The sequence below is a fragment of the Atractosteus spatula genome, chromosome 8, assembly GCF_055471065.1.
Source record: "Atractosteus spatula isolate fAtrSpa1 chromosome 8, fAtrSpa1.hap1, whole genome shotgun sequence".
NCBI classification, from domain to species: Eukaryota; Metazoa; Chordata; class Actinopteri; order Semionotiformes; family Lepisosteidae; genus Atractosteus; species Atractosteus spatula.
This window is the reverse complement of record NC_142713.1, coordinates 18,095,108-19,242,767: the sequence shown is the minus strand read 5'-3', so window position 1 is coordinate 19,242,767 and position 1,147,660 is coordinate 18,095,108. Positions and strand designations below refer to the sequence as shown.

The 1,147,660-nt window shown below is 37.2% G+C and overlaps 13 protein-coding genes, 2 long non-coding RNA genes and 1 other non-coding gene across 23 annotated transcripts; 7 read left to right on the top strand and 9 right to left on the bottom strand.

Annotated features, from left to right (window-relative positions):
• Positions 1-272,624: 272,624 nt before the first annotated feature.
• On the bottom strand, positions 272,625-272,696 carry trnag-ucc (transfer RNA glycine (anticodon UCC)). The gene has a single exon. It is a non-coding gene; the product is annotated as a tRNA-Gly (tRNA).
• Positions 272,697-296,266: 23,570 nt separating this feature from the next.
• Positions 296,267-772,820, top strand: shank3a (SH3 and multiple ankyrin repeat domains 3a). The gene is made up of 25 exons (XM_088922585.1): positions 296,267-296,533; positions 367,252-367,455; positions 383,399-383,470; positions 440,464-440,572; positions 456,484-456,635; positions 458,298-458,465; positions 462,600-462,716; positions 490,807-490,884; positions 510,055-510,121; positions 523,401-523,725; positions 535,872-535,963; positions 538,030-538,096; positions 538,582-538,635; positions 569,477-569,655; positions 637,671-637,784; positions 705,395-705,470; positions 725,036-725,118; positions 736,067-736,191; positions 741,260-741,395; positions 748,342-748,422; positions 751,323-751,346; positions 751,650-751,777; positions 754,376-754,481; positions 756,297-758,676; positions 771,946-772,820. Exons 1-25 carry the CDS (start codon positions 296,303-296,305, stop codon positions 772,505-772,507), a joined length of 5,730 nt encoding a protein of 1,909 aa, XP_088778711.1. The 5' UTR covers positions 296,267-296,302; the 3' UTR covers positions 772,508-772,820.
• A 5,568-nt stretch (positions 772,821-778,388) lies between these two features.
• On the bottom strand, positions 778,389-790,221 carry rabl2 (RAB, member of RAS oncogene family-like 2). Of its 2 annotated transcripts, XM_088922822.1 has the most exons (9): positions 790,057-790,131; positions 789,806-789,966; positions 788,994-789,023; positions 788,115-788,194; positions 786,414-786,493; positions 785,716-785,827; positions 784,702-784,799; positions 783,572-783,655; positions 778,389-783,129 (listed from the first exon to the last, which is right to left on the bottom strand). In XM_088922822.1, the coding sequence occupies exons 2-9, from the start codon at positions 789,910-789,912 to the stop codon at positions 783,058-783,060; spliced, it is 663 nt and encodes a 220-aa protein (XP_088778948.1). In that variant the 5' UTR covers positions 789,913-789,966; positions 790,057-790,131; the 3' UTR covers positions 778,389-783,057. The 2 variants fall into 2 exon arrangements, with proteins under 2 accessions (XP_088778948.1, XP_088778947.1); XM_088922821.1 differs by having other exon boundaries at positions 789,806-790,221.
• A 7,951-nt stretch (positions 790,222-798,172) lies between these two features.
• Positions 798,173-807,961, bottom strand: cimap1b (ciliary microtubule associated protein 1B). The gene is made up of 7 exons (XM_088922820.1): positions 807,898-807,961; positions 806,143-806,270; positions 805,320-805,523; positions 804,337-804,438; positions 802,394-802,515; positions 801,234-801,374; positions 798,173-800,414 (listed from the first exon to the last, which is right to left on the bottom strand). The coding sequence occupies exons 2-7, from the start codon at positions 806,249-806,251 to the stop codon at positions 800,322-800,324; spliced, it is 771 nt and encodes a 256-aa protein (XP_088778946.1). The 5' UTR covers positions 806,252-806,270; positions 807,898-807,961; the 3' UTR covers positions 798,173-800,321.
• On the top strand, positions 806,793-826,506 carry tymp (thymidine phosphorylase). Of its 2 annotated transcripts, none has more exons than XM_088922818.1 (10): positions 806,793-806,810; positions 809,896-810,040; positions 813,351-813,553; positions 814,706-814,804; positions 816,356-816,485; positions 818,314-818,432; positions 818,586-818,748; positions 819,809-820,036; positions 822,259-822,399; positions 823,123-826,506. In XM_088922818.1, exons 2-10 carry the CDS (start codon positions 809,917-809,919, stop codon positions 823,263-823,265), a joined length of 1,350 nt encoding a protein of 449 aa, XP_088778944.1. In that variant the 5' UTR covers positions 806,793-806,810; positions 809,896-809,916; the 3' UTR covers positions 823,266-826,506. The 2 variants fall into 2 exon arrangements, with proteins under 2 accessions (XP_088778944.1, XP_088778943.1); XM_088922817.1 differs by lacking the exon at positions 806,793-806,810 and adding an exon at positions 809,544-809,561.
• A 1,974-nt stretch (positions 826,507-828,480) lies between these two features.
• On the bottom strand, positions 828,481-837,400 carry LOC148829251 (protein tyrosine phosphatase domain-containing protein 1). The gene is made up of 11 exons (XM_088924231.1): positions 837,222-837,400; positions 836,632-836,712; positions 836,010-836,128; positions 835,326-835,463; positions 833,944-834,533; positions 833,356-833,628; positions 832,406-832,522; positions 832,176-832,277; positions 831,343-831,423; positions 829,237-829,347; positions 828,481-828,596 (listed from the first exon to the last, which is right to left on the bottom strand). The coding sequence occupies exons 1-11, from the start codon at positions 837,398-837,400 to the stop codon at positions 828,483-828,485; spliced, it is 1,905 nt and encodes a 634-aa protein (XP_088780357.1). The 3' UTR covers positions 828,481-828,482.
• Positions 837,401-841,723: 4,323 nt separating this feature from the next.
• lamtor4 (late endosomal/lysosomal adaptor, MAPK and MTOR activator 4) lies at positions 841,724-847,162 on the top strand. Its single transcript, XM_088922816.1, has 4 exons — positions 841,724-841,801; positions 843,053-843,133; positions 845,490-845,607; positions 846,020-847,162. Exons 1-4 carry the CDS (start codon positions 841,799-841,801, stop codon positions 846,115-846,117), a joined length of 300 nt encoding a protein of 99 aa, XP_088778942.1. The 5' UTR covers positions 841,724-841,798; the 3' UTR covers positions 846,118-847,162.
• Positions 847,163-851,299: 4,137 nt separating this feature from the next.
• LOC148829249 (uncharacterized) lies at positions 851,300-852,952 on the bottom strand. The gene is made up of 3 exons (XR_016091453.1): positions 852,846-852,952; positions 852,315-852,369; positions 851,300-851,684 (listed from the first exon to the last, which is right to left on the bottom strand). It is a non-coding gene; the product is annotated as an uncharacterized LOC148829249 (long non-coding RNA).
• A 3,399-nt stretch (positions 852,953-856,351) lies between these two features.
• Positions 856,352-872,524, bottom strand: LOC148829248 (ADP-ribosylation factor 4-like). The gene is made up of 6 exons (XM_088922814.1): positions 872,311-872,524; positions 867,916-867,996; positions 865,900-866,009; positions 858,942-859,013; positions 858,469-858,594; positions 856,352-857,591 (listed from the first exon to the last, which is right to left on the bottom strand). Exons 1-6 carry the CDS (start codon positions 872,375-872,377, stop codon positions 857,505-857,507), a joined length of 543 nt encoding a protein of 180 aa, XP_088778940.1. The 5' UTR covers positions 872,378-872,524; the 3' UTR covers positions 856,352-857,504.
• Positions 872,525-873,234: 710 nt separating this feature from the next.
• On the top strand, positions 873,235-882,945 carry gcc1 (GRIP and coiled-coil domain containing 1). Its single transcript, XM_088924120.1, has 3 exons — positions 873,235-873,338; positions 873,970-875,078; positions 877,736-882,945. Exons 2-3 carry the CDS (start codon positions 874,017-874,019, stop codon positions 879,047-879,049), a joined length of 2,376 nt encoding a protein of 791 aa, XP_088780246.1. The 5' UTR covers positions 873,235-873,338; positions 873,970-874,016; the 3' UTR covers positions 879,050-882,945.
• Positions 882,946-889,746: 6,801 nt separating this feature from the next.
• On the top strand, positions 889,747-907,519 carry LOC148829246 (uncharacterized). Its single transcript, XM_088922813.1, has 12 exons — positions 889,747-889,882; positions 891,071-891,114; positions 893,766-893,829; positions 896,783-896,944; positions 898,020-898,112; positions 900,579-900,637; positions 901,107-901,250; positions 902,096-902,138; positions 902,347-902,418; positions 904,029-904,182; positions 904,294-904,364; positions 905,247-907,519. The coding sequence occupies exons 1-12, from the start codon at positions 889,829-889,831 to the stop codon at positions 905,394-905,396; spliced, it is 1,110 nt and encodes a 369-aa protein (XP_088778939.1). The 5' UTR covers positions 889,747-889,828; the 3' UTR covers positions 905,397-907,519.
• An 828-nt stretch (positions 907,520-908,347) lies between these two features.
• On the bottom strand, positions 908,348-930,102 carry dennd6b (DENN domain containing 6B). Its single transcript, XM_088922812.1, has 20 exons — positions 929,871-930,102; positions 929,102-929,140; positions 928,342-928,384; positions 927,295-927,407; positions 926,583-926,663; positions 926,179-926,284; positions 924,252-924,331; positions 924,017-924,079; positions 923,398-923,453; positions 922,804-922,926; positions 922,115-922,210; positions 920,950-921,044; positions 920,422-920,487; positions 919,550-919,614; positions 916,876-916,965; positions 915,515-915,568; positions 915,262-915,371; positions 914,744-914,846; positions 914,414-914,488; positions 908,348-912,672 (listed from the first exon to the last, which is right to left on the bottom strand). The coding sequence occupies exons 1-20, from the start codon at positions 930,024-930,026 to the stop codon at positions 912,550-912,552; spliced, it is 1,737 nt and encodes a 578-aa protein (XP_088778938.1). The 5' UTR covers positions 930,027-930,102; the 3' UTR covers positions 908,348-912,549.
• An 873-nt stretch (positions 930,103-930,975) lies between these two features.
• On the top strand, positions 930,976-995,846 carry ppp6r2a (protein phosphatase 6, regulatory subunit 2a). 2 transcript variants are annotated; one of them, XM_088922811.1, is made up of 24 exons: positions 930,976-931,205; positions 956,341-956,499; positions 959,986-960,231; positions 965,357-965,543; positions 967,335-967,472; positions 972,841-972,906; positions 973,207-973,319; positions 974,342-974,455; positions 974,586-974,712; positions 975,266-975,418; positions 975,645-975,836; positions 976,567-976,631; positions 978,142-978,257; positions 979,237-979,322; positions 979,411-979,491; positions 980,590-980,687; positions 981,343-981,400; positions 981,816-981,943; positions 983,859-984,040; positions 985,274-985,445; positions 986,065-986,153; positions 987,075-987,282; positions 992,811-992,960; positions 994,555-995,846. In XM_088922811.1, exons 3-24 carry the CDS (start codon positions 960,005-960,007, stop codon positions 994,601-994,603), a joined length of 2,799 nt encoding a protein of 932 aa, XP_088778937.1. In that variant the 5' UTR covers positions 930,976-931,205; positions 956,341-956,499; positions 959,986-960,004; the 3' UTR covers positions 994,604-995,846. The 2 variants fall into 2 exon arrangements, with proteins under 2 accessions (XP_088778937.1, XP_088778936.1); XM_088922810.1 differs by lacking the exon at positions 930,976-931,205 and adding an exon at positions 990,733-990,756 and having other exon boundaries at positions 956,365-956,499; positions 994,555-994,740.
• Positions 995,847-1,007,620: 11,774 nt separating this feature from the next.
• On the bottom strand, positions 1,007,621-1,012,569 carry LOC148829243 (uncharacterized). The gene is made up of 2 exons (XR_016091503.1): positions 1,012,462-1,012,569; positions 1,007,621-1,008,141 (listed from the first exon to the last, which is right to left on the bottom strand). It is a non-coding gene; the product is annotated as an uncharacterized LOC148829243 (long non-coding RNA).
• LOC148829242 (MOB kinase activator 2) lies at positions 1,012,481-1,023,752 on the top strand. Its single transcript, XM_088924201.1, has 5 exons — positions 1,012,481-1,012,984; positions 1,017,826-1,017,977; positions 1,019,132-1,019,228; positions 1,020,803-1,020,927; positions 1,021,078-1,023,752. The coding sequence occupies exons 1-5, from the start codon at positions 1,012,899-1,012,901 to the stop codon at positions 1,021,320-1,021,322; spliced, it is 705 nt and encodes a 234-aa protein (XP_088780327.1). The 5' UTR covers positions 1,012,481-1,012,898; the 3' UTR covers positions 1,021,323-1,023,752.
• A 6,149-nt stretch (positions 1,023,753-1,029,901) lies between these two features.
• On the bottom strand, positions 1,029,902-1,133,063 carry sbf1 (SET binding factor 1). 5 transcript variants are annotated; one of them, XM_088923130.1, is made up of 43 exons: positions 1,132,838-1,133,063; positions 1,093,917-1,094,002; positions 1,089,395-1,089,532; positions 1,087,446-1,087,571; positions 1,087,242-1,087,352; positions 1,079,278-1,079,383; positions 1,078,704-1,078,836; positions 1,075,540-1,075,648; positions 1,074,420-1,074,533; positions 1,070,766-1,070,843; positions 1,070,438-1,070,551; positions 1,069,922-1,070,050; positions 1,069,074-1,069,172; positions 1,066,793-1,066,997; positions 1,066,435-1,066,547; positions 1,065,397-1,065,546; positions 1,062,694-1,062,762; positions 1,062,247-1,062,405; positions 1,061,787-1,062,046; positions 1,061,292-1,061,464; positions 1,061,126-1,061,199; positions 1,058,111-1,058,303; positions 1,057,815-1,057,942; positions 1,056,233-1,056,408; positions 1,055,098-1,055,175; positions 1,053,327-1,053,463; positions 1,052,636-1,052,843; positions 1,052,231-1,052,427; positions 1,051,636-1,051,773; positions 1,050,356-1,050,433; positions 1,047,175-1,047,249; positions 1,045,472-1,045,647; positions 1,045,082-1,045,249; positions 1,044,801-1,044,902; positions 1,044,452-1,044,637; positions 1,042,572-1,042,698; positions 1,041,351-1,041,481; positions 1,041,005-1,041,238; positions 1,037,465-1,037,572; positions 1,036,919-1,037,133; positions 1,035,585-1,035,672; positions 1,035,280-1,035,411; positions 1,029,902-1,034,364 (listed from the first exon to the last, which is right to left on the bottom strand). In XM_088923130.1, the coding sequence occupies exons 1-43, from the start codon at positions 1,132,890-1,132,892 to the stop codon at positions 1,034,266-1,034,268; spliced, it is 5,775 nt and encodes a 1,924-aa protein (XP_088779256.1). In that variant the 5' UTR covers positions 1,132,893-1,133,063; the 3' UTR covers positions 1,029,902-1,034,265. The 5 variants fall into 5 exon arrangements, with proteins under 5 accessions (XP_088779256.1, XP_088779257.1, XP_088779258.1 ...); XM_088923131.1 differs by lacking the exon at positions 1,047,175-1,047,249 and having other exon boundaries at positions 1,050,338-1,050,433; XM_088923132.1 differs by lacking the exon at positions 1,047,175-1,047,249.
• Positions 1,133,064-1,147,660: the final 14,597 nt, after the last annotated feature.

Here is a 1,147,660-nt window from a genome sequence, read left to right as displayed (position 1 = left end):
TGCAAGTCTCATCAGCTACAGAAAATGTTTAGTGGAGGTTATTGCTGCTAAAGGAGGTTCTACCAGTTACTTAACACAAGGGTTTATATACTTTTTCCAGCCTGGAATGGTGAATTTTTAAACAATGTGTTCAAAATTGACAAGAAGTGCAATTGTTTGTGTGTTATTAGTATAAGCAGGTTGTGTTTGACTATTAGTGTGACTTAGTTGAAGGTCAGACCATATTTTTGAGTAATTAATGTAGAAATCAAGGTAATTCCAAAGGGTTCACAATCCTTATCATGATTCAGTAAACTTCTTCCATGGCAATGATATACTGTATACACACAATGTGTTGATCAAATTTACACAACACCACAAATTACTGGTAGAATTTCTTAATCAGAAGTGATTTAAGATGATAACTAATTTAATTTACCTAATAAGTACTGTATATTAGTTTTTTTATTTTGACTTCTTAGAAGCAAGTGATTGAAGAAAAACAAAATATTTTAATGTTATTTACATATTTTTATTGTAAACTGTCATAAAAAATCCTGCTAACATACAGTATGGAGCCAAAAGGCCTTATATTCAAGTAAGACACATGACAAGTTACTGTATATGTCTAACCCTTATCAACAGAATGAAGACTGATCTGAGCTTTTCATTGCACTCTGTCTGGTAATGGCCTGTAGTAGGAGGGCAATGATGTAAAACCAAAGGATGAAAATGAAAAGGGAATTATAGCAGGGTTTCTTTAACATCAACATATTGATTAGGTGAGGGATCACCTTGAAACAGAGATAGCTGTGTGCTTTGGAAAGCCTTGAATGCTAAAACTGGATATGTATATTTAAAAAGTAAGCATCTGCATTCCAATGTCACCATGGACCTGGAGGCCATATTGAACACAATGTAGTTTACACAGACATTATTTACCTGAGATGCCTTTAGTTGTACTCCAAATAATGTTTTAAGCACTACTATTTATAGGATGTAAAAAAACACTAACAAGACCCATTACCTGTCACAGTGTTGAATCTGAATGTTCTGTCCTACAGCATATATTTAGACCTGACACAAAATAGATATGTAGTAAAATCCAATTTAGACCATTGCATTGGTCTAAACTGTAATTAGAATCCCAAACCCCAGTACAATTAATTAGTGGTTTGTATTGAATTTGTGTATAAAAAAGCTTTAATAGTGCTTCTTTTTGTTATCCACTGTCACATTCAGCCTGTGCAACTATGTCCACACTTTGGTTACACAGTCCTGAATACTCAGCTTCAAGAGATCTTTGATTTGAAATTAAAATAAATTTGAAAGATATGCAATACATAAGTATGTATTTAAATATAGTAATACAGTAGGTATTTTATAAAGTTGTTTTGACCAGAGCAATATCTAGTTCTGTCAATCAGTTTCAAGCACAGACCTACTGTAATCTGAACAATGTATGAAGAGACTGAAAAAAGCATAAGGCCTAAATCAGCAGCTGAGATGTGACAGCTCCGTTTCAGGACTCTGCTGGAGACTTCTCACAGGGCAGACTGGAGTGGGAGATAATCACAGAGAAATTGTCTGAGGATGTCCTGTTCTACTGTCTTTGGAGACACATGTTTGCTTTTACAGAATACCAATCAGCTCAGGAGTATAGGGGAGTTCTGGCTTTAATAGCTGATAAACCAAAGATGCAGAAACTTCCATGTCTTGATTGCAGAAAGGTGGATTAAAGAAAGCAGTACAGTATATACCTGCAATGGACATGCAATTCCAAAAAGAAGGGGAAAAATGCTTTTTATAAGAAGTGTGAATAAGTTAGTGACTTAATGAATTTAACCACATGTGAAATTACACAGTGCACAGATGTAGCTCTGGCATTGAAGAGAATCTGAAACAAGTAGTCAGGTTCAAAGTGCATTGAACCTCTGAATCTCATAAATGCTATCAAAGCCCTACATCTGTGATTAGGTATCTTTCGAAGGTAGATGGGTATCCCTGTATTGCTAAAATATTCTAATGTGTAGTAAAAATTGTGGTAAATGGATGCTAGAAATGTAACATACATTACTTTTCTCTTCTTGCCAAAAAAGTATAATATATTTCTAGAAAGTACTGTAACACAACAACAACAACAATAATAATAATAATAGCATGGACAGAAATAACATATGGATTGCTCAAAATCAAACATTTTCGACAGCACTCAGACTAACCAATTGGATCCATTTCAGCTGTTGCAAGGTCAGGATGTGTCATCTCACATTTATATTGTCCCAGATATTGTGTGTAAATTCAATTCAGATCCGTAGTCCAAGTAATCATAGATCTAATGGTTTACATGATGTCCCAACAGAAAAAAAGAGAAGGCCCGTTCCTATGTTTTGCTTCTGAAAACCAGCAAATGATACAGTTGATGTGTAGACAACCTTGCCCTCCAGGAAACACGTACAGGTAGACAGTATATTGCAGAAAAGGAAGACAGCTAGCAAGCACATACTGAGATTGAAAGTCCTGAAACAAATAAAGACCATCCTCATTAAACTTATCTGCTAGAATTTGAATACCGTTCTCATTCTAAAGCAAAACAGAAGAAAAAAGGAAATTGCTTGTAAGTAGTTTATGGATAGAAACATGGATATGCTATGTCTTATGACATTTTACTAATCTTCCTACAACTTACTGTGCTGTAAATGCAGTACGTATTTAATTACAGGCTGAAAGCACAAACAACAGGAACACAACCATAAATTATACATGGAGTGACCAGACCTTCTTCAAATGGAGAAGTTCTAAATTCTAAATTTTTGCAGAGCTAACCCCACCCACACATTTCTCCCACTCTAGAATGGAATTATTTGAGCTCACTTCCCTTTTCCTGTATTTCATCCTGTATTCAAAGTTAACAGATGCAAGATACCCTTTAATAAAACAATTTGATTGCTTTGCACTAATTTGGGCATAAGGTAATACAGCCAGTATGATGGCAATTTAACAAACAGCTTGGTATTGGGAACAAAAATCAAACAGGCACTGCACAAAGTGTGAGATGTATGTCTTTTTCAGTAAAATGGCAGTATTTATTATTACTGTACCTGAAGCAAAAAGTCAAATAAAAATTAGCAGGGAGGACACTATTTCCAGGATATTTACCTTGCGTGTCTTAAACTGCCTAATTTTTTAGCTCAGATTCAGATCTAGGCAGCTTCAGTACAGCTGTTTCTTTGGAAGAAAGACTACACACTTGAAACGACTGCAAAAGCCTTATACATTTTCCTAAATTAAACTGAATGTCTGAACAATATAATTTAGAACACAAGAGGCCAAATGCCCAGTTTAGAATCTGACAGTAACACCTCACCTAATGATAGGAATATCTGCCAATTGTTCTTTGCTTTGAAGACCCAAAGCTAATAAGTGGATAGGTTGAGTGCCTTTGAAAGTAATCGTTCTGCCTGGATATATTCTGCACAAGTGGTAGATCTAATTCTGTTCTAACAAGGTTGATTTCTAGTGCAATATCATCAGAAACCTGAGCGGCTGAGTATGCTCTAAAAAATCCAACATGGTTTCCAATTCAGTAATTTTACTAAGAAAAGTACAGTAATACAGTTTTTAAGTAAATACAATATAATTAACTAGAATTAATACGGTAGAAGTAGCACATAATTATATACTATTGGATGTGTAGATTTTTAATCAAACCATGTTAAAAAGAACCCAGAAAGTGCACCAAAATGGAATTTGAAATTCCATCCTTAATGTATTTCCTTTTGTGATAATGAAATGTTAATGATAATGAGAGGGAAAAATATGGAAATTTATTTGATGGTACAAATCTAAAGTTGGTACAAATTAATAATACAATCTGGTGCCGATATGTATGAAATAAAGTGGTTAGAAAATTTTAGAAAAGTAATTTGATTAACATGTGCCCACCGTCTTTAATTTGCATGTTGATCATAAGCTGATCTGAATGCCATGATATCTTTTTTTTCTAATGACTTAGAGAGAAACACACTCAGTTTTTTTTTCTTGGCACCCTACACACACACACACACACATTATTTGGCTGGTAAAATTGCTAACACTATTAATATAAAAAAATCTAAAAAATCCAAATGTTTTGTAGGAAGGCCATAGCAGTTTTTCAGCCTGCCTTTCATTGAAAAAGTACATTGATGTGACAGATATATTGATTTACAAAAGTAAATGTCAAGCAATCTTGGTGTTTTTTTGTATTCTTTTTATGGAAGAACATTCGTATTCTCATCAATTTTTAAGAGAATGTTATGAAGTGAAGGCTTCAAATTTGACACAAAAGACAGAAACTGTGCTGTTATCTCTTCTCACTCTAGATGATTATCTTTGAGAAAGATTAATCCAATGTTATGGGTGTTATTCCTGTATGGAATATTACATTAGAAGAATGAACCTTAAAGTGAAAATTAAAGCAGAAAGTGCAAATTCTCATCCTCTGATGTGCCGAGCTTAACTCCTTTAGGAGCTGTGTAGCTCACTGTGATGCCCTGAATTTCCAGTGGTAGTGCTCTAACCCTCAATTCTGAATCCAGCATTGCTTGCTTTATATTTGTATTTTATTTAGAACTCTAACCTTTCTGAAGCGTGCTTTCTTCTAAACGTTTGAACAACGTCAGAAGGCTCATGCACAGTAATGATGGAACCTCTGTTTGTGCATAGTGATGTTATCAGTTTGCCCTTGCTTCCTGTAGTGAAGGTTTAATTTGGTATTCAGTAAATTAAATAAACAGGAAACGAAAGAGAGTCGAGTGGCTGTTGCATACTAGGCACCACCTTGAGAAATAAATGTCAGAGTTAATTTAAGTAAAAAAATGATTCTAGCCTGAGATTTGTTTTTTCCAGGTTTGCTGCAGCATTGGAGATGTGTTGCATTGGAAATTAAGAGCCCGAGGAACACAGCCAACATTCCTTTTGCTGCAATATTACATTGCTGAATAACACTCACTAATACCTTACAAAATGGGAAGTTAATATCATTGCAGTGTTAAATCAAATTAGTTTCTGCTTTTAGGGATCAATTAACCCTTGATTGCAATCAAGGGAATGGTGTATTAACCAGGCACATTTTTCTTTGATTCTGAGACTTTTTTTCTTTCTGTCTGAAATTGGATGACATAGAGAATCAAATCAAAAGAAGTTCATTGTGTTGATGGTCAGCTGTGATGAGTTTTGTTAAAACAGAGTTGTGAACAGAGAGATTGAAAATTCTAAAGTGAGGAGGGCAACAGTCCTAGGATTTTCTTAGGAGGAAAACAGTCAAAAAAAAGCAAATTTATTGAAAAGTGTTTTGAGTGTTTAAGCAGATGTCCTATCAGCTTCCTACTGGAAACAAATGGTGAATAACATTAAACAATTTAAAATAAATTAACCCTAATGACCTGTAGCCAATAGCATTCTTTTGCTATTGTATCTTTAAAATGCATGGCAAAAGCTGCTTTATTTCTTTCAAGCGTAATGATATGTACTTCAGAAATACAAAAAAAAAGTGTGTAACCTTTGGCTAAAGGAAACAGATATGGTCCTGTGTCAATCTTATTGACTCCGAAACCAGATGCATGAAGTCTTGATGTGGCCTGTTTCCTAATGCATCCATTTTCAGGGACCTACTGTATATAACTGATATCAACATTATTTTAGCTCTCTTATGCTGAAGGGCTGGTGGTATTGCATGACGCTGAACTGAATGTCACTGAGGATGCAGCACTGAACTACAGAGCTGCTCATGGAATGTTTGAAAGTTTGTGGTTTAAAGTTAAGAAGTACATAAATCACAGGAAAAAATATCACCCTCCAAACAAATTTGTATAGAATTTTTTATTATGCAGCTTCAGTGTTCTATTGAATGCTTGTGATCTAATTGATCTCATGAAAATCTCTAAGCATAAAGAGATTAAAGTTTGTCATTGTTATGTATTGTTATGCACAAAAAATGTGCTTTAATAAGTAATCTCTGGGTGTGTGAGTCTGAAAAACAAATACAACCTGAAATAACATTTTATGCAACATAAATATTTATTTTAATAAAATAATTTAAAATGAACAGCACAGCACTGCTATCCTAACTGTAGATTGGAAGATTATGTAACATTAGTAAACGTTCAAAGAACAATTTTATTGAGAGAACAACTCCTGCAATTCTTTTTTTGAGAGCTGTTGTTTTAAAAGTAAGGAGAAAGATTAATGCTATAATATGTTTTTATCTGATACTTTTAATCTTCTCCACAGTACAAATTATATGAACATTATTGATACTCTTTGTCTGTACTTCTTACGTGTACAGACAGCCCAGAGAGAGTGATAGCATGAGATGAACATACTGTATATCATATATGGTCACTGTTGGAGATATATGGTCATTTATAAGCCATTTGCTTGTTTTAAAAACCTTTATCCATCTAATGAATAATTGTAATTTTCTGTGCAAACACAGCCTCTAACCAACCACCTACTTTTCTTTTTTAATTTACCCACACAGAGATGTATAGTTAAAGCTTTCCACGAGCATTTTGCGCTAGAGGCTTTCATGTACCCACTGATAGATTGTTTTAATTTGCCATTCACTTTCACTGCTCTCTGTAGGGTTGACCTACATTTTTGTGATTTGGTAGTTTATGAGGGAGAAAGAGAGTAGGGGAGAGAGAAAGAAAGATTGTCAAATTGAGAATCCTCTCTGACTTAGACGTACAGGGGCAAAACCCATTTTTATTTGTTTTTATATAAACATACTTTCAACTAGAATTAAAAAGTAACTTAATAAATGTTGAACAACAGCAAGAGATTGTTATGAAGATCAGAGAGTAATGTTACAAACCAGTGCAGTATTGGTGTGGTAACAGGCAGTTAACTCTTGGTGAAAGTGTAAGTCTATGCAGGTAGAATGATCTTGTTCCCTTGGTGACTCTTAGCGAAGACATAAAACATAAAAGATTTTAGCAATGGTTCTGTAAGAGTATAATGAACTGAAGACTGAAGGTGAAATCTTTTATATTGTTAGAAAACTATCATCAAAAAGATAATCAAAACTTCTGTTGTGTAGTATTATCTTTTTGTCTATAATTTACAGTGGTTTACCTTATTTATGGACTTCGTTAATTTACATTTCCCTTGTAATCTGTAACTAAATATTGTAGAAGCAGCCTGTGTTGGCCTGGTCACATCCAGGCAACTCTGCCTAATATTTTAGAGAAAAAAGTAACATCTGGTTTCAGTTTTGAGGTGAATAACAATTGTGTGCAACTAAAATTATTTTTTCCATCTGTGATGTGCTACACTGATTGATATCTAAAAATGAATATGTTCCAAACCAGTATTAAACTGTTTAGACAATTGTTTAGAAATTGGCTGATGATTGGTATAAATCTGAGGTATATACTGTACAGTAATATACAATACAGTAACAGTGGGACTATTTTGTTCTTGTTGCTGTTTTATAGTGCAGCATCTTTTCCAAGGTATATCTGTCAAACTAAGATGAAAAAACGTATTTATTGTTACAATATTGCTACCGATTTAGTGTTTTAGCACCTGACTTTCTTTCTTTTTTGAGCTGAGATGTGAGATAAGGATAAAACAGAAAAACAATGCAACAATTGTGACACTGCTTTTAAAGAATGCTGCTGTTTAGTTGGAGCTTCTTAAGGACTGAGTGAATGTGTTTGCATATGTTTCATTATTCTCAGTACTTGTTTCGATTGGAGCTTGTTGCATAAGATATGTGCCTGGAGTAAAAGGCTGCGAAGGAGAATATTGGTAACCACTCATCATTTCCCTAAGCCTCGTGTTAAGCTTGACAAGGTTCAGATGAATAATTTAGCAAGAATTGAAAAAGAGAGAGGGGTAGAACCCCCCCTCCCCTTTCTTGGATAGGGAATGAATGAATTATTTAGATATACTGTTGAGTCTGATATATCTGTGTGTTTTCTGTCCAGATCTGCACATTTAGCATTTTGGACCATAGCACTGGGCTGACTCATACCCAGAGTCAGAAAATGCGAGTGTGAAATTACAAGAATCTCAGACCAAAGAATGAAACAAATACGAGGTCTATTTACTGTACCTACCAATTTACAATTTACAACCAATGTCCCCATACATTTTGTTCTGTAAATCAACAGTATGTGCACATACTCCCTGCTTTTGTAAAAAACTGATTTTATTGGATTTCTTTTTAAAAATGTTTGTTTTTGTAGAATACGTTTTATCTATGAAGTTATAAAGGAAGAGGCACAGTGAAGTGTGTAAACCCAGTCTTTCTGGATGACTTAACATCCACGAGGTGTTTAATGTATTGCAGTGATTCAGCTATTGCAAAAGACTAACAGGGTTCTTTCAACCATAATCATATAAACCCCTAACCCATATTGTTGATAATTCAACAATAGATGGTAAACTTGGTTTAACAGACTATTAAAGACCTCCAATGCTGTCATGTGTTTATTCCAGATTCCCTGCCAGAAAACATAACTCCACCTATCCTTGACTCCTTAGTCCATCAAATACAGCTTTGTCATCATGCCAAATTTGACTAATAGATTCTTGCTGTTAGAAGCAATATTTTCTGTTGTCTCTACCTGCACTGGTAGGCTGTATATAGTTAACATACAGCAAAAATCAAAACAGCAATACAGTATATCCTTATAACATTGTGCTCTGATTTATGACAGTAAAAGTAGAGTAATATGCAATAAAAGAGAGTGAAATCATAGTAAGTCCTAGTAAAACGAAGGGCTAGAATGCATGAGGTCTCACCTCTTCAAACCTGATGGAACCTAAATTTAGGGTTCAGAAATAAGTAAAGAAATGTGTTGCTGTAGTGGTTGTCTAGTTAAGCATCATTACTACTTCAGGAAGAGGTCGATACTTTTTAATGCATTGAAACAATTTTTTTCCACTCAATTCATACCACATAAGCAATAATTTAAAGGGGCAAAAATATTTTTTGAAACAAAAATTTATGAGAACCTCAAAAAAGGGGAATATCTTGTTTACTGAAATACTCCTGAGTTAATTCTTACTCTGTAGAAGCACCTTTTTACAGCAATTACAACTTGGAGTTTTCTTGGGAAGGTACTGTATGAATCCAGCTTAGCGCATCTGGATTTGGAGATTTTAACCCTTTCTTCCTTGCTCTATCAACTTGGTGGTTAGCATTGGTGAACCGTAATCTTCAAGTCCTTCCACAGATTCTGAATGGGATTCAAGCCTTAGCTTTAGCTGGGTCACTCAATGACTTTCACCTTCTTGTTCTGAAGCCTCATGAGTTTGCTTTTTCCCAGTCTAAGGTCTTTTGCTGACTGAAGCAAGTTCTCCTCAAGGTTTCGTCTGACCAGAGAATCTTTTGCCACATAGTCTCAGGGTCTGCCCCATGTCTTCTTGTAAATTCTGGGTATGCTATTAGCATTAGACTTTGGTCTAGTCACTCTTCCATTGCCATTGCACGGTTCGTCTCTTCTGACATCCGTGACACAGAGTGACAGACGTGGGTGTAGGGTAGCAGGTTTCAGGGACTATATTGAAGTATGCCTGGAATGACCAGTGTCTTTATCAGAGTTGTTGTGTTTTTGTTACTCCTTGTGTTGGCTTTCCCTTTTAACCAATGTATTGAAGCCTTTCTAGTGTAAACAATGGGGCAGTTGGCAATCAACAAAGTGACATGATGTTTTCCCCGACAATACTCAATTACCATACAGTAAGCCTTGACACATGATGTGTGTTGGACCATGCACTGTTACACCTGCTCAGCAACATAAAGTCAGTTCACAAAGTAGCCCCCCTATTTATGAGTTCTGCCTACCCACCCCCCGCCCCCATTCCTGCCCCAAATTCCAGTCCTGGAGATCTGGCCAGGAAAGGTTTATACTATATGAACCTTGGCCAGGAGGACTCAAGGGAGACGGATTTGGATGCTGATTGCACCACTGGACACAGGAGCAGACTTGGAGACCAGATAATCAATAGAGAGTGGTAGATGAAGGATCCAGCATCATCTTCTCCCCCTCCTGTTCTGTATTTGTTACAGAGGGACAGGGAAGGCGGGAGCATGATGGGACATATTGTTTGGGATTGTTGGGTCTGGGGAGAATGCTATTGGCCATCAAGGAAATATGTTCATTTCCATCTCTTTCTTTAGTGTGGCAGTAGGAGATGCACCAGGTTACCAGACAGAGCTTATCTGTTAGAGTGGTGCTGTTGGGCTTTTTCTGGAGAGGAACTTTCAGTTTGGGTTACTGGGGACCATTAATATTTTGTGTGTGTGTCTCTAGTGGATACATTTTCTGTATGGGGACCTTTTATATGAGTAGATAATGATATGTTGCAACTGCTAGAGAAATAAAGAGGGTAATTATGAAGGGTAAATGTTTTGTGCTGATTGTGGGTGCACAGGTGTTTCTGGGAGACACAAAGAACTGAGAGAAATGTCTAGGCACCCTAAAAATTGCTACAGTAGGTGGCGTAGTCAGCTACTAGTATCTGTAGATGCTGTGGTCACTATATTTGTGTCATCCCTGCTGTATATCTGATATTTACAAGAGAACATTGGATTTAAAAAGGATACAGACTAGGAGGGAAAATAACTTACCAAAGTTACAGGGCATACACTTTTGGAAAGTGCAAACACAACCTCCATTAAGATATCCTGGGTATTTAACCCTTCAGTCAGTGGCATTTACCACCCACTTTCATTCAGTGTTGGCCTAGTCTACTGCGGTAATAACTGTAAACCACATTTTCATCAGGTGGGGCTGTATCTACAGCTGTATCTCGGGTTTGGTGACTTTCTTTGTTGGAATATGCATTATCACATTTTTAGATCTACAAAAATAAAGGTAAAGCAATGTTTTTTTTTTATAAAAAGGGTTATCCAGTGATTTTGTTCTCTTCTGAATGCATTTGCAATGCAAAATATAGCTTAATAGGATAACTAAGCTAACAAAATTAAGAAGGCCTTGACATTTGTTATAAGGTGTTATTGAATGCCAGCCATGATGTTTATAAATGATTAATTTAAGACTTAATTTGCCTAGAAATGATCTTAAACATATTGGTTTGTATACATTAAACTCTATGTATTACTGTATCGATTTGAGAAAACACAGTGGATGTCTGTGGATAATCTTTATAATTAATGTTATACAGATTCAAATATAATGTTTTTAAGAAGTATTATAGACATGACACAGATCAAACACAATTAAAATTAATGAGATTATTACATTTTAAACTGGAATTAGACCAATGTACCAATTATTTAACTTGAAAAAATAATCAAAGTCATTAGCATATATTTGCCAGGAGAGTATAGTACTTTTAATAGCATGACAGAGAAATTCTTTGTTGGTTTCATGGCCCTCTTAAAACATGTGATTTTTCCTTACAAATGTATTTGTGAGTTCATAGAGTTTTTCTATTCAGTGATGTACTTAACTGTGCAATGCGTATTGTACATACAAAATGCCTTTTAGTAACAGTATGATAGAGATAACAGAGAAGGCTTCAAAGAACATTATGCATAGATGTTAAACACTGAATTTTACACCACCTTGATGAGGCTGTGGCACTGGATGAAAGCTGGAAACAGGTGTTCACTCTTGAAGCCAACAGAGCAGAGACTTCTCAAGAGTCTCCAGCATATTTTGAGGCCTTCTGTGAAAGTCTTCCTTTTGTAATTGGTATTTCTTTTGAGGATGAGGTTGCATTTTCGTCTCTCTCTATATTTGTTTTTTCTTTGCTCGCTGTCAGCTATCTCAGACTACAGATGTGCTCTGGTAACTCATGATGCACATGCAAATGCATGTGATATTTTCCCAGTCATACCACTGTATAAGTTTAATACATTTAATACATACAGAGAGATTTGTGTTGAGTTGTTCATTGTTCTAATTGTATTTGGAAAAATATGGAGAGTGAACTTGTTTGATATCAAATAATATCAAATCTACTCAACTCAAACATTCACACTACCACCTCCCAGGTTTTGACATTCTCTTACTTAATTTTCTTCTAAATTGTCCCCTCTTCTACCTTTCCGATTTATCCAGCCCCTACATACAGCTTATAAAGTTTAATATATCTAATAAAATATTATGATCAATGTATTAAATATTACAGTTATTATTATCTAGTCTATGCCAGGTGTTTTTGACAGTTGTCTCATCTTCCAAAAACATGAAGCTGCTGCTTTCTCCATGACACAATTGTGAACAATTTATCTTCTCTTTTGCTTGTTTTCCTCTTTGCTCCACTAAAAATGTTTTCTGTATCTCTAGATCATAGATGGAAACCATGATGACTTGTCTTAAAATGTCCTTCAATATTATTTGTTGTGCAGGATAATAATGTAATATATGATCCTTCTCAGTAGTATATACAGTATATATATTTAATGTATATATACTGTATAAATAATTACCATCATATTTTAACTTCCAATTCACATCAGACTCATATTATATTCTGTACAATCAATTTGCATAATGGTGGGTACGATTTTCATGTTTTGGTATGTTTTAACAGCTAGATTAAATTTTTTCTGCTGACATGTACAAATTTCTTTGTGTACATATTAGTTTACCCAAGCACCGCTACCATGGAGAACACACACAAATGACTGCAGTTACCAATCAAATATAATGGGAAGGTAAACGGTGACAGCCTTTAGCATGGGCATATTATTGAGACTCTCATAAGAGACATTTCTCATGGCCAGATCTTGCAATGTCCTTATTATTTTAATTATTTATAATTAGATTAAATTATATCTGAAGATTAAAAATGTGCTTACAGAGTAGAATATTCAGAAGAAACCCTCAAAGTTGCCTATGTTTCATCTTGGGAGTCTTACTGAACTCAGTCTGTCCAAAATAAAGTCCAAACATCGATTGCCTATTGTATTTGTGGCAAGCTTGAATCACATTTTCAATAAGTTTGTTTCAATAAGTTCTGGAAGCTGTGTGCAGCCTTCTAAAATAGAGAAGAGAGGGGGTAATGAATGCGTGTATAGTACAATCTAATACAGTATGTCCCTGAAGAGCTTAGATATTCTTCTAAACAACCAGAAGTCTGACCCAATCTCTTCGGCTGTTCTGAAAGTTCCTATTTGATCTCAAAACATTCTGAACTTTACTCGCATAAAAATGAAAACCTATGAAGTATTGTTGCTGATGAGTTTGTTGTTGTTTACCAGATCAAATCCTTTTAAGTACAAAAACACTTTTTACTTAAATATTTTTACATATTGAAGGCATGACGTTTCCAAACTATAGACATTTTTACATCAGCAAAACCACAGTCAGTGAGGAGGGTACTTGAGGGGCTCTGATGGACATTTCCGGAAGCTCTTGACATATGAATAGAAACCAAAAGCCCCAAGCTCAAAATCAGAAAAAAATGTTGAAAGTCTTTTAAAAATGGTTTATTAAACATTAGCCTTATTTTCCTTTTGATCAATAACAACACACTCATTAGATATGTGGGCTACAAGGGATGTGGCAAGAACTGAAGACACTGCATGTCTCCAGGCATTGAATGACAGACCAGTTCATGTTTATAGATGGAATCACTAATGAAAATCAAGCTTTGAATTTTTGTCAATACAATATTTTCCATCTCAGCCACCTATTTCCTCATCAGGAAGCTGATCCCTTTAGAGAGAACACATTCTATTTTTCATGCAAAGATGTATTTACCGAAGTAGTGTTTACTAAACCTAGGCTACATTCCACACTGGTTTATTCACATCACAGTCCAGTGATGCACAAAACTGGCTGACAAATGTACCCCCAGCAGGAACTGGACTGATACACAGAAAGCAATCTGTTCACAAACCCAGAGTAAATGGTGCAAGTTTTATCCCTTACCTTCTAAGTACATGAAAACAACAATAATAATTTTCCAGAAAGGAAGATTTTTTTACTTGATTCATAGAATGATTTAGCACTATTGCTCTTTGACATGAATAAAAGTTGCTTTGAAAGACAAAGTAAGCCATTTATGTATAAAATACAGTGAATTATATTTACAGTAAGTTATGAGCATAATGAACTGTGAATGTTTCATTACTGTCTTAAATTAGGCTTATCTAAATTACATTAATAAGTTATTATTGTTCAAAGTTTAGCTTAAAAACTTAAGCAGTTATGGACAGCTTGGATATTCTTTGTTGTTATAAAGCTAGAATACACAAGGAAGATAAAATACCGATTTTACTGGAAAGTTGGTCCTTTATAACTACAGTAGATAGCAATACAATCTGCCCATTTACAGAGACTAATTCTCAAATATATAGCAATTCCATTTAAAAGCACAATGGGAATTAAATATTAAGGTTAACCATTTTGTGCCATGATACAGTAAGAGCTGGCAAATCACAATAGAAGCCCTGGAAAACCATGGTAAAGTTAACTATGTGAATTTATTTAAGAAAATGTCTAAGTATGAGAAAAACCTGGGACATCTCTGAAATTACCATGTAAAATTGAAGTGGTAAACTTCCATAAATGTCCAACATCATATAGCCACAGAGACCTTTGTTTGTGTAGTCCAATCTGTGAAAAAAAGGACTATCTTGCCGTCAGCTGTCCTCCTTTTTCCCTGTCTGACCACAAGAGGGAGCACTGTGTCTAAATCAGAGGTTTTGCTTTTCACTAAGGCTCAAGCCACTCACCTGCCTGCAGTTCAGATGTGATTCAGTGCAGTACAGACCAGCAGGCATGACGTTGATATGCCCTAACAGATACTAGATTTTTAGTTATTTTTTGTTGTTTCCTTATAAAAATACTAAGATATAGAAGAATTGTAATAGTTGTACTAGTTTGTTCAGTGGCAGCGTTTTAAATATACTGTACCCGATAAATTACATGAGCAATTTGTAAATCTGCAATCATATTCACAGTAATACACAATGCAATGTATTTTTCCAACCTGCTCCCTAAACCTCATGGTCATTAGGACTCCTTAGACAGAAACTTGAACCTTGATCAGAGTAATCCTGAAATATGCATTACTTTAATCAAGGACAAAAAAAATACACACATTAATATTTTAGATGATGTGGAATTTTTAACACAATTTCAATTCTTAGTTTCAGTTCTCATCCAAAGGACATGGGTATACACATGTACAGTATACTGTACTGGTATCGTACATGTACAATATACAGTATAAATAGGTAAATAATAAGGTATTTTCATTAACCTGTGGACCACTTGTCCTCCACACAGATCAGATAACAGAGTAAGTTGACAAACACTTTCAGTGTGTTGGTGTTGTTCAGTGGTTAAACAACTATCTTGGCAAGTGGTGGGTGCAAGGCAGGGTACACCCTGGATGGGACGCGGGTTCATTGCAGCCTAAACATCCAATTTAATTTTCAAATTTCATTTGGAAATTTCAATTTCAAAATTCTCTGATTTGTGTTCAAAAAAGCTCCCAGGACACATGAGCAGACTTTATAGCTGGCATGATCACCTAATTGTGTACATTGTCAAACATCGATCCTTATCACTGGCTGAAAACCAAATTGTGTTGGTACACGAGCTGAAATAGGTACATTACAACAGGGCTAATTGTTTATATTTTGTTTATATGTTTGTATTATAATACAAAGAAAACATATCTCAAGGTGAATTCAGAAATGTTCACAATGTTATCAGCAGTGATGTTTCTTCCAGTGAACATCCAATAAAGAACTGCTGTTTTAATTCAAGGACTGTTATGCAGTATTAAGCTCTGTGTTTTTTTACATTGCAAAGATTCTTTCTCTTTTGTACATCCTAGAAGCCTATTATTCATTTAATGTTGTAGATATACAGTAAAGGTACTGCATCGTATACAGGATGTATAACAGCTATAGTTTTCTGAAGAGTTAGAGATGTTTTAATACATTAATTAATATGTCCTTGTCAATTTATTAGAATTTAATGAAGGGGATTTAGAAAAAGAACAGAGCCCTATTGATTTTATGTATAAAGCTTTTGTGTGTTATGTCGTGTTATGACAGCTATTTGAATGCTATAGATGTCCAATGAATCTACCTATTGGCAGAAGATTTTCAGACCAGAGAAAGGTTAAAATAAAACCCATCAGTGCCTATCAATCACATTGTTCTTTAATTAGAGTACTCTCTGATCTAAAAAAAAAACTTACAGATGGGGTGCTCCAGAGAGAGTTTGTGCAGCTCACTCATTAACCAAGACATCTGACAAGCAGTTCCAGGTCCCTATCACACTCTTGCAGTGCCAGTCTTGGAAATCTCAATCATTTTTTCAGTCGGCTTTTTTAATCTGTTTTTTTTATCCCTATTATTCACTGCTGGTAAAATGGAGTTCCATAATAGGAGCACTGATGATGTCTGTGGAGGTTCAAGATATCCTTTAAAGCAGCCTCAGGTGCAAAGATTAACTTGTAACTGAATACACAACAATAACTTGCAATTCTTCAGTTATTCAAAATTCTTGTACCAAAATAACACTAGGGTTGCCTCTTTGCACAACAAAACAACAAAAGATGCAACTCATACTTTCTGCTCCCCTCTCATCCTGTCCAATTATCAAAAACATAACATATTTCCGTGCACAGGCATTCAATTTGCTACAGTAGTTCCTCCGTGCTCTATTTTTGATTGCATTATAACAGATTTTATTATTTAACTATGTCATTTCTAATTCATTCTAAACTATTTAGTATATAGTTCAGGTGGGTAGCTGCGTCAGCATGCGTAGTCTGCAAAGGAACAAGTAATAGGTTTATTCCATGCTGGAAAGAGAAGAGAGAAAACACAACGTTTTGTTGCATCACCTGCAAATACATGTCTAACAACACGCTCATTCAGGGCCCCTCAGGTCAATTCTGGATCACCCAGACGACATCCTGTACCTTCAGCAACCTCATTTACTGTATCTCCTGCAAAAAATGCCCAGCTATCTATGTTGGGGAAACCGGAAGGGGACTGGGAGACTGCTTCAGAGAACATGTTAGGGCTGTGAAGATTAAAGACTCCCATAGCAGAAAAACAACAGAAACGAAACTCATCCTGAAACTAGGTTCACACCTTCTCCCTTCTCTCAATGACTGACTTGTTTTCGTGTAATCTTTTCTATTCTCATGCAGGTTTTGACGTCACACCTTTCTTCACCCTTCTGCACTGTGCACTTCCTGAGTGGCCTCTCTGCCTCTCTGGCCCTCCTGTCTCCTCCCCTCTCCCAGCTTTTGTTCTTCTGTGCTCTTTAATCTTTGCTGTCTACATTGTCTTTCTCACACCTGAAGAAGGCTTCACAGCCAAAACATTGTGTTTTCTCTCTCCTCTTTTCAGCATGGAATAAACCTATTACTTGTTCCTATTTTATTATATTTTTGGCAGGGAAGGAGATATTAACTATATGTGTGGAAAGCAAGAACAAACAAAAGAAAATATGTTGGTATAAGTATGAATTTGATGGCCTGTTGGCATTTTCTGTGGTTTTTGTCTGCTATTGCTTAAAGCGGATATCCTTCTGTAGTCATGGTATGGTATCACATATTGTAAGTTAATAGTAGTCAAGCAAATAAAACAAGTATACAAATTTGGCAGAATTATGTCAGGTGACCAACTTAATGAAATCATTTTTTTTTCTCTTTAACCACTCTCCCATACAAATAAAAGAAAACTCACAAAATTATTTTGTGAACTAAAAACAATTCTATACAAAAATATAGTACATTTTAAATTTCCTTTCATTTTGTCATGTGCTGTCAATAACTGATTATGTCTTTATCCAATTTATATGGAAGTTTTTTTTTTCTGAAAAAGTAATGAGCTATTGTAGAGCCAAGCTTTGACAATAGAAAAGGAAAGCAATTTTAGTGCTGACATGAACTTCAAAAGGAAGAATAATTCACATACTGCAGCTTGAATATTAAATTGTGAATATGAATTTAGATCTCATACTTATTATGAATATTATAATTACTTTTGCTTCTTGTTAGCACTTTTAATGCCACCTAACTGCTACCTAAACATTTTGTCACATTTGAAAATGAAAACGCCAAAATTCTGTATCTCCTGCATATCTGCTGTATCTATTGAGATGTTCCTAAGCGGCTCACTGCAAAAACAATTCTTTCCAATCAAGTGCAGTTGTAGCTCATGCTACTATAGCAGAATATTTTTACTATTACAATCTGAAAAAAATATCTCAAGGCAAATAAAAAAAAAAGTTCATTATGTTATCAGCAACAGCTTTTCTTCCAGGGAACATCCAGTCTCAAGAACTGAACTAACTGAAATTGGGCTGAATCTAATTCAGAAATTGTTCTGCAATATTAAACTCTGCAACCATGGCATTTTTTAAGAGAACTGTTAAAAAAAAACCCAACAAGTTGGAATCCATAAAAATCCTGATATAATCTAAACTGTAGCGTAACCCAAATTTGATCAAAGTACTTCCCTGTAGCTAAAAGGCCAAACAGGAATCACTCCAACATATTTAACATGCCATTAGCCAAAAGGGATAAAGTAGCAAAACATGAGCAGTGTGGAGTAGCAGGCTTGTAATCAGAAGGTTATAGGCTCAAACCTTAAGAATTCAAACTTTATATTTTTTAGCAGACAGACTACAGGGTTTCCTTTCATTTGCAAACTTTCTTATGTCCTTATGTAAAATAAGCTAGTTATATGAAAGTGGGAAGATATGATACCGATCACCGATGTAATGGTGCTGCAGGGCTACTGTATCCTCTGGTCTTTATTTCATTTTAGACTCTGAATGGCTCGATTCTAATCTGCTGTTTATTTAATTTGTCTCTATTACTATTTCAAATTCTGTACTCATTACGGTTTATACAGTATGTTACTTTTCTACCAGAAAGGCCGTGGCCCTTTAGGGACAGGAATGACTATTACTGTGATCCGACTTAAGGCAAGACAATTCGGGCAGGCGTGTTTCAATTCTGACAGATGACTCACTCTTTGGTGATGAGAAACTTCCCTTTAACAGGCAGCGCTGCCACCACCACGATAGGTTCAGAATAAGGACAGTGTCCTCTGGGTGCTGTACTATGTTGCATTTGTTGCAAAAATAATGTTTTGCATTTAGGCCAAAAAGATCCATTTTAATTTTGTCAGACCACTAAACTTTTTACCACATTCTTGCATCACTTTGTTGTTGTTTTTCCAGTTATGGATTCTTTCATGCCATCCTGCCATATAGGCTAGATTTGTGTAGTGCTTGGGATATTGTTGTCAGGTGAAAACTTAAATTAACCCCTGGGGATGAATAAAGTATTTTGAACTTTGACTTGTCTTGGCCTTAAAAGCTGGTGGCTCTTTCTAAACTTCCATTGGCATCTTGGTAACCTTTCTGATCTGTCCCCTTTGATTTTTTTTCCATCCTGATCTGTGCCTTTCAACATCTTTGTTCCGAGTAAATGGTCTCCTCTCATTTGGCAGCTTTCTTCTGACCTTATGCACCTTTGAAAGCTCCTTGGTGCTCAGGGTTGAGTCTTTGCTTTTAAAACTACTACCCATGAGAGGGAAAGAACTGCTGAATTTATCCTGAAATCATATTTCTAAAATGATCATAAATCACTACAATATAACACAGGCTGATTAACTTGGTGTGTAATATTGAAGATAATTGGTTACTCCTGAGCTAATTTAGGATTGCTACTACAATAGAGGTGGACACTTAACCAACCAGTCTATTTCAGTCTTTTTTTTAATTATGTTTTAAGAAAATGATATATATATATAATTAATATGAATAAAATCTGTATTTTTTTCACTTGGACGTTTTAGGGGTAGGATGTGTAGATAAATTAATAAACACAAATAAAACAAAAAGACACAATTTTGAAAGGGGGTAGTAGACTTTCTACAGGCACTGTACCAATAAAACAGAGAATAAACAATTCCTCTCTGACATTCCTCACTGAAAAGTAGAACATAAAAAATAAATACAATAAATAAATAACTTCACATAGCGCACTTTATATTTTACTTTTTATGCATAGCGTAGCTTTATATTTTACTTTTGACTTTGAAAACTGTAAATAGGTCACTGAAAAAGATTTCTTGTGGTGTTCATGCTATTAGCATGATCATTACTGATGCACCTTTGGTGGAATCAGGCATGAAACAAAGTGCCACTCAGCTCCAGATATTAAAGCATTTTCTGTTTCTTAATACTTCTGAGTAACCATGCAGATTTATTCTCCTTAGATATGTTTGTAAATACTCTTCTAGTTGCCTCTTCCCTTTCTGTGGGTAAAGAAGGCAATTGTGACTTAGTTCCAGATCTGCACAAGAATTCAGGCCCAGGCAGCAATAAGAACCTCCAGCAGCACACATTAGAAAACTAAGGCTGGAGCAGTCAACCGCGTCTGGGCGAAGAGCTTAGGGAGTAGATTTAGCTTACATTATCTACAGTAGTAGTGCTCCTCACAAAAAGCTTCTGAATGTCTTACAAATAAGCATTTATTTGAGTTACAAATTCAGCAGAGGAAGAGTTTATTGATACAGTTCTGTAAATTGCACTACTGAATACTGTTAGTAGTGTTACAGTATGTTACCTCAGTAACTTCAATGATTTTAGAAATAATGGGTTGTGCTCAATGTTGCCTCTAATTCTTAGTGGCTTGTGTGCCAAGAAATTTTAAGTTGTGCATATTTTTTCCCCAGCGACAAAAACTTCTGCACACTAAATTGAGTGTATGTAAAATTGTAAACCTGAAATTATTTGTTGTTAATAGTCATTCTCATAGAAGCATAGAGATCCAAAAGACCTGGACAGTGATTCAACGAGCCCAGTCATAGAGACTGAGTGTCGAGCGAGCATTAGCAGTGGGGTATGAGACTACGAGAGCATAGATATCAATTATGGAGTAGCAATAATAATGCACATAGCCAAGTTGGGCCTCTCGCAGCAAGTCCCATGTGGTCAATTTAGCATTTTTCAATTGATGACTGTGTTTGTTTTATTATTATCATACATTTTTTGGAATTTAATTTTTGTGAGCAGTTCAATTTTCCATGTATACTGATTTCATAACCTGTGTGCGCACGCACACAGTTTAGAGGGAACATTGTGCTTACTCAGACTATAGGATCCCTTAAGGTAAGATGTATTCCTCAGAAAAACGTTCCTTCACAGCCTTGTGAATTTCCTGCCAAGGTTTATACTTGTGCTGCAAGGGTGCGAGCTAAAGCTCTAAGCCAAAGTGATTCACAGTTACAAACCAGAACATTGATTAAAGCTGTCATTTATAAGTTATGGCCAAACTGGTTGTCTGCTCCATTTGATTTAAATAAGATTCTGGATGCTGTACTCTTTCACAGACAGAGACAACAAGACCAAGTAAACAAAACACAGAAAAGGTCACTCTGGGTCCTTTTAATTATTGATCAATTTTCATTAATTGCCAGATCCCCAAAATACTGCAGCAAGAGACTGTGACATTTTTATTTTAAACAGAAGATTTGGGCCCAACAAGAACTACAATATTAAATAAAATAAAATAAAAATTATAAATGGACAAAGTGAAGGAAGTACCCTCTAAACATTATTATAAAAGGAAATACTTTTAAAGAATCTATTCATGTGAATACAATAAATAATAAATAATTACAACCTTATGTTAATGTAACACCATTAATTTGTGATGGGGTTGTACTGTATATACTTGTTTATGGAAGGGCAAAGCACAATCGCTATATATTCATTATTATAAAAATGTTTTTTTTAAACTCAACTATTTAAGTCTTGGGAACCTTTACATTACATATAGTACATACATAATTTGATGGCTGACCATTCTTAAAGACTCAACACAAGGACTAGGCAGTAGGGAGATAAAAACACTAAAAAAATAGGTTTTAAAGATACAGTACATGTATAATTAGATGTACAGTATAATTGTATAAATGTATAATTAGATACATTAGATATATGTATAATTCATTTCTAGTATTGTTTTGTGCCTGGGAAAGCCTGGTTTCCTCGGAAACCAGGCGCATTTAGACAAAACTCCAAAGCAAAACTTGGTCAGACGGATTTTTCATCCTCCTTTCTTCAACTAACAGGTGCCGATTCCATAAAGCCCATGACATTTACATCCTGATCTACCACTGATCTGTTGCTCTGTCATAAAACCTGTGTAATGCTCTCATAAGGCCAATCAGCTTGAATTCTGCCTGAGAGCTTCTCTATCTGTCTCAATACACTCTGCCTTTTGGTACCACTGGACCTGTGGCATGTTTCTGCACCTCCTGCCTGCTACCCTACAAGGTGGCATAGTTACACCACCTGGATCAGCCTAGTTAACAGCACTCATCTCCTTTCACTGATCATTCCCATTCTGCCTCGGCTGTCTCTGTCGGCCTTCACTTTCTGTCCTGCTTTGACAATCCCCGTCTGGTTTTGTCAGTCTCCAAGCCTTCATTGCACTCTAGCTATTGGATTCATTAACCCTTCACTGATATATAGCTTTCCTCATCTTCTTGCTGTGTCATAACAGTGTTAGTAAGCATACGATTGTATTCTTTACCCAAATTGATTGTGCAGTATATTAAACTGCAACTATCATGCTTGGAAGTAAGGATGGTATTGACACTGTGATGTGCTGTGTTGTTTGCACAATGCATTTTGCATTTGGACGGAACTGGAACAGAATTCGGCCAATAAAACCAAAATAAGAAATTAACCCACTTGCTGGAGTTGAAAAATAACCCCTAAAAAGATCTTTTCTGCAATACAAAAACCAAGTCATAAGGGGAAGCCAGTAATCCTCAATCCACAGAGCACAAAGGAGATGTCAAAGCCGCAATACAAAAACCGTAGCTTAAGGGAAAAAGTCAGTAGCTCGAAACCAGGGAGAGAGTTTTCCAAAAGCCAAGCCGTAATCCAAAAACCGTAGTCAAAACAGAGAAAAGCAGTTCCAAACCGAAAAAGTAGCAAAGGAGAATGAGGCATAGCGCAACAAAGTAGCTCACATGGAAAACCAATACTGAGCGAGGAGGGTAGGGAAAAACTGTGCTTAAGTATGAAATGGGATGGAGGTGTGGTGGTGAATACGTGATCTGATAGGTTGTCTAATTCAACGTGGACTGCGCCTTCTTCTGCTGACCGAACTCCGTTGCCAAGAAGCGGGGATCGTAACAAAAGGAAGGTTAAGTTCAGCACTATATATAATGTTATACATTGATACATGTGATAATCAATTAATAAAATTGAAATGAAATGTTAAATGTATCCACTCACAACACTAGCCCTAATTAATACTTCACTTTTCCAAATTGCACATGTGGTAGACTTCCTTTCCCCCAGACATAAGAGAAGTAAATGCCATCAATCTAACAGAGAACCAAAATGATTAAGTATATAGAGCTGGGGTCAATTCCATTTTTTCTATTCAATTCCAACTCTACCCATAAACATTAAATTCCAATTTGAGAGAATTAAATTCCAGTGCATGACATTCTGAAATTGCACAGTTAGTCATAATACCTCACATTTGTTTGATTCATGCAGTAGTTTGTTCTTTTTTGACAACTCTATAACACAGAAATACCAACATTTCCATTGATGTCCTGATTATATAGCATGACAATTCAATGGGAGTGCCATAACAGGATCTATTAAATTGGCAGGTCCAGGACAACAGACACATCAAACAAATGCCAAAACAAAACATATGCTCCAGTGTGAGCTCCTGACTATCCTTCTTTATGAAGTCATTGACTATTTAATACCTGACCACTTTTAATAACTGCTTATCCAATTAAGGAGGATGGTGTCTCAGAGTCTAGAGTCTCACCAGGGCCAATTTTCCCAAAAAGCCAATTAACCTACCAGTATGTGTTTGGAGGAAACTGGAGCACCTGGAGGAAACCCATGCGAACACATCTACTGTATGTAGCTAAGAGGCCCCCCTGATAAGGGAATCCTAAAGCTGCACAATCTAATGAAATACAGTATAGTACAGAAGGACTCCAGTGAGTCTGTAGTATGTTTCTTCCCAAGACCATGGGTCCAAGGTCACTGTTCATCACCCAAAGGACAGTTGACCAATGTGGGACCTGCAGGGTGGGTATCAGGACTGTATCAGATAACATCCTTTACGAATCACTACTCGTGATGTTGCACTTTAAAAGCTAATTTTTGATTGGCTAACTTACTGGCTACTCATCCCTCTCCGATTAAACTGGTAACTCTGACTTTTCTATCCACGTGACAGCAAACAGACCGAGTCAGGACTTAAAGTTTTCTGCCTGATGCCAGGCCGAGAGAGTGAGTCAGTAAAAAGCAGAATGCTGCATAAGACATTATTTTTGTAAAAGAAGAAATCTTGTGTTCACAAACCCACTATTATATTCGCCTGATCTATGAAATAAGACTGACTTTTTTCTTTTTGTCAGTGACTTTCTCTCAGCAGTGCTAGCCAAAGGTCTCTCTCCTCGCTCCTGTCTGTTCCTGAGACAATCCCTGCACAGAGCAAACAGCTTCCATGTCTGACCATGGACCAATCCACCACTCCACTTCTCTGTGGGAAGTTTAAACTCATTAAAGATGTCTGAACAATGAATCTTTGATGATAAATTCACATTATAATTCTTGAGAGTGGAACTATTATTATTATTCCAAACATGTTTGATAGTTAGTTAAAGTAGTAAATCCAAATGTATTTGTAACTGAGAATATAAATGTAATGTAATTATATAAGACTGATAAAAACCCTAGAGTATAACATGTTTTAGTTAATGTATTTTAATTCTGAATTTATTAACTCTTCTTGTAATCCGTAGGTTAATGATCAGCTTTTTCAACGACAGCACATCATTTCACAAATATTGTATCACATTTGTTTGTTAGCCATGTTTTGGATAGTAGGTTAATAATTTGTTTATTGTACATTTAGAATCCATTCCTAACAATCTTCAAGAACTCTCACAATTTACTGACATTATAAGTTACTTCCCATTTAGGTCTTGACTTTTGGATGTTCCCAAGTTTGGATATTTTCTGCATGTTCCAGGAAAGCTAACTTCATTGTGAAGCAGACCACAGAATTCTTTTTTTTAATTTGAGGAACTGTTGTCAACACAAGGCTAAGCTTTTTTATGTGCCCACTGAATATCTTTTGTCCCAGAGCCAGGACATCTTCAGCACAAAGTTTGCAGGCTGGACTTGCAGCAAACTGCAGAGTTAAAAACTCTCATCAGAATGGTCTGGCCAAGCATTCTACTTTGGATGAGTATACATTTAATGTTCACATTACAACCCTAAAGATGTAAGCTGTTGTTCTGTACATGCATTTGACACAGTTTAATTTGAAAAAATTGAATATTAGTTTGTCTGTCAAATGTATGAATGGCGAAGTAATTATACAACACTGATTTCAATTACAAGGTTTTCTACAATAATGATTATTATAATCATGGTATTTTAACCCTATTATTAAATTTTGTATTGTGAGTGATCAGCATTTTGTATCGTAGCAGATTAATTCACGTATAGTTTGACTCTATTTACTTTTCATTGTGTTTCATTGTTGTATTAATAACATTGGATATTATGTTCTTGAAATCCATGTATTGTATATATGTTGCCATTGTCCTGATTGGATAATTCCTGGTAACCATTAAGCATTCCCCGGGTTTACTGTCCCAGTTTTGACCTGTTTCAGTAAATGTAAACCATCAAAACTCTTCAGAAGGCTGGAGTGCTTTTTATGATTTTAAGAAACTGCTATTATGCTACAAAAAGAAAATCTCCATTCATTGTGTGCTGCCCATGCTAACATAATGGATGTGAAACACTGGTCGTCAATCCAAAAATCTATTGCTTTCAGTACAAATTCGTTGTGTGCCTTTCATTAATCGCAGAAAGTGTATGTACAATGTGTGAATAAAAACATTGATCATTCCAAATGCTTTATTAATCAAAATCATTCAAACAGTTGTGTAACTGACCCCAGCATTATGTTGATATTTCATTTTCCATTCATCTGTTTAATTGAGAGACCTCAAAGCAGAAGTCCTTTGTTTTGTTAAACAGACCTTTTCCTGTCTATGAAAAAATACTGCAATCAATCAAAATGTTTCATTCAAACTATAAAACATTAACATTGCTCTTTTTCTCTAACATCTTATTAAACAAATGGCAATTACAGACTGTCAGGACATTAGATTTTGAAATATTATTTTTTTTCTAAAAGCCCAGAGCCCATTAACATAATGTAATATGTTATAATTCCACATGATTAAGACATCTGAATAGAAAACAAATTGAAAACAACGAATTAAAAACTTTTAAAAATGGAAGTTGACTATCAGAACAGTAGTCTAAACTATGCATTGAATGCAGGTTTGCCTGTTATTTGAAAAAGATTGAAAAAATTGGATAAGACTGAAAAAATAGTATGCCCTTTTATTGTCTTGAAGACATCTAGTGATGAATGGATGTTTTATTCACATTCACCAGTACAGTTTATTAGCCAGTATATCTACTAATCTTTAAGACGGTGATCATTGTTTTCTACTTCAATTTGATTCAGTTTCTTTCAGCATTACATGCCCTTTTTCCCAATTACTTCAGATGTGAAAATGTCTAACCTTATTTCACGTATTCAAGACTTTCTGCCCTACAGGAAAGCCCTTCTTAAAATAATCTTTTGAAAGAAAACCATGCTGCTTTGAAAATATTTACCTGTCTTCTGGGCTCAGCCCCTTCAATAGCACGTATTTAAGGTATGAAAGTGCTTCACACTGTGTAAGTGACAAGTCACGACAGCCACTGTTCAAAGGCTTGGATGTTTAATTTAGTCCTAATGCACAGCAAGAGTCAGACGTATTTTATAGATCTCCAGGCATTTTTCTAATCAAAGAGCTAACAGCTAATGTTTAGTTTAAAGCATTTCATGACAATAATCTCATTACCAACTTTTTTGCTGTTTGTAGAAAACCACTATTTTTATGAGGAATGAAGTCTATAAAAGTAAAAATCAATAAATAACAATAAAATCAGGTAAATCAAATCTGACTCACTGCAACCTTGTATTGGGCTAAATAATTATTGAAAATTCATAGACAGTTACTGTTACGCCCCGATGAGCTCCAGCAACTCTGCATTAGCTCCACCAATTACCAATGCGCATTCCACACATGCTGGAGACTCACTGGGACCATCCTCTACGAGATCAGGCCGGGCCTATCAGGCCAATTAGGGAACCTCGCACAGTATTTAAACCCTGAGGATTTATTCCTCAGGGCTCAGCCATTGAGTCACTAATCCTGCCTTGAGTTTGTCTTAGTTTCAGGTTCTCAGAAGTATTTCTCAGTGTTTCTTAATCCTCAATTATCATTGCCACTAATCATCTCTTCATCACCTCAGCCTCTGCTCTGCCTGCTTCAGCTGTTTCCTCAGTCTCAGCTCTGTTTGTCCTCTTCAGTGCTGTCATTGAATACATTATTTTGATTGCTGCATATCTTGGCTCATTGACTTTTTAAAAAAAAAATTGAATCATTGAATTTTTGTCAAGCCCGTTTCAACACCTTGTTGGGCCCGGAGTAACAGTTACAGCATCAATGGGTTTGCAGTCCAGTTTTATATCTTGGAATCTGAAGTGTAGAAGAGAACTATGAGCTGGAACTAAACCTTCTTGGAGGAATACTATAGAGCATGAAAGTGCATTATTTTTTGTAAGAAGTGATAATTATTTGGTGTTGTACAGTAATTGAACTGATTTCACTGTAAGTGCCAGATACAGCATGTTGCAGCTACTGTACATGGAAACATAATCTGAAATGGACAGTTCTTATATCTCCAAATAAAATTGGCTTCTAAAATGATATTTTCCTGACCTCTATAAAGAAAACAACACTACCTCAGGAATAGAGGACATTAGACCTTATGAGGATGCAGTGATGTGGTAGAACACATACTATCAAGCAATCAAAACTCCATAACAATTGACCTGCACAAGAAATGCATCTAAAAAACCTTGCCAGCACAAAGAATTTGAAGTGATGCCAGATATGTTTGGATGATTATGAAAATAGTTCTACTTAAAATCAAGACATTTTAACAGATCGCTCTGTTGTCAGACAATGAAAACAAAGTAAATTCATTTATGATTTAAGTTTATTAAGTCATAGAATGGGTGGCAAGGTACTGCAGTGGTTAGCAATGCTGAATGCTGCCTTGAAGTAGTTGGGGACTGGGGTCAACTGAGGCACTGTCTATGTGGAGCTTGTATGTTCTCACCATGTTTGCATAGGCTTTCTCCAGCTGCTTTGATTTCCTCCCACAGTTCAAAGAGAAGCTGGTAAGTTAATTGTCTTCTGTGAAAATTGGCCCTGGTATGAGAGTGTGCATATGGGTGTATCCTGCCTTGTGCACATTGCCATATGAAAACATGAAAACAAGGCTCCTGTTGACCGATGTTAACGATATACAAACTCGCTGCAGACAGGAACACCTAGCTCGAAAATAAGCCAAGACCCTGGAAATATATGATGAATATACTAGCTTCTATGCCACTATCTTGGCTGAAGTTGATGCTACTTTCACAAATGACTAAAATCCAATAACTCCAAAGACATCAAAGAAAAATGAGAATGCTATCTTTTGCACACATAGCTCTATTTATTTTTTCAGAATGCTGAAAAATACTCTGGAGATTCATATATTAACAAATAGGGTTATCAAATGGGGAGGCAGTGGAGTTCAATCAAACAAATCAAACAAGACAATTCAAAACAAAAACCAACACTAACAGAAAATTATGTTTTAATGACTTTATTGAGAAATACAAATCAGTAGGTTCCCATTAATAACCGAGGCACATATAAAACAGACAAAAAAACCCATAAATGGATAAGAGATGGCCAAGAATCTTTATCTTTAATGTAGGGGGATGCCTTCTTCCATCAGTGTCAATCCACTTCAGGCTGAAGAAGATAAAAGAAAATCCATTTTCATGAACAAGAGGTATTTATTTTGTGTTTTGAAAGATTAATAAAAAAAGTTCATAAGCAGTTTTAAATGAACACTAGCAGGAAAATCAATTCAGTAAATGTTAGTGCTCAATTTACAAATTAATGAAGTAAAATTTCAGGAAAACTTTAAAATGCTGTTCAGAAAGTGTGCAGGAATTGTGGCGGCAGAGATGTTCAGATCCTTGTGAAAATGAGACACTCAGATCCCTGTTAAAAAGATCAGTATATAAAAATAACACCATGAACTTAACAATAACACAAGGGAGTGTATAAGGTATTTGAAACTAAGAATAGATGACACTTTTGTGCAGGGAAATTGAACACTTTTATGGGTTAATGCCAACAAAAACTGCAAAGAAAAACTGAAAACTAAAATACGTTGTTAGCATATACATTACATTCACCCTCTTGATACATCAATCCTAAATTAGTACTGATGCATAAAATTACATTGACAAATTACACAATTCATTGAATGGCCTCTGTCTGCTTGCAATAATGCTTTACATGATTATAGAATAAATACATGTCTCAGTAGGGTCCCCCAATCGGGTAGTGAGTTTGAAGCGAAGATTCAGCAATGAAGCCCAGGGAAATTTCAAAACAACTCAGGGATAACAGTAAAAAAGATACAGGATCAAGAAATCAGATCAGGAAAAGGGCATAAAAAGACACTGCATATCCTTCTGAGCACTGTGAACTTAATCATTAAGAACTCTAAGGCACCCACATGCTGCCTAGGTCTGACTGTCCCTGTAAACCTGGCAGCTGGGCATGCTACCATGAGGCTATCAAGAACTTACAAAGAGCTACAGAGCTTTATGATTGAGATGGGAGAAAAATCCATCAGTCATCAATTTCTCGATCACTCCACAAACGTGACTTGTGTGGGCAAACACATCTCAAATTCCCACATGATGTATGAAACAAAGCATTTAAGTGATACTGCAAACACATGGCAAAAGGTTTTGTGGTCACATGAGACAAAGTTGGAACTTTTTGGTCAAAATGCAAAGTTTCTGGCATAAATCCAGCATAGTGCATCACCCAACACTTCTGTAAGGTATGCACAGCATTATGTTAAGAGACTGCTTCATCAGCAGGGACTGGGAACCTTATCAAGACTGAGAAGGAAATGGATGGAATAAAATACAGACAAATCTTATAGGAAAACCTGCTTCATTCTCCTAAAGACCTAAAACTGGTATGAGAATTCACCTTTCAGTAGGTCAATGACCCAAAGCCCATGGCTAGAGCCACACTCAAGAGGATTAAGAATAACAAAGTGAAAGTCCTTGAGTGGCCCAGTCAAAGTCATGACTTGAATCTGATAGAAAAACAGATTTAAAAATTGCTGTCCATCAACTATCTCCAGCTAGCTTGACAGAGCTGAATGCAGAAAATTGGTATAAAGTGTACAATATCAGTGTGCATGGTTTGTGGAGACGTATCCAAAAAGACTTACAGGTGTACAGTAATTGCTTGTAATTGACTCATAAAAGTTTGGATTATTCAGTTTTTGCTGACATTTAACTTCTTTCACCATGAAAGCCTTCAGTTTAACAATTCTAGTTTTGATTAAATATATTTACTTTTAAAAACGTGTTTAATTATTTGTAATTCCTAAAATTGAACATCATAGGAAAGGAGTGAATGGTTTAGTAAAGGGAGTGAAAGGTGCTGTAAGTACTGAACGTTTGTTAAGATTGCGTTATTCTGATTAACATTTACCAACAGGGTTGATCAACAGGGTATCTACTGTGAAAGTCAAAGACTAGTGGTGTGGGTGGTCACTGTAGTAAACAATAAAAGGAGGTAACACATAAAAAATCTTCAGTAGTAGCATGCATTATCAGGGCCAAAGAGATCTTCAAAGACTAGTTGATTAAGAAAAAGAAGGTAATTGCTATGAGTGGCCCACTCAAAGTCCAATAAATTAATTGCTAATAAATTAAATCATAATTGCTACCCATCGAATATCTACAACCAACTGTAGCCAACCATAGGGAACTGGTCAATATTCTCTATAGTATCCACTATTACAAAAACTAAGGCTACTGGAATAATAATAATAATAATGATAATAATAATAATAATAATAATAATAATAATAATACATTTTAATTACTGTATCAAGCGCCTTTCCAAACCCAAGGATGCTGTACATCATGAATAAAAAAGATAATAATTTACAATAAAAGTAAATGAAAAAAAAAACAAGTGCATACAGATTTTTACAAATTGACTGTAGGCAATCAGACATAGAAGGTTAGCTTTAAGTTTAGATTTCAAGAGAGTTAAAGGGCACAGTGGGTAGGGGACTGGCCTCAACCGAATGGAGCCTACGGGGGGAGTCTGAACATGGAGGAGTTCAGAGATGTATGATGGAGCCAAATTGTTTAGATCTTGTATTGAAAATCTGACTTTATAGGCAATAAAGAGACTTTAAGAGTGATATGCTGCCAGGGTCTGCTGTGAGTAAGTAGTCTAGTTGCAGAGTTTGAATATATTGCAACTTGTTGAGAAGAGAGTTAGGGACACCATAGAGTAAAGAGTTGGAGAAATCAAGCCCTAATGTTATAAATTCATGGATCCGGAACTCACCATCGGACATTGATAAACATTGCCTAACGCAGGCAATATTTCTAAGATGAAAGAAAGACATTTTATTCAATAGTGGCTGTCATGTTAGGAAAAGGTACTGTAAGTCTATCTTTCCAAGACTGAAAGACTGAAAAACTGATCGGGAAGCAACCATAAATCCAAAGGCAACAGTTGAAGATAAGGGGAATCATGAATTCCCACCTGTACCAGGACATTTTGACTAAACACCTGGTGTCCCCTGTCAAGAACTTCAAGTTTGGCCAAAACTGACCATTCCAGCATGACAGTGATCAAAACATATGCATTCAAACCAAGAAAGAAGTGGTTAAATGCAAATTAAAAATGTATTTGGCTGGCCATTTCAATCTCCAGATCTCAATCCAAATGAACATCTGTGGTTCAAACACATGAAGTTCACAAATGAAAACCAACGGCCTTGAAGGACCTAGAGCAATTCTGCCTGGAGGAAGGTTCACATTTCCCCCCAAAAGTGCCAACACCTTACAGCACACCACAGAAGGCATCTTATCATGCCAGAAGAGGATTTACAAAAATATTAACTATTGGGGTGTGAATAAATGTGACCCTAGTTGCTGTTTAGATAACTGTATAACATTTTAACAGTCTTTAAAGCAAGATACTGTTTGGTGCTATTTTTAAATGCCAGATAATAGTTTTGAAGTAAACCAATCAAACAAACTTCTCTATAGTAGGTCAGTGCTACTAGTGACAGAACCTGACCACGAGCTTGAAATCATTGTAATTTAGAGTAGAAGGTGACACTGATCTATACACCTGCTAAGAGCACAATCATATGGAAAACTAAAGCTGCACACAACCCATACCTTTTCATTCACAGTCTCATCTCAACTCCATTGATCAGTTTCTTTGAAAGTGTACGGGTTATTAAGAAAAAAAAGGCTCTTGCAGTACCATTTGTTCTTTATTAACCTGAGGAAACTGGAACGTATCCAGATTTCCAGATGGCAGTAGTGACAAATAATCCTTCTTCCATTTCCAAGCGTTGTGTGAATGGAGATCACCTTATTGATGGGGTACAGCCCTGCAGTCATCTGTGACCTCAATTAAACTTACCCTTGTGTTTTAATCTATGGCAAACCTGCTGTGTGCTTTTTACAGAGGAAGACATCTTGCTTTCTTAAAATGGATTCCTTATACTTTAATGGTACAGAAGAGTAAGTAATAAAAAAACAAAATTGCTTTTTGTTTCATGTTTTTTATCGTACATCCTACATAAGGGGAATGAAGAGTGGTTCAAGATGAATGTCAGTGTGTTACCTGTGACCAGTGAGATTAAAAAGAAATCTTTGGGATGAATAGTTTAAAAACTGAAAATGACTTTCAATGGAGCTTTTTTTTTCTTTTCACTGACGTGGATATCAATCAAATTCTTATGGGTAGAATAATGCCAGCTAACAAAGAACTAAATAAGGACTACCTTTGTCTTTGCAATGATACAGCTGTACAAAATGAGGTGCTTAGTGTATTATAATAGGGGGTTGTTTTCATGTGTTAGGACTGTTGCGAAGAGATGGTAATCAGGAATTGACAGAGCTTGGATTGACACCTGTGCTTCTGCATTAATAATCTCTGAATAAGTCAGTAATCAGTTAGTATTCAATATAAGTTCGAATACAACAAACCCCAGCAATACTGTACACGTATACAGTGCAATTAATCCAAATCCTGGGATGTATCAGTGCTTAGCTAAAATACCAAAACTCAAAAGTACATGTACCATTTACAGTCATAAACGAACAAGATCCCTTTCCCCTTTTATTCCTCTAGATTAAGACAGAACCCATGGAATTAGATGTCTTGCAAGAAGTATCAGGAAAGTGGAAATGATCCAGAAGTGGTGCCAAAAATCTAAATTTGATAACTTTTCCTGATTCCGTTAAAGATAAAGTGGAACTAGTCTGTTTGGAGAAGTGGTCTGAGAGTCTAACATAGAGCCATAAACTGTATGGATACGTGAGAACTACAAAGTCACCTGCTAATCAACCTGCAAAGACCAGCTCTTACCCCACCACCAGGATTAAGTATGTGTATACCATGCTTTCTGGTGGCCAAACATTTACAAACATTGGTTTCAGCAATGCTTATCTGTACAGTATGTGCTGCTGGATGATGCCTCCAAACCTTATTCCACAATCAGCAGACACAGGGCCTTGTTTCAATGCAATTCACTGGCACTTGGAAGAGAGGTGGTGCAGGACACAGTCCAAAGACTAAATGTCACAGGGATCAAGGATGAGGAACACCTTTTAAACAAATGTTTTATCTAGATGGTGAAAATTAGGTAAAAAGGACATACAGTATACAGTATGTTTTATCAAACCCTATCTATGTACTAAGAAGGACAAACAGTTGCTTTGGGCCTGAAATCACTGGAAGAGAAGGAGTGGGCTGTAAAAGAGCCCCAGACAACTAAAGAATATCTTTGACCTGACATCATTCATTGGTTAACTTATGTTTACTTAGGAGTTATAAACATTGTCATGACAAATTTCCTCAGACCTTGCAATAATTCACAATTTGCCGCAGAAACAAACTCAGTGACAGTGCAGCTGGTCAGAACAGAAAAGGGCATCAAAGCAAGAAAAATCACTATTATCATAATCAGAAATGCTTGTGCACCAATGTTTGGAAAGATTTTCATACTATATTGTGAGACACAGTATGGTACTGTAGCTGTCCTTGCACACTGGGTGCCAAATAGTTCAGAGGCACCAATAAGCTATTTGAAATGCTATGTGAATAGAGGAAGAAGTACTAACTTTTGTTATAGAGGTTCTTAAATTCCATTTTTACTTACAGTGCAGACATTTCACAATTCACTCAGATCACAGGTCCCTTCATAGTCTTCTAAATTAACGTAAACTAGTAGAGCCAATGGTTTCAGGTACAATCAAATGCTGGACTTTCATATGAACTGTTTATGATGACGTTTTCTAGTAGCTAGAAAATGCCATTAGGGATGCAGATGCACTTAACAGATCAACCTTACAAATGTCCGCTTTTGGCTATGATGCCAATTGACACAATTCTTCTAACAGAATGGCCATTGACAGCAGCAGCGGATGCCACGAAAAATGTAACTAAGACCCTTATTGGGCAAACTGATGGTAGTAATAGTCAATGCTCACTCCAAGTGGTTTGATGTACAGTATCTAATGACCTCCATGACAACTGAAATGACTATGAATAAGACAAATCTTAGACAAATGGAGATAATAATGAAAACTTTTGAGGAAGGCAAGACCCTATTTTCCAACTATCATACACTATCACATTACTATAAACACAGACAGACTTTACTCCTCTTTGATCACTGCTGAGTGGCACTCCACCATCCCCATTCAATCACCATTGTTCATTAAACAAAGTGTCACCCATTTGACCAACTGCATTAAAGCCACAAACATTCTAGATGCATTTACTAATGCAGGAATTATCTGATACAAAATTAACTTTTAATTACGTTTGTTTAAATTAAAAGTACACATCATTAAGCAACGACCTTGAGGATATTCTTTACACAAACAGCATGTCACTAATGGCATAAGAAGTTCACTTTTTGAAGTAATATGGGTAATTGAATAAAGTGAAGCGTGTAAGCTTCAGCTTATCTAATGTGAAAAACCCAAGACCTACAGTAGAAGCTATAGTATATTGTCTATTTACTACCTCACAATTAAAAGAACATATTTTGATTTTAAGACTTAATACACTATCTCTGTTCGAGTTTTTATCCGTGCGCTTTTTTCTTGTACTGTGTATATCATTAATCATTAATAAAATTAAGCTCCTGGTTCTAAATATTTTGCATAACATTAACATTTAGAACAGGCAATAAAGCACGCAAGGTTACATTTACAGCTGCACAATTAATTCTTTGAAGTTCATATAAGATATTCCTTAATGCAATGGGTTTGGTAAGCATATTTTCTTTAATGAAAGAAACCACATTAAACAGACTAGTCCAGAGCTATGATTAATTTTTATGTATACAAAAACATCAAATTTGTCACTAAAATGTATGTCTACAGAATTGTACAATATATAAATCACTCTTAAGAATACACAAGCTTGCTGTAATAAATACATGAATACAAGCTGGAGAAAATTTTAAGGACTTTGGATCTCATGGGATGAAATGTGCAATATAAATGGAAGCAATTCTAATTATTTTAAAATGGCCAGCTCGCTTGTAGCTAGAAGCAGTAAGAAGCCCTAATTTGCTATCCAGGCGCTGCTTATTCCTGCTTATTAATGAAAGCACTGAATAACTTACATTTATAGTTTAACGGCAGATGCTGTAATCCAAAGCGACTTAAAATTACATCTGGTGAAGATGCTAAGGGTGCATCTTAAGTAACTTCACGACTTCACTTACTTTGTGTTGCTAGACAACCGGTGTTGAATTTACGCTAGAAGTGCTGTGGCTTCGGCTCAGTAGCCTGTTCTGCTGTGGTGGTTTGGTAATGGAAACTCCACTGTAATTTACTGAGTCACTGCACTCTGGTTGCTCATTCAGCAAGCCACCAGAGATCCCCTACGATGCTGCTTAAACCAGTCTTCCATAAATCATCAACAGCCAAAATAATCTCAGGCTGCATGCCAAATGTTAGCTTCGATTACAAGGACTTACAGTAACATTTCTTATAGTCAAGAAAAGCTCTATAGATAAAATATTAATAGGGGCCAAAACTGACCTACTGTACCACTGAACAGAGCAAATTGTGTGCGCCAGCCTAATCATGATCTGTGTTTTGTTAACAACACTCATTGATCATTTCTCCTAGAAAGGTAAGAATAGCGTGGTATTATATATCTATATATAATTATATGTGGGGAAAAAAGGCAAGTGTACAATCAATGTGTAGCTCATTCATTGAGCTCAGTGTTTACATAAATATTGTTATCAAACAATTCTTTATATTGCTCCTATGAAACTGAGTAATGTATGATTCTTACCTTGGTTAACCATTTACTGTATATAGTACATATTTACTACTTCAAACATGAGTGAGAGAGGAGAGCACAAACTGTTCTCATGGTATGCAAATGAGTTAAAAGGTACAGTACAGTAATGGTCTATGATATTCTAACAATCTTGATTGACAATAATGCCCTTTCCCTATATTTCCCTAAAATACCCCCAAGCAAGTGTTTCTTGAAACAACTTATTTGTAACTATGCTGTAAGCAATAATAAACTAAGGAATCAATTAATAACAATACTGAATTGCTTTGTACTGTAAGTAGTTGGACAGTGAAGAGACATTTGATATATTTCTATTAACTAATGACATTGTTATAACATGTCTAAATGTATATTAAAAATAATACCCAGAAACAAAGCCTAAACTCTTTACATTTGCCTCACATTAATCTTTTGATCTAGAATATAAATTTCATTAGTGTGCAGGAAAAATGACAAAATCTTTTTTGCAAATGTGAGCGTGCCTGAACTTACATTTGTCACCATATAATTTGAATGTATAAAGCTAATTTATCGTTTATCAAATCTATTATCTCAACTTCTTTTGAAAAGTGAAACACTGCAAAGTTCAGTCTAAAGAGCTGTATATGAATACTTCAAACCTTATATTATAAAAAGCATATACAGTATACAGATACAGCCATCTGAAATGTGCAGCGTGTCAGTAGGTACACCACAATAGGCAGTCACAGAGTGCAGTGCATCATTAGTGTTACGGGCACACCTGGACCTCATTAATTACCAATTAAAATTCCGCACATGACCCTCTATGTAAACCCTCATCAACCTGCACTTCACTGCTTGGTATTTAACAGCCTGCTGTTGTCCTGAGCTCTCCTTCCTGAAGACCATCAGTGAATAAGTCCTTCTACTGCTCTGGATCCTGACACTGCTTGCCATACTCTTTTGGAATTGTTTGCCCTTGTCCGTGGAACTGACCTGCACAGCGTTCTTCCTGGTGCTCTGTAACAATGACTTTTTTTTTGGCTTTTTGAATAATCTAATGCAGGACTGCACTAGTCTGTAGAATGTCCAGGTGGTGCAGTGGCTCCTTAAAGTAATACAGCTGCATGTGGTTGTCAGACCATTAGAGTATTAAATGTTCCTTAGCTGATAAGATCTATGGACGAATAGGTTCATGTACAGAAGGTGAGAGCTCACGAGAATTAACCTCCTTGGTCAATTTTCTTTTATTTTTTTTGTTTAAAGTATGTGGATGTGTCTCATTCTGTGACACTGGTGTTATGTTTTTTGTACCCGAACATTGATGATGGAATATAACTGTTCCATTGCAGATGATGCTAATGTAGAGAAGAAATTTGAGGATTGAGGTTTTTTTTAACCTTCTGATACAATGTTGGAGAGAACAGTGAAACAAATTCTGTTAGTGAAGAAGAAGAAGAAGAAGAAGATTGTGGGAGGTTTTCAAAAACATAATGTTTTGCAAGAACAAGGGTAGAATTTTACATTGGAAATTGATGGGGTAAATGGTTTTTAGTCTTGTCTTGATGGTGTAAGGGGTGGGCTGCCCCCTTTCTATAGTTGTTGATGTGTGAGCACCTCAAGCACAAATCAGAAGGTCAATATGCTCTGTAGTTTGCAACCATGTTGGTCTTTGTAATGCTGGTTAGAAGTATGATAGAAAAGGAAATTAATCATCAATAAAATAATCACTAAGCCAGTTGGACAAAAGCAAACTGAAAACTCTTTCCAAAACTGAGGTTTCTCTGGGTGACTGTCTGTGCAGAGCTTATTCAGTATGTTCTGGCTGTTCTCCCTCACACTCCCTGGCTCCTCGGTGTGTGTGTGTACTGTGCCTCAGGTCAACTCATTCCACTTTTTAATCCCAGTTTATTCCATGCAATGTATTGTAGATATCGGATGAATTTTAATTAAAGTTATTTGCATACATCCTATTTGATTATTGGTTGCAGTTGGTTGCAAGGACATTTCTTTCCTGAATTTCAGAAATTTTCACACAAAGACAAACAACAAATACTTACAATGTTTTGATATTTTGTAAGTGACCACCACATGTTAAATAATTCCATGAAGTAATATCCATACTGTATATCAACCATAATATTACTGCCATTCCTGCACATTTCCTTCATAGAACTTGAACTTTATTACCATATGTAACTGGTACAATGGAATTCTTACTTACAGAAAGTCTCTCTATTGTTAATGTTATGACTGTTTTTGCAGCGTCTCTTGGCTAGCAGATGCCCTGAGAAAACATCCCATTCTTAAGAGGGCTCACAGTTTCCCAGGGCATGCTGCACAAAGCGGATCCCCTTCTGGTGATCTGCCTTCCATTAACAAATATCCAAGTCATTACTTTCTCTATTTAATGTTGAGGTGCTGCTTCAACAGCACATTGTCATTGTGTGTTTCACCCCATTCTGTTGCATAATGTCACCCTGTCCCCTCTACACCAATATTTCTTGATTTTCTGTTCTCTGGTTCCCTGGGCAAATGCCTCAGTGGCTTCTCTGGGTGGTCATTTAACCCTGGCATCCAGAGCCTGTTTGCACCCCTATTTGGTTCTTGACATATCCACAGTCAAATTCCTGTTCTCCCTTGGGGCATGGCAGTAGAATTCCATTCCGAGACTGAAATACCTGAGCATACTTTTTTTTTCCTGGGAGACTGGCACGGGATTCTGCTCCGAAGCCGAGGCTGCCCAACTCCCATCAATGGGCTGATTCACCAGGGTTGAGATCCCTGGGCTGGAAGCTGATTACCCTCACCTTTCACTGCTGAAGCAGTCTGCGCTGACTCTGTTCCTGTTTTGCACCACAGCTCCTGAACTTGACTGCATGGCAGGTCCTGGTCTACACCCTGGAATCCTGGACTCTTCCCTGCTGGCCTCCTTCTCTTGCGGTTCCAGGAGGCAGCTTCTGTCATCCAGGACCCCAATGTTCTCCCTCTGTAGCCCCCTTTGCTTCTTACCCACAGCCCAGTTTAGTTATGTTGAGTCCTGCCCTTGCACTCACTCTTTTCTCTGTCCCCTTTCCGACTACCTTTCTGGTTTGTCTTTGGGGTGGCTTCCTCTCTTGATTCGGCTCTTTGCTGTTCCTCACTCCTGTCTCTTGGGCTGTCTGGGTACTTTTCTTTCTCTTTATTTTTTTTCCCCCCAGTCTCCTTCTAGCATCCTAGCAGAGACTTCTGTTCTTTCCTCGGGAGCATGGCATCCTGTTTCTGCTCTCTCTGGAGATCATCTCTCTCTTACCCTGAGCTCCCTAAGGATTCTGGAAAAAAAAGAAAAAGAAAAGTACCCAGACAGCCCGGGCTCTGAGTGAGACTGCTCCCTGCAGCTCTGCTGACCCTGGGCTCTGAGTTTGGAGAGGGAACCGCGAACACGTTCATTGCTTTCTGTCTGCCACAGAAGTCTCCTCCAGTTGGTCAAGAAGGCACATGGGTATCTGATTCAGTTCATACCCAGGTACCTCCATGAGATAATGAAACTGGGAGTCCTAGTTGATGGTGCACGCCTGACCAGATCTCCGAGCAGACACCCTCCCCCCCTTAAGGGTGTGCGCTCCTGGACCGTCTGACTAGACGACAGTGTCGCCTCGCCAGTTTGGTGAGACCCCTCCTCCCAGTAAAGCCTCTGGGGCAAAGTTAATTCATTTAATTAGAGAAATTTAACTATATTGATTTTAATACAGTGCAGCCTTTTTTTGTTTATCTGCTTTTCAAGACTATATATTTTTAAAGCCATTATGTATAATATATTTTTATAAGTAAAATCTAAAATAACTGTTTTCTAATTACTATTTATACACATTTCCTAAGAAATGCATACACTCCATGTAATTAATAATTACACACAGTGTATTATATTCTATTAGTGTTATATAGTATTGTGACATATCTCATTTGGGGTTGCGGTAGCAATGTGGTGCAACATCCTGTCTCAACAGTATAATCATTGTATTCAATGAAATTGTTCTTTTCTATGTGGCAAATGCTGACCAATGGGCCACAATAGACCACTCAGAACAAGCATATCACCAGATTAAGTGTGTGTATTTCGGCAGTCTGTCAATGTTATTGGCTTTTGGAACCCCTCCGGACTCTGTACTCTTGTACGCTTACAAGAGAATCCTGCACAATATTTGTCCATTTCTTAGAGGATCTCTTTGCACAGTCTTGCCAGTTTCTCTTCCTCACTTATTGATTCTATCTTCAGTCTTCAGATAAGCACCAGGAGGGCTGGAACAAGTGTGTATCTAATTAAAGGTTCGCAAAAACTCTACATTAAAAAATAATTCACTTCATTATCCTGTCCTGGAAAACCTTGATGCATATAACCGGGTTTTGCCCTTTTCAGTCAGGTTTTCCTTTCAACTGGAAGATTCATGATCCATGTCTCCTCAGATACCTTCTGGTGTGCATTAACTGGCTTAGACTTTTTCCACACAGATTCCACCAAAACTACACTAATCACATTTTCTTAGAGGTTCAGGAGCACCAATACTAATTTAAGGAATGTACAACTAGAATCATTTATAATCCCCCCTGGATCTTTCTGTCACTAATGAAGCAAATCAAAAAAGAAAAAAAAATCCTTGCAAGTCTTCCTTTATCCTTCTCAGTATTACAAACCATGACTGCTACTGAGGCTGCTGGCTACTCTCCTCATGGAACGGCACAGAAGTCAAATAATTACTGTGATATCTAAACTCACTGCAGTTCTGCCACTACACTCTCTCCCTGAACTGCAGGAGCTCAGACTTGGATCCCTAACCTATGCACACTTGGCTACTATTATAATCTGACAGTAGATCCTATGGAATTATCAACTGGACCTATCAAATTAGATTTTTTTTTTCTTCCAATAGCGTTCCAGTCACACAGAACACTGAAAAGGCAATTATGCCATGTTTCCAATTTCCACTCTCAGAGGTCTTGGTCAAAGCTTAGGTTTGCACTATCACACCCTACTATGCATACCGTATGGTTAGCATAGCAAAGAACTAATGGGTTAAAAAGAGAATTAATATTTTTAATCTTCCAAAATATATTTCAGTTAAACCTGAGTGATTCCAGTCATGTTACATAGTAAATCTTCTATTCACTACCACACTGTAAAAATTCCCTCCTAACACCACCATTGCAGTCCCCAATAAACACCCTTTCAAGGCAGTTGAAAGATCTCTCCTCTCTGGTGTCCTTTTGGGAGCACGCACATTTAACAGTGGCATGTTATTTTCCCATAAAAGTGACATCTATCCTCAAAAGCCATTGACACATGACTACTGTACTGTCATTCTCCACAGTATTTTTATTCTCTATCACTAGCAGCCTCTGTTGACCTACTGTATAGAGGCACTCCAAAATGACTGTTCACAACTGTTCCCAATCCTCATACAATGTTTCCAAAGGTAGACCACATTCTGGAAGAAACAGTACACCTGTTATCTAACCCTGCAGATATCCTAGTACTGTCTACATTTAGACATTTCTCTGACATTCACAGTTATAACCAATAATGCCATTCAAATTGGGGCTCGCAATACTGGAATTTCAAGAAAAAAAAGATCAGAATTGATTTCAGGACTTTTCTCTTCAATTCTGCAAACCCAGCTTTATTTGGCAGCATTCTCCACAGCCAAGTCTTCCACAGTATAGGGGCTGTCTCCTACACTAGAAAGTGGACTCGTTACTAGGTCACTAATCCAATTAACCTTTTGTCTATATAAAAAAAAAATCTTATCCTCCTCTGAACTCTGTCTCACCTGTTCTTGACTCAGATTCTTGCTCTGCCCCCCTTCTATAGGGAGAAATACAGCTATTTCCTGAATCTCATTCACCTCCACTGGATCTTTTGCAACTTTTTCTTTCTCCATTTTTACCATAGTAGGACTCTTGATCTTTTGTTGCTTTTCACTTTGTTTAACTCATTTAACAAAAGACTGAGGGAAGTTCCTATACAATGTGAATCCTAGCCACAGAGATTAAATGATCTTCTATTTGGGCATCATTCAAATTCATGCCCAACTTCCATGCACATTCTAGAAACCACTTTAGCATGTGCTGCTACCACATTTCCTTATTCCTCCACAAAGGCTGTTAGATTGAATTACTGTATATGGCTCAATTTAAGAATGAGTCTTCTTCTACCCCCTAGTAACATGTGGGAAGATTGTGTTTCACTCACCCATAGACCAAAGCACCTACAGTACATGCAATTTTACAAAATTTTACGATTTTAGCACCTTCATCAACTACTCTTACAGGAGTCCTTTTTGCAGAGTAAAACTATTTAGCCATGTAATTGTACTTTCCTTAGCTGTCATTTTGTTCTACAGCTTTCAAACATTTTTTGTCACATTCTCAGACTTGAAATTAGCTTCCATTCTTTCCCACCTGGCAAAAAAATCAGACAATGAACATCAACAACTGTCACTACATGTCCTTAGCCTTTTGGACTTCTAATGGTTTTGTACTATTCTTTCACATTCCAGTATTCCTGATTCTTCGTATTCTTTTATGAATATTCAGTGTTGCTAATCATGAATATTTTCTTTGCTGTTCAATTTAGTTACTTGTGGGCTAAACAGAATATCTTTTCAGAATTTCTACTCCTTTGAAGTGCATGAGATTATTTTCTTAAAATATTTAGTTTTCTTTTTTTTGTGGATTGTTGTACTCTATAACTATATTTATTCATTTTTCATTATCCATTTAATACCAGAGATCTCATAATCATCGTATTTCATTAAACTGGTGCTGTCACAAAAGAACATTTTAACTCCTGTCATTATTAATAAAGGCTGTCATTTTAGAGATGGACTGTAGAGAATTAATGACTGATTCCTAGACATGACATTTTTTTTCCTGATTGTTAGGATTAGACCTTAAAATTCTTGAAATACTCTCGTCTTTGCCATCTTCCAGGTTTTATTCAAAGTCTCAGTAGCTGATGCTTGTAATTACATTCATTGCTTTTTGCTTTAAATTCATACATTAATTTAAATTAATTAAATATTAGTTTGAATATTTCCTTTACAGGGTAACAACCTTTTCATCAGAGCAATTTTTGCAGTAAATAATAAATGCAGAGAATAATAAAAAAATAACTATTCAAGTAGTGTAGTATTTATACGGTGGCTATCTGGCTAAGGATCTGCACCTGTGGCTGGAAGGTTGCTGGTTCATATCCCATGGCAGGCAGAGGAATCCTACTCCGTTGGGCCCCTGAGTAAGACCCTTAACCCCAACTGCTCCAGGGGCATACTGTATAGTGTAAATGGCTGACCCTGTGCTCTGACCCCAAGCTTCTCTCCCTGTCTGTTTGTCTCATGGAGAGCAAGTTGGGGTATGTGAAAAGACAAATTACAAGGAATTGTACAGTATATGGCCAATAAAGTGATCTCTTTATCTCTCTCTTTCAAAGTCTGTGATAGTATTTCTTTTCAATGATATAATAAGGATATAGATTTTATCATTTAATTTTATCTTTTATATATTAAACATATACAGTGCCTTGCAAAAAATACTCAGATCTTTTTTGGTTTCTCATTTTATTAAATTTACAAAATAATACATACATTACTTTTTTATTCCTATTTATTACTTTTTTGCTCAAAACCGAAAACAGTAAATGTAATCAAAAACTAAAGAGAAAAAAATAAATATGTTGATTGCATAAGACATTAGTCCCATGTTCTCAACATTTGGTAAGATATAAGGTAAAACACAGAGAGACAGAAAAGTTACAGTCTCTTGAATGGAAAATAAATAAATTCCTTATTCCAAGCTTCCCGAGCTTAAGTTCCAAATTGTAAATTAGAAATTCCTAATCCAAAGAGTTTTCTTTTCTTTTCTAAGCTCCTCTGAGCTGCCTACTCCAGAGTCCTTGCAACTCTACTGTAGCTCTCAGTTTAACTAGTTTCTACTGACTAACTAGTTTCTACTGACCGTACTACCCTTCCCAAGCAGCCAATCTAGGGAATTGGAGCCATTTGTCTGCCTCAGCTCAATTTTAGTCATTGACAACTCTAAGAACAAGAAGGGATATGGTATGTGATAAATATAGTGATGGAAAAAAGAAACGCGATACCTCCTCCTCCACACTCTGGCCCTCCCATCTGCGTGAAACAGCTTGAAGAGTGACTCATCTGTGAAGAGGACCTGATGCCACTGCTGATGAGTCCATCACAGCCTTTGTCTGGCCCAAGCCAGTCGGGTGTGACGTCCTGTCACAAATGCGGGCATTATGTCTCCTGGCAGTTTCAGCAGCAGTATGGGTGGCAGATCTGAAACGATCTCTCAAATGAACCAGTCTGATGTGTCAGTCCTGCTCTGGTGTGGTCACTCGAGGGCGACCGGATCTTTGACGGTCATCTGTCCTGCCGGTCTGCTGAAACCTTCTCTGCAGTCAGAACACAGTGGAGCGGCTTACTCCATAGTGTCTGGCAACACTGGCACATGACATGCCTGCCTGCATCATGCCAATGGCCCTCTCCCTTGCTTTTGGTGGCATTCGAGGCATTATGGAATGCACAGAAAACTGACTGTGTGGCCTTTTTCTTGCAGTGACCTAAGCTTTTAATTAATGCCTTTTTAAAGGTGACCCGATCAGGCGTTGTTCCACCTGGACCTTGTTGGGTAAAAGTGCACCTAACAAGTTTTCGTTTGATTGGCAAAGTTGCAATGCCTCACTGCACAAGCTGTATTGCTGGTCAGAGGGCTTAAAACAAATTGACAACGTTTTGTGAAAGTACATAAGCTACTGTATAACTATAGTATTCTCATTCCAGAAAATGTTCCGTTTCTTTTTTCCATCAGTATACAGTATATACAGTATATATATGAATCCAGTTTTAGACTGGAGATGTGGAGTAGCACAGATAGATAGGGAAGGATGATTTTAGAAATACAGGCAATGGAAATAATTTGGGCCTGAGTGAGGATACACATGCTAATCGGGCATCTTTTAATGAGAGATACTGTATTTTTTGAGTCTAGCATAGTACCAGGTTAAACAGGTTTCAGATTGTATCTTTAATGGCTGTTGAACTCACATGACACATTTTAGCATTATGTTCTATATGCATTGTTTTCTCATTCAAAGTGCAGTTTAAGGAAATATAGCCCACCTTTCTACACTGGAAACACACAGATCTCCCTTCCATCATCAGCTCAGCCTCCATTTTGATTAAAAATGACTGGTTTTATGTTCATTATTTCCTTATTATAATCAATGCAATTCTGGTGATAACAGTGTTCACATTATTTTCTCCTTTTAGTACTCTATATTTGTGACTTATAATTAAATTAACTAGCTATCAGTGAAGGATGATCAATGGCGATATCCAGTTTTACCAAATGTTCATTTAATTAACATCAAAAGTGCTTCATTACTTAATTATGTGCAATAGAAAAGGTGTGAGCACATGTAGTAAAAAAAGACAAAAACAGAAAAGTGAATATTTCAAAACTAATTTCATATGTGATAACAAGTATGAGAAATAATCTTCTAAGAAGACAAATAGTAGTATTTAACTGGAAAAGAAAAAAACTTTAATTTTTATATATTTTATCTAATTATCTTGGGATGGTGTTTCTTGTTTTATCTTTTATTCACTAGGCATCTCTATGACAGTTCATTAATAGCTGAATCCTTAGCTCATTAAGTGCACTGAAGCAGAAAGCCACTGCCTTTTGCTTGTGACCAGATATCAGATTTACTGTAATTGTTGAGGACCATTAACCCTGACAGTACTTTAAAAAAATTATAAGGTTTTTTCTATTAAAGGCAACATCATCAAAAGTGTTTTGAACACTTAAATTCTATCATTACTGAGGAATTTAAATTAGGGTTTTAGTTTCATAATATAACCACAGAGGTTAGCACTGCAGCACTGTAACACTGGGGCTCTGGGTTCAACTCCTTGGATGCTATCTATGTGGAGTTTGTTTGTTTTTCCTGTGTGAACATGGGTAAATTGCTAGTTTATTGCCTTCTAAACCATTAATTTACTTATTTAATAAACTAGGCAATAAACCATTGAGAAATACATATTTAAAAATGAATACTTCAGCAAAATAATTGCATTTATTTCAGTTTATGACCCTATGACATTTGAACAAGATTTTCAAAACCTCTGTCCAAATCCCTGTTGGAACTCTATGACATGAATGCTTCTTGAATTACATACTTGATAAACCAAAATTGGAAGAGACTCTGGGAGTTGTTGATATATAGTGTGTGTTAGACACATATAGTGTTCAGACAAAGAATTCACCTTGCGAGCCAGATATAAATCATACTTAACTAAAAACTTTGCGGTCCAATCTTGGTTTTTGTATGATACTCACAGCCAAGATACTACCCATGTCACTATCAGATAACTACAGGTTTTGCAGATTTGTTTAAACTGCAAATTAGGAAGTTAAAAATACCCTTAAATCTTTGCATCCTTTCACCAGGAATTTATTAGTTTATTACTGCAAAAAGAGACTGCATTTCTGCTGCAGTTTTAAGTTAAACTGGAGGAACTTCTGAATTGTATCCTTGGTTTGGTCAACAACTTCCACATTCTATGGGCAACATTAAAGATAATTCTAGTGGATTGGCCTCACAGTTGCATACTGTAAATCCCCTCTTAGGAAAATTACCGAATTGGAAGCTGAGTTGGCTTTTCCAGAGCATATTCAACAACTCATTTTGTTTCTAAGGTCACTTCAAAGGAAATTAGCCTTATTAGAGAATAATTAATTTCATTGCTTAGACATCTTGCCAAGGTTTTTTTATTTATGCATCTTGGCAAAATTACTTTAATGGCAATGGATCTAGCCATGTACAGTACTAACGTCATGACTGTACAGACATTTGACAGGGTGAAATGCAAATGATTTCTACAACCTCTTCATTTGTGTAGCTTTTCTCCTGCAGACGCAGCTGTAGTTGGAGTCACCTATACCTCAGTTTGAGCTAAAGGATGTGGTCTAGAACAGTAATAATAATAATAATAATTGCTTACACTTATATAGCGCTTTTCTGGACACTCCACTCAAAGCGCTTTACAGGTAATGGGGACTCCCCTCCACCACCACCAATGTGCAGCATCCACCTAGATGATGCGACAGCAGCCATAGTGCGCCAGAACGCTCACCACACATCAGCTATCAGTGGGGAGGAGAGCAGAGTAATGAAGCCAATTCATAGATGGGGATTATTAGGAGGCCATGATTGGCAAGGGCCAATGGGAATTTTGGCCAGGATGCCAGGGTTACACCCCTACTCTTTTCAAGAAACATTCTGGGATTTTTAATGACCACAGAGAGTCAGGACCTCCGTTTTACGTCTCATCCGAAGGACAGCGCCTGTTTACAGTATAGTGTCCCCATCACTATACTGGGGCATTAGGACCCACATGGACCGCTGGGTGAGCGCCCCCTGCTGACCCCACTAACACCTCTTCCAGCAGTAACCTTAGTTTTTCCCAGGAGGTCTCCCATCCAGGTACTGACCAGGCTCACACTTACTTAGCTTCAGTGGGTTGCCAGTTGTGAGTTGCAGAGTGATATGGCTGCTGGCAATGCAATAAAATAAAAGAAAAAATCTCCAGGCATCCATGACATTTTCCTGATTTTTATCTGTCTTATAGCCCCAATTACAGTACAGTATTTTCACTTTTGCTTGACATGATTCTGTACACATGGCAATTGTCTCCCGAAGTTCTAAGAGTGATCAGAGTTCCCCTCGGGTCTTTCACTCACACTCTTTATTTGTTGTTGGTGCTGCATGACCACCACGTGCCTACAGCTTCAAAACTCTTGTGTTGACAGAATGTAGTATGGACCACTGTACTGACCACAGAACAATATGACTTGGAGAACATACTGTATGCAGAACAGTGCAATAACCACTACTTAAAGTCTATTTTTATACTGTATCAACTTGTTATTTGATACAATTAATAGTAGTAATAATACAGTTTTACTCATTTGTGCTTTTCATTCTTCCTTATGGTTTGATGACCAGTGTGTTGAATAAGGCATCAAGAAATAAGTGCTACTGCTAGTCATAAAACAAAACAAAACGTTTTTTTAACTCTAGTTTGGTTACATAATGCATTATATGATCTAAAGTATTGGTTCCTAATCTGGTCTTAGTGATTAGTGAACTAAAGTTCTTAATTACAGACAAACTGATATTAACTAGCTGAGGTATGTTTTAAATGTACTTTCAGCTCTTAAAAGAGCTGAATGAGATTCTGAATTTGCATTACTCCTGCACCAGCCTGTGAGTTTCAGAGGTGCCCTTATTCCAAGGTTAATAAACAACTGGATCTCTTTAGAAGAGGAAAAAAATGTTGCTCTTATACATGATTTGCACCAAATCTGTTTCTGTTCAGTATAAATAACATTTTAAGAGCTGTTTTGACAGAATAAATAAGAGAGACTGCATATGTTCTGTAATTGGAACAACACATGTGAAGAACATACAGTACACTGAAACAAAAAGTTTTAATGCCACACAGATTAAACAGGACTAAAGTCTTTCTAGCTTTTTTACTTTGCAGTATTAAGATTTTTGGCATGCTGGTCAGGTTCAAATTAACAAACTGGCATCACGCCTTTAGACTCCAGCCAGCAAGCACCTCTCAGCAGGTATCTGATTCTGACTGTGCAATCAATTCAGACAGACACTCCTTATGCCACAGATATCAATTAGCTTCAAATAAAAACTGCCTCCTAATAAACTCAGGACTTCAAATTTGCTGGAACAATATGTTCACTGAAACACATTCTGCATTACGTAAAGAGAACTGGTACAGAACAGGCATTTTAACAAGCTGTAAACAGTACTCATGTTATCCAAAATGATAATGTCACAACCCACCCAAGAATCTGCAAGGACCTTTCGGCAAGCAACCACTTCACTGCTTAAAAAACATCTTGCATAACTCAACCTAATTTATAATTCATCTTCATTTTTCGGCCTCTAATCTCCCTGCCACTATCCTTGCTTCTTTCAAAAACCTCCCGTTTTTCCCTCTGCTGTGACTCCACAATTCCTAGTCACAATGCCATTGGACCCACCCATTGCTTCACATCCATCCTTTGGATTCCTTTACAACATTAGATCAAACACTATTACAATACTTGTGCTGTGCTCCTGGGCCCAGCTTCTGCCCCTCCAACTCCTCTTAGCTTTGACATTCACAATTCACACTTTGTTCCCAACACTTTAAGCAGGGTTCAGATGACAGATATTACATTATTTTGTGCCTCTGGTACACTGTCACCTCTTAGAACAGGAGTGTTCAGTTTTGTTTCAGGGGGGCTTTTGTGTCTGCAGGTTTTCTCTGTGTTTTTAAAACATCTGGACCTGAAAAGCTATTAAATGGGTCAAATTACACTTTGCAATTAATATGGTCTACCTACTGAGCCTCCTATACTGGGATCTGCTGCTTAAGATCTGCTGTGATCATTCTGGATTAAGTTCACAAAAAAAAAGTTTTGAAATTTCTCATCAGACAAAACTGTTCCCGTCAGATCCAGTTAGCCCACCACTTTGCTGAAACTCCAGTTTTGTACTAATCTCCTGTCCAAAGTATGCAAGGACCTGCAAGTAGGAGGTCTTTTTCACTGCTCCCAGGATCCCAGACTAATTCAAAGTCCTTTCTTCTGTAGTCTTCCTTACTCTTTTCTTGATCTGTGTTAAGGATTCGGCCAATGAAACCGAAACCAATTAATGAACCCACTTGCGGGAGAAAGTTACCCTGGAGGAGATCTATACTGCAAAACAGAACCAAGTCCAAAGGGGAAGCCAGTAATCCAAACCAGGGAGAGAGAGACCGAAGCCAAGCCATAATCCAAAAAGCTGTAGTCGAAGGAGTGAACCAAGAGTCCAGGGGAAGTTAGTGATACTAAACTAGGGAGAAAGTTCCGAACCCAAGCTGTAATCCAAAAGCCGTAGTCAAAGGAGAAAACCAAGAGTCCGTAACCAAAAAGTAGCAATGAGGAATAAAGCGTAGCGCAACGAAGTAGCTCAAACTGAAAACCAATACTGAGCGAGGAGGTAGGGAAAAACTGTGCTTAAGTACAAGATGAGATGGAGGAGTGGTGGTGAATATGTGCTCCTATAGGTTGTCTAATTGAACTAGGACTACGCCTTCTTCTGTCTCTTCCGTTGCCGGGAACAGGGACCGTAACACTCTGTCTACTGCTGTTCCTTCAATGCTCTATGCAGCAGACTCTTGCCCTGCCCTTCATGTCCCCTGCTGTAGCATACTGTATCTTCTAGCCTTTGATGCTAGGGGTATGCACATTTTGGACCCTGCAATGTCAAGCATTCAAAACACCATCCCAGCATCATCATTCAATTCTCACTACCTTTTCATTCTGGTATCCACTCAAGCAATACATAAATGCTTATCCTCCCTCACTGCCCCAGTTTTCAAACTGTTCACTCTGGAACAAAAGCAGTTCCATTTTCTGCCACAGAATTTTATTTAACCTTTGCCTCTCAGGGTGGATAATCCTGTAAGTGGAGGTTTACATTTCCTGATTTCTGCCAGACTTTTGAACTGCTCCCTGCTGCTGTGGATGCCATGTCAGCCCTTACAACATTCATACTGCAGTAGGGGTGTCCAATCTTTACTTTCCATCCTAATGATTTATAGATATCTCTAAATCAATTTTAAAGAGACATCTTCAAATTATTTAAAGATATCTTTGAATACATGCAGAAATATCTCTAAATGATCATTTGGCTTGCCAGATATTCCTTTTGCCTATGGCTTAAGCACCCTCTGCTGTCTCAACCCACTTCTACTTCTTTTCTTCTGATGGGTCTGTCCATTGTCCAGTCAATTAGAGGTTCAGCAAAGCTGCCTTTCTGCAGCTCATAACTGGCTATTTCTTGCACGATTCTATCTTCCCAGCCTCAGCTTCAGTTGAAAGCAACAGGAGCTGCATAGAATTTTCACCCACGGGTGGAAAACAGCTTCTGTAGCGCTTCTCAATTGCCCCAGGGCATGGTGACATTTTCACAAGTGACCACATTCATCCCAGGGTTTTCAGGACACACTCGGGCCTTGTTTCCCCTCTCACTACCCTTCATCCCATCAATCTGCCAATCAATCCCTCAATTAAAGTCCATTTATATCACTAGATATGGTGCTCTGACATTGAGCTCATCCCAGCAGTACTTCAGCCTGAAACCTGGAAACTGAACCAGAAGTCTGAATCCTTAATCTTGATGCTCGAAACCTGGAATCAGACAACCTGCATCCTGATTATTCCCAGGAGCATCAAAGCTCAGAATAGCACAACCATCCGTCCTTCTGCAGTGACCACTTTCCACACAGCCCGATCCCTTTCCGCCACTTCATCTCCATTCATCCACGGCTGTTTCCGGCAAGTTCCCAGCACCTTCACCCTAGGCTTTCTCCGCCAGCTTCCAAAGATTACAAAGTCTCTGAATTTTGATTTTGAATTTTGAACCACTTTCTATAATTATAAATGTAATGTTTTGCATGACTTAAAGAGGGGTGTTGTGGGGATGATGTGTTTAATTATATAGGGTTCCAAGGGTCCTTCTAGAAGAAACTAGAGCTGGGTTAAACTTTCGCCAGAGGGACACTGATGAGTTAGACAAGTGTATGTGTAGAGCAGTTGGGAAATACGAAAATTAGGGAACTGGGGGAATGAAGCTCAAAACAGGTCATGGCTGGAGGAAATGCTCTGCGTGACACTAAGACAAATTTTAGATCAATAACACATCCATTTTTAAATGTGTATACCTTAACACTAGAAACCTAAGGAATAAAATGCATGAACTTGAAACTAATGCATGAACAGGAAACTATGACATTGAACAAATGACTAAAACACAGTTATTGAAGAATGAATGTAAAATGGGTTTTTCATTGTTCAGCAACACCAGCAGGATAAAAGGCAGAGTGGTCTGAGATTGTATGTCAAACATAATCTGCAAGATGGAGAATTGAAGCAGGGTGTTTCTCTGGATTAGATTCTTTGATGGCCTCATCAAGACTAGGTGGGGAAGCAATCAAAATCAATCAGAAAGGTATAATGCAGAAAATTAAATACAGGGAAGTTGTGTTCAAGCCTTACAGTGTACTTGTATAATATTCCTTAGAATACAGTATTGTGTTAAGCTTTTGTCAACATGCTGCAATAAGGATATTACAGACTATTACAGACAAAGAAGTTAAAGAATTTAACTTGTGAATTTACCAAATTTAACTTGGTAAATGTTACCAAGGTTACAGTTTCAGGTAAGTCCATACTATTTATACTGTATACTGTACAAATATGAACCCTCTTAAATTTTACATCATAGACATGGAAGAGAAGATTTTTGCAACAATCAAAGTCATGTAGGTGTTAAATTGCCTCTATGGTCAAACATATAGTTACTGTATAGTTACATTTGTGTCTTATTGTTTTAATATTATAAGATATCTGAGATTGTTGACAAATATCCCAATACAGCCTGACTGTAAGAGCGATTCCCAGTATAGCATTACAAGCTGAATTCTGCAATGACCTGAGTGGGCTTGCTTAATACAGCTAATAGTAATGTATAGTGTGGTTATAACAGAGACTCAGCTGAATCCTATTTGAATATAATGTCAGAGCTGTAAATCTCTAAAAAAGTGCATTCCCTTGATTTGGTTCATTAATCCATGAATAGACATTAAGGTACTGCCCTGATGCAAACCACCTGTGTTTTCTGAATACCCTTTGCTTCCTGTAATTGAAAAAAGTCCCTAAAGGTTAGTATTTCAAGTACACTGCTTGAGATGATATCTTTTCATGATATTAGAATGATTCCTGACTTTAGAGGATTGCCATATCTGGACAGATTTTGGGAGATAAATCTATTCAGTGTAGTATAAAGACGATTGAGTGAATAATTGATCCTCTTATTTAAATTCCTTAGGAAGGAGTTAGCATGAGCTGGAAAGAAAAAGTGGAACACAATTATTGATACAAAGTGAACCTGTGATTATCAATAGGGACTTGCCCCGTGGATATTGTGTTTTGGAGGAGTTGGCTGTTTGTTTACATTTGTAGCCGGTAAGCAGCTTAGCTTCCTGCTTGGTTGTTAGGAATATAAAACTGAGTCAGTGCTCTGAGGAATAAGCAAGGCTGTCGTTTTGATTTCCATTTTGTTTGGTTTGGATTTCTACACCTCTGCGACCCTGTCAATTTAAAAGAGCCCCTGACAGTGTGCCATCCTGAGCGGTGTCACAATATATACAGTACAATATATATAATATATTTTCTACAGGCACACAACATGTCATGGTGACTCTTCTTCAATGATTAAAAATTCATTTTCCATTTTTCATACTTACTGCCATAATCTAAAGCATCATAATGCAGAACCTAGGGATGTTGAATATTCCTCAAGGTAAATGCTAAACACTGATAAAGTCATGCATCAGTGTAATCCTTGTATTATAGCTATGTTGATGCAGGGCCAACATTGTTTGTCCATTCACCAAGGTTAATATCCACACGTAAAACATAATGAAAAAAGCTAGCTTTATTCCCAGCACATGACAACATTTCCAATTTTAGAAGGGACAGCTGTGAAGCACAGATAGCACAGTTATTATAGTCTTAAACACAATAACAACCTCACACAAGTAAACAATGCTTAAGGAAGGCTATGAAAAAGTGAAATCATTAGCAACACCCAAATGTTTCATTCCATCAGAGAATAAGGACAGACAAGTCGTTTAATAACAGTGATCTCTATAGTTTACTAAAGTAATCTGTTTGCATTAGGATGCTGTCTTTATTGCTAGAAATAACATCAAGTGAATTTAAATGAAGCCAAAAGATCTCCCTCACCATTACAATTGTATTTAAACCATAAGGGTAGGCATCATTTTTAATATACCAGTGTGTTGTGTGTGCCTTGCCTCCCTGAGCTTTTGGATGTCTAGAATCAATTACAAACCCAACACCCAGGGACCCCGCTGCTATCTCTATGTGTCTAGATCAATTAAACTAATTCCACCTTCCATTGTCTTCTTAAACTCTTCTTGTCTTTCTCCATTTACCAAACTGTACTGCATCCCAGCTCACAATGGATTGCACCAACTAGAGAGAAAGAAAAAAATATGTCTAGAATCTGAACAAACAGTAATGTCTAACAAATATAACTACAACATGTACTGTATTGTTTGCAAATGCAGGTATTTAATACCTATAGGTATTGCAGTATAATACGGAGTGTGTTTGTCCAGGACACAGAGCTCTCATTAAGGAAGAGACCTCAGTGGCTGGAAGTCTGAGGACTGACTAGCAGCGAGTGGATAAGCCAGTGTCTGTCATGAGAGAGTTACAGAAGTTACAGTGCGAGCAGGAGGCTCTGTGAGCTGAAGGAGCAGGAGGCTCAGAGAGAGATGTCCATGGCAGAGAGATGTATAAGCTCTATGTGTTTGGAGAGATTGAGATATAGGCATCGAGGTGCAGAGAAAACTCAGAATGAGTAGCAGCCTCAGTCATTGCCGTGTCGGCCTGCTGGCAAGGTAAAACAAAAACAAAAGAGTGGGTCTGGCTAAATGGGAAGGGTCTTCCACTGCTCCTTCCCAAAAGGGATGCAGAGAGAAGAGAACCAGAGGTGAGGTTCATTGAGCTCAGATATCCACGAGACAAGGGCTCAAAGATATGAATTAGCATTAAGATGATCTTCAAAGAGGTCATGAGGTCATGAAAGGTCTGAGGCCTGTATAGGTAACAGAATCTAAGCCCGATAGTCCACTAGCCAAGGGTTAAGAGAAACGTAGCATTAATACACTTTTTTCCTGCTTGCCTTGATCAGGTAGCTTCATACAAGGCACTATTCTTGGAGGAGAGTGTGTGTAAGGTGGGGAGAATCATGAACTGTTTCCCCAACAGGCTGTGATGAGCATGTCAGGCTCTATGAATTCTGACAGTATATAAATACAGGTTCCTGGATTTTAGGTTTTTTGCATGGTCTTGCCTTCAACTATGAACATTTTTTTACAGGCTTGAATTCTAATTCTATCAACTGATGTGATTTTGTTGTACACAGAAACTAGTAAATAAGCTACCATGCTTGCTCAGCAAACTACTGGTCATGCACTTCCAAATTAACATGCAGCAGTTCCCTTCCTGGGATGGTGACCTTGTCATGATGGAGAGGCTTGGGTGCCCAAGGGAGCCTTAGAGCTATGTTTTTAGGAGCTTTACTCTCCTGGTAGGGTTACCCCTGGCAAATTGATCTAACAAGAAAGGCCAGACAAAGAATGATCCAAACTGGTTTCCCATGATGGTTCCATTAAGAATTAAGAGAAATCTGCCCAAATCAAGGACACCAGGAACCAACCTTGGAACCAGGTCTGGGAGTGGTGACCAGACCTCTCAAATAGCCCGGCTAGGCTTAGTCCAAAATGCCTATGTGGAGCCGCTGTGTGGGCTTATCTCCCACAAGATAAATGATGGGAATAAAGTGCAATGTCAGTTGGGTGACGGGCATGAATGAGAGGAATCTGAATGCACTAGACCTAGGCAATGGAAACTGGCTCTTGGGATGTAGAACATCACTTCACTGGTAGAGGTCAAAAAGTACCAAATATATGTATATAGATGGTCTTACCTCTATGCACAGCATTGTCTTTGGAGCTAGAGTTCTCAATCAGGGGTGATTGAGAACTCTAGCTCCTACACTGAAGTTCCTCTGAGTGAGAGGCCAAAGGTGGGTCTGGGGATGCAGTACAGCTGGAGTTTGTGTTGGTGACTACAAGTTGCAGCAAGGAAAACATAGGAAGAGTTCAAAGCAGCCATGGATAATGGCTATTAAATGAATATGTTGTTCTGGTAAACCATTAGGCGGTAGGGATTCAGGAGTGGATGAGATCCAGCCAGATTGACATTGTTGGGGTGTTGTGGTTAAGATATCTCTTCAATGTTGTGTGGATGGTGGGAACAACATCTCTGGATTGGCAGACTGGGGTGGAGGGTGTTTTCCAACTATAGAGGTATCACACTCCCCAGCCTCCCTGAGAAACCCTATATGATTCACAGAGTGGGTGAACTTCGGATGCAGAAGAAAAAACGTGGATTCTGTCTTTGCTGTGGAACAGTAGAAGAACTCTTTGTCCTTGCATGGATATTTCATGGGGCATGGGAGTTTGCCACCCCTGTGTACATATGTTTTGTGGACTTGGAGAAGATTTATGACGTGTACCTGTCACGCCCTCTGCAGCCAGAGGGCGCTCCTTCTCTGTCCTGTCCCTAGTTTCTGTTCTGCTGTCCTTCCTGTCCCTCTTTCCCTTGGGCTATATATTTCCGGGTCTTGCACTCTGTCCTCGCTCAGCATTGACGTTCGGATGTCCTGAGACCCGCCTAGCACCAGGGCGCCCCACGTCCGCTCCCTGAGGGCATAGGTTTCTATACGGCATTCCTGAACTCTTTGCACTATGAGCCCGGGCCTTTTTCCCGTCTCGCCGCTACGCATATGGGTCTTTTTCCGCTCTCCTGCTCCCCACGGTTAGTCCCTTTGGACGTCCGTGACAGTACCCTGGGGTATTTGGAGGGACGTGCTGTGGGATTATGGAGTGTCAGAGCTGCTGCTGAGTGCCATCTGGTCCCTGAATTTTTGGAGCTAAGGATGTGTCTTCTCTCCCCTCCTGTTCATGAAAGTACAGCAGAGGTTTGAAGCGTATCCAGTTTGGGGACCTGAGATGTTGTCCTCTTTGCCTCATCTGACATAAGTGTGCACTGGAGAGATTTGCAGCCAAGTGTGATGTTGCCCAATTGTAGGAGTTTAAGTATCTTGGGGTCTCTTTCACAAGTGAGGGTAGAGGAGATTGCAAGACTGAACAGCGGATTAGTGCAGCAAACGCTGTACCAAACCATGGTGGTGAAGCCGGAAATTATTTTTTGAAAGAAGCTCTTGGTTGATCTACATCCCATTCCTCAACTACTGTATGTTAACAGCTTTGGGTAGTGACTACAAAAATGAGATCACAGGTACAAGTGGCAGAAATTGGGTTTCTTTATATGGCTCTTGGACTTACTGTACACTGCACAGGGAGCTTAACAATCCAGGAGGACCTCGGAGTAGAGAGTACATCATGTATTGTCACATACACCTTTGTTAAGTGTCTTTGGACAACCTTGTTGTGAAAGGAGCTATAATTCAAATTAAATTGAATTGAATAGACTTGCTGCTCCTCTGTATTGGGCATCTGGTGAGGTTGTCTTCTTGGTGCCTCCCTATCTTTTAGCTGGCCTCGAAGTGCCTGGGAGTCCCCCAGGAAGAAGTCAAGAAAAAAGCTTGGGGAAAAAAGGAAATCTGGTCTTCCCTGTTCAGCTTGTTACCACTGCAACCCTTAGCAGGAGTAAACAGTTAGAAAATGGATTGATGGACAAGCAACAGTTCACAGAAGTTGGTATATAGGTGTAACTATTTGGAACTCTTAAAGAGTAGCATAAATATGAGTGTTAAGTTTTTTTTTTTGGATGTGTGTCTGTAAACTCAGGCGAACCCAAGCTCACAGCCCCTGGTCTCCATGGTGACTGGCCACATTCAAACATCTTAGTCCATCTTTCAAATTGAGCTGCATTACTCTGTCTAATCAACTACATTTATTGATTTTTCATGTTGTTCCTCTGTCAGATAGTGTCAGATAGTGTCTGTCTGACAGGAATGTATTGATGTATTGAATTTTTGTTTGATGTTTGTTTGGACAATTTCTTTGTCATTTACCTTTTAAATAGGCTTTTACTTAGTAAAACATTTTTAGTAGTGTGACAGCAAGATGGGGGGTGGTCACCATCTAGCTGTATTCAACATTTGCAGTTCTTGGGGTTTCAAAGCAAGAAAGGAACTGAGGTGTTTACAGAGATGTTGGGGGTCTGAGACAAAGAAATCTGGTTGACTTTGGCTAATTCAGTTCTTGGTAAATCATTAAACGTTATCAACAATTCAGGAAACCAGAATAAAAAGTCAAGGAGAGAAGGAGACAGGAAGAACACAGAAAAGAGAAAAAGAGAAGCACTGGAGGGGAGAAGTCCTGGTTCAAATCAACCATAAAGACCACATTCAAGTTAAGTTGTTGTTGTTTTTAGGAAACTCTGACTTCCTGTATAAAGAATCCCTACCTTAAAAACAGTCTGCACAGTGAATGCATTTTTAGAATAGGCAGATAGGGTTCCATTTGCTTTGTAGCATCTGAAATTATATATATAGAGAGATTTAACTCTAGGTCATATTCTGTTTTATTTAGAAGGCAAATTGACTTGTTGACATGTAGATGTTATGTAGGATTTTTAATACTTGGAAGCAGCCTGGGATGACTCTCAGTTGATTAGGGCATGAGCTTGAGCTGAGATGCCTTGTTTGTAAATAGAGTTACTTGTATGTTGTATGCGTTGTTTAGTTTGTGTTGTGTCATTATTAATACATTTATCCCAGTTTGTCTACGATTTATTACTCTTTCACCAAAGTTGTGCTAGAAAAAAAAGATCTTAAGTTCCTATAATTATATAATTATAATTTTTTTTAATTTCTGATTATTCTGATTGTTAGTTTAGGTAATTCTATGTTTTCTTAATCCTCTATATGCAACAAAAGAAAATGTAAGGAAGATGTGCTTGACAGAGCTCAGAGAGCAGAGCTGGATCACTTCCCTTCTGAATGACATTCTTGTAACACTCTACTGCTCCTCTTTTTGCACTCATGCTGGAACACTGGAAGCCTGGAGCAGGCGGTGGCAAAACTCTACTAAGTGGGCAGCCAAAGTTGCTCATTTGGGAGAGTGTTAACCTAAAGATCTAAAGGTCCCTGGTTCAATCCTGGATTTTGGCATTTTGTATCATTGTGCCCATTGTTCCTCTCTCCAGAAAGTCATATAAGGAAACAACTAGTCTTCCCACAGAAAACTGATATTTCGGTCTAACCCCCCCTTTATCAACGATCAGGTCAGGCAGCACTGTTCTGTGAAGCGCTGTTAATTCACATCACTAACAGTACATGGGGCAACACATTAATTCAGTGGTTCTCAAACTGTGGTACGCGTACCGGCAGTGGTACGTGGAGTGCCGCCAAGTGGTACGCCAAATGACCCTGGAACTGTGTCGTGTTCGCTGAAAAATCGGGACGGGTTTTCATATTTTGTATTTTAATACGTGTCGAATACGCAGCCTACGTACTACGATACAGTGCGCGCTAATACTTCAGTGGACACAAGAGATACTCTGTAATTCTATACCACAGAGTATAGCTACTGTATCTCCAGCAAATAGGGAGAAAAGAGAATGTGCGTGATTTTGGAACAATGCTAACGTTGTAAACACAGGAATGCATAGAAATACGTGCTACGAACGCAGGTAATCTTGTGAGCACACGAAAGAGTGATAACAGAAAAATATTTAAGAACTGTTCTAATTTGAGAAAAATACACCGAGCGTCTCTGTGTTTCGCTCCCATGCGCATGAAATAAAAACTTTAAATAAATACGGAAATAAAAACTGAAACGCGGAAAAATGCAAGCTTGCGGATTGCTAAAGCAGGTAAGCTACACTATTTTTGAAGAACCTTATTTACCGTTGGCAAAAGAGCTGACACGTATTATGTGTAGAGAAAAAGCTGCTAAACAGCTCGACCTGCTGCCCCCCTTCCCCTGTAAGACACAGTCATTCATAGAATTATTGATATGAAGGATTATATCAAAAGTACACTGATAGAGCGCGTTAAGATGAGCAGATGTTTTTCACTGCAATTAGATGAGTCTGTAGTCGATTTGGCCAATTTGCTCGTTTACGTTAGATACGAGTTTGAGGGCATGTCCCATGAAGACTCTGTTCTGTAAACCGCCACCAACAGGAACTACAGGAGAGCACATATTTCAGCTTCTGAATGAATTTATCGAAGAGAATGGCCTCGACTGGATAAAATGCGTCTGAGTTTGTACAGACGGTGCTAAAGCAATGACAAGCCGACATAACGGTGTAGTTGCACGAATTAGAGAGGTTGCTCCAGAATGAATGTACGCATTACAACATCCACCGCGAGACCTTTGCCGTCAAGAAAATGCCTGACGATTTAATATCTGTTAGACTCTGTTGTGAATTGTATCAAGGCTCGAAAAATTAATTCACATCTGCTTTGCTCAACTAAACAGGCTCACCCCTCTCACTGAAATGGTGCTTTTTTTATTAGTTGTTGTTAATGTTTTTTTTCTGTAAAACACTTTGAGAAGCCACCTTTAAAGGCACTATATCAAAAACTTTATTATAATATTTATTATATGTATGTGTGAGTGTGTGCATGCGCGCTCATGTTGGTCATTGAGAATTTCTGGGGTTCCTATGAGAAGATGACTTGTAGGTGGTACTTGGATGCTTTGGTTGGATTAGGGGTGGTACATGGTCCAAAAAGTTTGAGAACCACTGCATTAATTGAATGAAACTTTGCAGTATGCGCATAGCATATTTTGCCTTAATTCCTGCAAGTAGTAAAAGTGAGTCAGATTCAAACCAGGGTTGTTACAGCCACAGTGCAAAGTACTGACCACTATACAATCACGGTGAGCTACTGAGACACACACAGCAGTCTGGAAACGGCTGTGATCTCATTGTGTGACAAGAATCGGAAAAGTCCTGACGCTGCATTTCAGCTGAGACCCAGTAAACAGACCCTCCAATGTTCTGAGTGCCAGCAAGCTCTGCACCAAACACACTATGAAGACAGGAATTACACTTTGCACTTATGCAGAGAATGGCATGGCCATGTGCTCCCATATGGTCTAGCGGTTAGGATTTCTGGTTTTCACCCAAGCGGCCTGGGTTTGACTACTGGTATGGGGACGTGTCTCTTTTGCCTTTTGGCTTCCAAAGGATCAGCACGGTGTAGGAAGGAGCAGCATTTAAACACTAACATGTGCAAAACATGTGAGAAGAGAGGTCACTTGTTTCTGCTTGATTTCAAGCCAAGGACTTTTTGTGTGCGAGGCAAACTGCTACATCCTGCAAGGTGTATGTGTTAGGGGTGACTCTGGTAGACAGTGTTGACCTTCTAGAATAGGACTCATCTGAATATTATATTTGCACATTTTGAAGAGGAGATTTTCTCCAGTTCTGTAGCCTGATTTCCTTGATTGTGAGGAGAGAGCTATAAAATGCAGCTTTTTCCTGCCCTATGGATGATAGGCATGCTACTCTCAAATGGGCATGGTCATGAATGCACCCGAATAAAGACACTGGAAGCAGTTGAATAGTATTGATGATGCTCTGCATCATCATTTTTTATGCTCTACATAAAAAACATTTATAGAGCAATAGCTTCTCCATACATTGTGTCTTCCCTTAAGACGGTACCTATCCAGTGCTGTCCAGGAAAATAGGAGAAAAAACAGAAAGAGGAAGAGACAGGAGGAACATACAAGAGAGAAAAAGAGAGACACTGTGGGCAAGAGGTCCTGTTTCCGGTGTTTTATTTTTAACTACAAGGGGCAGAAACACTTTTATCAAAGATGCACTGAAAAGTGGGATGGCAGATAACCAATCAGTGTAGGAACCAGCACAAATCTTTTTTTGTTGGAGAATAGTTTGTGTACACTACCAATAAATAAGTTAATTATTTACTCTATACTGTCACACCCAGGCGGGCAGAAGCTTGCAGTCCTAGGTTGCCCCAGGACATGGTAACATTTAGACATGCTCAGGTCACCTGTTAGTACACCCCACACCCTATCAAGTCTTCCAATGTTAACTTCATCGTCCAATCATCGCCCCACTATTTAATATTAGTTACAGCACTCGATCAGTTCTCTGAGTTTTTTCAAGAAGTGGAGTGTCTGCGAAAAGCATCAGGCTGAAAGCCAGAAAAAAATCAAAATTCTGAAACCTGAACCAGTAACCTGAGACCTGGAACCTGGTCTGTCTGAAGTCCTGCACCGATCCTGTGGTGTTTTCCCACAGTCACCTGCTTTCAGTTTAAAAAAATATTTTTCCTTTTCTCCCATATTCAAGTCACAACCCCGTTGCTGTTCGGCTGTCTCCGATGAGCTCTCAGCTCCTGTGCCTCGGCTTTCTCTGCCAGCTGCTGAGTCCCTGTCCTTGGATGTCTGTCATTCGAAGACTGCGACTGTCAGCATCACTTAGCTGTGGTACAACACATAGACAGTCTGGTTGCAAATAAATGCTATACAAATTGTTTTCACAAATTGTTCTAAATTATTTTAGTATTAATTTTGTTTTTAGTTAAAATGACCAATGTTTCCTTGTGCCGGATAAAAAATCTGGCTGGCAATGTGAAAAAAGTAAAAATATTCAGATTTGTATACATTCATTAATGCGTATTTAGCTGTAAAATATTCTTAAGCCTTTTAAAATCAGCTTTTAATGTTCTTAAATGTTAAACCTTTTCAAAGGTTCTCTGAAAGGATACAGATATTAAGGTAATTGGTTCATTTAAATCAGCAATGGTCAACTATGCTCCGTGAGAGCTGCACGATGTTTTTGTGCTTATTTCAGATGATCTTTCAGCTCCTTAATGACACCTCAACTGCTTCAGTGGTAGTAAAAATTCTGATCTAAGTGTTTGCAAGCTGATAATTTAAGGGTTACATAAAGCCTGCTTGATTGTAGCTCTTCAAAACCAGGTGTGCCCCCTCTGTCATAAGGCAGCACTCCAATGCTAAATTTGTACATCACAAGATGCTGGTGCTCATTGAGAATGGGAGAGGGTGGATATACATGGGGTTACAGCGGTAGAGCTTAATTGTGGCATGACTTCAATGTAATACACTTTCAAGGTGTTTTCAAAGCACCACTGTTGATACCTACTGTATGACTCAATTTTTAAGTGTGTGAGAGAGGAGTAGTTTGGATTGGATAAATTGTTGGTGGATTGTATTGTTATCTACAACACATTCCAAAACAACATGTTTGAGTGATCTTTCTTCTAGGTATTTAGTATTGTAACTCCCAATGTAATGTAGATAATTAAACAGCACTGATCTTTCTTCAGCATATAGCCTTGAAAGCAAATGGATCTAAGCAAGGGGTTCCCAACCTTTTTTTGTCAGCTGAACCCCTTCAACCTAAATTATTTGCCTCAAGTACCCCCTTGATAATTTTTAACTAAATCAAACCTTTCAATAGATATAGGGCTAATTCTATGAGCTAATTCTGTCGTTGGTTCTTGCCTATAAAGTCACAGCAAAGTGTTACATTTAATTGTTTTAATGTAATATATTTTACTTTAAAAAATATCCATATATTTTTAAAATTGAATTTAATTTGCCATTGACGTTTCCATCACAATCTCACAAACCCCCTGCAGTACCATCACGAACCCCTAGGGGTTCGCGAACGCCGGATGGAAACCCTTGATCTAAGCAATTAGAACTGCATTTGCTAAAACATGCTAATCAACGTAAAATCAACACAAATACATACTGTATACACAGTGCATTTGGAGAGAGATGTAGACGATCATTTTCACATTACTTATTTCACATACTGTATAGCACATACAGGTTTAGTGACTGCTCAGACTGACCAAAGGTGGAGTTACCTTGTTTCCCAGGAAAAACTAAAAATGTATTACAACAAAGCACTTTTACAACTCTGAATCACTTTTTTTACCCCTACTTGTAAAAACACAATTGCATTCAATGCTTATACAAACACAAAGAGAGATACAGTACAACAGACGGGATAGCTATTGTTCATTGTTGTTCTTTTTAATATAAATTGGCTTTTATATTTTGGTAGGATTTCTGATGTCAATTCTTCAGCCAGGGCACTGCTAATTTTAGCAGGAATCTGTGCAGAGAAGAACCTATGGTGATGCAAAAAAGAATTATGTGCTGTTAAATCGAAATAAAACATGCAGTAATCAGGCATATATACTGTATATATCAAAATAATAATACAATGTAAGTGTCATCATGTTATGCTTTAATATTATGGTTCATAATAATAATAATCTCTCAGACTGTGATTACTTACTGTTCAACTACAGCTGACTACAACTGACCATTTGACCAGTGCACACTTTTATTAACAGAGCCTCCTTAAGGAAGGTTACAAGGAAGAGGCCATTCGACCTATCCTTGCATTAACAAAATGGAAAGCTACCAGTGAGCACTGATAGTTCTGTAGCCTGCTAAGATCCCTGGTATACATGAGAGAGAAACAAAAGTATTTGACTTTGTATCCTGTCAGTGTTGTATAACACAAAACTGCTTTAAATGAATACATCTGCATGCTGCAAAGTCTCAAAGCTTCTTTTTTCTTCTACAGTAAACCCATTGTTCTGGCATCTGGAGGTATGTTGCTTCTCTTCTTAGAGAGACTGATAAAGTAAATGTTTACATCTTAATAACATTACTAAATGCTCCCTTTAACCCTCTTTTGAAATGTGAAAATTGCATAACAATGCAGCTCACATTGCAGCAGTTTTGAACACTTCCATTCTTTCGACTATCCAAGGAGGAATAAAAATGATTGATTTCTTAGGGAGGAAAACTGATGATTTTGCACAATTTCAGTCTGTCCTCAGACAGTAAACACAGGGAGTTCACACCTGTTTTGCTTATTTCCTTAGACCAAAGATAATCTTAAATGATCAAAATAAGGACACAAAACAACATCTTATGTATTTTTGTGACCCATCTTGTATTTAAAAAATAATAAATTAACAAAATAAATCCACAAATCATGCTGCAATACTTCTACATCAGATTATAAATTAAGAGGAATTAAACCTTAAAAAAATAACTTTTAAGTTGCCTGAATTTAGCTTCTTAAACGATTATTACCACCATGTAAGTTCTTGACACAGGTCTCCATTAGTTCCTTGTTTCGTATTTTATAGGTACTGTATGTGGACAGTCCAGATACATACAAGCAGTTTAAGTGGTTTCGTGCAAAGCAAAAAACACCTTTCTGCAGTAAATAGGAAATCCAGAACTCAGTGATTGCTTCAAACGTTATGAGATGCTTGCATCTCAGTAAGACTTAAACCCTTGGCTTTACTGTTTCTATACCATTTAGACCCACTTACGTTTTCAGGAAAATAGTTGTGATTATTTTGAAAGGAAAGTGCTCCTATGGAGGAATTATGGTGCCACATACAGGTACTGTGATGCACAAAATAAACAAATGGGGTAAATGGGGTAGGGATGAGAAATATATCTAATAAAAATAAGATATATTTCTTTATATATCTTTTTGGAAAGTTAAGCATATTGCAATAACCACAGTTAAAATGTTCAAGTTTGTATATCTGCATGAACACATCTGGGGCATGCCATTCTCGATGCCAGTGCCTTTAGAGGTAACTCACAGATCTGTACAGATCACTGTTAGAGCAGTATCTGCAGTATTTGACAGTTAGTGGAGAAGCATCATGAAGCAGATCTAGGTCTGGATTATGGAATATTCTTTCCAACAATGAGCAAGTGTACACTATCACAATTATGATTAATAATGCTGAGCAGCACATCCCCAGTAGTACCCAGTTTTAACAAGTACATTACAACTTGTGATGTGTTTGTTTTGGTGAACTGACCAGAGACTGATAACATAGTTTTTCCTTCAGTCATCATGACACCTTGAATTTCCAGGTCATCTGCTACAAGGCTGAATACACAACCCATACAGAGTTTGTTCCAATTTGAAACTAAAAGGTACAAAACAGATCACTGTAAATATAAAGCATAGTGCTTGTGCATTTAACAAGAAGGGTGAAAAAACAAGTCTTTTAGTACAGAACACTCATTGCACTTGTCCTTGAAGACTTCAAACCTACCAGGTTATATGGCTTTTGAAATAAATATTTCATTACCTTCCATGAAACTTCAAAATGTGTTAGTAGATACAGTACCATGAAAACAGAAGCAACATTATGGCCACAAGGCATTGCTTTTAGAATTACCCCTACTTGTCTCCTAACAACATACTGTACATTCAGAAATTTAAAGTAGTGTGCAGTGGGTGTTTATCCAGAGAAAAGAAATCTTACTAAACTAGTTTAATGTTTTACAGATTATTTTTTATGTAAATTCCTTCATCATACTTGTCAGTGCACTTTGAATGTTCACTATAAAAATTTGATACTGAAGGACAGAATCTCAATTTTTGGGAAATAACATACAGTACTTATAATGCCCTTTATGACTGAATCTACAGTAGAATGTGACTACTGGAGCATCACAACATCACAGAAACAGAACAGAAATATTTACCTTCTTGTCAGAATGAAGATAAGAAACTAATGAAGTAAATAAAACCATTCATAGCCAAAGAATATTTAACATTAAATTTACATAATGTGACACCAATTTGTGTATATTCATCTTTTAGTGTTGCATCGGCCAGCACTCTGTCCTTAGTGGTGCTTGTATGTTGTTTGATATTGCAGTAATGTTTCAAATATCTCATTCTAAAGTACACTATGAGGTCCCAGTTCCATCTTCAGTGGACGCAACAGGATTAATTTCACAGTGAACTTCACAAGAATCTTGTTTCTTGTGAACTATTCAGTATTTCTGTGGCAGCATACTTTGTATTACTGTCATGATGAAGAGGGAAGCCACAAGGTGTTAAAACCTTTCCATTGAAACTGTCTCCATTTCACCTCATTTTTTATGAATTTACCAATGTTCTTTGAATATACTGTATGTATCCCTAAACATTTCAAGACGCTTAGCTGTGGTTCATTTTGAGATTTAAGTATGCTGTTGTTTCTCTTTTTAGTTTCTGTTCATTGAGCTCCAAACATCTTAAATTTAGTTTCATATCAAAAGAGAGCTTCCACTTGGTCATGAACCGTGGGACTTGGTTTATGAACTTATGTTTTACTGTCCACGTTCCCCTGAAAATATAAGAAATTTTTATCTGCCTACAAACACAAAAATGGGTTTTAAGTTTCAGTAGCCCAGCTTCTTTCAGTCTGTAAAATACTGCAACTGAAGATTCTTTGGTCATCTGAGTTTCATTTTTTCATAAAGCTCTTCTGGTTTTCCTCCTAGTAACTTTTCAGATATTGGTCTAACAATTTAGTATCATTCCTCAGTTATCAGTTTTGATTTCAGGCTAATCCAAACATCTTTAAGACATTTATTTTGGGACAGTTCGTCTTACCATAGAGGCTATAGTTCTTTACTGAAAAGCCAATATTTTCACAGTTACTTAATGATGATGATGCCACCACAACATACTTTAATTGCTTGAAAATACTCAGAATTTTAACAAATTTGCCACTGTAATAATAATACATTTCTATAATAATTATATATTATAATTTAATAATTATAAAACTATCTAGATGTCACAGTGGCTTGGAAGGGAACAGAGCTTATTCCTGTCCTGGAGACCCTTCTGTGTGGAGTATGTATGTTCTCTCATGTTCTCATCAATTTTGTTCTGGTGCTGTCTAAACTCTTTATAATTATTCTTGCCACATCTGATAGCTAGTTTAATTAATTAAATTAAGAACCATATACAGTACATTGTTTTGCAAAAGTATTGCAAAAGTAGTCATGATACTTTGAAGTAGTAGTTAATATTTGTTCTATGCACAACCTACTCCATACATTCAAAGAAAAAAAACAGATATTGAATTAAAATTAATTAAAATCAATAGAAATATCACGATTGAAGTATTCAAACCTATTCCTATGGCAAATCTAAAATATATTTAAGGGCACAAGATTACCTTATTGAGCCACCTCATCAGCAGAAATAATAGAGGTTCACATGATTTCAGAATACATGCACCTTTTCAAGAAATGATTCAGCCATGAAGACCTATCAAAACACCTTAGAGAGGGCATCCAGACACTGCTTAGATCAGACTGTCCATTAATACTATATCTATAGCATATGTTCCTTCTACCAGTGTGGATCTCTTTGCACTTATTAATGTTGATATTAATTTGCCAAATGTATAGAATTTTTGTAAGATCTTATCTGTTTTTTCTGTGGCAGCTACTGCCCCCATTTTAGTATCATCAGCAAATTAGTTAAATGACAATTATACCAGCAGGTAATTTAGAAATATACAGTATATATATATACTATATATACAGTACAGGGTGAGATTGTGTTTTGACTTCCTCTCCAACTTTTGTTTAAAACTCTTTATATTGCAATGACTTTAAAACACTTCAACATGCTTAATCCCTGATGTATAAATGTACATTTCTCAGTTATTTTTTGATGGTGTCTGACTAATTAAACTTTGCAGCTTTATCTCTAGAAAAAAAATAGTTGGTGTTTTCAGCCTTTTGTACTGTACATTGGGTCTTAATCTGAATGCTGAACCAGAATTTCAATTACAGTCATCTAGGTTTAATATACCTAGAGGTCCAGTCTTGCACTTCAGCTAGGAAATTCATTCTTTACTTTATCTCAGGATTTCAAGCACAGTGTATCTTTTCAGTCTGATTCAATAACACAGTGATAACCCTTAACCTTTCTATGACAAGCAATAATAAGGAGAAACTGAATTTAGTGAGATAAAGACACTTAATTATTGATTTTAAAGATTTTGAAAGTCACCTCAATATGTCACTAGCATTACATAGTTTAAAGGGCAGTTTCTGTATATAATGTATTCCTTTATCCACACAGGATGCAAGATTCTGACTATTTAATTAGACCAATGCTAAATTTAAGATTTAAATTTTATTACAATTTTACATATTTTTTCTTAGCTTATTACTATTTATAATAGCTTAATATTTGTTGAAAATAGCACACACAGTAAATGGTGACAGACAGGCAGATGGACACAATGAGTCAGTTTTTAGTACCTAATCAGTGACAGATGGACATGCATCTCAACTTGCATTGATTGACAGATAGGGAGAGAGTGAATGTCAGAAAGTGAAGTTTTATCAGGGAATGAACAGGAATGAGACCTGAGACCACACTTGTGATGCAAAACCACTCAAGAGTAGCCAAGATGTCAACAAAAGAAGTCTGAATCCCTGCACAACAGCAGAGTGATTCCGCTCTGGCGGGATGAGAAGAAATTCAATATCTTTCAATTGTTTCTGTTATTTTATAATAACTCCTTGAACCCAAATGAGCCTGAATCAATACAAACTGTAGCAGAGCTACTGGGGTCAGGCTAAACAGTAAGGCCCCTTAAAATATACTGGAGGAACAGGAAATTTATGTATGAGGAAGGTTGTTGAGAGGTATGTCCCAAAAGCTGGAACTGAAATGCACAATTTAAAGCAAAATTTCCAGCTCGACATTGTACTGTAAATACAAGGGTGTCTTGAAATGTGAAGGCAATTTGTAAATAAGTGGCCAGACAAGTGGCCGGTTTAAGATACCTTAAACTATTCTATGGTTTTGCAGCACGACTCACATATTCCCCTGTCACTGTCGTGTTAGAATCTTTTCTGGTTGCTGTGTGAGTCACAGTTGCATTGTCTTTTGAAAACTGGATGTTGGCAAACCTTCAACCTTGAAGACCATCCTTTAGTAATCCCAGAAATCCACATTGTGCAAACTGTAAAAACCCCAAAGTCCACTGAATCTGGAAAGATTCTGTGAATATATAAACACATCCACACACATCTCACATCAAATCTTAATTGTTCTCATACATTATGGTGAAGTTAGTAAATAAATAATTATATATATAAGTATATGTGTATAAAAACATGATCATCATTTACAACTTTCCTTGTTTTTCTTTACACCCCACAAGTCCCTTCACTAATATGTTTTTGATTAGGCTTAGCCTGGGAACACTTTGCATTCATTAATTATTCTTAATATTGCTTCTTCTCACAGTCTGTTCTCTAGATGGTTGTTTTCTACCCATTTCTCAGGACAAATATTTTGTCATAATTTTTAAGCTGATAGATGAAACTCAGAGGTCATGTGGGCAAGATATACGATATATGCCATATACAATACAGGTCACAACAAATCAAGCTGAATCTTGCTCCAAGCTACAGTGTGGAAAAAAAAAGTGTATGTATGCTAGTGAAATATAAAGAGTGTTTATGAATGCCCCGCTCCTTTTCAAGACCTTTAAAGCAAATATGTTTAAAAGCAATGAAAGCAGGTCATTTTTTTAAATTTTACATTAATATAGAGCAATAATTTTTGTTCTCACCATATATTCTCCTGAGTTTTTTTCCCATTTATTCACTCCCTTGCTTACAAGCAAGCATAGATACACAGTGTTCTAACAGCATTGTGAAGGGAAATCAGATAGCCTGTCAGAGGAAAAGGATTCTGCCTGTGCATCTCTAGTTGCCATGGAGATGAATCTAAAATACGACAACAGAGGGAGCTATTCTACTCAGGATTCTATAGTTCAGTAAAAAAAAAAGACATGCTACAATTTTTTAGCAAGTACTTTTAAAATTGGATATCAACAACAGAGCCATGATATCTGTGGTGTAATTTTAGTCCTATAAGTTTTAGCACATGACAGAATTTAAACCAACAATGAAAAAGTGGACAAGCGATTATTTTACTGAAAAATGTGGAACTTGATACAGCATCAGACGATAGCCGGTACTGACAGCATCAGAGACTTTAAATGCAGCCTTAATCCTTAATCTTTTAATTTGCTTCTGATTTCAAATCAGTTATTATTCATTCTAAAATAGAAAGAATAGTACTTCATTTTAGTACAGTCATTAATGGTTAAAATGGGGCAGGCATTTGGAAAATGAAGGACTATTCAATGAACTTAATTATTCAATGTCCTGGGAACAAAATGACTCGGAAAATCCAGTCGTTTGCTTAATGAGACCTTTTACAAAAGGGGGCTAGTAACAGGTCAGGTTTCTTTGACTTACCACTGGTTACAAGGGGTTCATAATAGAACAGGACAACATTCACAGTTATCAGTCACTTGTCAGTGAAATGTTGCACCAGTGTTTGCAAACATGCAACACTGTAAAGGTTGTCCATAGACTCGAACACTTTCTTGCTTTAAGTAGACTTTTTATGCTACTACAGTACATGAATGAAACATACTCATCACTGTAAACTCTATATGCAACTGAAAAAAATTAACAAACTTGCTTGGAAGTAAAACAGATTTTAAAACAGTAAAACAGAAAGCAACCAAGTCCAGGGAAGTCCAAAACGGGAAGTCAGGGCACAGTCCGTCATCCAGAGGCCGGGAGATCCATCCAAGACGAATACACTTTCCCCAGGAAGGGGAACCAAGACTGGGAACACAAAGAACGGGACCAGGCGCTTCGAGCCCCGGACCCACACGGTCAGGACACTGGGGAATGAGGCCTGCCTTCGGGCTACCCGCAAGCCCGGGGAATAGGCAAGCCTTTTGTGGCATCCATCTTCCAATACTGTGCCAGGAACTGCAGAGACGCTAGGCTTTTAACCATAATACAAACAAGACACACCAGGGAATAATAAAAACTAATCATAACAGAAAAGGGGTGGAAAGCCCTCTAAAGGAGGGATGTGGAACATAACACCCATTAAGGACTATGATGCTTGGCATCAATGATTTTTGCAGGAAAGCCAGCACTAGCCCAGATTAGGTGAATCATTATAAAATAATATTCAGGTCGGATTCTGAAGAATGGCAAGCATCCCTAGCTGCCAACACCCTTACAATTTGACTTTTACATCTCACTTTCCAAGAAATGTCAAACTACTTTTTTAAGTCACAAGTAATAGGTTTATTCCATGCTGAAAAGAGAAGAAAGAAAACACAATGTTTTTGTTGTGTTTTCTTCAGGTGTGAAGTCTTCCCAGCTACCCACCTGAACTCCTTTTTTAAGTCCTCCTGCTGAAAAATGCAAACACAGCAATTGGAAGGGGGTACAAACGTACATCATTGAAACATTGCATTTTAAGATTCCTGGTGATTTTGGAAATCAGATGAGGATCCAGTTAAGCAAAAGGAATATAGTGAACTGTAAACAAAGGTTAAAAGAATGGCCAAGAGTGAAAGAAAGCAATATTGCAAAGGAAGCTAAAAAATATTTTTCCAATATTGTAACATCAAAAGAGTGGTAAAGTTTGAAGTCAAGTATCTCTGAGATAAAAATAGGAAACTTCCTAACCAAGCTGTAGTCCTGCCATGTGCCCTGAACATGTGACCCCAGGGGCTTTCTGAACAGGTTGTGGGTAGCTGAAACCCTTACCAGGACTAAGCAGTTTGTGTTAATGGATGAAAGGATACTTTTCTTACAGTGTATTTGTGTATACATTTACACATTTACACACTGGTGTTTAGATCTGGTGTCTATCCTTTGCAAAAATCCAAACACCTTGATTTGAATGTATTTGTGTCTGAATCCTTATGTTCTTCAATTATCATTGCAATAATACAGGACAAATCATGCTATCAGGTCTTTAATCAATCTTTAAAAGCACAAATATACTCTGCTGTAAATTTGAACAAAAGTCAGAAAGGATGGTAGGTAAGTTGAAAATATCTGTTAGTGACAGCATAAAGAGATGAAAAGGTACATGTGGAAGAGAAATACATGCACATTAAGAAATTTAACAGAGAAGTGGTTTATACAGTAATAAAACTGGTTGTGAAAGCCAGGTCCCACATACCCCAAGTGAGCGCAATCCTGGATTTCTACACATCACGGTCATTGTATTTCTCCACTAAACTGAACATCTTCTTCCTGCAGAGTCTGTGAGCCAGTAAGGTTGTATCTCCTACTCTCTGGTCTATAGAACACTTATGCATTCTTACACATGGCTTTCTAGCAATTTTTCTCTATTCTTCCACTCTACGCAGACTTCTTATTTTAATTCACTAACATGTTCAGAATCATACCTTCTAGGCACACCTACACTTCCAAACTGTGCAACCGGGCTCCCAAAACTGTGCAACAAGGCAAGAAGGACCTGTTTCTGTCACGATTGTAATCCCTCCTCTTGAGGGCGCTCTGGCCCTTTCGTATTTTAGTTGGTTTCATACACCTGCCCCCTGTTTTGTTCATCTTTATTTAAGGCGGGTGCTCCCGCTATGCCTGACTCTGCATTGGAAGACAGATGCCTGGAGGCCCGCCTAGCATCAAGTCACCCTATGTCTGTAGCTTGAGGGCTTCGGCTTCAGATCAGCGTTCAGACCTGCTGAGTCCGGTTTTAATCTTGTCTGTCTCGGATTGGATGTCCCGGCTACCTGGACTTTGGATTGCGCCCTGTTTTTCCCTTTTGGATTCCCACTGGACCTGTTCGCCTGTGCCATGCCCCCTGAGCACCAGATCACAGCCGTCACACCCCCCTGTCTGTCATCCCGTCCTGCTCCTGCTGTGTTTCTCCAGAAGTCTTTTTCCAGTCACTTCCGGATTATATCATCTGCATAGTGTCCTAAACAACGTATCGTGACAGTTTCATGGCTGAGTTGGCAGAAACAGAGGACATCGATCTCTGCAGCACTACACGGATTTAGCTTCTAAGGGAGTGTAATGGAAGTCGGTCCAGGCTCCCGTGAAGCATAGTGTAGGACTCTATGCAGACGGAATAATCTGGAAGTAAGTGGAGAAGATAAACAGGAAAAACACGATTAGGATCAGGACGGGATGACAGACAGGGGGGCATGACGACGGTGATCTGGTTCTCGGGGGGCGTGGCGCAGACAAACAAGTCCAAAGAGTCCAAGGGGGAAATCTGGGGCACAGTCCAGGGATGGAGAATCATCCAAGACAGACAAAGTTAAAATCTGGAACAGGATCCGGAACAGGAACAAGGGGTTAAAAACAGGGTAACGAGGCCAGGTGCTCCGAGATTGTCAGGACACCGTGATGAAGCCTATGCCGTCGGGTCTCTCTTGGACCTGCTGGTAGGTGGGCTTCTTGGCGTCCATCTCCCAGTGCTGAGCGAGGAATAGCGAGAGCGCCAGGCTTAAATAATAACAGGCAAATCAGGGGGCAGGTGCACATAATAAACTAAAATATGAAAGGGTTGGAGCTCCCTTAAGTGGAGGGATGAGGCTTGTGACAGGGAGAGTGCCTAGCAAGAAGGCACTTCAGAATAAAGACCATAAAATAACACTCTTGGAGTTTGCAAGAAGGCAACTGGCAGAGTCTGAGACCATGTACTGTAGCAAAAGATTCTGTGGGTTGATGAAACAACAGTTGAATTCTTTGGCCTGAATGCAAAGTGAAATGCCTGCATTGACAGTACACTATCCGTGTAATACCATGCCTGCAATTTAACATGTTATAGTTTAACATAACAAAAAAGAGTTTTGCCGTGGTGTGTTGTGAATCAAGGGAAAAAATATTTTGATGCATTACAAATTCTGATCATAACTATTGTGGTGCCCCGGGGGGGAATAGGTCTATGTAATAGTTATTATTTTATTTTCGTGAAGTTTTCTCCTGTTCTTCCGTTCGTCTGTCTTCCAAGCCAGTCCACAATCCATTTTCTCTATCCGTATTCAGTCCGTGTTCCAGAAGTCCGTAAAATCCCACAAATCCGCGCCGAGTCCAAATCACTAACCGTATGCCGTTATCCTTTATTTATTCCGTAAATCCGTTGCCCTTAACTCTTTTTCCACACCAACGAAAACTCCACGATCTCCTCCAAAACGCATTCACCTACTGGCTTCCGCGCCAGTTCACTGTTTCCAGGCCATATATATTTTGTCTCCTGATGAGACTCACCTGCGTCTCGTTGTCTTTCAGACCGAGTCCTTTCCATCTGCGGGTCAGCTGGTTTCTCTTAGCGGCCATCTTGGTCAGGTCTAAGTCAAGTATAGTGAGCAGATCGTTCCTAAAATACCTGTCCTGGATGACCCTTCCTCTGGCCCTCTTACACTATAATTACAATTGTTCAGAGGGGAGTGCATAATTTGTGAAGGCATTGTACATAGAATTGTGCATACTGTAATTCATATTCTAACAGTACCATTGTTTTAGATTGCATTTAGGTACTATGATGAATTATTTGACTATATAAATGTGAGATGAGGTGTAGACATTTGTGTTTAAGCTGTGCGTAAGACTAAAAATATATTCCCAAGTGGTGCAAACATGTGAATAGTGTAGTAGTGTATGACTGGCAAAAAAGTTTATTTTCCAAATGCATTTCTTATCAACAGGGGGTTAAATCCTATTCTGAATAATACATGAGGGTTGAAACACATAGCAGATGTTGCCAAATAGAATGAATAATGAGCAGACTTTGGCAGAATACATGAATTTATGCTGATTAATTTATTATAGTCAATTAATCATTTCAAATTGTAATTAGACTACTTGTAACTATAGTTGAGACTTTGTGATCCTACTTTTGAAAAAACATACAGTATTAGTCTAAAATTAGTATTTTAAGATAAAGATATATACATTTTATTTCCACCAAACTGTCATGAGCTCATACATCTGTTAATTACTGTATGTGTGTATTGGATGCCATTGAGCAGAAGTCTTCTCTAGGGTTTTTTAGTATGGGCTCAGGATTAAGCTAGAATCTGATTCAGTCTGAGTCCTAACTTGATACATCAACATTGCTGATTCTCTGTTACTGCACTATGACAGGCCGTTTATGCCTGGATTGATAATAATTGATTTGATGTGTGAACAAAAGGCTGCACATGCTCTAGTTGAGATGGGGAGAGACCTTATATACGCAAAGCACTTTCTTCAAAAACAGTCAAATTGCAATCAAGTGGTAGTAAACCCCCTTAGATAGTATCTCAGGCTTCCTGTGAAGTTATAATTAGGAATCAGCTTGCTAGCATCCTTTCAAATTTAAAATCATGAAATGATGCATACCCTAATCAAGAATTTTCAAAACAGTCTGACTCTTTATAAACGATTCACTTTCTATATATTGTATAGTAGAACAATATGCTACAAGATTTCACATGCACAGATATTCAACAAAAAGATATGAAAGGCATAGTAAATCATTTTGTTCTCTGGGGACTTGATGTGACCAGCATGGTGGCTGTGTGGTCAGCATTACTGCCTTGCAATACTAAGGTCTTGAGTTAAATTCCAGACCTGGGGTGCTATCTGTGCATACTTTGAATCTGGGGAAAAAAAAGCAGTTCCAAAAATTTCTGTAGGCAAATTACAAGAAAAATAGATGGGATAATCTGCAAAATACAGTATAGAGAGAAAGTGATATGGGTCATGAAACGTGCATGCAAATTATGCCTTCATTTGCAAAACAAGCTATCCAGCTGTTTTAATAATACATCTAAAAACATAACTTGTCAGTTCATATATAGTGCTCTTTCAGATATTCATGTTGTTACAATCCTAATAATTGAGCAAAGTGCAACAACACAACCACTGCTACAGCAAACTGAAGTGCTTCAAACTATAGGTGAGTTAACATTGAATCTGAACAGGTGCCAAGAGATGTTATTCAAATAGCAACGCCAATTAGTCTTATACATTCAATGAATGAGCAAAATATCCGAGTTAAGCACAGTTCTTTATACACTATATTCTAATTCATAGTTTTGAACTCAGTAGGATTTACCATTAATTTTGTCTCAGTCTATTTAAGTGTTTTTACAAGATTCACAAGTGGTGTACAAACATATAAAATATGACAGCACAGTAGTGCTTTCTTTGCTTTGTCAGACTGCAACGTTAAACTAGTAATTTTAGGAATATAGAAAACTAAAAGAGTTTCATATTTAAAAACATACTGTATGAAAGGTTACAAATGAGGGCATTTGAATCATCTAGCCCTTTTGGTAGTACAGTGATTGCAAGTAATTGATCCAAGGATCTCATCCAGCTGGTTCTTAAATGAAGCCAGGGCTTCAATGACATGACTGGACAGCTTATTTCACAGTCCCGCAACTCTCTGAGTTAAGAAGTACCCTTTGTTTCTCCATGTATGGAACCACTTGTGGTTCGTGTTTCACTGTTGATTTGGCAAAGTGCATTGAATTGACTTGCTTTTGAGGATTTTAAAAATTGTCAGTGGACGACATTCTCTTTAAAACCTGAGATGCATCTGATTGCCTGTCTTAGGTCTAATTCCAAAACAGCAATATATATTGTATAAGGTGGTTACCAAAATTGTACATAACTCTCTAAACTTTTTAATGTACCTGTAACATCCCTTGATTTAAATTTAAATCATACATGATGTGTCAATATAAACACCTAGGTTTTTTTGCTTCTTCTAGCTCAGCATTTCTCATTTTGTAATTATAGTTGTAATTTGTACTACATTAAATGTAATCTACCAGGTGTTTGTCCAGTCTTTGATTTCATTTAAATCTTTCAGAAATTGATTTGCTGCTTCTAAAGTGTTAGGTTATTCTCCTAATTTGGTATCTTCTGCTAGTTTACTAACAATTCTGAAAATTAGTCATTGCTACAGTATAAATTAAGAAGAGCAGAGGTCCTAGTAAAGATCCCCTAGGTACCTTACTAATTACATCATTTCAATTTGAGTACTGCTTCTTTATGTGTATCCTAATAACCTGTTCTCAATCTAAAAACTTGAATTTCCCCAAATGCCTACAGCCTCCAATTTGAGAATTGTTCACCAGCCACTTTACATGAAATAGAAGTCAGACGTATTGATCTAAAATTACTTTTTTAAGTTTCATCACCCTTTTCATGGATGGGCACCACATTTAGTAATTCTCCAGTCCCTGGGTACTCCCCCTGTCTTGAACGACTGTGGAAAAGTTGCATCTATGACTCTGCATAATGCCTCTTGTTTTTTTGTGCAAAATTGGTAAGATACCATCGGGCCCCAGGGATGTATCAGTCTTGAATCTAATCCTTTTTTTCTGCTGCTTCAGATCATGACAAAAACAATCTCTTTGTGATAAAGTTAAAATGACTTTAAAGTAAAATTTAAGTATCAAGATCAAGATACTAAGAAACTACAGATAGAAGCTACAAAGACAGCTACATCAGGCCTTCACTTAGAACCAGAATTAGAAGGGCGAACCACCACTAGAAAACCCTCCAGAAACTATGGGGCTGACTAGTATGGAAGTGGAAGTATAGTAATTTCATTGCCAGAAGGAAGTCCATTTACCATTGTCTCGTCAGCAGAAGAAGCCCTTTCATTCCATAAAGACACAGGACTCACCAAGTTGGTGTCGGGAGGAGACCCAGTGGTGGATGCCATCCATGATTTACAGTGGTGGGGGGCAAATGTAGCAGTATGTGCTTGATGACCCACACAGACTTAATTACTTACTGTAAGATGTGGCCTTAATCAGCATTAATCAAATCAACTTAAGTTACTTCTTTATTCATATATCATTTTCTGTGAGAATTATTACTTTATTCTAGTTATTGAAGGTTATGATCAGGAAACAATACATGAAAGAGACTGGGGACAATGCTATTACAATACTGGAACTATTTTCATTGCATTTTCTATAATGTATTTGCATCATTAAACTGCTGTCTCCTTTTCTAAAATGTACTACAGACATTGATGAGGAATACAGTATGTAAGTGTGACAGCAGCCAAATATTCCTTTTATTAGAAAAGCTGTGAAGCTGGAGCGTCTTGTGTAATAAATCACATTGTTATATATTTGAATTACTGATTGAATGTTGAGAAACTTCCATTTCGAATGTCTAAAAAGTAATTAGATGAATGTGAGAATCTGCTCAGAGAACCTGAAGAATTTAAAATGCATGAGTTCTGAAACTGATGCATCAGGAAACGTCATCCACCTGTACAGCTTTCCTTATAAAAACAAAACATAGAAAACTACCATCACGCTTAAATATCAATGTCTGTAACAAATTATAAAGCTGGAGACCCTTATCTCTATAAATGCAAAGCTTTTAGCAAATGTTAGTGTTAAGATTTTTTCTCTCCATCTGTCTTTCTGTGCATGTGGTTTCATTTTTTAGTAATGCAAGTAGTGCTTGTAAATGTGATATTATTGGTGAGGATGAATATTTTTCAAGGTTTTGTACATGCTTAAATCAATTCAATAAGAGATTTAGTCATTTTTTAGTAAACAGCATTGGAAACAGGTTGCGAAAGCATGGAAAACAGTACACAAGGGGACATTTTTCAATTCGGGTGATGTAATTTGTGGAGTACCACAGAGATCAGTGTTACAGTAGGAGAGCTGTTCTTCTTAATTTATATAATCAATAATATAAGTGGCTTGTGCCCCTTTCAGCCTCACGGTAGATGCTGCTTGAGGATAACAGCCCCAACTGGGAGTATCCTGCCAGGCCTCAGAGCCAGACCCCTCAGATCTGCATTGTGCCCTGAAATGAAGCACAGCTCTAGACCTTTTTAGCTCTCCCTTTCTTACACCTGCTTCCCCTGCACTTCTTGCCCGGCTACCAGTATCCCACTCCACTTGCCTGCATCCTGGGCAATTACGGTGGGCTGTTCACTCCTCCGAACAGCTCTTTCTCTGGAAGCCCAGCTGTAGGAATCTGGGACAAACCTGACGAGTTCTAAACCCCATCTAAGCCTGTTTTCCTCACCGTAAGTGCAGTGAGCTGGCCACTCCCCCTTGACTGTAATGCCTTAGGTCTTGGGCCCATAACACCTACAGCACATGACCCTGTGCCGAGGGTCAGAGCTGGTTGTGACCTACTCCCATCTAGGGCGGTCATCCTCAAGGCACGGGTGTGAACTTCATCCCCATTGAGCCTGGCAAGCAAGCCACCACACAGCCTGCCTGTACTGGACCTCTGACACCTCTCGGTACCATCGAAGCTGTAGGTTCTCAAGCATCCCTAGTTCATTGTGTCCCAAGAACTCCCCTTCTGGAGTTCTTACGCTCCCTCTTTCCAGGCTGGAGCCCAGATACAGACTGAAACCTTTTTCTTCCCAGCTCGTCTTATAAACCTCCTCATTTTCCCAAAGGAGTGATTAATTCCATGCAGACCCTATCCCAACAGCTCCTTTCAGTTACATGGAATTTCTCTCACTCTGAATTCCTATTACCAGCTGTGCCTCATTCTACAGGTTATTCCAAATAGGCATCCATCTTGGCTCTAAGCCACATAACTGGGCCTGAGGTTTTTCCATCTTTCACTACCTAACAAACATATTTACTATATATATATATTAGCCTTGGACAGAGTATACTATGAGGGAAGTTCATTCAGATATCCAAATTGTCCAAAGCCACTAAAATGTCAACATTTGACTTTTTCAAAATCAGCAGTCGAACATGAAGCAGAGGATACATGTAAAACAAACATAGAACAGAAGGCCTTTTTTACAGAAAGTGTTGTAGGGGTCTGTAGCAAGATACCTACAGTACAGATGATATTCAAGTTGATATCCCGATTTCTTTCATAAAATGGCTGGATGAGATCCTCCCCTCCAATCAGTTACCTACTTACAACCAAATGTGTTAGATGTGATAAATGGCCTCATCTAATCTGAAACCTTTTTTACACCCATCTGTTGTTACACGTTTGAGCCAAATGCATAAGTAACTATAAATGATTATTATAATGTTACTTTTTAAAAGTAACTGATCCAGCAATGTGTATAGATATGCATGTTTGTTTATGAAGGGAGAGAAGAAAATGACTCAGCAGCCGTATGCATAATTTTTGTCACTTGTAAAAGAATATTAAGAAATGAACCAGAACACCAAAGACACCCTTTGAACCAGACTCCCTTTTCTGCTTTTACCTACAAGATTAAACTATTTTTTAAATGCAGTAGTTGTGATATTGAAGCTCAAACACCCTGAAGCAAGGCTCAGCTCATGCACATTCAGTGTGTGGGTGGAGATTTAGCAGTAGAAAGCACAGCCCAGATTTTGAAGTTTTACTTTGATGCTCTAAGATGCAAAATTACAAACAAGGCCATGAAATGTGTGGAAAGGATTTTTAGCTATAATTTTTATTTAATACTTTTTTGGGAGAGGGTGGTATTCAGTTGGCCTGCCTGATATTTCAGTCAACCAAGCGAAGCAGATCAGATGAAATAAAAAAGTATCTGTTCTGCTGTTGTGGTTGCTAAATTTTTCTATTTTTATCTTAATTAAAACTTAGTAACTAATAATGTACAAGTATTGTTTAATAACACTGGTAAGTCCTCAGTTTTCACCAGAAACCTTTTGTAAAGGGTACATTATGGCTACACTAACTGCAATGTGAAGTAGTTAGAGGGACGGAGTAGTCAGTTCTCTGATTCCAAACCATACCACAGCTATTACCATAGAAATGTAAGGGAGAAACTGAAAGTTGCATCTTGGCACCTTAAAATCTTTATGTGACCATGTCTCCTGATTGCAGTTTTTTGGGTCCTATCACAAATGATGTCATCAGTGATGGCTCTTTTACTGTCTTTGCAGGGTCTGAACCCACACACTGGAAACCAGAAGCAAGTGGAAATGAGAGACCCAGTGACACCAATATTAAATGACAATATTTAATTATTTGATCTCAAAAGAAAAGAGGGATAAAAAAGAAGGCCATCAGGGCAGCAAAATTCACACTGAGTCATTTTAAAAAGACTATAATGTTGTATGTTACATAACATGCTACTGTATATACAGTAATAGCACAGCATTCGTTTAACATTCCCAAAGTCCCATCGATTTGATACTCTTCAGCTCTGGTCTGAAGGACATAAGGCTAAGAGTCAAGAAGGTTAATTTCGTGTTCTACCTCAAATCACACATAGTGCTTACAGAGCAGATCTCTGCCCTTGACAGACCGATCCATCACAGTTCTTTGCTCACTTCCAGCTCAGCCTACTCTTCAGAGCACTGATAAATCAAATAATCTTGTCTTTCAAGAGCACAAAAGCAAACAGAATAGTTTTTTATAGGAAGTAAAAGATAAAACAATCCTGTGGCAGGTCCTCCTTAACCAGTTGTGTGATGGAGAAGGATCTACACAAATTCAGCTCATCACATTTCAGCTGGATCTTTACACGGTTTATATTTTGAAGCAGAATAAAAGTCACTCTCCCCACCTTCAAAACTCCTGATTTCTTCTTCCAAAACTTGCTGCTCCCTTCTCCCTTGACACTTAGAATCACATTATTGATTTGTATTTATTGCATTATAGAGGCAGTTAAACTATTGTTTGTTTTTAAATAAGGCAAAAGTATTTTAAAAACACCATTAAAATATTTTTAATGGTGTTTAATACTAGGGGATTTTACGTCTCAAAATAAAAGGATACCTTTTACATGTACAATCTGGTAAAGCACTTGTTTTAAAAAAATATAAATGTAACATTTTCCTCAGATAACTATCAAGTCGTGCCTCAAATGATTGAACTGAAAGGAATGTTAACAGATTATTTTATATTGAAATTATTTGCTGCCCAATAATTTAGTGTCATAGAGTGACAGAACATGGAATACGGCAGTGGCTTAGGGCTCAGTTTACTTGTGTTGTGCATATAATAGCCTGGTGCTTTTGCTGGGTTTAGTGTGTGGATGTTTTTAGTGTACACTTCTCTCTGTTCCTGCTCCCAAATCATAATCACAGAAGCAATTTTAAGGGATTAAGAGACTATCAGTCCTTATACTGTTTGATGTTCATTTATTACCACACAATCAAAGGTGAAGCATAGGTCTGTCGGGATGCTTGCCCTGTTTCTTGTAGCACAGGCCAGAACAAGGGAGATTCTAGGGGACAAGGGAGGTTTAATAGAATATATTGCATCAGGAATACCAGGACAAACAAATGTGGTAGCAAGATAATATAGAGTTTTTTTCTTTTGTATGGCAGTAGGAAACATGCTGGGATGACTGGACTGAGCTAAGTACTTATTGAGAATACAGAAGACAACAGTGTGAAAGAAAATCTTGGCACAGGTGTTAGAGAGGCAAATTTAGCTGTCTTCAGTGAAACCAACAGTGGTCCCCTTTGAAAGATTCAAGTTTTGTGTTTGTGGTGCTGCAAGGAAACAGAGAAAGACATGATTGTGCAGGGTGTTTTTTTAGTGCGTCACTTGTGGATGTGCCTGTTTTATTCCTTTTTCTAAAAAAGAGGATAGTGAGATCACCATTCTTTGCTTGAGGAATGAAATACAGTAGTAATTATAGCATCTATCACATATCTATGTACTGTAGCGTATCTGATACCTTGTGCATAGATACTCATATAGAATTTTCAGCATTGTGACATAAACATTACAGGAAAAAAGAAGTGGAATCAACTGAACCTTATAGTGGTGAGTTAGATTATCTGGGAACCTGTAAACTCACCAATTGTGTTTGCCTAATAAAAGTCACTGTTACAGAAAAGTCACTGTTGCTAATCATACCTTATGCGAATTACTAAAATCAGACTTCCATGTTGAAGCCTTCCTGAACATTTGTCTTCATTTCTTTTATTTTTTGCTTTTCAGTTCCCACAGAAATTATGAAAGAAGTTATATCCAATGACAGTGTAGACTAGGTGGAGACCTTTGTGATCAAAAGTGTGTCACTTCCTGTGTAATAGTCATAGCAACAAGAAATTAACAATGTAATTCTAACTGCCAAAAGAGGAGGGGGTTTTGGAGGAGGGAGTTTCAGAGCATAGAGGAAGGAGAGCTTTAGAGAATGGAGGAAGGGGTTTCAGAGAAGGGAGCAGGGCACAAAGATTTCTGGAGGAGGGAGCATGGAGTTGTTTAGGAGTGAGGAGGATGTCCTTACAATCTTGATGTGAGGCTGGATGGGGTACTGGTGTAATGAATCACCTTCCATCCCTAATTTGGGACATAGCGCACTTTACTTGCCAACATCCATATAACCTTGCAAATCACAACTGGCAACCCACTGAAGCTAAGCAGGTGTGAGCCTGGTCAGTACCGGGATGGGAGACCTGCTGGAAGAGGTGTTAGTGGGGCCAGCAGGAGGCGCTCACCCTGTGGTCCATGTGGGTCCTAATGCCCCAGTATAGTGACGGGGACACTATACTGCAAAAAAAAAGACAGCATTGTCCTTCGGATGAGACGTAAAACCGAGGTCCTGACTCGATGAGAGTAGGGGTGTTACTAATTTCCCATTGGCCTTTACCAATCATGGTCTCCTAATAATCCCCATCTATGAATTGGCTTCATCACTCTGTCCTCTTCCCCACTGATAGCTGGTGTGTGGTGAGAGTATTGGCACACAATGGCTGCTGTCGTATCATCCAGGTGTATTCTGCACATTGGGTGTGGTGGAGGGGAGTCTTCATTACCTGTAAAGCAATAAAGAAGTGAGGCAAGGACTGATTTTAAATATTCTGATACTAGGTATTCTGATAAGGTATGAGATGTGATTAATTACAAACAGGTGGTAACAATCTCCCACCTGAGCATGTAGGCACAGCTACCGGCTGATTGGCAGGTTGAGTAGATACTCTGCCTGTTGCCATGGTCTTTCTAGCACGTTCTTCAGAGGGGGGAAGTGTGACAAATAGAACATGGAAATAAACTGAGCAAATTTTTTAGAGATGTGTCCCACACTTTTGTACAGCTCATTGTTTTTGTCCTTTGTTTTTATTTCAAATTTTACATGGCAACATAGGAAATTTAATCTGTATTAATTATAAAATGCAAAGTTGCTGATATACAGCATTCATTTCTTACCACCTCAACTTATACAGCTTTTACTAAAATATCATTTGGATGCACATCTCATCTTGTTACACACTATGTTGCTCATCTGAATGGAAAGAACCTCAATAGACTAATAACTTCATATGTGACATTTTTTCAGTTTATGACTCATGCCTAAGAGTCCTAGGGACTAAATGTGATACTTAATGGGTAAGATTCAGTGTCTGTGATGCCTTTTTTACCATACAGTATCTCCATTTATATTTAAATATGACTTGTTTCCCCATAAAACATTATAATAAATCTTTCAAATTTGAATCAAGGTGAGCTCCTTTTCACTTTAACACTAAGTGTTTTGATTCATCAGCCTGTCAAGCAGAGCTTAAGATTAATCCCATAGCCCATTTAACTTGCATTTCTGTCCTGTAGTTTCTCAAGTTAGCCTTAAGTAAAGTACTTATACTTATATGTGTGTGTGTATGTGTACATATAGAGTTTACATAAATCTTTGTGTATTTGTTTTCACAAATAGTTGAACAAGATGTCTTTTAAACAAAATTAGAGAAATGTAATATACAATAATCACAAATACATCCATCCATTTTGTAACCTCTTTATGCAGTACGGGCCAGAGACTATGCTATATTAATTTTTGTTCTTTCTCTGAAATCTAATAAGAATCAAGGACCACCGTGATTCTCATCTTTACTGCTACGTATCTGCCAGCATACTGTGCTGTTGACTTGAGGTGATGCTCTTCGAAACTACCTGCAATCCCTTGATCCAGGATTTTTTTTCAGTCTTTGTCTTGTCCGCCCAGATTCCACCATAATGCTTCCACGGCTTTTGGTTGAGTTACCTGAGTGCAGTCAGCAGGTACCCAAGCCCCTCTGCTGGACCAGGAGCAGGGAAGGAGGGTGCCCTCACCCCAACAGCAGACATGCCTCAGCAAAAACTCTTAAAACAGCACAGACCTAGCAAATCATCTGAGAACTGTTTGTCGCCTAACAAATGGGAGGGAATCTGCTCCCATTAACATCAAATAAAAAACAAATCTGCTTTGCAAACTACTATTTTATTACACTGACAATCCCCCACCCCCAGCAGAAGACGGTGTATATATTTTGTTCCTGCTTGTGAGTTGTTGATTGATTATTCCATATCGATTTGTGAGTACAGTAAGTCTTTAAGAAATGTGCTTCGTGTTTTCAGGTCAGAAATTTCATCAGGTGTATGTAAGATACAGGACTTCCAGTATCTTGTACTCTTAAACTCTTTTTAAAAAATGTTTTAAACTTTTGTTTGTGCTAACTCTATATCCTTTCCTTGAAAACTTTTTTCCTGTATAAAATAAAGTTTTTTTTATCCTGGCAAGCAGTGGATACATACAAATATTCACACAGCTAGCATCCCAGATCCAGCATTACACCCAACTGAACAACCCTAGTGCTCTAAGACAGCAATGCTAACCACTCCATTACATGTAAAATACCTAAAATACTTAACAACACTTTGGATCTATATTTTCTGCAATACTTTGACAACAATAAAATTCCTAAACCCATCATATATTATAAATATGAATCTTTAAGCCTATGTCAGACAGGACAAGATACAAGGTGTGATTGTACAGTACATGTACACACACATACACCCACAGGAAAGATTTAGAACTTAGCCAATTAACCACTTAGCCAGCATAGTTTTGCAATTTGGGAAGGAACATGAGCACTTCAAGAAAACACTACAGAAAAGGAGTCCCCAGTCAGAATTAATCCCGGGACCAAAGAGCTGTGAGACAGCTGTATTAACTGCCATGCCACTTATATTTGAAAAATTAATATAGAAAATGTAAAAAGGCATAGCTTCCAGTATTTAGCATATTACATATTCAATCACTTTTAGTGATACTTTACAGCCTAGTGTATAATTTGAAGTTTTAACATTCTGGGGTTCCTGAGAAGCTCAACCAGTAAAAACACTCATTTCAATTACCCAGTCTAAAAAAGATTTTGCAAAATGTAGTAATGTGATTATTAATTATCATTTAAAATGAGTCATACAGCTGGAAAACAAACCCTGGAAATGTGGGTTATTTTGAAAAACATTGGGATGTTTTGTATGGAGAGCTGTATAATTAAGAGGATTAAAATTTGGCAAGATACTTTGCTTATCACTTCATTTCCTTCATCACCAAATAGTCACATGCATTTAGTTCTAATTAAAAATTATTGAAACATTGATTGCTACTGTCTTGGAAGATGCTTCCCAATAATATTTGAATGGTTTCTACTAACTTGCATTAATCTGTTAAAAAAGTCTGTTTTTTATGTTGTCTATTCCTAGAAGTTTTGCTTCCAATGTCGGATTTAGTTTTATTTATTACATTTTGCAGGCAGCCAAGATTCACTCCTGCCTTCTTCAGTCCATCTTTAATTTTTATTTAACGAAGATCCAGACACTAAACCTTTATAAAAAATAAATCTAGTATTGTCACGCCCGACATCCCTCCCTAGAGGGCGCTCCACTGCTCTCCTGATTGTCTGTGTGATTAAGCTCCCCAGGTGTGCCCTTTTAGCGTTATTATTTAAGACCAGTTCCTCCAGTCCTCGGGGCTCATCATTAGGGTAAGATGTCGCGAGGCCCGCCTAGCACCAGGAAACCCTACGTCCGTCTCCTGAGGGCATAGGCCTCATCCCCGACACCTCCTGCTTCCTGAGCCCGGGGTCTGGAGGATCTCGCCCCGTCACCCTTGGACCTCCATGTTTTGTTTGTCCGTGTGCTCCCCCCTCCCGGGGATTTTAACTTTGTCGCGTCCCAGGATGGATTCCTTGCTGATGGACTCTCGGACTGTGTTTTGACCTGCCCTTGGACCCGTTTGGATTTGGATGCCGTTTTGTCTTCCCCGTACACTGTCTCACGGATTGTCACTATTATTTTGTGCACTATTAAACCCCTGTGTGTTCCCTTTTACCAGCTCTTACCTCATCGCATAGGGTCTTCTATAAGATCTGACACGGATTTCAGTCCGTGTTCGTGACAAGTATGTGCAATTATAATCACCAGACAGTTTAAAATACAGATCAAACCAACTGCCTCTGGCACATCCAAACTGGTCCATTACTTCCATAAAGTTACATGGTTTCTGTCATGGCAAGTACACCTAGAGGGTGATCTACTTCTGTCCTGTTCCTAGTTCCCTGTGATTATTCATGTCTTTCTGGTGTGTCTTGTTGTGTAGCCTATTTACTCCTGTGTCTGCTCTGCTCCTGGCTCAGCATTGAGCTTCGGATGTCCTGAGACCTGCCTAGCACCAGGTCGCTCTCATCCACGGCCTGAGGGCATAGGTTTCTATACGGCATTTCATGAACAACTGAGCCCGGGCTAACCCCCTTCTCGCCGCTACACATAGGGTCTTTTTCTGTCTCCTGCCATTCCATGGTTCGTCCCTTCCAACATCTGTGACAGTTTCTTGTTTTGAATCTGTGTTCTCCTAGACTGCTTGTCAGAATGCACCAATCAGTATCTTTTTTTTATTTTCAACCAAATACAGACAGATTCCCCCCCCCACCACAAAAAAATAATCCTCCAACAACACATCCAAAATAATTCACAACATCTAGATCATCGCAGATCCCGATCTGCGTGGTCCCAGCAGCCGACCAGCATGGAGCCCAGGGGCACCTGGTACAAGATGTGTGTGGCGGAGTGCGGCAGACGACTGCACAGAGAAGGAACAAAGCCCCCACAAAAGAGGGGTCATCAGAACAAAACGCATGGCCATTCCCACACCGGCAGAGGGCACCAGCATGAACCCACAGTCCAGCACAGGCGGGGACGAGATGGGCCAACAGTTCACCCCACCCCGCACATACTGGCACCGCTAACAGCTCTTCACCCAGGGGTCTCCACCTCTGCAGGTCAACAGGCCTCTCCAGTGCAGGGACCTGCCGCCAACCCTCCGGGCAGCAGAACAGATCTGCAGTGGGGCCCCCACAATCACACACCACCCTCAATCATTTAAAAAGGGGGTGGTCATGAAGACAAATAAACAGCTAAACCAAACACACAGGACACAATGACTAAAAAGGTGTCAGTATCTTCAAGTGTATGACACATTCTAAAGTAACAATTTAAAAGTTTAAAACAAGTGTGACATTATTTATTATGATCATCCTTTAAATATTTCTTATTTTATAGCACTTTGTTGTAGTCTTGAAATACTTGCACTTAGAATTCACTGTCCAAAATAATTTAATATATGCAAATACAGTACTGTACTTCTGATTCCGTACCCCATAAACAAACCATTTATTTTCTTGTTAATGTGCATATAGGACTAGTTTTAAGCTGTGGGGTAATTTTAAGGACTGACTTTTTCTCCCAATAGTGCTGAGACAAGGCAACTCAACAGAAAAGAATGTGGAGTGACCAAGAATGGTTTCTTAAGCTTCACAGTTTGTTAGATGCAATTTAAGCATAGCAGCATATCTACTACAGTATATTGTTTCCTTCAGCTATATTTAATCAATAGCTTTTAGCCACACAAGTGACAACTCCATCTGTCTCTGCATGTGCTTATTTCTAAAGGCACTTAAGCTGCCTCTCAGTTATTCATAGTCATCATGCTCAGATATCATCACATGCAATGTTTTTTTACAGTTTCATTCATTATAATGAAGTACTGAATTTACAGAAATCTGCAAATTTACCATATAAGTACATTAACATTATATACAGTATTAATCAACATGCAAAAACATTAATTACTGAAATTGGGAGGGAGCTTTTTTGCAGACACATCTTTTGAGTACTATGTCTATATAATGTTCATGTTAAATTTGGGATATGTTGCTGTTTTAAATTAGATATTTGACTTCTATTCTATTCATTATGCTTCTTACACAGCAGCTTTAAACTACAGAAGCAATTGAACGCTTATTAACTGTGAATGTGTCAAGGCCAGAACTGGAGAAAAGATCAGAGTGCAGTCAGTCACAAAGCAATTGTGTGCTTACTGGTTTGTGGTGCATAGCATTACAGTAATTATTTAATCCTAACAATGACTTCAGTAATAAAATGGTCAGATTAATTGAATATTGATTTTCAGTGGGTTAGAAACTGTTTTCATGCAGAGCCACATGCGTAACATATCTTAAAAATGATTAAAGAATATCTTACTTAAGGAAAATAGGTTGTCTTTTTTCCAAGCAGCTGTTTAAGGAACTGTAGGAATAGAAATTCCTTAGGCTAATCTATAAGGTAATAATGGGGATTTTTCTAAACTTTTTCTTTCAGAGTACACTGTGTTCTTAATATGCTGAGAATAACTATGAAAGTATCACCCTGGAGAAAAACAAGTGTTAATTTGTATGAACAATTTCAGTACTTGAATCTGAGAAAGAAAAAAGTTGCACCAGTTTTGCACAAATGCATATATGTATGCATATAGTGTTGTTTTAATACATGTACTGTATATTTTATTAACAGTATCTAGGAATTCCCCTGCATAGATTAAACAGGTGAGGGAGATTAAACCAAGACTGCTTATCAAAAACCAGTGGTGACAGTGTTTTATTGAGCAGGTCTAAATACATACAGTATGTGTAGGTGCTAGTAGTGAAACAAACAAGTGCAATGAATTCACAATTACTGCTTCCACACCTAAAAAACAGCATCGGCTGAAGTGAAGCTTTAGAAATGATTAAAAAATGTTTGAAAACAGAATAAAAATATTTAAGTATTGAAATAGATCAAGAGGCCTTAGCATTGTTTTTTAGCTGGAATGGGAGAAATTAATTCAAGCATATATTGTGCTTTTGTTGACTGTACTTGACCTCTGCAATGTGCCCAGTTGATATTAAAGGTGTTTGTTTATCACTGCTATATTGGAGAAACTAAGTCTGAGACTATAATCAGGATGGAAGCAACATCATTGCTTGATCGACTAGCTTCTAGTACGCCATGTTCCTGTTCAACATTTCATCACTAAGATGTTGACATTATGGTTGTTTACACATTTCTTTGTTTTCTTCTGAAAACTGCCTAAATGATACTATTTGTTTCTGATGTTTTGCCATGGATATAACCATTTTGGGTGTTGAACGTATTCCTAACAATGGAGATAATTGAATAATGGAGAGGAGTGAAAGGTGCAGGTGTAAATTCTGCTCTTGTGATGCACATGCTGTCAGTAAAGGGCCTGATAAAACATCCAAGGATGATGGAGGAACTCTGCCTGGTCAAAACAAATTAGTAATAACTGACTACCTACAGTAGGTGATACCACTAATGTGTGGTAAAATGTTTTGTTGTCAGACAAGACAAATTTGAAATTGAAAAAGGAATCCAAGATGGTACCGGAGATAGGCGACTTCTTGTGTGCAGCTCCTCACAGATTTTACTTTATGTTGTGTTATGTGTGGTAATTGTTAACTTTATAGGTACAGACTATCCCTGCAGTAATCTTGAAGACCAACGTGCTCTTTTGAACATTAGATCAACAGTTTCAGACATAGGTTTTAGTTTTTCAGAGCTAGAACAGATATCCAGACTACCTTCAAGACAAAAGCACCGAAATGCTAAATGAATGATGTGGAAGGAGGAAGCGTGGCAGACGTGGAGGCCTCCAAGTAAGACTGAATGACCGGCACAGCTTTCCACCTTTAGCCCCCAGCCCACTTCCGGCGAACGTCCAATCGCTGGATGAACTCAGAGTGAGGTTGATCTATCAATGGGAGATGAGGGTCTGCTGTGCGTTTTGTTTCACGGAGACATGGTTCACCGGATCCTGCCATCTAGCCTGACGGCTTTTCCATATATTGTATGGCAGGGGGAAAGAAAGAGGTATTTCTGATAAATACTTCATGGTGTTCAAATGTGGTGATCTTCTCACTTCTGTTCCCCTGAAATACCTGATGATGAGATGCCGCAAATAGGTGCTCCTTCTACCTACCAGGGAGGTTTTCTTCAGTCATCATGACTACATAACACCTCAAGAAGACACCCAACTTGCACTCAACAAATTATACAATGTAATTAACACAAAACTGCAAACCCTGAAGCTATCTATATTCATCTTAGACAGGCCAACTTTAAGAAAATACATAAAAAATACTACTCTCCTGCCCCACATTAAATGCTAACACTCTCAACCACTGTTACACTACCATCAAGGATGTCTATCCACATTTCAGTCAATCAGATCACGTCTTTGCACCTGCTTCCTGTTTACAAGCAGAAACTGAAATGTGAGAACTTGTTAGTAAGAACAGTGTAATGGCGGTCCAAGAAGACAGAGGAAGACAGAGGACTGCTTTGAGTCTGTGGACTGGACCATGTCCAAAGACAAATGATCCAGCCTGAATGAGTACACAACAGTTGTTACAGACTCTATCAAGAATTGTGTTGACAACTGTGTTCCTATGAAAATAATCTAGGTTTTTCCTATTTAGAAACCATGAATTAACCGCGAAATTCATTGCATGCTACGGACCTGATCTTAGGCTTTTAAATCAGGTGACTTATACCAGGGAATTATACGAGAAAACCAGGTAGCATCTCTGGAAAACCAACAGAAGTGCTAAGAATCAATGCAAGAGCAAGCTAGAACTGCAGTCTAACATCTCTAATGCTCAGCATACTGTATGTGGCAAGGATTACAGGCCATAATGGAAACCAAGTGGGCTCACACCCCTGCTCTGCTTTCCGTTCACTCATGATTGTGTGGGTAAACACAACATCAACTCCATCATATAGAATCACGAGAGCTCACCAGTGCCTTTACTTCCTCAGGAGACTCAGGAGATTTGCTAAGTCTTCAAAAACACTCACAGATTTCTACAGATGCACTGTAGAAAATATTCTCACTGGATGCATTACAGTTCGGTATGGTAATTGCTCAGCTCATGAACATTAAAAAAATCTACAGAAGGTGGTGGAGACAGATGATTTTGTATGTCAATGTTATGCCCTATTTTATTACATCTGTTATGTCATTTGTCATGTGATAAAAACATGCAAGTAAGCATTTAATTGTACTCAGGTACATATGACAATAAACTTGAACTTGTTAGTCTAAATGCAGAGCATTACATCTGATGTTAACCCAACAAAGTGAATTGTTCAGTCAACATCAATCCTGTTGTTAAACTTGGTGGTTGCAGCATTATGTTATAGTTGTGCTTCTTATCGTCTGGTACTGGAAAGACTGTTAGAATTGACTAAAAATGGATGGAGCAAAGTACAGGCAAATACTAGAGGAAAACCTGTTTAAGTCTGTGCAACCCTTATAATTGAGGTGAAATTCAAATTGCATCAGGACAAAAATCTATACCACAAGGCTGAAGCTACAATGGAGTTGCTTAATAATAATAACATGAATGCCCTTGAGCACTTCAGTCAAAGTCCTGACTTAAATCCTATTGATAATCTATGGTAAGACTTGACAACTGAAAACCGTTATCAGTCCCTAAACAACAAGACAGAATTTAAGGAAATCTGACAAGAAGAATTGTCACCAAGCTGCTGAGCAAAGTTAAGCTGGCGAGGCATACCCAAACAGATTTGGAACTGTAATTCATTGGTTGGAGTTCATTTGAATATTTATGTGTGAGCATATTTAAGAGTTTGCTGACATAAATGTACCTTATCTTACCCTTGGTCATACTCAGTTTGAGTTTTCAGGTTTTGAATGAAATTTTATGTAAAAAATGTGAATGTGAATGCATCAGTTTGTACAGTAACTTCACAATATAGGACACCATAGGAAGCCATTTGCAAGGCAGTGTTTGTGCTAAATAAAGTCTTAACAACGGTGTACTTTTACTTTTCATAGCACTTTGTTTATGTGGTAAAAATCAGGATCATATTGTATATAATAATCATATATACTATTATGGACCAGTAACAGTGTAAGCATATTGTAATTTGCATATTCATTGCAACAATTTGCAAAGTATACATACTGCCATATGTGCAAAGAAAAAATATGTTAATAAGAAGAGTTGCAATATGCTCATTTGGTGTCAACATAGCAAGATCTCATTGACAGAGTCCTGAGGTGTTTTATATAATAAAGAGCTGGAGGTAGTGGTGTACTGTTGCCACTGTCCCCTGAAAGGACTGAGACATTCCAGGTCTTCTCTTCAATCGGAAAGGTGTTAGATATATATGGACTGTGCTTGTGCTTGCCTGGACAGTGCAAATACAAAACATGAATTATGTTAAGGATGTAAAGGAATTAGAACTGTAATACTTATGTTTATATTTAAAAAAATAAACTAATGAAATACAATCCTTATTTGAGGTTTGTTTCATTATCAAAATACATATTTGAAACTTTTTTGTATTTTATTTACAATTCTGTGTAAAACGATACTGTGTAAAAAGAACAACAATAAAAAAAATACTAATACTAATTTCAAGCATTTTCTATCATTAAGTTTTCTGTTATGCAGCTAAAGTACATTTTGCTTTACAGTGTGTCATACTGTATATGTATTGTTATATTGAATTCATTGAATATATTGAATTCTGAATTCATAGGAAATTACTAAATTACCTCCAGTACATTGTATCTCAAACTTTAAAGTATACATTATTTTTTTCAAATAATTTTTGGACAGTTTTCAAAGAACAAACAAGTGTTTATTCAGCACTACTATACCTTTATCAGCACAAGTCGAATGTAAGTTTTTTTTAAATTCCAGTTAATTTTCCTTAAATCACTGATGTTTGGAATTACAGGTCACCAACGGGACCCAAGCAACAATCTCTACTGTTTGTGCTACTTGGGAGCCATTTCAGATTGGTCATTCATTGATTTTTCAGTTTTTCAGAAGAAAAAAACATTTCAGCTATAGAGCCTTATTCAGGTATGAGACAGCAGGTTTCACAGCTGAAAAGTATTTTTTCTTTTCATATTTTAGTGTATAAGTTAAAGGCAAGCTCTACCTGTTGTTAATAATAATAAGGTTAAGCAACATATTAAAGCAGCCATCAATAACCTTGTATGACACTTTGAATTAATGTTGTTTCACCTGGTTGTGGTTTTTGGAAATTGTGCTTTATCTTATAATTTAGATTTACAGATCTTATTCACAAATAAGAGGAAATTACCAAAATATGTACATTTATTGTTTTACATATATAGTTTTTCAATATATTGTGATGGGAAGTGGTACAAATAACATTTTATCAACCTCTTTTAGTATAAGTAATAAGATGCTATTATTTTTGGCTTCCAATTTCAAGAGGGAAACAAATGTAAAATATGAAATGGAATTAAGTCAAGTGTTCCTTGTTTTAAACAGTGCTTTGGAACACGCTATGCAGATTTCTATATTTAACTACAGCTTGCACAGCAATAATAATAATAAACCATCAACCATACAGATTTCTTTACTAAATGATTGTTTGCTCAATGATACTTTTAGAAGCAGCCAAAATCCCAGAAGACTTTTCATTATACAGCCTGAAGTGTTGGCCAAGATTTATGAAAAATCAGATTAATAGAAAAAATGATGCAATGTTTACAATGTTTACTTATATCTACTTACAGTATATGTATTTATTTTGGAGTTGACACACTATTGATTCACTATTAAGGGGGGACTTCAAACTGGCAAGATTATGCATGGCCAGGGTGGAAATACTTACAAAGAAAAAAAAAGTATTGGGCTACTTTGGATACTGAAAATGTATTAAAACATTTGTGAATGGGAGAAGATCAATTATTTGTTTTTTAAGAACTGTAATGGGTATGTCATCCAAGTCCCCTCTCAGGTTAGTTGTTTTCTCTTAAAATTGAGGATGGAATTCTCAGCACAGAAAACATTTTTGCTGCACATGTGAATGGTCATGTTGGTCAAGAGAGTATGCTAATTATTTTGTTTGCTATTGACAAGCTTTCTTTGGGTGCCATTTCAGATTGTTCCAAAGCTGAAATGTTATGTTTCTTTTCTCCTCTTTTCAGCATGGAATAAACCTTTACTTGTTCCTTTGCAGCCTACGCATGCTGACGCACCTACCTACTTGAACTACTATAACCTTCTGAAGTCCAGCTTCTTCAGTACAATGTGAACATAATCATAATCAAATTGCTCAAAAAATGTATTTTTTGATTGATTAAAGGCAATGAATACATACTAGGCATTTCAATTTTCAGTTGGTCAAGTTCACTTGCAGCCAGGTGAAAATATTAATGCTAAACTTCATTAAAAGTAAGAAAAGTGTGAACAGAAATAGAAAAAAATGCCAGCTTTGGATAGTCATTTAATTTTTGTTTGGATTTTTAAAGTATTTCGTAAGACCTGTACATTGCTTCGGTTAGCTTTGTCACCTGTGTAGCAGCTACCTGATTCATTACCCATGAAATGGACCTGCTCGTGGGTATGTTTGTCACCTCTGGCAACTGCAGCCTTGTCCTTTTGGTTAGATTACCATTCCCTCAACCAGATCAAATTATCACGTAGAATATCTTCTGAAACTAAGGGCTGTTTACTTTCTGATGTGTGGATCAGGAGACTCAAGATTTCCTGATTTAATCAGTGGAAACTACTGTACCTATTAAACATTGCAGCTCACAAATATCTTGTTCTTGGTGGAATGAAGACACTTGTTATTATGTTACCCACTATGAGTTAATTTGGTGTTTATTTCCATAAAAAAGGTATTCATGGGTATTTCTATAATTATACATACATTTATATCATTTATATACTGTATACTGATGGAAAAAAAGAAACGCAACACCTCCTCCTCTACACTCTGGCCCTCCTGTCTGTGTGGAACAGGCTGAAGAGTGACTCATCCATGAAGAGGACCTGATGCCACTGCTGATGAGTCCATCGCAGCCTCTGTCTGGCCCAAGCCAGTTGGGTCTGACATCTAGGAGGTGTGAGCAGCGGACCTCTGACATATCGCCTTGCTCTTAGACCAGCAGCATGGAGCCTCACTGTCCTGTCACTGATGCAGGCACTGTGTCTGCCGGCAGTTTCAGCAGCAGTACGGGTGGCAGATCTGAAACGATCTCTCAGATGGACCAGTCTGATGTGTCGGTCCTGCTCTGGTGTGGTCACTCGAGGGCGACTGGATCTTGGACGGTCATCTGTCCTACCAGTCTGCTGAAACCTTCTCTGCAGTTGGGACACAGTGGAGCGGCTTACTCCATAGTGTCTGGCAATGCTGGCACATGCCTGCAGCATGCCAATAGCACTCTATCTTGTTTCTGGTGACATTTGAGGCATTATGGAATGCACAGAAAACTGACTAAGTGTGGTCTTTTTCTTGTAGTGACCTAAGCTTTGAATTAAAACCTTTTTAAAGGTGACCTGATCAGCCGTTGTTCCACCTGGGCCTTGTTGGGTAAAAGTGCACCTAACGAGCTTTCATGTGATTAGCAAATTGCAATGCCTCACTGCACAAGCTGTATTGCTGGTCAGAGGGCTGAAAACAAATTGACGACTTTTTGTAAAAGTACATAAGCTATAACTGTAGTATTCTCATTCCAGAAAATGTTGTGTTTCTTTTTTCCATCAGTATATAATGTGCAGAATTTATATAGAATTATACATATATTTTACTACATAGTAGTTCAGGTGGGTAGCTGCGTCAGCATACGTAGGCTGCAAAGGAACAAGTAATAGGTTTATTCCATGCTGAAAAAAAGAAGAAAGAAAACACCTGAAGAAGGCTCCACTGCCGAAATGTTGTGTTTTCTTTCTTCATTTTTTTAGCATGGAATAAACTATGACTTGTTATTTTACTATATAGCACATATACAGTATACAATATTTTTAATGTTGTAATGTTACATTTTGTATGTTTCAGTTTCTTTGTGTTTTAGAGACTCATGAACAGAAAAACATTTCTGTATGCGTATAACTATATGCAACATTACCTAAACACATATACTGTAAACCATCTAAGAATTTTAGACACTATAACGGGTGCCTGATATATAATCTAAGAATTATTTATGAAATACCATCCTTGCACTTACTTTGCTTAGTAACTTATGCTGTTTTCAAAACCATTATTGCTCGTATCATCCCCCAGCCCTGTGGCTTAAGTCTCTTTGGACCTGTGCCTGTATGCCTGAAATAGCTTTACTATATGCATTCCAATAAAAAACTGAAGATGCACATCTATGAAAAAATAATGATCAGCAAACGAAAAAGCGAGAAAACTCCAGAGATTAACACATTGTGCATTTTAGAGGACAGTCTTTCTTGCACTGAATCCCTTCAGTGGTCATGTACTGTACACATTATTAATCATAGTTATATGTTATTATCAAGCTCAAATTGCTGTGGGATTATACAGTATGTAAAACATCCAGATGAGTGAATTTCAGATACTATCTCTACCAGTGAATGCTATATCTCATGTCAAATACACAAGTGCATAGAAGGGTATTCAAGTGTAGCCTTGTGAATGTGGAACCCACTGTGAGAATTTTTCCAAGTGGTAGTCACACTGTCAGTCATGGAAAAAAAACAGAAATACAATGTCATGAACTGTAGGGGAGGGTGTGGCTTTTATTTGCATTGATTCCACCACAGGAAAAAATGAATTGACACAGCAAAATGGGAGTTTCCTGAGTTTGGGACCTTCAGATTCCTTATTTTCAACTTTACCCTCTTCATAACAGAAAAGAAAATATTTTGGACAACATACACCAAAGAATGAATCTCTAGTAAGACCATTTATTTGACAGCACCAAGCTCCATTTTGTATGCCTAGTGCCTCTTCTTAATTTCCACCCTGCACATCAAAACATAAAGGTGTTTTTGTTTTACCTTTTTAAAAATGAAATGAACTAAAAACTAAAACTATTTCACACTTAGAGGTACACTTTTGTTAAGTAGATTAATTGAATACATGTTTCAGAACCATAAACAAATTAATAAAAAAGAGCAATGTGAAAGTGAGCCTGTCTCTAGATACATTAAATTGCCTCATTGCTTGGAGGAGATAACTTCCACAAAAACTTAACATCCCCCCCTTAATCATTTCATTTTTCATTCTAACAGTGCTGTTCAGAATGGTATCCTGTTGAGTGATCAGCAGGAGGGATGCCCACAGGTATGTCTGCTACGATAAAGTGCACAGAAAAACAACACAGATGATGCTAATTGGCTTTAACAATGGAGACATTTTATTTTAAATAATAAGGTAGTGCAACAATGAGGACAAACAATTAAAACTTTCAATATTTTGTTACATATTAAGGGGAATGGGAAATAAAAGAATTGAAATAAATAAATCTGAATATCCAAATTTAAAAAATAAATATTTGAGTAGTGGGTATAATTTGAGGCCTGTGAGTTTTTTTTTATTCTGTGGCACAGCTTTGGCAAGAGCATTATAAAATCAGAGGTAAACATGAACGTATCCAAATGTATTAATAAGACAATAACACAACTTCACAACATTGAACAACATGCAACATTATACTAAATATATATCACTATATACAAAATAAAGAAATTTAGAGGTCTATGTTCTGCAGACTGAGAAATCCAGAACCCAAAATTCTATACAATATTTTGATGGCCAACAAGAGAAATAAAATGTGCATGCTCAATAAAAAAATACAACTCTGATCAGAGCAAGGTCCTCTCACAAGCTTAGGGGAAGAGAAGATTGATAGTGTTTCTTATCAGGCTTCTTTCTGTTTCCTTCCTTCATTCTGCATTATATTTCATTTCTTTCTCTCCTTTTCTTTGTCTTTTTATCCTGTGCTCTGTTTGTTGAAGCCTATAGTGATTTACCATGAAGTTTAAATTAACCATAGTAAACCACCACCAGAAACTCTGTTTCGATTGTCTGTATTTGCCTGTCCTGCAGTGGAGCAAAGACCTCAACCACAACTTATTTTTTTATTTAATTTTATCACCCCCCCATTTGTAATACTGTATCTCTGTCTATTATATAACAAAAAATTAATATTCATAATGTAATATAAAGAATACATTTTTATCATTCTGAAGGCAATCATATAATACCAAATATTAAATTTTTGTACAATATGGATGTGTCTGAGATTAATTTTAATGAAGTATCAAGAAAATAGTGCAATTGAACACAAATGTGAAAGTCAAATTCTAAGTTTGCACTTCTGCTTCCCTGTGCATAAAAGGATAAATATACCACTCCATGCATCTTTCTAGCTCTCTGTTTTGCTTTGCTGCAGTTGGATGTGTTTCCAACTGCAGCAAATTTGGCGTTGCATGGACCTCACCTTGACTGTGTTTATATCGCCTCTTGAACCTCAACACTCCACTGAAAATAAGCGGCTCTGAGCCCACCATGACATCTGGATTTTTTTCTTTCAGGTCTTCTAATGTCAGCAAGCCTTCCTGAAACCGAGCAACTGCTGCCACTGTCCTCATGCCACCTTTGCCCCCACCCTTCCCTCCAATCTCTCCATTCTGGTCAAGTGTCCAACCCACTGTACCTATATCTGCAGTCTATATCCATTGTTTCATCTCTTCCCTTCACCCACATCCTTCTTTTTGCTCTCCACCACAGGAGACACTAGTCACATACTCTCACTCTCCTGGGGATGTGAGTGCAAGGTGTCAGTCTGCACCACATCTGGGCTTCCCTGTTCAACCTCTCACTGTCTGTAGTGTGGGTCTAGATGGCTACAGTGATGGGTTGCTCACCCACTGGTTAGTGCTGACCCTCTGCTCTTTTAGATGTGGACAGGGGCACCTACTAGATAAAGTTCACATGTTGACCAAGTTGGTTTTCTTAAGGTACTTAGAGTTCTTCCAACAAGAGGATGTCCATTTTAATTGGGATTTCTAAATTGTTCCCATATGTGTGTATGAATCCCAGGTGTTGTCTTGTCTTGTTCGCTAAGCCTTCTGGGTTAAGGTATTGATCACCATGACTCTGTCTGGGTACAGTGGTCATTGAAAATGGATGGAAGGATGAGTATTCTCTGAAATCCATGTATATTCATCTGTGCATGCAACTAAAAGTTAATCATGTCCAAAATATTGGTGTTATAGTCCAGGCAAGAAAACAAAAAATGCATAATGAAAAAAATGTAAAAGAACATTGGGGTAAACTGGTCCACAAAAAAATAGACTTAAATACAAATATAAATATTTGTTCAAGGAGTCCTTTTTAATTTTGCTTGTATCTTGATTCCAAGGTGTAAGATTTAAAAGGTTAGATAAAAAAATAGAGGAAGCTTAAAAAGTGCCGATTTATTATGTATGGGGAGGTTCGCAGGTTCTTTCTGCATGGAGAGCACCCAATGCAGAATTCTGTTGCATATCAGCTCACTCTTAATGTGGCATCTTGGACAAAAGTTTACAGTAATCCCGAACTCAGAAGCACAGTAGTTTCAGCCACAAGGTTTTTGCGTTAGTTTGTCAAGCTTTGTTCGAGAGCGCAAAGATAATTGGAGGATGTTGTGAAGTACAGTACCTTAAGAAACTCATGGTGAGTGATTGGTTGTGATGTCATGAGGTGTAGTGTTTCTCCACTCCCTGCAACTTCCCACTTTCAGTAGGTGACTGACCATAACCTTTGATACATGGTAAAAGGACATTAGTAAAAAGAGTTGCATTTCACTGATACTGGACTGAGAGGACCCCTGTTAGACGATTCATCATTAAGGGAGCTTGAGAATGGATCCAGTTCAGCAGTGTCCTGGTCTGTGTCACAGACTTGGATATTTATAGAGAGACTCATCAGCTACTGTACATTCTTGCTAGCGTGAACCAACTGGCTATTTTGTATAAGAGAATCCTTCCTAAAATTTGTACCCAACATGTAATTCTGTAGTTTAAACATTGTTTAAACATTGTTGCCTACTTTCTGAATTTACTGTCCCAATTTCTAATTTCTAAAGTCATTTCAAATGACCAAATGCATTATGATAAGGTGAATGTGCCCATTCCCGAATGGTTTATCAAAAATCTTCATTTTTTCTGCACTCCAAAGCTTTATTGCTCACAGCATCAGACAGCTGAGAAACTGCTTTAGAGAAGCTGAGTGACCTGATATGGTGATATGTAATTTGACATTTTGCAGAGGAGATTACATACAGCATTCAACAAAATTGCACATTCCAAACCCAATGTTGAATAGCATTATTCTATTGGATAAATGCAAGAATCCAGTGTCAAACAGAAACCTGATGTCAAGAGAAAGGTTTGAAATATACAACTGACGAATGCGTCACATTTATGATCAGTTTATCAATGAGCAACTGGCCTTGAAGAGTAGCTCAGCAGAAGAAAGAGCTAATTGTATACAGAATTACTATAGAATTCTAAAAGAGTTTCATGACATAATGACTTTATGCTTTAATGAACATTCACAATACTGAGAAATGTTCACTTATTGTTTCTTTTGGGGAGTGTTAAAAGTAGGTTATTTAAATGCTTTTCTGTGTAATCAATGTTTAGTTACTAAAAAGAGAAAAAGTGAGTAACAGAAATGGATGACTCTGTGCTTCATATGAAATACAAAGGTTGCCTATTCAGAATCTACACCTACAATACTTTTAACCATCAATGAAGAATAGGAAATAAAAAAGGAGGAAAAAACTGAAAGGGGGAAAAAAAAACATTGAAGTAGAAAGCCTTGAAAAACCCATTTGTGTAAGACAACTTGCTTCAATAGCATCCTAATGAAGAGATTCATGGTGTGTTAAATAATCCGGGCCCCTTTTAGATGGCTGACCCAGGTGATACTGAAAAGGAGAGCTTTCAGAATAATGGTGTACAGTGACTGTATTCTTTTCTCTCTGGCCTCCTTGTATGACTGGGTATTGTTTCAGGTTGTGAAAGACAAGGATTGTTTTACAGGACTCAATTTGAAGTGAGGTAAGCCAGACATCAGGAGATTCCCTTTTTGATGGCAGCTCCAGCAGTCTCTGCATGCCTGTGTGTTCCCCGTGGACTTGGAATAGCTAGGGTAGCACAATTTAATAAACTCATTCTGTGACAGAAGACCCAGCTTTCAACCTTTTGGAATTATTATTTCCTACACATGCTTATGGAATTAACACAGCTGTTCTTCTTTACAACGTATTTACTTTAATTTGGGGATGTATATTATGCACTCTTTGAGCCCAGCAACAGAACAACCACTGTGTCTAACTGCAAAGGTAGGAAAAGATTTAATCTTTAACCAATCTTTGCTGTGTTTTGAGGTTTTATTATCAATCACAATGGCATATTTACTTTACATAGATCTTTTTCAAATTAAATCATATATTTTTTATTTCTCTTTTCCAAAAAAAAATCATTTTAGATGGAGGCATTTAAAAACCTTAAATGACATATGTTATAACTTATTCTTTAAATGTCAGAAGCAAGACCTTTTTTACAGTAAATGTGCAATACTGGGGAATCTTTGTGCATTCTGTTCAGAAATGGATGATTGCAGATACTGTATACATCCAAATAATTTCCCAAATATTTCCAAATATATTCCATTTTGAAGTATGAGATTTCCAAAAGCATTCTCTTTTTAAAGTTGTTTTCAATTATATAATAATTTAGAAAATAACATTTATAAAGGTAATTGTGCTTTAAATGTTCAAGCTGTGCTCAATTTGTAGTAAATCATGTGAATGCAATAAAACACTTTTTATCTTTATCTTTAGGCTTTATACTAAGATGGTCATAAATGTCTAAAGTGAGTGTTTGGCATGGAACAAAATCAAAACTTTTTGTATATGAACTTTACAAAACTGAAGTTTAGAACATACAAATTCATCATATGCTCATTTTATGCCCCAAACATTTCTGGAATTCCACACTGGCAATCTCCAAAACCAGTCTTTTGCAGACTCCTGAGCCATGTGAAAATGCCAGTCACATGTACAAGCATCTGTACTGATGCCACTGGTGTATTAAAATGTCCTTGTGGAACAACCAGCAGTTTCATGAATCACTGGGCAGCAATATTTTGCATTATTTTTAAGGACAATTCCTTCATCTTTAATTGTTAAATAATGTATATGTATTCGTTGGGGGGAGGAGAGTAGGTATATAAATATGTAAAAAAATAAGACTTAATTATATCGTTTTCAAACATAACAGAGTGAGTGGATGTGTTATAACAACATACCTTTAACACTAGATCCCATTATACAGTTGTATACAGTAGGTGTAACTGTCGTGCAAAAAAGAAAAAAATATATAATCCCTCTCATACTTTGCATACTGAGTAATTGCTATTGTGATGTGTACTACATTGATGTGTCAATTTTGGAATCAAAACAAGTTTGATTTGATTTAGCTTGACATATTAAAATTATATGAACCATTAATTACTTTTACTATTGTCTGTTGCATTGACAGAGCAGAACAACTTCTAGACACTGTAGAAAGCTGATTTTAAAGATGAAAACGATATTTAAAATTTCTAAAAGGAGACAAGCTTTTCTACATATTCAAAACAATAGTTACAAACTTTGGTATATTTAAACAGAAACACAAATATTTCCAAAAACATTTAAATTTTAAATTAAAATTAAAATTATTTGTGGTCTGTCTTTTAATAAAATGAACTTGGCTGGCCAGAACTTGTATCATGAACTGTACAAGATCTGGCCTCTAGCTGTGAACAGATCTCATTCCCCTCTATTTAAGAAGAAAGCACTGTGTTTGCTGGACAAGGAACATGGTAAAAATAAGCATGCTGCAGATATACAGTATAACTTGCTTATAAAAATATGTTAACAAATATTTTGTCTGTGTAAATGGTTAGTTGCAGCTCTTCAAACTGAACTTAAAATACAACTCTCTATGTGGGAACCAAGAAATAAAAAATTCAGGCTAAATGGGTTGACTAGCCACTTCTCTTCTTAACCTTTATTATGCTATAATTTGAACTCCTATATTAGCTTGTGATACTCCCCCTCCATATGTTTATGTTTCTTTAATAGTGGATGCTTCCACTATCACCTTTTTGTACTTTTGGCTTTGATTCCACAGAATTATTGATACATCTTCATTAGTACTGCTGGGTCTTCTGTCATTTGCACTTTTTTGTGGTGCAATTTTAATGCTTCCAACATTGAAACAAGTTGCTAGATGATATTTATAAATTTATGACAATTTCTCCTCTTGCTTCTATTAATGTATATTGATCAAATTAACTGTTACAGCCCTTTCAGATGAGGGCACCTTCCAGGTTTTACGTTTGTGTGCACACATTCCACTTTCAGGTCATGATTGACATGCTGAAATATTGAAATGTTGAGCATCAGAAGAAACTTGTAACTGTACAAATTAACAAAGGTATTGACAGTAAAATTAAAAAAATGCAAAGTGCAAGAGCACTGACATTTAGTTGCTGAACATGTCATTTTTGTCAGTATGCCGATTACCTTTTCATCAACAGTGCTGATCAACTGTGGAAATCACAGGTTTGTTATTATGTTTTGCCACTGTTGGAAGAAATACTGTATAAGCTGCTCATTTGTGACATGTTTGCACCAAATTACAGATGCTGTAGTGTTGGGTTCTGTCCCATTTCATTGTGGATCCTTTTTAGTATGTCCCTGTTTATTGATTTATAAACAACATGCTGTATCATCCCAGCTCATCCCATAAATGTTCAATGGGACTCAGGTTTGGTAAATAAGGCATCCAAAACATAGCTGTCACAACAGCATAAGATTCTCATCTTGTAACAAAGCCACTTTTATGTGAGCAGCACAAGAATGTTTGTTGATATACTGGAATATTGTAATATCATGGTTCAGCCCATGACCTGATCAATACAGTACCATGTGGTCAGGTCACCACTCATCAATACATGTGGAATTCTGTATTGACCAGATACTTCTAGCCAGACCATCACACTACAACCTCACAAGTTGAGATGTCATGACACATGGCCCACATTGTGACAATCATTGACACGCAATGAATGAGTCATAGTATTTTTCTGACAGCAAGTGATCGTGTATTGACTTACTTAGACTCCAAAACATCAATTGCAAAAAAGTATTGGTCACGTGATCAGCAAAGCATTTTGATCGCTTTCTGTTTTTCTCCTTCTTGATTTTTACCAGGCTTTGCATTCATCAGATTTCATCATTTCAACACAGGTGTCCAATCAACTCTTTCCCTAATAATTTGATTTAGTGTTTATGCAAGTCACAGCCAGCCAGTTAATCAAAATTACTCCAAATGTTATGAACATGACGTACATGTTCAAATAGAGTGACTAAAGAGTTCTATTAAAAACAATAGCAGCACTTGAAAGAATCCAGCATAATATAACAGGTAATTAAATTGACCCTCAAAGGCCCAATTCTCTACAGCATGTAAATTTAAGTGTGATTTTTGTATGATTTTATATTCAGGCTTAATTACACTGCATTAAATACTAATGTGCTACATCCTAATTCCTATGGAAAAAAAAAACAATTTTTTTTACAATGAGTTTGTATGTAGTTTATATTACTGAAATCAATTAACTTATTAATTTTCTTAATTAGCCTACAGTGTTGTGCAGTATTTACATCTCACATAGTGAAGCAGTTGCTGATGTGGCACAATTCTAATTATAAAAACAGCATATCTGAGAGAGTTGTTTTTACCATATTAGTTTTGCCCATATTTCTTCTACAAGTAATAGGTGAGACGTGTTATACTTGTAAGCTAAGATTGCAAACTGTACTACAAATCAACATAAATCAATACATTAGAATGGAAATTTAGAAAGAACAACACACATAAGGTTACAAAAATGGTAGGCAATTTAATTTAGGAAGAAAACAAATATTGAGGTTCATGTGATCTTTAACACCACTGTAATAGAGAGGCTTCTTAGACCTACTGTAGGATAATTTTGATGTATTCTAATAATTACAGTGAGAATGTTAGTTTGCAGTAGCACCTTGGTATACAGTACCTAGAGTTAATGATTGTCCATGAGCAGTACAGAAACATACTGTACAATATAAGATCACATTAAGAAAACAAGGAAGGAATACAACTAGAAAGAAGAGAGGAGAAGAATAGAGAGAAGAGAGGAGTTATAACTTGAAGCTTGCACCAGGCGAGAGCCCCTACTTCATGATCATCCAAAAAAAACCTGACATTGTTAGAGAGATCTTGCTATTCTGTGTTTTTAGGGAAGTTAGAGATTAAGAGATTAAGGTAAGAGATTCCTCTGTTAGAGACGTCTTTCCTGATTCAGATAATTTTTTTAGACTAGGAAGATAGACTCCCATTTATTCTGTGGCATCCAGGGTGCAGGTTGTATTGCGTTTTTTAGAATGACAACTTATCTCTTATATGGCCTCTGCAGGCATGACTTAGAATGCCTCTGGAATGCCTTGATTGTAAATACTGTATACTTGTGTGTGATATGTTTTGTTATGTGTAGTGTAGTTTGTGTCTTGTCATCATAAATAATTAATTGTTTAACCAAAGGTGCCTGGATTATTATTCTTTTCACCAAATCTGTGCCAGAGATTAAAGAATTAATGTGCCTCTAATTATACCAGATCCTTAGGTATATTCTAGAGAAATAATTTATAGATTGGGGGTTATGAACAATTATTTTACTTTTTAAGTCAATTTCTGATTTTCCTAACCCCCCATTTGTAAAAATATGTTAAATGTTCACTTTACATTCACAATCATTTAATCATTTAATGTGTAACAATTATGGTGTTTCTGAAAAATAAAGCTTCTTAATTTTTTAAGCATTTGCTGTCACATTCAAATAATTTCCACATATTCACATCTCTGGCTTTTGCATCAGGGGCAGGTAAAATCTGCACCCCCACTAGTTTACTAAACAAGGTAGACTTTATCTTCTTTTCTAGCATGCTAGGAAACTGAGATACTAAAGAAATCTCCTATCAATAAAATATCAACCTTGCGACATTTCCCAAAAATTGCCCCTACAAAGCACCAACAATAAAAAGGACCACTAAAATTTAAAACAAGCTCAAGTTCATGCACCGGCTACACAAAATAGATCAAAGATCCCGAATGAGCCCCCAGATATGTTATATCACCTCTACAGATATGTCTAGGGGAAAGTGGGGAGCAACATACAATCCTGATACAATGAACACACAGACACAAACTGAATAACAATACAAAGTGTATTTGCAACACTTACAATTACAGAAGTTTAAAAAAACATACTTGCAAGATAAAAATATTTTCAGCTTTTGTGACTCTTAATACAATGGCAGATGTAATTGTAATTCTACTATTTATTGCAAAAGAATAAATTGTTAGTAAATGTGGGTTTTTTCAAGTTCCTTAATTACAAAACCACCACTTACTATATAATGATTTCTCCCTATAACACACTCACACTGGGGCCAATTTTCCCAGAAACAATCTATAACCTCCCTGTACTGTATGTCTTTGGACTGTGCAGTACTTTTCATTATATCATACTGTGCAGTAATCAACTGCAGCATTATATAATTTATATATACAGTTTACTGTATTTCCTTATTACTTTTTACTTAAATTATCTTTAAGACAAAAATAGATTATTTTATTGTGGATGTACACCTGAAAAAATATTGTGTTCACATCAGCCTATAACAACAAATATATCCAGCCGAGTAATCTTGCTTTGTGAAACAGCTCTACTTTTATTTATAATATAAATTTAATATTTAACATACTTTGATATATAAAATAAATACAATTGTTAATATAGTATATACTGTAAATTAAATTTTACTACGGGACAAAGATTTTCCCCACTGGGCTGGGTATTGGCTAGGATTCAAATCCAGGCATTTAGCATGAAAGCCCAGAATTCATCCACAAGCCACGTTTCACTGTGCCACCTGATGGTTTTATAAAGTAGTGCAGCCCTATTTAAGATTATTTGAAAAAATCAAAAGGTTTTGTGTTACAATGCAGTGTAATGAAGTATCTATGAGCAGTATGGCTCAATGGAAACTTCCATTTGTTGGGCAGCCAGCCAATAAGAGCTTAAGAGATTGTGGATGTAAAGTGCATGTGAAGTGAATATTTAACTGACTGATATATTAAATTATACCAAAAAGGCTATTTTAATGCCTAAGTACTGTAAGCCTAAATAAGCACATTATGTTCACAACAGGCTATAAAGATAAACAATTTTTTATATATCCCAGCTGAGTAATTTTGTTTTGTGAAACAGCCCTACTTTTATTCTAAATGTTAATATTTAACATACTGTGGTAGTTAATAATGTTAATATGGTATACAAATTAAATGTAATTATTGGGGTAAGATTATTCCCAAAGGGGTCAGCAGTGGTCAGGAATCAAACCCAGGCATTTTGCATGACAGTCCAGAATTCTACTATTAGACACGCAGCATGTTAAAAGATTCACTGCACTACCTGGCAGATGTGCAGAGTAGTGCAGTTCTGCATCAGTTTAGTTGAAAAATTAATAAAGTGTTGGGTGGTATCTTTCAAGGTACCGCTGCACGATCTTTGTGGCCTGCCGCAAAACACCCCAAGATTTCTACGTGGCTGCATCTGTATAGAGATGTGAGCTGTCTATGCTCAATGCAACTAGTGCTAGAATGTGATTGCCTCAGCAATGTTTAAGAATTCAATTATATTAATTAATTTTTAATTAATTTTAAATAAAAATATTACTGTTGAAAGCTATGTTGCTCTCATGTCTGCTGTTACCTTCCTGTCAAATATGTTCCTTATACTGTATGTTAAGTATTTGTATAAAATAATTAATATTTTAATTATATCTATTTTGGTTTGTTTGTATGACACAAAAAGAGGAATAGTTGTTCAAATTTATGAAAAGTTTAATTTAAAATGTGACCTTTGTGAGAAAAAGGTAGTACCACAATGTTTTTTGTGATTTCAGTCAAACACTGAAGTGCTGTATATCCATGAATTGTTTTTAGTGATCCAAACACACTTCTAAATTATTTGCTGTACAATATGTTTGTAACAGAGTTGGAAACAAATTCTGTTCCCATTCATGATAATAGCAAATAACACAACTTGGATTTCCTGTTACGCTTTACCAAGTACTTTTTCTATATGTTTGAAATATTTTAGAAAAAATAATGTCTTCTATTTGAACTTTTACATGTTACAAAATGTACTGCAACTGTAAAATCACCAGCAATTCAAGGAGACAGAATTTTCATTATTTAATAATCATTTCCCTGCCCCTACTCAAAATGTTGTTGGCTACAGTATATGCTGTTTGGCATTAAATTGCATGAGAGGTGTCTTTATCATGTAAACTGGCCCCAAAACTGGATATTCTATTGTCTCTTTCCCTGCAGTCAGGGGAGTCTGATATTTGTATAATTTGCTATTAAGATTCATGTACTATGTTATTATACCAGTTGTTTGTCAGTATTATACAGTATGGGTAGTGCATGAAATAAGTAACACTATAGCACCTATTTGTCAGTTAATCATAGATAACTACAGTTTACTCTTAAGGCAACAATTTCCACCTTTTTCCAGTAGTTGCACACTGTGGCACACACATAAAAAATATTATTATTATTATTATTATTATTATTATTATTATTATTATAAATTATAAAACAAATATTGAAATAACAAAAATTTCCCAGATGCCAAAAAGAAATATAAAACATTATATCACTCCATTCATTATGTGATCAAAAAAGCCAATTGTAGTTTAGGACCCTGTGAAGACGGTACAATCCAGAAGTAAATGGAAAAGGAGCTATGGGAAAAACACGGTTAGGAGAGGAATGGAAGGGATGGCGAACAGGGGGAGGTGCCGACAGGGAATCCAGGTGCAAGGGGGGAACGCTGGTAAATAAGTCCAAGGCGGTCCAAAAGGGAAACCAGGGCCGGTCCATTATCCAAAGCTGGGAGGTCCATCCAAGACAAGGATGATTAAAATCCCCGGCAAGGGGGAACTGGAACAGGAACATGGAGGTTAAAAATGGAGTGACGAGGCCAGGTGGACTGAGCTTGGACATAGGGCAACTTGAAGCTAGGCAGGCCTCTAATGCAGGGCCCCAAGCTTTCAGAGCACGGGTTTAAATAAAGGACGGAACAGGGGGCAGGTGAACATGATAAAGAAAAACACAAAAGGGTCATAGTGCCCTCTAGAGGAGGGATGAAGATCGTGACACCAATGTTCTAAACATCCTTTTGAGCTTGTGATTTAAATAACATATTTTAGGATTTTTAAAGTGGTATTTATTAATTTAACAGGTTTAAAATAATTTATTTTATTTTTAAACTATTTTTACACTCACACTTAACTATGACTGACAGTACACTAGTGGTCAGGAAATTTAAGTCTTGGTTATATCACCTGGGAGTGTTACAGAATAGTGGAGTCCTCGGTAAATTGCACAATTGGAAATGTGCCACAGCAGCATGCCTATGGACACCTAGTGTTTTCTAGGATACATCTGTACACTGTAGTGGCTAAACATTTAAAAACTCCTTGAGTGGTCAGTTCAAAGTCCTGACTTGAATCCCATTGAGAATCTTTGGAAAGACCTGAAAACTGCTGTTTGTAAATGATCCCCAAGCAAATTAAGAGACATTTTGCAAACCTAACAAGAAGAATAAGCAAATATTGCACCAAGCTTGTATGCAATGTTGATAGAATTATACACTATAAAGAGCATTGATACCATCCATCCATTTTCTTCTTCCAATTCAGGGCTCCAGGGGATCCAAAGCCTATTCTGGCAAGCAAAGAGGAATGAATTGACCTTTACTAATGCATGCTAATTCACTGTAACGGAGCAGTAATATCTGGAATGTAGATACAGGGTTAGGATACTAGAAGGTAGTGTAAATGCGCTCTATAGACTAAAAGAGATAGTTACAGGTAAGTCAGGGTTTACATTCCTCACAAGGATACTAGAGAAATCAGTTTCATCTGTCTACAAGGTAATTTCTCACTGTAATTGAGGATCACTTTACAAGGAGGAATAGACTGGTAAAGTCTAGGAGTGAGACAGAAATATATTTAAAACATTCATTTTCTAAAGTAAAACTTAGGTTGCTTTTAAGTCTAGAATATTAAATCATCCTACAACATACTGTACCTACATACTGTTGCTGCATCAGGGGCAAAAATATCTAAATATGAGAAAGGTTTAATATCTGTTCCTGGCCAAACAGGCTCAGCCAGTTAAGAACGGAAGTGAAATGGCCAGTAGGTTGCAGACTAAAACAGGGAGGGAAGGTTTAAACATCAGGGCTGGTCTGGTCTCAGTCAGTAGCTTAGTTTCCTAAAGAGATTTCAGGTATTATGTATTTAACTCCTCCTTACCACACCACCCAGTTAGGTGGACCTGCTGCATTGACAAAAAGAAACAAATCACATTTAATGTTAAAATATATAATCTATTGTTAAATAACTTGTTTTGCTACGCATTTCTAAACAAGCAGCTTCTAATGCTTTATTGTCTCTTCTGGTATTGATTAGTAACACCTGAGGATCAGTGTTGATGCACAATGTGGGATCTATTCAATTTCTTTAGGCCTTCTTTAGTATAAACTGTACACTTTTTCAAATCACATGGAATGTGTAGCAAAGCAGCTTAGTTGTTTTGAGTGACATTTTATTGCACTCAAAGTGCACACCCAGTCTAAATTGTATTATGCATGGTCTAATATCAAGTTTGGACTGGTTTTTCAATTTCAAATTCATAACCAATTTTTTAAAAAGGTACAGAAACACTTGGGAATGGATAACATCATATATTATTATATTATAATAATAATAATATTTTAATAAATTATTTTCCTTTCTATGTTATGTCATTTCACTAGGCTGAGACAGCACATACTGCACAACACCCAGTACATATCATGGTGCTTTTAGTAGACTCTGTAGGCTGCTGTGGTTACAGAAAGTAGGTTGCAATAACAGCCGCATGGACAGAAAGAGATAAGGCAGCTCAACAAGGACTATAATGCACTATAACTTCAATATACTGTTCTTCTGTCTTTTTATTCTAAAGGTTCTTAGGATATTCCTCACACCCTTAATTGAACTAGTAATTTAGTTCATTAAACCTATTAATTTTCTTTCAGCTCTTAAATGCTGGAGATTTCAGTATCTGCAAAATAAAATAAACAGTACATTGAAAACTGTGTAACGTTGCCATAGCCAAAATGTAAATGTAGTGGCTCTCTGAAGGCACCAGTTCTGTAGGGTTTGGGCATTTACTGAGACAATTATTAATTGTAGCAGTAAATCACAAAGTTGATTCTTTTGATGGCTTTAGAATCCAACCATGCGACATAACTCAAACAATGCACACACACAGGTACTAATACACGAGGATACATTTATTAATACATAAAATATGCATATAAAACTAACAGATCTTATCGAGAGGGTTATCAGAATACAAAAGGTATATATTCAGTCAGTTACGAAGTGTTACACATATCAAGAGGACATACGTTCAGTATATCATTCATTAAGACCGTTTCGTAAATGAACTTGGTTATAACTTCTACATTAGATACTCAAAACAAGTACATAACTCTTAGGAATTAAATTGATATCAACTGGTTGGGATAACAATTGAATTCTCGAGCTGTAATGCAGTGAAGTTGAATACTCATCCAATTTCTGGGGATTCATATCTCCTGCAGGCACAAAGAATCAGCTGCAGGCTTGTTGCTGTCCAATCCGCGCTCTCTGGCTCCGTGCCAGGCTGTGCTGTGCGGCTTGCGATGGTGCGCTGCTGATGCTCACTGACCGGCTAGTTAGTGTTGGCTTTAACTAGCAAAGTTTGTGCACAGGAGAAAAGATGACTGTGGACCCCAGCAAGTCAGGAAGAGGACCGGTTCGTTCCTAATGAAGCGCTAGTTCTGAATAGTGATTCAGCTGTCCACAGTTCCGACCTGTTCACGAGGCCTGCTGCTGTTGCTAACATCGGGTGGATCCTCTGGTTACTCTCTTGCAACCTCCGCTCTAGACTCTTAGAACAAAGGAAAGTTCTGGCACTCGGACACACTGGCCGTTCCGTGGTTGTCCGGGCTGAGTCTCAGGATGGTCAGGAGGCGCGCTGCGAGAATGTCCTGCCCTTGGGAGCCTTCTGCTCCTGGACCGTCCTGCCCTGGAATTCTCCTTTGAATTCCCTTTAGAACAGTCCACAGAAGTCCACTGAATCTTACTGAATCTCTTACTGAATCTCCCAGGCTCTCTGTGTTGCCTGTTTTTACCTGGAGGAACTTCAGCTCGTTGATTGGCTGAAAGTTCCATGGGCATCAGAGTCCCACGTGGGTTACTCGGCCCTACCAGTCCCTGATTGGTTGATCAAGGTGAGATATGAGTCACTAACTCCTGACACTTAGGAATGCAGTCCAGATGTCCAACTGGCACTCCCTAGACAGATAGGCACCAATGGATGACCATTGATCATGATAGCCAGGCTTAGCTAAGTGCATCCCCCTTTGGGAGCTGTCCTTATCAAAAGAAAACATCTTAAATCAGCCTGCATGAATAGTTTCTCTGTGGCTGCACCACAGAGATGAACAGAGAAATGGGGCCTCATTTGGGAAGCTCAGCAACACTTAATTCTGTCTTATTAACAAGCATTGCCGCTACAACTGCAACCACTTTTGAACTGGAAACAATCAGTTAATGTTTAATTAAAGTAACTGTAACTCCAGTTAAACAATGGAGAGCTCTTTTATGAATGAAAACCAAAATACATTTGTCTTCCTAAGAAGGAAGAAGATTAGGAAGCTGAGTTCTTGAGTTGGCATGAATAAACATAATCCCAACATTTTATGCACAACACAATTTCCTTTTTTAAAGATAAAAAAGATTAATTGTACAGTTGTGAATTACTTGGTCCTGAGGACAACTGCCTACTAATTTAATTTATACACCCACACAGTGTATTGGCATTCCCTCATTTTGTTGTGGCTAGAAGTTGTTATTGACGTGGTCAAAATAACAATAACAAACTCACAATGTTCGAAATGTAATTTCATTAAACTAAACCAAAATCTCTTCAAGATTGGAAAACACCTTCAGTGTCAGCGTAGGTATATCAAAGTGGAATATACTGTATAAATCTACCATTCCTTCCTTCATTACTGTCTGTTATTCTGCTTCTCTGCGAATTTAGTGTCAGCTAAAAATCTGTACATTTTTCTAAATTTGGGAGATATCTCTTTATGAAACAGGAACAAACAGAAGTTGCTGAAAAAAAGGAAATCAAAACACTGAACGGTATTGGACAGGAGTTTAGACCTGTACCCACACAGTGGTGGGATGAGCCTGCAAGCTGTACATGCTTAAGAATTAACCCGCTGTGCTAAATGAGTGGGTCTGGAGGAGGATTTTCAAGCCTGCACAGCGGAAAACTCTATCTGCCAAGAACTGCACACAGTACAGAGAGCAAGCAGTATGTCATTTGTGCCTGGTAAGTGTAGGCAGTGCATTCTTTAAATATCAGGACCTACGGACAGACTAGAAATAATACAGGCATTTTCTGATTGAATGGCAAGTCTTGGCCTGGAAAAGGAAACTAAAATGGCATGGAATATTTATATCTGAGCTGATTTTTAATGGGGGTAAGTTCATTTTCTTTTTTTTTAATGGTTTGCAACAATATCTTACCTGTTGACAGTTGAGGCTGATAGAATGATATGTACAGTATAGACTATGCACTGGTCCCATGTCCTTGTGGTCTTGACCCTTTTTGGACAATCTCTTTAGTTTATAATTTATATTTCAAAGGAAAAAATACTAATATTGCAGATATCCTGATATTCATGAAAGAATATTTCAATATCTTATAATAGTTTATATAAAGTAAAAAGTTAGAGACCGTCTCCAGATACATCATTATACTGTATGTGATTTGAAATGTTTATGGGTGATTACAAAACATTACAGGACTTCAAGATTTCATAACCTCTTAAATGTTGCTCCATTTGGACCTAGATGTAATGAATAAAAATATGTTTGTGATAAGGAAAACTAGCGGTTACAATATGATGACAGGTGCTCTAACACTCAAGTTTATTGCTAACACTTCAGTTCAGTGGGGTAATTCTGTTGCTGTACAGAGGGACTCCAGTTAATGCAGTCAGCACCGGTGCAGAAAGACCTTAATTATTGAACTTCTTGGCTTCCTAGAGCTTCATACCATTTTAAATTGAGATATTTGAGCAATGACTGTGTGAGTTTGCCAAAATGATTACAGGCAATTTTCATAGTCTTTCATAGTATTTGCAGACATACTGTAGATAGACACATATACTTTCCCATTGTGTCTCTTATACTGTATAATCTTTCACTAATACATTTTCACTAATACATATTAAATTATTTTAATCATTGGACTAATAAAAGGATAAGCAAAGTATTACAGCAGCCAATTATTCAAGTTTAATAATGCCAAGAACTATAAAAAAGCTGAATACAGTATATTCATACTATTATTGCCACTGGAAGTGTTTTTTTCATATATTTGCTTACTTTTGTTTATTATCAAAGGCTTAACAAAGGCTATTATAAAGGCTATAATATTAAACGTCTTAACAAATGAACCAAAAAGCCATATCCTTCCCTACAGCTGGCAACACCAAAATGCCTGTAGTTTTTTTTGAGTATTCATTAAATTAAAATTAAAATAACTGAAGCTTATGATCCACTTCACAGAACACTTTGCATCAGACTATTTACAGTATATCATATTTTGCTTTATTAATCTTTATACAATGCATGAGGTTTCCAGTTCTTTTAAGTATATTTTTAAACAACTTGCTGAAATCTTCAGAAACTAAACAGTCACATCCATCATCCAGCATAAATTATAACAAATTAATTTGCAATATTTTACACATGATTACCTCACTGCAAGACCCGTGTAAAGGTTCTGTGTTGAATGTGCCTTATCAGGAAAATTTTGAATTCTTTGAATTTGTGAATTATTTAAAAGCTCCCATTTGTTCAAGAAAAGTCAGGTATAAGTCATGCCAAACTGAGCCATGGGAAATTCTGAAACATTTGTTCCTCAGAGTGTGGGAAAATGTTGGCTAATATACAGTACGTTTGAATACTTTAAATTACGCAATTTGGTGAAATTCTGTTTTTCATTTAGTTTTGTGGTGCTTGAATATTGTAAGATATTATAAGTTATACAGATCTCAATTTATGTAATCTGAGTCAAACAGGTTGTACTATTTCCATATGACTAAAATTTGCTTCTTCCTCCTAAATAGGCATTATTGAAGTTTGTACAGTATGCAAAATTATTGCATCTGGTGTTAGCTAATAAATAATGCAGAAATGTTTACTAGTGATACATTAGTGTATATCTACTGTAAACATTCATAAATAAACAAAGTCTTTTAAAATAACTCAAATAAATTAAAAGTCACACATGTAGGAAATTACCCACCCACGTTTTGAACAAGATTAAGGAACAATAAATGTAATTCCAAATACCTTGTTATCTTTTTGAACATTTGATTTTATTTCTAAACAGTTGCTTTCATATGATTGATGCCTTGGCCTGATAAATGTTATTGTTTAAAGTGGTCAGCAGAGCTGTTCATGTCTCACCTCATTAATGGTACTGATAATTATACCTAAACATGCCGATCGTTTTTGCTACTGACATTTCTTTTTATTGTATTATTATCAGATTTACAGTGACTATGGAGCTGTTACGTTTTTCTAAGATTCTCATGAGGTATACATCAATGAACACAAGAATGGTTACATCATTGTGGCCATTTTTATTATATTGCATCTTATTGAATTGTAACCTAGTGAGCTGTGACTGAGACAGGTTGCTATTAAAGATGAAATATTGGAAGGGTATGTGTATATGTTGATATTGTAGATACAAGACTAGGGTTTTTAACCATTGTAGCAAATCCTTATTTTTTTGGACTTGTTACAGCATTTGTGAGACAGTTTTTGTTGCAGGACATTAACGTTTTCTTTACTTCGTACTGCTATGCAGTGAATGGAGTTTATAACGAAAGTTCAGGAGAGATGACAAAAACCAAGTTCAATCCGATTTAGCTGTTAGTAATTAGCAATTGATCCTGAAATCCATTCCTCTCTCGAAATGCTATAAATACCTACGAGATCCCTATCTCTCTCTCTTGCATCCCACCTCCACCCCATCTCCACCTCTGCAGCTACACCTTGGTCATCTTGCGTGGGGGTCCTGGCCTCCTTGTCCTAAGGCCAGGAGGTCAGCCCTCAGCCAAGAGGGTTAAGCCAAAATTTTGCTCAATAATCCTTTCATGATGCTTTAATCTTGGGTGTTGTCATTCCTGGTGAATCTATTTTCTTGACCATTTTGCACTTTACTGAGTCTTTGATCATTTCCTCTTGATGGCTGTGATAGGTTATTTGCTTCTGTTTGGTACCTTTGCATCAACATACCAAAGACATAATAATAAGCTGCAACCACTTAAAAAGATTCAGGCGAAACTGTCAGTTATTAATGCCATTACTGATCTAGGAATCAAGAATAGATTTAATTTAGTGTGTGCAATAAATATGTGAGAGTTTCTAGATTCCTGTTACAGTCTATTATCCATTTTCATAATACATGGATAAGCACTAACAAGCAAGTGAACCAGTATCTGACTGTTAACCCAGACTATTAAAAAGACCCCACAAGTAGTCTGCTTGTCTATACTAATGAGAGTATGTTAGGAATGCTGGACAATTAAAAAAAATAATCATGCTGATGTCTTAGGTATTTCATTTAAAACAATGAAAAACTGGGGCTCTTTATTTAAGAAATGTATATTTTTCTTAGAAAAGGTTAAAAAATTCTCTTAACTAAGTTTGAGTTCGAATCCGTATATTAAAACTGTTTGACATTCAGCACTACTTTCAGGCTGTTCAGACATCTGAAGCAATTACTGCGACCTCATTCTGTTAAGTAGGTGGTTGTTCTCACATTTTAAATCTGCTTTCTTTTCCAAATGATTATCACTGTTCTTTATCTAAGGGTGAAAACCACAGGCATTTTATTTCTGCTTACTAAATAATAAATATGATACAATATATAACATAAATGTGTTGAAATGTAGAAACTTTAGGTTTTAAGCCTGGTGATATTTAACCCTGCATTTCAGTTAAACAACTCTGTTGCAACAATGCAAAGATTCACTCTAACCTGGACTAGTAGATACATCACTTTATTGGCCAAGTAAGTTTTCACTTACAAGGAATTTGACTTGCTCATACACTATACACATACAAACATACCATATATACATAGACACATAAATCACAATAAAACACGATATACATTTCAGAAATTTAAGGAAAAATATATATTGTACTTCAGGAATGTGTGAGAACCCTACCAATGTGTGATAATTCATATGCAGATAATAATATTATTAATGCCGTGGTTGTAAACTAAGTAATCAATATTCAATTTTGATAATACAATTTAAGTAACACAAAGTAATTTAAGTAACACAAATGTTCAGTGATTAATAGGGGTGATTAATAAGAGACAATGCCTGAGGAAAAAAGCTGTTTTTGTGTCTTGTGGTTCTGGTGCCAATTGACCTAAATCGTTTCCCTGATTGGAGACATTGAAAAATACGATGACCAGTGTGAAAGGAGTCACCAGTGATCCTGCCAGGACGATTCTTATTCCTGGAGATGTAAAGGTCCTGGAGGGTAGGCAGGTCAAAGGCTATGATCCTCTCAGCTGTCCTAATAACATGTTGGAGTCTGTTTCTGTCCTGTGTGGTGGCAGATCCGAAAAGTTCAGAAAAGGTAAGGATGGACTCAGTGATACCTGTATAGAACTGGATCATCCTTTCCTGTGACAGATCTTTTTTTTTAATTGTCTCAGGAAGTAAGTCCTTTGCTGAGCTTTCTTGTTGATGTTGCTAATGCTGACTTCCCATTTGAGATCGTGAGAAATTGTGGTACCCAGGAACCTTAAAGACAGAACCATATGCTCATTGGGAATACATCAAGCTGCACTGATAGAAACGTAAATATAAGGTTACTCTGAAATTCAATAGAACAGGCAGTTTACAGTGGTTGGAAAATCACCTGGGAATTCAGACTCAATAGAGGGAAGTTATTAGTCATGCACCAATTATGTTTTTTTCGGTACCATGTGAAATACTGCTCAATTTTGTCATTTTGAATTTCTTCATTAATCCAGACCATTTAAGTATTTATTAAAAAAAAAACATGGAAATAAGTAATTGACTGACCGTGCATCTTGAATTTTCCATGCTTATTTAGTACAAAATACATCTTTAGTTATGATATTTATGATTATACAATTTTTGAAAACACTGGAATTACTGTTTAGGAACATAAGAATATCAACTTTGTTTTAAACAGAACAGCAGTTAAATCTAGTAAAATCCAGCTTCAGTAAATACAAATTTGTACGGTACTTTATATCAATAAACCATTCAGTTGAAGTCTTCAATATATTTATGATAATTTAGACCTTAGCAAATGTGACAAGTAGGTAAAATAGGGAAAAATGAAATTTAAATAGACTAAAAAGAAATTCAATTAATTTGTTTACTGGACAATTCTTGCAGTTTATTGAGAAAAAAAAACTTTGTATTTTTACAAAATTTTGAAAAAACAAAAATAATTCTGTTTGTCAATATTTCTGACTTTCTTTGTCCCAAACTTCCTTTCCCATTGGTCTGGAAATGGCCTTCATGTAAAATAGTTGTATATATTTCTAAATGCAGTTACAATTTAGTAAGGCTTTGTCTGCACAGGAAATGAGTGAGTGAGAACTTAAGTCACAATCCAAATAAGTGATTATTCAATATCAAATGGTAGTTATGTAACAAAGTGAGAGGATTGTGCTAAAATTATTCATGGATCTGAGCTCAAAACACTTGAAAGGAGTTTGCAAATGCCTTGTCACCATAAAACTCTTTGTTCTCAACACTTGATGTTACCAGAAATTTTGAGATGTGTACACAATGTTCTTTAGATGTTGAACAATAAACATTGTTCACATTTCAGTTTGCAAACTAATATGGTAGTTTTAAATTACAATTTCCAAGTATTTGAAACTGGTTAACTTTAAAGCTGAAACCTGACTTTGTTCCCCGTTAATTGATTTGTAACTTATAGTTAACTTCGATTAAATGGAAATACAAAAATACATTATTAATGCAGTTCATCACATTAATTTTGCAGGGCATATTCCCTGTCTTCTTATGCTTTTCTTAGAATTACATAATGCATTTGCTTTGCTTTGCTATAATGTCCAATTCTGTTGTGCCAGTTCATTACAGTACAGTATATGGTATTTATAATGCATTGGTGTGATTTCATTATAATTAAATGTACACTTTTCAGAACATTTTTTCATATTATACAATTAAGATAAAGAAAGAGTTGTTCCAGCACTTTTATTAACATTTTTAAAAGAGAAATCAGATTCATTTAATACATTGTTTTGTTTGTTTTTTTTATTTTAAGGATGTTGAAGTGCAAGTGCTGTATGTAGTGTACAGTACCTTGCAAATGTACTCAGATCTTTCCTATGGTATCACATTTTGTGAAATTACAAAATGATGCATATACATTTTAGTTATTTAAAATTGTATTCAAAGCTTGAATGTTCAAATTGAAGTCTTCTACCAGTAAGAAAGTTACAGTAAATGTCTTCAAGAACTAAAGAGAAAAAAGGTTAATTAAAAAAACATTTGGACCCATGAACTCAATATTTAGTGGGACCAATTTTGCGTACCACCTTGGTCCAATTTTTGCCCATTCATCTAGGCATATTTCAAGGTGTTTAGGGATCGCTTATGAACAGTGGTTTTCAAGTCCTTCCACAGAATGCCAGTAGGATTCAAGTAAAGACATTTACTGGGCCACTAAAGGACATTCATATTATTTTTCTTAAGCCACTCCAGTGTAGCTTTGGGCTTCTACTTTGTGTCATTGTCATTTCTGTCATTTTCATTGTTAGGTATAAAGCAGGCTGTCCTCTAAAATATGCCAGTACTTTACTCCATATATGTTTCTTGACAAGCTTCCCAGTCTTGGCTAGTGAGAAGTAAAAGTATAAATTTATTTCCCAATAACATTGCCACCACCATTGCTGACAGTAGGTGTGCTGTTAACTGCATGATCCACAATGTGGGGTTTGAGACAAATGTAAAGCTTTGCATTTAGATCAGCAAGACCCAGTAGTGTATTGTGTGATAAAACATTTTATCACGTTTAAAGTATCACTTTAATGTTTTTGTTGCAAACCCCGTGGAGGAATTGGGATGTTTTTTTTTCAGTTCCATTCAAGCTGGAGTGACTGGGATATTGTTGACTCATGGACATTTTTCCCATCTCAGTCACTGAGCTATGGAACTCTTTTAATGGAGTTGTTGACCTCACAGTGTCATCAGTAACCCCTTTTATCTTTGCCTCAGTCTGGAAGGACAGCCTGATCTATTTATTCAGGTGGGTAGCTGCGTCAGCATGCGTAGGCTGCAAAGGAACAAGTAATAGGTTTATTCCATGCTGAAAAAAAGAAGAAAGAGAACACAACGTTTCGGCCGTGGAGCCTTCTTCAGGTGTCACACCTGAAGCACACCTGAAGAAGGCTCCACGGCCGAAACGTTGTGTTCTCTTTCTTCTTTTTTTCAGCATGGAATAAACCTATTACTTGTTCCTTTGATCTATTTATTGTCTGGGTACCTTGGAATTCTTAATGATTGACTTCACCATGCCCAAAGAGATATTAAGAACCTTTGAAACGTTTTATACCCTTCTCCTGATCTTTGACTTTATACAATTTATGCCTTTTACAGTACGTCAAACTTGTTTTAAATGCTCTTAGACTTCATGGTTGATTCTTTGCTTGATATTCAATACCTGACTTATAGACTACATAGAGATAGGTGATACCTTCTGAAATCATGGGAACTGCTATTATTGCAAACAGACAGAAGCCACTCAACTAGTTGTGTGGTTTGTTAAGGTAATTTTGTGCAGGTTTGTCACACTTGTCCGTGTAGTCCATGTTAGTATACTGACACATGTTAAAGTCAGTTCCCCAAATCAAACTAATGCTTCAGCAAAATGCACATTGGAAAAACATGCTGACAAAATACTGTTATTTCTTTTCTTCTCAAAGTGCATCATGATTTTACTTATTTACTAAGGCTCATATTAACAAGATAAATTCATTTACAGAATTATTACATACATCAAAAAAATCTAAGAACACTTACCAATTCCCTTGGGAGAACACTGACATCATTGATCATAATTAAAAAACACACATTTAAGTGAGGGAATTAGCAGCAATTTAGAATACCAGTTTTATTGTCCATTCAAGGCAACAGGAAAAAATCTTATTATTTAAATCTTTCTGAACATAAAAAAACCTTATTATTAAAAGTCTTTCTGAATATTTAATTGTAAGAAATGGACAATTTTTGCATGTGAATAATGAACAGATTGTGTTTTGATACATTAGTTGTTTTTAATGGTATCATCTGGGGAATTTATTATCATATACAGAAATTAAAAAGAATGTTTCTGCATCTTTGCCTCTTCTACATATTTATTTAAATATTTTGAAGAATAAACAGTTTCCTCTTAGATACAATTTCATGACTAATCATGAATCAGCAGTGGTGCTATAATTTCATGGTCTAAATTAAGCAAATTTGGCTCATGTTGTTAAGTATTTACTGTGTAAACAAGGTATATTACCCTTTTCTCACATCTTATAAACAGGGAAACCCAGATGGTTTATAGGTACAGTACTTAATTTATGTCTCACTTCTTTAAATTTAATCTCCTTAAAATTAAAGACATTTCAATAATATACAGTATATATGTCACGCCCAGTACACCTAGAGGGCGCTCTACTTCTCTCCTGTTCCTAGTTCCCTGTGATTATTCATGTATTTCTGGTGTGTCTTGTTGTGTAGCCTATTTACTTCCTGCTTCTGCTCTGCTCCTTGCTCAGCATTGAGGTTCGGATGTCCTTAGACCCGCCTAGCACCAGGTCACTCCTGTGCATGGCCTGAGGGCATAGGTTTCTATACAGCATTTCCTGAACAGCTGAGCCTGGGCTAACTCCCATCTCGCCGCTACACATAGGGTCTATTTTCGCTCTCTTGCTATTCCACGGTTCGTCCTTTCCGACATCCATGACAATATATCTTTCATGATAAGATACTGTATAGTGCAATGAACTAGTGTCTGATCCAGGGTGTATCCTATTTGATGCTTGCTGGGATAGGTTGTGGCTCTACAACAATCTTGTATTGGATAAAGTGGTTGCATAGATGGATGAAATATACAGTACCACATAATAGAATTAAATTAATAAGATTATGGAAGAGATCAGAAATAAAACACAGAAATGTTCTTAAGATCACTATGAAGGAATTAGGATGGGTGCACAATGCATCCATGTGCTGTGAAAGATGGTCAGGTCCCATACAGTATGTTATCAGCACATGTGTGGTTATTACCAAAATTAAAGATCCAAAGGTTAAATGGTGTTTGGTGCTCTAGCTACTAGTGAACGTTTTTGTCAAGAAGCATCTGTTTTCATTGAACTTTTAATTTTTGAGAAGCATGGCTAATATTTTGTTGTACACACATTTATCCAGTTCACAATCAATGTTAGTCAATGCTAATGGTACAACAATTAATCCTTGGAAACAATGGGCTCAGAATGACAGCTGGCTTCCTCTCATTTTCTCCATGGTTAGTACAGTAATTACATTTCAGAACCAAGCACAGTGTCTCTTTTCATTTTCTCCATTTTTAATGAATGAAACATATTTCACACCCCTCATTGGCACATGATTTCTAAATACTGATGATGTTTATTATATCTTAAGGCTTCTAGTATTGTCAAAGATTAACTGTATTGAAAGGAAAGTGATACCAGTTCATAATATAAAACATTGAAAAATTCAGCGAGGTTTATTTATATTCTGGCTCAGTTATTTAAGCAAAATGAATAAATCCTATGGAATTACATTTGAAATGTCAGCTCCATACTGATACAAATAAAAGGGTATGATGTTATCCTCCTTGACATAAGAACAAGTAGATTCCAAGAAGCATCTCAATTCTTATTCAGATGTTTAGCTTATTATTGCCACAGGAACTTTAGGTTCCTTTGACTTGCATTTGAAATTTATTTATTTATAGTGGCAATACGTTTCTATGCAATAATTATTGCCATGAGTCCTTTTTAATGAGCTGTTCCTTTTACAGAATTTGCCCAATAACAATGGACTAATAGCATCTGGAATAAATTAACAATTCATCAGTAGATTGTTTTAGCTTTAAAGTAAATTATTGCAAAGAGACAGCTCTCTTCCTTTGCAGAGAAAGGCATGATGTATGTTTTTAATATGTGTCACCACAGACTGTGCGTCTTTAATACTCTCTGCACATTATACTAAACAAATCTTAATAGCCTTAGGTATTATTTTTTCCTGTCCTGGGAAACAAAATGGTTTGGATCTGGTATATTGTTACTTTTATTTTCCTTTTAAATAAGAGGCTAGTCAGCATTTGTAAATATGTGAACTCAAATATAAATAGCATTCCACAAAGTCAGTATTCCAAAGGATTCAACATTTGCTAAAGCTTGACTTTCACTTTGTTTTAAAAAATATGTTTCCATAATAGCGTCAAAACATTTGTAATCAAATGCAAGTACTTATCTGGTTTAGATATCTTGTTTTATCAGAGCACAACTATTAAAAATGATACAATTTCTACCACTCTTGTGTTTAGATCGTATTTTATATAGGAATGTTTTACTGTAATTTTATACTATATTTAGTCAAGAGATTTGTACTAGCTTTTTATTTGATTGTCAAATTTGTGGCTAACTGACAATGTTAAGCCTTTAGAAAATACTTGGTCTAAAAAAAGGAACATTATAAATCATGCAGGATTTCATCACAGATACTTTGCAAACAGTATACTGTAGATGGTATATCACATATACTTTTACTACTGTTTCTGAAATGCCGACCATATATATTGCACTGATTTTGCATGAAAAGGTCAAACAGATGAAAAACCCAATGGCTGAGCCAGCTGTTTTATGAATGTTTTTTCTTTATTCTCAAAAGGCCCAAAAAAGCTGAAAGGAGGAATGAATGCTTAGCGAAGAATGAGAACTCTAAGAGTGTTACACATTCTAGTGCAAGGACATCAATGAATCAAAGAACATTGAGGTTGCACTGAAATATTTATGAAGTATATTGTTTTCAGACTTCATTTTCAATGCATGATTCAACAAAAGCTTAAAGTGACAGCTTGACATTAAAGGATATGTGTCTTCATTTATTTCCCCCCCAAAAAAATACATCAGTATGAATTGATCAAATATAAAATTACACCATACCTGCATTTTAAGACACAGTTAAAATACAGTACCTGCACTAATTACTCTGGTTTAAAAATACAATGAAAATAATGACTTTGATGTGTATCTGGCACAAGTTCCAGACCTGTTGGAAAGTGATTTGTGCCTCCTGGTAGTTTCTGGCTCCTGCCTTAAATCATTAGCATGACAAAGCATCCCAAAGCAATTTGTTGGTTACTGTTTCCTTGGATGCAGGATTATTTGTAATTCCAAACCATTGGAGTTTGGAGATGCCAGAAGATGTACTGAAGATGCTAGAAGAGTTTCTAATACAGTTTGTTTTCTGTTTGTCTTGCAAGGACCAATGTGTTAGTTTAAATAGAGAACATCACCATTGTTCCTTACTCTATATAAATCACAAGGGAGTGGTGTGTGTTCTTACTCTTTTCACTCAGAAATGAGGACTCGGCCTCTGAGCTGAGAACTATGCTCTGTGCCTCAGGACAGTCTATCTCATTTCACAATACTGAATGGTTATGTACTGTATGCCATATTGCAACAATTCATCTGGCTTTTTGACACTTTTGGAGACAGAACCACTGTCTCTGACTCTGATTTTTTGATTGGATCATGGATACAATCTGACTCGTGTCTGTGTACATTAAACCACATCACCTTAGCTTCTAGTCGAAGAAGAGCAAATGTACTAACACTGCTAAGATTAGTGACGTGATTCTTCCCCTATTGCTACAGTACGTTACATGGGAGCCAGGCTGTAAAATCAAGCTGATAAAGAGAATATACTGTTTGCATAGAACTAGTAGGAAATTGTGACCATAATACGTTAACTTTTGATGTTGACTTAAATTGCTGAAGCTCTAGCCTTTGTGGTTGATTGTAAGGGAAAGTGGAAGAACTGCAAAAAGTGGCCTGGGAGCACATGGAGTCAAAGTCAATAGACGATAAATGGTTATACTTCAGGCTCAAAACAATTGAATGGCTAAAACAAGTAAATCAAAGTCCAGGAAAATATGGTCTATACGGTTTAAGGGATAAAATAAGAATAAAAGCAATAAAAGGAAGAGTTCACTCTACAGACTGTAAGCTGGGCAACAATTCAAATTTTAGACAAAGGAATTGTATATTAAGGTAAAGGCACAGATAAAAAAAAGAATCACCAAGAGAGATATGGAAAATAATACTGCATTAGAGGCAAATAATGCAAAGCATCTTTTTCAGTACTACAGCAATAAAAAACTGTAAAAGCTTGTTTGAATTATTTATGAGGTAATGGAGGATTAAGAATACAAAAAGAAAAAGAAAGAATAAACATGGTAATTTAATATTTCACTGGGATTTTTACAATAAAAATATCAATACTGTGCTCTATGTTATAGAAGGAACTCCATTTATAATGGTTAATCAACTTTACAGTACAACAATTGATACTTATATTCCACAAGGAATTGCTTATACCAAGCAAATGCCAGGACCAGGCAGTATTTTTCCAATTGTACATACAGTAACTAGAATGGATGTTCTTCATAGACGCCTAGATAGGATAGTTCGACTCTCATCTATGATAAGACACCCATAGATTGGAGTAAATGTAACAATTATTTATAATGTGGAAAAACAGAACCAGGAAACTATAGGCTAATCAGTTTCACATCTGTTGCTGGTAAAGTTATAGAAATAATACTTGGAGTCAATTTGGAAGAATGCTTACAGTATACTAACACTTTGAGAAAGTTAAAGATGTACACATCTCAAATAGGAACATTGATGAAGAAACAAGGAAAATTGATGTTCAATGTTAATGTTCAAATTCATCTATCCATTTTCTAAATGCTTCTTCCAGTTCAGGGTCACAGGGGAGTGAGTGTCTATCCTCTCAAGCAACGAGAGCAAAGAGGGGCAGTGTTTAATTCCTGGTTTGCTACAGTACCTGCGTGGAGTTCATATGTTTTTCCTGTGTTTTTCGTGGGTTTCCTCCTGGTGCTCCGGTTAACCCCCACAGTCCAAAAACATACTGGTAGGTTAATTGGCTTCTGGGAAAATTGGCCCTGGTGTGAGTGTGTTTATGTCTGTGTTTTTATGTCTGAACTGTGATAGACTGGCATCCTGTCTAGGGTGTATGCTGCCTTGCGACATAGGTCCCAATTCCCCTGCAACACTGTACTGAATAAAGATTTTAGAAATCGGAAAGATGGCATTGTTAATATTGTAACGACCGCGAGCTTCGGTACAGAATGGAGCAGGCATGGGACTCAGGGAATGGGGTTGAACAACACATTTATTAACTTGAACCATGGAAAGGTACACACACAGGCACAGGGGTTACAGCACCGCACCTACACTAACACACACACACGAAGGGAAGAGACCGTCTCCCAGCTTCCATCCCACTATATACAGTCCGGTAGTCCCGCCCCCAGGCGCTGTTCTCAGCCCGCCTTGCACGCACATGGCTAAAGCACCAATATAGTAAGTAACATTTTTGGGTCAGAAATGTATTTTGAAATGAATTAGTTAAAAAAGTGCTTCACAAGAAATGACAGTAACAGTTGAAGTCCAGCTCTACAGCCTGTGGCATGCACAGCCCGGGTAGGGATCACTTTCCACAGAATCCTCTGGGGAATGAGCTGCTGCTCAGTCACCTGACCACTTGCAGGAAGCCAATTGGTCAGGTGACTCTTTAAAAGACAGGAAGTGGAAGCTTCTGGGGGTGGGTTGTTTGTTGCTGGAAGGGATCAGAAGGCAAAACCCCCCTGTGTGCATCACTCACCAAATGAGGACTGACCAAGGAACTTGTGAGTTTTGAATAGTTCTGTTTAGAGTCTTGGAGCTAGAGACTTTAATGTTGAAAACAGAGGAAAGTCTGAGTGACTCTTGTTGGGCAAAGACTTTGTGGTTTATTTTGTGGCTGGCAAGCAGTGTAGCTGCCTGGCCAGTAGGGTAGGGATCTGAAAGGAGTTTAAGCAGGAGCTCAAAGAAGAGTTAGGTTTTTGTTTTGGGCATTGGATTTGGTGTTTTGTGTTCCCTAAAATGCAAATAAACTGCACTTGGGTGTTGTTAAACCTTACAGCTGTGTTTTCCATGTGTTTGTTGATCCAGACCCATATGTTTGCTAAGGTCCTGTTACAATATGGCCAGGGGTATGTCAAAAGCCCTAGAACAAAATAATACAGAACCAGATATTAACCATTCAATGTTCTAGCTATGTTTCTTACATTGCTTTAAAAAACATTTATTGATGCAATACTCCTATGTTAATGTGTTCTGTACAGTATATGGAAGTCATACTTTCAGGGAATTACCTGCAAAAACATACATTTGAACATATACAGTACATAGCTAATTAGAATTACCAGCCCCTCAGCCTTTCTCTTTATTTGCATGACTTCTTTAGAAAAGTCTTTCTTCAAGGAAATGAAAATCTATCCAAAAAATCAAAACAAACACCCACTTCTGCGATGGATCTCAAGAAAAATATAACACTCATGGAAACTTAGTCATTGAATGTACTGTTAGTGTGTACCATTGTTCTGTTTTGTCAGAGAAAGGAAAGCAAGACAATGAAGAGAGACCAGATTTAGCAAACCTATTCTGACCAGTTAACAGCCAGTGGAAAAACGTATAGAACATAAAGTTAAAGAGTGCAAAACAGGGAATTCTAGATGAGAAAGAACAGTCAATTGACCAGAAAGACCTAGTTGAAGATAAGTGTAAAACACAAGAGTCATTTACAATGACTAAGTCCAGAGTGTGACCTTTCTCTGTAGTTGGATTGAGAACAAGTTGTGTGAGACCAAAACATTCCTACAAAACTAGAAAATCATTAATGAAATTGGAATGCTGTGAATCAATGTGGATATTAAAATCACCCAGAGTAAGGATCTTATTAAATCTGAAACATAGCAGAGATTTTAAAAAAGCAAGCTCACTTAAAAAAGCAATTTTATGCTTGGGGGGCTTATAAACTGTAGCTGTGATTGTAGACTGGAGAACAGAGACAAAATAAGACACTCAAAAGAAAATTGCAGAGTACAGATCAGTATAGGCCTGCATACTGTAGATTAATTTGTATCTTATGACAGGAGTTGAAACATTTATTTTCTGATTCATTCTTCAGTATCTGCCTTCTGGATCAACACATAACTCACAAAAGCTTCTGTCATCTATATGTGTCAATGTAAAATCTGTAGAGACTGTCCTAAAACACTGTATTTTACATGACTTATTGTTGAAAATAATATGTAAAATTAAAGTCTAGATATTTCAGGGAGTGCAATAAGTATTTTTGTCCAAATTTGTCACATGTCCGTGTGAGTTGTGGCTTTTGGTGATGTACATACTGTAAAATGTATGAATAAAAAATTCTTTCAGTGGGATTTGGATAATATGTAGATAAACATGTGATAACCAACCCTTAAAATTATTATCGTGTTACCTTAATTTTCCTTTAAACTAGAATTATTGTGAGTGGAGTGCAAAATGGACTCAGATGAATTTTAAAGTTTTCCTTGTAATTTAAAGTGTGCAAATAGCATGCAATTCTTATAAGTAGAGATACTATAACTGGTTGCTTAATTGGTAAGTACAAATGTCACATAATTTAAAAAACATATATTTACACAAACGTTCTCTATCGTGGCTGTACAGTAATATTGTCTGTATGCACGTTTGGAAGATGGGAGGAAATCACAGCACCTATAGAAAGTTTGCAATAGAAATTAGTCTTAAATATAATTTTAAAGCCTGGTTTTGCATGGTTATTTTTCTCTTTCATGAAAAGAACTGGTAAAAGAAAATGTATACTGTAGCTAATTTTCAGAAGATACTCTTATATTCAGGGGCATAGGGCATTAAATGACTTCCATGGTTTAATTGAAAGAGTAACAATTTTGTACAGTGTAGTCCTTAAATCAACAAAGATATATGATTTGTTTTAAAATGTAGTCTAAAAAAGTAGTCACTGAAAACATTTAATTCAAATACCAAAAACAAATATAGCTTGTTTGTCTGGGGCATTAATTGCTTTGAACATACAGTAGCAGTTAAAATGTCATTAAGGCTTACAATGCACACTGCATGCATAACATTCAGGCCTCTATTAATAATAGTATTATACAGTATACATAAACTGTCAAATTTCTTGAATTAAGGTGGTATTGTATAGGTAATTGTTATTGTATAAGTTATAGTTTAATAACAGAGGGCAGAAATACTTAATATTTTTTAAGCTTTTTAATGTGTGTTTTAAAGCTTGTGATCTGCTCTTCTGTCATCAGACTCAATTCTCAGTGTTTTTTTTTCCTTTTGATAAGTTCTAGAAGACTGCTTTGAATTTGAATTTCCCACATTTGTTAAGTGTTAATTGTACAATGCTGATCTTATCTAAATCCTCACAGAGTCAATTTGATTTAATCAAAAATGCAAGCTTCAGTGTTGAGAATGTTGCTAATCCAGATTTTAAGGCAGCACATCATATAATGCGAAATTAGAGGAACTCAACGTATATCCAAAATCCAATTTCAGAAAGTTAAAATCTCTTGCATCTGACATGGGCGATAAATAGCAGTGCTCTTTGTGCTTATCTAATTCTGTCATGTTCACACACAATGATAATACATAGTTGAGAAATTCAGTACTGCATATGAAGGAACCAAAGTCAACCACTGAAGATGAAATTTCAAGTGATGCACTTGAAAGTACTCTGAACAGAATCCTGCCTTCTTTGAGATAATGTTTCTTTATGTTTACGGCATTTGATACTTGAGACGCTGGCATCTTTTGGTCACTGTCTTTTTTATTCATTGAAGTATGTAAAAAAAGTGTTGTCTGTAGTCTCATTGTCTTTATAACAAATGGTTATGCAATCTTATCTGAAAACAGTTTTCACATCACTGCCTAGCAAACTCTATGCCAGGGATTTGTTTTTTTTTTCTTCTCTGCATTGATACTTTAGGGAAAACAAACTCACAGATTTTCTGATAAATGCCTTGTCACATGCATTGTTATGTTAGAAATGTATACTTGTAGCAATTTTTAATGGACTTATTCTGCCTTTTTTGAAGAAATGAATATCTTTTTTTTTTCAATTAAAGTGCATTAATAAAAATAATCACTGCATTACTTGCAGCAGATTTTTGTTTGTTTCATTTACATAATAGCACCTAGGAGGATTGACTCATGTTATTTCTTAATGTAATCTTCTCATTTAAAAAATAATAATTTTTCAGTTTTTTTAAGCATATCCTATTAGTTGAAACATGGGTCTACAGCTTGAGGTTGACTGTGATCTACTGTAGATGAAAAGTAGAATGGAGTGAGGTAATAAAATAATAATATATATATTTTTTAAAACAAATAATACATAATATATTATTACAATTGAGTTTTTTTTTTTCAAAATTGGCCCACTTTTTGATTTTGATCTTGGCCTTTCCAGGCTTAAAAAAAAAACAAACACAAAACTGCAGCAGTGCGGCCTCACTGACACCTACTTTAAGAAAATTAAATCCTTTTTTTCTTCACCTGCACCATCTGTAATGATACCACGTTGACGTGTAACTCCATCAAGTTCCTCTCGAAAAATGTTAGTCTGTTTGGAATAACTGAAGTGTGAACACAGCCTTACACACTCCCTCCTACAGATTCTGTTTTCCTGCTTCTGACAACCATGAAAACTTAATATCCATTGCTAGCAAGCGCAGTAATAGCAGATTCACAGCAAGGCATTGATTGAAGAGATGCCATTTGCATGTTGCAGAGGTGGAAGATTATATTTTACCACATGCCTATAGTTTCCCATTTGGTGTTATAAATAGCTCCTTGTCCTAACTGTATGACAAAAAGGCAGTTCTTTGACAGATTGGAGGCACGTGAGCATAATAAGAATGCATTTTAGAGACATCTGGTTCTGTTGCCCTTATGTTTTAATTGTATATTGTACTTTGTCAAAAACCTGTCTTAATTATTGGTAACTGCCACAGTAAAAATGGTTAAGTAGTCTGGAGAGACTGTAATCAAGAAGAAATGAATAAACAAACATTCATACAGTAGATATGCAGGTGCAAATCCTTAAAAACAGACATTAACTAGATTCCTGGAAAATGATTAAAATGTAATTGGAGAAGCTTTACAAATGCATTGACAGTTTACATTATGAAATGTTCTATCAGCAGATTCAGTTTAACAGCCTGGTAAAAATAGTCATACTTTATCTTTTCACAATTATGTAATAAAGGTTGGAAGCCCCATTCACAATAAAGTGCACCTTATTCGATAATAAGTATATGGATAAGGTGCATTTTATAATGTAAGAGACTCTTGAATGAGGCCTTGGAAGGGGTAAGGCTTTTAAGCATAACCTAAATAGGTTAATCCATGCAAGTCTTATACTGTATATATATATATTAAACAAGTTACTGTGTTCTAGTGCTTGCTTTGCAAAACATATCAGATGTTTTGCTTTAGTATATATTGTACCTTGTGTCTGTAAAAAGCCCTATTGACTGAGTTGGTACCAGATGTCCTGACATTCTGCACCACAAATTCACACATTTTTATGGACTACAAGAGATTGCACCCTTGGGAATAAGCATTTCCTGAGGTGTTTAGTTGCCTTTTCCCATGTGACCCCAATGATTTGCATAGCAAAGGGTAAAAAAAATATTTCATGGTATGATGCAAGATTGTGTTTTTGCTGTCCTTTAGCTTAAACCCAGTAAATAATATTTTTTATTTACCTGTGTAAAGTGCCTTACCAATCCAAATGACACTATACAAAGTGAAAAGTATACAAGATACAATACTAAAGAAAAGTATACAAGATAGAATGTAGGACAATCAGACATGGACCATAGAAAAGAGTTGTTTTAAGTGTAGATTTGAAGAGAGTCAAATCGGTTGTTTGCAACAGAAAGCACGGTCACCAAAAGTCTGAGATTTATCCTAGGTACAGTGAGAAAAGGACATATCTCAACTGATCCGAGCCTACAGGAGTGAATGTAAACATGGAGGACTTCAGAGATGTATGATGGAGCCAGATTATTCTAAGCCTTAAAAGTCGGTAACATGACCTTGTATTGAATAAGTGATTTTATAGGTAACCAATCCAGAGATTGATGTAGAGTTGGAGTGATATGCTGCCTATATCTGGTGTGAGTTAGATGTCCTAGCTGCAGAGTTTTTGACATGTTGCAAATTACGAAGAAGAGTGTTAGGGAGCCCACAGAGTAAAGCCTTGATTGTATAAATCATTGAATCAGGCACTCAGCATCAGACACTGATAAAAATTGCCTAATGCGGGCAAGATTTCAAAGGTGAAAAAAAGCTGTCTTAATCAAATTTTTCAGTTGGGGCTCAAAGCACAAGAGAGGATCAAGTGTGACTCTTATAGACTCCTAATTATAGTACAACTGAGGCATGAATGGGGAAGCCATCTACCATTATTCTTCTTCTTATTTTTATTAATACTAAACTTTATTTTATACATCACCTTTAAAGGTGGCTTCTCAAATCACTTTACAGAATGACAAATGAAAAAAATACATAAGATATACATAATGAGAGGAGATAGTATATGGGGTATTGAATACGGTAGTAGCAAAGGGGTATATAACAGAAACAGTTTAGTAAAGGCCCTTCTAAAGAAAAGGTTTTGAGTATAGATTTGAAAGAGTTTAGGGAAGGTGACTCTCTGATATCCTTAGGGATAGAGTTCCAGAGCTTTGAGGTATAACAGGAGAAGGCCCTGTCATCTTTAGAGTTTAGAAGGACAGATAGGAGACCAGAGTTAGAGTGAAGTTTGTGAGGTGGGGAGTAGGATGACACAAAATGTGATAGGAAGCCAGTGCAAGGACTCCAGGATTCCAGGTCAGGATTCTTGCTGCCAAATTTTGGACATACTGGAGTTTAGTCAGTGTGAATTTAGAAGCCCCAGTGAGAAGTGTTACAACAGTCAATTTGGGAGAAGACAAATAAGACATAGTCTGGTAATATTTCTGATGTGAAATAATGATGTTTTGACTGTTGCACATGTGGGTCAAAAGTCAAGCCTGAATCAAATATTGCCTCCAGGTATCATCCACAGATATGGTTACAGCATTGGCTTTACAAAGTTGAAGGGGGATGCAAATAAGCATGATAGCAATGATCATTTAGACCATGAGATCTTAATAGTTACCCTTTATTGTGAAGCTCTCCTTTTCCAACTGACATTTCCTGCCCAGTAAAATTTCAGTAAGATTTCTGTTTTGTAGCTATTTAGCTTTAGGGAATCTGATGTCAACTGGAGCTTGATGTTACGCAGAGAGGTGAGGGATCAGAAAGGGAAGGATTTTTTAACATTAATTTGAGTATAATCTGAGTAACAATGAACACTGAAGAACATGTTTGCACATAATCTAACTGAGAGGAAGCATAAATATGATAGAAAGTAATGGTCCCAGGACTGCACCCTGTGGCACACTGTGAAGACGAGTAGATCAGCCCAGACTTCCCTGTCCCCAGCAACAGATTCCAGCTCCTCCTGGGGGATCCCCAGGCGCTCCCAAGCCAGCTGAGAGATATACTGTAATCCCTCCAGCATGTTCTCGGTCTGCCACGGGGTCTCTGCCCAATGGGACGTGCCCGGAACAGTTCCAGTGGAAGCCGACTGGGGGGCATCCTTATGAGATCCCCCAACCACCTCAACTGGCTCCTCTCCATCTGGAAATTAGGGCCAATGGAAACAAAATGCTGCCTGCTTGTCAAATAAGATCAGAACCTGGTTTAAGACAGTACCATTGATAGACAAGATTGCTTGCAAGCGATTCAGCTTGAAATGAATAATGTACTACATCAAAAGAAACCTTAAGATCAAGGATAAGGATACTTCTAGCCCCCCGAGTCAGACATAATAAGTAAATCATTCACAACCCTGACAAGAAAGTCTCAATGCTATGAGTAGAGTGAAAATTGGAATAATTCAAACAAATCATTAACTATCATGTGAGCCTGTAATTGATGTCCAACCACACATTAGTGAAGTTCTTACTGTATTTGTAGAAGTATCTGCCTTTGAGTTATTATTCCCAGTTTAACATTTTACATTTTGTTTTATCCAATGAAATGCAGTAGTGCAATCAAATTCTAAAATCATTGAAACAAGCAGACATATCAATAGAGTACTTGAGGCACTTAGTGCCTTGGTTTTAACTCGCCTGACTGAGGAAATAAGAATTCTGGCTGAAGATTAATGCTGTCACAACACCCCTCACTAACGAAGAATAAACCAGGGAGGTAAACCAAGAGTGCAGCTGAGGTGAAGAGAGGGGTGTTAGAGAAACTGCATGCAGAGTTGTGGGCAGCACAGGAGTATTTATATGTACGAGAGGTGAAGGGCGAGATCAGAATTTGAATTCCTCCCGAACGTGTGTTAAATAATACCACTTTTATCATATTGTTCTACATTCAGAAACAGTTCACCAAATGTTTTCTACTTTACAATTGCTCTTCAGTTGTTCTCTAAGAATCAGATCTCAAAATATAATTTCAGTACATTAGTTGTCTCCTATTTAATAAAATAATGAAAATTAAAATTGGGTAGAAGAAGAAAACTCTTTTTGAAATTGGCTAAAATGTGTCAAAAATGTACAGAGAAAAATGCATGAATCATTTTTGCAATTAAAACCTCCAATTGTTACATAACTATACTAATTTAGAGCAGCTCAAGGGGAAAATGTGTGAAGATGTCCTCATAAATTTCAGTTTTATTCACATAACAAAAATATTTAGACTTTAGACTTTATGTATGCGTTCTTGACATCTTACCTGGAAATAATCATCTTCATGCAGTAGTAACTGTATAATAGTATAAAGATGAGGCTCTCAACAATATTTATATGAAACCATTTGAATTTATATAAATATAAATCAGCTCTTTGGTTTCTGAAAATTCAATGTTATTCTTATACTCTGGAAATTGTCTTTGAAAACAAAGGAAACAGTGGGTGTGAGGGTGAATCAGAGATTTAATGGTCAAAGGGAATATACTGTACCTATTTTGAATAGGCTTGAAGAATAGTTACATTAATTACAGTGTATTTACACTTTAAATACCTTCTACTTATGTGGATTTCAAATGTTAAAATGCAATTCAGTTAGGTTCAATACTTTATTGCCACATCAACAAGGTGGATTGGAATTTGCTCTGGTTCAGCCCTGATGAAAAACAACAAAAACACATATTACACTTACACATGCAAGATACTGAGGTTCCCAGAGGCCTCTAGAGAGGTGTTATTTCCGAACCAAGCGATACCACATTTGCCTTTTATTGACCACACGTTTAATAAAACTTCTGTGCAAGTGTGTTATTGACACCAAACTTCCTCAACTATCATAGGAATTGCAGCCTTTGATGGGTTTTCTTCATGATGAGACTCATGTTAACTTCCCACTTGAGGGGATTAACTTCCCACTTGAGCCAGCAGTCATATCACTCTGCAACTCACAACTGGCAACCCACTGAAGCTAACCAGGTGTGAACTAAGGTTGCTGTGTTCCATGTGGGTCCGAATGTCGAACGCCGACGGCGACACTATACTGTAAACAGGCACTGTCCTTCAGATGAGACATAAAATCGAGGTCCTGACTCTCTGTGGTTATTAAAAATCCCAGGGCTTTTCTCAAAAAGAGTAGGGGTGTAACCCCAGCGTCCTGGCCAAATTTCCCATTGGCCCTTACCAATCGTGGCCTCCTAATAATCCCCATCTATGAATTGGCTTCATTACTCTGCTCTCCTCCTCCACTGATAGCTGATGTGTGGTGAGAGTTCTGGTGCACTATGGCTACCGTTGCATCATCCAGGTGGATGCTGCACGTTGGCGGTGGAGGGGAGTCCCCATTACCTGTAAAGCACTTTGAGTGGAGTGTCCAGAAAAGCGCTATATAAGTGTAAGCAATTATTATTATTGAGTCAGTGGTAGATGGACTTGAATGGACTTGAATGGACTTGAATGGACTTGTGATGGACTTGAGATGGACTTGAAGAAGCACTTGTCATTACACCACTTGTAATGACAAGTGGTGGCAGATCACCTCCACCCCTAACGGACATCCACCACCAGTTCCTTGGTCTTACCAATGTTAAGCTCTAAATTATTGACATTACACCACTTGGCCAGTGTACTGGCCTCACTTCTATACGTTGTTTTGTCATTGTTAGTGATTAAACCTACTAATGTTGTGTCATCTGCAAATGTTATTATTTTCACAGAATCCAAAAAATAGACACAGGTGTGTAGGTAGCAAGGGCCTCATGGTGCTACAGGGTGGAATTAAAGCAAAGAGAAACCGCATCCTCTATGGACCTACAGTGATGTGAAAAAAGAAAGTTCTTAAGATTTCATGGTTTTACACATAAAGACACATGTAACCTTCACTTAGTCTTTAAGTCCCAACAGCAGATACTGTAAATCTAATCTTAACACACACAAATTTTAAGTTGTCATTATGTATTAAACAAAGAGATCAGCTAACATTCAGAAGCCTTGTGTGAAAAAGTACAGTAGTGCACCCTTACTGCCTCCATATCAGTTAAAAAAGGTAATTAGAATCAAGTGCACATCATTACTTACTCATCAAGAAGTGCTTCAATCAGTATTTAAAATCAAAAACTTTGCCAGTTTGGTGTGGAGCATTCAGGTTTGTAGTAACACATAATGCCTAGATCAAAAGATGTCTGTGATGCTCTCAGAGAAAGAATCATTGTTGCTTATCAGTCTGGGAAGGGTTATAAAGTCATTTCCAAACAATATGAAGGTAATCTTTCCATAGTGAGACAGCTAATTTACCTACTAATGTTGTGTCATCAAATGGATAGAGTTCAAGATGGTTGCCAATTTACCCAGTTGTGGGCATCCCAGCAAGTTCACCTCAAGATCAGACCTAATGATGCTAAAAAACAACAACAACCTAAAGTTAGGTCCAGGGATCTACAGTACAGACCCCTGTCAATAAATTAAATATTACAGTTCATACTGTAATTCTACCACTAGGAAATACAGGACAAAAATGGCTTTCACGGTAGAGTAGCCAGGAGAAAACCCCTTCTCTCCAAAAATGACATTGCTGCATGGTTTAGGTTTGCAAAACAGCACCTGAATGAACCACAAGACTTCTTTAACAATGTCCTCTGGACAGAAGAGACCAAAGTGAAGTTGTTTAGGCCGTACTGCAAAATGGCATGTTTGGAGAAAACCAAACATTGCAGTTCACTCAAGAACGTCATACCAGCCATCTGGAATGTTAGTGAAGGGTGGGTGACTTGGACCTGCTTTGCAGCCGCAGGACCTAAACGCCTCATGATCATTGAGTCCACCATGAATTCCTCTCTATACCACTGCATTCAAGAGAAAAATGTGAGACCATCTCTCCAAAACCTAAAGCTTAGCCGAGAGTAGATCATGCAACAGAACAATGATCCAAAACACACCAGCAAACCTACAGCTGAATGGTTGAAAAAGAAAAGAATCAGGATTTTGGAACGGCCAAGTCAAAGTCCAGACCTCAATCCCATTGAGATGCTGTGGTGGGACTTATAGAGACCTGTGCATGAAGGTGAGCTGAAGCTGACCTGAGCTGAAGCAGTTTTGTAGAATTCCTCTCAGGCGATATGAGAGACTGATAAATCCTTGCAGGAAACACTTATTTGAACTTATTGCCGCTAAAGTCCAGACATTACTGTATTTGTCAGCACACTTAATTTTTCACTTAAGGCTACTGAATGTTGTCTGATTTTTTTTTAATATAACGGAGTAGAAATTGTGTCACATGAGGTTAGATTTATCTACTGTTAGGACTTGGTGAACACTAGGCAAAGGTCAGATATGTTAATCTGCAAAATCATAGAATCGTAATGGGGTGTACTCTCTTTTTCACTTCACTGTATTGGCCCTGTAGGTGAACTGGTAAGGGTCCAGTTCAACACTGGACAGATGGTTACAGACCAGTAGCTTAAAAATTTTCATCATAACCAAGGTCAGGGCCACAGGCATATACTGTAGTATAATCATTCATGAAGTTTACACTGGCTTTCTTAGGCACTGGAGTAATCACTACAGACTTAAAATATGCAGGAACTTTGCACTGCTCAAGAGACCTATTAAAAATGTTAGTAAAACAGGGGCAAGCTGGTAGGCATAGCACAAATCATTAGTCAAATATTGTAACTGTGTTAGATAAAATGGTTAGAAGATGGATGTGCAGCTTATTGTCACGAACAGTTCTTTCCGGGCCCTATGCGGACGACACGATCCAGAATAGTGAAGACACAAGGGGAAAAATGGTCATGCAGGAAAAGGGTCTGGAGACGGGGGGCGTGTCCATGCAGTGCAGGTGTTCAGGGGAAGTGAGTCCAGGCGAACAATCCATGTAGGAATTCCAAAAGAGTAATCCGAGACAAAGGGTAGAGTCCAAGACCAGGGGATCCATCCAGAGAGTTAAAACACGAACCGGGTCGGAACCGGCGAGGGGAACCAGGAACTAGGAACAGAAAGTTAAAAGCATAACGGAGCCAGACGCAGCAAGACCCCGGGCTCTCATGATGTGGAAATCAATGAGGAACCAGGAGTGAGGTCCGCGTCTGGCTTTTAAGGGGGAACGGGAATAGGGAACAGGTGCAGACAATGGGAGGGAACGAGGAAGGGCTGGAGCTCCCTTAAGAGGAGGGGTTAGCGATCGTGACACTTATGGTTTTGTTACCTGTATGTAACACTCTGCACTTGTCTACTTTAAAAGTCATCTGCCAAGTATGTATCCCCTATTGAATTTTGTCTAAGTCATTTGTAATCTTACTATTTTTCTCACAAAAATGTTCTCTTTAAATATGTCTTGCATCAAAACACGGTAATTACATAATTCTTTCCACTGTAGCATACAGCATGCACTGTATGACATCATCACTGACTTCATACTGCAGTTTATGGCTTCATCAAGTTTATTTTTCTGTATTTCTGTGTGGTTTCAGTTCAATAAGGATCTTACCAGTGCAATCAAGTGATTGATCCTAACAATGCATTGTGTGGTGTATTTCGTATTTGTTTTGCTACATTTAACAGAAACAACATACCATGCATAGTGCAGTGATTACATCCTCCCAAGAAGGAAAACCAATGAAGTTCTTCTTTTTGAGAAATGGTGTGTGCAGAAAGGTAGAGACAGAAGCAGAAACATTTGACATACATCTGCCCTTTATTCACAATATCACAGATCTCCCACAAAATGGCCATGAGCCATCAAGACTCACTAATGCCATAATGTGGTATCCAAAATATTAGCAAAATAATATTTTATGACAAAAATGTCATAACTACAAATTAAACACTGTGTACCAATATAACATCCACAGAACATAATATTACATTAACAAACACTGAAAATAATAATCGAATGGAAAGTACAAACTGTTAAAGGTCATCTACTGTAATTTTTTTTAAATTGTAAGTTGTGTAGGGTCTGTGTACGTACGGATGTCAGTTTTTTTCTCTGCACAATATGTTCTCATTGACCTGAATTTCTCTATCCGTCTGTCTAATTTTTTTGTATGCTATTTCTCAATGGTAATACATGGATGAGGAATCCCACATTTAACTACATTAAAAGGCACTTCTTCTCCTCTTTCTTTTTTTGAATTTATTCATATGAGCTTTTGATATCATGTTCCTAAGCAGCTGTAAAAATCCCAAATTGGTTTAGGGAAGATGTTTCATGTATAGAAGTGTTACAATTGTTTTCTTAATCACTTACAATTAATTTGACATTGCGTTAATGAATGCATGTTCTGCATTACAAGTTATGTTTTAACACTAAAGACCATGAGGTTATAAACGAGAGGGGGCCATTTGGCTTATCTAGCCTGTTTGTTTTGCTTCATGAAAATTAAAATCACATTACTTTTCACATAAAGCTTATGGGGTATTCATCCAATAGTTATTGTTACTACCACAAGATTACTGCAGTGTCAATATAAGGACACTTTTGCTTGTTTATGATAATTGATTCATTGAACTGGCAGTAGTGCAGCAGTTAACTGCAAGTGTTGTGCCGTGCAGCTGGAGGAGGAGGAGTCCAACACATTCCAGATGTCTTTCCACCACTTGTATTTTTCAATGCTTTCTATCACATTCAACTTCTACAATTAGGGGCAATGCTTTCTTTTGTCATTACTTTAGTAACACTGAAAACAACATTTTTTTTTTACATTCTGTTGAAGGATTTTAATCCTCCTGTCATTGACCTGAAATCCTGCCTCCATTTATAAAAGGGTCATTTATTCATTCTTACCAGCATTCTTAACTTTACATCCCTCCACCACCTCTGTCTCTACTCTCTACACTACTACACTACTCTAACTACTGGCTCCTTTGCTCATTCCAAATGGAGGGTTATCCTTACTGGAAGGATCATGGGGACAAATATAATCCCTTTGTGGTAACTACGGAAACATCTGTTAGCACATCATTCTTGGCAAAAAGAAGAATATGTAAATGTATATTACTAATCAAAGGATGGTGATAAGAAGAAAAGAAGTTCTTAATGTTTCACTCAAAATCCAATACTTTTCAATGGAGTATGACATTTAAAAAAATGTATGTAACTTTAAAATTTATGTTACATTTTGCAGATGAATTATTCCTTCAACCATCCATTACCAAAAACCCGCTTATTCCAGGTCAACCCATCCCAGAGGACTAAGGGTCCACACAGTACACACTGCATGGGGTGCCACTCCATCACAGGACATACAAGATTTGCAGACACACAATTTAAGGACTCCGACTAACTTAGCTGTCCTATACTGGTGAAGTGTAAGGAACCTTGAGTACCTAGGCTAAATCCTTGCAAACACAAGGATACGGTGTGAATTCCATACAGAAATCCAAAATCCAAGCCCTTGAATTGTGAAACAGCAGCACTAATTGCTATGCTACTACAATAGTTCATGTACTGTAGGTACAGTAGCTGCATCAGCATGTATTTTTTTAGGCTTTACAGCCTATGCATGCTACTACAGTTATTTGTAATTTGAGATTAGCTGTTCATACACTTTGAGAGTCTGAATCTGTGGGGTGTAATCTAAGTGTTTTTTTTTCAGCAACAGCCACAAGTGATCACACATATCAAACTAAATGAAAAGTAATGTACAGTACTGTACATTTGAAGAACATTTCAACAATCTAAAGGAAAGTTCCAAATGTCACAGTTGAAGATGAATGTATCTGAAATAATTTGCAATATTCATTTTGTGGCAAAGAAGCTAAAATAAGAGAAGTGTTTAAAAACATAGAGAAATATGAAATATTTTACTTAATCGTTAAACCAATTTGGGTGAAATTATGACAAGATATATTTTATTACCATACATTGGGCAGGTGTAGAACTATGACAATAACATGCACATGCTTTCGTTCTGAAAATTGTGAGGAGAACAGTAGAGGCACAAAGGAAACGGAAATGGTTTAAATTTTGATTCAAATAGGTAACTGCATCAGCATGCATTGGCTGCAAAGCAACAAGTAAAGGCTTATTTCATGCTGAAAAGAGAAGAAAAGAAACACAATGTTCCAGCTGTGGAGTCTTTTTAAGGTGTGAAGAAGGCTGAAGAAGACTCCACAGCCTGAAGAAGGCTCTACAACTGAAAAGTTGTTTCTTTTCTTCGCTTTCCAGCATGGAATAAACCTTTACTTGTTACTTTTAAATTTTGATTGTCCACCTAATGAAAATACTTTAACTTACTGCGACTGAGAGAAGAATACTCACAAGTTCTGTTCTGCCTGTCATTTAAAAACACAATTAAATAAAAATGAATGTTACAATATATTTTTTTATTTTTTTTGCAAACATGATTAACACAATCAATTAAATGGAAACAAATAAAACAGAGTTTACTTCTTGATTGTTATATTCATAGGCTTTGTACTTTATATCTATCACTGGTTTCTTCAGTTGATAGTACTGTGATTCATTTATTTGCTTTTTATCGGCCAACTCCCAATAACTATCTCTTATTTGTTACTGTTCTTTTTTAATGGACAAATTTTGTGATGTTTCTATAATAACACGAGGGAGTGTGCTAATTAGAGTGCTTATGTAGCACATCGTACATACATTTTTAAGTCAATGCCTAAATATGCATACTCTAAAATGTTGTGCCATATATTTACAAAATTTGCCACTAACCTATAGTAAGTGGCAAAGTTGCAGAATGGTAACTGTTACAGGACTTGTAAAGAATCTTGAGTGTTTCACCAATGTCATTATTATTGGAAACCTTAAGTAAATTGTGATATGTTACAGCTCTTCAAAGAGCAATTGCATCTTAATTGCACCATGAATATGTTGCACATAGTAAGCTTAATGACTTAGCGGTAATCTTGAACAGATGGAAGACATGCAGAACATCTTTGGTTTCAGTCAGTGAAAATCTAATAACAATGTAAATGAATCAATCATCATTACATTTTCAAAAGATGACTTAAAATTTGGGCAAAACTGTATACAATGTATTTTTATTTCCAATTATTTTAATTTTTATACAGATGCAGCCATCTAGAATGCGCATCAAGCAGAAAGCACATGGCAGTGTACTACAGTCTGGTCTGGCATGCTACTACATTCCTGTCTGGCATGCTGCTTTCAGTCCTTCGGTGCTCAAAACAGAGTGTAAAATATTACTGAAATGGTAGCTTCATTTAATCTGTTTTTATTCTGAGTTTAATCATATTTCTTGAAAATATAGAATATTTTATATAAGTAAATATATAAAATACAAAGTAATAGGTTTATTCCATGCTGAAAAAAAGAAGAGAGAAAACACAACGTTTCGGCTGTGGAGCCTTCTTCAGGTGTGAGAGAGACAAGGCAGTAGGCAAAGGTAATGTACTGTAGCAGGAGAACGAAGGCTGGGAGGGAGGAGGAGTGAGAGGCAGGAGCAGGGGACAGAAAGAGAGGCCAATCAAGAGGTGTGAAGTCAGAATAGGTGTAGAGAGGTGTGAAATGAAACTTCCAATGAATGGATAAAATTTAAAAGAAGAGTAGTCTGTCGTTAAGAGATGGGGGAATGTGTGATCCTAGCTGCAGGATAATTTTGGTTTCGGTAGTCTTTCCGATGTATGAGTTCGGAAAACCGTCTTTGAGAACACAGACGGAGAGATTAGAGTGGTCGTGGCTGTCAGAGGTGAAATGAGAAACAATGGGCTTGGAGAGATCTTTAATCTTCACAGCCCTGACATGTTCTCTGAAGCGGTCTCCGGGTCTCCTTCCTGTTTCTCCAATGTAGATGGCTGGGCATTTACTGCAAGAGATACAGTAAATAAGGTTGCTGGAGGTACAAGATGCCCTCTGGGTGATGTGGAATTGTCCTGAGGAGACTTGAATGAGTATGGTGTTGGATGTATACTTGCAGGTGAAACAGCGAGCTCTGTTGCAAGGGAAAGTGTCTGGTGTGGATGGTTGCTGAGGGTGGTCAAGGGAGCTGTGAACGAGAAGGTTGCGCAGATTAGGTGCTCGGCGATATGAGATGATGGGGCGGTCAGAAAAGAGGGCCCCAGTGGAGGGATCATCCTGTAGGATGGAAAAGTTGTGGTTAATAGTCCTTGGGATAGGAAGTGTGTTAGGGTGGTAAGGAAGCACCGGAGAACACAGACGGTTTTCCGAACTCATACATCAGAAAGACTACCGAAACCAAAATTATCCTGCAACTAGGATCACATTTTCCCCCATCTCTTAACGACAGACTTCTCTTCTTTTAAATTTTCTCCATTCATTGGAAGTTTCATTTCACACCTATCTACACCTATTCTGACTTCACACCTCTTGATTGGCCTCTTTCTGTCCCCTGCTCCTGCCTCTCACTTCTCCTCCCTCCCAGCCTTTGTTCTCCCGCTACATTACCTTTGCCTACTGCCTTGTCTCTCTCACACCTGAAGAAGTCTCCACAGCCAAAACGTTGTGTTTTCTCTCTTCTTTTTTTCAGCATGGAATAAACCTATTACTTGTTCCTTTGCAGCCTACGCATGCTGACGCAGCTACCCACCTGAACTATAAAATACAAAGCCTGGTTATCATTAACTGTATTACCTGTATGAATATTTCTGTCACAGAATCAAAAATAACATGTGTGGTCTAAAAGAAATCTTACAGCAGATACAAAACAGTACTTCATCTTCTACATAAATATTTTCTGCATCAAATTTTTTAACCAGGTCGGTTGTTGCTGTTATTTTTTAAAATATTGTATTACTTTTCATTTTAACTACATTTCCCACGAACACTTGCAAGGTGCAAATTGAAAAAATAATCAACATGTGATTGGACACACAAGTTATATAAGAAATTATAAACCACGAAGGGTGGGTGGGACCTGCAGGACCCAAGGAAGCAGAATCACAGATTTATTGGGAGGTGTAGTCTTTGTAGGTAGTTTAAAGACTGGGTCTTTTCGATTTATGTTTTATTGTTCATTTTTGGAAGCTTAAAAGATGTAAAATACTATGGCAGGATTGTTTTACGGTGGCATAGGACACAAGTACAACTAGTGGAGAATCATGTTAGGTATAAGTTATATAAGTAATTTAATTTAGTATCTACTGACGTGAATAGAAACAGCAATATATGAGTATAAACACCTATTTGCTGATCCTACTTTTTTAGCCATTTCATGAAAGCTATCTAGCTAATCTGTGCATTGTGTGTTAATTATGGCCATGTCTAGTTCACTGCTCATCCAGAGATTTCTATTTCATATTTTATTTAACTTTATGTTAAACTAATTGTATTTCCAGATTCCTTAAGTAAGCTGAGTAAAGGAACTACTTTGAGTCATTGCAAGGTCTCCATTGGTTTCAATTCATCTTCAAACAATTATAACATCAGTTGCCTTAATTATTTGTTGTTTATATATCACGTTTATATATTTGCACTTCCTATCAAATAAAGATCTTACTTTAGTGGTTATTTTTTTATTCGTAGTTACCAGCATTTCCTTTTAGCTTAAATCTGAGGGTAAATGCTGTCATATGACTCTCATATGACTGTATTCCTATAGTGTCCTGTCAAGTACAAGTACTGTGCAGTATGGAGGTTTTTTACCATGACTGGTTGCACCTTTAACACACTTTGAAATAATCATTTCACTAATGTAATGAAACACAACCCAGATCAGTAAAATAAATGCTTATTTTTCATTGAGAAAATTAAAAAACTGTACCTGTTTACTAATACTGTACCCAACGGCATTACTGGTAAATACGCAAATGTATGGCTCACAATATTAGGCGATAAACAGTAGAATTGCAATTATATTTGCCATTGAATTAACAAATACAATTTATTTTGCCACTGAAATATAAATAATGTACAGTAATTACAACATAAAACAAAATGACCATTTTTCCATAAATGGTGTTTGGATTTGTCACTGTGGTAGTGAAAAGAAAAATTAACGCAAATCACCTCTGTACACCACGGTGCTTACCACACCATGCCTATGGGTATCTTACGCATTCTAGATGGCTGCATCTGCAGTCAACAGATGTATAATAATTTACAATCACTAGTTATTCATCACTTTAGCAAATTGCTACAAAATGTGTAGGACAAGGGGACAATGAAGACATTGGTGATTATTCTTTTGAGATGCCCCCCACTTATTGCCATTCATATTGTGTCACACTGTAAGCTTCACATTTCCTGGGGTGTCAAAGTAATTTGCTGTAGTGGGCCAGATATGATTTAAATATTTCAGGTGATCTGTACACTACATACTATAAACCATTGAAAAACTTGGCACAACCATTACAGTACCTTCTGATATCTTTAGCCATGACTATTTTAAAATATAATGGTTGTTACTATTCTAAACTCTGTACATCTTTGCTCTGTTGGAAAGAATATTGTTGGAACATCTTGTTCTATAACTGGCAGAAATAAATGAGTAACTACTGTATACGCCTTGCTATACTTATATATTTTGCTGCAATGAAGCGTGTTTTTAATACATGTTTTATTGCTGTACAAAGCTACAGTATTTCCACTTGAGTGAAGGCAGTTCAGGTTCTAGCCATTTCCTTTGTGATTTTTGTGCTTTTTATCGTTGAGAATTTCAGCAAAAATGCGCCATCATTGTGTCAGGTGTTACAAAAGCAAAGAAAATAAGGACAACATTTCCCCTGGTGAGAAAACTTGAAGTGAAAGCAAGTTATACCATATTTGTATTGCTACAATTTAGCTGCTCTATGCCTAGATTTAACAATTTCCAATTTTTACATATTTTATCTTGTTAACTATTGTAGTAAGTTAAATGGGCTAATTATCTTACAGTACAAGCAATAGTGTTCTTATTTTGACAATTCAGTATTCTTAAAGTAATAATTATTCAAACTGAGCATTTTTCTAGACCTTGTGAATAAGTTATGGGCTTTTATACTGTATATAAAATAATTTGATTTTATTTTACAGTTATTAAGGAACAGGTTATAAGGAGCAAATTCTCTTTGGCAACTGAGAATTGTGTGTACACAGTATGCATGCCTTCTCCATGAAATATTGTACATAGGACTTGACATGCCTAAAAAACTTCCATAGGTCTCAATATATTGAAGTTATTGGAAGTTTGTTACATACAGTACGTAAAGAGCAAATAGTATGGTAAATTCCTTCTGTGGATGAATAGCGCGAAGTAAAGATAATGTGGTCACCACTGTTTTTAAATGAAACTTTGTTTCACATGTGTGGCAACCCTTACATATCACCTCACACTTTTTCACTGTAAATAGAGAGTAACTGTAATGGAATAAAGGGATCTGGAGTGTAGTTATGAGAGAATGCATCAAGGGAGCACTCCAGAGACCGAGAAAGATAAATAAGTCAGGGTTCACGTTCCTCACAAGAGTATTTGAGAAATTGAGTTCAGCTATCAGTAAAATGATTTCTCACTATAAAAGAGTACATACTTAATCCAATAGCTGGGCTAGACTTGTAAAGTCACAGGGTGTGACCTCCAGTAGTGTTTTGCTATATACAGTAGGTTCTGAGATGAAACTCTGAAATTGTGGTAAAAAAAAACAAAAGTAAAACTGTCTGTAGGTTCTGAGGAGAAAACGTTACATTTTTTGCAAAAGCTCAAATTGCCGTACATTTTTTTCCTATGCGACTGCTGCCGTGTTAGGGGCAGAAGTATTACAGGATTAATACCTGTTCATTGCCAAATGGCACATAGCAAATAGGGTAATAGCAACAAGGAGAGTAGAAAGGTTTGGACTGAAGAACGAATTTTGAAAGGAAGGCTTGAAACAGCGGGGTTGGTCCAATCTCAGCTGAATACCTTCTTTCCCGAAATAAGAAAATAAGGATTTATGAATATTGGTCCTCCAGAACACATTATCCCTGCATCTCAGTCTAAAATGAAGAATATAGAGGTGATATTTGATTCAGCCTTGATGTTTGACCCATACTGTATGTACAAAATACTATAAAAACATCATACTCCATCTGAGGAAAAATATGACAGACTACGTCCTATATTGTGCCTGACCTTTACTGAAAATCTAGCCAACACATTTGTGTTCTTCAGAATTGATTACTGCAACATTCTGCTCATTGGAGTCTCTAAAACAGTGCTCAACAAAGTCACACTGTGTCCAGAATTCAGTAGCCAGAATCCTGACCAGGTCTCATGCAAGTGATCACATTACTCTTGTCCTGGAGTCCTTGCACTGGCTTCCTATCAGATTTTGTGTATACTTCAAAATCCTCTTGTTTACCTACAGTAAATGGCTTGGCATCTCAGTACCTGTCTGACTTACTATCATCTTACTCCCCACCTCACAACCTTCATTTGTCTGATTCAAGTCTCCTGTTTGTCCCCCGAGTTTGTCTACATACTGTACTACGGGTGACAGGACCTTCTCTTGCTGTGACCCAAAGCTCTGTAATTCAATTCCCAAGGATATCAGACAGTCACCTTCCCTGAGTGCGCTTTCAAATCCAGACCCAATACCTTCTTCTTCAGAAAGGTTATCATTTAATTGGAAACCCTTGTTTTTAATTGTGCTAATTCTGTTACCTCCTCTTCTTGTATTTTGTTCTTACTTTAAAGTGCTTTGAAAATCTACTTTTAAAGGTGCTATATCAAATAAAGTTTATTATTACTCTGAATTTTAATTTGTATTTAATTGCTGATCAGTACAGTTTAGTGTGGTTATTATAGAGGTTAATAACACAAGGAGCACTGTGTATATGCAAGACTGTTACAGTAATACACCAAGGACTCCTGCTTCATGTGTGATACTGTACTGTATGCAAGCTCAGATAATGCGCAAATTAAGTTCTTGCTGATGGCTCTGACTACAATTGCCTCACAGGCCTAACAAGTGGACTTAGTGAGCCAGACCCAGCCCACGGTCTGTATGTTTGACTGCCATGCTGTAAGCTCATAGGTGCCTGGCAAGTTCCAGGATTTGCTGGAGCCTGCAACTTAGGGAACACCTTGGTAACTCTTGCCCATTGATGCCATGCACAAAGGAGAAAACAGTGTAGCAGTTTGCTATGTATGTGACTTGATTATGTTACCTACAGGGAGCTTGCAAGCATTGATGTAGATGAACTGAGGAGTTTACATCCCTAACCAGAAGGTTTACTCTTGATTTCCCTGCGAAGCGTCTGTAGAAGGCAGATCTGTTCGCTCACAGACAGACTACGATTAGGCCCTAAACCAGAATGGCTGCGGTGGGCCTAGCAACAGGGACCAGGTGTGCATTGTTAAGCCAGGCATGCCTGGGTTTTGTAACTGCAGGGAAAACAGGGCACTAACGTCAAAGAAAATTGTGAAAAGATACTGTTAATCTGTTGAACTGAAAGATGTTTTTAGTTTCATGCAGTAAAAAGGTCTTCACACACTTCACACAAACTTTAATGGACTTTTTAGCAAGTCTCCAAAAAGGGTACAGGATTTGTTGTTACCTTTTTCATTTTTTCTGCAAATTGTGAAAATTCTTCCAATTCCTGAAGGGCACCAGGTTGATGAGGAATCCTTTTCTGTCAAGAAAGAGATTGATATTTACATTGACTTCACGATCATATGACAATATACAACTACACAAAACAGTTCAATGTCTAATGCCATTGTAGTTATGGACTATTTATCCATTTTCCCATTTGAATATGTACATGAAATCAATTAAAGCTAAATAAACAGCAATAAATCAACAGCAATAGTATTATTAATAGTGTACTGTATATGTTTCAACACTCTAATTAAAAGAACCCAATAGTTCTGAGAAATCTGAAAGCATAACTGTACAGATTGTGTTTCCGGTATTAATTCCTTCATTAAGATTAACTCATTATGGATAAATAAAAGGTAACTGCCCAAATTCATTAAAGGATTTAATTCCAGCTTAATTGTAGTTTGTTTGCATATTGATTAATTGATATCCTTTTTATTTAAACTGTGCCCTAAAAGTGGCATAATTAATTCATCCTTTTTAAATATACTGAATTAAATTTCTGAGGAGAAATAGTCCCTGTTTTTGCCAAACACTTCATCTCAGTTGTTTGCAGAGCTGTATGTGGATAAGGCTGCAGAGAAAGAAAAATACATTGGTTTGCAAATATTCATTTTACATTCAACTGTTAATGCTTTCCCTTCTGTAATTTATTAAAATAGCTGAATACTTATTATTTTTTCATGACTTGCTTGGGGCTTTCATTTAATCTTCAGAATGTTTTTCAATATCTGCTGCAGAAAAAAAAGATTGAGATCCTTAAAGTGTAAGTAGTTTAAGTATTAGGAATCAATGCAATTCATAACAGGGATCCCTTATTTTATGCCTTTTTATGCATTCATGTCAGATCAGTAAAACAAATAAAGCTTTTAAAAATGTTTAAAATGTGAACTGCAAATATAGGTATAGTTGTACTATGTGTATTGTGCAGTAATGTAGAATTTTATTAAAAATGGTTTGTGATCATTAACGTTTAAGTCATCTTTGAATAACACACCTGGATTAGAATGGAAGCTGTATCCTCAGCATGGGGGATCATATCTGTTGAATCAATCAATTCTGTCCTTCTGCTACTTGTAAAGTTTTAAAAATGATAGAGCTACAGTATACTGATAATTTAGTAATTATTGTATTTTATTCATATTGTTCTTTTCATCCTTAAGGATCTTGTCAAAGCACTTCATATATGGGGTACCCTCTTTATCAAATACTATAGGACAGCACCCACTATGAAGAGACACAAATGTCATAATTCACCAGCAGACAACCACACAGCATACAATATGAGGCTTAGATTGTTGGTGAAATTGTTTCATCAATGGAATTAAAAGGAAACTTTAGGTAGGTCTCACTGTTAAAGCTGAGAGGGAAGTTTAGCCGTTTTAAGTCTAAGTGGTCCGGAACTAGGTTTGATGTGTCATGCTTATAACAACATTTGCTACAATACAGTGTACTCAGTCATCATACTGAAAGTATAGGTTTGGAAATTGTGGTCTGAAGGTAACAATGGCATATTGTACCTACTGGTGCTCCAGCACGGATTGCAATAGCATTCCATTATAGACCAAGCTTAGCCTTGCTTAGCTGTAGAGATCTGGCTAGAGCAACCAACAACATATTTCACGAGGAATGACAGCAGCCGAAAGCTTGGGAGAAATTAGAATTGTTTATTGTGATGTGGAGATGTGGCGTAACCCGCTTGGCTGAGGGCCAACCTCCCGGCCGTCGGACGGGGAGGATAGGACCCCCATGCGACCAATTGGGTAGCTGCAAAGGTGGAGAGGGGGTGGAGGAGGGATGCAGAAAACGAACGAGGAAGAGGAGAGGGTGACGTTTGATATTTATGGAGACCGGTTGCTTACGTCAGGATTAGTGAGAATTGCAGCAGCTGTGTCGAATGAGCGCGGCTGCCTTCATTCCTCCCGAACTTTCATTAAAAACTCCATTTCACGAGGAATGACAGCAGCCGAAAGCTTGGGAGAAATTAGAATTGTTTATTGTGATGTGGAGATTTGGCGTAACCCGCTTGGCTGAGGGCCAACCTCCCGGCCGTTGGACGGGGAGGATAGGACCCCCCAAAAGAACCAAGCGGGACCCCCAGTCACCAGTGCAGAAAAACAAAAACAAAAGATTATTGGGCCAATTCAGCTGAGGAGAGAAAGTGCCTGCTTGAGGATACCGGGGTTAGTTTTAATGTATGCATGGTAAGCCTCGGAGGATCAACGGCCGAGTTGCTTGATGAGATACTGGGGTATGCCTTGGCGAGCGCATCTGGAGGATGCGGCCCCTGATCTAAAGGAGTGCCCGGAGAATTGTTTAGGAGGGTAGCATGATACGGCCCTTCTCATTTGCGAACAGAGGGACAGTAGGCGAAGCTCCGGCAGAGGTGCAAAGATGTGCGTAATGGGATAGAGGCTCGTAGGGCTTATGTAGGAACAGAGTTTGAAATAATAGATGTGTGGCGGATCCGAGTTGGTTGGTTTTGCTTTTCTTGAGATAGAAGGTCAGTGTCTCGGAAGATAAGATGGAGATTTTGGATATGCAGGGTTGAGAAGAAGGATCGAAGGATGTGGAATTATAGGTAATTTCGGAGCACCTTAGGAAGATAAAGAAGGCTAACAAGAATAAAGATTCAAGAGGGCAGTCGACCCAGGGTGAGTGGTAACCTGACCTGACAACGTAGATGCAGGATTCAAGGATGTCTGAGGTAAGTGGTGCGCGTAGGTTTGGAAGTGGTTTTTCAAGCCACCGAAAGCCTTTAAGGAGAGTAATTTGAGGGTGGATAAGGGATGGACAGATCGTGCCAAAAAGGAGTGGATGCCGCACAGGTATACTTTGGTGGTGGATGCTCGTACCTTGAGTGAGTTTCTACGATAGCAAACGAAGGATGATACGGTGAGAATATCTAAAGAACGGAATTTTATGTTCGCGGAGAGGTGGAAGGATTGGAAGCCCTTCCAGGCAGTGCAGTAAGAATTGAGAGTTCGAGGGGCGATCCCTAAGAGGATAGTTTGCTGGGCCAGCTGGAGATAGCGATGGAAAGGATGATTCAGAGGAACGTGAGTTCCGAATAGGGAGGTACTGTGCAGGGGTTCGGTCTTGCATCTGGTGCCGAGTTCCTGAATTGAAAGCGAGAGAGAGAGAGTCAGCTATCTCATTAAGGTGGCCTGGAATGTGAGCAGCTGCGCGGATGAATTGATGTGAGAGAAATCCATTTAAGGCGGCAGAGGAATTTCATGATGGATTGGGATGAAGACCTTCCTTTGTTGATTATATGAACTACTGCATGGATGGCCGAATGGATGAGGACGGTTTTTGTTTCCAATTGTGGCCCCAAAGAGAAGCAGCAACGACAATTGGAAATATTTCTAACAAGGCCGATGACTGGTTGGCGAGAGGGATTGGAGAGAAATCAGGAGGCCAAGGGGCCTCAAACCATTGGCCTTTGTAATAGCCTCCGAAACCGACTGAGGGGGCTGCGTCTGTGAAAAGCTGGATATCCTCAGTGTCAGAGAGGAGGTCATCGTAGAAGAGAGATATGCCATTCCAGTTGGCCAAGAGAAGCTGCCAAAGCCTGAGCTCGGATTTACAGTTGGCTGAAGGGCTTACGTGGTGGTAAAGAGAGGGCACGGAAGAGGCGAGGTCGAGAAGGTAGACCGTCCTTGAGGAATGATATGCATGGCGTAATTGAGGTGGCCGGGCGGAGAGAGAAGTTCCCTCTTTATGCGAAATTTGGCGGAAGAATAGATAGAGATATACATCTGGATCCTGTCAATTTTGTCGCGAGGCAGGGAAGCGGAGAAATTGATGGAATTGAGGGTGATCCCGAGGAATTGGATTATATGAGAGGGGCCAGTTGTTTTGTCCATGGCAAGGGGTACCCCTAGTTTCCTAAAACGGAAATAAGTGTGGAGGAGGCTCTTGCAGGTGGGGTGTGAGGAAAGACTATGGTAAGGAAATCGTCAAGAAGGTGGACGAGAAAAGGAAACTTATAGTTATTTGACGGGATCCAGCCGAGAGCTTCGGCTAAGGTACCGAAAATGTTTTGGGCTACTCCTACGTCCGAAGGTAAGGCGGACTGCGAAGAACTTGTTCCGCCAATGAACTCCGAAGAGGTGCCAGAGGTCTGGGTCAGGAGGCATAACTTTAACGGCACTGGAGATGTTGGCCTTAGTGAGCCAAGCGCCCAGACGGACCGCTATACCAATGGGATTGATGTGGTATGCAGGGAATGGGGAAGAGTCAAGTGGGCCGATCATGAAACCATTCTCGACTTTGGATGCTAGCAAGGAATCAACGGACTGGGGATCGGCGGTGGCAGATTGCAAATTTTTGCAAAAGACGAAGGAAGAAGGAAGTGTGCACGGGCCTGGTGAGAATCCGAAGGAAAGGCCGTCGAGTAAGATGTGGGTGGAAGAGGGGTCGGGGTGACGGAGCAGGCCGAAAGCAAGAGTGGGGATGTCGATTGGGGTAGACGGAAAAGCCAGTAGTCTTTTGGGAATGCTGAAGGTGGAGCGAGCATGGAAGGGCCGGCGGGGGCAGGCAGAGCGAGCATGAGCTTCGCCGCAGAAGCTGCAAATGTGAAGGAAGCAACGAAGGGGAGAGGTACGTGTAGAGGAATTGAAGATGTTGGAAATTTGTTGGCCTCTGATCATCACGATGGGGCGACCGCGAACGTCTTTGGACCGGGAAGGTTTGAAGAAGACCTGGCGGGAGAATAGATGCTGTGGGGGAGAAGGGGCGAAGTCAGGGTTGGGTTTGCGGACGGTATCTGGGCAAAGATTTGATGAATGTGTCCAAGAGGAACAGAAGTCGCAGGAAAGAGCTTGGACACCGGTGAAAGTGCGGCAGTAAAGCTCAATGTCGAGGGCTCCCCAGTAGGTGTGCTGGTTCCATTGGAGTAGGCGGGCAGCGGCCTTGGCCAAGAACTGCTTATGGTAATCGTAGAACAGGGAGCCCTCGAAAAGGACAGATAGATCGGGGATGCTGTGCATGTAATCGTCGAGTTCCTGACGACGTTGGGGAAAGGCGGAGCACGTGATGTCGCGGAAAATGCTGAAAGCCAAGCAGAAGTCGAAAATTTGAAGGACTGAAGCGGAGTGAGGGTCAGAAGATTTGAGAGTAACGGAAATCGAGCCGCAGTCGACTGTTCTAGAATCGGAGTTGTAAGTGGAGGAAGAGAGAAGGTGAGCTAGATTGACGTCCGCACCTCAGAATTTGCTGCCGGAGTGAAAAGGGGATGGGAGGAGGACTAAACTTTAGTGTTAGGAGGAGCTGGGAGAGGAACGGCTGTTCGGAGAGGAAAGTCCTTAGTAAAGGGGAGATTGGAATCTAGGGCCGAAGGCGTGGGATGACGAATGCCGTGTTGGACACTGGGGAAGGGAGAAGATGAGGAGGGAAGAAGAGCGGAAAGCAGATTGTGGTAGGAGGGGTTTGACGGATCTGGGGCCTGGAGCTCGGTGGCTTGGGATATGGAAGCCGAAGACTGTTGAGGAATTGAAGCAGGGGCGAAGGCTGCGTTAGGGACTGAGGAGGCTGCCGAGTCATCTTGGACGCCAGGGGGTGGGGGAGGGTAAGGGCCGACTGCTGGCTGAGCTGGGGGTCGTTTACTAGCTGGCCTTCGGGCCGTGGAGACAGCAGCAGGGGCCGAAAGAAAAGAAACCGGGGCCGAAGGTACCAAGCTGGCGGAGCTTGAGCCGTGTTGGACGCCGGAGGTAGAGACAGAGGAGAGTGCAGAAATTAGATTAAGCGGAGAAGGGGGGGGGGGGAGGGGCGTGAGCCTGGGGCCTTAGACTCGGCAGCGAGGAGATTAGGGCAGGAGGCTGGGTGGAATAGGCTAGGTGCAGTTGTTCAGCAGAGGAATGGATTGCTTGGGGGAAGAGACAGACACAGATATATCAGGACAAGACAGAAGATGCGACAGGCAGAGGCGCGGGTGGCCTCGGGGTCCTCACGTTGGGATGAGTGGCGGCGGCACGGGTGATGTCATCAGAGGGCGCCAGGGGAAGCTGGGGAGTTGATGTTTCCTTGTGTAGACTGCGGTTAAGTACAGGGAAAACAGAGCTTTTTTTTTTTGGAAGCGTTTCTTTTAAAATGGACGCCATGTTTTCGAAGTATCCTCTGGAGGCTTGCTACGGTCCGGTTGGAAGTCGCGAGAGATGATCCAGGAGAAGGGGGAGCCGATGTGCGTGAAGCGCGGCGGCAGGGACATCCTCGAGAGAAGCGGGGGTTATTTGGAGATTTTGCCATGGAGGAACGGGAAGGCTGGGTTTGTAATGAGAGAGGGACTACGACAGCGGAACGCAGTCTTCGGCGAGGAGTTGGATCTTGTGAGGACTGGCTGGGAGATGAGCGGCGCTGATGTGGCACGGCGGCTGAAGGAGGCGATGAGACGGAAGTGAGGGGAGCTGTGGGGGGTGGACTGGACGAGAAGGGTAGGAGAGTCTCCTGCGCTGCAGAAATGGTCTTCATCGGAGCGGCGGATTTGTAGATCCATGAGAAGGGAGCACGGATTCGAGCTAGGCGAAAACAAACCATGCAGAAAACGAACGAGGAAGAGGAGAGGGTGACGTTTGATATTTATGGAGACCGGTTGCTTACATCAGGATTAGTGAGAATTGCAGCAGCTGTGTCGAATGAGCGCGGCTGCCTTCATTCCTCCTGAACTTTCATTAAAAACTCCATTAACACTGCAGACCGAAATAGAAGAACTTTTATAAAGCAATAGCATTATAAAATGCACTCAGTATGAAATTTAGTAAGAGGCCTCCAGAGTGAGCACCCATGCAAGGAGTAAACTGGTAAGAGTATGACATGGAGGCCAGCTGTAAATTTGAAAGAGCTGCAGAGTTGACTAGCTATATCCCAGTAACTCCACTAAAAGGTATTGTATGGAAATGAACAAAACAGTAACACCTAAAAAAACATCTCAAATCCACGTGTTTGCAACAAAGCGCATAATTAATACTGCAAACTAGTGGCACAAGGTTTTGTTATACAACACAAAATTGAAACTTTTTAATCTAAATGCAATACGTTGCATTTGATGGAAACCCATCATGATGCATCAGTCAATCAACACTATCTCTGCTGTAAAGCATGATGGTGGCAGCATTATGTTATCGATCTGCTTCTCATACACAGATACTAGGAAGCTTGTCAACACTAATGGGAACATACTGTAGATGGAGCAAAGTACTAGCAAATTTTAGCAGAAAAACTATTGTAAGCCTAAAAACAAATCACTTTTCAGCAAAACCACAATCATTCATGGACACAAGGACCAAGCTACTATACAATGGAGCCAAAAAGGACACCATAATAAGGATCTAAACACTTTTGTATGGCATTGTATATAAAATCCTTAGAGGTATAGGTACTGTAGGTTCAGTCCAATGGGCTGAAAAGATACAGGGGTCACAGCTGAAGACTGAAAGAGAATTCATTGAGAACCTAGAGTACTTCTTTACACAGAGAACCCAGCCAGGCAGCTGAGGGTCAGACATGGAGCTCCTTAAAGAAATGGCTGAACAAAGTAATAAATTCCTGTATCAACTAAACCACAAGGCAAGAAAGTTGGGGCAAATGTTTTCCTCTCATTTGCGGTCTTTAACATATTTCAGATATAAAGGGTTTAAAGGGTTCAGGGTATGAGTAGGCTTCCTTAACTTGTTGTTGAAAATCATGATACAGTATCTCTGCAAGTGCTGGCACAGTCCTGTGTCTGACTTTTTTCTTCTGCTGTTCACACTGCTGCCTCACACTGTGAGATGAAGCAGACTGATTGTCCGCAGGTCCTAGAGAACATTTTTTAGTTTGATAAAGTATTCCCTTTGCCAAAACAAGAAAGGAGGAGTGAATAAACTTTTTGTGACTTTTTTAAACTTTTTTTGTGACTAAACAAACAGGTGCCTTTAATCTTTTATATTTCAGCATGAAAAAGAGAAACATTTCTCTGGTGCCTGTGTAATACAATATTTACAGTAGGTACTGTATGTACTGTAACAGTGAATATTTATACAATTCCTCTGAGTTGGCATGGCTCTAGAATTTTATTTGGTTGATTATATAAATGCAGAACAGTTCTGCATTTGTAGGTCTGATGAGGGAACCGTTTTTCTCTCCAATTTTAAAGTTACATCCATCGCATCACAGTGTGTGCTCTTTTGAGCCAATGTTTGTTTTGCTTTATTGAGAAACTACAAAGTGAATTGAATCCTCCACAGTTGCAAATCTATCAAGAAGTGAAGAAGCAGTAGGAGAGGATGCAGCACTAATAAAAGAGATCAATTTCTAAGTACCTCTGAAACTGCAAGGAGATGGTGTCTCCATTATGCTCATACTGGAGAAATTAAATTCGGAAGAAAAAAAGAGCCCTTAAAGGAGACTTCATACACAAGAATTCAATACAGTCTGAAAAGCAAGAATTAATTCAGATTCATGAAAGAATAAAACACACCTCTCAACCGGGAGAGTGACTTTCATGATATATATCAAAGGAAAATCTAATCTGTAGCTTGCATAACCTCATTAGCAAACAGGTCCACATTCTTTTTTAAAGCTGTCTTATTATTTTTTTTGGGGGGTGAGGGGGATGCTTTCCTTGCCCAAATGTAATAATATTTAGCAGATGCAAGAGGATTTGACAAATTTTGTCTGTCTTTGTTTTTCAATTTACTCAAGAAATGGGTAGGCCATACTGTACTTGATGCTGATTTTGACAGATTGCCATGTGGACCCAGCTGGACCTCCTTGAACATGGCTGTAGGATAATCAATAAGTGGGACTGAACACTTGTGCACGAGAGATTGTCTTAAACTTTTAACATTGTTAAAATCTGTAATGCAGTCCAGCCCAGAATGGGTTACTCATCTGATACATTTCAGGGATGCTTTAAGGATTTATTGTCAGAAAATCAATAAATCATTTAACGAGTTTTGATTCCAGATTGAAATAGATTTTCCTTACGCTACATTACAACTGTAATGAAAGGGGATCTAAGGTAAACAGTTTCGGTTAAACACTAAGGGAAGGAGTGCTTCTTAAATCTCAGCTCTAACAAAATAAAGAAAAGAAAATTAAATAGAGATATACACATTCATCTTTAAAAGCTAAATAGCTATGAAAATAATTATTTTTATTGTCTTGTATTGTGAATAACAAACTGAAATAGACTCAACTTTTCATATTATTATTATCATTATTGTCATCATTTATTTCAAAGGGAGATGTGTTTCACTGAATAATGGTAAAAGCAAAACACACTGGGCACATAAAGAGAACTGAACAAAGAATCCAGGATTGGATTGTTGGTTAATGAAATAAGCAGAGCATCAAGAATGAATTTGGATTTGGTCACCGCAGAACAACCTTCAGCCAGTCATCATCTTCTCATCTAATACCGTTATTCCAAGCAGTGTACCTATAAATTTACCTGAATTGCTTTGGCCCTCACTTCAAAATGATCTGTGAAAGCTTGGGCGATGAGTCAATATTTTTTTGAGGGATAAAATTCTCCAGGAAGAATATTCTACAGGAAGGAACACTGGTAGTAAATACTAAATCTTTCTTTATTCACAGTCCGCTAAATAAAAAGGCACTGAAAAGTCAAATAAATGACAAGTGTAGACATGAATAAAAGTAACCAGTTTTAACAGCTGATGACTGTGCACCTTGGATTTTTCCCCTAATAATAAATGAAATATAGAAATAGATTTTATATGAAGCTGTTGTCTTATATAGAAGAAGAAATATATTAACCACAGTGAATGAAAAAATGCTGTACAGTATGTGAAGGTAAACCTGATCAATTACCAAACATAGGTGTAAAAAGGAGAAGCAGCAAAAATTGTGCTGTTTTGTTGTATCACACTGTGATGCTGATTTATCATACTCTCTATTATTGATCAACATAACAAAAAGGAGAACAATGTTGAAGTATAGGAAACGTAACAGAGGTTTAATTTGACCATTTGTTACATTAGACTGTTATGGGATTTTAAGACTAAGCTACTGTGCAGTACCCTTATAGGGTCAAATGGATAGAGATATTAACCACATACAACAAAACCCTTTCATAGTTAAACTGTTTTTAAAGGCAAGTCAGTCTAAATCATGGAATATACAGAATAAACATTAATTACTATGACTTTTTAGAAGCAAAGCAGAATGTCTGGATGGTTCTGTTTAAAGACGTTAATTTAAAATAAGGAGTTATCACATCAAGCTCTATATTTTGTAAATTGTGCTACCAGTCATTTATAGATACCATTCTGTATGTTTTCCTATGTTGTTTGAATCGATGAATTGATTCATGTGATCACTGTTTAGTTTATGCACAGAAAACATGCACTTTTTGTCATCATTTTGCTGGCTATTGTTATTGTGATGTGTCTGCTTCCCCTCCCATATGAGGCAAAAGGTTAAGAAGGCAACTGAGACCTCTATTGGCAGGAGGTGGTATGATAAAATTGCCACCCACCATGCAAGGAGTCCAGCCCTTTCAATAGGTTTACATGCTCACTGAAGACGTTGGCAACCCAGGTATTTATCCTTTGTACCGACCTAGACCTAGAAGCCCTTATATTACGTGTTCTTACTTCTGTAGTGTTTTTAGTTGATTGACCTTTTGATAAAGATGAATGTTGGGACACTACCTTATTTTAATTTTGTATTCATGATGCAAGTAGAAAATACTAAATCTAATATTTGGAATTATTACACAAGGAATATGATTTTTGTATTACAAACATGCAGATTCCATAACAAAATATATATTAAGAATATTCAGTATTCTGGATACTACAATAGATAAATATTATTAGCTATATAAAATGCACAGTTTCTGATTAAGCCAAACTACTTCTTATTGAACTAAACAACTTCCACTTTTATTAAGTAAAATATTGAAGCAATAAGTATTGTTTGTGGTAAAGATTGAAATTATGCAAGAGTGCTTCATCAAATTTTTAATATTTACTGTAGCAACCAAATGGTTATGTACAGATGCAGCCATTCAAAATGCGCGGGCGATACCGCATTATTTTGCGGTACGCTGTACGCAGTCTACCGCAAGCTACCGGTAAATACCGCGAGTTACCGTAAATTCTCCTATAATACGACAAGAAAAATAATAGTATCCGGAATTTCCGCAAGGTGGAGCTAATAAAGCTCAACCTCTCATGTTTGAGCTGTGGCCATCAAAGTCTTTAACGAAGATATTACTAATAGTATTAATAATGAATGACCTTGGACAAGCTGTAAGTGTAAACTCAAAGTATTGCCCTGGTCAACATTCTTTTTTTCATTGACCATCTTTGTAAAAGTAACACCACAGCACTTCGCAATCACGCATTTGTTTCCAATCATGCAAAGTACAGTGATTCACCATGCCTTTCACATGCTCATAAAAGAGATTGATTTAGGAACATAAACATATTACCGTATGCAAACTGTACTGTATACAGTATGTATATGTATATTTAATGTCTTAACTGTGCCCGTTTAAGTATTGAATATTCATATCTAATTTTACCACTGAAGGGAAATCTTAGTAGCTGAGCATAAGAAGAATAGGAGCATACTGCAACGCGTGTGAAGGCCATAAACGATATTAATTTTGGAACATAAACATACAGTATATGGCTGGTCTCGGTACTTTAAAGAAAACATACACGAAACATGGTTTCATTATGACCAGAATCATTCTTGAGATATTTTTAAGTTGATTTACAGTATTTGAGAGGTATGTCTTAACACCGATACTACAGTGCTTAAGTACTGCTCACGTATATGTTTCTAGGTTTATATTATGCATTTCATACGGTCAAATTACTTTTGAGCAACTAATAAGAAGAGCGAAACGGTATGCGTTTTAGTTTCGTTTCGTGCTGGGACCCGTGGATTGATTAGAGATATCAAGTACATACAAGTCATTTTTTAAATGTTGTAGTTCGTCTTGATAAAATGTTACGAGTACATCATCTATCAACAATTACACAGGTTCTGTTTCCATATTGCGGATTTTGGTTACGTAATATTATTTTCTAGATTTCACGTTGTGAATATATGATTTGGGCAAACAGAGCCGCAAAGAAGTACATTATGGGTTGTTGTTTTTTTTTTGCAGTTTTATCTAGAACAAGCGATGCTTAAACCTTTGTCTGATTCTTGTGAAACTATCCACACGACAGTTACAGTACCTAGGAGTTGACTTCAGTGATGTCACTGATGGGATGTTTCTAAAAATCCATCCTCTGTAAAACGTCTTCTCTAGTTGTCCTGCATATGTATTCGCTAATGAAGCTGTGTGTTCTGAGCCTGGATCTCTACATTTCTGTATGAACCAGCTTAGAGGGCTAAAGACAGCTTGTGTTTAAATTGAGTGTAAGGCAATTTATGCTTCTAAAGTCATGGTCAGCATTTATTATTGCACTGTGCTGTAAACTTGTTCTGTGCCAAGTCACATTATTTTATAGCGTTTTTATAGCGTTATCAAATCCGGTGGCGCTGTGTGTTAGTTTCCTGACTCCCATGTCACATGGTCTGTGATTGAAACTTGTAAAACCGGTTTAATTCGTCACAGCCAGCACTCCGGTTGTAAAGTAGAAGCAGGCGAGATTTCCAGCGAAAAACACCTCCCCCTTCTTCAGGTGTGAGGGTCTTCTGCTCAGAATGAAACGCTAAAATGTAATGTAGGCTCTGAGTGGGTTCAATTATGATTTGGGCTTGATTAAGGTCGCTGCCTTTCATCTAAAACCCTACTTGATGGAGTTTTTAATGAAAGTTCGGGAGGAATGAAGGCAGCCGCGCTCATTCGACACAGCTGCCGCAATTCTCACTAATCCTGACGTAAGCAACCGGTCTCCATAAATATCAAACGTCACTCTCTCCTCTTCCTCGTTCGTTTTCTGCATGGTTTGTCTTCGCCTAGCTCGAATCCGTGCTCCCTTCTCATGGATCTACAAATCCGCCGCTCCGATGAAGACCTTTTTGCAGCTCAGGAGACTCTCCTACCCTTCTCGTCTAGTCCACCTCCCACAGCTCCCCTCACCTCCGTCTCATCGCCTCCTTCAGCCGCCGTGCCACATCAGCGCCGCACATCTCCCAGCCAGTCCTCACAAGATCCAACTCCTCGCCGAAGACTGCGTTCCGCCGTCGTAGTCCCTCTCTCATTACAAACCCAGCCTCCCCGTTCCTCCACGGCAAAATCTCCAAATAACCCCCGCTTCTCTCGAGGATGTCCCTGCCGCCGCGCTTCACGCACATCGGTTCCCCCTTCTCCTGGATCATCCCTCGCGACTTCCAACCGGACCGTAGAAAGCCTCCAGAGGATACTTCGAAAACACGGCGTCCATTTTAAAAGAAACGCTTCCAAAAAAAAAACTTGTTTTCCCTGTACTTAACCGCAGTCTACACAAGGAAACATCAACTCCCCAGCTTCCCCCGGCGCCCTCTGATGACATCACCCACGCTGCCGCCACTCATCCCAACGTGAGGACCCCGAGGCCGCCCGCGCCTCTGCCTGTCGCATCTTCTGTCTTGTCTTGTCTCGTCCTGATATGTCCGTGTCTGTCTCTTCCCCCAAGCAATCCATCCCTCTGCTGAACAACTCCCCCCCTTCTCCGCTTAATCTAATTTCTGCACTCTCCTCTGTCTCTACCTCCGGCGTCCAACACGGCTCAAGCTCCGCCAGCTTGGTGCCTTCGGCCCCGGTTTCTTTTCTTTCGGCCCCCGCTGCTGTCTCCACGGCCCGAAGGCCAGCTAGTAAACGACCCCCAGCTCAGCCAGCAGGCGGCCCTTACCCTCCCCCACCCCCTGGCGTCCAAGACGACTCGGCAGCCTCCTCAGTCCTTAACGCAGCCTTCGCCCCTGCTTCATTTCCTCAACAGTCTTCAGCTTCCATATCCCAAGCCACCGAGCTTCAGGCCCCAGATCCGTCAAACCCCTCCTACCACAATCTGCTTTCCGCTCTTTTTCCCTCCTCATCTTCTCCCTTCCCCGGTGTCCAACACGGCATCCGTCATCCCATGTCTTCGGCCCTGGATTCCAATCTCCCCCTTACTAAGGACTTTCCTCTCCGAACAGCCGTTCCTCTCCCAGCTCCTCCTAACGCACTAAAGTTTAGTCCTCCTCCCATCCCCTTTTCACTCCGGCAGCAAATTCTGAGGTGGACGTCAATCTAGCTCACCTTCTCTCTTCCTCCACTTGCAACTCCGATTCTAGAACAGTCGACCGCGGCTCGATTTCCGTTACTCTCAAATCTTCTGACCCTCACTCTGCTTTAGTCCTTCGAATTTTCGACTTCTGCTTGGCTTTCAGCATTTTTCACGACATCACGTGCTCCGCCTTTCCCCAACGTCGTCAGGAACTCGACGATTACATGCACAGCATCCCCGATCTATCTGTCCTCTTCGAGGGCTCCCTGTTCTACGATTACCATAAGCAGTTCTTGGCCAAGGCCGCTGCCCGCCTACTCCAATGGAACCAGCACACCTACTGGGGAGCCCTCGACATTGAGCTTTACTGCCGCACTTTCACCGGTGTCCAAGCTCTTTCCTGCGACTTCTGTTCCTCTTGGACACATTCATAAAATCTTTGCCCAGATACCGTCCGCAAGCCCAACCCTGACTCCACCCCTTCTCCCCCACAGCATCTATTCTCCCGCCAGGTCTTCTTCAAACCTTCCCGGTCCAAAGATGTTCGCGGTTGCCCCATCGTGATGATCAGAGGCCAACAAATTTCCAACATCTTCAATTCCTCTACATGTACATCCCCCCTTCGTCGCTTCCTTCACATTTCCAGCTTCTGCGGCGAAGCTAATGCTCGCTCTGCCTGCCCCCGCCGGCCCTTCCATGCTCGCTCCACCTTCAGCGTTCCCAAAAGACTACTGGCTTTTCCGTCTACCCCAATCGACATCCCCGCTCTTGCTTTCGGCCTGCTCCGTCACCCCGACCCCTCTTCCACCCACATCTTACTCGACGGCCTTTCCTTCGGATTCTCACCAGGCCCGTGCACACTTCCTTCTTCCTTCGTCTTTGCAAAAATTTGCAATCTGCCACCGCCGATCCCCACTCCGTTGATTCCTTGCTAGCATCCAAAGTCGAGAATGGTTTCATGATTGGCCCACTTGACTCTTCCCCATTCCCTGCATACCACATCAATCCCATTGGTATAGCGGTCCGTCTGGGCGCCTGGCTCGCCAAGGCCAACATCTCCAGTGCCGTTAAAGTTATGCCTCCTGACCCAGACCTCTGGCACCTCTTCGGAGTTCATTGGCGGTTCATTCTTCGCAGTCCGCCTTACCTTCGGACGTAGGAGTAGCCCAAAACATTTTCGGTACCTTAGCCGAAGCTCTCAGCTGGATCCCCTCGAATAACTATGAGCTTCCTTTTCTCGTCCACCTTCTCAACAATTTCCTTACCATAGACTTTCCTCACACCCCACCTGCAAGAGCCTCCACCACACTTCTTTCCGTTTTTAGGAAACTAGGGGTACCCCTTGCCATGGACAAAACAACTGGCCCCTCTCATAATCCAATTCCTCGGGATCACCCTCAATTCCATCAATTTCTCTGCTTCCCTGCCTCGCGACAAAATCGACAAGATCCAGATGTATATCTCTATCTATTCTTCCGCCAAATTTCGCACAAAGAGGGAACTTCTCTCTCCGCTCGGCCACCTCAATTACGCCATGCGTATCATTCCTCAAGGACGGTCTACCTTCTCGACCTCGCCTCTTCCGTGCCCTCTCTTTACCACCACGTAAGCCCTTCAGCCAACTGCAAATCCGAGCTCAGGCTTTGGCAGCTTCTCTTGGCCAACTTGAATGGCATATCTCTCTTCTACGATGACCTCCTCTCTGACACTGAGGATATCCAGCTTTTCACAGACGCAGCCCCCTCAGTAGGTTTCGGAGGCTATTACAAAGGCCAATGGTTTGCGGCCCCTTGGCCTCCTGATTTCTCTCCAATCCCTCTCGCCAACCAGTCATCGGCCTTGTTAGAAATATTTCCAATTGTCGTTGCTGCTTCTCTTTGGGGCCACAATTGGAAACAAAAACCGTCCACATCCATTCGGCCATCCATGCAGTAGTTCATATAATCAACAAAGGAAGGTCTTCATCCCAATCCATCATGAAATTCCTCTGCCGCCTTAAATGGATTTCTCTCACACACCAATTCATCCGCGTAGCTGCTCACATTCCAGGCCACCTTAACGAGATAGCTGACTCTCTCTCTCGCTTTCAATTCAGGAACTCGGCACCAGATGCAAGACTGAACCCGTGCACAGTACCTCCCTATTCGGAACTCACGTTCCTCTGAATCATCCTTTCCATCGCTATCTCCAGCTGGCCCAGCAAACTATCCTCTTAGGGATCGCCCCTCGAACTCTCAATTTTTACTGCACTGCCTGAAAGGGCTTCCAATCCTTCCACCTCTCCGCGAACAAGATTCCGTTCTTTCGACATTCTCACCGTATCATCCTTCGTTTGCTATCGTAGAAACTCACTCAAGGTACGAGCATCCACCGCCAAAGTATACCTGTGCGGCATCCACTCCTTTTCGGCACGATCTGTCCGTCCCTTATCCACCCTCAAATTACTATCCTTAAAGGCTTTCAGTGGCTTGAAAAACCACTTCCGAACCTACGCGCACCACTTACCTCAGACATCCTTGAATCCTGCATCTACGTTGTCAGGTCAGGTTACCACTCGCCCTGGGTCGACCGCCCTCTCGAATCTTTATTCTCGTTAGCCTTCTTTATCTTCCTAAGGTGCTCCGAAATTACCGCTAATTCCACATCCTTCGATCCTTCTTCTCAACCCTGCTTATCCAACATCTCCATCTTATCTTCCGAGACACTGACCTTCTATCTCAAGAAAAGCAAAACCAACCAACTCGGATCCGCCACTCTCATCTATTATTTCAAACTCTGTTCCTACATAAGCCCTTTCGAGCCTCTATCCCATTACGCACATCTTCGCACCTCCGCCGGAGCTTCGCCTACTGTCCCTCTGTTCGCAAACGAGACGGGCCGTATCATGATACCCTCCTAAACAATTCTCCGGATCAGGGGCCGCATCCTCCGCCGCTCGCTAAGGCATACCCGAGTATCTCATCAAGCAACTCGGCCGTCGATCCTCTGAGGCTTACCATGCATACATTAAAACTAACCCCGGTATCCTCAAGCAGGCACTTTCTCTCCTCAGCTGAATTGGCCCAATAATCTTTTGTTTTTGTTTTTCTGCACTGGTGACTGGGGGTCCCGCTTGGTTCTTTTGGGGGGTCCTATCCTCCCCGTCCGACGGCCGGGAGGTTGGCCCTCAGCCAAGCGGGTTACGCCAAATCTCCACATCACAATAAACGATTCTAATTTCTCCCAAGCTTTCGGCTGCTGTCATTCCTCGTGAAATGGAGTTTTTAATGAAAGTTCGGGAGGAATGAAGGCAGCCGCGCTCATTCGACACAGCTGCCGCAATTCTCACTCATCCTGACGTAAGCAACCGGTCTCCATAAATATCAAACGTCACTCTCTCCTCTTCCTCTTTCGTTTTCTGCATCCCTCCTCCACCCCCTCTCCACCTTTGCCGCTACCCCATTGGTCGCGTGGGGGTCCTATCCTCCCCGTCCGACGGCCGGGAGGTTGGCCCTCAGCCAAGCGGGTTACGCCAAATCTCCACATCACAATAAACGATTCTAATTTCTCCCAAGCTTTCGGCTGCTGTCATTCCTCGTGAAAATCCTTCTAAACTAAAAATCAGTGTTAGTGAGTTCTAAATAAAGAGGTATCCAGGTAACAGTGAAACGGGCGGACAGTCTGGGGAGATCGCCCGTTTTCCATGTAAATAGTTCCCTGGTTCCGCACCCCTTGGTGTTTCTCTCGCTCTCTCTCGGGTCACCTGATCATTAGCTCGAAAGATTTGAGTGCTTTGTGTATATTCTAATGGTAGTGGGGGCAGGGTGTGTGGGAACAGGTTTGGTTGAAATTGCATTGGAGATCTATGTTCTTCACACCTGAAACATTTTCTCTGAAAGCATTTTCTTCGCAGTTTAACCGATCTTGTTACTGCATTTTACAGTTTAATATTATTAACCATATTAATTTTAAGTGCTTAATGTAAAATCTTGTAAAAATATATTTTCATTGTTCAAATATACATTAAGTCTGACTATCATATAATAAGTTAAATACAAAACTAAAGAAAAAATAGGGTTAAATATAATTCAAAATATTTTGCTAACAATGTTAACTGTTTATGAATAATAAAATGTATTAACTAAGGAGTAGGATGGCACAGTTGTTAGTATGTTTTTTGTTTTGTTTCTTTTTCATAAATACAACAGTAGTACCTGATGTCTCAGTGGCTTTCAAAATTAAATTATGCATGCAAACCTGTGAACTAGAAAGATAACTAAGATATCCATCCATTATATTCCATAATATCCATGAAATATATGGCGCTGAAATATGTGTGACGCAGTGGTGGCCTGACACGGTGAGGTGCCCTGGCAGCTGTATGATGCAGTGGTGGCCTGGCACGGTGAGGTGCGCTTGCAGCTATGTGACGCAGTGGTGGCCTGGCACGGTGAGGTGCGCTGACAGCTGTGTGATGCAGTGGTGGTCGGGTATGTAGAGGTGCACTGGCAGCTGTGTGTTGTGACGCAGTGGTGGCCTGGCACGGTGAGGTGCGCTGGCAGCTGTGTGATGCAGTGGTGGCCTGGCACGGTGAGGTGCGCTGACAGCTGTGTGGTGTGGCGCAGTTGTGGCCTGGCACGGTGAAGTGCGCTGGCAGCTGTGTGATGCAGTGGTGGCCGGGCACGGTGAGGTGCGCTGGCAGGTGGGTGATGCAGTGGTGGCCTGGCACCGTGAGGTGCGCTGGCAGCTGTGTGGTGTGACGCAGTGGTGGCCTGGCACCGTGAGGTGCGCTGACAGCTGTGTGGTGTGACGCAGTGGTGGCCTGGCACGGTGAAGTGCGCTGGCAGCTGTGTGGTGTGACGCAGTGGTGGCCTGGCACGGTGAGGTGCGCTGGCAGCTGTGTGATGCAGTGGTGGCCTGGCACGGTGAGGCCAGGCCACCACTGCATCATATTTTAGATTTTGTGTAGTTGCTAGCATTGAACTGTGTGCTGGATGCACATGAATATATTCATTATATGCCAGCGCACCTCACCGTGCCAGGCCACCACTGCATCACAACACACAGCTGCCAGTGCACCTCTACATACCCGACCACCACTGCATCACACAGCTGCCAGCGCACCTCACCGTGCCCATTCCACCACTGCGTCACATAGCTGCAAGCGCACCTCACCGTGCCAGGCCACCACTGCATCATACAGCTGCCAGGGCACCTCACCGTGTCAGGCCACCACTGCGTAACACCACATAGCTGCCAGCGCACCTCACCATGCCAGGCCATCACTGCATCACACCACACAGCTGCCAGCGCATGTAACCGTGCCAGGCCACCAAAGCGTCACACCACACAGCTGCCAGCGCACCTCACCGTGCCAGGCCACCACTGCGTCACACCACACAGCTGCCAGCGCACTTCACCGTGCCAGGCCACCACTGCGTCACACCACACAGCTGCCAGCGCACCTCACCGTGCCAGGCCACCACTGCGTCACACCACACAGCTGCCAGCGCACTTCACCGTGCCAGGCCACCACTGCGTCACACCACACAGCTGCCAGCGCACCTCACCGTACCAGGCCACCACTGCGTCACACCACACAGCTGCCAGCGCACCTCACCGTGCCCGGCCACCACTGCATCACACAGCTGCCAGCGCACTTCACCGTGCCAGGCCACAACTGCGCCACACCACACAGCTGTCAGCGCACCTCACCGTGCCAGGCCACCACTGCGTCACACCACACAGCTGCCAGCGCACTTCACCGTGCCAGGCCACCACTGCATCACACCACACAGCTGCCAGCGCACCTCACCGTACCAGGCCACCACTGCGTCACACCACACAGCTGCCAGCGCACCTCACCGTGCCAGGCCACCACTGCATCACACAGCTGCTAGCGCACCTCACCGTGCCAGGCCACCACTGCGTCACACCACACAGCTGCCAGCGCACCTCACCGTACCAGGCCACCACTGCGTCACACCACACAGCTGTCAGCGCACCTCACCGTGCCAGGCCACCACTGCGTCACAACACACAGCTGCCAGCGCACTTCACCGTGCCAGGCCACCACTGCGTCACACCACACAGCTGCCAGCGCACCTCACCGTACCAGGCCACCACTGCGTCACACCACACAGCTGCCAGCGCACCTCACCGTGCCCGGCCACCACTGCATCACACAGCTGCCAGTGCACTTCACCGTGCCAGGCCACAACTGCGCCACACCACACAGCTGTCAGCGCACCTCACCGTGCCAGGCCACCACTGCATCACACAGCTGCCAGCGCACCTCACCGTGCCAGGCCACCACTGCATCACACAGCTGCCAGCGCACCTCACCGTGCCAGGCCACCACTGCGTCACAACACACAGCTGCCAGTGCACCTCTACATACCCGACCACCACTGCATCACACAGCTGCCAGCGCACCTCACCGTGCCAGGCCACCACTGCGTCACATAGCTGCAAGCGCACCTCACCGTGCCAGGCCACCACTGCATCATACAGCTGCCAGGGCACCTCACCGTGTCAGGCCACCACTGCGTAACACCACATAGCTGCCAGCGCACCTCACCATGCCAGGCCATCACTGAGTCAGAGATTAAATAAAACCTCACTCGCACCAAACAAATTTATATTTCTAAATATCACAACATGATCGAATTTAAGTCATTTTAATAACAATGAATAGTCACCTAGGCGTTACAATATAAACATTTATATTGATTTAAATAACGTTTTGATTTAAATCGCAAATGCGGGTTTAAATATATGTGTTTTTTGATTCACAATCAGACAAATGCAACATAAATTGATATCTTTGTCTTCTAAGTATCTTAATAAACTTTCAGCATAGCTTTCTCCCCGTTTAGATTTATTTTGGGATCAAACGTGGAAAGATTAGATTGTAATCGTTTTTATTTTTTAAATACATTTTAGAAAAGTGTAATCTATACTTAAAAGCTGTACACCACCTGCTATAAAGATACATATTGTAATACTTTCGGGTTCGGATAGGACAGACACAAGAACTCAGACTTGCGGAGTTAAAGCAAGTTAAAGCCTTGATTTTATATATCACCTTTAAAAGTGGCATCTCAAAGCAAAGTAAATACCCAACACTGATTGTACCCATCTGTCATGCTAATAAAGCAGCTTGAATTGAATTGAGAGGGGGGGGGGTATATTTGCTTTGTGTATAAAGTACATTGTGAATGTTTTCACAGCCTTCACTTTGTCATTTTTATGCCATTTTTTGACCACGCACGAATATTCCTATGTCCGTATCTTCGCAAGGGAATCAGTGCGAATTTTAATACTAATTAAATGACCGTGGGCACTTTCCACCCCCTCTACATTCTCAGAGTAGAACAGACTAACCTTCTAATGAAAGACGGTCCACCCCCCACGGACAGGAAAAGTGCCCACAGGCACTTAAACTTAATATGGTCAGTAACAGTAAACAGTAACATGGTCAGAAGGAGCACGTACAAACGTTTCCGAAATAACCACATGTAAGACTCTGATGCTTAAAATGTTTAGGGAGAAAGTGGAATACTGGTGTGTATTTTTTCTTTAAACTACCAATACCAGCCATATACAGTCTGTAACGTAGGGATTTCTATATGTCTTTATTTAGTGGTTACATTAGTGACAAAGGCTAAACTTTTAGTTTCAGTAACGTGTACATATCTCCCCTTTTTATAAAACGACATGGTTGAAAACTGTTCCAGAGCCACTGTTGTTTCATCAGTGAAAAGTACATCATGAAATGCCTCTCCCTGTTCAATCCACTGGAAAAAAGAAAAGGAGCATAAAGCTTCTGATGGTCATAAACGATATTCATTTAGGAGCAGCATCAGAGGTATGTTTTTAACTGCACTGCATTGGAGAGAATACCATAGTGTGTTTTTTTTTACTCCCTGGCGGAAACTGGCTTCCAGAAGAATCAGGCTCAGAGATTAAATAAAACTTCACTCGCACCAAACAAATGTATATTTCTAAATATCACAACATGATCGAATTTAAGTCATTTTAATAACAATGAATAGTCACCTATGCGTTACAATATAAACATTTATATTGATTTAAATCGCGTTTAAATCACCTTTATTTAAAACCCATAAATAAAGCTGATACTGTTTAGACTTTTAATTATTTAAAACTGTATTAAAGCAGCACGATACACAATGCAACGTAAATTGCTATCTTTGTCTTCTGTGTAATAATGTTCACCTCTCTGTCCAGCAAATTTACAATAGTAATAATAATGAACTTTATTGTATATGGCGCCTTTAAAGGTGGCTCCTCAAAGCGCTTTACAGGTTAAAAACAATACTGTTAGGCTGGGAAAACGATTTTTTTTTAAGAAATACAAAATGAGATATAATGATATGTTCCGGCTTAGACATTAACGAAGAGCATAACGCGTGTACTGTATACACTGCAAGTACAACCCCCCTCTCTGCAGGAGTGCTGGCTGTGACGAATTGAACCGGTTTCACGGGTATTTTCAAAGTAGGAGGCGAGATTTCCAGCGAAAGACACCTCCCCCCCCCCCCTCAAAAACCCAGTAAGTACAGTACTTACTAGTTAAAGGCTAGGCTCCTCAATAAAATCGCTTTAACATGCTAATGCGTTGGTGTAACAGCCCGAGCGTGGCAAGCTTCTAATTTCAACCCGACTACGGCGAAAGGAACCCTTCTTTCATTAGAAGACAATGAACATATTTTAGCCCTGAATGAATTAATAGCAAACATGGTTTACATAAAAGACATTTTTCCAAGAAAGTTTAGCCTTTGTCACTAATGAAACCACTAAATAAAGACATAAATATAAAAATCTTAAGATTTTTAAAATACATGACTTTGCTAAAATGTATTTGAAAATAAAAACAATTACAACCGCCAGGGGAGAGAGAGAACAGGGGAGGGATGTTGGTTTTGCATAAGGGGCGGGTAGGTCTGTTTGGGAATGTGTAGTTACATGTTCTGGCTGTTTGTGAATTATCGTTGTTGAGTATGGAGTGTTGAGGTATTGATTTTGTGTAATGCTTTATGTTGATAATTGAGGTGGATTTTGTTTATGATAAACAGGATAAACTGGGATGGGAGGAAGGTTTGGTTTTGCATAAGGGGCGGGATTATGATAATTGGAGGACTTTGCGAGAGTAAAATGGTTTGATATATTTGATTTTGTATTGTGGTTGTTATCTATGTTTTTGGTTGGTATTATGTTTATATGGTTGTTTTTGTTGGTTGGTTGTTATTATGGTTATTAATAATACGATCTATAGTTGAAATCTGAGCCTAAATAAAAAGAAAAAGCAAGTGATTAGGTTTATGAGCAATCTAATTACTTATTCGTTTAAAACGCTATATAAAATAAAGTTTATTATTAATTTGCTGGACAGAGCGGTGAACATTATTATGCATAAGACAAAGATAACGATCCAGATCAGTTTAGAAATCTGTGTACGCTGTAAGGTTTTTACTTCTTAAACTTTTAAAATACACGTTTTTAATAGAAAGAAATCCTCTTCCTGGTACAGTATGTATAGCAAACCAGCACGTCTTTTTTCTCCAATCAGAGGGGTGTCAGATGGTGTCAGCCAATCACCATTCTGAAGCCCTACCATAATCTCTGGTATGGGGAGACCCCAGAATTCTGTCCCATAGTTTAGACAGATGATAGATACTTTTATTGATCCCGTGAGGGAAATAAAGTAAATCATTTTCATTTTAGGAAATTATTAAACGCTCGGTTAAAAGCAAAGGAGATTGTCTGTTATAGTGGACATAAAAACAAGAGTTCGCTGGCATTATATCCTGGAAGACACAGACCGGCGCCAGACCGGTAAAATGCCTGATGAACTAGGGATTGGACAGTTTCTAAGTGCTTGTACAATCGATGGAAATGTTCAAATAAATGTGCAAAAGAAATAAACAAAATAATCATTTATTTCTTTATCATATTGGGTAGCTAATGTCCTCTCTTTGCTAGTTAGTGGCTGTGTTTCTGCATTGGGTAGCAACGGGTGACTGTTCTCAGGCGGAAGATGTAAACAGCTTAATGTTCATGTTAAATAATTTTTTAAAATTAAAATTCATTCTATACAGCAATCGCATATTTGGGTACCGTTTCATAAAACTTTCATGCTTAAAATGTTTAGGGAGAAATGGAAGACTGGTGTGTATTTTTTCTTTAAACTACCAAGACCAGCCATACACAGTACAGTTTACATACATACAGTAATGTTTATGTTCCTAAATTAATATCGTTTATGACCTTCAGATGCGTTATGCTCCTCTTCTTTTTATGCTCAGCTACTAAAATTTCCCTTTAGTGGTAAAATCCATATAAATATTCAAAACTAAGCGGATTAAAATGTGCACAGTAAAGACATTAAATGATTAAATCTTTGCACTACCAACCAATGCACCATGAGTGCCCCTGTCGGTCATTTTGGCCAGCCAATCACTTACCGCGGTGCCCTCCGGTGCCCTGCGGTGGCTTGTGGGTAGGTTACTGTACCGCGGGTTTTTACCGCGCATTTTGAATGGCTGCATCTGTAAGAAACACCTTAGCAGCTTAGAAATATGTGCAGAGTATTTTGAACAGCGGTGTTCAATTCAGTCATGTTTATTCTCTGAACTATTTACTCCATGAGAACTTTTAGCATTATCATGTTTTAAAGTGCTAAAGAAGATTTAAAATGGATGTATATTTAACAAATAAATGTAAATATGAATGTAAATATGCTATTACCCCCTTTCTGGTTTTCATTTCCTCGCAAGTGTTCCATAGCTTTTTGACTGCTTCATTTTTATTGCGATTTAATCTGAGGGACGTTTTCTACACATACAATAGCCATTGTTAATCACCAAATATTATTGGTTCCGATATTAATTAGTTACATTTTTAATGCCACTGAGTATATTTGATTATAATTATACATGTTTGTTTTATCTACAGTACATATGACCTGAAGAGAGCAAAATACATTTTACCAATTGTAACAAAGGTTACCAATGACAAGAAACCCCTTAATACATGCTTGTTCTGTTGCTAGTAGCTAATCAATCCAGGATCTCTCACAGATCTCTTTATTGATAGAAGTCCAGGGAATCTGCTTCAACAGCAAGGTTATTGCCCATTGTACTCTAACCTGCCACACACTTTTATATATTGACTTCCTCATAAAAAGGTACCCCATTTACCAATATATAAAGTATATATAAAGTATAACTTTGATAATTTATACTATTAAAGCTGACAACAGTCTCATGTCACTCAATTAATGTTTTCCATACATAAAATTGTATTTTATAGGGATTAAATTATTTTAATATAACATTTAACAAATTTATTAACAAAATAAATAAAATAAAGAGTAATTCAGAGCAATATAATTGATTGGACATTTCTGTTTGATAAAGGTACCATGAATGGACAAAATTAATATGTTTAATAGACAATAATACATCTTGTCTTAGGTAGCCTGCTCCTCCCTCACATTACTGCAGTACTTAGATATTTTTATGATACGTGGTTATCGGTGTTTACGTGTTGAAAGAGTTATCAATTTTCATTAAAGCCTGCAGTCTTGGAAGAACATGATAAGTAATACTGGGAAAATATACAATGTCTGAATATACCTACCACTTTATGTGGAAATAAACTGTGAATCCATTCAGTTATATATGTAGTCTAATCTAGACTGCTTTACAAATTAGTACAAATTAAATAAGATTTCCAATTTAACTGTATGCTGTAAAGAGATATTGAAAGGTGAAATATTTTAATAAAAAAGTGATATTGAAACATGAAACATTTCTTGTCACAAGACAAGACATGTAGAAAGCTAGAAATACCTCAGCTAAAATTCTATTGTTATCTCCATTTTTAATGCATTTTGTTACATGAGTCGGTAAAATAACATTATATTGGTTATTGATATATGTTACTATTGATCATAGTGAGGTTAATTAGGCTAAGACCAGCAAGGAAAAGGTTTGACTATCTCCAGTTGCCCTGCTTCCTGAAAAACATCCTGAGGTTTCAGCTTAATCCAATGCCTTACACAAGCAGGAAGTATGACGAAGTCCAGAAAACTATTTGAGTTCTGTTTTTAGAAAACAGGCATAATGGAAATCATTGAGGTTCCTTCAGTGAGCTTCCTAACACAGGAATGCAGATGCCATAACATGGAAATGGTATTGTTTACATGCATTCTGTCAAATGACTGTGAAATATAGTTGAATAATGCTGATAAGTAAAATTTCATCTCAATATTTGTGTTAGGCACCGATTGTCACAGATGTCTAATAGAAACAGCAGGGTGAAAATCCTTTTTTTAATGCATTTTTCGGGTTTTATACAAAGCATCACAATTATAATAATTATACCAGGTTATTATGGAAATCTTAAGTTGTGCATGCATGTTTTTAGTTTGACACGAAGTTTAATGCTAATAAACAAGTGACTATCCGGTGAATAGATTGATTAAACTATCCAATTCTAAATTGTTATTTTGTGTATATAGCATAATGGTGCAGTGGTTAGCATTGCTACGTCACAGTGTTGGGGTGCTGGGTATATTTGTGGACCTGGGGTGCTATCTGCAAGGATTTTGTATGTTCTCCCCATGTTGGGTGGGTATTCAGTCCAAGTGCTTTGTTCTCCTACCACAGTGAAAAGACATAGTGGTAGGTTAATTGGTTTCTGGGAAAATTGGCCCAGTTGTGAATATAAGTGCGTCTGTGTGTGCCCTGCAATGGACTGGCCCATTGCTTTCCAGGATAGGCTCCAGCTCCTCAATGACCCTGAATTGGATGAAACGTTTAGAAAAAATTTTAAATATAAGAGATAGTACATATACAGTACAACCCAGGGTTTTATTTTTCATTTCTTTATCCAGGCAATCATTTATCCAACGTTGTTTTTGAACTAAAATGATTTAAATTATGTTTTGCAGAGAAGGTTGTATGTTTCCTCCAAAGTCACTATTGAATCAAGAAGATAATATATAATATGATTTCTATTTCATATCATACTTTGGCTATTCAATTACTTGTATATCTATATACCACTATCACCAATAGCTGGGACTATCCATCTGTTCATCTGATAAGTGATTAGTCTGATACAGGATGTAAAACCAGTCCATCTCAGTCACACATAAAAAGACACACCTACTGTATATAGGGATCACTTAAAGATTTAGTCCAGACAGCCTTTGGACTGGAGGAAACTGGAGGTCCCACCAAAGAACCATGATGCCATGGTGAGCACATGGAAACTCCAAAAGGACAGTGTCCTAGACTATAACTGATACCAGGACCCAGGAAGAAACAGCCTCATCACTTTAACACCCTTTAATTACCAAAAATTCCTTTTTCAGCAGAAGAGAGACTTCTAAACTATCACTAGTCTTTGGCAATTTCAGCAACTGACAATGAGCTTCAATGAATCATTTTCAAGCTTGGATTTTTTCAAAATCAGCATTATTTTACTGTCAACTATCCTACATTTCTTGGATTTTGCTGAGGATTAGTCTTTGACAGTATATACCCCATGGGTTACTTAGGCTCTGAAAAGAAAAAAAAGACCTGGGGGCACAAATGAAAGTTTAAAGCAGGAGCATTTAGGACTGAGAACAGAAAGTAACTTCTAGTAAGTGTGGTGGGTGTCTGGAACAAGTTGTCCAACAGTTTTGTTGAAAAATATTTTAATCATTGTATTTGGGTGACACTTTTATCCAAACATTTTACCTGTATACTGTATAAATATATTTTACATACACTAGCTGGGAATTTAACTAAATCAATCTACGTTTACAGCAGAAGAGCACCACTCAGTATTTGAGCCCACAATCTTCCAGTTACAAAGTAAGTCCATCCATATATTTTCTAACTGCTTCATTCAATTCAGATTTGTGAGATAAAGCCAAATCCCAATTACTGCTGATACACAAGCTGATACCCTGGGACCAATTTAAAAAAATGACTGGATAAGATCCTTAAATCAATAAGCTACAAACAAGCCTGATAATTATTAATATCTGCTTCCTGCCTTTGATTGACATTAATGCTCAATTTGAGTATCACATGTTTTGCTGACTTCTTGTGTGATTAAGGGTACAAACTACATTACCCATATTTACCTTTTAAAATTAGATTGATGGATCCACTTGCTTTATTAAAAACAAGGAAGAACTTGAGAAAACTTAGATGGCCATGGCTCGCTGTCCAGCAGTTTGAGACTTTGTGGCATTGAGGTACTTGTAAATTTGTAGAAAAGTAACATGTATTTCTTCTGAGGCTGGGATTTGATCCACCAAGTTCTTTCATCAGCCTCCCTTCCTCTACAACAACAAAAAGCTGCCTGTGATGAGTTTGCCACACTTTTTAGCTCCAGAGGGTTCCATCATCATGATAAGCTCACACTGCGAGCATGATGCGAGTATGATTTAGAGCCAAATCTCTACACCATTCCAGGCTGACTTTGTTCTAGATGCTGTGGGGTTCACAATGTAAAAAAGGTACTTGGTCCTCATGTGTTGATATGAGCTTTATAATAAGCTGTGCTCGGTGACTCAGTGATTCTACCATGTGGGGCTATGAAAATGGTGATTTTTGATGGTGATTAGAAGTTAAATAAAGAAGAAATGTAAAGGGCTACTGGTATGCTCGAAACTCAATATCATGTTGCTTAGTTATTTAATGTATTCTGTACCATAGTCATCTATGTGTGTCTGACACAAACCACTTGCAGAAGACAACAAGGTGATGCCAAAAATGGCCTAGCCCTTTGGGAAGATTATTATATTCAAACTGAGAACAGAAGGCACTTCTTTACACAAAAGTAGTGGCTGCACAAACTGCCCACCCAAGAGATTGAAAGTGATTTCATGGGATCTTTCATGAAATGGCATAAAGAGATTCTTGGATCAATTAACTGCAGTCAAACGAGTGCAAAAGATGTACTATATTGAATGGATTTATTTTGTTAGTAACTTTATGTCCTTACTGTATGTTATAATCCGATCAATGTTAGTGAGATTTTCTGATCTACCCAGTTGGGAAATTATCTTCAAACCCTATCACTGATTAGGTGTTTTACACACACTTAACAAGCAGCTTCACAAGGATGGTGTAAATTTCAGATTTCCATTCTTTTGCATCCAGCATATGAGACTTATAGACACTTTCAGAAACGTCTGAGATGCATGACAGAGTACTTTCCTTCCCAAAGTCAAGCAATGACAGCATATTGCTTGCTTCTTCTTTACCAATTATAATTGTCTACCTAAAAACAAAACCCATCCATAAAGAACGAGACAAGGAAGAATATCATCACTTATTAGTTAGAAGAAGTGATAACAGCAAAGCTTAAAAATATTACAATTCTCCAATTCCCTTGTCTACAAAATCAGTCTAATCAAAATGAGTTTTCTTTCAAACCACAGTAATGTATTAATTATTCACTGAAATACAAATGTCAGAGGAGGTCTAAAATAGTTTCAAGAACTTAGTTTTTGTGTTCAAAATCAAATTAAAATCGAATTCAAATTCTGGTGAATTGAATCTGAAATGCCATTCATTTTGGCTTCTTGGCAGCATCTAGAAAGGCAGGCTGTAAATAACTGAGCTCTTTTTCTGAAGTCAGTCATGGAATAAGCATGAAAGATACAACACCTTTTTCTGTTGTAAAGACCAACAGGCTTTGTTACTGAATGGGTTCGTAATGTGTGTCGAGTGCATTTCCTTTGGCAGTTTCCTCTTCTCTGGACTTCCAGTTATTAATATGCGTCTGGTGTTTTGCGACTGTTCCAGGCAGGATTCAGAGTTTCCTGGACCTTTTCAAGAGAGGTTCACAGATTGAAGATTGAGCAGTGAGAGAAAACAAGTTTTCCTAATCCACAGGAACCAAGTAACAAGTCTGGAAATGCCTCTTCTAAAAAACTGGTAAGTTAGCTAAATCATAGTTTTAATTCACTGTTACTTTTATGCTACAGTTAATGTAACTGCCGTTTTCAAATATGGAGTCAAATAACTTTAAGGTCTTTCTCTTATCTTGTGAAAAAAATTAAACTTGTTGAAAATGTTTTCTTCCTAAAGTGTTTTTGCTTCAGAATTGTTCCTTAGTCATCTCTGAAACTTTGTCAAAGAGGTAAAAGGGGTTGCAGATTTATTGAAAAAGACAATGTTGATTGCTTTTATTTATTAGAAAGTATTCTTTAAAAAAGCACACTTAGATCACCTAAATTAATCTGCACATTAAATACCCTGCTAGCATGTCTTTTCTATGTTTGACTGATGGAGAACAATTTTACATCTAATTTCTTTTGTACGGTACAGAATGTAACAATTGTTCTAAATGGTACAGACTAAGATGTTAAAGCATAGCAAAAAGTCAAAGTTACTAAAAAGAAGACCATTAAATCACATGAGACATCTCACATAATTAAACAATGAGAATAACTACATTGAGGTAAAATAGTGAAGTGCAAATAGTGTGATTTTCCATTGTATTTCCACACTGTTAAAAAACTACACCACTACTAGTTATACTGTACAACTTAAGAGCCGTTTGTCAAAGATGAGATAAAATCTTATGGTTTGTCCTTCTTTTGTTCTAAAATAAACGTTTGATGGTTTCTGTAGGTTGTGTTTGCATTTCTTTTTTTATATTTACAATGGGAGTAAATTAATTCTGGATTCCAATCTTTTTTATACCCTAACCTGGAGTTTTGATTTGATAACCTCTGCCTTATCCTTTGAGTTGTGCTCTGTATCAGGTTTGCCTCTGAAGAAAATGTCAGGGATTTTTAAACTATTTGTTTACATTCAATAAAACAAGGTAGTGTTGTCCATGTGTGAAAAACTTAGTCTGGCTTTTTAGTCACATAGGAAGCAAGCCATAATGTTTGTTTAAATGAACTGCAGGATTTACTCATACATGTGTATACTGTATATTTTATCATCAATGCAGACATTTCAAATAGCTTAATTTATACTGAAAATAAAACTAAAACCTGAATGAAAGGTAAATCTACTGCCCATTTCAATAAAAATAGGGAGGTTTTGTCAATATCAGTCTGTAGTTAAACATTTTAATTGTGTAAGAGTATTTCTGTCAGAATGTGTTAGATAAACAATTAATTATATATCCATTTATTCTACAGGATTATAGAATTATAGAAAGGAGAGTTCCTTAAATTGTGAGACTATGGATCTTTTGTTCTCGAGGGGGCATGTAGTTTCTTAGCTTCCTGGAAGTGTTTTAAGTGACATCCTTCGTGTAATACTACAGTATATGTTCTAGTATTCCAACATGTTAGGCTTGTTTGTGAAATAAAAATGCTATCTACTGAGAAAGAATAAAAAAAGAAAGTTAGAGGTACAAAATGGGATTTTATGTTGGTGTTAAAATCAATGTTTCAAGGTAATTCCTAAAATCCAAAAAGTAATGTGCTAGCGTGGGGAATTTACTCAGAAGAAGTACAGTAGATGTGTTTCCTCTGAATGCTTGTTTCTGCGTTATAATCAGACATAAAGACAATACAAGGAATACAGTATCTTACACTTAATCTATCTTCTGTTTTATTGATGCAGAGGAAAAAGTTCTTCTGTGTATTGTGGAAATCAAGAATATAACAATTGTATGTAAGTGCGTGTTTAAGGCATTGCAATGTTCTTTGTGCATTTGTGTGTAATGCACATACTTCTCTTTTTCTCTTGACTTTTTAACATCCCTGAGTATGAAGCAGCTCTTTAATTTCTCCATTAAAAATAACCCTGAAACAATCATGACAAGACACACAATGTCTTTTGCCATCTGTTTTAACCTGGACAGGACTACAGGGGAAATGCTCCCATTTTGTGCAGGACAGGAAGAAGAATTTGCATCTTTGTAAAGCCAGGAACTAAAAAAAGAATCTCTTTGCAAGACAAACAGGGGGTCCAAGGTGCTTTCTGATAGAAGGTACTAGGCAACACAGATTACAGGTTTGGACCATCTGGAAGCAAATAAGTCTTTTAGTCTGAGATGAAGAATTGAATCAGCTATTTTAGCAGCACCCACATTTTTTTGTGAAAATACAGTAATTCTAGAAACCTATGCTACCATAATATATGGTAAAGTACTTCTATTTTAGTTAATTACTCAAACCCACTACACTTTTGTTATAAGGCAAAACTAAGCATCAAATATCAAAATGCATAATTTTTTGTTAAAATACATCATCAGATCTTTATTCAGTCATATTTTACTGATTAGTCTTACAACATAGTTCCTTGGATTTAAAAACCTTTTTGAGTGAAAGCTTTTCTGAAGCATTTAATATTGATTGTGTCTTGTAAATGATTAAGGTTGAAGGAAATAGCAAAACAACACTAAATATGTTAAATTATGCATAACAGTATATACTGTATTAATTACAAAAGCTAAGCATACATGTAGTTATAACTTAAAATACTCATACATAAAAATATAGGAATCTACCTCTGTACATCCACTGCTATTCTTTATTAGTTGTTAGTGTGACATTCAATTTTCTATTGAATAAAAGCCTGAACCCAGACATTGATTTAAACAAATGCTTTCTTTTTTCTATTTTTTAATTGTATTTATAGATGCACGCCATGCTGGGCTTAATGTGAACTTGTTTAATGTATTAAGACATTTACAAGCTTAAAAGTTATATTATTTAAGGATAATATTAGTGTTCTATCATTAAGAATCCTCTCATTTGAAGTTCCTATTTTTTCCATTATTTTGATTGCTAAGAAGGCAAATCAGAAGTAACTTTACTTAAAAGTCAACAAATCAGCACAATATATTCTTTATGGGAACAAAATATATATTCTGAAAGTGAAAAACAGTTTAAAATACTGTGGTATTCTTAAAACTTTACATAAGACAAAGTATTTCAGTGTGTAAGGAAAATAAAACATCTCTATATCCTTTCTAGCTCACATTGCTTGATGATATTATATACAATATAATGCTGGTAAAATAATGCAGTTTAAGAAAACATTGTATACATTAATTAATCTTTATCTTTCCTTTGAATGTGTTTCCAAAAAGGATTTTGTATAATAGAAGAAACAACTTAATTGACTGTATAATGGACATACATATCTGAGACATGATTGACAAACTTCTCAATTTTTCACAAAAGTCTTTAAAACAGTTCAATCGTTTACCCTATCTTACAAAATAAAACAAATCCCAACAGGACCACTTAGTTAAACAAAGATGAAATACTTTTCAGGATATCACATGAATGGGGACTGCAGCAAAAACATTATGGCAAGCAGCAGGAAGTTTATGATGACCTTGAAAACTTTTTACTTAATAGGATCTCCTGAAACATTTTAAATGCATGCAAAAATGTTTTTGTTGCCGTATTGTGTAAACAAATGATTCTTGTTAATGAATTTCGGCCCAAATGATAAAGCAGATCTAGCTATAGGAAACCTGCTACAAAGTATGCCAGGAAAGGGACATGATATTGTTCCCAGTAGGTTTGACAATTTCCCAGATGCCCTAATACAAACCTGACTTTGTAAATTGTCTTTCATTTCTAAATTGTGAGTGGTTTATCCCATAGTATTTATAGTATATATATGCAAAGTATGGAAAACTTAGAAATCCAGATAAATTCTTAAAGTCGGGTAAGACTGAAAAAATTGGTACATTAAAAGTTCATAACAAAAATGAAACAGTAATATTACACAAATCAATATTTCACTAGATATGTACTGTACATTGATAAATTAGACTGTACAATGAAATCTTAAAATCTGAAATTTGATTTTTTTTAAAAAAATGAAAACCAGAAGTATTAAAGTTTTTATGTGGAAAAATTTACATTTCTCTACAATTTGATAATGGCAGATCCTCAGTTACCTGTGTTTGGATGTAACCCTTTTCTGAAGCAGATTCTAACCTGTGGTGAATTTGAAATGATTAACTGTGCTAGAGACTGGCGAAAGCACGATTCAGATCTTGATCTTGTCCTTTTGAAAAACTGAGTTATTTTGTATTCACTTTAGAGAAGGACGGTTTTCTTTTGTCAACTTTTATTGACTGACAAAGTTACATTAACTGTTACTGAAAAGTGCTGCCTTCAGCTGAAGAAAGCTAAAGAATATGTTGTGCCTACTTATAAGCAATTACCTAAGGAATGTCTGGTCTACAGGGTGCAAGAAATGTAACACCTTTGTGTTTTTGCTTGGAGCTAGAGAAGGTTTGCTATGTTATCAAGGGACAAAATAAAGTGCAGTAGGCCTTGGGGACAAAAGTGAAGCTAACTGAGTATATTGATTAGTGGAAGTTACCTCAGCTCTTTTTTTATATTGTATATTACAGACTAATATATAATGGATGACATATTTCATGCAGGTATAAACAACTGTTGTTCATGTTACAATTTAATATTATAATTTGCTGAATGTTGTGTTTTACTGAAAAAAAAGTGCTTTTTCATGTACTGTATGTGCTGTAATTTCACAAAGGAGAAATGCTATCTGTGGATTTTGTTACCAGAATATTATTATGTTAATTGTAATATTTAGGTCATACATTTCCGTTTATTCAATGGTGTCTTTATTGTACATTAGTAACTGTTTACTATTTTTGTAAAAAGGTTCTTCAAAAGAATTTTGTACCACAAAAGACTGAGTCAGCCTAGCATAAAAGTGTTCCCTGAAATAACAGACAATAGTGGTGCACAAAATAATAATAAAAAAAACTATAGTGTAAATGATAGCATGTAATTTTAATTATTGTTTAAATAGGTCACTATCATCATTTACTGTAATGTGATCGGCACTGTGGTCTAGTGATGTGAAAAGCCCACCTTTCCAAAGTAAATTGGATCTATGCTCTTTTAAGTCAGACCTGAGGGCAAGCATAGTGCATAACTAGGACAATATATGGTAACAATGAGGGTGATGGCTTTTTTTACAGCAGTGCAGTATGTGTGTTTACCTTCCCTTAGGGTATTCCAAACACATAGACAACTAACTACATAATATCAGCAGGCTATGTAAAACAAAGCGTATGGCTTTTGTTTACAGTTAACAGTCTGTTAACAAACTCATGGCCCTGTACAATGGAAAAGTAGCTTGCAAGAGGCATGAATCGTGTTAAAGCTCTCTAGCAGAACATAGGAAAGGTTACAAATTAGAGGAGGCAATTTGGCCCATCTTCCGTAGCTTCTATGATTGCTAAAAGCTAAGTACAGTAGTATTTGTTGTTTTTCTGTATAATTTAAATAAGGTGGCAGAGTGGAGCAGTGTTTTTAGCATTGCTGCCTTGCAGCGCTGAGGCTCTGGATTCAGTTCTGGACCTGGGGTGCTATCTGTGGGGAGTTAGTACAGTACAGTATGTTCTCCCCATGTTTATGTGGATTTCCTCCGGGTGCTCTGGTTTCCTCCCACAGTACACAGATATACTAGCAGGTTAGTTGGCTTCTATAAAACTCGGCTCTGGTGCTAGCGTGGGCAAGTCTGTGTTTGTGTCTGTGTGTGCCCAGACATCCAGTCCAGGGTGTACCATTCCTTGCGTCTGTTGCTGACCAGGATAGGCTCCGGCACCCCCGTGACCCTGAATTGGATGAAGCTGTTAGAAAATGGATGAAATATTTAAATATACATGGACATTCAATATACGTGTTATAAAATGCAGTTTACAGAAACGTAAAGAGTAATAGTGAGCTACCATGTTATGTTGTCAAAACAGACACCCTGACTTCTTTCAAGAAATGGCTTGATGAGTTCTTTACATCACCTGGCTCCTAGAAGAAAATGATGGGTAGAATTATACCTTCCATAAACTTTTCTTTCTCTTATGTAAGATTGATCTTAAGCACCACAATGTGTAAGCATATAACAATAGTTAAGAGTACTCACCAAATAATCCAAAGCAAACTTTTTTTTTCCCCTGGAGATAATCTCTCTTTAGTGTCCCTTCCCCCAAAATGAAAGATTGACACGGACATAACAGAAATACCCCCCAAATAAGGCAACAAAATGGAAAAGCACTGCAGAAAGTCTAGGTTAACATCTCAAAGAAACTGTTACAGTAGCATCCATAAGAACTTTAAAGTAATTGGGCAGTTATCTGAAAGTCCCTTACATTAATTGAACTATAGGATTGTATGTATTGAGTTTTTTTTTCCTGTAATAAATAAATATAACACAAATGTATATTAATACATTTAATACAGCTTCATTCAATTTGTCAAAACAAAAGTGTTTATAGTTTATGTGTGAAGTTATACCAGTAAGTCCAAGCAGAGTACTAATACTATAGTAAAGAGTCGACTATAAATTCTGCATATGGAATTTTGCTTTGCCCTGCAGAGATGGTTATCCAAAAGAGTGGAAAGGATAATCAAAATCAGTGCTTTTTTCACACTCTCATTCCTGCTGTCTTAGTATGTCTTAGTGTAAAGAGGCATGCCTTACACAAGAAATTATATCCTAATACAACCAAGTGCAGTATTATTTGAAATGGTTTAACTTCCTAATTAATTGCATGTTCAGAGAAAGCCAAATGAGCTCATTTTATATAAAAGTCAATTATACGCACACACAGAACAATTGCCTGGCTGATTGCCATCTTAGAGAACTCTGATTGCAGTGAACAGAGATTCTGAATAAAATTAGAAAGTAATAGGCAAGGCTTCTCTGAGGTTGTAGTGCTGAAAATAGGTTTTCACCTTCAGCTTTACCAACATATTGATTGTGGTTACAAATTATTTTGGCGTTTGCATTTTAATTCTGTAAATCTTAAAAAAAAAACATATTTCTTCAACTGGCTTAATAATTATTATTTTACCAAGCCTACAGGTTTTTGGAAGGTGAGAGGAAACCAGAGCACCCAGATTAAATTCAACATGTAAACATCAGAACATCTAAATTAAACATAGATGGTTTCCCTCTAGTATATGGTACTATTTGCCCAAAACATTAAACAAGAAACTGGAAAACCAGATTTTATATCTCACTATATCACCTGTGTTGGTCTGGAGAAAATCAAAACTGATGCACCATCTGAGCATCAATTAAAAAATCAATGCTTGATGGCATATTTACTGTATATTTGTCCGACTAACATATAATCACCTAGATTGTTCAGTTCTTAGTGTTTAAAAGTATTTTTCCAGGAAATGGAAGATAACCCCTTATTTCATACCCTACATACCATTCTCTACATAGTAAATGTGTCTATAAGGTAAAAAGAAGAAAAGCAATATTTCAGCTGTGGCGCCGAATTTCACACACCTAAATTAGGCTCCACAGTGAGAAAGTTATATTTTTACTTCTTTCTACTTTCAGCATGTAATTAACCTTTGTAAGGTGGTTAATTAACATTACATTTACTTGAAGGAGTGGAGGTGAAAGCTTTCCTAAACATTTATGTTTAGAATGCTTTTGTTTGACATTTCCAGACACTACCAAAGTCTATTAGGGCACACTGAAAAAAATATTTAGCTGACTTTCAAAAACTTACAGCACTTTTTGTTATCTCAAACACTCCACTTCGGTGTAATCAATCCTCTTTAACCAATCAGTTTTGTATTTTTTAAAAGAAATGTTCTCCTGTCTCTAGATGCTGAAATATGTCGACATGATTCATATTGTATGGAAATAGACATAAAACCTTTATGAAGTTTAGTTGTTGCTGATAATAAAATTATCCCGTTTCCTTATCTGTCTGTGGAGAGATTTTTGTTGTAGTTGAAGGTAATGTAATTAATGGTAATGAAAACATGTGTATATATGTTAATATTAGACTAATAATGATAATGCATAAACACTATGATTTAACCAGGTACAGATTTCAAGCAAGCATCTTGCAGTATTTTGATTGCATTTCAACTTGATAGAAAGAAAAATAATGGTGATATACAGTAAGTATAGATCATGTGTTTTCACACTTGGCTTATCAAAAGTTATTATACTGTAACATTTAATTAGCTTCCTCATTTTGTACTGTTTTTAAAAAATGATACAGAAAAGAAAAAAAGGAACTATCTTAGAGATGGAAATACTTAGATACTTTAATGCAGTGATTATCTACATTGGTGATCTGTAATTGGCTGCTTCAATGGTTATACAGATGGCAGCATATCAGTGACAGCAGCTTGTATTTCTGAATATTAATGAAGCTCTGGCTGCACTGCATAAAACAGTGACATTAAAGTGAGTGCTGTCTAGGAAATTATATTAATAGCAGATTTGGACTGATCCAGAACTCCCAGTAACAATCCCCAACATACTGTACTTCAGAAAATAATTGGGATTAATAAAAAAAAAATCTTACATTGCATTTTAATTGTTATCTTTTTAAATCCTTATGTTTTGTCTCAGTGAGCTGCCTTAAAAATATCTAGTCCTTTTCTTACTGCAGTGTTATTTTATCTGAAAACTCTTAAATTACAGTACAATTACAATGTTAATTTTACATGCATAGTTTGTTACATTGTGCAGTTGATCTTAGTGCTTCAATATGTTTTGCTGAAATTTCAAAACAGAAAGTAAAAGTGTGATTTTACTAATAGTAAAGTATAGTCCAGTATATCTTCACCTTATTGTACAATTATGACTGTAGAGATGTTAAGTATTTCCAGGGTTTTAACAATAAGCAATCCAACCGAAAACCAAATGCTTTTTGAGACATGCGATTGCACTCTCAAAGGAAAAAATGGTACCATCCAATTCTAAAGTAGACCATATGTCTATCTTGCAGTCACATACAGTACAAACACTCACAGAGTAGGGTGAGTACCCTAGTACTTTCTGGCTCAACTCAAGACACAGAAAAGGGCAAATCACAAGATTGGGAGGCACAAAGAGTGCATATAATTACACAAAGCAAAACAGCACACACTTGCAGGATCAGTTATTACCAGCTGCTTAGGTCCTGATAAATTCAGTTTTATTCAATGTCATGTCATTGTCATGATCCTCAGTGATCTTTATATTGTCAGGATCACTTCCCATGAGCAGTGGATCCTACTGAACAACAAAATATGCTGTGGTACTCCACTGCAGAGTATTCAGATATGTGGGAGACAAGAGCTGCTCCCATGCTGAGCTACCATGGGATTGCCAGTGGTACAATCCTACTTACATTATGACTTTATTAAATAACGAGTTCCTGTGTTTTAGAACAGAGCAGTATATACTCTAAACCTCCCAGTGAGACTTCCTCTGAGTGTTGTTATAAATGTTTTACAAGTAAATTGATTTTCCCATGAGACATACTCCTGCTGGTGCACTGAAAGCTTTCCAGATTGGTTACAGCAGTATTAGTAGATCAAAAGTGCCAATTTATTTAAGCTGCTAAATAGCATTTCAGTTTTTAATAAGTATTAGACCTTATTTTCAGTGGTAATGGGAGAATGAAGTAAATGTACAGTGCCCGTTTATGAACTGAATCTGTAGATATAGACTCCTCCATAGTTTTAATTTAAAATATATATATAAAATAAATGTCATAGGCAATTATTCCAAAAAAAATTGGAGATTCTTAAGTCCACCCAGTTAAAAAATATTACACAGGTTGGACACAGATGAGATATACATGTTGTTTATTTTAACTGATTACAATAGGTTTTTGAATACCTTTGTTTCTTTTATTTTATCAATGCTGTTTAAATATGACTTAGTACTTTAATTGTCATATAAGAGTGGGATATTTACTGTATGTCTTTTAGCTACTCACAATAGTTTTCTGTACTGAACTCTTGACAAATATTGAGGCCCTCCTCTTTTCATCCAATCAAGTGGAGGTTGACAAAAGTGAAAAATATTAGGAAACTACAATAATCAAATCAAAGTTTATCAAATGCACAGCAACGGAGCATGGAGCAGTAGTTGCTGGCAATGAAATGTCTTTTCTACGAGCTCACCGGTGGGGGGGTGGGGATTGGGTAAAAATCACAAAATTACGGTTACAAAAGAAGATTACATACATAATGATACATAATAGTACAATAGAAATTGAATAAAATAAACTCAGACAATACTCAATATGAATAGAGCTGCTATGTGTCCATGGTGTATGCAATGTATCATGTCCAAGTAGTGCAGTATGATGATAACAATGAAAACTGTATGTCCATGTAGCCATTACAGGTGATTTGCTAAAGGAGCTGCAGGTTGGCTATTTAGAAGTCTTATTGCCTGGAGGTAGAAGCTGTTCCGTAATCTTTGACCGAAAGCTTCGGTACCGTTTACCAGATGGTAGGAGGGAAAACAGTTTGTGACTGGGATGACTGGTGTCCTTGAGAATGGACCTGGACTTCTTCAGACATCTAGCTGAGTAGATATCCTGGATGTTTGGTAGCTCACAGCCGGTAATGAGCTGAGCTGACTTCACCACCCTCTGCAGTACTTTGGGATCCCGGGCGGAGCAGTTCCCATACCAGGCAGTAATGCAACCAGTCAGGATGCTCTCAGTAGTGCACCTGTAGAAGTTGGCCTGGATATGTGATGGCATGCCAAACATCTTTAGCCTGCGGAGAAAAAATAGGCGCTGCCGTGCTGTTTTGACCATGATGTTGGTGTGGTGGGTCCAGGTTAAGTCCTCCGTGATGTTAACTCCCAGGAACTTAAAACTGCTGACCCTCTCCACTGCAGTCCCATTGATATAGATAGGTGTGTAATCTCCTCCCTGGTGTTTCCTATAGTTCACAATCATCTCCTTAGTCTTACTGATGTTCAGAGAGAGGTTGTTCTCCTGGCACCATGCTGCCAGGGTTTCAACCTCCTCCCTGTACGCAGACTCTTCACCATCTGTGATAAGGCCGATGACTGTTGTATCGTCCGCAAACTTAATGATGGAGTTTGAGTTATGCCTGGCGACACAATCATGGGTAAATAAGGAGTAGAGGACAGGGCTAAGCACACACCCTTGGGGGCTCCAGTGTTTAGAGTCAGGGTAAAGGATATGTTGGTGCCCACCCTCACCACCTGCGGATGTTCCATCAAGGAAATTTCAAACTGTAATAGGGTACAGTTTGAAATTTACTCTGAAACTATGATTTGAAAAGGCAAAGCTAAAGGAAAGCAGAATGGGACAGGATATACTATATATGGCATAAGTGAAAAATAAAAGACAAAAACTTACATACATAAGCACATACATATTGATAAAACAGATGTATTCTAAAAGACAGAAAAGCAATTGTTGAAATAATACCATGTTTTTCAGTATTACAACAGAAAAGGAAAAAGTGTTACAGGTACTATAAGCACATAAGATAAACAAATCTCCACTTTGTGATAATATAGTTATATACATATGAAAAATAATTAATTGCTTATTCATTTATCATTGATAAAGCTCATCCAGTTGTCTCCTGGGGCAGAGGTAGTACTCAGTCAGTGAAACATTTCTAATCCATCTGTAAAAATAGGGTGACAAAACAGAACAAAGTAATATTGGTCCAATAAAGCTTCTATTATGTGTTAGGTTATAAAAATGAAAACTAAAAACAGATGATCATATATAAATGAAAAAAAAAGTGTGAAAATGTGTGTCTTGTTTAACTAACATGCTAGAGTTATTTGAACAAGGAACAACTGTAATGGGTTCCAACAGAGCATATGATAAGGCAGATTTACATTTTCAGTGGGATGTTCATAAGATTGCTCATAAAAGATCCATTTTCTAGCCACTTACTCCTGATGAGGATGGTGATTGTAACAGGCTGAGCAGGGCAGACAAAACTTCCCTCTCCTCAACAACCCCTAGGTGCTCTCAGGCCAGCTGAAAGATGCAAGTCCCAGTCCCAGTCCTGGGTCTTCCCCAAGGTCTCTTCAGGTAGTACCAGGTACACATTCAGTGCCCAGGGGATGTCCTTACCAGATGCCCAAACCATCTCAACTGCTCCTCTCAATTCAGCTCCTTGCCCTCTTAGAGAGTAAGCCCAGCCCAGCTTGCAGCCCAGCCCAGTTAAGGCAAAGGGGACGATATCGTTTACAAACAGCAGAGAGGCAACCCTCAGATCCTCAAACTGGATACAAACCAAACCTTGGTTGTGCTTTGATATCCTGTCCATGAAGATCACAAACAGGGCAGGAGACAAGACACACCCTTGGTGGAGTCTGACACTCACCTTGAACAGTACTGTAAGTTCACTTTGCTTAATGTAGCTTCATGCCAAGAGTGAGGACACAACTCTCGTTCTGCAAATACCTCCAACAAGATACTCCAGGTTACACGATCGTAAACCTTCTTCAAGTCTACAAAATGAATGTAGACAGGGGTGGTAAACTCCCATGCCCCTCAGATGTCCTACAGTTGCACGGCCAGAACAGAATCTGAATTATTCTCTTGTATCCCAGGCTCAACTATCGGACAGCGTTTCTTTTCCAGCACTGTAGGCTCCGAGGGAGGCCGAGGAGTGTGATCCATCTGTAGTCGGAACTCACCCTCTGGTCCCCCCTTCATAAAATGTGGATGACAATCCCAGTCTGCCAATCCAGATATACTACCCTCGTCTTTTATATGGGCAGCATTTCGGGCTGGATCTAATCTACCACTGCACCCCTACCACTATGGATCACCATAGTGACTGCAGCCAAAGAAAAGGACTCACCAAAGGCTTCTGGCACTGCCTCCCAAAAGAAGGGTGGGTCCACTGGATTAAAGAATTCCTCAAATTTCCTGAACAAGGTTTACTGGACTCAATGTTCCCAACTTCCCCTGGGGTAGAGGAGAAGCCCTTCCGGAAGTGGGAGACATAGGCCAGGCATTCCCAGGACACCCTCACTTAATGTAATGTTCTAGACTGTCAAGCTAATTGAAGGTGTATAGTCTTAAATGGAGAATATTACGAAGGAATCTAATGCAAGTATTCAACAACAACAAAAATTGACAACAATATTAAAGACCCAAGGGACTGCATCATACCAGAGGAAACAACTGGAAACTATAGGGAAGTGCATATAAAAGTATGGGCCAGGGCCAGGACATACTTTCTTTACAAAAAGATGATACCCTTTCAAGGAGCAAGACATTTCAGAAGAAACATGTTTCAAATTGCTACTAAAATCCTAATAAGCTGTATGGGCTGAATGATCTCTTCTAGTTTGTAAGTTTATGTTTATAAAACTACAGTGGTGGCCATCGAGGGTTCCAGAGAGCACTCCATAAACAAACTGGCTTCCTTATTGAACCTATGTGGTCAACATTTCCATTTGTTACAGATACTAAATTCTTAATTTAGTAATTAACAATTTGCATAAACCTGTTAAAGCTATTAAACCTATTCAAGACCAGAAAACATTTGGCAGCCACTGCATTGTGTGTATCATTGAAACCACATGTTAAAAAACTGGATTAAGAATGTATAGTAATTCTATAGATTACAAGCAGTGTATTTGACAATTTTTACGCAACATTTAATGATGAAAGAGATTGCCCATTATTGTAAAACTATTAAATACTTGTAAAACTGAATGCTATGATGACGTGATACCTGCAGCACTTTGAAGGTGTGGTGTAAGCAAAATAACAGTCCATTGTACACATTAACACCTACAGTATGTCTGATGTGGGGATCTGGCTTTTGTATTTAGATGTGTAATCTAGACAAAGGTAATGTACTGTATTGCATACACATTGTAAAAATGTAAATTATAAATACAAATTTGGAACTGAGCTGGTAGAAACTACTTATGAATACAAGTTTAGTGTTTATGTTGTTAGATCATTTACTACACATCTATAGACTAGGAGAATTTAACATGCAAACAAAATCCGATCATGTATAGTTAAAAGCATGGATTTTAAATCAAGGGGTATTAAAACTGTGTAACACACCAGTAAGGGTCATTAAGTATGCGGTATACACTTTGGGTCTCTACATTATGTTACAGACAAGAAATTGCTTTGGTATCAGTCCAGAGAAGAGCAATCATCTACATTTCAGGGCTTTAGGGACTGTCCTAAATGACAGGTTGAAAGAACTGAACTTTTTAAGTCTTGAACAGAGAACACTATGAGTGGACTTGATGCAACTATTCAACATCCTTGAAGGCATTGACAAGCTAAAAGTCATTCTTCTGAATGAGCAATGAAACACACCGCAGGGTGCCAGTGGAATCTGTGTGGAAGTGTATTTAGAACTGAGAAAAGGAGGCATTTCTTTAACCATGGAACAGCTCCCCAACCATGTTGCTGAAGCTGACAACCTGGCTTTTTGCATTAAGGGCTGAGTAAGATCCTTGATCAATGAGTTACCATACAAGCTACAGTAAGTGGGCCAAATTGCCCAGTCTCATTTGTACACTGACACCTAGTTCGTACAACAAAGTTTTAATGCTGCTGAAAGTCACCTTTCATAAATTAATAGGGAAATGTAATTAGGAATATACAGTATGTATTACACTTATATTTGCTAATCATATTTGAATAGTGGGTTGGTAATCCCCCCCCCAAAAAAAGAAAATGAGAAAATGCTGTGTCAGTTTCAAAATGTTCTTGTTCATATACTGCATATAACTACATTGTAATAAAGTGAGGCAGAATAATGCATTGTTGTCGATAGACTAAAATGTTTCATGTTAATAAAGCAGCCAAAACAAATCCAACACAAACACTTTTGTCAGTAATAGAGTATTTTTACATCTGCTTGTTTTAGGATCTATTCCTTTATACAATACCTGATATAAAATGCAGCTTTTTAAATTCTTAGCACTTTTTGCTCCTTTAATTTTCAGTAACAATATTCTTAATTAATCAGAGTTTCTTCCATTTCAGGAATATTCAGTGGCTCAGATATTGATCATTCAGACTAATCCTGTTTTAATTGGTAATTGCCTTGAAAGCAATGATCTGGTTCAGTAACTTAAGGAAATCTGGACCTTTTCAGTCTTTACTATTTTTGAGTAATTTACTTAGTTTTATTGATCTATAACACAACAAGCATGTTGGACTATGCTTTTTGATGAAGAAAACATAAACCCTAGGACATTTAAATAATTTTGGGTCCAAATATAACTATGTAGTCATAGCAACCTGATAAAGAACTCATTAACGTTGCCCAGGGCTGTCACTTAGTTGAACAGGGGTCTATGATGGGTAACCTTGAGGAAGAGCTTGTTTTTCTATGTGACAAGATCCTGAATTGACTTGAGTGGAAACATACTGTTTAGTGTTTGTGAGAGACAGACAAAGGACAATGCTGTTCGAGACTGCATATAATTGCTGAAGAAAAAAAAACGAGCACTGTGCTCTTTAGATGCTTTCATAGTATCCCTCTCTCCTTGTTTTTTTCAGGCTTTTTTCTTTCAAATTCTTTTACCCTTTGGTGAAACAAATTCTTGGAAACATATAAAGAATATGGGGAATACTAATGCTTTTAACTATTTTTGCACCAGTATACAAAAAAACAGGAATCAGTAAAAGAAGAATCAGTGTACAGTACACTGTTGCATTCCTAGGTAGTCCCTTTAGTATTTCTTAAGCTATTCATTGCTCAATGAATTAGTGGATAGAACTAACATACAGTATAACATTACACAAATAATGTAATTGTATCATTATCAATATTGTAATTAAACAATACTGTAGGTTTCTGCTGCTGCATCTGTGTTCCAAATAATATTGAGTGTCTAACTTTATGGTTTGTTTCTTGGAAATGACTAGATTTCTTTTATCGCTAATGCAGTTGGCAAGTCAGGGGGAAATGTACCAAGAACCTGCATCACAGCTATACATTTGAGAAGTGCTAACTAGATAGTGCAGCATCATGATGATGATGAAGTAGCACTGCTCTGTATCAACAGACAGCGAATTAATGAGGTCTACGCAGCCTTATTATAATTAGAATGTGCCGCACAGAGTGAAAGTTTGTGACAATGCAGAGCACTGAGTGACCTTGTGCATTGCCAGTCCAAACCGGAGCCTAGCTTACACACGAAATAATACTCGTCCTGTTGTTTATTTCTTTTGCCACAATGATGGCCTGTATAAACATTTTAAATATGAGATATTAAAAATATTAAAAATGTCTTTACACTATTTACTTTTTAGCTGCAGGACTAAGTTGGTGCTCACACTCCATTACCCAGTGTTACCACTGTTCCATATTGATGACAGGATGCACTTAGTTTATACAGAGTCTCCATTACTTAGTTAAATGTCCTTAATGTACTCTATATTCTTCTTTATAAATTCTTCAATGCAACTAAGAACAAAACATCAGTCTAGGATTGAAAGCTATTAATAATAATCATAATGTCTTGATGAGGTAAAAGTTCAATGGTTTGCTAAAAAAAGGATTCAGTTTTGCATGTAAATTTTCCTGCTTGGTTAGAAAACATATTGCCTTGATTTAAAAAAATGAACTCCAAACAATATTCCACAATTAAGTGTAATTAAAACCGAGAACGGAAAGGCACAGTATCTGATTGAAATACAGAAGGAACAGTGAGGAACAGCCGACCAACTCTTTATCCTTGGGCAGATATTTGAGGAGGTATGGCAGTTTGCCACTCCAGCATCCACATGTTTTGTGGTCTTGGAGAAGGCTTATGACCACGTACCCAGAGGTATCCTGTGGTAGGCGCTCCTGCGATATGGGGTGCTGGAGTTGTTGCTATGTGACATCCAGTCCCTGTATTCATGAACCAAGAGTTACTGTATGTCCGCATTTTCGGCATTAAGTCGATCTCATTCAAGGTGGGCGTTGAACTCCACTGAGAGTGCATTTTGTCCTTTTTCCCATTTGTGATATTCATGGACAGGACATAAAGACAATGCTGAGGTTTGAACTCTATCCAGTTTGCAACCATCATCACTGCTGTCTGTGGACGATGTTGTCCTCTTTGCCTCATCTGACTGTGATCTCCGATGTGCACTGGAGAGCTTTGCAGCTGAGTATGATGGGATAAGGGTCAGCACAACCAAATCTGAGGTCATGGTTCTATCCCGGAAAAAAAGTAAATTGCTCTCTCAAGGTGAGGGGGGAAAGCTCCCCCAAGGAGTTTAAGTACCTTGGGGCCTTACCCACAAGTGAGGGTAGAGGGGATTGTGAGACCGACCTTCACATTGGAGCAGCAGTTGTAGTATCGGCTGTAGTAGATTCTGTATCGAACCACTGAGGTGAAGCGGGAGCTGAGTTTTCATAGGAAGCATTTGGTTTCCACTCAATTCACCTCCCTATCCTCACTTATGTGTAAGGGCTTTGAGTTGTGACTGAAAGAATGAGACTGTGGGTACAAAAGGTGGAAATGAGGTTTTTCTGTAGGGTTGCTGGACTTAATTTTCATGACACGGTGAGGAGCTCGGCAGTCAGGCAGGAGCTGAAACTATGGGATTAGAGTCACTACTGCTTCAGATCAAGAGGAGCCAGTTGAGGTGGTCAGGCATCTGGTGAGGATGCCATGCTGGTGTCTCCTGCTAGAGGTGTATCAGGCACGACCCACTGGGAGGAGACCCTGGGGCAGACCTAGGACACGCTGGATGGATTTCATCTCTCAGCTGGCCTTGTAATGCCTGGGAGTCCATCAGGAGGAGCTGGAGGCTGTTGATGGGGAAAGGAAAGTTTGCTTTACTCTGCTTAACCTGTTACCACCATGCCCTTCATTAGGAGTCAGTAGATTGAAAATGATGATGATTAAAATGATGAACAGAAGGCACTCTTTACCCAAAAGGTTGTGGGGGTATGTAACAAGCTACTGACCCAGGCTGTTAAAACTGATACCCTGGGTTCCTTTAAGAAATGGCTGGATGAAATACTTGGATCAATAAGTTACTTATTACCAAAAGGACTAGGTGGGAGAAATAACCACTTCTCATTTTTCATTTTTTAATTTCTTATGCCTGTGACAAAAATCATTACTGAAAGTTTTGTACACCTCTCCATGAAAGCGTTTTTTGTGCATTTTCCCTTTAAATGTTTCACAATTTTATCACATCCCAGATAAAAATATATATATACTGATTTGAATTGTGTGCAGCTCTGGAAAAATAAAATCAAGACTTCAAGACAGAGGCAGCAGATATGATGAAAGGTATTTATTTATAATTGGTGTGTTTGTGATTGTCAGTTGATTGCCAGTTACGGAACTGAATATCTTCCCTAAAGTCAGGTCAGTAGTTGAATAATAAAATGCCCTGGGAAGCACACCTCCAGTTCTTAAATAACTTGAAGTGTGCATATAAGAAATCCTCTTGACATTTGCAGCAGAAAAGCATGCATCAAAAAGTGAAATTGGTCAGTGATGAGTATTTTAAAACATAATGAGGATGTTGAAATTCCCCTTCAGCTTTTCAAACAGCTAAATCCATAATTGTTCCATTTTGCCTCTCACACACCTGCTATTAACACCACATTCCTTTAAATATAGGCTAATTCCTTAAGCACGCACGGTTGAGTAATATCAAGGAGACAGTCTGATAACATGTACTTGGAGAATTAAAGCTGATAAGATTATCTGTCTCACTGACATCCTCTAGTGGGTTTTTCAAACCATGGTATCTTTATTTGTAGTGCTGAACCAATGTGGATCAAAGTGTTATCAGAGATTTCATCATTATCAATATGTACAGTAGCATGCTCCTTTCAGATACTCTGTAGCACAATTTATTGATAAAGATCTTGCTTTATCCAATCAAAATCATAACCCAGCTTAATTTTAAAAGAGTGGAAGAGTTTACTTATCTAATTCTAATTCATTCATAACAGTGACTCAGTTCAATTATTCTAAATAGATTGTATCTGCATTTTAATGCAGGTGTTTCAAAACAGGATTTTCAATGACAACATACTCCACCACATTCATCACTTCTGTGGGTTTTTATGTTGTCTCCTTTCCAGAGATGCTTTTATATCCATTGACGCACAATGTGGCTTGCTATCAAAGTGAACAGGAAATGTTATTATTAGTCTAATGTGAGCGATAGAATGCAAATATTGATTTTTGTACATCTGTGTAATTATACAGTGTGAACAAAGGTGGTGATTAAGTTTAAACGTCCAGTTTTTGCTTATGAAGAAATGCATCAACCATGACCATTTTCAAAAGGTGTGAACACTTTATGTCACTGTATTTCAATCAAAAGATGGATCCAAAATGAAAATGACTACAAAGCTTGCTGACTCATTGGTGCTTAACAAACACTCTGCAACATTCTACAGTAGATGCAGGATATAAAAATAGTGGTTTGATAATACAGTACCTTTGATTTAGTCAAGTGGAAATTGTCCTCTGTATATGTACTGTATATGTTTTGTGTACTGTACATTCACAGTGATAACATAGTTATTGAAACATGATTAGATTACAGTTTGGAAATTCAACCTCATTGCTTGAGAAATGAAGCATTTACAGGTTGTGGAAACATTAAAGAAAGGTAGAAAGATCAGTTCTACATGGTTTACTAATAAGCATTTTTTTAACACCTGTAAAATCGCTATCCATCCATTTTCTAACTACTTTATCAAATGCAGGGGCAAGGCGGAGCTGGCACCTATCCTGGCAAACAAAGGTTGCAAAGCAGTACCCACTCTGCATGGGACGCCAGTCCATCACAGAGCACAAACACACTCACACCAGGGGCAGTTAACCTACCAGTAGGTCTTTGGACTGTGGGAGGAAACCGGAGCACCCAGAGAAAACCCACATGAACATTGGGAAGAACATACAATACAAATTATGTATAGATAGCACCCTGAGAAAATAATCCAGAGCCTCAACATTGTGAGGCAGCAATGCTAACTACTGCACCATTGTGCCACCCTCAAATGAAATATACAATGTTAAATTTAATTTGGAAAGTGTCTGCCCAATCCATTATTTTTTTTCTATTTTCTTTGGTAAATGCCTTGTAACTGCCTCTGTGTTTTCCTCTTTCCCTGTACTTGTATCATTTGCAAACTTAATAAGTAATATAACAGTATCTAAATCATAGAAATTGAACAGAATGAGTTCAATTTCTGGTAGAACACCAGATGGTTCCTTATGGTAGAACACTACTTACACTGGCGTCATTACGTGTTGTTTTCCTTAAAATGACTCACTGCTAACTGTATTTTAACCGGTTCTGAATTCGTGAGCATAGATTATGTTGTTACCCTGGATTACTGTATCTTTACAGTATGTAATTTGAGGATTAATCTATTGTGAGGAATAAAAAGTTTTCTGAAAATCTGTTTCTTGGTATTAGCGGTCCTTGTTGCGTGATCAAAGTAAGACAGTCAATCAAAACTTTTCGTTATAAATCTATGAATGTTATCTCCTAAAATGCAGCAATTTTATTTTTCCTAGTTTTGCACTAAACTTCATATCTTCACCTGTAACAAAAGACTAATTGGTTTTAAGTTTACTGTGTCAGTATTGTTCCCCTTTTAATGAAACAGTGTTACATCTGCAAATCTCATTTCCTTAAATGTGACTGAGGAAATGACATCAGGCCGTGGTAATTTAAAAGGTTTAAGATATCCAGGTCAAAGTAGTACCTTAATACGGGTGGAAATTAATCATAAAATAACCTCTCATGACAATTGTGACAAATCTTAAAACTGAGACATTTAACACAAAAAAAATAAAACAGACTGGCAGCTGACTTAAAGTGAATGACAATCTACTGTATATTTCTACTTCTCAGAACACACACCTTAGAGAATACATCAGATCCCTACCTTTGCTGCTGTTTGACCAATAATGCATACCGCAGCTACACTGAACAGCACAATTGCAAATGGATGCAGCCTTTACCTAAACATTGCCAACTTACTAAAGAATGAAATAAAACTTACAAATTTGTATTTTATAAAGTAAATGTGATTACAAATAAAAACAGCATTGTGACTTTCCAATGTTCTTTATGAGATTCCGTTCAACATATTCTGCCATAATGATATTTGGTTTCAAAAGGTTTCAGACTGCATTATGAAAGGTTTCATAAGGTTTTCATAAAGGTTTTTTTAATGATAAAATCTATAAAATATATAATAATAGTTAAGTTTAAAAGGTTTAAAAGTTTAGGTTTCAGATACAAATAGTTAAATTATGCAAAGTAGTTAAATTATTCATTCACCATCATAAATATATCAAAGAGAGTTGTCAGTAAATGGTAGATCCTATAAAAATGTAATTCTCTTGTGCTACAATCCTGTTATTGGGCACAATTAAAGGAGCACATCTTTTCATCCCCTCTTGGTATTCACTGACAAAATGAATTACTTTTTCACAGTCTTGATAGTATAATCCCTTGTCAAAATCTATAAACAGTAATGGAGCTCACTTTGAGAATGCCATGTCTTTCAAATCCCAAGAAAATTCACACTTCTAAATATCCTCTTTGGTTTAACTATAATTCAGGTGGAGTATCAAATCTCAAATCTTCCATCATAACTTACTAGGTTTATAGTAACAGTAGGCCTACATGCCTTGTGGTGACTTGACTCACTTTTGGCACCTTAGAACATTTCATTTGAAATTCTCCTAGGAAACCAAGCTGAAAAATTTTCTTTATTTCTTGAGAACAGAACTTTAATTTCTACCGTGTCCATCACACTGTCCCAATATTACTCTTGGCAACCTATGTGCTTCTCCAGTGTTTCTAAAATCACTTTTGCACTAGTTCAAATATTTCAGGAAAATAAGGAGACACTTGGTAGTAATTTTTGTAGTGTATAAGCTACTGAATATTTTTCAGAGTGAATCCCCTTGGCTTTTCCAAAGCTAAAGTTCTATTCCGGCACAGGTGTAATACAGACTTTTATAAACATCATGAGAAAAATTCCAGAACAGCTAGAGAGAATTCCCATTGTACCCTTTGCTAAAATGACCTTTTGACCTTTGACCTTTGCCCAGCATTTACGTATTTCAGTAATGGAGATGATATAATACAGTAGTTTATTAGTAACACATGGATTAGCATTGCTGTCTCACAGCACTGGGGCCCTGGTATCAGTTCCAGGGCTGGAATGCTATCTTTGTGGAGTTTGTATGTTTGTATGTATGATGGTTTTCATCAGGAACTCCACTTTCCTCCCATAGAACAAAACAATATTGCTAGGTTAATTAGCTTCTGGGAAAACTGTTACTTATGTGAGTGTGTGCATATTTGTATCCATCTATACCCTGTAATGGACTTGCATCCCATCCTGGGTATATCCTACTTTGTGGCTGTTGCTTGCTAGAATAGACTCCAGCTTCACCGTGACCCTGTATTGGATAAAGTGGCTAAAAATGGATGGATGAATGAAAATAATTGTTATGTTTGCTAAAAGAAGTTTACTGTAATTTTCTAATAAGAGTCCTCAGTTATTATATTATTATTTTTGTTACAGCCAAGCTCTCAGTTATAGAATTTAATCCTTAACTGACTTAAATAATAGGACTGATGTGAACTGTTTGACTGTTCACAGCTCTTAAACATGTTGGAGGTTGCCTTTTGACTATTGTATTTCATTAAAATGAAATCTCAGGCTTTTGAGTGGAAACAAACATGTAAATATTCCAATCTAGCACCTTGTTAGTTCAATTAAGGCTTCAATTAGTTGATGAAGTTCAACTGGAATGAAAACCAGCAGGTGTGTGTTTCTCCAAGCCCAGGATGGGGATCCACTCTACTATAATATTTATTATAATACAAGGTGTATACAGTATATACCAGACCTGTACCAGAACTGCAGTGGACCAAGTACAGTATAAATGCACGATATGTTGACTCTAGTAGACAATGTACCCTACCATCTTTCCAGCTGGCTTTATTTCATGTATACATTTGTTTAGTATCTGATCATACATGTTTAGAAAAGGCCAATGCAGTAGCTTTAGTGTGCATAGTGAATTGATCACGGTATGAATTGTGACACGAGAGCTGAGCAAAACCAAAACAGTAGCTTTGAGATTTTCAGTATTATCCAACCACACAGAGCAGTTTCATTAGCACACTCAGTTTAAAGGGAGGTCAAATAGGTAATATTCTAGTCTTATTTTGGTTTTTATTTACAAGACTTTTTAAAGGATTGACCTTTTTGCACCAAAGTCCGGCAGTACCATTTCCACCTAGAATGAATGAAACATTTTGTAATATCTCTGGAAGTATAGACAGTAGAGGCCTGGTTTAAGGGTTAATGTTTTGCTGCACAAAGCAATGCTGAGTGAGGAAGGAGGCAATTCTTTTCCCCCCGCTTGTTCCACAGCATAGAGCAATCATCTAAAACATACGTCTCTTCCTCCGTTTTATCTCATCATTTTATTATTAACTTATGCTCTTCTTCTGAAACACCTAACATCCCAATTAAAATAATGCTGCAACACCTCTCATCTCAACAGGTTAATAGGATAAATCAATTTATGTTAGTGTTAGCTGCAGGCTACACTGTAGGTTCAACATACATTTGTTCTTTTCCATTATATAAAAAACATGTTCTCATATAAATCATTAATGGTATAGTGTGGGTCAGCAGCTTCACGAAGATAAAAGCCTACCCTGAGAGGAATGCATTATTTCGCTTAATTAACTGACCGTGATGCTAGTCTTTGCCTGTATGAAACAAATTGTTCTATCCATTACACACATTCTGATGCAAAGATTCTCTCCAAATAATTTACAAGTGACAAAATGTTTCTTTTTCATACAGAACCAGATTATTTGGGTTATTATTAAAGTCCTAAAAGATGTTGTATATTAATGTAGAAATAAATGTTTCTTGAATGTGTATTAATAGACCTGTTTGCTGAGTAGATAACAATTCAAGGAAATACCTGATTAAGAGATGGCAAGAAGGTTCAGGAGCAATGCATGGATGCAGGTTTAGGATTGCAGAATTATTACTGTTACAAATAAAGGAGGTTAAGAAATTAGAAAATATGAAACGGGATAATCATAACTAAGGCTTCAATAAATAATGAAGTATATACCTGAACAGTTGGTATAGTTAGAGACACCTGTCTTGTTTGATTCTGGGCACAGTCCTGGTGAAAGAGTAATAAATGAGAGGCAAGCTAGAGTAAACAATTATTTATTAATAATGACAATAACACAAACTTAACAACACACAACCCAAAATACAACATACAAGTGTGGCATTACGCGGGGGCATGCCCAGTGTAGAGGCGGAGCCCTGGAAGAAGGGCAACACCTGGCCTTTGTAGTCACAGCTGTTTCGGCTCCTAGAAGATGAGCCACAGCTGGGCAGGTCCTATAAAGGTACACTGCCCCTCCCGAAGGGACGAGAAGGGCCACCCCCGGAAGGGGAGTATTATTTCACTGGCAGTCCCGGAGGGGAATGTACCTGCATAAGGCGTTATTTTCCTTTTTCTTTTCTTTTTTCTTTTTGCCTGTCCCATCACCTATCTTCACCGGGGCAGGCACACCTTTTTCACACACTGAAGTTTTGTTTTGTTTTGGCCTTGCGTGCCCTGCTCTCCCAGCCTGGACCCCGCTAAATAGGGGTCAGTCCAGTCTGGTCACCGCTGTGCTGGCGGTTCTTCTTTTTCCCAGGCTGAACCCCGTTAAATAGAGTAAGCCCAGCCTGGTGGTCGCGATGCACAGCGGTACACCTTTCTTTTTGCCTTTTTGTTTAATTTGTTTACCCATTTTGTGGTATTTTTAGTCCCTGCTAACCTCACACAGGTGCTTCTGTCCCTTAGTTAAGGGTGTTGATTTTTTACCAGTGCTCATTGTGGCTCCTTCTGCTCCCACACTGTTACAACAAGTTACTCTATTTACAGACAAGGCCTACATCCTGAGGCCTACATCCCGATCAACCAGAAAACCTAGAGTGCCATCAAGGATTAAACATCTTTTTCAAATGCCTTAACAGCCTCACAAAAGAGATACATTGGCATCACATTCTACATATAAAACGGATACTGCCCAGAATCTTCTTCTTCTAAATCTTTCTTTTTTGTAAATTTAGATGCTCCAAAGTGAATGGGACCCTATCTCCCTATTCTAAAATTGTGGCCACTGACCAGGAGAAAACCTGGGGATTCTTTATAAAAGAAATTAAGAGCTTAATAAAATAGCAGAATGGAAAATTTTCTTAAACAAGAATCAAGCTAGAATCAAGAATCAACAAGCTAGATTCTGGATTTAAGGTTGATTTGAACAAGGTTCTCTTGACTGGCATTCTTCTTCCCCTCTCTCGTTGTGTCTTCCTTCTTTTTTCTTGTGTCTGTTTCTGCCTACCTGTCTTTTATCCTGTGTTCCTGGACTGTTGATGACTCCTAACGATTTACCAGGAACTTAATTAACGAAGGTAAACCAGATGATTCCTTTTGATCAAGGTGTCCCAGATCCCCTGCAGCTCAGCAAACTCCTCGGCTCCCATCCCATGTTTATATATGTTTTGAAACTCGTGAACTGCAAATGTTGAGCCTAGCAAGATGTTAACCACCCCCTTCAATCTGCAACAGTATATTTAACAGTAGATAGATGGATTAGGTACAGTATATACAGTAAGTAGGTATGGTTAAAGTTAAAGTTTGCAAATAGAAAGGAAACAGGGAGTGCAGTTAGCAAAAGAAATAAAGCCAAATTTAAGGATAAATCTTAATGTACTGAGCCATTGTGGAAACTATAGTAAAAGTATTATTATTTACGGTATTCCCATAAGCAAAAAAGCAGACTGTGTATGATGTCAGACAGAAAACTGCTACTGTACATACTACTGTAGGTATCCAGATAGTCCACTTCTTTTGAACGACAAACCTTTCCCCAAAAGTGTGAGAGTGTGAGAATTTAATGTACAGTGAAGCGACGTGATTGTTAATACCCCCCACCCAGTCAGGCAGAATGTAACCCCTCCAGAAATCAATGTTTTCTAATTTGGGCTGTCTGGTTTAATTCAATATATTGATTAAAAACATAGCAGTCATCTATCTTCCATTCAATTCAAACATTTCAGTATTTATGCCTATTCACATGGATCGTTTATTTAGAGACAGGAGAAACCTGTTTTGTTAAAAAAAAAATATGGAGATGATGTAAATCATTGTTTAAAGAACCAGCAGTGGTCATTGAAACAATGCGTAGCTCTTGTTCATTTCTCAACAGCCCCTAAGACAAAGGGATGTCTATGTCTGTATAAACTAAATAAAAGGTAAAAAATAGAATACAAAAAAGAAGTTACTGATTCAAATGTGAAAATTATTATTTGACTAGAAAATATATATAAATACAATTTTAAGCAAAATATACTATAAAGCTTGAAACCTGGTGAGTGAGTACCGATTTGTCCTTTCAAACAGTTTCCTGTATATATTAATTTTGTCATTTAAAATGTATGACACATACAGCATCAATCTTGTCTATTATAATACATTAATTGTAAGATAAGATCTGTTGCTGTTTCAAGTAGTTTCAGTACATATTTTTTCAATGATTAAATCATTGGAATCTGAATTTCAGAGTAAATCATTATCACATTTTGAACTTACCACTGTTATTCAAATGTATTTGATGATCTAGTCTGAATACGGAGAATGCCCATTTTACAATAAAGATTATTTACACTGTATTCATTTTTTGCAAAGCCATAACAAACAATAAAAATACAAATATAGAAACTTACTGTATTTTAACCATAGTTGTGGGAGTTATCAGCTTATATTATGTTTTGTTTAAAAAGTGTTGCAAATCTAGCTATTTAAAACATATAGAAAAAAGTATAAAATGGGAAGAAACATGATTTAATTCAGGTTGTCAGAAGGCAGTTTATTGTTGATGGAGATTCTAAGCTGTGAATTGAACACAAGCCTAATTGAAAAAGCATTATATCTCCCAAAGCAATTAACTTTTTAATACATATGTGTCCATCTTAAGTGATGCCTGTCAGAGTCAAACAAAGAATAAATTTGGAAATAAGAGGATTAACTCAAAGATTTAAAGAGAAAGTTTTAAGTAAAATGTTGTTAATACAAACCCTGCTTCTTAGTAAGAGTAATATTTGTTTTTGTAACCATCTATTGCAATAATCATGCAATCCTTTTCACTCCTGTTTCATCAAAGGTTTTGTTTTGTTTTGAGTAGGTACTCAGTAGTTCAGTAGGTGTTCCTATAAACACATATCCTTAAGAATATATACTGTTAGAAAAAAGAAACGCAACACCTCCTCCTCCACACTCTGGCCCTCCTGTCTGCGTGGAACAGCCTGAAGAGTGACTCATCCATGAAGAGGACCTGATGCCACTGCTGACGAGTCCATTGCAGCCTCTGTCTGGCCCAAGCCAGTCGGGTGTGACGTCTAGGAGGTGTCAGAGGGCCTCTGACAGGTTGTCTTGCTCTAAGGCCAGCAGCATGGAGCCTCCCTGTCCTGTCACTGATGTGGGCATTGTGTCTGCAGGCAGTTTCAGCAGCAGTACGGGTCGCATATCTGAAGCGATCTCTCAGATGGACCAATCTGATGTGTTGGTCCTGCTCCAGTGTGGTCACTCGAGGGCAACCGGATCTTGGACGGTCATCTGTCCTGCTGGTCTGCTGAAACCTTCTCTAAAGTTGGGACACAGTGGAATGGCTTACTCCATAGTGTTTGGCAATGCTGGCACATGACATGCCTGCCTGTAGCATGCCAATGGCCCTCTCTCGCGCTTCTGGTGACATTCGAGGCATTATGGAATGCACAGAAAACTGATTAAGTTTGGCCTTTTTCTTGCTGTGACCTAAGCTTTGAATTAAGGCCTTTTTAAAGGTGACCTGATCAGACATTGTTCCACCTGGAGCTCGTTGGGTAAAAGTGCACCTAACGAGCTTTCGTGTGATTGGCAAATTGCAAAGCGTCATTGCACAAGCTGTATTGCTGGTCAGAGGGCTTAAAACAAATGGACAACTTTTTGTGAAAGTACATAAGCTATAACTGTAGTATTCTCATTCCAGAAAATGTTACATTTCTTTTTTCCATCAGTATATTAAGAAAAGGAACAAGTAATAGGTTTATTCCATGGTGAAAAGAGAAGAGAGAAAACACAACATTTCAGCTGTGAATACACGAATTTACATATAATAATCCATCCATATTTTTTTAACTTCTTTATCCCATTCAGGATCACAGATGAGCCAGAGCCTATCCCAGTAATGGGCAATGGGCACAAGGCAGGATACAGCAGTCCATCTGATGGTAAACACACAGAGACACATTTACAGTACATCAGAGCAAATTTTCCCAGAAGCCAATTAACATACCAGTATGGCTTTTGGACTGTGGGAGGAAATTGGAGCACCTGGACGAAACCCACACAAACACAGGGAGAACATACGAACTCCACTCAGAGAGTGGACCCAGGGCCTCAACGCTACAAGCAATTCTAACCACTGCACCACTGTGTCACTCACATACAGCCCATAGTAACGACAGATGTATTTCTACTATAACTTCTATAATCACTATGCAAACAGTAAGATACTGTATATTAAGTATTTTCATCCTTTGCATTTTAGGATGGGTGCCATTTCATAAAATCTTTACTGTAATAAAAGTAGACTTGATGGATATAAAACATGATTCATTCCTTTTAAATTGTCAATATGTGTTAAACTTAAAAGTGTCAAATTTTGAATGATAAATCCTGAAGGACTGTACAAAAGGGGGAGTAATCAGTTAAATTGATTTTCCCTTTAACTTTCATTTGTATCCAACACCATTCAATCTCAACTGGACCATATCAAAGTTGAATTTTTATTTAAAAATAAACACTAAATGAAATGAAAAAAAAATCCTTTTTCCACAGAAAAAAAAAACTGCACTACCTTGAGGCTTATGATCAAAGCTTGATCTTACTGCCAATGTTCTGATTGCAATGGAATTCTACAGAGAGGATGCTTAATGTATTGGTATCACTGTGTCTTGCTTGTTACATTTTCAGTACTTTGTAGCCCATACCCTTGGCAGGTTAACCATGGCTGAAGTAAAACTTAAAATAAAATTACTCTTGAATTCATGATAAATGGGGAAACTTGCAGAAATGTAGTTGGTTGTGCCAGCATTGTGGCCGAGCAGTTCTATTGTGGCAGATTTCTGTCAGTCTTAAACAAACATTGTTCTTATCTTGGAGAGCTGGGAGGTGTCTGCTCTACAGTAAGTGCTGGGGTTCCTGAGAGATGCCGTGGCTCCAGGTTACTGCTTTGTAAATAAGGGAAGCACATCCAGGCTTTACCAAGGTGTTTCCTGTCTGGCTCTGATAGCATAGACTTCCTTTTATTCTAAGCAGTTCCCATTGTACCCAGCAAAATTAGTTTTAGTGTAAAAATGTAATTTTTTAGCTGTAGAAACACTAATTTGATATTTATCATGAAGCATACTGTAAGTCACTGATCCAAGTAATGTTGTCATGGTGATTTTTCTGTCACAATAAAACCTGACTATGCTCTCAAAGAAACAGATTAAACAATTTAGCCTTTACCCCTTGAGGAATTTAAACATGTTGGAGTCAAGAGGCAGCTCTCTCATGTAGGAAAGGGGTCGGTTAAAAAAGAAGTCAAGGTCACACTGTAAGACCTTTGGATATGAATCAGCATGGACAATACTGCAGATATCTTGAGATTTAATTTTGAAAACAGACATGTTTCTGAAAATTCTTATTACATATTAAGACTATTTATGTTATGCAATGCTCAAACAATTACATTATATATTAATATCAGATGCAAAAGCAAACACTTCATTTTTTATTTGCTCTTCTTCAGCACATTGTTCTTCCTGCAATCTACACATGTACAGTAGAAGAAGACAAAAATGCTCAAATCTATAGAACTTAAAAATGTTTAAATAAATGCAAAGGAGAGTCATGGAAATATACTGCAATGCTACAAAACATGGCGTATTTTATGTGCCAATCTGCAAAATACACGGAAGAAATACAATGAAGAAAATTGTTACATAAATCTTATCTCTTGCTTAAAATCCATTGTGTTTTCTGATCTTCTGTCCATCTCCTACTGTGAGGGACCAGGTCGTGCTATACAGATACCTTAGTCTTGCTGCATGTTTTGGATTGGATTTTAAACACTTGGCAGAGATCTGAGAGTGTGGGAGTTTCCCTGGTAGCTCCGTAGGTGCTAGGTTCCCTTTTTTTTCTAAATTCCGTTCTTCCCTCGTGGTTCTACATTATAGTTTCCATGGCAACTTCTCAAACTAACATTCTCCCCCTCAGGTTGCAGTGAGTGCCGTGTTAGTCACTTAAATGTATCATTCTTTTTGTACTCTACAGAAATGCACAGAGATAGCAACATTTCCATGGTTACAGCGAGGCCTTGCAATCCTTTATATTTTTAATACATGCATGTTTCTATAAGGTAAGTGAAACTGACAGATTTTTTTTTATTTAATGAAATATGATATTCAGCATGTTTGGGGTCCTTATTAGGTGAGTTTTTTGTTATATGAAATTACTTTGTTATTGAAATACAGGTAAAAGTGTTGCTGATATTTTATTTTAATTCAAAAACGCTGTAAAACTCTCTAACAGTAAGATATAGATAAGTCTAGAGATTACCTAATGCAAAGCGAACCATGAACAGCACAGTGGTTTAATTGGGGGAAATGTCTGGTTTAAGGTTTAAATAGCTGCTTCAAATTCACTGACCTCTGAGATGGAACTGCAAAAGCTGATAATGAATCTGTACTTAAGTTGAGACAATCGGATGTGTTTACCATTCTGTTCCCTGTGGTGCTCAGTGTATATTTCAGTGACCAATCATGTAATGCATATTCTACATTTGACTGTACATATGCACATGATACCCCACTCCTTTGAAGATAATAATAATTATATACTGAATGTATTAGAAGCCTGAAAATGCTCCAATTAATTGCTTTGTAGATGCTATATCATAAAAAGATCTATTTTTTTTAACATACAGTATATTTGAATCGTTCATATCTGAGACTGTGCAACAGGAATTCAGGGAAATTTAACCTGAACCTTTACATTAAAGAAAACCTTTGCTGAAAAGTATTGTCTTATATGCATAAGAATAGTTGTATTGAGCTGCATAACAGTTGCAGCGTCAGAAGGTATATATTCAAGCTGATTCAGGCATAGATTTGGCATTGGCACAGTTTGAACTGTGACAACACAACACACTTGGAGTTATGGTCAAAGGTGGAGTACACAGCTGTTTTGGGTGATCACAGGATGGGTAATTCAAAGTTAAAGCTGTTGTGACATGGCAGCAGGTACCAAAAGGAAAAATAACAGATTTGCCAGCTTAGAAAATACAGCAGTGCTTTAGTGAATCCCCAAGAGTCTGATTTTGTAATATTTATAGTGTTGTCTCGCCAGAAATGCAAATTCTAAGGGTTTGTTATTCAGCATTTGAAAATAACCACTACAGAACTACAAGAATTTTCAAAAGCTTACATTTGAAAAAAAAATGTCCTTTGGGATTTTTAGAACACAGTGAATGAGGGTACAAAGAGACCATTGGGTAGTACCCTGAGGGCAGTTGAGTCAGCTATTTACAGTACCAATGAATGCAAACAAGGGTATGGCTTGCTTTTCCATTCTCTTCATAAAGCTTTTTTATCACAATGATCCTCAAGAATAAAATTGTCATTGCTCTGAAAAAAAAAAAGATTTTTTGATACTTGTTGTTGAAAGATGAAAAGAGATCACTCTTCTATTGTCCATCTGAATAGTGGTACCTTATTGACTAAGAATCTTAAAACTGTTGCTTGAGGGATCCTAGGTAAAACTGCACAAAACTACGGGGTTCAGGGTTTATCGCGTCTTATGATTAAGTGCCTTCTGTTCTCCTTTCTGAATTTTCTAGTCTTTCATTTCCATGTTGGTTCTGTGGTAATGCATTGTGAACAAATTAAACAAACACTATTAATCAATTTGTACAATTTACATATACTTTTTAACATTTTTTGCATCTTATGGTGCATAATAGAACATGCAGTACCTTTTGAGATGCATTTTGCTTTTAGATTATTTTCAATATTGCACCATACTACATAAAATGCTCTACTATGAATTTATTTAAACATGTACAATACATTAATCTTTACTTTAACCCTATGCATTCTATTTTACACCAGTTTTATCTTTATCCTCTTGTTATGGTAGATTCCTCTTCTAAATAGTCAGTTCTGTCCATTACATAAAGACCACTAATGTAGTAAATCAAAACCTCCAATTTCACAATTTGAGGATGTCATTCAACTTCTGTTTTATTAACAAAATGTGTGATTATAGTCTGACTTACAACACCTTCGCATGTAAATTTCTATACAGTACACACAGTGCCTACAAAAAGTATACACTCAATTGAACCTTTTAGCATTTTGTTGTGTCAGCACCTCAGAGTTTCATGCATTTATATCATTATTTTTCCTCTATTATTTATTCATTTTATTTATCACACTTTAAAAAAACACGATACAGTATATTAAAAATAGAAAACAGAAATATTATTATCTGGAAAACAACTATGCATCTCTGACTTAATACTTAGTGGTAGCAGATTTTGGCAATTTTGAGTCTGTTGGGATACTTTAGGTCTCCATGAACATTGTTAATCTAGATTGTGTAATATTTGACAGCTCTTCTTTACAAAATTGTTCAAACTATGTCTAGTTCTAAGTCATGCCACAAAGGTTTGATTGGATATAGGTTGGGCCACTGACTAGGCCACTCAAGGACATGTATCTTTTTGATAGTTTTGGCTGTGTGCTTTGGTTCGTTGACATGCTGAAAGTTGAACCTCAATTCAAGTTTCAGCTTTCTTGCAGGGGGCAGCAAATTTTCCTCAAAGACTGTCCTGTACTACAGTATGCTCCACTCATTGTCCCTTCTATTCTGAAAAGTGCCCAAGGTCCTGCCAATGAGACACATCTTTTTTTTCAGTTATGACTTTGTTCTTTCTATCTTGCCATATAAGCTAAATTTGTGTAGTCCTTGGGATACTGTTGTACCTTGCACAATTTGAGCAGTCTTACAAGTACAGTATGTAAAAGCTTCTGGCAACATCCAGTCCATTAAATCGTAAAGGTCAGCTGTTTGTAAAAATTGGGAAAATCTGTAAGGTATTTATGAATTAAGCAAGTAAAAACTGTTCAATTAAAAGAGATGTGGACCCTGACAGATGAAGTGTACTCAGAGATCTGAACAGAGAACGCAGAATTGAAGTGTACTCAGATCTTGGTCCCCTGGTGATTTTTAAATTGCTTAAACACATTACCTGCCTAATTGATCACAATGAGACCGTTTAATTCTTTTGAAAGTAGTGATTTAGTGTTGACCTAAAATTAAGTCCCTACAGGACTGTGATTTTGGACAACTACTGTATCTTTGACTAGAGGAGAACTTGCAATTATTTTCCAAGTCTGAAAAAGACCTGAGTTTTGGCAAACCCCTTTTGACTTATGTATGTTGGCAGAGAGTCTAAGTGTCAAACTTCCATTAGAAATTGTAACGTAGCTTTACATAAAGTGTTAGGCTCTTCTTTTTGGCTTGTCTAAATGAAAATCATATAATGATAGTTCTACAACCTTCATTTATCCCCTGAAATTGTCCATATTCCATTGTGCATCATAACTATTCTGATCCTTTGTGTATGTACTTAAATTGTCATGCAGAAGGGAGTTCTGCATCCTGTGACCCAGGCAGCAAAAATGCCCAATGCCAATCCGCATTGTTTATGCAATCTTTAGAAAGAGTTACCTATATCATGGACTAATGTTCTTAGCTGTAGTGGATTACCTTATGAAACATAATCTTACTTTCCTATATAAAGAGTTGTCTGCTTTTGAGTGCATTTAGAATTTGTCAATGTGAGTAATTGTGATTGATTGGATGTCGTTTTTTGGTCTGGCACTTTCTACAACTGTACGGATTGTAAATTATTATTATGTTAGGGCAACATGATGGGACAGTGCTTAGCATTTCTGCCTAACAGCATTGGGGGCCTGGATTCATTCTCAATTCATGCAGTCTGCATGGAGCTTGTTTGCTTTCCCTGTGTTCACGTGGGTTTTTGTTAGGTGCTCCAGTTGCCTTCCACATTTCACAGTCATACTGGAAAATTAACCCTAGTTGGAGTTTGTGTGTGTCTGTGTGTGCCCTGCGAAGGACCCTGTACCCTGGCTCCAGCTCCCCTGTGACCCAGGTTTGGATGGTTAGAAAATGGATGGATTGATTATGATGGAGATTTTTTTTATTTATGTTTAGTAATTCCTCATTTTATTCAAATGTTGTCTATTTCTCAACCACCAAATTGTTCACAGGAAAATGTATGTTCTTTGACCTCATTCAGAATGATCAAACCTGTATACAGTAGATGTTATTAACTTTTATAAATTTGTTTTACTCAAGATGGTGGTAAGAATATTTTAGATATTTTCTAATCTATGATTTCCCTGCAAGCATGCACATATCTAGTATAAAATTCACAATTACACACAATACAGATCCTAAAATTGACCATTCATATGTAGAACATTGTGATGTAGAGTATGTATGAAGTTAGCAGAATAAGGGTAACAAACCCAAGACTTGGGTCTCTGGTTAGTAGTAGTTTTATCTGATTGAGATGATCATCCATGGATGCCAAACCAGCATGCCAATACATGAAGGGGAATGATTCATCTCAGTGCTACAGAAAAGCAATGTCTAGTTTACTGTCTGATCCATTGCTTTATTATTAAACATTGCAGATTGGATCTTTTTTCTCTGACACTGTTATGTGTTTGATCCTTTTATAGCGTGTTTAGATTTGTTTGCAAATTTGATCTGTGTAAGCAACAAATGAGTGGTCTGGTATTCTGGATGTGGGTGGGGTACTCTTATGTCCTACTTTATTGTCATTTTAGATGTTAGGTTTATACTATACAGTATGTCATAACACCTTTGTTTCAGGATGGCCTGAAAAGTGCATTATTCTGGGATTGTATAGGTTTTGTTTCTTGGCTTGTAACCATGCAAGCAATTTGTTTTCATTCAAGCAATGAGGATCATAGCAGAGTTGCAGTCTAGCACTTTTTTTTTCAGCTAGTCAGCATAACTGCTTTTTGGAATTATTTGTAATTAGGGTTTAATCAGTTAGGAGACTTTTTTCCCATTGTAGTATATGCTAGCAGTCTAACTGCAAAAAAGTTTATATTCCACAAATCCAGTTCCCTGTCTTCCCACTTTTATAATGGCTAAATCTAAATCATAGAACAATAAACCTATAATGTTCAAGATTAAATCAGTATTTAATCTTGAACATTAATCCAGGTCACTTATTTAGCAATATTTGGGAAATTTTCTACAATCATGAATTTAGTCTGATAGATATTCTAAAAATATTTGATTAAAATAATAGATTGTATTTAAATTGTCAGTCTTTTAATACTACCTATTGAACAACTTTTTTCTTCATAAAGGTGAGGCTTTCTGTAAATCATTTAACTATGTTACAATTTGTTTACCTGAGTGTACAGTTCATCAGAGATTATTGCAGGTTCCAGTATTTTTGGTAATATAATTGAATGAGTACAGTCAGCAATGTCTGAAAAATCACCAAGGGAAAATCAAAGACTGGGAGTTTTAGATTAGTCCATTTTGATTAGTTCTCTTTTGATTAGTCCCTCAATGGTTTTATCTGAAATGCCTGTATTTGTTCTATAATCCACATGTTAGTGCAGAATGTGTACCAGAGAAAGGTTATGGGTTGAAACTGCGACCGTAATGCAGGCCACATAGAAAGACATTTCTTTGGCATTCACTAAACCAGAGTTTTATTATTTATTTATATATATTTCTTGAAAATGCAATCATAGTTCAAGGCTAACAATCGTAAGGCCTAAGGTTACACTTTATCTGACCTCTCATTTAAAACTTGAAATGCCAGTTTTGTCATCAGTTTTCAAAGTCATTAAAAAACATCAAAAGCTTGTCCACAGAAAATGTGCCAGTAACAACTATGATTAACATTACCAAAAGATCAACTGAAATGTCTTAAAATCTTGAAGTGACAACCCAAGTGGCCCAAGCAAACAAACTACTTTAGCACTCAGGTCCACTGTGCTCGCTGTGGGTGCCCCTTTTAGGAAAAGAGTAAAATACTGGCCATAAAGCATTTATTTACAAACAGTGGTTCGTGTCTTTATTCCTTTAATAAGTAGGTGCCAAAATGTGGGCAAAACAGCTTTGTATCTATTTATTGCTCTTAAGTTGGTACTTTACATTCTGCTGTATTCTCAGCTAAGTGTTTATAATTTCTTTTGTGATTTCTGCCAGGCTGTACTTTACTGCATGTTCCTGCTATAATTATCCCCTTTGCCTGTTTACCAGACTAGAACAAGTTATATACCATATTCCTGCCTGCTGCTTTCACCTTACCATAGGAATTTTGCCTTCTGTAACATGAGGACGGCGTTAATGCTGTCCTGTTTCATTGTATAGAAATCCTTGAATATTCACACATTAATTTGAGTGGATTTTTGCAATGACTGCTGTGATGTAAAATGAGTAATACAATATTTTAGAAACCACAGAAAGCTATCTAATCTAATCTATCTAATGTTTAAATTGCACAAAAAATGTTCAAGTTCTTTGACATTCATGTATGTTTGTTTTCATTACCATGTATCTATCTGGAAGGGCGCTGCTGTGAAATGTACAATACAAAAAGCCAGAAACATTTCTTCCATTTCACAAAACACTGAAATCATGTGTTCTTATTATTAAAATTCCTGTGGCTGCCTACTAAAAAACTCAAACACCATTACTTATGTCTGTTTCATGTTTGGTTGTCATAATGCCACATTATTTTATGTTTTTATAATATATGATATATACTGTATGTATAAAATATGTTTTGCTTATAATTTATGTTATATTTAATCAATTGTACTACTTCATATACTAACTGCAAATTGATTCACAATGTTTGCATTTTAATGTTAATGAAAGTCCAATTAATTCCTCCAAAAAGTAATTTGTTATATCAGATACCAATCCTGGCAGCGGGCTTTTTGAATGTGCACCTGAATTATTGGGAGAAGTTCTTATGTTAAAATATTAAAATTAGAAGCAATTTTAGTATTTTAGCAGGTAATGGGGACTCCCCTTCACCACCAACAATGTATAGGACCACATGGATGATGTGAAGGCAGCCATTCTGCACCGGTACACTCAGTACCACACACTAGTTCTCACTAAACGTAAAAGTGCTGAAGTAGTCCAGTTAAGCTAGTAACCAGCTGGTTAGGAGCATAAAGAGCTGGAAAGAGAACCTGCAGACACACTGGCCTCCCAGAACCAAGACTGGACATCATTCATTGTCTATATTTACTGGGAACCTTTTCTTTTATACTATATAGAGACAGAAACTGCAGAAGAGATGGTGATAGCGGCAATAGTGCTGAACAATATTGCACATATATAATATATATATATAATATTGCAAAATTACTCATTCTAAATTGTGGAACCAGTTGTTAGTTACTAAGACTAGACATTATTTTACAGAATACCCTTTAGATATTTGAACCCTACAAACAGATGTCCACATCACTATTCAAGGGATGAGCCTCAGTTGCACATCTTTTTCACTCACAAGCACCATGATTTCACACCTTATTTACTGCCTTAAACTGCAGCAATTATTTTGGAATATTATAACAAATCAAAAACTATTGCTTTTAGGACATGTTTTTGGAAATTAATGTAATGATAAAGTACTATATCTAAACACGTTTTATTTTAATCTTTTCAAATTCCATAAGCCTTATCTTAGACTAAAAAGACTTACAGATTTTGTCCTTTTGTGATGATATCAATTCCTTTCAACTCAGGCTATGATTAACATAAGTGTATGATTCAGTAAGTACTAGCATGGAGTCTGATTATTTTCTTAATTTTGATTAGCTCTGAACCTGTTCTTTGTTTCTCTGTCCTCTTGGATTTACATCAGCACTTTATGCTTGATTTTAGAAGATTGCCACCACAATTCACCTCCAAAATGTGCCTGAATCTATTTCAGGTCCCCACTCTGGTCTCAGGGCTTTAATTCCTTTGGTTTTTATTTATTGCTACTGTACAGTATGTGGTGCCTGCAACTATGTCTGATTTGATTATACATTTTAATTTGTGATCTTTGCAAGAGCGACCTGCTCTTTGTGTCTTCTTGGAAGTTAACATCTATCACATGAGTCACTCTAATGTGTTCTAAATGCACTTCAAAATGCACTTGTAGTTGCAACATAATGTTACTGTAATTATACATGTATATCATTCCTTATGTGAAAAAATGCAAATTTTAACAAAGACATCAGTAAACCAGCACTTGCATATCCCTGACCTTTGAACACTTAAAATTAAATCAGATTTAATTCAAAATGCACTTATTCATAACTAAGAAATGTAAAGTTAGTACAGTAAATATAACACTTAGAGTCCTGATAATTGGAATTAATAATAAATATCCAAATAGGTTTTTTGGTATTTTCTAGGAAATATACTGTAGGTATTTTAGTTTGCAGCTTTGGAGAAGTTCAGTGTCACAGGGGCCTATCCTGTCAGCCTATCCTGACAAGCAAGTGGTGCAAGGCAAGGTACACCCAGAATGGGAAGCTACTCCATCGCAGGGCACACACAGACATGCACATGCTCACACTAAAGTCAGTTATCCCAGAAGTCAATTAACCTACCAGTATTGCTTTGAACTATGGGAGGAGACTGCAGCACACAGAGGAAACCCATGTAAACACAATGAGAACATGCAGACTCCTCACAGATAGCACCTCACTAACTGAACCCAGAGCTCCAAGGCAGCAATGCTAGCCTCTGTGCCTTGCACGGCAATGTGCAACCCTTCACTTTTTCTTTACACACAGAAAAAAGAAGGAACCCTCAGTCAAACTACACTACAGATTAATGTGTGATGATACTGTACATGTGTGATTGGCTTGAGGAGCAGGAGAATTACCTTTCTCTGTGGCAAAAATAACCAATTTCAGTCATAATGGCAACTGGTGAAACCAACAGAATATGCAGATTAATCCAACACTACAGGGTAATCAAAAACTCATCTGAAATTGCTCTGGCCAAAACAGAGTGGGGCTACTTATATTTTAAAAGCCATGTGGGACACAAGCTATGTTCTGTTCAGGCTATTTGTATTGCCAGCAGAGTATTGCTAAGCACATTATTCATTAGCTAGATTCTCATATTTTGGCAAGAAAGGGCATACTGTATCACCATGATGTACCAGAGCACCAGACCTTAATTTCTGGACAAGTGAAAATTGTGAAACAAAATATGCAGCACAGCTGTGATCATCTGCATCTCCCTGAAGGCACAATCTCTGACCTGTTACTTAAGTTCAAATTGAAGACAAATTGTTTGGTGTATATTAACTAAATAATTGACCCTGATACTATGTAAATAAGTGACATACAGTACACCTTAAAAATTAACATGGGTGGCAAAGAGCTAATTAAGTAGACAGGAGGAACATCACAAGTACAGTATGTTGAAGATTCAACAGCACTAGTCAATGCATTTGAATAATTCTGTTCACGTTCTTATTCATTGAGTTGTTCTTGTTTTTTTTTTATAAAAGCTGACTTTTGATTCAATAGCAATGCTGTAGCTGCTTTCAGACTCTGAGGTGGTTTGAAGTATAATATCCATGCTTTCTGCTGTGCTGTCTTTAACATTATAACTTGTGATGTCATACAGTAAGTAATATAAGTAATATAAAAACTCAATAAATATGCTTTTCCCTTCAACAGATAATAAATCAAATAGGAACTGATGCTCTAAACAAGGATTTTGTTACAGTGTCAGGTTTTATGTTTTATAAAGCCTTATTCTTATATACTGTACAATAATGTTATATTTTTAATTTTGTCTGAAGTCTAAGATAATCTTGATAAAATAATCAATGAATATTTTGGTGGTTTACCCATTGTCGTGAATCATATTACCCTTTGTTTCAAAAGATCCTTTATTAAACTCCCCCCACTTCCTACAAATAAAGCTTAACAGGATTATGAAAATGGAAATGGAAAAATAGTGCTGTTTAAGCAAACTTGAAGCAGAGGTGGTGAGTTGACATGCTGTTTTGAATAGTGCCATGGTAAATAATCCATTAATGAGATTTAGACAGCTTAAAATTCCTAAGGAGGGCTTGCAGGCAATAGCATTTCATATTTGATGTTTGCAAATATTGTTTTTATTGTTTTTTTCAAACAGAACCCCAGTTAGACAGACTTCTTTTTCTTAAAAAATGAGTTGAAACTCTTATAAGGAGAAAAGCTGGGTAAAATAATTATTTTGGCTGTTTCTTCAAGAGTTTATGTTGAAATACAACATCAAATTTAAAAACTGAAATCAAAACATGAAAGATTATAGTTTCTTGTCAGAAACAACAAAAATAACTTGAAGAATTTCAACATGCTGTAAATTTGGCTTCATTGTGAAATTGCACCCCTACACTTCTGGACTGACTGATGAGAAACACATCGATACTGTCTGTTAATACATGATAAAAAGGTCACATTTCTGTGGCTCTTAAACATCTGTCAATAACAGACCCTCAAAATAATACATTAAAATATATTTACCATGCTCGTTTTTTTTCATGCAATCAACACAAGGGTGATCACTTACTGTAAGATAAATGTGATAGGTACATGAGTTGCTATTTTTAATATTTTGTAAATCGATTAAAAGCCAAATGTTCCCTCTTCCTTTAATTTGTAACATGCAGTAGGATATGGAAATCAGTCAGAGAAACAGGAGGCCTAAATGTGTTGTTTTTTATTTCAAATTAGTATACACTAATAGTCTAAAATAAGCCAAACCTTTTTAGTCTTGAACAGAGAAGCTCACTTGTATCATGGAATCTGAAATAAGTATTTTAAAAAAATAAAGTAGACCTCTCATTTCTAGCATTATGTTCTATTAATATTAATTGTATTTCTGTATTATGTACAATAATATAGATTAAATTTAGTCATGCTAAATATACCATTGGAAATATTTGTGTAGACGATAATGATTTAATGACATTTAACAGCAATGTCAGAGCTAATGGAATACCAGGTAATAGGAATTGAAGTACAGCACTAGATAATTACATAGGTAATGGATCATCATCAGTCAGTGTTAGTTTATGCTTCAAAGCTGCATAGTGTGCACTGGGTTTTGCACTTCATACTGTATGTTAAAGCTTTTTGGCTCCTTCAATTCCTATTTTCCTGACCTTCAAGCTTTGCTTTAAAATACCTTATCAACTGCCACCTGGCATTATGACAATATAAAATTCATAAATTTAAAAGTTGTATCTGTAATGTTATTCATCTTGATTTCTGTTGAATTACCAACTTATTTTCTTCCTCGCAAATTACGTAGATGACCTACTTATGCAACTTAAGCGTCCGATGTGAAGTCATGTGGAAAAGATAGACAAAGTGATTTCTTAGTAATAATGGAGGGATATGGTCTTTGATTTTTAATCGCATTGCCTAAATGGGCTTTCACACAGCACAATACACTGTATATGTAACCTTGTGAATACATCTTTTGTGCATGGTTTGACCTTCATTTCCAGATGTGTAAATCTTAAAATGCATGATATACATGTTAATCTTTGGTTTCTAAGTACAGTGTTTTGGAGAGTACAGGTATGTCTTTTGAACAAAAAGACATTATGTCAATTTTAGATACTTAATTTCAGTATTTCCTTTGAATTGGTCTTCAAAGGGGAACTAAAAAATCATATTTGCCAACTGGTTGCTTGACTTTGTGTCCTGCAGACTCAGTAACTTTAAGCTTTGGTCTTTATTTTAGGATTCCTTGTTTTAAACCTTCACGTTTCTCCTTTTTTTATTTCTGCATTTATCCATTTCACACTCTTTTGTCCACCTAACTCTGTATGAAATCTTCAGTTTTCTGCTAAGTTATGAATTGCCTTCATAAATTGCTGAGATCAGATCTTAATGCTGCTATTTACTAATAAACTTAAAGTGCATATCTAGATACATCTTAAAGTAATTCAACCATCTTAAATGACTTTATTTCAGGTTAAAAAGAAAAGGACAGTTGGATTGTAAATCAATATTCTCTGCTTAATAAGGTAAGATGTTTGATTATGCAGTTGTTGTTTTTTTATTCACGTAGGTCATTTCTCATTTTTGGTCCAGCCAAGTCATGAATTACGGGCTCATTTATTTACTTTTTTCTATTTTTGGCATGCATTTTAATATTCTTCCAGCTTGTAAAAAGTTATGAAGAGTTTGGAATTGATACCAATCCCATGTATCAAAACTCCTGATATTCAGGTGTATTAGCTGGAATGCAATGAATTGGACTTAAGTCAAAGGAAAAGAATACAAATACAAGTACTGTATTTGATGTGTTGCCATTCCCATCTGTGTCTGTTCATCACAAATCAGTTGCTTACTAATAGATTTAGGAGCCAATTTCTAATTAGCAAGTTGAGAAAGGACTTTTGAGTTCAGCTGTATATTTTAACACTGTAAAAATTAATACATTAACCAATATATTTTTTAAATCAAAGAAAAGGTCTTAACAAGTAAGCAGATCAGCTACAGTACTTGCATCAGTTAACACTGACAATGAAGGGCCAGAAAACCAATAAAGACAGTGGTTCCCCCATACCAATATTAAGAACCTCTGATATAGGTTAGTTAACACTAATTATTATTTACAGTATATCTTATTTAAGACTTAGGTGAAAGGTTAACTTAGTTAGTAGCAGACAAAGCTGTTACTAACAAATTAAATTAACTAAGTGTTAAACATTCTTTAATGATCAATCTACTATACACCGAGGTTCTTTAAAATTTTAAAACACTGGATAGACATAGAATACTGATCATACTAGCCATAATGGAAGTTCTTAAGTTCAGGAGGGATAATGACAACAAGTCAATCTCACCTAGTTGTTCTAAATCATAACCATTACCAAAATCAGCTGCTTTATATGTATATTGAACACAAATGACTCTTTTCACGTTCGTGTCATGAATCCTTCCTCCACCCTATCTCCACCTTTGCAGTTATCCTTTGGTCACTCCCTGTCTCTGAATGGGTTCAAGCCTCTTTGCCCTATATCCAGAGAACTGGCCCTTACCCAAGCCAGTTATTTCCAAAAATATACAAATATTAATAATGCCTCTGATTTTTGGATTTGTGGATGTATTTATTCCTTTTGAACTTTAATCTTACATTATAAATATAATAAATTAATATCTAAAAAAATGTTGTTAATACTCCGTTAAACTTGATTAGTAGAATGATGATTATTAGAATATCTATTAAACTCTTCAGTTCTACAGCTTAATCCAAAGTGTATCCTACTACCACGTTCCTAAGAAAAAAATAAACATGCATTTTTTAAATTGCAGTGTAAATTGATTGTATTGATCTGCATTTATTTAAAATCTGCTGATCAAATGCCTCACATTTCTTAATCTAATGAATGTCTAAAGCCCCAGTGCAAAGAAAAGTTTACCTAGTACTTTGTAAAGATCTAGAAAGCATGATCTATTTGGCATTAATTTTTTTTTACGCTTCCTGTGAAATGAGATACTGTATTTAGGTAGCAGGGTCTTAAAATTCATCCAGAAATTCATTTTTTAATGTACTTTTTGTGGACAACGTTCAGATAATGGGTAGAAGATTCTTATATTTTCAATAATTTGCTTAGCCTGTGGTTAAAGTTGCTGGTGTTATCTAATTAGAAATTGGATATATGATACAAGCTAAGCCTGGTGACAAGAAAGGGAATTACTTTGTCTATATCCATCATCAGTAACATCAATGTTTCTTTTTAGTCAACACAGATCCATATAATTAGAGCTGTATTGCCTCTAATTTCCATAGATCATTGTCTGTCTTGCTTCCAGAAACAAGTTTTGACCAGTTTAAATTATTTAGCCTTAATGGTGACATTTAATGGGTTTACCAGGATCATAAACATTTAGGAGTTTATATTCTTGAGTGTATAGGTATGTTTTTTTTTAAATGAGGAGAAAGGAATTCTGTTAATATTCCTATTAAATCTAGGTTTATGAGAGTAGTGTTGACAATTTCAGGAATTCCAATCCAGAATTTGTTGATGAATGTTAAATGTTGGTGAAACAATATTTTACATTTGCATTAAGATATGATAATATTTAATCATAATATTAATGTTATGGCATTAATACATCCAGCATATATTTGAGGCACATTTGACATCTTTGTTGAACTTTGAGCGGTATTTTCCGACAGACATCTAGGAAGGCTCTATTTAAAAAAAAAACACTGAACTTTGAGTGCACAAACGTTCAAGACCTTTGTTTGAAAAGGACATTTAAACACAATAGAATGATATCACTGAAAGGAGAAAAAGGACAAAATCTGATTTCTTAAAATACTGAATTGTCAATACCTTTGCTTGCTTTAGAAATCTCCTAAGCTTTGGGAGGTTTTAGATCAAATATAGAACTTCACAAAATTGTATCTGTTTCATCAGTGCCCCGGCTCTGTTATCTTTTAAATTAAATGTGTATGCTTTAATGGAGTTATCATTTTTAATGTCTGATTTGAAAATTATTTGATCAGTCCCCTTAACCTGGATATATTTGTGAATGTTTTAATGTTGAGATACTGTATCTAGTAAGAGCTAATGTTTGGAGGTGGTATGCAGTGCACTTAAAGTAATGTATACTTACATGTATAATTACATATACGTATAAAGTAATGTACAGTATACTTACGTGTGCACTTTTCACTCAACTTTTACAGTAGATGCTGGTCCAAAACCTAAGATATTACATTATTTGTAATGTCAGTAGTTGATTGGCCCATAAAGCAGCATTAAGCTTTGAAAGATATTTATTGACAAAGTTAACCTTGTAAGTGTTTCTCACCTTGCAGAATATATTTGATTGTACTTTTGGATTGTACCTATGTTTTGCTGATCTAGCACTTCATGAGCTTCACTTTCTTTGCATTCATTTCATTGAGCAATTGATTCACTAATTGAGCTCTCATAGAATATATCGACTTTAATGGCAGTTGTATTACCTCACTGAGAAAACTGTAGAATACCAACAGGTGCATTTCTGGAGCTAATAAAATTGCCAGTTCCTTCATTCTCTATTGCAGACAATTTTCTTCAATTGTAAACAATGATTCAATAAATTCTATAAATTATTTCAAAAATAAGTTGAGGTTTTAGTGTCAGTTTAGTGCTATGTTGCGAACTTGGTTTGAGAACACTCTTGTGTTGTTTTTTAAATACTGTTTTTTTTCAGCTTTCTCCTTCACCATAGAAACAATTTGGCAGCCATTCAAAATAAAAGTGTTTGTGCTTTTTTTTTATGTGCCTCTGTTTTTTAGCTCCCCAAGTAAACATAATAAGCCAGAGCTTATCTTGTGAGCAAGGCTTCATTTTCAGCCTCTATTTGGAAATTCAGTACTGTACTGTAATTTGAGGGATGTACTGTAGTATACAGTGTTTATGTAAAGATTCTAAAGAAGCAATTTCAGTTGTTCAATTTTATGACAGAAGTTTCCATTTCAGAGAATTTCCTTTATGTGTGATCCAATGTGATGGATTAATATTTGAGGAAGACATCATTCCATCTCCTCCAGGAATGCTGAGCCTTGTTTTTCCTACTGATGCAGCCATCTGGAAAGCACGTCAAAACTCGCATTAGCGGAAAGAAAACTATGGACTACAGTCTGTTCTGGCATACTGAATTTAGCCCTTCACTGCTTCATTAGTAATTGTGTTGTGTTAGATGCTAGTGAAAGAGTTGAAACAGCTTTATTTAATGTTTTTTAATCAAATTATCACATTTCTTGAAAATATAGCATTTTATATTCTATACAAAACATATTAAATGCTGTACATGGCCAGCTACCATTTTAAAATGTAATGTGGCTGTACAGTTTTTTTTTTCGGAAAAGGGGATTGTATGCCATGGATCCATCCATTAGATTGAGAGCTCTTGCATTAGATCACTACAGTAAAGTATGTATGGTACTTTGAAGTTTGAAATTCATGTACCTTCTTTAAATCCACATCATATGGAATCCACTTCATGTAATGAAAGGAACATTCTGGCAGATGAAAATAAAACTAACTAAAGTATAATAACCTTTATAAATATTATTAACTATATTCATTTATGAACATTAATATCATATGTTTATATAGCTGGTATAGGAAGATAAGAATAAAAAATAAGGTACAAGGTACCATTTTCTTCATAAACATTTTCTGCATCAAATTCTTAAACTTGGTCACTTGCTGTGGTTATTTTGGTCAATTTTTTACATGCACATTTTACCCACATTTCCCATGAACACTTGCAAGGTTAAAAAAACAATAAAAAACATACAGTATGATTGAACAAACTGTATATACTGTAAGTACTTATAAACTTGATGATTCCACTGAAAAGGCTTTCTTATTAAAAATAAAATATAATCTTGCTTTAATGAGACTGTGACCTCACCCTTTTCTGTATTTGGTAATGCAAATGTAGAGTTATCTGTAGAATTATTTGTAAGTAAGTTTAATGCGTGCAGATCTTAATAATGTTTCATCAATTTTCATCAAAACCATACAGTAAAGTCCATTCTATAGAAAGTATAATTTTGAACTTCTAACCTTTGAAGCAATCTGATACTCATAGTATCGTTTATGTTAAAATAAAATTTACTCTTGTTTAATATAATTTCAAAAGGCCATTTTATCAATTAATAAAGACGATGATGCAAAATGTTTATAGATAAACTCTTTGAAACTAAAACAACAATGAATAAACATTTTTTTTTCAAAAATATACAGGTCAAATCAAATCCAATTGTTTTGTTTCAGATTTAAAAGACTTTGTGCATTTTTAATATGTGCAATATAATTCACAATTCTCTTAGCCAATGCTGTTTATCTGGAGTGCCAGAAGATAAGTTTAAAATTTAAAATTTAATAACTCATTCTCATCTCACTTTCTCATAAACTGTGCTTATTATAAAATAATATAATTATTACTTAAGTGTTTAAAGAAAAATAAATATAGGAAATATAACTAAAGTATCTAAAATCATATATGATAACTAAAGATTACTGTATATGGATGTTCTCTGAGGGGCTGATCTGAATAGTCTTTCTTTAATCCTACTGTTATTAAACAGGGGGTATCATTTCACAAAAAGGTTGGAGTAGTAAAAGTTGATTCAAGAAGTTCAATTTCCATACCAGTCTTAATCATTTTACTGGTTGAACACGCTTTGCTAAATATTTGTAATTGCTAAATATATAATTTGTTCGCCCTTTGTAACAAATCAAATAGCACTTTGAAAAATATTTTAAAGGGAAAGAGTCACAATTTGAGATTTCCCTTCCATTGTGCTCTTCTGTTAACAAATGACTGAACTGATGGGTCATTTATTGGATGTCATGCCGCAGCTTACTGGTACAGAAAAATAATGGTTTTAGGCATAAAGACCAAATAAGCTTTAGAGAGAATTACAAAGCCAAGGCCTTTTTGCACAATGATGTGTACTTTGTTTCCCAGTATGTTTGCATTATATGGGAAACGAAACTCCACAGCCGAAACTTTGTTTCCTTTCTTCTCTTTTCAGCATAGAATAAACCTTTAACTTGTTCCTACTTATTACATAATGTATATATATATGTGTCTTTCCAACATGTATTCAAATTGGAATTTATTGCTTATTTAATTTAATTAAATAAGCTCCACAGCCGAAACTTTGTTTCCTTTCTTCTCTTTTCAGCATAGAATAAACCTTTAACTTGTTCCTACTTATTACATAATGTATATATATATGTGTCTTTCCAACATGTATTCAAATTGGAATTTATTGCTTATTTAATTTAATTTTGTCACCATATAAAGAAAGGTACACAAAACTGTAAGTCTTTCATGGGATGGAACCCCTGTTTGATATTAGATAAAAATCTCCCCTTTCTCATGATTTTCAGCTGCTAATGATAGACAGATTTTATCATAGACGGTGTCATATTGTTCAGCTCTATTTAATTAGCATCTGCTTTATTAGCCAGTTCCCCTTCACGTTCATTTCTTGTCTATCATGTTTGTCCATGAAGTCCTTTGTGGAAAAAAAGTTCATTAAATTTCAGTGAGCATATTATCTCTGCTACGCACCATTTATAGATGAGTTATTGTCAAATTAAAACACAGAGGATATACAAGTAGGAGCTGCTCTCTCAGCATTCAATAGGCACACTCAGGTCTGATGAATCAGTGGTATGAGACAGAAATGGTATTCATGTAACTAACTATATGGGAATCAAAAGTATTATTGATTGAACGAGTCCCAGCTTCTAAGTAACTGAATCAAGTTAAATTGAGGTTAGGCAACTGAAAGGATTATGACTAATGTTCTTCCTATTATCCCATTTTCCCATTATAAATTACAGTGCTGAAATCACTAGGTCATTGAATCCAGAAGGATGAAGCTTAGCTCACCTCAGGGAAAACAGACAATAAAGGTCCATTGTAGTACTGAGGCACAAACATCTGACATTTCCTGACAAGCCTGCTCCAGCATAGTGCTGAATCTGTGAATGCAAATTACGTTCACTTCAGATTTGCTGTGGCTGCAATCAAACCTTTCCAATTTCCAAAAAGTTATCTGTACATGTCAGCAGGGCACACCTGTTAGAACCATCAAGAAATTTAGAATGCGGAGAGAAGTAAAATTCTGTATACTCCACTAAAGAGATAGTACACAAACACTAAAATTATAGAAACAGAAGCAGCACTTAAGGACATGTAAGTGTAGATTAAGAGAGAAAGAGCTAATCGGCTAAATTCTCAAAGCCTGTCTTTGGTTGTAAGTCTGTGATAGACAGTGAGAAATTAAAGTTAGTTGGAGATGTGATAGGTAAGTAAATTCAGATCTTGTTTTTGAATGTATTATTACATTCAATCATATTATGATTTTCTGGCAGTTTTATGGGCCAAATGGGTATCCAGAAGAAAAAATGTTTAAATTACTACTTTACAGATTAGTTTCCATTTTTGTCACATTTTTAAAAAAAAATCATTGCCTCAACTTTGAAGGATTTACAAATATGAAAATAAATTGGACCATGCATTTTCAGTTAGGGATGCTGTGGCAGTGAATCACACAGGCTCTGTGGCACTATCAGACAAAACAAACCACTGCAGGAGTGATGTAACTTGGACACTTTTTATACGTCTTAGGAGCATGCTGTTGTTAGATTGGTTAAGCCTTTGAAATAGGTATCTTTGTCCATTATTCTAAGCAAGATTTCTGCTATCCTTGCTCTCACCTTGTACTCGTGTTAAATTTGTTAAATGATAACTCCAATATTGAACAGGTAAAGGTTTATTCAATGATGAAAGGAAAAGAAAAGAGACACTATCTTTCAGCTGTGGAGCCTTCCTCAGGTGTGAGGGAGAGAGGAAAGAAGACAGATAATAAAGCATGGGAGAACAAAAGACGGGGTAGTTAAGAAGGGGCCGGGAGCAGGGAAGAGAGAGTATCGACACTCAGGGATAACAAGAGGAGAGGTGTGAAGTCAAAACCTGCAAATGAATAGAAAGGGTTAGAAGTAGACAAATCTGTCGCTGTGATCCTAGTTTTCAGGATAATTTTGGTTTCTGACATCTTTCTGCAATGAGAGTTCCAGAACTCCTCTGTGAGGATGCAGACGGTGAGAGCGGTAAGATCATGGCTCTTAGAGGTGAAAGGGGGAACTATCAGTTTGGAGAGATCTTTGATCCCTACTGCACACTGAAACAGTCTCCCAGTCTCCTTCCTGTTTCGCCAATGTACAGTAAATACTGTAGCTGGGATATTTTGCAAGAGATGCAGTGAATGAGGTTGTTGGAAAAACATGATGTCTTCAGGGTCATCTCTTATGCTTTGATCCATGGTACAAGCGAAGGCACTATTGATGGTATGAGTGTGGCTATAGCACATAAATCCTCATTGCATGATATGATAAATGCTACTTTTATGGTAGCTATCTGACTTTATTCTTGGAGGGGGGGTATTTTATCCTTGTTTAGTTGTTTTTGAAGTATTTCAAATAAAATAGATTAATAAAAATGAAGTATTTTAGTGTTCTACTGACATAAATTAAAATTGGTCAGTAGTATGATTATAGAAAGCACTGGCATTTATTTAGTGATACTTTAAATCCATTTTAATTGATTCATATCTTAAAACCTTTTCCTTGCTTTGGAATCACATTCATTTTTATGCAATTACAATATATCACATTGTATATATGTGGTTATATAACTTTACATTAAAACGATACCTGTTGCACTTTCTTATTCCTGTTTCTTGTTGAGAAGCTTTTCACTGCAAAATCAAAGAATGTTATATAGTATGAAATGTGTCAATGTTTTAAAATAGTATCATTCTCCTGTTTAAAAGATTCAAAAGGATTTCTTCTGTTGGCAAAAAAAAAATATTAATGGCGATTACCAGTGCTTGATCTACAGTGAAACAAACCACAGAGTCATCTATAGAATCTTGTTAAAAATCAAAATATTCATTCAGACATGTAATATTTTATTACTGTAAGCCTTTTTAAGGAAGTGTTAAAGAAAACCTTACTGAAATGAAGCACCTAGTTCTGGAGTGTTAATGATGGATTAGTATGTTAGAAGGCAGCTAGACTGAGAGAGAAAGTTAAATAAGGTTTGGCATTCTTTACAAGGTTATTGGAGACATCAGCTTCAACTGTCTGCAAGCAGAGTTTTCTCTGTAAAAGGTTGCCTACTCCCCAGTGATAAGAATAGATCTGCAAAGTCTTGTGGTGAGACATTTCGCTGGTTAAAAAAAAGTACAGTCTCAGAGGTAAGACTGAAATAAGATATGGTTTAGAACAATAAACTAACTTATCGCCTACTGCTGTGTAAGCAGTATTAATATCATAAACAAACAGGATCAGCCAGTTAGAATATGGCCTCAGCCTACTTCCATCCTTCCCATTACTAAATCTAAATGGGGTTTATCTACAGTATATAGTCCTCAACATCACACTACCCAATAAGGAAGATCTGCTATACCTACTGTACTATGACCACAATTGCACTAAGACATTTGTGAATAATACTTAAAACCACATAGGCCCATCTTGAATTAATTTCACCTTACTGAATATGGTTCCAGATTGGTCCATTATTTTATTTTTTAAACAAGTAAATAACCACACAGAACTGATTTTATGATAAACAATTATCATTTGAATCAGTACAAAGCAACATTGAATATCTGTCATAACAGAATGCATTGTGGAAAATTGAAGCAACTACAAACATAATTACAGCTGTCACTGCAGGTCATTTAAATTAAACTTGGCTGCTGTTATGTGCTTCCACATTGATAAGTAAAAAAAAAGATTAAATATCCCACTGAACAGCATTGCTAAATGAACTTGACTTTAACACAGGACAGCCTTCTTCCCTGTCTCTCAGTCAATTCTGCTAATGCAGAGACGACTCAAGTGAAATAAACCCAAACTATACAGGGTTTCCAATTGCAGTTTTATATCAATCTGCACTAATGCACTGCGTGGGCTTATGCTGTTAAAGAGCTGGATGAAACACAGAAACTGGGGAATCCAAGCTTGTTTGTGATACATAACACATTTAAGAAATTAAAGTGGTGCTGCCCCTCACAGTTTCAACACAGTGAAATAGAATAGTGAGCGATTAAGTAGAGCATAGGCTTTAAGGGTGAATAAAGTTTACCTAGAGCTTTTAGTACACCATAATATGGAGCCAGTAATATGGCTTGGAAGATCATCTTCAAAGATTTCCTGTTCCAATAATACTGAAAGTATTGTGTGTTCTAAAGTCAGTTTCTTTGATCATCTATTTAAATGTGAGAGAAAGCATAGGAAATAAAGTCTTCCAACTGCAAGATTCAATCACAGCTCTTGAAAAATTTATTTTCTTGACATGTTTAGTGTGAGAATCACACTTGCATGTGGATTTGTGCAAGTACAAATCCTAATTGTTTTGTTGAAACAACTTGCAAAATTGAATGACTAATTACAACAATAAAATAAACTTAAAATTTACCAACAATCTACCATAAATCATGCAATATATGCATTCTAGTAATCTGTCAAAATCTTAAAATTAAAGAAATGACCAGCAAAAAATACTCTAGTTAAACAAAACTTGTAATATTTTACTAAAAATCACATACTGTACTTACTGTTTAGTAGTATTTTACCAGAATATTTTACTGGACCTATCCTAGATTTCAGATGCATTATGATATTTTATAGATTTATAAAAAAATATATTATTTTGTATGTTTTGGTATCCACGTTCCTACAGGACATAAAGTACACTGAACTATTAGTAATTTCTCAAAGTTTAACTCTACATTGTGTAAAATAGCACAGCTCTATATATAAAAATGAGCACATTGAAAAGCACCATGGAATATTATCAGTAATATCTTCCACAAGCAGGTTTCCTGCTCAGCATTTGTTTTCTGTAATGTTCCTGCCCAAGTAAATTGTTCCCTCTGAGATTTGTTTTCTTGTAATTAGTAAAGAGAGGCCACGGTCTCTCTCCATTAAATGATCCAACAGACTTAATTCAAGCATTTTTATAAAAATGTGGATCTGCTTCAGAAGGGCTTCAAGTAAGTAACCTTATGAAAAAAACTAAAGTGTAACTTCTATGACTTCTCAAACTCAAACTCTTGGAACATAAGCTTACTATCTAATTCCATTAGAATATGTAAGCAATTTACAAAATATCTCACAATTATTGATTCCATAAACAGCTTGTTCCAGACTGTTTAGAGAAAGAGCTACATTTTGGTAGCCTTTTTAAAATATTTGACCCTACACCAAAAAAAAAAACGATTGCTAAACTTCTTTAAAGAATGTATGTTATAATGGCTGCATGGTGCCATGACAGATTCTGGTTTAGATCAAGAGCTCCATATTCCTTTGTTTATTTACAATGAATGATTCTGGACTCCCAGACATTAGGCATATATGATGTTTGCATCTTCTCCCCAAGATTTAGTTTTTTTTTGCTTGTATGTCTGTTTCATTCACTTCCAAGAGACCTGTTGATGACATCTCTTTGGTATTCTATTCTCTGTTCTACAGTATGTGATACTGTAATGGCCTGGCAACCTCCAAATGGCTAGAAGATTTCTGTTCTCTTAGTCCCACTTGATGTGCCATGATCCTGGAATAGACTCTAGCTCGCCACAGCCCTCACATGGACGAACAGTTTTTGATAATGGAAGGATGTTGGAATGAAAATATTTGTGTTGAGGTAGAACTCATTCTTACATTCCCTGAGGATCTATTCAATTCAGGTCTTTAAAAGATTAAGGATCTGTGCCTGTGGCTAGGAGGTGGCTGGTTCAAATCCCGTGGCCAGCAGAGGAATCCTACTTCGTTGGGACCCTGAGCTGTATAAATGGTTGACCCTGCACTCTGACCCCAAGCTTCTCTCCCTGTCTGTGTGTCTCATGGAGGGCAAGCTGGGTATGCAAAAAGACAAATTCCTAATGCAAGGAATTGTATATGGCTAATAAAGTGATCTTATCTTATCTTAAAAGGAGTAATACATTCAGTATGTCTGGCTGACACAGGCAAAGTATTCCAGTGTATCAAACTAGGGTGTAGCTAGAAAAACTCAGACCTCACTGTCCTTTCTTGCTGCTCAACTAAAGCAGTCTGTGTTTTGAGAATGAAGGCCTGAAGCTGTTGTGTAATAGGCCAAAAAACATAAACAAGCTATAGAATGTATTAACTGACCAAGCATTGAGAAACAAAAAAAGGAAAAGTCACCAGATTCTCTTTGTTTTCTAGACAGGTAATAATTAAGAGGTTTGGCTTCATCATGGGAAAAGATAGCAGTAATAATAAAACAAAAAGGGAGAGGCAGAAGGCTAAATTCCAAGGCATTGAGTGGTGGGGAATGAGCAATAACAGAAACACACAAAAAAAATAAAGGCAAAGTCAAAGGTTCATATATTTTCATCTCTGTTTCTTCTTTATTTCTTCTAATTTATTTCTTGATTTATTGCATGTTGTTCAGAAGAGTTACATTCCCTCTTTCAGTTATGAAGCAATTGGCCTTGTATAAAATAATAAAATATCCTCAATTTTAAAGGCCTAAGCCTGTATTCATATTTAAAGGAGAAGAATTAAGAACTTAGAAAAAGTTTACCACAGCCAGGATGCCGTTCAGACCACCCTAGTTTATTTGGTTGCTAGTTGCTAATTAATCTGGGGCTTTTATCCAGGTGTTTCATTAAAGAAGCCTCCCAGAGGAGTATAGCTCTATGGTATACAGATGTCATTAAAACATAGGAAGAATTTTGTGCTTTGACTCAATATCTTAAATTCCATTTCACAATCTACAAACTAATGCTATTGTATAGAATCAGAATGTGTGCATAGGGTCTTAGGGTTTTAGTCTATGTGAGAGGAAATACAGTCCTCACTGTACATCTCCATTAATCAGATGCATCTTTCTAACATAAACTGGATGATTCAGATCCAGATGGAAGCTAGTTCTACACATCCATTTGATAGGATTATTAAAAACAAGCATAACGAAATGTGGACAGAACTGACTTTAAGCCTTAACTAGGCCTCATTTTTGTCTGCTCTTAGTGAACGTCGCTTTCTCTGGGAGACCCTGGTCCACCAAGAGATATAAAGAAGTACTATTATACTTTTAAATCTCAAATCTTTTACAAAATTATCATAATCAGTTTAAGAATTGCCAGTGATTCCTTTTAGCAGACTAATTTGTGCTAATCTTTTATTTCCTGAAGAAAAGATTATTATCTATTGTCTGCGTGGAATTTTCCTATACATATTGCTGTCCATCCTCTACTGTAGGCACACATACTGTACAGCACCAATATTGAGGTACTACTGTACATGTTTCAAGACTGGATAGTCTTTTCCAAATTCCTCATTTAATCCTATAAAAAATAGGAATAAACACAACAAAGAGATACTTTTTTATTGATGATACATCATATTTACCCATTTTCCTGTTTCTAAAATTAATTTTTTGCTGTTTTTTTCATAAGCTTTGACATACAGTATCACCTATTATGCTTTTACATGCAATATTATGATTACATTCAAGGATTCAGCATAAGTTCTGTGGGCAACATAAACCAATAATCTAAATACAAGACACAAAAAGAAATATTTTGACTTCTTGCCTGCTAAATATATGCATTACAATAATATTAATAATATATATTAAAACCAGATATATTTAACCATGACAAAAATATTTGACATTGAAACGGTCTTAGCCTGTAAAAACAGTGTTTGGGCATGATAGTTGCAGAATAATTCTTTAAATGTTTGTGGTAGTCTTAGAGATCAAGAAAGCTTTATAAATTAGAGAAACATTTCAAATTCTTATGTATTCTGTGGTGTTGAAATCAGTTTTTTTATTTTATGTAATGAGACATACTCTCTGTTTTCTATGCTTTTGACTGCTCAACATGAAGGAACAGGGTGATGTTACAGTATTCATATGTGCTCAGAAACACAAAATGGACCAGGAACAGTTCAGTATATCCCTTGCACAAAGTGACAAAAGTGCTACTTTTTACAAAAATTATATTTTTTACGCTCACATACAGTTGTTTCAAATGGTCAGGAAAAACACACATACTGTAAGACAAATATAACATTGCTAACAGAAGAATATTTCAATTCACTTTTAAGGAAAATATTTTGAAGAACAAAAAAAAACAATTGGGCAAACCTAGTTGTGGCTGTTCAAAACAGGCATTAAATAAAAATTCACACTTAGATTAAATCAAATAAAAAATAAATGAATATAATACACCTCATTAAATACTACCTACTGTATCATCTTATCCACCTTCTTTCTTCTACGGTAAATGTACACTTCAAAATTCTGCATCTGGGGTTCTCATGTCTAACTATTGGCAGAAGAAAAGAATAATTATTTACTTCAGAGTCTGACAGGACCTCAGCTTCAGGGCAATTAAAACTGGTGCCTTTGCTACTTGTATCATGTCAAGGGTTTTTTTCAGTGCATAGCTATGGCTTTACCAGTGGCACAGTATTAACATTAGCTGGTTCTCTATTATTAGTCTGTAGCTCTCGCAGAGACAGATGGCGAGCCATTATCCTATTAGCTTTTATTGATGGAAGGAGCAAATAGTACAGCTGCTGTGTACACCTGAGAAGGGCAGTTGGTGTTCTCATGTGTTTTTGCCCATTCACAAAGGCTGGACCTGCAGGTGTGGTATGTAGTTCTGTCTTTCTCATGGTTTTTGTAAAGAGACTGCAAATGCATGTAGGCCAGCAATGCTTTGTGTGTAAATAACAAAGGTCTAGGCAGTGAAGAGTGGTGTACTAATTAGCTCTGCATATTAGCTTTGCTCCATTTCAGAGCAGTTATTTATCCAGCCACAGTCTTTCAACATCCATGACCTGTGCCTTAGAAAAGCATGAAATCGCTCATTGCTGTCTGACTCTTGACTTGTTTGACAGTTCTAAATGACTCATTTGGCAGTGCACAGACAAGAGATGACTTGAACAATGACTGCTCTTCAAAGTTGATTTGGGAATACAAAGTAAAACAGTCTCATGTTTTGCTCTCAAAACTAATTAAACTTTTTTTTTAATGTGATTGATAGTCCTATGCAAACCTCTGTGTCTTAGAAAAGGTTTTTGTCCCATCCATTTTATAGGCCCTAGATTATCAACTCTTGTTGTGGAGGGGTCTCTGTTTTTCTGTTCTCTCTGGCAGCTGTTTCTTAACCAATTAGACTAATTGATCTGATCTGATTAAGACATTTTGTTTCTGTTCACAACAACTTGGTTGGAGTTATTAACTAGTATCAACCCTGAAACAATCCCTCCAATTTATTCTGGAAATCAGGATTCTCAACCCTTCTCCTAGAAAACCCCTATGTCTTCTGGGACAATTCATGTTGGGTAAGTAATTTGACCTGAATATAAGAGTGCCTGTCTGTTTTGAACACAAATATTGATATTCACTTTAGTTATAGTCTAAAGATATTGTTTATAATTTTCATTTGGGTAATGCCTGCCTGATGAGGAAACAAAATCTCATTTAGAAACTCTGAAGCAGTTATAAAGTTTTGAAAATAGGGCCATCAAACAGGTCTAAAACAATTGATAACATTTTCTGTAAATAGATTTAAATTTTTTGATAAAAAAGTGGTATCTTTGTTTTGTTCTGGATAATCTAGTCAAAATCTGTAAACAATGTAATACTCTGTTACTGTTAAACTTTGTACAACATGTACTGTACATACAGTATACTTATTCATACTGTATATTGATGTTCTGTTTTTTTTGCATTGATCTTTAATAGAAAACTCGTTACAATCATTGATTTTTGCATTTTTTTTCTTTTCTTTGCATCTAATATCTGTCCTTTGGGTGGATTTTGGAAAGCCCTCAGATGTTAAGTCATGATACACCCTGACTGTAAAAGCATAGGGACGTAAACAATTTGGACATATTACTTCATTCTGTGAAAGGTATTGCACATTCTAAGGGATTTGCATTTTCAGAATTCATTACTACTGCAATAAATTCAGTACAGTGTTATTGCCAGTATCAAAGGGAGGAAGAAAAGTATTACTATTATAGCCAGCAGCCATATCACCCTGCAACTCACAAGTGGCAGCCCACTGAAGCTAAGCAGGTGTGAGCCTGGCCAGTCTCGCCTGGATGGGAGACCTCCTGGGAAAAACTAAGGTTGCTGCTGGAAGCAGTGTTAGTGGAGCCAGCAGGGAGCGCTCACCCTGTGGTTTGTGTGGGTCCTAATGCCCCAGTATAGTGATGGGGACACTATACTGTAAACAGGCGCCATCCTTCGGATGAGACGTAAAACAGAGGTCCTGACTCTCAGTGGTCATTAAAAATCCCAGGGCGTTTCCCGTAAAGAGTAGGGGTGTAACCCCGGCATCCTGGCCAAAATTTCCCATTGGCCCTTATCAATCATGGCCTCCTAATAATCCCCATGAATTGGCTTCATTACTCTGCTCTCCTCCCCACTGATAGCTGATGTGTGGTGAGTGTTCTGGCGCACTATGGCTACTGTCACATCATCCAGGTGGGGCTGCACATTGGTGGTGGTGGAGGGGAGTCCCCATTACCTGTAAAACTCTTTGAGTGGAGTGTCCAGAAAATATAAGTGTAAGCAATTATTATTATTATTAGGTAATTATTTTTCTTGCTAGTTATTATCAATACTATAGTTTACATGAAAAGAAATTTCACAGATCAAAAAGCAAATCATAGATAAAATAATAGAAGGGTGGATTCTCAAAAATACTGGATACTTACTGGAAACTCCATTGCTGATTCTAAGCTGATGGTCTGACTTTGCAATATGGAAATCAGTCTTTTAGCCATGGCATTTACAATTAGTGCCCTCCTGTCAGCATTGTGATTATACTCATCACTCAATATACAAAGATAGAATTTGGATCTCCTTTCTCTAGTTAACTCAAGGATGAAAAATATATTGTGCTGAAACATGTTTCTATGAGAAATAAAAAGGAATTTTGGAATCAAATGCATGATATTTCAGAATATCTCCCCCCAACTGAAGTGATTAAATGGTCAAGTGAAATGATTTGGAATGTACCGTAAGTCTGGATTAAGGAGACTGATCTTTACTGTTAATTCTTTATACTGTAACTGCATTGAAATCCCAATACCCACCATGTACTTTATTTTTGTCCATGTTATAACATGCAAGTCTCTGTGGGAGGAGAATTTGCATTTATGTGTAATTAGAGTACTCAGTTTTGCTGTACTAATTATTTGACTTGGAAATAATACAGGCTGTCAAATTTACATGTGGATATTTTATCCTGTGTATCAGTCACACCAATTAGCTCGGCAAATTAAGCAGTGGTATACATGGTTATAGACTGCAATGTCTTGTATTTTTATGTGAATTTTAATTTGAGCATATTTATCTTGTCTGTAGCAGGACATGGAAATGAAGCAGTCTGAATTTAAGCATTTCGTCTTTGTCTTCATCTTACTTAAATGAATGGTGGATGTTGGAATATGTTTCAACAGCCTGCGGCGCAAAGCCTATTGTTCTTATAAGCCAGAGAGAAAAGAAAGTCTTTATCTTCACAAAAAAATCTAAATAGTCCAAGAGAGCTACTGAACAAATAGAAAAACTCCCCGGTGTATCTCAGACACTCTTTTGAACTCTGATAGAGAGGCATTGTTTATGAATTATAATAAATTCTGGAAAAACACTGACATGTTTACCTGGTTAGGAAGAATTAGTAAACAAAATCTGGTACGAATCTCAATTCAGTAGCAATACAGTAGCAATTGAATACAGAAAATGAAAAAAATATACTGTACATATACTAATAAGTATTATGTAATATACTGTATATGACAATACATAATTGATAGAAATTATTTTACTATAGATAATAAGTGATTAATTCTGTATATATAATATGATAAATATATCATAAGCATACCATACAAACTGTACATATGCAATATACTAATACATAAAGTAATGTATTTTGTCTCAAGTGTCCTTTTATGAGTATAAATTGGACAGGTCTGAATATTTTTGCCAAGTAAAACATAGGGACATCCTCTTGTGTGTACTGAAACACTAAAATACTTTTCACAGGCATATTCATACAGTAAATAGATGCAGGATGTCAGAATAGCAATTCAAACTGAGCTTACATTATTTCAGTCAACTAATTCAGCAGTCAGTGTTCAATTCAATTGATCATCAATCCCTCCATTATCAAAGAACCACTTGATTTGTAAGGACACAGCCTACACTACAGTAGTTAGGATGGGGCACAAAGAGGGACTGAGAGCAAGTGATAGCTCTCACTCTGGCTGCAACATCAGTCTGCAGGTAGTAAGCTCATGAATCAAGGGACAATTTACTTAGCCACCATTCCTTTGAGAGGGGGGAGAACTTGTATCTTCCACAAGGCACCCCAGCCCAGAATCCAATACAGTACAAGAACCAAGAGATACAGTATGAGGCAGAATGTACTGCCCACTTTGATTATATTCTTTGTTGAACAATTCAGCTGTTTCAAAGCTTTGCTAAATTGTGTCTTAGAAACAAATAATAAATTACAGTAGATGTTGCCAGTAAGCAAGGTATTTTACAGATTACTGAAACAAAATAGAAATGCAATTTTGGAGATTGTAAATGCAAATGATTCTTGTTTTGGAGACATTTTGATTCACAATAAAGAAAACTTCATCAGGCTAAAAAAAAAAAGATTTAAGTAAATCTGAGGCAGGTAGTGAAATCTATCATTTTTTGCACATTTTCATTTACTGTGTGTTAAGCCCACTTCATGATCTTTGCTGCACTTCAGGGACTATTGGAATTAAAAAATAAGAAATATAGGAGCTTAAACCTCTCAGTATTTGTTTTTAGAAATCCAAATATGTGGGGAATCTGGGGAGGCATTTATAGGAAATATGGATATTTGGGAATATTATGCTTTTAGCTGTATTGTTATTACTACAGTATTTCACCTCTTACATTTGTACCTACCTGAAATACCACTTCCTTCAAACCTTTTTTACATAAAACTGCTTAGAGATTACAAAAAGGACATTTTATTATTTATTATTTAAAAGGGCCTTAAATTGGTTAAAGTTATTTTCAGATAAGACACTGTGTTATGTCAGAGAGAGATACAGTTTAAACTCTTGTGAACTGAGACATATACAGTATATGAAAAAAAAAATATTCTCTACATATTTCAACCAAATAGACCCATACATCCCTGAATCTATCTGTAATATCTATTTCATCATCGTATAAATTGTATATTCACATGTGTTCATAAATCATTGATTGACTGCAAGGTTTCACACGGACAGTTTAGACTGGCACAGGAGACAAGAATTTAGAATTTCAAGGCAATGATCCTCTTCTCTCTAACGTAGCAAACGTTCTGGAGAAAATGGAAAAGGAAAGATATTTCTTAGACCATATGCAAACTATATTTTTAAGTTTATGCTTCAACTAGGGTAGAAACAAAACATGTCACACTTTCAGTAGCCATTAATTTGGGTTCAAATTAATAGCTCACCTAAATTAGGAAGGTGGAGGCTGCCAAGGCTGATTCTACTGAGAGTTTTGACGTGATATTGATATACTGTAGATGTCAGTTTACAAGGAAAGACTTTCCTTACCCGTGCCTTCATCTTGCCAACCTTGCGAATGTTAATGAGATTGTTGTTTCACTAAATCCCAGAGTTGTTAATTAAGAGTATCTGAAGTCCTCTACATTTAACAGCTGCAGTACAAGGACATGTTGGGACCAAACTGTGGAATCTGTTCTTCTCTTTCCTAAGGTGTGAGAGGTGGAGTGGAGCAGCTTTATGCAGTCATGAAAAAAAAAATCCTAGCAGACAGCTTTCTTTCAAAAGCCAAAGAATACTTTTTTAGGTGTGTGTAGTTCAAGTAGGTACAGTAGCTGCATTGGCATGCGTCAGCTGCAAAGGAACAAGTAAAAGTTTATTCCATGCGAAAAGAGAAGAAAAGAGACACAACGTTTCGGCAGTGGAGCCTTCTTCTCCACAGCTGAAATGTTGTGTTTCTTTTCTTCACTTTTCAGCATGGAATAAACCTTTACTTTTTCCTTTTTTAGATTACATCTGGTTCCCTTTTTCAGAAAGCAGCCCAAGAACTATTAAGGGCTGTATCTTCAGCTCAAGACCCAGACGTATCATTGAGGTTGTACTCCAGTACCTTCTATGAATGGATTTTTTCCAAACACAATGTTATATAAGTTTTCATCTCCCTTTTTTACCTATTAAATAAAAATGACTATTCTGTACTTCAAGCACAGAAGTATTTTAAGTTTGAGTGTTGCTTAGTGGATAATCTGCCATGGCCTGACACTAAACCTCATTGAGAATTCAGAGTCTTTCCTTAACTGATTCCAGTAAAAAGCTTTCTGTTTTAAACCCACCCTCATATTACTCCCTCCTGTGGATTCCAGGAGTGTACAGCAATGATGTAATCTGGGTTTGCTGATTTTGTACACGATTAGCAAACACATTTCTGTTTCACACTGGGTAAAATATGGCCAAGGCTTTAATCATATTATTCATATTTTACCAGTAAGATAGGTAAATTCAGATTAAACATAGTTTTTCTTTTTAAAATATATACAGTATATATACATATACACTTTATGTTTTGTGATCAATATCACATTATTAGGCTTTTTTTTCTCCAAACATTCATTTAAGAATTTATGTAACAAATTGGTCATATTTGTATTGTGTCTCTTGCATTTCCTGCTCTCTTGCTGTCTTGTCTTGGGTGGATTTTTGCCAGTAGACTCAGGCTTCACTTCATACTTTAGATTGCAATTCAGTTCATCAAAATCATTCACCTCTAAAACAGATCTGCTTGTTTTTTTCCTGAATAGACGTGCAAGCCCTTTTTGCTAACTTGTGCTTTGGAGCGGATTTTTATTACAATATATCCTACAGTATATACTGTAGGGATTTTTATTTAAATGTATGTACTGTACAGTAGTATGAATGTTAAAGACATTGAATATTTCAAACTTCTTTGCTTTATGCACTACTCATAAGTGATGAAGAATTTATCCCTGGAAGAGAAGCAGCCTTAGTTTTTTGATTAGTGGACATTAGCATCGTGATCAACTTATACTGTACCTGATCTCATGAGACTTCAAGGGCTAAGCAAGGCTGGACCTGGTCAGTATTAGAAATGGGAGACTACTAAGGAAGTACTCTCCAGTCTTGCCCTGTCTCTTATTATTTTCATTTAAACTGATCTTTGTTATTTTGACTCAAAGCTCTTATACTGTTATTTTCTTGTGTTTTTATTCTTTTCCAGTTCATACACAAAGTGAAGTGCACACAGCATGAATTGTGCCAAATGTCGTCTTGCAGCGCAACTCTTACTTAGGAGGTTGAATCTAACCAACAATAAGAGTTTGACAGTGTTATTTCCATCTATTTGCACATCTAAAATTGATAATAAGAGTCCTTTATAAATATGTGGGGAGCAGTATGTTTTTAACAAGTTAAAGCAGTAAAAAATAGAGTTCCTTAAGTTCCTTTAGGCTGTGATATATTTTCAAACTTGTATATTCCTTGACAAGAATATTTGAAAGTCTATGTGGTACATTCAGGTCTGATTCTGCTTTGTACATGATCAACAGCTGATTTAGATTGATTAACCATTATTGGGCCATTAGAAGAGTTTGCCTAAGTTAAATTAAAGTAATTCCTATCAGCTGGTCCTCCAGCCGGAGTCTTGAGATGGACATGGATGGATAAGGATGAATTAGTGACATTTGCACTATGGTCTTGCCACCAACATTCCCTCTCTCTGTCACATATGGGTCACATTTATGATTTCAGTGTGAAAGCTGTACCTCTGTACCTCTTCTACTGCCAAACACCTTAAGCACACACTAGTTATTAAGCAGGTATTTTTTAGGAGGTAATGAGACACGACCTCAGTAGCATGTACAGTATGCATTCTGACAAGTGTTTCATTACTGACAGTAACACAGTTAGACATTAGAGCAATCATTTTTAACAATGTAGCTCAATGTAGCTCAAAGCTTATATGGTATAAGACAAAATAAGAGATTGCATAAAGTGATTTTTATTGTTTCAGACTGTTACTCTGATTTCCTGATGACTAAGAAAATTCAGTTGTTCAGGTGACATAAAATGAGTAATTTCAGCATATGAATAGTAGCTCCTATTTCCATAGTAATTCCTCTTTATTAAGCAGTACATTTACTGAAAATAAAAACAACAGCTTACTACAAACATAATTTGTGATAAATAATGAAGCCTGAAAATGTCAATAATGAAGCATTATACATTTGGAGGAGAGTAGTTGGAATAGTTTAGAAGAACATTGGGACATTCCTCTGTCCCAGAGCTTTCCCAGAGCTATGACCAGCCTACAAACAGACACAGAAGAGTTGGATTTGGAAGCCTTGGGGTTTTTGCCTTCTACTGCAATTCGCACTTCCAGTGGAGAGGGTCACAGAGCAAGAAAACAAATCATATTTCTTTTTTTTTCGTATTGCCACCCACAGTAAATGCAGGCAGCAGAATTGAATTAGAGCATCTAACAAAAATAGTTGCTGGCTTCCTTTTGCCAACTCATAGTTCTGTCAATCTTTTTCTTTCTCCCCCATGGCCACTGCCAACTTTTTAAATCACTCATATACTGTACTCATAGCAAAATCAGCAACTTTTCTGAATCAGTCCAATGTCAAAAGAAAAGTACCTTATACAGTATAGTGCCAGTAGGCCCGTGGCTCCTCAAAGCTTCCAGATCAATTGTATTCTGGAATGTGGTGACATCATCGGGACTCCTCCTCCATATTCCTGCTGCAGCCCTGTCACAAACATAACTACAATTTCTGGGTTATTTGAAATTTAAAATATTTCCAAATAATACCTGTTAGCTTATTATCCACAGACCAATTTGATTGATATTGTAGTGCTCCTGGGTTCACGTGGGTATGCACCCTCGCCGCTGGGGACTTGAACTCTGGCCTCTGCCGTCACTCAACAGGGACCCTGTTGAGCTAAAGGGAAATCTCCTATCAGCCTGATGGCTGTGGTAGAATAGCTTTACTGCTATTCACAGGGAAGGGCGGTGACGTCACCGCGCTGGTAAGCCGGCTCGCACCACCTGTAATGTCGGCCGTATGCATTACAATATTAATTACTCCATGCATTAATAACTCTATGCATTTCAAAAAATCAGAATTAAACATAATTGTAAAGATAACAAAAAGTAAAAATCTAATGCACTATATTATCTGTGACAGAACCTCCTGTTCATTTTTCTCCAAAGTCTACCTCTTACATAACTGTACCCTGGGTAATGACTTATTCTGTGACATGGAAATTACGGTTAAAAAAATTAGGAATAAAAATATACAAGAAAACCTTGGTGTAAATTGTATTTGATAACTACAAGAACATTTTTTTTAAATTGTGATAATTTTACCTTTGGACAATTGAATCAACTGGATCTTTGTAACATAATATATATGTGATAGACTGCAAGGCAGGATTATAGAGAAACTATTTTTGGGCCAAGAGTTTTGAGAGGCGTCTATCTAGTACTGTCTATCCCTGACTGCTAAAGCTTGTAGTTTTATCTGTCCTGCTTTCAGGCCAAAGCTACATTTTCAGGAGACAAAAGGAACACTGATTAGCTCATTTATTACGTGATAAGGCTTAGCTGTTAGTGATGAGCTTGCCTTTCCTGCTATAAAGGAGCATAGTAAATACAGCCCTTTGTCCCTTGTTTGAAGGACCGGTGAGATACTGAAGTCTAGTTTGGGTTGTGAGGATGAAAATAAAACACCATACTGGACAGCATACGAAAAATGTTTTGAGATATTGTGGCATGCAGTGGCTGTACTGTAGGTAAATGGTGGAAAACAAAGCTTTATCCAACCAACTTATTAGATAGTATAAGTGTTTGCAAGTGTACAGAGGTACAAGGTACACAACTCTGTACCTAGAGGTTCAAATGTGGAGCTGCGTTTTTTTCAGGCCTGCAAATAGCCTGAAACATGACGAGCTATAACTGTTTATAGAAATAAAATATTAGTAGAAAACTATTTGTAAAGCTAGTTGTTTCCCTCCTTATACTAAAGAATACAACCCAAAGAGCTTGACCAGTGGTGATTTGGCACCTCCAGCTGTTATAGTATACCCCCTATAGCACAGATACTGTTGTACAGTACCTACAGTATGAAAAGTGTATTCTCATTGATTGGTTTATTAAGGATTAAGACTAAATGTAGGGCCATTTTTAAAATGTACAATGGTATTTTACAATGTGTATGATAATGAAGGGATTTTTCATTTATAATGTACTAATAAACCCTCATTTAAAAAGTGCAATTTTATATAAAGAAAATATTAATGCTCTGAAATCTGTTTATTGGCATGCTCTACACTCAGGCTGAAGGAACTGAATCTTTTTTAGTCTTGAACAGAGGTAAATATGAAACTAACATATATGTAAAAAGCTAAAAAAGACATTGACAGTCCATAAATATCTTCTGATTCAATGGTGATACTGTACAGTATGTAAACCACAGGGCAAAGGAGGAAACTACGTGGAAGTAATTTAAAAATGAAAACAGAAGGCACTGCTTTTTTTCTGTTGTGGGAATATGCAATAAACTACTCAGTGTTGTTGATGAACCTAGTACCCTATCGTCTTTCAAAAAACATTTAGATGAAACAATTATGGGTTAGATGGGCAAAATGGTCTTATAGATCAACATAGTCTAGAAGATGGACACTTTCTTGTTGAAGTAAATAAAAAAAACAGAACAATGATACGTGGTAATTTTTATAGATGAATTTAGTTTTCTTTAATTTTTTGTGATCCACAATTTTGTCTTGTTTGCATTCTGCGCATTTTGCCACTATTTGTACTACCATAGTTGTAAATAGCAGCACGGAAATGACAAAGACTTAAACAATGCCATGAAGTAGGCTGACACATGGTGAATGAAATTTAACATTGCCAAGTACAAAGAGATCCACATTGGTAGCAGGAATACAATACTACATTTCAGAGCTGTACATGAAAGGGATTTTTGTGTTTGTGTCGTTTTTTTTTCTATTTTCTGATGAAGACAGTATGGGTAAGCAATAAAAAAGTAAACTTTAGTATTTACTTGCATATACTATTACAAAAGCCCCGTGTGATCCTAGCTCTTCCATGTTGTTTTCCTCTCAGGGAAGATTAAGGGGATGCATTCTGTCTACAGGTCTCCTCACACACAATTTGTGACTTGTTACATTTGCAACTACTGTATTCCAGTGACCACACACATCTATGCACTAGGCAATAGAGTTTTCCATCTCATTTACCCTGTCTTCACTCACAAATCGCCAGTGCTTTTCCTTACCTCATTTTATCATCAGTTCTTTCACTCATTAATCACCCAGTCGATCACCAAATTGGTTTTATTTGTACTGGAACATTTCTCTAACACAAATACTTGTGTGTTTCACACAGCAGTGCACAAGTTCCCAATTTCTTTACTCTGAGACTACCCTTCTATCTGCTGCTATTGCTAAAGTACAGGAAGAACTTACAACTCAACCTTAACAGTAGACTCCTCTCGCCGTACTAAGAGAAAGAAGACACATTGCTACCTTACCTTCTCTCTCTCTGGTTTTGTAAGGATTTTAACTGGCCCAGAAAAGTGGTTTATTCCAAGCAGAGCCTATCCTGACAGCTCCTTTCTCTCCTGTGGAATCTCACTTCCTCTTGTGTGCCAAAGACTCATTATGCAGACTCTTAACCAGGTAGCCATCTTGGTTTAAGGACTTTTTAACAAAGATGGTGGCTTTCTCACAAAACCACTTCTCCCTATATCACAATAACCTTCATGTTTTTCCCAAACAATTAATTTACATAATTAAAAAGTCAATGATGTCTTTAATTTTAACTTGAGATTTTGGGAATTTTCCACATCCCAAATTGTTCTATAACTATTTAAATGTTGAACAATGCTTCGAAGCAACAGCTGCTACCTCGTATTGCTCTCTGGTAACATCTTTTCTTAAAAGACTTATTTATCATGGTAACTGAAGCAATTGTTCTTAAGCAATTAATTTGGAAAAATAATTATTATGTTAAAACAACAAAATAGATTCAAATGTAACTGGAAAATTGTTATTTATTTTAAACACATTAACAAAGATGTATTTTAATTAGCATAATTCTTAATTCCAGAGAATTGAAGTGCCATAATACATTGTTGTTGTTTTGTTTCTGAACTTTTAAAATTTGTTTTGAAAATGATTCTGAATCTTCATTAGCATTTGGTCTTTTTAAAAGGTGCAATGTGAGTATTTTACTGCATTATAGCTTCAATATCCTATGAACAACAAAGCCACAGGTGTGAGGAAATTTCATATTAATGTTGAATACAGTGGCTCTGAGGCTCTATGGAGTGTTTCTTTGAAGATTTCGTTATTGATAAAGGATTCCCCGTGGGGATTCCATACTCTATGGTGTGTTAACATTTATTTTACACTGTAACAGTTCAATCGATTTGCAAGAGATTGCAAAAATGCACGTGAGCCTGAGATCAATAAAACAAGGAACACTCTCTAATTAAATGGTTCCTAATTAGTCTCAACTGTTGATAACAGGATTATGTTAGAAATGCAAGATTGGCATTACACTAAGAAGTGCTTGTGCACTAGTCATGTAGATGTGAGATTATAATTTGTCAAGAAAATAATCCATCCAGACCACTGGTTCAAGTATATTAGGGTTTACTTTATTAGGGTTTACTTGACACCTGAAGAAGGCTCCACGGCCGAAACGTTGTGTTTTCTTTCTTCTTTTTTTCCGCATGGAATAAACCTATTACTTGTTCCTTTACTTTATCATACAGTCAATTTTTCACCTCCAGTATGGATAGGATATTCAGTGCAATAAAAGACTACCGGACATCCCTCTCAATAGTTACAGTAAAAAATCACAAAGTGTTTTAAAGTGAATTTGGAAGACTATTTTGAGAAACCCTTACTCATCCCATCATATAATATTAGAAAAACCCAAATATAAACACATTGTGTACATGTATAAAGTGATTCCCTTATATCAATAACCTCATAATTTAAAGGGCACATCAGTGCAGTTAATCTAAGCCTTCACTGAGTTCTTTTTGAGGCCAACCGTATCTTAACACACCCAGCATCCCTCTCCAGATGACACGCCCCTCTCATCACAACCCATTACATATGATAATAGATCCAATACAAGGATGCATTAACAACATAGAAATAATTACAAAAATGAAGAGGCCTTCCAGCAAAAGGATCCAAAGGTCTCATCCAGCCATTTCTTGAAAGAAATCAGACTGTTCACTCAGCATCTTGGCTAGGAAGCTTGTTTCATACCCCCACAAACTTTTGTGTAAAGTGCCTCCTGTTATTAGTTTTAAATCCTCTTCAATATATGGTTCCCATTTGAGTCCTGTGGTTCTTGTTTCACTAGTTATTTTGTTAAAGCCCTTGAGCATTTTGAATACTTGAATATGAATACACTTGAATAATGTCTATTCATACTGTAGTTTCTCTGCTCAAGACTAAAAGGTTTTTTTTTCCTTCTGTCTTAAACTTTAGTCTTTCCCTTAAGGCCTAGATTGTACTTTGTTGCTATTCTCGGGACTGATTCCAGAGCAGCAATATATTTTCCTTAACGTGGTAAACACAATTGTACACAATATACTAAATCAGGATGACCAATACTGTATATTGTACAATTTTCCCATAACATTTTGTACAGCTTCCCCACGTTGTTTAGAAGATGTTGCTGTGTCAACATGAACACCTTAGGATTTCATATGCAGCATCTTCTATCTCAGCATTTCCCATATTTTAGGTCTTATTTTTATAGTTTGTTTCCCTGCCTGCATTAAAAACTCTGCACTTGTCTTTAATTTGTGGCGATAACATTTGTCAAGTATTTGCCCAGGCTTGAATTATGTCTAAATATTTGTGCATTTTATCTGCTGCTTCTAAAATGTTTTTTTACCATCCTAATCTGGTAGCAGCTTTATATATGACTAGTTTACTAACTATGCCAGAAATGATAGAAATTTGAAAGAGCAGTGGTCCTATTACAACTTCCTGTAGTACTAATCATATCACCACAAAATGTTTCCTGTTTATTAACTATTTCTTGATTCAAACAAACGCCGTTCACTTAATATCTTCAGCTTTCATTTTAAGAAATAATCTTTTATGAGGAAAATCATCAATTTTTGTGAAAATCTAAATATACCATATCATATTCTCTGTGTGTGTCCAGTGTTGTTGTTGATTATTCAAAGAGGTCTCTGTAGCTCATTAGGCAAAACCTTTTCTAGATTCATAATGACAAGAAATTTCCTAATATCTGGTATCCCTACAGTTTAGTTTAGTTCTAATACTTGTTTGTTTAATACTTATAATTTAGTTTAATACTTATATGTATTGAAAGTCAGACTTATTGGTCTATAATTACTTGGTTTAGTTTTGTCGCCCTTCTTATGAATGAATTGGGCATTAGGTTTGGCATTTCATTAGCAATTCCCACTGGGTGGGACTGGGTCATTCCCTGGTTGATGGGTACAACTGAAGAGCTGCATCAAAACCTTCTAAATAATGTCTATTTCCTCAAACACATTTGGTAAGGCCAGCAGCTATTTCACCCTGCAGCTCTCAACTAGCTACCCACTAAGGCTAAGCAGGGTTAAGCCTGGTCAGTATCTGGATGAGAGACCTCCTGGGAAGCTATGGTTGCTGCTGGAAGTGGTGTTAATGGGACCAGCAGCGGGGGGCACCCACCCTGCGGTCTGTGTGGGTCCTAATGCCCTGGTGTAGTGGCTTGGACACTATAGTGTAGTGGGCACTGTCTTTCAGATGAGACGTTAAACAGAGATCCTTCTCTCAGTGGTCATTTAAGATCCCCTGGCATTTCTCGATAAGAGTAGGGAATTATCACAGTGTCAAGACCAAATTTCCCCCCTTGACCTTTACCGTAGGCTCCAAATTGCTCCCTTGTATGATTGGCTTTCACTTGCCCTGTGATGGACTGGCGCCCTGTCCAGGGTGTGCCCTGCCTTGTGCTTGTTGCTTGCTGGGTAGGCTCCGGCTTCCCGCAATACCATATGGTATAAAGCGTTTTGGCAAATGACATGACATTTGGTAAGATATTATCAGGTTCTGGTGATTTATTAATCTTGAGTATTTTTAGTACCTGTAAAAGCATCTTCTATATTTAATATAGAATATATTAACGATATTTAATACAGAACATTGTCTTTCTACTTCACGTTGTTGACTTCTCCTTTGTTGAACACCTGAGTGAAATCCTCATTTGATGCATCAGCCCTTTCATTTTGTGGAAGTTTAACATCATTGTCCTTGACAGTTCTTTACTTTTATAGTTCTGATAAAACTTTTAATCATTATTTTTAATTTATGTTGTAATATACAAAATGCAGTATATACAGTACCTTTCCTTTTTTTTCTCTTGTCTTTTCTTTTTACCTATGCTAGCAAATGAACTTCACTTCTTTTGTGTAACTGGATCCTGTTGTTGTTTTTGTCAGGTATAATGCTTTGTTATTTGTTGCTGTATTTTAAGATTTTGATTTCCCACCTCTTGGGAAAAAATGCTCTGTGCTTCAAGCACAATTTGTTGACATTTATTCACCTCTGAATTCATAAGCACTTATCCCACTTTACTTCTCTTAAACTTGTTTCATTCATTTATGGTCTGCTTTCTGGAAATTGCAAACATTTTCTTTGGAATCTGGTTTTTCTCACCTCTGTTTGCCTTGATTTTCTTGATTGTTTGAAAAGACAAGATCTATACAAACTTTATACAAACATTATAAGAGGTTCTGACAAACACGGTAAGAAAGAGCCTTTAACCATTTCTACCTTTTATAGTTTTGATGCTGAAATTCCTGTAGGTTTTTCCCAGCCTATAGGTGGGAAAGTTGAAGTCCGCCATAAAACGACATCTTATTTTATACATACATTGTAACGCATTATATAGTGTTGAATTACCACCTGCATTTGATGGTCTGTAGCATAGTCCTCATGCTACCAGTCTCAAGCCAAACTGTAGTGAATGGTAGGAAGAGCTGGCAATAGGCATTTGGTGACCGTTCGCCACTGTATCACATAATATATCCACCACTATCCTACCATGAAACAAATCTCTATCTTATTTATCTTTCCTTGCATCTGTATAAATGACCATTGTCATGGGAAGGCTTCAAGTGGCCTAGACAGCTGAAGACTTCTTCAGCAGATGTCCTCATCTTTGTTTTGTGTTGATGGATTAACATTTGTAGCTATTCACGTTTACCTGGTGTTGGTAAGTGTTGGTAAGTTTCTTGAGAAAACCACAAATTTGGCCCTGTTTTTCATTTGGTCGATAAATTACCTGAACTCTTCAATGGACTAACATCCCATCCAGTATGTGTCCTGCCCAGCACTCATTGCTTGTTGTATTTGGCTTAGACATTTCCCTCAATCCTGTACTCGATAAAGAGGTTTAGAAAACGAATTAATGGATGTTACCTGAACTTGTTAAGGATGGAAACTGTACTGTTTATACCAGTGTTGTTTGTGTCCGTATAGACGACAACAACTAGGTCATTGCTGGCCAAACTAAGAATCTGTTGAATCTATGGATGATATCAGCTACCTTAATTCAAGAGACATGAGACTATTGATTGATTCTGGGTCTTAAAGGGGACCAGATTTGTTTTGTGATTAATCTTGGGTGGTATTAATAATAATAATAATAATAATAATAATAATTGCTTACACTTATATTTTCTGGACACTCCACTCAAAGCGCTTTACAGGTAATGGGGACTCCCCTCCACCACAACCAATGTGCAGCATCCACCTGGATGATGCGACGGCAGCCACAGTGCACCAGAACGCTCACCACACATCAGCTATCAGTGAGGAGGAGAGCAGAGTAATGAAGCCAGGTTCATAGATGGGGATTATTAGGAGGCCATGATTGGTAAAAGCCAATGGGAATTTTGGCCAGGATGCCAGGGTTACACCCCTACATTGTTTGGATTTTTACGATGGAATGTTGAAATCAGTTTCTTGTTACCACATACCAGCGTTCTTCGGTCAGTTTGTCTATATTGTATTTTCTGTTAGTGTGCATGCTTGCCTGTCACAGTTTTGCTTTTTCTATTTCATTTACCTCTTGCAGTTCTGTGAATGCTTCAAGTTCCTTCCCCAGTACGTTTTTTCAGTAGGATCTGAATTTTGTGGGAGTTCGGATACCACTGGTATACAGAAGGTACCCAATTAATGACAGCTTTCCAGACCTCTGCAGTCTCTTCTCAAGCTCATCAGAGCTCACCTAAGCAGATGATAGTTTCATAAGGAGAAAATCAAGAAAGGCAAGATTCCATTCATGCCAGGGGAGGGAATGCAAAAGCTACCAAAGGAACACCTGGCCTTCTCTCAAAACAATTTGAACAACATAGATACCAGTTACACACTGGGGGCTTATTCAACATAATGGAATCTGAGTGGAGACCATCAGAAAACAGTTCCTGATGTGGTAACTACTGTATATTCTGTCCTTTAACTTAAAGTGAGTCATCTGCTGATTATGGTTTCCTGAAACTGCTTCATCCAATTCTGGGTTGCAAGAGAGCCAAAGCCTATCTCAGCAAGCAACAGGTGCAAGGCAAGATATGCCTTGGACAAAATGCTAAATTATCGCAGGGCACATACAGACACAAGCAGAACACTAACACCAGGAAATGAATCCAGTGCCCCAGTGATGTGAGACAGCAATGCCAACCACTGTGCCTCCATGCAGCTTTCCTAAATTATGCACAAATTATTCCAAACAGTGTCACAACACTACACAAGAAGTATTAATTTGTGAGGGGAATGTTTATCTTCCAAACATCACTAATCACCAGTAGTTTATATTAATTTCTGGGCAGTTAAAATAAGTGTAGACTGTGGATATCAGTCCCATTGTTTTGCTCCTACAACATGTTGTTTAAAGGGTGAGATACAAGCTCTGTGCCCCAGACAAAATAAAAAACATGCACTTAAGAGTAAGCATGTACATAGAAAAATTAGGTATCTGGTATGTATGCTACGATGTTTGTTGGTTTACATATGTATGTGATGATGTTGTTTGTCTTCTGTCCTATTTAAATTTGTATTGTATATGTTGAATGTATGTCTTATCTGTGTTCTTTGCTGTACCGAAAGCAAATTCCACCAACTATTGTTGTGTGGCAATGAAGAAAAAAGAAAGAAAAGAAATGAGTAAAATGTGATTAGATCATCTGGAATGTCAAAAGGTAGACTTTTCTGCAAGTGGATATGGATTATAATACTAGATCATTGGGGGAAGCAAAGGGGTGGCAACATTATTAAAAAAATAAATGAGTGTCAATGCTGATTTGATTCTTTCACCTAAGCATCACTCTTAGTCTTCTATCATTTACATTGTCTAACACGTAACAATGACAAAACAGATCTTGCATGTTTGTGAAAGAAGACAATATTTTTGGCAATGAAACTGGAACCTTCTGCTCAAACCAAACCCCTTTGGCGGTGACTGAAGATGGTCCTTTGAACCATTTTCTTATATCCATTATTTAGACTACTGTTAGCCTAGCATTCTGATTAACAAAATGAGATTAAACAGTTCCTGGCTACAAAACCACCTTGTGTGTTGCATTATAAATCCTGTACTGAAACCTCGGATGTGACACAGGGCCTATCTACGTTTTGTTTTCATTCATCATGACAGAAAAAGATCATTTGTATGAAATGTTAGATTACTTACATACATATTTTTCAATATTTCTAAAACAAAAAAATGAAAACTTTTTTACCACTTGGAAAATTTAAATTGTCATCCTGAAGAGAGCTTTGATCCATACTGCCCATCTTGCCTGACATACTGTAGTTTGCCAGTCTCCTTCCCACTGTATGTCTCCAATGCGAATGGTAAAACATTTTCCTCAAGAATTCCAATAATCCTTAATATTAATATTTTTATTATTGCATCTCTTGCAGAATATGTCTGCTATTTACATGAGAATTAGGGAAAGGACTATCATAATAAGCACTTATTTTTTAACTGCAGCCATCGCTAAGGGCATACAAAATGTTTTGAGGAGAAAATGTATCTTCTCATTCCTAACCGAATATACCCGTTATCAGTCCAATATGTAGCACATTTGTAGGTGCAGCAATATTTTTTGCAACATGGTGACTGTAATTGTACAAAGTGTTCCAAATAAGGTCCTACTAGAACTTTGTACAATTTTAATGTACCTTCGCCTGTTTTAGTTTAATTTCTACAGTTTTATATATGTAATTTATATATATATCAGTAGTTTCTTTAAGTTCAGCGTTTTCCATCCTATTGTTGTTGTTCTGCTACTGACATGTAACACACCATGGTTGCCTACATTAATTATCATCTGCCGGGTGTTCATCCTGTGTTGAACTCTAAATCTTTTAGATTTTCATTTGTAGCTTATAAAGGCTTTGTGCAATCATCCATTTCCAAACCAATTCTTCCAATTCTTAAACCTTGGGGGTGCCAGAAGCAAGGGGGACCAGGCAGGGTACACCCTGGACAGAATACCAGTCAATTTCAGGGCACACACAGACACAAACATGCACATGCTCACACCAGGGCCAATTTTCCCAGAAACCAATTAACCTCCCAGTATGTCTTTGGACTGTGAGAGGAAACCAGGACAACCTACAGAAGCCCATGTAAACACATGGAAAACATGCAAACTCCACACAGACAGCACCCTAGGTCTGGAATGGCAATGCTAACCACTTGTTAGGAATTAGTAGTGAGGACCCTATGCAGAACACCAGGGCAAACTCCAAAAGGCATAGTTGAAAGAACAATCCGAGGTCTGAAAGCCAAAGGTAAACTAACCGGTGCAAAAGTACAAATAACCTGAAGTGGAGCCGTAAAACCATGAGGAAGCCGAGAATCGAAACCAGAACGAGAGCAAAAGTACCAAAACCAAAACCAGGAGACGTAGACGGAGAACAAACCAGCATCAGGAAGCCAAAAACCAAGTAGTAAATATCAATGAGAATGGGAGTAGCTCTAGCCCGGAAAACCCTAATACCGAGCACAGGAAAGAGTGTGAAGCAGCATTAAATAGGCTGGGGAAAAGGGCTAATTGGGAACTTGATATCATCTGAACTAATTTCTAGTTCACAAATTACTTTGAACCACAATTCAGATATTTGATGTGAATTAAGAAGAGCAGTGGCCCTACTACAGATTCCTGTGTTATTCCACTAATTATATCTTCCCAGCCTGAGAAGTAAATATGTATGTTAGGTGTTTATGTTATACCGACCACCTGCGATTTAAGAATTCATCCTTTATTGGGATTACCTTTTGGAAAATCTAAATATGATATTCTATTTTTGTATCTCGTTCAAAGAACCATGACAAATTAGTTAAGCAAGTCAATCTGCCTTTTTTAAATCCATGATAATGCTCCATGTACAGTGATGAAATGATCCTCTAGTTCAGTTCAACTTAATGTCTGCATAACGTTTCATGTAATAGAAGTAAGAAAGTAAGACATAGAGAACTAACTAGTCTATAATTACTTACTGTATTAGTAAGAATTAGTGGTTCAGTTTTGCCACTGTTTTTATGCATTGGTTCTACATTGATAAATTTCCTTTCAAAGATCTATCCTCTATCCTGTGTGGCTGTTGAGAAACCTTTCTCTTCCAACGAAGTTTGTTAATGCAACTTGTTTCCTTAATTACAGCTGCTAAAAAATATCTTTGTACTCTTGTGCTTTCTTCTGTACTTCTGTAGCCTTGATGTTTGTTCCTGCAACATTTCTGTGTTTTCTATGCAAATGCTATTTAATATGGCAAGATACTGTAGTCTTTATTCATCCTGATGTATGGTCATTTCATCATGAGTAAATTAAGTATACTGTATATTCTTTTAATATATTAGCCTTTTCTTTTTCATTCAGATATTTCCCTTTATCTTTGTGGCACATTACTTCAACTGTTTTTGTTGTTTTGCTAGTGTAATATAAAAAATAAACATGTTTAAGCCTAAATTATTCCACTGTAACATTCTTTTATCTGTCTCTTTTAGCCTTCCTTCCTTAAATCCTTCTTTTACCTGATTGCAATTCATTGTTTCTTTATCTGTATTGTGTAATTTTTTAAAAATAAACAGAAAGAAAGTACTTTATACAATGTTTTTTTCCAAATCTTGTATTAAACTATTTTGTCCAGTGTCTTCTGTCTTTTGACTTAATCTTTGGAATATGTCGAAGTCTCTTATCTTATCTCATTTCACTTGCCTTAAGCACTCATTCCTGCATAATGCGCTTTCTGGAACAATCTTTGTTTCAGGCTCTGCCTGTAAAGTTTTAAATAAGATGTTAAATAAATCATGCCTATTCTCTCCACTGTTTTATTTACTTGGTCTTGATCATTTAGAAATACCAGATTAATAACGGTATTCAGTAAGTGTCCTGACAAAGTGGGAAAAGAAGCAATCATAAACTGTGTTCACTGTTCCTAATACTCTCGTCAGGATGTTATAGTTAGTTAGGTGTACTTTAAATTACCTAGTCCATTGACTTTAGGATACAGCAGGAAATGATAAAACTGAGTTATCCATATTGACGCACAACAGCTATACAAAGTTTTTTTTTCAGGACAGTGACAATTAAACACTAAACTGGTTAGAATCGTTGAAGCGATTATTGGCTCTGTGTTGTCATTCGAAGTTGTAGTAATGCAGTAAGTTGTTTGCGGCTATGTTTGAATTTCTGTTTCTACTGTTATTGACATGCACTATTACCAATTTTCAAAACACTGCTGCTGAAGTTTATGCACTCCTCCATAAGAGAAATTCAAGATTGTGAATTTCAAGGCCTTTTTATGTGTAGAGACAGCTTTACTGCTAGTGTACAGTGGTCTCCATATGGCTGCAGTACTTGGCATCTTTCCTGCTCTTGTTTTCTTAGATCTGTGAGCTTTATTGTACTCACTGTTCTGTACAGATTTGTGGGATGCATGTTCTGCACAGCTCTGTGGGATGCACTTGGCATTAAGAACACATTTTTAAACATTTAAATTTCTGTTACAATGTATTTTAAATACAAAAAATGGGATTAAACCTATATCTTCAACATGCAATTGGGGATAAGAATGTTGATATGAGGTGTCCTTTTTGATTGGAGGCAAACCTACTGCCACTGAGGAGAAAGCTTTCATTTTTGTAAAGAACTCTCCTGGTATACATTCACCCATACAACTCATCAAACCCTGGTGCTTTTACATCCCACAATGCCCAGACCTCAGTGCCTAACTTCCACATTGAGGATCTTGAACACATTACCATGTTGTTGAAGCAAGCTGAATGAGATCCTCACATAAATGAACTGCTCGGAAATAAACAAGATAGATGGGAAGAATTCTCTTTTATGTCTTATATTCTTGACAATAGAAGTTTCTTATGCAATTTTTATTATATGCCATGCTATTGTATTGACAATTTTTGCAATACATATGTATTTGGTTGATGTGCAGTAATTATGTAGCTATTAAGCTGTCTCCCATTTCACTTGAGACTTAAAGATTAATTAACTGTACTGGAACCAACTGGTAAGCAACTTGTGCCATATGTCTGTGAAATAAACAAACCAAGATAAACTACTATGAGCTATAAAAATGTTTTCTTTTTAAACATGGGAAATGCATTTTTTTTAAATCAGAATACACAAATATACATTGGGTCTGATGTTTGATATCAAGAAAAAGAACATTCTTAATTTCAAAACAGACAGAAAAAAGTTATATCACTCAAACCGAACAATTTCTTTCCTTCTTTCAGTATTTTTTACGAGGTGAACACTTCTGCACATTTTCAATTTTAGCTTGGTGAACTAGCCTGTTGTTATATTTGCACCTGTTTTACTTTATCGAGCACTCAGCTGTATTATTTAAGTTAGGAAACGTTTTGAAGATCTGTGCGGTTTTGAGGATTTTTGTTAGAATTTGGTCTTTTATTTTTCTTTTGAACAATCTTAAAATTTAAAAACTTAAAAACGGCTTGAGAAATACGATATTACTTTTGATGTTTGTTCCTCATGGTATTATTACAAACACAATTTTAAATAATAAGGCTATATAAGGCTTCGCATGACAAACCAGATAATTCAATCTGGTTTAAATTGAGTAACAATGTTAATTGGCTAAATAAGCTAAATAACTTGTGCTGTATGGGCATATACAGTACTGTATGTATTTTATATGATTTTATACAATATACAGATGTACTGTATGCAGTTGGTCCCTGGACTAGATTTGAACCTGATCTCTCAAGAACCTCCCTGCTCATAATTGGATACATTTGTATTTTCACAACTGGGATTCTTGCTCTCCAGAAAGCCATGGGATTCCAGATGCTCACAAATTCCATCATGAGAGATTTCAAGGATATCAGATTGTATTGAACTGTGTGTGTTTGTCTTCACAGACCTGCCATGGTCATCTTTACTTAGGAGGTGATCACTGCATATGAAATTAGCATTTTACAAGAACAGCTGGATTTTTAACCTGCACACGTTTCCTATTTGAGTTTTAATTCTGTTTTAGAAAATGAAAACAGTATTGCAATCAGATTTTTCATGTTTATTTTTCAGATATTTCCACCAGAATTTTATATTGTATACAGTACTGTACACTCAATGCCTGCTTGAATTAGTCTGTGTCAGTACAATAAGCATGTCTTTAGGCTGCACTGGATGAGGTTTTTTTTTTTTGGCACATTTAGTGTTTAGAAAAAGCCTATCATGCAATGAGCAAGCAGTTTGAACAATAGAGCAGAGTTCTATTATTTAATCCTAGCACTGTGCTTATACTGTTCTTCTTTTAGTCTGGGTGTATTTTGGCATTATTTTTTAAGACTTTGAAGATTCTTTTTATGTACTAAAACCCCCCCAAAAGTGATTTTCTATCATGATAGGAGCATCGAGGCAACAAAATTAAAATTTACACATATTGTTTCTTGGAATACTGTATTTAAAGCAAACTGCCTTAAAACATGTTTTGAAAATGTTTCCTCATCCAAAAATATTGCTTTGAGTTTTTAAGAAATGAAATAATTTGCTCTAAAAGGTAGAAAGTGGCATTCTAATTAAACGTGACGTGCAGTATAAAGTATGGTAGGATGTTCATGATGGGAGACTAATTCTTCAATTACTGAAACAAAGTGCTGAATTGTTAGATTCTTTCTTATTAACGTTTCATTCCAGTGCGTTAATTTGCATTGTAGTCCCAGTGGAAGTAGATCAGAGAGCAATCTGTATGGGATTAAGCGCATGTTCCACTTTACAGTGGGCAATCTGATCTTTTTGCCATTTTAATAGTTTCTTTCTGATAGCTTCCAAGGTTAATGTGGTTGTGTTTTTCCCGTTAAAAGCAAACATGCATTATTTACTTATTTTATGTAACTGTAGAATACTCTTTAGAATTAAATACCTCTTAGTTTTGTTATGTTTGTACTAGACACAGTATGTAATAATTATTAGCACCCAACAAAAGATGTGTAATCGTAGGTACAGAGAACCTATAACTAAAACATTTCTAATGCATAACATGTGAATTATTAGAATGGGTTTTTGGACAGTAGTTAGCTGTTTTTGTTTCACACCAATAGAATTCAATGACTATATTAATTCCTATAATTAATAGAACTTGTACTTATAAAAACCTTAAACCTGAAATATGTTTAATAATATACAGTATACTTTTCATATTTTACTAATACAAGGCATATACTACATAATATAACATTTAATAGCAATAAGCAAGAATGTAGTCATGTCTATATATTAGTAGTCTCTTATTCTGCAGTATTTTTATTTTTTAGTTTGGGTTGTGGTGTCAGAATTATCAACAACAGTGCAAAAAGGTATCTAACATTTAGTTTTTAAAATGCTATTTTTTAAAAACATGATCATTGTTTCAGGAAAAGAAATCCCAACTGTAAATTCAGATTTACCAACTTTATATACTGTATCAATCCATCAATTTTCTAACTTTTCTTCCAATTTGTGGTTATGGGGGAACACAAACGTTATATATTGCTCATGAAATAAGCTACAAATTTGTCTGATTTCTTTTTTATTAAACCTAGTCACAACATTTCAACATTCTCCCAATGAGCAAAAAATTAAAGGTACAGTACTTTTAAAATGATTATCCTATCTATAGATAATTGTCTAGACTTCTACAAGTAGGAATTAATAGATTTTGAATTATATATAATTAGCACTCATTTATTTTGATACCTTTTCCAGTAGTACAGTTACAGTACTTTTACAGTACAGTTACTTACCATATACAATGTATAGGTTACTTATATAATGTATGTGTCGTCTTAATCTTTTTAAGGTAGGTACCTATTTTAAGTTTTCTAAGGCTTCTGTTTCTTAAATATGTCAAGCTTGTAGTTGCTAAAGACTGCACTACCTCATTTGTACTGTAATTAAAAAGATTGATTAAAACTGTTCATAATGGGAATCAGCAAGAGACAGTTGATTGTGATGTACATAGCAACAATTAACAGAACAGTGATATCAAGAGTGAACCACTTCACCTATTCCCTACCAGCAAATTCAATGTTACAGTAAAATATACTGGTCCTCTGGTTTCCATAACAACACTCAAGTAGCTTTGGTTGTCCCTGTGGTATCCCTGTTATATAAGAAGAGGGAGAAAGAAAAATATCTGTTCTTTCTAATATTATTGAATACATTTTGGTGTGCAAAATTTGCCAGTAAATCTATTATTTCTCAGTGTCAACAGCTGCTTATTCATTTATTTACAGATAATCAAATCATGTAAGAGTGCATTATATAACATGTGTAAGACTTTCAAATCTGATCTTTCAGAAGGCTTGCAAAAGGCACGCAGTGCAGTGGATGAACAAGCACCGTGGCTGAGCTTTAATGAGTAGTCTCTGCAATTTTTACTCACATGATACCTCCTTTCTTAAATATTTATATCATCATGAAATACCTCTGTGAATTTTTCAAGGTACCGATACTAGGTGTATTTTTGCCAGGATAGGCTCTGTGTTGTTACAACCATTACAAGGAATCAGCAGCTTTTTGCTAATGAATGAGTGAATAATTCGTGCACATTATGATTAAATAAAGCAGTAATATAAAATTTCTAGTGATCCGCTAGTGGGGGCAGGCCAGGAGATAAAGAGTGTTACAACCTAGCAGTAGTGGTCGGTACAATGCAGAATAGACTCTGCATCACAGGGACAAGCGCAGGGAGAAAAACCAGGGACAGGACAGAGCGTGGTCGGTCTGCAACTGGAGTCGGGCAGAACAGAGCACAGGGTTTGATCTGCCTGGAGGTGAGTCAGGTACAGTAGCAGGCTGAGCAGAGTGCTTGCTCTTCAGTGGGGTCTCTTCCAGAGACCAGGCCAAGCGCATGCTGTCAGGACAAGCATGGGAGGTACACCCGGAATGGGCCAAACAGTGCGCCCACTGAGGACCGGATACAGTGCAGAGTCCCAGAGACAGCCAGGACGTGGGGGCAGGCAAAGAGGCTGGAAAGCCCGGGGCAGTGAGTTGGCTGGCTGGAGAGCAAGGCTGGAGTACGGGGCTGAAGAGGAAGGGAAGGACCAGCAACGCTGACAGTTGTGCAGAGCAGAGCTCCAGGCTGCAGGGCCAAGCCCCGGCCAGGCCACAGCACCACGGCAAGCCTGTCACAGCAGCAGACCACACTGCCAGCACACACACTAAGGGAAACCAAAGTACCACGCCACTGCAGTATGTGGTGAGCACCAGGGGGGACAGAAGTGTGCATGCAGACTGGGGCAGCTGCCACACCAAACCCATAGCCACAAGCAGCGCTGCCGCTCGCAACAGGCAAGCACAGCAAAGGACAGGTTCCCTGAACAGAGTCAGGAAACAGGCAGGTCAAGAGGAAAATCCGTGTGCGCAGGGATGCAGGATCAGACAGGCTACAGGAAGAACTCAGGGATCAGGGAAAATCCAGGGAGAACTGCGCTGGGAACACTGGCTGATAGTTTGTTAGAGCAGGGCAGGGACTGATGACCAAGAAGAAACTGAGCCCAGATTAAACAACCTACAACACCTGATGCAGAAAGACATCTCATTACAATCAGTTACCATGAGTATCTTGTGTCCTGCAACTGGTGCAAGGCAGGCAGGAGAGTGGAGGTGTGGCTCATGGGGTGGTAATGACAACTAGTTTATGATTTTTATTGTTTGTAGTTTAACTGCAAAATTATTTTACAACAAATGGAACTGATTAAACTCACCAAAATGTGGAAGACATTTCTCCCTTGAAATCGTTCAGACTAAGTTTTGTAGTAAAATGATTTTCTTTAAAGGGCGTTAACTTTTATTATTCAATTTCAGTATCAAAATTGTGTTGTTTCTTAACTAAATGCAGTATCTTTAAACAATCTGTTATCGTATTCATCCTTCTTCTTCTTCTTCTTTTTCACAGCCTTAGTCCCAGACTGTCCTGGGGTCAGCTGCTTTGGTTGCTCTTCTCCACTTGTCTCTGTCGAGCACATCTTCCTCACTCACTTCACATACCTCCATATCTTTTCTGACACAATCTATCCATCTCTTTCTAGGCCTGCCTCTTCCCCTGTTACCTTCCACCTCAAATTCCATTACCCTCTTTGTTACTTCCTCAATGTCCCTCCTCATGATATGTCCATACCACTGTAACCTCGCCTCTCGCATCTTCTCAACCACATCCACCACCCTACATCGTCTACGGATTTCTTCATTTCTGATCTTATCCTTCATTGAAATCTGCAGAATCCATCTCAACATCCTCATTTCAGTTCTTCTCATCAAGTTCTCTTCCCTCTTTCCAACTGCCAAGCATTCAGCTCCATATAGTACTACAGGTCTAATCACAGTCTTGTACATTTTGCACTTTAACTTTCTAGGAATTTTCCTGTCACAGATTATTCCAGTTATTTCTCTCCACTTGTTCCATCCAGCTTTCACTCTTTGTTTTACTGACTCCAGTGTTTCTCCTCCCTTTACCAGTTTTGATCCAAGGTATTTAAAGCCATCAACCTGTTTCAGTTTTCCTCCATTTGTCTCCTCAACATTGGTCATAGTATCTCCTCTTCTCTCCATTACCATTATTTCAGATTTTTCTGCATTTATTTTCAGTCCACCCTTTTCCAGACTCCTCTGCCATTTGAACACTTTCTCTTGTAGTTCTACTTCTGAATCTGCCATCAGTGCCACATCTTCAGCAAAGATGAGTTCCCAAGGCACTTCTGTTCTTACCTCCTCTGTCAGTGTGTCAATAATGTTTATAAAAAGGAAAGGACTTAGTGCTGATCCTTGGTGTACTCCAACTGTGATTTCAAACTATTTTGTCTCTCCCCGTTGTGTGACCACCTTCGTAGTTGCATCTCTATAGGTTGCTTGAACTAACTTCACCATGCTTTCTGGTACTCCTTTCTTCCTCAAGCACCAATACACCACCTCTCTGGGCACACGGTCATATGCCTTCTCCAAGTCCAGAAAGGCCACATACAGCTTTTTCCCTTTCTCTAGTTTCTTCTCCTGTAACTGTCTCATCACAAAAATGGCATCTGTTGTGCTTTTCCCCGCTGAGAATCCAAATTGTGAGTTGTGGATCCTGACTATCTTCCTGAGTCTCTTGTCCAGAATTTTTTCCAGGATTTTCAATCCATGTTCCAGAAGTTTTATTACTCTATAGTTTTTACACTCCATTGGGTCTCCTTTCTCCTTGTAGATGGTAACCATACTGCTTTTTGTCCATTCTTCTGGAATTCTCTCTTCCTTTGCAATATTGTTTAGCAATCTCGTCAGCCACTGAATCCCCTCTTCATCGAGGTTCTTAAAGTGTTCTGCTGCTATTCCTGATGGTCCCGTTGCTTTGCCCACTTTCATCTCTTTGATAGCTTCTGTCACTTCCTTTACTGAAATTTCTTGGATTGGTCCACACACTACGTCTGCCTCCACTAGGTTCTCCCTCTCATTTTCTACATTTAACAGATTTTTGAAGTACTCCAGCCATCTTTGCTTGATCTGTTCTTCTTTAATCAAGACTCTGCATTCTCCATCCTTGAGTACTGCCACCAGGATAATATCTTTTTTCTGTCTCGCTCTATGTTTAGCAATCTTATAGATTTGGTCCTCTCCTTCCTTTGTTTCATGTTTCTCATACCATTCTTTCCAGGCTCTTTCCTTTGCTCTTGCTACACTCCTTTTTGCTACCTTCTTTAGTCTCTTATACTCTTGTAATTCTCCAGTGCCATCTTTCAGTGCCTTGTATGCTTTTTTCTTTTCCTTCAGTGTTTCCTGAACTTCCATATCCCACCACCATTCTTCATTTTCCCTCGGTCTGCCTCCTCTTGTCTTTCCACAAACCCTGGTAGCAGCCTCTTCTAAGATGTGACTCATCTCAGTCCACTCTTCTTCAACTGAAGGCTCCTCTGTTTCCTCTGTGTTGTTTTTCATTTCTCTCACCAGCCTGTTGAAATCTACTTTGTTTTCTCTCAGTTTCCACACTTTTGTTTGTGCTGGGTGTTTTCTCTGCTTTATTCTTCGCTCCTTCAATATTGTGATGTCCATCACCAGTAGCCTGTGTTGTCTGGTAACAGCCTCTAATAATTAAAAGTGTTCTTATGTTTCATAGCATAACTGTTATTGTATTATAATAATCCCATCATTTGTAATATATATAAATGATAGGATCAGAAAACATCAGGACAGAAGGGAGAAATCATGTCGCTAATGCAAATGATTTATTGTCACAAAACATATTGTTAACTTTTTATGAAAGCTGTAGTATTTTCAATTATATGCATCAGTATGTTTTACGCAGGGTTAAAGGTACTGGAAAACATAATTTACAGAGCTATTGCATTACCTGATATGGTAAAGAAAATGCAACTGTATAGTGCATCAACTATTCTGGACACAAACAGCAAAAGTGTGTTTTGTAATATTTACAAAGCATCCCATGTTAATTTCACATGTAAGATGACAAAGTAATGCTTTCTCAGAGTAACACCGCTTCATCCTGTCCATTTCATTGGGCTGAATGTTTGCTTTACTAGGCTTAGCAAGCTGTTTTTCCAAGTGCCCAAGTCATGTATTTAGTGCATCAATCATTGTTTTAGCCTCAATGAATTCAATCCTGTATCAGCCCCACATGCCCAGTAGATTTAACTCTCCCTAAAACGTAGTGATAGTCTTGCTGAGTTCTGTAACTCAAGACTGCCATTTTAAATACATATAAAAGAAAGCAATTGTCAGACTAAATATCATTGGTCAAATTCTCAATCACAAGGGTCAGGATACCACCACCAGAAGTCTTTCACATCCTTTCTAAACACAAGGAACTTTTACAAAAGCAACCAGCTACTGAATCCCATATCATGGACTGTGTGGATAGCTCTGTTGAAATTTGTGTATAAGTAATCATGAAGGTTTTTGTTAATCTGACAGTTAACTATTGTACAGTATGAGTGTTTGTTTTATGGGATGCTGTTATTTTTGGAAGTGTTGGCATCTTTCAGACCCCCCTGAGATGCCTTCAGTGGATTGCGGGACTACTTAATGTCATGATGTATTCTGCTTCAAGTTGATAGGATGACAGTTTTCTTCACCTTCTACGTTTGTATGCATTAAATGTCACTGCATGCATTTACAACCCTTGTTCACTAAGATTGAAACTTTTTTGTGTCAGCATTAGTTCAGGATCTAATTTGACTCTGTTCAATCAAAGGCACTTTCACAGATTACTCCCTAGTGCCCAGGGAATCAGAATACAAAGGCAGGAAGACTCTTCAGCTGAAGCATGTTTGCAGTTGGTGAGCTGCAGTGAAAACAAAGATGGTTCATTGTTGTCCTTAAAAGAACATTGGTTCCCATGTATGCCCAATTAAAAATTAATTAATCAGTCATTTTTTTAGACATTTTTATGCATTTTTGCTAGAAGTAGTGTTCTAGAGAACAATTAACTTTACAGGGGAACTTAAAGAAAAAAAAAGTTGTTAGAGATTGTTTGACAAAAGCCTCTTCCAAAGTTTGACTATTATAAAAGATTTTAGTCTGAATTAAATTTAAAAGCAGTTGAGAAATAATAGACACCATTCCTTGTTCTGCAATTATAGGGCATGTCTCCGTTTTAATGGAGGTGAACTGTTCAAAAAACGACCTCAAAGGTTACAAGAGTGTGCTATTTAATCCTGAGAACTGGATCAAATTTGACATGTTCCACAAAAGTATGAATCCAGATATGACAAAGCCATATGAAACAAATATTCATGAGTTGCCGGAAGCATTAATAATCTCCATAGAGGAGGTTTGACACTCTAGGACTGTGTACAATATTTTTGTACCATTGTTTCCTTTGCTGAAAAGTGCTTATTACTTTCATCTCTTTTGAGTTACCAAAGATATTTGAACATATTTATTCCAAAACCAGACAGCAATTATATATATTTATGTCCTTTCTTAGTTTAAGGAATAATTCCACAGCTACACACTAGCCTTACATATATATTTGCATATAGTGTTTGCCTTTCACTGTTGCAAATATATTTTAGCTAAATATATTAAAACATATAAACAATATAATGTAATTATTACTGGTTACGTATCCTTCTTGTACTCCTAAGTATTGTACCTCCTCAATTTGATGTATTACAGTATTAAGGTATCACAGAGCTAACATCAGACTTTTTAAAGTGAGTATGTGATACACATAACCTTACAATGGTAACACCATGACTCACAGGGTTGCACGATTACAGATCAGCCCCCCTGAATGTAATCATAGATAGATGTTTCATGATGGATGTTGGTTACTTGGGGCTGATTTTTTCAGCAACAGAAGTACAAAAGTTGTGGGGAGGCATGATGCCAAGTTTAGAAGTCTACATTTTAATGCTCATCTCCACACAGCAGTGGCCTATTGTAACTCCCTACTTTAATCTGAGATGGGTGTCAGGGACACATCTTTTAGATCACCAGTGGATTGGAATTATGGAGACATATATGTCAATGCCTACCAGTGCTTGCATGACGTACAGTACCTAATATGCTAGTAGTTCATTAAAAGGAAGAACTTCTCTGATGATGGAAACACCAGATATAAAGAACATAAGAAAGATCAGAAATCCATTTGATCAGATCAGAAAGCCATTTCCAGACTCACACAATCCTATGCAGTAAATCAATGTGCCTCATGTTCTTATTTTTAAATGCACCTCTCTGTAGTTTATTTTACTTCAAATTTAATCTTGGGATTTTGAAGAAGTATTAAGGAGTTTATATACCTGAATCAGGTTCTCTCATAATGTGCTTCTTCAAAACATATCCGGGTCTTTTTAGCGATCAGTATAGGACAATGTTTGAAGCCCAAGAACATAGCTCAACACACAAATTTTAATTTGTCATGATTTAAAATAGTATCAGCCAGCACTCAAAATATTGTGAAAAAAGTGTGAAAGTGTGATTTTGAATTGTATTCAAAGTAAGTGAACTTGTAGTACTCCCTTTAGCACAATAAATATATCAATTAATACATTTGCCACCCTATCACCACTCCCAAGTGCTCCGTGTCATCAACTAATGTTTTCTTGGCTTTTCCCATACCAAGTGTAATCTGTGAAACACACTGGACACCACATTGTTCCTGGATGCTGGGCCATCTGCTGCATAATTAATGGCAGTATAAATTTCTCAACAACATGACAACTATAGTAATTACTTACATTTGCTGTACAGCACTTTCTTCTACACACTCCACTCAAAGCACTTTACTGGTAATAGGGACTCCCCTCTACCACTACAGTGTGTAGCCCACTACCTGGATGATGCGATGGCAGGCAAAGTGCACCAGTATGGTTCCCACACATCAGATATCATCTGTCAGGGAAGAAGAACGGAGTAATGAAGCTAATTTATAGATGGGGATTATAAGGAGGCCATGACTGGTAAAGGCCAAGGGAACATTTGGCCAGGATACCCTTACTTTTATTGAGAAACACCCAAGTAATGACCATGGAGAGTGTCCATTCCGAAAGACGGAGCCTTTTTTTTAGGGTATAGTGTCCCCATCGCTATACTGAAGCATTAGAACCCACAGAGACCACAGGGTGGCCACTCCCTATTGGTCCCACTAACATCTCTTCCAGCAGCAACCTTAGCTTTCCCAGGAGGTCTCCTATCAAGATACTGGCCTGCTTACTGTAACTTCAACTGTATGCCTTTAATTCTAATGGGAAAATCCTCCCACTTTAAGTCACATAGACACAATGTAAGGTCTTAGGATCCAGAACCTTCCATATGTACTTTTTTATGGGGAAAAACTCCTCTTTGTGCAGTACATCATTCTTCTATACCTTGCAAACTTGTGATCCCTAACCCAGATGTACATCAGAGTCCATATGCATTCACTTGATAAGATTTTCTACATTATTCTTTTACTTGACGAATTTCAGGCTAATTTGACATACTTTAAAAAGTTATTCTCCTAATTATTATTATATATACCCATTATTCTCACATACTTTAAAAATTGCGCAGAACACTAACTTTGTGCAGTGTTTACCCGTTCTTCTTGGCAGATTTGATCAAGCTCTCCCACGTTGCTGGGGATTGCATATGGACAGCAATTTTCCGTTTTTTGCACAGATTCTCAATAGGATTCAAGTAAAGACAGGGTGACACCAGGATATTTATTTTCTTATTCTTAAGCCAACCCCATAACTTTAGCTTTAAACCTTGGATCATTGTCTGGCTGAATGGTGACTTTTTATCCCAGTTTGGCTTTGATTGAGAGATGTGCAGTGTTGGGTCTGTGCCAAATGTAAAGCTTGACATTTAGATTAAACTTTCTAGTGTGGTTTCATCTGACCACAACACCTTTTGCCACAATTTTGCAGGATCAGTCAGGCGCTTTGTTGCAAATTCCATACAGGATAGGAGATAGGTTTTCCTACTGTCTCAGATTAACTCTCACGGTATGTCGTTGACTGATACATATTTTCTTCCATCTGAGCCATTGAACTCTGCAGCTCTTTCAAAAATGATCTTTGCTTGACATTTACTACCTAACCACGGATCCTTACAAAGACTGGTGTTTTTATTCGGAATTTATGAGAGTCATTATGATTCTACACAGACATACTGTAGGTACACTGAGGCCATTAATTGTATGGCCCATTCCCTACATTTTTTCAAGTAGGAAAAAATACTTTTCACGTTGTCTGTTTTGTTTTATTGCAGGTGTATTAATGAATACAAACTAGCTGTATATACCATACAGGGATAAAAACATTGATAAAATATTGGATTATAGGAACTTATAACATAGGGGTCTATGGGTGTTTTGAGGAGTTTTTTTTCTTTTTCACTTTGTATTACTTCAGTCTTAAGGGGGGAGAACGATCCACGAAACCACATAATGTTAGAACTGCATGCATTAGATGAACATATGCATAAGGAACAATAGGAAAAGAAATCATGATAGAAATGTTTGCACATCATGAGGCCATGCCAAAAAGATAACAATGAGAAAAACGAAATGGGGAGCTCTTAAGATATTTTATCTTTCCTTCATTAAAGGAATCATGGTCAACATGGATTCTGATTTAGCTGCTACTGGACCTCACAGCTCTTGGGTCCTGGGTTTGATCTAGAACAAATGCACCTGATGTGGGGAGTCTGTATGTTCTCCACATGTTTGGTTTTCCTCCACATTTGGTTTTCCTCCAGATGCATTTGTTTCCCCTCACCTTCCAGACACTTGTTGCCTGGGTTTACTGTCCTCTCTATTATCACAAGTATCCAATTGCCGAAACAATTGCAACCCTTTTATGATTTCTGATTTGAATATCAAACTCTGTCCACACAAGTTAAAATAGTCCTAATTTAATGAGTCATTCATTTATATAAAACTCAAAACTATTTTGATTTGTTTTTGTTATTGAGAACAGCAATCATTGAAATAGTTACACTTAAGATGACACTTAACTTAATGAGAGAAGCTTGGGGTCAGAGCACAGGGTCAGACATTTACTGTATACGCCACCCCTGGAGCAGCTGGGGTTAAGGGCCTTGCTCAGGGGCCCAACGGAGTAGGATTCCTCTGCAGGCTGCGGGATATCAACCAGCAACCTTCCAGCCACAGGCACAGATCCTTAGCCACACAGCCACCACACTACCCCAAATGTTTTGGTTTTCTAGCTGGATTCCTTGGTTCATGAGACATTTCAACAGCTCTCAATTACATTTGAAAACATTTGGCAATGCATTGGCTAGGAATCGAACCTGGGTCAACCGCTTGGAAGGCAGCTATGCTCACCACTATACCACCAACGCACGTATGAGCACATGCCTTTAACCTAGTGAGACAAACAAATGTGCTTACAGTATTTGTAAGTTACAAAGGAACAAGTAAAGGTTTATTTCATGCTGAAAAGAGAAAAAAAGAAACACAACATTTTGGTTGTGGAGTGTGAAGAATAAACCTTTACTTGTTCCTTTGCAGCCTACGCATGCTGACGCAGCTACCTACTTGAACTACTTCTTTGTAAGTTGTCAAAAATATAAAAGTATGATCAGTTCAATGTTCAATGACAAATTACAAAGTATTAACATATTTCAAATAAAAAAGGACTGCCACTTTTTGTATTTTTTCTGATACTGCTACAGGTGTTAACTGTTGCTACTGCTACATACTGTATAATATATTTAATTATTAATAATGTCTACACATACCAAAATATTTCTTTTTCTTGAGTCTGCAGGCATCGAACACTCTTTCTCCAACAATATTTCAAAGAATGAACAGTTGTATTTGGAGGATTATATTTACAACTTCAGATTTCACGGGTGGCTTCATTTCCACAAATCAACAACATTATGCTCAATAACTTGGAAAAAGAGGAACATGTTTGCAATTTTTTTGTGAATTAATATTCTTTTCCAGTTTTCTCTTAGAAATTCATAATTCTCACCAGGCTGTTGTCTGTAAACAGCTTAATAAATGGATTAGAATGTATTTGATTTATTACAATAGCTTTCTGGGAGTATATTATTTTCTCATCTGAATATTGAGTCATGTTTGATAGTCCTTTACTGTTATTAACTGTAAGTCAGTGACAGATCAGATATTATTACTGGATTTGACACTGAAATGCTGAAGTTATAAGCCTATCGGTATCATATCGGTATCAAGTGAATTTTACTTTAGACATGTCTTCTGTATTATTGAAAATAAAAGGAAGCTTTGAAATTAGGGAAATACAACTACACAATAATTTTATGCTTGACACTACTTTTTTGTTCATTCTGTGATTCTTTATTAATCTTTTCTTAGTATTTATCTGGTGGCACAGTGGTTAGAATTGCTGCCTTGCAATGGGTTCAATTCTGGATTTTTGTACAGTGTATGTTCTCCCACAGTGCTCTGGTTTCCTCCCACAGTCTAAAGTCATACATAGGAAAAATGACCCTGGTGTGAGTGTATACATGTCTGTGTGTACCCTGCAGTGGATTGATGTTCCATTCATGGTCCTGCCTTGTGCCCACTGCTTGCTGAGATGGGCTTCAGCTTCCTAATGACTCTGAATTGGAAACAACAGTTGGGTAATGAATAGATAGTATTTAAGTTGATATAGTAGTTTTTTGGCTAAACTGTTTTTTGTCTCAGAAAATTGCCAGTTACGTTTGTTAGTTGGGTCAGAAATGTTCAGCTCCATCTTTTTTAATGTACCAATATTTTAATGTAAAAGCTTATATGAGCATATGACATTAGTTATTATTTCATTCAGAAAAAAAATATATACCCTAATCATTAACTTTAAATTTAACTGACAAAAAGGTGGTAATGCCAATGACAAATTTAATTAAACGGTATGTGAGATGGTAAATAAAGCTATTTAAACACTGAACGTAACAATATATATTTGAATAACACATGCACATAAACAAACATACACACTTACTATGTTTATATCAAGAAGTAATGAATTTTATTCGTGTAAGGCCTTAGGGTAAACAGAGTTGCTTTGTTCCAAATTTTGACCATTGATCTGAAGTTATCCTCAGTGATGGATTATGCATGTGCTCTTTGATTGTACTGTAGTTGTAGGATGCCTTCAGTATTGATCAGGGTGTGATTATTTTTAATTTGATCTGTCTTATAATGGTGGCTAGTATTCTATAGATGATAATTGCACACAATTGACACCATGACTGAATTACAAAGTTGGTGCGTTCCAGAACATCCTTAAAGTGTATGGTGTTTCTGAGAAAATGTATTTTCAAACAAAACATCATTTTCTAATTTCTCCCAAAGGGAGAGGGACAGAACAGTTTTTTTCATTTTTTCAGGGTGATCTCCAACTAGTAATATGCTGGTTTTAGGTCATTATTTTTTCCTGAGAAAAATGAACACTTCACTACTAGCACTGCAGGGTATTGATTGTTCTTACAGTTGCTGAAGTGTGATTGGATATTGTTATTGTTCTTTAAGGAAACCCACAATGTCTGTGGGGAGTTAAGAATAGAAGGGTTTGTGAGAGAAGAATTGAACAGCACATTGGAAATTGACCATTTAAAATAACAACTTTACAGGGACATTCCTCATATTGCTACAGTAGCTGCAGTTCCCAGAGAATTGTACAGTAGGTTTGGTTGAAAAAAGTTTTTAGCCTGAATTTTCATACTTGTCAGTGTACTTTTTAGAGTTATGTGATTCTTTTTCAGGACTGGGCCTTTTTAATATAGTTATAGGCTCCCATTGCAAATGTTTAAAATAAATGTTATTGTTTGGAAAAAATACTTTAGAAAGTACGTGCAGTACACTTCCATTTTTTTTAAATTCAGCTCATAAACACTTAACTACTGTATATCAATGATCCATTTTTTTTTATTCAGGTCTCTAGATGCCAATGATTAATTTGCCTTGGTCTGTCAAAACACTGTACAGTTCCTCTTTCATCAAAATAAAAGTATATCTGCCATCTTCCACAATTACATCCAGACATTTCAGAAACAAGGCTTCACCAGCTTTTCTCCATTCCCTCCACACAAACATCTATCCACATTCTGCTGGCAAACCTGAATTTTTCCCATCTGATCACATAGCAAACAGCTCATCTCTTTGCTTTGTTCAGTGATGATTTTTTTTCATCCATTTATTCACATGTGAGTGTTGTGAGTGTACTGTAGCTAATCCTTCACAGTTCTGCCCTTGCTGTAAAACAGTTACATACCTTGAGTAACTTAGCAGTTTTAACCCTAGGAGTTTTTCATGAGCTTCACTATTTGTTTTTGAAACAAATGGCTACTTTATTTAAAGGAAACTTAAAAGAACAAATCAGCATTTTGCTCTTTGGCTGCAAACAGAATTAGTAAAAAAAAAGAAAAACAAATACTCTATTAACAACCATTAACAGTCTGACATTATTCTCCATGCTTCTAATTCTACAAAGTGAATCATTATATGCAGGTACAGCAAGCACTTCCCAGAGCTCACAACCTCTTAAAAAAGCTTCAAAGTAAAGAGGCTTTCAAAAAACTTGAAAGAGCTGAGATGAATGTTACAATGGTAGCCCTGTAAGGAGTTTATTTCTATTATATTGGTAGGTATAGTATGTTTCTTGTCAGTTATTAAGATCTATTAAGATGGAATTTGATTCCTTTTAGGAATTCCCAATTCTTAATCATAATTAGAAGATGCCCTCTATTTAACATTCATTGATACAGAGTAAAAAAGTGAAGTATGGGGAAATTATACAGACAGTTATTTTAGTCCGCTAGGATAATATGTACTGTACATAGAATTAAAAAACATCCTAACACAAGCATATAAATCCTGAAGTGCGTCTGTATGATTGAAAAAATGCTCTCACAATCTTTTATGTATTCAAACATTGCATTCCAATCATGGTAGATGATCATGGTCTGTGTACAAAATATTAATAAACAGTAGATATACATACTAGTTCTTAGCATGTCATGGATGTTTAGGCTTTGTCAGAAGGTTTTACCTTTTATCATTAATTAGTATTAAGGCAGTAATGCCAAATATATGCTTTAAAATGTTGTTATGTACAGTATTAGTCATTTACTGTATAACTCTCTAACTAAAAAATACAATACTAGTAAAAAGAAGAAATACCTGAACACACCTTTACTATACTCTTAAAGGGTTGGTATCTTCGGGTGTTATTCTTTCATTGCATGGTTTTATATATTTGTAACAATACTAAAAGCAGCAGCTAAAGTTACGTGATTAAAAAAGTAACTAGAGGGAACAAGAACCAAAATAAACAACAGTAAATCAAGATCACTCTCAATGCACACTTGAAACTCTTTCCTTTTCCATCCGAGACAGAAGATGATATATAGTATACACAAGATGCTAGTCTACACATAAACACTTAAAATGTTTTTCAGAAAACATCATTATGTACAGTATATTATTTTTTAAAAGTGCTGCCATCAGTGCCCCAGCTCTGTTATCTTTTAAATGGGTGAATGCTTTAATGGAGGTAGCATTTGTAATGTCTGGGACTCCATTATTTGGATCAGCCTTCTTAAGCTCCTGGAATGTTTTTTGTAAGTATTTTTTAAGGTACAGTATCTAGCAAAAGCTGATGTTTGGTTGTCGTACACAGTTCACAAGTAATGTGTATGCATTTCACTTAATTTTTGCGGTAGAGGCTGGTCCAGATGCAAAATATTTCACGTAAGTTATTGTGCCACATAACAGAATTAATATTTAGAACATCGTTTTTTTGTCAAAAGATAACTTTTGAGTTTGCCTTGTGTTTGTCACCTGCAGAATAGATTCAATTGTACTTTAGTGTTTTTTTCCTACTTTTTGGTTATTTAGCTCTTCAAGAGAATGTATGGATTAAAAAGAAAATATGCTGATAATATATTTGCATTCATTCATTTCATTGAGCAATTATTGAATCACTAGTTGAGCTCTCATGTAATAAACCGACTTTAATGGCAGTTGTAGTACTTCACTGGGAGAACAATAGTCTAAGGCACTACATTCAAAATGTGTTGATGGAAAGGACATGGGAGCTCTCTCATGGATGGAGCTACATTACCCAATGGTTCAGACTGAAGGAACCCTGACATTATAATAGGGGAAATTGAAAAGGACGGCAGGTTACAGGCCATAACAGGGCTGGGAATGTTATTTCATTCCACCAGGGTTGGTCCAGTCTCTGCCCCAGTTTCCCCATAGATACAGTAAGAGCATTAGTGAGCATACAGTAGGTCTTCCTGCATTCATTCATAGTATCAATAGGACTTCTCATATAAAATGAAAAATCATACTGCAAAGCCTGGCAGCAAAATCAAGAAAAGACTGCATATTACATAACCAATCCCATTGCACAATTGTATTATTTTCTTTTTTAAAAATCTGTGGTTTCTACAACCTCAATCACAGGAGAAACACTGTCAGTAACTCCAGTTAGCTGGGCAGTTATAGAACCGTGTTTTCAAAAAGACCCCTTGTCAACTGAAATTCTCAAAAAAAATTATATATCCCTGAAGGCAGTACCCTCTCCTTCAATTATTTTAAGTCTTTATTAAACATATTCCTCTTTTTGATCATGCTTGAGTAGTCTTCTAAAGAAAATATTTAGCTTTACAAAATGTTTATTTTTAGTATCCAGCTATTGTATGTACTGTAGCAATCTCTCTGTTTTACAAATATTTTTTTTACAAACTAGTTTGGTGCCCAAATTGAGGTGAGTAATGTCACATATCTTGTTCTGCAATACATGTAGGTATAGTATGCCCCCTTAAGGACAAAGCTGTTGTTTATTTAGCATGTGGAATTAAATAAACTATACAGCTCATACCTGAATTATTTTTTTCTTATTCCTTCCCTAAAAAGAGAATTGTCAGCTTCTAATTATTTTTATCAAGATAAAAATAGATAAGGTTAAAATGATGCTGAGATCTCCTGTTATGTAATGCCAGTCTCTGATGACATTAGTAAAAAATGTGGGGATGTTTGAAAGCAATCTATATTTAGTCAAATTAGATGATTCAACAGAAGTTTCCTCATGTGTTGATTAATTTATTGTGGGCTGATCATTAGTCTGTTTCACAGTCTAAGACAAGTAATCAAAAAGATGCTGATGTATTGTGCCCTTGTACAAGTATATGATACTTAGCTACACATAAACACATTATTCTGCATACTAAAACTAAGGAACACATCAAAAAGCAAAGTGGGAAGTATTGATAAAACTCATTTAATGACTGTGGCCATCTGGTATGATGACACAATTCCTTTCTTGGCTAAAGTGCTATTCCTTTGATTAGCTGGTAAAAATGTCCTTGACTTGCTGCATTGATCCTTTAAAAGTATTGGTTGGGATATTGAACTTCTTATTGCAAAGTTGCAGCCTTTATTTTTTGTTGTTTGAATCTAGTTTTGGCTGCAATTTTCTCCAATTGTAATAACACATTTATTACAGGAATAGAGCAGAGGCACTGAACACAGTATCAAGTAGAAACAGCTTTCCCAACTAGCCATCCTGCAGCAATAGCATTACCAAACAGAGCTAGCTAAAGGTTACATAATCATAATAAACACATTTAAAGCTGCAGTGCCAAAATAAACCTACATTGTGAAGATGGGGGCTTCCAACTCTTTACTCAGGATACTGAACAAAGCATTTTCTGTGTCTTCTTAGGGTATAAATAGCTTTTAATCCGATAATTTAAAAATAAAGATCACTTTATTGGCCGTACACAATTTCTTGTATTAAGCAAGGTCAGCAATTTATACAGCACCCCTGGAGCAGTTGGGGTTAAGGGCCTTGCTCAGGGGCCAACGGAATAGGATTCCTCTGCAGGCCACAGGATTTGAACTGGCAACCTTCCAGCTACAGGCACAGATCTTGAGCCACAGAGCCACCGCACCGCCCCCTTTAATTAATAAAAGATTAATTAATAAGGTCTAACTGAACCAATTTATCCTTCCTTCACAACCTTTAGCTGTGCAATTTCCAGACGCAAGTATAGAAGGTCAAGAAGCCCTGGCCTGGGATTTCCCTTGCAGCAAGACCACCAACATCTCATTAGTGATTAATTCACCTAATAAGAATTTCTCTGGAAACTCAAGGCAACTGTCCCCAAAAGAGAGAGCATAATTTGATTTTGTTTTCACAGACCTCAGAAAGGTATTTAATTACTGGTCTCTGAAGCCAAATGGTTGTGTCTATATTATAGTAAAATAACTCACTAGTGAGGAAACCACCATTGGTGCTGTGAAAGCATTATTGTGGATCACCATAAAACGAAACCTGTACTTTGTTTTTTTCAAAAGTTGAAAACATTTAACTGGAAGAAGCTGGTATACCCCTCTAGAAAAATTAACCACTGAGACAAAATCCAGAGTGAATGTAGTCAAGAGGCTTTTTGGTGTTTTTCAGGTTGTTGTACCCAAAATCTCAGACCACCAACTCCTTAGTACTGTTCAAATATTTGATATAACAGGCCATACACCATGCGACACCATACTTTACAATACATTTCTGACAGTCAAATCTGTCCTGCATTAGAATTAGTGGTACTCTCAAGTCAATAATAATTAACTCTGTATGCCAGTATTTTCAAATGTCAAAGAGATGTAGCTGAACTCAAAAACACTACAGGATCCTTGCTAACCCAAACATACCTACCCACCAAGATTTGGAGTCTGTTAACGACAAGTCTGAAAGTTCCAATCTACTTTCATGCACAGTTTTATGACTAGTACCTTATTCTTTCATGTGGGTTTAACTTAATATCTGCTGAAAACATTCTATGATTTCCTATTGTAGAATATTGTAGAATATAACATAGATAAGTTATGTTATGTAAGAAAATGTTCACAATTTTTCATGTAATCATGGTAATTCGTATTTTATTACAGGACTCCATCATTATTTAATCCACAAGATAACCACAAATATTGTATTTGATTTAATGAAATCAATAAAGTGATTATACTGTAAATGGAGTTGATGGCTTCTGTGGTACTGATGAGTGGACTGCTGACAATTATTCTTCCTGACTTCATTTTTATCAGAAGATATTCTTGAATCACATGCTCTAGGTTACTCACAGAAAAAAGGCAAATTTTTTAATTTTTCATTTTTGATTTTGCTTCATTACATTGAGCTGTCACCTAGTGAGACACTGCTGATAAGAAACCCCTGATTCCATTTCTTTAATTATATTTTTGGCAGCCCAATCATTACATACATATCTGTTGTGTTGTGAAGTTCAGTATTTGGAATAAAGGATTGGGAAAAATGAAGATGTAATTAAGTTTCTCCAATGTACCATGACAAGTTGAACAGCAATTAGGCCATGTCAGAACACAATCCCTGGGATAAGGAGCAGACTAGTGTTTTTTATCATTGCTGTGGCTAACTGAAGTGCTTCATGAACCTTCCATACACATCATTCGTCTTTATATCCTTTGGACTGCTCTGGCATTTAAAATCAAACATTTTCCAAATGCAGGTTCTTACCTGCTAAATAATACATCCTTGGCACATCCCAATCAATACAGAATAGCTAGGAGGAATAGTTTTACTGTACGTACATCATATATTGTTCAGATAGTCTAATTAACAGGGATTTATAGTGTAATTTACAGAGAAATTAGGACAGCAAAGTCAGGGAGGGACATGTGGATTCAAAGAAAACAGCTAACAATTTTATAAATACAAAATTAAATTAGAAAAATAAAACAAGATAAAACAAGAATAAGTATATATTAATCAATCTGCCATGATACAAATAGCCAATCAATCACCTAAGGATTACAAACATATTAAGAACAGGGATAAAATACATTGATTATAACACTCAGGTTAATGTAGTCAATACAAACAAATGCTCATTCTTAAACTACTTTAAAGTAGTCATTTACTTTCCTGAACTAACTTTATCAACCACTCATTAGGAAATATGATTAATTCTCAGGGGTTATGATAAACATTGAATGTATGTGTAAGGGGAAGATCTGCTCACCACACTACATGTACTTATGAGAAAAAACTGAATTATAATTAGTGAGTGTATAAGGTTAAGAATTAATGCACTAATAAACATTATTTCCACCAGATATTTTCAATAGAACAAAAAAAAATCATAATGGAATCTTTTACACCTTCAACAACATACTTAACCAGTCATTTGTCATCTGGTTTTATTTATTGGAATTATTGGACCGTAATGGATTTATTGAACCATAAATAAAGAACAGGAGAAGAGCATTAGCACAATATGCTCGACCATGGAGGCTACCATTCTGGGTTGCCTCAAGGTCAGCCCATGGTTACATAGTAATAAACTCACACTTCTTCTCACACAACAACAGCCAATAGTAATGCAATAAAAAGAATACCTTTGGCACTGGACATTTAAAAGATTACATTAACCCTTCATTTCCTAGAAAAACTGGAAGACTATGTTAGACAGAAAAGTGCCCATAAAGGGAGGTACATATACTCATCTGAATAAGACACTTAATCAAATGCAGTATAACTAAGAACTAAGAGCCATGCATGGAGAGAGATAGCTGTGTCCGGTTGCCACCTTTCCAGTCCTTGTCTAAAGTATAAAGGGGAAAGTGTTCTGTCTTAGTGTCATGCTTAGTCGACTTCCACTAGAACAGGCCCATAATCCGACTTCCATCTGGCTGGCAGCAGAGGTCTTCTCGGCCACATTTTGTAGCTGCTATGCTGAATCTTTGTGGATATTCAGTGGTATCGGCAAACGGTATTACTTGGTATTACTTTTTTGATCAGGCAAAACTACAATCAAAAGCATGTCATAAAGAGGCATTTTGGGGTACAATTTGGTTAATATAAGGTCCCTGAACACAGGAGTTACATTCAGTTAAGTTTGTTTCAGTTGTGGTTTGGACAGTGGTGGTCACAATCACTTGACTTTCAATCAAGTTATCAGAGTTTCAGAGATCTTTGCAAAGTGCCATACAGTGTCTTTTAAGTTGTATCACCACTGGGGGTGATCAGTTCTGACATCATCAGGTGTAAAAGCTTCCCCACGTGGCACGTTCATTATTGATGGATCACTCTGGCCCCGTTAGAGGCCGTATAACATGACCTCCAATATTACTGGGGTCTGAGTACAATGTGTGCCCTTCTTTTTGTTGTAAATGGAGACGTGATGATTTATAGGTATATACCCAATTTATGAAAGAAGGTCAGCACATTTGACATAAGAGTTCCATTTCAGCAACATTCCTAAGAAGTGGACACAAAGGAGTTAAGTAGCGTGAGCAGAAATAATTATTCAATGATTTGAACAAGTGTACATTGTTTACTATGCTCTAAAGTTTATTGACAAGTTCTATTCACAAACAAAATGCTTTATATTAATCCCCAGATTTTTCCTATCTCTCCTGAATCTGTTCTTTGGATTTACTGTTTTGGACAACAGAGGTATAGAGGCTATGATTAACATACTCATATAGCAGATTGCTCTGTGGAAGCAAATTGTGCAGTAGAACCATAAACAGGCAATCAGAAAAGATGTCCTAATTATTTCAGTGCTGTTAATAAGCACTGTTATGTGTTTGTAGCAACAGCTCCAAGGATCTATTGGTTATAACACTTATAACACATTTATAACACATAAACCTTTTCTTCTTGATGGAGTACTGTAGTTGTCTTGGGTGGTGGCAATCAGATTCAGTTTCTCAGCTCCAAAGATTGACAGGTAATAGGAAAAGAAATAAACTCACCTGGACAACATTAATTCAGTAGACACAGTGTTCCTTGATATCCTGGATTCAAGCAGTATCTTCGATGGCTGGTTTATACTCTTACTCAAAATCTAGATTAAATTTTACTGCTGCATTTTAAACAATTATTTGCAGCATCCACCAGGATATGGGCAGCATGGTGGCGTAATAGTTAGGATTGCTGTGTCTCGGCATGGGGTCCCAGGGATCAATTCCTAGCATGCTATTTGTATGGAGTTTTTATGTTCACCCTGTGACGTGTTAGTTATACACATCTTGTAAAATATGCTGGATGTTTTATTTACTCTGCATTACACTGTTTTAACCGTTGTTTCTGTCAGGCCGAAGGAAAATTTACACTGTATGTGGACAATAAAGTACAGTAGATCCTGATTCTGATTCACGTGGGTTTCCTCCAGGTGCTCCCGTTTCCTCCCACAGTGCAGAGACATACTGGCAGGTGATCTGGCTTCTGGGAAAACTGGCCCTGATGTGAGTGTGTGGGTGTTTGTGTCTTTGTCTGCCCTGTGATGGACTGGTATCCCATCCAGTGCCCTGCCTTGCCCCTGCTGTTTGCCAGGATAGGCTCCAGCTTCCCCCCAACCCCTCATTGGACAAAACAGTTAGAAAATGAATGGATATGCTGTACCAGCAGACCATCAAAGCAGTATACCTAGAATTACTGAGACTTAAATATTAAGCACAGTGAGAATGATGATGTTTGTCTTCTGCAGTTTTCATTAGGAACCAATCAAATACATTAAAACCAGTAAAACTTAGTAAATCTGAAATGAAGGTTGACATATTCTGGTATTTCTGAAATTAAATTCAGAAATATGAAGTTGACATATTTCAAAAGTAAAATCAGAGAAGACTATGGATAAATTATGGGATATAATAATGTATATTATATTTAAATTGTAAATTTTGTTTAAAAATCCTCTGACACAAATGGAAAAGTCCACCAAGGATCTCATGTAGGTAAGCATTAGTAGCAGATGGTGAAAGAAAGGACAGAGCTCTACTGATAATGCCCAATCCCTAGCCAATTAAAGCAACTGCTTCATAAATTACACACCCAATCACATCTGATGCATGGCCAGTTTTGTAAGTCATAGGACTCTCTTGATGCAGCCTTTCACCAGTCTCAGATGTAGAATACGTTTGGGCTGTTGTTTAAGATATAATCCTCAGTATTTTTCTACTCATGAGCAATCCCATAACTCGCTCCATTGAAAGGGTGAGATAAATCATAAATATTATTTTGTGAATTCATGAAACAAGAAATGAATACTGCAGGTAAACATATTGCATGCTGTTTTCCAGACATATTTGAACAGAAAGTCCTATGCTCTATTTTTCTTAAAACTACTAACTTTCCAGACCTTTGTTCTGAAGGCTAAGACAGTACAGTCCTCTCATGATTTGCACGAAACATATCTCTTTTGTATATTTGTTTCATTGTTCTAGAGGTATTATTAGTAATTAAAAAATAAGATGGACACAGAAGAAACCACATCCTTATGCAAACATATTGGGTCAACAGCCACCCTGACCTTACTAATTAATTTGTATTATTTTTATTTTACATTTAGTTGATAGCAAATGTTATGCCTATTCCTTCGTCATTTAAACTACGATATCCTTCAAGACACTAATAAATTCTGAAAAAAAGAATTCCTGAATGTAACTTGAAGGGAAATCCAAGATTTTTTTAACTTAAAAAAATGTTATACAAGCAAACTCAAACACCTTTGTAATGAGGAAAGCAGCTGTGGTATGTTTCTCTATTGATCAATATGGAACAAAGTAAGTGTCTTCTGCTTTTCTGCCTGGTTTATTTCCCTTGTGACACAGAGATACTTCTGTATCATTTCTCCTTTTGACTCAAGAGCTGTGCAATAAATAAAATGCAAAAACTTATCAGACCCTTCCCACCCAGATTAGTAAATTAATTGTGGATGTGTGAGTGTGCACATTTGGCTTCTGCCGTCTTTGAAACAGAGATTGACTGATACACTTGCAGACAAAAGTTTTGTCACTTTATGATTTTTGTGCAATAAATGAAGGTAACAGATTAGGCATCAGCATTTGTCTAACTTTATTCTATCCATCCATTTCCTAACTGCTCCCCTCAGGGAGACAGGGAGACAGAGCCTATCCCAGCCAGGAAAGGACACAAGGCAGAGTACACCCTGGACAGGATGCCAGTTCAACGCAGGACAGACACAAACACAGACACACGCACGCTCACATTTTCAACCTATCAGTATGTTTCTGTACTGTGGGAGGAAACCAGAGCACCTGGAGGAAACCCCTGGGAACATGTGGGAGAACATACAGTACAAACCCCATGCAGACAGCAACTCCAGAATTTAACCCAGGGCCCCAGTACTGTGAGGAAGCAATGCTAATCACTGTGCTACCACATTTATTCATTTAACTAACAGTAAATAATTTATTAAATTAAAATACAAGTTAATAGAAATATAATATAATATATGATCATCCAAAAAGCTACCATTTCATTTCATGTTTTTATTCAGAGCTCCCCTGTATTAAAGCTATCTATTATTATATCTTGAGGTGTTTATGGCAATGCTGAGCCAACACTTTAGTCTGCTGCAAACATATTATATTTTGCATATTTTGTTCATCATTGACACACAAGACGGCATTTGGCTATATCGTGTTCAGAACTGAACATTTACGTTTGATGATTATCAAGCCTTTTCAGAATATTTATTTGTGACTTCTGCTGAAATCATAGAAAACCAAATAGTCTATGTTACTGTCATGTTGGACAATTAATATTCACTCTCCTAGCCAGCCTATTTTGTTGTAAATGTGTGTGACAGTACATGTTTATTTATTTATTACACGAATATTTCCAACCCCTGCAATGTTGACCATGGACAACAAAGAAAGCTGTTGTTACACAAGCAGCTTTAGGACATGCATTGTTTTGCTGGAATATCACACCCCTGCTGAATATATTTACATATTTACTTATATATTAGGGATTTCATCAAATTTTTGTTCATATTGTAACATACAACAAATATATGTGTTCTCTCCTCAACACTAAATAGGACACAGGCTGTGATTCTCCTGCAGATGTCTGCTTTCTGCATTAAAAAAATAGAACATTTTTAATTAGAACAACTTCTTGCCTTCAGTGCTAGTTGTACCTGAGGTAATGTTTACAGCTTTTTTTAATTAGAATACTAACCCACGAAACAACAAATTCTCGTAATATTGAACAGCCAGCTCAAGATAGTAGAATTAGTGAACATAGTGTATTGGTTCAGATATTTAATCAATACAGCTTATTTTGTTTTGAATTAAGATTTTGGTTTTATTAACAACTGATATAATTTTTTACATTCCTTTTCTTAGTGCTACTCAATGTTTCATAGTGACTTATGCAAATTTTCTTCCCCCTTTCTAATACAGTATTTCATTGCTGTTTCACTGCTAATTAAGTTTACATCCTGAAAACATATTGTTTACTTGGTCTGTTAATAGGAATGACTGACTGATACTGATATTTTTGAATATCTTCAAATTGTGATAGAAGTTGAACATGTACATACTTTCTGCTGAAGACGGAGTTTCTGTAGTATAGTAGGTTCTTGACATTCGCAAGGGTTCGGTGTAGAGAACTGTCACCAATAGCCAAATTCACATATAACCTATATAGTATATAACCCACACATAATGTACCATAGTACTGTATATACAGTGGTATGTATAGTTATGTATGGTACGTAACCCTCTATTATATGATAATGAAGGTTTAATTGCTTTAGGTTAACATAACCAGCTAAATAACATTGACTAGCTAAAATAAACAACAGTTATCACAAACTTATAATAACCAGCTATAATAAAGAACATGAATACAGTACCTCCTCTGCATCCAGTGGATGCTTGCACTCTATTTCTCTGCCTTTACAGTTAATACCCTACTGTCAAGACCCAGCTGTAAAATAGAACAAGAACTGCTTTTACATTAGGGTGAATAGTAAATTTCTAATTAATAGTGCTTTTTATTGGAATTCTATTTTTTGATGACAAACGTCTGTGACTTAACAAAGAAAAAGGGTAATGACTCATTATTTTGGTATCTCCTTTTTGATTTCTTTTAAAACATTGATTTTTCAGTTTGTTTTACGTCATTGTACTTGTAAAGTGATCAGTTACAAAAGTTCCAGAATTTGGAAACATTCCTCTAAAAGACAGAATTGATGGCTATGTTGGTGTCTCTCCCTATTCACAATGTCAGCATTCACTGGAGGAGTGGTGCAGCTCTCATATCAGCTCTCATATCAGGGGCCACTCTTGTGGCAAACCTAGGATACAAGGGAGATTTTTGTGTTTCTGCTTCAGGGGCGTCAGTTGAAGTGGGCTAATGATAAGGCTTCATTATGACCAGACAATGGCTCAGTATTGACCCCAAATGTGTACTTTAACTGCTTGAGGTGGTTAGAAGCCTTTTAATTTGATTGCTTTTGTCAATCAGATATGGACTCAAAATAAACCAACCTGCATTTAGTTCATGCATCTTAATCTCAATATAATCTATTTTTCCTGGACAGGTGGAAATTTAAGTGTCTAATTCCTCTACCTCTTTTTTTTAATGAAATCAGGTGATGTTCAAAGACCATTTGAACTAAGACATATTGGACAGAAACAGATGGTTTATTATTGGTTAAAAACTTAATAACAGGTTTTTACTAAAAAACAGATAACTTTGTGATATTTAAATAGCTTTGTAAGCTAAATGTACTGCTGTCGATTGGTAGAGAAATACTACTGCTCTGACTGGCAGAGAATAAAGTACAGTGATGGTATCTGATGGCACATCAGAGCTCTTATTTATGTAACATTACATTATTAATTTTGGAAATGGTTTCTTCTATGTTTTGTTTCCTCTTTGTTTTTATTTAATTGTGTTAGACAAAAGTAACAGCACACAAAATCTCACACAAAATTGTCTTCTATTTCCCACCATTCAACCCAAGATTCATATTCTTCACTATGTTCCTTCAGCATGAAGATTAAATAAATACTTTAAACACAAAAGAGTCTCAGTTCAACTCATAGAACCAAGAGAATCCTAAGGGACATTGCAGAAAAACTACAAATACACAAGATACATTTTTCTGTTGGCAGATTTACTGTACTTGTTTTATAGTTACATTCACAATATTAAATGGAATGTGAGTTTTGTAAGGGATGGAGTATTAATCTTATTAAAACAGACTGAGCCAGAAGAAATTTTAACAATGACACATACAGATTTTTTATATTATTGTTTACTTATATATATATGGTTTTACAGTACTTGAATAGTAATGTTATATAGCCTCTTCATGTTTATACTGTAAATGTTCTTGTAATATTATGGTCTTAAATTCCAGTATGATCAAAAAGCATACTAATTCTTTGTAATATTAACCATATTTCCTTTATAATATTTTAATGTTAAAGTTCTCATGTATAAAAGACTTTTTTATTGTTCTTGTTCACCATCTGTTAATTGTGCCTGCCAAACTATTAATGGAGGTAAAAAGGCAAATATACAGTGCACACAGTATCAGCTGTAGCATGTTCTCCCCAAACCAGTCTTTTCAGGGATAATTAGAGGGATTGTTTTCAATTAAGATGATTTGTTATTATTTAGTTAGTATGAGTTTTTTTGTGACTGCAAAATTGTTTTTTTAAATTATGGCTTCTTCAACAATATACTAAATACTACTGTATATGTTGGATGAATACTATATGGGTAAATACTATATGTTGTAACAAACGAAAAGGTACAGGTATGTTCATTCTGCTTGACGACAGTAACACTCAGAATCGGATGCAAACATTAGCATTGAAAAGTGAGGCAGAGGAGGTCACAATTATAATCAAAAAACAATAATGCATTAAACGCAATAATGTGTTTCTTACAACATTAAACAACTACTGTAAATCTAGAAATTAATTAGAATTGCAAAGTATAAAAAGATATTTTTACTTATTGCAATACATCTTAAGTTTGAATCAGTATTTCTTCTCTAAAATCTGCAAAACAAGGTACTTTGCTTTTGTCAATGTATAATAGAAAATAAATTAAATTAATTATAAATCTTCTGCATTTTGTAAAATGAAAGTGATCAGTTTATTCTGAGGAGAGAAATTGATGCTGTAAGTAAATGTGCAAAAATCATGAAGGCAATAGTTTGGCCTTAGTACTGTATTTCATAATAATGTGTGACAGCACTGTGATGTGTGTCTTTTTATGTCTAAATAATTATGCTGCAAGTGAATTCTGTTTGGAAGCTTTAATTCAGTCAACATCTATGTCAATAACCTTCAGTTTAAGGAGATAACATAAACAGAAGAGATGTTATTTTATAATTGCATTGTTGGTTTGTAATGTACTATTTTAATAATAATGGTTTGATATGGGGATACTGATATAATTCTCACACACCTAGTCAGTCTCAATTCACTCAGCTCAGCGTCATTGTCAAAAGCTTTGACCTGTTAACTAATAGCTGAAGTAAAGCTTTTCCTATGAACACAATCACTGTGCAGCTGATGTGTAAAAAATGAACATCATTTGCCTTTGCCCATTATCTCAAGACATGTTTGACATATACTTTCCTTTTCTTTCTGTGTATGAAGGCCATGCTGCTTCTACCTTTTAAACTCCTGCTGAGCTTTGTAGCATTTCATTGTAGATTGCTTCGGACTACACTTTCTGGTGTGGCAGGACAGTAATAATAATGGAGACCATTTCTAGTCATGAATATCCCTTATTCTGTGGATGCTTTTTGCTTTTTGGGGTCAATAAAAGGGCACAGGCAAGAAGGGTAAATACTGTATGTTGTACCCAACAATAAGGTACAGGTATGTTCAGTCTGTTTTCAGTTTTTACATTGTAACACATACCATCAATTTATATTTCATCTTCACCTAAAGGGGCAATGTCATAATTGTGATTACAGCTGTTGTTATACAGTATACTGTACACTATATCAGACTATCTTAAAGATTTTTGAGCCACATATAGTTTGACATTTCTCAAATATTTTTTATAGAATGAGTTTTGTGGAACTTAATAATGAGGAAAATTAAATCAGGAAATCAGTCATATTTATCAAAATTATTTACAACGCTTTCTGGACATTCATGCAAATGAAGCAATCTTTCAATTGTGAGATGAAAAAAGTTTAAACTCTGGCATATTTTAATTTGATCATTGAATTGGTTCCTAAAAAGATTATTTTGAAAGAGTTTTGAAATAGGCTGGCCTGGCTACCATCTTGATTATTCAGAACCAAACATTTTATCAGAAATTGAATACATTTCTGTCCCTGTCTACCTGTCTGTCCCTGCCTACCTGTTGACCATGTGTTTGCTTGACTGCCCCGTATACATTTGCTTTTTGTAACATGAGCCATTTCAGAACCAGTAAGAAAAGAAAATCACTATAGTTTTTCATTACTTGGAAGTCTAGTGATAAACTACTTTGAAGGTACCCCCTTGAAAATAAGAATTATGTTTTAAGTGTACAAGGAAATGCTTTGCTACAAGGAGCATACTGCTCTAAGAATTCTGACATTCTTGTAAGGGATCCTGATAGGCTGACATTTCATATGCGCATATATCCCATAAATTCCAAATACTCAGCATATCTATGAATTATTCACTTTGTTTTATGGACCGAAGCAGAGGCAGAACACAAATCCCCAGGGGTGAACTGCTTTTCATTCCTGGTTGCATTTAGCAGTGGTTGGATAGTGAGGAAGATAGTGACTTAGCTGAAAGGAAATGTAATAGGTGGTTGTCAGCACAGTAGTAACATTCCAAGGCTTCTTCGTTGTCACTGCTCGGGTGAGTAGTCTACAAGAATAGATTGGCACTCACCACCTATTTGGAAAGAACAAATACATTTGCAAATGAAGCAATGAAGAATGTTATGGTGAGTGCAGAACGTTTGTGGACTTTAGAATTCAAAACAAAACTAATCAGTTTCTCAAGAATATTTGCCAATAGTTATTTATCTACAGTATATACTGTACTGTATATATACTGTATATATGTACTGTATGTGTGGAAGGGGAACGTGTAGCATACTGTGCTCATAACTGATAAGTTATTCATCCCAATTGCTCCATTCCAACCAGTTGTATAAATAGATAACAACATCACTAAGGTTAATCCCCATGATAGACTAGTGTCCTGTTCAGGGGAGGGAAGTTGCTCCAGGTAGCAACTGCAGGAAAAAAAGCACCAGATTATATTATGATTCCAATATTAGTAGAGGAAATCAATATTTTAATACAATTTACTGATTTAAATTCTGTCACATGAAAAGTTTACATGTAAGTAGGGGATATTATATCTAAAATTAAGATATAAAAATATCACTTTCAAATAATATACATTAAATTGATCAATATGGCTTTGACATTAATGAAAGCCTTTAAGGTGATGACTTTTGTGGACAAACTATGATTGCAATAGCTTGAGGCAAACCCTGTTGTATTGTGTAAATATCTGAGTAAGCAGTCGAGTGGAGTTTTGGCACTGACTCGCTTTGAAGAATGACAGGTAAAATGAGCCAAGGTGCTGCTGTAAAGACAAAGCTGGGGAGGAGAGAAGAATGTAAAGAAGTAGACATACAGTATGAATAATCCTTACACTTATATAGCACTTTTCTGGACACTCCACTAAAAGCACTTTACAGGTAGTGTGGGCTTCACTCTACTACCACCAATGTGCAGCATTCACCTGGACTGCAGCCATAGTGCTCCAGAACACTCACCACACATCAGCTATCAGTGGGGAGGAGAACAGTGATGAAGCCAATTCATAGATGGGGATTATTAGGAGGCCATGATTGGCCAGGGTGAAATTTGGCCAGGACACTGGGATTAACACCCCAACTCTTTTTGAGAAATGCCCTAAGATTTTTAATGACCACGAAGAGTCAGGGCCTCAGTTTTACATCTCATCAGTAGGATGGAGCTTTTTGTTTTACAGTATAGTGTTTCCATCACCAAACTGGAGCATTAGGACCCACACAGACCGCAGGGTGAGCACTCATTGCTGTTTCCACTAACACCTGTTCCAGCCGCAATCTTACCTTTCCCAGGAGGTCTCCCATCCAGGTACTGCCCACCTAGCTGCTTAGTTTCAGTTGGTTGCCACACTATGAGTTGCAGGGTGATATAGCTGTGTGCATGCATAAATATTTACAGTATGTGAATGCAGGTAACTGTATGTACAGTATATATATCTACTTTTTTGGGTGAGGCTGAGAGCTTGTTTTTCACTTTTAAACATTAGTTCATAGAACTTCAAAAACATAATATTCTTGTATGTTCACACTGAAATTACACTGATTATTACACATGTGAAATGTTGAGAGGAGAGCACAGGTGCTGCCATCCCACAGTTAATAGATTTGTGCATGTACTGTCATTCAAAGTCTTTTCAAAGTCAGTAGAAATCAAAGTATATGTGCTTTTTTTAATCTCTACTGTAATGTTTCCATCTATTTAAATATAATTTAATAAATCCAAACTTTAGTGTTCGCTGTTGTAAAAATCATCAATAATGGTACTTACATCTTAAAGGAGCATGCTCTTCATTTTCAAAGTGTACTATGCTTCATACAGGATAATATTAATTTGGGTTATGAGTCACTCCCACTAATGAGGCAATAAATCTCATATTGACCATATACTATCCTGGGCACACACAGAAGGGGCTCCAAAACATGCTGGGTTGAAATATCTACCAGTGCACCAACTAATTAAACCAAACAAAACTCAGGGGTTTATTCTGAAAATGAGGACATTCATATAATCAGGCATGTCATAGTCAGTGGGACAGATACTGAATAACTGTTGTGAGTAGGGAAAAGGGAGTCATGTCTGCAGTGTAAATGGTGAGCTGTGCATTGAAAATCAGTTCAATTCAAAATAATTTGATTTAAGTGAAGTCTTACAGGAAAAAAAATAACAATTTATTTAAAATTGAGACTCCCCATGGATCAAGGAAGGTACAATGTCAGCAGGGCTTTTCATTCTTGGTACAGTAACTCCCAGATCTTCATCCCTTCATTCTCTTGTCACGCTTGATGAATCTGACATATTGGCACTATAATTACAGTCCTGTTTTAGAATGTATTATTTGTAAATTCAACACAAATGAACATGAAAAGAGACAGATTATAAACCAGTTTGAGCTGAATTACACATTATTCATGTTCTTCTTATACTTCTTAGTAGCATTTGGTACAGGCAGAGTTAATGACTGTTTAACATGAACAGAGCATATACAGTACAATCTCTGGCAGGTTTCAGAAACCCTCAGTAGCCAACACAACCCCTCACAGAAATTTTAAAGGCTTTATCTAACTCTGTTAGACAGGTAGACAGCTGGCCTCTGTTTGCCTTTGTAGAAGACATGTATGAAAATGAATAGGTACATTCAAGCAATCACTAAATGTTTAAAAAGAGTTATAAAGAGGTAAAGGTCAGTGTTTTTCTATCGTGACCTCTTTCCCTGCAGCAGTAGATAAGGTGAAAGCACTTACTGTACTCAGGTCAAATAGATTAATGCTGAGCGTTTGTGGTTGTGCAAATGCCACACAAGTTATCGATATGCTACCCAACTCACTGGTTGAGAGGAAATGCCATTTTCAAGATAGACGGTGTCCAGGAATATACTGTAGTTCAATTATATTCAACCAGCGCAATTTAGAGTGACCAGCAAACACATAAAAAATGTAATTGAGATAATTATACTTCATTATGATGACACTTGATTGACAAAACATGATAGCTCCTGTATTAGTGTTCTGGGCACAGACGTCCTTCAATAAAAGATTATTTTAGTTTGGCAAATTAATATAATCCAGATTATAACTGGCATTTACCATTACCATTTAGTATTTACTATAGTATTAAAGCATCGTTTTTGTTTAGCTCCTGATAAATACTGTATGTGATTAATTAATTAAATTAAATAATTAATATCAGGTGAAACTGACATTCACAATAACTTTTTTTATTTATTTCCAACACATGATAAGGTTTAGTCTCTAACCAATAGAGGACTAATGGGTATGAAAGAAACAATTCAGTTGATTTCTCTGTGTTCTTCAGAAGCTTGAAGGTTAACACCCACTGGCCATTACAATTGATTGGACTGTTAAAGTGCTCTGAAATCACCACATGGTAAAATAAAATGCTGTGCCCTCAGTAAAGGGAACAATGAAAATATATAGTGCATACTGTATATACTGTACAGCACAGTGACTGATCTGCTGTAGTTTTATTCACTGTAAGATGCAAATACAGTAATGAAAGGGCAATAGGTTAGTAGGCCAATTCACAAGCTGACACTGTGAAAATAGTTTACATTTTGGCTTCAGAATGTGTTCCATTATTGCTTTAAATATCTGACTATCATTGTAGGTATGATATGAAAAAGAATGCATGTAGTGTTTTAATTTTTAACATCATGGTAAAATCATGAGATTCTTGGAGCAGTCCCTCTAAATCTCTTTTCTTTTGATTTATTTGTAAAATACTGTCACCAGCTGATTTCTTATACCCCCCAGCATGTGTTGTTTTCCTTGCAAAACCTGTCAAACTTTAAGGTTCCAGTGCTGCTGAAAACAGGCAAATCCCTTTTTAAATTACTGAAGATGTTCCACCCTGCAGTTAAATGTCTTGACAATTTCCGAACGTACTGTACATTATACAGTACTTGGATTAAAAAAAAAATGTTGTTTGCAAAATGTTGTGCTTCAAAAAGAAGTCAGTTACATGTATTTAATGCCATGGCCTTTGGTACCTACCTTACTCTTTGCATACATAGGCATTTTTTATTTGTTCCTGTTTAAACAAATCTGTGACACTAACTGCAATCACATGTCAAAGTCCTGTTCTTGCAACATTTTGAAAAGCCACAGAAACTCAGGGTGAACTGGAAATCACAAGGTTTCTAAAATGAATATTTAGTTGTCATTTAGATCAGCATACAGTAGTTCTAGCTTACTCTTGGTGAAACCTTTGAGAAGATTTTCTTGAGTGTACAGTACCTGCTGACAGGTTTTGGCTTACTTACTGTGTACAGAATTGTCTTTTTCTTACACAGAAAAGCATTTTTCAGACAGTCAGTCTCATTGGTATGACTATAGCTGTAATAGTATGACCTATTGAAATACACATCTACAGCAGAACTGACCACACTATTCTGAATATGCAGTAGATTGTGGGACACTCATAATCAATTAAACACATAAATAGAGTTGGTTACATACAGGAGCTTTATATTAGATTTTATTTGATTAATTACTAGTTTATTTCATTGGGAAAAATAAAATAGTTTTTGAAATGCTTTGTAAAGATACAGTAAGTAGACTTAATTAAGATCACATGCACAGCAATTAATTTATGAATGACAATTACAGTACATTCATGAAGATATTTACAAATGTGGAACACTGTTCATAAAATAACTTTTTGGGGAATTTTGTGCCATTGGTATTGAAAGGGAATTCTGTCATTTGTGTAGAACCAATGCTATGAAAAAGTACATAATATTGATATATTGGTGAATATACAGTATAATGAAGCATCGGTTTGAACTATAAAACTGTTTGATGTGGAGAGTCAATCAAATGGTTTATCTATCTTGTTAGTTTTGCCCTTATCTTGTTTTTGTTTCTCTTTTTATTGCCTATTATTTTCTATTTTGCACTGACCTATTTTGATTAAAAAATACCATTTTACTAAACAGTACCTTATCTTACCTTATACTGTAGGTCATATGCCTAGTCTTTTTTTATATTAACTTTGTGCTGTCTTTTTACTTTCTATTATTCTTTCCTCAAATCATTGCTTTCTTTTTTTAAATGCCTTTACTTTTGCCTACCTGTTTCTTTCCTCCACTGCTTCTTCTATACCCTTCTATTCCTTTTTTAAACTTTTTTCCTCATTGCCTCTTACAAATGCTTCTCCTTTGTTTTTTTGTCTTCTCACTTCTTTTTATCGTCTCTCTCTCCCCCACCTCCACCCCCCACCCCCCCTCCGTCCCCCTCCCAGTGATGTGATGCGAGTACTCTGAAGTGCACACAGACAGAACACACTAACAGAGCATGCCTCTGAGTCCGGCAGCCGGCAAACATGAGCCATCCGATCAGCAGCATCAGGAGGAGGTGCAGCAGTGTGCTACCAACGGCAACCAAGGGGACTCGGACAGCTCAAGAGAAGACACCATCTACGACACGATCCGGGCCACCTCCGAGAAATCCCCCACCAGCCCCATGGAGGAACCCCAGGGCAATGCCATCGTCATCCGCATAGGGATCCCGGACCTGCAGCAAACCGTGAGTAATCCCAGTACTCTCTCACTCTCTCCCTCTGTGTAAATCTCTTGCCATGTCATTACAACGGCAGCAGCTGCAGTTGACAAGTGAGCGGGTGCACAGGACTTGGAAAGAGCAGAGCTGTGATTTACTAGCATCTAAATAGAGAGGAGAAAAAGTCTCATTTTAACTCCTTCATAGCTGAAACTTGGCTGCTCCCCCTCCCCTTTTCTCTGCAATTCTAATAAAGCAATAAGAAAGAACAATACTCAAGTGAGTGTTTGAAACAGTTGGTTGCCTGTTTTCCTGGTTAAACAAGTTGGTGTGGGCAGTTTCAACTCATTGGGGGAATTTGCTGCAGCACTCCTGAAATGCATGAGGTTTTTGTGGAATGCTGCAGAATAATTAGGTGAATTTATAGATATCTCCATGCACACACAAACTTCACTCTTGCTCTCTGCATGGGAGCTCAATGCAGAATCACAGTGCTTATAGACCAAAGGTTTTGAGTGGTTTAATCTAGTTACAATCATCTGTAACACCCTTATGCAGTAGGAATAGCTGTACAGATCTGAATAAATGATAGGTGGCAAGATGGCAAGATAGAGTTATGAAAGGTGCTCAAACAAATTCTAGAATACAATAATCGACTGGACAGTGTTGGTATATTAGACTTTGTGCATTACAATAGACCAAGAAGGGGATGTTATTTCAATTCATTTGAAATACTTTTGTCAATGATTCATATGACCTTTTTTCCACATAAAAAGGCATTTGAGGAAACATGCCTTTAATATTAGCATTTACTATGTGCCTTATATTTGTAGGGAATTTTAAGTTTAGTTTAACATAAATATGTTTTTATCTGAATAACCTGAGTGGTACGTACAGTCCATGGTATAAGAGGAATACTGATTTAATTAAATTAGAGAGGTAGAATATTGACTTCATATCCCCCCCCCCCCCCCAGTTGTTGGAAGGAGGACATTAGAAAACTTTAGACTGAAATTTTAAATAATTGAACCTACATTTTGATGTCAAATCAATTATATATGCTTGATATATTCCTTGTATGTCTTCATGCTAAAATATTAATTGTTATTTTAAGTATATATCAGGAGAAACACAGTTGAAGTTTACAATCCTTTGAAAATACTGATGTGAATACTGCATATGAAACACTGAATGGGATACAGTTATCACAATTATCAAGATGTATATATATATAACACAGTAAATACATTATGTAAGCACTTAACTACAGATATGAAATGTGTTTGAGATCTCTAGCTTTCAAATGCTGGATAGATGTGATTACAAAGGATAGATTTGGACAAGATTTAGAGACTTAATACAACATTTGGAATCCTTTGTTGGTGTATTTTGTGCTGAAGAATTTAGGTTACAGTTAAAAAAAAGTCAGCATCAAAAAATGAATGAAAATTAATTTAAAAAATGAATCAGCGTCACTGTCTTTAACTGAGGCTAAAATAGAAAAAGTATTGCTTTCAATTAGTTTCTCATATTTTTACAGTGATTGTTGTGGCAACAACAACAACATTTGTACTTAAAACTTATAATTATATATAATTGTCTTAATTGGACACCTGCATTGCAATGTCAGAGCACAACACTTAGTGCAATTGATCTGTATAAGTAGTCAAAGAAGGGCTGGTACAACTTTAATAAAAGTTTCCAATAAGTAGTCAGCTTCCATTACTCATGCTTGATAGGATTGCTATGCAGGCTTCCAACATAATTTCTCATCCACAGCACTCTGTCAAAATCCAATGTAGCAGGGTTCTGAATACTTTCTGATGACACTGTCTGTTCTCAGAATAGTAAAATATGTAGTATGAAAGATTGAGGCTAGGAACAGGGATATAGTAAACAGACCAAATTAAGTATAGAATGGTCCGATAAATGTACTGTAATTACATTTTTTTCTTTTCAGTTATCTTTTTTCTTTTCAGAGATAGAATGAAAGGACTATTTTAACGTGCAAAGTGTCTTCTTTACATGCACAAATGCAAACAAATTATAATTCAGTTCATAGTTTTGAAAGTGGAATCTTACGTTTTGACAAGCACTGCTCATCTGTGGCAAACAGCATAGTTGAAGTCTTTCAGGAACGATAAACACAGCAGTGTACACTGGGATGCCAATTTGCATCAAATAGAACAAATATGCCTTCTAAATTTCCATGCTGCAGCTAATGGCTGAGAGATGCTCATTTCCCTTCTATTTCTGAGGATCAGTCCTGTGACACTGATAAAGTGCTCTTCCACTAAGATGGCGAACACTGAAGTGTGAAACCATCACAAGGGAAAGCCCTCAATAAGTTAGAGCACCCTCATCTGTCAGGTGGCTGAATCTTAAACAGGAGACTCTTCAATCCATTGCAGACTTTTTGCATGGATTCCATTCTCCTTTCATGCTGTAACAGTCCAGTCATCTGCATTTCATGGCTCTCATGTTTGCCTTTGCAATCTGAGTGTTCATGAGACATTAGAAAGAGTGATGATAATTGTATCCAGACATGTATAATTTGTATCCAGAGAAGATGTAATAAGTTAAATTTAGAACAGAGTCACTGCAAATACCAGAAACATTAATCAGAATTCAGATATAGTACTCCAATTTAACATTCTTTGAAATGCCTGCAGTAAAGTTGAGCCCCAGCAATTCCCTTTGAAATGAAGTAGCATCAAAGGTTAGCCATTGCTTGAAATAAAAATGTTGTTTCATTAATTCTCTGTGTTCATGTAATCTTTGCACTGCTGTGTAAAAACGTAGATAGTGTTTTATTCTATGCCTGTGGAACATTCCATGTTTATTTGCACATTAAACTTGTTCCCCACCTGAATACAGTATAAAGATGGTTTTAGGCATCACAACAATGAATACATTAATACAGCCTATGTTTTTTTCTGTGAATCCTTCTGACTCAACGTGTTATGAGGATACACTCTAGAATGATATTATGACGTATTTGTGGAGTTTGTTCCAGGCCAAGTTAATTTTGGTTTTACTTTAGCACTCTAATGTATCTTTCTTCTGCTGGTTCTGAAAAGGTTTAAAACTTAGAATTACAGAACAAAATATCAAAACAGAATGAAAATAGCCTCAACAAAGACTTAAAAAGCTATAGTGCGTTTCTATAAAGTGTATAGTAAATTCCTACAATCTTTCCTTAATTAGCTGCTGAGCCTCTCAGATTGGATATAAGACCTCAGATGGGTGAGGCAGTAGATACAATTTTGTTAAGCATGTGCATGTCACTTTTTTCTTTTTCTGTTACTTAAACTGAGGTGAGCACGGGGTCTGTATCCCGTGTCTTGCTCTATGAAAGATTAAAGGTAATAAAATTCTGATTAAGCATACAATAATTACACTGCAGCCTATATCAAATCTCAAAGTAATTAAATAGAACTAAACAACCTCTGAGATCATTTTCTCATCCAAGAGAATGTGTACGTAATGCTTTAAATAAAACAATATAATTCCAAACATCATAACAGTAGAAATAATCCTAGTAATATGAGCGAACCTCTATTAGCTTCAGGTTTAAAACGTATTTTCTTTCTGAAATGGCAATGTCTTCTGTTATATATTAAGTTCTGATAAATGCCAACTGTAAGCATTTAGCAGTAAATTCCTTTCTCGTTTAAACCTGTGTCACACTTTTTAAAATCATACATTTCTGTAAATGTAGATTACAGTACAGTTTTCTATCATATTTCTGCCTTTCTGAAGGTTATTGCCCCCTCTTCTGGCACAAGTTTCTTCCAGCTGATAAAGGTAAAGATTCCCTCTCTTTCACTTAACACTGCCATTTATCACCTTGACACTCAATAGGCTTGTCAGACAGGCGGCTCACGAATCCCTGCTCCTTTTAGCTGAGTCAAACCTGCACAAGACAGACCTCGAGTTCTGTGTTCCATGCTGTGGAGAAATAACAATCAATATGAATGCGATGCTAAAAAGGCTAAAAATGCTTGGAAGTTAAGCTGAAGCTCAACAGGCAGAAGAGATACAGTACAAATAATGGAAAGCATAAAATGTAATATAAACCTAATTTCACATTAGATACCTTAGCTATTAAACATATACCCTCCTTGTGTGAGGATGCGTTTCATCTTTTATCTTTCTTTGTGTCATGTTCTGTTTGGCTGTGTAGGGACTCTGTAAAAAGCAAGTTAAGTCTCAGTGGGTTCATGTTGCTAGCAGCAATCATTTCTTCTCCAGCAGGGTCTATTTGATTGTGAATGTAACTGCTCCCCTAGGTAACAGTTTGTGGTTAAGAATTATTTACCTGCTCTCCCGATAGGTAACTTACCTTTCTGATAATTATTAGGTTAGATTGATGACAACATTAAGCCTATTAGATGAAACCTACAGAGAATTTTGTCATGTAGTATAGTTACAAGTCGGAAGATGAGTAATAATAATGTTACAGTTAAATGTCCTATGGGTTTGGAACACATGAACTAGATCTCTCCAGCTGGACTTTGAAGTGCACAAATGCAAGCAAGGACAACAGAGTACAGGTAGAGAATGCAGAATTTTCCTTTAATTATATAGTGTTTCTCTGGGATGTCTTGGAACAGTTTCTATGGCTTCTCAATCTCTGCATACAGTATGTATGTAAGACATAAGCACTTTCTCAACATATTTTCACATTTTTGGTTGTACAGTATAAATGATTGTGCATAGGGTACTGCACACAAGATTAGTTTAGTCTCAGTTCCCAAAGCAGCTTGTATTGCTGGCTAATAATCATCCACTGTGAGTTTAAAGTTCCAGAGTCCCTACATATATTAATGCTTCCATTATATTGGAAAAAAGAATAGGTTGTATATTTGCTTAATGTGAAAAGATTGGTTAAGGTTTTTTTTTCATTTTTGAACACATAAGAAGCTAGAAGAGTGGTACAGTAGCTCAGTGGTTAGTATTGTTGCCTTGTAGATTCAATTCCAGTCCTGGAGTGCTATCTGTGAGGACTTAGTATGTCTTCCCCTTGTTCATGTCGGTTCATGTTTGCTCTGGTTTCCTCCCACAGTTCAAACACATATTGATAGATTAACTGGCTTCTGATAAAATCAGAGTGGGTACATGTTTGTGTCTGTGTGTGCCCTATGATGGACTAGTTTCCCACCCAGGATATATCCCTCCTTGTGCACATGGGCTCTGGCTCCTCTGTGACCCGGTATCGGTTAAAGTATTTAGAAAAAAGGATGGATGGATGAAGCTGGAAATCAATCATATAGAGAAGCACTGAATTGCTTGATGTGAGCTACTGTAATCTTCACACAATATAAATCACTGCTGCACCTTTTTCACAACCTAGTTACGAGAGCAGTACTCCATTATTAACAAGGGTCATACACTTGAATGGCCCTGGTCAGGTCAGGTGTTCTTTTGTGCGACCTTAGAAACTACCCACGTAGCAAGCTCCACAGCCTGTTGTTAAAGCAGAACTGGAACATGGGATGGCCTAAGATTAATATATACTGAAGATAGAAAAATTATTCAAAATCAAGGAATTTTGGTCACCTTGTTATACAAGACATTTTTCTGCTTTGGAATTCCTTGCCCAAAAATTAAAATGGGAGCAGTGCAGACAAGAACAAACAGATATATCTCGAGGCTTAAGGGAAAGTCCTAGACTGACAGGACTACAGTAAGAAACTGAACATTTTTGGTCTTGAAGAGAGAAGATTAGGAGGGGACCTGATGAAAGAACTGAAATTCCTAATTGCATTAACAAAGTCAACACAGTGGATTACTTCAGATGGAACAGAGAAAAGGGAATCAGAAGACACATGTGAAACTATGTTAAATTGCATTTAAAACCGAGAACTGGAGGCACTTCTTTACCTAAAGTGTTCTGGCAGTGTGGAACACACTTCCTAGCCATGTAGTGTACTCCAATACCCTGGCATCTTTCAAAAGAAAGAGGCTGGAAGAGATCCTTTAATCAATTTAATTTTACCTGCAGTACCAAAGGACCTAGTTCGACTGAATGGCTTCTTCCTGTTTGTAATCATTCTTATATTGTTACTTTAAAAGAAAATTTGAGTTGGCCAGTCTAACTGCAACTAATTGACAGTAACTCAACTAACTTTCTTTTAGTGGGAGGTATTAATAGTTGGAAATCTGTGTGAAAGATGCCAAAACATAGCAATGGAACTGCTAGCTAATAAGTAATTTCTCGTCCAGGAGATCATTCATGTACATACAGTACATTCAGTGATAATGCTGCGTCCATTATTTCTGGAGGCTAAAGTAGTATCACTGTACGAGAATGTGCCATTTTAATAGACCAGACTTCTAAAAGGCTTTGGGCCTACTTTCTGTTGGGCAGACACCTACCCTGTAATTTGAACACCAAAGAGACTTAAAATGTAGAGAAGGGGGATGTGTTCTTTAAGTTGTGGATAAAACCAAAATGTGTGGTTTCACCAGTCAAATGAAACTTGTCTTTGTAAGTTATTTGGGGGTTTTATTTGTAAACAAAGAAAAGGCTGTTATGTTCTGGGTAGGTTCTTTTATTTTATTTGAAGAAGCTTTTAATTTTCAATACTGTACTTGTAGTCTCATTTTTGTCATGTGCATTGCTGGGAGACTCCAATGGTTAAGTCTTGGTTCTGTAAAAGGAATACACACTGTAAATAACAGTGTGTATAATAGTTAATAATAGTTCATGTATTTTGTGTTTTTGTCTACCAGCAATTATAAAGAGATGTGTCTTTGAAACTGTTGCTTGTTAATCTGCTCTTAAACCTTACTGTACTGGGAACAAAGAAGCCAGGTGACCACACTCAAATTTAGCACTATTTAGCACTATTTTCAAAATTTGCTAGCTAGATAAACTGGTGTCCGGACCTGATTTTTACTTTAAATGTATCTTATTTATTTAAAATATATATATATTTATAAAAAACCTGGTAACTCTCAATGTAAGATCTATAATAATCAGATAAACAGACTTTGAAACAATATTTTAATGGTCCCATTAGTAGTTCAGTTTTGCTTGATTTTATTAGTTAAGATTAGTTAAGATTGTATTAGTTATAGACTAGGATTCCCCCAGAGATGACACACAACTCGAAGAATGTTGCCAGGATAAGTGTGGTGTTAGTTGGCCGGGACAGTCTCACTTTCAGTGTAACAGCAACTTCTGAGATTTGCATGGAACCTGCATGCTGCAATAGTATTAGTTGGTGAGAGACAGCACACTAAGCCTAGTTGAACTCTAATTCCCATATGGTTAAGGAAAAAGCAGGGTTAGCTTACCCTTAAGGATTAGAAGGGAGAAGCAACAAATATCCTTCCTTTTCATTAAGGAATTTGGGAAGGCAAATACAGGTACAGAACCTGACACATAAGACAGCCTCTCTTTGAAATTTAGATCTTGTCTTTGAATTGACTATTGAAAAATCCAGAGTTGAGTGTTTGTGTGCTTGTTTATATCTTGTTTATATCTGTGCCTGGTGATGGACTGGCATCTAGTTCTATGTACCCCATCTTGTGCCTTGCCTGGTTAGGCTGCTGTTTCCCTAGAGACCCCATACTGGATAAAGCAGTTTAGAAAGTGGTTGGATACAGGTATATATTCATATAAAGAATATACAGTGCCTTGCAAATCATATAACATTTAGATTAATAACAAGTTTCAGGCTTGCCCGACTGCAGTTTGGAAGGGCAGCTTGATCTAGGTAATGTTTGGTTGGTATGATACACATTCTCTTTCTAAATTATGGATTTCACTGCATTCAAAGGGATAAGTACTGTAACCTTCTCTTGATATCGGCCTCTCAATCACTTTATCCTTGACTTCTTTCGATAACTCCTGTGTCTTCATAGTTGATTTGTTATATCACTTTGTGAATTGTGGCTTGATTATCAACTTCTGAGGAAACTTACAGAGATATTGCATTTTCTCTAAAGTCAAGTCGCTTTGATTACATGTAGACAGACTAGTACACCAATTTTTTCTCCTTTTAAACTATTCTTTTACACCAGAACTGTTTTAGGTCTGTCATAAAAAAAGGTACTGAATACAAGAGATCTTGCCTGTGCTGATCATTGTGCAGGTTCCTTTTTGAAAATGTCATGATTGCATGCCCAGGCAACAATAAAAAGGCACTGCATCCATACACGGTAGTGGAAGTTGTTACTTTGAAATTGTAAATGTTTGTGGGTTCAAATTCCAGGTGGGATGCTGCTGTTGTACCCTTGAGCGAGGTCTTTCAATCTGATTGCTTCAGTAAAATGCCCAGTTGTATATTAGTTCCATATGTGTACTACTCTGCATAAAAGTGTCTGCTTAAAATAACAAAAAAAAACACGACACTATTTAAATACTGATTCGTAAAAACATATTTTATAAATGTTTATTACAAACTCTTGCATAAATTGTGATACTTGGTGTTTAAGCAGAAAATGCTTTCATATTTTATATGCCACACCTGTGAAGCACTTTTTATGTACTGTATTACTTATTCCTATAAATCATTCTCCTCAGAATTCCAGCCAATAGGCATCAAAGAGCTTAAGGCATTTTACATTTCTTGCACAATGCACATTTTATTATTTCATTCTCAACCTAGGAATTTGCTATACAGTACATCTTTTTCTATTAATAAGTCCTACAATTTGGAGTTGGCAGATTCGGGTCGAGTAGATGACCTGCACTACCCCAGAGGCACCTGTGAATCAATGAGGTACAGTACAGCATATTCAAGAAGTCTTTCTTCCATTCACTATACAGCAATGACTCCTGTAACTGCCTGGGTATGTACTAGAAATGATATTGTAAGTGGGAGCTGTTTCCCCCTTTAGCAAGCTGTTCAAGGACTTGCATACACTGCCTACTTTCTCCTGTTTTGTTTTTTCCTGTTTGCAGATTGTGTTATATGCATTATGGGCGATTTTCTGTAACAAGGAAACCAAATTACTGTACTACCACAAAAAACTGAGAATGATCATTGAGCATTGAGATCTCTAGCTGGTGGGATGATACTTTCCAGACTTAATTCTATTGCAATCAGATTTAACTTTTTTTAATTCAATTTCCCCAGTTTCATACAATGATAATTTGCTTTCCTAGAACAATTCATTGTATTCTGCTTAAAGTACAGTAATTTTTTCATATGCTATTTTAAGCTGAAATTGTCCATTCTCATAACAGAATTATACAGAAACACAGCAATCAAATCTAATCAAAACATGTGTAATTACATGCAAACATGAAATGCACAGCTATACCTAGAAAATACAGAAGATATACTGTACATGACTCCATGAATGGCCACCTCTGCCATTTCTCAGGTGAATAATGGTCTCTAATGTGACACCAAGTTTAAGTTATCTAGTGTAGTAGTGTGGAGGCTAGGTGCTTTGAAAAAAAGCAAACTAGGCTACAAATATAAAAAAATGTAAAAATAATTTTTAAAAATGTTCTTAAAAAAATATTTTTTTAAGAACATTATTGCAAATGCTTTAAAAACAACCTCTCAGAATGTATTTTATAAATACTCCTTATCATGGAACCTTTGAAATCAAAGAAACTTTTTTTCCAACAAATTCAAGTTCTGCATCATCTCAAGCACTGATTGAATTCAGTCCAACTTGAGAGCACATAAGTACTCTCGAGTTGTCAGTATGTAGAAACAAAAGTATTAGAAATAAATCCATTACCTGAAGAGACCTTAATTTGAAAAGTGTGCATCAAATTAAAGCTTCTGTCACTTCTTACTGAGATCATAGAAATAATATGGTAAGTTTTAGACATACTGTAGTAATCAGCAGTCATAAGTACCTGCCAGAAATATCATTAAACATCCTCTTTTTCTTAAAAAAAAACAATGAAAAGGGATAATATAACAGAAGCAGAATCTACCCTGAGCATAAAAAGAAAATGTTATTTATAACAAACAAATTACAAAGGTATCAGAACACATACAAAACTTTTTGTAGCAGTTGCTCAGATGTTACTAAATAGGCATAATATAGTAATTTATTAATAACTATGTAATAATAGGTATAAACTAAAGGAATTTTATGTTTTGATAAATATTTGGAATAATAATCATTGGAAGAAATACAAGCTGTACAGCTGTGACGTACAGTACTGTATGATTTGCAGAAATTTGCAGATGTTCTTTGATGGAATTCTGGAAAATCAATGTTACATTCTTATCTCACAAGAAAGTCATTATTCCAATAGCAGTATGAGAGCATGTATAGTCCTGACGGAGTGTTAATCAGAGGCTGATTGATTGATTCAGATATGTACTGTAAGACCCTAATGGGGGATGGATAGGTTTAACCCAGGAGACTTAGATTTCATACTTTCACACAATTAAAAATGAAGATGGAATTAATTTGTAGTGAATGCTTATTTACTCAAATAGTTGTGAGAATCTAGAACAGACATCCAGCCAGGTAGTTGAAGCTCAGACTCTGCTCATTTCGAAGACAAAAAAAATGCATGAAATTCTAGATTGTCTTAGCTATGAATCAACCAAATTATCAAGATGGGCTGAATGGATTCCTCTTGTTTACACCCTTTTTTATTTTCTTATCAATGTAGTGCCTAGCTGTCAGCTTGATATCAATTACTATAAGTGGAGATTTGTTTCAACTAGGCACTCCTAGCCCAGCATCAAACTTGGACCTCACTGTTAATTGGTCAGCTAGAATGCCATTCCTCACCAATGCTGATGAGTCCATGTGAGGTGAAACATTGTTCTTTTGGTAAGCACGGCACATTGATTACTGTATTATTTTACTGCATTTTGTACCAGGCCTGGCATTTAACAGGTTAAATCACATCATAACCTGTACCCAATCACCCTTCTCATTAATGAAGTGATTTAGTGCTTATGCAACAGTCAAGGTCACTCAAGTATATCATACTCTGTGGGTAATGGTCAATTAATCAAAATGACACCAAAACTTTAAATCAATATTCAGAATCCAAATACTTCAATTTTTTTTCTAGAAACATACATGCATGATTAGAGTGATGTTTAGCATATTTTCAGTAATTAAAATTGAGATGTATTATCTTTTATGGAGTTTGAATTAACTAAAAATAATGTCAGAGGTTAGTCGTTAAAAGATATAAAGAGCTTATTTAAGGTGAAAATGTCTGCTGGGTTTTCAAGAGAGTTTTTAGAATTTCTTTTCCCATTTTTTAAAGTCCATTTAATGTGTTCTTGTTGATTTCTTATGCATATTTACGTATTTTCTGAGGTATTTTGATATCGACTATAAAATACTTTTCATATTATTTTGTGACACATTCTGTTTTGTTTCTGACATTACACACTTGTGAAAACACTATATTGCAAACGAGTTATATTTTACTGTTCCCGTTAGGATCTCTGCATTTTAACTGACAGTATCACCACAGATAATTGACACATTCCTTCCTTGTTAGACTGTGGAGACTTAATCTCAGTTTGTACTAAAAAAGATCTTCCTGTCTTAAAACTGACAAGCTTCAAAGCTGTTGGTCTTTTGAACTAGAATTGTTTTTTTTTCAAAATCTGCCTGTTCTGTTTTTGGAAGATGAATGCATTTTTAAGAAATCTCAACACTTACAGTACTGTGAAAGTAATGTCCAATATTGATTTCTAATAAATAAAGATTGAAATATATTGTGAGGTTCTTATTATCACACAAATCAAGTCCATCATGTCCACAGTTTGATTGTGCAGCTACTGGCACATTAAACAATATTCGGTTAAATCAAGACATCCAACTACTGCTTATTCTGTTAGAGGACTATTAATCATTTGCTGGTACAATATAAAAATACATCGTTTTGTCTTTGGCTTCACCCCTCAACATACCCCTGCCCTCACTGTAACTCATCAATGTCTAGTGTGCATGACCAAGCAAACAAAGGGCATGGGAGCAAAATGACTGCCACCCTGTTTCTGTCAGTAAAAGACAAAAAAAGCAGGGGGAGGCTGAGGAGGAGGCAGTGAATTGAAACACAGAAGTTTGAGGGATCTTTGGAAACTCCTTCCTTGACATTCAGCAGTTGTTTACGACTTAGCAAGCAAGTTCCTGCTAACTACGAAAACTGACAAAGTGGTGATGCACCTAACCTGCTGAAATCTAATGCCTAATGAATATGTTTAAATGTTAGAAGATTTATTTAATGTTTTAAGCCAGTTTTCTGTCAGAACTGTTTGATTCCTTAATGGTTTTTTAATTTGTGATTTCATGCATTGGTAGACATTTAATCTTTGTATTTGATTACATTTGTGAATGTCTGTATGATTAGTTTTAGAGCCAGAGTGTTTCATTCGTCAGTAGTACTGCCAGTGATCCCTAGATAACTAGTGTTTTTTTTTCTAAATCTTTAATTTGGAAATGGCCAATCTGTGACCATGACCACTTTCTTGAAGTGTCATTTTAAAAGACGTCACACTGTAGGAGCATCTTGAAAAGACACTCACATTTTTTTTTGGAATCTACTAAATATGGTGGAGTCTCGGGAAAATGTTGGTCCTGATAAACAGATGGCTTCTCAAACTAATCATCTGGCAAGAACACTAGAAATGCAGAAGCAAATAAATCTAAGAATGAATCAGGGGTTCTGATTTTTAAAGAAAAATAATGCAAAAAAATATCATATTTGTAATAAGAGATCTTTTTTTTTCCTTTTAGAATCTTACTGGTAATGTGTAATGGGGCATTAAAGGCATCATAGGGAATTAACCTCAAAATGTCTGGGACTGGGAGAGAAGGTCACTTCTCTTTATTTTTGAAAGGCTAAAACAGCTTGAGATATAACCTTTGTCACAATTTCAAATGGGTTTTAAAAGCCATTTTCAAAAACAACTTACATAAATGAGATAATGTTCTCCACCGTCCCTGTAGATGACAACCTCTTTCTCATATTTTGCTAATAAAAAACAGTATAGTGTTTGACATCTAGGCAAAGGGCTGGTTTTAAAGCTATTCATTTCAATCAAGGTAGGTATAATACAGTTGGATTTACAGTGCCCTTGAGATGCTAAGTCAGCAACTTGCCACTAAATATTTTAGTAGACTTTTTTCAGTTTTGTGACATACTGCTGAGATGCTAAAACCTTTCATTGTAAAAAAGAAAGCAGTAGCTTTATATCTATTTTAACATAATTTCCAAATGTTGTAGAGAAGAATAAATGGCTTAAACGGATCACTTATTCAAAGAGTATATTATGGTGAAGGTGATGCTTTCCTTGCGTTGTGTGATTTATACAGTAGATATTCACCTCATGATTTATATATTTGTTTGGTTTTGTTGGCTGTTTGTGATCCATACAAATCAGTGAGTATATTACTATTTCTGTTACTTTGTTTAAAGCCTATTGATGAACTGCTTGCATTCCAGATGACTGCTCCAGTGTGCTTCTTCATTTACTGTTTTCTCTGTGTCTTAAAGGACACATAATCACATTGTCATGAAACTTGATAATGTAGCGTCTGTACAGGTTTCAGTGGGATACCTTACTACACTCCCTGCTTTCTCAAACAACTGACTACTGTAGGCATTGTTTTTTAACTGAAACAATGTAAGAAAAGTTACAAATGAGAGGAGGCCATTTGGTTTCATCTAGCAGTTTTTTGAAAGAAGCCAAGGTATCAGCTTCAACAACATGGCTGAAAAACTTGTTCCATGCTCCCAAAACCCCACCTCTCAGTTTTAAATGCATTTCTATGTAGTTTTCACCTGCAACTTCTTATTTGGGTTTCACTGTTCATTGTGAAGAAATCCATTGGCTTGATTTTGTCAATGCCTTTGAGAAAGCCCCATACTACAGAAACACAGAAGATATGCAATCATACAGCGATGTATCTCGGTTTTATATGGAAGCAGTTTTGTAGAACTTCCGTGCCATCATTCAGCCATTTCAAATGAATGTGAAAATTTGTGCCAGCAGAAAGCTCACTACAGTACACTACATTCCTGTCCAGAATGCTGCTTTCATCCCTTCACTGCACAAAACATATCTACAGTATAGGCAGCTGTTCTGTTGTGTTAGATGTTAATGAAACAATAGATTCATTTAATCTGTTTTTTATTAGTCTAATAATAATATTTCTAGAAAATGTAACATTTTTTGTATAAATAGATGAAATACATAGCATAATTACCATTTTAAGATGTAACTTGACTGTACAGATAGTTTTTTTTTCTGAAAAGGATATTTCAGGCAATGAATGGAACTTGGATCCATTAGATTGAAAGCTTACGCATCAGACCACTCTACTGTATGGCATTTCGAAGTACAGTACTGTGAAATTCATGTACTGGTAGCCTGCTTCTTTAAATCCACTAAATATGGAATCATGTAACTAAAGAGACATTTTGGTAGGTGAAACTAAAATAACAAAAATATAATGTTATATAACAATATTAATCTATGGATATAAATGTAATATACTTATGTATATATGTAATATAGATGGTAGGTAAAGCTAACATAAAAAACAAGGTACAAAGCAGTATTCCAGCTTCATAAACATTTTTGACTACATTTCCCATGAACACTTACAAGGTTAAAATCAAAAACAATAAACAACTGTAGAAGTTTTGTGAATTTACTGGTACAATTTATTAATTGTCCAAATACAAGAAAAACATTAATACATAAAATTGCGAATATAAAAACATATAACAGTCTGCCTGGATACAGATGGCAGACCTTATTGTGAGGGTTACCAAGATATAGAATATATAACTAGAGATCCATACGATCTCGAACACGAAGAATATGCATATAGTATACAGTACTATCCGCTATACTATCTCGTTAATCAGTCTCATTAATACAGATTCTACATAAGATACTCATAAGTAAATACATTACTTATACGAATAAAATTGATATCAACCTGTGTTGATATACAATTGAATTCTCGATTGGCAGTGTAGAATATTGGATTTACTTATCCAGTACAGATTTATATCTCCCGGCACGAACAGCGAATAACAGCTGACTCTGTTGATCCAATCGGTTCTCCGCTGGCTCATGGCCAACCAGTCCTGGTGCAGCTCGAAGTCGTGCGCGGAAGGAGGGAGAACTTTTTGCTGCTTCACGCCGGCAGTGGTTGCACTCCAGGAACCAGCTAGTTAGCCTTGAGCTGAACTAGGAAACTCTCTGTGCGCAGGGAGTGACTGCATCGGTCAAAGCAAGTCACTCTTTAGGGGGAAGAAACTTGGTTTGCTTCCAATGTAGTGGCTACTTCTGAATAAAACTATTCAGATGTAGACAAAGTTCTAACTGTATGGCTCCATTGACCAGGTGGATGCACGGTGGTGCTAGGAGTTCATGAAGTCTTTGCTGCAGGCTTGACCAGAATTCTGTCTTTACATACGGGCTTCCTCTGGCTCGGCGCTTGGAACAAAGTTGCAAGTCCCACACTCAGACAACAGTGCTGGCAGTGACGTGATTAAGTCAGAGAGAGCGTGAGAGTGGACAGAGGAGCAGTCTCTGCTCTGCCTCTGTTCAATGCCTTTTAACTGAAGGACAATACGGTTGGTGATTGGTCGAGAGCTTGCCGGGCAAGTGGGGTTTCCACGCCCTGCAGGTTCCTGATTGGTTGACCAACTTTACTAATGAGTAACCATTACCTCTAACTCAAGGACCATAAACCAGTTGGGATCAGAGTCTGACTCAGGCAATGAGGCTCCAGGAATGGCCGTCCATCATGACTAGTTGGGCCATCATGACTAGTTGGGCACATCCCCATCCTGTGAACTGTTCCTTTTCAGGATGGCAAACATTCCTGAAACAATACACAGCATTAATCTATGTGGTTTAGACCACAGAGATGAGAGAGAGATGGGGCCTCAGTGGGAAAAGCACGGCAACACTTAATTCTGTCTTATTAATATGCCTTGCCGCTACACAACATATGATTGAAGAAACATAAGTTGTATACAGTAAGTACTTATAAACCACCAAGGCTGGATAGAATCTGCAGGACTCAAAGAAGCTAAATTTTAAATATAACTACAGTACACACCACTTTTCCAGAAGCCAAAGATAAATACAATATAATTTTAACTACCCACTTCATGATGTGTTCAAGAAAAGATAACATTCTTAATACCAGTTTGAGGTTTAAATTAAGTGAACTGGATTTTAATTATGATTTCTTTTTTGAATGGTATGTAATAGTCTTAAATGTTCAATATAACTGATTTTCTATTTGTAAAGTCGTTTTCTTACACACACACTTGACCTCGACTGACAGTGTGACAGTGTAGAGTGGCATGGTTGCTGGGAAATGTAAGTGATCACTGCACCCCCTGGCAGTGTTACAGAGTAGTGCAGTCCTACATTTGACAGCCGGGGAAAAATAAGTCACCTCTGCACACCACAATGCCTACTGCAGCACAAATACAGACACCTTGTGCATTTAGATGACAGCATCTGTGCCGTACTTTTGCTGTAATAGTAGTAAAAATGAGTTATAGATTATGAAAAAAGCACTCATGAAAATAGAATCTTGAATGACAGTTATTCTAGTGAGTTGATTTGTTAATGTTTACTCTTTTCTATAAAAAATAGATCTCTGAAATCTGTAAACTCCAGGAAATGGGCAGGAGGAAATTGCAGAGAATCGTGATTGCATTTCATTGTTTAGCTATAAATCAAGTTATCAGAATTTCATTAACATTATGTGCACATATTCATACACACACATTATACGCATATGACATTGGAAGAAAAGAAAACAAAATAGGACAGCAACAGCTAAAGGGAATCACTGTATGAATTCATAACTGGTATCATTATTGTAATCATCTATGTTCTTAAATGAATTATTGATACATTATGTGAAAACAATACTTTGTGTATTTTCTTTTTTACATTAAATGCAAGAATGGCTTATGCATTTCTGTATTGTATATCCCAAGTAATAGCATTTAGTAAACATCCAACTGCACTCATTTATTATGTTTAGGTATTGGATAAAAAACTGTCACCTGTACCAGTTTGTTTTTAATTATGTTATCCAGCTGGTTTCAATCTAGATAGACAACAATAAAAGTTTGTCCCACTTACTGTAGTCTTAACCTCTGAAAATGTGAAGTCTTAAAAGAGGAGATACAGTATAATAGCTGCCCTTTGTGTCCATTCCTAACCTGCTTGTTTGAAAGACAAAGGATGCTGCATTATGGTACTGCAAATGAGAGGGTTATAAAAAAAATCTTGATAGAAAATGTCTATTAGAGATATCTACAGTAGGTTTCCTCCTATTGAGTGTTAATTGAATTATCTTGGTTGGCCAGGAGTACTGTATGAGATGTTTCTAAATTTGTTTCTTGAAAGATGATACATTTGACATCTTTTTTGTAAACAAAATTAATGTTGTTTTTTTGGCAAAGCAAAATAGAACATTTATTCAATTGGTTTTAAGATCTTCCTTTTTGAATGAGTTTTTCTCATCATTTTGCCAGATAATGTTTTGCATAAATTAGGCTAAGGTATAACAGATTCAATTGTAAATGACAAGCAAACACCACTGGAACAGAGTCATCAAAATATCGAGTTTTAACACCGTATAAGGCTTACCATCAGTTTATGGTTGTAATCTGCAAAGTTGATAGTAAGTGATGCAGGTTTCACAGAAAAGTTTAACATTAATTTCTAGCCAAATGTCAGCCACAGTCAAAAGAAATTAAAGCTTTCAGAAATCCCCCCACCCCTTCCCAAGAAACTGTAGGAATTAGAAATATTATGAATTCTTTCTGTAAAAAGGTAGTGTAACAGATCCCACATATTTATGGGAACCAATTAAAAAAAATCTTAATCATAGAACTCTAAGGGTTAGAAATTCAAGATGTTTTATTTTTAATAGAATACAGTGAGCAAACAGTTTTTTCATTTCACATTTTCAAACCATGGTACATTACACAAAGCACCAGTTCATTAACTCCAAAGGAGTTTTACTCTTAAAAAGACTTGTGTTTTTGGGTTACATACTGAGCATCAAAAGAAACTTATTACCTTTTCTGCCATTTTGATTAACAGATCGTTTGTGACTGTCTGTGATACACTTTTGAATGTCGCTTCAGCACTAAATCACCTCATTAGTGAGAGGTGATTGAGCACAGGTGATGCGGTGATTTAATACAGTATGTTGTTAGTCTATGTCAAGCCTAGAGAAAATCAAGAAAGAAAACACTAAAAAAACTGATAGATCTTGCTTATCAGATGAACAATGCCTTTGTATCATTGATGTGAGGAAGGCAGGAATAGCTTACGTGAGGTAGGCTTGCAGTTGAGCCAAGATGTCTTAAGTAATAAATCACGATTTTGCATAGACCACCCTGATGGACATCAGTGAGCATGGTGCAAACATGCCACATTTGGAATGATGTTAATTGTGGAGTATAACAAATCAATCAATGTGCTGGTTCAAATTTGATAGCCTGGGCAGGAGAGTCCAGAGCCTCGGACCTCACTTTATTTGAAGTTTGATTTTTACAGCTTAAAGTTGGTGAAAATAAAGATTTTTTTGGTATAATATTTTAAGTACTGTATAACCTGTATATTATATTATTGCTGTCAGTGCCTTGCTCTGTATTTCTGAAGCTTTTTATGAATTAGTGAAAGAGTATTCTTACTGGAGTTACAACGCCATTAGCAAGGACTGGACAGCTCCTTTCGAGTGGAGATAATGGACTGCTCATTGCAGACTTTTATTTTATTTAAAATAAACTTTAACTAGTAAAATGAAATCAATAGTATATAAGTCTTTATATGTTTCTCTATTAAAATTATGGTAGGCTAAGAAAGAATTCTAAATTAACCATGAAGCAAAGTGAAGTGATGACTCCCTGCAACCTGCAAAACCCAAAGGTGATGGTAAAAGTGAAAGTTGCGTTGCTACCTGTAGGATGTCTACATTGGCAGGCTTTGTTTTCACTTTGACTTTCAAAGTTACACCTTTTGATTGAAATGGGTTTTATGTGTCAGGAGCCTGTAGTGAAGGCTAGCCCCTAGAGTCCTGTGTCTGCAAAATACTTAGCTAGAAAGTATTGGTCTTCTCTTGGTCTAGAGGAGACTTGCAAAGGTTTAGACCATGTTAGTTAATCCTTTGAGATCATAAGAGTGAATGTTGATTATCTAGGTGCATTTAGGTTTTTTGTAAACAGCATGAAGCCTTGACTTGTTTGCTTTCTCGTGTTCATCTTGAGACCTCTGAATGATATAAATACTTATAAATCCCTAGCCCTTAATCCATTTGTGCATCATTTACAGGCCGCAAAAAACTGTGAAGAATATTTAAGCATTAAGATAGTGGCTGCTCAATGTATAATGTTTACTGTTATTTCTGACTGAAGATGCTAGCATACAGATGCAGCCATTCAAAGTGAGCGGTACAGACACGTACCGGAGGTAATTGGCTACAGTGTCGCGCATTGTGATGCACGATGACGCGCGGTACCGCAGTACGTGATTGGTTGACCGACAGGGGCACTCGTGGTCCCTTGGTCTGTCGTAGAAAGATTTACAGTATACGTCTTTACTGTGCCCGTTGTAGTATTGAATATTTATATGGAATTTTACCACTGAAGGGAAATCTTAGTAGCTGAGCATAAAAAGAATAGGAGCATACTGTAAGGCGTGTGAAGGCCATAAACGATATTAATTTTGGAACATAAACATACAGTATATGGCTGGTCTCGGTACTTTAAAGAAAGCATACACGAAACATGGTTTCATTATGACCAGAATCGGTCTTGAGATATTTTTAACTTGATTTACAGTATTTGAGAGGTATGTCTTGACACCGATACTACGCAAATACTGCTCACGTATATGTTTCTAGGTTTATATTATGCATTTCATACGGTCAAATTACTTTTGAGCAACTGATAAGAAGCGCGAAACGGTATGCCCAGGGCGTTTTAGTTTTCGTTTTGTTTTAATGCAGTGCTGGGACTCTGCTTTAACTATATCGCTGTGGATTGATTAGAGATATCAAGTACATACAAGTCATTTTTTAAATGTTGTAGTTCGTCTTGTAAAAATGTTACGAGTACATCATCTGTCAACAATTACACACGTTCTGTTTCCATATTGCGGATTTTGGTTACATAATATTATTTTCTAATTTCACGTTGTGAATATATGATTTGGGCAAACAGAGCCTCAAAGAAGTACATTATGGGATGTTGTTTTTTTTTTGCAGTTTTATCTAGAACAAGCGATGCTTAAACCTTTGTTTGATTCTTGTGAAACTATCCACACGACAGTTACCTAGGAGTTGACTTCAGTGATGTCACTGATGGGATGTTTCTAAAAATCCATCCACTGTAAAACGTCTTCTCCAGTTGTCCTGCATATGTATTCGCTAATGAAGCTGTTTGTTCTGAGCCTGGTTCTCTACATTTCTGTATGAACCAGCTTAGAGGGCTAAAGACAGCTTGTGTTTAAATTGAGTGTAAGGTAATTTATGCTTCTGTGTATAATGTTTCTGTAGTGCTTTTTCAGCACTCACCATGCGACTGTGCTGGTGGCACTGTGGGTTAGGTTCCTGACTCCCATGTCACATGGTCTGTGATCAAATCCCACTGGAACTATGACTTCTTTTTTTAACAAACATTTCTTTGAAAAAATGAAACGTTTCCCTTGGTCAGAGATTAAATAAAACCTCACTCGCACCAAACAAATTTATATTTCTAAATATCACAACATGATCGAATTTAAGTCTTTTTAATAACAATGAATAGTCACCTATGCGTTACAAAATAAACATTTATATTGATTTGAATCGCGTTTTGATTTAAATCGTAAACGCGTGTTTAAATATATGTGTTTAAAGGCGATATATAAAAGCGCTGATTCTTATGGAATGTGTTCCGCCGGGGATTCAAAAAATTTTTTTTTTTTAATCGCGTATCTAAGGAAAATTGCAGTATAACTTTGTTCATGCACAAACAATGGCATGTTACATTATTAATTTGGGTGTCTCCTCTTGCCAGAAAGCTCTAAATTGCATTTTGAGTGCGGTTTTTGACTTTTTCTAAATTGCAACCCATAAATAAAGCTGATACAGTTTAGACTTACTGTATTTTAAACTGTATTACAGCAGCACATTGGACAATGCAACGTAAATTGCAAAAATGCACTTGGAATCTGTCCAAGCCCTACTACGAAAATTATTTAAACTGCGACACTTATCATTCATCTTTAAATAAACTTTATTTTATATAGCGTTTTAAGCGAATAGGTAATTAGATTGCTCATAAACCTAATCGCTTTTTCTACATAAACACAGCGTGATTGCTCTCTGAAAATGCTTTTTCTTTATATTTAGGCTCAGATTTCAACTATAGATTGTATTATTATAAACTTTCTTGGAAAAATGTCTTTTATGTAAACCATGTTTGCTATTAATTCATTTAGGGCTAGAATACGTTCATTGTCTTCCAATCGAGTCGAGTTGACATTGGAAGCTTGCCACGCCCGGACTGTTACACCAACGCATTAGCATGTTAAAGCGATTTCATTGAGGAGCCTAGCTTTCTTAACTAGTAAGTACTGTACTTCCTACTTTGAAAATACCTGTGAAACCGGTTTAATTCGTCACAGCCAGCACTCCCGCAGAGAGGGGGGTTGTACTCGTTAATGTCTTAGCACAAAGCAGAAACTTCTTGTATTTTCCGATGACATACAAGTGGAAAGATTACAGATTTTAATCGTCTTTTTTCTGAACCAGGGAAAATCTGATCATGTTTCTCTATAACAATAATAAAAAACTTTTATACTAAAGAATATTACTTAGTAATATTAATCATCATATTACTACCAAAAAAGTCGCCCCAACAACAAAGACATGATTTCATCATAACACCCTGCCAAGTGGCGAGATATGATTCCTTTGTTGTTTTTGCATAAAGGTTTAAACGATTAACGTGTCAGTGTTGAGATTTTTTTTATGGTTTGGTTAATAATGCAGTTTGTAAATCCATATTTACCAAACAAACGATAGCTGTAAAGCCTGCTGTTAGCAAGGGCAAACCTGATGTTGAAAGAAGTTGTTACTCTACAAAACCTTTTTCGTTTAAAGCAACAGGTGGGGTCATCTGCCTTTTGGAAATATCATCCCGCAAAGGATATTTTATTCTTAAATTCAGGTTTGGGACCTTGTTAGGACAAATAGGGACTTTGTTAATTTGTTTGTCACACAAATCGTTATCTTTAAGTATTAAGTGCACAGTACAGGGTTCATGTTCTGCTGTCATGGTGGTCTGAAAATGATTTCTTTTTGTATATTAGCTCTCTTCTCAGTACACTGTATAGTTCTGGCTGTATGGAAGGTTTTGTGTTATCCTGAGGTATGCCAGACAATAAACATCTCTGAAGACAATTCCTTGGTTTCATGTTTCAGCAGGTTGTTTTGAGTGTCTGAACATTGTCTCTTTGCACCTGTAGTTATTTGCAGCTGGGAAAGCTAATGATTATGATCTGGGAATGTAACTGAGATTTTTTTCTCCATAATAAGCAGCTTTGCAGCAGGTTATTTGTTTTCACTGCTTGAGAGGTATTGGAATGCTGCAAGCAAACATGCAGCTGTAAAGTTGAGCAGGTTTTAATGTCATGCTCTTAAGAAATAAAGCCTTTAGACAATTAAGAGGTACTGGTATTCACAAGGTAGAAGGTGGTGTTTTCAGAGGCCTAAAGGGAAACTGTTATACCTAATGATTAAATACTTGATGAGACATTTTTTTACTGCATTGTTTATGTATGATCTGTGTATCCCAGCTGAAAAGCTGAGATAAAATAAGATGTATGCATCTAAATAACTGGACCTCAAATAGCAGACCTTATGAGCAATACTGTGTGTATTTATTTAAAATATTTATAGCTCTTCTGGAAAGTTGGTGGGGGAAAAAAAAACTGATGTGTTGAAACAGTACAATTAAACACGCTCTGCAGAAAAGGGGATGGTTGTTAGGTCAGCTTCAGTTTTACATGTACAGTACACATTTGATTTCATTAAAATTATGAGGTACCCTGTATCTGCAGGACTCAAGAGGCTCTGTCATGTCACTTTGCAGTTGATGTCTCCTAGAGGTTCCTAGATTCTTATTGTAAGTAAAAGGAACAGCATACAGTGGGACTTTTTCAAAAACGGGGAACAAATTTCAACATCTGACTGCACAGAGCACACAAATATTGGTTCTAGGCTCCTGAATCACCTTTGGTCCCTGGATCATTGCTTTTAACCATTTACACAAGGTTTTTACTGTAAAGCACTTTCACAGCTCAACATAAATGGACTTTCTGGGGCACAGGCTTTAAAGGAGCTTTTTTAAAAAAACAGACTTTGCATTTCCTGTTATAAGCTATTCTTTTAGCATATGACAAGCATGCCCTTATTATGGCGATATCCTCCTAAACATTGGAGAAATAACTCTAGAAGTTCAATTAAAACAGAAATGCTTCAAATTGCTTGGGACACAACAAAAAAAGTGGTGTATTATAAAGTGTGTTAAAAATGTAGCTAGTTTGTTTTCATACCTTAGATTATAATAAAACCTCACCATTTAACACCAACAGGTGTTTTCTTGAAGTCTGCTAGCTTCAAAGTTTATGGTTTGGCTTTTGTGTATAATGATAGTGAACCGCATTGGAAATGTAGGAAAGTAAGCATTAATAAGCAGGAAAATTAAACCAAGAAACACCTAAAGTACTGGACTATATTGCAGATAAACTACCGATCTACCTTTTAAGCCTGTACAACCTGCAGAACTCCAGCTTTAATTGATTGGACTCAACAGCCTAAGTTTTAAGGTTATCCTTACAAGTGTGGAAAAGCATGGGCGTAATGTTGCAGCCTTCACTGTTGTTTTAGAAGTTGTTTTTTCCAGCTTTCATGAACATTTCTGTCTTGAGTCTTTCTTAACAATATGGTGTAAACAGTGTCTGGTTTCTACTGTGATTATTATTTCATTACTGAAGTAGCCTTTTGATATTTGCACAGTAATTTTTGTTGTTATGGCTGTTTTCATATTCATAGTTTTCTTCTGTTAAAACTTAAAATCTCTCGCATTAAATTGGCTACAAATGCAAGAATTCAACCAGATATTCTTACTTGTAAAATGTATACTGTTGCATTGCAGTTAGTTAATGTAGTTAGTCCATAGTCAGCAATCTAAACTTTATTGTTAAGCTTTAATGATTGATGTTGTACCAGTAACCTTTAGAAATACTATAGTACTTCACAAATACTTTGTGTGTTTGGAAATCTTTTGAGTAAAAGCCTTATAAAAATAGGTTTAGTTTTTACAGGACATCACAAAGAAATAGGATGGTATAATTCTTATAATTGCTTAGTGATTGTATTTGGAAGATTATGGACTAAACAGACTTCAGGGATGCCAGTGGATCATTGTGCTATTTGGAATTATTCCAAAAATCAAGTGACCTCTTTGCTGTAGTATTTTTAGTATTATTTATTTAGTATTAATAAAGAATAGATTTATTAAAGTCGTGCGATGTGTAAGCAGGATATGTAAAATAATGTAAAATAAAGTTTTTTATTATTGTTATAGAGAAACATGATCAGATTTTCCCTGGTTCAGAAAAAAGACAATTAAAATCTGTAATCTTTCCACTTGTATGTCATCGGAAAATACAAGAAGTTTCTGCTTTGTGCTGTAGCGGCGAGGCTTAATAATAAGACAGAATTAAGCGTTGGTATGCTGTCCTAAAGGAGGCCCCATCTCACCCTCCATCTCTGTGGTGCAGCCACAGAGAAAGAATTCATGCAAGCTGATTTAAGATGTTTTTCTTTTGATAAGAAGCAAGCTCCCAGACGGGGATGCAATTAGCTAAGTCTGGCTATCATGATCAATGGTCATCCATTGGCGCCTATCTGTCTAGGGAGTGCCAGTTGGACATCTGGACTGCATTACTAAGTGTCAGGAGTAAGTGACTCATATCTCACCTTGATCAACCAATCAGGGACTGGTAGGGCCGAGTAACCCACGTGGGACTCTGATGCCCATGGAACTTTCAGCCAATCAATGAGCTGAAGTTCCTCCAGGTAAAAACAGGCAACACAGAGATTCAGAGATTCAGATTCGGGAGATTCAGTAAGATTCTGGAGAGGATTCTGTGGACTGTTCTAAAGGGAATTCAAAGGAGAATTCCAGGGCAGGACGGCCCAGGAGCAAAAGGCTCCCGAGGGCAGGACATTCTCGCAGCGCGCCTCCTGACCATCCTGAGACTCAGCCCGGACAACCACGGAATGGCCAGTGTGTCTGTGCCAGAACTTTCCTTTGTTATAAGAGTCTAGAGCGGAGGTTGCCAGAGAATAACCAGAGGATCCACCCGAGGTTAGCACCAGCAGCAGGCCTCGTGAACAGGTCAGAACTGTGGACAACTGAATCACTATTCAGAACTAGCTCTTCATCAGGAACGAACCGGTCCTCTTCCTGACTTGCTGGGACCCACAGTCATCTTTTCTCCTGTGCACAAACTTTGCTAGTTAAAGCCAATACTAACTAGCCGGACAGTGAGCATCTGCAGCGCACCGTCGCAAGCCGCACAGCACAGCCTGGCACCGAGCCAGACAGCGCGGATTGGACAGCAACAGCCTGCAACTGTTTCTTTGTGCCCGCAGGAGATCTGAATCCCCAGAAATTGGATGAGTATTCAACTTCAATGCATTACAGCTCGAGAATTCAATTGCTATCCCAACCAGTTGATATCAATTTAATTCCTAAGAGTTATGTACTTGTTTTGAGTATCTAATGTAGAAGTTATAACCAAGTTCATTTATGAAACGGTCTTAATGAATGATATACTGAACGTATGTCCTCTTGATATGTGTAACTCTTCGTAACTGATTGAATATATACCTTTTGTATTCTGATAACCCTCTCGATAAGATCTGTTAGGTTTACATGCATATTCTATGTATTAATAAATGTATCCTCGTGTATTAGTACCTGTGTGTGTGCGTTGTTTGAGTTATGTTGCATGGTTGGATTCTAAAGCCATCAAAAGAATTAACTTTGTGATTTACTGCTACAATTAATAATTGTCACAGTAAATGCCCAATCCCTACAGAACTGGTGCCTTCAGAGAGCCACTATGATTACATATTTGGCGTCCCTGAACGGCTATGAAACATTACATATTTGGCGTCCCTGGGTGGGCGTGGCAAGACTGAAATGAATCAACCAAGCGGAATAATTCATATAAAACGCCGCGGGTTTCATACACGACAATACAGTGTGCTGAAAGCCGAAAAGAAAAAAAGTTCCCCTTGCTCTTTAAGCAGTGCTTGATTGTTTTGTGATCTTTTGCAATCTACCGGGTTGATTGCATACTTGATCTTGTGGTTTTCTGTGGTAAAACTGATTTCGTACTTAAAAGTAATACTCTTTAAGTTTAACGATGGTTGCTAAAAGGTCTGAATTCGAGTCGCTATTAAGCACTCTCTCTAGCAGCGACAAGTCTGACCACGATCTCTTCCATATCTCCGTCAGCGGAGAAGCTAGAAGAATAAATCTCCATTCTCTGAGAGAGCTAGCGAAGGACATAGAGAGATTTGACCCCGCAGTGTCAGAGAATAATATCGAGAGTTATATTCAAGACCTCAGGTATAACCTGCAGTACCTGCCAAACGCCACAGAACAGGAGAAAGTGTTTCTTGTCAGGAAAACTACCAGCAGAGCTGTACATGAGTGGATGACTAGGCAGATGAAAAAAGTCTGTAATGACTTTGAACAGCTTTGTCATGCACTTATCGAAGAATACAGTGCGTTCATTGACCCGACTGCCGCGATAGCCACCGCCCTTAACATTAAGCACGAGAGAGCACAGTCCCCTCGCGAATATTACGAGAGACTTAGACGAACTTATTTTGCAGGGCGAAATGATGAGGGTTGTGAAGAGAACATACATTTCAAGGGTTTATTCATTGCGAATCTCCACCCATCAGTCAGAAAGATGATCTTAATGCATACAGATGCACAGACCATGAAAATGACTGATATTAAGAGATTCGTGCAGAAAGCCTGGGAGTATGATGTCCAAAGTCGCTCTGAGCAAAAAGCTGCTAAAGCGACTGTGTTCGCCGTCAGAGCCAGCAGGGTTAATTCCCTCCTGCTTGAAGGAGCACAGGCTCCTGAGCTGGCTAAACCCCGTTCCAAAGCAGGCACACAGGACCGCACCCAGCGTCCTAAGTGCCATGAGAACACCGGGGGAGGGAAAGGGCTAGATAAAGCTGAACAAAAGGATTCAGTAGCCACCTGCCTGGCCAGGCTTGAACAAGCTTTATTAGGACAGGGACAACTGCTCCCCAAGGCTGCCGGAAGCGTGAATGAGCTGGTACTCTCCACTGGAGGAGGCGGAGACCTGCCCCCTCTCCCTCCCTCAGTCTATCTGATTGAGCGGAAGGGTTCCTGCCTGGATGAGGTCGGCCACTCCCAAGCGAGTGCTGACTCCACCCCTGAAGTCACAGAGCAGGCAGTAAAACACAGAGGAAAAGCAAGAAGCTTTTACCTCAAGGCTGCCATGGGAGATGTCTTACCCAGTGAGACACTGATTGACACTGAGGTTGAAAGGTGTTTGATGTCACACGGCAAGCTCAAACGGGTTGAAAAAGAAAAGGGCATGCGACTCAGAGTGGAACCTTTGGTGGATCACCAGAAAGGCAAAGTGTGGAAACAGGTCAAGGCTCCTAAGCCTTCTGTACAGAAGGAAAGGGGGGCCAAGAGGCAGACTGTGCTCACATAGTGCCCAACGAACACAGAAGCCTATGTGGAGATTCCTTCTGTTCCCTCTGGACAAGAAATAAAAATATTTTCTTGTTCCCCGGATATACAGGGAAGTCGTGTCCCGGCTGAGGTCACAACAGCCTCCCTGCCACAGGAGCGGTGCTCCAAGCAGCCGCCTGATCCACCAGGTAAAGCACACTCCTTTTACATCCCTAAAGAGGAGCAGATCTCCCCACCTGGCGATGAAGAGGAGCTTTCCCTGTGCACCCTGGCACCCAAGAGGGGTCAGGACCACCACCCTGTAGTGGTGGAAGGGATCCAGATGGCAGGAGAGCAGGTTGGTGATGTAGCCCTCACCCTTAGCCCTGAGAGGTCCTCTATTAGTGAGGATCTGCTTGAGCAGCTGTCGCAGGGCCACCGCCAGGTGCCCCTGGTGCAACATTCACAGGTTAGACAGGAGGTCCAGCTGGACGCTGAGACTACTGCGCTGTGGACACACCTGATCCCAGATGCCGATTCCCTCTGCTGTGACCCAGGGAACCTGCAGTCAGGTAACATTATTTCTCACAACTACCAGGTAGTGAGTGAGACTGACCTGATTGTTCCTGCCTCAACGGCAGGGTTGCCAACACACCCAGTCCCCCAGAAGGGACAGGGAATGAAAGCCGAGCCGGTTTTCTTACAGCCACCAGCTCAGTCTGTCAGTCTGAGTCTGACCAACAGTGGTTCAGCCAGACTGGAGCTGGATGGTCAAGTCACCCGCCTGCCAGTGCAGGACATCGCAAAGAGGGGTGTCAGAATCCCCGCCTGCACTGACATGGGCCTGGTGGGTGATAGTAAGTTCAAAGACAATGAACTAGCTATCCCAGTGCTGGGGCAGCTCCCTGAACCCCTAGTGAGGGAAGGGGGGAGCGAGCAGGTGTCCTACACCTACCCCCAGCGAACGATTGTAAACATGCTGATAGAGGGATTCCTCAATCAGGAGGTGTGCAGGGTGGACCTGAACAGTGAGAATGGGATAAAAATCCCAGATCAGTGCTCCAGATGACCACTCAGCCGAGGGTCAGGCATGCTCCACCGCTGCACCACCCCCTGCAGGGTTCCTAGAGCACAGGCATGAACAAATCGAAAAAGCAGATGCCCTGGAAAAGGAGGAGCAGCATCAGCAGCTGCGTCAGATCTCCCCAGATTTCCAGGATGTTGGTGCCCAAGATGCCACATGGCATACTAAGAAAGACACCATGTACACGCTGCGCCAGCTTAGAAAGGCAACAGTCACTCAGAAGGAGATGACTGGGATCAGCCACCCGAAAAGACTTTTGGGAGGACTGATTGCTGCCGCCACTGTTGCACGTTTGCTTTTTCTGGTAGGTTTGTGTGCTACTGGCACTCTCACCCTGACTGCCCCAAGAAGGCAGGTGTCAGAGATGCCAGAGGGTAGTGACAGACTGTATCGACAGCAGCAAAAGTTGGAAAGCTTAGGGAAAACCCTACAGGCAACTTCCTATGCAACAGGGTTAAACCTTATTCCCCAAACAGTGGACATGATTGTTGGTGTTATACAGTGGGTATATGCTTGTGTGCAACAGGCCAGAATGTTGACACAAGACCTGTTAAGGGAGTTTAGTGCCACTGTAGCCAGTCTAGCCATGGCACAAATCCCAACCCACTTGATTCCACTCTTCTCAGTAGAGGAGTGTGTGACATTAACCCCATCGCTCATAGTTCACCCAGAAGGCAATCCAAGATCGAATTCGGTTCCAAATCTTGAGATGGGTATGGCTACCAAAGCTATCCATTGGCTGTGTCTAAACGATTCACCAATGAAGGGTGTAAAGCTACTAACGAGCAGAGGGAGGTTAATGAACCCCGTGAAGAGCAGGTGGGACGTAAATGGCTGGTCAAAACACCACATTTAACTGACACTATGACTTGTGACAGGCATGATACAGCTACCGCAATGCAGCTACCTAACCAAATAGTTTTCCTGCAAGTTCCTGAGGAGGCCATAGTACAGCATGGTAACTTAACACTGTACGGTCTGGAACCAGACAACATAAGACCAAACTTGAGGTCGTGGATGCCTTCAGATGCCACACTAAGGAATTGGATAGAAATCCAAGAAACAGTAAGCCTGAAGAGGTACAGGTAGTTGAGTTTGCTTTAATGGAACAAACCTCCAAACCACCCTAGCAGATACCCAACACAGGTGTTGTGGTTTATTGGGGGGCTGGGAACAGGAACTGGTGTTATTGTAACACTGCTGCCGGGTAGCTGGATCATGACTGACAGTGTACTCTGAATGATGTACTCTCACATCAAGATGTACTCTGGGTAGCATGAATGAGTCAAAGGTAGCATGTCAAAAGAAAGGAAGTGACTTCTCCCCAAATATCTACTACAGAGGTATCAGATATTGACAGTGAGCTTCCTGATGTGTAATTCCTAGACTTAGATAATGTCTCCTACCGTGTTTATACATACTCCAGATGTTTTTCATCCTGTTTGTATCCAATGCTGGTTCTGGTATGAATTCTCGAGGAGTAATGTGGACATTTAAGGTTAATGTTCTAATGGCAAGGGACATCGCTTAACTCTGTTTTGTTTTGAAGGCAACAACACCTCAGAACCTCGTGACCTTCAAAAAGGGGGGATATGTAGCGGCGAGGCTTAATAATAAGACAGAATTAAGCGTTGGTATGCTGTCCTAAAGGAGGCCCCATCTCACCCTCCATCTCTGTGGTGCAGCCACAGAGAAAGAATTCATGCAAGCTGATTTAAGATGTTTTTCTTTTTAAAAGAAGCAAGCTCCCAGACGGGGATGCAATTAGCTAAGTCTGGCTATCATGATCAATGGTCATCCATTGGCGCCTATCTGTCTAGGGAGTGCCAGTTGGACATCTGGACTGCATTACTAAGTGTCAGGAGTAAGTGACTCATATCTCACCTTGATCAACCAATCAGGGACTGGTAGGGCCGAGTAACCCACGTGGGACTCTGATGCCCATGGAACTTTCAGCCAATCAATGAGCTGAAGTTCCTCCAGGTAAAAACAGGCAACACAGAGATTCAGAGATTCAGATTCGGGAGATTCAGTAAGATTCTGGAGAGGATTCTGTGGACTGTTCTAAAGGGAATTCAAAGGAGAATTCCAGGGCAGGACGGCCCAGGAGCAAAAGGCTCCCGAGGGCAGGACATTCTCGCAGCGCGCCTCCTGACCATCCTGAGACTCAGCCCGGACAACCACGGAACGGCCAGTGTGTCTGTGCCAGAACTTTCCTTTGTTCTAAGAGTCTAGAGCGGAGGTTGCCAGAGAATAACCAGAGGATCCACCCGAGGTTAGCACCAGCAGCAGGCCTCGTGAACAGGTCAGAACTGTGGACAACTGAATCACTATTCAGAACTAGCTCTTCATCAGGAACGAACCGGTCCTCTTCCTGACTTGCTGGGACCCACAGTCATCTTTTCTCCTGTGCACAAACTTTGCTAGTTAAAGCCAACACTAACTAGCCGGACAGTGAGCATCTGCAGCGCACCGTCGCAAGCCGCACAGCACAGCCTGGCACCGAGCCAGACAGCGCGGATTGAACAGCAACAGCCTGCAACTGTTTCTTTGTGCCCGCAGGAGATCTGAATCCCCAGAAATTGGATGAGTATTCAACTTCAATGCATTACAGCTCGATAATTCAATTGCTATCCCAACCAGTTGATATCAATTTAATTCCTAAGAGTTATGTACTTGTTTTGAGTATCTAATGTAGAAGTTATAACCAAGTTCATTTATGAAACGGTCTTAATGAATGATATACTGAACGTATGTCCTCTTGATATGTGTAACTCTTCGTAACTGATTGAATATATACCTTTTGTATTCTGATAACCCTCTCGATAAGATCTGTTAGGTTTACATGCATATTCTATGTATTAATAAATGTATCCTCGTGTATTAGTACCTGTGTGTGTGCGTTGTTTGAGTTATGTCGCATGGTTGGATTCTAAAGCCATCAAAAGAATTAACTTTGTGATTTACTGCTACAATTAATAATTGTCACAGTAAATGCCCAATCCCTACAGAACTGGTGCCTTCAGAGAGCCACTATGATTACATATTTGGCGTCCCTGAACGGCTATGAAACATTACAGTGCTAAGACATTAACGAGCACAACCCCCCTCTCTGCGGGAGTGCTGGCTGTGACTAATTAAACCGGTTTCACAGGTATTTTCAAAGTAGGAAGTACAGTACTTACTAGTTAAGAAAGCTAGGCTCCTCAATGAAATCGCTTTAACATGCTAATGCGTTGGTGTAACAGTCCGGGCGTGGCAAGCTTCCAATGTCAACTCGACTCGATTGGAAGACAATGAACGTATTCTAGCCCTAAATGAATTAATAGCAAACATGGTTTACATAAAAGACATTTTTCCAAGAAAGTTTATAATAATACAATCTATAGTTGAAATCTGAGCCTAAATATAAAGAAAAAGCATTTTCAGAGAGCAATCACGCTGTGTTTATGTAGAAAAAGCGATTAGGTTTATGAGCAATCTAATTACCTATTCGCTTAAAACGCTATATAAAATAAAGTTTATTTAAAGATGAATGATAAGTGTCGCAGTTTAAATAATTTTCGTAGTAGGGCTTGGACAGATTCCAAGTGCATTTTTGCAATTTACGTTGCATTGTCCAATGTGCTGCTGTAATACAGTTTAAAATACAGTAAGTCTAAACTGTATCAGCTTTATTTATGGGTTGCAATTTAGAAAAAGTCAAAAACCGCACTCAAAATGCAATTTAGAGCTTTCTGGCAAGAGGAGACACCCAAATTAATAATGTAACATGCCATTGTTTGTGCATGAACAAAGTTATACTGCAATTTTCCTTAGATACGCGATTAAAAAAAATAAATTTTTTGAATCCCCGGCGGAACACATTCCATAAGAATCAGCGCTTTTATATATCGCCTTTAAACACATATATTTAAACACGCGTTTACGTGTTTCAAATCAATATAAATGTTTATTTTGTAACGCATAGGTGACTATTCATTGTTATTAAAAAGACTTAAATTCGATCATGTTGTGATATTTAGAAATATAAATTTGTTTGGTGCGAGTGAGGTTTTATTTAATCTCTGACCAAGGGAAACGTTTCATTTTTTCAAAGAAATGTTTGTTAAAAAAGGAAGTCATAGTTCCAGTGGGATTTGATCACAGACCATGTGACATGGGAGTCAGGAACCTAACCCACAGTGCCACCAGCACAGTCGCATGGTGAGTGCTGAAAAAGCACTACAGAAACATTATACACAGAAGCATAAATTACCTTACACTCAATTTAAACACAAGCTGTCTTTAGCCCTCTAAGCTGGTTCATACAGAAATGTAGAGAACCAGGCTCAGAACAAACAGCTTCATTAGCGAATACATATGCAGGACAACTGGAGAAGACGTTTTACAGTGGATGGATTTTTAGAAACATCCCATCAGTGACATCACTGAAGTCAACTCCTAGGTAACTGTCGTGTGGATAGTTTCACAAGAATCAAACAAAGGTTTAAGCATCGCTTGTTCTAGATAAAACTGCAAAAAAAAAAACAACAACCCATAATGTACTTCTTTGAGGCTCTGTTTGCCCAAATCATATATTCACAACGTGAAATTAGAAAATAATATTACGTAACCAAAATCCGCAATATGGAAACAGAACCTGTGTAATTGTTGACAGATGATGTACTCGTAACATTTTTACAAGACGAACTACAACATTTAAAAAATGACTTGTATGTACTTGATATCTCTAATCAATCCACAGCGATATAGTTAAAGCAGAGTCCCCGCACTGCATTAAAACAAAACTAAAACTAAAACGCCCTGGGCATACCGTTTCGCGCTTCTTATCAGTTGCTCAAAAGTAATTTGACCGTATGAAATGCATAATATAAACCTAGAAACATATACGTGAGCAGTATTTGCGTAGTATCGGTGTCAAGACATACCTCTCAAATACTGTAAATCAAGTTAAAAATATCTCAAGACCGATTCTGGTCATAATGAAACCATGTTTCGTGTATGCTTTCTTTAAAGTACCGAGACCAGCCATATACTGTATGTTTATGTTCCAAAATTAATATCGTTTATGGCCTTCACACGCGTTGCAGTATGCTCCTATTCTTTTTATGCTCAGGCACTAAGATTTCCCTTCAGTGGTAAAATTCCATATAAATATTCAATACTTAAACGGGCACAGTTAAAACATTAAATATACATATACATACTGTATACAGTACAGTTTGCATACGGTAATATGTTTATGTTCCTAAATCAATCTGAGCATGTGAAAGGCATGGTGAATCGATTCTCAAAAATTACTGTACTTTGCATGATATAATGTAATGTATCATAAAAAAATAAGCATTATCAAGAAATTAAGCATAAGCTAAAGGAAATACTTTAAAAAGTGCAATTTCAGTACACTTATGAACAGGATCACTAATACTCTGCAAATATAGTTATACATACATAATTCAAACATACCCAGAATTTTGTATAATACTGTTGTAGTGGCAATGCTTGTTAATAAGACAAAATTAAGTGTTGCTGTGCTTTCCCAAATGAGGCCCCATCTCTCTCTTCATCTCTGTGGTGCAGCCACAGAGAAGCTATTCATGCAGGCTGATTTAAAGATGTTTTCTTTTGATAAGGGACAGCTCCCAAATGGGGATGCACTTAGCTAAGCCTGGCTATCATGATCAATGATCATCCATTGGTGCCTAAAAGTCTGCAAGATTCCAAGGGAGAGCCTCATCCAAGTGGTCTACAACCTCAAGGTCAGAGGGCATGGTTACTCATCATCAGCCAATCAGGAACTGGTAGGGCCGAGTAACCCACGTGGGTCTCTGATGCCCATGAAACTTTCAGCCAATGAACGAGCTGAAGTTCCTCCAGGTAAAAACAGGCAACACAGAGAGCCTGAGGAGACTATTCTAAAGAGAATTCTAAGGAGAATTCCAGGGGTGCGAGACAATTCCAGGGCAGGACGGCCCAGGAGCAGAAAGGCTCCCAAGGGCAGGACATTCTCGCAGCGCGCCTCCTGACCATCCTGAGACTCAGCCCGGACAACCACGTAACGGCCAGTGTGTCCGAGTGCCAGAACTTTGCTTTGTTCTAAGAGTCTAGAGCGGAGGTTGCCACGAGTAACCAAAAGATCCACCCGAGGTTAGCATCAGCAGCAAGCCTCGTGAACAGGTCGGAACTGTGGACAGCTGAATCACTATTCAGAACTAGCGCTTCATCAGGAACGAACCGGTCCTCTTCCTGACCTGCTGGGACCCACAGTCACTATTCTCCTGTGCACAAACTTCGCTAGTTTCAGCCAAAACTAACTAGCCGGTCTTCAGAGAGCATCAGCAGCGCACCGTCGCAAGCAGCACAGCAAAGCCTGGCACAGAGCCAGAGAGTGCGGATTGGACAGCAACAAGCCTACAACTGCTTCTTTGTGCCCACAGGAGATCTGAATCCCCAGAGATTGGATGAGTATTCAACTTCACTGCATTACTGCTCGAGAATTCAATTGTTATCCCAACCAGTTGATATCAATTTAATTCCTAAGAGTTATGTACTTGTTTTGAGTATCTAATGTAGAAGTTGTAACCAAGTTCAATTACGAAACGGTCTAAATGAATGATATACCGAACATATGTCCTCTTGATATGTGTAACTCTTCGTAACTGACTGAATATATACCTTTTGTATTCTGATAATCCTCACGATAAGATCTGTTAGGTTTACATGCATATTCTATGTATTAATAAATGTATCCTCGTGTATTAGTACCTGTGTGTGTGCGTTGTTTGAGTTATATCGCATGGTTGGATTCTAAGGCCATTAAAAGAATCAATTTTGTGATTTACTGCCACAATTAATAATTGTCCCAGTAAATGCCCAAACCCCTACAGAACTGGTGCCTCGTGAGAGCACACTACACTGTGCAAACACAAAAAATACATTTTCATGAGGGGATATCATACAGTACATTCCAAGCAGTCTCACTGTGAGTTAAGTACCTATGATTTCTACTAAATCAAATAACCTGCAATGAATTTCAGTGGGTTTTTTTTTTAAATCCCCTTAAAATCATATAATCTTTAATTTAATTTACCACCTTGAATCTGAACCTCATCTTTATTTTTACGACATCTGAGTACACCGCACCGCTCTTCACTGTAGTTCTCCCAGCATTCTCTGTTGGTGAATGAAAACCACCGAGCAACACTGGTCTGCAAACACTTGCACTCCAACACTCCAACACTCCAGACGAAAGAAAATACAATTCCGCATCAATGTCTGGCAGTCAGAAGAATCAAGTTTAATTAAGCCCACTGCTACCAAGAAAACAGGCAGATTTAACCTGCTATCTGGCAGCTTTCAGACACCAACGGCTAATTTCAATTAGAGACATCTGTCCTTATCCTGGAAAGCTACAACCCAGTTAGATTTATAGGTTAAGAGTAGTTTTATAATTTCATCAATTTATAAAGTCTTTGTGGCAAATTTAAATTTGTGATTAATTTAACAATTCAGTTTTTCACATTAAATCAGTGGTGGAGGCATACAATTTCAAGGGACCACAAAATTACTTCATTTCACAAATAAACTGCCCTGGATTAAGTTCTAATGAGGAAAAATTGAAATTAAAAGAACTATTACATATATATATATATAAAATCTTAATTTTTAAAATAACATTTATGTATGTTAATTTTCTTGATGATTTATATTGATTTTATTTGTATTAATTTGTATTCTGTATAAACAAAGACAGTATATATGCAGTGTGATTAAGATTTTTTAAAGTGCATTTTAAATGCAAATGCAAATGCATTTAAAAATGTAAAAAGAGTAATACCCCCCCCCGAATTAATAAAATAATATGTACAATAATTATACTTTGGTCAAAGCAGGGTAGATTAATGTAAAACAAAAAATTGTAAACTAAAGTAAAAAGTAAAAATTGGACCCGCACAGGAACCAACCAGGTACAGTACAGTATGTCACTTGTCAGAGATCTTGAAGAAATGTATTCTAGTACCTTCAATACGTTTTAATACTTTATCGCCAGCAGCCATATTACCCTGCATCTCATAACTGCAGCCCACTGAAGCTAAGCAAGTGTGAGCCTGGTCAGTACCTGGATGGGAGACCTCCTTTGAGAAAACTAAGGTTGCTGCTGGAAGAGGTATTAGTTGGGCCAGCAGGGGTCACTCACCCTGCAGTCCATGTGGGTCCTAATGCCCCAGTATAGTGATGGGGACACTATACTGTAAACAGGTGCCATCCTTCGGATGAGATGTAAAACCGAGGTCCTGACTCTCTGTGGTCATTAAAAATCCCAGGGTGTTTTTCGAAAAGAGTAGGGGTGTAACCCTGGTGTCCTGGACAAATTTCCCATTGGCCCTTACCACTCATGGCTTCCTAATAATCCCCCTCTATGAATTGGCTTCATTACCTTGCTCTCCTCCCCACTGATAGCTGATAGGTGAGCGTTCTGGCGCACTATTGCATGTCGTCGCATCATCCAGGTGGATGCTCACATTGGTGGTGGTGGAGGGGAGTCCCCATTACCTGTAAAGCGCTTTGAGTGGAGTGTCCAGAAAAGCGCTATATAAGTGTAAGCAATTATAATTATTACTTTATCACATTACTGTGCCTGAAGCAATTTGACATGAGACTCATACAAGGCACACAGTCCATTCCAATTTATGCAAGAGGCCACACGACAGCTGCCAGTTTTCATGTTGAAGTTTACTGCATGGCTGACTTCCTGACTGATTCTTTTCTTTGTTAACTTTAGCAGCTCACCTGCTGCTAAAATAAGATGAGTGAATTTGATACAATGCATTCCTAAAGAATATAAGTTAAGGACATTGAGCTTTAATGCATTTTATTTTTAAAAAGAAGCATATGGTACAGTAAAGCAACAGATAACATAGACAGATGCATACAAATAAAATACTGAATTAAAGAGAACAAAGGCTCTGAGCAAAGTACTGTATACAAGTGCATTTTCAAAACAAGATGTGAAAGTGTTCATTGACATGTGAGATCTAATTTATGTCTGGGAAATCATTCTGCAGCCTTGGAGTGACAGTCACTGTACTGTACAGTACAAAAAAACACAGTCTCTGTGTTTTTGGAGTCTAATTTTGTGAAGTAAAAGAAGACCAATAAGAGCACAAATGATGTGTAGGTGTAGAAGAATTTAACAATTCACTGTTATACTGAAGCAATGCAATCAGTAACTGAAGCACCTGTACCTACAGTACTACAAATAAAAACATTTGATCAAACTCTTCTTAGCTGGATATTATAACAGAAGTATTTCTTTTTTTCAGAGATTGTGCCACCTTTTCTAGAGTTAAAGTACTTAGTTCACCATGGTTAGATTAGTGTAATGTCTTACTTACTCGATTATCTTCTAAGGTACTAAATAGTCTCCAGCAATACCCAGAATTGTGTGGCTCATGTACAGTACTGACTAAAAGTGTTTTGTGTGTAACTTCTGTCCACTTTAAATTGCATAGACTCCCAGTTAAATTTAGCACGGTTCTTCTTATCATACAGTATACAGTACATGTATAAGGCACTGAATTGTATAGCTCTAGATAATTTTAAAGAGCTATTGCTTAATGCACTCCAACTTTTAATTTGAGATCTGCTGATTCAGGTCTTCATGCTCTGCCAAAAGACCAGGCTCGAAACAATGTGGTATACCTTCAGAGACTAAAAATGTTAACATTTTTAAAATTCCTTTCTTTCTATAGCTTAGTCAAATTGTTGTGCATTTTTTCTTTTTTTTGATCTGATATGTATATTTTGTGTGCTTCAGTATGTAAAGTTTTTAATTCATAGTGTTTTATTCATTGGTGAATATTGGATTCATTTAGCATTTTGTAATCCTATACAAAAACAAATAAAGCTGGAAAATGATTACAAAAGCACATTATTACCTACTGTATCACTTATTTAAAAAATGACAGTTGCTGGAATTTTTGGCACAAAATTACATATTAAGTACACTGATAAATGTGATTTCTTCATATATCATTTCATTATTCATTACATTACAAATTGGAACATGTCATTCAAGCATTTCAGAGTAGTCAAGTGAAAGTTTCAGTTCTGAGATCTGTTATTAACAGAGTGGGTTGTTTACAGTATGTTTGAAACTCGTGAGACTGAATCAGGCGGTAGATTTGGTGTGGTGATTAGCATTGCTGCCTCATAGCTCCTGGGTCTGGGGTTCTGTTCTGGCCTGGGGTGCCTCCTGTGTATTTACTGTACATGCTTTTCCCATAGCTACATCATCAAACAATCCAGGGACATCTTATCTAATGTACTGTAAGTTAAGTGGCATCTTTTAATTGTTTCCCATATGTGTGTGTGCCCTATGATAGACTGGCATGTATTCTACCTTTTACTCTGCGTCTGCTTGATAAGACTCTGGATCAACATTATAGTGGACTTACCAGTTATTTAAATTGTATTATTATGTTTATTTTTTGATACACTCCACGTTAGCCTTACCATATGCTGGTATTATGAAAGTTCTTACAATAAGCTTTGAATCTTATCATACAGGTCCTTTCACATTGTTTTATACCCCTGTTGAAAGTTATACAATTTAATAATGATAATACAATTGTAATAGTTCTGCACACAACAGAGTCATATTTGTTACAAAGTCCACAAAACATGAGGGCTACGCTTGTTCACATCCCAGTAGTTAGTATTTTTTAAATCCTCCTCTGGCAGGGAATACACTGGCTTTGTATCTCATGTAGTGTGCTATGAGGTTTTGGCACTTTTTTTTAACAGTGTTTTGTTTTTTTTTATTTTCAGTTACCACTGCAATATACATGTATATATATGTTGAGGAACAAGTAATAGGTTTATTCCATGCTGAAAAGAGAAGAGAGAAAACACAACGTTTCGGCTGTGAAACCTTCTTCAGGTGTGAGAAAGACAGGGCAGAGAGCAAAGATTAAATAGCAATAAAGAACAAAAGCTGGGAGTAGGGAGGAGGCAGGAGGGGCAGAGAGGCAGAGAGGGCACTCAGGAAGTACAAAGTGCAGAAGGGTGAAAAAAGGGGTGAAGTTAAAACCTGTATGAGAATAGAGAAGATTACACAAAAACAAGTCGCTCATTGAGAGAATGGGATGGTGTGAACCCAGTTTCAGGATGAGCTTCGTTTCTGTTGATTATCTGCTATGGGAGTTGAGAAACCCTTCTTTGAGAATAGAGACAGAGAGATCAGTGTGATCGTGGCCGTCTGAGGTGAAATGAGAAACTATGGGCTTGGAGAAATCTTTAATCTTCACAGCCCTAACATGTTCTCTGAAGCGATCAAATAATCTCCTTCCGGTTTCCCCAGCGTAGATAGCTGGGCATTCTTTGCAGGAGATACAGTAAATGAAGTTGCTGGAGGTAGAGGACGTCATCTGCGTGATCTGGAATTGACTTGAGGGGCTCTGAATGAGCGTGTTGTTAAATATGTACTTGCAGGTGATGCAGTGAGTTCTGTTGCAGGGGAAGGTGCCTGGTGGGGAGTGCAGTCAAGGGAGCTGTGAACCAGAAGTTTACGTAGATTGTGTGGTCGGCGGTATGAGATGATTGGGTGGTTAGAAAAAAGGGTACTGATGGAGGGATCGCACTGTAAAATTTAGTAGTTGTTAGTAATGGTCCTGGGGATAGAAAGTGTGTTAGAGTGGTAGGTAAGCACCAAAGGAACACGGTTGTGAGACCGGGAGTTCCTGGTTGAGTTGATGAGCCCGGGTGAGGCCCGGGTGAGGGCCCTATCGATAACATGGGTGGGGTATCCTCTGTTGATGAAAAAAGAATACATTTTGAGTGCTTGGTTCTGGAAATCCATGTCGTCACTGCAGAATCAACGTAGCCTGAGGAACTGTGAAAAAGGGAGAGAGTTTTTGGTGTGAGTGGGATGAAAAGAGCTGTATAGAAGATAGCTGTGTGAATCTGTGGGTTTGTAATAGACCGAGGATGAGAGTTGTGAATGGTTAACAGAAACTGTACATTTATTCTAGGAACGGAAGAGTGGTGGAAGATATGTTAACTGTACGTTTGAGGGATGGGTGAGAGTTAGTGAATTGATGCAGGAAGTGCTCTAGCTGGTCATAGAGCATGTAGCAGCCCCGATGCAGTCATAGATGTATCGCTTGTAGAGGTCAGGGACAAAGCCAGTATAGGAGCATTCTTCTACCCACCCGACTTAAATATTGGCATAGCTAGGTCCCATCCTGGTGCCCATGGCGACTCCACTAACCTGCTGATAAAAAAGGTTATTAAATGAGAAGGCATTGAGTGTGAGAACCAGTTATATATATATAATATTAATATTCATGAACTAATATCATTAATAACATTTGGAAATGTTATACTTTAGTTCTTTTAATTTTCACTTACCAAAATTTCTCTTAGTTATATGATTCCATATTAAATGGATTTAAATAAGCAGGCTTCCAGTATATGAATGTTACAGTACTGTGCTTTTGAAGTGGCACACAAAGTGGTCTTTATATAATTGTTTAATACTGTTTAAGTTATTATGTCCTGTACATTCTGTGCCTCCAAATGAGACATTACTTACATGGTAGTCCAAAGTGAATGAAGTTAGCCAATAAATTGTGAGGTTTCCTTTGTAGCTAGCAGCAAATAACTAGTGACCTGGATCTTGTGCAACCTTTTAGCTGTCTTCACCAGTTGTAGTCAGGTAAATGCTTAAGTTTGAGTGTATTTATAAATAAATTACAGCTGCAATCTTATGACATGGATGATCAAATCTAGGAGTGCAAAAATATTTCTAGTTAAATATTAAAATTCTGTTATATTGGAAAATTAAAACTGACCAAAAAGCACATCTGACAGGGCTCCTAAATGTTTGGGTGGATTATGCCTTAATCCAGTTATGACCATATTAATTCATGCTACTACTTCATATTTTACGCATATTACCTACTTGTAAATGGAAAACTCTGTATAGTTACAGGATCTTCCATTACACTGTTTTTTTTTTAATAATACTTTGGTATGTGAATAAGTGTAACTCTCCTGTTCTGCATAATTCAACTATTTATGACAAATATGACTTGTGTTGTATACATGTCTATAATGATTACAGTATAACTTTTTTAGAGAGACACATTATCCAATCTATAATGTAACCATACAATATATGCTGTTTTTGTTTTTTCTTCATTTTCTATATCCATTTAGAACAGTTATACAGTTCAATTTGTCAGGAGAGTTGGAATAATTTATTGCATTTTATAACATGTAGTTAACATGGATCTCCTTCCAAATGTTTCTAAGCTTGCAGAGATAAAATAATAACAGTCAGATACATGAATAACATCTTAGCAAAACTGTCACAAACTAAAGATAATTGAGTTTGTTATTGATTCAAACACAATAAAATAAAGAAATATATATTTATAGTGTTCCTTATTAAAATTACTTTCTCTGTGAGTTTCCATTGGAAACATTTCTTCTGCAAGGTATCCAAAAACAGATGTTGGGACAGTGCCAAGGAGAGATTATTTTTCTTTTTTGTTTTAATGAAATGTGATTTTTTTTCTTTATTACTCAATGTACTGCTGTTAAAGGAAATCCAATCAGAAATAGCAAATCCACAATTACATCCCAATGTGAACAATTAAATACACCAACTGAAACAGATTGATTTACATAGAATATATTAACTACTACAGAGTCAATATTTATTATACAATAATAATATAAATAATTATAATATAAATAATATAAACACAGTATATTTATAATAGATTTAAGAAATTCATCATTTTGTTTTTAAACAATAAAGAGTTAGTTTTTAGTTTCAAATGTACTACTATTAATGCAGTATGGTACGGGCAAAAACCTTTTTCTGTGGACTCTACAAATTAAAAATTTGTGGCCCTGAAGATACTGGTTAGCGACTTGGACATGTCACTAGCCAGCTGTGACTGGGAGTTGCCAAGCACTGTCCCCAATTATAAGAACACTGCTGGGGTAGGAGAAATAATACTTTCCTAGGGTGTTTTCAGATTTTGGAGAATAAGTGCTTCCTATAACTTGTCAGAAACCTGTAAATGTGCAGCCTTGTCACTGGTAGAAGTACTTCTCCTCAGCACTAACACGTTTTTAAAGCACTGTGATGCCTGCAAGTGTGTCAAAGGATGAAGCTTCTGGCAGGCAGATGTGTCAGAGAAGCACATCTACATGCCCTTACTCCGCAGTGCATGAATTGTAAACTTTAGCCTGTATCCCAGAACAGGTAGAGACTCTATCATCTGTGACATCTGATTTTAAAAGGAGATGAAAACAGTGCTTCTGTATTATGGCAACATTAATTTAGTTCTGTGTATCTCCTTTCTCAACATTGTGAAACCTATGTCAATTTTAGTAATTGTTAAATAATAGTAATGAACAATGGAAGCAAAGACTGCTTTACCACACAATAAATAACAGCCTTATATTAATCTTGATAAAAGACTTGAAAAAAAGTATTTATATCATTAAAATAGTGCCAGTCTTTTTCTCTGTTAGACTGCATCCAGTGAATTCCTTTCCATCTATTCAACAAAGGAATTTTCAGTGGAGATTTGCCCATGTACAGTAAATTTCAGCTTACTGAATGTATTTAATTTTTTGTGTATTCTTGTGTGAAGAGATTGGCATCCTATTAGGCATTGGGCATACTGGGCTTCTTTTGATATCCTGTTTTTATGCTCTGATCAGCTGATGTTCCAAATCTCTTACAAATCACTCTACATGCTTTTGATGAATCTCTAAAAATATTTGTGTTGTTGTCAGGTTTACAGAATTGCTGCATTGGTGAGCAAAATGTGTTCCAAAGATTTTTGAGGACCAGAATATTTTTCATTCCTCCTGCCCCACAATTGACAATGAAGAATTAATAAACAGTTTTCCTATCTACAAACATAAATATGTGAGCTAAAGGTCGTCACACCGTCTAGCCCCAGTATTATAAATTGTCTGGAAGGACAACACAATTTTCAGAGGACTAACAGCTTGTATCCCAAAGATCTCTGACATCCTGAGATATTGATTGCTGCTTTTACATACTCTTTCCTTGGTCTTGCAGATATCGGTAGCATATAGATTGTTCCTGTTCACCTGTGGTCCCTAAAATACTAATAAATTGAATTTATTTTGAATAATATTAATTGTATTGTTTACAGGAATGGTTGAATGACCACATGAGTGTATTTTGACCTGAAATGGAATAATTATCTTTTGATGTTGTGTTCAGCTAGTGCTATTAACAGGTCATATTTTTGCCTCAGTCTTTTAGTAAAATACTGTATGTAGTGTAGAGTTCAAACAAAAAGCTACAAAAACATCAGTGTGAGCACTTTACCCTCAATCGTTTGGCATTCTGGGAGAAGGACAATATTTCTAACTGGATGATGAGCTGCAGAATCTGTTTGAATGCTGAGTCACATCACACTGACTTCCTTTGTAGATGTTGGAAGTTGACAGTGCGACATCAGAAAACATCTTCAAATTTCTCAGTGTGTTATCAGACACCTCTGGACACACTAGTGTGAATAAAGTTCCAAGAAGGATTACTTACCATGGAAATGTTGCATGGTAGTTTTTCTTTAAAAATAATGCAGAAGTGTACTTCAGTTTCAACAGTGCTTGAGGGAAATTGTCTCAGTAGTCAATACACAACTACCCCATACATAAGATATTTGTAGACTAAGGCTAGCCCCCTAAGACACAGGAGTAATAAGCTACATTTGGCACAGGACCATACTATTTTCAACTGATGTCAGTAGGCATTGATTTTGTTCAGCAGTCAAGCCCAATTTGCAAAGGGCTAAACTAATGAAAGCTTTCATTTTTGCACAGTCAATTTTTGCACAGAGGAAAAAGAAAAGCGCTGTATTAAGCATGTTGAGACTTTTGTATGTAAACCCTTAAGTGTGTAGAGTGTTATAATTCCTGTTATTGTCAAGTAATAATGCATAAAAACATTATTTACAGTGTAATAAAACAGTCTTTTATATAATCTCAGTGTTTATCACTAATTTTTACAACTTACTAAGTACAGGCGTGGAAGTGCTGTAGCAAGAAATACAGTATACTGACATGAATTTCCTAGAGAAAGAGAAGTACAGTATGAAGCTGGCAATGTAACTGTGTGGGGGAGAGATGTTCAAGCAACCTTAAGAGAAAGCTCATTGTTATGCTGGGCACCAGTGCTGTCATCCCCCTTCTCAGATATAGCAGAGAGCACAATGGGAGAACTTTGTTTTTTATCAGCTCCAAGCTACCAGAGTACCCAAACTAGCCAGAGTAGAGCTCAGACTCTACTATAGGATTATATGGGGACATAGCCATTATCAGGCTCTCTTGATCACATACAGAATTGTTCCATGTTTTTCTTGTTCAGGGTGGCATTTTGTTTTGTTTGCCCAGCCCATTTCTTAATGTCTGTCATGGCTGTAGCTTATAAAGCTCACAGCAGGAATTTGTCTATGTCAGTTTATCAACTTTTATGAAAAAGTGTTGGATAGCTATTGCTTTGTTTCAGTAATTTTATTTTCATACAGTAGGTTGAGCATTTCTTATAAGATTAGAAAACATTAAATTGGGGATTTCAATTCATACTATTTCATAATTATTATGTTGCTCGGTTATTACATTGTCTTATTTGTCTTTATATTAACTGCAGCAAAATTATTTTCAATTGTGTTGCCTCGTATTCCATTTCTTCTAGCTTGCTGTGGTTTATTTAGGTACAGTAGCACTGATATGTCTCAGGCAATTCAGCACTTTGTGTTTTTTGAGGAGCACTCATAAAAAAAACTTAGTATACTTTTAAAACAGTAGTCCTTCCAAAACGGGTTGCCAAGTTTTTTTTCAGACAATTAACTTGGCTTTCTAGGGGAAGAAATATATTAGTTGGCAGGTGTCCAAATGCTCTACCAAAGGGACATGTAAACAAATATATTAGCAGTGTGTCACTGTGTAAGAGTCTCATAAGCCTATTATCCCACTTTGTAAGAGCCTGTATTTTTGCTGCATATTAAATGTAAAATACAGAAGAGCACATAAAGCAATACACTGTCTCTGTGTATAATACAGGGGAAAGATGGAGATTACACTCAGGCAACAGAGGACAACTGTGATATGAAAATAGAAAAAAAAACCTCAATACTGAAGACATGCGTGCATTTGTGTGGGTCAGTGTCTTACCCATGCTACTAACCCAGAATAAGGGAGGCATGACAATAAGGAATCAGGCAGCCTTTTGTGCATATACTGTAGGGTGTGTAAATCCAATCATTTTTCATGTTATTATTTTTATGTTGTATCCCTGGTGGGGTTTTTTTCAATTGGTTACTGGAATGAATGCAAAAACATAAAAATAATATAATACATATCAGGATTGGAAAACACAGGAAGATACAAGTCTTATTGTATGTTTAACATTTATAAGTCTAAATAGACTTTTTTAAAATTTAGACACTTGGTTTTCCTGAATAATTCTTCCCTCATGTTTAAAATAGAATGAACAGCTGATTTCATAAATCAAAAGGCTGTTTACAGATAACGGCATCAGTCTAAACATTTGAAGTTCCTACTAGTTATACTTCTTTTTCACGTTTCATATACTTCTCACACATCACATGAAAGTGATGTGAGTTACACTGGGTAAATTAGGAAGTACATTCTTATGTACTGTATGCACTTAGGGAGATTAGTGCCCATTATATTGCTGTAATAGCAACAGTATTGCTCTTGGTTTTAGTGGAATAGCTGGTTATTGTGACCTAGAGCAAAACCTATTTACATTCTAGGTCACTACTCTTAATAAATATTGTACCCATAGTGCTAGCTACAAGTACAATAATGGAAGTCCTATATGTAAATATTTCCTTTATCTTGAGATTGACTTGTTATTAAAATAATGTAAATTGTGAATGAAATGGACTGCAATATAGGCCTATTCCTAGACATTATCAAAAATGTTATAAGATTTTCTGGTACTTCCACTTCCAAGATGGTTAGAGAGATTTCAATTTCCACTTCTAAAGTCACCTCTGGTTTCTGTTTTGTCAGAAGTATTTGATTAATGCTTTCAGCTTTGGGAAAATGTGAGTTTATTTTATGCCTTGTGAAACAAGTAATACATCTTAGTCTTTGAGCTCTTTAGTTGATGTGGAAACATTGAAGCTTATGAAGACATGCATCAGTAATTATGTAATGCAGAGGATTTTTAAGATTAGAAGATACTCTTCAAGAATCAGTTTCGCAAAACATTTAATCTATGTGGGCTTTTTGGTAATATTCTGATTTTGCCTAGATTTCAATTTTCTAGGCTATTTGCTTGAAGAAAATATAGCTTCTGATTTGCTTTGTTTATATGGAATACAGAGAAATGATCAGGAAAAGTGTTTAACAGTGTAGGATTCAATAGATAAAACTTCTCTAATGGGCTACATAACAGCTTGCAACATTGATTTCTCAGTTATTCTCCCTCATAATTATGCTGTACAGTGCCCTCCAAAAGTATTGGTACAACAAAGTCAAAAGTGTTACTAAGCACTCTGTATTTGCACAAAAATACATTATACTTTCATTTTTGTGAAATTTCATGCATACATTTGATCTGATCTCATTTCAATATACAGTAGTTCTTTGCTCAATCCAGTGATTTCAAGTGACGATAGGACAGACTCACTGTAACTAAAATTCACAGTGTTAAAGTCAGTATTAAGACGCACAACACTTTGAGACAAAAACTGCATGAACTCTGGAATCCATTGAGAGATGGGTTTACTCGGTGGGAAGATGAATATTTTAGATTCTTTTAAAAGAGACTTCATAAATTCTAAAAAAAACACTATTCAGCTATAAAATGGAAAAAAAAAACTGTAATAAAAAAATTCCTTAAAAGTGCATGTATGGATGTAATTACCAAATCAATATGTATTGTAAGTAAGACCTTGTTTGGTCTACTGTACTAGTCTAGATTTTCAGTGAAAAATCTCAGATACTGACAAAACAAATCAAAGAATTCAAAGAATATAACAAAATCAACTGTCACTATGTTCTTGAGCTACTGCATTGTACTATCCAAAGGTGTTACACAGTATGTAAGCACAACATTTCTTGAAGAAAATGTATTTAAACTGCACATAGAGATTCACAAATATGGTACAAGTATGTATGCACTGTACAATCTGGAATTTCCTAAGTGCCATGAGGCACTGCTTTTCCTTATTCTTTGTTTTAGGGGCTCTTTGTACCTTCTTAATGCTTCATTTTCTTTTGTACTTGAATAGTTCTTGGACTGTGAGTAATGTAGAACATGTTATTAGTATCTTCTTGTGTAAACAGCTTTGTAAATTATTCATTAGATACTGTATTTCTTTCTTGTATGTTATAATAGCTACATTGTTGGCTATTATGCACCTATTGTTCCTTCACTGTTCTAGTGGTTTTGAAAAAAAAAAGCTGCTTGGAATTATTTTTAGCACCAATGCAATGTTCTTTTCCATATTCCATTTAGAATTTCTAATGTTTTTGTTGCTGCAAGCAATTCCTTATCTTGCTTTTGCTTCTCATGATTCATTTCATGCAAATGTTAATTTGTCTCGCTTATTAAAATATATTCTTCTTAATTGATTAGATAAGGTCTTTCAAATCTTGTTTCGTAGGGTCAATAAGTCTGCAAGATTTTTAGGTGTCTTTAAAGCAGCAGAACCTTGAAGAGCTGGGAAATGTTTGCAAATTGGTCCAAATTGTCCAATAAAAAACTGATTTGGGTCATTAAGAGTGAAACTGAAATGAAAACCTGCCGATAGACAAGCATTCCAAGACTGGTTTTAAACCAAGAATCTACCTACTGTATGTTTTAATCTGAAATTTTCTTCTAAGCATTATACTGCAATCACTGTAGGTATTCTTTAATTAGCATAAATATCAACGAATAATTGTCCGTTATCCCAATATTATAATAACTGCCAGATATGGTGATCTAATTGGGTTCATAACATGAATCACCTTGCAACATGAAATCAGAAATACAAGCTGACAATATAAATATATCTTAGAATGGATTTTTTTCTGTTCTGTTGATGTTTTGTCTGACATTGTGCTGTGTTTCAGTATACATAGATTATGTAAATTCAAACCTTTCTGTTTGCTGGATAAAAGTTATGATTAGAGTATTTTTAGTTAATTATTGACTGCTGTGTTTCAACAAAATCATGGCAAGCCACTGTGGCCTAGAAGAAACACAAAAATAAAACAGTCACAATGCAATGTTTAACATTATGAAATAGTTACAATATCAATATTGAAATTGATATTACCAGTTGTTTTAAAATTGGAGAGTCAGCTGAATTTTCGCTGTAATAAAGCATGCATTTTCATATCTGTTTTCTTTAGTTATGTGGAGATTTCTTTCGAAAAAAAAAAGATGTGACCTTAATAACCAAATGGAAGATGCCATTTTCATATAATGAATTCTCACTAATACAGGTCCTGTATTCCTATCATTTTTAATATGTTAAAAAATGTGGTCCCTTTTACTCCCCCCTTCCCCGTTTTCAGTCCTCTCCTGTGTCCAGTGGTGCAATGTGTGTTCCCCAGATTTTTCTCTCTCAACTTGCTAGCCCTTACTGTGTGCTAACTGAATGGCATCTCACCAAACAGTGTGTCTTTCAATGCTTGTTGATTGGCACATGCACCACTATTTTTTGTTAAAGGACTTTGATTAGAGGGAAAAAACAGACACCAGAAACACTGGTCACTTTATGCAAACATAAAGTAAATATAATATAATCCCTGACACCTGTCAATAGTGATAGTGGTGTACTGGCACCTGCTGTGGGACACAAACTCACTACCCTGAGATTAGGAGTCTCATGCTCTATCGACAGAGCTAGTCGGGACTAATAGTAATAGCAGTTGCTATTAACTTCAATAGCAGTTAATATAAAGGTACATGATGGGTAAAAAACAACATGGAATTTTTATTTCACTATTTAAGGTAATGTACATGTTTTCAAATAAAATAAATTAAGTCTACTCAGTCTTGGGAAAAGAGCATTTTATGCTACATTCCAATTAATAATGTCACTATTATATTCCAACAATAAGTCACTGTAATATACTGTACAGTACATGAAAAACTTTACTTTGAGCTCACAGTAAATATTCAATATACAGTATATGACAACATTCATTTATCCAAGAGAACAAATGCATTCTAATGGCATTTTAAAAATGTAACTTGACTAAATGAAGTCACTGTGTCATATTTGTTTCATTTTTCACTCTTCCATCACATCCCCTGACATCTCTTGATTAGGCAGATGGAGCAGGAGAGAAGCAGTCCTCTTACTCAGTCTGCTGAAGTCATGAGAAATTAGATGTCTATGTTATGCTATGCCATTTAATACATTTTGCACCATTATGTGGTTTAATAGTGCTATGTGTAGCTGTCGTCATTGCTGCATTCAAGAAATTAAGGAAGAAAATGAAATGATGGAATCTAAGTACTTTTATTGCTTTCTTAGAAGTCTTACATGGAAAGGCGAAAGTTGTTTGTGTGGTGTACAGTACTGTACTGACGCAGAGTTGACTAAAGCGGACTGCTGCAGGAGAATACAAGTCTGCTCAGTTGTTCAACTCTTTGAAAAGTGTAACGAAGTTGTATTTATTGTGGGGGGGGAGGGTTAAAAGGTATTGCTATGGAATATTACAGAGTACACAGTGTAATCTGAGCCTCCTACTGCCTGACTGAGAGTGATCAAGAGAGATTTCTAAGCTCTCACCGGCCCAATCATACTGTTAGTTTGGTGTTATTCTGTGGAAATTTAAAATACTGAGATTTCAGTTCTTAATTGTGGTCTACCTTCGATTTTTAATTAGAAATTAAAATCAGTTATTTAATAATTATTTCATCCCAAATCACATTTTACAAAGAAATAGATTTTATTGACTTTCTTTGTTGATTGTAATGACTTGTACCTTGGAAACTAATCTTTAAAAGTATTTTGATGGGAAAGATATACATCAGTGCCAGAAATGCACTGCACAATTGTGACCATCAGTAATCAGAAAACACCAGTTCCCTAGTATGTGTATTGGGCTGGGAAGTGGCTGAATGAAAATCTGAAAAATTAAAATGACACCATTCATTTGGACATACTGTAAAATGCATTTCGAAATGTCTTTTAAATTTGTATCTCAGAATTTTAACATATGCCTTTAAATCTCTTGATTGGAATTGTCTAATTAAGGCCCTTTCTGAAGAATTCTGAAGTCTAATTTAGGCCCTCTCTGCTTTCTGTTCTTTTATCATCAGAATAGGGTTGAGATGTCTTACTTCTTACTTTTCATTTGCAATATCTTTCTGTTTTGAATATACTGTATGCCACTTTGGCATGCACAAAAAGAGGAAAGGACTCAAAATACTGATTTACTGATATTTCAAAATAACTTTAAATCATTCTAAAAATATCAAAATTAACTAGACATGTGTCTATTTTTATTTTGACTAAAAAGCAATATCTTAATATAAACGCATACATTATTGAAAGGCATGCAGATTTGTATTATGGGTTGTCTTAAAGGCATTGTCAGATTTGTCTTATGGGTTGCCATAATTCACTTTTGAATTTATTTTTTAATCTAATGACTTAATATTATTTGAAGATAAAGTCTAATTTCTGAAATATATAAGACATCTCTAACAGATAATTTGACTATACATTTCTAGCTTTCTTAACTGTTGCCATAAGAGAATGACTAACACCATACTGTACATACAGTAGTATGACAAGTTAAGACAAGAACTGACATCTTGTCTGAACCTGATGATCTATCACTAATAATTCTCATTACTTGACCCTACTCAATAAAGCAGTGTTTTAGTTCTCCTCAATCCATTAATATGGGTTTTAAGGCTTTTCATTCTTTGTGACCTTCATATTTCCCTCTTATCTTCTGTCCCAAACTGAAATTGACTGAAAAGCAACAGTGCTCAGAGTTAATTTATTATATCTTTATCTCTGCCCTGTATACAGAGAGCTAATCTGTAATATCTGTATCTTTTTATAGATTTGGTTCCTCTGTTTGGTTCCTAATAGAGAAACCAAATCTATAAAAAGATACAGAGCCCATTTATGAGCGATGACATCCTTTAGCCTGTTTAACATTGATCTACGTCTTTGACCATTTCTTTCCATTCTTCTTTAAGAAGCCTAAGTGGGTTTTTTTTCACTAGCATGGCAAGTTAATGTGGCACACTGCAATTCTTGCAGAAATGAAAAAGAGTATTTGCAAGAGAAATACTCCTTGTGGTGATTCAACATTTTATACTGGCTTGTCCATGAATATCTGTGCTAACAATCCTGTTATTTATCTCAAAAGAAGATGTAGGAACCTCCTTAATACTGTCATAGAGAAGATGGTTTTCAAGGTTCATTTCCTGAAAGTATGATAATACAATTGCACTTCATGAATTCATGTAAAATGATTGACTGAATGTAATTCAAAATGGTAATACAGAAACTTTGCTTCTGTAAAATTGTATAATGCATGATTTAATTACTTTTGTTCATTTAACCGATCAGCAGGCCAGCCTGTTCCTTTAATGATTCCCTACTGATGCAGTATGTGACTTGGTTTAGAACCCACAGCATACCACATGTTTGGCAACTGCAGGTCCCACACATTCTTTCCAAGGGTAAAGGTACAGTTTAATAAAGACCTGAGTGCATTAGGTGCCAGAGTTTTAGGGGATTGGTGTACAGGAATGACCAAGATTAATTGAGGCAGAGCTTACATAGGGAGCTACTGTACCAGTACAGTGCAAGATTCAATAAAAATCTTTGTTACCAGGCTGTATGATTGAGAGAATCTTGAGTTAATTAAATTAGGGGTCCTGGAATATTAAAACTGAGAACAGCATACTGTAGAATGGAGATCTTAAAGAGCTCACATTGTACACAAGTTCAGTCTGCTATATTTTTTTAAATAATCATGGATGATAATTCAGTATACATTGAATCTATTATAAATAATTGAATGTTTAAGTCAGTTCACATGAAATTACACTGATGTTTTAAATGTTAAGTAGGCATATGATCATCTTTTTGGGAACAGTTGCTTGTTATATTCCAAGTCTAGGAGGGAATATAAAGTAAATTGGAAGATTTAATAAGAGGTAAATTGGAAAAATTAACAATAGAAAGTTAAAAAGAATACAGAGTCAGAGTCACCACCAAAGAACAACATACAGTAACTACTCAACAGATAAGCAGCTGTGTGGAACTTCAGGGATGCCCGTCTTATAAACAGTATAAGCAAGTATGAGTGCAAGTTCAGTCCTGCAGTTCAGTTGCTGGCTCAGGTGGGCTATGTTGTGAGTTATGGTACACAAATGGCCAAATATCAGACAATTGGGACTTGTAGTATTTTCAGTGGTACAGGCATCACTGGTGTTAACTTTTCCACTGGCACAAATTATAGCTATGGGCTGTCTTTAAGTTATGACTTAATGCCATGCAGTAAGTCAGAACTAGAATAAACCTTTCGGAAAACTCAGTCTGCAAGACTGAATCTTTGCTTGAAATGTTCTTGAGGAGTCTGACTGAAGAACCTTACAGAGATAGGTGTGTTTATTCTGAAGTCATGTGAACCACTATTATCGCACACAGAAAAGGCCTGTTCAACAAATGGTGTGACTTGTGTTCGCCTGAACTAATTTAGGTTTGACAAACCAAGGTTTAGCTTTCAACATACAGTAGAAGCAGTATAAACCTGAACTTGACTATAGGGGAAACTGAGTGAAGTACAGGAAGCCGTCACATACTGTAGAAGAAGCTGCTTTAGATACTATCAAAGTGGAATCAGGACTCAACTTCCCACAGTGCTGCTTTTCTCTTCCGCTCCACCGTATGTTTGGTCATGTCTTTAGTTTGTGCAGAACTTTTTTAATTTGGTTGTTTTGTGCTTTGGTTCTTCATGATTGTTCTGGGCCAGCAGCTGTATCATCCTGCAACTCACAACTGGCAACCCACTGAAGCTCAGCAAGTGTGAGCCTGGTCAGTACCTGGATGGGAGAGCTCCTGGGAAAAATTAAGGTTGCTGCTGGAAGTGGTGTAATTGGGGCCAGCAGCGGGCGCTCACCCTGCGGTCTGTGTGGGTCCTAATGCCCCTGTATAGTGACAGGGACACTGTACTGTAAAAAAGGCCTGGTCCTTCAGATGAGACGTAAAACCGAGGTCCTGGCTCTCTGCGGTCATGAAAAATCCCAGGGTGTTTCTCGAAAAGAGTAGGGGTGTAACCCCAGCATGCTGGGCAAATTTCCCATTGGCCTTTACCAATTGTGGCCTCCTAATAATCCCCATCTCTGAATTGACTTTATCACTCTGTTCTCCTCCCCACTGATAGCTGATGTGTGGTGAGCGTTCTGATGCACTATGGCTACTGTCACATCATCCAGGTGGGGCTGCACATTGGTGGTGGTGGAGGGGAGTCCCCATTACCTGTAAAGCACTTTGAGTGGAGTATCTGGAAAAGTGCTATATACTGTAAGTGTAAGGAATTATCATTAAATAGCTTTAAGGACAAATTGGTTCAAAAATAAAATTAATGACTTGCTTTAACTAGCTAATACAAAAAGATGTGGTTGTGCACGTTTTAAGACTTTCAAGCAATAAACATAAATGCATTGCTTAACTGACAATATTAGAATTTTTTAAGTACAGTACAGTATGTTGTACTTAAAGATACATTTTATAATAGACATCATGTGTCAGTTTTACAGATATGAACCTGATTAATTAATTAATTAATTAATTTTTAAACAGCACAAAGTTTGTAAGCTGCAACAGTAATTTTATTTGTTCTCGAAATTAATGGTACCATATAAAATGATTACACAATAATTATATTACAATTTTGTGCTAGCAGTACCTCTGCATCCCAAGAAGAAATCCCTTTCATCTTTCTCTAGCTTGATTGAAATATAAGATTGATTGATATCTCATAGTGAGTAGAGGCTAAAACCTTGTTGTGTCTTTAATAATTATATGTCTTGTCCTTTGAGAGCTGTACTAGTTCTTCAGCACCATCAGATACTAATTGATTTCCTCTGCTCTCTTTCTTTTAACTGACATGGTGGAAGCCTAAATCTTCAGGCCAGAAAAAATCCTATTGCACTGGAGGAACACTACTACAATTATATTTCAGTACTAGTGCCTTACAGAAGTATTCACCATCTTCCCATGATTTCCCGCTTTGGTGAATTACAGATTATGTATACATATTTTTAATGATATTATTTTTAATCAAAACTTGAAAGTTTCAACAACTGCTTAAAAGCAGTTAAACACTAGTAAAAATCTGCAAAGAAAAATCTGAAAAGATCTGAAATATGCTGTAATTCGACAAACTGGAACATCTTTGGAATGGGGTAAATGCTTTTGCAAGGCATTGTACAGGATGTACAGTACAGCTGTACTGCATTCAACTGCATTCTGTAATGAAAGTTCTTTCCAGACCCTATGCGGATGACACAATCCGGGATGGAGTGAGGAAACACTAGGAAAAAGTCATGCAGGAATCAGGAATGAATACGGGGGGCGTGTCCAAAGTGCGCAGGTGTCCAGGGGGGTGAGTCCGAGGCAAACAATCCATTGACGAGTCCAAAGGAGAAACCAAAACAGCGCAAAAGTCCATGGCCAGGTGATCCATCCAACAAGGGATTAAAAACAGGAACCGGGTCGGAACCGGCGGAAGGGGAGCGGGAACAGAGAATAAAACCTTAACGGGACCAGGCGCTTCCAGGTCCTGGACTCGCACGATACAGAGATCAGATGCAGAGCCCGGATTAACGTCAGAGCCTGGCTTTTAAGGTGGACTGGGAACAGGGGACAGGTGCACAAAATCAAGTCCGAAGTGAAAGGGCCGGAGCGCCCTTAAGGGGGAGAGACTACAGTCGTGACAGATACTCTATACAGTATTTAATAACACATGTGAGTATCCATACAATTATTGTTTACATAATCAAATAAGATGAATTGTGCTATCATGTCTTATAATACAATACAGTTACTACATTTGTAGATCACAATTCTAAAACAACACAATTTTAGAGCAATTGTACAGTATAAACAATATGAAGTCAGTTGTCATGTATTGTCTCTTTCGTATAATTAGTCTTTCTATAGTATATAATCAATGAAGTGGTTATATATGTGCTAGATTAGTAAATAAAACATTTTAAAACGGAAAATCTTTTGCATTGTATATCTCCACTTTAATTATCTTTCACAGTGCTCCATCTAAATCTAGTTCATGAATCCTTATTTATTTATCATAATGTTACCACTGGGTGTAAATTGCTGTTCTTTGATATGAATGCATTTAAATGTTATTTTTACACTGTACAAATACAAACTGTAGTTCTTGAGTGGGCAAGTATTGATTATCATCTATCTGTGAGGGAAAGAAAAATACAGAGATTCAGAGATCAGTATTCTAATTTATCAGAATTAGATTTGCAAATGATTTGGAAGATTTCCTGCGCTTCTTTCCAGATGACTTAGTGGAAAACACTCTAGGCAGCCTGAAACTGCACAAAATTTTTACGACCGCATATCATTGTAGTTGCACAGATGGAAAAAAAATGCTATGAGACTGGAGATGCCATGAGAAGTGATGTTATATTGCCCACTTAAACAAGCATCATTATGCACTTTGGTAGTTCCATATGCTATAAAAAATATTGAGGTAATTGTTCCTGAAGATCAAAGGCTGCAATCTGTGTGGTCTTTCTGTTGCTGCAATAGTAAGCAATAGCCCATCTTTGAGAAGTAGATAATATCTGACTGACTCTCTTCTATTGCATTGACAAATTATTGTTAGCCTTCTTTATTTTGCTCATCCTGATTCCATGATCTCTTTCAGAAGCTGCCAATTTTAGTGTGACTAAATACATGGGCTGTTTTGAGGTACAGATAACCATCCATTTTCTAACCACTTCAGGGGTATCCCGCCAAGCCACAGGCGCAAAGCGGGGAAGTCCCTGGACAGGCTGGCTGTCCATCGCGAGGCACAAACAGGCACAGACACACTCACACCAGGGCCAGTTTTCCCAGAAACAAAACCTGACAAGTTTTTGGACTGTGGGAGGAAACCAGAGCCCTCCAGAGGAAACCCATGCAAACATATTCCTTGTAGATGACACCCCAGGTCCAGAACTGAACCCAAAACCCCAGTGCTGCAAGGAAGCACTGCTAACCACTGTGCCACTGTGTATTTCGGTACAGATTTCAAACAGTTTATTTGCTCTGTTATATAATGTCACCTGATAGGATTTCTATCTGTAAGACTATGCTCTACTTTCTGGCAACAAAGGAAAGTCAATCCAGTCTTACTAGACAGATTTACTGAAACAATCATTAAAAAGACTACAAGGAATCACCAGCTACAATATGTTTGTATCATGTTATGAACAGAACGTGTGATTTCTTTTTCAGATTTTAAATTTTAATATATATGTTATCTGAAAATACATTGCATTTTAGTCAGTTTTAAATGCATTGAATAATTTTGCAATGGTGACATTTTATTAAAATTATCTCTCAGATTTTACAGTGCTCATTAAACAGGATATAAATGTAACATCATTTAGTAATCACAGGTACTTGTTATTCTTCCTAATTTAAAAATATTATTTTGTGCAGTCTTAAATGTCTTGTTCATTTTGTTTACCTTGTGTCTTTATTACCAATTGTTAAACAGGTATGTCACAAATTTGTAAATGATAGTTTTACAGTACAAATGTGTAAACATACCTGTACTGCAATTTATAGCAAATTGATAACACGTACCTTTTTTTAATCTCTTGGTTTAGAAATGTCCTATGGCAGTGTCTAAATAAGCACTTTGCATTTATTTACCCTTAAAATTTATATGCCGTTCGTATGGGACTTTGATCCCAGAAGAAAGGTGAATCCAAACTCTCCCTTCTGTAGGGTTGATCTTCAGTGGTGTTCTGTTATTGCATCAGCTTTTACTTTAAATTCAGTCAAAGTCAGAGTAGAAATAATTTAACACATAGCAAATAGTTTCGCATTTAGTGGATGTAGATATCTCATCCGTTTAATGTACTGTATGTTGAAATATTTAGAAGCCAACAATTTTGAAGCAGATCTGTTTTAAAATGTGGAATCCCCATTTCTTTTGTTTTATACACTCACCCAATTTTGAATGGCCAACAGATTAATGGTACAGCTACATCTCCTACATTGCACAGAGAAGATGAGACCTGTACACACGCTCATCTGACATGCCAACTGTATCTTTTTTGGTGCTTTTCATTTTTGTAAGCCCCACAAAGCCTTTCTGGAGAGTTAACACCATGACTGCAAACCTGCAGATACCAGACAGGTCTGAAAAGGATGTTGTTTTGCCAAAAGCTGAGAAGACCCTAGTGGACTAATACCCACCCTATCCCCCTAACCGAGTGGTATTCTGTTAGTCAACCACAATATTTCAGCAGGCAATAAACAATCATTCATTTAGAAAAACCAACATTAAATGTACTGTAGATATAAAAAACAAATAGGCTATATACACCCATTACATACTCATATACATACATTGCTGTATATATTGGGTATTGGGCTGACTATTTTAAACCAAACAATCTACTGTAGATGAGCTGAATTGTCACCTTTCATTTATAAATGCCATTTTCTGAAATGGCATTTGGCACCATGTTCATATTTTACAACTCTCTTTAATGTATTTAAATATAATCTATTTAATATACTGCATAAGTAATAATAATAATTGCTTACACTTATATAGTGCTTTTCTGGACACTGCACTCAAAGCACTTTACAGGTAATGGGGACTCCCCTCCACCACCGCACCAATGTGTAGCATCCACCTGGATGATGCGACGGCAGCCATAGTGCGCCAGAACGCTCACCACACATCAGCTATCAGTGGGGAGGAGAGCAGAGTAATGAAGCCAATTCATAGATGGGGATTATTAGGAGGCCATGATTGGTAAGGGCCAAGGGGAAATTTGGCCAGCATGCTGGGGTTATACCCCTACTCTTTTCGAGAAACACCCTGGGATTTTTAATGACCACAGAGGGTCAGGACCTCGGTTTTACGTCTCATCCAATGGACGGCACCTGTTTACAGTATAGTGTCCCCGTCACTATACTGGGGCATTAGGACCCACATGGACCGCAGGGTGAGTGCCACCTGCTGGCCCCTCTAACACCTCTTCCAGCAGCAACCTTAGTTTTTCCAAGTAGGTCTCCCATCCAGGTACTGACCAGGCTCACACCTACTTAGCTTCAGTGGGTTATCAGTTGTGAGTTGCAGAGTGATATGGCTGCTGGCCAAGTAGTCTCTGCCTTCTCTTTGTAGTTAAAAATTTCTATATTATGCAGATTTGTATTGTTTTATTGTAATCTTCAAATTGTTTCACATCATCCTCAATTACCAATTCTTTTTTATTTTGCACCGTTGTAATGTATTAACACTGTGTAAAAGCAATTGCTACATTTTATAAATTATTTATCAAAATCAAAATCTCATCCTTATGGCAATATAAATATGGCTAAATTAGTACTAAAAGAAAAGTAATCCCATACATTTATAACATTATTTCTGGGATGTATATGAATAATTGCAAAAAATAAAATAAAAAACTAAATTAAAATGAGTCAATCTTTGTTATTTTCCTTATTGTATACTGTACCTTAAACAGTCAGACTGAATTCTTGAGAACTCTGTGAACATTTGTTGTTAGCTGTGGAGGGAATGTTCTCACAAACTGTTTTACCAAGTCATTATTAATTTTGCTGCTGCCAATACAACCAACAGAGCATTGTGTAAAGAATGTTCTAAAGGCAAAAACTGACAGCCCAATTAATCTAGTGGAAATGAGGAAACGGGAATTTGAAGCATGATTTAAAAATACTGATAGGGAAAATATTTTTTTTAATATGCAAATTAGCAGCTATTGTGAAATATACAGTAAAACCAAAATGTTTAAAAATATACAAACTCTAGAGTACTTAGCTAAGTAAGCTACGCTAAGTAAAGCTAAGTCAATGCAAGTCAGCTTCTACTTTTTGAGATTGATACTGCACTCTGGTTAATTTAAAATGGTGAGAGTATACAGTAAGTGCTTACATTCCTCTTCATACTGTTTCAATTTATTGAGGAAAATCAGAGATTTACTGTATAATTATTTATATTTTAAATAAACCTTCACTATATTTTGTTTATTATGGCTTCATGGCTTGTGGTCTTCCAGTTTTCAAAAGTTATTAGCTTCTTCCACGCAGTCCATATTATCCTCTAAGATCATAAATATGTTGTTCCCAGGCAAAGATCTTGCTAAAAATACATGCTATATTTTCCTTCTCCCTGTAAACGCTTGCTACTTAGGTTACTAGCTATATAATCTAGTGTATCAGATTGTTATTGTAAAGTACTGCTACTTAAGAGGGACCTCTTGCAGCAGTCTGTGGGTCAAAAGATGAATCCTAGTAAATAAATGAGTAGCAAGCAAGCATAGAGAACAGGCAAAGACACAGTCCAGAATCAAAGTCAGGAAGGAAGCACAGTTCAAACTTGCAGAGAAACAGGGAAGGCACAAGGGAAAATGTGAAAGCCAAGGTCCAGTGAAGCAATCCAGGTACGTACTGTAGCTAAGTAGAACACAAAAGGACATCCGAAACCAGAGTCAAGACAAAGCAGGATTGAGAGTCCAAAGTGAAACACAGACAAAATGTGGGAACAAGCAACTGCTCAGACCAAACTCTATAACAGAGCGCAGAGCAGTGCTAGTTTAGACCAGTCTGCTTCACTGGGAGGAAGTGGATGACGTGATCACTCACTGGTGAACCAGGTTCCTGTCTAATTGCATTTTCATGGTGAACAATCTGATTGACAGGTGGAAGAATCATGACTGTTTGTCGTAGTAGAACTAGCCGAATTTGCAGCTCTCCGGCAAGAACAGGCATAAGAATTGTACTGTACATACAGTCATTTAAAACAATAGAACACCTTTATTTTTTTATTTTTTAAATTAGAACAATAACATTATAATTGTTATAATAAAAATAAGTATTGTTATAATACAGCAATCAACTAATTTAAAGAGTCATAATATTTTCATTGTTTTTCTTTTCTCCCACATAAACATGTACATTTCGATCCAAAACAAAATTAATAATATCACAGCAGCACTGCCGGGATACGAATACCCCTCCAACTGTGCTGGGTATTCATTTAATGAGATTTCTGAAATGAGCATAGAGCTTTTTGTAATTGATCGGCTTATACAGTACATGGCTATTGCTGCAATTGCAAAATAAAACTTAGATTAACAAAACAACGTGTAGCAAACTATGAATGATAGCAAAAATATTAACTTGCTTTGCGGATTTTCTTTTATGAGATACGAAAACAAAAGCTCTTAGCTTAGACTTACTGTATATTTTAATGATTTAGCAAATTTTGCATTTTTAAATGAGTTACACTTTACTGCTGCACTCGTTAGGGGACTCTGAGCTAATGGGGATTTCTGTTGTTGTAAGAGTTTTACCAAAAACAAAAAGTTCTTATTCATGGTCCTGAAAGTGCCAGGTTCTGCATGAGCCTTTGTGAAGGTGAACAGTGATCATTGTTCTTACGTGAATATTAAACATATTTTTTTTGCTCAGCATGTTTAATGTACAATTTAATACATTATAGTTTCCAGATTATTGCAACAAACAACAACAGATGAAAGCAACATCTAGTTGATCTAGTAGCCATAGAAATGGGATTGAGTTAATAAAAAGTGATGAAAGTATGGATTTTTGTTTTTCTGAATTTCTGATATTTTCTCACTGATGAAAGATAAAACTTATGCAGTCAACTGTATGCCCATGGGTGAGAATACTTGACAAATGTCTGCTGTAAAGGACCTTTATTGGTGGTACTAGTTGTGTTTTTCTTTCTGTTCTAAATCAATTAATATTTATTCAAGCTGGGTCAAGCAATAGGTTCCTTGCCAACAAACAGTGTCTGGGTATGACATGCTTAAGGATAATTGAACTACATTTCACATTTGTATTAATATTTCTTGACACAGTATGGCTTGTGAGACAAAAATGCAGTAGAGTACAGAAAGCGGCCTTCTGAAAGAACCAGAGAAAAGATGATTGCTTTTGCCCTGTGAGGAAATTATGATTTTTGAAAACCCATAGCAATATAAGGTTGGAAATTACCTTTGCTTTTTCAATGAGTTTAGGACTGAAACCTTTTGAAGCTTGAGCCTGAACCTCACTTTACAAAGTATCACAGAAACATGACAAGCTATAAAAGATGGAAAAATAAATATTGATATATATATAATATAATAACATTACTGTAACATAGTACACACTGTACCAAAGAGACAGGAAAGATAGAAGAGGAGAATATGCAGTACTATACTGTATATCAAAGATATTTATGATCAGTAAATCTAAATCTAAAGGAATCAAGAGTCTCTAAATCTATATGGGTCAGAGTCTTCAAAGAAGAGGAATATGTTATAAACAAATGAAGATGCTGAGTAGAATTAAACACTTTAATGAAATTAAAAGTTTACAGAATGTGCAAGACAACAAATAGATTGTATGGGAGCCTTCAAGTTTCCCCACATACACTGAGAAAGCCCAACATCAGTGTTAGCAGTGAAAACTGAAATGGTAGTCATCCTTAATGACTGCTTTTTTCCCAGTTAGTTGGAGCATGTATACAACGGGCTCCAACTAATCTTTTAGTTTTTGTCTCATCTGCTGTCAAACATATAGACCACAGGTCTCAGCTGAATTTGAGGTGAAAATGTTATATAAATAATATATTGTATTGTTTGTTCTGTAACAAACAAATGTTATAGAAAAGAATATATTGTATAGGTCCTTTCAAACAATCAAGACAAACAGAAATGAAAGAACCATTAAATAAAACTTTTATAATTTGAAGATTTGATGGCAAATCAAGTTTACAATTTCACAAAAACCAACTTTGAAGGAATGAGACAAAGAGTAAGACAAGTAAAAAGGGATAGGCTGTTACGATTGTAGTCCCTCCCCCTTAAGGGCACTCCGGCTCGTTTACTTTTTAGTTGATTTTGTGCTCCCGCTCCCTGTTCCTGCCTCCCTACAAAAGCCAGACGCTCACTCTGTTCCGGGCTCTGCACTAGTTTCCTGAACCAGCCGAGTCCAGGACCTGAAGCACCTGGTTCCATTCCACCTTTTCCCCCCCTACCCTTCGCCAGATCCTGCTCCGGTATTTAACTTTGTCTCGTCTGTCTGCGACCCCTCGCCGGATCCCGCTCCAGCTTTTAACTTTGTCTTGTTCGTCTTGGATTGATCACCCGGCTCAGGACATTTGCCTCACCACGGATTTCCCTATGGACTCCCTTTTGGACTGTTCTCCCTGGACCATGCCCCTCCCCGTTCGTCTACCAGCCCTGTTCCTCGTCTCTTCCCTGTGTGTGTTCACTCCCTTCCAGATTGTGTCGTCTGCATAGGGTCTTGAAAGACGCTTCGTAACATAGGCTAGATATAGCTGTACATAGACTCAGTTGAGAATTGATGGAAATACTGAAATCTGGTGAGAAATGGAAAGGAGTATTGCAGAGGAAGATATTATTAAACTTTTTCAGGTATAAGTAGCATTCAAGATTATTAAATACCCATGTCAAATGGTATCCCTCCAGTTGTACTCAAGGAAATGGGATGTTTTTCATAAGCCACCGACACAAGTCTTCCAACGGTCAGTAAAAACAGGGGTAGTACTCATGGGCTAGAGAATATAGTGCCCATCCATAAGAATAGTGACAAATCTGAAACAAGTAATTATAGACCTAAAAGTCTGACTTCTATTACATGAAAGGTTATGGAAAAATTAAAGGCTTACTTACAGCGTAGTCATGATAAATTTAGAAGAGGTACTGTGTGTCTGCCCCTAAATAAGTTGTTAGATTTCAGTGGACAACCAACAGCATTAATGGACAGAAAACAAATGATGGTATATTATAAAATATTATAAAAAATGATGGTATAAAGAGAACACAAAGTTTCGGCCGTGGAGCCTTCTTCAGGTGTGAGAGAGACAGGGCAGTAGGCAAAGGTAAAGTAGTGGGAGAACAAAGGTAGGGAGGGAGGAGGAGTGAGAGGCGGGAGCAGGGGACAGAAAGAGAGGCCAATCAAGAGGTGTGAAGTCAGAATGGGTGCAGAGAGGTGTGAAATGAAACTTCCAATGAATGGAGAAAATTTAAAAGAACAGTAGTCTGTCGTTAAGAGAAGGGAGAATGTGTGATCCTAGCTGCAGAATTATTTTGGTCTTGGTGGTCTTTCTGATGTATGAGTTCGGAAAACCATCTTTGAGAACACAGACGGAGAGATTAGAGTGGTCATGGCCGTCAGAGGTGAAATGAGAAACAATGGGCTTGGAGAGATCTTTACTCTTCACAGCCCTGACATGTTCTCTGAAGCGGTCTCCGAGTCTCCTTCCTGTTTCTCCAATGTAGATGGCTGGGCATTTACTGTAAGAGATACAGTAAATAAGGTTGCTGGAGGTACAAGATGCTGTTTGGGTGATCCGGAATTGTCCTGAGGGGCCTTGAATGAGTGTGGTGGTGGATGTGTACTTGCAGGTGATACAGCTATCTCTGTTGCAAGGGAAAGTGCCTGGTGTGGATGGTTGTTGAAGGCGGTCAAGGGAGCTGTGAACAAGGAGGTTACGCAGATTAGGTGGTCGGCGATATGAGATGATAAGGCGATCAGAAAAGAGAGCCCCAATGGAGGGATCATCCTGTAGGATGGAAAAGTTGTGGTTAATGGTTCTGGGGATAGGAAGTGTGTTAGGGTGGTAAGGAAGCACCAAAGGAATGCGGTTGTTACGGCGGGAGTTCCTGATCGGGTTGATGGTCCGGGGGGTGTTTTTGACTCGGGCAAGGGCCCTGTCAATCACACTGCTGGGGTATCCTCTGTTGATGAAAAAGGAGTACATTTCGAGGGCTTGGTTCTCGAAGTCGATGTCGTCGCTGCATAATCGTCGTAGCCTAAGGAACTGTGAAAAAGGAAGAGAGTTTTTAGTGTGGTTGGGGTGAAATGAGCTGTACAGGAGGTAGCTGTGTGAATCCGTGGGTTTGTAATAAACTGAAGTGGACAGTCGGGGGTAGTTGATGGAGAAGTTGATGTCTAGAAACGGAAGAGTAGTGGAAGTTGGTGAAATGGTGCAGGAAGAACTCAAGCTGATCGTTGGAGCATGTGGAGGCACCAACGCAGTCATCAATATATCGTTTGTAGAGGTCAGGGACATAGCCAGTGTAGGAAGCGAAGAAGCGTTCTTTTACCCAGCCGACAAAAATATTGGCATAGCTGGGTCCCATTCTGGTGCCCATGGCAACTCCACTGACCTGTTGGTAAAAAAGATTATTGAAAGAGAATGCGTTCAGTGTGAGGACCAATAAGTAATTATAATTATAATGGCACATTGATTAGCATTGCTTTGCTGTCTCACAGCATAATAGACCTGGGTTCAATTGCTGTGGTGTTATCTGTATAGAACTTGTACTGCATGCTCTCCCCATGTTCATGTGAGCTTCTGGTTTCCTTCCAAAATCCAAAGATATACTGGTAGGATCATTCTGGGAAAATCAGCCCTGGTATATGTGTTTGAGTCTGTGTGTGCCCTGCAATGGACTGGCGTTCCTTCCACGGTGTATCCTGACTTGTACAGGCTCCCTCATGACCCTGTACTTGATAAAGCAGTAGAAAATGGATGTGCATGGCGGCACAGTGGTTAGCATTGCTACCACACAGCACTGGGGCTCTGGGTACAATTACTGGGATGTGATCTGCAAGAACCATGTTCCCCTCATGTTTGTGTTGGTTTCCATAGGTGCTCCAATTTTCTCCCACAATTCAAAGACTAACTAGTAAGTTAATTAAATTTTAGGAAAATTGGCCCTGGTGTGAGTGTATGAGTGTTTGTTTCTGGTTGTGCCCAGGACGGTCATCCTGCCCAGGGTGTATCCTCCCTTATGCCCATTGCTTGCTGGTATAAGCTCTGCCTCCCCCATGACCCTGTATTGGATGAAGAGTTAAAAAATTGAAGGAAGGATGTCTGATTAATGCATGATGATAGAAAGTAAATAAATACACTAGAAAGCTTCAGATTTTTTTTGCCTCTAAAATGTTAGTATTTGTGTCATTAAGTGTTAGACACATAGACCACAGGGCTCAACTGAATTTGAGGTGAAATGTTATAGAAATGATCATGTTGTAGAACTAATCTGTCCTTAGAATCAAATAATTTAATTTTAAATAGCTGATTTGCAGTCACTGATGAAATGCACAATTTTAAAAGAAATAGCTGTCCAGTTCTGTCTGCTTTTTGCAATTTCTACCATCATCAGAGTTCAAAAGGCATGAGACTGCAAAATGTTTTACTGCTGATTGATTGGGAGTAGTAGCAATTTTACACATAACCTCGAAAACCAAACCTTTATTACCGAGATAGATTCACACCTTTGGTAACCATGCTATAAAATAATCACAGCATAAAGCTTGTGTAGTGTGCATATGTATGAGCTTTGTAGCCATGGAAACGCTGGTGTGCCTTGTAGTCTGAAACATAAAAAAGTTGTCAATGAATGTCATGCACTGTAGTTGTGAATAACCAAAATGTTCCAACATTAATGACAATTGGATATTGCAATTTGCTCCTCAGAAATTGTGGCATATATTGTAAAATTGTCTGTTTATCAGGATTTTTAAGATTTGGTATCTACTGTAGTTTATCGTAATTTTCTTGTTGACTTTGATACAGTATTTCTTCTTCTTTGGAAGAGGAAGAGCATTGTGCTGCTGATTCTGCAGTCAGTTGTGTGGAAAAGGGTGCTGTACACTGCAGTTACAGTACATCCAAACAGATTATTTCAACAGTCTTTATATAAATATAATTTTCAGTGCCATTTTACTCTTGGGGTCACATTTAGAATTGCTAGTCATAAAGAATGATTTACCTTTATCTCATAAACCTGAAAAACTTAATTATTCTTAAAGTTGTGTATTTCTAAATCTAAAATATCTTTAGAAATATATAAAATGCAGCCTACTGAATTGTACATGAAGAAAATCAATAATTGATGAGATGAATGAAAATGTTATTTTTATAAATTCATTTTAAATAGATAGATAAGACTTTATTGATCCCGAAGGGAAATTGAGGTGTTACAGCAGCCCAGCCCAAGACAAGCAAAAACAGACATCAGAATAGACTAAAAATTAAAATGAGTACAGCAATACAAAATACAATAAATAGAGTTAGGTGTGTGCAAAATATGCTAATAGCCACTGTAAAACAATAAAATATTTGCAAAATGCGCCTAGGTACAGGTATATACAGATTGAAAGTACCACAGTATATACAATATATTAATGCAGAGTCCAAAAAGTACATTAGTGCAACATGTTGTCCGTAGTCGAGCAGATGAAGGGCTAACAGTCCTAGCCTAGGGCAGTGTTACACACCCTGACAGCCGCCGGGAGGAAGGACCTGCGGAAACGTTTCCTTGAACACCGTAGCTGGAGCAGTCTGTTGCTAAAAGTGCTCTGCTGTCTAATAACAGTCCCATGTAGCGGATGAGAGGGATTGTTCATGATGGCTGTGAGCTTGTTCAGCAGTCTTCTCTCCACCACCACCTTCAGGGGGTCAAGGCTCAGCCCCAACACAGAGCCAACCTTCTTGATGAGTTTATTGAGTCTATTTACATCTCTTGCCATGATGCTGCTGCCGCAGCACACAAGATGGCCGCTGCCACCACTGATTCATAAAAAATGTGCAGCAGTGTTCCACATATACCAAAGGACCTAAACCTCCTAAGAAAATAGAGTCAGCTCTGACCTTTCTTGTACAGGGCGTCAGTGTTAACAGTCCACTCCAGCTTATCATCCAGGTGTACCCCTAAGTACCTGTAGGACTGCACCACCTCTATGTCCTCACCCTGGATGGAAACAGGGTTCAGCGGAGACATATTCCTCTGAAAGTCCATGACCATTACTTTAGTCTTGCTGGTGTTTAGCTGGAGATGGTTAAGATGACAGCACTCCACAGAGCTGGTAATCAAGCTCCTATATTCCTCCCTCCCCTCATTAATACACCCCACAATTGCAGAGTCATCCGAAAACTTCTGCAGATGGCATGCCTCAGAGTTGTAAAAAGTGAAGAGGAATGGAGCAAGGACAGACAGCAAAAGACCTTTGTTAATGATTTATAAAGGGCCTTATCTGCAAAATTTCAGGGGTAGAGGCAATCTGGAGCGATCTAGCTTTACCCTGTAGCAACTTCTGTAGGCAAATATATGAAGCACAAATGGAAATTAATATGATTATTTCATTTAGTGGGATCACCCTGAGTTTCTTTCATTGTTTAATCTTGCACCAGTCGTGGTGGCAGTGTGGTAATTACTTTCCTTTATCACTTTGTATGTAAGGTTCATTCGGGGCTTATTTGCTGTGGAGGATTTATTAAAGACTCACTTTGTCCTTCTTATCTTATTTTAGTTGCAGAATATTCTTAGCTCTGAGGTACAAACACGTCATTACAATATTTCTTTCACTTAAAAAACATTTGATTCTCCTACATACAGAAATATAGAATGTTATTTTTTATTTTGAATATAGTATTTAATTCTAATTGATGTGATGATTTCTGTAAGTCAATAATCAAATATTTATATATACTGTATCATTCACTACATTATACAATACAAATCTACAGTATTCACAGCTACTTATTGTCAACTCCAATGTTTTATTTCATAACTAGTAATGTGTTTAAATTTTGGTTTCTAAGCAAGGCAGACTGTAGTTGATGTAGAAATTGTCAAGCATTGTTAAGCTGATTTAAAATGGAAAAGTAGTATGTAATTATTCTGCTACTTTCTTTAGTAGACTGCCAATTTAAATTAACACTATTAAGCTGCCATCACTTGGTCACAAAACAGGCACACCCTTTCATTAGTCCATCTTCACAGTCTGTTAACCTAAAACCTTTGAAATACTCCTCACGAGGACTGTTTCAAATAATTAAGAAAGTAGTTTACGGGTGAAAATCTCAGTAACTGTAAGATATTTGTGAATTTGAATAATCAGTGTAAGATCAAAAGAATAAATGTATATATAGACGTTTTTTGGCAATTCTTAACATTGTTTATAGATCAAGTTAGTTTCCCCCGACAATTAAAAAGTCTGTTGTTCTTTCTTGATAGCTAGTTCTGGTGGTTGATTAATAGTGATATTCTTTTGTTTTGTCAAACATTTAGCTGCATAACAACAACACATATCATAACAAAGCACTTACCCAGCAAATGTAATAGATTGCTTTTTTTGGCGGTATCTGTTTATTGATAGTGCACCACAATAGTACACTACAGCCACTTGATATTGTAGCACAGGCTCCACAATGTGGCTGCAGTGTGCAAGTGCTTTACGATCATCTATGGGAAAACACATTTGCCCTCTTATATTAGCAATACAAATTAAGGAACATGTATTGTAATTTGTTTCAAAACAGGGTTCCTAAACTGAATTTCAGAAGTACAACTATGTAGCGGTTAGAATTTTAACAAACTGCACTGCAAAGTCATATATAAGGACAAAGAAAATATTTTTTTATAGATTACCTCTACAAATGAATTATTGAATGGGTAGGCAGTCATTGACACAGACGCTAATTATTATTGAAGTGTGTTTTCAAAGCCCAAGATACCTGAAAAAAAATGTTTTTGTTGTTTAAGAAATAGAAAGGATTAAAGTTGACCAAAGGAGGTCAAATTTAAACAATGTTGTAGTATTGCTTCTTTTTTTAAAGAATCACTGCACATCAAGATCACTCATGAAGAAGCAAGCAAACTTAAATAAATAAATCCTGACCAAGCAAAAGCGGGAAGATAATATGCAACAACCCAAAACATATGGCCATTAGAATCTGTTCAGATCTTTTTCTGTAATATTTTTCTTCTTTCAGGGAAGTTTAACATTTCAATAAGGAAGGATACCATTTAGATGAAGTGCCAACCTGTTGCTTATTTTCATAGCCAATAGTTTAGAGTACATAAATAACAGGGACAGGCTTTAAAAGAGATCTTAACAACTCAAGTGTGCAGTGAAAAAAAAAACAGTTTACACAAGCTGTTTTATTTTGGTAAGACTTTGCCACAGGGATATGCTTAAAAAAGGTTTGGAGGTTTTGTGAAGTAGAAAACTATAGTACAGTTAACTATACCATATACTGTATAATATAGTTATATAACAACAACAACAACAACAACAACAGGATACCATCATCCATTTTTTAACCTCTTCATCCAACGCGGGGTTACAGGGGAGCCAGAACCTGGCAAGCAACAGGCACAAGGCATGGTATAACTGGGACAAAATGCCAGTCCATCACAGGGTAGTCACACAGACACAGACATGCACACACTTACACCAGGGCCAATTTTCCCAGAAGCAAATTAACCTATCTGTGTGTCTTTGGACTGTAGGAGGAAACTGGAGTAAATCCACAGGAACATGGTGAGAACATAAAAAGTTCACATAGCTTCCCAGGAATTGAAACTGGGTCCCCACGATTGCAAGGCAGCAACATTAACCATTGTACAGTACCACCATGATGCCCAACTAGACTAACCATGACTATACTAGCATTGTTAAAATTACAAATTACAAATGCTATTATTCTTACCATCATTGCACTGTTGAAATAATTATTCAACTTAGACACTAATTTGCAATCTTTATTTTTCTCCTATAGAAATGTTTGAAGTTCAATGCAGAAGCCCCAGTCTGGTCCTCTAAGCAGCGGATATTATGTACTCTGAATCAGAGTCTGAAGGATGTGCTGAATTATGGACTCTTCCAGCCAGCATACAATGGAAAAGCAGGAAAATTTTTGGACGAAGAACGACTTTTAAAGGAATACCCACTGCCCTCCATCACCCCTGTTCCTTACCTTGAGGTAGGCAACCTTCTATTCTTGTTGGACTCATCTTGAAACCGTTTCTCAAGAATGGTTTCTTAACTTATTGATGCAGTACATTAGGTGTGGCCATTTTGGACATTTGTACTATCAAAGCTACTTCTCTTTTATGTCATGTGAGTTAACTGATGCACTGAAAAAACACCATGCTGACTGACTAGTCCCTTGTGTGAACATGTTCATTGCTCAGTGCCATCTGCTTGCAATTGAAATAGTTCCTTTAAAATGTTAATTTGTGATGAGTCTTGCCGGTAATTTCTTCATTAATTCTTTATTGATCTTTCTTGGGCCTTTCTCTTCAATCCATGAAATAGTGCATAGCTTGGCAATGAAATATTTTTTTGCATACACAAAGATAAAACTAAATCAGATGAATAAACTGATCAAATAAACACAAAATATATACTCTGTTCCCAGGGTATGAAACGTTTGTAAACCTGCCATGACAATAGTAGCTCTGTAGCAGTCAGTGAATTCATTAGGTTATATAGGACTTTTTCCATTTTCATTTTTGTAAAGAAAACATAATAATAAACATACTAGGTAAATCATAAGATGTTAATTCAGATATTATAAATAACTTTGTCTCAATTATCCAAAGCAAGCCATTTTGGTAAATCTGATAATATTGTAAGAACATCTCTCTCAGAGATTGATCTCATAATTGCTAATCATAATCTCCACAACAGGCTTGTGAAAGTAACCTATTCTTTGAACCCAAAGGGGCTATCATAAGGTTAAACCATAACATGGCTGCAGATAATTGTTCAATTTCATGACATGCATAATGGTCCAGATACTTGTACATTAATCAAATGTTTAGAAGTAGTGTGTTTCACAGTAGTCCTTCAGCAGACAATATATTTAATATAAACATAAGTTTATCTACTTATTTAAGACTTTTGTTTTTATCTAGATGACCCAAAAGGCCTCCTATAGTTTGTAACCTTTTGTTTGTAAATTCATATCTTTGCACATGATTTAAGTACTGTAGGGTCTTGACATGCTTGAGGGTTCGTTGCAGAGAACCATTGCAAAGAGCCAAATTCATATAACAAAAGTCCACCCCTATACCATTTCTTAATGTACTACAGTATATAGTACTGTATGTATGGTCAAAAGATATAGGTAATTCCCCCTTATAAGATAATTAAAAGTACTAATGCATTGGATTTAGTTTAATTCACACGAAATAACAGTGTACAACTAAAAGAAATGACAGAAATCATAAACTTAAAATAATCAGTTAAAATAAACAATGAGACAAACAAACAACATTTTCTCTGCACTTTCTCTCTGTGCCTCCATAATTAGCACTCTCCACTGTAATGTAAAGAGCAATGAAACTGTCAGTGAGCCTGCAAAGTCATCTGCAGCCTATCTTTCCCCATGCTGCTGAGTGTTTGTTACAATACAAAACAAGATCTAGCTGAGATGCTAATGCTGAGAAGTGGGTATTTGAGCAGAGAGTAAGGACAGGCTCGCTCACTAGCTAGATTTGTCTCACGATCCTAATCTGTTGTGCTGCTAACATTAAAGTTGCGGTTAACAACCTTCAGCTCAGTTTCATCTCGCTCTGCTCTTCTTTCATCCAAAACCCCATTGCCCAGACTGAATCATGAAAAAGTGAATTTGCAATTTTTTTTTAATTTGCAGATGTTAACACCCTACTGTATCGTTAAATGATTTCAGAATAGAAAGCTTCCAGAGTCTTACTAGGAATGGAGTTTGTGTGGATGCATTTTGAGATGACTAGCCAGATGAAATCATACATCTGGTTGGAAGGTGGTACAGTGGGTGTCTGTTGTGGGGGCAAACCTCAGGTAATTTTTCCAGGAGCTATATGAGGCCTCAGTCAAGGCTTGACTGTCAGATGGCCTCAAACATACTGACATACTGTACGCACGATGCATAAAGTAGGGAATAGTGGAACTTTTCTCTGGTTGTTCTAATCAATGATAGTGAAAACTGACCTCACTGACCTCAAATCAGGAGATCATTGAAAAGTGGGAGAAGCATTTTGGGTAACTCCTCAATCTGGTAATATCACTGCTACTGAGATTACTGTGGCAGTTAAATTACTTTAGATTAGAGGTTTACCTTGAGAAGTTGAAAGGCCTGCACATGTTGGAGTGCCATTGAAGTCTAGTAAAACACTTCTACAATACTAGACTAAGAATAATAGTTCTAATTCTTTAGAAAGGGAACCAAGGGGAGTGTTCCAGCTATAGAGCAAATACACCCTCAGGCCTTTGCCTCTCAGCCAAAGTGCTGGAGAGGAGATATTCTTTTGTTGGACCTAAAAGGAGCAATGCATCCTCTGCCCCATTCGTGCCCCATTCGTGGCCTATGCTCTTTTACAGATATTTAAAGAGTTGTAAGACTTCACCAGTAAGACTTCACCTTTTCAGTTTGGAGACCTGGGAAGGCATACTGTATATCAGAGTGATCCTTGAGATGTCTGATGATAGTTGCTAATGGAGTAGGTGACAAAGTTGCTTCTGTGTGCTTCTTGGTCCCTTTAAGCTCAGAATGAGAGCTGGGCCACTGTCCTTGGCATTAAGTCATGTTGGTTCAGGATAACTGTGTGACTTCTTCAAGGGTGCATCTTATCTCCTTCAAAATTGTTCAAAATATTTCTGAACAGGATTTAAAGGTACAGTCTAGGTATGGAGCATATCTGGCTTGGGGGGGGGGAAGCTTTATTTAGTTTTGTTTGAATTCTGCACAGCAAAGTCCATTGGGAACCTCAACACAGTGGTAAATACATAGTTCCAATTGTTGTATTTTGTAATCTGTTTTTCGATCAAGCCTTTTCATTTTATTTGGTGATTTTTTTTATTTTATCCAGATCAATGCCATTCTTGCATTTTGACCTCTTGCTTTCCATTGGGTCAATGGATGTTTTTTTTTTACACATCCACCATCATGTTCTCAAAGCCAAAAATGTACAATGTGTCAAAGATTGATTTACTGACCCTACCCCTTTGTACAATTGTAAAAGAATTCAATTTTCTTTCAAGCAAGTTTCAGTTTATACAGTATGTACACTAACTTGTAAAGGGTAAAATGTAAAAGAAGGAAAGGAAGATATAATCCATGGTGCCTGCACATTTGTATTGTCATGCTCAAGGTAGTTCTGAAGGTACAGTAGATTCTGAAAATTTTCTGGAGGTCAAAGGGTACCTACTGTCATGTCAACACAGATACAAGTGACAATTATTTCTAACCTTTTCATTTCATTTTTCTAAAAAACAAAGTCACAAAAATTAGATTTACTTCTATGAATACATAGCTGATGTTATAGTGAAAGAAAACACTGTATAATAAAGCACAGTAATGTGGATATTTGTATTACTCTTTAGCTTCAGCATTCATTAGTGTTTATTTTCTTCTTTCGCTTTATTTGCTGATACAACAATGAAGATGTTTTGATGTAAGAACATGCTTCTCCCCTAAGCAGATTAAACCAAGTGGTAGAATATTTTATTAGCTATATGTCAATCATAGGCTATAGACTGGCATCCAATGTTTTTGAGGGACTGAATACAGTCCATTATCTATAGTTATGGTAATGTAGCTAGATTATTAAATTATTTTTAAGTTCTATTTATTAAGAGTTCTGGCCAGATGTCTGCTCTTACAATTATTGATTTAAAATGTTAATCATATTGTATAAATCAGTTTAATTTATGATCATCAATATTTAATACATTTTTTCAAAGGCTAATAATAAACTTTCTACACTTTTCTAACGAAGGTGTACTGTGAGGACTATTTAGAACTTATTCAAGTAATTTCTTTTGGAAGAGAAGCACTGTGTAAAGCTATTCCTGAAGATATGAACATTCAAAATCCAGACATTCAAAATTCACTCTGAATAATGCAGCATAATGCACCTGACATAATGCATTTCAGTACATCTTTTTAAATAATCAAATGCCAGACTGCACTACTTTCTAAAACCACCAGAAAGTGCAGTGAATGCTTACGTGGTGTGTGCAAGTATATGGGCTACCATGTGAAACACCTGGGATTGAATCCTGTTTAATGCTCACCCCCTTAGGGACAATCTTTTTCCAATTATAGAATTTAATTTATATAATGTTTTGACTTTTGTTATTCTGCATACTACAGTAAGTTAAATATTAAAATAATATTAAAAAGGAAATTAGGGCTGTTATTATTATTCAGCCATACAGTATACAGTATATATAAATTGTTATTCTTTTAGCTTGTTGTGAACATGATGTGCTTTTTTTAGGTTTACACCCACATTAAAATAATCTATATTTTGCTTTAATGTTAATTTCAGCAACAATTAATTAGGAAATATTTTTCCTTTAGATTTTGATTATAAAACTACAGTATATTTCACACATACTGTACTACAGTGACTTTAAAACCATATGGTATCACACTACAGCTCATTGACGTGTACGCTACTGTTTCGGCATATCTGTGGATGTGACTTAATGTGATTTCCGTGTGTCATGTCGGGAATTGTTCTTGTATTCAATTCACCTGGCTGAAGTTTTAAAATCACATTACAAACTGTTACATCACACCACCACTGATAATTGTGAATGCAAATATGCTGAACTCTGTGACACTACACCCTTTTGGCTGGATATAATAATCTGTCCTCTGGATGGGGGTTAGGGCGGATGTTGTCTTCCTACCTCAATTTAGCATCTGAAATGTCTCCAGCACTGCTATGGGCTTAAGAGATCATGAATGTAAAGTGAATATTTAACATTACTCTTATATTTAAAATTGATTTTATACATAAAAACATTAATATAGTAAGTGTTAATTAGACATCGTCATTAGATAATTATTAAAACAAAACTTCTGAGCAGTCATTTAAATGAATTTGTCACGTATTGTAACTTGCTTTACAGTAAGGTGCATTAGTAACCAGCAGATTTAGACACTGTCAGGAAGAAGTCATGTGAGGCATGAAACATTTCCTCCAGTGCTACATCAGAAAAGTTAAACTGAAATAGGTGCTATGCACCAGTGCAATTCTGTTGTTCTTGTGTATTTCCCTAAACTTTTTCTAACAACTCTGATGAAGCCAAATCATATATACAAATCATATAGAACAATTAGTAGGGCAGCAAAAATGTGTATAAGTACTAAAAGTTGGATTTTAAATTTAAAAGTATACATAGTATCATTAAAATGTATATTTAAAACTAAATGGTGTATACACTTTAAAAACTCAACTGCGATTTCTGTTTAAGGACATCTCTAAATTCCTTTGCTCTTTCCAAGCATCCTGGAGATTGCAGGTTTGGAGGCTCATTCATCTTAATACTTCATTATTAACCACATTTTAATATTTGACGTAAAGTAATAGCTTTGGTTTCACCGGCAATCAAAAATTACACCTTCTGAATAACAAACAAGTATTTAACCACTGTACCAGAGCGTCACTTGAGTGGTGTGCTATACATACAAACTATGAGAGTTCTATTGTTGCAACAGTAATGACAGCTAAACATTAGTTAGAATGAACATGTGAAAATGTTTCCAAAATTAATGACGTTCAGAAACTTTTTTTTATTTTCAAATGCCAAAATTTCTTTAGTTACATGATTCCATATTAATATTCAGTATTAATTAGATTTTAAAACAGCAAGTAATAAGAAAAGGTTAAAACATTATAGCTTTTTATAAAGAATAAAAACTTTATATAGTTAGAACGAGCTTGAACGTTTCCAAAATAACCAAAGTGACCAAGTTAAAGATTTAATGCAGAACATTTTTTGAAGAAGGTAGAATACTGTTGTGTACTTCATATTTTTTACTTTTAGCTACCACTACCAGCTATATACCATATATGCAGTATGTATAATAGATTTGTATTAATAAATTCATGTTGTTTTATGACATTCGTATACTGTATGTTATGCTTCTGTTATTTGTATTGTCAGCTACCAAAATTTCCCTTTAGTTACAAAATTCCAAATTAATATTCCATATTAAGTAGATTTAAGGATGATAAACTGTAAATAATTAGATTAAATAAAGCAATCATTTCATTTCATTAACATCTAATGCACCACAAGTGTCAAGTATCGATTGGCTTTGGAAAGTGAATAACACAATGTACCACGCTGTGTTACAGGTACCCCATTACTAAGATTTGACGCATGTTCTGAGTGGCTGTATCTGTATGGATTCTAACATTCATTTATTGCCTTCACTGTCCACAGGCAATGCTGTATACAGTAGTGCCTATATAGCAAGCAACTAGTATGTTCAGGTGGGTAGCTGCGTCAGCATGTGTAGGCTGCAAAGGAACAAGTAATAGGTTTGTTCCATGCTGAAAAAAAGAAGAAACAAAACACGTTTCAGCCATGGAGCCTTCTTCAGGTGTGAGTGTGTTGATTGGTATGCAATCCTGAAAATAAAGTTCAACACCTTGATTTAGAGGAAATTAGCAATTATTGCTGAATTGATTTATCATCACTTTTTATACATATTTTTTATGTATTATTCACAATATCTTACCTAAATAAAGAGATATGGTAACAATGTTGTCAGCCACTGACAAATATTAACCTCTTGGTTATTTTGATTAAAATATAAATAGTTATAGAGTCATAGAGTTTCCCCTTTTTTCTCTTACAAATATTGTCTTTAGGAAACTGATTCTGTTTTATCTAGAGCAGAACATATCCTTAAGCCATTTTAATTAGGTTTAAAATTAGCCTACTTGCACATACGGTAGTTACAGTAAATTTCTTCAAACTTTAGTGGTGAGGATAAATCACCTGACAAGTCCAGGGGTGGTCACACAAGTCACAAAATGTACAGTGTAAACAACATGAAAAATATTGTATAAGATGTCCATTTACCTGGTGTTCTTGTGCAATAAAAATATTTCTAAAACAAAGAGACAAAACATTCAACAACAAACAATCCTACATGCAGTTTTAGAGCAACTGGTTTACACTTACCACAAAAACTTGGACTAGACTAATTGCAACACCATGAGTGCTTGATGGATAGATATGCCTCCATTTAAACCAGAGGTATGTCACAAAATGGTGGAACAGACAAGACACAAAATAGAAAAGCTGGAAAAAGTTAGAAAAAGGACAAGACTCACAATAAGGCAATTAACAATACTTATTTGTAAAACATAAGTATAAATTAAAATACATTTTAGATATAAATACAAAGGTACAGTATACTGCCTTTTGTTTATATATTTCCTGAAATGAAAAGATGAATCAGATACAGTAGGTCAATAATGCATAACAAAGCTTGAGTATTCTCTTAATAAGTCACATGTTGAGGGCGTTTGGGCAGCACCTTGTCACAAGTGGTAATAAATTAACAGATAACTACAATAAAAGCAAGATGAAAGTAATTACAGAATGCTTGACTAGAAGCTGGGCATCATGGTGGCAGAGTGCTTAGGATAGCTGCCTTGCAGTGGTGGGGCCCTGGGTTCAATTCCCCCCTACAGTACTAATACAGATATGGGGTGCTAAGTGTATGAAATATGTGTTTTCCACCCATGTTTGTGTGGGTTCCTCTGGCTGCTCTGGTTTCCTCCCAAAGACATACTGTACTTTGTCATTGCCATACCTGGCTTTTTGGGAAAACTGGCCCTGGTGTGAGTGCGTGCGTGTCTGTGTCTTTGTGCCCTGTGATGGACTGGCATCTCATCTAGGGTGTGTCCCAGCTTGCTCCCATCACTTGCAGAGAGGCTTTGGCTCCCCTGTGACTCTGAATTGGATGAAGTGCAAAAACATGGATGGATGGATGCTTAGAATGTGATTCTAGGCATTAAGTACCTCACTTAAATGCATTACTTAGAATTTCAATAATTCAGCCTCAGAGGGCATATTTTCCATGGCAGAAACCACATGCTGAGCTTTGTCTGAAAAACCTGCATCAACAAAAATGTGGTCAGGATCTCATCTGTGCTTCAGAAGAGCAGAACAAAATCACTTGTGTTGTAAGTTTGGTGCAAATTGCTTTTTTGTAGACACTGACTACAGTATAAGCCCAACCCAAATTTAAAAATACCAAAACATATGGAAGGCTACAGATAAAATTGCTAAGATGCTCAAGCATACACACATTGTCTGTGTTAAAACATGGTGGCTACATTCTTTGTAATGTAAATATTGGTCTTTATTGTGTAATGTTTAATGAGTAATGGTTTAATCAAATTTTGAAGCAGCATTTTTGCTGGCTTGTAGTTTCATATTAATGCATAACCTGTTTAATAAGAACCTGTTAAAAAAAAAAACTTTTTGTATGTTTTAAGTTTGCAAACCTGGCAAACCTTGCTCTTGCATTGTTTGTATTTAAATGATTTTAGCTACGATAGAGAAAACATAGCTTTCATTGTTTGTTAAAGCACACCATATTGTTTCTTCCTTTGTATCCATACTTATTTGAAAAAAGTTACATACTCTACCTGAGTCACCTCTACAACCTCTGTGGCAGTCAGAGAGGGAGAGGTGAGTTATCCTTTAATGTGTTCTTAGAGCTCTCTTAATGTCTTAATGTGTTCCTGCTACATTTCAGTTTTTCAGCCGAGAAAGCCCATAACATACCTTTCATGTATCAGGAACTTCAGACAATCCCCACATTACTGAGTGTTTGAGTGGTTGAGCAACTTGAAATAATGAGTTGGCCATGACCCTGCTTGGCTCAGAGAATGACAGCCTGGCAGTGCTACAAGTGTGGTGACTGTGCAGGAAAGAAAGATACAGGCATCTTTCTTTCTCCATCCATCTTCATTGGATGGTCTGATAGTTGTGAATGCCAAATGATCAACCATGTTGATCAGTTCTGTCTATGAGTCATTCCCCTATCGGCCATCTAAACAGTAGCTAAGTGGAATGGAAAAATCCCTTAAACATGTGTAAATTTAGATAGATACCTGTAACAATGACCTCTCCCTTGGTGTCCTAGTTTAAAGTATTGACCATCTAACTTTAAAGTTCAGTTTTTTTGGCATAGTTTTTATTCCTGATCAAAAAAACCCATATATAATGAATGTTTCCATTTTTTTCTTCAGACCACTCTTTAAACATGAATGATTAGTCCTACATTGCTACTCTATATAGGGGATGTGAACTGTTCACAAAATGTTTTGCCAAAAAGTGTAGAGTGTGACCTCATTACTTAACAAACCATGCAGTTTACAATGAAGAGCATGATGATATGTGTCAATGGCTCATTCTAAGTTCACAAATGGTCAGGTGTCAGTATCTGAATTAAGGAGTGGTATGAAAGTTATGTAGCTGGAGTTTAACATCCTAAGAAAGGCATATGCAGTCTAAAAAAGACCAGAGCCTGTTGTGGTTAATGGCAACCTTAGAGGCCTGTACTACTTGGTCATTTTCTAGTTATGTATTTTAATTATAATGAACAGTGATACAATGTTGAAATGAACTGTTATCGATTTTCATGGGAGTATTACCTCACAATTACATTGTGTATTTTTATGATTATGGGAGTATATATTTGCATATTTTATTTCATTGAAAATAAAACTACAGTTGCCATTTCCTAAGTTTTAAGAGAGTAAAAAAGCTAATATTTTAAAGTTGTGTAATTGAAAATAATTACACATTTGATGGAAATATATCATAAAATGTTCTTAGCATTTTGTAGATAGTAAATATATGAAGCATATCCTCCATGTTCATCATTTAACTTAGGAGCTGAGTAAATGGCACTGTTAAAGCTAAACTGCTTGTTTTTTGTACAGTACTGTAAATAATCAAATGCACATTGTGTTTTTTCTTCAAAAGAAAAACATGGTCTTACTTAATTTTGTCATATCCTATACAAAGAATTGCTGTGCACATAAAAAATAATTTACTTAAACTAGCTACTGATACAGTCCTCTACATTTGCAGCAATCAGTTTGAAAATGTCGTGCATGTGAATATTGTTCAGTCACCGGACACAATAGAAAGTATATCTAACGAATTATGGGAAATGCACAAACTAAATTGCTATGACCACTTCACGGCACTAGTAACAGAACCACCAGAAAAGACTTTTAATTCTGCTTCATGTGTAATTCTACACAGGAGCACTGATAAGGATGAAACATCTGTCTTGATTGCTTGTCTTTGCTAAATAAATGTGAAGCTAATTTAAAAAGTCTTTTTCAAAAGTTATGTGATGGTTTTTGCAATTTAATTTGCATATTTCCCATAATTTAAAGCTCTTTGTTTTTACCTGGACACCTTTAATTCTGAATTCTAAGCATTCTGAGACAGGGTGTTTCTAAGAACAAACTTAAGCTGCAGTAATCTGTGGGATAGACGAATGTTGTCTATGACATTTTCACTATGTTAGAAGGCACAACTGTCTCAAAATATTTTTTTAATTCTGCTTTGTCTTTATCAAGTCAGAGTAAGTTATCTTATTAGGGTTCATAGTGATCTATGTGGTATTTCTTTATTATAGATTATGGAGTTAAATTGACTTTATAATATGGAATGAACTTTTATAATATGACCTTTTATTTACCTTTGAGTCCAAATCCCAGAGACAATAAAAAAAAAATCTAGCCATACTCTAGTAAAACGTGAAAAAATGATACTGAGTAGAACTATTGCATGACCTGCTAAGGAAACAAACTCATTTCTACAAAACGACTATTGGGGATGGTAATACTGTAGGAGGTTAATAGTTAATATGGTTAATATTGATTGTTGCAGTTAGAAATTTCATGATTGGAAAACTCTTAATACCCCTGTGGTATCCAATAATTTTGATTGTTTAAAATGATCATTAAAACCCAGACACATTTAAAACTGCAAAAAAAACAAAACAAAACAAACAATACCACTGATGGAAAATACTAAAAGCCCATGGAAGGTTATTGCTGTAACTTAAGAACTAAAGAGGAAACCACATCCAACAGTAGTAAATAGTTTAGCTATATTGTTTAATTCTAATTAGATTAAATAAACCTTTTATGGGTGACGTGGAAACACAGCAGCTCACAGCTCTTGGATCCCAAGTTTGATTATGAACTAAGGTGCCATCTGTGTGGAGTTTGCATGTTCCCATGTGCTTGTTTGTATTTTCAAAGGGTGATCAAGTTTCTCTCAACCTCCTAAATACTGTACAAGCTTGCTACATTAAGTGGTACCTCTGAATTATCTGTGTGTGTATGTGTGTCCTGTGGTGGACTGGAGTCCTGTAACACTGCAGCCCTTACCAGGAATAAGTGACTATCTGACATTGGCTGAATAGGTAATTATTTATCAGTAGAGCTGTTTCTAATATGAAGGGTTTGTGCATTTCTGACCCTCATTTGTTAGTTGTCTTTCATTCAAGTGTTCTCTTTTTTATTTAATATCGCTCAACACGGTGACTTTACATAATACCAAGGCCTTTTGTTTAGAAAATTATATATTTATAAACTGGTGTTACTAAAGTAAGTAAGTGGTGATTTCTTTATATGCGGAGGTGATATACCTCTTTCTAAAACAGAATTTGTAAAAGGAATATTTAAAGGCAGGTAGAATTTCTGAAAATAGCTGCAATGAAAATAACCCAATTAGAAGAGTCCTAACCATGTCAACACAGTCATATCTATGCCATATCTTGCCCAATGAGTCCAAAAGGGCAACTAAGGTACCACCCCAAACCTCAGTTTAAATCTATGTACACATCTCTGAAATAATGTATTTATTGCATAATGCACATTACATATACTGAAATTATAATAAGTAAGCTAACTGTGTACAGTACAGAACAGCTGCATAAAGTACATACTGACTCCAGACAATGCAACACGATGCTGTAATATACAGTATTTGAAAGATTTGACTCATAACGGAAAATGTATTCTTTATGAATTCAGTTGATGTCTGGGTAATTTCTATGTTGCAGTGAACACAATCTACAAATCTAAAAAAAGTTAAAAACAGTAGTTGGATTTTGGGGTGTGTGTTGTGAAATGATAGGCTTTAAAATTGTTTACATCTGAAATTTTACACATCTGACATTCTTAAACCTTCAAAGAAGCAGTCGACAGAGGGAACTACTGAAAATACCATGTTATGCTGTAAACATATTAATGAAGGTTACTCTTCTACACATTTTAGACCCTGGAGACTGAAATCTGCTTCTATAGTAAATCGTCTTGCAAATCAAAGCATACCTTTTGGCTTTTTTTCAAATATATATTTTTTTTTCAGTAGAAAACTAAACATTACATAGTACTTTGCACTTGAATTATATTTGATGTAGAACATTTTTGGCATGGCAGAGTGGTTAGCTTTGCTGCCTTGAAATGAACTAGATCTCTACAGCTGGACTTTAAAGTGCACAAATGCAAGCGAGCACAAGAGTACAGGTAGAAAGTGTTTCTCTGGAATTTTTTGGAACAGTTTTTATGACTTCTCAATCTCTGCATATGTATGTAGGACATACTTAAGAGTAATTACATCTCAGTTCCCAAAGCAGCTTGTATTGCTGGATAATATTCATCCACTGTGTTGTACATATCCAGAGTCCCTACAGATATTAATGGTTCTATTACATGGAAAAAAGAATATTCTTTATATTTGTTTAATGAGAAAAGATCTGTTTACACTTTTTTCTCATTTTGTAACACACAAGAAACTGGAAAGGTTGGCATGTCTGTCTACGTGGAGTTTGTATGTTCTCCCTGCGTTCACATGGGTTTTCTCCAGGTGCTCTGGTTTCCTCCCAGCGTCCAAAAACATACTGTAGGCTAATTGGCTTCTGGGAAAACTGGTCTAAGTGTGAGTGTACGTGTCTGCGCCTATGTCTGTGTGTGCCCTGAGATGCACCTGCTTCCCTTCCAGGGTGTATCCCACCTCACATCCATTGCTTGCCATGGTTCTGGCTTCTCCGCAACCTCGAATTGAATGAAGAGGTTAGAAAATGGACGGGTGGGTAGAAAATGATGATAGTAAAGATATATTGAAAAAAAATAACTCTTGAGTGGAAAAGATCTAGACATGATAAAGAATCGGGATCTTTATTTGCAATTTAAGAGTTAACACAACTTCAGTGTACTCCAAATCTGTTTAATCATACCTGGAATCAATACACTTCTAATTAAAGTAGGATTTTTGTTGCGTGAAAGCATAGTTTATAACCACCTAAGGAATGACTGTGTCAGGGACAGTTCTTTCCGGGCCCTATGCGGACGACACGATCCGAAAGGTGAAGAAACAATAGGGAAAAATATCATGCAGGAGTCGGTCAGGGGACAGGGGGGCGTGTCCGAGGTGAGCAGGTGTCCAGGGGAAGTGAGTCCGGGGCAAACAATACAAGCAAAAATCCAAAAGGGAAATCCAAAACGGGAGGCAAAGTCCAAGACCAGGGTGTCCATCCAAAGTAATTAAAAACCAGAACCGGGTCGGGACCGGCGGGACAAGGAATCAGGAACAGGAAACTAAAACCATAACGGCGCTAGACGCGGCAGGACCCCGGGCTCTCACGAAACAGGATTCAATGAGAAGCCCGGGGTCCTGCGTCTAGCTCCGTTATGGTTTTAGTTTCCTGTTCCTGATTCCTTGTTCCGCCGGTCCCGACCCAGTTCTGGTTTTTAATTACTTTGGATGGACACCCTGGTCTTGGACTTTGCCTCCCGTTTTGGATTTCCCTTTTGGATTTTTGCTTGTATTGTTTGCCCCGGACTCACTTCCTTTTGGACTATAATAAAATCATTAAAAATATCTGAGACTTTCTGAGCTAATAAGTGAAAAATCTACAGATGGAAATCTATCTCTCTCCGAATTTGGGAGGATTTGATTAAAGTAGAAAACATTGGAATCTGCATGTGGTTCTAATTAGTTGTTTTAGTTGCAGAATTTTGTCAATTAAAGTTCAAATATTTGTTCTTTGCGATCTTAATTAATGGGGTTGCAGAACTGCTTTGGTAAATTTTTATGCTTCATTTTTATGTTTTTGATTTCTTGGTATAACATATCCCTTGGTACTATTTAATGTCATCTTACATTATGAATGTTACTTTTATTTTAATGTACATGTAATTATCAAAATAGTGACCAAGCAGATTTGTAGAGAACGTATAGCACAGTTCTGTGACATGGGGCATTGGCCTGCTTTGAGAGAGTCATCACATGATATGACAGACGAGCAACTGACCTCTATAAAAAAATCAATGTTACGTTGCCCTGGGCTCTGATTAGATGGGAATAGGTGTAAACACTCACTCTGTTTAACTCATTGCATTCTACTACTATTGCTTTTCAGTTTTTAAAACCAAGGCATATTATGATACTTCTATTATAACATTTTTAGCTTTATCTAGACCAAAAACATAGTATTAAGCTCTAAAAACGTGTATCTCAGTATGCAGAACAAACATTACATTTTATTCTTGGTTGCATTATTAACAAGAACTCACCAGCTTATTTCTCCTCCATCCCTCCTGTGTAAAGACAGAATGATGAATTTCCTGGGTGAGCCACAAATACACAAAAAAAGTGTTCTCCATAGATCTCACATTTTATTCCTAAGTACAAATGCTTCAAGATGCAAACTATTTTGAGAGCATACATGTTTTTAAAGCCTATATTTCTTTCTTGTAAAATGGCAAATGACAAGCACAGAATTCCTAATGTTAGATGTTATGAATTAAACTCAAGATTTTAATTTTACTTTTAATATCTAAATACATTTGTGAGAGATCTGACCCTGAGTGCCTTCTTGTGGTGTTTATCTGTAATTCTTTTAACCATATTTTGTAATTTGTTTTACTTAAGACAGTTACTGTAGGCATTTGTTATTTAACAGTAACTATTACTTTTTTATTGTCTCTGTACATTTACTTTATAATAAGTAAAGAAGCATGTCACATTTAGAAAAAATCAGATACTATTATTCCCAAGACACTTGTGTTAAATAAAAATGAGAATTTTGAAAATGGTTTTAGTAAATAACCAGAAATATGTATGACTAAATGTCTACATGTATAGATACATTTCTGTATCTCTTATTTTGGTCTGGATTTTCTGGAAATTCTGCTCTAAATTTTATTGAACTACTGGAACATGGAAAGCCCTTTCATATTTCTAAAGGTGCAAATGTTAAGTATTTAAATGAATGATAGCCAATCTTCCTCTGTTAGTTATTACTAGGTGTATGACTCTTTTACTCTGTTTCAATTGCAAAATAATAATTGTGAATGAGCTTGCTGCAGAACAGCACTGATATTTTTAAATACATGTTAACATGCAACAAAATAGCATGTGATACACAATATTCATGTATTCAGCCAAGCTTCTCCAGAGTCACCTTTATTAAGCCAATGGAAACTATTATACTTAGTACCTTTTAAATTAATGCAATTATTGTTTTGCTTACATGGTTAATTCTTTGCTTTCTGTGTTTATGGTGTTTTCTTTTTTGTTAACACTGAATAAATAGGCAATTTGAGTGCAGTGGATGGTCAGTTTGTGAAACTTATATAATTGTGGAGTCAGATTTCCAAGAAAAATGTTGTTTTTCACCTTGACGAAAGGTACAAGTGGAACCATAGTGTAGGTCAGATACCCTCATCAATGTCAGCTGTACAGTAATGATTCAGAAATGCTGGTGTTGTGCGATATTACTATTTAGCCTAGGGGCTGTAGATTAGTTTTAAAAGGTTCCAGAGGATTGGGCAGTGAGTCTTAATCTAATTTTTTTTTTATCTCTAGACCTGCTCCAAGCCTCACACTCACAGAAGTCAATTGCTTTGTTCATCTAAAGTTTCTTGAATTTTTTTTATTTAAAAAATAGGCACATAGAGTAGTAACATCTTCTACTTTTGTCTCCTTAATAGATGATGTGACATGAAACATGTTTAAAAACACTAAGTAAGCTGTAAATGTTAACATAATAATAATTTGTTTGGCCTTCTTTCCTTCCACAGTTCCGTTACAAGAGAAGAGTTTATACTCAGAGCCACCTGGATGACAAGCAGCTGGCCAAGCTTCATACAAAGGTAGGAAATGGGGTTTTCAGAAATTTTTCTTTGGTGTAGATATATTTTTTTTAACTTCCAAATTAAATTTTAATTGGTTTACTTAATTTCCAACCCTTTCCTCTATCTCATTCTATAATATTATAGTATAATACTGTAGATAGAAGTTGATATAATTTTCACATAATGCCTCTTAAGTAGTATATACTGTACCAGGTTCATAATATTTTTGACATACAATATTTGTATACACATACATTTAAATTCTATGTATTACCCACAAAAAGCAGGGTAATTAAAAGCATGCAGAAGAATATCCACTGTGACATTTAATTCTTACTATATCAAAGGATGCACAGAAGGATCTTAGGTTAACTTCTCTAGATTTCTCTACAAGATCAATTCTCTACATCTCCAAGTAAAGCTTTTAAAGGGTGCTTTTAACCAGTTCTTAAGATGGTGAAGCAAGAGGTTATTTAAAGACCCAAACATAACTGTGTGCAGACCACAGACCTTTAATGCTCTTAACCCTTTACAGGGAGGACCCATACAAACTCTCCTCTGCTTGTTACTTAGAGTTCCCCTGGCATTCTCAGAGAAACATCCAGTTCTGCTACTAATCTCCCATCTGAACAGATAGCAACTTCCAGCTCTGTGGTCAGTTGTTCCATCCCCAAGGTGTCAACCTGCCAAATATCTACTGTAGTATTCCTCACCTATTGTAATTTAACACCTACAGTACATTAAATTATAGGTACCATAGAGTAGTACTACATACTGTATGTTCTTTATACTACTCACAATTGAAGGATATTGAACAGTTTCACAAAGTGTTTTCACAAATTTGTAATCATTGACATTTGTAAAAACAAAATGTGATTATTTAGCTTTTTCTTCCACTGACCCATGAGAGACAGAAATTGTAGCTTTCTTAATTGTCACTCAACCACTAAGGAAACACACAAACCCATAATTGTAAATGTCCGGAATGTCAGTAAATATCCATTCAATTTTCAGGAGTCAGGAAAGATGGGGAAGGTATTTTTTTTGCTTCTTGTTGATGAACTGTAAACATTCATGGATGATAGAGAGGTGAATTGTAATCCATGAACAGGAAATGCAATACATGGTGTGGATTTGCTGCACAATCATTGGGTTTATGATTATGACTGGTCTATAACATTGCCTTTGACCACTACAAGTTCTGTTCTTTGTTGACTGGATATGCATGCTCAGAACGTCACACACTCCAAATGGTTGCCTCACAATCACTGTCATCAGCAAAATGTTCACCCCAGCATCTCCAAATGCGTTGTTACCCATTTTTTTGGTACAAGCTAAATTGACTTTCAATAATTAAAAGAAGTGATAAGCACACTGATTTCCTATCCACATCTCATAAGCATGTACCCAATGCAAGTTGATGGTGTTTTGCTGTGATGGGCAGTACTGTATGTCTGTCTTGACACAGATACCACTCATTTCCCTTGAACATAATAGGAGTTGTGTTGCATGCGTGTATGACCTAATATCGGGGACATACTTTGTCAACTGCTGGTGATTTGTGCACTTTGAACAGTCATTCCTGCACACTTCCAGTATATTGAGTCTTTTGCAGTGTCGATATACTGTAACTGAAATACAAAATGCACTAGCCATTTCAGTTTGCCAATTTCCTGGCTCTGGTTGGGCAACAGCCAGATAATGCTCTTGATGTGTAAGATGTCATTATGGAGTCAAGTCTGGCACATGACGTAGTGAATGCCCCAGTCTCTCCACACAGACATTTCTAGACCTTTGCCAGATGGGAGTGTACAAATTAAGGCATGTGACACCAGTCCTTAATTTCAGGTGCTGACATCTACAGTAAGTCAGTAATATTGACTCATTATAAGCACAGAATGAGCTATTGATTCAACAAACCATGCCTTGAGCTGTCAGCTGTTAGGTATTAAGGCTATTTGAGCATATGATGCACCCTTTTGCAAATGTTTCCTAACCTAAATATTTCAGACTTTTTATGAATCGTGCATATATTCAGGCATAAAATGTTTATGTGCTTGATATTCAAAAGCTGTCAAATGTATCTTTTTTTGTTTACATGTTTGAGATCATATGGTGCTAATTTACTGGATAATCAGCTACATGTGATAAGTCGGTTATCTGTTTCTGTTGTTTTTTTTAAAGATTGAATCCAGATTTCTTTAAATTTCTTGTTGAACTGAGTTGCTTTTAGCTGTTGAATATAAAACGTTTGCTTTAATTATATAGTATGTTCATGTATATGCATAAGAGAAAGAACAATCAAATTGGATTAATTAACACCGCTTTGCTCTGTTAAGTTCTGATCATTTAATCTTAGTTGAAATTCTAATCTAGAATGCACCAAATGCACCAAATTCAAATGAAGGAATGCAGTTATGTTTCAAGCAGAAAAAAACACAACTTTTGTATCTATTAGAAAAACATGAGTAGACTTTGAACTATTCTTTACACATCTTTCCCAGACTTTATTGTAACTTGTTTTAGATTGTCTCATGCCAAAATAAATATCAGTAATACTTGGGGTTGAAAATTGCATTTCCTACACACTGTTAACAGATTATGCATTAATAAGACGTACTGTATGCAAATGCGAGCAAGCTGACATGTTAGAAACAGATTATTCGTCATGAGAGGTCAGTTAGCACAAGGGTATGGACTTTCTATGTTTTATTAATGCTTTTGAGGTTACAAAATATAAATTGAATCAGACATTGAGCCCTTAATCGAAACTGTTATCAAAAATGTATTGTAATATATCTAGAAATGTAATATATACAGTGCTTGCAGAAGCATTCAGATCCATGCTTAAAGTGACACATTTCATGAAATTAAAGCAAAAATTGATTTTTATAAACTTAAAACCTTGAAAGCTTAAACTGAAGATTTTTAACATAAAGATATGTTATACAAATATCTAAGTATAAAAAAGCAAATACGTTGAAAAACACCAATTCATTATTTGGTGGAAGCATCTTTGGCAGCAATTAACTTCCTGGTGTGTGATTTGCTCAAACTCTCAAGTTTCTTGACACTAACTTAACAAACAGCGTTTTTCAAGTCCTTCCATATATTTGTCATAGGATTCAAGTGTGGACTTGACTGGGCCACTCAATTATATTTACCTACTTGTTTTAAAGCCACTCTACTCTACTTTAATCTACTAAGCCACTTGACCTGTATTTTAGATCATTGTCTTGCTGAAAGGTTTATCTATGCTTCACTTTTGACAACCTTTTCAGTCCCTGTTGATGAGAAGCACCACCATTCTTGACAGTAGAGGTGGTGTTGACTGAGTGATGAGCTATGTTAGGTTTGCACCAGATTGAACACTTTGTAATGAAACCCAAAAAAATAAAAAATAATTTGGTTTTTGCTCACCACAAACCCTTTCATCACATTAGCAGTAAGGTGCTTTGGTGCAAACTCTGTATAGCATTTTAGGTGTGTTATTCAATTTCTGCCACTGATCTCTATAATTCTTTCAAAGTCCCCCTTGGACTCACAGTGGCATCCCTAACCACTTTTCCCCTTGCCTGCATGCTCAGATTGGAGGGACCGTCTGATTAAGCAGTGTCTTTTCATCGTCTTAATGATCACCTTCACCATGCTCAGAGATATTAAGAGTCTTTAAAATGTTTTAAACCCTTCTCCTTATCTGTGCCTTTATACATCTTTATCTCTGAGTTGTTTTGAAAGCTCCTTGGTCTTCACGGTTGATTCTTTGCTTGAAATTCACTACTTGACTAAGGGAATTGACAAAGATACTGTAGGTGTAGTTTTTCTGATATCATGAGAATCTCTATTATAGCACACAGACAGAGGCCACATGGCTTTTTCATTTTTATCTACATTTATGTATTTACTTCTTTTTGTTTTGTCTTTTAAAATCTGTGGAGTAGGATGGATACATACTGTCATGAATATTAGTTGCTTCTTCAAAGTGTCATGGCTGCAAGTTTTAAAACACCTAAACACTTTTGCAAGGCATTGAAAATCTAATTCCTAGATCTTCAAAGTCTTCAAATAAATATGTGAAGGCAACTACTGTACTATGCTGCATTAGACATTTCTCAGATAGTTACTGTTTTTAAACTTTAGTTTTAAGAAAGTAATGTAAACTTCATCCTTTTGAGCCACTTGGCATTTTCTTGTTTGAAATACATCCAGAAGATTCTGCAGTGCAGCAAATAAGAGCTAGTTGGTTTCAGTTTTGTATTTGATCTTTATAGGGTTAAAGTGAAATAAGTAATTCTAAGTAGGTAAATATTTAATGGTTCATCCAATATAAAACATTCTCCAGAGTAAAGAATAGGGTAAATAGCCAAGTTATTGTACCTTTTTAATCCAACTACACTGGGAATATTCATTTGATTGTACAAAATTTGTAAAACCCCAGATGGTATGATTTGGATAGTGTGGAGTTGGCTGTGTGATTCCTGACAACTGTAAATTGAGGCTGAAATCTGTCACTATCATTGCTGTATCTATCCTGCAATAATGTCCTAGTGCTCAGTTGTTTCACTTACTCACTCTTAATATGAAATGCAATATCCACTGCACAGCAGATACATCAGAGAATTTTGTATGCATATCTTCAAACTATAAAGACATTGGTTAATGGCGGGGTGGAATGTATTGTAGGGTTAGTAGTATTAGTGAAGTCTGAAATGGCTTTATTTGCTCGTGACTGTTTTTATTAAACTATATAATAAGAGATATTTCTAAAATATTGTGTATCACGTATAACATCAACATCTTACATGTAATCTATATATTGAATGGAATAAGAAGAAAAAAGATACTAAAAATCTGTACAAGAAAAACACATTGTACCAATTAACATTTGAACTGCTTTATTGATATGCAACTGCTGTAAAAGTGCTTTAAAAGGCAGTCTGCAGCATGAGGCTTTTTTGTATGTGCTTGGTTTCACTACTTAATCAATAGTAATACCAAATCCAATTTATTTCTAATTTTAAGTAATCTACACTAAATAATGAGAACTAAAGTATGGGCTTCTGAGGAATTATTTAGTGTCACTGCAATAGAGCATGGAATAAGAAGTTATAAAAGGCAATGATACACAGAGACAAGGTGAATTTGAGTCTCACACTGGGGAAAACTGTAGTGTCTAATAAGTGAATTGTGAATTGGGACACATGCTGTTGTACAATAGCTGAACGTGATACCTGTTCTATAGAAAATGTTAGTTGTTTTGCAGGACTGAAATTGGTTCTACTTAAGTTCTTGTAGGACATACTGTGGTAAAGTAATGCTACTTCAAGGAAGTACAATTTAAACAGCTAACATTCTATATTAACAGTATGATAATTAAGAATAAGCTTTTTTCTTCTATTGCATTCTTGTAACTTTAAGTTACAGTACTGCATGTAGCACGAAAAGTCTGCAGTTATCAAAATGTACTACTGAGCCACTTTGTAATCTGAGTTTTATCTTTTAAATCCAAAATGTGTAACAGGCACGTAGTGTAAAATGTATACCCAGCTTCAGTATTCCACACAGGGAATGTTAAAATCAAACCAAAGAACATGTTTTCACCAAATTTACCTACTTATGCTGCACTTTCCTGACAGGAAAATCAAGTCAGCTGCCACTTAAGCAGCATAGTTTAGAAATATAACATTATATGATTTCATCAAAGTCCTAAAAGGTGGAAAAAGTAATAAACAGTAGATTTTCTAAATCAAAAGGATTTTCAAAAGGTTTTCAAAATTTACTAAAAAAGGTTTCTTATTTTCATTTGGAATGATTGGAATTGGAATAATCAATTCATTTGGAATTGATTATTTTCAATTTGCAGTGATTATGTAGGTATTTAGTTTACACAATTTTTAAAGCACTGCACTAATCGTATAATTTGTGAATTACTGGACCTCTCTTCTTACAGAATAGTTAAGAATAGGTTTCAAAGCTTTGTGTGATAAAATAGGGAAAACTAAGAAGGAAGAGTTGGAATTTAAACTGTCATTTACATAAATGAATGATAAGTATTTTATAGATACGGAAATGACATATGCTCTTTTAAAGTGATTCAGAATATCTATTTTTTTGCTTTCTGTTTTAGCATGTCTTAGATTTAGCCTGTAAAATTGTGTCTAAAATTAAATGTATACTAAATCTTTCTGCATATGCCAATTTATCAGGATAGTGACAAATTAATTCTACTTAATACAAGTCAATGTCATTTTGCTGAGCTAGAGTTGGGCTGAAGCTTCTTTCTGGTGTATTGCTTTCATGACGCTCTTCTGTTGTGTGACAAGGCTAGATAAACTGTAGAATGAAAACAACTGACAAAATGCAAATGGTGATATGAGTTGTATTATCAAGAATGGTACAGTAAGTAAACATTTCTGTAAGGTTTATTAACTCCAGACAATGCTAAATGAATGGCAGTTCCTGTTTAATTTTAAAGGAATATCACATTGTACAGTACTTGTATTTTTAGTTTTAGCAAACATTTACAACTTAGAGGAAATTTAGCAAAAGGTTTAGATAGATTCTAATTTCCTACTGGGGTGGTGCTCTTTTATTCTCAGTTATTCTCTACTACTGTCTGGGGCTTTGCTCATCGTTTTCATTTTTAAATTTAAAGCAAACGTAGAATAAATAATTTGTTATTTATATTTTTATGGTGCTATTTTTTATGAATATTCCTGGACGGTCAGTAAAGCATCCAGGTGTACTCTGGTATATTGCCAGTATTGGTAATTTAACTTGTTTTTCCTGACAAGGAGGCATTCTTTCTTGATTATGCTTAGACGTGTGTCTTACAGCTAGCAGACATGATATTTGATTTAGTCTGGAAAATACTTTTTCTTTGAATTCCTTCAGTGAATACTTGCTAAGGTTGATGTGCTGCAGTTGACTGACTTCTGACATATTTTCTGGAAAATACTTTTTCTTAGAATATCTTTAGTGAGCACTTGCTAAGTTTAGTGTGTTGCAGTTGACAGATTTCTGCTGCATTTTCTGTATGTGCTAATGGGCAAAATATTAAATATTCTCTGTATCATTTAAAGAATCTGTATCATGTTTGTTTTAGTTTTCTGATTATGTTAGAATTCTGCATCCTCATAGTATCCAACTATGGATAGTCAGGTTTTGTAATGGAGAAACAGAATTATTTTACTGGGCCTGATAAATTGTATTATTCATGGCTTATTTTTAACAGAAAATGAGATTTCATGTATGTGGCGTTAATTTAGTTTACAGTAATTATGGTGACTGAAAAAGTATTTTAGTTGTTGCAGTAAGGATTAATAACACTTTATAGCATATAATATGTTGTGTGTGTGGGGGGGGGGGGGAGGCAAAGTTGAATTTGTAAAAAGGCAGTAATGTTCACTTTGTTTTAATCTGCACAGATTGAGTTTGGACTATAAGAAGCTATTAAAAACCATATATTTTTAAATAAATTGGTCATTTCTGAACTATTTCTCTTTGCATATAAGGTCTAGCCTTTGTAAATGGCTGGCCCATTTCTAAAATTGAAGTCTTAGAATTGTTGGTTTTAATCCAAAGTATTTTAAACTGATCATATATCCTTATTAAAGGGTCTTCTACTGTAAGTCCTTAGTAATATCAAATATTTCCTGTGGAAAAGCCACAAACGAACAAAAAAAAAACAACTTTCTTTAGCATCTTTGTGTCAAAGTTCATTTGTCTTGTTCAGGACTTTTTAAATGTCAAATGATTACATGACGGTCTTTTGATGCAGAATTAACAAGTGCCCAATCTGGTTGTTTTTTATGCCTTCGGGGGGACAGTCTCTCTTTGAGAGCTAATCCTCTTCTCTTATTGACATACTGTTTTTAATTTACTTTATTGACGGTCTTTATTGGGCACACAATTTGCTAACTCCCTTTCAGAAAGCAGAAAGCTCCATTGAATGGCATATGTTCAGATCAAGCATTAGCCTACTTTCATGCTCCACTCCCTACTGCTCTTTAGTGAGGGGAAAATTGATATCGTATGTTTCTGTTTTCCTTTTCTATCTGAAAGGACTGGGGTGGAAAAACTCTGCAAGCGAGTCTCCCCGTGAGATGGGGAACATGTGATCACGTGGTTGAAAAAGGATTTCTTTATTCTGCTCGGACAATGGGTGTACAGTTTGTGAACATCTGATCTTAAGGCAGAAATCAGCCCTTTCTAGTGTATTATGAGCAGCATCTTAGCATCTAACTGTTACCGTGGTGGGTTTAACCATAACGTATATTCAATTAATCTTTAAGCACTGTGAAATATTTGATTTTTTAAAGAAATAGACAAATCCATTTCTTTTTTTTTCAGAAATAGGACATTTCTAACTTCCTGACATACTGAATTGTAAATGTAATAAATAGCTACAGTACATCTCATTGCAATTGTACACTGTACATTGCTGAAGCAGGCTGTTGAGACTTATTAATGCACTATTTGGTAATGTTGTCTCTTACATCATCTTTTTAACCCTCAGCATTAGATCACTAATTGCTAAAGGGCAGAGCATTTGTATTGGGGAATAATGGCTGAGTATATTTTCACATGCAGAAGACAAAGGAATCTATAATATTCTTCGATACAGCCCACAGATTAAGGGCATGTCATTTGGTGTTAACAATAAAATTCATCTTTTCTTGAATTTGGCTCAGTTGAGGAAGGTTTTTTTTGCTTAATTTGGAAGAATTGCTAGATAGATTAGATTGACCTTGTGAACAAAATCTATAGGCTCAAATGAAGGTGCTGTCTCTCTGCAGTGGCTATGGCTCCAGGTTACTGAATTGTTCACCTGCTTATTCACCATCTCTTCACATTTTTCAGCAGGCAACACTAAGCTAAACTGAATCAAAGGCACATTATACCAATCAACAGCCAGTACGTGATCTGTCTTTGCAATGAAGTGAAAAAATGTACTGTGCTCCTTTAAATACAAAGGTTATTTACAGTCTAAACATTTTTTCAGAGGCCTGAAATATGTTTTTCATTCATTTGAATGATCTCTTATGCATATCTAAGAGTTCAAAACAGTTAAATGCATCACATCTATAATAAGGTATGAGCAACATTGTTTTGTATCATCTAGCTGTAAAAACCCAAAAAAATAAATTCATGCCTGACAATCCTCCTACATACTGTACATACTACTACCTAGATTTTGTTAAAAATTTAACTTAAAAGGTAGGCTAAAATATCTAGATCCTGTGTAAAAGTAATTTGTATGGACTAGTTTCTACCCATTTTATACGTTATTTAAAAATGTTAACAGTATATGGTTTTATAACACAGAAGATTATGCATCAAACATACTGTAAACGGGTTCCAGAACATAAAACACAGAGAAGGCACAGAATATACACAAAATATATACAGAACAATTTTGAACAATTTACAGATGTGCGTTATCATTCTCCTTATTAATCCATCTATATACATTGAAATTCTATATGTGATCATACATTTAGGATTAGATTTGAAGCATTGATACAGCATCAAATGTGATGCCATAAGAATCAGTAACGCTTATCTAAGGATCAGCTCAGTTTTTTTTTTTATGCTACTGTACATGATGTGTATGGCAAAGCTTTTTAAATCAATGTCTAAGGAGAATTTATCTGGATTTACAAAATATATGGGGGGAAATTTGAACTATTACAAAGGAAAATTAAGTGTTAATAATGCATTCCAGCTGCAGCATTCTGTTACTAAACTATTTATGTTTTTTTTTTCGATTTTGTGGAGACTGCAACCACCAACAGCAAAGAATATACACAGAGTCTGATTGCCGTTCTCTCTCACTCACACATACGCATACACACCTATGAGCTCAGGGAAGTAGAGACACAATGCAGGAACATTCTTGCAAGCGCATTGCTCTAACATTAACAGCCAGTATCTGAAAGCAGCAGTAAAAGGAAAATGTGCAATAGCAGCTCTGCCACAAACCTGGCTACACATGGCAACATACAATACTGTGCACATGCAGCAGAAATACACACGAGCGTAGTCAGCCACTTGCGATCCAGCTGTTTTCAGTCATCGGCTGGGGAGTTCCACCTGAATCCCGCCCCCTCTGAGCAGCTGCCAGCCTGCCCCCAGCCAGCAAGCAGAGAACTCAGCCTTTCCCTGTGCGATGGGGTGTGTTGCGGAGTGAGTGACAGCCTGAAGAACTCAGCCAGCTGAGTGGAATCTGAATGTTGTCACAGTGTAACGAATGGAAAAAAGGGGGAAACATGCTGCTGCTGCCGCTACTGCTGTTGCTGCTGCTGGCTGGGAAGGGTCTGTGCGTGTGAGCGGTCACTGAGGCGCCCCCCCCCTCAGCCCTCGACCCCCTCCTCTCTCCTGCTCTCCATCTTTCTCCTGCAAGCACCCCTCTATCCTCACGCGTGCTGCTGTGGTACGAGACGGGGAGGGGGGGACTCCTTGCCATGTGGACTATGTTTTGGCCCAGGGATTTCTGCGAGCGCCAAGCCTGATCAGAAATGGGTTCTGCTTTAGGAAGGAGAGAAGCTCTGGAAAAAAGAGACAAAAAGGCACGAAAAGACAAGAAGTCCAAAATTAATAGTAAGGTACCCACTTTCTTGTTCCATTTTCGGTTCTTTTTCAGCTGTAAAATGCATTATTTAAACATCATTTAACATTTACAACAAACTACTATAATGAAAATGATGTACAGCTCCTTATCCAGGGTATGAGTTTTTAAAATCTCTTCTTATTTAAGCAGGTTGTCTAGATCTCCATTAACCAGAGTCTGCCGTGTGATTCATTCCTCACAATTCCTTTCCTGTTTTATTATTGTATTTCACAATTGAACTGTGAGGGGTTTTGTAATAACATGCAAAGTAAATGTCAAAGTTGCAGTGCCTGCCAGTGGAGTGACAGATAATGCATCTGTATCTGCAGACAGGCACTTGGTTTCTAGACAAGGTTTAAGATTAAACAATGCTCTGCCACTGAATAAACAGCATTATTTCCTAGAACATTTTATTTGCTGCCAAAAGATTAAACACGTTTATTTTGTCCTATAAATTATTCATGATATTTTTCTTCTAGAACTGTGTATTTTATTACATCTAGGGGCTTGCTGGTTTTAATATGACTTAATCATAGCATGTATATATGTGAAAGAAATAATTAAAATGTAAAGGCATTTATTTATGTGTGTGTTTTAAACATACTGTGAAATTTCCAGAAAGAATCAAATGAAGTAACACTGATCACAGCTAATAGCAAAACTACCGTTATGAGGTTTGATGAAAGTATGCTGGGTATAATATATAACCGTCACCATTTCAGAGAGCTTTTTACCGAATTTTCTACAAGTAGAATTTCATACAGTGCATCAGAGTGTTGTACATCTGTATAATGAGAAAGGCATACCGTAATGATTCCCCACATATTGTAAATATCTGTAAGTACTTTCTGTAAAGGTTCTACTGCCCCTTGCTTACAATTTGAATTCGACATTTCGGTGAGACAAAATCTTGAAATAAAATTTTTGCTTCAGTGTAAAGTAACAATCTCTGTAATGATAAAATCTGTGACTTACAGAAAATAATGATATACTGTATAACAACAAACATTATTGTCTCCATCTGTGCAGCAAACCTTTAGACTTTACAGCTGTAGTCACTGCTTATATTGACATTAAATTTTAATAGAATTCCTGCCAACTCAAAAACTCAAAACCTGCTTGTTCAAAAACTCTACAAGTGAACTAATGTAACTAGTACAAACATTATAACAAAAACAGTTATTTAGAGTTATTTTTTTCAGTGTATGGGGTGATTGGACTTCTTTCATTTGTAGCTCTTCTGATGTACTGATGTTTGGGTTATTGATTTTATTAACTTTGCGTTATATTAGTTTGCAAAGCTAAGACATTAATCTTTTTGATATAGTCCCTTCATTGGCAATGATTCACTAGTAGTAATGTGGATGTATGTATAATGAAGTTACAGTAAGGTGTTGTAAAATTGCACAAAGTGAAATTTATGTTGTCCAATAATACGGCACACCAATATAAGCTTGTTTTGATTTCATACTGTTTATATAAGTAATATTAATTATCCTCACCATCTCCTAATTTATTTTATATGTTGTAATGAGTATATTTCTTAACTCATTCTGATATTAACAATTAAGGACAATGACAACTGGGTCAAGTATTATGGTCCATATGATATCCTGCCTAATTCAGATGGTTATGTGAAATGTCTCCACTTGACATAATAGGATGCCAGCAGAAGGATATTTTTGCTAGCATCATGCAGTACTGAGACTGTCCCAGAGAAAGCGGTCTGAACTCCTTTATCACGGATCTCTTTAGGCAATGTAATTACATAGGTTAATAAAACCTAAGGAAAAAAAAGCAGGGTTTTGTGTTTATATTGTAAGTGTAAGACAGATATCCCACCATTCTTTTTTGTTTTTAATACATTACCACCTGATGTAGTGGAATAAAACGTGTTATTCTCTGTTTTCACTTACAGTTTTGGCTGTAATAGTAAGATAATGATGTTTAACTGCCTTCATACTTATCTTGGCTGAATTTAAATTTGCAGGGCAAACCTGGACGATTATATTGAAATTTCAAGTAATTAGCTGGTGTAATGTACTAGAAAGCTATCTCCATTCTCCAAAAAATGTGCTGGGGATTTAAGACTCTAAGTACAACCTTATTTCCTACTGGATTTGCATGGCATTGCACTGATATCAGTACATTTCAAAGCAACCTCCTGTTAACCCAAATAAAGGCAGTATTTCAAAGTAATATTGGAAGAGAAATTTAGAGAAAGTTTTATTTTTTTAGCAAACTGCAAATTATTCATAAGGCCACAGATACGAAGACTAGATGGAAGAGCATAATTTAATTTTATATCGAGAAAATGTGGAAGTGCAAAAGTCCTGCCATTCTGTTTTCATTGTTTTCAAAAAGTCTGGATAAAGAACAGATTAACATCTCATCATAGTGCCATTAAGAGCTTGAAGACTACTGTATGTTAACTAGATTATTCTGAGAATCAGGTTAACATTTTGCACAATGCTGTTTTTTTATGTTAGTGGTATTAGGAAGAATGTGGCAACAACTGATTTAGGAAAAACAGGGAGACTTTTTCAAATTCATTTCTGAAAGAATAATGTACTTTCCACTTATTCAATTTAATAACCATCATCACCGGTATTATTGTTCATCCATGTTTTTACGTTTTCTTTTAGCTATTTGTTCTAAATGAGTTTATTTCCCTTCAATTGTCTTTTTTCAAAATATGAAAACCATAAAACCACAAAGAAAGTATGCCTGATGTATTTCCATTGTGATAACATCAGAAAACTAACAAGAATAGATAAGGAAATATGGACATTATGCATAAATTACTGTAAGCAGGGCGAGTGGAGAAAAAATAATGATAAGTTGCCTCAGTGCAGGGTCACATGCTTTGCATTTTAAAACATCTTCTCTGTTCTTTGTTCCTGTCAGATTGTTTTTATAAGCCTAATAAAGCTCCCTTCTGAAGTTATTTTGTTGAAGACTATAAAAAAATTAATACAATACAATGGCTTAGGCATTCTTTAATTGCATTCTTTAATTCTTGTTACTTTTATATGGTGTATAAAATCTAAAACAAATCTATTTGCACATAAAGCACTAATGCCTGCTGTTAAGTTACTATCTACAAATTATAACCATTTTACTGGCATACTGAATTAGTTTAAGTATTACAGTACTTCATATTGTAACACACTTAATTTGTCTTAAATGTATTTCTATTCAGAGGTGTCCTATGAAAATGTGATGCTGTTTTTAGCTCTTTAAATTGCATTTACTGTATTAACCGTCCCTTAGATGTCTGTTACAAAACCACTGAACACAGGCTTATGTAAAGCCACTGACTGGTGAACAACACTGAGTCCACTGGTCTTGTTTTGCACATGACTATAACTGATTCAGCTTTTTCCTTTTAATTGCCATGAACTGATTACACCCCACATTCCTGGCATATGATCACAAGACTCTGCAAACACGGATTCCATACACTTATACAGGGATATATGTTAGTTGCAGGAACATTCCGTTGTGTGAAGACATTTATTTATTTCTTTTGAAGAAAGGGGAGGGGTAAAAATACCTACAGTACCTAGGTGACATTATTTTCCAGATTTCCAATCCTTCCAGTTGGTTCTGTAGTTGTCTGTTTTTTTATTACTTGAAGTCGTGTGTTCTAGGCTGATGGAGAAAAGTAGAGGGAAAAACATATTTTGCTGAAGCTTTTATAATTTACTAGTATTCAGTCATTGGTTTTCATACCAATGGATGCCAAAGTGCTTCACATTTAGGAGTGGACACACTTCATTCACTAAAATACAGCACTCCCTTGGGTGATGTGTTGCAACCTTTAAGCCCCACTATACAACAGATCAGGAGGAGAAATTAAAAATTGTTTTTGCACTTGAATCACGAGATCAATTTAGGGACAACAGAATGTGCAAACCCACAGCAGAAGTAGCTGTGGCCAGCAGGGCTAATACCCATACATTTTCAAGTATTGTCTTGTGACATTTAATAGCCAAAAAGTCAGGACCCTGGTTCAATTCTAGGACATTGGTTTGGATATTTTGGTCCAGAAAATAGTGTCAACTTCTGGTTCACCATCACTACTAATAGGAGTAACCACATTTCCTATAAGGACTCCCATTATATTCAGGCCCAGCCTTCTTAACTGCTAAAATCTCATTAAATTAGGCTGTAAAGGACCCTGGATACATATATAGTATATAGGTATTCCTCACTGTAAAAAAAAAACTTTGAAATGCAATAGTACGTTTAATGTTTTTTGTAACAACAAAGAATTATTTTTAATTATAAATTATTTTTGTTCTCCACATTTTGAACAAAATAAAAACAGGGTCAACATGGTACGGTACTTCAAAACTTTGTCAAATAATATAAAACAGTAGTGCTTGCCGAGACTCTGGTTCCCCCATGACCCTGAATTCGATGAGGCAGTAAAAAAATGAATGGATAGATGGATGGAGAAAACAGTAGTGAAAGAGGAAATAGGGCAAAAAGTTTGGACTGTGCCTTTTAATTACTTGCTTAACTGCATCAGTGGAACAGTTAGTGACTGGAAGTACTTATGTTTTACTTATTGTAACTGTGGGCACAGCTGAGTCCAGATGGGGTGAAGGATGGTTGCATTTCCCAGCATGTTTACTGTACCTTATTTTGAAGGTTTTATACAATGGGTATTTTAGGTGATGGGGGTAGTGCGGTGGCTCTGTGGGTAAGGATCTGCGCCTGTGGCTGAAAGGTTGCTGGTTCGTATCCTGTGGCCGGCAGAGGGATCCTACTTTGTTGAGCCCCTGAGCAAGGCCCTTAACCCCAACTGCTCTAGGGGTGCTGTATAAATGACTGACCCTGCGCTGACCCCAAGCTTCTCTTCCTGTGTGTGTGTCTCATGGAGAGTAAGTTGGAGTATGCGAAAACAGACAAATTCCTAATACAAGAAATTGTATATGGTCAATAAAGTAATCTGATCTTTTCTATCTGATTTATTTAACTAACTTTGAGTCACGTGGAGAAGTAACATGGAGGAAGACACAGATGATAGAAGGATGTTCCTAATTATTTACTCAGGTTAATTACCTCATTGAAAATCATTAGGATTACTATATTACTTTCAACCTCATTCCTAGTAAGGTCTATTTTCATTGAGGCTAATCTGAAAAGGTCACAGCCCAAATACAGGAGAGATGAAGAGGGAACTGCTCATCAGTCATCATCATCACTCTGTCCTCTGCCTAAACAGTCTTGGAAGCACGTTCTGTCCAGGTAATCTGAGCACAATAAAAGTAAGGAAGTAAAGTACTCTGGGCATTAGTAGAAGAGAGCTTTCAGTCTTGTTATTATTTCTGAACTCCTAATTTGTGAAATCCTCAGGCTAAAACCATATATCCTGTTTTTTGTGATACGATGTTAGAATAAGTAAATTGGTCCTCATTCACCTGTGCACATCTCATCTAAAAAGACAGGGAGATTAACACCTGGATAGGATCCATTTTGTTTATTATGCAGTTTTTTTCTCTTAAAATGTTTTGTTTCAAATTAGATTACAGAGGCAGAGTTATGGAATTTTCTACGTCTAGAGTAGGATCTGAAACCCACTGATAGTACAGTACATACAGTATCTGTATAGAGTGTGATAGTTGTGATATTTATAGTTAATAAATCTTTGTCCTGATTACATTTGGGCCTATTACAAAATGTGTGCTGGAGAATAAAAGAATACTGTATGTGTGCTACATAATTCTCAGTATTCTGACTTTAGGGTTTGGAATTACAGTATGAACCTTTATTATTTACTTGCATAGCAAGCTGGTGTCAGAAGCTGATGTTTTATAATGCCCCATTTTTATAATTTATCACACCCTTTATTGCATAACAATGACCAAAAAAATGAAGATCTCTTAATCTTTCAAGAAGCTGCCACATGTCATGCTTCTCTAATTGTTTTAGACAATATTTTAGTAATAAGGTACAAGCACAGTATTTAGCATTTCTGTGTTACATGAAGGCTTCTTTCACCAGGGTTTTGTAAAATGTGAGAATTACTGTAAATTCAACCAATGGATCCATTACTAAGAACTACAGACTAGGTCTATTGCTGTGTGTGTTTACTATGAGTTTGTTTGACAATGTCTTTCCAATGTGTATCTGCACATGATTATCTGTTGGTAATTGAACAATCATTTTAAACCAGGTTGAAACTTGCTCCCTGTTTATCTTGTAATTAATGCACACAATGGAGATCATTTCTATGTCCTGAGTGCAAAAAAAAGCTAAAAATCAATTGGTTCCATTAAGGATTCAATAAACTAAACCGATTAAAAGCTTAGGTGGAATGAAAACCAGAAGACATTGGGATACTCCGAGACCAGAAGAAAACACTGTCTGAGCAAATTCTCCAATAGAGTGTGAAAGAAAAAAAAGAGGGAGATTTGTAAAAATACGGAGACATTTGTTGTAGTACTACTTTTTCACATTTTAAATACATTTTAGCAGCATGTAAATCATCAGCCTAGGCCACAGTGATTTCAACTGAATTAGCAGCAGCCATAATCAACAGCAAGATTGATTAGAAATAAACCAGATTAGGCCAGGTCAGTATGGAAAACAGTAGACAGTAAGACGGAGGAAACAATGTGGAACCAACAGACACCATATTTGAAAAGGAGAACATGATAATGAGAAAATTAACTCCTCTGCATACCTGCCATCAGAGCAAGAATTTTCTGTGTCTGGAGGTACAGGCTGCAGTCATGAACAGAATACATAACCTTCAATTTTATTATTCTGAGCAGGTTCCAGCTGCAATTACTAATGAATGTGTCCTTTGGGCAGAGTAAGGTATTGCGTGATAGGTGAGATTCATCAGTTTTTTATATGAAAAACTATATTTTTGTCCTCAGTGTCAAACTGTGGTTTAAGATAAAAAGCTAATAGGTTATCTTAGCCCCCAGATAATAAAAATATATTAAAAGGTAGCTAAAAGTTTATTTTTATGGCAAATACTGCATTAGGTACTGTATATTTGTCAAAATCTAAAAACACTGTCAACATCTTAAAAACATACTCATTGCACCTTTTGAAGGTTTAAAAGCTACAAGAAATGTATTGGGAGACATTTTTTACTATTATTTTTGTGAGGGTTTTTTATTTTTATTTTACCAGAAACATCAACTAAGAACAAATTCTGTTTTGCGATTATGACCTTGAGACCCATTTGATTTTAAAATCCGAGGCTAATCATCTCTTGAGCAGAATTTCACTTCTTTGTCCAAGAAAACAGTAGAGAGACACCAGAGAGGCTGGTGAGACAAAGCAACCAATGCAGTTGCCTAAAGTGCATACTAAACATAGGAACATAAGAAAGAATACAAATGAGAGAAGGCCATTCATCCCATCTTGCTTGGTTTATAGTTAATAGCTAAGCGAAACAAACACTTTTTCTAGCTGTTTCTTAAAACTGCCTCAAGTCTGGTCCTCAACCAACCACCTCACATAGAAATCTCATGCTGATACCCTCAACTCTTTGTGTGTAGAAGTGTTTTTTATTTGCCATAAATATATTTTGTTTCCATTGCCAAGATTCAATCATCTTGATTTATCCTGGTCAAACCCTTCTCCCGTTTGACTTAACACCCAAACCCAATTCCTTGCCTTGTGGGTTATGAGCCCACACAACAGATCCACATCACTATTTTGTGCTGAGTCCGGCTGGGTTACATGCACGGCCCGCCCACCAGGTGCTCAACGGTGAACAGCGTTCCCAGTCCTGGTTATACGGATGGGTCCTGGTGTCCCTAAATCAGGCAGGTTTTAGTTGAACCACCATGGGAGTGTAGTTTGGAAAATTGGATTGCTTTCTCTAGGTGAGGGGAAACTGCTGCCCCAAATCGTAGAGTTGAAGTGCTGTACAGTACCTCGGGGTCTTGTTCACAAGCAAGGATAGAGGAGATCGTGAGACTGACCAGAGGAGTGGTGCAGCGGCTGCAGTAATGTGGGGTCTACTCTGAACCGTGGTAGTGAAATACAGTACAGTATGTCCTTATCCTCATCTGGGATCAGTGATCAGTAGTGATTGGAAGACTGAGATTGCGGGTACAAGTGGCAGAAATGAGGTTTCTCCGTAAGCTTGGTGGGAGGACCTTGGAGAAGAGTCATCTCTCCTCTGGATGAGAGCGGCCAGTTGAGGTGACTCAGGCATCTGGTGAGGATGCCCTCCGGGCACCTCCCACTGGAGGTGTACCAGGCATGACATACTGGGAAGTGGCCCAGAGAAAATAATGATAAAGATGTTGATGTACAGTGCCTATAGAAAGTCTACATCCCCCTTGGACCTTTTCACATCTTATTGTGTTACGGCATGGAACCATGATGTATTTAACTGAGAATGTGTGCCACTCATCAACACAAAGTACTCTATAATGTCAAAGTATAAAAAATCCAGATATTGTACTAAATTAATTAAAAATAAAAAAACAGAAAATAATTGTATTCACCCCCTTGCTTTGACAAACCTAAATTACCTACTCTTTTCTCCAAGTCACACAATTACTTGACTAGAGTCCACCTGTGTGCAGTTGAGGTGTTTCGCATGATTCCAGAATAAATACACCTGTGTCCCCGCTTAGTTAGTGCATTTCCAAGGAAACACTCACCATGAAGACAGGAACATTCCAAGCAGATCCGAGACAAGGTTCTTGAAAAATACCAGTCAGGGCAAGGATATAAGAAAACTTCCAAGGCATTGAATATACCTCGAAGCAAGTGAAGTCCATCATTAAACTGTGAATCTGCTCAGACCTGGCCGTCCTCCAAAACTGAGTGTCCCGGCAAGAAGAGCCATAGTAAGGGAGGCCACCAAGAGGCTTACAGCTACTCTAAAGGAGTTACAGTCCTCCATGATAGAGATGGGAGAAACTGCGCATGAGACAACAATAGCACACACCCTTCATAAATCTGGCTTATACGGAAGGGTGGCAAGAAGAAATCCTTTGTTGAAAAAAACTCATATCACATCTCAGCTGGAATTTGCCCAAAGGCATGTGAGAGACTCAACAATTTGGAGGAAAGACTTTATGTTTGGGGCAAACTTAACACAGCACATCACACTGTGAACACCATCCATACAGTGACGCATGGTGGTGGCAGCATCATGCTTTGGGGACGCTTCTTTCGGTGGCAGGGACTGGAAAACACATTAAGATTAAGATAAAGGAAAAATAGATGAAGTTAATTACAGAAAAATCCTGGAGGAAAACATGCTGAAATCAGCAAGAGTACTGGGACTGGGAAGATGATTCATCTTCCAACAGGACAATGACCCGAAACATACAGCAAAAACCACACTGGAGTGACTTAAAACCAAAAAGGTTAATGTCCTGGAGTGGCCCAGTCAAAGCCCAGACCTCAGTCCAATTGAGAATCTATGGAATAACTTAAAAATTGCTGTTCACAAATGATTCTCATCGCACTTGATGGAGCTTCAGCAGTTTTGCCAAGAAGAATGTGCAAAAATTCCAGTGTCAAGATGTGCAACACTGATAGACTTACCCAAAAAGACTCACAGCTGTAATTGCTGCCAAAGGTGGTCTTACCAAGTATTAACTCTGGGCGGGGGATACTTATGCATTCAATTATTTTCTGTTTTTTATTTTTAATTAATTTGGTAAAATGTCAGGATTTTTTTTTACTTTGACATTATAGAGTAATTTGTGTTGATGAGTGGCAAAAATTCTCAGTTAAATACATCATGGCTCTATGCTGTAACACAATAAAATGTGAAGAAGTCCAAGGGGGTTGTAGACTTTCTATAGGCACTGTATTTCACTTTAGTTTCCAACAATAACCGTGTGTTCTTGTTTCACTATTGAATGCAAGGTAGTCTTCTGGACAACCCTATTTATATTCCTAAGCATCTTAACAGAACTTTTATTCATTTAAACTGTCCATGTATGACAATTCACAGAGTTAAGGAATACTTTTAATTGCTCTTCTTTGAACTCTTTCTAAGGCTATGACTTTACTTTTTGAGGTATGTGACCAAAACTGCATTTTAATAATGCTTTGTAAAGCTTAATCATAACATCTGTGGATTTGAATTCCACACTAGAACTATATATCCAAGCATTCCATTTCCCGTGTTATTACTTCCCCTGCATTGTCTTGCTGAAGGCATTGAAGAATCTACATAATCACACTTTGTGTGTAACTTCCTGCGAATCTAAATAATCTATGTGATATATGCTGATCACAGATCACATCTTTTAGCAAAAAGAAACGCAACACCTCCTCCTCCACACTCTGGCCCTCCTGTCTGCGTGGAACAGGCTAAAGAGTGACTCATCCATGAAGAGGACCTGATGCCACTGCTGACGAGTCCATCGCAGCCTCTGTCTGGCCCAAGCTAGTTGGGTTTGACGTCTAGGAGGTGTGAGCAGAGGGCCTCTGACAGGTCACCTTCCTCTAAGTCCAGCAGCATGGAGCCTCACTGTCCTGTCACTGATGCGAGCATTGTGTCTGCCGGCATTTTTAGCAGCAGTATGGGTGGCAGATCTGAAATGATCTCTCAGATGGACCAGTCTGGTGTGTTGGTCCTGCTCTGGTGTGGTCACTCGAGGGCAACCAGATTTTGGATGGTCATCTGTCCTGCCAGTCTGCTGAAACCTTCTCTGCAGTCGGGACACAGTGGAGTGGCTTACTCCATAGTGTCTGGCAACACCGGCACATGACATGCCTGCCTGCAGCATGCCAATGGCCTCTCCCTTGCTTCTGGTGACATTCGAGGCATTATGGAATGTACAGAAAACTGACTAAGTGTGTCCTTTTTCTTAAGCTTTGAATTAAGGTCTTTTTAAAGGTGACCTGATCAGGAATTGTTCCACCTGGACCTCGTTGGGTAAAAGTGCACCTAACGTATTTTTGTGTGATTGTTTGTGTGAAGTTGCGATGCCTCACTGCACAAGCTGTATTGCTGGTCAGGGGGCATAAAACAAACTGACAACTTTTTGTGAAACTACATAAACTATAACTATAATATTCTCATTCCAGAAAATGTTGCGTTTCTTAAATATTTTGAATTATATTTTACCCTGTTTTTTCTTTGGTTTTGTATTTAACTTATTATATGATAGTCAGATTTAATGTATATTTGAACAATGAAAATATATTTTTACAAGATGCGGGGCAAAGTGCAACAACTTATTACAGTGCTAAATTCAATATTATTGATAACTAATAGTTTATGCTTACACCTTACTTTCTTAATTAGATGTATTTTAAACAGTGAACTACTGTAAGTGTAACATAACATTCAGAAATACAATCGAGAATAGTTTTGTGGTGTTTGCATAGATGAAACGTTCCTAAAATGTATAACATAACAAAATTAAAGACGATTAAAATCTGTAATCTTTCCACTTGTATGTCATCGGAAAATACAAGAAGTTTCTTCTTTGTCTAAGGATGGTATCAAAAAGTAATCTAGGTGGTGAGAAAGCTGTGCTTAATGATAATTAAGGGACTTAAAAGTAAAAAGAGATGCTTCATATTGCTTGATTAATTTTAAAACCTAAGTTATAAATGCAGACGCTCTCTCGGTGAAGCGTCGGGTCTAAATATCTAAATATACATTCGCCCTGGGCAGAGGCCGAAGAGCGCCCGGCTGGGGTGCACGGGGAAGAGCAGGACAGGAGTGAAAGTGGTCAGGGCGGGGTTTAGGAAGGCCGCTGACCAGTGCGGCTGTCCCACAGTGAAGCGGGCGTACAGTCTGGGGAGGTATCCGTTTTCCTTGTAAATAGTTCCCTGCTTCTGCACCCCTGGGTCTTACGCTCTCTCTCTTTTCTCTCTCTCTCTCGGGCGCGCGGGCGGTGTGTTGGCTCGCGCTGTTGGCTGGCGGGGGCATGGGAGAGCCGGGCTGGCAGGTGGTGATGGAGAAGAAAAATAAAGGCTTTTACTTGCTTTAACTCCGCAAGTCTGAGTTCTTGTGTCCGTCCTATCCGAACCCGAAAGTATTACAATATGTATCTATATAACAGGTGGTGTACAGCTTTTTAGTATAGATTACACTTTTCTAAAATGTATTTAAAAAATAAAAACGATTACAATCTAATCTTTCCACGTTTGATCCCAAAATCCCAAGAAAAATAAATCTAAATGGGGAGAAAGCTATGCTGAAATTTTATTAAGATACTTAGAAGACAAAGATATCAATTTATGTTGCATTTGTCTGATTTTGATTCAAAAAACACATATAATTAAACACGCGTTTGCGATTTAAATCAAAACGCGATTTAAATCAATATAAATGTTTATATTGTAACGCATACTGTACAGCCTCCATTTCTCTATATAAATTTAAAAGATCGTGTGCGCAGCCTAAGAGGGGGGGTCTACTGTCAGTGACAGCTGACAATCCTCCATACACCCATGTGAAAAATTAATAATGCCAATGTAAACATCGTATTTACAATTTGTTGATAATAGAAATGTTAAGTTCTCTAAAGCTTTGTGATAGTTGACCCAGGCAGCAAAAAATCTGCTGCACTGGTAAGATGTGACACCGAAGATATGATTAATAACCTTTTAAATCTGAAGGGAGATCTAAAGGGATTCCCCCCTACACACACACAATAGAAGCAGGAAGCAGAAGCAGGGACAGTTGTCAGAAGAGAAGAAGGTGACTATTCATCGTTATTAAAAATGACTTAAATTCGATCATGTTGTGATATTTAGAAATATAAAAGTCAATTAATTGTCCATAATATTGCTATTCTATTTTTTCAAAGCAATGTTTGTTAAAAGAAAAGTCACAACACTGGCTGGATTTGAACACACAACCTGTAGGTTAGTAATCAGGCACATAGACCAGTGGGCTACTGGGTAAGTCACGAAAGAGAGAGGTGAAACAGCCCTACACAGCCCTGTCGCAGTACACGAATATAATTATATCGTTATTAATTTCTTTAGATACGCGATTCCATATTATATTAGCAGAAAAGCTTAAAACTACCACTTTTTTACACGCTATTTCACATGTTAAAGACCTCGATGCTTAAAATGTTTAGGGAGAAATGGAATACTGGTGTGTATTTTTTCTTTAAAGTACCGAGACCAGCCATATAATGTAATACTGTATGTTTATGTTCCAAAATTAATATAATTTATGGCCTTCACATGCGTTATGCTCCTATTCTTTTTATGCTCAGCTACTAAGATTTCCCTTCAGTGGTAAAATTCCTTATAAATATTCAATACTAAAACGGGCACAGTAAAGACATTTAAATCTTTCTATGACCGACCAACGCACCACGAGTGCCCCTGTCGGTCATCACGTACCGCGGTATTTTGCGTCATCGCGCGTCATGATGCGTGAGGCCGTAGCCAATTACCTCCGGTACGTGTCTGTGGCGTGCACTTTGAATGGCTGCATCTGTATATACAGTACTATGCATGTTATTTTTCAATACATGATTTTGTCCATCTCCTTGTGATTTTCCTTGCCAGTGTTTTTATTTGCCACTGCTCCTTTTTTGGATAATCTGCCAGTTGGATTGATATCTATATCAGAATGTTCAGTCATCACCACAGATTAAGAAAATAAATTAGTCCAAATCAGATCCCAGTGGCACATCACCAATTACATCTGCCCAATTAGAAATTGTGCCTCTTAAGACTACAAGTTTTAAACTGTATAGCATACTTTTCATCCATTTGCATATATTACCTTGGATTCGAACATCATTTAATTTGAAAATAAAAAAGATAATGTAGGATATTATGAAAAGCTTTCTGGAAGTCTTAAAATATCTTGTCATGGTTCAGTTGTATTTATTCTGCTTGCTGCTTGTCAATATTCTAGCAAATTAAAGACGAACTCTCTTAAAATGTATTTTTTGTATTTTCTTTAAATTTAACACCATCATTTCCAAATTGTTACCTGAAACGCAGGTTTGTCTATAGTTTCTGGGCTCAGTTCTAAATCATGGTCTCAGTTATACATTTGTGTTACATCTGTAATTCTTCAATTTGTGAAGTGAACCAAAATAACTGGAGTCTTTAGGAGTAAATGACCAAAAACAAACTGTGATAACATGCCTCAGACTAACCTACCATAACAGGTAAAATGAAGTTTTTGTCATTTAATATTCCTCCAATTGTCCTCATCATAATCCTTGCTGCAGCTAAATGAGTCATTCCACCTAGTGTCCAATGTTTCTTTAGTCAAGTGGATTTAGCCAATAAGTCTTATTTAATTGCTACTATCATTACAGTTTAATTATATTTGTATAAACAGCTGAATTCGTAATTGTGTTCAGAAAATTATTTTGTGTATGAATAAAAACTTAAATGCAACATTCAACATTCATTGTAGCTCCTTGTATTATTGCTACATCTGCAGTGCCTCAAACCTGGGTCATTCCATACCACCGGTAAACAGAATAATACATTTTCTTCTAATTCTTAATAATGAATTAAGAAAGTAACATCCTATTTCTATATATAGTTATATACGTTTTATGTAAAAGCCTGTAATGTCTTTGTATGAGCATTGATCTGCTTAAGAAATGGAAATGAAGGAAGAGGAATACTGGAATTAGTTTTTTTTTCCAAGTAAAAAGACATATATCAGTTTTAATGAATGGATATTTTAATAACTCCACAATTGCTTTAATTTTTGTGTTGCTTTCTTTTGCACTGTATCCACCAAAAAATATTGTTAATTGTAGTGTCTAATAATCAATGCATACAGTACATTGAAAGAATACCTGTGTAGTACAAGAGCCATGACATTCATTTAATTGTGTCTCATGTATTAATGCTTTTTAAGTATTTATTTAAGCCAGAAAGACCGGTCAAGCCAGAATGATGCCACCTACTGTATGTTCTAGTATGTGGAAGACTACCTTCATTGAATGCAACTGGTTACTATACCATGGGGCACAGTTAGTATAGGAACTAAGGTATCAAGAGTAGTTAACAGAGTACTATTAGAGGTTTGCACCTTGTTGTTTGGAGAATCTGTAGGAACTGTAGGAAAGCAAGACAATGAATAGAGATTCTATTCTGATTGGTTGCAAAAACTTTTAGAACAGAAGGTTGACAAGTGTGAGACAGTCAAAGAGAACAGCTGAGTGTGAAACAAAAAAGTTATTTCCAATGATTAAGTCCAAGGTGTGACCTTTTTTATGAGTTACATTTACAACAAGCTGTATGAGACCAAAGCATTCCAATGTAGCTAAAAATCCTTAGCTAGACTGGAAAGCTGTAAATTACCCAGAATAAGGATTTGATTAAATCTGAAACGTACTGTAATTGAGAGTACATTCCTAAGCTCACTTAAAAAAAAGCATCTTTATACTTGGGGGTCTATAAACTGTAATGATTGTAGACTGAGGAACAGACACACTTTAAAAAAAGACACTCAAAAGAAGAATTCAGAGGTACTGTACAGTGACTGGACTTACTGTATATAGAAAAGTTACAACAATCAGTCCTCCACCACAACCAGTTTAAACAGGAGACCATTATTTTGTCTGTGCCAGATGTCAGTCGAGCACAGAAAGTTGTATTTTTTGTCAATGCTGTAGTCATTTAGTAAGACTACCTTGTTGCTTGCAGAGTGTGTTGAATAAGGCTTCGTAAGGCAGGTTGTTTGGTGAGAAACCGTATTCCAGGCACAGAAGGCAGCATAAATTGTTAAGGTGAGCACCAGAGTGGGTCGATTTAGGGACCTGGTGCCCAACAAAGCACAGCAAATCAAAGCAAAGCAAATCAAAGCACAGCTCAAAGAAAATCAAATAGATCATTTATTTAGAAATCCTTGTCTGGAGAGAATGTGTTATAAAGAGAACATTTTATTTTCCTTCTCCTTTCATTCGTATTTACACCCATTAGATTAAGTCTGTGTGTAGTTCATATCTGTAGTTAAAATCTATACCAACTTCATTTTAAATTTCTGTCTATTTTGAAAATGCCATCCTTTTATATTTTTTACAGTTAAAATTTGGAATTATCCAAACATAAAGCTGTGTAGTACATTTCTTATTTTTTTTATTATTCATTGCAGAAATTACAAAGTTTGAAGAGGGTTGCTGTAATAGTGATGTGCATTAATAAGACAGAAACCATGAGCAAAATATGGGAATAATAAAAATAATAAAAATGGGAATAATTTGACTATCTCACATACTGGTGTAAATTCACATTTTCCCAGCAAATCAGTCTGACTTACAATGTCTTATAGTAGCTCTTTCTTTTTATAATAAAAATAGTTTAACTTGTAGTTATTTACTGCATTTTCATCAAAGTTTGTTGTTTCTTCTCTGCAGAAACGTTAGTTCTTAGCACCTTTTGATATGTACACAGATGCTACAAAAATGTTTTAAATCAGTTGTACAGTAGTTATGTAGTAGACTGTATTTTGTCTGACCGAAACAAAAATGGGAAAAAATACAACCCTTTAAAAAAGTTACATGATCTCAACAACTGCACCTGTTTAATGAGATAATTTAACAAAAACAGTCCCTTTTTTCTGGTAGATTGACCCTTTGTTGGATTGACCAACAGTTCAGTCCTGCCCTAAATCCAGACCTTACTAGCATATGATTCACAGACACATTTTCAATTAAAATTACTGAAATAATACTGATTCTTTAAATATTCAGGATAAAGCTGAATAAAATCTAGTTGTTTCGGGATTTATTTATGTAGTATGTGTATAATCCAATTTAAAGTACATCATTGATGAGCAGTATAAAATCTGAGTACCATCTTAATTTAATTCAGGAATCTTACCTTCCCCAACAAACTTTAAAAAATATGAATATTACATTTAGAGTAACTGGACAGACATTGACAATAATACCTGCAAAAGTAGAATAACACATTTTGTCGTAGCAGACATGAATTAACCATGAAAAATCAGATCACTTAAATCTAAAATAAAGTGGTTGATTCAGCTGCACTTTTTTCATACAAAAGAAAAAAAATCCAAATAGACGGAAATGGAGCTATGGAGCTATAGATTTGTTGTATAGTTTGGTGTATGCTGTCTTTTGAAAACCCGGTACACATAATATAAATTACAGCCCACACGTGTTTTTATATTGAGAAAGATAAACATTTCAAGAAATGCTATTAGTTCCACCCTGTGCAGCATATCTAATGATGATATGTTTCCCCCTTCTACTGCATCTTAAGTCACTTAGATATTAAAAGTTTAAATATAAAAATATTTTTAATTTATCATTATGTCATTCCAATTTTGGCTTAACTACAACATGATGGAACCAGTAGGATTTGGAAAAAAATGCAATTACTGAAAAATCACTTTAGAATACATTACACAGTGTACAGTAGTGAAGCTGGTCATAACATGTTCAGACCTACAATGAATGAAATGAAGTGGTAATTAAAATTATGTCTCAGGAGAATAAACAGCTTGATAAAGTCTTTCATAATTATAAGTAATTTCCCTTTTTTGCACTTGTGCACTTTAATGAAAGTCTTGATCATTGGATTGTTAAAAACCAAATGATGCACATGTTTTAAAGATGTCCTTATTTTCCAAATAATACATCCACAGTTTTCCACATTTTTTAGTAAAATTCTTAGTGTAATTGTAGTTAAACAGTAAATGGTGTACTGTCAGGGATTAAATCCAGATTTACTGGTACTGTAAACAGTACAGTACAGAACCATACACTCCTGATACTATTAATTTGCTTTTGGGAAATACATTTACTTGTATCTTATTGTATATTGAATGTCTATCAGTTGTTGATACATTTCATCAAATGCTACTGGTTCCAATATTCTAGCTATGACATAAATGTAAAAAATTGTCTTACCTGTATATGGTCAAGATCACAAATGATTTTGAGATGGTGGTTTATAAAGTGTCCAAGAGTCTTTACAAAAAGTATACATTGGTTTCAACTTTCAAATTAAGAAGGCCTTTTAAGTTTCATAGAAAACCCTGAAATGTTCTTAAAGTCTTATCTCTTTTAATCAGTTAAGAAATGTCTTCTTATTCATCAAACAATAGAACAGTGCATGTGTTTTATTACAAAAGCCTCTCATTAAATATTTCCAATTGTCACTGATGACAGTGCAAATCCTGTAGGCATTCTGTCACACAGTTTTAGCAGAGTGTTTCTGTATCCTTTTTTATAATAATTTCCAATAGCATAGTATATGTGATTCGCACCTAAATAATTAGAGGGTTGGGGATTCAGTGAATGATGTTAGAAAATGAAAGCAAAACGGCTAAGCTAATATTAAAATGAATTTAAAAAACCTTGAGCTTCAAAGCAGATATTCACCATTCTACCCACTAAGCCACAGAGACATAGCTGAAAGCTATGAAGATTTCTATGCCAATGTTTTATTCTTTAGTAAGTATTTCTCTAAGGTCAATAGTGTTTTTTTATGTTATAAAGTGCTGCAGGACAGTTAAAGCACTTTCAGTTTATATCTATCCCAGGGTAAAAATGTGGGGATAGTACTTCCCCAAAATGATTTCCAAAAGAGGATGAAATTGTTTAAAATCTGATTCCTACCTTAATAAATACAGATTTCTGATCATGCTTTTTAAAAATAGCTCCACAATGTTAATATGAAAATTAAAAAATGAAAGAAGAAAAGACTTAAAATAGATTTAAAACAAGTAATCCATGCCACACTGGCCTTCTCACTTTGCTGGGTTTTAATTGTTTTAATTTGTCTTAGTAATCGCTACATGCAGGTTAATATGAAGCATTAGTGTCTAAATATGGTGACATCACAGATATACAGAATCTGTGACCATCACATGCATTATCTATATTCATACATTCTTAAAGGTGCTAGGAACCTTCCCCCTGCAACATGTTCATTGTAACCCCCAGAACCACCATTGCACTCACTGACCAGCACGACACAGTTAGACTAAGTACAGTAATTGCATTTTCTAGTTCTTTAGAAATTACAATTATTTGTCACTGTCTACACCATACAAAGCGAAAAAAGAGATGGTAACTCCACGGTAGGCTTTCAGTTACCGTACGTATAGTTTCCTCATTGGTTCAGTCTCAAACAATATATTCCTTTATATTCCCCCTATTCTACCTACAAATACAGGGTAGGGGGGAATAAGCTTTCCTCTCCTGCTGTTGGGTCCTCCCTGTGTCATTCCTTCTGGGCTTGACAAGCCACACCGGCCAAAGAAGACCTTCTCTCTGGCCAGACTTCCATGTGATGATGAAGAGACAGGCAGACCTGTTGATTAGGGGCTAATTAAGGAGGTGACTGTATTGTAACGATACTCTGGAGAGGAGATAGGGATCTTATGCAGACGCAGGAGTAGGTGGGAGTCACGGCAACTAACAATCTGAAACAAGGAGCCAGATCGTAGTCAGAGGGAAAAAGGTAGGTCGAAATCCGGTAAAGACACTGGTGGCTAACAATCCAAGTCGTGAGGCAGAATCGTGGTCAAAAGGAGGAAGGTAGGTTGAAATCCGGTAAAGACACTGGTGGCAAACAATCCGAGGATCAAGGCGAAATCCAAAGACCGAAGGCCAAAAGGGTAGTCAATAATCCAGGACAACAAAAGGTATAGTAAACGCTGGGTAGAGCTCACGAGGTGTATACTCAATACCGAGCAGCGGGAAGCGGGTTGGGATGGTTTAAATAGTGCTGCTCGCTGCACGGTGGAGCGTGTGCTGATGGATTAACACGTGCGATGGCACTTGTTATTATTATTAACTCGCTTCTGGTACTGGTTAGCTCTTTTGCAAGATGATCTCCGCTGGCTGGTGGTCGTGACATGTATGGAGTTGACCAGGTGTCATGTGCACTTTTCTCTTCCTCCTTTGTCTCTTGTGCATTCTTTCTGTCCCTTTGTCCAAGCTCCAGACCAGCCTGTTTAGCACCCCCACCCAATCTAACACTGGTGGTAATTAGCGGGTGTCTAGGCAAACAGTGTGTAGTTCAGTCTTTGTTCATTGTCAGCTGCCCTACATTTTGCGCCAGGAAGGCTTGGAGTCCTCGATTAAAAGAGGAACACACTGAATCTTGATAGAAACACTAGCCATATAGTGTGTATAGATAAAATAAAAGCTGTCCCCCAAGGTATTGCCCAACATCCACTTTTATCACCCCATGACATTAGAACTAAAATAGTAATTGAATTGATGATGATACATTTTTAAAGTACTTCAGTTGCAAAATATGAAATAGTACTATATTCTTCAATTAGTAATGATATAAAACCCTAAGTTAAAGCCATATGATAAGGACCAAACCGATTAATGATTAATCTGATGCTGAAGCTGATCAAAAATGTGGAGAAACAGGAACTTGAACCTCAGGTTTAAAATTAACATCAAGGCTCCATATTATATCTGCATGACATATTCCCTTATGTGATGCTCACGTGACTTTCTGTTCCAATGCATAATTAATGAAAACTCTGTGCAAGACTTTTGCTAGGTAATAGGGTTATGAATAATGGAGGTGTACTTACAAACGAAAAGGAAGATTTTTCCCCTTAAACAGCTGAGTTTATTACAAATGTATTACATTTGACCACATTGTCACTTTATTGTTTGCAGAACAGCTGCAACATATCCAACATCTTTGTGAACTGACTGAGCTTTGAACTTCCCCTTTAAGAGACTGTGAAAAAAAATGTATATCATATCATGAAACATCCTACTATAGAAATCTTATTCTATTTTAGCCTGTGTGACATGCTTTGTGGGGTATGATGGGATAATTCATTAATATTATAGTTGAATTATGAATTATACAACATTAATATTTACCTTAATTTAAATTATTTGAAAAAGAACTATTAATCTTCTATAACAGCTATTCATTTCTTACATTAAGGCTTTCTTATTAATTAATTTAGAGTACACGTAACTCTCTTACAGGTGTTTTTTGAAAATACAATTTTTTTACAAAATACAAATTGACACTCTTAATGATGATAACACAAAATGTGACATTTTGCTCCTGAAGATCAAAGAAGAGTAGACAAACCAAACTGCTAAGCTTTGAAATATCATGCAAAATAATAAGTTGAGACATTTTTGATTTAGGCCTGGATTTTAATAGTAACCGAATTGGCCTGGGACTGGCCTGATAATGTGATGTTAAGTGTAAATTTTCTTACCCTTTTATGACAATAACATCCAACATTCCTTAATATAAAATTTATCTGATTTTTACTAAATTGAGTGTTAGGCTTTGAACCTACTTTGTAAATGTGATGCTACTACAGGGTTGTGACATACAGTATGGAACAGTAGGTCTATTTTAACTGATAAGGTATTTATGGATTATCAAAATGTGACTTAATGTAACTTCAGACTTGTGTTCTAAGACAAGATCTGTACATAAAAAGAGGTGCAAAAATGCACCCCATCAATGTTAAAAATCTAGTAAATAATATTGTGTATAATTATTCATTTACACCAGTGGACACTGGTGAAAAAAAGGTAGTTTAAGCACTAGCTCATTTTAACAGGGAATACTAAGCCACGTTAACACATTTCATAACAGCTCACATCATATGTGGCATGGTACAATTCATACAGTAGTTGCATAATATTCTGATCATTTTCCGGTGTACTTTATTGTTATTCTGTATGAATAATATTATTAGCTGGAAAAATAGTGGTGTAGACGGCCATCACATCTTGCCTTTCAGCATCTCATGTTAGGCTGACATCAAACATTGAAGTACTCTTCCACTTTACAAAATGTAAGTGTTCAGTCCATACATGGTACATCCTTGCTTACTTTTGATGTGCTTTTATCCTTGTTTTAGTGGTTTTATGGCTCCAGCTCATTCCCAGCAGTTGGCTGATGCCATCCTGGATCTACATCACAAACCATTTTAGGTAGTTCTGGGCTGGGAAGGGACATTGCAGGAGGATTTACAGTAATTTGTTGCTGAATCTCCAGCAAAAATTCAGATTAAAGGAACAGTCCTCCAGCAGCTGTGAGTAACTTCACTAGTTCACCAACATCAAAAACACATCTAAGCATTGACTGCCAGCTCAGCTCTTGAAAACCAGTGTGGTGGACTGCAACCAAACCTGACAAGATGTTAAAATTGAAAACAAATTCATATAAACATAGCACATATGTGCTACCTAAATAGCTGTACTAATACATGGTTAAATATAGTATAATGCTGTTTGTTTGAGAATCTAGCTATTCAAATTACCCTGACGTTGCTGAAACTGGATAAATACAAATATAGCATATTTAATCATATAAATCGTTTTTATTTTATAGAAAATTACATTTCAGACTTTAAGAGTTAAGTATCAATGATAACACAATTATAATTAATTATTTGAGGTTTTGATTTACCCACAACACCTGTTGTAACTCATATAGTACATAGTGTACCTTAAAGTTTAAATAAAGCCTTGCAGACAGCAGTTGATTTACAATTTATTCCCTTTCAGGTTTATTTATGTTCTTTAGTTTTATCTAATTGTATATGTTGTTTTAAATATGAGTCCACTTTATATTTAATGGAAAATGTTGACTACACTCTTTTCAGTATTTTCCAATAAGATGTACTCTTATTGAGTCAAAAGGTCTTAATATTAGGAATTGTAGGCTGCTTTTGTAATACAATTCTGCATTTCTTATGCACTGGTGTAAATGTATTCTTCTTGACATAAGGCTAGCATCACAGTAATCCAGTATTATTTTCAGCATCTACTTTTATAGATTTAGACATCCGCTTTAGTATTTTTCTTTATTTTTTCCAGAGATCTCACACTCAATTCATAGAGGGCCTTGCGTCTTCTGACTTTTACTCCAAACGTCTTAGTAGTCAATTAAATAATTAACCTAAATATTGTGTAAGCTGTATGGAAGTGGTCACTTCAATATTCACTTCATTAACTGTACACTTACATATAAAACACTTGCCATATCCTACCATTTCTTATATGGTCAGATGGACCATGCTGAAATCTGCAAAGCACACATGCACTTCCACATGTTCAGGAAGATTTTCAAATGGCCATGAAATTAATTATAAATGTATCTCTTTCATTTCTTTGTAGATTGTTCTTATCAGACATTCAGCCCACTTAAATGTGGGAAACATGAGCAGGAATATTTAAATATCTAGAAATTCTATTCAGTTCAGATTTAATTGTACTGTACAATCATGATTAGAATTAGATTTTTTAATAAGCTTAATATTAATTTAATAAAATGGAGGGCACAATTCAGAGACAAAAAAACATTGACTTGGAACTAACCGACTTGCATTTTTTAATATCCAAAGCTTTTCTGAGGACTACATTTCCTGTAGGAACTCAGCTTAAACTTTGAAATACTGTATACTGTGATTTTAATTGCTCATTGTAGCCTTTTTTAAACTATTGTATGCTTCTGTTTATGAGTCTTGATTTTGTTTTACATTCATCGTGACATACAGTATGTATACTCCACTGTGACAGCTCTTTTGCTGTTGACTTCTGATCTGTGTTGTTTATCTGTCATTATCTTTATAACAGTAAATGAAATATTCTGGACAGTTATGTTTGCTGTGCAAAATATTAAATTATCCACATGCTGTCCTAGCTAATATGTTTTCATAGATGCTGCATGGTATTTTGGTTTGGGAGTAATTGCATTTAAAGTAATTTTTATAGAACAAATCAGAATTTCCTCATGCTTCCCAAGCGTTTATTGTAAATGAGCATTTTAGAAAATGTGCATTACAAACACCACCTGTGCTCAATCAGTTACAGAATCACTACTGTATTCACACTGTGAAGCTTATCATTAGATCACATTGTCCCGTATACCAAAAATGAAAGCTCTGCGACTCTCTTCTAGGCCAGCACAATGGCACGGTGGTTAGTATTACTGTCTTGCAGCACTGAGGCCTTGGCTTCAATTCTGAAGGTTCTATCTGAATGGTGTTTGTATGTTAACCCCTTGTTTGTGTGGGTTTCCTCCAGGTGCTATGGCACAGTCCAAAAACAAACTTGTGGGTTAATTGACTTCTGGAAAAATTGGTCCTAGTGTAAGTATGTGCATGTTTATGTCTGTGTGTGTCCTACCATAGATTGGCGTCTTGTCCCGGGTGTATCCTGCCTTGAGCCCATTGCTTGCTGGGATAAGCTCCGGCTTTCATGCAACCCTGTAAAGCGGTTAGAAATTGGATGGAATGGATGGATGGCTGCATTCTAATATAAAGAAACAGAGTTTAATCAAAGATACTTTTTGTAGCTTCCTAAGAACTCCTGTCATAGTTTTTGTTGCTATTTGGCATCACCAAGCTATATTCATTAAGAAGACATAAAAAGATTTCCATTAAAAGTGAGGCAAAATCAAGTTTGTTGAGATTTATGCTCCTCAATTATGTTTCACCCACCTTTGCTCAATTTTGGCTGACTAATAAAATTGTTCTGACAGCATAGAAAGAAATGAAGAAACATAAATGCATCTCAATTCCTTCTTTTTACATTCAGAACCCTCCAGGGCAGGCAACAGACCTAAAGCTTTGGGGTAAGAGGATTGATACACCTCTTACTGACAATGCTGCACAATGGGATTGCTGTTGCATGGTAAGGGAATTCTGGTCAACTATCCCAGTAGGATCTAACCAGCTGTGTGTGGATCTTTGAGAAATTCAAGTCACACCTGACATACAGTTGCTAAATTTCATTTTGACTATCCCTGGGCTTCAAAGCCAGTGCTTTTTCTTAGATCTTTATCAATCAAATAATCTAGGTGTCCCCTCAAAATAACTACATTTTATTTTCTTTTTATTAGTTTTGTTTTAACATACACTGCAACTGAAATATTCTTGGCCATCAATTGCTTCAAATTCAATTCAGACATGGCTGCAACTACTTTATTTCTATCCTAAACCAAACTAAATGGGAAATACCACTTACAGTAAAACAGTGACATGTGTTTTAAGTACAAGTAAGGTTTTGATTCCTTGTGTAACAGTGCTGCTTCGTAGCTGCTTTGCTGTGGTTGTGACAGGCTGTGAAACTGAAGGATCCACAGTGAACTGGTGAAGTAGAACAGGCCACAGCAGGTTGGTTAAGGAACCGGCAGTCAGGTAAAGGCAGACTGGAGAGACCATTGTAGTCATGACTGAAGCAGAAATTTCAACTGGGCAGTAGCTGACATCCTTGCAGGAGAGGCTTGCTTCTGACTGGAGAAGAAGCACTGGCAGTTGCAGCAGAGTTTGGCTGCTGACTGGAATAGCAGCTGACACAGTTGCAGCAGTGGCTGACAATTAGGTTTGATGACACAGGAAAAGCAATCAATGTCCAAGGCATTGACTGGTTCTGGAATATATAGAGAGAGTCCAGCCATGATTGTGGCGATGTCAGCACTGCAACTGGTAGCCAAATCAGCTCAATGATAGAACACACCATCAGTGGCGCTTCAGGATTAAATAGCCGATGAATGAGTGAGTGATAGGTTGCCTGAGTGATAGAGGGAGGAGTGGCCTGAAAGGTGGCCCAACCGCTTCCTTTGAGTCTTAGGATTCCACATGGGAATGTTCTGGACTCCCAGGGTCTCCACAGATTGTGAACCTCTGCTGGCTTGAGGCATAACAGAGGTGCCTGCAGTCTGTAAATCAGCCATTTCATTCAAAGCCATAAAAGCTCAAATTCTAAAACTCCTTGCCAAACAGCTGCCAAATTGCAATGCATGTTTTCTTCACTCACTTTAGATTTAAATGGATACAAGAGTTATTTTCCATTACATTTTGTTTTACAATTGTGAAGCCTTCTCATTAAAAGGAATGTGTTGTAAATAATTTACACAGCTGAAGTAAATAAATAAACTCCTCAGAGCTTATTGCAAGCAGAGGAGTATGGTGAAACCTTTTTGAAAGGGTTCGATTGGATTTACTAGATATGACTCTTTTATCAAGCCTACAGGGTTACTATAAACCTCCCATTTATTAGTAAATCTGAAATGATTAATGGAATTGCATATACAGTATATATACAGGGAATTCTGGAGCATCATTATGCTTTAATATTTATTGTGTCAAAATAACTGTTCCTGCCCTGTAGTTTTTGCTGTTTAAATCTACAGTATCTACCAATTTCTAATTATATTTGTCAGATTTATTGACATTCATCTAATTGTGAGACATACAGTTACACACTCTGTCTTTATTCAGTATTTACTCACCATGTATGTTGCTGCTTTTGCAGTGCTTTTAAAGTTGAAAGGATATGCAAACAGAACAGTGGAGAAATGAAGTAACAGTAACAGTAATCTACAGTTAAAAAGAAAGTACGCTAGTAACTGTCTACCTCAGAAATAAACTGTGCAATGTCTGGTGATTCAAGTGCCCTTTGCTACAGTACTGTCATCTGTCAGAACGTGTTCTCCACACTTCCAATTCAATATCTACCATATTTTATCGTAACACTGCAGTTTTCATGATGCAGTTACATGAACAAGACAACTAAACACTGTATGAATGAGCCTTTAAATTGTGAAGTGTATTTAGTCTCAGCCGGTGTACCATGAACATTGATCTCCATGATTCTAGAATTTTGTTTTTCACTTGTGTGCATAGTACAAAGTATTAAAAGATCAAATGGTCTATGGATACTTTTTTCAACTACTTGAATACCAGCCACAGAACCTTTAAAGCCAACATTTTTGTGAAATACAGTTTTAATTATATGTAATTAATATATATTGAAACTATACATCCTGCTGAATCAGTAGATACAGTACTGTATATGTATACAGACATTTTATTAAAAAACATAAAAGTTCAAATTTTTAAAATATGATACTCTTGCCAAACAGCTGCCAAATTGTGATGCATGTTTTCATTGTTAAATAATATTTACGTGCTTATACACACTAATTTATACTTCAGTACAAAATAATCTAGGACTGAATAACCCCTGATAAACAAAGTATTATAACTGTTGCTCACTGTTTTCCCTCTCTAGGCTATTGATGAGATACAGTATGTGGTGTCTCCTCAGTACCTGCTGAGCTCACTCGCTGTTTTAGGATATTATAAATAAAGCCATTCTACATACTATGTTTTTAAATTTGCTTAACTGAGCATTTAATTAACATATATTTTTCATCTTCTATACCCACATAGTTTATTTCAACTTTGCTTTTACAGTATTGAGATTCCATTGAAACTTAGCATAATTGACAGATAGCTTTTTGTATCTTTTTTTAAACTTCTCTTGAGTTTTATTTTTTCACTAAATATGTGCACGTGTCAGTATGAAGCAGTTCTTACGTTTCAAACACTCTGTTCTTTTTTTAATCAAATTCATCAAAGCATGTCAACACTGTCAGTTTTATTTTATATGTTGCTATTGGGTATGCCAAGGTACAGGATCCTTGTGTTGACATTGTGACCCTTATTGATACTGTAAATACGTGTTTTATTGTTTGGTGGGTCTAAATTAGATTTTTGCTAATGTGGCTTTTGACTTAAATATGGTCAGGAACAACAATGTACACATTTCCTTCTCAGCAGTGTGCCTTTGTAGGAATCAATTGTTTAAATGAACGTCTGATAAGGGAGGCATGGAGGCATATAAGTTAGTATTGTTACCTCACAGCACTGAGGCCCTGGGTTTCCAGACCTGGGGTATGATCTGAGTTGAATTTGTATGTTCTGTCCGTGCTGCAATTTCTTCCTATAGTCCAAAGACATACTTGTAGGTTGTTAATAGGGTTTCGGGAAAATTGGCACTGGTGTGAGCATGTGCATGTCTGTGTGTCTGCCCTGCAATGGACTCTCATCCTGACAGGGTGTATCCTGCTGTGCACCCATTGCTTGCTGGTATAGGCTCCAGCTCCCCTACGACCCTAAATTGGAAGAAGTAGTTAGAAAATGGATGGAGTGTGGACATGCTGATGAATGTGCTTCATTATTCTGGTTCTTCTTGAGTCACATCCACTTGGATCTTATAAGCTTTTCGTCTAGTTTTGTCTAGAAAAATCTAGTCTGCCATTTTATTTTATAAAGTGTTTAGTTGATGTTTGCACACTTTGGAAGTAACTAGACATTTACCATTGTGATTATTTTGCCATATATTTCTAGACAAAATAGAAAATGTGATCAGACAACACACAGCAACAGCCAGTGAATGGCAACAGATTTTGTATTTAATTCAGAAAATTTAATTTGGCAGGTCTTGCTGAGATTTATCACTTCTGACACAAAAATTATTAAAACAACTGAACTGGAGAAAAAAGACATTAATAAATGCTAATTGAAATTATCCTTGTCCTTTTGTGAAAACAACAGAACACAGACCACAATTTGCAACATTTATGTATTTTTATGATCAAACATAAAGGAGATGATTTATAACATAAGACTTAACACATTTAATGAAAAATGTAATGAACAAATTGACTCATTTAAATTCTTTACAGTGTATCGGATATAAAGTTAACTAATTTATTTTAGTATTCATACTGCAAGTAGTAGTTTCGGTTTTTCTGTGGAATTTAAAATAGAGACAAAAGTTAATTTATTTTTTGTCTAAATTAGTTTTATTTAGGCACACTATAAAACTGAGAATACACAGTACATTGCTGAGTTTGAGCACTAGTATTAGTATTATTTCCTGTAAGTTTGTTCTTTGAACTTTTTCTTAGGCATAATTATTTGGAATCTAGTGTATAGAAATGTATAAGTTGTTTCTGACTGAATATTTTAAACAGCACAAATGTGTACTTTTAATTACATTATTTTTTGATTGGAAGGTGTAGGCATTATATGAGTGTGGTGTAAGTTTTACCTTGTTGGAATCATAGCTGTTTGCAGAAGGCAAACCTTTTCTCATTCCAAACCTTTATTTTTCTTGCTCAGTTATTGCTTTATCTTGCTGTTCCAGCATCTGTACAGAAGGTTTCACTAACACAAATGGGCCACTCTGGCTATGTTTGTTCTTCTCTTTACCTGTTAGCTGTAGTTCACTTTTACTCCCTTTGCCTATTAAGGAAATTATGTGATTTCTGAAAATCATATACAGTATACAGTAAATCAATACTAACTTCAGAAGAACTGTAGTTCCTACACTCATCCCTCCTCAAATGAACACTTTAGTAATGAGTACTAGCTAAAACAAGTGTTACATATGCAGTACAGTATTTTTGTTATATGTGTTAATTTTCTCTGATAATATGAGCTCTAAGCGTGTACAGTAGCTCATTCTTTCATTTTATCCTCTCAACTGTTATTGTTTTTAATATCCTTATGGAAATTGTAAGGTTATAATAGTAGTAGTGCTGTAAAATAATATTTTTAATGGTTAACATTATGATGTCATACTCCATGTATTGTTCATATGTACTTTAGTGATCATGAAAATTTTACTTCTTCACATACTGTAACTGCTTCATAACATATTTAAACATAACAGCTTGCATAAAAATGCTGGTAAAACCTACTATTAAAATATATACTTAACAATTTATGATCCCAAACTATTTCTAGACATCAGAAAAGCACATAAAATCAGCTGGTCCAGTTACAAGCACTTGGAACAAATCTGAGACTTTTAATGTACAGATGCAGCCATTCAAAATGCATGGTACAAACCCGTACCGCACGCAACTACCCACAAGCCACCACAGTCCACCACGGTCAGTGATTAGCTGGCCAAAGTGACCGACAGGGGCACTTGTGGTGCATTGGTCAGTAGTGAAAAGATTTAATCACTTAATCTCTTTACTGTGCACGTTTTAATCCGCTTAGTGTTGAATTATATGGAATTATATGGAATTAGGGTGGAACACCCCTTCTACCTTACCCCAGTCCGCGAGGACTGTATCCTGGGTTTGGACTGGTTGCAGTAAGTGGGTAGTTGCCTTGACTTGGTCTAGCAAGAGTTGGTGGGGCAGGGGGAACGAATCAGTCTCGCAGTGGGCGGGGTGGGAGGTGTTCGGGGTGTGTGGGTTGACCGGAGCGGGAAGCGGAGGTGCCAGCGGTGGGCGTCGCCTGGGCCTGTCGATGCTGCGGGTGTCGGGGCGAGCGTGCCAGAGCTGACTCCCAGGACGGTGAGATAAGCTTGCCCCTACCCGGAGTCTGTAAGGCACTCCGTGCACTGTGGGACGCCTTGGAGGTGAGGGACAGGTTGCTGCACTGGGGGTGGCAGGTGCCCTCCAGAGGCGAGGTCACTGCTTGGTGGCCTCCAGCTGGCCGTGCACTGCTTGGAGAACTGCCCCATGGAGCGACCGCGACACCACAAACTGCCACCTGACCTCGCCGCTGAAGGGCACCCACCAGCCCCGGCGCAGCACCCCGTCCCTCACGCCCAAGTCAAGGCAACCACCCACTTGCTACAACCAGTCCAACCCCAGGATACAGTCCTCGCGGACTGGGGAAAGGTAGAAGGGGTGTTTCACCCTCGTAGCCCCAAAGCACACGGTGAGCACCCTGGGGGTCTGGCAGCCTCGGTGCCCAACAGGAAACCAGGCAGCAGCAGGGTGATGGTCGAACCGGTGTCGACGAGGGCCTGGCAGGGTCTGCCCTCAGTGAGGCAGGGAAGGAATAAGCCCCGGCTGTTGCCAACTCTTCCCACAGCAGGCGGGGTGAAGCGCTCCTTCTGGCTTTCCGGAGCGTGGGTAGCGTCGCTCAAGGGCGGCCTTCCCCCCTTTAGGCCGCCCTGCTCCCGTTTCCCGACGGCCTCCAGAGTCCCTGGGGCTGGGGGAACCGGCAGTTCTCTGAGTCCAACATCATCGGCCGTTCACTGTCCATCCTCCCGCTTCTGACACCAATGTAATGAATTTGGGTTTGTTGAGGACGAACACAGAGACTCAGACTTGTGGAGTTAAAAACTGTGCTTTATTTCTTCTCCGTCACCACCCGCCAGCAGCACTCCCGCATCCAGATGAGAGAGAGACACAAGACAAGCCCGCCAAGAGTGCGGGCCCGAGAGAGAGAGAGAGACAGAGAGAGAGATAGACACCCAGGGGTGCGGAACCAGGGAACTATTTACATGGAAAATGGGCGATCTCCCCAGACTGTACATCCTTTTCACTGTTACCTGGATACCTCTTGGGGGATATCCTCTATATCCTCTTGGGGGGGAATATCCTCTTGGGGGATATTCTAACAACAAGTGATTATAAGACGATCTGTCAAAGTGCAATGAAATACAATATGCTGGACAGTATGCTTCTCAAAGCGCTTTACAGGATAACAACAATAACAACAACAAGTCCTGGGAGGAAGAATATCATCAATATTAATAATAATAATAAACTTTATTTTATATAGCGCCTTTGAAGATGGCTTTTTAAAAAAAAAACTTTTTTAAAATGCATTTGCATTTGCACACAGAGCAGTGTTTACTTGAACATTGAGATGCCATACTGAATAATTCCTGCACACAACCATTGCAGCGGAACTTGCATCGTTTGGCAGGGCTATGATTCATACAAGTGGTGGTGGATTTGGAGACAAAATGTATTTACATTGGGTTGCTGTAAGTGGAGCACTAATAAGCCCAAAGCTCTACTTATTATTTTACAAGAGAATGCACCTGACAAGCTGGACAGTATGCTTCTCAAAGCACTTTACAGGATAACAACAACAATAACAACAACAACAAGTTCTGGGAGGAAAAATATGATCAATAATAATAATAATAAACTTTATTTTATATAGCACCTTTAAAGGTGGCTCCTCAAAGCGCTTTACAACCGATGGAACAACAGTGGTTGGGGGTTGAAAATACCTGTGAAACCGGTTGGTTCACAAACAATGTACTGTAGACACAGAGACTCAGTAGCAATAGCAATTAGCAATATCAAAATAGCAATATTATGGACACACAATTGACTTTTTTTAAAAAAAAACTTTTTTTGACAGCTGGTTTTTGTTGACAGCTTGACACAAGTTTATCAGTGAAAAGACCACGGGCATTCTTCCTCCCCCCTACATTCTCAGGGTAGAATAGAATTTATTATTAGAACAATTTATTACAGTGCTAAATTTAATATTATTGATAACTATTAGTTTATGCTAACACCTAGCTTTCTTAACATGAGAAGTACTACCGTAAGTACTGTACAGTAAGTACTTACTGTACTGTACTTAAGTACTACTACTGTAAGCAAAAAAAGGGGGTTTTGGAGGGGGGGGAGGTGTCTTTCGCTGGAAGACTTGCCCCTTCTACTTTGAAAATACCTGTGAAACCGGTTTAATTCGTCACAGCCAGCACTCCCGCAGAGAGTGATGAAAACCGCGCAGTGCCAGGCGAATGCACATTAATATGTTGGGCTTTTGGGCTCGGGTGGATTTGCGCCCTACAGTTCAACCTGCGGTGCCGCTGTGTACTGTACATACAGTACGAACATGTGTTATTTTGAAATATAAAAAATGTCAATATACTGTAGGAGAAATTGAGTATTGGTGTGTATTTTTTCTTTAAAATACCAATAACAGCAACATACAGTTTACATAATACAGTATGTTTATGTTCCTAAATTAATATCGTTTATGACCTTCGTTATGCTCCTCTGCGTTTTATGCTTAGCTACTAAAATTTCCCTTTAGTGGTAAAATTCCATATAAATATTCAATACTAAGCGGATTAAAATGTGCACAGTAAAGAGATTAAATGATTAAATCTTTTCACTAACGACCAATACACCACATTATCTTCCATGTTGCATTAACATTGGAATGTTTTTTTTTTACAAGTGTCAAAAGAAGCGATACACAACCCGTCTCCTCTATAACTCTTCAGTTTACAGAGAAATTCCGGCAGAGCCTCACAACATTGTCCAATAATACTCTTCTCGGGTCTAATTTTTAGTTATGCAGGATTTGAGCTACAGACCATAACAGACCAAAAAACAGAATCCACCTGCGATTCGGGTGTTAACAAAACCTGTTTTCAAAGAAAGTGAAATACAGTAATACTACCAGCTATATAGATACATAGATTTAGATATTTAGATCCTTAAATTAATATAATTATTAATTTATTTAGATACGTGATTACATATTCTCAATTATAAAACAGATAATTCCGGTCCTGGAATCTGACTGCCTGACACCCTTCTGAAGTGGTACCATAATCTCTGGTATACGGACACCCCTGAAATTTGACTTTTTACTATGTGATAAATTTAAAAGACTACTTCTTAGCGTAGATAAGAAAGCGTAGATAAAAAAACTTGGATTCTCATGTATCTGGTACAAGTATCTTTTAAAACAGTCTTTGTTGTGCTCTTGAGGATCCTTGTGATATTTTGAGCTCTGGTTGAATGATAAGTGTCGCAGTTTAAATAATTTTCGTTGTTAGAAATTATGAAACGCTCTGTTAAAAGCAAGGGAGTTTTTACGTCTGTTATACTAAAAGAAAATGCCCAACGAACTAGGGATTGGACAGTTTTTCAGTGCTTGTACAATCGATGGAAATGTTCAAATAAATGTGTTAAAGAAATAAACAAAAAAAGTAATTTATTCCTTTATCCTATTGGCTAGCTAATGTCCCGTCCTTGTTAGTCAGATCAACGAAATGCTGTGGTGTTACTTTTTGTCAATGAAAAAATATGAAAAAATAAAAAAGTCTTTTCATTTTAAAATGACGGTTAGAAATAATGTGGACCAGCGTAATACTTTGAGTTTACAGCTTGTCCAAGGTCATTCATTATTAATAATATGAGTAATATCTTCGGTAAAGGCTTTGATGCATAAAATATTTCTGCTTAATTAAAATATTTATGATAAAGGTAGGTTGTGTACTTTTGCCCAACTGAGCAATCTTGCTTTCATAAAATACACCAACTTTTTAATGACTGATGATTAACATGCTGTAATACACAGTTTAAATTTAAAAGCTCAAATGCTGTACATTAGAGGTTAAGCTTTATTGGCTCCTCCTGGCGGTTTTACAAGGTGATTCCGGATACTTTCCAGTATGACGTCAAATGACGCGATACACCGCGTGATACTGCGTTTTGATGCGACACGCCCACCGCGGTCTACCGCAAAATACCCCACCCGTTTTGAATGGCTGCATCTGTATTTTATTGAGAATTTAGTGTTACTTTTAAGAGGTTTCACTCACAAGCAGAGATTTTGGAACCAATTGTTTGTGTAGCAAGGGATGAGCCTTATTTATTTTATTTGGCAGCAAAAGCATATACTGCAGCACTGGCCTGGACTTTGATGTCCTAGTCTATTCTGATCATATCTTTGCAAAATGCTGCAATATTTAACAGTTATTAGCTCATATTACAAGTGTCATAACACTGTATGCATGTCATAGATTATTTTTAAAATGAAATGCATTGCTTACTAAATACATCTTTATAGATATAACTAAATATTTTTATAATTTTTTAACAATTGGTTTGCAGTTCTGTTTTTAGAAAATATGAAGAATTCTTATTAGAGTGAAAGGAGTAGAAAAATGTAAAGGGAAAAATTTAATGGGAAGTGGGGCTGTCATTTTCTCAACCAGGTGAGTTAACTCCAAAGTACTGTATTAAGTGGCCAAAAGTTGGAACCATCACACCCCCCTCACTAATAAGGAATGAACCAGGGAGGATGCTACAGGGTGCAGTTGGGGTGGAAGAAGGGAGTGCTTTAAAATATGTGTGTACAGTTGTGTGCAGCTATCTCATTATATGTAGCAGAGCCTAATTAGAGATTAGAATTTGACCATGACCTGAACCTTTGCTAAAAAAAACACACAATTTTGGAAGTTCGGTCAAATTCTAATTACAGCAAAATGATATGACAAACATCAAGGGTAGCATACTAAATACTTTTATGGTTGAGACCACAGGAAAGTCACAACTCCCAATAGGATCCCCAAAGCACAGATGTAGATTTTTGTTTCAAACACAGAGCTAACTGCATGTTGGGTTGGGTGCAAAGGTTTGCAGGACTCAATCAGAGAACATGCACTGCATCTTGTATTGAATGAGAAGCATTGATGATGTACGGTAGTGTAGGTGTGATATTTGTTTGATCAAGTAGATTCAGATGTGCCATCTTTTGGATGAACACTGTTAGACAATGAAGTGAATGGAGAGCATCTACAACTGTGGTGACCCAAAAAGGGTAGTCTATCTTGAACTGTGCTCATGCGGAAGCAAATAGTGAGTTATCACTTTGTTGAAGTTTGCTAGAACTGAGAATGGAAAAGAATTGTTCCCTAGCAGAATTCCCAAAAGTAGAAGAAATATCAGCTCCAGACATGGGTAGGAGCTTGGGTTGATCAAGTAATCGAGGGATGACCCTAACCCCTCTCCATATGGATGAGGGATAAAGTATTAGGGGGAATCCACCTTCAAAGCAGCCTTGGCCACGACCAGCATTAGCTCAGACCCCAGCTCTGGTATATCAGAGTTTTGGACCATTGTGTGTATGCTTTTTTAGGTGAGAGATGGAGCATATTCCAATTCTCTTTTCCTGCTGATTCACTGAAAGTGATGTCACTCCGGCCCACTGAAAAGTCTGTCAAAAGTAAGGTTCTGAAAGAGAATGAGGGTTATGTAACGAACAGTTCTTTCCGGACCCTATGCGGACGACACAATCCAGAATCTTGAGGAAACACTAGGAAAAAGTCATGCAGGAATACAGGGATGAAAACAGGGGGGCTTGTCCAAAGTGTGCTGGTGCACGGGGGAGGTGTGGTCGAGGCAAACAATCCAAAAGTAATCCAGAGAGGGAATCCAAAAACGCAAGAATAAGTCCATAGCCAGGTGATCCATCCAACAAGGAATTAAAAACATGAACCGGGTCGGAACCGGCGGACAGGGAACGGGAACAGAGATTAAAACCTTAACGGGACCAGGCGCTTCCAGGTCCCGGACTTGCACAGTGCAGAAACCAGATGCAGAGCCAGGATGAACGTCAGCGCCTGGCTTGGGTGGGCTGGGAACAGGGGTCAGGTGTACAGAATTAAATCCAAAGTGAAAGAGCCGGAGCACCCTTAAGGAGGAGGGACTACAATCGTGACAGGTTACTGGCAACCTATTCACAATAAAGAACTAGAATGTTATAAATAAAAAAGAAAAACCAAAACACATAAGGAATCTTGTTCAGAAGCTGTGATGTTTACACTGTAATGTGACAATGTCATCTTTAATATGTAGTAATGAATTATTACTTAAAGTGCTACCAAATGAGAATAACTTGCTAATAATATGAGGGAAAAAATGTATAACTTTTCTGAAATTAAATTTAGATTGTGGAATACGTTTTAAAAAAATATTGGCCAATAACATGTATGTGCATCTAACACATGATGTGATGTAATTGATGAGATAATTGGTCTTCTGTCATTCTAGTATTGTAATAATAATTCATATTATTATCTTTATATCTTATATTGTCTATATTGTAAAAGAAAAGGTCATTTCTTTTTTTTAATGACATAACAACTAGATAGCCATTTGAAAAGTGGACAAATGAAGCCAGATGCATTGCTAATTCTCTAGAAAAGGATAATTACCTGCTTTACGAACTAAGCAGTGTAACCCTGCTGAAGCAGGCAGACAGGGTTGGCTCATAAAGCATGCCTTACAGTGACAAAGGCCTCTAAAGAAGTCTTTGCCAAAGTGTGTGTACTGCAAAAACACATTTGTTTATTCATCAAAATTTCCTTTTAACTATGCCTCTCCTGCAGTACATTATCCTCAACATCCCCTACAGAACAAAATGACTTCATGGCCCTCTTTCCATCCCTGCAATCTTTCTGTCATGCCACATACTGCTATTTAGTACATAAAGGACATTAGCATCCTTAGGTGTAATGTTAAAAAAGACTCCTCAGGGTTTATGATCACTTTGTAATTGCAGTTGCAGAGAATACACTGCAAAGATGTATTTCAGTAACATGAAAATATCTCTAAATATTTTATTTAGTCAGCTACTGTTACAAACAATGTTCATTTTGGAGCATTTACCATTTGAACTTTTATGGCTATCTCAACCTGTCCATCACTATGGATGTGTAGGGTGTGCAAACATTGCTTTTGCTACTCTGTTCCTATGAACTGTTTGGTATAATTTTATGTGATGTGACTTGCTGTCTAAGGAGTAATGTTGCAGATGTGTATGGGGGAGTTACATCAGGAATATATGAAATACAGATACCTTATGTCTAGTCATTTTGTTGACAAATATATTTAATTTGAAAAATAACACAACAAGGCATTGATATATCTTTCAACTTTTAACCCTGTGTCATTTCAAAGTCACTTAATTTTTTTTAAGGAGCAAAAGAAAAGAGACACAACGTTTTGTCTGTGGGGCCTTGACACCTAAAGAAAGCTCCACAGACAAAATGTTGTCTCTTTCTTTATGGAATAAACCTTAACTTGTTCCTTTGCAGCCTACGCATGCTGACACAGATCCCTACCTAAATTCTTTTTACTTGCCCATTATAATACAGTAAATACAGTGTGTTTCACCTCGTATAGTTTTTTCTAAAAGCTTTAAAATTTTAACAAATTTTAGCCATTAATGGGAACTGAGAGAAGCACATCACTAAACATTTGTGATGCCGCTGACAAATTGTTGAAGTTTTTGTTTCAGTCATACAGTTTTATAATATAACATATATTTGTATTATTGTATTGTGCCTCCAACTTCCTCTTGAGGAATCCTTACAGTATATCATGTGGCAACACAGAAGTTACCGTGCACTGACACAGATAAAAACGTACCTGTCACGAAGCAGTTCTTTCCGGGCCCTATGCAGACGACGCGATCCAGAATAGTGAAGATACACTAGGGAGAAAGTCATGCAGGAAAGGGTCTGGATACAGGGGGGCGTGTCCGAGGTGAGCAGGTGTCATGGGGAAGTGAGTCCGGGCGAACAAACAAAGCCAAAGTCCAAACGGGGAATCCAAATGGAAGAACAGAGTCCAAGGCCAGGAGATCCATCCAAGGGTTAAAAGCATGAGCCGGGTCGGGACCGGCGGGGCAGGGAATCAGGAACAGAAGGTTAAAACCATAACGGAGCCAGACGCAGCAGGACCCCGGGCTCTCACGAAGCAGAGTTCAATGAGGAACGCGAAGTGAAGTCTGTGTCTGGCTTTTAAGGGGGAGCGGGAATAGGGAACAGGTGCAGACAATGGGAGAAAACAAGGAAGGGCTGGAGCGCCCTTAAGAAGGGGGGGTTAGCGATCGTGACAATAACCTCATTTAACCTCATCAACTTTGTTGGTACAAAATCTTTTAATATTGCTAGTTTTGTGAGGGAATCATTCTTTTCCTTAATCTTAAGTCCTTGGGTTGGACAAGACAGTTGTGCATTTGTTCCTAGTTGTGCATTTGTTCCCATTTGTTCCTCATGGGTTTTTAGACTACAAAAACTGCAAGGTTTTTTTGATATCCAGTATTTCCTCTCTTGTCTTAGATATACTGTAGAAGCCAGAAAGGTAAAAATCTTGTAAATAATTGTGGTACTGTATGTGCCAAATAGCAAATATGATCCAAATAGTCCAACTGGTCTCAACTTCTCATGTCTTTATCTACTACTTCCTGGAGGAGCAGACTTTTATAAGTTCTGTTAAATCGTTCTACAAATGCATTGATTTGAGAGTGGTACACAAAAGCTCTTAGTTGGTTCATTTGTTGTAATTCACACAGGTCCTCCAGGATTCTGGAAATGAACTTGATTGGTCTTGATTGTTCAAAATATCAGTAGGATGTAAAACAGCTTTGTTGTATTACTTTTAGCAGTGTTCCTTAATGGCATTTGCTTCCAGATATTGTGTGCCATAGTATAGAATTGTTGTAATATATTAGTGTATTGTTGCTGATTTTATTAACAGTCCCATGAGACTCATCAATCAGTAGTCTATTAAGATGTCTCAATCATTGGCAATGTGACAAAATAATTTATAAAAAATGTTTAGGTGCTGTTTTTCGGCACTAGGGGTAGCAATGAGAATACTTCTCGGTTTCTTTATTAATTCCAAACCAAAAGCATTGTATAAATTTCAAAGCAATTTCAAAAATCTCTTTTGATAAAGTATTCCCAGGTCCCCTCTACTAAACCTAGTTCATCACAGTGTCTTCATTCCTCTCTGTATCTTTATTATTGGGTATAGTAACCTGGTTTTAATTGCAAACTGAGGATTAGGTAAAGAGAGGGTCAATACAATATAATACTTCTCCATCAGTTGTCAGTGGAGAAATTAGTTCTTGCTTTCACCACCTCCAGACTAGATTACTGCAATGTTTTGCTAGCTGGAATCTCAAAGAAATTACGTCAGAAACTACAGAAATTAAACTGTGCTGCTTGATAGCTAACCAAGTCTAAAAAACATAAACAGATTTATCACATGCTTAAAAACCAGCACTGGCTACCAATCTCTCACAGTACAGACTTTAAAATTCTCTTGTTGACCAACCTGTCTCCAACACAAGAGTGTACTGTCAAGAGTTACGATCCCCACAAATCCCTGTATACTCACTTCGTTCACCTGGCTCTAGGCTAATCAGCATTTCAAGGACTCACGTTGTACATTTGGGGACTTTTCAAGCCTTTTCAGTGTCAGCCCCTTATCTTTGGAATGCACTTCCTGATCATATCAAAAATACACCCCCTGCTGATGTTTTTAAATCTTGCCTCAAGACTTGTTGTTGATGGCATTCAATTCCTTACTTACAGTATTTCTTTCTTTTAGTTTCTTATTTTTTACATTTTTTATTATTACATTTTCTGCTGTAGTACACTATGTTTTATGTACAATTCATGCGAAGTGCCTTTGGAATGCTCTGATTAGAAGATGTTAATATTGATAAAATGAATCAAATTGATTGATCTATAGTAATAGTAATCTGATGAATCCTTTGGATTACCAGGATATCTTTGTAACTGGCAGTGAAAGTTGGATCTCTGTTTTGTACCTACTGTAGTAAATCCCTTAGATTTCTTTTGAATTTTTTTTTTGGCTCCTTAGTATCCCTCAGTATTTCCCCTGTCTGTGAAACAATCAATGATCCTCCTCGGTACTGATTTCATTCTGTTGTTTAATCATCTCATCCCCAAAAAATACATTTCGTAAATGTATTGTTATTGACCCCTTCTGACCCCTTCATTGTCCTGTGGATTTCTGATTGCAAATGTCCACAAGGAGATGGATATTTGTTCTTCCCTTCTATATCTTTGGGATATACAGTATATCAGTGATGAGGTATGTCATCACACTTCCTGAATCCCATTCAATTTAGGGCTGCTGCTGGAAGAGGTTTCAGTGGAAACAGCAGGGAGCAATTACCCTGTGGTTTGTGTGGATCCTAATGCTATAATTTATAATAGTATTATGTGGGGGGACTCAATACTGTAAAAAAAAGGCGCAGTACTTTGAATGAGATGTAAAACTGTGCTTGACCCTCAGAGCATTTCTCGAAAAAAGTAGGGGTGTTATCCCCTGTGCCCTGGCCAAATTTCTCTCTGGTCTTTATCAGTCATGTCCTCCTAATAATCTCCATCTATGATTTGGATTCACCACTCTGTTCCCTCCCCACTGATAACTGGTCTGTGGTGAGTGTACTGGCTCACTTTGGCTGCTGACACACTATCCAGCTGGGGACCACACATTGGTGGTGGTGGAGTCAAGTTCCAAATATCTGTTTTTTTCCCATTGTCTGTTATTAGCACTTTCTAGGAATGACTATATTAGTGTAAGGAATTATTACTATTATGTCAGTAGAAAGTCTTTGCTCTTTGAAAGTGAACAGTAAGCAACTTTAAATGCTGACAGGTGTGCCACAGCCAACACAGACCAACTATTTTTGAATGTAATGTATAAATGTAGATCCTTGAACTAATGGAATACATTTTCTGTATAATGATTAGCCAGGTCATGGTAGAGAGACCCTGCTGTGGGTTGGAGTTGTGTAGGTGGATGATCAGAGCAAAGGAGTTGGAAATTCTGATTAATCAAGATGCACAAACAGACATTCAGAGAAGCAGAATAAAAATATTTCAAAGAATTTTACCCATTATCTCAAGTGCTCAAACCTAACCTCTGCATAAAAAGAAGAAAGAAAATAAGGGTGAATTGACCCCAGATTCATATCTGTATTCAAAAGATCTGTAACACAAGGTTAATATTTTATAGAAGTTGATACTCTACCTCTTTGTGCCATGAGAGAATATCTCAACCCTGTATTATTTCCCCTAAACATACAGTATGTCATGTTTCTAAGCAGCTTTTGTTTTTCAAGAGTGTATGAGACACTACTATAGGCACCTTTTGCTAAACACTGCAAAGTTTTGCTCTCAAACTGTAACTATTAATGTCCCAAACAGCAGTGATCAATAATGTATTCAACTAAGTGACAGATTTCGTAATGTGAATTGCAAAGTGAGTTTCCTTACGACTAAGAAAGGATTATCATAATGGCCAGTGAAACAGATTAAACAAGAAAGTGATTACCCTTTTTCAGGAGTGTTGAAAAAGATCACATAGAAAAAAAAATCAGCAAGTGCTTGATTCCTTCCAGCTTTTTATTACGCTGTGTTCGACAATGCTCTCCCTGCTTATACGGCAGCCAGTTTCTTTTGTATCTGATCACCATAACAACAGCTTCATAGATTTTGAAATCTCAAGTGAATTTCCATCACTCATTTCAGTGCTGTTGAGAGAATAATCCTGTGTACAGTATGCCTTTCTGATATAATACTTCATGGAGGGAGAAAATCAGGGTTTTTTGTTGGCAAAATAGTGAATAATATGATGACTGAGGTGTGGTTTTTCAGACTCAGGATGAAATAAAGCCGCACATGGTAAGTGTAAGATATCTTTTGATCAACAGAGATACATAGATTACTAGAAATTTGAGAGACTCCTTCAGACCAGGGAGTTATGTAACTGCTGTACTATAATGCACAAAACTGGAATGGTGGGAGGATAGAAGTGATAGCATTGCTTTATCTTGATGTATTTGTAAAAAAGGAAAGTGTAATTTTCCTGAATAATATGTTTTCTGTAATAATGCTGATAAAAATATTAAGCATTTGTATTAACATGAATACAAGTTTTTTTTTTAAGTATTGTTAGAAATAATATTTATCATGTTATTGCATTTTTGAATAAATATTGTGACTGATAGTTTTGGGGATTTCATTGCCTCTTGTGTACGGTTGGATTTCTGTTATAACAGATTCTATTTCATTCTCTTATATGGATATAAATATTTGGAGTGCACATTTGACAAACTAATTTTATGATGATTGATTTGTGTATTTAGTAAATGAATTATTTTGTCATTTTAACTGCCTACATTAGAAATGGAGATGTGTTGCAGTTATACAACATGTACAGTAAATGGAACAGTATTTTGATTGCACTGTAGGCAAGGTTATGGCTTTTTTCTTTGTGCTATATTTTCTGTGTGTTATAAATGAAATTTGATTCATCAATAGGCAATGTGTTGAATTTTATGCAAGAAAGCTTCCTTGCTAATATTTTAACTGCTATAGTCCTATATTTTGGGGCACTAAGCATTCATACTTATCAATTCAGTCATAGGCACCATGAAAGAAAAACGAAAAAGAAAAAAAAATCGATTCTCGATTCATTTTTCTCTTAATTCTTTGACTGCATATTGCTATTTTGAATAAAACTACAGAGAAAACACAGACAGGTCTTTAGGGATTACATTACAAAGTTTTATGTTTTATGTAGACATTATTATGCCAGTATTCATTTAGATTTATGCATCCATAATAAAATCATAGCTGTGGTTTGTTCTGCAAGCACCTGCACAAGTACAGGACCAGAAACAATTTAAAAGCAGGGTCAGTAGAAACATTTGATACTTTCATTCACAGTCTAAGCATACAGGGGTTGCAGGAGTTTTCAATCAAGAACCTTGTCTCTACACTGGTCTCCTAGGTGCTCTTGTCAATAAGATATTCTAACAGTGTAGATCCCTGGCGTCATGATTTCTATATAGCCTAATAGATATAAAACATTCAGATGTTCAGAATGTATTACAGTATGTATTTACTGGATTTGATTATCTCACTGATAATTAAGACTGAGGTCTTAAGAGCAAGCATGAATTCTGAACATAAAAAGTAACTGTGGGCATTTTACAATGCAAGAAAGTACAGTAGTACCATCCAGACTCCTAATTCTATTTTGCATATACTGTATTAAGTCAAAGCCTACAACCACCAGTTTTATCCACATCGCAAACCAGTGATATATGGCACTAATTAGCATACGTTCTCATAATTTGTAGTGACTGCTTCTTCTTCAACACACAATAAGCTGAAGGAGTTTCCTTGTAAGATGTATATATACCTTGATTTCACTGGTGAAAGTTAAACACCCTGTGCAAACTAACTCCAATAACATGGAGCTGTCCAATAACAAAAGTCAAAATCAGCTTTGACTTTATACAGTATGTGCAAAGGAAAAATTAGAAATTTATTTAGACAGTTTTGATTTCAGCAATGTAAAAGTGGGAGAATTGATATTCATTAGTATGATTTATATTTAACAATCAACTTAAATTATTTTACAGTTTTACAGTATATAATTTCCAGTGTAGCTTATTGTCTTCAAATTGTTTTCACACAGTAAAGTTATAATTATTTTTTAGAGACAGTAACATTATTTTTTAACTGGCCCAATAAAGATCTAGTCAATTTATTGAGGTCTTTCCATTACCCTATCAGCCATAGGTTAGAGTTTGGGGTTGCACCAATGGGCTGAAATTGTCAGAGTGATGGGTTTTCAAAACAATTTGGAAATACTGTCAGAACATCAGTCAGACCTTGTCAGACTAATGGCCCATCAGACCAGTAAATTGCTGGAAAACTTGGCATAGATGGATTTCTCCCTATTTCACTTTGCACAATTTAAACGTAATTGGCTGCTAAACATTATTTTACACAGACATTTCATGCAACATTCTGTCAATATCAATCAATTGATCAATTAAAATGCTCAGACCGGTTGATATTATTTGTTAATTAGTACGTGTAAAGATTTTAGACTGAACAAGTATGAAACAAAGTGCCCTCACTACTGCTGCCTGATTGAAAACAAAAAAAAACAGCTTGCTTTGAATTGAAAGAAATTGGCAAACTGGCAGATAATACCTCCGCCAGAACCTAGTTATGTAATTAAAGTGTAACCCACTTTGAATTAAAATGTTGGTTTATGTTGGTTTAAAGTGAATTTTTAATTTGAATATACTCAACAGAAAGTGATTAACTGTTAAAAGTCTTCTGTTGTTTTTGTTCTGTAAATGACCCTTCTTCCTGCTTCCTTAAGAGCAGTGCCTGAAAACAAATTGGAAAATGTTTCATTTCCAAGGTTTTACATTATGATCCTGTTTATATACAGTAATTACCCTTTTGACTTTTAACTATTATTATTATCAGAATTAATATGAATATAACACCCTTTTCTCCTTAAAAGCTACAGAAGATCAAAGTAGATCAATTTTTCTATTTTACCAAAGAGTTAGAATGTTTACAGTGCTACAGAAAAGATTATGCCACATGCACAAGTAATTCCATTTTATATTAATTTAGAAATGCATTCTTCTTCCTTTCTTTCTTTCTCACTAATCATTGATTTTAAAATTATTCTGTCTGAGTAATACTCCCTGCTACTTTAAGTGTACTTTAAGTACACAGTGAAAAGTATGATGGTTCATAGTCTGATGGGCCCTTATCTTGACATAGCAATTTTAAACTGAGAACATGACTGGGTCAGTATTCATTGTTCAGATACACCAGATTACATTTCTGTTATGGATTAAATGATTCATCAGCAAACTATGTATTTATTAAAACACTATTAAATGAACAGCAGAGTACAGATTAAAGATTTTAAAAGGGAAAATTATTCCCTACAAATTAATGTATACTAAGGCACAGTTTAGTACTTTAAAATAAAATCAGGTTATACTTTTTTTTCCTTTTGATTTTCTTTAAGTTTTATTTTTTTTTGTCTGTAATACTTTGTTCAAATAGCAGATATTGTGAACATAATTATACTAATGATGTTATTCAGCTTAGAAATGTGCTAATTATTCTGGTCAGTTCCAAAACACAATGATAGTATACTGATGGAAAAAAGAAGCGCAACACCTTCTCCTCCACACTCTGGTCCTCGTGTCTGCATGGAAAAGGCTGAACAATGACTCGTCCATGAAGAGGACCTGATGCCACTGCTGACGAGTCCGTCGCAGCCTCTGTCTGGCCCAAGCCTGTCGCGTGTGACATCTAGGAGGTGTGAGCAGAGGGCCTCTGACAGATCACTTTGCTCTTAGACCAGCAGCATGAAGCCTCACTGTCCTGATTACTGTCACTGATGCGGGCATTGTGTCTGCCGGCAGTTTCAGCAGCAGTACAGGTGGCAGATCTGAAATGATCTCTCAGATGGACCAGTGTGATGTGTCAATCCTGCTCTGGTGTGGTCACTCGAGGGCAACCAGATCTTGGACGGTCATCTGTACTGCCAGTCTGCTGAAACCTTCTCTGCAGTTGGAACACAGTGGAATGGCTTACTCCATAGTGTCTGGCAATGCTGGCACATGACATGCCTTCCTGCAGCATCCCAATGGCCTCTCCCTTGCTTCTGGTGACATTTGAGGCATTATGGAATGCACAGAAAACTAAGTTTGGCCTTTTTCTTGCAGTGACCTAAGCTTTGAATTAAGGCCTTTTTAAAGGTGATCTGATCAGACATTGTTCCACCTGGACCTCGTTGGGTAAAAGTGCACATAACGAGCTTTCATGTGATTGACGAGTTGCAATGCCTCACTGCACAAGCTGTATTGCTGGTCAGAGGGCTTAAAACAAATTGACAACCTTTTGTGAAAGTACATAAACTATAACTATAGTGTTCTCATTTCAGAAAATCTTGCATTTCTTTTTTCCATCAGTATATATGGATTCTTCTGAATATTGATGAAGAAATAGAACTGTACATTTTTTATTAATATTTCTGCATTTTAGATATGTTGTTTATTTTCTACATAAATCATGCATTTGTGGTGCCGATAATAAATATATCCTGTTAGTACGAGTTTAATCTTGTAGTCTGTTTTGCCTTTTTAAGACTATGCTGTGTCAATAGCCAGTTTTGACTGGCAATTTGACTGGTGTTCCTCATTTGGGCAATATATCCTTGGCCAGGATGCCCTTAACAAGATCTGGGATTTGCCCTGCACCTTTTTCTTTGATGTACAATAGATACAATAGATATGTTTCTTGAATTTGTCTAATAAAGGCGAGAGAAAGCTTTCTATTAAGGGCATCATGTTTGCAGTTTATGAATAGATTTTATTGACCTATAGATAGATTTCCTCCTGAATTGCTCAAAACATTTATAGTACATTGTTGCTTAATCAATTTCTGTTCACTGTTTTCATTCCTTTTTTAATCAGGCTAACTTGAAGAAGTTTATGGAACATGTCCAGCAAAAGAACATTGAAAAAGTCTCAAAATTTTTGGAGAGAGGGCTTGATCCAAATTTCCATGATCCGGAAACAGGAGGTAAGCGACTTCATCACTTGCCTAATCATGTCTTAAATATCTTCAATTTCACAGAAATGTAATATTTCTAAAGTAGGTATAAACAATTAATAGAGTAATATCATGTGCAGATCCTTCAGGTACAGCCACCCATTGAAACGGGATTGTACTATTGTTAAGATTCCGCTGTTATCAATAACAGCTGTGAAAGATACTGCTCCATAATACGTGATAATACATTGTTTTTTTACCTAGACAACAAGTTCAGGGTTTGCTAATTACAAAAGGAGACCTAGAACACGTGTTTAGCTAAATTGGTTGACTAAAATTAAGTCTATAAAGTTGGCAAACTTGCTTCAAAACCTTGGTGACAGTAGACTGTTGTAAGGCATAACAAAACAAAAGCCTTTGTGTTCCGTTATCTCAAATGCTGAATATTGACCATCTATAAACTGACATTGTTAAGTATCACATGCAATATAAACTCATTGTTGAGTATGTGTTGTATTGTTTTATTTTTGTTGTCTTCTGATTTTAAAATTCAGGGAGTTTCAGATGATTGTATTGCACTATCTTGGATTCCTCTGTACATTAGCATTTGCCTTCAGTCTCCAAACAGGATTAAGTGCTTGTGCAATATTTGGTTTGCTAAAGTTGTCATTAACAATTAGCTCAGTAGATACAGACAATACTGCGCAAATTCATTCATCTTTATGTTTATTGAATGACGTAGTTTATGGATATTTTTTACTTTAACCCACTTTGCTGAGGAACAAGAGCATTGTCAGAGAATAAAGTAGTCAGTTCTCTTATGTGAATTGAATCACTGGCCTGTTGCAGAGGCAGAGAATGAGAGGCAAGGAATGCTGGGAAAGAAGGTCTAATACGCCATATGGAATATCAGAAGCTAAGGGCTGTCTTTTCACCTGAACATTCGTCTATACATTCTACAAACGTAGGCCATATTTTTTTATCTTTAGAATAAAATCATCACTACACAGCCATCAAGCAGTCTCATTTGCAAATGAAGCATTATCCACATCTGCTCATTCCCAAGATCACTCTGCAGTGCAGCAGAGAAGTTAGATGCGCCTTACATACATAAGCAGGGAAAATACATTTTATACTGCTTCAAATTTGATTCATATTATCGATTGATAATAGCATAATTGGCCTTCATTTGTGTCATAATGAAACAATATGATGCTAGATAAGGCATGTGACTTCTCTCTCAACTTTTTCATCATTGGCATAAATGGATTGAGCTTCTAAATGTCCATGATTGGCCGGTGGCCTCCTCTTGTTTGAAACATTTCTTACATTCTTATGTTTTCAGACATGGTAGAGTCAGGGCTCTTGGTTCAAATCCTGTTGTTTGGCATGGGTGAAATTTATTTTGATAAAATTGATGGATTTGGAAAAGGTGTATATTACCGTGAATGCTGTATAATGGAGGCATGTACGGTAAATACATATTCATCTCATTCCCAAGTTCCACAGTGAACTTGTCATCTGATGTATTGCAGGTGGATGACATGGAAAAGTTATTCTTTGGTTTGACACACTACTGTATTAATCCTGCATGTAGTTCGTGTTCTCTGTTTTTTTCCAAACTTCTGTTATGTTTTGGATTCTAATAACCTATGATATCACAGTTACTTAACTAATGTGTTAGAGTACTTTGAACAAATGATAGCAGTAATGGATACAACCAGAACATGTACAGTATACTAAATGTATATTTTCGGAGGGATTTGCAGATGGTATTAACTTAAGGGAATGCTTGAATTTAGATTCAAAACTCATTGAAATATATAAAACAGAGTACAGGTAAGTGGTGTTTACTCAGATTGAGGTGATGTAATCAGTCTAGTACCACAGAGATCTGTATTAAGACCACTGTTCTTCTTAATGTGCTGTACTGTATATTGATTACTTTGATTCTGGTATAGTTAGCAGCTGGTTAAGTTTGCCGATGACACACATACATACTGTATACAGGTATATGATAAAATAGGAGGATTAGCAAACACTGTAGATGCTGTAGATTACATGGTATGTAATGTAGACAAGAGGAAAGTGTTACATGGAGGCAGCAAAGCTATAAACTATAATTGTAAAATTGGTAACAGCTTGAAGAGGCTGCTTCTGAAAAGACTTGTGTTTATGTTGACACATAATTTATATCTTCTGTATACAGTATGTGTAGGGAAGCATAAAGTAGTTCAGGAGGGTAGCTGCATCAGCATGCGTAGTCTGCAAAGGAACAAGTAATAGGTTTATTCCCTAATGAAAAGAGAAGAGAGAAAACACAATGTTTCAGCTGTGAAGCCTTCTTCAGGTGTGAGAAAGACAGGGCAGAGAGCAAAGATTAAATAGCACAGAAGAACAAAAACTGGGAGAGGGGAGGAGACAGGATGGGCAGAGAGGCCACTCAGGAAGTGCAAAGTGCAGAAGGGTGAAGAAAGGTGTGAAGTCAAAACCTGCATGAGAATAGAAAAGATTACACGAAAACAAGTCAGTCATTGAGAGAAGGGGGGTGGTGTGAACCTAGTTTCAGGATGAGTTTAGTTTCTGTTGTTCTTCTGCTATGGGAGTTTAGAAACTATGGCCATGTCCATGGCCATGTCTGTCACTGGGATGGGAAAATTCGAAGAAAAACCAGATTGCTACGTTATGTAGTTATGGAAAATCAATAAGTTTAAGTCAATAGGCCTCTTAAAAAAACAATGACCCCGTATAGGGGATAATGTGCTTTAGCAGGTTGTCACTCTCATTACACCTAGAGGGCGCTCTACGTTCCTTCTGTTCCTAGTTCCCTGTGATTATTCATGTCTTTCTGGTGTGTCTTGTTGTATAGCCTATTTATTTCCTGCTTCTGCTCTGCTACTCGCTCAGCATTGTTGTTCAGTTGCCCTGAGACCCGCCTAGCACCAGGTCACTCCTGTCCTTGGCCTGAGGGCATAAGTTTCTATACGGCTTCTCCTGAACAGCTGAGCCCGGGCTAACCCCCGTCTCGCCGCTACGCATAGGGTCTTTATCGCTCTCCTGCCATTCCACGGTTGGTCCTGTCGGACTTACGTGACACAGGTGCTGTGCTCTAGATGAGAGATTCAGCCAAGTTCTTGTTTTGTTGAATTGTTATGAACCAAAAAGTAACTCCATTAAGGTGTTTAACCCCAATGTTCTGAGCAACCCCACACTCGAACAATATGGTATACCCAGTTTTCTCCTACAATTCAAAAGTTCTACAGTAGCTTTTTGTTACGCTGTACTTGATTTGCATATAGTTGGATGCTGCACTTCAGTGTTGGATGAAGTTGGTCCTCTCCTATACAGTATATAAAGAACTTTGGCATGTTTTGGGATAAGTAATGCTATAGGAATTGTATTCATAATCAATTAAAACAAACAATTCATAATAAAATGTAATTGTACTGTATACTGTAAAATATAACTGACAAAAAGATGCCTACAGCTTTTAAACATGATATTTATATAAGAAAACACTTGAAATGTAGTCCTGCAAAACTAAATAAAAATCACGCTGCTTTTGCAACTCCAACTGTTGATTCTGTTAGGAATTAAAATGTATATTGCTTTAAAAACATCCCCTTAAAATGTAGATTGGTACATAAATAAATATTCAAGAAGTGAGATATGCAAGTGCTCCAAGTCAATAATGTGTGACATTTGTTCCTGTTAATAGGCAGAAACTGCATTTACATGAGCATTTATGCTGAAAATATGACAGGGTTACCAACCATCCATACAATTATAGATGGTCTGTAAAATTGTAATACTTCCCTATGTTAACTCTCCTGAAATCTATTAAACACAAAACTGTCTGCTTTTTATGAAAAAGGATGGTGCTGTTTTTTAAAAGCCATTAAAGATTTTGTTTTTGTTGCATATAGGAAAATGAAAAGCCAACATGCACCAAAATGTATTGAAATGCACAGTGAGTGGGCACCTCCATCACATGCATTTACAATAGGAATAGTGTCCATAAAAAATAATTTGTTCCCATAAATTGGTGGTTTTATGTGGTAAGTCAATAAAAACAAAATGGGTAATTTCAGGGTTAGCAACCCTGGAATGTGCAGGATTGGAGAAAGCGCCTAACAATCCAAAACTCTGCGTGTGTGTTTCTAAAATTGATGTTTCAAAAAGATTATTTTGATAAATAGCTAAATTAAGATAAATGTAAACTTACACTAACTAGTAATGTGTATGAAGATGTATATATTTCTTTCTGATAAATAATGGTATGAATGTTTTACGTCATACATTTACCCAGTGATAATGTTTTCTGTGCTTGAATGAAGTAGAATTTATACTATACAGTATGTCAGCAAAACAAAATGAGCGATATAAAGCAGCATAAAACTACGTTTTTGCTGTGTAGTATTGAAATTTGTTTTCCAGATCATAAGATAAATGTGACACAACAATACATAATGCCAGTTTTTATCTCTGTATATTTTTGTTTGTATACTGTGTGATTAGTCATGTTAAACCAATGTCATTTGTTGTGTTTAATCCTCCATTTCATGTCAGCTAGGAAAAATTAACTTAAAGTAAAGTAAACTAGTGTAAAGTTAGTATTTGGTTGCATGCCCCTTTATGCTGTTTGCAACCTGTCAACATTAAATCTTGATTTTAACTGTAGCCACTTTCAGTTATTGCTTGTTTGGGGAGTTATCTGACTTTAGTTTCCTCTTCAACAAGGAAAGTGCATACTCAGTAGGATTCAGAATAGGAGATTTACTTGGCCAGGTATAAAAATTCCACTTCTTCTTCAAGCTGAACTCCTTGGTTAAGTGTGCAGTATGTTTTGGGGTCATTGTCTTGCTGCAGGATAAATTGCTGTCAAGTGAGTTTTGAGGCATTCTTTTGGATACGGACAGACAATATGTTTCTGTGCACTTCAGAATTCATTCTGCTGCTGCCATCATCATTTACATCATCAATAAAGACCAGTGAGCTAGTTGCAAAAGCATCCATGCATGTCCAAGCCGTAACACTGCCGCCACTGTGTTTCACAGATGAGATGCTGTGTTTAAGATCATAGCAGTTCTCTTTCTCCACTCTTTTATCTTTCCATCATTTTGATAAAGGTAGAGCTTTGTTGCAGAACAGTTCTGATTCATCTTTGTACATCTTCACATAGGCTGATCTGACCTTTCCCTTTTTAGTGTTGATGAGAGGTTTGCATCTTATCGTGTACCCGTCTGCACAGTGAATTGAGAGTCTTTAACCCCTGCACCTTGGAGATCGTCTGACACACTATTCTAGGAGTTTTCTTCAAAACTCTGATTTTTTTGTTATCATCTGCTGTCGTCTTCCTTGGACCACCTGGTCTTTCATCGATTGTTTACTCCTCCAATAGTTTCTTGTTGTTTCTTGCAATGCAAAATTTCTCTGCAATGGTTTCTTTGCACTCATCTTCACAATTGTTTGATTTTTCATCATAAACAACATTTTAGATTTCATCTTGGTTTAAGCCTTGTAACTGAAACATCAATGCCAAAAGTTGCAACCAAGGCTATACATTCACAGCTCTTTTATGTGTTCACAACTAATGTAACAGAGAACACCTGACCAGTTAGAAACAGCCGTTTGTCTGACTTATAATCTCCTGAAATAGGGGGTTGAACACAACAAATTGTTCTAAAAAGGCTAAACACGCATGCAGAATGATACCCAGAAACAAAATCTATATGTTATGCAAATAATAACATTTTCTGGAAACAAACATGAATGTTGCAAGAAGACGAAGAGACTGACTCATAAATGTCACACGAGAGAAAATTAAGCTCTGAGTAGATAAAGCCACATGAATTGTGCATCTATTGCATTTATATCTAGAGCTTTTCATTTTACTGGCAATATCAATGAGTTAAAGTTATGTACTGTATGAACTTCTTCTCAATATCATTACAGTAGGGAAAGTCTGCTCTAAATAATTACCAATTGTAGGCTCTCTTTGGCAGTACAGTCAATGTAATTCTCCACCCTACATGTATCTACCTACAGTGCACAGGTTCTGCTATGCTCTTGTTCTTTTGACCTTTCCGCCTGTGCTCTACCCACACAAGGATGCAACCAACAATTAATAAAGGATTTAAAGTGAAAGGCTACAGCCTGTGTTCTGGCACTCAGGCATTTCAGAAGTGAGAGCATATTGTCTGGTAGCATGTGCCTCCTGGAAGTATTGAGATGTCTGAAGGATTTTTATTGCTGGGTAATTCTACATGCAGCTCTTCTATTTGCTTCCATGTTCATGTTTAGGGCCCTACACATCTTTTAAATGGTACTAAAAAGAGCACTTGACCCCCCTATCAGACCCAATAAATTTTAGAGAACTAATTTCCTCTGCCGTGGAACTGTACAAAATATTCTCTGGTCAGTTGCAGTTACAGGATTTTCTAAATAACTTTGTATGGTTGCATCTTCTAAAAGTGAATTAGTTGTCATTAACTGATTGCTGATTGTTTCTTTCTAGGTGCCTCAGTTCAGTTTATCTTGGCAAATATATTCCTTTCTATTAATATATTTTTAATTGCATAATTTTGGCAGTCCATCACAGGGCACACACACACACAGACAATTCAGAGACACCAGTTTAGTTGACTAGCCACCTTACATTTTTGTAGGGTGAGAGAACATGAGATCACATTATAAAAACACACATGGACACAATCCACAAGAAGGAACCTGTAATCAGGAGTGCTAACTGCCATACTGCAATTCCACCCAGTGAAGGATTCTTAGTGTAAGTAAATGAGAAATTGCAAATGAAAGGAGGCCATTTGATCAATCTAGATCATTTAACTACTAGTAGCCTAAGTAGCACGAGGATGTCATGCAGTCATTTCTTGAAAGAAGCCATGGTTTCAGCTTTGACAATATGTTTCATCCAACTTGAACACTGTGTAAAAAAGTGTCTCCTTTAAAAATGCACTTTCCTGAAGTTTCTTTTTGTGTCCTGTGGTTTGTGTTTGACTTTTGATTGGAGATATTGATTGCATTGACTTTGTCAATGTCATTGAGAATTTTGAATACTGGAATTAAGGCAAGTTATGGTCTTCTCTTTTCAGTACAAGAAAGATTCAGCTCTTTTAGTTGGTCAGATTAGAAAATGTAAGTAAGGCCGGGAAAGTACCTGGTCACTCTCAATCAGCCACTTTGGACTATTCCCAGAGCAGCAGTATCCCAGCGCAGCAGTATATTTTTATAAAGTGATGACCAATTTCAAAGTAAAATGACTTGGTTTAAATTTGGCACTTTTTACAACAGATGCTAATGCTAATGATGATTTCATTAACAAGGTCAATTATTTATCCCCTGTGGAATCTACAATCAAAACCTTAGCCAGGATTTAGTCGGCACCTTCTATAGCCCACACAACAGGCAGGCTTGCTTGGTGTCATGATAACATAGGCAGCAGCCATATCACCCTGCAACTCACAACTGGCAGCCCACTAAGCTAAGCAAGTGTGATCCTGTCAGTACCTGGATGGGAGACCTCCTGGGAAAGATGCTGCTGGAAGTGGTGTTAAGAGGGTCCACCCTGTAGTGGGCGCTCACCCTGCAGTCTATGTGAGTCCTAATGCCGCAGTATAGTGACAGGGAAATACTGTTAAAAGGTGCCTTCCTTCAGATGAGACGTAAAACCGAGCTCCTGACTCTCTGTGGTCATTAAAAATCCCACAATGTTTTTCGGAAAGAGTAGAGGTGTTACCCAGGCATTCCCATTGGCCCTTACCAAACTTGGCCTCCTAATAATCCTCATCTATGAATTGGCTTCATTACTCTGTTCTCCTTCCCATTGATAGCTGATGTGTGATGAGCGTACTGGTGCACTGTGGCTGCCATCGCGTCATCCAGGTGTGCTGCACATTGGTGGTGGTGAAGGGGAGTCTCCACTACATACATTACTGTATAAAACGCTTTGAGTGGAGTGTCCAAAAAAGTGCTATATAAATGAAAGGAACTATTTAATATTATTATAACAGTCTCCCATACCCAGCCCTCTCTGTGGTGCTGTATCTCTGTCCAATGCTGCTGCTCCTGTTTAATCTTGTCACAGATCTACAGTAAGTTTGACAAGGGTTTGTCTTTGCATGAAAATGGTTAGAATTTGGCACTGCAGGGACCTGTAAATACATTTGTACAGGTACATGTACCATACAACCTGTGTGTGTACAAAGTCCTCCTGATCCCAGAACATCGCCAAAGACTTAAACACTATTGATCATTTTGAAATTGTACCTAATGTTTTTTATGATATTAAAAGGATATTTTTTAATATAATAGGTCATTATAGGTAAGTCATTAAAGAAAAGATTATAAATATACAATATTCAATCTATTAATACAACAGCAATACATGCACACCACCACCACCACCAACAACAACAATAATATTAATTTACATGTTGTGATACTAATAGTTGAGCATTCATTCAGGAAATACAAATACATAAATTAATAGCATTGGAGTTGTACTGGGTTTGTCACAGTGGTCCAATATCCTTCAGCTGTTTTCTTCTGTACTAAGGATGAACCTTGGCACACAGAGAGAGCTTCGCTTAGTCCTGGATGTTCTTCATTTAAATTTTGTTGAAGAATTGCGTTGTTATGTGTTATATACAGTTCATACAGTATATGTATACATTTATCATTGCACAAGGGGTTAAGCTGCAGGAGAGACAGGAGGAATGAACTTGGTTTGTCCCAGATATAGAGTTATTTCTGAATTGCTTTGGAAAGTATATTCATAAAGCATACACAGAAAAGTCCTACTATATTGATTTTGTTGATCAGGAGAGATAACATTTGGTTCACAAGACACAAGACTGCTTGTATTGCATAGAAACTTAGATAGAATTTTGTTACATATGAACTCACTCTCTTGGCCTGGTATCTTGAACTACAGTTTAAGCTCTGATAAAGACAGCAATAGTTACAGTTATGCAGTTGGTGATGGCAAATTTCAAAGGCTTGATGGACAGGGAGGAGATGTACAAACAGTACCTTTTAAACAAAGAATAGTGGGTGGTGATCGGTTGTGATATTTTCAGGTGTAGTCCTTCTGTCCATCCTTGTGTAAAAAAATATAATACTCTTCTTCAGCATAGTGAAAATGTAGTACAGTATTAAAATTCACATTTTTGCAGTAGCATAAATTAATGAATTAAGGGTTTAAATATAACAAGGAGTGGATATATACTGTGTAGATAAACATCACCTTCACTTCTCTTTGAGAAAATTATTATTTTCAACAGAACAGAGATGTATTGTAGTTCAAGTAGGTAGCTGCGTCTGCATGACTAGGCTGCACAGGAACAAACACCTCTGAAGAAGGCTTCACAGATGAAATGTTGTATTTCTCTTCTTCTCTTTTCAGCATGGAATAAACCTTTACGTGTTCCTGATCAAAGATATATGTAGTGTACATTAATCACAATTATGATTTTTTAAATAATTCAAGTTAATAAAGCTACAAAATATCTTGAAGTAGTTCAGGTGGGTAGCTGCATCAGCATGCGTAAGCTGCAAAGGAACAAGTAATAGGTTTATTCCAAGCTGGAAAGAGAAGAAAGAAAACACAATATGTCACACCAGAAAAGGCTCCACGGCCAAAACGTTGTGTTTTCTTTCTTCTCTTTTCAGCATGGAATAAACCTATTCCTTGTTCCTTTACAAAATATCCTTTACTTGAAAGGTAGTGAATAGGTTTTACTAAATCAGCATCTGGTCAAGATACACTGATTGCTAATTATTTGGAAAAAAATTACCAAAGAGAGAAAAAAAAAGAAAAAAAACAAAATGTATTTGTACTATAACAGATAATTATAACCTACTGGTAGGATAATTGGCTTCTGCAAAAACTGTCACTGGTGAAAGTGAGTACGTATCTGTGTCTGTGCGTGTCCTGTGATGGACTGGCATCCCATCCAGGGTTTATCCTGCCTTGCATCCACCGGCTTTCAAGCGACTCTGAATTGGAGGAAGTGGTTAGAAAATGGATGGAATGATGGGTGGTTATATATACTGGATATATAGATCTACGAGAATCAGAGTTTGCCTTCTACGGACACAGAACGTAGAAATTTATTTTAGGATGGAATATTGTAAGGAGGAGATGGAACCCATGTATTACGAAATTTAAAAAAAATCCTATGTGTAATAAAAGTTCTCTCTAAAATGGATGTTAAATACTGGGAAAATGAGAACTTATGTCTCTATTCAATATAAAGCATCATTAAAAATAAGAGATTTCTTTAACACTGGCGAATACCACAAATAAGAAATCAGTATTTCCATAAATGCAAAACAACACTTCCTTGCTTGAGGCCTAACGCCAGTCTCTTTAGTATTCAAATTATATGGAGGTTCTGTAATACCTGTCTATGAAAGAAAAAAAAAACTTCTCAGTGTTAATTGCTACTAGTCTCTCTTTTTTTCTCTTTTTTCTATCACTAAAGACTGTATTGTCTTTTATCCTGCATTCTTCATTAATGTTTTTAAAAAGCTGACTTACTGATCTACTGTAACTGCCATTGACATAGATCTAGCCAACATGAGTGCAACTGCTCAACCATACAGCTTCAGGGAAAATGCCAGGCTGTGCATACATCCCAAGGCAGCCCACTGTTTTACTTTTAAAGAACACAATACTTTAATGGGAAATCCCAATATCCTGATATCTACCCTTTTCCTACTGTAGTACTGGCAATACTACAGTACTGTATGTGCATTATACAATTACTGTATATATGGGTATTTTAATAATATAAATAAAACTATGTAATTGTTGTGCCTAGCACAATAGTATAATATAGTATGTTCCGCGTGTACAGACATGTACAGTTTGATCCCCTGGTTCAAGGATCACAGTACTCTCCTGTTCATGTATTTTACTTTCACATCTTACACTCTAATTAACACTTGTGTTATTTGCTTAACTAAATAAATATCAGGAAGTCCAAGATTAAGGATAATTAGGATCTGTAATACTACCATATGTGACAATGTTCCAGATATTCACAATTTCACTGAAAAAAAGCTTTTTTGTGTGTGAAGTCTATCAAAACCACATGAGAACCAGGGAAATGCTGAAAGCTTGACAGCAATTCACCTAGTACAGTTATAGATATGTTGCTACAGTTAGTACTTTATCTTGCACATTAGCTATAGTCCACATCTTGAAGATTGTACCAGTTTAGTCTCCAATGAATAAGCAGTAAAGTCTCTCTGGCCCTTCTATAACTGGGACAGACATCCTGAACCTGAACCTTAACCCAAGCCCAAACATAAAGATAATCTTAATGAAACAAAATTAACCACGCTATAATTTCATGCAATAAACACAATCCTTAGTTTAATTAAATCATTAAGCTTTCTTTGATGAAGGACAGAGGTTATGTCAACATCTCTTATGAAGCATTCTGTGATGAACTGAGCACCCTGTCTTCTAGGTGGAGAAGGAAGCTAGAGAAATACTTTGCACATTGTTCAAACCCAGTATCATTCTCTCACAACAGGAGAAAGGGCATGGACTTTTATTGTTTCTGTGTGACTGACGTTTTGTATTCGTTTTCAGTTTCAGTATCCTCAAATTATGAAATATTTTTTTCATTTTGTCAGCACAAGGTCTGGAAATGGTAGACAATAATGCCTATAACTCTGTTACTGACTCTCTTCGCCCTACATTGATTTGTAAATATTGATCAAACTGTTTCCGTAAGCTATTTTTCCAAACTGAAAAATGTTAACAGCTTTGTAAATATAATAAATTACATCAGTAATTGTGTTTTTTAAACACTCTAACATACTGATTTGAACTATATTTCAGTCTATAATACCATATGTCAACTTTCAAATAGCAGTCTTTAGCAGAAGTTAAACTCATAGATATTGATGTGCTCTTTAGTTTTGAGGAGGCTTAGTCGTTTACTGCTTCTGCTTTTTCATTTGTCTGATTCAAGTATACCACGGTTGCTTTCTTAATTTTTCGAAAGAGACACTTTGAGTGTTAGGACGTACTCCATATGTTTTCTCTAGGCACAGACTAAATAGGAAATAGATTTTTTTTACATGCGTACTCAGTTAAAAAGATCAAATAAATGTAGTTATTAAAGGACTGTTTTTTTCTTGCAAATGGTGAAATTTCTGAAGTGTCATAAAGGTCACATGAGAGAAAGGGTTTCGTATTTGATCATAGTGGAAATAAATGTTGCATGCCTGAGCATTATGATTTCAGCCCTTCAACATGGAGTTTTATTTGAGATTTGAGTATTATTTAACTAAATAATATACAGTATATCTACATTTTACAATTGGCAAAAAAATATAGAATATGTGTTGCTAAAAGAAACATGGTTTGGTTTATTTACACAATTGGAAAATACCAAGTGAGAGTGGAGTTATTATAATTTCTGGCATGCAATTAAATATCATCATCAAACACTCCTCAAATAAGACATACTGCATAAATGGGCATACAAGATTTTAGATCTTATTTACAAAATATGATGCTGATAAACATATTGTTTAAGCTTAAGGTGACTAGGAAGTATCTCCAAGAGTTTTAGATAAAGTATGTGACTCCTGACAGTGTAACCACCTCCAGTTTCAAAGCAGAGGCGACTTTGCGGACTTGTTGGGGAGGTCCCCTGATCAAAATATGATTGTAAAGTGTACCTTGTTTTACCTAGTTAATTAAGTTTGGGGTTAATGATTGTTGATGAGCAGTCCAGAAACACACTGCATCACATTAAGATTACAGAGAGAGAGAAAAGAGAAAGGACAAAACCAGGGGAAGCTGGGAAGAAGAGAGAGAAGAGGGAGGAGTCTGGAACTTGAACCTTGTGCTAAGGGCCAACTTCATGATCACCCAGACAAAAGTCATTAGGAGCTAAGTGTTTGACCTTTGCTTGAGTGATCTTGTTATTCTGCATTTTTAGGGAACTTGGGTTTCCTGGGTAAAAGATACCTCGGTTAGAGACATCTTTCCTGCTTGTGGGTGCAGTGCAGTTTTACAATAGGGAGAAAGGCTCCCATTTATTTTGTGGCATCCAGGTTTGCAGAGAGAGAGATTTAACTTCAGGTTTTATTGCATTCATTAAGAATGCAGCTTGTATCTTATTATGGTTTTTGTGGGCATTATTTAATAAAGTTCAATACTCAGTAGCAATCTGAGGTTTTCTGCATGAGTAGGATGTTAGGCTTCTGAAACACCTTGTCTGTAAATACTTGTGTAAAAAGTTGTGTTGTATGTTGTTGTTGTCTGTAGTGTAGTGTTTGTTTTGTCATTGTTAATAAACATTTGTTTAATCAAGTGTGCCTGGATTATCACTCTTTTCACCAAAGCTGTGCCAGAGAATAAAGAATTCATGTGCCTCTATTTATACTAACTGCTTGGATATATTCTGGAGAAATCACTTACAAGTTGGGGGTTATGAATGATTATCTTAGTTATTTACTAAACCATTTGGTCAATTCCGGATTTTCACAATTTTTGTTACCCCCTATTTGTACCAATATACATACTGTATACTGTATATTGCAGACTACTAAACACTTAACATACAGTATCTTCCTACACAGCAGTAATTAGGTTACCAGGTAAGAAAGAACTATAGTCAGAGTTACATTAATAATGGTGGATGGTTTACCTGGTGGACTATATGCCACAATCTCTGCCAAATGAATAATTAAAAATAATAAGTGTTGTTGACTGAAACCTGGTTGCAGTATTGTCTATAAAATATTAATGAATATTATACTGTACATCATTTGACTTTCATGATTTAAGAAAGCCTTTAACCAATCTGAGAACACTAATCTTTTGTTTCGATTACGAAATTGTATAAATTCACGATAATAACTTTCCTGTGTGAGGAGTGTCTGATGTATGAGAACAGTATTTTATTTGACATGTCAACTACTGTAAATAAGTAAACATAGCTTCTGGCCAATACCATGGGAATGAAGATATCCTGTAAGAAACAGATGCCCTTGAAATGCAGATCTTCAGCACAGTTTATTGAGCCAGAAAATTGGTGTAGATGGCTTTCAGTTGCCCAGATTTATTAGATCGTTAATCAATATTGTTTACCCATGGGAAACAGCAGTAGAAAGACCTGGAAAAAAGAACGGAAAATGTAAGCATTTTCATTAATGTAGCACTCTTTCCTGGTGTGTTAATTAAAACTAAATTAGGTACTGCCGTAATACTTTTAATCTGTTTTCAGATTTAATTAATACAAAATTAAAGAGGTCTCAAAATGTACTGGGGCACTTTCACATCACTGTTATGTCACCTTTATGTCTCTGTTGGTTTTTCTATGACAATAAATTTCAGTGTGGATAAAGCAGGAAGTCAAACATAACAAATACATAAAAAGATGAAAAGATTACATTGATTTTTTCAATTTTAAAAATTTTTTAGTTTAGTTTTCATCTGAACGCTGTTTTATGAGAACCTTTTAATTTTTTTTATCATCTTAAACACATGGTCTTTTGCAAACAATTTAGATTATTCACCTCATTCTAATTCAGAAATGTGATTATTCTAAAATGTCAATGTCAAAAGAAAAACAAATGTTGCTTTCCCCTTAACTACATCATTTTTAAAATACCTGCCTGTCTAGGTGAATGACAATATTTGAGAAATGTAGTTTTTCTAAATGAAACAGTAAAAATATATAATGTTTGTGGAAAATTAGAAAGTGACTGCTGTGAAGTCTTTGGCTTCACATCTATGCCATAGCTAGTTTTAGTAAGCTTGGACAAGTTTCCCTGTTCTTTTCACTCTCATTTTCAGCACTTCTGAAAATGTAATGTACTCTAAGGATCCTTGGATTGTTGCACACAGACTTAAAGTTTAAAAACAAATATAAATGAAAGTAAAGATTAAAATTAAAAGAATATGTTCCACTCGTAAGTGAAAGATTGGTACAGTATATCAGTAACAGAGATTTTGTCAGTTTGAGCCAATGGTGAGAAGCTACCATCTATGTGACTATGACTGAAGACCTTTTAACGTTAATAAAATATTTTTTTTAATCTTGGTTTGTGTGGTTTTGACCCTGGAAATACTCTGTTTAATGTTCACAGCAGATCTGTCAGATTAACTTAACTTACAATACATGTCTTACAGATATTGTACTGTGCATAGCTCTTGTCCAAACTAAGGAAGATCAATGCTCAAAAACCTTTGTCAGAAAAAACAGGCACAAAACACAAAATCATAGATGATACAGTAAATAAAAAAGACAGGTCAAGGAATCATCACCAAGCCATACTCTTTCCTTAAAAGTTTAGTGTACATTTATGCTATACTGAATTTATTTATGCCTTACCACATTTCGAGAACAACTTCTTTATTTTCCACACGTCACATATTGGATAGTTAAAAGTACTTTTAAATGCTCTGTGGGATATTGGTCACAAATTGAGTAACTGATTTTGAACTCTAAAACAACTTATTTTGTTTGTATGTTGATTTTCATCCTGTGTCATGCAGCTGATACAACACCTAGAGAAGCCTACTTAGTAGTGTGGGTAGTGTGCTCTTAAGGTTAAATCTTTCGTGCATTGAGCTTGGTTGGTGTCATTTCTGTGGTTATATTACTTAAAAGAAGGCCTTTATACCAAGCTTCAGTGTACTTCCCTGAGGTAGTCCACTCAATTCCCCTGTTTACTCCTGCTGTTCAGTGCTGATACAAGACCTATGCCTGTTCCTTTTTTTCATTAAATCTCATGCTGGTAGAATGGATGGCAAACCGCAAGACACAGCAATACTGAACAAATTTCTTTATTTCATCACTGTCTACAGTTAGGAGTTTTGTAAGTCTATTTGTAAGTGTAATGATGATTTTTCGTTGTTGTTTTTATGCTTATATGTCTGGTAACAGAATGCCCACTGACAATGGCTGCACAGCTTGAGGGATGTGCGGAGGTGATCAAACTGCTGAAAAATGGTGGGGCACATTTAGATTTCAGAACCAGGGATGGCATAACAGCTCTGCACAAGGCGGTGCGGACCAAGAACCACACAGCCCTTATTGTGAGTATACAATGGCCAAACTGCATAAACTTTGGTAAGAAAAGAAATTCCTGCAGTCTGCTAAAAAAAAATTAAGTGTTCACTGGATGATAATAAAAGTAAATCAGAGTTGAATACAAATCTCCAGTCAAAGATTGGGTTACCTGCATTTTGAAAAAGACAGTGTACATGTGAAAGAAATACCTAATCCAAAATTGACAATGTGAAGAGATTGTAGAGTATTTCATCTTCCAAGGTGACACTGCCTTCTGCAACTACTGTAGGAAAGTGAGTCACAATTTGATGTTATTTTCAATTTAGGACAGTCACCCTTCTCTCTTGATTTATGAAAGCAGTTTTTGGACCTCACTGTGCTGTGGTTTTTCACAGGGGGTAAGTTATGTTAGAAAATGTATGGCCTCTTCATGAAGAATGTTGACAGGTCTTTCTGGGAATACAGGACTACTCTTTCTCTTGCACATTGCTTCACATGTGGGTGATTCAAAAAAATCTCAAACAGGGGTGTTTCAACGGTTTGGTCCACTGCTTAACATAAAACATGTCAGCACTCTGTTTCAAGATTTTACCATGCTGGGAAGTACCTAGAATGTTGACAATGGATACTCTTTGTGTTCTAATTTTTATGCCCTGTGTATCCATTCATCTGTGTAACCACTATCCCATGAGTCTACTGTAGGTTATATGGTACAGATACACAGTATGAAGATGAGCATCAGTTGTGGCATGAAACAAATGTTTCTGAACTGTGCTTACATGCAAAACGAATTCCCTGGAGAATAATCAGTGCAGGCAGCTGTAATAAAAGTGCTTTGTCAGTTGCATTTATGAAAGCTGGATCTATCATTTATAGCACAGTGTGTACCAAATATGGATTAAAAATAGTCCATTTTATATTTTTGTGTTAGTGTTACCAGTGTAGGGTGCACTATCTTCTACTGCATATACAAGTTCATTTTTACAAACCTCAAACTTTTACCATTTAATTATTTTAAAATATATACAGTATATATATCAGTTTTCAGGTAAAAAATGATTTTGATTATTTACTTTAAAACTGCAAAGATTTTAAAAAATATATCTTCTTCACGATGATGCCCTGACTGCACTGTGACTGAAAGGCTTTGAAAGCTTTGATTCACTGAAGTTTACTTGACTTCACTCTAGGAAAAATGCTAGATGTTAGAGTGCCTAAAGCTTCCAGACAGCTTTTCACATTGAAAAAAAATACCTCGATGTCTTTCTACGTTAACATGCCAGTAATCAAATAGCATTTAAAGTATGATGTAGAGTGGCTGTTTCATTTCCTGAAACTCCATGATTTTCTGGAGAAATTCATAAGTGTGTTTTAACCATGTTGTAAATGTAAACATTCTTAATACTATACTGTTACATTTAATATTATACTGTTAAAAATTTTACAAACATCTTTAAGAAGTATGTGTTTTTCAATTTACCTCAGTATTATTCAATATCAATATTTCATTTTTTGTTCTGCAATCTTGTATTTTTTTTCTATTTCTAGCACTTGGTTTGGTGGAATTGCAGGTATCAGCTGTTACTTCCTGTTAACATCAGAAACCTACTGTACAGTACATGACAAAGCATGATATGTATTGTCTAACTGCTTCTGCTGTGGCCTCACCTGTCTCTAATTCTGCACAGACGCTGTTAGACCTGGGCGCGTCTCCTGATTACAAGGACAGCCGGGGTCTCAGTCCGCTGTACCACAGTTCCATGGTAGGAGGAGATCCCTACTGCTGTGAGCTGCTCCTCCATGATCACGCAGTGGTGGGCTGTGTGGATGAGAATGGCTGGCAGGAAATTCACCAGGTACAGAATGTTTTTTTCCCATGGACCCCATTCAACTCACTGCCACTAGGGCTTTAGCTCAAGCAAGTACACGCCAGTTTCCTCAGAAACAAGACCACTAGCTATAAATGCCTTCCTGAGATAACAAGAACCAAGGACACACTCAAAGCATGTTATCTGCCAGTTCCTTGATATGATATTTTGAACAACATGAACATCAGCTGCTGACCTTTTCGGGATCGGGCTCTAGTCCACATAATAAGGTCAAAAATGGTTAACTTCAGCAGATTCTTCTGTTTATTACATTCAATATAATGAATCCCATTGAAATGACATTTTCACCAGCTAAAGTTCTTTCAGAAGGTAATTATAAAGGAAGGAGTCATGAAAATGTAGAAGTTATTCTGAAAACAAAATAAAGACCTTTTACTGTACATAGTGAAACATTTAGAAATGTAAGTGTAGATATATTATTAATAGATTTTTTATTTGGTAGTGACCCTGACCCCTGATTTCTGAAGAATAAGAGTTTGATTTTTTTAAATACAAAAAAACATTAATTCCATTTTTGTCGTTTTTCTAATTTTATGGTGAAGTGTAGGGGGAGCAAAAATATTTCTGTCCACTAAAGTTTCTTAATATTATATTTTTGATTTGTCAGGTTTTCTAGTGAATCCTTAAATATTAATGTTACTAATCAAGTGACACAAAATAAATATTTATCAGGATTATGAAAGGTGTTAAATTATGGTGTCAAAGATATCACACTTTCTACATGAACACTGGTTCATTTTCTTATAAACAACTTGAATTTAACAAGACGATTCGCTGTGCTCTCCGTGCTGCAGGTAAGAGAAATTATATAGAACCAGTTTTCAGCAACAGATACAGTATTGATTTTTTTCCCAGTGGGAGACCCCTGTTTTACATTTTTTGTAAAACAAACTGAACTGGAGGAAAAAGACATTATGTACTGTATATAAACACATTATACATTTAAAAAAACATCAGTTTGAAATCAAACAAAATGTTTCTACAGTATATGCAACACGCAATTTTATGTCAGAGTGGTCTGTGTCACACTACATTTTAGTTATGTCTTTTTTAATCATATTTATAGTCTGAATTAGTCTTTTCATCGAAATGTATTTAATTCTTTGCCCACAACAAATAGAATAGCTGAAAATATTTGGTTACACTACCAGGATAGCAACATAAAGTCATGTTTTGAGTGACATTTATACAATTTGGCTTGCGTTAATCATAAACCAGAGTGTTTGAAGTGCTGTCTTTTGTTTTTGGCTCTGTAGTACAGTATATTGTATTCTATTAAAATGTTTCAACTACACAAGTTCACTTTGCAGGGGAGGGTATTGCATTTGGACTGCTTTCATAGTTGCAGTTGATTTTATAGTTTGGTTTTAAGGTATTACACTGTACAGGCAAAATATACCTTCTGTAAGATTTGGAAGGTGAAGAGTGACAAAGTGGTTGAGAGGTGATTAATCCCAGTGTGTACAAGAAACTCAACTGTTGATCATTTTTCATTGTTGCTGTTCATAAAGACTTTTTAATTTTTTATTTTGAAGGCTATTATGCAATTTATTTTTGAAGACACATTTGCAATGTGAATGCTTAATAGAGTAATTAAAAATTGAATGAATGACCCTCTGATATTATGTTTCAAAACTTATTAATGCTTTATATACAATATTTTGTCTTTCTCACTTGAATTCACAATAATGTTTGTCAACATTAATAATTAGCATTTGTTGTCAATGCAGTGACATATTTACATAATTTACATAATTTCTGACTGAAAGGAACTTTGAGTAAAAAGCATACATACAGTATAAGGCTATTTTAAGTAATGCACTACTTCAGCAACAACAGGTTTAGTCAAAGTTTAGTAGATAACAGTCAATTGCAGGCGTGCAACAGCCTTACAATTAGACATTAAAGTGATCCTTGTAACACTAGGGGATACATTAGGATGCTGCATTCTTTCCATTGAAACGTGCACTATTGAGCCATCCATCATTTTTCAGACTTCAAATCTAATGGTGTAGCACAGGAGACTTCAAATGGATAGTGATGCAGCTCTTGCTGACAGCACTACAGGCTCACAAGCACCTGGTCATCCACCAGTTTCTGGTACATTATTAACCAGGAATGGTCTTCCCTTTTGAAGGCCTCATAGCCCTGGAGACCAATTGCGACCTGTTGGTTGGGGAGACTTGTTCACTTTTGGGTAATGACATATCCCACATAACAGGAATCAACATTTCTAGAGCCTTTGATGCCTGAGCAATTATGAAAACCATAAAGTGAAATAATTTTTGCTGTCCATTTGTAATAAAAAAAATATTGGCAAGTGACAGAGTACAATATATGTTTGCTGATATTGATTACTTATGTGGGTGGCATGGTGGTGCAGTGATTACCTCATACCACTGGGGCTTCAGGTAAAATTCTAGGGTACTATCTGCATGGAGTTTGTTTGTTCTCCCTATGTTTATGTGGGTCTCCTCAGGGTACTCCAGTTTCCTCCCACAGTTCAAAGACATCTAAATTGGTCCTGGTGTGAGTGTGTGAATATCTGTGTGTTCCTAGTGACTGATGTTTTGTCCTGCCTTGCGCCCATTGCTTTCTGGGATAGGCTCATGGGGCCAGCGACCCTGAATTGGATAAAGCAGATAGCAAATGGATAGATGGATTAAGCATGTGTGTTAAAGAAATTCTGTTTGATCATTTACTAAATAAATTGTGTGAAACTTCCCTTTGCATTTTAATGGTACTGAAAATGGTCTTTTTCATGCTAGCCAAGGAGGAGAGAGTGGGCTGGTCGATTTACAAGTAAAACCTCCCACACACAGTACATTTGTGAAAAGAACTAGGGCATTGATAACAGCGCTGACTGGCAAACAAGCACCCAATAATTATCTTCTGCACTTTGAGCCCTACATAGTGTATGTACTTAGCTGAAAAAAAATACTTTTTCAGTTGTGCTCTTCAGTAGATTATTGCAATAAATTAATTAAAGTTAAAAAACCACATTGCAGTATAGAGAAATTGTCAAACAGCTGGGTAAATTGTTAGATCTGTATTCTCCTTTTAGTTGGCTGCAATGCTCCATTTTCAGAACAGAGACATATTGCAATACGCTGCAAATTTATTTTGGACCCATTAATAAAATTTGTGAGCTACCTGGTGGCAGTTTAATTTTATCTAAATGATACCTACAGAGAATATGTTGGTGATATAAAAGCCTCAGGTGTTTTACTCTCAGCTTCATGATCATAATTTCTATAAGTGGAGTGCATATTGATTACTTTTTGACATCTCCAGCAGATTATTCAAACATTGATGGAAGTGTAATGTGTCTGATACAGGACACAGGTCACTGCCAAGGAGAAAATAAAAAAAAGTCAATTCACCAGAAAAGATTCACCATTAGAGTTACAGAAATGATTGATGGTTTGTGAGGAAAGAAATCTTTTTAACTGCGTTCACAATTGCACCAGAAGCACATTTTACCAAATGAGCTACATTCCAAATGACATCACCTTATTTTCAATCTTTCCTGTGTTATTGTTTTAAAATCTCAGCTTATACTAATTGTTTTAATGATGTATTTTCAGGTGCTCATTTTAATGTACTTAGAGCTTGAAGTTTTCAGCTTTATTTTTGAGCACCACATCTGTCCCTTGAAATTATAATCTAGCTATAATTAATGTTTTGCAATAAGCATGTGTGTTCTAATTAAGAGAAATACATTCAAAACTTTGTTTTTAGGTACAGTAGGTGCTTCAGAAAATTTAATACTGGGTAATTTGTGCTGAAATATTTACTCTTGTCCAGCTTGTGGTGAAATATCCAAATGCCAGAGACTAAATTGGTTTATTGGAATAAAACATTTATTTGGTTGGTTGACTGGCCACATTGATAGGTATGGTTTTTGTCTACAAGGACATAATTCTCATCTGGTGGTAATCTTGTGTTTATCACAAATATTGACAGTATCAGTGGGTCCTATTTTATCTGATATTTGGTTTGTAAAAATAAAGTACAAAACCTATTTTTACATTCACATTTCACTATTTGCACACTTCCTGCTAGCATTTAAAGGGTAATTTGATGTCTTCCTGTCTACAGGCCTGTCGCCATGGGCATGTTCAGCACTTGGAGCACCTCCTGTTTTATGGAGCAGATATGAGTGCCCAGAATGCTTCTGGAAACACCGCTCTGCATGTCTGTGCCCTCTACAACCAGGTAAGGGGGAAGAAACTTGGCACTGGGCTTATGCAAAGTACATCACAGCAGCCATTCAGGTAGGGCAAAAACTCCTGAAGTTCAGTAACAGTCCTGTATATGAGTAGATGAAGCAGTGACACTAGTGGATTATAAAACATTCCAGGAGAGGCTGCTGCTTGCGGACCCATCCAGGACAAGAGAACAAGACATGGGAAGTTTGGGATGTAAGGTGATCTTCATTTCTGCTATTTTTAAGTATTCACTTGGTATTCTTTGAAGAAAAAAAAGACAGAAGAAACAGCTTCAATCCCCAGACTTTTTACGCTAATTCCAAAATGAGCCCAGCCTTCAGCAACAATGGCCACTCATTTCATTACTTGCTCTTTCACACAGCTTGCCCCAAATAATTCTATTTGCCATGCTTACATGTAAATATCATAAAAACATACTGAAGAAGGCTCCACAGCTGAAACGTCGAGTCTCTTTTCTTTTCAGCCTGGCAATAAACCTTTACTTGTTCCTTTGCATAATAAAAAAACATGTCAACTGGGCGAACTACAGTAGTATTAAAGGCGTATAATATACAGTACTGTAATTAAAATACACAAACACAGTAAATAGTTTTTGTATTGTAGTGAAACATCATGAAGATTCTGAGAATAAAGTTTGTATCATTGAATAGACTGCCCTCCTTATAAATGTAAATGAACCCAATAAATATACTGTAAGTGTCAAAAGAAAATCTATTTGTGTCTCCAAGGTGTAATTTTCCCAATTGGATATCGTAAGTAACTGCCTATCATTTTGTTGTTACAGTGATTCACTGTGGATACCAAATTGGGCTTCTCACACTCTCCATATTTGTTCCATTTTTGACTAATCCATGAAATTATACAAACTGGGGTATTTATTTTTCTAATTATAAGAAAAATCTTGGCACACTTTTTGCAACCACAATCATATTTACAGAACAGCATATAGAAATATTATGGCAAGGTAAAAAAAAAGCTTCAGGTTATTCAGATAAAGAAAGCTGATTATACAATCTTTATAACTTTTAATTTATTTATTGAGTTTTTTAAATTACTAGAAATTAATAAAAACATAAACCACCAGTTAGTTTAATAAATAACATAAATTAGTTTAATAAAGTTTAATAAATAATCAATCATAATCAGATAATCAATTGATTGATTTCTTAATTAACCAAATAATTATTGTAATTGCAAGGCTCAAAGTTTGCACTCTCATTGACTACAACTTAGTACGATGATGGACTTGGAACTTTTAGAAACCCACTCATTTTTCAGTATTGGTATTATTCTATACAAAATCGTTTTTAAAATTTAATTAAGCAAAAATGCAAGATACAGTAACTGGATACAGGAGCGAGGACAAATATGTCTGTGAAGTATCCCGGGGGCCACAGTCTGTCTCCTTATGTGAACATTCCAGGAGCAAGGTGAAGAGCTGTGCAGGAAGATGGTGATCATCAATCACACCCTGTATTGTGGGCAGTATAAATTTATTTGATAAATAAACAGTTTATTTATCAAATGCACAACAATACAGCATGCAGCAGTGGTTGCTGGCAATGAAATGTCTTTTCTACGAGCTCACCGGGTGTTGGGGGGTGGGGTTGGGTAAAAATCACAAAATTAAAGTTACAAAAGAAGGTTACATAATAATACATAATAGTACAATAGAAATTGAATAAAATAAGCTCAGACAATACTCAATATGAATAGAGCTGCTATGTGTCCATGGTGTATGCAATATACTGTATCATGTCCAAGTAGTGCAGTATGATGAATACAATGAAAACTGTATGTCCATGTAGCCATTACAGGAGATTTGCTAAAGGAGCTGCAGGCTGGCTATTTAGAAGTCTTATTGCCTGGAGGTAGAAGCTGTTCCGTAATCTGTTGGACTTTGACCGAATGCTTCAGTACCGTTTACCGGATGGTAGGAGGGAAAACAGTTTGTGACTGGGATGACTGGGGTCCTTGAGAATGGACCAGGACTTCTTAAGACATCTAGCTGAGTAGATATCCTGGATGTTTGGTAGCTCACAGCTGGTAATGAGCTGCGCTGACTTCACCACCCTCTGTAGTACTTTGCGATCCCGGGGCGGAGCAGTTCCCATACCAGGCAGTGATGCAACCAGTCAGGATGCTCTCAATAGTGCACCTGTAGAAGTTGGCCTGGATATGTGATGGCATGCCAAACGTCTTTAGCCCGCGGAGAAAGAATAGATGCTGCTGTGCTGTTTTGACCATGATGTTAGTGTGGTGGGTCCAGGTTAAGTCCTCCATGATGTTAACTCCCAGGAACTTAAAACTGCTGACCCTCTCCACTGCAGTCCCATTGATATAGATAGGTGTGTGATCTCCTCCCTGGTGTTTCCTATAGTTCACAATCATCTCCTTAGTCTTACTAATGTTCAGAGAGAGGTTGTTCTCCTGGCACCACGCTGCCAGGGTTTCAACCTCATCCCTGTACGCAGACTCTTCACCATCTGTGATCAGGCCGATGACTGTTGTATCGTCTGCAAACTTAATGATGGAGTTTGAGTTATGCCTGGCAACACAATCATGGGTAAATAAGGAGTAGAGGTCAGGGCTAAGCACACAACCTTGGGGAGCTCCAGTGTTTACAGTCAGGGTAGAGGATATGTTGATGCCCACCCTTACCACTTGCGGACATTCCGTCAAGAAGTCCAGGATCCAATTACAAATGGAGGTTTTCAGTCCCAGGTCCTGGAGCATGATGACAAGCTTTGAGGGCACTATGGTATTGAATGCTGATCTGTAATCAACAAACAGCATTCTCACATATGTTCCTTTCTTATCCAGGTATGAGAGGGCAGTATGAAGGACAGAAGCAATAGCATCTTCTTCAATAGCATCTTCTGTTGACCTGTTCTGGCGATAAGCAAATTGTAGTGGGTCTAGGGTGTCAGGCGGTGAGGAGGTGATGTATGCTTTGACCAACCGCAAGAAAGCACTTTGTGATAACTAATGTGAGTGCAACGGGGCGGTAGTCATTCAGGCAGCTGACTCTGGGTTTCTTAGGAACAGGGACAATGGTGGTTTTCTTAAAGCAGGAAGGAACTATAGACTGAGCTAGAGAGAGATTGAATATGTCCGAGAAGACATCTGCCAGCTGGTCTGCATATGCCTTCAGAACACGGCCAGGGATAGCATCAGGGCCAGGAGCCTTGTGTGGATTGGTCTTTTTAAAAACTTTACACACATCCGATTTAGATATGATCAGTGGGTTTCCCTCTTGGATTTCTGGAATCTTCTTGACTGGATCTGTGTTACTGACCTCAAACCGAGCATAGAATGAATTTAGCTAATCAGGAAGAGAGGCAGACTGTTGTGCGATATAGCTGGGTTGCGTTTTGTAGCCTGCAATGGTGCGTATACCACTCCACATGTTCCATGTGTTGCAGCCATGATAATATGACTCTAATTTTACTCTGTAGTTGTATTTAGCTATTTTGATAGCTTTTCTGAGGTCGTATCTGGATTTTTTTGTATTTATCCATATTGCCAGAATTGAAAGCAGCTGTCCTAGCTTTAAGTTTGGCGCTTATCTCACCATTTACCCACAGTTTCTGATTTGGATATGTGCGAACAGTAATCCTGGGAACCACATCTTCAATGCATTGACCGATGTAGCCAGTAACATAGTCCATATGCAGATTGATATTATTTCTGGCAGCTTCACGGAAGATCTGCCAGTCAGTGGTAGCAAAACTGTGATTTAATATAAAATCCGATTCATCCGACTGATATTGAATGGTTCTTAACGCTGGCCTCTCCTTTTTAAGCTTTTGCTTGTAAACGGGAAGTAGCAGAATGGAGGTGTGATCGGATTTGCTGAAAGGAGGTCTGGGGAGGGCTTTGTAACCATCCCGGAAGGGAGTGTAAACATTGTCCAACGTGTTTGATCCGCGCTTCGGGTAAACGATGTGTTGATGTAGATTAGGCATTGTTTTCTTCAAGTTCACACTGTTGAAATCACCCACTATGATGAATGCCCCTTCAGGATGTGTATTCTCGTATAACCATGGGCAAGGCAGCCTGAGTGATATTCTTACTTTTCATACGTGCCTTCTTTTAAACCAGCAACACCGCTAGGAAGAAAAGAAAGATAAAGTACTGTAGATAATAATATGTGAAAAGCCTTCAACAGAAAAGGGAAAAGCTCCATTCTTGAGAAAGAGGGAATACACAAAGGTCAACATGTGGCTTTGTTATCAATCATGCATTTGGGTATTCAGTGCATATCCGTGATGAACCTTCCAATAAGGAATTCTCTCACCAGACACTACAGTAGTTAATGTAGAGCAGTCGTGATCTGGCCACAGGGAATCATGCATTGCACTGAACAATTTCAGTTTTACAGTGTTGGTGAGGATTTAAACACCAAAGTAAACACACTATAAAGCTGGTACTTTTAACAGTAGAATACATTTGTAAACACATTTATAGCCTTCTTTTAAACTAGACTTTACCATTGAAATCAATACTAGCTCACAAAGACATCTGCCTGAAGCCAGTCTGAAAGGTGAAGCCTGACTTTTATAGAGATTTCAGTAAATGTTTGACATGCCTCATCAAAATTAAGCATCTGTACTGTCAAATTGTATTCATTCTTGAATTGATCTGCTGGGATATCCTGAGTTATAATTCTAAGGAACATATACTGTACATACAAAGGAACTAGTAATAGGTATATTCCATGCTGAAAAGAGAAGAAAGCAAACACAATGTTTCAGCCATGGAGCCTTCTTCATACAAATACACCTTTTGTGTGACTATATTACAGTATGTAATTTACTTAACAGACTTTACAAAATTCCCAGAAGGATCACATTTAGAATAAATGAATTAATCATATAAAATAGAGTTAAGCCTAACTTTTGAATGGTTTATTGTCTAATCAATATACTTTGTCCAGCCACAGCTATCATGGAAGTGGGGGAAAAACTCAATTCTTTCCACACTTACTGTACTATAGCTGTTATTACTGAATATACTTTGTTATTCAGGCCTGTTCACAAAAGTCCATGTGTCAAAATTGCATTGATCAAGCTAAATTACAACTACTTGTAATTTAATTTGTAATTTGTAACTTGTAATTTGGGCAGAATTAATGTTACATAGGACTCACTCTCCACCTGGTGTTCTTTGAAGTTCACGTTTATTTGTTATTCCAGCCATATACAAGTGTACAGTGGAACGAAATATTGTTCCTCCTGGTCCACAGTGCAAATACAGACAGGACAGACAGGACACTGACATAGATATTGTAGACAGGATACACATAGTGCAAAGTGCTGATAGTGCAAATTACAAGGCAATACATAGTACAATAAACACAACACACTGGGGGGATTTAAACCTTGTTTCTGGAATTGTAGTGGGTGGGTGCAGATTTCAGGGTGTTGAGGAGCCTGACAGCCCGTGGGAAGAAGCTGTTACAGAGTCTGGTGGAGCTGGCCCGTACACTGCGATATCTTTTCCCAGATGTTAAGAGGGCAAAGAGTTTATGGGAGGGGTGGGAGAGGTCATCTACTATACTGGAGGCCCTGTGTAAGCAGCATTTGTGATAGGTGACTGAAATGGAAGGGAGAGAACTTTTCAGCTGTTTCCACAATTCTTTTCAGGGTCTTGCGTTCTGAAGTGTTGCAGTTTCCAAACCAACCAGTGATAAAGCTGGTCAAGGTGCTCTCAATGGTGCTTCTGTAGGAAGCTACTTGCAGGACAATAGTGGCCACAGTCATGTGTTTGTCAGTTTGCCTGTCAGTTGTCAGTCTCTCTTTGAAGTGAGAAAGAGATTTGAGAGTGAGCAAAGCTGCATTGTCTTACAAATCTTTTTTGTCCAGTAATCATATTTGGATTTTCTTGTGATGTCATCAAGTGTAGTGGTGTTCCCACCTCACAGTTCATCATTGTTTGGGAATGTTTTTTCAGCTAGAGAATTGAGTGTCAAAATGGACCCAATTTATGATGTACTGTACTAGTTCGTAATAGATTAATCAAACACACATTCTCTTCTTATCAGAGGGGCTCATCACAGACATAATCCTGTAGGCCTGAATTGTTGAAGCTAGGCTATGCCAGAGTTCTTAGCACTTAAATCTTATAGTAATAATAAGGCTTGCTGGTAGAACTTGTTTACTTTTTTACCCTTTTCAGCCAAAGTGAAAGGTTTTAAGTAACCTATAATGTTTAACTATATTATATTGTGCAACAATAGGTCCATTGTTGTGTATCATACATTTATGACAATGTTTCAGTGAACCTTGAAGTAGCAATGCAACTACTTCCTTCATTAGAATCATGTTCAGTAACCTGCTTCCATAGAATAAAGAACGTCTAAAGCACTCCATGTATATGATGAATTGTGTGCACAGTACAAGCTTTAGTTTGACCTGTACACAAGCCATACTCTGTAACAAGGGTTATACTGTAGTTTTGTCTGCTGAGATGAGGGATGAGGGATTAAATATCAATCAAATCTTACATTAAATGGCAGAGAAATACCATTTAAATATATAAAGAGAAAATATAACATATGCATCTCAAATGCATTTCCATATATCGTAGAATAATTTGGTTTTAATCAAAATATTGGTCATTTCAAGAGATTCCAAATTCAGTTTGACAGATAACATAAAACAACTTCCTGCCCAATATAAAACATACCATATAAGATTTAAATGTAAATTCTGCTAATTTAAAACACCTGATATTCAATTTGACACATTGCAAAATAACATGTTCATTTTAAAATATTCAGAATATATCGTAATATATTGTTTTGAGATATCATAACTATGTGTTAAAGCTGTTTCAACTGAAATAACTTGGCATGTTTTTCTGATTTATCTTTTTTGTCTATTTTAAGATACCTACAAGTGATTTACAGGTATCTGTAAATTTAATATAACATCACGGAAAGACTCTATGAATGCCCTTCAAAGACAGGTGGCAAACTGTAGTTAATTTTTATTTAATAATTTAATTAATAATATTTAAAAAGCATAAAATAATATTTAGAAAAACACGTGATTTTATCATTTTAGCCAATATAATATCAATTCTGTTTCTAACAATTTTTAGTTTCACTGATAATTAATTTTATCAGTTATCTTTAATGAATTTCATGTGTCAATCTATATACAGTAGTAGATGGCACCTGAGATGAGAAGAGACTTCTTGGATCTTCATACTGTCAGACTTGTAGATTCTTATCACTTTAAGTTCTTATTGTTATGAGAATGACCTTTCATCATCACAGTAAAACCTGCCTACTCAATGCTTACTATAACTAATTGCTAAATCTGCATATAAATGGACATTATTTTTCCCACATCATGCTTGCAAATGAAGTCATGACGTTTTGTTGAAAACAACAGTGTTATGAAATAGATCCTTCCCCTGTTTATGTGGTTTAATGAGAAAAGATCACCATCAGTTCTGACCACCTGTTTAAAATTTGCCAAGTTATTTGTCAACCGATTAGCTGAAATTTGTCACAGTATTAAATGCTTTTTTCCATATCAGTAACATACTGTATGGCAGTGTGAAAAAGAAGAGCATTAGTTATTGTGTTTGCCCTTATATCTTTACCCAGGCTTTCATCTTCCATTTTACAAAAAAAGTAGAAATAAGAGACCTAAAATCTTGTGTAGGAAGTTTCAATTTGATATTCTGTTGCTTTACAACTTAATGTATTGATAAATATAAATATTTGTGCAACAGCATTGAGACAGATAAGAATATAATGTATTAATTATCAATACCTGTGTAGTTCTACAGAATTGTTTAACACTTCACCAAACTTTGGCACTAATTTAAATTATGAAACAACATATTGTACAGTACCTATTTTAGAACCATTACTCTGGTTCTTGTTACGGATATTAGAAGGGCAAGGAGAGCAGTAAAGACCCCCTTGTGTAGCGGTGAAAGGGGCAACACAGGCTCAGGGGGGTCAGACGATGTCGGTAAAGAAACCTATGCCCTCAGGCCACGGACGTGGGGCAACCTGGTGTCAGGCGGGTCTCAGGACATCCGTACCCTCAATGCTGAGCCAGGAGCAGAGCAGACACAGGAAGTAAATTGGCTACACAACAAGACACACTGGAAAGACATGAATAGTCAGAGGGAACTAGGAACAGAACAGAAGTAGAGCGCCCTCTAGGAGTACAGGGCGTGAAAATTCTATCGTTCTAGTCCACAGAAATAAAAACAATTCCAACAGTTGGTTGTTCCTTAAGCTATTATGCAGAAGTATGAATTCTGGTATCTTTGTTTTAAATTAAATTATATTTATGTGATTTTTCTTTCGAGTTATCTATTTACTTCTTTTTTTGAATGTGTGCTGTAGGTTGGTGTGTTAAATGCAACTTCAAAGTGTCAAGATCTTTAATCTTTAAAACAATTTCTAAAGCAACAATATACTGTATGAAAACTTTGCAAAGGGGTCCAAATATATCTGCAAGGCACTGCATTTCCATTCTGCAAGTATTCTTAGGTAACAGAATGGCTCTTGACTTGCAATGCACAATTAGAATTGATCAATACAGAAGAAAGATCAGCAATAATCCAAGATTGTTTTCCTGGAAAATCAACAACTATTCAGCTTTCACTTTTATTCAAGACTATTTCTTTGTATTTCAGCTCTAAATAACAAATAATAATCAAAAACTTAAAATAACTGTTATGACCAAAGAAACAGAAATTATTATATTCAGGATTAATGCATCTCAGGAAGAAGTGATCAGAATTCTTCTAAAAGGAAAGTCGTACACACTCCTTGGTCCTGAGAAAAAGATTAAAAAGGCAATGCATCTTTTAATGTGTACTATACAAGTTTTCCTCAAATTCAAGTGTAGAACTGAATTGGCTCTCTGGAAGGTGACTGATTGTATCCTGTGTCTTTTAGCAACACTGTCTAGAAAGTAAATTATCCTGTTTTGTTTCTTGACCTTTCTAGTACTTCCTTGTACTACAAAAAAGGCTGCAGAAGTAAAGCAGAAATATACACATTTGGAGTAACAGAACTCCAAAAGGTGGATAAATCTAATTTGTACAAAAATAAACAAACACTTGATTAATATCAGTTAAACATGAATCCTGTTTTTATATGTAAGCCTAAAAATATATACTTATGTCATTAATTAAAGAATGCAAGTTTGCATATTCATACAGTCACAATAAAGATACACTTTCAAATGCTGCAGATACCATCTCAAACGGCACTTTGAAGTTATGCTAACGAACATGAATGATTTCCTAAAGGGGAGCTTTTGTGATGCAGCTTTTGTTTTGGCAATGAAAGGTTATACAGAATATATAACTGACTCAAAAAACGCATCAAAGACTATCAGAAATTTGTGCCTAAGTCTCAGTGTTCATCAGCTATCTTGTGTTATCTTAATAATAAACTCTAGAAATAGGGTCTTTTGACTTAGGACAATTAGAATTAGGTTACAAGAAGGGAAACTTTACTTAGTGTAAACACAGATATATTAAGCCCATAGAGATGCAGCACAATTTGTTTTCACATAAAGCAGTAACAAACATAATAATAAGTACCTGAACTCATAGGCTGCTGTTGCTGAGTGACCAAATTTAACTGTCAGTCATTTGTAGCTTCAACAGTCAGACGTGTGGGACATCTTTGAAATGCTAATTCTTGGCTTGTTGAAATGAATTTTGATTTAAGAAGTCACAGGTAGCATCTTTATTAATTTTACTGATATATAATTTATTTTCATTTCTTCCTATCTTCAAAGTTTGCTTGGGGACACATCAGCAGAACAACTCCTTGTCTCTTGGGAGGCTGTGCACCTGCAATGTTGACTTTATAATTCTGAGCCAAATGCAATTTTGTATTTGATCTTTTCTTGATGTAGGAGAATGGAACCTTTCAGGATATATTCTTGTGTGGTATTTTTGTTGTCATAACGTTTGCCTTTGCACAAACCTGTATTGTGAATTAAAGAATTGTTGTATGGACAAGACAGGGAAAACAGATCACTAAAATATACATTTTAGAGATAAAAAGTGGAAAAACCTTTTTCTGTGCCTTTCATGTGTTTTTTACTTCTATCCAACAAATAACAAGCTGAAAAATAACAGCATTATGAAAAAATAAAAATTGTTGTGTACAGAATGCATCTAAAAAAATTGACCAGAATAATTATGAGTCTAAAAGAAAAGTCTTTAAGTTAAAGAAACTCTAAAACTTTAGTCCTTCGTTTATAGTGGAAAAAGTCAAAATGCAGAGTGCACCTCACACTGCGGCTAGTCTTCCCAGTAGCCAGTTATCCTTCAGGACAGTATGTCTTTGAACTATGAGAGGACACTGGAAGAAGGAAGGAAACATGAGAAAATACAAGCTCCACACAGATAGTACCCCAGGTCTAGAACTGAGCCCAAGGTCCCAGAAATAAATAGCTTCCTCTCACTAAGTCTTTATGCCATTATAGGAGGAGGTTGCTTAGTTTTAAAATGACAAATACTTGATTGTGGCAAGAGCAGTACTGTAGTTAATGTGATGTACAGTATGTTTATTAAGATCAGGACATACGGTACAGTGTAACACATACTGTACTGTATATAACAGGTTACATTTAGGATGTGCAGATCTTGCAGGATCTATGGATCTCTTGATCATGTAGTCAGCATTCCACTGAACTGTAATTCAATTAAATGAATCTAAAAAGAAGGGAGAAGACTGAAAACACTGGGCTAAGAAAGAAAGCTAAATGATCAGATCTTGGAAGCTGCATACAAGACAGGCTGACACCTGAATTGGGCTCATTGTTAAAATAAGTAACTATAGAATGCACTGCTGCAGGAGCTCCACTGTTTTGTTCAGTGTGAGAAACGGAGTGAATGTAATTGGGAAACCTGTAGGTGTAAAAGGGTGGGTGACATCTGGAATGAGTCTGACACCATCTGCGTACTGTCAGAGATAGGCATCGTTGGCATTTCTTTATTTTGCTTTTAGTGTTCATCCTGAAAGCTTTATTTAACAGCTTTTACTATGATGCCATGAATGCAAATAGTTTTATTTTATTCTGCTATTCTTCCACCTCTGAAAGGTACTGTAGAAAACACTCTTTAAGTTGGATGGAGGGCACTCTAGCTCTGGCTCTCTAGCTGTCAATACACCTGAAAACACTGCTTTGGATTTAATTATTGGGTGTAATGGCAGATGGAACCAATCACCGCACTTTTCTAAATGTGGTCTTAGATTATTAAAACATACTGAATATACTGCAAAAACACATTTTGTGTTTTCAGAACAAAACAGATCTTAAATGACCAGAAGGTAAATTTCAAGTTATCAAAATGTATTTTAAAAAAATCTCAAAAGACACAGGAAATTCTAATCCATATTGTAAATGGGAAAATCTTGTAATTGCTGTTTGAGGCTAACTTCCAATTACAGAATACTGTACTTTTCATAATTCATGCTGATTAAAATATACAATGCATTACCTCATACAGTACTTTAATCTTAAGATATTTACATTTAAAAACTGGTCACTTAATATGAAGGTGAAATACAATTATGTTCTAGACATCTTCAGGATGTGAAAGTCAAATTTGCAGTACTGGATATAACCTTAATGAAAACATGACATTGCTTAAAATGTACATCTGTTCAAACAGTTAAAATAAATGGCATTTTAGTTCTAGTTGCAATGCTATATATTTTTCTTTGGAGAGTATTAAATTCATGATCAACAGGTCTTGTATCCATACTACAGTATGTGGTGATCATTCATTGCTATTACACCCCTTTCTCCTTAACCACGGTTTTAATAATTAGTAATAATTATTCCTTACACTTATACTGTATAGCGCTTTTCTGGACACTCCACTCAAAGCGCTTTTTAAGTAATGGGGACTCCCCTCCACCACCACCAATGTGCAGCCCCACCTTGATGATAAGACAGCAGCCATAGTGCGCCAGTACTCTCACCACACACCAGCTATCAGTGGGGAGGAGAACAGAGTAATAAAGCCAATTCATAAATGGGTAGATGGAGATTATTAGAAGGCCAAGACTGGCAAAGGCCAATGAGAAATTTGGCCAGGACACAGGTGTAACACACCTACTCTTTTTGAAAAATGGGATTTTTATGACCACAGAGAGTCAGGACCTCGGTTTTACATCTGTTTTATGGTTTTGTATATTTATGGTGCCAGTCTTAAATTGGCATAAGAGCCATTCTTGAATTCTTGAAGCCATGCTGGTCACTGGTCTGACGGTTTTCAGAACGTCTAGGGGCTCAGTTTAAATTTTTTCTGAAAAATGTTTTCCACCATGTTACATACTGTATGCATTATGTTTTTTTCCCATTTTTGTAATGTTACTTTTTATAATAGAAAAATATTTGCACCATGATATGTATACAGTATATACGGTATATATGGCAGAGGACAGCTTTTCTCAGTATGCACAGTTCAGTTCAGGAACTTATGCCCTGAGAATAAAGATGACTGGGTGTAGAAAGAAATATAGTCAGTTGGTTATATTGATGAAGGTGTGGCTTTAGTACCATACAAGTGCAAACAGGGTTTCTTGTGAGTTAGCAGATGGCAGTTCTGTAGTCATACAAAAAGGTAAACTGATAAATTCCATAAATTATTAGTTATATAAACCATGTTTTTAATTATTATCAACATATTATCAATTTAAAATTATAAGCAGAAAACCAACGAATTAACATGTTGCATTGGATATTATTTCAATTTAAACAAAGACTTAACATTAAAAAAACATTTTCCTAAAAAATTACACTAAATGCTGAGGTACCAAACATATACACTTCCTTAGAAGTTATTTATTTTTTACTGGGGAATGTGGACACCCACAGCTGAAGCATGTACACAGATCTCCAATTTCTTCTTTTACTTTAAAATAAATAATTACCTATCATTGCATTTCCTCATTTTTGTCAATTGGAAAACAGTTTTCAACATTGTTTTTTTTTTCTGCAACACTAACACAGTGCTGAAGGACCATGTTGTGACAAGACCTACAGGAAAAGATGTTTCCATAGAGATTTTACTGCGCAAATGTGCCTTACTGGGCATGACTCAATCCATCACAGGTTCAGTGTAGGTACTCTGTGGCCTTTAAGTAATTGTGTTATTCCATTATAATGGACTGTGTTTGATGTTTTCCAGACATTTTACCTCATTACTTGAAGCAACTATGGCATTTTCAGTAAAAGTGTTCCACAAAATCTTTAGTTTGTCGTTTCTGTGTAATATTGCGTAATTATTGAACTACTGTACATGTTTTATACTTGTACCCATTACAAACTCTTTATAAGTATATGAAAAAATATTTTTCTATTGCCAGTCCCTGTATGTTGTACACATTCTGAAGAATGCTTAATTAGATATAAAACATATTCTTTTCATGAACCATGTTTCTCTTTTTTAGTTCCTTTGCAACTTAATTTTGATTATTATTCTTTTGTACCATTGTGAAAGGAATGAAATCAGCCTCAGGGATAGCAGGTGTGCTTCTGCATCATATTCAGCTCTCATTACATCCTTCCATTTTCTGACTGCTGAATCTAGTACTGGGTCATGGAGTAAGTGGGAGCCTAACCTGCCAAACAGTGGGTGCAAGGCAGGATGCAACCTGGACAGGACACCAGTCCATCGCTGAGCACTCACATACTGTACATACACACCAGGGCCAATTTTTCCTACAAGCCAAGGAGCTGATCGTTGATTTCAGAAAACTGCAAAACGGACATGCCCCTATCCACATCAACGAGACTGAAGTCGAAAGGGTCAGTAACTTCAAATTCCTTGGCGTCCATATCACCGAGGACCTCACATGGTCTCTCAACCCCACCTGTCTGATCAAGAAAGCGCAACAGCGCCTATACTTCCTAAGACGGTTGAAGAAGGCTAAGATATGTCCCCAGATCCTCATTAACTTTTACAGATGCAGTACAGAAAGCACACTGACAGGTTGCATCACAGTGTGGTATGGCAACTGCAGTATTGCTGACCGCAAAGCCCTACAGCGGGTGGTGAAAACCGCCCAGTCCATCATTGGGGTTGCCCTCCCATCCATACAGGACATTTATGACAGACTGTGCTTGAGGAAAGCTCTAAGCATCATCAAAGACCCCACACACCCCAGCTACAGACTGTATGACCCTCTACCATCTGGAAAACAGTACCGGAGCATTCGGGCCCAGACTACCAGACCCAGAGACAGTTTTTACCCCCGCACTATCAAACTATTAAACTCCCAGCCTCTCTCACCTACAATCTGAACCTCACAGTGCCTTCTTTTTTACCAAAAACTCAAACACACATTGAAATCTACCTCTACCTCACATGTCAAGAAGCTCACTCCCCATAATTTTCTATCCTTTATTTCATACAGTTGATGTATGATTTTGCACATCTGATGTTGTTTTGCACATTACCTGTTACGTGTTGTTGTTTTGCACACTGCCTGTTGTCTCTGTCTTTCTTTTCTTATACAATTGTATTGTTGTTTTTTGTACTACTTATCATCTGAGAGCTAGCTAAATAGCATTTCGTTATACCATATACCTGTATATGAGTATAATGACAATAAACTTGAACTTGAAGCCAATTAACCTATCAATATGTTTTTTGGACTAGCAGCCATATCACCCTGCAGCTCACAACTGGCAACCCACTGCAGCTAAGCAGGTGTTGAGCCTGGTCAGTACCTGGATGGGAGACCTCCTGGGGAAAACTAAGGTTGCTGCTGGATGAAGTGTTAGTGGAGCCAGCAGGGGGTGCTCACCCTGTGGTCTGTATGGATCCTAATGCCACCGTATAGTGATGGGGACACTATACTGTTGCAATGCCCCATGGAAAGCAAAGGGCATGACAAGGCACGGAAAGGCGTCATGGCCATCCACTGCAACCAAGGAAGTCTCCAGTCGTGACGATTACTTGTACCGCTGGACCCGGGCTTCTGAGGTTGAGAGAGTGGGACTGCCCTAGTGCAACGGCTTTCCCACTTCAAAAAGCTCTCCCGCACAGGTGTCTTTGTGCAGCTCATCTTCCAAACAGATGAGCTGCACAAAGTACAATCGCCATCGTCGGACACGATGGACAACCATCATCATGTTTGTGGGAAGAAACTAGAGCATCTGGTGGAAACCCTTGGAAACACAAAAAGAATGCAGAGACTCCATAAGCATAAGCAATAAGCAATAAGCATGCCAGGAATCGAATCCCCAGCACTGCAAGGGAGCAATGCTTACCACTGTTCCACCACACCGCCGTCTCAAATTCCCTGAAAGGAAAATTAGAGAATACAGAAACATTAAAAGTTGTACATCTTTTAAGAAATCTCAATGGGTTCGTGGAATGCAAAAAGTCTAGGCACATGCCTAATTTTTTCTTCTCTTAATGGATATTTTCCATTCATGGTGAATTAATGTGCACATTTTACATCTTACCACATGGAGAAAATGTTTCTCTTTGCTGTTAAGGGAATTATTTTATGCCATAGTTAGAATGTTTTTAATTATTGCTCCTTTTTTCTTTAGCAGTCAGGAAAATTCTGTAAAACCTTCTTTACTTTTTTCATAAAATAATGAGTACTCTGAAACAGTCTCATGCCATTGAGAAAACTTTCATATGATCTATTCTGTTGATTAATTTTTTTTTTAATATCCTTCCATACAAGGAAATTTTGAAAGCTTACCATATCTGTTACACTGGAGACCAGCTAGTTGGAACGTGATGGACCCTACTGTACGTGGGTGAAGGGATCACAAGAAAGCCGTTAACAGGATGATCAGTAATATCCGAATTTGAAGTCTAAAGACTAGCAAAAAGGTCAAAAGTCAGAAAAGAGACAAATCATATGATACCCAAGACAAGATCTAGAAATCAGGGTCAAAAGACAATCCAAAAGTCCATAAACAAAGAAGCAGATAAGGGAGAATTGCATGGCAGATCAGATGTGTAGCTCAACGAATAAAACCCAATACTGACCTGGATGGAACAGAGCTCATGGTTTAATTAGGCTGGCGAGGGGAGATGTGGTGATTGGCTAATGAAGCGTGGTAGATCTACGCTTCCCTTGAGTAGATAGGGTAGGCCGTAGTGGTATAAGTGCCCTCTGGTGGTTGGATGCTGGTACTGTAACAACGTTATTGTGGGCAGCACAGTGGTGCTGCAGTTAGCATTGCTGCCATGTTCTAGGTTGAATTCTAGACCCAGGGGGCTATCATATCTACTGTACATGAAGGTTGTATGTTATCCCTGTCTTCATGTGGATTTGTGCTGGGTGCTTTTGTTTCTTACAGTCCAAAGTAAGGTAATTGGCATTTCATAACAATTGGCCATACTGTAAGTCTGTGCATGTTTGTATTTGTTTGTGTCCTGCGATGGATTGGCTTCCTGTCCAAATTGTATCCTGCCTTGTGCTCATTGCTTTCCAGGATAGTTTTCTGTATTGGATGGATTATGTCATTATTTAAAATAAATTTCATAAGTAGTTATAAAGATATTTTTATGTAGTTCAGGTGGGTAGCTGCGTCAGCATGCGTAGGCTGCAAAGGTACAAGTAATAGGTTTATTCCATGCTGAAAATAAGAAGAAAGAAAACACAACGTTTCGGCCGTGGAGCCTTCTTCAGGTGTCTTCTGACACCTGACACCTGAAGAAGGCTCCACGGCCGAAACTTTGTGTTTTCTTTCTTCTTTTTTTCAGCATGGAATAAACCTATTACTTGTTCCTTTGCAAGATATTTTTATGATAACTTTGATATGCAGAACATGCTATATTATGAATGTGATATACATAATACAGTAGGTCATTTTTGAAAAGGTACAGCAAAATACAGCAATTGGATTCTAGTACAGTAAATTACATTAAATGTGTAGAATGGATGTTTAAATAATTTTTGAATGTCAACATGCAGTATATCTTTAAATAAATTCAACGGATTAAAAACATTTTCAGATCTACAATCTTGTGCTCAGATGCTGATTTGCTAGCCTGGAATTTGGAAGTTGAATATATAATTATTTAAGATGTTTGAAAATATGAATTAATAGGATATTTAATACATTTCACTTGCTTTCCAACTTCACTGGGTATAAAATGGATGTCTAAATACACCTTATGTATTTAAAATTAGTTGTGTACAGACTCCCTGGGATCAAGAAACAATCTTAGCTCCGACATAGCTGCTTTTATTTTGCTAAGCCACAGAATTCTGCTGTTGTAGTGTGGTTTTCCACCAAATGCAACAAATACATTAGACTGTGTTTTTTTAATCTTACCTCCCCCCTAAAATCTTACCTACTACTTAAAATCGTACATTTGGATACATTTAATGATTATATATAAATTATTGTAGCTCTTAATGTAACTGATAAAGTTATTTTTGCTCTTTCAAATGTTGCACCGAAGAGAAAACAATTGCATTGAGTTTGTATGTGTTTCCCATGTTTGTGTGAGTTTTCTCTGGGTGCTCTGGTTTCCTGCTGAAGTAAAAAAAAAATACTGGTACAGTATATATACAGTGTACAGAAAACTGGCACTTATTTGAGTGTGTGCATGTCTGTTTTGGTGTACTGTATGTCTCCCCTGTGATGGACTGGTGTCCTGTCCAGGCTGTACTCTGCTTTGAGCTCATTGAATGCTGAGATCACTCCCCCTCAACCCTGAATTGGATGAAGAGCTTAGCAAATGCAAGAACAAATGGATTTACAAAACCATAAAATGGGGAACAATGCAGAAAAACATAAAACTGGCAGGTTTAAGTTCCTGTCTATTCATGGAATTAAATTCTTTTCAAGTAGGGGTTCAAAAGGACTATTCACTTGAAAAGATGCCATTGCAAGCTTTAGGGAAAAAAACAAAACAAAACAAAATCCAACCAAAAATGAAATTTTTGAAGTCTAAGTGTTCATTACTCACATGAACCCAGATAACAAAAATCAAGAGTTGAATGGAGCTAGTTTGCAAAATGGATGGTACTGTAGGTTAAGAAAGCTAGAAATACATAAAAGAAAACAAAATAACCCCTCAAAACTCAAAAAGAAATAAAAAAGGAATAAACTATTCATGGCTCTGCAGTAAAACATAAAAGTGATTATAATTACAATGCACATTTCATCAGAGGCCAGCATGGTGGTACAGTGGGTAGCACAGCATTTTAGACCTGGGGTTCTATCTGTGTGGAGTTTGTATGTTCTCCAGGCCTTTACATGGGTTTACTCTGGGTGCTCTGGTTTTCTCCACAGTCCAGAGACATGCTGGTGGTTAATTGGCTTCCAAGAAAATTGGCCCTCGTGTGAGTGTGTGTTTCTGTGTGTGCCCTGTGAGGACTGGAACCCTGCTTTGTGCCCTTTGTTTGCTAGGATAGGTTCCAGCTCCCCCTTGACCTAAAAGTCCCCTGAGGTGAGAGAAGCAGTTAGCTAATAGATGGATGGATTTCATCAGAGCTTCGAGTATGGAAGGATCTACATAACATACAACACTGTACATACTGTACAGTAACACATCTGTACATAACCAAATAAATATGGTTGTTGTGGTCAATGTACTCTCATAATGTCCCTATTTATACTTTTGAAGAAAAATTCAATTAAAAAATGTTGATGGCTCTAGCTTTTAGAAGATGCCTGACATTCAATCTACAGTATTTTACACATTGCTTAAGATCTCTTGATCTGAGCAGAGTGTCACCATTTCAGTCTGTGACCACTAGAGGATGCTGAAAGTATTCTCCACTTTCAAACTTATTCTAACAAAAGATCTGTTAATTTTCAATATGAAGCATGATGATGACTTGCGTGGTTTAATTTACACTTACAACCTTGTTTTAAGTAAAAAGAGGTATTTTTTAATTTCTCCTGTATAACAAATAATTAAGGACACAGCCAATGCACACACTATCTTCTTAACTATCTACGTATGCAGTACCGTAAACATACAATACACACTGAAATTACAAACTCATCATATGAATATTGGAATTTAATTTAAAAAACTTGGTGTTGATGGTTACAACTTTATTTATTATTTAAATAATGGTTTTCCACTTAAAACAAAATTACATGGCACCTTTTTGTTAGGGATTCATACATTTTCTGATCATTTATACAGTACGTATTGGTACCTATATCCGATTACAAAACATCTTACAGTATAAGATGCACACAACCATTTGTCATATTGAATGAAACTAAATCTTTTTTTTAATAAAAAATCCTCATATAAAAAAAAACAAGTATACAATTTATCTCTGATTCCATACAAATATAAAAATCACATATAAATGGATCAGTAAGAAAAAAACTCTAAAAAAGCTTAATATGGTTCAAGACTTAAAAAAATGGAATTTCCAGGCAAAGGAAGGTAATGGTCAGTGTGTTTCAAAGCAGAATCTGGTACCATTTATCTGAAACATGCCCATTCACTAAATTAGTGAGTGTAATAAATATTGTAATTTCTTAAAATACACTAATTTATCAGTGGTAACTCTTCTACATTTCTTAAATAATGAACCGTCCTTGCAAATGGCAAGATACAATATTTTAGTTAGTTCTACTACACAATTGAACTTTTGGGTGTGTAACCTTTAACACATTTATACTGTACGTACTGTATATACTGTACTCCTGCCAGACAATTAAAATTGGCTTTAATTACTCACTGTACTTCAGTAGGTGTTTTTCTAATCTCTGTGCTATAAATTCAATTGATTTTACTAGCAAATATTATATTGAATGTGCATTTGGTTCCTAGTCTAAAACCCTAGATGTATTATTGCAAAACAGAATGAGAAAGAAACTAGAAATCTTTGCCTTTAACACTCAAAATAAAGGAGTGGTAATTTAGACAACATACTGTTTAAAATGCACTTTTTTCCCACTCATTTAGTAACTAAGGGCCTGTACAGTTTCAACTATTTCTACAGCTGTGCACTAACCACCTAAAGGCAGCAGCAGTCCCAGGGCTTAATGGAGATTTAATGTGTTGTTCCAAGAAGTGGCCATCTTGACCACTATTGAAAAAACAAGTAATTGTCTGACATTTTATTTCATTTCATTTCACTGTTTCATTTCATTTCATCATACAAAAAGATAAACTTTATGTGAGTAATGTAACGTGAGTATACATGTTTTACTTTACTTTAACAGGCACTGCCATTACCATTACCAAAGCAATCTTTGTTAAAGGTTTGCTTGTTATTGCCAGATAGACTGATTCACTTTATAAAAGCACACAGTTTGGCAGTTCTATAGATATCTCTAATGAAATCATCAATGAGCAAAGAACTGGAAAGGCACGGGGTCACCATTGATCAACCGATTAAAACACCTCAATGTTCATTTAAAATTAAAAAAAAAAAGTTCTGCTGGACTAACTTTATTTGCCAATAAATATTGTTATTCTCCAGCCTTTTCTTTATATAAAAACAAGCTAGACAACATCTCACATCTCAGTTTATATAGATGGTAACTTTTATCAAAATAAAATGGCTTTTGTAAATAGGCAATGCTAAACCCTCACTCTCTACAAATCAGAGTAAATTGAAAATTAATGAGTTTTAGTTCCCAAAATGGCATTCTGAGTAAATTAGTACCTTAATGGGAAACACTGGCATTGCTATAATGTGAGGTTGTTGGGAGTTCAGCAGTTGTGATGGCAGAAAATGATTACCTCTGGGGCAAGCAATATGTGTGCCTTGAGAATACTGTACACAAATCCTATTTCTTTGCAATACATATTGCAAAACAGAAGCATTTGTGTTAACTTCATTTCTAGGAGAAAAACATAGAATATTATGTGTTAGAATCATTCTTATGTAGGTGAGAAAAACAACCACAGGAAACCGTATAGTATGGGAAAGCCACATAACTTGGAAGAATGTTTTTATATATTGGGCTTTTCATAATGTCTGATTTTTTTTTAGCAGTGAGCACTGTTTAAAAATGTTCACACTGCATATACAACTGGCATCGCTCTATAGTATGTATCATTCGGCATGTTTGTAGATATTTAGACAGGAACATTACCATATTTCTATGAAAATATTTCTATTTCTATGAGAAATATGTAAATAGGCAATGCTAAAAAGGTAATTGAAAATGACCTTGTAACTGAAAATAAAAAATACTGGTTCTTCAGAATGGGTACACATCTGAACTTTAATGTCAAATGAAAAAGATCGATATACTATAGGAAGCACTAGTGAATGTATTAGTTATAAAAAGATAGGCATACTGGCAAAAGAATACAAGTAAAGGCAAATAATCTGTACTGTCCACTGTATTATTCACTCACTATCAAGTCTTCAAGGACACCTTAGCCTTAGTCCTGAAAACAACTCACTGCTAGATTTATAATAAACAAGCATGTTTGAACTTAGTGATGGCTTCATAATAAAGATTAACATTTGCTGATTGCTCTGCTGAGACATCCAAAGTGAGGAATGGAGTCAAAGGCTCATGAACTGACCTTCTGAACTTCCTGCTGCAGTTTGTATAAAATCAATAATTAATTTCACTATCTTACCAGTAGTAACAAAGCTGGTAATTCATCCAAATCAGCAGATGTCGCAGGGTGACAGAAGTGAGAATAGAGCATGGGATTTGGGTGCTATGTTTACTTGAGTTGTGCATACCTGTATAAGGCACATGTATTTGTTGAGAATGGTGTGTTTTTCTTTTCTTTTTCATATCCGCCTCTCTCTCCTTATGAGTTTTTCTGTCACCATAACATAATCAGCACAGCGGACAGTGATGATCGCAGATTGAGTGACACACTGTTTGCTCAGACATCAATCAATTACCACTCAGACAGAGGGAACACACAGGCTGTCTGTACATGGACTGGTTGGGCACCAGAACTCGGACTGAGGAAAAAGAAAAGAAGAAGGAATTTTCATAAAGTAATTGTTTCCGGTTGTTTACATCCTTTGATGTTCCTACCCCTAATTCCAAACCTGGAGTTCTAGCTCACGAGACAAATGTCCGATCATTGGAGGTTCAGTGCTGAGGCTTTACAGTATGTCCCTTCCTTGCCCAGTTTCTTGTCACAGACAGAAGGATAGCTGAGGTTTAATGGAACATGTCATTTAAGACTGTCAGGATGGAGGAATAAGCTAGCAAGACAGCTGAAACTTTCTGCAGAGTTTGTTTTTTCTCCTACTTTAATATGGTGGAGGGAAGTGTGCCTGTATTAACTGATTCAGGAAAGATGTGTGCTTTGAAGTATTTTTTGTTGTTTAGAATGTGACAGAGAGATACGAGTTTTTATGGACTCCAAGGAGCATTCAGGATATTTTTTCTAAATAAATAGTTAAATAGTTGTTTTTATCCACGTGTACAGTTATACTTTGTTGTGGTTCCAAGAAGCATATTAGAAAAAAAAACTTAAATTACGTTATCAACTGCCTCTGGGGGATCCTAGAACAGAGATTCAGAAGGGTCCGAGCACTATTAAAATGTCTACATCATGTAGTCTGCTGCATACATCCATCTTCTAATGGCTAAATCCAGTTCAGGGTCAGGAGGGAGCTGGAGCCTATCCCAGCCCAGCAAGCAATGGAGCAATGGCAAGATATACAGTGGATGGGGCATGTTCATTCCATAAACCCTTCCCCTGAGATAAAAAAAATGTTTTGGTTTCTTTTTACTTGTTTCATTTGTACCTTTTACAGATTTTTGTCATATACTATAAGTTAAGGAAATTCTGCAATACAACACATTATTCAGATGTGTTTTCAGGTGTCCATACTGTATCTGTTCAATTCTTTTCTTTTGAATGAATTACATTCATATTCTTAAATTGTCTCATTTGACAATTTGTTTCATAGTCCCATTTCTCTTTCCTAGAAACTGATAACAGTGACCTTACATCTGATGAAAAATGTTTTTTTTATACTGTATGTGTGTGTGTACCAGAAAGTCTAGATTAATGAAGTATTCATAGACTTACATATTTTGACTACTGGTCTAAACTACAATGTTTTCTGTTTTTTATTCCAGTTGAGCTATAAATGACTTGATTAGTTTAAGGTTCTGTTTAGGCAAAATTCCAGTTGAAATTTTATGTCAGATTATTTTATCCATCTGCTTTTCAAATAAAAAAAGGAAACTAATTAGCATAAATCTGTGTAGATAAACTCACCTATAGGATAAAAGTACCACAGTCACAAAGCTTCTTGGACTCTTGTATTGTAACTGCTTCTAAAGACGCTCAATTGTACTGTGTCTTAGATTTGTGAGGAAAAACATCATGAGATGAAGTATATAGAGATGAGTTAACATTTTCCTGGTTTGACCTGAAAGTAACAGTAGATCACTATAATAGTGGTTTAAATTCCTGCAATCCCTGCACTCCTTTCTTAATTGTCAATGTTTGATGTTTTTGGAAATGCAATGTATTACAGTACTTCACTTTAATTTGGCCAGTGAAAAGGAAATAATTCAAAGATGAGCATTAAAAAGGAACATGGCGAGATGCTTTCCAAAGTTTATTTGACTAAATTGCAAGCAGGGAGAAACTGAAATATGTTAGGTTGTTTGAAGAAACCTTGGTTGTTCCCTCTCTGAAAACTTATTCAGAAATGTAGAAAGTTTTGGCAAAAGTGGCATGTGGACCAAAAATCCAAAGTCAATACAGACCAGCTGGGGATGGCAAGATTAACTCTGATGGAGAAAACCGAGCAGCTACATGCTCTCAAACTATGACTCATGCATGGAAATTGGAAGAAGCCTGATCAGAGATCCGTGTGTTCACACAGTCAATTTTACATTTTTATTACATTGTAAAATGAACTCATATTTTTTTTTATTAATCCATCTTTACAACATACATTTTAAAGACATGGGAGGGCCATTTTGCTCCTCTTATTTATGTGGTTGCAAAAATAGATTAGCCTTTATAGTCTCATCCTTTCATAACATTTACAGAATATTTAAAGAATATTGTACAGAATAATCTTCAATAATATGGATATTTGAGCCTGATGTTTTATACACAGTACTATATTGACCATATTTGGTCTACAATGTGTAAAACACCTGGTATTTTCAAGCACCTACATATTCCTTGTGTTGATGCAGACATTAATAGTCCATTTGCTCCATTATTATGTATACTTTTCTTACTTTTCAAACTACTTTTAGATTTCATATACACTTTACCGCTCAGTAATGTAACACTAAACTTGTGCTTGGTTTTGTGAGCTGACTAGTCTTCATATGTAAAAGAACCGAAGCCTATGAATTAAGACCCCCCTCACTAGCCTAGGTTATGATAGTAACAAGGGAAAAAAACCTCAGTGGTGTGGTGGCGCTGTGGCTAAGGATCTGTGCCTGTGACTGGAAGGTTGCTGGTTTGTATCCTGCGGCTGGCAGAGGAATCCTACTTTGTTGGGCCCCTGAGCAAGGCCCTTAACCCCAACTGCTCCAGGGGCGCTGTATAAATGGCTGACTCTGTTCTCTGACCCCAAGCTTCTCTCCCTGTCTCATGGAGAGCAAGCTGGGGTATGCAAAAAGACAAATTACTAATACATGAAATTGTATATGGCCAATAAAGTGATGTTATACTGTATATTAATTAAAACAAAATCTCCTTAATGTCATATTTTATCAATATGAGCAACTTCAAGTTGACTTTGTCAAAAACTGTATTATATAACTACCTTTTAACAATGTATTGCCTGGTTAATAAGAGCAGATGGTGAAGAAGAAGTGAATGTCTTTACATATGACAGCTAATGCTTATAGAAAATCAGAACACCTGACAATGTTTTCGGGAAATGTTATCTAACTGAAACTGAATTACCAGATCTAATTAAATGTTTGTTGTTAACTTTCAATTCAATCTGCTTGTCCACCTCAGAAAGTGCTCGGTTACAAGTGTCAGTGTGTATTAATCTATACCCTAGTGTGATATATGAGATGTTGTTAGCTATTTATTGAGATGAGACACTTTCAACATCCCAAATAAACCTGTGGATAAAATAATTAATAACAGCTACAGGAATGCACTCAGAAGCGTTTCATCTTATTAAAGTAGACAGAAGATAAAGTTTCACTTGCTGGTGATCTGAAGGAATCAGAGCCTAGTTTTCAAAGAATGGCATTCTGAAGAATGGTCTCACAGAAACCTCAGAATAGCACCTCCAATTCACATGCAAGTTGATGGCAGGCAAAATAATTTTTTGTATTTTTAAAATATTTTGAACCTTCATTAGTTCAATTTCAGAGTGAATATAAAACATGGGATTCACCACTGTGCAGTAGACACCACATACTGTAGGAGCCTGTGGAGTTCATCATGTCTGCATAATTTCATGTCTAAATAATAAAGGGAAAAACATCAGCTAGTAACACAACCATGTCAAGTTGAGAGTATCCTCTTCAGCCATACCAATACTTGGTCAGTGGTGCATATTACTGTTTAAAAAAATTGATATGTCTTTGAATGTATATCTCAAAGAAACAAATCAAGTCAAAAGTATGGTTCACAGCTATTGCAGTAATGGAAGTTCACTTCCAAGGCTTAAAATGCTTGATTTTAGTAATATCTTACAAACTGGGCCCTGCATTGTTAAGGGATTTTCCACAGCAGACGCCCAGTAGTGCATAATGCTTCAGTTAAGAAGATCTAATTTTCCAGAATGCCATTAAAAAATGTGTTTTTGAAAAATCATCTGTCGCAGCCCAGAACAGTCTGAGTACATTCTATTCATAAACCTGATTAAACACAAAAAATGTATTTTGGTATATAAATGATGTACCTGTAGTCCAAGTGGTTGTGTACTTGGAGATTGATGACCAAAAAAGTAAACATTTTTTCTGGTGCAATATTCTCCTCAATTTTAATGAAAAACACGCTGAGGGGGGCAGGGGGTTTCCTTAATGTCTCTGCTCATCTTCCTACATTCTGCAAGAAAAAATCTTAATGCCACTCATATAATTATCTATATAGTGCTGTTAGGAGATTTGTTTTTTATTGAGGCAAATGTCTGAAGCAAACGTTTTATTTTCATGCATCTTATTTTTCATATAATCACAAGTTTAATAGTGTTTGCTCAACAAACAATGCCTTTCTCTGCCAAGTGGCTCATATTAATTAAAGCCCAGGCAGAGTGTTTTCTTTAGCTGTGTTGAAGAGAGTACCTCTGTTCTGATGCTGAAGATGTATGGAGTTCCAGCAAGAGTCAGCACTTTGGATTTAATTGGTCCCAGCAGAGCCTCTTCCTGTTAATTATGGCAGCCATGACACAAACAGCCAAAATGAGAGACACTCATTAAAGGCACAGGAAGCTGAGTATCAGGAAAACCTTCTGACTCCTTTTACTTCAAACATGAATTATCCTCCATTTAAACACACATTTGTCTTTCACATGCAACTTTGGTAATCAAGTTGCTGTCGGAGTCTTTATAAAGAAAAAGAGGATAATACTGACATAGTCCTTAAATCCAGATTCTTTTCTCCAGTGTTTGTAAAGACAAGGGTGATCTAAAGATCCCATTCATTCTGTTATTGTGACAATAAAACCATTGGAAAAAGAAAGCCTGTTTGATAAATGGTCAGCTCCCTAGTGCAGATGTTAGGTGTTAAGTTGTCTTGACATTTTGTAAAACTGATTGTACTTTGTGTGTTTCATTGTGGTTCTATTGGGTATTTTTATAGTACTAGTAAAAGCTGCCAGTTAGACTGATTTGAAAACTGAAATCCTACACTTCCACTGTTTCCTTATGTTATTCAGTGCATCGTGGCCCTCTTCCACTGTGCATAATCCATAGACATACTGACTAATAAAATTACAAGGCATTGTAAAGGATCTCAGTTTTTATACTCTAAGGGGAAAATACTCATTACACATTAACTGCTACCTAACAGGTTGCTCCATAGATGAATGTGAACTGCCAAGTGCAACAGCTGTCTGTTATAAAAGGCCATTGGTTCTCAAGCAGAAGTCGAGAGTGTGTGTAGAAAGTGTTTAAGCAGAGAGCTCCTAACGGAAGTGAGCAGCTTTTGCGAATGTTCCCAAAAAAAGATACAAAATGTTTACTGAGATGAATGTACTTGAATTGAATAAGTTTATTTTAAAAATTACATAAAAAGGAATATTGTTTTTTTAAGGTAATAAAATAAAGGATTGTAGTGTATGGAATCTTAATATGGTGGTAAAACAGAAATAAATTAAATACGATGAGCATTTAAGCAACAGAATCTTACTTTATTGGCATACTTTAGAAAACAATGTGCAGTCATCAATATATCAGCTATTGAATTCTTATTAAGTTGTTTATATTCCATAAATAGTAATACCTATCCAATGTTTAGACCTGAATATTATGGAGTGGGAGGTCACAAATAATGGATCTTTTATGTTCTCATTATTTTTCAAAGAGTCATTTTAGTTGACAATATTTGCTATGGTACCAATGGGTAATGCTGAGAGAATGTACTACGTTTCCACCAGAAAATTGCTTAACTTTTTATAATTCTTTTTTTTATATATGCCATCATTTGTTTAATTAGGATCTCCATTAGTTATTTATAAAAAGTCACTTTGGAAATGAGCCAACAATGAATACACAGTGGTGTTCTGGAGATGAGATTCACTCTACAGTAATACGACTATTAGAAATAATCATTCTGCTGTATGAACACAGGCTTTCAGTGCAGTCTTGGTCTAAGTAATCAATATCAAGGATGAATAAAGGATGGTGTTTTCAGAATAATGTCAACATAAATATTTAGTACAGTACATTTATAAATATTTAGTACATTTCACTCATTCAGGAGGGGAAAAGATGACCCATGTCAGGGAATGAGCATTGTCTGTTTTGTATACTGTACAGTATATTGAAGACAGGATGATACTACAAAGCACAATAATAACATAACACTATCTTTGAGTTCTACCATGTGAAGCAATTATTATTCTTCATTTAATTACAGTAGTGTTTTACAAATTAAATTAACTAAATGGACTTTTATAATTAATTTCAATTTTCTGTTTTTGTTTTTTTATTATTATTTCTGATCTTTTCCAGGATAGCTGTGCAAGGGTTCTTCTGTTTCGTGGTGCGAATAAAGAAATCAAAAACTACAACAGTCAAACAGCATTCCAGGTAGGAGATGGATTTCCATGTCTTTTCTGCTGAGAAGCTCACTTTCTGCGTGTGCATTATTAATGTAGCAATACGTTTGTAATACAGTAACTCACTCTTTCGTGATCCATCACCCACATCACCACAGCATAACCTTTTGTACTGATCCCAGAAGGGCTGTATACTTTTCACAAACCTGTGAAGAAGTCTGCAGAGCTGAAACATTGTGTTTCTTGTCTTCTCAATTTTCACTTTTCAGTGTGAAATTAACCTCTTACATGTTCCTTTGCATCTTTTTTTTTTCAAGAAAAGGTGTGAGAGGTGCAAATAATGTTAGTTGGCCTGTTTGAACAAATGTATCATGAAAACAATTCGCAATGGAGCAATGATAATGGCACAGCGTACAGTAAATGAGACCATAAATCACATGTTCCTGTGGACAACAGAGGTATATTTACAGAGGGCACTGACATTATCATCGTCCAGCAAAAGATGCATGTGGGCCAACATGGACAGAAACTTTAGTTACAACAAGCCAATACAGAGCCTTTCCACATTGGGTTTGTCACCCATGGGGAAATATCCCTTCTAGTCACCATTGTTCATTTCTCAACAATGCTGTTTCCACATTCACAGGGCATGCAGAGGCTCTTCTGAAATCCATTTATTAAAATCTTAAAAAAAACACAAATGGATTAATACATGTAGACATTTTATTAACAAAAAAAGTAATTTATATACAGATGCATTACCCATACTTCAACACGATTCTTATTTGAAATGAAAGTGATTTTATTTCACCCCACACATACATTTGTGTTAACATTTCCTAATGATATCATTGCTGTGTCAAGAACAGTGTAATAAATTATTTTAATCCTAGGTCTGGAGCAGCCTTACTACCTGTGTCCTGTTATTTGTTGAAGCATTTATATGCAATACAGTGTGTATACTGAATTTCTTATGAATACACTATGGCCCACTCTGAGTAATACTGTTATTGAAGCCTTGCATTTTTAACCTATGAGGTTATTTAATATGGCCATTCTGTCAGGAGAGGTACATGTGCATTAAAATTTTTCAAAAACAAAATAAAGCTAGCATGGGAAACCATTATATTACAGTATCAAGGGAATATAGAGATTTTCTTTTGCCAGACCCACAACCCATGTACAAATTTATAGCATTCAGTGACACATATTCAGTAAATACTGTTTCAATTTCAATGTCAAGGCAAGGTCACTGCAGGATCATGGTTAAATTTGGAATGTAATATATTAATTAATTAGATAGAAGGTATCAAATAAGTGGAGATTTTTGCTTTGTTATCAATAATGTCACTTGTTTTGTTTAAAGCATGAAGATTTTAAAAAAAGATCTTTTATAGTCTGGGGGTTCCCAAAGTACAGGGTTCTTTTAATGGTGTGAACATTCAAACTCACATGGTTTATTTCTAACAGCCAGACTTACTGTATATCTCGACAAATAAAATATATATTACAAGGTGTGTGAGATTGTTCATAGTTACAGTAGCTTCAAAGTAAACAAAACTTACATCAGGAGACCTTTGAACAGGCAGCAGACTCATAAAAATCTTTAATATTAATGTCAGGCAGACAAAACCTGTCAGCAAAAAAATACCTTCCTTTTGGATTTTCGAGCTACTCAACTGAAATCTGTGGTTCTCAAACCTTTTGGACCAAGTACCACCCCTGATCAAACCAAAGCATCCAAGTACCACCTACAGCACAAGTCATCTTCTCAAAGGAACCCCAGAAAATCTCAATGACCAACATGAGCACCCGCACACACACACTTACACACACATATAATAAATATAATAATAATAATAAACATTATTTGATAAAGTGCCTTTAAAAGTAGCTTCTCAAAGCGGTTTACAGAATGACGACAGGAACAACAACAATTAAAATGAACAATAAAAAAGCACCATTTCAGTGAGAGGGGTGAGCCTGTTTAGTCAAGCAAAGCAGATGTCAATTCATTGGTCGAGCCTTAATACAATTCAAAACAGAGTCTAACAGATTTTACATCCTCAGGAATTTTTTTTGACGGCCAAGGCCTCGTGGTGAATGCTGCAGTACGTTCACTTCATATCTGGAACAACCTCTATTTCGTGCAACTACAGTACACCGCTGTGACGGCTTGTCATCGCTCCCTCTGTACAAATTCTGATGCATTTTATCCAGTCGATGCCATTCTCTTCGATAAATTCATTCAGAAGCTGAAATATGATTCATTCAGAAGCGAAACACAGAGATGCTTGTTGTATTTTTCCCAAATTAAGCTAGAACAGTCATTAAATATTTTTCTGTTATCTATCACGCTTTCCTGTGCTCACAAGATTGCCAGTGTTCCAAAGCCATGCACATTCTCCTACCTCCCTTTTTACAGAAGATAACTTTTTTTAAATACAATTTGTCACTTACGTTCGTAGCACACATTTCTATGCTTTCCTGTGCTTACAAGATTGGCATTGTTCCAAAATCACGCACATTCTCCTACCTCCCTATTTGCTGGAGTTAACTTTTTTAAATACAAATGGTCACTTGCGTTCGTAGGACGCATTTCTATACAATGGTATAGAATTACATAGTAGCTCTTGTGTCCACTCAAGTATTAGCACACGCTGTATCGTAGTACGTAGGCTGCATATTTGACACATAAACTAATTTTATTAAAATAAAAAATATGAAAACCCGTCCCAATTTTTTAGTGCACACAACAAATTTCCTGGGTCTGGGAGCACTCTGGGGGCGCCACCTGGGGGCGCTCTGCATACCACAAGTGGTACGTGTACCATAGTTTGAGAACCACAGTGTTATGCCAATGTAGTTCATCTCAGAGAATGAAAATATAGCCATGAAATGTGTTTACGAATTTGTCTGTAAAGGTCTGAAAAGACCAAAGTCTACTCTGTGTGGCTGCAGTGTTAGCTGCTGTCACAAATTGGTTGATGAGGTGTTTCCACACAGTCAGGAAATTTGATAAGGACAAGAGCAGAGATGTTCTCATTGTTTATGCTAAGTGCCATCAACTGACACAGTCAGGGTTTGACAACTCTGGGGTGTGGACCATACATGGGAATGATAACAGCTAAACAGAGAAAACAAAAAGGCAGAGGAACAAAAAACCACCACACACAATACCTGCCAATCATGAAACAATACCCTTGTCCTTTGATTATGCAATCTGCATACAGTTGTAGCAAAAGGCTTTGACCTGTACAGAGCTATATACAGTATGTAGCATTATTTTCCTTTATGGCAATCTTCAAAAAGAAAATCCTCCATAAGAACTTGAAAAGCTTTCTCTTTACCATAGCAGGGGTTATTCTTGTCACCTTCTCTTGTGACAGCAGGATGTGCTTATGATTGTGTGTTGTGAGTGTGCGGATAACACAAGAACACAATATAGATGGACTGAGTCAGCAGTGGTAGTAAAATGATCTGCCAGTGTTTGGCATGAATGGGAAACTCCCATCCTGGGGTTTCCGATCGAAAAAGAAGGGATCTTTTATTGGAAATGGGTCTGTGATCTGCTGTTGTAAAAGACTACTACTGTATATCTGCTGTGCCATTCATGGTTATTTCTCAGATGCCATATAGGAGAGTTTGGCCAGTAGTGATAAAGACGAAAAGGCAACAAATGAGATTCTTGGGGTTTTTTTACAAGAAAAACTAATAGAGAACTAATAGAGTAAAGGTGTTTCTGTCCTGGTCCAGTATACATCCCAAGCCAACTCAAAATATTTCTGGGATGGGTCCTAAATCCCAGATTAATTACATCAGCCCCCAGGAACACACCCCACTAAAATACAGATAAACCGCATTGTAATACTTCCTGACAAACACAGTCACAATCGTAATCTCATTTTGAAATCGAATCCTTTGATTCAAGTTCACAATCACATAATTGTTCTATTACAATATTATCTTGTATACAAGTAATTAACTAAATAATGACAACCTTTAGTTAGTAGTGGTGTTATTTACTAGTATATCTCATTTTATTGTAATTAAATGATAAAAGTTCATTATTATCACATTTAACTTAATTATTTCAATGTTAAAATAATCTTAATATTCCATTCATAGAAAACGTCTAGCATGGTATGTAATCAATGACTGAGGAACAATATTTTAGAGTTATTTCTTATGCTGGTAAGTGATGATGCATCAAGTTGTTGATGAATTATTTGAAATCAATGTAGACCATAGCTGTGCAAAGAATGGTAATGTACTAAATAATACCAGTATGTTCTCACGAAATAGGTTTTTCTGTATTGTGAAATGTGATAAAGTTGATGGATGGATTCTTCCATAAAATGCTATATTTCATAATTCGCAAGCATGAAATGGGGTACAATCATGTTTTTCGGTATATCACAGCCAGTATTGAAGGAAGCAGCAGAGGACAACCCCTGGCATCAGACTAGTACATCTGCCACTCAGCTAATTTGTGTGTCATCTCAGTATACTGTAGATGAGGGACAATGAAAATCAATGACTACTATGTGAGAAGTGAAATCATTTTACATAAACCTAATTACATTTTATGTTGTTGATGTTCACATAATATGTACAGTATATAGCTTCATATAGAGTTACAGACACACAATATACAGTAGAATAGGTACTTTTTACATTATGTGTAGTATTTTTCTCTTCTAAAAATAAGATTTTAAAATTGAAATGTAGTTCTTTTGTTTTCTTATAATTTTGCTATAGTTTATTTTTACTGTTCTTTTTTAACATTTCTTTGCATTAATTAATCTCCCTGTGTTCTCTCTATACTTTGTTGTGCTCCATTATTACATTGTCTATAATAAAAGGATTTACTATGGTAAGGGTTTATAAAGCTATACAGTAGTTCTCATTTCTTAACAAGGCTCCTTATAATTACCACCCACAATTGTCACCGGTAAACACCTGCCATAAAAACAGGCCCATCCTTAACCTGGTATTCTGCACCAAAGACAACATTTTAGTTTAAGTTTAATGGGTCATCATAGATAATTATAACAAATTATCACTGCATAAAAAGACAAATCAAATGTTATAATTTAAATTTAGATTTCAGTGATCTTAAAACAACAAACAAAAACTGTCAAATTCAGCCTTGATATTCAATGCAAATAACAACAAATTAATTCTCTTTTCAGTATTCATTTTATGCTCATTGTACTGTGTACAAGGTGAAACCATTTACTGATATGATCCACATTAAAGTTAGTTTTGAGAAATCCTACAAGGCACGAAAAGAAAGATATTGAGAGATTCAATAACAAGTTAAAAAAAGGTTTGTGTTAATTATCGTAAGGAATAACTGAGAGATGGCTGAAGAAAAAATAATATAATCTTTTATTAGTGGTGGACACTATGGGCCTCTTTCCCTGCAGGGTTATGTCTTATTGCATCCATTCAGAGAAAGCTCAACATCTGGAAAGAAGTCAATGCAAGTTGTAAGAGATTATTATATCATGACCTGCAGCTCAGTACCATCTGGCTCATGAAAAAATACTTGCTCTGTAAAAAGTAACACTTAGTATTTAAGTGTGAATGATTAAACCTCCTTTGCTCCACACTTTAAAATGTAAATATCACTTCTATATCATTGTACCGATGTTTTTATCCTTTTTGTGGTTTACATATGTTTACATATTCTATAATGTTGTCCATTGTGAAAGTGAAACTTGTATACAAGAAATTGACAGACCTGAATACCAAAAGACTGCCTCAAATCATTCATTTTTTGGGTCTTAAATTTGTTTCAACTAGTGGACATGCTTAGGTGTCCAGATGAAGCCCTATATTACATCACTGGATCCAGTTTGGGTTATGTCATTAGCTGACTGTTGCCAGCTGTTGCCACATAACCTGGAAGGGTTTGGGTCAGTCATCATTTGACAGGCTTTGCAAAGCTTTTGTTCTAGTTGTTTTAAGTTCTCACCTCTAAAATTTTACCTTTTAAAATGCATGCTGAATGAGATTTAAATTTGGAGATAGAATTGGCCAATCCAATCTGAATGGTGAAGCATTGTCTAATAAGTATGGAAGCATTTTCTTCGAAATAAACATAACTAAAATGATTTTATTAAAATTAAAATATTATAGTATTATATTTTCTATACAGTGGTATAGTATGGCATAATCTAATACTAGAGAATGATGCTAATATTTGAGCTTATAGTGAATTCTCAGTTTAGACTTTACTATCCCGATACATATACAGTACTATACAAGAGGTAAACATATACGTACAGTATATATATCATGATTATGAGTATTAATTACAATCATAATCATGCTATATATATATATAATATTGAGCCATCTTATGATTTCTCATTCCTCTTTTGTATATACAGTATATAAAGCCAAAATATGCAGCCGCGGGCAACGGTTTCACTGGTATTAGGGTCTTCTGTATTGTAACATATCATATTTGTGTCTTATGGCGAACACTATAGCTTAATGATATGGCAAAAGTTAATTCATTTTCATACTGTATTCATCATTCAAAGTGACTTTTAAAGAGCCACTGTAACCCTGCATGGTTCTGTCTGTAATGCAAAGTTTATAGATTAGGTTTTTTTTAATGTACTTACTGGATAGTTTTGCCTTTCACGTGCATCAGGATGCTGTGTTCTTAAAACAATTTTGACTTCTGGTTTGTATTTGTGAGTTCCTGATCAGATCAGCACTCTGCCTTGGAGAAAGTGACAGGGACAGGACCCATATACAAGCTCAAAGAGGCATTGTCATCTGTGAACAGTAAAGCTAACAATCAGATGCAGTACATACAGCACACAGACACACTGATCGCACTGCCAGCTCACTGCCACTTAAAGTTTTGGGTTTGACAAGTTTTTCATTGGGATCCTAACAGCAGGAATCTTGCCTGATTTCAATACTGCCAAACCCTGGCCAAGCTTGACCAACTGCGCAACACAGCTTATAGAAACCGATTCCTGGACAGTTTTAATAATTGTGACAAGGTATTTAAAGAATATAAGGCTTCTACCTGAAATCCAAGCAGAGGCTGTCATTGGTTGAACCACATTAGAGGCTTTTACTTTTTCTAATGTGAGGTAAAGGTTAGAGAATGAGGACAAGACCTGTGATGATGATTGGTATTATCCCTACTACTACAACCTCTAGAACTCTGGTAATATTAATTAATGTACACATTACTAGTACAATAATATTAATCACTGCATGACTTCATAACAATAACATGCAGAGGATTCATTAAAATGTATCGATTTGTCGATCGATGTAGGTTTTGCTTGTTAGTGATTAGGGAGCCTTGATGGACAGATAAGAGCATTGTAATCATTATACAGTACATGATGATCAAAGCCAGGAGAAACAGTAATGAAAAACACCAAGGTCAGCAATTCATGCCTCTCAACCTGTCACTTGAACCGCTACGCTGACAGCATGAAGTACCACGTCTGTCTTGTTAACTTAAACAATTTTTTACAAGCCTCAAGGGCATTCATTCTTTTTGAAATCTCATTTGATATTATAAGCTTGATTTATTCCTTTAGTTTAACAGTTTCTTGAACATTAGGACAACGAGGAATTTCAAAAACATATGGTCAAGGGACTCTCAGAAAAGACTGTTATGCTGAGTCTATGCTGCATAAAGTCTCAGAAATCCCAAACTAGTTGAGCAGGTTATTATCCATTGATTCCCAAAAGTCACAGACAGGAAAACTTTTGTTCTCTTATTTTAGCTCATTCATCATGTCATCCATATTTTTGTGACCAGATTTAAGTTGTTTGCTCACATGTAATTTTTACGAGAAAAATCAAACAAAACTTCCATAGTTCCCTTTCCTCATGTGTAATATACTGTATAACACATTGTCAGCTTCCAGTCAGCTTCTTGAACATAAAGAAAACGAAAGAGCTAATAGTGGACTTTCGGAGACACAGGCCACACACTCACAGCCCACTCAGTATTGATGGAACGGAAGTGGAAACAGTCACCAGCTTTAGGTTTTTGGGAATTCACATCTCTAAAGATCTAACCTGGACTGTGAACACTGACTCTATCATGAAGAAGGCTCAGCAGCGCCTTTATTTCTTGAGGTGCCTCAAGCGATGGGGGATGCCAATACATGTGTTGGTGAACTTCTGCCGCTGCACCATCGAGAGCATCCTCACCAACGGGATCACCGTGTGGTATGGCAACACCTCTTTGCGAGAAAGAAAGGCACTGCAGAGAATGGTCAATATGGCCCAGAAGATCATCGGCTGCGGTCTCACCGAGATTAAACAGCTCTATGAGGACCGCTGCCGTGGTAGAATTCTGGCCATCACAGAGGACAGTCACCACCCCGGGCATGAGCTCTTCACCCCACTGCCCTCAGGCAAGAGATATAAGAGCATACGGACACTTACCACTAGATTCTTCAATAGCTTCTATCCACAAGCAGTGAGATTGGCGAACACATTTAGCCATTCCCCTCGGACCACACCTACACCGTCACCATCTACCTCATTATGATTTCTTATTTATTGCACATCTCCAGTCATTGTTTACACGTCTGTATTGTTTACATTCAAACTGTCTACATGTTTACTTGTACATTGTCTACTGTTTGTATATTGTCTTGATGCACTGTTTTCACTTTGTTTTGATTTTTACAGTTTTCTTACAATCGAGAGACTTTCTGTAAGTAAGAATTCCATTGTACCAGTACCGGTTACATATGGCAATAAAGTTCAAGTTCAAGTAGGCAACCAGGTCAAATAGGACCTTTGAGGTCAGTTCTAAGAGCTGGTGTCTGATTTTGGAAAGTATGGGTCACAAATATCTCTTTTCACATATTTCATAATGTAATTCTCAATAACATACCTGGGACATAACTGGGTTCTTCACATTTCTGAGCTACAGTACGTGCCACATCAAAATTAAATATCTCTTTATTCTACTTAATTAGAAGATAATTAAGGGAAATGTAGTCATAGGATATCCATTCATTATATAACCACTTCATCCAACTCAGCATTGTGGGGGAACCAGAGCCTACACTCACACTCACAATCACACCAGGGCCAGTTTTCCCAGGTGTCAATTAACCTGTTTGTACATCTTTGGATTGTGTGAGGGCACCAGAGCACCCAGAGTAAACCCACATGAACACAAGGAGAACATACTGTACAAGCAATCTCAGGATTTGAAACTAGGGCCCCAGCTCTGCAAGGCGGCAAAGCTAATCACTGTGCTACCATGTTGGCTGCCATTGGATATTTCAGAATAAATTCTGTTTTGCCTAATGGCTGAGATAGTTTGTAAAACACCATTGCTTCTTAGCATTTATTAATAACTAATTAATCTTAATTTTATGTCATTCTTTTTATTAAAAATATCTTGAAATCCTTTCACTATTGTTATTTTATTTATTCATTGTTTAACCATCACTGTCACGTTCATGATGTGTGATACTCATATGTTGTTGCTTGAATCAAGCTGTGCTTACCTGATAGAATTCATACTTCTTGGGTGAGAAACCCTGTTCCAGATAAGTGTGACCACTCAATTTACTGTATGCATAATAAATACCTGTCATGGTATTGACTTATTGAACTACAGACGAGAGCTACTCCAGGTTCTACCCTCAGTACCACCGGCCCCTCCGGCTCCTGCTGGGGAACCCAGTCTACCTGGAGGTGCGACTGATGAATGCTCCAGACCCCGACCTGGTGCTCATGGTGCTGCTGGTGCACTACTGCATTGCCCACCCCCGTTCTGGTCAGGCTGTCTGGGTGCTGCTCTATGATGGCTGCCCCAATCCTCTGGACTATGGCCTCAATATCCATGACGTCAATATCCATGTGATGCCGTTGCTCAGCAGAAAAAACAGCACAAATATGAGGGGCAGTTGTTCACTGCAAAGCTAACAGGAGGTCAAGCTCACAAACACTGAAACACTAAAGACATGTTATATACAATAACATCACTTATATTTTTGTGTTGTTTAAAAATGTACTGTACTATACTTTTACTGCACCAAGTGGTATTAGAAAATAAGCACAGACTATAAAGACATATACCTCTATGGTAGGCCCAAATACTAAGAAAGACAAAAATATTTTCTCTGTTTTCAGATATTCTGTTTTAATAGATACAGTACACTTCAAGTTATTATGAAAGTGACATTGAACCAAATCCATATTACAAAATTAATTTATTTATGCACAAGGCATGAGAGCTTGACACCTTAAAGAAAGAGAAATATCCTTTACCATCAGGCAAGTAGTATAAGCGTTTGTCTATTGAAGAAATGCTAATTCATCAAAATGTGATAATTACTGTACTGTACCTTTAGTGCACAAGTATGAGCAGAAGAATTGTACTGTAAATGACGTAAATAGCAATGGCATAAAGAAGGAAATGTTTTTATTCCCCACAAACTGATTAAAAACAAATTTAAAATATTTTTGGTCAGTATAGTTAGCTATTCATTTCTGAGTTATCTGTGGATGTAGGTTTGTTAGATCTCGCACTGAAAGTACTAAAAGAACAAGTATGGTCCCACTCTCTTTCCGTGTCTTTCAAAAGTAACACTTTAGAGCAGAAAAATCCATTTATAAATTCTTTATAACATGTGTAATGTTGTAACAGCATGAAAATTACAATTAACTACTACTTTAGCTTTTATTACTTGCATATTTATTAACAAAAGTCAGATTGTTCACATACTGGATATATGATATAGATGTCTTCTTCTGTGTTATTACTGGGAAAACCAACAATTTGTTTGGAATACAGTATATTAAAAAGAAGAAGAAAAAGCTCTCAAAATACTGTTTTTGTCAATTTTGTAAATTACAAAAGCTCCTAGCCTGAAGATAAAATGGCATAAATGTATCATGTATCATAAATGTATAAATGTATCAGCATACACTGTGACAAAAAACAAGAATTTTTTTTTACTATTGTGCCCTATTGTGAGGCAAAAATCCTTTTTAGAACAATAACATTTTGTCAATACTTCTCTAATAATTGTGGAAAAACTTCTACATTTGCTTTGTGTTTCAGTATGGGGTGAACTCCCCAGATGAGATGCACTGAAATGAAAGCTACACTGTATAAACAGGCGCTTCTGTTGTATGGCTCAGAAAGCCTTCATTCTTTGAGTAGAAATGACATTTCCAGCACTGAGTCAGATAATCCCATCCCACCGCCTACAGTACACAGTAAATATAAGGATGTACCATTCCAGCTGCTCATCTGAAAAATTTGCCAAATATGCTATGTATGTTTATCACAAAGACCAAAAAGGAACTGCTAATTCACCCTGAATGAGCAGATGATTTATAGCTAAAAATGTATAGGATACAGGTATATTTTATTGCAAAATCATCCATTCTATTTGTATTATTGCATGTTATAATCTTTTGAACAAAATATTATTTTTCCATATTTCACAGCAAGATTAGAAAAGGAGTCATTCTCCCAAATTACCACTAGTACTGTTAAAGGATAATAAAAAAATTATGTACTGTAACTGTCACCCTAGAGCCATTTTTTTAAATTAATACAAGAGCCAAAGGATTGTGTCTCTGTAATATATTAATAATGGGGAAAAATTAAGATGCAGGTATGCATTTGTATAATAGAGTCTTGAAAAACATCAGGTCCAGCTATTGAGCCTATAAGTAGCTTTCAATTGCCTTGATGTTTCAAAATATAATTTTAAAAATCTGTAACTAATAATAAAGTTATACTGGCAGTTATCTGCCCACCACCACAAAGCTATTACTGTAACTGGAAATACACTCTTCTCATGTATGCCTGTAAAATTCAGAACAAAACAAACAGAACATTGCAAGCCTACAGTATGTACAATATAAAAGTAGGGAAATATGTAGCCAGAAATTTCTCAGGTTTGAAGATTGGATTTGCACTGTGTCATGCGTTAATATGATTAAAACACATTAAGACACAAGGATTGTGTTTGCCAACTTTTATTTAATTGCTACAATATTTCTCACTTTTTTTCATACGCTAATTATGTTCCCACCCTTTGGCTTCTGTTTGCTAAATAGCAGCTTTTGCCAGATGTCTAATTAGTTTCGTTTTTGTGCTGCAAGTCAAATTTAATTTTCTGTCATCAGTGTCACGGCATCACTGAGAAAAAAAAAATGTTCAGTAGTAGATAAAATCAGCTGCAAGCAGATTAGGAAACCACTATTTCTGTGCATAAAACATCTTCAATTTAATGAGAATCAGTTTTCATTTCCTATTATAAACCACCCCAGAACCTACAGTAAATGCTAACCCTTTCAATTGCTTTGGCTGTCTCTTTCAGTAAACTCCATGCTCAAATGTGCTTAAATCAGCTTATTGTGAAAGATCCCAACTCTTGTGGCAATGTGTCTCAGGAGCTTCACGCACGATACTTTGAATTTTGACATTGAATAAGCCCCCTCCAGAAGTATGATTGTGGTCATGGGTCCCTCTCCAGGAACTCCAATCTTTTGTGGATAGTCTTTCTTTTTACTGGATCTACAGAGCAGACTTAATTTCTTAGTCTGTCATCTCGCTTTCGTTTCCTGAATCACATGTCTATGTTCTGCCATTTTTTTTAATGAATGCCTGTGATATTGTTTAGATGTAAGTCATCTCCTTCTTGTTTATTTTCTTTCTGTGGTCTAGATTCAGATCTCACTTTAGTCCTTTTAGTAATGTAAATATATATTTGTGTTACACCATTGAATATTAAAATAAATAATAGATAATAAACACAGAAGTATAGAAGATCTGCTGTAAAGACATTCGTATCTTACTTTACATTTACTGTAGTTATATTTAATTATGTGATTAAAAATAATTTTGCCTTAGCGAAAACAGTATATTATAATGCAGCATACATACAGTATTATGCACATTTAAACAACTCACCGATATATATATAGACAGAAATTATATTACTTCCTAACAGTTAAGATAAACATTTCTAATAATACCTAATTATAGTTAATAGAAATGTTCTGTATTTATATTTTGCTATATTTTTTAGGAAACATAGGGTACCCTAATTATATTTCTGTATAATCTGTTCTGTTTTCTAATATAAATTTAGTATTCTAGAGTTCTAGTATTTAGTATTCTTATACAACTTATTGTGAATTTTGATGGTGCTTACTATCAGAAGATACTATTTTTATTTGCTCAGATAGTCAGATAGATAGGGTCAAACATTCTGATTCTCCCCAGTGAAGGCTTTTCACTTCATGCAGGTTTGTTTTGAAGCATCCTTTTTAATGTTTAGCATCAAAGTGAGTGTCTTGGAAAGTCAGTGTTGTGATGCATTGTGTATGAAAGCTACAATATAAAAAAATGATAAGGAATAACAGTAGGATGTAAAAGACCATTTTGATTTTGATTTTTAATGTACAGTATATTGTCACAGGAAAATATGCTAGCTGAGGGTGGTGTCACTGTAAAAAAAGGTGCTTATCTTTAAAGGCATTAGTAACACTTGAACAGTTCAAGGAAAAGTGTTTTTACAAAAGGAAACAGAACTGGAAAACAGCAACAGTGCACTGCAATATGTTACAGAGAAAGAGAAGCAATTACAGAGGAAATGAAGGGCATTCTGCTCTGTCTAGAAATTCACTGGGTGATGAAACTGGAAGTACAACTGAGCACAGAACCCAGGAAACGATCATGTGAAAAATGTAAATTGTAAATTTAGTTGTAAATTACCATATATCTGATAGAACAATTTTAAGTATTCTATTTAGATACTGTACATGTCTGTAAAGCCTGCAATATATATATACTGTATGTACAGTATCGTTCTGCATAAGAGTGGAATATGCAGATTATAATGAGCACCAACACATAATTTAAGAAAAAAAAGCTCAACATTCCATTTTTGTGACAAAATCTCTGAAAACCCTAGAATTATTTAAAAAGTTGGCAATTGCTTTGCATAAACACATAACAAAATAGTTTAATACCAGATGGCCCTGTACTGTATTGCCAAGTTGAAGCTACTGTATGATCTTCATTGTGAAATAAAATAGTATATTTATTATCACTTTCCTTCTTAAGTACTTAGCTTTCTAAACTTCTAAACTAAGTTGCAACTGAAATCAAATTTTCCACCTTCCAGCTAAGACCATCATCAAATTCAGAAAGGGGTCATTTGATGGCAGTTTGAGTCTTGCCAGAAACTATTCACTGAGAAGGAGTACAGACCGCCCCGCTATAATGCTTGTTTTAAGACTGTAAATTGGATATAATGCAATTTAGTTTTTTACTGCCACTATTTTTTCCAAAATGAACGTGAGGCTGTGGTAATGCAATGAAGTCTAAGGTAACTAAATATTACTTACATAATATTTTTTTTACCTGTACGTTCTTCTTTTTTTAGTTCTTCATCCTTTTTTTGTCTTTTCTTTTTCACTATTTACAACATTCTTGTGTCTGAAAAGGTGGAAAGGTATATTATGAACAGTATATATTGTACAGTATATATTACAACCAGCGCCACCCTCCAAAAAATGAGGCGGCACTGTAGGTGTTACAGACCCAAGAGCTAGGGCACGACAGTCCAGAGGGAGCGGCCAGGTCACTTCACCTTGGATGGAGAGAACAGGCTTGACACAACACAGCGCCAGCCTGAAGCGAAACTGTCCACTGAAGTCCGCCGAACAGACTCTAGGAGCAAGCACCACTGCGGTGTCATTCTTATCAACTTCGGATTGGATTCCTGCAGCTGGGCTCCTGGGAAATGGGGGCCACAGGGGATGCTGGAAATCCAGCTGGAGTAACCTGGGGTGCAGACAGGTGGACCGAGAGCAGAGCAAAAACAGGGACTCGAGAGTGTAGGACAGGGATGAGCCACCAAAGTCCAGAGCTGTGCTTAATCCAGTAGGCATCTCAGCAGAGAGGGGTCCACTTCCGGACTGGGCACGAAACTCCAGTTCGAGGCAATCGGACCGGAAGGCACCAGGACCCGACAGCTTCAAGTCACATGTCCTCGGGGGGGGTCTCCTCCACAGATTAGGCCAGGTGTGTGCCGTTAGTGTGGTCTCCTCCTGGGAAGCGGCTGGAAGAGGACTGAACCGGATTCCGTCCGGACTGAGTCATTGGAGACATCTGTTGAGGTTGGATCCCCTCTCTCAGCGGTTGGCAGAGCTCCCAGGCGGAGCCCTAGAAAACTGGAAATGAGGAACAAGAAGGCCTACGCTTGGACACAACGTGGGGTAGAGTTGTCATTGCTGGATCGCAAATGAGAGACAGCAAAGGATTTAAATAGCCTCAGAGCACCTGCTACTTTGAGAGATTTCACCAAATCCGAGTGCTCTGTATTAGTTGGCACCTCGGAGATCTGGAGGCGTGATCACCGGCCACTGCAGCTTCTATACACTCCATTATAGAGCGAGGTGGACGTTGTGCCTCCCTGCTGATCCAGGCAGGGCGAGTGTACCATATGTATTGTATTTTTTTGTGTTTTACATGTACACTTTTGGTTGACTGAAAAGCTGGTGTTAGTTATTTCTTTTTATTAGAGCAGACTTCTTGTAGTTCTTCTTTAGTAAGAAAACATACCGTTTTATATTACTTTCATATAATCCCAGAAAATCTTGCTTCATGATTCATTTTCATGGTGTTCACATATGGACTATGAGGTGCCCATTCCATATATATATTTGTAACTATTGCCAGTGTTGACTACAACTGTCATATTTCTTTACCATACAGTACAGTATTTCAGCGGTAATGTATTTTCTTCCTGGAAAAAGATACCACCACATATATGTTTGCTTTTACATTTATTTCTATTCTGTTTATTCTCACAGGTTGTTCAGTTTTGTGAGCCCCATAACCGAACCCATGTTTTGCACTGTCAACATTCATTTGCATTGCTCTCTAGTTTTCTTCATTTAGACTGCTGTTTCTTGCATCTGGTTATTACAAAACTGGATTAATCAGCCTAGAATTTGTTTTCATTCTTCTTTCGCCCAGTTTAAGTGATGTGAGGCAATGTTTTTTAATTTATTTTTTTAATTTTTCCAACTCTTCCATGTAATCCTACTGTAACGAACAGTTCTTTGGACCCTATGCGGACGACACAATCCAGAATAGTGAGGAAGGAATACACTAGGGAAAAGTCATGCAGGAACAGGGATGAACAGGGGGGCATGTCCATATGGTGCTAGTGATCCGGGGAGGTGTGGCCAAGGCGAACAGTCCAGAATAAATCCAAAAGGGGAAATCCAAAAACGAAAGCAAAAGGTCCAAGGCTGAGAAATCCGTCCAAACAGGAGATTAAAATCAGGTGCCAGGACGGGACCGGCGGGGGGAACAAGGACAGGAGCAGGAAGTTAAAAACATGACGGAGCCAGGTCCCGGGCTCGCACGATATGGAAATCAGATGCAGAGCCACGAGTAAGGTACGCGCCTGGCTTATAAAGGCGAACTGAACCGGAGAGAAACAAGGAACAGGTGGCGGGAGTGATGCAAATGAAGAAGGGCTGGAGCGCCCTTAAGAGGAGGGGTTTGTGATCGTGACACCTACTTTTATAATGCATTCCACATACACAACATTTAGTGATACTAAAATTCTAGTTTGGAACCATTCCATTTGCAATTTGGCATTCAGATGTTCTTTCTTTTGTAAATTGCGAAATATTGGTGAGAAGTACAGTATAGTTATGTTTGTTGATTTGTGGAGATCTTCTTGATGTTTCCTTGGCTCTATTATGCCCAGTGTTAACATATTTCTTCCATGTCCATCATGCACAGGTGTAGGAAATCTTTAGCATCTTAACAATTTTTCCAGATTTTTGGACCTAAATAAACCATGTCATAATTTTTTCGGATATTATTCTTGCTTAGTTGATTATCCTTGTAATGCCTGTATACTGTAGATTAGTTTCAAAATTCCTTCACAAAATAAAGAATGCCTCCTAGGAAAAGAGGTACAGTAAAGGTAAAATAATTGTGTCATACAGTACTTATCATTCTTTAACTTTTATTTGTAGAAAAGATAAAGTTTATGATCAATATAATCTATCATCTTAGACACAAACTTACACTATTAACCATAAAGGTGTTGTGTAGTCTTGGTTTTAAAATTCAAATATTTTCCTCAGTGAAACACTGCAAAATGATGTTAAATATTAGATGTTTACCTGTGGATCATATCAGCAGAAGTCAGCACAATTTGACTTGGGCCGCATAATGAGTTTTCTGGAATCACAAGGAACTGTTAAAATCTGCCACAGAATAGCAGCCATAGACTTGCTATGTGACAGTCACAATGTTCAGCTTTGATTACCGTCTACAGTCAAGTTAGGAAATTTCAGTGAATGTAATTGAAATATTCTTCTGCATAAATGTTTCTTTGTTCTTCCCTGTGTACTTTAACAGCATGAAACCTTTTAGGATGCTTTTGCTTGCACAAGATTTACATAAACTTCCCTGTTCATCAAGGAACTCTATGTACTGTAATTGTTATTTCTTTGACACTTATCTATCTGAGTACACTTGAAATCATAGAAAAACATTGCCTCTCTTTGAAGGTCTCTAGCTGTTAAAATTCTTGACATCCTGGAGGGATGAAAATATATTCTTATGGTCTAAGACATTACACATTTCTTAAGTCAAGCATGCATCATATGTGATAAAACCAAAAAACTGGCTACTTGTGATACATCAGTAATACATCAGATTTTAAACCTCTCTCCCTTAGCAGCCTGTGAAAGATAATTAGTGTTTCATATACTTAAGAAAAGTAATAGATGAACATTTAAACTTTACATAAGAAATGCAGTACCAAATGCATTTTTAAGAAGGCTATTTCTTATTTTTTATCAGGAAACTAAAACGGGAGAGTCAATACATTTTCAAGAGGGTTTATAGAATGGTAGTAGAAAGCATCCTTATTTTTGGTCTCACAGTTTGGTACAGTAGCCTGAGTACTAAAGATTAAAGGGAAATTAGCCAGAATTCTTTAGTAAGTAAAATAATTGGTCAACCACAGAAACCGCTGAAAGAGTTGTATTAGATTATTGTATTGCAGTTCAAATGAAAGCTCAATTTATCCTTGACAACCCCTCCAAACCTGCAGTATTCATTCCCATTTCCAGCTGCCATCTTTAAGGAGGTGTTTTAAACCACGTATTGCCAAGAAATCTGTATACAATAATTATTTGGTTCCCTGTGCAATAGGTATGTTAAACACAGCTAAGTGACTATTTCCAGAATGGAGCGATTAGATTATGTATAATTGTAGTGTAATATGGGCAAAGAAATATGTGTATTCTTGCATGTCTGGAAGCATTGTTTGTTTTAACAAATTTATTTTATGTTGTGTTATTTGTTTTTGTAGTTTTTATGGTGACACTAAAGACAAAAGTCCACCCTTTTAAATGGACAATAAAGTTATATCTTATTTTAAGTTACGGTGGAATTACACACTAAACGAAAAGGGTTATCAAAATGTTGTTTAAGGTAACTGTTAAATAATAATGTAAAGTACATGATTAAGACGGGTGATTTCCATATTATGGAGGCATTTAGAAATGTTGATGAGAAAATCTAAAATAAACATGAGGTTCTCTGTTTTTTAGGTTAAAAAGAATGAGTTCATTGATTTTCTCAGCTGAACATTTCCTTGCGTCCCAAAAAGATTCTACACACCCCAAAAAACAAACAAACCTAAATGCAGCTAAATTTAGAATTTCAATTATATTTTACAGACTATATTACATTTATTAGGTCACTCTTTGTTTTGTATCCGATTGTCTTTGCTGAGCTTGCAAACATATTACCCAAATGATTAAAATACAGTTTAAACTGTAGCATTAATATTATTATTTTAAAAAATCTGATCTACTGCTCTTACTGTATGTCGTACATTTTATTAACTAAACTTGACAAACTTCCCAAAGCCTGCCGGTTTGCTCATCCTCTTATCAGTACTGTATCTTCACAAGTTTCAGTTCCATACTTGTTGGTTAGATGTACTCTCTAGTACACAAATAGTGCACAAATTACAATGCAATAAAGCAAAAGACTGTTTGATCCCAAAACTGTTCTAACAAAAAAACACATAACTAGATTGCTAATGCAATATTGATGTACATCCTTCTAACTTTTCCTCCAATTCTTTGTTTGTGTTTTATTCAGGTGGCTATTATTGCTGGGAATTTCGATCTGGCTGAAATTATTAAAAATCACAAAGAAACTGATGTTGGTAAGTGCAGTGTTATATCCAATATAATTCTCTGTTCTACCAGTTATAGATGTCTAGTGAGATAAGCTTTTGTTTCCTTACTAGTAAAGATTTTAAAAATATTTCAGGGAACAAAGGAAGGACATACTTGCAGTGACTCTTAATTGGTTCACATCACACCTCGAAATTGTACCACAGGAAGGAATGCATTTTTCCTTTAGGTGACTGGAAAAATATGAAGAAAATTATTTGAAATACCACTAAAACACCCAGTAATAATAACTGAACTAGTGAAGAACAATTATCTGAATATATATGAATGATCAGCACATTTTCTTGTAACTCAAATTATTTTTTTAGGATGTTTTTGTTCAAGTGAGGTTACACTTCCTAACCCTCACTGACTCCCCTCTCTACCCAATGTTGCATGTATACATAGCTAGAGACTGCGACTCTCTGATATGGTCTTTCTTCCTGAGAAAGACCATGAAGTTTCTGGAGCAGATGGCTGCTGGTATACAGTACATGGTGGCTTGGGAAAATTAGCTATCAATTTAAAGATGATCTCTTCAATGTGAGTAAGCATTTCCAAGGAACCCAACCACATAGGAATTTAAAATCAACTCATCAAGCTTTTGGGAAGTACACTGGTAATTTTTTAGAATTTAAAGTTATTTTCCTGTGTAATTAAAGGTAGGTTATATATCCAACCCTAGGCTGATGCTGAATTCACAAATGTAAAATAATACATTTGGATAATCACAATGGATCCAGTGAAATACTGCATGTGACTTATAAAACTATATTTAGTACTGAATTGAGTTAAGTTTTTTTTTGACTCTGTGGACCTTCCTCATTGTAAGGCTTTGTACTATATTGTCAAGGTGTCTTTAATGAGCCAGGCTCTAGTTTCTGTACTTCCAGAGATACCAGACGTCTCAAAGAAAACTCATGATCCGAAAAACAATAATCCTAACTTGCTGTATAGAGGGGACATGATGGCTGACGACTGAAGCCAAAGTTGCAGCACTCTTCTCATACCATCCATCAATCCATTCTCTAATCACTTTATTCAAATTCAGGGTTGCAGGGGACATGAAGCCTATCCTGGCAAGCAACGGGTGCAAGTCAGAATACACCTGCACACCTGTCCATCGCAGAGCACACATAGACACAGATACACACACCAGGGCCATTTTTCCAGAAGCAAACTAACCTATCAGTTCTGTATGTCTTTGGACTGTGGAAGGAAACCCACAAGAATATGAGGCAAACAAACAAACTCCATGCAGATAGCACACCAGGTCTGGAATTGAACCCGAGGGGGCCCTAGCAAGGCAGCAATACTAACCACTGAGCCACTGTGCCGCCACTCTTTCCATACATTTCTTGCAAATGAATTCTGTAAGGGAAATGCTTTATTTTTTTGAGAACATGAAAAACTATGTACAGTATGCAAGCAAATACAAGAATGCAAGCTTACACTTTCTCTGCAAGTATGCAGCAGAATACAATAAGTATTCTATTACAAAGAAGTATTATTGTATGCTTGGCCCGTACCATCATAAACTTATTTAATGCCACAGCATAAGACATACTGTATAGGGAGTAATATACTGAATGTTACACATATAGTATACGTTCAACTAAGGTTTAACATGCTAATAGTATCAGTAATAATCTTGATGCATAATAAATCAAGTGAAATACAATTAATTGCCAATGCTAATTTTTCATATGTCTATTTGAATCCAAGATGTAAGTTCTAACTCGTTTTTCAGTCTCCCTAAAATGTGAACCACAGATAATCCCTGGTAATTATCATCTTATTTTTAACTCTGTTTGAAAGAATGTGTGTTTAAAAATATTTTACTTATGCAATGTAAATATCAAGATGTTAGTGAGCGACCTTTGATTGATTGGTTAATTGATTGCTTGATTACAACAGAGTCCTTTGCAAATGTTTACCTAATAAAACTGATTTCTGTTTCAGTCAAGCACACCAGATGTGTGAAGAGAGGATAGTTTTACAATAAAGCACATCAACTAGAGTTTTTTGTCAGAGCAATTTCTAGACCGTTTGTCTTGGGGTGAGAATTTAGAGAGAAAGATTTTGCTGAGCTCTATATATTTCATATTTGGTTTCGAAGGAAGCCAGTCCTCTTTAAACAATTTTAATTTTGATGTAAGTGATATAAGGAAGGATAATAGGTATTTTACTCTGAAAATTATTCAATCCCCCCACCCCTGTTTACATCCTGAGACTAGTTTTCTGTCAAAACAGTCTCATAAACACAGCATGAATTATATTTAATTTCTCTGCTGTGTACAGGCTTTAAGTTTTCATTGAAGCTGAAATGTGTAGAGGATGCATACAGGAGAATATTAAAACCCTTATATTTATATAACAACTTAAAATGGTTGTTATGTAACAAACAATGAACCATTTGCAATATGTCTGAGCTCAGAAATACATAACTGTATATAAAATAGAATGATAAATTGCTATATGTTGAAATTCAGAGGAGCAAAGTAAAAATAGGCAAGCCATTCTAAAATTTCTAGAATAAAGCTCTTGTGATTAGTAGCACATTAACCAGATAAAATGAATAAAATTACTAAAAACAGATTGACGTTTTGCATAAACCGAATGCAGAATTACCTTCTGCTTTTTTCCTGTGGAGTTTGTTCCTTACACAGCTCTCCTTTTCATCCTAAGATCAGAATTCATGAAAAATTAAATGGACAAAGGAAGATATTGCACAGTAATAGTCATAGACAAGATGCTTTATCTTTCTGGATTTACCTAATAATAATTTTTTTAAATACCCAGGCTTCCTTGAATTCTCTAAATATCAAATATTACTGGTACTAAATACCATCCATGACTTCATAAATACACTCACAAGAGCAGTTGAACTTCAGTATAATTTCACGTTGTAGAAAAAGAAGAGACAGATACTCTGTCGAGTCACTTAGTTACCAATTACAGTACAGTAGTGGCACACAATACCCACAGTACCTAGGCTCAGTCTGCTTTTAGAGTAATGTATTTACTCCTTACATATTATGTCTGCTTTTCTTAATTATTAAATTTTAAATGAAAAGTGTTTATTTTTCTTATTGGGTGGCATGTTGGTGCAGTGCTTAGCATTACTAAGACATACTGTACTGGTACAGTAGGTTAATTGGCTTCTGGGAAAAGTGACCCTAGTGAGAGTATGTGTTTGTCTTCCCTGCGATACACTGGCGTCCTGTCCAGAGTGTATTCTGACTTGTACCCATTGCTTGCAGAAAGATGCTCTGGTTCCCCCATGACACTGTATTGGATAAAGCAGTTAGAAAATGGATGAATGTGTGTATAAAACAGAAATCTGAAAAATACAATCTGAACACTGAAAAATGCAATCTACATTTACAAATTATTTTCTGTTTTTTTGCAATACAAAGCTTAGGTATTTCATACCATCGAATGAATGTGATTCAACAGTAAATAATTCAAGAATGAAACATCAACATGTGTGTACTTAAACTTCACTTCCGGGTTTGGTATATGGTTAAGTCACACTTTTCTTCTGAGATGTTTCCCTTTTGAAGGATTTGGGGTATCCGTTATATTTCCACCAACTTTTTGCTCTAAGTCCAAATATTGCATTTAGTGTAATCTCTGAAAACAGGAAGCACTTGAAATGATAATCAGATCAATATGTACAATGCTGTATATCTTAAGACCTAGACAAACTAACTCAGAGGGATCTAGGGCTTCATAGACTCAGCTTAAGAGTTGCTTCCTTGTGAGTTATTCTGTTCATACATTTCAGGATAGTGAAATCATGATTACATTTCTAGTTCTGTGTAATAAGATAATCTAGACTAATTTAAGTAACACTGAGTAAAACTCTAACATGAACTCAAAGTTTTTGTCTTAGTTTTTATTGCAGTATTAGAGTAGTACTTTACAATTACAGTACATTAAATATACTTTCTGATACAGATGTTTACAAAGAAAGTGGAATATGGTAATACTACAAGCTATATAAATATATTATATTATATATATTATATTCTATAATATATTATATTTAGATCCTCAAATATTGTTATTAATTTCTTTAGTTATGTGATTCCGAACTAATATTCCCTATTAAGCAGATTCTAAAAAGTACATTTTTTACTGCAATAATGACAGGAAGTATTCATAGAAACAGATAAAACATTATAGCTTTCTTAAAATATATAAACTAAATATAGTCAGAACAAGCACATCAAAATGTTTCCAAAATAACCACAGTATGTGACAGTAAAGACTTTGATGTATAAAACGTTTATGAAGAAAGTGGAATACTGTTGTGTATTTTTAAAATTTCAGCTACCACTACCAGCCATATACAGTATGTGTAATATATTTATATTCCTAAATTAATATAGTTTATGATGTTCAGCTCCTGTTATTGTTTTGCTAAGCTACCAAAATTTCCCTTTAGTTGTAAAATTCCATATTAATATTCCATATTAAGTGGATTTAAACATTTATAATCGAGAAATTAAATGAAGCAATCGTTTACTTCTAATACACCACAAGTGCTGTCTATCGAATATCTTTGGCCAGTGAGTTACACACTGCAAAGCAACGCAATGCAACACGTGAGTTTTGCCTTTTTAGGAAGAAATACCGTGCATTCTGTGTGGCTACATCGGTATGTGACAATTCCTTGATGCTTTATATGTACAATATTCTTTATTAACACTGTAATGGTCTTCCGTTAAGGTTATTGATTTGTTCCAAAGAATAATTTTAACTTAAACAATGTTTAAAATTAGAACTCCTTACAGACTGAAATAATGTAATGAATTATTGGCTAATAAATGGGTCATGCTAACAAAAGCATTAGTGTATCTCAGAGCCATGTGTTTTCTTGTTATTAGGAAACAGTTTTCAATGTTACAGAACCAAGAAATAATTCATGCTATGCATGATTTCTTGTAACAAAAGCATGTTTTCAGAGACAAAATGTGCAATGTACATTGCCAATTGCTTATGAAGATGAAGGCAAAAATAAAACATGGAACATATTTTGGAAGACTAACTTATTACTGAAATTAGTGGATTATAATATTTTGGAAATTATGTTAATGGCCTCTAAAGATACATTCAACAATGAAATAAAAAAGTAAATCTCTGACTGCTTGCAGTAATTCATTGTAAATGTGTTTACAATAACTTTATAGCATAGTGTATCTGAGTAACATGATTTTGAGAGATACTGTAGCATAATATCAATTGTTTATTTTGCGTAAATGTAACTTCAAAGCTTAGCTATCAATCTGAAAAAACAGCTAAACCTTATATGGTTGGCCCTCAGGCAAACAGGGTTAAATCTCTAAATATGTTTTTTATTGGGTAATGTTATTTGTGATTTTTTAACCTAGTTTTAATATATCCACCTTGGTTGTTTTAGAGTTAATGTCTGAATCCAGGTGGTTCTTTTGTTGTTGCTGTTGGCAATCACTGTGCAACCATCTAGGACTTAAAGTAGGCATTTCTGTTTCTGAAGGCCTGGTGTATATTCTTGTTTTCATTCCATCTTAGCTCTTAGCAACCTAAATTAGTTCATTTTATATAATGCCTTTAAAGGTGGCTTCTCAAAGCACTTTACAGAACAGCAACAACAGTACAAAATACACAAGATATACAGTACACAATGAATATACTGTACACAGTAAATACAATGAAGATATACACAATGGTAAATTGGCAGGAGCAAAGGGGTATGTAACAGAACCAGTTAAGTAAAGACCATTCTAAAGAAGAAGGTTTTCAGTCTAGATCTGAAAGAGTTTAGGGAAGGTGACTCTCTGATGTCCTTCGGGATAGAGTTCCAGACCTTTAGGGCATAACAGGAGAAGACCCTGTCACCTATAGAGTGTAGACAGGCTTATAGGACAGATAGGAAGAGTGAAAGTTGCGAGATGGGGAGTGAGACAATAGTAGCTCCGGCAGGTACTGAAGTGCCAAGCCATGCAGAACCTTATAGGTGAGCATGAGGATTTTGAAGTCAACACAAAACCTGACAGGAAGCCAGTGTAAGGACTCCAGGTTAGAAGTAATGTGATCACTAGAAAACCTCCAGACACACCAGACCTCCACGACCAGGACTAAAGAAAGTAGTATTATGATCAACTAGAAATAAATATGCCTGGCTGATTGGCAACATAAACATTTTTTGCTTAGCATTACTGAGTGCAGGAACAGTAGCAGAGAGTCAAACTGTAGCCATATGGTGCAGCTTTGCAGAAGATGAATCATAATGTTTCAGATGTGGAGCTTGTTTTTGGCTTTGCTTTTTTGGCTGTCCCTCAGGAATAATAAATTCTGAGGGATGGTTTTATTCACTTTCATTTAATAAAAATGTTTAAGATAAAGTTGCCTAATTGTAGTGCTTCCAGCATTGCAGTTACGTTATGTACGGTATCTATAATAAGTAACTATACAGAGATATCACTGTGATATACAAATCAAGAAAACAAAAACTTTTCCTGGTGTTTATTATTCTAAAGATATTTCAGGAGTGTTATTTTTTTGTCTGAAAAACACATCTTCTACCTACAGACATGTTTAGTGAACAGCTTTAGGGCTGATGAAAGGATCAAAGCTTCCCTTATCAAACACTGAGGACAGTGAAATTTTACAGAGTATCTTGGATGTTATCAAACCTGTGAGTGCAGTGGCGGATACAAAACAATACTAAGTCCTTTTTGTCTATAATATTTATAATCTTTTATAAGCTGTTGTAAGAAACTGTCAGAAGTTCTTATCGAGCTGAGACACATATAATCCATATTTCATATTATAGATGGAAAGATATTCCAGGTTTGGTAAACAAAAGAAAGGGTATGTGACTTCAGTATTCCAGTTTCTCTGTGGATTTACTTAAGTGTTAAATGGCAAAATACAGTTGAAAATAACTTTTACTTTTAGATTGCATGGTTAATTCTGACAAGTTCTGTTATAATAAAAGTTATAATAAATATAAAATTATAAAAAAGATCTGAAATAATAATGCAAACAAAATACTATTAAAACTAGTGTTTTTTTAAAGATTTTGTTCTACTATTGTATTTTCAAAAAAATGTTTTATCTTTTTAGTGCTTAAAATTTCCATTAAATTATAACCGGGTATGGCTGCATTAGAATTCTTGCCAATTACAGATGCTCTCAGGAACCATGTGTTAAAATCATTTACTTTATTTTCTCCTGTTTGTACATTCTTGATTCACCATTTAAAACCTTATTTGGAGTATTAAAGGCTCCTGCAAAACCTAAACATCTCTACACATCTCTACACATTAGTCGAACCTGAATGTAACCTTACTAAGTTACTTACTGACACCAAATAACACAGATGGTAATGTACAGGTGGAGTGTAACTGCAGGGTCTGTGAATATTCACATGCTTCTGGATAGTTTTCAAGTACTGTACTGTATATATCCATTCCGCACTATTTTGAAGCTGCATTGTTTTTCTCATATAATTCATATAATTTGTTTGATTTATTCTTTGTTTTAGTTTCAGTTATAATGTGTTCTCAGTCATTGTTTGAAAAATAATAAGATTTTTTGCTTTCCTTACCTTATAGCCTCTCATTCCTACAAATACTGTAAAAACAATCACTACCGAAAATGTAATCAAAATGAGCATGTCAAAATGTTTCCTTAATAACCACAAATGACCAACTTAAAGAATTAAATACAGATGTTTACAAAGAAAAGTTAAGTAATTACTAGTTAAGTAATTACATATTAATATTCCATATTAAGTGGATTAAAAATTATTTTAATAAAATATTATTACAGCTTTTGTTGAAGGAAGTTAATGTTTTTACTAACATCTAATGCACCACAAGTGCCACTTATAGATCGTCTTTGGCCACTAAATCACACATTCAAACTATACCACAGCATAGCGAAGCAAAGTGCAGCTAGTTCACCACAGCACTGAGCTCTAATGTGCATTCTGAATGGCTGCATCTTACGAACAAGAGGAACCTATTCAACCTGTCTAGAATGTTTGCGTGCTAGTAAGTAAACAATTCAGGAATCGTATCCAGCCACTTCATGAAAGAGCTGAATAGTTTGTTCCTTGCTCATAAAATCCAAGACGACAAAAAGAGATGAGCTGGGAGGGAGAGGGATCTAGGGCTTCATAGACAGTTCTTCTCAGAGCCATATTGATCTGGCTAACATGCCTGTGGAATTCAGCAACCCATATGGTAGCTTGAGAAGATACAGCAAAGGATATGCTGTACCAAGTGAGTTCACAGGTTCAATGGTGTAGAAGGGAGTTCCTGATGAACAGGAACAGAATGGCCTGCTTTAGCAGGGCAGACTGGAGGTGTCAGATGGAAATGTGGCCTCAGTGTTTGAAAGAAGTAAAAGGGAGAGAATTTCCTAAGTGAGACTTAAAGGGCAAGTAAAAGTAAGAAATAACGAACAATAACAAATTAGCAAGGTACAGTACCACAGAGTAAATCATACCACATACCTTTATGCTTAGTGGAAAAGGGTATTTTGTGAGAACCACAGAAAGAAAGCTGGGTGTTACAGACTAAGTCAGAATAGATACTCCTTTGCCTGGTGTTGTAAAAGACATTCTGTAGGAAGAACTAATGTGTTAAAGATAAAAAAGTGTGACAAATTAAAAAGGGAGAGTACTGTGTGTGCAAGAGAGATAACAACTTGAGGAAAAGTGTTTTGAGAATACTGGAGAGAAAAAAGATACATTATTTTTCCAGAAAGAGACTCTGGAATGGGGTGTTGTATTGTACTGTACAGTATATAGGATCATTGATATGTAGGTTTAGGCAAAACAAACAAATCATAATCCCAATCAGAGAGAATCATAAGGCAAAAGGAAAGTGTTATTTTATTTACAGTTTGTAGGTAACATACTCAAAAACAAACCAAGCAAAACCAAAAGCCTGAGTTCAACTTTGGATTTCTGCTTAGATTTCAGCACACTCCACTGTACAGAACAGCTGAGCAGCTAAGCTGCTTGCCAGCTCCAAACCAATGTTAATTTATTAAAGCTCACATGTCTACAATACCGTTCACTTTCGACAGGGTAAGAGACAGCAAAAAGAAACAGGTCCTGAAAAAAGTTCATGCTCAGTTAGTACAGTCTAGCCATAGAAACTTTGTGACACAGGCAGACCTGCATGCCCAGAGAGGACAGGCTGTGTTTTCAATTGCAGCAGGGAGAAGCAGAGACAGTGATGACTTTCTGCTGCACTGTGAGAAATACAAACAATTCTAATCCCAGAATTCCCACACCTGCCAAAATCCAAACAGCTTCTGATTCTACTAGGGATAGCTCAGTAGAACTCAACAGAACTAGCATCCCAGTATTTGATCTCCTGTCACAGCTTGAGAAACACAGAATGAGCCTGTTTCACAATAATGTTTATAAGATGTACTGTATGTACTGTAAATGTCCAATAATATGTTTGTACTGTAAATGTCTGTAAATGTGTGTTAAATATGTGTACATCTGTGTTTATTGTATCTGCTCTGGCATCACTGCAATTCATTGGTCATTCCAATAAATCTCTTTGAATTTGAATTTGATAGGCTGAGGATTAGCATTCTCACACTAAGAAAAGGTGGGCCTGGTGAGTACCAGGATGGTCCAAGAGCTCCAATTTGCTGTTGTCAACTGGAGAAACCATTTATTAATTCTCAACCTGATTGGTTGTGATGAGCGCCATACATAAAAGATTTTTGGGGATACATTTTGGGTGGAAGTCAGATACATACAATTCAAGGAAATTTTAATTATTATGCATTTGTATTACCTCATTATTTTAATAACCATTTTTAAATCGTTGATGTGTACTGTATTACATTAAGTTACACATCATAGTCTATATACTTTTTTTTTTCCTGGAGTCAGGACGGTATTTAAATTCTTCAAATCTGTTAATTTGTTTTGTGGTACAAAACAAACAAACCATTTCATCAGTTGGATTAGAATCCATCATATTTGGACTGGATCATATACTGTAGCTACCTGAAAACATAGAACCCAAAGATCTACAATTGAATTTATTAAAATGCAACATCTGAACATCATGAGAAGTTACAAAAATCCAGAACAAAAGCTTATTTACATCAGTGAAATTAACAAAGTGTTCAGTTTGGTGACACACTAAATATGCACACAGATACAAATGCTTTTTTTAATACAAAAGTATTTATTTTTATGGGTGTTCATGTAATATGCAATAATTTGAATAATTACCTTGTCTAGTATTTACATCTTATATTGTTTTGTACTGACTAAATTGTTTTATAACCTTTTGTTTTTTCATGTTTGCTTATTGTCAAGTGCTATGTATTAGGGTATACTGTATATGATTTACCAAGCTCCTATTTTGTGTAGTTTATGTATTTGCAATGGTAAAAAGTTCAGTTTCTAACAAGTTACCAAATTATTTCAGAACCATAGCTCTGAATGTTTCTATAGCCTTTTTTCCTGGGCTCTACAGAATGCTTCGAAAGTCTGACTAATTAGCTCAGAGAAAATGCACTACCTTTTGGCAGTGGGAGAGGTGTCATTCCTCTGAGTATTTACAGTCTGAGGACTGAGGAAGGATACCTAATCAGTTCCTCTTCTTTGGAGCAAAACAATCTGATGCTGTAGGTTAGCTTGTATATTGACACTTTTCCTTGGAACTCCTCTATTTGTTTTACAATAGAATCACAATGTGTGTGCAATAAGAGGTTGTGTTTGTAAAACAGTGCTCTGTTTTCATCCAAAAGATTTTTTAACAAGCCCTGATAAATAAGTATTGGTTTGGCAGGATAAGCATTAACTTGATTTTTTAAATCATATTGTTACGCTGCTCTGCCTTCCAGAAAAGTAAGAAGCTGCAAGACGTGACTTAACACATATTTGCTTTTTTGTGTTAGTAGCATATACCCAACCAATGATGATCAGTCATCTATACTTGAATGGTTTTGCTCATTCTTAATCCCTTAAAATGTCACATAATTCCATTTACATTTCCTCTAACTTGTAAATACCACTCTCACAAGAATCTTGTGAAACTTAAATGTCTTAATCATGGTTTCTCCAGCCTAACAAAATGCCTCTCAGGGCAGTTCAAAAGGTTCTGTACAACTCAGCAAACCCTGGCCAAATTCTGAACCTGTGGGCAGTTTATTCATTCACCTTGTCAAAAGAAGGATGATACAGAATATTCATATTATAGTCCTACAGTATAATGTTATCTAGAGCGTAAGAATATAAAAGAAGTTACAAACTCAACCATGACATCTGTCTTTGTATACTGTAGTAGGTAGCTTGCAGTATATTGATCTGACAATCTCACCCAGACTTTTTGTCCTTTGAAAGATCCAAGTGGATCAATGTCGAAAATAAGGTTGGGCAGCTTGTTACAGACACCAGCCATGATATAAGAGTATGTCCTATTTTAATTTCTAAATACTCTTAATTTGGGCCTTTCTTGATTTTCTCTTCATCTGTGAGTTGAAGTAGTGTTAAAGGTCAAATACCCAGAACAAGGTATAATATAATATTCTGCCATGATATGTTTTTTTTAAAACATAGCTGAACTGCCATTCAATAGCAGATTTTGAGCTGTTCAACTACTGCTTACAAAAGCCTTATGCTTATCATCTATAATAATAATAATAATAATAATAATAATAATAATTGCTTGCACTTATATAGCGCTTTTCTGGACACTCCACTCAAAGCGCTTTACAGGTAATGGGGACTCCCCTCCTCCACCACCACCAATGTGCAGCATCCACCTGGATGATGCGATGGCAGCCATAGTGCGCCAGAGCGCTCACCACACACCAGCTATCAGTGGGGAGGAGAGCAGAGTAATGAAGCCAATCTATGTTAGATGTTTGTCCAAATTCACTGCTAAAACCTGTTGCTGCAGGACTCAGTATTAGATTGATTGAAATTACTGGCAACAAGCAGGGCTTAAAGGAAAGCACAGGACTTGTTTTTTACAGACAATGTGTTTTGCTTGACAAGCTATTTGCTAATGGGTTTTATACCAGTTTGATTACACATGAAAATTAAGCAAGTAAATACAAAATAGCAGGTTGTTCTCAACCTTACATAGTACATTAAAGCTATTAACCCTGAGTCTGTGGTCTTGCTATAAATTCTACAGCTTATATTTCTCTGAATCTTGCATCTAGGTTTTCAGGAATCCTCTTCTAGCAGGTGGTGAATTACAGATGTGATAGGTGTAGTGTTTATGGACATTGAAACATCTAACTTTCAAGTCAAGAGTAGAATTACTCCAATGTATCTAGCAAACCAATGCATTGACTCATGACTATTTTCTATTATTTAAATGACTGCAGTCCACTGGTTGAAACTTATTGTTACCATCTCTTCTGTGGCAAGTTCATATTAATAATGGCAGTTGCATATTAAGGTTGGAAATATTTAACTTAACCATTGTTCAATAAAAATATTTGGATCTGGATGTCTTTCCTTCTGGTACAGCATGTCTCAACCACTGAGTCAAAGACCAAGCAAAGATGAATGATCCCAGTTTGCTAAATGAAGAATGTAATATACATCGTGTCAGGGGGTCAATGTCCTGTTGGGTATACAGTATGTCGGACAGGTTAAGAATGAACATTCTGCTAGTTAGCTGTAAATTTAAAAAAGACTTTTGCTTATTTTTAGGATATGAAAATATCCTAATAGGCTAGATGTCTTAAGAAGGCCAGGTCCATTCTCAAGGACCCCAGTCATCCCAGTCACAAACTGTTTTCTCTCCTACCATCCGGTAAACGGTACCAAAGCATTCGGTCAAAGTCCAACAGATTATGGAACAGCGTCTACCTCCAGGCAATAAGACTGCTAAACAGCCAACCTGCAACTCCTTTAGTAAATCACCCGTAATGGCTACATGGAAATACAGTTTTCATTGTATTCAGCATAGTGCACTACTTGGACATAATATATTGCATACACCATGGACACATAGCAGCTCTATTCATATTGAGTTTTATTCAATTTCTATTACATTATTATCTATTATCATGTAACCTTATTTTCGTAACCTTAATGTTGTGATTTTTGTGAGCTCGCAGAAAAGACATTTCATTGCCAGCAACTACTGCTGCACACTGTATTGTTGTGTATTTGATAAATAAACTTTGATTTGATTTGATTTGATGAGATGAACAGTGGAAGAGTGTACAAGGCCTTCTCTCATAATCTTGTCTGCATGTGTGTCTCAGTGCCTTTCAGGGAAACCCCCACTTACACCAACCGGCGGCGAGTCACAGGAAGCGGCACCCTCTCATCCCCGCGCACCTTACTGCGCTCCGCCAGCGACAACAACATCAATGTAGAGGGCCGGCCCTCGCACTCGCCCGTCCCCTCGCTCAGGAGCTTACCCCCTCAGCTGGCCGGGCAGCAGGCCCCCGAGGTGGCCGACAGCAGCCTGCAGAGCACCGCCAGCTCCCGCAGCTCCCACTCGCGCTCGCCCTCCCTGCAATGTGTCCAGGAGGAGAAGGAGACAGAGAACCTCACCCTCAGGAGACACAGCCGGGGACGTCTCAGGTAAAGGCCTCCTTCTAATTCTCTGTCTGTTGCGCTTTTTCAAAGAAATTATACCTCCTTGTGGAAACTTTGACTGGTCATTTACAGGTCGTGGTTTTCTGGAGCCAAAAATTTATTTTGAATAACTCAGCTGTGCCAAGGCACGACAGGACCATCTTTTCCTTATTGTTGAAAATAAGGAGATTTTAAAAATTACACAGATATGAAGAACAAAAACATTGAAGGAGAACTTGTTTCTTACAGCCCTTTTTCCTGACAGAGAATTGACTGGGGAAATGGTTTTAATAAAAAGTTGTAATGCACTGTATATGGTGACCGATCTTACATACAGTACACTAAAATTTCCCATTAGATATTATAATACAGGAAATGTTCAATAAATCAAATAAGTTAATATGGAATTTCTTTGGGACTTGTAAATGAGTTATTAGCTATATAATTTGTGAATTCAAAATGCTGCTGTGAAATACCAAAGTGCTTTTTTATTCTTGTGCCACTTGAAGGTGGAATAGCTTCAATGCCAAGCTTAAAAAAAGACATGTCCTACCAAATTGTCAAGCCATTTGTTCAGTTTGGGGTTATCTGTGTGTTGGTAGCATCACTCAGGGAGATGTGTGAAGGAAACATTCTGTTAATCCAACAAACAACATGTCCCTGAAGCAGAAGATCGTGTAGGCCAGATGGGCACTACTAATAATGATCACCGTGGAAACCTTGAGAACATGCTGGCAGAAACACCTAGGAGCGATGTGCTGCAATCCAGAAAGTAGCTTTCAGTAATTGGCAATAGAGAGGCGATAGTGTTACACTCTGTATTTGTATAATGTTCTCTAATTATGTTTTGCACGTGTTTGCACATCAAAATTCTTTACATTATTACACATATTTTATGTTATTACAAATTAATCTTTTTATAGGTTGTGACTAAGAACATAATTACGTTAATTTTTTTTAAATTTCACTGCCTGATGGTGTAAGATTCCTATAATAACCTTCGTTGGTTTATAAAGATATGAATGTTAATGGAATCGTGTCATTCCATTGGCCCAGTGGCATAATAGACTCTTTTCCAAGTGGGAACCTAGACAGATACAGGAGTGACAGCATTAAATAAGAAAGCCAATGCTGGCCAAACAAAGGAGTAGTAGTAAAATTTAAACTGTTTTGTATACGCCTGCTAAAAATAGGCAGAATGGATCACACTAGGCCCCTTGCATGCAATCCATGCTGTAAAACAGAGAAATGTGTACTGTATGTGGTAGCTTCCCTTTCCAGATGAATTCAAAACTTCTAGTATGTAATCTATTGCAGAATGTATTATGGAGGGTTGTTGTTAGCATACATTTTAGATCATTTGCAGCATTTACTTACTTAGAGATGTTATTGAAATTGTTTAATGTGATGGCGTGCACAGACAAATCTCAATACAAAGGTGTCTGCAACATTTGAACAGCTACACTGTCTATTGCAAAATTTTCCAGCATGGATGCAGACATGGACCAATTAAGTTTAAGCCTGACACAAGCACTAATTCAAAAATAATCCAAATATTTTGCAGAGGAAAAAGGACTTTAGAGACATTATCTGCATATACGTACATTTCATAGAGTGACATGCAATGTTAGGTATTGGCATAGGGTTAGATATTAATAGTAGAATGAGGAAGTGGTTGCCCTAAGTTTGCAAAACTAAGTTTAAGAGAAAATGACTAAAATCCCTAACCAGTTAAACCTTGTTGCTTCTCTTCTTCTGTTGTTGGTAACTCTTGTTGGTATTATTTGTTCATTTTGGAATGAACATATCCGTACAGTAACTAAGCTACATATTCAGGGATTATGTTGCCAAGGGCAATTTGTTTCCCTGAAAAGGCACAATTGATTGTACTGTATCTTGTGACTGGACTGCTTCCTTTGTATGCAAGACACTGTTAAGACATGCTGATGCAGTGCTTAGAATTATTTTCTTATTATGAAGTGATACAGAAAGATTTGCCATTTGACTTACATTTGATATTTGTTATGCATCTTGGTTACATGTACTTTATTCTCTATTCCCTGTGTTCTCTCGATGAAAAAAATATTGTTAACAATTAGATATCTAAGACCATATTAGAGTTCTGCTTAACTTATATATTTATTTAATTGTACAAAATTAGTCTATTCATAATAAGTAAATTTTAACATATTTTGTTTTCAGCTTTGGAAAAATTACTCATAGTTCAGAATTCCTGAATAGAAACATCCACTCTAATGCTTAATCTTAATGCTCTCGTTTTACACAGTAAATTGATGAGGTCGAGTGTACCGTATAAAGCAAAACATATAAGTACATTCATTCTAATTCTTGATTATGCTAAGAATGATTACTGAATACTAACATTAGATAAATTGAGCACAAATTAATATAGTGTTTTATTAATACTGTATATGAGCATTAGATTAATGTCTTTTTGCGAAAAAAAGATTTAGTTTCAGCCTGTTGACTTTAATTCACTATCATACAATAAAAACTTAAATGAATTTCCAGTATTTAATATAATTTGAATGAGAGAATGTATGAGGCATTATTAAATCAAATTCGATATGCCATTCAGGAACTACCGAAAGTCCCAGGGGCTCAGTTGTAGTACAGTATATACTTCAATGTGGCACAAAGCAGTTCCAGAATATTGTAAAGCCTGCAGGTACAGGTAGAAGTCCAAGGGTGGAAAGCATTGAGAAAAGAGAATTCTGTATGAAGAATGTGCAATCTTTGGTTGGTGGCGGCAATATACAGTATTTGGTTCACCGTTAAGCTATCACACAAGACAATACAAAAATAAGACTGGCACTAGTTTAAAGAAGTGTGGAAAATTATTGGCATGGTACAAAATGTTTATTCTTTGTAACAGTCAGAGAAATAGGAGAGTGAGTTACCCAGACCCAAACATGCCACTCAGTGTATCTGTACAATGGAGAATATACAAACTCAACACAGATAGCACCCTAAGTCAAGAATTCAGTCCAGGGCCCCAACTCTGCTAGGTAACAATGCTAAACACTGAATTATTATCATGTTATCATTGTGTTTATATCAATGAAGCTTGCCTTTGATTAAGATTAAAAAAGAGTTCTACTTGGGTTTTTTTTTCAGGTTCATGTACAGGAGAACCTCTGTAATGTTGACGTCTCATTTCATATAATGGCTGCATTAGGTATAGACATTATGGCTCAATAAACAGTTAAGAAATACTACAAAGAGTGAAGGGACCAGATTTTTTGAAAACAGTGATACTGTTTGAGAATTCTATTAAATGAGAATTTAATAGAATTACTATATCCTGGTCTGATATCTTTCCTGTTCAGTTTTAGTTCTGTCCCCCCAGAGCTAAAAACAATTATCCAAAATTAAATCTATCGATCTGCTAAATGGCCAACCTTACAGTAAGTTTTGGTCCATGAAATTTTAAGATTGCCATTTTTTTGGCAAGTGAGTGGATCTACAGTTCACTTCTACAGTCCAGGTGCCATGAGTGCAAGCAGGACGTCTACAATCGATACACATTCTATCTGTTGAACAAAACATGAACATCCTCATTGAATAATAAAAATAAATTTACTGTAAATAATAATGTTACAATTTCACCTTACTAAAATCATATAAGATCTACATTATTTTGGAAAAGTGTGGCTTTTTATTAGCCTGTATTTCTCCTTCTTAGAATTTTTTTGTTTAGTTTTCTTCTTTTGTTGCTCATGCATTATCCCTGAATGACTTCGTGTCAGAGTTTTTCTTCACCCATTAAGTTTTATGGTGGGACATATTGTGGTGATGTGTCCTTTTCTCTTTCACAACCTGCATGTGCACTGAAGAAATGTTCTTTTCACTTCACATTTCTGTTCCAGTTTGAACTTGTCATCTGTTCCAACATCCATACTCCTGACAGCATTCAAAGCTATTAAAACCACCTTCATATGACCTGTCGCCATGTCAATGCTTTTAAAATGTTTAGCTCCCAAAGGACTTATATAATAATGATGGGATACACAGGGAATATTTGGAAGATCAGTCTTCTCTGTCAACGTTCCTCATATTTTTGTATCTACAGAGAAACACTAAATGCTTTGCAATGTAGAGGTATTTGTCATTGTCACAAGGCAGATTCAAGAGGCTTGTTGTTTAAGGACTGGCTTTTTACAACTAGGCACTACAGTATAACAAGAAAACAGTAATGTATACTATACCATGCACCTTTATTTATTGTTCTAAACACAAGTTTTGTTTCCCACATGTTGATATTTATTTACGACGTTAAAATGATTCAGATTTTTCATTAATTAATGTAGCCAACTAAAATAATAAAGCTGTAAGATAGAAAAAGGTTGACTTTTAGGCACCTGTATCATATATTTTTAAAATGAACAATTAAAAAAAAACGATGGTTTTAGAAGAGTTGACATCTGGTGTATACTTCCAATACATTTAAAAAATGCTCACCAGTGAAGCATTGCGGTGCTTCTGTGGCGTCATATTGAAATGTAACTGCAGAATTAAATCAAATCAATTTAATCACTAAATGAACTTTGCAAAAAAACAACCACTACACTGCCAATGTGCAGTAGGTTTTAGCACTTCACACCTTTTGGGTTGTTTGTAGCTGTGAACTTACTGTGTGCTTGATGTTACCTGCTACTTTTGCTTGTCTACCAATAATACAGAACTTGTCTGCTTCCTAAAAAATGAAATCTACTCCTGTAGTACTGGTACATTTGGTTTGAAAATTTGGGTTCAGAGGAAAGAATGGTACTGTATTATAAAACGAATAATAAGAAGAATTCCTTACAATTATATATTTTCTGGACACTCCACTCAAAGCACTTTACAGGTAATGGGGACTCCCCTCCACCACCACCAATGTGCAGCATCCACCTGGATGATGCGCCAGTGCGCTCACCACACATCAGCTATCAGTGGAGAGGAGAGCAGAGTGATGAAGCCAATTTCATAGATGGGGATTATTAGGAGGCCCTGATTGGTAAAGGCCAATGGGAAATTTGGCCAGGACGCTGGATTAACACCCCTACCCTTTTTGAGAAACACCTAGGGATTTTTAATGATCACAGAGAGTCAGGACCTCGGTTTTATATCTAATCCAAAGGACAGCACGTTTTTACAGTATAGTGTCCCCGTCACTATACTGCACTGGGGCATTAGGACCCACACAGACTACAGGGTGAGCCGGCCCCACTAATACCACTTCCAGCAGTGGGATGTCAGTTGTAAGTTGCAGGGTGATATAGCTGCTGACATATAAGACCCCCAACAGCAACCTGATACCCCTCAGATATACCATCTAATTACAGTATGTGTTACCAGTTTGAAGCCTTCTTTAGCTTTAGATAAATTACAACATATGACTTAAAGGTAACATGTTTAATTCAACCAAACAATAGCACACTCTAGCTAATGTGGAGAAATTTAAACAGTGTTTGTCTCACATTCCAGCCTTCTACCCTCCTACCATTATTTCTTTTCTGAAACATTTACTCTATGTGAGGATTACAAATTCCTGACTAATGACTGAGGAGGCATTGTAGTGTTTTATTGTTATTTAGGTTCTCAAAATTAAATGCGAATAAAAATGTTCGTAGACTATGTGTAAAACCAAGGCCATGATAACAATTGCCACAATTCCTCTTAAATGAGGGCAACAGCATGTGAACATAATGTAAAATAAGAATTTAATTTATTTGAAATTCAAATTTAATAGCCCCTTTTTCAGCCATATACTGCATTAATGAGGGTCACAAAGGCTGTTACACGGTGGAATAGAATTTGTAAAGGACAATATTTTTCAACGAACAGTCATGTGTCTGATGTGATTAACCGAGTCCCAGGTGCTGTGGTTCCTGTGACTTTATTGCAAAGCCTAAAGGGAAAATAATTATTTAATGTTTGACAAGCAGATTGCATTTGGGATGTGGTGCAGTAATTTTTCTCTTTTCTCAATGCACCTGTGTCATTGAAGTTCATCCTTCAAATGGAGTACAGAGTCTTCAGCCTTTCTCGTTGAAATATAACACAAATTTGTCAAATCAAGCCCTTCTGTCCTTTCCTAGCTGATTTGCATGAGGTTGTTCTGCCCTATCTCATCAAGTAAATGCCCTTTTCTTGATGGTCTTAAGGTACTGTATTTATAGCTCACTTTTCACAAAGGTTGTTCAACATCCTGTAATTCATATTGAGATACAGTATACTGGGTACTGTATGTAATTAAAAGAGCATAGTGCAGTACTGTACAGAAGTTTGATTATTTAAAAGTGTTTAACAATTAGAAAATAGAATCCTTCATCAGATGTATGCAAAGAAATGCATTTTGAACCTTGTGTACTACCAAAAAACATTTCATCTGAAGTAATTTTGTACACCACAGTTCAACCCCCTCTAAAAACTTTAACATTAGAAAACGATATATTATACAGGACCCATTCTGTGGAGAGTAGTGGAGCTGGCCCCAATATCCTGAGGACTTTATTGGACCAGCCCCTTTTCTCCATGTGAGTTGCTAAGGGGAATAAAGGATATTCTAAATGCTTTCACATGAGGCATGATTTTTATGCACATGTCTCTAATGCATCAATGAACATAACTGCAGACTTGGCAAATACTGTATTTTAATTCATATGGCCTCAGGGTTCTGCGGCCATTGGTACATGAAAACACAAACTATCAGCACATTTCAGAAAGCAAGAAGCTACTGAACCAAACAGACAGATGGCAGATGGCACTGAGCGGTTCAATATCTCCATGGACATCTGTGAACTTCTAGTGGAACTGATGCCATAATGTGTTACAGCTGTAGTAATCAATAGAGGTGGACTGACCAACACATTTTCTCAATTTTAATTATTAAATATCTAAAAGACTGGAAACAGGAGGCCATTCAACATATCAAACTTGTTTGGTTGCCAGCAGCTAAGTGATCTGAGGACCTTATCTTGTCATTTCTTGAAAGAAGCCGATATGCAGTATTTGCTTCAAAATGCAGGAAAGTTATTTTATTTTTGTGTAAAAGTTCCTTCAGTTGTGTCCTTTCTATTTGTGCCCTCTGGTTCATGTTTCAATGCTGATTCTGAAGTCCGTTAGGCTGACTTTGTCAGTGCCTTTGAAGTTTTTCCCTACTTGAATCAGCTCCTGTTATAGTTTTCTCTGTTTTAATACTAAAACGATTCTGTTCTTTTAGCCTGTATTGGCTGTTATTGGTTCCCCACATTGTATGGAAGATCAAAATGTGTCACCATAGACACCAAAGTCTTTTTTATAGATGGTGTATTTAAACTTAGTTGTTTCCTGTTTGTATGTATCCACATTAAACCATCTTCTACTGTAGGCGTTTAGTCAGTCATAGGTAACATTTAACTGTTAACATTTATCAATGCCTTATTTTATAATAAACAAATAAACTGAATTTCTTTCTATTAATAGTAAGAACCAGTCCATATTCTGCAAGCAGTATGTCATGTTTCAATCAAAAACTCCACCTTATTTTTTTACTCCTGTTATTTTCACAGCAATGTACCTTTTTCAGTACATTTCTGTTTTTTTTGTTACTGCAGATGATGAGGTACAATGATGTCTAGTACTAGCTTAATTTGTACTACTGGTATTTGGCATTTGTGTTGGCTTCTTCAGGTCTTATGTTTTCAGTAGAAAAATGTAAATGTTTTACATTTTTAAGCATTCCTTTAACTCATGCTGTATTTCAAAATTAAAACTATGTATTACACATTTACAACAAAGAGATGAATTAGTAATAAATTGCTTTATTTGTATTGTAATTTAAACATTTAAGTGGCAAAGGTCATACAGTGTTGGGTATTCTACATTACTTTGCAAAGTATTCACACTATTCGAATGATGTCAATTTTGTTACTGTATATTATGAATGATGAATACACATTTTTGAAAGTAAATTTCAGTACTTAGTGGAAGCATCTATGACAGAAAGTATACTTTTCCCACATTTTTTTTTGCAAATCTTCTCAAGATCTCTCAGGTTGGTTAAGAATTGAGGGACGGCAATTTTCAAATCTTGCAGCTAATTATTTTGTCAGATTCAACTCAGGACTGGGCTACTTAAGAATATTATTTTCATTCTTTCTAAGCCACTCCAGTGTAGCTTTGATCTTGTTCGTTATGCTATTCTGTTGTCTTAAGCTGAATTTCTGCCATAATTTTAGGGCTTTAGAAGACTGAAGAAGGAGTACTGCTACGATTTGCCTATACTTTGCTCTATCCATGAAAAATGAACTCTGTAGCTCTTTGAAAGTTGCCTTTGGGCTCATAACGGCATTACTAACCAGTTCCCTCTTTGTTCAGTGTCGGGGAACATCCTGATCTATGCAGTCTCTATGTGGTACAATATACAGTACCTTCCACTTCTTAATGACCAACTACATCATGCTCAAAGGGACATTCATCATCTTTGATATTTTTGTATCCTTTTCCTGATCTGTGCCTTTCTATACCTTTTGTTGCTGAGATGTTTTGAAAGATCCTCGGTCTTCAAGGATGAATCTTTGCTTAAAATTCACTACCTGATTATGAGATCTCATACAGACAAGTGCAGATATTCTGAAATCAGGTGAACCTCTGTTCTTGCACTCAGACAGAATCTAACTGTCATTTTGCGCTCCTGAGCTAATTTCGGTTTGTTACAGAAAAGGAAGTGAATACTTATGCAATTAGCATTTTAGTTTGTTATTTTTCTTTGTAGGTTTGGTGACATTTAACTAATTTATCTATTAAAGTGTTTAGTTAGTGTCACGCCCGACATCCCTACCTAGAGGGCGCTCCACTGCTCTCATTATTGTCCATGTGATTAAGCTCTCCAGGTGTACCCTTTTAGCGTTATTATTTAAAGACCAGCTCCTCCAGTCCTCGGGGCTCATCATTAGGGTAAGATGTCGCGAGGCCCGCCTAGCACCAGGAAACCCTATGTCCGTCTCCTGAGGGCATTGGCCTCATCCCCGACACCTCCCGCTTCCTGAGCCCGGGGTCTGGAGGATCTCGCCCCGTCACCCTTGGACCTCCATGTTTTGTTTGTCCGTGTGCTCCCCCCTCCCGGGGATTTTAACTTTGTCGCGTCCCAGGATGGATTCCTTGTTGATGAACTCTTGGACTGTGCTTTGACCTGCCCTTGGACCCGTTTGGATTTCGATGCCGTTTTGTCTTCCCCGTTCACTGTCTCACGGATTGTCACTATTATTTTGTGCACTATTAAACCCCTGTGTGTTCCCTTTTACCACCGCTCCTGTTTTCTCCAGCTCTTACCGCATCGCATAGGGTCTTCTACAAGATCTGACACGGATTTCAGTCCGTGTTCGTGACAGTTAGAGGATTAAAGTCATATGGGCTGAGTATATATTGGTGCACTAAGAAAAAAATTAAACTATTTATTTGTATATGGTATAGTATTACCTCCTGTTCTGTCCAGTTCAGCAGATATCAGCATCCCATGTTTGAAATTTGTTCACGTTTCCCTGCATAAGGTGAACAAACTAAAAGGACCCCAATTAATATATACTGTAATAAAATGATGAAAGACTTCAGATTTTCATATATAATATCATGATTTTATATTTTAATTTCCATGAATACACACGCATCCTGAGCTTCAAGAGTATCATTTACAATTTTTGCAGCATCCTGCTGCCAATCCACTCTCATGTTCAAAAGAGACAATGCTTTATTTGCACATTTGAATTCCCATTTATTACAGGCTAAGGACCCTCTTATCAAATGGCATAAAAAACTGACCCTGGAATCTGCTTTTCTTTGCCATCTGCACGGGTTGTTGTGGGCAGTTGCTGAAATGGCTTAAAATTCTTCTGTATCTCCCTGGAGCAGCTGGGCAGTTTACTAAATATCCAGGTGTTCTGGCAAATTCTCAACTTGGGTTATTGTTCATAACATTTTTTGAAGATGTGTAGCTCCTTTAAGAAATACTGAAATGCAATCCATTTGTACGTGTGTTGTAGGCGCATATGCAGAGCATTTCTCTAATTCAGAATATCATTGTATCATTTATGTTCTCTGTCTGTTTACTTTAGCTCATTGATGTTTAGTGTTTAAAGACTGGTGGTGGGGTTTCATAGAGAGAGCACAGAACCCATTAAGCACATTTTCAAATTCAGCATTCTTGGTTTTCATGTTCTTTGACTATGCCTGTGGATATAATTAAAAGTGCTTGCGATTGGCAGGTCGCCCAAATGACCTTTGCCTGTTTCTTCTCATGGCATCCTAATGGGCAGAGGAACAGAAGACTGCAGGCTTGAGATCTCCTGCAACAAGCTGTGACCAACTGTCCTGTTTGTATTGGAACCAGGGGAGTGTGAAATTAGCTCTGTTGGTGATTTCTGGTGCTTGCTCTATAACTTCCTGCCTGTGTCATGCATGAGGGAATTTCAGTATGTTAACAGGTTTCCAGATTCCATTCTGGGGAAGGGAATCTGTGTAAGCAGAAAGCAGGCTGTCTTTGGAATGCAGCCCCATGTTTATTAAAATTAGGATTTATGGATAAAAAAATCAATTGACTTTTTTCACTCTTATCCAATTCTAATGTGAAGCTATTGCTCATTTAGGTCTATACATTTGGGTTCCAGAAGTTACATTTTGTAAAAATACAGAATGCATAATGCTACCAGAAAACAGAGAAGGATGTAATAGTACTGTAAATAACTGTATAATACTGTATACTGTAAAAAAGTACTGGAGAAGTAAACTTTTAACTATTCATATAGGAAGTACTCTGGTTAAACATAAAGTGCTGAGCTTTACATTTTAGCAGGTGTTTAAGGATAGTCAAGTTCCGACACTAATAAATAAACAGAGGGTGCAAGTACACTCAAAACTAATCAGGAAATCAGGTCCTTATACCAGCTTCCGCAGCAAGTATATTTATAATATTGTGGAAAGACATTATCTTTTTCTGATAATGAGGAAAAGGATAGCATGGACACTTCGCACCTTTTTTCCCAGCACAGCCTGGTTTCTTAGCAGATACACATGGATTATTGTTTAAAAAAATATGTATGATAAGTATGGGTATAGCAGGCCTAGCCTTTTACAAAACCAAGACTTTTTAGTGTACAAACAGACCCTAAAATTGTCCCAGTAAAAGAACAATTTAAATACTCTGTACTAACAAACAAACTTAAATTGAACAAAGAGGTTTCTCTTTCATAAGATCACATCTCTTTTCTCTAAATTTAAAGTCAGTATCTTCAGATCTCAATTACCTGGTCAGTTTTCTCACTGTTTGAAAAACACCCAGAACACTGGAAGTGTAGCCTTTAAAAGACTGTGCCCATTGATGATAATTCTGCTTTCAATGTCAGGGTTAAAAAGAAAGTGACGTTAGCCAAACCTCTGCTATACTCAATTAATTTTCTGAACCTGTCATTCATCTCTTGGGACAGTGATTTCCTTACCGCATTAGGGCATCTTTTCTGCAAGTCTCTTATTCATTAATCTGCCTAATTGTACCCTCCATTCAAAGAAGGATTTACTGTATGTGTCCAGCTGTACCATCACTTCTACTTGTTCTGTCTAGGCCTGACTGAAAACTAACCTGTAATTGATTTGAGTGGTAAACTAGTTAGTTATAAACTGACCCATACACAGTACTTACCGTAATACCTCTGTGTATGGAGCTGTATTCTCCAATAAAAAACATTTCTCCCAATAATTACAAAATGATCGCCATGTACTGTGTGAAAGCTAAGAGGAAGTGTCTTCAGCTTGAGTAAAAGAAATGTCACCTTTTTTTACCTCAGACATTCATTCACAACAAACTTGCTATTTCACGTTCACAGTTTTAGAGGAAATTAGCAGTTTAACACATGGAAATCTAAGCATTTTCCATATGTATTTTCCTAAGAACACATTTATAAAGATGATGTACAATTATGAATGTTATGATGATCTCAATATGTCAGTGTATGGCTAAAGGTCATTTCAATTAATCTCTCAAGGGGACCCAAACCAACAAGGCAGCAAGGAGACAAAATTTGAGTTTGGGCCCACAGTGGCAGTTTAAGCAAGTATCAGCAGCTTAACAGGCTCCTGTGAGACTGAACATCTTGGAATAATATTTCAACTTTCAGGAGTTATAATGTGAATAAAGAAGTTTTATACTCAGAGATCTATTGGCTCAATGTCTATGATGAGAAGACGGAGTTGGACTGGGTGGACATTGGTCCAACATGGCAGACGTGTGTCTCATCTGTGCACAGAGAAAAGAGAGAGAGCTTTTCTAAGCATTGCTAAAGACAGCTCCTTAAAATCAGTCTGTGCACAATTGGGTTTGGCTCTATGAAACAGGTGGAGAAGTCAGTACTGATTCATCCCTGTACTGATTTAGTATGGAATATACTCAGATATTCAGGGTGTCAACAAAAAGAGTCCAACTGTCTTATTTCGTTGATTGGGTGAAAATAACAGTAGATTCACAAACAAGATTTTTCCTGTTTCAGAAAGAATATGTTGAGCAGAACTCTGCTTTTCACTGACTCACTCTCTTGGTCTTGCCTCAAGCAGAAAAATCCTGATTCAAAATGCTTGCAGTCACGTAGTCGGAAATGGTGTTAATTTAAGTCAGAGAGATGAGGAGCCAGTGAGTTAAGCAACCGAAAATGAGTTGGATGCTAGCTTTTAAAGTGCGACATCACAGCTGGTAATTGATTGAGGGTGTTGTCAGGTATAGTTCTCATACCTATCCTACAGATCCCTTATTGGTGCATTTTCCTTTAGGTGATGAACAATGACTTTGATCTTGGGAAGAAACTATAGATTTGATTGAGCAAATCTGCTCTATACTGTATATCATTAGTTGGTTTGACATTGGATACAGCTTAATAATGTCTATTTTCAGTGAGACCTCTTCGCCACATTTCTGTGCATTTACACAGAGACTTAGCCTGCATTATCTAGGCAATAATCATAAGGATTATTCGAAATTTTAAAAAATAATTCTAAGTGAAATAATGTGCCTTGCCGCTACACGACTACCTTGGTCAACACACAACCCCACTTTTTTCACCAGCTGTTTTTTATTTTTTATTATTTTTTGTTCTTTTTTTATTTGTACTTACTAAGTACTGTATGTGACTTTCATATCTAGGCTCAGAGCTCTGATTCCTTCAACCACTTCCCTTCCCACCATTGAGGCACTCATTTTTTACATCAGTTTGTGTAGACAGCCCAGAGTGGAAGGTGTTACAAGGGTCACTGTCTCACTGGGTGCTGAGAGAGCCCTAGCTAATAATTATATCTGCAGCAGAGCTCTTACAACTACAGTATGCACCATTTGGAAAATTCTGTTTCCAATCAGCTAGTGAAATGACCCACGTTCGAATCATGTGAGCAGAATCATAGAGGTCAACCTGTATTCAGGTGAAGACCTTTACTGATTGAATCATTTGGTTGCCTGTGGAACCCTATTTGTGACACAAATATAAAGGATCATCTGTCCCAGTAAACCAGGATAGAATGAAGTTACTCTGCTGCCTATTCTTTAAATGTGACCAATTCTAAAGTGGGGAGAACTCAAAGCAGAAAACGTAAGCAGATTTGAAGGCAAGCAAGTTTCAGTCTACTTAGTATAGGACCAGTTTGTATTATTATTATTATAGTTGCACTTCTCCAAGAGGTGATTGCCCAGTGTCTGCATTAGTATCTTTGCTACACATGATGAGTTGAAAGTCTAAAGTTGGTTTATAGGATTTTAATAAATAAATCTACCCAAGACTTTGAATTTTGAAGTATTGAAAAAAATTTTATCCAGACAGCTGCCTTAGTTAACACAGGAAACAGCTTACAACTTTTATATTGCAATACTACGAAATGATACCTATCAAGTTTAGAGTTAATTGGCCAAGCAGTCCTTGAACAAAAGTAGATTACATAAAAGGCCACATTTCACCAAGCAGTTGATGACACAGTGTGGGTGGGAAAATTTCACAGTAGCTTGTGCGGTGCCATTCAGAAGCAGATTTGGTTGTTCATGAAACTGGCTGTAATTCAATCCAATGGGTCACATTTCTCAAAAGTTTATGATCCACTGTAAGCATAAAAGTTACCATAGCAACTTTTCAGTTGGAAACTTGAAAATGGTTGTTGATGAAATCTGCCAAGTTTAAACTCAATTAGTGCAGCAGGTTTGGGTGAATTTCAGATCCATAGCATACATAGACATCATCTTGTTTCATACAGAAGCCCAGATATTGTCACATATCTAATTGCTATTTAATCTATCTATCCCAGTGAGACTGCAAAGTAATAAACAGCTTGGATCCCCAGATTTTAACGCAAGCAGTTTCAAAAGTGAGAGGTGAGAGGAATAAATTAAAATCCTTCCTATTACTTTACACTTCCGTACATCTGAATCCATGAAACAAAGATAACATAAATATATTTCAATTGCTGTAAATTAAAAATTCCTCCACCAGAATGGTTTAAGGCATTAGTTTTCAATATATTTTGCCTCAGTTTCCACTATTGTTCTCTGCTACATGTTTCTATGTTGACTTTAGGGTTGACTTTATCGATGTCTGTGAGGGTTTTGAATACTTTACTGGGGTCAACTCATCAGCTTCTTTAAGTCTAAAACAGTGCAATTCTTTTAGCCTGTCAGTATAAGAGCTGCCTTTGAGCTAAATAACTTTTCTATAGTGGCAAGATCTTTTTCAGAATGTGGTAACCAAAATTGTATACCTTTAAATGTTACTAATACAATCTAAATTTTTAACATAACATTCTTTAATTTGAATTATGCACTTCTAAGTACTGTACATAACATTCTTCTTACCATTTCAGCGTTTTTCCACAGCATCAAAAAGATGAGAAATCTGTATCTATGTATTGCAAAAAGTACGTACATTTTTCTCATAAATATTTTTTTCAAGCTGTATTTTCAATTTCATGTTGATTTATATGTTTTAAATGTTTCCGTCAGGTGTTTCCCCAGTCCTTAATTTGGTTTATGTTTTTCTTTTCATTTTCTTCAGTGTTTGACTATGCTTATATTTTGGTATCTGCAAACTTGACTGATTTGCTAACTATATCTGAAATATTAAATGAAACACACTATATCATATTATTATAATGTTTATTATTATTATTATTATTATAATTACATTATTATAATGTTGTTTTAAAAAAGCAGCAGCACATCACAATTTGAGCATTTAGCCCATGTTTGTCCCTTCTGTTTTCAGTTCTACTATAAATCCAAATACATACATTAACTCAAAGGCCTAGTGCCAACAATTTAAGAAGGAATCTATTATGAGTATTTTAGCAAAATAATTCTGTAATTCTAAACATACCATTCAGTGTTATATGTGGATCTATTATTGCTTTAATGTGTTCAAGGAAGTCTAGTAAGAAAATCAAAAAATACTTTTTTAAACCCTATGTTGACTTTCTCCTAGAAACGTATTGCTGTATAGATGATTTTCTAAACTAGTTCTAATTGTTTCCATAATCAGGTATGTACAGTAACTGAACTAATACGTATTGATTGCTTCAGTTTCATCACTCTTTTTATGGATTGGCACTGCATTAGCAATTTTCCAGTCAGTGGCTATTGCCCCTTTCTCTCAAGGGAGAGAGGGATTGCACAAAATGTTTTGTTAATCTCCTATCAATCTCATCTCTTATTCCTTGAATATACTTGATAGAAAACAATTGTACTTTGGAGATTTACTCAGTAAATGGAACACTTCTGGCTCTTCTATGATTACACAGATACAGGGTGAGAGGGATCTTTAATAAACTGTAGAAGGAACCACTTATAACAAGATGGATTTTATGTTGACATTTCATTTATATCATCTAGACAATTTGAAGAAGCGAACAAAACGCAAGGATATACAGTACAGTCAAAAGCACTGAATAGAAATCAAGAGACGGAGTGTCAAAATTGTATAACACCCTAATAAGACGTCATTTAAAGTAATGTGTACAATTCTGGTCACCAAATTATGGAAAATTTCTTGCAGTTCTGCTCTGAAATCAGTCCAAAAAAGAGCAACCAGACATTCCAAAGCTTAAGGGACTGTCCTATATAGACAGGCTGAAGGAACAGATTTTTTTTTTTAAATCGTGAACAGAGTACACTATGAGGTGACCTGAAAAAAGTATTCAAAATCCTCAAAGGCATTGACAAAGTCAAGGCAGTGGTCTTTTTTAGAATAAACATTGAAACTTGAACCACAAAACAAGTGTAAAAATTGCATTTAAAGCTGAGACTTGGAGCCATTTATTTGCCCGAAGGGCTGTGGGAGTATATAATAAACTATGTTGTTGATTCCAGTACCCAGGCTTCTTTCAAAAATCAGCTGGATTAGATTCTTTAGTCATTTCAAATGCGCTAGATGTGTTGAATAGCCTCCTCTAGCTTCTATTTTCTAGCTTGTCATGTTCTTATGCTAACATAGGACAGTGTATTGTATCAGCCTGAGGAATGTTTTTTATATTCCCTTACTAAACACTGAAATACTTGTTCAATATGTCAGCTATTTTCTGTTTCACTTACCAGTTTCCCTTTATTATTTTGCATTCATTTGACTAAATTCTTCTATAGTACATGTAACAAAAGAATAACAGTACAAAATCCAGAAAACACTAAACAATCATTAAATTATAGTTGGGATTCTGTGAGACCACCTTTAATAATAATTTGATGCATATACAAACATCCATGGAAATAAATAGAAAATGAAATTATGGTCTAAAAAAACAGTTCTGAAGTAGTAAGAGATATCACAGTACACAGTATATTCCGTAATCCATAATGTTCTAAAAAGCAGTAGTAGACCTGGTATTTCCTCAGTCTGGAATTAATGTTAAACTGTTATGTACTCTAAATAACCTCACAGGAGATGTGATTGTTGGTTACATGTCAGTGTTCAGCGTAGCAAATCTGGCAATTAGATATATTAAGATAATATAAAGTTATACAGTATCCACATACACAACACATATATACACGCAAACAGAAAATATTTACTCATATAGATCAAGTCGCTGGTTTTAAAGTTGCTGGCAACCAAACATGGAGGAATGAAAAAGGATACCATCAGCACACATTCCATTGACTGACACACACAGACAATTGTATGCATGTCACATCTGCAAATAGAATTTCATTCTAATTGTTTGTTGTGTTACTGGCCATTACATTGAATTGTCTGTGTTTAAGTGTCCTGTGATCTCTCCTCCTCTGCTGTACACAATTCACTGCTGCATCCAGTAAGTCTCCTCCATTAATGGCCTTAATGGATGGAATTCTTGTCTGAGATCATTGGCATGTGTTTAATGAAATGGGCGGAACTCAGTATTTGAAAAAGTGGACAGCTGGCTAAATTAGAACTTGGTCCTACGAAAAAGAGCAAGGAGAAAAGTCCTTTGGAATAAACTACAATAAATGTTTTGTTTAGAGAGTGCTGTGAATGTCTAGTAACTTGTCAATTTGAGTAAGGGGTGAACTGTATATTGTTTTAGTTTACGTATTTACCTCTTTCTGTATCATACCTTCCTTCAGTTCACTGCTAGGTATTGTTGTAAATAAAGCTTCACATTATTGTTTCTATAACCCAATCCCAGAAATCAGCCTGTTTTGGATTTTCTTTTTCTTCACACTCCAAGAACAGTCACTGATGGCTATCTCCTAATGTTTTGGTAGTACAGTACATTATAGAAACTAATTTCATGCTACACTTCAGAAAGACAAAATGTGTACTGTGGTTTACAATTGTTTTTACATGCCAGAATTACTGTATAGCAAAAGCACATACCATATTTATAATAATCATAAACTTTATTTTATATAGCGCCTTTAAAGGGGCTTTTTTAAAGCGCTTTACAGAATGACAACAACAATAATAAAAAATACACTCGATATGCACAATGAGAATACACAGTTAGAGGAAACAGTAGATAGTGGTACTAAATACAGTAGGAGCAGTGGGGTAAAGAACAGAACCAGTTAAGTAAAGGCTCTTCAAAAGAAGAAGGTTTTGAGTCTGGATTTGAAGGAGTTTAGAGAAGGTGACTCTCTGATATCTTTGGGAATAGAGTTCCAGAGCTTTGGGGCATATCAGGAGAAGGCCCTGTCACCCATAGAGTGTAGACGGGCTTGGGGGACCAATGGGAGACCAGAATTAGAAGAGAAAAGGTTGCGAGGTGGGGAGTAGGGCGATAATAGCTCAGACAGGTACTGAGGTGCCAAGCCATGCAGAGCCTTATAAGTGAGCATGAGGATTTTGAAGTCGACACAAAACTTGACAGGAAGCCATTGCAAGGACTACAGGATAGGAGTAATGTGATCAATTGCACTAGACATGGTCAGGATTCTGGCTCCTGAATTTTGGACATACTGGAGTTTGTTCAATGTGGATTTAGAAACCCTAGCGAGTAGAGCATAGCAGTAGTTGATTCGGGAGAAGACAGAAGAAGATATATTGATCAGCTTTTCAGCCACAGTTAGTGATAACATAGGGCATAGTCTAGCGATATTTCGGAGGTTAAAGAAAAATGTTTTGACAATATGCTGCACATGTGAGTTGAATGTCAAGCCTAAATCAAATTATCAACCCCAGGTTTTTTAATTTAGACTGAAGCTCAAGTACAGCGCCATCCACAGATAAGGTTACAGCTTTGGCTTTACAAAGTATATGGGGGGTTCCAATAAGCATGACTTCAGTATTGTCACAGTCTAGATTAAGGAAATTTTGAGTCATCCATGTTTTTATGTCAGAGATGCAATTAGATAGAATAGAGACAGCCACATCAGTGTCAGGTTTGGTATGGATGTTTATTTGAGTATCATCAGCATAGAGATGATAGTTGAGGCAATGTGATCTTAAAAGCTGACCAAGTGGAAACATGTAAATGCTAAAATGTAAGGGGCCCAGTATCGAGCCCTGAGGAACACCAGACTTAACAAGTCCAATTTCAGACCTAAATCGACCAAGAGAGACAAAGTGACAACGATCAGTGAGGTAAGACTTGAACCATTTGAGAGAAGTGTCAGAAACTCCAAACACAGTCTCAAGATGAGGAAGTAAGATATCATGGTTAACAGTGTCGAAAGCAGCACTGAGATCAAGAAGAATGAGGATAGAAAGAGAAACAAAATCAGAAGCTATTAGAAGACCGTCAGTGACTTTGACCAGGGCAGTTTCTGTGCTGTGAAGTTGTCAGAAGCCAGATTGTAGGGGTTCAAAAAGGTTATTTGCAATGAGGTGGTTATGTAACTGAATTGTAACAACATGTTCTAGAATTTTTGCAAGAAAGGGTAAGTTGAAGATGGGGCGAAAAGTTTTTAGATTGTCCAGAGCCATGTTAGTCTTTTTTGACATGGAGGTAATGGCAGGAGTTTTGAGGGCTATTGGTACGAGAACAGTGCTCAAGGATTCAGTTATTATATTGAGGACAATGGTGCAGATAGAAGTGAAACAGGACTGAAATAAAGTGGTGGTGATGCCATCTAATATACAGGTGGTGGATTTCATATGTGAAACCAGTTTACTGATGGATGCAGATTCAAGAAGGGAGAAGTTGGACAGAAGGGAGCCAGTTACATTGGGCAAGCAGGGGGGAGGTATGGAAATGATATGAGTTGTGGAGAGAATGTGATGCTGGATGTTGTCAATCTTGGAGTTTAAGAATTCTAAGAATGTGTTGCAAAGTTGAGTCAGGTATTGTGGTGGGGCAGTTTGGCTTTAGCAGTCTGTCGATGGTGGAGAAAAGATGTCTTGGGTTGTTATGGTTATTTACAATGATGTGAGAGAAGTACAGTAAATGGATCTAGCAGACTCTATTGTAGCCTTATATTCAGACAAGTAATCTTTCCAAGCCTGCTAATGTATGTTTAGGCCTGAAAGATGCCACCTACGCTCAAGTTTCCGCGAGAGAGGGCGAGAAAAAGAGATCTAAAAAAGTTTTTAGAGGAGCAAAAGTGTTTAGGGTAGATAAAAGAGTGCTATTAAGCAAATGTATTTTGTCCTCTAAAGGGTCAGAGGAAGAGAAACAAGATAAGGAGGATAGAACAGAATTTGTGAACCTAGGCTAATTAACCTGATCAACTGATCTCCAGTTACCAAAATTTACAGAGCGTGATGGAGAAGTGTTAGAAACAGGTAATTCCAGATTGAAAAGAATAGCTAAGTGGTCAGAGAATGCAGAGTTCAAGGGAAGAGAAATGGGAAACAAAAGAGTCATTTGCAATGATTAAATCTTGGCTATGTCCTTTGTTACTGTATGTGTTGGGCTAAGAACAAACTGAGTTCAATCAAAGCATCCCAATAGAGCTAGAAAATCCTTAGCCAAATTGGAAGACCTTTAATATATATATTAAAGTCCCCAAGAATAAGGATCCTCTTAAATCTGAGGCATAAAAATGAAAGTAAATCAGCAAACTTACTTAAAAGGGCTTCATTAGGTTTGGGTGGTCTATAAACTGTGGCAATGATGGTAGAGTGGGGGAACAGAGACATTTAAAACAAGACATTTAAACGAAAAGAGAAGAGGTACAGTAACAGGATTTAAATTGTAAAGAAGATTGTAAATAACAATGACGCCCCCTCCTCTGCCTGAAAGACGAGGAAGGTCAAACAACCCATACCCCAGACATATTTTTGAGATTGGTGCCGGTGCGGGATGGTCTTGCAGCCTCGCGCCAAGAGGCAGCGATAAAGACTCCGCAGGTAGACGAAGGAAAGAAACGGCATCCTGTGCTGCGATGAATGTAACGCATTGGTCGTAGGATCCCAATATTACGGCAATAATCAAATGGGGTTTTTACCAAGCAATACTGTAATTCCATTTCAGTTGCAGTAGTTGCAGTGAGGTGTTAGAAGTGTTAGAAGCACATATGTAAAATCTGCGACGATGCAACAATAAAATGGGAAGGAAATCCGGAATCAAGGGAATAGCAGGTGGTTAAGAGTCCTCAGTTGAACAATTCCATTGGGGAATAGTCACCAGTAGAAGCAGCAGTCATAGTGGAAACTGGTAGATGCATTTGTACTGTAAATTGCAAAGTGGAGTGGCTAAAAATAAACAGAAATGAGGGTGGCAGAGAAAGAAAAAAATAAATAAAAAGTAGATAAAAAATGAAAACTGGTGAGAGGAGCAGCAGCCAAACATGCCAGCATTCCCTCTCAGCAGGAACCGGAAGTCAGCACCCACATTTGCATGTCAGAAAATTGTAAAGTGAATACAGTAATATCACACGTAAATAATACTTTGGAATACATTTCCATATTAATTTCAAATCACCTTGGTTTGACTGTTTACAAAAGCTTTTTTCCAAGCCTCATCTACACTTTGAAAAACAAGGGAGATAGTGGATAACCCAACTTATTTAGTCTTATAATGAGTTTTTGCAGCTATCTCTGGGGACTAAGTGCTTGATAGATTACACTGATAACATAACAAAACGAAGTTAATTCAACCTTTAGCATTGACAGTACACTGTACTTACATTTGTAATGCAAATTCCAGCAAATACAAGGTGCTATTATGGTACTTGATGAATAATTGCTGCACTTATTAGTTGCACTCATTTGGCAATTAAGTAATGATTATGCATGGATTCCTACCTCAGGCAAAAGGCCACATGTTTCTAAGCTATGTGAACTGGAAGACCTGCAAATGAAAGCAGAGAGAAGAGCCACCATTGATTGCTATTGATTGTAATTTGCCCTTTGGTGGACTGCTTAAATATGGATCCTTACAAGCCTATTTTTTGATTGGCAATAGAACCTAATAGTATGATATGCACACATTTTCTTCCCTTAATGTTTGTAAATGATTGTTAATGATTATTGGTCAAAAGATAAAGAGATACATGTAAATTGAATTGTGAATTACAGACAACCTAATGCAAGTATGCGTTAAACAGGATGGCTTCAGTTTTCTTTGTCATCCTGTGCTCTCTGAACTTTATATGACATGGTGACCAATTGGAAGGTTTCCCAGCCTTCTTACAGAATTGTACAGGAAAGGATTACTGCAACTAATGCAGAACTAACTACCTACTGGCACCAGGACACACCTCCCAAGTCCTGTACCACCACCTTGTCACCTGGTTACACACGTAAGCACATTCTGCATAGTCCTGCAAATTTCTGTAAACGGTCCTGAGAGAAACGTAATTATATAATAATAATAATTGGTTACACTTATATAGTGCTTTTCTGGACACTTCACTCAAAGCGCTTTACAGGTAATGGGGACTCCCCTCCACCACCACCAGTGTGCAGCCCCACCTGGATGATGTGACGGCAGCCATAGTGCGCCAGAACGCTCACCACACATCAGCTATCAGTGGGGAGGAGAGCAGAGTAATGAAGCCAATTCATAGAGGGGGATTATTAGGAGGCCATGATTGGTAAGGGCCAATAGGAAATTTGGCCAGGACGCTGGGGTTACACCCTTACTCTTTTCAAGAAACGCCCTGGGATTTTTAATGACCACAGAGAGTCAGGACCTCGGTTTTATGTCTCTTCCGAAGGACAGCGCCTGTTTACAGTAGTGTCCCCATCACTATACTGGGGCATTAGGACCCACATGGACCGCAGGGTGAGCGCCCCCTGCTGGTCCCACTTACACCTCTTCCAGCAGCAACCTTAGTTTTTCCCAGGAGGTCTCACATCCAGGTACTGACCAGGCTCACACCTGCTTATCTTCAGTGGGTTGCCAGTTGTGAGTTACAGCGTGATATGGCTGCTGGCTGAATTATAAATCCCATCATCCTGTGTTTGTGCTAAACATTTAGGTTGACGACTTTTAAAACACCATATTCATCTTACTTTTATGTGTTAAACACATTTACAGCCATTTTACAGAAGCTCTTTCAAAGTTGTTTTTGGCCTCACAGTGGTATCCCTCACCGGTTTCCTCTTTGACCATCTGCTCAGTTTGCAAGGATAGCCTAGACTAGGCAGAGCACTGTATATGTGTTCTATAATACACCTTTCATTTCCTAATTATTACAGTAAGTAGACTGAGACATTGTGCTTTGCAATATTAGAGACTGTGCTATTTTTGTACACTTCTCCTGACCTGTGGGTTTTAATGACTTTGTCCCTGACTTGCTTTGAAAGCTCCCCAGTATTCATGGTTGAACCCTTGCTTGAAATTCACTACCTGACATTGACCTTCACAGAGACCCATGTTTTTTTTTATTATTTTTAAAGAATTTAAATAATACAAGATATAATAATATTCTTGAGGACAACTGCCATTGTAAACAGTGGCCACTCAGCTACAGTAATTATGTGGCTTGTTAAGATCATTTTGTGCACCTCAATTAATTTAGATATTCAACCTCAAAGGGTTTAAGCATGAATTTTCCAGATAGATTTCAAATTATCTCTTCAGTTCTTGTTGAGTTTTTTTGAGTTTATAAATACAATATAAGAAATATTTAACAACATTAATATTATTACTCTATAATGTCAAGCTTTAAAGGAACAAAAAGTGAAAACTATGCAAGGGGAATGCTTTTGTCAGACACTGTACAGTATGTACCAGCAGCCAACTGGAAGATCAGTTGGAAAAAGTGAGAAGTTGCTTCACCATCACCACTTGAATTAACACCTCTAGTGCTATCTACAGCGCTAAGGGACCTTTAATAACCTAGTACTCAGGGCTGTGGATTGTGTGTTCTAAAGGATGGAACTGTACCTCCTAGAACATGATGTTCCTATTCTCTGAACTAGGGCATTGGTTTGGACTTTTTTGACCAGATGAAAGAGTTCATTCTACCACTCCACCACATACAGCAACAACCTGCTTTGCTGTGGCTCCTTAAGAAAGCATCTGTACTCTTAAGAAGCTAGGAAATGCACACCTGCAAATATCCTAACACTACAATGCACAATAAAGAGATTACACTAAAGCATAGGCAATCAATTAATTAAATTGTAGTCTATAATTACTATGGATGAACTAGCATAGAAATTCAATATTGAAAGGATACAATTCATTCAGTATTATTACCTAGTCATGTTTTATCCTGTTTCCTTAATTAATATTATGGAACAGGTAATCTTACACAATATTGTCCATATTTATGGATTTATGTATAGTGTCATAACAGTAGGGAATGAAAACCCAGTTTCCTGAGGAAGCAGTATACAATACAGCCTTGACACTCAAATCTATGATTTAATTACAACTGTATAAATGCACAGAACACTGGAATTAAAACATTTTTCCTATGTTTCTGCAGAGAAAAAACAGTATTATGGGCAGAAACAATATTGTATTCATATTATTACAAACAGTTTATTGGTGTTGATTCTGGACACATTTGGGAAAAAACAAAAAGACATTAGATTATCTTAAGTTTCTTCTTAATTAATTACTTTCAAGGAGAAATTCTAAGAAAAAAAACATTGAGAGAACTTGTGTAATCAGTGATAATAAGCAACCAAAGTTAAATGCTGCTTTATTAAATTGGTGACATTTCTTTTGCAATTAAACCAAACCTGCTTTTTATTATAATCCTATTTACTGTAATTACATAATTATGTGAGGGAGATTTAGAGCTAACAGGCCAACTTTGAATGGAAAAAACATTGTATTGTATTTTCCTAACCAAAGATACTTAATATACTGTTACATATGGGGGGTTACGAAACTGGTGAAAATAAGGATCTGACTGAGAGGTTTAGTCAATAATTATATATATCCCCCAACTTATAAGTCATTTCTAGCAATATACCCAAATTGTTGGTACAATTGGATGCACATTAATTCTTCTCTGGCACTGCTTTGTTAAGAGTAATAATCCAGGCACACTTGGATAAACAAATATTTATTACATGAAAAAACACAAACTACACTACACACAAGTTACTCTATGTACAGTATTTACAAACAAGGCATTTCAGAGGCCTAACATTCTGGTCACCAAAGAAAATCCCAGATGCTACTAAGCATTAAACTCTTAATATGCCTACAGAGGCCACACAAGAGATGAGCTGCCTTCTAACTAAATACAATGCAACCTACAGTTAAATCTCTCTCTCTGCACCCTGGATGCCACAAAATAAATGGGAGCCTATATACCTATCCATAAAATTGCACCCTAAGCAGGAAAGACATTTCTAACTGAGGTATCTGTTACCCAGGAAACTCAAGTTTCCTAATAACACAGAAAAGCATGCTCTCTCTAACAAGGTTCAAATACTTAGCTCCTGTCAGGTTTTGTTTGGATGATCATGAAGTAGGGGCTCTCACCTGGCACAATCTTCAAGTCCCAACTCCTCTGGACTACTCTCTTTTCTCCTTATTGCCTGCTTCTTGTTTCTTCCTTTCCTCTTGTGCTCTTAATGTGATCTTATATAGTCTGTTTCTGTCCTGCTACTTTGCAATCATTACCCCCCAAATTACCTAGGTATACGCAGATAAACATTACAATTGTTTTTGCTCAATGGACCCCCAGACCTCAGCAGACATTCTCTCTCCTTTGAAGTGTTTACCTTTCCAGGTGTCACAAACTTTATCTGAAATCTAAGAGACACTTATCAGCCATCTAAAACTATAACAATACTTTCTTAATGACTAATAACTGTGAAAGAGGATGATTTAAACAATAAAATATAGAACTATTTAATCCCTTTTTATACATTTATAATTCCCTCCTATGTTCTACTGAGTTTTTGCAATAAATTTACAGTTGAAGATGACTAAACAGTAGATCCCTGTTATTTTCATTGTATTGTATTATTCATGTTTCTGTATCCCCATGGAGAACAGGCCTTCCCATTTGTTTTACTACTGACTCACTGAAATATAAAACTGCAGCAGTCTTGCTCTTATTATGGTACATACAGTATAAACAGTCTTGTTTCCACAAACAAGAAGCAATTAATAATAGCCTGATGCCAGATTGTTTCCTGAAATAGGCAAGAGCCCATTGACCTGCTGCATTACCAGTATAATTTATAGATGCTGTAAACATGAGTGCTGTACAGACCTGGCTTGGTCAATGGACTATAGGGGAAGCTTATTTCTGCTCCTGTAGAATCAATTTTAGCTGTCTTTTACTTAGCCTTGCAAACATGTGGAAGGTGGCTTGGGGAGGTTGGGAAAGGCGTAGGTCTGACCAAAGTAGCTCATGTATACGTTTTCTAATGTATTTATAATTAACTTCAACAATTTCTTTGAGGTTTTGTGGGGTTTTGGGATCTTAGCAAATTACATGAAGATTAAGTCACGCATGCTTCTTCTGTTTCAGACATTAAAGAGATAAAGGGCAAATGAAATAGAGCCCTCACTAAACTCTGGTTAAATTAGAAATTCTAACAAGTATCATTGCACATGGGTTCACGTACAGTAACTAATTGTCACTCAGTTTGTTCAATATCAATCTCAAATAGAAAATAGAAATCAACAGAAAGCAAGAGAGAAAAGCTTCCATCCCCAAACAAAAAGCCTTTTTTGAAGCTATAAATACAGGAGCCATTGTACCTATTTCCTCAGGTCTCACAGATACAGTATGTTGATAGCAGCTCCATCTGGATGCAGTTGTATGGGATTGGCTGCCTGGGATGTGCACATTCCATTTTGGATTGTAAATTTTTTCTTGGTATGTAAATCCTGTCCAACTGTTGGGACAACCAAATTTAAATTGAATAGTTTTTCTCTTAAACAGGAGTGCGTTCAGTCTTATGATTTTGGAACATTTCATCAATCCAAGATGGCCAACATGAGCCAACTAAAATCTAACATCAAAAAAGTTGCACAGATTCTCCTGAAACCTCAGATATGAAATAACTATGCGGACCTGTAGCCAAGAACATTTTGCATGATTTAAGAAAGTTTTTCAAAATTCTCAGTTTCGGGACCGGTACTGTGTACACACAAGAGCGAAATCATAGGCATGATGACTTTTTATACTTTAGCTCATAAACACTATTTATAACATTTACTGTACATCTGCCTGTACTCTGCACATTAAAGATGGCAACATGCTAAATGTGTAAGAAAGGGATGTCCATGTCTTTGACCTTAAAAGATTCAAGGCAGCAACAGTGAAAGGACTGGGTCTTTCTGCATTGTGTGGAGATTTGGGCTAGAGTATCTGATCTGTTAAACAGTTATCTGCTGTGGCCATGGCCTCATTTTGCTAAACTATTTTAAATTGTTTTGCCTCAATGAAAGAGCTTTTGCAATTTCCTTTACAGGATCTGATTCCATTTCTAACCCAAAATATAATAAAATGTATGCAATTTTACAGCATTATTTTTATTTATTTTAGTTTGGGGTTCAAAAAATACTTTACAACTTTTCTTTTTTTCTGCTTTTTAGTGTGGAATTAACCTTTACTTGTTTGAAGTTAACAAAATGTTCCATTTATGCTAAAAAGCTTTCCATTTTCATAACCCTGCATCCATACTTTGTTATCCTATAAAGGTGTTTTTCTAACCACTTCTTCCAATTCAAGCTCAAGGAGGAGAGCATGTCCTAGCTACACCTTGGATAGGGTGCCAGTCCATCTCAGGGCAGACAGACACAAGGCCTCCCACACTCCCCCTAGGGCCAATTTTTCCAGAAGCCAATTTTCGGACTCTGGGAAGAAACTAGGGCACCCTGAGGAAACTCAAGCGAACATTGGGAGAACATATAAATCCACATAGATAGCATCCCAGGTCCGGAAATAAGCCCATAGCCCCAGTGAGCCCGTCCAGATATTAATGTATTTTAAAATATTAGTAATGGCGTCATGGCGTATTAGTATGTTGTCCGGTGTAAAACAGACCACACTGGTTTTATTGTAGTGGATATCTGAGTCTTTCAGCCAAGAGAAAGGTGTGAAGGAAACTGTCCGAGACTGTGCTAGGCTCATATTTGCACTGTCAGAGATTCAGTATTTTGTGTGCATCCTTTGAGGACAATATGAGGACAATATTTTCTCATTTCTGAAATCATCTACTGAAAACCAAGCTGCAGTACATAGTTTAGACTATGTGCATAGTTAAGGAAATTATGCCTCTCAAAATACAGTGTGATTGTCTTTGTTGCAGTAGGACTTGTTAGAATTAGTAATAGCAGTGGTAACAGAATACAAAATTGTTTTGTAACAGTAATAGTACCAGCAGCTTATTTTGGCTTTTTAATATTTTAACAATCCAGTAATTTATTCAAGAATACTGATAATTTGTATCGTTATACTGAAATCTTTCAACCTTTTATGATCAGTCCAGTACTCAGTAAAGATGTATTACTGGAGCTGATATTAAAATATGTCAATAGGTGAAGTAGACAGCATCCTCAAACCTCATGCCATGTCAGCAGATGCTGGACAACCACCCATACACCCATGTCATCAGTAACAAGCTTGTGAAAAATATGAGTTGCTTGTTGCTTGGTAAATCTTATTTTAAATAGATGAGAGACCTGTCTGCAGTACATTTTATTCTGAAAAGGGTTTGAGGCAGTGGGCAGTTTCATTTTTTTTTTGCTCTGCCAAGGACAAATTGTTCAAATAAACATTAGTTTAAAGAACCAATGAAAATTTTTTTTTGCAGTATACAGTAGCAGGTATTTCACTCCCTATACAATTGGATACGTACTATTCAGTATGTAAGTTGCTTCAGATAAACAAGTCAACCAATTAAATTTATAAATATCATTTTAACACTCCAGAAGCAGCAATAGTATAAGATATATTTCTAGCGTTATGTCTACTGTCCTGAAATATCATAAAGTTAAAAAGAAGTGAGGGGTCATTTTCAGACAAGAAGTAAAATATAATAATTTGTCTATTCTGGAAAAGACATCTACTTAATAAGAAACAAATAGAATTATTGACAACTAAGGGAAGGAATCTATATTTTTTCACCTCCTAATGTGTGACATTCTGTCAAGCAAGACAGGACTTGCATTATGGTCTCCTGGTCAACAATGCTGCATGGTAAGTGAGGGACATCATGCAATGATAAATGATGCTGTATATTACACACCACCTCAGATAAACTTCTCTTCAGTTTCTCATGTTTCCCGTGTGTGCAAGTAAATTGGGTGAGTTCTATAGCCAATGTTACAATACAGTATCTTATAACACTGTATTGTCACTGCTGTACTGTCAGGAAACCAATTGGTAGAATAGGAGGATTCTTATGCGGAACCGTGAATCCCGCAGAATGCACAATAGAACAGGCACAATCCGAAAGACATAATCCAGGGGCTTGGTCAATTAGGGAGGCAATGAGTCCGGTAACCAGGGAAATCCCAAAGACAAAATCCATAAGACGTAGTCAAAAGGCAAGAGCAAAGATTTGGTACCAGGAGATCAATCAAAAGGCTTAGGAACACACACACACACACACACACACACACACACACACACACACACGAGAATTATACAGAAGGCTTCTCAATAGTGAGCATGGGTTGGTGTGTGAGGGAACTATAAATGCTGAAGGAAAAGGGATATGGTTGGATAATTGGTCTGGGAGTAGGAATTTTAGGAATCTGGTGCATGTGGGAATGTGATGGGTTCAATTAGGAATGAGATTGTGAAACAGTAGGAATGCAAGGGCGTTTACGAGGGAGAGTGTGGGACATGACATGCACAGCCTTCAGAGCACCTTTCCTGTAGGTAATCTTGGTAAATTCCCTTCAGGGGCTTGCTCTTTTATTTTCAAAGATGAATCTTCCATGAAGCAGAAAAAGAAAGTTCATATTTTATCTATGCAAATAAGATTAGTCTTCTACCACAGACCTAACTTATTATCTTCAGCAGCGATTTTTAATATTTAGTTATTTGGAACTAGGCATAGGTAATAATAACTGACTATATCTGACTCAATGTTTTAAAAATAATTCTACCATGAAAAAGCCAGAAACCTTTCTGGCTTAGTTTAATCCTAAACTGTAATGCTTTGAAATTTGCCATGACTAGAGAGAAAATTCAAAAGTAGCCCCATGTGAACAGCAAAAGCGGACCAGTTAGAAATTCATAAGACGCAAGGGCTTTGTGTCATATACTATGTTTAAAAGCCCTATGCAGACCACTAGAAATCAATATTTCCCTCCAAACACAACACAATCAAGATTTGATAGTTGGCAATAATTTGTATTTGTGGAGATGGAGCTTTATTATCTAGGGCAATTGATTGTTTCTTTTTTATTTTTGAATGGTAGATAGTAATTTACTTCTCAGCTAAATCATGTCTTTAAGATGTCTAAGAAACAAAAAAAAATTAACGCGTTTTACATTGATAGAAAGTTGTTTTTGTAAAACACTAACATGACAGAAGGTTTTGTCATTCAGTTTATCTTGGATGTGTTCTTTTTTGTGGATTATGCTGCAGTTATTAAAATATATACAGAAAGGAAAGTGATTAATGTCATAATTAAAATATACAATCATATTTATAATACTGGCTGTATATTGAAATGTGCTATGTCTACAATATACTGTATACAGTAAAACTGTCTATAGCTTCTTTCCTTCTACAAGGAGCTAAAACTGCTTCAGAAAGGAAATACCTATAAAGTACATAATGTTAAATAATTCTTAAGAATTCAGCAAAAGGTGAGGCTTGTTACAAGTTTCATTTGCAACAAATGAAAATTTAAAAATTGTTTTTATAAAACACTAACATGGCAGAAGTTTTTTTCATACTATTAGAACAGTATAACAAAAAGTAGTCTTTCCTTTTCTTTGAGAGACAAGGTTGGCCACTGTCAAACAGACCTCATTGCACTTTGCACATTGGCAGTTAACATCTCAGCTAAATAGTCTAATACAGTACATGGCTAATATGTACTGGTATTTCAAATGTATAAATAGAGTTTGAAAATAATTCCTATAATGTTTTGAAAACCAGTGTAGTGAGACAGACAGGAGTAATACTGTACAGTATGTGACCTTTCCTTTCTTTACTGAAACCCTAGATTCTGCATTCTACACAGGCTGTAGATATGACAGATTACACTGCAAGAAATCAGAATATTGCTGTAGTCCAATCTAGATTTAATAAAGAAGTTAACTAATTTCTCTACATCCCTCAAGGAGAAAAATGATGCAATTTTACAAATTAGATACTAAAAGGACACTTTAGTAATTTGTTCATTTTTAAGATGATTTATTAAAATGTCATAGTCCACAGAAATCAGCATTCAGTTCTGAAAGGACGAAATTGCAGTATGTTTAATACATATCAAAATGTAATAATATATAATCTGCACACATATGTACAGTAGATCATGTACCACCTCAGCCAACTCACTGCTAGGATTGAAACAAAACCCTGGATCTCCAAAACAATATTCCTGTCTCAGGAAGTATCAATAACTTAAATTCTACCATTTGACTAAAATATGAACGATTGAAGTACAGGTAGGTGTTCAATTACTCAGTTCAGATTTGAACTGAATTTAATCTGATTTTCAGAAGTAAGGGCTTCACTAGTGCAGTTTCAAAGACATCTGAAACTTTTCATTTCTGACAGATCTATTGTGATAAGACTACATTAGTAATTGTATCATTGCACATGTCAAAAAACATCCTTTAAAACCTCATTGGATGCAAAGAACAAGAAGCAAATTACATCTGTTTTATTATTGTATTTATATCTTGTCACTAATCTGTCATCGACCTGAGTAAATTTAATCCATTACTGATCTAATTCCTTTTAACATACATTTTTTAATTTAAAATGATACTGAGCTCCGTGAAGATGGCCCACCTACAGACAGCACAAATGATGAAACCTACCTCATTCGTTAGTGCTACATTTGTACGGGTATGTGCAGTTGAAAGTAGCGTTTCTGCTGCTTTCGTTTCCGAGATATGGCACCTTGTTTTTTCGGGGTTGTGACACCACTTAGCCCCCCTACAACACCGTAGGGGAACCGGACCGGTCTCATTCATTAGTACTGCATTTGTGCCATTGAAAGTAACTTCCCAGCTTCTTTCTTTCCTGAGATATAGCGCCTCCTTTTTTGGGGGTGTGACGTCACTCAGCCCCCCTACAATGTTGTAGGGGAACCAGACAAGTCTCATTCGTTAGTGCTACATGTGTGCAAGTTTGTGCCGTTAAAAGTAACTTCCAAGCTGCGTTGATTCCTGAGATATAACGTTTTCTTTTTCAGGAGATGACCTTGCCCAGTCCCCCTACAATGTCACAGGGGAACTGGACCTGTCTCATTCGTTAGTGCAGGTTTCTGACATTGAAAGCAGCGTTTGTGCTGTTTTCATTCCCGAGATATAGCGCCTTGTTTTTCCGGTGATCACATGACCATGCATGGTGACTTTGACCTCCAGTGAATCCGTCTGCCAAGTTCATGCGCTCTGTTACAGGTGCGAGAGTAGCAATTTTGTTTCTCTGTTTGCCCTGGTGATTTTGATTTTGCTTTTAATACCACTATATTATGTGCGTTTGGCTGAACAGGAAAATTAAAATTGTCACCAATATCATACCCTAAAAAGAAGGGTTGCGGATATGGCCTTAAAAGTGAACATTAGCAAGCAACTGCATGTTCTTACAAAGAGGCTTTATCTAGCAAATCTCAATATTTTGTAGCTGTATCCTTTTTTAAAAATCTGAAGAAGTAATCCGTTTCTCATTGTGTCTTTTTAAAATTAATATGTAAATCAAGGGCCGTTTAAAGATTTGACCCATCTTTCGAGCCTTGTATTTTAAAAAAGTTAGGATTAGCAACTTCCTGTATCACAAGACCATTGTTTTTATATATTTCTTATGCAAAAGAATCGTAAATGTGAAACAGAACCAGGATTTTTTAAAGGGGGTACTATGCACTAAGTTGACGCAGGTAGTTCATAATTCATCTGCAAGCAATTTCGTGATTTTGGGTAATCACGTAACTGTCTACAAAAAATTTTAAAGGTATCAACACACTCGGTACTTTTAATTGCTCAATGTGATGAAAACTACGGGTGCAGTTTGTTTCAGTGAAATCTTCTTCTCACAAATTGCAATTGTAATCTATATTCACAACTGTAACAATATTTTTGTTTGCCCCACCCTGGCAAACAGAGAAACAACATTTCAGAATTGTTACTCTCACACCTTTAACAGAGCATGTGAACTCAGCAGACGGGGTCACTGGAGCTCAAAGTCACTGTGCATGGTCACGTGATCACCGGAAAAACAAGGTGCTATACAGTATCTCAGGAACGAAAGCAGCACAAACGCTACTTTCAACGTCAGAAACCGGCACAAACACAGCACTAACGAATGAGGTGGGTTTCATCGTTTGGGCCAACTTCACAGAGCTATAAAACTGAAATGAATCAAACTAAAGAATGTGGAATTAAATATTTTATCTATTCCAGGGAGAAAAGAACCCTAGGATGACCTTAATAATATTACAAAAATAAGTGACCTTATACAGTAGCTTTGTTATATTTCAACACAGTCTGTTTCAAAATACCATAATGGATTTTGGTATTTGGCAACTTTCCATTTACCTTCTGCCTTGCAATTGGTTCTTTTCATTGGACGGATGGTATTTTTAACCCAAGGTTCCATATGCTTTGAAGGAACCATTCTAGTTCTTACTGTAGCAGTATGCTATCAAAAGCAGCTGCTACATGAAACTTAAATCTATGAAGTCTTTAGTAGCTAGAGGGGTATCAGGGGGGAGTGATGATAAACCTGTTATGTAACTTAGATCTTTAACAGTTGAAGAAGTAAAAACATGTTTTTGACAGTACGTGACTTTCTAGTTAAAGGCAAAGTAACCTCCAATAATATAAAGAAATGATCCAAAATAGTATCATGTACAATAGAAATAGTAGGAACATCTAGCCCTTAAAAAATAGTGAAATCTTAAGAGTGATTTAAAAAATTAACTACGGTAATGGCAAAACATGGTAAGATACCACTTGAAAAGCTAATATTGTATTTCACTTTTAACTGAAAGTGGAAACCTTCTTAAAAGGATCATTAGTAAATAAAAACGTGTCAGCATTCTAAGGCACATCAACCCAGGACAAATTAAACAGGCATTTTAACCAAATAGAAAGTCATTGTGATGTCACTGTGGCCCAGCTATCTAACTACAGTACCTCTGCTGTGAAGAAAACTAAACATTGTGCACTCATTTCACATTTATTAAACAAATAATAAAGTCTCTAAGGTTTATATTATTCCACAACCTCTGCATAATATCTTACAAAAGAGGAACTGCACTGATGAAAATATATAAATATTAACCACTCTGTGCAGTGTTCTGTTTTGTGCTTTGTTTCACTGATGTGCTGTCATGGCTAAATGAACTGCAATATTTGTGACTTGTTGAAATGTAGTAATGACAACTTTCTCAGACTCCTTAAGAGTAAGTTCTTGCACTGAGGTAACTGCATAAACCATAACTGAAAAAATCATATATGACATATTCTATCAATGTAATAGCTTTCTTATTAAGAATTTCTATCCCTTTAACACCAATTGAAGGGGAGACTAACTTTCAGAAAAATCTTTTAAAATGTCAGTTTCAATATATGTGTGTCATGTATGTCCTTGTCAGGTGATAGTTTATACTGAGACATTAATTTTAATAATATAGATTAAACTTAAATTACTCTATCTGAAAAAAGAACTCCCAGCATTTTAACATTTATTGAATATTCACAATCTCATAGCACTTTCAGAAGAAAATCAAGTGTACCTGTACATCATTGAGTTAACGTGGAATCAAGCATAAACACACAAAATAACTGTTTTGATCCATTTAACTACTGAATATCAAGCAGGCCATTGGCCTCCTCTCTTAAACGTTTTTCTGTCTGATGGTCTTTGAGGTTAATTCTCAAGATTTACTTTTAGATTTTTTTTTCACTTAGTAAGTCACCTTGGAAGTCTGGATATGCACAAAAACATTGTGTCTTTTTAATGACTTGTAATGACTTGAGTCTGTAATATGTATAAAGAACATACTGTATGTATATGAAGTACAGTACATTTAACATAAAACTAAATTCCCATAGGATGTCTTGATTTAAAATCACTTCATTTGAATCTGCTGTTTAGCCGATTCTAATTTTTCATCAAACTGCCCTAAAATGTAAAAAAAGCATGAACTGGGTGCCTTTGAAACTTTCCTATTAATCCTAGTATCCTTTTATATTGTATATATTATACAAAACATTATCAATACATGTACAGTAGAGAACTAAAATGTATGCTTTAAAATGGGCACATTTTACAATTAAAAAAGGGTGCTAAAGACCAAGCAGAATCTTACACTTACAATCATCCTGTGGGAATGATTTGATCCATGAAAATGTTCTTTATTTGACAGCATATTCATAAATTGTTTTTTTGTTGCTGTTGTTGTGGTTATTGATCCTTGGTCGTTTGTTGCTTTTTGGATGTTTTGTGCTCAGCTTTTAAGAGAAGGTGTGCAAAAGGGTGGGAACACCCAAGGCGTGTGCATGCATTGGAAAATACTAATTTAGTTAGTGTACTGGCTGCATAGCTGTAAATTCAATTGTATGTTTCCTTATGTTGCTGTCAATGGAGACCTACTTTCTTTAATAAAGTAATACTATATACATAAAAATATTACCCCTACATACAACAGGAAATGCATAAATCATGCAGAAGAAAAGTATCAGGCAGGAACTACGTGATGTACAGTTCTTCCACTAGAGGGCGTTTCAGCCTGGTTGCCTAAATGTCCTCATTAGTGGTGGAAGGGCATGTTTCCAATACAATTCAATAGCCAACACATACATTTTATATTCTAAAGAGAATAATTGGATGTGTCTCTGACAGTGCTTCTACAACAAAGCAGGCTAAACCATTGAATAGATCGCTACAGATATCCACTCCCACTTTCTATGACTGATCACTGGAAAACACTTTTAAGGTGGATTAAAATCATGATAGATTCTGCACAGAATTTATTCTAAAAATAATAGTTGTATTCCAAAAATGTATGTTTTCCTAGGTAGTATCCATTCATTTAATTAAAAGTAATTACCAACTGAACTATAACACATCGAATGCTATAGCTAAAATAACTTAAATAATGGCACCTAGATTTAAGAAGCACCATAAGGGTTGTCTAATGCTGTTTTGTTTCAAATAATAGGAATCATAAGAAGCTGTTTATGAAGTCTTTCAAGTGTTGCAAGTCAGATGTTTTTATTTCCTCATGACTAACCTCATGAATAGCAGGCAATCTGTGTGTACTGCTAAACTTCAAGACTTGACAATAGGCAGATGTACAGTATATTCTATGTTATCTTCAGGTATTGTTACCGATTGTAGTACTTCACATATACAGTGGTCCTGAATATGACAACCCAGTGGAAAAACTATGGCAAAGTACGGTACATTCAAAACTGAGAACCAGAGGATAGAAGGTTGTAGGATTCTGGAATGAGGAACCCAGTTTTTTTTTAAGCTGATGCTATCTCTTTCAAGCAATGGCTTGTGTACTAAAATTCAAATGCACAAGATGGGTCCCTGGTTTATCACCTTCTTACTTTAGACTAGACTTGCATACAAAATGATAATAGTTTGAAGAGCCAATCATTATGGAATAAGTTAGTTTAAGCAATAAACGAACTTGCCTTTTTTCTGCTAGAAGACTGAGCTTTTATTTTTCTGACTTATCAGAGAAGAATATGCGGCAAAAATCAGCTATGTGAACGAGGGAAAGAAACTACCAATGTGACAGATGGCATCACCCTCTCAGTAGAGGATATTTTTGATCTCAATGGGACTGTGTACTGTACATCCAGAGCTTGTATATTGGTCTCAAGGAAGCTCCCACAAGAACTAAGTTAGTTCTCATCTTATCAAAGTAACTCCTTTATGGTCTACATAGAATGTTATACTTTTATGACTGCAGCATCTTAGAATTTTGTTATGCAGAGTAATGTTTCACCACACCTTGATTACCTTTCACTTGCTAAAATATATCATGTGATACTTTACATGAGAATCCAATAATCCTTGGCTCCTTATAGACATTTCTTATGGTACTTAGAGAGCACATCGCCAGAGTAATAGATAGGTAGATAGGGTTGCTTCTGATGACCTCCACCATCTCTTGAACTTACAAGACATTTGTATTTTTCCCTCTAGGGATACTTGAAATCATGGGTTTACAGCTGCAAACCCCATGACCCTAAAGAGCTTAGACAATCAATTTCCACTGAGACAGCTCTGATTGATTCTGTGTCATTGCAGAGTGTCAAGATGCACTGATGAATTGATTACAATGAATTGATGAATACCTGACACAAGTGGGAGTCATTCTACGCATGATTTTGTAATTTAAATGCTTAAAAAGCATTTTTCACTGCCTTCAGTTTAATTAAATGATCGTAATATACGTAACACAATTTCCATTTCTCTTAAATTTTATTTGGAGAGATATTGTCCTGCAGATTTGTCCTTTCTATATTTCTTATTCCAGATTACTGTTTTTGCCCAGATGTTTCAGCAGAGTTATGCAACACATGAACTGCCACATCACTGACATCAGATAAATGGAGCATTTTATCATGGTTTCTACAATTTGCATTAATTCCGATGCATTGAATTTGCATTTTTCACTCATTTATAAATACCTCAACACTGTTTGTTTATACTGAGTGTTTTATTTGTTTTTATTTAAATACAGAACCAGCATTGTCTTATGTTTTGAGTTCAAAACACATAGCCTGCTAAAAATGTAAAAAGTTCATGTATAAAAAAATCATGTATAAATTGACATGCACTGACTGCTACTTTATTTCAGTTTATTTGTGCATCTGATTTTATTTGGTTTATATTTTTAACACATTCACTTAGCCTTTGCTAATGGATTCTTAATATTCAAAGTTACCTGAGTTGCCACTGCTAAATAAGTGCCCTGGAAAAAGACATTCATACACTCTCCGCCTATATGTACTGTGTACTATATACAGTATATATGCAGTTTGATTTATTTCTTTGACAGCCAAAAGGAATTTTTAGTAACAACTAAAATTCATATATAAGCATTCATCCCTATATTTTCTAACATCTTTTATAGTGTCATGGGAGAGCAGAGCCTATACCGGCAAGCAACGGACACAAGGCAGGGTACACCCTGGATGGGATGCCTGTCCATCACAGGGCACACACAGACACACTAACTCACACCAGGGTCACTCACCCAGAAAGCAATTAACCTACCAGTACAGTACTGTACAGTATGTCTTTGGACTGTCAAAGGAAACCCATTTAAACACGGGAAGAACATTCAGACTCAACACAGATGGCATCTCGAGTCTGGAAATGAACTCAGGGCTCCAGAGTTGTGAGGAACAACTACTGTACCACCGTGTCATCCATACTCATATACAGCATGAATACAATTTATTATTTTCATCCCAAAGGATTCCAAAGCACTTTCCATATGGAAGGGACCCACTTCATCTGTCATTGAATTACAGCACCCACCTGGGTGATGTATGGCAGCCATTATGTGCATGTCGCCCCACCACATAGCAAATCAGTAAAAAAAAATACTTTATAAATCAATTCACCAATAATATGTGGATATATGGATTTATTTAAATGATTTATTTAACCATTTGTTTAGCTTGTTCTTAGTTTTGTCATCTGTATCAGCTTTCCTAAGTGAAAGATTGGCATTTACTTCATTGTTTATGATACAACGTCTACATTACATACAAGACTTGCAAACAAGATACAAGGGAAAGTACTAGTTTTGTTTGTATTGTATTCTTTTTATATTTCTGGAAATGTAAACTCAAATGACTTAGCACATGCTCCAGTACAGCATTACCAGACAAGGCTGTTAGGAGTGCATTTTGAGTCCTGTAGTCCAGACATCCTCCGAAACTTCCTCCTATTAGTACTGATTCTTTGTAAGGCTCCATGGAGGCTGCAGCATGTCAAAAGGTGGTTGACTCAGCAGTGAGTGTGTTGGGGAGTGTTCAGACAACTCCTTTCCACTCAAGAGGCAGAAGGGCTGTAGTGGTATGAGGAGATGATGACTGATGATTGGGAGAGCAAAATGATACTGTACAAGCAAAAACAATGACGCAGGCTATTGTACCTGAGATGTCAGTGTTTCATTGTTTTGTGTACTGTATCCTTTCAGTACTGTATACAGAATTACAGTATAAACAATATTTTAGGTATATAAAATCTGTCATTTTAAAATCTCCACTTCTTTGCTCTTGCGTTTTATGTCTGTATTTGGAGGGTAGATATGGTATTTCATAGGAACAAGTAATAGGTTTATTCCAACCTGAGAAAAAAGAAGAAAGAAAACACAATGTTTCGGCCGTGGAGCCGAGCCGACGTGTGAGCACCTGAAGAAGGCTCCACGGCCGAAATGTTGTGTTTTCTTTCTTCTTTTTTTCAGCATGGAATAAACCTATTACTTGTTCTTTTGCAGCCTACGCATGCTGACGCAGCAACCCACCTGAACTATTATGGTATTTCATATCTTAGTTTAATTTATGTTAATTTAATTTGATGTTAACACTGTTTCTGTGACAAGGCTAATACTCTGCAACAAATCCTCAACAGTTGCTTTAATTATGGAATGTTTGTGCTAAAGGAAATTGTGGTTGGATTGTTTAGTGAGGAATAGTAGGATTTGCTTTTGGATGAGTGAAACTCGGTAATAGGATAACCAAGATGTTTTGTTAATCTTAATCCAAATACAGATTTGAGAGTGTCTTGTTACAGCTGGAATTACTGTGTGATAGCAGGGGATCTTAAATACTTTTCTACTTATCTGTATCAAATTCATTATTAAAATTGAGCATGCTGGTTGTTAAACTGATATCTTGTTCTATGACTTTATAGTAAATTGTTTTTATATCTTAATTAAAGTGATACTGTAGGTGCAGTAGTGGTTATAAGAAATATGCAATTTTAATAGCCTTATTATTATAATAATCTTAAACAGTAATTTTATTTAGTGATTGATAGATTTATTGATAGGTTAAATAAATACTATTATTTCAGACATATTCAGGGATCAGCATATGGTCAGACTAGTTAAGAACATTTTTTCTTGTGTATGTGTACTAACAGAAAATTAAACATGATAAATAAAAAATAAAGAAAAAAACAGAAGAAAGAATACAATCCAAATACCAAAAGCACACTGGGTTCTACATAGTTTTGTATCTGGTCATGGAATATTATCACTTACTATGTTGCTTTATCAATACTGCTTAGGGACGTGCACAGTATGTGCACGAAAATTGCTTGAAAAAAGAAAACAGCTACTCTTAGGTGTAAGCAAATCATTAGAAGGGTATTTTGAAAAAAACATCACCTTGTTGTTAAGTGTGTAAGTAATTATTTCCATTGGCAGACTTTCCAAAACTTTCCTTAGCCTTGAAACCAGTTTAAGAAGCACATTAGGTCTCCATTTGCAGAACTTATTTTCCGGCAGCATACAATAAGATTTGGACTAGCCTGACATTTCATGAATCCGACAGTTCATGCAGAACTAGTGAGAGATCTCTTTCTCTAGTCCACCCCTCCTTGTTATTATAGCACATAAATAGTGGATAACCATTACGTCTGAACTACTGTTCTGCAATATATCTTCTGACTTACCTCAGATGGGTTGACTGTTTCATAGAAGTCAATGGAAAAATTCTTATTTGTAAAAATCTAAACACAAGAAAAAATGGAATGTTTCTTCATGAGAGTTATATTTTACCATTAAATAATAGTAAAATCTAAAAGTAAAATACACATTCTAAAAACTATATTTCAGTGTTCTTTCAGCATAGCCGCCTTTTTTGCTACTCAACCACATTGAATCTGGGTAAGTCCTGGTCCACTCAGCAGAGTATTTGAGCTGGGTACAGCTCCTTTTGTACAATTTCATGTCAGGTACGAGTAAGCCACCGATATTTAGTAGGGAACTGTAATGCACACTGCTTTAGTCTTACCTTTTCCCCTTCAAATAAATTGTGGAGCATTTTGTTCAATGAGAAAAAAAATGACTATTGAATACATTAGGCAAGAGTTGGATGTACAGTAACAGCCTATGAAGCACATCCATTTTTAAAATACTTACTCACCCTGGTAGATGCAAGTGTGTCCCGCCTTTCCAACTCAGTTTTAATTTTCATTAATTGGGTTAAGGTTCTGTTCAATCCAAATTACAACGAAACTATTCTGCTTAACCAACTGATAGAAAAGGAGAGAAATAAATATCCAGATATACTGTATTATCAAATCTAAAATATTCCCAAGAGCACTTGAACAGGACATCAATAGGAGATTTAGAAAATTACCTTGTATCCAAACAGTGATCTGTAATGTTTTTTTTTAATGTGAACAAGGGCATTTTCTTATTTTTTCATTTTAATTTTCTTTATTTTTTAGTGTGTCATCAGCATGCAAAGAAATGTTGTTCTTTGTTATTGATTCATTTATAATAATATTTTTTTTAAAAAAACAAAGGATGTCTGCTGCAATCCTGAAAACTAGGACATCTAGTTGTATTCTGTTCAGATATGCTTAATGACCACCCTGTGGTTAACAGTTTGCAGCCATTGCTTCCATAAGAATGCCCTTCCTTGTAAAGAGCTTTGAAAGTTCAAGTCATTATAAGTAGTTATCTGCTGTTGAGTGAACAAAAATAAATGCCAAGAAATACACAGATGAAAAACTGTCAGTAGGAAAAAGGATTATGTATGAACTATGAATAAAATGGAGTATTTAATGCAATAACTAAGCATGCACCATGGCAAATTCAAAGATTTGAACTGTGCTTAATGAACAGAATGTGTTCAATATTAAAGCATAGAGGAAAGTACAAGATCTGAGAGGATGTTACTTTGAAGAAATGTCTCATTAAAAAAAGGAGACAATAAGCCACTGAAAATTAGCGTTCTGCATGACAATAAGAAGAACCTTGTCCATTTACACATTGTTGTGAACGATTGGTCTAGTTCTGTTCTCATAGATCTAGTGCATGAAATTGGCATTAGCCAAAATGTGGTCAAAATAGATGCTGGGAGCCTTCATAGAGGACTACTTGTATTTTCAAGTTTTAAAGACATGGTTACACACAGCAGAAGACGACCACTGTGTGGTCATCACAAAAAAAATCAAGATTGTTGGACTACTAGAATAAAAAAAAAACTTTTAACAACCTCTGAAAGTCACTTTTCAATGAAAACAGAACAGGTAAAACATGTTTCATGTCTGTGGTAGATGAATGGTTATTACTATCTTTTTCTAGATGAGGTGTGCTGTGTGGTCTGTAAATGTAGATGTAGAGCAATAAAGCTTACTTCTCTTTGCCAGTAAGGCACAGCAATGTGTGCCAAGGAGCTTTTGGTACATAATTTCAGCCTCTGGCCACTGAAACAGACATTTTCAAAGCAGACAAGTATTGTTGTAATGAGGAGTAATTGTTTCACTGATTTTTGTTATTTGATATTTGATATTGACATTTGACTTATGTTTTGAAAATGGGATAGCGTTCCTTTGTCCATCAACTGCAGTGTGGATTTTTTGGTTGCCTGATCTTAACCTCATTTGACCTATATTAGATTAAATTTTGATTTAATCTAAAACATAAAGAATGATAAAGATTGCATTTTGACAACACTTTCCTTTGTAACTAGTCAGTGACATTGAAGAAGGTGAAGGGATACCCTATCAGCTGTACAATGGACAGCTTATCGTGTAATTGTCAGGCTTTTGCTGTTGCACAGGATAATTTATAAAAACAAATTGAGGCGTTTTCTCATATATACAGTACAGTATGTCAGAAAGTCATGCTCCTCTTTTGTCCAGACCTGGGTGATGTACAGTACTGTGCATCTTTTGTTTTAGAAGAACAGTTTTCCTTGGGTTATTGGCATGCATTCTTTTACATTTTTCATAATATTCACTCAGAAGTTTTCTATTTCTGAAATGTGTTTTGTTAGATTTGATAATTCATGTAATGTGCTGGGAAGTCCAAAATATTTCGACTTGTGTGTTTATTTTGTTGTATACTACAGTACATATATAAAAGAAACAACTGGCTAAAACAGATCATTTTTGGGGAATTTGAATGCTGTGTTCAGACACCTGAAAATGAAGCAGTACTATTAACCTAGATGGCCATATTTCAAGTACGTCTAGGAGAAAAGGACCCAGATGAGAATTTGGGACAAGGTGTATTTTGGACCTAAGATGAGAATATTCTTTTCACATAGAGCTGAAGCCTTCATCAAGGTTAATACATGGACATGTCTCAAGAAGTAGAATGTTAATAAGGTACTAGCAATTAAATGATCATGGTAACCTTAAAGGCCTTCTCTTTCAGACTTTGTGTTTTACAGGAATTTTTTTCTGTACTATTGTACAAAACATTTAGACATATAATAGAGATTGAGTTTCTTGCTGAAGCATTTTGCTTAATAAATTGTTGAAACTGGCTTTGGATATCTGTGTTCACTCAACCATTCGGCCCTCTTCATTTTTTTCTCACTGCACACAAAGCTACTGTACATAAGCTAAGATTTGACTGCAATTTTTATGACCAATAGCATCCACCATAATGTGGTGGTATTTTCTTTCTGCAGAAAATAAAGCAATTTTAGATTTTTTTTATATTTCTTATTTCTCTTGTGTTAGTCACATTGTCAGTCAATGAAAATTTCATTTAAGATGTATAATAGTATGATGTAATCCACAGAGAAAAACACAGCATTTTTTTAAACGTTTACTAAAATGTGTCTAAAAACAATTTCTGGACATTTCTTTCTAAAAGGTCTGTCTGGAGAAAAACCACAGGTGACCCCATGAGCAACCTGGTGTCATTTAAAGAGACTGAATTTCATAATTTTTACTTCCCTTTGGTTAATAAAATAAAGTGCAACATGACAATAATTGTGAACAGTATTATGTGCTAGTATCAAAACATTTATTTATGATCTACCTGTTTAATACAGATGTTTTTTCATATGTCCCTGTCCGGAAGCTACTGATTTTAACCAGTTAAGTGCATAGCTTGAGCAATAGATTTATTAATGAAGCCAGAACATGTTGAATGAGAATAATAAAGATGCAGTGTTAGAAAATACTTATATAAGAAAGCCAACTGGTTTCGATTTAACCATTAAAGTCCTTGATATTAATAGCAATTATAAAAATAGAATACCTTGAAATTATTTAGGAGAATGGTCTTCTAGATGAGGTGAATAAAGTACATCATGCCCATGTGTAGAAAGCTTGAATTACATAATAAACTCTGGGAACTGAAAAACATATGCAATTGAAGGGAAGTACAGTGTTTTGAAATATACTCATTGATTGCTTTTGATTAATAAAAAAACAGGTTGCCACATACATTCGACACTATGAGTAAGCAGACTTAAATTTCCAATAAATACTGTACCTGTTCATCATTAAGCAGTAACGGAAAAGATGGGTTTCAGGGTTTGTCTGTTTTTTTTATCATGGTCTGAGCCGTGCAGATCCAAAAGCGAGCAGGCGTAGTCTGTCTGCCTATGCCCCATGTCAGCTGTCTGCATTATGGTCCATGTCCTATTGTGCTGCTGGTGTTGCCAATGGGCTTGTTTTCCTTCTTTTCTCGGTCTGTTTCTGTATACATGCTGTCCTGAGCTGAGGCATTAATATGCGGCTGCCATTCCAGCCCTGTCTCCCTGCAGTAATTGAAAAGCCGACACGGAGCCTGGAGCTGAAAGAGAGAGAGAGATAGAACGAAAGAATGAGAGTTTGATTCGATTGATCAAGCTGCTGAAGGGAGGGGTTGGGAAAACCCTGACTCACAATAAAAGGAAGCAAAAATAACAATAAATAAATAAGGAAAAAACAAAACAGTACCAGCAACCAAATTGCATAATTACATATCCAGGCATAAACACACAATCAAAATAAATGTCATCATTACCTGGACTATTCAAAAAAGCCACTACTGAAAACACAGTTTTTGGAAATCCACAGCTAATTAACATTAAGGTGCCAGAATTAAAAAAAATAAAACCGATGCAAAAAAGAAGCCTGTGAGCTTTCAGCTGTGGCTGATGAACCTGGACGCAGCAGAAGTGATAAATGGGGGATCTGTAGAGCAGGAGCTATAGAGGCAGCAGCTCAATTAGAATTCTTGGCCTGTCTCTTTCAGGGGTGGGGGGTTAGGGGGGCTGGGGGTGGAGCGGAGTGGCAATTAAGCAAACGGGATGGTGGTTTATGCCCTGCACTCCCCGAAGACTTGTTTTAGGGAGCCGAGTGCAGGCACAAATCAATCTACTCCTTTCGGCAGCCGCGTCCACGGTATAATGTGCAGAGAGGGGTGGGAGAGAGAGACGGGGAGGGTAGTGGCAGCGCGCAGTTGTGTCAGTGTTTCCGAAGGGTGGATGGGAGCAGCAGAGGGAGAGAGAGCAGGAGCGCAGTGGGGAACACTCACCCTCCCAGGAGGGGAAGAAAGCTGTGACTCCGGACATGTGTGACTCTGAGGTGTGCCCCGGCGGAATCCGAAACACGCCTGCACCACGCATCATGACCGGCTCCTGGCTCCACTAGGAAGAGAAAGTGGGGGGTGTGCAAGGAGGGAGGGGGTTGGGCACACCACACCGAGTGACCTTACGGCGAATGAGGGCACTGGGTTGGGAACGCTGAAACTCAGGTCACGGGATGATGTCGGTGACCACTGGATTTAGCTACCAGCTGCCGGGAATCACCACGGTAACCTATGTTTTCGTTTACAGCCCCAGCACGGTTACCCCCGAGCCGAGCCCCCCTCCACAGCCACCAGCCCTTACTGGGCATCGTGGGCCCAAAAGGAAACTCTACAGTGCAGTTCCTGGGCGTACTTTCATCGTGGTGAAACCCTACACACCCCAAGGAGAAGGCGAGATCCAGCTGAACCGAGGAGAAAGGGTTAAGGGTAAGTTGAGTGGATACAACCTGTTGTCTTTTAATGCTGTGAGGAATGTTTAAACTCTAGTACCTGTGTGGAAGGAAGAGTTAAATCTAGAACTTCTGACTTCTCAAACCAGTATTGAATCGTTCAACTAAAATTGTCCTTCCACAATCTGCAGAAACTTTCAAAATCCTGGGTGCAGCACTTCTGTTTCTGACAATAAACTGTTATGAGTATTGATGACTAATACTTTATTTAAGTTTGAAAATGATGAAAGAAAGTGACAGAATTTGTGCAGAACAATTTATTGCTTATAGCTGTCACTTTCTGATGTGTGGCGCACATTGTAGTTCAGTTGTGTGCTGATTCACTTGCTATCAGACCTCATAATTAAGAAATGTATCTGTACAAACAAGTGTATGATGAATCATTTAAAAATGTATCTAGCTTTTTGTTGATAACTGCTCACTAAGAGTTTCTGTATTAGTAAGCATGTTTGGATGTGCTATGTATGCAGTTAGATTTGATCTTATTGAACTTGAGGGAAATCTTGGCAGAATCCTGTGGCATTTTGGATTTTGTTGTAAAAAGAACATTAAACAGACTCTTCAGATAGAATTTCACAGACTGCTCAGTCTTGATTTTTTTCTCATAATGTTACAGGCACTCAAGGTAAATCTTAAACATGAAGCAGGTTTATTGGGGGTAAAAAAAACTGCAAAAGATGACCATAAAATAACTTACAAAGTTTTGAAAGATTAAATGCCTAACATAGCTCCTGGTTTTCTTCTGGTGGTGCTGTGTTAAAACTAGGGAAATCTTAGAAATATTAAAATGCACACTAATGACATCATGTTACCTCTAGAGTGTTACTAGTGCTGCACTGGCTGCCTTCACACACTTTAGCCCTTTCAAATCATTAAGCATGTCATTAAGAAATAGAGAGAAATCCATAGGCTGAATTCAGCAATACATTGCCTTTTTTCTCCAGTGCCATTGATTGGCTTCTCTTTCATGTGTTTGTCTGTTCTTATCTTCATCCATGCCTCATACAAGACGCTCAATCTAATGAAATAGGTAAACTTGAGAACATTTTGATACTCCTCCTGTTTCCCCTGGTTTTAGTCTAGAATTTGTTCTGTAGTAGAATCTTATCACTTTCCCCCCTGTGTGCTTGTGTTTAAAAGGTTTTAGATGGGTAGATCTCAGTTGTTTATGCATGGCAAGCTATGCATATACCGTCCATATGCATACGTTTTCAACACCTTCCAGTACTATTGTGGTTTATACCTTTTGTATGGTATTTTTTTTCCTAGCTGCATGCATAATGTATGTATACAGTACTATTACTGTGCAGTGCACACAGACATGTTGCACATAGTTTTCATATTTTCTGGTTATGAGTTTAAGTTTCTACACTATTTTCTTCTGTAATGTCTTCCCAATCTTCATTTTCTGAAAGCTCCTGCAGGCTTTTAATAAAAAATGATTGCAACGAGTCACTGCACCCTTTTTAGAATGGTCACTGCTGCTTGAAATATACAATATAATGTCCTCCCTTTGAAACGTTTGTTTGAAAATGTTACTGCAGAAATGTTCAAATTTTATAACAGGTATTATTTGAAGATGTTAAAAGTGGATTTCTTTCATAACATGTAAAGTGTTTGACATTTGAGTAAGCTGTAAGTAAGTGTGCCTCACAAAAAAAGACACTTTTATTATTGCTGACCTGTCTTTGTCTTATTCAAAAATGAATTAACATGATGAAGCTCTTTCTATATACTGTATACTATCTCTATATATTTATGTATTGGGGATCTTTTTTTCTATATTATGTTTGTGTATTACCTTTTTGTTTGACGGTAGAACGTCTACTTTTTGGAAATCACGGATGTCATTTCAATGTTATCTTTGGGTTTATGGTATTGCAATATCAATAACCTTTCAAAATACTGAGCAGTCTTAAAACCTTAAGTTATTCTTTTAGATGTTTAAGAGCCTTGCAAAGATTCTGAGAAGTTTATGGTGAAAGAGATTCCCTTCACCAAGTGTGCTGACAAAGCAACAAAAACCTAAATGAAATTAAATAAGATAACATGCTATTTTTTCTTTACTTACTCCACTTCTCCTGTTTTTAACCTTCAATATCTAAACACTTCCTCCCTGTGTACACCAGAATAATATGCATAGAAGGAGTATAAGTGAAAAAATGACATACTGTATTGCCCATTTTAATACCTAATAGTATTATGTTGCTTTCCTAAGTCAGTAAATAAGTAAATATTTCATCTGAAGCATCTATATTTGTAACATTTGTATATTTCACAGGAAGCAATTTTCCATAACACTGTAATGCATTGCAATCCAGTTTTGTTTTGTAACAACCATAAAAAGTGCAATCTTTTTAAATGTTTTCTTAATGTATTTAGCTGTATGATAAAACATAATGTGTTGTCTGGGGTTGTTTTATTATCTTCCTTCTTAATATATAGAAACACAAGTTCTTTATTTCAATATTAAATTTCATAATGCAGTGTTTTCTGTTCTGTTGTCTGCTGGTTTTGTCCATACAAACTAGAATAAAAAAAAGATTATAAAAGTTTACATTGGGAACTTAGGTGTTATATTTACTAGTAAACATAAATTGATTTACCAAAGTAAAGTAAGAGTCAATTCTAAGATATTTTACTTTAAATTGAAACAATGACTGTAGATGCATATAAAATACATATATAGTAGTTCTGTAGGTAATGAAATTTAGGGTATATAACAGGAAATGAAAACACAAGAAAGCAACCTTGGTTTTGTGTTTTAAGCCATGTAAAAGGAATGAGATTGTGGCTATTTCTATCATGGAAAATGTGTTGGTGTTAAGGTCAGAGGTGTACTTCACTTTTCACAATTCATGTTGAAATGTACTGTAACAGCAGTGGAGCACGCAGAATAAATCGAACAGAATTTAAGCAATTTAAGCTTGTGATATGAAAAATAAAATAACTTTTATCTCCTAATTTATTATGCAGCCATGTCCAATAACGAAGTCTGATTATTATTATTTGCTGGATGTTGAGGTTCTTCTCTGTTATTCCTGTTCATCACACATTTGTAAAAAATATAACAGGCTGTATTTAAGTACTGGGAAATATTCTGCAAAAGGTATATTTATATACCTTTATATATTTAGAGTCTGTAAAAGCTGGGTTTGTGTATTCAGATTAACTGGAGATCTAAGTATTTTTTTGGTGTTTTCAAAGATTGAATGTAAGGTAGCTTCTCATTAAAATATTGCAATTTAAGCAATATAAATCTAATAGAATTGGAATGTTTGGCACTCTGGTACAATGAGTTGTTTCTGAAAGACTCAACCAAGGGTAGAGAAATGCAGCTCATTCCTTCTGGAATCTTTGTTACAGCTGATTAGTTCAGACACATAAATAAGCATAACAAGCCAACATGCTCTGCTACAGATATAAGAAAATTAAAACATGCAGCAAAAATAAAAGTAGGTATTTGCTTTAAAATCCTATTTCCTGAAGTTGGGTACTTTCTTCCATTTTTTCACATTTTAGCTATGAAAAACTGTAGCTCATACTGTAGCATATTTATGTCTGTGTGCTAAACAATGTGGTTGACTTATATTGCCTTTTTCATTCATCCTATACTGTATGGATTTCACCTACAGTACACTGCTTAATGGTATTCATGCATGGACTTTAATCATGTAAGTAGCCCTCCATCACATGATGAAAGTTGATGTTCATTGCTTTTCAATAAGAGACAGGGTGGTGGGCATGTTAATAAATATTGCCGAATTGCTATTGTCAATGCAGGTGAAATGTTCTGGTTGCAGTTTGCCTGGGCAAATCGTGCCCAGTATAAAGACAAGGTTCATCAAGAGAAATAGCTTTTGCAAGCAACATTAGGTTTTATTTCAGGTACTGACTACTCACTTTAAAAACTAAAGACTTCATTCATACCTCTTTTGTAGTGGCAGTCTAATTCCTGGCTGTGTGACTTCTTGTAAACCTGATCATATACTCTATATGTAGGAATATTTCATCTTTATAAGGCCATGTTAAAAATGAGAAAATAAGTACCGATGCAAAGTGTCCAATCATATGTTTAAGAAACAGCATCTTTTAAGTTTCAGAAAGTCTAGATCTAGATTTATGCAGACCATCCAGGTAGTATTTCAGGACATATTGTATAATCAAGATTTTGTTGATATAAATTTACAATGTGATGGGAAAGATGTACTTGGCCACTATTTGAACTTTTTTAAATTCTGTGCACATTAGAGTAGCTTGACCATCAATCATGTTTGTCTCTCTTAAAAATAAATGTTAACAGTATTATATGAATGATGAAATGGCACAATTTTATATTTTTTTTCTACAAAGAAATATAGATTAAGATTTACTATGATTTAGAGAGTAGCATGTTTTGTAGAAACTACACATAAGGATGCTGCAGCTGAATAGCTCTGTATTCTATGTGATAGAATTCCAAGCTAATTATAAACAATGCTGTAGTATAGAAGTCCTAGTTCCCCATCCAAGGAAAGTTAGGTTTATGCTGTTGTGCTGGTGGACCAGTAGGAGGTACTGTACTCTTCTTTCTGGACACCATACTGTAGGTCATGCTCTTGCAGAATGGAGGGTAAAATGCCTCATCGCTCTTTGGTCATTAAACATGTTAATCCTTGTGTCCTGGCCAACTTCCACTTTGGATCTTTGCTACTTACAGTAATTCCCCATTAATTCATCAATTTCTCACTTCTTCACCTGATCTGCTGCATAAAAGGGCTACTAGAGCATAATGGCTGCTGCCCGTCATCTAGCTCACTGCTGCACGTCAGTGATGGATGAAGCGTCTCCCCTCCTATACTGTATGTCAAGTGTTTTGGGATCCTTCAGAAGTCATCATTACAACTAAATATCATTATAAACAGCACCCTAATAAGCTATACTGTAAGTGTCCTGCATTATCACAGACAACACTGAAAAATTGGACACCCTTCATTGTAATAAGTGCCAAACTGATGCAGTATTTCAGTTTTGATGTACAGTACTGCAGATGTCATACAACATACCATTCATGAATCTGTTAATTCAGTGACAAATGGTCTGATCTTTGGTCTATTTCTCTTAAAGCACAGATGCTCCTTCTATGACTCAAATAGCACAATTTTTAGTCTAAAAGTAGATTTCACTAAGCATATTTATCTAATATACAGTTAATAGTCATGTACTATGCTGTTGTCCTGAGATTTCCAAAGTGAAGGACTGTCACATTAACCTTATGAATGCTACTAAGTGTTCAGTTTGTTCTAAACACTTTTGGAGAGTGTCTTCTAGGTTACAAAATGCATCTAAATAGAACTGTACTGTATATGTCCATCCTGTCCTGAGTCCTGTTTTTACACCTGCTTGAGGAATCAAACCAAAGGAAGAGACTTTTCCTTCTAGATATGGTACAAGTGGTTAATGTAATACACGTGCAGATCAGACACCCTTATTACACCTTCGCTGCAGGCTTGTCCTTCTGTGAGTATTATTATAATTGAGGTCAGTCTTATTAAGTTCTTTTCCCACCAACAACTAAGATGTTTTAATTATTTTCCCAATTAACTTTACTGCATTGACATGTATATTCTCGGCACAGCCTTAAATAATATTTGTGCTTAAAAATAGCTACTGTAGGCTCCTGCAGTAACATGCTGTTACTCTAACCATTTTAGAAGAATGTTTTATACAGAGAAAGAAGAATCTTTTACAGAGTAACACATGTCTTTAAATCAGCTCCTGCTTCCATAGCAGGATTTTGCATTTAATTATGTTTTGCATTGAAATGAAAGATGGGTGTGCCGGCATTTCTTGACAGATTTATATCGTAATATTCGCTAATCATAATTTGCTAATGAGCATAATATCCCACAAATTTCTGAAATACTTTTACTCTTATACTCAGGGATATTAGGAGAATCCTGAGTGGTGTTCCTTGACAAATGCATGCAGTATATGGACCCATTTCAGTGGCCGAGCTATTGTATCTGTGTCACTACAATGAGCATTTTAAGAGATTGACAGCTATGCATGGCTGCTAACTATATGTTTATACACATACTGTAAACCCTGTTTTACGCATTTGTACCATCTAATGTTGTGAAATGGACAGCACTTATTAATATACACTATTCAATAATTCACTGTGCTTGATCTTAAAATCACTCAAACCTGAAGGGTGTTGTTTGATTGGGGAGGTGTGCCAGCATGCATTGGCTGCACAGGAAGAAAAGCAGAAACCTTTCAGTGGGGAATTAAACTTTATTAGTTCCTTTGTGTATTTAACAATGTGCTAAATCTTTTGCCTTTTTACATATGTGGTCATTTTGTAGATCTTGCTTGAAGTATTATCTGTTCACTGTTTTACAGTATATTGTTCTCATCTGTCATCATGTTTGGCTTGCAAAACGGCAGAAATATTTTAAAAAATTGTGAAATTCGCATTTTGCTTTCATCTGCACTTCAAAATCAGGAAGGTTTTCCTAGGTATTTGACATTGCAAGTGTATGTGTAAATTATTGTGGATTTCATTACTTGAATGTGGCTCTGTTTCTCTGCAAATTGTAACTCAGTCAAAGATTTTGGTTATGCAGTTACACCCTCACATTACACAGTTTTACAGCAGTAAAATTACAGTCTCATCATCTGAGGATCATTCCTGATAATATTATTTGCAGACCTGCTTATTTATAATCGAGCCTGATATTGTACAGTATTTATTTTGTTCAAGGGGCTCGTTAAATATTATTGCAAGGTTTTGTATCTGATACTCTTTTTGCTTAAACTTCAGTGTCCTTATTTGGACTCAATTTAGAGTCAATTAGGTAACAAACTATTGAAAAGGAATGCAAAGAAATTATAAGAATCCATTTGTTTCGTGTTGGAGGGGTGAAGATTTTACTTTGGAATATAATAACTTAATATTTATTCCTGTCTGTCTTTTCTCAGTTGAAGGAATACTCTTAGTTGTAATCCTGTTAATCAGAATCAATAAAGGAAAGATTGGTCTTTTCTTAACACTTTGGAATAGTCAATTATTTCTTTATTGTATATCAATACAATGTGGAACCACCAATTCTTTTAGGTCATGTCTATCAATGACTCTTGTACCGACAGAAGATCATGTGACTTGGCACGAGAGTTACCAGTGTTTGGAGGACTGGTATGTCTCATACTGATGTGACTGCAAGACTGCAGGTGCCAGATAGTCAAGAGAACTCTTTCTCAACTCATTTCAAACTCAGTTGCTTATGCAGCTGGAGGAATCTCAGTAATTGTCAGCTAGTGACATAACCCAGGCTTGAACTTGTGACATTGGCACCATACCTCCCAGTGTGCACTTCAGATGAGTGCCTTCATTGGTTGAGCTTCTCAGGAACCCCGAGCACTCCCCTTTCTGTAAATCTTTTATAAAAAATCTCATTTTTATTCTCAAAAGTAGTGAGTTACCTCATAAACTATTTTTATTAACACTGCCATTCCACCTATCACATACCATACAACAAGGATCTCAGGAAAGCTATAAAATCTATAAGTTTTCAGAAAGCCTGCCTTTGTGAATAATGTCCCTATTAATAAAACTAACCTTTTCTCTATTTTGAGAAGTTGGTTTTTTTTAAACCAAGATTTCCCATAAGAAAGCAAGTTTTATTTAGAATCCATGATTGACATAGTGAAGTGACTCACTATAGGATATCTAATTTGGTCAGACTTTCTTGAACAAATTCAAATATATTGTAAGGTATTTGAAATTAAAACTGGTTTTCTTTTAACATAATCCCTTAATAACTCTTACAGGGGTCAGCCAACAAATTTTACATGTTCTTTTGGGTAATAGCTGTAGGAAATGCTGCTGTAAAACAGTGTGTTTCAAAGTAGATATTCTCCTTTTCTGCAAGTCTTAGCATTCATGTCAATATTTTCACCTTATAAAAATATATTTAAAAAACTAAAAAGTTTAATATCTGGGGACACAGACAACATCTCCTCAGCCTAAAGGTTTTTGCGATAACTTGCATTTTTATACCGTTTTTTGTGTTCGTCATCCCTGTGTCAACACAGGGATGACAGTGTTATCCAACTGGAGTGCGGAGCAACTACATGACTAAAATGTGAGGCAGTGAGAAGCACTGAGATGTACAGAGAGAGCTGAAGGGCAGCTGTAAGGTTGCAAGGGTACTGACAATGGTGCTAGAAAGATTACAATCTGCTATAGAAGGCAGGAACACGCACAGTAGCTTTGAGCTTGGGCTATCTTTAGTCCTCAGATTTTACTTAAATCTCAATTTAAATTTTCAGAATAAGATGAACACCACTTAGGTAAGTGTAAAGTATTGTGCTTTTAAAGAAGTGCATTCATATTATTTATGTTAATATTTAATTCTGTTTCTACAATTATTCATAAATGGCTATATGCCTATATGCAATACATGCATATACATATACATGTTGGGGGAAGAGGTGGGAAAGTTAAAGGAAAAAATAACTGGAAACATGTTCTAGTTAAAAAAGACCCCAATTTCTGAATATATACAGTAGGTCGAAGGCAAAACATTATTGTGAGAAGGTTTTGGTGGATGTTGAAAGGTGAGTTTTATTGCAGAATTACCTGTGTTGTTATACAATCTAATATTTATATGCTACATTACGAATCACTTAAGGTGAGTCTAAATGAAGAATGTTTGGAAAAGATTAAGATAAAACAGAAAAATTGAAAATTGTATTTGCTGCCAGACTGAAAACCATGATGGAAATTATGAGTTAGAATGTGTGTGCATATATATAGTTTGCGCATTCCCCTGTCAGAATATGACATAGATTTCATATGAAGTTAAAGAATTATTTGACACACCTGTCTCAGAGAACTGTTCAGCGTGTTTACGTAGTCAAAGGGCCACATGACACTCTTCTGGAAGAGCTGGCATGACTCCACTAAAAATCCACCTTTTGAGTGGATTTTTTCATGTAAATGAATAGCTTTAAGGGATTCCTTTTATAGTTTGATTTGTCATACTTTTCTGCAGAGACCAATTGTGATGCAATTCCTGGCTCTTAGACAATAAACCAACACCCCAGGGAATCTCTCAGAAAATTAAGCACTTCTGTGTAATACTGGAGTCCAGTCACCTTTGTTAGCACTTTATAAAACAGCATAGAATTATCATGATAAACAGAGAGTTGTTAATCCACTAAAGGTTTAAAAAGTGGTATAGGAAAAATATGATAAGATAAGGCATAAATCATGTGGGACTATCAGTTTATTTTGCTTCCTGTATGGCTTTGCACTTAATTTCTATTGGACCCAAGGGCTGCATACATACTTATTTCTGTTTATTGTACACACAGACTATAAGGTACATAATAAAATATAGAAAATTAAGTCAAAGCAAACCCCTGGTTTTTAACTATGTCTGTGGTCTAAAACATTTTAAAAGTAGGAATAAAATAGCAGCAATTTAAAGATTAAGCTAGAAAAATGAATGTCTTACTTTAGTCAATTTATGAATTGGCTGGTTATGCTAAAATTAGAGGTATTATCAATTTTGAAATATGGTCTTCAGTATTTCAGTATTTTTATTTTATTTACTCTTGTGCCACAAGATCTGACCTGTCTCAGGTTTCCATCTTCAATTAATTTATCATGTACTTATTTTCTGGTCAGGCCTTTTAGTTATTTTTAGGCTCCTGGAAAGCTGCGGGGTATTCCAGTTTACCTTCTAACTGTGCACTCATTTACTCAAGGGTGAATACAGTATATTGAGTCTTCAACACAGCAGATAACAACTGGACCTTAGATAAACCTAGGATTTTGTCATGCTTAGCAACGAATGAGACACAGACTCAAAGGGATAATGTGACTTTTCAAGAAAGTAGATTTACTGTAGGACTGAAAACAAGTGGCAGTTCTTTACAAAAAGCTATGTGGATGTCCTGAACAAGATGCCCATAAATTTAGAAGATGCTGACTCTCTGGGAATTCCCTTTGTTCCTTTTTAAGCCACTGAATGAATACGGCTGCAGGACAAAGCCTGAAGGGTGGGGGCTCTCTAAGAACAGAGTGGGAACCTACTGTACAGTACTAGCCTGCAAGTAGTGGAAAAGATAGCAGCCCTCCTTATTGTAATTCGGTTATTGTGTTTCAGTGTTTTATTAGGAAGATTTCTGTGTTCCTTATTGAGTTAAAATCATTGCATAAAGTGTTATAGTTTTGTTATTGATTGGGGAAAGATTACTTATCATTTGTCTTATGTACATGTTCCCTTGCTTTTGTGGTTAAACATAGCAGCAAAAGCATGAGTAGTGGTGTTCTACATAATTGATTTCCCTTACAGTCAATTCTGACCTGAATTAAAATGTTCAGCTTAGGCCTTTAAGTTAATTTGTCCCAATTCAGAGTTCCAGAATTGTTCAATTTTACTGTATATTGGTGCTGGAAATACAAGAAAAAGAAACATCTGTTTCTGCTTTTCACATTTTTCAGCTGGTGTCTTTCTTGTGACTGAATAGGTTCCCACTTACTGTATTTCAGTCCTGTGTTAACCCAATTTCTAGCCTACTGTACGTCTTTTTTCCAAGATTGATTTTCTTTTTAAAAATATATAGTTGTACTGTTTCTACTTCTCATTTTGATTAAGCTTCTTCCTTTAAACTGAGAGTAATGCTATTCTTCTCCAAAAAGTGGCTCAGGTCCCAAGTGGAGTCATCACCTTTAATCATCAGTTCCTTCCTCTCAGCCTGTGGCTTTGAATTGATCCCAATATTAGGACTGTCAGGTTTCTAGGTCATAGATGAGATCTGTCTCTCCCAAGACTGCAGGATTCTGTATTTTTTTTTCTGTGAACTCTTTTTGAGTAACATCTCAAAGGATCATTTCTACATTTGTGTGTTCTTAATATAAATTAATCTGTGCCACTAACTGGTCAATGATCTTGTAAGGATCTAGCACACAGGGTTTTATAAAGACGCTACAGAGATGATATATTTGTCGGTTCTCCTGCCAGTGTTTGTACTGTACCTCCAGTACACAGTGTTGGAGAAATGTACTTTTCAAAAGTAAAAACAAAACAAGTTAATTGTTATTGTTTTAGTACTTTTTAAAACTAATGAAATGATCAAGCATAGTGGAACAGTAGTCAGTTTTTGTGATCTACAGATCCCTCAAAAAGTATTGAGCCAGCACTATATTTTTTTTCTTTAACACAGAGTATGTTTTATTTGTGATCATGAGATTAATACAAATGATAGGTAGGTTACTTGAACATATTAAAATAAAAACATACTTTATGTTCAACTCAGTGGTTTCAAATGACCATAAACATTGGGAGTCTTTCACAGTAAATTTCAGAGTGTAAAAGTTTGTATTTGGGAATAAATAAAGTCTGTGACTCACCATTGAGCTCACCTACTGGAACTCTTTGTGTACTTATTTTATATGTTTTTTTAGCCTTTGCTGCAGCCACCTTGGGTATTTGCCTGTTCTTGAGATTTACGAATTCAACTAAGCAAGTGTTCTTTAAATGTCATGTTAGGTATGTGTCTGGTCTTGAATTTGATCTTAATCATTTGAGATTTCATTTACTGGTTTCAAAGTGTTTACTAAACCTCCTATTTTGGCATTGTCTGCAAACTGTCTAGTTTATTAACTACACCATAATTTAGATCATTTATATCAATTAGGAAGATCAGTGGTCCTGTTACATTACCTTGTACCATTCCTCTAATTACAGCACCCCACTCCTAATCTGTACTTTCTATTTTTTGTGCATTAACCATTTCTCAATCCAAGCACGATTCATCAAATTCCTACCGCCTGTAATTGAAGAATTAGTCTTTTATGAGGAACTTTATAAAATGGCTTCTGAAAATATAAATATACCATATTGTAGTTCAGGTGGGTATCTGCGTCAGCATGTGTAGGCTGCAAAGGAACAAGTAACAGGTTTATTCCATGCTGAAAAGAGAAGAAAGAAAACACAATGTTTCGGCCGTGGTGCCTTCTTCAGGTGTGAGAAAGACAGGGCAGTAAGCAAAGGTAGTGTAGCATAGGAGAACAAAAGCAGGGAGAGAGGAGGAGCGATAGGCGGGAGCAGGGGACAGACAAAGTGGCCAATCAGGTAGTGTGAAGTCAGGATAGGTGAAGAGAGGTGTGAAATGAAACCTACAATGAGTAAAGAGAATTTAGAAGACAATTTGTCTGTCTTTGAGAGAAGGGGAAAGGTATGATCCTACTGTAGCTGCAGGCTAATTTTAGTTTCTGTACTCTTTCTGATGTTGGAGTTAGGAAAACCAGCTTTGAGAGCACAGATGGAGGGATTAGTGTTGATCATGGCCATCAGAGGTGAAATAAGAAACAACAGGCTTGGAGAAATCTTTAATCTTCACAGCCCTAACATATTCTCTGAAGCGGTCTTCAAGTTTACATGCCCAATGTAGATGGCTGGGCATTTACTGCAAGAGATACAGTAAATAAGGTTGCTGGAGGTACAAGATGTCATCTGAATGATCCGGAATTGTCCTGACGAGCCTTGAATGAGTGTGGTGTTGCATATGTACTTGTGGGTGATACAGTGAGCTCTGTTGCAAGGGAAAGTGCCTGGTGTGGATGGTTGCTGAGAGCAGTCAAAGGAGCTGTGAACAAGGTTATGCAGATTAGGTGATCGGTGATATGAGATGATGGAGTGGTCAGAAAAGAGGGCCCCAATGTAGGGATCACCCTGTAGGATGGAAAAGTTGTCATTAATAGTCCTGGGGATAGAAAGTGTCTCAGGGTGGTGGGGAAGCACCAAAGGAATGCGGTTGTTACAGCAGGGGTTCCTCCTCGAGTTGGTGGTCCAAGGGGTGTTTTTGGCTTGGGCAAGGGCCCTGTCAATTACACTGCTAGGGTATCCTCTGTTGATGAAAAAAGAGTACATTTTGAGGGCTTGGTTCTGGAAATCGATGCCGTCGATGCAGAGTCGTTGGAGCCGAAGGAACTGAAAAAGGGAGAGAGTTTTTAGTGTTTTGGGGGGAAATGAGCTACAGTATACAGGAGATAGTTGTGTGAATCAGTGGGTTTGTAATAGAATGCCATATTGTATGTGTCCATTAATGTTGTTGCTTGTTAAAAAAAAATAATTAAGCTAGTTCCTTTTGCATCTCATTTGCAGTACATTAATATACATTTAGTACATCAGCTATTTCCCTTTCATTGTCTAGAATGTTTTTTTTCATTATTCAGGGTTTTACTTAATCCTTTATGGTTTTGCTCCAATACTGAAAGAACCTTTTTTGTTGTTATATTAGCATTCATTGCAATGTTCCCTTATATAATTTAAGAGTTCTAATATCATGTTTATTTATAAAAGTAGTTTTTATCAATAAATATGATTCATAAGTGGCAAACCAATTATTGTTTTAAGTTTTTCATTGTCATTTATATTCTCAGTTCAGAAAATGTTTGAATAGGTTATGTTTTAACAAAAATGATAATCTTTTATTCTCTTTTTACTGTCTTCTTTTATACGTTTTTTTTCTGTTGTAATCAATAGCATTTACAGTATAAACAGATTAATGGGTTATCAAACTTAGAGCTGGCTTAAATTTTAACTTATTTAAAATTTAACATTTTTGAAATTTGCTAAATCTAAAACTGAATTTTGAATGTTTTGAACTTGAATCTGTTCACGAACAGTTGTATTCAGTTTTATTTTGTCTGCTTTAAGAATATTTTTGTAGTTCTGTTCAATTGCACATAGATCGTAGATAAATTATCAAAGCTAATATTGTTAGGAAATTTGGAAGTACACCACCATAAAAATGTAATATTGAATTATGAAACTAATAAGGAAAAGAAAGAAGAAAGATTTAAGATGTGTAACATTGGTAAGAATAATTAAAATGGATTTTTACTGGAATGGTTGTAGAGAGTACTGTATGTCTTTACTTCTGTCTGATATACAGTAAAATATCAGATTATGGAGCAGATTTATTTGAATGGAGCTAATCAAATGTTCAAAATGTTCAATTTAGACTAGCTAGATCAATGATTGCTAGTATCCATCAAATTAAACAAATTATTTGAACTTTCTTAATTGTTTAAATACTTTGAAATAAAAAGCTCTCTAATTTTAATAACCACCTTGCATTTGCAAAGTAATAAAAAGACGTACATTTTGTATGTACAGTATAGCAACAAGTGCTACAATAGCTCATTCTGACGCCTATAAAATGTGTCAAGTGTCAAGTGCCAGTTCAAAAGATCATGCAGATCTTTCAGTGCAATGAAGGAGCATGTATGTTTAGCAGCCTAAAGTGATCCAGCCTGAGTGACGGAATTAAGTAAAATGCTGTCCTTGTCTGACTACGCTGTCAGGGATTATTTGTAGTTCAGAGGAAAGCACCATAAATTCTCATCAGTAACTTGTCAGAATTTTCCATAGCAAGAGAAATAGGTATCCACCGTTCGTGCAAGAATGACCTTGAAAAGATGAGAGCTATCTTTAGATGTTGTAGACCAGAGTGACCCTATTATAGAGTTATATTTTAAAGAATCGTTGGACCAAGGATTCCAGGACACTTGCCTTTATTCAATTAATTCATTTCTTTACTGCATCTCCAAAATTGTCATCATCTGTAAGTAAACTTACATTTACAAACTTCCCATTCAAAAAATTACTAAATTACTAAAATTATCCCATTGACTGCACATTTTCCTTATTTGCTATTGGGTGTTTTCAGAATTGAATGACTTACAATTTGTTTCTCTGTAGTCAGTTGTAATAGAATTAACGCAGATGTATCCTAGGAGTTTGAAAATGAATTGTGATGACATTTTATCATGTTACGATCTACAATGAAGCGTTGCTATTCCATTCCCTTTCCATCCCAAGCACACCACTGAGGCTGACCCAATTTTGGTTTTGTAGCATTATTTATTTCAAGGTTAACACAAACCGCATGGAGGTTATTACCTTGCTCAGAGAAGCTGCCCTGGAGGTGTAATGTAATGCTGACCACCTGCGGGTTCAATCAGGCCTCACAGCAAGAAATGGAGAAACTACTGTATGTCCTCACTAAGGCCAGCAGCCCACTGACTCAGCCACCTGGCATATTCTAAACATGCACCACCCATTACTACAATTTAAGCTGCTTGTACTATGCTGCACACTTACGTCCTGATGTGCAAACGTTGGATACAAATGTATTAATGAACAAAACCATTTTGAGTTACTTTATCAATGTATGCGGTTGTATAAATGTGCAGTTGTATAAATTCAGATGGTTTGTTTTATTCAAGCATTATGTAAACGTTATTAAATCACTGTGCAGTAAGTGTGAGACTTGTTGCTGTAAGATGTAAGATGCCTACATTTGAGAATAACTCTTCTTTTTATGCCAATGTCTCTCCATACATGTTTAAATACTAATTTGGAGACATTTTCTTTAGTAAAACTGATTTAGTGAGCAGCTAGTTTTTGCTGGCATTTGATCTTTTCTCCTTTATTTAATTTTACCAGTGTTTTAATATTTTATTTAAAATACAAAACAAATTTAATATTACAAACAGAGCACACAACATTTTTTCTGCAAATACAACTTTACTGCAATGACAGCCATAATCTAAAAGACAGTTTTTAAAGATTTATACTGTATATATATATTCTTAAGAGGCTATGTACAATTTTGAATTGCTGCTCATGAAATCTTTGAAAGCTGATCCATTTGCCAAATGTGTATCTAAACAGTTTCAGTCTTTATTAGGAAATGCAATTTTAACAAGTCTTTGTGCCAAACTCTTTAAATCAAGATTGAAGGTCTTTTGCTGCAACCCTGTTGGCTGGATTTGCATCAGACATCCATCCATTCATTTTCTATCCACTTCATCGAATTAAGGATAGCGGGGGAGCCGGAGCCTTTCCCAGCAACCAGCAGCCAGAGCAATGAAGGGCACACCTTGGACTGGACGCCAGTTTATCACAGGCTACACACAGTGTACAAACACGCATAATCTCACACCAGAGCCAGATTTCCAGAAAGCAATTAATCTACTAATATGTCTTGAGACTCTGAGAGGAAACCGAAGCACCCTGTGAAAACCCTCACAACTCAAATCAGTACTTGGTAGAAGCACCTATAGCTCCTATGCCATTAAAGTTTTAGGATAGATGTCTGCAGCTTTGCAAAGTAGGATGGTATAATCCATTCTTCCATGTAATCTATCCAGTTCTGACAAGTTGTTTCTGGGGATCATTGCTGGATTGCAGGCTTCAAGACTCCATACATTTTCAATTGGATTCAAGAAAGCTCTTTGTGCCATTCAAGGATGTGCCATTTTTCATTGCAAAATCTTTTTCAGTAATGGTTTATTCCTTGACACTTGCCCATACAGCCCAACTTTGTGAACGGGCTTGGATATTATCAGTGTATGAACGCTGACTCCTATCTAAGTCATTCTTACCTTCACAGTGGCATGCTTAACCCGTTTTGTAAAGTTCTGAAGGGAGACCAGATCTGGATTGTGTCTGTATTTCGTACATTCAACTTCTTAATGATTTTCATTAGATTTAAAATGTTTTTGTAACGTTTTACTGTGCTTCTCAAGAGCTTCTTTGTCTTCAAGATTTGTTAAAACACTGTGTGAAATTTGCTCCGAAGTCAAGTTAAGCCTCTTTAAATTCATACATGCTGAGATCAGTACATCAATTATTTGACTTTTCAAAGTAATCTTCTGGACACAAACTGGTTGATGGCTACTATAGCAAAAGGTTCGAGAATTGAATGCCCTTGAAAATCTTACTTATTTCTAAGGTAATTGGTGTTTAATGATTTATCATTTTGAAGTACAGTAGATTGTGTGTATTTAATTTACAGAATCTCACAACAATAGACTCGGTATTCTTAAATATCTTACAAAGTTTCATTTTTCTTTGTAATCTTTGATTACTTATATTCTTCTACAATGTTTCAGAACATTTGTGCTTTCATTGTTCACTAGGTATACAGCTCAAATGAAAGCATGTTTATTTCTGTCTATTAACGTAGTACGTCAAATATCAGAATTTAAAAGAAACAAATGACAGCAAAAATGTTTTTTTTCAAATGCTTAGAATGATTAATATTTTCTGGGTCATGCATGAGGTGTAGTTTTGCATCTGTAATTCTTTGCATATTTGCTGTAGTATTTTATGAGAAAGTGGCAAGGATTTGCTTCTACAAGAACTGCATTTATCTTCAGTGCCAGCATATACTGTAGATACATTTTGTAGATAGAGAGCTGCATAAACCTTATCTTATGCACACAGACATTAAATCATATTTGCAGATGAAGAGTAAACAGTTCCATGGCAAGTTTAATTTAGGTCAATTTCAGTGTACAACATAATTAAATAATAAAATGTCTCCATGTATTCAACAATCCTTTTTAAAGTAAGGAGGTATTGTTAGGACTGAGATTTGCTACAGTATGTACTGTATGAATTGTCTGATGGATAAATTGCTAATACATTTTACTTGATTGAAGAAACTTTATTTTTCGTGTAGCATGCTGTCTGTAAAGATTTTCACAATAAATCAACTAAAATATAATTACCAAGTTTTATTGTAAAGAGAGTTTAGCAATGATCACATAATCACCCCTTTAACATGTAACAAGCCAGTGCACAGATAAAGTGCTTTGACAGTATATGAAAAGTCACCTGCAGATGTGAATATTTACAGGAGGCAAATGAACTGCAGTCAGGCTCAGGTTATCCCAGATGCAATACAACTACTGCCTGAAAAAGATTTCCTTTCAAGAGCTGTCAAAAAACAGCAGACATTCTTCTGCAGGATCGCTGACATCTTTGCATAGAACTGTCAGGCTTTTCTTTGTACACAGTGAGCACTGCGGTGAGTTTTCCTTGGGCTTGGATAATTTGGCCACGCTGATGAAAGCCACAAGTTCCAATAAGGAATGTGAAGTCTGGTGCTGTAGTAACAGGTGTGACTGAGTACATGTACGCATAAAAAGACATTTTCCAAAATATTTTGTTACTTCAAGCAAAAATGACAGGGGCATATGGAAATGAGCAGAAGTAGTCAAAATCGTCTTGGAATAGGGGGAATACAGTATACTGTAGTCCCGGGAGCTGTAGAACAGTTGTGAAAAGTTTGCTGTGTCATGCCATGGCAGTCTCACCACATATTAGTGCGTTATGACACGGACCTGCTCATACACGTAGCATCCAGACACATAATTAACAATAAAACATGACGTTTACCCAGAAGCCATATCACTCTGCAACTCACAACTGGCAACCCACTAAAGCTAAGCTGGTGTGAGCCTGGTCAGTACCTGGATGTGAGACCTCCTGGGACAAACTAAGGTTGCTGCTGGAAGAGGTGTTAGTGTGGCCAGCAGGGGGCGCTCACCCTGCAGTCCATGTGGGTCCTAGTGCCCCAGTATAGTGACGGGGACACTGTACTGTAAATAGGTGCCATCCTTCGGATGAGATGTAAAACTGAGGTCCTGACTCTCTGTGGTCATTAAAAATCTCAGGGCGTTTCTCGAAAAGTGTAGGTGTGTAACCCAGGTGTCCTGGCCAAAATTCCCATTGGCCCTTAACAGTCATGGCCTCATTCAGGTGGATGCTGCACATTGGTGGTGGTGGAGGGGAGTCCCCATTACCTGTAAAGTGCTTTGAGTAGAGTGTCCAGAAAAAGCGCTATATAAGTGTAAGCAATTATTATTATTATTATTATTATTTTACATACGTTATAGCAGAATGGCAGCAACAAGGAAAGCAGAGATAAGTACCGAAAACTAACATGAATTAGTGAGCAATCCAAAAGACTATATTGCAATAGCAGAAAAAATAAAATTTATTATGGCTCTATTATTCAGCTAGGTTTGAAGAGGGGTTTAATATCAATGTGGATCCTGGTATTAACCCAGTATCAACATCATATTCAGACACCTCTAATCTAGTCACTTTACATTAGTTTGTCCCAGACACAATCTCCAATCAGATTGTTTTGGGTTTGTAACAGTATCATTTAAGAGTACATTAATTTCAGCGGATTTCGGTCAGGACTCACTATAATATGTGTGGTTGTTTTCTTGTCAATTAATGCAACTGTAAATTTAAAATATACCATGGGTGTTTTTCATTATGCTATTTAACTAACTGCTATTATGTACTATGACAATATCATATGGTATACCAGTACAGCGTTTTTTTTCATTTCACGATTTATTGTGAAGTTCTTACATACAGTCCACGGTAGGATCATAGTCCCCCAGTTAAAAATGAAAGATGAAGATGTGAGGGTTCTCCCTGAGATCAATTACCATGTCATTGGTTTTAGAAACATTCAACTTCAAATAGTTTTGTTCTATCTACTGTACAACTGGCTCATGCCCCCTCTCATCTGCTGGCAACAAACTAACAATAACAGAGTTATTAATAATTTAATTATGTGTCTTAAGTGGTGATAACGTTTACAATTATTCGTATACAGGACAAAGAATAAGGGGGGATCACATCTTTGGGGGGAAGAAGTGATAGAATACAGTTTGTTAGACAAAACATTGTTTACTCTTCCCCTCTGGGTTCTATGAGAAAAGAAATCAGTAACTTATCTGACAAGATTAAGATCAAGTCAGTTGCCAGTAAATAATTTTAATACAATTAAATGCTGAAGAAAAATCTAAGAGAGAGCAGCCTAGCACCCATCTTATTTTCCTTATGATGCTGGAGGATGAGATTAAGACTATTAGGAATATTGCAAACTCCTACCTGCTTTATAAGCAAACTGAAATGTGCCTAACTGATCTTGTGCCTTTGCCACAATCTTGCTTTTCTTGTCTTTCCGCTCAAAGGTTTTCATAACCAGTGAGGTGGGGGCTACTGATCAATAATCATTAAGTGAACTAGGAGACATGACCTTTGCCACTGGGACCACAACTCATTCTCTGCAGATCCTAGGAAGCTTTTCCTGATTAAATGACATTTAGAAAACAAAGGAAAAAATGCCACACAACTGTCTAGCCCACCTTCTCAATACTCTACTCCCAACAGAATCGGGACCTGGACTCTTCCCCTCCTTAACATGACTGAACAGTTTACAAACCTTAAAAATCATTAATGTTAATAGCACAATCACAAATCCTGCCTCTAAAAATGTTGATTTCACTAGTAAAATTGTGTATGTCAGACTACAGTAAAGATTAAATTGATTCATCAGCAAAGTCATCACCTGTGTTAATGCTCCTGCCCCCATTCTTATACTGTACATTCCCAGCATTGACTTCATAATAATAATTATTTCTTACACTTACTGTAGCACTTTTCTGGGCACTCCACATGAAGTGCTCCCATGTAAAACCTATACGAAACTGTGAATAAAAAATCTATGCTTAACTTACACATTAACAATTATGGGTTTATTCCAATACATACAGTATTTTTAAAATATTTTGTGGTGCAATGCACTGTAACAGTGTTAAAAATGTATTCCAAGATTAATATTGTAACGCATATGGCCACCATTGCAGGTTGTGAGAGCTGGTTGACCAGTGCGGTGACGTCACTGCCCTTCTCTGTGAATAGCAGGGACCGCAGCCGCCAGGCTGACGGGAGATTTCCCTTTGGCTCAAGTGGCTGGGTCCCTGTTGAGTGACGCTGGAGGCCTGGGTTTGAGTCCCTGACGGTGGGGGGCCGACCTGAGGCAACAGCAGTAAGGGCGCATACCCAAGTGAACCCTGGAGTGTTACAATAGTTTACTTCAAGACGAACACAGATTTATTTATGTTAGCGCAGTGGACCCTTAACATCTAATAAAACGTTATGTTATGTTATGTCTGAATGTAAAATGGAATTGTGTCAAATGTGCAAAAGACACAATTCAAGTCACCAAAAAGACAGCAATTACTAGTTTACATTGTTATGCCTAAATGAAGAATAGATAGATGGAAAGAAAGTAACACGTTAGTTGTAGAAAGTAAAACTGTTAGCAGGATAATCAATTAAAAAAGTTTCGAAAGGACTGTCAGATTATTTATAGCATGTTCTTTTTATTTTTTATGTGAACAGGAAAATTTAAATTGTCACCAATTGTTAAGTATTAATTTAAAAACGACACAATGAGAAACCGATTACTTCTTCAGATTTTTAAAAAAGGACACAGCTACAAATTATTGAGATGTGCTAGTTAAGGCCTCTTTGCAAGAACATGCAGTTGCTTGCTAACATTCGCCTTTTAAGGCTACATCCTCAACTCTTCTGATTAGGGTATGATATTGGTGACAATTTAAATTTCCCTGTTTACACAAATGCACAGAAGGTACTGGTATTAAAAGCAAAATCAACCGCCGCCCCTAACCTGGGCAAACAGAGAAACCAAATTGCAGAATTGTTACTGTTGCACCAGTAACAAAGCACTTGAACTTGGCAGACTGGGTCACTGGAGGTCAAAGTCACCGTGCATTTTCACCAGAAAAACAAGGCGCTATATCTCGGGAACGAAAGCAGCACAAACGCAACTTTCAACGGTACAAAAACAGAACTAACAAATGAGAATGGTCCAGTTCCCCTATGATGTTGCTGGGGGGGGGGCTGAGTGACGGCGCACCTCCAAAAAAGAAGGCGCTATGTCTCAGGAAAGAAAGAAGCTGGGAAGTTACTTTCAATGGCACAAACAGGCACAAACGTAGCACTAACGAATGAGGTGGTTTTCATCGTTTGTGCTGTCTGCAGGGGGGCTAACATCACGGAGCTGTTTGTGTCTGCCGCTTTCAGCTCCAAACAGAAGTTGCAAGTGATATAATCTGATTTGAATTTGGAAATGTGTGATTACTATATAAGGGAGATTTAATTAGAAACTCCATTTACAGTACAATTTAGGGAAATCGTTTTCTTGGAGTACTTTGATTATCACTCTAAAACCTAGTCTACAGCAGATACAGCAGCTATTCAGCCTGAGGCCTGTTCAATCCATTCCACTGGATAACTTTGTTACTGTATTTGTTATTTGTGTTTCCTTAATTATTCAATTTATAATTACTAGAAGCACTTTAACAATAAGTTGCTCATTCAAAATCATTAGCACTGGTCTATATGCAAGATTAAGTATGTCTCTGTACAGTATGTAACTGTACATATGTTGGATTTATGTGTGACTGTTTCAACAGTATACCGTATCTGTAACATTTCTTCTTTACACCCTTTTAGGAAGTTTAAGGCAAGGCATTTTCCCAAACATCAGTTTGGCACTCTTTGTTACAACTTATATTCAGAGTCCATTAAGGATTACAAAACAAAAAGAGGATTTCTTTAAATGAAATCACCACATTGCTTTCTGGTATTTGGCTATTTCCTGGGCTTTTCAAAACTTATTTAAAAAATAAAAAAATCATTATAGGGTAAGCTGTGTGTACTGTATATTCAGGATTTGAAGCACATTGAAATTGTGTTGCACATATTGCATGTGTCCTTTCCCTTGACAAAGATTTACAGACACTGCTAAAAAAGTAGATTTAAGCAATCCGAAAATGTTACAAGGAAGCTCCTGCTCAGCAATAAATATGGAGCATTCACTGTTTTTATTTTTTAATGTACTTGGTAAGTCCTTATATTAGGAGTCCTTAAATAAATTGTGTTGTGTTACTGTCTCCAAGGTTTTTAAGAACATGCAGTTATTATGAATTGTGAGCACGAATCAGGTCTTTGGGTGGTATTTTTGACTTTATACTGTGTATGCAAAATGGGAAATTGGAAGTCATAAAATGGCCAAGCGTTGTAAAAGTATATTCATACAGTACCTATACTTCATAGCAGCCTCATGCGTTTAAGAAAACACTGTATTCCTGGAGGGCACCCCTTGTACAAGATATATAGAGAGCATACATGGAGGCTACAGAAATGTAGCAAATTATTTCGGTTCCAGTATTTTGGCAGAAGAATATACAGTATTTATGAAATATCGGCAAAACTCATTTCATCTCTTTATTTCCCACCAATCAGTTAAACAAAGAAGAAGAACTCAAATCATTTACTAGGGTATATTTACAAAATAATATATGGTAGTTTGGTTTGTAGTTGTGCAAATGTGGATGTTACTGAGGTGATATTTATGAGTTACTATATCTATGACCATAGGTCCAAAAAGTCACTTAATGCTAGGACTGCCTGAAGGTAAAAGGAAAATAGCTATTTGGATGCTGAGGGTAAGATTGTCAATGTACAAGTTGGTGAGATACTTTGGTCTACATTGGTTGACAACTCATCATCTCATCTCATTGCCTTACATTGACAGTTTAACTCCTAACTGACAGCAGCAAGGGCCACACTGTCATAACTGACAGAAGCCCCACATCACCACTCCTGTGCAAGATTGGTAGATGCAGTACGTTCAAAACTGTAATTCATCCCTAATTTCCTAATAGAAAACTATTACTGTTACTCCTATTCAAAGACTACTAGTTTTCTCTGTAGTGTGTACAATTTCACACTTTATGTATCACACCTTGTGGTATAATATCAACGTGGGTAGCATCTAGCCAAGGTTATAGCTCAGCTTTTGAAAGTGAAAAGAGCGTGAGACTATGCAGTTGTTAGAGTGCTACAGGATGAGCTGTCCTGTGTGGGAGACTGTGATGTAATGGTATCCTTGAGAGCTGATTTAAACATGTTGACTTAAACATATTGGCATGTCTGTCATTTAACTCAGAATCCCAGGCTGTTTTAACTTTGCTGACAACTTGTCTCTGAACTAGATGATAATAATTTAATGCATGCTCAAACTGAAGACAATGCTGAAGATGCTGATGTACCATTCAGCAATTGCTTGGTGTAGGAATACTGTAACCTTTCCTGCCTTAGATAGTTTAAATAAGCAATAAGATTTGTAATACAGTTCAAAGTACCAAAATTCTGTTAAAATTTAAGGTTAGTTAATGCACATTGGTATATTAATAAAAATACAATGCATTCAGGGTTTGCAACAGATCAAAATTAATATAATATACCATATGCCCACACAATTACATGATTTATTTCTGCAAACAGCCCTGTGATAGACTGTCGTCCCATCCCATCTAGTGTGTATCCTGCATTGCTTGCAGAGATTCTGATTTCCAGCAACTCTATATAAAGCAGTTAGAAAATGAATGGATGGATTTCTGCAAACACTGAGTATGTATGGATGAGAATATTCATTGACACAAATTACCTAATTAATTGCTGATGAAGGATCATAGAGACTGCAAGCCAAGAATAGTCTCTGAATAGCAAGCTACAACACCATTATTTTTTTATTTTAGTTATTGAAGATTTTTAGCCCATGCCCTGTTTTGTAGTTTAAAGAATTTTGATTACATTGTATACAATATGCGCAAGATACACTGGGAATGTATAATATGTGAGAATTTGAAGATGCCCAACGTCACTGTAGGCCACCAGGATTAACATTGGAAAGTTCAGTTTTTAGATGAACACATTAACAGTCTCATCTGAATCTTTTGACTGTAATGAGCACAGTTATTTCCTCTTCTACTACAGTATGTCTTCTTTGTTATTCAAAGATGGGCACAATTTACTTGTAAATATCTCATAGTTTTAAGTTTGTGCACTCAAACAATTTTCATATGCCTCATTTCTAGGAAAATGTAATTTACAATCTATGGTTTTTCCTTCCATCATCATTACAGTAATCGGCTACAGTACTGTATATGAACGTAAGAGGAATCTAGCAGGAACACATGAACAGGGGAACAGAAAGAGGAGATTTGGCCCATTTAGCTCATTATTTTCTAGTACCTAAACTTTTGCTAATATTCTAATTTTAATATTTACAGACTAAAGATTAGATACATTTGCTACTTATAAAAAGCTAAATGATAAGTACTGCCCACTGCCATAGCTAGAGACTTTTAATCAAAATTAATTTACAGTATATAACCCTTATTATCTAGTTTTTACATGTGAACTTGCAAAAAAATAATGTTGTGGACAGGTACAGTACATCACATCACCTTGTTCAGCATTTCATACTTATTAGCACCACAGAGGGGACATTTCAGTATTAAATGATACACAGTATTGGTTTTGCTTTATTTAAATCCACAATTCAGAAGGGAATTTCCAAGAGAATTTGAGACTTTTTATAAACCACTTTCCTGCTCTGCCCCTCATGTTTCCAGCCAAGAGATTTACTGAGTCTTTAGACTGCAAAGTTTCTGTCCTAGTTTTTAAAATGTTAATACTGGGGCACATTTTGAATGCATGAAAAGTAAAAGTACTTAAAACTCAGCCTCCTGCCTTGGGAGATAGCTCATTAGCATTGAGATAAGCCATGTTTGTCCTTCTATGATCCTTTGAATTTAATATTATGAATGTGGATGTTAGAAAATAAACAGATATGTGTTATTACATGCAAAATACCTTTTGAGAATATCCATTTAGATATACTGTATATTAAATACCTATTTGGTATTTTGATGATCCATCATGATAAAAACATTCTTTTTTTATCTAAAAACAAACTTTTTATTTCTTAATATATGTAATTCTCACTGTTTTTTGGAGCCATTCATTGAGTTGGTGTATTCTTTAAGATTTTTTAATTAAAGTTTAATAATGCTAGAGAAGGTTTTCCATCTATTTGCTTAATTTCAGGGGTTTGGGGAGTTTATACGTTATAAACCCTGAGTGTTACAATTGCAATGAGAAATGTGACAGAAGTGGTGTGTTTGAACAAATTATTAAATGAATGGTAATTTGATGTCTTGTAATTCACAACATTGAGGAGAAAGCTGAAAAATATTTAAATTTCTGGTAAAACATAAGATTTATCCATTGCTTTAACCTCATAATACTTTTAAATACACACAAAAGGAGTAGCTAATGACACAAATGTTATATTTCCTTTGATACATGTTTTCTGTTCTATGTCATTTTATGTTATTAAAACCCCCCAAAAATCCATCAAAATGTCAAAATGTAATCCATTCACTCTCTTTATACTGCAACATTATGGACAGGCAATGGAATTGGGTTGCAGAAAATGTATTTAAGGTATCTAATAAAAACTTCACTTGTGCCAAACACATAAAGATCATTGATCGTGATAGAGCAGTGAACAAAGAAGTTGCTCATTTCACAGCATTGCAGATAATTGAATAGCTACTGTAGGCATACATTATAAAAATGTTTCCCAGTGAAATTCCTGGAAAATGAAATTAGAAAGTCATGCAAATTCTTGTCTAAATTAATTGTTTGTATTATTTTAACGAATTTTTAAAAGGAATAATAAAAGCAAAAAATTGCTCAATTGAACTCAGAATAAGACATTAAAAATTACATTAAAAGACATTAATCACAAAGAATTGATTTTTTTCAAGAGTCAAACGGGTCTCAATGACATGACCTCTTCATCAGTGAAAGGATTACATGAAAGGAGAGACTCCTGTTTTATACAACTGAGAACGTGTTTTATAGTGTTTATCTTTGCATTGTTGTTATAAACGTCAGCATTGATTTTTGCAGGTGTTGTACAGTAAGTGTGCTTACCATGATAATACTGTATTTCACTTCATTTTCTTTTAAGAGACACAATGCATCCATGCAGTCGTTGTGGTTATTATGAACAGAATATACAGTAAATATCCATATATAAGATATACTGTACTGTAATTTACTGCAAATTCCCTCCTTCTCGACTGACGCACATTCCACGACCCATCTTTCCAGGCCAATTTATACTGAATATACAGTATTAATCTGAATATATTCAGATTTACCAGCAGATACTCCACAATGAAAAATTGTCAAGCTGCATTGTCCTATTTTTGTAATGACATGGAAAAAACTGACATCACTTTTTTGGCATTTTCTGAGCTAACTTAAAAGGAGAAAGGAATCAAAATTTGAAGACAGCAAGAATTATAAAAAATGGCAAAAGAAAAATAGGTTTGAAGACAAGCCTGTTAAACGTGAAGTGTGCACTAATACAGCAGTAATTCAATCATGTCTGCAATGTCTGCAAGGATAATATGATTTGTGTAAATGCAACTATTTAGCATCAAGCCTCCATAACAAGGTCATATATTTCATTCTTTGCTCTAATAACTGGGCTAAGGTCCAAACAAGATGTGCAACAAGTTTTTAGATCTTTATTTTGATAAACACACATCTTTAGGCTTCACTATATTAGTAGGAAATGAGACATACTGTAAAATTAAACCAGGGTGCCTGCAGTCAATCTACAGTATATAGCTGGCCTAAAAGCAGGGGCCAAGGAATAAAACAGATTTGAAAACACTACAGGAAACTACTGGATAATTAATTTTCCCTTGGAATGTTAACATAGTATTGATTTTAATGTAAGAGATTCATAAAAGCTTTTATTGTTCATAAATGGATGGTTATGTTAAATATTTGAGCACATTCAAAGTACGTGTTTTTTTATGTTTGCTCAGTACCATGTGTTGCTATGTATGTAATCCAATATAAAGGTAACCCTTGTACTGTATATAAAGATTCAGTTGTTGTTGTTTTTTTCATATCTTCCCTCAAGTTATGAGACAGAGATTGTGAATTAATCTGCATGTGTCTTAGACTGCCACAGTATTAGAGGTATTTTGTGTTTAATATTTTAATAAATGGGTTGTAAGTATAGGGGGATCACACTCTTCAGCCGAGGGTGTGAGGGTGTCCAGTTGGGAGTACTAAGGGTGGCATCTCTGCTCTCTGCTATTTGCAGATGATGTTGTCCTTTTGGCATCATCTAAATGTGACCTTCGGCGCGCACTTGAGTGACTCGCTGCCGAGTGTGAAGCATCTGGGATGAGAATCAGCACCTCCAAGACTCCATGACAAGGACATGGTTTTCTCCCAGAAAAGAGTGGATTGCTCTCTCCAGGCGGGGGAGGAACAGCTAACCTTAGTGGAGGAGTTTAGGTATCTTGGGATCTTGTTCACGAGTGATGGAAGAGGGGATGGTGAGATCGACAAGCAGATCGGGGCAGCGTCCGCTGTTCTGCGGGCACTGTGCCGGTCTGTGGTGGTGAAGTGGGAGCTGAGTTTGAAGACAAAGCTCTCAGTTTACCGGTCGATGTACGTCCCTGTCCTAACCTATGGTCATGAACTGTGGGTAATGACCGAAAGAAGATCACGGATACAAGCAGCAGAAATGAGGTTTCTCCGCAGGGCTGCTGGGCTGACTCTCAGTGACAGGGTGAGGAGCTCGGCAATCCTGGAGAGCCTCAGAGTAGAGTTGCTGCTCCTCCAGATCGAGAGGAGCCAGTTGAGGTGGTTTGGGCATCTTATAAGGATGTCCCTCGGTCGGGCACGTCCCACTGAGCAGAAACCCCGTGGCAGACCCAGGACACACTGGAGGGTTTATATCTCTCGGCTGGCTTGGGAGCACCTGGGGATCCCAGGAGGAGCTGGAATCTGTTGCTGGGGACAGGGAAGTCTGGGCTGATTGATTGGCCTGCTGCAACCGCAACCCTCACCAGGAAAAGCAGAATGAAAATGGATGGATGGATAGATGGATGGGTTGTAATTAGGTTTGGGTTGGAGGCTTATGATAGTCTAACAATATTTCTCTAGTTGCCAGTTTCTTCATAGCTTGTTAATGTTCAAGCCAGTGTTTTTCTTTAAGCCTATCTGTGCATTCACAATGATTAGATTAATCACCAACTACAGTGTACTACCTGCTAGCAAGAGACAGCCATTTTCTTTTATGTGAAACCCAAAAGATGCAAAAATACTAGCTGTTATCATCGATGTAATATGGTTCATTTTTAAAATTTGTTTTAAAGACTTGTGTTACATGATTTATGAATTCTGCAACTTAGTATATAGACATTTCTTGTTGTTATGATAGTATTGTGATTGTTTCAGGACATTTTTGTTGCCTTGAAGTTTGGTTTAATTCTCTTAACAGGCATAAACTATACTGCATTTCTTTCATATAATTGTCTTTGCCATTCATTCATATACTGAAATAGTATTGTAAAAAACTGCAACAACAAAGAATAGAAATGAAACTTTTACTCTAGATTGCATTGCTAAAGGTATATATAGAAAGATAAATTATCAGATGGGGAATGTTGAAGAATTATCACAATGTGCTTAAAAGCAACACAATTTTGGAAAACGTAGAGGTTGTTGGTTTGCTTTTGTGGGTTTATCTCTTTTCATGTAAAGAAACGTTTCAGTTTCTTGATCATTTTAAGTGTTAAAACCAAACAGAAAATGATTTATTTTCCAATATAAAGGAGCAACAAAGTCTCATTATTCAAATGGTCACATTCTTAATTTCCAAATGTACTATAACATCTACTTTCTTGTTTTCCTAATCATACCCCGTGTTGCCTACCGTATTACTTATGTCCCTCTTGTCTGTGTTGTTGTTTTCACTTTAAGCATTAAACATTGCTTATGTCCATGGAAAGATTAACACATCACCATTCTACCTGCTTCTTTTGCTCCTCATAACTCAGTTTTGAGAAGTCCTGTCTGTGACTACATTTTATGGTACAGTTAGCTAGGATGAGTATTGTTAATGCAATTAATTAGTTTGCTAATGTGGATGTTTGCTGTGCTATACTTAACAGTATATATTATGTTCCAGTTATTAGGTATTCCCCCAGCAAATGAGGTAATACAGGACCCACAGTGAAGTGACAATCACTCAATACTCAGGCCTGGATTACCATTTTTACATCTCAAAGATGGTAATTAGAAAACTGATGTCAGTAAGGGAAACCTAGTCCTGCACTTCATTTTTCTATTGTTATAGATGAGGAGTAACTGGCAAGTCCAGATCCCTCAATCTGTCACTGAAGCAGAAAACAGTCTGTGCAAAATCCGATGCAATTATTGTGCACAGTATTTTTCTGTATTTATTTTTTTATTTCTTTATCATAAACCATAGCAGTTATGGTTATTGTGTATGATATCACTCTTATCTCTGCTATTGTAGTGTGTAAAACTATTTTAAATATTTTAAACTAAGAATAAAATTTGTGTGGGTAGAAGGTCACTGATTGTAAAACTGCAATTTGCATTAAATAGCATTAAACAAGATGACAGTTTTCACAATTACGCATTTTGCATTATTCCTAAAAAAACCTAACAATTATAGCTCATTATGAGATGTTATTCATCATTTTTAAATATTGTCTTACAAGCCTTTTTTTATGAATGATGCTTTGACAGTAGTGACAGTAGTGTGTAGTTTTTACAAATCCAGTGGAGTTGCCTTGAATGTATTGAAAACATCAGCTTCTTGGTTTATTCAGGATTATGCTAGTGTTGGACTGTTTTCTCTGGTGAACTGAGAATTCTATCTGAGGCCTGAATCTGTTGTATGCATAGTGCTAAAAATAAAAGCAATTAAGATTGATTATTTGGTCAGCAGCGCAATCAACATTTTTCTTTCAGATTTTATTTTTATGAGAAAATCATGGTTTTCTAGGTTCTTTTTTTGTGGCAGTGATCTAAATTCTAAGCATCTGTACCTGATAACCTTGGTTTGAATAAATTTACAGAAGATTTAATGCCATGTTAGGACAGTGCAATCAGATGTGGTAGTGCTGGAAGAAGTGAAGAATTGTAGTGAGATTTGTAGAATTGTAGACGGATATAAGTTACAGGAAGATTTAGCATTAAAATTGAGAAAGATCAGAAGAGTCAGAATTGAGGTTGGGTCTACCTGGTTAGGATTTAGGCATTCAGCGTACCTGTAATTAGGATAAAGATTTCAGGTAATAAGATGACGTATATTGTAATAGGATTGTGTTTACAAAATTGATATGGTTAGGGACTAAAATTAAGATTGGTTTAGTCTTACAATCTGCAATATGGTAAAAAAGTACATTAATTTCCTGGAATCTCAATATGCTGCTGAATGTCATCTGTTAAGGCAGATTTGAAAGTCATGCTCTTACGTTCATGGTAGCTACTGATATTTAGTTTTGGTCTTTTCAAGTTATTACATCTGTCATTCCAAATTTCACATTCCAAATCCTCCCTGCCTTTTTATTCAATAGCACAAATGGTCTCTTTGTTATACTGGTTATATGCTCTCTGCCCAACCTTTAGCTAAGCATAATTCATTCTTCTTCTACTTGTTCCTGGGAAAGAGTCTTGAGGAAAACATATTTTAAATCATGTATGTCTTGTAAGACACAAGTCATGTACCTAACTATGATTTTTAAATTATGTGTGAAGATAGCACATACATTTTAAAGGCATTTTAATGATGCATTGTGACTGTAGTGTTGCACAAAGTATGTAAATGTCAGTAGAAACTCATGCTATCACTAATTTTACTAGAGGTTATGTTTCATTAAACATTCAATTAAATGTTGTGTCTCTCTAAATGTAGTTTGTGACTACATCACTATTCTAGGAATGAGTTCAGAACACTATTCAGAATTACTTGTTTTATGTCATCTTGATCTATAGTTTTATTTAATATTGAAATTCAACATGTATTATTTATATTAAATGAATGATATATATGGTTTAATTAAATATTATGTGCATTAATAAATCACCATTCGCAGACTTGGTAAAAGGACGTTTTAAATTAATAGACTGTAAGGCCTGAGATAGGAAAATATCCATAGAAAAACATTACAGTATTTTCATTTGAAACCATGCACTGCAAATCTTTATCATTACTTAAAGGAATACCGACTTCCAGAGCTTTACAGGTGATGCATTGTAGAAGCCAGTTCCAGCAGCAGTAGTAAACATGATTACCACTGGGCAAATTAATCTTCTCAGGGCATGATCTGGTCAGTACAGGGATGGGAAAACTACACATTTGGCTTTTGCTGTAAGTGGTGTTGGTACCTTCTTACTCATACTCTTCCCCCTAGATAAGGATTTCCAGAGAAGTGCCCAAGTATGTTGGGATACAGCAGAGAGACATTCAAAATCAATGGTATTGTTTGATTTCAACTTAGGCCACCCGACTAAATTGTATTTCACATTTTGAACCTTGTCTCCCTACATTCCTGCCTTAATTCAGTCATTTACTGTAAATAAAGTCCCATCTGATCTGCAGATTGTCTGCTATTCATCACCCAGGTGCATATTATGATTCAGTAGTGACAAAATTCTGAATGTCCTGTGTGTCCAATCTTGTAAAACATGATTAAACACCCTTTAAAACATCAAATACAGTACTAATATCAACGCATACATTAAAAATATCAAAAACGTGTTAGAAAAATTAACTTGTCACAGGCGCTCAAGTGACAAGGGGCTCAAGTGTAATAATATTACTTGCACTTTAACCTGTTAAAAGTAAGGACCAATATTAGTGTTGTTTTCTTCTTATTATTGCTCCTCTTTTAATGATTAAATGGCAACATCAAATACTAAATCTGCTTCAGCCTCGGCTGAAAAGAGCAAAGACCTGAAGGAATAAGTGGTGAATGAACTGGGGCCTTTCTTTATGTAGTGTGCTTTGTGATCCTTCATGATGAAAAGCTTTATAAAAATGCAAGGAATTATTGTAATTTAATTAGTGAACACTGCAGTCTAACCTAAGGCCTATGCTTAAAATTTGTAACATGTACTGTACCTAGTTACACCTAATAAGTCATGAAGGCAAAGTACAGTATGTTAAGTTAGAAATAATCTCCTTCAAAGGCATTTCTAATCATTGTTATATCTTCTCCATACCATCAAATATTTTGCTAATTTCCTCACATATTACTCTACTTATGAAGACTAATACAATGCACTGCTCAGTCTCATCTCATCCTCCTTTGTTGGAATGCAAAGTACTGTATTGCACTTTATAGTACATACTGTAGTACGGTATACTGTATAATCAGCTGAACACAAAAAAGTTAATTAAGCAATTCATTAAACCTAACATATTAGACAGTGGCTGTCATTTGTCATTTTAAAGAATGACTCTAGAGATATTTGCATGAGGTTCATTCCAGAATAGTTCAGCTGGACTTTTTTTCAGTATAAATTTCTCAGAGTCCTCAGATTGATAGCAAAATTGACTATGCATTCCCAACTGGCAAGTTTAGTTGTCAAAACAATTCTTTCCACTGACCAATAAGTTGAAAGAGAAGACCACTACTCTGCTTACAGCAGCTCAGTTGGCAGTTCTCTACTACTTCAGCATTGTATCTTTTATCTTTTTAATAAATGTTTCCATAAGTTGTACAGTTACAGTAATATGAGCTCATGAGTACACAGCGCAATTGATCTTTTTTAAGATTTAGCAATATTGTATTCATTTTAAATGTGTAAAGACTTCTAAAAAGTGTGAATGTAAGTCATTAGAAAATGTTTCCAGTAAAACTATCTGCGTAGGGAAACGAAAAACTGAAGCTGTCTTATGACACTGTATACTACTGTACATCCTTGTTTATGGTACAGCAACTTTCATGTTCACACACTTTTCATTGTTTTCCAATTGCTTACAGTTGCTGAAATGTTTTCTCTACATACTGGTGCCATCTTCAAATCATTTCAAATAATTGGCAGTTTCGCTGTGTGTGGGGGCCCATTTAGTAAGGGCGATTCATTTGTCAGTTTTTTGTTGCCAACTCAAATTGACAATAAAATGTGTTGTGTACAGTATCTCCATTGCCTGTTAGATGACAGGTTTCCAGATTTACTTTAGCTCAATAGCTTTTCCCAGCCTACTTTAGTACTTTCTGTAGGGTCACGATCGCTAACCCCTCCTCTTAAGGGCGCTCCAGCCCTTCCTTGTTTTGCCCCATTGTCTGCACCTGATCCCTAATCCCGCTCCCCCTTAAAAGCCAGACGCGGACCTTACTCCTGGCTTCTCACTGATTTCCGCATCGTGAGAGCTCGGGGTCCTTCTGCGTCTGGCTCCGTTATGGTTTTAACTTTCTGTTCCTTATCCCCTGCCCCGCCGGTCCCGACCCGGCTCATGGTTTGAATCCCTGGATGGATCTCCTGGCTTTGGACTCTTCTCTCCCGTTTGGATTCCCCGTTTGGATTTTGGCTTTGTTTGTTCCCCCTGGACTCACTTCCCCAGGACACCTGCTCACCTTGGACACGCCCCCCTGTTTCCTGACCCTTTCCTGCATGACTTTCTCCCTTGTGTATCTTCACTATTCTGGATCGTGTCGTCCGCATAGGGCCCAGAAGGAACTGCTACGTGACAGTAGGTCTTAAAATATGAATTATTTCCATGAAAAGAATAAAGCCTTGCTATGCAATTGTAATGGTAATTATATTGTACATCAGATTACCACAAAAACTGGCCTACTAGAGTTTGTTTCTTTCAATTTAAATACAAACTCCCTAGTCCAGAAACAATCCAGTCTAGGGGAAATTAAGCAATTTGTTGTTGTTGTTGTTGTTTTTTTAATAAAGCCATTGTTCCTTTTGCTCATATTAAGATATAGTTAAAACAGTGTCTAAAAAAGTAACAATTTACCATTTGTTCTTTAAATTTCTATTATTTAAAATAAATGTCTGAGGAGTTGTAGATGTAAACACTGGTAGCTTCTGGCCAAACTATCAGGAATCATTCTTGGATCAGTTAGCTACTAACTACTAAAGTAGTTGTTTGCAGAATGGTATCCTCTCTTTAATAACCTTAATAAGCATTCCTAATGCTTCTTAAGTCATTGAAACATCTGGAATCTCTAACATTGCACTACGGCAAGTGAATGTTTAATAATATTGTTTGTGAATTAGTACAGGTGAATTAATAATGCATTAAAGGGAATGAATATTTTAGATATGATGTACTGGTATCCTAATATTTTTTTTTCCTGGAATGTTATCTAATGTTGAAAAATTTACTCACTATTATTTTTAGGACTGAATCTGAAGAATACTAATACTATGAGGGATGTTATGTTTATAGTAGAATCAGAATCACCTTTACTCTGGTGTACTTGGTGCTGCAAAAAATGTTCTACATGTACTGTACCATACAGTGCACACACAAGACTATACACATCATTTGTGCAGTGTACATTTAACTGCAAATTCTGGCAAAGCCATAAGAGAGCCATAGGAAAGAAACTGTTCAAATAGCGGGTAGGAGGAGTCATTGGGAATCTTTCCTGTCTGCTTCTTTGCTCTGGAATTCTACAGTACAAATCACCAAACGGAGAGCAGATGACAGCCAAAGACTCTCTCCACAGAGCGAACAAAACACTGCAGTTTGCTTTTGGAGTGGGCAGCTGCATTACCAAACCAAACAGTTACAGAGGTAGTCAGAATGCTCTCAATAATGACTCTCTATAATGTATTAGAATTGGTTGAGAGACACAGATGGCACAAAAAGTATATTCTCTGTGCTTCTTTTGTGATGCTGGTGATATTAATGTCCCATTTTAGGCGTATCTGTCACTGAGAAATACAGCAATTATTTTTAAATATGTAACTGATTAACAATGGCTGGGGACCTTCAAGTTCATAACAGGCAGAGTGTCCAGAAGGTGTACAGTAGCTCACATACAGTAGGTAGAAAGAAGCAGAGGGTTTCATTCACTGTATTGAAATACAGTGTATTGGACAGCTAGATCAGGCACGTAATCAAGGCCCACACATGGGAGACCTGGTAGGATGGGAAATGTCTCAGTCTAAAATAACACTTGTAACCAAAGCAAAGGCTACTGCACTAGTTTGGTAGTAGTTATAATTACAGCAGCATGATTTTGTGGATGTTATTGGAGCCTGATAGAAATCCAGTAGGTTAGATATTGTAGTTGTTCAGGTGGACGGAGCAAATGGTGTAATGGAGAAACTTGGAATCTCTCAGAACGATTGAGAGGAGCAAAAGGGTTTGTTTGAGGGGAGGGACGCTACCCTAAAATCTGATGCCATGAGAGGTTTAATGCCTCCAGATGATGGCAGCACCTGACAACTTGATATTGTGATTTGTATCTTTTCAATAGTGCGCTGCTAATAATAATTCTACCATCATCTATGTAAAACATGATTTTTATGCTTTTTATACATCTACAATTATTTTAGTGGGCATAATTTAAAATTTGTTAATTCTTATTTCAAATGTTTTCAGTGTGTCTGCACTGTAGAATTTAGAAGCTCTGGTTAGCATTACAATTTCACCAATGGAGAAAACTGACTAAATATTCCATTCACAAACGCTGGGAAGAGTTTATTCACTAAAATCTTAGGAAGCTCTTTGTATTGCGTGTATTGTTCCTAAAAGAGCAATGCTTTATTATGATTAACTAGCTTTTCATTATATATAGATTTAATATGTTTAGGTAAAAATAACATACATGTCAAAATAAGAGAAAAATATAGTTATGCATAAGTAAGTAAGTGTGGTATAATACAAAAAGGCAAACTAGGTCAGAATATTGTTTTACTTTTTTTGATTGGGTACAATCAAAACGTTTAACTCAAATCTAACAAAGGATTTATGTTAAAACCATTTCTGGTATTACAGTACACAGTGCACCGCTTTCTAATCTGTGATAATTTGGATAAGATCACTCACACAGGCTTGTGATTGAGGCTTGATTAAGAAATGCTCAGGCATAGCTGTACAATGGTTTGTCATCAAGCAAGGGTAACATGAGCCCTGGGGTGCTGTACTGTCAGCCATTGTCTTGTCTTGACACTTTCCAAAATACATTTCAGTCAGATTACATTCATCCACTATCAGCCACAAATCAAACATGCAGTACACCTTTGAAGATTGTAATTGTAAGCCAACTGGAAGTGTCATGTTACCTATAAAAAGTAAGTTCAGCCAAAACATTCTTCTGCGCAAATAGTGTTAAATTATTGTTGAGGTACTGCTGTGAAGGACGGTGTACTATGATGATTGATGGACAGTTAGATAAATGAAATTTCAAACGTACAGTTCCAAAAGAGAAACTATTTTTGCTATAAGAAAATAAGAACATAAAGAGGAATTCAAAATGAGAACATATCCTAAGGTCCATAAGAGCTTGGTTGTATCCTTTCATCTTAGAGATCTTAGTACATCATCGAGCTGTTTGGTAAAGTATACTAGTCTGCTACACTACATGACATGTTGTGATGAGTCATTCCAAGCATTATTACTTTTTTCCCATTTACTTCATAAAATTCTGTTTTACTAAGCAACTATACCTTAACAATTTTGGGTAAATCAAATTTAGACTGGAGCAAACTTTTTCTTATTACATTTACTCCAATTTAGATGGCAAAAATGGTCAAATTAATCAACCCCTTGTCATCCATGAAAGTGAAAGGTTCAGTTTTCCGCCTTTAAGCACTTGAATCGCACTGTATGACACTTATTGTTTGACTTTTTTTGAATATACAAACATTGAATAAAATTCATGTAAATTCTAGGATGGAGATTCCAGTTTCCTTGCAATATTTAGTCCCAGCAGAACTGTAAGCGATGTGACACGAGTCTTTAACCAACAATTTGTTATCTTATAATTAACTGTTAATATACAATATGCATTTTTATTATTTTAAGATGTAAAACTGCTGAAGACTGAGTCCCTCATAGAGAGAATTATACATTTATGATTTTATATAGGCAAACACAATTTTTTAAATCTCAAATAGATAAATAATTAGTTAAGTTAGTTAATTGGCTATTCTTTATTTATGAATAGCCACACCAGTATTATATGTGTATAGAACTGATTAGTTCACAAAAAAAAAGAAAATTGTCATGTTGTGGAAGTTTGTGTGTTTTCTTTTATTTGTATGAGAGAGAGGTTAAAGAGAAAGTTTTGGTTTACCAAATGAAACTATGAAATTTAAAAATCCGCACTCACACTGATGTAATCGAGTTCCACTGCCAGTTTTCCTGGTTTTATTAAAGGTTAAATTAAATTACTTATTAGATGAAAACACTACACTAGACCGACAAGCATAGAGTAACTACCACTTCCTATGGTCTACCAGCCATACTCCTAACACAGCTAACCCTTGAGTGAGACAAAAATGTTTATCTACAGTACATGTGACCTGCTGGTTACTCCAGCTGACTGCTTTTCCCATTAACAGAACCCATGTACTGTACAAATTCACAGATGTGCTCCACTTAATGTTCCTTTAACATTGTTCATTTAACTGATGGAAAAAAGAAACGCAACACCTCCTCCTCTACACTCTGGCCCTCCCGACTGCGTGGAACTGTCACGTCCCACACTCTACCTCGGAAACGCCGTTCTGTCCCTGTCACATTCCACACTCTCCCTCGCAAACGACGTTACATTCCCGGAACCTCTGCTTCACAATCTCATCCCTGATTGAACCCATCATATTCTCACATGCATCATATTCCTCAGATTCTCACTCCCTAACCAATCATCCAATCACACCCCTTTCCTTTCAGTATTTAAACCCCCTTAGCACACCTTCCCACGCTCACTATTGAGAAGCCTTTTGTAGTATTCTCCAGTGTGCGTTTCCAAGCCTTTTGACTGATCTCCCGTTACGAATCTTCTGCTTCCGCCTCTTGACCTCGCCTTCTGGATTTTGACTTTTGGATATCTCTCGTTACCGGACCCTCTGCCTCCCTTATCGACCCAGCCTTTGGATTTCGTCTTTTGGATCGTCCCTTTGCTACTCTGCGTCCTGTGGGATTCCGGTCACGCATAAGGATCCTCCTATTCCACATATCGGTTCCTTGACAGGAACAGGCTGAAGAGTGACTCATCCATAAAGAGGACCTGATGCCACTGCTGATGAGTCCATCGCAGCCTCTGTCTGGCCCAAGCCAGTCAGGTGTGACATCCAGGAGGTGTGAGCAGAGGACCTCCGACACGTCGCCTTGCTCTTTGACCAGCAGCATGGAGCCTCACTGCCCTGTCACTGATGCAGGCATTGTCTGCCGGCAGTTTCAGCAGCAGTACAGGTGGCAGATCCGAAACAATGTCTCAGATGGACCAGTCTGATGTGTTGGTCCTGCTCCGGTGAGGTCACACGAGGGTTACCGGATCTTGGATGATCATCTATCCTGCAGGTCTGCTGAAATCTCTGCAGTCAGGACACAGTGGAGTGGCTTACTCCATAGTGTCTGGCAACGGTGGCACATGACATGCCTGGCTGCACCATTCTGGTATTCTTGTATAGAGTATTCTCATTCCAGAAAATGTTGTTTCTTTTTTCCATCAGTATACAATATATACAACAAATAGACTATTCACAAAGGTTTTCCCAGTTGGTTCAGTGTTGACCTCTAGTGGCTCTGCAATAGTCACTGTAACATCAGCCCACAGGCACAATTCATTATAGACAAAAAGCTGCTACATTTTGTGTAAACGAAAGATTCCAAGAGAAATTACATAGAATTTGTGAGGGTGGTGAGGTAGCACATACTGTGCAGTCTGTGAAGTCCATTAAACTGTATCTCATTCTCACTTTATCCTATTCAAACTGTGAAATAAGCTTACATATTTATCTATCTGACTTATGTTAATTAAGGTAGAAAAAAATAATAGACAAGGTGCATATACTGACATTTTTAACATTGAAAATGAATATTGAGAATGCTATATACTTTACAGTAAAATGTCTAGTATTAAAATAAAAATTATACACAATATTTTTGGAATCCTTCTTCTAGTGAGTTAAAAACATTATATATATTTGGAATGTATCTGTTTGTGTTTCAATCACTTCTGGTAGAAAGCAGTCTCCACTCTGGACCAGAATTTCCAAACTGGTATGGTGCCATAGTATGGTGAGCCATCCTTCAGATATATTAAATCAAGCAAATGACTACTTGATCATTAAAAGATCTTTTGGCACTGTTTGTTAGAGTTGGGGTGTTAAAAGGGTGTCATGGACTTGCATAGTCTAGCTGCCCTTAATTCCACCTTAATTCAATTGTTGTCATTTCTCCACCTGATTTGCTGTGAGGTGGAGCTGCCTCAGGTGAGTCAGGTAGGCAGTGAAGTGGGTCCCCTCCTACAGTAAGTGTTCTTTGAGATAAAAAGTGCCAGGAATTCCAGGAATTAACTGATATCATAAATCATATGACACATTATGTAATGACAATCACCAGTTCAGTTCTTGATTGTCTGGATGGTAGTAGCTTATTGACATACTGTAAGATCTCATCCAACTGCTTCTCGAATGATCCCAGGGAATCTTCTTAAACAGTCTAGCTGGGGTGTTTATTATAGACATGCATACTGTATCACTTTATATAAAGTAATACCTTCTGTCATTTCTTGTTTTTTTTAAATACACATTTTCACTTTTAAACCCATTTTGATAAATAATGTATGAAACAAGAAGAAAGGATTTTTCACCTGTGAATCTACTCATAATAATAGTTTGAGAAATAGATTTGAAAAGTTACTGTAGATTAACATGTCCTGCAGTTACAGTATAAGGCCTATAGGGTTTTATGATTTCTTGGTTAAATTTTAAAATATCAGAATACTGCAATGTAAACCATTGGCTCATAGTCTGGAGAATTCTGACACGTGCAAATTGCAGTATAGAATGAGCAATTATAATGCGCAGGTAGAACTTGATAGCTGGGGTGGGAGATGAGGAGGGGGAGTGCTAGAGTTGTGTGCTGTGAAGTGTAACAGCCAGCATTAGTCATCAGGAGATGCTACGGATGCCGTCAAGCTACTACAGGAGAAGCGTTCTTAAGTCAGGATTTCAATGATACCGGACAGAAACAGTAGGAATATAAGGTGTGTCTGAACACAAACAAAGTCTTGAAAGAAAGACATGGAGGTAGATAAGGTCTGAATAGGCATTTTAAAGCCTCTGTTACCACAGTACACACAGGAAATTCAAATGTGAGCTCTTTAGAGAGATGAATGTCTCCTCATCATTAATGTACCCACACTGTACAGTATATACTGCATAAGGACCGAGAACACTTGACACTGCCTACAGCAGCTAGGCAAATGATGAACATACTGTAAGTGTGTAAAAAAATGTCTTTCAGGTTGGCCAGACATGTACAGAGCACTTCAAAAACAAAGGCAAGGTCTTCTACCTTACAGATCATTTTCACGCTCCTTCTTACTGTATGTTACAATGTTGCATCTACTACAGGGAGTTTGACTGTTATATACAGTATGTCATATGAAAACATCAAAGTAAAGCACTTTGCAAACTGCCCAGCCACTGCAGGCAGAAGCCGATCTGTCACTGAAAAATATATTGCTTCAGTTTCTACCCAGGCAATGAGATAGATCCTGAAGAAACAAATACTGTGCTGTCCATTTCTCAACACCACACTGACCCAGAAGCAGTTAAACTATAGCTTACAGCCTTTGAGCAACAATTGCTTGCAAGAGAAGTACTGCACTGATTATGGCTTTAGCATTCCCATTTACTTCCTTTCCTGTTTTGCATGAGGATATTAACAACAGCATCACAAAAGCTATTTACCTGGCAATTACAGCAGTATCTAAGTCCTATCTGTGGCAACCTGCAGCCTGTCCTGTCTCTGAATCATTACCTCTGACTTTGGATAATGATTCCTAAGTACTGTAGCTATAGATACTGTATTTTAGGAAGTTCCTGGTCAGACGCAAAGTTCAATAAGATAAAATGCATTTCTCTTCTGTTCACAATTGCTGTTTGGTTTCCAAGTTGGCCAGCCATTTTGTGAAGTGTCCAACTTCAGCATTGGCCCATAAAATCTGTATCTGTTTCAATTCCTAATTTTAGCAAATGGACTTCAGAGATCTGCTAATGGAGTTCAATGTATTTTTCTTCAATTGACCTTCATCAGATTCAACTTTTGTATACTTTATGATCTGATAAAAAATATATAGAGATTTTAATATTTTAATTTAAAATATTTTGCATTTAATTATTTTGTATATTTTACATCTCATCATAATGTGCAAATCCATATCTTGGTTAAAGGTAACAAAGAAGCGTTGCAAAATAAAAAAAAATAAACAAGTTGAGCTATTGACAGTTATTCCTACATATAAAGGATTAGATTTATAGATACATTTTTAATGTCAGGGACTACCAAACAGTGCTTGCAGAAAGCATAAGATATACAAAGTTTGGGTTCACTGATAAAGAAGTTGTCTTAAATTCTACAATATCCTGTTTTAGGTGCCGTTAGGGTTTAGAAAACGAGATGAAACAGAATCAGATGTGTTGGAATCCTTGGCAGGATAAAATTAAGACAAGAGACAGAGAGATTCCTATGAGTCATCCTACCAGCATCCCTGCCTGCAACGCTGTCATTCATAAATAAGGCACTTGCCTCTGGTACTATAGCCACTGAATGCCGATGAGGGTAGTACTGCACCATCAGCAGACTCTTCAATGAGACTTTAAATTATTGTTTTAGGAACCGTGACTTTTTAAAATGCACTTGCTTATTAGCTTTCCTGGCCAGTAAAGGCTCTGTTACCGTTGCCTGTTCTAAATGCAGCGCAACGTCTCTTTAAGGCAAGATCCTTCAAACCGAAAACAGTCCAGAATTTAGAGATAATTTCAGTTCAAGGACACTCAAGATTGTTCAGACACTCTGGTCTTCCACGACTCTTTACAAATTCTATTTACAGCAGCCGTGAGTAGTGATTTAGTAGAAATGTAGCTAAATAGTCTTTTTGAGCCCAGCTGATGTCAATGAGTATTGTTCCATTGTAGCATCAGCACAGATTTTAAAGAAGGGAAAAGTCATTAAGAGATCCGGTCCCCCATTGGGTGTTTTTTCTTATGTTTTCTGTGGATTATAGAATATAGCAGGATATTAAGAATTTTATGCATTTTGACAAATGTAGAGTGCTGGTGTTCTTTGCAGAGCAGCAGGTTTTAGTCAGCTTAGAGATTTGGACTGGAAGTATTTGGGGTGCTGTGCCCTCGAGCAAGCTACTTCAATCAGATTGATTCAGTAAAATGCCCAGCTTTCAAGTAAGCCCACAGTCCAGCAACATATAGAGGCAGTCTTATCAGACTCTAATTAAGACATTTGCGGTAAAATGCTGTTTTTTTGCACATAATTTATCCAATCAGGCACTTATATCCCTCATACTAAAAAAAAGGGAAGCCTTAGGGAGTAGCTCCCTAATATGCATCTTAATAGTTTGTCACTCTGCGTCCAATCACAGAGTTTACTGGTCTTTTAATATAGCGCTGCATGCCTCTCTTTTCTTCATTCTAGGATCAAGTACTTACAAATATGCCATTGAAATTACATCAGAAGGTATAATAGACATCGTCATTACAGAGCATTTCAAATTCTCCCAAACTGCTTTGAATTGCAGCTGGGATAGCTGTGTGATACTGCATCAAGGAGAAATAAAAAGAATGAAAATGTACAGGGCTCTCTGCCAGGATGTTGCTCTTTCTGTGTGGTCAATGAAGCAATCTGTGACAGATGAAAATTGGGGTTGCCCTGTCGTTGAGCAAGATTGCTTTCCTAAATTAAGGTGTGCTCATTTTTGGATAACACAAACAGTTTTATCATAGAGTAGGGAAAAATGCTGAAGACCTCTGGACAAAATGTTAATAAAACCCTTATTCTGTTGTTACTCTTCCTAAGCAGTGCGATAAAACTACTGCCAGTTATGCTCTATGAAATACTCTTCAGTAGTACAGCAGAGCATGTATTCAATCCACGCATACTCATGATGTGTTAGCGTTTAAAATTTTTATAGTGATGCCTGCAGAGCCAAGTGTATTAGGTAGTATTGAGCTGTGCTGGACTGATATTGCATATGGTAATAGGATTTAATAAAAACACCCATATACTGTAGATATTGAAAAGTAGTGACAGGTCCTATTCAGCATTTTCCTCGCATGACTTAACAACACAGTATGAACCGAGATTATTAAAAGAAAAGAAGTACATCAGAAAACAGACGTTATTTTGTGAGAAGTGACAAAACCGACCATAGAATACAATATGTTTTGTTGGTAGGGAGGGTATGGATTGTTAAATATCCTTCTGGAGCTCTTCATTTAAAAGTAAAACTTTCCATTCCTATTTGTCAAAGTGGATTCGATATAAACTTTAAATTCATATATATATAGATATAAAAAATAAATAGATAAACACATTAATGAGCACTTGACTTGCTTCCAACAGTCAATAAACAAAATATTTCCAAGATTAAGTCTTCTCCATTTCAGACATAAAAATATTAAAAACAACAATTTTTAAATAACATTATTTTAAAAGGAGCTGCCTGATAGCCCTTCAATAGTAATGAGTAAGGGGTGTCTTTACCTTTGCTGCAGGGGTAAGCATCAAATATACAGTATACTGTATGTAATTATACTTTTTTATAAGGGCATTGATGTTGTATATTATTAAATTGTACGACTCTTAATGATATTAACATAATGTGCTAAACCTTCCCTCAATGCTGCTTTTACAGACAAAACAGCTGAAACATAAGCAATCACAGAGTTTGAAAAACTGAAGAAAGCTCTCAGGTACCCAGAGATCGTCTGTGGTTTTTGACTTTCAAACACTTTGCCTCCTGCTGAGAAAATTAATACAGGACAATAAAATGTAGAGGAAATGTCTTTTAACTGCAGATTTTCTTTTATATTAAATGATCATCCAATTTCAATGTCTGTAATTGCCTTCTTATTTATTGTGTACTGTAGGGCATCACATGATTACATAGCTCCAGTACTATATTTGACAATGAGGTCTCAGTGAAATTGCTTTTTCATTTTATTAACCTTCTTGAACTTCTCCATTTAAAACCAAGAGTCATTCCTATGTCACTTTGTTAAATGTCTTGTGTTACGTATTTCCAGCCGGCATTTTTCCCTGCTTCCTAAAATTCATAAATTATATATTTTTTTATCTATGTATAGAGAAGCCTATTTTAAAAACAGACAAATATGCTAATTTTCTTCATTTTTTATTTCCCAGAAATAATACCTCTGTATCACCCATCCTCTCTTTTTATTAAAGGTATTTGTATATTTTTATTGTTTATCAGGACACAATGCTATTACATTTACTAAAGTGTTTCATAATTTTTCTGCATTTTTTCTGTTTTATTCCATAAATAACAGTAATTGTTAACATATGCCTGTAGGCCTACTGCTTATTTGTGAGTAGTCAAATAACTTTTTCCTAATTACCAATGGCAACTCCTTGAAAAGTCATGGTAGGGCATATACAGTACTTTAAAATAGCTTCCCCAATTTAAGAATAACTTGTTTTGCAGCAGGACATTATTGGATGTATTAATTATGCTGACACTAAAGTGACTACTTTTCTGTTCTTACTGTAAAATAATAATAATAATAATAATAATAATAATAATTGCTTACACTTACATAGCGCTTTTCTGGACAGTCCACTCAAAGCACTTTACACTTTACAAAGCACTTTCCCCTCCACCACCACCAATGTGCAGCGTCCACCTGGATGATGCGACGGCAGCCTTAGTGCGCCAGTATTCTCACCACACATCAACTATCAATGGGGAGGAGAGCAGAGTAATGAAGCTAATTCATAGATGGGGATTATTAGGAGGCCATGTTTGGTAAAGGCCAATAGGAAATTTGGCCAGGACGCCGGGGTTACACCCCTACTCTCTTTGAGAAATGCCCTGGGATTTTTAATGACCACAGAGAGTCAGGACCTCGGTTTTTTACATCTCATCCAAAGGACGGCGCCTGTTTACAGTATGGTGTCCCCGTCACTATACTGGGGCATTAGGACCCACATGGAATGCAGGGTGAGTGCCCCTGCTGGCCCCACTAACACCTCTTCCAGCAGCAACCTTAGTTTTTCCTGGGAGGTCTCAGATACTGTATTTAGATAAAATGCTAAAAATGGTCTTAGTGACAATAGAGAAGGAATGCAAAGGAACAAGTAATAGATTTATTCCATGCTGAAAAGAGAAGAAAGAAAACACAACATTTTGGCCGTGGAGCCTTCTTCAGTTCCAGTTTAACCTATATTAATTACTTTATGGGTTTTTTTAAATGCAAATTCTAACCAGTCTTGTACCTCTCATTTGTTAATCTGATTTGTTTCTATATACTAATGCTAAGGAGTTGCTCCAGAAGCTGTAAGATTCACAGCCTACAGAATTTGCAGAATCTGCCTACAGGTCTGGGCTGATTGCACAGGTCATTTTCCTTTTCCTTCTCTTTTATTTTTTGTAGTCACTTGTTCTCCATACCAAACCACTACACACAATATTACTAGAGAGTGAAAAATGAAATCCATGCTACTAATAATGCTAATTGATCAAATAGATTCTAGTTGTATCAGACAGTTCCAAGACTGCAGTGCACAATTTATTGAGTGCAATAGGCCAAATGAGTGCAGCTGTTTTAAAAGCAAATTATATTGTGTGCATCAGTATTATGCTCAGTCTGTGCTCTGGAGAGCTTTCCTCCGTTATATACTGTAGTATAGTGGATGGACACAAGCCAATGTGAAGGTCATTGCTACCAAACTCCATCATGAAAGTGCTTCCTACAAAATAGTAACAACCAAAATAAAGCAAGATAAATATGTATACATGAAAATTAATTGTTTACACATAGTTCAAGGTAGTATACAAAAATGTTTTATGCATTTGTTTTTTTTAATTTCTTTTTAGTTTAAGGTTTTACTGCATCTTCCTTTTGAAGCCTTTATTGTAGTTTGCTTATCATGCATTCATTTACGAATCACAAAAGGATCAACACACAGCTACAGTCTAGACAAAAGAGTTCATCTCAACACAGGATCTCACAACACTGAATGGCCTCCTCTACTTTGTAACCTTTCTCACTTTCTGAAGAGTTTTATGCAACAAATACAGCTTGAGCATCCCAAGGAAGCAGATTGTTTGGGACATGCGATCTCATGGAATGAGATGAATGAAATTACTTGTAAACATGTTTTTTTTCTTATTTCGGAGCAGAGACTATCTACAGTATGCTTACTTCCTGAGACTTTGGTTTCAGAGGACTTTATTGTTTTGTGTTGTTTTTTTTTGCTTTTCCTTCAGTCTTCCTTAACATCACGTTTGAGATGTTCTAAAGCATTTTTATTCTGTGTGCATATTACAAAAGACCAACAAGTCTTAAGTATAAAAAGCTGAATTATGCACAACTCCTGAAAAACTATCTGAAATAAAGTAGGAATGAAAAAATGAAAAATGCTGATCAAATACATTTCACCTTTAAAATACCAAATTTTTCTCTGCCTAGACATCCACCAAAATACAAAATTCTAATAATTTGTTAACGAATTAAATAGCAACCATTTTAACAAGAGCAATGATGGACAATACAAATAAAAAAATATACTGTATTTATATACTGTACATGCATTTTATGTCCTGTCTTTTATCTTTCTAAAATATTCTAACATAAGATAAAGTACTTATACAGTACAGAGCACTTCCTATGATTTCCCATTTTAGAGATTCAAAATGATGCATACATTTTTTAACTTCATTGTCACAACATGTTTTAAACGTGACGTCTTATTCAAAATATGAATGCTTAAACTGAAGACATCAAAGGCTACGATGAGTTACAGATAATGTCGTCAAAAACTAAGAAAAAACTGCAATATACTGAAATGTTCAGTTCCATTAACTACTGTAAATATTTGGTAGATGCACTTTCAGCAGCAATTACAGGCACATCTTTTGGGAAGTCTCTACCAATTTTGCCTGCAGGCCTGATGCAATTTTACCTACAGTACAGTATTATTCTTGGAAGATTTTCTCATGCTCTATCAAGTTGCTGGGGGATTACTTATGGAAAGCAGTTTTCAAATCTTTCCACAGATTCTCAAACAGATTCAAGTTAGGACTTTGACTGGGCCGCTCAAGCACATTCATTTCCACATTCTTAATCTGCTCCAGCTGAGCTTTGACCTTGTGCTTTGTATCATTGTCCTGCTGGAAGCTGAAATTTTGTCTCAGTATAATTCCGGAAGAAGGTTTTTCTCTAAAATTTGGCAGTACTTTTCTCCATTTACAGTATGCCCCCATGAGTCTTGACAAGCTTCCCCATCCCTGCTGATGAGAGGCAGAACTATAACATGATGCTGCCACCACCATTCTTGATGGAGTGGTGCACTAAGCTGGGTTCCAATCAGATTGATTTACTTTGAATTTAGACTGGAAAGCTCCAGTTTTGTTTTGTCTAACCGCACAGGTTTAGACACATGTTTGCAGTGTCACTTACAATAGGAAATTTGTTGCAAATCCCATATGTGAGATTTTTTTCCAGTTTCGTACAAACACTCTTTGTGGAGTGACCAGAATATTATTGACTCGTGGAAAGTTTCTGCCATCTCAGCCACTGAACTTGAATTCTTTCAAAGCCACTGTTGGCCGCATGGTGGCATCCCTAAGCAGTTTCCTATTTGCCCGGCTGCAAAACAGGCAGTGTCTTGGTGTCTTCCACTTCTTAACGATTGACTTCACCATGATCATAGAGAAATTATGGGCCTTTCACATATTTTTTTTATACTCTTCTTCTGATTTGTGCCTTCATGCAACTATTTCCCCATGTTCTTTTTTAAATCTCCTTGTGCATGACTGTTGAATCTTTGCAAGGAATACACTACATGACTGAGGGACCTCATAGAAATAATTGTACTGTATTTTTACTCTTTTTACTTTGTATTTATTTTAAATCGTGTGAATCATTATTTCATGCAGACAAAAAGCCCCTCTGCCAAATGTGTTGCTCATTAAGGTAATTTTTGTGCACCTAACATAGGTTTGCTACTGCATAGGGTCTGAATACTTATGCAAGTATTTACAGTATGCATGGCTTGTTCATTTATCTTTCCCATTAATTATCTATTTAATTCTTTTTTTTTTTTTGCTTTTAATGTGTGGAAGTTGTGAACATACCAAATATCACCCATTCATCACCTTCTAACAAAGATGGAAGACATTCACATTCAAGTTCACAGTAAAACATATTAATTTGGCAGTCAGACTTAACACTTAAAGTACTGCTTTTTACTTCATGGTCTGCCGACTTTCCCCAAACAACAATTTATCACTGATAAAGAAATAATTATATACTTCTACAAAATGTTAGAGATGCATGGTTATTTAAACAATACTTTTGCAAAATGGTGAATTGTATGCAGAAATGGCTTTATTAACTAATAGCTGACAGATCGAACCTGATTGGCTAAATCAATGGCTCTTTCTTAGTTTACAGTAAGTCATGGGTTAGCACTTGAAATTAAGAAATGGTGTCACATACCTTTGTACATGCTTTGTACAATTCTGGCTGACTAGGATCTACAGTATACATCCCTGTGAGGGCACATTAGGGCATTTAGTATGCCATGTGTTTACCGTGGCCAAAAAAAATCACTTTATAGATGATGAGTATGACTGTACAGTATATATATATTGCCATATGAGACAGGAAATAGGCAGACTGAAATTACTAATGAGCTTGACCTAGCACAGAAGTTTTCTCTATAGAGAAGACTCTATAGAAGGCTATGATTTTGTTACAATCAAGAAGGACCACATGGAGGAATTAGAATAATAGATTTCAGTGAAAATACCCTTAGTCCTAAAGCATAATATGTTCAAGTTACTTTGTATTATAAAATATTATGCAATTAAGGTTACTGACCATAAAGTAGAAAGAGAGAACATTTTCTGTAATAATAAAACTTTTTATTGGTCAAATTGTATGCTTTATGCAACATTGTTTACTGCTATATCACACATTATAAATGGAACATACTCCCCCTTTATAATTTTTTAAAGGTGCGAGAAATTGATGGGACAAATGCAGATCACAAAAATTGCATTATGCGCAACAGAAAAAGCAATATCAATGTAAATTACCTTGTTGACAGTATATTATGAGAATGTAGTTTTACTTGGTAGCACTTCTATTATGTGCCATATTTTACATCATGTGCTGTACTGTAATCCTCAGTTGCAGTAAGAAATTGTTAGTAGTTTACCATTTTTTTTCAGATGAATGTTTTCCCTTGATAATATTGTGCTTTCTAATATTTTGTCTTAATTTCGTTTAGTGTTTCTCATGACAAAAAAAAAATTATCTCTGTGAATGATTGTCTCTTTCTTTACTCAGCTGGATTTCTGTGGCTGAAGAAAAAAACTTATTTTTGCTTCACAGTCAAGCAATTTTCTTTCGTGATCATGGGATTAATATGAATAAATATTCATATTTCCCATCAGTCCAGAGGAGGGGCCCATTCCACACAGAGCCTGAACTATAGTATCTGTTCTTCCTCTTTTGGGCTCTCACTCCCTCTAGGATCAATTACTAAGTCAGACTAGGAGTGTCTCATTTTAACTCTTCTCCTAAAAAGGTAGGCTTCTCTCAAAGCCAGCTCTTACTACCTCACAATCTCGAATGAATACACAAAGTTTGATGAGCTCATTGGGCCACAGTTGTCATGCAGTTAGTGTCTAAAAGGGATATGTAGCCAAATACTGACTTCTACAATACAGTATGTGCGAGTCCCCCGAAATTTCCTGTCACTCGAAATAACGGGGTTGAACACAAAGCATGTTTTTTCTTCTAATATGTTTAAATGTATGCATTGAATTACTAGCAAACAAAATATATATTGTACTTAATCACTCATATTAATCTCATGTTCATAAATACTTCAAATTGCTTGACTAAGGGAAAAATAACAGTTTGACTGACTGTATTCCCTATACTTTTGGTGGGCAATGTGTTTCCATTTTCATTTTTTCATTTCAGTGTGTTGTTCGTTTGAGAATTTTAAAATCTGTAGAACAGAGAATAAACTATTCACCTTTACCATTATACTGTGAATGTACATAATGTGACATAATGCTGTAGCACTTCACCAAATGTTAAAATGTAAGTGAAAAAAGAGTGTTTATTCAGTATTCTAGGGATTACAATGGTGCTTTGGAGATAACTAACCCTGCTTGACTGTCAGCTCTGGACCTATAGATTAAATTTTGAGATGGGAGGAATCAGGCAGAAAAAGGTTTTGCCTCCCTTAGTGTTCGCACCTGGCCTTGCCTGTGGCAGCTCTTGAGATTTTATTGTCCTCTGAAGGTGAATGTATTTATCCATAATTACACTTGACAGATAATCCCCTCTCTCTTTTATCCGAGATTAAATGTAGATTTCAAAGACTAATGCTTAAAAAGGATAAAATGCAGAAATAATTACAGTTTATTTTACGCATGTATTGGGTTTTTCAATAAGAAGGTTGACTCATGCAGGAAGTTTAAAAAAAACAAGGAAAAGTGAAAAAATGGCACCAGAAAATCAATCAAAAATCACAAGAGTAACATGAACATTTATAAAATTATTCCCATAAACCCTTGCATATTCCAACCGAGCTGCAAACACAGAGTTGTATTACACAGACTTTGAAATAATTATTAGATAATTGATTTAATGTATTAATGAATTTTTAAATCGCTCCTATCCTGCCATGTGCACACAAACTCTGCCTTCTAACTCTAACTGTTTTTGCTTTGGTTTGTGCGCTAAACACACAATGTCAATGACAGTAGCCTTGTTTCTTAAGAGAGCTCTATGCATACACAGTAGTAATATAACTTCTTGTACTGCTGTTTCTCTGATTATGCCAAAAATGCATATTTAAAAAAAAACAAATACCCAAGGAGGTATAACATTTTTTAACCTACATTATTAGTTAGATACTTAAAAGTGTTTATAATATTATCATAATCAAGATGAGTAAAATCTCTTTTTCAGCAAATGTGGTTTGGAAAATACAGGTACTTTCCCGACTGAAAACAGAATTCCAGTGCCGCTAAAGCTTCACGCAGCTGTCAGAAATACTGACATGTAGAAAAAGCTCAAATCTATTGACTCGTCTAGCTCTGTGTATGTAAAGGTGCCATTAAAATGAAAAACTGTCACCGTTGTCTGAGCTTTTATCTCTTTATGTGATATTATTTAAGAATTCCTACATGTGCAGGACGTTTTTGCCAAATAAGACAAAATTATTTACCTGGTGCTGTAATTTCTTAATAGAGTTATAAATATTATATCAACTTGCTTACCTATCTCTGACAGTTTAATGAACCTCTACAGGTGGTCCTTTCTAACTTGTTCAGTTTGGAATGTGTGTGATCTTTGCACAGAACTGAAACTGTCATGCTTTTGTTTTTATACCATCCATTTAATAAATGCTATTATTTTTTAATACCACAGGTCTGGTATTTTGTCCTGTATTTTGATAGAACTCAAATCTTCTGGCTCGTGGAGTGGTTACATAAAGTCTATCTTTAGCTCTGCTCAAAAAAAAAAATCAAGACTTTATTTTAGTTCTACTTTTTTTTTCTTTGGAACAAGTCTGTGGTCGTGTAAAAGAGCTTGGTGGCATTGAACATGTTACAAAAGGGATATTACTGCCCTTGAAGTGTACAGTAAACATAAATTTAAATATAAAAGACAGGACAGGGCGTGGAATTTGAAGAAGCTAGAAGTACTCTGAAATGTTTTCTAATAACCAGAAATTCCATTAATTAGTAAGTTATATATACATTGTTTTAAAATCGGTATATTTAGAATTAAACATGGAAAAAATAGAAAGCCATTTTCATTTAATGAGAAGACATTTTCATATACAGTATGTACAGTATATACAGTATATATTACATATAGTCGCTGAAAATACCAATAAAGAGAAAATAAAACAAAGAAAATCTATGATATTGCTTTACGGCTGTGAGTTTCTGTGAGAATTACAAAATGTGCATCCCCCTATGTTATACAAGTTTTTTCTTTCATGTAAACCATGTTTTTGGTTTGACTGTGATACTGATATACTGTAGTAATTGTTAGTTTATTCAAGGGTATCTAAATGTGCCAGTGTCTATACTAGCTTCAGAAGGGAACATAAGAAATAGACCCATGTTTTGATTGAAGGCTCAGCAGGAGACTGAAATATTGCGGTGAGAGGTGAGAAGTAACATGTCTATTTTCTAACAGTTACCCATGGAAGAAAGACAGAGCTTGTAATAAATGAGAGACAAGTAACATTTACCGCAGGGTAAATCACTGTATTTACTTTTGTTTCTCTGTCAAGAAGAGTCACAGCATTCTCTACTAGTCCACTCTTTGTCTTTTGGCTGCTGAATTCTTTCAAGAGATACAAAAGGCAGTATCTATTCACAGCAGTAAAGTATCGACCAAGCTATTTTGACAGCAACATTGTTCTTAATATTTGACTACATTGATTTAAAAGGCTTTCTTTTTAGGATACTGGATGTTTTTACTGTTAAGCTAATTTTTTGTAGTATTGTTACATGTCTCTTGCAATCTGGGTTCTTCTCAGGGGAAACAGAGGCTGTGAGATGCTCCTCATGTTCATGCTCATGTTTTACTCATGTGTGATTTAAGTGCTCTAGTATACAAGCTGCTTCTTGCTCAGACTATGGCCAGACTAAAACAAGTATAATACAAATCTGAACAGATACTGTGAGTCTGATCTATCATCTCTAAAAATCAGTCATGATCTTTTTGTGGGATGTAATGTCCCCATCAATTCCTGACCCAAGCTTGGAAATACTAACACTAACACAGTATACTAACACTCTTAATAATTGAACATTAGTAATAATTGAACAACAGTGTATTCATATATACTGTATATATATATAGATAACATGATAACATTTTTAGTCACAAGAGCAACAATTGTTTAAAAACTAAAAACAGTTCTAGTGTTCCAGCATGGCTTAATTTAATTACCACTTCATTAGTGAGCAATTACAATAGCTTAGGTTCCCAAAGCACTTCACATGTACAGTACATGTGACACAAGAGTGGACTCATTGCATTCTTCTTTAAAGTGAAAGCCCCACTTGACTGACATGCTGTAGCTATTCTGTAAAATCGCAGGCACCACGCAGATCAGTTGGTCAAATGACTTCACCAATTGAATTAAGGGGAGAATTTAGAAAGTAAAATGTACTCACGACATTGAGATTAACATCTCTTCTTTTACGAACTTCAATACTCCAATATTTGATCTGTGAATGCCAGGTAGTTAGGACCTTGGCTTTTTATCTCATCAAATGACAACACCTCCAACAATGCAGTGTCTCCTATCACCATAATGAAAAATTGATTTGAAACGTCTGGTTTAGAGGGAAGGATACCAGCTTCCTGTCCGCCAAACAAACTACCAGCACCAACCTGGTTTTCCTTGGTGGTCTCCAATTCCAGTAGTGAATAAACCCAGCCTTGCTTTGGTTCTGAGATCTGACAAGATTAGGCTATATGGTAGTAAGGCTGCTGTCTGCTGTCTTGTGAATTCAAGTTATGCATGATAAGAATCCCTTTAAAAAGTTCACAATTACTAAAAATTTTTGAAAAAAGATAGCCTTTGCCAAAAGGGTGATTAAAAGGCTTTTTAAACTCAGATATCAACCTAAAATAAACAAATAACGATCCTTTCTAAATGAGATGCGACTTTCTACTATATTTAACAACTGATGGATGTGTTTTCTTTTCTTATTTTCTTTATATGCTTTAACATATTACACAAAATTATTTTATTCATTTCCGTAAAGCTGCCACATGTAAACACAAAGTGATTTGTACTGTATATGATTTATATTGAATACTGTTTTCTATTACTGCTAAAATTTTCCCTTGGGTTACAAACATATTGTTCTGTGGCAGAATGCATTGTGTAGTTCTACATTAGATGATGAAAGACAAGTATTTGCTTCACCTATACTACTAATAGCTTTTTCAAGAAGTAAAAATCAGGTTTTATGAAAAGTAAAGTGAAATGTGGGATATATAGCATTTAACCGGTGAAAAAGCATGGCTTACGTTTTGTGCTATGAATTATAAAAGCTGCTATTTAAAATTATAAATACATTTTGCATGTAGTGCCTTATGTTTGTACAAATGTACAAAGTCTCATCTTTTTGTAACCTGCACAAATTTAATTTCACATGGCTCATTTTAGAGCAAACCACCTATTCTTGTATTGTCACTAGTGAAAGTAACTAATATACTGTAGCATCAATTTATCAGCAAAAATAATTATTCAAAAACATAAAACATCTCTTACTTGAATTAAAGAAACTTGTGCACATATTTGTTTCCAAATACCAAATTCAGAAACCAGGTAAAGCAGGTAATAACCAGGTAGACCTGTTTATTAAATCAGGTGGGTAGCTGCGTCAGCATGCGTAGGCTGCAAAGGAACAAGTAATAGGTTTATTCCATCCTGAAAAAAAGAAGAAAGAAAACACAACGTTTCGGCCGTGGAGCCTTCTTCAGGTGTGAGAAAGACAAGGCAGTAAGCAAAGGTAATGTAGCAGGAGAATAAAGGCTAGGAGAGAGGAGGGGTGAGAGGCGGGAGCAGGGAACAGAAAGAGATGCCAATCAAGAGGTGTGAAGTCAGAATAGGTGTAGAGAGGTGTGAAATGAAACTTCCAATGAATGGAGAAAATTTAGAAGAAAAGTAGTAGACTAGTAGAAAAGTGGTAGAGGCCAATCAAGAGGTGTGAAGTCAGAATAGGTGTAGAGAGGTGTGAAATGAAACTTCCAATGAATGGAGAAAATTTAGAAGAAAAGTAGTTTCTAGAAAAGTAGACCTGTCCCCTGCTCCTGCCCCTCGCTCCTCCTCTCTCCCACCCTTTGTTCTCCTGCTACATTACCTTTGCTTACTGCCTTGTCTTTCTCACACCTGAAGAAGGCTCCATGGCTTTTTTTCAGCATGGAATAAACCTATTACTTATTCCTTTGCTGTTTATTAAATGTTTACCAAGGTCTTTCAAATAGTTTCAAAAGGAAAGTGTGACATCAATGCCAGTTGTCTCAATATAAGCAACCACTGTGTCTTCATCTACTCTTGCTAGGAGTTTGTCTATTCACAAACTTTCACAAATCCACACTGATTCCAAGGAGACACCATACTCTTGTGTTTTTTTTAAACATGTCTGCATATCTCAGTGGCAGTATTCCTGAGAGTGTCTTTAACTACCACCAATTCTCTTTTTTCCTGTGTAATTCCTGGCATTGATTGAAAAGGTTGTGACTAATACTGTATGTATATTAGTAGTGTCCTGATAGACCTGATGGGTCCTAGTGTGGAGTAAATTAGTTTGGCGATATCATTATAGGTATAGCAGTATCAGGAAATATGTATCCTTTTATTTTTGATAACTTGAGATCAGCTCCTCTCTAACAGCTTGTATTTTTCATAGAATACAAATGTTTTGAAAAAGGACCAGTGAAAGTCAAGGAAAAAAGATTAAACCTCTGGGATCTTACATTATCTTTCATCACCATTGCCTTTAATTAAATTTTGGTGAAGGGGAAATTCAAAATTTGTCACTTTATATAATAGTTTCTCTACTTGGAATGATGCATGGAATAAGATACTGTATATATGGACTTTGCATCAGTGCTTTTCTTAGATTGTAATTATAAATAATATATGTACTGTAAAATGCAGACAAAATACAGTAAAGTATTGGACACACAATGCAGTTCGTTGGCATTAAGCCTTACTCTGGGAATACCTAAAAAGTAAGTGTTCTCACAACAGTTTCTAATAAAGTCTATCACAGACCTTTTCAGGAGATTTTTTACTAGAGAAGCACTGGAACCTGTATGTACTTTTTAAGTGTGACAAACCTCAATGTGAGCGGACAAGCAGGAGCAAGAAGGAACACAATGACTTAAAGGAATGATAAACAAGGTTCCAGATTGCCCTTTCTGCATTTACACCCTTGCAAAATATGTTTGATTTCCCAGAGGAGTTCCCACACCTGTGGCAACAGTTAGTGTTTTACACGGAATGGGTCTCCTTACCTGCCTTACCACTGTATTCCACATTTTGAAACCATTTAGATAATATTCTTTTAAAATCACTTTTAGTAATTGTGTAATTATTCTGTATGGACTCCCTCAGAAATCAGTACAGTGTATTATAACAACAAAGGCTTTTACAATACACAGTAACTTGTCTCAAAGCACATGTTGGTGCTAAAATGTCACAGGTTTGGACATAATGAAATGGAGTTGTTGCAATCAAGAAACCAGAAAGACACTTGTTAAAACAAAAAAATCTGAAAATTCCTGTGCTTTCCCGTTTAACTTCAAAACATTAGCATTATAAAAAGTCTCCAAAACATGACAACAGTGTATCCAGTATGTCTGGTGCACCCATTGTCATTACCGGTAGTATGTGCATTTACATCATGGTATTGAAAATAGCCTGAAGTCCTTTTTATACTGTAAATTTTGTAACTGCCCATTCTTAAATCCATTTCATAAAATATTTTTTTTTGGGGGGGGGGGGAGTTAACTGTCCTTGTATGACTGACACAGCTGTGTGTTTAATCTCTCCCTTTCTGAGCTGCTTGCTGTCAAACAGCTGCTACACCCTTAGTCACAGATGAATGGCAGTTTGCACTTGAAATCTGAAGACTTACAATGCCTTATCAAATTCCCTGTAGACCTCTGGTTCATTTTGTGGGTGTACTGTAGCATTGTTGTTTTTGCAAGAAGTGGGAAAGAGAGAGCAAAGTGCTTTACTGGGTCATGTTCACTTATGGTTAGTGATTTTTCTTGTTTTTTTTATGGTTGCAGATAATTTTTGGTTTCAATAAATAAAGTTTAGAAAGTGGTAGTTAAATATTATTTTGTCCCTGTCAGTATTTCATAAATTCGCCTTCAACAACAAATGTCCTTAAGTTCCTGTAAGCTTACAGTTGTGTAATCTTTAATTTGGTATTTGTGACAGTGTCAAAAGGCTTATTGACAGTCCTTATCCCACTCTGTGATACCCTTCTTGGTGGGTGGGTGACAGCAATAAGAAAAGATACATAACAGTTTCTGACAAGGAAAGAATAAAATAAAAAGTTTGGCAACACCATTTAAAAAAAAACAACAATTTGTCAGTTTATGTAAGTAATTTGTTATCATGATATACCAGTCTCTTCTTAGTCTTCCACATGGAACCTGTGTGTTCACAATAAAGGACTACGTTCCTGCTGGCTGTAAAATAATTAAAAGACGGATACATCACATTTCCACACTGATCTACATTGCAAGAAAGAGCTGGTTCACGCAAAACCATACAGTCGAGTAAAAAGCATTCTCTCTGAATGTGCTCAAAGCAGGCAGATATACAGTACCGAATACTGTATAGCTACTATTGTATATTCTGTTGCAAAGGAACAAGTACTGTAATAGGTTTATTCCGTGCTGAAAAGAGAAGAAAGGAAACACAAAGTTTCGGCTGTGGAGCCTTCTTCGGGTGTGAGGGCTCACATTGTTGTGTGTTTTCTTTCTTCTCTTTTCAGCATGGAATAAACCTATTACTTGTTCCTTTGCAGCCTACACATGCTGTTGCAGCTACCCACCTGAATTTCTTTGTATATATTGTTGCCATATTAGGCCAACTACTGTACATTTGTAGCTAATACTGTTTAGGAACAGTCTTGTTATCCTGGTCATAGCAGATGTGTGTAGTAAGCCATGGCTCTGCGATCTGGCTGGTTGAAATGAGTTGGTGCTCATATCTACAGATCCTAGGGGAATCACAAAACTCTTAGTTCCCATGGGATACAAAGATAAAAATGTTTAAAATCGTTTTGCCACTGTGACTCTCATTGAGAAGAAGCCTACTTGTGCCAAGCAGGTCTTGCCAAGAATGATGCGTCTCTTTCCTGAGCACAATGGTTGGGTAGAGTCCAGTGAAATAAGTCCCATCCAAACAGATGGTCAGATTAGAGAATGCTCAGTGGTCTTCACTCATACACAATTATTATTGAGTTTATGCTTAAATGTATTGCAAATTTTGAGGTGATGCTTAAACTGAAATCATTTTAATGGATAAATTCAAACAGACCAATCGATAATTACACACCATTTGATAATTATGAAAATGTTTTTTATAAGTTAAAATTTTAAAATTAAAACATCTTATACTACACACAGTTGAAATAATATAATATATAATATTCATATTATATAAATTATAATTATCACTGTATGTTTTAGCGTTGTCTGATGTCTTTGTTCAAAACAATGTAAAATTAATCATACATTTGCATATACTGTATAGAGAGGGACACTGAACAGCTTCATCTAGCCCTACCATGTCCTACTACCTATATAGACTGTGTTGGATTCAAACAGTGGTCACATTGAACCAGTACAATTTCCTCTAGGGGAATAACACAAATTTCTTTGTGTTATTAATTTCTATGTATACCAAAAACACTTCATTTATCCAGGGTAAACAGTGGTTGAGTAAATAGTTAACTGTGTAACCCTGTTTACAGCGCTGTGTTATACTCACACAGGTGAAAAAGCTACAGTATGGTGAGTACGAAGAACATTCTAAGGCTTTGAGGAATACACCTACATCTAGTACAGGAAGATATGTTGTAAAGTAGTGAATAATATAGAAGTATTATCAAAGAAGGGAAGTACCTGTGACCGCTAGGTAATTGTGCTTGAGTTCCACAAGGATGCTGTCAAAAGCTGCATTTAATGTCAGGAGCAAAGCCAGAGTTAGAAGCCATTGGCAAATCATTAACTACCTTAGTAATTTCTGTTTCCACAGTACCTTTGTTAAAATCCCAACTGGATGAGCACTCATTAGATACAAGATTAGACTGCAACAATTTGTTCAAGAAGAGACAAATTGTAAATAGAATGGAAAGCGCCAAGTAACTGAGGGTCTAGGCCAGATATTTTCTTAACATTGGAGTCTAGACATACAGTACAAGACCGGATTTTAGGGACTTTTAGAATTGAGCAGGGGACTTGGAGTAGGGTCCTGAACCCAGGTAATACGTGTAAGTCTTCTTTTAGCTACCGGCTCTGTCACTGAAATAGCATCTTCAGCAGTAAAAAGAGAGAAACTCAAATGTGTGACAGCAGGAGTAGTCACAGTTGTTATGACTGAAGGAAATAAGGTGAGCAACTGCTCATTAATATACTGTACACTATACAGTATATGGTGTTGTGAAATAAGAATTACATTAAAGTTACACTGTTCAAGAGAGAGATCAACATCAGACTTATTAACAGGTTTGAGTATTTTATTGAACTGTAGATACACTAAACTAGAGTACATTACAAAATACAAGGAATGTTTAGGCATTATCATATCAATCTGCTCAAGGTGATCTCCTATACAGATATATTTTGTGGTATTTGTGCTCTATAATATGTAATAGTAGATAAGGCATATTTAGTAAATGAAGAAAACCACAGCAATTTATTGAATTACTGGTTGATTTAGGCTATGATTTATTTTAATTTTATATTAAGTTCTATGGCTAACAACAGTAGTTTGAGTAGCATGCTCTCTTGTAGTATGGTATTATACCAATATGTTTTTGCGAGAAAATAAATGGCGTTATGTAGAATGAGTATAGAGTTGTGTAGTTTATATGAATGTCCATGCACAGCTAATGATATTGGGGTTTTCTGTTGTAGAAATGTTCCATCTATGCAGTAGTTAGTGACCTTTCAATGGGTACCAGTCTTGCATGATGAAAGATTTGGTTTAATCTGAGCCCTAGGTTTCCTATGCTTTACTATTGTTTCTCACATACTTTAAATGGCCTTGCAAGGATATGTACATATCATTCTATTTCTATCTTCATCTTTTTTCATTTGCATTATGTCTCATGGGATTGTTGGCAATCTGTACTGCTGCATTGCTTAACATTGAACAACATAATGCTTTTCTGTAGAGTCATTAAATCAGTATGAATTGCAAATTATTTCATTAGCACAGGACAGATCCTTGAAATTCAATATGAATTTAAAGCTTTTGTACACTGAATAGGCAGTGGAAAGCATAAGGTATCACCATGTGGTGGGTGATCAGGGTAATTCACAGTGGTTAAGGAGTGTTGAACTATCATAGCTTTGACCTAAGGGAGCCACTGTCATTACAGCTGAAATCTCCATCTGTACTCACACCTTAGTGTGAAAATCTTGAAAATAAGAAGCAATGAGATTTAAAGGCAAAATAGGTTTTGGGAGGGTTTGAGGGTTGGACTGTTGGCACAAGAACAGGAGGAGCACAGGCTCTCATTTACCCTAGAAACAGAGAACACCGTAAGTAAAAATAGAAGAAATCTGTCAAAAATATTAAAATTAGGAATATTGGTTAAAATGGTTTTTCTATGTATATACAGTATCATTTAGGAATCTTGCTTAAAAATAGCAAGCATGCATTGTGTTACTAGAGACATATTTTGAAATGAGATTAAAATGACCGGGGTCACATGTAGGAGAAATGAGATCCCGATTTCTTCAAACCCAAAATTTTCAAATTATGATGCATTATTCATTAAATATTTCTGTCCTAAAACTGGTAGCTCATTAAAAACCACTTGAAACACTACATTTGTGGGTTAAAAAACAGATAATGTTGGTTAATTTATGCATTACCTCCTAATATTTATCTTAATGATGCCTTCAGGCTATCCATCTACCCATCCATTTTCTAAGTGCTTCTTCCAATTCAGTTTCTAGAGCCTATCCTGGCAAACAATGGATGCAAGGCAGGGTACACCCAGAACGGGACACCATTCCATTGCAGGACCAACATTGAACAAACACACACGCTCACACCAGGGCCATTTTTTGTCAAAAGCCAAAAAATTAACCTACTAGTATGTTTTTGGACTGTGGGAAGAAACCAACACAAACACAAGGAGACCATACAAACTCCACAGTAGGATACCAGTACAGAGAGACAGAGATGCTAACCACTGCGCTACTTGTTACAATGCGTAGTACTGGACCCTATGCAGGCAGTATAATCCGGAAGTGAGTGGAGCAGGACGATGGGAAGGAGATGACGAGGATCAGGGCGGGTTGACGAACAGGGGGGCGTGACGACAGTGAACTGGTGCTCGGGGGGCGTGACCATGGCAAACAAGTCCAAGGGAGTCCAGGGGGAAACCGGGGCGAAGTCCAGGGTCCAAATCCAGTAGATCCAATCCATGATGCAAACAAGATACAGTTAAAAGCCGGAACAGAATCCAGTATAGGGATGGGGAATAAAACAGGATCACGAGGCCAGGAGCTCTGAACCCCGGACTCAGCAGGGTCAGGATGCCGATAGGAGGCCTATGCCCTCAAGCTGCAGGCGTAGGGCGACTTAGTGGTAGGCGGGCCTCCAGGCGTGGTGAGAGCGTCCGCCTTAAATTAGGAGGGGCAGGATTGGAGGCAGGTGCACATAATCAACTAAAATGTGAAACAGCCATAGCACCCTTAAGAGGAGGAATTACAATCGTGGCACTTCTGTGCTGTCTTGCCAAGAGTAATTAAAATAAAAAAACTTTCCTTAACGAGTAATGGTTTTAATTTGAAAGAAATGTGAGATAAGGGATGCAGATTTCCCTTTTGTAGGAGAAGCCTGGCAGCAAAAATGTCACAGTGATAATAAGAATTAAGAAAACGGCATTACATTCTAGAGATAATTAAATTATTATACACAATGTCATATCATTTCACATGATATTACATGATGAATCACATGAATACCACAATGATTCTTTTGAATTGTAACATCTACAATTACTCGTTTGAGAGAAAAGTAAAACGGTAAACAGTAAAGTCCATACTGGAGCCAGAGCATCTCATTGGGCCAGAGCTCATCCTGGTTTCTATGGCATTTAGCAAAGTAACTCAACACCTGGATGCACCATTGGTCCATTGCAGTGATTTCCCCCTAGTGATGCTGGCCGCCGTTTATACAGTTGTGTGTACTGGGCTAATCACTCACCTCACTCAAGGACACAACAACAGTGGCTACAGTGAGACTTGAACCCACATTGTGTCAATTGGGGCTCCAAATGCTTCCCTCTTTTTCTGCATTGCCCCCTGGGAGAAAAGTAACTTGAGAAAAATTCTGGAATGAAATCCAGACTATTTCCAGAGTAACCTGATGACTCAATCTGTCAGTTTTGTTCTCTACCTGGTTACGTCAATGTGGTGCTGTTTAGCACACATCCAGCATCGTTCATTCAAAAGACTCGTTGTTCTTCTTTCAGAAGCAGCATAAGGGAGTTGCATGTGAGTGTTTATTCTTTGTGTAAGGAAATATATGAGAATGCAGCCAAAGCATACCATTTCAAGGCATCCTCACTACATTCCCACGTGAGTCCCATTACCCAAAGAATAAACTCAGGGAGAAGCAGTCAGTCCAGTCCAGATCACATTATAAAGGCAAGTGACTGAAAACCCACCTATTAAACAAACATGCAATGAAGGTGATGGAAGCTTAGTGTGAAACCTACTGTACTTCTAGCCCTAAGAATTAACCGTCTCTGATAAAAAAAGTTTTGCCAGACTCACCTTTGTTCTGATGGGACTTGGAAAAGTATTTAGCTGGTGAGTAGGATGGAAGCTTTCTGTAGTTTACTCAGTCATCCAAAGACATTGAGGTCTTTCTAACACGCAAGCCACTAACATGTCATCGTCAGACTAAATTCGAATTTAGCATCTAGGCTACCCAGATTAAGGGGAATGTGCAGCAGACATGGTCCTACTGGTGGTTTTTTATCCTTAGAACCCTAAGTGAACTGACATTGTTTTTTTACCAAACCAGACAATGAGCATGTTAATTAAACATTTTGAGCAGTATATTAATTGTACCTCACAGTACAATAAACATCTATTCATATTGACTTCTGAGCATGTATTAACTTGATGTTGTTCATCATTCTGAAATTCATTTAAATCTGCCATAGTTAGTCCTGATTCTGAAGCTTAAAAAGAGCTCAGTGTTATGACAAATAACAGCTGTTATTTGTTTAGTCAAAATTGTTAATGAGCTCAAATGTTTTCATTATTGGTGTGATTGATATTTTAATATATCGGCAGCATTTAACGTATTTTCAACATATCCTCAATTTGTGGTACTGTATCTCTAAATTTGTCTCACATTGGCATTGGTCAATCAATCAATCAATCAATCTATCAATCAATTGTATTTTTTATAGCACCCTTCAATCCAAAACATTCTTAAAGCACTTTACATGACTTACACATAGAAAAACTTACAGTAAACAAAAAGTAAAGGCAAGATTTAAAGACATCAACATACTGTACCGTTGGCTGCATTTTTAAAAGGTCAGGGAGAGTATTCTAAATACGAGGGGTTACCATTGAAAAGGCTCAGTCCCTTACTGTACATTTTGAAGTCCTTGGAATGTTTTGAGGAGCCTTGAACTAGTAGAACAAAGTGAGTGAACTGGGATATGTGGGAATAATACATTTTGAAGTTAGCCAGTGCATGGTTTTTAGCACAGCATAAATATATTCGGATTCTTTTTTGTATTGTCAGCGCTCAAGCTGATCAGTTCTGGAAATACTGTAGTTTCTAAAGTAATGTCTTGGATGAACCATCTAACAAATCATTGCAGTAGTCTAACCATGAGGAGATAAAAGCAACAAAAAAATTATCATCCTCATTCAGAGAAATTACTGATCTTAAATAAGATGTGTTTTACACACAGAAGAAAGATTATTTGTTCAGGTGAATTGAAAGATAAGGAAAACGTCATCTCTATTTTTTTAACAAAATATGAGGGAACACTTTCTGTATTACCAAATGTGAGATTTAAACTGGATGGGAAGAGCTAATTAAAATCATCTCAGTCTTATTGTTGTTTAATAGGAGGTAATTGTGACCTATCCACCACTGTATGTCTTTAAGACATGTGCCTAGTGTTAAATAAGCAACTTGACGATTCAGTGTATGCAAATAGATTTAAATTTAATCAGAATAACAGTGGAAGCCACCATATTTTCCAATAATCTGACTTGATGGCAACTTGAGGTCACTAATCAATTCTTAATCCAAGTTATCAATCTTTTGTCAGAAATGTTATCAAAGCCTTCTTAAAATCATTATGTCATATCTGCACTCTTTGTCGTCAAACATGAGTGCTTATTTAAAGGATTCTAATATGTTAAATTAAGAAAAAGACTAATTGCATATCCTAAATACGTACAGTATACATATTCAGCAATGATTTTTCTGTATTGTACAGTATACCACAGTGGTCACTAAATGATTTACGGGTACCTTATCTCAGTCATGTATTAGTACAGTTAAATTGTATTTATCATATAAAATATATTTCAGAGTGACCTCTTTTCAACATGTTTTTTCATGACTTTTGCGCTTTAAAATGGCATGTTATAATATCAGGGGCAAAAACTCCATTGCAGTTCCATCACAAACTTATATACAGTAGAAAATAATTAAAACTATTCATTAGTATTACTAATATCGTATCCTTTTGGTAACAAGAACCATTTTGCAGCTACATATATTATCTGTTAGAATGCTTGCTGTTCTTTTTTTTCACAGTCAGGTTCAACAATGGTGTCAGTGCTTGGTTGTATCCATGACAACAGCAGAAAAATTTGGTTGCAGATATTTATGTTAGAACTTGCCATTATAAATGCAAGTTGTAAATTTACTGAATACATATGTCAGCTTTTCTAAATCTTCACATTGCAGTTTCTGGATTTTTCATACAGATTTGTATGTAGGCTTTACAAAATGTTTTTTTTTTTCCTGCTTGTCACAAATGTGCATCATTAGTGATATTGTCTTATTTTGGCAGTACTTCCTGTGATGTCAAGAAAGGGTCCTTCCTGAACTGACTAAGATTTCTTTGCTTCAGCAGCTCTGACATGACTACAATGACTGCAAAATGAGTATGGATTTTAATTTGTTAATATTGCTCTAGGGTGTGAATGCTTGCATTTGTTAGGCGTATATGAATGCTACCTATTTAGAAATATTTTGCAGAGGGCTTCATTGTGAGCTGTTCTGTGCTGCATTGGTGTTTTCATAAAACGTCACTTCACGGGTTCCATTAGGATGCCACATTTTTACTACAGTTAAATGGATTTTTTTCTGGTGGTATTAAAAATATCCAAAATGTTTCCAAGGACTAATTTTGTTTATCTGAAACAAGGGGATTATTTGGTCTTCTTTCTGCCTTAAATGCCAACATTTTACACTGTTTAAGACAGAAGATGAAGATGTGGCTCTAAACATCTATGGTTTGAAGTATTTCGAAAGCCTGCATACTTATCAGGAATCAGTTCTCTGTCTGTGAGGAGCTGGTGGGTTTTGTTTTAAACTCATGTGGATAAGAAAACACCTCTGTGGGGCAGCATGCTGGAAGAATGCTGAACAGAAGTGAAGCATTTTATGTAATGACTCCTTGGCTATTCCTGGCTTTGGGAGTCTAAACCAGGATCAACTTACATTCACGTGAGGCTTTGCTGCTGGGATGGATATGAAGACCAACACGATAACATGTTTCATTCTTTCCAATGTGAAAGTGATCTAAAAGCACCTGGATGTTCTGTGACTTGGCGACATTATATGACCTGGAGATGGGGTTTGTTTGACGGAGCATGGAGCTTATGGGCATGGATACCACCAAACAAGTCTTTTGACTTTATTTTTTTTCCATCTTATTATCACTAAATTCATGTTTTATTTCTTTATATGCTAAACTTTATATCTTTAACTCCAGCCTGGAATAAAAATTAAACTGCTGATCACATTAGCACAGTATTAGTAGATAAGATCTGAGCAATGTACAAACTGAGGTGCATGCACACAGTATTTCATATCTTGCTAGTATTAAATTAAGCAGTACAAAAAGTATAAAAACAAGTCTGTTAAATGTTCCTGAGACCTACACCTGTTGATTTCCTATTTTGTAAGAAAAAGAACTCAAATGAAAACAAAAACAAATGTGAATTTATTTTTGAGGAAGCTGTTTCTTTAATATTGTACTGTATATTCCCTTGCTTTCCTAGATAGACAAATAACCTGGCAGTGTGGTTTCCTAGCAACAGCAGGGTGATAAAACTTTGCTGCAACAGTGAGGAAGAGCATCTCTTCCCATTTAAGATGAGGAAGTGCGACCTGTGACATAATAAACCCCATACATCAATGTGTGACCATACAGTATATACGAGTCTGAAACCAATTGTATTAGGTGAAGTTTTCAAGCTGGATGGATTTCCTTGTGACTTTTTTGTTTCAAGTCTTTTGGACTGTGGTATATTTTGTGAGCCTGTTTTAAAGTTTATATAAAACATATTACTGATTGTAGATTATCTCACCTTTAACAATGAACTGTTAAAGTGTAGTCATACAAGCATATTTCAATACAGATCTCTTTTTTGTTGTTGTTGTTGTTGTTGTTGTTTTTTATTGCTTGTTTATTGCTTATCTTGGGAGAAACAATATTGTTTTGTTGTGGGTTTAACTGACAGGCCTTAACTTAACCTTACACTTGTTAATGAATAACCGGTGCCCTTGTATGAAACTAAGTTCAGCTTTGCGTAACTCATCCATCTTCACACAAGATTTACACAAAGCATAATTTGGCCTGAGTAAAGGCAAATATTGTACAGAATGGGTGTTTGTGTGTGAATGATATAAATTTAATTACCTTACATATTCTCATGGTTTAATGATACAAAAATCACTGTATTTCACTGTACATGTTTTACCAGCATGTTTTAATTTATTCTTAAGTCTATTAGGTATCCCGTAACAGCTCAGTTAATCAGCCTTACCTGGAATCTTGTGGTTGTGATGATTCCTTTCATTTTATACTGAAATATTGATAGAATCGAAAGTGTCCTAGCCATGATAACATTTTTCTTTCCAAAGCATATTCTGGAGACTTAAAAATGTATCATTGATTTGATCCATCAGAATAGCTTTTTTAAAATTTTAATATAATTTGATAATGCCTGTTACGAATTCTATGACAATTTTCACATTAAGTTGTAGACAACAGCAATGACCTAAAACTCAATAGATCTTTTTTTCTATTTTTCCCCTTTGAAACTGTTGAGAGTTTGTACTAAACTTTTCAATGTTACACTAAAACATGATGTTCTTTACTTTTATAAATGTTTTATATTTATTGTATTCTTTGTTCCTCCGTTCTTTTATTATAACTCATTTCCCTGTGTATTCCTCTTAAAGAAATTCTTAGTTAAAAAAATGTTGTCACTAATGATACATTTCTCTCTCCAACAGTACTGAGCATCGGAGAAGGGGGATTCTGGGAAGGAACAGTGAAAGGGCGTACGGGCTGGTTCCCTGCAGAATGTGTGGAAGAGGTTCAAATGAGGCAATATGACCCACGGCAAGGTAGGGATTGGGGTTGCTTTTTTGGAAAACATGCACATGTGCTGCTGTCTTCCTTCTTTTCAGTAGATTGGTCAAATTCTAAAAATGACTAAAAAAGCTAGCTAAAGAGATCGGGTACTTATCCAATACTTTGCTGCTAACTCATCTGGTTGAATGAACCAGAGAGGCAGATGCGAGGGTGGAGCTGGGATGGAAGGAGTGATTTTAGAAAAGATGTGTGCTGAGTTGTGGGCAGTCAGGGAGTATTTACACATAGGAGAACAAAAGTGCAACATTAGAATTTGATCTACTCGAGAACCACTGTTAAATAAATACCATTTAGTACAAACCCATTTCTCTTTGGCTGAGTCCTGGTTATATACAGTACTGTAGATCATTAGTTTTATAAGAAAATAATTAGAAAGAGGTGGCATCTCTCCTATAATCAGCATTGATCCTACTGTAAAGTGCCAAAGAGCTTGTAGAATGTCAAAAATGCATGGCTCAGTGGTTGAACAGGTCAGAAAGCCTTTTTGTAGTTCTTTATTCTCCCCTTGCTGGTACAGCTGTCGTTGCTGTGAAATGAGAACAATAAAAGACACAATCTGTGATACCAGATTTGGTAGCTGTAAAAAATAATTGGCTAGTGTTTTTTTTTAAAAGCTCAGTGTTATAAAATAAATATTGTTTTTCTAAGGTCACAAACAAATATTTTGATAACATTGCTGTATATTATTTTGTCTTACACTGCATTCTATTCTTCCAGCAGATGTTCAGTGCAGCCACATCTTTGATCCAGCCCATTTCAGGGCTTTTTTAAAAGTAACTCAATAAGTTTTCCACTGTTAATTAATCTGCTTAGTTGAGCGAATATGGGTAGAATATGGATTGAATGAGTGAATATGGGTATGGATAGCTCATTTGAGTGCAAATGGATTTTTGTTGCAGTGCTTGATATACTAAATTATTGCTTATTACATTACTACTTAATGGTGATGGATTTTTGACAGTAAAGAACAATTGTTATGCTTGTTTCTGATCTCCATACATTGGTAACACCAGAACATTGTTCATAGAAGACGTAGGAAGGTGTGATAATGTGCTCCAGATAAGTTATTAAACAAAGTTTTTAGAAGTTTTAGCAGCAAGTGGTGGTTTTATAAGAAAACTTGATAAATGCCTGCTTTAGATGTATGCCGAGTCCCTCCAGCCAACTTTCAGCTCAGATATCGACAATGAGCGAAGATTACCCCAGCCTAGGAGCAAGCCAACTAAATATCCTATTTAAATGCATTGTGAGATTGTCATTGAGACAGATGAAAAACTTCACACTTAAGGACAGGAATGGAGAGTCTAAATCCTGCGTCAAAGGTCCTACAATTTTGTCAGTTTTGTCAGGTCAGTTGCTACAGTATGTTTCTTAAATAGAATATACAGTGTATGCCCCTAAAAACGAAAATATTGGCACCATACTGTATTTATGAAACAAGGCAGTCCTAAAATTAAATATAATAAATATTGTCACTCTATAATTTTTTTGTGGTACCGCTTCTCACATTATTGAATCCTTGTTTAATTAGTATTAGTATACTGTACACTATGATGCACATAAACTGAAATAATCGATTTACACAATGAAGCTTTATGATTTCAAAGGTAGCAAAACTAATAAAGATCTAATGACACAAGTAATACATCAGATATAGTAATAAGAAATATAGTACATTGCGGACCACAAAAGGAGAAATACGATTAGCTGATAGTTTGATTAAACATTTAAGAAAAAAAGTAATGATTATCCCAACATAATAATTCACTGTAAATCATTATTTTATTGATTTTATTGGTGCCTGTCAATATGATTTCTAAAAATGAACTGAGGATTTCAACGTGAGCAGCTGTAGTGAACAAAAGGGCACAATCTGAAAAGTTTATATTGGGAGTAGTTAAGATTGGTTAAATTATACATTTTTTACAGCAATAGGCTGTAAGACTAAGCTATTTTAGAACTTGGTGGCATTTGAAGGCACCTAGCAATGTGAATTGTCAATTTATTATTATATACTAAGAGTCCATTGTGGATTATTATGTGTTTCTTGATTAAGCATTGTTGTATTAGGCTTTTTTCTGTTGCTGAACATACTTAGCGATACCAGCTGTCACACAATGGCCTGAGGAAGGCCAAAGTAGGTCCGTTTTATAAAAGAGAGGCTCCGCTGCAAAGCACACAAGTAAAATAAGTGAAGTTTATAGTGCTCCCAGTCCTCCACACCAGAAAAACAAAACCCCAAAACGGAACAAAAATAATTCTACAAATAAAGATACATCCTCCTTTTCTTATTGCTTTCTCTCTGTTTTAAGTCACACTACCTGACTCACCAACCAACAACAACCCTCTTAGGCTGAGGAGCCAGCTTAAATAGCATGTAAGCCCCTCCCCCTCTGGAACAAACCATTTCTCCAATTCATATGCATGTGGTTTTTCCCATCTCCATAAATAAACCTTGAGAACTGGGGTTAGGTTTGGCCTTCTGAGGCCACCATGACTCACCCTGGAAGTACCAACACCAAACAAACAGTGAGTATCGTACAGAGCGCTCTCCATTCACACCACAATACTCACTCATATCTGTGTTTAAGTATGTGTTTTATGTATGTGAATGTATATGAAATTAAGTAATAGCAGTTACTGGTAAAGCCCTGAGTGTGCATCCCCAGGAACTTATCTAGCAACCACTCAATGGAAGGTGTACGAATAGTGTATTTCTCATGCTACCTGTACCTCTCTCTCCTCTGTCACACCAGCTTTCAAGAACTGGATAAAGCTTGCAACAGGCTATTCTACTAATAACACTGGAAACATCCTAATTGAAAAGTAAACAAATTGAGTTAGCAGGCTGGAGTTAGCAAGAAAGGAAGTTAAATTAATTTCATTTGACAGCTTCTTCTATTTCAGCGTCTATCTGGCAGTTTGTATCTTTGTTTCCAGGCCTTTGTTTGTCCATTACATTTAATTTTACTTACATAGAAAAATCTTATTTTAGGACAGATATGTCTTTCATTTATTTCATTATACAAATATGCACAGAAAGGATCAAGGGAAATTATACTGTTACTTTGATGTTGACAGTGACAAAGAAGCATTGTTGCTTCTGCTTGTGTTGCTGGGTCATGTAGGGATTCCCCACTATACCTTAAAGCACTTAATTATCCTGTGGTGAATTAGCTGTAGTGTTAGCCTCAGACAAAATGAAATCATTTTTGCTCGTCTGGTCACTTTTGTTTCTGGCTGCGTTAATCCCTCAGTCACTCCTTATTGATTTGGTGTTGGTTTGGGTATCAGCTGATTATGTGAAGTTGGATGTTTAGTCTGGCCACTAGACTTGGAGGTACTCGGGACTTCAAGTAAAATGGTCAGCTTGGATTACTGATCAGCATTCTTACCATTACTTTCATTATTATTACTTTTTTAACAGGCAGAGTTAAAACTGTTAAAAGCTTTAGGCAATCATTTAAAGTTTGGATACATCATTTTTTTATTGATTGATGTATAAGATAGACAGTAACATTAACTACTGTATAACTTCATTTTTTGTACAATTAGTTCAATATGCTACAGCAGTTTATCAGATAGCCGTGAACTCATTTAGCTTCCTGAGTGTCCTTGAGTATGCAGTACTGTATGTCTCGCAGTGATGTGGGCCTTCTGTACATTTTACTTAAGTTTTGTTAAGTTAAAAAAAGGTTATAAATAATCGTCAACATTAAAAACGAATACTAAGAGGTACTTTTAATAGGTGTTGAATGCGTGCCAGGGCAGCACAGTGGGGAAGTGGTTAGCATTATTGCCTCACAGCACTGGCACCCTGGATTGAATTCTGTATCTGAGCTGCTATCTGCATGGAGTTCCTGTCTTCTCCATATCGAACATATCGGTTTTCTTGAGTTGCTCCAGTTTCCTCTCGCAGTCCAAAGATATACTGGCAGATTAATTGGTTTCTGGGACAATTAGTCCTGGCTTTAGTGTGTGCGTGGTTGTGTTTGTGTCTGTCTGTGCTGCAATGGACTGACATACCCCGCCTTTGCTCCTGTTGCTTGCTGGGATAGGCTCCAGCTCCCATGCGGCCCTGTATCGGATATAGCGGTTAGAAAATAGGTGGTTGAAATCCATGCCTGGGCTCATGTCACAACTAAAATGTGCTCTTTGTAAAAAAAAAAGTGTTTGGCAGAGGGATTGAATTTATACTATATTGCTTCAGATGTTTATTTTGGAGATAACAGATGAGGTTCTGCTGACAGGGAAAGCAATATGTTGCAGTCTACTGAAGCAAGGAAGAAGGCACTGTCTATGGCTAACACACGGTAACAGTTCTTTTTACAGTTAGGTTTGCCTGTGTGGATTGAAATAAATGTACACACCTGGGCATTATCCCTTCAAGAAGTCAACTTTATTTCATACTGCACAGTGATATCCCCTTGCAATCTGTTCACTGTCAGTTTATGTGCTCTATTATGGGGTTCTTCTCAGAGCAACAGGACTGTTAACGTTTGTGTAATGTTGAGTAAGATTCCAGTTTGATTTAATATTTTTTCTTTAAAATCCACTGAAACCTTCAAAGAAAAAAAGTTGCTTTAAAATCAAGTCTTTGAGAAATTTGATTTACTGCTCTGCACAGAACTGGAGAAAAATCTCTCCATATCAACATATCTTAACCACCTATTGCATTATATTTTGAAACGTTTTATTTTTTGAGTTCAGAAAACATCACTCTTTTGCCAAGATGAAATAAGTTCTACTTGTTTCTCATCGTAGTAGGAAAACAGGTTGCGAAAGGGTTAAGAATAATCATGTTGTCTTCAGCTCCTTCAGTTGTTTCACATAGTTATCGAATTTCTGTAAATGCTTTGGAAAACTCTAAATTCAGGGACATTGTGAAAAACACTGCAGAACAATACAATTTTGTGAAATGCTGTCCATGGACATGGAGAGCAAACCAGAGGTCTCTGCATCAGCTCAGTGTGAATGCCATTGTGTCCATGATGCGTGCAAGGATATGGTACATGGCTGCATAGGTGTTGCCTCTGTTTAGGAAAAGTCTCCCCACATACACAAGACTTTAACTATACCATTGTTTGAATATGCTGCCCAGAATTTTAAGCACTCAGTACATGGCTTGTTGATAAGATCCTGTTTCCCCTTTCTGGTTGTTCCCCTTTGCTACTGGAGCTGAGAAGATGATCTGTAAATCTCTGAGTCCTAGTTTGTCAGCTTGCACAGATGAAGACAGATTGAACTTAATTTCCATGTGAAAGGATTTTCTAGACTGCCTTTTCCACGCATGTAAATGCAAATCTCCTTTTGACATTTGTAAAGCATAAAGAGTATTACAGTGTACATTGTGTGCTTTTAGTGATAATGGCGAGTACCTCCTACATGAAAAATCAGAGCAGAAATAAACTGATGAATTAAAATACTACACCAGCAAATATTACTGTGCTGTTCGTTTTTAACTCCTGCTATTTATTGAATTTGTATGTAGATTTACACCAGTACAAATCTTTTTAAAAGACTTTGCCAAGATTTGACATGCATTCAATCTGGGTGGAAGGTAAATCCTTCTTTGATTACAAAAAGACCAGCTGAAGCAGGTACTTAAGTAATGTGTTTTCAGCCAACCAACACTGGTATAAAAGACAATTTCAGAAATCCAAATTAAAGTTTCTAGCTCTATTGTGCCATTTGTCTGAAAACAGAGTGAGGTTGGACTGAGGCTAATATTTGATGATGAACTTGAAAAAAAATGAAAGTAGATACCATGGGTAAGACGTAAAATGCTAATGTTGAATGTCCACCTTACTATTTTCCAAGAAGAGATGCAGACACATCAGTTTAATCCATTATCCTCAGAGAAACAGGTATTGATTGAATTCACTAAAGCTTCTGTAAGTACTGCAGTAAAATGCTAAATACTGTTGCTTCTCTGAGTATTAATATCCCAGATTGACTGGAGTGCAGTTCTTTCCCATCTCATCCCCAACCGCTTCAGTGCAAATACCGAACAGAATGAGCAGCCAGGAGAGGAGAGAGTGTGAGGCTGCTGGCCTTGAGCCAGATTTTTTCACTGGAGGCTAATGAGTGTGCAGGAACGAAATGGGCACACCGAGAAGATCCAGTCCCCTGTAAAAAAAAAAACGAACACATTAATACAAAGGCTTTAAAAGGGAGCAACACATTTCATTTGACGGACTCAATGTGGAAGGCAGTTCAAGAGTGGGGGCAGTAAATGCTTGGCAGAATAATTAATGTACTCATCACATTACTGTGCTTGTTAGCCACTGATAATGAGTGGTTTTTACCAACCCACTGTCATATACAGTTGTTGATTCCAGTAATGTGCATATTGTTGGTGAGCTTATTAACATTTTCATTTGTCAACAGCACATTCCAATTCTGCGTTGATGAAAAACCCTTCTGATGAAGAAGGTTAGCATTAGTTTCAGCACCAGCAGTGCTAATTGATGTAGGAGAAGCAGTTACATGTTACAATTTACTATAAGAGCCTGTCTCCTCATTACCTTTTAATACATGTCCTGCTAACTTGCATTGACTCTATACATTTCACATTGTTGATAATAGCACAAGTTCAGATCAAACTTATTTGGACAGCTGCTCTCCTGAGTCACACTTCCTTGCCATGAGTTCAGCATTCACTCAGGTTTTAAAGTATCCTGCTGTAAACTTTACATTTCCTTTCCAAACTTAATTTCAGTTTTAGTTTTCACAATCACTGAGGCTCCTATAACATATTATAGAATGTAGAAATAACATAAGACATACTAGTATTAGGCTTTAACCCTTAAGGTGTCCAAAGTCTATTAAGATGTGAAAAGGGTAAGTGTCAGCCCCTCTAGTGGCTGTTCCTACTGCCTTTATTGAGTGGGAATGGCTAGGCCAGTAATCTCAAACTCAGTTCCTAGAGTGTGCACTGTTTTCTGGTTTTTGGTCCACCAGAGCAGAAAAGATCAATGTAACAGCTGATTATTTAAAAAGATAATTAAATGGGCAATTGATCAAATTAATTTTGATGTTTTAGAGGCAACCATACCTTTAATGAAGTGAATGTTTTGAGTAATCAACTGTAAAAGACTGATCTGAAAATATCAGCAATCACTAGTTGCAAGTCCTAGATGTTCAATACTGGTATTTTTAGGAGAGTGTTAATAGAGGGTAAATAAAAGTCAGTCCCTGTACCAGCTTCCAAGTTAGATACTTTTTTGCTGTGGAAATTTGTTTTTGGATGGTCTTATAGTAGTAAAAAACACACAAGCAAAACATAAGGGTCACATAAGATCACAACAACAATATATGTAAATGATAAATAAATAGGTAGTGGAGGGACTACATTAACATACATTCATTGAGTAGTTGCAGAAGGGACAAAGGACTTCTTATGAATGTTTTTATTAAATGTTTTAATTTGGTACCCTATACTGTCTTCCTGATGGGAGCATTACAGTATGAATTGAGAATGGAGTGGGTCTGTGGAATCAGCTGTGAGGTTCCTTGCCATTCTGAGAACTTTATTATGATATAAATCCCAGAGTTGGGGCTTCTGTTTCCCCCATTATTTTTCCTGCCATTTTCACAATTCTGAACAGTCCAGTTTTGCTTTTTAACCCCAGGTTTCCCTACCAGACTGTCCTGTTAAATGCCAGGATGCTCTCAAAATGATTTTGATATGCTATCTGTGTCACGTAAGTCCGACAGGACCAACTGTGGAATGGCAGGAGAGCGATAAAGACCCTAAGCGTAGCAGCGAGACGTGGGTTAGCCCGGGCTCAGCTGTTCAGGAGAAGCCGTATAGAAACCTATGCCCTCAGGCCAAGGACAGGAGTGACCTGGTGCTAGGCAGGTCTCAGGGCAACTGAACAACAATGCTGAGCGAGTAGCAGAGCAGAAGCAGGAAATAAATAGGCTACACAACAAGAGACACCAGAAAGACATGAATAATCACAGGGAACTAGGAACAGAAGGAACGTAGAGCGCCCTCTAGGTGTAATGAGTGTGACAATCTGTAGGACATTTTGACTAACATTACAGTTTTTGAGACTTTGAATTAAAAACAGCCTCTGAAATTAAAACAATCTTTATGAAATTGTATATACTGTAAAACAAGCCTTATGAAATTATAACTCTACAAATACCAAGCAAGGTCATATTTCTGGCTTAATGGGTGGTTAAGAAATAGGTAATAAACAGACAAGAATTTATTAAACAAAAAAACAAAGACTAAATAAGCACAAACAAATATTTCCAACCTACTATGGACAAGTGAAGTGAGTTCCAGAGTCCAAACATCCAATGTTTCCTCACAGTAGCAACCCCTAATAAACTCTGCTGTACAGTAAATATAAATCTTTATCTGTAAAATTAAGAAAATTCACTTCTTAACTGACAAGAATTAATAACACATTCAGATCTTACAACAAATAGCGCCTGTTCAAAAATACATTTGGGTATGGGAATTAAAGAATTCCACAAATATTTTCCTGATCCTTAATCTGATTCCCTTCAGTGGCTAATGATGATTGTAAGTCATCATTGAGGCATCCAAGTGGTGAAGATTGTTTATAGTGCAAAGAACACGTTCATTCTTATAGGAGGTAATTAATGTGGTCTTTTTGTTCTGTTTTCCTCCTTGTTACCTATCTTTTTAAACATTTTTAGCAATTAGTTAGCCAGCTAGTCTATACCAGAAAGTGCCTGACTCAAAAACCATCTAGTTGTCTGATGTCTCCAATCAACTGGGGAAGATCAGATCACCCAGAGCTGTGTAAGATCAGCATAACCTGATCTTAGCTCCCACATTCTAACAAGAATAAATACAGACACTCAACAATTACCCAACACATAACAGTACAAAGATGTTCCATTGTATATTTCTGACAGAGCATAAATGGTAACGCCATTATAACTATTAGGTTTTTTCAAATAGACTATTGGTAATGATGAGCTCTCTGATAATGGAGAAAATGATGCCTGGAAAAAAGTCCCACTGGTTTATAAAGATCCTACCAATAAGCCATTTTGAAATAAGCATTTTTTTTTATCCAGTGGAGATAGCAAGCCAGATTGTGGAATCTGTGTCTTGAAGCTGGTTTTCATGGGAATTAAAAAATGAGATTATGATGTTAATTAAAAAGCACTAATTGTGATGTTCAATTTATTCTTCACTACTGTATTAGAAATTTCTTCCATATATAGAGCCAAGAATAAAGACTCACCGGGCGTCAAAAATAGAATAAATAATAATAGTAGAATAAATAAATAATAATAGAATAAATAAATCATCCAGGTGGATGCTGCACATTGGTGGTGGTGGAGGGGAGTCCCCATTACCTGTAAAGTGCTTTGAGTGGAGTGTCCAGAAAAGTGATGTACAGTATAAGTATAAGCCATTATTATTATAAAGTATTACAGAGTAAACACATCTGAGAAAAATAGAACAATACCACATAGGGAATAAGAAACAATTTAGTTATTACACCCTTCTTTCAGATTATGTTTTGTAAATTATATTTTTGTATTTGTGGAGTTTGCATTTTGTGCTTTGAGTTTATGATTTATTATTCATTTTAGTAATTTAAAATGTGTATAATGATTAAACAAGCCAACAAATGTTAAGGGAAAGAAAACTTCATACTTTGCTGTTCCCTTTCCTGGCTAAGGAAATAACAGCACAGGCTGAAGTGCTTATGAGGAATGAATCAGGGAGGCAGCTGCAAGGTCTTATGAGGAATGAACCAGAGAGTCAGTTGAGGTGGGGAGAAAGGGGCTAGATGTGCTAGAGATGTACACAGACTCGCTGGCAGCTAAAGATTATTTACATGCAGTAGAGTAGAAATGTGAATTTGACATCCTCCCAAACTTGTGTAAAAAATATCATTGTGTGTAATGTTTTATTTGCTTTTGATTGACTTTTTTAGAATGCTCTAATAGTTCTGTATTTTTAAGTTGATTTGCTATGTACAGATGTTAATTGTTCTTTTTCATTTAGGTTTTGTGTTTTGTGTATTCATGGCAAACAACAGGGTACAGCATTAGACCACACAAACAAGCACGCACAAAGAAATACTTTAAAACACTCCCATGAGTGTTCAGAGCACTGCGGGTGGGAATGGAGGCTGTTGGAGAGTGACAGCTCTAAGGGCAGCTTGTCACCCAGCTTGGTGTTTAATGATTAGTAGGATCCTCTGTAGACTTGAAGATCAGCATTTATTAAAGCTGAAGTTCTATGATGAAGAACTAGATAAATGATTATGTATCTGTATATAGTGAATGAATCTGTGTGTATATACTTTTATCAAATTCAATATCACTGTTTTTTAAAATGTTTTGTTGTTTTCAAGGATATTTTTTGTTAGTGATTCTGCACCATGACCAGCAGCATTGCAAAGAGAGATCTACTAATGTCACCAAATACTGTACAGAAGCATATATACTTTATTTCAACAAGAGCTTTGAACAACAATCCTAAACTATTTTCAAGCTTATTTAATATATACAGAATAAGACTTACGTTGTTTAACTCTGTAGTCCCTAGTAAGGCACTAGTAATTAGAAAATATTTAACTATATAGCCTTAATCCACTAGAATTTGCCTTGTGCACAGATAATATAATTTCCTTTTAATTGCAATTCATTTTATATATAGTATATAATGTACAATATATAGTTTTGATTCTAAAACTCATTCTAAGGTTTTTTTTAATTTATCTTGCAAATTGCATAAAGATATTCTTTGAGGAAATTATTAATATGGAAAACAACCTCTTTTTTCTCATGCTTAACAAAAATGTGGCGTAGGCATTTTTTGATAATGGAAAATGTTTTTAAATATATATACATTAATTTTGTGTGAACAAAAGCACAGGGGGATGTGAGAGCAGAGGAGGGTTATGACTTGACCCAGTTAAGGTATTTGCCTCATTTGACTGGTAAATGTTTCCTTTATGCTTACAGTATACTGTTCCCAGACAGAATTACTATGGAAACAGTGAAAATCATTGCAATCAAGGCATTAATGGAAAGGCTCAATCAGCACATCATTTTCTGAACTTAATGCAAACTAATCTTATGATGTACATCGATTATTACACAAAGTATTAGAGGAGACACAGGAGACCAGTATTAAATTTGATTGCAAAGACCATATTGATTTTTAATTTCTTAATGGAGGATATGATCATATTTAAAGCAGAACACTCATTTTGTATGGAATCTGTATTTAAACACTGCTTTGAGGTGATGTGTAAAAGGTGCTAATGTCACTGATGGTGAACCCTCGATACAGAATAATTTGAAACTTTGTAGCCATCTACACCACCTAGCAATTTGAAGGGTTCTAGGACACTTTTTTTCCCCTTCAATGGGTACTTTATATCACCCAGAGCCACCAGTGCCACCCACAGACCAGACAAGACAGTCATCCTACATAATTGTACTTTTTATTACAGTACATTACAAAAGTACAATCTACCCAATACACAGCACACGATTTCTATAACTGCGTACCCAAAACACATAACACAACCTATCCACCAGAGGCACTTGCTCACAGAACTGTGCAAGAACCATGGATCTCAGTTAACAAAACCAAGGTCACAAAGGAAAAGTCCAGCAGCATTAATCTCCTGAAATCCAGAGATCCAGAGATTTGGTATACTTCCTTAAGCCATCCTCTTGGTCCTGGCTGTCCTGGACAAAGTGGCCCCTTGTGGGCCCCTGTTCTTATCCTGTATTTCTCAGAGTCCAGCTTTGGGTAGAGGGGGGTGGAAAACAGTGCAAGGACCTTCCTCTGCTTCTCTCTGCAGAGACTCTGGTGTCCTAATCCTCTCCTGAATCCAATCTACAATAATAATAATACAATAATAACTTACACTTCTATAGTGCTTTTCTGGACACTCCACTCAAAGTACTTTACAGGTAATGGGGAGTCCCCTCCACCACCACCAATGTGCAGCATCAACCTGGATGATGTGACAGTAGCTGTAGTGCGCCAGAACACTCACCACACACCAGCTATCAGAGGGGAGGAGAACAGAGTAATGAAGCTAATTCATAGATGGGGATTATTAGGATGCCATGATTGGTAAAGGCCAGAGGGAAATTTGGCCAGGATGCCAGGGTAACATCCCTACTCTTTTCAAGAAATGCCCTGGGATTTTAATAACCACAGAGAGTCAGGACCTTGGTTTTACTTCTCATCCAAAAGACGGCATCTATTTTACAGTATAGTATACTATCTCTATACTGGGGCATGAAGACCCACACAGACCCCATGATGAGCACCCCCTACTGGCCCCACTACCACCTCGTCCAGCAGCAACCTCAATCCAGGTACTGACCAGGCTCACACCTGCTTAGCTTCAGTGGGTTGTCATTTGTGAGCTGCAGGGTGATATGACTACTGGCTGTGTGGGACACAATCTGTGTCCCCCTCAATTCTTCCCTCTCTAATCCTCCTCTGAATGCTCCTGACTGAGGCTTATGAAACCCTAACAGCCAGGACTCGGGGCTCATTCTCCTGGGCTCCCCCAATATCCGTTTGATGTAGACAGAGCTCATTGGTCAACTGGCTGTATGCAGATGGCCAGGTGTAATAATACATTGTGTATTTGTACCTTGTTCCTCCTGTTCCAGAGTCCCCCTCTCAATCTGAGCCCATTAGACATGTCCTGCAATCCCATATGTCACCTCTGGACTGTATGGTTATTAACTGTGTCTGTGCAAGGGGGACCTTTGATCAATGGGAAGCTCAAACGCCAAGGAGAGAAACGCATCCACCCTTTGGCAATTTTATGCAAACGTAAAGTCGATATGGTTTCCGACACCTGTGGCTTCAAGCTCCTTTTTGCACTCAGTGACACTACCCACAGGAGACTTTTTCTGTAATAAACTTCATGCAACGTGCTATCCCGTAGCCTAGAAATTTCCAATACTATGCTTCTTCCTGTAGTTTCAAATTTATTTGAAGGGTGTTAGTAAGACATTTATTTTTTTATGTGCTTTTACGGTACATCAGCAGAGAAGTAGAAAGGCCTTTTTCCAATAGAAAGATGTACTACATTGCATAATCTGTGAAAAACCTGGTAATGGTGTACAGTCTTTCACAGGGTAATGCAGTGTAATGTAATCCACAGGGTTTACAACAGATATCAGCTACCTCTATAATGAAAGCATTAATCAAAAAAATATAAACTATTAGCTTTCTGGTCTCTTTACACCTTGAATGATGCTTTCTTTGCTTAGTCTGTATGTACAGTATTAAATTCTCCTTAAAGCTTCTTTTTAAAAAGATTCACCATTATCCTGATATACTGTAGTGAAGTATGGAGGGAGAAATAACTTCTAATCCTCTCAAGAGGAATTGAAAAGCAGAAACCATTGTAATCATTTGGTGTCAAGGCCATAATAAAAAATAAAGGTATTAGTATCATACTGTACATTTGAACCGTTCTATATTTGGAAAAAACATTTGAAAAAAAAATTAAACCCATATTTAAATACATCATTAGGATTTCTCTCCTTCACAAATCAAGAAAGATTTTAACATTTATGTAATTTAGTTTTAGCGTATCTCTGTCTTTTACACTGTTATTCAGACTCTGGCTTGATTCTGTTTGATCAGAACAAGGATAATAAAAAAGAACCAGACACATGATAAACACACCCCAACCTGCATTGCCTTGTTAGAAATAAAACACATTAGTGCAAGATGATTTGCTATAACCCAGACCAACGGTAGGCAGTGATTCATTCCTCAGGAGTTTAGAAAAGTAAATCCCCACTTCATTACAGTAGAATCGATAGAAAGTCCACACAAGCAAATCAGTACACAGTTGTTTGTGCTGGTGGGGGGTGAGTGGGTGTTTTTGCAGGAGTTAGGTGGGTGTATGAAAGATGAGAGATGCAATACTGTAACAATGCTGATGCAATACTCTGGCACCATGCCAGCCAAATAAACAAATTCAGCACCAGGACTCTCTGAATAAATCTGCAGGGTATTGTTTTGGTTAGCAAGCAAAAGCCTGGATATTGGAATATCCAGAAAAGCTCAGTGTGCGTTTCTGGTAACATCCGGTTGTCCTACATGACTTCTCAGTGGGAATACTGGTATGACTGGCACTGATTTGAAACTATGCAGTATGTGGGGGGAGGGACAGTGCCCTGGCAGTGAGTCTTGCTCCTTCACTGGTCTTGGATTCCTAGGTTTGATTCTGGACTGAAGCAACTTTTGTGTGGAGTTCACATGGTCAATTATGTTCAGGTACATCACTGTCCTTCTACCGTCCAAACACAAACTGGGTAGTTCAGTTGGTATCTCTAAATTGTCTGTGTGTGTGTTCTTCAACAGGCTCTCATCCATCCTGGGTGTAGTCCTACTGTATATTGCACCCATGCCTCCAGGGTGAGCACCAAGTTATAAGGGACATTTCCCAGGAATAAGCAGCTTTCTGATAACGGATGGTTGGGTGAATTGCAATGTATGGTGCTGAAATTGAAATTTCAATTAAATTAATTGCAATTTCAATGTACCCAATTAAGCCGTATATTGATACATTTGAAAGAGCTATTATTCGGGAAAATGCGTACAATGCTGCAGGTATCCTTTTGTCACTGTGTTGCTATATGTGCTACAATCTGTTGTCCAGGTGGATGCTGCACATTGGTGGTGGTTGAGGGGAGTTCCCATTAATGGGAAGTGGCATTAAGAAAAGAAAATTAGGTATTAACCTTTATACTGTATATAATCACATGCTGAAAAGCATTTGTGTGAAGGCATAATATAAAGGCTAAACTTAATTTGTGAATTGGGGCTTATGTATATAGACTTAAATATTTAACTTAAGCTTACCAATTCTGATATGACCCACTGTAAACATATGCAGCAAAGTCGTAGGAAAATTGTCTAGCAGGTTTCTTTGTCTGGTTTATAGTCATTTTAGAACATATTTCTGGTGTCATTGTATGGACAGACCTCTTGTGGAAATTGTGTTGTTGGGGATGCAGCACTCTCTTCTGGTAGGTAAAGGAACTGAATTTATTATAAAAAGATACATGCAAAGGCTCCTTCCATGTAGAGTTGTCATTACGGCTATTCAATATTAGAAAGAGTTAGTTTTCTTAAAATATTCTGATTCAATTACATTATTGTTATAAAGTAAATACCCTAAGAAATATTTCTATTTTTCTATTATACGATTCTGTTTGTACCCGTCCTTTGCTAAAGAAGCCATAAACTCTTCCTTTTCCACATTATTTAGTGACTCATAAAGATAATATAAAAATATAGAGAAACATCTATTTTAGGAGAGCTGTATTGTAAGATTGCTTGCTTTATGAATTATAGCTGTGCAATATCTCACTATAGATTTCTGTAGAGAATATGACTGAATGTTTAAAAAGAAGAATATCTACGTCAATCAGTGTACAGTATTTTTCATCAAAAAACGAAGGTTTTCATAGCTTTGGATAAGGCTTTCCAGTATTTCCTCAGAGCTCATAAGACCATGGAGAGTCCTGTTGGACAGCACAACACCTTACTGTAAATGTTGATCCAGGTAATCACTGAATTTGTGTTCGTGCAACAAAGCAGTGTTGTGGTTTGGAGTGTTTTGATACAATAAAGTGTCAGCTTGTAGCTGCAGGATGAAAGTTGATATAATTGTTCTTTTTTTCAAACCAAAAGGTTTCGCTCAGAGCCCATGGTGTGTTGTTTTCTTGTTTTTAGACAGAGTTAAAAAAAACACTTCCTTTCTTTCAAACCTTATCTTGAAGATCCCCTTAGAGATCCCCTTGCTTACAAATGAATCTCCATGGAAACAAATCCAAAAAGTTCCAAACCAAGCCCTGCTGAACATATCTATTAAATACACCATACAGGATTTGCTGTTGGAGATGGATATTTTCATCATCCATGTAATTGTCCTAACAGTACAAGTGCAACGCAAAGTACAAGTGCTCCTGTGTGGTGCTGCATATTCATGAGTGTTAATTAAAAAGGCTTAATGACTGAAATTTTGCATGTCAGTCAAATGATACTCCTTGTTCACTATAAGCTAAAAGTAATGTCTCTTCAGCTTCCAGAAACAACTTCTCTTACAAGAGTTGCCTGTAGACACATAGGTCTTTTTTTTCAAATTCTGTATGTTTGCAGTTGGGCTGTACAGTGGGCTGAAGATTAGCTCTACTGAGTCCTGGGTACAAGTCCGATTCTGGCACAGCATGTCTGTGTGGTGTTTGTATACTGTCCTCACATTCCTGTTTTTTCTAGGTACTCCGGTTTCCTCCCACCTTCTAAAGACATAGTGTTTAGGACACTTTTGTGTCCTGTGCTTCCAGGATTGATTCCGGTTTGTCATGACTCAGTATCATAAAAGCCACAAGTGGCTTTATGACAATAAAGTACTGTCCAAAGAGTCCGTGATTGTGCACTGTGATGGACTGGCATGCTGTACAGGATAGATCCTGTCTTGCTCCCATTGTCTGGCAGGTTAGGCTGTAACGGGAACTGGTCCTGACTCCTGTGAAGTGTGCAGTTTAGGACCCTGTACAGATGGTATAATCCGGTGAAGTGACTGGAGAAGGGCTACAGGGAAAACAGTGAGGAATGGAAGGGATGGCGATCAGGGGGCGGTGCCAACAGTGATCCAGGTGCGTGGGGGGAGTGCAGGCAAATGAGTCCAAGACAGTCCAAATAGGAAAAACAGGGTGCAGTCCATAATCCAAAACCAGGAGATTCATCCAAGACAAGACACGAATAAAAACAGGGAACGGGGACATGGAACCAGGAACATGAAAGTTAAAAGTAAAGTAATGATGCCAGGCGCTCTGAGCCCCAGACTCAGCTGTTCAGGACGCCGTTCAGAAGGCTAAGCTCTCAAGCCGCAGACGTAGGGCGACTTGATGCTAGGCGGGCCTCCGGGCGTCTGTCTTCAAATGCAGAGCCCTGAGCTTCGGAGGCACGAGGTTTAAATAATAGACGGAACAAGGGGGGTAGGTGAACGTGATAAGGAAACTAAAATACAAAAGGGTCGGAGCGCCCTCTAGAGGAGGGATGACGATCGTGACATACTGTAGGCTCCGGCTCAGTCAAGGTCACAGTTCAGACTACACTGACTGTGCTGTGGAGGTAAGTCTCCATACTAAACTTATAGAATTTATTTAAGTTTAATATTTGAACTAAGCTAGATTATAAATAACTATACAAATATTTTCAATATGTCAAGAGTAATTGTTAAAGTATGTCTAAAACATATACATATACTGTAAATTAATATATTTAAATACAATTTTCCAAGTTATTCTACTACAGTATCTGTTCCAGACAGGTTTAGTACTGGTGATGTCACTTGGTAATTTTAATGTGTTTTTATATATAGTATTTCCTATCTTTAAGCTTTTTGGATTGTCAGTTATGATTTAGGATAAAATCTTCTTACCAGCATATACTGTACAACATGGAGTTCCTTGCCTTAACCTTAATTTAATTTGTTTTCTACTTCAATCAGCGATAACTGGAAAAACCTGAAACCAGCAGTATTTGCTTAACATCTGTGTTTTTCTTAGGCTAATATCTGTTCTAATTCTTTTTTTAACAGAAGACATGAAGTGTTTACTGCTATTCTTTCATAAATTAAATTCACAGTAAATACATACAGCAGTATCTTAACATCCACAATTAAAAGGAGTCACGTTTCTCCTACGATATCAATAACAGCATTTTATGACCTCAGAAAATAATCTCTCTTATTATGTACAGAGGTGGAAGAAAGTTTGTAAACCCTGAATTTTCTGAATTTCTGCATCAATTTGACCTAAAATGTGATCAGATTTTCATCTAAGTCATAAAAATAGATAAAGAGAACCCAATAAAACAACTAATACACAAAAGGATATACTTTTTCATTTAATTATTGATCAAAATGATCCCACATTAAATGTCTTAGTTGGAAAAAGTATCTATTTTTAATACTTAGATGATCTTATCACATTTTAGGTAAAAATTTATGCAGAAATTCATGAAATTCTTAAGGGTTTACAAACTTTCTAGCACCACTGTATAATCACATACATTGATACATATCAAGGAAATTAACTGCAGACCTTAATGTATTTGAAATGAACAAAATTTCTATATAATATGTGATATAAGATATTTTCTGCTTATCAGTAATTGAATAAAAATAGTTTAAATATAAAGGAAAGCAGAAGGAATTCCACTTTGCATTGACAATTTTCATCCCATTTTAAATGATACGTAATTGTCCCAAAATGTTCAAAACACCCTACTACAGTACCTGCCATTGGCATTGTTGGCAATGTTAAAACACCTCAGAGTGCGGACCATGTGCACCAAAGCACTAAGCTTGAAGGAAACCAGTGCTCAAGACTGGAGTATGAAGACTTTTTAACCTGGTTAAAAAAAAGGTATTGCAGCATATACAGTATTCTGCCATACTGAAGAGTGAACTCTTCAATCAGGATCAACGGGCCAAAGCTTCCCTCCCTATCCTGAAGGTTTTCATCTTCACAGTGATGTGCTAGCTCAAGAACCATAATTCAAATTTGGAGCTTCAACAGACAGGATTTTACACTCATCATTCATGAGAACAGTTCCTTTTAGTGTAGGCAAATCTTTTTTTTTTCTCTGCTCCTGAAGGGTATTATCTATATGTTTTAAAAATCACATTCTAAATTTCTTACAATTCTACTAAGTCACAGTACCTCTAGTTTCGGAATTTGGTGTCTGTGGTCACAACATCTGGCAACAAATTTACTAGACTTTCTGGTATTTCTGTTACATTTATTCTGAATGTAAAAAATCCACAGCACAGGTATACAAAGGTATTTTTTCTCCATGCTGCTCCAGGTCTCCTCTAATAGTGGAGCTACAGATGGAAAGGTGTGTTTTTGCTTAAACAGAATTTACAGTGCATATTGCTACCAAGCTACTATAGCTACCCAGCCATGTTGTCAAATCCTGGCTTCCTGACATCTTTCAAGAAATAGCTGGATAAGATCCTGGGATCAATTAGCTACTACCCACTAAACAAGCTAGATGGGCCAATGGCCTCCTCTTGTTAGTAAATGTTTTTCAACACCTGCAAAAATAGGTGAGACTGATTCATGGAAAATTAAAAGTTATTGTAGTTTGAATGGCTATAATACAATAACTATACTGTACTTTATATTTAGATACAGTATAAAATATTTTAGGGGGCATAATACTCTTTCTTTTCTCCCATACCAAGACCTTTCAGAGACAGGCTTTGTCTAAATCAAAATGTCAATCTGCCAATTGCTTATTCCTATCCTGCTACCTGATAGCAACTTTCAATTGCCCAGACACAATAAGCCTTAGGCAAACAGAAAGCCACAATCAAGTGACACATTTGGAATTTGCTATTGACAAATGGATCTGCATTTTGATGTTATCTTGCTTAGCGCATCCAAAGCATCGTTCCAGTCAGGCATTATCCCAGCAAGCGAATATTTTGAGGTTTAATGTCAGTGTCCTTCAGTAAAACATTAGGGGAAAAAAACATGATAAAAAATCTATTTAAAAAAATCTGTGTTGCTTACGTTTACTCGCAAAACAAACTGAATCTACAAGTATTACCCAGGCTCATTGTTTGAGGTTCTGTATCAACAGATGTCCTTCATCAGAGGGTTCTCCACTGGGACACTCTATGCATCTGACCTTAAGCTGCTGGAAAAGACGAGCAGAGCAAAATAATCTTTGAAATACCCAACTTGGTAAGGGTAGCACACTTGATCCTACTTGTAGATTGCAGTTTTTCCAGAGGTATTTACAGCCTTCTGTATAACTGGAGTTAGAATCAGAGTCAGGAGGCTTGCATGGATATGCTTATCACAGAGGACCATTCAGAATTAAATATTTTAACAGCTGGCTTCGAATTATGTATTCTTTACATTCAGCAGTGGTCTATTCTCTGTGACAGCTGTTGTGGGATAAGAAAATCAGTCATCTTCAGTACATCAATGGCACGCATCCTCTGATGCAGGTCCCAAGCCATATCATCTTAATCATTCTTTTTCTCACCACAGTGTCAGATGATTCACACTGCTGGCAATCTGAAACACTGTTCAGTACATACATACACTTTAAGGAGAACATTAAGGAGAGGTCATGTTATTATGGTTGTCTATGTTTTATGACTGATATTTTCAGGTCTTTGTCTTCTTAGCTGTACGTCTCCCAGGGCAAAACATTGTCTAGTTTATTTTCCTCTGAACAGAGAAGCAAGAGTTTAAAGAGCTTAATGCGATTGTTCATTTCTGTTGTCTGATAAGGGACTCCATAATGTGGAACATGGAACATGCTGTACATAGAATTTGTTTTAGCACACTTTTATTTGCGCTTCAGTTAACATTTTTAGAGGCATACAAGAAGCTATGATCTGTATCCCAGAATTATAGTACAGTAAAAATACAATTAATTGTGTATTTATAATGTTCATCAAGCAGATATTTTTGGAATGAACTGCATCAAATTTCTAGGATCCTCTTAGCAACATTTGAATGTTATGTTAATGCACCACTGGAGAAAACAGGCTGTTCTTGAAAATGCAGTGGCCTTTAAATACCTAAAAATAATTTAAGTCAATGGAAAGAGATTGAAAAAAACCTATTCATCCAAGATTCATGCCTGACTCAGTCTTTGCCTCAGCATCTTAAGTGCTATCTGTCCTATCATTAACATAATGATTTATATATCTACAACGCTGGCTGCATCACAGACTTCCATTGGGATAGATTGGAAGGTCCTGCATTTGATTATCCCTGCATTAGGGCTTAGTTTTCATCTGTGTCAGGGTTAACTCCATTTGGATCCTACCCAGTTCTTGTTGGAAGTCTGTTTATTGATTTCAGAGTGGACTGGAGTAAATATGTTAATTTTGAGACCTAAGAGAATTTAAGGGAAGGCTTCCAGTTACCCATAGGGCAGCAAAATCATAATTTGCATTGCAAAGTGAAACTAATTTGTCTTGTCAGAGAACTACATAGACGTCTGCAATGCAGTTGTCAACATCTAAACACATGGGGCCTGCAATCTCTCTCGTACCATAGCACAAGTTAATTTGGACCAGAACTTGGGGGAATCACTTATTTTATATTTTAGCATTTATTTTAGAAAATTGCACTGCAGTCTTCTGATTTAGATTGCATAATGTGCCAATCATAAAATTTTACAATAAAACCAATAATGCTGTTGTTGCTCTGAGTAATTTAATCCAGACCTGTTTCAAATACAAAAAGTCTACTTTTACTGTAAGTAAAAAAAGGCAGGATGTATGACTCAAATTATAAAGACTAAGTCAAAAGTACTGGGTTTTACTGCAATTTCTTCAGAATTACTGTACATTACGAAAAAAATGTATCCTCTGTGATGCAGTCATACAGCTTTTGCCCCCAATTTAATGCATTTTAAAGTTGGTGTTATACATTAGTTTCTTCAGACTTTCTGAACTATTTTCTCATATCACCGCAGGTCACTAAACTTCAGAACCATTGTTAAGCAGAGATATAATAAAAAAAGCCTCGTACAGGCAAATTGTTAATCTCTTCAAAATTATAACTGTGAATTATGAAATGGGAAGGTGTTCACTGGTATTTTTCGATTGCAATTATTATGCCTGTGATTTTCCAGTTAATTTTTCCTTATTTTATCTATAAAAGCAATTTCCAATACTTGCATGAATAAATAAACAACAGATACATAGGTTTGTTTGATGGTTGTTAAACATTAAAAGTGATAAATTGTTTAATTCTCTCATTTTCTAGCCAATTGATTTCTTTCTGGAGGAAACGTTAAGATTTCATTGAAATATGGAGTTGTTATTCTATATTCTAAATGTACTATACTCCAAAATAGTTCAAGTAGGTAGCTGCATCAGCTGAAAAGAAAAGAAAGGAAACACTACGTTTCAGGTGTGGAGCCTTGTTTTGTGTGGGGGTGTTTGAGGATGCTCTACCCTCTTTAGGCAGAGGATGCTCACACCCGAAGAAGGCTCCACAACCGAAAACGTCGTGTTTCCTTTCTCTTTTCAGCATGGGATAAACCTTTAACTTGTTCCTATACTCCAAAATTCTGTTTTGGTCACCTAGGCCTAAGAGAAAAGAGTTTGCCTAATGATTATGTACTGAAGTAAAAGAGAAATTGTGATTAATAATAATCACAATTTTCCAATTTTACACTATTTTTAATTGTAGAATCTGCAACAATTCCCTGTTGGAAACCAAATCTATAATACTTTTGTATGATTAAGTATCTAAATAATAAAGACCACCTTACTAGAAACCACAGTATCGATGTCTTAAAGGCATTACGGCAGGGTTGATAGAGATATACTAGCTTTATTAGCGAGAAAAGGGTGAATCTTCTTAGAATCTGCTTTGAACAGTGTCGGTCACATGATAAATAACAGAAAAAATGATTAATAACAGTGTTAGGAAAGATTGTTTCTTCTCTAGGCCCACACGCTCTTCAGGATCCTTCCTCTTCTTATATTGCTCATGACTCACCATCTTGCACGCATGGAGCTATCCACCAACGAGACCTCAGCTTTCCAGAGCCGGACTGCTCTTTCCCCCCCCCCCCTCTCTCTGACACTGCGCTCCCATTTTTTTCCTCCTGTTCCCCTTCTTCCCCTATAACCACTGCCTCTAGCAGGTGGAGTTGTTGTTTCATCACTTTAAATATTAAACATCTGATGATATAAAAAAGTGTTGCTCTTTTCTGCATCGCTTCATCACAACTTTAAACAGGACTGTAGCATAGTATCATACCATAGTACCGCAGTACCATACCAGCCATTCAATAAATGGCATATGGAACTCCTTCTAAAAATGTTCAGAACAAAGAGTTTGTTGTATTGAGTATTTTATGTGCTACAATGCCACTTTAATGTCAAATTCTTTCTGAGAATAAATAGATACTTTAGAGATGCAATATTCCAAAGTGTAGTATTTGTGAGTGTGTATTGCATTATACTTTATTTCAAGTTTTGGATTTTAATAAAGAAAAAACTTGATGTCAATGAGCAGAGGTGACAGCCCGGTGTACAATTCAGAAAGTAAATGCACAGTTTACAGTACCAGCTGTCTTCAGCTGGGCGCACAATCTGGTTGCATTTACTTCCCCTGGGCTGAAGCACAGTGAGCACTGTTCCAATGAAAAAAAAAACTGCTTTGTTTTATTGTAGAGACAGAGATGCACTTTCTGCACCACTAAAACAAAAATACTTGGGGATTAGACATCCTTGCCTAAAATGACAAACTGAATCCCAGAATTCCCACAGCTGCCAGAATCAGAACAGCTACAGTATGGATCTTGCAGGGGCAGGGGGAAGGTAACTATCAATAGATCTGGTCAAGCAGACAACCTGAGGAACAGAGAGAGAGCCTTTTCAAATGTGTTACTGCCGTAAACGTTTGTAAATGTTTTGCTAATTAATTATTATTTTGGCAACACTAATCCATTGGTCATGCCAAAAAAGCTCTTTGAATTTGAGTATAAATTGCAAGCATGTTTCGCAAACAAATGCTCAGCACCTCCTATATTTTACTCACCATAAGTCCTTGATGCAGCTTTGACGTCTATATGAAGGTGAAAAGATTACATTTTTTCAGGGTCATGGTGGGCTTCAAACTCACAGATCTCTGTTTTGATAGTAAGAGATAAAATGTACAGTATGTCTTTTATTTGGCAAAAAATGCTTTGTCATTTAATCCTCTCATTGTTACATGTAATCTGCCTCACGTTGTGGTGTCAAGCATGTTGTCCATGCTTGGAAACTTTGTGATTCCAAGCTGTTCAAATAGCTGCATCAATTCCAAAATGTTATATGTTTCAGATCTGTGTTTCTATCTTTGTGTACAGTACAGTATGTGCAATAAGATGGCACCTCTTCATCAACACAGCCTGACTGATACCCATCAGTGCTTTTAAAAGGTCTGAGCTTTTGTCCAAGCTGTCAATTCTAATATAGAAATATGTCAGTCAATGTCAGGAGTGAAACACATACAATGAAAAATTGAAAAATTGTATTCATTTCATTGAGGGGTTTCTCCTTCTAGTTCTTTGTTTTCATTTATTTTATCTCCCACCTTATTTTGGAGCTTAGATCCTAGTGCCAAATATACCAACAAAATGAAAAATAAGCAGTTCACCTGACAAGTAATGTACAGTACACACAACAACTGTGTTATGAAATGTTGCACTGCAAAGCAGCAACATTTACTGCAATACTGAATGGATCATTTGGACACAATGTTTCACATACTTTAATGACATCTTTAATGACATGATAAGGCCAAGTAACTTTCTAATCACAGTTTATTTCCAGTATATGTTGACAACTTCATATATACTCGCAGAAGCATAGTCACTTAAATGTCTGTCATTTTCTAAGTCTTTGCTTTTAGTAACAGTAAGCACTGACGTGACATTTATTAATATACAGCCATTAGAACTGTAATACTTTAATGAAATTTACAAGTTATTATACATAAAATCACATATACTGTACAAGTATTCTGGAATATAACGTCAGGAGACTGTCAAAACTGATTTAATTCACTTATGTTTTCCACATATTACATATGAATAATCAGGCTTTTATGGATTTTTTTATAATGGATCCAAATTGCTTTATTAATGCAATCAAGTCTTTCTATGTCAGCATTTGTGTTTCTCAGCAGTTTTCCTTGTTGACCTGTAAAGCGAAGGTCAAACGATTACTGATGACTAGTATTTACATGAAATGTTTTGCATATTGGCTGGACTGTTTACATTCTGTTCAATTTCTGATAAGCAGTATGTGTATCGCAAACAGTGACTGTGTCAAAAAAAATGCTTTATTCAAAAATCTATTTGGAGTTTTTGTGAATTCAGTACTCCTCAGAGTATTTGATCTGTTGACATGGATTTAATCAAATTATGTGTTTCATGCATCCTGCTTCTTTGTATTACATAAAACAAATTCAAAATTGTTTGGTGAGCTGCACTGATGATAATTTAAAATAGGAAATGTACACATTTCAGGTTATACAGGTAATTACTTGCATAATAACTTTTTTTTTTGTATCTCACTAAACCCAAGGGATTAGACATGTAGTAGAAGATGAAATGGACAGACAGACACCAATTACATGAAAGCCATTTTAATGAAGAAAGTTTTGAGTCAGGGTTTGAATGCACTCAGGCTTGGTGAATCTCTGATATCATTGGGAATGGAATTCCAGAGCTTTGGGGCATTGGGGTATACTGTAGCAAGAGTAGGCCCTGTCACCCATTGGGTGTAAGGGAGCTTTGGGTACAAACAGGAGACCAAAATCAGGCATTCAAAGGTTGAATAGGAAAATAATGGTAATAGGTCACATACTGTATTTACTGAATACTGAAAGTCAAAATTAAACCTGATAGGAAGCCAGTGCAACTTCAGTACAGTAGTAATGTGAATGGTCTGGATTCTGGCTGCCATATTCTGGATGTAGTGAAGTTTGATTAGTGTAGATTAAGTTGCCCCAGTATGTAGGGCTTTGCAGTAATCAATTCTGAGAAAGGTAATGTGTTGACCAGCTTTTCTGCTACATTCTAGACAACACAGAAAATAGTCTGGCAATATTTCTGAGATGGAAGAATGATGATTATAAAATATTTTGCACATGAGGGTCAAAGATTAAGCCTGCATCAAATACAGTATCATCCCCATTTTTTTTAATCCAGTAGTGTCAATCTCAGATAGGGTTTCTGCATTGCCTTGATGGGAGGTGCCAAGAAGCATGACTTCAGGCTATTTGTAGTTTAAATGAAGGAAATATTGAGTCATCCACGATTTTATGTCAACGGTGCAATTAGTGCAGAAGCAGTAACCTTGGTGTCAGGTTTCTTATAGACAATGATTTGAGTATCATCTGCATCGAAATTATAATTCAGACCACGTGAGTTTAATAACTGACCGCGTGGGACGATTTAGAAACTGAATAATAAGGGGCCCAGTACTGAGCCCCGAGGAACAGCAGACTTAACAAACCTAACCGCAACCGAACGGAAACCGCCACAGGAGACAAAGTGTAGGCAGTTGGTAAAGTAAAGATTTAAACCATTTGAGAGCATTTAAGAGCAATGTCAAAAACTCCAAACAGTCTCAAGAAGAGAAAGTAAGATGTCATGATTAACAGTGTCGAGTGCAGCACTGAGGTCGAGGAGAATAAAGATAGACAGAGAACTGGAAGCCATAAAAGCCATAAAAAAGTTCATTAGTAACTTGTACTAGGGCAGTTTCAGTGCTGTGTAATTGTCTGAAGCAAGACTGAAGGTGTTCAAAAAGGTCATTTGCAAAGAGATGGCTGTTTAATTGAACTGCAAAGGCATGTCTGAACTGTTTTGCAAAAAATGGTAGGTTGGATAAAGAGTAGAAGTTGTTTCAATTGTCCAGTGCCATATTTGGTTTTTTTTTAGGCACAGGGGTAACTGCAGCTGTTTTAAAGCCCAATGGACCCATTCCAGTGCTCAAGGACACATTTATTATGGTGAGAATGATGGGGCATAAGGCAGAAAAATAAGAAAATGTAGAATAAACAAAAATGTATATGACTCTGGAAAATATACATACAGTATACAATAAATCACAGCTCTCAGTTAAAACACCTAGAGAGGAATTCATTTCACAGCAACATAAACACGTTTCTTTTAGACAAGCACATCTAGGTTTTAGTCACTGCTTTCTGGTGAGACATTAGTTGAGTCTGTGAAACCTGTGTGACCTTAATAAATGGGTCATCACATATAGCGGATTTGATCTGACAGTTAAGTCTCGAGAGGGCAGCTTGATCTCCACCAACTGGAACGTACCTCTCTTCTTTTCTGTAACCTCCGTGACATCAGAAAAACATTGCTTATGGTTTTGTTTCACTGATTCACTGTTTTGAGGTTAAAAGGTTAAGTTTCAACTATGAGGGTAAAAAAGCTGTTGTCACTTCTCCTGTGGTGCACATGGGAAGTTCATATGATTTTCTTGACACAAAGAAGACTGTGTATGCAAAGTGAAAAAATATACATCAGAAGTGCAAACAACAAAAGTCTTTAAAAGATCAGGAGCAACATGAGGATTTATGAGCATTTTCCGAGGATTTTTGTAAATGCGAAAATGGGATGATTTAATTAATCATATACGTTACAGATTTTGCAAAGGTTTATTTCTTTACAACAAAATCACTTCTAAAATTAGTAGATATTCTCAAAAGGCTGGCAGTGACATTCAAGAATAAATGTACTTTCCAGACATACAGTATTCAGCACCTTAGCTTGTTAACTGCAGCATTTAAACTACTTTCAAGCAAGATATTCAGTCAGGCTGAACCTCTGTTATTGTGAGAAGCTCCAGTTGCTCTTGCTCTCTGGGACCTGAGCTAGCAGGATGTGAATTGACCATGACATGTGTTGAAAAGCTGTCAGTTCAGAATACTGTGGGATATAGCTGTCTGAACCTACAAAACACTAAACCAATACTAGGAAAATGTGCAGAGAATTTTTTTCAAGAAATGATTGGTCACATCAAAGATCAAACCTTTGTAGTGTAGTGTATCAGTCCTCTGGAATTAAATCAGTACACACAAGGCTGGGGTGCAGTGTTACACACTGATAGGATTAATGTTGAGTTTCTTGAAATGTACAGTATTTGTCAGACAACAATAAAAATATGGTACAAACATTACACATCATGGATTGTGAAAACTGAAAATGATTCCCTGTATTCATGTTTAGAACACATTTAATTCATTTCTAATTTATGAATCTGTGATGACACCTATCATTTGTTTTCTTTAATTAAAAATGTTTTGCAGCTATTACTTTTGGATCATGCCTATCAAGTCACAAGAGAAAGGCTTTTTCTGTTTCATCAAATAGTTTAATGATAATCCATGGCTAAATGGTCTCTTGGAGTCACTGAATGAATAGTAAAAGGAACGTTTGTAAGGCTAAAAGTACTGTACGTACAGTATAACTTGTAAAATTTGTACCTGTAAAGCTGTACTGTGTATTTTATAGGCTTGCTCTCACCCTGTGAGATGTTAGATTTCTCTAGTAATGTACTGCATATGCTTTAGTTGAGAGTTTGGTTTATTTGGTTTCTAACTTCTTCATTGTCAGGACCTGAACATACTGTATGTTAAGAATCTGAATATACATATTTCTATATACCGTATACTGTATCTTTAAATATACATACAAACATAGCTTAGTGTCATCTACAAATACTGTATATGGAATTAAGCAAATAGCTAACCAAAAGCATCTAACCAAAAAACGTAAGAAAGAACAGTAATGCCTAATTACAGACCATGGCTGAAACAATGTTGGGAACAAATCTAAAATGTATACAATAGTTGATATAGTCTGGATCTCATTAGAGCCGAAAAATTCAGGATTATCGTTGTTTACTTTTCTCTCTTTTTTCATATTTTAATTAGTGATTCTCAAGTTTCTTTAAAAAAAAGAAAAAAGAAGTTTACAATGTACTGTATCTTTTGTTCGCGAAATTATTTTATATTGAGTTTCAGAATCCTTCAGGAGCGTGCTGAATAATTAAAGCTCTTTCTGTCAAAAACAAAGACTGCAGGTTGGCATTTGATTTCCATTTCTAATGAATACTGTGCAGTATAATTGTTCGTGAGTGTTTTTGTACACCTTATTGGTAACTGATCAGAAAGGACAAAAGCGCTGAATCTGTATCTGTGCTGTCATTTACACAAAGAGAGCTTAAAGCAATTCATTTAAAATAATGAGTGGTACTGAACACCTAAGGGATTTCCAAGGGCTTCTTTTTATAAAGTTCCACACATTATAAAATTTTCACTACTTGAAAGCTTAGACACTGTCTTTCTTGGATACTTGCATTCATTGGCCTTTAAAGAAGGAACCATAATGGAATGCTGTACTGTATTACTAAAAGGCTTGATTATTTTTTATATAAGGATAAGTGTAGGGTTCACTATACTGTAGTCCAGAGCGCTCAGCAATTGACAATTTGTCAGCGACAAAAAACCAGTAAGTGACATTGATGTTGCTGGATATGTACTGTAAATGTTTCACAAAACATAGTTTAATGTGCTTTTCTGATGGGTTTTACCATTGTGGTTTGTAACATTTTAGTAAGTGCAAAAAATGGCATTTACACACGTTGGCTTGGGAAATTGCAAGTATGCATTTTATCTGACATTGCAAAGCCTCATTTCATTTGACCGACTGACAGATGTGTCTCAAATGTTAAGTTAAATTCTATTGTGAATGTATTCCACCTATTATTATTGGAAACTGCCAAGAAATAAATAAGTAAAGACTGGCAATATTGAATTTAATTTTAAAACTTGAAAATAAGTCTTACTAAGTGAATGATCAGCAAGCTTTCTATCACCACACGTTCTGTGCACGGTCATAAAAGCCATCCATTATCATAATGGCCTAAGGCAAGGGGTCACAGGGGATCAAGTGAGTTAACAAGGTAAAACGCACATTGTCTTATCTTTGTCTCTTGCATGGTAATCCATGGCATTTCATAGACCCATAGGTGGTGCTCCTTCCCTTGGAACAGAAATAATACCTCAGATGCCCTAGTATACAGAAGAAGTCCACCCATCCATTTTTTAACTGCTTACTACTGGTAAGGGTTATGGAGAAGAAATCCATTTCATTAAAATAACTTTAAAACAATACACTTAATAATTAAAACACCAATAAAGAAACTTCATCTTGTTGTTTATAGCAATGCACACTGTAATCTGCACCTCCATTGTCCATTTCTCCATAAAAGAACACAATGTTTCCCACCTCTCACAGAGTATCGCTGTTAGAATTTTTTTTTATCTAGATGCTGAACAGACGCAGTGTTTTGTTTGACGCAATCAATTTTAGGGCTTCATTTCCGAATCAGAGCTTTTTGATGTTGAACGTCAAGCAATGGTGTCAACAGCGTTTTACATTTGCATCTCTTTTCTTTGTTTTCACATGGGTCTTTTTCGTGGGTTCATCCTTATTGCTGTTTATGAAACCACCTGGCACTTGAAGAACCACAACCAACTGAATAACTGAATAGGTCCTCTGACCTCTCATTTTGTCAGACTGTCATTTTCCTAACAATGCCCTGAGTAGTCTAAAATAATGTAAAACATAGGGCCACCATTGCAGGTTGTTCGAGCTGGCTTAGCATCGCAGTGACGTCACTGCCCTTCCCTGTGAATAGCAGGGACCTCAGCCGTCAGGCTTACGGGATATTTCCCTTTAGCTCAGCTGGCTGGGTCCCTGTTGAGTGACGCCGGAGGCATGGGTTTGAGGCTCCGGTGGTGGGGGGGCGACCCGAGGTGGCAGCGGCGAGGGCGCTACAATAATCATTCTTTCATCATACACCGATAGAGTGCACTTACTGTATAACTTTGTACTTACTGGAACAAAACAAGAACACAGGCCTACAGTATAACTGTATATTGCACAGAATCACTTGGTATACTGTATAACATACAGGGGGAAATTGAAGTTGTCTAACACTTATTGGAATGATCTTCCATCAAAAGCAATAGTCAGTGCAGTTAGTGTTATTTAAGTATAATAAATTCTCATGAAACTATCACACATATGTTTGAAAAAGAGTGAAATATTGTTTAATTGCACCAACTCTTTTGTACCTGGGTTTTGTTAATCCCTAAAGAGGTTGGATCCAGCAGACTGGCAAGATAATTTGGCTTAGTCAGCTGTATATTAAGGAAAATTTAATTACTGTCTTCTTCAATAAAGACTCAACACACCTACTGTAAGTAAATGTACAGATAATTAATAGCAGTTGAGAAAGGGGATGTGTATTTGGTTGATTTTTTCTTTCAGTTTCTCAGTTTCTGTATGTTGTTTTGCAGGGTAAATGGTTAAAATGCTACAGAGTGACAAGGATAGACAGCAGCTAAAAGAAAATCTCATGCCTTACATAATTTTTCTCACCTGTGCAAAAAGCAAAAGTAAAATTTGTTTTACAAAGGTCAGTTTGGGCATTGATGAAAAAATTAATTTTAAATGGTGGCTGCCAGTATAATTGAAAGAATTTTATATGGCTCTGAATCAGCTGTAGAAGTCACCATATCAGATGTCATTTGTTAAGTTTAAAGGATTTTAAAGCTGACTATGTTATGTTCTTATATAAAACCTGATTGTTTTATGTTGTTTAATTAAGAATATAATAAATATTATGAATGGTGAAAAATAAGATTAGTATTCTAAAATACTACAGTTCTTATGCCATGTTTTGGACAGTTTTTGAAGATTTGAATTAAAATTCGGCCCTTCATTTTCAACAAAACAAAATAGACATTTTTTTATGGAAAATTGAAATGATAAAATGAGAAGAAAACATTACATAAATTAATACATAAATTTCAAATATTAAAATTTGAAGTATTGTGTTATTAGACCTAAAAACAAAGGTTAAGTGGCATATTCTACAAAGAGGCAATTATCATTTATATCATTTTTAAAGAAAAGGTGAATTTGATCAAAATTGCCATGCACATGTTTTTTAATTGCAAGAGTTTTTAGACGTAAGACTTGGTAACTTCAAAATAAAATATCAATGCCACACGGTCATGTAAATCATTTGATAAATGCTTACACACAATGAACCTAGCTTCCTGTGTTGTAGATCGTGTTGTCAATGACTGACAAAGGGCAAGAGTTTCCCCCAAAACCTTTGGGAAGACTATTTAATGTGCACACGTTGTTAAATAGCCATGCCTCTGGATGTCACATGTGTAGATTTGGTTGTAAAATGTTTGCACACCTTCTACCTAGCCCAGATTTCATATATTCAAGTGACGCATACAAGGCTTCTATATCAGTCTTGACAAGGAAAGGTGCTTTACATGTGAAAGCAAGGTTTAAATTTTTTAGGACTGTCTCTGTAATTATTTCTCTTAGCACTGCCAGGTAATTATGACTCAATCTCACTTATCGCAGTATGACACATTGTGCTTTTCTTCGGGATTTGAGTATGTAATTCATTCTTCTGGCAGTGCTAAATAAAGGTACCATAAAGGAAGTCAAAGCTAAGTTTTACATCTTATGGAGAACTGAGAAATGGCTTTTTTTTAAAAACAGAAGTGTTATTCTTACTGTTAAGTTGAAAACAAGAAGATTGCCTTTAAAGAAATTAAGAAAAAAGCTTTGCAGAGTTCTTGCCTATAAGGAAAAAGTGTGACTCATCATAATCTGGTTCTCCATCATATCATGAATGGCCTCAGTATCAAGGGCAGAGTATATGTTTCAGGTTCTGCCCTTCATGCCAGAGTTAAAGTGTTGTTAAGACCTGAGCAGGGGACACATTAAAAGGGCTGTGATCTGAAACGTGCAGTGCTGTTTCAGCACAGTCTTACGTAGAGGACTTCAATGTATTTCATTGGTTATAACAAGCTGTTAGGGTACAACAGCTTGGAAAAGTGGTTAGTGCTGCTGTACTGTATCTCATCTCTAGTATCCTGGGTTCAATAGAAGACTAAGGTGACTTCTGTGTGGAGTTTATTTTCCCTCCATTTTCTGCTGACTTTTTTTAGTTCTTTTCTGGTATCTCCCCTTTTAAGGGTGTCTATAAGGACAACTATTAACTAGTGCTATATGCATGTATGTACAGGTAGCTAAAATTAATCATATTTTTGTCAAAACAGAAAAGTAGAGCTGCACTACTGATTGTAAGCATTTTTACAATGAGTTCATATAAAGATTTTATTTCTGGTCATTCAATTAATCACATTGTAAAACAAACATTAGTTGGGACTACATGAACATTCCTGCATTGCCAACCATCACTGAGGCACTTGTGAGAAAGAAACAGAAGATAAAAATGATAATATGCCGCTCGTGATTATTGTATATGAACATGGCCTATTCAGTTCTTGTTGTACCCAGTTTCACTCATTTGTATGCTAATTGTAACACCTTATAAAGAATTACCTAAATGAAGTAGTCATAGCAGACATGCAGTTCAGTATTATGTATTCATTTTGTCGGTCTTCAACAAATAGATTAGTTTTTGATCGTAGAAAGACTTTAGCATTATTCTTTTGTGTGTGTTCACTGCTATCTCAAAGAGAAATATATGCTTGCCTCTTGCTATTTCTTTCTTTTAATGGTTCTAATTATAATTTGAATATCTGACAAATGTGACTGCTTATAGCATCATCAGAAGTGATTTTTCTCATATACTGAAGAAATAGTTCATACTGTTCGATAGAGCTCATTTACGTTTTGTGAAGACTCCGTAGGCAAAGCATTTTTCATTGTTTCCTTCCATAATTAGAATAGGATATTTATGTGTTGTAATTAATCATCACTAGTTTAGAAGCTGACACCTTTCTCTAAGGTGATACTACATAAGACCATGACCAAAAGGAGTTAACAAAATTAAAACATAAAGCTAAATTACAGATTACACTAGCTGAAATCAATGTAATGTAAAACACAGCACTTCCCATGACAAAACACACACTATAAAGATCGTGGTTAAATAAAGGCCTTGAGTTGGTGCTGGAAGTGGTTGGAGATGGAATCACGAGGTTCATTGTTAGATGGTTCCAGCACAGTGGTGCAAGGAAAGAGACTAAATGAGAATGAGAGACAGGAGTGTGAAGAACTGCACAAACAGGAACTGCCTACAAACATGTTATTAAATCACTTAGGATTAAGTGTCCTAGTATTGCTAGTATTACTGAAAGGAACCTGGGCAGCACAGCAACAGGTAGTTAGCACTGCTGCTTCATATTTCTTTGGTACTGGGTTCGAATCAAGGCTTCCATATATTCCCCTATGTTCATGTGGGGTTTCGCCAGATGCTCCAATTTAATTCCAGCTTCCCAAGATGTGCTGCATGGTTAGTTAGTATTTCTAAGGTGTCCCTGAGCATGTACTTGTGTGAGTGTGAGATGCCAATGACTAGAGTCCCATCCAGTGTTATTACTTGTGCTTCCAGGATAGGCTGTGGGTTGTTCTAAGTTATTCCTTACCAGAAATAAGCAACTTACTGATAATGATTGGCTTTAAAATACCTTACAAATTAGTCCTTTGACCTACCTACAGAATATTATTTCCCCACTTCTTTTGTGCCATCTTGTAAAGACAATTAATTTATTGGTTCATAGTAAAGAGACCAGTAACTAGATCTGTCACTCTCTTAGAATTTTAAATTCCATTTTTTAAAGAATACAGAATAAATATTTAAATATCATTATATAAGGACTAGAATAAATTATTAATTACATTGTTACTTATGTAATTTCTGTGCATACTGTACTAATGTGGAATATTTCCCCAAAATTAAACTTCAGCAGTTCAGTTAGATCCTAATGAATGCAATAGAGAGACAAGTGGGTATAAAGTATTTGGTGTGACTCACCTGGTGAAAGGAATGACAGCCTATCTGAGGCTGGATCAGCTGCCCAAACACCTACACGCAACTGGGTTCACTGTGCCACTGAACAGTTTTAGAGTAGTGCAGTCCCGCATCAGAATATTTTGAAAAAATAAAAGCGGCTAGATGTGGTGGTGTCCCTTATGTCACGTCACAATTTAAATTGCTGCTTCTGTAGTTCTAAGCATCTTAAAGTATTTTCATCACTAACAGGTGATTCAGTAATTGGACATGGCTTGGCTAGTAAGAGGCTTTCTCTGAAGGTCTGCAAGAACATTTTTAATCATGAGATAGACTACAGTGGTGGAGATTTGAGGTATGCTGTCTGTGTGCAGATGGAAAAATGAAAGACGACCATCCAAAGAATCTCTACTCCTTTCCATGAGGCTAGTGAACCTAATTGACAATGTTTGTTGAGGCAAAGGCTATTCTTAGTGGATCCTGTTCCCTTTAATTCCCTAAAAATGCTTGATGTTGCAAAAACATTTTATATACGGTATACGCTACACAAACAAGACTAACAGATATCATTAAGACAGTGCACAATAGGAATTCTGGTTAAGCAAAAGCAAACCTTAGTAAATAAGCTATTCAAATAAAGAGTGGTTCTGGTTTTAGTAGACCAGTAGTGTCTTCCTCAGGAACGTTAATGAAACAAATATAAATGAAACAAAATTAATTAAATGATTTTTAATAACAATTGATAGAAATTCCCTTTGCCCCCATGAAACTTGAGACGGTGACAAACAATGAACTATATATGAGAATGTTAAGATTTTTCACATTATTATTATTTGTCACAAGGGTACTGTAACATATTTTGCACAGCTTTTGGTTTAATTATAAAATCAGTGCCTAAAAAGCTTTGAGATCTCATCTTATCCAGTTACAATGAAAAGGAGAGAGGAACAAGTACTTCAGAGATATTGTTTGAATAAGAATGTCAGCAGTACCATCTCTTATTTTGTTCAAGCTCCATAAACAACAGATGAGTGGCATCTGAAATACAATATGCAGTAGCTCGAAGGATTCATTTTAGAAGACACTGCCTTTGATGTTGAACAAAAAAGCATTCAATTACAGTATGTATTTCATTATGTTTTTCTGTTTGTTGTGGGATATGCTGTATGACTATCAATTAACTTTGACCGTTTCACACCATAAGAAAGCAAAACCAGACTTGTAATTTGTTCTTTTTTTATTTTATTTAACCAAAGAAAGCAATCACAGACAGCTATTTCACCATTTTTAGAGCTCTTCGGTGTGATAGAGCTTTACTTTGACCAGGGAAATTGGCTTAATATGGACCTAGCAGAGGTCACCATTCAGGAATACGGCATTTTTAGGAGCAGAAGTAATCGTAAATTACATAATATACAGTATAAACATTAATGGGCAATACAGTGGTCCAATGGCTTGCATTGCCGCCTTGCAGCTCTGGGTCCCTGGGTGGAGTTGATATGTTCTCTCTGTGTTTACGTGGGTTTCCTCCAGGTGCTACAATTTTCTCCCACAGTCCAAAGACGTACTGGTAGGTTAACTGCCTTCTGTAAAATTGGCCCTGGTTTGATTGTGTGTGTTTATGTCTGTGTGTGCTCTGTGAGGGATTGGAGTTGGCTTGATCATGAATGGCGATGAGATTGCGTACAGGGAGGAGGTTGAAACCCTGGCTGCATGGTGCCAGGACAACAACCTATCTCTGAACACCAGTAAGACTAAGGTGTTAGTTGTGGACAACTGAAAACATCAGAGAGCAGACCATGCACCCATTAACATTGGTAAGTTGTAAATTGTAATTTGGCGTATTCTACTCCGAAACTTTAATTCTATCAACTTCTGTCCTATCTCTCCTTGGCGAGCTTGCATGAAAAGCATTTCATTGCCAACAACCACCGCTGTATGCTGTATTGTTGTGCATTGATAAATAAACCTTGATTGATTGATGCCCAGTGTGTATCGTGCCTAGCACCTGTTGCTTGCCGGGATAGACTCTGGTTCCCCCACAACCCTGTACTGGATACAGCAGGTTAGAAAATGGATGGATGTATAGCTAAATTAATTAGCTCACATTTTTTTCACATTAGGAAATCAAAATCAAACGTTTTTTTTAAGTCTGGTCTTGACAACATCCACGTCACTTTGTTCCAGGTGTTCCTTGCAAGATTCATTTGCACCATCTTTATAAGCTCTATTGATTGATTTAATATGAAGTACAAAAGACAGCTTTGTCAAAATATTTAATATAAATGTTACTAAGGTTACATTTTTTATCTACAATTACTGCAAGAGTTTTCTCATCAAAGTTTCCTTGATGGCTTATAGACAGTTTCTCTTCATTTTCTAATACAAATTGAGTAGTTTGTGGCAATATAACACTAACAAATGAGGGGACCATTCAGAAAGCATTTAACTAGGCAGTTCTGCTCAAAATATATTAGTCTGTTAAACTGGAAGCCATAATAAAATCAACTTGACAGCCTGCCGTTGCTTCACAAAATAGAGACATTGTGAACATTCCACAGCCTCAGAGGAGCTGTTTTGTTATTTTTAGGTCTGTCACGCTACACCTTTTTATTTCAGACCAGGATGTAGTACGCTGGGACTCCATTAAACAGACATCGTTGACTGACACTTTGTTTATCTGCTCCTATTGATTTCTGAAGCAATGTCAAGGTTGTTACACTTTAGTTCCCATCACAGTGAAAAGGGGGACTGTGGGAATAGCACATTTATATGCTGGCCTCCAGGCATGTTTGTCCCCACTCACGGTGACACTGGCAGGGCAGCACTCTGTTGCGTCAGCTGCCAGCTTCTGAATAGAAATGGATTATTTTTCACACGGGACACAAGTACAGCACGCAGTACAGAATGAAAGTGGAACTTAACTTTTAATGAATCATACAATGAATGGACTTTGCCGGAAAACGCAAGAAATTTCACCAGCAGCTTTTTAGTTAAAACAAATGTTTTGTTGTCTTGGCACAATTATTATAACCTTAATAAAATCAGTTAGACCAATATCAATATTTAATTAATATTAATATTTAATTAGTAAGGCAAATAGTACAATTCCTCATAAAATAGTTGCACAAAACCTTGGCTTAAGCCAATTCTGCTGGGACTTACAATGGATATGTCTAAGAGTCTTAGATGTCTTAAACATAATCAGGAGTTACTACATAGAATAAATATAACAGCCATCAATAACTTGGTCAAATAATTTACTTCCACCAGTACTTTCTAGTCATAGAACTTTTTTTGAAATGAGTACACCATGGCTTGAATAGGAAGATGTCAAGCTTGTCATTTACTGTACCATTCTTTAATCAACATTAATCAGAATCTTCAAGAATCTGATTACAACACCTCAAGGCAAACTACTTATAAAAAGGCAATGTGAAGTTTTGTAATAGCTAATATATCACATTTACAAATCATCTCATTTTCTCATTGCTTGATGTTTTTCTCAACACATCTGCAAATCCATAAAGCCAGAGGGCCATTTTCTGCCCAACAAAATAGATTTATCAGGATTAACTGTTAGGTTAAAACAAAATGAGGCAAATTAAAGTAGAATAGTTTATGCATAACAGATCATATTTCACACAACAGTTTTGATTTGGACTAATGAGTTTTTCTACTCTTAAAAGTAGAACTTATTACTTTTCAACTTAACACATCAACACTGCTATAGTACAGGAGTTTTGTAATTCTGTAATCATGAGTTTTGAGCATTTGTAAAACAGACATTGTTCTTATACTCAACATAATACAATAGAAGGTCATAATTTAAGGTACTGTATGTGTCTTTATGGGTACTATGTGCCTGTAAATATGTCTGATCATGTGATCAAAGCAAACTGGCTTCATGGTAGCCCTTTTATTGTTCATTGTTTATGAATGGGGAATTTCAAGCAGTATTTGTTGTCAGACAAAAGCATAAAAGTGCAAGGCAGGGTTCCAGATAGACTGGAAGTAGGCCTGATAAGCTGTGAGAGTACTTGAAAAGTGTAACATGTTCTTCAGTGTGGTGATTCTAATGGTTGAATAAAGTTTAGGCAAATGCCTTATATTAACAACTTCAATGTGCTACAATGTGGTACAATAATTATGTAAATATCGTCTAGTACAACAAGCTTATATTGTCTTAGAGCAATACACAACTTAAATTGTGTATGAAAAGGCAGTTATCTTCCCTTATTAATTATTAAGAAAGCTCAATGAGAAGTGACTGAAAGAAAGCATCTTCTGCAACAGTCATGGATAGATAATAGCCTTGCGAGAGGATAAAATATGACACATTTAACTAAAGCGAAGACCACATATATTGTATAAACTATCCTCTGGACATCCTAACAGTGCAAATAAGCTCTCCACAAGGTTTAAAATAGCCTTTAGTAAATAATGCTTAAATGTTAAAAACTGTGAAATAAAAGGGTGTGTATTCTGATATTTATTTCAGAGCCCCTAAACCTTAGTTAGTCATACTTCATGTTTTTTTCACAGCCAGCTGAGATCTCAAAATAATGCCCTTGCTTTATTCTTTAATAAAAAGAGATTGTGGAGGGATTTAATTCAAGTATCCATAATCCTCAAAGCAGTGACAAAATCATCTCAAGGGATGTTTTTGCTCAGTGATGTTAAACATTCTCAGGAATGAAAGGATTAGTTTGGATGATAAGGAAGGTTCTTGACCCTTTTACTCCTGGTGCCTTGGTTCACAGGTACAGTCAGAAATCAATACTCTCTCATTAGTCTCAGAAGTGTACTGATGATGTCAAGTAGAATGCTGGTGTGCAAAGGTCCCTAAACAGCTGTTGAGATAGAGTGAAAAGTCTCCAACCTGCTAACAATTCTAATTTACAAACCAACTTCACTCACACCAAGAGCTTGGTTTTAAAATTAGGTTCAGTTCACAGACGCTTCACAGTTGTTGTTTCCCTGTTGCTCAGCAGGAATCTCTTACATGAATTAAAGATGTTCTCTTGAGGACTGATGGTCATTAAAGGGTTAGTTGTTCATTCTCGGTACCTAACAGCAGAGTACTTGAAACATTTCTGTTTTACTTAGGAGCAAGACACACAACCACTGTGTGTGGCCTGTGAGTGGACTACTGAGTGGCTCAATCTGTAAGGTGTTGTGGCTCTTTAGTACAGAAATCTCCAGATTAAGATTGGGCTATGTATAATTAGCTGATTGAAATTGCTGGGAAAACATTTGAAAAATGCATTAGTTAAGTACATCTGTGTTGTCCAGTCTTTCCTCAATTAGCTACATAAAAGCCCCCCAGACTTTGAAGTTCTCTCTAAGCTTGCAGTAAAGTTACAGATACAATCAGACTATAATTTAATGTACTGTAAGACACGGTAGAGCGTTTCATGTTAAATAGTGACCAACTAAGAGAACCATACTGCTCCAGAAGATGTACGGGTGAACTAAATTGATCAATAACTGGTGAGTCCAATTTAAAGAGATATAAAATAAAGTAATTGGAGAAACAAAACTGCACAGATGGCTGTTGTTTACAAAGGGCTCAAATGGCTACAACATAAGAATTTGGTTTGAAATTGTCGGTTTAGTTTGGTCACTTTGTTCTGAAGGTCATACTCCCTCTTTACAATATATCCTCAGACAGTTAGATCATACCAGACTGAGCCAAACTTGTGCATGAGTTCCTACGGGATATTGCGAAGAGTATCTTCCAGACTCTCCACACAATCAGCTTAGTTTTAACTCTGAAGTAATAACAGTCAGCATCACAGTCATTTAATAAACTTAACAAGACTTTGACTCTGCTTTTTACCAGGAATTTACTTCAGATAAATAATTATTCGATTCAAAGTTTAGGTTGGAATTTAGAACAATTGTGGCCAGAAAGTGCGATATTTATTTTATGGACGTAAGAAAGGTTTTTAATAAGCGGAGGTTGTTATTTACTCATCCTTACTCATTTAGCTGATCACCAGCCAATCAGTCAGAATCACAGCCTGATGTTTGGAGTGCCAAGAGATTTGCTGGGTAGCTGGGTTCCAGATACCTGTGAAAATAAGGTAATCAGTTAATCGGTTAATCGGTTACAGCTTTCTGGCCTCTTGTGATTGCTGATCGTGACGTGGTCAATACCTCCAAGGATTTCAAATGTTTGTCACTTTCGTTTGGAATCTCCTTGTTCAAAACTAAAAGATTAATAATAATAATTAATAATTGCTTACACTTATATAGCGCTTTTCTGGACACTCCACTCAAAGCACTTTACAGGTAATGGGGACTGCCCTCCACCACCACCAATGTGCAGCATCCACCTGGATGATATCAAAAGATATCAAATCCCTTTCACCTGTCCAAGTAAAGTATGGCATTACTTTGACTTGGTTGCTTTTTTTCACTCCCTACCCAGCAGTCACACAGATGGTACCTGTTATAAGTGTGCCCATGTACAGTATGTGTCTTCATGCCATTACCCCATTGATTTTTTGTGATCAGGATTTAAGAATTCCCCTCTGCTAAGTACTCTGGATGCAAACCTAAAATGATCACGAGTAGCGTAAGAAGTGGCCATTCCTAAATTATATTTGTTTGCATGTATACTACAGTATGTAACTACAATACGGGGAGACAGTACATACAGTACAGGTACTGTATGTTCCATGTATTGTTATTTGTTTACGTTTTCTATGTCTTTATTAGTGAGTGTTTCAGGTGCTGGGTGTAAGTGAAAGTAAATCAGCATTATGCTAGAGATAAAAATAGATGTGTTAAAATGAGTGCAATTAGGTGAACATCCATTTCTGGTTGCCAAGTCTGTTTTTTTATATTGTTTCCTATGGATAAATCCTCCTTATCCAACAGGGGCAAATTTTCATTAATACTTATTTACATTGTTTCTTACAGAAAAAAAAATCCCAGTTAGTTTAATTACTTTGTAGTCTATGTTAAGGACTTACAACTGAGACCATCGGTACATTTTTTTCTTGTAATGGGATTGCTAAAGGGTAGATAGTGTTACAAGTGAGGTTTTAGACCTATTGATTAGTCTAAAGTTTTTTTTCCTTTAAATTATTCACTTTTCAAAATTCTGGCTTTTCTTATATTTGTAAATGTTGCTACACAGATGCTGTCTAATTGTTTTCTACAGCTGCTGTTATTGCATCAGGATGCCATAAGTTTCATGTTGCGGAAGCTAGTTGGAGAAGAATTTATTTAACTATAACGTTCCTTTTTATAGTTCATAATAATAACACATGGTTTAATAATAACACACAGTTCCCTTTTTTGGAACTGTGTGTTATTATTAAACCGTACTGTGATTGAACACCATGAAATAATGAGGTAAAATCCATTGTTTGTGTACTCTATATCCATGCATTTTACTCTGAATACTGTACCTAAATGAATAGTTTTTAAAATATTGATTGGCACACATTTATGTTTTTATTCTTCCTCCTGTGTTTAAAACATGCTTCCATGAAGTGCTTCCTATAGATTTCAGCACTAAACACTAATGAAAGTAATTCTTCATATGTTGTAACAGAGCAACAGTGCCTCACATCCATCTGTGACAGTTAATGCAGGTTAGTGCAGGCATTTGCACAAGGTGGAAATATTAAGATCTACTGCAGCAGTTTGATTAGCATTCGAACTATAAAGCACGCCTAAACCTAACCAACCCATCATACTGTATGGTAGACCACTTAAAGGATTATAGTTAGACCAGTGAAAAGAATTTATAATATCCCCATAGGTTTAAAGGGAGAAGAGGTATTGCTCTTCTATACATTAAAAGGAAAAAATATGGTAAGTTTTTCCTTAATGTTATAGTTGGAAGGGAGAAACAGCACTTTTCTCCCTTCATTTAAAATTAGGGTTACAGGGGACTCAAGTGAGGCAAAAGTAGTCTGTGGACCAAGTCAGAGTGGAAGGTTCCAGTCTCAGCCACAGTTTTATAATTCCCCACTGCTTAGAGTGACTGCTTTATAAAGGTTACAGCAAATAGGGTGCAGGAGCCATGTGACAGGGGGTTTGTGAGTGTGGGTCTTTCGCATCATGGTACCAGGTTAAGAGGGACCTGACACATATGGGTATTCAGCAAAGTCAGGTTTAGGCTGTACCTTAAAAAGCACTTCAGAGTAACATTTGAGATTAAACGACTACAGTGTGAGTCTTATGCCTGATGTGTGGGCTTTGAATCCTTTCATTTCTTGTTAATGAAAGTCATTCACTTTTTCCCACACTGGTGTTCTATTTATAGATGATGATACTGGAATTCAGTAAGAAACTGAACAGCTTATAAAAGTACATAACTCATTTTTAGACATTTTCAATGAGTGGAATTTACACAAGATCTCAAGATAAAACAACCTACCTTCTAAACAATGGCGAGATTCAGTCTGTGATTAAGAAATCACCCTGAAATGCCCCTTATCAAATTTCAGAAATCATATTTTATATTTTATGTACTGTAAATTTTAATAATCTCCTTCTGCAAAGTGTGATTACTGGCTTCTGTTTATTGCTTGCGTTTTATGCATGAGGTAAAATAATAAAGGTACTAATTTTAAATTCCAGTCCGGATTAATGGAGCAGGGTTTAGGGAGTGGCAACCACAATTTAATTGTTCCCTAATTGATCATCAGGGGATGGATTAATAACTGTGTCAAGTGGGCTATTCATCCATCACTAAGTTCAGCTCAGTCTATTCATATGCAGAAGGTGAGAGAAGGCTACTTTGTGTCCTTCAAGCAAGGGCGGTCTGGCACTAACGCAGCAGAATGGGACCTGCAGAGAAGTAGGAAATGTGAAGTATGTGCCATGCATATGAATATATAATCACTCTGGACCAAGATCCTCTAGGTAGAGTGGAATGAGTTCCCTGTGTCAGTGCTTTAGAGTATAAGCCAATAAAATGCTACTGAATGCTGTCACTCAAAATGAAGATTCATTGAGAGTAATGACAAACCTAACAGCAAATTTCTAATAAGCTTAGGAATGTATTGTCTTTTTCAAAAACAGAAGTGCTAATGATGCCAAGAGACCATACCTATTAAACTGACTCTTAAGTCAAACAATAAAATCTGATCACAATAGATGTCATGTGTGCATTAGTTTGCTTTTTTAAATCTAAATTAATATGCTCTATCTAGACCAAAACTCAATTTCAAAACAGAGGGTAGTTTCACAGATCCCTTGTAATACACTGGAGAGTTCTAGCTCACATAAAATATCATAGCTGTTTTTTATGTGCCTCTTTTCACACTACAGAATTTAAAAATTTAATGCTGTACCTTTTCATATAACATTGCTTTTTTCTAATATACAGTATTTGAACCTGACATTGATGACTGCTGCTGCTGTATCTGATTTTCTGTACCAATACATTGGTTGTTGTTTGCTATTCAAAACATAGATGTATAATATTATGAATTACAAAGAAAATACAGGAGGAATGTGTGGACTGAAGAATTATTTAATCTATTAGCACTTTTATTTATTTCATTCCAAATATAAGCTACTGTAACCCTTTTTATCAGAATGGGGTGATAGTACTAACATTTGTACCGTGCGGTCTGATGTGCCCCTTGGCATGCCTCTGAGTCAACCAGGGATGACAGCATTAAAGGTTTTTCCTTTTCTGACAGTGAAAACATTACCTGCCTATCCTGCCCTAATATGAGCTTTAGTTTATATCATATTTGTCACCCAAAACTTTATATTTTATTCAGTATATTGAGTGACATTTTATCTAAACAGCTGAAAAAATTCTATATCATTTGAAGCTTGTAACCAACACAAAATATTTATTTTCAGTGTTTAAATTTGTAAACTGCAGTTCAACTTCCTTTAAAACATACAGTATGCATCTACATCAACATACACATTAATGTAGAGTACGCTCGACAAAATGGGACATCACTGGACATGGGTGAATGTGTTTGCAAGGCACTGGATATATTACTTTTCATTTTAATTGAGTTATACTGTATGTTGTTGTTTTAATATTAAGGCACTGTATATCTCTGTATCCTGTAGCACAACAGCCCAAATATCTCAATGACTGTAAAAATAACATAAAAAGTGTGGTAGAAATTGTTTGAAATCATTGCCAAGAAAAGAAAATAATTTACTAATTTTAATTTTAAAAATAAATTGCTAAACACTTTATTACATTGAAAGTGAAATCAATTTGTAGTGTTTTTTGTGTGTTTTTAATTAGATTTGATTGTGAAGTCAATATAGATCTGATCTAAACATTCAGAGCTCCAAAAGGAAAAGATTGATCCAGCAAAGCCCCTGTAGCAAAATGTGTTGTTGCTTATGACACCATGCTATGTTAGTTTCCCATATTCTCTGGGGCTACAGAAAGGATTAGGCTGAATTAAAGTTATCCTTGGAAACTGAGAGAGCTGACTCAAAGGGGGTATCTGTGAGGTGTCACCCTCTGTGGCCTTTTTTCCCAGAACTGCTATTGACTTTCTTGCACCACAGAAGCCAAATGCCAGATAAGTAAAGAAAAGATGAACGTTTTCCAGAGGCGAGCCAGTGAGCATGCCTACACCTCTCAATTGCTGCCAAGGTGGCATTTTCCCAATCGTAATGAGGGATTCCAAGTTCAAGGAGCAAAATAAATTGAGAAATTGATCTTTTCGACAAGCTAAAGTGGCTGGCACAAATAATAATTGGGGCACTACCTCCACAGGCCAATTTTGTCAGTAGGCAACTAAATCTGAATCTGTGTTTTATCTCTTTACATCTGTAGTCTTTTGTTTGATCAGTTTCTTAAAATGGGTACTGTGTTTTTCAAATTCTACAACTCTCAAGATTCTTATAAGCTTTCATTGTAAAAAAAGAAGGTCCTTTTATCTGCAAAGAAGTATTGACTAGGATGTGTCATTAGTAGGTAGGAAAGTACTGTAGAATTGTTTTTTTCCAGAATTGATAAAGCTTCAGATAAAAATGGAATTATGTATTGTGATTGCCCTCATTTTTCTAAATACAGTATCTTTTAGGTACCTGAATCCAAGATTCCTTGGCACCTCTTCTTTTTCTTGTTTTTTCAGTGTACTATTGCTGATCATCTAGATTACGGGTTTCATGACCACACTGTACTACAGTTTCCCCAGTATCACAGGTAGAATATACAGGAACATCTGAAAATGTTGCTTTGTCTTTTCTGAAGAATCATTAACCATTAACCAATTATTAATCATTAATGATCAAAAGTTCTAAAACTTCAGATTTTGTTTCCCTTTGGCCAATCCTATGAAGGTTACACAAGACTATATACTGTACGTCCCCAGTGTCTTATTTTACACAACACTGAAGACATCTGTAGGCTTCTTAATTTGTCATATTTATAGTCATTTTATGTGAAGGAACATTTAAGTGATAAATTGCTGAGAATTTTTATTATCTTTACTATTGCCAGTTGGTCCTTCAAATGAGCATGATGCTGGATTTGAGCTGCTAAGAATATTACTGTACTCCTGTACCTTTTTTAAGTTCTTAAACCTGTTTTTATTATGATATATTGGCAGGCCTTCAATTGACAATTAATTGAAATAAATAACATTTTCTTGCCGCCAAACTTTAGAGACTAAGATCTTACGCATCTAATTTTAATGAAGTATCATTGTAAAAGGGACTTGTCCTTCAAAGTTAAGTGTAAATTGAGATGAAATTGTTACCATCAATAGGAAACAAGAAGGTAGTTCACAGTTAATTATACTTGAATATAAACAACAAATTCTTAAAATAAAGGTCCTGTGAGTGAGATGTGAGAGGAATCAGTATAACAGGCACTCACAGGGAGCTGGCTCTTAGAAAGATTGGTAATGCTATCAAGACCTAAAATCTTTTAATGAGTCAGTTTAAACAGACTTTTAAACACGTAATTCATTAAAATGTAAATGAGTAATTTAATTGCTTCATTTAGGACCATGATTGAGAGCATAAATGCTGGAGTTAGAAATTCTGTTGGAAGGTGTGAGGGGTATCAGGCTTTACAAGGAATTGGTAGTACAATCTCGAAAGCTTTTGTCCTGCAGACATTAGATTGATGTCAGCCTCGAGTCAATAAATGATCACTTCAATTATTCTTCACTTGTGTTTGTGTTGCACAAGCACAAATTTTGTCTGGTTACTAAAGTGATGTAATGGTATATAATGTGGGTTATTTAGACTAAATGTAAAAAACAAAATATCAAGTTCAGTTGTCTGTAATGTGGTCATGTAGCAGACCCTTAGCTAAACAAAGGCTATTCCAGTTATTCTTAGTCTGCAGGTGGTGTAAGACTCGCAGTGTTTCGTTTGTCCTCTGCAAAGGTATGGTGCATTTATGGTGCATTTGCATATTCCTTTGCAAAACCAGCTATGAAATAATTCAGTCTTTACTTTGGGTTGGTGACTGATTTTTTTGTTGGCAGGCTTGTTTTTGTTTTGCTTTGGTTCATTAATCTGTCCATGTGTGCTGTAAATGGGTTTACAAGGTATTCATAGACTCACCTTGTTTGATTGTGCTTTTCGCTGTACCTCAATGTATAAGAGCGGAAACAACTGAAACATTTAGTAAATCCCACAAAACATCACATCAGATGCATACTGTATGCATGACACTGGATATTAGTAGCTGTATTAACATCAAGTTTACCAATGATACAGTAAATCTTTAATGAAAAGCAAATTAAGTCAACACATACAGTAGGACACCAAATGGAAAAATTCTATTTACCCTTCACTTAAGAGCCTAATTCCACCACATCACTATGGAATTTGAATATAAGAACATTTTCCAAGTGAGAAATATCAATGAAAATAACTTATGCTGCCTTTAAACTAATTCAAGGTTGTTTCAAATTACAAGGGAAGGCTGGGAGACTGATAAAAGACTTAAGAAGTGCAGAGATTGCATAATAGAATTGAGACACCAGAGGAAATACTTTGCTACTGATTAAGTCAGTGTAGTCTAAAACTGCAGAACATGTCTGTCTTTTTTTTTTCAAATAATTACATTCCAGCACAGTGTTGAATTAGGGGTTTCAATTTTGTAATTTTGTATTGTAAAATTGTTTTTTAGCTTAATAGAGCATATCTTACTGTAAGACAATTGTTATTAAAACATTGATACCACAAACAGTAAATCAGCTGTAACCATGTCTAAAACTTCTGGAGTTAGGGCCACGTTAATTATTTTGATAGCATTAGGAAAATAAATCTGTTTGGGGGCGGAGCTTGGGGTTTTGTTAAACTCAGAATAAAGTGCAAATTTGAGGGAAATGGATCCCACACACATTGTATGGGCTGCACTGGGGCACACTGGTTAGCATTGCTGCTTTGTAGTGCTGGGGTCTTTGGTTCAATTCTGGACCTTGGGTGTTATCTGCATGGTGTTTGTACTGCAGGTTCTTCCACATTTTGCTGTTATTTTGCTATCCTATGAGTGAAAGTGTACTCTTAGAGAACCTGTGTATTTTGCCATAGCTTTGACGTTCCACCTAAAACTTCCTGCTTAAAGTGGTGTTCTTTGTTGTTCTGAACTAAAAAAAGAGAATTATAAGGGACAGATTGCATGCATTCACTCATGTCTGTATACTTACAGTATGTTAAGTCAAACTTCAAAATCAAGACACAAAAAGCCAAACTTATGAAAAAGGGACTACATCACTACAGTAGGTAGAGTAATATAAATAGAAGAAAAGGGTATCCCCACCTAGGACCCAAGTGATTTGCTTTGTTTATTTCTTATCTTGTGGCAATTCTTTGCCATAGCTTAAAATAAATGAATGTTAAGATTTTTGAAGGAACATCAATTCCATATTTTCTCATGCATTTAGCAAGTGTAAATCTGCTCTTACCTTAAGCCAATTATCGTCTTTCTCTCCTTGCTCAAATAAGAGTATATTGCCATATCTTTGTTCACTACATGGAGCATTTAATCTCTTCTGAAGGTATCATAACCCTGAGAACCTATAGAGATTTGTGTTCACAAAATACATTGTCTCGTATTCTTCCTCTGTCCTACTTTTCCATTTTAAGTATTTTTAAGGGGGATTTGGAGCAGAAACGCCCCAGTGGTGCTGTCAGAATGGGGCTGATCTGGTCAATGGATCCTGTGCAGGACTCAGGAGACTGAGAAAAAGACTAAGCCGAATCGCTAGGCAAAAACGAAAACCAGGAAGCAGGTGAGGAGGTCGGAACACAGAGAGTCAAAGAGGCAGCAACAATCCAAAACACAACGCAAAGTCAAATCCAGGAAGCAGGCGAGTAGGTCGGAACACGGAAGTAGAACAAGAAAGCAACAATCCAAAACACTAGGCAAAATCGAACACGAGAAGCAAGCAAGGAGATCTGGAACCGGAGAAAAGCTAGAGGAAAACGCACACTAGGGAGCTCGAGGAGAATCTGCAATAGTGAACGGGGAAATGAGGAAAAGGGAGAACTAAAATAGGGATGGGAGAGAACGGTGATTGGCGTGTTACTTGCGGCTTGAGCATTTGTTACAGGGTGTGCACGTGGGAATGCAGGAAGGAACAGAGACGCGAGTGGAATGCATGACAGTACCCCCCCCCCCCCCAGAGCCGACCCAGTAGCCAGAGTGGGATGGGTGCGAAGGAAGTCTTGAATGAGGTTTTGATCCAGGATGTCTGCTTCAGAAACCCAGGAACGTTCCTCTGGACCATAACCCTCCCAGTCAATCAAAAACTGGCGGATGCCTCTACGCCATCGGGTGCCCAAGATATCTTATTCACAGTATAGGTGGGAGATCCGTCCAGTAGTCGGGGGGGAGGCGGATGAGGTTGACATGCAGAAAGTGGGGATCTGTGGTAAGGCTTCAGGAGGGATACATGGAAGGTGGGGTGAATCCTGAGGGTGGGGGGGAGGGCAAGGCGGTACAAAACGGGGGTAACACAGGATAGTACTCTGAAAGGCCCAATGAAGCGAGGACCCAACTTGCGGGAAGATTGTTGGAGTGGAATGTTCTTGGATGACAGCCAGACGAATTGGCCTTGACATAGACGGGGGAAGGGGCGTCGGAGTCCATCAGCAGAGGTCTTCTGTCTCCGAGAGGTCTTAAGCAGAGCAGTCCTGGCCTTCTTCCAGAGTTCCGGGAGGGGGGAAAAATATGCCCGAGCAGCAGGGACATCGGAGTCGGGAAAAGTGTCGGGGAAGGGTGAGGGTTGATAGTCCAGTGAACAGAGGAACGGAGACATGTCAGTGGAGGAGGTGTATAGAGAATTGTGGGCATATTCAGCCCAGGGGAGAAGGGAGGCCCAGTTATCATGGGAAGCGGAGACGTATGACCTGAGGTAGGTCAGCAGGTCTTGGTTAATCCTTTCCGCCTGACCATTGGCTTCGGGGTGGTAACCAGAAGTGAGGGAGGAGGATGCCCCTAAGACCTGGCAGAAAGCCTTTCAAAATCTAGATATGAACTGTGGACCCCTGTCAGAAACAATATCCTTCGGAATGCCATGGAGGCGAAAAACATGCTGGACAAAAAGGTGTGCCATCTCTCGGGCTGATGGGAGGGCTGGAAGAGGAACAAAATGTGCAGCTTGAGAGAAACGGTCGATGACCACCACAATTGTCGTTTTACCGTGGCTTTTCGGGAGATCTGTCAGAAAGTCGACCTAGAGATGAGACCAAGGCCGTGAAGGGATGGGAAGAGGTTGTAAGAGACCAGCCCTCTTCTGCCGAGGGGTCTTGCTCCTAGCACAGGTGGGGCACACTCGCACGTATTCCGTTGCATCGGACTATAGAGAAGGCCACCAGAAGTCCCTGGAGATGAATTTGATGGAACGTCAGGTGGCAGAGTGGGCGGCAAAGCAGGAGTCATGGCCTCATTGAAGAACTGTGGAGCGCACCGAATCAGGAACAAAGAGTCGTTCTGGGGGGCACTGGGGGGGAACTGTGAGGTTTCGGAGTGCCCGTCTCACCTGGTGTTCGATGTCCCAACGCACAGCTGCGAGAAACCTGTCAGGAGGCACGATGGGCACTGGAGGGTCTTCGGAGTCGGTGGGGTCGTGAAGGCGGGAAAGGGCATCAGCTTTGACGTTCTTGGAGCCTGGAGTATACGTAATGAAGAAACGGAACCTGGAGAAGAACAGGGACCACCTAGCCTGGCGGGGGTTGAGGCGTTTAGCAAATTGCAGGTAGGCCAAGTTCTTGTGGTCAGTGAGGATAGTAAAGGGATGGAGGGCCCCCTCCAGCCAGTGTCTCCACTCCTCCAGGGCAGGCTTGATGGCCAAGAGTTCCCTCTTCCAACATCATAATTCATCTCAGCAGGGGATAGGCATCTTGAAAAGAAGGCGCACGGATGGAGTGCACCCTTCTGACCATGGCGTTGAGATAAAATGGCACCAACTCCAAGAGCAGAGGCATCGACCTTGAGTAGAAAAGGAAGAGAGGGATCAGGATGACGGAGAATTGGGGCTGAGGAGAAGTTCTGCTTGAGACAAAGAAAGGCCCTATCAGCCTCTGGGGTCCACCTTCCCTGTCCAGGGCCTTTACGAGTAAGGGAGGTGATGGGTGCTACAACAGAACTGAAGTTTCGGATGAAACGGCGGTAAAAGTTGGCAAAGCCTAGGAAACGCTGCACTTGTTTCAGGTTCTTGGGTGTGGGCCAGTCCAGGACAGCAGAGACCTTAGCAGGGTCCATCTCAACACCCAGAGAGGAGATTATATATCCCAGAAAGTGGATCCTGGAAGTATGGAAAGTACACTTCTCCAACTTGGCATAGAGGTGGTTATTGATGAGTTGGGTGAGAACTTCGCTGACGTGAAGGACATGCTCATCCATGTTGTGAGAAAAAATTAAAATATCATCGAGGTAAACCAGGACATACTTTTGAAGATGTCCCTAAAAATGTCATTCATAAAGCCCTGGAATACCGCAGGAGCGTTAGCCAGGCCAAAGGGCATAACCTGATATTCATAATGACCAAGTGTAGTAATGAAGGCTGTCTTCCAGTCATCAGATGAGGTTGTAGGCGCCCCAAAGGTCAAGTTCGGTGAAGACAGAGGCTCCCTGAACAGATTCCAAAGCCGAGTTAATGTGGGGAAGGGGATACCGGTTCTTGATAGTAATCTCATTCAGGCCCCTGTAATCGATGCAGGGCCACAGGGATCCGTCCTTCTTCTCCACGAAAAAAAAACCTGCACGGGCCGGAGAAGTAGAAGGGCGAATGAAGCCAGACTTCAAGGAATCTTGGATGTAGGACTCCAGGGCGTCAGATTCTTTCAGAGAAAGTGGGTAGATTCTTCTTCTCTGAGGCAGGGTTCCAGGTAGTAAGTCAATGGCGCAATCAGAGGGACGGTGTGGTGGCAAGGAGAGTGCTTTTTGCTTGCTGAAGGCAAGGTGCAGGTCGGAATATGCGGAGGGGATCCCGATGGTTTCGTCCTGGGAGATGTGGATAGAGGAAAGTCTGAGAGGCAGCTGCAGACAACAATGATGACAATTGGGTCCCCAGGCCAGTAGTTTGCTGTTAGACCAGGAAATGTGGGGGTTGTGCATTTTCAACCAAGGGTATCCAAGAACCAGAGGATGGGAAGGAGAGTGGAGGAGGAGGAATTGGATGCTCTCGGTGTGGAGGGCGCCAATGCGTTGTGTAAGGGGAATTGTTTGCCATCCATCAAGGGTGAGGAGGCGGATAGGGGGCGAAACGGGGATGAGAGGAATATTCCAAGTGGTGGCGAGTCCGGAGTCTAGGAAGTTTTCCTCTGCGCCTGAATCAACAAAAGCCAGAAGAGATTCTTTGAAACCATCCCCGGAAACCAGTGAGGGCAAAAAAAGGCCAGAAGAGGCAGAAGAGGGAAGGTACCGACCTTGGCAGAGGGAAGGGAAGTACGGGAAGGGCAGACAGGGCATGAAGCTCGGAGATGGCCGGCTGCCCCGCAATAAAGGCAACATCCCTCGGTGGCGTCGCTCTTCAGAAGACAGCCTGGAAAAGGAGGTCGGGTGGGAGGGGGCAGAAGGGGGTTGAAGCCGGGAGCATTGTTCTTGGAGCCTGATGTCAATTTTGGCCAGACGGGAGATAAGGTGCTCCAAGGAGGGAAATTCCAGTGGAAGATAAGCGAGGTGGTCCTGAAAAGCAGAAGACAAGCCCTGGCAGAACTGATGGATAACAGCCTCTTCATTCCAGGACACTTGGGAGGCCAAAAGGCGGAATTCCATAGCATAATCTTGAAAAGATTAGAACCCTGGGAGTTTAGCAGAACCCTGGGAGTTTAGCTGGGTCCCCCTCAAATTTCTCCGGGGTGGGAGGGGGCAAGGGGCAAGCAGCAGCAGCCAGGGGAGGAGCAGGCACGGGAGCCACCGGAGGAGGTGGGGGACGGGTGGTGTGGTCCACTAGGCGCTGAACTGCAGTGGTCAGTTGTCCTACAGCCCGGGACTGCTGTTGAAAAAAAGCAGCAGTGCTGTTCTGGTCTGCTGGATCCATGATTAGCCTCACTATTCTGTCAGAATGGGGCTGATCTGGTCAATGGATCCTGTGCAGGACTCAGGAGACTGAGAAAAAGACTAAACCGAATCGCTAGGCAAAAACAAAAACTAGGAAGCAGGAGAGGAGGTCGGAACACGGAGAGTCAAAGAGGCAGCAACAATCCAAAACAACGCAAAGTCAAATCCAGGAAGCAGGCGAGTAGGTTGGAACACGGAAGTAGAACGAGAAAGCAACAATCCAAAACACTAGGCAAAATCGAACACGAGAAGCAAGCAAGGAGATCTGGAACCAGAGAAAAGCTAGAGGAAAACGCGCACTAGGGAGCTCGAGGAGAATCTGCAATAGTGAGTGGGGAAATGAGGAAAAAGGAGAACTAAAATAGGAACGGGAGAGAACGGTGATTGGCATGTTACTTGCGGCGTGAGCGTTTGTTACAGGGTGTGCACGTGGGAATGCAGGAAGGAACAGAGACGCGAGTGGAATGCGTAACAGGTGCGCAGATTGCTATGCTATGTCCCTAGCCCACTATGACTGATATTCTCTTAACTACAGGAGTTGGGTGGGCTCTGAATCATCCAGGATTTCGTGCTGTGCCACACTAGGGAAACTTCAGTGGCTCTTCAGGTCCCTTTGTCCTTGCAGTGTTATTAGGAAGTACAATATCAGTCAACCATTTGACAGTTAAATCTGTTACATGCTCTGTGGGCTTACAATGTGAAAAAAGGAGAGTGATGGCATCAGAGGACACGTCTTGTAGATTGCATCTCTAATGTGCTGTTCTTAGATCTGGAGCAGTTGAAATGATTAAAAGTGGCTGATCCCAAAATTGGAGACAGTGGCAAAAAAATGACAATGTTAAATCTTACAGTACATCAAACACATCTAACTCGGCAAAAGGAAGCTCCAAACTAAAGAGCTTAAAAATTAGTTTGCAGATGGAAAGGTTTTTAAAGTTTTGCAAATTTAGCCGGTATCTTAAGCATTTAACAATGACCTTTAAAACTAGCCCAGTTGTACTTGTGCCACGCTTACATTCCCAATAACATCTCAGGGAATGAAAGCACTGAGCTGTCACAAACAAAAATGAGCATTCAAAATTTAAATCAGAACCACTCAGCCTGTGGCCCTTCCAGCCCATTACATTGCTCTGTTTTGTTACAACCAGCTCCTTAATTGCTCTATTGATCCTGCTAATTATCAATTGAATAATTAAGCAACAGATTCCAGCAAAATTGTGCAATGAAGTGGATTGAAGGAGCCAGAAATTTCAGTAGCTGAAGTTCAAATGCCATTTTTCAAGGGGGCTCGTGTGATTTGAGTACAGTGTTTATACCTCCAGGATGTGTGGTTCAACCCTTGTGCAGTCCCAATGAGAGGGAACTGGACAACCCACCTCATGTCTTGCACATGAGAATGGGGCCTGCAGCACCTTTCTCCTCTGTGACTGGAACTGGCTATAGAACTACAACACATAGTGTGTGTTTTTATTGTGCACACATACTGTATAAGCACACATACACACTAACTCACTCTAAGGAAGGTGTCAAAGGTGTCGAAGTGTGTCTTTTACTCTCTATTTTTTTACTTTCAAGTATAGAATTTGCATATAGCTGCAGACTCACGCTATATATTTACAGTAAACATGTATGTTGTTTCTGATCATGAAAAACCTTCAGGATACAGAATTTGAAATTGATTTAAAGGAGCTGGAATTTAATTCCAAGACATTCAAAAAAAGTGTACGCATTCTTAAAACATGAATGTCTCCTTTATTGTGACAGATGTGTTTCAGTTAACGTGCAAGTGCATCTGCAATTTATCACTGTAAACAATGCTGTATGAATGTAATGTCATTCATACACATTAGCATATCCTCTTTCAAACACTACTTAATTATACTATAGTGTAGTCCTATATCATTTTTTATTCACTAATCTTTTATACATGTTTTAATTATGTAAATCACACACAATTCTACAAATAATACTATTACTATGAATATTACTAACAACTCCAAGATTTTAAATATATTTGTTTATTTTGATAAGCCTAACTTATTCAGGCCTGTCGATCTCCTGATCATAATTTCCCTTGTCATTTAAATAACATCTTTCTGGCATGAATGACTTTCCTGTCACACTGAAGATTTGCTCTACACAGGCAGATGAAACAGGTATGATAAGGTACTTCCAAATAAATTTCACCCAGTTAGAAAAGCTGCTTTGGTGTTCTTTCCAGCAGTGGCCAGTGTGATAGCATCCTCTGAAAGCATGGTAAAATAAAGTCTGTGGGGTTTCATATGAAGCTGGATAGGATTGTTGACTGACTTGGGACTATTTCAATTTCTGTTCAAAGATCTAACTGAAGTCTAACATCAGTTTCACATTCAGAATTGATCCCAAACCCTGGATGGGTGGATGGATGAATGAATGATGTAAAGCTTATCAGAAATTCTGTACCTGAACATTTTATATTTCATAATATTAGGAAAACGAATATATTTGTATTCACATCATTTAGACCACATGTACTGACTGTCTTACTTTTCTAAGCTCTGAGGTATACAGGACTACTTCTTTAATTGAGTGGCACACAAGATGTGAGTGCTGTAAATGAAAATATTTTATGTATGTGGAGAAGTTATTTTTAAATTTAAATCAATTTCTAAATATTTCCCTTATTTTTTGTCTTTGCTTTGTTGAAGTATAGTCATTGTTCTGATTAGGTGAAGCTGGGTGCCTGGCAGCTGTGTAAATAACGTTGCCTTGACATTATATTTACCAAGCAGCTCGGAGATAATTGTTTGGCACAGTTTGCATTTGTCAAACAGTATCAAGAGTTATGAACATCTTACTGTTTTCGGGGACTTTCAGGCTGGTTCTACACGTAAAGGACTAATTTATTTTTTTACACTTGAAAATATTGCTAATTAACTGTGTTAGCCTTTTCACATTTCACTTGCAAGTTATTTAACATTTTAAATGGTACAAAGAATTTGCTTAGAAACAAATAGGACTCTGTACTGAGCAAGAATTGGATATTAATTAACTCACAAACTGAAATTATATTGAATAATTTGAAAACCTACTGTACATTAAAAATGCTGGTGACATAGTGTATGTCTCTGTCATTTGATGAATGATCTCAATTGATTGTCCTGCTGTCTTTAACTTCTCAAAATTAGATTTGGGGGGTCTGGATTTTCACACTATTCTCTTATGAACGGTCTTATCGGGTGTTGAAGTATTGCTTTACCAATCAATTATTCAAGTGGCTATTACAATATAATTTATTTAAAGGGAAAAGGTGAAAGAAGTGAATGCCATTATGTAATTACAAAAGGGAGAAAGCATTTTTTGAAAGACGTTTCTATATAATAACTCATTAGCTCAGAAAAATTATCAGATGTCATCAATGGTGATCTAACGGACTCCTTAAAATGTTTTAAGGTTTAACTTTACTTATGTGAGATATTGTAGATGTTCTTATTCATTTTTCCTCTAACAAAGAAAATTCTAGGCATATAAGCCCTCTTTGGTATTTGAAAATGCTGCACTATTATTACAACACTACTGTAGAAGTTATTTTATATGTGTTTATATTATATTTATTTTCTTTTTATTTTAGTTGGTTGTGGACAGTAGTGTATACATTGTTTTATGTGACTGGTCTTGTACAGGTATAAGGAGCAATCTGTTCACTTCACAATGAACACACATTCACAGTGAACTGTTCATTTTACAGTTCAAACAGAGTAGAACAGTACATTCACCTTATGTACAAATCACAAGACAATTTAACATAAATGGACCTGTTATTCATCTGGAGCAAGAAGCTTTGGAATTATTGTTGAGCATTGGGAAAATAATTTTTACATTGTCTAATATGGAAAATATGCAGGTGTGTACTGTTTTTAATCGTAAGTGCACTGTCAGAGCTGGTGTTGAGGGTGGGAGGCTACACCTCAAGCTTTGCTGAACCTAGGAAATATAATGTACAGTACAGTTTTGGGGCTCACAATGACTCCTCCTCTGATGTCCCTGGACTTTCACTTTGACAGAATTCAACTGGTTGCCTGTGAGAGAAGAGCACTTAAACTGTGTGGGTGAGAGAGTTGAGTTGGTGAGAAAGCAAAGATTGTCTGAGCAACAGAAACATTCTATCCAACCTCAGTTCAGGCGAAAAGATGAAATCCTCATTCCAAGCTTCTTCAGACAATTAAGAAAAATAGAAAGATAATTATCTGTCTTACCTTCTAAAGCAATTGGTAAAAAAAAATATGAGAAGGAAAGATTGGTTTACTTTTGTTTTTTTTTTTACTTCTGATGTCTCTCAAGTGCATCAAAAGAGCAGGAAAACTGGAGTGATTATTTCAGTACTGCCTATTTATTTTCAGAAAGTGCTCACACTGTACCCCAGCAATTATAACATTCTTTTGATTAAAGTGAACATGACTGGGTTTTCTGTCTTCGCCAAAGGATTGAATTTGGGATTTAGACTTTGGAATAGGAAGTACAGTAGCTTCTTATAAACCAAAAGCCAGCTGACGAGTAATCTGAAGTTTAATGTGTTCTGTAGGTGAGTAAGCTTTCCATCGATTTTAGGATCTTTCAGATTCCAAGTTCTGGCTAGAGTAACACCTTTGCTCTGTTAAACATTAGATGTAGACATTCCCTCTTGAAAATATTTCATTCTTAAATTTTCTAGTCAGATTATTTTATGCATTGGTAATTGGAATTTAAACACTGTATTCACCCCTTATTTACATTATATCTGAGGTATATCTGTACAGATATGCTGTATTTAATGTCTTACAGAAATATAAGTTTTTTTTTTAATTTTAAGGAATTGCAAAATGTAAAAAAACAGCAATATGATTTAAAAATTAGGAGGAAATTGATTGAAAGATGTGGAGGTCTGCAATCAGAGCATATCAAGCTGAAATCTTTGTAATCTTGGTCAGATAGGAACAATCTAACTGAACGTTTTGTGATTCATTATGATTCATATTGAGCTTTTAAGAATTTCAAAGCAATTTCTTCAAAACATGTTTTGCTAAACCAAGTGATGTAAAACAGAAGCTACTTTAGACTCCTAACTTATTTTTCTTCCTTAATTTTTGGTTGATGTATTTAATTCCCAGTTAATACTGTACATAACTGATAATACACAAGTTCTGTTTATTGGACCACAACAGCAGATAATAAATAGTTTTGCCTTGCTTTATATCATAAGAAAGAGTTATAACAGAGTTTAAACATTAAACATAGTCAAAGAATTGTATAATGCAGTAGTTCTTTGTGTTAGTCCTGGAGTATCTACAATATGTGTCTGGGCCCTTAGTCACCAGTGCTAATTGGTGTGTGTAACTGACATGCATGTTGGTTTAGACTTTAATTTCGGCACTCAGTCCTTGGTCTCAAAAATACCCTATTTAAAGACCATTATTGCAAACACCTTCGGCACAAATCGTCACCTTCCTATTCAGGAATTTTCTCCCATATTTATGACTATGGTGATGTGTTAGATAAGTCCTACAATGAGTCAAAGTTTCCCCTTCTACATACTGTACAGCACATCCAATTGGTTATATTTCAGCCAGCACGCTGAATCCCACTGAATTGGGTTCATAACAATTACAAATCTGATTTAGCTTTTTAAGTGTCAAAAGCAAGTTTAAAAAAATGGCCTTAAATAGAAAATTTAAATAAATTAGCTAGTGATCAAGAACTCTCAGCTGGAACAAAACCAGGGGACTTACTCAGGACCAGGACTGAGAACCACTATACTTGGGTAATTCTGAAACAAGGGCCTAAGAGCAGTGGAAAAAAAAACCTAATCAAGCAAGCAGATGAATTGCTGGCAGCAATTAGCCCTGGTGCTTAAGGGCCAGGCTGGAACAAAAACCAACGGAATCATAGGCACTCTGGGATCAAAACTGAGAACCAATCATATGCAGTAGAGTAATGATGTGAGTGCAAAATATTACACAATCACTAGATTTACAGGAGAACAACAGTGTTCAATTCCTGAAAATGACATAAAGTATGCATACAGTTTGAATGTTTAATGACTTCACTGTTTAGTAGTTTTATTTTCAAAAATCCTTTCATAAAAGAAATAGCGGTGGTGCATTAGAATAAATCTAATATGTCTTTAATAAAGCAGGGCCACAGATGGGAGGTATGAAAATGACATACAGTAGTCGATATTGAAAACTCTGAGGCACGATATCCAGTAAGGACTCAAATTGTGCTTTCGAGCAGAATCTGCAAATTGTATTACTAAAATGTTATAACTAAATTCATTAATAGTGTATAAATAGAGCATTTCTAACTTGGTAGTAACTGTTAGTTGCATGTTATTGAAAACAAAGGATGTTTTTAACCCGTATAAATACTTTGTAATTGTAATGCAATTTAGTGATAAATTATTACAGTTTATGCATCCGTAATTCCTAAACCATTGCCAGATTTATTTTTTTATGAAAGTTAACTATAAGTACAGTTGTTCCTCTCGGATTACCCCAGCTTTTTGTTAGGTAGAATGGCTGACGTTAGACTGCGAACACCTGAAACAGAGAGAAAGTTTATGGATAATCAGCTGATTCCTGTGCATTAATTCTACACAGTCTTTCTCCATGGAAAGGAGTTCAGTGAAGGAATACAATGCATTTTAATCTTAGCTCGAATAAGCAAACAAAGTGCTTCTGACCCTCTCAATCTATTAAAATCAATGAGTGTTGACAATAGATTCATTCAGGGGCGAGGAACAGTCAAGCTCTGGGATTACTGTGCAGTGACTCCAGCAAAGGCTGGTACCCACACGTCTGCTGACACATAGCTGCCTGATCAGTGAAGCTTTTCTCTGCCCTTTTTGACCATTAGACTTTTCTGTTTTTGTATTATTATTATTATTATTATTATTATTGGTCTTAGTTGTAGTATCTAAAACAAGATTCTAGGTAATACAGCAGTAGTTTAAGAAACCCACCGTTTTGGATGAATAGGAATAACAGTTTATGGTTTACACTATGTAAACAAATTATTTTTTGTTGGGATACAAAATAGGGGAAGGCTTTTGGAAAGGTTGTTTTGTGGAGAATTCTGTTAAGAAATAATGAACATATTTTTTGTTTGCAAAAAAGAGGTGGATATTATGCCCATCAAGCTTGTTTGGTTTTTAGTAGCCAATTGATCTAATGATCTCATCCAGCCATTTCCTGAAACAAGCCAGGGTATCAGCTACAACAGGGAGGATAGGTAGCTTATCCTATACATGGAATGCATCCCTTTGTGTGAAGAAGTGCATCCTGTTCTCAGTTTTAAATGCATTTCCTCATAACTACTTCTTGTGTCCTCTGATTCCAGTTTCCCTGCTGTGTTTTTTTAAATTAAAGAAATCCATTGGCTTTGTCAAAACCCTTAAGGATTTGAATACGGTCCCCCTGTAATCATCTGAAAACTAGAAAGATTTAGGGCTATTAGCCTATCAATGCGGTACATCCCTTTGATTCTGAGAGTGTATCTGGTCGCTCTTCTTTGGTCTTAGTGGACTTAAAAAGTATACACAATATTTTAATATATACACTGTAACAAGACATTGTACAATTTTAACATAAAATCTATGCTTTTAACTACTGTTTATACCCCCCAACATTCTGTTATTTTTTTTATTGCTACCTCACTCTGGAAAAGAAACATTCTGTCTGTACAAATAAGTCATTCTCATAATTCCTTTTTTAAACTCATAGTTCATGCTTTTGCTATGTGCATAAAACCTGTTTTGTGTATGTTTGTACCTGTATACCTGTACCTACACAGCATGGTTTAGTTTTGTCATCCTTTTTATGCATGAGTACTACATTCGCAGTTTTCCAATAAATGAGTATTACCCCTACCTTGAGAGAGATTTTTGTTAATGGCCTATGAATAACTTGTCCCCTTTGGTACAATTGGTAGAATACCATTAAGCCCTGTAGATGTTTGTTTAACTTAGTGCCTCTAGCACCTTTTCTATGCTAATATACAATGAAGACCTTTGTGTTTGATCAGCTTTGGCATTGTTATATATTTCTTCCTTTGTAAATACCTAATTGAAATATGTATTAAGTGCTTTGGCCATTTCATTTTCATTTCTAGATGTACCACATCAGGAGGCTGGTTTGCTCAGTTAGAGCGTGGGTCTAATGAAGCCAAGGTTGTGGGTTCGATCCCCGTATGGCCTAGGCAAACCCCTTCTCTTTGGGCAGTGTGGTGGCTCTGTGGCTGAGGCTGGAAGGTTGCCAGTTTGTATCCCATAGCCAGCAGAGGAATCCTACTCTGTTGGGCCCCTGAGCAAGGTTCTTAACCCCAACTGCTCCAGGGGTGCTGTATAAATGGCTGACCCTGCACTCTGACCCCAAGCTTCTCTCCCTGTCTGTGAGTCTCATGGAGAGCAAGTTGGAGTATGCGAAAAGACAAATTCCTAATGCAAGAAATTGTATATGGCCAATAAAGTTATCTTTTATTTCTAATACACTTTACTTCATGCTTTACTGTTTGTTTGGTTTTGTAATACTGAAAAATCCCTTATTGCTTATATTAGCCATCATTGTGAATATTGTCTATTGTCTCTTAATCTAATATTATTTTTATCCATGCTTTCAGTTCATTATTTTGTGTTTTAAATAGCTTACAATTTTGCACATCAAGGATTCCCATGATGGAACTCTCTGCCTAGCAGTAGTTTGTAAATTGCATCACAATCTGCTTTGAAAAGAAAATGGAAATGAATATGTGAATTGCTGCACTATATGATTGTAATACAGTCTGTTCTCCATGGACAGCAGATGGATCTTATTAAATAGCTGTAAATTGTATACTCCAGTCATCTAACAAAGATCAAAAATAAATTCACGCAGATCTTTAGATATTGATTTACAAGATGGAGTTTCTAAATTAAAACTAGTAGCTAGGATTAAATATTTGACTTGTCAATTGAATATTGTTTGAGCTTCTTCTGATAACATTTTAGCAAATTGAGTTTCTCTCAGTAAGAAAAAACAATATAATATGAGAAAGAAAAATGTGCAGTGTACTGTATTGCTTCCAGTCATTATTTTTTATGACAGAAACACATCTGTGACTTCAATATTTTCGATAACACCACTGCATACTAAAACCAAAGTATCTAAGATGCCACCTTTTAAGATAATGATGCATTCTTTTCTAAACGTAAATGTTTATCAGCTAAATAAAGTTATGATTCTGTATTATAAAAAATATTAAATACAATTACAGCATATGGTTTTGAGTGTGTGGAGGATGAGTCTGTAGTTTGATACAATCCAAAATTGTGTATGTATTAAAATGTTTCATTAAGAAATTAACTACTGGTTCATAATTATTTTTCAAACTTCTGTCCTCAAACAAAAGTTTTTATTGTAATACTTTCAAAATGCTGTTTGTACTTTTTAATGAAAATAATCACCTTTTTTAGTTATTAAATTATACTAGTATTTTGTGAGTACTTTTTAACATGTACTGTATTACCTCTGTATTCTTGCTGTTATTTATCGTCTTCTCATTATAATCACTACACTCAAAGCCTTAGCATACAGTGTGTGTCTTTTGTATTAGTATTTTAATCTTGGTTACCTAAAACAGTAAATTTCTCATGGGATCAAAATTATGCTATTTTAAGAACTATACCAAACCTCATCCATCTTTTTGATGAGACGTTAAACCGAGGTCCTGACTCTCAGTGGTCAATCAAAATCCCCCGGGCATTTCTCGGTAAGATTAGGGAGTTATCATGGTGTCCGGGTCAAATTTTCTCCCTTGGCCTTTACCCATGTACTGTATGATTGGCTTGCACTTGCCCTGCGATGGAATGGTGCCCTGTCCAGGGTGTACCCTGCCTTGCGTTCGTTGCTTGCTGGGTAGGCTTCGGCTTCCCGTGACACCGTATGGTATAAAGCGGTTTGGTAAATGACATGACATGACCAAGCCTCATTTAATAATACAGGGTTCAATGGTAAATAAAGTTCATAGTAAATAACAAATTGTCTATGTGCAATGTTTTCATAAATGTGCACAAAAGAAAATTGAGTGTCAATGTATTAACACGAGCACAGACATGACTAGGAAGTTTGTACTACACTTGTGACAGGAAAAACTCATTGATGACAAATGTTCTCCCTAAAGGAACTTAATAAAAAGTAATAGCAACCTTCCACAGTAGAAGTGCAATAAAGGATACATTAACTGATATCAACAATCTTACTATAGAGGGCTCTAGAGTCAACAATGCCTTTTGAATTCATTTTTAACATTTTTTTATAGATCACGAATCCGTGGAAGCTTATTGAACATTATTTAACATTTGAATGATTGCAAACAATTGCTCTATTAAACTGTAACAGGAGGCTCTCTGTCTCTAACAGGAGAAGATTAGAGCAGTACACTCCACAAATTTCTTTTGAGACACCTGTGCAAAGAATAAGAATGTGTTCTCTCTGGACATTCCGTCACAAAGCTCAAGCACTCCAAGAAATTAAAAAATATTGAGTATAGTTTTAGAGGCTCAGTAGGGAAAGGAAGTTCCACTTTAATGATGTGTGGGTGTTCGAAATCGAGACCTTTAAATACTGATTAAAAACACTTCTCCCCAGATAGAACGTGTAGTGAGGAATCATGTATTTTAAGAAAAAGTGTCGGGGGGGGGTCAGCAAGTTTCCAGCTTTTCCCTTCGCCAGTAATGCATAAACCTTGCACAAAAACATGAGATAATCAGCAGTAAATATTTTCCTGGCTTTTTTCATTATCAGACTGGTTGCCATATAGTAAGGTCAGAAACTAATTTCCCTGCTTCAAATGAGGCACATTCTTCATCTTCTTAAGAACTGTCTAATTTCAGAAAGAAATGCGTTTGTAAAAAATCACCTAAAGCTAGGTAAGCGTGATGAGGGAATTAATACAAATAAAACAGTGCTTTCTTTCGGGGCTTTTTTCCCTTTGAAATAGATATGCTTTTAAGAGTTGTTTTAGGGAACTTTATACAGCTGCAATATAGTTATGGGAAACAAGAATATTATTCTTTGTGTTTTATTCAAATCTATTTTTTTTCTGTATTTTACCCCTCAGTTTAGAACAGAAATTCTTGTGGTCTTTCCTAACTTGTTTTTTGTTTGGAAAGTGGTGTTTTGGGCTGTTCTGTCACTAACCGAAATGTTGGGAGTTTAAGAATCATGTGGAGGTCAGACACTGGACAAATTGAATCAGGTGCGACCAGCAGGCACACCATAGGATCATGTCATCAGTTCTATGGAATAGGGGTGTCCAACTTTGTCATTGGAGAGCCGCAACCTAAGAGGTCTTATGGATCTCATTTAAATCATTTAACACTTGGACTAATTTTGTTGGCAGAAGCTGAATGAAATTATTTCAGCAATTAAGTACATCAATTTCAGATGCTGTGAAATGTAAATATCAATAGTCTGTAACTGTCAAGAACCACTTCTTGTCATTCCAACATAATGTACTAAATTGGTCAAGAGTATCATATTCGGAGACTTCATGAATTGATGATTACATGTATGAATTGATGAATAAGTAGATTACTTAGGGTTTAAGTAGGGTAAAGGCTTTGTGTTTTTTCTGGGATGCTTTCTTACACAGAGCTTTGTCCTGTCCTTTGTGAACTTTGTTAACATGTTTGAAATGCATGTAGATATTCCATGCTTTCTTTAAATGGCAATGCATTTTTTTTATTTTGCCACTATTTTTAATGGCAAAATATAACCTCCCATAGTAGATGGAAAATGCAAAAATGTTAGAACCCAGTGCAGATTTGTTTACTTACTGTATGTATACAAATTCACATTAAACTGCCTTTTATAGAAGATGATCAAAGCTTGAAGATATCAGTATTTCACAGAATATTCACAATAAAGCATAGATTCTAAACAATAAAGAGAGCAAATACCTCCATTCTATAAAACACTGCACTATTTCGCTTCGGGTAGTATTTTCCTGGGTATTATTAAATATAGTAAATTACTGGCCAGCTCACTTGATCGCTATTCAGTTATTCAAATATAAGAAATCTTATCTTGATTAGCCTAAACGTGTGCTTACACATGATTAATGACTGTATTCTAGAATAAGAATAAGTAAAATGAGTTCCAGTTCTAACAGAAAATTTGTTGAAACCCTAAAAATATATTGCAGTACAGCAACTCTAACACTATCTTAAGTTGCGTTACGTTTCCCCAGGCATTATTTTGTGCAAACCATCAAAATCAATGAACAGAGTACATCATATCCTCAACTCGATTTTACTCAACCTTGGGATTGGCAATTCCTCATGTTGATCCTGAGGTGGCAGAATCTGATATAATGCATACATTCCATTCTGTACTTCAATTTTGCATTTGAAACAAGGTGATTTACTAAAACAACTTAACCTCTGCATTGTATCATTTCACTGACGAAGAACGGCATGTAATTATGTAATGTGCTACACCTGTACTCTAACTATTAACTTACCATATGAATTCAACTGACTGAACTGGCCTTTCTAAACATGGAGAAAAACAAATAATCTCTATGTACTAACTGTTGAATAGCCATTAAAAACCTATCCCTGTAATTATTTTTAATATCTTCAGGGGTGGAACACTACAATATGTGTTTGGATAAATATGTACCTGCAGAAATTATGTTTGAATATGTTTACATGGCAAATTTGAGCAACAGTTGTACATTTACATAATGTTTCTGTCTAATGTACCATGATGAAAATTAATTTTCAGCGAATGACTGTTCACCACAACATTGAGAACGAGAGCTTTGACTGATGAAGCCAAAAACTTTTAAACAGATTTCATCTTTTCTCTTTAGCACATTTTCTCAAAAAGTGTTGGACGTTGCACTTTTTCACGACACATCAAGACTAATTACCTAAACAGTTAATTAAATAATATGTTTGTATTGTACACATCTGGCAATTTATGCAGGATAGTACATACATTAATTTAGGAATATAATTGATAAAATACTAGATTATTGTTCTTTATACAATAATTGAACAATTATAAACTTATATGTAAACCTGTGGGTTATTTTAAAATCAGGAAAGTAGTGTCACTGTGGCCACATGTCACACCTATGAAAGTGAGCATGTGAAGCAAAATGATTGTGTTGTTTATTTGCTTTTTATTTGGATATTTCAATGAATAGTCTAATTATTACTGATATTATTTTAATTATGGTGCTGTTGCCAATTATATATTTGAGCTACCTGTACAATCAGCGGGAAAATTAGTCATAAATGGTTCCCTGTCTAGTTTCAATGAGGTAACGGACAGAAGATTCATGATTGTTGTATCAGGTTTGATGTGCATGTTTGAATTCTGAATTGAATTCTGTCCATTTTAAATCAGGTTTTTAAAGGGGCTGCATGGTGGAGTATCAGTGTGTTTTTGTCAGTGTGGTTGTTTGTATCAAGGTGATGCTGTTTGCATAAATTGTTGAGGTGAAAGGTACAGTTCATGAGGTTTGTGTGGTACGAATCATGTAACCATACTGCCTTAACAGTACCATCTTATGTTGGCAGTTGACAGAGTAGTAGGGTTGTGGGACACCTTAGATACATCAAATCTTTTCTTTACCTGTTTTACTACATTTAATTTCATGTTTTGTTTGAAGTTTCTTGAACTGGAGGTTTTTAAATCTCTTCAAAACTAGACAAATCAAAGACATAATCAAAAGATAAAAGAACATGGGTTCCACAGCTGATACTGTACATAATGGCTCTCAAGTCACCCAAGTACTGTAGGTGCTGCACTTCACTGGTGGAGGAAGTAGGTCCTCTCCTACATGTTTCCTTGGGATGAAAAGCTTATGAATTTGAAGAATCCTTATTCTTACTAACCCTTCCTCTCCACCTTGATCATCCTGCCAGTAGAATTTTCTCCTGAGCTGTTTGATACCGATGCATAGTTGTCCCCTTTTACAAAGACTGCCTTACAAAGTGCCCCTCCAGTAGTTACCCTTGGGTTATATTTAGCAGTGTAACCATTTTGACCAAAGCATTTGTATCGGTGGCCTCTTGCACACTGCAGCCCAAATCTGTCAAGAAATAGTTTCACACAAATACTATAAGCTAAAGAGGATCGTTTTCAGAATCCATAACCTAGATTTTGAGCTCTGGAAGTTATAAATTAAAAGTTACAGAACTTCAGTTTTATGCAAGCCAACTAGGAGTGTGCATGAACATAGACGATAGCTGTCAAGAAATTACTTTATTGTATAAGGCAGCTGGGCCATCCAGTGTCATATCTTAATTATTATAGGTTTACAAAGGACTTGAACCAACCAATGTTCTGGGTCAGTTTAATGAAAATGGATTTTCATGCCCATAGATTACCAAGGGCAATTAAATCAGCTTTGCATGTTCTGTTTTGCTTTCTAATTTAAAACCATTAGAACTTAACAACCTCTCTAATTGTCAAGACAGAATTATCCCCAAAGCCTTAAAACAGACACATGTAATCCCTGGTGTTATCCGGGCTAGCAAAACAAAAAGAATAGTTTGTCCATATCTTTCTGCTTATTGTAAGATATTTTTGTGACTTCCTGTAACAGCTTTACAAGAATTTATTTAGTTGTTTGTTTCTGTTTTCAGAAACCCGGGAGGACCGAACAAAGAGGCTGTTCAGGCACTACACTGTTGGCTCCTATGATAACTTTACATCATACAGGTATGTCTTCCATCAAGTCAGAAGATGTTTATCCTTAAAAAAAGTTGATTCATTTTCTTGTCTTGAATTCACAACCTAAAAATGTCCCTACCTGCTCCAATGCAAGTCTTTTATTCCATCTTTATCATTTAACTACTGTACAATATGTTACTGAGCTAATAAGCAATCAATTTGCATAATCAACAAGCTATTTGTGATATCATCTCTGAGTCAAATGTTCTGTGTTTTGGAATCCAGGTTATGAATAGAAACCTTAGTCCTGATTTTATGTTTCAGTAGTTCAGCAGTCCATTCAGTTGCCTTATCTAATGTTTTAAAGCATCTCTGCAACTTTCAAAATGAGAAACTAATTTTAAAGGGAAGCACATTCACATTCAAAGCATATAAGTTTTATGCTTTAAACCTGAAATGTTATTTCAGAACCTGCAATTTAATTGCATCTTATTTTGCATTTCATTTATCTTGTTCTTTCAGCTCTGGTTCTAATTGTACTCTTGCAATCAGATCTGTTAAAGTCATAGTTTTTAAATATTTTTACAATCCTACTAGCACATAGAAAAATTGATAATTTCTTCTAGTCACATAAACCCAGGCCTATGATATGACATACTCCCTGATGAAGCATATCTATATTGTGTTTTCTGAGTTTTTTCTGCTTTGTGTTCATTGTTTTCTAAAGATCCAACTAAAATATAACCACTCAACTAAACAAACTAAACAAAAACTATTGCTTTTCCAGCTTTAGATAACTGCAAAGTATCTAGTTGGTGTTATTTCAGCTGTTTTTATCTCGTTTTTATACAACAGCACAAACCTGTTTTGAGTGTTTCATGCTTCATAGTTGCTCAGATTCATCGCCAAAGCCAAAACATTGAAAAGGCAACATCTGTTGGCTGAGGAAATCAAAATATTCAATGTCAGTTACCTGACGAGTACAACAAATTCTGTGTCAGCCCAGCTTTGCAAAATGTTTCTTAAATTGGTTGCCCTGGGCTACCAAGCTGTTCGCTTGTGATGACCGATCCTCTTGTCTTTCGGAAAAGCGTTCTGTGGTGTTTGGAAGCCTGATGATGACACAAAAAAGTAGGTTAGGTAGCCTGGTATAGCCTGTGCTGTTGCTCTACTGCCATCTCCTGGTCAGTCTCCGCGCAGCTTCCTTTGGGCCACCAAGAGTCAAGGCTATGCTTTCTGCAGGTGGGAGAATGGATTTCACACTGAAAAGACTCCTGCAGCTCTTGAGACATGAGACCTCTGTACAGTCCCACTGGAGGGATCAGAAGAATAGAATATTAGGATTTTAAGCTTGTGTATCAAGCCATGCTCAAAATTGCTTTCAACAGCGTAAGTGTGTAGTCAGTCCATGGCTTACCGAAATACCCCTTCATGCTCTCTATTCATCTCAATTGAATATGAGGCTCTTTAGCTGCATCTAAGGTATTTTATCTCCTGGGTTCTACATTGTTTTTTCTACTCATCTTCCAGCAATGATCACTAAATCATTCACCATTGCACCATCTAAGAGCATAACAAAAGGAAACGTGCTACACCTCTTCCTCTGATTGACCTGTTAGAGACACCCTCCACATGAGCCACTTATCAGACTTGCAACCTTGTAAAACACAATGCTATGAGGGCAATGCTAGGCAAAGAAATAAGATCCATTCTGCCCACTTTTCCTTGTTATCCGCCCACCTGGATATTTTCAGTGTACACTGTCCATGTGTAATGCATGTAAGACAGGAAGGTTTAAAGATTTTAAAATAATACTGTCGATATACACCTACATTAAAAGAGTAGTTTTACATAATGATGTAGATGATGCTTAAGAACAGCAGGTTAATGCATAAATTCACAGTTAATCTCAGATTTCTTAGTATCTTAACAGCATTTCAATAATTTTTTATCTAATGTTTTATTTACTATTTAATGGTTACTGTTAATTGTACTAAGAAGAATGAAGAGGCACAGGAGGCTGATGATAAAGGCGTACTGTAGGTGCACAGCGGAGATGTCCAGAGTGTGGCGTGTGTTTTCCCCACGGCCCACTAAGTCTGTAACTGACAGGCCCACATTGCAGCTTTTTCTGGGAGAGTAGCCTTCAAGTTCTAGAAAACCTTGTAGCCAATGAGGGTTTTGCATTTTCTATGATTGAATTTAACTCTTTGAGAAATGATACAAATCTGAAGTAAGGAAAAACACACGGTTGTATGTGTTCAATTACAATAAATATTTATTTAAATAAAAGAAAATTGAAGCCACAATGGTCATTCTATTATATTTAGAGTATTTCAGTAGTTCTATAGAATCATTGAAGACATTTAACAGCTTCAGGCCGATTGTGCTTTAATTAGGATTTACCAGTGCAGCCCAGTGTAACCTTGACTGAAGTGTGAATAGGATCACCTTTGTGGTTTCAGATTATCGTCTTCTTTATTTGTAAAAAATGTTATTGTTGTCATCTTTAGCTATGGTCAATTTATAATTTAATTGTATGTACCTTGGTGTCCTTCTGACTAATATTATTTACAGTACACTCCTTTTTGAACAGTTTATCATTTGTTAACAAATTTTTTTATTAATTCAATGTTAAATCACTGTACTTTTCGCACTTAAGTTTGTTGCAAATCATATTTGTCACAATTTTAAGAGTAGAATTGTCAGATGCTGAAATTGGGTAGCTTCTCAGGCCTCATAACACTAGGGCCCTGGCTTTAATTCCTGGGGTGTTATCTGCGTGGCGTTTGTATGGCCTCCCTGTGTTTTTGTGGGTTTTGTCCGGGTGCTCCAGTTTCCTCCCCCAGTCCATACTGACATACTGTACTGGAAGTTTAACTGGCTTCTGGTAAAAATGTCCCTGTTGCGAGTGTGTGCATGTTTGTGTTTGTACGGTACGTGCACTGCGATGGGTATTTCCTGCCTTGCTCCTGTTGCTTACTGGGATAGGCTCCAGCTCCCCCACAACCCTGTATTGATAAAGCGATTAAAAAATGTATTCTTTATGTGTATACAACAAAATTATTCCCCCTCTTTTGCTGTGAAAAACATTTGCAGTTTAATAACCAGGAAGACATGTATACTTGGTAAAGCAAATCATATCCCTAATGTATAAAAACACAATGCTGAACTACACTTAGGACAGGATGCTTGAATGACCACAAATAGAAACAATTAAAAGACAGTTGTTATATTTTTTTGTCTGACATTTACAGTGGCCAAGATTTTGTAGTACTATGCCTGAACATGCACAACACAAAATATACATTCACCTTGGTGTATATGATGCCATGTACAGCTTATTTTTACTTTTTTTTACTATTTTTACTTAGTTTATTCATAAATATAAAAAGATTAAAACTTTCAACAAAATGTAAATCAGTCCGAGAAGGACAATAACCCCTTATGTCAGTAATTCCAGTATGTCTTCAGCAGAGGGTGCCAGTTCTGTTAAAATAAAATCTGAAAAATGTAATCCCATAATAAAACATCAGCTTCATCCAGAAGACTCTTGGTTTAGCCATCCAGTTCTGTCCATTTATCATTAAAAAGGGTTGCAACAACACACTTAATATAAGAGAAAATAACGTGTAGTGATTTATTTCAGTGAGGCTCATTAACATGGTTATTAGTCCTACTGTCTCACATCTCCTGGATTCAAAGATGCCTGAGACACTTTCTGTGTGAAGTTTGCATGTTCTGTATATTTTGTCTTGGTGTGAATTGCCACTCACCTCTCATTGGCATGCTAACGAGACATCTCTAAATGGTCCTTTAATGTGTGTGTGTGTTCCCTAAAGTGTCCTGGGGTCATATCCAGAGCATAGTCTTCCCTTCCTTCTTATGCTTTCAGGGTTGGCTCCAGGCTGCAAGCTGTCCCTTGTTGAATAAGCACATTTCTATTAATAGACAGATGAATGGCTTATTAGCACAGTTATGTTGTGTCAGCTCATCGCTGGTCTGATTAAAGGTTGTTAAGATCGAACAAAGTGTCTGAAGTACTTTCATCAGATGAACTCCTGGAAGGTCTTTGTTCGGTCTTTCCCTGAAAAGATATTAAATGACTGTAGTTTGGACACTGCCTTTTGTAAGTGTCACTGTAAAGACTAGTTTTTGTGGTGTATGAAGACGCAACAGAGATAAAAACATTTCTACAATATGGAACTGAGAACTCTGTCATCTGATAAAAGGAGAATTACTTGACTTTATCTGTGGTGTAGCCCCTGGTGAAACACCATTCGCATTCCATAATTTCCTGAAGATTCTAATATTTCCTATACTGTAATCGCCTCATAAGAAACTCGTTTATCATTTCAAAGCCCAAGGATGAAGATAAGATACTTAGAATTCTTTTCCACTCTTTTTCTCTCATTGTTTTTTTTCCACACAAATTCCAATATTTTGGAAGCTTGGTGTATACTAGCTGGGTCTACAGTGCCCAGATCACAGTGGAAGAAAAAAAATATTTTTCAGCCATAACAGCTCAAGCTTTAGCAGACAAGATGTATATGAATGCAGAATATGAAGGATGTTGTTTATGGTACTGTATACTGTAAGTAATGTCATCTTAATGATGGGCTCATTAGCCAACTGTGGCTGGTATATAGTCAGCCTCAGCAAAATATATTTTGTCACACATCCTATCGTAATTAAACAGAAAATACTTCTGATACTGTAAAGCATGTCTTATTTGTGACCAAATACAGTACAATAGGTACAGTAGAGTACCTACAGTATACAAAGTAAAGTAAGTCTATCCTGATGATCAATTACCCACTAACTACCAAACATGCTAGACAGATGAAACAGCACCACTCATTTAAAACCAATTTTTTATGCAGGACCATGGGACTTAAACAGCATAAACAGTGATGATAATGAATATGTTGGCAGAACACTTGAATAGTCATCATCTCACCTTTGCTGGGATGAGATAAAGATGAAAAGATTAACAGTTGGTTCTGTATCAGAGTGGTAAAAGAAGAGTTACTGACAATAACAGTCAATTCCAAATTTAAATATGCTAAATAAAGAAGAATGAAAGGTTTTTCTCAGCAGAAAAACTGACAAACTTTGTATTAAATCTTTAATGATCTGTGATGCATTCAATGATCCAGCTTTTATGAGAAGTAATTCTGAAGTACTGTATTTCTGTAGTTTTCAGGCAGGCTTGAAAAGGCTGTACCACATGCCAGCAGATTTGTTTTGTTTCCCTTAGATAATTCAATGTAACTAATTATTCATATTTCTAATTATTGAATGTAAATATCTAGTTTTCACATTCCTGAGGATAACAAATAATGGCAGGACGATCAACTGTCTGCAATCCATGTTTCAATAAAAATCATACTTCTGCATTGCTCATGCAAAGTCAATAGTTGTTACTTAAGAACTGCAATTAGCTTCTCTAAAATTTCGCCAGGGACTGAATATTCCTGTGTAGTCTATTTGAGAGGGTAACACAAGGTACATCCACACTTATCTGGGAGGAGAGGGAAATACAGTACATGGAGGATGAGGGGTAAAGAGAACTGTGGGAATAAGATGTGGTTGCAAATCCTCAGTTTCACATTTATCAGTGTCCGTGGTCACAGGCTGGGTGTCTGCTAGACTGCCTGCTATAAGTGGGAGTTGTGATGTTTCTCATTTGCCACTTAAACAATACCCCATGAATTTACACTGCATAAAGAGCCAATCAGCTTAACATAAGACTTTATACTGTAGGTTGTGGTGCTGATTTGGGGTTTTAAAATTGGATGTTGCCTTGGTTTTAAAAAAATGTGAACCAATCAATCACTCCAAACGGGAAAATATGTGGCGACTGCACTGCAGGGAATCTTAAAGGAACCAACAGCTTGTCTGCAAACAGTACCACTAAGAATCTCTTCCTTATTTTCCTGCTGTTTTCCTTTTTAGGAGTGTGTTAAAACTCATTTGAAAGCACCTAAGAACAACATGTTGAGAAGTGTCACAGGGTGCGTCAGGGTTCTTATCAAAGTTCCAATTTGACATATGCCTTTATGCTTTATATCAAACTGTTAAAAAACAAGAGGAAAAGAATAACTTAATTTACAGTACACTTTACAGCCTGACACTTCGATGTGCTCTGAAAAGGTGCATCTACCTTTATGAGCTTCCTTTTCAATCAGCAGCTCCTAGAGCATAGATCCAGGATGAGCTTGCTCATACGTTTTTTGACATCGGCTCTCATCATGACTGTGCTCTTTTTCTCTCCTTCATGTTGTCAAGAACTGTCCTTTTGACAAACAGATACAATGAGAAGTTCATTCACACATACATCTTTATCTTTTTCTTCTCCCTTGGATTTTTGAGAGTACATAAAGAGTCTCGTTCTTTTATTAATGAACTACAAAGACGCCAAATCAAAAGTCTATAGTTTTGCTCTGTGTGCAAACAGTTGTGGAACAACATGCAAACATAGCTAATTGGGTGGGCTTCTTTACCACTGGGGAAAAAAATATAATGGTACAGTTTTATTGATGAGTGTTTTTCGAGATTTATTTAATAAAACATACTATACACAATAGAAGCATAAAGAAAATGAAAGAACCAAAACTAAGTCAAAAGAAAAATAAGCCTAAATTAATTACACATTAAATGTTTTTAAGCAAGTTTTAAAAATGTAAACAGTCAGTGATGTAAAGTACTTTTAGTGAGCCACAGAAATGTGAGCATACTGAAGTCTTCTTAGTGCCTTAGAGGACATTCAAGTAAGCAAGACATTACTGTAGTCTAATCTTGATTAAATGAATGCTTAAAGCAATAACAACGATAATCTTTCATGCTTAAATAAGCAATTTATACATTTCTTAAATCTTGAACACAAAAGCCATCTTGGGGGAGATTTAACCAAAGTATTGAAAATCCTAAAGGGGCTTCATAAAATAAACTTCCCACACTACATCAAGCCTAGTACAGACACCAATCCCAGAGGACATGCTGTAGCTGGAAATCTAACTGGAATTACAGTAAATCCAGGAACTTAGAAATCACTAAATGCAACTAAACTAAGTGTACACGTTACAACGTTTTGGTTATTAGGGTTATATTTCAAGACATCACTTGGCCTGTATGTCATAATGTGTAATTATCTCCTGCATAGTACTGTAGATCTTGCAGGATACTAGATCTCCAAGTATTAATTAACACTATCAAATTCTGTTTTAAAACTCACATTTATACTCTAGATTTTCTAATAATTCTGTTTAATGACCTCTTCAATTCCCACTGCTTTTTTATTGTAATTTGCCTTGAGACGAAGTATCATGAGAGGTGCTATATGAATTAATAATCATTTATGATGAGGTGTTACACCTGAAGAAGGCTCCACAGCCAAAATGTCTGTTTTCCTTTCAGCCTGTAATAAACCTCTTCCTGTTCATTTGCATGCTGATGCAGCTACAGTACCTACTTGAACCGTAGTTAAACACGTAGACTTTAAATCAAGGCGCTTCAAAATTGCACAATGCATTAGCAATATCTCATTTAGAATGTTGTGTATAATTGTGGTCACCACATCATAAAAATGTGTTGCTGCTCTGAAACCAGTCCAGAAGAGAGAAACCAGATACATTCCCAGACCTAAAGGAGTGCCCTACACTAATTGGCTAGAAAAATGAATCGTTTTAATCCTGCAAGAAACGGCAACAGGGGAACCTCATTGAAGTATTCATAATTCTCAGACACTGATATTCCATTGTATTTCTTCAGGATCAGTAGTGAAACTACTTTAGAAAATTGCTGGATGAGATCCTCACATCAATTAGCTACTTAAAACCATACTTTGATGGACCAAATGGCCCTCTTTTGGTTGTAACCAATCTTATATTCTTCTAACTAACATGTTGGTTAAGGAGTGAGGTTAAGAATATAATTTCTGTCACAATTCACACACACTTAGCAGCTGCTGTATATGCATTATCTGTACAAGACATTATTTATTCCTCATTGCATTTGGTCTCTAAGACTCATGACTAATTTCACTGTTTTGTTCTGAAACGTACAGTATGTGGGCTAAATTCTCTTACCAAATGTGTCTATATTTGTTACAAAGAAGAAAATAGGTGTTGCCAAGATACAGCCATTTCATCTGGAAACACAAGAAGTTTTTTTTTAACATTTGCTAGTAAGCAGTACTATGTGGCAGCCTCCTCTTCTACAGGGAGCAACACACAGGGAGCCTTAATTGTATGGTGAGGAAATTTGCGAATGTCTGTTAGAAGGTGCTGAATAACAGTGATGCCATGTTTGAAAACAAGTATTTCCTGAAAAAATATTGCTTTTGTTTCAGTTGCCCCTACGCCCCTATGATGTTCAGACCAGCTTTTTTTAATCTCCCGACCAATACCTGCTGGAGCTCCCAGTGTTTAATATTATTCTTGGTGCAGACATGAATGCTGTCATAAATCTTGTACTTGACAGATCGAAATCGAAGGAGATGAATGCCCAGCTTCTGCTATCTGCAGCTTTGAGAAATTGTCTGATCTGGGTATGGGAGATGTATGGTGCATATTTAACCCCTCAGCCAATTAATTTACTTTTTTTTGTTTTACTAGACATAAATCATACTCCAGGGTTTCTTATATTTTCACCCCCAGGCTATTTTTTCAGTGGTACACAATGCTGGGATACTACCCAGGCTGCTATCAGCTCAATATGCAAATTTCTGTGATATATACTAACTGATAAATTCTCATGGGCCTCCTGCTGAAATTTTAATACCATATTATTACAAAATGAGACATTTCAGATGCTGTTTCAGGCTAAATTGGAGGAGGTTTTTTTTTAATTGTAACCATGGCTAGGTTAATGACCCCTTCATTCTATGGTATTCACTTTGTTAAATATTTATCACTGCATTTTCTTCACAAACTACATAAATATTACCAAAATGAAAAGGTTACTTTTCTAAAACAGTTCTCAACAACTCATTTTTTTATTACAGTGTATAGCCAATGTATAGAAAATCAATCTTGTTACAAATAATTTATTTGTTGCTTAAACATTAGACTAAAACTAAGCCATTTCCTAGCCTTGATCCTCAGTAAGGAAGTATTACTTTTAAACACAATTTAAAATCTTATCTTAAATTATACACCCAAACATAATCAGGAAAAGTGTGTGAGATTTTGCCACTCTTTATCCTGAAGATATACTGGGGGTGCCAACGGTATATCCCTGCCTGAGCTGTTCAGGACATGACAAAGGACAAGATTCCACGGAATTCAGGCATACCCTCCTGAATTTTTGCAATTATTGTACATTTTTATTATCCTGTTATTCTACAAGACTAAGGTGCTATTGTGTCAGCAGGAAATGAGTGTGAGACCAAATTCTTACACCTTGAAAAGACAGATTTTATTGAAGTGATAACCTCCACCTCCCCTTACAGACACTGCCTCCCCTCTTACACCAAGACTTTGAAGTTTTTGAATCTATGTCTGGTGTTAGATGATGGTGGATTTGGGATTTTCCCACTTTTGCAGTTTCAGAAAGGCACTCACCCAAGTTGCCAGCTTCAAATCCCTTTCTTTGGCTTGTGTTGAACCATTACCTCAGGCTGTCGGTCAATATGTTCAAACCTGTTTTGGTCAGCAAAACTCAACACTGTACATAACTCTGTGTACATTTTTTATGTAGACAATATCTGCCAGTCCTTGTCTCCTAACTATTTTTTTTATTTGTTTGGCGCTCTATGAAGGTACAGTATAATTCCAATTGATCCAAGTCAGCTGTGCTGCCTTGTTAAATTACCTTTACCTTTGATTTTGTTTCTGGTTAAACATTTCAAATAACTTGATATTCCTTTTTACATTCTTACACAGTAAACAACTTAAATAACATTTTTAAATGGCAAATTCACACTTGAACGAATTGATATGTTTTCCCAATTTTCTACAAGCTCAGATTTCCATGATAAATATGACTATAACCTTTTCGCTTCTATTTTTCTTTCTCCTCCTGTAGCATAGTGGTTCATAACCTTGATCCTGGGTTCCCGCTGCAGCTAAGGGGTCTATTGCTTGCAGTTATTAAAGGGGAACTGCAACACTATTTTTATATTTCAGGGTTAGAAAGACTCAGCATTGATGAGTGCATTTAAAACCTCAATGAAAGTAAAATGTACACAGTAACGTAAAACCTCCAATTTAAGTCACAAAACAGATAAATGATCTTACAGATTTTCAGGTATGCACAGTGCCATGTGCTGCGATTCAGAACGAGGTAACAAAATATCCAGTGACGTTAAGTGGCCTTATTACAGTACATTGTAAACAAGGCTTGTGAATACTGTACATCTTTTTTAATCCAATAGAAATATTGCTCTCATCTTTAAGACAGTTTTACTGACAAATACTACTTGTTAACTCTGCATGCAGATCATGCCGAAACGTTTCAGCGGTGAAATGTGCGCTGCACAACCTGTACTTATTTGCCTTAGTATCTCATTACATTAGTCATTACAGTGACTAGTGAGCAGGAAGGGCCGTTTCACATTGCAATTTGCGCCAACTGTTGCTCTCATCCATGGTGAGACCATCGGTTTGCGACAGCATGGCAACCATACAGTACTTTCACAAAGTTCCATATTTTGTGCTTAATGTGGAATTTGCACAATTTTGCGATTCCAGCAATTAATTTATTTTGTTACCAGAATTTAATAACCAGTCTGAGAAATTGGGACAGCAGCTCTCCTTTAAAATAGCAAATGAGATTGGTAACTGGTATCAAACCTTTAATAATATCTGAGTTTCAGAACTTACTGTACCTCATTCAAGTGTTGCACCGCAGAACAGATGTATTGTCATTCCTCTGTGCATATTATTTACAAATTGTTCACTAATTCATCCCAATTTAGTTTGAAATAAGGGTAAGTTGAAGAGAGATTGATTGTTGTAAAGAGCAATATGCTAGATGTTGTGTACTAAGTGCATATAGAAGTAAACCAAAGGTCCAGACAAGCAAGCAGATCAATTAAATGCACTAGAAACATCGTGTTCAGTTGGAATTAAAATCCAGCAGACAGAGTGGATCCACAGGACCAGGTTTGGAAAGCCCTACTTTAGATTGTATACATGACATTCCAAATTCATTAGGAAAGGGAATTGTCTGTGTATTCAATTTCCAAAAAGAAATGAAAACTCTGCTAGGATGTAGCTCTGCCAAACTTTATTTTGCAGGCATTGTCTATTTCATTCAAACCTAGATTTCATTTATTTCAGTGCTCTCCTCAGATATTGTAGATTACATTTTACCTCCATTATTACACCATTAATTGCAACTTAGCATTTGGTGGAAATAGTCATGAAATCCCAGAAAACATGGCATGCCCACTCTCCTATTTCCCACTATCATGAGCTCCTTACAGGTAATTTGCCTTTCTCTGCTTCACTTTGGAGTGATAATGGGATTCACATTCTAACAGATGTTTTTAATGAGGACAATCTTCACACTTCCCAGGACTTGCAATCTCAATATGAGCTACTGTACTATGCTTCACTTTCTTCTTGCCTCTCCATTCTGCAACATGTGCCTATGGCATTCACTGAGGAAGAGTTTATCAGCAACAGGCAGTTTCTTCAGAATGTCAGGCCCAGTGTGATAAAACTTATAAAGGATGTTAACTGGAGTTCATATCTTGAAATTGCCAGTACCGTGGCAGAGCTAGGACATAGTGTCTGCATTTACTTTTGTGTTACATGGAATATATGAAGCAGGGGCACAGTCTACCATAAAATAATACCTTTCAGACAAACATTTGTACAGACCGATAATTCCTTCAATACAATCATGACGCATGAAGCAGAAATTACACTTAACCCTGCAGACTATCAACATTTATGCTGAATTGTTCCCCATATAGTTCATATGATACAGATGAATGTAGGATTTTAGTGTGAATCCCCGGTACCACACCCATACACAGACACTGTTGCAAAGACTTACAAAACAATGTTGTACTGAAATGCAGTAGTTGGGGAACTTTATTCCCCTTTGTCAACAACAATTGACATTATAAACTGTAGCTTGTACTTGTCCTTTATTCTTTCAAGCATCTACAGTATGTATCCCGAGACTGTACTGTATTAGTGAATTTCATAATGTCTATTTGCCTGTCTGCAAATAGAGTTCAGTTCACTGCTGTGGACTTACTATTGTACCTTGAGCGAGGTACTTTACCCTAATTGCTCAAGCCCACAGAGCAGTACAAACAGCATTGTTGGAGATCGTACCTTTAGCCAGTATACTGTCCAGGGGTGCCATGGAAACCAGGCTGAGCTTTGGCCTAATGTAGTAATTTCAGATGCGGAAATTGCCTACCTTGTTGTTTATATTTCTATTTTGCCATTTATTTGTGTGTACATCCTTATGCTGAGAAAAGTGTATTTAGAAAAATCTTTTACTGCTGAATCATAATTTAGCTCAAGGTCTCTCCAGATAAATATTGAAGAAGAGAGAATATTTCTAAAGTTGCTCCAGGAGTTCTGAGAGATAATTTATAAAAATGTCCATAACTACAATAATACCATATGACCGCCATCTCACTTGTGGCATAATTGCTCACATATTATATATAGTAAATAACTCTGGTGCTTGACAGTTCAGTGCCTTTTTATAATCTTCTCATAAGGGAGAATCACAATTGCATCATTTTTCCTCTTATAAAGAGCTTTTTCATTGAGTTATGAAGGAGCAATGTCTGCTATGTAAAAGCCCCAACGAAAAGAGTATTATCTTAAGAGCTTCTTAAAAGATGTTTTCTTTGGCAAAAATAGCAAAGGTACAGTCAGCTGTACCTTTGCTATTTAAAGTAATGACTACTTAATTTCACAGTCTAGATTTTTCAGTTTCATTGTGGCTTACCTCTGAAACTGTACAGTGACTTTACAGGTTTCTGCATTTACTTAATGGGAATTATAGTGGACATACACAGCATTCATGCACTACATGGACATACCCTGTACGTCTGTTTATTGTGCTGTATTTATTGTACTGCTTCTTCTATCCCTTGTTCATCCTGGTTCAGATATAAAGGACATCACAACGTTTCAAAATCCAGCTGTGTCAGATGGAATTACTTCTAGTTCCTCCTATGTCATCCCACTGTATTCTGCCTAAAAGTCCCTTTGACCAGGAATTTGAATTAGGCCATTCTGTCACATCAGGCAATCCTCATGATCGTAGTCTTGTCTTTCTAACCAGACCATACTTTTTGCCCTTAGAGTGTAAAACCAACAAGGCTTTCCATACAGTTGCAGTATCGACTGCAAAAAACTTTCAAACCTTGCCTTAGGCTTGTCTTTTTTTAGTACCCAGTCTACCAGAATACCAATGGGAATGCTAGCCAAATACATCACACCAGTTGGAGTCTCCCCCATTGATCCATACACAATGGGTTGTTTTCGCATATTGAATCTTGATGATGTTGACAGTATTCAGGGGTATCTCACATTCTTTCAGGATTCTTCAAACCGATGGTCGGCACATACTGCCATATGCTACTGTCAAAAGCCGCAAAGTATGCTATTGATTTGAATTCTGTACAATTTTATGGTAGCAAAAATATTTGATCAATATAAGATCTTTTTCTGAATCCTGCTTGATTCCCCCTCTCTTTCATCTATTGTTGATTTCAATCTGTTTTGTATTGCCTTGCTGAACACTTTGCCAGGCATCAATAGCAGTCTTATAGACCCCCTTTAGCCAATTCTGAGGAAGTTTCTCACTTGACCCGATCAGAAAACCAGTTTTATAGTTTTATGTACAGTAGTTGGTCAGTCAGTAGTCAATGGCTACTGAGCCATCTCTCTAGCTTTAAGTAATTCCACAAATATATTGTCAATGCCTGGACTTTAATTTTTCTTAATTTGGCTGATCACCATTTAAACCTCCTCCATGGAGGGCTCCACCATAGAGGTGTCTAACCCGTAACATTCCCTCTGTGTTGTACAGTAGCTGTCTCAAGAAAACCCAGCAGACCAAAAAACACTCTAGAAAATCTGAGTGAGACTCAGATCACATTATGTACAGTAGTATAGGGTGGTACAGTGGCAAAACAGTTAGCACTGGGTTCAGTTTTGGACTGTGGGTGTTATTTGTGTAGTTTTTATGTTCTTCTGGTGTTTGTGTGGGTTTGCTCTCGGTTCTCCAATTTCCTCCCAGAGTCCAAAGACATACAGTACTGTAGGATAAGAGGTTTCTGGAAAAATGTGTGTCTGTGTGTGTACTGCGATAGACTGGCGTCCCATCCAGGGTGTAATCTGCCTTGCTCCCAGTGCTTGTTGAAACAGGCACTAGCTCCCCTATAACCACTGCAAATTGAAAGCAAATTGAAATAGATCGATAATGCAATCTAATATACACATTTTTCAAATATAAAGTAGATACTGTAAATATGTGGTTGCAGCCAATTTATTTGGAAAATGTGACAATTTGTCTTTGTACTCAGAACCATGCAGTCTAGTTTAGGCTATCACTTAGGAATGTGACATCTACTAATGCAAATACTTTGAAAACAAATGAGGAAAAGGATGTGGAAGTGATGAAATGGAATTTTATGAGTGGTGAAGTCAATGGAAAGTCTGTAAAATGTAGTCTATGTTTAGGCAGTAAAGCCTTTTTAATTCAGACCACAGTCTACCATAAGAACACCAGCAAGCACAGATTAGATTGTAAAGAGACCATTTTAAATAGAGTGAAGCTAATGAAAAATAATCATACAGTCCCTTCCAAGTCCAGGAAGATCATGTTTGGCACCTCTAAATTATTTTCTAAATAAGTCAAAGCAAGCTTATCTGAAAAGAAAATATTTGATTTATTTAAATTTCTTGCAAATTAAGTATGGTGCACCTGAGTGTAACCTTGAGCATTCAAAACCATGTAATATAAAAATATAAAAAAAAATAAAATTAGATTTGAAAGAGGATTCAAAGAAATATTCTTTCTCATCAGCTTCATGGTATAAATAATTGTATAATGGTATAATTAATTGTATAACCGTACACTTGGAAAAGGTAAATATTTTAATTGATTTTTTTTCCTGTTTTTTCTTGATCTATCTTGTAGTGACTCCTAAGGGAGAAGTATTAGATGTAATTTTGTAAGGTATTGTACTATGTCACTTACATTGGTTTTGTAAATAAAAACGGATATGCCTGATACAGTCCTAGGTCTTAATAAGTAAATAGTAAATTTATATTCATTATAGATATTATTAGCTGCTTTATACAGTATACTGTATACAGTATGTTCTCCATTTTTAGATTTAACACACTCAAATCACAATAGATGCATTCAAACTATTTGATGAATAATTACAGATTTACTTAATTGTATTTACACAAAATAATGTCAGGGAAACTACTTTCTCAATGTTGTGTGGTAACTGTGGGTAGGTGGGAGAGATGTCTTAATATTGTCAGACAGAAAGATTAAATTACAGTATCTCTATCATTATACCAACTGATACTTACAGTGCTAGCTGAGCCTGATGAACTGCATTGTCAGCACTGCATTATGTTGGATAAATCAGCATATAGAAATATTATGGAGATAATTTAATGACTGGATTTTTAATGCTATTTTTTATGTCCAGAGCTACTGCACTGTTACTTTCATATACTATGACTGTGCGGAAGGCACAGTAGAGGTAGAGGGAATGCAATTGCATTCCTTTTTAATAATGTTTTATTTTCCTTGATTGTTTTAAGCAATTAATACAATTTTAAGGTGGTGTACATAGACAAACAAAAGAGGAATCAGTACATTTCATTCCAGGCTTACAGTAAATATTCCCTAATAATTACCCTTTTAAGAGGTATTTAAAATGAATGTTGTTGGCAAAGATAGAAGCATGATCTTATCTTGTTATCTTATCTTATCAACATGTTTCCCTTAATAGAGTAGGTTACTAAAGTTTTTGTAATATACAGCCAATGTGTTCCCTGCTTCCTGATGAGGTGCTCTGTGGTTTGGCACTGGCAGATGCCACACTGATCCTGGTGAGGGATGAGCTGTTGATGCTACAATACCACAGTGCAGCAGGCCAGCTGTAATAAGGATTGTAGTTACAGCTGACCTGCTACTCCAGGCCATCAAGGCCTCTAATTAAGAAAATAGTCTCACCTGTGGTGAATTACTCAATGAATAGTTAATTGTTAAAGGGGTAGGAATAACAAATGTGCACATTGGTGTAAATTACAATTAGTATGTTAAAGGGTGTGCACAATTTTAATTAGTGTTAATTTACTGAAGAGCAGTCTTGTGTTTAACTGAGAAGAGTTTTATTTGACTAAAGACTTGTTTTCTTGCAGTGTTTGACCCATTGTGAGTTTTAATGTGCTCTGGTCTCAAAAGCCACTATATTTAGAGGAATGCCTGTCACACACAGTTAATTTACAATAGTGTATATGTATCAAATCTTTTTTTGTAAAAATAATGTTTTGTAATGATATGTTGTATAATAAAGAAGTGCAAGATATGTGACACATAAAAGGTTTCAGTCATGTATTGCACAGTGGCGCATCAGAATATTCATAGAAGTTCTCTTTGATATCCAGTTAACATTCTGCCACTTCTATTTTTGCTCTCTACTTGAAAGGCAGAAAAACAAAAATTGTGATTTAAAAAAAAGATCAAAAAGGAAAATGAGATTCCTTATTTTGTCGTGTGAGCAGCAGCAGGTATTGCGATATTTGAGAAGCTTTTCGAGCAGTAGTATTTTCCTCTTCCACATCTTCATGCCAGCTTAGAGCTGCCAGCGTGTTAACACTAGTGTTCCATATGTTTTCCACTGCGCTTTTAATACATCTTGTAGTCCAACTTTGTCAGATCTCAGAACGTATTGGAGGCAGGGCCTGGTCAATGTTGGGAAGGGAGATTTCTGATGAAAGCCTGTTTATTGGTGCTGTAAGTTTTGCTTGTGAATCAATAGGTAGTGTTCCCGCTGGTCACAAATTTCTAACTATGAGAGGAGACACCATGCTGTATAATAGGAGGTGTGAGATCATGACTCTTGAGTCATTAACAATCCCAAGGCACTATTCTCAAGAGTAGGCTGTTAACCCCAGTATCCTAACTAAAATCCACTTTGGTTTGCGCGTTCTGGCCACCTCCTTTAATACAACTAGTAGTAGGTGGTATGATACACCACCTTCCATTTCTAAATGAGTGACTTCACCATGCTGAGGAGTAAAGTATATTTACTGCCTTTTCCTGATCTGTGACTTTCTACAACCTTATCCCTGAGTTGTTTTGAAAGCTTCTTGTTGCCTTCATGGTTGAATCTGCTTGAAATTAACTGCTTCACTGGGGAACCTTACACAGGAAATGATATTTATTTTGAAGTAATTCATCCATCCAATTTCTAAGCACTTCATCCAATACGGGGACATGGGAGAACCAGAGCCTGTCATGGCAAGCAATGGGCAAAGGACAGAATACCCCCGAGACAGGATGCCGGTCCTTCTCAGGGCACACACAAACACAAACATGCACACACTCTCACCAGGGCCAGTTTCACAGAAGTCATGTAACCTACCAGTATGTTTTTGGACTGTGGGAGGAAACTAGAGTACCCAGAGGAAACATGGGGAGACCATACGAACTCCACACAGATAGCATGCCAGGAATTCAACCCAGTGTTTACCCAAGGCATGATTTATGTTCTTAATTTGATCATTTTACTGTAAGTTTAGAATTTGTTTTCTTTCATTCTTTCAGCCTTTACTGATATTTAACTTCGTTTACCCATTAAAGTGTTCAGTTTGAGCAACCAAATTGAAATTAAAATGTTCACATCAAAAATAATTTTAATTATAAAAAAAAACATTTTAAACATCAATGGATGATCATGAATACCTTTTCAAGACACTGAATAGGTAAGTCCATGTGTGTTTAAAAAAACAAGAATCTCATGGACAGAGTCACAAAAGGTGATCAGCAACATGGTAGAAATCAAACCTTCTATTGAATGCTTTATTATTAATACCCTGTTTACTGTTGTAAGTAGCTGATATATAATTTAGTTCTGGATCTTCCTGTTGCATTTCTTTCTTTGTATGTCAGTAAAAACACCAAGTGCAAATATTGATTACCATCATCACACTAAGCTGTAAATCATCACTGAAGAATATAAATACAGCAGATTCAGTATATATAATCAATAAAACTGATACAATGAATTTGATTTAAGGTTGTGTGTCTGTGTCAGTGTGTGCCCTGTCATAAACTGCCATCCCATTCAGTCTCTGTCCCGCCTTGCGCCTATTGCTTGCCAGGATAGGCCCTGGCTCCCCCAGAGCCCTGAATTGGACAAAGCTGTTAGAGAATTGATAGATGGATTAAATCTACATAGTAACAGAGGCTTAATAGTTTTATTTCAGGCATGGATTGACATTTATTTTCAGTTTGCAAGTTATTAAAAGGCCTTCGTCATTCTGCCTGTCATAATCCCTGCATCCTTACTAATCCTTGTGTTTTATTTCACTGTCTGCCTTTCTATTTCTGTTGCTCCCCAGTCCGTTTTGTACTTATTCCTGCATTCCCCCCTTCTTACTTGCATCGGCCGTATTTCCATCTCTCTCTCTTTCCATCCAGCCTTCCCCTAATCTCTCCTGCTTCTCCGCAGCTTCCTCTGTCTCCCCCTGCTTGTCAGACCCTCGCTCTCACTCACTCCCTCTGCCCCTTAGTGAGTCATTCCTTTTGTGTGTACAGCTCCTCGGCTTAGCCTGCCTATAAAACTTCAGCAGATGGTTTGTGTTGGGAGGAGGGGAGAGGGGGGAGAATAAAACCGAAAAAGAAAAAAAAAAGGTGGCTAAGTTGCGATGCCGTGTATCCTTCTTTCTGTTAAGGGGCAGGAAGAGATGCTTTTGATGAGCCCTCAGCCGTCTCTGCTCCAGTGGGGTAGAGGGTGTGTGTGTGAGTGTACAGTGTGAGCCTGTCTGCATGTCTGTTGTATGTGCACCTCAGCATGTCTCTCGCTCTTCATGTTACTGTACCAGCCAGGGTCCGTTTTGTTTTAGGTTGCCGCACAGTTCAAAGCATCTGCTTTGTCGAGTGCGTGTGTGGACAGAGAGGCTTTGTTTTCAAGCGAAGCGTTTTCTGCGAGAAGAGATCGGGGGCTTTTGATTTTTTTAACAAAACCTGCTAGATGACTTGAGATGATTTTTTGATGCATTTACTTGCAAGTAAGGAAAAGAGACCATGATTTATTTTTTAAATAAGGAAAGCCTCATCATACTTCTTTCATTTGTCAATTGCCTTCTGGTGGAGTTCAGCGGCTGGATGGAGGAAAAGCTGGTCTCCTAACATGCCAGATTGCTAAACACATCCTCTGTTCAAAGACTCTTTTTTTTTTAGGACTGAAATGTTGTTCAGCTTTTCTTAGAAAAGGGAGGCTGGATTGTAAGTGGCTGCTCTTGCTTATCCACCAATGCTCTGTTTGTTCACTATGCCCAAGTGATTGTCTTGGATCATACGGACGGACATTGGGTGTCTCACAGGATGGTGCTGAACTCTGACCTGGTGGCCCTGTTCTCTTTTCTCCCCAGTGATTACATCATTGAGGAGAAGGATGCAATCCTGCAGAAGAAAGAGATTGAAGGCTTTGGATTTGTGTTGCGTGGAGCTAAAGGTAAGAAATTTTAGTCGTGCTACATTATTTTGTCAAACAAAAGCTTCACACAGAGCTTTTTGTGTTTGAAGATATAGTAGTCTAATAAATCAATGTGAAAAATTATACTAAAGTTTTATATTAAGGGGTGCAAAGACATTTTTAAAATCTTTTTTTGCCTGTAATATATTGGAGCACATAAAGAGAACAGGTTAATGGTAATTTTCCTGTTATTAACAGCTCTTTACTGATGGTTAAATGTATGTTATTAACAAAGATCTTTTTGTATATTTTGAATTTAAAGACTATTGTACCAACCAATGACCTTGTCATGTACTTACAATTTATCTTATGCAACTTGTTTTGGTAAGAAAGAAGAGGAGAAAACGTAATGTAGTGTTTGAATTCCCCCTCTCCCTTCATGTGATATGGAAAGTTGAACAAGTGTACTAGTCTTCAATGCAGTGTGTGGGACTCTGAGATGTGAACACCTGAGTTCCTTAGTGTGCTGCATCAGAAGAATATTTTCTTTTTCTATAGTGAAAGTTTTTATCTGCTAGACAATACTACAGTTATCTAATTCATTAGCTGAAATTACAGACCACCCATAAGATAGTGAAGGCTCCGATAGAATATCTGAAATTTTTGAGAAGGTCTTTTGAGTGTGCAACCTGCTTAGCTTGGATCTGGACAGGCACCAGCTTACCAGCTTGGGATGTGACATGTGGCTTCATCCTGTGAATGACATATCTCACACTCCCATCTGCTCTCCGCTCTGTACAGCTCTTACTAGACTTAAACAGAAGAGTGCTGGTTTAAAACCCTCACTGCAGACACTAAGAAACAATTGTTTTGGAAAGTTCCTTCATTCACTCAGGGCACAGCTTTTCAGCAAAAAAGGTACTATTTTGGAATACAACTCAAAATATAATATAATATAATATATTTATTATTATATTATATATAATATATTTATCAATTCAGTGCAGCAGGCTATTGGTTGTTTAAGTATTGTTTATATACTGTATAATCTCATAAAAATGAGAAGCAAATATTGACCACACTGAGACTACAGTTTCTGGTTCACGTTTCTGGTTCAAATGAGCAAAGATATGAAGTTTCAATATGACAATATTATATGGCTTGACTTTGGTTAATACAGCAGCTTTTGTGTTTGACTTATTTCTGACCACATATACTGTATGTGCTTTGTAATTTTGCATTGTTGAGTGCTAGACCTGGAGTTATGAGGCCATTAGTGCTGCCCAAAGGTCCTACAGTAGGTTTGATTCTGGCCTTGGGCATCTGACTATTTTCTCTGTAGCCCTGCGATGGACTGGTATCCTGTCCTGCAGGATATTAGTTGTGTTTATTCAAACCTACTGCTCTTCTCTGACAGAATGAGCATCACCAGGGTACATGGCTTGCTGACCAACGGTAGAATGGATGGATGCTAGCGGAGGGACTTTGGTTCTTGTTATTGTAATTATAGATACAGTATTTGTACTTGTGCTCATTTCTAGCCCTGACCCTGTTCATCTCCTGAGTCTGTATGCAGTATATGTCATTTCTTGCCATTGGTGTTAGTCCACAGTTATCTCTGAGTTTCTTTGCTGTGTACTCCCTTCTCAGCTATTAACCCTTTGAGTGTCTGTAAACTTTTTTGGCCATTACAGTCGTCATCTTAATGTTTTATGACTAAAAATGTTATGGCTCCTCCAGACCAAGTCATGTTGACTGCAGGATTGGCCATAGAGATGTCAAAGTCTGCCTACAGCTTATTGTGGCTAGGAGCTTCAGAGGTGCTGCACAGTTAGTCTAGTGCACTAGGGTTGTCAGCTGAGCTCTCCTCCAGCTTAGACGCACATGAGACTGATTGGGGCCTGCAAATTTTCCACCTGCTTAAATTCTTCCTGACGTTTCTTGAATTTACAGATCTCAGTTTTGACAATTGACTCAGTAACAAATGAATACTAATAATAAGTGAGTTTGAGTGCAGTTTTGCCTAAACCTAACCTTATCATATTTACAGGATTTTACTGTTCTCAAAAATGTACGTTATCTAACAGAATGGCAACATACCTGGACTCGAACTGGTTTTGACATTTTCAATAGTTCATACTGTATCTTTGTTTTTGTCACTGTATAAATTAGGTATTGTGACAGACTCTTTCACATCCTCATTGCATAACTTCTGGTGAGATCTCCATCATGAACTCTTATTTATGAATTAACTTTTGGAGATGCAGAGTGTTGTCTCCTCTCTGCACCACCATTTTGTGTTGGGTTACAGAATCTACTGTAACTCACCTTTGGTTCAAATGTAGTCTTACCTGTCCATCAAGAGGAGCTGGGTGTGGAGCTGAGAGTATTTAACCCGATACTCATGGTGTAGCAAATAGTCTAGTATTGTCTTAATATTTGTGATAAGAGCATCTGTATCTGTACCCATTTGCTGTTGTTATGCCTGGAGTTATAGTTTGCCAGCCTTGAAAATTGTCAGTAGGAAGTTCTCTGGAGAAGCTGCAGTTTATTATCTTTATTAAATGTTTTGTCTTTTCTACCCTGAACATAGTTTTTCCTTGCACAAGAGCACTAAGCAAACTGACTCTTTTTGCAGTTCTTTTTTGTTCCTGGCCTGCATTATTATGATTCCCATGACCACACCTGGACTAGCTGTCAGTTTGTTTAGACACTAGCTGTATGCATAAAATTAGCAATATACTGTATATTTGCAATTAAATTACATTAATCACAATTGGTAGAGCAACAAGCAATTTCTTAGAGAAATTAACCAATTACAGCTTAAACACAGAATATGTTTTGGAAACCCTCTGCTTGTTTCTTAAGCAAAAACAAGTATCTGAGGATGGACACACAAATTTCCCAAAACAGTGAGATCTGGCCACTGTGAATAATATTAGTGTCCATCCTCCATGTCAACAAAGGCCATGCCTGCTTGTTACACTACAAGAATACAGAGTTAAGAACACAGACTATGATGCACATTGCACAATATTTTTGAGAAACGACTTGTCCGTATTACTGGAAATGAAACAGGAAAATGATTTCTAATTGTAAAATTAGAAAGAATGTTAACGTGATGTTTTGGCTGTCCTTGCCATAGCCCATCATGCTGGTGCATGTTTCAAGCTGCACCCACCTACCCACCTTCAGGTCCTGAATTCCAGAGCAGCACTGAGGCTTGAGAGAGGTCTCAGAACTTCCCTGCCATATTCCAAAATTCTCACCTTTACTTGTATATATTGATAACCGTTTTCAATACAGCCCCACAACGTGAAAAACAAGAACATGTGGTACACAGTATTACACAGACAGGTGATGTGAAAATGAACAAAGACACAGCAGTGAAATGTATTCATTCTTTATTTATTGGAAGTTACTAGGCTTCTTAAAACATGCTATATGGACAGAACACATTGCATAAATATCAAGCTAAATTTAGCTTCCTAAACTGCCTCCTTTTTTTAGACTTTACTGTAGATCTGCTGTCAGTTAGTGGTACAAAAATCCATCCATGCAGCACTGCTTTGGAATTAAATAAATATAAGGAATGCAGGGATTGAAAGCAGTAGGAAACACCTCATGAGCTGATCGATATGAAATTGAGACAGCTTGATGATGTGATAAAGCATGTCTTCTGTAATATTTAGAATTGTTATTGATTTAACCGCAGAGGGATACAGATGAATTATGAATTAGTTCTGTTTATTAAAACAAAAATGCTGTACAATTCAGTCCAAGCATGGAAAGCTAACTCTTTCTAAGTAGCAATTCTTCTGTATTTTGTGGGATGAAAACTTTCAGCACTTATTCAGAGATCTATTTAATCTTTGAAAATTCAAAAGAAAATCATTATGTCCAAGAGAGAACATCTAATTTTTGCCTCTGTAGTATAAGTCTGTTTAAGCAACATTTTGACATTTTGTGTACTGCATGTCTTATTTCTTGATTAAACATAATCAAAGTAAATAATATCACAAATAATATCCCAAAATCTCATCTATCCACAATTTTGTTTTTGCTTATGATATTTAATTTTCTGCACTGTATTTTTGTTGTAAATTGAATAATTAATTTAATAAAATGAAAAATATTTGTCATTCACATTAATAAAGGAAATAAGCATCATTGTTTGTCACTAATCTATTTACTCTATAAGCGTCTGTATTTCAGTGACTGCTAATAGGTAAGCAGCAATAATGCTGTATCAGGAACATCAAGGTGCCTCAACTAATGAACATACTGTTTGTGAGAAGAATCTGAGCATTATAGACCAGAAGTTGTGATCCAGGTCTTGGTTATGTCATGCTCTGACTGTGGGATTTGCCTAGCAATAGCAGTCTCTTTTCCCAAGCAGAAAACATAACATAGGTGGCAAATGAAAGAAAGTCCTTTAGTCATCTAGTTTGGTTGATTTTTAGTAACTAATTTGAGAGTCTCGTTCAGCCATTCCCTAAAAAAAAGCCATAACATTGACTTCAGCAGTTTGTTCCCAATATCCACTACCCTTTGAGTAAAGATTTACCCCCCCTTCCCAATTTTAAATGCTCTTTCCCCTAGGTTTTAGTTGTGTATTCTGGTTCATGTTGCAATGTGATTCTGGGGAAGTCTGTTGGATTGACTTTGCTGGTGCTTTTAAAAATTCGGAATACTTCGATCAAAATAGTTCTCGTAGTCATTTCTGTTAGGCTAAAAAGACTCAGTTCACTTAACCTGTCAGGGTAGGGCATCTCTTTGAGCCTGATTGCACCTCTCTGGTCTGATTGCAGAGTAGCAATTTCTTTTTTCCATTATTATACAAAACAAACAAGGTGTGTAGTGCAGATATTGAATTCATCATTTGAAAATGTGGTAAATTTGCCTGGTCTAGGCAGTTTTATATTGAGAAAAATGTACTTAAGCCTGAAGCAATAATAAAGGCATGTGCACTGCCTTAGCTGTGTTCAAAACTAAAAATCTATTCAAGTTTGGGAAATAACATTTTACAGCCACTGGCAATTAACAGCTTGATTATAAGTGCTTAACACAATTTGCAGTTAATCTTCATATCACCTGATGACCCCATGTTTTTCTGTATAAATCAAAAATAAATATGATGTGTTTTTCATAAGAAATAGCACAATAATTTTTAATTGGCCTTATGTACTGTGTACCTGTAGCTAGAAATGTTATTAGGCCCTCAATTTGCATTGATGTTGTGAAAACAAGTATATGTATTAGTAGATATTCCTGGGATAATTATTTTTGTATAGAAATCCTGCAGGATTTGCAGCATGTCATTGATACAATTAAAACTTACTTTACCTATGCCTTTAAACCATCTGAAATCTTAAATTCTGGTTTATTTTAGATCCATCTCATTTGGAGTTATCGGCCTCCTTTTTGGTTGATAATGCCATTCTTAAGAGTTTAATCCATAAATAAGGACTGAAAGGACAGTGTAAAATCTGAAGTGACTGACATTTTGTGCTTCAGATAGTTGAAGGCAAGGATGTCCAACCTTGATCCTGGAGAGATGGTGTGTCCACAGCTTTTCTGGATCTCTTCAAAGCACCAGCCCCACACTTGAAACAACTGGGAGATGTTGTTATATATATATAGGTCCCAGTAAACCATTAGTGAGTTGATGGAGGTTGAGAAGAGCTGAGATGGAATAAATCCTATTGAATACCTATTTCACTTGTTGAAGAGGAACATAAAATAAGAAAAGAGAACCCCACGAATGAGCAACAACCAAACGTGGCTTCAGTTAAGGCTTGGCAAAGCATCTGAAAGGAGCATACTGTATCACTATACTGTCTGGCCACAGGGTATGTCAGTGGGTCGCAGACTTGAAGCAGTCATTGCATGTAAAGGGTATGAGAGCAAATACTAACTTTCACTTGGTGAAAGTTAATTTGTCTCTATACTTATTCTGAGCTGTAATTGGAGGGGGATTAAAACATTTTAATCTAAAGTATGTACAAATAGAAATAAAAGACGACATTCCGTACTTTTTACTCATATTTATCTTTTGGTCTTAAATACAAATTTCATTAGTACACAGCACAAATGACAAATTTCACTTCACTGCCCCAATATGTATGCTTTCACTTGAGATATATATTAAATTTAAATATCAGATACATGTTTCAGTCTTGTTTCTGTGCTCTGAATGTGGGGAAAAAAATAGCTTCCAACAGAAAAATGGTGCTTTTGGAGATTTAACATGGCAAGGATTTATTTTGCAGTGACCTGGTAAGAGCTTCCATTGTGTATCGAGTCAGTGGGAGAATGGCTTAGCTTAAGCTTGGAAGATAAACTGTGGAGCTTGCTGCAGCTGCCATGTTAATGGTCCTCTCTTGTTCCTCGGTGCATCGCAGTCATGTGGAAGTGTAAATCTGCTCTGACTGCATGAGGTGTTCATGGTACAACGCAAACCCTTACAGTCTTTAAGAAGGTTCCTTGTGAAAAATCCAAAGATAATAAATAAATCAGGCTAAACACTAAAACCGTTTGATTGCAGCATTTAAAGACGGGTATAACTTGCATTAACGGTGAAATACTATATCTGTCCCTCACATGCTCAGTGGTGTAATAGTTGCCCAGCCACATTTCCCATGCTGTCAGGAAGGTACCGCTGTGACATTTGTGACAAACGTCCCTTAACCATTTCAGTATTCCAACTAGGCAGAAGGCACCTATCTCAGTAACAGCAGAGATTAACATTCATGGAAAACAAATTACAACAATCATGTTGTTTAATCATTGTGAAGACATCTGATGTTTTGTAATGACTATTGGTGTTATTTAATTGTCTTACTCATGAATGTAGTGTACTGTATCTTTCCCTCTGTTTCTGTAACAAAAGTAACCCAAGACAGACTTTACAAGGAGTTTGCAATACACTGGGTATTAGAGACCATAGCAGCTGGTCCACATTTTGAAGGTTTCCTGTAGATAAGTGGCTGAGATAATGATACAGTATGTAATCCTCAGACCTTTGTCTTTACTCTTGAAACTGCTTTAATGTTTGGGACACTCAAAGTGCAGTAATGTTAGAAGGAACATAAATTCCGTCCTTGTTCTATTTCGTTAATAATTGCTGAAGTGCTGATGAACAAATGGCTACAGTCAGTCACAGAGCCAGCAGCCACTGAAACAGATCTTGCTAACCAGGCTTTGTTGGCACAACTCCAACCTGTTCTGAGCCCACCATGTCCGCCCGTGCTTGACTTCCACCAGTGGGCTTTGCCAAATGGAGCCATACTGTCCTGTAGTATTAAATGGGAGAACCATAAATTAGACCACAGCCAGCAAAAGTTGGAACATTAAAATTAGTCAGAGATTATGGATATGATTTCTGAAATGACCCATTTTTAGTGCCCTGAAAATGTCCACTACGAATCCTAAGACATTATTTAGCTATTTAATTATGTCCAAGGGCACTTGATTCAGCTACTGAATTATACATTATTTTGCTTTTTTACACTGTTATTGCTTAGACATTTCCTCTAGCTGTTCCAATTTTGTATTACATATAAAAGCATACAGTATATAATAAGTATAACATTCTGAATAATCAGTCAGTATTGATAGTGGTCTGATAGTCAGATGATAGACTGAGCTGAAAGACAGAATGAAACAAATTCCAAAGCCACTTGAGCATATCTGAACAGTGTTAAAGCTTAAATTTATTATGCAATTTAATGTTTTACATTTAAGGTCGAAGAAACTTGTGTGTACTTTGTTTGTCACTCTACATGGGAAACTGGTATGCAGTAAGCAACCAGTTTAAAAAATAGAATAATGATGAGATAGTATAGTTTGTCGTCCATTTCATAGGTACCAAACGCTTCTTAATTCTTCTTTTTTCTGTGTGCATCAAGCTTCCTGTTTGATAATTATGCATAACATTGCAGTTTATTGACTATACTGTACATTCCATCTCTAGAGTGTAAGATTTTTATGGTAGAAATTTGAACAATTGAAATTGTGCATATAAGAAAACTTTGTATTGATTAAAAATTAAATTACAGTAAAATAATTCACAGATTGCTTTAACCTCGTAACATTCTTATTACGCTTTTAGAACAACATGCATGGTCCGGACCCCATACAGATACAGTATTGACAAAGCTAGAGAGTATGAATAATTCATTATCCGAGCACGGTTTTTTATTACATAACTTAAAAACAGTGTTTGTAACCTGGCCCCATACTATGATACCAGTACAGGTGTACTCTATATACAGAAACTAGAATATCAACACCCCCATCTTGTGATGAGCCTGGCAGGAAGGAAGTGTGGTCAGAGTGGCCTCTGCTGGAATGAAATGGTAGCGCATCAACTGTAAGTGATCTAAAAGGAGAAAAGGATGAAATACACACATCACAGGGGAGTGTGACCCTTTTGCGAAGGAGAAGCATGGTCAGTTTCAATGCTAGAAGCCAGAGTTCAAATTCCACTACCTCTGGAACCTTTTGTTCTGGAAAGCTCTCAAAAGAAAGCAACCGCGTCTATTTTTCACTTGCATAACCAGCATGTATTTTAAGAAAATGGAATATACAGTGTCTTAGCTTCACTTTTTATATTTGAACCAGTGTTGTTTCTTTATTAGTCTAACTGTATAAGTAATTGTACAGAATCAATGCTGACTGACACAACTGGTAGAAAGTATGATTATATAGAGTCAAAACCAGAAGATGCTATAACCCTTTAGGTCTACAGTTGAAGTTCCTGCTAGCAAGTTCGATAAGGAAATTATGGAATGAGCTAATCATTTAGAATGTGAAAGCTGTGTCCTATGAAATATCATCACTCATAGTACTTCTTTGTGACCTAATCACAATTCAAATAGATATTTATACATTCAAGCTACTGTAGGTTAATTGTATGAGCTAACTTATCACTTTTTATAACTTGTGTAAATGATAGCTATTGTACTTTGCTCTTACCTCATATAAAGCTTGCTCTTCAATACCAGCCTGCTGTAAAAAAGTTCAGTTTCTTCCACCACATTCCATCAAATATTCTCCTGCTTATCTGTAACTGTTATCACAATATCAATCTTCCTGTCAATAATTGCTAACCAACAAAGACTTGTAATGAAGGTCAAATACATTGTTTTTCTGAGTGTAGTATTTGCAGTAGGAGTCTCTGCTTGTCTGGTGACTTGAAGGTAAAGTCCTGTTGCCCTGTGTGAACATAGAGTGAATACTGAATATTATATCTCAGTCTCTCCTTTATCCATAGTATGCATGATAGAGTTAATTTGGGCTAATTTAATGTAGTAAAAAATTCTATATCCTATGCTTTATAAAGTTTTCTGTTTTGCTCAATTACATAATTGCTGCCAAAAACTATAAGGCGTTAAAATGGTATTTCTAAACCTGTCAAATAATTCAGATCAAAGATATTGGTGGGAAAGCAGTGCATTTGACTTCTTTCAAAATCTTCTAAGGAGACTATGATGTTTGTTTTGTATCAAGAGACAATCTTAACTTGCAGTGCTGATTGCTTAAGGTATTTTTTCCACTCTCCCCCATATATTTGGAAATTATATTTGGAAATCAATTACAAAATAATTACTATGCCCTGTGTACAAAAGCCCCCAATTCCCCCAAACCAAAGAAGCATATTTATCTGTCCTTCAGCTTTTGCCATTAAATCCTCAAATTTAACGATAACACCGTCAAACAGTATTCAATATCAAAAGTACAGTATGATCATTTGGGAAACTTGTTAATACTTGTTATGATGTTACGATGTGATAAAAAGATTATTAGAACTTAAAATACTCTTACACCTCCTTCTTTCCAGTTGGTCTCCTACTCTCTTTGTGTATTTCTGCCTGTGGTGATCGTAAGCTCCATTTCTTTATTTAACTCAGATTCATCCAGTATGTGAAATAAAACTGTCTTGCTCTTCAGAAGAAAATTGCATGTTGAAAACCAGATACTTGTAATCCATTTGTTTCAGCAGAAAGCAATGTCACATTATATATTCCACAGTTGTTACTTTTTTTTAAATCTTGGTAAAACATAATGAAAGCAAATTAAGTCCTCACTTACTTGTAGGCCTAGATAAAATTAAAATTGCGCTCAAATTCCATGTCTTACTGTATGTTTCATTTTAATATTTGAGTTGTGCATGCTAAGCCCTTGCAAATATTCTTTATTAATCCTATTTTCAAATCAAACATGTGTGATGCGTGATCAGAGGAAAACACTGCTTGTATTTTATTTTGAAGCCAATGGATCTGTAATGCATCACTATATCAATCAAGCAACAGAACTGTGTGACTATTTTGTGTTCATGCAGCTCCACAAATATTGTATGTTATATGGACAGGGACACAGGCTACCTACAGTATGTCAAAAATGCTTATTTTCCACTCCAAGGCATACAGTAGTACAATATGCACACATAATGTAATCAAACGTGTGGTGTGGAATCAAACAGAAGCCTTAAACCACATTGTACAAAGGTTTACCATTTTTTACCATTATTAACCATGGCAAATTGTAGGAAGCACAGTAAATTATTCCAAACATGATACAGGTGTATGGTAAGCAATAGAAATCATGGCCAAAAATATAAAAATGAAAAAAATGAAACTATGAAAATTTAACATGGGAAACTACAGTTTATTTACTTAATTTTACTTGTTTATACTTAATTGTATTTATTTGATTTAACATGGGGAAATCCCAACTAGAGTCCACAAGTCCAACAGTAAACAAAAACTACTTCATTTAAGTTTTTTGTTTTGTTTTGCATCTGTCTAATCCAGAATGTTCTCCAGAATGGTTTCTATTTCGGTTGATTTTCTGAGTTAATTTGGCCGAGGCATCTTCTGAGCACCATGCCTTTAAAAAGCCATCATTACGAAGGCAGTGCTGTACAGGCACAGAACACCCAGGCAGCGTTGTGAAGTGAGTGGTTTGTGTGCTTCATTTGCAGCCGAGACGCCCATTGAGGAGTTCACCCCCACACCAGCATTCCCAGCGCTACAGTACCTGGAGTCTGTGGATGTGGAAGGAGTGGCCTGGAGGGCAGGACTGAGGACAGGAGACTTTCTCATCGAGGTAAAGAGAAATGTCCACCAGGGCAGAAAGCAGAGACACTAGGGAGGATAAATCATGTAGATGAATGGGTGCTTCATTTTATATTGATGTTGCACTTGAATTGATTCAGCTAAATTGAATTAGTTCCGTAAATTAATTAAGAGTTGAGGCGAACCAAAAACCCCATAACTCTGGTGGTCTAAGAGCTCAGGAGTTGACCACCACTATAACAGAGCATTTCGGTTTTTATCTTCATTAAAGGTTGAAAATGCAGAACAGGAAGCAACTGTACAGAGCAATAAAAGTTAAATGAGCTGAACATAGCTGAGCTCATGCACTATTAATGGAGCAGGGGATTGGATGGTGTTTGGACGTAGCCCTTGAAATCTGACATACAATCAGCTTTAGTACTATAAGAGAAGTTATTAGGTAATTTAATCTGTGCCCTGAAAATGTCAAATATTTGTCTAAAAAAGGAGCCATCATAAATGTAATGGCATTTACACAGTCACACGGGATAGTTATAGGTGTATGACTTTCAGGGAAAGTAGTGATATATTTTATCAATTATTTTCTGTCCTGATGATGATTTATTTTAAGGGAACGATTACAACAATAAATATAAAAACACCAATAATCATTTTAATCTGCTGCATGTCTGCTTCATTGGTGTCCATATATGCAGAGCAGATGTTGTCAGTAGTCAAATGTCACTTTTTTTACCAGTAATTAAGCAGATTGAACAGTACAGACAGTTTCTCTCTCACAACCTTTGATGAAGTAAAACTAATAATTTTTTCAACACAAAGTCTTACAATCTGGTAAGGAGAGGGGTTATTGGAAACTGTAAAATGTAAAAATTCATTTTACATTTTTATTTCAACAAGATCAAGTACTTAAAACCTCATTAGTACATTAGGATAAAACTGATTTGCATTTTTTAAAGTCTGTAAAGCAATTAGATAGAATTTGCATGTCATCTCTATTTGATCAAAACCAACTCTAAAATAAAATAGAGCTCACCAAATTGAAAGAGAAAAACAACCTTATATTCAGTTTCTTACTGGTAGACATCTATTTACTTGCTCACATGAAGATGTTTATCAACAACATTTACATGCTTTCTTAATTTCAGGTTAACTTCATCAAGTTAAACAAAAATAATTGAAATTCTTTCAGACGAATGTTTTTTTTTTCTGTGCAGTGCATTGTCTACTTAAAAATATAGGATCTCTTCACTTCACAGTGTGATGCCAACAACAAGTCTCCTAATAATACAGTAAGCATTTGAGGCAACAACTGATTCCCCTCTCTCCTCTCTGTACAACATCTTCTGCGAATTTCAGGGAAAGTTAATTGCTGGTTTGTTGCTACTTTCATTACAAATTGTTTTGTTAGCATTGCATTGCTAAATCAAGACAGTTTTTCCTGCTGTGGGGACTTAAAAAGGCCTTGCTTTATGTATTCATTTAGGTCAAATTAATTTCATACACTTTAAAATAGAAGTACATTTACAATTACAATGTAGAGTTTAGCTACTGCATAAGAAATACCGTATAAGCATGATCCATTTAAGACAGTAGCATAACAAAAAACTCATGCACAGTATTAAGGTTTCTGAGAAAGTCATGTTTCAGATATACCATATTTACCCTAATAAAAGCCACACATTTTCCCCAGATTTCTGGGTTGTACAATTGGCCTGCAGCTTATAAAATAAAACTCAGCAGTCAATCAGTTTGTTGACACCACCAGTGTGCTGTACAGGGTTGAACTGTTTGCACATACTGAATGGACCACCATTTTGCTTGGTTCCAGCATGTTGCTGCAAATGAGTGATAAAAACCTTTATATTAATTTGTAGTTATCCAAAATAACCAAGAGACCACGGATGGTACATTTTGCTTTCAAGAAGGAGGTGATCCTGTGTACTGAACAGCATCAGGATCGACAGGCTGATAGGCAGTTTGAAGTGAAATCACAGTCGCAAAAGATGATATGATAAAAGTTTAAAGTCCTCAAGGCAGCTACACAGATAAGCTTTCCAGTTCAAGAATTCAGACTGACCCATATTTGAATTTCATGAGGAGAAGTGGATTTTATCATTCTGGTATTGTCCTAATCATTTTGCTTTTGGGTAGGCATCATTGCATATCAGTTTGCTTTCATCTCATTTACCTGAAATAAATCTTGTATTCAGAACCACTCCCCCAGTTTCTGCTGGATTTACTGTATTATTTGCATTTTGTCCTTTAAACTTATCCCCATTTTCCTTTATTTATTTAAAATCAAGAGAACTTTATTTCATTTCAACCATTTCGAGCCAGAAAGGTAACCTGTGCTTTGTAAAGCGTTTTTTAATACTAGTCCACATTTCTGTGGGGCTTATAATCAGGCCAATACGGTAGTACAAAATCATGAAATGCTTAATCTCTCCGGTTTTGATATCTGTTATATTTACAAAATACATATGCAAATGCATGTCCATTGACAAACCAATTGATTCAGGACCACATTAATGTCAGCATAATATTTCAATGTCTATTTTATTAAAATATTCTTTTAAATATGATTTAATCAATTATAACCTTCTTATTATTTATTAATGCGATCATTTAATCTGAGATGTGTTTTGGTATGCTTCCCGTGGAGTTAATGAAAAACAAGACAACTAACCATATCATCTTATACTACCCGTCACCATGACAACATTCTAAACTGAAGACTGTGAACAGACTGGACAGATTACCTTTTCTGCATGTTGTCTGCTATTTGTGTACTGCCATCCACAGGATACAGACCTTTTATTGTTGTTGTAAACTAGAAACCAACATTGATCACCAATGACATCAGTACCGTATTTATTTACCATCTCTTTACATCAGAAGCGGTTTTAAAGTTGACAGAAAAAAAGTTGAATTGATACAGTATGTCTAAGGCTGAGCTGGTCAGGCAAGGACCATCAGTTGCTTGGAATTTTTTTTTACTAATTTATTTTAACTAATGCTTTTAAGAACTAAAGAAAGGTTACAAATCAGAGAAGGCCTTTCAGCCCATCTCGCCTGTTTAATAGTAGTTAATTGATCCAAGAACCTCATCCATCTGTTTCTTGAAAGATGCCAGGGTATCAGTTTCAACAAAATGCCAGGATAGCAAATTGGCATATCTTTTGCTGGTAAAATACCAAAAGAATATTTAATTACTTGTTATAGCCGCCATTATAATATTCCTTTCAATTTTTGTCCTGGCCTTTCTAATAGTCTTTTTAACTGTCTTTACTGCTGCTTGACATCAATTATAATTTTATCCTTACACATTTTATTTTTATGAAAATTCTAGAATAAACTGGCTTTATAATATTATTCTATTTGTAATATCCTACCAAAACACTGGAGTGGCAACTCTTTTGATAGCAGAATGTAAAATATGTTTATGATCAAAAAGATTAATTTGGATTTATTTTGAACCTTTGCCCACTTTTTTGTGAACAGTGCGAGTCCACTAAGAAATGTGTTTAACATGCAGTTTCATGTAAATTGAAAATGTGTAAGTTTCATGGAAATTTCTTCTTCAGGAAAGTACTGTAACTTACTGTAACAAAGCTACAGAAAATAACATAAATAGTACAGTATATGAATATTAAAAAATACAGTAGGTTATACTATGCCTAGAGTGGAAAATAAGCATTGTTGGGGGTAGCCTGTGTCCCTGTCAACATAACACATTTGTAGAGCTTCATGAATACAAAATAGTCACATAGTTTTGTCGCTTGCTTGACTGTAGTGATGCATTGTGTTAAAGATCCATTGCCTTCAAAATAAAACATAGGCAGTGGTTTCCTCCATGTCTGCACAAACTAGACAGGTGACAGCTTCTGACACTAATTTCCTGTTATGCAACTGGTAACAGCTGTTAATTCCAAGAGACACCTGTTTTTATTTTTCTTCTCTTTATCTAGAGGGGTAAAAAAATGCTCAGCCAAGTCAGCAGCTAACAGAATTGGCCACTTGTTAAATTTAAATTATTGAAAAATGTCGTCTTATCACACCAGCTGGAAACTGAGCTCTGTGAATGACACAAAAGGTGAGGGACCAACTGTGGCATTTCAAATGGATTAGCAGAAAAAAAATGAAACAGATTTGTTGGTTGGAAAATTACAATTCTGGGTGTACACTGTGAAGCCAAGTCAGCAGCCCAGGGAATTATGCACAGAGAAAATAGAAATTCTGAAAGCAAGAAATAATAGTTATGCCAAACAACATTCTTTCATTGTTTTATTACAATATAAATGATGCATAGCACCATTTGTGGTTTTCTTAGAAGGATACAAAGGATTGTTTCCAGTAATTTTGTATCTGCATGTACAGTATACATTGTTGCATTATTCCCCAAGGTGTTCAAACAAAGAACTATTTACCAAAATGTTGTTGGCCTCTTTTATATTCAGTGGTAATTTGCTGTTACTGGGTGTTCAGGATATATAGGTCCACAGCTTACTATAATAAAACTCCTGATAAAAACAGCTGCTGTCTACTCATCACGGCAAAGTCATTTCTCGTCTTTCAGATCTTAAATGCATAACGTATTTAAGTATCGGAATTTGAAAGGATTATCAAAGAAAGTGCTAACTGGCAATGCAATGGTGTTTATCCCAAATATAACGGCCTGGGCTGTTTAGTCCTCAAATTCTTGATTACTTGTACACTTCCTCCAGTCTTCATCTTTTTGGCAGTCTCTTCTAAGGAACTAAAAATACTGCAGTTCTGACCTGATTAAGTCACTCTCACCACAGCCATCACAACCTTCTCCATTTGTCTGTGGGGCAGCCATATTTTGTTTTCTATCACTCTTCCTTCTTTTTCAATTTTTTAACTGTTCTCCAGATGGAGAGAGATGGAGACAGCTGTTGTTTTTGCAGTGCAATACAAATACTCAACTCCAGACATCTGGGTGAATTTTTAAGTTGCCAAGGGCACCTTAAATGCGTTTCACCCTCTTAGAGACAAGCCAAGCACTTGTCGAATGGAGCCTGCTGCAGTGACTTGGGTCTGTCTTGCTCACAGCCAGTCTACCCTCTTGTCTCCTCTAGGTCAATGGAGTGAACGTGGTTAAAGTTGGGCACAAGCAGGTGGTGTCCTTGATCCGACAGGGTGGGAATCGTCTCCTCATGAAGGTAGTGTCAGTGAGCCGCAAGCCAGAGTCAGAGGAAGTTGTCCGGAAGAAAGGTAAGAACCTATCTAGTTAGAAGTTCTATTAGGGTTTCACATTTAGTGACAGCATGGACTGTTCATTGCCAGAAAGATATCATTCCGATTCAAAGAAAATTTAATTTAAGTGACCCTTATTGTGCCACAATTATTATTTTCCAGCAGTAGTTGATTTAGAATACAGTAATTCTCCAGGTGAAAACTTCCTGACAAACTCTGTTTCCTCTTAGCCCACCCGTGCATCTTTGTCCCTGTAGTCATCTATCTTTGGATGAGAAAAGTCATGCTTTATGAGCACCCTGTACATCCAGGGTCCACTCATTGCATTCTATTTTGTTTCCCATTTCCTGATTAAAAGTGTTGATGACATAGTTTATGTATTCTGCCTTTTCAGGATAGCATAATATCATACTTGTTTAAAGTCCCATTTTGCTTTTCTGTCACGATTTTCTGCTGCTGTTTTTGATTAGACTGTGATTTGTCTTTGATAATAATGTGAAAACAAATTGCTTCTGAATCAAGTTCTGCAAGGTGGTCGTGAATGTGATACCAGCTCTAAATCTGGGACAGTGCTTTCCCAGTGGGCATCAAACCGTTGCGTACAACTAATTTGTTTCGTTTCCATACTTCCGGGCAATCATTTGCAATGCGTTTCAAGGAGATCTTTTCTGTTTATTACGGTATGCATAGATTAAATGAGTTTTTAATTAAACCATGTTATTGTTTTCTTGATGCTGTTTTAGAAAAAAACTGCTTATCAGCAAGTATTTTTTTAGTATTTTGGAGGGTTTTTATGTTTTGAGTTTGGTTTCTTTTAGGTTTTGTCATTTTTTAACAGAAGGTCTGTGGGGTTATTGCCATGGTCTGAAGTAGTAATGCATAGTGAATTCATAGCAAAACCATAATAAAAGTCAGATAAATTGTATGCTCGTTTCATTAGGTCATTTCATTCCTAGACTACCTTAAGAGAAAAGGAATAGCATACACAATAAGCATTTTATTTGTAAACTAGCTGTTTACTATTATGTAGACAAGATTCATGTTTTGTGGATATTATTTTTATAATATTGAGTGTCAGTAAAGGACGTTACAGAGAGGGGTAAATTAAAGAGTTCAGATGTTGGTGTTTAGCTGGCATTGATGCAACTTTTACAGTACTTTAGACTCAGACACCAATTAGGCAGCTATTTAAATTAATTGCAAAAAGCATGTTTGAGCAATGGAAGTCACATATTTCAGTTTCTCCTGTGTATTATGGAAGATATGGCAATATCTTCCATAATAATTCAATTTTTTTTATTTATAGACACTCAATCAATCTTGTTCCATTTTACTCTTTTGAAACACTGCTTCTGTTTTAATTATCCACTGAGTTAAATGGGGTTTAATATCAAATCCAGATCATTAGCAGTCTGGAGTTTCTCTCATATGTCCTCAAAAAGTAAACAAGAAAGTGGGAAAATGCTTCCTTTCAGTAAATAAACAGTACTTTGTATTTTAATTCCAGCAATACGTCTCTGTGTTGTCTCTAGAATGATGACAACTGTGAAAACACAATGCAAGATTATGTTCTTCTTTGAAGAACGGATCAGACATACTGAAGAGTTCAGTTTTAAAACTATCTAAAATTAGGTCAGTAGTTTTACTGTTTTATAGCAATAGTGCTAATTTATCAGTTATTAAAAGTAGAGTTGGGCTACACTTAGCGGATACCTGTGTGTTCAATATGAAAACTGATCAGTTTCCAAAATAAATGTTGTAAAACACCATCAAAGGAACTACTAAAAAACTCTTATCTACAGTGAGATGGATAAGGCTATCATTTGGCTATAATGTTCAAATAGTGGGTGTAATATGTTCCTTTGAACAAAGACTTGTCACAGAATTGCACTATGGACTGAAACAGTAGGTTGTTTTTTAACAAGGTTTGTTATTCTTAGATTCTTAGACTCAGCGTTAAATCATCATTTTATTAACACTCTTGTTTCATTCTTTACCATCATAAGCCATTCTCAGGAAAAAAATACACTGCGTGAAAGAATTGGTGTTTTGCATGATGGAGATATTTGCTCAGAATAATCTCTTTGCTCTTTCTTTGCTGTGTTGCTTCTCTTCGCTTGCCTTGTCTTGTTTGATCTTTTACATGATCTCCTTAATTTCACTAAGATAGTGTCACAGATTCCTGTGTTTGCTCCATCAACAACAACTCTTGTGACTTGTTTTGCGTTCGCCTCAAGTAACACATGATGATGCTTTTACCAGCACATAAGAGCATAAGAAGGTTTACCAATGAGTGGAGGTCACTCTGCCCATCAAGCACATGTGGTGGTTCGAAGCCAATTGATCCCAGGATCTCATCCAGCCTTTTTTTTTATATGGAAACCAGAGAATCGGCTTCAACACCATGGCAGGATTGCACCAGATTCCCACAACCTGGCACTGCTTTCCTTTCTGTATAGTTACAACACAGACCACAGACGTCATAACAGGGTACATTGAAATGTAGGATTAGCCTGGTAGAATGATGCAGCTCTCTAGGATTCCCACTGTGACTGGCTTCTTCCATGACAGGAGGTCAGTTTTCTGGTGTAGTGGAATTCACCACTGATGGAGCAGGATGAGCAGCTCTGTGCCTGGGACTATGCCTGAGAATGGACTAATAAACTCTGACCACGATAGATACAATATATACAAAAGACATAGTCCAACATAATATTTTTTATAAAAACCTCCAGCAAACTTTATAACGATGTAGCAGTAAGCTCCTTTTGAAATTTACCCAAACGTGATGCAATTTCACAAAGAATATCAACACCCAAGAATTAGATGCATCTGAGGGTGTTTAGCAAGTATTTAGGTATAGCGAAATTTGGCTTTACTCACTCGGCAGAGGCAGAAAGACCCATGCAGAGTGAGGAGTTAACTAACGTGTAGCTACAAAGATAGGGATGGAGTGGAGGAGCGTGGAGAGGGATTTGGGGGATTATATGGAAAGCTTGGAAAAGAGATAAGCAAAAGGCTTGTTTTCTCATCCCTCCCAACTAACTTCCATGAAACCGTATGCACTCTTTTGACTCACTGCAAACACTCCATGTTAGGTGCTGATGTCAGTGGTGCACCCAACAGGCAAATTGAAGTACAATGGAATTTCATACAGATATCACAGCTGAAAAAGAGCAAATGTGTGAAAATATTCTTTCATTGTCGGAGGACTTGAAATACAGTTCTAGTTATTTATTTTTGGGTGGACTTAGGCCTGCAGATGAGAAACCTGTCCTTTCAAGGACTGGCTGTATAGCCAGAAGCTTTTACCTACCAAAGTGTAGATTTTCAGTTTTGTTTATATGCTCAAAGTGTTTTGAGGCTGCAAATGACAGACTTTGGTGAAAAGCGAACACAACATATGAAAATTCATTTTCTCTATTTATATAACTGTAATATTGTAAGCAATATTATTTTTTATCTTCTTTAACCCTTTGGCTAAGCCATTGAACTTAATCTCTAATGTTAAGGCAGTATTTTACCTGCGCTGTTTGAATGTCATGGAAGAAAGTTCTCCAAATACAGATTGCAAGCAGACTGTGAAATCTCTAGAACAGCCTGTTTTTATTTTTGAGATATTGCTTTCATGAGTGCACATCACCCTTACAGCTCGGGTTACTTTGAGTTTAAGCTAGTGTGGGACGAAAAAGTTAACCCATAAAGCAAACTTTTAATTGGTATGGTAAAGGAAGAAAATAAAGTGAATCAAAGGGACGCAAATTTGAAAGTAGTTTTATTTTTACGAAGGAGATGTTTTTGTTTGCTGTTGTTACAGTATGTCTTTTTCTACAAATGTGAACTGCTCTCATACTCCTAACCCAGTAACAATCTGTAATATGAAAATATAAATTGCTTTCATTTTAACCACACTATAGTGTTGTTCTCTTACATATTCTGATCTCTTTCAACCATACAAGAATAAACTTAAGGTATTGATAAAATGTGAGAAAAACCTACCCTATGTAACTTCGTAATCCCCTGAAAAACATGTTGAATAAGAATGTTAGGGTTTCTGCCTTTAATGATTAGTAAACTGTCTCTGTCAATTAGTAACCAGAACAGCCTCAACAACCTCCAACCTGAATCACCCAAAGGGAGGAGAGAGAGAGTGAGGGAGAGAGAGCAGGAGTAGGAGAAGGTTATAACGTGATGTACATTCACAGAAAATAAGTCTGTGAGCGAGAAGTTTACGCCAAGCTATGAAAAAAAATTAACAGGCAGCATTGGGTGGGTGGAATATTCATTTGGATAACTGGGCGGAAAACTAACTGAATTCAGTATGGAGAAGACATCAGATTGCTTTGCGTCGTACTAAAGATTTTTCTTTCCTTGCAAGAACAAGTTGTGCGCAGGGACAGCTTTCAGATTGATTAACTTTCAAAGGCTAATAGAATTAACCTATTTATGCTAAAAAATAGGTTGAAAATATCCTTAGCATGTACCTCAATACCTGCACTGATCGTAGTGGAGCAGCATAAGAGAGCTTTGAAAGCAGAAATGGAGATGAAGGGCGATTATTATACCTGGATTTGAAGGATTTTATTAAGGAATTACAGCTATGAGGATTATTGTTTCTGTGAGACACTGGACATAATGAAAAGGAAAAGATGAATGGAACAGATCATTTTAATTACAGTTGACAAACTCACTGGCAAGGAACCAATTGTTTCTTTTGCAGGCCAAGCATGTTTCTTGTCCTGTCATGGATCACTTCATTTCTACCTGGAATAACAATGACCTGGGGTTAAGTACAAGAAAATACCCAAATTTTAAAACGCTAAGTTTTGTTTGGAAATTTGGAAATTTTTCATTTGAAATTTTGTATTTTGACTCGCCCTGCTTGCAAGTGCTCAGCAGTATGGTGGAGGTCAGTGGATACTTTGACCAGATTGACTTTAAATGCTGTGCTAAGAATCCCTGGTGAAAGAGAAAAGCGTCGCATAAGGCTCTCAGCCGTGGGTAAAGGTATCTTGCTGTGTTTGAGGTCAAAAAACACCAGGCAGAGACTGCTGTTCTCACTCTTCTCTAAGTGGAATAGAGCCTTTAAGTGCAACTTTTAAAAAAGACATCCACATTGTGACAGTAAGACATTTGGACACCTCTGTCGAAACCACCTGCTGCCATAAAAGCAATTGATTTGCTTGAATGTGTAACCATAGTTTACCATGGGTTTAAAGACGGAAAGGGCCAAATTTTCTGGCCACCAGACATTTGCCATCATAGCTGTCTCAGGATACCTGCTATCACAGCTCTCTCAATAAACTTTGTGGAGGCTGGCCAACAAACAGTAGGAATGTTGTGGATTTATTCCTTTAAAGATTAAAGCCTAGCAGTATGTACCAAGCTGCTCGCTTTGATGACTGTGCCAGATGGATGAATATGGGAGTTTGCTTTAACCCAGAGAACAGATCAGAGTGCTGCTATACTGGATGGAGGATGACCTGCCTTTAATGAATTGTGATCAAGGGAATTTGATATTCATTTAAGGCTTAATCATTCAGCTGATCGGGAGATTTGCTGCATTTTGTTTCTTCCATTTTGAGACATGCAGTTTGTTCAGGAATGCTGGAAAGGAAAACCTATAAAAAACATTAGTATCCAAATGCCTGAAATGTTAGGCTCTTTTGCCAAAGATGTCGACTTTCATACCATCTGACTGATGAGTCATTTTGCTTTCATAATATAATATAGTCTGAATTAACTTATAGAAGAATTTAAAGCCACAATATCTGTATATACTGTATAATGATACATTCAATTGCTTGTAAAAGCAGAGAGTTTTAGTGGCATTTCTAGGTCTGGGAAATCAATGTAGTAATTAAATCCCAAAGCATACACAGTACAAATGTACATTATATGTTTTCCTTTAGTCCTCGCATTTGTACACCCACTACACTGCACAAGGACTGAAGTATTCTACTCCCTCTAACAGTGTGCTTGTAGTGAGGTGGTCCAACCCAGGCCTCCCTGCTGCCCTGGTTTCCATGGTTACCACAATGAATGTTTGAATTCAGCATTGTATTAGGGCCTGGGAATTTCTGTCTCTCTATTTCTTTGTGTCCTCTCTCACTCTTACTCAATTTCTCTTGCTCTCTATACATTTCAGTACCTTAGGTTACTAGCTTATTCCATTCTATAGTAATATTCTATTAAGAGAATCTGATTTTAAACATATAGCGCACCATGGTCCTGACATGTTAATTTCATTTGTCAGAGTCATCATTCACAATACTTCCTTTCAAACACATGAGAGGATTGCTGTGGAGTGAGTGTTTGAGTGAAAGAAATATCATATCAAAATTAAAGCATGGACAAAGACCGCTGTTATTTTTCTCTATGGCATTCACACGGATTGCAAAACTGATTTACCCATGTCAGGCTGAACTCTCCTGGTCTGGCACATGTCTGGATGCTGAATAAGTTTTGAGTAGACACGATGCCTCCTGTCTTTCTGGTGCCTTACTTATTTTTTAATGGGAAGGCTGACTTTTTTTTTTCCTCCAGAGAATGTGCTACAGTTTTTTTTTTACAGAAAACCCAAGAAATGGAACTGTGTGTTCTTTTTGAACGCCAGCTCTCCTCTACATCTTTAAGAGAATGCTTCTTTTTTTTTTTGAGCACCACACGCAACAGAAATGGACTGTGATGTCGCCCTGTCAGGTCTCTTGATATCCTGGAGGTTTGGGGCGTTTGTTTTCATTGCTCTCGAAGTCATCTCTTGACCAGGATGCGTTAGGAATATCAACCATGAAAAAATTTGCCTCAAACCGGAGCCTGAACAAGCTGCTGCAGCAGTGCGAGTCCTCCAGCTCCCCAGAGTATGACGAGATCAAGGCCGTGGAGAAGAAGTGGCACCTCCACGTAGGTGGCGCTCGCAAAATCCTGGGCAGGAAATCCAAAGTCTCTTCACTTTTCATTGCAGCTCCCCCGCCCCCGAAGAGGGCACCCAGCACCACCCTCACCCTGCGCTCCAAGTCCATGACAGCCGAGCTGGAGGAGCTCGGTAAGCGTTTCTCTTCTTTGTCCATTTCCTTTGTAGTTGTGAATAACTCTCCTCCAGTTAGCGTTAAGGCAAATTTCTCATGTGCACTTTGAGCGAGGTGAGGCACTTCAAGAGTGTCTCCTTGTGCTAGCATGGACACAGACATTGACATATACACCTGCAGAATTCTTATTTTGGCCTCTGTCTTTCACCTAGCCTTACTGAACTCAGAATATGGAAATCTTTCTTAGAGTCAGGGATTAGGCTGTTTTTAAGTGGATATGAAAGAAACATAAAGGCCATCAGCCTGTCTGACTCATTTGGTTGTCAATAGCTTATCCGTACCAGTCATTACTCTGTGCATTCTTGGGAAGCAGCTTAAAAACCTGCCTAGGTGTTGTGTTACAGATATATATTCTAGGGGTCAAACGGGTGCCTCCTGTTTCCAGTCTTGATGGGCCTGTACTTCACTGTACTTGAACCTTTATCTTATTTCGTATAATACTATAGTGCTTTAGTCTGGCTTTCTTGGTACATCATGGGTTGTTGAATATTTGCATATCCCCTTACAAACTCAAAACTGAACTTTGTTCAAGACTAAAAGTTAAGACTATATGTGTTTTAATTTCTTGGCTGTGTAAAACATAATTCCCTAAGCTTAACAAAGGTTTAGTCTGTTTCTGTTGCAAAACACGAACCTTGGGATTAGAGGTGCAATTCTAGGATGGAGGATTTAAAACCTTAATTTGTTTGTGAACATTTATGTTTATTTTAAGTTTTCCAGAAACAGAAAAAAAAAATATATATATATATACCCTCACCTACCTTGCCATCAGTGGTACAGTACTGAGAATGAGAATGCTCCATATAAATAATGTCAAGAGTAACAGATATCCAGTGGTTCCAGGGAAGAGAATGAAGAGCTCCCAAATTAAAAATCTTTTTAGCTGCTGTGAAATAAACCAACCTCTTTGGCTCTCTATGAGAGCCAAAACCAGAGTTATAATTTAGCAAGAGGAAGAAGGGGGAAGAAGAAACCTATTTACAAATCTTAATTATATCTGCACACTCCCAAAACATATAAAATGTTGCCCATAACACATTGAAGTAAAGGTTTCTTATGACAGCTAGTTGCGTACACTCTGTAGGAACCTAAGCAACATATTTAGTGTTGTTTTTTCTGTGAGGATATACCTTTCTCCTTGTGATGGGTTTTTAAAAGAAAGGGTGTAAATTTGAAAATCTATTTCTAAACCTTTACTGCAAAATGCAGACACAGCTGTAATATTTTTTTAATAATGTTCAAAATTAAATTCATATCTACAATATTATTTTGGAAGCTGGCATCTATGAATGCATCAGTAAAATTAACATTCTTTTTGGAGAAGAGATCCTTTCTCCTACCCTAACTTACAGTCCCTGCCAAGGAATTTAAGCATCCTAATGAGAAGGATGAAAACTTCCGATTTCCTTGTAATTTTTTTCCAGTTCTTGGATGAAAATTGCCACTTGAGAAGTATTTTTTAATGATGAAAAGTAAAAATGTCATTCTATTTATTACTACTCATAGACTACTTTCATCTCCACTGCTACTATTTCATTCCCTTCTCCTGTTTCTGCTTAGAATATCAGTTGTCATGGTAACTCCAGTAAAATAACATAAACCACCACAAACTGTTGGCCAGGAAGAGGCATCAGTCAGTGTCACACAAATCTGAAAGCTCCATTGGAGAGAATTAAGATCCCTGGCCAACAAATACTACCTGTCCTCTTTAGAGGCTCGAAGAACTTTAGCCTATAGAAAACCATGAAACCCATCCATCTTTTCTTCTATTAAATACTTCATGTAATTAAAGAATAACAAATAATATACCGACCACTTGATCATTATATTTTGTGATTTGTGAATGTTCAGACATTTGCCTTGAGAAAGACTGTTTCAATGGCACTGACCCATACCAGCAATCATATACAGACCACAGCCTGGGCAAATTAATTTTCATTATGCGAAGATTAATATTCTTCTAGAATAGCCATATGACCGCTGTAGTAAATATTCAGGATTTACACAACAGTCCCAAGTGAAGTGTGGATGCAAACTAGACTAATGTAATGTAATTTTCTTTATTGACAAGATTTAAAGATGGCTTGAAAGAAGGTGTGTTTTTTATATGAGATGATATCTGATAGTAAAATATGGAACACATTACAGTTTTTTTTGTCAAAGACATGTGGGGTTTGAAAATATAATGTGACTAATGCATTTTGTCATACTGTGAAAAGACTATTGTTTTTAGTCAAGTCAAGCTGTTTATTAAAAAGTGTACCCGTGGTAACTGTTATTGAACGCCACTTCAATTCAGTTCATATTTGACCATCAGAATCAATAATTCAACAAAACACTATATAACAAATATGGTGGAGGTGTGTCACAAGGGAAGGAATTTAATTGGCTTGCTACATCTATGGCACAACATGATTGGCTCCTTGATTTATACTGTAGCATCCTATGCTAAAAAGGTAGATTTCAATATGGTGTTATTTAGTGGTTAGAACATGGTTGCCTTTAGTTTTACATATATTGACATCAAAATCTCTATCATATTTCAAGAGCAATTTGGCAAATTCTTGTCCACTATTCATGCAGTTTGTGGTTAAAGTTTGGATTTTTTTAAAATAGCACTCATCTTGTTTTGCAGTTAAATTCTACCTATGACATTAGCACCGTAGGAATAGCTGCTATATGCTTACCACAGTGTATCACTGTATAATAGTGTAACAATGTCTAATGTTTTCTCTACTGATGTAAGAATAATTTCTCTCTGACGGTGAGATTTGAACAATGACTTTCTCTAGTCCGTTTTCTTGAGTTCTTAAAATGTAATGCTGCAGCTTTTTTTCCCCAATTTATTTCCCACAAGCATCCGCAAGGAGGAGACGAGGGGGTGAGTTGTGTAAAGACACTTACATCATCTTCAGTATTGGCACCCTAAGCTAATCTTCAAACCTGTTAATAATTTAATCAGTGTTGATTGGGGCAGGAAGATCCGTAGCTATGCACCTTAAGAAAAAAATGCAACCTCTTTGCAATTAATGTTGCACATTTTTGAAGCATCTCATATAGTCTGTGATTTTAAAATGTGGATGCTGTCTGTCATGTTCTACAGCAAAAAGTTTGCGGGTCACAGACCTTTTTTTCATCCTCGTATCACATCCCAGCTTCTCTTCTCCTTTGTCCATCCGTGCAGAAAAACTGGATGAAATGCTGGCTGCACAAGAACCAACCCTGAGACCTGAAATCGCAGAAGCAGACTACAGGGCAGCCACGGTGAAGCAGCGTCCAACAAGCAGGAGAATCACACCAGCAGAGATCAGTGTAAGTCAATGCCCAATTCCAACGACACCAAGAGGAAGCAAGGCGGTGTCTGGAGATAAAAACGGGTTCCGTTCCCCCAGATAAATCAGTTCAGCAGTTGGTAACACAGAAACAGAAAGTTCACTTTTAGCTCCTTTGTGTTTGTGCAGTGCAATAAAAGCATATTCTGCCCTAATGATGGAACAGAAAAACTTGAGCCGTTTCTTTGATCGATTTGTAATATTGGGTTTGTACTTGGCTCACAAGGATATCAAGAGTTTGTTAGAATTACTGAGATCATACAGTATCTCAGTTATATAAAATAAGATATGAACCCAAAAAGTTTTACTCTGGTGAATTAACATGATGAGAAATGTGACCAGATTTAATTTTCAGAAAAAGATTACCTGTCACCCAAACGCCTTCAGAAAAAAGACCTCCATTCAGATTGCAGTTTGGCTGCTGTACTGTAGCTACAGACCAGCGAATTCACGTTTTGGTTGTGTTGTGAACTATGACCAGCTTTACCTAAGCTGCGGCATACAATTAGCCAAGCTCCACCAGCGTTTCCTTGTCTTGGAGGGTGATTCAATGTGAATTTGCTGGTGTCTGTGAGCTTGCAGTAAGAGAGAAATCAGGCACTCAATGAGGTACTTCAACTATTCTGTTTGATATTGGAAGATTCATATCAATTGATCTTCCCGTTCCTGTTCTGGTACACAGGATATAGCAGTGAACTGGATTGATTAAAAATTGCCCATTCTAAATTGGGAGTGGCCTAAAAATCTGAAATTCCAGAGGCAAATCTACTCCTAAAACTGCCAAGATAAAAGCAATGAAGGCAATGTAAAACTATTGCAGATGGAAAGGGCAAATTTGTTATTAATAAGACGTCATTTTAAACAACACAACAGTTTTCTTCTCTGGAACTGTGTAATATACATTTTTGTACAATATTCAGCTGTAAAGCTGTTTTACATTAGTTGTGTGCTCTGAGTTCTTACAAAAACATTTATTATTAAGAACATTCTAGTTCAAAATTCACACATTTCTTCCTTGTTAAAATTGAGTGTTCCTTTTGATTCTTTGCTTAAAGTGATCCTATTTATATAACTAAAAGACAATTGGTAGAATGTTATTGATGATTTACTCATTGTGACCTTTATTGATTTTTTGCTTAGAATTGTTGTAAGAGCAGTACCTTTATGAAAAAGAACATTAAAATTTAAATCAAAATACTAGCTCTCTGCAGTTGAATACCAAGATGGTATTATTTATTAAAAAGATCTTTAAACTTCATTTGCAATATTATTTGTCTCATTGGAAACCTGGAAATGAAGGATGAAATGAAAGACAAAACTTGGGTCATTGCATTCATCCAAATCAGGATATAAGAAGACAGTGCTTGTTCTAAAAGCAGCTGTCAGATTATAGCAAGTTCTCAGAGTTTGATACTCCTTGGCATAAATTGCACTGCAGCACTCCTTGAAGTCTGAAGTCAATGTCATACTTTAAAATAAAGAAAATTTTGTTTTTTCTGCTGCGATGCAAATGTGCAGCCACACAGCCAGAGATGATGCCACATATTTAATAACACTTTTTTCTGTTAAGACTAATTTGCAGTCAATAGGAAGTGCAAAATTCATTCTTGATTAGCAGTGGAAGTGTAATTTGTCTTCACCAGGAACTGTTCAGCCTGTCATCCCTCTAGATTCCATAACTCTTCTTAAAACCGAGAAACAAACAACATTTTTTAGTTTTTTCTAATTTTCTCTGGCATGCCTACTACATCCAAATGTTACTGCATGAGAGTTCTATCTTCCATGCCACCATAAGCCATTTTTGAAGTTATTCATCTCTGAAAAACAAACAAAAAATAGATAGAATGCATCAGCCTCACCTTTTAATCACACTCCCTTATTGTCAAGGATAACAGTCGTGTAAGACTGTGATAGATTGGATGTTGCTGTCTTTAATTCATAGACTATGGAGAGTACAAGAATGGTGCATTGAAAGACTTAAGGTGACCAGGTGAGGAGGGCCCGATAAGATTCATCAATAAATTTTCAGTGTTTGCATAAACAAACAGATGTCTCTTAAAGTGTAGCAATGGCAAGAGACAATGACGTGTTGTGAGACATATCATGGGCTATCCATTTTCTGTGAGTTTCTTCATTACCATGCCATGAAACTTCTGTTCAATGTGGAGTTTAAGAAAGTACATGCTGATGCACAAAAGAATCAGGTCTAATGGATTTTTTTTCAATGAGGAAAATGTGATGAAAATGTGAGAAGAATATTTGAAAATGGTGATGCACATGGATCAGATGGTTGAGACAGTCCTGTGATGGTCTGGCAAAATTGTCTTCAAGGACATGGCATATTCCTCATATAGGGACTAGTCTGCTTAATGTTTGAGCAAATAATATCATTTGTCAGGCACCTTCTCTCACACTCTAATCATCCTGATCAACCTGGAGATCCTCAAAATTTAAGTAAACATAGACATTTCTCTCACCATTCTTGCAGTAATTAAAATCAACATTTTGAGTGTATTGTTCTTGTTTTGAATCTCTTCAGATATTTCACATTTTACGTTTCAATTTTTATTTTATGTAGTCACTGTTTGAGCGTCAGGGAATGCCTGTACACTCTGGACTTCCTCCAGGGGTGGAGAAATCCCACATCCCTTTGCCAAAAGGAATGCCCAGAACTAAATCCGTAGGTAAGGTTTTTGTAATTCCATATTTTGCTTTTCAGTATTTTATTTTCTCATCACTGTAATACTTTATAAAGCCTAGTGGATTGCTATCAGGAAAAGAAAACGGTACATATCTTTTGGTTTTCGTGCACTGCGCAGCCCACGTACTTTTTTGTTTGTCTTGTTTGCACATCCTGCATCAAAATTAAGAACACAATGAGACATTCATGAAATCAAAAAGCATAAACATACCAGCTAGCTATAATCTTCCAGCACAAATTAAAAAATGAGTGTAACCCTAGAAAATATTTGCAATTAAACAGCTGCCATCATTCTGTAGAGGGTTTGAAAAGGTAAGTACTGAAATCATTGTTCATTGTAATATCAGTCAGATGGCAAACGATGATTAGCATTTGAAATGATTCTCAGAAAAAAAGTTTACTTTCAGGTTCAAGTTTCTTACAGGCAATGACTAATGATGTGTGCATCTCCGTGTACAGTATCTATATGAATTTTACTAGCCTTTCAGGGGTTTTTTTCCAAAGACAAAAGTTTATACTCAATTAATCTAATAGCTTCTGTTCACTTAATAAAGTGATATTTTCTTTGTACTGTCTGCAACCCATCCATTCAACAGTTACACAGCAATATATAAAACATTAAAATTTGTATTATTTTGCTTTTTGTTAAGGGAAATTAATATTATTGTTTTCTCCAGTCATAACACTATGACTTAACAAAAGGTTAAATAATATCCTTGGTCATGATTCATTTCATCTGCTACTCTTAACTCCAACCAAACCTGGGAAGGAGTTGCTGCTAATATCTTTTGAAGTTATTTAGTAAGTCCCGTAAGGATTCTCAGATTTGGCTACTTGAACACTTTCCAGATGCCCCCCACCACTTTACAATCTCTGATAATATTCATATGGAAGCTTTCCACTTCAAACCCTTCCAGTTAGCATAAACTGGCTTTGTGAAGTACTTTACACTTATCATGGAAAAAACACCAAGGAATTTGATTGACTGATTGAGTGGTCCCTGGGACAAGAAATAAATTTAGACGTTTCGTTTAATTGAAGAAAACAGAAGACAGGATGACATGGTGAGGCAGTGGTTAACATTGCTGCCTCACTGCACTGGGGCCCAATTCTCACCCTGAGGTGCTATTTGTGTGGGGTTTGATTGTTCTCCTGTGTCTCTGAGGGTTTCCTTCAGTTGCTCCAGTTTCCTCCCACAGTCCAAAGACACCGTGGTAGGTTATTTGGCTTCTGGGAAAATTGGCCCTGGCACGAGTGTTTGCATGTCTGTGTCTATGTGTACCCTGTCATGGACTGACGTCCCATCTAGAATGTATTTTGCCTTGCATCCATTGCTTGCTGGGAAGTGAATCCATCAGGTGCTTACTCTAGGTGTACAGAGTCTCTTTTATTCAAAAATTGACTTTTTATCAAAGTCCTACCAGCTTAAAAGTAAAATGAGAAGAAATATTGTTTGTGTTCCCCGTGGCTCTCTTTTTGTAACTAGAACAACATGATATATTTTGCAAAAAAACAAATGCTGCAGTAATTCAAAGGCATTCCATAACTTTTCTTATTTCTACTCAACGGCTTCACATTTGTGAAGTTTTTTCTGTTATGTCATGCAATACAGTTCTTTGTAATGGACATAACAGTAATTAAAAACAACAAAAAACAATGACATAGAGAAGTTGTAAGGCAACTTTATTTTAAATAACTTCATTTTTCTTTCTTGTTTGTTTTCTGTGGTCTAAGAAGATAAAGATAGTTGTTATTCTCATTGTTCTTCTACTCTAATGCAAGTGTTGTCTAACTATAGGGGCGTCTGAAGAAGACCGATTGTCAGCTTCTACAGGGGAACCCCGGTTTCCCAGGAGTTCATCAATGACAGATAGCCTTAGAGACAGCCACAGTATCCCTCCACCTCCCCAGACTGCCCCTCCTCCTCCCCCATCTCCCTATTATCTGGACACTGGTCCACCTCCAGCCTTCTGTCCCCCACCTCCCCCAGGACGGATTCATGATCAAACACGCTCTAGTTTTAAACCGGGATCAGAGGCCAAAATCCATGGGCTGCCACAAGTAGTGACTACTGCTGAGATCTATGAACCTCCCCGACCTTCAGCCGCTCATGCTGAGCGCCAGAAAAAAGCCCGTTCCATGATCATCTTGCAGGACTCCTCGCACCTTCCTGTGGAGCCCACAGACATCCCACGACCGGGACCTTCTGCCACGCCTCCTGAGAAAATTAAGAGGAAAGGGAGGGTCATTGACAACCCTTATGCTAATGTTGGCCAGTTTAGCATTGGGTTATACGCTCCCACCAAACCCCAGCGCAAAAAGAGCCCTTTGGTTAAACAACTGCAGGTAGAGGATGCCCAAGAAAGAGCGTCCTTGGCTATGGCTTCTGCTCATGCCAGGGAGCACTCACCAACAGGGAGACTATCTCATACTAGCAGGGCAGAGTACCAACATCAGCTTATCCAGGAGAAAGTTAGAGCCCAAATCGAAGGAAAAGGCCCTTTTGCTGCTGCTATTGCCGGAGCTGTGAAAGACAGAGAGAAGCGATTGGAAGAGAGGAGGAAATCCACAGTCTTCCTATCTGTGGGCGCCATTGAAGGTAGCACTACGGTCCCGGAGCCCCCATCCCTGACCCAGTCTAGGTCTATTGATGAGCGACTACTGGGCAGCAGGGACCAGCTGGGCCAGCTACCTCCCCCAGCCCCTGCTCTCAGGCCTTCACCGGGCGGAACCACATTCATCCACCCTCTCACTGGGAAGCCCCTTGACCCAAACTCACCACTGGCACTTGCGCTGGCCGCAAGAGAACGGGCACTGACTTCCCAGGCTCAGTCGCCATCTAGCAGCCCAGAACCTAGGACTAAAATGGATAAAACAGGGCCTTTGTTTGTGGACACCCAGACCAAAGAGGCAGAACGATCAGATACAGAGGGTGGGGGATTGATATCTCCCCCTTTCTCCCCAGGAACTAAAGGAGGATATGGACCCAGTCTAGGCACAACAACCCCCACTAAGAGCCAATGGGGGACTCCATCAACTCTCCGCAGAGAGATTGAGACAAGGACTGACAAGGCAGAGGAAAGAAAACCAGAAGACAAGAAAAGTATGATTATCAGTATCTTGGATACATCCCAGCAGAAGACGGCTGGCCTGATCATGGTTCACGCAACAAGTAATGGGCAAGCAGTAGGACTGGATTTGGAGGAACCTTCCATAGCTCCTAAAGGTGCCCTGCCTGAGCCCTCCAAGCACTCCCCAGATGAAGCTAAGCTCATACAACCACCCAGCCCTGCTGCCACGACCGCTCAACCGCCAGCCAGCTCATCAACTGAAAAAACACTGGCTCAAGGCAGTTCTGAGGAGGAAGTAGAGCCCTACACTGTCACCCTCCCACCTGCCCAGTTGTCCTCAAGCGATGAAGAGACAAGGGAAGAACTTGCAAAGATTGGGCTCGTGCCACCGCCGGATGAGTTTGCCAATGGTGTCCTGGTGAAGGTCCCAGGGACACCTATACCGCAGCAGACCAAGCCTATTGCACCTTCCGCCTCAACCCAAGCAGCAACAGCAGCAGCAGCAGCAGCACTTCCTACTGCTGGTGGAACACCCTCAGGGAAGCCCTCAGACACCCCCTTGGTGCCTGAGTCTGCAGCCGACTCAGGTGTGGAAGAAATAGACACCCGGAGTTCCAGTGACCACCACCTGGAGACAACAAGTACCATCTCCACCGTCTCAAGCATGTCCACCCTGTCGTCGGAAAGCGGCGAGCCCACCGATACTTACACCTCCTTTGCCGACGGGCAGACTTTTATACTCGAGAAGCCGCCAGTGCCTCCAAAGCCAAAACTCAAGTCCCAGCTCAGCAAGGGGCCGGTGACCTTCAGGGACCCTCTATTGAAGCAGTCTTCGGATAGCGAGCTCCTCTCCCAGCAACATGCGGCCGCGCTGGCTGCAGCCGCCGGCACTGGCCGACCCCGCTACCTCTTCCAGAGAAGGTCCAAGCTTTGGGGGGATCCCGTGGAGATGCGGCCAATCCCTGGGGCCGAGGACGGCAAGCCCACTGTGATCAGTGAACTGAGCTCCAGGCTACAGCAGCTGAATAAGGACACACGATCCCTCGGGGAAGAGCCAACTGGAGCTACACTGGATCCTGGAAAAAAGTCCCCTGTGGTGGGTGCAAGGTAAGGGGCCACTACTGTAAAGAACGTGGTTTCTTAAAACTGTGATTGTCTTAATCACTGGGGATCAATGTGTGGTTAAATGAAAGTATCACTGACATTCCAGGGTTATGCATGACACTGCTGCTTTGATAAACTTTGCACGTTTAATAAACTTAAAATTATGTTTTTAATATTCCTATGATAGACCCCCCATCACTTTGCTACTGATTGTAGTAGCCCATTATTAACTTAACATATATACTGTATATATTCCTTTCACTCAGCTTTGTGACAAAACTGTAGAATACTGCCAATTTAGTACAAAAAACACTTTTGTAGAAAATACACAGTACGAACAGTGAATAGAATGCTCAAGTAGATTGTAAATTTCAAAAAGGCATTGATCAAATATTGAACAGAGTGAAACGTGATTATAGACCTTCTCTCTACAGACAAATGCTTAATATCATAACTTAGTTCTTAGTTCCTTGGGAGCTAAGTCATTATTATCATATTTCACATAACTTTGGAAAATTGTTGTGTTCATAGACACAACTTTAATTACTTTACAAAAGCTTAAATGCGTTTAAGCTGGAGACTGGTGTATTGAGCAATGTTTTACTGTGAAATGTCAGTGACGTTCCTAGATTTTCTCCAGTCTTTCTTGACTAAGGTGAGTGTGAGGAAATGGTGCTCTATCAATGCTTTGATCATTCATCATATTGTAAACAACACCCCGTGTCCTGAAAGATTCCTCTCCATTCAATAAACAAACTAAATGCAGTTTCATTCAAACAATGCAGTGGCCCTAAAATAAACCATATTTATTTATCATAACCAAGATTCTCTTGATAATTTCAGTAATTCATTCATTCATAAGTTATACTGACATTTCAGCAAGTTTTAACTGAATGTCTGTCAGAAATACTTGTACAGTTAAAGTATACTTTATTTTGAAACATCCAAAACAGTTTATGTAATAGGGTGTCCATTGTTGTAAGTATCACTTCTGGATGAAAACGAAGTCAACTCTAGCATCATTCTAAGCAGTGCAGTTTGCTATTTGAAAATTTAATGAGTGACATTTCCAGTAGCAGAAAACTCTTTAGTCTCATTCTAAACTCCTTTGAAGAAGGCGTATTTAATATATTCAGCGTGTTGACCCATTTATTAATGGCCCTGGGTATTTTAGCTAATAAATTATTTTTCTTTCCATTAAAAAGTACGGAAACACAGCAATATCTTCAATCCAGCATTCTGCAGTGGTAAGTAATGTACAGCATAAAATATTAATATTCCATTACAAATATCCTATTAGATTCCTAAACCAAAACCTCATCTGGAGTTCCCTCCCTTACTGGTAGATAACAATGTTTTCGTCCTTAATTTCAGGGCACCAGTGTGTGTGCTGTTTGTTCTGAATAATGCATCATAATGGCCATCAACAAAGTACAAAGTGTCAGATAAAATATCAAATATATTAAAAAATAGATGTGACTTAAATTACATTTTAGCTGGACATGGATTTACGTATTGAATGTGCCATTTTCTTTTTTCAGGAATGACTTGGGATTTTTTTTTTAATGTTTATCTAGCATTAAATATTACCAATGGTGAACTGTTTTCAAGTGTATAAAACCAACTTTGTTTTCTTTGAAAATGCAATGTCTCTTGACTTGAAAGTACAATAAAGTCCTTTGTATTCCTACAGATGTGACAAGGAAAATGAAGAAAAGTAAAGCTTAGGGTGTTAGCTCCTAGGGTAAACATGAACTTAATGTATAAATGTTTTGAACTAATCCCTTCTTAACACAATAACTTTAGTTCTGTTGTTATTCTCACCAAGTCATATGTTACCTTGTCTGCTATTTTAACTCTTGGAAAAGCACAGGTTCTCATACCACTACTTTCAGAGTACACCTTCAGGAGTGTTTAACAAGTTGTGGAGTTCTGAAAAGTACAGCATTGTCCATTACTACATGTTGCCACAATTGTGCTAAGTAACATACCTGTGATTTTTCTTTTCATTGTTTGCATCCTGACGAGTCCAGTACAAGCACTTTTGAGGATATCAGCCTCCATTCAGTACAGCAGGGTTATGTTCTTCAGGCTGCTCCTTGTCTGGCGTCTTTCAACTGCAACAGAAATGCCTTTCTCCCAGCCTTCATGCACTGGAACGACCTGTAGTTGATGTTTCCCTGCCAGTTGCAAATGATGTCACTCAGCTGCAGAACACAATCCTGGTGGACTGAATGTAAGCCGCACTGGACTTCTGCTATAGCTTATAAGCAGTGTATTTATCTTCATAATTCTGTGAATTAGGAAATTTCTCTGTGAGCTCTGGAAGTTTTAGTACACCATGAAGTACACCACATTAACAAATTTAGTCTTAAACATTGTTTTTTTCAAGTACAACTGAGGTGTTGTGCTCTAATTCCTGTACGTGTGTTAAACAAGTATTGATGATAATTTCATCAACCATAACCTACAAACCTTTCTGACTAGCTTTGAAGTTCAGACTTCAGTATCAGTTCATTAATCAAATACAGTTGAACTATCTAATGGACTGCTCCTCTAGGGAACTTTAGACCTGTCTTAACAGAGTTCTATATACTGTAGGTGTTCTTGGTTTCTTCTTATGTGAAAATCCTCAATACAAAATATTAAAGTTACTTAAAAGTCAGGCTCCATTTTCGGATATGCTCTTGCAAAATTGGTATATTGTTCACAATTCTGAATGAGTTTGAAATATGCAAATGAGCCCATCTTTACCACTGTACTATCACATTTGAGTCAAACCAATTATTCAAACCAGACTCATGTTTCTCTTTTGTATCTTCTCAGCAAAGTGGCAAAAATAGAACAGTATACGACACTTACCACATATGTTAAAATTTAAATTAAAATAAATTATAAAATCACTTTACTACTTTTCTCTATTTTTTCTTTTCTTCATTTGCTAAATATAAGCTATTTGGTGTATTTACCGTATAATGAAAAGGCTCACACAATTTGCAGAATTAACCCAAAACATTATACAAGTCTCAAATACTCACATGGAGAGTATCCAATTTTAAGCTCACATTAGTATTGTTTTTGTTTTGGTTGCAGACAATGAGATACAGTACATGCATTTATCATTCAAAGTCTTACTCAAGAGCACAAAATTTAGCAAGGGTTGCCCTCACAAATAGAGAGCATAATGCACAAAGGACTGTATGATTCCTTTTAATATTTTGTTTTGGGGAAAACATAAGAATGCTTTTTTCTGCAAAAAAGTGAAGAGGTATAATTTGAATAAGCACTTTTAGCGAATTATTCATTTTGTATTGCGGAATGGAAAAGTCTACCTTTTACAGATACCGAGAGTAATCAAGTCAGGGACTTTACGTTCTGTTTTACAGGCATAAATAGTATCTGCTCTGTCTACAATGGAATATTTTACTTTCCCTGCTTTGAGACATACCTTTTCTGGAGAGTAATGTATCTCATTCTGTAGACTTGTGTGCCTTAAATGTATCAGGAGGTGCAAACAAGGTAACAGAGGACTTGGGATTATTAATACACTAGCATGTGCCACATCATTGCAGCTCATTTAGATCTTAGGTCTCTTCATCTTTCACACATTTACTCCTGCATTAGACTCTTCTACCTGTCGCATTCCTATACTGTAATGGTGTGCAAGCAGAGAGGACAGGTCAACTTAACTCATAAAAAAATACATTTTTTACAGTTTACTGTAATCAATCATCAGAATCTGAAGGTATCATTTTCTTTGTATTTCACATTAGTATTTTAAATAGTGTTGAAGTTCTCAAGATATAGTACCTTGTATTAAAACCACTGTGTATTTAAACCACTATTGAAAATGAATATACTCAGTTTTTACAAAGGAATACTCGATTTAGCAGTATAAACTCTGTATATTTGGCAGCTAGCAGTTTTACACCAGGTCCTTGAGCAAAACTGAATAAAATATACTGTACTTTATGTAGGGACAGGAGGTGTTAGTTGTTGCAGGCAATAGAAATGTCATATTTTTTACGTTCCAGAACAGGTGGTATACTACAGTATGCAATACATAAAACATCTATGTGGCAAACAGCATTTCTAGAGAAATAGGACCAGATTCTGGGAAATATTATTTTTATTTTTCTACAAAGCAGAAGCAGCAATAGTTGCTACAGTCCAAGCTCCTCAACACTTTTCCCTGTTCTGCTCAATCCTATTCTGGAGGTGCAGCCCTTTTCCGGAGATGAGAAGGTGTTTACACTTTCTCAAGGTAGTTAATTGGGTCACTCACTCACAGGCTGTCCACATCACCAAGCTGTGCAAGAGTTTTGTGATCTGGAAAGAAATCATTGTGAAGCTGAAAACATTAACTATCATAAACAATATAGTCAATGTCAATGTTAGAATTAATAGTCTTGACACAATGATTACACTCATGAGGCACAATATAGAGCACACTTTTTACACGATTCACAGCCTTACAGAGATACTTATGCAAAGGCCTAACGTGTACACTGCAGGTACTAAAATATTGTGTCAAATGGGGCAAATAAACATTTCTCATCTTAATATGGTTTGGTTCTGTATATTGAATCAAATTACAAGAAAAGTATTTTAGCACTGAAAAGCCATCATAAAGAAATTGTAATAAAAGCCAGTGATGGCACACAGTAGAAACAAACAGTTTTATGTACTTCTAGCTTCCAAAATGCTTGCAATTCAAATAGTCCATTTCATTAAGCAAGTTGAAAGCTGTGGTGGTTAGGGTTAGGTTCATTGGGGAATTTATATCTGAATATCTCACCAAAACTATTCTGATCTGGGAGAAGTTTCTGTTGGGTTTCAATGCCCTTAGCAGTCCTTGTTTCCATTTAACAAGGTAACAGGAAAGAGAAGAAATCATTCAAACATTTTATCATCTTTCAGAGCTTTGGAGAGCTGTAATTAACACCATTAAGAAAGAAATTCTTCAGAATCAAATCCACTTTTTAATTTAAGCGATACACAACTTCCTCTATTTCATTATGACAGTGTGAGATTCCTTTTGCAATACAATTAAAAATCCAGCAAATATATATACATAACCACATTATGTAATACATAAAACATCTATGTGACAAACAGCATTTCTAGACAAATAGGACCAGATTCTGGGAAATATTTGTACACTGTCTATAAAAGGTACAGTACTTCTGCATTCTGCATACCTTCCACTTTCTCAAACAAGACATCTGTCACATCTGTCCATCATCTGATGGACTGCAACCTGTGACATTCCTGATTACTTGTCATCAACCTGTCCTTGCAGAGGAGTCTTCTTCCCTGGGTGAGCTGTATGCTTTGAGTGGTATTCAATTATCTCTGGTACACATCAAAAAGGATTTTTCACAGGGGGGCCACAAGGACTTTGTGATGTAGTGTTCTCCATTCATGAATTCTTCAATTTGGTCACATCAACCTTAAAATACTTCATCTGCAGAATCCAATTCTCCAATATTAGAACTATTTTAATCATATCCAATGAATTTTGAATATGTCATTAATTTGCACACCATTACTGTCTTCATTTATCTACATTGCAGTATTGGCAATCATTTTTCACTTTCATTTAAGCCTAATGAAGAAGGTACAACACACACAATGTTCTTTTTTTGATAAAAATGCATTTTTATTGATTTTTTTAAATAAATGATTCATGCTCAAAAGTTTCATCGGTCTGACTCTCCATTTTGACCAAATCACATAGGAGGATTGTTTCATAGCTTTGGCTGTCTTTTGAAAACTGTGGTTTGCATTTTTTTTTGTATGTTGTTCTGTTCTTTTCTGTTTTACCAAAATGTGTGGTGAAAATTACGCCTGTTCCCGGATTTATCTCCTGTTCACAATTCTCATATAACAAAAACCGAAACATCCATGATGTGTTCAATTAATGGAAATGAACCAGTTTGTCCCATTATTATATACATTGAAGCCACAAAGGATTTAATTAGTGCATCACTGGACAAGTACATTAAAATTTGGATTTCTGCGGCTGAACTCAGTTACCACTACTGACACCTTGGCCTAAGTTAAATCTAAACATTTGCCACCAAATTCACAAGAATTGTGTGGCAGTGAAAAAAGCAACCTCAGTACTTGGTTTGTAATGTGCCACTGGCAGGTGGTTCAAAGTCTTCATTGAATCTGAGCCCTTGCTTAAAATATCTTGGTCTAGCTATTAAACTGGAAAATGTTCTGTGAGAAGCCTGATTTGTGAAGAAAAGTTCGCTTTTTTAAGTGATGCATTTGAAGCGAGCTGCACCTCCTGGAAGTACCCATAGGTGGAGATAAAAATCTGGGAACACTTGTCCTTTTTGTTTTACCCTTTTTTTATTGTGTTAAGATATGAATTGTGTGCTCATTTTTTTATTTTCATGGATTGATGCTAACATTCTTCTCATTGCCTCTCTTTCTGCTCACTTTGCATGCCTGCGCTGCTCTGTCTAGAACTGAATCTGGCCCCAGGAGGGTGGGAAAACTGTGTAAGTGCGCATGTTCATCTCATTTCAATCCTCATTGTTTCAGTTCCTTTCTCTCTCCCCTTTCCCAGAACTGACTTCTCTCTCCTGTTCTGTTTTTTGATGTTGTTTGTCTTTTACTTCTGGTACTCATCCTTGTCACGTGGCTGCGCTTTTATTTAAAGCCCCCACTCCCCGTCCCCCCCCCCCCAGCCTTCCAGATGCCGAGAATTGGTTCTCCCTGCCATGTTCTAACGTCAGCCAGAGCGGAGAAAAACAATTTTTCTCCCTTACAGAAATGAAGTTCATTCAATTAACTAATATTGAATTTTATAAGCGCAGCAAAAGCTTTCACTTAGAAATGGATGAAGAGGTTTTTTTTTTCTAAAGAAGCAATTATACCTGAGTATTTCTTAAACTGATATTGCTTCAAAGAATTGTGATGTTGTTCGGAAGAGGCACGCAAGGATATTCCTTTCTGAGAATTTTTGTTTTTCCAGGAAAGCTCATTGAGAATAAATTCTCGGCAGTGTGAAGGTCAACTGTGCTTTATATCTTTGAAAACTGGAGTTGTTTTTTTTTTTATTTGTATTATTTAGCACACTTACAGCATGCCTTGCACACTTTTCAATACTACACCTGATGCCTTACAACACCAAACAAAATGTTTTGTTAAAGAAACATTGCCAGATTTTGGCAGGTTGTATAGATTTCTGTAGACATTTTGTAACGTCTAGCTGCATAAATATACAAATGCCGGCTAAATATATATCTACTACATAGAATATATATACATAAGCTATAAACACCATACTGTCTTTTAAAGTTGACTTTACCAAGTTTCTTGGACAATTATATTGTATTTAAAGAGGTATAAGAACCTTAGAAAATATTTTTTTTAAATATAAATATTTTTTCAGTGAATAGTTTTTAAAACGATTGAAGCAGAGGTGCTACAGTACATTGCATTTGTATTGCATAGTTAAATGGACATTGTAAAAGAGTAACTGGAACTTTATAGTAGATACCACATAGATACAAAAGAGCACCGTCAAGCTCAATTCCTGGGGTGTTGATTTCCCGTGTTCCTTAGGGTACAGTGACGTTCTTTCCAGGTCCTCACTTACTTAATTCATCCAACAATTATTATTATTAAATTATTAAAAGTTTATTAAATACAACCAGTAAGACAATAAATGGATAATTTAGGGTGACAGTAACAGAGGACACTCAATCTCTCCAGTAACTGGGCTTGGACAGGCATGGGTTAGAGACACATTGTTTACTATAATGGAAAATTGAATGCATTTTAGTCCACTTCCTTTTTATTTTTATTTGATGCCTTTTCCTTTGACAAATTCTGCTTTACACTAAATATCTTTTGCCTAAATTCTTAGCAAAACTGAGCCAGCTTGTAAAGACTGGAGAAAAAAAAAATTATGCCCTGCAAGTAAAGGGAAAATAGGTCTTGCTAATGTTTGCAGTTGCTTAAGGTACGTACTGTAAAAGAGCGTACATGATCTGGTAAAAATCCTACTGCAGGAGACGGGGTGGATGTTGTTTCAAGAAGAATTTACTTTGGATTCAGAGCAAGTAGCAAAATGAATTCACAACTCGCACTTCTATAGCTTGTTTGTCTTTCCTGAGTCTTTCTAATTCAGATTGACCTGGAAGGCAGCAGACAGAGAATACGCTTTGTATCTGTAGCACTTAGAGTCTGCATTAACATTTTATGTTACTAACTCAATCCACCGTGGATAGCAGCATTTCCCAACCCTGGTCCTGGAGAAACAGTCTCTGCTGGTTTCTATTCCAGCTGAGCTCTAGTGTACATCTCCATTGCTTGGAACAGGCACCTCTGGATAAATCATGAGGGTACCCATTATATCAACAAGCAAGTGTTATACAATGCCAAAAACTGCCCCACATGTCTGCAGACTATCCCTGCTCCATTCATGGCTCATTCTCTGTTGTAGACGCAGGGTGGATGGTAAAGGGAAATTTAAATCCATTTTTGATTGGAATTTCAGTCCCCGACAGTAGTTAGATTGGCTGCACTATTTGGTTTATATTGATGTTGCCCATGTGTGCAACCTGACTACTAAATCTGATTTCCATATGCAGTCGCTGTGGTTGGCTTATGCTTCTGTGGCAGGGAGAGCACCAGCATAGATGAATATACCGTGCTAAGTACCGTTTTTTGTGTGAAAACATCAAGTGAACTTGTATGCCCTATAAATCTAAGAAATAAATTCAAAATGACATTGTTTCATTATACATAAAATGATTAGAAATTAAGTACTTGCTCTTGTCTATCCAAATGCATTGGTGCATCGAGCTTCAAAAATCAAATCACAAATATAAGACAATTTTAAAAATGTCACTCTCTATCAGAATATCCCAAACAAATGTATTTTCATAGAATTAATTAAATATGACATTATTTTAACAAACTGTTGAAATAATAAATGATCTGGATCTATTTAAGGGGAGTTTTGTGGAATTCCTTCTATTTTATATCCTATCTGCATGGAACTGAAGATTGTTACTTATCTTTGGGAAAAAAAGAATGTTTTGGCTATTGAACCTTCTACAAGAGAAGTTTCTTGAGGTTTTGACTCAATTGTTGAAACTTTCGACTCAACTGTTAAACGTTGTGTTTATTTGTACTTTAGAGCATGGAATTAACCTCTGCTTGTTCCTTTGCTGCCTGCACGCTGACTCTGTTCCCCACATGAACCTTTGTAATGGACGTTTTAAAACCAGTTTTCTTCAGCACTGCTCTTAGACATGTTTGCTGTTAAGAACTGCTCTCCATTTGGCTTGTGGCGAGTTGCTCTGTAGATCATCTACAGTCAGTACCTGCTAGAGAAACAAGGCCACTATCAGAGCACCCTGGAAAAGCCACAGGTGTCACTGTTGCACAGCAAAAGTCAGGGTGCCATAGCTGATTCAAGTCCACCCAACCTCCAACGGTGTTTTATTAAATGTTATAAATTCATTCAAATGTCCCATTGCATCATACATTACACACCAACAAAAACTTAGTCTTGTTTTTTTCTATTATTATTATTGATGATGATAATAATAATTCCTTACACTTACAGTTTTATGCAAAAGTTTGGGCACCCCTGGCCAAATTACATGTTTTGTTGTTTTGTTGATGTTCTAAGTGAAAAGACGTTAACACAACCTCTGCAGCGAACAAATTTAAACTTGACATGTTTCTGCAAATATTAATGCACAGTTACCATTTATTTGCTAAATTTAACAGATTGAAAAAAATAAAACAGTAAATGTGGCAGGTGCAAAAGTTTGGGCACCCTTCCCGTTGACCCGCTAGTGTTATTTTTTTTGTTAGGTCTCAGAACTTAATTGACTCATTAGGCCTTAATCCAAGACAGGTGATGACAGTTCCAGAGCTTCATAAATTCTCTGACTCTTCGAACCTTTCAGGGTGTTGTGCTTACACTCAACAACCATGGGCTCCGCTCCTCTAAGCAGCTGACTGAGGATCAGAAAATAAAGATAATTGACTCTTACAAAGCAGGGGAAGGCTATAAAAAGATATCTAAATGCTTCCTGCTTGAAATTTCCACTGTCCAAAATGTCATTTTTCATGTCATTAAGAAAAGGAAGTTAAGGGGAACTGTTGAAGTCAAGACAAGATCTGGAAACCAAGAAAAATCTCTGATAGAACTGCTCGTAGACTGGTCAGGAATGCGAGAATCCATATCACTGCGAAGGACCTGCAGGAAGGTTTAGCTGGCACGGGAGTAGTGGTGCACTGGTCCACTGTGCAGCATCGCTTGCACAAACATGATCTACATAGAAGAGTCACCAGAAAGGAAACCTTACCTGTGATCTCATCACAAAAGTCAACGTCTGAAGTATGCAACACAGCACTTAGATAAGCCAGAGGCATTTTGGAACCAAGTCTGATGAAGCAGAAATGGAACTATTTGGCTACAATCACCAAAGGTACATTTGGAGAAAAAAAGGAGAAGCATTTGAAGAAAAGAACACCTTGCCAACTGTTAAGCATGGGGGTGGATCTAGTATGCTTTGGGGTTGTGTGGTAGCCAGTGGCTCAGGAAATATTGTGCAGGTAGAGGGAAGAATGGATTCTACTAAGTATCAACAAATCCTGGAAGCTAATGTCTCACAGTCGGTGAAGAAACTGAAGCTGAAAAGAGGTTAGATATTACAACAAGACAATGATCCAAAACATACCTCCTAATCAGCCATGAACTACTTCAAGAAATGAAAGATTAAGGTTTTGGAAAGGCCTTCACAGTCCCCAGACTTGAATATTATTGAAAATCTGTGGTTAGATCTCAAACATGCAGTGCATGCAAGATGACCTAAGAATATTTCTGAACTAGAAGTGTTCTGCAAGGAATAGTGGGGGAAAAAATCCTAAAGCAAGAATAGAAAGACTGTTAGCTGGTTAAAAGAAACGTTTGGAGGCTGTGATTTCTGCCAAAGGGGGTGTTACTAAGTACCAACTTTTGCACATGCCACATTAACTGTTTTATTTTTTTTTCAATCTGTTAAATTCAGCAAATAAATGGTAACTGTGCATTAAAATTTGTAGAAATATGTCAAGTTTAAGTTTGTTCACTGAAGAAGGTTGTATTAACTTCTTTTCACGTAGAAAATCAACAAAACGTAATTTGGGCAGGGGTGCCCAACGTTTTGCATACTCCTGTATATAGCACTTTTCTGGACACTCCACTCAGCACTTTGCAGGTAATGGACTCCCCTCCACCACCACAAATGTGCAGCCCCACCTGAATGACAGCCATAGTGACCACAGTACGCTCACCACTCACCATTCATAGATGGGGATTATTAGGAGGCCAAGATTGATAAAGGCCAATAGGAAATTTGGCCAGGATGCCGGAGTAACACCCCTACTCCTTATTTGAGAATCGCCCTGGAGTTTTTGTTGACCACAGAGAGTCAGGACCTCAGTTTTACATCTCATCCGAAGGACAGAGTCTTTTTACAGTATAGTGTCCCCATCAGTATACTGGGGCAGAAGGACACACACGGACCACAGGGTGAGCACCCATTACTGGTCCCACTAACACCACTTCCAGCAACAACCTTAATTTTTCCTAGGAGGTCTCTCATCCAGGTACTGACCAGGCTCACACCTTCTTAGCTTCTTCTTCAGGGGATTGTTAGTTGTGAATTGTAAGATGATATGGCTTCTTCAAAAGACTGCACACAAATTTGATGTAATCACACACAATACCCAGATATTGCTGTATTGTGGGGCACTTTTATGCATCAGATCTGTTACTCAGTCCCTTGAGAATTCCTCAGTTGATGAAGGTGGCAGCTACTGATACAGTATACTGTCACCCATTTGGTAGTTTAACCTGCTAAGGTTCATTGCTATACCTGTTGACAGTTGTCAAAAATCCCAAATAAAATAACCATAAATTAATTGTAAGAAAATACTCATAAATGTTTGGTACCAAACCTGACATTCATTCTGCCATCTGATTGATTCTACAAGGAGTAAGATAAAGCACTGACAGTAGTAAAATTACATTTCTGTTATGAACTTAGAATACAAAATGATAGATTGTTGCATCATTGAAGATATTTACAGTTACTTTTGCTCCTCAGCCATTTCTGTCCAGATTGTATTGACTTTTTTTGCTGTTTGGAAAGTAATACTTAAGGTCATTGGGAAACCAGGATTATGGGATTTCGGTTTTCTTCTTTAAGCACATTTACAAACTATTTTTTTCATAGAAGAAAAAATACACTATTACAGACAGTACCTGATCTAAGCAGAGCTAAAGTGAAAGTAATAATTATGTATTTCTTATTCAGTTTTATAAATAAGTAAATCACAGTTGCTGTTCACACCAGGAAATTAATTCAACTACTTAACAGCTGTGAGACTAAAGGAGATGAAAATTCTAACAGTGAAATGTGGACAAACTTTTTTTTTCTAGTAATGGCGTTTTCTATTGTCGTTTGTGCTTTGCACTTTGGTCAGCTGGTCTGCAAAACTATTTATACAAATATAAATATATAGTAAGAATGTTGTTCTTGCTGCTGAGCTAAAGGATAATACTACACCTAACTAGAGCTGAGAAATTTCTCAAGAGGTTTCTCTGTGGACTTTGCTGATTTTCTCATACTGGTGCTTTGTTTCATGTCTTCTCAAGGCGGTTTAGGTAAAAGAGCAGGGCAAAATGAAGACAGCAGAAGATAATGAGAGGTTGGCATAAACACAGCATAACAGGGCCAAGAGTGACAAGACTAAGAATAGGGAGACTGGAAAGTGCTGCAGTACAACTGAGCAGTGACATACAGCATCTGGACATGACAGAGAATGAACTCTCTTTAGAAGTCTGTTATACTGAGAAAAAGAGTGATGACCTTCACTTAAATTGATTGCTTCTACAAAGCAGCAATGACTTGCCTGGTAATATCCATTAGATTTTCCAGGAGTAAGTGAACTCAGACCTGATATACTGTACTATAGTACACACCCAACTAAATGTGCTTCCTGAGTGTAGTTGGGGGGGCTACACAATATACATATACAAAATATAAATCCACTGATGCAAGTTTTTGCTTTGTTCCTGCAAGATCCCTTTCTCAAATGCTTCACATTTCATTGGAGTATTTAAAGGCCAGTAAATGTTGTGCGGCACTTTGCAGTATCTATGACTGATATATTGAATAAGTGTTAATTAAAGTTATTTCTTTGTGTTTCTCTTCCCACACTCCTACTCCCGCTATGCTGTAGACTTTTCAGTAGTTTAGGAGAGCTCCACACCATTTCCCAGAGAAGCTACGGAACGACGTACACAATCAGACCAGGCAGCCGCTACCCTGTGACCCGCCGGACTCCGAGCCCAGGCAAAGTCCCCGCGGCCACGGACAGGACAGACCCTCTGGGCCCCCCTCGGCCCTACGCCCACTCCACGTCCCCCACCACCCCTCCCACCATCCTCAAGTCATCGAGCCTCAGCATCCCTCACGAGCCCAAGGAAGTGCGCTTCGTCATGCGGAGCGCCAGCGCCCGGAGCCGCTCCCCCTCGCCGTCCCCCTCTCCCACCCTGGGCTCCCCTCTGCACCCCCTGCGACCCTTCATCCAGAAGCCCCTTCACCTGTGGAACAAGTACGACGTGGGGGACTGGCTGGAGAGCATCAACCTGGGGGAGCACCGGGAAAGGTTCCAGGACAACGAAATCGAGGGCTCGCATCTGCCTGCCCTGACCAAGGACGACTTTGCTGAGCTGGGAGTTACTCGCGTAGGCCACCGGATGAACATTGAACGAGCTTTGAAACAGTTACTAGAGAGTTGACCTCCACAAGCCCTTCTAGTCTGTCGAAGCTTTTTTTTAATTTTTTCCCCCCCTTTTTTTAAAAACAAATATGATATTTATACTCTACTCACTGCATTGCACTGAATGGAAGATAGAAGAATAAACGCCTCCCTATACAGCCTCCCCACTTCATCTCTACTCACCCATGCAATCAGCCGGTCAGCCAGTCTGTCTGTGTGGAGTGACGTCCTTCTTTGCAAAAGTGAATGTTGCATGACCTCCACCAGAACGTCCCGTTTTTGATGAATGCTTGGTGTGGCTCCCCCAACCCAACCCAAGCCTCCATCCCAACCCCCCCCCCCCCCTTCCCAGGACTCATCATTTCAGCCTCTAAGGTATTTTCTTTTCCAGCTTGAAATGAACAGGAGGGTCTCGATCTGAAAGGAAAATTCAGTTGCCTTTCGAAGTATTCACAAATCGACATTGACAAACAGAAAACTGACAAAAAAGACTTTGTTTTCCTCCGTGAGGGAATTTCAGCTGCCTCACACATTTGGAATTCTTTTTAATTCAGCATTTGGCATTTATTTTAGGGAGGGTGGGGGGGGGGGGGAGTAAGATCAGACAGTTGCATTGGAACAAAGTTTATCTGAGATCCTTTTACTGACTGTGGTATCTATTATATTAGGAGAATGTTTAACCGACACTAGTGGCTTTTTTTCATAATCAAGGTTTTGCTTTGGGAAGACTTATTTTCCAAAGGGAATATTACATAGATAAGATATACGTATTTAGATGACAGCTTTAAAAAAATAATCAAGCACCTGTCTCCTACTGCTATTATGAGGATATAGAAGTTTAAATATTCCACTAGTAATTTACTTGTGTTTTTACCAATTCTATATATATATTTGAAAGCAAAAAAAGTATATATATAATTTTTTGTTATAATTTTACTAAAACTATATATGGTATTATATAAAATCCACTGTTGAAAATGAATCTTCCTTATATTGGCCCTTTTTTTAAACATTGCTTGGAAAGACGTTGCTTCACTTTGTCACCATCTGTTCAAGGTTTTAAAAGAAATTGTTAACACTTCTGCGCAACATGTCTTCCGTCTACAATGAGGGTATTCTAAAGCAAAGAAATTTGCATATTTCCGTACCCCTTGCACAGTTTAATTGCACGTGGACAAATGAAAGTGCCCTTTTACAGACTAGTGAGGACGCCTGTTTTCAGAGAGCCATGCTGTACTGATTTAGAATTATAATTTTAACGAGAGTCCACATCATCATTATCTAGCCCCTTAAGGTAATACTTTTTTTTTAAACCACAACTCATTTCATTAGGTTTCTGTAATTAACAGTTTCCCTTTTGGTTACAGTTGCTCCAGGTGTCTTTAGGGCATGCATGGCCTAATTCATGAGCTTGGCTTCCTCCAGGAGAGCATTTTTGACCTCGGAGTTGAGTTAACTTGTTCTGTGCCACCTCAGCACCCACGCACAGTGAAGTTTTAAAATCTGCCAGAGACTTCACTTACATTTTGCTGCACAGTAGCCATTCTGACCGTTAAGACTTGTATTCAAGTCTGGTTTTAATGCTTGAGATGTTTATGGCTCAACACAATGCAAGTTAAGGGGACAACAATATGAAAATTAATCTAGCATCTGCTTAGATTGCCTTCCCTCTCAGCACAGAAGTTCACAGTTTTTTGTATCAGCAATGGCAGAACAGGTATCAAGCAAGGCCATGTGTAGTAATTGCCAGAAGGCAATGTTGTAGTGGGAGTACATTTCGGCAATAACAAGGCTGGTAGGATGTTCCATTTATGTATCTACATTTCCTGCTTTTACTGCCTTTCTCTCTTCACTTTACAAAAACACACACGCACAGTATAAAATAATACGTGTTGGGTTTTTTTCAGAACAAAATTGTGAAAATCTGAAAAATATAAGGCTTATTATATTATATTATACAATTATTTTGTACTGTCACCCTACAGTCCTTCCTGTTCCTAAGCTGACAGAAGACATTTACAAAATGAGGTTTTAAATAATCCTTTAAAGGATCTTAACTTTCATATTGTTGATTTATTGATCGGGACTTTGTTTGAGTTTTTATCCTTGTTGGTTTTGTAGCTTGTAGAATTTGATGCTTAAAAGCTGGACATTTTTTGTATTAATTTGCAGACTAAAGTTTTTGAGAGGAATTAAAGACAATGTATTAAAAATGAGCTTATTTAGGTCCATGAAAGCTCCTTAAAATGTAAATATTGAGAAATATTTAAAATAATTGCTTTTTATATCAATAACAAATGTGTAAATTATATTAGTTTTCATAGACATTTTTAAAAGAAAAAAAATGAATGTTTGGCATATATATGCAGAGTATACCACCTGTCGAAGAGGGTGACGAAGAACTTTTATATTATAGCTGAACTGGGGATGCTTTGCACAACACCAGGTGCTAACCTGAAGCCATCCATCTGAAATGAGCATGGCGTCACTCGGATTAATGCAACACATACTCTTTTTGGCCGGTTTAGATGCATCTTAGACAAAACAGTGGTCATTCTCCTGCATCCTGCTTCCCCAGATTCAGGTACACAGTAGAACACAAAGACACACCCTTGAGCCATAATGTTGGAGAGCAATGATGGTTTTTTGTGCTTCTGCACAGTATCCTGGATGTCTGCAGGGTTTGATTCTCTTGAGCTGGTATTGCTTCTGCACAGATGAAACTGTGGTTCAATGGAGACGGCACAGAATGGTTTCAGGTGCACCTCCTTCATTCTCGAGTCACACCTTGTCCAGTACCTGAGAGTTAATCATACTTGGCCTTAATACTGGCTAACAACTAATGTGCCTCCAGATGATAGAATCCCGATTGCGAATGACAGACGACGGCTATTTGACAGGATCGTGTTATGAAACATTTCGTTAGTCGGTTAAAGACCTCCTGTTTGGCCCCTGTATACTGCCCCTGAATTGGATTGTGTTTCCAGAAGGTTTGCAGTGTGTCCTAAAAGTATCACTGCCCTCCCCTGACCGACTCCATCGCATTCTTCCAAAGCCACATTTTTAGAGCCAGCTACAATAACGCAGCATGTTAACACTGAGAACTCTTTAGAGAAAACTAATTTGCTGAAAGAGATAGTGTCATTTTAGGTATGGAAAGTAAGTCACGTAAGAGTTTGTGTCTCTTTATCAGATAGTACCTTTACATGGGTGACAGTATGTATCCTTACCATATACACAAACAGTAAGAAAAAAATCTAGCTTTGTAGTTATCGTATTCTGTTACACAGTTAAGAGGAACTTGGAAGGAAAGAAGCAATTTTCGTGGGATATTGGTAAGAATTCAATCTACTTTGAACTGATGTTCTACTAGTGTTCCTAGACCGTATGAAGTCAACTTTGTCAAGTTTGGCTAAATCAATTTACTTTGGACAGTCTGTCATTTCTGGGGGGTCAGAATACTAGGACACTGCAGTTTCTTACTGCAAAACTACTGTATAACTGAAATAAAATTAAACCTCAATCAGGCAATTAGTTGTTCCATGATGAGTCACACAGCCCTCCAAACAAGAATTCTGTTGTTCCTTATTATTTTGGGCATACCCATTCCCGGAGCTGCTATATAAGATCACCTAGCACGAGCAGTGAAGTCCTAACACTAAAATTTCTGCTCTGCTTCTTAGCATTACTAGGCCCGCTGCATTTAATACATTTGAGAGTGGTTTTCTCAGAAGTATCCATTGTTCCAGAGCCTTGGTACAATTTAATGCAGTGTGCACAAAATGTCAATGAGTGCACCAAGAACTACCAAGAAAGACTAATGATGTACCGGACTCTGAAAATACTGGGATGTGCTTTCATCCACCTGTGATTTCAGCAGGGTGGATTTCTACTGGCAGTTGCTTTTTGTGTATTTTGGTTTGCTTTCTTCTATTATTTGATGGTCAAATGTAATGGAGTGATAAGTTTGTGTTTAAAAAGAAGAAAAAAATAGTGCCAAAAAGTATTGAACTGTTTTCTCTTATCTTTAAAAGATTTTACTTGTAAAACTGAGCTGACTCAGCTCTATGGTGCCATCTCCTGGAAATCTTGAGTATTACTGACATCTGGTAAGAATATATACTGTATTTATAAAATCATTTTTGGTGGAAAAACATTTTTTATGTTTTGTTTTTTTTTTCTTTTTGTAATCGAATATATACACACATTTTGGGGAGTATCCGCTGAAATTTTTATTCATATTTTGAGAAAAGTGTTGAGTTTCTTTTGTTTGAACAATTTTGATGGCTTAAGACAGTGTCTCTCTGCATCTTCAATGCTAAAGTGAATTTTGTTCCTGCCTCCACCTTCATCCCTGAAGTTACATTACATGTAGTGATAACGTGAAATGCAGTTCAAAATAGTGTTGCTTTTCTGGATTTAGGGATTATTAAGAAATTATTTACTCCTTGTTTGTACATCTGTTATTATATACAAATATAATGAAAAGAAAAAAACATTTAATAAACACGTCATTCACATAAAACAGATTTTGTAGGGTCCTACATTCTCCATCTTCTCTCAAAAAAAAAACAAAGCACAACAAAATGGTCTGAGTCCCAGAGAAATGCAGATAAATCCTTCCGCAAGGATTTACAAGGCTTTAGATTAAAGAATCTTCAGTCTGAGATAAGTGGTGATTTTCATGATAGAAGGCCTTTCTTTTCTTGCACTGTGAGTCAAGATGCTGGAACTTGTCTTGTTAAACTAATGTATGTCCTTTGCCTTTCAGACAAGAACCATGTATCGACCTTGCCTTCGTTGCACTCTGTTCTCATTGCAAATCTAAAGCGACACAGGAAACCGTTTAAATAGGCTCGGTCTTTTTCAGCGATCAAATACTGTTTTACAGCAGTTATTAAACCAACTTGAAGTACCACAGATTTGCAATTCCTTACATTTGTAAATTACAATCTAAAGGCAGCATCTCTCTCATTACCAATTAATACTTTTTCACACTTACATTTTAAAACTTTTTTAAAAACAGATTTTGACCTTATCGACTTCAGCGAAAACTAATGCAAACAATGTGTGCCACTTTCTCTTAGTAATAAAAAGGTTTCGATTTGATTCCTCTTTTCACTTGTGGGAGTTCTAGTTTCTGGACATGTTAACTGTCTTTGGAAAACAACTGCAATACCGGCTATGAGTTTTTAGCATCTTGTCACATTGTTTTGGTTGTCTCTATCAGCCCATCACTTACTAGCAAGCAGTTTTGCAAATAAATCCAATAATAAGGTGATATTACATCTTGTCAGTTTTTGGATTGCAGCTTTTTTTTATTTTCTTGTTTGCTATTTGGAGCAGTAAGCCATTTTATCAGAGAGGAACACCGTTTCAGATAGTTCCTCTTACAAGTAGAATTTCTACTAAGATCAATTCATTGTTTTTTTTATGGGGGCATAAACTGATGGTATTTTAGCATAGCCATTTTTACACTCTGTGTTAAATTTAATAAACAAGAAGTTCAGTACTGCGTTGGAGTGGCATTCCAGTAGCCCAAGTAGTCCTGCCTTACACCTATGCTTCTGGGATAGGTCCTGGGTTGCTGCAACATTTCCAAAATTAAGTGGCTTTCTGACAACAGCTGAAAATCTAACAAGGTCAAAATAAAGGGGCATAGGAATTTTTCCAATAAATCTCTTCAAATAGCAGTTATATATACATTTTCATTTAAGTCAGATACTGTAGTGCATTTCAAATCTAAAAAATATTCTACAATTCTACATTCTACATATAGGACTTGAACATATGCACACCTATGTGGAAAGATATAAATGGTATTGAGTTTGATGTGTTGTGAATTTGAAATGGTAAGAGTTTTGTGAGCTTTTGTTTTTTTATACAGAGATAGCACGAAACACCTTTAGAAATTGTTTTAATGTGTTCTGTGGCATTTTAATCACACAAAGATCTGACCATTTGAATGACAAATCTGAATAACTTTGTGGGGGCATGAGGCCACAGTTCTGCAACGCTGGTCCTAAAGAGTTGTATATTGAAATGCTTGATTGGCCAAATATGTTGCTTAATTAATCACAGGTAAAAAATGTCTTCAGATGTCTTTCAAATGTAATTCAGATGTCTTTTTCATCACTATTAAAATCATAATACAAATCCTACAGGACTCTAGCTCCTCAGGAACAGGGTGACAGACCTATTTCAATTAATGAATTTTACAACATGACAATTTTATATCAGGTTGCCAAAGTATCTTGATTAAGAAAATGCTTGTAGAATATTTGCAGTAGGAGTAATGGAATGCTACATGAAAATAGTTAGAACAAAGGTTTTCAGAAAATGCATATAAACTGACATTTATAATTGCCAAAACTTATAAGGTCACCATCACAAACTACAAATACAAACCCAAGATTATACAGTTAAATGAAGAATTTACTCCATAACAATCATCATGGGATTTGTTTCTAAATTGAACATCATTCCTATTGACTGTATACCACAAGAGTAGACATTGCCCCTAGGAAGCTCACCATTAGTGCGAAATGATAAACATACAGTAGTTACTGAAAGCCTAGTTCATCATACGTGAACTGCTTTCAGTGTCTCTACAGAAAGATATCAGTACTCTACACAGAACACGATCAATTTCAGCTGCCTGTGTACTTTTCTTCTTTATGATAGTATGTACAGTATTTTGACAATGTTGTTTTACCTTGATGTTAAGCATATTTTTATATGAACATCTGCTGTATCATTTTTTTCATAACTTTTCATTGTAGAACCATCAGTACACAAATTATGCCCACCTATAGTCAGAGACTAAGACCTACAATGTAAGAATACAAATGGCTTCTCGAATACTAAAGCCAAAAAATAATACTGTAAAACACTTTTAACCAAACTGGAGACAACATTTTTTATCTACAATTACAGCTCGTTTCTTTAAAAATAAACAGCCATCAACATCAGATGAGCTATGAAGTCTAGTGGCAATAAACCAGAGAGCGCTGCTATTAAAATGTATATATTAGAAAGAATTTCAAGCACTAAACTGCTGCTTTACCTATCTGAATCTACATTAAATAAGCTAGGAATGTATTTTTAATAAGAACATTTAATTAAATGTAACTGGGATTAAATTTCATATACTATTGGGATTACTGCTTTATTATGCTGCCATTCAAGAGACTTGATAAAAGTTTTATAGAGAAAAAAATTCAAAGGCCAGAAAAAAAAATGTCTGGGATTAAACAGCATAATGTCAAATGTCACCTGAAAGACAAATGCAAAGTCAGACAAAATATGATCCAGCCAAGCAAATGCTGGAAAAATAAAAAAGCACTCAGCCAAATGGCAAAAGAATATCAGATAAAAAAGGTACAAGAACATTGCTTCTCTACTTCAGTTCAATTTGAACTTTGATTAATGTCAATTAATCTAGATCAGAAAAGGGGGAAAAATGAGTGAACAAAATCCAGGATTGCAATTACTTATGATAGGATATTTCTTATGAACCTTTTCTTCAAAAGTTTCCAAGTGTAATTATAGAACAGACACAAAGGTATACATAGTTTAAATACAGTGCAGTTATTTGAAAAGGGTAGCTCGTTTCATAGAGAAATGTAATTGCATTCAGTGTCAAGTAAATGCTTTTGTAAAAAAAAAATCGGCTAACCTCTTTTTCACTTTTACTTTTAAAAAAGAAATTAATATATGCTCATCAAAGTTTAGGGGATATTAAATCAAACAGCATTGTGTTGTCTTTTTCATGATCTATAACAGATATGTCAACGCATTAGGGTTTGGTTTAATGCTTTCCCTGCGTACAGGTGGCCTGTGTAGTTTTATTACAGATGACGTCTGATGAACATTTCCTTTCTGTCCGCATTCTGCTTCACCTGTTCAAAAGAGGAGAGCTGCAGAATGGGCACATGCACAGTTATCCACCGAGTGCTTCTCTTTTTAACAAAAGATGCTTCTCACCTTTTTGTAAGAGATATTTAAAAAATGAATTTGGAGTGTAAGTCAAACCCTCTAACCTTGTTGTTGTGATACAGTACTTACACCACAGAGCTCTATGTTTGTTATATTATGTAATAAATTTATAATTAAACTTTATAATCTTTCCTGGGTCTAGTTTTATTGTCTCCCTACATGCTTTCTTTGGGTTACTTACCAGGATCATAAAATTGTGTTCATGTTTATATTTACACAATTAATACCTTCCCCTGCAACCTCACAAAAAGGGGACACTTTTGTTTTTGGTAACTGATGTTGCTGTCACTGCCTAATGTATATTGCTTCACACTAGAGAATGGTAACCTCTCAAATAACTTGCTTGGCTATTTAAAATAATTACAGATTGTGCAGTTCTTTAACTCTTATTTTTGCATTGAATGCATGGCATGATAAGGCATGTTAAGATCTGCAGTTAGTAAATAAATACTCCCCTTTTTATTTGTGATCAACTTAGATCAGGACTACTCTTATCTAAAGCACAAAATACTGGGGACAATGGATTATACTACCGCAACTATGCTATTAAGTTTTAAACCTAATCATGTTTATTAGCATAAAAGAGAATAATTAAAATAAAAGTTATCATGGTTTCACACCTCTCTGCACCCATTCTGACTTCACACCTCTTGATTGGCCTCTCTTTCTGTCCCCTGCTCCCGCCTCTCACTCCTCCTCCCTCCCAACCTTTGTTCTCCCGCTACTTTACCTTTGCCTACTGCCCTGTCTCTCTCACACCTGAAGAAGGCTCCACGGCCGAAACGTTGTGTTCTCTTTCTTCTTTTTTTCAGCATGGAATAAACCTATTACTTGTTCCTTTGCAGCCTACGCATGCTGACGCAGCTACCCACCTGAACAACTACTGCATGTGAGCAACAGTGTATTACATAATCAATCATAAAAGCAGTTTAATTGAATAAATTCAAAATGTAGCCGTTAACAGTACGTTCAAGCACAAAGTATTTCGATTTTTCTGTCTTTTCATAAGTCTCTTTCTATTTTCTGGAGGAAAGGTAGTTTCGAATGTGCCACCAATTTTAAACTGCATATTTATACACACGTAACCAAACTGACAATGAAGACTTTAAAAAAAGATCAATCACTGAACACACAAAGCCATCTGTAGTTAAATCCCAACAATGGCTATTTTTGTAATAGGAATAGAAATAAAATAAATTCCCTGTGATTTCCAAATAACACATATTATCAGCAAAGATAATAATAAAGCATTACTGCACACAAATGTAGCTATATACTGTATATAAGAAACTGAAAGAACCAAAATGACTAAGTTCCTTATAGCCACCATGATATAGCATTCAATAAAGACATACAACATGCTAGCACAAATACTATACAGAATAAGTAATAATATAAAAATACAGCTTTAAAAGTACATACAATTGTGGGCTTTCACAGTAATTAGGAAACAGACTATAGAACATCAACCATTTATAGATTTTGCGCTACTTAGGGCAAGACAGGTTGAATAATTTCAAACAGTGCCCATCTTCCTTATTTAGTTTTGTACAGTATATCCTGTTTGAAATTAAAACAAGCCACTGATTCCTGCAATCCAGTCCTTTAAAAACCCTGATGTTGGCATCCATTTTTTTTTCAAAACAATTTCAGAGCTGATTTATAGAAGACCAATGTGACCATTGTTGCTTTTCACAGTTCAGGCTACAGGAAATTGTAATTGAAATACATTTTCATGAATCAATAAATGACTAGATATTTAACCAAATATAATTCAGTTTCTACAGGTCTCCCTTTTTATAGCGTATGGTCTTCCTCATCTACACCTTCTGACTTTAATGAATGCAAGTTTTTATTGTTACAGTAAAAAGTTGAATCCTGCTTGATTAATTGACAGATTGCTCTTCCTTTGCACACTGGCCAAATATATTAGCAGGCACCAAAGAACAAAAGAAGTACAAAAATTAAATTATACTTCAAGAAAATATAACCATGCACCAAAAAGAAATATTTTGAGCATATTAAATTAAATATTGCACAATTCATTCAAATTGAGGATGATGTGTTCATACACTGTACATTCTTGATAAATAAAGATCCCCTATCAAAACAGTATGAAAACTAACGCAAGCATTTGTTTTTGATTCTAGTACAATTACTGGGGATCCAATCTGTCAGAAAATACAATGCTGTATTATGCTGTTTACTTCATCTCCTCCGGATAAATGAGGAATGACAAACAGAATTTGTTGAGAAGCCACTATGAACTAATAAATCAATTAAATGAAAACAAAGCTGATTATATCCTTATTTAAATGTTATTTAACAGATAGAGTCTTTGTATACATAACACATACCTCTTATTTGAAACCATGTGCCCTGCCTTTACAAGTGCACACACATTAAAATCAACATTCTACCCATAAAAGCTTTGTATGCCTTTAAAATAACATTTTCAGCATGGACTGTTTTTATAACTGTTTTTTCCGTCCTATCGGTACCAAGAATGGTACCAGAAGAAGAATCCCTTAAGTAAAACCCTGGAATTCTGCAGAGTCATCACAATACTGGTCATGCGGATTTCTCTTCCTTGGAGCCGTTATCTTTATCAGTAGTGTCATCTTTTCTTTCCAGTTCAAAATTCTGCAGGGGAAAAACAAGGAATTGTTCCGGAAACCACAGGTCATTAAAAAGAAATGTGATGTGGCGCATCCAGTCAGACAAAATTTGGAAGAACACCTACTGAAGGAACAATGGATACTCTCAAGAAAACAAGATTATTCATGTAGTACGTGGAAGATAAATGTATTGTGAATATGGCAAAGTATGCTAATATAACAGGGGTTAACAGACTTCCCAGCCTGAACCATTCATTTGCTTGATATCATCTATACAATTTGAAAACATGAAATGCCCACAAAAGCACAAATCAAAGCCTAATTTTAAAATGCCAATGAAATGTGTACCTTGATGTGTATTCTCCTATACTTTAGGAGAATGTTACACATTATGTTAAATAAAATCCAAAGTTTCAACTGCATTAGAATATGCTGAACATATAATCATCTCGCCAGAAAAGGCTTACCTCAAGTTCTCGCATTACTTCATCCATGAAATCGCTTGAATTTTGTTTGTAGGACATTGCCAGTTTAATTGCATCTCTGAACAACTGTTGAATGAACAAAAACCAAAACACGTTGCAGTTGCAGCTTTTATAAAGACTATGAAAACATAAGCATATACTGTAAGTAAATTAGTTGGTGACATCCCATCCCATATCTTTTTCTTGAGCCATGCATTAGAAGGGCAGATTGAAAAAGAGGACAGTGATGAAAGCCTCATGTACAGAAACAAAAAGGAGGCAGACAGGAGATACGTGGGCCAGTCAGGACCTTACTGATATTGAGAAGCAACTCCCCAATGGGCTTGAAGGAAGAAAAGCCGTTCAGGACTTAAGAGTCTATAAATAATTTAACAGACAGACTTCAATATAAAATGCTCCTAACCCTGTAGGTTCTGACATCCGTGGTAAGTGAAAATCATTTGTACCCATTCAATCTGAAAATTGAAGCTTTACATATTTGTAGCATTACGTATTTGAATTTCAAACTCAAAATATAAGAAATTGTATACAGGTAGTACTTGCAAAATATGTTTAGAAATATTTAAAATATCAATGTGATAAATAAATAGAGAAATAAATATAGAGATTTTAAGAAATACAAGGTGATAACAATGGACAAGGACTATAACACTTTGTGACAGTCACCTAATTTTGGAAGCATTGTGATTGCTGATGTAAAGTCCAAACAAAATAACACTTCAAAAATGTATTAAAACTAATATATGAAGGACTGATCATTATGCAAAAAAATATATTTATCAAGGGTAACAATATTGTGGGAAAACATAAACATACAGAATGCAAGAACTGTTTAAAAAATCTAGCAAGAGCTAATTATTGTAAATCTTTATATGCACGTTGTACAGTTACAACTTTTAATGAAATTTAATAGTGTAAATATATTCATGTAATACTTTAAGTGAAAATACATTAAAACAACATAATGAAACTAAACTCTTATGAGATGGAGAAATACAGTCCACACAGCACAAAACAAACAACACATTGCTAAAGATATGTGGCTCTTTATCATTGTGAGTTACACCTAGCAGTTCACCTCCTTGTTCAACATAATAAAACGGAGTTCTCACCTTTACTACATTAGTCCCATCAGCTGCAGATACAAAATACAATGGCAGTCCTTGTTTTTTAGCAAAGTTAAAATTTCTTTGGGTCACCTTCATATCAGCTAAAACACAGAATAATAAAAATACAGAAAGATAGTTCAGGAGAGGTGGAAGAAAACGCTTTTAAATTTTCCTAATCTACATACTGTATACCGATTATTACGTATATTTGTGTGCCTATAATCGTAAAAATATATAAACATGAAGTTCATTTGCTTTCTTTTATGCAAATAGTTTGGTGAATTAACAATAAATGTGGCAGGCAGTTGAAAAGGCATTGCTAATATACCAACAGCAATAAAATAAATGATACAATAACAGCAAAGCTTGACAATACCAAAAAACTCTCAGCAGCTACAACAAACCACGTATGCAATACTGACAAAACTGTAACTGATATGCAAATTAAACTTACTTATAAAGTGAAGATCTTGTTCAATTAATTGTAATATGGAAATTGAGGACTGTGGCGTAATAACATTTGTTACAAGTACAAAGGCACAATAGTATCTATTATTTTTTAAATAAAGCATTAGAAATGCAGGGCCTTTGCCAGGGGCAAATTTTCCCAAATTAAAATCGTAGTTGTTAAAAAAACATGAAATGCATTTTGCAGCATTACACATAGTATCTTTCACATTTAGTGCCAGTATTCTGCTGCCCTTTTAAATCAAGTGGCATGTTTGGCAAAATTGAAAAATCTAGATAATTGAGAACATGGCTAAAAATATTGTAAAACCTAAATCTGTCTATCATAATTCAAATAATGCGTAGACCTTTAAAACTACTTATGAATGACATTCTGCACTAAAATAATGTGTATCAAAATAATTATAATAAACCCTTTTTCACACAGTAAAATTCAGCTTAGAGCAGTTTCTAGTCACATTAATGTATTTCCAAATATGAGGTTCTTTTCAAAACCTTAGCAATTAGGTTTGTCCTTTATACGAAGCTTTGTTTTGGGGGAAGACTCACCATCTATTTTATTTGCAACTACTATGCAGGGAATCTCTGGGCGATATTCCCTTAGTTCCATATACCAGTTAGAAAGATTTTTATACGTGATCTTTCTCTGAACATCAAATACCTACAGAAAAAGACACAGTATATAAAGCATCATAGTCATTGCATACAGTACACACCCTATCAATTTGTATGCCCACCTCATACATATGAGCAATCAAACTTTAAATTAAGGTCAACTAAAATTCTTAATATGCGGTAAGAATGCAGTTTAGAATAACATTTTAACATTTTAGTTTATCTGAAACTTCTATCCACCTTTGTGTGCTCATTCTAATAATGACAAATAACTAAGTTTTATCTACAAAAATATAATTGTTGTTATACTGTTTGGTTATTGTAAATCTCTTCCAAAGTGATTGAACAAGTCAAAACAAACAAGTCTAGGCCATGTGTTATTGATGGTAGATTATTTATAAAACAATCCAGATGTTTGAAGAAAAACGTTAACTGGAAAATATGGCCAGTTTATTCTACACGTCTATGATCAGCAAAAAGTGCATAATAAATACAACTGCTCTTCAATTTCCACCTTTACCAAGTCTTCTTTTCCCTCTTCAATTGGCTCACTAAGTCAGAACTGAAAACAGTTGAAATTACAACAACTAGGTGTTTCTCAGGTCTACAGTTAGCCTGGCCTTCTTGCTTACCATGATACAAGCATGAGCCTTATGATAATAAGAGGGGTGCATGCTCTGAAATCTCTCCTGCCCTGCTGTATCCCAAAAGTCTAAAAGGGAAAGATTAGGAATTTACTGACAGTCATTTTTTTTTGTTGATTGTTCAAATAACATTCACAAAAATAATACTGCACTCTGTGTCAGGCTAGGAAGCTTTGATCATATAGTGCTACAGAAATTATAGATTCCGTTTTTACTTGCATGTGCAAAATACAACAAATAGTATTAAGATTAACATTTAAAGCAACTCTCTAAGACACTTTGCATGTCAGTATAGCAAACATTGGTTAGAATTATGAAACAAATGTTCCACACTCGACTTGAAGTAAAAACATCTATAATGTACTGTATAACCCAAGTCAAGTTAGCTGCAGAACACTGTATTCACTGAAAGCTACAGAAACTTATCAGCTTCAACAGTGGACCAAGAAACTGAGAAACAACTGAAAACTTCTCCCCTTTAAATTCATTATCTATTGATTCAAAATAAAATAACTGATCTCCACCTTAAACTAAAGTGCAATATACACTTATTGGAACATTATGAATTTATTTGTTTTGTCTTCAAAAATGTTTTGACTAAAAAGCTGCTCAACAAAAGAAACCATAAAGGTGAACAAACATGTTTTTAATGCAGTACTGCTCACCTACACATTGCAATTAATTGGCATTTGCTGCAGTTTATTTACAACATGTGCAAGTAATGTGGTCTAAAGTCAGCTGAAATCACTTACAACTTTGGTTAACTTTTTTTAGGTTGTTATAAGATGGGAACATAGGAAAGAAGACTAAGACTAGTGCTTAATTTTGCCACTGTGTACCACAGTAATCAGAGGCTGATAAGAATAAGATCCTAGGATTTCTACAAGCTGGCGGCATGGTGGAGCAGTGGTTAGCATTGCTACCTCACAGAGCAGGGCCCTGTAATCAACTCTGCACCTAGGGTGCTGTCTGCGTGGAGTTTGCATGTTCCCTCCCCCCCCGCTCACAGGGGTTTCCTCCAGGTACTGTGGTTCCCTCCCACTGTCCAAAGACATACTGGTAGGTTAAGTCCCCTTCTGGGACAATTGGCCCTGGTGTAAGCATGTGCATGTATGTGTCTGTGTGTGTGGCCTGCGATGGACTGGCATCCCCATCCAGGGTACCTGGCACTGTGCCTGCTGTTTGCTAGGATAGGCTCTGGCTGCCCCATGACCCTGAATTGGATGAAGCAGTTAGAAAATAGCTGGATGGAATTACAAGAAGGCTCCTCAGTTTAGTATATTTCCAAGACTTTTTACAGGAGAGGATGAAAGAGAATGGCTGGCAACTATGATAAACCTATACCTCGTCACATCTGGGCAGCCAAGAGTTATGCCCTGAACTCTTCATCTGAATCCATCTTTGCTGTCACTTGCAAAGAGCTCATAAACTGCTGAAGCTTCCAGGACATTACGGGATCAGTAGAGCTAGGCCTGTTCTGAGTCAGCTATGTGAAACCGTAATCCATGCTTGTTACTTGCTCAACAGCCACATCTTTACTTGGTTTAACCTAAAGAAGTTAGCTAAAATACCCTTATCAATTGGATTTAACCAGTTAACATGCTTTTGTCTGATGAATCAAGATTTCCATCTCATTATCATTATTTACATTACCCTGTGCATTTCAGTATAAATTAACTTTATACATACCTACTAACACTGTTTTGTCATCAATTGTCGTTGTGTATTTATAGAGTGTCAGCGCATACGTAGACAGTTGCTGAGGACGGCTGAAGTACATGTTAAGAACTGAAATACGTAACTAAACTGGAAGGTTTCTGCCAAATACTCCATGAAACAGGACTTTAGTTAACATCTGTTCATTTGTCACAATCACTCTGATCTTAAAGGCAATAAAATCTTAAAATCCAGCCATCATTTAAGAAAGAAATTCAATACAATAACTTGTAAAAAATGTTTTTCTAAAAATGATTTGAGGAGAAACTTCATTTATCTTTATACTCTTCACTAATTAACTGGTAAAAGAAATAAAATACACTGTGTGGGACATTTTGAAAATGAACATATCTTACCTATCCATCTATATAATATATATCTATGTAATATATAAATATTATATATGTATAATATCTATATAAGGAACAAATAATAGGTTTATTCCATGCTGAAAAAAAGAAGAAAGAAAACACAACATTGTGTTTTCTTTCTTCTTTTTTCAGTACAGAATAAACCTATTACTTGTTCCTTTGCAACCTACGCATGCTGACGCAGCTACCCACCTGAACTACTAATATCTATATAATACCCATTAGTAATTAGGACCAGTGCTAAGAAAACAGAGAACTCTCAATGGAGCTGTCCATAACTAATACATCTGTATACGATACAAAATCATCAAATCCCACCTCTGTGTCTTTTTAGAATCCAACATTACATTTTTTATGTTTGTGATGCCATCTCACATACAATGATCTAAATCATACAATTAGAAAAAAATCATAGAGTAACAAAAGAAAAAAACACAATATAAATGGTACGTGAAGAAAGTTATTAGACATCAAAGGATACTAGCCATCCATTAGGAATCTTTCCATTAACCTGAAAGACAAACAAAGGTAGGTTAATTGGAACTAAGATTAACGTAGCAGGATATTCTGCCTTATAGATACTTATATGCTTTTAGAATTTAAATCATTTACAAATAGATTAGAAAATGTCGCTTACACAATAATTGTAATTGTTAAAAATAAAAAATACACTTTGCGAATTTACAATGATTGTCTTCTTTTGTGATTCGAATCTAAAAATCGCTCGGACTTTAAGATAAATTAACAAGGTCTGTGGCTCTAAATGGCCCAGATTTAGCCATCAATTACATCAAAGTGGGCACATTCATATCCAGGTTACACCAATGAAATGTTTGATAAAGTACAAGCATATAAATATCGAAGCTTCTTTCCTATTATTTTCACAGAGCCGCGAGTCAAGGTGGAATAACTACCCACTTTTTTAAGAAAGAAGCATGTTATGGTGCTTAAGTTATTCGATGAGAAATTGGGATTTAAGATTCCTTCCTGTGGTAAAAAGTTTAAGCAATAGTATTATAAATGTAAAGAACTGTGATATGGCCAATGTGTCACGGAATGACTCTATATGAATGCGTTTTACAGCGCAACCTTTAATGGGCAAATTACACCGGCACTTCAATAGCATCTTCCAAAGTGCCCTATAAGAAATGCAAGAATTCGAGTAACTGCTATACAGTGCTCGTGATTCTCTTTCACGTAAATCCACTGCAAAAGCAAGCTGACTGTAGCTATAAACCTCGCAACAATGGCATTACATGGGTTTGCTATAGCCAGAGATTGTGATGTACTCACTTGGATTTTCCAACAGCACTGTCACCTAAACAAATGATCTTGACTTGTTCGTCTGCATCGTATTTCTCTTGATCCAGGTCAGAAAGGGACGCGATATCTCCAGCCATGTCTCCAAACTAGCAAGAGTTCTCACAGAGTAAGCCGAGGTCTGATTACTGTCACTGTATGTAGAAAATATATTGGATTAATGCATCGTCGACATGTTTAATATCTGGATAAAAGTGAAACAAGTCTCTAAAGATATTAAATACTTTTCAGGTCCTCGAAGGCATCCAGTAACCTACTGATATCAGTAAATCGATACTCTATAGATATAACAAAAGCCCTTTCATTCTCTGCTGCAGAAAACCTTACTTTCAAATCGGGCTCATTCAGACTAAACCGTACTATCAGCAGTAACCACGCAACGCAAAGACGCTACCAGAAGACTTCCGCCGGAAGTGTACTCTGATGGCCCCAATGAGAAGCTTAAATTATGCCTGAATTTTAGCCGTTTACTGTATCGTTTGTATAATATTAAAGACAATAACATGAATAACAATAACAAGAATTGATTACGATACTTTTTTACTTTACCGTATTTATTTACGTAACCTGCAACTGCAGACACGCTTTGTTAGGGTTTGTATAGTTAGCGTAATAGACAAATTTAAATTCAAAAGTAAAGTGGCCGTTTAGATATACGTAAAATTGCTTTGAAATCAATTTATGTAGTGTTCAAAATTATATATTTTACATTGTTCTACTTATGTGTGATTATATAGCGTGTCTAATAAATAATTGAGAAATATCATTAGATTCTGTCTCAGTTGGTGACCCTTAAATGCAAGAACTGGTTTTGTATCTCACTATATCACCTTGCAATTATATGGGTTCTAAGAACCTTTTTCCCCTATATCCTTTTTTTCTCTTTCAAAACAACCAATGCCCCCAGAGACCAGAAAAGACTTGTTATCCTACATATTTTTTTATTACAGTATATTAATCAATGTACCCATCTCACAGGACCCATGGTAACATTTTCTATAACTGCTTAATTGACACAGAAAAGACATAACACAACTTATCACAGAAAGGTACTTACTCACAGAACATACAAGAGCCATAATGTCTCAAAGGAGCATTCCAGCATCTCTGTCCTCTAAAACCAGGTTCAGTTGATGACCTGATGTACAGAAAAGAAACTGTAGTTTTAGACATCTTCAGTCTCAGCCATCCTAAACAATATGGTTCCTCATGCACCGCACCCCAGTGTGTTTCCACTTCCAAGGGAGGGAGAAAGACAATACTGGAGCTTTCCTCTGCTGTTCTCTACAGTCTCTAGTGTCCGAGTCCTCTCCTGGGTTCTGCGGGTTTTTGTTTTGGGTGTGGGCAGAGCTAAGGGCTTTGGCCTGGGTCATTGATCAACTGGTTGTATGCACATGCCCAGGTGTAACAATGCATTGTGTTTTCGAACCCTGTTCCAATGTTCCCCCCCCCCCCCTCCCCCCAGTCCAAAGTCCAGTTAGACATGTCTCACTATCCCACATCACCTCTGAACTGCATCATAATTAATGAGTGTCTGCGCCAGGAGGAGTTTTGATCAATGGGAAGCTCAAACGACAAACAGAGAACCACATCAGCTCTTAAGGAGACCCTGCCTATTCTGTTCAAACTTAAACTCAATATGACACCTGTGGCCTCACACCTGTTTTTTCACTTTGTGATAGCAATACTACTGTAAATGACACTTACAGGAAAATCTTAAACTTTTTGGACATAATTGTTTGACTATTAATGTGAATGGTGGACATTCACATACTTATCCCCACATTGCTTTTAATGTGGGGATAAATATGAGCCCACAAAGACAACAGTACCTCCTGAAAACAAGCCATGGGTATATCCTCGCAACGTAAATGATTTAAACTAAGTGTCATCTCGTAAAATCCTAAAGTGCCAATATTAATCTTTTTTTTTCATTTCAGCTACATCTCAGTATATGATGAATAGTTCAATAAAAATAGATTGAGAGTCAATGAGAAGATAAAAAGGCAGCAATAATGTGTGTGTTTGTGTCAATGTCACAGAGAAATAAAAGTAGTTGTAGGACAGTGTGTTTGGGGTTTGGGGGGACTATGTTTAGTTTACATACAGTTTACAGGTAGTCCTCCACTCGTAAGTCAAAAATCGCAATCACGCATATCATGATACTACATGAACCATACGGATGCATTAAGAATTAACATGCATAAATGCTACATTGTGTATTACAGCTTTGTTATATTTTTTCACTAATTTTACTTTAGCCTGTATGGCTAGAAGGCTTAAAGGCATACGCTTTTGGATCTGATCTTCCATCCAAGTCACTAATAATTTGTGCGATTGTTGATACCGATTTTCCATTTTCATGCTGCACTATTGTGTTCACTTTCATTTCTAAATCTATTGTCTTTCACGTTTGTTTTTTCCTATCTGTGCCACCAGAACACTCACTTTTTTGCTAACCACCCAAACAATAACATGCGGGAGCATGATGTCATCAATGTTAGACGTTACAACCAAATGCCGGGACACGAAAATAATATACAGTACTGTACAGTAATACAATTAAGGGGACAGCCGTCGTAAGTGCAAGTGGTCATAAGACGCATACATTGTAAGTCGCATATGTTTTTTTTTCACATTGTGTCTGTTTTCTTCTTTGCATCAGGGTCTCCAAACTTTCCCGGCACAAACAGTAGAACAGGTGATAATCAACAAAGATTGAAGGACACACTGTTTGCCTAGACACCCATACAGTCAGTGGTGACACATTAGATTGTGTGGGGGGTGTTGAACAGGCTGAAACAGACATGGAAAGAGAACGGAAGAGGCTGGGACAATGCACCATGATAACTGGTCAACTGCATACAGCCAGTTCCTTAATGAGCTCCCACTTTATAGGTCTGCCTCCCCCCTGTGATCACCTGTACACTCTTGCACCTCCTTCAAATACTGGAGTTCTCTCCAGAAAGAGGGTATCACTACAGGCTGAGGAAGGTGACAATGGAGGTGTCTAAGAATGCAGATAAAGTGTGTGACACCTGGCAGTGTAAACATTTCCAGCCTCAAAGCAGAGGGCATGTTTGCTGAGATGTAGTGGGTCCAGAGTCTGTGATCCAAGCAACCATAAAGTTTGTAGTGGAGTAGCTTAGTTAATTAAGGCGTGGGTAAATGAATAAGAGTCAATGAACAGCCCACACCATATAAGATCAGATAAGAAGGAGGAAAGAAGAGAGAAAGGGGAAAAGAAGGTCGGACCACACTAGAGAGGGGAGACACCAATGGATGCAACTTGAAACTGGTGCCAGGCAAGAGTCTCTTCTTCCTGATCATCTGAAAAAACCCAATTGGAGCTACGTATCTGAGTCTTGGTAAGAGAACGTGCTATTCTGTTGCTTGTAGGGAACTTGGAGTTACTGAATGAAGGATCATTTGGTTTAAAACTGCCTCTCATGCTTAGTGGGTACATTTTAGAATAGGCTCCCATTTTATGGTATCCAGTTTAGACAAAGAGCGATTTAATCATAGGTTGTATTCTATTTAGTTTAGAAGGCAGCTTATCTCTGCTTTGGCCTCTGAAGGCATTATTTAAGAGTCAAGAACTTGGTAGCAGCCTGAGGTTTTCTGGGTGGCCTAGATGTAGGTCTTTGAATCACCTTGTCAGTAAATTTGTAAATACAGTAACTTGTCTGTTATATGTTTCTGTTGTCTGTAGCATAGTGTGTGTTACTGTCATTGTTAATACATATTTGTTTAACCAAGTGTACCTAAATTATTACTCTTTCCACCAGAGTTGTGCCAGAGAACAGAAAATGCATGTGCCTCTAAATATACCAACCACCTGAGTATATTCTTGGCAGAAATCTTTGTAGGTTATGATCATTTGTTTTACTTGACTAATCTACTTAGTCGGTTACTGATTTTCTCCATTTTCGTAACCCACATTTGTAACAGTATTAAGCCCTTGGTTAAAAAAATAAGGCTGGAAGATTTGACACAGAAAAGGTCTCAGAGGAAAAAAGGGGGAACTCGGGCAGAGCTTGGAGTAGAAGAGGTCTTCCTCCCCCTACCCTGGATATGTTGTGGAGAACAGAGTAGAGAGAGTACAATAGACCGTGTTGTTTGGGACTGACTAGCTGGACAGTAGACTAAGGCAATCAAAGGATTATGCATAGTTTTGTTCTTTCTACAGTGCAGTGGAAAGAAGCATGCCAGGATACCTGTGTTGGTTACTGAGAACTACTGTATGAATTTAATATCAGATTGCAACAGGGGCGTAAAAAGAATAGTTACAAACGTGGGGTTATAAAAATACAAACTACTGAATTGACCAAAAGGGATAATCAATAACCAATAAAATAACAAATAATAAAAGTAAATAAATTATCATAACCCCCAAATTGTAAAAGATATGCCAAGAATATACCTGAGTAGTTAGTATAGTTAGAGAGACTTGAGATCTTTGTTCTCTGGCCCAGCTCTGGAAAAGGTGTAATAAATCAGAGATAACTGAGATAAATAAAATGTATTAACAACAACATGCAACATACCCCACAACAGACCCTATTTACAAAACAAGGCGTCTCAGAGGCCTACATCCTGACAGACCAGGAAAACCCAGACCACTACCCGGTATTCAAAACTTCTGTGCAATGCCTAACAGGTCAGCAAGAGTGATAAACCTGCATCCTAAATAAAGCAGAATACCACCCAGAACTCAATCTCTCTTCCTATAAATCCAAGTCTCCAAAGTGAATGGGACCCTATCTCCCTGTACAAAAATTGTATCCACTAACCAGGAGATAATATTTTTAACCTGGGGATTCTTTATAAAGAAAATCAGTTTCCTAAAATAACAGAAGGTAAGCTCTCTTCAACAAAGTACAAATACTTAACTAGAATCTGGTCTTTTAAAGTTGATCCAGACAAGGTCCTCTTTCCTGACACGTGCTTTTTCCTCTCTTTGCCTCTTCCTTCTCTCTCATTGTCACGATCGTCATCCCTCCTCTTAAGGGCGCTCCGACCCTTTCGTATTTTAGTTTATTACATGCGCCTGCCTCTTGTTTTGCCTTATTATTTAAGCCTGGTGCTCCCGCTATTCCTGGCTCAGCACTGGAAGATGGATGCCCAGAAGCAGGAAGTCCAGAAGAGACCTGACGGCATAGGCTTCAGAATAGAGTCCGGGGCTCAGAGCACCTGGCCTCGTTATCCTGCTTTTAACATCCTGTTCCTGTTCTGGATCCTGTTCCAGATTTTAACTTTGTCTGTCTTAGATGGTTCTCCCGGCACCTGGACCTTGGACTGCACCCCAGTTTTCCTTTTTGAACTGTTTGGACTTGTTCGCCTGTGCCACGCCCCCCAAGCACCGGATCCCCATCGTCACGCCCCCCTGTCTGTCATCCCGTCCCAATCCTCATCGTGTTTTCCCTTTTGTCCTTCTCCAGTTACTTCCGGATTATGCAGTCTGCATAGGGTCTTAACTACGCACTTAACGGGAGCCTGGACTGGCTCCCCTTATACTCGTCTCCTGCTTACCTGGGTTACTGATAAAGACTCTGATTTACCAAGAACTTAACTAAGGTAGACCCCCTGCAGCTCAGCACCCACCTGGTCATCCTACTCCTTGCTTTGAAGCAGAGATTTGCAAATACTGAGCCTCATGATTCTGAGACACTTCGAATAGCCAGGCTGTCACAGTATTTACTGTAGATATGTTACCTGTTTCTGAAAATAAAAGTACTGTTTATTCCAAAAATGAGTAACTCAATAGAAGTAAAAGTCACCTTCCAGAAAGCTACGCAAGTGAAAGTACAAAGATATCATCATCTGTTACTCAAGTATTAGAAAGTAAAACGTAGGTTTCCTTTCTGCTGTTACCCTGACGTTCTCCAGTTCTATTTCTCAGCAGCATTACTACATTACACACTAATAAAATTTCAATTTAAATCTCACTTCAAGAATTTAATTAATAGTCATATCCATTATCCATGAATAAAACAATAAATGAAAAAGTTCTAGGATCTTCTAGGATAGTTCTAGGAAATGTTAAAATTATGAAATCCTATTTTTTGAAACAGCTTATAGTTTCCTATTACTTTTCTAAACTACTAAAGGTGTCAGAACAAGAGCAACCCACAATAAACACAGATGAGTCAGGTTATTTACATTTTTATTGTTTTTACACTAAAGGGCATGCATAGTTTTTTACTAGGTTCAATAACAGTGAGAAGCAGTGAAAAGCCTCTCGCAGGCAGTGGAAGCAGGCAGAGGGGTGATTCCCAATCAGAATTCTAGCCCATGTAAAAAACTCACTGATTACGGGAAAGGACCTGAGCAGATCAATGTTGCCTACTGAGAAGATCAAATGTCTTTTCAGCTATTTTCTACTTCTGTGTGTACATGAAGACAGAATAGAAGCAAAAAAGTCCTCTTCGGCTGAGGAGCTGCTTTGTGGCTCAGTGGTACACATGGTACAGCATGGTATAGGCCTCACCGATTGCCTGTGATAAAGACAGATTCACTCTTATTCATGATAGATCATTCTTATTCAAGCTGTCTTGAACTTTGCCGCAAGATGGCAGATGAGATCAACTCTGGGTCCTAAATCATATTGCCAAAACGCCACTTAATGGCCCCCTGATGTCACGCCCTTTGCAGCCAGAGGGCGCTCCTTCTCTGTCCTGTCTGTTGTTTCCGGTGCTTTGCTGTCCTTCCGGTGTTTCTCTCTCTCTGGGGCTATATATTTCCGGGTCTTTCATTCTGCCTTCGCTCAGCATTGACGTTCAGATGTCCTGAAACCTGCCTAGCACCAGGTCGCCCCACGTCCGCTACCTGAGGGCATAGGTTTCTATACGGCATTCCCTGAACAGCTGAGCCCGGGCTAACCCCCGTCTCGCCGCTATGCATAGGGTCTTTTACTCTCTCCTGCCATTCCACGGTTCGTCCTTTCCGACATCCGTGACACCTGAAGGGCATCTGCCAATGGACAGCTTGATCCTTTCCAATTTGGAGTCTCAAACTCAATTTCTTCATCTACTCCTTGCTTTCGTTCTCAGTATTGTGTTGTCTGCTGCATGAGCCTTTTCAGAAAACAACATGGTTTGTGGTTGGGCTTTAAAACAGTACGTCACGAAAGCAAGCGGACACTTTGTGAATGCACATCTTATTTACCCAATCAGAATCCTAGCCCATGGAAATAGCAAGAATAGATTCTAATTAAGGAACGAGGAATGGAAATGCTTCTGGAAAATGTAGTGGAGTAAAAATACTATTTTTTCTAAACCAAAGTGCTTGAGTAAAAGTATCATGAAGATAAAATAACTAAAGTACAGATCCGGGACAGTTGTACGTAGGTACTGTAGTGTAGCAAAGTATTCCTACTTTATTACATCATAGCCTTGGTTTGTGAGAATGTTTCTTGTGTGATATTTTTTTCTTGTATATTTTAATTGAGTTGACAGTGATATCTCATGGTAGCTGCCTGAGGAATTTTTAATTGTTCTCACTGTCTTGCAGGTGCACTAGTGGTTCTGTGAGAAACAACAAACCTGTTGCAGGGAGAAGGGTCCTACAGTAGCACCTTCAAATTTGCTAGGTGGAGGCTAGTTGTCTTCAGTTCCTCCATATTGGGGTCACTACTGTGACATCAGTAATACAATTTTTCTGTGCCCTACAGAACAGTAACTTGACATTTTTACTTGAAACACCCTGATAGTCCTTTTTGATAACTGGTACATACAGGTTTAAGACTCAAAAGAATGTTCTTTTGAGAGAGAGATATGTCCTGTAGGACATTATATTGTCACATTAAGGGAATCTATGAGATATGTCACTCTCCATCTGGAAAGTGCAAGAATGACAAACTTAGCAAACAGGACAGATTAATTTCCCTAAACATTAAAATCCGCCCTGAAATGATATTTAATGTTTAAATCTTTTTTACCACCAAATTAAAAAAAACAAGCCAAAACAGCTCCACACAAAAGCCAATAATCACTTACAAATGTACCATTCTGATTTGTTATTTAGAAGATGTGAACTCATCAGACGTCAATGAGATGATATGAGACAATGAAATCGATGAAACAATGAAATTTGAGCAATGTTAAATATATTATGTTGCAACATGTAGAGTGATGACACTTACCGTATAATGTTGCCTAAGAGAGAGAAGTTTATTGCAATAGTTCTATTTAAACATTTCCACAGAACGCCTATTGCCCAGCATTGACGTAGAGTGGTATTATTGTGTTTTGATACAGCTCATATGTCATATTCTTTTCAATTGACCTTCAATGAGTTCAAGTTTTTAATTTTTTTTATTAAAAAGCAATCTAGAAAGAATATTTTTATTTTTTTTATTTTTTCTGAATGGAGATGCATTATCATAACAAGTTAAGTGGGGAGAAATTGAAAAAGAAACATTTCAAGACAATGTATACAATAGATAAATTTCATTTAATCCGCAAGTGTTAGAGAAAAATTAAGGAAAAAACATATATATCGACTATAGGATTGAGCTACTGATGTCGTACATTTTTGCTGCAGTTCTCATCTACATGTGATATACTTCAAATTTTTAGCTCAAATTGTGGGTTAGCTTATATGAAGAATGTAACAGTTGAACCATATCTCCAAACTCAATTTAAACCAACACTGTAACAGTTGTATTGTTTTCACTTACAGCCATGGCATATGGGTAATATTGATAAAACGTTTTGTCAAAAGTTTATCGGTACACTTGACATGACCAGCACAGTAATTCTCATCAACATGAGAAATTAAAAATACCAGCAAGAGAAAGCTTTTTCCATTTAGTCTCAGCAAGGCTCACATGAGTCTGGAGCTCATCTCTGAATCATAGGGCACAAGGCGGAACTGTACGCTGGGTGGGACGGACATCCGTCCATTTTAGGGCGTGCATATAAGCATAAGCACACAAAGTCAATTAAAAGACACCAATAAGCCAAACCAGCATGTATTGTTTTAGAAGGAGGGCAGATTCCTGTACATCCAATGAAAATAAATGCTTACAGTTATATAGCGCTTTTCTGGACACTCCACTCAAAGCGCTTTACAGGTAATGGGGACTCTCCTCCACCACCATCAATGTGCAGCATCCACCTGGATGATGCGATGGCAGCCATAGAGCGCCAAAACGCTCACCACACATCAGCTATCACTGGGGAGGAGAACAGAGTAATGAAGCCAAATCATAGAGAGGGATTATTAGGAGGCCATGATTGATAAAGGCCAATGGGAAATCCACACAAACATGGGGATATATGCAAAACACTGGGGCAGGCACCGCAGTATGGACACAGGACCCTGAAGCTTAGTGACAGCAGCACTAACACCCACACCACCACTACCTCCATTGTGCTGGCCTTGCTCCTCCTCCTTTAGAAGGTAATTCTAAAAATGTAAAGGTGCCAATTAAGGTATAGAAAATGTAGGTATGGAAAACTTTGCACTTAAGGATGGTTTTGGGTATGCTCATTTTGGAACAAGAAAAATCGAGGGAGAATCTCAACGGCACAAGGCAGGGTACACCCTGGATGGACACCAGACCAACCCCCAGCACACACAGACACAAACACACTCACACCAGGATCAATTTTCCCTGAAGCTACTTAACCTGCTGTACTAGTATGTTTTTGGATTGTGGGATTGTGGGAAACTGGAGCACCAGGAGTAAACCCACTTGAACACAGTTAGAACATTAAAACTCCAGAGAGAACCCCAGGTCCCCAGGATGTCATTGGGAAGATTTGAATTTCTGCTTACATACAACAGACACTAGTTCTGAAAAAAAGAGCTCCAGTAACTGCATGTCAAAGGCCTGTCTTGTCAGCAAGATTTTGGTACAGAGTGTTTTGAATTCATTACATTCAAAATAATAACCATGGCCTTATATTGTTATTACCAGAAGAGAAGTCATTAAATGGACTTATTAAGGTTATTAAATGGAAAGAAAATCTAATTGTTTTAGTGTGATAAGAAATTGTGTGTATTTCATCTTCTGCAATGAAGCAATTTCTGTGTCTTTGTTTACCGAGTTTTATATAGTTGGGGCAGCCTTACAATACATATTATTGACAGGGAACCCTGGAGTTCCAATCATGCATGTGTACTCAAACCCAGGATAAAATGAAACTCTAGATGTCTTAAAAATGCGCATTGAGGATGAAACATAATGTTTTTGCAGGTTATATAATAAACTATAGCAATACTATTTTGGCATTTTACTATTTTGGCCTTCACTGTGTTTTGACTTCCTGGAACCACAAACTAAGTATGCTTTTCCCCTTTCCCAGAAGTGACTCAATCACACCACAAAAAGTCAGCTGTGGAGATTAAACATGAGATATTTCAGAAGGACGTGCACATTATTTGGTTTGCCTTGCAATTTTACAGTGTCCAAAGTTCCAGAGTCTTGAATCCCAAAAGATCCTGGTGTGAAGCCAGCAGGGAGATTGGCAAAAAATGCACTTTAATCAGCTACATCCACGACGAGAGGAGCCACGTACTCTGAGTGTCGGACTCCAAACGAGAAACTGGGAGGTTTGTTTCTCGTAAATGTTACCTTTGAAGGCAAATTCAAATAAATTGTATAAGTTGTACATTACATTAACACATCCAGACTAAACAAAGCAAAATTCCATTGAAATTAATTTTCATCATCAATGAAAGCACACTATCTTGACCATTCTGTGTTCATTCTTTACATTTCTCATTTTGCGTACACATGATCATACTGTATGCGCTTACTGATACTGCTTAGATGTATAAGGGTTGTTTTGCTTGGAGTCTTTCGCAAAAGTACTTTTTGGTTCATGAACTATTTCTGTTTATTTGTTTACCTGCTATTTAGGATCTCATTAAATAGTATCTGTTATTAGTTGACTGTCTTCCCAGGAAGTGTTATACACTTGGCAAAACACTGCAAGGATAAGGAGAGCTTTCATTGGCTGGGCTACTCTTGCCTTTCCTGGCAACAGTGACCCCATGGGATGTACAGTCACTGCACATTTGCAATGATGTCTGTGAGAAACACAACACTACAGCAACCGGTTCTAACTTTCAGGTACTGTCGATTTCAAACTGTGGCTCAGACAGCTGGGCTTGTCACAGGAGTGTGTGTACAGCCCGTCTTTTTACAGTACGTGCAGGATTGTAGCAGAAAGCCTAACTGATTACCACCGGCTGATTCTAAATGGGGATAGGGTAACTGACACTACTGACAATTCCAAATGTTAATAAGCAAAAACAAAAAAGTAAAAAAAGAAAGCTACTTCACATTGAACTTCAGCATTATTTTTAACTTCCAAATTAAAACTTGGGACCAGCTTTTCACTGTAACACAGTTATGCAGGCTTGCATTAACAGTATTATCGTCATTCACCTGTTCAGGACAATGAGCGCCAGGTCCTGGTTTCTGGGTGGTGTCCCCTGGCATACTGTTGCGTCCCGTCATGCTGTATTGAGGAGGTTTGTACTTGTATGTGCAGGGCTCTATGATTTTGTAGGTCCCTGGCCCAGGAGTCTGAATGAGAAAGTGTTCATTATCTAGTCATATATAATTGCTATCAAACTCCAGAAACATTTCAAACTCTGATTATGTTCCCAAATAAGAGAGCACCTGTCTCTTGTACACAATTACTAACATAAATAGGTTCCATATCAGATGATATATGTCAAAAGAAACTTAAAACTCACACCTGCAAACAATTCACAAAGGAAGAAGGTGCACATTATATTGAACCGATGAAGATAAATTCATTGTGCTGATTAAAAATTGGTCATCATCAGGGGTGACCAACAAGGGTATCCTGTGAAACCCAATGACAAAGTTATGTGTGGCCACCAATGGAAGCAATACGAATATAATGATTACAAAAGAGACAGGGTTTTATGTACAGAATGAGCTGTACATCTACAATGCTTGCTTTGCACCAGGTTGCAGGTTACTATCTTGTGAGATTCTGTCCTATTCCTCTTTTAAAACCTGGACAAGTACATGTCTGTGCACTAGTCTCTGAGCCCTAGATGTCACTTGTCAGCCCAGATCATCCTACAGATAACTAATGGGGCTCAAGATCAGAATTTAATCAATTTATAAATTCTTAAACTTCTAAAAGCATATATGCATACGTGATGTTTCATCTGATTTTTATACTAATCGTAAAAATACATACTATAGAAAAGTCATTGCTTTCTGTCTGTCATTGATGGGGCTAGTAAATTGAACTTAGGAAAACAGATGTGGTGGTAAAAATATGGACTGAAGTAATATTTTATTTGTATAGATCTTTGCATATCATGGAATTACCATGCTGTCCTTCCTGCCCAATACATCAATGTTCTTCAAAAACGTGTTTTATATCATTAGTCACCTATCCAATGTATTTTAATGGAAGATAGTGTTCTCTCACTCCAGGTTTCCTAATCTCATCCACACCATGTATAATTGCATTTCTTGATGAGCTGAACTATAGCCTTAACTACATCTCTGAATATTTCTTTTATTTCAGAAGCCATTAAAATGAAATTCTTAATTTTAACCTTTTGAAGATCCTCATGAAAGCTGCCGATCTTGCTTCTGCCAGTCAGGGAGAAGTTGGGAGCTGATGTTTTGTTCACTGTCTTAGGGCCCAACACAGGTGGAAGCATATAGGCCGCAGGTCCTGAACAGCGGAACAAACAATATAAGGAACATCTTTGTATTGCACACATTTTTTATATCGCTGTGCTAAATACTTACATTTTTTCTTGAGATTAAGAGTTAAATACAATTTCATATATGCTGAATCCAGCCCCTGATTCAATACAGGCATTCAGCTGGATAACGGTGAGTCTGTTCTGTAGGTTTTGGCTGTGTTATTATTTCACCATTTTTCATCAACATGGATGCTATACCCCAAACATAGGAAAAACAGTGACACTAAAAAATCAGATAAGACTAAAACTAGAAAAACAACATATGGGGAATGATAATAATCTTATAAATATACAGTATATATCATTTACTTATTTATTTATTACTGAGCACGTGATCAATTCTATTTGACACTGTAGAATGCAAATACAATTTAAATTTAATTAAATTTACAAATGGTGTGTATCGTATGGAGCATTAACATAATACCCAGACTCTTGTTTCTCGTTAGATCAAACACTAATAAACTAGATAGCATGGGATGGACTGATACAGAAACTGAGTGAACAAAAATCACAGCAGTATACCCTGTTCAATATTTTAATTAATTACCAGGTCAATGATGACAGTTGGTGGCAATTGATGATGAACTGCAGGTCTACCCTGCTCCCAAACAAATGCTCAATAATTTATAATAGGGGACCCGAGATGATGTGGATTCTCGTTTTGACACAGAAAGTATTGAGCACTTCTTAATATGTGGGGTTTTTACATTATCATGTTGAAATTATAAAGACTTTCGTTGATGGTGTTCCAATGTAACAATGAACAGAGCACAGATGGTCAAAATAACACTGTTTAGATAGAATGCCATAAACATCAAGCTGACTTTACTCTTCAGCCTCTAATATTGTTTCATTCTATTTCACAATTAATCATTTGTTATGTGTTTTGTCTGGTGTCATGCAATCCCAATTACAAAACGAGACACAGATCAGAAATGGGTGTATCAGAGAATGCCTTCCTTCCCTAATATTCAAGTGGTTGATGTCATACTGACACAAAAGCTGTAGTTGTGCAACCTGATGAATGTGGCTCTAAATATTCCAAATATAGAGGTACAGTCCTGTATGATAATAATCAGGTTTATCAGTACTCTGTGATGGCCTAGTTGTGCTAGGAGTCATAATGTATCCATGAAGTGACCCTTTAAGTGCGATAACCATGTTGTTGAGTTGTTGCATATGGTTCACTAAGTGTAGATTAATCATTTATTGTCTGTTGGTGGTGCTACACGGGTCTGATAGTGGAATTAACTTTGAATTTCTAGCAACTTCATGTCACAATGTTCATAGGAGTAGCTTTCCCATATTTCTTTAAGGCTGGTGTGAGTGTGTGTGCATTTGTATATGTTTGTCTGCCCTACGATGGACTAGCATGCCACCCAGGGTTTGTCCTGCCTTGTGCCTGTTGCTTGCCAGGATAGGCTCCAGCTCCCATAGCATCCTGAATTGGATGAAGTGGTTAGAGAATGGATAGATAAAAAATGGATGGATTGTGAACCCGTGTAAGGATGTGCACATTAACTTTTCCACATTCAAAATCTCAAGCATGCATGCCTTGTCAATAACGGGTTTTATAAATCTTGTCATTTCTTCCCTCCTTAGCTCATGAGGATGGAAAACACTAGAAAATACTACAAGTTTCTACAAGCATGTTACATCTTCTCATAACGTCACACTCAGGCAGGCGAATCAATCTGGCAGTATATTTAATACGAGTGAAAATTCTGTGCTATGCAGTATTTCTGAAGTGTTTAGTCCAGACTCTGTATATGTACAATAGCAACCTGGTGTTTGGTCATTGCGGAATCCCTTGGTTCGGGCTGACAGAGAGTAGGCAGGAGCAGAATAATATGCAGATTTTCCTGACCTTTCTGGAGAGTAGCGGCCTGAAAACAGAAATCAGAAATGTTAACTCTTTTTTTACAAACATGATCATACAATTGATGGGTATTAGGATTCCAACAACATTCTTGTCATGCCCTCTGCAGCCAGAGGGCGCTCCTTCTCTGTCCTGTATCTCATATCCGGTTCTCTGCTGTCTTTCCGGTATTTCTCTCTCTCTGGGGCTATATATTTCCGGGTCTTTCATTCTGCCTTCGCTCAGCATTGACGTTCAGATGTCCTGAAACCTGCCTAGCACCAGGTCGCCCCACGTCCGCTACCTGAGGGCATAGGTTTCTATACGGCATTCCCTGAACAGCTGAGCCCGGGCTAACCCCCGTCTCGCCGCTACGCATAGGGTCTTTTGCTCTCCTGTCATTCCACGGTTCGTCCTTTCCGACATCCGTGACAATTCTCCTAAGCTAAGTCATTGTTTTAGAGACACATCTCATTAGATGTAGCACCTTATGTTTACCGTATGTCGACTTACCTAGCAATTCAACAATCAGGTCATTATAGCAGAGTGAATGGGAATATCTGTGTACCATTTTAAAAGTTTTGTTTCTGTTAGCAACAGAACGTGGCCTGACTTGGAGTTGCATACAGCCTTTGAGGTGCAGCTGAGTAATATCTTTGAATTGGTTGGAATATGGTTGGACATCAAGTAAAAAAAAGTCGGTAAAAAAGAACAATCATTCTAATCATTTGTTTTCACTGACTCTGTTTTAAGAAATAATGGAACGAATTTACAGTTACCAATGCAATTATATTGTCATATATAAGTAAAGTATTAAACTTAAACTAATTTTACCAAGAATAACATACATTCCGGTGGTTTGAACAGGCCACCATCCCTGGGTTAATATTGTGGAATAAGGGAAAATACCTGGCCCTGGGGTCTGGAAGAGTACTAGATCTCTGGGACGCCCATAGACTGAATATGCTGGCGTGCCATCCCTTCCTATCCTAGTTATGTTAGGTGGGACTAGGTATCCAGGCCCAGGAGAGCAGTCATTGGAAAACTGACAATGACGAGAACCGAAGCTGAAGGCAGGTGCCTTGTACTTTCTGGGATCGTGATACACAGTTCCTGGAAAAAAAAACGTGAAAAACAGGAGCCTCATTACAGTAAACACACATGTACAGTATATAAAGACAAACTTATTTAGACAACTCCAGTAAGTTCACAAAGACTACTGGCATCTTCTGGTGGTAAGCACTGCTGAAAAATGAATGGCATTTATGCTTAAAAACTGAGTGGGTGGCATTTAGCATTTCTGGGATTGTAGCATTGCAGAGAATTTATATGTGAGAGTCCTGGGAAGCTGGCTTTTAGGACTCTTTCGCTGGTCAAGACCTCAGTGGGGTTCATTTTCAGCGATCGAAGGAGTGCTCCTTCACAGAGGGATGAATTTCTCACTGTTTTCTGTCCTTGTGTTCCTTATAGAGATTTTGTTCCAGACATTGAGTGGACTGCTGCTCTTACCCACATAGAGTGCTAACTCTTAAATCCACCTCTCTTTGTTTTTGTGAAGTTAATTGCACTGATTTTTTTTTCATGGATGAAACCATGGTGACATCCCAAGGAGAAATAGGCGTGTCTTGTTTTGGTAGACAAAATCTCAATAAAAGCTTGGACTGAGGACAGAGGTTCCTTTGTTTCTTAAATGAATAAATGACTAAATTGGAGTCTGTCAGCTTTTTCTTACCTGTAGTGCCTGGAAGGGCATATTTTGGACCAGGACTGCTATATAATGCTGCAATGGGTCCTCTTGGCCTGTGAGGTCTCCAGGGTCCTACCCACACATCTGTTGACATTTCTTTCTATACAGAGTATCTAAACAAAACACAAAGGTGTGTTGTGTTGCTTTCTTTATACATTTACAGTTGAAAATGCATTCCTTTCAGTTACAATGAAATACACCATATTACAGAAGGAAAGTATATGGATATGCTGGGAAGTAAATGTTAAAAAATACTGATACATACTAATACACCTCTAACACAGCAGAAAATTGAAACTGGTGAATTTTCCCAACATGTTAGGAGGAAATTTCCCAGATGTTAGAAGGAAAAACCATGTTGTATCAGTGCAAAAACAGCTGTTTCAGACAAGCATAAAAGGTTAGTTTTCTTTATTGAATGACCAAGCCGGTTCTCTATGGGGGCAATGGACTGAGGCAGAGTTTACATTTGGAAGCAGGATATCTGTTTCAACAGATGAAAAGCTCATCTAGCACTTCCACACTGCTCTCACTTCAAAACTCACACACATTGAGCAGCAAAGGTTTCTTAGCAACACCCCTGCTGTGTACCAATACAAATGGTGTAATACTCAAACAAGCCCCTGGCAAACTTAGAACTACATTTATGGAAGGTAAGTAGGTTTTTATAATTTTGAAACATTCATAAATATATAATGGAACCAAATAAAACTTTACTTTGTTATAGCAGTTATACCAACATTCATGTGAAAAAAGCCACTATAGATAACTTTATTTATGATATTTTTGTAATTACAATAATTATTTTGAAGATTACACAGAAGATGTGGCGATGTTTGTTTTTAGTTATATTACTGAAATCATGTCTACTGGAAACATTGCTTTATATGCATTTTTGTGTTTGATTTCTCGTATAGCTAAATATTTTCTATAATATCTTAGCTATTGCATCATTAAGATGCACTACAATACAGTGTGTGAACATTTCTTCACTGTCAAATTTTCAAGATAGTTTTTATTTATTTATTTTTTTAATCTCTTTCCCTCCTGTTTTTCAAAGAATTTAGAATTCAGCCCTGGAAAATGTTTTGTATCTGTTCTTTGTTTGTGGTTTCCTTGGCAATGGCTGACAGTAATCTTGGGAATTAATTTAAGCCACAAGTGTTTTCGAAATTACAACACTTTCCAGCCTAATTGTTACACAAGAATTTCTTTCACATCCATACTTTGAGCAGTATGGGAGCAAACATACTGTATTAGTCCTGTATACTGCATATGTAGATTATATAAGCAAACTTTCTTTTAGAAAAAAGGAAAAAAACGTTTTTCATAATTTAAAGGTATTTTTTAAATATTTTTCATTACCTGTAGTCTTTCAGTCACAATAGAAAGTGCAAAAGTAGGTCTATGGTTTTATAATAAGACGTTTCCTGAGACCAGCAACTTTTAAGCCTGCCTTTTTATTTAATTTATACTGCATCTGCTATTTAATGTGCAACCCAATGCCCATGTATAATTTGTATATTTTAGATATATGTATAGTTTGTTAACACTTGTAAATCTATGCGCTTATATAGCAGTACTTGGTGCTTCTTTAATTATTATCTCCCTTGAATAATATTTCTTTTTCCACCTGGATAGAAAGCACTCTTGGGATCCGTAATTGCATAACATTAAAAAAACAGCTCATGATGAAATATTGCGCATTCTAATCTGTTTAAAATATTTGAAGTCGCAAACCTGTCCTGTGTGGATCTCTGCAGCACAGCTCTGCAGGCCGTCAGCTCAGCAGCACGTGGACTGTTCTAACACAAGTAACTGATTGTTTATATATCCCGTCTCTAGGCAATGATACTCAGGTTCACTATGACAACGTTGTCATAGTAACATAAAACTTTTTGTCATATGTGAAGTTATTAATGGGAGTTATTATCATTTTTGTTCTAGTCACCATCCTAATCATCGCCCCTACCATACAAATAATAAAGATTATCCCCAGTTATCGTGCGTGGTGCCAGCTACCCAGTATTGTAAATAAAAGTGCAAATCTAAAAAGTATAAAGTAGACCTACTTTCCGAAATTAACGTAGTCGTTTTTTAGGTTTTCTTATTAAATTTGGAAGTCTAATGTATCTTCTCTCCTTTTACAATTTTAAAAATACAAAATGTGATATAAACTTATTGATCCCTAAAGAAGGCGGCAGGGGGCATTGTGCTTCAGAGATACTGTATACTTACTACTACTACTATTAATAATCATAATAATAATACGCAGTCATTTGTGTAGCTGAGCACTCTTCTGATGAGTGCGTAAAATCATTAAAGAAGAAGGTGACAGCTGTTAAAGCACCGATTATAACACACCTTGTATTACCATCTCCACTGGTTAATATAGAGTAAGACTTGGAAGATTTCCCTACACACTCATAAATTACGAGCTTATGTTTCTTGGTTAAAGATAAACTTTTTAGTGAGGAAAAAAAACAGTTTTGCACCTTGAAGGCATTAACATTGGATATGTACTGGATCGCCGACCACACCAGTTCTCTGTTTTCACCAGTACCTTAGTTCTCATTGGCAGAAAATATTAATTGCCTGAAGGTTTGCTATTATTCATGACGTCTGAAAAGTAATTACTAAAAGTACTTGCAAATATTGGTGTCTTCTCGCAGAGCATATTGGAACGATAAGCAACTAAGAATTATTTTTGAGTAACATGCTATACAGTACATGTATACTGGGCAACATGTCCGATTCTGCTTACGTACAGCCCTGCTATATACTGTTAATATACAGTACAGTACTGTTAATACTTGGATTGGCTCACCAGTACTATTATACTCATCTAAAACAACTGATTTCAGATGTTTCAACTGGGTTTCAGATGTACGCCCCTTTTTACGGTCTTCAGAGGCTGGTACATGACTGCTATTTAAAAAAAGAGCAAAAACTAAATAACACTAAATATGTTCTAGGTAAAGAATATCATTATACATCTTATTATGTAAATTATTCATAAATGGTAATACACCAGTTTGGGTCAAAATGAAATAAATTCACCTATAAAAAATTGAAAAGTAAAGTGATGAAATATTAGCTAGGGGTAAATTAGTTTTTTCTGAGGACGAAGCTAGCTGGGTGTATGACTGACCTTTGATATTCGTTCAGCATACGAATTAGATGCTAGTTGTGAATTACAGGACTCCGCAGTAATCTTCCACAACAGCTACAGCTGTCAAAACAACTCATGTACAGTACAGGGGGCAAACTGAATTATTTCATACTATTCACTTATCAAGACCTGAAAACTCCCATCACGAGCTTCCATCACCGTTATTGATTTTCACTATAGTGGTTTGGTAATGTGGACGAAATTTACGATTTTTTTTTGTTATTTATACAGGGTACGTAATACGCACGCAGGATCTGAGGGGTGGAAAAGTAACCAACTGTAAAAAAGTGTTGCAATCTCCGAACGCTACAACTTTGCCAAGGACAGTGTGCCAATTCCGAGGTTGGGGAAGGCATTGCAACATGTTCGCTTTCGGGAACAGAGTCCTCTATCGCCCTCTGAAAAAAAAATCTCTCAACGTTTTTTACTGGGAACAATAAATTGCGCAGGAAATAAATTCATTAAAAAAATATACAGGATTACCTTACCACGGACAAAGTTACCCACTCTATGTGGACTGTCGTTAAATAATATTGTTTTGTTGTTTTTTTGTATTCTTCTTTAAGTATTTTGTTCATATCGTCACGATGCCTGAAGTGAATTTTCCCGAGATTATCAAGAAGAAGAGGGACGGGGAAAAACTGAGCAACGAGGAGATACGCATGTTTGTGCGTTCTGTCACTGACCGCACTATACAGGAAAGCCAGATAGGTACTTGTCGTCTTTTACTAGCATTAATTAACGTTCTGAGAGTGCAGACTTTAAGTTATTTTTGTGTTGTACGGTGTGCTGCTCAAATCTGATGTGGTAAATGTTAACATTTCCTGCTTTAATGTGATTTTATGCTAGCTCTTACTATTCCACTAAACTATACGGTGATACACAGATTTATTAAATGTTCATAAGGTTAACATCCCACAAGCCTAGTGAAGTTTTGTTGTGGTAAATCTGGAGTCTCGACGGCTCAATCTTTTGCGGGCAGTTCTACGTTTTGTGGTCAGGTGCTGCTCTCACTATGATATCTAAATTCTGTTCCTGTAGAAAATAATAAAGAATACAGAGTATTCTCGGTATAGCAATTCTGATAGCCTTTTGACAAAATATCTGTGGTCTTTTACAAAGCACTGATATAACCTGAATCTCTATTTTTTATTATATTTTAAATGATTTCTACACGCCTCCATTCAGTTAATGCCTTATGAATTGAAAATTAAACATCTCGTTTAAGTTCTAGTGAAATATAGTCATACAAAGTATCCACTGATAAATGCAATGGGAGATCAGGCAGTCTGTGTTACACCTTGGCACACATGAGTGCAACCTGCAGCAACAGGTTACTGGTAACCACATAGTCACTCTAGGAGGAATGTTTTGGACCCATGTTTCAAACTGAATGGGAGCAAGGGTGGAGATAGAAACAGCATCGAAAAAGTGCTGACCAAGTCAGCCGTCTGTCTCCAAAACAGCTGTCAAAGCCAATGATGCAATACCAACCCCACCAAAAGAATGTAAGAAGCGTTCATGAACCAGACAAGTAGTTCTTGGATGTAACTAACTTTCACTGTGAAGTAAATGTGAGTTATGCTTAACTACAGAATTATCAAGAATATTAAGTCATGCAGTGGAATTCACACTGAATTGGAATTTGATTCCATGGAATTAGGAATTAGGAGGTCTCAGTTTTGTAATGATACTAGCTGGCTTACAGCCACCCAGTGTGTCACCCGGTGTGTCTTGTTGTCTGGGGCTATATATTCTCCCTATCCTCCTGGCTCGGCATTGGGATCAGATGTCGTGAGACTTGCCTCACCAGGTCGCCCCACTTCCGCTGCCTGAGCTCTTGTCTCTTTTACCCGACTCCACCCGATACCTCGAGCCCGGAGCAAAGGGTCTTCCTCTGGCTTCCGTGACAATGTTCTGTAGAGGATCAGGGTGGACAAGCTGGACCAGGGCTGATAGGGGTGCCAGATGGAGTTTGGCCAACTGGTCAGTATAGAAGCATGCTTTCTCCTTATTGATGTGAGATGGGAGACTAGATGGCACAGGTGGAGTCTTAAGCACTCCCTGGCTTTAATATCAGACAGACAAGTGACCGTGGATTGTAATTGAAGAGAAAGCATCAAACTAGCTCCTACTGTGTCAGGGTTGAAACTTTCATTTTTTAAAGAGCACTGAGTCACGGGAGCCGGTCCTGAGTCCTGCGTAGTGCGTATTCTGGACCCTATGCAGACTATATAATCCTGAAGTGATTGGAATAAGACTTAAAGGGAAACACAGCAGGAGGAGGAGGGGATGACAGACAGGGGGGCATGACGGCTGTGATCTTGTGCTCAGAGGGCGTGGCACAGGCGAACAAGTCCTAAGGTAGTCCAAAGGGGAAACCAATCTGAGACAGACAAGATTAAAACCGGAACGGGAACCGGAACAGGAACAGGAACAGGGACAGGGAACCAGGAGGATAAAAACAGTAACGAGGCCAGGCGCTCCGAGCCCCGGACTCAGCAGGTCAGGATGCTGTGATGAAGCCTATGCCGTCGGGTCTCTCCTGGACCCGCTGGTAGGCGGGCTTCCGGGTGTCCGTCTTCCAATGCAGAATAGCGGGAGCTCCAGGCTTTAAATAATAACAAGGGACAGGTGCACAGTACTGACATAATCATTTACAGAACATAACTGATCACAACCCATCAGGAAATGTTATACTGTAAAGTTTGGAACATACTAGGCAAGTACATTTTTAACGCTGATAAATTAAAACGCTATTCAATGCACGCACCAGTTTGTAAAGAGTATGATGTCTCTCTAAAGAGTGTTTGGTCTTTTGTATCAGCTAATTTACTGTGCACTTCTGCTTGTCTTTTACTATGTATTTCGCTCTGATGATTTGTATTTCACCCATGCAGATACATTTGCCACTAACAAGCAAGCATCAGACATGTACAGCATCTGAAATAATACCTTACTCATTTATCATACAGTACTTATGCACCACTGTGCCGCTCTTATCCATTTATTTTATTTACGTATTTATTGCTTAACACACCCATATCTTGGGTGGTTTGCAATCCACATCTAAAATTTGCATTTGGCAAATCGTGCATGTGCAACAACACAGCTAGCAAAATAAGGTTAGAGCAAAGCTGGATGTGCAATGCAAGTGTTGTTCTAGTTACTTTTTAAAAAAGAATGCAGATAGATTGGATACCAAGCAGTCATGGTGGCGCAGGATGTATTCCATTTGTGTATTTACAGTGGAAAAGAGTATTCAGTACATTGCATTGTCAGATTGTAGTACTTTTTGTCAATGAGGAGCAAGGGTGGAGAATGGCCAGGTTCCAGGAGTGGGAGGGTGGAGTGTGCAAACAGAAATTCTTGCAGAAGAGGAAGAGCAGAGAGCGGAAGGGGGGTGTAGGGAGAGATTTGGAGCTGAAAATGGACAGTGTGACACCATTGAGGACATGGTGGTTTAGCCATTTTTAATAGGCAGCTCTCAGGGAAACAGACACACAGACAGCAATTTGGTAAACCAAAAAAACTGTGCTCTTTATTCACAGTGCCATTAAACTCCATCCAAAACCCCTTGCTCTCACTACCCTTTTCTCCAATAGTCCACTCCATCAATAGCTGGGCAGATCTATACAAGCTCTGTGGGTTCCATGTTCGGTTGGTCACTTCCTCTTCTTTCTGTCTGGTTCATCACATAAGATAGGAACTGATCCCTTGCTTACACATCAGTAAAAGACGAAAAACAAGCCTCCACTTCATGGTTTTCCACTTTTCTTTGTAACTTTATTCATGGTCTTAAATTAATACCAGTGTGCAGTAGGCCTGTCATCCAGGACCTGTGATCTGTAGTTCTGTGTCAATTTTTTTTTTGATTGAGCTGAATTCAGGAATTCTCTGATTAACAATACATCGTTCACTAGTCGTCTGCTGCCAGTGGTTGATGTCTGACCAGAGGGAGACGTCCCCACAATGGAGTGGAAAATACACCCTAATGAGCTATTGTCACGGGTGTCGTTAGGTGCCATGCTGATGGCAATATGGCAAAAGGGCATGACGCATGAGGAGACCATGGCTCTGACTCGGGAGATGACCCACTCTGGAGAGGTGCTTCAGTGGCCTGCCGAATGGCGGAACCTAGTGGTGGACAAGCACTCAACTGGAGGTGTGGGAGACAAGGTTAGCCTGCCCTTGGTGCCTGCATTGGCAGCCTGTGGCTGTAAGGTAAGGAGACCCATAAGTGTGGAAACAGCATTTCAACTGTTGTCTGTAGTGATCTCTGCTGTTCACTCAGGAGAAATCATGTCAATTGTTGCCAATCTAGATGCAAGATTTTCAAGAGAATACACAAAGGAATAGATACTGTAAACCCTATTACCACTGTAATTACACCTCAATTATTTATACCTAAATAATAATTTTAGGCATTATGGGCTGTGTAGGTGGTAATGTGCCCTGTTAAAACTCCATACCTGCTGATGTCCAGTATGGAGGACTTTCTTGGTTTTATTGTTCAGTACGCCCAAAAGAATGTTCTTTTCCATTATTTGAATGTGATTTTTAAGTGTATTAAGTAACTTTTTAAGTAACTGCAAGCTTGTGAGTTTTGGAAAAAAAAATGAATAAGTATTTTATTAATTAGTTAATATAAAGTGGCTCTCCACATTCCTATGGTACAAATAAGAAGTTAATACCTTCTTCATAGCCAATGGAATTGGGGGAAATAATTCAATTGAAACATGCCATGATAAAATGATTTCACACGAGGCACTGGAGCCACATAAAGATCAAACAGTACTATCTGATAGCTGTTGGGTATCATAGAAGCCTGACCTAAATGGGTAAATACTGTAAGTGTTGTGTGCCCGACTAAGTTTTCCATTACTTTCAGAGATTCAGAGATTCAGATCTTTACCCTGTGATAAATACATTATGATCTGGATATTAATACCTTCCTATAAACTTTGTCTGATTTCTCAGAATTTTTTTTTTTATTCCAAGCAAATGTTTTACTCACACAAAGATCTACAAAAACATACAAACAGCACAAATATACATTACATTAAAATTATAAAGTATAACATTACATAAAAGACATTAACCGTTTCAAAGTTATTACACACCACTCCTACTGGAATCCACAGATTACAGATTACAGATCCTCCCACAAGGCCCTATTATTACACAATACAATCAGATGTATTAATGTGTGGATTCTTGTTGTTCCAAGAAACAAATCAACATGGAGTGTAAATTCTTTGAAAAAGTATTTTTCAAGCCCTGTCATGTCAAGATGGAATGTTCCCATATGAAGCGTCTCTTCCCATAGAAATTCTCTTTTGAGCTAAACTGTGACTCTTTGTCAACATGGGGCAGGTACCCATGATCAGTGGGCGAGGCCTAGCCCATACTGGAGGAACTCTGGACAAGCTCGAATCTCTCCCTGGTTTTAACATTCACCAAACACCAGCACAGGTAGGTGGAATTGTGTCCATAACTGCTTAAAAGAAAAAGAATCTGTCAGAAGCCATTCACTTGTTTGTGCTTTCTTATTTAGAAAATGTTATTATTTACAATTGCTTTCAAAATGTATCCAGGGTTGTTTTGAATTGGCTGTGTGTGAAAACCCCATATGGATATCACCAGAATGGAAAATGTAGGCACTCACACTTACAGTATATTGCTAAGATTTCACAAACAGTACCAAAATGGTTAATGTGATAGAAAAGACGATCTCAGTCTTGTAACCAATCTGCTAGCTTGTTTAGATTCATTTCTCTCCGGTTTTTTTTTACCCCGAAGTATATTTCAACAATGTCAGTTAACTCCCTTATTTCTGACCACAAACTCTTAGTAGGCAATTTATTTATGACGACCAGAGACAGGTGTGAATCCTAATGCATCAATCACTGCCAAACTAAGAGTTTCCCCTTCTTCTCAAATCTACTTTGTTACAGTACAGCTACCACACCTTCATGGGAGGATTTTAGAAACACAGAGATTGGCACAAGGCTGATACAGTACCAGTTACACACCCCATATAACATCTTAAAAGCCAGATGAAAAATTTAAAAACATACCCACATTAGAAAAAATGAAATCTTGGAGAAATTTAGAAGAGACCATAGACCCTCCAGGACAAAGGTTGAGAACCACTGTACTGGACAGAGAGGCAATGAAAAACAGTGTAGAACTAAGGTGAACTGGTCAGATTTATGAAGATATATGTTATATATACTGTATAACATATAAGCATCATTATAGGCATGTCACAATTTGTCAGGAAACCATAAGTGCCAAAGAAATGGTCTTGAACGTTTGTAGAGGGAAGTAGAAAAATGTGCCTTCATCTCAAAAAAGCATAAAGCACAACTGGAATGTGAAAATGTGGATGGACAGCTGTTGCCACAGTCTCCTGAAAAAAGATGGAGGCTTGAGCATTTCGGGTAATAGTCTCACTGCCACAGCAATGACATGACCTCTCTGCGTGAGAAGATTCAGGTCATTGTTAAGATCAGCATTACCAGTTCCTAATATGGTCTTCACATAATTGGTAGAGGGTAGTGAAGATAGAAAATAGCCTTTTTCTCCTCCTTTGGCTCACTCCTTGCCAAAATTTAATCTTACAATTATAGCCCGCTGCGGTTTTCTCACACTACCTTGAATGGTTTTGCAGCTTGCAGGTTTACAACATGCATTCCATAATTCTTAAATTCTTCAATTTAAGGAAAATAGAACCAAAAGATATAGATGAATAGACACTTGAGAAGCCAATCTTTCGCACAGTCTTTCATACAGTCATTGTAGGGCAGAAGACACTCCCTTGAACAGGGTAGAGTTTACAGTGACATGATGATCAACATTATAGATGTCATCAATAGAGGTCGACAGTATTCACTGATGTGTTGGATACATTGCAGAGACTTTGATACATGACCATTATTCACATCTCTTAGACTGTTCAGGGTGTATGACAGGATCCATAAGTACAGCATTGGGCTAATTTAGCCTTTGTTGTCTATTTAGCTGCAGAGTATATTAGATGAGGTTGGATGCTGCATTGTTGGGCAGACAGAAAACATTGTGCCCGCTGACAAGGTGCTGTATGCACTGAGAGATGCCACCTCCACAGTTGACAGTCTGCCACTCATTGCAGGTGAGTGGAAACCAGAACATTCTCATTTAATATATTAAACATATATTCACATTTTAAAACCATAAATGAGGCATATGACAAAATGTATTTTCTATGTTTTTTTTCCTGGGTAGAAGGTTACACACTCACTTCTGCCAAATTAGTCATCATTATTTTCTGCTTAAATAGGCACACCTACAGTAAGTATATGCAGCATCACGCCAAGGGGTGGGGTGCCACCATGTAGTCTGGAAATAAGATGGTCTCAGGGAAAACAGATAAGAAAGCTGCTGTCAGGCAGAAAAAACTGTCACGCCCTCTACTCACCGCATTCTCACACGGAAACGCACCCGCACTAATTACACCCCAGCCCTGAGCACTTCTGCCAAACGACACCGCCCCTGCAAATCAGCCAACCACGACACTTCCTCAGTCAACGCACCTTCTTCTTCACACAGTACTTAAACCCCTCTGAACCCTCTGCTCTTTGCCTGGTATTGGTTGTACTTTAGTTCACCTGCCTCGCCCTCGTATCTCTTTGCCTTCTGACTCTTCGTTACCTACCATGGAACTCTACCTTGACTTCGCCTACTGTCTCGCCCCACGGATTTGGAAACCCACTCGTTGTTCTCCTCCTTCTGACCTCTGGATCTGCCTACTCGACTTCGACCCCAGCCTTGCCCTTCTCTGGTTTGGATACCTTCTCTCTTGCCTTTTTCCTCACAGACCTCGGAACCCGACTCGGACTCCGCCTCTCGTTTTACTCCTTAGGTACCGCATAGGGACCATCCTCCTGTTACCTTAGCGGGTCTTCCTTGACAAACAGTCCTCTTTACAGTGCAGAGAAATAATCAAATCAACAAAAACAAAAGCTATTTGAGCTTCAAACTAGAACTTCATTTACATCTTTCCCCTGGTTCGAGACCCTTCGAGTTTCCATGGACTTCACATTGTACAGTATGTTAGAGAACTGAGCCGTTTCAGAGGTAGCCCCTCATCTTTGGAATACTCTTCTTGGCCTTTTTAAATCTCACCTCAAAACGTACTTGTTTTCAGTGGCCTTCAGTTCTTAATTTATTTCTTTCACATTTGCAGTATATGTGGTTTTATAGTGTTTTTATTCACTCTACGTTTTAAATTTAAAACAAAAAATAAATAAAATGTACACTTTCTCCAGAGATCAGTTGCCAAACACTTGAAACCTCCACTTCCTGGTTCTTTAAATCATTATTCAAAAGTTTGTCTTCCACGTTCTACGGGAATGTAGCTCAGTTAGCAGCTTCTATCTAATCTTAACCTGCTATCCTATCACAGTGCTAACTAAATTATTTCAAAAGCAACAACTGCCCCTCCCCAAATATAAACTGAAATTAGTTTGGATTCATTTCTTTTTATTAATAACATTAATAAAAATAATCCTGGTGGAGAAATAACAGCTCCGCATTATTTTGTGGATGTCACAGAACCCAACTATCGTCATACTACAACCCTGTAATCTTTTAAAGGTGTCTATAGTTTCACTTTGTAACTGCAGTTAATTCAAGCTTTATTGTCACATGGGGGAAACTGGTTTATAGCACAGTTCAGTACAACAATACATGGACAGACAAACATTACCAACAGAGAAGGCCTTACAATAATGTTACAGGCGATAAGAGGGAAGATCTTATCTATCACATCTATTAGAGTGTTTGCTCTTCCAATCGTGAGTATACAAAATGCACAGTAGGGGGGACAAGATACAGCTATTGGGTGATTTAAATGGACTGTATTAGAAAACAATTTCCACTGAAATTGGTTTTGGTGTAAAATAAGTCTTACCCTACCATAACAATTTGTTTTGTTACAGGTTCAATTCTTTCAAAGAAAGCAGCTGAGTCATTGTTTGCTCTGGTTCTTGATGTGAAATATGGAAAAGCGGCACTCTATAAGGATATTAACAGCGCCAGGTCATTAGCACAGTTGCTGGTAATGTTAATGAAAACCCATCTTCCACATTCTTTAAAGTTTGTTTCTTTTAAACTGTGTCAAACATTGTATTTTGCTCTCAAATTTTTTATATAACACAAATTGAATGAAATCAATACAGATACAAGAACCACAATATGGACTTTCCTGTAGGTGACAGTGGGGAACACTCTGGGGATTCACACAGGAGCTGTGCTAAGCAGGATGGACAATCCTATTGGACGGTGCATCGGAAACTCCCTGGAGGTGATTGAGGCCTTTGAGTGCCTGAAAGGTCGAGGGCCACCTGACCTGAAAGAGCTTGTCGTCTGTCTGGGTGAGGAGTGACACGGAACCTGAATTAAATATAGACCTTTTGAACATTTACTGTAATGCTAGAAATGACTAATTTAATACATTAAATTAAGGTGATTTACAGGGATTACTGAAGCTACCACGGTCTTGACAACCATTACACATCTTAGCATTGCTGTTTGCCATACAGTATCTCTTGCTCAATAATGATGCTATTGCCATACTGCAGACTGACTGGTTTCATTATTTGCCATTCCTAGTACAGTCATTTGTACTATAACATGTACATAACTCAGACTGGCTATAACACTTTTTCCATAGCACATGTACATGTTGGCTATAACGTGTTTCAAGTAGAACTAGTCACATGCTTAGAGTACAAATGGTTGGACATATTCTTTCACACATCAGTGTCTGACGTGTCAGTTCTTTCAAAGAAAGCTGAGTCACATCAGTCTTTTTCTGTATATGCAACAAAGTTGTGTGTCTCAGTTATTTTTATTTTCATTCTTCAGAAACGTAAATGTTGTTACATTACAAGGGCATACCATGTTCTGCTAATGTGTGTAGTGCCAGTAAAAAGAAAAAGAAAGTTTTTACTCTGAACAAAGGCTTGAAGTTATAAAGTCTTCTTAGAGAAACAGAAGAACACATGATAGCATTCACACAACCGAGCTTAGTGATGTGTATTGTTAACGTTTTTAAAGTTTTTTAACACATTTGTGTTAAATGTATTCATTTTTTTATGGAAACGTTGTTTCACCCTCATTCACTGCAGAATTATTCATCACTTAGCGATATAAATACTAATGCATGTTGTGCCTTATCTATTTTTTCGCTGTTTTCAAAGTAATAAAAAAAACATATTATGCAGAAGTAATACATTCAAACTACTGTTATGACTACATGACTATGAGATAATTGAAAAAACTGTCTTTGTCATTGTGAATCCAAACTCTATACCCGTAGCAGAAATGCCTATACTTGAAACATGTGCATTGTTGAATGTTATTTTTTAAATCTTTTTTCATGTATGTTTTCCCTGTTTTTGCTGGGGATTCTGTTCACTTGCCTTCCCTCAGGTGGGTATCTGCTATGGATGGTTGGGAAGTCAGACACACTGGACTCTGGGAAGAAGGCCATTGCAAGGAATCTGGATAACGGAGAGGCTTTGCGGATATTCCAGGCTATGCTGGTGGCCCAAGGGGTACCATCTGAAACAGCTGCTTCTTTGTGCTCTGAAAACCAGGATTACTTCCAGTTCATCAGGAGGGCTCAGAATCAAATAGAGCTTGTGGTAGAGACCGAAGGTAATTTGCCCTTCACTTTTTTCTAATGCTTATGTTCCTCTGTTAAAGCATCTGCAATATTTCTCAAAATTCTTTCTCAGTGATTTCTTAATGTGTACCTCAAATTTTCTGTATAATGTATAATACACTTGATCACATGTTAATTTAATCCCCAAATTACTAAAAAAAAACATTCCATATTGTAACAGACATTCTTGTGTGTATCTTGTGTCCAGAGGTGTGTATTTCATGTGGTAGCATTCATAGCTGTAGCTAACTGGCCACTAGAAAGTGACTTTCCAGGTGCATGTTCTTGAGGATGAGTCTTGGGGACCACTCTTTGTCTTCTACTGATTCTTTGCTCCTTCAGGGGGGTATTATTAGATGTTTATAGCAAATACTGAGGTGACAATGAAGGTATCTGCTAACAGTTATCTGTTATCTAGCACAATCAGGGTATGGAGAGGTCACTAAATGTTATTTAATGCAAAGCTACCAAATGAAAAGCAGCTATTGCTTCAGATCACAGATGGCGGAGTGCAGGGCTGGAGATCCACAGTTCTGCATATTTTCTGATTTAACATCTCCATTGTTAAAAACAACAACAAGCCATCCGTTTACTATCGAGGGGAGAGATGTAGGACCGGTCAACCAGAGACAGACCTTTCCTGCAAACAGATTAAGCTGGTGGCAGACAATTTTAGACCTCAAGATGGAGGAACAATATTTCCAAATGCTATTGGATGTTTGGTGGCAAAGAGAACTATTAGAGGACTTTGCTGGACTTTGAATCACATAGGTCATCACTGCTTTAGACAGTCTCAGAAATGTGTCCAACCCATCATTCATAGCTGTATTATAATAAAATGGCCTCCAAATTTTAAAGGAGCATTAAAGCTAAAAGCAAAAATAGTTTTTACACCATTTTAAACTACCAGATAACATGCCCCGTAGCCAGCAGCCATACCACCCCGCAGCTCTCAGCTGGCTACCCACTGAAGCTAAGCAGGTTTGAGCCTGGTCAGTACCTGGATGAGAGACCTCCTGGGAAGCTATGGTTGCTGCTGGAAGTGGTGTTAGTGGGACCAGTGTGGGACACCCACCCTGTAGTCTGTGTGGGTCCTAATGCTATACTGTACTGTAGTGGGCGCCGTCTTTCGGATGAGTCGTTAAACTGAGGTCCTGGTGCTCAGTGGTCATTAAAGATCCCCTGGGCATTTCTTGATAAGCGTAGGGAGTTATCCCGGTGTCCAGGCCAAATTTCCCCCCTCGGCCTTTACCGTGGCTTCCAAATTGTCCCCATGTATGACTGGCTTGTACTTGCCCTGCGATGGACTGGCGCCCTGTCTAGGGTGAACCCTGCCTTGTGCTCGTTGCTTGCCAGGTAGGCTCCGGCTTCCTGCCACACCGTATGGTATAAAGTGATTTGGTAAATGACATGACATAATAAGCCCCCTATAGACAGGAATGAAAAGAAACCAAGTGGACCACATTTCCTGATCTCCCTGGCACAGTGGGATGATGGAGTAGTGAGGAGGCACAAACATAAAACTCTTGATCCAAAGATCCAAGCTCTTCCTGATGGATACTAAAATGAAACATGCCTGTCTTGAAACATAAACAACAAACAGCTCTGTGCCCCTGAATTTTCTTTGGGTCTCTTTTATGTTTAGAAATCCCCATTACGTTTCATGGTATTGGACTCTGAGGTCACACCAGTGTTCAAGTGTTCAAAAAGAACCACTTTTAAAATGTGTGTATGTATCATATAGAATTAAATAAAATGCAACATCATTGCAGAGAAGTGAAGAAGTGAAGGCAAATTTTTAAAACTATTAACCGTTATTAAGTAACACAGGCAAAAGTATGTATCTTTTACCTACAGTATGTAATTTGGTAGTGATACAACAAGGCAGGTGTTGTACTTAGAAAAAGAGTAGAGGTGTCTAAAAATAACTATTAAAGGAGAAAATGTTTTGTCAATGCAAGCAATTTATACTAACTTACTTACCCTCTGAATTCCTCTCACGACCGGTGGAAATGTAAATTATATGCTCTGTCGCACTAATACAGCAACTGAAGAAAACCCTGGAACTAAAACATGACAGGTGAAGATTTGAAAGGGGGCAAAATCTACTGTAATTCCTTTTAATTAGCGTGTACCTCGTCCAGTGATTAGAACGATTATGAGAGAGCCAGGGTTTTTCTGTCTTAACACGTGCAACTGTGGGGTGTCGTTCCAGGTACAGTCACAGAAATAAATGCAATGATCCTGGCTGAAGTTGTACATACCTTAGGAGCAGGACGAACAAAGGCTGGAGACCCAGTCAATCACAGTGTTGGAGCGGAGCTGCTGGTGTCTGTGGGTCAGCATGTAAAGAAAGGTAGGCCAAATGCAGAATTATTTTTTATTACAAATACTTAAAAAGCAAAGGCTCCTTATGAAGTATTTTTCATTAATTCATTACTGATGTACATTTAATTAACATTTGACAATGTGGAAACATATTTTTCCAGATTATACAAAAACTGCTGTATTATAAAATAATTCCCTCCTTACAATGACATCTCAAGGACATTATTTGTCCTCTGCATTGTATTTTATCTTTTATCACCTATATTTTAGGTATCTTTTACCCACTGGGCCAGCATTGACCCAACTCAAATGACACACTATATCATGAATTCCAACATAAGACTATGTTGGACCACTACTGACACAATGAACAAAATATTGGATACTCCTGGTGATATCAGACCAACTTTAGTCATGAGTGTGTAACGTACATGTGTCTTCATAAATGCCTACTAACAGGGACACAAAACGGAAACTGTCAATAAGAAAAGTGAGCCATCAAAGGCAAGGATCAGAGGGCCTGTCTGAAAAATGAGTTCATCATTGGCAGGAATGCCTGAATTCAGTAACCATTGGTACATACTGTTTTATTCTAAGAACTCAGAGTCAAACACTGGTAACAAACAATAAAGTCTTGTTGCTCATATCCCTGAATTTTTGTTAGTTACCACAACACCAAAGCAAGTAATAAAATATCTTGTTACTGTTGGAAATGAAGCTTGTTAACGGGATTTCTGTTTGCCTGTCGCAGGAGATCCATGGATCAGAATGCACTTTGAGACTCCAGTTCTAAGGGAAGATCAGAAGGTCTATCTACAAAGTGCATTTGTCATTGGCAGCAAAGCCCAAATCGATGACACACCTCTCATTTCAGAGTTCATTCTGCCTAAGTGAATCACAACAACACCAAGACTGTGTATTAAGATATTTCATATTTAAGGTGTGTCTTAAAGACATTTTTATTATTCACACTGCGATATTTTTAGGATATATTAGTGTTTCCTTACAAATTTTAAAAGTTATGAATAATATTAGGAATTTATAATAATATTATGCAATTAAAGGTTGCATTTAAGAAGTATGATATAAAGAAATAGAAATACATTCAAGGCATTTAAGGTTCACGTACAGGGGGTGGACAAAATAATGGGAACACCTAACAAAAAAGGTCTAAAATTTTGAAGTAAATAAATCACAATTCAAAATGATTCCACACTTGTGTTTCATATGAATTGCAGTACTAATTGCCAGTATATTTCCATTGTAAAAGGTATCTTAAAATCAACACAGATTTTGCTAGAGGTCAGATAGGTGGTGCCCAAATTGCAGGTTTGTCAGTTACAGAAATGGCAAAATCATTTAATGTGTCCAAGGGAACATTGTTGAAACTAATAACAATGTCCATGATACTGGGCTGACATCTTGTCCTCTCCTCCTTTTCCTGACTTTTATCATATTGTAACACTTCGGGGTTCACCACTGCTGCATCAGGTCAGCCCCTAACCATCGGGGACTTGAACCCAGGCCTCCAGCATCACTCAACAGTGACCCAGCCTCTTGAGCCAAAGGGAAATCTCCCGTCTGCCTGGCGGTTGCAGTCCCTGCTATTCACAGGGAAGGGCGGTGACGTCACCGTTCTGGTAAGCCGGCTCTCACAAGCAATGGAGGCCGTATGCGTTACAATATTATTATAACAGCATATGCCAATAAAGAGAAAACAGCAGCAGGAAAGAGGAACAGAGGTCACAAGTTAAAGCTCACTGACAGGGACAAATGGATTAACTAGATAGTAGCTGAAAACCAATTACCTCAAAGATACCACCAAACTGAATCTACGTCTACAGGTATGTCACCCAGTCTCAACAAAAACTGGACTGTATGCCTTGAGCTTTACAAAGTTGATATTTATGATAAAGCTGCCATTTGGAAACCACTTATAACCAAGGGCAATGCGCAGCAATGCATAAACTGATATGAGCACAAAACCTGGACCTTCAGAAGTGGAAGATAGTATTATAGCCTGATGAGTTGTTTTTTTATTCTTTTTTGCTGCATCTGGATGGGTTTATGTTTGTAGACAGCCAAAGGAAGACTGTTAAACATGGTGGTGGATCTGTTATGGTCTGGGCAGTAATTTAATGGAAGTCATTGGGTCTTATTACTTTGCATGGTAGATTTACAGCCGAGGAAGACAAAGCTATTTTAGCCATCCAGGTATACTCTATGGTGCAAACATTATTTCTTCAAAATGACCCCATATTCCAAGATAATAATGCCCCCATACACACTGCTAAATTGATTGAAGAGTGGTTTCATGAACACCAAGACAAAGTCAAACACCTTCAACGGTCTCCCAGTTACCAGATGGAACCTTTATGGGAAGTTCTGGAATGTACAGTTGAGTTTGAGTAGATTTCTACCTCCTTCATCTCTCAAAGAACTGGAGGCTTTCCTTCTGGATGAATGGTCCAATATCCCTCTAGAAACAGTTCAAAACTTGTTTAACAGTTATATTATTCCAAGAAGGACTGAAATTGTTCCTAAGGCAAAGGGTGTCCCAACTCCTTATTAATTAATAAGTATTCATACAGTATAGACTGTTTCTTAGTGTTTCCATTATTTTGTCGATCCAATGTATGTCTCCATATTAACAGCTATTGTACTCACTGTTCTCATAGTTTGTTTTTTTTGTAACATATAGATGGAATTAATATTAGTTTTATACTATCCCAGACCTCTGAAAGACAAGGTCAATGTGGAAGAATGCATCCAACACAGATTTAATTATTTACATATGTAATATGGTCTCTACAGCTAAGTCTGGCATGTAGGTAAATCTATTCTTCCTGTATTAACTTTATTACACTGCCACCTTGTTATGAAGTGGAAGATGGGGTCCATATCTTTCTTTATTTTGCATTAAAAGGATTAGTGGCGTTTTGTTTCTGAAATGATATACAGTACAGTGCCCCCAAGTCAAAATAAGAGAGTATGCGGTTTATGTGCCACTCAGCCTACCACACTTTCATTAGTTGAAGCTGATAATGCTCAGTGTGCTCGTGGTTTGACAGAACTCATCAAATGTATTCCTCACTTCAATGTCTAGCTTATTTTACAAATCGTAATGTAATTCTGCATTATTTCCATGTACAAAAGAATCCCAGTGGACTGATAACGAGTGAACTCTGAATGAGGCTGACGTCACTATTTTCACTTAACTTAATTCTGCAAGGATTGAACTGTTGCTTATACTGTATATTAAAAATGCTTAAAGTTGAACAAGATTACTTCACCTTATTTACTGTACTTTTTACCTGTATTTCAAAAAGTGGTCGTGAAGTTTGATTTATGAAACTATTGTTATTACTGGCAACAAATCACACTGACATACCTTAGCATTGAAATAATGTCAGTGTAATTTGTTTAGATGGTGCTGTTTGTGTTTTTTTAACCGGTCTGCAGGTGAATGCCCTAAATTATCTTGAACAAAGTGTATTACGGTGACAGAATTTGTTAAATATTGCCATAACCTGACATTACACCAAGGTCAGTGTTTTTTACGAGTTCATTTCAATCTTTAAAACGAAAAGCTTCTCTTAATGCACAAGTTCGTCATACTGCTTAACTTTTTTTAGAAAAATATCTTTGTTACTAGAAAAGTAAGACTGTGTTAAATGAATGTATTGCTCATAGATAAGTTACAGTGTACAGGATGTGGATCAGGTCACATTACATTAGTTTTAACTGGGACACCTTTGGTTCAAAAACATGTTGTACTTTTTCTGGATTTTGAACAATTTCTAGAAAGATGTGAATATAAGTGGTGTGTAAACCCTGAAGCACTGGATATGTTGGAACAAGTGATTTTTTTTAATGTATGGCAAATAAATGATATACCTGTACAGTCATAGATGGTGTTAAAAAGAAATGGAACGAAAGGTAGGGAGGGGAGAAAAGAGTGTTCAGGAGTGAGGGACAGAATAGGTCTTGTTTGTACAAGCAGTTTAGTATGTCAGCCAGCAGAATTGTTCGTCAGGGAAAGATGGGAGCTGGACTGGCCTGTTGTGTCCTGTGGAGGCATGTTTAATTTTTTTTTTCTTTATAACAACAAAAATTAAATGCACCTCTGATCCAACAGATGTGTTTTATAGTGTTCTTTATATTTAGTTATCAATAAGCCATAATCTTGTACATTTTGCAAGTCAGTGTATTGTTAGTGTATTATGTTTTTTTTCTGTTAGTACCTGTAGCAATTTAAGCAAATATCGAGCATTCATCTTTTTCAGGACCAAGGTAATGAAGTTGAATGTTTTTTCACTGTCTCCAGAATCTTTGAACAAACAAATCTTAGGTGTTTATTTTATGTTCACTAAATGATTTGAACCTGAGAAAAAGGTTAAATAACCGTGATTGTTTAATCAACTCAGTTACACATTTGAGTCCTAAAGTGAAATGAAAATCCTGTGATTGTTGAGGACCTCATTTAAAGAAGACTGAATTCCAGATATACAGAGTGACTTCAGACAATGTGATTCACATGAACTCTTATTTTAATGGACATGTTTAAAGCCCTCTAAATAAACATGTACATGTACCCAGAGTAGACATGCATGCTAATGGTCTCATTGAATACAATAGGGGCTGCTACAGTGCCAATTTGCTAATGTAGGCTCTTTCATACATACATGAATATTTGTAGCATACATGAATATTTGTTTACTCAATAAAACAGCTTCTTTTTGTACTTTTTCTGATTGATATTTAACTCTGTCAACTTATGTGTTCAATCCAGCATGGTTTTAAATGAGTTGATAATAGATTTTACCTCAGTCATTCTTCTTTTGGAACATACATTCACTTGAGTAAAACACTTAAAATTCCAGATGTTTTGACACATTTACCTGGGGGTCATTATATAAACCCTATAAAGACATTTCTAGTGCAAAAAATACAATCCTTTATTTCAACTAAAATATTTGAAACAGAAGACTTGAAGAATAAAACAAGACCCCTCGTTCAAGAAACACTCAATCATTATGATTGGACAGACTTTTTGACTACTCTCCATTCCTTGTGGTTGTTTGTTAGTTTAAATTAATGTGAAAAGGGCACACTTAATTTTGACATAAAGTGTTATTAAAAGACACATATTCAGATGAATAATAAAAAAGGTTCAATTTTAAGATCTTCTCGTGAAATGTGTAAGGATGAAATGAGCATAATATATACAGTATATGCCATTCAACGTGGAAAACACAAAAATCCTATATGAAAAAAGAAGATTCATGTCTTTATAGCAGTTGTCCATGACAGCTATTGTGGCACAATAATTCATATATATATATCCTAAGGATGAATACAAAATCAGATTAAATGTCCATCCATCCATTATCTACAACTGCTGTATCATATTGATATTCATATGATTAGAGGCAGGAGCCTGACCTTTGCAGAGCAAGGGAGCAATGTGGGACTACACTCTGGACAGGATGCGTCCATTGCAGGGTGCAAATACAAAAGGCAAAACATTCAGAGACACCTAATAATTTAAGCAGCATATCTTTGGAACAAAGCCAGAACACATGGAGAAAACTCACCTGAAATGTAAACACCAAGGTCAGAATGAATGTCATCCATTATGTGAACCACATAGAAAGAACCAGTTTGTCCTTTTCCACCAAATCAAGTCCTGTGATCCTTTTTGGACATAAATTTAATTACGTGTTGCAGGTTTTGTTTTATCCTTGTTATCAATTCATTTCTCAGAGATTGTGCGGGCATGATGTGAACAAAATAGTGGATATACTGATAAGATATTTGTGTTAACAAAGCATGCTCTTTATTGCATTTTTACGACAATTTATCATATGAATCAATAATTTGGGCTGATGTTTTCCTTTTCAATTGTGTTTTAATGAGATTGACCAGGTGATCGTATGATTTTTCTTTTTACACACATTTGTTAATAAATAATAAAAAAAATGTCTCTATGTGGTGGATGAATCACTTTCATATATAGGTAGACCAACTTTAAACCTCTTACACTTTTTTTTTCCTTTGAAAGTCCTGGAGAATGTAACTATTTGTTTTTTGTTGCAGATTTTGAGTTTGCTACTGTACGTTTTCAATTGCTCTTGTAAACAAATTTGTGGAACACATTTCTTTTACAATGGCCTTGAAGAGATTCATCTGTCGTGCATAGTTTTTCACTTCTTCCTCCGAGCACTGCAGGGAAGAGTAAGAAAAAGAACAATGTATATGTGTTTGTTAATATTTCTATCCGTATGTTCATTTTCTAATTTTCATGGGGGAACCAGAGCCTATCCCAACAAGCAATGGGTGCTGGTCTAGTCCATCGTAGGACACATAGGGACACAGACACACTCCAACTCACACAAGGGCCAATTTTAACAGAATCCAATTAACCTACCAGTATGTCTTTGGACTGTGCATGGAAACTGGAGCACCTAGTGGAAACCCACACAAATACTGGGAGAACATACAGTACAAACTCCATGCAGATGGCACCCCATCTCTGGACTTTAACCCAGAGCTCCAGCTCTGCGAAACAGCAATGCTAACCACTGTGCCGCCATACTCATAGTTTGCAAAGTATGGGATTCTATCTATTCATGTAGAGGTAACTCTCATGCAGGTGATCTTTAATGACAATGAAACTAACAGTTAGTCCTTCTTCAACTAAACATCTCTCACAGTAGAATTACTGCAGTAAGATTTCAGAAGTGGGCTACATGGGTTTTTTTGTCCTTGTTAAATATGTCATCCATGTACTATAGATACACTTGCAATGAACTACAGGTCAACGATGAATCTGGGCTGATCTAAACTCCTTGAGTGGTCTTACTCTGGTCACAGCTCGCATGAGTCGTCTCAGAACAGCGTCTTCCATGTGTGGGCTGAAACTGGTTACCTCACTGACGCAGTCAAGGAGGCAGGAGATGGTCTGGTCTTGGTGCTGGTAAGACCCCAAAAAAAAGACAAATTGAAATCTAATTAAACATGGAAGACTAATAAATGCTTTAAACTGTACGGTGTGGAGTTTAAAACAAAAGTGAATGGGAGTGTGGGCACCAAGTGTCAAAGGTTGTATACAATCGATGTGAATTGCCTTGATGGGCCAGTGACACCTTAGTGACGACTGCATTTCCTGCCCTGATCGACAGCCCTCTTAACATAAGCACACTTGCCAACACTGTTCAGGGGTAATGTGTGGGGCTGCAAACAGATTGGGCTGGACCTGTAATTGAGAGGGGGACCTGAGAACAAGAAGAGACAGAACAGTGCATCAGCACACTTCGCCATATTTGGACACTTCCTGGAAGAGCCCTGGGCAGGTGGCTCAGCCCACACAAAGCTTCACACCCACTGCGGGAAGAGTCAGGAACCTAGGAAGCCCCATTCAGGGGAGAACTGAGACCTTTGGAAGAAGAACGTTGTGCAGGACAGATTGTGGCGGTAGGACCAACGAGAGGGCTCAGATACCAGGGACTGGGAGATGCGAAGGAAGACCTCAGCATCGTCTTTCTCCCCCCTCTGCCCCATACTGGACTCGGGGAAAAAACGGGGTAGAGAGGGGAACACCAGGGACATATTGTTCAGGACAGCCAGGACCACAGAAGATACCCAAGGATCTTCACAGAGCACAGAACTGCCAGACTGTATTATTTTAGGACATTTGTTGGGTGACTGGGGTCCAATGGGGTGTTTGTGGGTGTCCTTTAGAGTTGTTTTTATTAAAATGAACCCTCTGTGTTGAGTGGATAGCGTTGAATGTTGTTAAACACCAGAAAATAAAAAGAGCTCTTTAGCCATACCAATGTCTGTTGTTGGTCAATGGATATAGTGGTGATTCTGGGAGATTAATAGAACCTGTGGCAAGGAAAAAGGGGCCCAACACTCTTTATAACTGCTTGGTGACATAGTCATGTACAAGGCAGGAATAATTCTTGTTTAGGGAGTCACCTAACAGTATACAGTATTGTCATATTGTTTCCAATTTGATATCAATCCATCCATTTTCTAACTGCTTCCTTCAGTTCAGGGTCATAGCAGAGCAGGAGCTCATCCCAGTAAGTAACAGGTGCAAGGCAAGGTACACCCTGGATGGGATGCCAGTCCATCAAAGGGCAGACAGACACAGAGATACAGACATGCACACACGGGTCAATTTTCCCAGCAGTCAATTAACCTACTAGTCCCTGTATTTCTTTTTGAATATGGGAGGAAAGCTGAGCATCCAGAGGGGTGCTAACAAGGGGAGAATATACAAACTTCAAGCAGATAACAGGTCCAGCAATGGTAACCACTGCACCACTGTGATACAGTATGATTATCTTAATAAAAATAACAGGTGTGCATCGCCATCTTTGTTTTGTTTTATGTCTTATTATATGAATACATATAAACAGAAGCATGACTAATAACTACCACAGGTGTTAATACAAATGTAATTCTAACTGTTTTGATGTTTTGATGCCTTTCCTCAAAGTAAAAATAAAATAATATACATATACCTATAGAATCTAAAAATGTACATTTCACAGAATGAACATTCCTCCTTAAAACACGTTGAATCTTTCTAAAATATCTTTGCTGATGCTACAGTTATCACCTTTGAAAATGTCATCATTCACACATGCAGTATGTATCTCCATGAATATTCACACACAGCATCAATGTTGTTCTAGTGTTACTAACAGAGTGTATGATATAGCTCTGTTTACAGGTAGTAGACATTTTGTGGACAATGTAGGCTGAACGCACCATTCTGTTATGTAGGTTTTGATGTTTGCATTCTATCTTTTTTCTGGATATGCATGAATCTATTAAATTCCAGGTAGTGACTGAACTGGCCACATTCGCGTTTCAGTGCAAAATGCTATTCAAAAAGTGTAATGAACTGCAGCAGCATAATTCAGGAAGCTACTGCTGTGCTTCTGGGCTCATTTACCTTGTGCAGTACTTTGAGACCTTTCTTATCATGTGTGCTTGAAACCAGCAATTCTAGGTCGGCAGATTTCAGAACAGGTTCCTACACAGAAGAATGGCTGTGATTAGTGAAAAGAAGACATTTGCTTAGGTTTATTAGTTATTAGACCAGTAATTAGATTATAGACCACATGTCTTTGGACTGTGAAAGGAAACCACTTGGAGGAAACCTACTGTACATGAACACAGGGAAACAATATAAACCACATGCCGATAGCACCCCAGCAATTGCAAGCCAAATGCAGCACTGCAAGGCAGCAATGCTAACCACTGCACCACTGTACTGCCCTATAGCTAGAAATCATCATCACCAATAAACAAGCGTCAGTTATAAGAAAACCTATAGCAGTGACTATGACTTATAATTGATGTAGCTGGAAAAAAGAAAGCCACAAAAACTAAGATAAGTATCAACTGCAAAATTTTTCCACTAGGACGTCCGTGAAATTTAAAATTACATATCTAAGATGTTATACAGTGCCTAAAATTTGAAATCCTTCACACAGAAATAAGAAAAAACTGTTGTATTAATATTGGATCCCTCTTTAGAAATTTACAAATCTGGAAGTCTAATATGCAATTTTTACTATTAAATAAACATTTTAAATCTGATATATGATATTTATTCCTTTCATGTACTGTATGTATGAACTAAAAACTTATTTTTCACCAAAATTAACAACTGTTTCCAATTCTTACGTTTGCACATGTGACCCAAAAATGAAAAAGGTGTTTCATTGACATTTTCATAAGTAATTACTCAGCTTTCTGGGGATTTCCACTCTAATCACTGACCTTTAACTGTTCCAGCCAGGACCATAACAAATAACTAAGGACTCGGGGGTCTGGTTCCACAGCCAGCATTGCCCAGGCTCCCTCATTGCCATTCAGTTCACCCTAGGGGGTAAATGGCAGACAACCACACTCTTATTTTACTCCAATTAGAAGTATCATTCCGTCTGTTGCTTTCACATTTCTAGAGTTCTCAATTAGGGGATTTGTGCAGAGAAAACAGCACGTCTTACCTGCAGGAGAGCTGCTCTTCTCAAGATGTCATTTCCAATGGGCTCTGTTTCTGACATTGCCTTGGCAACAGTCTGGGAGACCAATGCTATTCCAGGCTGATTTTGAGTCCTGTTTAGCTGGAGTAAAAAGTAATGCCTGTAGCTTTAATTTACAAATACTTTTATTTCGTGAAACATTTGACCATGCCAGCACAACTGAAATGTAAACAGATAAGAAAGACAAGCCAGGCGCTAGGAGCCAAACAAACCATTTTTTAGAATTCAAAGTCATATTGTACGAACCCTTTATCTGCAGATAGCACTTTAAAGCTGCCTACCTGGGATTATGAATGTTTACATAAATCTGTGTATTGCTTCTGCTTCATCCAATAAACAGATTTTTGTTTTAGTCTAAGTTAAATATATGGATTATTGCAGTCAACAACAATGGCACGGTTTTGGATTAAAGTACCATGAAAAGAAACCCAAAGATATACCAATATAGTGTATGCTGATGATCTACACATATAGAGAAATAATTATACTTTTCTGCCATTCATGTCTTTGCAATTTCATTTTCATTCCCAAAATATAATGTTATTAGCTTTATATTTAAGAAAATATTAATTTAGGAAATATTTCTGTTTAATTTCTCACCCTCCAAATAAAAATGGTGATTACTTTTTGCATGGGAATAATTAATAAAAGAAAATGCGTGCAAGGTCAATGTCATTAGATTATCCCTATAAACCAGAATTCAGTTCAGGTCTTACTTCTCATTGAGAAAGTGAGTGGCAAAAAGATATAATGCAGAACAATCTTGAGGCTCATTGTCATTGACATGAGGTTTAACTGGGCTTAACTTTTAAATGGCTTCCCCAGTCCTCTGATGTTTTCTGATGCAGAAAACATCTGTGTACACTGTACAGTACACCTGTGTGTGTGTCTGTGCTGCTGTGTCTTGTATTTACCTCCACAGTTGTAATAAACCTCCCGAATGCCGGAGTTTTCTTCTTCTTCCACTTGCCATTGCTCAGAGCTCTGTGTGCCTGCAAATCTCTTGCAATGGCATCACAGTTGTTCAGGCATTCACCTCTGGTCCTGAGTATTGAAGAGCCAATGTTCTTATTGGGAGGTTCTCTTCTGGGGGCTGCTGGGTCTTCATTAGCTGGTTTGTCTTCTAGCTTTGGAGAGTCCGAGCAAATCCTCACTAATGAGGGAGGGAGGTGCACAAATTCTAGGTCCTAAAACAAATCAATTGAAAATGCCATAGTTGATTAACAGAGGTAGCCTTCTGCTGGAACAGTTTTGTTAATTAATTATTATGGCACAACTGTCCAATTTTCATTACTTTTGGCTCTTTCTACTCACAGTTAATGTGTCAAAATGAGTTTGAAACTTTCCTTTGTTGTGTATGTTATTTTAGTTCAATGTTGTTACAAAAACCCAAATGCAACATAGTTAAAATGTATATTTTGTCTGCAAAAAGCAACATAAAAACATTTTAGTACTGACTCAAATTCAAATCTTTTTTGTTCCACAGAGATAGCGTGTCTTGCCTTTTCCAGCAGAGCAATCCTGCTGAGATCTGAGTCGCTGTAGCTTCTCTTGTTCTGTAGAACCTCTCTCTTTCTCTCCTGAAATCTCTCCTTTTCCTCCCAGGAGGTGACAGACTGAATTGGAGGGTTTAACGCATTATCAGGATCCAGCAGCACCGGTGTGACAGCGTCGCGCGGAAACTTCTGCTTGACAAGTGTCTCTCTTACAAGCTCAGTTAGGTCAAACACAGTGGCTTCTCTTTCCACCTCAGCGTGCAGGCTGCTGCCATCGGCTTTGTTTAAAGCTATTAGTGTCAGTCTCCTGCAGATGAAGTCCACGATTTTAGGCACGTGTTTCAAATTCCGGGCCTCATACCCATGGAGCAGGTTTTTCTGCCTGTTCAGATACTGCTGGAGGGTGAAACTGTTGTGTCCGGTGCTAACGCTGGCGTACAGGACGAGGTGAGGAGCGAGGAAACGAGCAAAGTCAAAGACCAGGTTAATCTGCGCTCTGGTCTGTATGGAGCAGGGCCGTTTGATACGGACATAATGGATGGCCTCACTTGGACTCACACGTGTGATGTAAATTAAGTAGCAGGCAACGAGGACTCCTGTGGAAAACAGGCATAACATAGAATTCATGTAACTGGGATACCACTCTCCCAATGTACATTAGTGGTGACCTATACACTACACTCATGTGCCCCATGGTCAACTGACCAGTTATGCTCAATCAAGGCAGTCTCCTGCACACTAGAACATAGGTGGCGTCTTTCTAGCTTGAAAGTACATCTTCCGTCTTGGAAGGAGCACTTGACCAAATACAAGGATTCAGCAGAGTCTGCTAGATCCAGCTACTTCTCCCTTATCATGAAGAACATCCACAACAATCCTAGAGACCTGTTCTCCACCATCAACAGACTGCTTAAGCCAAACTAACCCACTACATTACCTGCCTCATCCCAACTTTGCAACACTTTTTCAGGGTTCTTTAGTTCCAAGATTGACACCTGGCATCACATTCTCTCAACAGCTAACGCTACCTACTACACCTTTGTGGGAGCAAACATGTGTGATAGAACACAGCAGAAAAACACAAGCTCTTTGCTGTTTAACCATAAGAACTTGTTCCATAATATTCAGCCCATGTAGCCTGTTTGGAAGCTAGTAGTTAAATAATCCAATGATCAATGATCTCATCCAGCCATTTCTTGAAAGAATCCAGGGTATCAGCCTCAACAAAATGGCAGTGTAGCTTGTTTCATACTCCCACAGACCTTTGGCTAAAGACGTTCCTCCTGTTCTTGTTTTTAAATTAGGTTCTACTTAGTTCCCATTTGTGCCCTATGGTTCCAGACCGTTGATTATAAACCATCATTTTTTTTAACAACTCAAAACTTCACCTGTTCTTCCCAGTCCTGCGTGGCAATGTACAGCAACCTTGCCCTCCTTCACAGCAAATGCCAGCACTTTCACACCATCCAGTATTCGAATCAGGGAGGATACTCCAAAATCTGGCATACCGAAGTTAAAGAAATAGACTTGGGAGAGAAACAAAAGAAGTGAAACTTTTTCACTAAACGTGCTGCATATCCTCTTGATAGCTTGTCATTTTCGGGCATATCTCTTAGTGCTACAGAATTTGTTTAAAACTTGTTTTAAATGCATGCACGTGCATTCAAAATTGTAACCTGGATTGCATGCAAAAGAACCCAAAACTGAAAACTGGCAATTTAATTACTAATTCTATAGCATAGTTACTGTACCAAAAAGACACTTAAACTATTTCCTTAATAACAAATACCCCACTATTTTCTATTATAGACTTGTCAGAATAAATATGTTAAAATAAATAAAGCATAATATTCATCGTACGTGTATCTTAATACGTATCCTAATGTATGGAAAGAAAAATAAGTATTTCTAAATCAGACATATCTTTATTAACCCTGATGGTTTGTAAATTTTGATGAACTTGCTTGACAAAAACATTACAAAAATTGCAGAACAGAAATTCAAGGCATTTTTCTTTTAGATCAAATTGCCTATCCACTTCTTACAAGCCATCCGAAACTGCATTGACTTACTTCCATTATCCATGAAGACTTGGGGTAAATAAGAGAAGCCACTCTCTCGTTCCAAGGGTGATCCACAGTGAGCATGCTCCCCTGCCACCTGCATATTGATGATGGATTTTATGTTCAACCTAATGGTAATAGCAATACCAAAAGAACAGATTTAATGCCAGAGACTGGAAAAACCATTCAGGGATTTCATAGCTGCTACAATAAAGGTTAAGCACAGTAAATCAACAATTTTAACCTAAATCAACAGCCTCTTAAAGATGGCCTTCGTTTTCTTCATTATAAACTACGGATGCTCAGACTTGGGTTCTTATTGAATCTGTAACAGTTCTCTGCGTTTCCACGCACTGCCTGGTGCCGGGTCCGGCGTCACACAACAGGGAACTGCCGGCTGAGCTAAAGGAGACCTCCCTCAACCTGGCCGGCTGAGATCCCTGTAATATGCAGGGGTATATTCGTTACACATCCAAAATTAAATGTGACAGTCTGCTACCTGTGTTATCTGTTTTTTTTAACTAGTTTGAAGAAAGCTTGATGAGCTAATGTAAAAAAAAGAAACTTCACAAAATATTCAGCGACATGCTTAACAAGGCAATTAAAATTCTTCAATATTATGATAACTTACTTGTGGAATTGATCTATAATGTAATACTTCTTAATTAGAGCCGTAGAAGGTCTTGCCATGGCTAGAATATCATCTGTCACCCTGAAGGCAAACAGAAACCACATTCCATGACTACTATACAACAGAGGTCATTTTAGATAGTTTTGTAATGCTTATTTTAGTGTTCCAAGGTTGTACAAACAGTAACATGCAAAATCAATATTTATTTTTCCATAGTAAAAGGATGATAGCTGTACTGAAATAAGTAATGCCAGCTGTTTCTTAAAATAATAGAGAAAGGCACTGTACAGCTGAAATTACTCACTCAGGTATGTGCCTTGAACATCTTGCTGTTCCTCAGAGACTTTAATGAGGAAGCAAATCAACGAAATGTGATTCTCCCCTATTGATTTATATGCATGGTACCCAGCAGGGTACAAGTTTGACGTCACTAACATAGTTGTCTACACTTACAATGAACTAAACAAAACTGCAAAGCACTGTTTACCATTATACTACACAAATGTTTCTACAGTGAAAGGCCAGTTAATTATTACAAATCAGGTGGATACTGATCATAAAAAAAGGAAAATAAGCATATTGAATTCTACCATGTGGAAAAGACACCCCGTATGGCCTGCTGGCTCAACGTCCAGGTTGCTGGTCCCTCATAACGACAATCTTTTCCTCTGCAGGTCAGAGCGCAGATAAGATTTGGGGGCATGGTTTTGACAAGGTTCTCTCGGGCCTGGGAATAGGAGGGCCGGGGCCCAGGAATACGCAGGGCCATTCCTAGTGTGCAGGCGGACGTGAGTGGACAGGCTTTGTCTGAACAGCAATTACGGCGGAGTGCAGCCAACCGAAAAGTTTGTCTGGTAATGAACATATTAAAGAAATGTAGAATTAGGTACAGTATCTGCACAGGACAGCAAACAGCAACATTAAGCAGCAGGGTTTTGACAATAAAGTGTATAAATCCTGAAATACATAAAGACCATCTTAGTTAAAGTAGTTAAAGTTAAAGTATTAGTTGATGTCTTTAAAGTCTTGTTTCTAGCGCAGACAAGATCATGAATCTTCACACTAAAGTGAACATTGACAATCTTTATGACTGTTAAAATGATATAAAAATTGCATCACTTACCATTATTGCTTCACATTTTGAAATAATTAAAGCAACATAAAAATCAAATCTGTTCAAATCGCCAATAAGCTCAAGTGTATTAGAACTATAAATGTACATAGGGCTGCTTCTCTCACTGCCTTTGTGGTTGCTTATTCTGACCTACATCCACTAATCCCTGTTATTAATTCCATAAACACATTAAGACACAGAGGACCGGGGCTTGTAATATTCTTTGTTATATAACTGGGCTCCAGACCAAACACACCTTTATTTTAAACTGAGCCATGACTGAAAAGTTCATAAACACTCTAAATTAGACAAATTTCCCTTCAGGATCAATAAAGTCTTATCTTATCTTATCTTAAATTGCCAGACAGTGTGCAAATAAACAAAGATTTTATTTAGGAAATCAATGCCGAATTATAGACACTCTTGATAAACAGGACCATATTAATTCCTTCGTGTGTTTTTCTTGGTTTTCACTATGTCGGGCTTGACATTCAATAGGATAAATAATTTCATCACCTGTGACCAGTCAACGTTCTCTGCTGATGCAACAAAGTCATCAGCATTATAGTCATGAATGATCAATTAATCAAATTTCAGAAATCCATGTTTTATTTTTATGAAAAACATACATGCATAATTAGTGTGATGTTATGCTTGCTGCTTAATATATAATATTTAGCCTTTGTATATGAGGAATCTATGAGCATGTACATAATGATACAATTCCCACTTGCATTTATAACCTGTACTGTTTTAGTACATGACTGATTACACTGATGCACACAGTACAGTGAGGTATGAAGATAACAACAGGACCCATTGTTGAGCACGGACAAAGTTGTAAATATGGTAACTGCTGTCAACATCCATCTATTTCCTAATCCCTTCTTCAAGTTCAGGGTCATAGGGGAGCCAGAGCCTGTCCTGGCAAGAAAAAGGGTGCAGGCAGGATAGACCTTGGACAGGACACCAGTGCATCACAGGGCCAACAAAAACAAAAACAGACAAAAACAAAAACAAACACAAACACAGTGGGTGTGTATACTGATATACACACCCAATCAAGGACCAAGTTTCCCAGGAGTGAATTAACCTACCAGTTCGTCTTGGGACTCTTCAAGGAAACCAGACCACACTGAGGAAACCCACACAAACACAGAGAGGTGTTCCCCATGTAGATAGCACCCCAGATATGATATACTGTATTTAATCTTTTATTCTTACAGGTAAGGGAAATGAGAACAAATACTTATTTGAAGCGATGTCTTGAGCACTCATTTATACAGCAGTACATATACTAGAGTAATTTAATGGAAGTATCTTGCTCATGGACACAACAGGAGATGTCCATGATGTCCATGTTCATGAAGAAAAACAAACTGTTCTGAATACAAGATATCTGCAAAGTTCAAACGCTGAGTGAAAAGGCTTGACCCATTTGCACAGCAAGGCTGATACACTGAATTACCTATGCATACCAAACTGGTCAACATATACAGTACTACAGCCATCAAGGAATGTTTGATCGGTAAGGCTCAATTCATCTCTAAACATCTACAATATGTGAGCCTACAGAAAACTTCAGCATAAGGTTCACCAGCCATAGCCTTTAAATGTGTCCCGGAGCCCTGAACCCAACATCACAGTGACCCACTTTACAGTACAGGCAACACAGCAACAGGACTGCTTGCCTCTAAACTCTGGAGTGGTGCAGTCTTCTTTCTACCTTACTGCAGTAACGATGGAAAATGTCTTTAACCTCATATAAAGGACATGACTTTTAAGACATCGTAAGATGCAATAGGATATGATTCAGGTCATTTTGTATTGCGATATGTATTAAAGATAAAATTATTTTACAGTGTTGTATTATTAGTACTAATAAATGTGAGTCTCTAAATGTAATAAATTTAATGGTGCATAGACTGTCAATGTGATGGCAATGTGTTTTGTGTTCTGATGTGTAGCAGTGAAGATGATGAGATGAAGTGCATTTATATTAAGTGTACACTAATATATGTATCTGTTATAATGTTATATAATGTTATGTATATAGTTGTTTGAAAGACATCAGTTCAATACTAAAACATAAAATTCTTAATCTCTACTCATATTTGTACTCAATCCTGCTGTCGTACTTAATGAAGATATTGTACTTGTGCTTCAGTATCAGTTCCAAGTATGGTCCCAGGACGTCTCTGTAATCTACTGCAATACATTTCACTGTAATCAATGCACTTTACTGCTTTGTGAGTTTTTATTAAAGCAATAAAAATAAACAGTACAAATAATGAAAAAAAAATTAAATGTGCGCTTTGTGTCCACTGGAGGTCAGCAGAGATTTAGTAGTACTGTAAAGCAGCACACATAAAGGTAAATATGTGCTGGTTAATATCACAGATTGTATTAAAAATTAGCTATATGGGCTAAGTGAGAGACTTTAATTAAAATTCTTAAAATTCTAACTCTTGGACTGGATTTCCCAAAAGGAGTTTAATTAAGTGTAGTTACTATGGTGCATTAATAATAATAATAATAATAATAATAATAATAATAATAATAATAATAATAATTGCTTACACTTATACAGCACTTTTCTGGACACTCCACTTTTTACAGATGTTGTGGACTCCCCTCCACCACCACCAATGTGCAGCATCCACCTGGATGATGCGATGGCAGCCATAGTGCGCCAGAACACTCACCACACATCGGCTGTCAGTGGGGATGAGAAAAGAGTGACGCAAACAATTAACGGATCGGAGAACATAAGCCCGGAGTGGACAGGAAGCGGGAGTGGACACTCAGGTGGTGTGAAATCAAGAGAGGTGAAGAGAGGCGTGAAGTCAAAACCTGCAAATGAATAGAGAGGATTAGAAGGAAACGAGTCTGTCATTGAGAGAAGGAGGAACGTGTGATCCTAGATTCAGGATAATTTTGGTTTTGGATGTCTTTCTGCAATAGGAGTCCCGAAACCCCTCTTTGAGAACCCAGATGGAGAGATCACGATGATCATAGCCGTGAGAGGTGAAATGAGAAACTATGGGCTTGGAGAGATCTTTGATCCTCACAGCCCTGACATGTTCCCTGAAGCGGTCTCCCAGTCTCCTTCCTGTTTACCCAATGTAGATAGCTGGGCATTTTCTGCAAGAGATGCAGTAAATAAGGTTGCTGGAGGTACAAGATGTCTTCTGAGTGATCTGGAATTGTCCAGAGGGGCCTTGAATGTCAGGGCTGTGAGGGTTAAAAATAATGAACACTAATTGGAATATTTCATTTCCGTTAGCACAGGGTGTTCTCTCAGATTTTAAAATTGAAAGGCATCAGGGTGCCAGGATAATCTCTCGTTCAGCATACTGCAATCCAGTTTAAGGCTTTGCTTGATATTATTAGCATTAGAGGTTGTGCCAGTAGTATTAACCCACCAACTCATGTTTCTAAATGCTTCAATATTAGTCTCAACTTTCTGGAGTTGAGACCAGTTATATTCAACCAGAACTCTTTCAGAGCAAGATGTTTGGTTTTTAAGAACTGAAAACAAGACGTTCATCTTTATTGACGTTAGTGTCTGGAATACTGTGAACCGTCCATTCTGAAAATAGAATTTACTGCATGATCCTGTATCTTCGAATCAATTAAGAGTAGCCTTATGGACAGTTATAAGCTGCGCAAGTTGTAAAGCCATTTCTGTTTACACTGTCGCCAAAGTCTGGTTGAATACAGACTAAAAGTATGCATTTCTGGAAAAAGTGCATTATACATTTGTAGAGGTAGGAACAGTGGCACTCTTGAACACGGGTATTTTGAGTGCTCATTTTCGTGGAGTTATACAGTACGGTAAAGTTTAAGGGCTGCATTGAGAGGACTGGCCGTAGAATTGACCAATAAAAAATAAGACCTGCGGCTCAATGCTCTGTGGATTGACAGCAAAGTTGTCCAATGAACATTACAAATTCAGGAAGTACCGTTTTTCGAGTCAGACGACACGTGACAAGATCATATGATCATTATCACAGTGGAGTCGAGCTGTGAATGTTTTTCTTTTGATTGAACATGGTGAGTATTCCTTTAAAGCAAGAAAATTAATAGGAATGAATACTCAAAAGAATATAAATATTTTGCGTTTCTGTACTATTTATTTTGTGTTGATAACAAACGAACAAGATACCAAATATATAATAAGAAATAATGAAATATCAGACTTTTATTTAAAAATACTGTCCGAAGAACATAAACATAGTCATTATTGCAAATGCGATTATATATGACAATTAGTATCCGCCCTGGTCTGGTGAAACGAAAGTACGTGCTTTAACTTTGGGGGCAGTTATCTCACGATCATAGGCCTGTTTAGCTGAAGACAGAATGAATTGGTTAAGGATCGTGCATCATAATGATTCAACCCTTAATCTTTTGTAAAGTCTTTTCTTAAGGATAGTATTTTTTAAAAAACGAAATTTTAACTTCTGAGATATTTTTGTGTTTATAGATACATTGCGTTAGGGCTACACACTACTTTCCTCCCGAAGGCTTTGTAACCTACTTTTGATTCCTACGCCTTTAAAGCAACTACCCTCTTTTTTCCCGGTAATTAATGCCATTGAGTTTTCAGGAGTCCAGGAAGATGGGTGGGACGCCATCACATGCACATAGTAAAAGAACAACATATTTAAACTAGGAAATTATTAAAATCGTCGTTTTTTTGTGTAAGTGCATCTGATCATAGCAAGTAAGCTTCTTGCCTGTAGATAACAGGTGTGATTCGTAAGCTTTACATCAGGATTCAAGTTTCCCAAACCATTATGTCTGCATAGAGTTAACTTTTAAATTTAAGAAAATTAAGAAAATTTTCGTACCAACAATGTTAAATATCTTCCCGAACGTGGCTCTTTTTTATTTTGAAAGAGTCACGTGGTCATGCTTTGTCTGTCTGTCTGTGGGACATAATGTGACGTATCGTTCGTAGAGTAACGTTTAATCAAACAAAAGCGGTTTTATTTTGTAGGTAGATTTCCCTAACTTGTGGTACACAGTCAAGACGTTTCTAGGAAACCATTTTTGTTTTGTCCAGAGACTGAGATTTATGTTGAGCTCCAGATAGATTTAATTGAACTGTCCTCCACAGTGTGCGTGGTATTCTACTAAGAACGTAATGCTTTGTTAAAATGTGAATAGACGTTGTTACAAGACCCAGAGTCCTAAAAGATACCGGCGAGGACAGCCTCCTCTATTAACATTGAAGGGTCAAGTTCTCCTTTTCCCTGTTATCACAGTACTGACAGGAAAGATGTCTCTGCTGTGTTTCAGACAACAGCTTTGACTCAAGGGCTGGAGAGAATCCCAGACCAGCTGGGCTACCTGGTCATCAGTGAAGATGGGGTCCTGGCTGTGAGTAAACACCATACTTTTACAATAAAGAGGGTGGCTGGGATTTAGACAGGAAGGACAGGAGGTGCAGGAAAGAGTGAGATATGGAGACAAAGGAGCATCTCCTTCATCACAATAATCATTCCAATAGTTTCTGGAGAAGCCCAGAATTGAATTGAGTTTATAACAAAAGTTCTGGAGGGATGACAGCAAACGAGGTCAATCAGACTCGACTGTCAGTAATTAGCCATCGCTCCTGACATCACTTACTCTCCTGAAACACTATAAGGGGCAGAGCGGTGGCATTGTGGCTGAAGATCTGTGCCTGTGGCTGGAAGGTTGCCGGTTCAAATCCCACGGCTGGCAGAGGAATTCTACTCTGTTGGGCCCCTGAGCAAGGCCCTTCACCCCAACTGCTCCAGGGGCACCGCATAAATGGCTGACCCTGCGCTCTGACCCCAAGCTTCTCTCCCTGTCTGTGTCTGATAGAGAGCAAGCTGGGGTATGCGAATAGACGAATTCCTAATGCAAGAAATTGTATATGGCCAATAAAGTGATCTTATCTTAAATACTGTATGACCTCAGTGGTTCTCAAACTGTGGTACGCGTACCGGCAGTGGTACGCCAAATGACCCTGGAACTGTGTCGTGTGCGCTGAAAAATCGGGACGGGTTTTCATGTTTTGTATTTTGTATTTTAAACGTGTCGAATACGCAGCCTACGTACTGCGATACAGTGCGCGCTAATACTTCAGTGGACACAAGAGATACTCTGTAATTCTATACCACTCTATAGGAATGCGTGCTACGGATGCAAGTGACCAATTGTATTTTAAAAAAGCTACTGTATCTCCAGCAAATAGGGAGGAAGGAGAATGTGCGTGATTTTGGAACAATGCCAATGTTGTAAACACAGGAATGCATAGAAATACGTGCTACGAACGCTGGTAATCTTGTGAGCACAAGAAAGCGTGATAGATAACAGAAAAATATTTAAGAACTGTTCTAAGTTAATTTGAGAAAAATACACCGAGCGTTTTTGTGTTTCGCTCCCATGCGCATGAAATACTTTAAATAAATACGGAAATAAAAACGGAAACGCGGAAAAATGCAAGCTTGCGGATTGCTAAAGCAGGTAAGCCAAACTATTTTTGAAGAACCGTATTTACCGTTGGCAAAAGAGCTGACACGTATTATGTGTGGAGAAAAAGCTGCTAAACAGCTCGACCTGCTGCCCCCCTCCCCCTGAAAGACACAGTCACTCATAGAATTATTGAAATGAAGGATTATATCAAAAGTACACTGATAGAGCGCGTTAAGATGAGCAGATGTTTTTCACTGCAATTAGATGAATCTATAGTCGATTTGGCCAATTTGCTCGTTTACATTAGATACGAGTTTGAGGGTACGTCCCATGAGGACTTTCTGTTCTGTAAGCCGCTACCAACAGGAACTACAGGAGAGCACATATTTCAGCTTCTGAATGAATTTATCGAAGAGAATGGCATCGACTGGGTAAAATGTGTCGGAGTTTGTACAGACGGTGCTAGAGCAATGACAAGCCGACATAACGGTGTAGTTGCACGAATTAGAGAGGTTGCTCCAGAAATTAATGGACGCATTGCAACATCCACCGCGAGACCTTTGCCGTCAAGAAAATGCCTGACGATTTAAAATCTGTTAGACTCTGTTGTAAATTGTATCAAGGCTCGAAAAATTAATTCACATCTGCTTTGCTCGACTAAACAGGCTCACCCCTCTCACTGAAATGGTGCTTTTTGTTAGTTGTTGTTACTGTTTTTTTTTGTAAAACACTTTGAGAAGCCACCTTTAAAGGCGCTATATGAAATAAAGTTTATTATTATAATATTTATTATATGTATGCGTGAGTGTGTGTGCACGCGTGCTCATGTTGGTCATTGAGAATTTCTGGGGTTCCTATGAGATGATGACCTGTAGGTGGTACTTGGATGCTTTGGTTGGATTAGGGGTGGTACTTGGTCCAAAAAGTTTGAGAACCACTGCTGTATGTGATCCCACCTCCACCTCGTCTCCACCTCTGCAGCTGCCCCTTGGTCACTCCTCGCTCTATATGGGGTCCCAGCCTCCTCTTCCCATGGCTAAGAGGTCAGCCCTCAGCCAGACGGGTTAAACCAAATTCTGACTGAACACTCCATAATCCTTTATTCTTGGGTGTTGTTACTGCTAGTGCACTGGGACCTAAACATACATCGTTGTGTTGTGTTGTTGAGCTTGGCATTCCTTTTGCCCACTTCCTCCACTACTGTGGGGGAAAGCTGCTACAGGTTGGTTTGTCTCCTTCAGTAACCTCCTACAAGCACCATACAGTATGGCTAATTAAGACTTTCTCCCCCTAGTCTGCCGGCGAGATGGAGAACGACGAGCATGCGGCGGGGGTGATCATGCAGATGGTGCAGACGGCCTGCAAGTTCAAGCTGCAGGGCAGCACAGAGCCCCCCTTCAAGCGCATGTCAGGTCAGTTTAGACGTGCTCTACTTCTTAAACGACGCTGGTAAACACTGAGCGTCCATTTCAGCTTGTGTCAGGTTTGGCGTTATACTCACTCGTCTTTTTCATTCACTTTTTCATTGAGCTGGGTGGCTTTGCCTCGAATGTTAGAATTTTTTTTCCCTCCCGCAGGTATTTGCCAATTAACAGGCATTAAGAAACAATCCTGCCTATCTTTTCTCCCAGAAAACAGTACAGCAGATTTGATAGTAATGCTAATGGATAGAACAGTACACAGGGTTACCAGAGGTTTAGTACAGAACAGGAATCACACACAGTGAAGTTTGTTGATACAAACAACAGGTGGGGATATGTGTTTAGGAGTTGTAGATATGTCTTGTCTTGTTTTTACTTTTTCTCCTCTCCTGTCTTTATCTAGTGGTGTTTGAGGATCATGTCTTCATGGTGACCGTGTCTGGGCAGAAGGTCTTTGTGGTAAAACGGCAGAACAACCAGCGAGAGCCAGTTAACGTCTAGAAGGGTGAGGGTGGACCCGACGCTCCCCGGAGATGCCTTTTCTCCAAGCAGTAGTGGAATGAGGCACACCGGGAGCCAAACAGAACTGGGGGATTTTGTGCCACAGGCATATCCACTCTTGTGAAAGAGGATCGGAGACCTGGAAGGGGGGGTTTCCACATGCTCCTGTGTCACAGTACAGCAGTCCGTTGAAGCTCTTGATATCACCTTTTGGTCTTGTAATGAATTCAGCAGTGTCAGCAATAAATTGATTTCTGGGCGTGGGCAATAATGTTAGCTTAATAATGCCTGCTGTGAAATGGTTAAAGGAAGTATTAGTAAGTCTCAGTTGCTCCATCACCTATTCGTGACCTGCACAGAATGTGCTGTGTGTATCTTAACTAATCTCATGCTGTTAAGTAACAGTGCTGCAACCCATTATATAAGCAGTAAAGCTTTATACTTTGTTCCAGTTTATGCTTTTTTCCCTCAAGAAATATCCTGCATTTTTAATATTATCTGTTCATCCCATAACCATTGGAGACATCTCTCTTTCTCAACAGCTCCCATCCTTGTGGGTTTATGTGTATCCCTATATTATAAAGGGTGGAAGATTAGCAGTTTATATTTTGACCAGTTGAGTAAATACGTTAGTCAATACATTCAGGTATAGTCCTGAATACTCGGATAATGAATCCCAAAGAAAAGTCACAAGTACTGGACCTTACAATTTAAAGAGCTGCACCACTTTTGCACAGTCAGCTGTTTAACTGTCTGCTTAATTATTGAACTAGGTTTTATAATTAAGGAGCTAGTTTTACCGAAATTCTGTGAGGATAGTTTGGAAGAGGTTCTGTCTGCTTACCCCAACCATATGCCGAAGAGACATTCAGGACCAATGATATAAATCATGTTCTCATTCTCTTTTTGTGATAAGTCCTCTGTGGGCAGAATCACTTTAGCAGAATTATTTATTATTGTAGTTTAACTTTGTAATTGAGTATATTATTTGTCTGTAAAGGTTTGATCTTCAGCATAACTAAAGAATAAAGACATTGCTCTCTCAGCTTTTGTCTTTGTGTAATATATTCACCAAAATCACCGTGTGTGCAGCCCTTTCTCAGATTGTATGTTTTTTTTTGTGTGGAAAGCAAGTGTTGTTCAAGTAAAATGAATTCAGATAATGGCACTGGAAGCATTTTGCACAAAGTTATTTACAAACTAAAGTCATCTCCAGTACCAGGGTTTCTTAAACATTGGATTAATAATGACAGCAGAGTGCCAGGGGAAATGGAAAAGCTAAAAATAGTTTTGAAACTATCACAACAGGTAAGCATGCCAAGAATCAGGCCAAAATGTAATGTCTCAAACATAAATTCCAGTTGTTTGAGAGCCAGGGGGTCTTCTAGCTTTCATACATACTAATTAGATTAGTAATTCACTGAACTGAACCAATGTAACTATCTCACCTCTAAACCAGCCAGTGATTTCAAGAGACCAGTATGTGCTGGGCGGTGGCTCTTAGGATCAGAGGTCAAGAACACAATAAAATGGGTCTCAAACCCAGATCTTCTGTTTATTGTTCCAACCTGTATAGTCCACTAAACAACCTAATTTAGAAAATAATTAAGCATGTATAGGTAAAGATGTTTCTTAAGGTCTTTTACAGTTGATTGAACAAGACATTCACTTCATTAAAGGCACAGGTACCTATATATCATCATAGAGCCTGGTTTAAATTAATAACTTCAGAACTGTATTACATAATTAGACCAATGGAAGAAGTGGCTGGAACAAAGCAGTATAAAACTAGGAATTGAGTATAAAAAGCCTGCTACAGTATAAAGCTAAAAGCATTGTTTAAATCCATCCATTTTCTATCAATATCTGTGCATCTGCCTATGATGCCTCCCTGCCTAACGAGTTCAACACCTTGTGTGCTTGGTTTGAAGCCAGCAACACAGAACCAGTCAACAGAGCTGCACCCTCCGCAGCTGACCAGCTGCTCTCACTGTCTGCAGATGAGGTGAGGAGATCTCTGCTAAAAGTAAGCACACGCAAGGCTGCAGGACCTGACGGCATATCCAGTATTTTTGATCAGGAAGCTGAAAGAGTATAGGGTGAGTCAAAATTCTAGAAGAAGGTTTATAGAATGTTGGTAGAAAGCATCCTTACTTTTGGTATCACTGTATGACAGCTGGAGGATTAAGAGCAAGGGAAAATTGGCCAGAATTGTTAATATTGCTAGTAAAATTATTGGTCAGCCACAGAAACAGCTTGAAGAGCTGTATTATACTACAGTTAAAAAAAAAAACTCAACTTATGCTTGAGGAGACCTCCTTCATTCCTATTTCCAATTGCTAACTTCAGGGAGGTTTTTGAATGCCTGCGACCCAAGAAATATGTATACAAAAAATCCTTTATGCCTTGTGCAATCACTATATTAAACACAGCTAAGTTACAGATTACTGGTAGTGTAAGATTATCGTTTTTAAATGGTATTTTTTATGCTGAGTGTTATTTGTTGTTTTTTTTGTAGTTTTGTATAATGCTGCGAAGACAAATTTACACCCTTTTGGAAGGACAATTACACTAAGTTATATCTTACCGATCAGAACAGGTGAGGAATCCATCGTAGCTGAAACTCATTAAAGAAAAAAAAATAGTAATACTATTACAATTATTACTAATACTAATACATTACCATTACTATGGTAATGGAGTGCTCTGTGTAGAACAATTTTTTGTGGAACAAGGTAATGGGTAATCAGCTAAAGCCCCTTTGTCACCCACTGCTAGGATGTTTTAGAACATCTCTGTCATGAACACGTCTCTGTCATGGCCACCATGAACTGGGGCGACGCTGTAGGTGTAACAGACCAGGGGGAGTGGCTGGCTCACAGCACCTTGAGTGTAAGAGAGGCTAGAACAGATCAGCGCCAGTCTGGGGCAAACCGTCCACTTCCTCCCACCAAGCAGAGTCTGGGAGCAAGGGGCCTCCAGGGTGTCGCTCTCTGAGCAGCTTCCTTCAGCCAGGCTCCCAGGGAAAGAAAGCGGCACGGAAGAGGCAGACAGCCCGCTGAAAACAACCTATTTTGTGTTAAGTGGAAACAACACATTGCGATGTATTTGTGAAAGCAGGTGAAACTACTATAGATAGATAAGACTTTACTGATCCCGAAGGGAAATTGAGGTGTTACAGCAGCCCAGCCCAAGACAAGCAAAAACAGACATCAGAATAGACTAAAAATTAAAATAAGTACAGCAATACAAAATAAATATATAGAGTTAGGTGTGTGCAAAATATGCTCATAGTCACTGTAAAACAATAAAATATGTGCAAAATGCGCATAGGTACTGTATATACAGATTGAGTGTCCAAGAAGTACAATAGTGCAACATGCTGTCCATAGATGAGCAGTTGAAGGGCAACAGTCCTAGCCTAGAGCAGTGTAACACACCCTGACAGCCGCCGGGAGAAAAGACCTGCGGAAACGCTCCCTTGAACACCGGAGCTGGAGCAGTCTGTTGCTAAAAGTGCTCCGCTGCCCAATAACAGTCCCATGTAGCGGATGAGTGGCGTTGTTCATGATGGCTGTGAGCTTGGTCAGCAATCTTCTCTCCGCCACCACCTCCAGGGGGTCAAGGCTCAGCCCTTTCTTGTACAGGGCAGCAGTGTTAACAGTCCACTCCAGCTATGTACTGTTGAGTGCAAAGAAACAGTGAACAATACTTTGGCTTTTAAAGCCTTTTCCTGGTGTTATTTTCTTTCTACTGTTAATATAATTAATATACTAATTATTTATTAATTGAACTTGAATTGTTCTTTATGAAATATGTACAGTAGATGATTGGGTGGCATGGCGGTGCAGTGGTTAGCATTACTGCCTTACAGTGCTGGGCCCTGGGTTCAATTCCAGACCTGGTTTGCTATCTGTGGGTTTTCTGCAGGTGCTCTGGTTTCCTCGCGCAATACAGAAACATACTTGTAGGTTAATTGGTTTCTGGAAATATTGGTGTAAGTGTGTGCATGTTTGTGTCTGGGTGTACGTTATGAAGACGTGGTGTCCCATCCAGGGTGTATTCTGCCTAGAGTCAGTTGTTTGCTGAGATAGTCTCTGGCTCCCTTGCAACCCTAAACTGGAAGAAGTGGTTAGAAAATGGATGGATGTATATGATTGTGTTGCCAATTTGAGGTCATTTCCTTCTCCAAATAGAGGCTATCAAGCTTTAGTCCAGAGTTAGCAATTAGCAACTAGCAATTTCCAGTGTTTCAGATACAGTATATCTGCGTATCTTTGTTGACATTATTATTGCTGTAATAACATATCATCCAGTTTAGGGAAATTATTTTTTTTTCATAGGAATTATTTGAATTATTTTAATTCAAAAAATGACAGTATTATACCTGAGCATGAATTTGTAAACATCACGTAGAGTGCTGACAAAAAGATTAATAAGGTGAAACATACTGTAACCGAAAAATCTTCTGGAATATCACTCTGCTGGACAGAGAGTTCAGACTAACACAAATATTACAACACAAATCACCAATTGAGATGCGGTATGTTGGCATAGATCCCTTGTAAGAGATCCCTCTTCTTCATTTACCTTTCTCTCTCTGACTCACTTTCAGTTTCATTTCTCCTTGTCTCTACCATAGGGCCTAGCTGAATTAATTATTCAATTACTATCACTCTTTCTTAGTCTGGCTAAAAAATACTGAACTTTCGGTTTATTCAAAGTGTGTTCTGATTAAATCCTAGACTCTAGTTTTCTAACCATTCTCAGCTCGGAACCTCAAACCGTTAAAGATCTTTTAATTGGCTTCTATGATCCAGGGCTGAGAATTACAGTATACATCACAAGTACACAAGGGTCTGTGATCCTATTTTTTATGTCCTTTCTGAAAATCCATTTTCATGATCTTACATTTGCAACTGTGCGATGCACTTTTATTAACTTTATTCATGAAAGATATAAAGTAAATATTATTTTAATGTCACCCTATTATAATGACTATTTCTCAGAGATGAGAAAGTGTGGTTAACTAAAATACAAGAAATTGATGTACTAAACAAAAGCATAAAAAACTGAGTTAACAAATCTCCAGAAGTAACATGTATTCCAGCTTCTTAGTATTCTGAATGGATGACATTCAAAGGATAATACCTACTACGGAAATAAAACACACACTACACTGTTTTATTTATGTTTCACAATTTTCTCTTTTTATTTTTCTTTTTCATTTATAAGGAAACCATGCGTCAAGCCTTGCTGAATAATAGTGAAAGGGAAATTTTTACAGGCAGGTTTCCCTCGACCCACCGAACCAAGCAACGCAGACAACCAGAAGCTGGCCTCCGTAGCCCATTTTTTTATGGGTTAGGCTACGAAAACCTAGGGGCAAGGAGAGTTTAGTTTTTTTGTAGTTTCTGGGAGTTTGCTTCTTTGTCTGGCACGTTGATACGCTGCTTCGAGGTCAGTGCTCATGGGATGGAATGTCAACATGGCACTGGATCTGCACACCAGCACCCCCATACGGGGACGCTGGTCCTGCCCTTGGCAGCAGACCACTCCAGCTCCTCCTGCAGACACACAAACAGCGCCTGGTCAATGCGCAGTCAGCAGCAGAGACTGTTTCAAAACACCCACTTTCCCCATTTCTTTCCTCACCAGTATTAAAAGCATCAGCCTCCTGCATGGCTGTCTGCATTCGGCCCTGCATGATAAACAAGTTCCCAGACGCAAATGAGGTTTTGTCTGACCTATTGTGTTTTTTGGCATATGTACACCTGCATTGGAATTCCTAATTTCCTGTGCAGAAACTCTAGTTTACATTATCACTGAGCATCTCTGGCAAAGCCCACTATATCTCAGTACATTAAATAAAGTTATATGACATCCCTGTGTTTGGTTGCTGACAATAGCTGATTTCTGCAAATGATTACTCTTTGTACCGCAATGGAAAACAAGAGAGCTGCGAAAAGGTATACTATTTAGAAAATCGTATTTCACAGCCAGAATTGCAGGTGTGTCTCTATACGAAAGAAGTCAACACAACTGTAGGATCTCTGTTCAACTATCGGCTTGATAAAGACCATACATGTTTTGAGTTATATAATGGTTAACGGTTTCAGCAAAAATACAATCTGGAATTCCCCAAAAGTGAATTTAATTAAAACAACTGATGTTAGAGCTGCAAAAAGCTTCCTTACCTCCGAAAAGCGCTAAGCAAGCAGAAAGGGTGGGGGCTCCATCGGGACTGGCATCCTGTAAAAGAAAACAGCACGAACCTGTTAAGACTACAAAACAAAGAAGGAACACTACACGGAACAGGTAAATAAAAACATGCTCTTGTAGATTTTAAGGCGAATCCTAAGCGGTCTTTACATCTACTTCGCATCACAAGTCAAATTAAAAAAATAAATTTTAATGCACAACGTTTCTAAATTCGAAAATGTTTCTTGGTGTTTTCGAAGCACAGATGAGTATTGCACTAAAGGCAAAAATATTATCGAATATATTATCGAATAACGCTTTTTTTAAAAGCATTAAAGGTCTCCTTCATAACGTATGCTTTAGTAAAAATGATATATGAACTCAGTCTATAAAATAAAAATGTCACTTTTTTATTGATACTAGATGTCAAATACGAATTTACAAAACATGAATCTACCGAAATCACAGTATTGCTGACACCGCTTTAGGAAGTAGTGAAAAGATTTTCTAGATCATGTCAAACTTACCCATCAGCCGTTCCGCAGAATACTCTGCAGGACAAAAGGAGCGAACAAACCCAAGTTATTGATTTTATACCAGAACTGTCTCAACGTCATGTAACAGTCTCCACCTACACTAGAAGATTCTGTTTCTATGCGGAAATCCACCGTTTTGTATTGATGACCAATTTTACACAACAACGGAGGTGCTAAAAGTTTGTAAACCTAAGATTAACATGTTGATAATATTTTAGGAAAGGAACTAAAGTATATCCAGTAAATTGGGTGACCATAAATACTTTAAATAACACATACAGTATGACCCACCCTCTTAAGTTTCAATTCTTTTACCGACTCTTAACTTTCGTTTCTCTCTTGTCTCCACCCAAAGGCACAGCCTTCTATTATTATTATTGTTATTATTATTACTGCAGACACTTTAAAAAGGGACTTTTATATTTTTTGCCTTGCTGAAAACAATTTTGTAAAGTGATTTAGATGCATACGCTTAATTCAATGGGAAAAGTATGCCTTTGGTTACCACTGCCAAAATAACTTTAAAAACGTAATTATTTTTAAAGAAAGGAAATCTTTTCTTAAATTTCTATTAAGTAGACTTTTTTCAGATTTAAAATTAATAATTGCAAATGCAAAATTATTTGCGAACGAAGCAGTTCACACGATTAAATTACAGTAGTTTATATCTGTTAAGACGAATGATACAGTATACATACAGAACCTGTCAGTTATTTTTCCATACGTCTTCAAGCTATAGACAGTCATGACAGACATTTAATTTAGTGTTGTGTCATGCTTTTGCAGAGTTAATTTTATGCTTATCGACCAAAATAATCAAACCTTTTTAAATCATACATAATGCCACTAATTGAATACTCGATTATCGAACTGACAGTAACCCCCTCTATAAGATGAGCGTTACGTGAGATGTGGCATAAAGCAAGGTTTGTACTTGTCGCCTCTTGTTTTCCTTAACAAACTCAAGCTATTTCTCTAAAACTAATGAAAACTTGCACGATGATATTGGTGAGTCTAATAAAAATGTATTAACTTTAATGAAAAACTATACATTAAGCCATTTTAGTCCAAATGTCATGGTGAGGGTTGGAGCAGAAGACCAGAATCCTGGAAATGTTTACTGCAGAGCTCAGAAATGTAGTGTGATTCAAACCATGCAAACAGCTTGGAATGCCTAGTGTTTAAACACAGGAAAACATCCCATTAAGAACTTACAAACCAAAGCAGCTTATTATAATCAGCTGGGCCATCACCTTAAATAGCAACCTCGCTGGCAGCCTGTATTTCTTCCATCCAAAACTGGTGCAAAATAATTATCTGTGAGACTTAGAATTGATATTTCCAGGTGGTGAAAGCTGACGTTTGTTTCTCTGAAGAAGTAGTTCACATTTTAAGCAGGCTTAAAATGGAAAAACAACAACACTATGACTAAATTTAAGGTAGGTATGTTAAGAGTTGGAAGAGTTTCAGGCAGACAGCCTCAATCTACAAATTGAACTTAAAGAGTAATCATGAGTACTTAAAGAGTAATCAAAGAGACGGAGACTGACAGACCTTTCCTTTATTGTGGACTGTAAGAATGGCACCTGTTTTTGGTCAACTCCTACGCAGAGAAACATTAATTCACAAGGAACATAGTTCAAAAAATTAAAGTTCAGTGAAGATGACAACTCCCAGCTCACTTGTTGCAAAAATAGAGAATGATTCCTTCCTTCCCAGCAACCTTTGCTGTGCACTCCTCTGTCAGCTCCATTAGCAACAGTACCTTGATTGTCTGCATGTGAGGCTCTGACTCCTTCATCTTCAGAGCCAGTCTTAGCCCTCTGGGTTCACATCAAAGAATACTCCAATATCTTACATAACCAAAGAAATCCATCAAGTTGTGGAGATTTTCTTGAACACATATAAATACTTGAACTTATTTTAAACACGCCCTGCAGATAGGTGTTAATTAACATCTGGAGGGAATTTCCTTTAAGCCTAAACAAAATCCTATTAGACTCCTCAAATAAGTGCGGTCTGTATGGCAGCGATAGGCTGGACAGCTTTGCTAGTCTTGAAGATGAAAATATGTCCCATTTTATTTCCAAAAGCAAAACATGCATGGACACAAATTATTCAACACCATCCTCCACCTCAATATTTCTTCCATGGTGTTGTCAACGACTAATTCCGAAAATGTTCATTTTACTGAATGACTACAAGTGCAAGGCATGAAATGTATTTCTATTTAGCAAGGAAATGTACAGTATTTTAATCAACTAGATTAAGGAAAAAAACACCTTCTATTACAATTTGGTATAAAGACATTTTTTAAGTACTTCCACTTGAAAGGCTTAATACAGTTCGGAAGGGGAATGATAGATCTTTCCTTAAACAGTGTTCGCCTGCTGTAGAATAACTACCAGCGGAGGTAACAGAATTGTTGCTAGAAGAGCTAGAAGGGATTGGAAGATTGGAGATTTCTTTGTATCTCGAACTTTATATTGTATATTATTTCCTTTCATAGTGTTTTTTGTGCTCTTTTTATTTTTCTTTAATAATGGATGGGGTTTAAACTTAATTGAAAATGATTGTAAAAATCTCTATTTTTGTGAAATCAAACAGCTGAAGTTGCACTCTGTCAAGAGTTCATTTGAGCCCACAGATTCTCAATCATATTTTAGAGCCCAGTTAATCACTAACCAGCCATCAATAACTGCATACTTCATTTTAGCAGTCGTGCACCTTACTAAAAGCTCCTACAGAGAAGAGCATTTCAGATGTACTGATAGCTGTCCAGATATTTTAATAATCTACAACAGTGTATAGTAGTATCGACCATCTGTTTTATATCACAGTTTTTTTTTTAACCAAACAGGAAGCAAAAAATTGAACAACACAAAGCTCCTAACAGCATGACAGGAAATTAAGTTGCAAAGTGTGGTTAACGGAAACAAGTTTACACAATTCATAAGCAGGTGACATTTTAATCAGCTTGGCAGGACAGCTAAGAAAATCATAGGCCTTACTCAGTTCAGACTAAGAAAAGCAGCCTCTCGTTTTTATAATTAATTCTGAATATTCACCTACAGGGCAATGACTACAAAGAAAAGAAAACACAAATGTTTGTGGCAAATAGTTTAACTTGAATGTGTTCATGAAAAGGATATATAAAAACATAGTTCCTGCATTAATGGTTCCTACATAGTGAAGACATTGTGTAAACTTTTTATACCCAGTTCTGTGAAAGTTTTATTGATCACTGAACTCAGTTAAATTAAGTATATCCGAGTTTTAATGTATAATTGGAGACAAGGCTAGTACTGGACTACCTTTAACCTTTTTTAATGAGCTGATGTAAAAATACATAATGAAATATTTATTAGGCAATCAGCACAAATTTGTATTCTCAGAGCACTCACTACATGTCTTCCCTGACCTTCAGACAACTATACACCATAACCTTTTCAAGCAACACTAAATGTAAATGTAAAAAAAAGAATCATGCACAGTACAATTTTCCCACTTTTTAATAACTTGCACCTTTAAAAAAACAAAAACAAAAACATGGACATGTTGAGCTAACATTCAAAAAGGAACATTGTAATGGTCATCTCTGATCAATAGCCTTGCTGTGGTGGTTTATGCTAAAGGTCTGTAACCAAGGTTATTTTTTGTTTATGGTCTTGTTTTTGTACAACAAAAGGAATCACTATGTTTTGTACTCAGTTTGCTTCATGCGTGTTTAGGAATAGGGCACCGTGGAAAGGTACATTTTCAGAAACAGAGGGTAAAATTACAATAGGACCCACAGCACTAGCCTGCAAGCTCTGTCCCCGTTTTCCTTCTTGCACCACGAGCAAAAGCTGCAATTATCAAAGCACTGTACAAAACTCAATAATGCGACATCATGTACCGGCACTGAAGACACAGTTTAAAATGAGAGAAGGGGGAAAAAAAGTAAAGATGTATTCCTTTGCAAGTGTAGTCCTGAATAAGGCTGATCAATCTTTTCTCCATCAGATCATAAAGGATACAAAACATAACTGGTAACAGGGAAATGCAACTTGTATTGATGCAAATAAATGGCTTGTGAAATTACTTTAGCAGGGGGCCTGTCTTATTTTATTTTGGATCCTCTGACCCCCCCTTTCCTGCATGAACACCCAACTCTGGCCAGTTTATTTCTGCTGAAATTCAACAGAACTGCAAGGGAGTGCTGTCACAAGGAAGGCCATTAAGCTGAAATGATAAACAAATAACTTTTGTGGCATGTGTCAGAAGTGTTGCACTCCAGAGACGCAAGACAGGATGTAGCACTGTCTCACCCCGTCTCGCCTATTGTCCACTCTACTTTCTGCTGTACCAACTTTCTCAAACTGTCTGAAAATTGCTTTTTTTTGTCATTTAAAAACATGCAACTTAAACTTTTCAGAGAAGGGGCTAGGGTAAAAAAACAAACAAAAAACAAGACTAATTAACATTGGGAATAACAAGATAAAAGAAAAAAAAGAGTTTACAACAGGAACTGATTGCAAAGTCCATAACTTCAAGTTCTACCAGACAGACACACTGATAATTTAGACAAATTTCTCTGTAAAATATCATTTCACGCTCTCGCGCACACTTTCTCTCTTGTTCGCTTCAGTTCTTGCTTCTTTTGCCTCTTTAGCGCTTCGACAATTCATTGGATAACCAGTCGAGTCCTTCGTATAAACCAGTGCCTTGTGTGGCACAGGTGGCCTGGACATACCACTGCAGAGCAAGGGGAAAGAAAGCAAAAACGTTACCAGAAGAGGCTATAACTCTGTAAGACATTTATTGTACAGCGAGCTCACCTTGTAGCTCATGTTTGTTCTACAACTCCTAAAACAGAACTGACTACTACTGATGTTGTGTACAGCTTTTTTTGTGTAAAAAAAAAAGACATTTTATTTTTGCAGAGTGTACCACCAGAAGTAATTTGGGCTGTATAGTGTGCTGTAGATTAAGCAAGTTTTTCACCTGCTTACAGTGGTTTTAATTTTAACCCAATGACGAATGGGTTTCTGACTTAACAGTGAGCAAGGACTATACTGCATACAAAAAATATTTGTAGCAGCACTTGGTACTCATTAGACTCCTGCATGTGACATACTTCATCCTCTGCTGGAATGGAATTTTTCCTTTGATTAAATATACTTATTCTGTCTGTTTTATTGGGTTGTCACTGAAAAATTAAAATATGCGAGTCAAAGTGGCACGTGATATATACATTACTGGTCAATTCACATTTGACATGGCTGTATCACGCAACTGATTTCCAATATAGTACAGTACCACCATTAAATACAGGTTTTTATAAAAGCAGAAGGAAGATTTTAACTTAAAAATGACACTCTTGCAAATAATGTAAAATTATTATCTAGCATTGTAACCTGCGGTGGACAATTCTAGAGCGGCATATAAATGAATTACATTCCAAAAGAAAAATTAATTGTATCTATAGGCAGATCAGTGTTATAGACATAAAGTAGCCTGAACCCACCAGAGGATGTAAGCTGACAGTTCTAGAGGTCTGGTACATGTCTTGTCAAAACAGAATTTTACGACTAAGGGAAAGGTTTAAAAAGTGCACCGAGTGTATACGCACAGTTCTGTTGCGGAGGTTCTGTAAGCCAAGCTTGTCTGTCAGGTCGCTCACTATCATGGCATTTGGTAAATCCTGCTTGTTTGCAAACACCAGTAGAACCGCATCTCGGAGCTCATCCTCTTGCAGCTGGAAAGAAACGTCAGTCAGTTCTGGAAAACAAGTCATTTCACCTCGATGACGGCTGCAGAGAAACACTTATAATCCTCAAACTCTACTCTAGGTGTACACAGATAACAATGGGAATGTGAAATAAAAAGCTAAGTGGAATCTAGCACTCTGCAATAACTTCTTCATGCTCCACCCTTGTGATAAAACATGATTGAAGGTGATATGAGAGACAAAATATTGGTCTTGCTACAGTGCAGAGAACAGGAACAATTTGTTCAATTTCTGTTCTAGAACAAAAATACTTTTTGGCAAAGGTGGATGGCAGGTTAAGAGCTATTAAAAGCCTTTGCCACACAAATACATACCATCTTCTGAAGCTCCTCTGCAGACTCTGTCACTCTCTCTCTGTCATTGCTGTCTACTACGAAGATAAGGCCCTGAAAGATCACATTTCAGAGTAAGCAATGAGAAATGAGCACTTATTTTGGTTGCTGGTGGACTCTTCTTTCTTTCTGAAGGAATTGGAAAGTTAAAAAAAGCAGAAGAGAAAATTGCAATAGGAGCTTAAATAAGATTTTTATTTAGTATTTCAACACCAAAAGATGAAGTATCTCAAGAGTAAGAATGAAACTTGAATGTTTACCAAGTGGAAAAAAACGTGCTTCAGGGTGAGAAAGGACAAACATTTATATTAAATATTATTACCACAAAAATGGGCAGAAATGCTACAGGTACTAGAAACACTAAGATAAATCTCCATTCTACCAACTTAAGGAAAGAAGAAATGTTATTCGTAGGCAGGTAGTAAAATTCTTCTGTTCCTCAAAACAGGAGTAATACCTCCTGGTGGGAAAACTGCTAGAAATGTTATTCTTGTATAAAAAAAAGTGATAAAAAATCAATCATTTCATTACAGATCAATAGATCTTATCTTATTTCTACTACATGTAGGGTTATGGAAAGGATAATTAGAAGTAAACTGTAAGAGGATGATGTATGGAGATAGGATTTTAGATAGAGGATATTCATCACGAATTTAGAAAACATGTAGTTAGAATTCAAAAGAAATTTATGATAACATTTTGCATTAATGACTAATTCTTAAATTCCAGATCGTGGGATTTCTAGGAAGTGCACCTCTACAAATTGAGCTGCAGTTAAAAGATAAAAAAATGCTATAGATGAGAGATGAATATTCAAATTAGGATAATGAACTTCAGTTATCACTATTGTTCTTGTATAACAATGTCTATGATAATGTCTACCAATAATCTAGAAACTGTTAGTACTTAACTGTTAGTACTGTTAGTACTAGTAAGCTAGTCAAGTTTATAAGGAATACCAAACTTGGAGGATTAGCAAATATTTTAGAAACTGCAAAGGAAATTCCAAAAGACTTCAAGACTGGATAAAACACCTGATTTCTAATTTTATAAGTGGTTGTATATTTTCATTCCTTTTTCATTTGTACAGTGTCTTGCAAATGTACTCTGACCATTTCTATGCTGTCCCAATTTGTGAGTTTACAAATTGATGCCTACATTTTTTATACTTAATACTTTATACAAAACCAGAATGCTGAAACTCATGTCTTCTTAAGATAACCAAAGTATGAATTAGGAAAAAAAAGTTAAACATGTTGAATGAATAAGTATTCATACCCATGAACTCAATATTGGGAAGAAGCATCACAGACAGCACAGCTGGTGCAAATTTTGTTCAGGTTTTTGGGGATAACCCATAAACATTTGCTTCAAGTCTTTCCACAGATTCTCAAGGATATAAGGACAGGATCAGGACAGTGCCATACAAAACTTTCTTATTTTTAAGCCTCTCCAGTGTAGCTTTAAATCATTGTCCTGCTGAAAGGTGAATTTATAGTCTTTAGAAGAATGAAAAAGGTTTTTCACTAGTGTCTGTCTATACATTGTTCTGTCCATTTATACTTCCATCCTGACAAGATCTCCAGTCCCCGCTGAGAAACTTCAACATAGCAGGATGCTGGCAGCACTGCCAGCTGCAGGGGTGATGTCGACAGGGAGATGTACAGTCTGGTACAGTTAGGTCTGCGCCAAATATTTTACATTTAGACCAAAAAAGTCCAAATTCAGTCTCATAGGGTGTTCAAAACGCTTTGTTGAAAACATTATGCAGGCTTTAAGATGTTTTTAGTTTTGTCTTTCTTCTTGCCACCCTGCCATACAGGCTAGTTTTACTGCTGACTGATACACATTTGCTCCCATCTCTGCTACTGAACTCTTTAGCTCTTTCTAATATATTACTAACATCAAAGTATTCCTCGCCAGTTTCTTTGGCAGTGTCTGGGTGGTTAGATGCACTTTCCATTTCCTTACTGAGCAGACTGTGCTCACAGGAAATTCAGACTTTTTTACCCTTCTCCTTATCTGTGCTTTTCAATTACTTTATCCCTGACTTGCTTTGAAGGTTTCAAAGTCTTCATATTTCCTTCTGTGCTCGGAATTTACTAGCTGACAATGAACCCAAAGAGTTATTATTCTGAAATAGAGAACTACTTTTAACGCACGCTGACAGAAGCCACACAAACTATTGTGTGGCTCATTAAGGTAATTTTCTGCAATTTAGGTTTTTCCAACAGAAATGAATTTGAATACTTATGCTATAACTTTTCCATTTTGCTTCAATATGATTTTCTTTTTTTCCTTTAAATATATGGAGTATGTCATATATAAAATAGTTTATATTTCAAAGTGTCATGACTGAGAATTTTATAGCAACAAAATGTACAATTTGTTCAAGGGTCTGAATACTTCTGCCAGGCTCTCTACATAATATATAATATATATTAATAATAATTAATGACTGAAAATCAAAATCTTGACCATAATACTTTGTACAGTACAAGTGTTACAATTGTCATTTATTGCAAGACAGAAATTATACTGACAGTTTCCCTTTCAACATTTTCACTGTTACTTCCTGTTTAACGACTGATCTGCAATTTTACCTCATTTTAAATTAGGCTGCAAATTTTTAAATAAATTAGCAACTAAACTTTAATCAAGGAGAAGTTTGCACTCTTGAGAAAACAAAAACAGGTGTTGATATTAGGTCTCTGCTTTGTTTGAAGCAGGAAACCACTGGGAAATAAAAGCCTCTCGAGTTTGCAATTTGCAACTGCAAAGTACGATGACATTCTAGTTCCCTCTATGTCTTTCTCTTACAGTGTGGATTTTCCACCTCCAATATTCTGGCCAGAATATTAGAGTCTAATCTAAGTAGGTAGACTACAATTTCAAAGCCAAAACAAAGAAGGGACAAGGTTTCAGAATGGCTCAGACCCTGAAAAACGTTAAAAGGTGTTGACTTCAGCACTTCGGTACTATCTGTCTAAATAAACCCAAAGCTCCACCTCCTTTGTCATCACCAAACCACAGAGCATGAAAAAAACTCTCCTCTTGTAGCTTTAATAAGAGCGACTCCACCACAAGTTATAGATATTAAGCTAATATACTGAGACAGCTCATTCTGCACTTGCCAAAGGATTAAACATTCTTTCCACATGATAAATACATTAATTGCACTCAAACTGGCTTGCATTACACTGGTTTGAAAGCAGGTAAATTCATATATCTGGCAGCTATATTTTCTAACAGTTATAAAAAGATCCCACAACTATCAAAATAAACAGCATTACAATTAGTCTTTTTATACACATTTCTTTTACATGTTAACTGCTGGGATTGATAGCGTATTCTTATGTCTTACAAATAGGAGGTTATGAATTAGAGAATTACAGGAAATACCTGTAATAATCATAATCCTGAAAATGTAAATATATACCAAGAATATACCCCAGCATTTATAAATAGAAGCAACTGAGTTCATTGTTCCCTGGCACAGCTTTTGTGAAAAGAGTAATTAATCAGGCACACAGTGTTAAACATATTTATTAACAATGACATTGATACACACTTAACAACACAACATACAAGTTGCTCTATTCACACACACAAGGTGGCTCAGGGGCCTGACTCCTGACAAAACACAAAAAACCCCACAATGCAACCAAGTATTCAGAACATAAGAACATAACACCTAGAGGCCAACAGGAGAGAGAAACCTGCCTTCTAAACTAAAGAGAATATGACAGTTAAATCTCTCTCTATAAAACTGGATGTTACAAAGTGAATAGGAAATCTGTCTCCCCATTCTAAAGATTAATCCACTAACCAGGAGATACCATTTTTTACCTAAGGATTATCTATGAAAGTTCCCCAAAACACTAGAATGGGAAGCTCCCATAAAGGTCAAATACTCAACTAGAATCTGGTATGATGTGGTCTAGAATATGGCTGACCTGAGCAAGTGCCTTTTGCCTGGCACACACTTTCTTCTCTCTCCTTCTATCTTTCTGTATGTCCCATGTTGTTTCTTCTCTCTCTCTGCTACATGCATTTTTTATCAACTGTTCCTCGACTATTGATCACTCTTAATCATATACCCAGAATTAACTAATTAACCAAGATAAACCAGAGGATTCTTTTGATTAATGTCTCAGACCCACTTCCACTCAGCTAACTCCTCAGCTCCTTTCTTGCTATGAAGCTCCGAAGAGCCGCAAATGTTGACACTAGTTAGCAGTTTGACCGTTGTCTCTAAAGTCGTAGGCAATATCATTGATGTAGTATCAGGTTGATTTTCTGCTATAACTTTTTAAATGTCTTTATGCTTCAAAGAATAGCCACAGTGAGCTGGTATCTGGGCCAATCAATTCCATGTGCTGTTTTTGTAGTTTGCATTCACTTAATATAATTGACTGGAATAGATAATCTTATCCTAATATACTCAGTTCACTTGCAAAGCAACTATTCTCCAAGACCTTGCCAAAGGAATAAACATTGTTCTGATAAATCATGTTGCGAGAGATAAAAGACATTGAAGCAGACAGGGAAAATTAGTTTTGTGGCATTTTATCCTCTTTGAACACACAAGTCTCAAGTTATCAATTTCAATGCTGTATAAGGAGACATTGTTGCCTTTAAAACTTCACCATTCCCCAGTTAGAAAAGCCAGCAAATCTCAGCACAATAGGCTTCATTACTACAAGAATTCCCCGCAAATTGCGTTTTTTAGAAGCACTAAGTCCTGTTACTTTGCAATTAAGCAATATTTTTTTTAGACCAAGAGGGTATACCATTGCACTGCAGGCTTTGAATTCGTATTTCCTTTTTAACATTGATATAATTAATTTGTAAATCTTGTATGGTCAGGAAAAAAAGGCATTTACATTCAGGTCATTGTACAAAAGTGCCTTTACTGACTGCAGCGCTGCATTTATATTCTGCTGACTTTTTTTAAAATTAAAACTAGGCCATGTCTGGGAAGTTCTGCTTTAGATCTCTGGTTTTTAGCCCCAGAGAAAGCTGTGCTCTAGATGGGTCTTATATCCTACAAGGGTTCAGACAGGAGAAAGCCACGGCCAATATAAATGTGATAATAAAGAGAATAAAGAAAGAATCATAGGGACAATTGCAGATCTGTTTCTTTTCTTTTTTTAAATAGAATTAGTCCTTTTTTAGATTTTGTCCTGCACAGAAATCTCAGCCAAAATGTGCAAAATTAGAGGAATTTCAAAACATTTGTAAAACAGATCTCCAAATATCATGCATAAATACACTGATCATCAAAAGAAAACAAGGAAAGTACAAACTATATTGAACAGACATGAGACAAGGTACTGTACAAATACAGAAAAGGCAGATCTTTAACTACTCTGAAAGCCACAGCAGGCTGGTAACCTGTGTGGCCACCATTGGAAACAAGACAAGATGAACATCTGCAGCACGTCTTTATCAATGCGTTGATATTGTCTTGTGGGTTTGGTCTCATTCCTCTTGTAGAGCCAGGACACTGTTCTCAGTGCCCTAGAGGTCACAATTCATTTCAGATTATCCCACAAATGTTCAATGGGAATTGGGTCCCAGTTCTCTCACTTGGGGATGATTTAGTGCTTTAAGCATAAGTCAGTTACCTGTCACCTACTATGATAGGTTGTGATCAAATAGAATGATGCCAAAGAGATTTAATCTATTATTAAAATCCATATATTTTATTTTCCTAAAACAGAGTGAAAATGTGTTTGATTTTCAGTCAATATTACCTGTAAGTTCCTTGTTCTAGTCTTGTTAACACTTGGAAAGGCCATTCAAACAATCAACATTCGTTCTGGTGCTAAGTGATCCTAACTCATAAGTTATAAGTCATAAGAATAACTAATAATTCTTGAAAGGATCAAGGTGTCTAGATTTAAAGCAATGACTTCACATTAACAAAAATCAAAAAACAAAAAACAGACACCTCCTTATATCAGATCCTTATTTAAGAGATTCCCAGAATAACTGCTGCTTCTGATATCTATACTTTTCAATAGAAATGATAAAGAAAAGTCTCTCTTCTATCATTTCCTGCTGAGACTAAAAAAAGTCTAGTTCTTTTAAGGCATCACCACAACTCAAGCCCTGCAGCAACATATCGTCTGCTGTTCTCTGTGTAATAGAAGTAACAGTGACCAATCCTAAATACAGTGTTCCACATGAGGCCTTACCAGAGCAAATATAGAGTTTCATCATAAATTCTCTGAACATTGTTTTTACAATCTTAAGACACATAAATAGGCACTATTTTATTTTACAGGACTACAGACTGCACTGGAAGGGAGTGGTTTCACATCCCAGATGGAGCCTGAGGTTACACCCTTGAGCAGAGTACTTCACTCAAACGGCTCTAAAATTCTCATCTGTAGAAACAGGTACAAATATAATTTGTTTTGGATAAAATCCAAAAAAGAAGTAACAATAGAAAAAGGAATTCTCAGGTACTTTCCACTTCCATTTTTATTATCATTAAAACCTCTTTAAGTGTATCCAACAAGCAACAATATTGCCTTAGTAAAATGGACTTGACCTATTACTCTACATTGTGCTTATCTGATTGAATTTCCATAGCAGCTTCAAGATGGGTTAATTATATTTTGTAGCATCTAATTTAAATGCTATTAAGAGATTAAGATGAAAAACAAGAATTTTCACAGATGTGCAGATTCCAGTGGGGCTTATAACATCCAGAAAAGACAATACTCCCAACAAGATCACTGTGGCATGTAATATAGCCAGTTTTATATCTGCACAAGGCAGCATCAGCACCTGTTAAATACCCTAGGATGCCCTAAATACACACATTTGTCCCCAAAATGAGGGACCAAGGGTGTTAAAGAGACTGCTTCACCTGCCAGCAGTGAAGCAGAGAAACAGCCTGGCTTTTCACACTGTGTCAGTGCTATACCTGCGTGTTCTGGAAGTAATGTCTCCACAAGGGACGGATTTTGTCCTGGCCACCCACATCCCATACTGTGAAACAGATGTTCTTGTATTCCACCGTTTCCACATTAAAACCTGGAAAAATCAAAGCACTCTTTTAAAACAATGAATTCATCAGCAGGAAACTTAAAAAATAAACCACTGTGCTTGTTTTTTAGAGAATTTTTCTCCTAGTGGCACATAAAACAAAAAGTAGTTTTAAAACAGTTAATAAAGTAATCACAGAGTACTGATGCGGTTAGCATTGAAACTTACTCTTTGGGTCTCACATGCTTTTTAGATTTTGAAGGTGCTTTTCTGCATGTACTAGGCCCTAAATTGAAAGATACAGAGTACTTAAAATGGACATTGTTTGAAGAGTTTTTTTTCTCCAGGAAGCCGGTCCAACAAATCAAGAACAGAATATTCTAGAACACTGTTGCAGTCTGATCTCACCTGATCAGCTGTGGAAACAACCAGCACACTTTCTCTGTAATAGAGGTCGCCTAGATATTACAGGTTTCACTTCACCCAATATCCCTGCATGTAGCCACGTTCATGTTCGACAAAAACTGTAAAACTGCGAGTTGTAGCCAAGTGGAATTAAATAAATTGGAAGAATTGTGTACTACAAGGAGAGTCCCAAATGTAAATAATTTTACATTAATAAGTAGTATTATATTGTTTTAAACCACTCAGAAAAAAACATGAAAACTAGGTGTGTAACCCCGGCATCCTGGCCAAATTTCCCATTGGCCCTTACCAATCATGGCCTCCTAATAATCCCCATCTATGAATTGGCTTCATTACTGTTATTCATTATTCTCCTCCTCATTACTCCCCACTAATAGTTGATGTGTGGTGAGTGTTCTGGTGCACTATGGCTGCTGTCGCATCATCCAGGTGGATGCTGTCCATTGGTGGTGGTGGAGGGGAGACCCCATTACCTGTAAAGCACTTGGAGTGGAATGTCCAGAAAAGCACTATATAACTGTAAGCAATAATTAATTATTATTAACTAGAGAGGAGATGAGTGTGAACCATCAAATGCTTTTACTGAGAACAAAGTGTACTAGTCTAGCACAAAGCTTTGGCTCCTATGAGCCACAACTTTAAGACATAAAACTGTGAGGAACTGGTATTCTGCTGAGCATGCACACTTCTTTTTGAGGGGACAAAACCTTGTGATCTTCACCTGAAAGAGTGCTTCGTCACTGAACAAGCTGTTATCCAAGGCATTGTTTGACAAGAAATGGACGCGAATAATGGTTGTCCTAAAACAGGAAGGAGTGGACAAACCAGTGTTGCCCTGGAGCAGATCAGCAAGATAAAAGGGTACACCCACACAATGATTCACAGACCAAGATGATTTTCATTATTGCGTTTCTTGTATTACACAATTCACAATCCCTTGACGGGTAGTTATCAGGCTCAATAAGACCAGATTCCAGTCCAAAGAGAAGAGGTGGATGAGAGTTCAATCCCCTACTGGGTTATAAGAGGAAAAGATGAACTATGTGCCATACCAGTCGTGCATGGAAAATGTGAAATAAATCCACATAGGCAGAATAGCACATAACAAAATAGGCAAATTGTTTCAGCCCAGCAGCTCACAGAGGCTTCGTAATTGTTCTAAAACAGTCCTACCCTAGATTTTTACTATTATAGAAGGACATGACCTTTTCTTCCAAAGTATTGCTGCTAAAGACACACAAACTGTAAAACAAGCCCATTTTTGAAGTAACGCCTGTTGTCCAGCTGTCTAACATATGCAAAGATGTGGCTAACGAATTTGCACATACAATAACTTCTGCATTTATATACATTTCCTTTCATTGAGTGTGTGCATTAAGCTTAAAAGTATCTGACAAGAATATAAAAGGCCTGGTCATTTAGCATAATTTTAGGATATGTTTTCATATCCATAACATAACTGCCCTAAATCCAAAAGAACTTCACAACAAATATTTCGGTTTTTAGAAATTTTAAGCAAAGGCCTTACCAATGGTTGGAATGGTAGTAACGATTTCTCCCAGCTTCAGTTTGTATAAAATAGTGGTTTTCCCAGCTGCATCCAGACCAACTGCAAAAAAAAAAGAGGGAAACCACATAACATTAAAGCAGCACAAATTAATTGACAAAATTATAAATAAGATGTGCTGTCAAATGCTTAAAGAATGTATGAAAACAAGTTACACCAGTGGCTCTCAATCCTGGTCTTGATGGTCCTTTATGCTGTTTTTTGTTACAGTCTGGCCCTTAACCCCTGGGGCCCCTTGGGGTTAGGAACTGATTCTTTGATACTTAGTGCCTTATTACTCACCAAAAAGCTCTTAGTAACTTGTGATGAATAGAAACAGCTGGGAATGACAAGCATGATGAAAAGCAAACACTGTGGGATTGACTTGATTCATTGTGTCCAGTTGGACACAGTTCAGGTCCCACACCTGAATAAGGGAAGCTAAGAAACTCACTAATTAAAGGGGTGTAAATGGAAGGCTGGGTGGCTCGGTGGAGTAGCGGTTAGCATTGCTGCCTCACAGTGTGCTGGGACCATGGGTTCAATTCCTGGGGTGCTTTCAGCATGGAGTCTGTATGTTCTCCCTGTGTTCATGTGGGCTCCCTCTAAGCTCTTCAGTTTCTTCATATAGTCCAAAGACAAACTGGTAGGTTAATTGGCTTCTGGGAAAACTTGCTCTGGTGTGAGTGTGCCCCCTCCAATGGACTAGCGTCTTGTCCAGAGTGTAGCCTGCCTTGTGCCTATTGCTTGCCAGGATAGGCTTCAGCTCCCCAACAGCCCTGAATTAGATAAAGCGGATAGAAAACGGATGGATAGATGGACAAGGGTGATTCCACTTTCAAAATGCATGCAACTTTTCAAAATGAAGGTGGAAAGCTGAAAACATGTTTAAAAATAGGGCTCAAATTGAAATGAATTGATCGGTTTCTGACAAAACAGCTGGAGCAGAACCAGAAAAGACAGGGAGCTCCAAGACCAAGATTGAGAATCACTGCATTACAAGATGTAACCTCAGGAACAGTGCAGAAAAAAAAGTTGCAAAGTTCACACCTCAATTTCAATGATAACAGCATTACAAAACAAGAAAATTGGACATCCAATTTCAAGATCTGTCTGCAAATCAACATCAGCTGTTTTAAAGAAATTGGGGAAGTCTTAACATATGCAGATTTAGTGTTGCAACACTTCCAATAAAGACATATTGCAATGACTTTCACATAAAAACACACACTTTGGAATGAAAGCAAAAGAAAACAGAAAAAAATCTTAAAATAGCAGCTCATTAAATGTGCACAATCCAATCTTAATTTCAGTTCCATGTCCATGTCATCCCAATTTAATTTGTCTAATCTACAGGAGCACGCAGACATGCTCATTGCAAAACTGGACAGTGAAGAAAGCTAAAACACCAGACAAAATGCTGGGAGACAACAGCACAGGAACTAGTGCCTCACATTTCTTCAGACGACAGGAAGACATTCAGTAACAGGGAAACAAATTTGCATATATTTTAGGAAAATTAACCAAAAATGACTGAAATACCTTAACAGGAATTGTGATCCTTTTTTTTATTGTAAAGAGATGAACACCACAATTTTAAGTACATCTTGGCCAGCGTCACAGAACACACAAAATGTTGGGAGATGAACCCTTCAGCAGAAACGACTAGATCTCGCCTTGATTTGAGAATTGACTTTTTTCCACAATTTTCATCTGGCTCGTTGTCTCACACCATCCGTTAACCTACCAGCATGTCTTTGGACTGTGGGAGAAAACTGGAGTACCCAGCAAAAACCTATGTGAATATGGGGAGAACATACAAACTCCACACAGATAGCAACCCAGGTCCTGAACTGAGCCCAGGACCCCAGTCCTGCGAGGCAGTAATGCTGAACACTGTCACCCATCTATGGAGCAATTAGCTACAAACTACAGAAGTCGCTAGATGGGTCAAATGGCCTCCTTTCATTGGTAACATTTCTTAAATTCTTACCATACTGAGATTACTGTGTTAAAAAAAGGGAGATGAGTTGAAGTTGAGTATTGGTGGAGCAGGTGGACATCAGGCCATGAGTGTCAACACTAAGTATTTGCACCATGGCATATAAAAAACAAAACAGGGAATCTTCAGAATCTGATGCAACGTGTTTCGGAGTCAGAAATACAGTATTATCCTTGCCGTGAAGTTGCAGACGGAACCAGTTAACTTCCATACCGCTTCAAGGTGAAAAACCCTTACTAAACGTCATTTCTACACCATTACAGAAAGATAATCAAAAGCTGCCCTCACGGCCCCCCTCACCAACTCTCAGTGTACTTTATGTTAAGCTACTGAATAGTACCTCAAGAGAAAAGCAACCCCAAAACAGAAATCTATTTTACAAACCTTGTCTAGCAACAAAAAACATTAGATTGAACTATGAAATCAAATGATTTTTTACTGGACACTTAAATCCCAAGTATTTCCATTTTCTTCATTTTTGTTTTGGCTCATGTTGCTTAATTCCCATATTGGTGGATGGACATGCTCTATCCTGCCGAAGTTCTTTCTGAGGAATCCTTTTATTCTGTTCTACAGTTCTACAGATCATTAGTGAAGTATTTCTGACTGTCTAGGCATAAGTGCTTAAAGGAACCTGAAAGATCCAACAAAAGGCACCAAAACTTTGATATAAACAATGCAAAGTAGGGATTAAACTACAATACATTTAACACGACACATTCTGACATTTTTTTTTTTACTTTTAACTTTTTCATTAGCATTTACAGTAACTGTTGAGGTTACGCAACAGTTTAAAATGTCCAATGCTGTGCATTCTTAGAGAAAGACGTTCAGAAGAGACATTGTTTCATCTAGTTTGGTATTGGTAAGAAAAACATGAAGTAAAAACAGGAGAAACGGAAGAGCCATGAAAAGTAGTGCACTTATACACATTGTTTGCACAAAAATGAAAACATTCATGTTAAACTTTGAAGTAGGAGTGACAGTTGAGGTTCCTGTTGTTTGACTGGAGCCTCAGTGATCAAGACAGCCCATCCTGCTGAGATTTCACGAGCAACAGCGTCAGTGTGCAATGACAGCAAGATGTCATCAGCACAGGTGAACAGTGGACACAAGTGCACACGCCAGGATCATGACCGCCGTGCATTAATTTGAAGAGCAGGGCAAGACAAGCGAGCAACTGCAAATTTCAGCCTGCGGCACGAGCTGCCAGTTTGATCCGAAACAATCCGCAGAGTGGGATACCACTGTTGGTCTGAAGTGCACAAAGCACTCATCACATTGGGCCGTACATGTTTTAGAGCCCAGTGGTGCAAAGCGCACAAGCAATGGAATACTGAGCATTGGAGAAATGTGATGTAGTCAGATGAAACATCTTTCACCATGTTCTCGACAAATGCTTGAGTGCACCTAAAGCCCAAAAGACTTAGTTTCAACGATGAAGGGTGCTGGGGGTTCCGTAATATGTGGGGAACATTTTCCTAGCACGGTTTGGGTACACGTATTTACTTAAAAGGCAAATCCGTGCTAATGGCTGCTTAATTGTTCTGAATTGTGTACCACTCCTCCATATTTGGAGCACTAGTTTTTCCAAGGTGAGTTTGTACTACAGTGCGATGATACTCAACACTTTTACCTACAAAAGAAAAAAAAATTCTGTTCTGCCTACTTATATGATGTTTTAATCACACAGCAACATACAATATTACAGAAAATGAAAATTCTAAATATCAAAATAATCTCAGATGTTTAACTGTCGACGGTATGACAAGACCATGGATAGCTCACTTTGGTGCTATATCTTTGCCAATGTTGCATCACTAAGTGTTCCTTTTACATCCTAAAAAAAGATGGTCACAACACTGAAGGCCTAACTAGAGGACTCATATTCAGAACAAACAAGAAAAGGAAGAAAATAATGTTTATGTTTTCGTCTTCGAGTTATAATTCCTAACAGTCCATAACCAGTTCCAGTATAGGTAACTTCCTAAAAACAAAACGTTACCATTTTCTAAAACGTGCAGTAACTACATTTAAAACGCACGGACACCGGATTTCTTGCATAATGCAGGAAAGGCATTTCCTAACTGCATTATTTCACAAAAAACCTTGCTAAACGAAATGGAGAAAAGGAATAGGCATTTCGATATCCATCACTATTGTTACTTTCACTCCTTCAACCTCAATGAGCAACAATAGAATTAAATACCTCTCGTAGTGTTATCGTTACTTATTCGGTACTGTTATTAACAAATCGTGCCATCCCCTTTGTCGCTCTGTACAGAATGTAACCACAGAGGCCCCATCTTTTCCTCCTCGTCTCCGGGGCAGCTCTAACAATACCCTCCCTCTGCCTCCGTATTGTCAATGCTTACCCATAAGTATCCTCATTTGTTTCTTGCCAAAAAGCTTGGAGAAAAGCGACGAGATAGTGAGGCCCATGTTGTGCGAGAGTACCCCCCCTTTAACACTTCAAGTGATGTCTACAGTTAGAAACAGAAATCGTTTAAACAGCCCCTATAGAAAATGGGAGTCTCTCTACTGCCTCCTCCTCTGATGCAGGTGCCACGTCCAGGCCAACGCGGAAGAAATTACGTCACCGCTTTCATGAAACTTTATTAGCAATCATACGGTGTCTCATTTCCAAAACTGCTGTAATAAACCCAATCTGCCCCCAAACGATTCTGTAAGCAACGCTCAGAAAAATGTGCACGTCTTTGTGTGCTTTATTTTGGAATGTTTGGTAGATGTATGCAGTATAACACACATGCATTACCTTTGCAAGTACAGACATAATCTGCTAAAATGGAAATGACAAATCACATTTTATCCGTCCATGAACACAAAGCCGCTTATTCCTGGCAATGGCCAGAACAACCCGGTGTCCTGTCCGAGAAGCATAAGGCACATACAGGAGCATGCCCCGGGCAGGACACTATATTTTAATATTGTACCTCGAACAACCTGCAGTGTCCGCCGTATGCGTTACAATATCAACACCCTGTAAAAGGTATTTACAACTAATGATCGCTGTACTAAAGCATTATAATAAGATCTTTAAAATAAGACCCCGCGATCAACTCGGTGGGGAGCAACAATTATTTTACGTTACGTCGTAATTTTGTTTGTTTATTCTGAAACAAATATAAAGTAAAGGAACAAGCATACAAAATAATAAAACTCTTCTCTGAATGCTACAATTGTTCACAGACTAATTATTTCCGACCTTACTAAGATGGCCCCCATAAATTTGTTGTAAAAACTTTATTGCTAAACAAATCCAATAACATGAAAACTCCGTTACTAAAAGGACCCTTTCCAGGAAGTACGAGTTACGGACACGTAAGCTGTGTATAAGATCGCAAGCTAAAACGACTAATCGAGGACAGAGAGAAAAAAACAAGTACGTTTGCAGCTTTTTCATTAGTTCAAAATACGAAGTGTAGCGTTAGTAGATGTTCTGTATTCGAGACATTTCTCCATGTGACTGTCAGCTTTGTGAGGCCTCCAGGAAAATTCCAGATATCACAACATTGCATTTTGTTTTTATTTTTTATTATTTATTCATAATGGAATTATGAACTTTATGGCAGCCGTTGCTGAAAGATGAAAACTAAAGCAGAGAATTACATCTTAAATTAGATATTCTTGAGTAGAGGTTTGCTTACATAATTTTATTTACTCTTATTTTGAGTAGAACTGGTCTTTTTAGCCACTCAGAATTGCACTAATTTTTCCCTCAATTTTTAAGTCGGAGATTCTCTTGGTTAGCAGATTACAGTTTGAAGTGAAAGGACGACAGTTGAACTCGTTTCTATGCATATCTAGTTCTCCTTTGTTGCGAGAATTGAATTACAAACGCTCGGTTTTATACGGTGGTTTGCTGTGTTTTATCGCACATGCGAAATGATCATCCCCACCGTCTTCGTACGTGTATTTGTTTCACATTTATTTTTTTACTCAATGGTTACGGGGATTTCAAATTTCCTACATGTTAAGTTTTTGTCTGATTCATTTTTCTTTTTCTTTCATAGTGCCTCGGGACATGACGTGTATGATTGTTTAGCTGAAACCAGCAAACATGGAGAAGTTTGGAATGAATTTTGGGGGTGGCCCCAGTAAGAAGGAGCTGCTGGAAACTGTAGAAAGTCTGAAAAAACAGCTGGTGCAGTACCAGACCCGTTTTAAAGACGTTGTCAGGGCTTACAAAAGCCTTCTGAAGGAAAAGGAAGCTTTGGAGGCAAGCTTGAAAGTTCTGACTGTATCCCAGGAAGCTGACCTGAGCTATTCTAATGAAACGCATTCTGGGGCCTCTGGTCTGGAGCGGCGTTCTTCGGACCTTGGAGACGACAAGTGTTCGTTGCACAGCGAAGACAGCGTGGACACAGCGGCCAGTGTGGACACCGCTAACAGCGTGGCCAGCAGCAGCACCAAGGGAGAGGTGACCGAAGAAGAAAAGAGCCTTAGCGAACACGGGCCGGCGGTGTCCGCTTTGCAAAGGGCTGAAGACAATAATGGCTCGGAGAGTGGCGTCAGCTCCAGCAGTGGGGAGCAGCAGGTGGCTGGGGAGACTGACAGGAGAGTCCTGCAGCTGAAAGCCCAGCTGTCCACCCTGACCAGCTCCTTGGCCACTGTGACGCAGGAGAAGTCAAGGATGGAGGCCTCCTTCCAGGCAGACAAGAAGAAGGTGAAGCAAGACCTCGAGGATCTGTGCAAAAGCCTGGAGGAGGAGAGGAGCCATCATGAAGCGGAAGTGAAAAGCCTGCAGGAGCAGCTCGCAGAGGCCAAAGCCCGGGTCATCACCCAGCAGCACGAGCGGGCACAGGAGCAAGGAGACCACGCGCTGATGCTCCGTGAGCTCCAGAAGCTGCTGCAGGAGGAGCGGGCCGCCAGGCAAGATGTAGAGCTTAGGCTGGAGGAGACCAGAGAAGCTCTGGTAGAGAAAATGACAACCGCCGACCGCGTGGGAGACTACGAAGCTCAGGTTAGGGTGCTTTCCACGGAGCTGGAGGAAATGAGGAAAGCTCTCGTGGAGGCCGAGAGAGAGAAGTGCAAGCCCGACCCCCGCGTGGGAGAACTACAGCAGGAGATTGAAGATCTCAAAGCACACTTCCAGCTACAAATCCAACAGGAGATGAGAAAGGTAATTTTCATACAGTATGTACTTTAGCTCTTGTGAGTAGTTCATTCAGCAAAGAAGCTTGAATAGAGTGGAGGTTGAGTATTGCAATCCAGGAGTCACAAGTTCAAACATAGATTAGATTTCATAGGTTCCCCAGAGGGTAGCACAAAATCAGCTGAGCACTGCTGGGCCTAAAGGAATTGATTTCCCCTGCCTGCTGCACAACAGCAAGCCTTAGAATCTACCAGGTGCTTGTGAGCCTGCAGTGGTTTCTGTGAGAGATGCACCATTCCTCTTGACAGTGCTCTCTCTCCTGTGAGGCACAGTGGAGCTCGCTGAGTGTTAAATGATAGACAGCGTGGCAGTTGTGCACGCGCATACAGTGCAGTCTGTAAGTATTTGGACAGTGTATTTGTTTTGGCTCTTTATTCCAGCACATTGGATTTAAAATGAAACAATGTCCATCAGGTTAAAGTGCAGAATGTCGAGGTTAATTTAAGGGTATTTATGCCTATATTGGGTGAACCATATAGGAATCACAGCCCTTTTTATACGTACCCCCCATTTCAGGGGACCAAAAGTAATTGGACACATTAACATAATCTTAAATAAAATTGTCATGTTTAGTACTTGGTTGCAAATCCTTTGCAGTCGATGACTGCCTGAAGTCTGCGACCCTTAGTCATCACCAGACGCTGGGTAGCTTTCCTGGTGACGTTCTGCCAGGCCTGTAATGCAGCCATTTTCAGTTCCTGCTTATTTCGGGGGCTTTTTGCCGTCAGTCTTGTCTTCCGTAAGTGACATGCATGCTCAGTGGGATTCAGGTTGGATGATTGACCTGGCCATTCAAGAAAATTCCACTTTTTGGCCCTGAAAAACTCCATAGTTGCTTTAGCAGTATGTTTGGGGTTAAGGCCTGCATGGCTTGGCACCTCAGTACCTGTCTGAACTATTATCGTCCTACTCCCCACCTCACAACCTTCACTCTTCTAATTCTGCTCTCCTTACTGCCCCCCAAGCCCGTCTACATTGTATGGGTGACAGGGCCTTCTCCTGTTATGCCCCCAAGCTCTGGAACTCTCTCCCCAAGGATATCAGAGAGTCACCTTCTCTAAACTCCTTCAAATCCAGACTCAAAACCCTCTTCTTCAGAAAAGCCTTTACTTAACTGGTTCCATTCTTCACCCCTCTGCTCTTCTTAGTCCCACCATCCACGGTCTCCCCTATATATTGTAATTGTGTTTTATCTTGTGTATTCTTCTTATTTATTGTTGTATGCTTCTTATTTTTTGTTATTGTCATCCTGTAAAGCGCTTTGAAAAGCCACCTTTAAAAGTGCTATATAAAATAAAGTTGTTTATTATTATTATTATTATTATTATTATTATTGTCTTGCTGCAAGGTGAAGAACCGTCCTATGTGTTTTGAGGCATTTAATTGGATCTGAGCAGATAAAATGCTTATGTCCACTTCCTCCTGCTGCTGCGTCGGCAGTCACATCATCAATAAAGACAGGCAATACATGCCATACATGCCCCAGGCATAACACTACCTCCACCGTATTTTACAGATGAGGTGGTATGCTTTTGATCACGAGCAGTTCCTTTTTTTCTCCACACTTTGCTCTTTCCATCAGTCTGGTACAGGTTAATCTTCATCTCATCTGTCCCAGAACTCTACAGGCTTTTTATGTACTTTTTAGCAAACTGTAACTTGCGCTTTCTGTTCTTGAGGCTTACCAGTGGTTTGCATCTTGTGGTGAACCCCCTGAGATTATGCTGGTGTATTCCTCTCTTTATGGCAGTCTTTAACACATCTATGCCCACATCCTGGACAGTGTTCCTGATCTGTTCAACAGTTGAAAAGGGTTTTTTCTTCACGATTGAAAGTATTCTTCGGTCATCCACTACTGTGGTCTCCCGTGGTCCACCAGGTCGTTTGCTATTGCCAAGCTCACCAGAGTGTTCTTGCTTCTTAGCAATGTACCAGTTGATTTTGACACATCTAATGTTTTGGCTCTGATTGATTTATTCTGATTTTTGATGGCCCACTTTACTGGCATTGACACATCTTTGGTCCTCATGTTGAGAGACAACAGCAACAGACTCCAGATGCAAATGCCACATCTAGAATCAACTCTAGACCTTTTGTTAGCTCTCTTGTGCGTGAACTAACGATGCAACAACACACAGCTGGCTAAGAAGCAGCCAATTGTCCAATTACTTTTGGTCCCCTATAATGGGAGGACTATGTATAAAAAGGGCTGTGATTTCTATGTAGTTCACCCAATACAGACATAAATACCCTCGAATTGAAGCTGACATTCTGCACTTTAACTTTATAATTTCATTTCAAATCCAATGTGCTAGAGTACAGAGCCAAAACAACACAAATTGTGTCACTGTCCAAATACTTATGGACTTCACTGTATCTCCAAGTGGTACTGGCCTTGTAGGTGCTATTTAAACTTCATTTCAGAAAACAATTAGCATGTCCAAATTGGATGCATAAAAAACATTTTAGGATCCTCCCCATTTTTTATAAAATCTCAGTGCTAAAATGTTCACATTTTATTAACTCATGAAATGTTCAAAAGTGTATTATAAAGGTAGAGAGCTAATTAGCTATACCAGTCACCAACCACTTCTTAATTGTTTGTTCTGTTTCGATGTGCACAGGCAGGTCAAGCAGAGGAACGGCTCCGAGAGCAGTCCCAGCTGGAAGAAAGCCGTTTGGCCAGCCTTGAAGAACGAGTCTCTGAGCTGTCTGAGCTCTTAGGGACATACGAGAAAGCCAAGCAGAAGGACCAGTTAATGCTTCAGAAGCTCAAGGACCGCATAATGCAGCTGGATATGGAAAACAAGACTTTGGCTTTTGCAGCCTCTGCTAGGACATCAGTAGATCTTACTATTGATGAGACAAACTTAGATGTGAATGTACTGAAGGAAAAAATGGTGAAGGTGCGAAAACTGCTGCTCCTGGCTACCCAGAAATCACAGCAGCCGTTAGAAATCGAGACACTGTGTGATGCGGAGACTGCCATTAACAGTGAGCATTCCGACGGAGAAAAGGCTTCTGTTGTTTATTATCAGCAGGAGCTGAAGCAGCTGAAGGACGAGTTTGAGCGGTACAAGATGAGAGCGCAGGTTGTACTCAAAAATAAAACGGTAAAGGATGGGAATCTAGCAAAGGAGTTGGAGGAGGTGCGCGACCAGCTGTCTGAGCTCAAGGAAAAGTACATTTCTCTCCGTCTTTCTTGTGACGAAATGGAGAACAAGCACAAACAAGAGCTGGAGTCTAGGCAGCAGTACATTTGTAGTCTCCAACAAAGCCACAAACAGGAGCTGGAGAGGTTGGAAGCTGAGTACCGTGAAAGATTTCTCAAGTTAGAAGAGGAACTACACAAGCAAAGAGACCGTACCCTTGCCCTCTTGACAGAAAAGGATCAAGAGTTGGAGAGGTTTCGGTCTATGTCTTTGGGGTACGGTTTAGGAGGACACAAAAAATACAGTGACAATAACCCAACGGAAATGGAAATCAACATTGCTGGTGACACTGAAGATGATTCTACTCAAGATGTGATTGCCCAGGCTCTTAAAATGGCAGGACCCACTGAGCCTACTCTTCTTCTCTATGCTGAGCAGTTGGCCCGTAAAGAAGTCGAGATCAGCGCACTGCGGAAGCAGAAACATCGCCTGGAGGGAGAGATTCATCAGCTGCAAGACACGCTCCTCACCAAAGAGGAGCGCCACAGCGAGGAGGTGGCTGTGCTCCGAGAGCAGATTGAGAAATACACAAGAGACCAGAGCCGGGAAGGGGCCAACCTGGAATATCTGAAAAATATCATATACCGGTTCTTAACTTTGCAGGACTCCCGTGGCCGACAGCAGACACTTACTGCCATTCTGACGATATTGCACTTTAGTCCACAGGAAAAACAAGCTGTTGTAAAACAGCAGGTTCATAGTTGGTGGAATACCGGGATGAGGTAGCGGGAACAGAAGTGTAAGAAATTGGGTTATAAAGAAAACGTGAAACACAAATTTCTGATTCCTGAAGTGTTGTTTCTTTAACAGGTTTACATTCTTTAGGTTAAGTTCTGAATGCCTCTAAATTATGTAATATTCAGTTTAATGAAGTATGCTTTTTTTGTTTGAATGCGTTATTTCATTCAGAATGAGGTAATTCAGAATCAAGTTATTTTGTGTTTTGGTGTCACACAGTGTGTATTCTGTTTTATGCATTATCTGGGGCATTTTTGTTCATGGTTACTGAACTAGCAGACCTTGTTTAAATTGTGTAGTGTCAAAGTAAACCGAAAGATTATGGTGTGACAAGTAAAATATACCTTTCGTTCTTGAACTACCATGTAGTTCCTCTAGAGGTCAACAAACTACAACAAATGTTGGCACTAAATTGAGTGATGCGTATACAAGAAGATAATACTGAAGTGACACCAAAATACAATCTAACTGATGTTATGGGGACCATTTATATATAATCACATTTGTAACATTTTAACATTTTTAGTTTTGTAAATGCTTATATAAATATTTAAGAAAACCCTATGGTCATACAAAACTGTGTGGAGCTTCATAATTTATATATTTAGAAGGCAGTCCTTTTAAAGGTGTCCTTTTGTTTCATAGCTGCATTGTTTTGAAAACGTAATTTCATAACTTTCTATAATTTCTCTTCTTTGTTAGGCCTTATCCAAAGCCCTATATTGTCCATGATAATAGGCTTTCAGATTTGGACTGATAATGGTAGAGCTAGGAATTGTAAACTTAAATAACTATAATGTCAAAGTATGGTAATGGGTATTTCTTTAAATTAATCACTTTTCTGATATGGTGAAACATTACTGAGAAATACTTCTAATTTATAAGTTCAGATCTGGCACATTTATTGTTTTGGTATGTAGGTCTACACCCTGTTGTCTGCGCAGTCCAAATAGAAATGAGACTTATCCCTGACGAGAACTGACCACTAGTCATCCAAGTCTGTTTTTTTGGGGTCCAAACTGCTTCTTGAATACAGTCCTTCACTGCTTAGATCAGTCAGCCCATAATCTGTCATATTTTTCATGTTTTGCAATTTTTGTTTCTCAGTTTAGTAGCAGTAGGAGAGGTATGAGTTAATCCATCACAAAGCAATCCTGATGTTCCACTCATGACCTAGCACAACATCCAACATATTTACTTTAGTCATCAGTGTTACATCTGGAGTATCATCTGGTGTAGTGATGTTACATCTGTAAACTTCGCACTTAAGTAAGATACATAAAGGCAGTGAACACATCAGACTTTTTTGTTGTGATGTGGAGCCATCTTTCCATCCATGATCTCTTTCAAATGTAAAGGATATTTTTAACACTGCCTAAAGAGAAAGGTACTGACTTGTCATCTTTCAGCATGGGAACTGTAGGAGAGGTGGATTAATTTTCTCAAAGATTTTTTTAAAAATGGATTGCATTCTGGGAAAGAGGCACATTTGGTTCTGAACAGATGGAGACAGATAACTGTACAATATAAAATGTCATACGTATCTGTAGCACCACATTACAGAGTCACATGTTGAAGGACAGTAAATAATGGTCAAAGGTGTCGCTGTCAGTAGCAACAAGCTGTGAAATCCAGCAATGTTCAAATATTTTACTACAGCTATAAAGCTGTGAGTCATACTCTGTGACCATGGGAAACATTTTGTAAAGGGGAGGTCAGAAATAAACAAAGGGTCCTATAGACTAGGGTCTGATGTTTTGTTTAAAACAAAAAAGATGATAAGGACTTGCGTGATCGAAATTGGATACTAGTATTTGAAGATAAATGATTTAATCTCTTTATGTGCCTGCTTCAGGCAGTTCAAACACTTTTGATATGAGGTGTTCTAAAATTTGTTTAGGACATTATTTGTGTTATGCATTGCACTCTGCCATATCCTTTCCTCCCAACCTGTGTTTCTGTGAGTAACAGTTGAAGAGCTTGTGCAAACAGTGGAACCTGGACTTAAACTAATGAAAGAAGCTTTTCCTCAAAAAGTAGTCATTTTCATATAGGAAACTCTAAACTACTTTTTTGTTAATTTGATGTCAATGTGCAGAGATAACAATAGTTAACTATAAGATTTCCTTTGAGAGTCGAGTCTTTTCATTTGTAAAATAAATATTGTGAATACAATGATTATACAGTGCCATGAATTAGCCCCCTTCCTGATTTCCCATATTATTGCATCTTTGTCACACTGGATGTATTCTTTAAACACTTTTTTATTATTATTATTATTTCATTTATTTAATAAACAAAGTTATTCAATACCCATATCCCCTGTGTGAAAAAGTAATTGCCCTTAATTACACTTAATAATTGGTTGTGCCACCTTTAGCTGCAGTGACTGCAACCAAATGCTTCCTATAATTCTTTCACACCACTGTGGATAAATTTTAGCCCACTCTTTCTCACAGAACTGCTTTAATTCAGAAACATTGGTACGTGTTCAAGCATTAACTGCTCATTTCAGGTCCTGCTACAGCATCTCTTGGGTTTAGGTCTGGACTTTGACTTGGCCACTCCAAAAAAATTAATTTTGCTTCTTTTCAGCCTTTCTGATGTGGACTTGCTTGTGGATCAGCTCACGGACGGATGACCGAACATACTTCTTTAGAATTTTCTGATGCAGAGCAGAATTCATGGTTCCTTTAATTATGGCCAGTCATCCAGGTCCTGGGGCAGCAAAGCATCTCCACACCATCACACTACTACCACCATGTTTGAGTGTTAGCATGATGTTCTTACTGTGGAATGCTGTGTTTGCTTTACACCAGACATAATCGGACCCATGTCGTCCAAAAAGTTCTACTTTTGACTCATCTGTCCATAGAACATTGTCCCACAAGGCTTGGGGATCATCCAGGTGCTTCTTGGCAAATGATAGATGAGCATTTATGTACTTCTGGGTTAGCAGTGGTTTCTGCCTTGCTACTCTCCCATGAAGCCCATTTTTGCCCAGTCTCTTTCTGATTGTGGAGTCATGAACACTGACCTAAGCAAGTGAAGCCTGCAGTTCTTTGGATGTTTTTTTAGGATCCTTTGTGACTTCCTGGATGATTTTACACTGCGCCTTTGGAGAAATTTTGGCAGGCCGGCACTCCTGGGAAGGTTTATTACTGTTCCAAGTGTTCTCCGTTTGGAAATTATGGCTCTAACTGTGGTTCGGTGGAGTCCCCAGAGCCTTAGAAATGGCTTTGTAACCCTTCCAGACTGATAGCTATCAACAAATTTGTTCTGATCTCTTCAGAAATTTCCTTTTATTGTGGCATAATGTGCTTGTTGAATCTTTGTGCTGGCAACTTGACTGATGGTAAGGGTCAAAATAAGTGAGGTTTATATTGAGCAGGGCTGGCTGTAATCAAGCCTGGCTGTGTTCAGTCAGCTGACTCTAAATTATCCTTTTAATTGGGCAGTTACTTTTTCACACAGTGCCAGTTGGTTTTGGATAATGTTGTTTATTAAATAGATTAAATAAGTAAAACAAAATTATTTGTGTTATTTGTTCACTCAGGTTCCCTTTATCTAATATTAGATTTTGGTTGAGGACCTAAAAACATTCAGTAAAAAAATTTGCAATAGTACAGGAAATCAGTAAGGGGAAAAATAGATTTTCACGGCACTGTAATTATGCTAAAGGACAATACGTACCTCATCTTCCCTTGTATTTTTGTATATAATTGTATGATATGTTATTTCTGTCCTCAGATATTTTTAACTTAACAAAAACATCCCTTTATAATACAGTAAACATTTATGATTATTAATGTTAGAGGGTGAAACTGTATTAATTCTGAAATGTATTTTATTCCTAAAACTAATAAAGATGCTTTTCTTGATGACTTCCCTTTGTATGTGTTCTGTAGCATTATGTTACATTTACAGTGCTGTAAAAGACCTGTATCAAATATTATAATAATAATAATTGCTTACACTTATATAGCACTTTTCTGGACACTCCACTCAAAGCACTTTACAGGTAATGGGGTCTCCCCTCCACCACCACCACCAAAGTGCAGCATCCACCTGGATGATGTGACAGCAGCTGTAGTGCACCAGAAACACTCACCACACACCAGCTATCAGTGGGGAGGAGAACAGAGTGATTAAGCCAATTCATAGATGGGGATTATTAGGAGGCCATGATTGATAAAAGCCAATGGGAAATTTGGCCAGGATGCCGGGGTAACATCCCTTCTCTTTCCGAGAAACACCCTGGGATTTTTAATGACCACAGAGAGTCAGGACCTCGGTTTTACGTCTCATCCAAAGGACAGCACCTTTTTACAGTGCAGTGTCGCTGTCACTATACTGGGGCATTAGGACCCATATAGACTGCAGGGTGAGCGCCCCCTGCTGGCCCCACTAACACCTCTTCCAGCAGCAACCGTAGTTTTTCCCAGGAGGTCTCGCATCCTGGTACTGACCAGGCTCACACCTGCTTAGCTGCAGTGGGTTGCCAGTTGCGAGTTGCAAGGTGATATGGCTGCTGGCTGTATCACCCTGTAATATATTATAATGTGGTTTCTTAATTATACCTACAGTCATATATACAATATATGTTATACTTATAACATCCATCCATTTTCTTACCACTTTATCCAATACAGGGTCAGATGGAAGCTAGAACCTATCCCAGAAAGCAAGGGGCACAAGGTGGAATACTTTCCTGGTCAGGAACCAGGAAATCAAAGAACACACTCAGACTCACACCAGGACCAGTTTTCACAGAAGCTCATTAACCTACCAATAGGAACCAGGTAATCTAGTAGCAAAAATGCTTGAGCATTCTTATTGCAGTGGAAGGAAACCCATGTGAACATGAGGAGAACATACAAACTCCACATAGATAGTATTCCAGGTCTGGAATTGAACCCAGGGCCCTACTGTTGTAAGCAATTTCTAGTAATTCTTCATGTACATTATATGTAAAGTATGAAACTTTTTTTTTTGTTTTAACAGAGACATTACAACCATTACTAAAAATCAACAATTTGTATTTCTCTATGGTGTATTTCTCCCTTTCAACATTAGAAATTACAGTTACATTTCTATTTAATGTTTTGCCAAAAGCCAAACCTCAATTTAGATTTGAATCTTTTTAATAGGTTGCACTTTAATCAAATAAGTTAATGAGTTAATGATTAATTGCTAACATTGTATAATATTAAAATAGTTGAGCTGTAGGCAAAACAATACTGCAGGCCTCATGGCCTCTTATTAACTGTTGACAGACCTCATCAAAAACAACAAGGGTCTTCTGTTTTACTTTACATTGAATTCATGGGGGTATCCCTTTTATTGCTGAATAAAGAAATGTTGTTACTTTCGTATTCTCCCGACTTAACTACTGTAATGCTCTACTCAGTGGGGTATCTAAATCTACTCTGAACAAACTGCAGTATGTCCGAAATTTGGCAGCCAGAATCCTGACCAGGTCTAGTGCAAGTGATCACATTACTCCTATCCTGGAGTCCTTGCACTGGCTTCCATTCAGCTTTCATGTCGACTTCAAAATCTTCATGCTCACCTATAAGGCTTTACATGGCTTTAGTACCTCAGTACCTGTCTGAGCTACTATTTTCCTACTCCCCACTTCACAGCCTTCTTTCCTCAAATTCTGGTCTCCTATCTGTCCCCCAAGCCCGTCTGCACTCTATGGGTGACTATGCCCCAAAGCTCTGGAACTCTATCCCGAAGGGCATCAAAGAGTCGCCTTCCATGAACTGTTTCAAATCAAGACTCAAAACTGTCGTTTTTAGAAGGGCTTGTACTTAACTGATTCTTTGTGCCCCTTTGCTCCTACTGTATTCCATACCACCTTCTACTACCTCATCTCATTTGTATATTACCTATATTCGGATTTCCCATTAGGCACTGTAGGCACAATGTCTAGGGCCTATGAAATTGTTAGGGCCTATGAACTAGTGACCAATGAAAAATGAGCTGAAACAAGCTTGCGATCGACTCTAGGTCCAAATCAATAATCATTTGCTATCTAGAAGCTGTTCTAGAAACAAGAAGTATCAAAGTGATGGTTGCTTGCTCCATCAATTACCTGGTTTAGCATTAGAATGGTTTAAAGTGTATCATGCCAAACGACATAATTCAATTGGTGTTTACCCCTCTTTTTGCAAATTTTGGAATGAAAGAGCCTAGGGCTTACAAACACCAAATTCCAGTCCTGTCTATATTTCGTGTATTTTTCTTTTGTTTTGTTTAAAGGACTTTGACAAGCCACTTTTAAAGGCACTATTTAAAAATAACGTTTATCTATTCATATTATTTACTTGCTGCTTAGTGGAAGTTAACAGATGTAGCCAGCAGCACAGGAATGTAATGTCACTGTTAATGTCACATATTAAAAAAAGTTCAGATATATGCAGACAATAGCTTTGACCCTGTTAGAATTAAACGTACACCGAGTAAAACTTGATAACACCAAAAATGCATTGTTCATTTGATGTTTTCAACACATTTTGTGCATTTCCGTTTTGTGGATTTCATAACACTAGGGTTAATTGGGCTTTTCATTTATTCCTGGAATTTCTAAATACTAAAAAAAACTGCATAGTGCGCTTTCTGTTCTTGTAGTATTTGTTCCAGTTATCAGCAAGCAGCAACATGGTAATGGAAGAACCAGGAAGGCCAGTAGCGAAACTATTTGAGCATTGTCATTGCGTTATCTCAGTTATAAAATATTTCCACATTACCAGTAAAAGGCACATTTAAACAATACTCAATACAAAGTGTTGCTAAATGCATGAGCTCAAAGTTTAAAAATAGCATTTTATCAATAGTCATTGCGGTTACAACTCTATACTGCCAAACCAGTCTGGTAAGGAGTAAGAGGTACAGTGGGCAACAATGGAAATTGCCAGAGCATTCTGGAAACTTATCATTGACATAATATTGTCGCTTTGAAATGGTTCCAAGCATCTGTCATTGAGACAGACTGTAATATTCAACTGAAAATGGCAGTCCAACTACAGTACAATAATGTTATATAACTAATAATTTCTTGAATTAATAATAAAGGTGTCATCACTATTGCAACTACTGTACTTGTGCACCTGTCGCATGCAATATTAAATTTTGAGATATATATTAAGAGAGAATTAAATTGAAAAGGTAAATACATTTAAGTGGGGGTTAACTCTTTAGAGTGTCCTGTCGCATCTGGGTGTCACTGGAGCCAATTAGTTCTGTGTTTTATTTAAGTTTCTTCATTGTCAAAACAGCTGGTTTGTCGAAAATCTGTCAATAGCAAAGTTGTGTAGGACACAGTGTCACAGTGATGCTCCTGGTAGACAGACCAGGTGAGAGACAAGAAATACATTACTTTAAAATTCTGAAGTCTCTTCCAAAGTAGGTTCTTACTTTTTTATTTTTCCTCTTATCCTGCAACTCCAATAGTTGTGGGATTGTACTCTGACACTGTTCTTCGAAAGTCTGTATTATATATTCAGATCTTTTTTTATCAAACGCAATGAATAAACCATGCAAAGATCAATAATAAATGGTTGGAATTTGGGGTGATTGGACCGTTCTTACACTGTAACACACACTGTTTTCAAGTACTATACCAGTACCACCTCTGTCCCAGAATTACTCACAAGTAATGACAATACCACCGAATCCTTGCAGAAGTCGGAGATGCTTGTCGGTGACAGCACTCTAGTAAAAACACAGGTATAATGTAAATACACATTCCTAGATATACAAAAGTGGCCAAGGCCGATACTGGAGGGGCCCTGCTGTACAGTGTATTCTAACATAGCTTTTACTGTACAGTTGTACTTACTTCATGAACTACTTGGCTTACATTATCTTGTGCTCACAGTGAACTTGAACTTGAACTTGAGCTTTATTGCTATATGTAACCGGTACATGTACTGGTACAATGGAATTTTTACTTACAGAAAGTCTCTCGATTGTAAAACAAGTGTAAAAACACAAAGTGCAAACAGTGCATCAAGACAATATACAAACAAACAGTAGACAATGTACAAGTAAACATGTAGACAGTTTGAATGTATACAATACAGACGTGTAAACAATGACTGGAGATGTGCAATAAATAAGAAATCATAATGAGGTAGATGGTGATGGTGTAGGTGTGGTCCGAGGAGGATGGCTAAATGTGTTCGCCAATCTCACTGCTTGTGGATAGAAGCTATTGAAGAATCTAGTGGTAAGTGTCCGTATGCTCTTATATCTCTTGCCTGAGGGCAGTGGGGTGAAGAGCTCATGCCCGGGGTGATGACTGTCCTCTGTGATGGCCAGAATTCTACTACGGCAGCGGTCCTCATAGAGCTGTTTAATCTCGGTGAGACCACAGCCGATGATCTTCTGGGCCATATTGACCATTCTCTGCAGTGCCTTTCTCTCTCGAGAAGAGGTGCTGCCGTACCACACGGTGATCCAGTTGGTGAGGATGCTCTTGATGGTGCAGCGATAGAAGTTCACCAACACAGGTACTGGCATCCCCCATCGCTTGAGGCACCTCAGGAAATAAAGGCGCTGCTGAGCCTTCTTCATGATAGAGTCAGTGTTCACAGTCCAGGTTAGATCTTTAGAGATGTGAATTCCCAAAAAACTAAAGCTGGTGACTGTTTCCACTTCCGTTCTATCAATACTGAGTGGGCTGTGAGTGTGTGGCCTGTGTCTCCGAAAGTCCACTATTAGCTCCTTCGTTTTATTAACGTTCAAGTCCAGGTTATTGTTATGACACCACCTAAGCAGCTGTACGATTTTATCCCTGTAAGTGGACTCGTCATCATCGCTGATCAGGCCTATTATAGTGGTGTCATCTGCAAACTTAATGATGTGGTTGTTGCTGTGTCTTGCTGTGCAATCGTGAGTGAACAGGGAGTACAACCTTGGACTCAGACAGCAGCCTTGTGGGGTTCCAGTGCTCAGGGTGAGTAGTGTTGATGTTTTATTACCTATCCGCACCACCTTAGGTCTCTCGATAAGAAAGTCCAGCAGCCAGTTGCAGACAGAGTTGCACAGACCTAATCCCCTGAGCTTTGTCACCAGTTGACTGGGTATGATGGAATTGAATGCTGAACTGTAGTCCACAAACAGAATTCTCACATACGAGTTCTTAGTGTCCAGATGTTCCAAGGCTGTATGTAGAGCCAGGGAGACAGCATTATCAACTGATCTGTTGTTCTGGTAGGCAGTGATTGATTCTGAGATTTAAAAATCCTGTGTGATTCTTTCTGCAGGATCAGACGAAGCACTCGGTTAGGTTCAAATCTGACAAAAACAAAACTGTACTTTAGTATAGAGGCCCGACTAGCTCTGTTGGTAGAGCATAAGACTCATAATCACAAGGTAGTGGGTTTGTGTCCAATGTCGGGCACAAGGTTCTCTAATAACCCATACTGGGTAGCAGCAGTATGGGGACGGGGGGTGGTGTTGGTGGTATCTGCATGGAAGGAAGGCCTGGCAATCTACTTCTGTATCTTGCCATGAAAACTCTATGGATAGTGAGGGTGTAACTGTCCATAGGGTCACCATGAGTCAATACCAACTTGGCAGCACTCAACCACCACTTAAGTATAATGGTACTTCAAAAAGGTGTTGTGAAATCTGGAGAGGAATAGCAGGAACACACTCCTGCAAACTAAATGTATTTTTTGGAAATATCATACAACATGATATTTTAGTCATTCAACATATTGTATACACCTCTGTATGCATCTCTCATTGGTAACATTACCAATGTTAATGTTTAATTTATACCCAATGCTCACGGCACACTAATACAGATAGTGGTATTACAAGCACTGCACAGCAACAACCTGGACATTCTGCTTTGTATCCACAAGATACAAAGTCCACCAGGTTTGTAAACAAGGAAGCTCAAGTGGAAAGTGGCCGAAAGCGTAGGTAACGAGTACAGTACAAGGAGAGTGGAGCTCCCAGCACAGACAGGCAAGCACTCCTCATTCTGGGAGGATCTTAGAGATCGCAGCACATGAAATTCAATCTTAATAATATCACAGGCACGGGAAGAGAGAGGAACATCCATTTGAAGAAAAAAATACGCAGAAAGATTCTATCAAAGAAGATTTGCATTATCATGAGAAATACAGGGTCTCACAAGGACAGATATACAGTTCAATTGATTCGAATAAAAAGATCTGTGTGCGAAGACAGTAAAATGTGTTGCAAATAGAATTTGGAGACCCGTGCCCTCAAATGGAGTATATAGTTATCTATAAGTAATAACGTCCACTATGATATCACGTGCATCCATAAATAAATGCATATACTTGTGACAAACTATGTAAACTTGTAGCAAGCAACAGCAGTCCTTAATAAATGTCAAACGAAACCAGACCAGTTGCTGAACAATAGCAATCAGGAGTTTCAAATCACAGAATCCGGGGTCCCAGACTCAATCTTCACACAGTTCACCTGACCCAGTTTTATAAGATCCCGCTGCCTGACGTAGACACCTAAACAGTGACACAGGATTTTTCTTTCCTGGTTTTGCGTCTCCTTTCACTGTAGCAGGTAAGACTACACGTGATACAATTAAGTGTTATGTGTGGTGGGCGGAGGTGTGGTTAATAAAACACGCCAGCTTGAAGGAAAGAACCATTACAGTCCAGGAAAACTATTTTTACTTCTGCGACATCAGACTTAAAGAGGACTTGTAATTTTGAGTTCCTTTGGAACATCTTGTTATTTATTCCCGCATACTTCACAATGACTCCACAAGAAACGTTTGCATCCAGTAATTGCACGTTGGCTGATTCCCAGGTAAGAAAAATGCAACGTAGACGGCTGCAGAAATATATTTTAATGTTAGGTGATGAAGGAACACCTTCGATGGGAGGTCCATACCTCACATAATAATTTAATACAAAGAGGTAAGATAGTGTGTGCAGTGAAGACAGGAGCACGTCGTTGAAATGTTTTAGTCTTCACTTGGGAAGCAAATTATTTTCTAGTTACTGATAAGATTATAACATCTGTGATATATTTGAACTAGCACTGATACAGTAATCGTTCCTATCAGCCGGTTATCTGTCTATATATGATAATAGAAATGCCACTGGCGCTACTTCTACTGCTATTTATATAGAAATCGTATACATTATTACTTTTATTGAAACTATATATATTCTTCTGCATAACGTATTTGCAGGTTATGAAAGAAGGCTCAATTCACAAAACTAAATAAGATCGCTAGTTCCCGTTTTCACAGAAGGAAGCGTAGCATGCAGTGCTGGCTATCATAACAGTAACTTTTAGAGTTGGAAAATTGTGTAGTGAACCGTAGTTCAAACAATGGACTGTTTCTGTCGATAATGGAGGCTTACTGTAATATAGTTGTTATACATCACTTGTTACCTAGGACGTTAGTGCGTGGTGTCTATATTGTTTTCAGTGGGGAAAAGTCCGAGTTTTCACTTTTTGTAAAAAAATTTAAAATCACTTTTTGTGATTTTAAAATCTTTTCGTTTGGTTTGTGATTAGTTTTCAGTTACAGTAAAGATAAATTACGATTGCTAGACTACGTGTTTTGGTGTACCTCTGTGAAGATCACGAATGTCTAATAAAATTGCATTTAAAGAGACATTTGAAATCTGACTTCTCCATAGTTAAAGGGCCAGATTAAATAGTTTTCATTCTCATTCCAGTCAAAAATTTTAAACCCGGTATTTAATGGAGCCTTCTGATATTTCTCCAATCATAATAATAAAAAAACTACCATCAACTTTTGATTGGACTTGGTGAAAACCAAGTGGGTTGTAGTTTCAAGCAATTCAGGTCAAAGTTTAATTATAGTTTCAAAATTATGTATATTGTAAGATTAAATCACACAAAAGAAGATAATTCCTTCTACAATTGTTTCTATTAAACGTTTTTCACTTGATTTCTATTAAATATTAATTTTGTAATTTAGGTTTTGTACACTCATTGCACCCTGTATCTTTATTTTAGATATGGACCCTTTCTGAAGTTTATATATCATCATTATCATTAAGGTAAGCCCTTTCTTGGTATCTTTTTTTTGTTTATTTGGTAAAATCTGATTCCATCCTTTACAGTTTGTCTTATATAATGTACAGAGAGGCATTGACAAAGAAACACTTGCTATTGGCTTCAATGCTCATTTGTTGCTTGACTGTTTTCACTATTCTTGTTTTGTTTGTTCACTCTGTTCAGCTGTTTAGCTGTTTAGCCCCTTCTGCTAAACCATTAATTACAAGAACTCATGAAACATGTTTGTAATGCTTTGTCTTACCATTGGTACTTACTGTAGGTGCTTTGAGGTACATTAGTCTTTGCTTCATTAGCTCTTATTATAACAGGTGAGTCTACAGTAACCTGAGGAACAAGCATGTCATGTGACATTAGAGCATTCCACTGTCTGTGAGTCAAAGTGATGAGGACCAGAGCTCAGCAGCTACTCTTCCTCTGAGACTGTTCATCATGAGAAATGCTTGTCATACTGAATCAGACAAGTGCATCTTGCCGAACACCGGAGAATGTTCGTGACATCCAGGTTACTTATCACTGGCTTAATTCAGTAGAATACGATAATGGGCAATTGAAGAAATTCATTCAATGCTGCAGACTTGCCTGGTCTTATACAATTGTGTGAGCTGTCATGAATCACAATGTAATGCACTTTGGCTTACTTCAGGAAAAAAGGGGAAGAAATTCCATAGCATCCATGAATATAAAAGATTTTAATTATTGCATATGAGTAGATCAATAAAATGTATTGATAAGTGATACATTACTAACTGTATTACTATTTAATATTCTGCAAGTCACTTAGGCAAGATCTATACAAAATTTAAATTACTTTTGGGATGGATTTTGTAACATATGAAACAAAGACTGTGAGCTGTTTTAGAAGTAACTTTCTACTGTACCAAGAGTGTCACCTCTCTACCCTGTACATGAGTTTCTTGGCCAGGATATCACTGTGCAGCTGAGGTGTAAACGATGTGTGGTCGGGGGTCTCGGAGGTGGCATGCCTGCTGTTAGCAGTTGTCATTCTTGCCTCATCTGACTGTGCTCGAAGATAAGTTTGATATATCAAGCCAGGATGAGAATCAAACCTGAGTTCAGTGTTCTCTCCTAGAAAAAAAAAAGTGGAGGACTCGACTCCTGATGAAGAGGGGGTCTGTCCTAATGTAGGAGGTCTTGTACCCTTGGGGTCTTGTTCACAAGTGATTGGTTGGAGCGTGAGGCTTGGCTGACTGAATAGTCAGGAATGATCAGTGTTGTCGGTGCTGTGCCAATCTGTGGCATTAGAGCAGGAGATGTGTTCTCTGTGAAGCCCTCAGTTTAAAGGTCAATCTACATTATGTCCCCGTCTGTCGTCATGAGGGCTGAGTATGACTACAAGCAGAGAAAACCAGGCTTCTTCACGGGGCTGTTTAGCTTACAATAGGGTCAGAAACCGAGACCGGGTGTGACAGGGTTTGAAACAGAGACATCTTGGTGAGCCTTGGATTAGAGTCGCAGCTTCTCTGGAATGAGAGGAACAAACTGAGGTGGTTTGGGAGCCTGGTACAGAGACACAGTGGGATGTATCCTTTGGAAGTTTACTGGGCAGGACTACTAGGTGGAGACATCTAAGATGATGCATGACACACTGGAGAGACTGTTTCTGAGCTGGCCTGAGAACACGCAGGAACAATATGCTCATGCAGCCACCATGAGCCTCACTAGAACAAGGGATCTGAAGATGAACGAATGGTTTCTTTAGCAATCCTGGAGGCCCGAGATATCAAATAAGACAAGGAGCCAAGTCAGATATTTTACATTAATTTTACATTAAAGCTGCACTAATGTCAACAACAGTTTACATTGCCTTTTTTACAGTATTGTGAATATCACAGATCTATTGTGTGGTTTATGACAATGTACTGTAAGTGAAATGGATGAATAATGATTTTATTTCAGTCTTTTGCAACATATTATTTTGCAACTTGAACTCAGCCACTGGCAGATACTGCTGCTTCAAAATGTACATTAACAACTGTTACGAATATTTACCCAATCTTGCATTCTCAATCCCCATTGAACAATAAATAGCATGGGGGGTTCCCCTGTCCCAATGGGCATTAGCACTGCTGTTTTTGTTGGTCTCTTTAAATTGTAACCCCCCATGATCTGTGTCATGGCATGACAAAGACGTAAAACAGCAGCAGACAAAAGAATGACTACACATGCCAAGTCTAGATTTGATCATTTAAACACCCTGCAATAATTTTTCTTTATCATACTTCTTATCTTTTTAGAGCACGTTTGTAACTGTCAGTGATTAGGCAGTACATTATAAATGTGTTTTAAAAATTATTTGCACTGCTTCTATACACATAAAATTTACCAGTAAAATGCAGTTTTGACTAAGGTGACCTTTCAGTTACAGGGTTATTTATTTAGATGTAGGAGGACTATCTCTGTGTGAAGACTAAGTTAATTGTAGTTTTACCAATAAAAGGCAGTCAGTTACATACTGTAATTCAGTATTTCATAATTACATAATAAAGTGAACCTTTAGCTGGCAGACATTATGTAACATCAATATGACCACAATCAGGGTCATATTATGCTTATCCTTTAGACACATGCAGAAGAAAATAAAACAACTTGAACTTTTCTATTTCTTTTACAGCTTGCTAGGTAGTGGTTCTGTAATAGTTGTTTCAATGGTGAAGAAGAGACATCTGGATGGTCAGGTGGGTTGCAAAGCGCCATGAAAAATATAAGAGGAAAAAGTGCCTGTCCACTTTGTGTGATGTTCATTTCTTGTGAGCATTTTCAGCTACAGTGGTTACCACATATTAAACAAACGACCACTGTGCACATGCCACCATTGTTGGCTAAATCCACTGCACAGTGAAAGTACTGATCCAACCACAGAGCTTCGCCAGCTCATCTTAAGACTCTGAAACCATCCTCCTCAGTGATTCAGTAGTGCACCTCTCTGGTTGCCATCTGGCCTCGACTACATGAATGACTGAGTGACAGTAACTGCTTTAGCACTAGCACACAGTTTTCTGAGCAAGAGGTGTTTGTTCGAAATTGGTCAGGGTATGCTCAGGTTATTGCCCTCTTGTGGCTTGTCAGGCACCTCCTTGTCCATTATCAGTGAAGAGTTGTGGCATTGCTCTGTTCCATGCTAACCTCTGCTGCTTGTGTAGTGTGTTTAAAGAAGCAGATGACAGTGCAGGTTTACACAGTGTGTTTCACCTGTGTTTGCAATGACGTTTGTAGCAGTGATGAGACTAACACAGTTCCAAAAACTGGACAGATGTGTTGGTGGTTTATTGAATAAACGGAAAATCATTGGGGATTCCAAGTGTGTAAGGGGAAATATTTCTGAAAAACGCTTCTTCCTTTTTTTAATATAACACAAAAAGTGAGTTTTGAAATATCCAATGAAATGTGGGGAAAACTGAATTTCCCGATTTTCCCTGTGAGGAAACCTCAAGACCCTCTACTGCTGTTTAACAGAGGAACTACCAGCAGTCCCTTGAAAGAGAAGAAGTTAAAAGACGAACTTGTTCCTTATATTGTTCCTTACATACTGTATGTAGGCTTACCCACAATCAGAAAAGCTGTGTGGTTAAATTGAACCTTCCCTTAAAACATTGCAGTTAGGAAAGGAAAATACTTTTAATTTATCATTAATTGCCTGCAAACATTAGACAGAATCCAATGCATTAGGTGACTGTTTAAAGGAAATAAAATACCATCAAAGGATAGCTTATCTAAACTTAATAAACTGTCTCAGCACCAGATTTCCTACTTTTTTTACTCTTTCTCTTGATGATCGTCTTGGCTGCAATAGCTATGTGTTTTGGGTCATTATCGTGCTGCATGATGAAGTACCACTCAATAAATATGCAGTTACTGATTCAATGGGATATGCAGCCAAATCCTGTCCTTTTCGCTCTGAAATTTACATGAAGTGAATTTGTCCATGTGCTCATGTTCATATTAAATAACTGGTGGTAGTTTCTCATTTTATTATGATCAAATGTGTGCATGGCCATAGCCAAAATGTAAATTGTATACAGGTATTACATTGTACTTATTATTCATATTGCTCTCATGATCACAAATGCAATTTGCTCGATTAAGTCTTTTGCTTGAATAAAGCTAAAAAAGCAGTTTTGAATTTGAAGTTCCTATAACTTTGAAGGTAATTTATATTAAATACTTCACTTGGAAAGTGAAAGTATTTCTTAAATCTCAGAGACAGTTATTTTACTTTATGCACTAACTGAAGAGTAATGAAAGTTACTCATTATTTTGCAGTACAAACTTATTAAGTTTGAGCAAGGGGTTGTTTGTTTTCAGGGTTTGTTGGCTGGTGGGAATTGCAGCGAGTTGTTGTTTTGCCAGACTAATGTTGAAAATTTACTTTTTGTTTTGGACAGTTGTTATTTACCTAGACTGTTCATACAAGGCCTGTACCACCACAATATAGGCTTATTAATGGCTTATTAATAGGAGGACTTTTTAAACCCACCAGCTACACTAGCTAACAATGAATGATACAGTAAATAGTATCTATTAATTCCATTACATTTCCTTTTGAAATGCAATTTGGAACTCTTTAAATCTTTGTGTCTTTAAGTGAGAAATAAGTAATTGTTCCAATGGTCAACACTAGAAGTAGGGTGCTTGTATTCAGACCCTTACTACTGTGCCACATCTTGTGAAGACATTTTGTGTACAGTACATCGGTGCATGTACATTTTTAAAATTAAGATTTTATTCAAGACTTCTAAGGTCAAGGTAGGTTACAGTAAATGTCAGCAAAAGAGAGAAAGCTGAAATATGGTGATTGCATAAGTATTAAGACTTCTGAATGCTTCCAATATTTAATGGAAGCATCACTGGCAGTAATCACAGCCCCAGCTCTTTTTGGATAAATCTCTTCCAACATTGCACACACTTTGCAAGTATTAATTGCTACTTTGAAGTGTCATGGCTGCAAGGATTAAGTCAACAAAATGTGAAACATGCAAGGGTCTGAATACTTTTGCAAGTCACTGTGTAAGGATACTAGCAGAAAGTAATAAGCCATTTTGTAATTTTGTATGAACTTGGGAGGATCAAGGTTAAAGAGACCCACTTGATTGAACATGTTTCCATTGTTATCTCCATTGTGTCGTAAAGATGTCTTCGATTGATGGCCTGTATTTTTAGAGATTAATATTTTCTTACTGAAAATGTTGCAACACATTCTTTTTCGTCCCCTGAACACAAAACAATGCAGCGGGTGGACAATTGTCTCATTCCAACAATATGTCTGTGTTGTAAATGTACAGAAGATGTCAGTCAGCACAAAAGAAGCAATCGCAGGCATGCTGAGTGTTAGATAATGCATCAAGTGCTAAGCCAGCAAATTTTATAGAAGATAAATGTCATTTTTGTGCCAAACCTGCAATGATAGTTTCAGTATGTTTCTGTGGGTGACACATCTTTGGCTTTTAAATATCTGGTATGTTAAGTACTTTGGAAAAACAGTGTCATAAGTAGTAGCACGTGAGATATTCTACATCTAAGAATTCTTTATTTTCCTGCCACGGTCATTGCCAGCAGACAAACCTGTTTTGCAGCAGTAAATGTTCTAATCACAGGGACTAATATTGGGTTCTACATATACTGTACTTGCAGGTCCGACCACTCTTCCAGCTTGCATTAGCAGATTTTTTGGCTGCTGCGGTGCTGCTGTCTATGAGCATAATAAATATTCTCACAGGTGTCACAGATCCTGACCAGACTAGCACAGTCTTGTCAATTTACAATGTTTGTGAATATGGAATACCTCTAGCATTGGTAAGTACCCAGTAATAATGCTTCACTTTTCAATATTATTTATGAAATAGTTGTGGAATTATTTACTTTTAATGAATGGTTCTTGTCTCTGTCTCTTTCAATATTATTTATACTTTTAATATAACATATAATAAATATATATAAAAATATAATGGGGAGAGATTCATGAAGAAATATGCCAGATTTTTATGTGTGTCCAAACCAGTCAGCTGAGGTTAATGTGCAGTGCTGGCAGTAATAAAGTCTTCAGCTTTGAGATTAACTTTTGCTCTTTGGCTAAAGTTTTGCAAGGTGTAAAAACAGTAATGCACATGCTTTTCTTTTTTACTGCAATGCCACGGTTTTTAGATGCTGTGTGGAATCTAATTCCTGGGCACTGACACTGTTCGTAAAGTCCTTTCAATTTCAAATATTGCAAAACATTCCGATGCTTGTAAAGCTTTCCAGGAGCCACTGACAAACAATTGGTACCAGAATGTACAAAACAGTTTTTTCCCCACACAATAAATGTCATAAGAAATGCAGGGCATAGAGTCTTGTCTCTCGTTCACATATTGTAACGAGACATTTGGATATGTAGTGTAATTTTATTGCCATTGGTAAAAAAAATAGCCGCAATTCACAGTAAAAGATTTGTGGGTTACTAGATTTTAGAATTAAGCATTTCTGGCATTTTATATGGCATTGTTTTGATGAGCAAGTTGGTCTTTTTAAGGTGAGGAAGTCCCTGTATTAACAATCAAAGGGAACATTTGTAAAGTCAAAGTGAGAAAGGGGTTGTTTATTCATTTTGGAGAACAGTTCCTATTTTTTTTCTGTAAACGAAAAAAAGGATCACAGAAGGATCAAAATATACTGAGGTAAAAACACCTTTTTTAGATGAATTCCCCAGGAGTTTTGACCAATAAAGATGGGGATGTATAGTTCTGTAAGGGGTTTAATACCTCTAGAGCAGATATCCTTCCATCTTGACTGCTTTTTTCTTCACACTGCTTTTTCGTGTCCTACGGATCAGGTAATAAAACAATGTTATGCAAAAGCAGGCTGAATCATAAGTCTGCCTTTTCTTTTACAGTCTTTTTATGGCACAACATTTCTTCTGGTTATGGTTTATGCATATGAGGCCAAACAGGCAGTAGGAGGATGGAGGGAATCTTCTGATGGACAGGTAAAACACTTTCTTTTTATGTCATGTGACTTAGGAAAGGAGTTCTCCTTTTTGCTCTGCTGTTGTCCTCATTTCTATTTCAACAGTCCCTTATTTTCACATACTGAAGTGTTGACAAGCAAAACAAAAAATGCTTTATTATGAACACCTCTCAGTAATAGCAGTTTGAGTTAGTGATTGTTATATGTGGTTGTTATGTCTTCACTAATACATTTGAATTGCAATGTCTTGTACTAAAATATTTAGAAAGATAAAAATAACTACAGAGCAGTTGCCAGATGTTCAAGATGTTCTTTGAAATTACCACCTTACCAAAACAAAGACATCTTAATTTCCTCTTCTTCCAATAATATAGAAAACAAGAAAAGATTTGACTCAGAATTTACTATTTGTATTTAAAAACAAATATCAATCACAAAACAGGATAAATCCAACAATAAGAAGCCCAACAGTAACATTTTAAATAGAAAGCATACAGTATTTCATGTATATGACTTACGCTCATGTACAGTAAGCCCAGAGAATTTTGTTGGCTTATAGATATCAGTATCAAATAGAGGTTTTCAAGAGAAGTTAAGAATTAATGAAAATTCTAGTCTTGATGCATCTCTTTGCTCATCTTTTGTCACACTCGCTATTTGCTCTTACAAGAAATAGACCTTACTTTCCAATACTCCATCTCTAAATTCTTCCTCCATCGTTTTTTTGCATCCTACTGCTCACCACGTCCATTTTGCTGTTCTCATAGCTGTTGGCACTGTAACACTCTCTTTCCCGTCTTCTTGCAATCCAGCAGTCCAACCACTATTCACCTTCATCAAGCTGAGGTGGGGACTCACCTTCTCCCTATGCCTTGAACATGCAGCTCTCCAACCTCAAATTCCCTGTGCTTTGTGGAATAAAATTAAGATAAGATCACTTTACTAGCCATATACAATTTCTTGCATTAAGAATTTCTTTTTACATAACCCAGCGTGTTCTCCATGAGACACACAGGCAGGGAGAGAGAAGCTTGGGGTCAGAGCACAGGGTCAGCCATTTATACAGGACCCCTGGAGCAGTTGTGGTTAAGGGCCTTGCTCAGGGGCCCAAGGGAGTAGGATTCCTCTGCCAGCCACAGGATTTGAACCGGCAACCTTCCAGCCACAGCCACAGGTCCTTAGCCACAGTGCCACCGCTCCGGCCAAATGGCTCTCCGCAGTTACCAAGATGTCTGCTCTTCTTTTCCGCAATGTAGTTGCCCCTCCCCAGTCCTCCAGCACATCAGTGCCTCCTTCCCCTCAGGCCGATTCTGGTTCCCCCCTCTTATTCCTCACTCACGTAATCCAGTTCAGTCTATCCCTCCCGCTCCCCTTTCTGCCATGTTTTATGGCATCCAGCCCACTACAACTTCAGCCCCAACCAATCTGCGGTATTTACATCTCTCCTCCTTCCCTGCTGTCCCCTTAGAAGCCCTCCCTGTCTTTGCCTCCTTCCCAGCAGGCATGAGCGCACAGCATCAGTCTGTGGCAGGATCCGACTCCTTGTTCACAGACCTCGCCCCATTGCCCGTGGCCCAGGCAGCAGTGGTGATGGGTGTTGTCTTCCCTCCACCCCAAGCTCTTCCACCTTTGGCCCCTTTAGAGACTCACTGAAGCATACTGGACTTCTACCTGTTCTCAGTAGCCGCTGTATTTTGGGGATTCAAGTAGAGAAAATCATCCTCATTCATTCAGATGAAGCAAATAGGCAAAGAAGCCATATAATTGGTACTTCACGCTCGATATGCTATCAGCCTTACAATTCTCTTATTCTTATTACTCCCTTTGTTTATCTGAGGGAGAATGTCTTCAGAACCTGAGCTTCACGTTCCACCAGTTCCTACACCATCTCCAGGTCAGGCTAACCACACCTTACCTCAGTGCTAATAGCTTTCGAGTCATTCATTCTGGGTGGGTGTAGCATCTACATAATCCCAACTTCTACCTTCATGCCCTAGGTCAGTGGTCCTCTGAATGGACCTCTGTGCCTATCTGAATATGGACCTGATTAAACACAAGATTTCGCACCATAATTTTTGTCTTGAAGAACTTCGCATTGGGGTTATGAGGTTCCTTCGGTCTCTTTTGAGGTCCTGTCATTCTCATCCTTACAGTCACGTTGCCATTTTGTCTCCGTCAGGAAAGCTACACAAACTGGCAGCTGCTGTGTCGGACACATAGGTCTTTGCTACAAAGAGGTATCCCTGGCCAAACAGGATTAGTCAGGAATGAGTTAGTAAAGCTCTGGTGCTTGTGAAGAGTGAGAGTGAAGAGAAGAGTAACACAGGATGAATAAAAAAATCCAGTTTGAATTGTAACAAGGTAGTATGCGTTTATTAATATAATAGGTACAATGAAAAGACACTTTCATTGATGTTTTCTTGTCAGGGTGTTAAGTGTCTGAACAGGAATGAAAGTCTCACTTCTTTCTCGCCTGTTTGTCTAGGAATACTCACACAGAAGGTCAAGGAAGCACACACTTTACTTGCTGTATTTTCTTGCATGGTAAGTGCCTTGTTTAGAAATGCTGTTTTCTAAGCATGTTTATTTAATCTAATCAGGAATAGTGCCTAAGAATCAGTAGTGAACAAAAACAACTGAAAGTAGGTAAAGGTCTCCTTGCCAAGCCTGAAGGAGAGATGTAATTCCACTCAACAAATATACCACCATTTCACTGGTGCTACTTTATATATCCCAGCATTCGAACGATGGCTATTTCCATCAAAAAAATATACCCTTAACCCTTTAACTTTATATTTGTTTTCTGGTTTTCCTCTGCTTTTCCTACATAACTGATTTACATTACTATGGTTTGCATTTACTTCACCACACTTTTCCATCCTTTACAATGCTTTTCCCTTGGGTTCGCTTTACCAGAGTAGAATGCGTATTCTAAACTTTTACATGGGCACTTCAATCTTTGGTTGTATTTTGGACTAATATTATCTGAACTGTCTTCAATTTGTTCCCCCAGGTGTGTTCCAGGGTTGTGCTTTCTCACACAGGTGATGGCCTTAAGAAATTCCCCAGCTGAATTATTCCCATCTCATCCAACCACAAACCTTATCACTTTCGCAAGTGACACTAGACGCAATGAATACCATTTTTACTGTTGCAGGTAAGCATGAGGTAATGTTTGTGTTTAAAGTTTAAACTGACTAGGATTTCATTGTTAGGGTTGGGCTAACAACCTGGTCAAGGTTACAGTTGGGTTAGGTATAAGGTTTGGGTTGAAGGTGAGGAGACAGAGGTGGCTTTGCGATTAGGGTTATGAAGGAGGTTATAGGATGAGAGTTGCACTAAAGGGACTGTGGGTTTTGGAGTGTCACTAGCAGGGGTAGACTACCCTGGCCTTGGCTGCTGAGTTTGCCGGTTTCCATTCTGTCTTATTAATGACCTTAATGACTTATTTATCCAATTAAGTGTATTAGATGCCCAATCAGATGTATTGATTAGGTCTTAATCAGGTGTTAATGGAAAATGGCTTTGAAACACGTAGGAATATGGTACATGTGGATCAGGGATGCCTATAGTTGGGTTGCTTGTATGATTGATCTAAAGTAGAACTACTCAACCTGTTAGACTATGTTACAGAATTTACCACAAACCAAGTCCTTACTTATTAAATTAGTAGGATCAGTGTTGGAATGACAAAGCTGGTTGTATCTATAGTACTATGTACTATGATACTGTAAGGATACCCATACACTTGTGCCAGGTTTAAGGCAAGGCACTGTGTGGGGATCATTTTGTAATAGGTGTTTTATTGTGCCACTGTCAGACAGGCTTTTACGTCAGGGCACTGGAAGAACTTGAGGGTCTTTGAGGCCCAGTGCAAATATTTTCATGGGCCTCCATCTCTTTCTCCTCTCCAAAGATCACACACTGGCAACACTAATAAAGGAATTGATCGCTATCCAAATGCAACACTAAAGTGATTTATTTTTCTTTATTTTGGTGCAGCTGTATTTTACTGGTGTATAAGGAGAATGATACCAGTCTCAAAGTAAGTAAAGCTTTTGTAAAATTTATTATTTTTAGCACAAGGCTTAGGGTTACCTTTACCTTATTTAACTTTATTATCATTACTTGATCTTAAGTACTACATTTACAGCAAAAAACGTATTTCTTCAGCATTTCCAATTTCCATCTGACTGGTACATTTGGAGGTAATTTGCACTTTGATTTGATGAGAACTGTGCTTTATTTTACAGCCTGAATGGTATACGTACTTGATGAAAGTGTTCTTCCTAGCATATGTACTGGTGGTGATAACCTGCTGCATCGTGAGTAAACTTTTTCTTTGTGAATTTTGAGAATAATTCTTGTGCACTAATATGCAAACCAAATGCTTTCAATGAACCTTTTTTTCACTTTATTGAAACAATCAGAATGGCTTTAGTGGTTAATCGCTATATATATTGTATATTAATAATACAAGAACAGCTAAAGTGGATCTAAAGTTCTCTGAGTAACAGAAAATCTTATTTTTACTGCAGCTGTGCTCTGAATGATTTAAGTGAACTAATTATGTGCATGCTCACTACACATTAATATTTTATTATTTATAAATTCTTACCAATTTATAACTGGTGATTATGATAGAAGATAGCTTTTAGCATACAGCAGGTAAGATTAATAATGACAACAATAGCCTAATGATTAAAAGAATTAAGAACAGTTGCAAACTAGAGGAACAGAAGAGTATTCGGCTTATCTAGTCCATTTGGTAGTTGACTCCCATGACCCTTGAATAAGGGAGTGCCTCCTGTTCTGTTTTAAATGCACGTCCTTGAGTCTCCGATTCATTCTTCATTCTGAAGACGTCCACTGAGTTAACTATCAATGCCCTTAAGGATTTTTGAATACTTGTATCAGGTTCCCTTGCAATTTTCAGTCTTGACCACAGAAAAGTTCAGTTCCTTCAGCCTGTCAGTGTAGGACATTCCCTTAAGCCTTGGAACTTATCTATCTGGTTGCTCTTCTCTGGACAAATTCCAGAACAGCAATGGCTTTTTTATGTGGTAAGCAGAATTGTTCACAATATTCTAAATATGTTACTAGTGTGTAGAAGTTTAACGTAACATCCTTTGATTTAAATTCTACACTTTTAACCATGTATCTTTAACACTTTTTGCCTTTTTGCTTCCCCACATTGTCTAGAAGATAATGTAATAAATAATGTTAATATAAATAATTCAGTTGTCTTTGTAAGTAGCCCCTTCGAGCTCCGTGTTTCCCATGTGGTATTTTTTGTTTTTGCTGCCTGTATGTAAAACCCCCAGCACTTGACTACATTTATCTTTTTCCAAGTGTTGGCCTACTCTTGAATTTGATCTGAATCCTTTTTGAATTTCAATAATAATGTTTAAAAACATTTTGAAATTATTTGGAAATTCTTATTGAAACCACAATTTCAAACTTCAAACGGTAATGATCTTGATAATGATACAAGAGAAAACGCTGCTTGTGTACTGTGTGTACAATCAACAGGGCAGATGAATCCCACAGCACTGCAGACCCCTAAACACAGACAACAAAGCAGTACCAAAAAGCTATTTGATGCATCACTGTAATTTGTTGCAGTTCTGCTTCTTATCAACTGGTACTGACAAGCTTGTCAAGACTTGGAACATAGATGGAGCAAAGAAATGGCAAATGTTAGAGGAAAACCCACATCAGACCCAAGACTTTGACAGAAATTCACCTTTGGGCAGGAGAATGACCCAAAGCACAAAGCCACAGCTCTAATGAACAGGCCCAGTTTATTGAATGAATGAACCTTTTTTGTTTCTTACTTACTGCATGTTAGCATCTACCCTGTAAACCTCTGCCTCATACCTTTTTGAGGCCCTCTTCTTTCCAGTTGCCTGCAGCGCTGTGTCTCTCTTCACAGATTGTGTACTACAGAGTGAACAAGTGGTGTCAGGACCGCCAGGGGGAGTGTATGTTCCTGGTGGAGGGAGATGGATTCAGCAGGAGGAACATGAGAGGGATCTATTGCACAGCCCGGTCTGTTGTGCTTGTCATGCTCGTCTGCTGGACACCAGGTCTGTGATCGCCACAGCAAAATACAGAATAATTCGTCGCCTGTGTTGATTTTAGTGTTTGTTATTCCAGTGCATATTCACTATGTTTTTTTTGTGTGTATTTTTCAACAGCTTTTTTTCTAGTCCTACTTTCACTTCTCATTCCAAATCAGGAGAGCCTTTTCCCCCTTTATGTTTTACAGGTAGGACATTTTTGAAGAGTCTTATGTGTACAACGTTTTTGGGCTTTTCAGGAGTATTTTTAAGCAATTGTCCTCTTGTGGGCTGAGTGGTTCAGGCGCTGTGAGATGTGTGAAATGGCAGTGATGCATGTTTTTGTAGTGGTGTTCAAACCTGGATTAAACACATTGATGTCTATCAATGTGGAGTTGAGAGGGGCAGCAGGCAACGGACTCTTAATGTAATATGAACCTGTTCCAGTGATATTCGTCCCTTTTCAGTCTCACAGGTCCTTTATGTTAAGAGCCCTACATTTGGCACAGAAAGCTAGACAATAATTTGGGCTTTGCAAATTGTGCCCCTCTGATATATAAATATATATAACTCAATATAGTACACACAAATCTGATTTATTTGTGGATTTGATTCAATTATGTGCTGGTGTATAGAGGGTGTTTGATAACATTAGTATATTGAAACAAATGCATCATGAAAGCCTCTCTATCTTGTCGGAACCTAATGCCCTCCTAAATATGTAAATACCAAATTTAAATGCTCCATATTGCACAAATTTTAATATTATAGTTGTTTGAATAAGCCAACTCAATAAACGTATGTTCACCCTGCTGAAAAAAGAAGAGAAACAACGTTTTGGCCGTGGAGCCTTCTTCAGGACACCGAAATGTCGTGTTTCTTGTCTTCTCTTTTCGGCATGTAATAAACCTTTACTTGTTCCTACGCATGCTAACGCAGCTACCTATGTGAACTACTTATATTCACCCTTACAGCTTTTCACCTACTGACATCTAAAGTATAGTACGAAAACTGTTTGAACTAGTAAATGGGGGGGGGGGATCGTTTGACAAGTATGAAATCTCAAAAATTATTGTGGGTTTTTTTTCCAGGCCATAACTGTTTCTCTTCAAGGATTCTTAAACAGCATAGCATATGGATGGTTACGCCGTAATTTCCGAGAAGCTGCCCTGGGAGAGAGGCTTGCACTAATGGCACAGAACCCCCGCGCTTTCTATGACGAGTCCCTGACAAGAACATAAAGGCCCAGAGACAAGGAACACAAGGTGCTTTAACAGGAAAGGAAATGACATGCGCAACAAACCACGTTTGGGGGCATTTATCCTCTTTTCTGCACATGTTGAATAGACTTTGTGAACAGCTGGAGAGAGGATGCAAAGCAGTAGACCTTGAATTATGAACTTTTTTTCTGGATTGCACCCGAAAAGCCTTACTTGAAGAACAGAGTCCTGTATGTTGAAGATGGGATTTTAGGTTAGGTAATTGTAGAAATGTTATTTATTATCTGTGTTTCTAATCTGTAATATTTAATTTATAAAGTGATCAGGATTTATTGCTACTTAAACTTTTTTAAAGAAGAGTTTAAGAACTAAATTTTTTGTTGTTTTAAATGATAGTTTCATGGCTAGCTTTCTTGGACATTCACAGTCTTGTCAGGAAATTTAGTGTCTTGCAAGAGTTTTCACGTCCTTGCAATTTTCATATTTTCTTGCTTTAAAGTTTTAAAGTAGTGATTATTATCTGTTAAAGGCACAGCTAATTCCACACATTCAGAGTAAAAACAAAGACATAAAACGTAAAAGTAGATAGGTAATAATGGAAAAAAAAATAAAAGTCATGATTACATGAGTATTCAGACCCCTAGCTGTGGCAAACCTAAATTAATTTAGGTACTCAAAATTACTTTAATTAGACAGAGAATTACTTCTGTGGCCTCCATGTGCGATAATAGTGATTCATAGGATTTCAGAATAAATACACCACTCTTTAAGGTAATAAGATCCCTCAGTCACTCAATTATAAGCCAAGATTCAGTCACGAAGGCACAGGACCTTTCAAAACAACACAGAGCTGTTGTATAAAGGCACAAATAAAAAAAAAAGACATAAAAATGTTTCAAACCCTTAGGATCTCTTTGAGCATGGCAAAGTTGATCAATAAGAAGTGGAAGGCACCCAGACCCTGCCTAGATCAGACTGTTCCTCCAAATTGAACAGCCAAGAAAGGAGAGAACGAATTAGGGATGTTGGAGTGCAGTGGCTGAGATAGGAGAGTATGTCCATGAGTTAGCAATATCCCTGTAACTTCACAAAGGAAGCTAATAGTGAAATGAAAAATAAAAACATCTCAAATCTTGCAAGGACTTTGCAACACAGCACCCAAGTGATACAGAAATGTGATGGAAGCTTTTGAGATCAGACAATTCAGCATTGGAAATTTGTGGTATAACTGCAAAATTTTACCTGTGACACAAACCCAGTACAAGCATGGCAACCCAAGTTAAGCACGGCAGTAGCAACATTACAGTATGTTGTACTTCTGCTTCTTATCAATCAGTACTGAGAAGCTTGTTAAGACGAATGAGAACATGAATGGAGCAAAGAAATGTCAAATCTTAGAGGTAAACCTGCTTGAGATCTAAAACTGGGATGGAAATTCACCTTTCTGCAGGAGAATGACCCAAAGCACAGGGCCAAAGTTACAAGGAACAGACCCAGTCACAGTCCTGACTTGAATCTGTTGAAAGATTCGAAATACACTGTCCACATGCAGTGCTTAAGCAATCTCAGTAACTATACCAAGAAGAATGGGCAAAAATTGCATCAAGCCAGTGTGCAAACTTGGTAGAGACCTACCCAAAAAGAACTGAGGCTGTAAATGCTTCCAGGTTGCTTCCACCAAAAATGGAGTTCACGGATCTGAATACTTCTGTAATCAACACTTCATTTCAGTTTGTTCTCTGATGTTTTGCTTTTACTGAAACCTATCTTACCCTTAGAAGTCTTTGAGAATTCAGATTTTGAAATGGAACATTAAGTTTAAAAAAATGCATACATCATTTTCATAAAATGGGACACCGAAGGAAGAGTGAATACTTTTGCACAGCCCTGTAAAAAGAGTGACTGGCTAACAACAGGAAAATATCACTCATGAATGAACCTGTATTAAAAACTTTTAAAGCCTTTTGAAAGCAACCAACCCAAAAAACTTCTATTTATTAAAAACAGTCAGTCTGAAGTGGACAAGAGGCATGAGACCACTAATTTTCCAGAAGTACTATGTGTAAAAAAAATAGGCTGCTCCTTCAGATATAATTGTAAAGTCAATTTAAGTAAAATAAATAAAAAATGCACTTGGCTGTAAATATGTATGTGTTGAAAACAGTATTTACTTAACATGGCACTGACTTAAAATATTCTAATGAAAAGCACTTTAGAAACCACAAGATGTACATGGAAAATTGAATTTGTAAAGAAAATTGTGTAAAGTGAACAAACTACCACAACAAGCACTGATGATGATCATTTAAATTGTGTCGAGTTAACCCACAAGGAAATCCAGAAGGAAGTAATGTGGAACATGTTAGAATTCACGCACTGTAACTTTAGAGATGGTGTGTTTATTCAAATACCTAGGGTTCTTCTGATGCATTCAAATTTCTGATTGGATCTAAACTGTTCCTTTCCTTCATTTATGCATTCACTATATACCAAAAGTGGAAAGATAAATGTGCAAACGATGCCTATTAATTTAAAAAGCACCTTATGATCAGAGCAATTGACTAATTGAGATCATTGACTACTTTTACAGCATTCAAAAAGCCCCTTGTAAACATTTTATGGTATGGAAGTTCTTCATATCAATAAGAGATATATCTCGCACTGGAATGACTTGGCTTTTATATGAGATATTACATTTCAAATGACATCCTGGAAGAGGGTTGTGCATTCAGACAAGATGGCCACAAAACACTGGATAATAAACTGCAATCCTTCTCTCTGGTGACAGTTAAATCCAGGAAGCACAGGTTTCCTGTGTCAGTCCATATACGGTATCTTCTTCTAGATATTACAGGGAGCACTGCCTCTATAGGCCCCTGTTTTTCTGCTGCCATTGTCTCATTGTTTTGCCTTTTAATAGAGAAAGGCAGGGAAAGTCAAAACAGTTTGTAAATAGGAAGACAGATGCATTATTCAGGTTTTCAGTTTTTTATTAGCAAGACGTTTGTTCACATTCTTAGGTACCTACAATACCAATTTAGGTTAAAATGAACTTTTATAAGAGCTACCAATTTCACAGAAATTTACTAGTGCAAAAAACAAGCTGTTGCCACTACTCTACATGTTCAACACTGTTTAAGTATACAGTCTAGTCCTGTAAGGGAGGACATTGTGGTCTGTGTTTCCAGTTCTAATGAAATACTCCACTCCAGCTCTAGTTTGTCCATCCTTCACTAACAGAGCACATCTGTAGCAGCAGCCCAATGATCAGACAGACTCACTGCTGCACTGAGTGGAAGCTGTCTCATAAAAAGCAGTGCACAGTCAGGAAGGACTTTACACACCAATACAATGAACAAGCAACCTACTCAGCTTTTATACTCAACAGAATGAACACAAGAAATTCTTTACTACAAATAAATAAATTCCACCCCCTTCATTAACTGAAGAACATAAATCTACATATAAAATATATACAGGAAGAGGGGTGCGCAGTGTGCATTTTCTGTTTTCAAAAATTCTGTATGTGTTGCTTCAATCAGAGTTGTGTAAAATGATTTTGTCTCAGATCCAGACTATGGAAAGTTGACAGGTACCACACTTGGGATTTGTCATTAGCAGGTGGGTCTCACTTCTGATTTAATCTGGGCCTTGATTTCATAGGAAATAAACAGCAATTAACCAGGGAACGTCAGGGCATTTCCCCCAAGGGTTAGGTTATTCCAATTATGAAATCTAGCAAAATTTATGAAATGATTTGTGTCTACTCAATGTTGAATGTTTTGCATCTGAAAACAAATACAAAACTCAAATCTCAAAATATGTAGTGTAGATTTTCATTCCTCTGAGCTTATTCCATTCATTCCTAAAAAGTGCTGATTAAATCAATATAAGGTTCTGTCAATTTCCATCACATCCTTCTGTATCATTCCAGTACTCCCCAAAAAAGTTTTATTTTCATTTTTTTCCATGCAGTTTTAAACTGCATTGTTTTAAATTTAGTTTACAAATAAAAAAGGAACAGCTATTGATTTTTAACAATTGTTTGTTTTCTATTGTTCATCCCAATGGTAAGAGCTTCAAATGGACCCTGTGATTTTGGTTGAATACTGCACAGACTATTCCACTGCACACCCCTCCTGCAGATTGTGTTGCATTGCATATGCCTTTGGAACATTCATAATTGCACAGAGTACTTACAATATTTGTAAAAAGAGAAGTCTACAATGGTATTACTTCAGTAATACAATATATACACTGGTAAAGAATTTATTCCCAGTATTTAAACTAAGACAAGCATGCTAACACACTGCTTTGTGCTTGTTGACTAGACATGTGTTGTAAGATTTAATGAATTAAAAAAAACAGGAAAACAGATGAACCCTGGTGGCATTAGTTTTTCACTCTTTCACAAAGTCTGTAAAATAGAAAAAATGAGGATGTTTTTTTTTTCCCACCAGAACATCCAAAATATTTAATAGCTACCCGAAAATAGGGATGTTAAATTTAAAATATTGTTACTAATGGCATGTCTGAAGAATTCAACAGGCAAAGGCATGAGACGAGAACTACAGGTCTCGGCCTCATCTACAAATTTAACCAGCGTCGCTCTTCTGTTTCAGAAAGTGTCACTCCTTCCATTTAACACAAGCGCAGACTCAGACAGTATAGGCCAAAGCAGAAGTGATACCAGGTGTCCAAATGTATAAATTCTTCAAAACTGCTGCCTAGGACACAGTATTTTGTATAAGATACAGGGTATAAAATACATATGAAAATTGACAGAAAAGCGTAAAAAAAACTTTCCAGTGAGCAGATTCTCAACTAATGAATCTTGGCCATTTGACAAGGGTCACTGGTTATTACAGTGACATTTTTTTTAACCGTATAAGAAAATTGTGGCTAGCACATTTAAGGATATTCTTCATCATTCCTGATAAGTGCACTTCCTTATACTAGCATCAAAATTCTCTCTTGAAGTTCCTACAAGAATTGCCAACATCCAATCACTTAAATCAAGTGAAATTTTACTTTTAATTTTTTGCTAATGCACTCAGTTGTACATTTGGATATCAACTCTTCATATAAAAGTGCAAACTAAAATATTTCAATTGGTTTCCATATAAAAATATTATTTAACTCAAGTACGACATTCTTAATTTACTGGGTATAAATCCTTTGTAATCTTAGGTAAAACACATGGCTGCTTGATATCCCACATGCTATACTGTCTCTATACTGGCAGGGTGTATTTTAAATTCAAGTACTGCGAGTAAGAATACTGTGCAATGAGTAAATATCTGCAATTAAACGATGTCCAACAGATAATGAACTCCACATCGAAGTTGCTGGTATGTAGAACAGATATTCAATGTATTACTGACATCAGTCATAATTAGTTGCAAATGTTACAATATTTTATCCCCTGTGGAGTGTGTTAAATATCATCTAGCTTTGTCAAGACAGGTATCATCCTGAATTTTCGTTCACTGAGCTACAGTGTAAAAACTGGAGCAGAACATCTCAGCAAAATGATAAAAATGGTATTGCACAATGTTGCACCATTTTTGTTAGTTTGTGGTTTAGATACAAATGCAGGTTTGCATGCTTTTTTATGAGTAAACTCCACTACGGAAAAAGGCAAGAAGGTCTTAATTTTGGAAGTAAGAAATATGTTCCAATCGCTCGGATACAGTAAGCCCCCGGTTTAGTGGACTAATAGAGGTAAGGGGTGTCTGTTATTGCTGAATGTCTTTTACATTACAAGTTACTTTTTTCAGCCCCCAGACACACTACTGTAAGATAAATATACAGAATATACCATATACAGTATATGCTTTTTTCCTTATTTTATAATAACTGTAACCAACATTACAGTTAATGACAATTGTTCCTGTGGCTTTTTTAATCATAAATATACAAATTCTATATTTCATGTGTATGAAATATACTGTATCAAATTCACTGAAACATGAAAAACAAAAACAATCATCATAAGCAACTGACCTTCCTATACAGGACACTATTGACATTCCTGAATTTAAACCTACATGGTTTTTATTTTTACCATCTTTTATTGTTTGTACAAGGTCAGGTATTTCTGATTTCACCAACAAAATTCCCATTTAGCAGATTTTGTCTGTGAAATCTGAAGTCTGTTAAACCAAGGGTTTACTGTAATGCTGTTCTAAATACATTTCCATTGCAACCTAAACTGTTATTTTGTTCTAGTGGTGTTGCGAAATGTTTTATGTTTATAAATGTTTATATTTTATTGTTTACTGAATCTAGAGAAACCTTGCTTTGTATTCCCTCGAAAAATTAACTTCATTTGCAGTGATTATGGCATATTAATTTTAGACCTAGAAATAATGAATATCAAAGCGAACTGATTTAAAACAAAGTGTTCCTTGTTTCCAGCACAAAAGTCAGAGATTTATAGTAACTTCTAATATGCAAAACTTCTAATATGATCTAAGGCAACCTAGTTCATTTTTTTTACTATTTATACAACACGCTAGTGTATTGATACACAGTAGGCGAAAATTGCTAAAATCAATTATGTGGTGGAGAGAAATATTTAATAATTACTATAACTGTCCTTTCACACTCGCAATAATGAGATGGAAACTACAATTTGTTATTTAAATTCCTCCCTAAACCAAGGACTGAAAACATTACTAGTGTTATTTTACAAAGCACATGTCATAAATTAGTTTCATGAGGTATATAACTGCTCATGGCTGTCAGTAAATGACTCTGGTAAACGAACTCACATAGCATAGAGTTTTTCCTTAGAATATTCAACCCTTTAATAATTTAAGATACAAAACTACAGCACCTGTTCAACTACAATGCTAATCCTACCTAGCTTCAACCTTTTATTAAATCATATCAAAATGATTAAAAACGTTTTACTTTGATCTCTTGCTACATTCTAAAGCAATAATATTCTTTTAATTTAGGGGGTGCTCCTCTAGTTCTAAACACGTTCCATGTTATCTAAATATTAAAAATGAAATAAAAAAATGAATGGTTAGTATAACTGCATGGGTGGAATTTGCACTTTAAAGACCTTGGGAGTATACGGCACTAAAAAAAGAGGGAGGGGGGCTGATACTTGTGGAACGCAGGCAAACTGCTGGAGGATCTGGTAAAGCTCAGCTGCATCTGGTCAGTGGCGCCGGAGGACGGCCTGCAAGTCCTCTGGAAGGGAGCTGATGATGGTCTGGATGTAGAGCTCCAGTCTCTGCAGCATCTCCTCCTTGACTGGCAGCTGCTGGCGGTGGGCTCTCATCTAGTAGAAAAAGAAAACAGCAAGGACCTGACTCTGGTCTGAGCGTGGCTTTCTGGGACACAGCACGGAAATGGAAAGCAATTTCAAAGACTCAGGAGTTTTATTTTTAAATTCAAAATCAGCGTGTGTTCCTGAAGAGCCAGTGAGTTGGGCTATGTCAGTAGTCTATTGAAGGTGACATTGCCCAGGCAGTGCCACAGAGATGCCAGGCCTGGTTTGGCTTCAGCTGGATAGGCCACCCCCAGCCTTGGAACAATGACTCCTGGGAAGTAACATCACCGAGAGACATCTTGCTCCTCTATTCAGTGCAGACTCTCCTCTAAGGCACTGTGGAGTTTGCAATGTGTCAGATGAGGAATGGCTCAGCTGTTACAGCTGGGCTGGATGAGTCTTTGACAGGCCCTTACTCTTTCTGTGTGATGCAAGGATTGTAGCCACCATGCCAGACAGTCCAAATTTGGAAGGAATGAAACAATGGTCTTTTCCCAATTTAAAAATGTGTTAATCAACTCAAGAACTGCGCTCAAGAAAGATAAAGACAAAATGCATGTGTGCTTTTGACACAGTTTCAGTATACCAGCTTCTTTTAGACTTTGTGCAAATAATATATTTAAGTCACAGACTAACCGTAGCCCCCAGCAGACATATAATGCAGACTGTTAGGATGATTTCAAACCCAACCAACCACCAGTTATACTTCGCAGTCACTTGTAATTCCTGGTCAATGCCGGCCAACAGCATAAACTAATTTCACACTGAGAGTCTGAGAACTGTGGGCCTAGAATGTATCCACAGCCGAGGGCTTCACCAGCTGAGACACTCAAAAGCAAACATTGACAGAAAAGGGGCATGAAAACATCAATTTTTACATTTCTCTGCTAGATGAGCAAGATGTTCTCAGACTTCCTAAAGGTATGCTTTCCAGGGCCCTAGAAGATGAACTTAATCATAAGGAAATATCAATATAACAGGATGAGACAAGACGTTTACCTGCTCCACAGACAGATAAGTATCAGAAGTTCCTCACCTATGGGTCCAAATAACCATCAGACACAATCTTTCTTGTACCGTTAGGTTTTCGGTTTTAAAACACAAATGATTTTCAACACAGTGTGAGACCTCCTACTGTATTACACTTCAGCCAATGTATACAGCTTTAACATGCAGTGAGTTTCAGTGTGACCTGCTGTGTGCAGAAGAGAAACAGTGTGTAGATGCTTTTTACTTAACGCTGTTTGCCAAGAGTCCTTCCTAGCTACCAGTCAGCTGAGGTGTCGCTGTGCATGTCCATGACAAAAGACTCAAATCAAATTACTTACAGCATGTCTGAAACTTCCTAGAATTTGTTTTGATATACTTTGGTCAATACTATCTATCCAAGTCCAGTAACTGCTTCATCCTTACAGGAACAGGATGATCCAGAGCCTAACCTGACAGGAACAGGTTGCAAGGCGTGACTTCACCCTAGATGGGATGCCAGTCCATTGCAGGACACATACATACTTCTGGGAATTTATAGAAACTAAATAAGCTGAACAGCATGTTTTGAGACTGCAGAAGGAAATTTGTAATATGTAATAACAGCGTTGTCATACATTTAAGTTACTATTAGTTCAAAATGCCAGAGCTCTAATTGTGGAAAACAGCCACAATTCATTTCCTTATAGAAACTATGGACTGAATGTCTGAGTGCATGCATGTTGTAGAACGTTTTATGCCATTAAAAAGGACATATAATTACCAGCTTTTCTCGCAGTTTCAGGATTAAGTCCACGATCTCTACTTCGGATTTATCTTTAATCCAAGCCAGCAAATCCTGTACACAAAAAGATTATTTTAAAAAATATCAAAATTATAAAGTAGGTCAAATGATTTAAGAAGATAAAATAAGAAAAAATTATATCAAGAAAATATTAAGAAAAGATATAAAATATTAAGAAAAAAATGAAATATAAAAAAATCAATCAACCAAAAAGCAGTTGGTTAAACGGAAATAAAAGAACAAGGTATTTCAGTTCAGGTTCTAGAGAATTTCTTTTGGAGATGACTATATTGGCTGTCTGTTACGTACGGCCTCGCAGATAACCTCCAAGTGAAGACACTCCAGTTTTTGGGTCATTTCTTTGTGTCGAAGGCGATACCAGCCATCAAAGTTTGGGGACCTGAAAAATCTCCTGAAAAAATAAAATAAAAAAGGAATTTTGTGTATCTTCTAACGAACAAGAATGTTTGAGATGCATGGTAAAAAAGAAGTCTCAAAATGAACATAAATATTATACAAGTGCCATTTAAATTTTCTCTCACAGTGTGAGTTGGGTCTAATGTGTCATTTTTTACTGCTTCTAACTACCAGTTCCACAAATCACAAACTATGTCTGACCAAGGCTTCAGCCAATAGTGCTGGGAGGAAGAAGGCAAACTTCTTCCTCCGAGGTCATTATTATAATCAATTCAACATGGTATAATGCATTTCAGTCAGACAAATCAATTCTTTCAAGTGCACAGATTTCAGTGTTGTGATTTAGTGTGAGATATTAGGAATGAAAGGATGCCTGGCCTGGATTTCCTAGTGGGACTAAATGCAGTTACCGATACAGGCCCAGCCAGTCTCCCTTCAGCACAGAAGTAAGCTGAGGTCCTGCGTGCTCCAGCGTCTTCATGAACTCCTCCTGGTTGAAGGACCGGATTTGAGGAGGGTTCTGCAAGAGACACTTAATTAATATACTAATCAAGGCCAGAGAAACACTAAACATACATATATATATCTACCGGATTACAGTAAATACGTTTCCAAAACAATAAATTTGGCACAGTGCAAAAGACATCAAAATTAAGAACATACTTTCCAAGGCGTCACAGCTCTCTGGAGAGGCATCAGGCTTGCTACATAACGCTCCTGTGAAGAAATTGAGGACAAAAAGAAGGATGATGATGTCTGCCCCTGAAAACTGCTTTACTCATACATTATATATAAACTGAATGATTGAAAAAAATATCCTCAACTACTGTTTTCACAGCTTAAAGCCTACTGACTTTCACTATTACTAAATTCAAATCCATTAAAAAAAATAATAAGAATGCAATTTGGTGCTTTTGATACAACAATGTTCTTTCAGTTCAATCAGATCCATAAGCAAAAATGTGCAGCTAACCTGCAGACCCGTTAACATTCAAAAATGGCTCTTCAATTATTTTTGTTTTTAAACTCACATAATTCAGAATTTGGTGCTGAAATTGCAAAACCAATCATGCTGCTAAAGCTGATACCCTGGCTTCTTTCCAGAAACATCTGGATGAAACATCTTGAATCAATTAATTACTACCGCATGAGTTAGACAGGACAAATAACCTCCTCATTTGTAACCCTTCTTATGTCTTTTATCAACACTAGTTAATTTTCTTACATGAAAAATGAAGCTGTCAACAGAATGGAGCTTAAGCATGCTTAGGTTTTTTTCTGACATACTCCAATTTTTAAAGGTGACATCACTTGTTCTCATGATTACAATTAGATTAGTTATATCAACAGTTTGGGAACAAAATAGACCAAGCAGTGCCTTGTTTACAGCATTCCCATTTGAAGCAGCAGAATTTCACATGTCATTTACCTACAGTACATTTAGTCAGGATATGTTATTTGTAACAGAATATCCTTCAGATGACAATACTGAAACACAGATGATTATGCCTGCAAACAGTTTTAAATACATTCACAGAGGTAATGAACTCTTAAAATAAATGATGACATCATACATTTACCTCTTTAAAAAATTGCAAAATAGTCCACATTTATTCAATACTTGTACAAACTAGTTCAGTTTGGACAACTCTGAAACTCTACATTCCACTAAAGCAGAAAAGACTAACAGATGATCAAACATTTTCTGAACAAACATTTGTCAGGAACAAAACTTAGGTCAACTATTGGCAATAATACGGCCACACAAAAAGCCACATAGAGCTATAATGTAGCAAGGACTTTTGGATTTGCTGAAAGCATATAACAATGTATCTGTTACTGTATGTTGTAATAGCTGATAAAAATAACTAAGAATAATTTTCCTCCCTGAATTTAAGTACTAGCCCAGTGGTAACAAACATTTCATATTAGAATAACAGAATACATTTTGCAAGTCATACCTCTATATCTGTCCTGTTATTTGATTTGTGATTATATATACATGCACAGTAGGCCCCACTTACCAGTGGAATAATGAAGCTCTGTGTGAGCTCTAGGAAATGGCGCCTCAGAATTGCACTCTGTACCTCTGATGGTCTCTTCCTTTGAATTCCCTAAAAAAGAAAATAATTGAAAACAAACCAGCTTGTATAAGAGCATAAGCTATGGATTCCTAGCAGACCCATATAGACATAACCAGGAAACTGAACCACACTTCCAATGGTTAGCCTCTCCTGTCCAGAAATGAAATGAAACTTTGGGCACAGTATTGTCTCTCTAGCGTAAGAACATTTATAGCTTACAGGCTCATGTGCTGGAAAGCACTGGTGAAGGTTCTGGTGTCACCAGCAATTCCGCATCACTTGAATTGTTCCAAAAATGCAATATGTGAAGTACAGGAAAACTCCAGTCAAAGCTGTAATTTGAATGTGCCGTGACAGTACCTAGCTTTATTTCCAGTGGTTTTACAAAATGAGGGTCATCCTCCAAAGAAACTCTTCTCTCAGCTCAAGAAAAATTGGAGAGGTTACCACCATCTCTCCAGCCTACACAGCTCCAAACTCTCACAGGTCAATCAACCCACACTTACTTACACAGTGTAAATGGTGTATGTACTGTTTGTGTAAACCCCTCAATCCAACAGTATCGATATACAATATAAGTGAACACAAGAGAAATTTCAGGTTTATCTTCAAGGCTGTCTCCACTGCAGCAGTTTGTACCAGTCCTATTCTAAGTAATATTACAATTAAAATATTATATTACAACTAAAATATTACTATATAAACGATTTTACAACAAACATAATAACTTAACATTGTGAAGTCTTTATTTAAACATAGCTACAAGTATACTAAGTCAGGGTACATATTACCTAACTAATTAAAACTTGTGCCCAGTGTGCTATCAAAGCATGAAATCAAATATAGTAGGAAGCCTAATACAGTTCACCATCAGGTGCAAATTATTCACTTGATATGTGCTTCCTTAAGTTACCAAAGAGCTGAAAATCGCTGGATACCATATCAGGACTTTAAGACAGGTGGTCCAGCACCTCCCACTAGTAACACTGGATGCATTCACAGGTGTTTGATAATAAACTGCCTCATGAAACCAGGTCAGCCGTGATAGTAGCACTCAGCATTTACCCTCCATGTGTCAAAATGTCACCCTGGCAGAGGAAATCAATAATTTGGGACAAACTCCATCTATCTTTCGTCTCACTTTATTCAATAAAGGGTCACAGGGAAGCTGGAGCCTATCCCAGCAAGCAATGGGTGCAAGGCAGGATACACCCTGGAGAGGACTCCAGGCTATCACAGGACACATGCACAGACATAGCTCACAAGCACTCAGACCATGGCCAATTTTCTCAGAAGCCAACTATCCCACCATTATGTCTTTGGACTGCGGGAGGAGACCTAATCGCCCAGAAATAGTAGAACTCTACACAAACCTGGGGGAGAACATACAAACGCTATGCAGGTAGCACCCCAGGAATTGAACCCAGGGCCTCAATGGTGCGAGACAGAAATATTAAACACTGCGCCACCTTGCTGCCCTGGGACAACCTGATAGTCCACAAAACACACTTACAGGGCCCTCTTCACAGATGGAACATTTTTAACTTCTCTGCAGGAACAGATGACAGTTTCTTTGCAACTGGAACTTAATTGAGTAAAATGCACTCACATTTTATCTCCAGTAACAAAATTCTGCATACGTAACATATTAAAAGCAGCAGAGAGCCACATCCAGATGGATCTGTGAATGTATGTGGGTTGCTTTGATCCCCAGGAGGCACACAATACCTGAACTGCCCTGGGTTGATGTTGTTCTTTGAAATGTGGTGGCTCTATGCAATGACAAGTTTCTTATCTGCTCATCTTGAAAAGTCCATCTGGCCACTATTGAAGGGAATGGACCATACTCCAGACTCCAACTTCTATTTCTTGAGATCTATAGTTCATATATCTACATGATTCAACAATGAATTTCAGCTAAGGTCATGCACACCTCAACATTTGACCACGTTTGCATGGTTTGCCAGGTTTAAACTGATGGTGGTCATTACAATGGGTGGTGCACTCAACAGCACTCTACCTATTCACACTTGCCAGGAGACACTGAGAGTTACTGTTACCTTATTTATCGACATGTTCCTATACTGTATGTGTGGGTATATGACACATACAGCCCTCCATCCACTTGGATAGTGGATGTGCAAAAGTGTTTTTTTAAAGAAGGGCAGCTTAAAAATAGTTGTGCTGCAGTGCAATTAAAGAGGTGCAGAGAGATATTATACCTTTATGTCTGTTCCAGATGGACACTGGATAAAGATTAACAAGGAAAAGGAACTTAACAATGGAAGACCATTTTAAGAAAACATGAGTATGCCAAGAAAAAAGGTGTACCGTCTCCGAGATTGATTTATTAAGAACAAAACATAACGTTGTTGTATTTTTGTTTATAATGTAACATGTTTTACAGTTCAGAAACATGAGCTAAATCATTCCCAAATGATAGCAATTTCGTTCACACTTTTTAGTGATCTCATTCTCAACAAAATGTCAACGAAACGACATTTGTAATTAATGTTGAAAGATTACTTGTATAGGTTCCGTTTAAGACACTGTTTGGTTCAATAAGAAAAAGACAAAAGAATCACAGTTTATTCGGATTTAGTTTTCTACTTACTTTTAACAGTCTTTTAATTAGGGCCTTGTCTTTGTGAAGAAATGTTTTGTAACCTGTATAAATACCTATGGAGAATATGGAGAAAACAAAATCAGGAACTGAAAAAATGTTGTACTGTGTGTAAAAAATAAAAACACTGATGTGTTACTACATTACATCATGAATAAACCCATGTACCCACTTCCTGCAAGTGCAGGTTCTGGTTAAACAGTATTCAGTACTAGCAAGCAAACATGTCAGATGCTGTAAAGAGGGCAGTTTACATTAGCTGGATAATCGGGCTCGTCATGTTGAAAGAACAGAACAGAAACCTGCTGAAGTTGTAAAAGAGGATCCAAACAGCTCAATGGTTAGGAAGCGCATGTAGTTTTCAGAAACCTCCACTAGAGGTCCCCGTGGAAATAAAACTTCAGGCTGACTATTTTGCATCATTTAAACCCCAGGTGTCCAGTCCAGGTCCTGAAGTTCTGGTGTGTCTAAAGGCTTTCATTCCAGCTCACCTCTTAATGTGCTCCAGCTGGTTACTGGCTTAACTGGACGTACTTGTCCACTTCTTCCTGGTCCTACAACCAGGACTGGACCCTGACTGACACATTTAACACTACTGCAAACCTGGCTAGAGCAACGTTTATTATCTGTTTTATATTAATTTCTGAACCACGCTCATTGCAAACTTTGCATTTCTGTGCGGCAGCTGTGTTACTCTTCTTTGTAATTTCATTAATTTGTATTCTGTTTTACATAAATCAATAGTTTGTGCCGATTCTTGTCAGTTGAACGTCACTAAGACTGTCCAGGTGAACAAATAATTTGGCAGACAAATGCAAATAAAATATACAGTAGACAGATAAGACAAGAATGAAAAGGCTCACCTGGCTTTGTATCTAGTGTCTTTAGTTTTGCCAGTTTCTTCACTTTCACTTGTTTTGGCAAATCCCCTTTACAGGAAGGAGACAAGTTATAACATACAAAATTAAAACCAAAAGGAAACAGGCTAAGAAGAGACAGCACTGTTTTACATGGTAAAACCTGTGCAATTTTATAATGAATTCATGGCTAATATTTAAAAGATAGGTGATAACATTTCAATGAAATGGCTGGAAAAATGGTTTGTGCCATATTTTACTTTTGCAGCCAAGAATCACACTAGCTGCTCAACTGTGAACAGTATTACACCAGTGTTCACACTTAGCACACATAATATAGAGGCCTCGTCAACAAGAAGAAATGAGAATGATCTACTTTACACCCCAATATAAGATGGCAATAAAATTACTCACCATAGATCCACTACTCTTTTCACACTTAACCACGGATTTGTGAACACTGACATCATGGGTTATTTCAAAAAGAGGAGGTTCTCTATAAGCCTTCTGAAATGTGGGCTTTTCATCACCAACCTGACATCTTGAGATCTCCTAAGCGAATGATGTGAGGCCAGTACTGGAAGGTCTTGATGAAAAAGGGGTTTGTAACTCCCAGGATCACATTTGGTCTATTGAAAATACACAAAGTATTAATACTGGAGATTTTTAAGACAGCTTCATGTTGCTACAATACAATTAAAAAAAATTCTAAATGCATTTGTGCCTGTATATACATATACAAGTACATATACTGACTATTACAAAGGAACATTATTTTGCAGGCTCCTGCATCACTATGATTTGGTTAGAGATAATTAAATTTCACACCCGCAATTGGGACTGCATGCTTTTTAACACACAGCCTAACCTGGAAGGGTGATCCCTATAATACGTTTATACATCTATGTTAGTGGTCAAAATGAACCATGTAACTCTGAGGAGCCCTAGTAAGAGCGGAACAGCTGTCTCTTTGCTAAGTTTTACTTTAGAGACGCAAAAGGGCAGAGGGAGAAGTTGCAAGATACTTCTGACTCCTGTAACATTGAGACTAGATGAGAGCTAATTAATATGTGGTGTGGCTACATGACCTTAACATACACATTAACATGGAGGAGGGGTGTCCCTAGTAAAATACTCATTGTGGTTGTTAATATTATTTGTCTCTTTCCAAACCCTCTATGCTTTGTGAAATGTGTAAATGTCTATTTTTAATATACAATTATATTTTAACCCCCCAATGTGTTATCTCCTACTTTTAACCCGCAAAGCTCAATACTATTGGTCTTGCTCCCACACAGGAGAGACAAAATCATCAGACATATACTTGGAAACATGCAGAAAGCCATGTGTTTCTTTTCGTACTGTAAGCCCACAGCAACAACAAATGAGTGAAGACAGTCCAGCTCTGACTGAAAACTGAAACGCCTGACATAAAGAGAGATGTTCCTGGCAAACTTTTGAACCAATCACCCTCAGAAGCACTTGGCCAGTTGTGTGCTGCCGCCAATCAGTTAGGACGCAGCCCAGCTTTGAAACAGTGATATTTAGACTTTAGGGGCCATCCCATACTCTAAACAGAGACCTTCACTTGTTGAGCTCCTCGGGGAGATTACATTTTTGGCAAAGACAATCTAATGAAAATGCTGCTGCTCGCTGCCAAGACTACAGTTTCAAAACAAGAAAAAAACATCCTACTTACGGAGCCTGAGTCCTGGTTGTGTACTCTTTAAATTCGCTGTCGTGAATTGTGAAGTAAGGTCGAAAGTCACAGCAGTATTTTAGCGGAGTCACACAGCTAGAGAGGGATGCCAGAAAATGCATTAATCTGTGTGACACATTTATTCTGTTTTTAATGATTTTTCTGTATGAAAAACCAAACCGATAAAAAATGTCAGTGAAAGTAAAATGACACTTCAGATAATGAAATAGTGTAAAAAACATTAAGAAGCACTTCATGCAACAGCATATTGCTTTAGTTGCATTTGCTCTTTCTTTGATGCACTATTGTTCCGTTATAAATTCACAATATGACTTTCAAACCATTTTTGCTTTCAAACCATATTAAAATAAACTGCCTTAACAAAAGGTTACATAAAAAAATTACCTCCCTTCTCCGTCCCTGTGTCTATTGTCTCCTGCATGTCTAAACATTTATACACTTTCATAAAATGGGAAGCAAAGCTTTCCAAAGCATTACATTTATGGAAAATCCTAACATTTTCGTCAAGTGCAGCCTAATATTGCCGGACGGAATAATATCTTAGATGGAATAAAGAACACCATATTCCTAAAAACAATCAAAGGATCACTTAAATTTATATAAAGAAATAAGATCTTTCTAGTCTTTTGCAATGCAAAAAAGTGGTACATCAACTTTGTTAACAGTACCTGATAAGGGCCAGTACAGTTTCTGAGGAAACTGTTGGGGATGATGCCATGACAACAACAGGCTCTCCTAGTAACATCAGCTCCCAGAGCATCTGACTGTGAATCAGGATTGACTGGAAACACCTTTAAAAGAATACGTTACTTTTCGAGACATAACAAACAACTTAAGCAAGAAGAGTATACTACATGACAAAACATTTCTAGCCCTTGATGACAACTAGATCTTTTAACAATGCCCTGCTACTAAAACAAAATGCAGCAGATAAGAAAACCTAAGATAGGAGAAATGTCTATACACCTTTTCCTAATGTGATACTTATAACAAAAAATGCTTTTTTTCCACGTGATCATTTATATGCAAAGGAGAACAGCACCTTTTGAGGATTTGTTATGAACTGGTCAGTATGGATGCCCAAAACTGATTTTACTGCTACCTATAAGCAATGAGGTGGTCAAGCTGACGGAAAACATTTTTGACAAAAACATGAAAAGGTGACACCACTGAACTTGAGATAGAAAACAGGATATACAGTGTATTAATACAACAAATTACATGCAAAAAGTATGTTCAGAAAAACAGCAAACAGTACTTACTTGAATACGTCTAGCTCATGGACGGTAGGTAGGACCATCGGAGCTGGAAGAAGGTTCTAGATGTAAAAAGGAATAAAATATCCAGTTAATATAATATTTATAACTACACTTTTATATGAGGCAGGAGTATCTAGTCCTGATGTATCATCAGGTATTCTATTTAAAGCAGTAACATCTGAAAAGCTGGGAGTCACAGTTAATGTGGTCTGATTAAGTCAGTCACTCGCTGATTTAGCTTAAGAGCTGAGCTCCACTTTAGTGGAAGCCATACACATATTACCCTTCAAGTTGGGTTTCCCTAACATTTCATTTGCATTTTTCCTTCAAAAACGAAAACTAAGACTGGACAGTCCTGTCATAATGTGATAACACATCTTATTTCAATTTGGTTAGTTTTTATTTTTCAGAAATGGTGAAAAGATAAAACTTTTCAGTATGCTTTTTATAATGCATGTATCAGCAACTGTTATATGCTTTACAAACTTCAACCTTAAATAAAGCTGTATAGGAAAAGAGATGGCAAACTCAGAAAAATTTCTTATTTTGTGGTCAGTTTTGACACATCCAAACAGTAGCTGGATGTGGACGACTTGTCTCAGAAGAGGGTTTGTTAACATACCTCCTTGTACGACTGCTTCAAAGGACTGGCCCCAGGCTTGTCATTCCTCGAAGGGATCCTGACCTGCAAAAGCCACCAGAGGCCTTTTTTCACAGCCATGTCTGATTACTGGCTTCTAAAAATCTACTGATTTAAGAACCAAAAACTAAAAAAACAAAGCACACACAATATACGAGATAAAGCCATTTAAAGAGCAGTAAAATTGAATGTAGCCTTGATTAATAAATGAATGTACCTGCAATACTACTCCCATCACTGGCAGATTCAGTGTCTGTCCTGGCACTGGAGAAGGCCACTGATCAATCTCATTGCACACTACAGCCCAGAGATGAAGCAAATTGTAAAATACAAAATGAGACAAAATAGTATGAAGTATTTTACTTGAAAAACATTCAGGTTTACGGTAACATGGTTAGCTCAGACCTCCCGATACCCAGTTAAAAGTTCTGGGTGACATTACCGTCAATTCCGAATCACATCAATATGGCATAAATCACCCTTGGAGGCATTGCATTTAAAACAATAACAAACACTTCAGCAAACTCAGACGCCAGTATTGGCTACAAGCCTATCTTCGTTCTAATAAATTACAAACGGCAATCACTCATGTTTTAGTAAGTCAGTTTTAAAGCCTGGAGAAATGACCGTAAGTAAGAAACATCACTGACTGAAAAAGAATAGACTAACCGCAGATTGACTAGGTTGGTGGAAACAACATCTTATAATTATTTGGGCGGAAAAAATCATTAGAGCAGGGTTCCTCTAATTCCCCACATTTTAAACTTTTGCAGCTATCAACTCAACTAATTAGCGGATGTAAAATAAGTAGTATCAATATAACTATATTAAGTTAGTACAATAGAGCAGACTGGAAGTAGCTCTGCATTAGAGGAAGATGTCAACTGATAACATACACAATGTGCTTCTGAAAAAAATGAAATCAGCTCTGACAAAAGGATTTTTTGTATGAGTTTTATTTATAAAGGATATTTCCTTTGCTTGTGTCTCCTACTAGTTCCTACTCGGAATACGTTCTGAGCCCTCTCAGATAGCACTTACACAGAGTTTAATATCTGTCTTTGCAAATTACAATATTAGGGAAATATATTACTACAATAGTTCAGGTGGGTAGCTGCGTCAGCATGCGTAGGCTGCAAAGGAACAAGTAATAGGTTTATTCCATGCTGAAAAAAAGAAGAAAGAAAACACAACGTTTCGGCCGTGGAGCCTTCTTCAGGTGTCATATATTTTACATATTATAATAAAATGGGTGAATACACTGTCCAACCAAAGTCTGATTCTGCCCCATAAAACTAAGATACATTCTAGAAAAATGACAAACCACTTCCTTCCTGCAGTCATGACAGCTCTGTCCAAAAACGGCTATGCACAGCCAAGCTGACGTGGTAAAAATGCTGATTAGCAAGTGCCAGTTCAAAGACTTGAACCAATTTCAACAAGAAAATCAATGGAACTATTGTCCAAAGATTAGTTTTGTTTTAAAGCCAACTTGACAAACCAGCAGCACAGAAGCTTGACAGGGTGAAACGTAAGCATGCATAACACCCAAAATTCAATTCTATTTTGTATTCATTGTGTGGACAAGACAAAACCTGATTCCAATTCTAAACCCTTCCTTATAAACTGAAATCCATGCTAAATTTAGGCTAGTTCAAGCAACACTATAAATCTGAAGATACATTTAATGAACGGTCAAAACACAAGATTAGAACTATATAATCGTAGACTTATTTTTAATTTGGAACCACTACTTATTTCTCTGCTTTTGACTCCTGTTTCTGTTTTAGCAGAGCTCATACTGTTTGTGCTCTCCTCCAACATGCCCATCCAATATCAGTGCCATTCGCCACACGCTACGCCGACAGCGCCATAGCGCTCTACAGGAGAGCTAGTTCCAGTGCCTCCTGGAAGACGCTACAGAAGCAAGTTCCCAGCAATCGCTGTTGCATGGCATACCCCAAGGAAACTCTGGTCAACAGGAGTCCATCTATCTGCCCACTCTTCCCATGCCAGAACCACCAAAACCTGGAGCACTGGGCCAAGTCTTACTCTGACATCACGCCTCCTATTGTCTCGGCCCCCTGGGACTCCTGGGGTAAGAAAACCGAAGGTGGCAAAAGTATACAAAAATGATTTCCCACCTGCCTCCAGGCAGGGCTCTAGTTTCTCAAAGTATTCCGGAGCAATCAGCTGCAACAGAGACTGGAAGAGATTGACATAGGGCAGCCTGGAAACCAGAACCAGAGACTGCAAAGAAAATAAACATGTTAAAAAAAAGGCTTTTTAAAACATAGAATTATACTGTACAGAGAACATAAATTAGTAACCTGACCTAAGAATTAAAAAAGAAAACAGTGACTTTTTAATTGCAGGGTTCTGCTTGGTTGTTTCTCATGAAAGGCTTAAACTGGACTCTTCCCAGATCTAATTGAGAACATATTTCCATTACCACACTGGGAACTATAACTAAAGATCATATTGTATATGGAGAGAATTAAAAGAGCGAATTACATTAAGAGTTTGAAGTTTGCTCGACTAGACCTACCTTTTGGAAATATCCTCTCTTCACAGACACGTCCTTAACTTGTCTGAAATATACATAGCCATAGTAATGTGCCAGTTCTCTCTGCAAGATAAAGACTCACGTTTGAGGCCTGTCAGCCTTACTCTTCAGTGCATTAACAACAAGCAAGCAAATCTACTTTAATTTTGTGACCATGAAATAGATAAATAAACTGGCCAGAAAATAGGCTTCTGGTAAATTTTTTACATTAATTATTACACACAGCTTTTACATACATTAAATTATTTATTATTCACAGTTCTCAAAGATGTTGATGAAAATTGATGCAATCAGTACAAACATCTTTTAGCTTAAGGATTTAAAAATATGTAACATTACATTGTGCATCTCTATGTTTTACAGCTGTTGCAGTGATGTGTATGCAAGATTCCTGTTCAAAGTTCACATCCTCAGAAGGTTTAACCTTGCATAAATGAATGTGGCCTATGCAATCACTTCCAACTCAGGTTCCAAACATTCAGTACAGCAATCATGACACGTTAAGGCTACTGTCTGATGTCTCTTGCAGCCGCTGGAGAAATACCGGGCCGAGACAGAAATCCACGTTTTGGGAAAAAAGGCACCTGTGAGTGACATCTAAAGACCAGCTACTCTGATATCATGCCTTGTGGCTATGAAGTTAATTTCAGATTGTATTCATCTTGAATAAAGATGACGATCTTTTATTTTGTACCTGTAGTGTTACGGGTGCATCTCTGTTGTAAGCATCCTCATCTCGAAACCATGATGTCTTCTGTCCCACTGACTGACGCACTCTAAAGCTGAACTGGGTGTCTCCAAGACAACCTAATAATCGTTAAATACAGGAAGTTTCGGTTTGGCACTATTAAAGTATTCTCTAGTTTCTAAGCTATAAAAAAACTACCAAGAACACTCATTTGCCATTCAACGGGGGTCACATCAATATTTTTTTCTTCTGTGGTTCGGTAACAAAAGCCATTGACATTGTGCCATTCAGCAAATTGACACCTAAGCATAAGTGGAAGTATGCCAAAGGTACATCTCAATTCACTGAGGCACAGCATTTTAAAAGCAAGTTCCTGCTCACAAAAGAGTAACTATGTTAATTGATGCATAAAAAATATGAAACTGATCAGTGTTATGAGTGCAACAGCAACTGTCAGAAATGGGAGTGAGCTGCTTCAGTTGTAGAGAGCTTTCCAATGGTAAGTTCAAGGAAAACCTAACAAAATAATAGAGATATCAATCTCACAGCTGAAGTGCTGATGTCCACAAGATAGTGTCATTACCCAAGTGTTTGTCTTCTGTTTAGTTGAAGCTGCCAAACAGTAGCTCTTATTCCTGAGAAAAGTGCTTCTATAGCCTGATACTCTTGACCTGAGTCTAGCTGGGTTTTTTAAATACTTAATTCATGCCTTTACTTAGGCACTAATTTAAACTAGAATTACTACATTTTTAGCTCTTAAAGAGCCATATTTTAAGCTACTGCATCCACTCTTGTTATACAAAAAAGCCTCTTATTCTTAGTAAGGGTCACTGCAACCTGAAGGCTAGGAAGGACTGTAACCTAGACAGGACACACACAAGCAAAGAAAGACATTTTTAAGATGCCAGTTAACAGAGCCAACATGTTTTTAGAACATGAGAGGAAACCAGAACACCCACTGAAAACCAACACAAGAAGACAAACATATTATAATTAATATTAAAATGCTGATCACAAAATACTCTAGATTAAAATCAATTGGCTCCACCTTACCCGAGTAGGAATCTGGAAAGGACAAGTAGCAAATGCTTGTTTTCTGAGAAACAGAGACAGAAAGGATCCAACATGAAACCAACCACACCATTTGTAGAATAAATTAGACAACTTCAAGATTCAAAAGTCAAGTAAAATCGATCAATCAAAGTTTATTTATCAAATGCACAACAATACAGCGTGCAGCAGCAGTTGCTGGCAATGAAATGTCTTGTTGAAAAGTGACACAATGTAAGATCACACAGATTCCTGCACCTTTCTTTCAGTTTTCTTTTCCAATATCATCAACAGTGAAATACGTTTATAACAAAGTTTTAAAACCACTTAAGAAACATATCTATTATTTCCCAACAACACAGGCACAGAAGGAGATGATACTTGCAACATTTTGCTATAAGTTGTAGAAATGAAATTATCTTTTAAAAATCAATTAGAAATACAAAAAGCTCCTGAACCTTTTGTATGATTTCTTTAGTGTGTTCATACTTTATGTATTATAAATGGTATCTTATGAAATATATTTTATATTTAGAAGCACCAGCGTTCCTCAGCAGTATATGTTTGAAATAAGTCTGGAAACAGGCACACCCACTGGAAACCCTCATGGACACAACAAGAACATGCACAGCCTGTACAAAATGATCTTCCGTTCAGTTCTGAACCCAGGCAGCAAGAAATGTGAGGAAATGTCACAGCATGTCATCCCTTTTACATTCCATTAATTAAAACTTGCATAATGATATAAAAAAGGAAAACTCACTTCTTTCTCTGTTAGCTTAACATCATGGGGATACACAAGCTGAAAAAGAGGAAAAAATACAAAAAAAAACAAACTGAGTGTACATACCGTGCACATATCACTCTGGCAGTTTTATTTAATCCCAGTGCCAGGCCTGTCAGGAATGCAGGGCTTCTGGTAATTAAAGAAAGCCCTGCAAATGCAAACTACAGACAATATGAGGCGACCTCACAGGCAAGCAGAACAATATGTAAGCATGTCCTTTCCACACCTTGCAGGTATAAAAAAAAACAAGGAGAGAACTGTATTTTATTGTCATATTAACGGAACACGCCATTTCAGTGGCCACTAGAGCTTCTTCACACACGATGGACCACTTTAAACTACAGTACGTGGTCTCACTTTAAAGCTTGGCAATGACACTTTCAGAAAGGGTCCATTTACGTGGCTCCATAGCAACTCACACCCGCGGGTGTTTAAGAATTAGTAAAGCAGCCTCCCGGACGTTTCATTACAGCAACGCAATGAAAATGACAATAGCCAGCGTGTTAATTATCTTTAAAGCAAAGAATGAGACGGCCACCCCAACACTCCCACTATATTTTTATTCACCCTGGATTTTCTTTTGAACGGCAACAGTCGGTCTTTAACTATATATTAGCCTGAAGACCTCAGTTATTCCGATAGTTTTTTTTCATTGTACTCTTTATCTCCCGTCTTGGCTCTGTAGTGTCATGCTGCGAACCCCGCATCACTGCCCACCCGGTCCGGCCCAGGGATGCTGCGGTACCTCGATGGCCTGCCCGAGCTCCAGGTCGAAGGTGACAACGCACACGCACTCCAGCCAAGAGGAGAAGCGGGCCCACGGCACCCGGCTGGCCACCGCCTCAGCGCCTCTCTCCGCTTTCCCATAGCTGCGACTTTCGCCGCTTTCGAAAAGGTCCATCACGGCTCAGCAAGCCATTTCCTCATCGTCTTGGATGCTGCGCGAACTGCACGGCAACCAATCGCGCTGCGCGAAGACAAACAGGAACAGCGCCCTCAGCCGAGGAGGACTCCCAGCCTCACTGCAGGACTTGCTCGTTTGTTTTTCTTGCCGACCTCACCTGTTGCTTGTGCTTTGCACGACTGTTTTGAAGTTGTCGGCGCCTCTTACATTACTTTCCCTCCTCTGCTGGCTGTCCGTGATGTTCGACCTTGCATTTAGTGTAACGTGGTAAAATTTAAAAGGTTAGCTCCACGCTCAAACTCAAAGGTAGAAAGAAAGACAACGTTTCAGCCGCCGGTATCTTGTATTTCTTCTGTTTCTCAGTGCGGAATTAACGATTATTAGTTCATTTGTAGATAACGCAGCTCCCCCCGAACCTCACAGCAATACTTTATATTACGCCTCTATACGTCTCAATAGATTTTGATTTAAGTAACAGAAAACAGTTATATTTTATAAGTTGTAGAAAGGTTTGACGATTAAGAAATCGGGTTTTCTTTTGCTCTAGCTGCTACCTCCTGTGATATTTGGGATACTATCGATAAATGTAGCATCAGACCGTAATATTAGCAAAAGACCAGCCATGCTCTCCTAAAAACAAAAATTTATATTTCCAGAAAAGATGTTCGTTGATTTGTTCGGTGCAAAGTGTAGCCTTGTATGAAGCAACCTCGGATAAATTACCAACCAAAAGGAAACAAGTTTCCCAGATGAAGATGGTGTAAAAGACGTATACCGTCTTGCCCGAGACTGAAATCAGAAACGGCTGTAGATGTTGTTGTTGTTGTTGTTGTTTAAAGGGCCACCTTCATTCCCAGCTGCAGAATTAAGGAAGGAAGGGAAAAAAATATCACAATGCGCGTCCCCGGTGTGTGCGACTGTGCGCGCTCCCGCGGCAATGTCCGCCATTTTGATCAGAACATATGACAATTTTTTTTCCTGCCTTAGCCTGCGTGAGGCTGGCGCTTGGATTTTAAGCCTATTCGGTGCAGAAATAAAGGCAAATACATCCAAAATAAGCTGGTGCAGAGCCATCCGTAATCATTGCACGATCACATAGATTTGAGGACGTCGGCGGACCACAATACGGTTCCTCGGATGTTTACATGATATATATTTCCTTGCCTCTCTCAGAAGGTAAGTTCCTTTATGATTTTTAATAAGCCAGAGCTAGCAACATTTTTATCACGAATCTACGCCAGTGGTGCTTCCTAGTTTTGTGCACAAGCTACTTTGTTTACTGCGTGCCAGGAATGCTTCATAATTCAGTGTTGTTTCGGTAAACAGACAGCATGTAAAATGGCACAGTCGAGTATGAATTACATTCAGTTGTTAAACTCAGCCTGCAAACCCTTTCGGATGAGTGTGTGTTCGCACAGCGCTTCAGGGGGCACGGTGTTTTGTTTTGTGGAGGCCCTGGGTGAATGCCTTCTGGAGATTGATTGGGTTTCACGGAGTGGGAGGAGGGGTAGGGACCCGGCCACGGTACATCTGCACCCCTCGGTATTGCGGGGTTTCGGTGTCCGGGTATTTGGGAGGAGCTGTCAGGTTTGTGCTGCTGCTGCTGGGGGTGTTTTTAGCGTACATGTCCCACACGTGTCTTTTTTGTGAAATTTTCGTTTCACGCATGGTTGGTAGTCAACACCAGGCTTTTTTTTGTAGCGAGATTAGTTTAACTTAGAGACAGAAGTACCAAAAAATGTCTGTGGTGCGGGCTGGCTGGTGACAGTCCTGACTCTGTAAGCAAGGGCCCGAGGATCAGCTTGTTTATTTTTTTTTTTAATTAAAAACGGTAAATAATGTCAACCGGTCTCCCATGTATTGCTAACCAATAGGTATCTATCTTGGCCAAATAGGTAATTGACCAATTTAATTAGAGGTAACCGGAACGCCGGCTTGTTGCTTTGGCCTACTACCGAGAAAGGAGTTCACACTGGCATTTTTAATAACACATTTTAAATCAGAAGATATCATAAATCGGTGTAGTGTAGACATTTTTCGGTAGATTTTTTTTGAAGAGTTTTTAATTTATTGAACCAGAAGTCGGGAAATGGACGTTTTTCTTTGAACTCAAACTTTTTTTTTTAAAGTTATGCCTTTGAAACAGAATTGCTAGCAAGTTGGCAGATTCTGTTGCCACCCGCGATCACCTGCCTAGCCAATCCCTCCCCGCCCCCCCACTTCTCTTAAGGGGTGTCTGGTGCGAAGTTTGATGTTAAAGGCCTGAAGAAGTTTCACCGTAGTGCGAATAAGATCTGTTAGGTGAACTGATCTTACATCGGTAACCTTCTCCCCATGAGGCAGTGGTTGAATGATTTGTTGCTGAATTGTTTCAGGAATGAATGTTTCTGAGAACAAGAAGAAACTCATGAAAGCAGATACTACACGGTCTGTTTCACTGACCAGTAAATTCAATCTGGCCTTCTGTAAGGGTGCAAAGCCAAAACAGCTCTCATGACGTTATTTATAGAGCATTTTAAAGAATCTTTCGTAGTGTTTTTGGAAACAAAGTGCTTCCATCCTTCTTGCAGCCCCTGAAATGTGTGCTCTTGAATACACCACTTGGATTTTCTATAAATAGTTGTCCTTTTTCAGGGCTATACTGCTATACTTCATAACAGTATCTGCTGTGCTAAGCAGTGCACGTTTCATTACAATGCTTTCTTCGCAGCTTGCTTCTAAAACTTTCTTTAACTGTTCTCGAGATGATTGATGCAGTGTAGGGGGTCCAGCGGGGCTCAGTTGATGAAATACAGACTAGATCTTGTACAAAACAGCTATGTTTTCAAGTTGTTGTTTTTTTAAACAAGGGATGGGATGTTTCCTCAGAATGTCTCTCTTTGTCAGAAGAAAGCAGAACTTGGCTTGGACATTATTCTGTTTTCTCTACTTGTGCTGGCTTCCACCAAGTTTCCTTTTCTCTCTATACAAAAGAGAAGTTGAACATAAGCATGATCTGAGCAAGGCAGAGGCAGGTCGTACACAAAGAGTCTAAAAATACCTTGCTAAGGTAGACCGCTTGTGTTGCCTATAAATCAAGTAATACAATTCCGATTTGTTACAGCAGCATATCTCACAGTGACCTCTGGTTGTCATTCCTTGTGAGCTTTTGGACTGCTTCCCTGCCTCGGTCCTGTTTGTCCGTAGCTATGAAATATGGAGTGCTCCTCTTCCTAGAGCAGAACACTGTTCCAAACTTTTAGCAGGAAGCCACTGATAAGTGCTAGACTGTTTTGGGGGTAAATGAGGAAGACGCTGCTGTGCAGTTTTTTTAGAAGGAAGTTCATTGGCGTTTTGTGTCAATGACAATCCATTTTGTTTAACCTGAAAGAGATTGTAATGTAAATTACTCCTAGTACTATACAGAACTACTATTCTGTCTTTTGGAAGACACCCCGTTTCATACTGAAAATAAAATTCGGTAGTTCTCTGCTCTTGTTCCCTTTTCCTTTTCAATACTCTTTTGTTTTTACTACTTTTAATTTTTTATATGAAAGCCTCAAAACTTGTAGGCCTTGGCTCGGCCCTCCCTGTTTTCTGCGGAGGCACAGTTAAAGTTGACTTTATGGAAGGTTCTAGAGAAATATTAAAGACTTCATAACCACTCCTTGTTGGAAGTGGACCACTGGTTAAAACTAAGGCTAAGAAAGAGCCAGTACAATCTCATAATTCAGACCGAAGGTGGGAAAATATAAAGGAGTGATTGAATAAATTTTAACTGTCACGTGCGTAAGTCAGCAAGTTTGTATTATGAATATATGATTTACTGTTGTTGTGATATTGCAGATATATTCACTCTTAGTATTCCAAGAGGGGAAGGGCTTACATGATTATATTTTAAGTAGCTGAGTATACAACATCACATGAATGGATTGAAAATCACATAATATTGGAGAGTATTAACTGCTGTGCTGAAAGCAGTGACTACGTTTTTTATTTGTATATGAAATCTATTTCCATATTATCTTTGGATTTGTGTATGAAAACAGGCATAGGCTTCCTGCATCACATCAGATTGTTTTGTTCACTTTTATGTTTTGACATCCTATCTTGATGAATTTCAAAATCTTAATCTGTTCATGACTAAAAATGATTTTGCCACACCAGATACTAGTTTTGAGAACTTACGTATTGGTCTGTTAGATGCTTTAATTTCTAGTGCTTCACAGAAATGAACGAAGAAGTATATTCCAATATATATTTACCTTTCTTGTAAAGCAGAGCAAAAAATCTTGCGGCCAGAATAAAATGGTTTGCTGTTTGTGGCTTTGAGTAATAAAAGTAATCTAAACAATCTGAACAATTTGTACACAGAGTATAGAGCATTGCTCGTCCCTAGTTCGGCTGTTATGGTAGGTTTAGTTTCTAACCAAGACCAGGATCGCTTCTCTGGTTAAGGGCGTGAGGTTCTCTGGTTGCACTAGGTCCCTGTGCCCCAGACAAACAGGACTTGGGCATTCCAAAATCTCACCTGGAATGACACGCAGACTCTCCTACTCTCCTACCTCACACTGCTGAACTGCTTTCTTAGACTGAGCAGGCTTATCCGTCCTCAGTTGGATCTCGGGAGTGTTGTATTCAAATGTATGTTGAATCCCAATGTGAATTATGGAGGCTTGTTGATGAGAGTTCATCCCCCTCTTTGGCTACTGCCCTTCCCTCCTTATCGACCTACCACACCTTTAATGTTGGTTCTTTATCAACTCGGATGAATTATGCTGCAGAAGACCGATGCCAACACATTAAAATGGATTCTTATTTGAAGTGAATGGGCGCGGCACTCTGGCACAGTGGTTAACGTAGCTGCCTTGCAATGCTGAGGCCCTGGGTTCAGTTGTAGACCTGGGGTGCCATCTGTGTGGAGTTTGTGTGTTTGCTCTGTGTTAGTGTGGGTTTCCTCCCACAGTCCAGAGGCCTACTGGTAGCATGTCTGTGTCTGTGTGTGCTCTGAGGTGGACTGGCCAATTTCTTGCCAAGACAGGCTTTGGCTCCCCTCCAACCCTGAATTGGGTGAAGTGGTTAAAAAGCGGATGGATGGGTTAAAGTAAATGCTTAAAAACAATTAGAATGTGCACTGTTCTTTGACATTAACATAAAACAACTGTCAACCGTGGTTACTTCCATTTAAAAAATAATACTGCACATTTGAAAAATGATCCAATGCAACAACAAGCAGCCAGCTCAGGGAAGAGGAAATAGAGGACAATTGTTACACCTTAAAGTCCCATAAAGCCTGTTGCTCTTCAGATCAAAGATGACATAACTTTCATTAGACCACAGTGAGGTTTATTCTGCCGCCTTCTTATTTCCTTATGCTCTCACTCCTCAGCTGATAATACAGGGATTTATCATGAAATGTAGGAGTGTCATTCAAATTGAGAGTGTTTTATTTAAGAAGTGAATGAAATGTAGTAACATAGTGAAGAGAAGTAATAGAGGATTGAGGACTAGTGTTAAAAATAGTCTACATAATTGTGTGATTGGAAATGAGGCAGTGTGTCTTATTGTACCTCATTTTGGTGATGCAGGGATGATTTAAAACAGATGCTTTTACCCTTAAATACATTTTCTGTATAAACAACAATCAGACAACTTTTTAGAATCCTAATTAAAAATGATCTGTACAATAAGTTGTATGAAAAAGGTGTTTGTGGACAGAGTTCCATCCCTCCTATATTTTTAAGTCTATCCATTTACTCTGAATGCAAGAGAACCCCCCCTCCTCATACTACCCCATCCTCCCAAAGTAGAGGCGTCAATGTTGTACAGTGTTGCACATGGGTTTGGCTTGTGCAGCTGTGCATTGAGGGAAAAGGTATTTTCTATGAATAAATGTACGGTATGAATGTAAGGAACAAGAAATGTGTAATTTCCTTTAGACTAGTCTGACTGCGAGTGCCAGTAAGAACTGGAGGAAACATCTTGGCACATAGTTACATCAGGAGTCCGTGCCAGCCCATCTTTAAAATGCTTATTTTAAACCTAATCATTTGCTTAAAGTTTTAGATCTAATTATTTACGTACTAAAATAGATAGCCTTCTAGGCTGTAATCAACTGTAATTCAAGAGTTACTTACAGTACAAAGACTGCAAGATAACAGTCCCTACAGAGCTGAGATGATTACTACTGAAGTACTTCTGGTGTCATGGTAGTACCAATTAAATTAAAAAAGTGCCTAAATCACAGTGTATCTTATGTCACCACTTAGTGAAAGGTAGAAATCTGTTGTCTGGACAGACACCTGCAAACTTCTACAATGTTTTTTTCTGTGTGATAGTTGAACATTAGGAGTGGTGTATATAAGTTTTAAAAAATCTCCTTATAGCGTGGAAGCTGTGAAAACAAAAAATATTAGTCTTGCATTAGAGCTACAGCCTGTTTTCTATTATAACCATTTATTATATGGTTATTATATGTCCATTTCGGTAGCATTATTTGTGAAAGGCTCTTAGCCTGTTCCACACTGAAATCAAGGAGAGCAGGCCAGTTTTGGGGTTGAGTGAGTGAAAGACCAGCCCGGGCTAGTGCACAGATCTCACTCTGTCTGTCTGTGGACAGTCTGCTTGGAGGAAATGTCCGCCTAACCGTATGCAGGCAAGCAGACATTTAGCTGCAAGAGTGTGAGGCACATCAGTAGAAACAGTTTTGTAAGTTGATCAGTGATGGTGCATGTCAACAAAGTGTCCTCTTTTAGTAGGTATAGAGGTTGGTCAAAATAGAAACAATTTAGATTTTCCTGTCAGTTTATAAACAAACCAAAGACTCTTGCCAGTATAGCCATGGTGGAGCAAATATTCTGTTGTCATTTTGTTTCTGTTACTGTGGTTGCTGGAGTGATAAACTTCATGTAGGAACCTCTTTAGACAAAAGTAGCTCTGATCTAATATATAAAGTGGAACAAAGAGAGACTCTTTTATTTATGCATGGGGTTTCCATGGGACCAGTGTGTTGAATGGCCTCCTCTTACAGCCAGGGGAAGGTCAAGAGCTGTGTGGTCCAGACCTAGTGACCAGGGGTACCTCATATACAGGGTGCACAGCCTCAAGAACTTCCAATGCGCTTTGGATTTTGATTGTGCGCGAGAGCATGGTGGAAATTTATGCTCACAAGCCAAACCCTGAAGTTGTTAAAATAGAAGGATTTTGACAACAGTAAGGTCATTTATGAACCCTGGACTCGCATTTTGCAGAAGCAGATTCCTATTTTGCAACTGGGTGAAATAAGTAAAATAAATCCTTTTAATGAAACCTTTGTCAGTAAATAAGATCGTTTTTTTTCAGCTGCCAGCCGTCCAAATGGGCGTATTTCTGGCAGTGAAAGCTCTTGCAGACAGGGGGAGACTCTCTTCCCGCAGACACAGAGCCGCTGACCTTGGAAGAGAAACTGTAATGTACCTCACAGCAGCAGTGTGCCACACACACACCTCTCCCCCACTCCCCCACCATGGAAAATACCCATTTGTGAAACCAAACAGGTACATGGATTCACCAACAGCACCTTTGCATGTTTGTTTTTTTTAAAGACTTGGTGATGCTGCAGAAGTTGTCTTATGGCAGCATCAATGAGCGGTATCTGGGTGGAACTAGAATTTTCAACATTTTTCTAATCAACTCCAGATTTTTGGATCCAGAATTGTCACCATTGAGGTCAACCTGGCAACGCCAGCGCCTATCATTTTATGATTATGCCCATCAGCTACTCGTACAGCAGTGATTTTGTAGAAGTGTACAGCGTACTTTCCTTTGTATTATTATGCATTTGTTAGTGTCGGCCTCATCAGTTAAATTGTTGAAAGAAGATTGGCAAAAGAAAAGAGTGAAGATATTGGGTAATCCGGGACATGAGGTCTGCTTGATGGTGAGGTATTCCATGGGATTTGCTCCAGTGGGTCCTATTCTGAAAGAGAAGCAGATGACAGTTTAGCACAGGTTCCGATATCCTATGTATGCTTGGACTGCTGCTGGCTCTTCACTTGGATGATGACACATATGATAACGGCAGTAATAATTCCTTGCATTTTGCCAATGCTTGTCATCTCAAAGGATCCTCAGATGTAAGAGGGGACCCACTTCATCTGCTGCTCGGCGATGCAAGCAGCCAGCAGCCAGCAGTCCCACTATGCTACAGATCAGGCAGTCAAGTACGAAACTGCTTCACCCATTCAGTTGGAAACGTTAGAAAGGCCAGATTGTGGAATTTAGCCAGGACACCTGGGTTAACTATTGTAAGACTCCACTCAACTACTTCTGCTGTTTGACCACAAGGGAACATTGCTTTGTTCTTCAAGCAGGTAAAAATATTATTGATATGTAGACATCAATACGGTGACTCAAGACTTTAGAAATTGCTTTGCATTGTCTTGTGTTTTATGTTGGTGTTCATTTAAGAGTTTTGAAATGCAGATTTGATTTTTACTCCTGCATATATACAGTGCCATGCAAAAGAGGTGAGAAAGACAGGGCAGTAAACAAAGGTAATGTAGTATATATACCTTTGCTTACTGCTCTGTCTTTCTCACACCTGAAGAAGGCTCCACGGCCGAAACGTTGTGTTTTCTTTCTTCTCTTCAGTATGGAATTAACCTATTGCTTGTTCCTTTGCAGCCTACGCATGCTGACGCAGCTACCCACCTGAACTACGTTTGTAAGACACTGTACTCTTCTAAACAATCTTTTAAAAAATTTATAAACAGTGAAAACAGGTACAGGATTATCAGAGGAATTAATTATTTATAGCTCTTTCAATCATAGGCTATGCATTTATAGGTGTTAAATAAAAATTGTGTCATTTCTTTTCAAATACATGTACTGACAAACTCAGGAGCACCTTTTTTATACTGAGTTTCAAAGCAAGAATTTTTAGTTCTTCTTGAACAACAGTCTTGTTTAATTTTCCAGTATTGATTTTTCAATTAATATGAAACCTAAATCACTAAATGCAGGGTGGATCAGAATATTTAATTATTTATGGGATGAGGTCTAATTATAGAAGTTCTGTAAGATAAAGCTTTTAGTTTGTTGCTGTTGATAGGATTTTTACCGTCAGAAAAGGGTCAGTGTGACATGTATTTGTGTTAATGCCTAAAAAAAATCAATTTCTTGTACTGTGGGTTCAGTGGTTTGCTGTTATGTGACGTCTCAAAACAATTCTGAATACAACACATCAACTATTTTTAAAGGTCTTTGAAATAACTTTTTGTTGTTGTTAAACATGCTGCACAGATGTGTGCTGAAAGAGACTGTCACCTGTTATTTCAGCAGAAATCCAGAGATAACGTTTTAGGATAAATCTGTCAACATGATTAAAAAAAATGTCCTGGCAAGCTATTACAACTACTCACCCTGCTCTGTGTGATTCTGTGATAAAGATGCATTGTAGGAGAAAAACCTTGTGCAGTTGCCAAGTGTTCTCCCTTTGATAAAGGAAAAATAACATCAACATCATTTAGAAAAAAAAAGTTGTTTACCTCAATGATTATAGCTCAGTTCTTAAAATCTAGCTTTGTGGAATTGATTACTTGGGTAACTGCACTGCATGAACAGCAATGAATGTTTTTCATTATGTTGCTTGCACGAGGGGTAATGAATGAAAAAAAAAGTTAAGGTCACTGGAAGAGGAAATGTTTTTTGGGGACAGTGCAGAAAACTACAGCTGCCCCGTCTCAGTCTCAATTGTAATGCAAGCGTGGGTGGCGATACGCGATAATGAAAAAGAAAAATGATTTAACAGATTTAAAATTGCTGTTTAAGTAGACAGATGTCTCCCCCTGCTAGAGAGACACCAGTATCATTACGGTATGCAGTAGGTCTTTATTTAGCAGCTGAATTCATCTTGGCATTCAGATAGTGTACTGCATACAGCTTGGAGGAGCTGCTGTGTATTAGCCACACCAGAGCTCAAGGACCCCTTGCAAGAAAACAGCAGGAGCTGAGGCTGCAGGCATTGCAAATCATTTTCTCAGACGAAAGGGGTGCATGTTATGTTGAGCCCTCTTTAGGGAGTTTTGTTTTGAAACATGTCTGCACAAAAATATAGTCTGTTGTTAATCCCATGAGGAAAATAAGGTCACCTTGTCAGCAAAAAAGTTCAACAGTGTAAAGGAGCTTGAAAGCTAGGCTGCTGGAACAAGATTCTAGACCGATGTCCTCAAAAGCCCTAATATACCGAGCACAGATGCAGCGATGGCAAAGGCATGGCAAAACGATAATGGTCAACAAAACCCAAATACTGGAATTTGACAAACGCCGTTGGAGTGCTCAGTTTAAAAGGTACACGGTGCCCCTAAGGGCCAGCACAGAAACAATGTGGTATCTCAGCTGTGACAGGAGGGTAAGATGCCTGAGACGGGAAGAAGTGATAAAAGATGATTCATGATGGCACAGCAATGTCTGAAACCAGTCATATGTAGCTAGCAGAGCAGAAAAATATTATTTAAAGGATATTGAAGGAAAAACCTTGCTTTGGTCAACCTGACAGTTTGATGTACTGTCTTTAGGGAAAAGCAAAATACAAATTATGGCACTATAGAAGCTGCCAGCCATGATTAATGGTAGGCTGAGTCAACACTGACATCGATATGTCACCATCCTCTTCATCAGTTGATTCTTGTTAGTTGGTTTTTTAATGTTATCCAAAGTATTTCTGGGTATTAATTGAAATGCCAAAATACTGCGTTACTAGGTTGGCCAGCTTGTGTGAAGATGCCCACTATATCCTAACTCCACTTAAATTTTGAAGTTATCTATCATATCTTTAAAGTATCCGCATTATGAACTCAAAGAATAATTATCTGCCGCAAACTTGCTTGAATCATACGCAGTACAGTAAATGAAGGGCAAGATGCAGTGTGATTAATTGCCTGTTCGTGTCTGTGGTAAAGGCCAATCGTGTAGGTCTCAAAGAGAGGAAGTCACATATTTTATTGAAACTCAGGGGGAGCTAGTTAATATTAAAATATTTGTCTAAATAGAGCCTTTGACCTTAAGATCCCAAAATGGGTGCTGTTTACACCTTTCTTTCAATAAGCACAGCAGTAATTTGTTAAAAGTTTAAAGGAATGAACTAGTTCACAAGAGGGTATTTTTATTGAGAACCTCTGGAATCTGTATTGTTTACAGTTGCATTAGCTTATTTTACCCTGCGTGCTGCAGGACAAGCATAAAACTAGTCAGGGTTTAGCCTATACTTCAGCACGTTGTGGTAAATTAGAAAGCTATAGTTTCAACCTAGTTAGGGCGAATGTTTAGAGTAGTTTATTGCCCTATGTACACGTACATTGGAATTCTTAATTGCGCTGATCTTTCGGGACACAAACAGTATAACAGACAACACCACACAATGTAGACAACAGGAACAATAAATATATTGTGGAAAAATAAAAAAAAATATGCAGTAGTGAAACTGAGAGGGAAAAAAAAGAGTAGACTATGTACAAAGTGCAGAGTGCAGATGTATATTGAGTGTGAGGCCCCGCAGTTAGCTGTTGAGGATGTGTACTGCAGTGGGATAAAAGCTGTTCTTGAGTCTAGTTTATGTAGAAATGTGCTTTTTAAATCTTTTTACTGCATTGCTTTTTCAGTTTGAGGGTGGTTGTATAGTGGGTAAGCTTTTGAATTGTGGGGTATTGGTTCAAATCCTATACACCTATACCCCAGTCCACCCAGCTGTATAGGAGGGCACCTGCACTGCTTGGGGTGGTCCCTGTGATGAGCTGGTGTCATATCCAGGCAGGAGTCATTGGCTCTGGCCCAGTGAGTCACTGTTTCTCTGGTATGGACTTTGCATTGCACTCCTGTCACAACTCATGAACAACTAGTTTATGGTACTGTGGAACATTTTCTTGTGCAGTTGAGTGATATACATATATACTGTATACTTGTTTAAGTTATCCTAACACCGTTGTGTAAACAGTATTTGTATATTTAGCCCCTATAATTAGCAGATCAACATTTTGATACCCAGAGATTCAGCTTTTCGCCATGTTCTTGATTGTTTACAAACATACAGGACATGTTTATTTTGCAAAATCAATGGGTGACAAAATATACATTGTTGTCTTGCTATTTCTGTTGCGTTGTCTTCTCTTGTGTCAACACAAACATTTGAATAATTGCTGTATTATCACTTTTCGCTATAGGGCAGAATTGCACCATACTGTACTCCATTTTCTTGTTTTATTTATGTGGACGATTGTTTGAGGTTGATGGTATATGTTACCATGATGCTTACTTCCTGTTTGTTTTTGCATTGGACTTGTACAGTAGTTCGGCTAGTTGTGCCTGCAAATGTATGCTGTAAATTTAATTACTGTGGGTGACATGCAAGCCCCATCCGTTTATTTAGTATTTTTAATCTTTTGTATGAAAATAATGGTTAAAGCTAAATACCTCTCAGTAGGGAGTAAAACTGCGTGAGCTGTAGTTATTATTTGATGGTTTAAAAGGCATCCTATTCTAAGTAGTTCAGAGTGTTATACTGAAAGTGCATTGAAAGAGATTAAATGGAACATATACATTACGTGCCTTCTTTGTCAAATAACTAAAGAAATATATTTTATGTAAGCTTTATTGATATATATTTGTCCAGTAGCATGCATTACATTGCTTAGGTACATCTTGCCATCCATTAAAATAGAACCCTTAGCAGTATAACCACATTTTGCATTGTTGTCAATCTTTTGCCCTTCTTTAAGAATATTTCAGTTCAGTTTAATGAGCAAAGTGGATGGAGATCTGCATAACAGCCTTCCTTTCCTCCAGTATTTGCTGTCGCATTTCTGCTGGAAAAGATGCTACAGCATTGCTGCCATATTTCTGGGCAACTCTTCAGTCTTGCTTCCTGCCTCAGTACAAACCACTGTTTTTCTGAGAGGTATATTATTTTGTACTGTACTGGAGAAACCAGAACTGGTTTCCTTCTGGCACTGTCTCAGTGTCTTTATTACTTTGAATACGTTTCTTTCCTCTTTTTCTCTAAAGGCTGTAGATTCTTTCTTAATTAGACCAGACCCACGGACTTTTAGCTCAGAGACATGAAGTAAAATCCAAGTAATAACTTGAACAAGTGTGTACCGAAATAGGCTTTTGTGTTGACAGTAGCAGATCTTCATGTTTCCATGCTCTGAACATGGCCTTTTTTGTTGTTTGAAATCATTGCGTCATGTGCCTGAGGCTTCAGCTGCCATTTGTGTTTCCTCAGCATTAGGTCTTTACACGCACTATAAATATCATGAGCGAACAGTAAAAAGCTGGCATGAAACTCGCCGTGATGCCTGGAGCATTTCCTCTTCCTTGTTGAACTTTACCAGAAGTAGGGGCAGCGCCGGCATTATTTTTAATACACACACACAGAAAAGACTCAACACCTTTCACTTCCACTGTCATCAAACAAATTTGCCTAGCCTTGGGAATATATAACTTAATATTTAATGTCCTCAGCTGGATAACTGAGTAATTGAATAAGAATGCTTGAAAGAAACAGGTGGACTATTATGGAAGATCTCATTGGCCATGCCTTTTAATAGGAGCAGTGTTTCTGTGATAGCACCAAGGAGGCCTGCAGGACTTCCATTACTTATCTGACATTCACTGATGTTTAGCTCGTACATCCTTGTAAAAAAGTAGAGTAATATTATTTATTAATAATATTCATTATTTTGAGCTTGGAAACACTTTCAAGCAACAGGGCATTTTGAATGAAATAATCTGAGTTATATGGTTGAATGATTTAAAAGTTGTATGTCGACAATGGCTGTTCTTACTCTTGTTGTAACAAGAAATTGCTTTCGTGTGTGTATGTACATATATACAGTATATACTAATTATGTATATGATTATTTCTAGAAGAGAGAAAGTGACATGAATTAATGTCGTATTTTGAAAAGGAATGGCATTTAGTTGGTAACAATTGTAAGCCTTAAGAATTTTTGCACTAGGCGCATCAAAACAGAATTCATTATATCCCATCAGTCATTCCTGAAAAATTGAATTTTCATGTACTATTGATTTTGGCAGGCAGGCAGTACTGCCTGGGTGTGTTTGGAATAAACTGTTTTTGATTATTCTGTGTTCTTTAAACCTCCTATGACATTGTGAAAAAGTAACTGTGCTTATTAAGGTTGAAACTTTGGAAATGGATGTTCCAGGGTGTAATAGTTGTTGACTGCGCAGTATTGTTTATCATACCTTGGTGTAAATTACTGAGCTCAAATCGTGATTTTTATAAAGGTCTTTGGTGTTTGGTGTTTGATTTGAGATAAAATTGCCCGAATTGAGTTGATGATTCTATACCCATTCAAAAAGATAAAACTTTAACACAACAACAGTGAAAGATCTGATTCTGTATATTAGGAAATAGTGAAGATTGCCTTGTTGCTATTGGCGTGATATAAAATGGCCTGTCTTGGTGAGATGTTGCTTCAACAATCAGCAGAATAATCCTGAGAAACCAGGTCAATGCCTCTTTGAGGGATAGGTCACATACCGGAAGGCAGAGAGTCACCACACCTGCCCGGAATAGTCACATTTATCTGACCCAGGTGCGTAATCACGTGCAGACTACAATTTCTATAGCACAATACTAGGAGGAGGCCGAATGATGGTAGCCTGTCATCTTCACAACAGTTTTGTGTTGTTGAAGTAACCGTGTAAAACAAGAATTAGCTTTGCAGCAGATCGAAGGAAGTCTTGTTTAGCTTAGCGATATGTTAACAAAGTCCCTTTGGGACCAACTTGTCAGTGCCAACAGCATTCATTTTTGATCAACTTGTCAGAGCCATCAACTGGAGACTGTTGACAAGCGTGACTGGCCAGCCTCTGCCAGCTGGTTGGTAGACAACATGATGAACATCCAGTTGTCTGGCATGGGGCTGTTTGTGACTGTGTAAACCTGCCAGGATTCTTTTAATGATCAGGGTAATCATACCCAGTATTAACCTTGTGATGGTTTCATTATGAAAGGGTTTTGGGTTTTTATACTGACAACTTTTTTCAGTATTTTTACATTTTCTGTGGGTTTGCTTGTTATTTAAGTTGATGAGATTGGCAGTTCTTGACTCGCTGTCATAACTACTTTGTAAACACTGCACAAAATAATCAAAGTAGTATGCATTAAAACCCAATCTGCAGAATCTCACATAAACATACTAGGACCACTTTAACAAAGCTGCATCTGTAGAAAGTCCTTATTAGCTCTCAGGTCAATAATGGTATCTTTCATCATTTTCACCTTACCTTAGCGTGTCTTGTTATGAACATTTACAAAAACATGAGTGCCTGTGATATCATTTGCACACAAATGGTTGCAAGAGATTGTGATCTGTTATTGTGTAGTGGAAGAGATATGATGGTGTTTTTAGCTTTTTTCAAGTATAATGTTACCGAAATATTTGGTAAAAGCCACATGTTGGCATTTATTTGAATATCATCAAATCTACATTTCTGAAGTTTAATGTCTTCTGTGATAATTTGGACTGGATCAGAAGTACAACAGCAGATGTAAGGAGGGTGTTTCAGCAAGTCCTAAATTTTATGTTGGTATGGTATGTGTGCAGCTGTACATAGTATGTTGTATTCCTCATGCTGTAGGTGCCAAGATATAAAAAAGCAGTTACACTCTAAAGAAGATGGAAGTTAGAGCTCCTAAATTTAATTTTCTTTTTTAATTAACAAGCATATTGTTCCTGAAAGTCAATATGGGTGGTGGTAGTGATAAAGCTGTGCACAAATTTCAGAGAGACAGTTCACAGTTTATTATTTAGTATGATAGAATTTTAGTAATTTAGTAAGTACTCTCTAATAACACCTGGAAACTTATTTTTCTGAAGAGAGGCCTTTTCATTAGCAGCAGATGCAGAGAGCTTCGTTTGACTCAATCCACACATACTCAGCATCGCCCAAATCAGACAGATTACATTAGTCTGAGGAATTGACTAATACTCCACTCAAAATAACACTATTTACAGGTAAAAACAAACATGTTTTTAAAGGAATGCAGTGAAGTTTTTTTTTGTCTAAGGTAATAAGACATTTGAACCAATTTTTGTTTTGTGTGTACGCTTTGATGTTATATTTTCTACCATGGATCATTAGAAAAAGGTTATGAACTGCAATAGATTTTCAAACAATCTCACTTGCATAGTTCTGTCATTTCAAGCCTGCCCATAAGACTTATGCTAATACCCTGCTGTGCGTCTCACTTGCCAACATTGGCACATTATTAAGAAATGAGAGCAATGTAAAAAACCCTGAGAGGTGTGGTTACCACAAATGCATTGAGCCTGTTTGTTCTGTCAGTCAGGCAGACTTCCTCTAGAGGAAGAAGTGTTTAAATGTCTTTGCACTGTGCAGCCTAGATGTAACTGCTGTACTATATGTAGGATACAGGTTGAGTATAAAGTTAGTCAGCCTATTCAAACAGCTGTGTTGTGGAGCTGGTGCCCCACAAAACAATGAAATGGGATAAAAATACAAAAAGAACATTGAGTTAAACATTGCTTGACAATGTTGGAGCAGTGAGCACTATATCAACTCAATTTGGTTCTGATCATCAGTCTGCAAGGAAGACCATGGCACACGGCTGCGTGAAACTGCCCACTCTCAGCGTCCGTGGGAATCTAGCCCATGTTCCCACTTTTCACAGTACTGTTTCTGGGACACTCTTTATATTATTTTCAAATTGGTTATTGTGGTTTTGTTAATTACTGTTGAACAGGGCTGAGACTCCACAACAGCACAGGGTACAAACTCTACAACAGCGCAGGAGGAATGAAATCAATGTATACAATATATCCCCCAAAAAGTGCCAGTTGTCAATAGACCTCCCTGGAGCTGGCACAGCAGAGCCTCATCCTTCAGAGGAGACGTAAAACCGAGGTCCTGACTCTCTGTGGTCATTATAAATCCCAGGGCGTTTCTCGAAAAGAGTCCCGGCGTCCTGGCCAAATTTTCCATTGGCCTTTACCAATCTTGGCCTCCTAATAATCCCCATCTCTGAACTGGCTTCATCACTCTGCTCTCCTCCCCACTGATAGCTGGTGTGTGGTGAGCGTTCTGGTGCACTATTGCTGCCATCGCATCATCCAGGTGGGGCTGCACATTGGTCATGGCGGAGGGGAGTCCCCAATACCTTGTAAAGCACTTTGAGTGGAGTGTCCAGAAAAGCGCTATAATATTGTCAGGATTATTATTATTATTGAATGTAGAGACCGATGCTCCTCTCATTTGCAACACCACAGACTCGCACTTGCCCAGTCCTTGGGAAGCTTATGACTCTGTTAATTGAAAAAAATAAACATAATCCTTTAATCTTTCAACACAGTCATGCTTGTTTCCACTTGGCAAGGGTCTTCATAGGCTTTGTATTTGCGTCTAGGTTTGGACTCTTACTGGCCTGTCGCATTGCTACCCCCGTACCCTGCTGAGCAGCTGTGGAGCCTGATAGGTAAACGTCAGCTTCAGTCATCGCCAAAAACGGTTGATCTGCCAGGTACTTTGCAGGTTGAATGGCGGAACGACCTGTTGTCCCTGGTCAAGGTCTCTGAGTCCGCACCATGCCGCTTACACTGTTGTGCTTGACACACTTAGCATTGGGCACTAAGAGGTATCCTGAATTGCCATATACATTTTAAAGTTTCTTTTTGAAGTCTAAACTTATATATTTAAAATATATTTTATTATATCTTCATTTGGCCTTTACTTAAATATTAAGACTGCGCAATCCAAGAAATCTTGTTAATTTATGCCACTAATCCACTAATAAATATCCACCATATTATAATATTATAATTATATAATCCACCATAAAATTCAGAAGCTAGTTTGTCAGTCTTTTTAGAAGCTCTAAATATTAGAAACTGTAAATGTGTCAAGGTGCATACAGTGCATTAGTAGCCAATGAAGCAAGCTTCCTCATAATACTGTCTTTGTAAATTTCCATCTGTGCTTAAGTATAAATTTGTTAACCTTTTCAACTTAGTTTTACTCCTCTAAATATCATTATGGATTTGTTCTATTATCGCATCTGTTACAATACAACTGTTTAAGAACAACTGCTGGTGTGAATGATCTGTTTGGTATTTGTTTTATACCTGAACTGAAGAAAGCTTATAAATGAGAGGAGGACGTTCATTACCTCTTGTTCATTTGGGAACTGAGTAGCCATTCAATCCCAGAATCACATTCAGGTATTGCCTGAATAGTGACAGAGAGTTAGATTGCTGTACTATTCATTGCGTGATTGACCGTCACCAGTTTTCAATTCAAGCTCTTTATTTCCCCCTTTTGACTTTGGGTCCTCAGAGTCCTTTGAGAATTTTGCAAAATTAAATCAAATCTGTATGTAAGCTTTTTTTTTAAGACTAGAGTTTAACTTCCATTAACCAGTCTCGCCATGTCTGTTTTTTTGTTGTTGTTATTTCTCAGCACCTACGGTGTTAGCAACCCTTATTCTTCTGTAGTCCATCATTTATCATACCTCAGTTTGAGGTTTTCTCCATTGTGTGTTCGGTGTTTTATTCATGGTGACCAATACTTGATCAATGTGCTTATGTGCATTTTCTAACCACTTCATCCAATTCGGGGTTGTGGGGTCCACCCTGGACTGGAAGCCAGTCGCTCGCAGTGCACGCGCACAGTCACAATCATACACACATTCGCACCAGGGCCGATTTTCCCAGGAGCCAGTTAGCCTACCAGTATGTCTTTGGACTGTGAGAGGAAACTGGAGCAAGTGTAATCCCAGGTAAACATGGGGAGGTCCAGATTTGAACCCAGGGCGCCAGTGTTGTGAGGCAGCAGTGCTAACCACTGCGACATTGTGCCACCCCGTCCACACAGAGTTGCCTTCAAATTTATTTATGTCAACTGTTCCTTAATTTATAGTTATTTTTGAAAATTTCTGGAAAGTTCCCAAAGTTACTAATTGCTTGGCAGTTGTCTTGCCCTTTATCAGTTGCTTAAGCTGGCGTAACGCTACAGGACTCGACGTGACTTCTAGTCAGAGAGCATATCAAATTAAACGACTGCAGTTGCTGAATCTCGCTGCCTTTTCTGTCCTAGAGGGTGTCAAATTATATGACTAGGAATCGCAGGGGGTGACTAATTACACGATTCTGTCACGGCTTTTCATCATGGTTCCAAATCTCGTATTACGCTGCGAAAGTACCGCAAGGTCGCCTCATTGTGGAAGCCAATCAAGATGGAGCACACCGGAATAAGAGGAGGAGCTCCACACGAAAGAAAACAAATGATAAACACGAAACATCGAGGAGACATCTGTGCTGGCTCCAAAGTTCGCCGAGCCTCTCCTCCATTTGCACAGTCCAAAACACTCGCTTTCCTTCTTTCCTTGAAGCCGCATTGTATCCATTGGACTTCCGGTTGAGGGGACATTGGCAGTTGACTGTCGCAGACACAGCCCACCCCAACGACTTGCAACTCGTTACGAGAAAATCAAACCTGTTTGATTTTATAGTAGAGAGTCGTAGGGGCTATTAAGTGCGCTCTAACTGAGTCGCTGGGGGTGTCACACTATACAACTGACGGTAATGGGAGCGCGCTGCGACTCTCTCCAACTCGCTGTGATTTTCTTACGATTGTGTAAATGAAGGCTACGGTTGAAAATCGTAGGAAAAGTCGTGTAGTGTGACGCCAGCTAGCTGGAATGTTGTCTGTTTGATCATAATGCATGACAATACAGTTCAATCCCTGTTTGTTTTTCAAGGAATAGCTGTCTACCTCCCAGGCATCACACCTCTTGCCATACAATGCAGGCAAAGGTCTGTGAAGTAGTGTCATTTTATGGATCTGGGATGGGCACCTCCAGTCCTTGAGAGACTTGAGAGTCCTGCAGGTTTGCTTAAGATCCGAAAACCAGGTGTTTTGCCCTAATAATCCACATATATAGTTCAGTTATATAATTAAGATTAGAAGGTGCAGTGTCCCTAAGACCTGGAGTTACCTGTCCACAATTAAATGATTTTTAGGTTTAGCTTTTATTAATATTTCAATAGCATTATTACATAATGGAAGTGAGACTGATTGGTCAGTCAATAACTGGTTTTATTTTCATTGATAGATATTATACTTGTAATTTTCCATTCCCTTTGTACAGACACTTCAAATTTTCAGATTAGAAGGGATAAACATAGTAAAAAAAAACTAATTTAAAAATTATTTTAATTCCTTTGCCCTACCTCCTTATTAATACAGAGCTAAAATAAAAGGTCTTAGTTTGAAATAAACCGTTATTTAGTTTCAAAGTTAAATCAGAGATTGCCAGTGGTTTTTAGCCATAAACTAATGTAAATTAATTTAGTAGCATGTAGTATGGCTGTAGTTTACAAGTTTTAACTATCTTCTCTTGCTTTTCTTTTTTTAAATTATACATTTTCATCAATGTGGGAAAAAAACTGAACCTCCCTTTGTTTTTACAGATGTAATCAATGATTCAGCTTCCTTGGCTTCTCAGAGACAATGTTGGTAGAGATAAAACTATCACGTTTTAAGAGGACATAGGCCTAGTTGACGGGTGGAATTGTAACACTGTGCACAGTGTTGGATAGTTGAATGAAATCATTTAATAAGTTATGAAATGAAATATGTATTTCTATCTACACTAATTAAAGCTAGGAGAGCCTGCAGACTTAGATTTTAAAACAAACATTTGTTTTAAAAGTGAGTATAGCAATGAAAATTGAAAGCTAAAAACTCATGTCCTTTTTTTCTACCCATGTTTTAATCAAAGGAGAAGTTGTCAGTGCATGGACTCTTCATGTTTATGTAATTCTTCAAAGTGTATTATCAGTCACGGTCTCTTGGTTTTGCTCTCTTTCCTAAGTTGTGTGTATGAAATGACTGAAAGGGATTCAGAAAGGTGAAGATCAGTTTGACATCGGTATAGACCGAATTGGCACATCATCTCTGAATGTTGGTTCAGTCAGCAAGATGGTCTCTGCCATCAAGTAAGTCTGGTTGTACATTGTAGTATTCTAAGAATATTCTTATAGCCTTGGACATTAACTCAAGAACTGTTGAAGGCAGTCATTTGTGGTTAGATTTTTCCTGCTGAGGTGCATTCTGTATTGTTGCTTCTAGAAGCCAAACAAAGCCACAGCTGAGTTGTTTTTATCAAAATGATTGGTTTGCCTATGTGTGCATTGTAGTTCCTTACTGTACATGGGACTCTGATCTCCACATTTCAGCACTTCTTCTTTGATGACCACCTGCAGTCTGCATAAAATAATAGCCTACCCTTTCAAAGACATATTGAGCCACAAAGTCCTTTCATCTTTTTGTTTGCAGCAAGAACCGTTCTCTGTTCTGTTTGACCTCGTGGTCCCTCTTGCTACTGTGCTACAGTAGCCTAGATCATCTAAGGTACAGAGTAAAATTAAAATTTACTGCATTACATCCTGTAGATATCGGGCATCCGATTGATAGGACACAGAAGGCTTCAAAGGGTTGAGTCATATGAACGGTTTCCAAAATAGGGTTCAAAATTAGAGAATGCAGCTTTCACCAAAGTGAGTATAGGTTGATGTGACTTTCATAGTAGACAAATATGCTTCATTAATATCCAGATCTGTTCAACAAGCTAGCATTCGTGTCAGTGATGCACTTCAGCAAGTGTGTTATTTGGTTTGTGATTTTCCATTGTCTTTACAATAGAAACAGGCAAGGACATTTTCAAATATTTTTTCGTTGGTGAAGGTACATACCCAGAAATGAAAAGAACAGATAACTAAAAAACACATTTTTAATTTCTTGCAGACTTACATTCAGGTGTACTGTCCTAATTTCCTTGTTTCAAGTTCAGATAGTTCAATCATTTGCTGGTGTGTTTTTTTTTTGTGGTTCATCATCTTGCACTTAATTGAGAGTTGTCTTTCCTGATGTGAGCTGTGCATTTATTACCTTACTTGACTCTAATGTAATGAGGAGCAAATGAGACAGCTTAGTACTGCTTGTTTGGACAGGTTGTGGCAGTTGAATGTGGTTGTTAGAATTGAATGTGGTTTCTTTGGAAAAGCTACATCATGGTATGTTGCGAGTGGTTGTTGCATCACTTGAAGTATGTCTGTTTGCTAGTGACTTTGCCAACTGATAGATGTTTGCTCATTTCAGATTAATACTTCCCTCTAGCTTGCTCTTTCGCGGGTTCATAATTAGTTTTTTAGGGTTCTTAATCAATATCAGAAACGGCAAGTTTTCTAGGAAGCATAAACTTGTTGCCTTGATATTCATTGGTCAAATAAAACCCAAGCCTGTTGAAACAGTTGTAAGTCATAAGATAGTTAACACTTGTATTAATTGAATAGAAATGGAGGCTAGGTTTACATGTAAAACATTTACATATTCCAGAATGAATTACATTTTTGAAAAATAAAGATATTGAAACTTTGACAGGTAACCACTGCCTTTTACCTTTAAACAATTTACTCAGTATTGCTGTTCAGTAACTTCCTTTGACACTGCTGGTAATCGCTTCTAAAAATTTTATTTAAATGTTTTAATTCCAAGTGCTGATCTACCTTCAGTTCATACACTTTTTTTATTGATGATTAAGCATCTTTAGTGGTCTGAATATGTCATTGTTTCATCTCATTTTGTTTTATGTTGCAATCTTGTAAAAAGTTGGTATTTTATAAAGTTAACTTTACTTTATGTCTGGAGATTGTCACATTTCATGTTAAATCTAATCAGTTCTTCTATTAAGTTATATTCAATTCTTTATTATGTATACGAACATTACGTAAATTACGAGATACATATTGCTCCTATACAATATAGCAGGTATACAATATAGCTTAGAGATATCCTTTGACACTTATACTCTGTTAGTCAGTAGACCTATGTAGTAACGTCACCTGCTGCATTAAAGCATATTTATCTCATCATATGTTGTTCACTTTGTGCCTTGAATGTGTCTAAAATTAAAAAAAAACATTCAGATTGACACAGTACAATTAGTTATTGGTGTTTTGAACCTCAAGTTGAAAAGACTTTTTGAAGAAGTATCCTGTCTTATTTGGAATTTAACGCTTTTTAATAGGTTTGTGCCCAGTTTAAGTGAGCGATTCAGAGTTGGATACAAGTAAATTGTGCGTGGGTTGTGTTTTCCGCATTTTTTATTCATGGCCCCCTCAAGCTCATGATTGCTGCTTGAATTATGGCATAGAAATCCACAAGTGAGGGCCTCCGTCGCATTTCTTTCTGACTGCACTGCACACATGCTCTTCTTGTGAAGTAAACTGATGTCATTAACCAACTCTTCAAGTGATGTACATATCGGCAGCTGCTGTCACTCGCGTAGACAAATCTGGGGGTTGATACTTTGTAGATATGCTCAGAAGAGCTGTGACCGGAATTGGACCTTGAGATCGACCATTTTTCTGTCATCTCCAAGTGGAGTTTTCTGTCCTGTGGGCTGCCTATTTTGAAGCAGCAGACTACCCCTTGCTGAGACCATGTAGGCAGGAGCGAAGCCACGTAGGCAGTTGCCAGCCCTAAATATGGCTCTGCCACCCCATTTTAGGCATCGCCTAAAATCCCATATTGTCTTAAATTTACCAACAAAAGAAAGCATAACTTCAGAAACAGTTACGACCCATCTTAAGTGTTTTTTTAAGAGTGTACTTGCAACCTATATTGTAAGTGGTAAGCATCCGCAAATATGTGGCAGATGATTGTAGATTGTTCCCATGCGGAGAAGTGAAAGTTGCACGAGATTTGGCTTTGGCTTGCAGATCAGTTCCATCTTACCTGCAGTTAAAAACCAGGTTACCAGTAAAACTAGTGCAGAGAAGAATAGTAGGACACCTTTTAGTAGTACATCGCAAATAATATCATTTCGTGGATGTAGGTAGAATCTCCAACACTTTAACTAACAGGCTCCCATGTCACCCTTTGTCATACTCTGCTGTGTCACATACTGCTGTTCTGCTGAAGAAGAGCAGTCTTCATGTTCTGCTGCAACCCATTTTCTATATATGCCATCTGGGCTAGCACCTGATAACAGGTTATTCATCAGCTTCTTTAACCTGTAGAATGTCTTTGAGAGTTGGTGTAATTTTCTGTAAGATCATTCTTTCCAAGACTACAAGCCTACCAACAGGGAGATAGGGTAGTAACTGGCAATAAGCTGTGGGTACTTTCTTAGCTTCAGGAGGGTAATTGGTGGTGGTGGAGGGGAGACCCCATTACCTGTAAAGCGCTATATAAGTGTAAGCAATTATTATTATTATTATTATTATTATTATTATTAGGGATTTCACCAGGATGTCATATGTTTGGAGTGTTATGGTTATGAATTATGTAGGTTAACTGGTCTAACAGTGAAGAGGCAAGAGGATGAAGATGTGTGAGAAATAGTGGGGAAATATTGTCCAGAGTTATTCCAGAGATCTTTTAAATTTCAGGCAGGTAGGGGGGTGTGGGTGTTCTTGGATCTGGTATTTGGCATAATTGGTGCTTTTTGTCATGAGCTTAAATCCTTTCCTGTTTGGATTTAAGAGGCTTTGTCCATTTTCACCAGGTCACTGGCCGTTTGGTTGGTGATTAATGGTTTCTAAAGAGGTTGCCACAAAAATGTGTGAAATTAAGTCTACTAGTGGTTATCTCCCATCATTTATTATTTGATTTTGTTGAGTGACTCTGTCAGGTACTCTGATAGGTTGGGGTGTCATTGGGGTTTAATGATGGATTAAAAAAGTCTAGAAACCTGCTGAAATCCTTAAGAATGGACAGTATTGATGACCTCCATTAGTAAAGATGGAAATTTCTGGGACAGTGACAATGCTGAGACCCACTATGCCTTGATTTGCAAACGTTGTTCACTACAGGTACCTGAATGTCAATGTGACCTGCACTAGCTAAGAGGAAAATTCTGCAGGACGGTGCTGTCCCAGCAAGAATGGTCTGTTTGTCTTCCGGTAGACAACAACGATTAAATGTAAAACCTCAAGTGTAGGACTAAAGGCTAAGAAGACTTTGTGCTGTGGATTGATGTGTCACTATTATTTGGGTTAAAATTGTGAATGCCCAGCTTGAATTTGATCTATTAGTGAGTCACAAGCTTCAGTGTAAATGTAATTTTCAGGGGTGCAGTTCATGCTATTGATTTTGTTGACTACAGATCGTGTTAAGATAAACTGCTTCACAACTTGCTGCTTTGTTGCAAAAAGTTATTGCAAGTCTTTTTTTTTCATTTTCCAATGCAGGCTTCATAATGTAGAAATAAATGGCTGATTACTTTTGGTTCTGTAGAGTGCCACAGTTCAGTGCAAGTTTATCTTTCACTAATGATAAATTGTTTGCTCAGCTGAATGCAGTCTGAAGTAGTGTGCAGCTAGAGTTTTAATTCCCTGACATTAAAGTAAAATCCGTATTTTTGGTGAAGTGAATTTGTATCATACTGTAATTTGCCAAGAGACAGAAACAGCTGTTGCAGAAAAGGCAGTGTTCAGATTGTCTCAGTCAACAGTCCTGACATTTAACGTTTTGATGGGTTCACCCAGCAGCTTACTGGCATTTTAATCAAAGGTGGAGCACACATATTTGTGATGAATCACATTTCATTAAACACCTTCTCAGAAAGTTGATAAATTTAAAGGTGAATGCATATATGATTAAAAAATTAATAGGAATCAACTATCTGCTGGTACTTTCAGTAAGTCACTAGATGATTGAATTCATTTTCTCTGATATGACTTGGGTTTTTTTTCCGTCTCTGAAAATCAATACAAAAACAAATTTACATATAATGCTAAAGACTATTTTCTCATAGGATTTTTTTGAATATGTTCAGGAAATCTGCTAAGTATTGTTTGTTTCGTAAACTTTTCTGCATGCATGAAATCTGTACATAGGGATTTAGATTTTTGTTTTTCAAATGCATAATTGATTTCAGTTTTCTAATACCTCACTCAAATAAGTCACAGTGTGTTTTGTAGAATGCAGAATTATCGATAAATTGTTAATTATATGGAAAAATATTCTAAATGAACCAGGGGCCATTGAAAATGTTAAAAGATTGATTTTAACCTAGGCTTTTGATTTATGATTTAACAGTGTGTGACAGGGCACATCTGTGTTTTGCCTGGAGGCAGATTTTTTCCATGTTCTAATATTATGTGAATACATTTCTTTCATTTCTTGGGTTGGGTTATGCAAAAGGACATAGTTGCACTTTTGTATTTCTGTATTTTCGTAGTTGTATTTTGAGATGTATTTCTGGTTGTCTTAAGCACTGATGTGTAACCTATTGTTTTGACAGGTTAACAACAATATCTCAGCTGAAGTGGAGCGAAAGGAGAAGTTCCATGCTGGTTAATGAAAGGATTTTTACCATTCTGTGCACTCTGCAATCTGCAAGACAAATGTTCGCCTGCCTGTGGAAGAGGTTTAATTAAGGATACACACATTTTATTGACAGGTATTGTTTTTTATTGTGAAGTGAGGGAAACAGTACTTAAAGGTTTAATATAGTGCCTTCCATACGTTATGGGACAGTGAAGTCAAAAGTGCTGTTTTTGCTGTATACTCAAGAAATTCAGATTTGAGATCAAAAGAATTTCACCTTTTATTTTTGGGTATTTCTGTGCTTACATGTTGTCCCGCTTTAGAATAATAACTCTTTTTTGTGTTCAATCCCCTCATTTTAGGTGACCATAAGTATTATGACAAATCAATTTAAAGTCAATTAAAGTAGTATAAAACCTCTGGAGGGCACAGCAGAACAGTGCCCTTTTAAACAGTTTAATCCATGCATACAGTCTCAGAAACTGCTTCTTCCTATGACCCTGGATTATACTGAGCAGCAATTATTGTAATTAACTTTCCTGTAACCGTTGTCTCTCAAGGTGTGGAGGAATTTTGGCCCATTCCTTCTTCAGATCCCGTCACGTTTCGATGGGATTAACTTTGACTAGGCAATTGTAAAACACAGAATTTCTTTTTGGGCAGCCACTCTTTTGTAGATCTGCTTGTATGTCTGGGCTCAATGTCTTGCACTTTGGGCTCAGCTTCAGGTCACAGTCAGAAGACATGACACTCTCCATTAAAATCTTCTGATGTGGAATTCACAGCTGCCTCAGCAATCCAGTACCTGAGGCAGCAAAGCAGAGTCCCAAACCAACACACTCCCACCACTACCTTTGACTCATCAATCTAGGCATCATTGTTCCAGATGCCTTGTGAATCATATATGTGCTCTTTGTTGAACTTCCGATGGGCAGCAATGTTCTTGATGGTGAGCAGTGGTTTTCTCCTTGCTATCCTTCCGTGAACACCATTCTTGTTCAGTCATTTTCTGATAGTTGAATTATGAACAGTCACAGTCAACAGGGTGAAAGTGGCCTATAGTTCCTTCTATGTTACTCTGGGGTTCTTTGTAACTTACTTGAAAATTTTCTGGTTTGTTCTTGGAGAGATTGTGGGTAGAGTGACTGTGGTCTTAAACTTTTTTTCCATTTGTAGTCTATCTGCCTTTGGATTGGTGGAATCCTAAATCCTTTAGTATGGTTTTCTAAGCCCTTCTGAAATGATGAGCATCAACAACTCTTTTCTGAGATCCTCAGAGATTTCCTTAAATTGTGGCATGACCTATTTCCACACCCCTGTCTGGTGAAGAACAAACTCAGTGTTTCAGATAATTATCTAAGGTGGAGCCTTCAGTCCCTAAGATCCACCTAATTACTTAAACACCAGTTTCAAATGATCCCCTTAATTGAGCTGATGATGTTCACTTACTTTTTCACATACCTTGTATCTTGACCCTGTTGGATATTTACATAAAGTGTTTTGGATTCAACAAGGCTATTATGGTAAAATTGAGAAATTTCTGTATTTATCTTTGAGGTTCAAACTTATTAGCGATGCACACGAGAGAAGGCTCTATTGCTCATAGTGTAGAGCCTGATTTCTGGCAGAGACCCACAAGATAATGTCTTGTAGTGTATCCAGGTAAAAAGCTTATGATAACCTGGAATTTGAGTATTAGTGCCTCATAAATGAACAGGAGAACATTTCCACTCTAAATGTCACTGGGCATTAATGTATTTTGTGGAAGATGGGAGTTAAGTACTGCAGTGTATTAATGTCAAGACATGAACTGCAGAATTCTGGTCAATGTTTGAACAATGTTTAGTACCTTAAAATGTGATATCAAGGATGCCAACATTTAATAATGAAGGCTGAGAAAGGATCTTAAACAATATTTTGCAGGTGAAGCAAAAATACCCTTAATACATTCAATTTATTGTCATATGTACATGAGTATAATGAAGTGCTTACTTGCATGATTTCTTCACATTCCTAACATTAACTTCAAAATATAGCACCAAGTTTTCCTACTTTCCTTAAGGGTTTGATTTTAGCACTGTCAATAACAATACTAACGTCACTGACTTTTGCAGGGTGATTTTAGGTTATGTTCATAGACTCCCTAGTCTTGAAACCATTTGTTAGTTAGGTCCTTGAAAGTTCGTTCAGATCCAGATGTTAGTATTGAACAGACACCTATTAATTACAGAAGCTCCTGCGGTAGTATCTGATTTGGTCTGTAAATTTAAGTTTCTCAGCTCAGCAAGTGAAATCAGTGATGGGGAATGATCAGACCAAGAAAAAAATAATGTAAATAATGAAATGGTTAAATTCCCAATACAGAACCCAGAACTCCCCAAAATTGTGAGCCAACAGTTTAAAACAGTTAAGGTTTACAAACCAGTTCCAGCTAACTGCAACCTCACTTTTACGGCGTTTTAAACAGCTAATTGCCCACAAACGTTAATATTAAAAATATGCTTATTCAAAGCAATTTATCACGGTCTTATTTTTTTTTTACTATGACAAACATCCATAAGTAGCTGTGTGCAAACTCCTAGAATAGCTAAAGGTTTGTCATTCATCCAGCTCTGCACACAAAAATGTATTTACCACAGAAATGAGTACGACACCAATTCAAAACTAAAACAAAACCTTCTTTGAAGTGCATTTGGGGTTGTTAAGAGTTATACACTGAATACTTGTAGTTGATTTTAGTCTGCCTTTGTAATTTAATCTTGAGCTATTGCTGAACTGAAAACTAGCTTTCGAGAGAGACATTACAATAATGTTAATTTATACAATTGCCAGATCCAATAGCCTGGGTTTGATTACCTGTCTCTGGTTTTGGGAGCCTTCGTTGTTCCATATTCATTTTGCAGTGTAGGGTTATATTTTAACAAACATGGTTGAGCTAAAAAGGCTTGTGTCAAATAAAAAAAAAATGTCAAATTAAAGTCAATAAACTGTAGGTACTTTTTGCCATTTTCTGTTTTAATCTTCATTTTCAGTTTCGCCTAACCCAGACCCCTACAGTAATACTTTACTGTTTTCAGACTGAGACAGCACTTGTAATATTGTACCTAAATGATCAGATAGATTCTTAAATATGATTCCCGAAGTAGTTTTTTGTTTCTCAGATACTGTACCGTATATTAAGCTTTTTTTTAGTTTTGAAAGTGATTTTGTTTGAAAGAATTGTACAGGTAAATGTCTTCGTTCTTCTGCAGTTGCAAATCTGAAACAACGGCTTTATTTGAGATAGTCATATACATAACACTACTTGTTTTTGCAGTAACCCTAATGTTACCCAGGCAGTATTGTTTAGATTGTTTATTGGCTCAATGCTTTTTTGGTCAGTGTCACCTCACATCATAAAACAAACTCTCCCAAGGGGTCTAGAGCAGCAGTATCCTCTTGCGTCAGCCCAAATGGGCATTGCATACCAATGCTTTAGCTCCATTTTTTGTCTCATTAATCGGGATGAAAGCAAAGAACAAAGAATCCTTGTCCCGAAGGCACATTTAGTAAATCCAGGCCTACATCTGATTTATTACGCCTTAACTGACCTCATCAGTAATCGTCGTATCGTCTGTAGATCGGTGTGCCTGATCACGATGTTCTGGAAGTTCGACCTGCACACCACCTCCCACATCGACAAGCTGCTGGACAAGGAGGATGTGACGCTGCGGGAGCTCATGGACGAAGATGACATCCTGCAGGAGTGTAAGGCCCAGAACCGGCGGCTGCTCCTCTTCCTCAGCCAGGACCACTGCATGGAGGAGCTGGTCACTCTCATCACTCAGGAGCCTCCACAGGACATGGACGAGAAGATCCGCTTCAAGTAAGCCTGCTGACTGCCTCGGTGTGTGCGGGGGTCTGAGGTTGTGGGCCAGGGGTATTGCTCATTTTCCCATTACTCTGATCAGAGTATATAGTTGATTTGAAGGTCTTTTTTTACTTGTTTGTGAATAAAAAAATAACACTTTATCCCTTTTAAGTGAAACATTTTCTTGGAGGCAACCTAAATAATGCAAAATGTAGGATCGGGATTGTTCACTCTTGAGTAATTTTGAGCTATGCTTAAATTACTGTAATAAATACATCCAATCTTCAGTCGGAGATCTCAAGCATGCAAGAAGACCTAAGAATATTTCTGGCGCTAAAAGAGTTCTGTAAAGAAGAGTGGGAGGGGGATTTGAAAGCATGAATAGAAAGACTCTTATCTGCCAAAGGGAAATGTTTGGAAGCTGTGATTTCTACCAATGGAGGTGTTACTAAGTATTGACTGACAGAGTGCCCAAACTTTTGCTTGTGCCGTATTCACTGTTTTATTAATTTGATTATCTATGAAACTGTAAATAAATACTAATTGTACATTAAAAATTTGAGGAAAGATGTCATGTTTAGGTTTGTACCACACAGAGGTTGTGTCAAATTGTTTTCACTTGCAGTTTCAGCTGTGAATCAACATACAATTTACCCAGGGGTGCCTAAACGTTTGTACACAATTGTAGGTACTTATAAGAGGAGTTCAGAAATGCCCTCAGTGACTTCTTTAAACCAAGTTTAAAGAACACTCCCTCCTTGACTATAAAGATTAAACTGTTTTATATGTCCATAACACATGCCATCCTTCCATAAAAATGTATACCTTGCTGCCAACATGCTAACATATTGTATTATTGAAAGCCACTTATTTTTTGTTTTAACTCTTTTTTTAGCTTATTTTATAGCATGATTTCTGACAAACTGCATTTCAAATATATTGTGATCTGTTTACTATGGGTTGGCACAGTGAGAGATATCTACCAGTGGAAAATTAATATTCAGCACATAATCTTTAGCTCAGTCTCCTGTCACCTTGTGATTTTTTTTTTCTTGTTTCATCCAAGCAGAAAGATAGAATGATCAAGATGCTTGGGTATTCCTGTCCCCTTTTCTAAAACGCTGCGTGATTCAGATTCATGTGTATGTTTTGATAGCTTGGTTGTGTTCCTATGGCAACAATGCTTGACTATAAAAATAAAAATAGAACCACAGCTGCTGTTCCTCAAACCATGATGGTTCAAAAGGAAATGCACCTTACCTGTCTCTGTATCTTCAGAAAACAAATGTTTGAAAGTCAAAATGTTCTTTTGGTGTGCAGTGACCCCAGGGGTCCTGTGCCATGTCACGAGCCTTTTGACCTGCAGTTGTATTCACAACTCCCTGGTATTCTGTTTGCCTCAGTGTTGATAATAATAATGATAATAATAATAATAATAAACTTTATTTTATATAGCCCCTTTAAAGGTGGCTTCTCAAAGCGCTTTACAGGATGACAGTGATGACAGTTGATGGTGATGGGGGCTTTTTGCAGCTTAAAGCTGCTTTATATCATGCAAGTAGTCTTATTTTGTAAAAACAGTACGAGTAAGCAAAATTAAGCACTTCCCTTCTGGTGAAAATATGTGAGGGAAATTGCTGTTTTAAAGTGATTCTGCATGAATGCAATCAATAATTTGCAGTTTGTCATAGCTTTGAATTGTTGGTTGATTCCCTAAAGAAAATGCTCTCCATATTTTTTGTACATTATACATATACATATATGTATTTTTTCAAATAATTGTTCCATCTATTATTTTACAGTGTTTCATTGGGCTAACTACCATAAACGATGTAGCTGTTAAGCTTATCAGTGAAATATAACTGGGGAAAAAACTATTAGCCTATACTGACATCTGATGTTTTTCAACTTAATGAAATTATTAGAGTATATACGTTTCAAAGAAAGCATCATGGAAAGATGTTTTTTAAGATTGTTACCTAAACAGCCTGCTTCCTTCTTGTTACTGATACAGTTCTTTCACATCAGTTCTTTTGCATAATCTATGAGGTCAACAGCACACAATTCTCCAGTCCATCTCAAAGTTCTATGACATCATTGTAATTTATATAGGCAGAGCCCAAATGACAATGCTTCTGATTCCAAGGTGTTAATCAGTGTGAAATTATACATGGTTTGGTCGCTTGCAATTAATTTCTTTCTGTCCAGATCATATGGGTAGATTGCCACATGAACACTGAAATGATTAAAAAATAAAATAATATGGAACATGTTGAAGTAGTTTGAAAACAGACCCTCTTGGGGGTTTTTTAAGTGAATTTTCCTTTTTTGAGCTGAGAACAGTTACGCAGTTGCTGAAGAAGCAAATTCCATTTTTGAAGACATTTATTTATTTGCAGTTAGACTTCAGCCCTTGATGACGCAAAGTGTTTGTTTAATATTTGATTTCTGAATGATTGCTTTAAACCATGATCCAAAATGACTGTAAAATGAAATTTCTAACCGTGGTTTGGACATTCTCTTCATGCAGTTTTTTTTAAATCCTTTGAAATGAATGTAGTTTGCCAGTAGTCTTATTGTTTATTTGATTTTAATGGTTTTCTGTTACTTGAAGGATACAGAGAACGAAAGAGATCTTAATTTTCTATAATATTATATAAAATAACAGTGGGAATGCTTCACTTAATGTGGTAAAAAACACATACCTTCTGCATTAGCGCTACACAACATGATTTAACAAAATATATCATTCTTTTGCAAACATTTGTGCAAAAGACATTACAGGCACATTTTGGTAGCAGTTAATGAAGAAACATGGTTTCAGTTGAAAGCTAAAACCTCAGATTAGAATGATGGAACTATTAAGGACTTGGGAGCAGATAGTGTACAGCTCAGTAACAGTGGTCCTGGTTTGTTCACGTGAACTTTAATTTTTTTATATATGTTTATCGGTGGTGTTTTATGTCAAATAAGACCAACCAAGTGTTTTCAAAGGAGTTATGTAAATTGTTTTTGCCATATCAATGATAAATTGCCATACCAATCACTATTAATACTGTATCACCACTTGACTAGTTAAAAGCAGTTGTAAGATTGTGCATTGCTTCCTGGCCAAAGTGTTTGTATCCAAATTGACACAGGCATTTAGTAGCTGCCTATGTTATTTGATTTTCTTCCTAGGAAATGTAAAAAAAACAAACTTTAATGCCTTGCCACCCGTTTTGCTTGCAGGTATTACATAGTTTACTAATTTCCCCTTTGGTTGGGAGTCTGAATCTTGGAACTTAATGTGCTTAGTGGCTTAGTGTGCATTGGTACAGTCAAGTTCTCATTACCCTTATTAGTCATTATTTCTCCTTTGTATATTTTGATGGTATGGCTTAAAATATGAATGCTTACTCCAGTCAGTCAGTGAAAGATCAATCAGGACCCAACAATACATGCCTTTTGATAGGTTTGTCTGTTTTGTGAGAATAACAATGACATTCTCACTTATCTGTTTGATTCTGAGAGTCATTTTCTGCTGCTTCACATTTCCACTATGTCCTGAGATCAGAATGCAGTCTCTTATCCCATTGCCCTCTGGGTATAAACAGAAACTGTGCACTGCATCAGCATTTCCTGCAGAGTAGTGTTTTCTAGTTTTGCAGATCTAGCCCTTTTTCTCCTTTGTTTCCCCTCACTGTGGGTCAAGTGTTCCGTTTCCTGTAGAGATTTCATTGAGCTGGCACCTGGCAGAATATCTGCCTTTTGCACTGTTACTCTGCTTCGGAACTGTTTCTTTGTTGGTCACTGTGTCTTCCATGATAGATTTCGTGGCAAGATTTTTATGTTTTTGTGATGGGAGCTGTAATGCATTGAAACAGACTGATCTTTTCTGTCATACCCAAGATCAGGTATTTCCTTTGTTAAAAGGAAGAAACTGTTTTAAAGTAAAGTTTCTAACTGGGGCTTCGTTTATAATCCAGTTACTCTGCAGTCCAACATACTGTATAGGTCTTTCACTTATTTAGTGGTTTTTATGGTTTCACTAATATAATGGTGGTATTCCTGGGAGAAAAAAAAAGGAAAAAATAGTTCAAGTAAGGAGCTGCGTCAACATGCATAGGCTGCAAAGGAACAAGTTAAAGGTTTATTCCATGCTGGAAAGAGAAGAAAGGAAATGGAACGTTTCGGCTGTGGAGCCTTCTTTTTTTGCTCACACCCGAAGAAGGCTCCACAGCCGAAATGTTCCGTTTCCTTTCTTCTCTTTTCAGCATGAAAGAAAAAAATATAATCGTGCTGCACGACTTGTATTCTTTTTCTCCACAATCCTGAGCCAGCAACTTAACAAGTGGCTGATAAAGTCCACACAATTAGCTAGCGGGGCTGATTTAAGTGCTTCTATATTTTGGTTGTAATGCTGGAATGCACTGTTAATCTGTGCATTTTACACTTAGCTTTGATCAATATGTATGTGTACAATTTAAGCACAGATGCTTGATTCTAAGGACTTTTCAGGATCTAAGGGCACATGATCCTGAAATTAAAATTGTGAACTGTTGTACTGTATGGAAACAGTAATAAATGCAATTATACAATGATATATTGTTGTTTAAAGTGCTTTGTATGAAGCTAAAATTGTTAAATTGCTAGTTTAGAAAATATTTTTAGGACTGTAAATTATAAACAATTGTAAAATGTACAATGTCCTTCCTGTCATTTCTGGAATAGGTTAAACTCATTATAGAAATGAAATATTTGTAAATCTTTTTCATGCTAAATTTTTGCAAAGATCTTTGCAAAGACATAAAGTGCTTGAAAACTCTCAGCTAGTTTACACTGCTCAGAATTTAATGTGATTATAATAAAAACAGGCAAATTTGGATCAACAACATTGATTATCTGTGTTCTTAAGCTTTAGCATGTGTTGAATATCCTTTTTCTTTTTTTTACACATTGCTTTTGATATCAGGCTGCATTTTTAAGATCAATGTCCTTCCTTATAGAATCTGTGTTTCTTTCAAAATTATTTGTTGTCAGAAAGAGGGTAAAAAAAAGTTGATCACATTTAGCACTACAGTGTAATATTTTATTTTAAATTGCAAAGTATGATGTTTTTCCATGAACACTTACAATTTTCATCTGTTAATGTCCTCAGGTATCCAAACATTGCCTGTGAGCTGCTGACATCAGATGTGAACCACATCAACGATAAGCTTGGAGGGGATGAGTCGTTGCTTGAAATACTGTACTGCTTCCTGGAGCAGCCATCTCCACTTAATCCTCTTCTGGCTAGCTTTTTCAGTAAAACTATCGGCAACCTCATTGCTAGAAAAACAGAACAGGTATAATAATTAAAAATAAGCAATGTTTTCATTGTGGGATGTTATTTAGGCCCAATGCTTTTACAAGAACAGGAATATTCATTGAATCTGCAGTGGACGGGGAAATGTTGATCACTATTACCCAGGAATTTTATGATGTTACCGTTTCTGCATGTCTGTCTACTAAGCAGTCTGCTAGTACATTCTTAGATTAATTTTGGGAACATATAAGGGTGGTTAGGGTTAGAGATAGATGGAAACTCAGTTTGTTGCTGTTGCCAGTGCTCAAGTCTAATTTTAACAAGCAGTCTTTAATGATATTTCAAAATAATGGTATTGATCAAAATCAAGCTTTGTGTTGAATTCCAATATTTTAAAAACTTTCAACATGTTCATGAATTCCTATCACTTTGCTATGATGCAGGAAATGCTAGAGCGAGCATGATAAATGTTTTTTTTAAAATTATTTTTCAGCCTTGTCTAGGCCAGGAGTGTCAAAAAACGACCTGCCAAGCCTGTACAGCCCTCACACAAAGCAGGTGCCCTTAGTGATGTTACTGTATCAGGCTCACAGACATGCAGACCCTGTGCTTCTCTACCTTTGCCCAATCACAGTGCTCCTGTTGGATATTGTCACTGATATATTTCGAGAGGGGCTTGCATGAAAATGGTGGGATAAAAAATTGACGTGTACACATATTTCTCAATATCGTTCCTCCAAATTGTGGAGCAGCCTCAGCGAATGAACCACCATTGTTCCCATGGGTGTTTTTTTATGATCTCAAATGGATATTTTTGAACATAGTAGGAAGGGATTTGTAATTACATTATTAAAGAAAAGAAAAATAAACAGTGGTTCAAAAGCAGTGGAGAAATGTATTTGTAGAAGTTAAGGGAAAATTGAGATGTTTCAGTTCAGCTGTTTTAAAAAGCAATAGTAGTTGTAGAAGTGAATTTTTGCTGTTTTATAGTGGTGATATCTAGCAGATAAAGCTTTGTATCTTTTGTGGAGGTTTTGACAATACCTTCAGCCAAGATTTTTTGTGATTGTTATTCCCAGTTGAACACTAGAAGTCTGCTAAGAATGAAACAAGTCAAGCTGCTTCTGACTCATCACTGGCATTGTTTTACTTTAGTTCTTTAGTTAAGTTCAGCACAGTGCAAATACTTTTCAACTGCCTTTTTAGGCCTTTCTTTTGCTTGGTTTTACAGTCAGGGGAAAGCTGCGCTTATTTTCTTTTCTTTTGTAATACCTGAAGCATATTTTGCCAACATGATGTTGAAAATAAAGAGGATGTTGAACTATAAAAATCACTAAGTAAACAAACTCACAAGAGAAAATCCTATGATGAGAAACTTCATTGTAGTGGAAATGTCTTCCTACATCACAAAACAGATGTTAAAATATGCTTAAATGTAACAAAAATTAATAAATCATGTATTAGTATGTCAAGGGAAGTTGATTTCCCAACAATATTGTTTTCAACAGACATAGTGTACAAATACACAATAGTTGTATGTAAAGTGTGAGTAGTATTTCAATCATTTATGATACAAATTAAGTTCATTTGAGTCTGGCCTGCCATATTAAATGAGTCTGACACTTCTGGTCTTGCTTTAAAAGGCAAAGTTTAATTAAAGAGTAAAACAAAACAGTGAGATTTTGCCTTTAGTTAGAATAGTTCAAAAATCTTTTTTTTTTTTTAAATTGAACATGCTGACATATCAGTTATTTTAGAGGCACATATGGTGCCAACTAAATGAGATTAAAATGCTGCTCCTTATCTACAGTAAATCACTTTCTTCCTGCAGGTCATTGCCTTTTTGAGGAAGAAAGATGGGTTCATCAATTTAGTACTGAAACACATAGACACTTCAGCCATGATGGATCTGCTACTGCGACTCATCAGCTGTGTGGAGCCTGCTCCATTAAGGCAAGACGTGTTGAATGTAAGCCATCTGCATTTGTTTTTACTTTGAACTGTGGTCATTAACAGGTGACAGAATGAGTTCTGTGTCATCTTTATTAGCTGTACTGGTCTGTATGTTTAAAAATGTCAATGATAAACAAAAAACAGAGTTAGAAGGAATACCAAAAAGACATTGGATACTTTGTTGCATATAATAATGAGAAGAATAATGTGTGTGTAATAGGTTTATACCTTAACATTTGTGTGGAAACAGACGCATAATATGTACGTCAAATATGAAGGTAATGGGAAATTGTACATTTCTTCATTCAGTTTATGGTATTATAGCACCTTTTACACCATTACTGTTTAAAAAGACATTTATCAAAATCCCTTTATCTACTTTTTGTGGGTTTGTCACATCTGTTATGAATGTTTTGCAAAAACATTAACTAATTTATTCCCCTTGGTTTAATCACAGTAATCTTGTAGAATAGCTAGAAAAAAATGACTTGGGGAAAAATGGGTTCTCACAACCCTCCTATGATGTTCCCAATAGGTGAAAATTGCACCATTTTCAGTGTGCAGTGTTGGTACAGATTTATTCCAAAAGACTTGCAGCTGTAGTTGCTGTCAAATGTACTTCCACCAAGTACTGACTCAGAGGGCTGAATACTTAAGCAATCAACATAATTTAGTTTTGAATTTGTCTTGCGGTTTGTACTGACATGTACCTTTTTTCATAAAAATGTTCAGTTTAAGAATTCAAGTTTAGATTAAAAAATTTTCACTTGAAAAAAATGGTTATTTCATTTGTAAATCAAATTCTGCAAGGCTTTTAAGAGGTTTTTAAGTAAAAGTAAAAAATAAAGTATCAAGTATTTTAAGTATCAAAGTAAATAAAAATAAGTATAAAAGTATAAGTAAATATCATTTTTTCATGTACTGTGTGACTTTTTTTACAAGTAAAATTTATCTTAATTAGAAATAGTAAAAAATTTCACACCTAATTACATGCACAATGCTTCTCACTTCCATCGTCTCCTTAACTATGAAGTTAAAAAAATCCTACTGAAGACTTGTTCCATCTTAACTTTTTCTCGAAGATGTGTTCTAAATAACTTTCCTCATGTTACACCCATTTTTTATCTGCAAAGTATGAAAGTATACACAATGTCTATAGTTGCTGTATGCTGATTTGAACATTACTTCACAGGCTTCCTGAACTGAGACATGGAACTATGTCTAGCAAAAATGGAGAACAGTGTGTCATGAACACTGCTTTTATAGACAACTTTAAAGGTGACTAGAACCGTTCATTTTATGGAATGTGTGGAAGGAGGTCAATTTTAATCATGATCTTTATATAGCATTAGCAATCATTAGCAGATCTTAATTTATGATATGGCTTATAGAAACTGAGCATATCAACTAATTCAACTGTATTTGTCATTATACTTACACGGGTGCATAGTATAGTGAAAAATGTTTCTCATTAGTCTCTCAGGTGCAGTATATATATAGAACAGCAGACAAGAAAAATAGACAGAAATAATAACAATAACAGTGTAAACAACAGTATTGTGCCAGTGCAAAATTGTCAAAAACTGTGCAAATACACAAGCAGAGAAAAGTATACAAACCGGACAAAAACAGTGCAAAAATAATACGGCAAACAGTGCAAAAATAATACGGCGATTATTGAAAAGTACAATTAGAACAGTTTTAAGTACAATTTCGGCTTACATTCAGTTGTCGTGTATGTAGTGGTGTTGGAGTACGGTCATTGTGGGTACAGGAAGAAGTGAGGAGAGATCATAGTGTGGGAGGGAGTGGGGGCGTCACCAGCTTGACGGCTCTGGGGGAGAAGCTATTTTGGAGTCTTGTTGTGTGCGTCTGGAGCGACCGGAACCTTCTGCCAGATGGTAGGGGGACAAACAAGTTATGATTGGGGTGAGTGGGGTCAGACATCATCTTGGTGGCTTTTTTCAGACTCCTGGTGTTGTAGATTTCCTGGATGGAGGGTAAGGCACTGCTGATGATGTGTTGGGCAGTTTTGACCACCCGCTGCAGTGCCTTACGGTCAGATGCGGTACAGTTGCCGTACCAGACTGTGATGCAGCTGGTCAGTATGCTCTCCACCGTACATCTGTAGAAGTTGGTGAGGATCTGTGGATGCAGGCGTATTTTTTTCAGCCTTCTCAGGAAGCACAGCCACTGTTGTGCCTTCTTGATGAGACTGGAGGTGTTGAGTGCCCATGTGAGGTCCTTAGAGATCTGAACACCTAGGAATTTGAAGTTTTTCACCATCTCCACTGCAGTCCCTTCGATGTAGATGGGGGTGTGGACTTTTGGCTCCTGAAGTCAACAATCAGCTCTTTGGTTTTGCTGATGTTGAGACATAGGTTGTCATCAGTTAATCATGTACCATATCATTCAGTGCTTAATGCAAATAAACATTTTAATATGAAGTCTAGAATGTTCTGTCAATAACAGAAAAAGAATATTATACTCTCAACAATATTATGCAAAAGAAAGAAGGACATTAAGTTTATTAATTAAGCAACAAGGCACGAGAGGCCGTGCACATTTATTTGAACATTTCCATTGATCATACAAGCATTGAAAATCTGTCCAATCCCTAGTTCATCTGGCATTTTCTTTTTCTCTGGGGGAGCACTCCCACTTCTGCTGGTCTCAGTGCCTGCCAGAATATCACTCCAGTGCTTTCTGCCATTAAAATTGGGTTTCCAATTACCCCTTAGTGAGCTCTCGTTTTTATGTCCACTAACAGACATAATCTCCCTTGCTTCTACCCGAGCGTTTTTATAATTTCTGCACCATTGTGCTACGAAGGCAGTGGTTGGTGTCAATTTTTGTTCCAGCTGCTCTACATATTCTTGCCAACACTGTTGCAAGATAATGTTGGTTCCTTCGTGTACCTACAAAAATAGAATAGGCTATTAGGAGGTTTATCGAGCTATTCAATTTAACAATCATTAATCTTAACAGGTGTAATTACTGTACCGTGGTCCGTCGTCATTCACGTTTATCCTCTTTGGCTTTAAGTAGAATGCAGGGGGATTGCTGGGTAGTAGAGATAAGTATTTTTTTACAGATGCAACGGAAAAGCTTGGATTCCCAGGTATTTAATACATGTATCCTCTTTCTTATCTATGCTGAGAAGTAGTCTTTAAAAGCCTATGCGATTGATTTGATTGACCGTCAGCACATTGATATTTCTTTAGCACACCCCTTCCGGGGTGTGCATATATCAGAGATTACAGCACGGCTTTGATCACGTGTCAGCCAGTCAGCTTTCAGGACTGGAACTAACCATTTTATAATATACAATATGTGATTCAGAGCATTGTGTACAATTAAATATCCTTTTTAGATTTCCTCTGTTGAGATTTAACTTGATTTAAAAAAAAACAAAGCTGGCTTTTACATTCTGTCTGTTACTGTGAAGCTATTAGCATAGCTTGCCTTTCTTGATTTATTTGTAAGACAAATCAAACTTCAAACTTCTGGTATCAGCAAGATACTTAAAACATTGATAACAAAATGTAAAATTTGAAACTTTGAATCATCTGCTTAGTTGTGAATGCTCACGCCATGATTCTGATTAATTTAATCAAGCAGGAGCATGCTTGGAAAAATGATGAAGGGTCCATTATCCATAATTAGCCAGATCCACCCATATTGTATTGTAAAGTTGATAAACAGGATCTAAACCTGATGTAGATGGACAATAAATACTTACGATGAGTACAGAATGAAATTATCTATTTGATATTAAAAGGAAAAACTAAAAAGATATTCACTGAATACTTTAGTAACATTGTTACCATTATTATTATTATTATTATTATTATTATTATTATTATTATTAAAATAACTATATACAATGATCTCCACAGAACAGTCTTTCTGACTTTTCACTAAACCTTCTGAATTTTACTAATAGGATGGGATACAGATTCATCTACATGGTCAATATTTAAATATATATATAATGTTTTATGCTAACTGATAAAGATTTTACCTGGCAAAATGTCTGTTGACAGTATTTTTTGAAGGAATGATCACATTTTATATGTACAGTTAAGATGTACTAAACACCTAGCATTCAGTGATTTTTTTATTGTTATGCAGAAGAAGTGGATAAGAAGCTTTTCATAATTCACTTATACAAATACCTGCTTGTCCATCCAAGACGCCTAAGGCAAGACTGATTTACAGGCATGACCTGTGCCTTATCACATGCTTGTTGACATCGTGCAGTCTCCTGCCATTAATCATTTTTTAAATAACATAAATATATTCAAATAAATATAGTCAAACGGACAGGCTTGTATTTGGTCACAATTTCCCACCAGCCACAAATCAGATGCCCAGTATTTGATGGTTGAATTCCCTTGAAGATGAAATAAGTCTCCTGCAGTCTAAAAGGCATCAGCTGTGTTGTTTGTAATTCGGTGGGTTGAAATTTTGATTACATTCAGGGACAAAATGTGCAAGCACATCATGCTTAAACATGAACTAAATAATAAATATATTCAGTTCTATTTGTCTGTTTCCTGCTGTCTGTAAGACTTTTTGTTTTAGACAAGTATACACGTATTAGTGGGTGTTTATTATAAGAAGGATTCTCTACTTTTTCCAGTAATTTTTCTGTGAGGTGTAGCTCAGCAATCTGCTTTGGCTCAGCATCTCTAAAAACAGGCAGCACTGGATTATGCTGCTGACATGTTATTAAGCAATATGAAAGCAGTTCTCATATGCTTTCTGAAACGTATTAAGATATTCTAAAACCCTCATGTTGTTCTTTGGCACTTTTATGACCAATTTATGTAAGGATATAGACAACATCTTTCTAAATCAGGTAGCAGATGCAATACAGAGAATATAGTAAATAGCTTCTTGTTGGAAAGCTCAGGTGAAACTGACTATAGAAACCAGCTAATGTTTTTTCATCCCTGATTTAATTGCCGTTGATGAAGGCCTGATATTTCTCATTTATTCACTTCAAGGGAAAGGGTGTTTATAAAAAATGTATTCACTTTTTGTGGATGTAATTTCTGTGGAAGCAGAAAATGTCATTACCACCATAAAAAGTAATCAGTTGGTATTATAATTTAGGCTTGAGTGTCATTGTTATTATTATTAAATCTTGTGCTTGTTATTTTGTTAATGAAATTGCTTTCTTTTTTTGGAAACAAGGGTGTCTGGTATAAATGATGATAACCTGAAAAATACTTTTTTTTATAAATGAAGCACTGTTATACCCAATGTAGAGTTAGGAGGTTTGGAGTTTGGAGATTTGGGGGAAATGGTGCGACTAGAGATATTCTATAGAATACTGTGGAATTTGAAATTAATGGTTTTAATTTTTTTTTCTCCAGTGGCTAAATGAAGAGAAGCTGATCCAGAGACTTATAGAGCTTATTTGCACAGGAGCAGAGGAGGAGGTTAGTTGGGATTCAAAATCTTATTCTTTGGACATATTTGAGACAACGGTGGACTTTTTCAATATTGTTTTTGTTGCCAACACCTTCCACCATCTGATAGCATAAATATAGGATTCATGTTGTCTGAAATATAATATGGTGTTTTTCAGAAAAGTTTGCTGTTAGCTGTCTATTTTACTGTCTGTGAAAAAATATAAACTGAGTACACAGTAGTTGCTTTTTGTGTGAATCTTCATCAGTTTGTATTTACACAAGCTCTCTGGAAATCACTTCATTAAGAGGGATTATTTTTATTTTTAGAAACAGTCCAATTCTTCTCAAACCCTGTGTGATATAATTCGACTGAGCAGAGACCAGGCAACACAGCTGCAAGACACCACAGAACCTGACCCACTGCTCACTGTGCTGGAGTTGTAAGTGTCGGTTTCTTTCATTGTCCTGCACACTCACTCGTACTGTCTGTTAAAAATGAAAGGAACCCATAAGCCTGTTTGGTCATGGAAAAAGCTAGAAAATAACACATAACTAAAGAGATGACATTACCACTGAATGACCCTTCTGGTTTTCTGTTCTTCAGCTGGATAAACTCTGAAATGTAGAACAATAAAAAGGCCGCTTGCTTCACTTATGTAAAATATACATTAATGTACATTTACAGTTTTTTGCAACTTAAAATATATACCAGCATTTAAAATCTATTTGTAGTAGGCTCTCTTTTCTGTGTAATGTTAAACACCTGAAGCACAGCCAAATTGGGTTCTGTTTAAATGAAATGGCACTTTGTTCTCATGCTTCCTGTAGAAAATGTTTTGATTTTAGAGTGGAACTCTGAAAACTGTCTGTTAGATAAATTACTATAAGTTTGGTAAAAGTAAGCTTTAACATTTCATTATTGGTTTTAGTCAATAAAGAACTGATAAGGCAGGCACACATTTTTATAAGTATTTTCATAAGAATTATGTATTCATAGTGCCTTAACCGTATTGAAGTGCGCAAGAACTGTCCTAACGCATTTCACGCTTTAAGATTTTGTAGTGTCTGGTATTTTGAGTGTTATAAAAACCTGCCCTTATACTAAGTGATGCTAAATTAGTTCATCTTCTTTTTAAGTAAGGCTAAAAATACATTCCCATGCCAGTGCAAATAAACTCAAGGTATTTCTACTCTCTTTTTAATTTAAAAGGTTTCTCAAAGTACTAAGCTTTAAAATGGATCAATAACCTTGCACAGTTTCAGCTCATCCTCTGTAAAGACCCACCTCTTTTCATATCAGTGTAGCGCTTAACAGAATTACAATTTATATTTGTTTTATGAATGTCTATTTTTAATCATGAAACTCAAATGAACAACTCAAAGGAACTAAAATGATAAAAAAAAACTTTGTGACTTCATTGTGAAGAAGAAACTCAACATTTCATGTACTTTGCTTTGGCAGGCAGGAAAGTGTTGAACAGCTGTTGAAAAACATGTTTGAAGGAGATAACAGCGAGAGCTGCATAGTCAATGGAACGCAAGTGCTACTTACATTACTAGAAACCAGGAGACCAGTGTAAGCACTATTTTTCTTTGTGCTCTTCTCATTCCTTCTGCAGTTGCTGTAATTGATGTTTAAGAGCTGACAATGTTGGAGATCATACCTTTCCACTAGCTTACTTGTGTCCGTTTACCTTTCTGCTCAGGGTCGAAGGGCTGATGGATTTGTGCTCTCAGGGATACGAAAGGTCTTACACTGTCAATAGCAGCATATTACATGGTATTGAGCCTCATTTAAAGGATTTTCACCAGCTCCTTCTTGAACCTCCTAAGGTAATCCTAAGGTGTTTGGTATTCTTTGTTAGCTTCTACATAGTTCCTACAGGAAGATGTCATCATAGAGAACCACTCGGAATGGATGATTTACATGTGGACAGGAGATGTGAATAAGCAGATAATTAATCATTCAGTTTGAGTTTTAACACGCGCTTGATTTTGTTGAATTTATTTTTTTCCAGACTGATGGCAGGCTTTACCCCAGGCAATGGAACATTTACATTTCAGCTTCCAGAATACATTAAAGTTCATCGGTATAGTTTAGTGTTAGAAAAGATGTGGAATTACTGACAAAATGCATTCATCCTTAGAGTGGTGACTAGGAGGTCTGTTAAAACTGCTGTGATGAAACTTGCCTTCTACCGACATGTGAACATTAGTAGTATCCTCTAGCCCCCAACATGTGTGCAGCCTTACGCTGACTGAAGTTTCTGGAGCAAATTCTGGAAAGATGAATTTTTGAAAATGATTAGTTTAGAAAAGCTTCAGTAAAAGCCAATTCATTGTGGGATGTGGTCATTTTAGATGATGCTTTTTATGTTTCAAACAGAAATGTGCAATATTGACCACGATTGGAGTGCTTGAAGAGCCGCTGGGCAATGCTCGTCTCCATGTAGCCAGACTCATTGCCTCCCTACTACAGACCAACATGCCCAGCATAAACCAGGAGCTATGCAGGCTGAATACCATGGACCTTCTACTTGTGAGTTTTTTCTTTCCCAGAAATACTGTCAAAGTTTTTATCTTTTGCTAATGAATCTCTACAGTACATCATTCGGATTACGTAATTTATTTTTGTACGTTTTTGCACTGGTTTAAACAATAACTAAAGCTAAAAACTATCATGCTCTTTACAGAGCTGAAATATTGACTAAGGCGCCAGATGTCATTATAGAACTTCAGTAACATGTGGCTTTTTCTGTGCCTAGGATTTATTTTTTAAATACACCTGGAATAATTTTTTGCACTTCCAAGTGGAGCTGTGCGTGGCAGCAATTCTGAACCACTCCGCCCACGAAGAGAAAGCTACAGGGAGTCCAGGCAATAAGGAAGAGGGGCAGAGCCCCAGTGCCGACTCTGAGACTAACGACAGCTCATCTCAGAACATCCTTGTGGCTCACGTATGGTTTGCTTCTTTTCCATCTTTCTTACTTGGTCATTTTCCTTGGGAAAACCTTCCCGATTCTTTTATAAGAATACAAATTTAGTATATTACTAACAGCGCATCATTTCTGTATTTTGCATTTTCTGATTACTTATTTACCAGATATTTAACTACTCAATAGTTCAATAAACACTAAATGCAAAGCCTTTTAAAAATTCAGTTGAAAATTAACAATCATCTGGCATGTTTAAATAACTGTATAGCGAAAACTGACACACATTTGATCTACACGCATCAGAGACTGTGATGAACATATCCAAAAAACAGGGGTCTCAATCAATGTTGTACCTCTAGGTTAAAAAACAGGTGGATGATTTGTTCGGGTCATTTAAAGACTAGATGTTTAGATGGGACTTATAGTCTAGTCTTAAGTTTTTATGTTCTTATGTTCTTATGTCTTATTGCTGTTGTCCATGGGACCATTTCCAATTGTCCCATTTGTACTACTGTAAATCATATTGTCTGTCATGTAAATTTTGCACAATGCGGTTGTTTTAATAAATAATGTTTTACAAGCAGGCTGCATATATATACAGTATACATTTGTCAAAAATGCCCCATGCTTTTCACTGTCCAAGGGATTAAGCCATTAAAACAAGGTACATACTGGTTGGATGACCTCTACAGTATTCGAATGCAGTCTTTCTTCATTCTGTTATGTTTTAATGTGTGTTCTTTCTCAAAAGCTTTTCCAGAAGTGCCGGTTGGTGCAGAGGATATTAGATGCCTGGGAAGCCAATGACAAAATACAGTAAGGATTTCTATGAGACCTGACAAAGCCAGTGTCAGAACTAATAACTCTGTCACATTTGCAGTAACCTAAGAGAGAGAGTGTTATCCCCAAAGGGCAATTTGTCTTACAGAAATAGACAATATAAAGAAAATACACAAACAATACACATACATGTGCACAGAAGAATAATCTCTTAAGCAAGGTTATATATATAAAAGGTGTGAGGGATCCTGTAGAATGGAGTATCCTTTACAAAATACTCGTAACTGATAGATGTGGGATCGGGCCTAAAACTAGCTCCAGTGACTTTCTGACATAGTTTGACAATACTCCCCAGTTTGTTCCTCAGATTGTTTCCCAAATCAACAAATCAGGGTAAATGTTAAAGCAGATTCAATAAAAGACGGATAAAACATGTTCAACAACAAATTATCACCCTTAAAATAGTTTTGTTCCTACCAAGTGGTAAACTCATCTACAGCTGGCCCATTGACCCACTCATCTACTTGCAACAAAACTAACAGTAACAGTGTCTCCCACAAATTTAATTTTGTGTCTTCAGTGGTGATAACTCTTACAATTATTTTGTATACTACAATGATAGCATTTGTTTACAACAAATGATTTGTATAGAACAAAGCAGCCAGTAGGTAAGGCTGAGTACAATTAAATGCTGAAGAAAATCCACAAATAGCAACCTAGCATGAGTCTTATTTTTTATGCTTTGATCTAATATGCTGGAGGGCAAGATTAAAATCACATACTGTAGCATCTTCCACATCCCTACGTGCCTTATAAGCAAAATGAAATGGGCCTAACTGATCTTGTGCCACAATCTTGATTTTCACAATCTATTCGAAAGTTTTCATAACCAGTGAGGTGGGGGCTACTGGTCTCTAATCATTAAGTGAACTAGGAGATATGACCTGTGCCACTGGGACCTCAGCTGATTCTTTCCAGATCCTAGGAACCTTTTGCTGACTTCATGACATTTGGAAAATAAAGAAAAAAAAAGCCACACAGCTGTTTGGCACACCTGAGGAATCGGAGGCAACCAGGATTTAAATGTCTTGTTACAAATCAAGTGAGGAATCCAGTTTCAGGTTAATCCAGAATTAAACCATCGCAAAACTGGCATAGTTACTGGCAGCTCAGTGGGTCAGAACAGAAGCTGTCTGAATCTAAAAATAGATGGCTAGAGACCAACAGCCTACATGCTGATTCACCTTCACTGATGCTGACGACATTGGTAACTATTTTACTGCAGCAGCACATAAAAGGAAAAAAAACACTTTCTGAGAGCATTACTAAACACAGTGGTTTAAAATGACAAAGGAAACGTTAAAAAAATAAGAAAAAAAGACTTGTCAGTACTTTGTATGTATTATAATGGTTTAAGGTGTGATTTGAAGCATAAGGTCTGCAGCATTTGTTTTGTTTAGAATCTTCCAAATGACAAACACCATTCAGAGGTTTTAGATGTGACTTTCATAGTTTGCATATTATGCTTACCATGCTTCTGTTGCAGGGCAGAAGGGGGGATGAGAAGAGGCAATATGGGACACCTCACAAGAATAGCCAATACTGTGGTACAAAACATGGAGAAAGGGCCTGTCCAGGCTCAAATCGTTGACCTCATCAAAGGTATTCATGTAGCGTGCTCTTCACACCACTGTCCTGTGAATGTATTCGTAACAGCGATAACATTGTTTTCTATGTGTCAGAAAAGAGAATAACAAATGACTGTTTATTACTAATTAACTTTATTCTTCTTCTTTAGCAGAATAAGTAGAAATTACATAAAATTAAGAATTAAGTTATATTCCCCTGCTACACTGCATACCACAGTTACACAAAAGTACCACCCTTAATATGATTACATTGCCGTAGGGAACAGAGTACCTAAACTCCATTTCTTATAAATCAAACAAGAACACAATCTTTATTTTATACTTTAGACAACTATACTATTAAACACTCATGTGTTCTTAAGCACTATATTCTTGTGTACATATGTGCCGTAATTATCACTCAAATACCCTGAACTGATTTATAACACAGCACACATTCCCTGTTCAGTTATCCAGCTATCCCTGGCTTTGTGTTTTGCATCTGTTCCATGATGCAAAAATAAGAGTAAACCTGTGGATCCCAGGGCATCACATAGGAGACAACAGGCCTTGTTTGTACTGCCGTGCGCCTGGTCACACGGGTACCAGGACTCTATAAAGGTCTTGGCTTTTTTTACGTAAAGCGAAGGATTTTCTGGTAAGCCTGCCCATGCCTCATGCTAGGAGCGTTTAATATGCTGCTGGAAACTCTTGGACAGTCGATGATTGGACCAGCATTGATTTGAACTGCCAGCAGGTCACTGTGTGAAATACCAGCCAAGTCTTCCTGGATGAGGCGCTTGAGTGTTACGAGAGCACAGCATTCCCTTTTTTTACTCTTTTTGCTATAACGGTAAAATCCACCCTGAAAAGAGACATACTTGTTTCTTTATAACGAAACTGATACACTTTTCACTGCTTAAATTGTGGTTCTCTGGATCATTTTTGGTTTTATCCTTAACACGGAAGTACCACCCAGAATGTGTAATGTGTATCGTGCTGTGGTCTTGCAGAGCTGCCTGAGGATTGCCAAGGACGGTGGGACAGTTTTGTAGAGGAGACGCTGACGGAAACCAACAGGAGAAACACAGTAGATTTGGTGAGGGGCGTGGAAGGGCGATTTTCTTTTATCTCGAGTCGACTGGCAAACCTAGAGACAGACTTAATATAATGTTTCTGTTTTTCAGGTGACTACACACAATCTACATTCTTCCAGTGAGGATGACGATATAGAAAGCCCGTTCCCCAACGAGCTGTCACTTCAGCAAGTAAGAATGCCTTCTTTTAAAATTTATATGGGTGTGAAACACAGGGTTGCGAAAATAAAGTTACTCTGGGTATTAGTCACTCTCGTGAACAAGCATCAAAAGTGCACTATAGGGCAACTGATAGACCGTATAGGTAATACTGACAAAAGTCATTTCTCCTGTAACTTGTGTCTTATTGAGCAAATTGGCTAGAATGCTTTAAATATATTATACAGAATGTACTGTTTTCATAATGCGGGTGCATGTTAAGAATAACATGATCAAGTATACAGGAACTAGTTACCCCCTGGGTAAGGAGTGGTTTTGTGGCTACCCAACACACAGGGGTGGCTGGGAGATTCTCACTTGCTTCTTTTTGTTGATGTCAGTCTTTACCCAGCCTGCAAACATATTAAAGATGTTGTATCTGTGCTTGAGCTATTACATTTTTCTAGTAGTTTGGAACATTATTGATTTGAATGCTCTGTTGTAACAATAGCAGATATAATTTTATAAAGAAGTGTAAAGTCAAGACTCAGGATAATAGAAGAAACTGAAATGCTTCTCAGCTTGTGGATAGAAAGCCAAATTAAGCCGTAATCTGCTGCTGTTTTTTTTACTGTAAAGGAATATTATTTCCTAAATTTATTTACCTCAGAAAACAGATCTTAATTAAAATACATATAATTTGTATTGCTAAATATTTTCTTACAAAAAGCTTGTCTCAGGTTTCTCCATCAAAGGTTTTTATTGCTGAGTGATGAAAACTAACACGTATTTTGTAACATGTTCCTCATTTTTCATTCTTTTATATCTTTATAATGATCACAAAACACTGTTATTATGCAACATTACATTAAAAATAATTGTATAACAAATTATATAGTAAAATCCCATCCATTATGGTGACTCTATGAACTTTCTACCCTCTAACCCAAATTTAGTTGCCATTAATCAATGGTTACTATTACCCAGTTTTTGCCAACAGTGTTTTTTAGGAGCACAACTATCACATTATGAGTAAAATGGCTGTATTTAGTCACTCTATCTGTCCATTTTAATCTTTGAGGCCTTTTCCGATTTAAATATTTAAATCCCATTTGTTTCTGACTTTCCTAGGCTTTCTCAGACTATCAGATCCAGCAGATGACAGCCAACTTCGTTGATCAGTTTGGTTTTAATGATGAGGAATTTGCTGAACACGATGACAACATCAAGTCAGATTTTAAACTTTATTTGTTTTAAGCATGTCATTTGCACCATTGCACCATTTAAAATATGTATATCTAAATTTGTAGTAACTACTTTGAATTGTTTTTTTTGCTTATTATAACATTTACAGTACTTTTAAAAATACATACCCTAAACAGTAAGGCTTTAAATTGTGCTTCTAAAAAGTAATATTGTCGATATTTAAGAAATGCTTGTATTTTTTTTTTGGTTGAATTGTAAAAATATTTGGTTGTTTGAACATTTTGTCAAACCAAAGCGAAAGAAGTTTCTATGTAACAAATTGAAATTTATGGTTTATGTCAAACAACCATCTGGTGTTCCTTTTGTTATCTTAAATTTTCTAACTTTTAAGACAATATATAATATACCAAGTAACAAGTAATAGGTTTATTCCATGCTGAAAAGAGCAGAAAGGAAACACAAACTTCTTCCAGCGTGAGCCGAAACGTTTCCATTCTTGTCTTCTCAGCATGGAATAAACCTATTACTTGTTCCTTTGCAGCCTACGCATGCTGATGCAGCTGCCCTCCTGAACTAGAATATACAAAACCATAATTCAGACTTTCAAAATGTTTGTTTTTTTAATTTCATTTCTTCAAACCTTCAGTTTTTTTATTTTTTTCTTTTTTCTCTTTTTAGTGCCACGTTTGATAGGATTGCAGAAATAAATTTCAACCTAGATGCTGATGATGACAGTGTAAGTTATTTTATTACAGTGCCTAATATGATTTCTTGGCAATGATACATATACATTCACAGGGTTTCTTTTCATCTTCCTCAAGAGACAATTCTATTCACATTTTCAAGGTTATGATTATGAAGTTGTAACTACAGCAGAAAAGTGATAGAATACTTTTTCACTGCATAGTAAAAAATAGTTTCTCTGTTTTCCATTTTCCACTTTTCCACTTTTCGTTTTGTCTGTAGCAGAGTATGTGGAAATGCTACATGTTTTATTTTCATTAAATCACTGAATTATATGGAACTGTAGTAACGGTAAACTAAAATGTACAGTATATGTTGTTTGCACAACACTTTGGTAAGAGTCTGTAATAAGGCTTACTATAGAGAGTCTCTTCCAGTAAGCAGCCTTCTTATCATTTTTCATTCAGGCAAATGCAGCAGTTTTCGAGGCTTGCTGTAAAGAGAAAATACAGCAGTTTGATGATAACGAAGATGAAGAGGATATCTGGGAGGAAAAAGAAATAAACTATGCAACACAAGTCAAGTCAAGAACACGGTAAATGATCTTATGCATTTTATTCACTTAGCATAACTAAAACAAAAAAAACTGTGTTAAAAATGTTCTGATCAATCTAGCTCTGGTCACCAAACTGAAGGACTGTATCTGAAAAAACATTATTGATGGGGGTGTTTATGTAAGCACAAATGATGCTTTACAGTAAGCAAATTTGCACTAAACAGTTTATAATGCACTTCATAGGGATTGATTCACAATAACACTCAATAAGCTGTATTTTGTATTTAAATTATATGTATACACACATTATTGAAAAATGTGTGTTGATAATTATTTGGAGTGTAAAAGTAAGGTTTTTTTGTCCACCTCTGGCATAGCTCTCAAATTAGGAATTTGTCTTTCCGCATACCCCAACTCGCTCTCCATGAGACACACAGACAGGAGACAGGAAGAGAAGCTTGGGGTCAGAGCGCAGGATCAGCCATTTATACCGCATCCCTGGAGCAGTTGGGGTTAAGGGCCTTGCTCATGGGCCCAACGGAGTAGGATTCCTCTGCCGGCCGCAGGATACGAACCGGCAACCTTCCAGCCACAGGTGCAGATCCTTAGCCATAGAGCCACCACACTGCCCTCCGATCTGCACTATAGTGGGGCTGCTGATGCACAATGGCTGCAGCACACCACCCACTGCAGGTAGTGTTGTATATTGATTGAAGTTGATTGTATTGTCCCGGCTCTGTGGCTAAGGATCTGTGCCTGTGACTGGAAGGTTGCCGGTTCAAATCCTGCAGCCAGCAGAGGAATCCTACTCCGTTGAGCCCCTGAGCAAGGCCCTTAACCCCAACTGCTCCAGGGACGCTTTACAATGGCTGACCCTGTGCTCTGACCCCAAGTTTCTCTCCCTGTCTGTGTGTCTGTGTCTCATGGAGAGCAAGCTGGGGTCTGCGAAAAGATGAATTCCTAATGCAAGAAATTGTATAGGGCTAATAAAGCAGCATTATCATTATTATTATTACATTATTAAGCATTTTGGAATCTTCTGTAGTGAAAAAGCACTATATATATAGTTTTAGTTTTGGCAGGGGGTTTGAATGTGTTCAGAATGTTTTGATCTGTTCAATTAAAAAATAATTGCTATACCAGGGCACTGTTCCTTGTCCATATTTACAACACAAAAACGTTGTCATACAACCAGGTTTGGAGTATATGGTAATTTGCCATCTGCAAGTAATACCCAAGACAAAGCTTAAAATATGACCAAACAGGGAGTGATGATGCATGGATAATCCTATGAATATCATTACAGACGGATAGGTACTGCTTGCCTGCGGGTAATTAATTATGCCAGCTAGTGCCTCAATTCTACCCTCTTATAAAACACTTTCATTGAAATGTCACCCTTCTAAATGTCATTTGGAAAATTTTCTGTCTGTGCTGACAGATATTGATGATTTTGCTACCTTAAATATTTATTCTTAATTAAAATGCAAGTTCAAGGGCACTGCCAATCTGTTGCTTTAAAACTGTTTGATAAGAGTAGTTAATCTTATTTGAAGATTAGTTTTTGAAGTAGCAGTCGTTTTGTTCTATAGTTTTAGTTTTATAAAAACTCAAATCACCCTTTTGTCCTTTTCATTACCAAAAACATTAGCTACACTGGATCAGATCTTTATTTTTTCTAATTTGTTGTCCTGAGCCACACTTAACCTGTTATTTAGAAGAGAGTCAGACTGTTGTGAAAACAGTTATGCAATTTCTGTTTTCAGAAACAGACTTGCTTCCTGTGCAGAAATGAATTACAGATTCATCACAGTTCTGCCCGCAAAGCTAAGCAGTCGCCAAGCACTTTATATACTGCCAATGCAAGCCGCACAGGAGCACTGACTGAGGTAATCAGTTTACACTGTCCTGTCATGACTCGTATATTACTGCGTCCAATCCCCATTTGCTCTAGGTTTGGAGTTTCCCGTACATCTGAAAGCTCCTCCAAGAGCGATGTGGAGAATGGAGAGCAGGATAGAAGCATCGATTCGGATGAAGAGGAAGAGAAGCCAGAGACAAAAGAGGCCATTACTGACCAAGAAAACAGCAGGAACAAAAGCCAGACTGATGCCAAAGAGGCACATTCACCAGAAAGTAAGGATTCACTTCCTTTCTTTCCTTCTTTCCTTCACAGGGTTCTGCACCACAGTGCCGTTTATCTTATTGTGACAGTAATATCAGGGATTTAAGTCACCCTATTTGAGCTACTTTGTACTGTCAGGTCTTGCTCCTTTCAAAATGTATTTTTAGGGCATTTTAAATGTAGCTTATCGTAACAAGATCATAACAGTGGCAAAGCCTTATAATTCACCCGATCAGATCAGATCAGATATGCTGTATTCATTTTTGGACCCCTTTATACAAAAAAGAATGGCTGCAGTAGAATTGAATGAAGTGCGCGCAGTATAATTCCAGGATCTGGAAAGTGTGACAAACCCTAAAAGAGAGATTAGAGTTAGTCTCTTTAGTCGTGCACAAAGTCCTCTTGGAGATTCTGCTAGATTCTGCTTTTGCAGTCCAGTATTTAGAATCTTGAAAAACAGAATTTACCAAAAAAATGGGCAATAGAATCTGAAGACACAAATGGAAGGTAAGCCTTAGTGTATTTAAAGCAAGAAGGGGGTGTAATAAAATACACTCCATGACTGTAATACGCAAAGTTTTTGTATTGCTGTGTTAACTTTTGAAGTGCAGTGCTGTTCAAAATCCAAGTCCATATAAATCTTTTTTTTTCTTAAAAATGATTTTTGTCCTAAACGTTACAGAAGGCTTGTAGTTCAAATTTCCCATTGGCCCTTACCGGTCATGGCCTAATAATCCCCATCTCTGAATTGGCTTCATTACTCTGCTCTCCTCCCCACTGATAGCTGATGTGTGGTGAGCGTTCTGGCGCACTATGGCTGCCATCGCATCATCCAGGTGGATGCTGCACATTGGTGGTGGTGGAGGGGAGTCCCCATTACCTGTAAAGCGCTTTGAGTGGAGTGTCCAGAAAAGTGCTATATAAGTGTAAGCAATTATTATTATTTTTTATTTTTTTTATAATACCAAAATATAGAGTGCATACTAGAACTTCCACAAATGTTAATAAATACATTATGTACTCAACATGTGTCCTTTGGACAGCTGTACTAAGTTACATCTGACAAATATTTTCAAAGGTATTCTTGTAATTTAACTTTTAATGACCTACCAATGAAGTTCTTCAACTAAAACCTGAGACTATAGGCAAGTTAATGCCATTTCTGAACTAAATATAAGTCCGTATCTTAGTAGTTACGGTTTCAGGGATTCAGAATGGGTGGATCTTGCTTTTTGTTTTCACAGGCCCTGGATGGACAGCTGACTTTGAAGACATGGTGAATTCGAAGCCTCCGGCCCCCTGTGTGGCTGTAGATGTAGGTTCCAGTGTTTGGGACTCGGCTGTTGCCCCTCAAAACACCAGTGAAACTGAGGAGAAAGGATGGGCAAAGTTCACCGATTTCCAGCCTTTCTGTTGGTGAGTGTAGGTCTTGAGCACATAGAACACATAAAACTTTTTACAGTGCACATAAATAACTTTTTTTTTTTATTGTGAGTATATTGAGAACTGAAGAACTGTTTTACAGAAGAAATTAAAATTTTTTCCCGCCTTTGGGGACCTGTGAAAGTGTGAAATGGGGGTCACTTTTGAGTTCTGTGAGCTTTTGAGTTCTGTAGGGGAAATTAAGGATGTTTTTATTTTCCAACTATTTTATCAGCAAATTTAAGCAATCATTGAGCTGACACCATTGTTCATGTTAGTTCTCATCATTGAGAAAATGCAATTAAGATATACATGTTAATTATATAAGGATGTATATTACAAGTCCAGTTGTTTCCTCATCAATAATGACAAATCTGAACACTAACTGAACTAAAATAAAAAGTGTTAAGTAAAAGGAGCTTTAACTTATATGGAAGTATTTAGGTTTATTGCTTGACATGTGAGCCTTTAGTTTTTGTGCTGAATTACTCCTTCCTCCATGGCAAACTGTGGCTGATGTTTTTTATAGCTCCTCACTTTCTTCTTTTACATTTGATGGTACATATGAAGTTCCTTTATTGTAGGTTTTTATTTGTAAATGCTGTTTTTGCAGCTCAGAGTCTGGCCCCAGATGTAGCTCCCCTGTTGACTCAGACAGTAATGATTCTGAAGGACATCCCAAACAAAATCAGGATAAAAACTGTAAGTATACGAGCAGCATTGCTTGGCAGACGTGTTCTCATGTGTCTTAGATGTGTTATTTCTGCGGTTTCTAGGAACTGGGACTACATTTCCTGTACTATAAGCAGCTGAAACCTATATACACCAGTACCTCTTTTTATGAATGTTTTTTTTAATGAAAATTCAATACTACGATGTGAGTAGTTACCCATTTAGTTACCCATAGTTATAGTAGTAACTAATAGCTATGTAACTAATAACTATAATAGAATAGTTACCCAATCTGGGATTCGAAACAGATTTAATTGAAATGTAATTTAATGGAAATGTTTTTTTTTCTTTTTACGAATTTTCTCTGTACGAGAAGGTTTCTGGTTAACAAATTGTTAGTAAAAAGAAGTGTAGGTGTATTTTTTTTCAGTTTGGAAACTTTTCTGTGGGTTTATAACTTGTTTAAATGTACGGCAGCACCACCTTGTGGCAGTTGAGATGTACTGTTAAGTACACAAAATGAAAATCCATGCTTTCTGAAACAGAATTTTTGAATAATACTGATATTAAATATAAGAAGTATAAATACTTTGCCTCAACCTATTTAGGTTTGTTTGCATTTTAGTATTTTTTTGTTTTTATTTTTCTGCATGGGTACTATTTTCTGAAGTAAAACAGATCAATTTTATTGATATACAAGATGAATATTTTTTAGTTGTTGTGACAAACAGATTTCTTTAATATAACTGAAAATGGATATTCCTTAGAAACATTAATAAGGCAAATGAAGAAGAAAGAAACACTTATGCTGGCAACTTTCTTAAGACAGTGAAACAGTAACAGGGCCTTTGTCATTTCTTTAGTCTTATTTTTAAGTGACTTGCAAGGATCTGTCAGTGCACACTGCAGCAGATGTAGAGACACTGATGTATCGCTGTGTGACTGTTGCAGTCATCAGCTCCTCTCCCTGCGTGTGGAATGTGTGTGTGGCGCGGAAGGCACCTCTTGTGGCATCAGACAGCAGCTCCTCGGGGGGGTCTGACAGCGAGGAGGACGAAGACAAAGCAGACATCGTCACAGAAACCATAACAACAGGCTCGGGCCACGAAACCATCAAACTCACCATGGATGCCAAAAATGAGAAAGCAGTCTTCACAAGGTGCGGTACAAAACAAAACTGTGACAGTTTATTTTTCTTTAGTTTGTTAATAACAGGTAATGTTCAATGCAGATTCCCATGTTCAGTAAACCTGGAGATTTTAACAAAGTAATTTTGTGTTTACCTTTCACTGATCTCTAAGGAAAATTACTCATCTGTTCTCAAGTCTTTCATGTAACTCTGCCTCATGTTGGCCATGCTACATTTTTAGGCAGTAGCACGTGGTTTCCTGTGGAGTCTGTTCTTTCTTAGAGTAAACTTTTGGTCACTTAGAGAAGAGCTTAGAGGTCTTAAGTTAACTTATCCTTTAATACCACAATATCATTTAATTGCAAAGCCATCATTATTCAGTGAGCATGAGACAAAGATTAGTTTGTTTTTTATTAAAGATTTTTTAGAAAACTCAGAGTTATTTAAAGCTTAATACAGGTTTAGGTTTTGAATATTTCTCTAAAACAGGCTTTTGTTATGAAACGCAAGCACTGCAGGGCATGATATCCCTGTGTGATGTTGTCATGCAATAAAAGATACCTCATGCTATGTTCATACACTGATCTTGGGTTCCTTAATAAGAAGATAGTGTCAACCCACGGAAAATATGTTTCTGTTCATTTGTATAAATTCAAATATATTTGCTTACATTTTTACATGATTATGTGTTCTGGAAACACGTGCAGAGTGTATTTTTAAAACTACATTTGTAGTCTTGGAGATTCCTAGAGTTGTTCAATTTAAAATCTCTAGCTATACACACTGCCTTATCCTGTGACAATGATAGAACTCGGTGACAGCCGCATAAAAAAAGTGTAATTGGATTTTCTTACTGCAGTGTGGGATGATTTTTTCCAGCATGAATGTTGAATCTTTAGAATGTGAAATCACAGGAAAATAACTTGTCCTTCATGTTCTGTATGCGTTCTGAAAAATTCTCCCACCCCCAACAGGTTGATTTAGAACATTGCTTTACTCTAATAAATGTCTTTCTATTAACTCTCAGAATCTCTGTTCTCTATCAAGTGATTGCAGTCAGCTTCAAAGAAAATATTTAATTACTAAACATTGCGTTTGACCCCCTAGATCTTCAGAATGTATTCAAATCAGTCGCTGAGCTCTTTTTTGGCTTTTCCAGATTCTACTGAATGTTAGATAATGCCTTAATAGTCTTAAGGGGTTCTCTATATTTATCTAGTTGGATAGCTTAGCCATTCCTTCATATCTAAAGCTGTCTTGAGAATGTTTTTATGACTGTTTTATTATTTACTATGTTCATTAATTTCTGGCATCATCCTTGGGCTTGGCAACTAGAGCAAAGGACCCGCACAGGTACAAATCAGTATAGAACTGTTCTTTTCTTTGTGACCCGTGATGTATATATGGCCCAATCCCTACATCAGTACATGTACTTTGAAGCGCACAGATGCTTTAGATTACTTTTGAAATACTCACTATCCCATTGTCTTAAAGTGCTTTTTTTCACCTTGATCTCTTCTTTTGGGGATATTTGGTGGGAAATTGGGGAAAAGATGACCCTCTATTTTCTGTCATCTGACATTTTGGAAACAGAGACCTCATCAGCATTAAGACATCAAATGTACAGTATTTTGTGGCTCATTTAAGCTGTTCTTTCTTATACTTAAAAGACAAGGGGATACTGTGTTGGCCTTTTTATTTCATTGTTTTTTTTTCTGATTCAGAAACTGAAAGTAAAGGCGTGTTGCTCTCTATCATTCAGGTAATAGCCAGCGATGAAGCCTTTTACTTTACAGTAAAGCACCACTTACTGTACATGTGTGACATGTTAGATGGAGAGTAATGGGAAGGGGTGACCAAGACCTCTTACTATAGAGGTTTCTGTGACCAAGTAGATGCAGTAACAGTAACTCTTGTAACTCCTGCAGAACAAGAATCTGGTATATTTGCATATTTGGGGGGGGGGGGGGGTATTTACAGAATAAGTTCACAAGTAAGCCATGAACAAGGCAAGAGATGGGTATTACACTAGTCCCATTCTACTTTTTCTTAATGCAGTTATTTAATATAGTGATTTTTTTTTGAAAGCACAACCTTTTTAAACCATCTTAGTAAACAAACCTTTTAGTTGATCGGTACATTTTCACATTATTTTCATCTTATACTGTAAGATGAAACCGTATACTGTATGGTAAGACTTCTTAACGTGCAAGTAGCCTTAAGTGTATTCTACTAAGATCATTTTTGCTAAGCATGCATTTTTGCCAGTTTTTGTAATGAAGTACAGTTTGCAGTGAATATAGGATACGGATAAGCACAATAGAAACGTTTCAAGATGTGTAATCTCTTTCTTGACATTAGTTTATCAATTAGACTACGGAAATGAAAAAAAATATCTGAAGTACATGCTCCTGTGTATGAGCAGTTAAACTTTTTCTGCCTTTACTAGTTTATATTGTAAAATATATGTATTTATCATAACTTAGATCTAAAGAAAAGCAATATCTTAAATATGAAATATGATATACTCCCCAGACTAATTCTCTTAAAGTCAGCGAATCCTGAAATTGTATACTGTGTAATCTTGTATTATATTTAATGATTAATTCTATGCTAAAGTGAAAATGTTTATCTTCATTTTTTTTTAAATGTTAGATTAAAGCTACAGCAAAACATAAATGCCACAGTAGTTATTTGTTAATGAAACAATATTCTCTTGAATTCTCAACCAAGACATGTGAATGTACAACTTGAAAACAACTGCAGTTGATATGAGCTGACAATACTGAAATGTGAAGATTTTTTCCCCATGCAAAAAGTCAGATCAGGTTTTATAAAAGTGGTTTTGAAGAACCCTAACACAAAGAAAGAAAAATACTTTAAAAGGTGGTTTGATCATTTGATTATTAAGTGTGTTTGATACACATTTAAATTAAAGCAGTGAACATTTCATGATCTATTTTAAGTTCCATAATATTTCCATATTTTTTAATTAAAATGAGGCTTGCATTATAATGTCTGATTGAAAAATCTAGGAGATTACCACAGATTCACCTTGCTATGTATTTTTTCTTAAGTAGCTTGCGTGTAAATATTTTAATTCCATTCGTCTGTAAATAGAGTATCAGTGTACACTAAATACATGGAAATAATGATTTGAATCATTTAATAATCTAGTTTTAAATTAGAAGTAAAATTGGACAATTTCTTAATTCCTAAAACACTCCTTTCCAACCTTCTCTCACTCTAAATAAAAGCATATGTGCGGCACAGGTATGACAAGAGCACCTTTTTGTTTCTGCTTTTCATAAAGTCAAAGTAGGCAGAGTATGTGGGGTAATGCTTAGGGCTCTAACTCTGTAGTGTAATAACTGGTGCTTTACTGTACATGCTATGCCTTTGTTGTCTGCTGTTCTTATAGTGGTTTCTCTCTTTCTCCTTTTCTCTTTTTCTCCCTCTCTCCCTGCTGCTGCGGCTCAGAATATTTAGGCCTGCAGTTAGAGGGTATGTAGCAAATGCTATACAGTGAGTCTGAAATATCCACATAGCACTTGACCCTTTCTTTGTAGAAGACAAATACCTTTGTAGGAATATATTAACCTTGTCATTTCAATTTTGTTAAGAGGTTTGAAAGCTAACAAAACATCCTCAAAGATGTTTTTTTTTAAAAAATCCGTTCTGATCCAAAAACACTCATAGACACGTGGAAGATTTTTCTTTTTAAAAAGAGATTAATAATTAAAAGCATGCATTTTTCATCAAGATAGGTCCTTTCTGTTTTTTAACTATTTTTGGATTTGGACTGTAGATTAAATGCAGGTAACTCCACTGAATCAGTAAAGAGAACCAGGAAACAATAAAACAAAATTCCTGAGTAAATTACAAAAAGAGCTTCCATGCAAGGGAATTCACTTCTGAAATCCATGTGTTTTTAAATTATCTTTGTATCATTAATACTGTATATACTGTGTGATCGTTATACTATATATATATGAAATGAAAACCAAGTCAAAGTTATTATAACTGTTAAAAAATCTGAAAGGATCATCAAACAGCATGAATTTGCACTTAATAGGCCATTTACATAAAATCACACTAACCTTGTTGAATAAAACAGTTTTCTCTTCTTTAGGCTAACAAGATTTCTTTATAAAATTCCTTTTTCTACCTGTAGCATGCCAGTGCCTTTCACTCTAATGACTGAAATCTTTCATGTCAGACTTAAAGAGTCTCATTTTTCAAAGGGTCATGTTTTCTGTGTGGATATACAGTACATATTGGTGACACACTGTTGGGAGTTTTTTTTTGTCCATGCTCCATTCCCCTCTGCAAGCTGTGCACCATTTTCACTGGAGATAGAAAATTCACCCGCTAGCATCGTTGTGTTATTGAAGTAGAATGTAGTTGTATTATCTGATGCAGGGATGGGTGTTACCATGCACATTGTTTAGGTGGTAAATCTGAATGCTGCATGTTACTAAATGCATTATCTGTTGAAACAGGTCCCACTGTGAAAGAAAAGCAGTCCCTTTTGTAATATTGACTTTTCTACCTCTGCGTTTCAGATCGTTTCACTGCCATGATGCTGCTGTTTAATTTTCTCAGGGTGTTTTTTTAAGGGACATCAGTAAATGTTCTCACAGTTAACGCCACAGCCAGTAGTTATAAAAGTAAACGTTATTTTCCATTCATCATTACACTGAGTGACAGAAGCTTTTGAGCTCTTATAAATCTGGGAGACGCATCTAAACTGCTCATGATTGGGGATGTGACTAAGTGAAGCAGGTTTGAAGAGATGAAGAATGTGTGTACCATTTAATGGCTATTGATTAGTTTCTAAATCAGAAGCAGCCTCTTCATCTGTCGTAGAAAGTGATGCAATATGTTCTTGCAAGCTTGAAATGTTTGAATAAATTGGACTCCTTTATTGTAGACTGTGACAGTGACTCAAAAGCTAGCTTCATGCTGCTGCTGAATTCAAACACATAACATGTTTAATGTACTGCAGCCGTATTGAGGTTGTGCCTAGGTGTGACTTTTATAAAAAAAAATGATTATTTGTTTGAACTAGCTGTTTAGCCTCCAGTTATTTCCAAATATTTTCTCTACTGACATTCCTCATCAACTCAGTCTTCAGCCACATCTTGAAGAAGTTATAGTTTCTCAAAAGTTATTCTAATCTATTTCTAGTAGTTATAAAAATATGGTTTATTTATATTTTTGAAGCATTGGGTGTGTCTAGCAGTTGCTGTCTCTTTGTTTGATTCACAATAGAGCTAGTGTCTACTGTATGTAGAGTTTTTTGGTGAAGCATGCCCAAAAGTTTATTCACTAACAAATCAGAATCTGGAGAGTCTGACCAGTGTTTAGTAAGGGACTCTCAGGCTTGAATTGCTTGCAGGTTTTCCTTCTTATCAGGGTGTGCCTGAGACATTTTCTAGTTGTAAACAAAATCAAGTTTACCGTTAAGTCATTAATCGTCCAAAGCAGAATTTCATTTCCATGCAGAGTAGAACAATCCTTAATTCCTAATTTGTATCTTTGTCTTTCTTCTACAGTGATGCCGACTCCATGCTAATAGACAAGCTCACTCTCACAGACGGACATCAGAGGATCTCTGAGTCTCCAAACAGAACTGAGGTGCCTACAGACCCACTTAGTTCTGCGGCCACAGATAACTCTGCAACAGACCTCACTGTGAAAGACAAGTAAGTTCATTTAGCGCCAGACTTACTCTTAAACATGTGCTGATTCAGTGTAGAGGTAGTAGGACAAACCACGTAATCCAGAAATAAATTGCAGAATAGAGATAGCGTGGCTCGTTTATACAAAAGATCATTTCTTATCCATGCACTGGAATTTTAGTTGAATCGTCTTGGGATGGTGGAGGGCGTATAGTGCTTGTTAATGTGTGTTCACAAAGGGAAGATGGGAAGTTGAAGTACATGACCACCCTCTGACCCTCAAAACTGTTAGCTATTTTTGCATTGTTCTTTTTTCTAGAGTTGTCATTTATTTTTATTGTATGAACCAGTTTTGAATAGTCATTTCAGCTTACGGCGATAACCCCTATATACACACAGGAAGGTAAGGAAGTACAGACAGGCCTCTTTACCTGGTTCACCTATCCTTTGAGCTGTTCTTCTTTTGACCCATAGCTTCAGGCTACAGTGATGCCACTCTGGGAATTTTCAGGAGTAATGTTTTGGGGGTATTGCGGTCACACCAATGACAAGACCTCATAGAACTCAGAGTTTTCTTATTATGCCGCTTGGGTTTTTTAATAACATAGTTATATTACTTAATATAGGTGGGCAGCACAGTGGAACAGTGGTTATCATTGTTGCAGTAAGCCTTCTGGTCGTATGCAATGGTCTGGGTGGAGTTTGCATGTTCTTCCTGCGTTCATGAGGGTCTATGAAAACATTGCAGACAGGATAGAAGAAATTTAGGGAGAGCATACTCCTTTAATGACACAGGAAACATCTAGCAGTGAATGTGCTTTTATTTGTTATGCAAGATCGTAGGACAAAGTAGAGGTTTGTGTTCATTTACTTTTTTTTGCCTACTGTGGGTGATTGTTGTGGGACATGGAATTAAATTGATTTGTCCTTTCGAGTCTGGGTTCAAATTTAAAAATGTATTGTGAACCAATGGCTGAAGTAAGCTACTGTATCTTTCAGGATCAGAGTGTGTCACTTCTCCCAAAACACTGGTACTGTGGTCTTCGTGTTCTACTGTGGGCTGAGCCTGGTGTTGGTCCCAGTCATGGTTAGGGTATCAGGCAATCACTTTTGCAGTTCAGTCTTGTCACATTCCTTACAGAAATATCCAGTCAGGTCAGGGCTGAAAGTACAAGACCACGCTCATTCCTGCCAGAATACACATCTACAGATTAAACAATTCAAGTCTGTACCCCATCAAAACCCTGCCTTGACAGTTATCATCTGGGAGTTTAATTATCTGGAGTCCATTCATAACCTTAAAGTTCAGTAATCTGTAAAGATATATATATATATTTTTTTTATAAAGCCTTGTTTATTTTTAAATAACAGTTAGCATATCCAGTTGCTTTGGATAGGACATATTGGAAAAACTTCATACAAGTAACACTGGCAACTTTTTTTTAATGTTTTTTTTTTAAATGTTTGTTAAGACCTTAAAATAAATATGGTTTTATTATAGACTTAAACTGGCAAAGATTCCTAACTTTGTGTACTTTAATAATGTTGAAATTCAGCTGGTCTGTATTTTCTCGTGGCATTATGTTATTTTGAAACTCACTTCTGTGAACTCTTGCAGAGAAGAGGCAGCCCCTTCATCAGAGGCGACTCTCAATGGGCCGGCTTGATCACACCCGGATAGGGGCAGGTCGGAGACGCTCTGGGCCACTTCCATTTTACTCCAAAAACCTCTTGATGCAACTTTGTGTTTCAGAAAATGCTGCGATGTTATTGGACCCTGCCAGTCAGGACCAGTAAATGGGGGAGGGGCTAAAAAAATCTTACAGAAACTTTTTTTAGCTGATGTTGAAATTGTACTGTTTAAATGTAGCAGTGAACTTATGATTATGGTTTCAAAGGATTCAACATTTTCTTCATTTCCTGGAAGACCGACTGTGGCTGTTTCCTTTTATTTGAATTTGTTTTTAGCTGTAAACAGTATTGGGTTGTGTGACAGGAAGTGCTTTGGGATAAGAAACAGCTACCACGTCCTAAAGATGCGGCCTCACAATCTCATTCCTAAATAGTTGAATTGCACTTGAACCACTTTTTAGACTAGCCCAGGGATGCCACATTGTAACAATTTTGGTCAAGAAGTCAAAGACGCTTCCTTCACAGACCGCCTCTGTGATGTCTTCATGTTCCAAGCTGCAGTTTTACATGGAGTTTGACGTTTCTTTTAAACCGGTTTGAAAAATATTTTTGTATCAGGCCTATGTCAAAGTCAATGGAGTCCAATCTGTTTGAAACGTAAACATGTATTTAGCATAAACCACTCTGTCACAAGAACATAGCAAAATTTCTATGGAAAAAGTCCAAGAGCAGAAGCGTATCTCTGTACTCAGTAATTTCAGAGTGTGGTGGCCTTTCCCCTTAAAACTGGGATTCAGCCACTATAATCACAAAAAGAAAAGGGTTCATTACATGTTACTGTTTTGGCTGTAACTGTTAATTGTTCTCATTTCCAGAGTTCCTTTTTTCTATTATGTAAGCAGGTGTTTCATGGAGAAGTGAAAGTCACTGATATGTCAGGGGATGTCACAGTGCTCAGAAATGGTGGAAATAAACCATTAATCCCTGCCTTTTTGCTCCAATAAATGTTTCCCCCTTTAATAAAAAAGCCTTAATAGGAAGTACATGATTATGTGGATGGCAAGTGGTTAGAGGAAGTCAGACAAAAACTGTGCACACTGCAGTGAGAAATGTGACCCAGTTTAAACATGTCCCCTACTTTCAGTGGTTTTACAAGAATTTAATTTTAAAATTAAGCAAAGGTATTTTTTTGTTACTAACCAGATTTCTGAATGTTTGAATGTTTATTGACAATGTATTTATTGACAATGTAAGCAAATTAAATGGTACAATGATCCTTTTTTTTCTGCCATTAGATGTTATTGGGGAATTAAAATGGTGTTTTTAGGGTCTTAATCAAGTGTCAGTTTTCCATAAGATGCCAGCTAAAACACATGACAATCACCAACACTGTGCTCTGTGACATCTTTGAAGTGTATTTCTGTGTAGTAAGATCTGGGCTGCAAATGTAAAAGATGTAGGGGATTTGTGAAAAGAGGGAAACAAGGTCTTCATAGCGTTTCTGACAACCCACTAAGCTTGTCACACTTATTTCTTAACACATATCAAAACTGTGACAAAATTTGCCTTGTTATTATGGCATGCCACTAATCCTCTGGAATGCAGGTATAGCAGTTAACACCTGTATATTCAACAGCAAAGCTTAGCATAGTGTGTGGGTATCTTTTCTGTTCATTGAAGTTTACTTTCCTTCAGGTTGACTTCTTTCACGTTTCCACACCCAGATATTGAACCAAATTGACTGGCTCTAACAGTTGAGCAATCCTTGTGATACTTTGCACTTCAAAATCCTTATAGGATATTCAACACTGTTTGACCACAGTATTTTTTATTTCACTTATGACTCAAAAGCAAATGCTTTTAATGTATATTAGGTTATTGTTTTCTGTAATTGCACTTCTCCAGTGACATTGAGTATAATATTGAACAAAGCGAACATTTCAGAGTTCCGAGCTTTTACATGCCTTTAAACTTCCCTCAACCCATGGCAAGATTAATTTGTCCATTTTTGTTGCAAGTGAATATTCAGATCTGTTTTTGAAGTTAAAAAGTGCAGGGGGTATGAAAAGTTCTTAATGAACATTTTCTCTACCTTTTTAAAGCCAAATTGTGTGGCCTCTTTTTAATGTTGTAAGATCCTAGTTGCTTTTCGTTTAACCAAATTATTTTGTGTAATAATACAAGTCACGTAAAAGTTCAGAACCCACTTCCTAAAAATGTCCCCATTACCATACTTGGGTGATTTTCACCAAAATGATGCCGTTTTTAGTTTCTGTGTGTAAAAATTAGAAACTAATTTTCCAGAAAAACACAAATATAAAAGAAAATAATATACATATTTCCCCTTTTTTTAAAAAAAACTTTATTACCAGTTCATTACTGTAAGAGAGACAATTGTTTTTTTACCAAGGAAGATTGTTTTTTTTTTACCAAGCTTATAAAATTAAAAGTATAAAGTGTCCTGAAAGGTACAGTGTAATTTCAAAAGAAGAAAGTCCTTACATTTGGTAGTGTCTGTGGATTTGCACACATACTGGAGGAATTGCCATCTCATATCAGCTCTAATTGTTGTCGTGTGAGAACTTTGCTGCTGTTGCTAGGATCAGTCGATTACAATTTGTATTGTCTTACTGTCATCATGACTGGGAGTCCCACAATGAGAAGGTCAGTTTTGATTCAGCATTTATAAGCACATACACAGGACCCTAAATGTTCTTTTAAAATACCTTTTAAGTGTTATTGGATTATGTGAAAATTAGTATTTAGTGTAATCTGTAAATAAGGGTATTGAGATCACCCATTTTAATGATTAGAAGATTACAGCATCTACAATGCTTTTTGCAAAGGTACAGAGTTACTGGTGTCTATGTTGTGAGTCTATGGATTCCTATTTCATGATTCTTGGTCAATCCAAAAGTTATTGAAGTATTTCTTGAAGTCTCCATGAAACTAGGAGAAGTGTTACACTGGAAGGAACAATGTATTTGGACTTGATTCAGATTCTAAAAACAAAATCAGAAATTGTAAAATATTTTTACACTCAATTTAAATTCCCGATTTAAATCTATTTAGTTTATAGAACGGTCTACAGAAACTGAAAGGAACTGGAGAAATTACAGTTATGAGATATTGAAAAGAAAACATTTTCCTGTGTACAATGATAATTGTATAGATTATTTTCTAAAATTATAAGGTTATATCCAGCCATCCTGCTGGGTCCCTAGTCATTTGGTGAAAATCACCCACATTGTGAACAAATCAGTGCAACTGAGATGTTAACTACAAGGAAATGATAGTTTGCTTATAAAGCAGACTATTGGTCTTTGGGGGGAAGCCTTTAGACTTCTTTAGTCTATAATATTTGTTTAAATATGTTTGCTAAGATTAACTGAACGTTCCTGCTATACTTTTTTTATTGGATTTTTTTTGCCCTATTAATTTACCGTTTATCTGCTTGCATAGAAATGTACTGTTCAGAAAATCTCAGATCTGATTATAAATCATACTGGACCTAAAAGAACAGTATAATCTGCATTAACCTGGATTTGATTATCGGTAAACTTTTACGGTGGACTTCTAAGACTAAAAACTATTGCTGAACTTGATGTAACCTTAATGCTCCAATCATTACTATGATGGCTTGAAAATTGTGCTCTAACAGTACATTTACTAACTCTGCATGATTACTTGTTTAAAGATCCATTTTTGCCATCAAGTCAATTTTATTAGGAACCCAAATCTGCTTCTTTGCACTTCCTACAAATTCTAAAAGTCGCATTCAGAATTCCACTGGATTAATAGTGAAACGGAAAGTACCAATCAAGAAAATGACCTATGTAACAGCCTATTCCCTGCCAACGGGCAAGCAGAGAAGTATGAAAAACACTGTTTTGAGAGAAATATTTATATGATTTCTGGGTTTTGTCTGAAAATGACTTTGTGCATGAATTACTGGAAAGACAATACATTAGAGATGGTTCACTTTACCCCGATAGTATCAGAGTATGACGCACATGCAGTGTATGTTGATATGTACTTTATGCTGTAAATATTATAAAGATATATTTGGCTGTAGCTTTTCTCCTTGGCAAAACGTAAACATAATATATTTTTGATGAAAGCCTAGTTTATCAGCACCTCAGAAAAAAATGTTCTTTCACAGGTTTCACTGTAACAAAGCTAAACAAAGGCAATAATGTTTTATTTTTGTTCACCCCAGCATCAGTTACCTGTGAAACATACTTCCTTTAACGTTTCCTTTTCTTCCCCAAAAGTGCTTAAATGCATTGTGGTGCATTAACGCACATCACACTTCATAGTTGCATGTAATTCACGCTATCAAACAGGATAAGTTTAGAATGTTATTTGAAAATCTCAATTAAATATGCACATCTTTTACTAGCTGCAGTTTTAAAATTGATTCTGATTTTTATAAGAACATTACCCAAGTTTGAATTGGGCAAGTTGTTTCCAGTTTGATACAGTTTGTCGTGGTAAGGAGGGGTTGCAGGAGCTTTTCATAAATTGTAGGTTAGACCTTCAGGCTTTTTTTAAAAGAAAAAAAAATTCTCTCAATTTTGTTTTCTGAGCACCTCACAGAACTGTTCCAAATGATTTATTTTTTTAGGATTTTGAATAAATGGCCTACGTTTTAATATACAGATTGTTTTTCATGACTGTTGTTGCTGAGTTAGTGTTCATGCAAATAAATGTGCTTCTTTCACTCTCTTCTAGTTTATTGAACCAGATAGTGTTCCAGAAAATCTGGAGGAGAATACTCTAGACTAATGCTGTGAAGTGCCATGCGATTAAGTTTGTGCACTGAAAGCATTGTTTTTCCTTTAGTTTTTAATGGCAAAAAGTAACTGTTTTATAAAGGATTATCAAATCTTGTCCGCTTCTACATTCTATCAATTAACAACTTCATCAGGCTTCTGTTTTTTTTTCTCTTTTTTTCCCCTAAAAACATTGTGTTCCTTTGCCTTACTGACTGTGCTGTTAATATGTTCATAAGTTAAACACAGTACCCCAGCAGCTTTCTGATGCTGGAAGAGAAGTTAGTCTTCCTTACAGAATGTATTTAAAAAAGGCTAGTGTTCAGACTGTGTGTATGATTTTATTTTCTGTCTTACAAAATTCTGCGATTGTTATTTGTGCTTTGGATTGATTTGTCATTTCATTATTTTTAGGAATTCTTAGAACATTAAAAACTGAAGCCAAAGTGTTTCTCTGTTGCTCAGGCACTTTTTCTTGTGGCGCTTAATCTTAGTTTTATTTAAGCACTTGATTCTTCTTGTTCCAAACAGTATTTGATTCACCAGTATAAATCCATTATTTACAACAAGATAGTGTTTTCTTTAAAGGGAAGGAATCCAAAAGTAAAAAATCAGGGATTGGGAATGTAGGGCAGCCACAGGGCTTGGTCCTCACCAGCAACTTATGAGACCAGGAAGCTCATAAAACACTGCCAATGACGATGGTGAGGACGTTATATTTTAAGGCATGTCTGTAGTCATTCATCTGTTGATCCAGTCTTCAGTTCATTTGCTGTTCCTAGTCCTCTTCCTATTTGCCTTGATGGCTTTTTTTTCCTTGTGTGTCAAATGCAGCAAATGAAAACACATTTCATTCTGGTTACGTCTGGAAACTCTTAACACTGATAGTTTGAAATTCTGAGCGAATCATGGTCGCTGCTATCAACTTATGCATTTTGCAACATGTAGCAGTATTTTTTAGACATTGGAGTGTTTAGAGACCTCTAGAGGAGAAGTAGTTTTTCTCCCTTGAATTGTGAAATGAAATGACCTGAAACTTTTCATGGCTGGGAAAAGTCAATATATAGATCAATTGAAATGACCAGAGGGTGGGAAAAGATGGCGCCGAAAGACAAAAAAAAATAAGCTTGGGAGAAGACAAGCTCAAGTAAGACTCCCAATACTTGGTTAGGCCACGTCTCCTTAGCAGTTGCTGCTGTGTCCCGCAAGCTGAGCCAGATGAAGGACTTTTGCCATTGTTGTTAACATTACTGTAGTGCCTCTCTTGGTTTCTAAAGCTAGAGTTGTCAAAGACGTTTTTAGTAACAACTTCAAATTGTTACAGCTGCAGTATATCTGTGTTCAACATTTGCGCTGAATATTCCAATTTGAGCATGCCGCTTCCAATGGAAAAAACAAGCGACTGTATTAGCGGTTTTTGCCGCTTGGAATGGATAAGGTTTTCACCTGGAGAGTTCATCTGTGCACCTCTTTCCTGATGGTCAAAAATGTAATCTGCTTTTTTAAAGAAATGATTTTGAGTCCAGGTACAGATAATGACAATGTGTTGTGAGGGTGCCATTAATTATCTTGTTTCTGTGTTCCTGGTTCAGCAATATAGTAATGCTGATGTTGTCCCTCACCGCAAATAAGTGCTAGCAGACCAGAAGTAATAAAATAATGTTGGTGCCAGTGGAGTTCGGTTCTGTTCTTCCTTCTTCCCATTTACATGCAGTTAATGCCCGTAACTGTGGCTTTTTTGATAAAATACCTCAAATTTGAAACAGAAAATGTGACATAATTAAAAATAAATCAGAAGAAAAATGTAAGCACCCCCTAATCAATTTAATTTAACATAAGTTACCTTATAATGAACCTAATAATTAAAGTAGCATGCTGTATTGTATGGTCAAATACAGTCCAATTTCAAGCATATCAAATTAAAATGCATTAAAATAGAACAAAAATACAATGTAATGATCATGCAGAATAAATCTAAAGTTTTTTTTTCTGCAACTCTTAATCAAACATGAGAATCTAATTATACATCTTTTCTTACTTGTAAAAGTAAAACATTTAACAGACTTTTCCTTGAGGTATTTCTGAATTTCCGTCCATGGAAATAGAAACGTCTGTTGGTGATGTAGTTTTAAATGTTATTTTCTGACCTGTAATGATTAATTGATTGTGGAATAAGACAGCATTGCTTGAACTTGGAATTACAAAGGCACGAGGCTACTTTTAATTGGTCCAGAATGGTATTGCAATAGACAGAACTATTAATTTCACACAGAATTAGTGACAGGGATATGATGTGTCAATAAGTGAGGGAACTCGGTTAAATTGGTCAATTAAATTGCCATTTGCAAATTTATATTGCACTGGCTTAGCTGCCGATAGTGGTCAAATGATAAATGTCAAGGATATGTAATCGTTCCAGCTTTAAAATTCTTAAAAAGGTAAAAATCACTGTTGTAAAAATAAGAGTTACAAAGCAAGACCTTCCTTAATAGTTATAAGCTGTTCTTAAACCAGCTGATTTGTTTAGTTTATTTAAAACTGTGGGAAGAAACACCTGGTTGAAGTTTAATTTTTATTTAAACTTTTTTTTATCATATCCTACATATTATATAATATGATAAGCTTTTATAGTCTCAGACGTAAGTATTGTCACCCTCCTACTCTTGACAGCATTTTTCATTAATGTTTTGTGTAAGCTTCTATGGAGCTTCACAAATACATTTTCACATCCCATGTCTTAAATGCAGTTTCATCAGAAATCTTAACTTCCACTGTATCAACTTAATAAATTGGTAAATAATATTGCTGGAGAGTACCAGTACATCTTTATGCAAATATAGACAGTATTAGATTTTGAGTAGAATGGTCCTCCAGTACCTAGTTTATCTCCTATGGCAAAATGCAGACTGATTGTGAAAAAAACTGCTGTTATTTACTGTTGTGAATTTTTAAAGATTTGTCTTAACATCTTTGTAACAGCTTCCAGAACAGCTGTAGGTTTTTGTAACCACTCTGTTCCATGTGTTTGAGACTCGGTATGAGCAGTAACATGTTGTAGTGGTTAGGGCTGTAGCCTTTGGACCTGAGGGTTGTGGGTTCAAATGCCCCACTGTATTATGGGTCTGCACATTGTTGTTGTAAATGAATGCCTCTCAAATTGTTTGTGTGGTAAAATAAAGGAGAATGAAGAGTGTGGTTTGAATCTCTGCATAATTAATATTCCCAGAAGGGTGTCTTAACTACTCTGGAACCACTTGATGTGGAGTTCTCCTTCTGCGTTTGTTAGAAGATGACATACACTGGGTAACCCCAGAAAAACAGCTTTTTTTCTTTAGTCAGAAAAGATGTACGAAGACATTCTGTCTACATGGCTGCATTTTCAGAATATTCATTGGTGCTAAAGAGAATCCTGATTAATTCTATCCAGACATAAAGAAAACAGTATAATGTTTAATACGTTATAATGTGTATATACACACACATTATATTATAAATCTAAATGACAATTATCTTTGTTTCTTTAGTATTCTATGGCTCATTAAAATATCTGTGCAGTTGAAGGTGGGTGTGAAGGACTTGATTACAAAGAACGTGTGTTATTAGACATGTTTTTAACTCAGATGGGTGCTAGTAGGAATACAGTAGATGTCAAAGTCGGTGTTGAATGTGAAAAGGGTTACAAACTAGTGGAGCCCATCTGGCTCATTTGTTTCTTATAGTTGTGGTTTCTTGAAAGATGCCAACAAACTGGCTTTAACAACAGAGTTAGAAACCACAGATTGGAATAGAAAATTACAAATAAAATAACAGTCTATATAATTCCTCAAAACCATCTCCCTGTTGTTGTTTTTTTTTAAATACCATAACCAGAAATCTCATTCTTGTTCACAGATCAGAATAAAACTCTACATGGCCAAAGGTGTTCTAAACCTACCAGTTTTAAATTATTACAAAAGAAAATTGTTTGTTTTTATCCTTCCTTATGTTCACCATAATAACTTACATGCATTTGGTCCATATTTTTCACCACTTAATATGTGGCCTTTGCATTAAATTGTATCGATTCTTGGTCACAAAGAAAAGTAAGGTAAGCCCTTGAAAATTGGAAGGATTTGCTTAAACTGCATAGTACTTTTAGAGTGTGTCATATTTTATCTTTGTAAGTATTGTATGTATGTATTTATGTATATGAGGTACAAAAAAATCTCAAAAATAAATCAAAAAAATTCTGTACTGCCTTCAAAGTCTGTGCATTTTATTATTTCTGAATAAACAGTCTCTGTTACTTAGTCAAAAGCCTTTTTGTATTGTCAAACTGATGCTGGTGGTTTCCTTTATTTTTTGTATAAATACAAGACTGTATCTCTTCTCTGTTGTCAAATTTAGGCTGTAAATTCAAAATATTAAACAAATAAATATTTCAAACATTTAAGTTTGCATAGTGGAATTTATCATGATTCTCAACCAAGTTTTTTGAGGTTTTGTTTTAGCTGAGTATTGTCCACGTGTATGTTTTCATTGTCAGGAAATGCACATTTACCAGGAAATGCCTTTAGAAATGGGGACACGTGTGCATCTTTGAAGTTTGATCCTGTATCTTAAAGCAGGAAAGGGCAGAAATACACTGGTGGGGATCCTTACCAAAGAAGAACTGATGATGTCAGCACATATTAATGCAGTTCTGTTTCTCTAGCCATTAAATTGATTTCTTAAGACTTTCAGTGACTAAGATTCAGTTCTCATTTTGAAACACAACACATCAGACCTGTCCAAGTGGAAGAAAGTGAAAAGGCAGCACATCCATATGAACCCTGTTCATGCGGGTGATGCATGAAAACCTGGTGGAATTGAAATGGTAAATCAATTCCTTAGAGGCAAATCCTGAAATTAAAATCAAAATAGATTTCTAGACTCAAAATAGTATTCTTCACATTGTGAAATTAATTAAAGACAACCTGGCTGTTTCCTAAACTGTTGACATTACCCATGTTTTAATAATATTGTGGGAGAAAAGGATGTATACCCTCACATGTTTTTATTCCAAACCTAACTTTAAAGTCTAGTGCGTTTTACTGTGTATTCTAATACATATTTTAGCCATGTAGGAACTGGGAGTGTTTCACTATGCCTGTGGCTTGCATTGATGTTGGAAAACTATTAAATGTTTTCATGCCAAGCTAAGTATGTGTCAAAGATCTGTGAAGGAGTGACTTCTCTGTATACTTCTATACAGTATGTGCAGCAGTTGAAAAGGAGACTAGCAGTTGGGCACCAAGGACAGTGTTGTGGGAGCAAACCCCATCCCTAACTAAAGGAAGCATGAGGTTTGTCAAAGCCTCCTTTTTAATTAGATTTGCCTGAGTATTACCTTCTTTTCACCTGAAGGTGAAAGTGTACAAGCTCTCATCTGCACCTTTGATTTTGTCATGAATTGGGTTTTGAGATTTAACAAGACATACAGTCTGCAGCCCAGTATTAGTCGGATGGAAAGTTGCACATTTCCAATTATCTACATTTTGGTTGATAAAAACAACACAAACACGGCGATTATTAAGAAACTGTTCGGGATAGGGGAGTATTCCAACAATTGCCCACATTCTCAAATAAACAAGGAAATAAAATTAAGTACCTACTTGGACACCACCCTGAGTTGGAGCAAACCAGACCAAATACGTTGGAACACTGGCCACATCAAGGCATCTGTGGGCGATAGATGCGTAGTTTATGTTGTCCTTTGTAAAGAACCAAAACCACTCTCCTATGAATGTGTGTATCCGTGGTTGTTTAGTTCTTGCTTCTTTGTTGTCCTGTTTACAAGGGACACTTTTTACAGCACACTACTCTAATGCTACCAAATAGCAAACTACATATTTAATCAACTAAATATACAGCACATGGAAAGGATGCATTAAACCTTTACTGAGATGAAAATTAAATGACCCAAAAGAAACTACAGATTTGACCATAAATGTAGGACAAAGTTTTACTGAATTAAAACTCAGGAAACACAAGGCTTATCTTCTACTAACCTTCTATGATCAAGGACACTTGCATTTTAAACACAAAGGAGCCTGGAAATAACATCACAGCAGTGCCCTGGATAGACTTGCAATTATGTATCATCTTTCAATAAAAAAGACATGGTTACAAATGGTCTCTGATTGGACGACCTTATAATTAAAAAGGGCATCAAACACAATCTGGAATTTGAGTCAACTTCAGAACATGGTTCCATGGAGATTTCCATGAATAAAAAAGGATTCAATTTGAATCTTTTAGATCAGTCCACTCATGCCGCATTAAATTACAACGTTCATCGTTTTTACAGCAAATGCCAAAATATTTCCAGAACAAACCACAGCTAAACAAATTTGGGAGACTCTTCAAAATGTTATAAACTTAAAATGCAAAGACAAAACCTGAAAGGATTCCCAACTCTTATGGGCAAATACAGAGATTAAAACCTTTCCTAGTTTTATTGTAAGGAGTCAATAAGTAAGATACGGGTCAGCAATCAAAGATAAAAGAACAAGAAAAGTTACAAATAAGAGGAAACTATTTCACCCGTGTATCCTGTTTGGTATTAGCTTATTGACCTGAGAATCTCATCCAGTCGTTTCACCAAAGAAGCCAAGCATGGTAAAGAAATTCAGGTGGGTAGCTGCATGCGTAGGCTGCAAAGGAACAAGTAATAGGTTTATTCCATGCTAAAAAAAGGAAGAAAGAAAACACAACATTTCGGCCGTGAAGCCTTCTTCAGGTGTGAGAAAGGCAATAAGCAAAGGTAATGTAGCCGGAGAACAAAGGCTGGGAGGCCAAACCAAAGATGTTTTTCCGAACTCATACATCAGAAAGACTACTGAAACCAAACTTATCCTGCAGCTAGGATCACACCTTCCCTCTTCTCTTAACGACAGACTACTCTTCTTTTCAATTTTCTCCATTCATTGGAAGTTTCATTTCACACCTCTCTACACCCATTCTGACTTCACACCTCTTAATTGGCCTCTCTTTCTGTCCCCTGCTCCCGCCTCTCACCCCTCCTCCCTCCCAGCCTTTGTTCTCCCATTACATTAGCTTTGCCTTCTGCCTTGTCTCTCTCAGACCTGAAGAAGGCACCACGGCCGAAACGTTGTGTTTTCTCTCTTCTTTTTTTTCAGCATGGAATAAACCTATTTCTTGTTCCTTTGCATGGTAAAGAAATGCCTCATGTGGTCAGATTTAAATGCAGTCCCACTTCCATTTGTGACCGCTAATAAAAGAGTTGCCAAGCACATTGCATGGCTCTATCAAGAGGTTTTGGTAGCTTTTAGAATAACATTTCCATGTGGTTTTAATTTATTGAATTGAGGAAGTCTTTTATGCACTGTGCAAAACATACATTTAAGGGGGACGTGGCTGACCTGGATTTATAGTAACTAATGAAACACATGACTGGTGATTAGAGATGACTTTTGATAAATGCTGAACTGAAGTGGTGATTATACCTCCTAGGTGTTAACCCCTGACTGAGTTTCTAAAATCAGCTCTTTAAGTTCAGAGGCTAATAACACATTTCATTTTTGTCACATGAAATATTAACATGCAGCTTTGCAAGCTACGAGGGACACATTAAATATTTCCAAAAAGATGAAAAGGACTGAAGGGCAGGGACAAGAAGAATTTTGAAAATTAACATTCAGCTAAAAAGGAATAACTTATGTTTGTGCTCGGAAGGGCAACCCTGCAGACTGTGGTGAATAACAAACAGCTACTGGAGAACTATTTACCATCACCCTAACTGCAGCCTTCGAGTTAATTTGTAACACTAACCTGAATTCCTGGTTGTAAACCTGATTCAAGCCCAACCGCTGATTTAAAGGGGAACTGCAACAAGATGAGTGCATTTCAACCACAATAGAAGTAAATTGTTTTCTTGTAAAACCTCCAATTGACATCACAAAATAGATTACATTTCTAGGTATGAGCAGCACTGTGTTTTCAGAACATGGCAGTAAAACTGGTGATTTTTTGCGGCATTTATTACATTGTAAAGAAGTGGGCTTGTGAATACATCTCTTTTAATCCAACAGAAATATTGCTCTCGACTTCAAGAAGGTTTTGCTGACAAATATCACTTGTGAACTCACGTTGGAATCGTGACCATGTTGGATCATTTATGCAGTGAAATGTGTGCTGCACAACCTGTGCTTACTTGCAAGTCATTCCGGCGACTAGTGAGCAGGGAGGGCTGCATCACATCCCAATTAATGGGGACTTGAATGTGAGTTTGATAGATAGATAGATAGATACTTTATTGATCCCATGAGGGAAATTGCAGTGCAACAGCAGCTTAACACACACACAACACAGCCACAGTGTAACGAATTATATAATAATAGTACAATACATACAATACAATACAAGAGTTACTCACAGTCCGGACGCACAAGAACAAACTAGAACAGAACAGTACACAGAAAATCGTATCACACTCATATCACACATATGAATATAAATATAGATGTAGCTATAGATATAAATATAAATGTATTGCACAGGTCCCTGGCATATATTGCACAAAAAGTGGTTGTAAACGGGAAAAAGAAAAAGAAAAAGAAAGAGAACAGATATAGCAGTAGATGTGTAGATGCGTTTAGTCCAGAAACAGGTCACTGTCGATGTTGCCTCTGCCAAGACGCAAGGTGGATGCGTTGTACAGTCTTATGGCAGACGGCAAGAATGACCTCCTGTAGCGCTCCCTGTCGCACCGTGGATGAATCAGTCTATTGCTGAACGTGCTCTTCATTCCTGCCAGCCTGTCAAAGAGGGGATGGGAGAAGTTGTCCATGATGGCCTCTAGTTTGGACCTCATTCTCCTCTCAGCCACTACCTCCAAGGAGTCCAGGTCAAACCCAATGACAGAGCTTGCTCTCCTGATGAGCTTGTTCAGCCTTTTGGAATCTACTGCTCTAATCCCAGAGCCCCAGCACACCACTGCGTAGAAAATGGCACTCGCTACCACCGACTGATAGAACATGTGTAGCATCTTACTACACACATTGAAGGACCTGAGCCTCCTCAAGAAGTAGAGTCGGCTCTGTCCCTTCTTATAGATGGCCTCGATGTTCTTAGACCATTCCAGTCTATCGTCGATGTGCACTCCCAGGTACTTGTACGAGTCCACCATCTCCACGCCACTCCCATGGATGTAGACAGGAGTAGGTTTGACCTTTTTCCTCCTGAAATCTACCACCAGTTCCTTTGTCTTCGTCACATTCAGTTCCAAGTGGTTCACCCCACACCACTCCACAAAGCTGCTGACCAGTCCTCTGTACTCCTCCTCCTGCTCACCCTTGATACATCCCACAATTGCAGAGTCATCTGAGAACTTCTGCAGGTGGCATGACTTTGAGTTGTACTTAAAGTCCGAAGTATAGAGGGTGAAGAGGAATGGAGAAAGAACTGTCCCTTGAGGTGCCCCTGTGTTACTCACTACCTGTTCAGACACACAGTTCTGAAGTCTCACAGACTGTGGTCTGCCTGTGGTCTGCCTGTCAGGAGTTTGCAACAACATGGCGACTTACTGTACGTTCACAAAGTTCATTTTCTTCTTCATTTTTTCTCTATAATGTCAATTAATTTATTGTGTTACCGAGATTAAAAAACTGGTCTGAGAAACTGGGACTGCAGTTCCCCTTGAACTGCATGTCTTATTCTTAATTTCAGTGTGTCCCTGGCCCTATCAGTCTCCTACCTAAACGTAAAATCTAATGTCAAAAATACTAACTGTAGTCCATAAACTTAATCTCAACATTTACAGCAGCTGAAAAGCATATAAACCAGACTTTAAAATCTTATAGTTAACATCAATGTATAGTAGATGAAAGCAGTCCTACACCCTTAATGATAACGCTGACATGAGCCTTAGCCATAAAATCATATTGTCTCTCTGCCATTTAATTACCATGGAAGCTAATACCCTGTCCTTGTCTTTCATGCACAGATGCACTCCTCCTGGCTAAGTGCTGAAGTGGAAACACTCATCATAAAGGATGTGCTTCCATTCCCTCAGCGTGCACCAGCAGCATCATGGAATCACATTTTTTATATAGATACTCAATAATCCTTCTAGGCGTAATTACCAAGAGGGATATTTTTTTCAAATACATTTTGAGCTGCAATTATAATGCACAGTATGCCACCAATTAAAAAAGTCATTTGACTACTTTATCCAAGTTCATCTTATTGTTGATTAAATGTTAAGCCATTATCTGCCCTTCCATTTTCTAACTGCTTTATCCAGTACAAGGTCACAGGGAAGCCGGAGTCTCTCCTAGCAAGCAATGGGCTCAATGGAGGTTACACCCTGAATGGGACGCCAGTCCATCGCAGGGCACACACAGCCAATATACACACACCAGGGTCCCAAGCAAATTATGAACAGCCACTTAACGTGGAACTTAGAAGTGAACATTTAGTGCTGAATTGTCTTTCATAAAGCAAATTAGAAACCACTTACTATACAGTCATTTCCATTCATGTCCATTACATTTAATTTTAAAATTTTTCTCTGTATATGGAAATGTTGGATTATCAATGCAAAGAGACACCTTAATATACCGAGCCTTTGCTTCAGCCCAGGAGGATAGTGCTGAGCAAAAAAATAAGAAAACCAAATTGTAATTTAATTTTATTGTAAGGGCCGGCATTTCAAACAGAAAGATCTTATTTGTAGTAAACTTACTGTTTATGGGGCCTGTAATTGAGCAAGTACAGTGAGCAACTCAAATGTGAGCAACACTTTTATATTTTTTCCATAGTAGTTACATGACAGTTAAACCTTTGTTTGTCCAGATATGTAGACTGCAGATTATGGATTACCTGCGACGATAAATATCTTTACTGGCCTACTGAATGACAATGTTGCAGTACCTAGACTGTGTTCTATCTTGTCAATTCCCTATAACATTCAGCCTTCATCCTTCCTTCTTTCCTCACTATTGTATACTGTGTAACTGTTAAATTCCTCTCCGAATATATACAGTGTAGCCTACCTAGAGCTCCACCTACAGTAAATTCAAGTTGCTGAAGCAACTTTTTGCGGGGTTTGGGGCTGCTTGCACACCACCCAGAGAATTGCAATGCTTCAGTGCTGGATAAAAAAGAAGGTTCCCCTTCTATATGTGAAGTGCTTTTGGATTCCTTTGATTAAAGATAAGAACACACTATGTCACAACACTATCCACACTATGTATCATGTGGATATTAGCCACTGTTTCATTTGCTTCTTTAGAAACCAGTAATAACCTATAGTATATGTCAACAAATATTTCTCTTATTTCTTCCACTTACCTCTTAACGATACTACACACTGTTGTGTTGTACTGTGCTGGCTTACCTGTCCTACCCTGATTCCTAGAGGGCCATTTTCTCTTCAGGCTTTCATTTTAACTCTATTTTTAACATTCAAAAGCAACTCACTGTTGGCTTAATTGTAAAATTTTGCATCTTCTCCCAGTTCTCCCAGTGATCCAGGCTATGGGGCTGTACTTTGCTTGTATCAATCCATGAGACAGTGGGTTGTGTAGGGTTTCAGCCCAGCCCAGTGGATTTGTTGCACTGTATAGCAGGATCACCATGACACTACTGGGATATTCATTAATGATTATCAGTGAGTCCAACTGACCGTGAATGAGAAACCCAAAACTCAATACATTGGCTAAATTTTAATGCAAAATTGTTCATTCTGCAAACTAAGCTTCAGCACTCTCTCTCTACATATAGTTTATATACTATTATGCAAAGGTTTGGTTGAATTAGTGGTTTCTTGTGGAAGAAAGAATTTCTAAACAGTTAAATGACTTTGGGATATAACTCAGTGGTGTGCAAGTACTTGCTTGTGCCTTTCTTTTAGCATGTCTTCTGTAATTACAAGTTTTCAGATTCAACAACTGAGACACATCCAGACAGCCTCAGCTTGGCTCCTGCATTTTACAGTTGGCCATAGATATTCTGCATTACAGCTTTCACCAACTCTAGTCACACAAATGCAAATTTTAATTTGTCAGGCTATAACATGATCCATCTTCCAATCTTTGTACTTTTTAATCCCGTTTAATTTACAGTAATTGATGTCCTGACTGGTTTCCATGCAGTGTTTGCTCTACTAATGAAACTGGACAAGTGTTCTACTAGTGCTGAAAGAGCTATTAACATGAATTGACTCAACAAATGAACAGCCGATGATGCATTAGGGTCAAAATTTAAAATGTTCTCCAATCAAAATCGGTAGCAAGATTTTAAGATGAGGAATAAGTAAGTCCCAAGGGGTTCTTTGGTTTCCTTTGGTTTGGTGTATTATGACACCAAAAATGGAGGACAGTTAGCTAACACTGTTGTTAGGATAAAACATCAGGACAGACCTAAGAGACATATCGGGAGTATGTAGCTTTTTTTCTGCCTCATTTGGCTTCTTTAAAGCATTTCTGCCTCTAGTGGTGTCAAACTTTATACATTCAACAATGAACAGTTTAATTCACAAATGCATTTTAACATAATGGTTGCTATTAACTGCTATTAATGGCTGCTATGGCCTGTCCAGCCATTTTCGTTTTCAAATTTTATAGAAACTATGCCAAGATAACACTAAAGACTATACAGGGGGTTCTAATAACTACAGCTATAGCCTCCAGGTGTCTGTGGGTTTTCAGTTACAGTATAATGTATGTATTTGCAACACTAGTCTGAAATCAGTTTCAGACTTCGAAGTTTTATCTATATACAGTACATGTCTATAGAACAGTATCATACTGTATACTCTCCCCAACAAATATTTCAGTTTTATTAAAGATGACTGCGTCTCCTGAAACAATCATAATTACAGGGCACTTTGCTTCTCTAGATCACACTTCATCAGCACAACAGTTAGACATTCGCTGCACCTACACAGTTTTAACAGGTTCTGGTCTATCCAGGTAGGAAAAAGGGCTCCTGTAGGCACTCACCTGCCACACAGAAAGCCCTGCAGGGCTTTTTCTGTGAGAGAGCGAGAGGTGGCTGGGCTGCCAGTGGGGGTGGGGGTTTCATTTGAGTAAGCAAGCATCATATGAAAGGCAAATATGTCGAGGTTAACCTACCGGTTCAACTCGCCTTGCAGCTTTTGCCTTGTGGAGAGTGTCAGAGCTTTGGCCTGACGATCCCTTGCATGTCAGTGGCTGTGGTGTACCCCCCCTCCCAACGCCTCACTGAAAGGAAAACAAGAAACCAGCAGCCGGAGTGGAAAAAAAAACAACACATGCACTCTCTGGAAGGGAAAAAAAAAACCCTCGTTCTGGACAAGATCTGGGCATCTTCAGCTAACTTTCTGCAAACACTCACAGGAGGACTGACAGACTCCAGGGCTGAATGTGCCTCTTCTAACCCCACTGAGTTTGCAGGCACAGCACATCGAGTTTTCTGTGGTTCCAGCAGGTCAGCAGCTTTCAGCCTATGCTACTGACTTGTTGTTGTGAGCCAGCCTGCCCCACATGGGGAGAGAAGACATTCTGCGCCTGGGTTCCCTTTTACTCTGGTCATGGGTGGATGTCACAGCTACGGCAAAGGGGATGTAGAAACACACGACCAAAAGTTGGAATTTTCCAATATCCCCGTCCAAAAACTGTGAGTATTTGGGTTTTCATACAGCTGCAATAATGTTTTTTGAAAGCATAGCTTGCCACGTCGGCACTTAAAAGTTGTTTTTAGAAACACATAAGATCAGAAACTGCTCTAAATCTAACAGACTGAGGTCCTGGCTTTTAGCGACTGTTGGAAGCAACAACAGGTTGGCGTTTGAGATGGGAAAAGTAGCTGCTTTCATCTTGTCGAGCCACAAAACATGCTGCTTTTAAAAGGGATTGTGCTAGCTGGTTATTTTTTTTCTGTGTGGTTGCCAAGTTAAATACGCATGGGGGCCTCTTACCTCAAATGTTATGTTACACAACTAGAAAGAGATTCCTTTCTGTTGCAATTGCCTTTGCCTGCCAAGGCACACATTCTCTTTATTGTTTAGTGCAGGTGAGCGAAGGAAACAGCCAGTGTTACAGACATTGGAGTAAACAACATTAACTCATGGCTCATATTTTTATCTCTCCTCTTGGATCCTACTTTAACAAAAAAAAAATCACATGGTAACTTGAATAAACAATTCTTGGCGAGTCAGGGACAATGTGTGCTAACTTCATGTGCTAGAGTGAAGGACACATATTTGTGGAATAGCATCAGCTTCCTGAAATTCTTTTGTTTGCTCTTTACTAAGCAGCAAGAAGTGAGGCAGCCTTTTAGCAGGCTTTAGCCTTTACGCTGAAAATCCTCATTACTCTTCTTGTAGAGTTCATGAAGGCGGGGGCCATGTAAAAAAACCAAAAATGGGGATGAGAGGAGGCACGAATCCTAATCTCTCTCACCATGTGCAGCAGTTTATGAGAGCAGCCAGCCCAGGGACTGCGCTTGTGCGCTTGAGTGAGGGCTGGGGGCAGGCAGCCCTCAGAAGACAAAGACTGTACCGTGCGCCAGAGACACTGCCTCTAGGCAACATGTAGCTAACTCTCTCCCAGTGGAAACTACCTCAGAAAAGAGCGGCGGGTTCATTTGGAGAAACAGATATGCCACGTGACATGGCTGACATTGTTTTATCAATAGCAACGAGGTTGTATACTGTCAAGTTCACACTTGCATGCCAGACATTTTCTAGGAGGGCTTTCATTTGAAGAAATCATTACCATCTGTTAGTAAATTGTGACACCCAGGATCTGCCATTGGTAGTAAATCTGCCATTAAGGCTATCAGAAGATCTTAGGATGTTTCACAGGTCTTGGAGAACTAAAGGTTGAACTAAACTAAAGTGAAATCAGACCACGGAATAAATCTATAGAATAGCTACAGTCTATTGAATTTTGTGACGGGAACAATCACTTCCATGCAATCGTTTCCCTAATAGCAAGAGACCACTAAAACATGGACAATTTAGAGATGCCAATTAACATAGCCAGTCCTTCTCTGGGAGGTGTGGATAACTCCCATGGGGATGTGGAGAAATTCTTAATGGAAGTTGCCTCAGTCCAAAATCGCATGCAAGGGCTTTGGGGAGCAGCACTAGCTGCCACACCACTATGCAGCCCTTATTTGCTCTTTTGTCTCTAAAACGTTTCATAATTTTCAGCCTAGGCAACCAGTGGTATAAAACCTAAAATGTTATTGCATGAATTCAACTGGGCTTAGAAGGTGGGCATTCAAAGGTATTGGAATACGTAACTAGAAGGTACACAGTCTGAGAACTTTATCCTTCCAACCATTTTCTAACCGCTTTATCCAATACAGGGTAACAGGGGAGCCAGACCCTATCCTGGCCAGAAACAAATGCAAAACAGGCTACACTCTGGACAGGACACTAGTCCATTACAGTGCAGACACAGACATCAGGGCCAATTTTCCCAGAAGTTAATTAACTTACCAATATGGTTTTGGACTGTGGGAAGAAACCAGGGCACCCTGAAAAACCCCACACAAATGTAGAGACAACATACAAACTTCACACAGATAGCATCCCAGATCCAGAATTGAACCTGGCCCACCGTGCTGCCCCAACTATTTTATCATGACTAAAAAAATGTGTACCACAGCATGAACTATAAATTGCATGTCTCTCCTGCACTGGTGATAGATAATAATAATGATAACAACAACAACATAATTGAAGAAATTTATCTCACACCATCAATTATTGTGCAAAACCTTGACTGATTGAAGAGACACTAGACATTTTGCTATACTCTACTTAATTGAAATACTCAAATATCCACCTGCCAAATTATATAATTTGTTAATTACAAAGTAAACAACAAGTTATCAACATTCACTAGCTGTAGTGGAACCAAATTCCCACAATGGAGTGAATGCAAAAGAAAGATGATTCTGGACTTAAAATGACTTTACTGCAGTTTACTGATACAGTACCTGGACTTTACTGCATGCTCATACAGTAAAGATTTTTCACTCTGCAGCCCTGTTTGGTAGGTTACCAAATACCTCTAGGTGGAACACAGTTGGCATCAGCCCTCAATCATAATCTTAAGTGCAATAGATTTATTTTTCTAGCTATACAAAAATTGTGGTGGATACAGAGAGGGCAAATGAATTAAAACTTTAAACAGAGGTTAATACTGTATCGAAAAAGCAGACTCACTGGGAAACCAGTGTTTGCTTGTAAATATGTTAAAGATATGGAAAATCAAAACACAGCTTTTAGCCTTATTTGTGGGTTTAAAAAAATGAATACAAGTTTCAGGAGCTGGAACACAAAGAGCAGGCTTGACCCACAAAACAAGGGTCACTTGAAACGCCTGTATAACAAGCGAATCTTAATCACTGTTTTACAATAGGCAGTTTGCCTCATCTCTACCTTCTAGTAATAGATGTCATGTATAAAGCCTGCCTTGGGGCACAGGGGAGGACAACCATTAACTTTAATGGGTGCAGAACCCAACTGGGCAGCAGCAAGAGTCTGTATGAAACCAAGTCACAAATTCCTTTTACCCCACACTTGTTACTGCTGTGGGAGAACCCACGTCACTCAGACTTGCAGGCACTAACACCTACAGTGAACTTCAATGAACTTCTTTCCAGTTTTTTTTTCCAGTCACGTCTGTACAAGGGGAGCTAATTAATTAGTGATTATTATCGTTACCATAAATGGTACAGGTTCTAGTAACGGATTGTGGTAGGCACAACATGTTTACAGCTTATGGGTAACCGCGTATAACATTGATACCTAGCTACTACGTAATTACCATCCTATTGTGTAATTCGGAACATCAAAAACATCATTCATTACATGTTTTGTAACAAAAGAAACTAGTCATTGACACAACATAAAAAAACTGAACTGTATTTGTAAACAAAATGTGTGTGGGGAGGGGGCATAAAGGCAAAAAGATTTAAAAAAAATATATTATACCCTTAACCATTCTGAAAAGAGTAATATTTTTGCTGTAGCTGTATCTCACAGTAAATCAGTAGATCAGCAGTGCAGTGAAGTTTAGAGGACCACACTGCTCTCACAGACTATTATGGCTCGTTTTACTTTATCTGGTTACCAAACAATGACTGCAGATGCAGATCATTGGGGTCTTTACCCCTGTGTGAATCAAAACTCATTACTTGAAAATCTTGTAAAAATATTTCTTTCTGACCCAGGGTGCAAAATAACCCAAAGAAAAAATGCCATACAAACTTACATGCAGTTTTAGTTCTTGTTTTTTATTCTAAAGTACTAAAGTTGATTCTAATGATATCAGTGATATAACCTTCAATATCTTAAGCATGTGGGAATATTGATAAGGGCAAATGATTTCTTCAAAAATTGTTTTTTTTAATTTCTTCTTACAAAAAATAGCCATTGTTATCAAAAAGTTTATTTACAACTTTCTCGATAGCTCATTTGCATAAGAACAATGTACAAAATAGAAATCATAGAAAGTTCAAAACGTTCAAAGTTTTCATGATTCAGTAATACCCCATTTGGAAAAGACCATATTGATTCAGCGTGTAGGGAGGTACTGTTCAGGATGCAAATATTTCCATTACTCTTGAAAGACCCAATTATTTATTAACAATATTATAAGGACATAGAAACATCAAAAATAAATACAGAATTTTGAAACCTAAAAAATTAAAGGTCAAGTTTTAATTCTAAACATGGCAGCTAATTTAATAAACAATAAATTGAACATGGAATATTGGCCATCGGTAAACCTGGATTTTGAATTTTGCAAGTAGAAGGATTTCCTAATTGAAAAAGAAAACACAAACTGCGCTTCTAAAATGAATATTTGTTTTCTAAAAAATGCATGCTGGTACATGTTTCTCACTTTTTAGGCTGACTGGTGGAATGTTTTATTTTAAGATTTTGCTTTCTATTCACACAACCCTCTGTCCTCTCACTTGCACAAATGTCTTGATATTTTTCTCTGCTGCCACCTCACATTCAGAGAAAAATGCCCTTTTGATTTTGGTGTAGCAATTGCTATAGCAACTTTGTTTCATATGGAATGCTCATATCAATTAATCTTTTAAATTTAATGGGATAATTAATTTGACTTGGATTTTTGGGCTGGAATAGATGACAATTATCCCCTACTTTTTACTGGAAATCATACGAAGGCACCTGAATCGAAAAGCACTGTACAAGAGTGGATTATATTACATTGTATACATTTTTCTAGGGTGACTTTCATCGCAGATTTCTGTTGTGTAACTAGACCTTTTATTTAGTCTCATTCACACACTGTTTCTGCACCTTAGGGTCACTGTAGCCCACAGTTTTCCCTGAAACTTCCTGAAATCTCACTTAAAAGCCACATGTTGTTTCGTGGTTCAAAGCCTGCCACTGTACAACAAGGAAGAGTTTCCAGCTGTTCAGCATCTCAATATCAGATACAACATCTGCTTTTCATTCATTTCAGAAAGAACAACAACACCAAAGCTGCGCCTTCTCTGGAAGAAAAGCCCTACCTACTTTCAGTTTATGTTTCAGAACGGATCACAGACATGGATATGAAGAAGCTGTCTTCACTCCCTGATGGGTTTGACAAAGCCGAGTGGATGGCCACTCACAGTATGTGCCTATGTGTTGTTGTTTTTTCTGCTAGTTGTATTAGTGGCAATCCCAGAGCATTTTAGGGTTCCCCTTTATTTCTGTTTAGAATATAAACACTTTGCCTGGTTCGTTCTCAAAGTCCTTACCAGAGCCATGGTAGCTCATTCAGAGTTCATCCTGGTTGTAGCATTAAGCAAAGTGACTCCCCCTGTAGTTAGGACACCAGTCTATCACAGGGATCACCCCCAGCAATGCTGGTCCCCATTTGTACAGCTAGGTGGGGTGGAGCAACTGTGCTAAAATACAGTATCTCGTTCAAGGGTACAACAGCAATATCTACAGGGGAACTCGAACCCACAACTTGTCCATAATGAGTCCAGAAGTTTACCCATTTTGTTATGCTAGAGTGTCATACAGTTTTCTGTTTTAAATAAATGGAACGTCCACCTTGAAAGGCTGCTTTTCAAATTGGCTCTGATTAAATCAAAGTCTGCCAATCACAAATCTCAAGTATTTTCATGGTATCTTCCTGTTTTCAAAAGTTTCTTTTTACCCAATGGAATGCATCCAACAAGAAAACTTTGTCTAAAACTTTCACACAGAGGGACTTCCTTTTGCTTGCCTTGTGAGCATTTTACTTAAGTCATCTGAGGCTGCTTCTTCACTCACAAAATAAGGAAAACCTTTATTTTTCAAGTGTAGTTCCAAGTATGTGTTTAATTATAAAACACAAGGTCTTCCTTCTCTTCTTTGTCCCCATCAGAAGCAGTAGAATGAATTAAGATTAGGATTAAAGTAGGCTAACTGTTTTTGTTTCTTCTTGATATTACTAGACTGTTACCAACCGAATTAGTAATCAACCTATGTAACAATTTAAAAAATGTGTTTGCTTTTTTGTATTTTATTCTTAGTGGAATTCTGTTTTAACATGTTAAATTATATTATATACAGTTATCTGAAATTAAGGAAATTACAGTAGCTTTAATGTTAATGCTCAATGTGAGCTCAGGCTATGCTACAAACCCATTTTTTGCAAAAATCTACACAATGTATAAATATTTTTTTTTCGGATTGACAACATTCAATAGCAAACATTAATTGTTAATAATATAAAAATTGATAATGGGATGAGTGGAAGATGATTAAACTCTCCTGTCTGTTTCTTTTTCCAGCCATTGCCTTCTTCAAACACATTAACCTGTTTTCCAGCGCTCTTTCGGAATTCTGCACCACCAAAACTTGCCCAACCACAGCTGCTCCTGGTAACACGTGAGTGATCCTAGAACACCGTTTTAGTCTGCCCTCAGCTTAGCTCTCAATGCTCCAGCTGGGCCATCCCACGGAGAAAATAAGCCCTTCTTTGCCACATTAATGGACCTCAGTGGCAAAGGGGGGCATAGTGATAGGGGACTGTTGTCACTGCTTCCTCCCAGTTCCTGTCTTCATTTTTTGCTTTTAACATCTGTCTCTACAGTTGCATGCGTTCCCCATGTTCACATGGGTTTTTGCCAAGTACTCTATTTTGTCTCCTTCTTCTGAATGTGTATACATGTAGGTTAGCTTTGGCCATGTCCAGTGGGGTTTGTTCCCAATATGGTCAGTACTGGTTAACAAATTAATTAGAGACCAGTACAATTTGGGATCAATCACCAGGTACAGTATTTTGAGATTCGGAAAAAAGCTTTAATGCACAGGTCCTGCACAGAGAGAATGAGGACCAGCAAGCATGTTGCTTTGACACACCCAACCCTCAGAGCCAGTCGTGTCCTGACCCTTCGCAAGTCCACAGAACCTGACAGGGGGGTTAGTGCTATTTTTAGGACCTGCATGTCTCTTGCTGATGTCAGAGAAGGTGACAGGTGTAGCTCTTTATACCACACATACTGAATTAAGATCAATTCTAGGATAACATTCATGTAGAGAATAGAAGCGATATTAAATCAGGACAAATCAATATATATTAATAGTGAAAATTACATAAGATATATGGGTGATGTGACCACATATAAGAGCTATTAATTAATGCCTTTCAGTACTGTATATAAGTGGCTTATTTCCATAGGAAACAATCACACACTGTTGAAAGATCATCTGTCTGAATTTACAGTTTGATGGTAAAGGTAACCAATCTGTTCTTAAGTGTTATATTTGACAGTTATAATCCTAACCACAATAGAAGTGGTAATTAAATGTATGCAGTTGTATTAGTTAGACAGCTCTGCAATCTAACCCTCTATCTATTCACTAGGAAAAGGGTAAAGTCAGGAATATGTTACTCTTTAAACCAGCCTCCTTAACACCTTAGCTGTAGTACAGAAATACTGGTACACCCATTCAGCCAGCAGTCATTTACCATGCTTTCACTATTAGTTTATATTTAATCAGCACTATTAAATTGCTCTGGTATTAATGTATGGTATTTTTCCTATGTTTGTTAAATACTGGTTCATCAGCGATTTAGTGAATGAGATTAAGTTCAGACAGGGTGGATCACACTGGACTTACTAAGGACTTACTATATGAAATTGTGATCCAATGGAAAAAGATTACTAGTTACATACTGGCCTATAAAACAATTTTGAAATAGTTTAAGATATTTAAATATATTTTAAAATATGTTTTCTTTGTGATTCAGTTAATCTGCCTCCACAAAAACAAAAAAGAGAGTTTGTTTTTGCCTCAGTGTGGCACATACTGTATGCATTTGGGCCCTAGAACCTTTATTTCCAATCAAGAAAACAAAATCACACAAGCAAACGCTGTATGAAAGAAACCATTATAATTCTGCTTTGAGATATTTTCTAGGAAACCTTACCTTTTTTTTTTTAAACGTGTTTCACCAGGACTTACTACTGGCATTTCGATCATAATAAGAAGGAGAAGTGTTCGGCTCCACTTTACATCGACTATGCAATGTCCTACATACAGGAACTCCTAACGGATGAAAATGTTTTTCCAACTAGCACAGGTGAGCAAAAATTCTTCGAGCATTTTCTTTATGTATTTCAGTAGATTTTACAATGGTAAATGTGAAATAAACTGTTTTCTTTCTCAAAAACAAAGCACAATACTAAAATAAAAAAAAAACAGTCATTTATTTCCCTCGGTTCGCCCTCAGGGTCCCGATTCCCCAATGGATTCCCCTTCCTGGTGCAGAAGATCTTTCTCTACCTCTTCCGGACCCTGACTCACCTCTACTGGGCCCACTTCCGAGAGATAGTGAAAATGGAGATGCATCCTCACCTGAACACTCTCTACATCCACTTCATGACTTTCAGCAAGGAGTTCGACCTCCTGGAACCAGTGGAGACTGCCATCATGGACGACCTGACGGAGGCTTTACATCGATACAACAATGTCTGACGAGCCTGCGCAAAGCTCTGCCCAAAGCTGAGAGCTGCCAAAACCACATAAACAGTGGGGGCTCTCGGCTTACCTGTGGAAATAAATTTGTACCTCTTCAGGAGCCAAAATTGAGGGACACCTGTCTGTAAACATGAACAGACAGACATTATACAGAGCCTGCAATCTGATTTCGGACCATGGACCACAGCATCTCATTTTGCAGAAGGAGGAAAACAAAGATTTCTATCAAGAAAACCATCATTTTCATAAAGATGATTAACAGAGAGGGACACATCCTACAAATATTTAATGAGTACAGATTTAATACTAATTGAGACTAAGGCATAGTGATTTCTGGATAGTATTGACTTGTTTCTCGAGAATTTATTTTACGTTTGACATTTTACATTTGTTAGTGAAAGGTACTGAAGTGTATATGGACAGAACCACAAATATCCTCTTTTCAACAGAGACTGATCTGATTTAGAGCAATGCAGTGCTGTTGATGACAAGGACAGTATAGTCTGTGATGATTGTTTATTAATGTTGTTAAAATAGAAACATTTTTGGAGAAATCGTCTGTGGTAAATCTGTGTCCAGCAGCAATAGAGGTGTGGAAAAAAGCCCCGTCCTGAGCTTTTTTCTTGTTTGAGACTTTATGGAATAATATTTAGTATGTTACATACTTCAGGGAATCCATTCTCTCAAAGGAAAGGAACTACGCTTCCACATGAAATACATACTCTTCTACTGGAATTTGCTTTATAACAGGTACTTTGTCTTCTTAACTACAGCTGTAGATTATGTTAAAAATTTAAAAGACAGACCACCCACACACACTACATGCACTGCCATTGAATTTCATCTGTTTTTAAAAACCACAGAAAAGACTTACAAGTGGTAGCTCTCTCATCAGTATCCTACGGTTCCACTGGAGCTTCCCTGGTATACATGACACTTATGGTGCATTTTATCTTTCCATATCTTTTGTTTCTTCACTAATCTTGCAGAATTGGTAGAGCTGCACAGACAGAAAACAGAACAATTCCTAAAATAATAGTTAACAGGGAAAAATAGAGAAGCTGCTATACCTTTAAGTTTTGGATTTAATTCTGGTTGTGTTTGTACTTTGCCCAGTTGAAAATTTGGGAACTTGTGTTACTTATGTTACATTGTCTGTGCAATAGCTAAAATGAAACTTTGAACATGTTTAAGAGCTGAAAACAGTCAAACAGTTCAAATTTATCCTAGTATACATTTACAGTTAAGAGTTCTGTTGGGTAACAGACCTTGGTTGGGAAAAACATTGCAGGTATGTGATTCTAACTGTCTTAAAAAATGAGTGGACATTAATCACTGTTATAAAATGAAGATGCGGTCAGAAGCTTACAACTGTTGTATAAATAAGACATTGTACTGCTACCCATTTAATTTAAAATTTCAAGTTTTTATCAGCTAAATATGAACTACGAAAATAAAATGTAAGTATAGTTGCCAAAGAAGCATTAAATGTCGTAGTGAGCAATATTTTGATATAGTTCAGGTCGTTTATATAGCAAATAGTTATATAGTTTGATATAGCAAAGGAACAGTAATAGGTTTATTCCATGCTGAGAAGAGAAGAAAGAAAACACAACGTTTCGGCCGTGGAGCCTTCTTCAGATGTAATATTTTGATGTGTCTTTGTAGATTTTTTTTTGCCAGACATGAACAGTTTTCAAAATTAACCAAAGGTCTTCAAAAGTCCTACAAACATAGGACTTTTCTGAGCACAGAATCTGGTCCTTGCTGCTGTCCTCAATGAGATTGAAAATGCAAGTGTGACAGGCAGTTAGCGACAATAATTACCATCTGAGAGGATGCAGCTGTGTACTTTCTGTATGGTGGCAATATCTAATCACCACGATTCTCCCAATAAAGATGTCTGCTCCTTATGTGCAATCCTCTCTGTAAAAGTGTCTAGTACAGTAGGTGTGTGAGGTAGTTGGAAAAAACCAGAGGCACCACATACCAAGGCCAAACCGTATAGACAGACTGAACCTCTGAGATGAAAGAGCCAGAAGACGTTACTACTTTGTGAAGCAGCCTGTGGGATTAACAGCTGTAAGAGAGAGGCCAAATGACAAGTGAACTACTGAACTTCTGCAGAAACTGCGCCTGAAGGAAGAATGCTTTTTTTTTATTCACGAAAGCAATCCGAATGTCCGAGGACTGTCCAAAAAAGCTCTGAAAGCATTCTTTTTGTCTATTTTCTCTTTTTATTTAACAAGAAAGGGTTCTATAAATCTGCATTGCCTGAGGGGCTATTTCTCCAGACCATAAAAACGTAGTTCTTAGATACACACGTCTCTGCCTCTTAAAGAAGAAAACAGTTTACCATTTATTAGAGATTTCCAGCCTAATGTCCGTATGCAGTTTATAAATAAAGTTATAATTTCTTCTTTTTAACTAAACATCCCTCTATTTGTCTGTTTTCAATCTACTCTTCTAAACGCATTTTAATCTTCCAAACTGGATAATTGAAGAAGGTATTTACAAACATTGTTAATTTTGCTGACATTTTAACTGTCTTGCAAATTAGGTGGTTATCATCAGAAGGCTAATCATCCTGTCTGATTATGTACTGTACATTTGGAAAAAATTCTGTTTAGCTACTCCAGTTCAATTTTTCTGGAAAGAAAAAAAGGATTTATGTATTTTCTTCAAATTCATTTAAGAAAGTCACAAATGAAAGGAGGCCACATATACTATATTGTTATACAGTACCTAACTGATCCAAGGAGCCCATCCTGCTATTTCCTGACAGAAGACAGGCTATAAGCTTCAACAACACAACACCACATCCCTTTGGGTAAAGAACTGATTCCTATTCTTAGTTTTAAATATTTACACATAGTTTCCATTTATGTCCTCTGGTTCATATTTCATTGTTCATTATGAAGAAGTCCACTGGGTGCCTTGAAGTTTATCTACAGTACATCTTTTTGAATTTAATTTGCTACTTCTATAGTATATCGTTCACTAATTCTTCTAATTTGGCATCACAGGACAACTTGAGTTTTTACTAACTACACCATATAATATCTATACTCAATTTTTATTACCTAATTCTCAGTCCTAACACTTTCTTAAATGCTTACTGCCTGTAATTTGAGAAATAACTTTTTTGGTAAACCTTAGCAACACCCTTATGCAAAACTAAAGACACCATATAATATGTTCTGTGTATCTGCATTACTACTCTCTTTTACATTTTTTCAAAGAACTCTAATAAGCTAATCAGGCAAGACCTACAGCTTGTTACAGCTTATAGCCCGTCTTCTGTCAAGAAATAGCAGGATGGGCTCCTTGGATCAGTTAGCTACTGTATAACCATATAGTATATGTGGCCTCCTTTCATTTGTGACTTTTTTAAATTAATTTGAAGAAAATACATAAGTCCTTTGAGCTCACTTTCTCTCTTAACCAGTAGGCACTGAAGAGTATGAGAGGAAGGTCATCACAGGGCAAATGTGAATGTTCTAGTAGCTGATGATTATCAAAGACTTAAACTGAAGAGTTTAAGACACTGGGCATAACAGAGTGCTAGCGTCAGCTGCGAATTGTCAAGGGAAATTCATAAAAAGCAACCAAGAGGGAAGTGGACTATGCAGTCTACCCCAGGAGGGGACTGATGTATTAGACCTAGGATACTGCAGGGGACCTGAAAAACAAAAGTGAGACATTGGCAGTGTTGGTCATCTGGTGTGAAGTCTGCTGGAGTTGTCATATCATGACTTACTAATAACTGGGCTGAGGCTAATACATAGTACAATAGGGTAGTTACAATCTCCTTTATAAGCCAGGTAATCAATTCAAGGAAGGCTTGGCTGGTTTTTTAAAATTGATGTAGCCACTCCTTCTGTATTTTTCTACAGTTTAGAAGGGCCAATTATTTATTTCAGCATCTCAACACTCTTCCCTGAAAACATCTGCAATTTTCCCTTTACCCTTAAGGCTTTAAATAGTGTGTCTGACAGCCTTTTCAATGCAGGTGCTTGCACAAGTGTTTCAGTTAGAAATGTGTAACAGGGTGCACAGAAAAGCTTAATGCTCATAAATAAGTAATTCTATGACTTCTGGTGAAAGGCAACGGACAGAATCCTTATCCTTAACATACTTTATGACAGTTTTATTTACGGATGTGGCCACAAACAAAAAAGGAAAGCAATACTCTATAGATTTTGTTAAATTTTAATTTTCTGGGCACAATTCAGGAACACTACGATAAATGGTTACATAACTTAAATACTGTTTCAACATTCTTCACTTGCTCAGATGTTTTCCTGTAATGTTAACTAAAGTCTGGGGAAAAAAATAACGCAAACATAAAATATATAGAATCTTTTTCTATACAATTATATATTTGGTCTGTAGTATTACAGAACCCATCCCCATTATAAAACCTTTCAGTAAAAATAAAAAATTAGAGTATGTGACTATATTTGGCAAGTCTAAAGATAAAATCATGTTTTTAATTCAACAAGTGCCAGTATGAAAAGCGGACACTGGACACTTGTTCTAGGGTGGGTTGGTGCAGTGAAAACAAGACACCAAGCTGTCATGAAGAGGAACCACCTACAGAATTGGCTGTCCTGACCACAGGGTAAAGACAAACCTGAAGACCACTCACGGAGCTGGCACTGTTGCGTCCTTAACTGGGAAAGTAGATCAGAAATCAAGAAAAAAAACATGTGGCTGAAATAAATTGAAAAATATTAGATTCTCACTGACATATAAATGCATTCAAAATTATATTTTGTACTTGATCCATATTTCTGACGCATTTCCTATACTGGAAGTGCAGTGCAGAGTTCACAATATATTTTGTTTGCATTTGTACAGGGCTTTTCAGCCCCAGAGGATCCCAAAGTACTTTACATATTGGAGTAAGGAAGAGCACATAGCTCAGCACCCAGCTAGGTAATGTGTTGAAGCTATTGTGTGTCACCAGTCCCATCTCACAGCATGTCAGATGCAAAAGTGAGAAACTATTTATTTTGGAGTATTAAGGAACTTTTAGCAGACAAGATTGTGCAATCCCAAGCTAGAATATATCCAGGACTTACACTACTTAAGAATGGTGCCATACAGTGTAAGATCAATATAGTGCGATATTGTATTGGAAAATCTTGTACATGAAGACGTGTTGTTGGTAGACCAACGGGTCTACCAGCACTACTCACAGCAGCAACCTGATTTTTCTTAGATGTCTTCCATTCCAGTACTGTCCAGGCCCAGCCCTGCTTAACGTCTGAGATACAAGGAGACAAACTGGAACTGTAAGGTAATGTTTACACAAGCACTATTGCCATTAGTATTGCTGACACATAAAACACCAAGGATACTTCCAAGATCGGTTTCTAAAGCAACCCTACAAATCGAGAATCGAAGCAAAGAGTTTGCACCCATTTTGCAGTGAGTCGTAAAATGGAAACCTAATCCAAATGAGACATAACATTCGGCTGGACTAAAATGTCACAATGCATTTTGCAGGTAACTATCAAACAGTCTTCACATTCTATTTTTAAATAACTGTTCACATCTTAGTTATTCTTATTTATCCAAGGTATTTGAAAATTCTGGATATTTGTGGCCAAAAAACAAGCTACACATTTTAATTTAAAACAGAATTACCAACCCCTTTCATAGGAACTAAGATAAATATTAGCATTCCATAAACTTTCTGTAACACACAGAAGGTATTTGTATGAGCCCTGGTAGTAGCAGTAAGGACTTCATTTAATAAAATGCAAAAGGTTTTTAACATAAACGTAAGAACTGTGCATTATATTAATCCACAAATCTCACTCCAACTTTAATTTCTTGCTATTACTGTAGGTCAGAAATAAAATCACTTAAGACAAAATGACAAGTTTTAGCACCAGCATTTAGTCCTAAAGTTACCTTTCTTGTGAGGTAGGCGATAATGGAGGTGTCTAATAATCCAGATAAAGTGTGTAACACTAGCAGGGTAAACATTTCCAGCTCCGAAGCAGAGTGGGCGTTTCCAGAGATGTAGGGATCCAGAGTCTGTGATCCAAGCAATCATACCTTGGTTTACCTTAGTTAAAGTTCTGGGTAAATGATTAAGTGTCAATCATCAGTCCAGAAAGACACAATATAAGATCAGATCAGGAGGGAAGAAAGGAAGAAAAGAAGGTCAGACTACAAGTGAGAAAGGAGAAGAGGAAAACAAACTTAAAGCTTGTGCCAGGCGAGAGTCCCTACTTCATGATCATCTGAAAAAAACAAACAGATTAGAGCTAAGTATTTTAATCTTGCTAAGAGAACTTGCTATTCTGTAGCTTTTAGGAAACTTGGAGTTCCTGTGTTCTCTGTGTTCTGTTTAAATTTTGGTGGGTGTATTGTAGAAAAGGGAGATAGGATCGCATTTATTCTGTGGCATTCGGCTTAGAGATTTAATCGGAGGTTGAATTCTATTTAGTTAAGAAAGCAGTGTATCTCTTCTTTGGCCTCTGAAGGCATTATTTAAGAGTCAAGTACTTGGTAGCAGCCTGAGGTTTTCTGGGTGTTTTAGACATAAGTCTCTGAAGTTTCTTGTCTGTAACTTGTAAATACAGTAACTTGTGTGTATTTTTCAGTGTGTATCGTGTGTTGTATGTTTCAGTTGTGTGTAGTGTAGTGTGTGTCACTGTCATTGTTAATAAATATTTAAGTGTGCCTGAATTACTACTGAATTTTCGCCAAAGCTGTGCCAGATAATTCATGTGCCTCTAGCTTTACCAACTAAATCCTTACAAGGTGGAGGTTATGAATAATTATTATTGACCAATACACTTGGTCAGTTCCTGATTTTCTCCATTTTTGTAACCCCTCCTTTATAACAATATACCGAAGAATATTTGCATATTCCCAAGCCAATCATATAGCACATTCTAATTTAGAAGGGTTAGTGCACATTTCTTGGAGGTACTTTTGGAGTCCAGGCTTCCTCAGTATATACAAATGCTTTGCATCTCTGTTATCAGTCAAGCCTGAATTGGTTTAAGTCCATGTTCCCAATGCAAACAGTGCAATACTGCTGGCAAGCTATGTAGATATGCAAGTGTCTGCTTCCCTCTTAAAGGGGAACTGCAGTCCCAATTTCTCACACCGGTTATGAAATTGTGGTAACAAAATAAATTGCACTGCAAAATTTTACAAATTCTGAATTAAGACCAAAATCATGGACTTTGTGAAAGTACTGTATAGTCGCCATGTTAAAGTGAACTGCAGGTCTTACCACCTAGCAAGAGCAAGAGTTCAAGAGTTCCCGCTCACTAGTCCCTGTAAGCAAAAAGCAGAAACTTGGTCTCCAAAATAAAAAAGATCCTTTTTTGGCTCTCAACTCGTATACATTTGAAATGATGTCTCTGTCAAGCAGAACATAGTGGTCGCAAACAAAACAGAGGATTGGCTCAGAAGAAAGTTCAACTGTTTCCTTTTTCAAAGGTTATTCAATTAGCCAGGAGATAGGTAATAGACATGGACACTGATATTGGACCCACTAACAAGTTTCCCAACGAGTATGAATGAATGAGTAAGGCTATGCAGCAGAGATTTCAGTATAGAAAAGTTCCAAAGTAATCTGCATGCAGAGTTAACAAGAAGTATTTGTCGACAATACCATCTTGAAGTTGACAGCATTCAATTGCACAAATTGGCAGTCTAAAGATCTACAAAAACATGTTGCCTTGAATGTGTTTGTTTAATAAAATTAGATATAAATTAATATAGTACCAAATTCAATATATTCAAAGATTGTCAGTTTGGGATAGGACATGGAAATTGAAATTTATTCTGCTTTGGAGTTTACATAAGTGATTAAGCCTGACAGTTCGGAATATGAAATATATTTTAATTTTAAATACTGAACCAAAACCTGCTCAGACCAGGTGACATTCCTATCATTTTTAAGATAGATCATGTTTAAGACCTAAGTTAAGATGTGCGTTAAATGTTTTTTCTATCAGATTAAAAGAGATGGAGTACTAAGTACTATCACAAGCTTTCTTGTTTACAATGCAATAGAGCTGCTTCATGTCACCAGAAGTTTTGTTACCTCGTTCTTAATTGCAGACAATCGACAGCAATATGGAGCGGCACATACTGTACCTGGACATTTAGTCTATTTTGTGATGTAAATTGGAGGTTTTACATGAAAATGTGTGTTGAAGTTACCCTTTAAGAAGGTCTGTAGACTAAGAGAAAAGTGCACCCAGGTTAAAAAAATCCCAATTAAACTGCATTTCAACTGCCTATGCAATTAACTGGATCCAAGCACATTTCAAGCATATACTGTACAATACTAAATCATTCTGAATAAAAAAACCCAAAATACATACTTTTTAGATTGTGTTGTGCGTGCTTTTTGAATGCGTGCAGACAACAGAATTAAAGTGATTAATGAAGTTAAGATATACACCCAATTTTATATTCCCTTCATTTTGAAGAACTAAAAGATTGTACTACTGTAATATGATATCAACCACTTGAAAAGTAAAATGACGAATTTAGCAAGTAACAGGAAAAAGATACACAGACGATACCACAGAATTTTAAACCCAGAATGACTGTTGTTTAATCCTAAAAAAAATGACATGATTGACAACATAACCCGGCTCAGAATATTTCTGGAAAACAAACTAAAAATAAAAATAAATGTTCATGTTTTACACATCCCCCCATATTAGGGAATAATTTACTTATCAATGTTTGCATAGCAGTTTGGACATTTGCAAAGCCAATGACACTATTTCTACAACACATATTATTGGTTGCGACACTGTGAATGTGCCACACAAAAGCTACAGAGATGTTTTCTAAAACCCAACCACAAACATGCTGTGCCACAGAAGGTAAATTATTCCCTGAGAAATTAAATCCTGGCCTGAAGATCTGATATTTCTATGTCAGAAAAGAGTGTGGTTTGTGTTTTTTTTTAAAAAAAGCTCAAGTTTATGACCGCAATCTTTCCAAAATAAGAACAAAGGTAGCAATGTTAATACAGAAGTAAACAATGGCACATATTGGATATCTACTAAAAAACAAAAGAGTGATCTTTAAAGGGCAAACTGTCAACTTCCTTACAAAGTTAAATAAATTACTACCATACGTTACATAAAAATTTAATAGTATATACAGTTATAGTTATTAGATGAACACCTATATTTGAAATGGAGATTTGACAGGATTACCATGTTGACTCAGCAGGCTTTGTGTGAATTGAGTCTGTTCAAATGTACAATTTGCCACATTTTCCAGTTGCTTCTTCCCTTCTAAGAAATGCAGAACAAAGCCCTGTCTCAATGCACTATTGACTTACCCACGCACAGCGAAAAAGTACACACTGGATCGTGAGCCAGTTTTAAAACCTAGGCTACTCTTCTCCACACCAGGGCATTACCCAGCAGTAAATGTTGTGAATTTTGTAGCAAACAAGTTTGCCTCGGATTGTTTCACTACTCACTAGTGTATTCGTAGTTTAGGAGTCACCCCTCCAGGTAGATCCCACAGTGAATAAAGGCTGTAAATCAAAACATATTTTAACATCATACTAACTGTAAACTACTAACACCAATAGTCATAGTAATTCAGTATTAGGCAGTCTGAATGAAGATTAACGTTCTTGTCCAGTTTTCGTGAATCTCACAGTTTGCTTAATTACCATATCTAAAGGAAAGGGGACCTATTAACATCAATGCCAGACTTCTAAGGTAGAAAAAACACCATGGTACTTTTTTCTTTTTGTTTGAAAAGTAAATGCGATGACAAAGGACATGACAGAATTGGCTTTTTCTTTTTAACATTTGCTAAAAAATCATTTTCTGATTCAGCAAGAACTGCAATTATACATATGACTTTGTCTGACTATATTAATCGCATATTAATACATGCATGAAAAAGATTCTGTAGTCATGATCTTCTCTCAGTTCTCCTGTGAAATTACACACGGACAGGATTCTGTCAACACAAGGTAACATAAGAAATGAAAGATGTGGCTAATGTTGTCATCTTATTAGTGATAAAGACTGAAATGCCAGATAAAAGCATATTTAATAAACCGAAAATACAATGTACACATGATTGCAGGTAAAAGGGTCAACCATACTGTATTTTATAGTGTTTCAACAATTACCGTTTACAAAATTACACCATCCTTTGGAATGATATGAAGAAAAAGGGTATTACACCAATGAAGCAGTTTTTAATTCCATCTCAGAAGAAAGCTTTTAAAATGTGAGCTTGGTGGGGAGAATGATGTTTAGTCTTATGTCTTATGTAGACACTGAGCCATGACAATCAACATGTCTTTTTATCTGTTGGAAAAGAGTAGAATGAAAAACTACAAATCTAATAAAAAATTAATTTAATTTAGATCATGCTTTCCCGATGAAATTGAATTTACATTTCTAGCCAATGGGACTAAAAGTGGTGAAACGGTGCAACAAGGTACAAGATATGTGCACGGTGCCACCTAGTTAACACCTCTGAGGCCCCGAAAACATTCAATAAATTTGTTTAGGAAAAGCATCACACTACTGACAAAGCAGAAACACACACAGTGCTTTGTTACACAGAACCAGAAAGAGAACTGGAAATTGTGGCAAAACCCCTACACGCTTTTAAAATACCATGTAACAACGAGTGCCCTGTTCTGTATCATTACACTGTACAGATATATAATCTCTCTAAAAGGCTCTGCAAGACAACATAGATTCAACTATATACAAGCTTTACAAGAAGGTAACAGCTTCTAGCTAAAACACTGGTTATTAATAAAACGACAGCTGTGAGAGAGTTGAGACTGGCTGAGACTTAAGAAATCTTTCATGACATCTTTGTCTTGCTTTTTCTTTTGATATACAAGCTAGAGGAAAAAGTTATCCGGGCAGGCAATGGAATTTCACCTTGCAACAGCATTCATTTGATGGCCACAAAAAAAAAGTGCAAATTGCCTGGAGTATTCATTGGTTACAGCCCTGTGTAGATAACGACACCAGGCTACCTTTTATTTAAATTCTTTGCCTGGAACCTGCCACACCGGTTTATTTCAGGAAAAAAGCCTGTTAGGTTTTCACATCTGTTAAAAGCAGCTTAAAATGCGATTCTGCAAACAATGCAGGGTAGATTTCTCCCCTTTAAGTTAAGCAAATTTTCTGATGAACAAATCCTTTATGCAATCAATTTACTGAATAAATGTATTGACTTAACTCAATTGCTACTGACTGAACGAAAGGAATAGAACGCCAACAGGGATATTATAACTTAAAGATGCTGGGCTGACCATTTGGAAAAACCTAAGAACTGGGTACCCAGCTGGATTTTCACCCAATTGTGAATTGTGGTTACCGTGACTGTGAATAATAATCCCTCCCAAAAGATATGAGAGCAATTGCATGTGTTTTGAAACCCTTTAAAAATGAAGCTCCTGGTTAGATGACACCCAGCTCGTTTTTTTTTAAAAAAGCACAAAAGTGTGCTGGATTTTCTAGGAAATATGAGATGACAGAACTAGCAGAAGGTCAGACCAGCAAGTACAAGCCTCTCACAGCTGTGCTGCGTAAACAACTGGAGCATCTACTAGCTATTCTGGGCATCCCCTTTCCCCGTGTTCTTTGCATCATTCAGTCTTTATTCATTTTGCATAAGTTAATAATCACAACAAAATATATCCCTTGTTCTCCTTATGCTTCCCTTACATTTTAAAACATTAATAGTGGTTTCTTACAAAATAAGAAAAAGGAAAATTACAAGTATTGTTGGTCGCTGCTTTGTAAACAATCAAATTTAAAAGCTCTCTTCACTAGGCTAAATATGACCATGATCTCTGTCATTTGCTTAACAAATTCAAACGGTGAAGGTTTTTCTACAGAATCCTTGCTGCTAAAGATAAGAACACACATAATGATGTTTAATTACATTACATTAAAATGCAGAACAAAATGGTTCACTTTAAATCCTTCATGACCAGTGAGAGGACTTCCTGTATTTACACTTCAGTTCAAACACCAATGAGGGAAGCACGAGTGTTTCTACCTGTTCATTTTCAAACAATGGTTCATACACACATTAATGTCAGCTGGATTGAGATGCAGCTCTCTGGGCGAAAGGAGCCGATTCTCTCTGATATCACATACAACAAGGCCAGAACTGTACTACCCCAGGATAAAGTGCAACGGACAAAACACAGTAGATGAGGCCAGGTCACCTTATAGATCTTAATCCATTGATACCAAATCCCTGCTCATATCAGTGCTGATAAGAGCCAAATAAAAGGAATAATCGATTCTGGCTAAAAAACAATAACCCCTCTTAAAAAACATCCATAACTCTTTTTTTCCCTCAGTGTCTCTCCTATGCTATGCCCCACACTATCTAAAATCTATCACCTGTGTGGAAAGCATGAACATGTTTACATCACCAGGCCTCCATCTTGGCAGATCAGTGATGGCGTGTATCATGACGTCAGATCGAGAACTTTTCAGCCAAACATCAGCAAAGGAATGCCAGTTAGGTATATATGTGGTCTGGAGAGAGCTGTGCTTTGTCCGAAATGATGCTTCGCACTTTTGTTTATGAATTCAAGAGTAAACAGTGGTAATGTAAGGTGGTTTATTGTATCAGTAACTTACCAGGGCTGTTGTAAAACAAAAAGACAACAGCATAGCCTTAGAAGAATTGGAAAAAAAAGAACACTGAAATACGATGTGACATCATCAGTTCGATATCACCAATACTGAACAAGGTCACCCCAACACGCTTCCGTTCAAGCTTGACGGAGCCTCCAGAACTGTCCACTGGAGCGGTCTAATGTTTCAGTTCCCACAGTTCCTCTCCAGCACGCAGCAGAATCACACTCCTCTTCCTTGGAGGAAATGCCTTGCTTTGAATAGCCCACCCTGATTTCTCTTTCAAATTATGCATCAGACAAGCAACTCTGTACACAGTCTATCCATATCTGAGCACTCTGGCTGTCTTGTGCACAGAAGTTGTAAACCCTTTTTGTCGTCTTCAGCTGCAAAAAGAAAAAAAAAACATACAGTCACGTCCGAGAGTGTCAAAACGGGGAGCTTAATTGTATTGCGTTAACAGATTTAACAACATTGTAAGGTTATACATTTTGATTTGCAAAATTGATCTAGAGTGACAGCCCTACAGGCTTTGCTGAACATTTAAAAGCATCAGTGGCTTAAGACTGTAGCAACAAGAGCGATTTACACCATTGAAGTCAAGACCCTATTTAATGAAGCCGTTAGAGGTCAGATTGGATGAAATTCCCCTGAGTCCCAAGGACTCCAGTCTATTCTGATTTTTACCCCTCTGCAGAGCTTAACTGAATATTAAGTGATAAATTAACTTGCTTAACTAAATGTTTGGTTTTATTTCCGGCTTTTAATAAAATAGCAGAAAACTTAAAATCTTAGTATCCAACCAGCTGCAGAGCCGAAAAACAATTTCAAAAGGTGGAATTAAGTCAACTCTCAAGTTCAACTTAAGCTGGAATCAGGAGCAGAGGACACAGAAAGTGGTACAAACCCATGAGTGAGAAACTCTTATATGGGCTCACCAGGTCAAAGGAGTGAGTGCCACACGTCTGCCTACCCACGCCTATCCAAAGCTGTCTAGGTCAGTGAAGGAGATACACACACCATTTGGTGCAGATTTTATAGAACAGAAAAAATATTTTTTGCAAATATTGGACTGTCAACCAATCAACCTTGACAGATGCCCCCCTGAAGTTCATAATTTCCTGTATGTTCTTAACCTTGATATAGCTCAGCAGTAAAACCAGACCGATTGTATTATGATTAAAAAACGTCCAACAGTGTGTAAGACCAGACAGACTTCCATTCTGTTGATTAATAAAGAAGAGAATCTGGTAACTTGAGAAAGAGAGAAGACAAACTATCCTTTGAGAATGCAGACTCACATCAAAGAAGGCTTTTTCGTCCACGTTCTTGGGGGCTCCCATGGCTGGGTTCCCAGGGGTGACAGACTCCACTTCAGCAAGATCAATCACTCCCTTGCACTCCTTATCTTGCCGGTTTTCATAGTATCTTAGCTGGAATGCAAAGCAAGAGTATAAGGGTTCATGTAGGCTGTTCATGTATGCTTGAATGCTCTGATACTGTACGATTCAGAAGTGTTGAAGTGCTGGAGGCTAAAACAGTTCAGAGTTCCAGTGGTGTCAAGCTGGTGTCTGCTGTTCATCAGCTTAACCTTAGTCTGGTGTACCTGATGCTTTGTTTTGTCCAACACAAACCAGCGAGGCCTCCAAGGCTTCAGTAAAGCACCCTTCTTGTAGAGTGTTCCCTCAAAGGATCTAGAAAGGAGAGAAAGAGTCAAAGAGGCATTCACACATCAGTAAGCATATGGGGGGGCAAAAACCTTTTTCGCAACAATCTTACTCACTAAATCATTTAATCAAAAAATGCCTGTACAAGCCTTCCATCAAATGGGTTAAAAAAAAATATACTGTATGTGCTCCTTAGTGCAAGCAGCAAGCTATGTAACTATATGCTCTATCTAGTGTGAATCACAGAAATCATAGAAATGTGTCCAGTAGTAGAAACTTTAACATACATTAACTTATAAGAAGTTACGATAAGACAAGTGATAGTTATGATACAACAGATACGTTATGATTATAAGACAGGGGAACCTCTATTATTCAACTTATCAATATGATTAACAAAAACCAAACTTAATTTATTAGTAGTTCAGGTGGGTAATTTTTCAATTTTATCTAGTTTTAATTTATTAGGCAGACACTGTGTAATATGTCAGTGTACACCATTCTCATTCTTCTTCAGTACCTATTTGGTAACTGGGCCACATTTAACATAACAATAAAAGCATGTAAGGCAGTCAATTGAAGTAGTTTGCAAAGCTTTCCTGATGAATGATTATGCTTCACAGAGAACAAGTTCATTTTTTTTTCCTTAGGCCCAAAGCAAAGTTTTGTGCATTGTTGGTGAATATTGGTACAATTTTACCTGCAACATTCCATTCTGACGCAACATTGGGCAATTCTGCAGCTCATTGCTCTAGAGTTTAAACCCTAATTTATGAGAAGTTGTCTTTCACAATGAATATACACATGTACAGAAGAGATCTACCTGCATGTTTTAAATCTATTAGTTTGGCCGCTGCACTTTGGCCTAAGTCTGGCAAAACATTCAGAAAACTTAAGCACTGCCAAATGCCTGGCAATAAAAACTGTAGCAAACCAGAATTGGAAAAATATGTACAGCAGTCCATTTGACTTTTTCTACAAACTTTAATTTTCACAAATGTTATTTTTTCTACAATATTTGCCTTCTTCGGGCCAATACAGGGGCTAAGAAAGGCTCCAGACCCCCTGCGACCCGGAATTGGATGAAGTGGTCAGAAAATGGATGGATGGATGAATTTGCCTCCAAAACCATCTTCGGTGATATCAGCTGCCCTCTTCAAGATGACTTCAGAGGAAAGTAAAACTCAAAAGCTCTACAGTAAACTGAAATTTGCTGAAACTGAAGTCCTGTGATATTCAGCTCTTCGGACCATTGCAGCGCGCCCCCCCTCACCTGTGCTCGCTCTCTGTGGTCTGGAACTGGCTGTACAGAGTGCTCGTGCTGGGCCGTCCCCCCACCATGCTCCCGGAGGGGGTGGAGGTGGCACTGCTTTCGCTGTCTAGAGACAGGTTGATGGACGAGCCCACCCTGCTCTCCTGGAGGTAGACCCCCTGTGATCGCCGGTGATGACTCAGGTTGGACGACATCAGTAGAGAGGTGGAGAGGGTCTGTTAGTAGGACAAAAGGGGGAGAAATAAGACCCTGCTGTGGAAACAAACCAGCCAGGAGTATTTTGTTAAAGTTGGCCTCAATACACAAAGTGGAGGAAAGAGAAAACCGCAACGGTAACTGCCTGAGCTGATTAGTCCCGGCAGTATGTTCAGATTGTCATTAAATAAAGTGAATAACATGACCTCTGGTCTAAAACCCAAAGGAAGTTGGTATTCTATATTGCAATTTAATCTGTATATTTAATATGTTTCCATGAATAAATAATAATAATAATTTCAGCAACATTTAAAAAACATTGATGCTGCAAGATGCTTGTGTTCGACTTACCCTGCTTTCAAGCTTGCTGTCTGTTCGCTGTGTGGCCTTGATCTTATCCCAAGTATCTTTCCACTTCTCTGACACCTGACCTAGTTCCACCTCTAGAGACTGGAGTTCCTATTTAACCAGTAAAGAAAAAAGTCAGAACTGAGGAAAACACACTTCGTTTCCACACGACTGTGTACTTGACATGAATACTTGCTTACAAGCTTATAATAATTATAGGCAGTCCAGAGTGTGCAAGAATGTAGCCTGTGCCATCTCTTCAGCAGAGTGAGAAGGGATCTTTAATGACACACAAGTCAGACAGCGCCATCTATTGGTCCTGCGACCTGATTTTCCTTGGGTTTTACAGCTAAGCTCTGACAAGACCTGTTTAAGCTTCAAAGGTCTAATGAAATCAGGCTTCAAGGTGGCACTGCTGCTTCTCAGGCATGGTGGCCCAGGAGCTATGCAACATCAGATTGTGTCATCAGCACTATACAATGTATATTTATCCAAGACAAAAACTGAATGCATTTATTATTCCAAAGGATTACACAATGTTTAACATACAGGAATGGATGATGTGTGCCAGGAACTATGTGCTAACAGCCCCAATACACAGCAGTTCAGGTGGAATAGCTAAAATGAGCTGGAACTTAAGGTAGATTGTGCAAGCCCAGAGTGGAATTTAAGCAGAATACCAGAGTTCACACCCACTACAAACAATACCATGGCATCTTTAAAGACAGAGTAGTCAAGACCTCAGTGGTAACACTGATGAAGATGTAAAGTTCTTAATGTTAACTAATAGTTAAGCTATAATTTAGTTACACTGATGTTAACACCACTACAGGGCAATGTTCCCATAAGAACATTTTCTAGACGTTTCCATTTTCCATTTTTGAAGTTTCCATTTTCTAACAGTTTCATGCACTTCAGGGTCACGGGGAGCTGGAGTCTATATTGGCATGTAATGGGCGCAAGGTGGGGTATACCCCAGTCCATCCCAGGGCACACACAGATACACACTGACACCAGGGTCAATTTCCCCACAAGCCAATTAATCTACCAGTATGTCTTTGGGCTGTGGGTGGAAACTGCACCCAGAGGAAACCCACACAAATGCTGGGAGAACATACAGTACAAACTCCATGCAGATAACACACCAGGTCTAGATGCTAATCCAGGGCCCCTGTGCTGTGACGCAGCAATGCTAACCACTGCTCCACCGCACCATCCAATGAAGGAACATGTAGAGATGTATTCCACATGAAAAAGTAACAAGAAAGAAAAATGCATGTCCTTCTTTGAACATGTGGGGGAACTGGAAAGAATATGGCAGGAATATGGCAATAAAGGACAACAGAAAGAGAATGTGAAAATGTGTTCTCTCTTTGTTCTTCTTATCTTTATATTCCTGTGCTCTTCCCTCACTCCCTTACACACCCAAGGAAGGTGCCACTGCCACAAAATTTTATTTTACTTTCTCTTTAATTTTCCTCCCCTTGTTCCTTTGCAGCTCACACGCTGATGCAGCTCTGCACTCTAGCCTATTAAAATACAGGACTGGTAAGGGCAACTATGAAACACAAATCTCGAGTGACTGGGGGAAAAAAAGGACTCGCAAATTAATAGATAAGACACCTGGTGAAAACTTTACAGCTTTTACTTTAGCATTAACAAAATGTTCTAAGATAAGCATTCTTCATCGAAATGCAAGTACAGTACATAAATGAAGGACTTGATCATCTTTGTTGAATGATGGTCCACTGGTTTTGGTCTTTGGCCTTTATTTTCCCACTTCATAGAAAAAAGATACTTCTGATGGAGGAAATGTTTCAATAATAATTATTTAATAAATTAGTATCTTGTAGTTGAAAATGTAAAACAAAGAATCCAACTGTTTTTTTCCCATAGTCTACAGTATGTGGTAATTATAACTCAGACAATCCAGGAACTGTTAAGATGGTGTATAAAACCGATTTGATGTTTTTAACCCAATTATTATAAGGAAGCAGAAAAAATACTGCATTCCTTCCAGACAGTGATTTTTTAAAACAAGTTATAATTATTAACCAAGCTCATGTGAAATAGGACTGTGCCTTCTCTCCAGCTAATCCTATAACACATTAGTTTCTGTAGTTTGGCTGGATCTGCGCCTGTGGCTGGAAGGTTGCCGGTTCGTATCCTGCGGCTGGCAGAGGAATCCTATTCCGTTGGGCCCCTGATCAAGGCCTTTAACCCCAACTGCTCCAGGGGCACTGTATAAATGGCTGACCCTGTGCTCTGACCCCAAGCTTCTCTCCCTGTCTGTGTGTCTCATGGAGAGCAAGTTGTGGTATGCGAAAAGACAAATTCCTAATACAAGAAATTGTATACGGCCAGTAAAGTGATCTTATCTTACTTTTAATTTATGAAGTTAGTGAAAATCCTTAGGGACCCTGATGTGGTTACCATTGTGAACACTGGAATAACAAATTGCAAATAATGCTTTGAACAAAAGGGCAAACATAAACCTGAACTAGACAAATCTCCTTCTACCTATGTCTAATAATAACCAAGAAAGTCCATTTTAACAGCTCAAATCCCTGTTAAAATCTCTAAAGAACTATTGTCCTTACTTTGCAAGATTAGTTACATGCACCAAAGTGGATGCCAAAATAAAGAACATAAAATGTACTACCTGACTGCAAAAGCACAACAGTTGTCTTGGGAGGTGATATAATAGTAAAAGAATTCTTGGAAGAAGCTGGAAGTGCTGGGTTTTAAATGGCCAAACTTTTAGCAAATATGTTTTTTAAAAACATGTATGGAACTAAGGGGCAATATTACAGAACAGACATGTAAATTTACACATGGGCCGAAAGGTCAAATACATTTATTTTTTCATCACGTCTTTATTGATATTTGGTTGTCTTGTGGTAAAACTGTACTGGTTCAGCCAGTGAAATAGTGTATTGAAGTATTTTACACATTTTCACAGAACTGTAACAAGATGAATACTAGTATTTTATTACTAATGTTACTGTACTTTAATTGTATTAAGCATACAAAAAACAAGCATAGAAAAAGTTGTTTTTCCCCTTTTCTTTTACCAGAGAGCTGCACATTACTAACATCTGAAAGGCCACAAACTCTTATTTCAGATCTACTAAAGGTGCTTTATTTCCTATTGGACATAAAAAGCCACACCTAAGCACACTGAAAGTGATAAATTATATGTGCAAATTTATCTACTGCAGCTGGCAATCATTCGATCCTAAAAACAAAAAAGTTAAGCTGGTTATGGTATTTGTGCCAAAGCTGGTATGGGGAGGCCCTGACAGTAGAAGGGTCCTGTCTTTGTCTCTTCCAAAGAAGGAAGGGTGAAGTCACCCCAGTAGCTGCCTGGCTCTTCACATCCATGAACTGAAGAAGTTATGGGACGGCACATATGCAGTAACACTAATAGTGTATGTTAACGGGAACTTAACACATTAATACACATCATGTGATCCTGAAAATCTCTGGCACTCCAAGACAGATTGCAACTGAAGAACAAAACAATACTATTACAGCACGCACCTGCAAGAGTTTAGTGATGGCATCTGGCTCCACTTTGCTCCTGTTATCATAGCACGGCCAGATGATCTTGCGCTGTGACTTGGCAGCTGTGGTGTCCTGACGTTCGCCTTCCTCAGTCTGCTCCTGCCGTCCCTGTACCAGCTCCCAGTCGTACGAAGGGCCTTCTGACAGGGTTTCTTCCTTGTAGAAATCCCAGACCTTCAGGTTGGAGATGTAACTGTATGGCTTCAACACCTGGCAAAAAGCCAAACAGAGCTTCTTTCCTTCTGCAGTGCACTACAGGAACACATGGTGGCGCCACAAGCACATTGTAATAAGCGATCTGCTCATAAACACAAAGTCTCACCTCTCCATCCTCTGGGGCAAACATGTAGTTAAAGAAGATGGGAGTTTTCTTGTTCAGTCGATCAATGTAGTCCCAGACTGACTTGTACACTTGCTGGCTTTTTCTTTCACCTTTCTCCTCATACATTACACCTGTGGAAGTTTTTGATACACGTGATTCGATGCTATAGATCCTCTATCAGAAAGCATTACTCCAAATCTGTGGTGTTAGTGGCTATGCAGCTACACTGACCTTTTCTTTTTTTAAGACCACTTCAATTTTAAAGCTGCTACAAAATAAAGTCACACACAAACTAGTGGAATGCAACTGTTTAAGCAAAGTGCTTCGATTTCTCTTTCACATCTGCTCGTGTCTTGAAACTTGCATTCACGGTCATTGTTAAGAACTTTCAGAACCCACATTCAGAAGGTCACAGATGTGCCCTTGTGGTTGTCAGACAAACGTCTCTTGAGTCTGCTGAAGAAACCTTGTTCTCCAAATCTTGAAACAATACAAGCGCATATACAGTACGCAGTACGTGACATTTTCCTCACAGCTGTGATGTCAAGCAGACAGTCAGCTCAAGGACACATTCCTAAAGGCAAGCTGATATCCTGAGGTCACTGAAGGGTGATTTTAATTTTTAAGTTTGCAACTTTTCAGGATGTGAGAACCGAAAAAAAACAAAAACAATTACAGGTGCAACACTTCAAAATTCAGACAATACAAAGTGACAGAGAATGGTGTGTTTCAGAATCTACAGTACGTAATCACTAAGTAATGACTGGATGGCAACATTTACCATACGTGGCTAAAATTATTTCTTGACAAAGCTTAAACGTGAATGCAGTTATCCATAAAAAAGCCAACATTTAACTGATAGATTAGACTGACAATTGTTATTCAGTCACAGAAGAAACGTTATGTAACTACCAAAAGAATGTGTTATTCAATACAACAAACTTGGAAAGAGTTCAAAACAAGTCAAAAGATTAGCATTTTGGCACCCCTATTCATACATCTGGATAAAGAGTTAATTATAAAGTAGCATATGTAGGTCAGGTAACAGTGTGTGACTCATTCAAATCACAGACAAGTTTATTACTGTATTTCACATAAAACATTCATCTACAATAAAGCAATGCTGTACTACATTTTCTGCAATGTCATACTGATAAGACAACTTAAACACCATGGCTGAACTGGATATTTCAGGTTTTCATTGTTATCTGGGAAGCTCACCAAGCTCGATCCTTTCATAATCTGAATCAAGCAAGAAGGTCCTGAAGCGGTTAGAGACATAGTGGTAGGCAAGGAACTTCAGGTAGTACTGGCTAAACTCAAACTCCATTGGAAACTGAAGATGAATCTGAAAGGAGGAGAAAAAAAGGTGGTTACCAGCGTTTTAATGCCATTGCTTTCTTATTTTCACAAACCTAACTCTTAAGGTGAGTTTAAGAGTTGCTCATATCTGGCCGTGTTCCAGTATGCACACTTGTGGTCTTGTGCCCTTCCTATGCACGTTCCCACTCTCAGGTCTGCAAGGGTTTAGAGTGTCCCATTTCCAATCTGGAAATTTCTAATGAAATCTTATTTTCTAATTATTATTTCATAGTTTCTAAGTGCTCACGAGTGCGGCCAATGAGCCCTTAATCCCCCCTTCTCTGAAGTCGGCATCAGAGCAGACCTTGCTGAAGGGAATTACCCCCAACTGCTTTCAGAATGGTTTCCTTTTCTAACCTATGAAAACAGAAAGAAGTTGCCATGAAGAATAAAAAAAATCATGTGCAAATCTGACTTTTTTTTACAGTTTTAAAATATTTATAATATTTTATGTAAAAAATAACTAGGGTACTTTAGATTCAAAGGAACAAGCAATAGGTGTATTCCATGCTGAAAAGAGAAGAAAGAAAACACAATGTTTCGGCCATGGAGCCTTCTTCAGGTGTGAGAAAGACAGGGCAGTAAACAAAGGTAATGTAGTATAATATAGAATAAACCTATTGCTTGTTCCTTTGCAGCCTACGCATGCTGATGCAGCTACCCACCTGAACTACTTTAGATTTGTATGCATTCTAGGTACGAAGTGTTGACAACTTTTTTTATTTAGTTCCCCCATTTCAACTTATGAATATTCATTCACCTACGGTGTATTTCATACATAGAAAGACAAAGAATTTTATAGTACAAAACTCTGAGGTATTGCCAAGTTTACCTTATTTAACTTTGACTACTTTGAAGCAATCCTGTGCGAAGTGGATGAACACGTTATGCTCATCTTACTGTTATTTTTGTACTGCGACAGACGAGATTAAATGTATTTAATGGTACATACTGTATCTGAATAAACAGAGAGAAGTATTGCCAAGCTTTCCCTAGTTTACGTCGCCCGGTTTGAATCGAGCTTGCTCAACATGTGTGAACAAGGTGTGTTACTTTTATGCATGGATATTTCATCAATATCCGTGCGGAGAATAAAAAAAATGTTTAAATAAATCTCTGCAGACGTGCATTTTGCCTCTGGAAGCATCAAAACCAGAAGGCATTTTGACTGTATAACCAACGAGCAATGTCATGCAAGGGTGTCTCATTACCCTTTTTATTACAGTGCTCCCTTAAGTGCTTATGCAATTTAAGTCCACATTTGCTCTATATCACAGAAGTGCAGACTTGGGAGGAAGGGCTTAGGACTTAGTGCGGCATTTGGGACATATCCTTTGAGCACATACTGTACAACTTGAAAACAAGGGACTGTTTTAGTTTAATAGAGATCTAATGCGATTTTTCAGTTTCCCCAGTTACATCCCACACATAAAACGGGTCAGTTTTTAGCATCTTCAAGTCTTGCAGTCAGTCATCTATGTTTGGCTTTCAAGAGAGGTGCACTACATTAATCATGCACAACTATCCTGTTACTCTGTATTGTTCTTTACCCCAGCTTGATATAGAAATAAACAAGATAGGAAGAAACAAGAAAAATATTTATTTAAGAGCAGGACATGTAAGTTTATATTGGCATCCAAGTCCAAACAGATTGGGAAGGAAATATATTACACTAATGATGCTGACAGGGCTAAGAAAGTATATGCCCTACAGTGTAGGAGGGAAGAGTACATTCCTACCTGATGAACACAGTCCAGAAACTGCAAGAAGACAGGAGTAAAGCCACTGCTCTGGCTGGCTAAGGTCTGAGCCCCTCGGTGACTGAAGCGATGGCCAAACGACAGCCACTCCTTCTCCACCAGCAACCGGAAGCCATCGAAAGTCCTGTAGTAAGGATCTGACAGCAGCTGCACCAGGGATACTACCTGCAAGGCCAAACAGAGTGCAATTGGACTATCACCGTGAAATGAACACAGAGGGGCACAACGAGAAAGATTTCTGAATTTATTTCTGTAGTATTTTGTCGATTCTGAGGCACTCCGCATCCAAGCTGTCTCAACTAGGTACAAGGATGCAGAATTAATTTACCTGTGTAGTAATGTCCCAGCCGTCCTCCAAGCTAACCATTACTGAGGAGCCAGTATCCAATAACTCTACCACCAACACGGAAACCTGGAGAATCTTGTGCAGCTGCAGAGACAAAATAACTAAGTTCAGGATACAATATGCTCTGTGCCACATTGTGAAATGAATGTACATGACGGTCATTATTTTATCTATAATTTTCAATTAATGTTAAGCATCCTCGTAACATAATACAACTCATTATTATTTTATTGCAATGGAACAAATAAACAAGAACTCGTTACCAGGCACATCCATTCAGATTCCTCAAGGCACCGGTAGAAAGTCATTTGGGGGACTGAGCTGGGAACACAAGCCTTCATTAACTTTTTAAAGCTCGCCTTCACCTGCCTCACATCAAAGACTTCAATGGGCACCACTTCCCACTGCTGAAAAGAGTCCTGCTTGGCACCCTATGTAGAGGAAGTGAAAGAGAACAAAACACACAAATGTGGAAATAATATGGAAATTCTAACAGGGTACAGCACAAAGAAATAGAAACTTGTTGCAACTAACATTTCAAGGTAAGCTCAATAAGACCAAGTAGTTAAATATTTTACTATCTCTGCATATAAAGTCACAACATATTTATCACTATTAAATCTGTGCTGAGTCACATCTGTACAGTATGTTACCTTTAGCTGAGACTTGTCACCAATGATATAAAGGTACGCTCTCTGCTGTCGGAGAAAGTGGGCCTCAGATGGCCCTCCATTGGCCTGTGGCGAGGTGTCTTTTCCTGCCAGCCGGGTTCCTATATCTGGATTATAGCTGCTTATTCGTCCACTGCCACGGATACTGCCCCATTTTCCTATAACACACATGGGATCAAGCTGCATTAGACTCAGCACATCCTGAGTGAATAAGGCACTGCCACAGAACATGTGACTGAGTGGTAGAAAAATAGGTTTAGCCTAGACAACCATATGCTCGTTCTAGACGAAAGACGGAGTAAACACTGAATCATCGCAACTAAAAGAAGAGAGAACTGTGCACCGATTCCTCAACTTTAGTGACTATCAGTTCCTGCTCTTGTAGAACCACAGCCCTGCATGTTTTGTAGGGGACCCGAAATCAATGACACTGGGTAATTGATTCAATTAAATCATTAATAGCCTGCAGAGGATAAATATGGAAGAGCCATAGTTACAGTATGCTTTAATGGAAACACACAGATAGATAAAACAAAATCCCAGCAATTTCAAACACGCACTTAAATACACCTGACCTTTGTTTTGGATTTTAAATACTTCGAAAATTATTAACAAGACAATGAAAGTCCCAAGACAAAATCAAGGTAAACTTCTGCTATTTACCAAAAGGATTCCATTCCTGGGTAAAACGAAGAATGGCTCTTAATCAATTTTTAAACATATTTTTTTTACCACATACATCAACTGAGAATGTTTTTAAATTTACAATGTTGCCATTGTTAGTCATCTTAGATATGGTAATATAACACCACTTTTCAAGGATGTATCCAGTAATCAAAGAAAATATCCTTATTATTTAAAGTCTAGTTATACACCATTAACAAAGGAAAACAACCCATTAGGCTGTACTGCTTATCTCCAACTGTCCTCAATGCAGAAAGAAACATTTATTCACTTACTCACACAAATGCCAATTATAATCCAGATTAAAATAAACACTTGCCTAAAAAGCCATGCAAGTGGCCTTTTAAAAAATATTTTCAAAATGTTCTGCATTAGATACATAAATGGGCTCAAATACCCAGAATTATTTTTAGTCATATTGATTTTGGTTTTCTTAGTTGATTTCTGCTTTCATTATGACTATCTTTTTGGAGCAAAACAAGACAGCTCAGGGAAAGAATCACAAATTTAAGGGCACAATGAAGTTCATTCTGATGTGTACAGTAGATAAGCTTCTTTCAAGCTAAGGTCTATCAGTAAACATAGAACACTGGACTCTACACAAAAGAATCAGCAATGTGTTCTGCTTTGGTAGCATTTCAACTAGAGCAATGTAAAAGACTGCATATTCAATATTATTCCAAAGTAGCACAGCTTTGTTAGATGCTGTGCTGCTAAAAGTGAGAAACTATAAAAATGTGTCTCTATATATTTCAACAAAGCAGATTTAAAGATTAACATGACAACACACGATATGATCAAAAAAGGTTAAAGTTTAGCAGTAAATCACAACATAATTTGTTAAACTATAATTGGATTGTAGAAACAAAATCAAAACGTTAGTTCTGTAAGACAGAGACAATGATTAACAATTAAAGAGACTGGTTAAGACAAGCTGACACCACTGTTAGAATACCATATGGTTAGGTTTCAGTTGAAGCCAGTGGTTTGGTTTACTATACCTCTTCGAGTGCTTCTTGCCTTCACTGAAGCTCTAGGTTGAGAGAGAGAGATGACCCTAGCTCTTTGACCTAGCACTGAGGTTAAATAGGACAGAGATTCCTATTACACAAAGTGTATAAAATAACAATAAAACCGCTTCAGACAAAATGTAAACTGCTGGCATGGAATTTTCCCCCAAAAAACTAAAAAATGATTAAAAAAAAGTCATTACTGATAGAAAACAGAGCAGAGTCACCAATCAATGCATGCAAAAGCCATGTAAGAAATCCCTCTTAAAGGCTTTTATGGGTTACAGGTATACAGGAAGTTGGATTGACCAGTTTACTGTTAGCAGTGAGAGTAAGGTTCACTTGAAGTGCTGTTCAGGAAGAAAATAACACACTTTAAAGGCCGTGGTTTGGAAGTCTCCCCAGAGTAAAAGAAAAAAATGATTCTTAAATGTTAAGTGAGAAACTGTCACATGATTGATGGATCTTATCCATTTAAAAGTACTCTGAGAAACAATGGAAAATGTAACATGAAGAATGTTTAGATAGGAAGCAGACGAAAATCACAATACAGCCAGAGATGATAATGGCAAAAAGCCAGATTTCTTACATACTGTATGAGATTCTAGTTCAGAGTATTTCTCCTTGAAGGAGGAGGTAGTATCTACTAAGGCTGGGAAAAATACTTTACATGCACAAAACAAAGGATGTTTAGAAACATCATAATCTTGGATATATATATAATGTCAAGGTACAGACTGAAATACGGTATGCAATGGAACAAGTTAAAGGTTTATTCCTTTCTGGAAAGAGAAGAAAGGAAACACAGTGTTTTAGCTGTGGAGCCTTCTTTGGGTGTGTCAAACGTAGCCTTTCTTCTCTCTTTAGCATGGAATAAAACTTTAACTTGTTCCTTTGCTGACGCAGCTACCTACTTGAAATGCTACCTACTTGGTATGGCTGCTAGTTCTTTTAACTACAGATTTCAGTCTGAAATATAGCAGTTGTAACTCACAGCAGTAAAGAGTAATTGTTTTTTGCTGGTGCTATTGCAGATCTTTACAGTAAAGGTTACTGCCATGAAAGAAAAGTAATGTACCTTGTTAAGTACAGTATCATTATGGTAGAGTCAGGGTAACGATTAAGGCTAATGTTACTCACACCAACAGCTTTTGTCAAAGGCTATGTGGCTCACTTAGTGTGAGCATGGTGCTTGGTCCCTTGAGGAAGATTGAGGGATATCCAACTATTCGTACCTGTGACAGAAATGATTCTTGCCTTTTTTTCCTACAACCTGGACAAACCCTGGGGGCTTTATTTTCAATCTGCATTTCAGCAGATTTTTAAGTCATACCACGACCATCTCTTGAAAATTCTCTCTTCTTCCTTACATTTGTTAAATTACATCTTCTTTTATGAATAATTTGTTTCTGATTACAAGGACTTGAATGATATAGACTAAAATAAGCTAATAATAAGCACCTATTCTGGAGGATGTGCTACCTGTACCAGCATGTACAGTATTTCAGTGTGTGTGTGTTTTGTACTGTAAAATACTAGTTAATCTGCAATACTTTTGTGTGCCAATATAAAGCCCACATGAAATCTGAATTAGTAAAACTGCCATTTTTTCATCAATGGTATATACACATGATAGTGTTCTGCTATTCATCTAACCCTTTATGATTGTGCTAACTGATTACTTCGCTTTACGAAGAAAATTAACGCACTCGTTTGTTTTTTTTTAAAGACGTGACAAGGGGCAATGAGAAAAACAAGGAAACAAGAAACCAATATTTTGATAATTTACAGGAAGACACATTACGTTGATCTGGACCAAGACATATACACAGGGCAAATTTAAAACTGGATCTAAAAAGGAAACAGGAAAAGGAAAGTAGGAAAAGTGGTGTAGCCTACTGTACTTAAAAATGAGAAACAAAGCTATCAACTGCAGCGTGCTGCCAGCTTCAAGGGTCTTGCTGTATGGAATTACAGAAAGACTGTTTGAAAGGGCCAAGATAAAAACATGACCAAATTCAACAGCGCTGACCTGGCTCGTTAAGTGAGAAGTGAGGGGATTCCTATTTCATAGACTCTTTCATGCAAGAAAGCAAAACAATGCACCTTTAGCTGTTAGGTAGATATTGAAACTTGAAAGCTTTGATCCATAATTGTTCCTGAAAAAAAAACTCAATTTCGGCATTTATGCTTTTTCTTTGAGTTCATGGAATGTATATTTGCTCCCTTATGCTTCTTTCACACACTGAGCTTCGTTTTCTAAAGTTGAGTCAAAAGCCCACTCATGTAACACTGTGAGGCACTTTAGATGGTTCTAACAACTGTGCATGACAGTACATACAGTATACTGGTTATATCGATAGACAGTCATCTTTTCACGTTTGTCTACATCCTGAGAGCAGACTGCATGCTCTGACTACAACTTCCATGCAAGAAGTGTAATTTCCACATGGACACTCAGCCAAGTCACAGGAGGTAACTGGGAGGAGGTAGGGAAAGAGTAACAGTAACATATTCAATAAGACTAAGCAGAACACTGAGCAATCAAGCACTTAATGAGAAACACTAGAATGAGGTAAGAGGACAGAAGTGCTGACAGAAGTGCTCTATAATATTCGCTGTTTTGGTAAACCCACAGTTAAAGCAGATTGACGTCTGCTCTATTTTCCCATCAGCAATGTTTACTGGCTCTTTGCAAAAACAAAAAAGACTGTTGGATAAAATTAACCTGACAAGTATTACTAATATTTCATGTGTTAAAAAAGCTTTAAGTGTTGCATGGAATATCGCTTAATTTAGGACAATATACTGTAGATGAATAAAGGATATATATATATATGAATAGTTAAATTCAAGTCTAATACCTCAGGTTTCAGCTCCTTTTTTACTTTTTGATACTGAAATATAATTCTAAGAACCTTGAAAATAACACACTGTTTAAACTGCAAACATCACCAAATCATCTCTCGTTGAGTTGACCACAAATTAATGACATGAAAAACGCAGTTAACTTGCTACCTATGGGCACTGCAAAACATATGGCTGCATGCAGAACACAGCACGACGGCAAGTAGTAATGAAACAAAAAAATGTTTGAGAGGATGGAGTGACCCCTCGTTTTTCTTTCTGTGGATAGGATTGGGGTTCACCTCACCTCCCCTGCTAAAGGTACCTGGAAGCTCCTCTTTGGTGCCCATCACTTGCTTCATCAGAGCCCCAATCTTTGGCTGCCTCTGCTTATCTGAAGAATCTGAAATACAGCCACAGGCACATCTTCAAATCACTGGTTCAAACAGCTGCTTACCGTGCACTGCTAACAATTTGAATTTACTCCACAGAATTACATGTAGGTGGGTTTAGTCCTTTCCAACTTTTTTTTAGAAGCACAGAAGTTACTGTAGAAAAACTAGCCAAAACATTTTTTAAGTTTTAAAGCATTTAAGTCCATTATGTTTGTTTAAGCCAGCTCAGACACCTAAATGTTTTAGTTAGGCTACATGGAAGGGGACTTATCAAAATAAAGTGCTAATTACCATATTAAATATTGTTTTAATTAAATTGATTTAATACAAAAACTACTAGTCTCACACCTCTATTAAAAAGAAAGCGAGATTGATTCATTATTGATTTTATATACACAGCTTCCTGGAGTTGTACTCCATCATGCTCGTGCTGTTGATTTTCAACTGGTACAAAAAATATATTGTCAAGTTATGAGATAAGTTGAATAAGTAACAGATGTAAAATCAATATAAAAAAAAAATGATTTTAAAAACTGGTGATCCAATACAGTAATTACTGTGCACCTAAAATATAAACGCTGAAAAGGGGAAATAAAAGGCATAGCCATCGATCTTCTTCATCAGCTTAAAAAGATTAAATTGACAAATTAAGGAACCATGCTGTAATACAAAAAAAATGCTCTACATTTTGTTTGTGTAATTCCATTGAATTCTGGCATGCATTCTCTTAGTTATCTGGTAAAATCTGTGGGGTACTTTGACCAGATAAAATCTGGAATTCAAAATGATATTTATTTATTCAATCATGTCTCATTATTAATATTATTCATGTATCACTGAATTCATCTCATTTGTCTCCTCCTCAGATCTGTTACTCACAGATTTACGACACCTCATGATGGCATCATGATGAGCTCCCCCAGGCCCTATTACGTATTTAGATTAAATTACAGAAACAAAAACAAAAATAGAACGCATCATCCACCAGGCGCTAGCTACACAAACTAGCCTTAACCTTAAAATTGTGGAATATTAGGTAACAACCTAGAAAAAGCCATAAAAGAATGAAAGTTTAAAGTGAGTTTTACTGAAGATTCAACATGGAGTGCAGCTGACAGCTAAAAAATATCTTCCTGAAAAATCCATCTCTTCCATTATTGGTATTGTAGTGTGTGGAGAGGTTATTTCATGGGGTTTAGTGCAAGCTAACCTGAGCTGCTCATGTGTGCAGAGGTGAAGCCACTTAGTGTGTTTCTTCCACTGGCATCTGAGTAGGAAGGCATGGAGTTGATAATGGCTTGTAGATATTTCTCTTGCTCCAGACTGGTGGAGTCTGTCTGGGAGGGTCCTGGAGAAGACAAAAATATACTGAGAAGCCCATAAAGTCCATATATTTTAACAAAGAAAATAACCTAAAAACTAACTCTCATTTAGTTCTGGGAGAGGCATGCTACACTGCATGAGTAACGTAATACCACAAAGCAAAAAAAGAAGAAATTAGCGTCACTTGTTTATATATAGATAGAACCACAGTTAAAATTCCTGATCGAGAAGTCACAAGAAATGCTCAGTCTACACAGCGGCTGAAGTTTCCTTTAGATCATTTTAAATTCCCTGCTTTTGTTCCTTGTGGTCTGACTGGCTTCAGTTCCAGAATCCTGTAATCTTCTGTGGTTGGGACCCATGGGAAAGACCCATGATTATACCTCCTGAACTTTTGCGGTTCTTCTGCCCTGCTCATTCTAGATCTCTGCATGCCTACCATACATTAATGCAGAGGGTGTGTAGACAGAAGTACTGGTTACCTGCTGTTGGCGCATTTGGGGATTTGAAGAAGCCCACCACTCCCTTGCCATGAAGGCCGGCAGACCGCAGTAGCACGGCCTTGGTCCGTGAGTTTCTCCAGCATACTACAGGGAAGCGGTTCTGCCTGTAGCAGCGGGAGATCCGCTGGATGGTAGTGTCTGGGATACTCTGCGGTACAATCAATAGGCCGGGGTAGCTGCAACAGGAGTATGAAATCAAAGCAAGGTCAAAGATCGCTATGTTGATCTTGTAGTGGAAATAATGCGGCTTACAAGGGGAAAAAAAAAAGAAAAACCATCATCAAAAAGGACTAATTTTTGTACTAAAAACCATATTTTAGGGTAATTCAGACTGACTTGTTTATAGAAAGCAAATGCCCGGAACCTTGGCTCTGAACAGCTTACCTTCGACAGACAGTGTACATGCGGTTCACAGTAGAGATCTTGAAAGGCTCATTCTTTGACCTTGTCAGGCTGCTGCTTAGTGTACCAAGGCCTAGCCGCTGGTAGTCCCTGCAACACGCCCGCTCCACAACACTGCTCATTGTCTGTCTGTCAGAAGACTTGATGGTGGAAGACATAGTCAAGGAGCTTTTGTCCACCTCTTCAGACACTGATGGGGCAGAGCATGCATAAGAAAGCAGCAACCAACTGGTTAAAAGCAATTTGTAATCTGCTATGTTCGATTGTCCTAATCGAAACAGCACAAATTTGTTTTACAGCAGGTGCAAGTCTAACAGAGACTATTGACATTCCTTTCCTTCATAAAATACAGTTACAACAAAATATTTCATTACTGGAAAAGTGGACCAATATGTATCCTTCAGAAAATTTCTAGTAAGATTTGTCTGTCTTCCACTACATGACAACATATTTGTTTTACAGTTTGAAATCTTTCTTATGTTCTTAATTTATTTAAACAATATCAAGAAAATGAAAGTCAACAAAGCATCCTAGTTCAGAAATGTCACGGCACAAACACAATTTAAGAAATGCTTAGCCTCGATAAACAGTGAAAGGAATTCAATTCAATATATTCTATCTTGTTTTACCTGATAGAGTCACAGAGGTCAAAGTGAGGGATTAATTTGCTCACCCGAGATTTCATCTTCATCACCCTGAGACTGGAGACTGTTCCTGTAGTCTGGGGTGGGAGGAGTGTACTTCTTGCGTGTCACATACTGACGGCCAATGGTCTTCTTGGCATTCTTCATGAGGTTCTTGGAAAGAGTCCTGCATTCAAATGATGAACAAATTCACAGTGAAGTAAATGTGCCTACAGAGAGAACATATAGGTCATAAACCTCTATAAAGACGGCATGCAGTAGAATAATGAGCAACCTTAACCAAAGCCACTGGGTTAGAAAATAAAGAGAAACCTTCCACCTGAAGTTAATTAATAAAACTGAACTCTAGCTTATCATTGAAGTTTCTACCTTCAATTTAAAATGAAATTCAGGAATGTGAAGCACATGATTCAAAACGACGTCCATAAAGAACTTTTTGAGATCTTAAGTGTGACTTGAAACCAAACTGTATTACATGAAGCATAAAGAGACTTGCGAACGGCACCCATCCATGTTAAAGAAACCACAAAGCAAAGAGAAGAAACCCTTTCTAAAGCAGAGCTAGGTATTCCCAAGCCATGACTGGGGTTGAATCAGATGTGATTGTTCTAATACATAATACACATTTGATAATTTATCAGAATCAAAACCCAGACACCAGCTTTTTCACCCACTTTCTTTAAAAATTACAGACATACTGATTTGTGTTGGAACTGGCACTGACCTTAAAAACCATATTTACTTGATTACAGGGTAAGAATTATAAGGAACAGAAAAGGACCAGGATCAAAGGTGCACCAAAGGCATGCAGAGAGGAATTCCAGTGTTGAAAACATTTAGAGTCTGAAATAAATCACTAGCACTGGCAAAGATCAAACGAATCAGATTGGATCTTGTGCATTATATACATTATTTACAGCCAAATTGTTTGTCTTACTAATGTGGACATGGGCATATAAAGTATGAATATGGAGTCACTACAGGTGCATACAACATGTTTTTTAGAATTTATTATCGAAACATTTTTTACAAGCTTATTTTGTTTCTAACAAACTAACAAATTAAAACTTACACTTTAGGTTGCTATTAGAGATGTCTATAAATATTTGCGATGTTAGAAACTGTTATAAATTACTATGTGTTCCTAGACTTAAGGTTAGGGATGAGGCTATGATCACAATTAGGTTTTAATTAATTTAGTTGAGGTTAGGCAGTCTCATGCTTATGTTAGTATACTGTTTAAATCTATTAATATTTTCTAAATACATTTAATTTCTATCATGTTCATTAACGCCAGTTACAACCCGTAATCTTAAGTTTTAACAAATTCACATAGAATCTAAATCAACACCTTTATTCGTAGGTGTGCGCATGTATATAATAAAACAATACATTTAGGACAGGCTCCTTGCATATTCCTACACAAACGATGAACATATTTCTCAAAAAAAGGTTCTATTTACAATGCAAATGTATGACAACCTAGTAGTGTTTTAGCATTAAGTATTTCATAGTGATGCAGTGTATGTCATATACGTGGAATTTGTGATCGCTTACTTGTGTTCGTTATTTTTTTCCCTCAAGAAAACAGCCCAAAAAATGAGTCTGAACATGCGACCTTCTACTGCATGGGAAAAAACAATGCTGCTTGATCATCTGAATAAGACACCCTAAAGAATAATGGCATTAGGAGGCAGACCTGAGCCTCTTTTGTTCTCTCACAAAGACATTCTGCCAGTGCTAATGTTCTTTCCATACCCTCTAAATAAAAATGCTTTGGTAGTCTTTTTGCAGTCTTACGTAGTTGAGTGGCTCATACGCCCCATGGTTAAAACACCCGACTTGAGACCGTGGAACAACTCGTTCGTCTGCCAAGAACTGAGGCAGAAATACAGATACATTTGTACATGGTAAGCTGCCACCAACAGAAAATGAATAACGAAAATGAAGAAAAACATGCAGCTGAAAATGCAGAAAACAAACATATAGACAGTAAGTTGAGACTGCATTTCCGGCTGCATCAGAAGGGGTTATAATGCAATCAGAAACTAGAAAAAAAATTCTGTGCTTATAAAAGAATTTATAAAAATCACCATCATAAAGAGATAGAAACCCACTACTTTCAAACAAGGAATATTAAGTGAAAATGAACAGTAGTCCATTTCTACCTCCTTATACAGTGTGCCAATGTCAAAACAACTGGATTTGTGATATTTTTATCAGTGTAGCATTTAACAAAAAAACCTCACTAATTTGCTTGGATAGCACCAGAACAGGGAATCAGAAATGGCCGAAAAAACTGGTGAAATGGCTGTGCTTTAGAAAACATCATTCTCCCACTGCTCATATGACTGCAGCCCAATGTCTTTAACCAGCTTTAATTGTAAATTCCTTTCCTGAAAGCTCATCCAAAGCATTCTTAAAATGTTTTGACATGTGAACTTTGAACTTCGATCTCTTTTGTTGCGAGATAACCTTTCAAAACCCGTGGAAATCATGGAGGATGATAAGGAAAATATCTAGCCGATATCCAGCATATTCTGTCCTATATATTACAAGCAGCTGCATACAGACTTAACCAGTGTGTAGTCTTGCACTTTGTTAGTTAAATTTGTTCTGTTATCACATAGTATAAAAATTAGACTATTACTACATGCATCCCATATGCAATTAGCAGATTTCACATAAAACGTCCATCAGCTTAGATACAGTATATGTGAACAAAAACATGCCTATACTTCTATCGACAGGATATCCCACAATCATTACAAATTTCCCCAGGGAGCCCCTTACTGATCAAATTAACCCATGTTAGTTCTTACTTCCCATATGCTGGGAAGTGAAGCATATTTTATATGACTTGGTGATATCAAACAGCTTTGCTCACACTTGATATTGAAATAAAATGCTCAAAAGCCTGGTAACTCAATCTTACTTTAAAGACTGGTTCTTCTCCTTATGCTTGTGCTCGACCACCAGCTTAGATGACTGCCCCACAGTGAAAGCAAATGTCCCATGGACATGCTGTGGGTAGCGCAGCTTGTGGATGTGCTTCCTCAATATCTCTGCCGAGTCTGAGGCTACCTCCTCATCAAAAGCGATCTTCATCAGCTGCCGCACAGGGAGGAAGCAGAAAAAAAATAACACAGCTTTTACTTCTCAAGCCAGTGTTGAAAAGAGACAAAGATTTGCTCAGATGAAATGCCAAACACTCTTGTTTTTTTAATATTTCTTGCTGAAAATAGTGCAAAATTCAGAATGGTCCACCATTTGCTGCTCAATTGGAAACATATTTTTGGCACCTTTTGGTTTACAAGACACAGATGTTCACCCATTCATTCTGTGGGGCCTCCATAGCAAGCAACTCATACCATTAATCTTGTGTTACACTTTGCCGTATAAGATAACATAAGATCACTTTATTAGCCATATAACTAATGATAGAATTTCTTGTATTAGGAATTTATCTTTTCACATACCACAACTTGCTTTCCATGAGACACACAGACAGGAGCTTGGGGTCCGAGCGCAGGGACAGACATTTATATGGTGCCCCTGCAGCAGTTGGGGTTAAGGGCCTTGCTCAGGGGCCCAACAGAGCCACCGCACCACCCCAGTATAAGGGTTTTTTCCCCCAAAGTGAAAAGCAGATGTCTTGCAAAAAAAAGTGACCTTGACAGTGGACACTAGTAGTCCCATGAGAGTGAAGCAGAAGTAGACTGATAATTTGTCACAGCTGTCTTCCACTGGGCTCATGTATAGAGGGGCAGCTAATAACATGCACTGAATGCAATACTAATATATTTTATTTTTGCTGAGGGTGATTCTAAGGGCTTTGTAGACAGTGGGAATATTCAGGTGTAAAACAGAAGTAAGACTGATAAAGCAGATGGTTTAACTCAAGGTTTCTGTGCCTGTTTAGGTTCGGATAGGATTTCCCGAGTTGTGTTTTGCTGTGTTGTTTCTGCACAGATTTGTGAAGAGAAAAAGTTAAGCTGTGTTACATCACGCAGCAGGCCTTGAAGAAGGGCATCTCTGCAATTCTGTGCAGAACTGTGAACATTCATGCTACAAGAACATGATCAAAGTCATGTAGAAAATAAAACATATGGAGAGTTGTAAACAATACTTGTTGAAGGCACTTGTTTTTTATTGTGCTTGTGTTTTAGAGCCAGGATGTGGACACCTGACCCCGTCAGACAGGCTTATATGAAATGATAATGCAGTTTAAATTCCAAAGGAGTAAGAACAGTTTTAGCTGAACATGCACTTCCATACTACTGCTGTGTTTGAGGCTACTGAAACGTTTTATAATTCTTCACACCTCTCCTCTTGTTATCCCTGAGTGTCGATACTCTCTTCCCTGCTCCCGGCCCCTTCTTAACTACCCCGTTTTTTGTTCTCCCATGCTTTATTATCTGTCTGCTTCCCTCTCTCCCTCACACCTGAGGAAGGCTCCACAGCCAAAACATTGCATCTCTTTTCTTTTCCTTTCAGAATGGTTTTATCATTCTTACCTGGAATGTACAAGATCGCAACTGCAAGCCTTCTTGGATGAACTGTTCTGCCTGCAGACTCACAGATATCTTCTTTTCCTTTGTTAGAGATGCAATGGGGAATGACCGCGTTACCACCTGCTCTCCCACTGGAAACACAGAGGGAATTGTTAACGAGCTCTGCAGCACAGAGAGGTGAGTGGATCAGATCTCCATTTCCAATGCAGAAAAAGGCAGCTGATCTCATGCTGACAAATCCCGGGATACAGGGTGAATTAATGAAAAATGTCCCTTGTGTGCCTCTTTTGTTATCTCACCTAAGGGGTCATTGGGAGTTCCTTTGAAGATCAGCCTGTAGGTAGTAAGGAAGATGGCACCCTCTGCTGGGAGTAAAGGAGGCCCCCCCAACACCCCAGTGGCCTCCTCTCTACCGTCTCCTATCAGGCACACCCTCAGCCCATCCATCACCAGCTCCTCTCCCACCAGCAGTGCTGGCCTCAGCAGCTTAGGCTGGAAAACAAAATAGAATAAACCACCATAAATTCTAATTACCTACCACCTTCCACCCATCACATACAGTATATATATATACAGATGTAAGGTATAAACCACGACGGGCCATGTGGAGGATATATACCTCGAACAGGACGCTGCTGAGAAGAGCTCATATACAGTATATCCCCAGAACCTCACAGCCCAGTGTGGTTTATACTGCTAATATCACGGCTACTTGTCACATGAGGGAAAAAAGATCATTAAAACACTTCGGACTGGACTATAGTCTTATTTAGTTCAACATGGACTCGTTTAGGTAAACTGCAAATCTTTCTTGATTCGAAAGTGGCTTTCAAATGCAGAGGATGGAGTGCAAGCCAGTGACGCAAATGGTTTGGACAATGAGAAAGGCCAGAAAACAGCTATCGTGGAGATGAAAACTGCATCTTGAAGTGGGTTGAGGATAAAGATAAAATTGAACCCCAGCCTTTTGTATTTTTCAGTGTGTGCTTCCAGCAGCTTCGAAGATTTGCTTTCTGACCAATGTCCAGCTGTAGCCATCATTTCCCTGGATTGCAGGCCAGCTTTCTGAAGTTGCTTCACTGCTCACTGTTCTCCTCTGGTGGAGATTTTGTTGCATCAGGAGGTGGACATTTTGAGAACAGATTTTGTAAAATTTTGTAAAATGCTGTTCAGACAAATGGGGTCACCAGGCCTGACAAACATGAGACGCCACAGGTTCTCACTTCTAGGGTTTGTCAAGTTTCTTGTGCTTATTTGTAAAACGGTTGTGAGAGACAGCTGCAAAGTCCGTATCTATTCTCCGTTATCTCAATGTTTTCCCAAAGTCCTGATCTCAAGGTTAAAAAACTAGAGAATCTCAGGGTTATAAAAATGGGGGAATAAAAGTGCTCACCAGTGGTACTTATTGCTCTGGGATTCAATGGCTTATTTCTTTAAATCTGCTGCACATAATTTCTAAATTAATCTTTCAGTACATTGAGAGTCCACACGGTTGTTTTGTTTTCCTCTTTGTTCTCTGTTTATTTCTGTTAATGTATCTTCTTTCAATAGTTGCTGGTGCATTTATTTTTTTCTATTTTCAAGTAGGCTACATTCTTCATTGGGGATGTTGGTGTCGTATTATTGCGTTTTTTTCCACCCCGAAGGAAGAGAACTCGTGGAAAGTCTCATATCCAGCAGTGACTTAAGAACTTATGATGGCAGTTGGTAAGGGAATTTAGAAAGTCAAGTGCAATGATGTATACCTGTAACTAGGCTCACTGTATGTTAGCCATGGTCTGTGCAGCAATGTGTTTAGACACACAGTTATGCAATGCTGTTTAACCTTTCAGAAGCTATTATTCTTTCAACTCGTGCTCTGTATATGCATGAGTGTTTCTAAAGAGTTAAATGACTGGCCATGTGAGAAAAATGCCATGCACTGACAGTCACGTTAAAGGTAAATGGGATTAATATTGTATGAGAAATCAGTCAAGACTCTCTTGCAACAACAACAAAAAAAACAACACATTTGCAATTACATCACATTAACAAAGAACCAAATCAATTATTAAAAACACAACATTGATTTTTAATCCAGCTTCTGAATATAAACTAACACGTCTTATCAAAATTAATTTGGCCTGTAGGATTAAGAGACAAAGCAGACAAAATCATTCAGCGTAATTCCTACAGTGCAAAAAATAAATAAAAAGGCTTGTTAATGTTAGTTCAGGTGTTAACCAGTGCTGCTGTTAACAAAAACAATTAAATAATTACATAATATAAATATATTAATTAAAGTAAAGAGCTCTGTTCTGGGTACATCTCTCATTAAATAATATACAGTATCTTACATTTCAAAACACTCCATCACTAGGAAACTGAAAACAAGACTTGAGACTTTTAATAAGGCACAAGTTAGAGGTTCTGGGGCTCAGATATTGTCCCTTTATTCTCACTAAGAAAAGCTGCCTCAGAATTACAGCTGGTTTCTGTATTGTACCTCAGATCAGACACTGGATATGGTTAGAAGATGAACAGCATATTAAGCACACTGAAATGGAAGAAGACATACTGGTATTATATTTGGTGCATTATCCAAATCAAGCATGGATAAATAAAAGTTTTTGAAAAATTAAACTAAGGCCTTGTACATTGCTCACCTGTCTTGGCTTTAGCTTTATTAAATGTATTTATTAAGAGGGAAGAGGATGTGCTAAATGAGAGTACAAGGGATTTTCTACTGCATTCCTGTTCAGGGTTTTCAGACACCTATGACAGATTAATGCCCTTTAGTCACTAACAGGAATCTGCTGTTTTCACACAGCTATTACATAACCTGAAGCAGGCTGAAATGCAGGTGTGGCCAAGATCAAAATGATAAGGCTTCCAATAAAAGCTGCAATATTCTAGGATTCCCATAGAGGAAGTACAAGTTCCTTTTGTGGGAATGAGTAATATTCTTTGAAGGATACAGTACTCTGAGACAAGGCATATGAAGTTGACAAATTAACTGCAGGTATCTGTGTCCAAAGTAATTTAGCATTTGTCATCTCAACACCAGCACTTACCAACAGTAAGTAGGAAATGCTTCAAACAAAAGATCCACTTCACCCTTCCATGTGGTTATGCAAGCATTTTCTTCTGTTGTTTAAATTTAGAGAGCTATACTACGGGGGCAACTTTTTCAGCATGCACAGCTGTCTGCTGCTAATCACATGATGCCATTTCCCAGACGTACCTGCATCGGTACTGGACTTTGAAGTGTTGCGTACCCTGCTTGTATACTACATGCCTTTCTCCAGCTTTACATAAAAATATGAATTGGTTACCTTTTGTATGGGTGGCAGTCTCTTACTTTCCCTATGAACTGCATCCAGGGTCTCGATGTGCATCTGAACAATATCTGTAAAAGAGATCGTCATTCCCTTGTCACTTAAGAGCACAAGCCAAACCAAAACATGCATCTTGTGAAAACAGCTTCCATGCAAAGAGTACCTGGAATCATGGTGTGAAGGGCTTTCAGGTGCTCATTGGTCACACCACTTTCATTACAAACTTTGTCCACAAATCTGTTAATGAACCGCACCACAGAGTTTGCAACATCAGAACTCTCCGCGTCCTCAAAGCCACTTTCAGTGTCGTAGCTCTCAGCCATACTTCCCGCGATGCTGTTCAGGACACAAAGACCAGTGTAAGCATTAGCTGATAATACAGGCGTGCTGTGATGAAAACTGACAATTTTTTTTAATTATGTATAGCACATTTTGCATTTTAATTGTCAAACAACTACAAATCCCCAAAACATCCTCTGAAGCTCAGCCAGAGAAGGCTCATAATGATTTGTTTTCCGATACGAGCGCAGTACACTTGTAAGCAGAACATTTTATAGCTTTATCGTTGGCTGACATTCTTTTCTAGGTCTCTCCACTTGGAATCAAAGCAGGTGCCCGTCTGCCGGAGTTGCTATTCTGTCTGGCGACGCTGACCGACCTGTTAGTGACAAAGCTGTTGCTGACGCTCTCCACATCCCCCAGGCCCGTGCTGCGCAGGAGTCGGTTCTTGCTGGTGTCAAGGGGCAGCAGCAGGTAGCTCATGCGGTTGGCGTAGTGAATAGCCTGGCTGAACACGGTGCTCTCTTCCTTCTGTATCAGCTCCTGCTGTTTCTCCTTGCTCAGGGTTGGCCACAGCCTGCGCTGCTCCGAAGCTATTTCCAGCGCACATTTGGCCTCTTGCACAGGCTCCTCTTGGTCCTGGTTTGGACAGAGGCATTAGGGGGGCTTGCAACTGAAACAAAGACACTCATCACCTTTTACAACTCTGGGTTCCCCTCCACAAAAGCAGCCTCCAGGAAGAGTTCCACAAATACATCCAAGGAAATACCACTTTTTTTTCTTATTTATTAAGGTTTAGTTGACTCTAAGCAATAACACCAAATTTATATTTTTCTTACCGGACTAGGGTGTTCACCTTCACTGACTTCAACATAAAGTGCTCGGATGTGGTTCTGGACATCACTGTAAAACATGGCCTCCCAGAACTGCATGTTGGTCCAGACTGAGTGCTCCTGAACACAGCTGTAGGCAAACTGAGTGATTCCAGCTCCCAATTTCTACAAGTAAGGACAAAAAGCACTCATTCATCATACAGACATCTTTTAGACACGGTGTTTTGGCATCTATAAGATAACCTTTTCTTCCATAAAGATCTACCTGAGCAACTACACCTCTTAACCTAAACAGAACTGCAAACTTACTTTTTTGGAATCATAGAAGCTATCTAGCACATTCAAGTTACAAATCCTCTGAGCACAATGGCATGAAGGATATTTGCCTACAAAATACATCTTAACCTTTTCTTGCATCATGCACTGATGATTTATAAAGTTTGTTGTACTTACTCTACAGAAAGCAGTAACAAGGGGTAAAAGTGCTGCTGCTATTCCATATTCATCTGTGTGAGAACAGTCCTAAGAGAAACAAACCAGGGTCAAACATTTCCTTTAAATATAAGATAACGTGTCTACACTTTTTGAGAATTATATACACCTTCCATACACTTTAAGTCTCAGTAGGATCAAAAGCACTTAATCTTAAATTGTGGAGTTTATCCAGAAAATTAAAGGCAGAAATAATGCTACCTGGCAAATTCAGTAATGTATGCATAAAGATAGCTTTCCCATGTTTATCTGGTAAAGTGTTTCTAGTGTGTAAAACAAAAGCATGATAATGGGATTAAAATATGTTACACCAATACCGTATCTTTTTACCTTGAAATATTACAGCTTGTGAGCATTGCTTCTAGAGAAACAGACATGCCACCCCGAGCCATAACAAAAGCTTATATTGTACCTACATTACAGTAAATTCTCAGTGTAATATGTATACTACAAAGCAGTGATAGAAATACCAGGAATTTGGAGTGCTTTTCAAAATTAGTAACAATTTAAAGAAAACAAGTCTTAGACTCCAGTGAAATATCCACTGTAAAGTTCAAAGTAAAACCAGAGCTTCAGTTACACAATTTGTATTTTTTTAAATTGGTCAATAGTCAGGACTAACCTTTAATTAAGCAAGCAGGAGACGGGGTCGTCAAGTCCATGAAAACTGTTTTTAGTGTGGTTTGCACAATGTGTTAACTGCAGTTAAGCTGAGTACCCAGCCATCCATTTTCTAACCACACACACGAGCCCACTAGGGCCTATTTTCCCAGAAGCCAGTTAACCTACCAGTATGTACTGCTGGAGAAAACCGGACCCCCTGGAGGAAAACCCACGTGAACACGGGGAGAACATACAAACTCCATACACACAGCACCCCCACCCCATGTTAACCATCACACCACTGTGCTGTCTTTAAGCTGAATAATGTATTTACGTTTTCAAGCATACAGAATAATATTCCTTAACCAGCACCTCCCCCAATATGCAACACACTGCCTCATAGCAAATGGCGTATAAAAAAAATCACATTTCTGTGAAATATTTATGATGACTTTAACCAATATACTGTTTATTACAGTGTTTAGGCTGATACTTTCATAGTTTTACCTTTTAATCAAGTTTATAGTGATAAAGACAGAAGGTTAATTATTTATTACAATACTAGGAATGATATTGCCACACATCTGTGATCCTTAAACAGTTGAACTGATTATAATATAAGGTTTCTGGCTGTACTAACTGTCAAATAATACACTTTCCTTTAAACTATAATTACTGCTCTTTAAGCGATCCTTGTGTACTAATAAGTAAAAATGTTTTCAACACTGCCTGTGGTTTAGATACTTTTTTTAAATTCATCTTTAAAATCTTAAATGCTGCATAAATAAGATATGAAACATAAAATTTTCATGTTTTTATCTCATATGAGTGCATGGATATTTTATGCTAAGTAATATTTGTCAGTAGATCTCCTGTGCCACATGTAAGGAAAGCATTCAAATTCTAAAGACATACAGTACAAGAATTAAATGCAGGCAATAGCCAGAATGAAATACAAATCAGATTCAGAAACAAGCGATCAGTGTCAGAAATAACAAAATAAATAACCAGGAGCTCAGTTAAGACATGCACTTTGAATGAATCACCTGTTTCATAATTACTGAAGTTGTGTTTTTCACAACTTCAGTCAACTCGGGATTGACTGAAGTTCAACTTCAGTCAACTCGGGATTGAAAATAAACACTGAAAATGGGAAGCTCCAAAATACAATTCACTCTGCCCTTTGTTGCCTTGCACCTATGTTTATGTGTCACTTTTGTTTAGAACATTTTTAGCACCACTTTATCAAAAGAACAATTACTTGGTTTCAGTCCCTAGTAACTGATTTTTACTACAAGAAACATATCTATCTAAGCACATCTATTAGGGTCCTGTACATGCAGATGTGGGATGCACAACACAGTAAAAGAAAGCTAAGCCGGTGTGAGCCTGGTCAGTACCTGGATGGGAGACCTCCTGGGAAAAACTAAGATTGCTGCTGGAAGAGGTGTTAGTGGGGCCAGCAGGGGGCGCTCATCCTGCGGTCCATGTGGGTCCTAATGCCCCAGTATAGTGACGGGGACACTATACTGTAAACAGGTGCCGTCCTTCGGATGAGACGTAAAACCGAGGTCCTGACTCTCTGTGGTCATTAAAAATCCCAGGGTGTTTCTCGAAAAGAGTAGGGGTGTAACCCCAGCGTCCTGGCCAAATTTCCCATTGGCCCTTACCAATCATGGCCTGCTAATAATCCCCATCTATGAATTGGCTTCATTACTCTGCTCTCCTCCCCACTAATAGCTGATGTGTGGTGAGCGTTCTGGCGCACTATGGCTGCCGTCGCATCATCCAGGTAGATGCTGCACATTAGTGGTGGTGGAGGGGAGTCCCCATTACCTGTAAAGCATTTTGAGTGTCCAGAAAAGCGCTATATAAGTGTAAGCAATTATTATTATTATTATAAAGCATACTTTCATAAAAGTAAACCAAAAATGTGTAATGGTCAGTGGGAGTCAGTCAGTACACAAATCTGATGATTCAGAGCATGCCATTCCAGTGAAACAGTGCAATTCACTCATTGCTCTTTAGATAGACTGCAATAAGGATGCAAAATCAAGTCACCTGGAGGGTGCAGTTCATCATGCGGACTATGTAGTCAAACTGCTGGTCGTCTAACACAGCGCGGTTCTGCTGGACGTGGAGGTTCAGCTCCTGTGTCAGACAGTGCCGTGCAGCTCGCCCCTTCAGTGCTCTCAGAACCGCTGGCAACAGCTGGCGGAGGAAAGGACAATGAGCAGGGCAAATATCAAAACACCACCCAACAGCGTGATTTCTCGAATCACTACTTAACACAAGCCAGGAATTCAATCGCTGGAGAAAAACTAGGTGAACTGCGGTTTAAATTCTAAAGCAACAGTGCCACTGAGGCACAAGGTTATAAAGGACACTTGGTAAAATGAAAAGCACTTCCTTAATATTCCTTTATAATATAATTGAAATAGTAAAGGACCTAATTCTAAAAATGAATACCAGGACAAATATACCCCCTAATGTGGCTTTATGAATACAGAGGGTATCTTCATTGTCACATGAATGTAGATTAAAAAGGATAATGAGAACTCACCAAAATGCAGAAGATACTTTTTTCAGTATTTTTTATGAAAAAACTACTTCACTAAATCAAGTATTGTTTCAAAACCTAGGAATGCAATAGGCTTACACTAACAATTATATTTTGTTAGAAATGAAACCACCATAACATATACCTTGTATTGTCAGCTCTTGGCATTTAAATAAAAATCAGGCTTTAAGTTTTACCAATGATAACTTCAAACTTTTTTCTTGTGGGCAACAATGAATTCTACCACAGTCACTTCAGTTGTACTAGCTACAGAAGAATTACATCACCTTTGCAGGTAACGCAAACCTTTTAAGTACTGTAATCTTACAGAGCTGTTGCAGAACACCACCACCAGAGAATCTGCTTTATTTAAAACGTCCTGGGGATGATGTGAAAAGAGCATTGTCTCCTGTAAGAGTCAAACTGCGTCCTACAGAGGTAACAGTCTTTCATTAAGAACAAAACTCACTTGAACAAGCTCAGAATATGAAAACATTAAACTTTTATCTCCAGAGCTCTTAATCGTGCACAACACCTACCTTTTTCGCCTCCAACATCTTGTTTTCAAAGATGTATGTAATGCAGTTCCTGACCACCTCCAATCTCCGGGCACTGTTAGCAAGGACATTTCCGTTCTTGTCCACAATGGCAGCTGGAAAAACAATTCCAGATTGTTTTAATTAAGAAACCACAATGGCAATAACAAACATTTGCACAATGTTTTTGTTTCCTTAATTTTAAGAAATGATGAACTGAAATTTGCAGATGAATGTTCTGAAAGAATTAGACACACATTCTGTGAATTGCCCACTTAGAGCTTAATTGCAGAGCACCAAGTGACATTTCACTAGACCCTGAAACTCAGCCCCATAACCTAGTACAAAACAACAAACTTACTAAGAGGAGGTCCTGATGGAACCATGCATTTCTTCTCAGCCTTGACAGCAGGAGGTGCTGTTTTCAGTTTAGCAGCAGCATGGTCAATGAAGAGCTGCACTGTGACGTCATCCAGGACAGGGAAGGTTGTCTGATGGGATCGCAGGTGGGAGCCCTCAGTTGGCTTCTGGACCTTGTGCATGGCTACTGCTGGGTATGGGTTCTCCTGAAAATATATATTTTTTAAAACAAGGGTTTACCTTGCTGTTCATCATCTTCAGTACTTCTAATAAGCAGGTCTATATAGTGTTTTTTCCCCAAATGTAGCAACTCTATAATAAAGGGGGTAAAAAAACTGTAGATAGGTCTGAATAAAAAAGGCCATTTTAAGGATTATATTTTTTTTAAATAAACATTTTCTTAACTCTGTAATCAATATCTTGGTTACACAATTTGAGGCAGCTGGCTGCATAAGGCAAACAATAGTTTGTTTTTTTACAGTGAAAATCTAAAAGCACTAAATTTTTATTTTTTATTACACAGATATTCACCTTCTTCCAATGATCTCATATTTTGTTGATTTGTGGTGCATAACAGATTTCTTAAAATGAATATTTTAGTCAAAACCTGAATGTTCAAAGTGAGTGCTCAGTTTTGAAACTGAACACATTTATGAGTAAAGTAAAACATCAGTAAAAACTGAAAATAAAAATAAAAAACTAAAAGGTACAGTGCATTAACATTATTTCAGAATAAGTACTTTCTCTGTAAAGTCCCTCAGTTAAAGTTGTACAAAGGCACAGATCAGGAAAACATTATTTTAAAAAAATTAAAAGGAATATCAATATTTACATTGAAGTCAATCATTAAGAAGTAGAAGGTGTATTGAAAACACCCAGAAGCTGCCTATATCAGTCTATCCCTTCATACTGAACAGCCATGCAAGGAGAAGCTGGTTACACTACCACCAACGGTCCAACTGCAGCACTGAGAGAGCTAAGATGGGAGAAATTGTCCATGAGTCAACAATATCCTGGGCACTCAACAATGTTAATCTGCACTGCAGTATGGAAAACCCATCTCAAAACTCTGAGTGATGTTTGCATGAAAGCATTTAAGGGATCTTGCAATCTTGTAGCAAATAGTTTGTGGTCATACAAGAAGAAATAATGCCAAAACCAAACATAATGCATAACGCCACTCTTTCTGTCAAGCATGGTGGTGGCAGAATTAATGTTATGGTGCAGCTTCACATCAGCAGAGTGATCAAGCTCATCAAGACTGAAGATAAAATGGATGGAGGAAAGTACAAACAAATCTTAGTCCAAAACATGCTTCAGTCTCCTTAAGACCGAAAATTAGGATGTAAATGTACCTTTCAGCAGGACAACAACCAGAAGCACAAGGCTGGATGCTATATAAGAAGGCTTAACCAGAAGAAAGTGAATGTTCTTGAATGGCCACGTGAATTCCCCACTTGAATCCAATACAAAACTCTCGTGGCACAGAGGTTTGAAAATTGCTTATAAACAACGACCCTCAACAACCACTACAGAGGTTGACTAGTTTGTAAAGAAGAAAATAAGAAAAAATGGGTGTAAAATGGCTTAATCCCCGCTGTGCAAGTCAGTAGAGACCTATCCAAAAAGACTCGCTGCTGTAATTACTGTCAATAGTCCTTCCACCAAATACTGGCTTTGGGGGGTAAATATGTAATGAACATTTTTAACAAACAAGAAAGCATTAACTCCACACTGAAAAGCAGAAAGAGAGCCAACATAAGTTTTCATAGCTTCAATATTCACATTCACCTGAGTATTGTTACTATTCAACTAGTTTGAACCAGATTATTACCAAATGAAGCCTACTCTGAAAGCATATGGCAACACACCCAGATTTAATTTGTTTAGAACTAACCAAATCAAGCGATGATGATGTCATGGTTTATTTTATCTGGCAACTGATTGTTCAGTTTATGGTGGATAGCTGCCCCCAAACAAATATTTAAAAGGTAATTACACAAATTTTATCATCATTTTGTTTAACTTCATGACACTCAATGTTGTATTAAGAATGTACAAGGTACCCGAGTAATATAAACAGTAACGTAAAACCAGGGACTAGACAAAATACGCCTGAATGCATAATTTGTTTTTGTAGGAACATTCTACTACATATACCTCTCATTTACCAAGAAAGCTTCCCTATAATCTTCACCATGAAAAACGTCAGACAGCAAAGCACATGAGAGTTCAATTCATTGGAGCGCACAGGACAGTAGGGCATTGAAAGAAAAACATACGTTTTTGAAGAGCTGTTCCGCCAACTCTTTGATGTGATTCATTACTTTGTGAGGGTTTCCTTCTTCCAGTCGTATCCTTTCAACCTCATTAGCTATGAGCTGGGAGGCAAAGCAGACAAGCCAGTAAGTACAGCAGAGGATGCACAAGGTGTAATTTCAAGTGCTACACTGTTCTTTTGCCTATATTGTATTGGTAAACTACTGAAATTCTACACAAAATGTTATTTTAGAACCCTTTTTTTAAAAGTATTTCTTATGAACAATACAGTAATAAAATTAGTGGCAAAATAAAAAAGTTAATAATTTATATGAAATATTTATCCCAAAATATTTATATTTTAAGTAGCTTACTTTGCAATGCTGTTACTTCTCCATTTATGTCTCTCCTTAATTATGGTGGATTCAGTTAGATTAGCTCACTTTCTCACATGCAGTCAAAGGTGAACTTGATTGATCTTATGATACTTACGGATTATGCTTGGAGACAAATGGTTGTTTACAAATAGTACTGCCAAAAGTTTTAGCAAAATGGCCAATTGCGCCAAATCATTCCTAAAACACAAATAATAGTGTACAAAGCTGTATCCTCAGCAATTGTCTGCTGATGTCTTTGAGTTAGCAAAGAAATCCCTAAATTCCTTAATTTTGGAAGAGCATGCAGTGTCTAAGTATGATAAGTCATACTGCAAGAACATGAAAGACACTTTTGTAGCCAGGTATAAATGTAGTGCACTAATAGGCCATATTTAGAAGATGTTTGCCTAGGATCTTAGTAAACCTCAGTTTTTTTTTCTTCTGTTTCGCTGTGAACTTTAGCAATAAGAGCAATTAAAGAAGATATTCATTACATCGTCAAAAAGGTCAGTTGTTCTATATGGAGGTCCTCTCTCTGACACAAATCCAGCAAACGCCATCCCGTCCAAAACCTTCATCAGAAAGTCATCCTCTGTCAGTGCTCTCTGCCCCAGAAATGCTACCTGTACAAAAGCAATAAAGGAAATATTTAAGAATACCATTGCTGTACACTGTCATCTTATCTTCAGCGGGCAAAGCCTTTGACAGCCCAGTCTCCTTGACTGTCCTCAATAATCTGCACATAAACAGAGCTTACTAGGACACACCTTCAGTTTACACATGGAAACAGTACAGATGTCTCTTCACACAGTGAAAACTCCAATGTCAAACCAAGAGGTAGTGCACTCTGATAGCTTATCAAGTCGCTTGTTACTCACACCTGAGTAACAGAATGTATAAGAGTAATTCCAAAGTAGTGCTTTGCATCATGTATATGTAACTTCTGATGTGTATAATCATTTGGTTTTTTGATGATGTTTGATAAACACAGGGAGCTACGTGACTCCGACCTTATGAAATCGGATGACTGGTTCCGGGTGGATACGAATGATATGCAGACACCAGCGGTAGCCCTCAAACAGCTGTGCAAACAACCACAGGAATACAGCACGGATTTCCTTATCCTGCAAGATGGGTCATAAAAAGAAAAAAAGTTAAACAAATCGCTTTATAATTAATACCCATAAATGTTTAACACGTAGCGGTTTATCAATGCAATTAATAGAATTATGCTTTTAATAAAGTTCAGTCTGATTAAATGTTCTTAATAGTCATTGCATATGGTCCACATGGACAAGATGAGAAAAAAAACAAGTTGAAAAAGCCATTGCTAACTACCTGGATTTTAAGGGTGGAGGGCTGTATTGAAGTTGGAGGAAAAGCATGATCTGCAACCTCCAATTCAGGATCCAGAACCTAAAAGGAAAAACAATTCACTTCCAATAAACTGCCAGATGCACTGGAGGGAAGCATGGAAATGATAAAAATAAAAACTCCATAGCCAGAATACGATTTCAAAAAGGTTTAACATTCCCAAAAACAATAATAATTAACTTTTAATACTTCTACCATGATTTCCCAGAATAAAATATGGAGTCAATTTGCAGCCTCTAAAATACTAAAAGAAGTTGTAAACATCTTGGCTATTATAAAAGCTTTATTTGGTGTTGATGAAATGTGTAAATTTGATTATTTTTAGCAGGTAATGACCCACCAGAAAAGAGCTTCATTGATTCAAATACAGTTAAACCAAGTGAACTGAAGACATATTACAACATCTTTCTTCCAAAATGTTTTCCCTGTGCCCAAATACCCCAGTACACATTATATTTACTCGAAGAGATTAGAAAGACTGGAGAAGGCTCCATGCACATACCCCGGCTAGGTCTGCACTCCAGATGATAAGAAATAAAAGTTTGCATGCTGGGCGTGTGGACATATGTTTTATGAAGAAACACAAAAATGTGCTTGCATCCATTTAATTCGTCAGCACTGGAGACCATCACTAGAGCAATTCGATTCTGACCATTTACAGTAGGTTGCATCAAATGTTTTTGAAGAACTAACAGCTGAGCAACTAATTTATTGTAATCCGATGGGCATGATGACTAAGTTTGAAAGAAAAAAACAATGTTTTTTCACATTAAGGCAGAATGTGTTATTTCCATTTTTCTTTTATAATGAACCTTTTTTTTAAAACTGTTTTGTCCGAAACTTAAGGCAATTCACATCCTGGGACGCCTGCTTAATAACAGCACAGTATTGTGAAGTACTTAACAACACAGGCTATTATAAAGTTATCAAGTACTTCCCGTCTCTAGGATGTGGTTTAAAGTATGAAAGCACTACATAGGAAAAGGCAGACAATTCTGTACACTTAAAAATGGGAATGCAATTATTTTGAAAATAAACCAAATTTTTTGTCCTGACAAAGCTGTAAACTACTGTAAATAGAGATTTATAAAAGTATTTTGTCTCACGATTAACTTCTATTATATACAGTATATAAAATATATAGAATATTAAATTATAATAACTAAAACCCTTCTTTGTTAAGTTGTCTTTAATAGTCACACATTTTGGGCTTTTTTAATTGAGCATGTCAGGAATATAACAGTAATACTGACAACTACACAGATTTTTCCAAAAGTGATCTGTACACTGAAAATTACAACAAGGATAAATCACTGTGAAAGATGAGTTAAGCTTTTTGTCTTAGAGTTTATTAACCAAATGAGTTTATATTGTACCCTCCGTCATTATTAAATACTGCATTGTTGAGACAATGCAGAATAATTACTGCTGGTAAGTCACACAGCTTCAGGGTAAAAAATGAACTATCGTTTTATTAAAGCACTGACTGATTATTCTTATTTATTCTTATGTTTTCCCGATAGTTATTTTACACACTTAGTCAATTCTTAGCTGCAAGCAAAATATTTGCCACAAACATATTTTCAGTTAAAATCTACAAATATTTACAAAATGTTCTAAAATAGTCAATGAATGGTTGATCTTTTATATTGTACTTAGAAATAATCCCTCTATATAACATCCTCTACAATATTCATAGAAATACCAGGACTGACTACTGTTAAAGCCCTAATATCTGTTCAACAATTTGAAAAATAACAGCAATGACTCAGGAGAGGATCTTTTCCCAATCACATACAGATTAAGTCTTGTATAAGTCCAAGACTTGATCTGTATGTGAGTCAAGTCAAAAATAAGAAATCCCAACACAACACACTCAAAATCAAACCTGACAAACATAAGAAAATGGCAAACCATACAGTAAGACCTAAAGCAATATGATAGCACTAACACAATCACTCTTCATTAACATCAAAGAAATAGACATTTTATTTGATTGGTTATATTTTAGTGGACAGCTGATTCTCGAATGATATCAATAACCACCTTACATAAAATTGTTGGCTACTATTGTCCAAACACACTGTTCTTCTGTTTTCCCCAAACGTTTCTGCAATCACCTCTGCATTTAATATCAATGTACTGTACACTGTGTCCTATGATCCTGTTTTGCTCAATGTGCTGCAGAAAGAGGAGTTGTTAGAGCTAACAAAGCCAGTTCCTTTACAAAATCTGAATTCTTGAATTTAAGCCCCTGCTCCTGGCTAAAGAGAAGAATCAATTTTTACACTTTGTGAGGCATCAGCAGTTATTTTGTTTTTTTACAGTCTTTCTAGTATAACAGCAAACTATGCTGCACTATAATATGAACACAATTATAAAACTGTATGCTAGATCTTCAGCATTTCAACATTTCTTATATATCTGCACCTGTCATATATCCAGACACCCTTGTTGGCTTTCTTTACTGCTTCCCTGCACAATTTGGAAAATAACCTGTTCTGGCTCTCTCTGTAAATACGCAAGTCCTTTCCCCTTGATTGCCCTTTTCAAGTGTTTTTGTCGCTCATAGAGTATTTATAATGTGCATTCTTGTCTGCTTGAAAACCATTTCACTTACTTATACTGTACTTCTTTTTTAGCCTTCTTTTTTATGTATACACTCACAACTATACATATATAGGTCATAAAACAAAATGATCCATCCTATCCTGTAAAGATACACCGAGTCTTTCAAGAGATGCAGGTTCTGTCATTATGTTAATAAAGCCATTTGTTCATGAAGATGTTTTGGTTTATGATTTCTACCTACAAGCTCACCTGATATAATTCAGATTCCTTTGTATTTTCTTCACTGCAGGATGAGTACTTCCTACGGCATCTGTTTTTATTCCATCATATACAGGTACTCCCTGCTGAGCTCCCCTAATTCTTAATACCTCAAATAAATTTTCCCCATTATCAGCATCCTCTGTCATCTATACCACTTTCTAATATAGGGACGTCTGGAGGCGTGAACATAGGCTATTGGTTCAAAACCGGAAAATTAAAATCCTTTGGGAGACACTGCTATCGTAACTTTTAGCAATGTATCACGCTCAGATCATACAGACTGCTCCCGTAAAACGTCAGTCACTTGGAATGTAAATGGGAAAAGGTGCCATTCACTTTGAATAAAAGCATCAGCCAAATACAAAATATACACAACAAACCTTCCTAAGAGTCTAACAGAAAGCACCGGGCTCCAATATGTCTATAGGTATTGCCGTCATTAAACAGAACTTTGACCCCTGTGCTCTAGTAACAGACCTTAGGATAGTGTTACTTTCTGATGAGAACCGAAGAGTCTGCAGCATATTAGTATAAAGCTGCATAAAGTTACATTTAATTTTTATACCACAGCTATTAATCTGCAATGTAAATTAGAGAAACAAACCAGGTTTCCACATAATTATGATTATAAAAACATGCCTAATGTACAGGGATACATACGAAGATGAGGCCATTTTATTTACAGAAAATAATAAGTAATAATTCCAAAAATACTGTTTAATGTACAACAGAATACCAACATTATCAGGAAGAAGTGGTTAACCAAGAAATAAAACTTTTGAGTACCATGGACAATGCAGTCTGAGTCTGATGCAGAAGAGGGTCTGGCAGCAATGAGATGTGGACACATTCAGGGATTGTCACTGTTCCTCCATCCAGATCTGCCACTATGACGTCAAGCTTTAGGAAATTGGGAAACACAAAATTAGAAAAGAAGAAATAATGAGGTAGCAACCTTACTGAATCTAGCTTTGAAGTACTGTTGGGCCGGAGTCCAATATTGCAAGTGAGTCTCTTCATTGGTACAAACCTGACCACTGCCAGTCTTGACTATTTTTATTTTTCTATCCACTACTGCCAGCTGTACACTTGTCTTAAAAAGGACAACTAGGGTCAAGACAAAAACTGTCTTATAATTACATGGGAGAGGTCTACAATACAGTAATTATTACAATAATACAGTGTTATTATTATCATTATTATTTTTTCCTGCAAATATTGTGAATCTGAGAAAATGCTGCACTAAATAAGTTTAGATATCCCCAATTTATGTAAAGAATTTATCTTTAACATATACTGTATTATAATATTTCATTTTGGATTAAATGCAAATAGTCAAAAATTGCACAAATAATACAGTTATCTTAATAATCTCTTAATAAGTTGGTAAAGTATGTTGAGTAATTAAGTTAACCTGAATTAACTTAGTTTAGATTAATTACTAATCACTAACCTACAAAGAGTGGTGTAAAATGGGTGGCACAGGACTCAGCTCTCTTTTTCTGTTTTAAAATTATTAATTACATTTTAGGTTTGTCCTGTTCATCCTGTTATGTATGGTCGAACTTAGCTCTTGGGCTTGTTCAAAGCTTAGGAGAGCTGGTTCTGTTTTTGTATGAACTGCGTTTGCTTTAGTCCTGGCATCATGCTGCTTAGTTTGCCTATTCTTATTTATCGCAGTGTCCTGTGCAGTTGAATGAACAGACCTAAACATACTCTCACCTAACCAATGGTTAGATACCTTACCATCAAGTTTAAATATTCTCTTGACATAAAACACAGCTAACTGTATATTCGAACCAACAGAAGGTTTTGAAAAATAGAAAAAAATATCCATGATGGCTGAAAAAAAAGTTCAACACACTATTTAAAAAAATTGAAATCTAAATGTATAGTGAATACTGACCAGCTCCTGTGTCTCTGAGCGGAAGAAGGAATTGACTCCAATAATGAAGGGTGTTGGCGTGCTGAGAACCTCCAGAAGTTTACCTGGCAGGATTGGGACGTAAGTGAAACTGCAAGAGAAAGACCTTCAGATGTAAAGTTCAGCGCTTGCAAGAACTCAGAGATCAAACAGTACAAAAATACATCTTTTTTTTAGCTTTAAGTAACGCTTAATCCCCTTGTTTCCAAGGTTACTTCAGAGATGTTTTAAAATTCTCTTTAAAAAAAGCTGCGACTAAATTCTCAGCTGCAGATTTCCATGTCAGTGTAACAGAAGTCAAGGCGACTAATGCGTTTACTTTGTTCTTAGGCATATTTATTAAATCTTATGCAAGAATGTAAGACGGATGACAAGTAATGTCAGTGTTTTGCAGATCTACGTCAGGAATAAAGATCTTAAAACATTTCAACATCAAAACTCTTGAAAACTCGGGGGCTATTCTATTCATCCATCTACCTCAAACTCATGCTATCTGTATCCAACAGATCTCCACATTCCATTTCCTGCAAATTGAACCAAAAGGTTTTAAAGAATATTTCCGACACAAAGGTGTCAGGTTTCCTCCAGATTAGATGAACCAAGCAATAATCTATTGTAATTACCGAATACAGGTAAACACCATGGACCTTGGAAAAAACAGTAGGTGCATTCTTCCCTACTTCTGGTGACAAAACAAAAACCTGTTGTAATTTTATCACCGTTACCAATTTAAAAAGCAATATATTGCCTTTTCTCCTTACTGAGCGCATGTCCCACGACAAATTAAAAGCTCTCCATCAGGGTCTACATTTCTCTGCACAACAGTTACATAAAGTGGGTTAATGCTTGCCTGTCTGTTACCATGCACTTTTAAGTGCAGTCTGAGGACAGTGAAGAATCTTAAATCATTTAGGGGGAAGACTAAGAGGAATCATGTCTTGTGCATATGCCAACTGAGGCAGAGGAGCCATTTAATGGATTTTGCCCATTCCAAAAAATGAAACTGGAAGTATCCTCTAGAATTCTTATTTATCCTTCATTTAATTTAAAGGGGATTTAGATTAAGCTTGACCACATTAACTGGAAATCTGGGGATGGGAAAAGCTGGGTATTAGTGTTGTTGTGGGGTGGGCTATTCTTTTTTTCCCCAATTTGTTTTTCTTGATCTATGCACATTGTCTTTTATGACTGGATATGCTCCAGTTTTGATACCCTTGCATCTTTAGTAGCCCATTTAAACTGGTATAAGTTTCTCTGCCAGCATAGTAACAAAAAGACCTACTGCTAATATTCTGATTGCTCTGTCAGATATGTGTCTTATAAGAAATTACTATTAAATGACTCGATTACGAAGCCAGACCTAGATACCCGTTAGACAGAAACAGGTCAGGATTGTGCCTTTTCCTCTCTGGATTCTTCTTCTATCAGAGACCTCTGTTGGGAAGCATGCACGTGTTTTACTCAAGGTTTTTGCTTGTCGAATTACAACCGGGTTCTGTTCTTTTCAGCATGTAGCATTCTTTGACAAACCATTGACAGTAGCCTTGATCTATTAAACACCAACACTAAATACTCTTTTCCTTGGTGAGGTGACTTACAATTTTGACTACCCCTGCTTCCATACACACAAGCGATTGGTAATAGGGGATATCCATTCTGCAATCACTTCTGAAGTATATCTGAAATTATTGGTTACTATTTAGCCATAGTCTGAAAGGAGTACAACTCCTGCTGGAAGAAGTTGGCTGGTTGTTACTTTAATTATAAAGTTTTAAATATTAAAGAGCACTCTCTGCGAAATCAACAGTGAGGCCCATATTTTCATCCACTCACTCCTTGACAGAAAGTGTTCTCCAAGATTCAACCTGAAAGTTAAACTTGAAGGATGCAGGTTTGAGCAGTGATGGAGGAATTTTAAGTTGTGTTTTGATGCGTGGTCTTCTCACTTGATGCAGATGTAATAGATGTGAAGAAAGCCAAGGTCAATCTGGACTAGAAAAGGCCATCATATCTATTCAAGGAGCTTTCAAAGCTGAAATCAGTCATTCATTAAGGCTCAAACCCCATGGTTCAGTGTCTAGTTTTCCACATATTTGCTTTGCCAAAATGCAATGGAAATGGATTTTCTTTCTATTCCTATGATACGTCTTGTTTAATTTTCTTCAGGTCTGTCTACTGTTATTAAACAGCCCTCTAACTGTTAATCTGCTAGCAGATTTCAGAAAATGTATCCTGGATGTAGTAGAGAAATTAACTACTACATTCTGACCTACAATGTGTAGTGTGGTCCCTTGGCCTGCCTGAGTCCCGTAAAAGGCTTGGCAGTTTTTAGGCCAATATTAACAAACCTTGTATACTCTGGCACAGGCAGATTTAATTCACAGTGGCTGAATGAAGACTATTTCTGAAGAAAAACTCTATCACTTTAAGTCTTATTATTTTTAACATTTTCTTTCCTTGCTAAAGTAGCTGGAATGGTTTGTTGATGCGCACTTATTTGATAACCTATCTAGAAATAACACGATAAAGACATTTTAGTGTGGGTTTCAGTTCACTCATAGCATTGAGATGAGTCTGCAATTTCTTCCTTTTAACTACAAATTTCCTTTCTTGTTACACTTCTTTACCCTAAATCTCCTAAACTCCATAAACATGCTATAGGCCATCAACTTGTCTTACCACTTTTTCCACTGTACTGTAGAATTCAATTCAGTTTTATTTGTATAGCGCTTTTTACAATAACTTGTTACTACATCTGTTTATCTATATTTTATACAATCTACTGTAATGAAGTGAAGTATTTGTGAACTTGAAAATATGAATTAAGATGGATATAATCCTCATGATACAGATGATTTATACTTTCTGTGTGTACAATATATATTGCATATATTGTACAAAATTTACACAAAAAATGTTCTTAATACCATTCGATGGATCCATGGAGGAAACAATGTATGAGTTATACTTTTCCTACCAGCACATTTGTGAATAAAAATCCTGTTATTTATACAAATGGATTGACAATGCTAAACAAAATAAAGAACAGGAAACCTCTACATCAGACACATAATACAAAAAGGCAAAATATTTTTCTATGGCCTTGTATTATAGATGTACAGAAGTCAAGGTAACAGAACACCTACCTGTATTTAAGAGGAAACATGATTGCAAGAAGTCCTCTACATGCATCGGTGAGCCGTTGGTAACTACTGGATAAGAAGAGGATCTTGTGTTCGGTCAAAGCAGCACAGAACAAATACAGAACATTGATGATTCCTTGAAGAAAAGAGAAAACATTTACTTGTTATTTTTTAATTACTTTTGCAGTAAACATATTGTATTTATATGCAGCATAACTACAGGTAGGTACCAAATACCACTAAAACCAATAACTGAATAGTGTATGACTGCAAGCTGGATTGAAGCTTAGTATTTGTTTTTTTTTCTCAATTAGGAATTAAAATATGAAAAAATTGATTTTGTTGTTAGTGGAGTCAAGGTACAATAATTCTCTCAAGATGTGAAAAAAAGTGTTAAATTGGAAATTGAGCATAAAACTCACATTTTGATCTGAAACAGACTATTTCTTTTCAGAACTCCAACTATATAAATCCATCCGTGACCACTTAAAATCACACACAAATGGCCGGCTATATATCTAAAATACCAGTTGCCACTGTATCAATAGTGAATGAGGCAAAATGAAACAACACTTACCTAACTGTCTAAAGAGATGTGCAACACTGCTTCCACTCACAGGGAGTGAATCAGTAATGGGAGTCTGGATCACTTGCCGATCTCCTGCTCCTAATGTAATTGTTCTCTAGAAAGAGACAGGAAGCAAAAGGCATTTTTAGCAAAATTGCAGGTAACAGTTTTATAGCTTACAATACATTGTTGTACTTGGAAACAAATCATTTTCAGTAACGCTTTCTTATTTAAAACATAGGGCACATTTCCTCTGAATTTGTCCACTTTTGTTTTTCCAAACTAAAAAAGGGAAATTCAAAGGCATTTAAAATAGCCTCCTTTGAAATTAAACTCTCATAACACCACACAGAGAAAGAAACAGGTAGGTATGACTGTGTGGTGTTGTTCTTTAACACTACACATAAATTAAGTAATTACACAATTTCCTTTTACAAAGAAAACTTGGAATTGCCAACCATTACAACCCCTACTGTTATTACTGCAACCTTCACACCAGGATGTCAGAGGTGAGGTCTGTGCATGCTTTCCTCTTAAAAGAGCACTGTTAGAGCCATCTTCTATTTTTCATACTGGTTGACCCTTAGTACCTACAGCTGATTTAGCATCAACTGGAGGGCTGATGCAGCTCTCAATGACAAGGCACAATGTCAACTGTTCTGTTCTGGTTTGTTCTTTGTGTGTTCTGGACTGTGAGTAACTCTTCTTAGTGCACTTCTCACTGTACTGATTGTATTGTATGCATTGTATTATTATTATTGTATCATTCGTTACACTGTGTCTGTGTTGTCTGTGTTAAGCTGCTTTTTCACTGCAATTTCCCTCACGGGATCAATAAAGTATCTATCTAAAAGATGGCTCTGGTCCACACAAACCCAGTAGTACCACATTTACTCTGAAGTTGCACAGCTACTAACACAGCCCAATACAAGCATAAAATTAGGCTTTCAAAAGTATATATTTTTGATGTGCTCAAACTACCATACCAAAACGCGTGCCAAAACCAAAACATGCCATCTTTCGCTCTTGGTCTAACTAGAGACTAGTGGTGGGGGGGCGGCTTCTCAGCACATAAATCAGTCGTTTATTTTTTGTGTGCATGGATTTATTTTAATATTAGAACTGAATAACTTAAATGTATTCCTAGCAGCCAAGGCAGGGTGGTTTCAGAGCACTTACCTTTAAAAAAAAAAATCAAATCTTATGCAAATTTAAAATTTTATGAAACACATACTCTATGTATTTCAAAAGAAGAATTACTTTTTAAATTGCTTAGAGCTCACAATGTGGATAATTAAACAAGTTATGAATAACTTTTCCGGTGTAATGAAGCATTTTGTAACCAGCCAAAATATTTGAGAGCCAAGTTTTCAAAAATCAAACAAATAAAAAAAATCAAACTGTGGTTTGATACTAAAACTAATAGTTGTGTCAAATAAATTAAATGAAGACACAGGTGTAATCAAAACCTCAGCCCACCCACCTCAAATAAAGAAGCTCAAGTTTCTAACAGTTAGGACCGCAAAGTAAACAAAACAGCAAGCTGCCACAGTGAGCAATGCTCAAAGATAAGTTACAGAACAGAAAGCAAACCTTCTTTATTATTACTTTTATATGATACTAATATGACATTGCACTTTTTTATTGAAATAAAAAATCATGCAAATAATATATGAAATAAAAAACATCCACAAAAGTTACATTATTTAACCTTTTCTATATAAAAGCGGTGACTAAATTCCACAATTCCTAAATGTTTTCCCAAATGTTGCATCCTGTTAGATTTTAATTGCAATTCATAAGCAGGAGTTTTTGTGACAATGCCATCAGGTGCTCAAACTAGAAGAGATTGCTTTAGGAGGAATTATAAAATAAGTCATCTTTACATGAAGTGCGAGGGGTATATTGGTTATACCAATATGAATTATGACATAGCCATAGAATATTTTGGTAAAATGGCACAGACAGAGCAGTAACCAGAGTTAAGACACTGGTGACTCGGGCAGGGTCACCTGTCGATTGGATCCAGTACGTACTTAATTTAAGCCATTCGCTTAACATCCTCGTTTTACAGTCCCCATTAAGGACGTTAAACTGAGATCCCCTGTTCTCATAGGAATGGTTCTCATAGTTTAGAATCAATTTTAGAGATCTTGTGGAAGGTTTTTTGTTTTATAGAGTTTCTGAGTTTTTCAGGTACCTACACATTAGTAGGAAGCCTGACACTAAGAGAACTGGGACACAGAACAGTCTATGAAGCCAGTGATAGTACTACAGGAATAGAAAACTGTCTAACATATTCTGAACCTCTTCCTTTGTAGTATGAAGTATAATTATACCAAACAAAATAATAACACTGCAAGCTAAGAGGTGAAGACCAGCTCAGTAGATCAAAAGTAAGGTGAGCCATAACACCCTCTCTCATCTTCGAGAGCTGAGGAAGCAAGACATTCCTATAGATAAAACTCCAGCAATCAGGGCCTGCTGTGTGAGAACTGAAATTGAACAATTATGGAGTATTCAAGAGACCACTAAGTGAATGTAGGGACATTTTATATGAAGAAAGTTTTATTTCCATATAATCCTCCCCAGGCAGTTTTTATCTCTGGAACACAAAACAGGGGGTCCGCGTTCAACGTCTCCCTGCTTTTACACCATTGTAAAAAATGTCCAATTTGCATCCTCTGAACGCAAAGTGCACTAACAAAGAAGTTCATGGAAAAATCGAGAAGTGCCAGCTGACTATGTTAATAGAGAAGTTAAAATAGAGTATTAGATCTTCTTATTTATCATATATACAGTATTTAATGTAACTTTATGTAGTAATATACAGTACACAATTAAGTTGAATATAAAAGTATATTTTGCTTTGTGTTGCTTTCATTTTCTTGTGCACTGTATGTACACGATATTCTATGCATAAATTACATTTAAGCACTCAACTTAATGGGTCATTACAGTAATTATTCTAAGACACTGATTCTTATGGAGAAATATGTCACACTTAACATCCTCTGAGGAATATTGAGATCCTCCCTGTCCCCATTAACCTCTATTTCCATTATTTCACATGGAAAATAATGTTTTTAATGACGTTTCTCAGCATCCATTCGCTTAACATCCTTGTTTTACAGTCCCCATTAAGGACGTTAAACTGGGATCCCCTGATCTTATAGGAACAGTTCTCATAATTTAGAATCAGTTTTAGAGATCAAACGGTCTTGTGGAAGGTTTTTTGTTTTATAGAAACGAGTATGACCTCCGTGAAGTGTTGGGTCAGTTTGCAGCAAGGCTGGTCCATCTTGGAGGGGACACGTGAGGTTAGCTTTGAACTGCAGAACGCCTAGATCCAGGGACTCTCAGCAATTGTAAATAACTTGTAAACAGATGTGGTGTCTTTTTTTGTTTAGTTATTTGAAATAAATATTGTTGCCTTTTGAGTCTGTCTTGTGTTTATTACACTGACATCACACTGTGCCAGGAAAACTAAAAAGAAACCACATTAAAAGCTTGGTCAGTATTAATTCCCGACTAGAGAGGGTTTTTTAGATTTGTGTCAAGATTTTTACCTTCATATTTGTAAAACAGAACCTAATTTATGTGATCTAGGTGATCACTCTATTATCTTTATATTAAAGTGGGATATATCACAATAATTAATTCCCAGTACCATAACTGTCACCCATTAATTTATAATAGTAATGTTTAAAACAAAAATGCTAATATATGCATATATAGATGAAGGAGTGCAAAATGTAACATGCAGAACAAAAGAAAATATAGATTGTGAAACAGGAAAAGAAACTGTTTAAAATAGGCTTAATTAATATGAAACAAACTCCAGCCGATCTGGCTTTGTAGGAGGCTACTAAGGTTTTTGTTAAACAGAAGAACAGACTTCACAGGAATCACCAATTACTCAACATTCATTTCAAGCTAGGGTGAGCGGGAGAGGGGAGGCAATGTGATGAGAAGATAATTAAACTGACACCTAACCTAAGCACTTATGTAATGTAGATAAAAGGCAGGCGTACCAAACTTTCCTCCTTCTCATCCAGGCCGGGCTAGGTTAGCAACAGACAGAGACACCACAGGAAATTAGACAGGTTAGAGACAAGAGAATGTGACTGATGAAAAAAGAAAACAATTGGAGACATAGAACAACATCGGGCTTACAATTCACTTGGGGACAAACATGCAGTTAATTTTCAGACTTAAACAGGGCATGTTTATCATGAGACCCATTTCATACCTAGAATACAGAATCACATTTCAATCACACATACATTCCATGTATTCCAGTTTGTTTTTTCAAAAAGTTCAGAAGCTATTAATCAGACCAGCACAAATCCGCCCACAATTTGAGCATATCCTTGTTTCGTCATGTACAGTATCTGTGCAATCTGTGCTGACCAGTTAAAAGTTCCTTCTTATAAGTTTCTTTAAAAACGTTAATGATTGCCTTTCAAATGTCTAATGAATGATAACATTAACAGGTTTAATCCATCAGAACAGTGACACCACATACTTGTATAGGTGTATATAACCTGCTTCTTTTTTTAAACCGTATCTTTTACTCATGTTCTCGCCACTCCTTTTGTTGAATATCCTGTTTTAAATAGTGTGCCTATTTGTACATTTCATTTCTCTCTTGCACAGTCATGTCTTGTTTTTATAAGGGTTTTCCTACATGCTTCTAATGGTGATACCTCTCCCTAATTCATATCATGCATGTGCCATTTTACTGCTACCCACTGCCCCCCTTAAAAAACAATAAAAAGGTTTTAATGTGAATGTGAATGAACTTTCATTCACTAGTAGTTAACGTTGAAACCTTGTTGCATTTCACTTGAAGAATGTTGTTTTGTAGAAAGCAAAGTCACGTCAATTTTTCCAAGTCTGTTTTCTTTTGAATCCTTTTTAGTCCTTTTTTAATCCTGTTTTCTTTTGATCCTCTCCTAGGATCCTAATGTGTAAGAGAGGGGTGTGCCCACAACTAGAGCATCAAGAAAGAGCTTTTGCAACTACTAGGTAGCAAAAAGTAAGAATGCAGAGCTGTAAACATGTTGTTTAAATGAACACAAACACAAGTGTTGTAAATGAAAATGTTCCAGCATTTAAAGTGTGGGCGCACTCAGCACCAGTAGGTATTTATAAAGGATAGTGGTAGTAAATTTCAGAGCAGTCAATAAGTGATACTTGGCATTCCAAATTGCCCTCTTCCTCTTTAAAAGTTCATAATGTATACAGAAGGAAATCATATTTCAATGACCCTCAAAACACTTAAAAGTCACACCAATGCAAGTTTGTACTACAAATTTACTTTTTTTCAGCAATAATTTTTGTTCATGCTCAGCTATATACTGATGTATTGCACTGGGAAGATGAAAATACTTCATGTAAGACCAACTGCAAGGGGTCTCGATTCAAAAAGGAATTATCCACTGCTGATTCTCAGTGTCTAGGGGCCAGTTCTGTAGCATTAGACTTTGGGAGGAGTTTTGAGCCGGCATGACCAATCTAATTGCAAAAACTGATGCAACCTCTAAAACCTTGCCATTAGGTTGACACATCATGACTAATATTGTCAAAAGTGGATTTTCAGTATTATTTGAGACATACAAGCTGATAGCTGTAAATCAAAATATTTTGAAATAATTCCTAGTATTGTAAAAATTCACCTCCTAATAGCCTGACAAATGGATGGGGCTTTAGTAATGTATAAAACAGAGAATTCAAACATTTTAGACATCTGATTCCTAAGATTTGATAAGTTAAAAAGAAAACAGGACTCTGGAAAGGATCTCTCAGTATCTTAAAAATATTCTTGTCAACTGTTTATCACTTTTTTTTCACATCTTGTCACTATGCTAGTTATAAGTGGTTCATCTGTACTTTAAAGCACAAACATATCAACCAGTGTTATACCACTGATTGCTGTTCGGAAAAAGATTACAGCAAATTTTAAATATTAATGTATTCGGCATTCCTTCGTCTTTAAAAATGCAAAATAATTGCAGTTTAATACTAAAACAAAGCAATAGAACCTGAAAATGGAGAGTAGTGAATGTCTAGCCATCTGTTTTACTATCTGAGACCCCTGCCTTGCTTGTGCACCTTAGCCATATGTTAAATCCTCACTATCCACAAGAGTACAGACTCTTGCTGTGAGTTATTTTCAGGTTTTACTTGTGTGCGTGTATGTGTGTGAACAGCAGACAGTCCAGTCTCTGTAAGCCATTAACAGAAAGGCACGCAGTCATGTGCATGATGAAAATCGAAAGAGAACTTTATAATGCATTCTCCGGGTTACAAGAGGCACTGCAATGTTTCTCTTAATTAATATTTTAAGACACTGATGTGTACTAAATTTAAAAAAGCAGATGCTGAATATACAGTATAAGCTATTAAAGACCCCTACAAATCCTAAATTGAGGCGGACGTATTGCAACTTCTCATTGTAGGTAAAACCTACCTTAACATAATCTCACTGCTGTCGTCCAGCAACTAATTAGACTAAACCTTAATTTCAGATGCAGTTCAATTCTATCCAATATCTATATTTACTTACAGGACATTTTTAAGAAAAGATAAATATATAACTGCATTGTTTGAGTGTGATTAGCTGCTAAAAGATAATTACCTGGAAGCAGCCCAGAAGCCAGTCACAGGTAAGATTCTGAGGTACCAAGTTAAAATTACATAGTGGGGAGTCACATATCTGAAACACACAGGATCAGATATGCATGTAGAAATAAGCCCAGTGCTTGCTATTTCCATGTTGTTAGCACAAACAGGGGCTCCCTCAATCTCATGCACCAAATGAAAGACAATTGGTCAGAGGTCAGAGTACCATAACAGATCTATAACAATTTTAGAATTTAAAAAAAGAAGTGATTATAATGGGAAAGCATGAACTTACCACCTTGAATTATGAGAAATCTACAAAGTATTTTATGTTAAGACCCTCAGAAAAGCAATAGTTCTGAGACTTATTAGTGACTATTTATTTTCTCTTTAATACATTAGGGTGAAAATTAATGACTTCCCCATAATTATTTCAGAAATATTGCAATTCTGTTTTAAGAAAAACAGGTTTATGTCCGAAGTTCAATTTTTGAGTTGAAAATTAGTGCAGGAACAATATGCATTAAATTAATGTTTAAATTATTTTTCTTTTTCCTATTTTGCTGAAATAAAATGCAAGTTTTCAGTTTTCTTACAGAATTAGGTGGGTATGTTTAATGTCCAATGAAGTTCATGCTTACACAAATCCACTGAGACTTAGAAATTAAAAGATCACTATGATTATTAAGCACAGTTACTCAGAGATTAGTAGCAACATTTCATATGACCAGGATTTAGAGCAAAAAATAACATTTATTAATGTACTGTAGGATATCACTCACTACACATTAGCATTTAGGCATTACTACACCTACTGCATCTCCAAATTCTGAACGTGTGCTTGTATAATGACTACTTTCCTATGCTCTAGATTTAATGTTGGTACTATAATTCTAACTTCAAACATGCTGTTGCAGAGTTTGAAATACCAAATCAGAAAGCCTCTCTTCTGTGCTGTTGAAAAAAAAAAGCAAAAAATGAAGATACTTTCATTGGACTGAAAAATGCTGTACCTTTTCTTACATAAATATTTTAGTAAATATGTTGGTTTTTTTTTAAATGTTGAGACTAAGATGACATCCCTATCATTACTGCTTAAAAAATGTGTATTTAAAACGTCAACCTGTGCTGGCCAAGGTCCCATAATAAACATTCTACATTAGTAGTCTGCCAAACCATGAGAGACAGATGAAAAACAGAAAAAACAAGGGGAAAATGAAGGATTTTAGGAAGAAAAACTTTCCAGGAGTTTAGGACATTTTCAATGGTATCAATTAAAGAAATAAGGAAGGTTTTCTGTTTAGCATGATTCTAGACAAGAACCGTATAACTGTATCTTTCCTAACCTGGGATCCCCCTGCTATTGGGATGGTGCATGTCAGAAGATTTCCAATCAGCGTCTCTAAAGGAAAATTCAGACCGTCAACGTGCACTGTGTAGACCAGGCCCAGACAATTCTGTGAAGAAGAAAGGAAATATAAACCAATAAAGCCTCTGCTTTAACCATACAACCACTGAAGACTGAAAAGGTAGCTGGAAACTTCTCATACCCTAAAGACCTCTGTATGGTCCAAACGAGACACCAACACCAGGCTCTTTGGAGCAAATAACTGGTTGGGCTGCATGATGCCAGAATCATCATCTTCATCAGCTTCACTTGAGAGGCTCTTCTGGGGCTGCAGAAACAGAGAGAATAAGTAGCTTGAGGTCTCTACCAAGGTTGTGCTGTATAGTGTGCTTTATGGCCAATGTATTTACATTCAGGAAAGTCCTGCTTTTTAAGATGCACAATTGTATGTTTATTGCTCAATATTTTTTTTTAATTAATCGACCAAGTACATGTTGACCCTGCTTCCTACAGTTTTCAAAATTCTCACAAATGGAATATAAAACTTATCAACAGGAAAAATAGCAATTGTTTCCTCAAAATGTATGCTAATTTAACAAAATATGGTACTGAATACTGTGCTAATGGGCCAATGTCATCAAAAAATGTTAATGCAGCTATGTATATTATTCACATCGTTTGAGGGAATATTGCTCACATTTTCCATGATAGGATTTAAAGTGTGAATCTGGATCAAGAAGAAATTTTCAGTATTTTTCAAGCAATTTATACAAATTCAACTTTCTTTGAGTTAAAAACCAATAGGGGTTTTCCCCCCATCAGAATAAGTTTTCTTTGCTGTAGTTTTGAGCAACACATTTCTAACTCTAGTCACTGAGAAAGTACACAGCAACCATAGCAGAACACGAAAAAAAAAACTCAGTCTTACCGCTGACCAAGACTGAATATGTCTAGCCTAATCTATGCTTGGGGTTACTGATTCTGGGCAGCATTTCCACCCAAAGGTGACTGTTTGATTGACTATTTCTGGAGGTGGAAATAACACGTGCAATTAATAAGAGCTTGATTTGTTCCAGGTATTACAAGCTGCACAAACCTATGGTATAATTACTGTGCTCAGTAAACAGTAAAAAGCACAGAGAGTGGAGCCTGGTATAGGAAGGGTTCTACAGATTATACTGGTCAGGGTCCAATTGTTTCACTTTCACAGGATTCATATTGTTACAGTGAATTACCAATCACCTGCAGAAAACAGACTCATGAATTGCTAGAAGTAACTCTGTGGAATGACAAGCAAAGGAAGATCTCAAATAAGAGTGAAGATCCTTGTTTCTGAATGCCCTAATCGCAGTTTGTGTAGGGTTCTGCGTTTCTGTGACGGATTCTTATCTCTAGAACTTAGACAAGGTCTGTGCATGTATCCTACTATTTGCTGTTATTTTACATATTTTATTATTTTTAAAAAACTAATCATAGTGGTTCTACTTTATGACAACATGCACTCATAATGGTGGTAAATTTGTGTCTCTTCCTTCCTTTTACAAATAAACAGATTTTTGTTTTGTTAGTATCAGAAATAATTTTTTGTTACAAAGCCACATCTCAATGATGTGAGATACTGACTCTAGTCAACCTAGATTTAAGGCTATACAAGAAGTATAAAGAACATTATCCATAAACTGTACATATTGTAAGCAACAAACAGCATTTGATTACAAGATTGTTTCAATTAGTTCTCCTTATACATTACAAGTATTAGTGGAAACCCAGGATAAGGATTGATATAGCAAAACATGCGTTATACTAAAGGATGTTACATAGCAGTGAAGATAAACTGTATTCATAGTTTTAAGGTAGGAAATAAACAGCATTTACTATCTTAAATACAATAATAATCTACAGTTTATAAAATCTCAAAATGATCAGACTGCTAGGCAATATGAGTTCTAATTCCAGCTCTGGTCAGGTAACCCATACATGTATCACAACCTAAATAATAAATACTGTACATTTTGACAAAAGAGGTTACATTTTAATTAAATATAGTCCACATCACCTTCCTGAAGTTGAACAGTGAAGTAACCATATGTAATTTATTTACAATATCTGTATGTGTATTTGAAAATAACTTGTTTGCAGACCATAGCCTACCTGTGAGTTATCCACTTCTTCCCAGAAAGTGAAACAGGCACAGTAATGGCGTTCAGAGTTAATATCTGTCAGAACGGCTACAAAGAACGTTGGAGGTTGCCTCTCAGCAAATAGCTGCCACCCGTTGGGTTGACAAAACTGGAAAAAGTAAAAACACACTTAATTCAATCACCAACTGAATTGAATTGAATTGAATGTGAGCCAACATGGACTGGGATAATTCAAGATGAATGAATCTTGACATTTACTTTAATCACTAAAAAAGGGAAATAACTATTTCATTTACGAATGTTAGAATTACAGAAAAAACACTATGTATTTTATAGACATTTTGGAAGTAAAATACATATTTTACAAGAGGTGCTTCAAGGGGATTATTTGCAATACATACTGTATAGTCTTCTAATACAAAGTTCCCAGCAAAACAGCAAAAGACCTATAATATTTTTTTTATTTCCCAGAATTAAAAAAAAAACATTTAAAATACTTATAAATAAAATATTGAGAAAAAAAAACAGAACTGTATTAACTGTATGCTATACTTCTCATTTGGTTTGCAGTTTGTCATCCCAGGTTGTGTACGTTCTCTCCCAAGCCAGGGCTTTAGAAAAAGACATGTATTCGATACTTTCAGCTAAGAAGTGTCCGAGGATTAAAATAAGAATGATACCTTAAAAGCTCTAACAGCTGTGTGATGGAACAATATCTACCAGTCTGTTGTTAAATAAACAGGCTTGAAATACTTTTGCATTAACTTGCATGCATATCCATTAACTTGGATATTTTAATACATGGCATTAAAGGCTTTGAAGAAAAAAAAAAGGCCATTGTGAAGTATAAAACAATCAGGTTATTTTAATTTTAAAAGCATTATACCAAAGTTAGATATGGAACAATCAGCTCAACATTTTTAGTCACCATTACCATTTTAGAGATTATTTTTGTTACTAATGTTTAATGCAGTCTGGTTTCTACACAAAACATTATTCAGTTGTGATTGTTTGGCAGTTGGGTCAGGGATGCTTTATTACATACGACACTGCCCTATCAAATTATTTACATATAATTAAATGATATATAGTTTTTTCCAATTAAAAAAGTAGCAGGAAAAGGTTTTATTGCTAGGTCTTCTATTTCTAGAGCTTGTGAGAGCTCCGTTTCGACAAAAAAATATAACTGCATTAATTTAAATATCCCAAGGACTTTTACTGACTTTTCATTTCACCTTTGAGCATTAAAACAACTTCCAATTGAGAATTTAACTTTGAAAAAAAAAACATCAATATCTTTGAAAGAAGATATATAATAATTTTCTCATCATCATAAGAAAATTACTATAGTTCCTTTGAAGTACCGAGTAATTTCTGAATTTACAGAAAATGAGAGCTGAGAAAAATACCTTATTTGCTTTAACTTCTACTTACTTTATCAAAATGAATGAGAAGAGATTATCAATATTAAAATTCCACTAACAACTAGCACTCTAGTTTACTAACCAAAGTTTTTTTTTACAATCCATCAACATAAGATAAAGGTTAAGCATGAGGTGAACACCTTAAACTCAATATTTACTGTTTCAATACATTCCTGTTGTTTGCAGGGCCTTGCAAAGGAGTATGCCTGAGCCATTTATCTTTACATTGTAATAATGATTTATTAATAATAATTACTTTGCTAGTCTAAAGGAACTGAACCTTTTTACACTTGAACAGTAAGACTACATTGGGACCCGGTTAAAATAATTAAAATCCTCAAAGGCATTGGTATAATTAACTCTTTGGACTTCAAAATTAACAGTGAAACAAATAAAAGAGGAATGTGCATTTACAAACGAGAACAGGAGGTACTTCTTAACACAGAAGACAGTGGAGAGTAAGAACCACGCTGCCTGGCCACTTCTCTTGAAGCCCATATCCTGGTTTCTTCAAAAAATGTCAGTATGAGATCCTAGGATAAATTAGCTACTGAAAAAAAACTGTCAAAAGGTCTTTCATTTGTCATTTTTTATGATGCCAAATGAATGAAGTCCTACAGGAAACACATTCTATTTGTACTGCAACGTTTTGTGTAGCAACTTCTCTGTTTTAAATATTTACTTTTGTCTAGAAAATCGCCAGCTGCTTGTTGGACTCCAGAAGGGCTTTAAAATATCTCTGTCTTTCTGAAATTCTGCTTCAACTGATATTGTCAAGTATGCAGTAATAAAAGCACTGGGAGACACAGTTCAGCATTCGCCATGCAAACTGAAACTCTCCAGGGTTAAGACCAATAAATCTTTAACCGAAACACTAAGTACCTCAAATTTGTCATGAACACATTGACATTGATGTACAGTTTTGTCCATAAGTAAACAGACAAAGGAAAATGACACAAAATAGAATTTTATGCAAAGAAAAAGTGGAAAGAGAGAAGAAGACATTCTAAAACAGAAGGTTTCCAACATCAGGCCCGCAGGCCAGATCTGGCTCACCAAGCCCTCTTGTTTGGCCCGCGTGGTAGCGTGGTGCAACCCAGGCCTTGACAAAGACGCGACAAGGGACATGTCTTTTCACTAAAGCGGTGGGGAAGAACTGATACGGCAGGACCTGCACACTGTCCTCCAAGCTCCATTGGTCTCACTGAAACTGTACAGTACCTTTTACTTTTACGTTTCTCAGAATGAGAATAAAACAAACGGTTTTGTAATTATTTTACCAAAGAAAAGGAAAATAAGGAAGGTTGCATGATTCAAGATAAGTGGAGAAGCCAATTTCTTCATATAAGTGAATAAAAAACTAATATGCTTGAATTGGTAAATCAGGTAGCTGCTGCCACAAAGCAAAAGCAGTTGTGTTAGATGTGATTTTTCTGCTGTTCTGCTTTCTTTGTTCACTGATCAAGAAAATTATGTTTTGTATTTGCAGTGTTTATTTTTCATCATGCAACATCCCTTTAATTTGGCCTTTTACCGACTCAGCTTCCCAGTTAAAAGGCCGATAATTACAATATTAGCCGAGCTGGTTCTCATCGCAAGCACTGTGTTAGTTTTTCAGCTCCTCAGCAGAGTGTACGGGAGATGTTGATCACGAATCTCAGAGCCTGTAAAATTCCCATTTCTGTTTACCAAGTGATACACATATCCACCCTTCAGTTTGCAAAGATAATTCATTCCTCAGAAACAGATATAAATTTGATATTTTGCATATGAAAATTAAATTCCCATATCTTTTCATGTTAAAGATTATGATTCATTCCCAAGGTCTAGAAAATCACCCAGTGACTCATTGTCACTACCTTAAGAGTAATAAATTATTAAAACAAGAACATAATTGCATGTTTGTGATAATCAACACATTTAACTTACTGTACAGTAATTAAATACGTAAAAACTGGCAATGCAAATATCTATCGACTGCTTTACTCTTTCAGTTTTTTTCTGTCACTTCAAGTTTTATTTTATAATCAGGAGAAACACTTTCCTTACTTTCAACATCCGAAGCACAGGCAACATGTTTTGCAAAAATTATGTTAAGAATACGGTGGATGTTCAGTAAGCAAGATCACAAGGGCAGCTTTGTTAAAGTGAAAAGTGGCTTTGTATGGCAAAAAACAGTTCTACACACTTAAGTGCACAAATCATTGTACAAACTGAGTGTTCATATAACAAGTGGAGGGTGTATTCAGTTACTTATTTGCGCCAGTTACTGACTGACATGTTATGACAATATATTTTTCAACAGAACAGATTTATGTAGTGCGCACTTATCAAAACTATTATAAAATACCTTATACTCAGAAGACAGAGTAAAATGTTGCTAGTGAAGATGCAATAACTGCTAACTGAATTTCAAAGGGGGGTATAAAGTTTTCAAAAAAACACAAATAATACTATGTAATGGCTCTACATGGTGTTTTGATCATTTACGGTGTGCATGGCAATGCATAAAAGTAAGAATCCAATCTGGCACGAATGAGTTTGACACCTGTGTTCAAGTTTCATCTGGAAGGACCCCCCAGCTTCTTACCCCAGACTTTACTACACTTTTAATAGCTGTCACAGCATGCAGTCCTCACTTAAGATTGGGCACTATTCACAACCACTTGACAGCTAGCTGAGACTCGTGTAATAAATGAACAGGCGGAGATGACAGTGCACACATAGAGCAGAAAAAAGGGTTACATATTGACACTGTTTCTACTTCTTAACATGACTATGATTGAAGATGCAAACAACAGGCTAGCCTTTTCTAAAATTTCTGCCGGCACACCAAGCAACAGCTATTACAAGAACTATTATTTGAAAGACATTAACATGATGTAAATGTTTCAGATACAGTGTCTTGCAAAAGCATTCAGACTTTTGCACACTCTATTGTATGTCAGTACAGTCTGGGGGATCCAAATACCACTTCCTGTTTGGGATGGAAAACAAAACAATAAACAATCCTACTGAATGCAACAATTAATCCCAGCATCCCTCCACCCTCTCCCTATCCCTCAGCCCCTGATAAATCACAGTTCCTAGTGAAAATATTGTACGCACCAGTTCAATTCCCTGAGGAAAAGGGTTGTCTTCCCAGTCCTTTTCAGGAAAGCGTTGAAGAATCCGACCCTGACCGTCGCTGCTCCCTGCAGGGACAGGAAAAGGAACATCTGTCACAGCTGCTAAAGAAACAAATGGAAATCCTGCTATCCAAGTCAACAACCCGGCTTTTCAACATCATAACAGCACTCTGATACACAATGAATACATTTTATTGAGAGAAATACCTGCAGGGCATACCAGACATGACAAGACCCATGAAGTTATCAATGTACAGTATTATACCCATAATTGTCATTACCATCTTTTTACCTTTCTAATACAGGTTGAAAATCCTTTATCCGAAATTCCAAAATCCGAAAGTTTTCTGAATGCTGACATGTCACGCCACAAATGGAAAATTCCACAAAGTGCGGGATGGTTCCACCACATACAGCTGTTGTGCACCGCTATGAGTTTTCATTTTATTTACCTGTAATCATATTCAATGCTTTGTTTTTATACCTTACATAAAACTTAATACCTGTATAGTAAAAAATAAAATACAAATGGCGTACGTGTACTGTAACCTTTTAATCAAAACATGACATTGTAGGTGGAGACTGATATCTTACCTTTCTGATGGTATTATGTTTAAAGAATTATTACAAATGTATATAAAACTACATTCAGGGTATATGTATAAGCTATATTATGAAATGTAAATGGATATCGTGTTTAGACTTGGGTCCCATCCCCAAGCTGTCCCATTTTATAGATGCAATCAATATAAAAATATCCCGAAATCTGAAAAAATCCGAAATCCGCAACACTTTCGGTCCCAGGAATTTCGGATAAGGGATTCTCAACCTGTATTGACATTTCAAAAATAAGTTTTACTGTGTGAATGGATGCAAAATTCATTCTTTCTCTGTGAAGTACCCTTAAAATACACATGATTTTGAAATCAGTGCTTCTTCAGTAATAAGCACAATTTTGACTTTTTTTAAACCTAAAGTTAATATGGATATAATGTCCTGCCAGTATAAATACAGTTCTGGGAATGGTTGAAGGCCGATATGTTATGACTACAGTATTTCGCTAACTTCCAGTGGCTTTGTAACATGGTAATAAAGGACACATCATAAAGATTGCTATTTACAATAAAGATTTAGGATTTAAAATAATTAAAAAATGTAAAAAAGGCATGGCTAGTATTAATACCATTATTTGTTTAATCTTGGACATCTCCACTAAATGCTTGTGAGCAGGCCAAAAAAGACTTTTTACATTGTATATCTATTTCCTTCTCCTTGGTTTTCAAGACTGAATACAGTAACTATTCACAATCGCAAGAAAACAGTATCCCTTCCCTAAGCTAAACATAATTAAATTTCCATAATTCACTTTTCGATAAGAGCTACCAAGCTGAATGTCACTGGGTTTCTAACAGAAGTCATTCTTCATCGAGAAAGTCATGGGACTGACTTAATTAACACAAGCATGCAAATCACACAGACCAAGGCCTAAACAAAACCAAAGCACAATTTCCAAAGTATTTCCATTCTAAATCATTATTTACCTACTTTACATTAAAAACGCCCTTTAGAAAGCAACTGTTTTTTGGTAAGTGCAATAAGCTAGGACTTAATTTTAAATGTGGAAATTGTTTCAAATCAAAATGTCTAAAGGCATTTTCAGGATTTTAACTTGTATCTTTATCAAGCTAACATGGATACCGAAAAGCCTTCAACATTCAGAAGGGGCAAAAATGCCCGTAGCTGCTGTAGAGCAAACAAACATCCTGTGGGAATCCTGCATACTGTTCTCACTCTGGTTGCTGAGTCTAAGAAAGATCTGATTAAGGAGGAACTGAAGGAGGAACATGGATAATAATGATTCTTGTCTATAAAGTAAGGAACTGAGAAAAAAGTACTGTAAACACCCAGATATTGACCACCTGTGATTACTTATCTTTACCAGATGGTTCAGAGCTGCTTCATCTCCAAAATGTAGTCTAATTAAATTGCATACTTTGGACGAAATCATAATTAAGGTGTTATACTACTAATTCTCACATTTTTAAGGAGTGTCCATCGTTGACATCTCGTTGAATAACTAGGTGAACAAAAAAAAGCAATCTATCTTTAATTAAAAACATTTAAGGTCTGTTCGAATGTGGAGGCAGGTTTCAGCAAACGAAAGTCAACAAGAGTCAAATCATCTGCTGAGGACAGTTCTACATTACAAAAACTGCAAACGAGTGCAGTGTAAAGCTTCTAAATCACAAGATAACTGATCAGCATTTTGGAAAGATAAATGAACGGCACTGTACAATACAAAGAGGAACTGTATTAAACCTGAGAGAAGAAAGAATTGTATTGGCCTAGACCAAAAGACAAAACTGCTGTGAACGTGAACAAAATCCACAGGAGTATAATTCCTGTGGTCCCAGTCACACAGGCATTGCCCATAAATCTGTCGCTGTGACAAGAATTGATTGTTTGCAAATTATCTTGGTGGTTCCAAAGTTAAAAACATTAATGTTGCCCATAGCCTGCAACAAAACAGAACTGCCAATTTAACCACAGCTGTCTGATGCGGAATTTCTCCTGCTTACCCCATCCATCCATGTTCTAACTGCTTCATCCAATTCAGAGTCGCGGGGAGAGCTGGAGCCTATCCCAGCAGGCAAAGGATGCAAAGCTGGACACACTCTGGATGGGAGGCCAGTCCATCAGAGTGGACATACAAGGAAACACAAGTATTCACAACAGGGCCAATTTTCCCAGAAGCCAACTGACCTTCCAGCATGTCTTTGGACTGTGGGAGGAAACCAGAGCACCTGGTTGAAACACATGCAAACTCAGGGAGAACATACAAACTCCACACAGACAGCACCCCAGGAATTAAACCCAGGGCCACCCACTACTAATCCCTTTACTGGAAAATTATTTTTAAGGGCTACTGTATATTGAGTAATCTATATTTTAAACAGAATTCAAGACTGGGCAAACATCTGGCAGATGGCAATTAAAGCAGACAAGTCCAGAGTTACATGAAGGTTAGCAAATACAAACTACAAATCAAAAGAATGGGAAACGCTGAACCTTCTGAAAGTCTCGAGTGTATGCTGACACCAATTACTGTACGTTCCAAAAAAGTCAACTTAATTTTTGCATCCGAGCAATTTGTATTTGTCATCGTCATGTCATGTCATGTCATTTTCCAAACCACTTTATACCATACGGTGTGGCCGGAAGCCGGAGCCTACCTGGCAAGCAATGAGCGCAAGGCAGGGTTCACCCTGGACAGGGCACCAGTCCATCGCAGGGCCAGTGCAAGCCAATCATGGGTGCAGTTTGGAGGCCACAGTTAAGGCCGAGGGGGGAAATTTGGCCTGGACACCGAGATAACTCCCTACTCTTATCGAGAAATGACCGGGGGATCTTTAATGACACTGAGAGTCAGGACCTCGGTTTAACGTCTCATCCGAAAGACGGCACCCACTACACTATAGTGTCCCCGCCACTACACCAGGGCATTAGGACCCACACAGACCGCAGGGTGGGCACCCCCCCGCTGGTCCCACTACCACTTCCAACAGCAACCATAGCTTCCCAGGAGGTCTCCCTTCCATGTACTGACCAGGCTCAACCCTGCCTAGCTTTAGTGGGTAGCTAGTTGAGACCTGCAGGGTGATATGGCTGCTGGCATTTGTGATCGTGAGACTCATATTAAGTAAATGTAATATGGTTTATTTTTGGTAATTTGATCATAGTTTACAATTGACCAGTTTAGAATAAAAATATACTTTGAGTTCGACCCAGGATTTCAAATCTGTTGCTGCAAATAACACAGTATCTACACATCTGCTGTATGTAAAATCTTTTCAGCTAGACAACGTATCTAGTTGCTCAGCAAGTAAAAGAAAAGGCTATACTCTAGACTTCAAGGGTTAATTTACACAAACATTAGAATGCTCAAATGGGTGTTTGCCAATCTGAGTAACATACAAGGCCCTGCTGTGACATGCAGCACTGTGTAGCGGTAATATAGTCTTTCAGGCTGATCAAAGGGACACAATTCAAGGCATACAAACTAAGATAATGCCCTTCGAGATTTTTTTTTTAAACCAGCAAAGCGAGATCACAGCGCTCTTCTGTAAATACAAACAATTCTGAAAAAGAAATCCTGGGAAGTGGCTTGATTCCAAGGTGTGGCAGCCTTTAGCAAAGGGCAGACTGAGAGTGGAGAATGACACACAAGTAAGACTCACCCATCTCACGGAAACCGAGTTCTGGGCAAAGTACTGCACACTGCAATACTTCTTCCAATTTTAGTTAGAAGAGCCGACATCCCTATCTACTTTGCCCAGACTATTGCACTGAAGACCATAAGGAATCAATGTACTGTAACTTTGTTGAAAGAGAACTACAAAACTTTACTTTTGTTCCAAAGTACAACAAAACTGTCTCTGGGGCTCTTGGGTGGTTCAATCATAAAAGGCACTTGTCCCAAGCATAGACTGAGCTCTATAATTCACAGCAGGAGTTTGAACTGTGAAATGCCACCAGCCAACTGTGACCAAACCTCCCCAAGCAGTGGTGCACAATCTGGTCGAGAAAGTTAGCCAGGGTGGTCTCTCTTGGTCTGAGACTTCCTGGGTGCCTGCAGGCATGTGGTTATGTCATGTGAGGGACACTCCCTTCCTCTAGTCAGTGCTGAATTTCCTGTGTCACTGCAGAGCTTGTAACATGCCAAAGAGATGAATTAATTGACTAGTGGACCAGTCAGGGTGTTTGCACTTCTTCATTCTCACTGTGTGGGAACTGGGATTGTCTTCTCAGACAAGAGGCCAGACAGCTGGCAATTCCAAATTGGACAGGTATATAACAAATCTAAACCGGTTCTTTAAATTAGAATAACTGCAGAATGTGTGGAGCATTTATGTAACATAGTGGCTCCAGGCAAGTTACAAGAAATGCAGTTTACTATTCAGACAAACATTATTCACTCGTAACAGATACTGTAATAACAGTACACCTCCTAAGGTGTTAAATAAACTTGCACAGAACGAAAAGCATATCACGTACAGAATATAATCGTTGTGCAACAGTACAGTCATATTAAAGGCAATCTTGTGCAAGGCAAACTGTTTACAGTATTGTCATTGTACTTCAAAAACATCTAAAAAAAGAATCCTCCAGGTATACACTTCTAATCCACAAAAATCCTCTAGTACAAGAGGAAAAGGTACTTGTACTGACCTATTCTGACAATGTCCACTGCGGTGTCTCTGGGCATAATGAACACCATTAAACGTGAACATGAAAAACATGCACACTCCTCACCCTTCCTGTACTACCACAAGATTTTCAGTGGCGAGACAAAGCTGATTAGCAACTGCAGATCCCAAAATTGGGAGGGTATAAAAAGAAAACAAGGAAATTCCAAATAAAATAAAGCTCCGCTGCATCATTATTAGTTTCCACAATGTATTCAAACTGTGTCTGTATTTGTCCTAGAGGACTGCCAACTTTACTTAATTCATGTCCGTGTGTGGATTAGTGTCTGAAAGGCACAAAGGTTATGGCCTACTGTAGCATGAATCCTGTTCCTTTAAAATCTACGTACAAACAAATAGCTCACATACTATGTCCAGGGATTGTAATATAATAATCAACTGTATTTTCTATAGCACCTTCAAAAGTGGCTTGTCAAAGAGCTTTACAGAAAAAATAGACAATGAGAGGAGAAATTAGAATTACACAGTTACAGTGATGGGTTGGAATACAGAAGGAAAGCAAAGGGGTAGACAAAGTACCAGTTAAACAAAGGCCCTTTAAAGAAAAATGTTTCGAGTCTAAATCTGGAAAAGCTCGGGGAAGGTGACTCTGATATCTTTAGGGACAGAATTCTAGAACTTAGGGCTATAGCAAGAGAAGGCACCATCACCCTGTGGAGTGTAGATGTAGTTAGGGGACAGATAGGAGACCAGAATTAGATGAACAAAGGTTATAAGGTGGGGAGCAGGACAATAGTAACTCAGACAGGTACCGATGTGCCAAGCCATGCAAAGACTTATAGTTGAGCATGAGGATTTTGAAGTCAATACAAAACCTGAATGGAAGCCAGTGCAAGGACTCCAGGATAGGAGTAATGTGATCAATTGCACTAGACTTGGTCAGGATTCTGGCTGCCGAATTGTGGATATACAGTAATTTGTTCAACATGGATTTAGATACCCCAGTGAGTAGGGTACAGTAATCAATTCGAGAGAGTACAGACGTGCTGACCAGATTTTATGCAACAGTTAGCAACAGCATAGGTTTGAACTGGTTTTAAAATTATATAATTATTATATTATAAAACTTATAATATTCGTATTGAAAAGACTTAATTGCAAGTATCTTTTTTTTAATAAAAGTGCATTCAGTAGGGGTCAGACTCTTACTCTAGAATCATCTGCAGCAATAACCTAATACCATCTCCCCTAAAGATACCTTATCAAAATGGTACTTAGATAAGTGAAACCTACACACAATGCAGGGTTTTTAAGAGTTGGTCAGTATTTTGCAGTCCTGGAGAACTACTGTCTCTTCTGATTTGTTTCCACTGAACCTAGTTAGTTTGAAGACCTTAAATCAAGCTGTTTGCTTGTGCTTTTAAAAAAGTCAACAGCAGACTAAGGTAAAAGATTAGCATGAAACCTGTCTCAGATCCTGGGATTCAGCTCTCCTCTCACTTGACCAATGGTCACACACAGCACTAAGAACGTTTATTATGAGAGTCCCACCTGTGTCTGCACAGCATTAACAGCTAAATTAACAGCTAAATAATACGATTTGTTTATAAAGCTATAGGGGAATAACAATTCCCAAAGTGAAAGAATTCTGCTCACTAGATTTGTTGAAAATGCCACTTAGAAAAGAGATTTCTTTAACTAAGTCTTAAGCACAGAAGCACAGAAGCACAGACAACAGTTGAATTCCTTGCTGGGCCAGTGAAGGTTCAAGGATCCTGGATTGAGCTCAGATGGAAGAAAACACAGAAGATATATAGGCATATCAAAAACAGGACAGGGAAATACGAGGCTATCCCATTGCTGCCTTTATGTGCTTCAATTACATAAATGTGTGTATAGCACCTTCTGATATAAGATGACTACATTTTGTACAGCTGTCCCAGCTTCCCAACTCAAAACCATTAACAGCCTAGATAATGCAGAAGCTAGACAGTCTGTTGTTTCACATAGTGATTATCAGAACACAATACACAATACTAAAAATAACGCCCTTGCGATAAAGGGAAAAAAGCCTCACTTTTGAGTGGAAATGTTTTATTTTGTTGTAACGTTTCATGACAATAGCATAAAATGTGTCACCAGTGAAGAAACGTTCAACAGTAATGAACATCCGTGTCACAGAGAGGTAAATTAATGGATAATCTACCTTTTTTTGTTGTTTTAAAATTTGCATGGCAAATTATTTTATTTCCTTGGATGAAGAATACATTTCATAATTAATTCTATTTCTGCAGTACAAACACATGGTTTTAACACTGTCTCTGAGGCATGTCATCTGCAGAAGTTTTCGGATGACTCTGCAATTGTGGGGTGTATTAGAGAGGGGAGGGAGGAGGAATATAGGAGCTTACCAGCTTTGTGGAGTGGTGTAATCTTAACCATCTCCAGGTAAACACCAGCAAGACCAAAGAAATGGTCATGGACTTTCGAAGGAATAAGTCTCCACTGAACCCTGTTTCTATCCAGGGTGAGAGGGGGTGCAGTCCTACAAGTACTTAGGGGTACACCTGGATGATAAGCTGGAGTGGACTGTTAACACTGACACTGTACAAGAAAGGTCAGAGCCGACTATTTTCTTAGGAGGCTCAGGTCCTTTGGTGTGTGTGGAACACTGCTACACATTTTTTATGAATCAGTGGTGGCAGCGGCCATCTTCTACGCTGGTGTGTGCTGGGGCAGCAGCATCATGACAAGAGATGCAAATAGGCTCAATAAACTCATCAAGAAGGCTGGCTCTGTGTTGGGGCTGAGCCTTGACCCCCTGGAGGTGGTGGCTGAGAGGAGAATGCTGACCAAGCTCACAGCCATCATGAACAACGCCTCTCATCCGCTACATGGGACTGTTATTGGGCAGCGGAGCACTTTTAGCAACAGACTGCTCCAGCTCTGGTGTTCAAGGGAGCGTTTCCGCAGGTCTTTTCTCCCGGGGGCTGTCAGGGTGTATAACACTGCCCTAGGCTAGGACTGTTAGCCCTTCATTTGCTCGTCTATGGACAGCATGTTGCTCCATTGTACTCTTTTTGGACACTCAATCTGCATATACCTATGCACATTTTGCACATATTTTATTGTTTTTACGGTGACTATGATCATATTTTGCACACACCTATGTATTTATTTTTATTTACTGTATTTTATATTTATTTTGTATTACTGTACGTATTCTAATGTTTCGTCTATTCTGACGTCTGTTTTTTGTTTTTGCTTGTCTTGGGCTCCTGTAACACATCAATTTCCCTTCGGGATCAATAAAGCCTTATCTACCTATCTCTACTGTCAATTAAGAATTACCAGGCTTGTACCAGCACACCTAATACCAACATGGATTATTCTATTATAGTTTTCCAAAACATCAAAGCACACAGCTTTAGCTTGTCAATTAGCCATGCAATTTGTTTAGGATCTTATTTTCTCCTTCTCCTTACCTTGAAGACTCATGAGTTAACTCGGATTTCAGAGATCCTTTAAAACAAAATTAGGTATAAACTTCACTGGTACTGTAGAAGAGACTGAAATGGTTAAAGCAACACTTAAGGCTGCTTTTATGTGCTGTTCTACAACATTTGAATTGCATACTTCAAACTGTTGTTACATTAACTATAAAAGGTATACATGTTCACACACTGATGAATATAATACTGTTAAACTAAAACACCAAAAGTAATCATTGTCTGCATGTGTGAAGTTTCCCACTTCCACCAGAGCAAGTGACCACATTCCTGCCTCACTGAAATTATCTTGTAGTCTGTAGCCTGAAGCACAGCGGATTTTATCATAAAAGCACAAACCCCACTTGACCTACAGCGTCAGAGAGCACAAAACTTCTCACACAAAGCCCTGACCAAAACTATTTCAGGCAACTTCTTATCAATGTAACAACAAAAAGCCTAGTGTATACAGAAAGGGCTTTACTTCATTAATATAATTTCTTATTCTTTGTTCAACAGAATAAGCCCGAAGAATTTCCATGAAATCACATGCTTTATGCAAATGAAGAATCGTGTGGACAAAGGAGGGTTGTGCACATCGCACAGTCTCCCCCCATCCCGTGAAGAAACTTGGAGGGTTCTTGTGAAAAGCATAAATTGGGATTCCGTTTTAGTAAGAGCTCAGAGATCATTTTAGATAATTCAGTGTCGGTTTTCAACAATCACGGGCCTGTGAAATATACAAAAACTGGAACTGAGGAAGTTTCATGACAGTTTAGATTTTCAATCTGTTCTAATGAAGTAGCAAACCTAAAGTGTTAAAAAGAATGAGACTGTTTCAGTCTGTTTTATTGACTAAGATAGAACACTGTATATTTAAAAAGGGGTATGCTCAGTATTAATGTTGTTTTTATCTTTTATTGCTTACTGTGCGGAGTGGGAACTGTAGCTTTCGGCAAAGAGAAATGCGTCACAATTGTATAATGAAAAACAGAAACAGTAAACTGAAGAGAGATTGACTGAATGCTTAAGCTTATTTGCAGCCCACCAAACAAAATTTCAGATCCCATAGGAGTTTGTGGGGCTTACATAAAGTATCATGAATGGAAGAAACAGACTGCATCTCTTGGGAAGATTCACTTTATAGTGACAAGCTTTGCTACTGATCCATACCAAAAAACTAAACTATTCGTGACTGCTGCCAGATTGATTGATTAAAGCTTCCAATAAATACGTCCTTCGTCAGACAGTCAGAATCTTTACATCATTATGTCTTAACATCAGATCAGACATACGTTACCATTTCTTCATAAACAACTGGCTGCAATCATACAATTTCTTTTTACGAGAAAGAGCGAGGCCAATTAACTGTAACAGGGACCGTGGGCTGCAGCACATTACTGCTCGTCTTGTCCATGTGAAATTGAAAAAAGCACAAACATGCCCTGCAACACCAAATTAACCCATGCAAAGTATGGTTCCGGAACAGACAGGTGTTCATTTCAAATTTCTTGAATCTCTGCGCGTTATTTGAGAGTTGTTCATATGGCAGGACTGTTATCGAACGCACCAGACCATAATCTCCCCTAACCCCCGATATGGCGTACAAGGGCTGTGGAAACATAAATATTCATTCAGGACTCCAAACCATTAACCTAGAGCCTCCTCTCTCTCTACTCAGCCTTTCTAATTAAGTGGCAGGACACAGCAAATCTGTAAGATAAGGTTTGCACGGTGTGTTTATACAGTATTAAGTGGGAAAATCATTTTGCATGCTTCCCTAAAATGAACATGTTCTGGAAAGCAAGGGTTTATATAATGTTTTATGTTTATATAATATTTCATGTTTATATAAAGTCTAAGAAGGTTTTATCATCAACATTATTATTATTACTTCCTTACTTAGCAGATGCCTTTATCCAGGGGAACTAAAATGTAGACAAACATTTGCATTAAAAGTACAAGGGAAAAATTTATGATAAATAGAATACAATAAAGAACAAAAAAAAACACAATAATGTTGGAAGATTTCACAGTACTTTAACAAATGTTCATTAGTCTTCAGGTTATCGCACTCAGAGAGTGACTACATTGCTTTGTAACAGATCTAATTCCTAACTACAGTAAAACTACAGTAAAAAAACTGCACAGTAGACCTCTAAATAGGGCTGGGCGATAATTCGATAATGATAATTATCGTGATCTAATTTTCCTCGATATAATTTTAACAAAAGTTCGATAAATGTTCGATATACAGTGTATGTTTATGCTTTGCGCATGATATGCGTGTGCGTGTTGCAGACCGGGCAGCTAACGTGGTGTTGTTTACCCACACGGTGGTGGCTGACAGGATTGTAGTTAGAGTGGAGAAATGAGCGACACTGAAGCAAATGTAGTGCTGCCAACAACCAGCTCGAAGGACGATGACGTCGTCGACAGAAAAGGTCATTCAACTTCGGTAATTTGGAGATATTTTGGCTTTTTACGATCAGACATAAAACAGAGCACTTTAAACTTTGCAGTCTGTCTGAGCCATCTTCTATGTGTGTTTTATCACACTGCAGTATTTAATTTTTCTATTAAGATATTTATTTTGTAAATTTTACTCATGCATATTTTGACATAAAAAAGACTTGAATACTCTCTACCTCAGATTTATTTAGTGTTTCTGCTGTTTGGAAAGTGTTTGTTGTGTTCTTAAAATAAAGAGTTTGTCTGGTTTCTTCAACTTTCACTCAGGATAAAAAATCTGCCTTTAAACTTGAAAGAAATAATGATTTGACATTTATCGTGATAATTATCGATATCGACTGATATGAAATTTTTTATCGTGATAATGTTTTTGGCCATATCGCCCAGCCCTACCTCTAAATAAACCCAACAGTATTCCACTTCATTGTGGAACTGTACTGTGTTTTTTTTAATTGCACAGCTGATGAAACATCTCATAAAACATACACACAATGCCTTGATAAAATCTCTCAGAACATCACTGGATATTCTTATACAATCTCTTCTGTATGTGAACCATTTATTCATTCAACTCATTACAAAACAGAAGAGATTTGTGCCAAGGTGCAGCTGCTGTCTTGTGTAACTACGAACGCAGAACTACTTTCATAACATACCAAGACAAATCAAATCCTGATTTAAGGATCTTCCTGGCCTGTATCTTTACAGCACAGATGGAACTGCATTTCCCACTAGACCAGACTATGGTAGAGATCAAGTAGCATAATTCTCTGTATGTCTACATTTTGCCAGCAAAATGCAAAATTAGACTTAGAATCACAGTAATTAAAAGGAACCAGGTCAGTATAATTAATATAGTTCTTAATCTGCATACATTTATCATTTTATAAAATAAGCTGTTTCTCAAAACTGATATAAAAGAGCTAAGTCTTTAACACTTATGTTCAGTTTATTTGTCATATGCACAAGTGCAATGAAATGCTTATTTTTGCATGTGTGCGCCAATACAAAGACATTAAAGGAATCACCAAAAACATAAATACAGAACAGCAACTACAACAACAAGCTAAATAAACATACAGCTTAATAAAAGGTCATACAAGCAGTGTGAGACAAAAAACTTCAGTGTGAACCAGTGGTAGGGGTAGAGTAGACTGACAGCTTGTGGGAAGAAACTGTCTCTGAATCTGGAAGTTTGTACCTTTATGCTCTTATACACCTTGTTTACCAGAGAGAAGGGGGGAGAAAAACAAGAAAACAGGATGACTGGTATCCTTAGCGATACTTCCAGCCTTCCTGAGACAGCGAGTTGTGGAAATGTCCACAATAGAGGGGAGCTGTACTCCAGTGATGGACTGGGCTGACCTGATCACCCCTTTCGGTAAGACAACGAGCTGCTGCCAAACCACACTGTAATACCACACCTGAGCACACTCTCAATAGTACACCTGTAAAATGTAGTAACGATAGTTGAAGATAGACCAAATGTTTTCATGTAAAGGCGCTGTTGCATGCTGGGCCCATGTTAAATCATTAGTAATTAAGAAAAGCTTCTAACCATCTCTACAGCCACCCCATGAAGTGAATAAGGTGGTCCCCATCCTGCTTTCTAAAACTGATGACCTTTGGTTTCGCTGATGTTGAGGGAGAGATTATTGTCATGGCACCACTCCACCAGGTTCCTGACCTCATCCCTGTAGGGTGTCTCATCCTAACCGGTGATTCGGCCAATGATAAAACTGATAATGAAACATGATGGGATACTCCAGACCATTTTTAGAACTATACTGAACATCAAAAGAAACTTATCACTCTATGCCTGCATTTTTAGAAAAACAGTATTCAGATTTTCTATATTGAATTTGAGCAACATTTCAATTAATTGATCTTTCATAACTAGTAGCATATGACAATAATATACTCAAGGGACTTTAATTGTTTCACAAGCACGGAATTACTTAGCGAATGACTGGTAACATGTAACTAGATGATTTGACGTGCTGAATGTAAAACCTAGTGCAAACCGAGAAAGGAAAACGCAGAAAGTAACCAACACGTCTTGCTTACGAAGAGAAAACTGACGTCGGCTTGTTCAGCCCAGAGCTCTGGAGCCGAATCCTCCTTAGCGATGAAGGAAGTTTTTACAGAGTCGTCCCTGTAGGAAGACACCACGAGTGGTACAGACATGCAGAACGATGTATCGATTGTTGTGTACCACAGACAAGTGTAAGGGCGTGAGCAGGTGTGGCGAGCTGCTACAGAACGTCACATGTAGTGAATGAAGGAATGCTACTCGCTTCCCTGGCTATGTGCAGTTCCAAATGTGACAACGCATGTCTGCTAATATACTGTAACAATCGCTTTTAAGCAAGAAGGGAATGTGGAAGCTCTACTCGCCGGAGCCGAACTTCGTTGAACATTTGTGGGATGAGCTGGGATGACATATGGCAAGCAAACAGGCACATGCTGGTGCAGGCTCTGGGAGGGGACCCGCAAGACAGCAGCTGCACCTTAGCACGTAGCAGATGCACAGCTTGTATTGCTTCCAACAGCGTCCACGCACACTATTACCCCTGTGACTTTCACAGCACACTCCCCTGGCGATCAGCCTTGCTGCTGACAAGTGGTAATCAGCATAATAACGACATCATGTCAACTCACTACAATTTGGACTTATTCCAAAAAAGACTGGTGTTCTCCCGATAATGAGTTGAATTTCTTGCAGTGATAAAGTAACTGCATACATTTTCAACTCTAAACAAAGCTACAAAATCACTTCAAACAAGGTTAGCCCACGACGGGATTATACTGTAGTTTTTACTTCTTTACTACGACTGGAAGCTAGGGGCCAGTCCACGGCTCTGTTTTCAATCACACGTGGGGACGAAGCAGTGAAACACCCTGCTTCAACCGGCACAGTCTGGAACATTCACAAGGCAAATAAATAAGAAAACCGAGGAATGAACCCGGAAACAGGGATACAGTTTGACAGATAGTATAACCGTTATAGTCTCTGAATGAAAACCTTAATGGTCAGTCAGCAAACGTTCACTCGGCCTGTACAACAAACATTTTATTTCTTCTCACGATAAGGATCTCAAATTGGTATCTCCACAAATATTCTGCAAGTCTTTTGGAAGTGTTACAAGTTGCCTCGAGTGTTAAAAACAAACATTATCATCCACTGAATGTATTTGTAACATGAGCTGGTAAACACAGCTAAGATGGTTTGGACGTTTTAAGTCACATGTCTCATCCAATGAGGAATGAAGAGAGAAAGAAAGCATCTTTTTTCCACATGCATCAAAAACACAGGCCTTGAACACTGCATTACACTTCTGGAAAGCATATCACAACACCTTCCTCTTATTACAAAACCTGCAACAGTGTTCCTACTACCTCTTTGAATGTTAACATGCAGAGTGAAATAGACAGTAGTATTGTCACCAATTACACTCCAAGCTGGTCTGCAATAGCAACAAGTTTCAACATTCCACATTAATTCTTACATCTTAACAAATATGGTGACATTTACAGTACTAAGAACTTCAAAATAATGTTGTACCGGTCTTTTATATTCAATAGAATTATCTCAGTCACTTACAGTGGAGAGGTTAATACATTCGCTATTTAAGTGATTGATTTTCTTCGAGTCTGAAGCCAAGGGTTTTAGACTGCACTTACAGCAATCTGTATACACGCACTGGCCATGCCGGCTGAAAAGCACTCTAATTACGAAGCACAGCAATATGATCTGCATTATGACAGACATTTCAGACTACTGACTCACTCAGTTTTGAGATGATATTCTTCCCAGCAAGCTCTCCAGCACCCTGGGAAAAGCCTGTGGGGTTTCTGGAATGTGCCTCATATGGCCAACAGCTCCACTGTACTGTAAAATATGCAAAATGTACTTACTATGTATTACTCTTTGCGAACAAAGAAAAAAGGGCCGTTTTTACTGATCACTGCAAGCAGACAAGCAAAAATTCTAATATTAAAACAGGAAAATTAATGCTGGGTAAAACAGCATCTTCAGTAATTCTAAAAATGTATTTGTATCTGATTAATTTCCTTCAAACTGCAACAGTCATCACTTTTCTGCTGCAATGTTGCTATAGTAATTGGAACATCAGACCTACTGCAGGATTCCAGCACACTCCCACAAAGGGGTCTGCACACTCAGGAGCTGTCTCTAAAATATATATTCCGTTTCATTCAACATAATGTCTCTGGGAAAACATGCGATCGTGTCCTTCAAGCTCAGACACAACGCTATTTCTGTTTCCCTTAAAGAGAAAAATTCTCCAACACACCACTCTACTGTACAAGGAGATAAAGCATACCTGTGCAGGTACTGTATTTCATCACCACAAAGGCTTTATTCAAGAGCCCTCTGCCTATGCCAGAGCTGCATGATACATCATTATAGAAGCTAGGCTGGATCTACCTTGCATGACATGAACTGGGGTAACTTAAAACCATTCCAGTATAATCATACATCACAGAGACTGCCATTCCTGTAACGCTCCAGTAAACAATAGCCCTCTATCACTGCCCACCACTGTGCAGTGCTCTTTGGTATACAGTGGTATGTTTAATAGTGAGAAAAAAGCAAAAATACCGACCATGGTCACTTCATACAGCACAACATTACAAAGAAACTAGCCACGAAGAGATCTGTCTGCATCCAAAATCATTACTGTATCAAATGAATTAGAAATTTAACAAAGTATTTTCATAAATGTCAAACGGCGAGTAAAGGTTTACACTAGACAGCTTCCACAATGACCTTCTTCACTCTCTTTCTGTGTGCGTGGAGGCAAAACAGGCTCACACCCATCCCATCGTCCCTGCTGACAGCTTGACAGCGACAGAGAGCTGTGGCCAGTGGTCGGGTCCACAGCCATTTCCTGCAGCAACCACCATGTCTATCGACGCGCAGACCCGCGTGCTCGTCCTTCCCCTGGCCTCCCAGACCTGCCGGGATTCGGCGCTCATTCTCTTCGCCTCGCTGCATTTCAGCACAGACGGCTCCAGCCTGGATCACGCATCTTTAAAAATTCAGGAACGTTAATATTGCGGTCTTGAAAGATCTGGATGAAAAGCAATACTGAATGAATCCTTATTTTTTTTTATTTTCACAGGATACAGCACATTGTCTGGTTATAAAAATCCTAAATTACTGCTCTTCTCTATTTCATATCCACTCCTTCTGATATGCAGAAAGGTCAGTATAAACCATTTGCGTAACAATATGTTTCACTGACAGAAAAGTTCAAGTAGGTAGCAGGGTCAGCGTGCGTAGGCTGCAAAGGAACAGGTTAAAAGAGAAGAGAAGATGATGAAGAAGAAGAAACCTTTAACTTGTTCCTTATTGAAAGAATTCTGAACATTTGGGCTTAATTTGTCCATGTTCGATTCATCCATCCACCCACTTTCTAACTGTTCCTTGCAGCTCAGGGTTGTGAGGGAGCAGGAGCCCATCATGCAAGCAGTGGGTGCAGGGCAGGGTACACCCTGGGCGCCAGTCCATCACACGACAGACACACAGACACACACGGCATGTTTTTGGACTGTTGGAGGAAACTGTAGCGGCCAGAGGAAACGCACGCAAACACGGGGACTAACTTTCACTTAAATACCAGACTGAGTATTTCTCACTCCTCAACCCGCTCATAAAAATAGACATCCAAAATGTGAGGCAGAAACAGTTAACTGGGGGGGTAGAGAGTAAGTGTTTGATCCCCTTACAGATTTCAGCCTTTGCACTTCAAGACCAAATCAAACCACCCAACAAATTTTATTTAAAATACACATTTTTTATATGTTGCTCAAAACCATTCTCAATTTCCTTGTTCACTTGAACGCGTTCAAGACTAAATGAGGGCCCTCTGGTTCCGCCAGTTAAAAGGAAAGCAGACAAGTTGAAAGATGTCAGGTTTGAAGAAGTGGGGCTTACAGCACATCAACTAATCTTTGTGAACAAACCTTTTCCAGACTTCCTATAATCCCTAAACCTCTTTGTAGGTAAGAGTTTAATCATTCTTATGTGAACAAAGAGCTCTGAGCATGTGTGAAATGCATTACATTCTGCCTCAGATACAAGAGGGCTATTCTGAACAATATCAAACAGACGGAAATACTGCAGCTGTAAAAAAGGCCTGAATTAAAAATGTACTTTGCACATTTATAATTAATTGTTAAGGTCACCATTTTAGAGCTCATCTCCGATACGAAGACTGAATACCCATCTTGGCAACAGGCAAAAGGAGACATCAGCTAAATCATTAGAGACGCAGCATCAGCTAAAAATCATTAGACTTAAAAATGCGCTTGCAAGGGCTTTTAATTAAATTTCCGTATGTGCACTGTCGAGAGGAAACTGTAAATAAAACAAAAACTATTTTCACATGCACACCACAATGAACAGGACTCTGGAATATGACTGAAGTGGTCACAAACTATGAAAAATACCTGCCAACTGACTTGTCAGTTTAGACTTGTCAGTTCTGGCACTTGCAATACAAGAACAGTGTCTTTGCCTTAAAAAAAACATGAACGAGATAACCACCCCAAAGTTATAAAATGTTATAAGCAAGTGAAACCCATGGAAATATTACATACTAGTGTCCTTGGCCCCTTAATTGAAATTTCTTGCACTCGGCATCTAAATTTTAGTCACACATTTTGGTCAAACACTAGCGGCTTCTTGCTTACAACATTTGTCTGGAGCAATGAAGGAACTAACCAGAAGTAAAAACAAAAGATGAATAGGAAGAATTAATTTAAAACAAAACAAGAAAAATCCCATGCTGTACTTTAAGCATAAATAAAGTTCAGCTGTGATGCAAATAAATTCAAGTACTTTCCAGGCAGTTTGGTCATTAAAAGTACAGTATTTCAAAACCAGCATTATAAAAGCACCGTAACAGGCTTCGAGTAAATCGAGTAAACCTACAGGTTTTCCAAAGCTTTCCCAAAACTCTATTTACAGAAAAACAGAAAAACACCAGTCAGCTATCCAAGATAAAATAATGCAGCCTATTATGCAATATTTATTCCCACAGGGAAAACACATCACTAATGTTAACTCACTGCACTCCATGTGTATGATGTGATCCATACCTTCTGATATCATGTTCTTCAACCATAATATAGGAGTAGTTAATGATTAACTACACACTTGATGCTGTACAGATTCTCAGTGACTGCAAAAAGTAAATCAAATATATAGCACACAATGTATATGTCACCACAGCTGTCATTCAAGACCTGGGGAACAGTTTATCAGTCAGCTATCTTATGTTACTACTCATGAGTAAGAAGAATCCTTCCAAACCAACTAATCAATAAAATCTGCTTAACCATATGCCTAAATGTTACACACTTGGTGCTTTGCTTGCAAAAGTGGCATGGTTAAAAGCTTCTAAACCTAGGTTAAGTCACACTTGGTCTGAATAGATTAGATTTTTCTCAGACCAAGCAGGCAACTGAAAAGTCAGTTTACATTTTTACAGGGCAAATTCCAACACCTGATCCCTTGCATTGCCTTTAACAGAGGCATGTACAGAGAACGTATAACTTATATGCAACCTAGGATGACTTGATGCAAAAACGTTAATGGACACACATACTATTATATACACAGGTACAGTATATTTTCCACAATGTTTGCACAAGACAACACTTCTGATTGAAATGCCACACAAAAAATAAATGCGTAAGGTTTTCAACAGGCCATGTTTAATTTAAATATTAGATGTATTTTCTATACTTATTCAAGACATGCAGGCTAGTTTCATTTCACAAAATACAGTACTTACTGTATCTTCCTGTTAAACAAGAATACTGTTTTGGCATTATTTTTTTGCCATTTTACACACTGACTCGCAAAATAACTCCTCATATTGTGTTACACTTCTAACGTGAGGGCACATAATTTGAGATTCTAGTGCACCTGGTGAACATATGGTGTATATGAAGTACAAAACAGGATTCCAAAGATGAAATATATTTTCCAGCAAGCCAAAAGTAGAGCGATCACTTTATAACTTTCAAAATGAAGTCAATGGCGCAAAGCCACTGCAACAACCACAGTGCTTCTAACCAAGCCTTGTAACCAATGTGACACTACAGGCTATCACCATGGTTTCATCAGAAACTGAGGTCAGCTCTCCAAAGCTCTGCTGTTACCACTCAAAGTAAGTTTTAACTCCTGCAATCTTTGAGCTTTTACAAAGCATAGGCAACACCGTTTTACAAGGGAGATCAAAGTCCACCATTTTAAAATGTAGTAAAATATCACTTATAAATCTTGAAGTTTAGGAATAAAAATAAATGTCTGACATGAGTGCTTGTTTGAAAGTGATCATAAATCTGCCTCAGAGCAAAGGATTTGCAGTTACTTGGGACCATTCGTACACTAGGCCGAGAAAAATCCTGTTCTTCCGTTTTGGTCTAAAAAAACATGTATGCTCAGGAAGAGAACAATATGAAATAAGCCCACATCAAGCACAGGCCTTGCAGGCTGTAGAAGTAAAAGCACAGAATACAAGTATTGAGGGGTGCAACCAGACTCCACTGCAGGATAGGTGTAATACAAAACGCAGTAATTATTTTTAAAAACAAGCTATTCTATATATTAAAAATAATAAATATGTACATACATTATAATTGGACAGGTAACATCTACTTTAAATGCCTGGAATTAGCAAGCACAGACTTTGATTAACAAAAAAAAACCTTGGACCATATTTTTATTTGAAAGAAAATTATAATATTTAAATATTTTTTTAAATATGTTTAAAATATTTAAATATTTAAAATAAGGAACTGATGTAAATTATTTTATAGCTCTTCACCTTGTACTTGGACATTAAGTTTACAACTGCAGTTGGTCATTGATTCTAATGAAAGGCTGCCTAGGACAAAATTTTGCCAAGAAAAATGTTGCTCTGCTTTCAATGAGCAAAAGCGAGTTCAATTCTAAGCCACTACTGTAGTACCAAATCAAATGCCGCAACCAGAAAACATGCACATTTAGAGAAAAAATGCTGATCAGAGTAAATTCAAATTTGGAAAGATGGAAAGTTTCACTTGCAGTAGATCTGGTTGTGAACATATAATCCTGGATCACAGGATGATAGTATTTTAGATCTCACAGCAGTAGGTTAATGTTTAAAGTGTAGTTTTACTCACATTACGTTTTGAGCCTTTCATCTTATACATTTAAATTACAAGTTTTGTGGCACTAACATATATAACATATTATCATCGATACCATAGCCTATATATTACATAAAGAATTCAATGTGCAGACATGCAAAAATTTCCCTCCCCCTCTCTATGAAGCAAACAGGAAATGAACTTTGTGATGAAAATTAGTTCTGTGCACATATTAATAGACCGCTGTCTGCCTGACATCTGTAGCCCAAAAACTATGTCAACAGTTCAGCAGAAGTGGTTTTATGGGCAGACTATCTACAGCAGCATAAAATACGGGCACTTGGGGACATGTTGGGGGAAAGAATTATGAACCTTTCGTGCTTTTACAAACCTTTCAATCAGTACGTGTGACAGGCCCCTGATAACATCCTGACTATTGATAAAACTTAAACAGCAAAATAAACAGAAAAAAAAAATAACCAGAAAAAAAAGACTTATGTTGCAATGTGTATGTAAATGTATATACAAGTACATATGCAGATATGTTAAAAACTCAAATGCCATGTTGTTACTCAGATATGCATCTTTTTGTATACAGTATAAACACACGCTTTCAATCTTAGGGGTAATCTCTTAGTCTTTCGCTTCCACAGAGAGTTTGAGTCTTCAAGTGAATGAACTATTGAACCAGCACTGTCCTTTGAAATGTCAATGTATTGACTTAACTGCTATTTACCCATTGGTATCCATCCTTTATGAGAAAGAACCTAGTCATTTACCAATTTGAACCATTTTTCTATCATCCAATTTTTTATTTGTTGTTTTTATTTGTATTTTATTTTGTTGATCATCTGCAGTCATCCCAAAAATTAAGCATTTCACCCTGATTGTTTCATGAATGCTAACAACCATAGAATAATTACGGGATTAAACTATGATTCATAAAGAAAGAAACAAATCTAAATGAATCATGGGAAAATGAAGTGAAAAGTTTTTCTTACTGACAAAATGCATAGTTTTTTAACATAACTGCATGTGTGTTTACACAAAGTCACAATCTCTGCACTGGCACTTAAATTTCTGTTAGTTACATTTCTTAAGTCTCATACTGTGTATTGACCCACATGGCAGTAGGATGCATTCTAAGTCTACACGTTTGATCTAGCTAGAGAGGTGTTAAAACTTTCTAGTGAATGAGCTTATGTAAAATATAAGGTTCAAGTACATCTTTTTGCTACTTTTGCCAAAATCTACAGATGAGCATCACTGACGAGGATGATATCGTAAACCATATCAATGTTTTCGTGAACAACAGTACAAAATGGGCAGACGCAGAGGTGCATGTCAGCCATGTACTTAAGCTTCACTTGTCAAGTGGCCTACAAAAATGCCACTCTATACTCTCTGACCGTCTGCCCAAAGACACGTAGTCTGAGCCCTCCTAGGCAGACCGAACCAACAATAACCCATTTGTTGTGAAAGGACACCGTGAGAAGGCTTTTTACCATTAACAATGGTGAGGAGAAATGACCATATGAATGAGCTTAATAAACAACACTGCTAATGTGTAACAAAGTAATTGCTTATGCACAGTGCTGCCAACTAGGAAAATGCCGCTACTGTGATTCACAGAATCTGAAGTGTCTGTCATACAGACAGTGTAATCCTGATAATCCCCGGCCTCCAGGACTTAACACTGGCCATGGGCACTAATACCTTTTTATCAATAACGTGCCGAGGAGCTTCCACTAATTAGAAATAGATTAGCGGTCTGCAGCAGTTTACCTTGTGACCCAGAAACTGCGCGGTTTGGAGTGCAGGCTAGAGCCTGTGGCGCTACCTCAGCCGGTCCAACGCCCTCGGCGAGTGGGTTGCTTCTCAGAAGGCTGCTGCAGCCCAGCCTGCTCTGAAGGCCTGTTCTCCACACGGAGCCATTCCTGCACCACCGACAAACTCGCACTCGTAGGCCTTTTAAGGGCAAGACGTTCACCCACCTGCTTTCGATAAATGTAGAATGTAGAAACAGTTCAACGGGGTCGTGATTTGTAACCCCAGATTAAGATACAATATCGAGGGCTTACTCGGAACAGATTGGAGGAGGTCTGCCTTGGTCACATTATTCCAAGGCAACGATTCAAGATTTTACTGAAAACACACAACCATTATTTTCTAACCTACAGCATTTAAATCAAACGCAAGCAAGCTGCAAACAGCGCTGCTTCGGAATTAAAAAAAACACTGCGTGTAATCCGCACGATCACACACAAGGGAGATCGAGGAAGCCTGGCGCGCTCCTCCGATTCCCCCCCCACCTTCGAGTCACTCGTTTATCAAATGAAACAGGAAACGCAGCTCCAGTGTCGAGAGGAGGAAAGACGCGTTCATCGCGAATAGCATCGCATTCCTGACCGCGCCCCCGAGGCCACAGGGGGCACTACAGTACGTCACCAAGAGATAAGAGATCCATGTTCCTGTTTACTGGACTGCAACACGTCAATTCAGATTGTTAAAAAGTGGAATAAAACAATTTTCATTTTACTTCACGCACGTTCTTTTCTACTATCTTGTTAATGCAATGTTGCCCCTGCCTTGCGCAAAGAAACCGTTCGCTTGCCTTTGTTAACAGCCCTGCTCCACCGTCTTCAGGACTTTAAAACTTACTGCTTGGACAAACCTCAACATGGAAGTGCCTTGCATCTAGTTCCAGGTGTGGAAAGCAAGTTTTCTACAAAATGCAGAAGAACAGTTCAAGTATTTCTACTCACTTCACACAAGAATTGAAAGAATATGGTCTACAAAAAAAATTATAAGACTCGAGTTCAACAATAGCGTAGCATACCATCATATGACAGTTCTGCTTTACTCTAGTATCACAAAAGGTTCCCACGTTCAACAACTGCACTCCAAATTCGAACGCAGTGTACTATCAGACTGGCGCAAATGAGTCCGACTGTCACACTGGTCAGTTGCCTGAATTCTAACGCACAGAATGAAGATGTAAAGTGTAAAAAGAAGGAGAATGTTCATTATGTCTACAGAATATGCGTCCATGCTAGAGATGTAATCGTTTAAACGGTATTTTTTAATAAATGCTAAGTACTTATTTGAAAAGTTTAAAATCAACACAACATTAAACCAATCGGCACACTGCAATAGCAAATGGAAAATCCCTTCCTTGCTGGGTGCATCACACTGGGCATGGGGCGGATTTTTTCCCCATCATAAGATGGAAAATAAGAAAATAATTTTCTAACATGTACAAAGAAGATGAAAAACATACAAAACAAACAATATGGGTTGTTCTGAAAGTAGCTGTATTTGGAATTATATAAAAACATTCTGGAAATGTGACACAAGTTACTTATGCAAACAGCATAGATTCAATACAAGTGGTTTTACATCTTACAACATCCATGTGGAGCACACAACACTGGAAACGCCCATCAAAGGATTGAGAAATGATCTGAATTTTGTATGCCATGACGATGGAAGCCATGCTGCCAACACGTTTTGTGGTAGGAAGGGTTTTCAAATTAATGGCTGTCATGTAAGTGGAGTATGGTGTGCTTTCAAGTCACACAATAACCAGCACAAAATGTGCAAGGAACATGCAAGTTCCTTCTAAAAACAGCCAAGAGTATCTACCAGAGTCTGCTGGACAGCTCTGAACATTGCAGCGCTACATAATACTAAAACATCACTATACTGGAAATTGTGAGCTTCAGTCCACTGTTCTTTAGACAGAAAACTAGAAAACTTTCAAAAACAAGTTTGACGCAGTAGAGCAATTGAGTCTTGTAGACTGTGTGACAGTGCTACTGCTTCATTCTTTCTGACATGTTGCGGCATGTATCAAGGGAGTCTACGTGCATTCATACAGTAAACCATGAATGACTGTTTTCCTGTCAATAGCTGGGATCTTTAAAATGAATACTTTGCAATTCAATTAATACAACAAGTAAAACAAGATGTATTTTACCAGATTCCAATTTGGATAAAATCTGGATAAATTCCATTTATCCAAATCTAATTTAGATACTGAAATGATACAAGAAAGAGTCTACAAGTTATCTTTTCTGAATGGTAAAAAAAGGTATTAAATTAAAGGCCGCTATTCAAAACTTGTCTGCAGCCATCTTGAATTTTATCTTCATACTGATTTTTGCAGTGGGGAGTATTAAACTTGTTTAAAAGTTGTTTTTTCATTTGCCAACGAAAATGTCTGAATTATAATGGAACTTTTTAACTACTGAAAAACTCTTTGGAAAGGGTCTACATTTGCGTTCTTCAAATGAGGTTCTTCAGAAGTTGCTCTTCCACTTAAGTGTTTTTACTACCTTCAGCACAACAAAGTAAGAAACGTATACTTGTACGTGTGTATGGAACAGGTATATATATACCAGAATGGTTTAAACCATTAGGATTAGAAACAATTACCTAACCAAACAATATTTATGTCCTGAGTCTCGATATTTCAGAAAGTGTTCACCTCCAGCTTTGAGCTGAGATATTCTGTTCCTGATTTCCTTAATTTAATGGTAAAATAAAGGTTGATGCAAAATATCAAGGATTTGTGCCGACACAGAGTCAACATGTATGGACTCTTTAATTACCATACTAATAATTGAATTACAAACACATATATGGTCAAATGTTACCAAAACGTACTTTGTATAAATGCTGCGTTTTAGTTTTTTTCACTAAAAAGGACACTGATTTCTCAAGAAGCAGCATGGGGAGGCACACATGGAAACACAGTGACATACAAAGGTCAGATTACTACCAAATTTACAACAAACTGATTGGGATGGTTTAGAGAACCTGACGTGCTTTCAATCTAAATTATAGTTATTTTTATTATTAGCATAACAATGGAGATTGAGGACAAAATATCACAAACAGCAGCAAAGTTGGGGCCATGAGGCTTAAGAATGGATGATGTGCTGCATTTGTCTTCTGGAGTTTTCTTTATGACTAAAAAGGAGAAAAAGTAATTAAGTTAGACTCAGAGCCTAAGCATCTTAAGAAACATTAGGTGACATGTTCTTGAGCTAATTTTTACTCTTCACAATAAAACAAGATTGTTATTCTCACATGTAACATTTGGACATTTATATTAGTTTAACTGTAGCCATTAGGGTTTTTAGATAAAGTTCATACATGGTGGTTTTAATAGCTTGGAGCCTAACCCAATACCTTACTCTACTTACTGTATTTTGATGATACCAAGAATACCCCAACAGCTGTCAAATAAGCACGCTGGTATGCTTTGTTTGTAATAGAAAAATCAAAGGCACACGTTACAAAAATCTGAATCCCATCATCAAATGTCTGACACTACTACAAAATTTAAAAAATACTAAAGCTGGTGTTTACTTCCTTTTCTGTTGCCTCCTCAGACTGTTGTCTATTTACTTTTTCCTCCTGTTTTGTATTCGGCATAGAAGGCTGTACAAGCACAGCCAGGAAGTAAAACTATTTTGTAGTAGCAGTTCCAAATACGATCAGCAATAATGTTTGAGACGCTATTCTCATGAACAAGATTTTATCCTCGCTTTATTGCTTTACACTTCAGGTGATGTCATGGGGCAAATTATTGTTTTCACATCCTGTGCACCACAGCAGCCACTAAGGATTCCATTTCAGCTGAAATATTCGGCTAGAAAATACAGCTTTCTGCACAGCAGCTAGCCTACACACACACACCTCAACTTCCTCCTCCTCTGCCCTCACAATAATCATCCCACAGCTTTTGCTGCCAGAACCTCACCAGGTCCACTGAGACGACCCATTGCCAAATGTCTTTCACAGGTACTAACTGTGTGATGCCAGGTGACCAAAACTGAGGGGTTAAAACTCGGACACTATCCCACATTTACAGAGGCACAGCTCCTGATGCAGTCACTGACGTGGAAGTCAAAAGTAAAAAAAAACACAAAGAGATAAACTTGCTTTAAAAAGTACAAAAGCAACCAGAATAAACCTTAACATTACAACAACTTCTGTTCTATTGAAAGGTAAATTCCAGCTTCGCTTCTGAATTCCATTCTCTTTAAGAAGTTATTCTTCACATCTCAAAAAGAGGACGACCGGGTTGTTTGACTATATATGGGAAACTAACAACAGTACATGTTCATAGAGAAAACCTCAGTTTCCTGCTGTCTCTTTTCTCTTCCTCCAGTGCAACCTCTGAGCTGTAGAAAAAGTGCAGTCATCATACACACTGACACTCACTCCTACAGCACAATCAGTGTTAATTCTGTAGCATCGTACTGCAGCTGTGACTGGCTCTTCTACTCAAAATCCCAAGAATTACTACCCACGACACACAAGCTGGTCTAGGGTTATAAAAACCAGAGGAACAAGTTTCTGACACAGCCATAACAAGTATAAAGGGAAAAAATAACATGAAAAAAACAGAGAAAGAAATTAATACAGTTCTAAGGTATTCCTCAATCAGTTCTCAGTATAGCAAATTAAATGCACTGCTCTCCTCAGGAACATATATAATCCTTCAACAGAATTAACGCTGACCAAAAGCTTCATATACTAAAGAAAAGCATTGCTTTGCACATCTACAAAAATCGCAGGCTTCAAGAATAAACCCTAACCTCAGCGCTGAAATAATTCTGCAAAGAGGTATTGCAACTGCAAAACAAAGAAACAAAACATATTGGAACACGTTTTTACTAAGACATCCACTGAGGGAGACTAATTTTCATCCACGATGCTAGTGATGGAGTAACAGTCTGGGCACCTGCTAATAGCCCAGTACATGACAGAGGCCTCTGCTCCATAAAACAGAAGAGCAGGTGAACGATGAGCACTGCTAGGTTTTAGGTGCAGGAAATCCAAGATGCTAAATGCTTCATCTCCAGCAGACAATTGACAGAATAGACAAAAAATGGACAAAAGAAAAACAGAACTAAAATGTAAACCTTCCACACAATTATAAGTGGGCACAAAATGAAATTCTTAGACAATTTGTCTCATACATTACAGATTGTGTTTATTCAACTTTTTAACTTCCGTGCTGATTCTATCATTCATGGGAATGTTTTCTTTTTTCTTAGTTGAGGGAAAGTTTGCCATGACGTCATCGATATTTATCACCTGAACCCTTTCAGTAACAATCTCTCCTTCACATCTGACATGAAATTCACAGTGGCTATCAAAAGCCAAGTTCACTGACATGAATTGGTAGTTTTACAATAATAGAAAAATTAAAAACTATAAAAAGTGGTAGCATTACATTACTCAACAGAAATACATAGCGTACTTCAGTCTTCTAAAGCATTAGTGATCAGATGTACTTCCGTACAAAATTCTGCAGAGATTAAATGAATTTAATCGGGATTTATACATTTATACATGACATTTTAATGAAGCACATATGATGGGCTTAAGACAAGGGGAGAAAGTAGGATTGCTAGCTTTTATATACCAGACTCTCAAGCAGTGACACTTAACATTAAAAAAGGGACTATATGTCATATACAATAGATTTATGAGCAGAAACACAGACTTCAGCATTACCGAACTACAGCCCAACCACAATGGTGCAGGAGATTCCCTGAGATCCCTTAAAAAAAAACAACTGGACAACTGTTAAAATCAAATAAGCTACTAGAAATAGAATAAGAATGCGTCCAAAACTAAATACAGGTACCAAGAATGCGCAATACTTTTTGATTTAAGACAAATTAGTTCTCACTTTAACATTAACTTTGGAGCGGCCAGAAACTGAAAACTTGAAGGAGTGTTCTCTACTGTATATTTGTACATGCTGCACATACCAGTTAAGCACAAAGATCAATAATCGCTTGGGTGACACACAGACAACTGGGCAACTGTTTTTCCAGCTCTTATTCATCTCCTATTATACGCTTACTGAACAAATCAATAAAATATCTTTTATCTAAGTCTACACCTTAGTCACACGGCATAAAATCTAACATAAAATCCATAAAACCATAAATGCAAGCGACTGCATAAAGAAATCTTCAAAATGAAATACATTTTTATGGAAGTATTCATTTGAATTGTATAAAACACCATCAAAATCGAGTGTGGAGCTGCGTCAGTGTCTTTTGGTTGCAAAGGAAAGCAAAGGTTAATTCCACACTCAAAAGTAGAAAGAAGAAACACGCTTTGGCCACAGAGCCTCCTTCACACCTGAAGATGACTCAACAGCAAAAGACTTAATTAACCTTTACTTGTCCCAGCAAACAAAACCTTCACATTCAATTAATACAACAAAGAAAACAGTCTCCACAAAAATATTTTGCAATTTTACTTACAATGTATACAGTACATAAATGGCATTTATAAGTTTCATTGAAAGAAAAAGAACTGATAGTTCAGTTCCATAGATAGTTCCAGAATTGTTTCTATGGGAACATGACTCCTGCATTTTTCACACTGTTCAGCACCAGGAACATCAGTCTCTCCTTTACATCCAACATGAAATTCATACAGTGGCTATGAAAAGTATTCACCCTCCTTGGACTTTTTCACATTTTACCATGTTAGTATATAGAATCACAATGTATTTATTTGGGACTTTTTTTGTCATTGATCAACACAAAACTGAACTACACATAATTCTTCAGATCCTCCTAAACTATTTATAAATATCAAACAGAAAACAACTGACTGTATTCACCCCCATTTACTACAACATACCTAAATGGGCTCTGATGCAACCAAATTTCTTTAGAACTCAAGGAATTTGTTGAATTGAGTCCACCTGTGTGCACTTAGGGTGTTTCGCATGAGTTCAGGATAAGTATACCTACTGGGAGGTCCCACAACAACTACATCATAAAGACAAAGGAACTTTCACAGTAAATGTGAGATAGGATTATTGAAGAGCACCAATCAGGGGAAGGCTATAAGAAAATTTCTAAGGCATTACATACCCCCCAAGCACAGTAAAGTCTTTTATAAAGAAATATAAAAATTATCGCACAACTGTGAAACTATGAAGAACAGGGTGTCCTCGAAAATCTCAATCAAAAAACACAAATCTCAATCTCAAATCTCAAAAATCTAAAATGTATCCAGCCGAGAAAAGCACTAAGTCAAGGAGGCCACTAAGAGGCCTGGGACAGCTCTAAAGGAACTACAGTCTTTCATGGCTGAGATGGGAGAAAAAGTACACATGACAACTGCCTGGGTGTTTCACATATTTGGGCTTAAAGGGACAGTCCCAAAAATTTAACATCGAATGTCGACTATACTTTGCCATAAGGCATGTGGGAGACTCAGAGCACGTTGAAGAAGATTCTATGGTCTGCTGAGAACAAAACTGACCTTTTTGGTCTCGACCGTAAGCATTATGTTTGGCACAATGGTAACTGTCAACATAATACCTGAGAACAACATCACTACTGTAAAACATGATGGTGGCAGAGTCAGGGCCTGGAAGATTCTAGAAGGAAAAATGGATGCAGCAAAGTACAGAGAAATCCTGGAGGAAAACCTGCTGCTATCTGCAGAGCCATGGGACTTAGGAGAAGATTCATCTTCCAGTAGGACAAGAGCCCAAAACATACAGCAAAAGCCACAATGATGTGGTTTAAAAAGGAAAAAGTCAATGTTCCGGCATGGCCCAATCAAAGCCCGGACCTCAAGCCAATCAAGAATCTGTGCCTGCAGTTGAAAATTGCTGTTCATCAACTTTTCCCATCCACACTCATGAGTTTGAGCACTTCTGCAAAGACAAATGTGCAAAGCTGGTAGCAACCTATCCAAGAATGGCTGTAGTCATGGCTGTAATTTCTGCCAACCAAATACTGACTCAAAAGGGGTGAACACTTATGCAATCGGTTAATTTTCGTTTTATATTTATAATTAATTGAGGAGGATATGTAGAAATGTGCTTTCAATTTGACATTATACTGTAGGTTTTCTGTCAATCAATGGCAAACCCTCCCAGTTAAATACATTATGATTCCATATTAAAACAATAAAATGTAAAAAAGTCCAAGGGGGGGTGAATATTTTTGATTGTCACTGTAAATACTAAGAATCATTTTGCTTAAAAATGACTTAGTGCAACTGTAAAAACACCTTAAGTGTTAAATTGTTTTTACTGGGAGATAACTCATCTGATTAGGAGTGGTCCTGGAATGTCTCCCCCTTATGCACATACATTCTGCCATCCATCCATTTTCTTCCCACTTTGTCAGGTTGAGGTTCACAGGGAAGCAGGAGCCTATGCTGGAAAGCAACAGGCACAAGGAAAGGGTACAGGACACCAGTCCATCACAAGGGACACACAAACACGCAAACACTCATACCAGGGCCCGGAAGCCAATGGACGTACCAGTATGTCTCTGGACTGTGGGAGGAAACCCATACAAACTCCGTGCACATAGCACCTCAGGTCCAGTACTGAACCCAGGGCCCCAGCGCTGCGAGGCAGCAATACTAACCACTGTGCTACTGTGCCACCCCATGCATTCTTAAGGGAAATTGTTTTTCAACTTATGTATTTCTTGACGTAAGCAACATCTTTCGGAAAAACAACGGGCCAATTGAGAGCTACAGTGTAAATAAAGCATTACATCTTAACATTAAGGATAATTTTATTTCCTCAAAAACACATCATTGACCTCAAGACTCGTTATATCTTTAGCTTTTTTGCTTTGAGCCAAGGGGACCTCAAATGAGGGCATAGCTGTCGGTTACATACTGCAGCAGGGCTGCTGAGCCTTCCACCCTTCCAATTCACTGCAGTGCTTTCGAAGAGTCATTTCCTTATTGCTTAATCAATTAAATAATTAAGGACCTGCTGCAGAAGCATTCTGTAATGGTGGAGTGAACTAGAATAGCTGCAGGTTGAGTGGCCCTGTATTATGGTACATATAAAGTGTTTCTGTGCAGATCACTACCTTCAAGTACACACATAACCTGAAGAATATCGGATATCAGAATAGGGACCTTTTTAAAATAATATGAAATTTAAAAACATCACTGACTGATAATGCCCCAAAAGCCTGGAGGCACACAAATACCACAACAGAAATTCTGTTTATGGACTCAGACAATCTATCTGACAACATTATTTTCAAGTACATGACAACTATAAAAATGCTTGTAATGGGAATCTGGCCACCTTTTCCATTTTTGAACTTAGCCAGATGCATTTCGGCCTACCTGATTCCCAGAACTAATCCGAGGCACACAAAAACTCTTAAAAAAACAAGCCAAATACTTCAATTGTTCTTTGTACAAATCAAAGGTTTGCTCAATCAAAAAAAAAAAAGGTTTACAGAACTGACCTGTTAGACTTGCACTGAACTGGAAAGCGTTCCCTAAAATAATCAAATTAAAGCTTGTGGGAAGGGTGGCGATCTCTTTCACTTATTTTGCCGTTATACCTGCCAACTTTGTCCAGTTTTTCTCTACCTTTAAAAAATGTAATTCTGCATGTAAAACTGTAAAAAAACAATCAAGAACAAAGGCTCTGGAGAACTATTTGACCATTGAAAAGTCCCACTATATGTAGAACTCTATCATTCTAGAGTTAAGGGGGACAGAGAAACAAGCAGATGAATTTAATCTATTTCAGGAGCAATTCTTAATCAAGGTGTTATTTAAACATGTGATTACGAATTAACAAGCTGAGAAACAAGGCTTTTGGAAGAAGCTACAGTAAGACCCATCAAGCGAAGTGATGTTCAGATTAATAAAACACCTCTACTTCGCCTCGACCGGCGCTCTGTGATGAACGAGGGACAGTCCGAAGCGTGGAGTCGGAGAGGGCAGAAAATCAAGATGGTGAAGGGGCCGCTCTAGGTATGAGCGGGATCGTGCCTAGGACAGTGTCATCGCACTGGAACAGCGAGGAGTAAAAACTGCTTTAGCTCTTTCATTTGCGTTTCAGGAAAACGAGTGACACGGGGGGTGTGGTAGTTGGCGGTTTTTGGATCATGAGTTTAGGACCGTGGTACTTTCTATCTATTGCAAGACAAACTGAAAGTCACTACTCTTACCTTTCTAGTACGCACACATTCCGTTTCACCAGTCATCCCAAGCACCATGTGGTCTTCACAAGAACAGGCTCAAGAAAGACCAAGATCAAAGTTCAGCTGACTAGAATCTATTTATTCCAGCAGCGTAAAGAAAACCCAGTGTGCAGGGAAGCAGCCTGTCAGGCCCAGAGTGAGGGTGTCACTGTGTGTCACCGCGACAGCTTGTTCAATTGAAATGCATGTTACTTTCACCAACACAGTGCCCTCTGTTCGTCCCTACCATGAATCATAAGCACCAAGATGCTCGCCGATGGGGATTAAAACACTCACAGTAGTGGATCACACAATCAGAACTGGCATATGGAAACCATGTCCGTTCCAAATTTAAAACATCACATTTTGAAATGTAAGGAATTTCATGGAAGATGTCTCCTGGGAAGATGCACACATACTACAAGATTCATTAAAAAAAAACAAAGGAAAGCCTCTAGAATATGGATATATCTGCTGTAAAAACCAATAAGACTTTTATTCCCAAACCACTGACCTCAAACAGAAGAAAAAAAGGCAAGCTGACCAGTTATGAACAGGAACAATCTGATCCCACTAGCTCCTCCGTTTTCAGTTCTCAAGCTAGACTCTTCATTTCATGAAGCCCATTTTAGGCTGATCTAAATTTGCTAAACAAATTCCTAAAACATAAATATAAAAAAAAAACAACTACAGCATCTACGAAGGCCTGACCCCAATTATAGAGAGTCTCAGTCCAGAAGGATCTTCTTCACTCATCACTCTGTAAAGTTTTGGATCACATGAGCATGATCAGTTCAGTTATTTTCTCGGTTCAATTAAGTCAAGTCTTGTCCCTGGGGACCTCAAGGGTTTTGGAAGTTTTATTTTAAATTGTTCAAGGTGTTTATGGGTCTTAAGGAAGACATATAAAACAGACCGGACTATGGCTCTGCAGGAAGAAGTTTTAGTCACATGCAACAAATTATTGAAGCAAAATTGCTTAATCAATAAATAATGAAGTTTACTTCATACTCTGCATTTGCCCTGCTTTAGTTCTTGCCTACTGCCTTTGCAGCAAAGCAATATCTGGATGAGTTGTTTTTGGAAAAAAAACGCTGACAGCAATTGGGACTTTAGTGGTTATTTTTACGGAATATTTTGTTTGCATTATAGGTATATATAATCAATTTCCCTTCGGGATCAATAAGTCTTATCTATCTATATACCACCCATTCTAAAGTCGAATCTGATTCAAACCACTAATATTTTAAGGTATAGATCAGTCTCGTCTAGTAGGCTCCAGGAAGTGGCATCAGAAATTAGCACCACTTAGATGGTGACAACGCTCATTATCATTTTTCTTGGAACAGATACTTTGTCACCACCTTTACGATAATAAATATAGAGCTAGAGGTTTACACAAGCTGTCAGTGGTTACACTGGCTATAACGGGGCCATTTGACACATGGAGAATATAGCAAATAACTTTAGATTATAAACCAATGGGCTTTTATGAAAGGGATAAAAAGCTTTTGAATCTTAATGAACGGTTTTGCACAAATTATGAATTTCAAAACTCCAAATTACATTAATTAAATAGTAGCCTTACTTATTTATTTGTAGAAAGCTGAATTGGCATCACTGCAGCACTAACGAGACGGTACCATCAGGTGAACTGTATGCGGAAAACTGACATTTCAGAAATGTGTCACAAATAAAACAGACAGGCATACACATGAGAATGCAAGACACCAATAATTCACACGCAAGCCAAAGCAGACATGAGCAAACATTTTACCTGTATCACCAGTAAAGGTATAAATTATTCTTTGAAAAACCAGAACATTTTGAACAGAATACAGTTAAAGATGGCATATGAATGGGAAAAGGAGCAATGAAGCTAAAAACAGGATGTAAACAAGATAATTGTGCTGCCAGGACAAACGGTGCTTCAGATATCTCTAACTAAAGGATTTGCTCTTACTCTGGTCAAGAGGGAAAGTTACATTACTGTACATCCAACTCTCACGGAAAGGCAAAACATTTCTGAATTATTGAACTGCTCAGAAACAGGCCATGGCAAATGACTGCAGAAAAAGTCTCTGAATTCCAGGAAGAACCAGAAAAGATCACAGTGCAGGACAGGCTCCTTTATCTACAACAGTCTGGATGTAATTTACCGATGTGAAAGCTATTTATTATTGTACTTTTCAACTCTGTACAGAACTGGAATCTTGTACAACTTCTCCATAGATGGACTTATTTCATTAGAAAGCACATTCTTCACTGGCAGAGGGCTCAGTCCTACGAATTAAACTTGTTTCTCGCTAATGATTGAAACCGCAAATGAATGAAGCATAATTTTTACAGATAACTAGAGATCTTATTTAATGCACAGCTGTGGGTCTGTATAACAATTCAGAAGTCAAATGACCAATATGGTTTCCAAAGTGGTGATGATGGTTCTCCTTTCTTGTAGCACCTGCAGAAAATCCCCAAGCCATCCAACCATTAACTAAATCCTGTTTGAGGTTTGAAAACTTTTCCCTTTTCAAATGTGTAGCATCACATTTTTAGCATACAAATAAATGTCTGTGGGTTATTTCCATTTAATTAGTATGAAATAGCTCATTACTATGAAATTAACTGTGGCTTCTGGAACCATTATTTACCACAAAATATCCTGGTCTGCAGAGGTATCTTGTCTAAACCAGATGTTTCACCTAATTTCCACTAATTAACACTTAGCAAAAGAGACACTAGAAAAGGAGGAAGTTTCATATTTCCAAAATATTTTAAAAACACAAAAAAGTCATGACACCAAATCTCGAAATCACCAAAAATGAAATGTTTTATGGATATGTAGATTAAGAACATTTACTAAATAGGTTCTCTCTTCTCCATCTCTGTTAATGATCAGCTCTGATCACTTTCCGAGGAAAAACAACAACTTAATTTTCTGTAACAAATAGTATTCTCCCCTAACAATTACAGAGTTTGACATGTTGGGCCATATTTTCTAAACAACAACACCGGAAACTGCTCAAGCCCAGTACTGCATTTATGAGAACAGTATTCTTGTTATGAATAATAAATAGATCTTCTACCGCTTTCAGCCAAATATCCACTAAAAGAAGGGTCTGCTTGGTAGGGAAGTGTGGACACTTAAACTGCAAATGAACAGCACGATCAGAATTCAGTGCTTGGAAACGACAACATTGTTGTTCCACAGCCTATAAACAAAAACTTGATTCTCAGTGTAGCTGCTATTCCCTTGAGTGACTGACTTTGCAGTCTCCATTTCCTGTTTAAAGCAAAACCTCTAAAGAAACCTACAAGTATCTGTTTTTAGTGACTTCATTCATAATCAAGCAAAATGCACTGCATACTTTCTTTTGAAATTTAAGGCTGCCACACCCAAATGTAAATTATTGCAGACAGTGTCACTAAGAGCTTTGATCTTAGCATCAGCGATCATTCAGCTCCACATTTACCTTTTCAAGACGACTGCATCTGCACACAGCTAAATACACTGCAAGCTTTGAGATGTGAAGGTTAAGATCAATGAAGCTAAAAATGAAACGTTTTCAGGAGTGAAGGGGAAAATAGGTTAGCCTCAAAGAGCAGGTCCCCCACACTGATTCCCAAACTGATTTTATTACGTTACTGAATACTTTCTCTTGAAAAAATATGTCTGCTACACTTCCACTAACCTGGGCCCTTTGATTCATTTGTGTGATCAATACTTAAGGCTAACTAAATCACCAAAATATCTGACTGTATTCAGTTTCTTGGTTTAGATAAGGCAACACTTAACTCCCATTATGTCAGGAGATATTTTTAGTCCACTCATGATCCGATGAACACATTGCTCCACAATGTTTCATAGCATCCATCGGTAAAGGACCATCGATTCCGGGATTCATGAGATGCTCTGCTTACACAGAACTAGTATTTTGCACATGTATTTGATAGTGTATAGGCGCAAGACAAAAACTGCATCTAGCCCTACATCGGGGGAAATGACTGCAATCTCTAAATAAGTTCAAAGCCAAAGAAGGAATTTCAATTAATTTTTACTGAACTTGCCTTTGGCAAGCAAAATGCACAGGGTCCCTAACTAGAAGTTCCAAGTGCTTGTCCATTAATCATCAAAGGAAACGATAGATGTCGCAAAATAGCTGTAGCTCCTCAAACAGGAAGTTTCCATCACATCTGAACTACAATATCACCAAACCTGACTTCTCAGGCTGGGTCTTCTGCAGCCTTCACTCTGAACGGCAGCACCAGTGGCTCGTTTCCCACTACATAAGGCTACGCAGGACTTCAGAAATAGTTGAAAACAGAAGTTCCCAGCCCTGGTCCTGGGGCCCCACACAGCTGCTGATTTGTTGTTCCCGTTGGGCTCTCAGTTACATTGCCGAGCCCTTAATGAGCCTAATAAAAGAATGTACGATCTTAATAGTTTCACATTCCTAAACCATGTTGAACGTTGCCTTTTCAATCGTTGCGTGTCATACAGAACCTCCGATCTCCCCCTTCCTGCGTAGAGACAGAAACTTGCAAGGTCTCAAATCACGCAACATTGAGTTCAATTAAGATTTTGTTTAAAAAAAACAAACAAAGCGGAAATGAGGAAGAGCCGATCTGCGGATCCGCGAGACCAAGAATGAGAAAAAAAAGTTTTAAAAAAGCTGCACGGTGTATCGTCTAGTACAGAGGTGTCCAGTCCTGCTCCAGACTGGAGGATTCTCTGGGCCTTCTCAAAACCTGAAGAGCTGGGAGCTGTTATATAGGTCCAATTGAGCTGATATCAAGGTGACTTACATTAGTGTTAACAATTATAACTATTTACATTGACAGACAATATGTTAACATTCGTTGAATCTTCCCTTTCGGAGCCAAAGTGAGGTTCAGCATCTTTTCTTGACTTGCAGTTAACTCGCATTCAACAGCTACGTTTCAGTTGTTGAGAGTCCTACCTTTAGTTTATGCTAGGTTTTCCATCAATTAAAACAATTTTATGTTTAAAAAAAAAACATCTGGCTGGCTTGGAAACAACACAACGGCCTTTGTTTTGTTTTTTTAAATTCCAACCTGTTTCTTGTTTGTCTGGTACCCAGATGTTCTGCCATCTCTGTTCTGTACAGTACAAAGGAAAATAATGCACACAAAACATTTTGGATTCACTCTTTAGGATGCAAAGACTCCTCTGGTCCCTACTCCAGATTTGGGTGCAGGCCGAGTCCAATATCCCACCCTTTATCTAGGTGTTGGAGGGCTCTGGCCTCTGGAAGGTTGTGGGTTTGAATCTTGGAAGGTACAGTGCTCTTGTAGTCAAGGTGCTTCACTTAAATTGAAACACCCTCCTGTACGAACAGATACATACGCTTGTCACTTTGGATAAATGTGTCTGCTACATAAATTAGTAATAACACTGTTCTCTTTAGGATACTTAAAAATACATTGAATAACCAGAAACGGTAAGAATGCATTTGGTAGACCTGCACTACTGTATTTTAGTGAAGAACATAAGTAATATTCTGAGATTTCTGTTTTAGTTTAGATGTAAAACGTAGTGCAAACCCATTCTAAAAACAAACAGCCCAAGGCTGTCTCAGGGTGCTTGCATTCAATCGCGCAGTGACCCACCTTATAAAGAAAACATTTTCATGTGTGTATCTTCAAGGCACACCCTACTTTATGCATCTAGGCCACAAATGATGAGAGCAATATTAAATGCCAGCAGGCCTACAGCAGCTATGCACAACACACTGCAGATGCGAATTTTAACTTTCCACAGAGGACTTGATTTATTCTCTCTCCCTCCTCAGGAAAGAATACAGATGCAGAATTCACCCCGAGTTAAACGTGTTACTTCTTTAAAAAATACTAATTCTAAGATTTTTAATCAATAGCAAAATCTTCACGATGTGACTTTCAAAAAAGTAATGGGTCGCAATGGGCATACTGTGTCAAACACCCTTCTAACACTAAAATATAGTTGGCTGTTCAGTTGTCAATTTACGCCACAGACAATAAAACATCAACCTGTTTTCCTGTTGGATAGAGGTTAACAGCTCATTTACCATGCTACTGAAACAAATAAAGGCACGTTGCCGTTATTCTATTTTCATCCCTTACGCACTTTCGGTATTCAGTTTAGGACTAAGCAAAACGCAGACACACGAGTCCACCCATTCCAGATCTGCAGCGCAGCGCTGTTTTAAAACGCTACATTTCAACCACATGACAACTACAGGGCCGTAAGCACCTTATCCCCGGCACAGTGTTACGGTTCCTTCGCTTTCGTCTTTGTTTCTTTTTTTTTACTTTCCAGATTTGACACAGACAGCTCTGATTTCGGGCCCTCCGCTCAGGCCTCTGGCATCCGCGGCTGTTAGTGGCGGCGCTTGCCTGCACTGGGATGTCTGAGGTAGGGTGCACAGTGTTGTCCCGTCCCGGCCCCGGCCCCGGCCCCGGCCCATCCCCGCCTCCCCTTCCCTGCGCTCCCCGCCTCCTGTTTACTATACTGAGGCTGCAGCCCGGTTCCAAAAACACTCAGGGACTCACCCCTCTTATCGAGGTCGTACCCGACCACAACGAAGTAGTCGGCTAGCCTGGCCATGTCGACGCTCTACGAGATCACGACGTCCGGCCCCTGCTTGTTCTCTTGTCGTTTTCCGTGGCTCTCTTGTTCATACTCTGACAGCAGGAGCGACATCATCAGCAACTGCAGCAGCATCCTTCCAGCAGCGCCCCGCCGCCATACTGACAGTGTTCTCGCCCTGACCGGGAGAACGCAGTGAGCCTGCGCGGCGAGGACCAGGGAGGGGCGCCTGGTCAAAACTGACAGATCAACACCCCAACCTTTGACTGCTTCCACGCACAGATCCCACAGATAAGCTCGCCGTTGGCTAATAACGCCAGTAGTCATAACAGATCATCCACACGAAGGTAGAGCAGGAGGTTCCCTAATTATTGCACAGGAAGAGGTACACCTTATATAGAGTGTATTTCCTTATGTCAAAGTGACATTAACAGGTTCGTACTGTACCTTACCTATTTCTCATGGGAACATGTCATTTACAAACATAGGTGCGGTCTCTATAGTCATTGTTCTCCGATTCTTAATATTTCTTTGTACCGAGTTAAACAAGCTAATAGTCTTACTGTGTAAGACTTTATGCTTTTATTGCAGGACAATATTAAGATAAGCAATTATCTCCACATTTTATCAGTTAAAATAACCTCTTCCGAATTGAAACCAGTATATAAAACTATCCCAGTATATGTTTTTATTTTGTTTTCTTGTTTGACATAAGCTGTATGACCCCAAATTTCCCTTTGGGTAGATTTCCCTCCTGATCAATATGTTAAGGAATGGGAAATTTGCCCACAGGGAAGATTAGACCATATGTACAGTATATTAAAAACCTCCCCAGGCTCACAGACTCTGAAATTGGTCCTTTGACTAGAATCCTTCGGTGCAGCATAGATTGATCACGGTGTTCTGGAATTGTAAAAACATCTCAGAAAGAGTGCATTTCAGATTTGGTTAAAGTCCAGAATAAATCTTAAACAGAGCATAAATGAGCTGTTGACACATAATTACCAAGTACTTTCTTTGCACACACTTAATTAGATTTGCCATTTTAGCAAAAGGAAAACATTTATGTTTTCCAGGTTAATTCGTAGTTTACGTCTGGTGCTATGAGCTTTACAGTCATGATCTTTTCAAACATGATCTTTTTTGTACTTCTGTAGTAGTAACAAATCATTTGCATGGATTGGTGGAGATTAAGTTTAGCTCAGCATGTGGAAAAAACAGAATGGATCAATCACTCACAACAGAGAAGGGAGATTAGTTAGAATAGACCTAGCTGATAATAAATCTGAATCTAAATGTGATTCAAAAGTGCAAATGAGGATAACTGCACATGAGCATGAAGCTCTGCATTCTTTACACCTACCCAAGTTTACTCATCACGTTCAAATTAATAAATGTCACAAACATCACGTTCATAGCAGCAGGAGTAGTGGTATTTCCAGTAGTAATAACAATACAGCAAAATATCACCAACAACAGCTAACACCTCTATGGAAACAATCAATATGCAAACATTTACTGAAGGATGATGTGTTTGGAAAATGACACAAACAAAACTTATGAATACGATGGGGCACTCAAAAAGGTTTGCAGCTTATTAAGGCAATAGTCTAAACCTTTTCAATGTAATTACAATTACACTCAAAGCACTTAGCTTATTTGTGCTTCAAACCCCTGACAAACTTTTCTGACTGATCCTTTAACCCTTCACCTGAACCTGAACTGCATTTCAAGAAAAGATTGTTAGGAAGGAAGAAAGATTGTTCTTTCTTTGTCGAGAAGAACAAACTACTTTTTAAGCAGAGAACAGCTCTGCAGTCTCAGTCTAAGTATGTAACTTGCAAACCTTTCTGAACACCATACCTACAGCCCCTTGCAAAAGTATTTAGACCCTTGCAAAGCTGTCTCATTGTTTTGCTTTAAAAACTTGCAGTCATGATACTTACACAACTTGCTCCACATATTCAAAGCAAAACACAGAAAGTAATAAAAAGATAAGAAATATTACAGAAAAAATTGAAATGTCATGATTGCATAAGTATTCAAATTCTGTGCTTTGGCAGATCTAAATTTACGTGCACAAGATTACCAAGGTACAAAGTGAGTTGGCTGTCCTCTGTCTGCATGCAAAAATAATTATTCACATTGTTCCAGAATAAATACAACTGTAAGGTCATTCAGTCTAGCAGCAAATCTCCAAGCAAAAGTTCAACCATGAAGACCTACATACGTAGAAGCATTCGAAACAACTAAGGGATAATGTTATATAAAGGCACAGATCAGGAGAAGGGTATGAAACAAATTCAAAGACCATTAATAGTTTGTGTTTGAACATGGTGAAGTGGATCATCAAGAAGCGGAAATGACACAGGCACTGTCTAGAATAAAGGTTTGCCCATCAAGCTAAGCAGTTGAGCAAAAAGGAAACAGGGAGGGGGGGTACTACTGCAAAGCCAACTGCAACTTCTAAAAAGTAAGAGAGTTTAGAGAGTGAAATAGGAGAAAATGTTCATGGGTCAACAATATCCCAGTCATACAAGGGGGCTTGTAAGGAATCAAAAGAAATCTCATATCCCACATAGTTTTTGCAGCAAAGCGCCTAAGTGGATATTGCAAACATATGGCAAAAGGTTTTGTGGTCAGACAAGACAAAATTGGAACATTTTGGTTTAAGTACAAAGTGTGATATCTGATGCAAGCTCAACATAGTACATTACTCAGTCAGCATCATCTCTACAGAAATTATTTTCATGATTAATGAGAACATAGAGTACAGTACTTAGAAGAAAACTTGCTTTAGACTTTACACTGGGACAAAAAATTACTTTCTGACAATGTAATGATCCAAAGCAGGCCAAAGTTACAAAAATAGAAATTAAGAATAAGAAAATGAATGCCTTTGAGGGACCGACTGACAATAGGATTCAATGTCCTGAATTGAATCCTATTGAGAATCTGGGGAAAGACTTAAAACATAGCTGTCTATAAGCAATCTCCAATTAAATTAAGAGAGCTGGAGCAAATCTGCCAAGAAAAATGGGCAAAAATTGGACCTACTGGGTGTGCAAAGTTGGTAGAAACTTACCCAAAACATCTTGTAGCTGTATTTGTTTCCTAAGGTGCTTCTGTCAAATACAGTTCACAGGTCTTAAGCAATTGACATTTCATTTTTTTTTAAGTTTTTGCTGATATCTAATTATCTTACCATTATATGTTTTCAGTGTCAGCATTCAGGTAATAAATAAAATCTTAAGTTTTAAACATATATATGCTTCATTTTGTAATTTCACAGAATAGGACACCATAGGAAGGTGTTCTTACTTTTGCAAGGTACCGTACAGTTCAGTGACCCATGCAAGAATTTAATGCATCGTCCTGTACACTAAACATTTCCTTTTGCTTCTGATAAGTTATTATTCAGGAAAATTGTCAGCAGCAATTGTATTTACGTCATTCAGAAGGATAAGCAACAAACAAAAAACTTTCTAAAGAAGTCTGATTTTAGTTCTTGTTCTTGTTCACAGTTGTTTTATATATTGAGAAAGGTGACTCACTCCCATGTAAAACATGTTAAGAGGATAAAACAATTACTACAATATCTATTGACAGGACAATATGTTCAGAACCATACTTGTACCAGAACAGAAATCTGATAACATCACAGTTCTTACTACAAACACCACCGTTGTTAGTTATGTGACCTGCATTAAGGATTTTGCATTTAACTAATAATTTGAAACTTAAATGGTAACCTTTCCCTTTAAAGCGCTCTTTGTCAAACTGACGTTGCCAGTTTAACACGAAGCCACATCATCTATTGCATGGCCTGTTGCTCACACTAAACAAACCACGAGTGCACATTCAGTCTGTCCTGATAAAATGGAATTCAGAAAACTTGGCACTGTCAACACAATCCACAGAAGAAGTTTGCAGGCTCAGAGCCAATAAAAGATAAGGAGTAAGCCACAGTCCTCATTTCATTTTGCTGCAGCAAACAGTTTCACAATAAAACCTCAAGTTTTCAGCTGGCGAAAAGGAAAAAATCAAAGGCCTTGGCTTTGGTCTTCACTATTTTTGTACATTTTACATCCGGTGAAACAGCATATAACAGAGACCATACAGCAACATACACTTGTTCACATATCACTAGAAGTGACAGCAAAAAGAAAAAATCTTAATGATTTGAGACACACAATCACTGAGCCATATTCAAGGAAAGCATTCTCCAGAATGTGATGTGACCTAAAATACAGATGTACTCCCCTCTCAGAATTTATAATTATATGTAATTTCTTATAAAAAATTATATGGTTGTAAGAGGATCTGAGTAACAGTTAGTAGAAGAGCATGGCAGATCACTTTATTAGCCATATACAATTTCTTGCATTAGGAATTTGTCTTTCACATACCCCAGCTTGCTCACAGGCACACACATAGGGAGAGAAGCTTGGGGTCAGAGTGCAGGGTCAGCCATTTATACAGCACCCCTGGAGTAGCTGGGGTTAAGGGCCTTGCTCAGGGGCTAAACAGATTAGAATTCCTCTGCGGGTTGCAGGATTCAAACCAGCAACCTTCCAGCCACGGGCACAGATCCTTAGCCACAGTGCCACCGCTCTACCCACTTTTTTTTTTTAAGAGCGAGAGCATGAGGCTCTGCCCTGTGATTCTTCATCACATTATATCAAAACTGTGGCTGTTGTTTTTTTAAATGGTTGTGATAGCTTCGGATGGTACTGGCAAAAGCTTTGCCACATTGCTAATGAACCTGCTTTCTGCCTGGTTGTAACATGGGTCCTGAGCCCATTTAATAAAAACATTTTTTAACTTGTTTTGTTCTCCACCAGAACTGTCCAACTTGTTTTTTTTTCACATCTTTGTCAAATGAACTAGACAACTAGACCTGAAGATGTTGAAGCGGGTCATATGGCGGAAGGAGGCTGCAAAAGCTTGCTGTTGAAGGAAAGCTTCGAGAATATGGCACCCTGGGTTTAAAGAGTATGACAGGAATCAGCCCTGTACAGGTCATGGATCTTTCCAGAACTGGCTAGATGATATCATTGCCTTAAAGAGCTACCTGTTACCACATAAGAAAGAATCAGATGCCTGAAAGTTTTTTTCCCATCTATTATCTTTCTAATAAGGAAAGAATCAACTAGGATGATAGACTTTCAGGGGATTAGGTAGCCCAGTCAGATACAGGTAATGCCACAAGTGAAATTTCTTAAGACACACTACTCATGGGAGTACAATAATAGTGCTCCATCTGGGTCTTGAACCTACAACCTTCCACTCATAAGCCCCCCAGTCCTTACAACTACTCTAACCTGAACAACTTGTGAGGATGGTGGATTAATCCCAGCAGACATTTGCAGAGAAACTGAAGGGGCCCATGGAGGCAGACGAGAGAGCAGACTAGAGACCCCAGTGTGGGATGGTGACAAGAACCCAGAGTGAGCTACAGCAGAGAGGCCCTGACTTCTGACAGTGGTCTTGGTATCGAAAGGGGGAGCTATTCATGTGGACCTGTGGACTTCAAAAGGGTGGGTGGGTATTTGTGTTTGGTTTTCCACATTTGTGAACTCTGGCTTGAGCATGTTCAATAGATTAGCACTATCTAGGGAGGGTTGCATCCCTTGCTGTCGTGGAGGATTGAATGTCTGTTGTTTTTATGAGACCAGTTCTGTCATGTAGACCTCCTCAGGGGCTTAACATCTGCTGACTCTATACGCTGTCATGCTGCTGTCATGGTTTTGACATCACTGAGTCATTGAAGGCTGGGCCTCCAGACGCAGTTCAGTCTGAGATCTTGTAGGTTACTGTGTGTTGTTCTTGCGGTTGTTAGGGTAGCTGTTAATGAGGGGACCAGTGAGAGACAATATGAGAGGAATCAGTGGAACAAAGATGACATGACAGGAATGTAAATATACTTCTAAACACCCTTTCTCATGGAGCACTTGACAGATCGACAGATGGAGAGAGTCAGTGATCCACCACATCCACCTTTCCTGTGTTCAGGACTGAGAAAAGCCCTGTTTTGTTCTTCCATGAAAATAATGAAAATACAAGGTTTTGTGCTGTCCTGTTTAAAACGTTTAATTAAAAAGGGTACAATGTAAAACAATATACTTTTAAGAAACAACGCACAGGAGCAACAGTGCTCACATGAGTCAGATGTAGACTAATTAAGAAATAAAAGGTAGAACTCATACTTCATTTTTTGTTTACTTGTATACAGAAACAAATTGAAATTTGGTAAATTATTTAACCATATTGTTGTATTAACAAGTGAATACTTGTGTCACAGATTATAGATGTTAGAACATAATTGCAAATGTCTCTCTCAGTTTTCGTCCCATTGCATTTGCAGCAGACTTATTTTTGTTGAAGATTGAAAGAATTAGGAAGTACATTTGCCTGGAGTAAGTTGAACATACTTGTCATTATACTTATGTGAGCATCACATAAGATAATGCCACCTAGAAGATAGACCCACCCCCTCAGCTCTCCTCTGAGTATTCGGTTGCCCGATTATTCCTTTCCTGAAGGAATCTGCAATTTTACTGAAGCAATCTGGGTGAAGTACCTTACTCAAGAGTACAATAATAGTGCTCTATCTGGGTCTTGAACCTACAACCTTCCACTCATAAGCCCCCCAGTCCTTACAACTACTCTAACCTGAAGCACCTGTCCTTATTTGATTGCAGTTATACAAATACAAACACATGAATGTTCTTTTTCTACTGTACATTGTCATCAATATTTATTCTCACTCCATGAGTGTGTGCTGGTTATTAATACATTTAATGTGCCACACCCATTATATAACTCTCTATAATCACCCATCTACTTATACGAAGGGTCAAAGCAAATGGGTGCCTATCCTAGAAGCACAAGGTGCAAGTGTGACCATCGCGGTTCCGCACGGTGTCGTGCCCCCCGCCACCCATTCCATCCTGCAGCACCTGGGGAGCAAACCCGGGTCTCCGGTGTAATGCAACAGAGAACCAGCCGCACGAGCTGAAGGAGACCTCCCTCAGCCCAGGCAGCTGAGGTCCCTGCTACCCGCAGGGAGGGGGCTGACGTCACCGTATCCGAACTAGCTCCGCTACACAAGACAGGACAACACCTAGCACGAGACCACCACAAGATGCACACAGTAACCTTTTAGAGATACGAATTGACAGAAACCAGAGCACTTGGCAAAAACCAATGTCAACATGCACACTCTTCACGGAGGGTACCCCAGTCAAAGCTTTGACACAAGAACTGAGACACAGCCCCATAAACCACACTCTTTAACAGTTTCAGGAAATCAGTACATTCAACTGAATTAAAAGGATGCATGACAAGTACTTTACTTTACGTTTCCTAAAAGGCAACATAACAATAAAAAATTCAGACACAAATGAAGCCTTTTTCCTGTGGTTTAACTGACTACCTTTGTTATTTTGTAGTAACTGTCCAATTCATTTTCTTGCTGATTTTTTTAAAACTGAACAATATGGCACGACACTGCATTCCACACCAAGTCTCCAAGAGTATTTCTGTTTCACCAGCTGCGTAGGTGACATTTGTTTTATGAAGATGAGGGGCAGGGCGAGACATGCCACATCTTTAGGAAGCAGCAATAATCCGTAAGAGTTTACTGAGAAGGGTGGGCTGTCAAAACATGCAACAATGAAACCACTTAATTCTGAAACATTGTGTAAACACTTTTTAGGAAGGGAGTTATGATCCCTATAACTATCAGCTATTGACTTTAACTATTAACTATCACACAAGTCAGTTGTGAGGGTATTCACAGATTCTATAGAGTCTGCCCCCCCCAAGAATGTTACTACAGTACTTAGTAATGCCTGTAATACATGATGCAAAAAAGAAACATAATAATTATCTCTGAATCAGTAACCCAGCACAAACACTATATTGCACCAGTTTTACTTAATATTTTGGATTTTAGGTGTACATGAAATATTACCGTAATCCTTTAGAAAGACATTTTTAGTGTCCTAAGTGAATTCAGTGAAGGTTTGTCTTCATGAAGCCCTGCAACTGTTTTTACAGGCAAGCATGGTTTATGCCAAATCAACAGCGATAAATCAACTGTCTTAATCTAAAAAATGAATACAAAATAGGTTAAATAACATTAAATAAAGTCTATTCAGATACAAAAGAAAAAAAAAACATCTGTTTTTAATTTTAAACAAAATTGCGTGTGAAACGTCTGGAAAAAAAGTTAGGTAAGTAGTGTCCAACCTTGATTCTGTATGGCTATATGGTCAAACCCTGTGTATCAGTGGTGAACTGATATTTACCACTGTAAACTGAGTCACACTGAAATGAAGCAATCTTGATCAAAATCAGCAGGGGGTGCTCTTAAGTCTGAGGAATTTTGTCGAAGGGGAGCTAGCCCACCCTTGTTTCTTAGAACCAAGAGGCAATCCAGTTTCCTGGTTTAGTGCAGTGAGGCACGGTTAGCAGATGAGTTCACACCTTCAGTAATTCCAGGGGCAGTACCTCCCAAATGGAGTTACGGCTGAGGGTTAGTTAGCATAAAGGGCCCTGTGCGAGGTAGTGAGAGGACCTACGTGGGTCTTTGTAATAAAAGTCCCAGACAAAGCCCTTACAAAGAGTCACTCATCTCAGGACTTATGTCATATACTGTATGTTTCAAATATTTCCCTGCTGTCTGAGGATGTCCAGATTGAAACATCAGAGAAAGAATTCCAGCATTTCCTCTGTCTTGCACTTTGACCTACAGTACTTATCATGGAGGCAGAAGATTCCCAGGCATGCTCGGGTTTTGTTTCATTTCAGACTTTGACCTCCTGCCTCACTTTTGCAAACTCATCACTTTTGTGTTTACTTTGGTATTATTCTTGCATTACAACATGCTAACAAAGCATATGGCACCAGCTTTTGAAAGGTTCTATCTAATGGCTGGTCTCACAATCTTAATTGAGACACATAACCGCGGCACTTCTTTAAGCAAATACCTTGAAATTAAAAAAAAGAAACACTCCAAAGATGTTTAAAGATGTGACTAGAGTAACAATGTGTTAAAGTGTGAATTTTTTCGTCTGCATGATTTGTGTATTTATGCGAACATATCACCCGACTTGTCATGTTTTAAAATCCCTAAAAATCTGTACCGAAAGACATAGGGTGCAAAATGATCTTACTAAGCTTTACTCACACAATCGGCATCACATGAAGAGCCGTTGACTAATCCTTTAATAAATGCCTTGGAAACTTGGTTGACTGCCCTAACAAGGAACAGTCGTGGCTGCACAAATATTATTATGACTGCATTATGTTGCACATGACTGAGTTAGTGCACAATTGATCATTCAATTCATAATAAAATGTCGATCAGAATTTCGGAATCAGTTATGCTGAAAGTTCCGATCACAATTTCCAATCCATTGGAAAAATTAAAAAAATCTCTGCAACAAACAGATTTCAATTTAATTCACTTTGCAATTAATTGGCAACCAAAACACTTAAAGCTACAAGTATAATTGCAATGTTCCATTTACAATTAAATGGTAATAAATCAAATACACATACTTGTTAAAAATTACAAAAGTAAATGCCCAATATTGATAGCAACAGTTACACAAAGTGTATTATTGAGATTTCAGCATTTACCACAATAGCATCCATCCCACCTACAGCAATTATTAATACAATTACTATATCATTACATGGATTACAATTACAGTTTTAATTTGAATTCCAATTAAGCCTTCAAGTACAATGGCATCATTGTTAATGTAATGTGAATTACAATTACATTGTCACAATTATGTTAACAGTTTAATCATAATTATACTTACAATTATTATCACAATTTATTCTTATACAGTACCTACTGTACAATGGCATTTACCATTACTATTTGGATTGCTTTTACAGTTCTAATTCTAACTACAATTGCAATTGTTGAACTAGTAAGAATTAGAATTGTGATTATACTTATTGTTTCAGTTCCAATTACAGCAATAAACAAAATAAATACTGTAAATAAAATAAAACTTTGAAGTACTGTACCAGTAAATCCATCCATTTTCTAACCACTTCATCCAATCAGAGTTGCAGGACAACTGGAGATCTTTCCTGGCTAGGAACAGGTGCAAGGTGGGATATGTCCTGGACAGGACTCCTGTCCATCGCGCACAGACACGTACATAGTCACATCGGGACCAATTTTTCCTGAAGCAAACTCACCTGGCAGTATATCTTTGAACTATGGGAGAAAACTGGAGTACACTGTGGGATATCACGCAAACAGAGGGGAACATACAGACTCCACACAGACCGCACACCAGGTCCAGAATTGAATCCAAGGCCCTAGCACTGCAAGGCGGCAATGCCACCCAGTATCACAAAAAGTAACTTTAAATTAACTTAAAAGCTCATAGTGGAAAAGCAACAGCCAGCATCTTCTTACAACTGGAAGTCTGAAACAACAACAACAACAACAACAACAATAATAATAGTAAATCACAAGACACTTTATTTCTGATAAGGGTATAAGCCACACAAAAGGGTTACCATGATACTTTTATATGATACCATCTTTCCATCTGGCTGTAATAACTGTTTACTGATGTCGCTGTGCTGATTGAGCCTGTTTTCGTTAATCTGTGCAAATCCTATACCAAACCAGAAAATGAAAAAAAGTAAAATAATTTATGCCAGCACACACTTGATATCTTTGTTTCAGAAGGCAAAACCAGGGCAAAAGTATTGATTTGCCAAGCTCACAAAATTGTTTATACAACAGTATAGTTCCAATAACATTAGCCATTCATATATTTTGTTATATTCTTAATGATCAGCTCCTTTTCATGCAGTATCACATGAAAATTATATGTAACTCTATTGAAAAGGTTCAAATAACCACAACTACCTCTCCGAAAGATGGTTGAGGTGAGATAGCACAATTCATTTCCTTTAAAAGCATGACAGCCTTGAACATTTAATCAAAGATCTGAAACACGGATTAAATGTAGGCCTTCATTTTCTTTTCCTATTTCACAATTTATGCATATCAGGTTTCCCTAATGCATTAGGAAACATCATTAGCACTGATTGAGCTTCCCATGCAGGTGTGTTACCTGAATAGTGACTCTCTTACAAAACAGATCTGCCAGTTAAATCCATGCGAATACAATCAAAATATACAGCAGACTCTAAAAGAAAAAGAGTATATTATCATTAAGATTAACAGCTGTCTTTTCGTAACTCAATGTTATTAATAGCCAAAAAGGTCAATATAAATGTGATGCGCCAGTGATCAGAATATTTTTTACTAATCCAAAATGAGTTTGTTTCTAGGGCAACCTGCAGTAAGCATTTTCACATTAATAAGTACCCCCAGCTGAATAGATAAGCCTAATATTTTTTTACATTTTGGGCTCAGTTCAAGATGTACAGCAAACAAATATAATGGTCATATATAGCTTGATTGTGATCCTGGTGGGTCATGCTGGTGCAGAAGGGATTCAATACCAACTGATATTTAAGCATAGACAAATATTTAATACTAAGTATTAGTATTAAAAGCCATCAACCTTTATCCCGTGAGAAACGTTCTAAAAGACTAAAAAGTTAATGGTTTTAAAATGTCATTATAAAATCCAAATCTCAGGCCTTGAACCAAATAAAATATGTGCAAATGACGAAGCAAAAGCAAAAAGAAAGAAAATATTTTTTTTAGCAAAAAAAGAGTGGGATTTTAATTGCTTGAAGAACAAGTACTGTAGCAAGGTTCTCAAAACAAAGTATTACACATCACCACCTTTTATTGTAGTTGTCTAGTAGTGTGGCAGTGGTATTTCTCTACACTTGGTATCTTGAAAATTTGTAAAGTTTGTAAATATGTAAGGTGGAAGTGCACAACAATCGCTTTTGTGCTGAAAGCCCGTTTCCATGCATAGGGATGTGTCCTCAAGGACACACTACACTTTATTGTATACTGCACATTACAGCTGCTACAGGCACTTCCATCACATCAAGCTGGAGAAAAGTGTTTCTTCAGAAGGGGTTCTGTGCAATGCTAGAGCCTCCCAGCTAACGATATTTTTATGTCATCTCCAGGTGACAGAGATGTACACGGAGGGCACACCCCTGCAACAACTGCAATAAGACACCCAACCAGGGTGTCAAAGATGAAACCCTGGCTTCTTCCAAGAAGAAGCTACAGTGAATGACATCCTTAGATTACTTGGCTACTTGGATACTGGCAACTAAAAGCGCAAGATAGGCCAAGTTAAGTACTTCCTTTCATTTGTTTCCTGTCTTATTTTCTCATGTATGTAGCTTGCCCTTTCTTTTTCAATCATATGACTTTTTCTTATTATAAAATATTTTGAGTATAACTATAATATTGTCAATAATGTGTAATTTCTGCATTGAGGCAGTATTAATTCCACAATCTTAGAGACAGTTCAAATGTCTGTGCCTTCACATACTTCAGTGCTTGTGCTTGATTCTGTGTTTTTTTACTTTGCTAAACACATTTTTGCTCATGTCACCCTACCCAATCTGAGATTGCTGGCAGTCCTCTATAACTTTAATTTTCAATTTACTTTTCAACAAGAAATAAAAATGCTGAAGTGAAACTTTAAATTAAATTCTATTGTTATTCTGCCTAGTTCTTTTTTTTTACAAAAAACAGTTTTTGCCCTAAATTCCCCAAAGCCTATAAAAGGATGTGGAGCACTCTGTGGTGGATGAACAACATTACTTTCCGTGTGTGTCAAAGGAAAAAGTTTGCATGTGATTGATCACATTAGGAAAACACGATTTTCTTGCAGTATGGTCACAAGGGAAATTTGCTGAATGAAAAAAGACTCTTTAATGCACTAATGCTGTAAATAAAAGTCTTTGTGTATCTCTTGTAACAAACAGAACAGCTTGCACTAGGCATTATTATGGCTTTTTCAGGGTTATTTCAAACAAAATACTGTAGCCTCCCCTTACATCTCAGTCTCTATACTGTGTCTAGAAAGGAGCTCTACGATAGATATAGGGCTAGCTTGTTTTTTGAAAAAGGGATCAGATTTGATGCAATTAGTCATTCCTGCCTGAAGTGATGCCATGTTGGTTTGATCAATGAATTATAACTCTACCAGTGGAAAGAATATTTTGCAAAACAGAATGCTGACATATTGTTTTCTGACCCTAAAATAAAATAGAAACCACTGAACAGAAGTACAAGTACTGTACTGTATATAAAATATAGGCTAAATAAAAACCCCTAATGTTGTGTGCTTTTTTCTTATAATTTACTGCATTTCACCAAATTTCCAGAATTCCTGTATCAGTTCCCAATATATCAGCAACAAATTGGTTGAAATGAGTCTTTCAGCCATTAAAATGTTTAGATTTCCAATACAACAACAAACATGTATGAAGGTTTTAACCAGATTAAGTGTTCTAAAATATGGTTTAATGTGCGATAGAATTAATTAAGAAACATACAGTATTTATGGTCACATTCATGATGGAAGCATTATAGAGCTACAGTAGATGGTTCCACAGCTACACAAGAAAAAATATTGAGGCAAGAGATTGAGTAATCCAGCACAGACCCTTAAAATAAATATGGAAATACTGCATTTTTTAAATGAAATGGTAAAATTATTACAATTATATGGCTTTTTAAAATCTGTCCGTCCACTTAGTGAATGGTCATGATAAGTAATGAATGTTGCTTATGTTACATCTTACTGTATAGAGTAACAAACTCTATAAATATCATAAACCTTTACTGTATGTCTAAAAGGTAAAGTCTGAAGTCTTCTGTATTTATCCCAAGAGAATTTGTTAAGTTATATCATGTGAGTAAGAAAGATCCATTTTGCAGGTAACAGCTTTTAAATACATTTTCAGATGTTTCCTGTATAATTAAGCTACAACTTAAAATATAATTAATCTCATATTAATACATGACAAAATATAAAATATAACAGCTCTGACTGTTTCTATGGTGCTGTCAATTTCAAACATCTTTTCTCTGTAAAGCATCAGTCTTCTTAAGCCTTTTGTATTTTTGTTAACTTCTTGTGTGAGGGTAAGATTTTGCAAATCTTATTCTCTGATTTGCAAAGATTTTAAAGATTACCAGTGATATCTTCAATATAAAGAGCCTTCTCCTACTTAAGGAAAATAAAAGGCTTAAATTCTAATAGAATGTGCAAAAGACAAAAGATATATAGTATAAATTAAGTAAATGCAGGTCATGTAGTGCAATCTGCAAGGTTTTTTAAATTAAATAATTGTAATTAATCATTAATTAAAATGTGGCTGATGGATAACCAGGAACACAAATAAGAAAAAAAAATATCAGCTTTGATATTCAGTCAACAGTGCTTTTATAGTTTATTGAAATAGGCTTTGTTTTCAGAACATTTTATCCTACCACTGTAACTTCATTGTCTCAACGCAGATTATTAAAAGCCTGTCTGAGATTAAAAATGAAGCCAGACGCATCTGACCTCTTATTAAAATCACTCACAGAGTAACTAAAAAATATTTGAAAACTATACCATAATAAACTGGTGACTCAAAAACAGTTTTATCACACAAAATCCCAACAAAATAAAAATTTTGCCTACCTATGAATCACCTGAGTGGAAGAGTTAAACAACTCGGATAATGGAAATACTGTTCTCATCAATGGTAAAAGAGGGCATAGACTGATTCATAAAAAGAGCAATTTTGTCTGAGCACTGCAAAAATTGTCGTTTACAAGAGAGATGATAGGCAATGAAATC

Bases quoted from the DNA above. Each gene is read 5' to 3' on its own strand.
- shank3a (XM_088922585.1), top strand. From the start codon at position 296,303: ATGCCTCTGAGTCCGGCAGCCGGCAAACATGAGCCATCCGATCAGCAG. The intron at 725,119-736,066 runs GTAAGAAATTTT...CTTCATTTGCAG, and splicing joins TGTGTTGCGTGGAGCTAAAG to CCGAGACGCCCATTGAGGAG. The intron at 758,677-771,945 runs GTAAGGGGCCAC...GCTATGCTGTAG, and splicing joins TCCCCTGTGGTGGGTGCAAG to ACTTTTCAGTAGTTTAGGAG.
- rabl2 (XM_088922821.1), bottom strand. From the start codon at position 789,912: ATGGCTGGAGATATCGCGTCCCTTTCTGACCTGGATCAAGAGAAATAC. The intron at 789,024-789,805 runs GTGAGTACATCA...TTTGTCTTTCAG, and splicing joins AGTGCTGTTGGAAAATCCAA to GTTAATGGAAAGATTCCTAA. The intron at 788,195-788,993 runs GTATCCTTTGAT...CATGTACTTCAG, and splicing joins AGATTCCTAATGGATGGCTA to CCGTCCTCAGCAACTGTCTA.
- cimap1b (XM_088922820.1), bottom strand. From the start codon at position 806,251: ATGTCAACAGATGTGTGGGTAGGACCCTGGAGACCTCACAGGCCAAGA. The intron at 805,524-806,142 runs GTAAGAAAAAGC...TTTTTTTTCCAG, and splicing joins TGCCCTTCCAGGCACTACAG to GAACTGTGTATCACGATCCC. The intron at 802,516-804,336 runs GTTGCTATTGTA...TCCGCTGTTCAG, and splicing joins CCGCAATGACCAAACACCAG to GACCTGCGGCCTATATGCTT.
- tymp (XM_088922818.1), top strand. From the start codon at position 809,917: ATGCCTGAAGTGAATTTTCCCGAGATTATCAAGAAGAAGAGGGACGGG. The intron at 816,486-818,313 runs GTGAGTGGAAAC...GTTTTGTTACAG, and splicing joins CAGTCTGCCACTCATTGCAG to GTTCAATTCTTTCAAAGAAA. The intron at 818,749-819,808 runs GTGAGGAGTGAC...GCCTTCCCTCAG, and splicing joins AGAGCTTGTCGTCTGTCTGG to GTGGGTATCTGCTATGGATG.
- LOC148829251 (XM_088924231.1), bottom strand. From the start codon at position 837,400: ATGGCCCTGCGTATTCCTGGGCCCCGGCCCTCCTATTCCCAGGCCCGA. The intron at 832,523-833,355 runs GTAAATACAAGA...TTTTTACTCCAG, and splicing joins GGTTTATTACAACTGTGGAG to CTAAACAGGACTCAAAATCA. The intron at 831,424-832,175 runs GTCAGTGATTAG...TCTTCTGTGTAG, and splicing joins CCTGGCTGGAACAGTTAAAG to GAACCTGTTCTGAAATCTGC.
- lamtor4 (XM_088922816.1), top strand. The intron at 843,134-845,489 runs GTGAGTAAACAC...TTCTCCCCCTAG, and splicing joins GTGAAGATGGGGTCCTGGCT to TCTGCCGGCGAGATGGAGAA. The intron at 845,608-846,019 runs GTCAGTTTAGAC...GTCTTTATCTAG, and splicing joins CCCCTTCAAGCGCATGTCAG to TGGTGTTTGAGGATCATGTC.
- LOC148829248 (XM_088922814.1), bottom strand. From the start codon at position 872,377: ATGGGCCTCACTATCTCGTCGCTTTTCTCCAAGCTTTTTGGCAAGAAA. The intron at 859,014-865,899 runs GTATAGCACTGA...GTGATCTTTCAG, and splicing joins ATTACTTCCAGAACACGCAG to GGCCTTATCTTCGTAGTAGA. The intron at 858,595-858,941 runs GTATGTATTTGT...GTTTCTTTCCAG, and splicing joins CAGAGGAGCTTCAGAAGATG to CTGCAAGAGGATGAGCTCCG.
- gcc1 (XM_088924120.1), top strand. From the start codon at position 874,017: ATGGAGAAGTTTGGAATGAATTTTGGGGGTGGCCCCAGTAAGAAGGAG. The intron at 875,079-877,735 runs GTAATTTTCATA...CGATGTGCACAG, and splicing joins TCCAACAGGAGATGAGAAAG to GCAGGTCAAGCAGAGGAACG.
- LOC148829246 (XM_088922813.1), top strand. From the start codon at position 889,829: ATGACTCCACAAGAAACGTTTGCATCCAGTAATTGCACGTTGGCTGAT. The intron at 891,115-893,765 runs GTAAGCCCTTTC...TTTCTTTTACAG, and splicing joins ATATCATCATTATCATTAAG to CTTGCTAGGTAGTGGTTCTG. The intron at 902,139-902,346 runs GTAAGTAAAGCT...TTTATTTTACAG, and splicing joins AGAATGATACCAGTCTCAAA to CCTGAATGGTATACGTACTT.
- dennd6b (XM_088922812.1), bottom strand. From the start codon at position 930,026: ATGGACCTTTTCGAAAGCGGCGAAAGTCGCAGCTATGGGAAAGCGGAG. The intron at 927,408-928,341 runs GTAAGGTGGAGC...AACGATTATTAG, and splicing joins CTTTCCAGATTCCTACTCGG to GTTGTCTTGGAGACACCCAG. The intron at 926,285-926,582 runs GTAGGTCTAGTC...TTTTCTTTGCAG, and splicing joins AGAGAGGATATTTCCAAAAG to TCTCTGGTTCTGGTTTCCAG.
- ppp6r2a (XM_088922810.1), top strand. From the start codon at position 960,005: ATGTTCTGGAAGTTCGACCTGCACACCACCTCCCACATCGACAAGCTG. The intron at 972,907-973,206 runs GTTAGTTGGGAT...TTTTATTTTTAG, and splicing joins GCACAGGAGCAGAGGAGGAG to AAACAGTCCAATTCTTCTCA. The intron at 992,961-994,554 runs GTAAGTTCATTT...GAACTCTTGCAG, and splicing joins GACCTCACTGTGAAAGACAA to AGAAGAGGCAGCCCCTTCAT.
- LOC148829242 (XM_088924201.1), top strand. From the start codon at position 1,012,899: ATGGGTGGATGTCACAGCTACGGCAAAGGGGATGTAGAAACACACGAC. The intron at 1,012,985-1,017,825 runs GTGAGTATTTGG...CATTCATTTCAG, and splicing joins AATATCCCCGTCCAAAAACT to AAAGAACAACAACACCAAAG. The intron at 1,020,928-1,021,077 runs GTGAGCAAAAAT...GTTCGCCCTCAG, and splicing joins TGTTTTTCCAACTAGCACAG to GGTCCCGATTCCCCAATGGA.
- sbf1 (XM_088923130.1), bottom strand. From the start codon at position 1,132,892: ATGGCCAGGCTAGCCGACTACTTCGTTGTGGTCGGGTACGACCTCGAT. The intron at 1,044,903-1,045,081 runs GTAACGAGTTCT...TTGTCTCTGCAG, and splicing joins AATCTGAATGGATGTGCCTG to CTGCACAAGATTCTCCAGGT. The intron at 1,037,134-1,037,464 runs GTAAGTCGAACA...TCCTACTAACAG, and splicing joins ACAGCAAGCTTGAAAGCAGG to ACCCTCTCCACCTCTCTACT.